The sequence below is a fragment of the Schistocerca gregaria genome, chromosome 8, assembly GCF_023897955.1.
Source record: "Schistocerca gregaria isolate iqSchGreg1 chromosome 8, iqSchGreg1.2, whole genome shotgun sequence".
In the NCBI taxonomy this organism is placed as follows: domain Eukaryota; kingdom Metazoa; phylum Arthropoda; class Insecta; order Orthoptera; family Acrididae; genus Schistocerca; species Schistocerca gregaria.
In genome coordinates, this window is record NC_064927.1 from 155020530 (window position 1) to 156130964 (window position 1110435).

The 1110435-nt window shown below is 42.9% G+C and overlaps 8 protein-coding genes and 11 non-coding genes across 24 annotated transcripts; 7 read left to right on the forward strand and 12 right to left on the reverse strand.

Annotated features, from left to right (window-relative positions):
• The first annotated feature begins 25123 nt into the window (after positions 1-25123).
• On the forward strand, positions 25124-44481 carry LOC126284449 (protein adenylyltransferase SelO-like). Of its 2 annotated transcripts, XM_049983370.1 has the most exons (8): positions 25382-25545; positions 25629-26009; positions 26081-26211; positions 26393-26598; positions 26706-26963; positions 36430-36551; positions 36636-36892; positions 44144-44481. In XM_049983370.1, the coding sequence occupies exons 2-8, from the start codon at positions 25780-25782 to the stop codon at positions 44380-44382; spliced, it is 1443 nt and encodes a 480-aa protein (XP_049839327.1). In that variant the 5' UTR covers positions 25382-25545; positions 25629-25779; the 3' UTR covers positions 44383-44481. The 2 variants fall into 2 exon arrangements, with proteins under 2 accessions (XP_049839326.1, XP_049839327.1); XM_049983369.1 differs by having other exon boundaries at positions 25124-26009.
• A 22535-nt stretch (positions 44482-67016) lies between these two features.
• Positions 67017-140075, reverse strand: LOC126283991 (eukaryotic translation initiation factor 3 subunit C). The gene is made up of 18 exons (XM_049982528.1): positions 139765-140075; positions 139458-139579; positions 134399-134531; positions 133355-133499; positions 133110-133252; positions 119087-119184; positions 118872-118999; positions 118622-118766; positions 113774-114036; positions 107798-108007; positions 97122-97275; positions 90679-90894; positions 83300-83440; positions 83035-83173; positions 79581-79774; positions 69317-69520; positions 68957-69095; positions 67017-67285 (listed from the first exon to the last, which is right to left on the reverse strand). Exons 2-18 carry the CDS (start codon positions 139551-139553, stop codon positions 67167-67169), a joined length of 2667 nt encoding a protein of 888 aa, XP_049838485.1. The 5' UTR covers positions 139554-139579; positions 139765-140075; the 3' UTR covers positions 67017-67166.
• A 274-nt stretch (positions 140076-140349) lies between these two features.
• On the forward strand, positions 140350-766763 carry LOC126284273 (uncharacterized). Its single transcript, XM_049983089.1, has 8 exons — positions 140350-141070; positions 158366-158612; positions 657961-658297; positions 690366-690488; positions 712291-712397; positions 721418-721724; positions 752085-752299; positions 763021-766763. The coding sequence occupies exons 1-8, from the start codon at positions 140882-140884 to the stop codon at positions 763365-763367; spliced, it is 1872 nt and encodes a 623-aa protein (XP_049839046.1). The 5' UTR covers positions 140350-140881; the 3' UTR covers positions 763368-766763.
• LOC126284274 (basic salivary proline-rich protein 4-like) lies at positions 180919-238051 on the reverse strand. Its single transcript, XM_049983090.1, has 4 exons — positions 238028-238051; positions 197163-197313; positions 189930-190197; positions 180919-182180 (listed from the first exon to the last, which is right to left on the reverse strand). Exons 1-4 carry the CDS (start codon positions 238041-238043, stop codon positions 181914-181916), a joined length of 702 nt encoding a protein of 233 aa, XP_049839047.1. The 5' UTR covers positions 238044-238051; the 3' UTR covers positions 180919-181913.
• Positions 343441-343512, reverse strand: Trnaa-cgc (transfer RNA alanine (anticodon CGC)). The gene has a single exon. It is a non-coding gene; the product is annotated as a tRNA-Ala (tRNA).
• On the reverse strand, positions 379146-379227 carry Trnas-aga (transfer RNA serine (anticodon AGA)). Its single transcript has one exon. It is a non-coding gene; the product is annotated as a tRNA-Ser (tRNA).
• On the reverse strand, positions 380377-380448 carry Trnaa-cgc (transfer RNA alanine (anticodon CGC)). The gene has a single exon. It is a non-coding gene; the product is annotated as a tRNA-Ala (tRNA).
• Positions 441674-573207, reverse strand: LOC126284275 (superoxide dismutase [Cu-Zn]-like). The gene is made up of 5 exons (XM_049983091.1): positions 573096-573207; positions 497585-497669; positions 473005-473167; positions 455940-456103; positions 441674-446224 (listed from the first exon to the last, which is right to left on the reverse strand). Exons 1-5 carry the CDS (start codon positions 573113-573115, stop codon positions 445958-445960), a joined length of 699 nt encoding a protein of 232 aa, XP_049839048.1. The 5' UTR covers positions 573116-573207; the 3' UTR covers positions 441674-445957.
• On the forward strand, positions 523620-523708 carry Trnay-gua (transfer RNA tyrosine (anticodon GUA)). Its single transcript is given in 2 exon segments — positions 523620-523656; positions 523673-523708. It is a non-coding gene; the product is annotated as a tRNA-Tyr (tRNA).
• Positions 766764-796041: 29278 nt separating the features above from the next.
• On the reverse strand, positions 796042-818475 carry LOC126284095 (apolipoprotein D-like). 5 transcript variants are annotated; one of them, XR_007551436.1, is made up of 6 exons: positions 818371-818457; positions 805113-805246; positions 801968-802193; positions 801532-801683; positions 798457-800750; positions 796042-798229 (listed from the first exon to the last, which is right to left on the reverse strand). XR_007551436.1 is itself a non-coding variant. In XM_049982745.1 (5 exons), exons 2-5 carry the CDS (start codon positions 805230-805232, stop codon positions 800463-800465), a joined length of 786 nt encoding a protein of 261 aa, XP_049838702.1. In that variant the 5' UTR covers positions 805233-805246; positions 818371-818475; the 3' UTR covers positions 796042-800462. The 5 variants fall into 5 exon arrangements, 2 of the variants coding, with proteins under 2 accessions (XP_049838702.1, XP_049838703.1); XR_007551438.1 differs by having other exon boundaries at positions 796042-798022; positions 798418-800750; XR_007551437.1 differs by having other exon boundaries at positions 796042-798125; positions 798418-800750.
• Positions 818476-894918: 76443 nt separating this feature from the next.
• Positions 894919-894990, reverse strand: Trnaa-cgc (transfer RNA alanine (anticodon CGC)). The gene has a single exon. It is a non-coding gene; the product is annotated as a tRNA-Ala (tRNA).
• A 2611-nt stretch (positions 894991-897601) lies between these two features.
• On the reverse strand, positions 897602-897674 carry Trnak-cuu (transfer RNA lysine (anticodon CUU)). Its single transcript has one exon. It is a non-coding gene; the product is annotated as a tRNA-Lys (tRNA).
• A 9364-nt stretch (positions 897675-907038) lies between these two features.
• LOC126285080 (uncharacterized) lies at positions 907039-910905 on the forward strand. Its single transcript, XM_049984404.1, has 2 exons — positions 907039-907650; positions 910861-910905. The coding sequence occupies exons 1-2, from the start codon at positions 907039-907041 to the stop codon at positions 910903-910905; spliced, it is 657 nt and encodes a 218-aa protein (XP_049840361.1).
• A 3155-nt stretch (positions 910906-914060) lies between these two features.
• LOC126284096 (uncharacterized) lies at positions 914061-964223 on the reverse strand. The gene is made up of 4 exons (XM_049982747.1): positions 963470-964223; positions 942278-942339; positions 925784-926450; positions 914061-919006 (listed from the first exon to the last, which is right to left on the reverse strand). The coding sequence occupies exons 2-4, from the start codon at positions 942297-942299 to the stop codon at positions 917992-917994; spliced, it is 1704 nt and encodes a 567-aa protein (XP_049838704.1). The 5' UTR covers positions 942300-942339; positions 963470-964223; the 3' UTR covers positions 914061-917991.
• Positions 964224-988213: 23990 nt separating this feature from the next.
• Trnak-cuu (transfer RNA lysine (anticodon CUU)) lies at positions 988214-988286 on the reverse strand. Its single transcript has one exon. It is a non-coding gene; the product is annotated as a tRNA-Lys (tRNA).
• A 13951-nt stretch (positions 988287-1002237) lies between these two features.
• On the forward strand, positions 1002238-1002310 carry Trnav-cac (transfer RNA valine (anticodon CAC)). Its single transcript has one exon. It is a non-coding gene; the product is annotated as a tRNA-Val (tRNA).
• Positions 1002311-1009080: 6770 nt separating this feature from the next.
• Positions 1009081-1009153, reverse strand: Trnak-cuu (transfer RNA lysine (anticodon CUU)). Its single transcript has one exon. It is a non-coding gene; the product is annotated as a tRNA-Lys (tRNA).
• Positions 1009154-1032670: 23517 nt separating this feature from the next.
• Positions 1032671-1032743, forward strand: Trnar-ccu (transfer RNA arginine (anticodon CCU)). The gene has a single exon. It is a non-coding gene; the product is annotated as a tRNA-Arg (tRNA).
• A 48167-nt stretch (positions 1032744-1080910) lies between these two features.
• On the forward strand, positions 1080911-1080984 carry Trnai-aau (transfer RNA isoleucine (anticodon AAU)). Its single transcript has one exon. It is a non-coding gene; the product is annotated as a tRNA-Ile (tRNA).
• The last annotated feature ends 29451 nt before the right edge of the window (positions 1080985-1110435 follow it).

Below are 1110435 nucleotides of genomic sequence, written 5' to 3' on the forward strand. Positions count from 1 at the left end.
GGTTAGTTAGGTTTAAGTAGTTCTAAGTTCTAGGGGACTGATGACCACAGCAGTTCCCATAGTGCTCAGAGCCATTTGAACCATTTTGAACCTGTATCCGTTCATGTCCATTGTGCACTCCGACGGACTTGGGCAATTCCAGCATGACAATGCGACACCCCACGCGTCCAGAATTGCTACAGAGTGGCTCCAGGGACACTCTTCTGAGTTTAAACATTTCCGTTGGTCACCAAACTACCAAGATATCAACATTACTTAGCATATCTGGGACGCCTTGCAACTTGCTGTTCAGAAGAGATCTCCACTCCCTCGTACGCTTACAGATTTATGGACAGCCTTGTAGAATTTATGAAGTCAGTTCCCGCCAGCACTACTTCAGACATCAGTTGAGCCCTTGCCACGCCGTGTTGCGGCACTTCTATTAATGGGAGGGATCCACCATGCCATACTGTGACCGTAAATAAACTTCTAAAGAAACGAAGATTACTGCATAATTTAAGACCGTGCGAAGTGGCGGCGCGGTCTATGGTGCCATATGACTGGTTGCGCGACCCCTCCCGCCGGAGGTTCGAGTCTTCACTTGGGCATGGCTATGTGTTTTGTTCTTAGCATAAGTTAGTTTAAGCAGCGTGTAAGTTTAGGGATCGATGACCTCAGCAGCTTGGTCATTTAGGAAATTACACACATAACTGGTGTAAAATAAAGCGTAGGGCAGTAGATAAAGAGATGCTGAATGAAACACGTTTGGCTGTCGAGACTGCAATGACTACCGTAGCAAAATGTTGGCAAATGACATTTCATAAAACCCAAAGAAATTCTGGTTATATGTAAAGGCTGTTAGTGGCACCAAACTTAATGTCCATTCCTAGCGTACGAGACAGGAACTGAAATTGAGGCTAGCAAAGCAAAAGCTGAAATGCTTGAGTCCATTTTGAAATGTTCTTTTACAAAGGAAAACCTAGAAGAATTGCTCCAATTTAATATTCGTACCACTGAAAAGATGAATGAAGTAAGTAGTAGGGACAATGGTGTTGAGAAACAGCTGAAATCATTAAAATTGATCAAATGGTTCAATGGCTCTGAGCACCATGGGACTTAACAGCTGAGGTCATCAGTTCCCTAGACTTGGAACTACTTAAACGTAACTAACCTAAGGACATCACACACATCCATGCCAATTGCAGGATTCCAACCTCTTTGCAGGAGAGCTTCTGTAAGGTTTGGAAGGTAGGAGACGACAGCCGACACGTTTCTATTGATCCACGGTGAAAACTCAGTGATGCTTGGCCACTACAGTCATAACTGCCGATGTCGTTGGGTCAACACAGGAACACGTAGGGTCGTGTGACGTGGAGCTCCGTGTTCAACAATGGCCTTTGAACGGTGAGCTCCAAAACACTCGCGCCTGCGCCAACACAGATCTACCACAGATCGCTGCCTGTTCAGGATTACTCAGTGGGGGATCCTACGTCCTCTGCGTTTTATGATAAGACGAGGTCCCATACGGCCTACCCGTTATTTCACCATTCTTCAACCACTTTCTATAGGTGCTTACGACAGTATTACGCCAACAGGCGACCAGCTTCACTTTTCTCATTCCCAGCCGCAGCATCACAACAATATTCATTTGTCATAACCGCTTATATCAGTGGATTTCCCCATCTGCATCATCATGCATCTTTACTGTCCGTTCATCTCCCTTCCGCTTACATTCTTTCCTTACTGCGTCACGTGCCCGCAGCGCCACCGGCAGACATTCAACCTCGCGATGGGCAGAGGTCATAATGTTTTTCTCGTCAGTGTAGGTATATACAGAACATTTAAATTTGTTGTCAAATCTATAGTGATTAAAGGTGGCAAAATATAACTTAACTGGAAGAAATACCCGGTTACTGAGTATTCACAGTTTGGCTAACTGTTTATCAGTGTACTGCACGCCATCTGTCAGCTAACGTGCATACGTCGTACATACCATTTTCTTTTCCGGTCTTGCTCTGTCGCATCACGAATAAGGAATATATTTCCCTCACAGCCCTATCTGACCCCACCCCTCCTCCCCCAGCAATGAATTTATTAAAAGAAAGTGACATTGTAACAGCAAAGATGGAAAACGCCATCTTCTTTTAATGAACACGTTGACCATGTGATGTTCGTACGGCCATGGAAGAAACTAGAGAGTAACTGTTAATACTGCGAGCCGTCCGTATACCGATGAATGCAATTGTAATTAGCTCTCTCTCTCTATCTGGGCATTCATAAGTCACAGTGACCTTTCTGTCATGGAAATAACTGATGGAATAACCTGTGATTTCCATAGAAATACTACAGGTTAGTAGTAACCATAATACTGGATAGCTGGACTAAGCAACGTCAAATAAACAAACTTGCCCCAGGAGACCTAACTTCCCAGAAGGGTAACCTCAGGCAAATATGCTGTACACACATTTATATTGTAAGGAGTTCACCACCCTGCTAGAGCAAATGTAATCTCGATGTATTGCTCACTTGCTAGAACGACAATTCACTGGTGCTGATTCAGACACAAAATATCTTTGCCCCTGTTAAAAGAGAGCTGAAATAGAGTAGCAGGTGAGAGCAGTCTCTGCCGCAGTTGCAGTCGCTCGCTACTACAGTGTAGTTGTAGTCTGTTGCTTATATAGCGCAGTTTATAGTTAGTAGTTGTTAGTCGCAGTCAGAAAAAATTGTAAAATTTTATTATATGGAACTGAATAATAATTGTGATCAGCCGCAGAGCTAAATGATACCATGGAATGAGATGAAGATCAACAAATGAATAATTTTTAATATAATATAGTTAAGTCACTTATCTGAGATGTTAATATGAAATTGTTTCAATCAGCACAATTTGACCCAGATTTGTAATATATTCAATTTTCCCATGTAATGGATTGTAGATAAATTTTCAGAATACAATTCTTTTTACCAGTCAACTATAAAAGTATAATTTCCCATTAAGCCATTGCCAGTCCTGAGCCAGTCGTTTACCTAAATTAAAATATTCCAGAATTTTTATCAGATTATAGTCATGTGCTCGTTAGTAATCAGACAAGCAGCTGTGCTGCTGTGTCACTAAGTAAAGTCAGTTTTTCTAATAATTCAGATCTCAGACAAATGTTATCCAGTATTGGTAGATAGGCCAACATTGCACTAAGCTGTGCCATTTACGAGCAGATGTATAGACAGGGTTATCTGGCGACACCGTCACGAGGAAACAATTTTTCATTTTATTTCTCACGGACAGATTCAGATTAGTTTCACATTGCCATGGCGTAGCGCCGCTTATGTCAAAATTTTTCAGTTTCTCATGTGTTGATGTTTATCAGTTTTCATATGTCAAAATTAAATTATCCAAATTTAATTAATTTTAATTTTTATTTTCTGTTTGGGAAGTTTACACATCATTACTTCATATTTTTTTATTTATACGGGAAGGTTACAATATATGTGCAGTCCAGTCCTGTTCCATTTGTTGAAGACGCTCCAAGTCCGTTTTCACTGATGACAGTCCGTTTTCATTTGAATAAGTTGTTCGAGCATTTTTCTCAACAGCTTCTCCAACCAAAAACGTTCAGACGTTCAAGAACCTTTATTCACCACTGACTATTTACACCGACATAGGCCTCATCATGTATATTTAGTTCCACATACAAAGAGGCATAATTTGAATTTCAGTTTCATGTTAACATTACTTACATGAAAGAATTTAGTTAAATCTCATAGATGTACACTGAAGCGCCAAATAAACTGGTATAGTCATATGTATTCAAATACAGAGAAACGTAAATAGGCAGAATACGGCGTTGTGGTTGGCAACTCCTACATAAAATAAGTGACTGGCGCAGTTGGTACATCGGGTAACAAGATTTAAGTGAGTTTGAATGTGATGTTATAGTCGGCGCACCAGCGATGGGATACAGCATATCTGAGATAGCGATGAAGCGGGGATTTTCCCGTACGATCGTTTACCAGTGTACTGTGAAAATCATGAATCCGCTAAGACATCAAATCTCCGACATCGATGCGGCGGAAAAAGATCCTGCAAGACCGAACCAACGACGACTGAAAAGAATTGTTCAACTTCGCAGAATTGCAACCCTCCCGAAAATTGCTGCAGATTTCTATGCTGGTCCATCAACAAGTGTCAGCGTGCGAACCATTCAACGAAACATCATCGATATGTGCTTTCCGAGCCGAAGGCCCACTCATGTAGCCTTAATGACTGCACGTCACAAAGCTTTACACCTCACCTGGGCCCGTCAACACCGGCGTTGGGCTGTTGATGACTGGAAACATGTTGACTGATCGAACGAGTCTCGTTTCAAATTGTATCAAGTGGATGAAAGGGTATGGAGAGACGACCTCATGAATCCATGGATTCTTCATATCCGCTGGGGACTGTTCAAGCTGGTGGAGACTCTGTAATAGTGTGGGGCGTGTGCATCCTGTCTGATCACCTGCATCCATTCATGTCCATTGTGCATTCCAGCGGACTTGGGCAAGCTCCGCAGACATGAACATTATTGAGCACATATGGGATGCTTCGTAGCGCGCTGTTCAGAAGAGATCTCCACCCCATCGTACTCTTACGAATGATTGTGTACCTTGTGTGTTGCAGGTTTTGTGACTGACGCAGTGTACTTTATGTAGCAGAATGGTCCGATATTCAAGTCGGGAACAAACCAAGATGGTGTTTTTGTACGGCCAAGCAGGCAGAAACGCTTGAAAGGCAACACAGCTCTACCAGAACAAGTACCCTCATAGACATCAACCACACCATACAACATTTCAAGTCCTTTTCGAGTGTTTGTGTGATGATGGGACCTTTCAGACAGATGAAGATGCAGGGAGATGGCGTATTGTGTGTACATCAGATTTTGAGGACCAAGCTCTACAGTATCTTGAGACAAACCCTAGTACAACCTCCAAGCAAATGGGCCACCAACATGCAGTACGATTATTTGTAGCCTGAATGACAACCTCTATTGTCTCTGTCACTTGCAACGAGTGCAAAGATTGTCAGCAGTGGATTTCCCTCTACGGGACTTTAGGTTCCACGTGCTACACGTTATCCCAAGACTACAGCCTCCCCAGTGACTGTTACAGACTCACATGGCTACATGCTTCGCGACCAGACATAAAGTGGCGTCAAATTTTACCATCATTCGCTCGTTGAGTTTTGGCACCTAAGCCAAAATAGGTGTCCCTTTGTTTTCACACTATCAAATTTCGACTCTATCACAGAGCGAACTATGGCAGAATCGTTAATTTTTTGTGACATCGTGAAATATACTTTAGTTATTGATAAGAGAAATACGCATTTAAAATCTTATTAAAAATAGATTTTATCGTCACGATCTTTTATAATTTCTGGACCGCCACTGAGGTATGGGTGTGGACTATGAAACGCACAGTGCATTTCATTACCTGTATCACGAATCTATACAAAATAAAAACGGAGTTGAGTGAAGACATACCAATACTTATTTTCTTTGTGAAATATTCTTTCATATGTTTCATTACTGATGTTTCCTTATTTCAGATCTGATGAATTACTGTTCATAATTGTTCTGTAGCTCATTATACAGTCGATGACATTCAGAAAACCGATCACTCCAGAACAAAATCTTGGTGTGACTTCCGCAAAAGGATTTAGTATTGCGATTTTCAGAATGTAAATGTAGTTAATTATTATGATAGTGTATTATCTTTTATGTGACAGGAATTTATTTATAATTTAAAATGTCTGACAGTCGATACTCAGTATTTTCTACATTGTTGTTGTTGTGGTCTTCAGTCCTGAGACTGGTTTGATGCAGCTCTCCATGCTACTCTATCCTGCGCAAGCTTCTTCATCTCCCAGTACCTACTGCAACCTACATCCTTCTGAATCTGCTTAGTGTAGTCATCTCTTGGTCTCCCTCTACGATTTTTACCCTCCACACTGCCCTCCAATACTAAATTGGTGATCCCTTGATGCCTCAGAACATGTCCTACCAACCGATCCCTTCTTCTGGTCAAGTTGTGCCACAAACTTCTCTTCTCCCCAATCCTATTCAATACTTCCTCATTAGTTATGTGATCTACCCATCTAATCTTCAGCATTCTTCTGTAGCACCACATTTCGAAACCTTCCATTCTCCTCTTGTCCAAACTATTTATCGTCCATGTTTCACTTCCATACATGGCTACACTCCATACAAGTACTTTCAGAAATAACTTCCTGACTTCGAGTATTGATTTAAGTGTCAGGAAGTCATTTTCTACATTAAGAACGTGTATTTAGCCACTCTATGTGTGTTAAGTCACTGAAACAATCAGAGCTGTAATATCTCAATACTCAACCTACTTTCTAAATTGCTATTATCGTTTTCATGGTCAAGAAAGACATAAAGTCAACACCCTCCTACTACTGTGGTACAAGTTAAAATGCCTAAAAACACCACAAACAATGAATAGATTGAAAGAATGTAAGATAAGAAAAAAGAATTTATTCAGACAGTTAAGACAGACCAAAATTTAAGTGATGACAGACTGGACTCCGATATAAGTCATAGGAAGAGAAAATAGGAGGAGAACATGAGCTCTGCGGAAGGAATGGAAAGGGAAGCCACCTGGTAGGATTTTGAACTAAATGTAATTTAATCATCAGCGACACTTTGCTTAAGAATCATGAAAGAAGGATGCATGTATGGGATAGAGTTTTCGGAACCAGATTTTAAATTGTAAGACATTTCCAGGTGCAGATTCAGGCTTATGAATATTTATTTGTTATGACCTGCAGATTACAACTAAAGAGATAGCAAAAGGTAGGCAAATCAAGGAGACAGAACCTGAATAAGTTAAGACCCAGAGTTTGCCGAAAATCTTAAGGGGATCAATTCACAATGATTGATTGAAACAGATAGGGCTACTGGAATTTTCTGTGACCTGTCAAAAGCCTTTGACTGTGTGAACTACAACATTCTCTTAAGTAAATTAGAAAATTATGGTGTCACCAGCAATGCAGCGAAATGGTTTGAGTCTTATCTAACAGGAAACAAAGGGTGTCGTTGTGAAATACCTGTGCAGTAACCAGTCAGTCTTGATCTGACAGGGAATTAATTACATGTCGTGTTCCTCAAGGTTCCATCTTGGGTCCATTGCTTTTTTTTGCGTATATTAGTGACCTCTCATCTGTTACATTGCCAGATGCTAAGTTTGTTTTGTTTGCAGATGATACAAGCATTGCAATAAGTAGCAAGCCAAGTACATATTTAGAAATAACGCTAATCAAATTTTCACTGACATTAATATGTGGTTTAAAGCTAATTCACTGTCATTAAACTTTGAGAAGACCCAGTATTTGCAGTTCATAACCTGTGAGAGATTTCCTTCCAGCATGAGTATAACATATGAAGACATGCAGATCGAAGAGATTAACAGTGTTAAATTTCTGGGATTACAACTCAATAATAAATTCAGTTGGGAAGGGCAAACCACAGAATTGCTTAAGTGCCCAAACCAGTCTGTATTTACTGTTAGAATGATGTAAGATGTAGGAGATATAAATATAACAAAACTTTCGTACATTGCTTACTTTCATTCTAGTATGTCAGATGTGATCATATTCTGGAGCAACTCATCAAACCGAGCAAAAGCTTTTAGGGTGCAAAAGCATGTGATAAGAATCATTTCTGGTGTAAATTCAAGAACATCTTGTAGAAACCTGTTCAAAGAACGTTGTATACTAACCACTGCTTCTCAGTATATTTATTCCTTAACGAAATTTGTTGCAAATAATACAACTCTATTACCAAACAATAGCTCAATTCGTAGCATCAATACTAAGAATAAGAACAATCTACATAAAGATCTAAAATCACTTACTTTGGTCCAAAAAAGAGCCCATTATTCAGGAACACACGTCTCCAATAAACGGCCAGCAAGCATTAAAAACTTGGTTCCAGATAAAGCATGGTTTAAACAGAGTTTGAAAGACTTTTTGATAGGCAACTCCTGCTACTCCATAGATGAATATCTTAACAGAGACTGTTAAGCCAGATTAAGAAGAAATATCTGTTAGATTTCAGTTCTGAAAACACTGGGTCACAACAGTCAACATCAGGTATTTTATATATGATAAATTTATTAATAGTGCATAACAGTGTTTCATTCTGACAGTGTGTTAATTCTGTTCCAGTTTACTGCATTGTATTAACCTATTTCGACTATCTCCTGACAAATCATCTGGGTAGTAATTATTATATTCAAATGTTTTGTGTTTTTATGTTATACTTTCTCATGTTCCACACCCACGAGAATCATCTCATTTTTTGGGTCTGTTGTTGTTGTGGTCTTCAGTCCTGAGACTGGTTTGATGCAGCTCTCCATGCTACCTCTATCCTGTGCAAGCTTCTTCATCTCCCAGTACCTACTGCAACCTACATCCTTCTGAATCTGCTTAGTGTACTCATCTCTCGGTCTCCCTCTACGATTTTTACCCTCCACACTGCCCTCCAATGCTAAATTTGTGATCCCTTGATGCCTCAAAACATGTCCTACCAACCGATCCCTTCTTCTAGTCAAGTTGTGCCACAAACTTCTCTTCTCCCCAATCCTATTCAATACCTCCACATTAGTTACGTGATCTATCCACCTTATCTTCAGTATCCTTCTGTAGCACCACATTTCGAAAGCTTCTATTCTCTTCTTGTCCAAACTAGTTATCGTCCATGTTTCACTTCCATACATGGCTACACTCCAAACAAATATTTTCAGAAATGACTTCCTGACACTTAAATCTATATTCGATGTTAACAAATTTCTCTTCTTCAGAAACGCTTTCCTTGCCATTGCCAGTCTACATTTTATATCCTCTCTACTTCGACCATCATCAGTTATTTTACTTCCTAAATAGCAAAACTCCTTTACTACTTTAAGTGTCTCATTTCCTAATCTAATTCCCTCAGCATCATCCGATTTAATTGGACTACATTCCATTATCCTCGTTTTGCTTTTGTTGATGTTCATCTTATATCCTCCTTTCAAGACACTGTCCATTCCGTTCAACTGCTCTTCCAAGTCCTTTGCTGTCTCTGACAGAATTACAATGTCATCGGCGAACCTCAAAGTTTTTATTTCTTCTCCATGGATTTTAATACCTACTCCAAATTTTTCTTTTGTTTCCTTTACTGCTTGCTCAATATACAGATTGAATAACATCGGGGAGAGGCGACAACCCTGTCTTACACCCTTCCCAACCACTGCTTCCCTTTCATGTCCTTCAACTCTTATGACTGCCATCTGGTTTATGTACAAATTGTAAATAGCCTTTTGCTCCCTGTATTTTACCCCTGCCACCTTTAGAATTTGAAAGAGAGTATTCCAGTCAACATTGTCAAAAGCTTTCTCTAAATCTACAAATGCTAGAAACGTAGGTTTGCCTTTCCTTAATCTTTCTTCTAAGATAAGTCGTAAGGTCAGTATTGCCTCACGTGTTCCAGTATTTCTACGGAATCCAAACTAATGTTCCCCAAGGTCGGCTTCTACCAGTTTTTCCATTTGTCTGTAAAGAATTCGTGTTAGTATTTTGCAGCTGTGGCTTATTAGACTGATAGTTCGGTAATTTTCACATTTGTCAACACCTGCTTTCTTTGGGATTGGAATTATTATGCTCTTCTTGAAGTCTGAGGGTATTTCGCCTGTTTCATACACCTTGCTCACCAGATGGTAGAGTTTTGTCAGGACTGGCTCTCCCAAGGCCGTCAGTAGTTCTAATGGAATGTTGTCTACTCCGGGGGCCTTGTTTCGACTCAGGTCTTTCAGTGCTCTGTCAAACTCTTCACGCAGTATCGTATCACCCATTTCGTCTTCACCTACATCCTCTTCCATTTCCATCATATTGTCCTCAAGTACATCACCCTTGTATAAACCTTCTATATACTCCTTCCACCTTTCTGCCTTCCCTTCTTTGCTTAGAACTGGGTTGCCGTCTGAGCTCTTGATATTCATACACGTGGTTCTCTTCTCTCCAAAGGTCTCTTTAATTTTCCTGTAGGCAGTATCTATCTTACCCCTAGTGATATAAGCTTCTACATCCTTAAATTGGTCCTCTAGCCATCCCTGTTTAGCCATTTTGCACTTCCTGTCGATCTCATTTTTGAGACGTTTGTAATGTTGCGTCTACTTAAATAAGACTTGCACATGGCGACCGAACTTGCCCAATTGGGGCCTCCCAGCCAACGATGCCATACACTCATTTCCATTTTTTTTATAGAGATAGACCACGGCTTAGCAATTGTAAGCAGATTAGAATTGATGTAGGATGCAGTAGTTCTGTATAGACGAAAAGGATGAACTAGTCCAGAGCCCTCAATCGACACAGACCACAACATTCAAATAGCTAATGCAACGCAGCAGCAATTAACAATACCTTCGGTTAGCCAGGTCGGTTTCGTATTTATTACCAGAATATTTGTTTAATATAGCCTTTGGTACATATCACTTGTGATTTCTTGTGTATACATCTGTATTATTCACTGCAAACAGCCACATATTACGAAAAACCTACAACTTGAATGCAGGTTACTTATGGCGACTGTCAGCGACTGATAAGGTTGAATTACTGCTTTGGCCACTCTGTAATTTGTGGAATTTTTCATAAACTATGTATTCCTTCATAAATCAAGAAACTGACTGGTCACATATTGTACAGGAATTTCAAATTCATTGACCGTTCTCAGACTATGTAGAAGTCATCAATGGCATATATATCGCAGTCCAGTTCTTCATATGCTGCCATAAATTCTCTTTTTGCGCAAGGGAGTCTTTTTCGCTGACTTCAGATACTTTGCAACCATTCTCAGGGCTATTAAACGATGCACTAACGTCGAGCAAAACAATTTTTATTTCCTCTTTGTGTCAAAGAAATAGGTTGATGAAAAAATAAATATGGCATTTCACAAACAAATATCGAATCGACCAGTGTACTGTAAGAGCTAAAGTGGTATGTGTGAAGCTAATTATAATGAATGGTCCTTCATAATTAATAGCATGACTGGGCTCAGTGAGAATGACCCTCCTGTATAGCACACTATCCTCCAGAACTTAAGTATACTGAAAACGATGCACATAATATTTTATTTGGTACTTTATGCCTAGGTCTTTATCACAAAGATGCGATCAGGGATGTACAATCTTTCGGCAGAAGAAACTGGCTTATCAGAAGCTATATATCCCACCTTTTAGAGACTGTCACCGATGGTAGAAAAAACAATTGGCAATCTACTGCAATTACATGTAGTTATAATGTATTCTAAACATCGTAAATACACAAAATGTGTTAAGACAAAGCGAAAATAATTAATAAACTTGTTTGAGTGGCCATCATCTGCAGCAAACGCAAAAGATTCATTTTGTAAATGACAAACGACTTTTTCTTGTTACAATGTATCTTATTTCTTGCCGACACTCTTCGTCTTTTGTTTTAATTCATCTTCAGTGAATCTAGACTGATGCAGTTTTGTTTTGACATGTGGTACTTGCAGATTATAAAGCAGTTTAAGTCTTATCTTTTACCAAAATAAGTGATTACTTAGTCAGTCAAGTTTTTGGTTGGCATTTGCGTTTCGCCTCGTCTAGTCACATGGTGGAGGTCGTACTAAACTTCATTTACGAAACGTATACACATCCTCATGTTACCAACTTTTTCTTCACAATTTTCATGCTCACTGATGTGGAGTATTAGTATTCTTCTGTAGCTAGCTCTAAATATTTTACCGAAATTTACTTTTTGGTCCTATTTGCTTAGTTTCTGCGCATGTTGGCAACCTAACTTCGTGTGTGTGTGTGTGTGTGTGTGTGTGTGTGTGTGTGTGTGTGTGTGTGTTCGCTGGTCATCGGGGTTCAGTTCGAAGTGGAACTCATCACTGAAGACAATTCTACTCCATATAAGAACGCAGGCTTCCACGGCTGGTGTCATAGTGATTAACATTCTTCTGGGTATTATGCCGCATCATTGCTAAAAACTATCTACAATAATAAATAGTTTATTATGTTGTTAGTTTTTAGCAATGATATGGCATAATACCCAGAAGAATTTTAACCAATTCTACTCCAGTCAATGAGATTCCATGCCAAAGATGTATCTGGAGATGGCACAGACGGAAGTAGGATACCAACCTGACTGTCATTCACCACACTTTCTGACAGCCAGGAGTGGTAGTCTTGAGTGCCGTTTCTGAGCCGTGCACGGCTCCCGTTTATCCCATATATTGTTTGTCATCTTCTATTACGGTACTGCCGTCTCGTTTTCTTATGCCATTTACTGGCGTCACTAACTTCCTGCCTTTACTTGCCCGTGAGCAGCAGCAGTAGCGCTTATCGATAAGTGCACTGTCGTACCATCTCTGGAGCGACTGATAGTATTTCTGGGTCGTCGTGTGTCTGGAGTAAGATCAGGATGGACCAGCATTGCAGTCGGGACGCAAGAGCAGTGAAGTTTGGGGACGGACCGCCGGTGAGGCGCCGACAGCCAGTGCTCGCCGACCGCTAGCGACATACATGAACTGTCCGACAGATGGAGGTTGGAGCGGGTCGACAGTTGTTCTGTTGGTCGTCTCATTGGCGGACGTATATTTGGTCCTTACACCATTTCCGGGCCTGGGCAGTTGGTCAGTTGTCATGGAGCATCAGGGAAATATACGCAGCGCGCAGTTTGGCAAGGCCCACTAGCATCTATGTGGTGTCGGAGCATGTGGTGCTGTATCCATTGCTGCGAGGTCCGAGGTTCACCGACACTGGACACGAAAGTTAAATTTTGATTTAATCTACCAGCAAATCAAGACTGTTCACATTGTGTCGTTTGGAGTTTGTTGTCGGCTATTTGGATATTCCTGCGAGCAACAATGTGGCTTTCAAGTTGGAAAATTCTAGCCACCCTCTGGTGGAGTTTCACTGTATTTGGGTATTTGAATTGAAGTGCACCAGTGGAATCTTCTGCCTTGTGGCCATTAATATTCCGGTTACCTACCCTGCCCATTGACGTAAATTTCAGGCAGTGTTGTTGCTGTCCAGCACGACGTGTAGTTTGACAGCTCCGTATATGATTGGTTGTGGGCGCCAATATTTTCTACATTGTTCTGTTGAACTCCCTGTTGTGCCCTGGTTGCGTGAAGTGGAAGTTATCTTGTCGGTGGGTCCGTTGACTGTCGACCGGTTAGATTGTCGCCAGACCTTGAATGGCTGGCCCGACTGCCTGTCTCACATGAGCGAGTGTCAATGTTTGAATTCCAGGCCGACACTCGAACCTCTGAGTGCCCTTAGGTGCACTGCCTTTCTTTATATTTGTTCTTGTTGTTTGTACTTGTATGGCTTCCAGCCGATTTTTTAAAAATTAGATTTATTTTGCTCTTAAGGGCTTCAACCTAGTTCAAAGAACTGTTTTACGTAAGGCCTTTGGCATTTTATAAACTTAAATGTTCTCGAACTTTAAGTTTTGGGCCTTTAGCCGATTTCGAGTGTCAGTTGTTTTGCTCTTAAGGCCTTCAGCCTAAATTAAAGAACTTTTTTCAAGTAAGGCCTACAGTATTTAAAAAAAATAATGTTATGGAGTTTTAAGTGTTAGGCCTTCAGCCGATTTGAATTTAACTTCTTTGCTCTTGAAGTGTCTGATTCTTTGGGCCACCAGTCTAACTAAATAACTGCTTTAAGATAAGGCTTTGCCTTTAAAATTTCTGTTTTGGTTGAGTTTAGCCTAATTAAGAATTGTTTTACATAAGACCTTTGTTTTTTTAAGAGAATAATGTTGTTTAGCCTTAATTGTTGGGCTTTCATCCAATTTTGAATTCAAATTATTTGCTCTGAAAATCTCAGATACTTTGGGCCTTCAACCTAAATAAAGAACTGTTGTAAGATAAGGCATGCCTTTTACATTTCTGATTATGCTTGCATTTTACGTTATTGCCCTTCAGCTGTTTCCTAATTAAAGTGTTAAGTGTTGGGCTTTCATCCAATTTTGAATTCAAATTGTTTGCTCTGAAAATCTCAGATACTTTGGGCCTTCAACCTAAATAAAGAACTGCTGTAAGATAAGGCATGCCTTTTAAATTTCTGATTATGCTTGCATTTTACGTTATTGGCCTTCAGCTGTTTCCTAATTAAAGTGGCTTTCAGCTGGTAATTAATTCCCAAGGATCAAAGCTGTGTGTTTAAAAAAGAATTTGTTTGGGCTCTTCTAATGTTTGATCAAATAATAAAGTTGTATGTTCGATTGTAACTGACAGCCCCTTGTTTTGGCCCCTTTCCACAATTTAAACTACCTGTCCTGTCCTGCAGATCTAGCAGGGCGTACCAGTTTCCATTTATAGCAGGGCCCTTTTGGTTGTCATCTGTGGCACACTTACAGCACAGCAGTAGATCTGCTCTACTCTGCGCCTCATTTTGTTGCTCTTCAAGCCAAGCCATCCTGGGATTACATTTCAGTAAGATAATGGCCACCCGCACATGACTGGAGTTTCTACTGCTTGTATTCATGCTTGCCAAACCATACCTTTACATGCAACGTCGGCGGATCTCTCCCAAATCGAGAATGTTTGGAGAATTATGGACAGGGCTCTCCAACGATCTCAGGATTTTGACGAATTAGCGCACCAGTTGGACAGAATTTGTCAAGATATCCCTCAGGAGGAAATTCACCAACTATCAATGGATAGCAAGTAGAATAACTGTTTGCATAAGGGCCAGAGGTGGACTAATCTTTTAATGACTTGCTCAATTGCTTGAATAAATCATCCAATTTTTCTGAAATTGTAATTATTGGTACATCACATCTATCCATTACTATCCCACTCAGATAATTTCTTAGTTGTGCATCGCTCTTTTTGACTTAGAGTGTATTTCAAGTTCTGATTTGCTAGCTGATAATAGATAAAAATTAGGAATGACATGTCTCTTTATGCCTAGTCACCAATCACTATCAATGCTGTGTTTGAGTTTTGCTCAAGCACGGAAGTTTTTCTTAACTTACTTTGCCTATAGGTGGTGGGTTGATTTGATATCCAGAACAAAACAGTTAATCATTCATTTAACGTTCAAACACATGCACAACTAGCTGCTCACGAATAACTTACGTTTTTAATAACACTTTGTGTTAGATAACAAGGGTGATATGTGACAATGAAACTACCCATAGATCTACGTGATATGATGAACATCGTGTTATTACTAGCGATGTATTGTTTCCATGGAGCGCTTGACGCTGTTAATCGCGGTTGTTCTGTCTGGTTAGTTCATTAACAAGTTCGAACAAAACCATTCACCCAGCAAACGATGGTTAATAGATGACTGGGAAATCTTTGAGTTTACAAAGCGTTAAACAATGTCATTTCTAATAAGGAGTTGCCTGATATTTGTAGTATGTGATATTAATTCAGTCTATAGTTTGTGGCATACAGATCTGTGTCACCAGTGGTAATTGGGATCATGCTAATTAGTCAGTTGCATACTTGCTCAGTACTCCTACATAACATTGATGAAGGCTGTGTGGTCGATATTAGGGTTGTTAGCATAATTAGATTCATGTAGAAATCATACTTTATTGCTGGCAGATTCTAAAACAATCTTGCCAGTTTGTGTCTAAGGCTTGCATGGCAGAGCAACTAACTGATGCCAATGATGTGTCTGAGTAACTAAATTCTGTAGGGCAGAATTGTTTTGTCATTTGGAATTAGTTTCACTCTCGCAATCCTCCTGTGTTCTATTTAATTCTGTTGTCAACTTTGAATTAATGTCTTAAATTCTCTACACCAAATCAATTGGAGGACAAAGAACTTCGTTGCCATAGTTGACTTTACCATATTAGTTTGTTCTTTCTGTATGGTGTACCAACCCCTTTCCAAGTTTTACCACACTCATGCAAGCACCAGTGAGATACATAAACAGCACTGCATAACCACAGCATAAGGAAAGGTAGGTTTAAGAGACTGTGTGGCTGGACGTCTCTGAAGGAAAGTCTGTGTCAACATCAAGTCCTACACTCCTGTTAGATAACTGCTTACTGTCACATTCAAGTTTTTTTTTATATTATGTTGGAGAAATGAGTATTGGGCTAGTTCCTCCTCTCATTGTAAGCTGATGAATTTATCTTTATTTATCTCAGACCGAAAACCATATTCATAAAACAACTATGAGAAGATTAACCACATTAAAATGTGGTGCAGTGGCTGGGAAACGTCATGTAGAATTGCTTAAGAAGTAGTAACACCGGTTTGAAAAGTATGCACCGTGATGCAGTGAAACAATATGCAATAATCTTGCAAATTTCATGATATGTTAGAATTCACAGTGCATGACTAAATGTCTGTAATTGTGTTTTTGTAATTAACTATATTCAACTATGTATGTCTGTAATTGTGTATAAGAGATGACTGTTCCATTGTGTATATGGCCAGTAGCGATTAAAGATTGATTGACTTCTAGTAGTGAGAGTTGTCTCTTAGTTTTTGAATTACATTTTGATTTCATTTGTAACCTAGGGTTTAGAATCATTAAACCTGCTTCTGCCAATTAATTTCTTAGGGAAACAGTTTTTGAAGTAGCCAATTACTATGGTACAGTGTACACTATATTTTTCATGAACATTCTGAGTATTGTGTACATCTTTCTGCCAATTAATTTCTTAGGGAAACAGTTTTCGAAGTAGCCAATTACTATGGTACAGAGTACACTATATTTTTCATGAACATTCTGAGTATTGTGTACATCTTTCCACTCTGCATTTCGCGAAACATTCTTGAATTTCTCCTTTCTATTTTCGTTTACTAAACCTTGTAGTTCTTCACTTCTTTTTATTTATGTCATGCACCTGATATTAAACATCAGCAGTTTACCAGCATGTTCTGGGATACTGTTATCTATGGGATTTACATTGTGATTTGGCAATCTCTATGCATTTATAAAATCTTTGTCAATAGCAGTGTTGTTGTTTTCCATAACTGTTTCTGTAACTTTTATAATTCAAGTAAAGCTTTGAAATAAATGTGTTCTAAAAAACGTTTTTAAGTCTCTATTTAATATTGCCGCATTCTGCTTGGAAATTAAGATGTTTTACAACAATCCAAGTAGCTTCATAAGCAATTCAGAATTACCAGATGGATCCCTCTATACTGTAACTGTGCTATGTCCACAAGTGGATATTCCATTGGTTGCTCAAGATTTCTGGAGAAGAACAATATGAACTGTTTCAAAACTAGTGTGCAAATGGTAGCACTTCTGTTGTTTACTGGGTATTGACAAGCTGATCACAAAATTAATTCTGCTTTATTTCACATATGCCTTGCTCATATGGTCCAGTACTGGAGTGCCATAAGATATAGCAGTAGTCTATAAATTAGGTACTATATTAGATACACCTTAAAGTGTGCATAATTTGTACAATCAGGTATCATAAACAACGCAAATATCTGGTCAAAAAGTTGAGGTAATTTGCGCAGAGGTTTCAGTATTTACGATAAGAGTTATGAATGAGTGAAGCAAGCATTCATTTAGTGTACATTTAAACTGAGACGTGCGAGGGTAGCTACTTATAAGTCTAAAGAGATATACATCTTTACATACTTGCTGTCTGAAGTGATGCCAAGCCAACAAACATTTATTAACAATCACTGTCACAGTGACAAGTACTGAAAATGCGACATTGTATTTCTATCAACAGGATATTAAATACTGAGTCAGTAGGAAGATAATCTCCTCTTTTCGATGTTAAAAGTGATCTATCTTGACAACTGAGGTATGCTTACAAGACAGTAGATAATGTATTTCTGACTGTTGTTCCAAATAATTGTATATTTCCAACAGAATACAGCCAGTAAAAATACGAGGACGGGAAATGATTATGGAGCTCTATGTTTTGTGTTACCATTCTCACAAAGAAAATTCATAGTTTGTGCTAAGGCAGGAATTATTATTGTTATGAGGGTATGTTCTAATGAAGTATTGCAATCACGTACTCACCTCATAGCTCTTACTAGAAATAAATAAGTAATTCTTAATCATGTAGAGAGCAATCAAAACTACTTTGATAACTACAATATGGCGTAAAATGTGGATGACAGGACTCTGCATGCTCTCTTGAGTTCGATGATAAAATACCAGAGTCCTACATCTAACCAGTATAGAGATCACCAGTTTATGTAATGTTTGCAAATACCAGGTGAGTGAAACTCATATAGGGATTTCCATTAACACGACCTTGGTTCATTTGCCAGGCCACTTGGAGCACTGCAAGTTTGTCATTCCTTATCACCACATTTTATTATTTTATGATTTAAAGCCTGCCATATTTTTTCCCTTCTTAGTAAACAGAAGCTGATTTCATCACATTGTGTGCACAATTATGATTTCTCGTGTGTATTGCACTCCTTGAATTGTAGTGGAAATATGTTGCTCAATTCTGCTTCATTTTTGTTTGCATCCATTATAAGGTGAAGTAAATTATTCTGTTCCATATAAATCAGTAGCTGTTTCGTCACGTGGTGTTCTGTGCATTTATGTAGATTTTACGAATTTATGTCTGAACTGTTCTATTTAATTACATTGTAAACACATTGTCTGTATTTTACTTTATCATTGTTTGCATTCATTTTTCATATTGACTTGCATTTAATGAAGAACTCCATGTTAGTTGACAGAATTTTATTATATCTTGAAAAGCAAAGAGTACATAATTCTGCTTTGAACGGCTTTGCTTCTTGTCACTGAGTATGCTTTGTAGTCTTAGTGACAAGATAATTGTAACTTACAACTTACAACAGTAGTTACACAATTGTGTTAGTACAGTGGAAGTACTTTCACTTAATACCATAAACTCCCATGAACAAATACAGGCTACAATGTAGAATGTTTCTGCTGCGCAATGACACCTGGCACCATAACTATGTATTCTGTCACTAAGACCACAAGCCATACTCCTTGGCAAAAAGCAACAGCGTTCAAAGCAAAAATACTTATCCATTACTCGACAAGATGTAATAAAGCTGAATATCAGTTCAGCGAGAACTTTCAAAAATGGAGTTATTCATTAAGTGCGAGAAAGTAGAAAAAACGGACGTGAACAAAAATAAATTACACTAAGGGAAAAAGTCGCAAGACCAAGAAGGAGTGGTGCAACATAAAGGAAACTTGGTAGGCACTTTTATACATCTGATATATGATGCCTATTCAGATTTCGCGCCATTCGCATGATGTTGGCGCTACTGCATACCTCTGAGGATGCCAGTAAGGTTTGTTTTAAATACACGTTGTATCACTCGTGAGCGTAAGTTATCGTTGGGATTGAACATAGAAGGTTGATGTAAGTATAGAACGCCTCTAAGGTGACTTAGTTTGCCAGCCCAGTCTCTGGACATCCGTGTGCCACTACCAAGAGGGAAGACCGTCATGTTCAGGGAATGGCTCTGGGGCACTATAGCACACCTCCAGCAGCAGTTTCAGCAGCAGTTAGCACCATGGTGATACAACAAACTAGTACAAATCGGTTACTTCGAGGACAGTTCCGAGCTAGACGCACTGTAGCGTGCATTCCGCTGAACCCAAACCAACGAAATTTGCGACTTCAATGGTGTCAAGCGAGAGTTCATTTCATGGGAGTGTGAAGGTCTGTTGCGTTTTATGATGAAAGCTGCTCCTGCCTCGGTGCCACTGATGGCTGTGTGTTGGTTAGAAGGAGGCCACTTGAGGGCCAGAGCCTTGTTGCAAATTTGAACTTCAGTCTGAAGATTCTACCTGTTGTTCTGCCATTCATAAAAGGCATTCCACGCTCGTCCACATACCACAGTTGTAATCCAACATGTTGTACAGAGTATCGACATGATGCCCTGATCTGCTTGATCGCCAGATCTGTCTCCAATCGAGCACATATAGCACATCATCGAACGACAACTCTAGCGTCATCCACAAGCAGCATTAACCGTCTCTGTACTAACAGACCAAGTACTCCAGGCATAGAACTCCATCCTGAAAACTGACATCCGGCACCTGTACAACACAATGCGTGCACATTTTCATGCTTACATTCAACATTCAGGCGGTTACACCAGTTATTAATGCACCAGCATTTCATATTTTGCACATATATTAACAAGTGATCTTGCAATGTTACTCACTTACCTTGACAAATGTATTCGCGAAATTTCGTTACTCTACATTAATTATTTTTGGAGTTGCGACTTTTTTGTCAGAGTTGAATACGAGCAATATATAATGAGATTATAATTAAAGTTAACCTTTCAAATAGCTGTAGAAATAAAACCATTGGACAGAATGACGTCAAATTACAACGGAATATTATTGGAGAAGGTGGAAAACGTATGGCACAGGAAAGACCAAAAACCGCAATAAAAAGCTTCAGTCACATCGGTTTTTAATTGTTCTGAGGCCAAAAACCGCATAAAAAGCATAATCCAAAATCAGATCTGTTATACTGGAGCCAAGGTAGCCCCTGAGGACCGGCAACCCATATTACACCACAGAGGACGAGGTTGTTTATGTCCAAGGCATACCAAAAGCACCGTGGTAAACACCGCCTATTTACACACAAGATAATTGAAACAGACATTCTGCCCACTACTTCCAGTGATCAACCTTGTGAACTTACATCAATAAAAGTTGTGTTTGTGAAAAATTACTAATTGTCAGTCACAACACAAGTGAGGCAGAAGTACACGAGGTCGGCATCCATAGTGAACTGAACTTCGGGGCTGGTTCTAGCCCCTAAATAGCTGCCTCCAGCCAATCAGGTTTTGGCATGGTGATGCTTCCTACAGGCCATAGCTCGAGATCCCCCTGCAGGAAGCAGTGCTCGGAATGTATGTTTCCATTATCTTGTATGGAAATAGCCAGTGTTTACCATGGTGCTTTTGGTACACCTTGGACAGACAACTCCGTACTCTGAGGTGTAATATGGGTTGAAGGCCCTCAGGGGCTACCTTGGCTCTGACATAACGAAATCGGATTATTAATTTCCGTGTGACTGGCGCAAAAAACGTTCAATATGCTGTCCATCGTTCTCTACAACAAGTTGAAACCGAGAAACAGCACGTTCCACAACTAATCGAACTGTTTTCTAGGTCATGTTCAAAATGTGTTGCCAAATGTGTGCCTTTAATGCAGCTACATTTGCAATTGGAACACTGAGCACAACATCTTTCAGATAGCCCCACAGCCGAAACTCACACAGATTAAGCTCAGGCGATCGGGACGGCCAGGCTGTTAGGAAATGGTGGCTGATAATTCTAGAATTTCCGAAATGGCGCTTCAGTAGCTGCTTAACTGAATTTTCAACGTGCGGAGGTGCAACATCTTGCATAAAAAATAATCCCATTCACACTTCCACGCTGTTGGAGAGCTGGATGATGTGGTTGCGCAAAGGACACTCATAGCGCTTACCAGTCACAGTACAGGTTACAGGACTGGAAGCACCCTTCTCTTCGAAAAAATATGTCCCTATGATAAATGATTACACAAAGCCGCATCTCACAGTGACCTTTTCAGGGTGAAATGGTACTGTTGATCTGCATGTGGATTTTCTGTTGCCCATATTCGACAATTCTGTGTATTGACATATCCTGTCAGATGGAAGTGGGCTTCGTTTGTCCACAAAATCTTCCACAGACAATCATTGTCCACTTCCATGCAAGCAAGAAACTCTAAAGCAAAGATGTCTCTTGCTGGCTGGTCAACAGGAAGCAACTCGTGCACATGGACAATTTTGAAGAGATTGCAAAGAAGGATGTTTCGTAGTGTTTTACACACTGTGCACATGGGTATGTCCAATGTTTGGGCAATTCTCCGTGCACTTCATGTTTGCACATGACCACTTGTGTCCTCCTGCATATTCCTTCACTGCTTCCACTGACGTCGAATTAATTCGTTTCTTCCCTCCAGCAGGTTGCACACAAAAAGAACCGTTCTTTTCTAATTTCCGAATCATTTTCTCCAGACCCATGGCAGTCACCAGATTTAACTCCTTTTTCAAACCCTTCAATGTCTGGAATTTCTGCAGAGTTGCGCTTGCCCAGTCATCATTCTTGTAATACAGCTTTACAAGCAGAGGGCGATCCTGCATTGAGACAGTCACCGCAAATGTCATAGGCGCGAAAGGAGGAAAAGCCTTGTACTCAGCATGTTTACAGTAACTTCGATGGGTCGTGCACATGCCAGGTGTTTTCATTTATGAACTCTGACACATACTGCGCCATCTATTGATCAATTTTCACACTATTTCTTTTCTTTTGCCATACGTTTTCCCCTTTCGCCGATAATATTCCATTGCAATTTGGAGTCATTCTGATTAGTGGTGTTATTTCCACAGCGTTTAAGAAGTTTAACTTTAATTATAATCACCCTGTACTTACAATGCAATTAAAATGAACAGTTCATACACGGATTCGTTAAATATTTGTGAGTACACAGAACATCCTGTGACAAAACATCACTTGAAACAAAAACAAATATGGAAGCATTTATTCAACCTAATACTATGGATGTGAGCAAAAGTAAAGCAGGATCTGAGGAAAATAGTTACAATGCAATTCAAAGAGTGCAATACGCACAGGAAGCGGTAATGTGGAACACAATACAATGAAACTAGCTTCTTTCTGAAGTCATGTTGTGTCAGACGATCTTTTAAGTTCTAGTGTGTGCTAAAGCGCAATTATTTCGGCCTGATAATAATCACATGTTCTAAATTGCAATAATGAAATAAATATTTTTAGAATTAAGAAGTGGTCACATGCTAGTTAAAAATTCTATGACAGTGAGCCCAACTAAGAAAAGTTAATCTTAGTCTTTGATTGAGATTTGACCTTTGCAAGATCACAAGAATGTTTACAGTCACAGACATTACCAGTTGGCGACTATGCCCATCCATAAAGTATAAACGAGAATTTCTTTTTATACTCGCATATCGAAATGCTAGACTACGGAATTTTCAAAGTTCAGTACCATGTCACTAAGAGCACTGCTGTCGTTCTCTGTTCCGAAGATTTATGGTGACCTTAGACACACATTACTAAACTGGCAATATGATGGAGGTAAAAAAAGAAGAGAGGTGGCATTACATCATAAACTAGACCAAAACAGTAGGTTCACTGCATTCATACCCCCAAAGTTGTCGATCCGCAGTAGCTGAGTGAGAGGAAGCACCAACAAACGAACTTAGAATGTCAATCCTAACGGCCAAGGTTCGATTCCCGGCTGGGTGGGAGATTTTCTCCTCCCAGGTAGACTGGGTGTGGTGTTGTCCTAATCATCATCATTTCATCCCCATCGTCGCACAAGTCGCCGAAGTGGCATCAAATAGAAAGACTTGCACCCAAGGAAGGGTCTACCTGACAGGAGACCCTAGCCACACGACATTTACATTTTACCCCCAAAGTTAACCGCAGTGACACTTCCTATGACGTCACTCTGAGAGTGTCGTGTTAGTAGTAGTAGTAGTAGTAGTAGCAGCTTTATTCACCCGTAGATCTCTTTTTACAAGGATAGAGGACATGTCAAAGTATTTACAAGTTTAGACGAATTTAAAACAAGCTAATTCGTATACACATACACTTACAGACTTCTAGTTAGAGACAATCATTAGATATACTTCTGGAATACAATACTTTTTACTTATTACATAATGTAATGCCACACTGTTCACACATATCTCACTACCAGTCAGTACACACACACACACACACACACACACACACACACACACAAACACACACACACACACACACACACACACACACATTGGTGATCTCTGTACCATTTTCTGTATCGCAACTTCCCATTTGCTATCTTGAAATACGCTTTCAAGAACAGAAAAACGTTCGAAATTGCCTTCCTGACACTATGTTATCCATGTAAGCTCTGCAATTTTTAGTATCTCAAAACAGTTGTTGCGCGCTCGACCGAAATAATCAGTAAGAAGCACAAGTAAACAGCAGTATGCTAATGTTCTGGGCTACTTAAAATGGCGCACACTCTGATTTGAAATCAATGTAGAGCGGAAGTTTGTAGTGCCACCTCTCTTCTTTTCTTTATCTCCATGGGCAATACCGTAGACAGCATCATTGGGGTCACTGAAGCGAGCAATTTTGAACTGCAATATGGCGGCGAGCGCAAAGGACGTATAAACAGCTGTTACTTATAGATAAACAAGCCTAAGTACTGGGAATAAACTGGTGCGACTACGTTACCTTTAGAGTTCTGACATAATGGTCAATGCAAGCATTGTGTTGGCTATAATTTTTCGTAGAGCAGACGGGAGATACAAGGAAAGGATTTACCGAAATGGAAACATAACTAGAAACGTCTTTTATTTTGTACTGTATGTAAGCTTGGATATTTACATTAATGTTTGTCATTTCCGATATATTGATAGTATTTAAATAGTTTGTGTATATTTTAAGGGGTTTAATTATCTAGTGTTAACAGATGTAGCTTAATGGTGTGCTTTTAACCGGTTTTGATCAACTTCGACTTTTCTTTGAATATGTAGTATGTTCGTTATGGAAGTGCTCCTATGATTAGAATGTGTTACTTGTCGTTGATAACAAGTATTTTTATCCATTTGAGTGATCTTACGAGGACTACAGTCTGCTTCAAACTTGGTGCTCTTCTCATAACACGATTCTACATTGTATTATATTTTGTCTGCTTCTGTAGCTTAACTAAGGAGGTATTTTAACCTCCTTGGTCGTAGCGCAAAGTTATACCATGTTGTTCATATCGGTCGTTGATTTTGTTATATTTTGTTGTTCCCTGATAAATATTTTGTACCTTCCTGAAAAATTTTAGTTCTTTGCAAATGTGTGATACACGTTCCCAATAAAGGCTCATATTTTCTTAACGCTACATGTACTTCGAAGGTCGCCTACTGGAAACCTTTGTAACTGAGCATTTATTCAGTAAATAATTCTATAAAATTATTAACTAGTGCGGAAGTAATTTAGAAAAAGCAAAGAGGAAATGTCTTCTTTCACTCAGCAATCACATTAACTTTTCGTAGATTTTGTTAAGCCTCAAAAATTACCCGCCCAGTTGACAACCATAGATGCGATAAAGAGGTTCAGCAATCAAGTGCACTGTTTAACACTAATGTGATGATCCATGCTCGCGTCAAAACGGACTTATTAATGCTGAAGACGCTGTCGACAATATGTATCACAGAGCTCCTCATTGCTCCACTCCAAACGTTCTACGCTAGTTCCGTGTCGCCTGATCCTTTACCCTGAAGATATTTTAAATTTTGTAGAGTATCTTCGTAAATCATTTCACAATTCCCCCAGGTTTGTTCTAACAGGCGTGATCGACTTCAGTTGTCTTGTTTACGGTTTTATTATCTCTGCTCCTCCAACATCTTTGGTGCTGCTGTAACAACTAACATGGAATTGTTTGTGCTGTCATATGGTTATGATAGGCTAAATTGATTGTAATTTTTAAACGCGGGTCAGAGCCGCCCTTTCAGTTCATAGTACTGTGATCACTGCATCAGTTATGGTACGAACTTGTGACTGTCAAACCCTCATTTTTAAAATTTGAATTTTGTAGCTCTTTACCTACACTACCATGAATGTGTTCAGGGAGACAGTTCGGTCTACTCTCAAAAGGAGCTTAAGCGAATGGTCGTTCTCTCCCAGCACATTAAGCCAACTTCCTCTCGATGAAACGACAGAAAACTATATCCGCCGGAATATACGAGGTGCGCTGTTTTCACAAGTGTTACCAACGCCAATGGAAACAGAGGTGAAGTTAGTGGCATATTCAAGAGATGTGCTGACTCAAATTCTTGACATGGACCCGGAAATAACAGAGACCCAAGATTTCGTCGATTTCGTGGCTGGTAATAAGATTCTTGATAGTTCAGTGACTCTTGCCCATAGGTACGGTGGCCATCAGTTTGGCGTCTGGAACGGACAGCTGGGAGATGGGAGAGTAATTTTATTGGGAGAATATCTTAACAGGTGAAATGCTTGTTCGGTTGGTTGAATTAAGTTAGTGGCGTATTTAATGTTAATCTAGTTAATATTTTCAGTCTAGGTCAGCGTTGGGAACTGCAGCTGAAAGGTGCAGGAAAAACACCATATTCACGCGACGACGATGGACGAGCGGTGCTACGTTCTTCCATCAGAGAATTCCTCTGCTCAGAAGCAATGTTCTATTTAGGTCGTTATATTTTGTTATTATTATTATTATAAGTATTAACAAAGATAAATACAATTATTTATCCATTATAGTGCCTAGAGGTTTGCAACATTTATGTTCAGGCTGTGTAGAAAGTCACTTGATAAACAGATGTTACTGTAGCAAACAAAAAGTAACAGCCTGAAACTTGTGAAATTTTCAGGCATTCCAACATGCAGAACAGCTGCAATAGTTGCCAGCCAAGATCTTGTAATGAGAGACGAATTTTACAAAGGCACACCTAAAGCAGAAAGGGCGGCAGTTGTGCTGAGGGTAGCCCCATCTTGGTTTCGATTTGGTTCATTGGAGCTTCTAGCGAAGAATGGTGAACTAACCACCCTTCGAATACTTCTAGAGTACATTGTTCAGGTGAAATATCCATCTTTGTATTTACAATTATTTCTGCAAAAATAAATAGTGTATCCTTCCTGGCATGAAAGGAAATATCTGATGAAATATTATTTTTCCAACTCCAGGAACATTTCACAAGACTGAAGGATGCAAAGAATAAATATGTGCTATTGTTCAGTGAAATCATGCACAAAACTGTAGATCTTGTAGTACAGTGGCATGCAGTTGGATTTGCACATGGAGTACTGAATACTGATAACATGAGTCTCCTCAGCATCACCATTGACTACGGCCCATTTGGCTTTGTAGAAGCTTATGACTCACAGTTTGTACCAAATACATCAGACAAAAACAAAAGATACGCATTTGATAAGCAGCTTGAAGTAAGTAGGTACATAGTCACAAATGCTTTATATTTTTGGCTTAGCGTGTATTTGCTACAATTAATAGTAAAAAAGTAAGATGTCCGTTCATGCAAGTTTGAGTGAGATAACAGAAACGAAAGTGTGGATGTAACATTATTTTGAGATTTTTGTACACAACTGACCCATCAGGTCAGTGGTTTGTCAGGGTAATGCAGCAACAGCCACTTGTGTGTGTGTGTGTGTGGGTGGGTGTGTGTGGGTGTGGGTGGGTGTGCATGCACAGCAGAGAGAGAGAGAGAGAGAGAGATAGTTTTGGTGTGATCTTTATAATACTGGGTTGTTATAATTAAACTTTCCCTATATAACACCTTGTAACACAAACTAATTACCGTATGAGTATCAAACTTGGTAGCATTAATGTTCAGAGTATGGGGTGCACGATTTACATGCATCACAGCACCACCGTCCAGTTCCAACTATGGCCACCAGGTGCCATGTTCAGTTGTTATGATTCATATTCTTCCACACCTGACCATTCGCAGTGGCTTGCCGACTTGTCAACATGAGCTTGGACAAAAGGAGCAGGGTATTAATGGTGAAACTCTATCATCAAGACAACAGTAAACTTTGTGAATATCACCGGTTGAAAGAATTATGGAAGAGTCCTCTTTCTCCACTTGCTGTGCGCTGCATGATGAAGTGGTTTGAATCAACTGGAGAACTGGGCGTCGCTCCTGGAAGTGGCTGACAACTGGTTGCACCACAGATGGGCAACAAAATTGCTGTTGGTATGCCAGAAAATGCTGTGCACAATTCCCAATTGTCAGGAAGTGCACATGCTGTGTCATGACAGTTGAACATCCTGTGGTCCACTGTATGGAAGGTGCTATGAACCACTGTCAAATGGTATGCATACAAGATCCATATCATACAGCGGCTTGCACCACAGGACGCACAAGGACATGTTGACTTTGCTCTCCACTTTCTCGCAAGGATTGAAGTTGATGAGGGCTGGCTCTGGAGCATCCTATGGACAGACATAGCTCATTTTTCTCTGACAGATGAGGTGAACAGACAGAATTGCCAAGTGATGGAATATTCACAGCCAGTCACTGTGATGAAAATCTTCTGTATGGTGAATGTGTCACCATATGGTGTGGCTTCATGACTACGTTCATCATTGGTCCATTCTGTTTTGCACACCTTGGTGGTCAAGGACCAAAGACGTGAAGTGTGACTGGCCAGCGTTTCTGTGATATACTTCGCCAGGTTGTCATATCAGCCGTACAGATGAAAGATTCATTGAACTCAACAGTTTTCATGCAAGATGGGACTCCTGCGCAAATCGCTTGTGAAGTTCACCTGCTTCTCTGAAACACACATGGAAATGATCAAATTATCAGCCAATCATTTCCAAGTGCGTGGCTGGCACAATCACCCGATTTCACTCGCTCTGATTTCTGGTTGTGGGGCTACCTGAAAGACAGGGTTTACCAGGGAACATTCACACATGTGCTGATTTGAAACACAGCATATCAAGAGGTAGCCAGCATACATACAGACATACTTCGTTCTGGAGTGCGGAATACAGTCCTGCACTTTGACTCTTCTGGACACTGATGAGTGCCGTATTGAGCCCCTTATGTAGCAGTAATGTTACCGGTATCTAATGATATGATGTGCCATATCAGCACATTAAAAGTGTTTCAATTTAATTGATTCTGCATTATGTCTCTTCCCCATGTCCTTGACGTTAATGCTACCAAGTTTGATCCTCATATGGTAATTAGTTTCCGTGTTATAATGTGTTAAATAGAGAAAGTTTAATTATAACCACCCAATATAAAAGATATGATATGATATGGTATGGTATGATATGACATGTTGCTACTTGCCACATTGATGAGGTCTTGGTCAGCGCTCCGTCTCTAATGACCTCGTTGTCGACGGAACGTTAAACACTAACTACCACCACCACGTACTAGGGATTTTGTGACATCTCTCTCTTCTCTGTCCAGTTCCTAAGTTTTTGCTTTCATTGATCATGTCCTGTTTATCAGTTGAGTAGCCTGTTCATCTTGTCTCAGCACTTTGCCAAGCTGTCTAGATCCCAGACTGAATGCGTCCCTTGTGCAAATGTTTTAAGCACACTAGTGGTCTGCAATGGGTGATGTCAACTGGAAAATGGTAAATACAATTCGGTATATGTTGGCTTATGATAAACTGAGTGCTCCAGACAGCCGTCATTTTTTCATCTAACCAAAACATCCATTGTGAACTGAGCATTAATATGAATGGAGCTGACATTACATAAAAACCATAAATTTTCTCCATGAGGCACACTGTGGAAGTATAGTTGACACCATCATAAATTGTTCAGAAATTGATGTCCATTTGAAATTTACGCACATCAAAAAACGTTTTGCATCACCCTGGTTGATAGACATTGACTGTGGATATTGTAATACAGACACAGTTTCTTTTACTGTTTAGAGATGTCACTAAACCCACCCAAAGATGTAAACATCCATGCATCAGCAGCACCTATTAGACGGAGGATGTCTGACAGCCGGTCAGTTCCAGTCAGTCCACCAGGAAGGAGGTACACAGCTCATGTCTGTAGGTCAGCCATGCCTAAATGGTCAATGCTGTGGTTCAATCCTGTCCGCATTGTTACTTTGTGCCAGGAAGGGCTCTCAACAAGAAAAGTGTCCAGGCATCTCGGAATGAACCAAAGCGACGTTGTTCGGACATTGAGGAGGTACAGAAAGGCAGGATCTGTCGATGACATGCCTCACCTGGGCTGCCCAAGGGCTACTGCTGCAGTGGATTTCCACTACCTATGGATTATGGCTCGGAGGAAACCTGAGAGCTACACCACCTTGTTGAATGATGCTTTTCGTGCAGTCACAGGACGTCGTGTTACAGCTCTAACTTTGCTCAATAGGCTGCATGATGCGCAACTTCACTCCCGACATCCATGACGAGATCTGTCTTTACAACCATGACACGATGCAGTTCGATACAGATGGGTCCAACAACATGCAGAATGTACCACTCAGGATTGACATGTTCTCATCACCGATGAGTGTTGCATATGCCTTCAACCAGACAGCCATCGGCGACGTGTTTGGAGGTAAAGTGTGTGCAGCAAGGTTGAGGTTCCCTGCTGTTTTGGGGTGGCATTATGTGAGGCCAACGTATGCCACTGGTGGTCACGGAAGGCACCGTAACGGCTGTACGATACATGAATGCCATCCTCTGACCAATAGTGTAACCACATTGGTGAGGCATTTGTCTTCATGGACAACAATTTGTACCCCCCATCATGCACATCTTATGACCCACCAACCACTCTGAGGGATCTACGCCAAATCGCCATTGAGGCGTGGGACAATCTGGACCAACAGTGCCTCGATGAAGTTTTGGATAGTGTGCAACGACGATTATGCGCATGCATCAGTGCAAGAGGGCAATCTACTGGGTATTAGAGGTACCGGCATGTACAGCAATCTGGATCACCACCTCTGACAGCCTCACCGTATGGTGTTACAACGTGCAATGTGTGGTTTTTTGTGAGCAATAAAAAGGGCAGAAATGATATTTATGTTGATTTCTCTTCCAGTTTTATGTACAGGTTCTGAAACACTCAGCATTGAGGAGATGCAAAAGTTTTTTTGATGTTCGTATTACCAATGACTGTCAAGTACTGTGGTAAGGAACTTTGTTGGAAGTGATGCTACATCAAAGCTTCCTAAATGGTCTGAACTGCCTAGAAGCATAGCCCCCAACCTATTAATAAAGTTGATGGAGTTACGTGTTTGATATGAACATCTGCACACCAGTGACCTTAATAAGGAAGCAGTATGTTTGGCTAGATCATAATATGCAGAAACACCAATATTACTTTGTATTGGCCATAAAGATAAACCTGTCTTATGAATTTTTGAAATATTGTTTGGTCTGATTGGCAACCACTTGTGCCTCTTGATGGTCTGTAACAAGGAATAATCCATGAGTGCAGAAGTTTTTTGTTGCACATGCCCTCTACGGTCATAATTAGTCTTCCTATAGACGGAGTCACTTAACACACATGCAACTTGTCCATATATAGACTAAGAGGTAACAGTTCATTTGCATTACCTTTACTGCCCTTCAGCATCATTGTTAGGTACCTCTTAGAGGTTAAGTTGCTGGAAAGAGGAGGAGCCATATGACACCTTTGTTTGGATGCTGAGAAAAAATAAAAAGAGCAACATGCCAGGTGTTTTTGAACGCTCCTCTTCTACATTTTTGGAAAACAACAAGGTCATTGTGTCCTCATCAATCTCTTTTACTATTTTTGTGCTCTTCCATATATCACTCAGTGTCAAGTGACCACAGGTGTGTGATCATTCTCTGTTATGGAGACATCCTAGGGTAAGAGAACTGAGCAGAAGGAAGCTGCAAAAATGTATGCTCAGCAAGGCAAACTTGACGCTGTGATCGGGTTTAAACATGGAGGTGATGACAACTGTGGGGGAAAACAAAAACCACACAAGTATTACCTGTGAGACTAATGGATTTTCCATTGTTTGAAGATGGAAAAAATTGGACTCCTGTCAGAACTTAGGAGCACAAGTGTTCAGCTGCTAATGAGACTTTTAAGTAATATTAGAACTAACTGAAGTATTTATGATTGTGTCCCTGCCAGAAAGCTTACAGGAATCATGAGAGCTCCCAACTGAAGTTCAATGTTCCAGACAGGAAAAATAAAGTGGAGAGGGAAAAAAACAATATTTTTGTCAATAATGATTTATAAAACTGTCATGTCTACATTTAAGAGCTGGACTTTCTTCCTCAAGCTAGATCCAAGACAGCCATGGACCAGTCAAAATATTAGGTTACTCCTGTCTTGAAAGTCCTCTTCTGTTGGGCCGAGGAAATATATAATGTAATGATAAATATTCTGTTAACTTGCAGTAGGTACAACTCCCCCCTTCCTCCCCTTTTCAAATGTGCTGAAGACGCAGTTAAAACTTGTAGTACAGTTCCCACCAGATGTACTGGGAAAACTTAGGCACGAATTACCTTGTACCCATGAGACTTCAATATTGCGGGATGCTTTTAAACATGGTAGGATACATAAAATACTCTTCTTCAAAGTTCATTTTCAAAACATATGCTTTCCGCAGTTATAAGGAAGAAAAATCATTTTGTTACTCAACAATATAACTAGGACAGGCTTCTACTCAATACATAAAGAAGGCATTGAGCAGTGGACAGACACAGCTAAAGAAGACTACTTCAGATGTGAAAATGTACACACACATTCATTATTATAAAATGATAGATTGGTACTCACTATGTAGAGGAGACATTGAGTCACAGGCAGGCACAATGAAAAGACTGGTATACATAAAGCTTTCAGCCAAGAGGCCTTCTTTTGAAGTAGAAAACACATGCACACGCGACCAGTCTGTGGCTGATGTAGCTAGTGTGTGTGTGTGTGTGTGTGTGTGTGTGTGTGTGTGTGTGTGTGTGTGTGTGTGTTTTTCTATTTCAGAAGGCCTTTTGGCCAAAAGCTTAATGTATAGCAGTCTTTTTGTTGTGCCTGTCTGTGATTCATTGTCTCCTCTTATGGTGAATACCAGTCTATCATTTATGTTGTCGTTATTCGATCCTGCACTTTCCATTGTTTGATTTTGCATACAAATTTATATATGCACAACTCACACATGTACAGAGTGAGGTGGTATGGTGATTAGCACACTGGACTCATATTTGCAAGGACAATAGTTCAAACTCACTTCTGGCCACCCAGATTTAGGTTTTCCATGATTTCCCTAAATTGCTCCAGTTAAATCCTGGGATAGTTCCTTTGAAAGGGCATGAATGATTTTTTTCCCCATTCTTGACACAATTTGAGCTTGTGTTCCATCTCTAATGACCTTGATATCGATGGAATGTTAAACCCAATCCTCCTCCCTTCAGACACCTGTGACCACTGTCGTCTCCAGCTGCCAAGTTTTGACATGAGTCCAATATTTTCCATCTTCAAACAGTGGAAAATCCAGTATGGAATATTATGAAAAGGATAGTTGCTACTCGCAATATAGTGGAGATGCTGAGTTACAGGTAGGCCAATAAAAATACTGTTGGAAAGTAAGCTTTCAGCCAACAAGGCCTTTGTTTAAACACACACACACACACACACACACACACACACACACACGGCAGTAGTGCAGTTCGTCAAGACGTTGTCTCAAAATGCAATAATCTCAGTCATCAAGCTGCATTGCCAGTTATGAAGCTCTTCAGATCTTAGTTCTATAGAGCATACTTATAATGCATTGGGAAGACAAACTGCAGCCCATAAACTGCCTGCAATGACTCTTTGTAGGCCTCCATACAGCTTTTTCTCAGATAAGGGATTGACTGCCAATTGAGATCTCGAAATATCTCACAGTGAGCAAACTACATTGCTGTAAATGTGTGGCAGCTCACAAATAAGATACCCTATGAACTGTTTTGAAGCTAAAGAATCACTCTTGGGTTTTGGCACTTTTTTAAAATTACATACCTTTGATTTCAAAATTATTTTCTTGGGGAAATGGCAAAATTACAAACTGACAGATAGCTAGCCAGTATTAAGCTTTAGGAGGTGAAGTTCCAGTACCCTCCAGGTAGTCAGCCAACCTACTTCAACCCAGTCTCCTACTCGCGCCCATCTTCCCCTTTCCTCACTGCTCTTGGTACAATATTTGTCACTAAACATATTTCTCATTTCTCAAAAAGTAACAAGAATGTGACTATAACATTAGGACTGAAAAAATCTTTTACAAAAATTTCAGAAGTTCAACATTAGTACAGAAAGGATCAGACTGATGGATACACACGTGCTCTACAGCCTGACAGAGCATATTAGGTTTTTAATTGAAAATGTGGTGGAACTTAAAGCAAAGAACTTTCTTTTAGACAACTCTTTCTATGTTATCTACACACACATTCTACAAACTCCTCTGTGAAATTTGTGGCATTGTATCACATTTCTTCCCATTCATTCAGAGTGTAGTTTGAAAAGAACTGCTTACATGGTTCTGTGCACATTATAATTAGTCTGATATTACATGTAAATTGAAGGTGAAGAGGGGGAGAAAGGAAAGAAAGGGGATTACTGCTGTCAGCTGCATTGGGACATTTTCCTTTCTCCCTCTCTCCAGTTTCAATTTACATATAATGTATCTCAGCTGTAGATTCTGTGTGGTGTCTGTTCTTTCAGACATGTCCAAAAGAACAGACACCACACACTCGTATAATAGTGTAACATTGCTTTGTGACCACTATGGGAGAAATACATTGGTATGTCCTTACATTCCTCTCATAATACTGGTTCTTGGAGCTTAGTGAGTAGGCTTTCATGCAATAGTTCACATTTATTTTTAGGTGTTTGCTAGTTCAAGTTTTTCATTTGGATGGCACTCCCCTGCAAGTCAAACAAACCTTTTACCTTTCATGCTGTTCTTTTTTTGTGTACATTTGAAGTCTTGTGTTAGTTCTATGTCTATGGGTCCCATGCACTTGAGCAATATTCTAGGATGGATTGCAGAAGTGTTTTGTAAATAGTATCCTGTGTTAACTGATTGCATTATCACAATCTTTTACCTGTGAACTGAAATAAGTCACCTGTGTTATTTATGTTGAGCCTATGTGAACACTCAATTTTATATCCTCCCAAATTTTTATGCCAAGGTGTTTGCATGAGTTGTCGGATTGCAGTTGACTCACTGATATTGTACGAAGGGGGGGGGGGGGGGGGGGGGAGAACAAAAAAAAACATTGCCGTGGGCAGAGATAGTGTAGTATGCGTTTCTGCCACTAGGCGTGTATAGAACAGTTCAGTGCCATCCATGTTGTCAACCTGGCTTTTTCTATTTATCTGCAGGGATTGTTTTTGCTAGTGCTGCTTTGTTCTCGTTTCATTTTTGTTTAAGTGAACAACATGCATCTGTGCAATTTTGTTTTCTACTCTGTAAAAATGGTGCTGAAACTGTTTTTAATGTTGAAAACAGCTTACCAAGATAATGCTACAGGAAAAGCTCAAGTGTGCAAGTGGTTTGCTCGATTTAAAAATGGCAAATCGTTCTGGACATCCACCAACTGCCCAAATGAACGAAAACAATCAAAAAATTTGAGAGCTTCTGATCACAGACCGTTGACACACACACACACACACACACACACACACACACACACACACACACACAGTCACCTGTTACACAGGTTTTGGCTAAAATGGCATGGTTCCTGTATCCCGCGCACCTTACTTGCCTGACCTGGCATCGCACGACTTTTTCTTATTTCCTCACAAGAAAAGGGGATTTGACACCATTGAAGCAGTCAAGGAAAAAAATGATGGGGGAGGAGCTGTCAGCCCATCCTAAACATGGCTGAAAAAATGTTTTCTGAGTGGAAGCACTGGTGGGACAAATGTATTTGTGTAATGGGGAATCTTTTGAAGTGGATAAGGCTTTTTTGTAAACAGTTTGAAAATATGTAGCTTTTAAACAATAATTCCAGTTGTTTTTGGGTAGCCAAACATAGTCATAGGACAACACATCTTTGTTTCATGAACTTCATTGAAGGTGCACAGAAAATATTAAAATGGTTGTTTGGATTATTCTGTAATATTGGCACTGAAATACAGTAATATTTAGTAATTTCATTGTATTGTACTTAAATAAAATGTACATCTTTGGCTGGTTTCCACGTTCCACAAACCCTTGTAACCAAGAAACTTTACTAGTGTAATGTAATGGTTACTTCACTGCTGCTTGTCAAATTTTCCTTTTTCCAAGGTACATAATTATTCATTAGCCACAGTTATTGTTGCATGGTGTAAATACATAGCCAGAAAACCACTATTCTCACTACCAGCCAGCTGTAGTACTACATTAATTACGTAGGGTTTCAAACAGTGGAAAGCCCAGTCTTGAATAACAGTAGTATGGAAAGGATAGACTGCTACTCACCACTTAGTGGAGGCATTAAATTGCAGACTGGTACAATGAAAAAGAAAGCATTCTGTTTCATTATGCCAGTCTAAGACTCACTTATGTTGAGTAGCAAACTATCTTTTCTGTGTTGTTGTTACTTAGGATTTCCTCATAAATCTCTCATATTTGGAACATCTAATAGCAATTGCTGACTGAAGTTTCTTCAGAGCTAATTAATAAAGAAAACATACATACAGTTTTGTTGGCGCAGCAAACTACCTAACAAAATTTCGATAGACAATTCATAAAAAATACAGTATATAGGGAACTACTAGTAGTCTGTTACCATGGAATACGAAATATAAGTGGAATGAATAACTAAGAATAAAACAATCTATAACTAGCAGAATAAATTAGAATTGATAGAAATATACATTGCATGAATTTTGTTATATAAAAATGGCTGTAGAAATTACTAAAGAGAATAAGTTTTGTTTCTTCCTACACAGATTGTTGCATGGAATCTGGAAAAACTTGCATATGCTCTTTTTGCTATAGTTACTGAATATGAAAGAAGGCAAATTCTGGATCTTCTGAATCAACTGTCTGCATATGCAAACCACAGAGTCGGGTAAGAAGTTTTGAAATTTGATTTGAACCATGATTTTCCAACTCGCTGTTGGAAGTGTAATTCTGTGAACTTAAATTATTGCAGATGTGTGTTTGCAAAAAAGTTGGGGTTAAGAAGATATGATGATTCTGACAATGACTTACTGATGCTGCTCTTGCAAATGATGGAAGAGACTGGAGCAGATTTTACAATGACATTTAGGCAGTTTGGTGAGATCGAGTTAGCAGACATGACAGATCCCACCAAGCTTGCAAACTTGTGGTCCTTACAGAGATTATCTAGTCATAATGCATATGAACGCTTCGTGGAACTTTACAAAAGAAGAGTAAGCCTCGATTATGGTAAGAAATGAAACATCGTCTGACTGCAGAAAAGTAGATTGTTCACTTTCCACATCCTCATCTTAATCATTTACCAAACACAGGCCATAAAATCTGACCATTTCCTTCCTATTCTTATAGTCTGAGTGAGGCTCTCCTCCAGCTTATTCTCCAACGTAAATGTGGTGTACCAAGAGAGCAGACTTTTCTGTTCTATTTCTAGTCACACAAATACACCAGAAGATTTCATTGTCAGTATACCGTCAAATGTGTATACAGAGCTATTACAAATGATTGAAGCGATTTCATAAATTCACTGTAGCTCCATTCATTGACATATAGTCACGACACACTACAGATGTGTAGAAAAACTCATAAAGTTTTGTTTGGCTGAAGCCGCACTTCAGGTTTCTGCCGCCAGAGCGCTCGAGAGCGCAGTGAGACAAAATGGCGACAGGAGCCGAGAAAGCATATGTCGTGCTTGAAATGCACTCACATCAGTCAGTCATAACAGTGCAACGACCTTTCAGGACGAAGTTCAACGAAGATCCACCAACTGCTAACTCCATTCGGCGATGGTATGCGCAGTTTAAAGCTTCTGGATGCCTCTGTAAGGGGAAATCAACAGGTCGTCCTGCAGTGAGTGAAGAAACAGTTGAACGCGTGCGGGCAAGTTTCACATGTGGGGTTATGTGAAAGATGTTTAAACCACCTCTACCAAGAAACATGCCAGTACTGCGAGCTCGCACCAATGATGCTTTCGAACTCATTGATGGGGACATGCTGCGCCGAGTGTGGGAGGAACTTGATTATCGGCTTGATGTCTGCCGAATCACTAAAGGGGCACATATAGAACATTTGTGAATGCCTAAAAAAACTTTTTGAGTTTTTGTATGTGTGTGCAAAGCATTGTGAAAATATCTCAAATAATAAGTTATTGTAGAGCTGTGAAATCGCTTCAATCATTTGTAATAACCCTGTAGTTTTTAGTAAACTAAAATTTCCACATCCATGCTGACTGCTACCAAACTAGGATGCATTAATGCAAATTGAGGAGGAATGTGTTGGTAATATTAGTTGCAGCAGTGTCAGAGTGCAAGGAAAGTTGGCAGTTATCTGTACATATCCAAAATTCAATTAGTTTTGTTCTGTATCACTATTTTTCATAGACGTAATGGTGTCCTTAAGGGCGATTGTTTAAATGTGCCCATCCTACTGAGTTTAATTGAAATATTGATTACAACTGACAGTTTCATGGGGATGAAGGTATGAGAGAGAAGTCGTAAAGAGTGTTCCTGGTTAGAGTTTATGTAGTATTTCATGCCTAAGTTGAGTGGTGGGCAGTGAACCTGATTTCTGTTATTCAGAAGAAAATCACATTGATATAATGAATGTCCCCCATGATAATGAAAAAGTAGGAGAGCAGGGAGAGAACAGAGAAGATATTTCATTATGTTTGTTATTTAAATGAAGTAGCGGTACAGAAGAATTTTGTTTCAGATATACAAACATGCCCACAGTTGACTCAGTATTTATACCTCTTGTAATCCAAATGGATTTATTGATAAGTCATTTGATATGCTTGCACATATGTATGGCGAGGTTGCTAGGTCCAGCACAGAATGACACGTGCGCCAGCACCAGGTCACATGGGTAAACAACAGCAGCACATTTAAGGACTGCTGCAGACTGTCTTGGCCCCACTTGTCTCAGCTCACTGATTTGTACCACATGCACTCTGGTAAACTTAGTTATGACACCTTTGCCATATTTGGCTATTTTGTAACTTCTTATTCCTGGCCGTTGGCATTTGGTTGTCATGTACACATCTGTTTGCAAATGTGGTGCAGTCTCCACTCTCTGAGCACACATTGTGCCTACTGTGAGTGCACTAACAACATGAGCATGCACCAAGACAGTGGTTCTTATTATACTACTTCCCTGTCTGACATAATTACAGTATTTTCCAAGTCTAACATTTGAGTAATTCAATAATCTCTACAGTACTTTAATTGCCAAGAGGTGTCCACCTCTAGAAGACTTTATTTCCGTTTGGTTCAAGAAAAGTGAGGATACATTATTTTCTACTATATATTTGTCATAATTGGTGTTCAATAAAAATTGTGCTGTTGAAGAAGCAGCCATACAAAAGTACCCAGACAACTCATTGATAATACAGGGTTTCTCCTAGGACCATAGTCAGAGTGAGTCCCATACTCAGGAAATAAGCATTGGTTGCTGATGAGAGGTCCCATATCACCATCCTGGGCAAGGTCCTAGTGGTGATGGCTTGCTGTTGCCATTCTCCAAACTTATGAAGTGTCAGATGCATATGTATGGATGACTGTGATTGCTGCTTTTATAGTGTACTTTCATGTTTATATTATTGTCAATAAATGTGAGAAGGGAAACCCAATGCAGAGTACATAGTTAACTTCTCCCAAATAGTACCAAGAAAATTGCTGAGCTCCTGATGGACAGATCACCATTGACAGTGTGCCGTTACTTCTTGAGACACTGTGGAGAGGTTTGAAATTTAAGCAAGGATAATGGTACAATGTCTGGTGATCAAGAGATGTAGGCTACTGCTTCTTCTCCCATTGTTGACCAAATACTGGCTATGAAAGAATCATGTGTTAATGATCACAGCAATGGAGGCAGATTTCTGCAATCATACAAGCTGTGTTCTGAAAGTCTTGGTTATTTTCAGTTTTTGGAAATAATTATATTTATTTGTCTGTGTTAACATTATCTCCTTCAAGGAATAACCATTAGGTGCTATACAACTATGCCACAGCTTCATCCAATCCCCAGAACTAGAGGTTTGAGATAGGTTGTAAAATGAAAGCTTTATAAAACTCTCTTTATCTTTGGAAGCTGAATATCTGATGAATATGGAGGCTGTAGAATCAAAACAGTGTTCTTTTTCGTCAAAAATTCCCAAATGAGAAATGAAGTGTGAGCAGGTGCATTATCATTTGTTTCAACAGAAATCCGAGCATTGTGAGAACCATAATGAAAACAAATGGGAAGAAATGCAGTGAGTCATTGGGAGATGGAGGTAAGCAGTAGCATTTCTGAGAAGCTTTAAAAGCTTGGTGTGGGACAAAGATGTCCCACAGGAGACCAAGGGAATAATATATCCATCTTATTCTGTGTCTATTCTGACATATGCTTCTGAAAGCTGGAAATGAAGAAAGAGAGTTCAGCAAGGTACAATATGTAAAATGAAATTACACAGAAATGGAGTGGTAATAACAAGGATGAGAAGAGAAAGAAATAATGAGTTCAGGGCAATGGTAAAAGAGGTGCCCTTTCAGATGTATATAGAATGAGCATCGCTTAAGTGGCATGGACATGTAAAGAGAATGACCTGCAAGAGAATACCAAGCAAAATTTGAATTGAAACAAGACAAAAGACTAAGAGGAAGGAAGAAAGAGATAGCTGCTTGAAAGGAGTGGAGAAGAGTATTCAGGGAAATATGTAGGTGGAACTGGAAGAAGGTAATGGTAGAGTTTTAGCAGGAGGATAGAGGAAAGTGGAGAAGTTTGTGTTCAAAAACAGACCTGCCCAGTGCCTGTAAACTTTTCATAATGATGATGGTAATGCAGCTCTTTGAACTGAGTTGTATTCTATGTGCTCCACTCAAAAGCATAAACTGGAATAGCGTGCCATCATAAAATTCAGTTTTGGACAGTTTATTGCAAACAGAAATTTATCCAAAGTTGATGAAGATGTATAATGAGTCTACTCCCTTCAACTGTGTCTGAATTCAAACATTGCCATATTTTGCTATAAGGGGTTCTACTGAAAGAAATTCCCAAAGGAGCAGCCACAGATAAGAACATTCACAGAGGGTGCTACATGCAGAGGTAAATTAGGATTTAAAGATGTATAGTCCCTGATGCAGTGTGTATGCTGTAATAAATAGTATACATGTTCTACATGAGGAATTAATTGTGATGCAACTTTCTGCAAGAAGTGTGCCACATTTGTTGAATAGTGACCAAAACCAAATGCAAACTCAGACATCTCACTTGTGTTTAAAAATTTTTAAAAAGAATAAAACTTACATTATGCACTCATACATTACTGTGGAGGATATGTTGGTTGACCTTTTCAAGCTAGAAATGAAACAGTATTCAAGACAGTGGATTGGACATCAGTGGATCTCAACTAAAACAGGTGAGGTCATATTTCATTTGATAACAATGTTATGGCCAGTATTTTGTGGTATGCTGAAAGGATTGCTCTTATTGACTGCTTTGCAAAGGATAAAATAATAACTAGCAAACACTACACAAATTTTCCAGAGAAAGTAGATGGTAAAATACTTGAGTGTAGAGTGGGATTCCAAGGCAAAGAAAGAAGCAAATCTTGTTCTGTCAAGACACCATCTGCCAGCAAAGATGTTTTGGTAATGGGATACTGAAAGATTTTAAGTATGAATTGTTGGAACATCGAATTCATTCAATGGATTTGACATGCTTGAATTTACATATGTTTCCACATCTAAAGAAATTCATGGATGGCAAATGTCAACAAACATGTTCTGTGATTAAGCAATCCAGGTGACAACCTTGAATGCTTCAGGCATTCAGTAGTGGTATTCATACAACCAAGATAATTGCTTTCTTCTCTGATGTGCTGTGAGCAGAGGTACTTATGTTGGGTGGTTGCTATTTTCTGCTTCATGGTGGTATGGTTGCTTGTGGAGTATTGTTGTCAATCATTGAATTGCCAAGTGATTTGCAGTGGCTAGCCTGTTCCCTGTTATGATCTACAACAGGCAGCTGCAGCTGCTGTCATCAATGTCTTGTGGTCCATGGCAGTTGACTCTGGTGGTAGCAGTTTTCCCTCATCAAAGTACTCACAGCAAGCACATTAATAGTAGCATGTGAAAAGCCCAGTTTCTATATCACATTGAAGATAGATTGTCACATACACTAGGCACCTACAATCTGGCCATTATGAAATGTGATTATATTTTCCACCTTGCCCATCCTGTGCTCTACCACCAGTGTCTCTACTTTCAGTACTACCGGTGCAAAATCTGGTACTTTTCCACTCAAGTGACCCACCAAACTGTCTATTCACTGTGGTGGCAGGAATGTTTGTACTCCATTGCAGCACTTATCTCTGTCAGTTGTTGATGAGTATGTATTAGCCATTATTTAGCCAAATTATTGCCCCCTCCATATTATGTTGCACCCTTTACCATATGTGCTTATTTTGCGTCTTTAACAGTGCAAGAATAACCAGTACCAAAGTAATATTTCATATGTGGAGATGTATGTATGTGTATGTATTTTAAAAGAATGTAACAATATGATTCAAAATTAGTCCTTTTGAGTGAACAACTCAAACTAATGACATGACAGAATAGTTGCATAGCAGCTCTTAAACACAAGGAGTGTCTAAAAATCTTAGTGAATGGAGCAGTCTGATTGGCAGTGTGTGTTTGAGACTGCATGCACACCATAAGACAAGAACTACCACATTACAACACACACATTAAGTGAGCTGCATGGGAAAACAAGTTATAGTACAATGAAGAAACACGAATCTTAAAAATAAAAGTGAAAAATTGCAGTGCAGATGCATATTATGTTTGTCCAACTGTATTTAGAAGAAATGTGAAACAGAATCTGCCTTTTACAACTAGCTCAAAAGCTTTTGGATAGCCTGTACTGCATCACTGACCATATTCACAATATGCCACATTGTCAGTCTCAATCAGCAAACATAACAATAAACATTTGAGCAGCAGTTGCTGAAACAAAATCAGTAACTTTTTGGAGATCAAAATGAAATTCAAAAGGCCATCCATTGAACAGTAAATAAATAACCACTTAAAAAGGAAATCCAAGGTGGTGTGACAAGAGGGGAAAGAGATTCTAATGAATGTTTTGGAGATTATATTTCAGTTCCAAATGATCTAAGAAATGCTAACCCAATGATTGAATTTCCAGTGTCAGGTTACTGAATAAAATCGTTTTTCACTAAGAACATTATAAAACTAGGCTTCTTTGTTTTGTGATCTATTAGCTTGTTCCAAACCTTTCTTGAACTGTTTGTTGCATCTATGCTACCGTCATATTCATACGTTTGAACTTTTACATTTTGGGCCTATCATCACTGGTGTATGAAAATGACTTGAATTGTCCTGTCTCTTTCTTTAATAAGCTTCATTTAATTCACAATTGGATGGAATTGCAAAATAAATTATGTTGACAATTCGTAAAAAATAAAGTTATGTATCCTATACTACAAAAATTGTGCTTTGAAAGGTAAACATTCAATGTGTAGTGGAAGTGTTGCATAGTAGATAGGTACCTTGACAAACTGCTACAGCACCCCAGTTGGGTTGAGGTGTTGTGGTAAGTGGAGTGGGTGATATGTACAAGGAAAAGGAGGGAAGAAAGCTACAAAAGGAAGAGAGAGGCAGAGGCTGCCAGAGATAGCTCTCCTTGGTGCAGTGATCAGTAGTAGATTATTCCATACTGTAATGCATGGGCAAGGCTTGAAGGAAAAGGGCTTAGGAGGGAGAGGACAGATTAAATGGAGTTAGAGGAGAACATCTCTGGGAGAACAATGTGGTTGATGTTTCATAGACTCATATACTCACTGAATTCAAGTAAATTGACAGACTGAAGTAATGAGGAGAACATTAATTTTTTGGGAGAGGAAGGAAGGAAAGAAATGTGATTAAAACAGGTGTAGGGTAGGATCTAGCGGATTTTGAGGCAGAATATGTGTTGGCACAACAGTTCCCACCTGTACAGTTTGAAGAAGAAGAAGAAGAAGAAGAAGATCTGTATAGGCATGTGGGGTAATTTGAGGTACAAAAAACACACAAAACTAAACATCAGAAAGGCAGGTGCCAGACCCAGATTCATTGGAAAAATCCTCAGGAAATGTAGTTAATCCGCAAAGGAAGTCAAGTGCAAAATCTCGTTCTACTAATGTTTGAGTGACCAAAAACAGATAGCTAATAAAGAGAATCTAGGGGAAATTAAATGACTAAATTGGAGTTCAGAAAAAAAATTGACTATCAGGTAAAAACCTGTTCACCTCTGATGTGCTTTACAGTTGCTTGCAGAATATGTATGTAGATCTAGAAATTGTGTTGTTTCAAAATCTGTTGTCAGTCTATAATATAGTTTATAAGTTTCATATTGCTCTTATGCACAAAGATCATGTTCATACTCATTTAAACATTCTCAACTGTTATTGTTGAGTTATTAAAGACCACCAAATTATTTTCACAGGACTGACAGAAGATATGAGGAGAGATACAATTATGCGCACAAACCCTCGATATGTGCTGCGAAACTGGATGGCTCAAGCTGCTATTGAGAAGGCAGAGCAAGATGATTACAGTGAAGTGAGGGTATTGCATGAAATACTGAAAATGCCTTTCACCACTCAGGAAGCAGCAGAAATAAGGAATTATGCTGATCCCCCACCTCCTTCATCATACTACATTAAAGTCAGCTGCTCCAGCTAAACCAGTGCATAAAATTAGTCTGATAAATGTTTTTTGTAAAAGAAAGATACTTTTACAGTTATTTCACACCCTTTTGAAAATATAGCATAATATTTTTTATTCTGTTGTTTTATTTGAAATTAATATACATTGATTTATAGTTCATAGCCAATATATATTACAGTAATGGAATATCTAGGATGGAATAATGACAGTTCTCCATAATATTGCCATATAGTAACAAGCTATAGTTTTCAGTTACACCATATTTTTTCTTGTATTCCATCTCAACCTCTTATCCTTAAACCAAATTAAGAAGTAACCAATCAAAGGTACCACTTGCTAAAATATGGCATTAAAGTTCATTGCTTTCCAAGTGAAAAACATTGTCAATATTTTAGTTGAGTATAGATAAATTTTTCTTTTGATAAACACTATGTGATTGGAGACTTGACTTTTAAACATGTCACTGAAGAGACTGGGCCTAGTTCCATGTTGTGACAGGTTTAGTTTATTTTAGAGACTAGTAAATATTTATAATTTAGGACACACAAAGGTAAAGTGTGTACATCTAGGAAAAGGAAGTAAAGATCTTTTGACAGAGGTTACAAAATTGTTTCTGACTGACTGTAGGATATATTTATTTATTTATTTATTTATTTATTTATTTATTAAGCCAGTCCAGTGATGTCCTATTTCCGAATGTTAGCAATACATGGTAGTGTGTTAAAGTATTCCAACAGTAAGTTGAAACCTGAGCAGTAATTTCTAACAGGATTTTGCCCTATGTCAGATAATGGAAAGTGGAGACATAAGTGATGAGGTGTCATAGATAATTGAGAGGTTGGAGGAATAGAGACCCACACTTTCTTCCAAGGGGCAGCTGTCTCAGATGTCACTTATCAGGCAGTCTACCTGCTTTGAGCATTCTGATTGCTCTTTTGACATGACATGATATAACATCTCCACACATCATAGGTGCAGTATATCATAGTCAGGCAAGTGACATTGCATGCTGTGCCATTAATAATCACACAATAAAGAAAGTGTAGGATAAGAATGGGGAAACGTAGCTTCTGAGGTTTTTCTACTCCAGGGATGATACAGGAGGAAAAGACTATTTTACATTTTGATCATCCATAGATTACCAAGAGACTGATACTTAATTACCACATGACACATAAGTGCCCAAATATTATATATTAATATTAAACATAGTATAAATATATAATATTAAATATATTACTTTAAATATTTAGTTCCCTTAAATAGTGAAAATCTATCACTTAGAGGAGACGTTTCATCATTGTGACTTTACTAAGTACATTAGGCTTCAGGTAAGTCAGTATTTTTTCCTCCGATATTCTGGTTTAGGCTGCTCCAACTCTAGTGCTCACCTGCAGGCAGTGCAACAGGCAGTCAGCCAGCAGAGTTGTAGTGTATGTTCCATACTACTCTGGCCTCTCACCCATGGACACACGTGCAATAGGCTACCTGATGGCTAGCTTATACTAGCTACGCCTACCTGCAAATGAGCTGTTCTGCCTGTATTTGTTGAATTATTGGTATACTGACATAACATGTTAATATGATCATTTGCATACTTGTTTGCTGTAGCTTATAAATTCTGCAAGGTATAAGTTTGTAGGAATACTTCAGCTATTGAACTACAACTTCTCTGCCTTGTAGTGGCTATTTGCAGTGGAACCTCTACTATTACTGTTGTCAGTTCTTCTGATGTGTTCTCCATGATGGTACTTGCTGAATTATTTTAGGCTAACTCTAACAAGTACACTCATGTTCAGAAGTACATGCTCGGCATGAAAAGTGGCAGTGTGCAGCCCTTAGACATGGATGATGCAGTCAGCATCATGAGCTGCAGGCAACTGAACTTCCTGCATTGCCACAAGCGATTTCTTATATGACGCTCATTTTACTAGCTTAGTGGTTTAATTTATTTATTTTCATTCCATACCATGCATATATGTAACATGGTCATGAACCACATTCTTATAAATCCAGAACTTTCACAAAGGCAATTCATTAATAATGAGCCCAAACTTAAATACTGTTTATAGCCAAAACACAGCTTTTGCAGGGGAGAAACAAAGCAATTATAACAATTAGAATTTCTTGTTTATCAGTGTGTCCATTCGTATAGTATGTAGGAAACTTGTCAAGTTTGGCAAACCATTCTTTTACATTCCTCTGTTTGATATGAAAATGATATTTTGAGGTTGAAATGTGTACACAGTAATGTTTTTATTAGCTGAGGACATTTATTTGTAAAATGTAGACATGTTTTTTAAAATTTTTGGTGCCAGCCAGTGATTATACCCACAATCCCTCATAACTGCTAATATTTCTGCAATAAACAATTCTTAATGTGACTGGTTTCTGTATTTTTCCCCATATACCTTCTTTTAATGTTTGATAAGCTTGCACCATGCTGGTTGGTTTCAGAAACTTACCAACTAATGGCTTGCATATAAAGAAATGAAATGTATGACTACATAACAAAAAACAGACATCCAGTAACAACTGTTTTCTCTCTAGCTGAAAGAACCAAGATACAATTGTAAAACAATCAGAAAATGTAGTATTTTTATGGGATTGGATGCCCTTCCAATATAAAACATTAAAATAAAACAAATTTAAAAAATGAGAAACTGAACATAAATTACATCTGTGCATCAAACAAGCAATAAAGGAACCAAGGACAAATTTATAAAGGGAATGAAAGGCCAGGGAGAAGAAATAAAAACATTTGAAGATCAACTAATTCTGGCAGACATCTACAAAAATGAACAAGAGTAATGAAATGTAGTGAATTTAAATAATGTGTTGCTAATGGAGGAAGTGAAGACGATATGATAACAGGCAGTGGTAAAGAAAATTCTTCTTGAGAAATGGAAGTGTGTTAATACTGAATATAAATTTAGGTTTTGGGAAGCTTTTCTTACAATAGTGGTTTGGGTGTAACCTTAATGGAAGTGAAATATACACAGAAAACAGTTTAGATAAGAGAAGAACAGAAGTTTTTGAAATATGCTGCCACATAAAATTGCCAGAAGTTATAAGAGTAGAGCGAGTACTGTATTTACTGACCTTTAAGACACACAGGTGTAAAAGATGCACCCCATTTTTAAGACTTTTTTTTAGGGTGAAAATGTCTCACTTATTGCCCCTACTGCAAAATAATTATATCACACATGTATGAAATATCCAGGCAGTGTAAGTAGGAAAAAGTGCTCAACTTGTAATTTTCATCTTCAGATTCACAACATTCATCCTTACAGATGAAATAAGAAACTCCTGAAGCCACCATGTCAGAATCTGAATCCTCATGCAATACATTATCCTCTGTAGCATCCAGTGTATTACTGAATCCAAATTTCTTAAACAGTTTAATCACTGTTTCAGTTTTGATAGAGTCTCATGAAGCATTGACACACACACACACACACACACACACACACACACACACACACACACACACTCTTTTCTCTCTCTCTCTCTCTCTCTCTCTCTCTCTCTCTCTCTCTCTCTCTCTCTCTCTCTGAGAAATGCTAGGTCTCTTCCTCCTTCCTGATGGTGTAGTTTCAGAATCTGTAGATTTCATCCCTCTGTTCCACGTGTCCTTCTAATTGTTTCATTTCAATCAGTCTATTTGTAATATCATCTGTTCTTTGAGAACGAAACTGATCCCATACTAACTGGGCAGCCTTCTTCAGTAGGTCCCCATCCACTCAGCCTCTGTTGTGTAGATGGCACTTCCTTTCAGAAATTGTTCCTTAGGAAGAATCTTTCCTTTAAAAGTCAACAGTGGCAACAATTTTGTCTCATCAGCACAGCCAGATAAAATGATCGTGTAATGAGTTTTTTTTTTTTTTCCTGACCTGTTGTTTTAACAATAATGATTTTTGTGCCCTTGGAATCCAAAGTTCTGTTGGAAGGCACATCAAAGGTTAGTTAAATCTCTTCCATGTTTACAACTGGCTAAAGTTCTAATTTTAATCTTTTCCTTACTTTAATGACAAATCAATGAAATTAAAATATTTGTTCTTTGTACTTGGCTGGCATCTTCTGTGAAATGCACACAAAGCCAGTACCTCTTCATAAATCTTGGGAACTATGATACTGATCCAGTAAAGTCAGTGATCTATTTGGTAGTGGATATTGCTTTCACTTTATGAATGATTATTTCCATAGAAACTGAAGTTCCCACTTGTCTGGTCTCCAAAATCCAAGTATTGAGTCCTGCTTCAAGTTCTGGCTGTTTAACAATTCCACTTCTCAGATTATCTGTACTGCAAGGTGATTTCCTTAAAACATCGTGATTCCAACAAGTTCTTATCATTTTTTCAATTGGAGGTTGCCCATAATGCCTTTCTACAGTGCTGTTTTCATGCTACCTAGCATATGCAATCCCTTGCAGCCTAAATGCATAAGTATTACAACGCAATTATTCAGCCCATAGTTTGCAAGTAAAACCACATTATAACACAAGTGAATAATTGAAGCTTGAATGTGCAATGTAAAAACTTTTAACAGCAGCAAATGTGCATCCATTGAATTCTTAAACAACTGGAAGGCTCAAAATTCACAAGAAAGCTAACAATAAATTACTTCAAGCCGAAACACAGAAATTTTGAAGAAATGGGGCTTATAGTTACCTACCGTAACTGGCTACTGTCATATAAGACATATCCAATTATTGGCCCTATTTTTGAAGGGAAAAAAGTGTGTCTTCTACATCAGCAAATACTGCAACTAAAGAGGTACTGGATAAAATTGGATGGAAAACATCCTTTCAGGGTGTGGGGTACCGTTTGGTACACAACACAGTCGCCTCTGGTTTGCATGGACAGTAATTCAGACAGCACGGGTTAGACTTCTGATGTGCTAATGCTGGTGGCTGTGCCGTATCTTTAAGGTTCCAGTGACATTATCTTTCAACAAGACCACATGTTGCCTGTGCTGTCCTGATCTGCTTTGATGCAGAGAGTGTGTGACTGTTCATGTGGCCAGCATAATTTCCATGTATCTTGCCCATAGAAAAAAAAATGGTCATTGGTTGCCGAGACACTTGCGTGCCACCACTTGCCAGTCACAAAGACTGAGGAACTCTGACACAAAGCTGAAGCAGCATGGAATGACATACGTGCATCTCTCACCTAAACTCTGTTTGACTGCATGCCTAGTTAGGTCGGAACCCTGCCAGACATGGCAGATCTGTGCACTACATTCGACACCCTTTGTACCTACAAATTTAATCACGTATTCTCCCTGCCAAAAGACTCCCTGAGTCTTCAATAGGTGGAGAAGATAAAGGAGCTACAAATATGCTGATCTTACCTAATGCTCTCCCACATGGCAAAAATACACTGCCTGATAAAAAAAAAGTGCAGTACCCAGAAGGGTATTAGGAAAAGAAATAAAACTTCATGAATTGAGAGGATATGCAATTACAAAATTGAATCACATTTGCAATGAACATAGCAGTAACAGTCCTCTTGGCAGTATGATGTAGCATCCCCCACTGGCCTTGATGTATGCACTGTTTACTTGGGAAGGGTTTCATAAAGCCATTGCATTCTCTCCTGAGGTAAGCTGGATCGTAACTTGTATCTCATTGTTGGTGTTCCTGGTATTGGCACTGGTACGCAGTTGATGACCAAGCTGGTCACACACATTCTGTTGGGATCTTCTTGGCCATGGGAGTTCCTCAATACCTTGCAGACAGTTCATATAGACATGTGCCATGTGCAGATGGACATTGTCCTCTTAAAAATGTCACATGAGAGGTAACACATGAGGATGCAGGATGTCTGTTGTGTACTGCTGTGCTATGACAGTTCTCCCAAGTCACTACGAGCCTGGTGTGTAGTCATGCCGGAAGGATCTCCACATCATTACGTCAGGAGTAACACCAATGCACCCCCTCCAGAACATTTTAAGAATGGTACCTCTTCCCAGGTTGCCGCTATACTCGCCAACTGCGGTCACCCGGGTTAATAAAGAACCTGGTACATTACTGAATACAATGCAGTTCCGTTCATCAGTATCTCTGTTACTGGGTCCCAACACCACTTCAAATGTCACCATTTGTGTTGGGTTGTGAACAGCACCCTATGCATGGGATGGGAATTCCCCTAGTCTGGTTGCTCCTAGTCTCTGACCAATGGTGTGGGATGAGAAAAAATGTTGCAAGGGGTCTATTACTTGTTCTCGAATGGCAAGCACAGATTTAATGATGTGTTTGGTACAGAACACAGTGATCCTCTTTTGTAATGGTAAGATGTTGTTGACTGGAATGTAGATGAGTATGCCTGCTCCAATGCAGTCCAGCATCAGGCTACTGTCACATGAATTCCTCACAAGTCTGGATATTGCACAATTCAACCAGCAGGCCAAATGGAGATCCACCATCAGGTCCCTTTCAAAGTCTTGTCAGATGCTGGTAACTCTCTCTCTCTCTCTCTCTCTCTCTCTCTCTCTCATGAGTACACACTTCTGTGTCCTTTGCAGCAATCACTGAACATCTGATACTGTTCACATCCCTTATACCCTACCATGCTTGATAACAACACTGACACACTCTTGTGGCCATTCTACCTGTCTCAAAAAATTGCAAATCTAATCATTTACATACTCGCCATCAGTGTGTACATGTATGAAGTTACATTGACATCCAACTGTGTCGTCTGGGTGCTTCACTATTTCTGTTGAACAATATGTGATTCCAAAGAATCTCTTCAGTATATCTCCTGATCTTGCAAAATCAATGCCCAAGCATGTTTGAGTAGATTTTATTGTAGAAACTAGGCAATTCCAATTCAGATTCTGTTTGGTGTTTTCAATGTGTGCACACTGCTGTTATGTACATAAGTTGATGATAGGCATCTCTTCTGGTGGATAAAGGCACTGACTGGTGTCAGTACACGTTCTTCTAAAATATGAGTGTATTCTTCTGAGTACATCCTGGATGAACTTCAATTAAATCCTCCACTTGAGCTGTACTCATCCAAGCCCAAACTCAAAGTTTATCCATCCACTTTGTGATGTGACAACAATGTAATTTGGAGACTAGTGAATCTCCATGAATAACACCTTCATCTGTCATTAGTCCACCCAGTCATGTCCCAGAAGTCTTTGCTAGCCAGAAAGTCATGGAGATATAAACTATGACAAGATGTAATAGCTTGTTCTGTTGCACAAAGTTTCTGCAGGTGAAATGTATGGATTTTAAACATACCCTGCTGGGGCAGCGAAAGAAAGGTCCACTAAACAGATTTGAAAACTGGGCACTCCATTTGATTGTGAAAGATGCATTTTGAATATACCTTTCCTCATTCATACCTACCATCCATGTTCTCGTGTCAGATGTGTAACAGTTTGCCATTAATCTGAATTTCCGGAAAACATTATTTTGAGATAAATGCATTTATTTACACCCTCATCTTGCCTGACAGTCTAACCTATAACTTTTCATACACTAGTCTCTGCTCACCCCCCCCCCCTCTCCTCCCCCATCCACCCTCCTCCTCCTCCTCCTCCTCCTCCTCCACCATATATTTAACATTTACACCACAAACCAAACTATCCTGTTCTCCTTATGACATTGTGATTGGTTATAATGCTCCCCCTGCCCACCCACCCATAGAATGATTCTCTACCTTAGTTGACTAACATCTCCTCCCATTGACTATCGACAGTTGCTATCCCATTATTGTCATGTTCCTTGCTTGTCACTGTGGGTGCTCTGACGCAGGAGATTAAAATTTCCCATGGCCATGTTCTTGCTACCATTGAACAGTTCCTTCCCCAACATGTGCCTCACACCAAACTTACCACAATCTGACCTCCAGTTAATTCTACTTTGAAGGTTAGATCTGCAAACAAAACCGTACAACCGTTATGGGTACACCCAAGATATCGTACCTTCCTACTTCAAATCATTTACAGATCACTTAGAGAAGTCCATTCTATCCACCCTACTCCTAAAAATCCATGTCCAGTTCCCCTTCCTTATAGGTTTTGCACCTGTGGGCACCACATGGTCTTGCACATATGGACATCATGTCTGGAATGGAAAATGTAATATTCTGATAATCTTGCAAACGGTATCCTACTCAACTGGGACAGAAGTTCATTTTCTGCTCCATTCCTTCCTCTGGCCTCGACAAAACATCAACCATTACTCCCTTTATCGCAAAAATCTTGAAAAATGTCAACCATGCCCTTTGCCTACTCACGTGCTCTACAAATGCATTTTCAAGGGCCACTCACTTAATTATACTGCTGGCCATGGTATGGTAAGAAGGATGGGTGATAAAATTTGTCCTTACACAGGATGTGAAATTTAGTACACAGAGCTACCACCCTTGGTAGCACCAGTGACTCTAAACAAGCTGGTAATCCAGTCATACTGAATGTAGATGACATAGACACACATCATTCCATGCTGATTTGGCTCTACACTTTAGTTCATCAATCTTAGTGGCTAAGGAGTGGTGGGATACCAGTCTCTCGGCAACCAATGGCAAGATATTTTCCATGGACAAGATATTTGGAAAATATCCTACCCAAAGCAACACAGTATCAAGGTAGGTCATGGCACAGGCAACATGTGGTCTTCTGTTATCTAGTTGAAAGATAACATCACTGGAACATGGCTAATACCACACCTACCATCACTGACACATCACAAATATAACCCCTTGAGGCCCTAAATATCAACTATGCCAAACAGAAGGTGATTGTTTTGTGTACCCAGTGGCATCACGTGTCATTAAGATCATTCCTCCCCAGCTTGATTCAGTGCCTCTTCTTTAGTAACTTGGCGTATCCACATAATCTTTCACAATTTTCTGTAGCACTGTACTTCAAAAGCTTCTATTCTCTTCTCATCTGTACAGTTTTTTTGATTACATTCCACTTCCATAGAAGATTGCATATTTAAATTTATATTCAGTATTAACATACTTTTCTTTCTCCAGGTGGTTTTTCTTTATAGCTGTCAGCCAACACATTTCATACCCTCTTCATTTTACCATCAACATCACATGACTTATCTTCACTGCATTTCATTACTCCTGTTCTACTTTTGTTGCTGTTCATCCCATGACCTCTTTTCAAAAACCTATGCATTCTACTGAACTGATTTTCCACAAAGTCCTTTGCTGTGTCTGCCAGAATTATGTCCAACCTTAAAAGTATTTATTTCTTTTCACTGGCCTCTAATTCACTTTCTAAATTTTTCCTTGGTTTCCTTTATTGCTTGCTCAATGTACAGACTGAATAACATGGGGGATGGGCTGCGTTATTCCCTACCTTTCATTTAGTCAGGTACTTATAACTGCACTCTGGTTTCCATACAAATTGAAGTAGTGTTTCACTTCCAATATTTTGCCATGATAACTTCAGAATTCCAAAGAGTGTACTCTATTCAAGGTTATCAAAAACTTTTTTCAAATCTACAAATACTGTTATTGTGAGTTTCCTTCTCTTCAGCAACAATTAAGTTGTGTGGTCAGCACCTGCCTCCTCTAGTTTGCACTTATTCTTCATGTATTTCACTTCTCTCATATACCTTGTACACCAGGTGGAACTTTTCTTTTTCTTCCATTTTGGGTCTGGCAAGAACTTAATCATTCTGAAGGAATGTCATCTCCTCTAGGTGACCATCCAACCCATCTTCGCCCAGTTCTTCTCTTTCCATAATATAATCTTCAAGTTAATTATCTTTATGTAACCCTTTTCTAAGCTCAGTAGTGATTTGCAATTTGAGCTCTTGACATTCACACTGCTACTTCCATTTTCTCATAAATTTTCCTACCAGAGGAATCTACCAATAGGCATGCAGCCTTTCATTTCTCCTGTAGCTATCTATACTTGATCACTAGCACTTCCTATCATGTTTAATTTGTAGGTATCCATATTCCATTTAGCCTGTTTCATTTGCTGCAGCATGTCATACAAAAATTTATGCTGTGTCTTGTCATTTTGCCTAGTTTTTCCTGTGCTGCCTTCCCTATTTCTTTCCTCAAAGCTACCCTACCGCTTCAGTAATTTTCTTCTCTTAGTTTCAGTTAGTTTTTGCCTGATTCCTTCTGTGACACACTCGGCAACATCTGGTTGTTTCAACTTAGCTAGGTATCATTGCTTTAAATTCCTACTTTTTGCAATTTTTTCAACTTTAGTCATCATTTCATAATCTATATACACATCATTGCAAAATATATGATCAAACTTTCAGGAAATATTCCTGATGCACTGAAAAATAAAATGTTTTGCATGGGCATGGGTCTGAAAATGTTTTATTTCCTCATTAGAGCCACATTAATCATGGCAAACACACACAGAAACAGAACATGCCTGCATTATATGAAATGTTCAAAATACCCCTTGGTTATATTTGGTTAGATTGTACAGTAAGTTGAAATTCTTAGTTTCACAAGTGTTTGGTGTTCCCATGAAATGGAGGTAATGTTGACATGTGACAGACTTCATTGGTTGTGTTGACATGCAACTGACCTCATTGCTGTACCAAGCATGTAGCATTAGTTGTTTAGTGTTTACCATGGACTGTGCAAGCACTTAGCACTGACTGTTTAATGTTTGTCACAGGTTTGCTTTCTGGTACAGTGCAATGGAAGTGTATTCAAATGCAGAGTTGGCAGATACCTATTTGCTGTACAGATTAGCAGATAGTAATGGTTGTAGCATACAGCACTTGTATTGCAAAAGATTTCCAACATGACAGTGCCTTAACAAGATGATGTTGGGGCAACTGATAATCTTAGGGTGAACGAGACATTTCGGCCTACTGCTTGTAATTGTGGGAGAGGCCTAGAAGGATGAAGACACCTCAACTGGAGGAGATCATTTTCATATGGTTGACGGCAATCTTATTGTCAGCATAAGACAAGTTTCTACAACAAGTAATGTTGTCCACATTACTGTCTGAAGAGTACTTCATGAGAATCTGCTGTATCCATATTATGTACAGTGCATACAGGCACTATCTACAGCGGATTTTCCTTGAAGTGTACACTTCTGTAAATGGTTCATTCAACAATGTGTCAACCCTCACTTTAGTGCAAATGTTCTGTACATAGATGAGGCTTCGTTTCAACGTGATGAGATTGTAAATTTTTCAGCTTCAGCACTAGTGCATTGTTGATAATTCATGAATTTGTGCAATTATGTCATCAACAAAGATTTTCTGACAACATTTGGGTCAGAATTGTTGGTGGTTCCTCATTAGGACCCCATGTTCTTTCATGTGGAGAAACTTTGCATGCTTTCTTAGAGAACACTTAATCTGTTTTGCTAGAACATGTGGCTTTAAAAGTGTGACAAAATGTGCTTCATACACAATGGAATTGCTCCTCATACCAGTGTTAATGTTCACAGGCTTCTAGACAACAGATAGCTTGACAGATGGAAGTGGACTAGTTCATTGGGCCCCCACACTCTCTGGACCTGAATACTCTAGACTTTCCTCTGTGGGGGGCACTTGAAAGCTCTCATGCACAGATCCCCACTACTTGATATATGTGGAGTCTTCATGACCATATTGTGTAAGGCTGTGAAATAATAAGCAATTCCCTAGGAGTACATCACTGCATCATGGATTTGCAACAGCAGTTAGATGCGTGTATCCTTGCCAATGGAGAACATTTTGAACATTTCAGTTACGAAAGTGTTTCGTACTGTACTGATACATTCGTTTCCTATTTGTTTCCCATTATTAGCAGGTTGAGTTGCAGAAACTGAGCTCTAACATGGAAATGAAGCGTTTCCAGACCTATGTCCATAGAACATATTTTCTTCCTCTCCATATGATGAGTATTTCTTGAAAGTTTGGCCATATGATTTGTTCCATACTGTTTTATAGCCAGAATCCACATCTGCTCCTCGAAATATTTTGCAGTTTAAAATCTGGTTTCTACCTCTCTGTTTTCCCATTTTATATCTGAGACTTTCCATTCTACAACTACACTTCCCCCAGTTTACCTACTCTATTTTTCCTTTTCCCACTACTGAATTTCAGTTACTCATCACAATTAAATTTTTGCCTCTCTCAATGCAGTGTTATGAATAATTCCTTTCATCCTGTCATGCATTTTTTCGGTCTTATCACCATTTGTAGAGCTAGTAGACATATATACTTTTCATACTATGATATGTCTCCAGATAGAAATATACATATACACGAGTATGGAGAATGTTGGTTTGTGCTACCAAATATTCATAATACAACATACAACAAAGGAAAGGAAAGTATTAGAAGCAATGGGGTCCACACAGAGTGAGAAATAATTAGAGGGCAAGAGGAAAATTAACCACCTTATTGTGCAGCTTCACCTAAGCAAGGCCCAGTAAATACCCTACTAATCCTTACACATATCAAATTCTTCCAGCCTTTCCCATTTGTGTGCCACATTAATTGAAGAAATTATCTTTTAGTATCTTTTGGTGCCCAAGCTTGGATTGGAGAAAGGAATCAGCCAAGTCTTTGTCAAGGCAACCTTGCCAGCATTTGCCTTAACCCATTTATAGGAACCATGGAAAATTAAATATGAATACCCTGATCCCCCTCCAATGTTGGATCAAAGTCTTAACAACTGTATCACTTCATTCATTTCCTGTTACTTTATGCATCACATACGCTGTTTAAGCTTGAATGCTTCAACTTTCTTGTTTCCTTTTCTTTTTCTTTGGGTGGCGGGATTATTTTCTAGCTACTTTGCTTTTTCCTCTTACCCGTTATTTTTGCAGCTTCTCATTCTTTCCATTTTTCTACTGATTACTTCTCCTTTCCCTTTCCTCTGTCCATCTTGGTCTTATATTCATCTCCAGAACTTATTTCATGTTTGACAAACTGACTAATACATATCCCAGTCTTTCAGAATTGACATTTCTTGCTGTTGGTATCCAGTTGATAATGATGATAATCCTTGTAAACTCCTGTTTCCTTTCACTTTAAACATGCCATTTTTAGGGTTACACTCTTCAATCAGTAAAAACAGAACCATTATAAGATGCCCTTGTTGTCCATCTGTTTGTCCCACTATTAACACACCTGTTTTTCAGAAATAGGTAGGGGACTCACGTCGAAATTTGTAAAATACTGAGTTCTACGGTCCTTTGACGATTTATATAATTTAAGCTTCTAAGCCAATGCAATCAAAACATAAGGCCATATAAATTATATATTTTAATAAGCGCTATCAAAATACATGTCAGCTCCCATTGTCTAGCAATAAAGTGAGTACCTATAAACTGAGAGGTCGTGGGAGCGAATCTCAGTAAGGCCACAGATTTTTCAGTTTCCATTTTAACCTCTCCTTCACCTCCCAAGTATGTGGGGAGTTGTCAGAAGAAGGAAAAAAAACACATTGATCAGATTGCACATTAAACCATAGGTTCCCTTCTCTTGGTTGAATTACTGGGGTAGGTTATGTACATGCAAGCCACCAAAGTGGTGTCCAATAGGAAGACTTGCACCATGCCATTAAGCCACAGGAAGTTACATTATATCTATATAAGTAATTATAATAGAGGGAAACATTTCACATGGGAAAAATATATCTAAATACAAAGAAGATGTGACGTACCAAACGAAAGCTCTGGCAGGTTGATAGACAAACAAATAAACAAACATTCAAACAAACAAACACACAAAATTCAAGCTTTCGCAACCAACAGTTGCTTCATCAGGAAAGAGGGAAGGAGAGGGAAAGATGAAAGTGTGTGGGTTTTAGGGGAGTGTGTATGGAGTCATTCCAATCCCGGGAGCGGAAAGACTTACCTTAGAGGGGAAAAAAAAGACAGTCTGTTTGTGTCTGTGTATGTGCGGATGGATATGTGTGTATATAAGAGTGTTTTTGTTTTTCCCGTCATCAGTCTACTGACTGGTTTGATGCGGCCCGCCACCAGTTCCTTTCCTGTGCTAACCTCTTCATCTCAGCGTAGCACTTGCAACCTATGTCCTCAATTATTTACTTGACGTATTCCAATCTCTGTCTTCCTCTACAGCTCGCTCTAGTACCATGGAAGACATTCCCTCATGTCTTAGCAGATGCCCTATCATCCTGTCCCTTCTCCTTATCAGTGTTTTCCACATATCCCTTTCCTCTCCGATTCTGCGTAGAACTTCCTCATTCCTTACCTTATCAGTCCACCTAATTTTCAACATTCGTCTATAGCACCACATCTCAAATGCTTCGATTCTCTTCTGTTCCGGTTTTCCCACAGTCCATGTTTCACTACCATACAATGCTGTACTCCAAACGTACATCCTCAGAAATTTCTTCCTCAAATTAAGGCAGGTATTTGATATTAGTAGACTTCTCTTGGCCAGAAATGCCTTTTTTGCCATAGCGAGTCTGCTTTTGATGTCCTCCTTGCTCCGTCCGTCATTGGTTATTTTACTGCCTAGGTAGCGGAATTCCTTAACTTCACTGACTTCGTGACCATCAATCCTGATGTTAAGTTTCTCGCTGTTCTCATTTCTACTGTTTCTCATTACCTTCGTCTTTCTCTGATTTACTCTTAAACTATAATGTGTATGCATTAGACTGTTCATTCCGTTCAGCAGATCATTTAATTCTTCTTCACTTTCACTCAGGATAGCAATGTCATCAGCGAATCGTATCATTGATATCCTTTCACCTTGTATTTTAATTCCACTCCTGAACCTTTCTTTTATTTCCATCATTGCTTCCTCGATGTACAGATTGAAGAGTAGGGGCGAAAGGCTACAGCCTTGTCTTACTCCCTTCTTAATACAAGCACTTCGTTCTTGATCGTCCACTCTTATTATTCCCTCTTGGTTGTTGTACATATTGTATATGACCCGTCTCTCCCTATAGCTTACCCCTACTTTTTTCGGTATCTCGAACAGCTTGCACCATTTTATGTTGTCGAAAGCTTTTTCCAGGTCGACAAATTCTATGAACGTGTCTTGATTTTTCTTTAGCCTTGCTTCCATTATTAGCCGTAATGTCAGAATTGCCTCTCTCGTGCCTTTGCTTTTCCGAAAGCCAAACTGATTGTCACCTAGCGCATTCTCAATTTTCTTTTCCATTCTTCTGTATATTATTCTTGTAAGCAGCTTCGATGCATGAGCTGTCAAGCTGATTGTGGGATAATTCTCGCACCTGTCAGCTCTTGGCGTCTTCGGAATTGTGTGGATGATACTTTTCCAAAAGTCAGATGGTAAGTCGCCAGACTCATATTTTCTACACACCAACGTGAATAGTCGTTTTGTTGCCACTTCCCCTAATGATTTTAGAAATTCTGATTGAATGTTTTCTATCCCTTCTGCCTTATTTGACAGTAAGTCCTCCAAAGCTCTTTTAAATTCCGATTCTAATACTGGATCCCCTATCTCTTCTAAATCGACTCCTGTTTCTTCTTCTATCACATCAGACAAATCTTCACCCTCATAGAGGCTTTCAATGTATTCTTTCCACCTATCTGCTCTCTCCTCTGCATTTAACAGTGGAATTCCCGTTGCACTCTTAATGTTACCACCGTTGCTTTTAATGTCACCAAAGGTTGTTTTGACTTTCCTGTATGCTGAGTCTGTCCTCCCGACAATCATATCTTTTTCGATGTCTCCACATTTTTCCTGCAGCCATTTCGTCTTAGCTTCCCTGCACTTCCTATTTATTTCATTCCTCAGCGACTTGTGTTTCTGTATTCCTGATTTTTCCGGAACATGTTTGTACTTCCTCCTTTCATCAACCAACTGAAGTATTTCTTCTGTTACCCATGGTTTCTTCGCAGCTACCTTCTTTGTACCTATGTTTTCCTTCCCAACTTCTGCGATGACCCTTTTTAGAGATCTCCATTCCTCTTCAATTGTAATGCCTACTGCGCTATTCCTTATTGCTGTACCTATAGCGTTGGAGAACTTGAAACGTATCTCGTCATTCCTTACTACTTCCGTATCCCACTTCTTTGCGTATTGATTCTTCCTGACTAATGTCTTGAATTTCAGCCTACTCTTCATCACTACTATATTGTGATCTGAGTCTATATCTGCTCCTGGGTACGCCTTACAATCCAGTATCTGATTTCGGAATCTCTGTCTGACCATGATGTAATCTAATTGAAATCTTCCCGTATCTCCTGGCCTTTTCCAAGTATACCTTCTCCTCTTGTGATTCTTGAACAGGGTATTTGCTATTACTAGCTGAAACTTGTTACAGAACTCAATTAGTCTTTCTCCTCTTTCATTCCTTGTCCCAAGCCCATATTCTCCTGTAACCTTTTCTTCTACTCCTTTCCCTACAACTGCATTCCAGTCGCCGATGACTATTAGATTTTCGTCTCCCTTTACATACTGCATTACCCTTTCAATATCCTCATACACTTTCTCTATCTGTTCATCTTCAGCTTGCAACGTCGGCATATATACCTGAACTATCGTTGTCGGTGTTGGTCTGCTGTCGATTCTGATTAGAACAATCCAGTCACTGAACTGTTCACAGTAACACACCCTCTGCCCTACCTTCCTATTCATAACGAATCCTACACCTGTTATACCATTTTCTGCTGCTGTTGATATTACCCGATACTCATCTAACCAGAAATCCTTGTCTTCCTTCCACTTCACTTCACTGACCCCTACTATATCTAGATTGAGCCTTTGCATTTCCCTTTCCAGATTTTCTAGTTTCCCTACCACGTTGAAGCTTCTGACATTCCACGCCACGACTCGTAGAACATTATCCTTTTGTTGATTATTCAATCTTTTTCTCATGGTAACCTCCCCCTTGGCAGTCCCCTACCGGAGATCCGAATGGGGGACTATTCCGGAATCTTTTGCCAATGGAGAGATCATCATGACACTTCTTCAACTACAGGCCATCTGTCCTGTGAATACACGTTACGTGTCTTTAATGCAGTGGTTTCCATTGCCTTCTGCATCCTCATGTCGTTGATAATTGCTGATTCTTCCGCCTTTATGGGCAATTTTCCATCCCTAGGACAAGAGAGTGCCCTGAACCTCTATCCGCTCCTCCGCCCTCTTTGACAAGGCCGTTGGCAGAATGAGGCTGACTTCTTATGCCGGAAGTCTTCGGCCGCCAATGCTGATTATTTATCAAAATTTAGGCAGTGGCAGGGATCGAACCCGGGACCGAAGACATTTTGATTATGAATCAAAGACGCTACCCCTAGACCACGATGTATACCTGTCCTTTTTTCCCCCTAAGGTAAGTCTCTCTGCTCCCGCGATTGGAATGACTCCTTACCCTCTCCCTTAAAACCCACACACTTTCGTCTTTCCCTCTCCTTCCCTCTTTCCTGATGAAGCAACTGTTGGCTGCGAAAGCTTGAATATTGTGTGTGTGTTTGTTTTTGTTTGTGTATCTATCAACCTGCCAGCACTTTCGGTTGGTAAGTCATATCTATATAAGTAATTATGTTTATACGGAACCCTCAGAGGGCAGGTCCTACTTGGACATGTCAAGCTTTTTGCCAAAGTGACACTGTTGTGTATGCAAGTACTGAAACATAGGTCTGTTCAAGTTATGCATCCCTGTGCACAATATTCTAAACAATCTTACCAAAAGGAAAATTAATTCGGGAAAACCGAGCTAAATAATATGTAATTTATGAGGGTTTATCAGAAACTAAGGCTTCATGGCTGATATTCCTGGAGTTTCATCTTTTATAGAGAAATTAGTAGAATGCAGTAATTCTGATACATGCAGCTGGCAACAGCACAGTTTCAGCCAGTTAGTTGTAGATAGAAACTAATGGTGACTCGTTTGGAAACTGGTCTTGTGAAGAAATCTACTCCGTTATTCAATTTCGGTGGGTGAAACATGCTACCACAGCTGAAACACATAGGCAACTGCTAGAGGTTTACAAAGGGACTGTAATTTCACATCAACATGTTGCAGAATGGTGTTGAAAGTTTGCAGCAGATAGAGAAAACATCACTGATGAGGATCACAGTGGCCATCACAGCACATCACCAATATATCTGAACACAGCTCACGTGGAGGAGCTCATTCAGGACAACAGGAGGAGCACATTACAGCATATGATGGTAGAATTGCAAATGTCGTTCAAAATCATTTGTCACATTGCTCATGATATTCTGTAGTACCAGAAAGTGTGTTCCCAATGGGTTCCATGAAATCTGACTAACCAATGCAAGTAGTAGTGCCTGGGGCCAAGTCTGAAATTTTGCTATGGTTCTCCACAGAAGGGAACAGTCCTCTACACCAAATTGTCACAGGGGACAAAACATGGTACCACCATTACTCCCTCACCAGTGAACAGTCATTAATGAGGTGGAAACACCCCTCCTACCCAAAGACAAAGGAAGTTTAAGGTGATAACATCTGGCAAGAAGGTTATGGCCAAAACGTTATGGGGTAGTTTGGGTGTCATACTCGTGGAGTTTTTGGAAAGAGAGAAGGCAGTGGTCAGTGACTGCTACCGGAAGATCTTGGAATGACTGCGTGATGCAGTCAGGAGGAAACAGCCAGGACTTCTCACTCATAGTCTCATCTTCCTTCACGACAACATGTGACCTCATAAAACCAATAAGACCACTAAACTGTTGAAGCAGTTTCACTGGGACTTCATCAAACACACTCCCTACAACCCGGCTCCCCTCCATGTGACTTTTACCTTTTTTGTCACTTGATGGAGCACCTAGGAAGCTGATGATTCGCTTCAGATGAAGAAGTGAAACACTTCATGACAATGTGGCTAAGCATGCAAGGACAGGATCTTTATTGGGAGGGTATATTCAAATCATTTCATGAAGCAACAAGTGCCTAAACTTATATGGAGACGTCAAAAAATAACCTAATATATGTACTGTCAGTTTGCAGTAACAAATAAAATTTACAGGTTTCACTGAAGGTTTTGCAACCTGTTTCTGATCACCTCCAGTATAATGTTATCTGTTATAAAACAAAAGTAACTAGTATGTTGATACGTGTCTTCATGAATAATAATGATCGACAAACCACCAGGACGTGAACCATGTAATAGGGTACAACCCTCCTCTAAAACAAGTAATAAATCTAAAAATCATTGTTTAAATAAATAACTGTTCATGTTTTCATTATAATTACTGGATTTAGAGGATGTAAATATCTTGAGCTTTACACTTTTGGTAAAGCCATATTCAGATAATCCGGCATGGCATACAAATCTGTTTCCTTTACCACCCAGCACTTTCAAACTGGCATTGCCCTTCGAATATTGCCAGATGAGGTTCCTGTCAAAATTCTGATTGGCAAGTCTAACTAAGATGATAAATGTGGTGGTGGTGATTTTCTTTACTAATGATGTGAATTTTTCTCAGTAAAACTGCCATAGCACTGGATCTCTCCATCAGAATTTATCCTCCTCCACTGTATTTTGCACACCTGAATCCCAAAAAGTTTATAATTCTTCCTCTTGAATGACAACCACCTGTGGAAGCAACCTTCTTGTGAAACATCCGCCACCTTTTGCCTTATGGGATACTAAATACAGTCATACAATTCCAATACAATGCAGCTAGCAACTTTCTGGGAATTGTCCATATCAGTGACAGTTGTTCTTACATCATCTTTCCCCAGAAACTAAAACCTATTTATTGGTCACAGGTTTCCATTCCCAGTGTTTCTGGAAATATTCTCTGAATGGTCCATAGTGAAACACCATACACCTTTGCTATTGCAGTCTGCAGTGACCATAAGATTTCATCTTTTCTGGCACTATCCTGAAGATCACAAAGAAATTTGTGTGCTTTATATGTGACTCCTTTCTGTTGGCTCAGTGATCTTAAGGTGCATTGTCCAAGGTCAAATAATGGTGTGTGGCTGTGAGAGGACACCCTGGGCAACAGGGGCTGCCAAGTCGCACCTGTGCAGTCTGAGTTTGGGCTGCAACGTGTGGCTGGGGGCAGGTGTGACCACTCCACTGCACCAGTTAGCAGTGCTGCAACGGTCGTCTAGACAAGAAAGACTGTAATGAGGCACTCAGAGGGAGTAATACCCTGTGAGCTTCTCTCTCAACATCAGTGTGTCTCTCATTTAAAGCATCATATGTACAAGGACATTTTGCTCCACCATCCTCGCAGTTGGATAACAGCTATTTGGTCAAAAATTACTTAGCTTGTTCCCCCAGTTTTTCTGTTGAAGGAACAGGTAAACAAAGGAGAAAGTGCATAAAGAAATGCAGGTGGTACTATTTGTGCAGTTCCACCGACATATCCCGTAGAGATTCAGAAGGAAAATACTAGAGATGGTTAAGATCCTGCTGTTGTCAAGAACATGAAAAAATATAGTTTAAGCTAACATGCTTTTATTTTTAATGAGTGAAATTTTCAAGAGCATATGAAGAAACATTAGGGATCATATTAGATAGACAGGAGAGAGAGAGAGACAGAGAGAGAGAGAGAAAGCTTGATAATAACTAAAATATCTCAGCAAAGCCACAAAATTGATTCTGTATGATCACTTCGCTTGCCTGGATACAGTTCAACAAGAAAGTCAGTAAGTGAATTTTATGATTTCAAGCATACTAATTTCATCTGCCAACTGTTTTCACTTGTCTGCCTTTGGGAAAAATAAATCTGGCCTATTACTGATACAGTTAATGAACTACAAGGAATATTTTGTTGCAGATCTATTTCCAGTACTTGACTTTCTCACTTGGAAGGAAAGACTGGCAGTATTGTTTCAAATGCTGTGACTAATTCCAGAGGTAATAAAAACTTGAATCCATATCAGTTAATCTTGAAGAGCACGAGATATTTCAGATGAACATACAACTTCTGTGCAGCGAGGAAGAGAGAGAGAGAGAGAGAGAGAGAGAGAGAGAGAGAGAGAGAGAGAGAGAGAGAGAGACTGAAACTGAAAGCAACTGCAGAATTCAAAGTAAAATACCTAGAGAGAACTGCGAAGGAAGATGATATGACATCATACTCCACATTTTTAGTGGGTTTGAAGCACATGGAACATAGTGATGTGTTTATAACTCGAACCTGAGAATTTTAAAAGTACGTCAGAACAGACCGATATTATTTGAGACTGGCGATCTCAAGAGCATGGTGTATTTCCTAGCCAGGTATTTTAATGAACACTGTTTATATTAAATTCTCTCTCTCTCTCTCTCTCTCTCTCTCTCTCTCTCTCTCTCTCTCTCTCTCTCTCTCTCTGCCAGTCGCTGTAAGCCATGGTAGGAAATAAATAAAGACTTTTCTCAGAGTGATTCACTATTATGCCAAAGTTATTACCTAAACAAATTAAGTGTGTCAACAACTCTATCTTCCAAAAGTTTTTCTACCTTCATCTTAAAGGAAAAATACGACAGCACAGAAGGCATTCAATTAACACCTATAAACATTAGCTCTTAATAACAAATGAGAAATTACTTAATGTTTCATATTGTCTAAAAACATTACAGGTTGTTACACTATTAGAACTGTGATAAATGAAAAAAAAATTTTAAATGATTTTTCTAAAAAATCTGTAGAATTTAGAATAACATTATCACCACTATGAGTTTCTCAGGTGCATTGATAGGTTTCTTGAACTGGTTATACATTTTTTTCTGTGTATTACTTTCTGTACACTGTAAAACATGTACAAAGAGACTGACATTTACTCAAAAAGTGTGACTGTGTCCCCTAATCAATATGTTGTAACAATATTCGACACTATGTAGCCCAAGTACATTATTAATCTTCTCTTTCTTTCTCTACCTCCTCCTCCTCCTCCTTTATAAGAGCCACAATAACATTACTGTCACTCTCTTGTTCTTGCAATAAAATATGTAAGTAGTTCAAAGGCACAATTTGGTCATGTTTGTGTCCATTCTGTTGTTAACTGCCCACTGTGCTGTTGCTGGGACTGCTCCTTGGGAAACAGTGGTAGCTGTGGTTGACTGGCAGTTACATTGCTGTATAACTGAGCAATAAAATGCTATCAGGCCCAGCGGCAGTCGGAAACAACAGCTGCACCTTGGAAAACACACCTTTAACTCACAAAAAAGAATAACTTATCTTTTTGCGAATCTCCAACACTTCTATATAGCTAACACACAAGCAAACATTGGGTAGCAACAAAATTGATAAGCATTGCCAGCAGCAGCAGAGTGAAGCCCAGTGCTGCTACATAAAATCTTTTCATGGTATGTGTTCATTTTGTACTTCTTTCTTACAAAACTAGCTGGATAGCTCCTGCTGTAGAACTGAAACTGGGGCAAAAGTGTGCACTTAGTCCTGGATCAAATCAAATGTTTCTCGCTGGCAATTTTAACCAAAGGGAGATAAGTGCTGGGAGAACTGACCTACCCCACAGTGTCGCCACTTTTGCTGATCCCTGCTACAGCTTTAAGTCACTGGCATCAATGTGTTACTTACCCATAATGCCTACAATTTAACACTATAAACAGTCTTAAAATCCGTAGTAATTAAGAAGAGCCATACTGAACCCTTCATTACTTACAGACTACATCTTTCACACTCAGCACTCCATGCTGCCTGTTATCATACCTTGCACAGTTAATCCCCAACACTGCCACAGGAAGTTTTGCATATGATTCGCTTGCAACAGACAACCACTGATACAGCTATGAACCATTAAGGTTGACAGTAAGTGAATTTAGATCTTGAGCACATTCAATTATTTAATTTTATTCAACTCACACATTACAAATCACACTCACAATTCTGACAACCACGGTGAATACTATAAAACAAGGATCTGCTATATAATATGTATAAGCATAACAGTGCCACATGCGCACACACATGAAACTGCAAATTAGTATGCTCGATTATCTCCACGTTCCCGTCTTTGTCTACCCCAGTCTTGACCTTGGCGACCAAAATTCTGCCTGTCTCTGAAGCCACCTTGGTTGCCTCCTCGATTGTAAAAATTACCTGTAATGCACAAATGAAGACAAACTCTGTAAAATAGTCCATATGTTACATAGTAACTCTACAAAATTTGTGAATCAAAACTTCTTTCATGTTCAATATTAAAATCACGTCATCAATACTTACATCATTATTTATCCTATATGCTCTGTACATATTCAAATTTAAAGCAAACTGTACCTGTGCTCAGTGTTTACACAGAAGTATGTCAAATGCCCTCTGAACTTGACATTTTCAAAATCCATGTGTTGATATTGAGACTCATTAGAGGATGAAAAAAATGTTTCAAGAGATAGCACAGTCATTTGACAAATGAGTTTACTGAGCTTATGCTACAGTTTATAGATAGTCACTGGTCCTGCAAGTACCCACAAACAGATAAAAATGCTGAACATTGTTGGACAAGTATGAAACACTATTTTGGAGTTCAAATCTGTTATTGTGAAAGAACTGCCATCAATATTAAGAACTGGTGAATGAAGTGTGTGTGCTGTATATGGAAACAGTTTCCATAAAAAATGTTTGGTACATATGGCCTATGATTTTGATAGCTGTTCATACAGTAACCAGAATGACTGTAGAGAATATCTGAATATAGTGAAAATAATGATCTGTTAAGAACTATGACAAAAGATGAGACTCTGTCAAGAAGCACACACTCAAAGGAATAACAAGATGCAAAGTTGTAAAGGAAGAAAACCCTAATCTGTGGCTTAAGCTGGAGAGTTTTGGGCCCACAATTACTTTGTGCCAGTGTTGTGGTGGACACTATCCCACACAGAATCCATGTTACATCATACACAGCTGTAATGTTACAAAGGCAGCTAAGCCAAGCTCTGTCATATACGTTTCATCGACAGGAGAACATGTTGTGTTTGTATGATTGGAATGTAAGGCTTCAATTTACCCAAAGAATAATGGACACAATGGCAAACCTGGACAGGGGCGCTACTTAAACTTGGAGAAAGGGGAGGAAGGGGAGGAAGAATTCCAGGTATGGGGAGGAAGATTGTTGTCACAAGAAGCTCCTGATAAATTAACAGTGAGTGGGGGCAGAGGAAGCAGATACCACAATAATAACTTTCGCTTCCTCTCATCTGAAATACACTTCCCATAAGCAGTAGTTTAACTGCACTTTTTAAACATCAATAATTTATATAGAATAATGTTCATATACGTAACACACTTTGACATATTAAGTATACTAAAATTTGTGATTTAGGGAACTCAATTAAAATTAAATTTCAGTGCAGAGTTAGAAAAAGAATTCCCACAGATTTCCCTAATTTTTCTAGGTAAAATGTAATTACAGGTTTTCTCGAAGAATTGCAAGCCTGTTGGATAATCAACACTGACGTGCAAACCTTATCCTCCAGACCTTCCAATGTATCCACAACAAAGAGACTTTATTTGTAATTGACATTGATGGATTAGATTTTACTAATACACATAGTTATATGTACTCAACAAAAATTCTGCAAGTCTTAAATTTCTACGTATGTGTCGCACACCATTGCCACATAATAAAAGGCTCTCCAATACTCTTAGTAACAGACAAATGTATAGACAGACTACAGACAGCCATACATTCCAACCTTCATAAATTTTCAATAGTACTTGTTTCTTCAAGCAACCGTAAATAATACACACAAAGCAAAAACATGTAAGACTAACCTTGCTTAAGTTCCAATATCCTTTCATTAGAGTCGATAAAGTTACTGACTTTATCAGCAAGTTGGAGGGCCAGCGATTGTAAACGGCTGGGTTCACTCCTATGCATCACCACAGTTTGGGTAGGATCATCAAGTGATGCCTGTAGGTACAAGACACAACAAATAATAATCAAATTGAAGCGCGCGCGCCCCCACACACACACACACACACACACACACACACACACACACACACACACACACACACACACACAGAGAGAGAGAGAGAGAGAGAGAGAGAGAGAGAGAGAGAGAGAGAGAGAGAGAGTGAATTGTGATATCAACTAACAGCACATATATGTAATGTAAACTTTGTATTTACCATAAGTTCCTCATTGATTATCATCTTGCTGATAACAGAATGTACAAGTGGATGTTCTAATTCAAACATCTCTGCCAGTGTACACATAGAGATGGAATCATACACATTTGAATATGTAAATAAATATGTTCTCAAGGCTTCTTCCTTTATCAACTTTGTTAACATAGTACGGACTTTATCTGCCTGATAGAAAAGATCCCACACCTGGAACAGAAAAAAAAACACAGCTATAAGCTGCCAAGGTTCACGGTGCCTGCAAAATATGAAAATATATCAAAGTGCCATCTCCTTCAGTCATTATTTACAGTGAAGGAACAACATCACAGTGCAATAATTCTGTTTAGTAATCAGCTGAACTGTAACAATACAGTCAAGTCCTGATTATCATAATAAAATTTTAAAAATGAAGTGTAAAGTAAGCAAAGATTAAAGGTTTGCTGACAAAAGGAAGACAAAGAACACAGGTTTGCAGATAAAACGAAGCTATAGCTGTTGAGCAGAAAACACAATATTCTTACAGGAGGAGGAAAGCGATGTGAAGTCTTTATTGTTAAAAGAGTATACCAAATGACGCCTTTATAAGTAAAGTGTTGCCTTCAAAAAAATATCAGAACATCTAATCAGTGCATAATACATCTGATTTTATGTAAATAATGTTATTGCAAAACTAACAGAAGAGTCACAGGAACAAAAACAATTTTGAGCTAACCAAGGAACACAGGCAATCAATAAATTAAGTTAACTTGCAGCTCAAGATAAAATAGAGGTTCTATTGCTCTTCAGCAACCCCCTCCCCCCAGGTTCTAATGGTACTTTCTACTGAAAAATTGTGTAACATCCAGATTTGCAATTAATAAAATATTCTAGGCAATTATGATGCAGTCAAATGGATTTAACATTAAAACCCAATGTTTCGCCTACACCTGCGGACATTTTCAACAGGGATCATAGCTTCTTTGACTGTATAGTTCACACCCTGAGTCACTACCGACTGGAGCAAAAAGTATGTTTAAGCATGCTCGCAGTGGCCTTATGTCACATTCTTTGAACACCCAAGTGTAATTGGTCACTGTCAGATGCTCTTGTCCGCTGTTGTTATGTATCACCCATGGTGGAAAACCAATACACGCCTTCTTCACACTGAGATCCAGATGCCATTCAATTTCACATCCTCCTTCCTATCGAATTTTCTGGGGTGTTTAACAATCTCTATTGGCCCTCTATATGGCCTTTCATGGTATCCACTTGTGGTTACCGGTACCAGAGTCCTATCAAGATGTATAGGTCTCCTAGCTGCAAAGCATAATCCACAACAACTGATCTGTCAATCTCCAGCCTTCTACAGTTGTCCTTGTGTTGTTCTAGTCATTTTTTGGATGTCCTTTTTGCAATGCCCTTATACACCTCCCATAACTACACAGAATCTTAGAAATTCCTGCTTCATCTAGTGATTTGCAAGATATCTTGGCCAGTTTTAGGTGATCCTGTATCTTCTGGGTGGGTTTGTAGGTTACTGCAATGCACAGTTTTTTCAAGGTATTTCTTCTGCAGTTAGTAATGCCCTTAATGAAAGATAAGAATACTTCTGGTTTCACAGGTGCTTGCGCATCACTACAATTTTCGCACGACGATCTCAATGCTGTTTTTACCTACTAAGGATGAATAACCATTCTTGAGCAGCGCATTGGTAAGGTGTTTTAATTCCACTTTAAGCAGTTCTGGTTTTCAGCTGTTCCTTGTTCTATCCGTCAATAGTTTTTAAGAAGCCTCCCTTTAGTTGTAGGTGGTGGTTCGAGTCCCAGTATAGGTAAAAGTCTGTCTGCATGGGTTTTAGGTAAATTGAGTGGCCTAAGCTACCTTCCTCTTTCCTGAAAGGCCACACAATTTACTGAAAGCCAACAACATAATATTTAAAAAAAAGTTTCATTTCCACGTATTCATGAAATCGTGAAACATGTACAAAGATCCTGGGCAATTTCTGCACACTGGGCACAGCTGCTCCACCATGTATACAACGAGATTTTGTAAACATCTCTTTCGCAATGCCTCTTCATAGCTCTACTGACAGCTACTGTATTTGCCTACAGCAGTTTTCGCAGTTGAAAGCTGTCAGAAGTGCTGTCAGGTGTCAAGGGTATCTGTAAGTTGACTCAACCGCAGGAGAGTCTCAATAGTGAAGAGTAAATCTACTAAAAGTTCATGTATGATGCAGCTTATTTTCGTGCATCTCAGTGTTATATTATATCTCTCTAATTGTGTGTCGAACAATGGTTTATTTGTGTAGTTACATTCACTGGCATATGTGGATAATGTTGTAAAATTTATTGAGAATAGAATTATTAGCACAGAGGTAATAAATTTAAGTCACACATGATTCAGCAGTTTTTCACGCATCTCTCCGTTTTTGACAATGCACCTCCTGAACTACGATAGGTTGTTGGTTCTTAAACCACAGTTTGATGATGATGCTAGGTTTGTGGGGCACTCAACTGCAGGGTTATCAGCACCCCTACAGAGTCCAAGTTTTCTTTACACAGTCCAATTTTTTTACACAGTCCAATCTAGCCACTGTCACAAATGACGAAGATAATGAAATGATGAGGACAGCACAAACACCCAGTCCCCGGGCAGAGAAATTACCCAACCTGGCCGGGAATCGAACATGGGACCCCGTGATCCATGAAACCTCAATGGTAGCCACTAGACCACGAGCTGCGGACTTAATCCATAGTGGTAGTTGCCTAACAGTACGTGATATATGTACCAACTTTAGTTGAAATTGATCCAGTGGTTTAACAATAGATATGGAACGAAGATATGTACATACATACAGCCATTTTTATAATATGTACAGACTGCCTGTGCAGTAGGTAAGTATTCTACCTCAAAGCCATACGGTGGCTGATTCGAGAACACATGCACAACAACACTACACTCAGAGCACGCACGCACACACTAGTAGCAGGATTCAGCAATGACTGTCATATGTTGACCAGCTCTGCTGTGAGGGATACAGTGTTTCACTGAATAGCACCATGGGCTGCCATTCTTGGTTTACCTGTTGCTGAAGTTGCGAGACACATTGCCCATCAAAGCATGAGGAACTTGAGAAACAGGGTATGCCAAAAGTGGGGCCTCTGTGAAGGAAGTCTTCACATTGTTGAAGGCATTTTCTGCTTCACTAGTTCATTGTAACTTGTCTCTTGGTATACAAAATTAGATTTGACAATTGAGAGACGAAATATATACAGCAAATCAGAAGTAATTTAAGGATTTGACTGAAAGAACACAAAAAAATCCTCTTTGCTCAGTCCAGTATTAGGCCTAGAGGGCTATGTTACAGTCACAATCTAACTTCTTGCTGGTCTTCCTGTCTCTTACCTTCGCATTGCTATTTGAGGATTTTCAGGGGATCTGCTCAGTCTTCACGCATAGTGCTGTGTCTTTATCCATAGTACACAGTGTTACCAAAATGTACTGTAGTTCTGTACTGTGCTGAGGACTGGTTTTACTTTAACATCCTTAAGGATGTCATCAGATCTTTTCCAGTCCCACAGTGTGTAGCCAGCTGTTGTTCTCATAAACCGCATCTACCTTAGGTATTTGAATGCAGATATTTGCTCAAGGATTGTTTTGTTTACTGAAATTCCCAATGAAGGGCATTTATTAAGAGGGAGCTCCATGTTATACACCTTTGCTGTTGTGTGCAGGTTATACAATGAGGACTGTAGACTATTCTCAGATTCTGGAAAATTTACTTTATTGTCTGTCAGCAGTGATGTGTCTTGGTCAGTTTGTCTATTGTGATTCTGCTATGTGGATTCTCTCTCCATTCAATGGTGATTTTTATATTATGCTGAACAGAACTAAGGAGTGGCAACATTCTTGTCTTACTCCTTGGTCAATGCGTTTCCATTCAGGCAGCTGTTGTCTGCTTCTGACTGGAATCACGTTTTGGATGCGTATCTTATGAATTGCTTGTATGATGTATAATGGGGGTGTTTCTTTCTGCCAGGATTATTTTCTTCTGCCACTTGTATCTAAGGCTTTCTTAACAAGTTGGCTGATGAACCTAAATTACCCACGGTTATGTACAAGGTCAAGGCCTTTTTCAGCTGAGTGTAACTGTTAGACACATGGCCTGTGAAGTTAATTTCCTCAATATCATTTCAGCTGTACCATGTGCATAGGAATGATGCACAACCTTCAACAAGAAATCAAGACTCCTTTCAGTATTTCAGACAAATGACATTTGTTTTTTGGAAGAACAGAGTAAAAATAATATAAATGCTGAATACCAAATACCTCAGCAGTTTCATTTACAACTTCCAGTACAATTAACAAATTATCTGAATTAATTAATACGTCATACACTTTATTTCACAAGCTTGAATAATAAAAAACATTTCAGCACATAAACCTTTCATTCGGACCCCCCTTACCGTTTGTGATGACTTGCTTTCATTTCTATATAGCTTCAGCTTAACCAAATTTTTGAGAGTATGTTCAGTAATCCAGTGTTCTCCTGTTTCTTTTGCTGCTGGTTTCTTGCAAGGTGTGGTGTTGTGAACTTGATGGCCTTGATGTTCCTGGTACATGTTTCTGATTTCCAATATTTATCAATTCAACTGCAACTTCCCCTTGAAACTCAGTTAAGTGCACATTTTTGTCAATTACAGACTAAGCATTGACAACTGCCATATTTCTGAGGAGCTTGAATGCAACACTGGAGTACCACTTCATACCTTTTCATAAAGTTGAGGCATATGATGCCATTTGATCTGACACACATTTGAAGGATTTTGCAGCATTATACTCCAAAATTGTGAATGGCTTTTTGTTTGCTCCTTTTCCTGGTGACTAGTACCAATTCTGGAACTCCTTAGTGGTCAGAAACAAGTTATCTCGGTTGTCCTTCCATTTTCCTTCAGTAAACTTGTGTTACCGTATTAACTAGAATCTAGTTTCGTAGTTTATTAGGCAGACAGGATTTAAACGAGATAGCAGCAAACACGAAAGAATACATGGCAAAATGTTTATATTCGTATTATTCTTATGGTGAAGAGAATACTGCATGTGATTCACAATTCATAAATGTTCCTATTTGCAACCATCTCTTCTCGCAGGGAGGGAAAAATTCAGAACGTAGAGTTGGCCATATTGTCAAACATCCCAAACAGTCTTGCCATTCGGATTTTCATAGTACATTAAAATGCTGCTACATTCTAAGATGAACAATTCGGAATTTGTATTTACTTTGTTGGATAATGTATGAAAACGCACTGGTCAAAACTCGTCTTCCACCTTTTTTTAAAATTTTTTTACTGAATCAGAGGTTTTGGCGCCAGTATTTATCCTTATGTCTGTAAAGCACGCCTGTAAAAGCATGCCTGTGTAGCGCTACGTATTTTAGACGGCAGAAGTTAGTTGTGGCGGCACCTACCAACATTTTTCAAAACTTCCACTTACTTTGCACTTGATTCTAAGCTGCAGGCAGTTTTTTGGATTACAAAAGACGGAAAAAAAGTGTGACTTAGTTTCGAGTAAATACGGTACTCTGCACATACGACTTTTCACCAGGGTTGATCTTTCGTTTCACTACAGTTGTTGGATTGTACTTTGTTATTCCTCAATGTGTCAATGAGGTAGATTGAAAGTTTGTTCAATTTATGGGCTAAGACAACAGTTGTGTAGTAACTGTCAGCATAAAGAGTGCATTCAACAATGTACCGATTAACTCCATCACTACACTGGAGACACTTCATGATCTTCGAGAGCCATCTCCTTTCCAGCATACACTTTCACATGACAGGTACATCCTCCCTAAAAGCACAGCTTGAATAGCTTGAGACCATATTAATGATGGTTCCCCAGAATATACCGACAAAACAAAAGCCTTCCTCTGAACAGCACCATAGTTTCATCAGTGCAAACTTTCTGACTAGGACAATTCACTTATTGAAATTTATAGTTTATTTGATCAACTACTGGTGAAATCTTCATAACAACACCATACAGTATGCCTTTGTTTGTGCCAGAATTTTCCCGAAAATGTACAAAGGACATTCAAAAAGTTTTGCATGATCATCTCTAATTTCTTTATTTTTTGCAGGAGGAGAATGAAATTTTTTGTGGACATCCTTGGAACATATAGCTATAAGTTGGTATATGAAAGTATTTTCTTTTATTTACAGGTGAGCCATAATGTACCATGAAGGAGATGTCAGGTTACGACAACGGTCAGTGATGGAGTTCCTCTTCAAGACCAGCAATGACTCTGCCACATCGATTCACAGGAAGTTGCTCCCTGTTTATGGGGAAGACACAGTGGATTGCAGCAGTATCCAGCGGTGGTTGCAGAGGTTTAAAGGTGTTTTCTCTCTACTGGAAAATCCATGATGCGGTAGACCATCGATGGCAGTGAGTGATGTGAATAATGAGGCCATTCATCAAATCATCCAAAATGACAGCTGTGTGACAACACGACAGCTTGCTGAAATGACTCGTTTGTCACTGGGTAGTGTGGTATCAATGGTACAGTGACTAGGGTACAGAAAAATCTGTGCACACTGGGTACCTAGATTATTGACAAGAGAAATGAAAATGATGAAGAAGAATGTGTGCGAGGGTCTCATGAAGGCCTTTACTGAAGAGTAGAAACAGTGTTTTGATGGTGTCATTACCCAGGATGAAACACATTGTTATTGTGCGAATCTGAGAGCAAAACCCAATCCATGGAGCGGCATCATCTAGGTTCCCCTCAGAAGAAGAAACCAAGACTTTCACGAACAGCTGGCCGAATAGTGAGAAAGACCTTATTTCCTGTGCAGAGAGATGGTGTAAAAGTCAATCCTCAGAATTTTACCAAAGAGCATTTCCATCATGAAAAGAATGTTGGGCTAGATGTGTCATAGCTGATGGAGGCTACACTGAGTAGCCTCAATGTATAGCTAAATGTTCAAAGTATGTCCACAAAAAATTTCAATCTCCTCCAGCAAAAAATAAAAAAAATTAAAGACAGCTGTGCAAAACTTTTTTAATGCTCTCTGTAGCATACTCAAAAGAGCTTCATGCCTGTTGTGGGGCACTGCCTTTCATACTTCACTTCCTTATAGTGTGTTCTTTGACCAATAACTTTTGAGTGTAGGTTTTCGATCCAAGCCAATTTACAAAATGAATCAAAAAACATAGAATTTTATTTTTAGTGTCCCTCCAATGTTGTCGTCTGTTGTGTTCTGTACGTTTTCCATTGACAATATTGTCAATCATTTGTTACTCAGTATGATGATCTGGCCCGAAGATGATTATTTCCAAAAGTGGATCATCAGAAAGCAAGCAGTAAAAAGCAAACTCATCACATCTTCCAGTCATTTTTGTCTTCACATGATCAGCAATTCTCTCATTAAGGTTGTCCTAAAATCATATTTCCAGTTACATTATTCCAAATAATTTCGGAGATGTCCCTGGGAGAAGCACTTGCTGATTCCCCAACATTTGATTTTTGTTTTTCTCAATCCACTTGCCTCAGAATTGTAGGAATCGTGACCAGAACACTCAGGAGAGTAATTCGAATCATCAGTCAGATACTTTACCAAACAAACTGGTCTCACTGCCAGTGAATTCACTTCCCTTTTCCAGCCAACCCACAACTGTCTATGTGTTAGACATTATTGCAGACTCACATGAAAACAAGCTCCAATCTTCTTGGAAACATTACTTCAATTGCACACAAGCTCTAGCCACATTGCTGCATGGGTTCCCCCGAGTGTGCAGAAGTTGTAAATGCAAGGAAATAGTTGACTGTAAGACAAACTAGAATTGATTGTCACAATATCCATCAATGAATTTTGGAACTAAAAATGCACAGCCTCTCCAGGTGGCCTGGGCAACTATATACCCATTTGAATTCAATGGGCTGGAATGTGTATCTATTTGATACACACATGGCCAGTCAGGGAAGTTGCCTTGTGTATCATGTACACAGCAGTAAATGCTAGATGTACTTCCATATCAAAGTATTTCCTTGAGTAAGCTTATTCCTCTGTGGTTACTGCAGTCTCTGACATCACTTTTTTTCATGGTTTGGGATGACAAATGCTCTCTGCCATCTTCGTGGTGGAGTTTCTCCTCTCCTGATTCTGCTCATAAAGTTCAACAACAATTGTTTCCCAGTTTGATACTGCAGCCATAGCTCTTGAAAATATGTCTGCTATGTCTCTCTGTTGTTCTCCTGAATGTCTGAAACACATCTTACTTATGTGTTTAATTTCTTAATTATTGTGACTGTTGGATGTCTTGCTACATCTATTTTCAGGTTGTTTTGAAATGAGCCCATTGTTCTCTGTGCCTTTTTCTAGTTTCTCTTTCAATTTTCATAGTCAGTAAAGTCCCCTGCTTTCTTTGTTGCCAAATAACACTTATAAGCATTTCTTCCAACTTCACCACTGATATCACACCATGCCAGTACACATTCCGAAGTTGGGAGCAACTGTGTGACTGCACCGCCAATCTGTGTCTGCCGCTGAGACATGCCCCAATCAGCCCACGAACCAGCAGAGCTGACATACGAATGCTGCACATCGCACCTGCCCTAGTCCAGCTTGTGATCTGATCACGAAGCCTCAATAAACAGTCTCTGCCACTACAGTGTACATAAATGGACCTGTCCCAACACTTAGGACTTTTACACATTAGTGATTTGGACTTGTCATTGGGGACTGAGTTAACGTGAAACAAAGCTTATTAAACACTACTTGTGAATCTCATTCTTGTGCTCTCTGTAATTGCATCCATCAACTCCTGAGCATCCACTACGGGACAACCAAACAGATAACTCTCTCCATATCCTCGTCTCAGATTTTTTGTTCTTGTTTTCTAAGCCAACACTTCTGTATTCCTACGGTCTTTTGCTGCTGCTTTCACAATTTTGGTCAGGCTTTTCCATTCGAGTTCTACTGTTGCTTCTGCTTAAAGCTACTCAATTTCTCTCAATCTTCTCTGGTACAGTCATTTGATTCTTTGACCTTGCGAGAGCTCAACTCTATATAGCAGATGGATTTGATTTATTGGCTCTCCTCACTTTGTGTGTCATTCAGTTATGTAGGTGGAAATTTTTCTGTACCTATTGAGTTTGACTATTTCATAGGCCCTAAAGATTTTTGTGTCAAGCATTTACTTTCTAGTTTCTCATTGGTTATAGTACAGTCAGACCAGCTGTATTTATGCGAATTCTTGTGTGGGAATGATTACTTGCATATGTAGAGTTTCTTATAAAATGCTATTTCAATCTGTTTTTATCCACTTCTACTTTTTACAGGTTCTTCATATGGTCCTATTTTGTTTTCTGTTCTTGTGTTATCAATTCTACCAAATTAAGTCACCCATTAAAAGAAGGTATTTCTTCTTACTGATCTTACCTAAGATTCCTTTAAGTTTTGTACATAGCTAATTTCTTCCTTTCTCCCCACTCTGGAGCATATACAACACCTCTGGGAAACATCACTGCATTTTTAGTCTCAATAATACAATCCATTCATTCCACAATGAACACAAAATAACAAGAATAACCTACATAAATTCAGAATGTACCTCATAAATGACAAATGTTTATGCCAAAAATTTCTTAATAACCTCCAAATCCTTCATTGTGCAAAGAAAGGGAAGAAAATGAATATTCTAGACAAAATCAAAATTTTTTAACATTTTTAAAAATCAACCACATGCACTAACAAACAAACTGAACTAAAAAACAAGAGATATCTCGATAATTTTACTTGCGTTTAGCTCTGGCTAATCAAAACTAGAACAACAATTTCATCTGTGAATTCCCCACCGACAGTTAGGCGTATTTACGTGATACGCCCTAACTTTTTAATAATTTTAATTAAATTTTTATTAGCTCTTTGTTTTCTTTGGGTTTAATTAAAAATATGCCATTACAATGTACCACAGCTTTTCTGCTGTGGGCTGCTGCTGCTGCTGCTGCTAACTGTTGATGCAATAAATGATGAGAAGTGAACAGGACAACTCATGAGTTGATTGTTGGTAGCCAATCAGAATATTCATTCATAATTTCCTATGCTTCACAAATAATGCAAAACAGGAAGAGAAAGATACAAGTAGGTTCTGCATATTCCACTAAAAAAACTATTAGATTTAGTTATTATCTTTGGTGTCTGTATACAAAACGTACCAACAGCACCAAGCAGTGGAAGAGCCTGGTAAATCGTAGGTTCAGTTTTGCAAAGTCTTGTTTCGAACTTACCTTGGCATTCATTTTTTCATTTATGATGAAATTTCTACAAGCCAGCCAATTTCCATTTCTCATTGCTTTAGAAGCGGCAACTACATGCTCCCTCATCGATTCTGGTGGTCCAACCAATGACTGGCGCTCACTGGAACGGAGTTGTTGATAAAACGTCTTTGAAATCATGCGACGACGAGCATCAAATTCGTGAGCTGAAATAATAACAGTTCATTTCACTTCTCTGCTGATGAAGAAAAAAGTTATCTTATTCAGAGATGAAAATGTGGCTTTTCATTCCATCTTGTAGCATGTGAAGTCAGATAAGAAAGTAGAGGAAAAAACTAACACTGTCTTATTAAGAACCCTCAGCTGAAAACCACTAATGATCCTGAGATACAAAATAAAGTGAAAATGTAGAGCTCAGGCTAAATGCATACCTTCCAATAAAGATTAAGGCCACAACACCACTAATTAAATGGAAAAGATAAAGTATAACTAGCAAAAGTCCTATGACTACTACACACAATTCCATTCAATAACACTTATGTTACATAGTCCAATTTAAGCAAACCTAATAAAAATTTTAAAGGCAAGACAATGTCTATGACAAACTGCAGATAAACTAATCTTATGGAACACCATTAAAAGATGGATTTGTGTTGATCAGCTCCGTATGATACATTTTTCTTTACTTGCAAAATATATTTCCCCGTAACTACTGTTTTCTTGGAGATCAAATGTGGGGAAACTGTTGATGCTCATATGGTGGGTGCTTCTGTAATCAACGTAACCTGAAGTGTTTGGTGTTTCAAGAGGCACCGTATTGCAGATTTATACCATGTACAGGAAACGTTAAAAAATATGAACCGTTAAGTCACAATGCAACGAAAGTGATCATGACAAATGGGCACTGACGAGAACTGTGAGGAAAAATAAGATGGGATGACAGCTACAAAAGTTACTGCAGACACGAATGTCGCATTCATGAAGCATGTCAACACTCACACAACATGAATGCAGCTACATAAGCAGGGAATTGCAGTGTCAGATGGAATTCCAAAACCACTATCAGTGGTCAAATGCCTGCAACACGAGAATGTGATGCCAAAGCTCTAAAACCTGGACTAGAGGGGCAATAAAAGAAAGTTATTTGGCTGGATGAGTTTTGTTCCACACTGTTTCCAACTTTTGGCAGAGTTCACACTCAGAGCCAAACATGGCAGGGGTTCAATGACGACTTGGGCAGCAATACTGCACTATCCATGGGCCCCATGGTTACTCTGCAAGGTCAGATTATTGCCAAGGATTGTGTGACCAATATGCCCAATCAGATCCCTCCCATGCAATAATATGTGTTCACTAAGAGTGATATCGTGTTCCAAGACAACAGGGCCCCTGTTCACACAGCTCCCGTCATCCAGGACAGGTTTTGTGAACACGAGGATGAACTGTTTCATCTACCCTCACCATCAGTCACCAGATCGCCATATTACTGAGCCTTTATGGTGTACATTGGAGAGAAGGATATGCGATTGCTATTCCCTCCGTCACCATTACCTGATTTGCCACTATTTTGCAAGAAGACTGATGTAACATTTCCTTGAAAACCGAATAGGACTCGTATTTATCCATCCCAAAATAACTGGAAGCTATTCTGAATACCAGTGGTTTTCCTACATTTTATTATTGGGCATGGTAATGTATTGTGTTTTGGGTGTTTCCATATTCTTGTACTCTCAAAACACAGTCAGCTGTAAACACCAGTCAGTATATTACGCATACTGAGGATCAGCAATGATGTCACAAAAGCCATTATATATTGTGGCTTATATGACATCACCTGACTGTCGACATATCTGACACACTGGATGAAATATATTACTATTGCTTTGAGGAATTGCTTAAACGTCAGTGATTTCATGGGGGTCTTGTATGGGGTTTGATGATGGAGTTTAGCAACTCTGAAACTGATTACATTTGAATATGTGGTATGTTGTTGTTGTGGTCTTCAGTCCTTCGACTGGTTTGATGCAGCTCTCCATGCTACTCTATCCTGTGCAAGCATGTAACAGAAAAATGCTCCTGTCAGAGCACAAGACTCTGACAGAAAAGTGGGGAACCAGCTACCTCAATTCTCATTCTGCTTTCCTCACTAAAACTTTTTCAGCCAGTTGCTTTCATTTGCCTGCTACATCAGGGTGTGTTGCTTATATAAAATGAAGTCTTTAAGTTCGTAAAGTTTTGGCAGTTTATTTGTATCTTTCAACACATTTATATGCTTTGACACATATAAATAACAAATCAGTATGCATAACTTACAGTTAACAGAAAATTGTTTGCTTTTAATTTTCCATGGACATGTTGTCCATCAATCACAACTCATCAAAAATACCTGACTTATGATTTGTATCTTAAAGGAGTTAAAATGTTATTAGAAATATTTTACTGAAATTGCACCTTTCCACTTTTACATAATATTTGTCAGTCATTTTATCTTCGTTTGAGGCATATTAAGACCCTTTTTAGCCCATTGTTTTTGTCACTGGAATATCACACTTTTGGTACATTTTTACTGAGATGCATGTCATAAAATGTTATTAGTGAAAAAATGCTGACTAAAACTAAATTTTGGTGACCTCAGAAGCCTTGCAATGACCCTAGAACTGTTGCTACATGTTCACTACATCAGTTAAAACTACATTTATGCCTCAGACTGGATATTACATGCATAAGGACAGTAACTCTGAACCTCTGAACCTTGGTCAAAACAATTTAGAAGTTCCCCACGGATATCATCTTAAAATCACATGGCACAAGTGTTGACCATCTGTCATGAACACACATTAAAGAAGTGCTCGTAGCAACAACTGGTACTTTTCACACCCAAAAATCATTGCATTTGTGGTTTTTCTCGGAAACTGCCCATGAACAAATGGTGCTTTACGTCGCGTAATGTCTGCCCTAGACCACACCCAATGCAAAAGATCCAAACGATTTCCTTAATTTGCCCAGGCTGGAGGAAATATGTAAACATTAAATTTAGACCTAGTGCTATAGTGTAGCTACTGTAGTCTCATTCTTGCAATAAGTATACAAATGGATACTAGGCAGAGGGCTATCAAAAACACTTGACACGTCTCTTGTGATCCATACAATGTGAGATATGACCACATGAAGATACGCATTTTTGCCTGTGGCTTTTTGAAACATACTGGCGCCATGCAGTGTCAAGCATGTACCAATCAAGAACACTTCTGTTAACAGGAAATAATATTTATAAGTAATGAGAAGTTTATCTAATCTTAATTCTTACAATATTTTTAATGTGTACAAAAATCAAATGAGTACAGCATCAATTAAAAATGGAAACGTCATTATAAGAAACTGCTGCTCTTACTAGTTCAGTTGCTGTACTGTGCAATAGCATATAATTACTTTGTTTTTTCGTGTTCACAAGAAATTAGTTTCTTACCTGCCATGTATGGTATTTCAATGAGCATGGCTGATACCAGATACACACACTCCAAGAGCTCAAGATTAATATGCATATGGAATGGCATCTGCCTCTGTTTCTCTATTTTCTCTTGCTCCTTGCTCCTCTCATGCTGCCGCTGCAGAAAGAAATAGTTTTATGATTAACTGTCAACAATTTCACAGACATGCACATTTTCAAGTCTTCCCATTACTACCAAAGTAAATTTATAAAAATGTAGCTTTCAAATAGGAAATCAACCTACCTGGGGTAGCAAACCTTGGGCAAGAAGTTCTTTGACCTTTCCAGTCATCATCAAATCAACTAGGCAATTATGCGCATCCTTGATATTCGCATGCCTGAATGCACACAGTCCTAAGTGCGCCATTGTACGGTTGTAAAGTATCTAAGCAGGAAAAAATAAAAGATTGACTGTAAACCCGTGATTTGCATTTGTTACTAAATGTATACATTTCATTTATTACTGTCTCAATGTCAATGTAACAAAAATGTAGCTTTGGATGCAAGTACAGTCTCACTCTCGTCTCCCATGAACATAATCTTTGCTGCTAGTATCTTACTGTGCTCCCTGTCAGGGAGAGTACATGGTTCTATCCCACACATTAGAAAGGAAAGAAAGCGCTTTTTCATAACTGTTAATACTCAGATGATCAGATGAATTGGCAATGTCGAGCAAACTGATGACACACTCCCTTGACAAATCCACTGGAGCAAGCTCTGCACTGATTTGGGGGGGGGGGGGGGGGGAGATAGCGCAAACCCACATCAAAATATTAGATATTTTACAATAGAAGATTATAAACTCCAGAGCTTAATCACACAAAGATATGCTGATCAGCTAAGACAGGATCGTACAAGACATGAAGCAGAAGCTTGACAACCTTGTAAATCCAACAATGATCCACATACAATTAGGTCCAACAGATGTATACACTTTTCCAAATGGCCTGGTCTACTCACACACCATTATCTAACTATAATATAGCCATACAGAACTATGAGTTAAAAAGTGTTTACTCAGAAAAAGAGTGGCAACTGCCATCTTTGATGTGTGTGTAATGGTACAAATAGGCAGGCCCACTCTAGCACAACAGGAATCTCACACAGCAAAGTTTTTGTTGCATCTTTGTAATGGAGTCCTAGCAATGTAAAATGCCACCTCTTTCCTAGGTTAAAATGTATTCCAGGTCCACCACCTGTTAACACCTATTGCCATAACAAGCACGTGGGGGACTACATAAGGCTGAGAGCACAATGTGAGTCAAGAAGTAATTAAATCAATTTTATTTCAAAGTATCTAAAAATATATCTGTAAATTAAAGCATTAAAGAAATTTCAGAAAGAAAATAAATTTCACAATAGTATTTTCTGCCATACAGAAGAATCAAAGTTGGTAAACGGATTTTGTCTGCTGTTACCTTAAGAGGAATTGATTAATTTGTTCAAGATGGTTGTAACCATTAAAAACATTCACATTTGAATGGACCGTCTTACTGTCTTCTTGGTCTGAGATTCAAGCTAATAAAACCCACCATTCCAACAGTGGATACTGCTCCTGGTTAGGGAACCTCCGAGACAAAAAGTAATGGCCAGTTTATATGGCACAGCAAACCAGAAACAGCCATTTCCCCACCTACAGGTTGGCACTGATACTATTTTTTGAGATTGTTTGTATAATGGTGTGTGGTGCCAGTCATTCTTTGAGATGACTGGTCGCCACCACTACTCCCCATTCTGTGACTGGGTCTTTATTGTAGTCATACACCACTAGGCTGTAGTAAATATAACTGCTTATTACTTTGAACAGAGCTTGATAATGTTGCCTGACTTCAACTGTCCTTTTGTTTGCACAGTAACTGCGAGCATTTCGTGATACAACAGGACAGCAGCGGCGTCAGCCATGCAGCAAGATTTTGATTAACCAGGTTCTCATGGTTCAGCATTCTCTCTAAAGCATGTTCTCAGTTATGTGTGTGTGTATCTCTATTTCACTACTCATTCTCTGTTGTTTTGTCATTCTTTTTTAACCAGTGGAGGCTGCCTTTGGCAAAACCTTCTACTTGATAGTATTATGATTTGTATGTGGTGATTGTGGATGAAACTCAGAATGGGGCGACAGTAGACACCTCTTGATTTATGACAGAAGTGAGCAAACTAGGGTTACTGGTCAACGATGAGAAAAGTACATGGTAGTGTCTCATTGACAAAATGATATGGGCCACATCAGTACAGAGTCACAATTTTGAAAGAGTTCAAAAATTAAAGTACCTGGGGCCAATATTGTCAAATAAAAGTGCGAAAGAGAAGGAAATTCAACAAAGAACAATAAGTGCAAACTAGGTGTGCTACTGTTCAAATCAGATATACATGCCACACATCATATCCCAGAAAAACAAGATAAAGCTCTACATAATACTAGTGCAACCGGTTGTACTGTATGGTTGAGAGATATGGGCAAGTACACAGATAATGGAAGAGTGCATTCGTGTGTTTGAGAGGAAGATTTTATGAAAAATTTATGGCCCAATATACAATGCTGAAACTGCAAGATGGGAAAGAAGGCACAATGAAAATTTGTATAAGCGGTTGAGAAAACTGATATTGGAAGAGTGATTGCAAGAAGTAGGCTACAGTGGGCAGGACATGTTCTACAAGCAGACGGCACTCTATCTAAAAGAGTACTTCTACACCAGCCAATGGTAGGCATCCAAGAGGTCTTCTGTGAACGATGTTGACAGACAGGACCCTAGTGACCCCAGAAGAAGCAGATCCAACAGGCAGCACTGAATATACCCAAGAAAGAAGTAAATGGGTGAACATACGTAAAAAATTTCTGTGATATTACAAGTATTTTGTTATGATTCATGGACTTCCTGCGTTAATAATCATTTCATTATGTTCTATGTATGATTTGTATTTGTATATTTCTGTCTTCTGACATGGGCCTGAAAGGCTTGTGTATGTGCAATAAATGATGATAATGTGATTTCTACCATCTTTCCCTAGTATCCATACAAATCAATGGCCCCTTTCAAGTTTGGGTGTGGTCAATACCTTCCCATGATCTGATACTGGATCAAAAATTAATCTTTTGACAACAGGAAACTTCTACAAATGTAGTGTAGTTGAAAAGAAGCATGCATTCTCCGTGTAGATCAGCAGAGTGTACTATGTCTTCAGCCATGAGTAGGGCAATGGCATTTGTGTGCATCATTTAGTTTTCAACATGCCTCAATGTGTCACTTCAGGCTTGGACTGAGCTTGTATTGTCATTGTACAACAAGAAGAGTTGTAGGAGCGGGAACCTCCCCAGCTGAAATGAGGTACACTGACACTATTATGAAACAAAAAATACTGCCAATTTCTTGAAATGGTTGGCCAAGGTCAACAACATAAGCTGGTGACTATGGCTCTTTAAGTAACCTGACAAGAAATGTGGGCTGCCTTTTCAGAGATAGATGTGAGGTCTGTGTCAAAACAGACAATGAGTACCAATCTTCATATCAACTTGACTGCTAGGTGGTCATTAAAGACAACATTACAAACCCATCAATGCAGTGGTGTATGAAGGAGGTGAACATGGTGACACCTGAAATGGATCAATGGCATTGAGCCCTGTTCACTGATTTTGACACTGTGATTTTCATAGAAGAGCATGAAAGCAGTCAGGTACCAATGCGCTACTCAGGCATGCAGTCCTTCGAGTTAAACAGGGAGGTAGGACAGTCACCTTCACCGGCAGTATCATGTACAGACGTCAATCACTTCACACCACTGCCAACTGTAATTTGAAGGCTGTGCAGTATCAGGACAGGGTCATTCAAGCTAACTGTCCAATTCCAGAATAAGATTTTCACTCTGCAGCGGAGTGTGCGCTGATATGAAACTTCCTGGCAGATTAAAACTGTGTGCCCGACCGAGACTCGAACTCGGGACCTTTGCCTTTCGCGGGCAAGTGCTCTACCAACTGAGCTACCGAAGCACGACTCACGCCCGGTACTCACAGCTTTACTTCTGCCAGTACCTCGTCTCCTACCTTCCAAACTTTACAGAAGCTCTCCTGCGAGACATGCAGAACTAGCACTCCTCAAGGAAAGGATATTGCGGAGACATGGCTTAGCCACAGCCTGGGGGATGTTTCCAGAATGAGATTTTCACTCTGCAGCGGAGTGTGCGCTGATATGAAACTTCCTGGCAGATTAAAACTGTGTGCCCGACCGAGACTCGAACTCGGGAACTGTCCAATCCTATAATCGACAGATATCTGTCTAGAAAAGTTAACTTGATAGCTATTCTAAACTTACGTGATTTATTGATTGTTTACAATTCAACAATAAAGAAGAAATAAAATAAACAAAGAGAAAGAGTTTGCCTTTATTTTGACCTGCACTTCCTCCTTTGCTTATTATCTAAGCCAGTCATCTGTGGTGTTACTATTTTTAATCACTGTTGCCACCACCACTTGTATTGTTATCTGGGATGGTAATTTCACCAGACTAATGAGCGGTAAGAGAAGAGGCAGCAATGAAATTTATAATCTTGATTGTAACAAATATTGGGAGTTTATTCTAAGTATGTATCAATTTCTGATGTGATGCTTAGGGGGCCCCCTCATAGCAACTTTGTCGTAAAAAATACTTTGCTCATTCTTCCATATTTGCTGCAGTGTTTGAGGTCACAGTTATGGTGGACTCTGAGAACACAGATTTTTCCAAATACACAACAGATTTTGAATCTGTACTGACATGAGAATGTGACAATATTTTCCTTTATCTCTTGCTTCTGAACACCGTCACCTGCCCGCTGCTCTCTCATTGGCTGTGTCAAACAAGCAGCTGACACACTCCCTCTCATTCCTGTCATACCTCATTGTGAGTGTTGTCAAAATTGCTATACAAAAAACATTAGTGCACCACTGGCTCCTACCTACAGTTTTACTATCTCCTGCAAAATTGTATATTGTTGATTCATACTACATATGAAAAAACAGCTAATTTAGAAAAATTTTTAGTTGTAATCTCTCTTATATCACTATTACGAAAACAGTCAAGTTCTTTCTTTTACTATTGTACAATATATTTTGGTGAAATTGATGTTACATTTTGCTCAACAGAGCTAATTAGCTAGTATACTACTTTTGTGACAAGTTCAGGAAAACAGTTAACAATTCACTGTTAAAAAAGAGCACCATTGCAGCATGAGGAGGTTAGAATAGAGCCTAACCTCCTTCATGCATTGTCATACAGCTTGCCCTCTCAACATCTTTACTGCATGACAACCACAACAGCATCCTCTCAATGTTAAGCATAGCGACAGTTGGCTGTGATGCTCACAAATCTTACACAAAATTAAATTAGAAGAAAACCATATACTCGTGCAAGAAAGAATTAAATATATTACATGATAGTCCATTAAAACAAATTATCATTAGGTTAAACATTGCTTGTGATTGCACCAGTGGCAGGAGTAAGAGTGCCAAGTGTCACACAACTTTCCCCGAGTCTTCAAAATAAATCTTCAGTGGCTTCAATTGCAAAAGATTCATCTGTAAATGTAAGATGACCCCTATGTTAACCTATTACACAGTGTAAAAACAGTGACCTCAGCAACAGTAGTTTAATCAGCATATGTAAGATGTCGCTGTATTTTTCGAATGACCAGTTTGGGAAAAAGGGTAAATGGAGTATTTTGTTTGTTTTGTAAGGCTTATACTTTCAATCCCTACGCCCCTTGAATCTCAGACCATACAAATTTGCAGATATCCAGATTTGAGTATTTTATATGAGTTCAAAATTGGATTATTGACATTTTAAAAAGAGATAATAATTCTGCAAATGATACGAACATCCAAACAATTCAGTCACACACAACCAGAAATGAAGATATTATAAAGCAATTTTTTAAATTACTTATATTTCAACGAAAATATACGTAGTATCACATTCAGCTAAAATCAAACCATGAAATGAACCCTGTAAAAATCTAGACTGCAGTAAACTAGCTTTCAGTGTGTTATCACAATATTAGTGTACTGTTTGCAATGTATGTTCTAGAATTTCATGAAATTAAAGTTTTCTTAAGTTACATGGAGACAGAAGGCAAAGGCTGATAAAATACTTAAAAGTATAAGAAACTACTTCCAGTACTTGGACTTTCAGATTGGTTGGGGATAATTATCTGCTTATGTTGTATGGTTTGGCAAGCCTGTTAGCAAAGTTATGACAACAATAGAGAATTACAGAGGGTGGTATGGAAAAAACATCAGATGAGATAATCCCCTTTCCGGGCACCACTTGAGGAAGTCATAGCCTTAACTGACAAGTACTGAAGCATTCAAGACCCAGGTGGTACTGGGTAACAAGGGGGATGCTTCTTTTTTTTCCGAAGTGGCAGCTGTATTCATAGGAGTGTGATAGGACATACCTGCCCAGGAGATTTGTGTGTTTATAAGATCTGTAGCACAGTTGTAAGACAAGACAGGCTGAGACAGGTGGTTTGTACAGGCGATGAGAGATTAGGTCTTGGAGTATATACATTTATCACAAATGTCTAGGTTGTTGGCAAGTAAGCACTTGATGTGAAAGTGGTAGCAGATTTTTAAGTGGTGGTGATTCTGCTTATTGGTTCATTTTATATGGACTGAGATTCCAATCTGAGCTTTAATGAGAATGAGACAGAGGTCAACATCAACGAAGATGGCATTGGATTTGAATATGACAAGGTAAATTTGATATGAGAAAAGGGATTAAGCTGCCGTGGAAAATGGACGAGTTGTTGTTCACCAGTGAATCCAGATCACACAGATGCCATCACAAATCTCTACCAAGCTTGGGGTTCATGTCATCTAGGTACAGTGGAATGAATTTTCCATCCAGATTATGAAAAGTTGGGCATAGGATTGGCCATATAACACAATTTCTCTGATATGTTTGCATGTCTGGCCTTCAAACATAAGGGTGTTATGGATAAGCTAGCTATAGTGATACTGAACAGGATTTTTGGGGGCCTTTTAGGTGGGTACCGGGAGAAGTGTTCTGGAGTTCAGAGGCTACATTTATGCCCAATGTTTGTGTAAAGAGATGTTGCACTTATGGTAATAACAAAGGTGCTATGTTAAAGAAATATGGGAATACAACAGAGATAGTCTATGACATGGCTGCGGCTGAGATGTATAGCATAGGGGCTTTGAAGACTGCTATAATGGAATAGATGAGGTGTTTGTTTTATTGTATTTCCCATTATTGTATTTTGGGGAATAAATAGGTCAGCATGAATGGGTTTAACACCCATCTACAAATATAATCCATCTGTCTACACTGGCAGAGAGAAAGAGTGAGCTATTATACACATCATGCTGGGAGCATACAATTAAACCATTGTTGTTCTCTACACCCAGGACCTATACTGTCTATTTTGTAATGTTTTCTACACCCAGGACTTATACTGTCCATTTTGTAAGCTATGAAAAACTTGTTACTACGATGCAAAATCATTCACGCCCCATTTCAATATCTATAACCATCAAGCCACTCACATTCAGTCTGCATGTATGACATTAATGCTGAAAAGTATCAAAAAGAGCGGAAAGGAGAACTGATAATGTAAGTCATCAAGGTGCATTACCTGTGTTGGAGGATCAGAATGATGAATGGTTTCTTGCAGATGAGACATTAATATAAGGTCTCGAGCTTGGAACCAGTTATCATGAAGAGCATGGTGGTAAATGTGTGACAAAATAGCACGAGTACGAAGACGGTCTGTTGAGTCCTTGGCATACACGAACTTACACAGTTTCTCCATAACTTGGACACTTGTAACAGCATCTGGAGGTAGCTCACCCTGGAACAGAAATAAAAAGATTTTAGTTTTTACAATTAATCTTGCCAGTACTGCAACTGTGCAGGTACTGGACACAACAACATAATCACAATGATATAAGCTCACCATTCAGGAACTTGTTTTGTGACCTCAACATGATGTTCTTTTGTTTTCCCATTCAATAACAACTGTCTTAGATCACTGAAGGGCTACTCTATCATGTTACTGTACTAATTACTGATCTATTATCATGTCAGACTTTGCTGACTTCTAATGAACGCAAATTATCAAATTAGTGCATATCGGTTAACAGTGTGAAATCTATGGGAGTATCTAGAGCTATTGTATCAAGTGTAATGACAGCATACAGAGTTGATGTAAAAATGGCCACTTAAACAAAACAGTGAAAGGCAAAGTGGAATGGCATAATGTCCTAAGGGCAACCAATCACGATTTATATGCATACACATATCTTCAGTGGGATTTTGCCTCTTTTGCGGACCATAGTCTCTCTTACGTCACCTGTGTTGGTGTTCATGCTTCCTGTACCATGCCTGTACACTCGCCTACGGTTAGACTCTCATTTCAGCATGTGCAACCTATAGTAACAGAAAATAGGGAACGACCAAATAACCTGTTGATGTTGTACTGATCAGCGAGAGGTCATCAATAATGGACTGCAGAATGTGAACAGCATAACAAGAGGAAAACATACTACAGAAATGGCATAGCAGAATAACAAAGACAAAATGAGTAAACAAAGAAGGAAAAACCTAATGTACAGCAATAGCTCTGACCAAAATAATGGTGTGTAATCAAAACGATTCAAGAGTGCAATGAATACACACAGAAGACGGAGCCACTACACAGCTGGCTTTATAATGCGGCCACGAGCACTGATTGGGCAGCGTGGGCACAGTGCACCCAACACTGCAGAGGCAATACTAGAACTCACAGATGTAGCAGTGCCATTCAGCAGCTGTCTCAGTGCCGTGCCATCTGGCGGGCTTTCAAATCATAATCGGGCTGGAATACCATAAAAGACATGAAATACAACTGACCAGTATTTAATGCCAGTCTAGCAAAGAATTTTTGTGAGTCATGTATGTCAGTGTCAGGGAAAACTATGCTGCAAAAGCAACTTTCAATTCGACTGCTTGTTTCCAGATAGCCTGGAGGGGCATTGTTATTTTTTTATTAGTAATTAACTCACAAATTTTGTTGTAGAGGATAAGTGACTGATTTCGCATAAAAAAGTTGGATATTTCTTAAAAATAAAATACTGATACATAAGAAACATTTGTGTACCACAAAACACAACTGTCGCAAAAATAAGTGTTTTTTTTTTTTTTCCTTCATTTATCCAATAGTATTCGCACGAAGCAAATAATACAAGAGAATGTCCATGGAGAACAGAGTAATTAGTGCTGTGGGAATGGGAAACCTAAACTCCATTGATTGCTTTGTAGTAATTGTAAACACCAAGGACAAAAGGGCAGAGTACAGAGTGAGAGGACCAGCCCATGTCTTGACACCAAATACTTCCTGAACCTGAAAATTTACAACAGAAGACTAGTCAGAAAAAGAAAGGAGGTATTTAAGCATTTGTGGCCACTATTGATTGGCACTTCTTTTTAAAAAAGTGCTTATAACAAGAAACAAACATATTATCTGGTGATATTGGGTATCACATGATTTAGCATTCTCTCGATCTTCACACTAAACGAAGTAGCAAATGTTTGCTGAAACACCAGAGAGAATGTGCCTGACAATTTGTACTCCCACTGTATTATCCCAGAGGTTGTAGATCCTCATAAATTACAGTTGGAAGGCACTCATCAACCGAAACAGCAGGCACAGAATTAGATATTCATCTGTTATTTCACATACATTTTTCCCAGATGTTGTAGATCTACAACTTCTGGGTGAATACACTGGGTGTGTGTTGTCAGACTTGTCGGACATATTCTCACTGGTGTTTCCGCAGATATTCACGAGTTACCTCTCTTTTACCAGAATGAAGATGATGATAGCCCTAAATCACATGTTTTATGTGATATTCAACATCATCAGATATCATTTTTTTAAAGTGCCAATTTGATAGCACAGCCCCAATTCAGTCTAGTGCAATATTTGATTTGATGATTAATGCTCTAACTCTCACTAACCTGTGAGCATACTTTCGATGCATTTTCTTGCCCCCATCTTGTATGAAAGTGCATGAACTGTTGCCTTGTCACCTACAAACCATGCCACAGTGACCCCATTCCAGTCACTACTCAAATCCTTAGGCCCATCACAGACACTCTCCCTAGAGTCCATCTCTCTACTTACCTCTACCACTTCCCACACTCCCACCTTCTACATGCTTCCTGAAGTCCATAAACCCAACCACCCAGGATGTCCCATTGTGGCTGGTTACTGTGCCCCCACTGAGAGAATCTCTGCTCTTGTAGACCAACACCTTCAACCACTTGTGGCCTGAAGACGGAGTGCTATTCTCCTATATAAAAGATACCAACCATTTCCTCAACCGACTCTCCGCAGTTCCTTTCCCTTTCCCTCTGCTTGTCACTATTGATGCCACCTCCCTGTACACTAACATTCCTAATGCCCATGGCCTTACTGGTATCAAACACTACCTTTCCAGATGCCCTACGGATTCCAAACCAACAACGTCCTTCCTAGTCTCCATGACCAACTATATCCTCACCCACAATTTCTTCTCCTTTGAAGGCATTACCTACAAACAAATCGGTGGTACAGCTGTGGGCACCCACATGGCACCATCCTATGCTAACCTATTCATGGGCCATCTAGAGGAGTCCTACCTAAAAACCCAGAATCCTAAACCCCTCACCTGATTCAGATTCACTGATAACATCTTTGCTATCTGGACTGAAGGTGAGGACCCCTTATTCACATTCCTCCAGAACCTCAACAACTTCTCCCCTATTTGCTTCACCTGGTCCTACTCAACCCAACAAGCCACCTTCCCAGATGTTGACCACCTCGGAGATGGCTACATCAGTACCTCCGTCCACATCAAACCTACTAACCACCAGCAATACCTCCACTTCGAAAGCTGCCACAAGTTTCATACCAAGAAGTCCCTTCCGTACACCCTAGCCACTCGTGGTCGTTGCATCTGCAGTGATGAGCAGTCCCTCTCGAAATATACTGAGGGTCTCACTGAAGCCTTCACTGACCATAATTATCCTCCCATCCCTGTACAAAAACAAATCCCTCATGCCTTATCTTTCCAGTCTCCCACCACCTCCCAATGTCCCACAGTCCAGCCACAGAGGAGCATTCCCCTCTTAACTCAGCACCATCCGGGACTGGAGCAACTGAATTACATTCTCCACCAGGGTTTCGATTACCTCTCATCATGCCGAGAAATGTCCTACCCACTATCCTTCCCACCCCTCCTAACGTGGTATTCTGACGTCCACCGAACCTACACAATATACACGTCCATCCTTACACAACCCCTGCTCCCAATCCCTTACCTCATGGCTCATACCCCTGTAATAGACCTAGATGCCAGACCTGCCCCATACATCCTCCTACGACAACCTACTCCAGTCCGGTCACTAACATTACCTATCACATCAAAGGCAAAGCTACCTGTGAAACCAGTCATGTGATCTACAAGCTAAGCTGCAACCACTGTGCTGCATTCTATGTAGGCATGACAACCAACAAACTGTCTGTCCACACGAACAGCCACAGACAAACTGTGGCCAAAAAAACAAGTGAATCATCCTGCAGCTGCCAAACATGATACCCCTCATCTCAATGACTGCTTCACAACCTGTGCCATATGGATCCTTCCCACAAACAACAGCTTTTCTGAATTGCGCAGGTGGGAACTTTCTCTGCAGTACATCCTACCTTCCCGTAACCCTCCTGGCCTCAACCTTCGTTAGTCACTGTCCCACCCACCTAGCCCCCTCCCTGTTCCCATTCCAGCACTACACAGCCGTCATTTTACCACCACACCCAGTTTTAATTTCTTTAATTTTTATTTCTCTCCTTTCCGCTACTCACCCCATCCCCCCTCCGCACCTTCTCCCCTATCCTTCGTCTAAACTGCAACACTTCACTGTCCGCCACTCCCACCATACTATCCCTCCCCCTCCCCACCCCAGCCTCCTCCTTACCCCCACCCAGTCGCCTCTCCCATCATGCACTGGTGCTGCTGCTTGCAGTGTAGTTTCAGCTCTCTAAGACTGCAGACGTGTGTGCGCGTGTATGTGTGTGTCTACTGCTGACAAAGGCCTTAATGGCCAAAAGCTATGATTGTGTGAATCCTTTTATTGTACCTATCGCAAGTCAGCATTTCCGCTATACAGTGTGTAGCAAGTTTTCTTCTCTCGTATTGTTACAGTTCATCCTGGATTTTCCATTGTTTGATTATTCAATAAAGTTAATAGAAAACTACCTCAAAATTAGAGAGGTATAAGTTTACTTTCACACAGATTAATAGCTTCAGAGAATATCATAGAAAAGAGACTTTGAAGGATGAATGAACCTCTCCTTGGTGAAGAACAGGATGGGTTTAGGAAAAACAGGGGTACAATTGATCTGACCTTCACAAAAAGGACACTACTTGAAAAATATCAGAAAAAAGATAGAAGCATGACACAAGTCTTCTAGAAACAGAAAAATCCTATGAAGTGTAGAAACAGAAAAATCCTATGAAGTGTAGTAACAGACAAAAATTTGGAATCTCCAGAGAAGGGAAATAAGCCCAAGGCATTCACTGAGAAAGTGAAGACACTCTACAGGAACATGTCAGCTGTGTTGGAGTTAGAAATGGAAATCAAACGCGGAGTCCAGCAGAGAAGTGCCTTGTTTCCACTGCTCTTCATCATTGTGATATGTCAATATTGTGGAAAGTTTACAGGATCACTATGGACCTGAACTGAAAGCAGAATTGTCCACTGATGATGTTATGATCTGGGGAGATACCAATGATGACCAAGAAAAAGTGAACATATGGAACAATAATGTTGAGGAGTTTGGTCTCAAAGTCAATGAATCAAAGACCATAGCCATGAAAGTAAGCAGATAAGGACATCCCAAATTAATCAAAATGGAAGCACCCTGGAAAATGTGCAGCATTGCCCACATTACCACAACCATCTTCAGCACCTACTATATTCCAATTTTGACCTCCTCACCCAAGACCTGTGCTCTGACAGGGGGAGAGAGTAATCAAATCCAAGCTGCTGAAAAAGCTTGTTAGATCTACACTGAAGCAAACAAAAAAGGGTAACATAAGGAATGAAAGGAACACAAAGGATGCAGATGTAACGTTCAGTGTTCTAGTGAATCTCTAGCAATTTAGATTAAGGATCGAAGACATCAGGATAGCCAAGAAATGCCTTCAAATGACTATAAATTGTAAAAGACATGTTGGACAGCCAAAGAGATGGTGGCCGAGGAAGCCACCAAAAGCGGTTTCCTTTGGGATAGGATCTGAGATGCAGAGTTGCACAAGGTAGAAAAAGTTGAACAAGGTTTGTCACAATCACATGGGAAACTGGAACTGCACCTTGATGATGACAATTATCCCCTGGAATTTCCTTTTCTTTTTTACTTTCATGTTTGATATTTGCCTATCACAAGCCTTATTCTTAACATGATTCCATGATCCTCTCCTCACATCCCATATACTACTACTGCCACTCTTTAGCATCTTTTAAAACTATGTTTCCATTATATGCAATATTTCAGATAATCACACATATGGTCTCCAAGCTACTTAAATTCCAATATATTTAAGGTAATGTTTTCATTTCAATACAATGATCTTTCTACTAATGGTAGCAACGCTGCCAAAACTGCCCTGGACTAATTTTGCATCAAAATAGCGGTTTCAAATCCCACAGAAATTGCATTTCACTATTAAAAAAAAAAAAAAAGAAAAAAAAAAAAAAAAAAAAAAAAAAAAAAAGAAATACTTCCAGTGCATTACCATCACAAGATATGTACTACTTAATGAACGGATAGTTACAACATACAACAATGCTTACTACCAAAGGTCTCAATGAACAACAATAATAGCTGCTTCAATATTTACAGTGCATGCAATAACCAATATGAATATCCACATACCATTGCAAATATTACATCACATATTAAACATTGTTGAAAAAGGAAAAGAAAGGAAAAAGGAAAAGAAAAGTCGAAGAAAAAGAAGAAGGGGAAAAAAAAACATTGACATTATGTTTACTGACCTCTCTCTGCTTCAGAACGTCAGGATCAAATTTGTAATAAAGATGCTCTATCTTGCGCAGATATACACGACAAAGTTCCGACGGCACTGCTTGTCTTTCAAGATATTCTTGTACCTTGTCAATAATATTTGACACTCTTTTCTCATCTTTTAACCTGGTTGTGTGAAAAAACAAGACATGAAGTTGGCATAACATATAAATCTAATAATAATGTAGAAACACATGTTTATACTTCTTTGCTTAAGTTACTTTTTTACATATATACTAAAATAGCCTTGCACAACTCAATAAAACAGCCAGAGCAATTCATTTTCAAGCTGGACATTAGATTACATGCTACTAACGGGCACATGTGTGTGTGTGTGTGTGTGTGTGTGTGTGTGTGTGTGTGTGTGTGTGTGTTTAGCATAAAACTATCACTTGCACACAAAACTTCAACTTATAACCATAACCAGTTTTCAATAATATACAGGGTGTTTCAAAAATGACCGGTATATTTGAAACGGCAATAAAAACTAAACGAGCAGCGATAGAAATACACCGTTTGTTGCAATATGCTTGGGACAACAGTACATTTTCAGGCGGACAAACTTTCAAAATTACAGTAGTTACAATTTTCAACAACAGATGGTGCTGCAAGTGTTGTGAAAGATATAGAAGACAATGCAGTCTGTGGGTGCGCCATTCTGTAAGTGGTCTTTCTGCTGTAAGCGTGTGCTGTTCACAACGTGCAAGTGTGCTGTGGACAACATGGTTTATTCCTTAGAACAGAGGATTTTTCTGGTGTTGGAATTCCACCACTTAGAACACAGTGTTGTTGCAACAAGACGAAGTTTTCAACGGGGTTTAATGTAACCAAAGGACCGAAAAGCAATAAATAAAGGATCTGTTTGAAAAATTTCATCGGACTGGGAACGTGACGGATGAACATGCTGGAAAGGTAGGGCGACCGCGTACAGCAACCACAGAGGGCAACGCGCAGCTAGTGCAGCAGGTGATCCGTTTACCGTGTTGCAGCTGCGGTCCAAATGACGCCAACGTCCACGTATCGTCTCATGCGCCAGAGTTTACACCTCTATCCATACAAAATTCAAACGCGACAACCCCTCAGCGCCGCTACCATTGCTGCACGAGAGACATTCGCTAATGATATAGTGCACAGGATTGATGACGGCGATATGCATGTGGGCAGCATTTGGTTTACTGACGAAGCTTATTTTTACCTGGATGGCTTCGTCAATAAACAGAACTGGCGCAAATGGGGAACCGAAAAGCCCCATGTTGCAGTCCCATAGTCCCTGCATCCTCAAAAAGTACTGGTCTGGGCCGCCATTTCTTCCAAAGGAATCATTGGCCCATTTTTCAGATCCGAAACGATTACTGCATCACACTATCTGGACATTCTTCGTGAATTTGTAGCGGTACAAACTGCCTTAGACGACACTGCGAACACCTTGTGATTTATGCAAGATGGTGCCAGGCCACATCGCACGGCCGACAGCTTTTAATTTCCTGAATGAATATTTCAATGATCGTGTGATTGCTTTGGGCTATCCGAAACATACAGGAGGCAGCTTGGATTGGCCTCCCCATTCGCCAGACATGAACCCCTGTGACTTCTTTCTGTGGGGACACTTGTAAGACCAGGTGTGCCGCCAGAATCCAGAAACAATTGAACAGATAAAGCAGTACATCTCATCTGCATGTGAAGCCATTCCGCCAGACACGTTGTCAAAGGTTTCGGGTAATTTTATTCAGAGACTACGCCATATTATTGCTACGCATGGTGGATATGTGGAAAATATCGTACTATAGAGTTTCCCAGACCGCAGCGCCATCTGTTGTTGACAATTGTAACTACTGTTAATTTCGAAATTTTGTCTGCCTGAAAATGTACTGTTGTCCCAAGTATATTGCAACAAACGGTGTATTTCTATCGCTGCTCATTTAGTTTGTATTGCCGTTTCAAATATACCGGTCATTTTTGAAACACCCTGTAGTAAAGATTAAACTGTGGCTCTGTTATGGGAATCGCCAACATATTCAGGCGGAACAGGTTTTGAGGAACCAATTCAAAAATTGCAAATGACCATAACACAACTTAAACCTGGTTTCTCTACTGTCTTTGTCAACCTACATTATAGCACAAACTGCCAGAAACTTGAAAGCAAAATTGTCTGAACTATCAGATCAGTCATGTCCTCTGAACTGCCTTCATTATTGTTATTATCATTATTATTACAGAATTAATAAAGAGATCAATTAATAGCAACATTTTGTTGCATTCCTGGTATCTTCTGCCAAGCCTCTCTATTCAGTGCCCCCGCCTTGTGTATCCCATGATGCCCCATTATTCCGTTGCTATGGTCATTCCAAGAATGCCGTGGTCTCTAGCGTTTACGTCTTCCAGGTGTGGTTTCCATTCAAAAATTTTCTTTGATCATCGATGATCTGGCATTATCAACAGGTGTCCACACCACTTTTGAGATTTTCTTTCATTTCTATCAGTATTTCATCTGCCTTCATTCGAGATCTCACTTTATCAGTAGTTTCCTTTCCGAATCTTAATATTCTAGCACTCCTTTATACATAATCCATTTCCACAGCTATTATTATTCTTTTCAGGTCAGCATTTAAAATCAATAGTTCCTTTGTCAGCCATATTATAGCACAGACTGCCAGTACTTTAAAATAAAAGCCTCTGATCTATCAAATTAACAATTTCCTCTGCAAAGTTGAAATAGAATGTTTCCTCACAAAACAACAAAAATGTGTCTGACTCTAACTGCTCTTCTTTGGACTCAATGTTGCTCCTCTACTGGCTGGACTAGATGAAATGAAAACTTGAGTAAAAAGATGTAAAGAATGACATAAGAAAAATTAAATAAATAAAAAATGAGATAACGAGCAAATTGAATGCACATGTTGACACTAAGGGTTAACAAAAAGAAGTGGTTTATATAGGAATTGGGATCACTGAAACCAGGAATCTACATATTTCATGAGCAGCCATACATCAAGGCAGGGCATTGTAAGTTGTAGATTTTAATGGATGCAAGTATTTGATAACCTGGAAGAATTATTTTGTACGTTAAAAAAGGTACCCTGTAGAAATGTACTGTATTTCCACAAGTCTGAACACAAATCCAAATAAAATCTGAAAAAACTGAATACAAGGGCAAGATGGAAAGGGCAAGATGGAAAGGGCAAGATGGAAAGTTCTCAATCCAATAAAGAGATGGCATTTGCTTTTTGCTTTTGTTATACTGGTACTGTGTTATGCAAAAACTTAAGTAAAATGTGAAACGGATCTGTACAATACTTTTGTTAATATATATAAAGTTGTGAATACAGATAACTGTCACCTGCATGATGGCATGACAACAGTGAAAATTTGTGCTGGACCAGGACTCATACCTCGATTTCCTGCTTATCGTGAGCAGTCGCCGTATCATTTGGCTACCCGAGTAAGACTCATGGCTAGACCCAAACTTCCTTATGTCATCAACCATGTGTCTACAACCTGCACTCTTACAGCCATTATGTATATTCCTGTATAGGGGAGACATTTTACTTGACAGTCGCTTGCTTAGTGTTGGCAGACACACAATATATTACAGTGCCTGTGTTATTCTGAATTACAATGCATGCACGTCCGAAGGAACTATGCATCAAACATTTGGAATAACACAGGCACTGTAACAGCATATTTGTTCACTGACTCTGGGAAAGCGACTTTCAATTAAAATGTCTCCCCTCAAGTACACATGGTTGATGATGTATGGAAGTTTGGGTCTGGCCATGAGTCATGTTTGGATAGCCAAATGATAACTTTTCATCATAATTCAGAATAACACGGGCACTGCAATATTTTATTTGTTAATATAGATTTTTAAAGTGGCTGTTTCAAGTGTGTCTTCTTCCCATGAAGAGATTGGAAAACTGTACGGTCATACATTTCTGTTGAGAAAACTAATTTAGCCACTGTTGACGAAAATTTACAAAGATTCAGTTCCTTCACTGCCAGGTAATAAGTGGGTGGCTGAATTCAAACACGGTATTATTTCTCTTCAAAGCAATTCACATACAAGTTGTCCAAAAAACCCTGCTCCACAGCTGAAAACAGAAAGTGCAGTTTATGGTACTGCAAGACTGGAAATTAAAGGTGTATGAAATATGCCATATGCACCTTATTACAAGAAATCTACATACAGGATGGGAATTGCATTTGTTCAATGCTAATCCAATACAAATGCAAATTTCTCAGAAATGTTAAGAACTGTTGTAAAAAGAATATAGCTGATTTTGTGAATCACTTCTTATTGTGGATGAGACATGGATCCACCAGAAATGAAAAACATTAAAACAGAGGGTGGAAGCTAGTAATCTTGAAGAAAAATGGCAAAGTCAGTTTTGTCTGCTGAAAGATTGTACGCTGCATTTCTTGAGTTGTGAATACTATTTATCTTCTCTATTACACAGTAAAGGGTAAAACAATAAATATCAAATACCACATAACTCTTCTACACTAATTGGACAACAAAAGTTTGGAAAGAGTCTCCAATTGCAAATCTGCCCAACAAACGTGACTTTGTAGTTCTATTTAAATTTTGAATTTTTTAAACATGTGCTCCATTCAGTCAGTCAGTAGACCTACGTATGAACCAGAATGTGTCTAACTTTAGCATCACAATCATTACGCATTTAAGTTGTAGGAAGTAGTACGATTCTTGGACCATTTCGGAACAAGGGATCTCCAGGATCCAATGAAAGGGATAGGGCAAAAACGTATTGGTATTTCATAGACGTATCTTCAAAGTTAGTTGGTGACTGAATTAAAACTGCCTGACACAGTGATATAATGCAGAGTAAATGGACATGATCTAGGAAAAGACATTTAGCACAAGAGTGTCAATCACAGATAAAACTTTAATCCTTTAATTCAACGTCATTAACTGATGAGTCAGTGGAGTTCACACAGCTTAAAAATTACATACTTAATTATTAAAATGAGTGCCATGTGTTGGAATGCTTGGTGGCAAAGACTCTGAATAATTCCTCAGAGCATGCAGATGTGAAATGAGTGGTTTTCATTATTTGTTGAGTTGTAAACCCTCCTTAGATGACAAGGTCGTGCACCACTTGTATGTCCACAGCTTTCTTGATGCCAGAACCTCTATAATCCACTACTTATATTACCTATCAAGAATATGACAACAAATACCTTTGCTCATAGGCTACTTACTGACTTCAGTTTTTTTGACACTCACATGTTAATCATCCAAATGCATAAACAGTAACAGCATAAAAATGGGTTTTCTGTGCAACAGTGCTTAATTAATAGCGGATGACTTTGCCCAAGAGATTCCATAACTGTTCTAATATTTTATCATTACAATCTCATTTGCAAAATTCATGCTTTATTACCAGTTTCTATTATAAGTAATGATCATCTTAAGTTATAAAAATAAAATTAAACAAACTATTAATCACTGACTTTGATTGAACAGTCCTGCTGGTTCATAGTGCCCAATGGGCACAGTATTTTGGCAATCAGATGTGTCACCATCATAAGGTGCACGACAAACTGAACTCCAGAGAATGCATGGCCATGTATATGCTGTTCTATCCGCAGTCCATGCCCACAGCCACGTGTTGGCAGTTGCAGAGACACTAGTGCCAGCGTCTGCAATACCGTTAATGTAAGTTCTCTGTCCACTAGATTGTTTTATTTGCCAAGAGTCGTCTTAATTAAACTAAGTGCTGATTCTCAATTGTTGCTAAGATTCTAGCTGCAATCTTGGTTGACGCGCTCACTGACTTGTTGGGATACATCAGTTGAGTGTGCCTCTGGTGTTCTCAGCAACGGTAGAACACCGACGGAGTGGCTTGCAGGTGCAGGGGATATCAGTCACTGTGTCCCCTCAGTTCATCAGTGCACATGTCTGATCACCAAAATACTGTATCTATTGGATACTGTGAACTGCAAGTATACCTGTAGACTGTTCAATCAATAAACACAGGGAGAAACTGAAAAATCACATCGTATACCTTTCTGAGGAGGAGGTATATTGCAGCATGAAGAAATTCGACACGATGCACCACTGTAGATGCCGTTTGCTGAGTGCTCTTGCACTCCTGAAGAGATGTCATGAGCAGCATTTTGTGTGAATTTTGCTAAGGTCATGCATCACATCAGTTCTGCAGCAGCCAGGAGGATTAAGAAAACAGCCAGCCTTGCCTTGGTAGGTGAGAGAGTGCAGTTTACCCACCAGAGCCTTTAGTACAAGTCCCCGGAACTATTTAGAATGCATTTACAACTAGCCAATTCTTTTAATTCTTGGACCTAGGATTGGATTGATGGTGTTGCCTGGGTGGCAGATGATTCTGCCCATAGGAAGGCCACAGGACATCAAATACCAAAATTCTCATGACTCTGACAAAATGGAGCTGGGTGATGATGCGATTTCCATTCTGGAGAAGGGATTTAACTTTGCTCTCACCCCTAAGTTCACACTAGTTGTGGACATTGTCAACGCTGTTGAACAAGTTGCAGTGTAACTATTGCTTGAAGCAGCTGAAGAAGTACGGATTGCAACCTGCTAGCTCTGAGAGGAACTAAGCATACTCAGTCGAACATTACCAGCAGAGAGAGGGAGCGGCTACTCGGTACCCAAGGAGAGTGCCCTGAGATTGTTATCTTACATGATGACAAAGGCAATGCTACTGTTGTTCATTCCCACAAGAACTATACTGAGTTGTAGAGCCTGCTAAATGACAACCCCTACAGGAAATTCAACACTGACCCCAGAAAGAAGGTGGAAAACAAGACTAGGGCTCTTCTCAAGGATTTGGATTTATCAGAGGGGGTCACCAAGAAACTGTTACCTCAAGGGTCTTTACTGCCAAGACTTTATGGACTCCCTAAAGCTCACCAAGATAGGGTGCCACTGCGCCCAGCTTTCAGCAACACTGGAGCATCTACATATTTGCTGGCAAAACACCTGATAGAAATACTGTGGGTAAATGCACTCATCACATCCGCAATTCTGTGGATTTTGTCTCAACAACTTCAGGGCGAACGATTCAGGTATCTTGGTAAGTTTTGACATCATTTCATTACTCACCAGGGTACTCTTACGAGAGTCACTACAGCTTATTGGTTAGAAATTTGACAAGACGATGACCAAACGTTGCAGGTATTTCCTGACCTCCACATATTTCCTCTTTAATGGAGAAGACTACAAACAAACAAAAGTAGTCACAATGGGCAGCTCCCTCTGGCCTGTTGTCATAAATTTGTATATGGAGCACTTTCAGGAGCAAGCCCTGGGGTCGTCCAAATGGAAACTCATGTGATTTCTCCGATTTCTCCACGATGTGTATGACACATTACTGTATTTACTCGAATCTAAGCTGTACCTGAAATTTGAGACTCGAAATTCAAGGGGAGAGAAAAATTTTAGGCCACATCTCCAAATTTAAACAAAGTTGGTCCATTGTAATATGAGACACAATTAGGTCGAATGAATGACGACACAGCTACAGTAGTTTGGTTCGAGTCGTTAAGCAGTTAAGCTTTACCAGGTAGTCATTGCCAATGCGTCAGGCGCTTCGTCCGTATTTCTAAGGGTACCCTTCCTCTTTCATGTGCTTCGCCAAGTTTGAATTGATTACTTATCTTTCTTTGATCTGATAAGTGCCGTTCTCTCTGTTATAGGTGTTTACATCACTCTAAGCTGAAAATGCATTACTGTACTGTGTCGTGCATTGTTTGACACATTTCGATACTGAGCGTTTATGGCCTGTCGCGCCTTCCGGAGCTGAGTTTGTCAGCGTACCTGATGATGGCGACACATCTGATCATGGAGTGCTTGATCAACCAATACACCAGGAGAAACTGAAGAATCACTTGGACATTTCTTTAGATGACATAGACTAAATTTTTTTAACTATGAGTGATGGATAGGGGAGGGAGGAAAAAAGGTGAGAGGGGAGAGAGAATACTGTTAAGTTATTAAATATAACAAGGATCTGCCTTAAAGAGGTAATACAACTAATTCGGCAATAAGAGGCAGATAAAGCACTTAACATTAGTACATGACATGTTGTTGAAACTGAAATAAAATGAAAGCATTGACCTAAAACATAGAGTAAATGAGTTTCCAGCAGAGAGCATCTGAGATGGTGGTGTACTTGTCTACGCTTCCACTTGCCACATTGCCACTGAGTGTGGCACTCTGCTAAGATCCTGTTCTGCCGAGTTGGGCTATAGCAAAGGTACTGAGCTGCTGCTGACAGCATGGCATCAAAATTCTTGTAGTACACTGAATTTTTATCTAAATCTTTCAGGTGAGGTACACATACTTCAAGTTCTTACAAAATGTCTGTAAAATTTCAGAATATGTCTCTATAGGCCATACTGAGCATTTAGTTTCATTTAGATCATCTCCAAATGCTGCCTTAGTGTTTCATAGTGCTGGGTGTTTTTTTAAATAGGATTTCAAAGGTTTACCTGTCTGATTTATATACAGAGTGTACATAAACCCCATGAACACTTACAATTATTTAGCCCACAAAAACCAAACATTGTACAGATATCATATACATGTCATTTTGAAGAGAAACCCTGAAAGTTTTTTTTTTTTTTCATGTATACCATGACAGCATAGTTTGGTAATTTGCCAATAGTCAGCGCTGGTCGCAAACATGGTGAGTTCAGGTGCGGAGCAAGTTTTCTCTGTGTTGGAGTTCGACAAAAACAAGTGTGCTACAACTGCTCAACAGATGTTTAGAACCAAGTACAGTAAGAAGCCACCAACAAGGAAGGCTATTAATACTGGCACAACAAATTCGTTACAACAGATTTCTTGTGCCCAGCAAAGAGAAGTCGATGTCCCAGTGTGAGTGAAGTGAATGCGGAGTGCGTACAAGACATTCATAAGGAGTCCATAGAAAATGGTGCGTTGTGCATACCATGAACTCAAAATCGAAAGTCCTGCGTTAGAAGCTGTCTATAAAACCATTCAAATTGGAGCTAGTGCAGAAGCTCAATGATGATGACAAAGACAAGTTTTTGAGTTTTGTTCGCAGTTGCAAGAATTGAATGAGGATGGAGATAGCATTGTTGATCACTTAATTTTTAACGAAGAAGACACTTTTCACACTAATGGGAAAGTGAACAGCCATAATTGTCGAATCTGGGGTACAAAGCATCCACACAAATGCATAGAATCTGAGCATGATTCACCAAACGTAAATTTTTTTTTGCGCCTTGTCACATCAAAAACTGTACGGACCATACTTCTTCACCGAGAGCACTGTCACTGGATATTCCTACTTGACATGTTGCAGCAATGGCTGATGCCTCAATTGCTATCGGACTCTCCGTTCATGTTTCAGCAGGCTACGGTCTTCACCCCATTCTCATTCGTAGGTATCTGAACACGGAGCTGCCGCATTGAAGGATTGGTCATGCTTCGGAAGGGGACAGCTGTTTCATGAAATGGCCTCCCCGATCACCAGACCTTACCCCGTGTGACTTTTTCTGAGAGGACACATTAAAGATATGGTGAATGTACCACCTAAACCACGTGATATAGCAGAGCTCCAGGAGAGAATATGGAAAAGACTGCCACAGTCGACAATGCCATGCTGGGACAGGTATGGCAAGAATTCGATTACCGTACTGACATCTGCCGGGTCACTCATGGTTCCCCTACCCAACATTCATGGTCAAGGATTTGTATCATACATAGTGGGTTCAGCATAATGCTTGGTGCCATAGAATCTTCTCGCAAGCATACGTTTGTACTGTTACCTTTATTGTACAACTTTGAGATGTTGTTCTTTTTAAAGAATTGCGACTTTTCGCAAGTTATGATTAATCAGATACTGTTTTGTGTATATTTTTAACAATGTCGATCTATACAATTTCAGTATGCGGGTACAATTTTAATGTCTTGAATTTTAAATATTTTTCTATTTATGCCATCTAAAGAAACAGTTAATATGTTTCAGTTAATTTTAATTTTACATCTGAAGATGATCACCCCTTACAATCGAAACTAGTAATCAAGTGTGAACTCCTGCAACTGAGACTGTATTAATGATTTTTTGACGAGGATTTAATTGCCCAGAGTAGTTCAATTCCTTCTATGTTTTTAAGTCCACCAGTACTGTGATAGTGCTGATATCCAACATAAGATGGTCACCCCCCCCCCCCCCAGACTACTGCCCACACCAAGTCTACCAATACGAAAAAGTTTCCTCCATTCACTAGTTATCACAATTTCTCATTTAACGTTCTCTCCTTACAACCTCGTACTTTCTAAGAACTGGTATCAAGCAATTTCTGTCTGAAGTCTGTCAACAACCTTATGGATTCTTTGATGTGTCAATCACACTGATGATCTTGCTGATGGTCTCAAAATATCCTCCTCAAACTTGCACCTTGCACCATCTAAACATGTCTGGAATATACTTTTCAAGCTATTCAAAACAATAATGTCCACTTATATTATGACTCTTAGCCAGGTGAGCAGTCAAGGCAAGATAATATACATGAAATATAGGAAGACAGTGAAAAATATCATTTTTGGATATGACATTTGTGGAAAATACAAGCAAAATTGATCTTTACCATATTGTATAATTTTCACGGTGATAATACATACCTCTCAACATATTCATTACTATGAGGATCACACTCCTTCAATAATTTAATGAATTCTTCGTCAAGTCGCTCAACTACTGTAAGTATACACCCTCTTACTCGGTAAGGAGGCTTATCGTATTGCTCATTTTCCTCGAGCACGCCTTCTCCAATAATGATGTCCTGTGATGATAGCAAAGTGGCTATTGAAAGCTCTATGCTATCCAGAAGTCTGCATAAAACAGAAGAATTATGTTAATCTTTTCATACCATTAAGACAATTTAAAAAGGAGAAACAATATACAGTAAGTAATAGAATGCTAAACACTTCAGCTTTCAGCCAAAAGGCTTCCATTGGAAGTAGAAAACTCACATTCACATAAGCATAACTCCCTTACACGACATCCGTCTTTGGCTGCCAAGGCCAGACTGCGGTCTGCAACTATGCATGATGGGAGAAGCAATCGAGCATGGGTGGTGGGATTAAGGAGGCAGCATAAGGTGGAGAGGGGGAGGAAATGGTTAATATCTTTTATACACGATGGACTGCTACAGATGATAAATTGACAATGTTGGTCCATACTAGCATAAAAAAGTGGAGGCACAGTAACACGCCACAACAGGTTGTCTTGGTTAGTGGGGTTTCTGGACTTCAGGAAGCATGTAGATCACAGGAGAGTGGGGAAGGGAAGAAGTCCTGAGCTGGATCTAAGGATTTGAGAAACTGGAATCCAGCTGGATTTCTGCAATGTCCAAGGATCTCACAGATGCCTTCACAGACGAGAATTACCCTTCCAGATTTGTACAGAAATGGATCTCCCGTTTCTTGTCCTCCCCAAAAATCACTGTCTGGCTACAAAGAAGCATTCTCCTTGTGACTTAGTACCACTAAAGACTGGAGCAACTGAATCTCATTCTCCGCCAAGGCTTCAAATATCTTTCATCATGCCCTGAAATGAGGGAATATTCTGCCCACCATGGTTTTCCACTGCCCAACCAAACCCATGCAATATCATTGTCTATCCTTACTCCATCCCTGCTTCCAACCCCTTGCCTCATAGCTCACATCCCTGCAACATACCATGATGCTGTCCCATACATCCTCCAATCATCCCCACCACCACCACCCACTCCAGTCCAGTCACAGGCATTTCCTACCCCATCAAAGACAAGGCCAACTGTGAAAGCAATGTGATCCACAAACTAAGCTAGAATCACAATGCTGTAAGTATACACCCTCTTACTTGGTAAGGAGGCTTATCGTATTGCTCATTTTCCTCGAGCACGCCTTCTCCAATAATGATGTCAGTAGCAGACAACTAACAAGCTTGCTCATTTGAGGCATGCTACCAAAGGGTGGTAGGTTTGCAACTCTTTAGTATCAAGGAAAATGAACAATTTTTTATTTCGTCCATCTCAGTTGCACTGACATAAAATTTTTGCTGCAATGGTTACTGATTTCAGGCTTACATGCTCATTCTCAAACCACATACCTTGTTATTAATGGTAACTTTTCATAATATATGGTGCTAAAAGGCATGAATGTCTTCTGTAAAATAGAATACTGTGGCTGGGTTTAAATACAGGCAAAAAAAAAAAAACTTTTGTATTTCCCAGTTAAAAATACACTTTTCCAAAGTGAAAAAGCACTTTTTCCATATTAATTTCCATGTTAAGTGACAGCATACTTTCCCTCGCAGCTGTACAACATATCAAGCACTCGAATGATAACGTTTTATAAACCAGCCAGAACTTCTTGGTACTTTAGGATATGAAAAAAAAAGTGTTTTGGAGAGAGGAATTTCAAGAATAGTGGGCCATTACTTGACCACATGCAACACTGCAGTATGTTGTTCGGAAGGGATATAAAGCATTATTGTATTGAGGACAACTGTTTCATCATATCCTTTCCAGATAAGAAATGCAAAATAACAAAACTGACTGTGGCAAAATATTCATTTCGAAACTAGACTCTACAACTCAAAGTACCCTTATATTTTGCTATCTCTAATATTTTGCTATGTTGTGGCTGTAGCATTTCTGTACTCTACAATACTGTTATGTAGCGTTTCCAATCAGTTTCATATCCACACAGCACTGCAAAAAGCTGCTACAAAGGAATATTAATTGTTGGCAAAAATGAAAAAAATTGTTTGTATACACCAGACCTATGGAAAATAAGTTTTTCCATGACTTTTTCAAATGGTATAAAAAATTAACAAGATTATCTGTGAAGCCAAGAAACTGTATAACTGGCAGTTTATATTCTATTCCAGGTGTAAACATAAAGCCTCTTGTGGAGCTACAATGAAAAAACACAATGTCCTGCCAGTCTCTAATTTACCGCGTAATGGCGTTTTGTAAATTTATGACACAAACAACAGAGAAACACTGTGTTTCACAGAAGGTTGATTTGTCAAAATTCTGCTAAAGCTGTCAATATCTTTTAAACAAAATATTTTATTCAATATTACTGACCAAATTTGCCTGCTTCGTCATCTACAACTGAACACTGATGTATGTTCATATGGGATAGCATTAAGAAATCTTACGTCAAAAAAGAAACAGAGCATCAGAATACTTCAACAGCATTAGGATTTTGGAAACCGTATTAAAATGCATAATTCGGCTTAAAGTGCACATTCATATGTCCAGATTCAAACTGAAGTAGGCCTCTGCCTAGTATTAAGCTTTTCAGTGTGGTTTTCAGGATGCCAATTTTCTTGCGGTACCAGTACTGTATTGTCACATGTTTGGTTCTTTATTATGGTATTATGCCAAATGTGCCAGAAGACGAAAACATGCACTTGAAATTCAGTGAACAGTTGAAACTAGCCAATGGTTGTGAAAGAAACATTTTTTTTCCTTCAAATAAACTGGCTGCCACTATGAAAAAGATTAATAAAAGCCAAACTTCTTTAGAAAACTGAAAAAAATAATTACATTGTTCTGCAAGACAATTAACATTTGATTGCCAATAACATGGAAATGAAGTCAGAAAACTGAAACTAGTAACATATGTTACCTCATATGTGACTTCAGCTCCGCGCATACACATAAGCCTGCTGGCAACTGATGTAAACATTGTGACATCACACTCATCAAAAGCAGTTCATTGTCGTGAAGTATTGCATAGTTTTCTTCATAAGGCCTCTGACATTTTGCTGTCAGCAGATGCTTGTGTGTATACTGTATTTAGCTGTGAATGGCACATTTTCTTTTCAATTTAAGTTTCAGTTAGGTGTTTCTCACTCGCTAATGTTTTAATACTGCAGTACTACTCTGCAATAGCGGGCTAAAGTAAAATTCTTTGTTAGAGTATCAGTTCTTATCAGTCAAAATTAGAAAAATTTAAATGAGAACTAAAACAAGGAAAAATGCCTGGAATTCTTAAAAAAAAAGAATTAAAAAAAATAAAATCCCAGGTTTTCCCCAGTTATCTCCCGGATGAAAAAATCCCCAGGTTTTTCCCACATGATCCAGTTGTACCTGTGTGGGCAACAAGTACCCTCACTGACATTAGCCTCCGTGTCTGTTGCACTGGAGTTTGGTTCACAGTATATTTTTCTGTACAGAAGCTACTGATGCATTCCGGCACCATATTGTACAAATAGTTCTAGTTAATAACAAGGTGTGCAGTCTGAGAATGAGTTGGCAGCCTGAAACCAGTAAGCGCTGCAGCAAAAATTTTATGCCAGTGCAACTGAAATGGATGAAATGCAAAATTATCCTATTTCCTGGAGAAAACACAAAATTATCCAGTTTCCTCGTCATTTAACATGCTGTCTGCCCACATGAATGGCCACCAACAAACTTAGGCCAAGGGACAGTTGGACCCTCCAGTAGCTGAACATGCTGCCCAACACATTGTGCTTCACATCAACGGCTGCTTCTCAGTCTGCATCATCTGGATCCTACCTATCAACACCAGCTTCTCATAACTGCGCACGTGGGAACTCGCCCTGCAGTACCCATAAGACTCCTGGCCTCAACCAACATTAGTCCCTTTCCTCCACCTTCTTAACCCCTTCCTTGCTGCCATTCCAGCACTACACAGCCTTCTATTCAACAAACAAACTCACCAGGCTTTCTGCTCCCCCTTCTCTGCTTCTTATCTTCCCCTTCCCCTCCCTTTCCACAAACATCCTGACTGCACCCATAGCTGCCAACCTTGAGATGACGTTGTCAGTAATTAAATGGCAAATATGGAGGGGTGTCCGACCAAGTCTCCCCCCCCCCTCCCCTCTCTGTCCACCCCAATGGGGCCCAGAAAATTTAAAAAAATTAGAGGCCTGATTTAGGGCTTTAAACACTTTACTTCAGACATTTCTGATTCTAAATAAAGAAGATATATTTAACTGATTATATATTTATTTTTGTTTTCATATTAAAATTAATCAAAATTATCATCTTCAATCAAGGAAACTACTTCAACCTCTATGCCAATCACACTTCCAATGAATGTGAAGGGGGAATCTACAGTTCATGATCCTGCCACCCATCCCTGTTAACTACTGCCTGGTGCTTCATTTCTGTCTCATAGGAACCATCGTACACTTTTTTTTGTTGTCACAGCCCTTCCGTATGGTGGTAGCCCAAGTAATGTGCTGATGACATTTTTCCAGAGACAGATAATGAATCCTGTTGTCGCTGTTGTCGATGTATTGAGAAATGAGGGAACTTACTTTATCTGTGTCACTGCTGCCGGTGCGAAGTAACACAGCATTTTTTGTAGGGAGTCATGTTTCTGTATAATGCTTCTTAACTGACTTCAAACATTGCAGATATGCTCCTATGCCTCACAGTGTGTGACAACTTCCTACATTCAGCTTCTTGTCCACTCCATTTTGTAAATGGACACATGTAAAGACAACATGTAACACTACAGACAGAGCAAAAACAAACACTACCACTGTATAGTGGCATTTGGTGATAGCACGTCACAAAAAACGTTCCTCCAACCTAAACCGACACAGCTGGGGAACACTGGTTTTGTGTTGCCAAGGTACTGACAATACGTTGCGTACATTGATAATCTAATACCAGCAGCAAAACAATGTTGCAAAACATGTTACAAACTCAGTGTAAATGTGCTTTTGGTACACCATGAGGACAAAATCATTTATAGACAGGTTTACTGCATACTCTTGAAGGAAACAATTACTATCTATAAAACATTTTAGTAGCATATGATTAGCAAATGTATACAGTACCTTTTTCATTATTTTCAAACATCAAATTGTAATACGTCTACTTGAGTATTTTGTGGCAAATCATTAATTATTGACACTCCATAATAGTTAGCAGCCATGTGCATCTAGCTGCCCTACCCTCACACTACCATGTCCCTGTAGCTCCCACAGCCAGTGCTACATCTTCTGCCGCACCTACCTAGCTATCCCTCTCCCACCCCCTCCCTGTCCCATTGCTGCCTCCTTAGCCCCACCAGATTTCTTCTGTCATCAGGCACAGATGTAGCCCGTAGTCCACCCACAGCGGCCAGAGACAGTGGACATACATGTGAATTGTGCTTGTGTGAATGTGTGTTTTCTCCTGAGAAAGAAGGCCTTTTGGCCAAAAGCTTTTTGTTGTGCCTGTCTGTGACTCGATGTCTCCTCTATATAGTGTATAGCAGTCTATTTTTTCATAATACTGTTGTTATTCTATCCTGGACTTTCTGCTGTTTGATACAACATGGAAGTGGAAGACTATAGATAGATGTCTCATTCACAACAAGACCATTAGAGATGAAGCACAATCATACAATACTTGGTAATATTCAGTTCTGAAACAACCTAAGGTACAGGGGACTGCTGATGATTAACTGAACACAATCTGTATCAGAAATTCAATTTTCCTACCAGATAATTTATTTTAGTTCTACAACCATGTTAAGTTACTCTCGTTATCCCTCCTCCAAGGTGTTGGTATCCAACCCGAACGGTATCACTGACAAATAAAGTAAATGTTTGGTAGAAATATATATTTGCTTACTTACTTTGCCCAATATTCTGGCTTCATTGCATCTGAAACTTTCGGATTATAATCAAAGATTGCAGATACAATAGCAAGTTCTATTTTGACATATACAGCATGTCCCAAGTTGTGTACTTGAGCTATGCTATGCAGTTCATGCAGAAGTTCTATTTGTTCTCGTCGATCTGTGCGTTTTTTGCCTCTTGCTGCTATTATCTCATTCAACTTCTTAAGGACTAAATTTGTATCAATTTCAGCATCTTTTGCAAACATTTTTGGCTTCTCCTGCAAGAAAAGAAAATGTGTGTCAAGTACAATTTATATTACGATGACTAAAGCAAAGTGAATTTTGATGATAATCTATAAACATCATTCAGAAACAAACAGTGAAAGACCGTTTGAAACAAACTCCATAGCAGAGAACATCTATGTCCTCAGAATGACTTTTCACTCTGCACAGCATTGGTTTCAAGTTTCCTGGTAGATTAAAATTGGGATGTGAACCTGGAAACTTCCACAGTTAATTGCTCACTGACTGAGCAACCCAGGCACGACTCATGAGTAGCTCTCACATCTTTACTTCTGTCAGGTACGCACTTCCATTGGAAAGTAGGAGGGAGGTACCAGCAGATTTAAAGCTGTGAGAGCTGGTCATGAATCCTGCCCAGATAGCTCAGTTTATAGAACAATTGTTCACAAAAGGTAAAGGCCAAGGTCAAGGTTTTCTGTCTCAGTCCAACAAACAGTTTTAATCTTCCAGAAAGTTTTAACATTTATGTCTGTTGTAGAAAAGCAGCTCATGCCCATCATTAGAGGTCTGCGAGGATGCGGATATCCACGGTATTTGTTACTTGGCGGATAAAATCACGACCGGCGCGGATATTCGCGGGTCATCTGTGGATAATGAGCAAGGCATCTGTCCAGTATGTATGTTGTAATGTTAGTTGAAAACTTCAAGTCTGTTGACATTCTTGGAATCTTGCAGGGCTCTGGTAGAGCGGATGTTAGTTGTCCTCAGCCCCTGGCTACGACCGACGTAGCTGTACCCAAGAGACCTGCACCTAATAGGTTTCCGCGACCGTGTCTTTTGTGTGGCCTATGCAGTGCTCTCGGGGTGGGAAACCTGCCCACTGTGTGCCAGACAGGTGCCCGTTGCAATTTTCCGCTGCCTTAAGTTAGCACTTTGTAGTGATCGAGTGACAACGTGCATCGTAGCAAGTATCAGTGAGAGTTCTTTCTTCAAATGAACACCATATCAATAGATACAATTTCGTGTAAGGTGAAAAAAGGTGATTTTACATTACCGAAGGAAAAACAATTGAAATCGTCAATATGGAAAAAATTCGGATACATATTTGATGGCAACGAAAAGATGAAATATATAGTGGCTTGTTTTGCATGTAAAAAAGTCTATTCCTACACTGGACGCAAAAGTGAAACTTCAAACTTGCTAAAACATTCGTGTGAGGCTGGCCAAAGTAGCATAAATACTTATTTAAAAACCAAGAGACGTGAAAGTTCCTGAAGTTCCGCCAAATTTCGTCGTCATTTTCAGCTGCCTTGGCACAAGAGCAGCGAAATATAATTATTTCTATGGTTCAAATGGCTCTGAGCACTATGGGACTTAACATCTGTGGTCATCAGTCCCGTAGAACTTAGAACTACTTAAACCTTACTAACCTAAGGACATCACACACACCCATGCCCGAGGCAGGATTCGAACCTGCGACCGTAACAGTCACGCGGTTCCGGACTGACCGCCTAGAACCGCTAAATTGTTTCTATACACGTATTTTCATCATTTAATACCATTACATTGAATTTTATTTTTTTAAATAGCGTTTCCAATCACGAGATCCAAGCCGCTACTGTGTGTACTCCGGAGCGTCAATGCTTTCCTGTTTGAAATGGTCTGCTTTAGAGTAGGTGTAGAGCATTTCCTGTGATTTAAGAAGTCAAAAGTAGTTAATTTGTCGCAGAAATGGCAGCCTAGCAATAACTATGTCATTACATACCGTAATTCTAAGTACTGCTGTCTATTACTATTAATTACTCATTCAAAACTTAAATATATGCGGATGCAGTTAAGGAACTTGCAGATGCGGACTAATTGCTGCTGATGCGGTTGCGGATTAGGACCTCGCGGATGCGGATTGCACTTTTCTTATCCGCGCAGACCTCTACCCATCATCAATACCCTTATGAAGGCGGAAAAATATAAACTGTAGTTTGTAGGGAAAAGCAGGGTTCAACAGCCCAAGTTTCAAATGGACAAAGGTGGGGAAGAAAATAGGTATGTCATTTTCGAAGGGACTATCGAGGCATTTTCCATAATCAGTTAGCAAACACACAAAACCTGAATCGGATGGCATGACAGAGATTCAAATTTCACTCCTCTCACATAGGAGTCCATTGGCTTAATACCTGTGCCACTTTCCTGGGCAACTAGAATGAATAAGTGTCATCCAAATGCCAGTAAAAAATCAATACTATACACATTTCATTTGTGGCTTTTTGTAGTCTTTCAACATTTACCTTGTAAGTAATAAATGCTTGGGCCAACTATATGCCTGATCCTGTAGCAGATATGATCTACTTCTATGGCATATCACATTTACTGGCTTAGCTGTGAACAGCAGACAATGATATGACCAGATATCAAGCACATTTACTGTGAACCCAACGCTTCATTTTTCCTAGTGTGGTAATACTTGATGGTCACTGCTAATTTCAGTCCGATTCCAATTTATTGCAGTCTGTGTTTGCTTCACTAGAGCAATGAAGCTTTCCCTTAAAAAACAGTCAAGACTGCATTTAATAATGCCAGTGTGACTGACAGGCGGGGAAACTTATGATCCTGCCAAAGAACTGTGGTGTGAAAAAACTTCATTCTGGAATTTCAAAATTTGTGCTTCCACAAAACACTTAGTTCTAGAGATTGCTCAACCTGTCTTCAATTTAACTGTGCTGTACACAAAAAAATTGCTAAGAAGAGCAATCCCCAAATTATAAATACTAAAATGAACTGTAACTTGCATACAGAAGGGCAGTTACCCAAAAAGGGTAATGATGTATCAACAATATTGTCAATCAATATCCAGAACAGGGTAGTAACATTTATAACATGTTTTACCAGTTTCAGAAAAGGAAGTAAATTTCTCTTTCTGAAAAACTTCTGTATAATATTAATAAGATGGCAAAATACACACAAAACTGCAACTAATGATTCTCAGACAATTTTTCCAAAGTAAGGGGCACCAAGAAGAAAGCACACATTTCCTTTTTATTACAAAAATCAGGTTATAAGCATCTAATGGAAAGATAACTTAAAGATGATTAGTGGCCTTACTCAAAAGTAATGGAACCTAGGAGTACACTCTTTACCAATACCTGAGAGTAAAATGTTTCTACAATTTTTCTCTGTTCGCTCTTCAATATTAAAAATGTGTATTTTTAAACAATAACTATGGCAGAGTAATCAGATAACTTCACTGCAGGGCTAAATTATTTTCTGACTAACCCCACAACAAATAAGATGATCTTATATCAGTACGTTAGATAGTAAAATTTAAATATTTTATGTTCCCTGACAGAGCGAGTACTTTCAGCTAAACATCCCTAAAGTGAAAACTATTTTACTGCACTAACTGAAGATGTTTATGCTATTTCTTTTCTTGTCAAATAATTGAAAAAACTATGTCTCCACAATTACTACAGTAGTAGACCTTGGGAGCAATATGCAACATTACTCAATTTGTCCCCATCAGATGCTTTCAACTATGAGGTGGGAATAAATCAACACAACATATCGCAATTGGTAAACATTTTCCTTCAAAAACATTATTCTGCCAAAATACACACAAGCACATCACTGAAGTTTGGAAGGTAGGAGAAAGATACTGGCAGCATTGAAGCTGTGGAGACAGGGTGTGAGTAGCACCTTGATAACACACTCAGTAATAGCGCTGCCCACAAAAGGCAATGCTCCAGGTTATAATACTAGTTTGCAACAGAGTTTCAACCAGCAGGAAATATCGAAGAAAGTAATATTAAACATTAATTTGCCTATGAAGAATATGACATATCTTAGATTCAGAGGTAAAAATCATTAGTTCATTACAATGGATATCCCTTCTAAGACTTGTCAGGTGCACTTTCTTTCTCGTTTTAGCAGATGTATACAATATGTACCTGGAGTCAGCACAAACGAACACTGGCCATCATGTGATGCCCAGTATCGAAGAAAAGCATTGTTTTGTGTCTTGTTACAAACAAAGTAATTTTTAAAGCAGTATTTTATGTGCCCATTCTATGGAATGGTCCCAAATTAGCCTAGAGTATTCGTTTTATCAATATATATCAACAGTGAAAGTAAAACATGAAGAAGAATCAGTTCTCTAGCAATGACTGAGTGCTGCTGCATGGCGGTAGCCAACAGCACAGGCCAGGGCAGCATGTGAGTTGTTGCAAGAATACTTGTTACCCTTTGTGTTTTACTGTCCCTGTCAACTTACATAGATAATACAAAAAACACACTAGACTAATTTGGGACCAATCAATTGAACGGGCATGTATACTTTTAAAAATAATAATAACTTTGTTTGGTTGTTGGGAAACAAAATGACACTTTATATCGACAGTGGGTGTCACAAAGAAGATGTGAATCCAGCTACACAGAGCAAATCAAAATTAAGAATGTCTGCTGAGTCACCAGAGAAAATGCACCTGGCGATTCCTAGGAAGGATACTCTGTATACCGCAAACAGATATGACAATACCCAAAACTTACTTACAGATAGTGCTTAGTTCATTCTGATATATACTTTCATTAATGAAACGTGCATGCTATTTTAAAGCAAATACAACTTACAGAAGGAATTGCAACACCCCCTCTAACAGTTTCCCATTCTCCTTCGGCATCTTCTTCTTCTTCCTTCCTCCGTGTTCTCTCTTTCTCCTTTCGTTCCTTTTTGTCTTTGCGTTCCTTCTTTTCCTCTTCCTCCTTGTCTGTAGTTCTAATAAGAAATAGGAATAAATAAAGTGTAGTAGGCAATGGCCCTAACACAAACACTTATTAGAATATCAGATATCTCCTATTCCCATTTTTCTTTCATACGTACTTTTTCAAGAAGCGTTCTCGGAGATTCACGTTATACTTATCATCATCATCGCTACTTTCTGATTCAGATTCGGTACTTGAGCCCCAGTCAGTGGAACTATCACTTCCTTCATCTTCATCACCAGATTTCTGTAAAATAAAAAATATTCTTATAAGCAAACCTGTTCATTGGAGATATAATACTATGTTTAAACAGAGTAATTAAATAAAACTAACCTTCAAGAACTTGCTAGAATCAAAAGTGCTTCCTTCTGACCCAGCTTTCTTAAATGTAGCCGAGGGCTTCTCATCTTCTTCAGAATCTCCTTCATCTTCTAAAGATAGCAGAAAAAAGAGAGATAATTCGTTGGACACAACATCATCATTACCACCACCACTATGCTCTGAAGCCCTAGATGAAATTACAAAAATTACAATTTAAAACACAGATTTTCAGAAACAACTGTAACCAATCGCCTTTGTGATAGTTCAGTTTTTATTATACCTGGATTAAAGTTGCCTAGCAATTCATAATCAGATGGTACACTATTTTACTGATAGTTTGTAGCACTGTGGGGTTTGTCCTGCAGCTAGGGCAAGACAGAAAATAACAAAACAAGTAAGCACTGAAAGTAATGATCTGTCAGAAATATTTTCATTCGATTAGGAGTTACAGTTAGTAGAATCCATTGGTTTAATCCTGGTGCACAAGATACTTTGAAAACTATAATTTCTACTTATGCTGACTACACAGCACTATACAAACTTTGCAGGGCAACAACTTCCAAGTGCTTAACAGGGTGTAAACAAATCAAAGTCCTAAGTTAGTGTTCCGGTCAACACTTGCAATTTGGAAAGCTGCACACGGATGCTTTGGTTGGTATGGTACCAAGTGCCGTGGGTTTCGAATCCATGCCAGATGGCATGGAACTCAATGATTACTAGAAGTTGCTGCAGCAGTCACGTCGTAAGCCATGACTGCGAGCACTCCTGGCCCCAAGTCTAATGTGAGGGCGCCACTGTGGCGCACGTGGTCTCAGCAGCCAAAAGCGACATACCCTGTCGTGTATTTAGGCACCTGCATCTCACTCAGCGAGCTAGTCTGGTATTCGCGTTGACATCTCGCTTACAGACATTGTGTTGACGTTGCGTTGTGCTAACTTCCCTTTTACAAGTATGCGTCATTTCAGTTTCACGAGGTTGTCTCTTGTGGCCCTGTCGCTTAATACTTTGTTGTTGATCTTGGTGTCTTGCTCGGTTGTCTGTCGTCGTGCTTGTCCTTCCATTCCCATTTGTCCGTCTTGTTTGTTCGCGGGCCGCTCCCGTAGGTCCCGCCGCGTTTTCATTAGCAGCAACCCCGCGAATAAAATATTTATATGAACTCATCTTTAATGTACTAGTTCCCATAGAGTACGACATTAAGGAATGCTGGACAGAATGGAACTTATTTCAGGGCTTGATTTTGTCCACCACACCTAGAACAGCTTTCAGCACCCCCTCCCCTCCCACAATATCCTGGTCAGACCCTGTGCTCCTTATTCACCCATTGCCCTACCCCTGGGACTGCCCACACTGTAAGACTTGCTCTAAGCACACTCCTACCATCACCTTATAACTGGCAAAACATAGACTATGTAAGAGGGAGTCACCTGCGGAATGACAAATGTCATGTACCAGCTGTTACGTAAACACTGTTCAACCTTGTGGTACATTGGTATGACCACCAAGTTCTCAGTTAGAATGAATGGACATAGAGTGTTTATATTGGCAACGCATAATACCCTGTTGCACAGCACGCTCTACAACATTACAGTTGTGAAATCTGTGCCCATTTCACCATGTGTGCCATCTGAATTTTTCCCCTCAGACATCAGTTTCTCAGGACCCTGCACGTTGGAACTTGTGTTGACAACATGCCCTTAGTTCTAACCACCCCCCAACTTTAATTTATGTCAATTTCTTTGCTCTCAGCATCTGTTCTCAGTAACTATTCCTTTTTTTTCACATCCTTCTATATTTCTGTCTTTTGTTTTATGACCTGTTTTCCACTGCCCTCAACCTATACAACATACAATGCACTTAGCTTTCCGTTCTTAGTAACTATTGCGCAATGATTTGTCGGTTATCTCTGTCTTATTATCTGATCTTCCACCTTTTAAGCTGTCATTTTTTAAAATCCGGAGCATCCTCAACAATCAGTCTTTGCTTCTCATCCCGTCCAATAAGGCTCCCCTGACCTGGGATTCTGGGCAATTTTCCAGAACTCTTCCCATTTATTAAGCCTCATCACTCCTTTTCCTTCATCCCTCTTCCTTGCCATTCAACCCATGTGGAGGAGGAGGAGCCACTGGCTCCCAAAGCTTGCACAATTACACACACCCAGTTTTTTTCTCCTGCTGCCACTTGGTGAGCAGATGTTTTATCTATCCAATTACATTATATTTTCAGAACTGTTGTACTTTACTGTTAATGTGAAAATTTATACAGACTATGTGGTTGAAACAGTTTTGCGAGTTGATACGAGCCATCACCAAGAAAGCTACACAGATATATTGGTGCATGCAATGCTACATGCCATACGGCATAGAGCTCAGCACTGCTGGCTAGTGTGCTGTGGGTCACCAGTTCAAATGCAACCACCAGCAATTATTTATGATTTACTATTTGTAGACTGTCGTCAATGTTTCTTATGTAGTAAATTCTGGAACATTCAGTGTTTTAGAAATACCAGCATTCTCTTTCATTGAGTTTTGTTGCATTTTGATTCTGTGTCGGTGTACATACGAGAAGTTCTTCCAGTGCCAAGTGTTGTACTTCATGATGAACTTCCTTTCCAATTTAGAATTCACTGTAGTTTCTTCCGCGACTGAGATAGTGTGTTTAAGCTGTTTGATAGGTTTTAACTTTTGTGTCTAATTTTTTGACTATGGATGGGCCATAAGCACTGTTGTAGGCAATTGTTTTTTCAAGCGTATACTTCTTTAGATTTTGCAGTAGGTTCAATATTTTGAATTTTGTTTTAACAGTGACTGTTGACCTAAAGGACACTAGTTTGTGTTGATTTTGATGCCATTACAAGGACATCCGAAGTGGTGGGTTCCCTACAAATTTGGAAATTATGTTTGTTGTTGTGACATAATGTTTAAGGCAAGAAAATTAATTCCATTCTGTACTTGGTGTTTAACTGTAAACTGTATTTTGGGATGTGCATTATTGTTTCTTCTCTAAGCTCTCTACATCAATGGTTGTCCCACTGTACAACATCAAGGTGTTACCAACAACGTAGCATTGATGATAAATTATTTAATGAAACCATAGTTGCTACTCACCATATAGCTGAGATGCAGAGTCGTAGAAAGGCACAAGAAAAAGACTGTGGGAAAGTTAGTTTTGGCCAACAAGACCTTTGTCAATAGTAAAACACACACACACACACACACACACACACACACACACACACACACACACACAGAGGCGCATGCGCGCGCAAATGCAGCTCGCACACACATGTCCACAGTCTCCTGCAGCTAGAGCCTGTTACATTCCATCAGCACAGAGGCCAGCTACTGCCCATTGCTGAACTATCGATCTGATGCAGATTTTGTTATTAACAGTAACTAACTGTGGGATAATACAATCTCGAGCAAATCCATTCACATGTACATTTCTATATTACTTAACTTCTTATGACCTAATACATTATTTTTATTATTCAAATTGTGTCTGTTATAGGTATGTTAGCGTACATGTTAATTAGGCAGAGGTATGTAAACCTTCTTGACCTGGGTTTGGTGATGTCTCTGATGCTGTCAGTTGACAACTTTTCTTTATGGAGTAGTTGATTGTGTATGTCTAGGATATTCTGAGAATCTCATTTTTTAGTGATATTGAATCCAGGACCATTTACTGAATTGAAAATTGGGGCTTACTGGGAGTCAAGCGTTGCGAATTTTGGGCAGTATCTGAGCTTAGGGCTGCAGGATTTATTGTTATGCAATTAATGGCTTCATTGGATGTTGGAAGACAGTTGGAGTGTTAAACAGAGTTTTTATTCTAGCTTGGTATTAGGGGATGGTATTTAATACCAGTTCAATTATACCATTATTTTTTAAAAATCTAAAGTATTCTCACTCATTCATTATCATGCCTATGCCACCTTTGCCTGGCTTAGTTTCAGAGGAAGTACATATGGAACACAGCATTTCATGGAAGTTAATCATGAAATATGTGAAGAGACTCAAAGCTTTTGAGATTTAGTATGATGAAAGAATGCTAAAAATTAAGTGAATAATAAGAAATAAGAATGTTTTTTGAGGAACTGGCACAGAAAGGGAACATAGAAAATGCCGACTAGATGAAGGGACTGCGTTAAAAGATGTGTTAATGACATCAGATATAGTACTTCAGGGAGCTGTGAAGGATAATAGCTGAAGAGAAAGGCAGAGACTGGAATACCAGATGAATATTACTCTCTTTCAAATTCTGAAGGTGGCAGGGAGCAAAAGGCTATTTACAGTTTTTACAGAAACCAGATGGCAGTTATAAGAGTCAAGGGGCACAAAAGGGAAGCAGTGGTTGGGAAGGGAGTGAGACATGGTTGTAACCTATCCCTGAAGTTCTTCAATATGTATATTAAGCAAGCAATAAAAGAAACAAAAGAAAAACAGAGTAGAAATTAAAATACACAGAGAATGAATTAATACTTCGAGGTTTGCCAATGACATTGTAATTCTGTCCGAAACAGCAAAGGACCTGGAAGAGCTGTTGAACAGAATGGAAAGTGTCTTGAAAGGAGGATATAAGATGAACATCAACAAAACCAAAACGAGGATAATGGAATGTAGTCTAATTAAATCAAGTGATGCTAAGTGCATTAGATTAGGAAATGAGACACTTCAAGTAGTAGATGCATTTTGCTATTTGGTGAGCAAAATAACTGATGATGGTCGAGGTAGAGAGGATATAAAATGTAGGCTTGCAATTGCAAGGAAAGTGTTTCTGAAGAAGAGAAAGACACAGAGTACAGATTTAAGTGTCGGGAAGTCTTTTCTGAAAGTATTTGTATGGAGTGTAGCAATGGTTACAAGTGAAGCATGGACAATAAATAGTTTAGACAAGAAGAGGATAAAAGCTTTCGAAATGTGGTGCTACACAAGAATGCTGGAGATCAGGCAGATAGACCATGTAACTAATGAGGAGGTTCTGAACAGAATTGGGGAGAAGAGGAATTTATGGCACAATTTGACTCAAAGAAGGGATTGGTTGGTAGGACATGTTCTGAGGCATCAAGGAATCACCAATTTAGTATTGGAGAGCAGTGCTGAGGGTAAAAATAGCAGAAGGAGACCAAGAGATGAATACATTAAGCAGATTCGGAAGGATGTAAATTGCAGTAGGTACTTCGAGATGAAGAAGCTTGCACAGGATAGGGTAGCATGGAGAGCTGCATCAAACCAGTCCCTGGACTGAAGACCACAACAACATCGGGGTTTTAGGGATTTGCAGCATTTATTACTTTCAATTTACAATTGTGCCCTAATTTAAGGACTATAAGATGCAGTTTTTGCTTTGAAAACTTGGCTCCAAAATGTAGACGCATCTTATATTCTAAATTAATAAAAAAAAATTCAATATTTTGACTATTGATTTAAAATTCCTGTCAGTCTTAAAAGTGGCTATGTATTCGATGCAGCGGGAAAGCTATCTCTAACTGGCAAAATTGGAATCAACTGGCAGCAGCAGGGCACTGATGTGATGAACATCAGTTGTAAGGATTCACAAGCTTGCTAACACTGTCTCCATCCTGCTCCACCATCACAAACTCAAAACACTGTCTCATCTGTAATGTGTCATTGCAGTCTATGGTGATAGTGAACTTTATTTTGAAAACGAATTGGGTTTTGTTAACAGCACAACATTTTTGTTTGTAGCTAGTTTCATAATGGAAAAAATAAAAGGTTTTCATCTGATGCAGGCTCTAAATTGAAAGTAACAGCATATGCAGAAGAACATGGGAACAGAGCAGCTAAGTGGCATTTTGGCCCAAAAAACACTGACTGGCAGGCTAGTAAAGAAGACCTGAAGAAAATGATGACTAAATGTGCAAATAGAGGACTGAATGCAAAGTGGCCAAAACAAGAAAATTATGAACTGAAATTGATTCACGAACACCATCAAAATGGCACTGGAATTCATACAAAAATGATTCAAATACACACTCATAAGCTAGCACTACTACTGAACTTAACAGACTTTAAGAGTGGAGTTGATTGGTGCTGTAGATTTATGAAGCATCATGGACTTAGCATGCGAAACAAAACCAAAAATCTCAGAAAATGCCACAAGAGTACGAAGAGAATATTAGCTTTCTCTCGTTTCTTATTCAACACTGAATGAAAACCAGTGTCGTGCTAAGCCAAATAGCCGATACGGATAAAACTTCTCTGACATTTGATGTGTCAAGTAATGGAACTGTTGCGGTGCTAAAACTGTAACAATAAAAAAGTGGACAGGAAAAAATGCAGTACTCTGTTGTCTTTCCATGTTGTGCTGATGGTCCCAAATTTAATCCGATGACCATATTCAAGTGCAAAACAATGACAAAAACTTCTGTAATACTGCCAGATGATGGTGTTTACATACACGACAAGGGTTGCATGCATTCAGGCTAGTATAAAATAACCTAACCTAACGATCAACAGAGTGCGGGAGAGAAGGAAATGTGCTTTATTGAAGCAGAGTTCTCTTCTTGCGCTAGATCAGTTTATTCGTCATTTGAAAAATTCTGTGAAAAAGAAATTGAGAGAGGGAAACACAGAGCTTGCTGTTATTCCAGGACTTACTTCGCAAATGCAACCTCCTGATGTCTCAATAAACAAAACATTTACAGTGTGTACGAGAGAGGGAAGGACCTAATGGCAGATGGATGAAACCTAACATGAATTCATGCTGAAGGGAGCTTTAAAATGACCTACACTCAAGCAAGTGAATCAGTGGGCAAAACAGTTGTAGTCTAGAGTGAGAGAAGACATTATTGTTAAATCTTTCAAGAAGTGCAAGATAAGTAAATCTTATATATCAAGAGGACAATAACCACGACAAAGAAGAAGGAGAAGAAAAAAGCTCAGATGATGATTTTCAGGGATTTTAAAGTCAGTTCAGATTTATAAACCAAGAATTTTTTTGTAATCTGGCTTTGCAACCTAGTAGCAAAAATGTTAAAAATTTAGTTTTTTAAAAACTGCTTGAAAATTAAGGTGTCTCTTATAATCCATAGTGTCTTATAGTACATAAAATATGGTAAATAATACATCAAATGGAAGAGCAACTCAGTTTTGTTCATATACCTGTACAGATGCATATCCACCATTTCCTCTGCCTTTCACTAAAAAGTGCTAGTAACAAAGATGGTGACTAGGGTCAGCAAAAAGCATTTTATGTTTCAAAGGACTGAATCTGCTGTTACAATGCAATGAGTATTCTGTATTAAGTTCCACTGTAATCCTATAAGTGATGATAACAGGTATAGATGGCATCATCAGTTTGAAGACTCCAGCTGTCTTCGGCAAGAGAAAAGTGCAGAACAATGAAGAGTGACTGAAAAATGTGTTGAACAAGTGAGATACACTCCTGGAAATTGAAATAAGAACACCGTGAATTCATTGTCCCAGGAAGGGGAAACTTTATTGACACATTCCTGGGGTCAGATACATCACATGATCACACTGACAACCACAGGCACATAGACACAGGCAACAGAGCATGCGCAATGTAGGCAATAGTACAGTGTATATCCACCTTTCGCAGCAATGCAGGCTGCTATTCTCCCATGAAGACGATCGTAGAGATGCTGGATGTAGTCCTGTGGAACGGCTTGCCATGCCATTTCCACCTGGCGCTTCAGTTGGACCAGCGTTCGTGCTGGACGTGCAGACCGCGTGAGACGACATTTCATCCAGTCCCAAACATGCTCAATGGGGGACAGATCCGGAGATCTTGCAGGCCAGGGTAGTTGACTTACACCTTCTAGAGCACGTTGGGTGGCACGGGATACATGCGGACGTGCATTGTCCTGTTGGAACAGCAAGTTCCCTTGCCGGTCTAGGAATGGCAGAACGATGGGTTCGATGACAGTTTGGATGTACCGTGCACTATTCAGTGTCCCGTCGACGATCACCAGAGGTGTACGGCCAGTGTAGGAGATCGCTCCCCACACTATGATGCCGGGTGTTGGCCCTGTGTGCCTCGGTCGCATGCAGTCCTGATTGTGGCGCTCACCTGCACGGCGCCAAACACGCATACGACCATCATTGGCACCAAGGCAGAAGCGACTCTCATCGCTGAAGACGACACATCTTCATTCGTCCCTCCATTCACGCCTGTCGCGACACCACTGGAGGCGGGCTGCACGATGTTGGGGCATGAGCGGAAGACGGCCTAACGGTGTGCGGGACCGTAGCCCAGCTTCATGGAGACGGTTGCGAATGGCCCTCGCCGATACCCCAGGAGCAACAGTGTCCCTAATTTGCTGGGAAGTGGCGGTGCGGTCCCCTACGGCACTGCATAGGATCCTACGGTCTTGGCGTGCATCCGTGCGTCGCTGCGGTCCGGTCCCAGGTCGACGGGCACGTGCACCTTCCGCCGACCACTGGCGACAACATCGATGTACTGTGGAGACCTCACGCCCCACGTGTTGAGAAATTCGGCGGTACGTCCACCCGGCCTCCCGCATGCCCACTATACGCCCTCGCTCAAAGTCCGTCAACTGCACATACGGTTCACGTGCACGCTGTCGCGGCATGCTACCAGTGTTAAAGACTGCGATGGAGCTCCGTATGCCACGGCAAACTGGCTGTCACTGACGGCGGCGGTGCACAAATGCTGCACAGCTAGCGCCATTCGACGGCCAACAGCGCGGTTCCTGGTGTGTCCGCTGTGCCGTGCATGTGTTCATTGCTTGTACAGCCCTCTCGCAGTGTCCGGAGCAAGTATGGTGGGTCTGACACACCAGTGTCAATGTGTTCTTTTTTCCATTTCCAGGAGTGTAGTTTCACACATGGACCCAAAAATCAGGCTACTTATGAATTAGCGATTCCAGTGACATCTGTGTGGAGACTTTAATGAAGACCTTTACAACTATGCAATTACTACTTGCAGATGTTACAAGTTCTAAATCATAAGCTAAGCTTCACGTGCCAAATACACAAACAAAATGTTTGAGCACAATGCAGATTTTATGGATCTTGTCATCTTCAGTGGTAAATCGTCATTACAGTTATGTGGAAATGTGAACGTACACAATGTGCACACCTGGAGGTCAGCTAATAACCATGAGCTGGTACAGATGACATCAGTATCACCTATACTGAACGTTTTTTGTGCCATGCTCCAAGATTTCTTTGTCGGTGAAGCAACAGTAACTGAAATTTCTTACCTTGTTGCACTAGAACTATGGCTCTTCCTTCATTTGGAAGAAACAGAACCATAGAACTTTATTTGGCAGCAAGATGGTACACTGCCTCACTGGTGTAACTCAGTACACAACTGGTTAAATGACATTATATCTGACTGTTGGATTGGTTGCAAGGGGCTGGATGACAAAGCCTTTTTCGCATGGGCACCATGTTCACCCAATCTGGCACCATGCAATTTTTATCTTAAGCATCCCATGAAAAGTCCTGCGTATGTGCCTCCGCTATCAGCTAATCTAGCTGATTTGATAAACAGGATTGAATCAACTCTTGCAACAATTACTCCAGACACACTGATCAAGGTTTGGGAAGAATTCGCCTATTGATTATTTATGCCATGTGACATATGGTGCTGACGTTTAACACTTATAAGAAAAACTGCTAGAGTTGCTCTTTCATTTGACATATTATTTATAATTTTAAGTTGAATGTGATAAGTGCCGCAAAGCCTTAAAACCCTGGGATTCATTTTGAAACACCTAGAAAATCCAACAAATAACTGGCGGCATTGTAAGTGTTGATTTTAAGTTGTGGCAGGCCATATCATATGAAACAGAAAACTGATAACGAAAAGATTCAGCTGCATATTATCATCACTATTATTTATCTTTAACATCAAAGAAACAATGAAGGAAGCAAAAAAGTAATTCCAGACTAGGAACAATAGTGCAACGGAAAGAGACAGCAGTGTCATAGTTCATAATGAACATAGCCTTTCTGGCCTAAAGCACGGATTGGGTTGGGTTGTTTGGGAGAGAGAGGCCAAACTGCGAGGTCATCAATCTCATTGGATTAGAGAAGGCTGTCGGCCGTGCCCTTTCAAAGGAACCATCCCGGCATTTGCCTGGAGCTATTTAGGGAAATCACGGAAAACCTAAATCAGGATGGCCAGACGTGGGATTGAACTGTCGTCCTCCCGAATGCGAGTGCAGTGTCTGACCACCTCGCTCTGTAAAAGAAGGGATTCCCATACTTTTTGTCACTGCATAGCATTTGACATCATTAAAACATTGGGGTGTACCACTACAGCCTGTTCACTCTTTAATGAACCCTGAGGTGGAAGGTTCAGCAATGACTGCCACAGGGATGAGGAACGGCATGCGGGGAATAATTTTTCACCATATCACTCAGTACTGACAACGTACAGTGCCAAGCAATTACTATGTACGGTAGAAGTGTGACACACATAAGTAATGAGTTGTAGCAAATGATATAAAGTTAAATTAAGCTGGTTGAGGCACAAATATTCAATGAATAAGAGAGAAATTAACATTTAAAATACTTATTAAACTTTTACAACACAAATAATATAAACCAGTTGCACAAGAGAGAAATTAACTCCACATTCAGCCTGTCAAAGATACCTTCTAAATAGGTCACCATTTTTAACAACTGATAATTAGCAAAAACATTTGTGTGTTTGTTTTTGTCACCTAGAAACATAAAATTTTCCGATCTCAGTTCCATTATTCAGTTAAAAATCTTGCCTTCACAAGTTTAAGAGCTCTTGTCTTGATGAAGTTTATAACCTTTACAGCATCTGTCAAAACAATATGAAGAGTTTCGGGGGTATACTTAAGAGGCAATGCTTTTTGCTGTATCATATGATATCTGCTTTGACAATCAGGCCCAATTTTCTTAGCTTTTTCTGCCAGCTCAGTTAAGTGACCAAACATTTCCCTTGGCCCCTTCTGTACAAATGCTAACATATATTTGCGAAAGAATAACTACTTTTAACAAATAATCACATTCAAAATGTTTTCTGCTGTAGCATTTGACTGAAGTCATTTGCAAAATAAAAACTCTTCTCTTATATTTTCATGATATGAAAACATACAAAAACAAGTAACCCTGCCATTTTTGTGACAGCTGTACTCTCAAATATTTTAGGGGATGAAATAAATGCACTCTTGCAGTTGTAATAACAATGTTTCTTCACTATTGGAAGAGATGTCTTCAATTCTCCTTTTTCCCCATTTCTTTGGCCACTTTTTCCATCAATACTGCTTGAACCACATTGCTAGATATGGGTAAGAGACACTCACCAATTGTGCGAGTTCTTCCTTCCTAGTAAAGTCTGAGGTTTTTATCGAGTTAATAGAATTTACCATAAATTCTGATTCTTTTCACACAGATTTTCTCAGAAAAATGTAAGTTTATCAACTAACTCAGAGAACTTGGATATCAAATGGAACATGGATAACATTTAAAAAAAAAAGACTTTGTGCTTTGATTTGAAACCATGCTACATGCTGTGGAATTGTGTCATTACTGGTTTCTGTACCAGCCTTTTCTACGAACTCACATTTTCAGTAGCTTTCATCATACTTGAAGTCTGGAGTTGGTTTATGTTTTCTAAGTGCATCCTTGGAGATAGGGGCCTCCATGGCTTTAAAATCACTTCACAGTTAACTTAAAAACACAATCGTGTACAAGTCGCACAATAAAGTTAGTATCATAGGGCCACATACAACGAAGTGACAACAACAAATATAAAATATTTACTGTGTAATGACTGCTGCAGTGCCACACATTAGTACACCACATAATTTGGGAGCAGTTGCAAAGTACCACGAAAACTTTCAGCTACATACAGACGAGACCCCATAAAAATACTACCAATACAAGATGAATAATTCCTGGCCAAGGCAATGACGATTAATAAAGGGAGGGTGCTGAGGGTATAATTCGACCTTCCTGTATCCTATGTACAGTCCAAAACAAACATTCTGCAGTAAACCCATTTCCTTTAACATTATATACATGCCTCTTTTACCAAGCAGTTTTCTCACTATCATTTTAATTTAAAAATAAGAGAATGACTTTAAAAAATAGAAAGAAACTTCCACATGGGAAAAAATACATTAAAAACAAAGATTCCAAGACTTACCAAGCGGGAAAGCGCCGGCAGACAGGCACATGAACAAACCACACAAACACACACACAGAATTACGAGCTTTCGCAACTGGCAGTTGCTTCGTCAGGAAAGAGGGAAGGAGAGGGAAAAAAGAAAGGATGTGGGTTTTAAGGGAGAGGGTAAGGAGTCATTCCAATCCCGGGAGCGGAAAGACTTCCCTTAGGGGAAAAAAGGACAGGTGAACACTCACACACACACACACACACATATCCATCCGCACCTACACAGACACAAGCAGACATGTCTGCTTGTGTCTGTGTAGGTGCGGATGGATATGTGTGTGTGTGTGTGTGTGTGTGTGTGTGTGTGTGTGTGTGTGTGTGTGTGTGTGTGTGTGAGTGTGAGTGTACACCTGTCCTTTTTTCCCCTAAGGGAAGTCTTTCCGCTCCCGGGATTGGAATGACTCCTTACCCTCTCCCTTAAAACCCACATCCTTTCTTTTTTCCCTCTCCTTCCCTCTTTCCTGACGAAGCAACTGCCAGTTGCGAAAGCTCGTAATTCTGTGTGTGTGTTTGTGTGGTTTGTTCATGTGCCTGTCTGCCGGCGCTTTCCCGCTTGGTAAGTCTTGGAATCTTTGTAGAGAATGACTTTACTTATACTAGAAAGGTTTTTTTACTTGTACGTGTACCGCCTGAAACGTCCTTGCATACTGCAGTCTGGAAACCCCTGGTCTCCAGGAAAGAAGAGTTATAAAACCTGCCAATGTGGCTGATCCCTGACTTTGTAAGTAAACTGTGTCAAGGCTAAAGAAAACAAAGACAATATTGATCAATAGTGTTAGGACAGAGAATGGTGAGCTGCTAAATGCTAAAATTAAGAAGATATAGTACGAGAGTGAGATATTTCAGTTGAGGCAAGAAAAAGAGTACAAAGAGTACCAGCACTGACTAAGAAGCCTTTGAATCTTCCTGGCAGATTAAAACACATTGATTTGAAAGCATTTCTAACCATACTACATGCTGTGGAATTGTGTCATCACTGGTTTCTGTACCAGCCTTTTCTACGAAGTCACATTTTCAGTAGCTTTCATCATACTTGAAGTCTGGAGTTGCCTTTCGCTGGCAAGTGCTCTACCATCTGAGCTACCAAAGCACGACTCACACCTTGTCCTCATAGCTTTACTTCCGCCAGTACCTCGTCTCCTACCTTCCAAACTTTACAGAAGCTCGCCTTCAAACCTTGCAGGACTAGCACTCCTGAAAGAAAGGATATTGTGGAGACATGGCTTAGCCACAGCCTGGGGGATGTTTCCAGAATGACATTTTCACTCTGCTGCGGAGTGTATGCTGATATGAAACTTCCTGGCAGATTAAAGCTCAGATGGTAGAGCACTTGCCCGCAAAAGGCAAAGGTCCCGAGTTCGAGTCTCGCTCTGCCACACAGTTTTAATCTGCCAAGAAGTTTCACATCATCACACACTCTGTTGCAGAGTGAAAATCTCATTCTGGTAAGAAGCCTTTCATCTTCTGAAAAAGTAGTTTCCAAAACTGTATGGTAAGACAACAGCAATGTTAGTAAACGAAATACAGACTGACAGAAATTCCAATTTTAAAAAAAAAAAAAAAAAAAAAAAAAAAAAAAAAAAAAAAAAAAAAGGGAAATGGAAACATTTGAAACGTGATACTGCAGAAACAAATTAAAAATTTTGTAACAGATAACTTGTTCTGCAGGAGGTACTAGAAATAAAAAGACAGGAAAGGCATCTATGAAAAATCTTTACCATAAGATATAGATGGGCTCAGGTATATAGAAATCTTGTTATTGAAAGGGGGCAACAAATGGGAAAAATACCAGTCGTATAAAGCACTTGTTCAGCAAAGGAAGAAAAGAAACTTCAAGCAAACATCATAATATTTAAAACAATAAACTCACCTTTAACATCTTCTTCTTCATCATCATCCTGATCTGGATTCTCTCTGAACTTGGAAATATCATCTTCAAATTCCTTATTGTATTTTCGTAATTTTTGCCGAAGAGATGTCAGAGATTTTGAGTTATTTTTTGACATGTTTTTCCTGTAATTAACATTTGGCTTGAGAGAAGTCTACCTACATTTTAGTGGAAATGATAATTTCTAGGAAATATGTAGCCAGGGTGTAATATTTTGAGGTTTATACCTTCCTTCACGATCTTCCCACATTTCATTAATGAAATCTTCCATTTCAACAAGACAACGAATAAAAAAACGTGGATTCTGTCCATTTTCTTCCTTATTTATAACAGGAATAGCTTTCGTATGGGCTCGCTGCAGATCTTCAAAACCTGTCACAAAAAATTTTGTTTGACTAAGATGAAAATTTCCAAACATCTATGAAAATTAACATACACCAATCTATAGGATAAATATTTTCTATGGAAACAACCAAGTACAATGTCTGTTCATCTTCATCCTGTTTCTTCTAGCACTAACCATCACGACCATCCTTTTCATATGTCAACACAAATAGTGGTGGAATACAAAAGTGTTCTCAAAATCACAACACAATTACTTAAAAAACTGAAATCTGTATTTATTAATCACCCAACAAAGTAATGTTACCACTTTATAATAGGTACTTACCACTTAGAATGTACTTAGCTGGAAGATCATAGTTTGTGTAGGATATGTAATTTTTACTGTCAGGCAAGTAATATTCAGATATATGCAAATATTTTGTATATTCACATTTTTGACAAGGGTTGGCAACATGAGGAAAAACACCACGAAGTATAAGTACAGTGCCACTACAATTCTTTAAAACCACAAATCAACCGGCATCTGCAGTTGCAAGAATGGAGGTGAAATGTAAAATCATTTTGAGGTTTAACAAAAAATAGTTCTGGATGCATTTGCAACTAGTAATTACATATTACAATGTCTGAACTGATACATCTGTCTGTCTGGCAGGGCACGATAAGAGTACGGTTTGCGAGCAACATATATTATTCCTCCCATCCTCAACCTAGGATTGCAGAGGATGCAGCTGCCCTTCCATACCTGTCACTGGGTATACCCTTGGCAGTGGGGCAAAAATCTGGTTTCTCCAAAAGTTTGCCCTTTATGCTATCAGCAACAGCATCACTATGGCTTTTTAGTTAATTTTATACCTTACATAAACGTAACTCAATTTTTTTTATTTGGGCTACATTTACATATTTCTGCAGCTCACTAAAACACTTACTTGACAGCATGCTGCTCATATCCTTGATTTTCTTATAGTTCCTTATTTGCTTTATTATGTTGGTAAGCTCTTCATATCTTTTCTCCTTGGCAGATCTGACAACTCGTTTTGTATCTTCTTCTTCATCACTAAACTGTAATGTTTAGGAAAAATAATTAAATAAATAAATAAATATTGAAGTTTACTATACAGCTTGGTTTACACAAAGTTTAGGTCTTTTTAAGTGAGCAGTAGAAAAAAATACCATACACTATGATGCCACTGGGAGAGCTGTCCACACAATAATAAACAAAACGTACTTTATGATAACAACTATTTATGGATTACCAATGCAGAACTGTGTATGGTATTTAATTTTACTGTACAAAAGAGGGAACATAAATATGAATCTAACAAATAATAAAACAGAACTATATAAAATGTAACAGTCAGCCATTTTTGTGGTATTTTAAAAAAAGTTTTGTGCAACCAGTTAGCTGACTGTTACATTTAATATAACTGCATGCATGGTTGCTGAGTGCAAGGCCACTAAATGTTTAAAATATCAAACAGAGAACCATACATGAGTCAAAATTGCCTGTTTTTGTCCAAAACATACATTAAATTATATTCAAACATATTATTCAGCAAAAATTGTGAATATAACAACAATATTGCAAGTTTCTATGTCCAAATCATCACCAACATGATATGCTCAAAATTATAAGAACATCGCTGAATTGATGAGGTCCAAAAATTTTCATAACCCACAGAAATTGTTCAAATTGATGCAATTACTATAGATGGAAATAACAAGAGAATCCAACAGTTTGGTGTACCAAAAGCCGACGGATACTAAGACAATAATATCAATTAATGGAACACATCAGGTAATAGTTATAAGATGGTTATATAATTCAAGAATACACTACACAGATTTAGAGCGATATAGGTTGCAGTAGTTACTCAGAGATGAAGAAGCTTGCACAGTATAGAGTAGCATGAAAGTATAGAGTAGCGTGAAGAGCTGCATCAAACCCCTCTCTGGACTGAAGACAACAACAATGATGACACGACACTTCTCACAATACATTTTGGAGCATTTTTTCTCAATTTATGAACATCTCATTGATTACTGGCTGTTTCACCCTTCCCTAGCCCACACATGGTAAGTTTGTACTGTTCTCCTCTCTCCCCCCCCCCCCCCCCCCCCACTTAGAGTGACGTGGTCCCGAGCTTTATCTAGTATCTGCTTTCGCAGTACTTACAAACCTATTTAATTTCATTTTAATAACAACAAATTATGTGAACAGACACTTGTGACTAATGTAGAAACTACTAAGTATGTACCAGTTAAATACCTCTTTACATTTATTACATTCATGAACTGTTTCGCACTTAGGATGCTACAAAAGTAAATCTCTCCCCTGGCCTGACAATGGTGAGACATATTTGGGCCAACGGAAGCATCCGATTCTGCCCGTCTTCTCTGATCCATGACATAATGGTGGTGTGGTGGGTGACGTCACTACAGTGTGGAGTGTTTGAGTTGGCTGTGTAAGATGATGATGTGTTGTACTTGATGGTGCCCTCTGGTGATGGATGTGACAAGTTCAATGTGTAGTATAGGGTTCATTTGAGTTTATGTAGTTGGTGCAGTAACAGTGCTTGTTAAATCACTTTCAGTGATCTTAAAAAAAGTAGTCTGATTAGTTTGGTGTTCATTGTGTGGGAAGAAGTCTCAATTTCTTTTGTTGCTTATTTGTTGGGTTGGGTATGACAGTGAAGTTCACAAGTGTAGCACTACGTTACGAGACAGACTATGATATGATGCCTGTCATACAATTTCTGCAGATGTTTGGTCTTACTACTCAAGTATGTTTGGTGTTACTTGTGACATCATGACACTGATGAGAGTTCTGGCAGCTCGGACCAGCTACATGTACCTATCTGTGTGTGTGTGTGTGTGTGTGTGTGTGTGTGTGTGTGTGTGTGTGTGTGTGTGTGTGTGCGCGCGGTGTAGGAGTGCGCGCACGCACCTTCGCGAGTGGGCGTGCGAAAGTGGTGGCCTACGTAGGTGGCTTGCCGGACACTTTTGTTGGTAAGTAATTTTTGTTTTGGTTTCATTCTAATTGTTTTATGTGTTGTATATTTATTGTAGGTTGATTGTGTTTTAACTGATGTAGTGATTATGGGGTACTTGGGTTTCTGAGTTGCTGGAGTTTTGGTTCCACTTTTCGGAATTGTAGGTGTTGGTTTTTTGTTTCGATAGCTGTGGTTGAGCTTTGTAGGTCAAGGAAAATGTTCAATTCTTGTCATTTTGCTGGTGTAGTGGAATGCTGGTACTTAATTTTTTACATTATTTGTTTTGGGATAGTGCAGTGTCTTTTTTATTATTGTGTATTTAGCTTGTCCCCACCCTAAGCCCCTAATTTTCCACAGTTGTCTCATTAGTTTTGTTTTATTTTTCAATGAGACATTATGGTGGTTTTTTATTTTTTTGCATTTGTTGCCATGTTTATGTTGTGATGTCATTGTCATTTTATATACCCTGGAAATAGCCATTCCCACCAAACTGATGACGTCATGGACTCAAAACTGATGGATGGAATCAGATGCTCCTGCAATGCCACACATTCTAATCATCTGTGAAAAAGTTTCAAGGAAATTACTAATAATTTAATATATTTAAGGAGTTTATAAAATTGGGTAAATCTGTGAACACACACCTGTTTTCCACTAATGTATTTGATTTTAATGGAGAGAAAGACAAAGTGACATCTAAACTGGGTGAAAATGAAAAATACCCAACTCAGCTTAAAAAATATGCTCGTTGTCTGAGATTTACACAGACAAAGAAGCAGACTTACCACCTTCAATTGAAAGTCAATTTTTTAAGGAGAAAACAGAAGAATGATCTAACAATAACAGTTGAAAACTCTAGTACATATGCTTAAATATCTATCTGAATTTAAACTAGTCAGCCCTTATTAAGGTTTCAAAAGTGTTGTACGAAAATGGAACATTGTTTCTCTTTATTGCCATGCCAGTTAAAAGTTATATTATAATCATAAAATATAAGCTCTCACTTAACAACACATTACTCACATTTACCTCTAAGGAAATTATATGTGTAAATCCAAATCACACACAAACACTGATGCTCCAATAACAACAGACATGAGCCATTAATTCATTTAAAGAACTTGATGGGTTTCACCTAAAGTAGTTTATGGAAACCAAGAAAAATATAAATCAGGATAGCTGAATGAGCTATTTGAATTCAGATCCTTCAAATTTGGTAAGGGTTACATAGCGCCTTCCCTCTCTTATTTTGTTGTTGTTGATTTATGATACATGTATCCCGCAAAATACTTTCCGATATCTGTTTATTATGTAACACAGACATTCTAATGTTACAGTTTTAGTTATTTACACATAAAAGCACATTAAATATTGGCCTCAGGTTGTACTGACATCAGTTTATGACAACAACAAGAAATTTATGGAGACAGGTGTCAATCTCCCACTCAAACCACAAGTTCAGGTCCAGCCGAATTAATAAAATTACACCCATATTTCAGTATTAAATTTACTAGTTACTAAAATTATCCATAATGCTGAACAGTTGTAAATTTTACAAATCACTGATACAAACTCTCATATAATGAGTAAGTTGTTTATTCATACAGATTGTTTACATAATAATACTAGATACTTCATCATAACTGTTGCTGCATCATTCACTGACGACTACCTAATTGTGTCATGTAACATATTATATTAGCAGCATTCGATCTAAAAGCTGTTAAATTTTTCTATGGCTTAGAATATTTATCACTTGTGAATTTATTTTATCACTCTGACTGAAATCTTTAATGGAGTATCCACCGGAAAAGTAATGTGTGTAAATACTTTTTGTTCCCCTCCAACAAGAGCACTGAGGGTTTTTTTCTGTATTTATTTAAAACTTAATAACAGTGGCTTTTCAAATCTCTATAGCTACTACATCCAAATTTTGTCATCACAAAGCACAAGACTGATATTTATTGATTATTTAGTGAGAAAAACATACTACAAACATGGGACAAATAGCAAAATGTCACAAAATATTGAAGTTTTAGCTATGCTATTACAAATCATCTGTATGTCAACCAGCAGCAGCATGAAGAGCATCTAGACAATAACTAAATTTATCAAGCTTTAAACACGTATCTGCTTTCATAGAAGTTACGGCAGCTCTTATTCTGTCCTTCACTTCTTCTATGTAAAGAGGTAAGGGAAGATGAACACACTTTCCTTCACATATCCCCACATGAAGTCGCATGGGGCCATGCCAGGCAATCTTGCAGGCAGTGTCTCTGCGTCCCATGAATATATCTCAATATATCATAGGGTGCATAAGACTCCAAGACACTGTCCTGCATTTTTTGCCTCAAGACTGCCAAACATGACCCCATAAGTGTTTTGTATTCTGGAAATATGTGAAGAAGAGTCTGTTCATCTTCACCTTACCTCATGACACACATGAAATGAACAACAGATAAAATGGGGCCATAACTTCTGTAAAATTAGATACACTGTGTGAAGTTATGTCGAATTTAGTTATCATGCAGACCTTCTTTGTGCTCCTGCTGGTGAACACATACAGCATTTAAAATAGCATAGCTAAAGAGTTAATATTTTGCAATTTATACTATATTTTTAGTATGTTTTTATCAATAAATATGGAGTTTTGAAGTCAAGGCATTCTTTTAGAAAATCTCTCTCTCTCTCTCTCTCTCTCTCTCTCTCTCTCTCTCTCTCTCTCTCTCTGTGTGTGTGTGTGTGTGTGTGTGTGTGTGTGTGTGTGTGTGTGTTTCTGTTGTTGTCAGGACACTGCTGCAACATTCAAGGTTGGGCCACTTGCTGTATTATTCGTGCGCACAAACGACGAGCTTTAATTTTCCTATTTGTAGATCACTATAAACAACTGTATGTTGGGACAAGCTACTAAGCAGAAAGCAGTTTATGACTGTGATTACTGCTAAGAAAAACTACACCGACATATTGGGTAGTTGTTACCGTAACACAAACTCACCGTAAACTGTGTGGCAGTTGGGCGCTGAATCTGCTCATCATCTGATGCACTCTCCGTCTCCGAATCGGAACCTCCGGTCGCGAAAAACCGACTCATTTTCTGTAGCTTTTAGAGACTTTATACTGGAAAACAAAACTGTGTACTAATAATCTAAATAATAAAAAACCCGTCTGTCATTAAGTAACACATAACCTCACTGCACAATATGGAATGTAAATTTGTCAACATATATTGCACTGAGAGTTGCATAAACTTGAACACGGATGTAAGTTGTACAAAATAATAATTCAATCCGCTTAATACCTACCAAAATTTATACAAACAAACTCAACACATAACAACCACCACAAACACTCCTCTCGTACCACCCTCGTGCTACAACATGGACAAGGATGTTGCTTATACAGTGATCCAGAGATAGTATGATAAACTGTATGTAACAAAAGTACTGTCTGCTTTTAGGCACTGCAGAAATTCCAATAGTAGCGCCACATTATTAATTTTAAGGGGAGTTCCTTCATTTTGTCTACCCGAAGGAAGTACTTTTCAGACTAACTATACCTATATTTAACAGACAAGATGTGGCGCTGCCGCCGAATGCACTGGTGCGTAAAATACAATCTTTGGTATCTCTGGCTGCTTCACCAAAGTTTATGACGGCAGCTTGGATGCAAACTTTGCTGCTGTCAAAAAACTGACAAGGTAGCAGCAAACAAGGAACTTGTTGAAGTATATTGCTAAACCCTTTTGTAGACATCATTGAAACTGTAACTGAGAAAAAAACAACACATTGCTTCTTAAAAACAGATGGTGTGGCTGGCGTTGAAAAAAAGGCGCGCAGTTAAAAATACATATAGTAGGGGTAAAGGCGAAGTTCGTGAGCCTCCTCTTTAGTTGCCTAGGGAGAGCCAGAGGAGCAACGAATGCTCTTTATTGGCGAGCGCGGGCTGCTAGTTGCGGCAAACAAATACTTTATAATCGTTCTGCACATATTTCACAAGTGTTAAATGTTAAGCTTCCCTAGCAGCACCAACGGACAGATGTCAATGTTTTCTTACCTTCATTATAACAACTGTGAAAGCGTGTGGGAAGTATGACTGTTTCTCGTGGTCGAAAACTGACTGACACGTTTCTGACAGCTATGCCAAAGAAACTAAAAAGACCGAGCGAGCCTGGCACGAGATGACAATGATACGTACAGTACTAGTAATACTTCCCATACAATAGGGACCTGATGAAAAGGGATCTTTTACCTGTCTGTGTACCCAAGTGACACACATTTGCTTGGCACAACGGACTTATAATTGCGTAGCTTACGTGTTTTTAGTGTTCTTTTTTGCGGTGTTGCAATGCTGATTTAAATAAATATATGTTGTTTACTGTGACTTGAATGGGTTGTGCATGAACGTAGTATTTCGTGTACTATGCAGCGCCAACAAATGATCGAGGAAATAGAAGAAGAAGGTCCCAGCCGGTGTAGTACTATTCTGTACTACACCTGGAAAGTGTGCACATGTTTGTTTTCACATGTGCTCCTCGTGTCTATGGTTGTTACCTACTGTATCCTCGGTGCCTTTACGTTCCGTCATCTTGAAGCCGACAACGAACTGGAGGTAAGTATCACAGACATGTGCATTTCACACTGCCCAGTGCTCGTTTTAACGTAGACAATTTCCTATTCAATCTGAAGATTGAAATAGTTATTAGTTTTTCATTTCTGTTAATTATCTAAAGATTTAAGATACGTAAAATCGCAATCAGTGGTCAAACTTATCTTAACATGTGGCTCTTTCTGTTCTTCTTACTGTGCACTCGCCGTAACATGGCTGTGAAGAATTGAAAAAAAAAAAAATATCTTTCGACAAGTGTTTAATTCTGCTCGTAGCTGAAACATTTGAGTCGCAATGCACTGAAATATTGTTAGCCTGGTGCAGTCAGTATTTCAATAAAATTGTTGTATGGGTACAAAAAACACAATTTCCATTCACGCTTCTTCTTGTAATATTGGGGCTTGTGATGGTCGAAATGACACACTTTCTTATACGACAAACATGTGCTAGATGCTCATTGTTTTTTTTTTTATTATTACTGTTACGCGATATCAGATGTGCCTTTTTTATGGGTCTGTCGCACATAAGGGCCTAATCTTAATACAGGCAAACCGTCCACTTATAATCAGTCATCTATTTCGTTTTTAGCTAACCGTTTTTCTCTCGGGTGGAAATCTTTAGGAATAAATTACATCTGAGCTAATAAAAAGTGATAACGTGTAACAACTCGCTTCCGTTATGACTTTTGTCTGAGTGTTGGATGCTCCGCTCGTGTTCTTCGTCTTCTTCTTCTGCTTCTGCCTTTTCCCGTTTTGTAACTGGTGGTACCAGCCCGGTGTTCACCTTGCTGTACAGGGGGACCGCCTAAAGACTCCATGCAAGCTGGCCAGCTCATCAGTTCTTGTCAAACCAGAGGTGGATTTGATCCGTATGCTCGCCTCCGGTATCCTGTAAGCGGTGCTTTAACCCACTCGGCCATCTGCTCCGCTGATGTTATCATTTAAATTATTCAAAATGTTCTGAACACTAATAGTGTAAAGCCTACGTCATTCTTCCATTCATGACATCAGGAAGACCATACGTACACCAGTCATGAGAATAACGTGTTCCCTGAATTTCAGAAAGCTTCTGAGTTTACATACTAACGCATTGCATAATTGTAAACCGAACGACGAAAAATCGCGGGAAGGGTTTTCCCATTTGAAGACACCCCATGTGTAACTCCCGAATTTCATGCCTAGATGCGCTTGTGAGGGAAATGTGAACACATCTGAACAGTCTGTTGCAGATAGAAGGGTAGACAATGATATCTACGTAGAGGTAATGCAATTCCCGTAAATTACGCCCGTTGGTTTGTGGCCATGGAGCTAGTGCTTGAATTGCGTCCCAGACGTGTTCATCGGGTCCGTTGTCAGACGAATTTGGTAGTCAAGACATCAGCGTGAGTTCACTCCCATGCTCGTCAAACCATTGCAGCATGATTCTGGCATTGCGGCACAGACCTTTAATCTTCTGCAAGACGCCATGCGTCTACGAGATTACTCTGCAGTTCAGAATTGAACGGGTGGCAGAGGGTTCATCGAGGCGCCTTCAATCTATTTCTCTGCCGCTCCACTCTCGAACAGCGCGCTGTAAAAACGAACATTTAAATCTTTCTGTGCGAGCTCTGATTTCTTTTATTTTATCATGACGATGATTTCGCCCTATGTAGATTGGTGCCAAGAGAATACTTTGCAGTCGGAGGAGAAATTTCACGCAACGAAAAACGCACTGATTTTAATGGTTGGGGTGTCCGCCATTAAACGTATCATACAAATCAGTTGAACATCTTGCACGGTTAGGCTTCGATGTTGATAGCGCGAACCCTTGCGGTCACTGTGGGGCACAAGTTTTCATTCAGTTTTCTGATGCAAGTTAATCGTTTGTTTTGAACATTGCTTGAATGTCGACGATGTCCATTTTGTGAAGTGTAATACATAAATCCTGTAGAAGGTTTATCTCTGCACCGCCCGGACACTCATTTTCTGTCGCCCTCCTGATCCACATGCTGAGTTATTAGAAGCTATTATTTTTCTTGTCATAACTGTTGACACAGCACTTTCATATGAGCCTTACTAGAGACTGAACTTGCAACTTTGCACTCAAGTTGTGAGTCTTGATGCGACTCTCGGCCAGCCGTAGGAGGTAAAGCGTTCTGGAGTGCAGAATGTGGGGATTCGCTGGCGTACCAGATAAATGAGTCGCCAGTAGCATGGGTGATCCTGTATGCCTATCCCCAAACCCCACTATGTCGGCGTACGAGATCCTGGCGCCCACACTTTTATGTGAGGCACCGCTTAGCCCACTATAGGCCGTGTCCTGAGATTCTTGGCAAATGTGCCTGTCAGATATACTCGTAATACAGGGTTTCGCACATAAAACCGACAGGGCTCACGCCCGAGATTCAAGTAACAATGAACCAGGCCCGCCCAGTTGGCCGAGCGGCCTAACGCACGGCTTTCCGGAGCGGGAAGGAGCGCCTGGTTTTTAGGTGGTTTTCCACCTGCCTCGGCGAATGCGGGCTGGTTCCCCTTATTCCGCCTCAGCTACATTATGTCGGTTCTCCACGTACGCGCACACCACCATTACTGTATCACGCAAACATAGGGATTACACTCGTCTGGTGTGAGACGTTCCCTGGAGGGGGGGTGTCCACCGGGGGCCGAACCGCACAATAACCCTGGGTTCGGTGCGGGGCGGCGGAGTGGTGAAGTGGACTGCGGTAGTCGTCGTGGGGTTGTTGACCACTGCGGCTGTGGTGGGGACGGAGCCTCTTCGTCGTTTCTAGGGCTCCGGTTCACATTCAACATTCAACAACAATGAACTAACTAAAAATCAATAGATAATAGTAAAGTTAAAAAACACTTAATTACCTGTTTGTAAGAGATGCTGGAAGTGGTGTCCATGGGCATCAACGCATCGCTGACTTCGTGTGACAACATGTTGTCTGTGGCTTGTGAGAGTAGCTGGCCACACGTGTGGATTTCCTCGATGGGCTAGACCCCAGGCCGTTTCTGTGGGTACCTGTAATGGATCGAGCCTGCTGATCTGAAGCCATTCGGTTCCAACTAATGTGCAGGCCCTAGAGTTCCTAGATAACAGAACGCAGCATGTCATTCTCAATGCAGAGAAATCTTCCGAAGTAAGAGTGATTTCAGGTGTGCCGCAGGGGAGTGTCATAGGACCGTTGCTATTCACAATATACATAAATGACCTGGTGGATGACATCGGAAGTTCACTGAGGCTTTATGCAGATGATGCTGTGGTGTATCGAGAGGTTGTAACAATGGAAAATTGTACTGAAATGCACGAGGATCCGCAGCGAATTGACGCATGGTGCAGGGAATGGCAATTGAATCTCAATGTAGACAAGTGTAATGTGCTGCGAATACATGAAAGATAGCTCCCTTATCATTTAACTACAAAATAGCAGGTCAGCAACTGGAAGCAGTTAATTCCATAAATTATCTGGGAGTACGCATTAGGAGTGATTTAAAATGGAATGATCACATAACGTTGATCGTCAGAAAAGCAGATGCCAGAATGAGATTCATTGGAAGAATCCTAAGGAAATGTAATCCGAAAACAAAGGAAGTAGGTTACAATACGATTGTTCGCCCACTGCTTGAATACTGCTCAGCAGTGTGGGATCCGTACCAGATAGGGTTGACAGAAGAGATAGAGAAGATCCAACGGAGAGCAGCGCGCTTCGTTACAGGATCATTTAGTAATCGCGAAAGCGTTACGGAGATGATAGATAAATTCCAGTGGAAGACTCTACAGGAGAGACGCTCAGTAGCTCGTTACGGACTTTTGTTAAAGTTTCGAGAACATACCTTCATCGAAGAGTCAAGCAGTATATTGCTCCCTCCTTCGTATATCTCGCGAAGAAACGATGAGGATAAAATCAGAGAGATTAGAGCCCACACAGAAGCATACCGACAATCCTTCTTTCCACGAACAGTACGAGACTGGAACAGAAGGGAGAACCGATAGAGGTACTCAGGTCACCCTCCGCCACACACCATCAGGTGGCTTGCGGAGTGTGGATGTAGATGTAGATTAGGCCCGCTCCTGAATTTTACCGCTGCCACCCTGGCGCCGATGCTTGGAGTTTAGTGACCTGAGCTTGTGATGCGGAAAATGACGCATTCGTTGACAGAATGATGTCCAAAATATTAGCCACAGTGGAGATTCTAAGCGTATATATAAATTTTACTTCTCACGCTTAAATATTGCACATCGTGGGAGATTATGATTACTTTTATTTAGCTATAACAATGAAATCCTACTCGAAGCTGGAATGCGATTCTGCTATATGTTTGCTTCATAAACTGTTGCCAGGAAAATTTTTTTCGTTTGAAATGCGAATGCGAAAATAATTGTATTATTTCATAATTTATAGTAATAAATGTCTTCCGTAATAAAGTCCACTCCAAGCCAAAGTTCTCTGTGATTTTGACTTGTGGGATTTTAATATCACTGATAATATTTGACCATGCCACCTGTCATGAAAATTATCGCACTTCTTTCACGTAATGTCAAAAATTGCGACTTGCTTTTTCGGATGTACGGTATGGCTAAATGTTGATGGTGTCGACTGTTTATCCAGGAGGCACCAACTCTTTATGAAGAATTCCCTTGGAATCAAAGAAGCACACAAGCATGCCTTTCACTTTTGTCTTTGACATGCGAGCTTTTTTTGGTCTGGGTGATCCCTTTGAGCACCACTGCAAACTTTGGCGTTTTGTCTCTGAGTTGTACTGAAAAAACCAACTTTCGTCACCAGTGATAACACGACTCATTTCCGTTTGCTCTAATAGATCGGCTGCCACATTTTCCCGTGATTCTCGCTGTTATGGTTTGAGATTTTTTGGGACCATTTTTGCACAAATCTTTCTCATGCCAAGATCTTCAGTTATTATTAACGGACCGTTTCTCGATTGATGTTCAGTTCTTCTGTAGTCATTTTCACACATAATCTTCAATCAGATCGTACGAGTTCATGCACCCTGGCCAAGTTGACATCCATCCGTGAAGTTGATGGTCGTCCACTGCAGTCTCTTCATCTTAAACATTCGTTCTGCCTTCACTAAACATTTTATACCAACGAAAAACTTGACGTCATAGATAATTCTGGAAGCCAAAGATATTGTATAATGAATGCCACGCTACATTACTAAGTTGTGTGACGTCATTCTGATACCTTCAACCACACTTCGCGTGTATCACAGCTCTACAGAAACGCTCCTCTACAGCGAGGCGAGCAATATCTGCAACAACCCGTGCGAAAATCATCTCGCCTGCTCGAGGGTAGATCACCCCTCTCTTATTCCGATGCGTGGGTGTGTAGCCGCGAATACCAATGATCGCGGACACAGTGTCCGGCAATTGCTGAGAAAGTTGCGGTTGGTGATTAACATTGATGACCTGAGATCTCGCGTTCTCAGTAATAACGGCAAAAAGATCCCAAGTCGTAGATGGAAATATCAAAGACTGTTGCAAATACAAACCGCTCTCCCAGCTGCATTCGCCCGATAGTGCCGATAAGGTTTGGAACTCCTCGAACGATGGTGGACACCAGGTCGCGGAAGGGACAGATCCACATGTCTGTCTAACATTACGCCGGTCCATCTCCCACAGGGGTAGTAGAGAAATGTGCAGAATGTATGTGTAATCACATCCAGCCTCGTAGCTGCCACAAATGAAGCTCCATCTTCAAGACAGATGGCGTCGCGGAGGGGGCGGGAGGGGGAGGGGATGTCTGTTGTGCCAATCCTGTTCATTATTAACATGCAGATAAGTTTTCGTGGCAAATACAGCACCTTGCTATCTGTCCGGTGAGTGTCTTTGGAACTGCAGAACAGTCGAAATTACGTACAATACTCGGATTTTCTTGTGATTAAGGTTTATACAAGGGCGATGTACTTGAGGACACTATTATGGAAATGGGAGAGGATGTAGATGAAGACGAAATGGGAGATAAGACACTGCGTGAAGAGTTTGACAGAGCACTGAAAGACCTGAGTCGAAAGAAGGCCCCCAGAGTAGACAACATTCCATTGAACTACTGACGGCCTTGGGAGAGCCAGTCCTGACAAAACTCTACCATCTGGTGAGCAAGATGTATGAGACAGGCGAAATAACCTCAGACTTCAAGAAGAATATAATAATTCCAATCCCAAAGAAAGCAGGTGTTGACAGGTGTGAAAATTACCGAACTATCAGTTTAATAAGTCACAGCTGCAAAATACTAACGCGAATTCTTTACAGACGAACTGGTAGATGCGGACCTCGGGGAGGATCAGTTTGGATTCCGTAGAAATGTTGGAACACGTGAGGCAATACTGACCTTACGACTTATCGTAGAAGAAAGATTAAGAAAAGGCAAACCTACGTTTCTAGCATTTGTAGACTTAGAGAAAGCTTTTGACAATGTTGACTGGAATACTCTCTTTCAAATTCTGAAGGTAGCGGGGGTAAAATACAGGGAGCGGAAGGCTATTTACAATTTGTACAGAAACCAGATGGCAGTCATAAGAGTCGAGGGGCATGAAAGGGGAGCAGTGGTGGGAAAGGAGTGAGACAGGGTTGTAGCCTCTCCCCGATGTTATTCAATCTGTATATTGAGCAAGCAGTAAAGGAAGCAAAAGAAAAATTTGGAGTAGGTATTAAAATTCATGGAGAAGAAGTAAAAACTTTGAGGTTCGCCGATGACATTGTAATTCTGTCAGTGACGGCAAAGGACTTGGAAGAGCAGCTGAACGGAATGGGCAGTGTCTTGAAAGGAGGATATAAGATGAACATCAACAAAATGTAGTCAAATTAAATCGGGTGATGCTGAGGGAATTATATTAGGAAATGAGACACTTAAAGTAGTAAAGGAGTTTTGCTATTTAGGAAGTAAAATAACTGATGATGGTCGAAGTTGAGAGGATATAAAATGTAGACTAGCAATGGCAAGGAAAGCGTTTCTGAAGAACAGAAAGTTGTTAACATCGAATATAGATTTATGTATCAGGAAGTCGTTTCTGAAAGTATTTGTTTGGAGTGTAGCCATGTACGGAAGTGAAACATGGACGATAACTAGTTTGGACAAGAAGAGAATAGAAGCTATCGAAATGTGGTGCTACAGAAGAATGCTGAAGATAAGGTGGATAGATCACGTAACTAATGAGGAGGTATTGAATAGGATTGGGGAGAAGAGAAATTTGTGGCACAACTTGAATAGAAGAAGGGATCGGTTGGTAGGACATGTTCTGAGACATCAAAGGATGTATTGGATGGCCGGGTGGAGGGTAAAAATCGTAGAGGGAGACCAAAAGTTGAATACACTAAGCAGATTCAGAAGGATGTAGGCTGAATTATGTATTGGGAGATGTATAAGCTTGCACAGGATAGAGGTAGCATGGAGAGCTGCATCAAACCAGTCTCAGGACTGAAGGCAACAACAACAACACGAAGCTTATAGTAATGTAGCATATACTCTGTTTATTCTATTACAAGCCTTCATTCCATGTGGCAGTGCTGCCTAGCTGAAAATGAAGTCAGCCACGATAGTTTCAAAAGCATGACGGTTGGGCAGAGGTGAATTTGTTTCTGGTTGGTCCAGAAAGAAAGGTGGTAGTAGGGAGAGGTGTACCTGACGCTTGAACTGTTTCCAGCGGTTATCCACAAAGGAGATCATATATTTCCTCTAGTGAGCGTTTATGTGTGCAAGAGTTAAGACTGGTTCGTCTAGTTATTCCATATTAGCAAATGTAGAGAAACGAGGAGGAAGAGAGGTGCTTGGCGCTTAGACTGTTTACAGTATTTATCTGCAGTAGCGTCAACAAGTTACGACGTGTTTTGCTGTGGCTGGATGCCCTCTCTCTGGATGATTGAGCGTCATTTGTGCCAGCTACGAGGTCGGAGGTGGTTACACATACATTTTGTAAACTTCTCTACCATGCTCGGGGATATGGTCTGGTGTAGTTTCAGGCAGACGTTTGGAGCACTCGCCCCCGCTAATATACGTGGATTTCCGTATCGTACCGCCATTAACCGTGAGTAGAGCGTTGTGGATTTGTACCAGTCTTTGATATTTCCACCTACTTCTTGGGATCTGTTTGCCGTCATTGCCGCGACTGAGGGATCTCTCGGTGAAAACTGATACAGCAGCAATGTTAGGCACAAACCGCAACTTTTTCGGCGCTGTGTCCGGGATCATTGGCATTCACAGCTGCACACCCACACGTCGGAGTCTGATGGGCGATCTGCAAGCGACATAATTTTCGCTGGGGCTGTCGCAGTTGCAGCTGGCATCTCTTTATCTTTGGTTGGGGGCATCAGAATTTTACAATGACGTCACATAATCTAGTTATGTAGTGTGGTATTTCTTATAAATATCTTTGGCTAAAAATTGATAGTGCTTATAGAATTCTCTATGGCGCCATCGACATGAGGTCATTATTTTTACCAACTTCTTCATTTCTAATACTATGACGTCATAAACTAGTAACGGAGCTGTGGCTTAGCAATGATACATAAATTGGGACCATGCTGAGAGCATCGTGATGTCGACATGATGTGCCGCGACGCTACGCGATGTGATGTGATGCGACGCGACGCGACACTGTGATATGACGTCACGTCATGCGATGCTATGCTGACGCATAAATCGTGTAATTGTGTACAATACACAGAATTGTGGAAAATACGCAGAACTGAGTCTGTGTGAGGCCTCTGCTGATGCCTCGAAATATTAAACAAACAGACCTCAAGCGACGTAATATTTTATTAACAAACAAACTCGGTCTATTCCTATGCTGCCCAGCTCCAGAGCGTCCAAGATTTGAAAGATGGAGTTGAGGAGGTGTGCCTTAGTGTCAGTGATATCTAATTCTCCATTTTGGCTGCCCTAGAGCAATATGACGTCGATGGGGCTTTGGGAAGAGTCTCACTTTATTGGAGAAAATACGTAAATTTGTGAAAAACCTGGTAAAAATACTTAAAAACCTGTAAAACTGAGAGTACTTACATATCTGCGTAGACGAGGACCCTGCTTATGGCACGTAATATTGTTATTAACAGATAGACTTAGAGTGAAGTAATCTGTTGTAAACAAGCAGACACAGCCTCTCCCCATGCTCCAGAGCGCCTCCAGTTATAAAATAGGAGAATTGTGGAAGATACCTAAAATTCGGAAAATATGGGAAAATTCATAAAAATGATAGTACTTACAAATCTGTGTGGTTGTGGTCTCTGCTGGTGGCAGGTAAAATTGGTATTGACAAATAGACATATTTTCTCCCTTTGTTGTCCAGCTCCTGAGTAACCTCTCCCACGTAAGTTTTCCAGTTATAAAAGATGAATATGGGGTAGGAGGAGGGGAATACGTGGTCGTCGTTGGTCCAGAGCGGGCTCCCACCATATTTATGTCATGTAACACAACTACCTGCGTGATTCCCCTGGATGATGTGATGAGTTTCTGATGGTTCGTCAGATGAGAGGGAGTGGGGCACCAAGCAGCCAAAGTGTGTAATCTTACACCGGATTCCTTATCTTATCAAAAGGTTGTGCTGACATCAGATTCCTTTGGCCTTGGACATTCACTGGGTAAATACTTATGTCGTGATTCCAATTTAAGTTGTCCGTAATTGCGATCTGTAGCTATTTAGTTGAATCGACAGCCTACAAATTTGTGAGATATAGTGTAACCGACATTTAGTGCACTTCTTTTTATTACTCTTGGTCTTGCGGTGGTTGTCTATGGTTTGCCTGGATTCACCCATTTTTCATCACCTGGCACTGTTCGATGGAGAAACGACTTATTTTGTATTTGGCGAGCAGCATTTCACAATTAGTCTTTCGATTTGCTTCCTGTTTTTTCATTCAGTTCATGCGGAACCCATTTTCCCACTTTCCGCACCTTTCTCATAGCTTTCTGCGTCAATCAATTGTTCCGCTAGTTCCTGTTGAGTTTGAATATCATCTTCATCCAGTAAGGCCTGCAATTCGTTGCTTTCGAGCTTTTTTGGTAGTTCCTCGCGCTCGTCGTTTCTCACGTCAAAATCACCATTTCTGAATTTTCTGAACCACTCGAAACACTGTTTTCCCAAGAGCGTGTTTGGCGAAAGCTTGGACAAGCATTCGATGCAATTCTGCAGCACTTTTCTTCAAATGATGACAGAAAACCAATGCTGTCCGCAAATCGTAGTTCGTAGCCACAAAACTCGACATGTTTACGGGTTTGAAACAGATACCGTTGTTTGGAACTGGGTTACTGTATGTTGACTTTCGTCGTCATCTGTTACACGAAGCAGATGGTTCTGCAGACGCGTTCTCACGGGCAATACACTGACTGCTAGCGCCATCTATAGGGTTTCATATTTCTACATTTGATACATAAAATCAGGGTTGCCACATGTTCTGGAGATCAGGGAAATCGGGGAATATCAGGGAATTTCAAACACGACATGGAAATCAGGGAAAACGGGCTTTCAAAATGTCTCTCCGCAGTGTCGTATGATTGTTGGCCGAGCGTGCCGTATACCGCAGTGAATATACCGAAATGAAACTCAGTGAAATAAAATTTATTAATTTATTGAATATTCATTTTTACTTACAAATTCTCACATTAAATGTTGAAAGTGTCCCCCCTGTTTTTGAGGACACAATTCAATTAGTCTAATCATGTCTCCAAACACAAGCTGTAACATTTCTTCTGTAACAGAAGCAGTGAAAGTGGATATTGCAGTTTTCAATTCATCGATGGATTTTGGACGGTTTTTATAGACAGTTGCTTTCGCTGCAAAAAATGGTTGAAATGGCTCTGAGAACTCTGGGACTTAACTTCTGAGGTCATGAGTCCCCTAGATCTTAGAACTACTTAAACCTAACTAACCTACGGACACCACACACATCCATGCCCGAGACAGGATTCGAACCTGCGACCGCAGCGGTCGCGCGTTTCTAGACTGTAGCGCCTAGAACCGCTCGGCCACCGCGGCCGAGAAGAAAACATCAAGCGGTGTTAGGCAAGGCGATCGTGGAGCCAAAAGTCCCTGTGAAATTATGCGATCACCAAAAAATCAGCAAGCAGTGACATCGAAACGCGAGCTGTATGCGCGGTTGCACCATCTTGTTGAAAATAACCGTTCAGTATTACACTTAACACAAGTTCTCCTATGAATGGGTACAGGATATCACTGCAGTATCGTTGTGCGTTTATTGTTTCGTTGAAAAATATGGGACCCAGAATCCGACGTCTACAAATTGCAATCCAAGCTCCTATTTTCACATAATGAAGTGGTTCCTCATGAACACACAATGGATATGCAGTACTCAACATACGAGAATTTTGCGAGTTCATGTACCCGTTTAAATGAAACCACTCCTCATCAGTGAAAAACGTTTCATTAAGAATATCCTTTCATCACTGATCAACGAAATTTTTGAACCATTGACAATAATGCAGTCTGTTGTCATGATCAGTATTTTTCAGTTCTTGTACGACTGTCACTTTGTATGGGAAAAGTTTTAATTTTTTCCTTACAGCTGTGTGGGCCGTTCCGACACATCGATTTCCTGGACGAGTTTTCTTACTGACTTGTTCGGATTCATGGACATTTTATCGGAAATAGCGAGTAGGTTATCCCCAGACAAAACGCTAGGACGACCACTTCTCGGTGCATCTGTCACTGAACCCGTACTTCAAAATTTTTTAATCAAATCTCACACAGTATCGCGATGTGGGGGTGTTGTCTCCGGGAAAACTGAATTAAATGTTTGACAAACTGAAACTGTGTATGCCGGCCACTGTAGCCGAGCGGTTCTAGGCACTTCAGTCCAGAAACGCGTGACTGCTTTGCTGGTTAGAATCCTGCCTCGGGCACGGATTTGTGTGATGTCCTTAGGTTAGTTACGTTTAAGTAGTTCTAAGTTCTAGGGGACTGGTGAACTCAGATGTTAAGTCCCATAGTGCTCAGAGCCATTTTTTTTTTGAAACTGTGTATTTACCGCCAGCTTTGAACACTTTTTCTACTAAAAACACTCGTTCATCAATGGTTGGCATTTTAACAGTGACAAAAACGAAAGATTTACTATAAAAACAGTCTTGATCACAATTTATTTATTAAAGTGACCGGTTTCGACCACTATGGTGGTCATCTTCAGACCATTGAGTAGGAACCTCTTTCTGCTGGAGAATTACTGTTTAGTAGTGATTCTCCAGCAGAAAGAGGTTCCTACTCAATGGTCTGAAGATGACCACAGTAGTGGTCGAAACTGGTCACCTTAATAAATAAATCGAGATCAAGACTGTTTTTATAGTAAATATATTTTTTAAATCTTTAGCTGACATGTGTACTACATGCTGCACAAATACGATACGAAATAGTTGTTCATATTTATGAAATACTGTCTATGAAGTTCGTATGTAAAAAACGAAAGAAACGAACAAAGGAACTAAACTTAAACGTTCACGTCAACACATGACGACACACACCAACGATACTACTGACGCTGGTTGAGATAAACTAAACAGTAGAATGTTGGGTGAGTCCACTTGAAGGGAAGTAACCCAGGGAGGCGAACAATCATACGGTAAGTGCGGCTAACAATCATACGGCACTGCGGAGGGACTTTTTGAACACCCCATATCAGGGTAATTTGGAAAAAAACACTGGAAAAATATTGTCTTTGTCTCAGTAGATGAAATGGTTTGTTTACTGAGGTGTCATACATTGTTGCTTTCCTACCACTACTTTCAGCTTGTAGTCAGTGCTGCCCACCACTTTTTGCCACTAGCCTTGCAGCTGCTGACGAGATGGAGGGACATGAGTAGTTTGTTTGGATCTGATTGTCAGAGACTATAGACACAGTGGGCAGAGACGGTGGTCATGTTTGCATAAGTTGCGTCTGAGTGATTACGTGAATCTGTGTGCGTTCTCGCTTTATGACAAAAGCTGAGGCCGAAAATGTAGTTGTCGGACGGTGACTGCCATTTCTACATGCGTGTCTGCGGCTCAGCAGTCATCTTTACGGTGAGTTCCTACCTATCCTCCTTACTACTGATTCTCAGAGTATTTAAACAAGTTATCTGTTGCATGGATTGATCACTGTTATCTCATTTCATCTACATCTTGTCTGTGGCTTGTGAGAGTAGCTTGCCACACGAGTGGATTTCCACGATGGGCAGTTTCTGCGGGTATCTGTAATGGAAAGGGCCTGCTGAGCTGAAGCCATTCGGTTCCCACCAACGTGCCCGGTGGATCTGGTCTCGACGATCTGCCAGCAGGCCAAGTCTGTTTGTGTGTGGGGTAATGCAGCGGATTTTCATGGTTTATTCATTATGGACGATAAGAAGAAGAAAACTGTCAGTTGCTGGGGGTTTGTACTCTATGTACTCATATACTGTGCCAAGGAAAAATCACAAAATACCTGTAGAATAACAGATATAACACAGTGGGTAATAACCAACAATAAGAAACATAGTAGAACCAATATTTTATTGGCGGTCACCTACAGTGTCGGTTTACACAATTCTTGTCCGCCTTATGAAATTCCTTCAAGAGGCCTATTTTTTTGTGTGGTTTTTTGTGAGATCAGTGAAGGTATTTTAAATCTGTCTTGCGATTCCAAGGAAATGCGTATTTTTGTCAGTAAATGTGTTTTATTTTATTGAAATAAAATAACATCAGTGGTCTTATTGAAACACATATACCATTTGGCTTGCTTTCTTCATCTAAAAACAGTTCATTACAAAAGATGTTGATGTTAGTACTTAAGATTTTTACTACGTCGGGAAATGCCATCTGCTGGCAAGTTGGGTGGTCCATTGATCGTGACCGTGCCAAATATCTCACGAAATAAGCTTCAAACTAAAAAACTACAAAGAACGAAACTTGTCTAGCTTGAAGGGGGAAACCGGATGACGCTATAGTTGGCCCGCTAGATGGCGCTGCCATAGGTCAAACGAATATCAACTGCGTTTTTTAAAAAATAGGAACCCCCATTTTTTATTAAATATTCGTGTTGTACGTAAATAAATATGAATGTTTTAGTTGGACCACTTTTTTCGCTTTGTGATAGATGGCGCTGTAATAGCCACAAACGTATAAGTACGTGGTATCACGTAAGTTTCCGCCAGTGCGGACGGTATTTGCTTCGTGATACGTTATCTGTGTTAAAATGGACCGTTAACCAATTGTGGAAAAGGTCGGTATCGTGGTGATGTATGGCTATTGCGATCAAAATGGCCAACTGGTCCTCGACATCATCCAATTGCCCGGACCGTTCGCCGAATAGTTACGTTATTTAAGGAAACAGGAAGTGTTCAGCCACATGTGAAACGTTGACCACGACCTGCAACAACTGACGATACCGATGTACGTGTTTTAGCTGCTGTCGCGGCTAATCCGCACATTAGTAGCAGCGAAATTGCGCGATAATCGGGAATCTCAAAAGCGTCGGTGTTGAGAATGCTACATCACCATCGATTGCACCCGTGCCATATTTCTATGCACCAGGAATTACATGGTGACGACTTTGAATGTCGTGCACAGTTCTGCCACTGAGCACAAGAGAAATTACGGGACGATGACAGATTTTTTGCACGCGTTCTATTCAGCGACAAAGCGTCATTCACCAACAGAGGTAACGAAAACCGGCATAATATGCACTATTGAGCCACGGAAAATCCACGATGGCTGCGACAAGTGGAACATCAGCGACCTTGACGGGTTAATGTACGGTGCGGCATTATGGGAGGAAGGGTCATTGGCCCCCATTTTATCGATAGCAATCTAAATGGTGCAATTTATGCTGATTTCCTACGTAATGTTCTACCGATGTTACTACAAGATGTTTCACTGCGTGACAGAATGGCGATGTACATCCAACATGATAGATGTGCGGCACATAGCTCGCATGGCATTGAAGTGGTATCGAATAGCATATTTCATGACAGGTGGATTGGTCGTCGAAGCACCATACCATGACCCTCACGTTCACCGGATCTGACGTTTCAGGATTTCTTTCTGTGGAGAAAGTTGAAGGATATTTGCTATCGTGATCCACCGACAACGCCTGACAACATGCGTCAACGCATTGTCAATGCATATGTGAACATTACGGAAGGCGAACTACTCGCTGTTGAGAGGAATGTCGTTACACGTTTTGGCAAATGCATTGAGGTTGAAGGACATCATTCTGAGCATTTATTGCAATAATGTGGTATTTATAGGTAATCACGCTGTAACAGCATGCGTTCTCAGAAATGATAAGTTCACAAAGGTACATGTATCACATTGGAACAATCGAAATAAAATGTTCAAACGTACCTACGTTCTGTATTTTAATTTAAAAAACATACCTGTTAGCAACTGTTCGCCTAAAATTGCGAGCTATATATTTGGATATTACAGTGCGATCTATCACAAAGCGAAAAAAGTGGTCCAATTAATTCATATTTCTTTACGTACTGCACGAATATGTAATAAAAATGGGGGTTGTTATTTAAAAACGCAGTTGATATCCATTTTACCTATGGCACCGCCATCTAGCGGGCCAACCATAGCGCCATCTGGTTTCCCCCTTCAAGCTAGACGATTTTCATTCTTTGTAGTCTTTTCGTCTGACGCTTATTTCGTGAGATACACTCCTGGAAATTGAAATAAGAACACCATGAATTCATTGTCCCAGGAAGGGGAAACTTTATTGACACATTTCTGGGGTCAGATACATCACATGATCACACTGACAGAACCACAGGCACATAGACACAGGCAACAGAGCATGCACAATGCCGGCACTAGTACAGTGTATATCCACATTTCGCAACAATGTAGGCTGCTATTCTCCCATGGAGACGATCGTAGAGATGCTGGATGTAGTCCTGTGGAACGGCTTGCCATGCCATTTCCACCTGGCGCCTCAGTTGGACCAGCGTCCGTGCTGGACGTGCAGACCGCGTGAGACGACGCTTCATCCAGTCCCAAACATGCTCAATGGGGGACAGATCCGGAGATCTTGCTGGCCAGGGTAGTAGACTTACACCTTCTAGAGCACGTTTGGAGGCACGAGATACATGCGGACGTGCATTGTCCTGTTGGAACAGCAAGTTCCCTTGCCGGTCTAGGAATGGTAGAACGATAGGTTCGATGACGGTTTGGATGTACCGTGCACTATTCAGTGTCCCCTCGACGATCACCAGAGGTGTACGGCCAGTGTAGGAGATCGCTCCCCACACCATGATGCCGGGTGTTGGCCGTGTGTGCCTCGGTCGTATGCAGTCCTGATTGTGGCGCTCACCTGCACGGCGCCAAACACGCATACGACCATCATTGGCACCAAGGCAGAAGCGACTCTCATCGCTGAAGACGACACGTCTCCATTCGTCCCTCCATTCACGCCTGTCGCGACACCACTGGAGGCGGGCTGCACGATGCTGGGGCGTGAGCGGAAGACGGCCTAACGGTGTGCGGGACCGTAGCCCAGCTTCGTGGAGACGGTTGCGAATGGTCCTCGCCGATACCACAGGAGCAACAGTGTCCCTAATTTGCTGGGAAGTGGCGGTGCGGTCCCCTACGGCACTGCGTAGGATCCTAGGTCTTGGCGTGCATCCGTGCGTCGCTGCGGTCCGTTCCCAGGTCGACGGGCACGTGCACCTTCCGCCGACCACTGGCGACAACATCGATGTACTGTGGAGACCTCACGCCCCACGTGTTGAGCAATTCGGCGGTACGTCCACCCGGCCTCCCGCATGCCCACTATACGCCCTCGCTCAAAGTCCGTCAACTGCCCATACGGTTCACGTTCACGCTGTCGCGGCATGCTACCAGTGTTAAAGACTGCGATGGAGCTCCGTATGCCACGGCAAACTGGCTGACACTGACGGCGGCGGTGCACAAATGCTGCGCAGCTAGCGCCATTCGACGGCCAACACCGCGGTTCCTGGTGTGTCCGCTGTGCCGTGCGTGTGATCATTGCTTGTACAGCCCTCTCGCAGTGTCCGGAGCAAGTATGGTGGGTCTGACACACCGGTGTCAATGTGTTCTTTTTTCCATTTCCAGGAGTGTATTTGGCCCGGTCACTATCAATGGACCACCCTGTATATCTCCTCGTTTGTGGTATTGTTTCTTTTACTGTAGCTGCAAAGGGAGATTGTCAACTTACGTTTTAAGTTCCCCTTGATATCTCAAAACTTGTCAGGGAAAAAATGCTAAAACTTGTCTGGATATCAGGGAACTGCAGTTGGGGAAACTTGTGGCAACCCTGAAAATGTGGGCAGCAAGTGTCGCGCAGCGGTTAAGGAAGGCGGCGATGTGTGCTGCGCAGGTGAAGCGCAACATCAGCCGCATACGCAGCAACGTGACGGCGGACCTGTGGCGGCTGACAGACGGCCCGCCGGTGCTGCACCAGGAGAACTGGACGCGGGCGGTGGTGAAGCGGCTGCAGGTGTTCGAGCACGAGCTGGTGCGCTGCGTCAAGCGCGACGGCTGGGACGGCACCGAGGACGAGAAGGCCGTCCAGTGGACGCTCATAGGCGCGCTCTTCTACTCCATCATCGTCATCACCACCATCGGTGAGTACCGCTGCCGCGCCTCACGTCGCTGGCACAGTATCGTCTCGCCAATGTCAGGCTGCGCTCCGATATTGATGCCGCCTGGCTAGCTATCCCAGAGAGGTCTGCATCATTGTATGTTTTTGGGACACAGCTATCCCCTTCATGGGTCACGTTCGGGACACGCTCCACCAGCTCAGAACTGATGTCAGAGACATGTGCCACTCGTTCCTACCATGGTTGACAGCTTTGGGGACACCATATTGATTTCGTCGTATTTTGTTGTTTTGGTACACTACTGGCCATTAAAATTGCTACACTACGAAGATGACGTGCTACAGGCGCGAAATTTAACCGACAGGAAGAAGATGCTGTGATACGCAAATTATTAGCTTTTCAGAGCATTCACACAAGGTTGGCGCCGGTGGCGACACCTACAACGTGCTGACATGAGGAAAGTTTCCAACCGATTTCTCATAAACAAACAGCAGTCGACCGGCGTTACCCGGTGAAACGTTGTTGTGATGCCTCGTGTAAGGAGCGGAAATGCGTAACATCACGTTTCCGACTTTGATAAAGGTCGGATTGTAGCCTATTGCGGTTTATCGTATCGCGAAATTGCTGCTCGCGTTGGTCGAGATCCAATGACTGTTAGCAGAATATTTATTCGGTGGGTTCAGGAGGGTAATACGTAACGCCGTGCTCGATCCCAGCGGCCTCGTATCACTAGTAGTCGAGATGACAGGCATCTTATCCGCATGGCTGTAACGGATCGTGCACCCACGTCTCGATCCCTGAGTCAACTGTTGGGGACGTTTGCAAGACAACAACCATCTGCACGATAGTTCGACGACGTTTACAGCATAATGGACTATCAGCTCGGAGACCATGTCTGCGGCTACCCCTGACGCTGCATCACAGACAGGAGCGCCTGCGATGGTGTACTCAACGACGAACCTAGCTGCACGAATGGCAAAACGTCATTTTTTCGGATGAATCCTGATTCTGTTTACAGCAATATTATGGTCGCATCCGTGTTTGGCGACATCGCGGTGAACGCACATTGGAAGCGTGTATTCGTCATCGCCATAGTGACGTATCACCCGGCTTGATGGTATGAGGTTATGAAACGTCCCCTTCGAAAAATTATACACAACTGTGCTTAAACTGACACACAATAGTTTTTAGCGCAACGCAATCTGACTTTCAATAATCGCTACAAGAGAATGGCCCTGACTAACATTAACCTATATGTTTCACAAATCACTTACCTCACAAAAATCTTCGTTACTCGAACTACTGCAATACAGCGAGCGCCACTACTGCCAGCTAACTAAAAGATTCAAACTACGGAAGGCACTAACTACTGATAGGTATAGTTAGCGAAAGAAAGATTTTAATAGAGAACAAACAATGTATTTACCTTAATAGTCATAATATATATATATCAGTTCATGACATCCATTCTTACAAATTTCAAAACCTCGCCATCTCTCTCCCCACATACACCACTGCTGGCGGATCACCTCCAACAGCGCAACGCTACACGCTGTTAGCATCCAGCTGCCGCTGCCCAACACTACAATGGCAAACAACAATGCAAACCAGCCACAGACTGCACACGGCACAGCCAGAGATTTTCATACAGAGCGCTACGTGGCGGCGGCGTTACCAATAAAAAAACCTAAACATCCTACTTACAGGGTGCCATTGGTACACGTCTCGGTCACTTCTTGTTCGCATTGACCGCACTTTGAACGGACGTTACATTTCAGATGTGTTACGACCCGTGGCTCTACCTTTCATTCGATCCCTGCGAAACCCTACATTTCAGCAGGATAATGCACGACCGCATTTTACAGGTCTTGTAGGGGCCTTTCTGGATACAGAAAATGTTCGACTGCTGCCCTGGTCAGCAAATTCTCCAGATCTCTCACCAACTGAAAACGTGTGGTCAATGGGGGCCGAGCAACTGGCCTGTCACAATACGCCAGTCACTACTCGTGATAAACTGTGCTATCGTGTTGAAGTTTAATGGGCAGCTGTACCTGTACATGCCATCCAAGCTCTGTTTGACTCAATGCCCAGGCGTATCAAAGCCGTTATTACGGCCAGTGGTGGTTGTTCTGGGTACTGATTTCTCAGGATGTAGCTATGCACCCAAATTGCGTGGAAATGTAATCACATGTCAGTTCTAGTATAATATACGTGACCAATGAATACCCGTTTATCATGTGCATTTCTTCTTGGTGTAGCAATTTTAATGGCCAGTAGTGTATTATAACTTGCGCATTAAGGCAGTATACAATTTCAAGGCCTTGGCACATAGAAGATTTTTCACAAACGTATCACTCTTATCACCATTTCTGATCATTAAATGTCAGTTACTGACGTATTGGTGGTAAAAGCCTTCAGGAGACTTTAATGTGAATGATAATATCGTTCAAAGGTGGATGTGTTTGGGTGTTGCATGTGTTAAGCATAGACTTGCGACAAGAGACGTTGAGTTACAGACACCACCTGCTATATGCTACTAGATCTTCAACTTTGCTTCCGCTGATTTTCCTAGAAGTTCGGGGCTTCACTGTGAAAAACGTACCAAAAAATTATGATTCATACTATTGCCCATCGCTGGCCACTACATTCTCCCATTTTTCGGACAGCATACGAATCCCGTGGCGGAATAACTGGGCGTCTTTTGTGGGGATCCATGAATCGATTCAATTTTGCACTTGTTCATATGATCGGAAATGCTGGTCAGCCAGACTGTATGCCACTGATCGAAAAAGGTGGTAGTCAGAGAGAGCAACGTATGGGAGGGATAGAACTTCTCACTTCAACGTTTCCATGTATATTTTGACGGGTTTTACGAGATGGGATCGAGCGCTGACCTTCTGCAAAATTACCTTTACGTGTCTATCGCTGTATCGTGGTCGTTTGTGTTTCAGTGCTGGGCTCGAACGCATGAATTGCTTTCGATAATGATGTCCTGTGACCGCCTTCGTCTGTTTCAGTAGCTACGAAAACGTTCTGCCTTCCACCGCCATGCCGGTGTTCGACATCAAAATCACCGTTCTTAAGGCGTTGAAAACATTCTCTGCGCGTTCTTTCACTAACAATTCCCTCGCCATTGGTCTTGCCCAGCATTTTAAATGCCACAGCCGCAGATTTCTTCATGTTAAAGCAGAAAATTAGGACTTTCCGCAAATGGCGAGAAACGGGTACGTAAGTTGACGTACTTCATCGAGAATAACCTTATGACGCAATCACAAATCGACTAGTACACTCCTGGAAATTGAAATAAGAACACCGTGAATTCATTGTCCCAGGAAGGGGAAACTTTATTGACACATTCCTGGGGTCAGATACATCACATGATCACACTGACAGAACCACAGGCACATAGACACAGGCAACAGAGCATGCACAATGTCGGCACTAGTACAGTGTATATCCACCTTTCGCAGCAATGCAGGCTGCTATTCTCCCATGGATACGATCGTAGAGATGCTGGATGTAGTCCTGTGGAACGGCTTGCCATGCCATTTCCACCTGGCGCCTCAGTTGGACCAGCGTTCGTGCTGGACGTGCAGACCGCGTGAGACGACGCTTTATCCAGTCCCAAACATGCTCAATGGGGGACAGATCCGGAGATCTTGCTGGCCAGGGTAGTTGACTTACACCTTCTAGAGCACTTTGGGTGACACGGGATACATGCGGACGTGCATTGTCCTGTTGGAACAGCAAGTTCCCTTGCCGGTCTAGGAATGGTAGAACGATGGGTTCGTTGACAGTTTGGATGTACCGTGCACTATTCAGTGTCCCCTCGACGATCACCAGAGGTGTACGGCCAGTGTAGGAGATCGCTCCCCACACCATGATGCCGGGTGTTGGGCCTGTGTGCCTCGGTCGTATGCAGTCCTGATTGTGGCGCTCACCTGCACGGCGCCAAACACGCATACGACCATCATTGGCACCAAGGCAGAAGCGACTCTCATCGCTGAAGACGGCACGTCTCCATTCGTCCCTTCATTCACGCCTGCCGCGACACCACTGGAGGCGGGCTGCACGATGTTGGGGCGTGAGCGGAAGACGGCCTAACGGTGTGCGGGACCGTAGCCCAGCTTCATGGAGACGGTTGCGAATGGTCCTCGCCGATACCCCAGGAGCAACAGTGTCCCTAATTTGCTGGGAAGCGGCGGTGCGGTCCCCTACGGCACTGCGTAGGATCCTACGGTCTTGGCGTGCATCCGTGCGTCGCTGCGGTCCGGTCCCAGGTCGACGGGCACGTGCACCTTCCGCCGACCACTGGCGACAACATCGATGTACTGTGGAGACCTCACGGCCCACGTGTTGAGCAATTCGGCGGTACGTCCACCCGGCCTTCCGCATGCCCACTATACGCCCTCGCTCAAAGTCCGTCAACTGTACATACGGTTCACGTCCACGCTGTCGCGGCATGCTACCAGTGTGAAAGGCTGCGATGGAGCTCCGTATGCCACGGCAAACTGGCTGACACTGACGGCGGCGGTGCACAAATGCTGCGCTGCTAGCGCCATTCGACGGCCAACACCGCGGTTCCTGGTGTGTCCGCTGTGCCGTGCGTGTGATCATTGCTTGTACAGCCCTCTCGCAGTGTCCGGAGCAAGTATGGTGGGTCTGACACACTGGTATCAATGTGTTCTTTTTTACATTTCCGGGAGCGTATTTTTATGGCGTTATGTTTACAGATGCCTAAGCTGTATTACTCCTATGACCAACCACCTGAACCCCAGTTGCCGCTACTGCCGTCTATTGCAAAACGGTGGAAGCAAAGTTGTAGAGCCGGCCGCGGTGGCAGTGCGGTTCTGGCGCTGCAGTCTGGAACCGCGGGGCTGCTACGGTCGCAGGTTCGAATCCTGCCTCGGGCATGGGTGTGTGTGATGTCCTTAGGTTAGTTAGGTTTAAGTAGTTCTAAGTTCTAGAGGACTTATGATCTAAGATGTTGAGTCCCATAGTGCTCAGAGCCATTTGAACCATTTGAAAAGTTGTAGACCTAATATTATTTATTACATTAGTAAAAGTTTCTCGTCCTTACTGTTTTACGTAACACCTTTATCTTCTGCAATATTCCTCGCTGTTTACAAAAAAAGAGAGTGCTCTCCCAGGAATGAGTTTCTTCTGTTCTGTGGCTTTTGTCTGATTAAAAAGCTAAGGATGAAACTCCTGCGAGAACAATATGGTTGCGTGATGCTGAATCCAGGAAATACAATATCTTAATTATGCTTGCATGCTGATCTGTGTAGTACCACAAAGCGTAGGTTAGGCAGAAAGATGATAGTTTAGTTGTGAGTTGGCAAAGTGGCATTGAAGACTTCTGTTAATTGCATCTATATTCTTAATGATGGAAAATAATAAATGCGTTCAAAGGTGTGGAGGCACAGAATATATTAAATGTTGCAGCACGGAGCTAATTTTTATGATGTCCATATCTTGACCATATTTCAGCTTATCAAATTCTGAGTAAACAACTATATCATTATCGAAGTTATGCATTTTCTGAAAAATAAAGTATCCATGAGTGACAATGAGCTACGATGAAACGGAAAAAATGACAGATACTCATCAGTTTTCTGATTAAGGTGACAACCTACATCACGCTATATGTTACAACCCAACCTGTCAATTGACTACTTCATAGTTAACGTTCACTGGCTTCAGACTGTTACATTCCACTTAAATCTGTAATTACACTGAGAATCAATCTGTCACCTCATTCGAGATCTAACCTTGTTTCTTAAATCCCAGTTACACATAGCCGAAGCTCCGTGGAGCACTCAGTTGAGTACTCATAGGTATTTACAGATCTTTGGACAGTGAGTGAGTGAGATTACCATCATGGAAAGACAAGTTACAGACGAATGCCACCAGATGGCTTTAGTCACAGACTCTGATGCCTTTCTTATAACGTCGTGAAACGGTACACAATCGTCACACTTTCTACCACAGATACTGATGCACAGCCTGTCGTCAACACTCAAATCACTGACACTGTTGTTCGCAATGGACGAGGAGCGGCAAGTGCTTCTGCTTTGTGCTGGGTTCTAACGAACTTACCGATGTGTGGTACAGCTTCTGTACTTGTGAGACTGCTGCTAAGTGATAATATGTTGTCCGCAGCTCGTGGTCGTGTGGTTGCGTTCTCGCTTCCCGCGCCCGGGTTCGATTCCCGGCGGGGTCAGGGATTTTCTCTGCCTCGTGATGACTGGGTGTTGCGTGACGTCCTTAGGTTAGTTAGGTTTAAGTAGTTCTAAGTTCTAGGGGACTGATGACCATAGATGTAAAGTCCCATAGTGTTCAGAGCCATTTGAACCATTTGATAATATGTTACCAAAAACATGGAAGAGAGAGAATATTAGCTCCAAAACGTGTTGGTACCAGTCTTCTGGAGTTACCAGGAATCTAAAGAAGAATGAAGTGGCTGTTGTGTCTCATAATAGGTACATGTAGCCAAAAGGAGATGGTAGGATAAGGGGAGAAATGACGCAGTAGATGGTATTTTATGTAAACAGTAATTTAACAACTTTATACATTATCTGATCAAAACTATTCGGACAGCTATTAGTGGACATTTATTTGGGTTATGTCCACCTTCCCCCTTTATGACGGCATGACCTCTGCAGGGAACAATTTCAACGATGTGTCTGAAAGTCTGTGGAGGAATGACAGCCCATTCTTTCTCAAGAACCAAAACAAGAGTAGGTAGTGAGTGATATTTGACGTTCAGGTCTGGAACGAAGTCGACGTTTTAACTCATTCCAGGGGTGTTCTTTTGGGTCCAAGCCGGGACTTAGGGCAGGTCAATCCGTTCCAGCAATGTTACTGTCCACAAACCGTTGCTTCAGAGATGCTGCTTTATAGCAGGGTACGTTGTCATGCTGAAACAAACACCCATCCCTCCTCAACTGTTGATCTACTTTACGCAGTGCACAAAGCTGTAAAATGTATTCATATCACTCGTATTTAGCGTTTTCTTAAGCGCAGTGTGGCCACACACTAATCACGAAAAACCATCATGTTCAAAATGGTTCAAATGGCTCTGAGCACTATGGGACTTAACATCTGAGGTCATCAGTCTCCTGGAACTTAGAACTACTTAAACGTAACTAACCCAGGACACATAACCTAAGGACGCCCCACACATCCGTGCCCGAGACAGGATTCGAACCTGCGACAGTAGCAGTCGCGCAGTTCCGCACTGAAGCGCCTAGAACCACTCGGCCACCGCGGCCGGCACCATCATGTTAATTAGCAAACCCCATGTGACACTGGAGCTGTGTTTCGTGAGGTTGGACTTCCTGTCCGTGTCAGTGTCAAATCCCTCATTGCATGTGAGGACGGCTTTGGAGTGGACAGGAGAGTGTGGCTCTGCTAGTTTTATTCAACAGGGCCATCTGTTCCAAATCTTTCTTAAGCCATTACCCTTGAGTGCAATCAGACATTAGCTAGTATCCCCCTGTCTCTTCCCCACCCCCGCTGTCTGTTACCCCCCTCCCCTCCCACACATTATCACCAACTTTAGTACCTAACTAACGTGTAGAATGAAAGGCTTTTCTTAGAACATTTCTATTCTTAAAATGATGAAAGAAGAATTATATTTAGTTTGTGTGATTGTGGGGGGGGGGGGGGAGGGGGGGGGTAGATTAAATGACAAAGGAATTCATGGCGCACCGCAAGTGCTACCCACAGATCCTTCTCAGACAAAAAGCTAACTGTTCACAGTGAGGGGAGACATTCGTTACAAAACATACTTCATCTGCTTTAGTCCTCTGCACCGCGTCACTTCCTTGACCTGCACACTGTAACCTCATTTAAAATAAACGAACTTGAAATGTGAACACTATGCTTACTGTTCACAAATCCTTACTTCTGAATTGGCACAAATTGGAAGACATTAGGCTGTTAATGCTTTGTGTTAGGCCACAGCCACTAATAGTAATAGTAATAATAATAATAATAATAATAATAATACTGTGTACACCACTATAGATCTGTTTCGAAGCGAGTAATAAAACAATTTCTGGATTACTGCTGGTAGTATCTACAACTTGGAGGAGACAATTTCTTGAGATATTTAACATTTGTTACGTATATGTCTCACTTTTTTCATCAGCGTTGTAGAAAGCACAATAGTGAGTGAGCTATATGAGAAACCTGTAACCTCCACTGCATTAATGCTACTAACGGAGAAAAATTAATAATCAGCATTAGCGTCTTATAAAACTGTGGTAATAATAACGATATTTTGAAAATAATTCAGTGTCATGACTGAAATAGAATCGAATGGTTTAGTTTTTATCCCTCAGAAAATTTCATTTTACCCCTCAGGGGTAATTACCCCCAGGTTCGGAACCACTAATCTAGGCAGAGTGCCTCCGACTCTAAAACATAGTCTGCACAGCTATCTTTAAAGGGGAAGCTGTCCTGATATCACCCACTGCTTTCTTGAGGTGAGGACGACGCTGTCTTACAAGCCCTTAGGTTAACTGCTCCATTGCGGGGCCAACTCTAAGGCGTGCCTCAAGGAAAAAAGTGTATTCTTTTGTGAGAGCGCGGCCAACAAGCAAATTTGAACAAAACAGGTTTCCTTTCCTTTTAAAGGTCGACGCCGTTTTGGGATCCTTTTTAATAAGATGCTCTCCAGGTGCTACAAATTTATTCTGATCTTATCATCTGTTGGTCCCACAATGTCGCGATATTTAGGTGGGTCTAGATTCTGGAACTGATTTAACAGGCAAATTCGCTTATCAATTTTTTATATCACTTAATATGCATGCATGTTTGTGACGATTGGATTCGTAATTTCCCCTGCCATGTGAATCTGCAAGTGGATTCTAATGTAATTTATCATATCCCTGCCTAGGACTGTTGGCAAGCGGGGTGCGCTCAACCTTTGAGAGGCCAATTGAGGAGCTACTTGACTTAGAAGTAGCGGCTCTGATCACTAAGGCTGACAACAGCTGGGACAGCAGTGTGCTAGTTACATGCCTCACCATAACTGCATTCCGTGACGCCTATTGGCGGACTATGGCACCATTGGGCTTTCAGCCTCCTATTCGGTCAGGGTTTGAGATTTTTTTTGATTATATCTGGACTCTCTCTTCCTGTGGGATGGATGCAATGGGTACTAGGGCTTCTACAGGTGTGTGGGAGGTATTATGTGGCATTGTCTTCTGAAATTGTCATGCAACATACACTGAGAGCCGAAGAAGCTGGTACACCGGCGTAATATCGTGTAGGGCTTCCAGTGAGCACGCAGAAGTGCCACAACACGACGTGGCATGGACTCGACTAATGTCTGAAGCAGTGCTGGAGGGAAATGACACCGTGAATCCTGCAGGGAAGAATACTAGGGAGTGGAGATCTCTTCCGAACAGCACATTGCAAGGCATCCCAGGTATGCTCAATAATATTCATGTCTGGGAAGTATGGTGTGAAGGGGGACTGTTTAAACTCAGAAGAGTATTCCTGGAGCTACTCTGCAGCAATTCTGGACGTGTGGAGTGTCGCATTGTCCTACTGGAATTGCCCAAGTCCGTCGGAATGCACAATGGACGTGAATGTATGCAGGTGATCAGGCAGGATGCTTACGTACGTGTCACCCCTAAGAGTCGTATCTAGACGTATCAGGGGTCCCATATCACTCCAACTGCACATGCCTCGCACCATTAAGGAGCCTCCGCCAGCTTGAACAGTCTTCTGCTGACATGTGGGTCTATGAATTCATGAGGTTGTCTCCATACCCGTACATGTCCATCCGCTCGATACAAATTGAAACGAGACTCGTCCGACCAGGCAGCATGTTTCTAGTCATCAACAGTCCAATGTCGGTGTTGACGGGCCCAAGCGAGGAGTAAAGCTTTGTGTTGTGCCGTCATCAAGGATTTACGAGTGGGCGATCTGCTCCGAAACCCCTTATCTTTGATGTTTCGTTGAATGGTTCGCAGGCTAACAATCGTTGATGGCTCGGCATTGAAATCCGCAGCTATTTGCGGAAGGGTTGCACTTCTGTCATCTTGAACGATTATCTTCAGTCGTCGTTGGCCCCGCTGTTGCAGGGTCTCTTTCCGACCTCAGCGATGTCGGGGATTTGATGTTTTACTTGATATTCGCGGTAGACTCGTGAAATGGTCGTACGGGAAAAATCAGCCAATTCATCGCTACGTGGGAGATGCTGTGTCCCACTGCTCGTGCGCAGACTATAACACCACGTTCAAACTCACTTAAATCTTGACAGCCTGGGATTGTAGCAGCAGTAGACGATCGAACAACTGCGCTAGATGCTTGTCTTATAGGCGTTGCCGAGCGGCCTGCCGCTGTGGCCGAGCGATTCTAGGCGCTTTAGTCCGGAACCACGTGGCTGCTAGGGTCGCTGGTTCAAATCCTGTCTCGGGCATGGATGTGTGTGATATCCTTAGGGTAGTTAGGTTTAAGTAGTTCTAAGTCTAAGGGACTCATGACCTCAGATGTTAAGTCGCATAATGCTTAGAGCTATTTGAACCATTTTTGAGCGTTTCCGACCTCCGCGCCGTATTCTACCTGTTTACATATCTTTGTTTTTGAATACGCATGCCTATACCAGTTTCTTTGGCGCTTCATTATATTTCATTATGTTATATGCACATCCACATGGTCAATGTAGTCGACCCTTTTATGCTGCTTCATGACTGCAGACAATATTCAATAATACCAGTAACTGTCCAGCTAATTACTTCATGTCTCCCTTTTATTACAGTTCGGGGCCTGTAGCAGTGAAAGCTTTCTATCTGGCTTGGGCGACATAGAAGCTTTCTTAAAAGGACCTGGGGGAGCTATAAACGTTTTCAGAGCTGGCTGCCCTTCAATGTAGGTAGTAGGTAGACTGCGCAGAATTCGCTTCGACCCATCTCTGCACACCGCGTAGTCCAAGCACCAGCCTGTCTGTCATAAAACTCCATTGTACGACGGCCAAATAAATCTTTTGGGAAGATAATGTGTGTGGCCAGGTGCAGACGCTAGAATGGCAGACTTGTGCTGTTACCAGACAGTCTTACAGTCAGCACAAAAAAATTGTTAATTTAGAACCTTGCAGTGGGCCCTTTGATTGGTCCACAACAATTATTTGTGTATTGCGTGCTTTCCCACGTGTACCTACATGTCATTGGATAGGCCTGGTTTAAAAACCTGTCAAGCAGTGGGAGAGATTTGCTATCTTCCGCCACGTGCCAGATCATCATTGATTCAGCATGACAAAATCCGCTACAGTAGTAGTTCCTTTAACTTCTTTACAGAATTATTATTGGACGGAACTCGCAAGGTCTGCTGCATCTGGCTGTCGAGACTCCTAGGCTGGTAGAAACAGCCGAATTTCAGAACGTTAAGGCAGAGATCGACGAGTAAGGCGATCGGAGAGTAAAGACTTGGTATCATACGACTGGTGAGAGGAGACTTGCGGTAGTACTGAAGCATGTTTCCACTTAAGTACTTAATCCAGAGGGCGAGCTGGGCTCAGAATTTCCAGCACTTATTTCCAGCTTTTATGATGTTCATCCACCTGTGCTAAATTTAGATTTCACAATTACAATCCCTTGTGTATTTATTAAATTTTCACATGTATCTCAGTCGGTAATTCATATATTGATGTTTTATGGTAACAAACCAAATCGTTACAGTGACCGCTTTTTTCTGTTGTAGATGGATGACCCTTCATTAATATTATCATGTGCCGTCTGGTACTCGCATTTTCATGGTTCATTGAGCCATCTCTTTTAGTTTCCTTTAATAATATTTTTTCGTTGTGCGACGTTATATTTCCCTTAAATCTGCATGACATTATGGAGGCTTACCTTATCTGCAGGTCACCAGAGATCGGACGTAATAGCATCTTGTTAAAGTCTTTGATTTATTAGGCCACTAAGGGAGACATGGTCTCTAAAGAGCACGAGAGCCAAAGTAGTTTCCCACTCGTTAGCACTGAAATCATCAACTGCGACAGTTTCCAGTTGTGTTCTGCTCTCGCCTCATCAGACGTTGGAGGTGTGTGGCGGCTATAATACGAGTAGACGAATAGAACTGGACTTCCTTCGTCGAATGTCAGCTGCGTTTTTCGTCCTGGTGTGTGGACGTGCTCTTTGTTGACAATTGAATTCCACTCTAATTCCTGTTTCCTACGTTGAATTACGTGTCGAATATTTGCTCCTAGCTACGTTGTATCTTTCTCTCCATCTTCTATCCTTTGCTGTACGTGTGTGTGGGAGGAGGCGGGGGCAACGACATTCAGGTTTGTCATAAAGTTTTATTTTTTATTTTTGAGACGATCGCATTTAATGACACAATCATAACTGGTTTCAGCCCTCAGTGGCCATATTCAGATGCTATGGGCGGCAAACGGTGAACAAATATTCTTGAATTGTCCAACTTAATACATCAACGTTTGTTCACTGTATGCCCGCCCACAGCATCTGAAGGTAACCATTGTGGGCCGAGACCGATTATGATTGTGCCATAAAAAGTGATTGTGTAAAAAATAAACAAAAACTTTATATGTATACCTAACATTGAGGCTCCAGCAAATGTTATGGATCATTAAACTCACAATCAAATCTCCCAGATGGCTCTTAGTTCACCTGGTTATCCCTGCCATTATGAACAAATGGCTCTGAGCACTATGGGACTAAACATCTGAGGTCATCTATCCCCTCATAATGAACAATGAAAGTTGGGCAGTTAATACATGCATGGCCGGTCTCCATTTTCCCCACTAAAATGATTCTCTCCATGAGGACGCCAATTACAGATTTACACTAAGCCTCACATTTTAATAACCTATTTATAAGTTAAACATTTTTATAGTGTGATTAAAACGTAGACGTTATAGTAAGGAGTAATAAGCAAATACGTGCAGCGCATGTACTAGGTAATGAATTCGTCGTTGTGACTTAAAAAGTTATTTCTTACTTCAAAAGGGGTCGCCTGTTTTTAAAAAAGCAATATTTTTTAATCTCCCGATTACATTCTGAATAACTGCTTCATAATTAGCATTTCAGATTACTGTCGACGGAACTTTGCTAGGATATAATTCGTGTTGGCGATTCGCATCTGACAATAGCGTACTGCTTCGCACGTGGAACCGCGATATAGAATCATTTTTGTAATCAGTGTATACAAAACAATATGATTGCAGCATACATAAGTGAATAACACATCCTGTTTTCTACAATAAAATGCGAAGCATCCGTTACTGTTTCCATGACCAGCGTCTGTAGGTCGGATATGTTACCGACGGATCTTCATATTTTCACCTGCTCAGTCTCTGTTAGTGGATGTTTGTTGGGACAGCATATTCTTCTAAACACGGTTACTGGACATAAGCAAATAAATTTCCTGTTTACTATGTATCTTGATTACTTGTGGTAACGTGCCACTAGCATAATGTAGCCATTTCTACTTGGTTCATGATGGTTCTCCTGCATGTTTGAGTCACTACGCCTGCACAGACGTTAACACACAGAATGCTGGGTGTTGAATAGATGGACAAACTGCCTGGTCATCATGTTTTCACATATTAACCCATCGTGGAGCTTTAGCTTTGGGTACACCTAAGATCTGTCCCACACTGGACTGCTGCGACTGCTCCCTTGGTATTGTAGCCGCCTGTTACACAGTACGCAATACAGAGGATATTTCTGAGGGCAGGTGGAACCCAATGCGGCTCCGATAAGGATGAAGGAAGAGCTCACGTTGAACAATTTTGTTTGTTGTACGACGAAATTGCAACAATTCCCCAGTGTTAGGAGTGTCAGCGTTCATATAGTTATGTGCAGAGGGATGGCTCCATACATTCATGCTCATAAATTAAGGATAATTGCAGAATGTGGTTCCTACACAACGTGGCACTACACAAAACTAGCGCTAATAGCATAGCCACATAGGGAACACACACGACACAGATTTGTTAGTCAAAACTGTTTCCTGCGCGTGTACACCGACATCAATATGGGATATGATCATGCACACCTACACAGGCCTCACAACGGATTGGGCATACTCTGGTTCGGGTGGTCGAGCAGCTGCTGGGGTATAGCCTCCAATTCTTGCACCAGTGCCTGTCGGAGCTCCTGAAGTGTCGTAAAGGTTTGAAGACGTGCAGCGAAAGGTCGACCGATAGCATACCAGGTGTGCTCGATGGGGTTTTGGTCTGGAGAGCAGGCAGGTCACTTCATTGGCCTCATATCTTCTGTTTCAAGGTACTCCACGATGGCAGCTCGGTGGGGCCGTGCGTTACCATTCATCAGGAGGAATGTGGGACCCCCTGCACCCCTGAAAAGGCGGACATACTGGTGCAAAATGACGTCCCGATACACGTCACCTGTTACAGTTCCTCTGCCAAAAACATGCAGGGTTGTACGTGCACCAAGCATAACCCCAGCCCACACAATTAAACCACGACGTCCATACATGTCCTTTTCAAGGACATTAAGGGGTTGGTATCTGGTTGCTCGTTCACACCTGGACTCATCTGCGAACATAACCTGGGACCACTGTTCCAATGGCCATGTACTGTGTTTTTGACACCAGGCTTTATGGGCTCTCCTGTGACCAGGAGTCAGTGGAATGCACCTTTCAGGTCTCCGAGCGAATAAACCATGTCTGTTCAGTCGTCTGAAGACTATGTGTCTGAAGACAACTGTTCCAGTGGCTGCGGTAAGGTCCCGAGGAAGGCTACCTGTAGTTCTCCGTGGCCGTATGCGGGCACTGATGGTGAAATATGAGTCTTCTTGTGGCGTTGTACCACGTGGACGTCCCGTACTGTAGCGCCTGGACACGTTTTCTATCTGCTGGAATCGTTGCCATAATCTTGAGATCACGCTTTGTGGCACACGGAGGGCCCGTGCTACCACCTGCTTTGTTTGACCAGCCTGCAGTCGCCCTAGTATTCGACCCCTCGTAACGAAATCAATATGTGTTCTTTGAGCCATTTTCAACACACAGTCATCATTAGCACGTCTGAAAACGTCAGCACACTTACTCGCTGCACCGTACTCTGACACGCACCAATACACCTCTGCGTATGTGGACTGCTGCCAGCGCCACCGAGCGACGACCGCAGGTCAGCATATTCTACAAGCGCACCGATTGATGAAAATACCTACGATTTTCATCATCCTGCGATGTTTACAGCACGCACTACTGAATTCGGAACACCGTAAGTTTAATTATAATCATCCTGTGTTATGAAGGCCTTTCCGCTGTTTCCGACGTTGACCAAATTAGTCCTTTCCTAAATGGAGTGATATTAACATTCGGGTATTGAAAGTTTCTGTATTTATCTCACAATTTAGATAAAACTCTATGTCATTACTTTTGTCATCACAGCGGATAGTGCCAAAAAAATAAAATAAAAAAATGGCTTTGAGCACTAGGGGACTCAACTTCTGAGGTAATCAGTCCCCTAGAACTTAGAACTACTTAAACCTAACTAACCTGAGGACAACACACACACCCATGCCCGAGGCAGGATTCGAACCTGCGGCCGTAGCGGTCTCGCGGTTCCAGACTGTAGCGCCTAGAACCGCACGGCCACATCGGCCGGCTATAGTGCCAAAGCAAACTAAGTTATGAAAAGAAAACGCCCTCTTCAGGTCTATTTTTTTTCCAGAAATCTGTATGAGACATCCTATAACTGGACCATACGTACTGGATATCCGTCGATCAGTGCAGAAGAGAACAGAAAGATATGTATATAATTTCACAGTCATACGAATGACTAAGCACAACACTTGTTAGTACCTCTTTATCCTCCTGTGTGGAGAAGGAATATAATACGAGGGTTGAAACTTTAATAATGGCAGTTATTTATTTACAGCTCGTACAAAATAGATACGTGTTTCAAAGTTTCACTGACCTTCAAAGTAGTCACCAGCATTGTGTGCAAACCCTTTGCCATCCACGTGGAAGTCGTAGGAAACTCTTAACAGTGCCAGTTGTGTTGACCGTTCGTGCGGTGCGGTCTATTGCCCCACGAATTTGTTGCAGTTCTGAAGCGAATGCCGTGAAGTGTTTCCTTCAGTTTAGAAATCGAGTTGAACTCACGAGGGCTTAAGTCAGGGGAGTGCAGTAGGTGGTGTAGCACTTAGCAGTCCCATCAGTCAAACAAATCAGTAAAGCCTTGCACTGTACGTGCTTGAGCATTGACCTGCAAAATGATGGTCAGGTCCTGCAGAAAGTGTCATCACTTTTGTCTCTAAATGGTCGTAGGTTGTGTTCCAAAAATAAACAGCATAGAGACATACCACTCCTCTGACTTAAGCCCTCGTAAGTTCAATTCGATTTCTAAGCTGGAGGAAACACTTCACGGCATTCGCTTCGGAACTGTTACAAATTCGTAGAGCAACAGACCGCGCCGCTCGAACTGTCAATACAGCTGGCACTGCCAAGAGTATCCTACGACTTCCACATCGCTGGCAACGGGTTATATACAATGCCGGTGAGTACTTTGAAGGTCGGTAAAACTTTGAAACACATATCTATTTTGTTGGAGCAGTAAGTAAATAATTTCCACTATTAAAGTTCCAATCCTCGTATAATAATGACGAAGATGCTCGATGTATGTTGCGTCTCAAGTACACTGGTGTGCAAAACTTAAGGATGTCAATAACTTTTGTATGATGTGTCACTGTCAAGTAACATAGCTCGATGAAACTATGACCACACACAGAAAGAACTGCTGCAGTATAGTAAAAAATGTAACTGAAAGAAACGCGCAATCAGACGAACAGAAATGACACTTATTCAAATACAATAACTACCGAACTTACCGCGACGCCTGACGGTCGCCTTGACATTACGAATGGTCCTTAATATGGTGAGTGATCACCATGGTCGGCAATGCATGCTCTGCAACGTGCTCCCATGCTGTCTACAAAACTGGTAAGGAGTTAGTTTGGTAGAACGTTCCATTACTCCACCAGCGCGGTTGAAAACTTACGGTGTACGGTCGTTGATGCATGTAGATGCGCTGTAATGCGTGTCTCCAACGCACCCCATACGTGCTAGGTGAGATTTAAATCTGCAGAATGGGCTGCCCATGCCATTCGCAGAATATCATCTCCTTCCATGAGCTCCTCCACGTGTGTTTACGTTTTGCACATCATTGTATTTCAAAATCCACCATTGTCTATTCAGACATGCACTCTGTTTGGTAAGGGTGTACTATCGAATTTGCAGAGAGCTGCTTACAAACAGTGTAAACACTACCATTTTTGTCAAGCGGCAATGAGAGCTGAACTTACGTTGTCAGCCGTCGCCACGCCGCTGTATGACAGTTTGCTTATTTTTCTGAAGTGAATGTTTTCCAGCATGTTTATGTTGGCTCTGTTCTCAATCTGCCGTAATGGCTTCAGGCAATGGACGGACTACAGGCTGTATCTACTTGTCCAAACATCCTTGACATCGTATAAGAAATCACACTGGATACCACAAGTATGTCGTAAAAGCTAAAAGGACTTCTGCTGACGAAGTAAGCTTCAGTTGCGCGTACACTGACTACATTTGCGTTCGCCAGTATCAATGATAATGACCTGGGCGCTCAGAAATCTTGCTGGGCTTCTCCGTTCATACACTTGCTAATAGCTATATTTTTCTTTCGTTAGAAGCTTAGTTGTACGAATTCTTTCCACCCTAACGATATTACACAGAAATGTAAAACATCAAGAATGATCTCCTCGTATTCAGAACAGAAAGTAGTTATCTCAAAGTAGTTCATATGTGCCAAAGTACACTCATGCTCATAAATGAAGGATAATGGTGAAACAACGCTCTGGTGGGCGGTTTGCGGGTTTAAATAACCTAAGGGTATGATCATGCGGTGCGTTTGACCTGCGGTCGTCACACGATGGTGTCGGCAGCAGTCCACATACGCAGAGGTGTATTGGTGCCTGTCAGACTAAGGTGTAGCGCGTAAGAGTGCAGACGTTTTCAGAAGTGCTAATGGTGACTGAGTGTTGAAAAAGGCTCAAAGAACACATATTGATGACGTTAGCAGGAGTAGAATACTAGGGCGACTGCAGGCTGGTCAAACACAGCACGTCGTAGCACGGGCCCTCCGTGTGCCACAAAGCGTGATCTCAAGATTATGGCAATGATTCCAGCAGACAGGAAACGTGTCCAGGCGCTACAGTACGGGACGGCCACGTGGTACAACACCACAAGAAGACTCATATTTCACAATCAGTGCCCGCATACGGCCACGGAGAACTGCAGGTAGCCTTCCTCGGGACCTTACCGCAGCCACTGGAACAGTTGTCTTCAGACACATAGTCTTCAGACGACTGAACAGACATGGTTTATTCGCTCGGAGACATGAAAGGTGCATTCCACTGACCCCTGGTCACAGGAGAGCCCATAAAGCCTGGTGTCAAAAACACAGTACATGTCCAGGCGCTACAGTACGGGACGTACACAGTGTACAACACCACAAGAAGACCGATATCTCACCATCAATGCCCGCAGACGGCCACGTAGAACTGCAGGTAGCCTTGCTCGGGACCTTACCGCAGTCACTGGAACAGTTGTCTCCAGACACACAGTTTACAGACGACTGAACAGACATGGTTTATTCGCCCGGAGACGTACAAGGTGCATTCCACTGAGCCCTGGGCACAGGAGAGCCCGTAAAGCCTGATGTCAAGAACACAGTACATGGTCATTGGAACAGTGGTCACAGAGTATGTTCACGAACGGGTCCAGGTACAGTCTGAACAGTGATTCTCGCCGGGTTTTCAACTGGCTTCAACCAGGAACCAGTTACCAAACCCTTAATGTCCTTGAAAAAGACCTGTATGGAGATAGTGGTTTAATGGTGTGGGGTGGGATTATGATTGGAGCTCGTACAACCCTGCATGTCTTTGACAGAAGAACTGTAACAGGTCAGGTGCATCGGGACGTCATTTTGCACCAGTATGTCCGCCTTTTCAGGGGTGCAGTGGGTCCCACCTTCCACCTGATGGGTGATGAAGCACTGCCCCACCGAGCTGCCATCGTGGAGGAGTACCTTGAAACAGAAGATATCAGGAGAATGGAGTGGCCTGCCTGTTCCCCAGACCTAAACCACATCGAGCACGTCTGGGATGCTCTCTGTCGACGTATCGCTGCACGTCTTCAAACCCCTACGACACTTCAGGAGCTCCGACAGGACAAGAATGGGAGGCTGTACCCCAGCAGCGGTTCGACCACCTGATCCAGAGTATGCCAATCCGTTGTGCGGCCTGTGTACGTGTGTATGTTGATCATATCCCATGTTGATGTCGAGATACATGCGCAGGAAACAGTGACGTTTTGTAGCATATGTGTTTAGGGACGGTTTTCTCAACTTATCACCAAATGTGTTCCCTATGTGCCTATGCTATTAGCGCGAGTTTTGTGTAGTGCCACGTTGTGTGGCACAACATTCTGCAATTATCCTTAATTTATGAGCATCAGTGTATATTGTGAAGTGACTCTTGGTGTAAAGTGTTAGGAAGGTTGAACTTTTTGGTACGAAACGCAGTGGCTGTTGAGGAGAAAGACCGTGCACTAGTAGTAAAGTTCGTTTCATCAGAGCGGTAGCAATAACAGCGCTGCATTGTGAGAATATCGCCGACAGCAACAGCTGCGAGGAGGTCCAATGTCAATAATAAATGGGTCAAAGAATATGATCAAGAAATTTGAAGAAACAAGTTAGGTGGTGTGCAGCAGGGAGAGGGAGGCTTCCAATTCCCATGACAGTTGTTGATAAAGTTGCTGTAGCTGTAGCCGACCGTACAGCGCATGCCTCAAATTCTGCAGCCTGTGATCGAGCTATGTCACAGGAATTGTCTCTCCTCTAGTTACCAGTTCAAAAGATCTTGCGGTGCGTTTTACAATGATTCCCCTACAATACAAGATTAAGAATGTGCTCCGAAGGAAACCCCAAGATAGGCCTACAGCGCCGTGACTTTGTCCTTCGTTTTTTGGCACGCATGGAAATGGATGAAATGCGACTACGGAATATTCTTTGGACAGAAGAGGCTCGATTTGCACTGCACAGTGACGTGAATGCACAGAACTGTCACATCTGGGGTTCTACTCTACCACACGCTGTTCAGGAGTACCCACTGCGATCAGCTTATATGACTGTGTGATGGGTGCCACAAGCTCCTTCATTCTCAGTTTGTTTTTTTTTTAGCACAGCTCGCGTGCCTGGTAGGTGTACAGTGACATCCGCAAGTCATAAGGCCTCCTTGTGCAGCATGTGATTCCAGATTTGCAAGAACGCAGTTGTGTCTGCACCACTAGTTTCAGGCAAGATGGTGCGACAGCACATATCGCATACCGGGTGGAAGATCTGCTTCGAGGAACCTTCGGTAACGACAGCATCATCTTGTAAGTAGGCTGTTTAGGTTTTTTTATTGGTAACGCCGCCGCCACGTAGCGCTCTGTATGAAAATCACTGGCTGTGCCGTGTGCAGTTTGTGGCTGGTTGGCATTGTTGTAATACTCGCCATTGTAGTGTTGGGCAGCGGCAGCTGGATGCTAACAGCGCGTAGCGTTGCGCAGTTGGAGGTGAGCCGCCAGCAGTGGTGTGACGTGGGTAGAGAGATGAGGGAGTTTTGAAATTTGTAAGAATTGGTGTCATGAAGTGATACATATATTATGACTACTAAGGTAAATACATTGTTTGTTCTCTATTAAAATCTTTCATTTGCTAACTATACCTATCAGTAGTTAGTGCCTTACGTAGTTTGAATCTTTTATTTAGCTGGCAGTAGTGGCGCTCACAGTATTGCAGTAGCTTGAGTAACGAAGATTTTTGTGAGGTAAGTGATTTGTGAAACGTATAGGTTAATGTTAGTCAGGGCCATTCTTTCGTAGGGATTTTTGGAAGTCAGATTGCGTTGCGCTAAAAATATTGTGTGTCAGCTTAAGCACAGTCTTGTATAATTGTTCTAAGGGGACGTTTCATATGGCGACCCGGCCAGGATTGTATTAATAAGTGTGTGCATTAGATGTCTTTCTTAACATAATTATGAAAAAAAATTTCAAATCTGTATTGGTCACTGCCCAAAACAATTTGTAAACTTTTTTGTGGGGAGCATGGGGACTATGTAAGTAGGCTGTTTAGGTTTTTTTATTGGTAACGCCGCCGCCATGTAGCGCTCTGTATGAAAATCACTGGCTGTGCCGTGTGCAGTTTGTGGCTGGTTGGCATTGTTGTAATACTCGCCATTGTAGTGTTGGGCAGCGGCAGCTGGATGCTAACAGCGCGTAGCGTTGCGCAGTTGGAGGTGAGCCGCCAGCAGTGGTGGACGTGGGTAGAGGGATGGGGGAGTTTTGAAATTTGTATGTTAAAATCTTTCATTTGCTAACTATACCTATCAGTAGTTAGTGCCTTCCGTAGTTTGAATCTTTTATTTAGCTGGCAGTAGTGGCGCTCGCGGTATTGCAGTAGCTTGAGTAACGAAGATTTTTGTGAGGTAAGTGATTTGTGAAACGTATAGGTTAATGTTAGTCAGGGCCATTCTTTCGTAGGGATTTTTGGAAGTCAGATTGCGTTGCGCTAAAAATATTGTGTGTCAGCTTAAGCACAGTCATGTACAATTTTTCTAAGGGGACGTTTCAATTTCTAGATAATTTCAGTATGAGTGGCCTTTCAGATTCCCTGAGCCAGATCCATGTGACTTCTGGTTGTAGGAATATCAAAAAATCGTGTCGGTCAGGGACGTATTCAGACTCTTTCTGATATGAAAGATAGCATACGACTACATATCGCTCTGATTACAAGGGATATGCTGCGCGAAACTGTCGTCCATCCCGTAGAGACATGTTGCTGAGTCGTGATATCATACTGAACACGTGTTATAACTTGTGACGATGTCCTAATTACGTGCCCTGTTATCATGTCTTTTCCTGCATCCTCACCACATTACCACTGATTACGATTCCATATTTTCACTTGGTGGCAGAAAGTGTAATTATAATTTTTTTCAGCATACTCTGTGAGTGCTCTTATTAATGAACACATCTACGATGTTCCGGCATCCTGCGATGTAGACAGCCCGCACTGCAGCCTGAACACAGTGTTTAATTACAACCACCGGCTACTAAGTAGCATTTTAAGTTTCAAGTGTTGGTTTTAAACATATGTTGCAATACTTTCTGAAGCAGCAAAATATCGGTGACAAGAACTAGTATTTACTGAAACATACCTCTGCACTAACAGCTCTTTTTTTCCCTTGTGTAGTTTCTCCGTCAGCAAAAGATCAGTAGGTGTGGAAAATCAGACAAATCTATCTTTGTAGTTACTTATTTATTTAGAATATTTAAGAATAAATAATGCACATTTTTCTCAGCTTAACTTACAAGGAGAAAGATACCTTTAATACTAACATACACAATATACAGATTACATTTAAGGTAGCTTTCGCCTACTGGACCCTTGTGAGTCCCTTACACTGAATGAAATCTCTTGACGTGACTTGGAGAAGAAATTCTGTGTTCTTTGTTCGTTATGTATGCGAGATGAAGAGGGTGCAAAGTACATTAAAGCAGTTCTTCTGATTACACATTGGAAGCACAATGAAATGGCTTGAAATGGACTGATTTGGATCTGAACAAGATCCACTGATGTCTCGAATCGAAATATTTTGTGGATGGAGACTGAGCTTTCAGCCTGATTCTTATTCGTCCTAATACATTTGAAAGTTGCACACATACACACACGCAACAATAAAAAGAAAAAGAGGTGGAAACTGTTGTTCCATAACCTGCTGTGGTAACAATCACTGAACAGTCAGACAGCTGTTACTAAAAAGCTGTTGTCACTAAAATGTCCCCCATTCTCAGATGGATATGTAACACATTTCCTTCACTGCCAGGGTGATGTCTTGATTATTAGAAGCACGGATGAATTACATACAAGGGAGGTATTAATTTGATTAAAATAACTTCGTGAACAATGATTACGGGTGGAGGAAAGCAGCACTGCGATACGGCATGCACTCGCTAGCGCATTCTCAAGATCGCGAGTTTCTCGGGGACTGGCAACACTGTTAGAACTGTAGGTCAGAGAAGGACCGCCAAGTGGATGGCAGCTTGACCCACCACTGGACTTTGTCAAGCGTGAATCACGAAGCTGTGTTAACCGAACAGCAGCTTTGGAGTATGGAATGGACATTTGACTAAGACGCATTGGTGATTTCATTCAAGTGACAGGTGTCCTGGCAGCCCGGGAGAGGGATGTGGCTGCTAGGGGCGGCACGCGATGCGAGCGAGTCGCTGGTGGGTTCTTCAGAGCTTCTGGTCCTTCTTGGCGGACCTTCCGAATCCGTCATAGTCGTCGTCCTCGTAGTACTCCGGCCTCGGTCGGCCGCCGATGATCCCTGTGGGCCCGCCGGGACCAACCAGCACTTCGGGAATGTCTCGAGGACCGTCAGGTCGACCGCCGAACGTGACGGGCCCTTCACCGCCGCCGCCGTAGGGTCGGTCGATGCCAAAGCCGTCGCCCTGGGGCTTCAGGTCATAGCAGCAGTACTGCTTGCCAGCGTCGCAGCTGCCCTGTACACAGAACACCAAAAATACACTCCTGGAAATTGAAATAAGAACGCCGTGAATTCATTGTCCCAGGAAGGGGAAACTTTATTGATACATTCCTGGGGTCAGATACATCACATGATCACACTGACAGAACCACAGGCACATAGACACAGCCAACAGAGCATGCACAATGTCGGCACTAGTACAGTGTATATCCACCTTTCGCAGCAATGCAGGCTGCTATTCTCCCATGGAGACGATCGTAGAGATGCTGGATGTAGTCCTGTGGAACGGCTTGCCATGCCATTTCCACCTGGCGCCTCAGTTGGACCAGCGTTCGTGCTGGACGTGCAGACCGCGTGAGACGACGCTTCATCCAGTCCCAAACATGCTCAATGGGGGACAGATCCGGAGATCTTGCTGGCCAAGGTAGTTGACTTACACCTTCTAGAGCACGTTGGGTGGCACGGGATACATGCGGACGAGCATTGTCCTGTTGGAACAGCAAGTTCCCTTGCCGGTCTAGGAATGGTAGAACGATGGGTTCGATGACGGTTTGGATGTACCGTGCACTATTCAGTGTCCCCTCGACGATCACCAGAGGTGTACGGCCAGTGTAGGAGATCGCTCCCCACACCATGATGCCGGGTGTTGGCCCTGTGTGCCTCGGTCGTATGCAGTCCTGATTGTGGCGCTCACCTGCACGGCGCCAAACACACATACGACCATCATTGGCACCAACGCAGAAGCGACTCTCATCGCTGAAGACGGCACGTCTCCATTCGTCCCTCCATTCACGCCTGTCGCGACACCACTGGAGGCGGGCTGCACGATGTTGGGGCGTGAGCGGAAGACGGCCTAACGGTGTGCGGGACCGTAGCCCAGCTTCATGGAGACGGTTGCGAATGGTCTTCGCCGATACCCCAGGAGCAACAGTGTCCCTAATTTGCTGGGAAGTGGCGGTGCGGTCCCCTACGGCACTGCGTAGGATCCTACGGTCATGGCGTGCATCCGTGCGTCGCTGCGGTGCTGTCCCAGGTCGACTGGCACGTGCACCTTCCGCCGACAACATCGATGTACTGTGGAGACCTCACGCCCCACGTGTTGAGCAATTCGGCGGTACGCGGCCTCCCGCATGCCCACTATACGCCCTCGCTCAAAGTCCGTCAACTGCACATACGGTTCACGTCCACGCTGTCGCGGCATGCTACCAGTGTTAAAGACTGCGATGGAGCTCCGTATTCCACGGCAAACTGGCTGACACTGACGGAGGCGGTGCACAAATGCTGCGCAGCTAGCGCCATTCGACGGCCAACACCGCGGTTCCTGGTGTGTCCGCTGTGCCGTGCGTGTGATCATTGCTTGTACAGCCCTCTCGCAGTGTCCGGAGCAAGTATGGTGGGTCTGACACACCGGTGTCAATGTGTTCTTTTTTCCATTTCCAGGAGTGTATTAACTTTTTATACCTGGATTCACAGTCATGTAGAATTTTATAAAAAAACATCATATTTACGCCAGTTACTGTGACACATTCTTTATTTTGCGATTGCAATTTCGGCCTTAGGCCATTATCAAGTGTACTTGAAAGATACAGAATGTTTATAAATTATTTAACAAAATCGTTGTGTATCTTGGTATTCGGCCGATCAAACAAAATGAAAAATGTAATTGCGTAAGCATGTTACTTACATTTTTCTGGCTTTAGGACATGTCAGCTTAAAAGTAGCTGACACATTTATATGTCGTTGTCATTACTATTAAATACATTCGTGACGCTGCTACACAGTGCAAGCACACACATCCATATGTCTTAAAATAACGTAGTCTGTAGACACTCATGTTCGTTAGCCCATCACTAGTCATTTATGCAGTAAGCTGCAGCGGCAGGGACGGGCAGAGTGGCCAGCGGTTCCAGCCGCTACAGTCTGGAACCGCGCGACCGCTACGGTCGCAGGTTCGAATCCTGCCTCGGGCATGGATGTGTGTGTTGTCGTTAGGTTTGTTAGGTTTAAGTAGTTCTGAGTTCTTGGGGACTGATGACCACAGCAGTTAAGTCCCATAGTGCTCAGAGCCATTTGAACCAATCTTTTGCAGCGGCAGATTACTGTTTACATGCTACTGATAGCCGTTTTGGCGCGAAAACGGATTACAGATATTGTTGCACTCGCCAAAATGGCTACCAGTAGCCTGTAAACAGTAATCTGCCGTTGCAGCTTAGTGCATAAGTGACTAATGATGGGGTAACGAACATGAGTATCTATAGACTATGTTATTTTATGACACATGGATATGTGTGCCTGCAATATGTAACAGCATCACGAATGGAATTACATTTTTCATTCTGTGTAATCGGCCGAATACCAAGATACACAACGATTTTGTTAAATAATTTATAAACATTCTGTATTTTTCAGGTACACTTGATAATGGCCTAAGGCCGAAATTGCAATCGTGAAATAAAGAAAGTGTTACAGTCACTGGCGTAAATATGATGTCCTTTAAAAACCAAAATTGCTCTGAGCACTATGGGACTTAACATCTGTCGTCATCAGTCCCCTAGAACGTAGAACTACTTAAACTTAACTAACCTAAGGATATCACAAATATCCATGCCTGAGGCAGGATTCGAACCTGCGATCATAGCGGTCGCGCGGTTCCAGACTGAAGCGCCTAGAACCGCTCGGCCACTCCGGCCGGCTGAAGATCAGAAGAAATCGAGTTATAAATGAAAAAAATCGAGAAGAGATTGGGCAAAAGAAATCAATGAGTGTGATGGTTTAGGAGTATGAATTGAAGTGGTCTGATCATATTAAGAGAATGGGAGAGGAAATGAAAGCTGAATAACTGTTGAAATGCTGGACGAGAAATATCCTACATCATGCACGGGGGACAGGTTGGAGAAACTGGGATAAAGGCGTGGGAAAACAATAGTGGAAATGAAGAGATTGTGTGAGAATACAAGGAAATGGAGGGAATAGCACAAGCTGTTATATTAATATCTCGTTTATTTTCCACTCTTTTTTATTTTAAGTCATCACCAGGTCAACAAATGTTGGCAACATGAAAGGATGGGTCACTGTGATGTAGTAGTAGCGTCTTTGACAACTAATCAAAAACGCCTTGGTTCTCAAGTTCGATCCCACAGCTTACATTATGAATAAAAATCAATAGTAATCGCAGCAGGAGACCTCCTGTACAAGAAGTCACTCTCGTTCTGCCAATTGCTTTATCAAGGAGGACAGAGGAATGGACAGAGTTTCGGGACATGCTCTTGCCGTTGGAGTGGAAAACTGATCATAAAAGGCGGAAGAATCAGTAATTATGAATTATATGGTGATACAGAAGACATTAGAAACCACTGCATTATAAAAGACTAGGATATTCCTGGACAAAACATGTCTGCTACTACCAAACGTCATTCTTAATTTAGGGAAAAAATTATGAGAAAGTACATTTCGAGTACAGCACTATAGCTTCAGTCCGGAACAGCGCGACTGCTACGGTCGCAGGTTTGAATCCCGCCTCGGGCATGGATGTGTTTTAAGTAGGCTGTTTAGGTTTTTTTTATTGGTAACGCCGCCGCCACGTAGCGCTCTGTATGAAAGTCACTGGCTGTGCCGTGTGCAGTCTGTGGCTGGTTTGCATTGTTGTCTGCCATTGTAGTGTTGGGCAGCGGCAGCTGGATGTTAACAGCGCGTAGCGTTGCGCAGTTGGAGGCGAGCCGCCAGCAGTGGTGGATGTGAGGAGAGAAATGGCGGAGTTTTGTAATTCGTAAGACTGGGTGTCATGAACTACCATATATATTTTGACTATTAAGGTAAATGCACTGTTTGTTCTCTATTAAAATCTTTCATTTGCTAACTATGCCTGTCAATAGTTAGTGCCTTCAGTAGTTTGAATCTTTTATTTAGCTGGCAGTAGTGGTGCTCGCTGTATTGCAGTAGTTAGAGTAACGAAGATTTTTTGTGAGGTAAGTGATTTGTGAAAGGTATAGGTTAATGTTAGTCAGGGCCATTCTTCTGTAGGGGTTATTGAAAGTCAGATTGCGTTGCGCTAAAAATATTGTGTGTCAGTTTAAGCACAGTCGTGTATAAATTGTTCTAAGGGGACGTTTCAGTGTGTGATGTCCTTAGGTTAGTTAGGTTTAAGTAGTTCTAAGTTCTCGGGGACTGATGACCTCAGAAGTTAAGTCCCATAGTGCTCAGAGCCATTTGAACAGCACTATATGGAAATGAATCATGAACTGAGAAAAACCGGAAAAGAAGAGCACAGTAGCCTTTGAGATGTGGTCCTATAGAAGGATGTTGAAAATTAGGTGGACTAGTCAGAAATAATGAGTTTCTCCGTAGAATCGACGAAGAAAGGGACATATTGTAACAGAGACAAAAAGGAGGGAAAGGATGACAGGAGAAGTGTTAAGACGTCAAGGAATTATTTCCAAGGTACTAGAGTGGGTCATATAGAATAAAAATTATAGGGAAAGACAGAAATTGAAATATATCCAACAAATAACTGTGACGTTGGTTGCAAGCAAGATGGACGGGAGCGAAGGCGTGGCGGGGAGCATCAAACCAGTCAGAAGACTGTTGAGGAAAAAGAGGAGGATGGTCTGACGACATCGAAATAACAGATGGAACACAGCAATCCAAAACACGAAGCACCATGGTTTTTACAATACATTTCAAAACAACAAGCTATAGGTGCCCGTTTTACAGTACAGTTAGTGTGGAAGGAAGGTCAGTCTAACGTCATGGTGACACGTTGGTCATTAGAAACAGGGTACTCACTAATTGGGGAAATAAGTCGACTATAGGCTTCTTGAAAGAATTCAATGATTCATACAAATTTTGGGAAACTTAAATTAAGTCGTATCTCTGAATGTCCATCTTTGTTGAAGATGGTGACTGTGACTTCGATTGGTCAACGGTTGGTCAAACAGCGGAACACCTCAGCCATAAATTTTGAACTCTTTACTAACCTACCGATTTCGACGTTAATTGATGTAGTCATCAGGTCCGTTGACAAAAGCAAATCGGATAAAATCCATCTGCGTGTAGTCATTGTCGGGGCCACAATAAGCTGATCCAAAGAGCATGACGTGATCACTTCGTGCATCTACTAGTCGGTACTGACGCGTTCAAAATGGTTCAAATGGGTTTGAGCACTATGGGACTTAACATCTGAGGTCATCAGTTCCCTAGAACTTAGAACTCCTTAAACATAACTAACCTAAGGACATCACATACATCCATGCCCGAGGCAGGATTCGAACCTGCGACCGTAGCGGTCGCGCTATTCCAGACTGAAGCGCCTAGAACCGCTCGGCCAGTCAGGTCGGCCACTGACGCGTTCTCGTTAGAGAAGCAGTAATACAGAACGGGTCGATCAGGAGAACTTACTAGCTTCTAATGTCGATTAGTCATTGGATATCACCTGAGTAACAAATCCATCAGGGACATTTAAACCCTTCTAAAGCTTCCCAAGTTGACGGTCATTTGATTATGAAGCGGAAATGAGAAAGGACAACCAAAGATCTGGCAAATCTCATGTACTGACAGGTGGCAGGCAGAGATTGTCGAGTACTGTTGAGGGTGGGTTAAAAAAAAAAAAAAGTAGTAAGCTGAAGGAATCATTCGTGAGTTCCAATGTGCTACTAGCAATCCATAAGTCACAATGACTGTGCGTGGGGACTTAAAAACAATGGGGTACAATAACCGAGCAGCTGCTCATAAGCCACACATCTCTAAAGTCAATGTTAGCGAAGCTTGAGGCGGTCTAAAGAGTGACACCATTGGATAGTAGATGACTGGAATCAAGTGATTTGGAGGGATGAATCACTTCATACGCTACTGCAACGCGATCGGAGAGTTTGGGTTAAAAAAAATGGCTCTGAGCACTATGGGACTTAACATCAATGGTCATCAGTCCCCTAGAACTTAGAACTACTTAAACCTAACTAACCTATGGATATCACACAACGCCCAGTCATCACGAGGCGGAGAAAATCCCTGGCCCCGCCGGTATTCGAACCCGGGAACCCGGGAGCGGGAAGCGAGAACGCTACCGCTCGACCACGAGATGCGGACGGAGAGTTAGGGTTTGGCGAGTATCTGGAGGACGTTGTCTACCATCAAGTGTAGCGTCAACAGTGAAGTATGGAGAATTTGGTGTTAAAATAGGGGGTTCCAGAATGAGATTTTCACTCTGCAGCGGAGTGTGCGCTGATATGAAACTTGCTGGCAGATTAAAACTGTGTGCCCGACCGAGACTCGAACTCGGGACCTTTGCCTTTCGCGGGCAAGTGCTCTACCATCTGAGCTACCGAAGAACGACTCACGCCGGGTACACACAGCTTTACTTCTGCCAGTATCTCGTCTCCTACCTTCCAAACTTTACAGAAGCTCTCCTACGAACCTTGCAGAACTATCACTCCTGAAAGAAAGCCTGGGGGATGTTTCCAGAATGAGATTTTCACTCTGCAGTTCTGCAAGGTTCGCAGGAGAGCTCCTGTAAAGTTTGGAAGGTAGGAAACGAGATACTGGCAGAAGTAAAGCTGTGAGTACCGGGCATGAGTCATGCTCTGGTAGCTCAGATGGTAGCGCACTTGCCCGCGATAGGCAAAGGTCCCGAGTTCGAATCTCGGTCGGGCACACAGTTTTAATCTGCCAAGGAGTTTCAAAATAGGGGGTTGTTTCTCGTGGTTAGGGTTTGGTTCCCTTATTGCGCTTAAGAAAACACTGTATGCGGAAGAATGTGAACATGATTTGCAGCATTATGTCTGTGCACTGTAGAAGAATAGTCGTGGTCTTGCGGTGGCGTTCTCGCTTCCCGCGCACAGGGTCCCGGGTTCGATTCTCGGCAGGGTTAGGGATTTTTTATGCCTCGAGATGACTGGGTGTTGTGTGTCTTTCATCATCATCGACGAAGTGGCCTCAACTAAAAGGAATTTAGAATACGGCGGCCGAACTCCCACGCATGGGGCCTCCCGGCCAACAATGCCATTCGATCATTTCATTTCAGTATGATCATGACAACGTACCCTGTCATAAAGCAGCACCTGTGACAGGATGTTTGTGGACAATAACACTGCTGAAATGGACTTTTCTGACCAACGTAACACTTTTGGGATACGTCAACGTCGCTCCGGATCCGATCGTACCACATTACGGCTGTTGAGGCAGAAAGGGCTGCCATTCGTCCACCAGACACCATCCTCAACAATGTTCAAGCCGTCTTAAAGGCGAAGGTTGGACACATACCCTACTAATGTCCACTCATAACGTCCCAAACCAAGCGAGGTTGCGCAGTGGTTAGCGCACTGGACTTGCATTCGGGAGGCCGACGGTTCAAATCCGCGTCCGGCAATCCTGATTTGGGTTTTCCGTGATTTCCCTAAATCATTTTAGGAAATGCCAGGATGGTTTCTTTGAAAGGGTGCGGCCGACTTCCTTCCCCATCCTTCCCTAATCCGATGGGACCAATTACCTCACTGTTTGGCCCCGTCCCCCAATCCATGTGTCCCAATACTTTGGATGAGATAGTGTACCACTCCTTTTGATCCACTGTGAATAGTCTCTCTCTCTCTCTCTCTCTCTCTCTCTCTCTCTCTCTCTCTCTCTCTCTCCCTCTCTGTCTCTCTCTCTCCCTGTCTCTCTCTCTTTAACACACACACACACACACACACACACACACACACACATACACACACACACACACACACACACACACACACACTGGCCCTTTCCTATGCCACGGGGCGGCGGTACTTACGAAGACAATGCCAGGCGAGTTGCAGTTGAAGGAGTGTGCGCATTTGCAGCGGTCGTACGATTTGAAGCCACCAGGGGGCGTGGGCCGCTGCTCCCAGGATGGCACGGGGCCCGTCAGCACGGGCGCGCCCGGGGGCGGTGGGGGCGGGCCACCAGGGGGCCGTGGCCGGTAGTCGGGCCGGCCGTACGGGGGTGGCGGAGGCGGCGGCGGGGGCGGCGGCCGCGAAGGGTCTGGCCCCGGCTCCGGCTCGTAGATGGGCGGCGGGGGCCTGCGGGAACGCAGCACAAATTCAGGAACACTTCTGTTTACATCCACATCTACATACATACTCCGCAATCCACCATATGATGCGTGGCGGAGGGTACCTCGTACCACAACTAGCATCTTCTCTCCCACTCCCAAACAGAGCGACCCCTAATCTCTCTTTGTCGTCTTTCCGCGAAATGTAAGTTGGCGGCAGTAAAATTGTACTGCAGTCAGCCTCAAATGCTGGTTTTCTAAATTTCCTCAGTAGCGATTCCTCAGTAGCGATTCACGAAAAGAACGCCTCCTATCCTCTAGAGATTCTCACCCGAGTTCCTGAAGCATTTCCGTAACACTCGCCTGATGATCAAACCTACCAGTAACAAATCTAGCAGCCCGCCTCTGAACTGCCTCTATGTCCTCCCCCAATCCGACCCGGTAGGGATCCCAAACGCTCGAGCAGTACTCAAGAATAGGTCGTATTAGTGTTTTATAAGCGGGCTCCTTTACAGATGATCCACATCTTCCCAAAATTCTACCAATGAACCGAAGACAACTATCTGCCTTCCCCACAACTGCCATTACATGCTTGTCCCACTTCATATCGCTGTTCAATGTTATGCCCAAATATTTAATCGACGTGACTGTGTCAAGCGCTACACTCCTAATGGAGTATTCAAAAATTACAGGATTCTTTTTCCTATCCATCTGCATTAATTTACATTTATCTATATTTAGAATCAGCTGCCATTCGTTACACCAATCACAAATCCTGTCCAAGTCATCTTGTATCCTCGTGCAGTCACTCAACGACGACATCTTCCCGTACACCACAGCATCATGAGCAAACAGCCGCACATTGCTATCCACCCTACCCAAAAGGTCACTTATGTATACAGAAAACAACAGCGGACCTACCACACTTCCCTGGGGCACTCCAGATGATACCCTCACCTCCGATGAACACTCACCATCGAGGACAACGTACTGGGTTCTATTACTTAAGAAGTCTGCCCCGCTTAAAATTCAAATGGTTCAAATGGCTCTGAGCACTATCGGACTCAATATCTGAGGTCATCAGTCCCCCAGAACTTAGATTAAACCTAACTAACCTAAGGACATCACACACATCCATTCCCGTGGCACGATTCGAACCTGCGACCGTAGCGGTCGCGCGGTACCAGACTGAAGCGCCTAGAACCGCTCAGCGACAGCGGCCGGCCTCCCCCGCTTAACTTACGTTCACTGCTCCACTTTTATTTGTTTTCCTGTCTCCTATTAATTCTCACCATTCGTCTCTCCACTGCTTGCTCAACAACCCTCAATTTATAAATCGTTTTCATAATAAAAATTCGTGTCTCGCTGTTACAAGGCAGAACTGGACCCCACGCTGATGGTATACTTGCCGTTAGAGACACAGTAGATGCTTCGTTCTGAAAAATCGTTGACTTTGCCGAAAGCATCACGCGCCGTCTTAATTCTTTCGTTTACACTACTGACCATTAAAATTACTACACCACGGAGATGACGTGCTACAGACGCGAAATTTAACCGACCGGTTAGCGACGGTGGCGACACCTACAACGTGCTGACATGAGGTAAGTTTTGAACCGATTTCTCATACACAAACAGCAGTTGACCGGCGTTGCCTGCTGAAACCTAGTTGTGATGCCTTGTGTAAGGTGGACAAATGCGTACCGTCACGTTTACGACTTTGATAAAGGTTGGATTGGAGCCTATCGCGATAGCGGTTTATCGTATCGCGACAATGCTGCTCGCGTTGGTCGAGATCCATTAACTGTTAGCAGAATATGGAATCGGTGGGTTCAGGATCGCCATGCTGGATCCCAAAGGCTTCGTATTACTAGGAGCGTGGAATGTCAGCTCGGAGATCATGGCTGCGGTTACCCTTGGCGCTGCATCGCAGACTGGAGCGCCTGCGATGGTGTACTCAACGACGAACCTGGGTGCACGAATGGAAAAACGTCATTTTGTCGGATGAATCCAGGTTCTGTTTACAGCATCATGATGGTCGCATCCGTGTTTGGCGGTGAACGCACATTGGAAGCGTGTATTGGTCATCGCCATACTGGCGTATCATCCGGTGTGATGGTATGGGATGCCATTGCTTACACGTCTCGGCCACGTCTTGTTCGCACTGACGGAACTTTGGGCGTTATATTTAAGATGTGTTACGACCCGTGGCTCTACCGTTCATCTGAACCCTGCGAAACACTACATTTCAGCAGGATAATTCATGACCGCATGTTGCAGGTCCTGTACGGGCCTTTCTGGATACAGAAAATGTTCGACTGCTGTCCTGTCCAGCACATTCTCCAGATCTCTCACCAACTGAAAACGTCTGGTCAATGGTGGCCGAGCAACTGGCTCGTCACAATACGCCAGTCACTACGCTTTGGCAGCTGTACCTGTACACGCCATCCATGCTCTGTTAGACTCAATGACCAGGCGTATCAAGGCCGTGGTTGTTCTGGGTACTGATTTCTCAAGATCTATGCACCCAAATTGCGTGAAAATGTAATCGCATGTCAGTTCTAGTATAATATATTTGTCCAATGAATACCCATTTATTTTCCGCCCCCGGCAGCTGAGTGGTCAGCGCGGCGGAATGTCAATCCTAAGGCCCCGGGTTCGATTCCCGGTTGGGTCCGAGATTTTCTCCGCTCAGGGACTGGGTGTTGCGTTGTCCTAATCATCATCATTTCATCCTCATCGACGCGTAAGTCGCCGAAGTGGTGCCAAATCGAAAGACTTGCGCCAGGCGAGCGGTCTGCCCAGAGGTGGTTGTTCTCGGTACTGTTTTCTGAGGATCTATGCATCGAAATTGCGTGAAAATGTAATCACATGTCAGTTCTAATATATTTGTCCAATGAATACCCGTTTATCATCTGCATTTCTTCTTGGTGTAGCAGTTTTAATGGTGAGTAATGTATTTTTCCGTCACGCAGTCTTTTTCAGCTAGTATTTCCCCAATGCTTACTACTAAATACATCTTCTTTAGGAATTACTTTTCATTCTTTTGCAGAGGGTACGCTATGTTCCGTTTATTGGTATGTTGAAGAAGAGTCTACTCAGTCCTTTAAGTGTATTAGAAGTTACATGGGAAACAGTGAAACAAGAATTTAAATGTTTGTCCAGCCAGTGTAACTAGTAAAGCACGTCAAATCTTGAGAAACAGATGGGAGATGTAATTGACCATGAGAGAATACAAAGGCCGGAAAGCACGGAAAATCGTACCGTGTCAGCATTGGCGAGTGGTTTGCAGAGGAAGTCGCACGGGAATACGGTGGTCTAGGTAGCCGTGTGCATACTCTCACGGTGGAACTGTATTCCTATCGATATGGTTCTACACAAGACTGGCTCCAAAGTAATGGAGCCGGTACCTGTCAAACAAATATGGTGGCAATTTCCTCATTAATACTTTAGCACAACTTAACAGCATCATTGAATAGCTGTGTCAGCAAGTGCTCCGCCAAGAATCTGCGTGAGAATGGACTCAGAGACTCTGTCGTATTATTGTCTCCGAAGACACAGTGAAGTGCGTACTCTGGATGAAATTAGTTCCTATAGCCAGCTTTACTACTTTACTGATGGAAGTTGGGGGCGGGGCGTGGGGGGGGGGGGGAGGGAGGTACGGTGAAGGCAGCACCACCTCTGCAGCTATTTAGCCAGAACGGCAGAGGAAGACTCCTTGGCACTTGGTTTGGTAGTCTGCGTTGGTGCCAGGAGGACACCGCCGCGAAAAACAAGTCACCCTCAGCGGTAGTTGAATAATGCAATGGCTCTGTTCTTCATCGATTTACGCTATCTTGTGACATCCTGAAATTCTGTGTTCAGCGAATAACAATTTATTTTGGCCGCTCCATCCGATTGTCCCGTATCAAGGCAAGAAATCGGCAGGACCAGAATAGCGAATGGTTCAAATGGCTCTGAGAACTATGGGACTTGACTGCTGAGGTCATCAGTCCCCTAGAACTTAGAACTACTTAAACCGAAATAACCTAAGGACATCACAGACATCCATGCCCGAGGCAGGATTCGAACCTGCGACCGTAGCGGTCGCGCGGTTCCAGACTGTAGCGCCTAGAACCGCTCGGCCACTCCGGCCGGCAGAATAGCGAGCAAGATTAATATTGTATTAGAAATTTGCATATTATGTTTCCAATTTGTTACGTATTCATGCCATCAGCTCATGATCATTTGATTTATACACTCCTGGAAATTGAAATAAGAACACCGTGAATTCATTGTCCCAGGAAGGGGAAACTTTATTGACACATTCCTGGGGTCAGATACATCACATGATCACACTGACAGAACCACAGGCACATAGACACATGCAACAGAGCATGCACAATGTCGGCACTAGTACAGTGTATATCCACCTTTCGCAGCAATGCAGGCTGCTATTCTCCCATGGAGACGATCGTAGAGATGCTGGATGTAGTCCTGTGGAACGGCTTGCCATGCCATTTCCACCTGGCGCCTCAGTTGGACCAGCGTTCGTGCTGGACGTGCAGACCGCGTGAGACGACGCTTCATCCAGTCCCAAACATGTTCAATGGGGGACAGATCCGGAGATCTTGCTGGCCAGGGTAGTTGACTTACACCTTCTAGAGCACGTTGGGTGGCACGGGATACATGCGGACGTGCATTGTCCTGTTGGAACAGCAAGTTCCCTTGCCCGTCTAGGCGCTGCTGTGGGTTCGATGACGGTTTGGATGTACCGTGCACTATTTAGTGTGCCCTCGACGATCACCAGAGGTGTACGGCCAGTGTAGGAGATCGCTCCCCACACCATGATGCCGGGTGTTGGCCGTGTGTGCCTCGGTCGTGTGCAGTCCTGATTGTGGCGCTCACCTGCACGGCGCCAAACACGCATACGACCATCATTGGCACCAAGGCAGAAGCGACTCTCATCGCTGAAGACGACACGTCTCCATTCGTCCCTCCATTCAAGCCTGTCGCGACATCACTGGAGGCGGGCTGCACGATGTTGGGGCGTGAGCGGAAGACGGCCTAACGGTGTGCGGGACCGTAGCCCAGCTTCATGGAGACGGTTGCGAATGGTCCTCGCCAATACCCCAGGAGCAACAGTGTCCCTAATTTGCTGGGAAGTGTCGGTGCGGTCCCCTACGGCACTGCGTAGGATCCTACGGTCTTGGCGTGCATCCGTGCGTCGCTGCGGTCCGGTCCCAGGTCGACGGGCACATGCACCTTCCGCCGACCACTGGCGACAACATCGATGTACTGTGGAGACCTCACGCCCCACGTGTTGAGCAATTCGGCGGTACGTCCACCCGGCCTCCCGCATGCCCACTATACGCCCTCGCTCAAAGTCCGTCAATTGCACATACGGTTTACGTCCACGCTGTCGCGGCATGCTACCAGTGTTATAAAGACTGCGATGGAGCTCCGTATGCCACGGCAAACTAGCTGACACTGACGGCGGCGGTGCACAAATGCTGCGCAGCTAGCGCCATTCGACGGCCAACACCGCGGTTCCTGGTGTGTCCGCTGTGCCGTGCGTGTGATCATTGCTTGTACAGCCCTCTCGCAGTGTCCGGAGCAAGTATGGTGGGTCTGACACACCGGTGTCAATGTGTTCTTTTTTCCATTTCCAGGAGTGTAGTTTTGCCTCCTGCGTGAATCGTTTATTCGAAATATTATTAATCGCATAATTAATTAATATTTCTCTGCAAGGACTGGACGAAACGGCCACTGGATGGCAAGGAAGACAGGGGCACAGCAATCACTAGCAATCGCATTGTTTTTTTATTATTATTGCATATCCATATTTCAGCTGTAAATAGAAATCTTCAGGAAATTATAGAACCAGAATTTATTTACATAAAATAATAAATAAAACGTCACGTTATCCAATAGAAAGGATACCTTTTTAGTCGACATACCATTTGAGTGAGTTATAATCCAACAAACTCCCAGCAGTAGATGTCACCATACGTCTTTACTGGTGTACAAGCAGAAGGAAAGTGAGGTGGTTGTTTACAACAATACAGCAGCCTCAGTTTGCGTCATGTAGTGTAGGTAACGCTGTCTACATTCCAAAAATTAACTAACTCAGTTTCTTTCCCATGTAGTAGCTTAACATTTTTAAAAATAAAATCAGCAAATATCTCAACAAACGCCGATTTACAATGTGTTTATTCATATGGTAGTGGTGAAGCGATCCACCGAATCTTATACAAAAGATCCTTAATTGGTTCATACAATTGTGCCCTACAGAATTGTTACATCACAATGGGAATAAAAATTTAAACATTTTACAAGATATTCTTGATAACACATAGGCAAACGGAATTCGTCAAAAGCTAAAATCTAGCGTAGTCGCCAGTATCGTAGTGGTTCAGTGATCCACTAAACAAATAATTTAAAAGAAATACAAAAGGTCATAAAGATCGTTTTTTAAAGATCTATTAACGCCATAGTAAAATACTGGAGATCAACATGACCAGGCTTCTTTAGCCAGATGCTATTACTAAAAGCATTTTAGCGCTCTCTGTTTCTTACGTAACGCATGGTGCAGCTCCAATTGTGGTGCACTGCTTGCAGAAAAACGATATAACACATTGCCTTATATTTAGCGCCTAAAGCTAACTGTTGAATGATGTCTTACTTGTTTGATGGTAAAACCGATGTAGCATTGGATAGTACCAACAAAATATAAGACAAACCGATGCATTGATAATAATACTTTTTAATGTTTTGTATAAACTTTGCATTTTGCCTTTTAGCTATTTTTTAAAATGGGAACACAGTCGAAGTCAGTAAACTGTAATATATATATCCAGTAAGAGGCCTGTGACGATGTTTAAGGTTAGCTACAAAATTCTTGACTTCAGAAAAAAAAGTTAAATGCAGACCAGTGATACCACGGGGTAAAGGAAGGGAAAGAGGACGTGACTGAGGATAGCGTGAGAGAGCTCTGCGTTGCGACTGCAGTCCCACCTGTAGCTGCCGGTGACGGGCGGGTAGCGGTCCCTGTTGTAGTAGGGGTCTCGACCGGAGCCGAAGCTGCGGCCGCTGCTACCCCAGACCCAGCGGCCGTCCTCGCCTGCTCTGGATGACGCCAGCAGCGAAGTCAGGCACAACGTTACACCTGAAACACAACAGCCAGTACGGCGTTTTTCAGCTGCCCACACATACCTGCATCTACACTGAAGCGCAAAAGAAACTGGTACGTAGCTCTGTATTCAAATACAGAGCTAAGTAAACAAGCAGAATACGGCGCTGCTGTCGGCAACGCCTATATAAGACAACAAGTGTCTGGCGCAGTTGTTAGATCGGTTACTGCTGCTACAATGTCAGGTTATCAAGATTTAATTGAGTTTGAACGTGGTGTTATAGTCGGCGCACAACCGATGGGACACAGCATCCCCGAGGTAGCGATGAAGTGGGGATTTTCCCGTACGATCATTTCACGAGTGTACCGTGAATAGCAGGAATCCGTTAAAACATAAACTCTCAGACATCGCTACGGCCGTAAAAAGATCCTGCAAAAACGAAACCAACAACGAGTGAAGGGAATAGTTCAGCGTGACAGAAGTGCAGCACTTCCGCAAATTGCTGCAGATTTCAATGATGGGCCATCAACAAGTGTCAGCGTGCGAACCATTCAAGGAAACTTCATCGACATGGACTTTCGGAGCTGAAGGCCCACTCGTATGCCCTTGATGACTGCATAACACAAAGCTTTACGCCTTTCCTGGGCCCGTCAGCACCGACGTTGGATTGTTGATAACTGGAAACATTTTGCCTGGTCGGTCGAGTCTCGTTCCAATTCGTATCGAGCGGATGGACGTGTACGGTTGTGGAGACAACCTCATGAATCCATGGACCCTGCATGTCAGCAGGGGACTATTCAAGCTGGTGGAGACTCTGTAATGATGTGGGGCGTGAGCAGTTGGAGTGATATGGGACCACATTGTGCATTCCGACGTAATTTGGCAATTACAGTAGGACAATGCGACACCCCACACGTCCAGAATTGCTTCTGAGTTCCGCTGTCCAGCAGACTCCCCGTACACGAACATGATTGACCAAATCTGGGATGCCTTGCAACGTGATGTTCAGAAGAGATCTCCTCCCCCTCGTACTCCCTGCAGGATTCATTGCGTCAATTCCCTCCAGCATTACTTCAGACATTAGTCGAATCCATGCCACGTCATGTTTCAGCACTTCTGCGGTGCTCACGGGGGCCCTACATGATATTAGGCAGATGTGCCAGTTTCTTTGGCCCTTCAGTGGATATCTGTACTCCGCAAGCCATCTTAAGGAGTGTGCCAGCAGATGCTTCTGATACCATTACCATTTAATTCCTGTTCCGTTCGCGAATAGCTCGTGGGAAGACTGGTCATCAATAAACCTTCATATTAGCCGTAATTTCTCGGCTTTTCTCGCGGCGGTCCTATCGGGAGACATAATTCGGAAAGCAGTTGTGAAATGGAACCCACAGCGAAAATAAAAAATGTTTAATGTAGGCAATTAGCTACTTCTCTACCAAGTCTTCGACTGTCATTTCTAGGCGCTTCAGTCTGGAACCGCGCGACCGCTACGGTCGCAGGTTCGAATCCTGCCTCGGGCATGGATGTGCGTGATGTCCTTAGGTTAGTTAGGTTTAAGTAATTCTAAGTTCTAGGGGAATGATGACCTCAGATGTTAAGTCCTATAGTACTCAGAGCCATTTGAACCATACGAGCCTTAGGGTATAGCGTGATTGATCACTCTTAATTACTCACTTCCAGTCATCCACTATCCGATGGCCTCGCTCTTTACACCTCCTCAAGCGTCGATTAGCGCTGATTAATTTCTGAAACGTGTGTGATATGAGGATCTGCTCGACCGTTCTCTTTACGCGCAGTCAATGTGTTAGCTGGACGGCTGGTAACCCTCACGAGTGATTCGTTCTGCTTATTTGATGTGGTGTGGTCTTTTACAACCACCCTCCGTAATGCTCGACGATCCCTGTGCGTCAGTTCAAGAGGCTGCCTAGTCTCGGTTTAGGTGTGATTGTTCCTTCACGTTTCCACTTTCACAGTCACGTCAACAACAGTCAACCTGGGCAGATTTATGAAATGTCCCTGATGTTTATGCTACTCAGGTGACATCCTATGACTAGCCCACGTTCGTGGCCACTCAAATCTTCTGATGGACCCATTCTGCTCCTACTGTTTCTCTACTGACAACAAAATACTCCCCCCCGCCCCTTTTATTCTGGCGGTCCGCCTCTCCTGACACTTGCTGGGGAACGAGCGAGGTGGCGCAGTGGTTAGCACACTGGATTAAGTGGCCCTATGTATCATAATATCTTTGATGGCTGTGTATTCTTTTTCTCTTTGTTCTACCAAGCTTGGTGACGCAGTGGTTAGGACATTGACCTCGCATTCCGGAGAACGACGGCTCAATCGCGCGTCCGGCCATCCTGTTTCAGGGTTTCCATTATTTCCCTAAATCGCTTCAGGCAAGTGCCGGGATGGTTCCTTTGAAAGGGCACGGCCGACTTCCGTCCCCATCCTTCCCTAATCCGATGACACCCATGACCTTGCAGTTTGGTCTCCTCCCCCAAATCAACCCAACACTTAGTGGTAAATTCCGCATTACGTAGAGGTATCCCGATGCCTTTGGTCAGAGACTGTAAATATGCCGTTGGTCAGAGACTGTAAATAAAGAAAAACTGACGTTAGAAGTTGTGTTTTTCTTTCGGTTTATCCTGCCTAATTTTGACTTTCAATTGGTAATAGCTTCCAGAGGTCTCTTCATTTTCCTTTCTGTAAATTAATGTTTCTGTCCGCTTTTAAACAAAGCCGTGTCGTCGAGAGCCTGCACAGGTCAGAAAAGCCGGTGAGTATTTACGACAGTGACGACGTACAACACGAGCCTTCCGCAGGGCCTCGGCGGCGACTTAGCAGGCGACTCGCGTCCGGAGCCTGTCGCAACTCCCTTTGAGCTTGGATGGAGCCGGCGTCCCTCGCGCTCCTTGCGAAGAGCCTTCCGACCGCGTGACCGGGCTACGCACCCAGCACAGCTGGGTGCGTCAGGTCAAGGCCGAGCCGAGTCCTCCGGGCCGCCTACGCGAGACCCAGTCAGGTGCCCACGCACCCTCGGCCGGCCGCCGCAGGTGACTTTCAGTTTCGCCGCCGCCGCCGCCGCCGCCGCCGCCGCCGCCGCCGCCGCCGCCGCCGCCGCGTGGGAAGCAGACTTGTCCCGCCCCCACACGCTGGCCCAAAGAGGCGTCGCCTGCTTGGCGGCTATAGGCCACGCTCCACTTTCACTCTCGGTCCTCTACCCAGCAAGTGTTGCTGGACTCATGAGGGACTCAGGAATGTACAATCTAGACCAGTGATTCTCAATCTGGGGGATAATTATCTCTTGAGGAGTAAAATGAAATTAGTTGAACGGTCAAAACAAAACTGTTTCGACTCTACTTTGGTCACGAAACAAATTAATTTATAAAGCATCATTCCTATCATAAAGGGATCTCCAATTCATGCCGTTTTTGTACAGCAATAAATCTGCAGTACGTGCTGAAAACAGATCTTGATTGCAGAATTGATTTTACTGCTTTATTTATTCTTGACGCACGTTTCGCCTAATACTCGTACATCTTCACTTTGACTAGTATAGTGCCACGATTAGGGCATCAGCAAAAACAGATTGCCCTCGTCATATATACTAAAATACATCGAAGCAAGTTGTGCTCACGTCTTACACTGAAGCGCCAAAGAAACTGCCTCAGGCAAGCGTATTCACATACAGAGATGGGTAAACAGAATACCGCGTTGCGGACGGCAACGCCTACATAAGCCAACAAGTGTGTGGCGCAGATGTTAGATCAGTTACTCTGCCACAACGGCAGTTTGCCAAGATTTAAATGAGTTTGAGCGTGGTATTCTAGTCCGCGAACGAGCGATGGGACACAGCGCCTCAGAGGTAGCGATGAAGTGGGAATTTTCCCGTACGTCCATTTCACGAGTCTACCACGAATATCAGAAATCCGGTAAAACACCAAATCTTCGACATAGCTGCGGCCGGAAAAAAATCCTGCAAGAGATCCGCACGATCTAGGGCGCCTTGTCACGGTCCGTGCGGCTCCCTCCGTCGGAGGTTCGAGTCCTCCCTCGGGCATGGATTTGTGTTGTCCTTAGCGTAAGTTAGTTTAAGTTAGATTAAGTAGTGTGTAAGCTTAGGGACCGATGACCTCAGCAGTTTGGTCCCATAAGATCTTACCACAAATCATGCATGAACGGGACCAACGACGTCTGAAGAGAGTCGTTCAACGTGACAGAAGTGCAATCCTTCCGCAAATTGCTGCAGATTTCAATGCTGGGACACCAACAAGTGTCAGCGCGCGAACCATTCAACCAAATATAATCGATATGGGCTTTCGGAGCCGAAGGCCCACTTGTGTACCCTTGATGACTGCACGACACAAAACCTTACGCCTCGCCTGGGCCCATAAACACATTGGTCTGTTGATGACAGGAAATGTGTTGCTTGGTCAGGCGAGTCTGGTTTCAAATCGTATCGATTGGATGGACGTGTATGGATATGGAGACAAACTCATTGAATCCATGGACCCTTCATGTCAGTAGGGGTCTGTTCACGCTGGTAGAGGCTCTATAATGGCGTCGGACGTGTGCAGTTGGCGGGATATGGGACCTCTGATACGCCTGGATACGACTCTGGCAGGTGACACGTACGTAATCATCCTGTCTGATCACCTTCATCCATTCATGTCCATTGTGCATTCCAACGGACTTGGGCAGTTCCAGCCGGACAATGCAACACCCTGTACGACAAGAATTGCTACAGAGTGGCTCCACTCTTATGAGTTTAAACACTTCCTCTGGCCTCCAAGCTCCCCAGATTTGAACATTATTGAGCATATCTTACAACGTGCTGTTCAGAAGAGATCTTCACTCCCTCTTACGGATTTATGGACAGCCCTGCAGACTTCGTCATGTGAATTCCCTCCATCATTACTTCAGACATTTGTCGAGTCCATTGCACGTCGTGTTTCGGCACTTGTGCGTGCTCGCGGAGACCCTATACAATATTAGGCAGGTGTACCAGTTTCTTTGGCTCTTTAGCGTATGTTAAAAGCATAACACTCGAGAATCTTGCAGGTCTACGTAGCATAGACCAGTTGATAGAAGGCAAGATCAGGCGTGTACATAGTCCACCACATGGTAAATACTCTGGAGGAATCATTGTTCGTTCTCTGGTCAGGCATCCACGTAAAGCTGTAACCTACAGCTCGTTATTGAAGAGACATCTATATATAAAAAGCATATCGAACATCCCAGTTTGATTCAGAAAGGCATGAAGGGAAATGTGTTAAGTACTGGCACCTGATACAGGGGACAATGCAATACAGGGGACAATGCAGAAAGCAATCGAAAGTGGGCACCCAAAGTTTAAATGTTCTGGAGCTTTCATAGCGCATCTCAAGAAAGAATAGAGGATCTGTGACAGGAACATTGCTGCTTTCTTGACAGCAAGGAATCTGCAGGAAGACCAAACTATTCGCCAGTCTGGAGCCAGACTGGTCGAAGAAGTAAACCAGATAACTGCCAAGTATCCAGATACAGTGACACTGCATTTGGAACACTGATCAGTGTGGATTTAATGATGAACTAACTCCTTGTGCGACGATATCTAAAAAAGAGGAAAATCAACAGTTGCTTTGGTCCAGTCTGCATTCAATGCTGTTCCAGTACAGTTGGACAGCCTCTGCAGTGGTGTTCGAGTTTAGGGGAATACAAGGTGGAATGAGTAGTGAATAGAAATTTGGACTGAGGAGGGAAACGTGCTACGTTAGTCCGAGTAGCTGAGCAAAGCTACTGTGCCAGAATGGCGTAGCGGTTAGTATGTGTTTAGTGAGCAAGAGATCGGGGTTCGAATTCCGGTCTCGGTACAAATTTTAGTTCGTCGATTCAGTTGCATGTACACATAACAGATGTCCGGGACTTGGAAAAGCCTCTGCAACTATTCAGGGCTGTCCATTGATAGTGACCGGGCCAAATATCTCACTAAATAAGCATCAAACGAAAAACTACAAAGAACGAAACTTGTCTAGCTTAAAGGGGGAAACCAGATGGCACTATGTTTGGCCCGCTAGATGGCGCTGCCATAGGTCAAAGGATATCAACTGCAATTTTAAAAATAGGAGCCCCCATTTTTCATTAGACATTCGTGTAGTACGTAAAGAAATATGAATGTTTTTTTCGCTTTGTGATAGATGCCGCTGTAATAGTCACAAACGTATAAGTACGTGGTATCACGTAACATTCCGCCAGTGCGAACAGCATTTGCTTCGTGATACATTACTCGTGTTCAAAAGGACCGCTTACGAATTGCGGAAAAGGTCGATATCGTGTTGATGTATGGGTATTGTGATCAAACTGCCCAACGTTCGTGTACCATGTATGCTGCTCGGTATCCTGGACGACATCATCCAAGTGTCCCGACCGTTCGCCGGATAGCTACGTTACTTAAGGAAACAGGAAGTGTTCAACCACATGTGAAACGTCAACCACGACCTGCATGAAATGATGATGCCCAAGCAGGTGTTTTAGTTGCTGTCGCGGCTAATCCGCACATCAGTAGCAGACAAATTGCGCCAGAAACCTCAGTGTTGAGAATGCTACATCAACATTGATTGCACCCGTGCCATATTTCTATGCACTAGGAATTGCATGGCGACATCTTTGAACATCGTGTACATTTCTGCCACTGGGCACAAGAGAAATTACGGGACAATGACAGATTTTTTGTACGCGTTCATTTGGCGACGAAGCGTCATTCACCAACAGCGGTAATGTAAACCGGATTAACATGCACTATTGGGCAACTGAAAATCCACGATGGATGCGACAAGTGGAACATCAGCGACCTTGGCAGGTTAATATATGGTGCGGCATTATGGGAGGAAGGATAATTGGCCCCCATTCAATAGATGGCAATCTAAACGGTGCAATGTATACTGATTTCCTACGTAATGTTCTACCGATGTTACTGCGAGATGTTTCACTGCATGACAGAATGGCGATGTACTTCCACCATGATGGATGTCCGGCACATAGCTCGCGTGCGGTTGAAGCGGTATTGAATAGCGTATTTCATGACAGGTGGACTGGTCGTCGAAGCACCATAGCATGCATGGCCCGCACGTTCACCGGATCTGACGTCCCCGGATTTCTTTCTGTGGGGAAAGTTGAAGGATATTTGCTATCGTAATCCACCGACAATGCCTGACAACATGCGTCAGCGCATTGTCAATGCATGTGCGAGCATTACGGAAAGCGAACTACTCGCTGTTGAGAGGAGTGTCGTTACACGTATTGCCAAATGCATTGAGGTTGACGGACATCATTTTGAGCATTTATTGCATTAATGTGGTATTTATAGGTAATCACGCTGTAACAGCATGCATTCTCAGAAATGATAAGTTCACAAAGGTACATGTATCACATTGGAATAACCGAAATAAAATGTTCAAACGTACCTACGTTCTGTATTTTAATTTAAAAAACCTACCTGTTACCAACTGTTCGTCTAAAATTGTGAGCCATATGTTTGTGACTATTACAGCGCCATCTATCACAAAGCGAAAAAAGTGGTCCAACTAAAACATTCATATTTCTTTACGTACTACACGAATATGTAATATAAAATGGGGTTCATATTTTTAAAAAAACGCAGTTGATATCCGTTTGACCTATGGCAGCGCCATCCAGCGGGGCAACTATAATGCCATCTGGTTTTCCCCTTGAAGCTAGACAAGTTTCGTTCTTTGCAGTTTTTTCGTTTGACGCTTATTTCGTGAGATATTCGGCCCGGTCACTATCAATGGACCACCCTGTTAAATTTAATGTGATAGAAGAGTTTCCGTTAGGACAGGGCTTCCCAACATGTGGTCCGGACCCCTTAGGGGTCCGCCAGCTCTTTCTAGGGGGTCCGCGGCCACCTTTCACCAAATCGTGTAAAATAATGAGTAAAATTATTGAATAAAAATGTGAAAATCAAATTCATAACTTTTTTTTCGTGTGAAGAACGTGTACTTTTACTTCAGGTTCTATCCCCAAGGAGCCTTTGCGGTTCCTAAGTGAGAACGTATACACAGTTTAGTGACGGAGAATGCGGCTTCTCTGATCGACTGTTTAGCAACAATACGGTGGGCATTTGTGCCCCGGCTCACGGCGCTAGATGCTAGATGCGCTGAAACCTTTTACGCATGCGGGGAGCGAGCTTTGTCGACCAACCACAGCGCTTGCTGGCACGTATGCGGCCCCAGGCATCATTAAATGTTAAACTTGCTTTGTCAGTGCACTACGTATATCATGAGTCGATTTTTGACCAGTTTATTTCTTCTAACAGGATCATTGAAGAAGGGTGCAGTTTCTCCGTCGCCTTCACAAGGGAAGTTTCCAGTTGAAATGAATGAGGAGGGAGAACGACCAAAGGAAGACTTAACATATATTTAAACATTTTTCTTCGGATTTCACGGAAAACCACAGACACACACACGACTGTTACGAAATATGCATGCTCCTTACACAACAGTAGCCAAATAGTGGAAGTGAACAGACCATAAGCGGCAGCTTGTCAACATCTACATCTACATCTACATGACTACTCTGCAATTCACATTTAAGTGCTTGGCAGAGGGTTCATCGAACCACAATCATACTATCTTTCTACTATTCCACTCCCGAACAGCGAGCGGGAAAAACGAACACCTAAACCTTTCTGTTCGAGCTCTGATTTCTCTTATTTTATTTTGATGATCATTCCTACCTATGTAGGTTGGGCTCAACAAAATATTTTCGCATTCAGAAGAGAAAGTTGGTGACTGAAATTTCGTAAAAAGGTCTCGCCGCGACGAAAAACGTCTATGCTGTAATGACTTCCATCGCAACTCGTGTATCATATCTGCCACACTCTCTCCCCTATAACGTGATAATACAAAACGAGCTGCCCTTTTTTGCACCCTTTCGATGTCCTCCGTCAATCCCACCTGGTAAGGATCCCACACCGCGCAGCAATATTCTAACAGAGGACGAACGAGTGTAGTGTAAGCTGTCAACAGCGAACAGTTTGGACGTGACGTTGATGCTCTTGGAGGAAGACAGCTCCATCGTGTGAAATTTCAATTACCAAGTAATTTTAATCAGGCTACAGTGTGTGGAACAAAGGGAGTAAATCCACTAGTAAGTGTCTGGATAAAGTGGGAATTCAAATTGGATCGTTAATTTCAAGTTGTTTGCATTCACCTCTAAACCAAAGACTATTGATACTTCGGTGGGAAGGGGAGGGGGGGGGGGATCATTGGGAACATGGCACTTGCATTTAGAAGCTTTTAGTTCCCATGGGTTTCGCTCTGAAATTTAAAGTTACTGTGCTCTGGACTGACTAGGGGTCTGCCATGGATTTTCGACTGAAGAAGGGGTCCGCCAGCTGAAAAGCTTGGGAAGCGCTGCGGTAGGATGTTGATTGAAGGAGAGCCCGTCGGGGTCGCAAGTTGCCTAGCGACCCGCCCTGCCCTCTGCGGCAAGTACCAGCTAAAGCGAGCGGTGCGAGCCGGCGCGCTCGGCTTGGGCTGAGCGTGGCGCGCCGGGTGACGGCGGGTTCTCGGCTCGCTACTTGCCAGTGACAGGCGGACACGCCCAGCTGGCGGCGCCCGCTGCCAAATGCCAGCCGCCGTGCCGCTAAATCCGCGAGGCCGTCGCGGTCGCCGACTGCGCTGAAAAAACGGCGTCGCACGGCGTGCCAGCGGGGGGCAGAAATAGTGGCATCTCTGAGCACAGGGACGCCGCGTGCGTGCAGATGTTCATTTGACATGAACAACAAATGGCAGTTAAGACAACGCTGTTTATCTTCTTCTATATCTGTACATATTATAAATTGTAGTCCCCCGGCGCGTTTTTTCTGTCTGCGTGTTCAGGCTACTCTTATGAACTACGACAAGGATTTTGATCCAGTTTTCATCAACAGATAGATCGACTGGCATACTACTCTACTGGCCACTAACATTGCTACACCAAGAAGAACTGCAGATGATAAATGGGTGATGACGATGATGTCGTGTGACGACGGCCTCCCGTCGGGTAGACCGCTCGCCTGGCGCAAGTCTTTCGATTTGGCGCCACTTCGGCGACTTGAGCGTCGATGGGGATGAAATGATGATGATTAGTACAACACCCAGTCCCTGAGCGGAGAAAATCCCCGACCCAACCGGGAATCGAACCCGGGGCCTTAGGATTGACATTCCGCCGCGCGGACCACTCAGCTACCGGGGGCGGACGATAAATGGATATTCATTGGACAAATATATTATACTAGAACTCACATGTGATTATATTTGCACGCAATTTGGGTGCATAGATCTTGAGAAATCAGTACCCAGAACAACCACGGCCTTGATACGCCTGGGCATTCAGTCAAACAGAGCTTGGATGGCGTGTACAGGTACAGCTTCCCACGCAGCTTCCACACGATGCGACAGTTCATCAAGAGTAGTGACTGCCGTATTGTGACGATACAATTGCTCGGCCACCATTGCGCAGACGTTTTCAATTGGTTAGAGATCTGGAGAATGTCCTGGCCAGGGCAGCAGTCGAACATTTTCTGTATCCAGAAAGGCCCGTACAGGACCTGCAACTTCCGGTCGTGCATTATCCTGCTGAAATGTAGGGTTTCGCAGGGATAGAATGAAGGGCAGAGCCACGGGTCGTAACACATCTGAAATGTGACGTCCACTGTTCAAAGTGCCGTCAATGCGAAAAGAGATGAACGAGACGTGTAACCAATGCCACCCCATACCATCACGCCGGGTGATACGCCAGTACGGCGAAGACGAATACAAGCTTCCAATGTGCGTTCACCGCGATGTCGCCAAACACGGGATGCGACCATCACGGTCCTGTAAAAAGAACCTGGATTCAGCCGAAAACATGACGTTTTGTCATTCCTGCACCCACGTCCGTCGTTGAGTACACCATCGCAGGCGGTGCTGTCTGTGATGCAGCGTCAAGGGTAACCGCAGCCATGGTCTCCGAGCTGATAGTGCATGCTGCTGCAAACGTCGTCGAACTGTTCGTGCAGATGGTTGTTGTCTTGCAAACGTCCCCATCTGTTGACTCAGGGATCGAGACGTGACTACACGGTGCGTTACAACTTTGCGGATAGGATGCCTGTCACCTGGGCTGCTAGTGATACGAGGCCGTTGGGATACAGAACGTCTTGACGTATTACCCTCTTGAACCCACCGATTCCATATTCTGCTAACAGTCATTGTATCTCGACCAACGGGAGCATCAATGTCGCGATACGATAAACAGCAATCGTGATAGGCTACACTCCGACCTTTATCAAAGTGGGTACGCATTTCTCCTCCTTACACGAGGCATCGCAACAACGTAACACCAGGCAACGCAGGACAACCGCTGTTTGTGTATGAGAAATCGGTCGGAAACTTTCCTCATGTCAGCTAATCATTTTCACATCACAGCATCTTCTTCCTGTCGGTTAAATTTCGTGCCTGTAGCACGTCATCTTGGTGGTGTAGCAATTTTAATGGCCAGTAGTGCACAAACAAGTCTACAGGCCGTAAATTGAGGGTGACGATTATTGAAGTGTATGAAAAAAAAATGTAAATTAGCTATAAACTGCGGAATGCACACAGTGTATTCAAAATGTAAACATTACTACATGTATTCGGATTTAGGTTCTGACATGTTCGCTATTCCTGCCATCATTGGCGATGGTGTGGCGCAGACGAATAGCGAAATTCTGCATGACCCGCCGAAGCGTCGGAACATCGATGCTGTCGACGACCTCCTGAATGGCTGTTTTCAGCTCAGCAATGGTTTTGAGGTTACTGCTGTACACCTTGTGTTTGAAGCATCCCCACAACAAGGAGTCGCATGTGTTCAGATGCGGAGAATGTGGCGGCCAATCGAAGCCCATGCCAGTTGCCTATGGGTAGCCCAGAGCCAGCATGTGGTCCCCAAAGTGCTCCTCCAGGACATCAAACTCTCTCCTGCTTTACCGAGGTCGAACTCCGTCTTGCGTAAACAACATCTCGTCGAAATCGGGGTCACTTTGGTGAATGGGGATGAAATCCCAACAACGTACCGTTCGGTAGTCACCGCGCCATCTAGGAATATCATACCGATTATTCCGTGCCGGCCCGAGTGACCGAGCGGTTCTAGGCGCTTCAGTCTAGAACCGCGCGACCGCTACGGTCGCAGGCTCGAATGGTGCCTCGGGCATGGATGTGTGTGATGTCCTTAGGCTAGTTAGGTTTAAGTAGTTCTAAGTTCTAGGGGACTGATGACTTCAGATGTTAGTCCCATAGTGCTCAGAGCCATTTGAACCATTTTTGGTTATTCCGTGACTGGACACTGCACGCCACACAGTCACCCGTTGAGGGTGAAGAGATTTCTAGTTTGCTTATTGACGAACCCATCCAAATGAAACTGAGCTTCGTAGCTAAATTAAATCGTAGAGCGCATACTAATTCCCATCATGCCCCGCGGCCAACCGTGCAGTTTGAACGTCGTAACGCAACAGTTGAGACGTGATGACGATTTGATTCCATACAGTTCAATAATAGTCACCGTGTACTTAGTTCTGGCCGTGTGGAATTGGGGCTTGTTGCTAGCACGAGAGCGTGCTGAAGAGTAAGGCCTCCAATTTTTTATGTCAAAACACTTAAAGACTTTTAAGTAAAGCAAACTTCGTTAAAATTCTACATCTTTAGTCTTCATGTTTACACATTTATTTCTCAGCACAGTCACCCTGGTTCAACTGGCTCTAAGAACTATGGGACTTAACATCTGAGGTCATCACTCCCCTAGACTTAGAACTACTTAAACCTAACTAACCTAAGGACATCACACATTTCCATGCTCGAGGTACGATTCGAACCTGCGACCGTAGCAGCGGCGTGGTTCCGGACTGAAGCGCCTAGAACCGCTCGGTCACAGAAGGCGGTTAGTCACCCTGGTGACGAACACAATTCTCATTACATAGGTCTGCTGTCAGTTCTTTCGGATGTGGGTGTTCGGAGAAAGCCGGCCGGTGTGGCCGAGCGGTTCTAGGCGCTTCAGTCTGGAACCGTGCGACCGCTACGTCGCAGTTTCGAATCCTGCCTCGGACATGGATGTGTGTGGTGTCCTTAGGTTAGTTAGTTTTAAGTATTTCTATGTTCTAGGGGACTGATAACCTCAGGTGTTAAGCCCCATAGTGCTCAGAGCCATTTGAACCATTTATTTGTTCGAAGAAACAGATGACATACCTATATAATACACTGAGAGGGAAGAAAATCGCAAAAACGTGTGCGACATAAACGAAAGTTGGTAGGCGTGTTTCAACATCTCAAAAGACGATGTCTATTGCAATTTCGCGCCAGTCGCATAAGAGTGGCGTTAGCAACGCCACTGTGAGGGTAAAAATCAAGTTTTCTTTAAATACACGCTGCAACTGTCTTGGGCGTTAGTTACCTTTGCGATTGGACGTGGTCAGTTTGTGTTAGTCAAGAATGACCTTAAGGCGACAAAGACGCCATTATCAACACCTCACTCAGGTTGAACGATGCCGTGTGACAGGGCTACGATACTACAGAAAGACCTGGCAGAAATGTAGCCACTGCACACGATTTCTGACAGCGGTGGTCACGACCACGTGGCTCTACCGAGAGAGAAGACCATGGTTTTCGGCGTTTGGCTCTAGCGCATCGTATTGCACCTGCAGGAGCAATGTGAGTAGCAGTTCGCACCACAGTCACACAGTGAATGGTTACAAATCGGGTACTTCGAGGACAGCTCCGAGCCAGACGTCTTGTAGCGGGCCTTTCAGTGATCGCAAACCACCACAGTTTGCAACATCAATGGTGTCAAGCGAGAGGTCATTAGATAGCAAGGTAGAGGTCTGTTGTGTTTTCTACCTGTCTAGGTGTCAGTGATGGCCGTGTGTTGGTTAGATGGTGGCCGCTTGAGAGACTGCAAACAACCTGTCCGTGTAGAGGACACGCTGGAGCTAAACCTGGAGTTATGGTATGGTGTGTGATTTCCCACGTACTCTGACTGCAAATTTGTACGATTTTCTGGTGATCTGGCGTGTTGAGCGACCATTAATGAACAGCATTGCAAGTGGTGTTTTCCAGCAGGACAAGGGGCTCGTCCGTATACCCCTCTTCTAACACAACGCGAACTACAGTGTGCGACATCTTCCCTTGGCTTGCTCTATCATCAGATCTGTCTCCAGTCGAGCATGTAAGGGATAACATCGGATGATAACTCCAGCAGCATGCGCAACCGGCATTAACGGTCCCCGCATTGACCGACCAAGTGCAACGGGAATGGAACTCCATCCCACAAGCTGACAGTACATTCCGTGGATGCCATCAGGATTATGCAAATACAGGGCGTGTTTTTTTAAGTAAGTACCGTTTTGTAACACAGCGGCCGCAGCCCTGCGGTCGGTGTTCTGCGCATGCGCACTGGATATCTACATCTGTTCAGAATGGTTCAAATGGCTCAGAGCACTATGGGACTTAACATCTATGGCCATCAGTCCCCTAGAACGTAGAACTACTTAAACGTGACTAGGCTAAGGACATCACACAACACCCAGTCATCACGATCTACATCTCTTGCTACGCGCCGGCCGCGGTGGTCTCGCGGTTCTAGGCGCGCAGTCCGGAACCGTGCGACTGCTACGGTCGCAGGTTCGAATCCTGCCTCGGGCATGGATGTGTGTGATGTCCTTAGGTTAGTTAGGTTTAAGTAGTTCTAAGTTCTAGGGGACTAATGACCACAGCAGTTGAGTCCCATAGTGCTCAGAGCCATTTGAACCATTTTTTTGTTGCTACGCAGTGACGCCATTACAGTCTGATTCTCCCTTGTTTACATTATGTACTGAGTGTTTAAGGTGCCCCCGATAATCGTGACTCCCGCCGACTGTGAAGTACGGTTTGTTATAAGATTTCTTAGTGCTAAAGGCCTAAAAGCGATCGATATTCATCGTGAGATCTGTGCAGTTTACGGAGAAAACATTATGAGTGATGGAATGGTCAGAAGTTGGTGAGAGTATTTAAAGATGTCCGCCCAAATGTGCATGATGAGGGCGTCCTTCGGACGTTAGTAAAAATTTGGTGCAGGAACTGGACAATAAAGTGAGAGAAAACAGACGCTTTACGATTTCCTCCTTGCGGGATGACTTTCCTAATATTTCTTGTAGTGTTTTGTATGGCATTGTGACCGAGCACTTGTACGCACGTTGGGTACCGAAAATGTTGACGGATGTGCACAAAACAAAACGTTTAGACAGTGCACTGACTGTCCTTGAATGGTACCGCAACGACGGTGATGTTTTCTTAAGCCAAATTGTTACGGGCGATGAAACATGGGTGGTCTACGTCACACCAGAATTAAAGCAACAGTCCATGGAATGGCGGCTTTCAGATTCACCCAGAAAAGTGAAGTTTAAGCAAACAATTTCTGCCTGGAAAATCATGTGCACAGTTTTTTGGGACAGAAAAGGAGTATTGTTTGTGGAATTTCTGCCTCGTAATGAGACAGTCAATGCAGCAGGTTACTGCAAGACATTGCACAATCTGCGCCGTTCAATTCAGAACAAAAGACGTGGCAAGTTGAGAAAGGGTCACGGTTTTGCTGCAAGACAATGCCCGTTCGCATGTGGCGAATCAGACCAAAGATCTCATCACATCTTTTCGATGGGAAACTCTAGATCATCCTCCGCACAGCCCCAATCTTACGCCAAGTGACTATCATCTGTTCCTGCGCTTGAAGAAACACCTGGGCGGTCAGCGTCTTCATGATGAAGTCAAAACAGTGGTGATGCAGTGGTTAACAAGTCAGGCGGCAGACTTCTATGAGGAGAGAATTCAAACACTGGTACAACTGCCTCAATATTGACGGAAATTATGTAGAAAAGTAGATTAAGGTACAGGCTTTCATGTAAAAATAAAATTATTTAGATATCTTAACACGTCTTTTTTAAATTTCAAAACGGTACTTACTTAAAATGCACACCTCGTATACACATCCATGAAAATAAATGAATGGTCGAAAAATCGGTCAACGTGATACGAAATGAAGTATTTTATTACAAACAACAGACAGCCTTACAGAGGCATCACCTTTTAGTAAGTACCAAATTTGATGAAAGCATTTTCCGCCTACGAGGGCCTGTGCTATCCAGATTTATGTGTAATCAGCAAAGACAATTTAGGCTTCTGTTAAGACTATTCGACCTGAAATGCGTAATCGAACTAGAAGTAAGCTGTGACACTCCCTGTTCTCTTCCACACGATCGTAGTACTCGATGCGTCGAAAGTCTCGTCGATGACGAATGTCATTGTAAGCGGGTGCAATACTGGAGACTGGCCTTGCCGAGCGACGCCCTATGTGTGTTTGGGTGTGTAACGTGTCCACCGACGGACACGACTTTGAAAAGCACCAGAAAACGCTGGAGAGCGTCTGCGAAGTTTAGAATGTAGGCATCAAATACTGGCGGAAATGCCACTGTGGAAGTGGTTCGTGCGTCTTGCCTGAATAGGTCAGTCGGTAAGACCATTGCCTACGAAGGGTAAGTTCTAGGTTCGAGTCTAGCTCAGAAGCCTAAAAACAGGATGGCCGGACGAAGATTTCTGAGAAAGTGTAGCCCATCTATAAAGGAGAAGGCATATCGAAAGCTAGTGCGATTCATTCTTGGGTACTGTTCGAGTATTTGGGATCCCCACCAGGTCGGAATAAAGCAAGACATCGAAGAGCAGTTCTAGGGGGGTGCTGCTAGATTTGTTACCACTAGGTTCCATGAGCACGGAAGTAATACGATAATGTTTCGTGAGCTCAAATGGGAATACCTGTAGGAAAGATCACACTGTTCTCGCGAGGCACTATTGCTCGTAAGGAGTAGAAAGGTAAGATGAGAAAAATTAGGGCTCGCAGGGAGCCTTATAGACAGTCGTTCTTCCCTCGTTTCTTTGCGAGTGGAACAAGAAAGGAAATGTTAGTGATTCAAGGCACCCTTCGACATGAACCGTATTATGGTTTGCGGAAAGTATGTGTAGATGTAGAGCTGAATCACAAATGTCTCGCGCTGCATCGATCGGTACCCAGTTCCGCCGTTTAATCTCGCATTGGCTCTTTCTCGAAGCTTTACAGATCACTGTCTGACGCCCCACGTGGCAGTGTTCTCTTACGTACTCGCAGCTAGTGCAAGAGCAACAGCTGCGCCGAGAGCGGGCGCCGTGGGGTTCGGAAATAGATCCCAGCCCCTACTTCCCTCGTTCCTGAGTGTAAACTTAGCGCTGGCTGTTACCGCCGTATGTCCATCTCTCCCACGAGGAAGTCTGCAGGCCACCGAAAGAAAATAATTACTGCCCGAGGCCGGCCACTCGTGCTTCTGTACTCTTGCCGCCGCTCTCCCGAGCAGACACTGCTTCTGCGGTCGACGCTCGCTATAGCCTCCTTTGCGCGGTGTTGCGGCGCTTTAGGTAGATTTATGTACTACAATGTCTTTGTAAGACTCACTGTGTTCTTCTTCTCTTGAGTGTAAACAGCGACGCGTCGTATTTACTTGAAGTGGCACCGAACATAGGCCGCCTCCGCAAGGTGTACAACTTTGCTTCCGCCGTTTGCCGATAGGTGGCGACAACGGCAGGTAGCGGGTAAAAGAAACAGATCCCAGACGCCACGCAGTTAGCTTGGACCTCGGTCAACATAACTTCTTTCAAACATTAGTCGATGTGTGTCTGCATCACAAATTTGTTCTTGATTGAAAATGTCAGTTTACGAGCCTAATTCTTGTCATTTGCGGGAGGTGTTACTGTTTTGTTTCATATGAAGAAAACCGCGGCTGAGTCTCAAATGTTCAAATGTGTGTGAAATCTTATCGAACTTAACTGCTAAGGTCGTCAGTCCCTCAGCTGACACACTACTTAACCTAAATCATCCTAAGGACAAACACACACACCCATGCCCGAGGGAGGACTCGAACCTCCTCCAGGACCAGCCGCACAGTCCATGACTGCAGCGTCACTGGACTCGCATTCGGGAGAGCCATCCTGGTTTAGGTTTTCCTTGATTTCCCCAAATCGCTCCCGGCAAATTCCGGGATGGTTCCTTTCAAAGAGCACGGCCGACTTCCTTCCCCGTCCTTCCCTAATCCGATGAGACCGATGACCTCGCTGTCTGGTCTCCTTCCCCAAAGCAACCAACTGCAGCGTCTTAGACCGCTCGGCTAATGCCGTGCGGCGGCTGAGTCTCATCGAAGCTCTCAAGTACATATGGTAAGGACGCTATTAGTGAAAGAACATGTCGTGAGTGGTTTCAATCCTTCAAAAACGGTGATTTTAACGTCGTAGACCGGCATAGTGGTGGAAGAGAGAATGTTTTCGAAGATGCAGAATTGGAGACATTGCTGAGTGAAGACTCGCGTCAAATTCAAGAAGAATTGGCACGATTAGTGGGACTGACACAGCCAGCCATTTCAAAACGTTTCAAGGCTATCGGCATGATTCTGAAAGAAGAAGCTTGGGTCCCGTATGAGCTGAAACCAAGAGACGTTGAACGACGTTTGTGTTTGTGAACAGTTGCTTCATAGGCAAAAACGGAAGGGATTTCTGCATCGCATTGTGAACGGGGACGAAAAATGGGTTCATTACAATAACCCTAAAGGCAAAAAATCATGGGGATATCCCGGCCAAGTTTCGACGTCGACGGCCAAACAGAATATTCACGGCTCCAAGATCATGCTTGGGACCAGCTCGGAGTCGTGTTCTGTGAGGTGTTAAAACCAAGTGAAACAATCACAGGTGCTCGTTATCGAACGCAGTTAATGCGTTTGAGCAGAGCATTAAAAGACAAACGGCCGCAATACAGCGACAGGCACGGTAAAGTGATTTTGCAGCACGACAGCGCTCGACCCCACGTTGCAATAGAGGTCAAAGCGTGCTTGGAAACGTTGCTCCCTCAGACTATCACAGCCGGCCGCTGTGGCCGAGCGGTTCTAGGCGCTTCAGTCTGGAACCTCGCGACCGTTACGGTCGCAGGTTCGAATCCTGCCTCGGGCATGGATGTTTGTGATGTCCTTTGGTTAGTTAGGCTTAAGTAGTTCGAAGTCTAGGGGACTGATGACCTCAGATGTTAAGTCCCATATTGCTCAGAGCAATTTTTTTTTTTTTTTGACCGTCAATAGGGGTTCCCACACAAGGTTACTTTACGTGCACCAACATTAGAAGTATTTTTATAGAGGTGTGCGCATTCGCTGCCTCGCCTATCAGTTTTAGCACATCCCTAAAATACGTTTCACAAATGCTTCGAAGTCAACATTAGCAAGCGTTCCATCACTGTATTCTTCTTTTCATAAATTTTCGAATGCCGTTAAAAAACTGCACCGTTCCTCTCAAAAAGCATAGTTTCAACAGTATCTCCGTTATTACAAGAATTATTAGTATTGACAGAATTGCGTGCCCCCTGCTTGCCAAATCCGTCTTCTCGATATTTTGAATCGTTCAAGAAATAAAAAAAAGGGTGATGCGTCTTGCACTACTAACCCAAAATATTCTTTTCGACGTCCAACGCATTTGGAAGTTACAATCACGATTCGATTGAGGGCGAAGAGGAAATTTGCTTCTTTCCCGCCTCTCTTTGAGCTTTCTGTTGACGCAAACGATGATCTTTTGCTTTCTCACTTTGAGACAGAAGCAAAAATCCATTGCCTCACTGTTGTGTGCCCACGCGGCTATAGCCTGTCCTGCTCGCACTTTCACTGCGCGAGCTGACGCAGCGATTTAACGCACTTGGCTCGTACTCGAGGGAAGAGGTAGGCGTTGGGGCTGGATCATCGACCTACTGTTGAACAGTTTTTTGAGTCGTTAAATGTTCTCTGTAGACCGCAGAGTGTATTCAACAATAATATTTACACACAGTCTTTCTCAACGTTGTGAACGCCAGGGAAAGGAATAGACATTCTAAAGTGACTGCGTATTCGAAGCTACGCAGGATGTTCAAGAAAGATTAATACGAAATTGTTCGTATAGGTTCATTGGTAAACAAATGTCTGCACTTCGCTTATTCGAAAGGAGTGGGATTTTATGTACAGTGTGTTTCGGTGTGTTTCGAAACAGTTGTAACCGACATCTGCGAGTTGAGTGTTATTCTGTATCTCCTACTATGCCTTGGTACGTGTGGCACGTATCCTTACGGGAGTGGAGCACATTGTTAAATTTGTTGCGGAGATGGATGTGTAACACGACATGCAGTAAAACACCACATGTATCGGTAAGTAATATACAGACAGGTGACGCCGTCATTCAGGGTCTCAATGCCATGCCGTTCATGCTTGATGGGGCACTAGTGAATTTCAGTTTGCATGTACGGCTAGTTTTGAACAACACTTTCCCACTTTGGTTAACCCGTCATCGAGATCTAGTCTTTGGACGCTTTCCCCTTGATCTTAATCCACTAGGCAATTTTTGGCGATGGAGACACGTGTCAGTTTCTCTGGTTCAGCGGTATCGACGACTTGAAACGGAGTAACCATAAAATGTGTGCGATTATTCACAAGGTAAAAACATGCTCGACTGGATCGCTGGCGCATGTTCAGACATTGATTGCAGTGCTAGTCATAGCAGGAATTTTGAGCACTTTCAGTAGAGTGACCACTGCACGTCAGTAATGTTGAAGTATGCAAATCGGCAACAACCCTTCGTACGACATACGTTCATCGAGCAATTTGTTGTTGTTGTCTTCAATCCTGAGACTGGTTCGATGCAGCTCTCCATGCTACTCTATCCTGTGCAAGCTTCTTCATATCCCAGTACCTACTGCAACCTACATCCTTCTGAATCTGCTTATTGTATTCATCTCTTGGTCTCCCTCTACGATTTTTACCCTCCACGCTGCCCTCCAATACTAATTTGGTGATCCCTTGATGCCTCAGAACATGTCCTGCCAACTGATCCCCTCTTCTAGTTAAGTTGTGCCACAAACTTCTCTTCTCCCCAACCCTATTCAATACCTCCTCATTAGTTATGTGATCTACCCATCTAATCTTCAGCATTCTTCTGTAGCACCACATTTCGAAAGCTTCAATTCTCTTCTTGTCCAAATTAGTTATCGTCCATATTTCACTTCCATACATGGCTACACTCCATACAAATACTTTCAGGAATGACTTCCTGACACTTAAATCCTATACTCGATGTTAACAAATCTCTCTTCTTCAGAAACGCTTTCCTTCAAATTGCCAGTCTACATTTTATATCCTCTCTACTTCGACCATCATCAGTTATTTTGCTCCCCAAATAGCAAAACTCTTTTACTACTTTAAGTATCTCATTTCCTAATCTAATTCCTTCAGCATCACCCGACTTAATTCGACTACATTCCATTATTCTCGTTTTGCTTTTGTTGATGTTCATCTTATATCCTCCTTTCAAGACACTGTCCATTCCGTTCAACTGCTCTTCCAAGTGCTTTGCTGTCTCTGACAGAATTACAATGTCATCGGCGAACCTCAAAGTTTTTATTTCTTCTCCATGGATTTTAATACCTATTCCGAATTTTTCTTTTGTTTCCTTTACTGCTTGCTCAATATACAGATTGAATAACATCGGTGGGAGGCTACAACCCTGTCTTACTCCCTTCCCAACCATTGCTTCCCTTTCATGTCCCTCGACTCTTATAACTGCCATCTGGTTTCTGTACAAATTGTAAATAGCCTTTCGCTCCCTGTATTTTACCCCTGCCACCTTTAGAATTTGAAAGAGAGTATTCCAGTCAACATAGTCAAAAGCTTTCTCTAAGTCTACAAATGCTAGAAACGTAGGTTTGCCTTTTCTTAATCTTTCATCTAAGATAAGTCGTAAGGTCAGTATTGCCTCAAGTGTTCCAGTATTTCTACGGAATCGAAACTGATTTTCCCCGAGGTCGGCTTCTACTAGTTTTTCCATTCGTCTGTAAAGAATTCGAGTTAGTATTTTGCAGCTGTGGCTTATTAAACTGATAGTTCGGTAATTTTCACATCTGTCAACACCTGCTTTCTTTGGGATTGGAATTATTATATTCTTCTTGAAGTCTGAGGGTGTTTCGCCTGTTTCATACAGCTTGCTCACCAGATGGTACAGTTTTGTCAGGACTGGCTCTCCCAAGGCCGTCAGTAGTTCCAATGGAATGTTTTCTACTCCGGGGGCCTTCAGTGCTCTGTCAAACTCTTCACGCAGTATCGTATCTCCCATTTCATCTTCATCTACATCCTCTTCCATTTCCATAATATTGTCCTGAAGTACATCGCCCTTGTATAGACTCTCTATATACTCCTTCCACCTTCCTGCTTTCCCTTCTTTGCTTAGAACTGGGTTTCCATCTGACCTCTTGATGTTCATACAAGTGGTTCTCTTATCTCCAAAGGTATCTTTAATTTTCCTGTAGGCAGTATCTATCTTACCCCTAGTGAGATAAGCCTCTATATCCTTACATTTGTCCTCTAGCCACCTCTGCTTAGCCATTTTGCACTTCCTGTCGATCTCATTTTTGAGACGTTTGTATTCCTTTTTGCCTGCTTCATATACTGCATTTTTATATTTTCTCCTTTCATCAATTAAATTCAATATCGCTTCTGTTACCCAAGGATTTCTACTAGCCCTCGTCTTTTTACCTACTTGATCCTCTGCTGCCTTCACTACTTCCTCCCTCAAAGCTACCCATTCTTCTTCTACTGTATTTCTTTCCCCCATTTCTGTCAATTGTTCCCTTATGCTCTCCCTGAAACTCTCTACAACCTCTGGTTCTTTCAGTTTATATAGGTCCCATCTTCTTAAATTCCCACCTTTTTGCAGTTTCTTCAGTTTTAATCTACAGTTCATAACCAGAGTCCACATCTGCCCCTGGAAATGTCTTACAATTTAAAACTGGTTCCTAAATCTCTGTATCCTGTTTTAATTCTGTGTATCACCTCCCGAAGTTTGTTATAAACTTTTGGGGCATGAGATATTTCCTAATGTCGTGTCGGACCTCCTTTTGCCGGCATAGTGCAGTAACTTGACGCCACATGGACCCAACAAGTCGTTGGAAGTCTGCTGCAGAACTCACGCTGCCTCTCTAGCCGTCCGTAACTGCGAAATTCTCGCCGGTGCAGGACGTTGTGCACGAACTGACCTCTCGAATATGTTCCATAAATGTTCGATGGGATTCATGTCGAGCGATCTGGACAGTCAAATCATTCGCTCGAATTGTCCCGAATGTTCTTCCAAACTTACTTTCTTTCTTTCACTTACGCCATAGTCCCACAGCGATCTCAGGGTCGGCATGGTTACAACGGATGTGGCAATGTTAGTGTTAGAGATGGCCGGATGCCCTTCCTGCCGCCACCCCATACCACCCCAGGATGGAATCAGTCTACCCCAACTGTCTGCGGCTAATGTTAATCGTGGAATAGTGCGGACGTGTTACAAATATCTGCGACGCGTGTAACTGAGGCGGAACGTGGGGACCAGCCCGGCATTCACCTAGCGGGATGTGGAAAACAGCCTAAAAACCACATCCGGCCCTCGTTGTTAATCCGCCGGGCGGATTCGATCCCGGGGAGGAGCGCCTACCCGAGTCCAGGAAGCAGAGCGTTAGCGCTCGCGGGTACCGTGGTGGGTTCAGAACGTTCTTGCAAACAATCGCAAACGTCTGTGGCCCAGTGACTTCGCGCTTTGTAATCCAGAAAAAATCCATCGTTGTTTGGGAATATCAAATCCATGAATGGCTGGAAATGGTCACCAAGTAACTGAACATAACCAGAGGACGCAATCCATTCCGTGTAAACACGGCCCACACCGTTATGGAGCCACAGCGCCTTGTTGGCAAATTGGGTCCATGGCTTCGTGGGGTCTGCGCCACACTCGAACCCCATCGTCAGCTCTTAACAACTGAAATCGGGACTCATCTGACCAGGCCACGGTTTTTAACTCGTATGGAGTCCAACCAGTATTGTAACGAGCGCACGAGAGGCGCTGCAGGCGATTATGTGCTTTTAGCAAAGACACTCGCGTCGGTCTGCTGCAATAGCCCATTAACGCAAAAATTTCGGAGCACTGTCGTAGCTGATACGCTCGTCTTCACGCAGTGTTACTTGTCTGTTAGCACAGACAACTCTACGCAAACGCTGTCGCTTTCTGTGGTTAAGTAAAGGTCTTCGCCCACTGCCTTCTCTGGGATCAGAGGTAATGCCTGAAATGTAGCTTTCTCGGCACACTCTTGACACTGTAGATCTCGAAATATTGAATTCCCTAACAGTTTCCCAAATGGAAAGTTCATAGATCCAGCTCCAAGTACCATTCCGCGTACATAGTCTGATATTTCCGATCGTGCGGCTATAATCACGTCGGAAAAGTCTTCACATAAATCATCTGAGTAGAAATAACAAGACCGCCAATACACGTTTATACCTTGTGTACGGGATATTATTCTCATCTGTACATGCCCATCTCGCGATCCCATGTATAACACCACCGCCTCCGAATTTTACTGTTGGCACTAGGCACTAGACACACTGGCAGATGACGTTCACTGGGCAATCTCCATACCCACACCCTGCCGTCGGATAGCCACATTGTGTACCGCGATTCCTCATTCCACACAACGTTTTTCCACTGTCCAATCGTCCAATGTTTTCACTCCTTACACCGAGCGAGGTGTCGTTTGTCATTTACCGGCGTGGTGTGTGACTCATGAGCAGCCGTTCGACCATGAAATCCAAGTTTTCTCACCTCCCACCTAGTCTAAGGCGCTGCAGTCATGGACTGAGCGGCTGGTCCCGGCGGAGCTTCGAGTCCTCCCTCGGGCATGGGTGTGTGTGTTTGTCCTTAGGATAGTTTAGGTTGAGTAGGGTGTAAGCTTAGGGACTGATGACCTTAGCAGTTAAGTCCCATAAGATTTCACACACACACACACACACACCTACCGCCTAACTGTCATAGTACTTGCAGGAGATCCTGATGCAGTTTGGAATTCCTGTGTGATGGTCTGGATAGATGTCTGCCTATTACACATTACGACCCTCTTCAACTGTCCGTGGTCTCTGTCAGTGAACGGACGAGATCGGCCTGTACACTTCTGTGCTTTATGTGTCCCTTCACATTTCCACTTCACTATCACGTCGGAAACAGAGGACCTAGGGATGTTTAGGAGTGCTGAAATATCGCGTACAGACGTATGACAGGTGACACCCAATCACCTGACCACGTTCAAAGACCATGAGTTCCGCGGAGTGCTCCATACTGCTCTCTCACGATGTCTAATGACTACTGATGTCGCTGATATGAGTGTCTGGCAGTAGGTGGCAGCACAATGCATCCAAAATGAAAAAGTATGTTTTTGAGGTGTCCAGATCCTTTTGATCACATAGTGTATATCAGATGTATTTTGAAGCCTTTTGCCTGAAGAGCAGAATATCCGTGAGGAAGCCAACAACTGAAAAAATAGTATTATATATATAAAAAAAAGAAGCACGAAGACGCCGGTCGGTGTGACCGAGCGGTTCTAGGCGCTTGAGTCTGGAACTGCGCGATCGCTACCGTCGCAGGTTCGAATCCTGCCTCGGGCATGGATGTGTGTGATGTCCCTAGGTTAGTTAGGTTTACGTAGTTCTAAGTTCTAGGGGACTGATGACCTCAGATGCTAAGTCCCATAGTGCTCAGAGCCATTTGAAGCACAAAGTCCCAATAACATATTCCCTCTACTCGTAAGTTTTTCATAGACGTTCCTTATTCAAACTTTCTTTCGGCTGTCCACTAGAGACAAATTACGAACAGCAGGGATGAGCAGCAGTGTCGTAATGCTCTGTTGCTGCGAGGATCCGCTTAGGTGTTGCTGCACGATGCAGCTACAGCCGCCTAGTGTTGTGAGATAGGTGAATTGTTCCCTGGAATTCTGCTGTGGCCGGCAGAAGAGTCCTGCGCGCGAGGCATTTCGATTCGCTGCGCGTTGGGAGTGGGCGTCACAAAATATTTTTGTGTTTAGCCCGGCCGTGACGGCGCGCCGTAAATCCAGAGGCTGCCAGCGTGTTTGGCCGCCGCTGGTGAAACCCACGCCGCGTCTGGCGTCCCGCGGGGCAGCGCTGCAGACCGCCTCTGGCCCTACCTAGACACAACAATGCGGCCGCCGCTGAGAAATAGCCTTCTAATTTCAGCCCAGTTACTATGATGCATACAGCAGTACAGGGCCCTCTGCAGACACGTGTTGTGAATACGTCATCTGGCTGCGATATGATTTCCGTACATCCATTTTCTGATGGATTTGGGGCTACAGCCCTTAACTGTATCTCACATGTAGTACAGATAAAATGGCTCAAATGGCTCTGAGCACTATGGGACTTAACTTCTGAGGTCATCAGTCCCCTAGAACTTAGAACTACTTAAACCTAACTAACCTAAGAACATCACACAGATCCATGCCCGAGGCAGGATTCGAAACTGCGACCGCAGCGGTCGCGCAGTTCCAAGCTGTAGCGCCTACAACCGCTCGGCCAACCAGGCCAGCTAGTACGGATAACATCATGAGCTGTATTTAAACGTTTTATTCAACAGGGAGTGGACAAGAACATGAAAATAGCAAAACATACCACTTACCATGCATAATGCGGTGTTCGAAAACCATTGGCATTCTAAATACCATTCAGACATCAAGGGAATCTCATATCATTTCTCCTGCAAAATATGTGCTCGAAAATATCCGGCCACTCCCAACAGCATACGATTTTTATATAAGGTGCATACTGCCAGGTACTCCATATCAGCGACCTCAGTAGCCATTAGACATCGTGGGAGAGCAGAATGGGGCGCTCCGCGGAACTCACGGACTTCGAACGTGGTCAGGTGATTTGGTGTCACTTGTGTCATACGAACGTAAGCGAGACTTCCACACTCCTAAACATCCATAGGTCCACTGGTTTCGATGTGATAGTGAAGTGGAGACATGAAGGGGAACGTACTGCACAAAAGCTTACAGGCCGACCTCGTCTGTTGGCTGACACAGACCGTCGACAGTTGATGAGGGTCGTAACGTGTAATAGGCGGACATCTCTGTCCAGACCATTACACAGGAATTCCAAACTGCATCAGGATCCACTGCAAGTGCCATGACAGTTAGGTAGGAGGTGTGAAAACTTGGATTTCATGGTCGAAATCAGCAAATCCGTATATCCTACCCAAGTAATTGTGGTATATTTTTCCCCGTGGTCCAATTTTGATAAAATACAGTCTATATGTTGCATCAAACTATGTGCATGTTACTTAAGAAAACGCCGTGAAATTTCGTGTAGTAATTGTGGAGGTTACTGTGTTCAAACAGACACACATGTCGGTTTTACAGTTTACATCGGGACCATCCGACCGCCGTGTCATCCTGAGGTGAGGATGCGGATAGGAGGGGCGTGTGGTCAGCACACCGCTCTCCCGTTCGTTATGATGGTTTTCTTTGACCGGAGCCGCTACTGTTCAGTCCAGTAGCTCCTCAATTAGCATCACGAGGCTGAGTGAAACCCTTATTATTAGTATAGATATAGATAAATAATCTGATGGGAAGGGTGAGTAGCAGTTTGCGACTGTTTGCTTTGAGTGACTGTAGGAGGATACAAGATGGCGTAGAACGAATCTCGATATGGTATGGTAGTTTAATCTAAATGCAGAAAAATGTAAATTAATTCATTTGATTCGGAAAAACAACCCTGTAACGTTCGATTACAATATTAGTAGTGTGCAGCTTGCCACATCGCTGATTAAGTACCTACGGGTAACGTAGCAAAGCGATATGAAGAGAAACGAGCACCTTAGGATGGTGGTAGCACAGGCGAATTGTAAATGTCTGTTTATTGGGAGCATTTTAGGAAAGTGTGGTTCATCCGTAAAGGAGACGGCGTATAGAAGAGTAGTGCGACCCGTTATAGAGTATTGCTCGAGTGTTTGGGATCTGACACCACGTTCAATTAAAGGAAGACTCTGAAGTAATTGAGAGACAGGCTGTTAGACTTGTTACCGGTAGCAGCTGTTGTGGAGATGCTTCGTGAACTCCAACGGCAATCCCTGAGGACAAGACGTTCTTCTCGCGCAACACAATTGGGAAAATTTAGAGAACCGACATTTGAAGCTGACTAGAGAACGATTTTTCTGTCGTAACGTATGTTTCGGGTAAGGATCGCGAAGACAAGAAGAGAAATTAGGGCTCGTGTGGAGGTATACAGACAGTCGCTTTTCTCTCGCTATATTCGCGATTGGAACAGTAAAAGAAATTTCTAGTAGTGGTACCTGTCGACTACAGCTATGTCTACATGATTACTCTGCAATTCACAAGTGCCTAGCAGAGGGTTCATCGAACCACCTTCAAGCTGTTTCTCTGCCGTTCTACTCTCGAACAGCGCCCGGGAAAAACGAGCACTTACATCTTTCTGAGCGAGCTCTGATTTGTCTTGTTTTATTATGATCATCATTCCTCGCTATGTAGGTGGACGCCAACAAAATATTTTCACATTTTGAGGACAAAGCTGGTGATTGAAATTTCAGGAGAATATCCTGCTGCAACGAAAAAAAACCTTTGTTTTAATTGAATGAATTTTATCCATGCTACTCATGTGGACGACTTCACACTTTTCATTATTTAGGGTCAATTGCTACTTTTTGCACCATCTTGTGTAAATCGTTTTTCAATTTGTTTTGATCATCTGATGACTTTACAATACGATAAACGACAGCATCATCTGCAAACAATCTCAAAATTCTACTCGGATTGTCTCCTAAATCGTTTTTGTAGATCAAGAACAGTAGAAGGCTTCCTTGGGGAACGCCAGATATTACTTCTATTTTACTCGATGACTTTCGTCAGTTTCTAAGGACTATGAGCTTTATGACAGGAAATCACAAATCCAGTCGCACAGATGAGGCGATAGACAATGGGCACGCAATTTGGTTAGAACTCGCTTGTGATATACGGTATAAAAAGCCTTCTTTAATTCTAAAAATGTGGAATCAATATGACATCCTCTGCCTATAGCACTCGTTACCTTGTGATAATAAAGAGCTAGCTGTTTCACAAGAACGATATTATCTGAATCCATGTTGTCTGTTTGTAAGTAAATTGTTTTTCTAGAGATAACTCAATGTGTTCGAACACAGCATGTGTTCCAAAATCCTACGGCAAATTAATGTTAGTCATATGGGTCTGTAATTCAGCGGATTACTCCCATATACACACTGAACCACCAAAGAAATTGGCATATGCATGCGTATTCAAATACAGAGACATGTAACATGCAGAATACGACGCTGCAGTCGGCAACGCCTATATACGATAACAATGGTCTGGCCCAGTTGTTAGATCGATTGCTGCTCCTACAATGGCAGCTTATCAACATTTAAGTAATTTTGAACGTGGTGTTACAGTCGGCGCAAACAGATGGAGTAGGGATTTGCCCGTACGACCATTTCACAAGTTTACCGTGAATATCAGGAATCAGGTAAAACATCAAATCTCCGACATCGCTGCGGCCGGAAAAAGATCCTGCAAGAAGCGGACCAACATCGACTGAAGGGAATCATTCAGCGTGACAGAAGTAGTGCAACCCTTGCGCATATTGCTGCAGATTTCAATACTGGGCCATCAACAAGTGTCAGATTGCGAACCATTCAATGAAACATCATCGATATGGATTTTCGGAGCCGAAGGCGGTCTCTTGTACCCTTGATGGCTGCACGACACAAAACTTTACACTTCGCCTGGACCCCTCAACACCACCATTGCACTGTTGATGACTGGAAAACATATTACCTGGTCGGACAAGTCTCGTTTCAAATTTTATCGAGCGGTTGGAAGTGTATGGGTAAGGAGACAACATCATGAATCCATCGGCCCCGCATTTCATGGTAGTGGAGGCTCTGTAACGGTGTGGGGCGTATGCAGTTGGAGTGATATGGGACTTCTGATTACTAAAGGATCCATTCATGTCCATTGTGCGTTCCGACGGACTTGGGCAATTCCAGCAGGACAATGCGACAGCTCTCACGTCCAGAATTGCTATAGAGTGGCTCCAGGAACACTCTCCTGAGTCTAAAAACTTCCGCTGGCCACGGAACTCCCCAGAAATGAACATTATTGAACGTATCTGGAATTCCTTGCAATGTACTGTTCAGAAGAGATTGCCATCCCCCGGTACTCTTTCGGGATTTCTGAACAGCCCTGCAGGATTCATGGTGTCAGTTCCCTCCTACACTACATTAGTGTAGTCCATTAGTCCTTGCCTTGTAGTGTTGCGGGACTTCTACGTGCTCGCGGAGGCTATACACTATATTAGGCAGGTGTGTCAGCTTCTTTGGCTCTTCAGTATATGTAGGTGGCTTGCGATGTATGTAGATGTAGACTTGGAAATCCCGTGAGCGCTACAGGACTGCAACAGCTGAGCGTGTGCGTAAGACGCCGCCATCGCATGCTCGACTGCACTGGAGTGCGATGTTGAGCGGCTGCCCGCTTTCGCCGGGGGCGGATGCTTCCCGTAATTACGGCAGCGCCTGCCGGACCGGACCGGACCGTGGCTCGCCTCCCAGCACCCCACGTTACGCAAGGTGAGTGTATAAGTCCGCCTCTCGCAACCCGCCACGGCGCTGCTCGGCGCGAACGAGGTCGTGACGCGTGGGTGCGCGCCGGACGGCCGACAACCGAAATCCTCGAGAACGCAACAGCCCGCCGAGACCGACTCTCGATTCAAGCCCTGAATGCACAGCGGGCCAACTGGTGAATCCCAGTCGTATCCTGCTCCTGTCACAATAGGAATTAGCCAACGCCCAGGCACTCTTATAAACAGACCCTGCGACGCACCGATTATGACAAGCTGCGGCGGAGCAATGAACCGGGCGGTGCATTATATCTGGTACTTCGGCAGATATCTGCAGTTTCATTTTTGTACTGTGTAGCTGGAGACAGCCCATACAATCACTGCTCATCACGTCTTTCGTGCGGCGTCCAGTGTCAACAAAAATGGTTCATATGGCTCTAAGCACTATGGGACTTAACATCTGAGGTCATCAGTCCCCTAGACTCAGAACTACTTAAACCTAACCAACCTAAGGACATCACACACATCCATGCCCGAGGCAGGATTCGAACCTGCCCTCGTAGCAGCAGCACGGTTCCGGACTGAAGCGCCTAGAACCGCTCACTACTTACTCTAACTTAAACTAACTTACGTTATGGATAACACACACACACACATGCATATGCCCGAGGCGGACTCGCACCTCTGTTGGGAGGAGCCGCACGAACCGTGACATGGTGCCTAAGACCACGCGGCTAACCCACTCGACAAATTGCGGATTTCCGGTACCGGGAGTCGAAACTGGGCCTCCTGGTTGGAATTTCAGCTCGTCCTGGAATTCCCACCTTATGAAGCTCCGCTCCTAGTGTTTCGGAGCTGAGAGAGTGTCCGCGGTGTGACATTTACTTCTGAAGTGGCTTCTGTAGCTGTTGTCCTCTTACATTTTCATTGCAGTTCTCTTCTAAGACCGTCAGTCAGTTTCACTCAACACACACTCTTGTACGCGTTGTGACTTAGCGGATGATGTTTTTCCTCTACGCCTGTATGCTGTATAACTCTTCGGTACGGTACTTTTGAAACAGCAAACACATTGGCTACCTTGCTTACGGAAGCCCCCCACTGTATGAGTACCAACTGTTTTCCCACCATCGAATTCACGTAGCTCCGACTAACTCACTCACAACAACACGGAACCCGTCCTAAACACGACTGACTCTTGAACTGTATTCAGGATATTGCACAGACGCCGGTTGTGATCAAATACAACTGTGCCACCTGCAGGCTAGACTAGCATCTATATTTCTGTTCAGTCATGCATTTTCCCCGATGTTTCCATAGTTTTGTCCAACCCCTGTGTGTGTCGAAATTAACTGCTAACAAAACAGTGTTCATGAATGTAAATCTCTCTATCGCTTAATGAGTGACTGATAAGTGCGTGTACGGTAAAATCTTTCACCCGACGTGTCTGCTTTGTCTGCCAGAAGCGGCGTTACAGAGCCGGACACGTGAGGTAGCCACACGGCAAAGCCAGTCTTCCTTATGGAGCAACAATGTTCAAACACCATACAGGGCTGACGTAACACGAATTGTGTTATGCTTCTACCATACGCCGCTAAAAACGTAGCAGCCATCCAATACAGTTATAGTCCTACGTCACAAAGGATGCACTATATCATGCTTCCGTTTGACGTCATTCAAATAGTTCTCAATCAGATAGAGGATATAAGCGGATAAGCTAATATTTGGGTTCATCAGAACGCAACTCTTGTGCTGCTTGCCTAACGTCCCACCTAGGGTGTTTCTCCCATCTGCAGCGGATTGATATCACCAATTCTTGTCTCGGAAGGTTACGGACCCGTCATGTGCAACGAGGGATCGAAAATGTATCGTTCGATGGCCGTACAGTCCAAAGTCGAAGACTTCTTAAGTAACAGAACGCAGTACGTTGTCCTCGATGGTGAATGTTCATCAGAGGTGGTAGGTCCGCTGTTGTTTTCTATCTGCATAAATGATCTTTTGGATAGGGTGGATAGCAATGTGCGGCTGTTTGCTGATGATGCTGTGGTGTACGGGAAGGTGTCATCGTTGAGTGACTGTAGGCGGATACAACATGACTTGGACAGAATTTGTGATTGGTGTAAAGAATGGCAGCAGACTCTAAATATAGATAAATGTAAATTAATGCAGATGAATAGGAAAAAGAATCCCGTAATGTTTGAATACTCCATTAGTAGTGTAGCGCTTGACTCAGTCACGTCGATTAGATATTTGGGCGTAACATTGCAGAGCGATATGAAGTGTGACAAGCATGTAATGGCAGTTGTGGGGAAGGCGGATAGTCGTCTTCGGTTCATTGGTAGAATTTTGGGAAGATGTGGTTCATCTGTAAAGGAGACCGCTTATAAAACACTAATACGACCTATTCTTGAGTACTGCTCGGGCGTTTGGGATCCCTATCGGGTCGGATTGGGGGAGGGCAATTCAGAGGCGGGCTGCTAGATTTGTTAGTGGTAGGTTTGATCATCACGCGAGTGTTACAGAAATGCTTCAGGAACTCCGTTGGGGGTCTCTGGAGGAAAGGAGGCGTTCTTTTCGTGAATCGCTACTGAGGAAATTTAGAGAACCGGCATTTGAGGCTGACTGCAGTACAATTTTACTTCCGCCAACTTATCTTTCGCGGAGAGACTACAAAGATAAGATACGATAGATTAGGGCTCGTACACAGACATATAGGCAGTCATGTTTCCCTCGTTCTGTTTCGGAGAGGAACAGGAAGAGATGTTAGTTGTGGTACGAGGTACCCTCCGCCACGCACCGTATGGTGGATTGCGGAGTATCTATGTAGATGTAGATGCCGTTCAGGCACAATCGCCGTGAGCATTGAGGCAGTCATCCTACCAACGCCCAAGGTTGAAGATACCCTTTTGGTAAAACACCATGCCCTGCAACGTGATGAAGTTCATAACTGCCTGCTGCCCATCCTCGGCAGACGGGAATCGTCAATTCTTCAAGGGCTCTTCTAAGGGATGGAGTGGTGATAATCGCACGAGGAGAGATCACAACTATTGGGCAGTAGCTCGACCGCCGCCCACTTGAGTTGGCTGACCTACCAGATCGACCGACGTCTCTTGTCCAATCGCGTCCGGCACGGAATTTGGTGCACCATTCCACATCGGCAGTATTCGACAGGCGTGCTGCCCCATACACATTCTTCATTAAAACTTTGAACATAGCTGCTAAGGTTCAGTGACCGTGTCAGTATTATATTAGAACGAATAAGCCCTCGGTCACAAATATTAGTCCGCAGCTCGTGGTCGTGCGGTATCGTTCTCGCTTCCCGCGCCCGGGTTCTCGAGTTCGATTCCCGGCGGGGTCAGGGATTTTCTCTGCCTCGTGATTACTGGGTGTTGTGTGATGTCCTTAGGTTAGTTAGGTTTAAGCAGTTCTAAGTTCTAGGGGACCGATGACCATAGATGTTAAGTCCCATAGTGCTCAGAGCCATTTGAACCACAAATATTAAGTCAAAATTGACCAGGTTTCGACGCTACTATGAGCGTCGTCTTCAGAATTAAATTAACTGTTCTATAACATGTTAGGTGTATAATACATTAATAAAATTATAGTTTGTACTGACTGGAAAGTGATGCAGAACTTACAAGTCACATTTAAAAAAAAATCTAAGCCGGAAAGGCGACGTCATTAACAGTTGTAAATAAGATGGCGAGCCGCTAAGGGCTGCTCGTACTTGAATGAACAAGGGTTGCACACAGTCTTAATCTGCCAGGAAGTTTCATATCAGCGCCCACTCCGCTGCGAAGTGAAAATCTCATTCTGGACACTACCATGATTTTTCGGTAAAGAAAGTCAGTGTCAGTTACTGTAATCACTCTCACTCACTTGGAAATCCGCACCCAAGCTGCTGCTAAGTGACGAAGTAAAGTATTGACTAAACAGCGGTCTACTGTGGCAGAGATAACAAGCGGAGGGACACAGAAAAATCAAACGGGGCTTTGTTTCGTGGATTACAAATCATAGTTGCTGCAGTACAACAGCTAGCCCAGTCCCAAACAACCAGCTCCTTGATATATTTAAACCTGGCTGGCGTTTCATGTGAGTGGCTTGTTAGTAAGATCCCACCACGGAGACATCAAGTTCAATGCGCTTCAACATGGCACCGGAGAAAATTAAGCCCTTCACTCTTTACGTCTCAACTTCAGAGACATCTCAAGTACCAACATGGATATATCGCGCCAGAAGCGTCCTGACAAGCCAGCGATTAATATTGACAGAGGTAATGAAAGATTCAAAATGAAAGTAGAGCACAATAACTAAAGCCCGTACATTTATCAATTATTGTACTTGTTGACTGGAGAACTGGGAGAGCGCCAGTTTGCAATAATTTTCAGGCGTTGCTACTTTTCTGTATACATCATCATCATCATCATCTAAGAACTGTCTCCCTTCTTTCGTTCGGTACCATTACATTATTTTTTATAAGCATTCTGACGACCTGGCCATAGAATCTTATGTGTACATTTTAGAAATTATGTACTTGGGAGAAGACGTCAGAAAATGTATCTCTACTAGAGCTTTTCGGAAGACATCACTGTCAAAGTCTTGCGATGACTCATGTAATGCTCCTTGTAGCGAATATTTCTGAATAACGTAAATTCATATTGGTAGAAAGTTTGACAATCTTTCGATGTCCACATTTAACTGTATGTATGTACATAACTGGCTGAGTAAGTTAGTTCAAGGGTTGGAGCAAGGAAACGGCATACTATCTTCCACAGTACAAGGTCTAATAACTACTGTTGTGTACAAAGCAATCTTCGGGTTGAAAAGCAATCTTCGGGTTGGAGAGATCTGCAGCTTTCACAAAGATTTCTTTGAATGTTTCACTAGATACGTGGTTCAAAGCTTACGATGACACACGAAAAAATCTGTTATACTTATTTGTAGTTATATCCGAAAAACTTCACTGCAAAGTTATTACGCTTTCCGGACATAGTTAGATACGGTAATAACGGTGTGATTTAAAGTCACGTAGGACGCTATCGACCATTCTAGTAAGTATGCGTAGATCTGTAGTTAAGCTGCCTAGTTCGCAAAAAAAGTCATATAGCACGTGAAGAGACCTAGGTCTGTCACCTCATGTTACGTGCAGAAGTGGCGCCACTCTTTTTCTTGGGCTACCTTTGCACTTGTATTTCTGCAGATGGAAAGAATTCCGAAGTCTTTCTTCACTTGGTGTATTACTCTTTATGCGACCTAACCAGCTTAACTACAGAACTACGCATATTATACAAGGTGTTAAAAAAAGTGTCACATATTCCTATAAGAGATAGTACTGAAAAAAACTAAAGAAAAGTTCCTATAACGAAATGTCCGGAAAGTAATACTTGTTGAGGAGGCCCATTTTGTCCTGTCATTACTATCTGTGTGTTACGTAGTAGTAGACACAACAGTCAGAGCTGCATGTGGCTGCCACGCATCGTGACACATCCTTCAGCCCTTCTTCGGTATGAATCACGCACTCTATCAAGTACAACTGGCTACAATCGGATTGTGTCACATGAGTCACGCGCTTCTGTAACTCTGTACATTGTCGATGGGTTGCACATACACCATCGCCTTTAAATGTCCCATTAGGCAGAAATCCAACGGATTCACGTCTGGTGAAAGGGAAAGCCTGCTGTCGCGCTTTCTCGACCAATCCAGCGCTCATGAGCCGTTGCGGTGGGGTGCTAACATAGTGCAAGGGCAGCACAACCTCAGCGCCGCCATCACTGTCCTACAAATTATAATTTAGACATGCACAATGAGCTGCAACAGCAAGACGGCTTACACCACCAAATACTACATGTTACTCGCCACAAGTGAAATGGTCTCTATGTCAACAGGTGTTGGTTTCGGGACATACCACTATTGAAACTTTTCTTTTAGTTTCTGACCAATATTAGCTTATTAGCTTCTGTGTGAATATGCGACCTTTCCTTTATTAGACATGCTGTATACAGGATGACTCAGGAGAATTCAGGGATGTGACCGGATAACTCGAAGGAAAAGGGTCCAATAAACGTGCACTAAATCCATACTTTAAGAGCTATGAGCACTTGTTCAGCAGAAGGGATATGTTCCACACTACTGAAGACAGCTTTTAAGGTATGAACTTTAGAGTCCATGTTCACAGGGCAGTTTTTCTTGTTTTAATCCACATTAACACTTCTCAAAATACGGAAAGCAAAGAGCTTGCAGTAAAAGAGATGTGTTTCAAAGTCAAAGAAATGCTCATCATTCTTAACGTATGCATTTCAGAGTCCATGTTCACTAAATTTTTTTACTTGAATGATACTCTCTGTCATACCCCTGAACACTGACCATCCTTCGAGGGCTACACTGTATTCGGGAAAATAACAACGTAAGATTACGTGCACAAGCATTTCTTCATTTCAGTACCGAAAAGTACAGCAACGAAGTTATTTATTGTATATTAGTACTAATTCTGCCAAGAACATTCGTAGGCAATACTTCTGCAGAACGACAACCAGTTTTGTTTTCACTATTTTAAACACAGTTAACAACGGTTTTCCACTTATCCTTGGTATCCGTCACTGAATATCCACTGCAAATAACTATTCACACTGATTGCCACTGCGCTACTTGCTCTTCGGTCGCCCACAGTTGTTTGAGCTGAACAATACCTGGCCATTTCGAAAGTATTCGATAACTATCAATCTGCAGATGTCATTTGTGCATTGTGCATTCCCGAGCACGGAAGAAACTCTTCTTGTATCTAAAACAGCAAAAAAATATCTTACTGGTGCACTGTGAGCACTATCTCACATCATCACTTCTTTGTCCTTATCTCTGCAACACCCTCTCGTATAGAGTCATTAGTAGCGAGACATGCACAGACTATGGAGGGAGGAGGGGGATAGGGGAGTTTAGTTTACTTTCCATTCTATGAATATCCCTGACTAGGAAAATGAAAACCTGGTTCTCAACCTCCACCTCACACAAAAACCGTTAAAAAAGTGACCACACCAACGGAAATTTACACCATTTGCAGACGTACGGAGTATAAAGACTTACCAGGCAGTATTAACGTGATATGAAATTAATGACATTACCGAAATAAAATTAATGAACAGACATGAAATGATGCCAATGAAATCCATTCGGTAACGCTGGACCTTCAATGTTTTGAATATTATTCTTCGGCCATGTTTAGTATTATTATTGGCTCAGCACGCCTGAATTAATTTCAGTCATGTTACTTGATGACATTTCATTTATTTCACTGTTGTCAACCCATTGATTCCATTAATTCCATTTCACTGAATTTAACTTGACAGGTGTATGTCCATCTGAAGGTTGAAACAAGTTCTACCACCGAATTTGTTTGCAGCGATGCTATTTTCGCATAACCTGGGAGACAATCTCTGGTTCAAGTATTCGAAAATCATAAGAGGAAACATCAGCTACAGTGAAAATAAACGAATATACGTCGGCACTGGAGAGATCCCGAAAGAGAGCGAGAGAATAATCCACTACTCGCGAACAGTAGGGGGCCCGGATTCGAATCATGCTCCGACTCAGGGTAGACGAATACTCAACAAATGAAGAGCCCATAAACGAGGAAATACGCCAATGAAGAAAAAAACGAATCACGATTTCCGAATATCAGCAGCAACAACACAATACGCTAAAAGCAAAACAACGACTGTTCAAAGTGGCTCATTGTTCATAACCGGTTTTTTGCTTTATAACCATCGGTAGTTAACACGCAAGTTGTGGTTGTGGTTGCCAAAGTATCGAAGAATACGCGTCAGTTCAGTCCCTAAAAGATATTTCTACGAGGAACAGTCCTGATTTATCCTGTTGTTTTTTAAGAAGCAAGTTTTCTAGTTTCTGCGTGTGCATTGACAGAAGGTACTGTAGCATTTACAGCGGATTTCATGGTTTATCGCATGAGTGATAAAAATTCATACTTTACAGGGAATCGGACACTTATATAAACACAAAATTTTTGTAGATCGTATTAGTTATTACCAAACGGATCTTGTAATAAATTAAAATATTGACAAGCTGCGACATCGTCGCGAAAAAACACAGTGACCCGTATGTGTAATAAGTTTCCTTTAATTTGCGCCTATGGTCACAATCTTTTCTGTTTAACAGATTACAGGTTTCGGTCTTTATTGACCATCATTAGGACTTTGTTTTTTATGAGACAGATCTGATGATGGTCATTAAAGTCCGAAACCGGTAATTTGTTAAACAGAAAAGATTGTGATCATAGACGCAAATTAAAGGAAACTTATTAAAATATTGAATTAGGTAATTGCCTTGATGTAATGCTTAAACGTTCATCAAACAATCAATCTTTTTGCGTTAATTTCTATCTCAAACTAGTTTCGAGTGTCATACAGCAGTCGTTAGTGTTGCTTTCATTTAGGTAATTCGTTGTTCAGCATTCCTGAACTTGGCGAATAGTAGTAGAGTTTTGTGAAGAGTGGAAAACCCTCAAGTTAAACGTTAAGATTGGTAACGTTCACCAGATGTCATAGAAGCGCAAAACAAATGACTGTTCATGTTGCGGTCGCGCGCCTCACACATTTGCAAAGCCTAACACCACCGAAGAAAAACTACGTAAAAATGAAATAACTCAAGTGCCTGACAACTGGAACGAATATGAAATAAACATCAGTACGAAGAGTGTTTGCTGAGAACTTTAAATTGCTGTTATTACTAAAGCGCCGTTCAAACAAGAAGAATCTGCGAAAGTTTCTTAAAGTCTGAGATACAGTTTCATTTGTGCTATATCCGACATATTCGTATATCGCTTATTTTTCTGTCTTAATCACACTTCATTACGGTATGGCTAGTGACGATCACACTCGACCATATTCAGATCTATGTAATTGCGTGAGCAACCTCCCGTGTCTATACTGGAATACACATAAGAAACTAGTGATAACATAAAAAAACGTAGAACTGATGCAGAAAGATAAGAGATAGATTTTTTTTTGCAAAAAAGTGTCATTTGTAATTAAAAGCGGAACACTAGGAAAATACGGATTGCATCTCCGCATGTGCAATCAGCTTCCAAAATGAACTGTTGAAAATCGTGAATGAAACCTGTATTACTAATCGAAGGATTTACAGCAATCAGGTGCTATTTAGGCTCTGAAATACACTTGGTTTTCCTTCATTGGTTTCAAACGTTTTCAGAATAATATTCGATAGGAGCACAGCTATATTTTGTATCGCTATAACACAGATGGTGTGTCGACACTTCTTCAATCTCTCTGTGGCTGCCCTGGAGATTTAATATCAGATTATATATTACATACACTTGCTAGCCATACAGACAGCTTGGTAAAACGAAACGAATTAACTGTATTAAGGAGATGGTAGTCAGTGTTTATATCATATACGTAATGTACAACTCCCTGGAAGCCTGGGGGAGAGGAGGAGAGCCACATGAAACGCCAGGGCTCTAATTACTTTGCAGAGGGTTACACTGAATAAAGATGCAGGTTCTGTGATGCGGAAGCATCCGACACTGGCCAACGAAGTGAACTTCGATACCTAAATACTGGCTCACTACTGAAAATTCACTTCACCAACAAAATGTTGTATCGCCGAAAATACTAGCATATCCTTCTCGCTTTTTATGACTGAATAGCGACTCCAATCTTACGTTCATGTGTATGCGTGGTCTTTTTTTGTCTGTATTGCACTTTTCGAGATAATCTGCTCGTGGTTTTCGATGTAAGCCACTGTAAATGCCATCACGTGATGATCGACTTGCTGTCGGTTCACAGCATATTTTTATGACGTTAGGGCACTTATTGCGATTGATGGCTGTATTTATTAAAGTTTGTACGCTATTCACACAATATCCGTAGCATTCAAAAATGATCATTATGGAGAAGAAAAAGTTTCATTCTCTTTACCTCAATTCGCTAGTACAAACTATTAGAATCGTGAACCTCACTACGCCATGGAAAATGCCTGTCATTCGTGCCGACAAAAAATTACGATTGATGTAGCACTACTGCGTCTATAAACGAGAAAAGAACATGAGAGTTAATAAGATTTTATGACAATTAAGAGACGGAATGTTAAGAGGATGGCCAGTGGCTTTTCCCGTGTACAAGATCTGCCGTAGCGGAGGGTGTGCCGGCGAGCCGGCTGGTACTTACGCAGCAGGCGTGCCATGGTGGAGCGAGCAACTGCCGGGCGCCGCCTCCGCGCAGCGTTTTAAACGCGCCGCCACGCGCCTGCTGATTGGCTGGCGGGCAGACATCCCTGACCCAGTTACAGCGCGGCTCCGGGCCGGTCCGCCAGGAGCGCTGGGCCGCCGCAGGGGTGCCACTCCCTGGGGATTCCCTCAGACCTTCAGGTCCCTTGTTATTGTTGTCAGCAGTCAGCGTCTTGTGACTAACCCCGTTTGTGACAATATATCAACTGGTGTCTTGTGGTTTTTCAAGTTTTCTCGGCGTTGTTGATTAATGGCGTGCTTCCGAGTATCCAGATGAATTGTTGTTTTCATTTTCAGCACAGTATTTCGACGACAGTTCCAACCATCTCCTTTAGGTGCTGTGAGCTTTGCTGCACTGTGTATTCGCTGTCTGGACTCCAACAGATCGTTAGTTATTGTTGGTACAGGCCACTATAGCCGAATTCGATTCCCGACGTCCACTGCACTCTTTAATGCTCTTTTATTTTGTAGAGCAAGCACAGATACCCTCAACGTTTTTCCACTCTGATGGATGTGATCGACGGCGAGATTTTGTTAAAATCTTTTATTTTTCATTAAAATTTATCTTATTAAAATCTCGCCGACCACTTCATCTATCAGAGTTGGAAAACGCTGAGAGAATTTGCATTTTGTGGAGTATCAGTACTTGCACTGTAAAACAAAGGAGCATCAAATGGCGCAGTGGGCGTCGGGAACCGAACTCGGTTATAAACAGTTGAGTGAGACCAACAACAGCTCTCAGTCTGCTTGAAGTCCAGGCAGCGAATACACATTACAACATAATTCGCAGCACCTGAACAAGACGACTGGATCGGACGTCGAAATATAGTGTAGAAAATGGGAACAACTCAGCTGAACACCCAGTAGTTCACTCACACTAGCATCTTCAAGGGCAATGGTTCTCAACCTTTCTTAGACTGCCGATAAGGATAGAACGTTACCCTTGAGCCCTGAGTGCAATTAAATATTGGTTTGTGCCCTCACCCATCGCCATTTGTACCCCACCGTTACCAACATTAGTCCCTACACTTTAGAATAGAAAACAATTTCTTTTTAATACTTTTATTTTTTAAATAATCAAAGATAAATGACATTTATTTTTCGTGGGTGTTTTATTAAACTACAAACTAACGAGTCAATGAGACAGTTGTTACAGCTTATTCCTAGCAACCCTTTTTATATCGGTTTTCTTTTTTCTCAGTCGGGGAATATCATAAATAGTGCTCCAAGTCCATTTCATTCCTTGTTTTTATTCGTATTGTTGTCATCGTGAAAAAATCTATTTTCCCATCTGTATATCTTGAATGTTACATTTCTTTTTCGTGTTCTGTGTTCGGATAATGTGCATTTGTGATACAATGAATGATGGTCCAATTCCCAGAGCATCACCAGTGCAATCTACAACTCCTTTTCGCAAAAGAAAGCTAACTATTCACAGTGAGGATAGACACTTGTTACAAAATATGTGTCCCCTCCAGCATTCCTCTCCCAAATGTCACTTCATTCACACACATTTAATATCAAACCAGTTTAAATGTTACACTATACATACAGTTTGTAAATCACTTGTTAGCTGGGCTCGTTAGTTCTGTACTGGCAAAAACTGGGAGTTTTCAGGCTGCCAATGCTTTGTGTCTGACTGCTGCCAGTAATAATAATAATAATAATAATAATAATACTCTTTGAAGTTCTCTTATGTAGTACTGTTGCGTTGTGCTGTCAGTCACTTCATTTATCTGCTTCGTAATGAAACTATTTCTGGTCCATTGCAGGAACTATCTAAAACATGCAGAAGTCCTTTTCTTGAGATACTTAGCATTTGTAACGTATACATCTCACTTTCACATAGATGCTCGGTACAAATGGTTCAAATGGCTCTGAGCACTATGGGACTCAACATCGGAGGTCATAAGTCCCCTGGAACTTAGAACTACTTAAACCTAACTAACCTAAGGACATCACACACATCCATGCCTGAGGCAGGATTCGAACCTGCGACCGTAGCGTCGCGCGGTTCCACACTGAAGCGCCTAGAACCGCTTGGCCACACAGGCTGCTCGGAACAAAGCATGCAGTATGTGTATAGTGGGCGGGCTATGAGATGCTTGCTTCACAATCTTTAAAATTCACAGAATCGTTCACGCATTTGTGCTAGTAATTTGAAAACATGTCATTATGTAACTTATATAATCAGTATTAGAATCTTACAAAATTGTAATAATAGTAATAATCTTTAGAAATAGTTTAGTTTCATGATAGACACAATCGAACCTTTCGTTGTAACCACCCACAAAATGATATTTTACTCCTCAAGAGGTAATTGCCCACAGGCTGTGAACCACTGTTCTGAAGCAGGGGTGCCCAACCTTTTCAGGCTTGAGATCTACTGTATGCAATTTAGTCCATTTCGAGAGCTACTGAATTAAAAATTCGTAAATGCACAAAACAGCACTTAAGCCAAGATGAACCATTTTAATCAAACAAAAAACATAAAAGGTAATTTCCTCTCCATCAAAATTTGTTGGCCTCCTACTCAGCTTCAAGATATTTCACATGTAAAAGAAATTAAAATATTCACCATCATTAACGTTGAAAAAAGTTTAGTAAAATGCTTGGCTTTGCATGTCATTGCCAAGTATATTATAATCTTTTGAATAATTTGTCAAAACCAACCTTAAAGAGTCTGAAAGATGAGGATCAGTCAGTTTATTTCTACACTTAGATTTCACTATGGTCAACGTAGAAAACGGTGTCTCACACAAATGAGTTGATCCAAAAAACAACAAAACATACGATGCCACTTTTACAATGTTAGGGTACCTTTTTATAGTCACTAATTTCGGGAAGTTGTCTTCATTGTATTCCGACTTTAAGGAAATGTCATTTTGAAAGCGAATTATTTCTGTTTCTTCAGTCTCACTGAAAGACAAAAGAGTACTCATTTTACTTGAACTACCTTCCACACCCATATTTTGGAAAAGTTGAGCTCTGAAACTTACAAAGAGTTCCATTGTCTTGAAATCTGAAAATCCGTTTTGTAACCCTATGTTCAGTGCTGCCAGGATAGTCATATACTTCTTTGCAGCTTCTTGATCCAATCAGATTTGTTGGTCTGATAGTTCCGATCTGTTTGATGAAAGTGTTTAGCATTTAAGTCTCGTAGCAAGCACTGAGCACTCACCCCGCACACCCGGCTAAGTCCTTCCATTCTCAAATAGTGATTGAATATACAGGATAAAAATTGTAGAGGGAGACCAAGAGAAGAATACACTAAGCAGATTCATAAGTAATCCAGAAACAGACATCAGCGATGCAAACACCCGTAACAGGAAATTGTGTTGTCAAAGCCACGAAACTTGGTCTATGGAGCAATGGAAGAAAATCATTCGATAGGATGACTCTTGTTTGACACTTTTTTCCGAGTTTAAGTCCCAAGAGTGGCACATGGCGGAAGTTTGGCGACTATTCGCGCAGCCATATCGTGTACTTCATGGGCCCCATGGTCAATCTGCAAGGTCGCCGAGGGTCCTGTCCATCCCATGGTACAATGTTTGTTCCCCAGTGGTGATATTGTATTTCAAGACGACAGTACCCCCCGTTCACACAGCTCGCGTCGGCCATACTGATTCTCTGACAATGATGATGAACTGTCGCATCCCCCCCCCCCCCCCCCCCCCCCCCCCCCACAGTCGGCAGGTCTCAGTATTATTAAGTCTTTGTGATCTACTTCGGAGAGAAGGCTGCGTGATCGCTCTCCACCTACAGATCACCATGGTGTGTGTTTGTGACATCATGCCGGAATGGTGGGACTACCTGAACTCCGTCACACACTCCTTAAGACTCGATTCTAAATTTCAATAGCCCAGCTGATCGCTATCTCGAATATGACCCTAACATGGAATCCTAATCTAGGTAGTTGCTATAAAATCCTATTCAATGACTATTTTTACTCAATCGACAAATAATAATAATGATAATAACAATGAACTGAAGATGATTAATAAAATTCTTTTCCGGGCTATTATGCCGTGGTCTGATGGATTTCGCATTGTAACCCGACGTTTCGTCCCCATCTGCGGAGGACATCTTCAAGGGGGTTCGTGGCTTCTGTTAACTAATAGCCCGGAAAAGAATTTTATTAATCATGACAGTTCCGGCCGTGAAAGTTTACATTTTACAATGAACTGAAGGTAAGTACAAGTTACTTCAAATGCAATACAAATAAAATTAAATTGATGTCTTATTACATCAAAAGCAATGACATAGCATAATACTCAGTGACGTGATTACTGGAAAGAATATTTGCGATACAGGTATGAAGCAACAGGAGAGGGGGGGGGGGGGGGGGGGGGGAAGCACTACCGTATCCCAGTTGCACATCCAATCGCTAATACCAATGCATCCCACCAAATGTTTAAGATACTTCAGTTGTTGACTGAACAATAGATGAAACCGATACTGTCACAGGATCTGGGATTCACGGTACTGTGTATGTCCCCTTTGCAGACGTTAACGCCCACTTATCGCCGGTGCTGCGGCATATTCCCGCTAATCTGCTGCGACAGTAAGTCAGCCGTTCGTGGTCGCATGTGAAGAGCCAGAATCTCGCTCGCCAGGACTCGGGACACCTTGAAGTCCCATAAGAATGTCCATATTCAGGTGTCCCTGCTTCCGACGCTGCTGTTTGCGCCGTTCCAGCCGCAACTGCCAACTAGGAAAAATGTTCCTGTTTCCCGCCAACAACGTGTATACTGCGACGTTTACTAAATCCCCCCCCCCCCCACATTTTATCTAGACATGGGCCAATCAGAACACATCTTCCTCGCCAATTTGTTCCAGAAATTCCCGTCTGACGTCAGTAGGCGACGGGCGCATCAGAATGTTGTTTATACACTTCTGAATTTCCAGAAGCCTAACCATGGCGGGATCTTCGCGAGGACTTATTCTCCCACTTCGTAGGCCCGAACATTCCAAGACTTGTGATTTCTCTCCATAGCACTGGACCCTACCGCCGTCAGCTTCCTACACAGCCAAACCGAGCAGAATAGCGCGAACTCGGTCATAGCCCGATTGGCAGTGCAGTTAGGTGGGCCCTCTCAGGTTCCTCCTTGACACGTGTAAGCCAGAATAAAGCCACTGTTACCATGGGGTCTCTCCTGTCGCTTTCAGAGTTCTGTGCGAACTGAGCTGGTCTCAAGCATTCTTAGAACAGAACTGCAAGCCTCGAGCGCCAACGACTGCAGTTTAAAAAAATACACTCATGCTCATAAATTAAAGATAATAGGAGAATGTGGTGCCACACAACATGGCACTACACAAAACTGGCGCTAATAGCATAGGCACATAGGGAACACACACGACACAGATCTGTAAGTCCACGGTATTGGTGATAAGTTGGGAAAACCGTTCCGAAACACATCTGCTGCAATACGCCACTGTTTCCTGTGCTTGTACCCCGTCATCAGTATGGGATATGATCACCATGCACACGTACACAGGCCGCACAATGGGTTGGCATACTCCGGATCAGGTGGTCGAGCAGCTGCTGGGGTATAGCCTCTCATTTTTGCACCACTGACTGTCGGAGCTCCTGAAGTGTCTTAGGGGTTTGAAGAGGTGCAGCGATACGTCGACCGAGAGTATCCCAGACGTGCTCTATGGGGTTTCGGCTTGGAGAACAGGCAGGCCACTCCATTCGCCTGATATCTTCTGTTTTAAAGGTACTCCTCCACGATGGTAGCTCGGTGGGGCCGTGCGTTATCATCCATCAGGAAGAAGGTGGGACCCACAGCACCCCTGAAAAGACGGACATACTGGTGCAAAATGACGTCCCGATACACGTGACCTGTTACAGTTCCTCTGTCAAAGACATGCAGGGGTGTACGTGCACCAATCATATCTCACCCCACTCCATCAAACCGCGACCTCAATACAGGTTCCTTTCAAGGACATGAAGGGGTTGGTATCTGGTTCACGCCAGATGAAAACCAGACGAGAATCGCTGTTCAGACTATACCTGGACTCGTCCGTGAACATAACCTGGGACCACTGTGTTCTTGACACCAGGCTTTACGGGCTCTGCTGTGACCAGGGGTCAGTGGAATGCACCTTGCAGCTATCCAGGCGAATAAACCGTGTCTGTTCAGTCGTCTGTAGACTGTGTGTCTGGAGACAACTGTTCCAATGACTGCAGTAAGGTCCCCAGCAAGGCTGCCTGCAGTACTCTGTGACCGTCTGCCGGAACTGATGGTGAGATATCGGTCTTCTTGTGGTGTTGTACACTGTGTACGTCCCGTACTGTAGTGCCTGGACACGTTTCCTGTCTGCTGGAATCGTTGCCATACTCTTGAGATCACACTTTGTGGCACACGGAGAGCCCGTGCTACGACGTGCTGTGTTTGACCAGCCTCCAGTCGCCCTAGTATTCTACACTTCATAACGTCATCAAAATGTGTTCTTTGAGCCAGTTTCAACACACAGTCACTATTAGCACGTCTGAAAACGTCTGCACACTTGCTGCACCGTACTGCGACATGCACCAACGCACCTCTGCGTATGTGGACTGCTGCCAGCGCCACCGTGCAACGACCGCAGGTCAAATGGTCATACCCCGAGGTGATTTAAACGCACAAAATGCCAACCAGAGCGTTGTTTCACAGTGTACCAGCATTATCCTTAATTTATGAGCATGAGTGTACATTCCCCAGCACTAACTAATTTCACAAGGCTTTTAGCAAGAGGAAACTAAAATGTCCTGCCTATCGTCAGTCGTGACAAGGGACAGATGAAATTAATATATATGAGGGCGTTTTGGAAAGTAAGTTCCAGTTGGTCGCGAAACAGAAATCTCTGTGAAAATCAGATGAAGCTTTGCACAGATGTGTTATGCAGTGTCTCTAGTATGCCCGTCGATGGCGTCATGTCGTTCTTTTCAATTCTGAGCGCACAGTGAGCATGTAAAGGTGCCTGCAAAATAGTGTCTCCCATCAAGTACGAGAGCCTGGTGATAAATTTCGCCTGATTCTATACAGCCCGCATAACATAACTGTCATGCATTTCCTTCCTCAAGAGAATTCTCATCTGTATTCTGCAGTGGTAAAGAAGATGCTCTTGCAGCCTTTTTGATGGGAGGTGTTTGATCACTCACGAAACAGCTCGTAATTGGCTCCCGCTGAATTTCAACTCTGCTCACACGAACCACTGGCTACGAAGACATTTTGGCACAGACAGCATAGAGAATTGGCGGAAAGCACTGGCTGCTGCTTTTATGATGAGGGCATTGGTAAGTTGGTACAACGGCACGACAAATGTCTAAGTCGGAGTGTGACTATGTAGGCGAGTAGCTGGAAGTTGCAGCTAAATCCTGCAAATAAAACATTTGTGATTTTCACAGTGGTTTCCATTTTGCGGCCGATCGGAAGCCCACGTAAATGGAAGGAGGCAAGCCAGACGGATTCTAACCCTTCACATCTCCTTAATCGTTACTTGAGCTTGCCAGTGTTTCCCAGGGGTAATGCTGTAAGATTCCCCGAAAACCACACAGGGCCTTTATTTATCCTTTTGTAGATGACTGGAAGGTGTTTTGAATGCGTACAGTTGTCCTACACCGTATTAGGTATGGTAGTGTGTGGTGTTGTTCATGCTTCCAAATTTTTGTCCACCCCCTGTAGTTTGGATAGATTGCACGCCGTCAGATATGCTGCCTCAAGACATACACACAGTATCTAACTTTAACACTCGATTTATTGTGCGAAATCTTCAACGTATGCTTATACGTCTCATTAAACAGATTAAGGTAACTTTTTATATTTTAGTATTAGAAAAACAATCATATGAAATACTAAAAATCAAGTTGATCCTGAAGGCGGTTCTCTAACTTGCAACTGGAACTTTGAGATCGTTTTAACCGTATAGTAATATACTTTTTGTTCCTTAGATCCAAAGGGAGGATTTGTAACATTCATCAAACAAGAGGATATAATACAGATTCGAAAAAATATTTTATTATTTTTTTCAGCAGATCCTAAATTAAATGGTCGTCAGTAGTATATAACAAGTCAAAAAAATCCGAAACACCACTTAAGGATAATAAGGAACTTGTAAATGTATATACACTTTGATGCTACAGCTGTCTACTGTAGCCAAGCAACAAACAGAAAGCAGTTTTGCAGCACTTACATACATTGATCAAGTAACTGCTTGTAGATGCGTAGAAGTCGGATTTAACGATACACTCACGTTATTTTATACTTTTAATAATATGCAGGGTGTATCAGGATCCCACTGACAAACTTTCACAGGTTGTTCAGGAGAAGTTTCTGAGTAATTTGGTGTAAGAAGCGAATGGTCTCCTGCAGTTTGTAACACACTAATGACATAATTATAATTTATTTGGCTTGTTACCACAGTCAGCCTTGTTTCTCTAAAACACCTTCACAACATTGAAGAATCCTGCGATATGTAATAACCAAAATGTACAACCCAGCACAGGATAATCCGACACCACACAGACAGATACAAAAGTACTGCGACACGTTTGCACATCAGTGCGGGTACCGCTCAGCATAGTGTTGCAGTGCTGCTCTTGCATTGCACTCAGCGAATCCCACGCTAGGTGCACTCTTGCCAACTCTTCATCAATAAACATATCCACAGTACTGCTTTGTGTGTCACTGTTAACGCACAACTAACACTCTCTCTTTCCTAGCATTTAATTCCGACTTGCTGGGTCTGCTGGTTAACCATATGTAGCATGTTAATTTGAAGGGGTGGCATTTACTGCATTTCCTGTCGCCACCATGTCCCCCCCCCCCCCCCCCCCCCCAGGAAGGAAATGGTGTACCCCGACTGTCTAGTGTAATCCACGAAATAGTGCGAATCTGTGTCTGTGAGCCATATAACTGAGGCGGAACGTGGTGGGGCCAGCCCGGAATTCACCTAGCAGGATGTGGAAAACCGCCTAAAAACCACGTCCACGCTGGCCGGTACACCGGCGCTCGTCATTAATCCGCCGGGCGGATTCGATAAGGGGCCATCTACCCGAAGCAGCGCGTTAGCGCCCTCGGCTACCGTGATGGGTTAACGCGCAACTAATACTACCGCAATACAAACCCCAGACACAACGGAGCATTACTGGATGCAGATCTGACGGCAGCGGGTTAAAGAATCATTCCTGTTGTCGACGGCAGGTGCCCTGAGCAAATTGAAACAAGACACGCAGTGCATGCCGTCGACATTTTCACGTTGTACGTTGTTTCCAGAGCAATACATTACAACTGGGGCAAAAACCAACCGAAATGCAACAAGCCCGTAACGACAATCCGGAGACTCTGGAACCCTCATGTCAAAATACACTGATTCCCAGTGATACCTTAACTGGCTCTATTAAGAAATTCGTCCGTGGAGCAAGAACTGAGCACAAATTAATTATTTAAGCTGCTCTTTAACTGAACTTTGTTAGTAGTTAAACTTTTTACGGCTGCTGGCAACATACTGAAAATACACATTACTGGCCATTAAAATTGCTGCACCAAGAAGAAATGCAGATGATGATAAATGGGTATTCATTGGGCAAATATACTATACTAGAACTGACATGTGATTACATTTTCACGCAATTTGCGTGCAAAGATCCTGAAAAATCAGTACCCAGAACAACCACCTCTGGCCATAATAACGGCCTTGATACGCCTCGGCATTGAGTCAAACAGAGCTTGGATGGCGCGTACAGGTATAGCTGCCCATGCAGCTTCAACACGATACCACAGTTCATCAAGAGTAGTGACTGGCGTATTGTGACAAGCCAGTTGCTCGGCCACCATTGACCACACGTTTTCAGTTGGTGAGAGATCTGGAGAATGTGCTGGCCAGGGCAGCAGTCGAACATTTTCTGTATCCAGAAAGGCCCGTACAGGACCTGCAGCATGCGGTCGTGCATTATCCTGCTGAAATGTAGGGTTTCGCAGGGATCGAATGAAGGGTAGAGGCACGGGTCGTAACACATCTGAAATGTATCGTCCACTGTTCAAAGTTCTGTCAATGCGGACAAGAGGTGACCGAGACGTGTGTCCAGTGGCACCCCATACCATCACGCCGGGTGATACGCCAGTATGGCGATGACGAATACACGCTTCCAATGTGCGTTCACTACGATGTCGCTAAACACGGATGCGACCATCATGATTCTGTAAACAGAAACTGGATTCATCCCAGAAAATGACGTTTTGCTATTCGTGCACCCAGGTTACTCGTTGAGTACACCATCGCAGGCCCTCCTGTCTTTGATGTAGCGTCAAGGGTAACCGCAGCCATGGTCTCCGAGCTGATGGTCCATGCTGCTGCAAACGTCGTCGAACTGTTCATGCATATGGTTGTTGTCTTGCAAACGTCCCCATCTGTTGACTCAGGGATCGAGACGTGGCTGCACGATCCGTTATAGCCATGCTGATAAGATGCCTGTCATCTCGACTGCTAGTGATACGAGGCCGTTGGGATCCACCACCGCGTTACGTATTACCCTCCTGAACCAACCGATTCCATATTGTGCTAACAGTCATTGGATCGCGACCAACGCGAGCAGCAATGTCGCGACACGATAAACCGCTATCGCGATAGGCTCCAATCCGACCTTTATCAAAGTCGGAAACGTGATGGTACGCATTTCTCCACCTTACACAAGGCATCACAACAAGGTTTCACCAGGCAACGGCGGTCAACTGCTGTTTGTGTATGAGAAATCGGTTCGAAACTTACCTCATGTCAGCACGTTGTATGTGTCGCCACCGTCGCTAACCTTGTGTAAATGCTCTGTAAAGCTAATGATTTGCATATCACGGAATCTTCTTCCTTTCGGTTAAATTTCGCGTCTGTAGCACGTCATCTTCGTGGTGTAGCAATTTTAATGGCCAGTAGTGTATTTTCCTGAATAATGGACACATTGCTGATCCAAAGTAAATGAAAATTATCCTTATTTGTAGTATTGATTCCATGAAATGGCCTGTAGGTTTGAAATAGAGATACTATATTACGAGGGCTGTCCAGAAAGTAAGTTACGATTGATCGCGAAATGAAAATCACAGTGAAAATCACAAATGTTTCATTTGTAACAGTTAGCTACACCTTTCAGCTATTTCTCTACGTAGTCGCCGTTCTGACTCAGACATTCGTCGTAGCGTTGTACCAACTTTCCAATACCCTCATCATAGAAGGCAGCCGCCAGTGCTTTCCGCCAATTCTCTACGCTGGCTTAAAGATCGTTGTCTGTGCCAAAATGTTGTCTTCATAGCCAGCGGTTCTTTTGAGCAGAGATGAAACTCAGTGGGAGACAAGTACGAGCTGTATTGTGGTTAAACCAACATTTCCAATTGAAACGATGCAGGAACATCTTCATTGCCCCTGGTGAATGAGGCTGAGAATTGTCTTGAAGAAGAAACCGCACGACAGTTATGTAATGTTGGTTGCATAGCTTCAGGGGAAAATTCTCACCAGGCCCTCGTACCTGGCGGGAGACACTATTTTCTATAACATCTTTACGCGCTCACTAAGAGCTCAGGAATGTAAAGAGCGACATAATTCTACCTAGAGTGATACTAGAGACACTGCCCAAAACATCTTTGCAAAGCTTTATCGGATTTTCATAGTCGTTTCCATTTTGCGACCGCTCGTAACTTACTTTCTGGACAGCCCTCGTATTTATGACAAATTTTACTAATGAGTAAATGTATCGGGAAGCAGTAGTTAGCATCACCATTTCTTTGAACAGGCACACTTTTGGACACGAAAAACTTTACCTTGGATTAATGAGTTACCTTGAAACATAATATCACTTGGCGTTATGGAATGAAAGTAAGAAAAGTATGCTCCTCCCTACTGAATTTACTATAATATTGTAATCCCAATAACTTAACGTTGTCAGCCTCTTCTTTCAATCTGTAATATGTTTTGTCCAAGTGAGGTAAAGATAAAGTCAGTGGCGCAAGGCCTTTTCCGGGCTTTGGACCTCTCTGTAGGTAGGAGTACAGGCTATGTCGTGGCACTAGGCCCATCGCTCCCAGCCGCCTCTCATCCCGTGGGATAAATCCTCGATACTAATTTGATAGAAGGCTCAGTGGATCTGGAGTTGTCCTGTCGGGACTGGTAAGAGGAAAAGTCCCCGTTCCTATCCAAGATTTAACCCGGGACCTTCTGCTCGATCACCACGGCCCATTTTCTCCAAGTCTAAAATCGACGAAAATTTCGGAACCGCGTGTAGTGTGTCTACTCACAGGTTAGTGACAAAGAATTGGATCGGTAGGCCTGCTTCAGTTGTCAAAGAGACACTCATTGATACGTGAGCTATTTGAATCATCGTAGGTCTTTCACGATGTCGCAGTGGACTTGCGTTCGGGAACAGCCCCTTGAGGCAACCTGATTTAGATTTCACAAGTTTTTCATAAACAATGTTAAGCGAAATATAGGTTCTTTTCTTCAACATGGATACGACTAAGCCACTACACATCATTCCTCAGCTACAGTCTGACTCTACTGACGTTAAACTCCAACGTTCATTTGTAGTTATTAAACGCAACAGTAATTCAGTCCTTGCTGCAAAATTAATTTACTTTTCATCAGCCACTATCACATTCTTTAAAAACTACTCCCTCTCCATAGTTCCGCTAACAACGTTGGACACAGAAATTGGTCAACCCCAGGAGACAAGAAGATAATACCGTGTAACACTGCCGCCAGCCTTGATAACGGCCTCAGTTCAGCGAGGAAGAGCGTTCCGCAAGATTCCTTAGGTATGCAGCTGAAGCCACTCATTGACGATTAGATACCTTAGACCGAACAGATTGGGGGGAAAATGACTGCTGCGTTTCAGCCGTTGTTCCAAACAACTCAGGCATTTTTATGGGGTTAAGATCGGGTGATTTAGCGGCCTAGTCGAAGTGCGATGGGTGTGCTCTACCATCTGAGCTACCCAAGAACGACTCACGAGCCATCCTAGCAGCCTTTTTCCCGCCAGTACCTCATCTCCTATCTTCGAGACTTCACTGAATCTCTCCTCTTGCAGGTCTAGCACTCCTGAAAGAAAAGATATTGCGGAGACACAGCTTAGCCACAGACTGGCGGATTATTTCCAGGATGAAATTTTTGCTGCAAGTGGAGCGTGCGATGATATGAAACATTCTGGCAGATTACAACTGTGTGCCAGGCAGGGACTCAAACCCGGAATCTTTGCATTTCAGGAACATGTGTTCTACCACCTGAGCTGTGGCCAACTGTGGTTAACTCATGCCTTTGCAATATCATTTGTTCCAGCAGTGATAGTCCTCCAAGCTAGACATGAGAACTTCTGTGAAGTAAAGCCGGAAGTAAAGCTTTGAGGAGCGGTCATGAGTTGTGCTTGGGTAGCTCAGTTGGTAGATCGCTTGTCTGCAAAAATCAAAAGTCCTATGTTCGAATCCCGGTTCACAAACACTTTTAATCTTCCCAGAATTTTCTTGTGTTCTTCTTCCACAGTTAACCAGTATCACGCTAAGGTCCATTTTGTTAAAAATTTTCATGCGCCATTTTTAGAAGTACATGGTTTCATTAAAAATAAATAGTTGCCTCTGAATGCAGATTACCCACTCTACACTTATACGGCTCAGTTCGACTTATTCCTCTCAGCTTTAACACCATACGAGTATTTGTAATGTTTCTAGCCACTTTATGATGTCTACATCTACATCTACATCTACATCGTTACTCTGCAGTTCACACTTAAGTGCTTGGCAGAGGGTTCATCGAGCCACTTTCATACTACTTCTCTACCATTCCGCTCTGGAATGGCGCATGGGAAAAAGGAACACCAAAATCTTTCCGTCCGAGCTCTGATTTCTCTTATTTTATTATGTTGATTATTTCTCCATAAGTAGGTGGGTGTCAACAAATTATTTTCGCATTCTGAAGAGAAAGTTGGTGAAATTTCGTAAATAGATCTCGCCGCAAAGAAACCCGCCTTTGTTTCAGTGACTGCCACCCTAACTCGCGTATCATATCAGCGACACTCTCGCCGCTATTGCGAGATAACACGAAACGAGCTGCCCTTCTTTTCACTTTTTCGATGTTCTCCGTCAATCCCAACTGGTAAAGACCCCACACCGTGCAGCAATATTCCAGCAGAGGACGGACAAGTGTAATGTAGGCTGTCTCTTTAGTGGGTTTGTCGCATCTTTTAAGTGTTCTGCCAACAAAGCGCAGTCTTTGTTTCGCCTTCACCACAATATTATCTATGTGGTCTTTCCAATTTAAGTTGCTCGTAATTGTAATTCCTAGATATTTACTCGAATTGACAGCCCTTAGATTTGTGCGATTTATTGTATACCCAAGATTTATCGCATTTCTTTTAGTACCCATGTGGATTGCCTCGAACTTTTCTTTGTTTTGTGGCAACTGCCATTTTTCGCACCATACAGAAATACTCTGTAGATCAAATACAGTTATTACTGCTTAACATTTGACTTAGATGCAGACGTTATTTTTACATTCACTATTAGATAACTTACTGACATATTCAGAACTAGTAAAGTAGTAACTTGTATAGAACTGATGGCTACGAAGTCCCAGTAGCTTCATTAATATTTTTTGCCCACATCCACTAGACATACACTGACCAGTCAGAGCATTATGACCACTGCCCAGTCGAGATATTAATTCGCCAGGTGATGTTGCGGCAAAGTGACGTGCCAAGAAAAGTATAAAATCGGAGCGGAGACGAAGGGAGACTCATTCAAGTGACGATACAGGCTGCAAATTGGGAAATCCGTTGACATAAGTGACTTTAACAAAAGACAGATTGTTATAGCGGGCACCTGTGAACGAATATGTCGGAAATGGCGAACCTGATCGGATGATCGATGGAAAGTGGTTGAAGGTCGGTGAGACCCCACGTATGGGACGAGGTATTCATGGTGCGCGCCTCATCACAGAACGTGGTCAGAGGCTTCCCCGCTCTCTAAAACAGGACAGATGATTTTTGCCTGATCTGACAGCAGAGTGCAGTGCCAGTACAAGCACAAGTGTTTCGGAGCTCACCGTTCAGTGCACACTGTTGAACATGAGATGCAGATGCGCAGACGGCAGGGCGCATGTGGAGAGACCGGTAATGGTGGGGGTTGCGGGCAGGCGCTGTAGGGGAAATACCGTGCGCTGGAGGGGAAATGCCGATCTAAACCGAAGCCTGCACTCACATTTTCTGTAAATACTGAGGGCCCTTCACGTCCGCACTTGCATGCCGATCATTCAAAAAGATCTGTCATCTCTTCTTTGGTAGTGTCTGAAAAGAATTCCGCCGAAAATGCAGCGATTTATTTTCGCCTGGTTTGTTAACCATTTGCAACAGTCAAAGAACTGTCACGAGTGGGGAATTTCGAGTAAAACCTACACATTTCTCTTGATGCCATGTTAAAATTTGCTTCTTTTGCCAAAACTCAACGGAGTTTACACTATCTCACCTCATTGACATGTTTTGCACACTAGTTTATTAAATGAGGAACTGAGAAAAATAAGGTCAGTATCGTATGAAAAGGCACATCCTCGGTACAAGATAAATGTTTAATGACTTCACTTATGTTGTTCCAAAACCCATAGCATTTCTCGTTTCACCAAATAATGTTAGCCCTTAAAAATTACATTCTGTCATCGAAAAAGTCTGTAGTTAGTGAAATAACACCGAAGACAATGAAGTTTTGCATAATAACCATAAGCAAAATACTCCCCTGAATGAGATTTTCACTCTGCAGCGGAGTGTGCGCTGATATGAAACTTCCTGACAGATTAAACTGTGTGCCGGACCGAGACTCGAACTCGGGACCATTGCCTTTCGCGGGCAAGTGCTCTACCAACTGAGCTACCCAAGCACGACTCACGCCACGTCCTCACAGCTTTACTTCCGCCAGTACCTCGTCTCCTACCTTCCAAACTTTACAGAAGCTCTCCTGCGAACCTTGAAGAACTAAAGCTGTGAGGACGGGGCGTGAGTCGTACTTGGGTAGCTCAGTTGGTAGAGCACTTGCCTGCGAAAGGCAAAGGTCCCAAGTTCGAGTCTCGGTCCGGCACACAGTTTTAATCTGCCAGGAAGTTTCAAAATACTCTCCTCATTTGCCAAAATCTCATTTCGATATCTTCAGCCATTTATCAAATACGAGGAATATTTCCAGAATGTGATTTTCACTCTGCAGTGGAGTGTGCGCAGATCTGGGTCCGGCACACAGTTTTAATCTGCCAGCATGTTTCATGAGGAATATTGTGAATGTTTCACTCTAGCTTTATCGCTGGCGCCGTGCGATCGCGGATCAGTGCTCTAGTTCATAACAGTTTTCTCGAGACAGGTGATAGGTAGAGACCTCTACCCAAGTATAAAGAAAAATTCAATATGTTAGCTAAATTTCATATGCAGCAACATATTATGTGATATGCACCAAACGCAAAATCATAGCGACCCGTATTTTTCATTGCAAACTTTTTTTTAATTTCGCACTGTGTCTTGCTTCCTTTAATTATCATAATAAGTATGACCGTTATCGAAATGATGGGCACGTCATAATGAACCTGACATATAAAGAAAGAAGGAAAGCAAAAAAAAATTTTTTTACGTAACAGGTTTTGTAAAATCGTTTGGGAAAGATTTCTACGGCCTGCGTGTCGATTCTGTCATTGCCGACCGGCCGAAAGGTGGCGAAAGCTTGTCGACCTCCCCTTCTGAACAAACGAATGAACTCGCCGAGCACTTTGAACGAAAACTGGTCACTGTTCATCAGCCATCGCATCCTGCGCGACCTGCACCTGTTCCAGTGTTTGACGCAACGACGTCGGCACTTACGACTGCAATGGCCACGGGATCATCACGTGGATCAATGCAAACTTGTCGCCTTGTCGGACGAATCGCTCTCCTTGTCGGATCGCTCTCCTTATTGCACCAGGTCTTTGGTCATATCCGGATACGTTGTCATCCAGGCAAACACTTGGATGAGGTATGCTAAACACCAGTGCCACAGCGTAACGACAGCAGTATTATGCTGAGAGGAGCTTTCATCTGCGCTTCCATTGGAACTGTGGAAGTAATCGAAGGCACCATGGCACCTGTGGGCTATATGAACATCGTTGACATCGCATGCGTCCCTTCATACTTAATGCCTTCCCCAACGGCAATGGCTGCGTCGAGTGGTTTTGGTAGCATGATAGTGAACTCGCGTTCATGTCTTGGCGACCAACGTGCTAGCACATCAGAGCTCTCAGAGTTCCTTTTTCCCACGCGCAATTGGAGAGTGGAATGGTAGAGAAGTAGTATGAAAATGGTTAGATGAGCCCTCTGCCAGGCACTTAAGTGTGAATTGCAGAGTAGACATGTAGATGTAGATGTAGACGCGTTCTGACACCAACTCCGCACACACAAACCACTGGGTGTGTTTCACGGGAAATTCGTGACCTCTACATAGACATCTGTTACCACATAGTTCTGGAAACCTGCCAAGGACGAGTCAGTGTCACGTAGTATCATTGTATTGCGCTCCGGAGGTTGGCTCAGACGCTATCATGGTCATAATGTTTTGGCTCGTCACTGTATAATCTTTGCTGAGTGTGTTATGTTTTATGTGTAAGTTTTTTAGTGCAACTCTACAGTGTAGGTGACTGATGTTTAGGCTGTGAAGTGTAGTGTCCATACGAGTGAGGTTACTTCTTGTTCTTGCCCGAGGCGCTTTTGAGCTCCTATGGTTAAGATAATTACGGTGACGTAACGAATGATAGTTGGTGCGTAGGGTCAACGTCGATTTTGTGTTAACCCCCTCCCCCTGTTGATACTATTCCAGGTTTTCCTAACTTCATTGCTGCTTGCCCTGGTTATTCTGATATGGAGATCAACACGACATTATTATGAAGTAAAAGCTTCATCTGTGAACAATTCTATTGTGCCTGATACAGTTCAAAAAGTAGAAAACACTCAGTCCAATATAGCGTAGTTCGCAACAATAACGCCAATCCTTATTCCTCGTTCCATTGGCGATCAATGCAAAGGGCATAACGAAGAAAACAACTAATACAAAATATACCCTTTGCACTTTCCTTACAATGGATCACTTCACGTGGTTGTTTGGTTGACTTGGAGGAGGGGACCAAACAGCGAGGCCACTGGTCCCATCGGATTAGGAAAGGATGGGGAAGGAAGTTGGTCGTGGCCTTTCAAAGGAGCCATCCTGGCATTTGCCTGAAGCATTTTAGGGAAATCATAGAGAGCCCAGATCCATCGTCCTCACGAATGTGAGTCCAGTGTTCTAACCACTGCTCTATCTCGGTCGGTCCACTTGACATAACGAAGGTGCCTATCTAAGATCCGTAAAAAAGACAGAAGCAGTTCCGTATCAGGAGGAGGTAGGTTTTATTGCGCAAAGCAATCCAATCCGAGACGCCTCATGATTTTCTTTCATACCTCTCCCCTGCCCCCTTTCCACTTCTTCTTCTACCTTGTATCTCGACATCCCTCTTAGTCCTTTCCATTCCTCGTCCTCTTTTTTCCGTCTATCGCAAAAATGATTCTCCGTTCCCCAAGGAAATGGTGCTACACGCTAGTTACGCCACTTGACAATGAACTCGTATTGGTGAGATGCTAGATTCAAATCCTCGGCCAAACAGAGAGAGTGGTTTTCCGCGGTTTCCCTAAATTACATTAATCGAATGGTTGCTTCAAAGCTTTCCGTCCCATCCTTCTTCAATTTGATCTCGTAATTTATCCAATGAATCGTCTACAGGGCTATAAACTTCGACGTTTCCTCCTCCCTTCTGCAGTACCAGGGCTTCTCTCGCACATTCACCTGTATTACTAAATGACTACCCAGGGAACGATCGCTGGGCCCCTATTGCTGGTTGCCTTTATAATGGCTTTCAGGGGCAACAGAAATTTGATTATCCTTATTTCCCGTAATTATTGACAAAATTTAAAATGCTGTCACGATTTTCTTTCATACATCTCCCCTGCCCCCTTTCCACTTTAGTACCCATCAGCCCTTTTCCTTCTTCGAAGCATCACGAGGTATAATCCTAAGTGTACTATTTAATACAGTAAGACAAGTATTAAGTTACGTGTATATGTACTGAGACAGCATAATTCAACGCGCGCAAAAATACCCAGAATATATTCATCCATTGTTTGAAATGGGAGCATTTAGCGACTTCCAGCAAACTGTACAAATAACTTTAAATCTTTACGAAACTTTTTCTCGCTGACAATCCCCACAGATCGGTGAAACAAATAACGTTTATGGTTTACTACATTCTCGTCATTTATGTGGTTAAACTGCACCATCAAGCATGACGTTTTAATTTATTACTTCTTTGCTACTGACTCTACTCGTCATACATTTTGCGAATAGTATCCATGTATACCACTGAATGTACCTGGAAAATTATATCACTGTACGAAACACAGTTCATGAAATGTGACGTCATAAACATTGAGATGAGTGAAGAAGTAGCTTTTGCTTGAAACGGAGCACAGTTTACTCAGACTACACTCACCCAGGCTCGCCCGGCTAGCCGCTCGGTCTAACGCGCTGCTTCTTGAGCGGAATGGCGTCCCGGTCCCCGGCACGAATCCGCCCTGCGGACTAGTGTTGAGATTCCGTGTACCGGACAGTCTGTGGATGGCTTTTAAGGCGGTTTTGCATCTACCTCGACGAATGCGGGCCGGTTCCCCTTATTACACCTCAGTTACACTGTGTCGGCGATTGGTGCGCAAACATACACTCGTCTGGTATGAGACGTTCCTGGGGGCGGGGGGTCCACTGGGGGCCGAAGCACACAATAAGCCTGGGTTTGGTCGGGGGCGGTGGTAGGGTGGGTGGACAGCTGTGGCCTCTTGTGGCCTCTTGTGGGGTTCTGAACTACTGAGGGCTAAGGCGGGACAAAGCCTCTCCGTTGTTTCTAGGTCACTGGTTTAATATATACATAAATACTCACCCAGTATTTGTCAATGAGAGCACTTAGGGAGTACTATTTTGTTGCTTTACCACTTTCAGCGCCACGTATGCAAATACGCGACAGCTGGACCAATGACGTTTTGTGTTCTGCAGTTTCCTAAATATGAGTCTGAATTTCAGTTCAGCGTGCATTTCGTTTAAAGTTTAACTGTGATCCTCCATGTGGCAAAAACACCCGCCAGTGGTATAGTCAGTTCGAAATTATCCGATGTGTGTTTACAGAGAAAAACACGGGACGACCAAAACTTTCTCAAGAAGATGTTGACCGTCTCGGAGCGTCTTACCTTCGTATTCCTTAGAAGTCTGAATGGAAAGCAAATCTTGAACTTCAGTTGCAAAGACGACAATGTGGAAGATTTAAGAATACGTTTACACATGCGACCATACCTCTTACAGTTGGTACTTGCTTGAAAACCAAATGACTATCGTCTGCGTTATAACTTTGCAAGTGAAGTGTTGTAGCGGGAAGATGACTTCCTTGATCGCATGGTGTTCAGTGATGAGACCATTTTTCATCTAAGTGGTTAGGTAAATATCCATAATGTTCTCATCTGGGGATCAGAACATCCTGACGAACCTGTACAACATCAAAGACATATCCCAAAATTACACGATTTCTGCAGAGTGTTCTGACGTCAGGTGTACGGGCCATTCTTTTTTTATCCGCTGAAGCTACCGCGACAATTGTGGCTTATCCGGACGTGTTAAGGAATGGCTCTTTCCCCAATTAAAAGATGAACGTTAAAACTCTATTTGGCAACAAGATGGAGCGCCTCTCCATATCTATCTGAACGTCAAAGTCCCTGACCGTTGGATTGACAGTAACGATCAATAGGACAGAGCGCTTTTCCGCTAGCCTCCACGTACGTGTGACCTCAAAGCACGCAATTTTTTCCGTTGGGTTTTGTCTACGTTTCGCCGCTACCTAATGATATGCCAGAGTTGAGATAGAAGACTGAGTAGGCTGTTGCTTCCATTACTCCGGACTCGTTAATGAAAATGTGAGAAAAGGTGCATTTTAGGTTGGATGTGTGCCGTATAACTAATGGTGCACATATTGAACATTTGTAAGAGAAATTTAGTTAGTTAACCTTGAATTTGGTGCATGATTTGTTGCAAATAGTATAACTCAAACTCTTATAATATACCATTGAAACTGGGACTTTCTTTTAGGGACACATTGTGTTATCGATAATGAAAGCTTCGCTGCAGAGTGCCACAGGATAGCTTCTATACTCAAACTGGATAGTGTAGGATAAAATGCAGAAGACTGGGTCAGCTTAGGGCATTGTGTGTTGGCCAGACAGGACGCGGCAGTAGAGCGGCGCTGTTACGTCAACTCTCTCAGACCTGTTGTAATGAAAGTGGCCTGCCGCGAAATCGAAACCGGCATTTGCACTGAATAGAATATGGCGAGGATGACTCAGCTCGAAGAAATACTGTCCATACTGCTAACGACTCTGTGGAAGGAAGGAAGATTAGGCGTTACCGTCGCCTTCAAGGTCGTTGGAGATGGGGAAACAAGCTGGGATGGATGAAGGAAGGGAAAGGATATCGGCTCAGCCGACCATTTTAGGAATATCACGGGAAATATAAATCTATATGGCCGTACGGGGATTTCAACCGTCGTCCTCCCGAATGCGAGTCCGGTGTCTTAGCGCATCACTAATCGAGTAGAGATTTTCACGATGCAATATACGCACAGGTGACAAAATTCATGGGACAGCGATGTCCACATATACAGATGCCGGTAGTATCGCGTGCAGAAGCTATAAAAGGGCAGTGCATTGGCGGAGGTGTCATAAGTACTCAGCTGATTCATGTGAAACGGTTTCCGATTATGGCCGCAAACTCTGAACGCGGAATAATACACTCCTGGAAATGGAAAAAAGAACACATTGACACCGGTGTGTCATACCCACCATACTTGCTCCGGACACTGCGAGAGGGCTGTACAAGCAATGATCACACGCACGGCACAGCGGACACACCAGGAACCGCGGTGTTGGCCGTCGAATGGCGCTAGCTGCGCAGCATTTGTGCACCGCCGTCGTCAGTGTCAGCCAGTTTGCCGTGGCATACGGAGCACCATCGCAGTCTTTAACACTGGTAGCATGCCGCGACAGCGTGGACGTGAACGGTATGTGCAGTTGACGGACTTTGAGCGAGGGCGTATAGTAGGCATGCGGGAGGCCGGGTGGACGTACCGCCGAATTGCTCAACAGGTCTCCACAGTACATCGATGTTGTCGTCAGTGGTCGGCGGAAGGTGCACGTGCCCGTCGACCTGGGACCGGACCGCAGCGACGCACGGATGCACGCCAAGACCGTAGGATCCTACGCAGTGCCGTAGGGGACCGCACCGCCACTTCCCAGCAAATTAGGGACACTGTTGCTCCTGGGGTATCGGCGAGGACCATTCGCAACTGTCTCCATGAAGCTGGGCTACGGTCCCGCACACCGTTAGGCCGTCTTCCGCTCACGCCCCAACATCGTGCAGCCCGCCTCCAGTGGTGTCGCGGCAGGCGTGAATGGAGGGACGAATGGAGACGTGTCGTCTTCAGCGATGAGAGTCGCTTCTGCCTTGGTGCCAATGATGGTCGTATGCGTGTTTGGCGCCGTGCAGGTGAGCGCCACAATCAGGACTGCATACGACCGAGGCACACAGGGCCAACACCCGGCATCATGGTGTGGGGAGCGATCTCCTACATTGGCCGTACACCTCTGGTGATCGTCGAGGGGACACTGAATAGTGCACGGTACATCCAAACCGTCATCGAACCCATCGTTCTACCATTCCTAGACCGGCAAGGGAACTTGCTATTCCAACAGGACAATGCACGTCCGAATGTATCCCGTGCCACCCAACGTGCTCTAGAAGGTGTAAGTCAACTACCCTGGCCAGCAAGATCTCCGGATCTGTCCCCCATTGAGCATGTTTGGGACTGGATGAAGCGTCGTCTCACGCGGTCTGCACGTCCAGCACGAACGCTGGTCCAACTGAGGGGCCAGGTGGAAATGGTTGGCAAGCCGTTCCACAGGACTACATCCAGCATCTCTACGATCGTCTCCATGGGAGAATAGCAGCCTGCATTGCTGCGAAAGGTGGATATACACTGTACTAGTGCCGACATTGTGCATGCTCTGTTGCCTGTGTCTGTGTGGCTGTGGTTCTGTCAGTGTGATCATGTGATGTACGTGACCCCAGGAATGTGTCAATGAAGTTTCCCCTTCCTGGGACAATGAATTCACAGTGTTCTTATTTCAATTTCCAGGAGTGTAGTTGAGCTAGACGCATGCGACTTTTTACTTCGGAAAACGTTAGGGAATATTCCGAGATTAACGGTGTCGAATGTATGCCAAGAAAATAAAATTACAGGTATTACCTTCTACCATGGACAACACAGTGGCAGACAGCCTTCGCTGAATGACCGAGAGCAGCGGCGTTTGCGCAGAGTTGTCAGTGCTAACAGACAAGTAACACTGCGCGAAATAACCGCTGAAATGTATGTGAAACGTAAGACGAAAGAATATGTTAGGACAGTGCGGCGAAATGTGGTGCTATATGGGCTATGGCAGCAGACGACCGGCGCGAGTGCGTTTGCTAACAGCACGACATCGACTGCAGCGCCTCTCCTGGGCTCGTGACCGTACTGGTTGGAGCCTAGACGACTGGAAAATCTTGGCCTGGTCAGCTGAGTCCCGATTTCATTTGGTAAGAGCTGATGGTAGGGTTCGAGTGTGACGAAAATCCTACGAAGCCACGGGTGAAGGTTGTCAACAAGGAACTGTGCAAGTTGGTGGAGCCTCCGCAATGGCGTGGGCTGTATTTATTTGGAATGGACTGAGTCCTTTGTTTCAACTGGACCGATCATTGACTGGAAATGGTTGTGATGAACTAGTTGGACACCATTTGCCACCATTCGATAACATTTTTATTAATGACGGTGCGTCAAGTCACTGTCAATTGTTCGCTATTGGTTTGAAGAACATTCAGGACAATTCGAGCAAATGATTTGGCCACCCAGATCGCCCGACATGAATCCCATCCAACATTTATGGAACACAATCGAGAGAACAGTTTGTGCACGAAATCCTGCGCCGGCAACACTTTCGCAGTTATGGATGGTTATAGAGGGAGCATGGCTCAGTATTTCTATAGGCGACGTCCAACGATTTGTTGAGTCCATTCTGGCCGCTGTGGCCGAGCAGTTCTAGGCGCTTCAGTCCGGAACCGCACTGCTGCTACGGGCGCAGGTTCGCATCCTGCCTCGGACATGGATGTGTGTGATGTCCTTAGGTTAGTTAGGTTTTAGTAGTTCTAAGTCTAGGGGACTGATGGCCTCATACGTTAAGTCCTATATTACTTAGAGTCATTTGAACCATTTTTGTTGAGTACATGCTGCACTACGCCAGGCAAAAGATGTCCGACAAGATGTTAGGAGGTGCTCCATGACTTTTGTCATCTCGTTGTAAACTTTGCTGCAATAATGGTTTAAGCTAAATCTACTGTTCACGAGCCTCTGAGAGCAAATTGGAAAATAATCAACGTTTGTAATTCTAGCATCTTACGATACATGTCGAAACAAGTATACCAAAGGCACGCATCCTTTTTATGGTTCCCCAACCGATTTCTGCAAATTTTTTACGTCTCTCTCCTGTCCTATTTAACTCAAAAATGTGTTGTAGATAAGGAATGGTTTCTTGGTGTAATGAAAAAATCAGCGACGGAGAATCTATTTAGTATTAAAAATTTGTTGATGGTTAATTGACGGAATTCTCGGAAAAAAGAATTCAGGATGCGTTTTGATATGTTTACAGCGCAATCCAAGAATAGTTAACTTCATGCTGGAAGGAACAGTAGAGGGTATATGAAAATGATCATATGGAATCTTGGGTATAATAGTTACGTAAAGATTAAATGATTAGCACAAACTAGCAAAAATTTGAAAGACAGCATCAAATTATTCGAAGTATTGGAAGTAGGCTTAAAAAAAGAGCGCAGACAACAACAGTTACGACGAGGACAACAACAACTGGTTAGTTGTAGGAATTAATTTTACATCCAAGGTTGGACAAAATACAACACTCAGAAGGGCAAGGTCATTTTATTAACAGGTGATGTGACTGGTAATTCATCAGTGTAGGAATGTACTCGTATGCAAATAAATTCAGACCAAATGAAACACACATGTCAGAGTACAGTGTGTCCAAATAATCGTATGAATAGACAGTATAGCCCCTTTGGCGACAAACAGGCGTGTATTCTCGCATGCAAATGATAATGAAGTTGTTGAATGACATTCTGCAATAGGCTCGAACATCTTGCACTCTTTGTTGCATTTTGGCAATGGTTCTTGCAATCTCTGGGTGACGCGTAAGTTCCACTTCATCACGTTGCTTACGTGTTTAATTGGTGAGAGGTCTGGTGCTCTTGCCAGTCAGTGCAGTTGTTGTCCACCACGAAGAGCACGCTGCATAGCAACAGTCCTTCGTGGAGGTGCACTGTCCTGCTGAAAAGAAAAACACACCTTCCTGTCGAAGAAGTGGCAGTAACACGGGGATAACAAAATTTGCAATGTAGTGGGCACCGATCGCTTTAGGCCGCAGAAACACCAATTGTGACTGTACTTGTGTACATCAATCACTCGTATATAGACAGAACATACTCTATGCAAATGAAATGACACAAATTACGTACTGGTCTCAACGGATATGACTTAATGTATACAGACTGAAGGGGCGAGTGAAAATTTCTATCAAGGCCGGAAAGTGAACCCGGGTCACCTGCCTAATAAGCAGGAGACCTGTGTTCGATTCCTGGCCTTGTTAAATTTTTTCAAAAAGAAACGAGTCGGAGGCATAATTACAGAAACCATTGCCTATATGTTACAAGTATTGGCCCTGGCTGTTGAGATACTTGTCCCACTGTGACACAAGGCGGTAAATGGCTGACTCATAAAATTTCTGGGACTGCGACGTTAACCAGTACCGCACGTACAGCCGGACGTCGTCGTCCGAGGTAAATCGTTTGGCCCTACCCTGACGTTCATCTTTGACGAAGATGACCCCCTTCTGATTCACTTCCTACAGCACTGGACAACAGTGAATGCCCACCGTTACTCGCAAACCTTGACCACCCTACGCCAAGCCATCAAATCAAAACGACTAGGCAATCTCATCCGTGGGGTCTTTCTGCTCCGCGACAAAGCAAAGCGTCATACGGTCAACACAGTCGCGGTACTCCTGTAGAAATTCAAATGAGAGGTTCTCGGCCATCGTCCATACAGTCCGGACCTCTCTCCCTGTGATTACGCCATTTTTGGCGCCCTTAAAATGGCTCTGAGGGGCAAACGATTAACCTCAGAAGACGACGTCGAGATGTACGTGCGGAACTGGTTAACATCGCAGCCCCGGGGATTTTATGAGACAGCTATTCACCACCTTGTGTCACAGTGGGACAAGTGTCTCAACAGCCAGGGTCAATACTTCTAACTTACAGGTACTGGTTTCTGTAATTATGCCTCCAGCTTGTTTGTTTTTGAACGCCCCTTATACATAAGAATCAACTCTGATAGTCGATAGAGAGCATTTCGACTTTCTGGTCGACTCCTTTACGAGCCCTGCTTTGGCGGTGTCGTGGTGTCGGTGACTTGTCTGGCCAGAGGCACACGTGATGTTAGTCTTGCTGCAAGCAGGCACTTCCGGATAATCCTTGGTGACGCAGCATGTGTACGATTTGCCCGGATTTCTTTCCTGAATGATGTTCGGTCAGCTTCCGCTGCTCGAACAATTAACTGATCCTGAGGTACGTCTGTACCACGCGAATGTCCAGAATGTGGTCTACAGGCGTGGGAACGTTCCACAGACCACTGCTAAAAGCAGCGTCTTACCACCAATACTTTGTGCCCAATATGTGCAGCCATCCGTCGATGCGGCCATTCAGCTTCCCGCAGGCCCACAATGCGAGCCCGATCAAATGGTTGAACAGTTCTGCAGAAGTACGTAGTCGTCGGCGAGGAATTTTTGTACCCCAGAATGACTGTTGCAAACGCTGTTCACCTCTAAACTCAGCACAGTTACTGCCTGCAGAATCTAAACACTGGGTGCAAGGACAGGTCTCCTGAGCGTCATCTCATCGCTAATGACCGTGACAAATGAATCACTAACACTGCAGTCCGTCAGTGTTCACATATAATACGCTGGTACCACTGAACACAGTCCTTGAGGACGTTGCGTTTCTTTTCCTGCAATGTATTTATCGGTGAAGAAACAGTGACATGTACGCATGATATGCTTTGAATCAATAGATGTTGTTGTTAGTGTCGTTATTAAGCAGTAAATAGACTATTCTGTCACAGCCTTAATTATCATCAAACCGTCATATTCTCGGTAGCTGGAGCCTATCTTCTACCCTCAGGCTGCAGCAGAATTTTGCAGCTTGTTCATACTTTAATTTATTATTATTAACTGTCACTGAATATATACAAAATATCCAGTATTTCACAGAAGTTACGTATCACGAATTTAAGGAATCCTCAAAAATTATTTGATACATGGTTAAAACAGAAAGTATAATGAGGCGGTAAACTGAGACTCACAGGCCGGCCGTCAGTGGCCGAACGGTTCTAGGCGCTACAGTCTGGAACCGCGCGACCGCTACGGTCGCAGGTTCGAATCCTGCCTCGGGCATGGATGTGTGTGATGTCCTTAGGTTAGTTAGGTTTAAGTAGTTCTAAGTTCTAGGGAACTGATGACCTCAGAAGTTAAGTCCCACAGTGCTCAGAGCCGTTTGAACCATTTTTTGAGACACACATAAATCAAATCATGTCGGGATTAACAGACAACTGAACAACAATGATAACAATAAACGACGTCAGGCAATAAGCGTACATTAAGTGATCAAAAGTATCTGGAAAATTATTAGTGGATATTAACGTGGGGTTTGCCCATCCTTGGCCTTTATGATGGCTTGAGCTCTGCTGGGGACACTTTCAGTAAGGTGTATGAATGTTGAGGGGACAAAGTGGAGCACAAGACGTAGTTATAACCGCAATAAAAATAAAATGTAGTTGGCACTGCCAATCACCAGACGAATGGATGGTTGGTGGATAAAAGAAGATCTTTGCAGAATGCTAAGAGATATTAAAACATCGAGACACCGACCTAATGAAAGATGAATGTGCAACGTAGCAAATTACTACGAGTTGTCATCTTACATAGAAAGCCTCGCTTGCCGTGTAGCTGGGAGGAGGGCAGAATTTGGTTCTCTCACTGGCGCAGCTGACGCTGGCTACTGGTCCGAGTCAGCCGTGCACTTGCCTAAAGCTGCGTACACTACGTTACACATACTATGAATCTGGAGAATTACTATTAAATATTAATCAACCTTTTCTATAGCATCAATTGAAACCAAGAGAATAGCTTCATATAACCTACTTTTCTGGAATTTTCTTTAGCCTCATTACCACAGATTTGTGACCTAATTAAAAGTAGTATGGATGATTATTATTTCATCATGTTTTGTTTGTTTGTTTGTGTGTGTGTGTGTGTGTGTGTGTGTGTGTGTGTGTCTTTGGAGAGACTGAGAGAGTAAACGGAGAACACACATAAAGTGAGAATGTGGTATTTCATTAAAATTATGTAAAAGTATGCGTGAGAAGGTTGTTGTGCAATAGGGGATTTGGTGATGTATGTCCGAGAGAGCTTGCTTTCGTAAAAGGCAGCCAGAAGGAGGGTTGAGTATTAAATTTGTCTATTTTGTGGAAAGGAATCGCGTTTTGTTTTCATTAAATTTTATTTAGTTTCCGAATTACGAGATTTCTAGTCGTAATTATTTGTGGTAATGTGATTGGCTGACAATTTGAAACGCCGCGAGTATAGAAGTGCTCGAGATGATCTGATAGACTGCTTAACATACTAGTCAAAGGACGTTCAGGAAAAGACGTATTAAATGGCTCTAAGCACTATGGGACTTAACTTCTGAGGTCATCGGTCCCCTAGACTTAGAACTACTTAAACGTAACTAACCTAAGGGCATCACACACATCCATGCCCGAGGCAGGATTCGAACCTGAGACCGCAGCAGCAGCGCGGTTCCGGACTGAAGCACCTAGAACCTCTCGGCCACATAGGCCGGCAAGATGTATTAAAAAAAAAAAAAAAAAGGCCTAGAGGAACTCCTGTTATCAGTGGGCAGTATCACATGGATCATGATGTGACGGAGTGGTTACGGAATTTTGCACGAGGTATGGCGAACGCGCTATACTGAAGATTTGTGGTCAGTAAGACCTCAATACATCGTCTTGGGCGAAGGAAACCTAACAATAGAACGGCAGTGTCCGTTTAACTAAAAAGTGTTCCCTCCTTCGCGCGCAACAGCACGTTGCGTCCGCAATGTGTGAGTGCTGTCAGATGTTTATCTCCTTGTGTGTGTTGACGTGACGATCGCACAATCAGACCTCTACAGGTCGGACAAGAGAGCCCGTATTGCGGTCAGTGACTCGCCGTGGCCTCTGGGAAACCCGCTACCTGGACAGCGGCCACCTCAGCACTGCAACGCGAGCTGCACGGACGGTGGACGGCGGGTTTTACCGCCACAGCAGGTCAGCCGGCTCCCTGGGCCACTCTCGCTTTCGGTTACGTCACGCGGACGCTGCTGCACATAAACCAACGGCGCCAGCATCGGACAGCCTCCCATACGTTTCTTGGTTCGAAAAGAGATAGCGTATATCCAAATTACCACACAAGGTTCCTTCACAAATGTGTCATTTGAAAAATACGTGGTCGTTTTACTTTTTTATTGAAGGCCGTCTTGTTTTACTGTTTTATTGAAGGTCGTCTTGTTGCTATTGTTATTGTTGTTGTTGTTGTTCTGGTCGTCGTCGTCGTCGTCGTCGTGAGGATGGTCTCCACAGGAACAAGACTAGATTGATACCACTGCCCACATCAGTCTATCCATTGTCTCCTCACGTCTACATAACTACTGCGACCGAGCGAGGTGGCGCAGTGGTTAGCACACTGGACTCGCATTCGGGAGGACGACGGTTCAATCCCGTCTCCGGCCATCCTGATTTAGGTTTTCCGTGATTTCCCTAAATCGTTTCAGGCAAATGCAGGGATGGTTCCTTTGAAAGGGCACGGCCGATTTCCTTCCCATTCCTTCCCTAACCCGAGCTTGCGCTCCGTCTCTAATGACCTCGTTGTCGACGGGACGTTAAACACTAACCACCACCACCACCATACCTATTGCAGCCTACATCCATTTGAATCTACCTACTGCATTTAACCCTTGGTCCCCATCATCTATACCTTTCTCTTCTACACTTCTCTCCATTACCAAGTTATCTATTTCTTGATAACTCAAGATGTATCCAGTCAGCCGATCCCTTCTTTTAGCCGGCTAGTGTGCCCGAGCAATTCTAGGCGCTTCAGTCTGAAACCGCGTGACCGCTACGGTCGCAGGTTCGAATCCTGCCTCGGGCATGGATGTGTCTGATGTCCTTAGGTCGGTTAGGTTTAAGTAGTTCTAAGTTCTAGGGGACTGATGACCTCAGCAGTTAAGTCCCATAGTGCTCAGAGCCATTTGAGCCCTTCTTTTAGTCAAGTTTTCGATTCATTATCCTATCGAACCATTTAATCTTCAGCATTTGTGACACATTGGAAAAGCTTCTGAGCTGCTTTTGACTGTAATGTTTATCGCCCATGTTCGCCTGCCATATAAGACTGCACTCCCCACTAACATTCGGAAAATGTCATCCTAACACTTAAATTTTAATCACATGTTAAAATATTTCTGTTTTTCAGAAACGTCTTTAATTCTATTTCAAGCTCGCATTTTATGTCCTTTTAACTTCCGCCATCGCCAGGTCTTTTTGGCGTCCAGATAGTTTTTTTAACTACCTTAAGTGTCCCATTTCCATAGTACAACCTCATTTAATTTGACTACACGCCAGTACCCTTATTTTACTTGTATTTGCGTTCAATCTTGACCCGTCCCGCCAATGATGTTGGCGTATGCGTGTTTGGCGCCGTGCAGGTGAGCGCCACAATCAGGACTGCATACCACCGAGGCACACAGGGCCAACACTCGGCATTATGGTGTGGGGAGCGATCTCCTACACTGGCCGTACACCTCTGGTGATCGTCGATGGGACACTGAATAGTACACGGTACATCCAAACCGTCATCGAACCCATCGTTCTACCATTCCTAGACGGGCAAGGGAACTTGCTGTTCCAACAGGACAATGCACGTCCGCATGTATCCCGTGCCACCCAACGTGCTCTAGAAGGTGTAAGTCAACTACCCTGGCCAGCAAGATCTCCGGATCTGTCACCCATTGAGCATGTTTGGGACTGGATGAAGCGTCGTCTCACGCGGTCTGCACGTCCAGCACGAACGCTGGTCCAACTGAGGCGCCAGGTGGAAATGGCATGGCAAGCCGTTCCACAGGACTACATCCAGCATCTGTACGATGGTCTCCATGGGAGAATAGCAGCCTGCATTGCTGCGAAAGGTGGATATACACTGTACTAGTGCCGACATTGTGCATGCTCTGTTGCCTGTGTCTATGTGCCTGTGGTTCTGTCAGTGTGATCATGTGATGTATCTGACCCCAGGAATGTGTCAATAAAGTTTCCCCTTCCTGGGACAATAAATTCACGGTGTTCTTATTTCAATTTCCAGGAGTATAGTTCTAAGTTCTAGGGGACTGATGACCTCAGATGTTAAGTCCCACAGTGCTCAGAGCCATTTGAACCATTTTTTTGTTTTGCATGGCGTTATCATAGCACAGGCCTAGATTGATGTTTTAAGCACCTTCTTGTTTTCCACTGTTGAAGAGCAATTCGGGGATGACGATTGCATCTTTCAACACGATCGAGCACCTGTGGCGGTGTGGTTACACGACAGTAACATCCCTGTAATGGACAGGCCTGCACAGAATCCGGACCTGAACCCTATAGAACACCTTTGGGATGTTTTGGACTTCGTGTCAGGCGTTACCGACCAACATTGAGACCTCTCCTCAGTGAAGCACTCCGTGAAGAATGGGCTGCCATCCCCAAGAAACCTGAACTGAACGTGTGTCTGCGAGAGTGCTGTCATCAAGGATAAATGTGCTCGAACACCATATTGAATACCAGCATTACAATGGAGGGCGCCACGAACTTGTAAATCATTTTCAGCCAAATGTCCGGATACTTTTGATCACACCGTGAAGGTAAAAACTGGGGAGATTCGAGCTCATAGAGAAACTTATCAGCAATGCGAAACATTTGCGAATGGAACAGAATAAAGGGAGAAACGGCATCGTACACGAAGTACCCTCTTCCACTCACCAGACAAGAGAAAAAATAGTTTTGAGCACTATGGGACTTAACATCTGAGGTCATTAGTCCCCTAGAACTTAGAACTACTTAAACCTAACAAACCTAAGGACATCACACACATCCATGTCCGAGGCAAGATTCGAACCTGTTACCGAAGCGGTCGCGCGGTTCCAGACTGAAGCGCCTAGTAGCGCTCGGCCACACCGGCCGGCCCAGACAAGAGAGCTGATTAATATTTCATTGTCACCCAGTTCTGATATACACTGAAGGTCTCAGGTCTCGATCTTATCGGGAAGTTTAAAATCAATAATGCAAAATTTGTACTGAATAGACAGACACACAGAAAAGTACCTTCCGCCACACAATAGACAAGAAAGCGCGTTAATGTTGCGTTTTCATCCATTTCTGAGCTATGTTTAAAATTTCAAGTTTCTGCCTCACCGGGACATTGGTTCAAAATCATTTGCAAAATTTATGCCGAACAGAGAGACAAGAAACCAACAGCCTTACCGCAATGTGACACAGGTTCCCGTCAGAGCACCGGAGTTAAAGAGTTGTCGGGTCTGGCTAACACTTGGATAGACGATCGTCCGGGCCGGTCGAAGTGGCGGTTCTAGGCGCTGTAATCTGGAACTGCGACACCGCTACGGTCGCAGTTTCGAATCCTGCCTCGGGCATGGATGTGTGTGATGTTCTTAGGTTAGTTAGGTTTAACTAATTCTAAGTTTTAGGGGACTAATGACCTCAGAAGTTGAGTTCTATAGTGCTCAGAGCCATTTGAACCATTTGATCGTCCGGTCTGCTGACCGCTGTTGGCAAGTGGAGTGCACTCAGCCCTTCTGAGGCAAACTGAGCAGCTACTTGACTCACAAGCAGCGGCTCCGGTTATGTATACTGACAAGGCCGGGAGAGAGGAGATCGGTGTGCTGTCCACAAGCCCACTCCATATCCACAACTAAGGATGACACGGCGCTCGATCAGCACCGTTGGGCCTCTCGAGGCTTGTTCGGACAGAGCTTTTTGACAGACAAGAAAGAAACGTAATTAAAACATGGCAAAACACGTAACTTCAAAATGAGGACAAACACAGCCAAAAGTGTGCATGTTGAATAAAAGATTTTCCGCTCACGCTGTTATAGTCTTGTACTGAAAGTTCACGACCAGTTTCGCATTCTCAAAATGCGATGCCAGGTGATATTATCTTGGAAATAGTTGTAGCGCATAGGAAAAACAGGTATAGCCAAGTCACGCCGGTCATAGTCAAAGCAATAAAAATAAGTAACTCGCTGTACAGCAGTGATCCAAGTTGAAATGACGGGCCCCGAAATGCAACGTATAAAATGAGGGCATTTCTCAGGAACTATGAAAAACAGTTTTTCCGATTTCTTCCGTTTCTCATAGTTACTGTGATAAGCCCTTATTTTATAGGCTGCTTTTCGGGCGCCACAACAATTATTCTGTATACTGTAATGATTTAAAAGATGATATCACCTGATGATGCATTTTAAGAATTCGAAACCGGTCGTGACCTTTCAATAACGGAGTCTTAACAGCCTGAACAGAACACCTTTTGTTCAGCGTGATAAAATCCTACAAGAGGATTGATTTGCATAAGGAATAACGGTTCACTACGACGAATGAAGAATTTAATGCGCTTTCAAACAGATAGGTAATGTGGAAGAACTGGTAGCGAACTTCTGTGCTACGAATAGTTGATACAAGCGTGATCCAGCGAGTTACTAAATGTTTGGAGAAACATGGAGGTCGCTTTGAACTTACACTCTGTATGTTTTGTGAAACACGGGCTGTCACAGATAGCGGATTTAAACATTACAACTCGCCGCTCTTACCGACTAGAATGCACGTTTAATATCTACACTTTCATAAGTTTCGTCGTTATTTCTGTCCTGTGACAAGCAATTTATTTTTATGGTACATGTCTGGCCGATAATTGGTACGTTCGACGTTTTAGAAATTGCAGTTGGAGAATACATATCGTTTAAGGAAAAGTACACAGTGCAGCATTATTGGGCAGACCAAAACGAGAAAAAAGAAATAAATTGAAGAACCAAAGAAACTGGTACACCTGCCTAATATAGTGTAGGGCCTCCGCCAACACGCAGAAGTGCCGCAGTACGACGTGGCATGGACTTAACAAATGTCTGAAGTAGTGCTGGAGTGAACTGACACCACGAATCCTGCAGGGCTGTCCATAAATCCGTAAGTGTACGAGAGGGTCGAGACCTCTTCTGAACAGCACGTTGCAAGGCATCCCAGATATGGTCAATAATGTTCATGTCTGGTGAGTTCGGTGGCCAGCGGAAGTGTTTCAACTCAGGAGAGTGTTCGTGGAGCCACTCTGTTGCAGTTCTGGACGTGTGTCGTGTCGCATTGTCCTGCTGGAATTGCTCAAATCCGTCGGGATGCAACAATGCACACGAATGGATGCAGGTGATCAGACAGGATGATTACGTACGTGTCACCTGTTAGAGTCGTATCTAGACTATCAAGGGTGCCATATCACTCCAACTGCACACGTCCCCCACCAGCTTCAACAGTCCCGTGCTGACATGCAGGGTCCATGGATTCATGAGGTTGTCTCCATGCCCGTACACGTTCATCCACCCGATGCAGTTATAAATGAGAGGTCCAGACAACATGTTGCCAGTCATCAACAGTTCAATGTCGGTGTTGACGCGCCCAGGCGAGGCGTAAAGCTTTGTGTCGTGCAGTCATCAAGAGTACACGAGTGGCCCATATAGATGATGTGAAATCTGCAGAAATTTGCGGAAGGGTTGCACTTCTGTCACGTTTAACGATTTTCAAGAAATGTTCAAATGCGTGTGAATGCCTAAGGGACCAACCTGCTGAGGTCATCGGTCCCTAGACTTACACACTACTTAAACTAACTTATGCTAATAACAACATACACACCCATCCCCGAGGGAGGACTCGAACCTCCCGCGGGAGGGGCCGCGTAATCCGTGACATAGCGCCTCAAACCGCGCGGCCACTCCGCGCTGCTAAATGATTCGTCGTTGGTCCCGTTCTTGCATAATCTTTTTCCAGCCCCAGCGATGTTGGAGGTTTTATGTTTTACCGAATTCTGCCGAGCGGTTCTAGGCACTTCAGTCTGGAACCGCGCGGCTGCTACGGCCGCAGGTTCGAATCCTGCTTCGGGCAGTCCTATAGTCCTTAGAACCATTTTTTAACAGAAATCTACGGCACACTCGTGAAATGGTCGTACGGGAAAATCCCCACTTCATCGCTACCTCGTAGATGCTGTATCCCATCGCTCGTGCGCCTACTAAAGCACCACGATCAAACTCACTTAAATCTTGATAATCTTCCACTCCTGCAGCAGTAACCGATCTAACAACTGTGCCAGACACTTGTTGCCGACCGCAGCGTCGTATTCTATATTTCTGCTTTTGAATACGTATGCCTATACCAGTTTCTTTGGCGCTTCAGTGCATATGTAGACCCGGAATAGAACTCTCGCATTCTATCGTAGAGCTGTAGCGTCTGCATTAATTCGACAACACTTATAGTCGTGACTGTAGTGTCGCCACAGTGTTTTTCTCTGACGTGTCACCTAGGCCAACAAGTCTTAAATATAGTGAACCGGGCGAAATGGGGCCGTGTGTATGCTTGAATGTTTCCTTCCAAAAGGGCATGGCCGACTTTCTTGCCCATTTTTGTTCGTTCCAAGTTTGTATACCGTCTCTGTTGATGTTTTAGATGCGACGTTACGACCTAATTCTATTTCCTTGGAACAAGGGGGCGTTTTGAAAATTTCATTCTGGTCTGCCTCCAATTTCAGTTGATGGAATGCCATGCTGGGTAGTTAAGTGAGTTTTTCCCACGGTACTGAAAAGGCTGGAAGTAGACGGACATTAACTAAATGAGGAAAAACGAAAAAAAATCAATGTGGGAGAGGTAATACATTTTTAGATATGCCTCTTTAGTGATCAGCTCTACACATTTCCCGCTTTTTGATAACAATCATGCATCTTTTATATATATTATTTTTCTTACGTTTATTAACCTACAGGGTGGTTATAATTAAACTTTCGCTACTGGTAGAGAGCACGCATGAAAAATATTAAATCGTAGGATAATGAAACTTTATGGAAATATTTATAAAGAGATGCGGAAGAGAAGGACAACACACACATCCATGCCCGAGGCAGGATTCGAACCTGCGACCGTAGCGGACGCGCGGTTCCAGACTGTAGCGCCAGAACCGCTCGGCCACCAGCGGCCGGCTGCGGAAGAGAAATAACAAATAATATTGAAAGAAATACATTTTAACTTCCATACGAAAGGGTTTAAATCTGGTGATCTTGATAGTTACACAGTTTGGAAAGATCGGCTAATTATTAGGTTTTCTCCAAATGTGTTACGGAGTAAACGAGTGGCTTCACGAGCAGCGTGGGGTGGGAGTCCATCGAGCATCAAAACAGTGAAGCCCAAAGCACCTCTCTCCCGTAGAGCAGGGATTATCTGTTGGCGAAGCTCATCACAGTACCGTGTGTCGTCCACGCTGCTGCATGTCCTTGGTCCGTGGAGTCCGAGTTCCTCAATGAAAATTGGAGCAGACACGAAATGAGCCGTGAAGCCGCATCACCAAGAGACGCGTACACTATGAAGATGAACTTCGTGATCATTCGTTGGCGGTGACGGTCACCACATGCGACAATTGTATCTGTTTACTGCCCCACTGAGCGTAAATTACGCTTCACCACTCCACAAAATATTTCAAGGCCACATGTCGTCATTTTCAGCCGTTGCAAGGAACGTAAGAGCAAAGTCTGTTCTAGTGTCTGCGTCACGTGGTGAAAGTTGGCGAGTCATGTGGAATTAGTACGGATGCAGTTTCACAGTTCTTCGAAGCACTTTTCGAACGGTTGAGCATGGAATGTCCAGCTGCCCTGACAGAGCACGTGCACTGCTTGAACATCGCAAATTGCGTCCATTATTCCCAGCCATGGCAACAGTAACTTCTTCAGGCGCAGTTGGGCGTCGGTCTCTCGTAGGAGCAAACCGAATCATTGGCCGATCGTTGCAAACAGCGTAACAACCAAGACCTCCAGATTTGAATCCGCTTATGCGGAAATTAAAATGCGTTTTGTTCAATTATTTATTCCGTCATTTCTCATTCGCATCTACTTACAAATGTTTCCACAAAGTTTCATTGTCCTATGATCACTAGTTTTTCAAATAGCCCTCTCAAGTAGTGAAAGTTTAATTAGAACTACCCGTATATTAACAGCTTATTCATTGCGGAGGGTCGCACATCGAGTGTAAATTTGATCGGAACAACTGGCAGGATGCCTTGAGAAGCGAAGATAATGTATTCTTTGTAACCAGAGACAATTGAGCTTTCAACAAAGGGAACATACATGGTGTTAAATTGAAAATATAGTAAGAAACCTACATACAGTATGCAGTAGATTCAAGGATGTATATTATTCAAAACTGCTCACCCTACAAATGCCTTTTGTAATACACACTCTAAGACAAAAAGAAAACCGGCCGCTGTACCGAGCGGTTGTAGGCGCTTCAGTTCGGAACCGCGCAACTGCTACGGTCGCAGCTTCGAATCCTGCCTCGGGCATGAATGTGTGTGATGTCCTTAGGTTAGTTAGGTTTAAGTAGTTCTAAGTTCTACGGGACTGATGACCTCAGATTTTTAAGTCCCATAGTGCTCAGAGCCATTTTTTGAACAGAAGGAAAACAACTCGCACCACGAAGGAATTATCCGAATGAGGTGTAAATCGGTAAATGTGATGTACATGTACAGACAAACAAGTCATTAAAATTTATGATAAATTGTATTATTTATTGAAGAGAGCAAGGCAGTAACACGTCGGTCCACGTACAGCCCTGCTGTAAGCAGTTATTCGGATTGGCATAGACTGACAGAGCTGTTAGATGCCCTCCTGAGGGATATTGTACCAAAGTGTGTCCAGCTGCCGGCCTCGAAGCCCGTGCGGTTCTGGGCGCTTCAGTCCGGAACCGCGTGACTGCTACGGTCGCAGGTTCGAATCCTGCCTCGGGCATGGATGTGTGTGATGTCCTTAGGTGAGTTAGGTTTAAGTAGTTTTGAGTTCTAGGGAACTGATGACGTCAGATGTTGAGTCCCATAGTGATCAGAGCCATTTGAACCATTTTTAGCCAATCTGTCCAGCTGGCGCATTAGATAGTCAAAATCCCTACATGGATGGTGGACCCTGCCCAGAATGTTCCAAATGTCCTCAAGATCCGGCGATCTTGCTGACCAAGATAGAGTTTGACAAGTACGAAGACAAGCAGAAGAAACCGAGCGCGGGCGGGCAATATTTTTCTGAAATGTAAGCCCAAGATAGCTTGCCATAACGGGTAACAAACCAGGGCGTAGAATATGTTCGACGTACTGCTGTGCTGTAAGGGAGCCGCGGATGAGAACCAAAGGGATCCTTCTATGAAAAGCAATAACTACCCAGACCATCACTGCTGACTGTCTGACCACAGTCAGGTTGGTATCCCACCACTGTCCGGGGCGTTTACAGGCACGTCTTCGCTGACCATCTGGGCTCACCATTGAAGACAATTTACTCCAGTCAATGGGGTCCCAGGCCGAAGATTTGTCTGGAGACTCCCCGGACAGTTGTGGGAAACCAACCTGTCTCCCGCCATACAGGCCGACAACCGGCAGCGGTGGTCTGGGGTGTCATTTCTTTTCGTAACAGGACCCCTTTGGTTGTCATCAGCGGCATCCTTACAGCACTGCGGTGCATCCATGACATTCTACGCCCCATTTTGTTGCCCCTCATGGGAAGCCATCTTGGGCTTACATTTCAGCAAGATAATGCCCGCCCGCAAACGACGATAGTTTCTTCTACTTGTCTTCGTGCTTTCCGATCCCTACTTTGCTAGCAACATTGCCGGATTTTGCTCCAATTGACAACGTTTGAAAGATTATGGACAAGGTCTTTCAACCATCTCACGATTTTTACGATCTTACGTGCCAGTTGAACAGAATTTGGCACGATACCCCTCACGAGAATATCAAAAAACTCTGTTAATCAATGCCAAACCGAATAACTGTTTGCAACAGGGCCAGAGGTGGACGAGTCAGTTATTGACCATCTCAACTTGTGAAGCTCTTTCTGCTGAGTAAAGCATCAAATTTATCTGAAATCGTAATCATTTGTTTGTCTGTACATGTACGTTACATCTACCAATTTCCGTCCTATTCGGATAATTCCTTCGTAGTGCGTCCATAGAATGTAACAGCAGGGTGCAGTCTGCGTGACGCGCACAAATGTAACGCGAAACACAGCTGCAAGGAGCATCGATATGGCGTGCGATTACCTAGAGCAACAGAATAGCAAACGTGTGACATGAAGCGCACTTCTTGTAACAGTTGCAGCATGTCCGGGGAAACTGTTACGCTTGTGTTCAGCGCGGTAGGGCACAAAGGCAAAGCCATCGTCTTCAATCAGCGCGCAGATGATGTCTTCTGTCGTGGGAAGATAGCGACCTCTCGTTAACAAGGCTGGGAGTTTTCAGAAGGAGAAGAGCCGCCAACAAGGCTGAACAGAATCGAGGCGCAGCTGCACAGGCGTGGAACCAACACAATATACCCAACAGCCGGCTGGCTTCACGATGAATTTCATGTAATGGTTTATGTCCATGGTTTCATGAGTCAAAGCAAACTTGTGGTACTGGCTGTTGCAATATTTTATTATTTCTTTTGAGGAAAGTTGTGTGTTCAGTACGACTTCTGTCACACGATTAAGTATTGGTAGACTGCTATTACCATTTTTTACATATTTTTCACAACGCGCTGGTAACATGAAAATATTTGATTAATCTACTTCCATGCTACTGCAGGAATCAAAGCTCAATTAAAGTGAGCTTTGCGCGACCAGTAACACGATCAGTACCACTTCAGATGTGACGCGAAATTTTATATTGGTCATACTGGTAGGAGTTTCAGCGTAAGATACTGACAGCCCATCGTGGATAATAGCATAGAAGAAAACTTAGAAATACTGCATTTTGCAGACAGACGGGCAGAGATGAGTTTGTTAGAAACAATAGAAAATATACAGCCACCTTCACAGTAAAAGTAAGTGCATCTTGAATGACTAAATATAGTAAAAAAACCAAATGTATTTACAAAATTTTATCCAACTTCTGTAATATCCTGATGGATGCGTGTACTGCCACACTTTGTTTACCAAAACCAAACTATAAACCAAAAATATCATTGGATAGTGTCACTATTTTTTAAGTTAAATTTATAGCTTCCATAACGATCTAGACAAAGAAAAAGCATCTTTGCGATAATATACATCATAGCTTTCAACTTCTTTAATTTGTTTTGCGATTTGATAGAATGGAAGATTGAATTTCAGCGCAGACATTCAGTCATTTGCATTGGTCTGCACTGCATATGACAAAATGTAAAGAAGATAAGAATGATTATAATGTTACGAAAAAAGCAGCAGTTGACGGGTATGAGTTACTTATCTCTTCAGTGTAGTTTTCTCGAAGTTTCTTTTAGTTGCCATAAAGACAATTGTTACCGGATCACAAACTTTTCCAGATAAATATGTGGCTTCTCACATTTTGACAACCAATAGCTTTCAACACGGAATGGCACAGAACTGCTAATACAGAATAAAATTTCTAAAACGGAACTCCATTAATACGCGCCAAATAGTTAGACCAAAGAGACCAGTGATGAAATTCTTTCAGCACAATGTTGGATATGATGAACAATTTACTTCATAACTTGTTTCATATTATCATCCGGAACAATATAGAAATAACAGTAATAATGATAACAATAATAATGATAATATTAATAATTTCAAACGTCTTTCCAAAATTTGAAAGGAAATAGGTTTAGCACAATATTTTAGTATCTTAAATTTCAGTTTGAAATAATTTATCATCACACGTTTTTATAGCGGAACAGAATAATCTTTTACTGTTTGTTTACTCATGAATGAAAAACCATAACTTTACGATAGTACATTTACTTGAATGTATCGAGAAGTACATTAAAGAAAAGATATGTCATGGACAGTTCGATTACAAGCTGTAGAAGTTTTCATCATTGTACGGTACCATCCTTTACTTTCGCACAACCCATAAAATAACTAGCTGGCGTCACACGAGATGTAAACACATGTGTACGCCATCTAGCTCCTGTTCAAGGTGTCACACATCAGTGATAGAGATCCGTATGCTGCAATGTATAAAGCAAAACTTTTCTTCAAGAAATTGAGAAGTAAAGCCCTTGTACATAATCTATAAGCTTTTGTAAACAAGGGAATCAGCAGTATCCTGTTATCTTATTGGACAAAAATGTGATGTTTAATAAGAACTTGTTATGGTGAAATAAATCATTCCTTCAAAACGTGTGACTAACTGCAGTTTATTCTTCAGTGACACAATTAGGAGTTACTGCAAGCAGCACGCGAACGCCATTACAGTGTAACTTCATCAATGAGCGATTGAGAATAGATTTGCGACACCAAAACTGCTCGCAAAAAACTGAAACTTAAAAAATATTCATAAGCCACAAATTTTTATCGGCCCTCCTTACAAAAACGTTACATGGTTGCAGTTTTGCATTTGTAATAGTTTCACTGCACCGTTATAATAGTCATTAACACGCCAAATGATCATTCACTAGGTTACATGCATTTTCATCAATGCCCTTTTCTGTTTATGTGGAGTTGACATCTTTTGCCTATTGTCAGTTGTATCTGATTTTGTCGTGTAACAAGTAGTGTGTGTGTGTGTGTGTGTGTGTGTGTGTGTGTGTGTGTGTGTACGGATGAGGAATGTGTGTGCATATCACATTTTAATCTATGTGAACTTTTCTCTGCGGAAGTTACATCTTGTCTTGACGTACGGTCCGTTAAGAAAGTAGGCTGCCTTTGTCCATCAGCGCAGCACAGCACCTGAACTAAAAATCCGCTTTCGGCTGCTATCTCAAGATCTCATTTCAAACCAGCGTTGCTTCATAAGTGCTTCGCAGCGGGAGAAGTGCATTCCCACATCCTTGCGTTGGTTCCACGCTTCGTCAGGTCGTGATAAAACATCTGTACGAAATATCCCACGCAAGGCTGTTTCCTGTCATACATCACACTCTACAAAAAGAATCAAGGCACATACGTATGCATAAGTGTTTCCTCCGTACCTTAGGTAATTGTTATTCGTATTAATTAGAACTGAGACGTTTACTCAATAAACAAGGAAGAGAAAGCTGCAGACAGAAGTACATTGCTAATCGGCACCTTGAAGATGAATGTTGCACTAAATACACTTCTCTGAAAAACTTACGGACGAAATAGATAAAGTGATGTAATGTATTACTTACTCGATGGAAATGAATGAAATTGCGGGTCCATGTTGCCAGAGGTATCTCAATCACGCACAAAAAGACAGACGTCACTTGGAATGAGGTCAGCAAAGCTGGAGCGCCAAATTCAACTGGCCCTGCAACACGACTCAACTGAAGGAACAGGGAAAGACAGTATATGACACTCAGGAAGCTGTTACCGTGCACTGTGGTGGTGTTTTTCATTACAACATGGGGTGTAGAGAAAATACGGATGACTTTACGCGGGAAGAATCAAAAATGGTTCAAATGGCTTTAAGCACTTTGGGACCGTCATCAGTCCCCTAGACTTAGAACTACACTACCACCCACTAAAATTGCTACACCAAGAAGAAATGCAGATGATAAATGACTATTCATTGGACACACATATTATAGAACTGACATGTGATTACATTTTCACGCAATTTGCATAGATCCTGAGAAATCAGTACCCAGAAGAACCACCTCTGGCCGTTATAACTGCCTCGATACGCCTGACCATTGAGTCAAACAGAGCTTGGATAGCGTGTACAGGTACAGCTGCCCATGCAGCTTCAACATGATACCACAGTTCATCAAGAGTAGTGACTGGCGTATTTTGACGAGCCAGTTGCTCGGCCACCATTGAGCAGACGTTTTCAATTGGTGAGAGATCTGGAGAATGTGCTGGCCAGGGCAGCATTCGAACATTTTCTGTATCCATAAAGGCCGGTACTGGACCTGCAACATGGGGTCGTGCATTATCCTGCTAAAATGTTGGGTTTCGCAAGGATCGAATGAAGCGTAGAGCCACGGGTCGTAACACTTCTGAAATGTAACGTCCACTGTTCAAAGTGCCGTCAATGACGTGTAACCAATGGAACCCCATACCATCACGCCGGGTGATACGCCAGTATGGCGATGACGAATACACGCTTCCATTGTGCGTTCACAGCGATGTCGCTAAACACGGATGCGACCATCATGATGCTGTAAACAGAACCTGGATTCATCCGAAAAAATGACGTTTTGCCATTCGTGCACCCAGGTTCGTCGTTGAGTACACCATCGCAGGCGCTCCTGTCTGTGATGCAGCGTCAAGGATAACCGCAGCCATGGTCTCGGAGCTGATAGTCCATGCTGCTGTAAACGTTGTCGAACTGTTCATGCAGATGGTTGTTGTCTTGCAAACGTCCCCATCTGTTGACTCAGGGATCGAGACGTGGCTGCACGAACCGTTACAGCCATACGGATAAGATGCCTGTCATCTCGACTACTGGTGAGCCAACCAACGGGGAGTGGGGTTGACTACTCTTTTTGGACGAGGGCTGATTTAGTCTCAGTAGTGGTTCTGAACGTACCCATGTATAGTGAGAGGTGGCAACACCTAGTGCATCCAGAAACATTGTTGAATATGATAGTTTTGGGGTGCAGGTGTTACGTTGTACGGAGCCAAAAATATCAAGGGTGCACTGACATCCAAATCTTTACACACGGTACACTCACCGGTCAACGTTACTGTGACAGTGTCATCCTTCCCCTTGTGCACCTTGTCAGGAGTTCATTCAGCCCTGACTTCCCTTTTATGGATGACACCGCGCGACCGAATCGAACAACGCAGGTGGAGGAACACTTGGAAAGAGAGGACATTCGGCGATTGGACCGGCCGCCCCCCCCCCCCCCCCCAATTCCTCCAACTAAATCCCATCGAGCATGAGTAGCATGCGTTGGGAAGCACACCCACATCCGCCAATCACCATACGGCAGTTGTCACCCGCTTGATGGAAGAATAGAACGTCTTAGCACAAGAATTCCTTACCAAGCTTGTAGCCAGTGTGGGAGCACGTTGTAGGGCATGCATTGCCGTCCGTGATCACACTTTCTATTAAGAACCCAAATCGTTCAAATGGCTCTGAGCACTATGGGACTTAACATCTGAGGTCATCAGTCTCCTAGAACTTAGAAATACTTAAACCTAACTAACCTAAGGACATCACACACTTCCATGCCAGAAGCAGGATTTGAACCTGCGACAGTAGCAGCAGCGCGGTTCCGGACTGAAGCGCCTAGAACCGCTCTGCCATCCCGGCCGGCCATTAAGAACCCAGTCCCGCTTTTTATCATGTTTAGGGGACCATAATAAATCGACGTGACTTCAGAATAACTATTGTCTTTGAATATAAGTGTCATTTCTGTTCGTCTCACTGCGTGTTCCTTTCCGTCACCTTCTGTACTACACTGTAGCTTATAAAATGACTTTTATCTTAATAATATGAATATTTGTATATGTGTTTGGATAGAGAGAGATTGACATTTGATTCAGATTTTTTACTCTAAGTCTTAACTGGTACCTGAATTTTGGTTGCTGCCTCCTTGAATGATGAGCTTCTGCACCAGTTGATGACGTATTATAATTTGGAGGAAGATATTGTTCTTTAAGGTTTAAACAGGACTCTGTTTGTTAGTTGGTCGTAATGCGGATCCTAATTTTTCGTAGCTTTTTACACCTAAGGGACCACTGTTGCAAGTAAATAAGATCAAATTAAGAAATTATGAGAGGTTTTTACGTGTTGAATGAAAACCATAGAGAAAGCATTTCCTTTCATGTATCTTAGTGAACTTTGTACGCTTACAGTTCTGGCGACTGATAGCCGGCGACGACAATGAAGTTCACATCCTTTTCCAAAAAACGAGATATTTCTGTTCTTCACTTCCAGAAAATTTGTACACATAAATGTTTGGCAACTATTTTACTCGGTTTTATCACTGAAATAGCAATTTTTCATTAAATGTAACATTACGTTCTGAGTGACGGCCTAGCAACACGTCTTCTTTCCACAAGATATAGATTAACAACCCTCTTTTTTTTAATAAATGAATTGTCTCTTTTTTTTTAGAGTTGCATACTCAAAGATTCACAACTACTATCGTTACGGGGATTGCGCGCTAAAGAGTTTCTTACTGTCCAGCTACGCTTCACTTCAAGTACTTTTTTGAAAGAAATTTACATTTACGGTATTTACATACATTACTGAGCTTCTCAGAATAAAATCAGGTACAAAATAGTTTTTTTTAAAAAAAGGGCAGTGAGGCTCAGATAAGACTAAAAGCGTTTCTTTCTGTGTATGGTCGAAGTGTCATCGAGCTACGTTACTTCGCAGTGATACGTCATACGAAAGTTTCATAGTACTTAACTCCTGCACACCAGGATACACACACACACACACACACACACACACACACACACCTCATCGTTAAAGATCTTGTTCACTTCGTCCAATCCGCAACCCCTACCACTGACTAAAAATAAAGTTACACAAAGAAAACAAAAAAAGACTGCGAGTTGAGTCTGATTGCCCTGAACAGTTCAAATGGCTCTGAGCACTATGGGACTTAACATCTCAGGTCATCAGTCCCCTAGAACTTAGAACTACTTAAACCTAACTAACCTAAGGACATCACACACATTCATGTCCGAGGCAGGATTCGAACCTGCGACCATAGCGGTCGCGCGGTTCCAGACTAAAGCGCCTAGACCCGATCGGCTGCCCTGAACAGTCTGCTGAAATAATTATTTTCGGTCATGGGCTTTGGATGGTGAGGTCAGTGTTTCGACTATGGCTTGAAACGTCCCCTTACAAAAATTTATGAATAACTGTGCTGATAAACCTCTTCCATTATATGATAAGCTGAGCAAAACTGAACGTATTCAGACATTTCGGTCTTGACCTATTCTGATCAACACTAAACTGACACACAATATTTTTAGCGCAACGCAATGTGACTTTCAAAAATCCCTACAAAAGAATGGCCCTGACTAACAATAACCTATACCTTTCATGAATCACTTACCCCACAAAAATCTTCGTTACTCGAACTGCTGCAATACAGCGAGCGCCAATACTGCCACCTAAGTAAAAGATTCTAACTACTGAAGGCACTAACTACTGATAAGCACAGTTAGCAAATGAAAGATTTTGATAGAGAACAAACAATGTATTTATTTTAAGAGTGTTCAAAACACTGTTGGCAGCTCACCTCCAACTGCGCAACACTACGCACTGTTCACATTCAACTGCCCAACACTGTTGTTCTTGTTGTGGTCTTCAGTCCTGAGACTGGTTTGATGCAGCTTTCCATGCTACTCTATCTAATGCAAGGTTCTTCATCTCCAAGTACCTACTGCAACCTAAATCCTTCTGAATCTGCTTAGTGTAGTCATCTCTTGGTCTCGCTCTACGATTTTTATCCTCCACGCTGCCCTCCAATACTAAATTGGTGATCCCTTGATGCCTCAGAACATGTCCTACCAACCGATCCTTTCTTCTGGTCAAGTTGTGCCACAAACTTCTCTTCTCCCCAATCCTATTCAATACTTCCTCATTAGTTATGTGATCTACCCATCTAATCTTCAGCATTCTTCTGTAGCACCACATTTCGAAAGCTTCTATTCTCTTCTTTTCCAAACTATTTATTGTCCATGTTCACTTTCATACATGGCTACACTCCATACAAATACTACAATGGCGAATATTCCAACAATGCCAACCAGCCACAGTCTGCACACAGCACAGCCAGTGATGTTCATATAGAGCGCTACGTGGTGTCACCAACATAAAAACCTAAACAGCCCACTCACAGGCTTCGCGTCAGTATTTGAGTGTTTCTCACTGTTCGTAGTCCCGTGAATCTAGAAACGATCTGTCATATTCAAAGAAGGTATCCACCACGCTAAAACACTAGTGTTTCCGTTTTGCGCGTGTCCAACGAATGTTTCTCGGGATGAAGAAAGGAAGAGTTTGGCTCAACGTTCCGTCGACGACGTAAACATTCGAGAAGGGGGTACAACGCCGACCGAGTAAGAAAATCAGCCGTGTGCTTTTCAGTGTAGCACATTAATATTTGTGGCCAAATGGGGATTTGAACTGACGTCCTGTCGAAAGCGAGAAATGATTCTGACTATTGCGCCGCCCTCCTTGGTCGCTGCGGCAAATAACTATCCAGTCGCTGGGCCGTTGACCAGTTGCTGCTCAATCACTGAAGCCAGCACGAATCGCTATTCGTCTGAGAATGTTCACAATTTTTTCAACTAATCACTGTACTTCTGTACAATCTTGTCTCCGCAACTATGAAACGAGCTCCGAAGGTCCAAGGGATGGCGACCGGCAGCAGTACCATCCCCTGCCATTCGGCCTCATGTGGATGCGGTATGGAGGGGCATGTGTTAAGCATACTGCTCTCCTCGCAGAGGTGTCGACCTACCACACCTTTGAACTGTTATTTCTCATTCAAGCAGCTCCTCAAGCACCATCACGAGGCTGAGCGCAGACGGTACCAATTCTCCCGCCAAGGAAAATGCCAGTGGCAGAGTACCAGGGATTGAATTTTTTTATTCACATCGCTGCCATCTACTCTGACCATTAAGCTTCGGAGTCAGACTACACAACTACAATTCACTGTTTTTACAACCCCCCCCCCCCCCCTCCAAACACGACTTTATTACAGGTGTTGACCAGTTCACTGTATCGCAGCAATATCTCCTAGAGTTACCCCGTACCTCTGAAGTATCCACAGAACACGGAACCGTATATCTAAGCATTGTGAGGCTTTCAGTGACCAGAACAGACAAAGGAGAAAGATGCAAGAAAAACTTATCGTTCAGGACTGCACAAGACTCTCTGTACCGTACTGTCGTTGTCACGGCACATCAACCATATTACCCAACAAGTTGGGGCTTCCGTCTCCGCCAACTGACAAATATTTTAGAATTTCGTTAGCAGAATGAAGATCGTGATGCCAGATTGGTGTTAGGGGCGGCGCAACAGAGGATGTGGTGGACCGAATGCATTTTAGCAGACCCAATCGACATATCGCTATTTGGTAGTCGCTCTAAGCAATGTGATAGACAAAAACAAAAAAGGCTCGGACTTCTTTTATGAACGACTGCAGATTCTGCACATATAATGAATAAGAATGGTAATTGTAAATTACTGATATAATCACGCCACTGGGGAATCGATGACACATCAAAGTGTTGCATCTTTCCTGCCAGAAATGCTGAAAAAATAAAGTCCATAATACAGTGGATACCAAAATAAACATGTGAACTGGTTAATTGATAATAACACACCATTTAAGCAACTCAGAATAAGTTAGTATATTGAGAAATCACTACAAATGCAGCATTAAGGAGACAGACAGCAGAAAGTCAAGTGCGAACTGCCAGGCTTCTCTTAGCTGCTCTCAAAAATTAATAGGCTGCGCCTTCTGTTATTACACAGTTAATACAAACATAAGCATTGACTCTGTGGTCTCAGTCTTTATACAAATGCTTTACACAAAACATAGCTGTTTTGGAAAGGGGGTATTAAATCCCGCCTGAATGACTACGATACAATTCGTTGATTCGGTGTGAGTAGTCATTCAAACTTTACAAATGGTTCAAATGGCTCTGAGCACTATGGGACTTAACATCTCTGATCATCAGTCCCCTAGATCTTAGAACTACTTAAACCTAACTAACCTAAGAACATCACACAACACCCAGTCATCAAACTTTACACATTGGCACGAAAAGTTAATATGTACATTTCTTTTTCTTGTTCAATAAAAACAGTTTCATTAAACGTTGAGTTTAAGCATTGCGAAGTCCTTGGCACAGACTCGTCCTATAACAGCGTCATATATGATCGACATAAAGTTCTGCAGGTTAGCGTTGATCCCGAACACTTGTCGGCTGGCTACGAGTTTGTCAGAGAAGTGACATCAGACACGGATAGGTGACGTCACTGATTCATAAAACATTTGTACCTTGGCATAACTCTTTTGAAAGGACGGACTTCTATGGTGCATATAACATTAAAATACATTTACAATAGATAAATATTTTAGAATCATTTCTTTACAACAAATAAAATCATAGGATTATAATACACAACTGTTCATGTTTTTATCGTACTAGTCGACGGGAAAGACTTGAACATTCTTCGTGAAATAAAATGACTTTATACATATTCAGACAAAGCGAGTTGCCGGCCGCTATGGTCTAGCGGTTCTAGGCACTTCAGTCCGGAACCGCGCTGCTGCTACGGTCGCAGGTTCGAATCCCGCCTCGAGCATGGATGTGTGAGATGTCCTTAGGTTAGTTAGGTTTAAGTAGTTCAAAGACTGACTGATGACCTCAGATGTTAAGTCCCATAGTGCTTAGAGCCATTTGAACCATTTTTGAACAAAGCGAGTTCATTCTTTGTTTGTAGAATAAATTGCTAATCTACTAGAGTTAAGGCCGCTGAGTCCACACGAATATCAACGTCCTTAAGTTTTGTTTTCTCGTACGCGTATTAACGTGTACGTTTTATATGCTCAATAATGGTCACTGCACTTAAGTCCGGCGACAATTACATACTGCTGTTGGCGCGCCACGGCTTAGTTCAGTAGCGACAGCTGGACGCCGAATACCGTGTATACTGTATATGTGACGTATAGCGTTGTCAATGACGATTGGTGTTAGAGATGCATTTTGAGTTCCTGTCCTTGGGAGTCCACCGACAACCTTTCGGCAGCACACCCTCTTTGAGGAAGCAGATTCATTTCGTTGCCGAGGTATGTGTACACTTGTTATATCCAGCAGGAATGCTGTTTACTTATGTCCGTTTATCACCTCATCAAGGATCCGGATTACACAAGATGTACTCATTCTCTACTCCAACGCACGACTGGTCTTTCTTTTATCAGACGCACACCACTGGTTTGTTTTCGCTGTAACAAAACTCTGGATACCACAGTGCATAATTTTTTATTTACTGTGGGCTTTTATAAAATTCAAATGTGTGTTAATTCCTAAGGTCCAATCCTAAGGGACCAAACTGCTGAGGTCTTCGGTCCTTAGGCTTACTCACTTCTTAAGCTAACTTATGCTAAGAACAATTCAACTAAGTACCTGGGTGTTAAAATTATGAACAACTTCAGTTGGAAGGACCACATAGATAATATTGTCGGGAAGGCGAGCCAAAGGGTGCGTTTCATTGGCAGGACACTTAGAAGATGCAACAAGTCCACTAAAGAGACAGCTTACACTACACTCGTTCGTTCTCTGTTAGAATATTGCTGCGCGGTGTGGGATCCTTACCAGGTGGGATTGACGGAGGACATCGAAAGGGTGCAAAAAAGGGCAGCTCGTTTTGTATTATCGCGTTATAGGGGAGAGAGTGTGGCAGATATGATACACGAGTTGGGATGGAAGTCATTACAGCATAGACGTTTCTCGTCGCGGCGAGACCTTTTTACGAAATTTCAGTCACCAACTTTCTCTTCCGAATGCGAAAATATTTTGTTGAGCCCAACCTACATAGGTAGGAAAGATCATCAAAATAAAATCAGAGCTCGAACAGAAAGGTTTAGGTGTTCGTTTTTCCCGCTCGCTGTTCGGGAGTGGAATAGTAGAGAGATAGTATGATTGTGGTTCGATGAACCCTCTGCCAAGCACTTAAATGTGAATTGCAGAGTAGTCATGTAGATGTAGAACACACACACCCATGCCCGAGGGAGGACTCGAACCTCCGGCGAGAGGGGCCGCGCAATCGCTGACATGGCGCCTCTAACTGCACGGCCATTCCACGCTGGGGGCTTTTATTTTTAGAGTTTTCCTGTCCAAGTCATTTTATCTGCTCACATTATTTTATCTACCCAGTCATGTGTTTTTCCAGATTTTGACATATTTTCAGCCTTTTAAAGTAAGATTTAGAATTTGGGTTTACTTCAAATGGTTCAAATGGCTCTGAGCACTATGGGACTTAACATCTCAGGTCATCAGTCCCCTAGAACTTAGAACTACTTAAACCTAACTAACCTAAAGACATCACACACATCCATGCCCGAGGCAGGATTCGAACCTGCGACCGTAGCAGGCATGCGGTTCCAGACTTTAGTGCCTAGAAGCGCTCGGCCACACCAGCCGGCGTGGGTTTAGTATTCACATATCGTGAAATTCATATTCCAAGAAATTATGCAGGGCGAGTCACAAAAGAGATAATACCCCTTTTATTTCGTGAACGGTTAAACGAATCGAGAAGTTATTTTCGGCACTTGTTAGAGCGTCAAAGGGCACGTATTTCTTTGTTTGTCCAGTATCAACGGAGATATTGAAACAAATTTTTTTAAAGTGGATCCGTATACTTGTTATAGCTGCACTCGATAGCTCTTGAGAAGACAATAACAGTGATATAGCGATTGTTACTATTGATGTGGAAACCTTTCGCAAAAGAATTAGAGAAATATTGTAGGATTTGCGAGCACGGTGGCTGGCGCTGGCGTTAGCGGTGCAAACACCGCCAGGCAGAGCTCGCGTGCGCCGCTGTGTAAGAATGTCAACACGTTTGCTTCTTTACTTGTCTGCACTGCAGGCCTCTCAGTTTTGTTTCAATATTTGTTGCGTGCAGACATGTACTCAAATGAGGAGAACTTGGATAGACTTTTATATGGTGAACGTAAAAAAAAACGGCGTAAAAACAGTACAGCAGTAGAAGGCTATGTATACGGATCGCCAGTGTCCGACGCGCCAGGCAGTTGCACGAACTATTAAAAAGCTAGTGCGGACAGGCAGCTTGAACGTCAAAATGAGGACACGACAGAAGACTGCGACTGACAGAGAACACGAGGAGACTGTTCTGCCTACGAGGTTAATGAATCCGCAGAGTGGTGCGAAACATATCTCCAAGGAATGTGGTATCAGCCAGACCAGTGTCATTCGCAATCTGCATCGACACAATTCCCATCCCTATCATCTGTCACTACATCAGGCACGGGACGACCGTGGCCTTCAGCGACTCAGAGACGGCCCTACGTTTTTCCAACGTGTGCTGTCTTAGTATCAGCATTACTCTTGGATATATGGCAGAAAAATATATGACACAATTCATTTCTTTCGCATATAAAATTTTTGCATAACTCTAGTCAAAACTGCTCTTGTCGTGGCTTAAAATGCTTCACTTGGAGGTCCACTACAGTTTTTTTCTCATTTAAGATATGAAGATCTGTGTCATTGTCTTAGTTTAATATACTTATCTTACTAGATCATGTTTTCTTTAGTTTCTTTTGCTTTAGTGCGTTGAGACATGTTGTTGCCGCCGTCAAGTCCATGGTTAAAACGTATAATGTGTCATACTGTGCCCATTTAGTGTTGTTTATCTATCACTAGCAGCAGTTCGGCAACACTGGCGACTGCACATCGGAATACAGCATGGCGTATCATTTGATTCTTGTTTTTGTTTATACGTTACCAGTAGCATTGCGAAGACGTAGTAATGGAAGCGACAGTACGGCTAATACTGGCAGCTGTCTCTTTCTTTTCTTGTAGTCGTACGACCCACGAATTAGTTTTCGTAGGACTGTGGAATCTCTTTGCTATAAAATTCTTTGAACAGTATTTCTTATATAAATATTTAACTGTTTGTGTTTGAACAAAATCTTGCGAAATATGAAAATCTCATTACCACCCACGTATTACATAATAGGCGATAGGAAAGTGTTTTAGTGTGCCTTTCGTCATGCGTGTTAACAGGGCCGGTTGATTTCATGTAGAATGTTGTCCGAGCATGATATTTTTTGTAACAGCAATCACTGCCCTCAGATCGTACGGCTGGTTCTGACATGACACATTTCTGTACAACATATAACTGTAGAGTTCGATTTCAAAACGGTCTTTCTTGTTTACTGAAACATCAATGAAATTTGTATACACGTCATCGAATGGACGAAAGTGAGAACTTGTGCTAAATGAGTCAAAATTCAGTTCACGTTCCATTGTGTTCATGAGTGGCATCAGATTGTATGGTCGTTTCGGCGCCGTTGCATATAAATTCTTCTTAATGTCTTAGCAGTGACGCAGTTCACACGACGGGCAAATTTACTTCGTGACAGTTACCTTGCATACAGTTTGACTACAGATACAGAACCAACATTTGCACATTCGCTAAGCAAAACTTTGCCTGAAAATGGGAAGACGGAAAAGCAATTTCCAAATTATTCTGCATTGTTACAATAGTCCGTTAAATCTGCCGTGGAAAATGGCGGAATAGGAAAGTTCTTTCCATTATTTTCTACTTTATGTTCATCTATTTGTTCAACATTTGCAAATTGTAAGAATAGAAATCATGACCTTTTTTCTTTCTGTATGAGAGCGTTTGTCACATTTTTCTGTTATTTTATCGGACTTGAAATTTGGTTATTTCAGTTGATACCATCGTATCAATTTCACTTGTAAATTCATCTTTGAACGTGATCATATCTGTCTTAATCTCATTTTTTAATGTACTCACGTCAGTTTCAGGTGTATTAGTTTTCGGATTGAACGCTTCATCTCCATGAGAGAGCATTTTGGTATTCATATTAGTTTCAATACTGGACACTTTTGCATTCATTTCATTTTTGAATGTGGTCATATCGGTTTTAATGGTCATACAGGTTAATATTTTTTGCAACATTTGTGCCCTGTTTAGTCCGCTAAAAGCTTGGGTGCGCGAGAATGCAAGGTCGTCTGAAGGTCGAACCATTGCGCTCACGACCTGTTCGCTACTAGTGGATGGTTGCCCGTCGTATTGTTCTCTGGCATTGCTTTGACTCACAGCAGCCGTAGTATCTTGCATAGCTACGTTCATTTTGATCTCGTTACTTTCTTCAACTGAAGATGGAACACTAAAAATTGATTTGCTGACATTTTTCGTGTTTTTTTTTTTTTGCTGCTTTTGACCATAACAATACAAGGCTCATAAACCATAATAAAACGCTTTTTAAATAAGCGACATTAACTGACAATGAAAGTATTAACACTGCTGCTGAGTATCCACAATACAAACTGCATTTATGCAACAAGATCCATTTCATACCAACTATTTTGCATATTGTTAAATTCGTCACTGTTAGTGTAATAAAATGTGTCGTGTGACAGTATCTTACTAAACGAGCAAGCTGCAAAAGTAATGTACTGCTGACGCGTTGAAATAAAGAAAAAAAGTTTTGGTATACTGGAAATATCTCTGAAATAATGAAAGAGTCGTACATAGAACTGTGCATAAGATACAAATGTATAAGTACAAGTGCTTCACGTGTCTACAACACGATTTTATAAACGTCTCTGTGCCAACGTCTCTACATAGCTCTATAGCCAGGTATTCTTTTTTACACATTTCATTTCTGTGGCCATGTTGTCCGTAGTTGGTTTACAATTCTTGAGGGTATTTTTGTTCCGTCGTTGCAACTACAAAAATGCGTGTTTTTTTTCACCAGACGCCTTGACGTAAAGCATTATCTGTGGTCTGTAATTAAGTTATTTACATTTTAATTTGCTGTAAGATCGAAAAACAGTTCGTTAACAATATGTAGATTTGTACTTGCGGTGATTTCCGCTTGATTTCTCGCTTGCATCAGGAAATGCTGTCTACTAGCACATCGTTTCTGTTTTTCTTTTTTTAGACAGTGGTATTTGTGGTCTAATTTTTGGTTACTCTGCAACACCATGCATTTCTAATGTTTCGTACATCACATATTTTCGCACACCACTGTTTACTGTTTGATTTTATACGTCTAAGTATGTGTTGTGGTTTATGTTTTCAAGTGTTGCCAACTTAACTTTGCCACTAGTTTGTCTTTGACCTACATTTTTTCCCTCTTGGACTATTGTATGTGTGTAATTGCGTTTAATTATGTTGCTGTGTATAAATATAATGAGTAAGAGTAGGGAAGAAATAGCGATGGAGTATTTTACTGGGTGGGGGAGGGAGAAACCATGGTGAGTGGATGTAAGTTTATAGTAGTGTGAAGGAGAAGGCGAGGAGCAAGAAGTGAAATGAAGTTGGGAGGGGGGTTGAGTGGGAGAGTGGGAGGGGGTGGAGCGTGAAAAAGGCTCTGTTCTTTTTCATCAATTTTCATCAATTATTTTATGTAGAGTCTGGTTTCCAATATTTATTTGGTCATTGAGCAACTGTTTATTTTTGTTAATGAGTTGTGTGTGGAAAACTTCTTGGAAAGGGAGAAGGTGTCTGTCTTCATTGATTCTTATGATATTCATATCTTTCTCAATACTGCTTGGTCTACGGTGTTCTTGTTTTACATGATCTTCAAACGTAGAATGGTTTGTAACGTATTTAAATACTCTGCCATGTTCTTTATATGTTGTGTCGAATGTCCTTTTGACACAATGTATATCTTTTCATAATCTCTGCAACTGAGCTGATAGGTACCAGATTGTTGGTATCTGTCTGGTCTTGATTTCAGTTTTGGGATGTGCTTTTTTACAGAACTGTTTGTTTTGTAAGCAATGTTTATACCTTGTTTCTTGAATATGTCAGCTATTGTTATTGTAGTGCACGTTGTATGAATTGATGTCGTTTGGACAGTTTTTTCATTATTTGTCTTTTTATTCTTCTGTGTACTGTGTGTACCATTGTTTCGTTATGTTCGTTTTTAGTACTGTTTGTTTTATAATGGTTAGCTCTTTCTGGTAATCAGAAGTGTTTAGGGGGATCCTGTTGAGTCTGTTTAACATGTATCTGATTGCTGCCTGTTTGTGATTCTGTGGGTGGTTTGATATTTAATTTAAGATCATGTAACTTGCTGTGGGTTTCCTGTATGTGTCAAATGTGTGTTTGTTATTGTCATAACCATTAGGTTATGCCAGAAAGTTGAGAGAGCTTTTTATTCTTCTTCTATTTGGAAATTTATGTTTTTCTCTGTGGCTGCTCCAGTCACGAATGGAGAGTGAGAAGGTTGACTGCCGACATAGCTCCGTATGACATCTGATTTCCCTGACTGTCTCCTTGTGATCATTTCACGACTCGTATGAGGGCTGAAGTAATATCTTGTCGGAGTTTTCCTCAGAGTTTGTTGAACACATCCGTAACGCACTCGTACCCATTAAACGATCCAGTGACGAAACACGACGCTCTTCGTTGAATCTTCTCTATCTCTTCTATTAATTGTACTTTATAAGGGTCCCAGAATGAAGAACAATACTCAACAATCGGTGGAAGGAGTACTTGTGAGCTACTTCTTTCGTGCATGACTTAGATTTTCTTAAAATTCTCCAAAAGGATCTCAGTCTGGCATTTGCTTTTCCTACTATTCGTTTTTAGTGCTTATTCCATTTTAGACAGCTTCAGATGGTTACTCCAAGACGTTTCATGTGGGTTACTGTTTCCAGCAATTTTGTCACCAGTTTATGAGCAATACGTTACATTTATTTGCGTTCAAGGTCAATTGCCAGAGCCTGCATCAATCGTCGATGCTCCGCAGGTTCAAATGGTTCAGATGGCTCTAAGCACTATGGGACTTAACATCTGATATAATCAGTCTCCTACACTTAGAACTACTTAAACCTAACTAACTTGAGGGCATCACTCACATCCATGCCTGAGGCAGGATTCGAACCTGCGACCGTAGCAGCAGCGCGGTTCCGAACTGAAGAGCCTAGAACCACTCGGCCACATCGGTCGGCTGCTCCGCAGTTCTCCCTACTTTTCGCTGCAGCCTTCTGGCATCGCAGAGACGACGTCATCGTCCGGCAACAGTCTCACGTTCACCAACCTTATCGCCAGCTGAGTGGTCAGCGCGGCCGAATGCTGTGCAAAGGGGCTGGGTTCGAGTCCCAACTGGGTCGGAGATTTGCTCCGCTTGAGACTGGGTGTAGTGTTGTCTCCATCATCCTATCATCTCCATCCACACGCAAGTCGCCGAATTGGCGTCAACCCAAAAGACTTGTACCAGGCGACCGGTCTACCTGACGGGAGGTCCTAGCCACACGAAATTCCTTTCACCAACGTTATCCACTACACCAAATGTCACTAATTTCTTTTCACAGTGGGCCGGATAAGAAAAAAAGGCGAACGCGAACCACACCATCAATCTGTACAGTATGAGGACACCATAATTAAAAACTGAACACAGTAAGTGTAAAGCAAATAGCAGCCAGGGGGCTCCGCACGTCTGATCTACGGGGGTCGGAACTTAAATAGGGGCAACTATTTATTCACATTCGATACAAAACAGTTACATGTTTGCACCTGTTACTGTCCTTCAAAGTAGTCACCAACGTTGTGTAGAACCGTTAGCAGAGCCTTTTCTGTTGATGGTGCGAATGGAGCGGTCTAAAGTTATGGTGATTCTCGTGTACGACTGTAATAGTGTTATCCTAACGCATTACGTTCCTCCACGACAGTCCGTCAATGCACAGTATTACTGTTAGTTTTTGGAGCATCACCTGCGGCCAGGTTTGCGAAAGAAGCGTCGACACTTTCTGCGCAATCCACCCATCAGTTTGCTAGACAATGCGCGGACGCATACAGCCCAAGCTGTGGCTGCTCTGTTCGGTCGATGGCACTGGGAAGTACTGTACCATCCACCATACCCTCCGGACTTAAGTCCTTGTGACTTTGATTTGATTACGAAGGTGAAGGAACCACTTCGTGGCATTCGCTTCAGAACTGTGCCAGAGGTTCGACAGGCAGTAGACCGCACCATTCGCACAATCAACAGAACACGCTCTGCTAACGGTATACTAAGCCTTCCACATGGCAACGGGTTCTATACAACGCTAGTTTGAAGGACAGTAACAGGTGCAAATATGTAACTCTTTCGTATCGGTTGTCAATAAATAGCTGCCATTATTTAAGTTCCAACCCTCGTAGTATTCTAATCATAATATTCAAATTTTAAATTGTATAAACTGAAACTGTAAATTACCCGTGCTGGATACGTTTATAAAGCAAATACAAATACCGTCGGCAGGTGGATGAAATGACGTCGACGGCTGGATGCGTCGACGGCTGGACCGTAGTGTGATGACCCCTTGACTAGATCATTTAATATAATTTGTAAATACACTGTGTAACATAATTAAAATATCAATTTTTTGAAATCCCGGAATTGCTTCACATTGCGACACATAAGTGAGAAATTTGGTTTAACGGTGCCCACAGCAAAAGCGTGGCGCCGTGCGACAGCATTCTGTGGCTCGGCGGCGCTTTAAACAGCAAGGTGTAGGCACATGCAAAAAAATGCAAGTGTTCAGAAGTTTATGTGGGTTGTGAGGTGGGCTAATGACGTCACATTGGCACCACATTCCACCACAATCCTGCACAACGCCGCCGTGACTGTGTCGCGCGATGAGGTGGTCGTCACAGCCCTCTTACAGACATCCCACCCTTTTTTTGACGCCCATGCGATGGAGATCAAAACTGCTACACACGGTGTTGAAATCACGCGATTGCCTTATTGGTGGCTGAGGAAAACATTTCAGTCACACTGCCGCTCAGAGTCGACGTGAAGAGGCCTCAGGTCTCGAATAAAACGGCAAAGGGTTCCTCTTAAACCCCAGTTCGCCAACACCCTCGCTACCACTCACACAACTTAGTTGAGCATGTTGCGAATATAACTGCAGACACCAATTCAGCATGGCGGCTGCTCTGGCGCGTGAGACTTGGGCAACAGTATTAGACACCCTATGGGTGCGGTTTGCCTACCTTCAGGCGCTAGAGCAGCTGCCAGGCTGAACTGCTATCGAAGTTTCTGACTGGTACATTTGTAACGCGTTCAACAAAGTAGCATGGATGGCACCGAAAGTGTTGCCGAACTGGGGGAGAGGAGGAAGGTCTAAGAGGGACCCTTTGTCGTTTTGTTCACGAACATGTTATTCATGCCACAGGAGGGCTGAAAAAACATAAGTGTCTTTTGCTGTTTCGGATCACATTCAGATTTCGTCGAATGGCTTTGAACTGCCCCTAGTACCACTAAAATTGCGGTCGTGCTGCACTCCAAAGTGGTGCTACAGGCCCATATTGTCCTTAGGGAAAGGCTGAAACGCTCGAGGGTGTCAGCCGCATAAAGGCTTGTCAAGAACATCTTACTGCTGCTCATCGCACTGCGAACGTCGTTTTCGGCCGGGAAATGTGTGGGGAACAACGCCCCAGCAAAGAGGCTGGTTTCGTTGACGCCACTTATGTCACGCCCAGAGGCCTCTTCGTGTCACTTCTGAGCGGCAGCGTCTCTCCAATGTTTTCGTCGCTCACTCATAAGAAAACTGAGATTTCAGCTCTGGATGACGCGGTTCTGAGCTCCATCTCGGGAGTATCAAAATAAGGGGTGAAATGTGGGTAAGAGGGCTGTGACGACATTGCTTCCCACCGTATGACACGTCCACGGTAGCGTTTCGCAGAACTGTGGTGAAATTTGGTGCCAATGTGACATCATTAACCAGCCTTACAGTTCACATGAAATTCTGAACTGCGGTCTTTTGTTTCGCATGTGTCGACACCCTGCTGTTTGAACCGCCGCCGAGCCCGAGGTCGACGTCGTAGCATTACAAAGGAAGGTTTAGGGCCCTTTGAGCCAAATTGCGTCGCAGCGAGAGACAGTTATGGCACTTCGAAGAGACAGGTCTTCAGTCTTGTTGCGCAATGTAGTATCGAACCTGTAACACTGCCTAGGAGTTCTTGCCTTTACATAAGTCGATTTTGGTCGTGAAGTTCGTTTAGTTCTATATATAGTCCTGTATTCACTCACAAATCTGCTTCGATATTTGGTAAGCTCGTATTTTGTTCACTAAACGACAGTGTGGAACTGTACTGAATACCTTCGGCTGTCAAAAAATACATCAACCTGAGCTACCAAGCTCTGGATCTCGAGAACGGACAGAGGCAGCGCAATTCGCAAGATATCTGTTCGCAGAAACCACGTTGTTTTCGTTCTCCAAAAACGCCATTGTGCGTGTGCACGAAACCTGTTCCATCACAGGCCCATGATTATGTACGTCTGCCCGACGACCCTTCATGGCGAGGTGGCGGATGCAGCCCGTTCGTTCGTTACTGTCTCACGGACGTCCGAGGTTCCAGATTGCGTGAGACTGGCCAGCCCAGCCTCACGCCCACGGGCAGACTTGACCTGCGACGCGTTTGGCGAGAGCGCTCCTCCCACAAGCTGCCTTGAGCTCGATTCACTTGAAAATTACGCGGACGGTAGCATCAAGGATAATGCAAAAGCAAAATGTTTTCTTCGTTCGTAATGCAGACACAAGTAACGTCGTATGTCATTATTTCGCCGGAAGACCTGAAGAACTATGTTCACACAACTAACAAAAAAGTGTTCCTAACGTCCTAACATGCCGTTCTTTGCAACGTTTACTGCTGATTCATAGCCCATTCTTCTTCAAGAGGGCTGCCGAAATTGCATTTTAGTCCGATGGACTGTCCATGTCAGCAGTGTCACTTATCCCACGAGACAGTGAGGAGGCATCTGGGATTTTACGCAGAACATGGCGCATAGTCTGGTGACCAGGAAGTGCACACTGTCGCCTAGACTATGTGATCAAACGTATCCGGACAGGTGCATTGTGCTGCCACCTACTGCCAGATACTCCATAATCAGCGACCTCACTAGTCCTTAGACCTCATGAGAGAGAAGAACAGGGCGCTCCGCGGAACTCACGGACTTCGAACGTGGTCAGGTGCTTGGGTGTCACATGTGTCATACGACTGTACGCGAGATTTACACATTACTAAACATTCCTAGGTCCATTGTTTCGGATGTGACAGTGAAGTGCAAAAGTGAAAGGACACGTACATCACGAAAGCGTACAGGCCGACCTCGTCTGTTGACTGACAGAGACTGACGAAGAGGGTCGTAATGCGTAATAGGGAGATCTATCCAGACTATCACATAGGAATTCTAGACTGCATCAGGATCCACTGCAACTACTATGACAGTTAGGTGGGAGGTGAGAAAACTTTGATTTCATGGTCGACCGACTGCTCATACGCCACACATCACGCCGCTAAATGCCAAACGGCGCCTCGCTTGGTGTAAGGAACGTAAAAATTGGACGAGCGAGCAGTGTAAAAACGTTGTGAGGAGTGACGAATCACGGTACACAATGTGGCGATATATGGCAGGGTGTGGGTATGTCGAATGTCCGGTGAAGCTTGTGTAGTGTCAACAGTAAAATTCTCAGGGGATGGTGTTATGGTGTGGTCGAGTTTTTCATGGAGGGAACTTGCACCCCTTGTTGTTTTGCGTGGCTCTATCACAGCACAGGCCGACATTGATGTTTTAAGCTTTCTCTGCCTCGTGATGACTGGGTGTTGTGTGATGTCCTTAGGTTAGTTAGGTTTAAGTAGTTCTAAGTTCTAGGGGACTGATGACCATAGATGTTAAGTCCCATAGTGCTCAGAGCCATTTGAACCATTTTGATGTTTTAAGCACCTTCTTGCTTCCCACTGTTGAATAGCGATTCGGCAAAGCTATTCCATCTTTCAACACGATCGAGCACCTGTTCATATTGCACGGCCTGTGGCAGAGTGGTTACACGACAGTAACATCCCTGTAATGGACTGGCCTGCACAGAGTCCTGACCAGAATGCTATAGAACACCTTTGGGATGTTGTGGAACGCCTTCTTCGTGCCAGGCCTCACCGACCGACACCGATACCTCTCCTCAGTGCAGCACTCCGTGAACAACGGGCTGCCATTCCCCAAGAAGCCTTCCAGGACCTGACTGAACGTAAGCTTGCGAGAGTGGAAGCTATCATCAAGGCTAAGGGTGGGTCAACACCATATTGAATTCCAGCATTATCGATCGAGGGCGCCACGAACTTGTGAGTCATTTTCAGCCAAGTTTACAGATACTTTTTTATCACATAGTGTATCTTCTACGTACCGGTGAAATTATCGGAAAAACTTTCTAACACCATGAAATTTCAACTCTACCACGAGTCGACCGACAATGCCCTCAAGCACGTTAGTGGACCAGCCTGTTGAAGCACATGAAACATTTTGTACAACAAACATATAATTACTGGTCGATTAGATTTAGGGTTTTCGGCCGATTATCAATTTGTCCTGCAAGAAACATGCCTGTCCTGAATACCCCAACTGAACTATTAAGCAGCTCACAAAATTCTCCTTCTCAAATACAGGGTGTAACACAAAAGTATGGCCAAATTAAAAAAAAGAAAAGAAAAGAAAAACATTCCTCACACAGGAAGAAAATATGTAAACATGTTAGAGCTCATTTTCTACTTCTTTCCATAATCACGTTAATCATGGGAAACACAAAGAAACAGAACATACCAGATTTACATGGGACGCTTTCTTGCGTGAAATATATGTAATACGGTCTTATGGAGCATGGGACGTTTAAGCCTACTAATCGCGACTGGCAGAGGCCTACAAGGCCAAGGTCACTTCAGCTGGAGGAGGAGCATCTTTGTCCAGTTGATGACAACCTTAATGTCAGCGTAAGACAAAAAGCTGAAACACGTAATTCTAATCACATGACTGTCTAGAGAGTGCCACACGAGAACTTGCTGTATCCAGACCAGGAACAGCGTGTGCAGGCCTAATCATAAGCTAACTTTACTGCTCGAGTACAACTCTCAAAATGGTTCATTCAACAACGTGTCAATCCTCAGTTTGGTGCAAATATGATGTTCTCGGATGAGGCTTCGTTTCGACGTGATCAGATAGTGAAAGTTTACAGTCAGCTATGGAGAAATCCCTAGAAATTGTACAACTGTCATCAACTAATATTTCCTTTCAACGTCTAGGTCGGCATTGTTTCTTTTTTCAAATGGGCACATCGGAGAAACTGATCATGCTTTCTGAGGGAATATTCTAGCTGTTTGCTAGAACTTGTGTCTTTTCAAGTGTAACAAAAAGTATACTTCATGGATGATGTAGCTCCTCCTCATTTCACTGTTAATATTCATGGGCTTCTAAATAACAGACTCCGTGACAGACGGATCGGTAGAGGTGGACCAATTCCTTGGCCTCCACGCTCTCCAGGCCTAAAACAATTCAGCGCATCAGCGAATCAATGCCACGGTTGATTGATACACGAATGCTTGCAAATGGAGGGCATTTTGAACACGTTACTTGGGGAAGTTTTTCATATTGTGCGGATACATTCTTTTCCAGTTCGTTTTATATTGGAGAACTGTAGAAACTGAGCCCTAACACTGAAATAAAGCATTTCTGGACACATATCCATTTAATATATTTTCTTCCTTTATGTGTGAGGAGTGTTTCCTGAATGCTTTCTCAGTACCTTTTTGTTACACGCCGTATTTTCATCAGCTCTTTGTCGGCGTCCATTTTCTGTTTCACTTTCTGTAGTGAAGTTTGCTGTCGGAGGAAAGACGTAGTGCCGACCAAAGTGGCCGTGCGGTTCTAGGCGCTGCAGTCTGGAACCGCGAGACCACTACGGTCGCAGGTTCGAATCCCGCCTCGGGCATGGATGTGTGTGATGTCCTTAGGTTAGTTATGTTTGACTAGTTCTAAGTTCTAGGGGACTAATGACCTCAGAAGTTGAGTCCATAGTGCTCAGAGCCATTTGAAAGACGTAGTGCAGACATGTTAATGTGACCACCGCCTATGTTCGACGCCAACGTGCAATAACGACTTACTTGTGGCACGTGGTAGCACCAGCAGTGGAGAGCATACAAAGCGTGTAGGGTGGGACGCGCAAAACAGTGCAGTCGTTGTCGTAATGCGGCAATGACCCGTTTATCTAACGTCCAAAAGGGTGTGATCATTGGCTTTCACGCCAACGGTGGACGCATTTTTGGAACGGCCAAGGTTTTAAACTCTTCGCATACCACCGCCGGTAAGTAAACCGTGCATGGCAAAATGGCGCTCTTCAAAACCGGCATCGAGGCATCACGGGTAGCAGATGACAGAACTGAAAGACACCTGTGGAAATGTGTACTGGCGAATAGACGTGCATCTGTCGAGTAGGGGACTGATGATCTCAGATGTTTAGTGCTCAGGGCCGCTTTTCTGTATAGCAACGGATCGCCAAGATGAACCAAGGGGCTACCGACGGTGTCTTGCTCAACGGCCGTTCAGCGAAAGTTCCTGTATACGGGCCTCCACACCAGCCACCTGATTCATGCACCCATGCTGACTGCTGTTCATCGGCGACGAAGGTTCGAATTTACTCTCTAGTACCGCAATTGGACGTCCATCGAGTGGCGATGTGGTGACCTTTTCAGCTGCATCACGTTTTACACTCTTCGTACACTTGGCTGCTGGCGTGTACAGCTTGAAACGTCTGAAAGCAAAGACCTTGCAACACTCGCCAGAATGGTCCTGGCCGCAGGAGGGAGAGTTATGGTCTGGTAAATCATTTCATGTAATTCCCTGAAGGATGTCGTCATTATGGAAGGCGCAATGGATCGACACATATAATGTCCACCCCTACATGCACTTTGCTTTTCCTCAGCCCAATGGCATCTACCAGTACGACAATGCAACGTATCACAGCTCGCAGTGTAAGTCCGTGATTCGAGGAGCACCAGAATGAGTTTACCGTACTTCCCTGGCCACCGAACTCCCCGGATTTAAGCACAACCGAGAATCTGTGGAGCCATCTCGAGCCAGCTGTTTGCGCCACGGATCCTCAACCGAGACACCTAATGCAGTTGGCGACGGCACCGTAGTCGATACAGCTCCACGGTCTCTGCTGAAAAAGGTGCTTACTCAGGCTTTTGACACGTGGTCACATTTATAGAATGAAAGAGTATAATAGTGAGGTATCCCCAAGAATGGGTGGAGGAAGATGGGAAGTGGGCGAAATGTAAAAGTATGTCTAACTCTGGCACTTGGAGAACAATATAAATTACTGGGAACAATGAAAATGAAATTAATTTTCCAATCTGTGGGAAATTTCCTGGCACGGTAAAGCTGTCAGACTCGGATCCAAACTCGCAGAATCTCACAGGCTTCGACTAACGAGGAACCCCTTGTGTGCGAGGCTGCAAAAGCCCAATGATACTTACGGCATTCGACGTCCCACAATTGCCTACAGTGCCACCACAATATTGAGTCCTAGTACCAAAATGGTGCGGGGCTGGAGATATCTAATGCTGAGCACGGCATGAGACTATGGGGGAGAAGTTGAACTGCTTAGTCGACGAGTAACTCACAACAGTGCAACAGTGATAAAATTGTTATTATGAAGTAAAGCAAAGGCAACGACAAAGGAAAGAAAACATTGCGTTATATCACCAACAACAGTTGCCGAAGTTGACACTTCGTGAGAAAAGGAAGCCAAGAAATTTCGCAGAATGAGAAAGAAGTTGTTGTTGTTGTTGTTGTGGTCTTCAGTCCTGAGACTGGTCTGATGCAGCTCTCCATGCTAATCTATCCTGTGCAATTTTCTTCATCTCCCAGTACCTACTGCAACCTACATCCTTCTGAATCTGCTTAGTGTATTCATCTCTTGGTCTCCCTCTACGATTTTTACCCTCCACGCTGCACTCCAGTACTAAATTGGTGATCCCTTGATGCCTCAGAACATGTCCTACCAACCGATCCCTTCTTCTAGTCAAGTTGTGCCACAAACTCCTCTTCACCCCAAATCTATTCAATACCTCCTCGTTAGTTATGTGATCTACCCATCTAACCTTCAGCATTCTTCTGTAGCACCACATTTCGAAAGCTTCTATTCTCTTCTTGTCCAAACTGTTTATCGTCCATGTTTCACTTCCATACATGGCTACACTTCATACGAATACTTTCAGAAACGACTTCCTTACACTTAAATCTACACTCAATGTTAACAAATTTCTCTTCTTCAGAAACGCTTTCCTTGCCATTGCCAGTCTACATTTTATATTCTCTCTACTTCGACCATCATCAGTTACTTTGTTCCCCAAATAGTAAAACTCATTTACTACTTGAAGTGTCTCATTTCCTAATCTAATTCCCTCAGCATCACCCGACTTAATTCGACTACATTCCATTATCCTCGTTTTGCTTTTGTTGGTGTTCATCTTTTATCCTCCTTTCAAGACACTGTCCATTCCGTTCAACTGCTCATCTAAGTCATTTGCTGTCTCTGACAGAATTACAATGTCATCACGGAACCCCAAATTTTTATTTCCTCTCCATGGATTTAAATACCTACTCCGAATTTTTCTTTTGGTTCCTTTACTGCTTGCACAATATACAGATTGAATAGCATCGGGGAGAGGCTACAAACCTGCCTCACTCCCTTCCCAACCACTGCTTCCCTTTCATGTGCCTCGACTGTTATAACTGCCATTTGGTTTCTGTACAAATTGTAAATAGCCTTTCGCTCCCTGTATTTTACCCCTGCCACCTTCAGAATTTGAAAGAGAGTATTCCAGTCAACATTGTCAAAAGCTTTCTCTAAGTCTACAAATGCTAGAAACGTAGGTTTGCCTTTCCTTAATCTTTCTTCTAAGATAAGTCGTACGGTCAGTATTGCCTCACGTGTTCCAAAATTTCTTCCCAGAGGTCGGCTTCTACCAGTTTTTCCCATTCGTCTGTAAAGAATTTGCTTTAGTATTTTGGAGCTATGGATTATTAAACTGATAGTTCGGTAATTTTCACATCTGTCAACACCTGCTTTCTTTGGGATTGGAATTATTATATTCTTCTTGAAGTCTGAGGGAATGTCGCCTGTCTCATACATCTTGCTCACCAGATGGAAGAGTTTTCTCAGGACTGGCTCTCCCAAGGCTGTCAGCAGTTCTAATGGAATGTTGTCTACTCCCGGGGCCTTGTTTCGAATTAGGTCTTTCAGTGCTCTGTCAAACTCTCCACGCAGTAATGTATCTCTCACTTCATCTTCATCTACCTCCTCTTCCATTTCCATAATATTGTCCTCAAGAACATCGCCGCTGTATAGGCCCTCTATATACTCCTTCCACCTTTCTGCTTTCCCTTCTTTGCTTAGAACTGGGTTTCCATCTGAGTTATTGATATTCATGCAAGTGGTTCTCTTTTCCCCAAAGGTCTCTTTTATTTTCCTGTAGGCAGTATCTATCTTACCCCTAGTGAGATAAGCCTCTATATCCTTACATTTGTCCTCTAGCCATCCCTGCTTAGCCATTTTGCACTTCCTGTCGATCTCATTTTTGAAATGTTTGCATTAATTTTTGTCTGCTTCACTTACTGCATTATTGTATTTTCTCCTTTCATCAATTAAATTCAGTATCTCTTCTGTTACCCAAGGATTTCTACTAGCCCTCGTATTTTTACCTACTTGATCGTCTGCTGTCTTCACTATTTCATTCCTCAAAGCTACCCATCCTTTGTCTCCTGTATTTCTTTCCCCATTCTAGTCAATTGTTCCCTTATACTCTCCCTGAAACTCTGTACAAGCTCTGGTTCTTTCAGTTTATCCAGGTCCCATCTCCTTAAATTCCCACCTTTTTGTAATTTCTTCAGTTTCAATCTACAGTTCATAACCAATAGAGTGCGGTCAGAGTCCACATCTGCCCCTGGAAATGTCTTACAATTTAAAATCTGGTTCCTAAATCTCTGTTTTACCATTATATAATCTATCTGAAACCTCCTAGTATCTCCAGGGTTCATCCATGATTCCTGAACCAAGTGTTAGCTTTGATTAAGTTATGCTCTGTGCAAAATTCTACCAGGCGGCTTCCTCTTGGATTTCTTACCCCTAATCCGTTTTCACCTACTACGTTTCCTTCTATTCCTTTTCCTCATTTCGAATTCCAGTCACCCATGACTATTAAATTTTCATCTCCCTTCTCTACCTGAATAATTTCTTTTATCTTATCATACATTTCATCAATTTCTTCATCATCTGCAGAGCTAGTTGGCATATAAACTTGTACTATTGTAGTAGATGTGGGCTTCGTGTCTATCTTGGCCACAATAATGCTGTTTGTAGTAGCTTACCCACACTCCTATTTTTTAAATTCATTATTAAATCTACTTCTGCATTACTCTTTTTGATTTTGTATTTATAACCCTGTATTCACCTGACCAAAAGTCTTCTTCCTCCTGCCACCGTACTTCGCTATTTCCCACTATATCTAACTTTAACCTATCCATTTCCGTTTTTAAATTTTCTAACCTACCTGCCCGTTTAAGGGATCTGACTTTCCACGCTCCGATCCATAGAATAACAGTTTTCTTTCTCCTGATAACGACATCCTCTTGAGTAGTCCCCGCCCAGAGATCCGAATGGGGGACTATTTTACCTCCGGAATATCTTACCCAAGAGGACGCCATCATCATTTAATCATACAGTAAAGCTGCATGCCCTCGGGAAACATTACGGCCGTAGTTTCCCCTTGCTTTCAGCTGTTCGCAGTACCAGCACAGCAAGGCCGTTTTGGTTAGTGTTACAAGGCCAGATCAGTCAATCATCCAGACTGTTGCCCCTGCAACTACTGAAAAGGCTGCTGCCCCTCTTCAGGAACCACGCGTTTGTTTGGCCTCTCAACAGATACCCCTCCGTTGTGGTTGCACCTACGGTACGGCTATCTGTATCGTTGAGTCATGCAAGCCTCCCCACCGACGGCAAGGTCCATGGTTCATTGAGGCGGGGGGGGGGGGGGGGAGGGGGGGGACAAAGAAGTGGCAGGTGAAATAATAGCGTTTCCGCAAGATGAGTCAGAGAAATGGGTGGTGTCGCATTCTCTCAACTGTGCGTACAACATAAATGATGACTACAATGACGATACTTGCTTAACAAGTGTAAGTGATACTGAAATACTGAAACTGGTGTCGAGCCATGTAGTTCATTACCCTTGTCGGGTTAGGGAACTACATATCCCGCCTCCAGTGAAAGTGATAAAGGTTTATCTTTGTCCAAGCAGCGGGTATTAAACATAATTACGTACATGGAAGATCATCCGAAGCACAGTAAAAAAAAAAAAAAGAAAGAAAGAAAGAACAGATTCCGTATAAGTCTGTAGCAATATGGCCGTGGTTGGTTGATTGGTTGGGGAAGGAGACCAGACAGCGAGGTCATCGGTCTCATTGGATTAGAGAAGGACGGGGAAGGAAGTCGGCCGTGCCCTTTGAAAGGAACCATCCCGTCATTTGCCTGGAGCGATTTAGGGAAATCACGGAAAACCTAAATCGGGATGGCCGGACGCGGGATTGAACCGTCGTCCTCCCGAATGCGAGTCCAGTATCTAACCACTGCGCCACCTCACTCGGTCAATATGGCCGTGTAGCGCGTAAGAAGGAAAAGCGTTTCTGAAGAAAAGAAATTTGTTAACATCGAGTATAGATTTAAATGTCAGGAAGTCGTTTCTGAAAGTATTTGTGTGGAGTGTAGCCATGTATGGAAGTGAAACATGGAGAATAAATAGTTTGGACAAGAAGAGAATAGAAGCTTTCGGAATGTGGTGCTAGAGAAGAATGTTGATTATTAGGTGAGTAGATCACGTAACTAATGAGGAGGTATTGAATAGATTTGGGGTGAAGAGAAGTTTGTGGCACAACTTGACTAGAAGAAGGGATTGGTTGGTAGGACATGTCCTGAGGCATCAAGGGATCACAAATTTAGCATTGGAGGGCAGCGTCGAGGGTAAAAATCGTAGAGGGAGACCAAGAGATGAATACACTAAGCAGATTCAGAAGGATGTAGGTTGCAGTAGGTACTGGGAGATGAAGGAGTTTGCACAGGATAGATTAGCATGGAGAGTTGCATCAAACCAGTCTCAGGACTGAAGACCACAACAACAACAGTGCGTAAGAAAAACTACGGACATTCAAGGGAGGACACGTCGCATTTGTTACAAAAACTGTGGTTTGCGCATTTTAAGGATACTCTATACAACGTACAGGACATGCAAGATAGTGACTACTGCGTTTTATGCACACAAAATTGCGTGCGACACTGATGACAGTGATTTCAAGTGAAACAGTGCATGGCTGCATCACTTCAAACACTGCTACAGAATTGGAAGATCTAAAATAACAAAATTTCAAACGAAGCGTGAACATGACGATGCACAGCGGAATCGGCCCAAAAATTTGTAGATGAGATAAACAGACTTAACCCATCATTCAGTAAGATATTTGTTTTCAACTCTGACCAGTCGAGATTTGAAGAGGAAATGCCTATGAAAGGAAACTTGGAAATTAGAGGTAAGAAGAGAGTTATCAAGATCAACCAAGATGCGACGATACGGACCGCAAATGGGGATAGCCACTTAAATAAGTGACTATGACAAGAGGCGGATTGTTTTGATTGGGCACTTGGGAACAAGCATCTCGGAAACGGCGCTCCTGTCGTTAGCACCTGTGATGGTAGAAGTTGTGTGTGGCATTTTCATAAGCTGTTGCTGTGTGTGCAGGTTCTGCAGTGTGGAAAATCCAGCCAATCGAGATTTGCTGTGCTCAAGCGCAACTAACCTCCATCTATACTTTCCCCTCTGAGCCCTGTCACACAACGAATACACCCAACCCTCTGTGTAGAGCATATGCAACAACATCAGAAAGTTACAACAACATCAGAAAGTTACAACAACATCAGAAAGTTACAACATCAGAAAGTTACAACAACATCATAAAGTTACAACAACATCAGAAAGTTACAACACAATCAGAACATTACAAAAACATCAGAAAGTTACAGGCTGGATGGTGTGGCCGAGCGGTTCTAGGCGCTTCAGTCTGGAACCGCGTGACCGCTACTGTTGCAGGTTTGAATCCTGCCTCAGGCATGGATGTGCGTGATGTCCTTAGGCTAGTTAGGTTTAAGTAGTTCTAAGTTTTAGGGGACTGATGACCTCAGATGTTAAGTCCCTTAGTGCTCAGAGCCATTTGAACCAGAAAGTTACAACAACATCAGAAAGTTATAAAAAACGCCGAAGTAGCCGCTGGGATCCCAACCAGGAACAAAAAAGCTAAGTAATACAAAGATATGTGGGAACACGTAATACACCCACGAACACTCCCAAATATGATTGTTTTGGTGGTACAGGTATAATGTTAACGGGAGGCATGATGTTGCATGGCCTGCAAATCTTTGGTCGTGGTATACTCTCCCTGGTCAACGTTATTGTGACACTATACTCCTTCCCCATACTCGTCTTTTCATGGGTGCATTCGGCCCTGACTTCATCTCTATGGATAACAATGCGCGACCACATTTAACAGATGATGTTGAGGATTTCTTAGTGCGAGACAATATCTGGCGGATGGAGTGGCTTGTCCCTTCTCCCGATTTATATCCCATCGAACATGTGCAGGATGCTTTACGCAGACATACTGCAGCACATCTACATGAACCAACGACAATCCACCAGTTGTCAACGACGCTGGTGGAAGAGTGGAACGCCCTACCACAGGAGTTCCTTACGAACCTGCTTGCGAACATGGGAGCAGGTTTTAGAGCATGCACTGCCGTTCGCGTTGAAGAAAAACTCTTCTAAAAACCGCGTTCCGCCTTTTTTTAATGTTCAGAGGACTGTGCTAAATCGCAATGACTTCAATGTAATTTCTATTCGCCTTATTGCGTATTTCTTTTCGTTGTCCGCCCCTGGTACCTGAGTGGCCAGCGCGACGGAATGTCATACTTAATGGCCCGGGTTCGATTCTCGGCTGGATCGCAGTTTTTCTCCGCTGAGGGACTGGGTGTTGTGTTGTCCTTATCATCATCATTTCATCCCCAGAGACACGCAAGTCGTCGAAGTGGCGTCAACTTGAAAGCGTTGCATCAGGCGACCGGTCTACCCGACGGAAGGCCTTAGCCACACATCATTTCATTTCCATTTCTTTCCGTTATCTTCATCTGTACTTTGTTGTAGCAGGTCCTTCTGTGCATGTTACAAGTTCCATCGATCTACGAGGGGCGTTGTAAATAAATAATGCAACACATCATTTTGTGAAAGGACGTTGGTGTTATTCAGGGTTCCATACACCATAGTATTCCCCATTATTTTGGCTACAAAACCCTATTTTCAACATAACCTCCGTTCGATACGACGGCCATACATCACCTTACTTGGTGGTCCCTGTATGCCCGCATAGTAAGTCTCGATTGGTCGAAGTCGGAGGCAACTTCTTGCTGCATCAACAGTCTCTCCATCATGCGCGTACTGCTCCCCGCAGAGAACATCCTTTGTAGGGCCAAACAGATGGAATTCGGAATGTGCGAGACCCACGGTATATGGTGGATAAGGAAGAACAGTCCAATGAAGTTTTGAGAGCTCCTCGTGGGCGTGCAGACTTGTGTGAGGTCTAACATTGTCGTGGAGAAGAAGTTGTGGCGACAAACACGTCGTCTCTTTAATTCTCTGAGGCAATGCATTTCAGAGTTGGTCGTAACACTATGAGGGAGGGCATCAAACAGAATAAGCTTTTCAGGGTCTCAGAAGACCTTCGCTCAGGGTGTGTCTTTGAACTTTTCCTTCAGTCGAGAGGTGGTGTGGCTCCACTCCATGGATTGCCGCTTTGTTTCTGGTTCGAAGTGATGAACCCATGTTTCATCGTCTGTGACGATGTTCGACAAAAAATTGTCACGATCAGCCACGCAACGCGCAAGCAGTACCGCACAGATGGTCCTACGTTCGTTGCTGTTTATGATCGTCTGTTAGGCAGCGAGAGACCCAGCGGGAGTACCCCAACTGGTGGAGGAGTGTGCAATCACTACCAACAGACATTCAGCTGAGCAGTGAGGTGTTTCATTGTGATTCGTCGATCACGTCTAATGGCTGTGTCCACGCGTTCCATCATTGCAGGAGTCAAAATTGTGTGCGGCCGGCCGTCAAGCGGGAGGTTAGATAGGTTTGCAAGATCATGTTTCGATGATAACAGACACCTCGCCCAACGAGTCGACGTGCTTTTGTTTCCGTAGGCATTCGGCAAGCGCGCATGAATATCTATGACGCTCTGGTTTTCCGCCAAAAGAAAGTCAGTGCAAGTTCTCTGCTTGGAATGCACTGTCACCTATAGGAACTTCATGAAAGTATAGGGGCTGAAGCGGAAATATTCCACGATGTCCCGCAACAAATTCAGCATTACTTGAACCGAAATTCGCGGAGAAAAAGTGTTTCGCATTACTTACTGAACGCCCGTCCTACGTTACTTGGCTGTGACATACCTTGCGAAAGATAATTTTCGTGCTTAAGTTTTAGACTCCAGTGCAGCCAAACAGCCGCCTGAGCAGTTTTCACTAGGGCATGCTGGAGAGTAATGCCTCCGAATTTTTTGTGTGTAAACTCTTGAAGGTTTTTAAATAACACAAACGTTATTAAACTTCCTGGCAGATTAAAACTGTGTGCCGGATCGAGACTCGAACTCGGGACCTTTGCCTTTCGCGGGCAAGTGCTCCAACATCTGAGCTACCCAAGCACGACTTACCCCCCCCCCCCCCCATCCTCACAGCTTTACTTCTGCAAGTACCTCGTCTCCTACTTTCCAAATTTTTCGGAGTCTCGGTCCAGCACACAGTTTTAATCTTCCAGGAAGTTTCATATCAGCGCGCACTCCGCTGCAGAGTGAAAATCTCATTCTGGAAACATATCCCCGGCTGTGGCTAAGCCATGTCTCCGGAATAGCCTTTCTTTCAGGAGTGCTAGTTCTGCATGGTTCGCAGAAGGGCTTCTGTATAGTTTGGAAAGTAGGAGAAGGGGTACTGGCAGAAGTAAAGCTGTGAGGACGGGGCGTGAGTCGTGCTTGGTTAGCTCAGATGGTAGAGAACTTGCCCGCGAAAGGCAAAGGTCCCGAGTTCGAGTCTCGGTCCAGCACACAGTTTTAATCAGCCATGAAGTTTAATATCAGCGCAGACTCCGCTCCACAGTGAAAATCTCATGCTGGAAACGTTATTAGCATTCTACAACTTTATTCAAGTTCACATGTTTCTTTCTTAACATAATCACCTTGTCAACCAGCACATTTCTCCCAAAGACGAGTTTATTGATACCGCCACTGACTTGTTGAAGGAACCTTGCGCTTCATCACGCTCAAAATGAAGTCCTCGAAGGTGTTCTTTAAGTTTTTGAAACAGTTAAACATGGAATGGGGTCAAGCTGGGACTGTATGGAGGATGATCGACGACAGCCAACCCAAGGCGTTGGATTGTTGCAGATGCCGCAGCGCTGATGGTCTGCATTGTCATGCTGAAGGAGGGGGTGCTCCACGTGTGGGCGAATTGCTCGACCTCTATTACAGCACGCTGTTTCCCACGCACGACATAGTTACGTTACACACCGCCATGTTACACGTTACAATTTGGAGCCCTTTAGCGACAGAGGGATGCATATACGTAGACATGAAGAACAACGACGTAGAATGATAATAACGTTTGTTTTATTTAAAAAGATTTATGGGTTTTCACATTAAAAATTCGGAGGTAATACTTTTCAGCGCGCCGTAGTAACTGGAGTAAATAGGCGAATGAATCGTAATTTAATTACTACTATGTGAAAAGCCACCAGCGATGGCGGGTTGCTTGTATCAGTATACCTTCGACCATAGATACTAGTAGACTGGCCTTGCTGTGCAGAAGCTATAGGGCTGGTGTGACTCCAACATAAACCACGTGACTGTTGGCAAAACGTGACGGGATTTCAAATCAGCGGTCTGCCATCCTATGTTTGTATCGTATTTTACCCACATTTCTCAACTGGCTGCCAAAAGCTTCCAAGAAAAATTACTTTTTTATTTGCGAAAAATTATGTCAGAACCACATTTGACCTGGATTTGTTAACAGTACCATTTGTAAAATCTAACAAATACATCGAACGCCCCTCTGGTGGGCAGCGGGACGGAATTACTATAAATTATCAATTAAAGTAAAATGTCGTTAAAATTCTTTTAAACAGTAAGAGTGAGCTTGTGTCAAAACTTTAAACATTGGATTCGCCGCGTTTTGAGCTCTAGTCACTTATAAATGAAAATGGGATATGGGAATTATGTCAACTATAGGTGCCAAAATTGTCGACTTTAGGAGCAGGTGCATTTTAGAGTATCAATTTTAGGTGCACTTCATAGGTTCAGTTCCTTCCATTTTTACAAAAGTATCAGTTTAAAAAAATGATATTTTAGGTGGAAGGTGAGGCTTTGAAGTTTCAGAAAATAATTTTGGTGCCTACATTTATTTAATAGTATTAGAAGGTAGAAAAAAATTCTCTTCATGTGTCGACCATAGGTGTTCTTACCTTATTATAATCTCACTTGTATATACAAAAAGGCGCGTATGTGAAGATGGCTTAAAGTTTTTCCGTCTCAGGGCCTGTATCCAAAGCTGCCTTTGGTTTTCATCCTTAGGGAACCTAAGTGTAGGAACAAGAAACAGTTATAATTACTTCTGTAACCGAATTAGCACAGATACTTTCCAAAATGTAATATGAGTCTGACATTACAGGCACCACTTTCAAAACTTTAATTTACGTGATACTCTATTTCAAGTGTAAAAAAACATATAAAAGTCACTTCAGCAGATTTCAATAAACGCATCTGCACTATCATAGAAACACTTACACGTGAAATGTAATGCCATTTCCCCCGACAAACGCTGAGTACAGCCAGCAACATAAAACAACGATGTTTTGCCAACATTCACGTGACTTTAGCCCAGAGTTGTTGGAGCCACGAAAATGACGTCAGGGCCAGTCTATTATATTCATGGTCGAAGCAGAATACTCAGAAAATATCCCCGAAACCGAAAGTTTGTCTGTGAATTTGCGTTCAATCCGTACTTGGTTCTCTTCAGAACGTCATGCAAGGAGTAAGTGAGTTGCGCATTAGCAGTATTTTGTGATCCAGCATCTATGCAAAGCGGTTACGAGTTTTGTGGAAAGAACTGGTTACAAAACCAACACAAGGAACCCCTGATGTCACGTGTTGTGCTAATGGCTTTCCCCCACCTATAGCAAACTCCGGGGTTTTTCTGGTTACGTATTCTCGACTGCAGATGGACTTTCGGGCAGATATCTCATGAGCAGGTGTTCCTTTCTCTCGGTCTGTCGCAGTCACCTCCGCCTGTCTGCTTCGAGAGTAGCGTGCGCTGCCGCTGCCGCCGCCGCCCTCGTCCCTGTGACTGACGGGAGCGGCAATTGCCTGGGCCTCTGCAGCTCCACTCGCTGCCATCCGCCGGCGATGAGCGTGCGTCCCTATTATTCGCTACGTGCCCTTCGATCGGCGGCGCGTGAACCGGGCCAAGGGCTGTCCGTCCACCCGTACCACGGCAAAGGGCGCCGAGCCGCACGGCCTCCTGCGATACGTCATTCACACAACACGGGGATCGTAAACCCTCTCAACAGGCCAGCGGCCAATATTGTGATGCGTTCTCCTGAGTGTCGCCTCTCATTCTGTAAATGTAGTCACGTAATATCCGCCTTTGTACCGTCGTAACAACAGCAGTATAATTATTTCTCCTGCCACTTACACTAAGAAAGTGCACTTCGGATTCAACGTTAACAGGCCACAAAAGATACGTGCCAGTATACAGTGTGTTTCAAAAAGATACGGCCAAACTTTCAGAAAACATTCCACACACACACAAAGAAAGAAAATATGTTATGTGCACATGTGTCCGGAAACGTTTACTTTCCATGTTAGAGCTCATTTTATTACATCTCTTCAAATCACATTAATCGTGGAATGGAAACACACAGCAACAGAACGTATCAGCGTGAATTCAGACACTTTGTTACAGGAAATGTTCAAAATGTCCTCCGTTAGCGAGGATACATGCATCCACCCTCTGTCGCATGGACTCCCTGATGCGCTGATGCAGCCCTGGAGGATGGCGTATTGTATCACAGCCGTCCACAATATGAGCACGAAGAGTCTCTACATTTGGTACCGGGGTTGCGTAGACAAGAGCTTCCAAATGCCCCCATAAATGAAAGTCAAGAGGGTTGAGGTCAGGATAGCGTTGAGGTCATGGAATTGGTCCGCCTCTACCAATCCATCGGTCACCGAATCTGTTGTTGAGAAGCGTACGAACACTTCGACTGAAATGTGCAGGAGCTCCATCGTGCATGAACCACATGTTGTGTCGTACTTGTAAAGGCACATGTTCTAGCAACACAGGTAGAGTATCCCGTATGAAATCATGATAACGTTCTCCATTGAGCGTAGATGGAAGAATATGGGGCCCAATCAAGACATCACCAACAATGCCTGCCCAAACGTTCACAGGAAATCTGTGTTGATGACGTGATTGCACAATTGCGTGCGGATTCTCGTCAGCCCACACATGTTGATTGTGAAAATTTACAATTTGATCACGTTGGAATGAAGCCTCATCTGTAAAGAGAAAATTTGCACTGAAATGAGGATTGACACATTGTTGGATGAACCATTCGCAGAAGTGTACCCGTGGAGGCCAATCAGCTGCTGATAGTGCCTGCACACGCTGGTTCTCCCGAAGCACTCTCCATACAGTGACGTGGTCAACGTTACCTTGTACAGCAGCAACTTCTCTGGCGCTGACATTAGGGTTATCGTCAACTGCACGAAGAATTGCCTCGTCCATTGCAGGTGTCCTCGTCATTCTAGGTCTTCCCCAGTCGCGAATCATATGCTGGAATGTTCCGTGCTCCCTAAGACGCCGATCAATTGCTTCGAACGTCTTCCTGTCGGGACACCTTGGTTCTGGAAATCTGTCTCGATACAAACGTACCGCCCCACGGCTATTGCCCCGTGCTAATCCATACATCAAATGGGCATCTGCCAACTCCGCGTTTGTAAACATTGCACTGACTGCAAAACCACGTTCGTGATGAACACTAACCTGTTGATGCTACGTACTGATGTGCTTGATGCTAGTACTGTAGAGCAATGAGTCGCATGTCAACACAAGCACCGAAGTCAACAGTACCTTCCTTCAATTGGGTCAACTGGCAGTGAATCGAGGAAGTACAGTACATACTAACGAAATTAAAATGAGCTCTAACATGGAAATTAAGCGTTTCCGTACACATGTCCACATTTTCTTTATTTGTGTGTGAGGAATGTTTCCTGAAAGTTTGGCCGCATCTTTTTGTAACACCCTGTATAAGGAAGAAAACCGTCATAAAGTGGCTGAATACTCTCCCAGCCAAATATCTCTACAACCATAAAAAAAATTTAATGAAAATTTATTATTCATGAGATTTTTAGCCTGCTGGAACCTACTTGACACTGAATATTCAGAAAATACATTTTTAGCGATTTTAATAGTATAACATACAGGATATCCCAGAAATGTTGCGACAGACTTCGTGCTGTTATAGAGGGTGTCGCTCGTCATCTGGGCTCAGTTCGAAGCGAGACTCATAACAGAAAACAATTCTACTTCAGTCAATGAGATTAGAAGCCCAAGACTTACATAGAGATGCTTTCTACAGCGGTGGGGTACCAACCTGACTGTCCCCCTCCGCACGGCCCGACAACCAGGGATGCCATTTCTTTTCATAGCTGGACCTCCTTGGTTGTCATCTGCTGCACCCTTACAGCACAGCACAGAGGTACGTCGACGATATTCTACGCTCCGTTTTATTGCCCTTCATAGCAAATCATCTTTGGTTTGCAATTCAGAAACGGCGAGAGCTCCTACTGCTTGTCTTCGTGCTTGCCAAACCCTACCTTGGCCAGAATGGTCACCGGATCACTCCACAAGTGGGAAAGTTTAGACCATTATGGGTAGAGCTCTCCAACTATCTCGGGATTCTGACGTTCTAACGCGCCAGTTGGACAGAATTTGGTGCTAATCCCTCAGGAGGGAATCCAACAACTCTGTCCATCAGCGCCAAGCAGAATAACTGCTGCAAGAGGGCCAGAGGTGACCAACGCGTTATTCACTTGCTCAATTTGTGTTGTTCTTTCTCTTGAATAAATCATCAATTTTTGTCAAATAGTAATCATTTGTTTGTTAGTATATGTACATCACATCTACCGATATCCATCCCTTTCAGGTAATTCCTTTGTGGTGCGTCATTTTTTTGTCTTAAAGTGTGTATGGCACACGTGTCTTCCTCTCCCTCACTCTATCTTTCTCCTCCCTTCTACCTCTCTGTCCATCTCCTTTTTTCCGTTCTCCCTATCCATCTCCTACGTCACCCCCACCCCAATGGGAGTTAGGTGGTTCTTACACCCACAGTTCTTTCCAGACAATAACTGTTACATGTACTAAGTTTGGTTGAAATCGAACCATTGGTTTACTACGGTATGCCTCGGTATTTATTAATTCCAGTAGTCGATTAAACATCTATTCCCTCCCCTCTCTATGTCCATCTCATACTCTTCCCTCTCTCTGTCACTCTCCACCTCCTCCTCTCTCTGTCTATCACCACTTTCCCCCTACCTCTACCCACGTCCTCTTGCCCCACTATCTATCCACACCCTCTGCCTCCTTCTATCTACTCCCCCCCCCCCCCCCCATCTCTCTGTCCATCTCCTCCTCCACCTCTCTTTGTCCATTTCGTCCTTCTGCATCTATCTGTCCACTCTCCTTTCCCCTCTCTGTCTATGAATCACCTCATCCCCTTCTCTCTGTCCACCCTCTTCCGCTTGTCTGTGTCCATTATCACATTATCACCCAACCTGTGTCAGAATGGGAAGTTTGTGGTTTCTCTCCTCCCCTCCGGCCCCCACAGCATTTCTTTCCAGATAGTAAGTAACATTCGAACCAAGTCTGCTCGAAATCTCCTCAGCGGCTTAGGAGGAGATGTTGAACACATATGTATGTGACGTGAATGTCTGATTCTTTGCTGGTTTTCATTATATACCTACAGAGAAGGTGTTAGATTTATCTGTGGTATAAAGCCATGTGGTTGACCTTAGGTCCAGAAACTCCTTGACAAAATTATTAGCTCTCTGCAGTAGTTACTCTAGCGACCTGGTTGATAGCCTGCCGTTGTTTTACCGAACGAGGTAGCACAGTGCTTACCAAATTGGACTCGCATTCGGGAGGACGACGATTCAAACCCGCGTCCGGCCATCCTGATTTAAGTTTTCCGTGATTTCCCTAAACGGCTTCAGATAAATGCCGGGATGGTTCCTTTCAAGGGGCACGGCCGACTTCCTTCTCCGTCCTTCCCTAAACCGATAGGACCAGTGACTTCGCTGTTTGCCCCCCCCCCCCCTCCCCCCGTATCAACCAGCCGCCCTAGTTGATACAATGAACAGCACAAACAAACGACAAATTTCACTTCATTCTTTTAGAAGCATCCCAAGTCAGATAAATACTGGAAATAACTATAAAAACCTCTTTTGGAACATTTTTACGTCACATTTCCTAAATACACCCCTCCACTCCTATTGATAGTGGGAACCTTCGTCCCACAGTATTTTTATACCAAAGCAATTTTGCTCCGTGAACAGCGGAAATGTAGTAAGCGACAAACTTTCCTTCCTTCATGCTTTTTGGGGATTCTCAGCGAGAAAATGTCTTAACGGCTTGAAATTATGTGTGAAATTTATTGCACGTCGCTAAGTGCTCTTACTGTCAAATACTGGAGGAATAAAGACTGGGTGTTTGCGCGTAGTGCGTTACGCGTCCCTTTCACCCCTGTCCCTATCATTTCGAAAGGCATGTGGTCCGATAGCAAGTGATACGTCTGCTAAATCTGGTTGAGATGTAGATAGATATGGAGATGTTATATACATTATAATCATCATCATCAGTCATTCGATACCAATTGCTGGATAAAGGCCTCCTCTACGCTTTTCCATGCATTGTGGTCTTCAGGTACAAGTGTATATATTCATGTTGCTCGCGCGTATTTGCTGTTATAACCTAACCATGTCCCACTGAGTTTTCATAGGCACCGTTTCTTATCTCCTGGTATCCGCAAGAAACTGCCTTGTCTCAATTACATACATTCGCTTTGCTACATGTTCCGCTCACATACATTTCATTTTACTGCAGTCGTAATTACGTCTCCAACTTCAGTCTGCTCCCTCATCAATATGTTTGCTTCCCTGTCTCGCCTAGTGATTCCTGACCAGTGTCACACATTGCTCACTGCGCAACCTCCACTTTTTGAATGCTTTTCATGTGTAAAGTCAGTGTGTTACTGCAGTAAAAACTGATAAACAGAGTCAGCTTTCCTTTTCAGGCACATTGGTATCTTAGTTTAAAAAACTGTATTAACATCACCGACAATACTTCGAACCAGTTCTATTCTTCAACTGTCCTAATAAAAAAAGACTTATCAACTAGATCCATAACTTCATGTTTAATTTTCACTGTTCTAATTTCGGTATTTTGATTATATATCATTTTAGGTCTATTTTAGTGTTAGTATAACCCAGCTCCCAATCGTTTTGCAGTTGATATCAAACATAACAACTCGTCTATGACAATGAAAATATATCCTACCAAGAACTGCGAAAACACACACACACACACACACACACACACACACACACACACAATACAAAATGTGTACCGAAAACAAATCCCATGAGGATAAGTAAATTCCATCAGTCATAGCCATGAGGGCAGTTGAATCCAACTATCTTTTCACTGTTCTAATTTCGGTATTTTGATTATATATCATTTTAGGTCTATTTTAGTGTTAGTATAACCCAGCTCCCAATCGTTTTGCAGTTGATATCAAACATAACAACTCGTCTATGACAATGAAAATATATCCTACCAAGAACTGCGAAAACACACACACACACACACACACACACAAATACAAAATGTGTACCGAAAACAAATCCCATGAGGATAAGTAAATTCCATCAGTCATAGCCATGAGGGCAGTTGAATCCAACTATCCTTTCGCTGTGAAGATAAGCAAAAGGAAACATAGAAGAAGATATAACCAACTCAAATTATTGTCTGCATGAATAGTGGTGCATTTTTGTATAGTACGACTCGCATGTATGCCAAAAAAGTATATTTTTATGGCTTCTCCAAAGAGTAGATGATTGTAGAACAGACTCTACAGTGTTATGCTTGAGAATTATACCTTTATTTCCCCTGCTTTTCTCGAAAGTACAATGCTGTCATCGTCGCTAACAAGGCCTACGAGTATTGAGATATGAAGTAAATTTTGTACTGAAAGCTGCTCACAGTAAAATATTTCAATGTCTGCTGTTATCAACCACGTTTTCTCTTCATCTTCCTCCATTTTTCTTTCTGAAAATGCATACAATAACGAAACTGAAATGTACTATGCCATTTGAGAATGAAAATAAAAACCAGGAAGACTTTACTGAATAATATCATTAATAATAATAATAATCTGATTTTAAATTTAACTGCTGCATTGCAGGAAATAATTTCGTTCATTACGAATGAAACATATTTTACTTTTAATCAACTTTAAAATAATTGATTATTTGCAGCTGTCTGTAGTTATATTTCATTTAATATACAGTCACAGTATCACGGTAAATCAGTACCGGATAATTATATCGATGTGATGTAGGTATTGAGCGTCTTTTTCACTGACAACGGAGACGGACCCCCTGGTTCGTGTATGCTAGAAGCTTGTATGTGTAAGTCAGTGGTTGCAGAATATCTGGAAGGAAATGATTGATGGAATGTTCGAATTAAGAGATGGCAGGATTTCAGTTAGTCGTGAAGACAGGGCACTGGTGCTTTCATTTAAGATGGAATTGGTGCCGTAGGTTACAGAAGCATTCACGTCACTGCTGAGGAACTAAAGGCGTAGTTTGGTCCAAATGTTGTTCCAATAACGATTTGGATATTCCTCCTACATTGTGTTTGATTTTAGCCGATTTATTTTCTAAGATATACACTGATGAGCCAAAACTTTACAATCCTCTGACTAGTAGCGTGTTGGTGTAACTTTGCAACCATTACAGCTGCGAATGTGCGTGCCGTGGATAGGACGAGTCTTTGTTCGGTTTCCAGAGTTATGAGACACCAGATGTCTACATACAATTCACCCGATCTGCGTAAATTGCGAGCCGACAGTTTGTGGGCGCAGAGCTGGCGCCCAATAGCTTCCCACGCTGTTCCATCGGGCTCAGATCAGGCAGTCCGGTGCCAAAGACATCAACGTGAGATCACTATCGTGTTCTTGTGACATGGGAAGTTCTCCTGCTGAAAGACGTCATCGCTAGCTGGGGAAACGATAATTAAGTAGTGCTAGGAGGTCTGCAGTAATGTTTACGTTCTCCACAGCTGTCTCGGTGCCTTCGATTATTTCCACCGATGCCATGGAAGCCCAGATTGATGTTTCCCATAGCATAACGCCGCCCCTCCCTCCTCCTCCCCCCCCCCCCCCCACCGCACCCAACCGGCTTGCGTCATCCATAGTCTAAACTCGTTAATGGCATAGCCCCTGGCTGTCGGGTTAGCACAAAACACTGCTGTGGAATCCCATGTTCAGCAGCGCGCTGATTGGTGGACTACAATACATTTGTGCCTACATAAGCACTGCACTCCGTTGTTGATCTGGCACGGATGGCCGCCTATCCAGCTTTACAGAGCGGCCACGACTTCCATGTGTTGTGACGGTGCTTAGAAATCCCACTCGTTGTCGCCTACACGTCGCTTGACGTTCATCCAGTACTTTACAAAGATTCTCACTACAGTAGTGTGCGAACAACCGATTAGCTTCTCCGTTTCCGAGATGCTAATTCCCGGGCTTTGGCCCATAAACTGCACTTGCTCAAAGTCGATTTTGTCAGTGGATTTCCCCATTTGCGGCCCGTATTGTCGCTACAACAATTCTCCGTTCGTCTATGCGCGGCTTGTAAACTGTCCTTGCGGTGTCACATGTTAGCAACTCCACCAGATGGCATTCAGTCTCACGATGGACAACGCTCATAATGCTCTATCGTAGGCTATGGTAGACTATCTAAATTCAGTATAGACTGCAGTAGTTTTGCTAGTATCTTTGGTCAGTTAAGACCGCAATAGCGTTGCCGTGACGTTAGGTGTGTGCATAACTCTCGAAAAATTTGGAAATTTGTGGTCTTATGGGAACAAACTGCTGAGGCCATCGGTCCCTGAGCCCACACTTGCTTAAGCTAACTTAAACTAACATACACCATGAATAACACCCATGCCCGAGAAAGGACTCGAACCTCCGACGGGGCAGCCGCACGGACCGTGACAAGGCGCCTGGATCTGCGGCTACCCCGGCCAGAATAGTCTTACTAGAAACCGAAAGCAATGAACCGTTCTATAAAGTGAATGAGGATGTATAAAGGGCCCCGTAACATGCTGAATCTTTGTTATCCCGCTGTCTGTTTCCTAAAGATAAAGAGTATTTATAGCAAAATTGAAACTGTCCGTGTTTAATTCAGGTTTTATTCGAAAATTGTTGATCTGTGGCGTGAAACAGAGGGATGTTGTAGAAATTTAAAAAATACAGGTTTTTCATATAGCGCTAGAATACGCAATTCCTTTAAAGGGTAAAATTAAAAATGGTCCAAATAGCTCTGAGCACTATGGGACTTAACTTCTGAGGTCATCAGTTCCCTAGAACTTAGAACTACTTAAACCTAACTAACCTAAGGACATCACACACATCCATGCCCGAGGCAGGATTCGAACCTGCGATCAGGCGGGCGCGCGGTTCCACACTGTAGCGCCTATAACCGCCGGGCCACTCCAGCCGGCGGTAAAATTAAAAGAACGCAAAGAAAAAACATATCAAATATAGCTTGAATACTTCGCCAAGCTTATATAATACATAATTTTAATGTTTCTAAAAAACCTTCGCAGTTATCAATGATAACGGGAAACCCTTGCCTTCGATCATGATGATGAACGTTCTATTGAGTATAAAATAACAATAATGATTGTGTAGAATTTTTTTTCTTTTTGCATATAAACTGTACTTGCATTAAAAGTAATTGCTCCGGTTACATAAAAGTTCAGAAGATACGTCAGCAGCTAATTTTTATTACTTATAAAATGCAATTTATATTTTGTAAGGATATGAAATATACAATGGACTAACACTGAACGATATGATGTTCTAATTGTATTCAAAACAAACAAAAACAAAGAGAAGTCATAGGCACCCAAATCCTCTCCCACATATTCATTTATGTTTCTTTCTCTATCAATACTACCGATAATCCTACAATTCTGTACATGACGCATGTACTGTATCAAAACTATGGAACCGTAGTAGTGGTACAGTGCATCTCCAATTCTATGGCATCAGCATAAGTCAATGTAGCTTAGCTCTCACAGGATAACTTTTCTAGATTTTAGTTTATAGTGAATGTGGTTTAACATTATTGGTGCAACGATAGAGCCTAATGAGCGATGCAGATTTTGTAAAAAAGCCTTTTATGGGAAATCAGCTTTTAATTTCCACATGCTATTTACCTCCAGTTCATTTGATTCACTTCTAACGTCGATTAGGACTTTTCGCCCTCTTTCTTCGAATAATATTGGGATTTGTATGCGCACTCTGAATATTTTCGCTTTCAAGAGGAACCATCCCAATGTCGAGAGCCGAAATATTGCGATGATCGTTTATTATACAGGAACTGGACAGAAAAGATGGGAACACCGATAAAAATGCATGCCTGAACATAAATACAGACGCTAGCCAAGATTCCAGTTTTATCTGTCATATTTCACCAAGAACGGCACCTGTGCAATGTCCTCAGGACGTTCCAATCGTCATTCGTGCTCAGAACAGTGTCCTGTGTAACTATGAGTGCGTTATGTTGAAGCTAAGTGAACTTGATCGTGGTCAAATTCGTGGTCTCCTTGTGGTGTGTTTCCGTAACCAAGTTAGCCTAAGTGTAGTGTTTCAAGAGGCACCGTATCGAAGATTTATACCGCATGCAGGGAGAGCGGAAAAACACCATCCGCTAAGTCAAAACGCGTATGAAAGTGTGTGGTGAACGTTCGTGACAGACGGTATTGAAGGGAACTCTGACGAAAAATAAGAGGACGACAGATGCAAAAGTCACTGCAGGTCTCAATGTCGCCCTGATAGGACCAAAATAACAGGAAGGGACCTCCATAAGCAGGGAATTGCTGTGCGTGGTGCAATTCCAAAACCACTCCTCAGTCGCGAAAATGCCTTTTACAGGAAAACATAGAGCCGCAGTCATAAAAGGAAGCCTCAAAAAATTCTCATCCAGATTATTTACAATTTCACGCGCCTTCAATCTCTTCCAAGTAAGCGGCGCCTGCCTGTTTACCTTTTATTTATGTAAACACACAGTCCTCTGCCGGCATCCGCCCATGACGGTTCTCACAGCCATGTATCAGATCCGTTCCTGTACCACTTGAGAAGAACAATATTTATCACTGTGGACATGGGACAGCGGCTGGTCAAGTTTTTAACAATGAAATTCGCTAACAGCCGTGTAATTGAAATGTTATTTTATTTTGACTAGCAGTTTCGGCATTCCATTATGCAATCTTCAGGCCCCATATATATCTTTCAAAAATAAACGATATTGGCTTATTGGGGCCATATGTTCCTGGATGCCATGAATTCTAAACCAGATTACAAGTGCTTCCTTCGATGACTTGATTGCGAATGCTTGCAACTGCAATCAAATCATCGATTGCCAATATGCCAAGATGCTTATGGGGCCTGAAGATGGCACAAAGGAATTCCGAAACTGGTAGTTAAAATAAAATACGTAGGTTGGAACTTAAATAGTGGCAAGACTGCTGTGGAGGCACTATACAATGGAATCTACTATTGTCGCTGATAACGCACGTTGTTGGCATACCTACCTCACCTCCGAGCAAATGGACACTCCCGTCCCACGTCACCAGCGTGTGCACAATCGAGGGAAACACAGTCACTTGTGAGCGAGCGGTCTAAAGTAACGGTGTCACTACGTTTTCGAAACAGGAACAACGGAGTTGGATCAAGATTGAATGTGCAGAGGTCGTACAGCACGGCAGTGTCATCAAGGCCTTCAAGAGGCGTGCGGGGAATCGCCATTGCCGTAAAGAACAGTGACACGGTGAGTAAAAGCGTTCAACGAAGGTCGGCAGACTGTGGCAGACATGCATCGGGCAGGTCGTCCTAGCGACTCTAAAGAAAAAGTGCATGCTGTTGCCGCGTTAGTGGACAGTGATTGACGCCATGCGATTCGTGAGGTCGCCCACGAAACCGAATTAGCGCATACGACTGTGCTTCGCATCCTGAAGAAACGCCAGCGCATACGAAAAATTGCATCACGATGGGTTCCACATCTTCACGGAAATGCAGAAATGGATGCGTTACGACGCTGCTCAGACGCTCTTGGAACGGTATGAGCGCGAAGGAGAGGCTTTCTTACGCTGTATCGTAACGCTGGAAGAGACGTGGGTCACATCGTACGAGCCAAAACTGAAACGCCAATCCAACGAAGGGCGTCATTATGGGTCGCCGCGAAAGTTGAAAGTGCGTCAGAGCCCCAGTATGGTGAAAATTATGGCGATTCTCGTGTACCACTCTGATGGTTTTATTCTAACACATTACATTCCTCCACGGCAGATCGTCAATGCACAGTATTACTGTTCGTTTTTGGAGTATCACCTGCGACCAGCTTTGCGAAAGAAGCGGCGACAATTTCTGCGCAACCCACCCATCATTTTGCACGACATGCGAGGGCGCATACAGCGCAAGCTGTGACTGCTCTGTTCGGTTGATGGGACTGGGAAGTATTGTACCATCCAGCAAACTCCCCGGACTTAAGTCCTTGTGACTTTAATTTGATTCCTAAGATGAAGAGACCACTTCGTGGCATTCGCTTCAGAACTGTTCCAGAGATTCGACAGGCAGTAGGCCGCTCCATTCGCACCATCAACAGAACAGACTCTGCTAACGGTATACTCTACACCTTCCACATCGCTGGCAACGGGTTCTACATAACGCTGGTGACTCCTTTGAAGGATAGTAACAGGTGCAAACATGTAACAGTTTTGTATTGGTTGTGAATAAATAGGTGCCACCATATAAGTCCCAATCCTCGTAAAATAACACCCCAATGGAACGGCTGTTGGCGAATTTCATTGTGAAAAAATTAAAATAATAAGTCTTAATAAGCATCTTTTCACTGTACCTTTATTCATTCCAGTTTTTTTCTGCAGTCCTTTCGTTACTTTTCACTATGTCCTGTCTTTCATATTACCATTTAATTTCGCTTTCAACGGTTGTCCCCTTTTTTCTGGTTTTACAGCTTTATTGTTCGTTTTACAGCTGACTTTCTTCTGTGACCGTCTTCTTCAGTCCGTCTGTTTTACCTTGACTCTCGTCACAATTTTTACGAATTATTACAGACTGACTGGGAATGACGGAATGTCCAATGCGCTCAATTTTAGTCTGTAAAGGATCTGAAAACACGTAAGTAACTTAACTTCTATATTTATATTTATATTCATCAGTTCCGTCCTTCGTGTAAGATGTCATATTCTTCTCCTCAGACTCTTGCCATTCTAAAGAAATTACAATTTTTGTAATTTTATAATGATTCTTAATTCCCTCAAATACTATTCTTCTTTATTTAAATGTACCTAAAGATAAAACTATATCATTGTGAAATCGGTAGTACTATTAAAGGATAATTCAACACTTGTTAGCGGTTTATTTTTCAAGAATCCATACCTTCACTCGCGGATGCCCATATTATAAAGTTTGCTGTTTGTATCCCAGTGATGATGCAGTGTTCCAAGACGACAGAACTCCTGTTCACAAAGTTCGCATCGTCCAAGGCTGGTGTTAAGAGCATGATGATGAAGCTTCGCGCCTCCCTTGGTCACCAAAGTCACCAGATCTCGACATTACTGACAAGGGGACAGTGCGAATTTCCCCTCGTCGATTTTGTCTGTATTAAAAGGCTGTGTAAGCCACGACTAGGACTTCAACATATGTAAATAGCAAGATGCGATTCTCAACTGTTTTAAGAAAAAAATAGATTTTGTACATTTTATGCTTGCTTACATGCTTCGTACGTAGCAATCAAGAATTCCGCATCCAAACGAGTAAGTGCTTAGTTTCATAAGCGCGAGCTCTGTCGATCGATGCTTGCTTCCGGTAATCTGTCTTAATTTTGCTTATTATTCTAACAACAGATATGCGTGGTACGTCGCGAAATTGTGTGATGACCGAGCATCACTTACGAATGGAATTTGTTTTGCAATAGACACGCTCAAAAAACTGCACATGAAAGATCCGGCTTTCATTACAAGTGCTAAATATTGCAATAATTATTGTTTCTATGATCAGTATCAACTTGATTCGTACAGTGCTCCATAGGTTATACTTTATACTTGCCATATATGCAGATAAAATAATATGAATAAAATTATTATACTGATTTGTTTAAACGTTCCTGTGTATCCATTTCTTCCAGTCTCATTACAAAAACTATTTTCGGATAAGTATTACGAAAATAAGGTATGAATCGTTCAATAATGACAGTTTGCACAATCATAATAATTAGGTGGGAAGGAAAAAGTGCAGGCAGGGATATTCGGCCCAGAAACCTTATTCTTAACACTAAACGTTTAACGCGCTCGGCTGTGCATTTCTTGAGTGTTAGCAACCGTACAATATATACTGAAGAGACAAAAAAAACTAGTTCACCTGCCTAATATCGTGTGGGGACCCCGCGAGCACGCAGAAGTTCCGCAACACAACGTGACGGACTAATATCTGAAGTAGTGATGGGGGAAACTGACACCATAAATCCTGCAGGGCCGTCCATAAATCCGTAAAAGTACGTTGTGGTAGAGACCTCTTCTGAACAGCTTGTTGCAAGGTATCCCAGATATGCTCACTAATGTCATATCGAGGAGTTTGGTGGCCAGCGGAAGTGTTTAAACTCAAAAGAGTGTTCCTGTAGTAATTATTGACGTATGGGGTATCGCATTGTCCGGCTGGAGTAGACCAAGTCCGTCGAAATGCACAGTGGACATGAATGGATGCAGGTGATGAGACAGGATGCTTACGTACGTGTCACCTGTCAAGAGTCGTCTCTAGACGTAACAGGGGTCACATATCACTCCAACTGCACACCTCATACACCATTACAGATGCTCCACCAGCTTGAATAGTCCCTGGTGAAATGCAGTGTCCATAGATTCATGAGGTGGTCTTCATACCTGTAGACGTCCGTCCGCTCGACACAATTTGAAACGAGATTCATCCGACCAGGCAAAATGTTTCCACTGATCAACAGTCAAATGTCGGTGATGACTGGCCCAGGAGAGGCGTAAAGCTTTGTGTCATGCAATCATCAACGGTACACGAGCGGTCTTTCGGCACCGAAAGCCCATATCGAAGATGGTTCGTTGAATGGCTCACACGCTGACACTTGTTGATGGCCCAGCATTGAAATTTGCAGCAATATGCCGAAGGGTTGCACTTCTGTCACGGTGAACGATTCTTTTCAATCGTCGTTGGTCCCTTTCTTGCAGGATCTTTTACAGGCCGCAGCTTTGTTGGAGATTTGTTGTTTTACGGGATTCCTAATATTCACAGTACACTCGTGAAATGGTCGTTCGGGACAATCCCAACTTCATCGCTACCTCGGAAATGCTGTGTCCCATCGCTCGATCACCGACTATAACACCACATTCAAAACTCACCTAAATCTTGATAACATTGTCTTATATAGGCGCTGCGGACCGCAGCTCTGTATTATGCCTGTTTACATATATCTGTATCTGAATACGTATATCTATACCACATCTCTTGAGCTTCAGTGTATATAAATACGCGTAATATTTTCGAACTCTATTTTCTCGAAAACGGTTGAATGTTGTGTGTTCTTTTTTTTTCATGTGTTGAAGTCGGAATGTAGCCCAAACCATCCTGTCAATATGAATCAGATTGGTGAGGGGATGTTCACATGGTCCCCTCGCGAGCGTTTGTAGTTTACTTTGGAGAGAATGTTGCATGATCTTTATCCACTTCCAACATCTTTACCTGACTTTGCCATTATTTTGCGGGAAGAATGTTAGAAGATTCCCTTGAAAACCATGTAGGACCTGTATTTATTCAGTCCTGGACTGGTGGAAGCTATTTCGACGGCTAACTGGTTTCCTGCACTGCACTATGTCTGATAATGTGTTATTTCTCCGATGGTTCCATATTTTTATCCACGCCTTTTAGAGTAACGAAGGAAATGGATGGTCTTCACAGTATAGTCCGCTTTGCAGAGATCGGACCTTCGGGGAGATGGACGTCGGCTGCGTGAGCGAGGCTGTGCGCTTCACACGCGGCAAGGCCGTCGGGCAGCTCACGCGTGAACACAACGGGCAGTCTCCGACCTCGTCATGCCAATAGTCTGGCGGGCCAGTAGCCTTCCGTGCGGACACGGAAGTTCGGCCAGAGCGAGGCTATGGACCGCGGCAGGGACGTGAGAACGCCAAGTCACGGGGGCGGTTCTCTACGGATACGTCTCATAGGAAGACAGGTTCTGACGACGGTAGCGTCTTACAAGTTTCTCTCCACCACAAAACTATAAAAAAATATATATATATTAAAAATATTGTTGACTGAATCTTTCAGAATCGACACTCTTATGTTCCTCTTGAACAGTTGCGGGAGGACTCAGTAGACCGGGGTGTGTCTAGGTTGTGTTGTTCTGAAACTTCGTGGGAGACTGAATTTTGTGCCAAACCGGGATTCGAAGTCGAATTTCTACTTTCGCAGGGAAAGCTCTTGCCCGTAATTTTTTCCAGTACCTCCGTTCAACCGCATACCGCTTCTTACGATCACCAATTCGTCTTGTTCGACGTCATCTGCTATCAAAATAATTCTTCTCATTTCTATCCCATAACTAAATTCCTTCTTTCCTAATGGTCATCGGCTGCCGTCTTGACGTAATGTTATAATTTAAAGTGTATGTACACATATAAGGTGACAATTTTTTCCTAAAAAACACGAACATACAAAAAATGAACTGCTTCATTAAAAAATAAGTAAATAAAGAAACTGAAAAATGCGTGTAAAGCAAAAGAACTGGTCTCTTCGGTCTTGAGAAAATTTTATTTTACACTGAGGTGACAAAATTCATGGGATACCTCCTAATGTCGTATCGGGCCTCCTTTCCCCAGGTGTAGTGCAGCAAGTCGGCATGGTACAGACTCAACAAGTCGCTGGAAGTCCCCTGTAGAAAAATGGAGCCGTTCTGCGTCTATAGCCGTCCATAATTGCGACAGTGTTGCCAGTGCAGGATTTTGTTCACGAACTGACCTCTGGATTACATTCCATAAATGTTCGATTGGATTCCTGTCGGGCGATCCGGGTGACCAAATCATTCTCTCCAACTGTCTGTAATGTTCTTCAAACCAATCGCGAACAATTGTGTCCCGGTGACATGGCCCATAGGTCATCCATAAAAAATTCCATTGTTAATTGGGAACGTGAAGTCCATGAAAGGTTGCAAATTGTCTCGAAGTATCCGAACATAATTTCCAGTCACTTATCGGTTCAATTGGACCAGAGGCCCAATTCATTCCACATACACACGGCCCCCACCATTAAGGAGCCATCACCAGCTTCCACAGTCCCTAACTGACAACTTGTGTCCATGGCTTCGTCGGGTCTGCGCCAAACTCGAACCCTAGCATCAGTTCTTACCAACTGAAATCGGGACTCATGTGACCAGACAACGGTTTTACAATCGTCTAGGATCCAACTGATGTGGTCACGAGCCCGGGAGGGGCACTGCAAGCGATGTTGTGCCATTAGCAAAGGCACTGGTGTCGATCGTCTGCCGCCATGGCCAATTAACACAAAATTTAGTCGCACTGTCCTAACGGGTACATTCGCCGTACATTCCACATTGATTTGGCTCTAATAGCTCTGAGCACTATGGAACTGCTGGGGTCATCAGTCCCCTAGAACTTAGATTTACTTAAACCTAACTAACCTAAGGACATCACACCCATCCATGCCCGAGGCAGGATTCGAACCTGCAACCTTAGCGGTCGCGCGGTTTCAGAGTGTAGCGCCTAGAACCGCTCGGCCACCCAGGCTGATTTCTGCGGTTACTCACATACTGTTGGCTGTCTGTTAGCACTGACAGTTCTACGCAAAAGCTGCTGCTGTCGGTCGTAAAGTAAAGGTCGTCCGCCACTGCATTGTCCTGGGTAAGAGGTAATGCCTGACATTTTGTATTCTCAGCACAATCTTTTCGCTGTGAATCGTAGAATATTGAGTTCTCTTACGATTTACGAAAAGTAATTGCCATGCGTCTGGTAGTTCGAGCTGCCATAATCTAGTCGGAGATATTTTCACATGAGTCATTTGAGTACAAAAGGCAGCTCCGCCAATGCACTGCCCTTTTATATCTCGTTTACGCGCTATTACCGTCATCTGTGTCTGTGCATATCGCTGTCCTACAATTTTTGTTACCTCAGTATAGTAAAATTTCTTTCATTGTGAAATAACTTCCAAGCACCTCTGACATGCTGCCTTGCAATTTCTAAATTCTGTTATTCTCTATTACTCAAGTCATAAGAAATTAACAAAACTCTCCAAATGTTTTTCGCATTCAGTTATGGTGAGGTGGACAGAGTTTCCCATCAGCCATTGTATAGGGCACTTGGTTTCGTTGAAGATACTGTCTTACCTCTGTGCTTTAACACTTCTGTTATCTTGAGTCTCCTCTGCTCATAAAGCAAGTTCAATTTTTGTCCACAGGGGAATGCGTTTGTATTTTGGTATACATACATGTGTACTCCAAGATTGTCTTTCTCGCCATGTAATATAATTAATCTCTTCTTTGGTGCCTTTGTTTCATTCACTAACTGATGTTAGGCTGCAATTTAACAGTTAACTCTTTGTTGAATATGTTTGCCCACATCGCTATCCAGTTTCTGTTGGTATATTATTTTGCATCCTGTTCACGTCAGATTTATGGAGCATCTCTTTACACTCCGCCGCAACTTTTATGGGAGTTTTGTGTCTTATTTTGTCCGTTATAGAACTGTATTCCGTGTTACACAGCCAAACCCGGTCCAAGACGTGACTGATGTGATAGACACAGCTTGATTAAAAAAAAATGAAGCACTATATGGTTGGATGTCAATGTACTTCGTTCACGTACACACCATTGGCAGTTATGTAAATGATAAAAGTTGCACTAGTCCGTGACAGGTAGGACGACCACCACAGTGCATTAGTGTTGTTACCAGTCCCAATAGGGTGTGTAAGGGATACGAACAGCGTCAGACGTTGAGTGGTCACTGAGAAGGGTACGGAGATCCTGCGTACACGTGTATGACAGCATTATCAGCACCTGACAGAGTTTGAAAGATGCCTCATCTGGACAGGTGGTCGAATCGTGCAATTCCAGATTTGTGCGGCATTCGGATATGACAGTCGCTCTATATTGGACTGTATGGCAACGTGAAGAAGGCATACTCGTCAAGTTTCCAGTCGACCACGTTGGGCCAACGTATGGGAGGCTCTACGTATTCTTCACAAACACGTCGTAATCCTTTTATATCTACGAGAACAATTAAGGGACTGCCTGTAACATTCTGCGTCATCCCACACCACTGCTTGTAGACTAACAACAGCCAGACTAGGGAACACAAACGACTGCATCTGGAGTGGTGGAGTGACTGGCAAGCCCACACTGATGATTAATGGCGTCACATTATGGCCAGCGACGAATCTCAGTTCTGCTCTACCATGGATGACCATCGTCGGTGCGTATGACGACAATCTGGAGAGAGATTCCAATGTTTTGGAGAGACACACAGCTTTTACTCCTGACGTCATGTTGTGGGGAGACGTCAGGTATTACTTCGTATCACGACTAGTATTGACTGTGGGAACTTATAACCCTGCCACTACTATTGTAATATAGTATGCTTTTGCGTAAATAACAGAAAAACCTGTGTCTATGTTGTCACGTATACGATACGCCAACAGAACAAGCAGTCCTATTATGGGAAAAGCCATGTATGACTCTCTCACAAAAATTAAGTCTAGTTTACGAATAAAGTTCACTATGGGAGGATGATCCTGTTAATAGGAAAAGGTAATCAATAGAGATACCCTTTGTACAGGATTTGACTGTGTGTTGTGTCTAAGGAAAAGGAAATCAGACTATTCAATTCTTTTTACCCAGCGGTTAAACAGAAACGCAGTGCGAATAATATTATACTGAAGTTAGGAAAACTCAGTAACAAGTTCATTTAGTGGTTTAAAGTATTTACTAATGGTCGTCAGCCTATCCAGGCAGTGAAACAGTGAAGTATTGGAAAAGCAGAATTATGAATTTTATCTACTTTCTTACTACTGCTTAATTTGGTTATTCAAATTAAATATTACTCCACGTAAACAATATTGGTGCAGGCACTGGAATTTATTTTGGACTACTACACCTTTATACATTACGTTTTTAAAAGAGAAGAAGCCCAGTAGATAAATTCAGGGAAGCTAAAACAAATTTGGCCAGGGGGTCTATAGAAGAGCATTTTCTATAATAAACAACTTAAATACTAAAACACTTAGATACTAAAGTACATACTTTTTATACATTGTTTCACTTCAAGGAAACCTCTTTCTTACTGTACTTTCAAAAGCTATTTTTCTTTGAACAAACACTGTATAGTCGTTTACCAGATTCTAGTGACTTGGCTACACAATGATGGAATTTTACGTAAGCAAACTTTTACTATAACTATTTGCAATTGTTAAGAAAACACAAAAACAATTTAAATGGTGTCTCTTTATATTAACTTTGCACTTCGTAAGTCTGTAAAATAGGATACTCGGATTCATCAAACACCAGGAAGGAAGGATGATAAGGATGAAATAACAGGGTGTACCAATTTATTTAAATTTCAAGAATGATTATTAAAAGACAGTTTAAACTAATTGTTTACCCTGTACAAAAGTAAATTTACTATGGGAGTCTTATCCGGTAGCTGTAGGCTAGTGCGTGGCGAACATTTATGGTGGCTACACTGCCCACAGAACGACCTGCAAGTATCTTGTTGTGTGGGCTCAGTTTCTCTTCTTGGCGTCGGTTAATTGTACATACGATAGCCCAACAACTCGCAGCTTTGCCGTAAGCCGTTTGCAGTCTCCATCCCAGGCATTTTGTGTGAATTTGCAGGCAAAGCTTCTCGTGCTCCACAAAGGTGTAGCCTCAACCACTGCTGCCTACAGACTGTGTGGCTTACTTCCCGCACTTGCTCTTCGTGCGCCAATTCGCCCTTGCCACCTTTTCCACTCCCCAGCCACTTCCGTTTTAAATGAAAGCACACTGGCTTTTACATAACTATTTCTTATATTGTTTCTAAGCGTGACCACCATTTCTTAAATTGTCAAATTTACATTAACATGAACAATTTATACATACAAATATTTTTAATTACGAAAGGTCATCAGAAAATTATTTAACATAATAAACGATTTACATAGTATTTTACTTACATTACTGACGTACAATGCAAAGAACTTCAATCTCCAGTACAGTACACTTTACATATAAAGAAAATTTAGGACCAATCTGCGAAAAGTTTAAAGCAAATAAAAATTATAAAAAAATTGAAATGAACCACAAAAAAATATTGTTATATACTCAGACGGTACAATAGTACGTCACAGACATCCTGCGTCCAGATGTGTTACCTCTCATGCGACAATATCATGACGACTTTCCTTTTTTTTTTCCCTCAAGAGGCTCGTGTTTCTATGAACTGTGGACCAGCTCAGATGCGAACTCTGCAAGGTATGTAGGACCATTTACTACAGTTGTGGGCCAGCTTGCCTTAGGAGAGGATACGACACCCTACCCAGTCCAAATAGTGCATGCATCCAGACTAGGAAGGGTGCAACGTCATACTGATAAATGAGCTCAAGCGGCCAAGTAGTTTGTAAATGTGACATTTTGCAACAACTGAAATAACATCACACATGCTTCCAATCCGTTAAGTTTCATTTTGTTTCCTCTTCCCCTTCTGGGCGCTTCACTTTTTTTTTGTGTCAGGCAGTGTATCCACGAGTGGGTTCAGGTTTTGTGGTCAGATGTGTAACAAAGTCGCAGTTGTTAGAGCAGCCGGTATCACTTTTGCTTCCTTACTCGATCTATACGAAAGTACGGCATCATACCACCTTTTAACATCTCAGTCATAATCCTCCTCCACTTTGCCGAAAAGCTGAAGTTAACGTTTTAACTCCTAAGATATTAACTGCCAGATAAATCACCGTATTGAAGAATTCATCCTATCTGCATTTTTGTTTCTATGTAGGTAATGTATATTTTAGCCGAAATACGGTTATTACCCAACCTTTACTTTTCGGAGCGATGAATGGTCTCTGCGTTTTCTTTCAGTTTCCCCCTGACAACTCCCAACACCTTTTGCCATTTAATTGCAGCCATTTTACGAGGTGGTTGTACATGCCCTTGCCTAGTATTTCTGGGCATCTGTCTCCAGAAATCCACCATTTCGGCTCATCTTTTACCCTTCCCTAACATCAGAATCTTGATATTGTGGATATTAAGAATTTGATGCTGCGCTGTCACTGTAGAGTATTTTCGTAACTTTCCTCAGATTCTGTTTCGCACGAGCAAGTTATTTATTAATTTTTAATTATACGAGAGTTGGATTGAATAGTGGCAACTATTTGTTTACAGCTCGTACAAAATAGATACGTGTTTCAAAGTATTACTGACCTTCAAAGTAGTCACCAGCATTGTGTATAACCCGTTGCCAGCGATGTGGAAGTCGTAGGATACTCTTAGCGGTGCCAGTTGCGTTGACAGTTCGAGTGGCGCGGTCTATTGCCCGACGCATTTGCAGCACCGCCGTGAAGTGTTTCCTTCAGTTTAGAAACCGAGTTGAACTCACGAGGGCCTCAGTCAGGGGAGTGCAGTAGGTGGTATAACAGCCCCATCAGTCAAACAAATCAGTAACAATAAATGCTTGAGCATAGTCCTGCAAAATGGTCAGGTCCTGCAGAAAGTGTCACCACTTCTGTCTCTAAGCTGGTCGTAGGTTGTGTTCCAAAAATGAACGGCATAGAGACAGAAGTGATGACACTTTCTGCAAGACCTGACAATCATTTTGCAGCATAATGCTCAAGCACGTACAGAACAAGCTGTTATTGATTTGTTTGACTGAGGGGGGGCTGCTAAGTGCTACACCACCTACTGCACTCCCCTGACTTAAGCCTTCATAATTTCTACGCGATTTCTAAACTGAAGGAAACACTTCACGGCATTCGCTTCATAATTGCTACAGATTCGTTGGGCAATAGACCGCGCCGCTCAAACTGTCAACACAACTGGCAATGCTAAGAGTATCCAATGACTTCCACATTACTGGCAGCAGGTTATACACAATGCTGGTGACTACTTTGAAGGTCAGTGAAACTTTGAAACACGCATCTATTTTGTGTGAGATGTAAATAAATAGTTGCCACTATTAAGGTTCCAACCCTCGTATACTCTTACCATTGGTTGTAGATTTTGTCAGTATCTTCTTAAAAGTAAAAGTGTGAGCATACAACTTTAACTGTTCACTTCATGTCATTGGTTAAAATTACTCTTAACTCCTCAAATTTATTTCACTGCTCATTCAAGTTTACGTTGAGACCGTTTTTTCGTAGATATTCATTGATACTTTCGCGATTTATTTTCTAGCTAAATGTTTGAAGTTCAAGAGCACAGTTTTCTCTCGTCGTTTATTGTACAATAAAACTTTTTGAGAATCAATTTTATTGTATAATCCACAGCAAATTAGGCACACAAAAAAGCCTGTTTACTGTGATTAACGATAACTTGTCCATTGCTGGGTACGGTTTGGCAATTGAACATACACTGTCCATTTTATATCATCATGACGTGTGATACAGTTAAAATACAACGTTTTTCTTTCTAAACACCGTACAGTAATTAAAATACAACTATGCAGGCGAATCAAGAGCGTCTTCTTCTGCAGGTTGGCTGTATGTTGCTACAGGGTGACAGTTACTGGTTCAAATGGCTCTGAGCACTATAGGACTTAACAGCTGTGGTCATCAGTCCCCTAGAACTTAGAACTACTTAAACCTAGCTAACCTAAGGATATCACACACATCCATGCCCGAGGCAGGATTCGAACCTGCGACCGTAGCAGTCGCACGGTTCCGGACTGCGCGCCTAGAACCGCGAGACCACCGCGGCCGGCAACAGTTACTGAACTATGTGAAATAACATGCCTCAATTGGCTGCCATATTCTCCGGATCTGAATGTATGTGACTCCTTTTTGTGAACTACATTACCGGCAAGGTGTCCAGAAGTAACCCCAAAACCATTGCTGAGCTGAAAACAGCCATTCAGGAGGTCATTCATGTTCCGACACTTCAGTGGGTCGTTGAGAATTCCGTTATTCGTCTGTGCCAGATCATCGCCAATGATGGCTGGCATATAGTACATGTCATAACCTAAATCCGAATATTTGTAGAGAACGTTTACATGTCGAATAAAGTGTGTGCACGCCTTAGTTTGTAAGTAATTTAGGTCTTTTTCATATAGTTCAATAATTGTCACCCTTTAGGTTTTCCATGACCGGCGCTGTCAGACTAGGTACGATGGAAGTGTGTAATACTGGTCTCATCTGCCCTCGCTCGGTGCCATGAAACAGAAAACACAAACACAATTATATAGTTTAATCGACTACTTCGATTGTAATAAATTAATAACTTCACTCACATGGTTCTAATTTATGGTGACTTCAATCTACCCTCGATATGTTGGTGAAAATAAATATTCAAAAACGGTGTTAGGTATAAAAATTGTCAGAAATTGTGCTAAATGTTTTCTCTCAGTATTATTTTGAGCAATTCTAAGTGTAAATAGTTGCGAAAATATAATGTACCTCTTAGCAACAAATAATCCCAACGGAGCATCATGACAAATACAGGGATTACAAATGATTGCTGTAGCGACACTGAATATCTTAACAGTCAAACCTACCAAAAATAAGGGGAAAATATATCTATCTAAAAAAAGGATAAAAATTCGTTGAGTATTTTCTAAGAGAGTCTCCATTCTTTCTGAACTACGCAAGTGTAGACCAGATGTGGCTTAAATTCGAAAATGTAGTATCGATAGTAACAGAGAATTGTTATCAAATAAATTGATGAGAGACAGAACTGATCTTTCACGGTATACAAAACAGGTGAGAACACTTTTGCAAAAGCAAAAGTGAAAGTGAAACTCATTGATAGTGTCCACAAAGAAATTCTGTCTCGAAATCTGGTAGAAAACTCAAAGAGATTCTGGTTGCATGTAAAGTACACCAGCAGCAAGATGTAATCAATACATTCGCTGCGCGACAGCGATGGTAATGTTGCTGACGACGGTGTCACTAAAGTGGAGTTACTAAATACAGTTTCCCGAAATTTCTTCACGAAATAAGACGAAGTGAATATTCCATAATTCGAATCAAGAACTCATCAAACCTAGCTTAAAAAATATATATTCTCAATGTAGCGAAGAAGCATAAATCAAAGGCAAGTCTCCTATGCAGATTGCATAGCAGTTAGGTTTCAGAGTACGATGAGACAATAGCTCCACACTTAGCAATCGTACACAAACGCTCGCTCGACGAAAGTTCTGTACCTAAAACTGGAAAGTGCACAGGTCACACCAATACTCAAGAAAGTAATTAAGAGTAATCCGTTGAATTATAGACTCACATCACTGACGTCGATTTGCAGTAGCTTTTTGGAACATGTGTGTTCGCACATTATGAATTACTTCGAAGAAAGCGATCTATTGACACTATCAGGAAGGATTCAGAAAATATAGTTCTTGTGCAACACAGCTTGCTCTTTATTCTGATCGAGTAATTATTGCTATCGACAAGGGATCTCAAATTGATTCCACATTTCTAGAAGGTTTTTGACACTGTTCCTCACAGGTGGCTTCTCATCAAACTGCGTGCCTATCGAGTATCCTCTCAGTTGTGCAATGGATTCGAGATTTCCTATCAAAAAGGTCACATTTCATAATAAGTGACAGAGAGACATCGGGAAAACCGAAGTAACATATGGCGCTCCCCAAGAAGTGTTATAGGCCATCTGTTGTTCCTAATCTAAAGAAACGATTTAGGAGACAATCTGAGCACCCTTCTTAGACTGTTTGCCACTTGCAAAATGATTTAGACAAAATATTTTCATTGTGCGAAAAGTGGCAACTGGCCTTCAGTAATGAAAAGTGTGAGGTCATCCACGTGAGTGTAAGAAAGATCCATTAAATACCGATTACGCGATAAATCACATAAAGCTAAAAGGCTGTCCATTCAACTAAATAGCTGAGGACAACAACTGCAAGCAACAAACTGGAACGATCACACTGGTAATGTTGTGGGGAAGGCGAACTGAAGACAGTTTTATTGGCAGAAGACTTAGAAGATGCAACAAATCCTACGCGGTATGGGATCCTTACCGGATATGATCGACGCAGGACATCGAAAAAGATCAATGAAGGACATCTCGTTTTGTAATTGTCTTGACTTTCATTTCTAATCTGGTCTAGCCGTGAGACTCCTTTCTCACTTTTAAGAAATCATATTTTGTAAGAAATCAAATTTCAAATACGTTAACTCTTTTTCTAGCTTTAGATGTCACGGTTCTTTCCATAGGCGCTCACCCTGGTATTGCCATGGCTTTCATCTCCTTCTTGGCGTTATTTTTAGCGGCCTTCTGTTTCACATATTTACTTAAATATTTTAATTTTCTGATTGTTAACTACTACGTTTAGGTATGATATGTCACACTTTAGGAAATTAAAATTCGACACTTGTTCATTACTTTTGTCTTCTACCTGCAACTTTCCACCCAAAAGATCATTTTCCCAAAAAAGATATCACCTTAGGTTTTTCTTTTTAGAGGAGATAAAATTAAAATTCTTACAGTCAAATCATGTAATCGGCATACATAAAGCCACTTAATGAACTTCGATCCTCCAGATAATCTCCACGTAAAAAATATTCAGTTGACGTTTTCATTCCTAACATCTTCTTCAAGATGTAAGTTAAATTAAGACCTCAGCTGTCAACACTGAAACAGCCGATGAGAAAAATATTTATTACATTTATAACTTGGCTAGTTATGTGCTTTACTCATACCGGTTGATAGATCTACGATAAACCGAGAAATGGTAGCTCTTTCTCAAATTTCAGATTCTCACCAATGGTAACTTCGTCCTGATGAGTGAACGTAAATAGTGGTAAATGCCAACATATGGCTGCCATTAGTAGTAACGTGTGCAGTGTTTGTGCCAGAAAAATGCGTTTCAGGGACGATTTGTATAAATACGAGGATCATGTCGATAACTACGATTCATATACAGATCCTGAACATAAGCGTTTCAAAAGTGGGTGCTAATCAGGTAAGCGTGAACAATTATTTAAACAAATAAACAATGTTATGGTGTGGCGGAGGCCACTGTTTACGTGAAGTTACATGACAGTGTGATGGCAGAAATGTTGAGGGCCAGCCTGAAAAGTAATTTTGAACTGACCATGAAATTAATTTTAGATTAACATAAATCTTAGATTATTTCTGAGGTTGTTTGTTATACTTCATTATCGCTAAACTTGTAATGCTAATCTTAGTATCATAAACTGAAAAAATTCGGGGTTTTTAAATTCGAATTTTTTAGAGGTGTTACAGCAATGTTTCGTTAACTCGTCCAGGAAGTAAACAGTGGTAAGGCAATGCAGGAAGTAAACAGTGGTAAGGCAATGCTTACGTAGTAAAGTTTACGCAATTTGGAAGTAAACAATGTTAAGTACCCATTTTTAAGAACAAAATTTTGGACAGAATTTACGTTTTTTGAAAACATCTCGTTACTTTAGTAATAGTTGAAAACAATGGCTTGCCTGAAAAACGAAACATAGTGGATGCACAGGGGATAGATGAAATAATGTGAACACCTGTACTTACTTGGGAATGGTTTATTAATAATTTATTATAATTATTTGCCCGTAATACAGGTGCGATTCTTCTTGGAATATTGGCTTATAATGATTGTCTAGTCTCCAGTGGAATGCTATGCCACTCTTCGATCAGAACCTCTTCTAACTCCTGTAGTGACTATGGGGCGGAAATCTGCTCCGGTATCTGTGCTCCAATTCCACCCACAAGGGTTCGATAATGTTCAAGTCCAGGGGCTCTGCTGGCCAGGGAAGACGCTGCAGTTCAGCTGCACGCTCCTCGTACCACGATTGTACTGTCCTGGTTGTAGGAATTGGTGCATTATCGTCCTGAAATGAGGCGTCATTGTTGGGGAACAACATTTGAATCTTGGGGTGCACCTGACCACCTAGAATGTTCACACAATCGTTGGCTGTAACACGGCCTTTAAGCGTAATGATGGGACCAGAAGAATACCATCGGCTGCCCACACCATCACACTTCCATCTCCATCCTTAACCGTTGGAATCAAGCAATCAGGATTGTAGGCTTCTCCGCACGTAAACCCGGCACGATGTTGGAAATAACGGAAAACGTTGACTCGTCAGACCATATGACGTGTTTCCATTGATTAGCCGTACAAAATTTATGCTCCTAGCACCACGTTCCACACTTCTTAGCGTTGGTTGTCCTCACTAATGGTTTCGGTATAGCAGCTAGTCCATGAATATTCGCTTTATAGGGTTCTCGGCGGACAGTGTCGAGAGATATGGAATCTCGAAGACGGCTATTGAGCTCTGCAGTCACTTTAGCCGCCGTAGTTTTGTGTTGTTTTGACACAGTTTGTGTTAGCATACGACGATCTCTGTCATTTAGTTTTGATTTGCGCCCACTATTAAGTTTACGCGATGATGTATTTCTATGCTTTGTGTAGGTTGTCATGACTGTTGCTCTTGAAACATTCAGTAAGTTGGCTGTCTTGGTTACTGATGTTCCAGCTAATCTGGGCCCCACAATCTGCCCTCTTTTGAACTCTGTTAGGTCTTTCACTGCACGCCTACCTCTGTCTTTGAATGCAAAACGAAGTGTGCACTACTTGTAAACAACCTGCACTGATGGCTAGTACTGAACACGCATTGCATTGTTGACCGTCCCCTGTACTAGTTATATTTTATGAGATTTTATTAAAACTTTTTTCCTAAGTTTCTAAAGAACTACATACTGTAGACTGTGTGTATCGAAGCAGAAATAAAGATTTCGTTTGTCTGTCCACAATTTAGTATGGAAATTCTTACACAGTTTATTTATAATTACTTTCATGATTATTTCGATTCTCGCAGATTTTTTATTTCGTTTATTATATTTTATTTAAATATGCATGCTACGATGTATTCTACGACGTGACAGCGTAGTATATGTACAGAGACTTAAAATGCGAACTTTGGAACCGCCCCCCCCCCCCCACAGAACATTTTGAATTCTGTGAGCAGAAAACTGATCGGTAATCAGTACCATCACGACGAAATGAATAGTGATGTTACACACCACACCTGCAGCGACAATCAACACGCGCGTATCACTAAACGACGCTCTGAAAATAGTTGTAGTTGCACTCTACATCACAGAGCCCGAACCTTCCCATGTCCCCTACCAAATTACTTAATTTTCTCTTTTTATAGCAACCCCTCCGCAGCAAACATTTTGATGTACTGATTTTCACACTTTTTCTAGGAGAATACTTAAGTGTTGTTCCGAAATGGGCACAGCCTTTGTCCCTCACCAGCTAATTTCAGGCCATTCAACTAGAGTGGCGATGGCGATCGATTACATTCGAGTCTCTGGCAGTAACGGAAACTCTCCACATTGGCTGAATTTATGCTTCTTTTACAGTTCCTAGCAACGAATTGACTTGTTTGATTAAAATTTCTAAGCACCTTTTACAAGGTGTGGGAAAGTAACGGAACTTCAGTTAGCGGTGTGAAACTGCAAGATTGGTTTGTATTATAATGTATTGTTTTCTTATTTGTAGAATAACTCGAAATTAGGGTATAAATAATATAATTCCACAAAAGTTTGAAGATGATAGAAATAGAAAAAATATTTGGAGGAGCTGGGATTTGAACCCAGGACTTTCTGCATGCGAAGCAGACACTCTACCACTGAGTTACACCCCCAACTTGAGATATATGATTATGTTTCCCGAACAGTACGTTCGTATTACTTAGGTACAACAAAAAAAAGGATAGTCATTTAACGTTCGCAGTAAAGAATTTGTCTCTAATACCTTGTGCAGCACGCAGACGAACAATGTTGCACATCGCACAATAGCTGTTAAAGCATTAGTTATTAACTGCATCTCAAAAGCGGCATACCAATAGAAAAGTAGCGCAAACAATTTCGTGGCATGGTCATGGCAAAAAATTGTACTGGAAGACGTTAATAGCCAGCAATGAGCTACAAAGTGTGATAAAATGCATTAACATGTGACCGCGTCATTGAAATTTTGCACATCCAAACGAAATTTCCACAAGTAGTTTTAACTTGTTAAAGTAGCCAGTAAATTTATCAAAATTTTCGAAGAATTCATAGTTTATTCAACTTTAAATCGACATTAAATTTCTAGAAAGAAAATTCAAATTTATCACATCGTTTCTACCATTGTTTCCATTTCTTTTTGACCTTCGACTGACTACTGGCTTCATGTTACGTTGCAGAAATGCATTTCAAGTGTATGGAGGCGTGTTTCTCGTAATATTTCACTTATCAGCATTAGTATTAAAATAATCATAAAGCAAACATTGATTTTACGTTGCGACGAGAGGCAATGCTGACTGTTTAGCAGCAGAGAATTAAAAAATTCCGGCCGTTTAGAAACAAATACCGCAATATGTCTGTTCCAATCAACGTTTACATTATATAATTTCCTCCATCACAAAAATTTTCCCGATTTTTTAAGTGACTGAATCCAGCTGGGGTTTTTGTTTGGATCCAGTAATTAAAATTATTAATGGAAATATCGTATTGATCTCCACTTCCGTTTGACGACGCTGGTAGAGAGCTTAGCACACAAGTTTCAAGTTTGCATGTTGAGAAAATTCAAGGATACGTTATGGACTCAAAACAGGTTGCCCCAACAGTAACAAAATTCCATCTAACACTCGAGTATAGGCGCTGTTGAAAGCAGAATAAACCTAATGCAAGAAACTACCTAATAACAGATATGGTACATCTCAATTACAAAAAGCACAGAAAAACTCATCGCTGATTTCTCAGCAAAGAGGGACTCAAAAGACTACGACGGTGGTCAGTACAAAAAACTAAATTAAAAAATTATTTTGATACCGTACTTGCTAGAAGATAAGTGCGATAGGTTTAAGGATTATAACAAAAAAACATCAACCAGCCACAAGTATGATATAAAACGTTTATTCACATGTACCCAATAAACGAGCACAAGGCAAAGCCCCAGCATGGGAGCTTGTAGAAGCCATCTGTCGATGGATTTTAAGAAATCAGAAATTAATATTGATTACGGCTGTTGGTTGTATTTAAGTTATAATCAGAAATCCAATGCAGCCACAATTTTCTTAACGTTAGTTTTCGACACGATAGCGTTAAGTGGTACAGTGTCCACTTTGAATGCATGGAGTCCTAGTTACATATCTGAGACCAAACAAAACTTCATCCGAACGGGCCTCAGAATGCTCGATGGTATCGACCAAACGAAGTCCCATCCTCAGCCGACAGGCTTCAATGGATGCTGATATGGTAGGGCACCTGGTCAGCACACTGCTCTTCCGACCATTATAAGTTTTCGTGGTTAGAAGTTTCATATCTCGGTCCCTTCAAAAATATTTGTAATTGCGCCGCCTTGTGAGTTTTATTACAGGAAGGAAGATTAGTGTTCAGTGTCCTGTGGACATTGATGTTTTTAGCGAAGACAAACTCAGATTGTAGAAGGATGGGGAAGGAAATCGGCCTTGCCCTTTCAAAGGAACCGTCTTGGCATTTTCTTTAAGCGATTTCCTTAGTTTGTAACTTCATTCTTGGTGTAGCCACGAAGCTATGTTACATTGATCTGTAGGAAAGGCACTGTAAGTCTTCCCATATTTAAGTGCTGTAATTCGTTTGCTAATGATTTGATAAGTTTTTCAGACATCTGAATCGTATGAATGTTATTTTCGCAATATCATCTTGGGTCCCCGTATGAGACAATATTACTTTCCCCTACTGTTTTCAGTTGAAGTCATTTCTGAAATAGGCTGAATGGAGGGTTTTCGCCAAACTTCAAAAATTTACTGCATTTGTGTACATAATGAATAATATTTACAAACCTATCTTCCAAAAATAGATAAAGTTATATCATTCATCAGCCAAGTCATTCGAGGGCAGTAGAATTCGCCAAAATAAAGGACTATCGCCATGTTATAAGCAATCCAAATTTTGGAAGCTGAGTCACAAAAATTCTAGGGTCGTAGTTATGACTCTGATAATGACCTATCATATGAAGTGGACTGCCATCACTGATACCTGTAATATGTCTTCAGAAAGAAGTGATACCGACAACAACGAAACAATTGCAGCAAATAATACAGGTTGAAACGTAAATTCGAACATTCTGAGCTACGATACCTCAACAAAACCTACTAAAAGGAATGCGATTTGGTTCAGTCGCTTACACAACTTCGTTAATGTGCCATCATTTACTGGCAAAGCGAATGTGTGCTGATGTACTCGTATTTAACTCCAGACAGCTTTTAAAAAAAAAAAAAAAAAAAAAAAAAAACGACTTAACTGCTAAGGTCATCAGTCCCTAAACGCACACACTACTGAACCTAAATTATCCTAAGGACAAACACACACACCCATGCCCTAGGGAGGACTCTAACATCCGCCGGTACCAGCCGCACAGTCCATGACTGCAGCGCCCTCAGACCGCTCGGCTAATCCCGGGCGGCTCCAGAGAGCTTCATAGCTGAAATAGTTCATCATCAGACCATCTTATACACACATAAAAAAATTCCCTACTTCTGCCTCTGAACTGAAGATCCATTTATTGATCTAAGGAAAATGACCAACCGGTGAACTTGATTGCACATGCTCTGTCTTGCAGGAGATATGAAGAACTGCGCCGTTTCCTACATTTACAGAAAGATATCAGATTAAGGACAATGGTGACTCCATTAAGGTCAATGGTGACGCCATTCGAAGGGAGATCACTGGAACAGTGCGAGCCAAATAAGCCGAAGAAATGTGGCTGCAAAATTTGAGTGCGAGCAGGTGTTTTTCGTTATTGTGTGTTACAAAAAAACTGTTTAATGGCGCCCGAGGAGGACGGAACGACTTCTCTGATTCTGGAGCAGCAGGAGTCGTTGTCCATGTGACGGCATTCATGCGAAGAACCACGAGGTGTACGCCGACGTTCTTTTCAGAAGCATTCTATTAACAGAAGTTGCTGACCGAAGATACTCTAGCATGTTGGATTTTCTTAAATATGGAGTGTATCCACTCTTCTGCTTAAACTCTTGTAGAGACACTTTCAGGGATGTGTCAGAATGCCTGTAGAAGAATAGCAGCTCATTCTTCCTCAAGAGCAGAAACCAGAGAAACTAATAAAGCTCGACGCTGGGGGTGAAGTTCTAGCTCATCGCAAAGGCGTTCTTTTTTTAAAGGGGGGGGGGGGCACGCCCTAACCACGAAATCACCCCGCGAATTCGGCACAAATTTCGTAAAAAACACCCCTAATAATCTCGTTATTTCTTTGACGTTTTGTGTCAGAAAACACTCCCTCGAAGCTTTGGTACGTACGGGATCAACTCTTACTTCCCCTGGCTACATAATATGCCGCAGAAATGACATGTCAGGAAAACTGACCAACTTCTCGTGTTTAACTGTCATCCCCGCCTTCCGAAAAGTTCCGTGAGTTACTGCCAATCTTTGCTAAAAAAACTAAGTTTTCCAGGTAATGATGCAAAAATTTGAGTTTAATATAAGAAAAGAACATATCTAACAGTTGGGATAACACAGAATCCAAACGGAATCCAATTTAACTCATGCAAGTTCCAAGTGGTAAACACTGTCAGGTGCTTTGATCCTTTGCCTAAATAAATCTGATAATAATCCTGGCTCAGATCGATTGTAGTAAAGACATGGGCACCCACAAACCACCCAGAGTGCGTATGCAAGTGTGGCAACGCAACAGGCTCGAGAACCACCTTCTTGTTAAGTTCCTGTAACCTACTACCATTCTGGATTTGCCAGATGGTTTTGCACAAGACGGATGGGTGCTGAATATGGTGTGGGAGAGTGCATAACTCTTTGCTTGAACATCTCTTCAACTAACTTTTTCAACTCTTTCATGCTCTAATCTGTCAGCCAGCACATCATCAAATTCACTACATAATTGTCCGCCTCCACAGCTGAGTGGTCAACGCAGCAAAATGCAATGCGAGGGGCTCGGTTTCAATTCCCGGCTGGATCGCAGATTTTTCCGCTCGGAGACTGGATGTTGTGTAGTCTTCATTAAAAACACAGAAGTCGCCTAAGTGGCGTCGACTGAAAAGATTTGCACCACGCGACCAGTCTACCCTACGGGAGGTCCTAGCCATATGTCATTTTATTTCATCACATAATTGCTGTAGTTGCTCCCTTGACTTAGTAATAAATCACCTTGTTGCATCACATCACCTCCCTCTTCACCTGTTGTAATGCAGCTACTGGACAGTCAAACTGTGGGCCAAACTAAAATGCCCTGTTCATAGAAAATTAGTAGGTTACGGGAACTTGTCCCCCTTTTGGAATCAGTACAGTCTTCCTCATTACATCAGATCCAAAATTAATTAGATGGATAACCTCTTCGCTGTCCTTAGTTTAACGTGAAGTTCCAAATTCTCAACTTAATAAATACCCATCCCAGCATATGCAAGGAGTTTGCGTTGTCCATAACAAATATTCCTGTCTTTGTTCAACTTCTCATTTACAAGTTTCAACCTACGGTCTCGCCGTCCATTCCTTCCAGCTAGCATACTGCTGTTTGCCACTCCTCCCTGATCCACATATCTAAACTCTTCCATCAGATTAATTCCTCTAGGTATTTGAATATACGAGGGGGCTGAGCAAACATTACATGTGATGCTTTGATGCCTTCCACAATGTTGGCCAGCACTTTATCTTCAGTGGACAAAAGAAAATATCCATGTGCAGCCACGTACACCCAGTTAAATTCTCCAAACGACTCTTTTCCTTCTTGTTCGTGTCTTTAATGCAGATCAACCAATTTAAGCATTACCCTAGCTGGAACTACTATCTTACACAAGTGCTTATGGAAAGCCCTTTGGTGTCCCCTTCAGTTACGGTATGGCAACGGCGTTGCCGCAGTAGAAACACCGGTTCCCGTCAGATCATCGAATTTAAGCGCTGTGGGGCGTGGCCGAAACTTGGATGGGTGACGGTCCGCCCCGCCATTCCCTGTTGTCATTTTTCGGGGTGTACTCAGCCTCGTGATCCCCATTGAGGTGCTACTCGACAGAATAGTAGCGGCTCCGGTCAAAGAAAACCATCATAACGACCGGGAGAGCGGTGTGCTGACTACACGCCCTCCTCTCCGCATCCTCATCTGACGATGGTACGGCGGTCGGATGGTCCCGATGGGCCACTTGTAGCCTGAAGACGGAGTGCCTTTTTTTCAGTTACGGTATTTGCTATTCTGTATACCACAGTATTTGCTATTCTGTAAACCAAACTACCTCTTACATTTGGATACAGCAACTGCAACACTTCATGGCGTTATACTTAGTTCTGATCAAAAAGTAATGTAAACTAAAAGTGTGTGTCATGACTGCCTGAGAGAGCCTGAAGGGCAGGTTTAGTCACTGGTGTTTTCTGTCCTTCACACCCATCGGCATCTTGCCTTTGTGAAGTGTGAGTGTTGTATTTGTGGTTTAAATCTAATTATTAAGAGTAGGAGTCTGATCCTAAGCTAAACATACCCATCCAATGACAGATCATTATCAAAATCACTTCACGAGACATTGCAGAGCGATTTGGAATTTAATCCAGGACACTGGCGCAAAGACTAGTGATGAACTTTCCACCACCACTCCCACTGTTTCTTCTGCCAGAAAGGTAACGGGAAAATTGTCAACAGTGTGTACACGGACCGTCACACTTCTAAGTACTGGCCACACCCAAAAATGCTTAACTTTGGTGAATCTGACGGGAACTGGTGTATCAGCTGTGGCACAGCTGTTGACGTCACCCTGTGACACCATATTATACAAACATCTAAGCATACTGAGTGCTGGATTTATCGAGAACTCCAGAAATACTTAGTAGTCCGCGTAACAAGCAGGTTAACCTGGCGAACTGTGGCACGTTCTACTGTCCCCCTTTACCACCTCTACTTTCTTTTCGTCGAGGTATGCCACGAATTTCCTTTCTCCCCAGTTCTGTTCAGTATCTACTCACTGTTTACATGACCTACTCATCTAATCTTCAGCATTCTTCTATAGCACCACAATTCAAAAGTTTCTATACTCTTCTTGTCTAAACTGTTTATCACCCAAGTTTCAGTTCCAAACAAGACTACATTGTACACAAACACCTTCAGAAAAGACATTCTAACACTTAAAACTATTTTCGATGTTACCAAGTTAAGACTTCAGAATCACTTTTCTAGCCGTTTTCAGTCTGCATTTTGTATCTTTCGCTTCGGCTATCAGTTATTTTAATGCCCCATAACAAAACTTATCTGCTGCTTTTACTGCGTCGTTTCCTAATCTAATTCCTTCAGCATTGTCTTTTCAAGATGCTCATTCCGTTGAACTGCTCTTCCAAGTCATCTGCTGTCTCTGACAATTGCAAGCGCATCGGTAAACCACAGAAAGTTTTTATTTCTTCTCTAGATTTTTTTTTTGGTTTCCTTTACTGCTTGCTCTGTGTACAAGATCGAATAACATTAGGAATAGACTACAAATCCGTCTGACTCCCTTTTCAATCACTGCTTCCCTTTCATGGCCATCGACTCCTAAATGCTGCCTGGTTTCTGTACACATTGTAGAATTTATAACCTTTTGCTCCCTTTATTTGAGCCCTGCTACCTCCAGAATTTGAAGCAAAGCGGTGAACATGGTTAATTTTCTATGTCACAATCGCACCTGTGTTTCCTTGAAGTCCTCAAAAAATGGTTCAAATGGCTCTGAGCACTATGGGACTTAACATTTGAGGTCATCAGTCCCCTAGAACTTAGAACTACTTAAATCAAGCTAACCTAAGGACATCACACACATCCATGCCCAAGGCAGGATTCGAACCTGCGGTCACGCGGTTCCAGACTGAAGCGCCTAGAACCGCTCGGCCACTCCGGCCGACCTTGATGTTCTCTTAACAGATTTTGTAACACTTCGCAACGTGAAGATAACCTGATTCCGAGTATAAAATATTTTCTCTCTGTTGCCTTGTGCGAAAAGTACACCGCCTTGCGCAATCTGTGCATGTGAATGGACGCAGCGATGCCGGAGATAGCAGCATCTTTTCTTATTGTGTGGCTGATGAGATAACGCGTTTCTTTGCAGGCTGCTTCTTTGTACTTCATGTCTTTAGTTTTGTAGAAGGCAGACTTATAATCTTTTCCCTCATCAGTTACGCTCTCCGCAAATGTAAGGCATTATCTGCTGATATCAGTTTACTGTTCATTTTATGTCACCTATGTCTTTAAATAAAGGCTGGTTCTTTGCTTGGCAGACTATTTGTGCTAGTAGCAGTGTATGAATCTTTAATGGAAGTTATCTTCCGCTGGGCCAGTGACCATAAATATGAACAATACTGGTGAACTGTACCTGCAGAACTGAGTGCGGTGATATCTAGCGTTTACAGTGAGGCTCAGTTTGGGGCAGGCACGCTGACAGAATCCACTACGGCCGGTGCCCTGGTCTTGTCGCTAACAAAACATAACGTGGAGCGGCCGCTTTTTTTTCGTCAACCACCTATTTCTGGAGGAACAAACAAAATATGCTGGCACCATGCCGGCTTCTAGGTGGGTCAGGTCCAAAGAGGGGACAGACATTTCCCATACAATCACTGTTACTGTTACGGTGATCCAGATAATTCAGGAAAGATGTGATAAGATTACAGACAGCTCGATTCTTTTAGTACAGAGTACATCGTTCGTTAATATCGCAACGAGTCAAAGTTGTTATTAAAATGCTTTATTTCAGCGCCAAAATCGGTTTCGAGCTACCATACCCATCTTCATGTGGGTAAAATCTCCAGTTACAATAATGTTTTGGTCAGCAGCATGTCGTCTGCTCCTGCACTGCAAAAGAATATTTGAAAACTTGGAGCGACCTTATAAGTTGTTTCGTTAATTCAAACATGCTAATGTGATTGCATTTATTTACGTCTAAAGTGAATCAATTTTATAAAATTACAGACCGTCCAGCGGACAGCGACTCGTTTTGTTGGGGTTCTTACTATCTACAAGGGCAATGCATAAGCTGTTGGATTGCAGACAGCACACATACTGTAAATAAATCACTGTGGCACACATCAGAACATTCTTAATGTCAGTTTGCGTGTCACATGTGCTTTACTCTTGATTTTTTTTACAGCGTAAAGACTATCTATTAAGCAAAGATATAAATTTATCATTCGTTTCCTATTCAGCAAAGAGAAGACTAAGCAAAGATGGCGTGTGGGGAAGCGCAACATGTTAAAAAAAGCTCCGTACGAACAGGTACCGACCGGCCGCTGTGTTATCCTCAGCCGAGGCGTCACTGGATGCGCATATGGAGGGGCATGTGGTCAAAACACCGCTCTCCAGGCCGTTGTCAGTTTCCGTGACCGGAGCCAGCCGCTAGTTACCAGTCAAGTAGCTCCACGATTGGCCTCAAAACGGTAGAGTGCCACTCTCTTGCCAACAGCCTGGACGGTTACCCATGCAACGTGCTAGCCGAGACAGACAGCGCTTAACTTCTATTATCTGACGGGAACCAGTGTTACCACTGCAGCAAGGGTGTTAGCATACATGCAACATGTTAATAATGCTTGTAGTATGAAACCGAGCGTATTAACAAGTAATAATAATAATAATAATAATAATAATAATAATAATAATAATAATAATAATAATAATAATAATTATTATTATTATTATTATTATTATTATTATTTTACATGTGGCAGGCCATCAGATTGTGTATTATAAATTAGACATATGTGTACACACACAATATATATATATAACGTTTCCTCTTTATGTATTAGTATAGACCCTCATCGTTTTCTTTATGACTTACAACACAATTCCATCTCTAAATTAAGTCGTAGGATTTTGGATTAATTTCTCCTTCATTGTGTATTTTGTTTATTTTATAGTGCACTACAATATTAACAAGGATATTAATAACTGAATTTCTTCTATTACAGGTAAGCTTCCTTGCATAATTTACTCCACCATGGTGTAAGTACAAAACACTAGAGTAAAACTAGCTCTTATTGGGTATACTTTTTCCCAGTGCCAGTGAATAAATGTGGCTGCATCAGCACCTAACAACGAAGACACGCATGTTTACTTTCTCGTATGTTGATAGCAGAAGACTGATCACCTGCAACTGTCTAAGCGTCGTATATACTATAACAGATCCATAATGTATGTGAAAGATGGAAATAATGTTCGAGAACCATACAAAATGCCTACTTAACGTTTACTCGTTATGAGACGGTAAAGAAGTTGAAATGCGAATTGACGAGTAGAATCGTATTAAAGGTCAACATAACACCACCTCTTGTCTCCCTGTTGGTCACGTTTGGGGAAATCAGGTTCGAGTATAACATCCCATCGTTGCTGAAAGGCGGTGCATTAAATCTGCTGAGGTGGAGGCAGGGAGGGAACAGACAAGACCATACGGAAGGATTCAGTCTGGCATTCGAGTGCCTTGATTTATAGAAACCACCCTTAACCTGTTCTTTTCAGCATCTAGGGAAATAGAACTTTGTTATGTGTAATTTCATTTGCGCTGCTCGCATATTCGCAGCACTGGATACATTTTTACTGGCTACTGGCTGGACTTCCAATTCTAACTGCCTAGCCCAGCTGTACACAACTTAACAAGTCGCCTGCAAGACTACAACTCTACTCACAGTGTGAGTCGCGGTTATGGAGCATCGTGATAATGTGACAACGCGCTACGTGATTCTGTCCACAAATTTTCTTATGTTTCACATGTCATTGCCGGATTATTTTCGTAAGTACTTGCTAATGATTACATTGGTGAGTCAGTTTACACTGCTATGTGACGTCTTATTTAACAAATAAGTAATGAAGTTTTAAGTTTCGACGCTAATGCAATATTCCAGTAGCCAACAAGAGTGCAGGATGCTTTCTCTGTGCCATATCCAGCTAAATGGATGACACCGCCGAACTATGGTGGTGCTATGTGCAGAACGACACATGTATGGTTCCTTAGTCGCGTTCACCGATACTTGTAATGACGTCAGGTGCATGCTACTAGGTACTTTGTTTGGTAATAAAAACATCCACCGCTGCAAGAGCCAGAAATGCTGCACTGAACTTGATTGTGAGTCTTAAGCCGCAACTACTACGTCACCTCGTTAGCCATCACCGATGAGATCAGACTTAATTCTTTTTTGGAAGCGTTTCAGTTACAATACCCTGAACGTTCCAAGACTGAGACCATAAGTTTACTATCCATTACGACCACGATTGGTTTACGAGCCGTGAGTGAGAAATAGTCCACCGGATTGGGGACTTCGCAACGGCCTTTCTCAGTGATTCCTCTTTGCAGGCCATTCACTGTGAGAAAGGAAATGAACGGCTACTAGAACCAACTGGCGCAGGCTGTGTTTTTATTTCGCACAACTCTCTATCACACAGTGTCCCGTCCCGACTCAATGGGCCGACGCTTGGCAGGCCATGCACGCGTCTCATGACGTCACGAGTGATACATGCGGAGACTATTCCCGTTGTTGGAGCCTCGCCACACGCTCTCGTGCGTCGACGTCTGCTTCTCGGATGCTGCGCCCAGTTCTGTCACATTCTGCTCAAAAGTTATTGTTATTTTGTATGCTAAGAATATAACGCAGCAACTTCGTCCGGCACGTGTTTAATGTCGTATTGTCATCTTCGTTATTGCATAAGGGTATCGCAAAACTAATACGCTATATCTTTCACGTAAACTGAGATAAGGATCCCACATGGCTACGAATGCAGAAATACATCTGCATGTGTAAACAGCGCTTCCCAGAGATACAATTAGACTAAATTTTAAGCTGTCTGAAGTTTCACAGTTGTTGCATTCTTCATTAGGTTTGTAATAAAATGCACATTGTCCTTTTTCACCCATCAGAGACTACATTGAAGGCACTTGACTGGTAAATTTTGTGTAGAGTCCTGCAGTTGTGGAAGACCTTTTCTGATGTTCTCATCCAGTTTTCTGAAGATAATGGTACATGATACACTTTATCTAGGTAGCGGCTTTAAGGCGAAACGCGGAAGTGTATGTTACTCCATGTAACGGAAGAGTATGTTACTCCACGTAACGACGATGGTTCGTATCGGAAGAAGAAACCAAGTACCAAAGGCTGCAAATGAAATAAAACCAAGACCCTGAGGTTAAAGCTGTTTGCTTGTCATCACACAAGACTTCTACTTTTTACCTAATAATGTCATTTATTATCATTTCCTTCTGCATAAATACAAATGAAAAGATGAAAACATATTTAGACCTGCAGTTATGATATTTTCTTTCAATGTAGACATTCCGCTAAGCAGCCACTCAAATTGATATGCTGTCATGACCAAGGAGCATTCGTATGTCAGACTCCATATATTCTTAGATTTCAAAGAAACTTCTCTGCACCGAGAATATATGAAGATATGCCCAACAAAATGACAGCCCACAAAATGGAATGCGTTACGTACAGACAGAGCGAAATATTTCATTCCTATTCGTAGAGGACAATAGATTCCAGTGTATTTAATCAATGTACTGCGAGTGTTAATTATGTCTAGGTTTCGAAGCAATCGTATTCATAGAAAATTCAGGGACAGCGAATATATTCCAAGGAAATATATTCCAAGGAAATTCTTTCCTCCCTAGACTTCAGTTATGAATTATGTACGCTGTTCAAAAAGTAATGTGACTTTTCAAATTGTGCGGGCGATGTACATTCGATTATCGATCTTTTCTTGTTATGCTGGTACATATGTCGCGAACATGTTCACAGATTCAGGTGTACAGCATGCTTCGTTTGTTTTTGACAGATAGAAAGGTTAGACGTATTACATAAAGACAGGTTCTGAGAGGGCGGTGCACTGTGAAATAATATGAAAATAACAATTGTACAACAGACAATTCAAGTTATTGAATCAAACTTTGTTTAAAAAAATTTCATTATTCTTCATGTTCGCAACAAAATTATCTTGTTTCATATGTATGTTAAAAAATTAACATTGTTCAAACTATTAATCTTTTTCGTTTCCCTCTATTAAATTTACAGGCTTCGAAAGATGCCACAATACTTCTTAGCACTACGAAGTATAAAATAAAAACGGTGGAGTGTCTCAAGTCAGCAGGATATTTGCTATACATTTTTCTCACTTTCCTCAATTTTAGAAAACTGAATGTCGAGAGCTGCATCTAAAGTAAACGGCTCGCGTAAGTTACGGCAACGGACAATCTTTAAAAAGGTTCATGTGGCATATAAAGAAATAGTATGCAACCAGTTGCATAAAAGAAATTTAATTTGTTTACCTGTTTCGGGCACTTTGTGCTCTTCTTCAGGAGCTTATGCCTATCGCATTTTTTGCGAGTGTCAACAATAAAGTGCATACAGCAAAATGCCATCATATAGCTCACAGTGTGTGCACAAAACTAGTGAGCTACATGACCGTGGCATCTTGCTGTACGCACTTCATTGTTGACACTCGCAAATAACCTTCTGTAGAAGGGCTCAAAGTGCCAGACACAGATAAGGATACTAAACTTAATTTATGCAACTGGTTGTTTATTTCATTGTATACGACCACCGTTGCTGAAAGTGGATAAAATACTATAGTCAGGTGGTGCTACTGCAGTGACGGTTTTAGTATTATTCCATAGGAGAAGAAATATCTAGTGACAACCGAAAATCCGTGCCCGACTGGGACTCTAGCCAGGATATCCTGCCTGTTGCGAGCAGCCACGTAAACGGTTGGCTCTCTGAGCACACATTCTGCTTCAAATATTCATTGTTACTGATGTTAACAACCGCAGCTTCCAAACGCCACTACCAGACATTTTCTCTAGGGTTACGGGGGAATAACACCACTGTGGAAACGGAGTCGATGGATACCCATGGCCACAAGAGATAAACAGTACTTGAAAAAAGCACCCACAGAAGGAGGAGGAAACGAATTGAAATTTCAAGGGTGGAGAGGTTACGTGATATTAATTCAGTTATAACAAAAACAAGACAAATTTACTAAGAACTTGGAACTAAACTACTGCTTATTACTGTGATGTTGAACGCTTCTGGCCTGGACGCATGCACTTATTCGGTTTGGCCGTTCTACCTGTCACAGATGACTGCAACTCCATAATGCGTTAAGTGGACTGAAATGAATATATTTTCAACTGTCATTACCACTCGTTACAGTGTACTGTCTGCACTAATACCATATGTATCTTCATCGATTTCGTCCCCATAAAGACATTCATTTCAGTGCATCTAATTTATTTTAAATGCGGAATACATGGAGAATATAAGCCAGTTTTTCTGTTCTCCATTCTCTACTCCAAGGAGTGAAACGGGCTATTCAAGATACGATCCATTATAGTCTCGGTTCTTCTAGGTCACATACCTACCAGGCAGAGAGGATTCCCAATTAAGAATAATGTTCAAATGTGTGTGAATTGCTAAGGGACCGAACTGCTTAGGCCATCGGTCCCTAAACTTACACACTATGTAAACCAACTTAAACTAACTCATGTTAAGAACAACACACACACCCATGCCTGAGGGAGGACGAAACCCCAGCGGGAGGGGCAGCGCAGTCTGTGACATGGCGCCTCTAACCGCACGGCGGAATAAATGGGTGGAGATATCTAGTTTTGGCATTTGCCTTGTAAATGAATGAAATGTCCTGAAAAACTTACTGGGAAATGAGGGTTTGAACTATTTGCGTGTAGCGTATATGTATTTAAAGTTCGTAACTGGCGAACATTTTCGAAATCTTGCTTGCTGTGTGCTTAGCATATAAGTACGCTCATAGAAGCAATAAAACTATGTCTTTTCGAACCTCAGGTTGTAATGTACAGTTTCTCACTTATTTCAAAATTTAAATTTATGTTGATCACATGATAGTTACAATTTAAACAGAAATAAACTTCTCCCAGAATGTGAACTAGATCTTTAGTAGTGATACAGTAAAAGTTACAACACGGAGCTACATGGTCTCACTCCTCACCAAAGACATTAAAGACTTTTTTTTTTGTACTGCATTTCAAATGTAACGGCTTGCGAATTTTCTCGAAAAAATTTTTATCTACTTAAAAATTGATTTATTGATGATGCATTTATAAATATCAACTCCCGAACTGCATGTTATTTCATTCCCCCTGCCATGACGAGGTATGAGGGGCGTTCCAATCATGCATAATGCGTCACATGAGTCGTCATTACAGTTTCAAGTGTGTAGTACTTTGATCTAACCGTGGATGGCGGGGCAATAATTGTAAGCGCAATCCCTGCACAGCAAGGACAGCGCCAGTCGACGTGGTTTCTGTGTAATGACGGTGTAAACACTGCGAATACTCACAGTTGCTTCGCGGCAGTGTGTGGTGATTGTTCAATGGCACGAAAAGTGCTCTTGCAACACGACAGCGCTCGTCCCAATACGGATCGGGAAACCACGACTTCCATAGTTGAAATGGGGTTCCTGGTACATCACGCCCCCGTATCCTCCTAACTAAGCCCCTTCAAATTGTGGCCCTCCTCGAACCATTTTTCTGGAGTCTGTTGCACCCACCGTAAGACAACTGCTCGCAGTTCGGCGGCGTCTGAGAAAAGGCGTCCGCCACAGTCCTGTAGCAGGAGGTAATCAGACGGGACCAAATCAAACAGCGCAATCTGCATGGTTCGCTAGCATCTGCATTTATGTTCAGGCAACTATTTATGGGTGTTTCCCCATTTTTGTCCAATCCTTGTAGAAGACTCTTCATGGACCTCAGGATATGCCAATAAATATGCTCCGTAATAGTATTTGTGGTTAAAACCAAGAGCAAATTTATGATGAACTCTACAATTCGCAACCACAACTATAGAAGTAAACGTATGTTTCGTAGATTATGTATCATTTTCCGTGTTTCAGAACTGAGTTTTGCCCTCTGGTACAAAAACCTGTAACATGTTGCCAAAGGGAGCGGTTAGGAAGCCTCTATATCCACCCTGCCGTTTAACAGAATACGCGGATTCAGTGATGTAACTCGAATATTTGTATTAAACTGTTCTTGACTTTTCCAGTAGACTGCTATTTCTGGTCTGTATACAGTTACGTAAATGCTTTGTCCAATGTATTCGATAAAATCAGAATCTGAGCGCTATACAAGGAGTTCTGACAGATTTTTTTTTTTTGAAGTAGTTGTTTTTCTCTTAATAAACATATAATGAAATCTAGAATTAATCTCCATAATTAAGAGAGAGAATATTAACACTGGTCGTAATAAGTATGATAAAAAGTATGCTAGCAGCCAGCAGTGGTTGCTTTTGCCTGTTAATGTGCATCTTAAATGCTCTCCTTCACAGTAAGTTTATGAAAACGATGTGTGAATCTCTTGAAAAGGCGGTGGAAAACTTTGTTACAACTGACCTTTCATCACATTTACTATAAACTGAAGATATTTTATTTCACATACACTACTTCCACTATGAATTGATTTGCTACCCTGTATTTCACCCGCCATTAACATTCTCAGCATTACCATTATAAATTCCGCTGTTATCGCTTTTAATTATAATATTAGATCCTGCTGCCTCTTTATTATGCACAACTGGATCTTTATTCATACGAATTAGACTAATAAGTACATGACTTAAAAAGAAATAACATTCAGCTGACAAATATAAAAATGAAAAATTGTAAAAAAATAACTACCATACTTCCGTGTAGTATGACTTCTGTACTTCGGCACAGCACCTTTCAGACTATCGTTCAACTTTTTACCTGCTAGTTATTTTTACAAAATTTGCCTATTTTTCTTTGCATATTTTAGTCTCTAGCAGATATACCATGTTAACCAACAAAGACTATAATCCAGAATGAGATTTTCACTCTGCAGCGGAGTGTGCGCTGATATGAAACTTCCTGGCAGATTAAAACTGTGTGCCCGAACGAGACTCGAACTCGGGACCTTTGCCTTTCGCGGGCAAGTGCTCTACCAACTAAGCTACCGAAGCACGACTCACGCCCATTACTCACAGCAGGTTCGCAGAAGAGCTTCTGTAACGTTTGGAAGGTAGGAGACGAGATACTGGCAGATGTAAAGCTGTGAGTACCGGGCGTGAGTCGTGCTTCGGTAGCTCAGTTGGTACAGCACTTGCCCGCAAAAGGCAAAGGTCCCGAGTTCAATCTGCCAGGAAGTTTCAAAGACTATAATGGTCTGTAGTGAGATATATATACAACTGTCATCTTCGGTTTTATTTTCCTGTTTCGAAACAAAGTAATTTGTCTGTCATTTAATCGACTTATTTGTGTCCCTTTCTGCGGTAGGGAGTGGTATCTCTTCTGCACATAGGAAATCTGCCAGCGTTATAGCGTTTGAAGACGTTATATGAATGTTGACGATTTTTTGTCTGCCACAGTTCCACATTTATTCCATTTTTTGTATACAAATCTATGCTCTTTGTATCTCTCAAATCAGAAAACTGAACACATCGGTGAATTGGCTAAACGTTTGTTCTGTGGATCTCAGTTGGCAGCTATTTTTGTTAACTACAAAAAAAAAAAAATCTTTTTCGTTCGTCTATCGACTTGCAGGTCTCAACCCATAAAACCATCGACACACAATTTCTAATTTTCAGTACTAAATTCTTAATAGTCCTTATCACACTATCTGCCTGGTATAGGCAAGTCGGATAAAACATTTTTGTTTAAGCAGACGAAGACATACAAGGAGATCTCACTTTAGCTGGTAGCTCACGATTGTAACCAGTTTTCGACATTCATCGCCAGCCAAATTTGGGTATTTCCGTTCATGTATGTATCTATCCTTGCTTTCTATTAAGTTCATGTATCTTTCTTCCATTTTGGACCTAAAAAAAGGGTTTGCAGTACATATATGCTGGACATTTTGCACGAAGTACACAGGCTGGACCTATGTAACTAAGGAAGTTTGTCGTTAAACTAATCTGTGTCTTTGTCCATGACACACACACACACACACACACACACACACACACACACACACACACACACACACACACACCGACCACAAAGAATGAAGATCATGTGCCGCTCTTATAATGTTCCTCTATAAATGGCGAACTTACGCACTTTTGATCGAGTTCCCAAGGACACCCATCTGCTAAAAGTCCTTCTGCAGTTCATCCTCCCATCATTTCCTTGATCTTCCAACTGGAAGAGTTCCATCAAGTTTTCCCATGAACAAAGCTTTAGCCTGGTACATTTCTGGTCTTCTAGCAATGTGCCCTGCCAGGCCTATTTTCCACACTCTTTTTTCTGCAGGATGTTTGTTTCATTGGGCCGTACAGTTCTTTATACTTTCTACATCTTCATGTGTTCTCTTCACGGATAGTCCCAGAGATATTTCTCATGATCTCTCATTCAAACATCAGCATGTACTCTCCATTTTTTTATATTTGTTGAACCTGGAGCCAAGGTATTTAAAATTTTCCACTCTAGCTATATTCCATACTACAACCTGTAATGCGTCATTACTAAGAGCTTCTCTAGATACCACAATCATTTCAGTTTCCTCCGTATAGAATTACAGTCCAGACTTACTGGGATTCTTTGCTAAATCCTCTTACTCCACTATGGCTGTCGACAGCATATCCCAACAGCTGTGTTCTTCCATTTAGATTCACCTCGTTGCATTCTCTTTTCATTTCCCAAATTACTTTCTCCGTGAAAAGCAACGGTGAAATGGTATCACCTTGTCTCACACCTATTCTGATGTTAGATTCCAGGGATTTCACGTTCGCGTTTGTCTCTGCTGTACACACCTTCACCGAGTTAATTAACTTCCTTGCCAAGCTCCGACACTCCATGTACACTCCTGGAAATTGAAATAAGAACACCGTGAATTCATTCTCCCAGGAAGGGGAAACTTTATTGACACATTCCTGCGGTCACATACATCACATGATCACACTGACAGAACCACAGGCACATAGACACAGGCAACAGAGCATGCACGATGTCGGCACTAGTACAGTGTATATCCACCATTCACAGCAATGTAGGCTGCTATTCTCCCATGGAGACGATCGTAGAGATGCTGGATGTAGTCCTGTGGAACGGCTTGCCATGCCATTTCCACCTGGCGCCTCAGTTGGACCAGCGTTCGTGCTGGACGTACAGACCGCGTGAGATGACGCTTCATCCAGTCCCAAACATGCTCAATGGGGGACAGATCCGGAGATCTTGCTGGCCAGGGTAGTTGACTTACACCTTCTAGAGCACGTTGGGTGGCACGGGATACATGCGGACGCATTGTCCTGTTGGAACAGCAACGATGGGTTCGATGACGGTTTGGATGTACCATGCACTATTCAGTGTCCCCTTGACGATCACCAGAGGTGTACGGCCAGTGTAGGAGATCGCTCCCCAGACCATGATGCCGGGTGTTGGCCCTGTGTGCCTCGGTTGTATGTAGTCCTGATTGTGGCGCTCACCTGCACGGCGCCAAACACGCATACGCCAACATCATTGGCACCAAGGCAGAAGCGACTCTCATCGCTGAAGACGACACGTCTCCATTCGTCCCTCCATTCACGCCTGTCGCGACACCACTGGAGGCGGGCTACACGATGTTGGGGCGTGAGCAGAAGACGGCCTAACGGTGTGCGGGACCGTAGCCCAGCTTCATGGAGACGGTTGCGAATGGTCCTCGCCGATACCCCAAGAGCAACAGTGTCCCTAATTTGCTGGGAAGTGGCGGTGCGGTCCCCTACGGCACTGCGTAGGATCCTACGGTCTTGGCGTGCATCCGTGTGTCGCTGCGGTCCGGTCCCAGGTCGACGGGCACGTGCACCTTCCGCCGACCACTGGCGACAACATCTATGTACTGTGGAGACCTCACGCCCCACGTGTTGAGCAATTCGGCGGTACGTCCACCCAGCCTCCCGCATGCCCACTATACGCCCTTGCTCAAGGTCCGTCAACTGCACATACGGTTCACGTCCACGCTGTCGCGGCATGCTACCAGTGTTAAAGACTGCGATGGAGCTCCGTATGCCACGGCAAACTAGCTGACACTGACGGCGGCGGTGCGCAAATGCTGTGCAGCTAGCGCCATTCGACGGCCAACACCGCGGTTCCTGGTGTGTCCGCTGTGCTGTGCGTGTGATCATTGCTTGTACAGCCCTCTCGCAGTGTCCGGAGCAAGTATGGTGGGTCTGAAACACCGGTGTCAATGTGTTCTTTTTTCCATTTCCAGGAGTGTGTATACCATCATACGCCTTTGACAGATCTACAAATGTTACCAGGAACCGATGGTTGAATTCCCAGCACTTCTTCCAGATTTGTCTCATCTTGAAAATTTGATCCATGGTTGATCTTGCCGCCCAAAAACCTGCCTGATACTTCCCAATACCTTCAGCAGAAGGCTTCAACTTTTCAAGAATAATTAATAACAGCATTTTATATTGTACGCTTACTAGCGAAATACCTCGGATTAACCGAAGTTTCTTTTTTTGTTCACTTTGTGCAGCGGGATAATGATAGCTGACTTCCATTCTTCTGGATCTCTTCCTTTCTCTACATTTCACGTACGAAATTGTATGTGTGTTTCTTTGTTCCATCTCCCACCTTCAACATCTCTGTCGTAATCCTATCTTCTCCTAGTGCTTGATATTCTCCACCTTCTTAATTGCTCTGTCTACATCCTGTTGAATTACTTCAATTTCTTCTTCCGCTACACCTGCAATTTTTCCTTCTGTGAAGACATTTTCAGCGCCTTAAACATTAGCTGCTCAGAATATTCCAACCATCTGTCCACAATCCTTTGCTTCATTACAGTACATATATCTGTATAAATTAATACTACTTTCTAGATAGCGAATCTCTCAGTCGCATTTCACTTTAAAAATTTGGCCCCATGTAAAGACGTGGGCTATCGGCGACACTGCCATTCTTTCTATGCTTTGTGGTAGGAGCAGCGCTTTTTTATTACTGTACATCTGCGATTGTGAGCTGTATGTCACTCCTGAACCTAGGCATTTCATTTTCGACTTCTTGGTTAGTTTTCTTTGATTCTGTTTTGCTATTCCTCTTCTGAAAGTCATTGTGCCTGACTTTTGTTTATTTATCAGTTCTGACAGGGTTCAAAATCCGCCCAGTGTCTTCAGTATGGTAAATATGAACCAGTGCTTTAGGTTCAGTACACCTGTTTGTACTTAGTTTTTTCGACACTAATTAAACATTTAAAACCACCACCAACGACGAATTTACTATATTTTATGAAGTAACTGGCAAAGTTTTTGACCAATGAAACGGCTTCTATCAGCTCTGTTTTCGCCACCGGGTAGCGCACAAACCTACATTCGGGTTACGTCATTAATGGAACAAGCGATTTCGTGTGCACTGGTAAAAATTCTTTATTTCCATGTCGTTATGTGTTATAATGTCGGTACAGTTTTAGTCTCTGGATTGATGTTAGTAAGACAATTATTTACTGCTTCACTTTTGACTCCTTGTACTAAAGCTGTATCACTTAATCTACCTGAAGAAGTTAAGTCCAACTATCTTACTAACAATGGATATCTTATTTATGTTAAGAGTGAAAATATTCCAGAGGCTGTGAGTGTTGTTAGGTTTCCATCTGGATACGTCATCCATATCGTCAGCCCTTTCCACTCGTTTTACATTGCCCTGATCAACGGAACTGTATGAGTGAACCACATCGAGATCAGGTGCTTGAAAAAGTTTCTTAACCTACTGGCGTTCTGATTTTGTCGTCCATTTTATTTGAAGGGGACATTCATTCTTTCGTTTGACTGGTAGAACTGAGTTAATTCTTTACCAGGCTGTTCTTGGGTAATATCTTTAACCCGCTGTGATTCTGAAACAGACTGGTCACTGGTATCATCTTCAATTTCAGACAGTAAGGATTTTTTTCTGCGAACCTTCTCCGCTGTATTTTCGATTGATGCAGTCGTCTGAGATGCGTCGGTTTTGCAGGCGACGCTGCCTTGCATTTGATTTACCGAGTCATCACGTTTTAGTTGGCTCAGTTTTTCTCTGCAACTTTTGAGGTTGATTTTGTTTCATAGGAAGTGTCTTCTTCGACTCTAAGTGAGTTTCTGTAAGGTTAGCAGCCACAGATGGGCTCTATTGAGAGCTGTGGTTTGCTCTCTTTCTGATTACGGTTGCTGCGTTTCTGTTACCATTTCATATGCAGTTTTAGTTGCCTCATGCGCTACTGCAACTGTTGCCATAATTGCCAGCAATGAGGTGTGCGCCACTACCCTGTTTGCTATTTCTTAACTACTGGGGATGTCATCGTTTTCGTCTTCTTTGGCGTCTCCCCACGGCTGTTACCCATCATCGACCTCCACAGGCCTCTTTCGTTCCAGTCATCCAGTATTAGATTTTGGTCTTCCATTGCTGCCTGTATGTGTTTTTCGCATCTTCGTGCTGGTCGTCGTCTTCTTCCCAACGTCTCGGCTCCCAGTATACTATCCTCCTTGGCTTCCCATGGTTAGATATTCTCTGTACATACCTGTACCTCTGAAGCATTCTATTCTCAGACGTTTTTATTATGGAGCACGTTACTCCATTCGCATCCATACCTCCGCATTTTGTGTCCTATCTTGCCTTGTTACTACAGATGTTCTCATATAGCCCACATCCACAATTCTAATTTTCTTTGAGAATACATCTCAGCTCCATACAAAACTATGTTCGCCACCACACTGAAATATTTTCTTCTTAATGTCCTGTCGGATATTATTGTTTCATATTATCCCATGTAAAGCTTTAGTAGCTCTCTTCCCCATTCCTATTCTGGAACGAATACTCTTTCCACGTGTAGTAGAGTTATCTGTTATTGTTCCTAGATATTTGTTTGTTCTGCATGATTTTATGTCTCCTTGTCATGTGCCAATTTTCACCAAATCCTATCCCATACAGTCAGTCTTGTCCAGATTCCCAAACTCAATCTGCCACACTCCTGTTTAAGCTTTCCCAGTATGTCATCCGTATCCTCATCCTGAGATAATACCATCAGATCATCCGCGCTAATATGAGAGTGAAGTGTGTCGTGACGTATTCCCATGCCTAAGCATTTCCTGGAACAGCCAATCATCGCCTGATCCAAACAAATGTTGAAAAAAAAAATAGGCAACATTCCAAGGCCTTGTTATAGAAGCTCGTCAACGAAAATACGTCGTGTAATCTTGTTTCCCATATTGATCATTACTTTTGTGTTATTGTATAACTTTTTATCCAGGTTAACCCATTTGTTACATTAACTGTTATCATTGCTCCCCATAATTTTAATTTACATACATAGTTATATGCTTTCTGCAGGTCCACAAATTTCTTAATTTTTCCAGTAACTGTGGTACAATGAATATTATCAAGAAATGACCTTCCTGTTCTAAAACACTTTCTTGTTCTCCTAAAGCCGACACACACTTTTCCATTTTCGTACTCAAAATTCTAGAAAAAAGCCTACCTGTTGTTGGGATAACACTAGTCTACAACTTGCACATACCCACTTGTCACTTTTTTTGTTTAACGCGGAGATGTATGATAAGTCCCTCTCAATAGGTGGATCTTCTTCCGCCTCTACTATCTCAAAACGTTTATGTAGACATTTTATCACTACACTCTCTCCATACTTCAGAACTTCCATCCGTATGTTTACTTGTCATGGGGTTTATTTTTTAATTACACAGCGCTGCTTTCACACCCTCCTCAGTTACTTTTATACTTTTTTTCTTCTGAGATCTTGCGTTGTTCTCATTTGTAGTCCAAACTATTTTCCTGCAATATCCTTGGATAATGCCCTATCCATTCTTGTATCCATTGAAGTATCATTTCATTCCGGGGAGGAAACGCATCGGTACTCTTCAAATGGAACCTTCTGCAATTGCTCAAGGTAACTTATAAACGCTCGGTTTCCCGCAATTAATGCATAAGATCTAATGTGTAATTCCATCCAAATGATTTGTACATCACTGTCAATTTCATGTTGGGAAGTGCCACGCCATATAACACGTTTGGTTTTCGAAACAGTACCGTACTGTTTTAGGTACCGCGCTATCATCTCATTTGGACATTCGAAACACACATTTTAAACTGTTATATTCCGGATTCCGTAACCTGCATGCGCTACAGAGCAACGTTACAAATAAATCCGTAAATGTGCTTGAATATCCTAGTATTGTCAACGGCAGTCTCGAGTTTGTCGCAATTTTCAGTATTTTTAAACTCAATGACACTCAGGTGAATATGTAGTGTACCATCCTACAAATCTGAGTTCTTCAAAGATAGGCAGTCAGCGAGCATCTGCGCTGCTGCCGATTACTCTGCCCCACTCGCTCGTCGAAGCAGTGGGCAGGGACGTGTTGGAGCCAGAGCGACTCGGACACACAATTTAGAACTGTTGCTACATACATTTTTCAATATTTCCCACAGCTATCCTAAAACTGCAAGACCTTGACGTTGGTAACCCTGAAGTCCATAAACGGCGCTTCCGCCTCGTTCATTCCGTTCCAAGACTCGCAGCTATAATGGAAAGAATCACTGTTGTTAATTCACTTTAGTAAAGTTATGTATAATGTATAAACATCAAAATATGGGGAGCGTTTTAGTCTGCTCAAGGCTCAAGTTTAATTAGCTATTTAACGCCAGCTATGTTGTCAGATGATTAAAATTTGGTTAACGTTACATAACTGTCTTGACTCGTTTACCATTGTCACTTTTACCCGTAATAGCAGGTGATGAGGCCACAAAAATTTTCGCTGTCTGTAAGACTCTAACCTACGCTCGCAAAGGGAATCTGATTTCTCGTCAGACACCTTGATCACTTTATTTTTAGCATATCAAATAGGTTTGTCACCATAGAGTACAAAATAATGCATGTATTACAAAACTTTCAGTAGTGCAAAACAAACATTTCAACTGTATTGTGGCAACAATATAACTGAGTACATATTAATATTCATTCATTCATATATTACTCATTTTGTCTCTATAAATAACCATAATCGTCTCATTTCACGTCAAGGCTTCGGGCTGCCCCTTGTGATAATGACCGTCGCCCTGGTAAAGATTCAGTCCGATGAAGGAGAATTCCCGTCCCGCGCGAAGAGCAAACGTTAACTTGTCAATTGTCCTTCCAAGCTGTAGCTATAAAAATGTTTCCTGGAGTCCACATTCGAACCAGCGACCTATGGATTTCTGCTTATAGGATCTCTCTACAGTTAACATAAATTCTTCAAGTCTTTAGTTCGAGTTTTAATTTCTTTCTGACTACTTCCAGTGCCACCAAACAAGGGTGTGAGGTATGACATTCAGGTTTCTCCTGAGGCCTTCGCGGCTACAGTAGCAGCCGCGGGGACCACGAAGTCACCACTGTACTTCGCCCCCAGCAGATATCCCCTACTTGTTGCTATCACCCCTACAAGTTCCATAACAATAAATTGAGCACATACATGTTTATCCAACACCCAACTTTTGGAAATGGACGTCTAGCGTATTTCCAAATTGTTTTTTTGTGATCCTTCAATGAGAGTGTGCAAAAATACTTTTTCGTTCTAAGTTTGGAACTCCTGTAGGCTGTCATCTCCTTCCTTGTCAATAATTGACAATTTCCTAAAAGCCACCGTATGGCGTAGTTTTTCGTTTAGGTATAAGCTACCTGATCTGGATCCAACGAGTCAGAAATTTCTACATATTTACTATCAGTTCGTTTTAGCAAAGCTATTTTTCGTTCACACGTCTAAACAGCGATCACATGTAAATCTGTGTGAAAGTGTGTTAACAAGAAGGTATTTTTGACAGATTTGTGTCAAATGGTTCACATGGCTCTGAGCACTACGGGACTTAACTTCTGAGGTCATCAGTCCCCTAGAAGTTAGAACTACTTAAACCTAACTAACCCAAGGACATCACACACATCCATGCCCGAGGCAGGATTGGAACCTGCGACCGTAGCGGTTGCACGGTTCCAGACTGTAGCACCTAGAACCGCTCGGCCACTCCGGCCGGCAGATTTATGTTACTGTTGTTGTTGTGTTCTTCAGTCCTGAGACTGGTTTGATGCAGCTCTCCATACTACTCTATCCTGTGCAAGCTTCTTCATCTCCCAGAACCCACTGCAACCCACATCCTTTTGAATCTGCTTAGTGTAGTCATCTCTTGGTCTCCCTCTACGATTCCCTCCAATACTAAATTGGTGATCCCTTGATGCCTTAGAACATGTCCTACCAACCGATCCCTTCTTCTGGTCAAGTTGTGCCACAAACTTCTCTTCTCCCCAATCCTATTCAGTACTTCCTCATTAATTATGAGACCTACCCATCTAATCTTCAGCATTCTTCTGTAGCACCACATTTAGAAAGCTTCTATTCTCTTCTTGTCCAAACTATTTATCGTCCATGTTTCACTTCCATACATGACTACACTCCATACAAATACATTCAAAAATGACTTCCTAACACTTAAATCTAGACACAATGTTAACAAATTTATCTTCTTCAGAAACGCTTTCCTTGCCATTGCCAGTCTACATTTTATATCCTCTCTACTTCGACCATCCCCAAACAGCAAACCTCCTTTACTACTTTAAATGTCTCATTTCCTAATCTAATTCCCTCAACATCACCCGACTTAATTCGACTACATTCCATTATCCTCGTTTTGCTTTTGTTGATGTTCATCTTAAATACTCCTCTCAAGACACTGTCCATTCCATTCAACTGCTCATCCAACTCCTTTGCCGTCTCTGATAGAATTACGATGTCATCGGCGAACCTCAGAGTTTTTATGTCTTCTCCATGGATTTTAATACCTACTCCAAGCTTTTCTTTTGTTTCCTTTACTGCTTGCTCAATATACAGATTGAATGACGTCGGGGAGAGACTACAACCCTGTCTCACTCCCTTCCCAACCACTGCTTCCCTTTCACGTCCCTCGACTCTTATAACTGCCATCTGGTTTCTGTACAAATTGCAAATAGCCTGTCGCTCCCTATATTTTACCCCTGCCACCTTCAGAATTTGAAAGAGAGTATTCCAGTCAACATTGTCAAAGTTTTCTCTAAGTCTACAAATGCTAGAAACCTAGGTTTGCCCTTTCTTAATCTAGCTTCTAAGATAAGTCGTAGAGACAGTATTGCCTCACGTGTTCCAACATTTCTACGGAATCCAAACTGATCTTCCCCTAGGTCGGCTTCTACTAGTTTTTCCATTCGTCTGTAAAGAATTCGCGTTAGTATTTTGCAGCTGTGACTTATTAAACTGATAGTTCGGTCATTTTCACATCTGCCAACACCTGCTTTCTTTGGGATTGGAATTATTATATTCTTCTTGAAGTCTGAGGGTATTTCGCCTGTCTCATACATCTTGCTCACAAGATGGTAGAGTTTTCTCAGGACTGGCTCTCCCAAGGCTGTCAGTAGTTCCAATGGAATGTTGTCTACTCCGGGGGCCTTGTTTCGACTCAGGTCTTTCAGTGCTCTGTCAAACTCTTCACGTAGTATCGTATCTCCCATTTCGTATTCATCTACATCCTCTTCCATTTCCATAATATTGTCGTCAAGTACATCGCCCTTGTATAGACCCTCTATATACTCCCTCCACCTTTCTGCTTTCCCTTCTTTGCTTAGTATGTTACATAAACCAATAATATCGAGTCTAATTTGTACTTTTTACATTAGAGACGACTCTACCATAAGTCCTTCACTCACTTGATAGGACATTTGTGGCGAGATTTTACCAGACTATCTTCCAATTCTTATATGTATGTTGCTGTGCAATTTATTTCCGTTACATATTTTTCCATTATCACTTCTACGATCGAAGGGTTGGTTGCGTTTGACTGATTTCTTTGCTTGATTCTGATGTAACTTAGGTCTATTTAAAATTGTCGTACATATTTTAATTTAGGACTGATCGATGCGATATTCGTCCGCGGATCATGGCTCTTGAGCTCTGACGCTTTCAGCAGTGCAGTAGTGACGGTGTCCGGATTGTTTTCAGTGCACTCTAAATATCTCTCTAAATACTAGATTTTTGTGTGAATATCTATACGACCTAGGCCCCTTCGCCCATCTTTAAGTGTTAAAACGGTAGATGGGACACGGTATGGTTGCCCTTGCCATATATAACCACATACTTCAGTCATTATCACTTCACTATCTTTTTGCGGATTGGCAAATATTGTCCTAAATAAAGTGCTTTTGCTAGAAGGGATATATTAACATGTTGAACTTCCTGCAGGACGCTTGTGTTTCTGCATCTCGTCTCGTGTGGCTGATCTAATATTACGTAACATTGGCTTCCAATTTATGACAGTCATTTTAAGATGGCACTTATGGAAGACGATACCTAGGGATGACTGTTGCTCTCATTTTTTGACCAGTCTAATTTCATCTGTGCGAAAACTCCCAAGTTAAGCAAGAAACTTTTGGTCTCACTGATAATTGTTCCTGAGGTCTGACGGTACTGGTCCACTGCAGTTTTGAAACACTCAGATCTTCTCCTCTCCTGTTTAACAGACCTAAGTCAGTCAGCATAGGCGTTGTAACTTTTTTTTGCCAATAACAGTGATGCCTTCCAAGTCGCTGTGTAACTTCCTTAACAATGGGGCTAACGTTATGACAAAGATCAACATTGCTTGTGAAACACCTCATTGAATGTCGGTTTGTTTTGTGCACAGGCCATTTCCCATTAGTTGCACGAATCTCTTTGAAAAAACTATTTTAAACAATGTCTTGAACAGGTATTTATGACTCACACGGTCAAACACTTTTGCGAAATCATTAAATACTGGGCTCCTTCGAAGTTTATCGTAGATAAAGTGGTGATAATCTCTCTGTACTCGCGGTTGCAATGATACTGCAGCCCGGTAGATAGATTTGGTCTCTTCTTATTTGCGCTTCAGATCGTTCGTGACGCGTGATTTGATGGCACGGGCTGTCAGCTTATAGTCTGCGTTCAGCAAGCATATTGGGAGTGCTTCATTATCTTTGGTACGCTTCCATTTTTTAAGAAGCATTGTAAAACTTTCTTTAAAATCTCTGGAATTGGCTCTCCATTTCATATTCATTTACAATATCTGTAAATTTGCCACCGAAAATATGCCAGAATTTTCTATAAAATTCAACAGACAAACCGTCCGGACCAGATGTTTTCTTCGAAGCTGTAGCAATTACTATGTCCAATAGATCTTCACTTGCGAAGCATGTCACAACATCCGTGTTTTCTTCTGGTGAGACACACTCACTGATCCCTTCAAGCAGCTCGCCTACCGAGTACTCCTTGTAAGCAGTTCCACAGTACACTTCCGAGAAGGAGCGGAGTATCCCACTGATTATGTCATTTTGTTCTTCCAACAACACATCGTCTCCAAGGATCATTTTGTCAATGAAAGACTTCCGCTTACTCCGCGCGAGCCTCAACAGGTAGTATAACGGGGCTCTCTTCTTGAAGGGTCTTTCTGGGCTTAGATCGTATTGTTAGATCTTCGACCTGTTTTCGTTTTGAAGCTATCAGTTGCGCTTTGATCATTTTAATTTCCATGTAGTGCGCAGGGGAATCCGAAGGCTGATTGTAGAGCTCCTTGAGACACATGTAGTAAAATTCTATCTCGCTTCTTAACTGAGCACTCTATTTCCCATACCTACTAAATCACTGCAGATCTTCACTACTTCTTTGCACATGATGTCCACGAGGCAACATCAGTGTTGTACCTAGGACGGACTCTGAGGCATGCGCCCCAAATGACTCTTACGCATTCTTCTAACTCGTTGTCGTCCAGTATACTCGCTTTCAGCTTCCAATGATTACACCTCAATTTAATGCATTTTACTGCACAGTGATCTGTTAAACTAGCTGGGATTATATCAGCCGAAGAAACATTTCGTTCCAGATTAAGTGTTATACATTTTCTGTCCAAACGGCTTGCTAGTACACGTTGGTGAGAAACGTAAACTTAACAATAGATCAATATATGAGTTCCCAAACATCCTTCATTTGGAGACTAAGTAAATCAGTGTTCACGAGAAAAATTGAAATTTGGTGTCCTATCCTTAATACTAAGTACACAGTTCCAATCTCCAACTATTATGTATTTGGCGCCATCCGGCCAGTTCCTGTTTGGAATTATTACCAGATGGAGCATGTTGTTGTGGTCTTCAGTCCTGAGACTCGTTTGACGCAGCTCTCCATGCTACTCTATCCTGTGCAAGCTTCTTCATCTCCCAGTACCTACTGCAGCCTACATCCTTCTGAATCTGCTTAGTGTATTCATCTCTTGGTCTCCCTCTACCATTTTCACCCTCCACACTGCCCTCCAATGCTATATTGGTGATTTCTTGATGCCTCAGACCATGTCCTACCAACCGATCCCTTCTTCTAGTCAAGTTTTGCCACAAACTCCTCTTCTCCCCAATCCTATTCACTACCTCATTAGTTATGTGATGTACCCAGCTCATCTTCAGCATTCTTCTGTAGCACCATATTTCGAAAGCTTCTATTCTCTTCTTGTCTCAACTATTTATCGTCCATGCTTCACTTCCATACAAGGCCACACTCCATACAAATACTTTCAGAAACGACTTCCTGACATGTAAATCTATGCTCGATGTTAACAAATTTCTCTTCTTCAGAAACGCTTTCCATGCCATTGCCAGTCTACATTTTATATCCTCTCTACTTCGACCATCGTCAGTTATTTTGCTCCCCAAATAGCAGAACTCCTTTACTACTGTAAGTGTCTCATTTCCTAATCAAATTCCCTCAGCATCGCCCGATTTAATTCGACTACATTCCATTATACTCGTTTTTCTTTTGTCGATGTTCATCTTATATCCTTCCAAGACACTGTCCATTCCGTTCAACTGCTCTTCAAATTCCTTTGCTGTCTCCGACAGAATTATAATGTAATCGGCGAACCTCAAAGTTTTTATTTTTTCTCCATCGATTTTAATATCTACTCCGAATATTTCTTTTGTTCCCTTTACTGCTAGCTCTATATACAGATTGAACAACATCGGGGAGAGACTACAACCCCGTCTCACTCCCTTCCCAACTACAGCTTCCCGTTCATGTCCCTCGACCCTTATAACTGCCATCTGCTTTCTGTACAAATTGCAAATAGCCTTTAGCTCGCTGTATTTTATCCCTGCGACCTTCAGAATTTGAAAGAGTATTCCAGTCAACATTGCCAAAAGCTTTCTCTAAGTCTACAAATGCTAGAAACGTAGGTTTGCCTTTTCTTAATCTAGCTTCTGAAGTCGTGAAGTTAGTATTGCCTCACGTGTTCTCATATTTCTGCAGAATCCAAACTGATCTTCCCCGAGGTCAGCTTCTACCAGTTTTTCTATTCGTTTGTAAAGAATTCGCGTTAGTATTTTGCAGCTGTGACTTATTAAACACATAGTGCGGATGGAGCAGAAATATTAGTAAATTTCAAATAAAATATCTGACAACTAAGCCCTCTTCCTGATTCTAAATATTTTACATTTGCAACATGTATGCCCTCTATAACTAGAAAAGCTATCCCACGTGAATTTACAGATGCCGCATTAAAGATCTCTTGACAGCATGGAATATGAAGATCTTTAAGATTTACTTCATTGCGACAGAGAGAACGCTGAAATGACATTCGCATAACTGAGTCAAACAGATGGCGATACTTTCCTGAACGAATTTCAGTCGCTGCGCCTTCTACGCCTACGTCATCTGCCAGCACCGTTGTACTCGCCGACAGCCTGCATCGGAACAACCTCTCCTTCAGTATCATTCACCCAGTCCATGTTATGATCCACTTCGACAATTTTACATTTCCTCGTTACACGTTCTGGTGGGATCACGGTTTTAGCGATTGCCCCGTCGTTTGTTCGTCCTTCACGAGTTTGTCTTTAAATTCGACGACAGAATGAACTTCAGTTGAATGCATAGTGTATCATATTCTACAAATTGGAGTTCGAAGATGGGCATTCAGCGGGCATCTGCGTTGCCGCCGCTAGCTCTGCCCCACTCGCTAGTGGAGCGGTGCACAGGGACGTGTTTGAGTCAAAACCACTCGGACACAAATTTAGAACTGAACTGTTGCTAAATGATATATACCTTTCAGTATTTTCCAGGACTATTAGGACACTGCATGTCCTTGACGTTGGTAACCACAAAATCCATCAACGACGCTGCCACCTCGAGTTCGTTCCGCTCCGCGACCCACTCGCAGCTATAATGGAAAAATAGGACTTGTTAATTCACTTTAGTAAATTTATCACTTTACTATTATCATATCAGTGCAGGGTTACAAAAATATGAGGAACGATTTAGTTTGTTCAATGTTCAAGTTTAACTAGCTATTTAACGTCGGCTATGTGTCAGATTGTTAAAATTTGGTCAAGTTTACGGACTATCTGAGTCCATCATTGTCACTTCTAGCTGTAATACCAGACGATGACGCGATAAAAATTTTCGCAGACGGTAGGACTCGAACCTACGCTCCAAGAAGGAATCTTTATTTATAGTCAGACACCTTAATAACTTTTTGTTCTTAATTCAGAAATAGTTACAACAACATTATGAAAGTGCTTATTAAAGTGACACAGACCTAAAGATAATCTTTTACATTACTGGGAGCCTTCGTGAAAACAAAACATGCTCGTCGTTTGATCGTACGTGTTTTTCCATAGATCATATTTTCTCTCGTTTTTCCATGTTCTGAATCGCATCATCGAAAATTGGACTTCATATGACGGTTCTTCTGAGGAAGTTGGCGTATGTATCATGGTAACTGTCGATGCGTAGTAGCTTGTGGTGGTGGTCGTCGCAAATGTACGTATAAAAATCTCCTTCGCTCTTTCCTTTACTAGACAGTAGGTAAAATACCGCGTGTCCCTTCAACCAGCTGACGGCATTGTTCTTCGGGGCGGGGTATAGTTCTTCTTCCGGGTATAAAAGGCATGTTAGCGTTATCAAATACGGCAGTTTTCTCTGCATAGTTGCTAATTTTTTTCTGATTGACAACCGTATGTTCTTTGCAGTTCACAAATTTATGTTCATCTGTGTCAATCAGGTTACCAGTGGCACACAAAGGGGAATCCTCCAGATGAATGGAACGTAGTCTGGAATTCGTTGGAAAATTCCTATTCACAAAATAATACCACAATGACCGCACTTTAGTTGGTGAATGCGTCTGGATTATGTTCCTCCAGATATCATGCCAAGAGTGACCGACGTATTTTTGTTCTATGATGTTCTTGGTCTGAAAGTTCATTAAGTTTTGTTAGATTTTCTTCACATTGATGACATTTTTCTCGGGTGTTCCCAGTCTAATGTATCTATATTCTACGAAGCAATGTTTTAGGTGGTTAACTTCATTTTGGATGTGGTGAATGTCAATTGGGGCGTCCTAGCTGGTCGGCGCTATTTCATTTAACAGAAGAGCGGGCAACACTACTGACTGACAGCTTCCACAGTCTATATGTTTTACAGACGTACAATGCTTTTGCTTAATTGTACATGGCTGTAAGAGTCAATACACCTTTGTCAGTCGGTAGAGTCAACAGTTGGTATTTGACTTCGTAGATATAGCCGCGGCTGACGAAGTGTCCAAAAGCAGCCAAAATCCTGTTCGCCACTTCTGTCAACATTGGCAGGGCTTGCGCCACGTAATTTGTTTTAGAGGATAATTAGGTGTTCACGGGAGATACTCCTTGAATTTCATCAAGACTACGAAGATTGTGTTGACTTATTCATGCACGGATGGTGGTAAGGATTCTTCTGTAATTAACTGCGATGGTCTGTCAGATATTCTTTGTATATTCCACCCTAAGATACTTCATGGTGACAGTTTCGTTTCTTGGTCCATTAATGAGAACTCCTAATCCACTTAAAATATTCATTAAGCTAGACTTATTTCTTTTCAGTTTCTACCCAGATACTAGTTCATATTTGTTTATTATTTCGAGCGCTTTCTGTATTTCGTCGTTGTCTTTAGCAAATGCAACGTCGTAGGCATATGCCTGCAGACAATCCTGCGGCCGCTTGTATCGAGTCCTTGGAGGTTGTAGCACAGGCAAAAAAGTAATGGCTCGATTGCTATTGCAAAGAGTTGCAGACATCGGGCACCCATGTCGCACCGAACTTTTCAAAAATATTGTTCAAATGGCTCTGAGCACTGCGGGACTTAACATCTGTGGTCATAGAACTTAGAACTACTTAAAGCTAACTAACCTAAGGACATCGCACACATCCATGCCCGAGGCAGGATTAGAACCTGCGACCGTAGCAGTCTCGCGGTTCCGGACTGAGCGCCTAGAACCGCCGAACTTCTCATTGCAATGGGCCTACTATATCGACCGTTTATCATAATTGTTGATGTTGACTTCTGCAGAAGATATGTAGTAATGTCGATAAAATATTGACGAAGGTTCATGGCACGCATGGTGTGAAAAAGATAATCATGATCGACTCTATCGAACGCTTTCTCGAAGTCCAATAATACGATGGCGCACTTTATTTTACAGGCTGCATCAATGGGCATAGTATCTCTGTAGTTGGACAGTATGTAGTAGATGGACCTGTCTTTTCCTACGTTCGATTGGTATGATACAGTGACTGTTCAGTACTGATTTTAATCTTTTATTTATGATGCGGGCAAATATTTTATAGCTAGATTTTAGGAGAGTGAAATGCCTGAAATTTGTTACCGAGTTTTCTGCAGGATGTTTCGGGATTGAAACTATGGTTCCTTCTAGAAAGTCGTGTGGGACGCCATTCGCAGGATTCTTTATTTCGTTATAGAGAGACGTTAATTTGAGGATCCACTGCCTTCTGAACATTTGATAGAACTCCGTCGGAATGCAGTCAGGTCCAGGAGACCCGTTTTTCAGGCTTCGTGTTATAGCGTCTGCGACCTCTTCTGTAATTTGAGTTAACAGGTTGTTTGCTTCTACCAGGTTGAGCCTGCGTGTTAATCCCGTCATTGTCCGCGGGTATATCCGTTGTCGTACTGCCTAATAAGTATGAAATATTTGTGAATTTCGTTCTCGATATCACTTTGCTGCGTCAGTAATGTCTTCAGAAGATCTTAGTTCGGTTATTTTCCTAAATTGCCCCTTCCTCACATTGATCACATGATATATAGAGGTTTGTTCTCCTTGCACGGCATCGTGAAGTCTTGCTCTTACTTGATGACCTTCCAGCTGTTTCCGTTTCAGAGTGTTCACAAGAAAAATTGAAATTTGGTGTCTGGTCCTTGTCACGAAGTACACAGTTCCACCTTTAAGATTCTCTTGATAGCCTGGAATGCGAGGTTCCTTAAGATTTACTTCTTGTAACATTGCCAAATCCGTGTCTGATTCACATAGAAACTCCTTCAAAACACTAACTTTCGCCAGGGGTTGCATTCTATTGATGTTTAAGGTTGTTATACTATACATCTGATCCATGGTTGTGGAGGATAAGAGGAATAAATTGTCAGTAATCACGCAAATCTCCATGACTCACATTACAATGGGTACTTCATGGTAACACAGGAGAGAGAACGCTTAACTGACATTCGCACAACTGAGTAAGTCAGGCAGAGGGCTATTCTTTCCTGAAATGCCTTCTACGTCTACAATGTTGCCGGCACCGTTGTACTCGCCGTGGCCTGCATCGGGACATTCTCCCCTTCAGTATCATTTGCCCAGTCCATGTTATGGTCCACTTCGTCACTTTTACATTTCCTCATTACACGTTTTGCTCGGATCACAGTTGTAGCGATTGCCCCGTCGTTTGTTCGTCCTTCAGGTGTTTGTTTAATTTTCAGCACCTTTAAACTCGATGACAGAATGAAATCAAGTTGAATACCTAATGTATCCTATTCTACAAATCCGAGTTATTCAAAGATAGGCAGTCAGCGGGCATCTGCGCTTCCGCCGGTAACTCTGCCCCACTCACTGGTCGGAGCGGTTCGCAGCGACGTGTTTGAGCCCAAATCACACAGACACATACATTAGAACTGAACTGTTGCTTAATGATACATACTTTTCAGTATTTTCAAGAACTATCCGAAAACTGGAAGTCCTTGACGTTGATAACCATAAAATTCATCAACGGCGCTGCCGCTTCTAGTTCGTCCCGCCCAGTGGCTCACTAGCAGCTATAATGGAAAAATGTCACTGTTATTAATTCACTTTAGTACAGTTATATATCACTTTACTATTATCAAATAAAAAAAGTGTATTATAAAAATATGAGGAGCGATTTAGTTTGTTCAAGTTTAAGTAGCTACAAACGTCGGCTGTTGTCAGATTGTTAAAATTTGGTTAACTGTGCTGATTCCTTTATCATTGTCGCTTTTAGCCATAATACCAGATGACGACGCGACAAAAATTTTCGCAGTCGGTAGGACTCGAACCTACGCTCCCAGAGGGAATCTGATTTCTAGTCAGACGCCTTAACCACTCGGCCACGACTGCCACACAGCACCTACCGCACCAGTTTAGAAATTGTTGTCCGGTGGTTGCTTCTTTCATTATGTAAGATTTAATTGTTATTGAATACACTCATTATGCTGCTTATTATTTTCAACGTTGCTGTGTGTCTGTTCCGTTAATCACTACTGTTGTCGATGGAATTTGCAGCTGTTCTTGCCGGCGAGTGGAATACTAGTGGATTTGGTATTTAGCGGTTCTCCAAGACTACTTATTAGAAATGATATGTGCTTCGTGGTAGCAGAAGTTCTTAGCGAGTTAATAATTATATGTATTCACTTTTTTACGTAATTCCGTCATAAAAATGAGTTGAAGTTTACGGAGACCGCAAAATCCGTATAGCGTTGCAAAGTCATTTGCATTGTCAGAAGCTTCATTTGCACAAATAACTAACTTCTCAAAGTAATAGTAATAGAAGTTAGTGTTATTGCAACTTTCGTGTTTTTCCTTAGTTTGGGTTTATACCTTACTAATCACTTTCCGCTTTTCATTTTAAGTCTTAATAGTGTTACGCACAAATAAAGTTGACACTCGGCGCGGTGGCTGATGACTGTAAAGTCATTTCCCATTTACAGCGGCTCCCATCAGTCAGGGCGCCGAGTGCCAACTTTAAGGGTTTAATAGATCGGCAGCAAAGGCATTCCGCCGCTTGCGTTGACATATCCATGCGCTTTGGCTACCATTCCATAACTGATCGTTTTCATTCTCCATACCACGGGAAAAAAATGTTTCATGGCTAAACACTTCAGGTTTTTCCTTACAAGTTATACAGCTGGCGTAAGTAAAATGCTTTTGACTGGTGCGGAAATGTTTTCAGGAACTTTCGTACCTGCTTTATGTTACCATTCCCGTAGAGTTAAAAAAACGAAGTTACTACGTTCTTGTTAACGCCAAAATAGAACACTGTCTTCTGAACTGTGATTAAAAACGAACAAACGGAAGTAATCCTCTGGATAGGGTCAGGGCTTTAAACGAAAGTGAACAGAGGCGACGCCACTCGGCAAACTCTGAAAGTTAGTGGCTTTTGCCGATGACATTGGAAAAGATACCGTCGTCAATTTCCAAGTGTGAAATGTTGATCAGTATATCAACTTGCGGCAAATATCAATGACAAAATAAAATGAGCAAAAATTTTGGAGGAGCTGGGATTTGAACCCAGGACTTTCTGCATGCGAAGCAGACACTCTACATCTGAGTTACACCCCCTGCACGACCAACTTCCGCCAGGAACTGTAGTCCCAGAAATTGATCATGTGCAAAATGGGATGATGCTCTACTCTGCTACCAAGTTAAAACTATCATTGTCAACAGACTTACGAAATCTCAAAAATTCCCTGCAACCCTAAAAAGTTATTTACACAATAATAATTCTATAGTATGACTGAGTATGTCTATGAGCAGTGGTCAAAAGTTCATCGTGTGAATGATAAATTTTATGTATCACTTTAAGAGAAACTAGAATTAGAAATTAGCGTTTGAAAGCAAATTAGAATTGAAAACTGCTGATGTACGATCTAATATTTATGCCACAAAACTGTATTTTTTAACTCTGGTGTATGTATTTTAATCGATTGTGCTTTATGTAACATTATGTAGATACTATGCCAGCTACTGTGTGTGTTTACTGCATAACCTATTAATAGTTTACATTGTAGTCGGATTGCAGTGTCCTATATTCCAGGTACTTAGCTGTACAAAAGGAAGTTTGTAGGACCAATAAAAATCACATTCACAGAACATCCAGAGAAACGTTTTTAATATATTTCTCGGAATCTAAGTAACAGAAATAATTACTCCAGTAACCCAACAACGACTCAAATTTATAAGCGTCAAAGTGCAAGGACATAGGAAAAAAGTGAAGTTTGTGTGTAAGTGTACAGCAAACTAGATAAGAGCTACAATAATTCACTGTGGATAAGGATAGATTATAGGAAGTTTGACTATTTGATCTAGCTCTACAAAAATATGCTAACAGAACAGCTGCTAAAAAAGGCATATATGGTGCACAAACAGTATCAGGAAGCATCTACTATTAAACTAATAGCGCCTGCTGCAAAACAAGTATTAATTAATACCAAGCAAAAAACCTAACAGCAGACAATCTCAGCACACTTACACAGCTAAAGGGTATAACGCAGAATCTTGATTTTTTTAGTAAGATCGTCTTTTAAAAAACTTTCGACACCTTTAGAAAATAAGATCATTTAAGGCTGACTTTGAAAGGAAAATACATGTTCGGTGTTTTTTAGTGCTACTCCAGAAAAGAAGATGAAGCAATATTCTTAATTAATCGTTTACTGGCGCATTCAGAAAATGAGCAATGTGAATAACATTACAAGTGGTGTAAAGAACTGCTGAAATTGCCCAAACCAAACAAAGGAAATAAACTAGCTCCATCGTAACCACGCTAATCCTTTGAGCAGTAAATCGTTCTCAGTAAGGAAGCAGAGATCTCACTCTCAAGAAAAGTGTAGTATGACTGATCCATATGGCTAACGAATTATGTCTATATACAGTAGCAATCTAGAAAATATTCACAAATCAAACGAAATCAAGTAAGTGCAAACTAACAGCCTCTTACTGTTATTATTATTAATGAAAATATAATATTTGCACAATATGCAAATACAAAGCTGAGTTTCATTACTCTGCTTCTAGTTACATTATTGGCACTGTTTTCTTTCTGCATATTTTTGCATGATATAGATCATGATGGTCATTGCATAGTTCAAACATGCAGTCTTTGGCTTGTAGAAACTCTTGTTTTTTGCAAAACCTGCATATTCGATTATCAACTGTTAGAGTTCGCAGTTTGACCGTTTCTATTCTCTCATTATGGCGTTGGTTGAGCAGAAGTCGTTCCAGATACAGTTGTATTTTCTATTAGTATTTGGCGCGTACTTTCGTAGGTCATTTTGGGCAGGAGCATCAGAATTCTTACGTCTTCTATAAAGAAAGTTTCTTGACCCAGACGTAAGACACTCTTGATGGCGCTGTCTTCCCGACGCCCGGGATTCGTTTCCCACAGCTTAATTTGACTATCTAATGCCACAAGGTCTTAAGACTTTTATTTTGTCCCAGTTTATATGGATCCTGTAAATTGCTACTGGTGCTATGATCGTTTTGAATAGTGTCACTGTCATTTTTATTGAGAGTTCTCGTGGCTGTTGCATGCTGTAAAAGTGATGTTGCTCTTTCTTTTACGAATGTGTTGAGTCATGTCATGTATTACCGTATCATCCACAAAGTATGTGTACTCCAGACCTGTCCATGATAACCGTTATGCCTGCTAGCAATGTCAGACTGGTTGCGTCTCTTAGTACACGATTTGTCTGTGTTAAATTCTTGGATACGGTCAGATATTTGGATGTGGTTATATCTTAGGATGTCTGGAAATACTTTCGTTGTTTAGTGATGTCTCTAATCAACAGGCTGAGTTTTTGGATGAGTGTTTTTCTGTTAATAGAGTCGAAATCTTTCCTATAATCTTCATAGACTACAAAGTATTTTTCCTTGGATATCTTAGAGGATCTTGCTCTATTAAAAAGTTCTCTGTATGTATGGTGCTGTTTCCCTTTCTGAAATCAAATTCGTTTTCTGGTATTTGGACATCGGATTCAGCGGTAAGCCTGCTGCTTAATACTTCCATGAAAAATTTGAAATCTGTGTTCTGGAGGGCTATGTCTTTGTATGAGTCCGGTTTGCCGCTGTCTCCTTTCGCTTCGAGAAGGCTTTTCATCGCTGATATTCTCCATTGTTCTGGTATTTTTCCCGTGCTCTTGCAGTTGCTGTGGTTTCTTACTTTGTTATCGCTTGGCATATTTCTAATCTTGTTGTCGGGATGCAGCTTTCTATTGCTTCCATTGCACTGTGATCGTAGGCTGTTTCCTTGTATTGCAGGTTTAGGATGGCTTCAAAATGCTTTTCACCTGTGTCCATGAGACTCCTTGTGGTTTTCCGAGCGCTACGTATAGGTCTCTGAGTGCGTTCTGCTCATAGTCAAGCTTATTCTTCTCGGTGGTCCGCCTTGTCTTTTAGTGTTCTTTCTGTGCCAGGCATATAGTGACACGTCATATTGTGGCGTGGTTTTGGTCCGGTGTAGTGCAGACGGATCTTAACACACTTTGTCGAACTAAGGTTGAGATTTCCTATCTCCTATTTTTGTTTGACAATATTGCAGAGTCATTGTGCTTATTTCCACTGCTTCCATTGCCTGGTGTAGCTGTATTTGACGTCTTTCTTCTTCTATTCTTCCTTGACTCTCTCTTAATTCCTCTATGCCTAATTTCCTGGATGACTCCTTACACACTTGGGCTTGGTCGTTTGCAATAGCTTATTAAATTCAAAAGCAGTTGTGACTGGTGTATGTTTACTTATCGGTGCTACCGTTCATGTCCAGAATGCTTTTTGGTTAATTGCCTTTTTCCCTTCGCCTCTGAATAATAAGAGATCTTTTGTGCTGGTTCCATTGGGCGCTATGTAGATTTCAGGTTGGGTTTGCTGGTGAGGCTATATGCTCTTCGTCGAGTTTCTAGGATCAGTTCTATTTTAATGTTTGGTATGTCTATCCTTGCGTTGAGATCGTCAGCATGGATTATTCTTATGTTGGTCATCGTTTGTTTTGGTATGTCTTATTCTTTCGATGTCATCTGTGGTTGAGCATATTTGCCTACTACTGTGACGTGATTTGTTTTCACAGTAACTGTTTCCATCTCTTATTGTTTCCTTTATGAACCCAAGGCATTGTCTAGCGTGATGGTTACTACTACTGTGGGTCTGCCTGTGGTTTTGCGCGCGAAAGAGTGAAATCTGTATTACCATGTTAAAAAGGGTTCTGCGAGGATGACGGTGGCGAACATTGCTAGCGTCTCTATTGGTATGGCTGGTATCGCATTTCATTAAACCATCGATATTCCACAAGAGAACGTTTGTGCGTTTATTGCAGTTCTGCTCATTCGCTATAGTATGTTGTAGAAAACAATCTCTTACTCCTTGTGGCCAAAATTCGGATCGTTCTGTATCTTCGAGAAATCTGAATGGAAACCCTCTTTTTAAGGCCTGTTTGTCTCCTTGTGTGAGCAGTTCTTCGCATTCTGTGTCTTCGATTCCTTTTCTCTCCAGATAACGGTTGTTTTCTGAAGTAACGTTTTTCTTTATGTTCATAAACAGAGCAAGGTATACTGCTGTCCACTGCCGTTCTCTCTGGACGTTATACTGATGGTTCTCCCCGTTGTCATTTTCTGTTGTTAAAAGTGGTGCTGTCATCGTAATTGGACTGATTTACTTTCTAATCTAATATTATATTTAATTTCTTTGATATAAAATCCTCTACTAGAACCAGCCCGTATTCGAGAAGACTTATCATGTGGACACTAACTCCTATTCTTCATGGAAGTATACAGTACGGATGCCCCAAGGCAAGTACATAATTTGGGGCACCTCCCCTCCTACATATCTACCCCCACTATCTCGTCATTCTCACCTAAATAAAACGACGCCCACACATCGTCTTCGCGACCAGCCCCCGACCCCCTCCCATCACAAGAGCTTGCACACATGCTTTTAAATAGTTTGGTGGAGAGAAATATAATCTCAACGATTTTCCCCGCTTTACTCATACGTGAAGGAGCTATCCGTTTCTGCATCATTGCACAGAGCACAACACAAAAAACAAAACTAATTAATTAAAAACTGAATGTCACAAAAATTGAAATCTGTATTACTAAGCGGCTAAAAACGGTCTGCCGAATCAGAGTTGCTGACTCCCTTTAATGGTTTCCAAGGGTACCATTTGACAAATGAAAAAGTCAAATCCTAACCTAGCTGAATAATCAAAAAAATAAAAAATTCTTGATGAGTGTGCCTTCAATCGTTAATGTTTTACATGTTTAACGTAAAATATTTAACACATTAGCTAATTTGTTTCAAGCAGTTTTACATATGAGCATTCGATTCGTGAAAGAATCGGGGAATGGGAGGTTAATGGTAACATCTAATACTGTACTGCAAGACAAAACAAGAATGCATAGATAATCTCAGTGAATATCATGGAAAAAAGTAAACGGTAAGTTTAGTGACCTGAATTCCTGCCTTACCGAAAATGAGTTTTTCTCGATCCATGTGCAAAATAATCCATTATTTTAGAGAAAGCAACAGTTCGTGTTCTTTCATTTGCTGCATAACTTACACATCTGTGAGTCCCTTAAATTACATGGGAGGGGTACTTTTTACTGAAACATTCGCGGTTGTAGTAAATGGAAAAAAATGGTGCAAATGGCTCTGAGCACTATAGGACTTTACTTCTGAGGTCATCAGACCCCTAGAACTGAGAACTACTTAAACCTAACTAACCTAAGGACATCACACACATCCATGCCGTAGCGGTTCCAAACTGAAGCGCCTAGAACCACACGGCCACTCCGGCCGGCTGTAGTAAATGAAGAATGGATGCTTATGCACCTATGTGCGAGCACTCAGTTATTGTATTTGCATGATCTCTGTTCTGAAGGACATATAGGGGACTGAAGCATTCGAGGTTCCTTAACTGGGAGTGGGTTTTCCGATCACGTTCTTGAAAAACGTAAGGCGATTCTTTGAGTTCTATCACGATATTTCATCATTTCTGTCACTCTCTTGCAAGATTCTTAATAGCCCTTGAATACACACGCCAATATTCTCCTACTGATAAAATTTACAAACCGGACAACCTTTCCTAATTCATCATAGAACGTTGGTATTTTTATATAAAATGTAATAGTCAGCCAACCAGTTGCACACAATTTTTTTAAAAAAACACATTGATCAGGTTCTATAGTTCTAAGACTATCTTCATGGTAAATGTTTCCTAAAAAAATTGTGAGATATAAATAATATACATAAAATAGACATGTGAAAATTCTGAACCAAAACCACAAACTGTACTTTCATGAAATCACGTAGGCCTACCAACTTAAAAAGTTCAGCAACAGTACTCGCGTCAAATGAAATGTTTGTGTTCATGAGACAAGAATAAAAATCAAAATAAAAAAGACAGTCATCACAGAATGATAAATCCGTGGTTGCAAGTGGCGGCAGTAAACATCTGTAGCCGGCTAAGACCGGCACAAACACAGAACAAGAGGCATCAGAGTAAACGGCAGGTAAGCCGACACTGCAATGAGATGGACACGAGGATTAGTAGTGCCATCTAGTAACAAAACGACAAACTTATAAACATCTGCGTTAAGAGCAAAATTACGTGGTTGTAGGTACACACTAGTAAAAATAGTACCCAGACAATAGACAATATGAAAGGTTGTAAAACTTTAGTTTTTTGACTTGTTAAAAGAACGCTCATCTACTGCGACAGCCGAAGCATAATGCTAGAAATGCATCAGAACAGCTTTAAATAAAAGTAACGATGACTGAAGTGCATAAGCGGTCGCCCGCTCTCTCTAAAGTAGAGCATAAAGGCTCAATAACATTGAGATCTAGCGACTTTTGTGGCCAGCAGAGATGCGACAGTTGATCCTTGTGCTCACAATACGTACCCCCGGCGATGAGAGCTGTGTTCACAGGGGCCCTGTTGTCTTGGAACACAGTATCACCATTGTGAGACAAACATGATACCATGGGATGGATCTGGTCAGCCAAAATGACCACACGATCCTTGCCAGTAATGCGCCCTTGCAAGAAACGATGGGGCCCATTCAATGCCATGATATGGCTGCCCAAATCACCCCCAAACTTCCGCCATGTTTCACTCCAGGGACGTAAACTACGTCAGGGGTTGGAAATGGTGTGAAACCGATTCATCCGACCAAGTGACATTCTTCCATTGCTCCAGTGTCCAGTTATTACGGCTTCGGCACTACGTATTACTGTTACGGGCTTTTGCATCAGTGACGAGTGGTTTTGGAATTTCAGCTCGCCCTTCAGTCCCCTATGGAGCTCCCTTTGTGTTGTTTTGTTGCTGACAGGGTTCGCGTGTGTGACATTTAGTTCTGCAGTAACCTTTGCAGCTGTGGCTCTCTTATTTTTGTTTACAACCCTCTTCAATCGCTGTCTGCCACGATAACTCGAAGAACACTTCCGTCCGCGTTCCGACTTAGCGGTTGACGGTTTTCCGATTTCCCTGTATGAAGTATATAATGACCGTCTTTCGATGAGATGATAAACCCTCCTCTTCCAGTCTTTGCTTCTAACAATGTCGTTCCTAAGAAGTCATATGCAGCTGCAACCCCCATATTGTCGTACTGCAAAGCCTTAGGGGATGTATCAGTTCTTTCTAGTGATTTATATAGAGTATGAAAAGGCTGAGATTATGTTTTAACTTTCTTACGAATTGTAGTTGTCAGAGCCTTAAGGACGTTAATGAATGTAAGAGTTTTTATTGTGTGTTGTCAGTCTAATACTTTGGATTAGATGTCTGCTTTACCTTGGAATTACACACGGAACAAATTATCACCAATGCCATTCATGACCGACGCTTCGTCACTGTCGTAGCTATTACATTTGCTGACGTCCAGTCGCTTTCGTTCTATATATTCAGTTAATTGATGTTTGTATACTAATACTGACTAACCTTGACCTGGACAAAGTAGGTAAATTATTCCCACATATTTACGGCAGAACGATCTCCGAAACATTCTTCAAATACTTTAACAATAGCTATGGCTTTATCTTGACTCGTTAATTTCACAAAATGTTCCACTTCTCCTCCTCAGTTTAATTTTTGCACGTTTTTCCTATAATTTTTAAATACCGGTGGCATCTTACCTTCGAAGGCATCGCCCCGGACGTCCCAGCCTAGTTACACCCCCGCTATTTTCCCCGAATATTTTCCTTTATAATGGGATGATGCTCTTACTTAGTATCAGTTTGAGATGAGGCCCCTGGAGAACATCATGAATGTGTCCCGCCCATGGGCAAAATCTTTAAAAAAAACGATAAAATGCAGTAAGAACACGAAGGAACGATACAAGCTAGAAGGTAAGCCGATCAACAAACATCGTGCGAGTTCTACCAATCCGTCGCACCCGAATTGCGGACGTGAAATCGACTGCTCCTATCTTCAGGTGCGTAGTATGTGTGCGTAACTCCTGCCCCGTATTCACAGTGTTAATTCTGCCAATACCTCATTTCTTACCTACCACACTTCTTATCAGCACACACTCCGGTGCAGAGTTAAAATTCATTATGGAAACGGCCCCCCAGGTTGTGGCTAAGCCATGTCTCTGTAGTATCCTTCCTTCCAGCAGTGTTAGTCCAGCAACTTACGCAGAGCAACTTCTGTTAAGTTTTAAAGGAAGGAGATGAGGTACTGGCGGAAGTAAAGCTGTGAGGACGAGTCGTGAGTCGTGTTTGTGTACCTCAGTTGGTAGATCACTTGCCCACTTAAGGCAAACGCCCCATGTTCGAGTTTTGATCCAGCGCACAGTTCTAATCTGCCAATAAGTTACAGTCTGGATATCTTCTTAGAAGCTGCAATTATATTCAAGTTAATTTCACTCTGCGAACCAGTCATCCAGACTTTATTAATGTTTGTGTGAGACAGTTTGTGTTGGAGGAGCATGAAATTTATAAATCTTGTAATTAAAGGAAATCTGGAATACTAAAGATTATACTTTCTTCTACGACATTTCCTCGTCGCGCCAACTGATCTCTGTATTCGCTCGGACTGACATTGTTAAGACGAGCGCGTCACCTTTGTCTCGAGATATAAAGGGTGGGCGAGGTTTAGCTCCCCACTGAAAATTGTTTATAACTTTCATACTTAACTCATTTTGATGAAACGAAAAACATTTTGTTCCTTACAATGGTAGAATTTATTACATTATATCTTATTTACATCATTGGAGATATCAGTGGCGGACCACTGCGCAACGTCTAACCTTGCGTGAGCGGGCTCAGCACGCCGATCTGTGACAGAAGTACAGAAATGGTGGCGAAGTGTAAACAGAACCCGTGCCTCTGTAAACGCAAAGAGCGTAAGGAACAGCTGCTAGATACTAATGGACACAGGTTATGTCTCAGATGTTAGGCGAAGCGGTCGACTCTCAACGTCCAGGACGAAGGAATATGCAAGTGGTTCAAGACATGTTCTCTTGAAGACCTCAGAAATCACAAAGATAGCCATTCGCTGAGGTGGTTTAAGTGGACACACAATCCGAACTATTCTGAAGGAAGAGCTGAACTGTAGTTCATGGAAACCACATTACTGCCAAGAATTATCGCTAAATAACTGATCATCGGTTGGATTGTGGGGAGGCAGTGCTTGCTTGCTTGCTTGCTTGCTTGCTATGAATACTCGCCCGATATTTTCAACAATATCCTCTGGTTGAACGAAGCATGTTGGAGGGGTTTGTTAACCGGCACAATTGGTAGTGTTGGGCAACAGAGGATTCGATTCTTGGAAACGTACCGCTGGATTATCTAGGTAAGTCTGTCTTAAATATCCTCATCCGTTTACGGCAACAGGTAGATAATGCTGCTTATGTTGAATTTTAGCAATGCATGACAATTCTACCATTGTAAGGATCAAAATCTTGGTTTCATGAAAACTGGATAAGTATTAAAAAGTTAAACAACTTTCAATTGGGAGTTATTTCTCGACCACCCTGTAGATTTTACAGATATGTCTAAGGAATATTATAATTTCGTACGAATTTCCAACGATTAGGGACGCATTACAAACATTAAACGGTACTTTTGTCAAAAAATACATTTGCCTTTCAAAGCACTGGCGTCTTATAAATAGAATGAAATGGGTTTAGAAATTGTTCCAGTTACGTAAAATTAAGTTACTCTGGGCAGCTTTAGTCTTATGTACAAATTAATCGAAGGACAAGGTTCGCGTGAACATTTAGATGGCAAGTGGCCGGGAGGCGGCTGTATCAAAATTAAGTAACCGAATGCTCTAAAGTACTCAGAGATCCTGCTGTGGGCCGTAGAGAGGGTTGGGGGTCCCTCCGAGCGGATGCACAGGGAGTGAGCAAAAATATGGAAACACCAAAAATACACATTACATGCCTAATACGGTGTAGGAAGTGCTGTTTTTCTGGGGGATGCGTACCCCAAAGCTTTTTCATCAACAAAGTAGTTTTGGTTTTTTTTTTTTAAGATGTTGAGAACTTTGAAGAGTTCCAAAGATTTATTTCACGGACGTAAATTTTTTAGTTCATTTTTTTCGTGTTGGTAATTGCAACACGAACGATACCAGTGCAGTTTTTGGTGGGAAAAGCGATGTCATTGTTTCAAACATTTCGAAGTGCGACAACCGTTCTCGACAACTGAATCGCTGGCAGCCAGTTTGACAAGTATGTAGTGCCCTCGCCCGCTAATAGTGGTCGATGGTAGTGCTAAACGGATATGCGTACGCTCAAACGCCAAGCAACCGATAGATGTCTCTACGGTCCCGCTACCATGATCCTTCGCGATTCATTGCCATCTGTTTTGTTGTTCTTATTCGTTTTTGTTTGCTGTTCCGTTCTTGTCGGTTGTGCAAAGTTTTACAGTGTGTCCTGTCTTTCGTTGCAACTTGTACGTTAAGTTGGAGGTGCGGGATGAGCAGAAAACTAACAAACTATTTGACTTGTTCTCCTGCTACAGTAAAGTCAACCGAAGAGTCCGATACCATTTTTTTTCTTTTTTAGTTCGACATATTGAAGACGTCATGGCTAAAAGCAGACGGGTGTCATCCCATGCTTCAGTTATAAGTAATTTTCGTTGCATTATATCCAATGTCGGAGTACCCTAAAACTTTCTTTTAGAAAAAAAAGCACTGGGTGTAGGAAACCTGTTGGCATTCAAAACAGCTTCAAATCGTCTGGGAATGGATAAATGCATGTCCTGCATGGTTTTCAAGGGAACCTCAAACCATTATTGCCGCAAAATAGTGCCGAGATCAGGTTAAGTATGATGGAAGTAGATAGCAATCACCCAGGCTTCTCTGCAAACTAGACCACACTGCTTTAATAATATTGAGATAGCTTGACTGTGGTGTCCCAGGAAGACACGTTAATTCATAATTATGCTCGCAAAAACAAGTGTCAATAGGAGCCAGTTTCGTCTTTGAACACAGAATCACCTTTCGGGAACAATGTACAATGGGACGGATCTGATCAACCAAAATGGTCACGTAATCCTTGGCGAGGCTGCAGGGTATCCATGGTGTCCATGGAACACGCAGTTATGATCGCCTAAATCACGACCGAACCCCCACTATGTTTCACTCTTAGGTCGTAAACGTGGCCAGAAGTCGAAAACAGTGTCAAACAAGACTCATCCGACCAACAAACTTTCTGTAATTGCTTCACAGTCCACGTTTTATGGCTTTATCACCACGTTTTCTTGTTATGGGAGTTCCCATCACTGATGAGTGGTTTTGGAATTCCACTCGCCCTGCAGTTTCCTGCTCATGGCGTTTCCTTTGCGTTGTATTGATGCTAACAAGGTTCGCGAATGCAAGATTCAGTTGTGCAGTGATTTTTTGTCGCCGTCTTAAATTTTAAGTCACGATTCTATTCAATGACCGATCACTCATTTCGCACTTTCGTTCGCCATTTAAAGGTATAAATCTGGGATACAGCGTGTCTCTTAAAACACCAAACACTTCGGTTCCCTTGATTGCATTAGTGCCGTCCAAACGAGCACCAACAATGTGCCCACGTTCAGAGTCACTTAGCTCCGACATAATGTACTCACGACTGCTATACAGAATACTTTTCTGACGTCGACTGACGCTTGTGACGTATTGAAGGCATTGCACAGGTACCATTCGTCGTCAAATACAACCAGCAGGCTTGGCTAGCATCTGCGTTTACGGTCAAGCAAACCTTTCTTCCAATGTTCCCGTATTTTTGTCCACCTCTTGTATTTTAGATGCTGGCAAGTGGTCGACAAAATGTAGAGCTCCATGGGACCCCTAAGTAGTAGTGTACGCATTTCCCACGAGACAGGAGTACCTAACAATGGAGAAACACCGGTATTTCATATTGCGTGACTATTCCGTAATACCCGATTCTCCTCTATATCTAGTTATAAAATGCTTGTACCTACCTATATTGGCGTACCGCTTATGTGTGTGGGCTTACATCACGTCAGACTAACACATGACAGAAGGGCATCGCGATAGGTTTGACGTAACTTAGAGAAATGTTAAAGTAAATAGTAGGTGTAGGTGAATCTGAACTGTAATAAGTTTTGGGAAAAAGAGGGGGGACGAGGCAGGCAGAGAGAGAGAGAGAGAGAGAGAGAGAGAGAGAGAGAGAGAGAGAGAGAGAGACTTAACATTTCGCAGAAATCTTTTTAGGAAAGTCAGTGGTTTCAGAGAAGTATCTGGGATATTCTTCAGCCTTTCACACAGAATTCTCATTAAGACTATGTGGATAAAATCAGGCTATTACTTGTTCTCACATTCCATCCGTGAATGGAATTTGAAGAATGCTTCATGTCTGCTATTCATGTCTGCTACAGCAAAAAGTTCACTCGGCGATGCACATCACCTTTATTTGCAAAGAACATATGTAGATACATTAATTATCTCTTGGGGCCTTGTGTAGATGGAAGCTCGTTAAAATGTAAAGTATCCAGAATGCTGTCTTCAATCTAAGATTTTAAATCTTTAGAGGATTTTAAAATAATTAAAAAATACTGCGATAACATTCTTAGTACTTCACGTATTATTTCCGTGGTCTCTTTTCATAGTCAAGGAAAGGTTCTTTCGCCTGTGCAGTTTTTTTATGCCCAATTCTGCCAATGAAACCTATGTCAACTGGGCTTTGCCGGTCAACAACTTATTTAAAGACACTATTTCATATCTGCTTATATTTCCATTCGCTAGCACACTGTAATAACAGGGTCTATTAATGCCAACAGACTAGAAACATTGCTACTAAGGCTATTCAGTCGCTCGATACTCGTGACCCTGGCATTTGCTTGGGAGGGGGTTCAGCGAAAACCTCATGGTTCTAATACAAGGGGGTCGTGAGCGAGGCATCTGGATCATACTTGTAGCGCAAACGAAATCGGCGTAGTGCACTGGCCTTCAAACTGCGGCTCGAATCACGTATTCGAGCGAGCCGTGGTTCTCAGTCGTATTTTATAATGATATGCGTCTAGCAACAGCCGAACCTAGAAAGTCAACTAACGCGAAGAGCTGCTTAAAGAGTGCAGTTTTCCTGTACAGTAACAAACAAAAATACTTACAGAGACAGTAATATACTATGATGGTAATTTTCACCGATGATGATGAATTCAACCATGAGCTATGTAAAGCTAGCCGCTTACCCAGGGATAGAGCGGTCAGCAACAAGGCCATTGCAGCGTTAGAGAATGAAAGAAAGGTAATCTTTCATTGTTTGACTTCCGGTACTGTCAGATCATGGGTGTGCACGACTCGTGCCGGTCAGCTGCTCTGGGCTAAATTTTGACAAGGAAGTAACGGATTCGTGATACGCATCAAAGAAATTATCACCTTCCGATGCGGTACTTAGTTGTAACAAGAAACATTGAATGAATTAAGGCTGTTGTAATACAATGCAGTAAGAAAAAGAAAAATTACATTTAAAATATTTAGTAACCATATTTGATCGTGTGGCATTCAATGAGGGTAACTTTTTTTTATCAGTCAGGGTAACTTCGCACCGCTTACTCCTTTTTCATGGCTGCTATTCCAACTGCTTGCATTATTTTTTACTGAAAGTAACTGTTTTATTACCTCTGTTTTCTACTTCATATTTTAATTGTCTTTTCAACCTTTTGCAAGGCTTAGGCTTGTGATTATTCTTTAATTGCATTGGCTGTAAAGAGAGCTTCTGACGATAGCAACTGAAATTTAACATTGCCTGGTCGATACCAATATCCTTTTATTTATAAGTAAACCTGAAATACACAACCAACATTTTGATTTTGCTTCTTATTAAAACTATTTCCTTCTGACATGTCTGAAGTTGCTCAGAGCGTTACATATAGAAAAAATACTATTATTTTAAAACTTGTCGAAAGTTAACCTGAACGAAATTTTAACTAATAGAGCATAATTAGTGTACATTCTCACTTTTCCTAGCAGAAGTAATATGTTCCAATGTCTGTTGTGCTGTGTTAATTCCTACTTCATGTCCAGTATTTTCAAGAATTGGAAGAAAGTTGTACAAATTTACCCACATTGACTGTAATGCATTTAAATGTAAGTGCAATTACTTTATTGTTCATTCAGCTGCTTACACAGACAGCAAAACACCACTTCGTCACGGTTACAGTGTCACAACTTTACAGGTGCTGAGGATGGCAGCAATCTCAGACAACAGTCGGCACGAGGAGTTCCGAATGGTTGTGGAGGTCAACTTATTGCGTCCTTGCTATAGTTAGTCTATTGGGGTCTCATAACGTGCCAATTTATGTAGATTATGAGTTAGTAATAAGACCAGTACATATTTGGCTCGAGATCTCCATATTGGCTCATGAGCAAAAAAGTTTGACAACCACTTGCATAGTGTGATAAAAAATGGCAATGACCTGCTATAAAAACTGCATTCATGGTAAATACACAAAGTGAATGCATTATTTTATCAACATAATATTTCAATCTTTCTATTTTGTTCTCCTCTTTGGTTTGCAAACATAGTAGTATCAGAAAAAGAGCCGCGGTTTTCGTAGAACACATGCTTAAAAGTAAAGTTTTTATCTGCTAGAACCATACTTTAGTAATTCGCGGTAGAGCAGTGGTTCCCAACCTTTCTTAAACCATTACTCCTGAGAACAGTCAGACTAACTAATACCCCGCCACCACCCCCCTCCCATACGCACATTATAGCCAACTTCAGCACCTAACTAGCCTGTAGAATGAAATATTTTTCTTGGTAGACATTTTTAAAATGATGTAAGACGTGTGTGTGTGTGTGTGTGTGTGTGTGTGTGTGTGTGTGTGTGTGTGTGTGTGTTTTGAAGGAATTCGTGGTGCATCTCAAGTACTACCCCAAACCCACAACTCCTTCCCAGATAAGAAAGCTAACTATCCATAGCGAACGTACATACTTGTTACAAAACTTACTTCCCAGCAATACCCCTCTCAATTGCGGCAATTGCTCGACCTACAACCCGCAACCCTATTTAAAGTCATAAAAAGTTCAGATGTGTGCACTATATTTACTGCCTGTAACTCACTTCATTGCTGCACTCCTTATGAAATGACAGAAACTGAGCAACTTCAAGCAATTAATGTTTTGTGTCCAACCACTATAATAATAATAACGCGGAGCGGGTAATGCAGCAATTTCTGGAATACCGCAGTTACTGTCTGCAACGTGGAGGATGCATTTTCTTGAGATATTTAGCTGTTGTTATGTATGCGTCTCACTTTTATTATTAGCAATTTACCGGTCGAGGCACAATATGTGTAGTGGGTGAACCATGTGAGAAACCTTACCGCATTGATGCTAATAATTGAGAAAAGTAATTATTGATAACATATGTAGTCAGTATTAGTCTTACAAAATTGTTGTAGTAGAAAAGATATTTTGAAAATAATTTATTTTTGTGACAAACAGTATCTAATCGTTTAGTTTTTATCCCTCAGAAAATTTCGTTTTACCCCTGCTTGGGAACCATTGGTATTGAGTGTAAAACACATCGTGTGTGACAAAGGAGAAGAAAAATTTCGATAGTTTAGTAACAATGCAACATTTTCCGCCCCTTAGCGTTCTAGGATTAAGGAGTGACACACGAGTAAACTTCGCCCTGATATATCCCTCTCTGGCTCTCCTACCACTTCAAAATACTGAAGCAAGTTTTTCGAAACTAGAAGGCCAGCATCAAACTAAGATGGAAATATTATACTGATAAATATCATAATGTTCCCGTTCAAGTATACATTTTTACTTTTTTAAAAAAGCATTTATAGTGATATATCCGAAACATCTTCCACAATTTCTTTAGCTTGGATGTGCACGCGAGATAACGTAAGACGATGAGCGAGAGAAATTCATCATTTTTCATAATTTTTGCATGCCGCTGCAACAGGTGTGAAAATAAATTTAGGCATTTTCATGTCGAATAGTAAGGGTGACCATGAAAAAGTTCATGAAAATCTGAGTAGAACTTACGTTGACTTCCGCCTTCTTCCGTCATCACAGCACTGTGACAAACAGGACTCGGCGCAGCGTCTTCAGAGCAGTAAGAGCACACTGGAAACTGAGGCACGCTACGCCGATGTCTATCGGTAGCTTGTGCCCCATTGCACATTCCGTGGCTGCGCTTATGCGATATGGCTGAGACGAGCGTTATGATCGAGATCAGGACACCACCACCACCTAATAAACAGTGTGTAGTGCTGTCGCGCCAACTGCCCGACAATAGTTAGTCTTTTGTCCCTTCTCGTAGGATTAAATGCTTTTCTAATACAGCACATGACAGTGTACGAAGCTGACTAAACTTTTAGAGGGCAGAGTTTCTTGAGAAATTTAAAGACTGCAGATGTGAGACACGTCTTGCGAGGAGTATAGCAATATAGATGCAATAAATGAAGTACTTTCATTTTTTAATATATTCGTGATGGTTTCGTGTGGCACATACATAATATAAAAGTCTGTCTACATCCTATAGGCCTACTTCTGTTTTTAGGCTTTATTTCCGATATGTATCGGAAATGAAATCTAAAAACCAGAATCCCTACATTCAATGGACCTTCATTCACAAAATATACTTGCTTCTTTATTATAAGTGTTGTAGTACAGCCTACATCCAAGCTTTCTGCTGTGAAGAGCAAAGAGTGGGATTTTTTTTACAGGTCTAGCAGTTGATAAAGGCTGCATTTCTTAACGCATCTATTGCATTTATTAAATTATGTGCGCCACCACTATGTGTAGTCTTTCTTTTCAGGATTTGAAATGAATTTTTAAACATCCATAAATTAATAACGTTTACATTGACCTCTTCCGTTTTATTTATTTTGCTTTATCATGATTTATTTCCTCAGTCAACTGTAAATCACACTGCAGGTTTCAGGAATCAATAGCACCGAATTTGAGGTCCTCTTAAGTTAGGCCAGTGGCTAGAAATCACAATGTACCAAAGAGCCTCTCTTCGCAACTTACAGAGCCTCTCTCATGATTGTATTATATTTCGTTACGAATGGTTCGATGATGATCAGCAGCACCGAAATGCGCGATTCATCCATTCTTAGATAATTACGAAAATCTTTGAACCAGAACGTGGGTGGATTTCTGTCCTTGCACTTCTTTGCACACAGCCTTCTCTCGGGTTTGTTTAGCCTTGTCACTTCTGAAACAGCTAAGGCAAATCCCCGTTTTTGTGTATTTGTAAAAAAAAAGCACGATCTCTCAGAATATAAACACATGGAACTTCAGATAAATCACAACAGAACCGCACTGTAATAGCTCAGTGCTAGGGCCCTTCACATTCACGGAACCGCTTCTGTAAAAGCGTAGTATTACATCCTGGGGCGGCATTAGCGCTTCCGTTGGATAGTGCTGTAGTAAATTGAGTCGGATGCTAACACTGAGTGTGTCAACTTCTTTCGTTTGCAGGGCGACATATAGAATTTGGTCCCTAATAAAGTTTTTGAATCTTCTCGACAACAAAATGCAAGTATTTCTGAAGAAGTCATAGGAGAAGGGGCGTATGCTCGAAGAAGGCAAATAAACGATGAAATAAGCCGTGTCATTTCGTCCCCTATTTTACGTAAGCTGTATGCTAACTTTATTTAGACAACAGTAAGATAGTGACCCCTTTTCATATCACGAGTATCCTGGGTGTGAAGTCGCCAAAGATACACGTTTATTCCTGGAAACAGAGCGGAAAAATTAGTTTGTGAGATTGTTTTCCGCTACAACAGCACTTAAATTTTATCTCTGCCTGCCTGTCATTCAGCCTTCTTATAGAAGTATCAAAGATTATGAGTGTAATCCATATATGTGCATCACATCTAAACCGCTGAACCTATTTGAAGTCTGAGGACGCGCAAATTACAAGCAAAGGTTAGTAGAGATTCGTGCGTCTGTGAAAAGATGTATGCGCGAACCACACAACTAGCACCACCATAACTTAGCAAAAGATCTGGCAGAGAACCCGAAAAATTTCTGGTCCTATGTAAAGTCGCTAAGCGTGTCTAACGTGTAAGGCTGCCATCCCGTCACTTGTTGACCAGTCTGATGTGTCAGATGAAGTTAGCAAAACAAAAGCCGAAGTTTTAAATTTCGCGTTCAAGAAATAGCTCACGCAGGAGAATCTTACAAATAACCGTCGTTTGATCCGATGAGACGCCCGTATGGGCAACATAGTAATAAGCATACCTGACAGAGAGAAATAACAAACAGTTGAAAACAAATTAATCATCAGATCCGGATGGAGTCCAAATCTGCTTTTAGAAAGAGTACGTTACAGCGTTGGCCCCTTAGCTTGTTTGCATTTACGTATAACGAACCTCTCGCCCAGTGCAAAATCCGTAGCGACTGGAAAAATGAGCAGGTGGCGTAAGAAATAAGATCCCAGTATGTTGTCCTAGAAGACGAGTTTTCATCAGAGACAACGGTGTCGTCACGAGTTCCCATGGAGTGTGATGGGCACGCTATTATTCTCTATCTGGATAAATAATTTGACGGACAGGGAGGCGAGGCAATCTGCGGTTGTTTGCTGTTGATGATGTGTATGGTAAAGCGTCGAAGTTCAGTAACAACTTAAACAAAATTTCTAGTTTGTGTGTGAATGGCAACTAGCTCTGTATGTAGAAAAATGTAAGTTAATACAGATTAGTAGTAAAAACAAACCCGTTATGTTTGGATGCAGCATTAGTAGTTTCCTTGCATGACGCGGTCGCGTCGTTTAAATATCTGGCGTAACGTTGGAAAGCCATATGAAGTGAAACGATCATGTGAGAATTGTGGTAGGGAGGGGAATGGTCGACTTCGTTTGATTAGGAGAACTTTTGGAAACTGTGGTTCATCTGTAAAGGGTACTACATATTGGATGCTACTGCGGCTTACTGTTGAGTATTGCTCTACTGTTAGGGGCCCGTACCAGGTCGAATTAAATTCAATGGCGGGCTGCTAGATTCGTTACTGGTAGGTTCGAACACCACGTAAGTGTTGTGAATACGCTTCAGGAACTCAAATTAGAATCACTGGCGGGAAGGCTATGTTATTTTCGATGAACACCGGTCACAAAATTTAGAGAGCTCTAATCTGATGGTGACTGCAGAATGATTCTGCTGCCTCTTACATTGCGCTTAAGGACTACTAAGATACGAGAAATTAGGGCTCATACAGAGGCATATAGATAGTCATTTTTCCCTCGTTCTATTTGCGAGGGCGACAGGAAAGGAAATTACTATAGGCTACCTTCCGCCAGACGTCGTTCGGTTGCTTGCGGAAAACTCATGCAGATGTAGAAGCAAACTTCGTACACATATCCCTTACTGTCCTACAACAATCGCTGTCAGTGTAAGATACATCTATCAAATTCCAGGAGGTATGACGTCAATGAGATGCGGGAACAATTGCCGCATCATGTATGACGTTTAAATTTATCACTTCTGTGCTACAAACTCTAACCGCAACACATTCTGCATTCAGTGTCCAGATACGCCGCTGAATGTGCCTACACAAGTGTATCACTTTACAACATACAGTTCAAGAGAAGTGACGTCATGGACACAGATGCATGAAAAAATACATCATGCATGAAGTTTTAATACATATAATCTTCACTGCTAAGGCAGTCCTACAATCAACACAACTTAAAATAAGATACCCCGTCACCCTGACAGCGCTTTTGACAGCTTTCAACTGCTAAGCGCAAACGGCTGTAGGCGAAAACAATTGCATCTATAAGACTTTAAAGAGACGTAGCCGTATACATGTTTACAATCCACGTTTAAAACATCGCGTAATAGACAAGCGAAGTAGCTGCGTCTAGCCTTCAAGAACTATTCGGGATATTATCCTACAAACAGAACATTTTTATTTTTGTTCTTGTTTCTAATGTAAAACTGGCAAAATGAATAACTGGGCAAGCAACGCCGCATTTAAGATTATTTTCAGTTACCAGTTCTTGTTTGGTGCCCAACTGGCTAGTATGGTTTTTTACTGCAGTAAAATATGTTTTTTAATTCTATTTTGTACTTAAACATTTGCAGAAAACCAGTCTATAACTCTCAAAGGACATTATTTTCTGTATCTTTATATTTGGATTGATTATGGCCCTATTTCTGCTTTATGTGTATAAAACGGGAGCTCATTAACACAGAAATACAGAAGTGGACCTTCTGGACAGAAGATTAAAGTTTATAAAAATCGATGTTCTCTCAGAATTTAGTAAAAAGTAAGCCATCTGTTATCTGTACCACAGAACCACAATGTTTCATTGTGTACCGGATTTGAAATTCAGCACTCGCCACTGCCTGAATCCACATTAACTTTTTAAAACACTACTAAAAGGGTGCTATAAAGAAAGATAATTTGACGTTTGTGCAACGAACCGTAAGACTAAATTTACAATACTACAATCACTAAAGTTGGAATATTACATACTGCGCGCGCAAAGTTGACACTCGGCGGGTGGCCGACGGGAGCGACTTGAAAAACATTTCCCATTTATACAGCCACTCCCATCAGCCAGCCCGCCGAGTTCAACTTAGATTGCGCGTTTAATACCAGTTTTTCACAATCTGTTTTCATGTCGGTGGATGAAGTGATCTGCATCCAATAGCAACAAACAATTTCGCGCCGTTATGTACCACATATCCGACAGCAACTGCAGCTTAATTTAGAACCGTCATTCAGTGGCAGTGTGGAAACAAATAACACATTCTCTCACCCTCTCCGTCCCCCCCCCCCCTCCAAATTTCTAAGTTTATCTCTAAAGTTATGGTACACACTACTCTGATCACAAAAGAACCTGCAAGTCTATAATTTTTCCCTTACGTAATGTTATCTCTATTTAAGGTAAAACATGCAGAGAAACATTTTGGTTTTGGAACGTGTCTGGGTATTACACTACCAATTCAACATTTAGGAAATTTGAGAAACACTACATCATATAAAGCAAAATTTTACATTTTTTGGAGCTGCTATGCATAAACATCATATAGACACAAAATTGCAAGTATTTGATTTTTAAGGCTGGTTAATGGCAGTTTACGCAAATTTCAACAAAAGGAGTAAGCGTTAAAATTTATTCGTAATTTTAAGTAGGCGTAATTTACAATCTATTGGTTTCACCTTTGCTTTCGAATGAAATTTAACTCACAGTGTTAGTAAATGTTCTCTGACTTTCTCATCCGCATTTCGTACATTCATTATAACAACAAACTGAGATGACCAAGCAGCGCGATTTCATTGAGCTTTACGGTGTGTTCCGCTTACTTCGACAACAACCATACAATGTCATTTTAGCACTTACCACAATTTTTCTAAATATTTTTGGTTCGCGTATGTGTCCATTCTTCTACCTCCACCTCCCCCACCCCCCCGCCCACGCAAAGAAATTGCAGTAGTTGTTACTGCCTAATTTGTCGCGTAGGTCTATGTCTATATTTACTCTATACAAATGCACCTTTCGTTATAAATAACTGAAACCGCAAATTCTGTGAAGCTGTTAATAGACGAATTCCTGGTGAGTGTTTTGGTGCCTATTACGTAAATAGGCAAGTATGGAAACAATGGAGGGTGGGAAGAGCAACTGTTAACTCTTGCCAATCTTTAACAAGTATCATACAAAAAGATTGAATCGTTTATTTTGGATGGACTCTTAGAAGAATATCCCTCTGTTTTTGCGATTCGCTTTTCCCAACGAGCACAGTTACTTAAAACAACAGACGTGAGTTGCTCCGTCACATCATCAGATGGCGACTGCACACTTAACGTTGTCTTTCTCTAACATAAAAAAAACTGCTGTCTCAAAAGCACGTCCAGAACAATGGGACACAACAATAACCCTTACAACAATACAGTTCTCCGAATTTAATAACTCGGATCACAAACACCTCGTAAGTGACCAAATAACCCCTCCAAAATAACGTGGGAAACACTTATTTGGCTTTATCGATGATGCAAGCTCCTTCATATGAACTTCGAATACTTTCACATTCACAATCGTAAACACAGATGCCGCTTATTCAAAGATGACAGATAAGTTACATGGTTTTACCTTTTGCAAGTTGCTGGCGTCCTTGTGACTGCATGTCCTACGCCGCCGGCATCAGATGTGTAGGAAAGGCTTGCAACTCCTATTTATGTATATAGCCGCTGTCGGTTCCACGATCGAAGTCACTGTAATAATACGAGTCACAGCTTAATCTAAACATCCGGAATAGCTAGACTTTCTTGATCATGAAACTTAGACATAAATAAGAAGAGTATTAATGATTCACGTTAACTTTCTACATTTGTTTACATAGTCAAGCGGACGAAATACACGATTTCTTGGCGCCTCAATTCCCTCGTTCTCTATCGGATCAAGTCGGTAGACTTCGGGAAAACAGCGAACTGCGCGGGCAACAGCCAACCTTTGCAGCGTACGCTACTTTAAATGCAGCAGCTATAGCGTTGTTTAATATTCCTCAAAAAAGATTGGTAGTTAGATCAGCAGTATTTACGATTATGCCCAACTGTTACTTCATCAAGGAATTTCAACCCGTATCTTATGAGATGTAGTTGATTACATGCCCATGTCATTTCTGATATTGGTAACGCTACATTCAGATCACACCATACTAACGCGAGATGACTGCCTTTGGTTTTTTTAAACCGACGTGTAACTTACATAGAAAAACTTTTCAGCAGCGTAAACAATATTTCCCCTTCCTTACCCTTCAGCTTATTTTGTAAACGAGAAATAAAAAAATTAGACAGCCACAGTATCGCGTTTACGAGTGCACACTGTGCACCAGAGGTGTATTATCTTTACTCTGAGTATATGAATCCAAAGGAATTGCACCTCTGGAACATAATGGCTCCGTGCTACTACGATTTCCATTCGCTCGTTATCATGAAGTTATATAACGCTCGAAATCACGGACGTCTATCGTTCTTTCTGATTTGTGTCGTTGATTCTGATGTGTGAAGATCTTATGAGCAGGTACGCCTTTGCAACTATCCTATGTTAAATTACTGCTGTAGTAGATGTGGGCTTCGTATCTATCTTGGTCACAATAATGCGTTCACTGTGCTGTTTGTAGTAGCTTATCTGCATTCCTATTTTCCTATTCATTATTAAACCTACTCCTGCATTACCCCTATTTGATTTTGTGTTTATAACCCTGTAGTCACCTGACCAGAAGTCTTGTTCCTTCTGCCACCGAACTTCACTAATTCCTACTATATCTAACTTTAACCTATCCATTTCCCTTTTTAAATTTTCTAACCTACCTGCCCGATTAAGGCATCTGACATTCCACGCTCCGATCTGCAGAACGCCAGTTTTCTTTCTTCTTATAACAACATCCTCTTGAGTAGTCCCCGCCCGGAGATCCGAATGGGGGACTATTTTACCTCCGGAATAAGAGGACGCCATCATCATTTAATCATACCGTAAAGCTGCATGCCCTCGGGAAAAATTACGGCCGTTCGCAGTACCAGGCCTATAGTGTTACAAGGCCAGATCAGTCAATTAGCCAGACTGTTGCCCTTGCAACTACTGAAAAGGCTGCTGCCCCTCTTCAGGAACCACACGTTTGTCTGGCCTCTCAACAGATACCCCTGATTATCTGTTATTTCATTTAGCGACGATAAAATCTGCGAAGTGCGAAACGAGTCCTATTCAAAGATCAACTTTAACGTCATTTGCATTAAAAATCAGTTTTAAGAAAACTTCATGGCACCAGCTAAGTCAAATAAGGTACACTATAAATTAGAGATTCTAGCCATTTATCGCATAGTCACGCTATTCAGTCATTCGTTTTCTGAAATTATCGTAAGTGCGATGTTCTTTATATTCCTTGACAACTTATGACATAGGACATACAGTAACTTTTCTAATTCTTGTACACTTTTACGTTTTGGCAGCATATTCATTATAGTCATACTTACCAATACTTATGTGCCCACTCACCTTCAGACATCCACCGATTTGGTAACAAATACAGATCTACAGAACAACACGTAGCACTATGACTGTTATGGACACAATAATCAGAATCAGTCTGGGTGAACTACTGAAATAACATCTTAGATTTTTAATCAGTGAACCCGGTTACTTAGAGAATCGAACTCCCGTGTATAAAGCAATAACTAGGTGATAAATTAAAAAATAAAAAAAGAAGAAAGGAAGGTTAGTGATTTACTTTTCAAGTACCTTAATGTGTTAAATATTTGACGTTGAGCATGTAAGCGGCAAAAAGTTTAGAAAAGGTTTGAAACTATGTTTAAAGTTTGTTGTCAGTTGCTGTTGCTCTCATCAACCGCTCGATCTATAGGTCAGTAAAATAAGCTCCAAATGGGTTTGCCTTCCAAAAATTTAGTGGAATTCTGAAAACTGGCTTACTGACCCAAGTTGGCCTTTGATTTGAATAATTTGAGTTTGCCCCAATTTCTGAGTGGAGCTTCAGCCCTGATGAGACGAAAATAGCCAAAATTTTGGATTTTTTTTAAATTACTCCGACATTAGCCAGTTAATCACAATAGCGCTGATATCAGAAATGTCGAAAATTAAATTCTGTCTCGATTGAATACAAAAACTTTGCTATTTTATTAAATTTTCCTGTAGACAAGCTACGTTAGGAGAATGTAATTCTTCATACTTTTTGAAAAACACTCATTTTCCCGCTATAGAACGTGGAGCATCAGGGAATTGGTGAATTTGACGTAAAATTTTCTAGGAGAAAAGTTGCAGAGCATTAAACTGTGTTTTCAAAATGTCAAATTAAGTGACAAAAACCTAGCTGATAAGTAAATAATGACGTTCCTCATTTATATATACATCACGAGGTTAACGACCAAATCAGCTTTCTATTTTACGTTCGGCGAATTTTTTTCAATATTCGTTTATTTATTTTTGTTATTGGTAGATAATCCCCAACATACGCGCTATCAGAATAATAGTTTTGGAATTATGAAATTGACGTAATATAATTACATACAGAACAAGGAAACTGTTTACGAGAGTATTAGAGTAAAGATAAATGATAGGTGTATTATAACTTAACGTAATTCTGTTAACAATAAATTGAGTTACATAGTTACGTTAAAGTAATACAATACACCAAGATATATGATCATGCCGGCTCCAGAGTCTGTTTTCACATATCGCACTTTATGGCGTGAATACGTGTTTAAGACAAGAGCTAGGTAAGGGGCACAGGTCAACGAAATACAAGTGAAACTTTTACATTGCATATTTTGCTTATGCATTATTTATTTATCACAAAGCGTTTTTTTTTTCGATAATACTAATATAGCTTTTTAAGGTTAATGTGTAGGAACTGTTAGGCTATCATTTGCTGACATTTATTTATTTATTTCGAGGACGTGCTAAAAAGTTATGAATTCAATTTTTTTAAAGTGACACAAACTGCAGTAAGATTTTATGTCTTTATTCTTCATGTCTACTAATTTATTTTTCGACTTAGTCCCCTGGTGACGAACACATTTCTCCGAACGAGAGCCTAGTTTGTTGATACCGTCACTGTAGAGCAGGGGCGCCCACACATTTAGCCTACATTGGCCACATTGGAAGAAGACGAGTACTTTTGGGATGTACGTAATATGTTTAACACTACTAACAATAACTGCTGAGCAATAAAAAAGTGGGGGGCATTGGGACAATGAGAGAATAGAATCATGTGTCGGGCGTTTCGGATTGAATATATTCAGTTTATTATAATTTTACTTATAAAGAATGTCATTGAATTTTTTTCCAGTCGTGTTGTAGACCCTCATTTCGTGGGCCAAAGTGATGTGTCGCATGCGGCCTGCGGGCTGCGGGTTGGTCACCCCTGTTGCAGAATTTCGACGGAGCCTCAATCTCACCTCCACTTTCACTGCTTTATCACTATCAACGTGAAGTCCTCAAAGATGTACTTAAAAAAAGTTGTGGAAACCATGGAGGTAAAAATAAGAGGAGTTGTCATGACGTCACAAACTTGAAGCCGACCTAAGTGAAGATCCGCCATGTTAGCTACCCCAAAACATTCGCTTCTGGTGGTTTGATTCCGTGTAGTCGTTAAGTGTTTTGATAAAAAAAATATCGGCTTGCATGGCTTACTGGTGTACTAATCGTTCTGATTGTAGTCGAAAGTTTAAACAAATCACATTTCATTCGTAAGTGGGCTTCTGTAACCTCTGTGGTTCCTGAAGAGGGGCAGCAGCCTTTTCAGTAGTTGCAAGGGCAACAGTCTGGATGATTGTCTGTCCTGGCCTTGTAACAATAACCAAAACGGCCTTGCTGTGCTGGTACTGCGAACGGCTGAAAGCAAGGGGAAACTACGGCCGTAATTTTTCCCAAAGGCATGTAGCTTTACGGTATGATTAAATGATGATGGCGTCCTCTTGGGTAAAATATTCCGGAGGTAAAATAGTCCCACATTCGGATCTCCGGGCGGGGACTACTCAAGAGGATGTCGTTATCAGGAGAAAGAAAACAGGCGTTCTACGGATCAGAGCGTGGAATGTCAGATCCCTTAATCGGGCAGGTAGGTTAGAAAATTTAAAAAGGGAAATGGATAGGTTAAAGTTAGATATAGTGCGAATTAGTGAAGTTCGGTGGCAGGAGGAACAAGACTTCTGGTCAGGTGACTACAGGGTTATAAACACAAAATCAAATAGGGGTAATGCAGGAGTAGGTTTAATAATGAATAGAAAAATAGGAATGCGGGTAACCTACTACAAACAGCATAGTGAAGGCATTATTGTTGCCAAGATAGATACGAAGCCCACACCTACTACAGTAGTACAAGTTTATATGCCAAACAGCTCTGCAGATGACGAAAAAATTGAAGAAATGTATGATGAAATAAAAGAAATTATTCGGATAGTGAAGGGGAACGAAAATTTAATAGTCATGGGTGACTGGAATTCGTCAGTAGGAAAAGGGAGAGAAGGAAACATATTGGGTGAATATGGATTGGGGCTACGAAATGAAAGAGGAAGCCGTCTGGTAGAATTTTGCACAGAGCATAACTTAATCATAGCTAACACTTGGTTCAAGAATCATAAAAGTATACATGGAAGAATCCTGGAGATACTAAAAGGTATCAGATAGATTATATAATGGTAAGACAGAGATTTAGGAATCAGGTTTTAAATTGTAGGACATTTCCAGGGGCAGATGTGGACTCTGACCACAATCTATTGGTTATGACCTGTAGATTAAAACTGAAGAAACTGCAAAAAGGTGGGAATTTAAGGACATGGGATCTGGACAAGCTGAAAGAACCAGAGGTTGTACATAGTTTCAAGGAGAGCATAAGTTAACAATTGACAGGAATGGGGAAAAGAAACACAGTAGAAGAAGAATGGGTAGCTCTGACGGATGAAGTAGTGAAGGCAGCAGAGGATAAAGTAGGTAAAAAGACGAGGGCTGCTAGAAATCCTTGGGTAACAGAAGAAATATTTAATTTAATTGATGAAAGGAGAAAATATAAAAATACAGTAAATGAAGCAGGCAAAAAGGAATACAAACGCCTCAAAAATGAGATCGACAGGAAGTGCAAAATGGCTAAGCAGGGATGACTAGAGGACAAATGTAAGGATATAGAAGCTTATCTCACTAGGGGTAAGATAGATACGGTCAACAGGAAAATTAAAGAGACCTTTGGAGAAAAGAGAACCACTTGTATGAATATCAAGAGCTCAGATGGAAACCCAGTTCTAAGCAAAGAAGGGAAAGCAGAAAGGTGGAAGGATTGTATAGAGGGTTTATACAAGGGCGATGTACTTGAGGACAATATTATTGAATGGGAAGAGGATGTAGATGAAGACGAAATGGGAGATAAGATACTGCGTGAAGAGTTTGACAGAGTACTGAAAGACCTGAGTCGAAACAAGACCCCCGGAGTAGACAACATTCCGTTAGAACTACTGACGGCCTTGGGAGAGCCAGTCCTGACAAAATTCTACCATCTGGCGAGCAAGATGTATGAGACAGGCGAAATACCCTCAGACTTCAAGAAGAATATAATAATTCCAATCCCAAAGAAAGCAGGTGTTGACAGATGTGAAAATTACCGAACTATTAGTTTAATAAGTCACAGCTGCAAAACACTAACGCGAATTCTTTACAGACGAATGGAAAAACTGGTAGATGCGGACCTCGGGGAGGATCAGTTTGGATTCCGTAGAAATGTTGGAACACGTGAGGCAATACTGACCTTACGACTTATCTTAGAAGAAAGATTAAGAAAAGGCAAACTTACGTTTCTAGCATTTGTAGACTTGGAGAAAGCTTTTGACAATGTTGACTGGAATACTCTCTTTCAAATTCTGAAGGTCGCAGGGGTAAAGTACAGGGAGCGAAAGGCTATTTACATTTTGTACAGAAATCAGATGGCATTCATAAGAGTCGAGGGGCATCAAAGGGAAACAGTGGTTGGGAAAGGAGTGAGACAGGGTTGTAGCCTCTCCCCGATGTTATTCAATCTGTATATTGAGCAAGCAGTAAAGGAAACAAGAAAAATTCGGAGTAGGTATTAAAATTCATGGAGAAGAAGTAAAAACTTTGAGGTTCGCCGATGACATTGTAATTCTGTCAGAGACAGCAAAGGACTTTGAAGAGCAGTTGAACGGAATGGACAGTGTCTTGAAAGGAGGATATAAGATGGACATCAACAAAAGCAGAACGAGGATAATGGAATGTAGTCAAATCAAATCGGTTGATGCTGAGGGAATTAGATTAGGAAATGAGACACTTAAAGTAGTAAAGGAGTTTTGCTATTTAGGAAGTAAAATAACTGATGATGGTCGAAGTAGAGAGGATATAAAATGTAGACTGGCAATGGCAAGGAAAGCGTTTCTGAAGAAGAGAAATTTGTTAACATCGAGTATAGATTTATGTATCAGGAAGTCGTTTCTGAAAGTATTTGTATGGAGTGTAGTCATGTATGGAAGTGAAACATGGACGGAAACTTGTTTGGACAAGAAAAGAATAGACGCTTTCGAAATGTGGTGCTACAGAAGAATGCTGAAGATAAGGTGGATAGATCACGTAACTAATGAGGAGGTATTGAATAGGATTGGGGAGAAGAGAACTTTGTGGCACAACTTGACGAGAAGAAGGGATCGGTTGGTAGGACATGTTTTGAGGCATCAAGGGATCACAAATTTAGCATTGGAGGGCAGCGTGGAGGGTAAAAATCGTAGAGGGAGACCAAGAGATGAATACACTAAGCAGATTCAGAAGGATGTAGGTTGCAGTAGGTATTGGGAGATGAAGAAGCTTGCACAGGACAGGGTAGCATGGAGAACTGCATCAAACCAGTCTCAGGACTGAAGACCACAACAACAACAACATACTTGAAATTCTGATGCACTGTGAAGTTTTACAGTGTGGTCTTATTTCTGTGATTTGACTTTACATTTCCTATCAATCCAACGTGAAGAGCTCTTTGGAGGTAAGCAATACACTTGGTTTTCATTGTTTGGTTATTCCCAAGTAACCGAAAAGTCCTGGCAAGAAATATCCTGGAAATGGGGACTAATGTTTTAAAATGCAATAATTTAATATAAAAGTAATGTAACTACATTTAGTTAATTAAATCTTCAAGTAAAATGTGTGGAACACCTGTTACAGTGGTTAAATTATACGTACTTAAAGGGATACATATTTGTTAAAGCAAAGTTCCTTATCTAAGACCAATCTTAGATCATTACATTAATCACTATGTTGTCGTGTTACCCTTTAAATTGCTGTTATTTGCCACACTGGATGTCATTTGGTATGTACAATTTGAAAACAAAGCAGATGTGTAAACTACAGTGGGCCTGACAATCTTAAATTCAGTTCTTTTCCTTCGTAATTTAACGAATCTTTCATTTGGTTGACATGACAGCTGGCTTGTTTATATCATCTCTGCATATATCTATGGGACACCAAAGGAAACGAGGTAAGTTTCCTGCAAACTGGAACATTTAAAAAACGGTTTAATGTTGCTGTTGGAAAAATGTAAAAATCATAATATTTGTCTGAATCGGTTGCGGGACATCGTTTTGCGAAATATCGGTGTGTCTATCAGCGGATTCGTTGACCAATAATCATTGATCCTTGCTTATCTTATAGTTCCCATAAGGACAGCAAGCCCGAACAATTTTCTAAGTTCTGGTCCCGTAACGTCGACAAATTTGGCATTTTTTTAAAATCCAGTTTCCTTATATTGCAATTTTGACTGTAGTACTTTTTGGTTTCGTTGCTAATACATTGAAATAGATCGTTCGCGGTATATAATTGTACGATTTCCTCGGCGCTCTGTGTATCTTTGGGAAATATGTTTGGACCCTGGGATCCGTCAGATTTATTATCGATCCTCGGTAAATCAAATTCTGACCATTGTGCACTGTCTTCTCCGTCTGATTCAGCCGAATAAGTTGGCAACCGTAGCGTTCGCTGAATTCTTCTTGGGCGTATTTCACTATCCTCCTACGATTCTGCTTCACTTTCATATTTTTATATCCAATGTCTTCTTCCCAGTCGGCCAAATCGCCCGGAACGTCATGGAAGACGCCCGCGCATTCATCGTAAATAATCCTGTTGTCTCTTTCGTCCGCCATGATAAAGGGCCCAAGAACTTATAAAAACAAAAAACTTGTTGATGTGTGTAACTTATTGTTACCTAAACAAAACACCAACAGAATGCAAAAGATACTAACGTGCTGTAGCCGGCCACTGCGTGATACTATGCTTACGCCACGACTGTGGTGTCGCCGGCTACTGAGCGATACTCTGCAGATGACACCATTGTGATGTCGCCGGCCTTTGACCGCTATATCGCGCACGATACCACTGTGGTGTTGCCGGACGGCATAGTGTTAATACCAACCTCAGCCTTGGCGCAGGTGTTCCAGTTATATGCAACAAGCACAGTCTGAGCTTGCAAATATTCCGTCAGATCTTCATAAGATTTCAGACTGGTGTAATGATTGGCAACTTGCTTTAAATGTACAGAAAAGTAAAATTGAGCGCTTCACAAAACCAAAACAAGTAGTATCGTATGAATGTAATATCCGTGAGTCACAGCTGGAATCTATACACACATACAAATAAATGCCTGGGTGTATTACTTAGTAGGGTTATCAAATGGAACGATAACACAGGTTCAGCCGTGGGTAAGATAGGTAACAGACTTCTGTTTGTGAGTGGAATATTAGGGGAACGCAATCAACAATCAGTCTACAAAGATTTCTTGTCTGCGACCTATCCTGGACTATTGGTCAAGTATGAAGGAATAGCAGGGGATGTTGAAAGTATACAGAGACGGCAGCACGAATTGTTACAGGTTTCTTTGACGTATGGGGAGTGTCATTGAGATACTGAGAAAACTAACCTGGCAGACTCTTGAAGATAGACGGAAAGTATACCGAGAACGTCTGCCGACGAAGTTTGAGGAGCCAGTTAAATTTTGGTGATAAGAATCTCAGTAAATTAGCTTACTATGCCTACTTTCATTCACTGCTTTCGTATGGCATCATATTCTGGGGTAATTCATCGTTGAGTAGAAAAGTATTCATTGCACAAAAACGTGTAATCAGAATAATTGCTGGAGCCCACCCACGGTCATCCTGCAGACATCTATTTAAAGAACTAGGGATCCTCACAGTAACCTCACAGTATATATATTCCCTTATGAAATTTGTTGATAATAATCCAACCCAATTCAAAAGTAATAGCAGTGTGCATACCTATAACACCAGGAGAAAGGATGATCTTCACTATGCAGGGTTAAATCTGACTTTGGCACAGAAAGGGGTAAATTATGCTGCCACAAAAGTCTTTGGGCACCTACCAAACAGCATCAAAAGCCTGACAGATAGCCAACTAACATTTAAAAATAAATTAAAAGAATTTCTAGATGACAACTCCTTCTACTCATTGGCTGAATTTTTAGATATAAAGTAAGTAAAAAAAAAAAAAAAAAAAAAAAAAAAAAAAAAAAATCTTAATCATTAGTGTCATGCAATATTTTGTGTAATGTAATTTCTTGTACAGACATCTTTTATTAACCTGACACGTTCCACATCATTACGAAGTGTCGTATTCATGATCTATGGAACAAGTATTAATCTAATCTAATCTAATCTAATCTAGTTTTAAATGACTCTAAGAATATGCTATAGCCCTCCCCCCCCCCCCCCCCAATCGCTCCCACAGGAATCGCGAGGATAACATTACATTGAAGTACGCACAGGGGCATTCAAACATTTTTGACGCTCCCGTAATTGAACAGACTGGGAAGTAACCATAATAACTGGTACTGTGTGATGTAGCCTCTGCCACACACTTCAGTGGTTCGTAGAGTATAGACGTACATGATTAGACTAATTACTGAGCGGACAGAGGCACTGAAGCACTCTCATGTCATGGAGTCCATGCGCGATTGGCACGTGAAAGAAACCTGAAACATGACACAACGTGAAGCATCATTTGTGCAATGCACGACACTGTGATTTGCATATAAGGCGTCTTGCCTGGCCTGCATGAGGCACATTGTACAGTGGTGACATCTGACGCACGGAAGTTCGTTAACAACTTTCGTACGTTTGCCACAAGGTGGCAGGGCAGTTCACTTCCAGTGAGAAGCCGGCAGTTGTCTGGAATGTTGAGCTTAATGTACCATTGGTGTAATCACGAGACTATTTTTTTTTAGATGTATGCGTATACGTATCTGTTACACAGTAGTGAAGAAGAAAAAATACACTTTAAATGTCTTTTTCATTGTGAACAGAAATGTTTTATTCCTCATGTAATGCATGCGCCAGCCACATTTTTCCAACAGACATTTTAACCATCATCAGTGCTCTAAAACGTTCTACTATGGCTAAAATAATGGAGAAAACATGAAGGGATAACAAAGTACATGCATCTGCAAAATACAGATAACATCATTTTTCCTGCAAGCGATTTGAGGATTAGGATTGCGAATAATCTGCATCTACATCTATACTCTCCGGGAACCACGATGACTCGCACGGCAGTTGATAGCTTAAGAAAAGCGAAGTACCAATTATTGTTGGATGCTTACCATGCCAGTCGCTTATGGAGCACGGAAAGACTTATTACTTAAATGCTACTGACACAGTAATTTACATCCACACAATCTTCAACATCGAAACATTTATGTGCGATTATGCCATTTATGAACTAGTACATACATTTAATACCTGTTAGCACAGTAACTCGATCATAGTAACTATTAAATAAGATCACGAGGTGTATGAATAACTGTTGCACATCAACTGCTTGAAGATGTGTTTTTTTAATGCAATGTGCAATGAAAAATCATATATACAAGCAGCAGAGAAGAAGTTCAAGAGATACTTAAGAGGACTGTAATATAACGGATAAAATAAGAAATTAAACGATAACAACATATTTAAAAACCTTTTCATTTAATGACAAGACAGAAGAGAAGAGAATGAAATAGAAAGATAATGTTGATAGAATGCTAGAAAATAAACCGCAAAAAAAAAAAATGAATTATCGGCCAACTGGAAGGAGACTACAACACCTAATCCTTGGAAGGGGATGATGATCATGATACTTTATTTCATTTTTTGTGTGTGTTTCCACTGAAATTAAATACTAAGCAATCTGCAATAATTTAAAAATGGGTAGAAAACAGTCTAGACCGTAATAAAACATTTATTTACATTTGTGAACGTTTTGGTTCAGAATGTGACCATCTTCAGACCATTTATGTAGTGTTATGTCTGGAAAACAAAGAAATCATTTCCTTAAAATAATTAAAAGAATCTGACATTTTCCTCTTTTGCTGTATTATTTTTATTTGTTCACAAACAGTTTCAGCCTACTACGTCATTTTCAAGTGATTTTGTGATTCTATTCAAAACAGGAAGCATTATATTACCTCCACAAATAGAAATATAATAATGTGATGTAAACATATTTTAAATACATTTATCTGCAATAGAAAATTGTGCCTTACACTGTGAAATGTCAGCGTCTTTAAATTTGTCGTTCCTATTCGTTCTGGTTTACAAATGCTGTCTTGCTTATTTCACAGCTTGTTATTTATAAAGTACTTATATATTGAAGAAATGGTGAAATTAAGTGTGACATAAAGGTAATAATAATTCGAAGGACTATGACTGTATATTTGTAAGTGTAGTTGAAGGAAGTTAAAAATTTGTAAGAAATAAAATAATATGCAAAATAAAATAAAATAAAAATAAATATTAAAATATGTGGTGAGGTGAGTCTAAGTTTTAAATTTCATTTTGTTGTATTGATGATTTCTGACTGGTGATTAGTGGAAGTTATTGAAGAATTTTTTGTTTTGCATTTCTGTTTGCTCATTAAAAGTGTATCAGATTGACTTTTTAAATGGCTGAAAATTTCGATTTCTTCGGAGGTTTCCATCTGTTTCCCTTCCTTAGTATAATGCGTAATTTGGAGCTTTTCATTAATGTTTTTGGGTGTATATTTGCCGTTTAGGAGATGTAGTGCAAAGGAGCTTTTACTGTTGTCGTTAGATTTTAAGTGCTTTTTGAAACGTATCCAGAACTTTCAACCAGTTTGTCTGATGTATACTGTGTCACAATTGTCACATCCAATTTTATAGATATCTGACTATTATATTGGTAGTGTGTCTTATAATGCTACTAATACTGATTTCAGCATTGAACCCAATTTTGATTTTGTGCTTTTAAAAATTTTGGCTGTTTTATTAGGAATGATTCCGTAACAGGGCAGAAAGACAAGTTTAGTTTTTTGTTTGCCTTCCTCTCTTTCTAGAGCAATTTCATTGCACCTGGTTTTTGTTTAACTGTAATTTTCGTTTAACTATTTGTGGTTCGAAATTATTTACTTTGGCTGAATTTTCTAGTATTGCTAATTCTTTATTGCTCTAATCTTCTTCCGTTAATTTCCATATCATTGAGTGAAATATGTCTTTTTATGGGATTAATGTGTCCTTAGTGTAATGTTCTTAATAAACGACTTTAAATTTTTCAATAAGAATTTGCTTCAGTATGTTTAATGAATATGTTAGTTAAGGTTCCTGCCATGAAATTACCCATGGTTAAACTATCTTGGACTATTATGGGTTCTCGTTGACATTTCTAACGTCGTGGCTGTAAACTAAGGTGTCTAATAGAGAGCAGTAGCTGAAGCTTGGAAGGAAAAGAAGTAAGACGAGGATTTCAAGATAAATTGGCGGTGATCTCATTAGAGACTGAGCATAAAAACTCGGATAGGGCTAGGATGGGGAAGAGAAACGTCTATGCCCTTTTTATAGTGCTAACATTGCGGTATTCACCCTCATAGATTTAAGAAATCCACGGAGAATCTAAATAAGGATTGTTGGATGGGGTTCTGAATCCTCGTGAAGTCCAGTGTGCTGACCAGGCTTAGTAAGCTTGGAAGTGCCAAACACGAGGATACCATTCGTCATGTATCCGCCGAAGCCACATGGCGTGCACATTATGTATGGTGATTTTGGACTGCTCTTCGTAGCTCGCAGATGTACGATGATTCTGGACTGCTCTTCGGATGAATCAAAAGCCATTTTATGTAGTCAGGTAGCAAGAAATGTGAAAATTTGCAATTTGTGAATTGGAAAGCTATTAATCTTAGAGTCTAGCATTAAATCCCCGTTACGATCACTATTTTTTCCCCTGGCAGTTGTTTTGGTTGCCCTTACTGATTAAGAGAATGCGAACTTCCAACGCCCCACCCCGCATCCCCAAACACGTCGTACTGGACAGCACAGTTGCAGGAGGGACATCACTTGTCATTTCGCTTAAGGTGCGTACGTAATAAGCCAACGAAGACAAACAACGACACGATTGGTTTTAGCTGAAAGCTGGAAGCCAACGCATTGGCGTTCGGACTGCCATCCTCACCAAACCAAGGGTCTGGGACCAAGGGATTCGGTCATGTAACATCACAGTTGGCTCTGATAACTTGTCGATGTTGCTCCCATTTTGTTATTGTTGTAATGTAGTGTTTTAATAACAATTTCACTGGCAGATATTATGAGGAAAGAAGAAGAAACAAACAGTCGTCGCATGTGCAGCATTTATTTTACTGCAATAAGCTGACCATCAGAAAAAAAGTCGGAGAAGAATCGACTCTGATAGGCGAAATCTCTTTTAAAAAGTAGGAAGCAATGTGGTAGGACAAAATTAGTGACTGCCTTAAAGCTGAATTGGAATATGGGCTATTTCATAATTTTTTGAGAATGAGAGCTATAGATTTCGAATTTTTGTTGCGTTATGTGGGGCCTAAAATTTTCAAAGATTACACCTCGTTTAGGAGAGCTATACCTGCAATAAAGCGATATCCATGAACGTTCCGTTTTCTTTTTTATATCGTGCTCGTTATTTTCTGAGAGCTGACTTATTTCCTTCCGAATACCTAATCGTTTCAATTTGTTTTTACATTCGTCGGGTCCCATAATTACGGTTAGTGATAAAACTATCAGTTTTAATGCTGTCTCGGTTTTCCACTGCATACGCCCATAAATACATACACGTTAAACAGACACAGCCAATCGCTACTGAACCAACGAACATTTGGCACACTGGTTGGTGGGTGCCACGCCCACCTCGCCGCCAACGGCAGATTGAGCTACAGCCAAGGCCAACCGCTTCGTTGGCTCCGATTTGCCGTCCGTACACACTCAGAATATTTCGGTTGGTTGTCGTTCGTTGGTCTAGTGTGAACCCGACTTCAGAGCCATTGTTGGCTGGTAAATCTGGATGGTGTTCAGATAAATTTTCTGGCTGGACTCTGCATCACTTTATTATGCACGAACTGTATTGCTGGTATATCAGCATAAAGAGTCTTCGTAATATGTACAATCAATGTATTGATTACCTGTGCTAAGCTTTGTATGAAACGAATAGAGTAACTGTGCAACACAAATTCGCACCAACATATGTCCTCGTAAATCCGTCAAAACACTGGTTTCATTTGAACGTTATTTGCCCACAATGTATTGTTCCCTTTAATTCTTGACAGAATAATCCTTGTGTCAAATATGTCAGCACTCCATGTCGTTTTCTAACTCTTCTTCTCCTTGTTCTTCTATTTTCCATTAAACTATACTTTTCTGCAAACTGTTTTTTCTTGGAATGTGTCTGATCTACAAACTACCCTATCATCAAAAACAGCTCGTAATAATTCTGTTTTCCATTGGCCTGCATGACATAACCATAATTAATGACAACAACTTCGCTGTTTTGAGAGATTGCGGAGTAAAGTTTCATTAAACAAGATATTTCATGTACACTCATTGGGATTTTTTTATTCACATAATCATTGTTTTCAAATTTTCCGAGAACTATATATTTTTATAATCGTAAATTCTATCCAAAATATTATTCTTAAAAGTACGTCAGTACCCACTTAACAATGTTCACTTGCAAACTGAGTGCACTTAAACATGGATTGCCATCGACTTGCTACTGTTTACTTGCTAGGCGAGTTAACAAAACATTACTGTGAAACCGAAACCTGTCAAAAATACAAATTTAAAAGCTTCGAAAGGTTTCGGATTGTAATACTAAGTTTTGCTTACAAATTTTGGCAGTAATTAAATGTAACCACCTCAAAAATTAATCCACGATTCAACGCAATATAAAATTAACATTGCTGTCGCCTGTACTATAGCTTGTTAACAATCTCAAGGTTTGTCTTTAGCATATATGCCATCACTATATTATGTAAATTCTGTTAAACTATGGTAGGGGACCAAACTTAACATTGTTTACTTTCTTAATTAGTTTTACTGATATGAACACTGCTCATGTTAGTACTACTGGCACTTCCACTGTTTACATGCACACATCCCGAGAGAGCTGCCACTAGTGGGAACGTGAAATTAGAGATACAGCTGCCATTTCTCGCTTTATCATGGAACTACCAATTAATATGAATAAAACACATCACGGGCCACGTTTCACATGCAATAGCTCTGTTTCACATCAACTGAACCTTACCACTGTTGACAAGCGAAAGCTCCAATTCTCTGAAAAACGGTTGCAATATAAAGTTGACATACGATTCCTATCAGATATTGTGGTTTAATGGAAAAAGTTCGGTCCAATATATCGTACTGCACAAACTGCATACCACACACCAGTTTTCTTGCCATGCGGAGGCTCTTCATGTAACTGATAAAGATTTTCAGATCGCCAACGACACCCCAATAAATGCAGCCATGCTTCCATAAAAAAAAAAACAAAAAAAAAACAGCGTTTTAGGTTCAACCTCTCGACCATACTTAGATTGCAATATTCAGTGTAAGTCATGCATCGAACAACGGTATCGAGTGAGACAGTCGGTGGACTGCCGTTACCTTGTAGTTTTTTTCCGTTGGGCCTGCGGGTCTAGCGGTAAAGCGCGTGCCAGGGGACAGAAAGGCCACGTTATCGAATCCCGGTCGAACAAATGATTCTTTAGTCTTTTTTAAAACCAGTGAACGATGTGAGGAATTACAGGAAACGACACGTGGTTCGGATTCCACATTATACTGAGGGTTCCTTTTACCCGGTTTGATAACTGGTGTAGGTTAGGAACGCCCTAATTGCCGAACAAGTGTCCGATTAAAAGGCTTACACAAGGCCACTGAGTCACACGAAATTATTATAGTTGGTGGTGCACAACTCTTTGGGTTGATGCTGCTCAAGTAGATGCTGCTGAAGTGATACATAGCGTAACGATTTTTTCCAACTTCTTTCCTTTCCCTCAGCTGAAACTGATGTACCACCTGTCTCACTGTTCGAGCAATGGTCTCGTCATATGTCAGACACCATGTACTTTACGAGCCTTCTGTTTTTGATTTTGTTAGTTATGTGATTCGTAGATCATTTGAACGATTCTTTTATAGAAACAATGTGGAACGAGTCAATTTACAGGATATGTATACGTGATTAGTGTTAACCTTAATGAAGATATTAGTTTTCAATTCCAATGAAGCAACTGTACTTGAAAACTAGTCTCTTACAGGCTACCAGTTTTTGAATAAAAATTCGTCTGTGAAACAGAAGAAGTTATTCAGGAGAAATGATTTTCAGGTAGATGTAAGTCTTACTTTACTGACTGTCAGACGCTTTTTGTTACTGTGTACATGATCAAAAAATTTAGTTGTTGTGTGTATAACACATTCTAAGCCACTGACGATTTTAATAATTAGTAATGTATATCATTTTTTTCCCCTGTAATGTGGTAGGTATGGACATCACTATTCTTCTCAAATCGTGATGGATCGTTTATTACGATGTGGTGGTGCACTCAGATGTGACATATGCGGCTGAACAACCGTATTTTTCTCACTGCTTGCTTTTGTACAGTCAATATTTTCTATCTAAGTGATAAGTTGCCCCCGAAAGTTATTTCATGAGTCGTTGTTTAGTGAAATGCATACAATAAGTCAGGCGGTTGATTCGTTTGTTTCCAAGACTAGCAATGGTACGAAGAGCAAAAATACACTCCTGGAAATGGAAAAAAGAACACATTGACACCGGTGTGTCAGACCCACCATACTTGCTCCGGACACTGCGAGAGGGCTGTACAAGCAATGATCACACGCACGGCACAGCGGACACACCAGAAACCGCGGTGTTGGCCGTCGAATGGCGCTAGCTGCGCAGCATTTGTGCACCGCCGCCGTCAGTGTCAGCCAGTTTGCAGTGGCATACGGAGCTCCATCGCAGTCTTTAACACTGGTAGCATGCCGCGACAGCGTGGACGTGAACCGTATGTGCAGTTGACGGACTTTGAGCGAGGGCGTATAGTGGGCATGCGGGAGGCCGGGTGGACGTACCGCCGAATTGCTCAACACGTGGGGCGTGAGGTCTCCACAGTACATCGATGTTGTCGCCAGTGGTCGGCGGAAGGTGCACGTGCCCGTCGACCTGGGACCGGACCGCAGCGACGCACGGATGCGCGCCAAGAGCGTAGGATCCTACGCAGTGCCGTAGGGGACCGCACCGCCACTTCCCAGCAAATTAGGGACACTGTTGCTCCTGGGGTATCGGCGAGGACCATTCGCAACCGTCTCCATGAAGCTGGGCTACGGTCCCGCACACCGTTAGGCCGTCTTCCACTCACGCCCCAACATCGTGCAGCCCGCCTCCAGTGGTGTCGCGACAGGCGTGAATGGAGGGACGAATGGAGACGTGTCGTCTTCAGCGATGAGAGTCGCTTCTGCCTTGGTGCCAATGATGGTCGTATGCGTGTTTGGCGCCGTGCAGGTGAGCGCCACAATCAGGACTGCATACGACCGAGGTACACAGGGCCAACACCCGGCATCATGGTGTGGGGAGCGATCTCTTACACTGGCCGTACACCTCTGGTGATCGTCGAGGGGACACTGAATAGTGCACGGTACATCCAAACTGTCATCGAACCCATCGTTCTACCATTCCTACACCGGCAAGGGAACTTGCTATTCCAACAGGACAATGCACGTCCGCATGTATCCCGTGCCACCCAACGTGCTCTAGAAGGTGTAAGTCAACTACCCTGGCCAGCAAGATCTCCGGATCTGTCCCCCATTGAGCATGTTTGGGACTGGATGAAGCGTCGTCTCAAGCGGTCTGCACGTCCAGCACGAACGCTGGTCCAACTGAGGCGCCAGGTGGAAATGGCATGGCAAGCCGTTCCACAGGACTACGTCCAGCATCTCTACGATCGTCTCCATGGGAGAATAGTAGCCTGCATTGCTGCGAAAGGTGGATATACACTGGACTAGTGCCGACATTGTGCATGCTCTGTTGCCTGTGTCTATGTGCCTGTGGTTCTGTCAGTGTGATCATGTGATGTATCTGACCCCAGGAATGTATCAATAAAGTTTCCCCTTCCTGGGACAATGAATTCACGGTGTTCTTATTTCAATTTCCAGGAGTGTAGCTAAACTTAACTGCATGAGCAGCTCAGTTTTTTCTAGAATTTTCATCATTGTGTACAACCAAAAGCCTGAGCATGCTACCCAGTTGACAATCCTATTTATGGGCTACAACAGCTATTTATTATTCAGAAGTGAATCTAGTGTGTCTTCTCAAAATTTCTGAAGAGTTCATTCACAGATAAAAACTTAATAATCCTTTGAAAAACATCGTAAACAATCTCACCTGTTGGTTTCTCTATAAAAGGGTTTATTACCACACTAGTATCGACTACAAAAATGACATCTTCTACTGATTTTGATAAGTGGGGGTCATTCACTCAAAATTGAACCTTGTGTGACTTCTTTTTTCAGTTCTCACCAGCCCCTCAATTTTTCTCTCCTTGCAACATTGTTTGAATTTTGAGACTGTATTCGTGATTTCCTGTCAGAAAGGTCACAGTTCGTAGTAACTTACGGAAAGTCATCGTGTAAAACGTAAGTACACTCATGTTTTCAGGAAAAACAGAATGCATTGAACGGCTAAAGATAGGACGTTGATATTCACAGGACATGTACATTAGTGTGTTCTGCATGATTAGGATTTGAACTGTGTCGGCCCATTAGTTCAAGGTCAACACCGATTTCACGGCGCAACATCAACGACCGGTGCAATATGCCTGCGGCTATCGTTGTCGCTATAAACCGAAGATTGTGGATCAGTGTGGTTTTAGATGTGCAGGATGCATCGCAGACGTCTGCGCGACTCGTACCGTCAAATCAGTAAGTTTGAAAGAGGGCGCGTTATTCGTATGAGAGAATGTGCTGCATCCGTCCGGGAAATTGCAGCTCGTATGGAACCAAGTGTTTCGGCAGTGCAACGGGTATGTGCAGAATGGTTCAAGGACGCCCGTAGCTGCACGGGGTAGCCGCGCGGTCGGTGGCGTCTTGCAGCGGTCCGCGGGTCCTCCCTCGGGCATGGGTGTATGTGTTGTCCTTAGCGTCAAGTTAGTTTAAATAGTGCGTAAGCTTAGGGACCGATGACCTCAGCAGTCCCATAGGACCTTACCACACATTCCCAGTTTTCAAGGACGGCAGTAGAACACGACGAGATGGGTCAGGTCGCACCAACCAGACGCCCCAGCCCAAGACGATCGACACCTCATCCGACTGTCCTTGCAGAACAGATCTGCGTCCTCCTCAGCTATGGCGCAACAGTGGAACACATCAGGGATGACAGTCCATCGCCGTAGAATGAAATTTTCACTCTGCAGCGGAGTGTGCGCTGATATGAAACTTCCTGGCAGATTAAAACTGTGTGCCTGACCGACACTCGAACTCGGGACCAATACCTTTCGCGGGCAAGTGCTCTACCATCTGAGCTACCCAAACACGACTCACGCGTAAGTCGTGTCCGCGAAAGGTATTGGTCCCGAGTTCGAGTCTCGGTCCGGCACACAGTTTTAATCTGCCAGAAAGTTTCAGTCCATCGCCGTTTATGACGGCACGGGTGACGTGTGCGTAGTCCACTTCTCCACCTACCTTTGACGAATGCGCAGAAGCACACTAGACGGCGATGGTGTGTGAAACTACGTCACTGTGGACAGGAATGACATCAGATAGTGGTTTCGGACGAACTCATATTCTGTTTGTTTGAAACTGATGGTTCGCAGCAGACAGGAGGAGCGGCATCACAATGACTGCACTCGCACAAGACATACAGCGCCAATTCGAGGCCTTAATGTGTGGGATGCTATGGATACGAGCACAAATAACATTTGGTGCGCGTCAGGGCACTGTGACCAGTGTCACCTATGTGAATGACGTCCTGCGACCCAAGCCATACCCTTTCCGCAAAACACTCTAGACCTCATTTTCAGCAAGCCAATGCACGACCTGATGTTGCTGCACGAACACGCACCTTCTTTGTCTCACAGGATGCCAGCCGTTTGCCCTGGCCCGCCAAATCACCAGACTTGTCGCCAATCGGAAATGTGTGCGAGATGGTGAAACGATGGATGTAGTGCTTTGACGCAATGCCGACCACCACAGATGAACCAGATCAATGTAGCATGGATCGCTAAACCACAGGACACCATTCTCCCCTTTCATTCTTCGATGCCATCACGCACGGAAACAAGTTACCAGGACCCATGGGGAACCCTGTGCCTACTATGCAACAGGACGTAAGCTTAACCGAGGTGACTGGAATGCTAATCATTTGTGCAGCACATACTAATGTATGTGTCCTATGAATATGACTGTCCTGTCTCTAGTCGTTCAAGGTGTTCTATTTTTCCTGAACACGAGTTTAATATCTGTTGTTCGCCAAGGAAGTGTTAAGAGTTCTGTGCTGTTCCTGATCTACGTAAACGACAGAGGAGAAAATCGGAGCAGCCCTCTTAGGTTGTTTGCAGATATGCTGTCTTGTACCGTCTTGTAAAGCCATCAGATTATCAAAGTCAATTTATAATGATATAGACAAGAATCTGTATAGTGCGAAAAGTGTCAACTGACACTAAATAATGAACTGTACAAAGTCAACCACATGAGTACTGAAAGAAATCCTCTAAACTTCGGTTACACGATAAACCTCACAAATCTAAAGGCCGTAAATTTAACTAAATTCTTGCAGATTTCAAATACGAATAACTTAAATTGGAACGATTACATACATAATGTTGTGGTGGGAAAAACCAAAGACTGCGATTTATAGGCATATCATTTAGGAAATGCAACAGAGCTACTAAAGAGACTGCTTCAATTACGCATGTCCACCCTCTTCTGGAGTACCGTTGTGCGGTGTGGGATCCGTATCAGAGGGCACTGACGAAGGACAAAGGAAGGCAGCCCGTTTTGTATTATCACGTAAAAGCGAAGAGAGTGCCACTGATATGATAGGCGAATTAGGGTGTCAATTATTAAAACAAAGACGTTTGTCATTGCGGCAGTATCTTTTCGCGAAATTTCTGACACAGCCTGTCTCCTCCGATTGCGAGAATATTTTGCTGCCGCCCACCTACATAGGTAAAAATGATGACTATACTAAAATGAGTCAGAGCTCGCACGGAAAGATTCAAGTGCTCATTTTTCCCTCGCGCCGTTCGAGAGAGGAGTGGTAGAGAAATAGTTTGCCAGGAACTTAACTGCGAATTGCAGAGTAATTACGTAGATATAGACGTAGATGAATTATTCAGCACGTCATTTTACATTCTGTGTTTTTAGTTTGATAAGTCAGTTGTGTGTAAACCCATCAATTCCATAAACCTGGAATTTTCTGAGAGAGTAACATGATGCACGCAGTCAAACGCCTTGGAAAGATCACAAAATGTACCATCTGATGATATTTTATTATTTAAGGCTTATAATAAATGTTGAGTGAAAGTATAAAAGGCATCATGGAGCCCAGACTATGATGCGCTAAGTAAATTGTTTCTACTTCTTTCATTTACTTTCTCAAACTCTTCATCATTCCTTACTCCATTTAACAATTTAATGTTCTCCATTTTTTTCAACATTGAGCTTTGCAGTCTTTGAAAAATGTAATAACACATCAAATACATCATTTTGTAAATTGGTTTCGTAGATAAATTTCTCCTATTCTTGTTGTCAGTCATCCTTGTTTATTTTTCTGAATGGTTTCATTCCATGTGCCAATTTTATTCTTATTTTTCCAGTACAGTTTACATTTGCACAAAATATGCCTGCTAACAAGGTGAAGAAGGCTCATCTATCTTTATCTATCTGTCTTCTATACATTTATAAGATGAAGTAATCCACTGCATCTCTCTCTGTATGTTCGGTTTAATCTTAGGAACAATTGATCTTAGGAACAACTACAGAGATTTTGATATGGTTTTTACTAACAGAGAGACGTATGTATATATACACTCCTGGAAATTGAAATAAGAACACCGTGAATTCATTGTCCCAGGTAGGGGAAACTTTATTGATACATTCCTGGGGTCAGATACATCACATGATCACACTGACAGAACCACAGGCACATAGACACAGGCAACAGAGCATGCACAATGTCGGCACTAGTACAGTGTATATCCACCTTTCGCAGCAATGCAGGCTGCTATTCTCCCATGGAGACGATCGTAGAGTGGATGTAGTCCTGCGGAACGGCTTGCCATGCCATTTCCACCTGGCGCCTCAGTTGGACCAGCGTTCGTGCTGGACGTGCAGACCGCGTGAGATGACGCTTCATCCACTCGCAAACATGCTCAATGGGGGACAGATCCGGAGATCTTGCTGGTCAGGGTAGTTGACTTACACCTTCTAGAGCACGTTGGGTGGCACAGGATACATGCGGACGTGCATTGTCCTGTTGGAACAGCAAGTTCCCTTGCCGGTCTAGGAATGGTAGAACGATGGGTTCGATGACGGTTTGGATGTACCGTCCACTATTCAGTGTCCCCTCGACGACAACCAGAGGTGTACGGCCAGTGTAGGAGATCGCTCCCCACACCATGATGCCGGGTGTTGGCCCTGTGTGCCTCGGTCGTATGCAGTCCTGATTGTGGCGCTCACCTGCACGGCGCCAAACACGCATACGACCATCATTGGCACCAAGGCAGAAGCGACTCTCATCGCTGAAGACGACACGTCTCCATTCGTCCCTCCATTCACGCCTGTCGCGACACCACTGGAGGCGGGCTGCACGATGTTGGGGCGTGAGCGGAAGACGGCCTAACGGTGTGCGGGACCGTAGCCCAGCTTCATGGAGACGGTTGCGAATGGTCCTCGCCGATACCCCAGGAGCAACAGTGTCCCTAATTTGCTGGGAAGTGGCGGTGCGGTCCCCTACGGCACTGCGTAGGATCCTACGGTCTCGGCGTGCATCCGTGCGTCGCTGCGGTCCGGTCCCAGGTCGACGGGCACGTGCACCTTCCGCCGACCAGTGGCGACAACATCGAAGTACTGTGGAGACCTCACGCCCCACGTGTTGAGCAATTCGGCGGTACGTCCACCCGGCCTCCCGCATGCCCACTATACGCCCTCGCTCAAAGTCCGTCAACTGCACATACGGTTCACGTCCACGCTGTCGCGGCATGCTACCAGTGTTAAAGACTGCGATGGAGCTCCGTATGCCACGGCTAACTGGCTGACACTGACGGCGGCGGTGCACAAATGCTGCGCAGCTAGCGCCATTCGACGGCCAACACCGCGGTTCCTGGTGTGTCCGCTGTGCCGTGCGTGTGATCATTGCTTGTACAGCCCTCTCGCAGTGTCCGGAGCAAGTATGGTGGGTCTGACACACCGGTGTCAATGTGTTCTTTTTTCCATTTCCAGGAGTGTAATTTATAAATATTTCGTGCAAATCAGCTAAACTATGATGAATTACAGTTCACCGCTGCTGTGTAAATGACACCATTGCATCTAACAGTGAATGACAGAAGTTGGGAGAGGAGTAGATCATTTGGCACGGCACTGCAGTCGGGCGGCCTTCTGATCTCCTGTGCCCTTAGAGCGCCCTTGCCAGCACGTTGCGTGGCAGAGGGTTCTCCGAATCGATGTTACATGACGGATGGTGCTTCGTAGCAATATTGCTTGGCAGCAAGTTGTTCATAACGATGCTGCGTGGCACAGAGCACTTTTTACCATTGTGATGTACAAAGATGCTTCGTACGATGTTGTATAGGAGAGTGTTCCAATATTGCATGAGAGGGGGTGTTTCCTACCGATGTTGTATAGCAGAGGATGCTATTCACAACTGTTACGTGGCAGGAGGTGCTTTTTAGCTCACGCCAGACTGGCACTCGAAGTGTTGTGTGCATGGCAGAACGGGGATCTTACCGATCTTCAGTGGTAGGTTGCTTCGAACCAGAATTGCTTGCCAGAAAGTGCATCCTACCTGCGTTGTATGACATGGGTTACTTGGCAGATGTAGTAAGAAAATGCATCGTACCAATATCATGTGTCCGTAGCTCGTGGTCGTGCAGTAGCGTTCTCGCATCCCGCGCCCGGGTTCCCGGGTTCGATTCCCGGCGGGGTCAGGGATTTTCTCTGCCTCGTGATGACTGGGTGTTGTGTGATGTCCTTAGGTTAGTTAGGTTTAAGTAGTTCTAAGTTCTAGAGCACTGATGACCATAGATGTTAAGTCCCATAGTGCTCAGAGCCATTTGAACCATTTTTGAACCAATATTTCGCATAATTGTTGTGTGGAACGGTGTGCTCTGTGCCAATACAGAGGGTGCTTCGTATTGATGATTGTGGCAGAGAATGCTTCATGCCAATGTTGCGTGGCAGAGAGTGCATCCACCGATGCTGCGTCACAGAGGGTACTTTGTACTAATGTTGCGAGGCAGGGAGTTGTTTATGTCGATGTTGCGCGGCAGAGGATGGTTCATAACAGTGTTGCGTGGTGGGGGGGCATCCTACTGATGTTGCGTGCCAGACTGTGTTTTGTACCAATATTGTGTAGCAGAAGGTTCTTTGCAGCTCACGTTGAACTGCCGCCGGAAGTGTTTTGTGGTACAAGATGCTTTGCAGCAATGTTATGTGGCAGAGTGTTTTGCACCATTGTTGCATGGCATGGGGTGCTTTGTACCAATTTAGCATGGTAGAGGGTGCTTTGTGTTGATGTTGTGTGGCAGAGGATCGTTCATGCAAATGTTGCCTGGCAGAGGGTGTGTTCCTCTAATGTTGTGTGGCAGAGATCACTTCGTACCAAGTGGAGGGTGATTTACCAGTGTTATGTGGCAGCAGGTGTTTCGTAACATTATGTGTGGCAGGGTAGAGAGGGCTTTATGTTAATGTTAGGTGGCAGAGGCTGCTTCGTACCGATGTTGCGTTGCAGAGAGTGCATCCTACCAAAGTTGCATGGCACAATGTGCTCTGCGCACCAATCTTGCGTGGCAGTGGGTGCTTCTTAGGTCACAATCACCTGGCGCTGGAGTCACTCAGCTGGCTATACTTTAAACGTAGATGATGATATTCAGGTACCTGACTTTTAATCATAACTCCATGCAGTGGCCCATTATACTGCTATCGTACGGTAGGAGAGATTTAGTAATACTTGTAGGAATCCGGGGAGTGGGGGAGGGGTCTTGGGAACAGGGTCGATAGTGTGAAATAAATATCTTATTTGTATCCAAACAGCTGAAATGAAAATGTGGGAAAACTAGAAATAATCTCACAGCACAAAATGTTAGTAATTGCCCTCAAAAAATCACAGTGATTACTTCGGAGTGCCGCAGATGGTGTTGAGATGGTTCCAAGTGACTCTCCACTGCTAATTTTGTCATACAAGTGAAGTGGTGTGTATGTGATAGTTGGTTGTATTGATCGACGTGGTGATGTGATAGAGTGTCAGAAGGAGCAATCATGTTTCGACTTGCCTATGACCACACATTCACTAGTTTACAGTATTTGTTGGGATATCTACGGTGAGAGTACAACATCTCTACAGGGAATGGTGTACCACTTGCTGCCAAGTAACACGGCATGAGAAGAGTGGGCATATAAAAACATACTAACCGATAGGCACTGGAGACCAGTGTCACGCTTTGTCAGTAACAATCGGTTTCAAACCTAACGGAAATTGCTACTGTCAGTGAATGCAGGTCCATTTGAAGCCGTTTCTGGCGATCCTTGCGAAGGGCATTGCATGCGTTGGTCATTTGGAGTCGCGTTCCTCGAGAAACTGCTTTGTCCGTTGCTGCACATAAGCTGCAGGTGTTCAACAGGCCAAACGACACAGTAACCGGACAGCAGCGGGCTGGAGGCATGTTGTGTGATCTGACGAGTCGGAATTTTACCAGTTTTCAAACGCTGCAAAGCATCGAGTACACTGACGTCCAAAAGGGGCTTTTACCCCACAGTGTATGGAGGATGTTTTGGGACTGGCTTGGACCCACTCAAGAATCACATCATACACCTTTACGGGGAGGAGATGTATCACAGCATGAAGAAATTTGAAAATTTGCGCCACCGTAGATGTCGTTTGCTAAGTACTCTTGCCTTTCTAAAGAGATGTCGTTCCGAGAATGTTGTTCCAAATTTTGCTAAGGTTATGCATCACATCGATTCTGCAGCAGCTAGGAGAATCAAGAAACGAGCCAGCCTCGAATTGATACGTGAGAGAGTGCAATTCACCCGCCGGAGCCTTGAGTTTATCTCACAGGAATTACTCAAATTACATTTGCAACTGGCTACTAAGTTCACTTCTTTTTCCTGGGATTGGATTGATGGTGTCACCTGGGTGTCAGCGGATTCCGCCCATAAGAAGGCTACCGGACGTCAAACAGCTAAGTTCTCACGTCTCCTTGACAAACCATCTCTGCAGGTTCCGTGCAAGACTGTCATCAATTTGAGTGGCATGGTGTTGAGTGATGATGCGGTCTCGGTTTTGCAGAAAGGTCTCAACTTCGCTCCCACCCCCAAGTTCACTCCGGTCGCAGAAATTGTTAGTGCTGTTGAACAGGTTGCAGCTCGACTTCCGCCAGAATCAGCCGAGGAAATACGTCGTGAAACATGTCGTGCGTTGACGAAATCCAAGCCGATGAAGTCAAATATCAGCAGTAAAGAGAGGGCGGCCATTCGTGATCTGAGGGAACGCTCTGAAATTGTTGTCTTACCGGCTGACAAAGACAATGCTACAGTTGTTGTCTCCCATAAGGACTACACTGATAAGATGCAGAGCCTGCTAAATGACGATTCCTACCGGAAGATCAGCGTTGACCCTACAAAGAAGGTGGAGAACAAGACGAGGGTTCTTCTCAAGGACGCAGATTTACCGGAGGGTGTCGCTAAGAAATTGTTACCCCAACGTCCGGTACCGCCTAGATTATATGGACTCCCAAAGGTTCACAAAGAGGGGGTACCATTACGCCCCATTGTCAGCAACATCAGGGCACCTACATATTTGTTGGCCAAATACCTGACGGGAATATTAAGTCCTTATGTGGGTAAATGCCCTCATCACAACCGTAATTCCGTGGATTTTGTTAAACGCCTTGATAGCTTCAGGTTGGATGAGTCAGATATCATGGTGAGTTCTGACGTCGTTTCCTTGTTTACGAGGGTACCCCTGCGAGAGTCGCTAGAATTGATTGGTCAGAGGTTTGACGAGAATACCACTGAACTTTTTAGGCATGTCTTGACTTCCATGTATTTTCTTTTTAATGGAGAATACTACGAACAAACGGAGGGAGTCGCCATGGGTAACCCACTCTCACCGGTGGTAGCGAATTTGTACATGGAGAACTTCGAGGAGGAAGCCCTGTCGTCATCCGAATGGAAACCTACTTGCTTTTTCCGTTACGTGGACGACACATTCGTCATCTGGCCACATGGTATGGATAAACTCCTTGACTTCCTTATACATCTAAACTCCATACACCCCAACATCAAATTCACTATGGAGACTGAAACGGAGGGTAAATTACCTTTCCTTGACGTCTTGGTCAGGAGAAGGGCTGACGGCGCCCTAGGTCATGGGGTGTATCGAAAGACAACACACACTGATCTGTATTTGCACGCTGACACCTGCCACCACCCTTCACAGAGGAATGGGATACTTAAAACTCTAGTACATAGGGCGCGCACTATCTCTGACACAGAGAGTCTACCCCAGGAATTGGAACATCTGAGAACTGTGTGTTTCAAAAGAATGGGTACTCGGAGTGGCAGATCCAACGTGCTCTCCGCCCAACCACTGCAGCACAACGTGTTGAGATGGATGAAGTCACGAGGGAGGAGGTAGGCACTGCATTTATTCCATACACAGGCGCACTCTCGGGGAAAATCGCCCGCATTCTGAAGAAACACCGGGTCGGAACTGTGTTTTGTCCTCCGAATAAAACTCGTGCACTGGTGGGGAGCGCCAAAGATGACCTCGGTTTGAGGAAGGCCGGCGTGTACCAGATTCCGTGTCAATGTGGCAAGTCGTATATTGGTCAGACGATGCGTACCGTCGAGGATCGATGCCGTGAACACCAGAGGCACATTCGACTGATGTATCCGAGCAAGTCGGCGGTCGCTGAACATTGTTTGTCGGAAAATCACGCTATGGAGTATGACCGCACGAGGATTCTGGTACAGACGTCGAGATACTGGGACAGCGTTGTTAGAGAGACCATCGAAATTCGCTCCAATGACGACCTCATAAACCGTGACTGTACCAGCGATTCGGTTAATCAAGAGTAAATCGAGCAAACGCATAGTTGTGACGACCACGGCGGACAGAGCAATCACACCGACGTCATCTCAGACGCCGTCGCAATCTGTTCCACCGCGCTACCGTGGCGCGGGGCGCGGACGGCGGAGGGAGCGCGCCGCGGGCGGAGGGTATTTAAATCAGCCGCCGCCGCGACCGAATCCAGTTCCCCCTGAGCATCCATAGCGTACGGATCTCCGTGCCGGCACGTTCACAGGAGCTCAGTACGTCAGTTCACCTGATGATGGCGACATGTTTGATCGCCGAAATATTGTGCCCGTTGGACACTATAGACCGGCAGTACACCCGTGGTTATTTTGATTATCAAATACGCCGGGAGAAACTCAAGAATCATATAAAATAAATTGTTGTTGGAAGTGGGGTCACACAGCAACACTTTTTAGAAAAGTACAGAATAGGATAATGTTGAGTTTAAAAACGTATTCACGTGAGTGCTGCCACTTTTCTTCTCACACGTGTATCTCTATACACGAATTAGTCGTTGCTACGTACAAGACGACTCGCCGCATGGGTTTCAAACAACCGTCTGGTCGTTTGCCACGTTTTCATATCGTCTTATTTCGGGGGACGGAGGTTGATAATGTTCATATTTTGTTTTTAGTATAGACCAGTGTGAACCGACGGGATGAAGTCTGTTTTCTTATACGACTTCATGTGACTTTCCTATGTTTTTTTCTGACGATGCATTGTACGATGTTCTGCAAAACTTAAGGACTGGCTCGATAAGGTAACGTAACGTATGAGCTACACAATGGAATTAAATCGAAGTGGGGGGAGCATGTTGTGGGAGATCTCCTGAGCGTTCACAGAAAGTTGGACGTCAGAAGCCGTGACATCAGCGTGACCATAGCGTCAAATGGAGCTGGTCCCACATCACGAAGCAATTCAAGGAGGGGGAAAGACATGGTATGTCGATAAGACCAGGTTCTCAATAAAATGAGCAAAAAATAGGTAAAGTTTGGAAATTTTTTCAGCTAATGAAAATACATACAAAGTATTTTTTTGGGGGAGTATGATGAATTTGAATTTTATTTTCCATTTTCAATAAAAAAAGAAAATGGCGCCCGTAATTATGGTTTGATCAAGGGCCTGCGAGTTTGAAGTACGCAGACTGGGTGCAGTTTAACCTTTCAGGAGTTACCTGAACTCAAACAAAGGATAACATTAGTCGATAATATATTAAGTTACCTAACCACAAATTTAAATTTAACGATATGGTGCTAACTCGAACTTCAAGTTCGATGTTTGGCTTTATGGCTTACAGAAAAACAGTTAATATTAACATATTTCATATATTATAAATATAAGCTCCCAAGAAAAGCGTTTATTTTTCAGGGGTCAAAGGTAGCAGTTAATAGGTTGAATCGTTTTCTGTTTATGCTACACGCAGCTTTAAAAATCGTTTGTCGGTGAAAAACCGTTTAAAGTTCAGGGAAAACTTTTATATGTATCATTAGTTCAATTTGAATCAAAACTACATCTTATTATACATTTTTGATGTCATTGAACACATATCTGTAGTTAGATTTTCAAAACGGCTAATCCAATATGGCGGACCAAAAATTATGATTTGACGACCTGAAAAAAGATTTTTATTTACTTACGTTCAGTTTGAAAATTCCAGGACCGTATATCAACTCTTCCTCTAACTCGAATTGTTCGTGGAGAGCAATTCCTTCTTCCTTCTTGGCGAGAAAAGCCGATCTGGCTGAGATGGATATGCTTCGTTCGACAGCCTGCACACGTTGATCGTCAGCTTTGGTGGCGAATATGTTTGCAAGCCTACAGCAATATAAATGACTTTATGAACGTGCGTCACGACACGATAAGTTTTCTACCTGAGCCGGGGGTCTCCGGCTGAGAGCGTCGTACTGCGGCTCTGACACTGCTTCAATCGGCTGTGGAAACTTCTGTAACGCACGGATTAAAAAAACTCTTCGTCCCTACATTCGTCCCGGCCAGAAGCGAGCAGTTATTGTGCTTTGTGGAGGTGGAGTTCTCCATTACAACGTGGCCCGGGCACAGAATTCAGATGACTTCGCAATGAGAAGAATCGTCAGGACAATGGAAGGAGGATGAATGGTGACGGGTGTAGCCCAGGAGTTTGGCATTCTTCACATCATTGTTTCACGTTCATGGGAAGCGTACCGAACTACAGGCACTGCTCCTTGAACGAAAGGAGTTGGTCGACCACGTTCAATTACGGCAGTAGATATGTATTACATAGTACAACAACCAAGAAGGGACACACATCAACCAGTGGGCGCTATTGCATCCACATTTAGCAGGATTTCACGCTGCACAGTGGAACGGCGACTCCATGAACGCTGTCTCTCTTTCCGACGGCCCGTACGTTCTGTTTCGTTGTGTGACGTCCCCTCTCCCCTTTTGTTGTCGCTGTTGATGTTGAGCCGCTGCTGTTACAGGTCGGTCGGTGGAATGGAGACGCGACGCGCAGTGATGGTTGTCCCCGCCGGATAACGTGGAACAGCACCCGAAAATCTCTAAAGAAAATTGTTCCTCGCGTAATGTATGATAGTCCGTTTGTGAGTCCGCACAGGCTTCTCAGCGATGAGAACTGCTGATTTTAATTGTCTATTATGGTTTTAAGACGATTTGTTATGCCCGGTTAGTTATTTATTGCAGTACTGAGTGAATCATTCATCACCGGAGTCGTTTCACACCACTGAAGCGAGGAAAAATTCGTTTGCGGATCAGTATCAGTAATTGTTGTTACGTTGCTAGGTAGAATTGTTCACTACGGCACGACGCAAATCCAGAGATAATCTACACTCCTGGAAATTGAAATAAGAACACCGTGAATTCATTGTCCCAGGAAGGGGAAACTTTATTGATACATTCCTGGGGTCAGATACATCACATGATCACACTGACAGAACCACAGGCACATAGACACAAGCAACAGAGCATGCACAATGTCGGCACTAGTACAATGTATATCCACCTTTCGCAGCAATGCAGGCTGCTATTCTCCCATGGAGACGATCGTAGAGATGCTGGATGAAGTCCTGTGGAACGGCTTGCCATGCCATTTCCACCTGGCGCCTCAGTTGGACCAGCGTTCGTGCTGGACGTGCAGACCGCGTGAGACGACGCTTCACCCAGTCGCAAACATGCTCAATGGGGGGACAGATCCGGAGATCTTGCTGGTCAGGGTAGTTGACTTACACCTTCTAGAGCACGTTGGGTGGCACGGGATACATGCGGACGTGCATTGTCCTGTTGGAACAGCAAGTTACCTTGCCGGTCTAGGACTGGTAGAACGATGGGTTCGATGACGGTTTGGATGTACCGTGCACCCCTCGACGATCACCAGAGGTGTACGGCCAGTGTAGGAGATCACTCCCCACACCATGATGCCGGGTGTTGGCCCTGTGTGCCTCGGTCGTATGCAGTCCTGATTGTGGCGCTCACCTGCACGGCGCCAAACACGCATACGACCATCATTGGCACCAAGGCAGAAGCGACTCTCATCGCTGAAGACGACACGTCTCCATTCGTCCCTCCATTCACGCCTGTCGCGACACCACTAGAGGCGGGCTGCACGATGTTGGGGCGTGAGCGGAAGACGGCCTAACGGTGTGCGGGACCGTAGCCCAGCTTCATGGAGACGGTTGCGAATGGTCCTCGCCGATACCCCAGGAGCAACAGTGTCCCTAATTTGCTGGGAAGTGGCGGTGCGGTCCCCTACGGCACTGCGTAGGATCCTACGGTCTTAGCGTGCATCCGTGCGTCGCTGCGGTCCGATCCCAGGTCGACGGGCACGTGCACCTTCCGCCGACCACTGGCGACAACATCGATGTACTGTGGAGACCTCACGCCCCACGTGTTGAGCAATTCGGCGATACGTCCATCCGGCCTCCCGCATGCCCACTATACGCCGTCGCTCAAAGTCCGTCAACTGCACATACGGTTCACGTCCACGCTGTCGCGGCATGCTACCATCGTTAAAGACTGCGATGGAGCTCCGTATGCCACGGCAAACTGGCTGACACTGACGGCGGCGGTGCACAAATGCTGCGCAGCTAGCGCCATTCGACGGCCAACACCGCGGTTCCTGGTGTGTCCGCTGTGCCGTGCGTGTGATCATTGCTTGTACAGCCCTCTCGCAGTGTCTGGAGCAAGTATGGTGGGTCTGACACACCGGTGGCAATGTGTTCCTTTTTCCATTTCCAGGAGTGTATAATGGTATCTTGCTTTCGCGCGTCGTGATATTATTTCGGCAAAATACTCCCTTCAATGCTCAATGTTCATCACATCACTCTTTCAATTAATATGTTCACAGTTAATTAATTTTGATTATCAACTATCACACAGTTCAATTAGCGATGGAGAAAACACGTGAAATTTCCATTACTGACGAACAATTTTATTGTTCCTTCTTAGCACTTAGTTTATAATCATCACACTACACGCACACCGATGGATCAGATTACTTACGATTCTTTTCAATTCGGTGATCGTGACAGTTACGACAGCTTTTACCATCGGCGTATTTTTATTATCCTCATGTGTTCGTATTAATGTTTCCTACTTCGGGCTAATCAGGTACTGCAGTCTTCGATACTATGTCCATTCTTCGTTGTAACTGTTCACTTTGATGAAGGTTGAGTGCAACAATAACATATCCAATAATTAAAGTTCATTAACTCGTCGTTCACTATCAGAATATCACTTCAGTTCAAGTTCTCAAGTCAGAATAACTGAGAACAAAGTCCGCGCATCTCTATCACACAATATTACTTTCTTTTTTTAATAGAAACAATCTCGAAGCGTTCCGTTTGTAGTACTATAACAAACGGTGCTCTCTCGACTTGATAGCAAGCAAGCTAGCATGCGACTAACATTTCCAGGATCGAGCATTGTAGACGCATTGAATTTCCTTTTCGCCGCGTTTACAACTCTCTTTCACAATAAATGTTATCTCTGACCGACATATTACTTTGAACTTAACTTTCGTTGTACTGATTTGCAGTTATAACTAAGATGTTTGATAGCTAATTAAAAATAACCTTTCTTTCTACCTTTAAGACATGACATACTCAGTAATTATTGAAATTGGTGTTCATCAAACCTTTAAGGTGTTATATTATTGTCAAAGTTGTCGTTCCTGTCAGGATAACAGTTCCCTACTTTAAATTATCACGACATTCTTATTTGGGTTTTCGGGTTTCTTGGGGTGATACAGTTGACACCTGCGCATCGGCTGCACCGTTTGCATTAGTATCAAGAGCGTAGGCATGGACCAACGAGAAGTAGGGTCACGTGCTCTTCTCGAATGGGAGGAGATTCACTTTGCTTAGTGATTTTGGACGTCTCCTTAGATGACGAGAGATGAAAGACGTACTGCATCCAGGAACACTGCCGAACGTGATCGTTTTGGTGGTCCACGTGTAATGGTGTTGAGGGGCATAATGTTGCACTGCGTTGTTTGTTGTTGTGGTCTTCAGTCCTGAGACTAGTTTGATGCAGCTCTCCATGCCACTCTATCCTGTGCAAGCTTCTTCATCTCCTAGTACTTACTGCAACCTACATCCTTATGAATCTGCTTAGTGTATTAATCTCTTGGTCTCCCTCTACGATTTTTTCCCTCCACGCTGCCCTCCAATGCTACATTTGTGATCCCTTAATGCCTCAGAACGTGTCCTACCAACCGGTCCTTTCTTCTTGTCAAGTTGTGCCACAAATTCCTCTTTTCCCCAATTCTATACAATATTTAATCATTAGTTATATAATCTACCCATCTAATCTTTAGCATTCTTCTGTAGCACCACATTTCGAAAGCTTCTATTCTCTTCTTGTCCAAACTATTTATCGTCTATGTTTCACTTCCATACATGGCTACACTCCAGACCAATACTTTCAGAAAAGACTTCCTGACACTTAAATCTTGATGTTAACAAATTTCTCTACTTCAGAAACGCTTTCCTTGCCATTACCAGTCTACATTTTGTATCCTCTCTACTTCGACAATCTTCAGTTATTTTGCTCCCCAAATAGCAAAACTTCTGTACTACATTAGATGTCTCATTTCCTAATCTAATTCCCTCAGCATCACCCGTCTTAATTCGACTACATTCCATTATCCTCGTTTTACTTTTGTTGATGTTCATCTTATAACCCCCTTTCAAGACACTGTCCATTCCGTTCAACTGCTCTTCCAGGTCCTTTGCTGTCTCTGACAGAATTACAATGTCATCGGCGAACCTCAAAGTTTTTATTTCTTCTCCATGGATTTTAATACCTACTCATAATTTTTCTTTTGTTTCCTTTACTGCTTGCTCAATATACAGATTGAATAACATCGGGGAGAGGCTACAACCCTGTCTCACTCCCTTCCCGACCACTGCTTCCCTTTCATGCCTCTCGACTCTTGTAACTGCCATCTTCTTTCTGTACAAATTGTAAATAGCCTTTCGCTCCCTGTATTTTAGCCCTGCCACCTTCAGAATTTGAAAGAGAGTATTCCAGTCAAAATTATCAAAAGCTTTCTCTAAGTCTACAAATGCTACAAACGTAGGTTTGCCTTTACTTCATGTTTCTTCTAACATAAGGTGTAAGGTCAGTATTGCCTCACGTGTTCCAATATTTCTACGGAATCCAAACTGAACTTCCCCGAGGTCGGCTTCTACCAGTTTTTCCATTCGTCTGTAAAGAATTCGTGTTAGTATTTTGCAGCCGTGGCTTATTAAACTGATAGTTCGGTAATTTTCACATCTGTCAGCACCTGCTTTCTTTGGGATTGGAATTATTATATTCTTCTTGAAGTCTGAGGGTATTTCGCCTGTCTCATACATCTTGCTCACCAGATGGTAGAGTTTTGTCAGGAATGGCTCTCCCAAAGCCGTCTGTAGTTCTAATGGAATGTTGTCTACTCCGGGGGCCTTGTTTCGACTCAGGCCTTTCAGTGCTCTGTGATACTCTTCACGCAGTATCGTATCTCTCATTTCATCTTCATCTACATCCTCTTCCATTTCCATAATATTGTCCTCAAGTACATCGCCCCTGTATAGACCCTCTTTATACTCCTTCCACCTTTCTGCTTTCCCATCTTTGCTTAGAACTGGCTTTCCATCTGAGCTCTTGATATTCATACAAGTGGTTCTCTTTTCTCCAAAGGTCTCTTTAAATTTCCTGTTGACCGTATCTATCTTACCCCTAGTGAGATAAGCCTCTACATCCTTACATTTGTCCTCTGCCATCCCTGCTTAGCCATTTTGCACTTCCTGTCGATCTCATTTATGAGACGTTTGTATTACTTTTTGCCTTCTTCATTTACTGCATTTTTTAATTTTCTCCTTTCATCAATTAAATTCAATATTTCTTCTGTTACCCAAGAATTTCTACTAGCCCCCGTCTTTTTACCTACTTGATCCTCATTGACCTATAAATTTTTGGACACGGCACACTGAACTGTCAGCCTTTTTGTGACACTGTGCTCCTTCCTTTTTGTCCGTCTATTTAGGGGTGCATTTGATCCAGAGTTCATTTTCATGGTCGACAATGACAATGCGCGACCGCATCGAACAGCGCTGGCGTAGGACCTCTTGGAACGAGAGGATATTCGGCGAATGGACTGCCTTTCCCGTTCCCCGGATTTAAATCCCGCCGAACACATTTGGGAAGAATAGGGGAGACTATTGCAGCACACTTAAATACAGCCACTCTTATCCAGCAGTTATCAATGGCGTTGGTGCAGGGATAGTACGTCCTGACACAAGATCTCCTTAACAGCCCACAGGTAGGAGCTTGCATTACAATCCGTAGTGACGACACACCCAGTTAAGAACCTTTTCTGATGTCTGGGGGACCAGCATTAATCGCGGTGACTTCAGTATAATTATTGTCTTTGAATAAAAGTGCCATTTCTATGTATGGTCCAAGTGTCATCGAGCTATCTTCTTTGACGGTGACGCAGCACGAGAAAGTCATTTTCTTCTTTAAGTTTTGCACACCACTGTATTTTGGTTTTGTGATGTGTAGATGGAGACACCCCAAACAAAAATTGTTCACGAGTTTGCATGCGAAAACTAGCGTTAAGGGGACCACACCGTGGTTCAGGTAAAAAAATCGATTTTCAGTTTTCGTCATATTTCGATAGATTAAGGTTTTATTTAGGTACTCTGAAAACGATTTTGCTGAAAAAATTTTTTTTCGAGCATTTAAAGAGCATTTTCCTAACACATGTGTTTATGTGCCACGCCCACTTTTCTGTCACCCACTTTTCTGCATATATTTGAGATCTTTATATCCCTTACACTGCACGTTAGGGATTTTTTTTCTCCCGAGTATATTGGCTATCCTTGGAATGCAGCGGTAGGTATTCTGTTGTTTCTGCTGTTTGTAAACCACATGCTATCAATTAGAAGATGAAAAGTTGTTGACCATCAGGGTCGGTTAACTAAAACTGAAATAGGAAACTTGCAGGTATGCTATGGGCAGGCAATTAGGAGAAATAAAGAAAATTCGGAGGTAATAAAGAGAGATGTTTGGGCCATATTCTTCCGTAAGTCCTCTGCTGATGATAAGCCATGTCATGGATTGTGTCCATCAGGAGAAAATTCGTGGTGCAAATACAATAGGGCTCAGGCAACTGCAGAATCTTACTCCCACCAGCATTCTCTTCCTGCTGCTGTTATTACAGCAATCAAACCTACTTTCGGAGATTTGGCTCATCCTGACCTTCTAAGGAAATGTCTGCATGGGCAGACGCAGAATCCAAATGAATGTTTCAACAGCATAATTTGGAACCGCCTTCTTAAAACTGTATTTGTAGGCATGCATATAATGAAACTAGGAGTTCATGATGCTGTTCTTACATTCAGTTGTGGTAATATTGGAAAGTGTTGGGTACTGAAAAAGCTGGGAATTAAACCTGGTGAAAATATGATCACTGGGGTGCAACACTGCGATGAAATGAGGATAGCCGATGAAGACAGGTCTGCATCTAATATGGCCAAGAAAGCAAGACTAACATCCAAGAAGGTGAAAAAGAAGCTGGAAGACATGCTAGAGGCCAAAGAAGGGCCATCATATGCAGCAGGACAGTTTTAATTAACTGTAAGTAACAAATTTCAAAAGTTTTTCTTTAAAGTCAATTTCCCGCAAACTAAAATTTTCAGTACATATGCCCCATTATATGAGAAACTATCATAGATAAATGAATAAAATTTTTAGAGCCTCTGCATAACATAAAAAACCACCTCTGGTACTACATTAATTAATATTCCCCCATTAGGAAATTCACAAAAAATATTTTCTGCGGAAAAAACTTAATATTTTTTGTTAATAAATTTTTAAAAAAAGTATTTCTTAATAACTATAAAATGGATAAAGTAGATTTTAGTACAGTTGATTCTATTAGCATCATGTACCATACAGTAAAAATATTAAGGTCCTGCATCAAACAGTTTTTTTCAGAAATGGGTCAAATACTTGCCTAAATTAAAATGGGTTAGATGGGCAGGGTGTGGTCCCCTTGACGTAAACCTTGTTTTGGTTCTCTGTACAACCAAAATTTTGTGCCACTTGTAATTTTATGCACCCAATCGACCAAAAAACGTCAAATTAGTCTCTACGATACATTACTTCTCATCAGCGTGCAGAAGTAGATCTGAATGAGCGTTACAATTAAAAAATCTCAAAAGATGCCGAATCCGTTCACAAATGAATAGGTTAGAAACAAAAAACGTCAAAGCTTTTCGCATTCAAGGTGATATTTGTGCTGCACACGTACCGATTGTAATGACTAAAGCTGCACGTCAACTGTGCCGTTTGTTTAAGAATGCAAGCGCGAATTCTCATCATGATGATGCTGGATCACACTCTGCCTTGCAAACACAAGGCCTGTTGCGTCTTTTCAAAAGGGACGTTTTTGAGGATCCTCCTACAGCCTAGACTTGTCTTTGAGGGATCCCCGTTTCTTCACGCACATGGAACAGTGGTTCGCTTCCAACGTTTTGAATCTGCTGAAAAACACAAATGAAAGAACGGAACACGAAAATCTGTCCCCGCTGAAAAAATTGAGCATGCTGTCACCAACTGGCTGCCGATTTTATTCAGATTAGTCAAATCTGTAAGAGATATAAATGCTTGCATCTGAATGGCGAAATGTAGAGAAGCAGTATAAAGATGTGGTTTTAAGATTTTCGTAATGAATTTGATTTGATTATCTCATACAAACTAGGTGCAGGTAGCAAACACAAATGTTTTCATTAATATATTCACTGTGAGAAATTGTACAATATTAGGTTTATTTTGCATTCATAATTTACTGTACAAAAATACACAGTCAAAACGCATACAAGTTACTGTTTGCAGAATCTTATAAATACAATGACGATATGGTGCGAAAACAGTACAGGTTGTTATTGTTTTTTTTGTGCAAGTTGCAGGTGCATATATTTGTGACACAGTTATCAGATTACAGTATTACTGTGACTGTCATACATTCAGTGAAAATTCGGATCTTATTATCTAAAAAATATATTTTTAAGAACGGAAGCTGATGTAAGACGATTGAGTAAAAGAAAAAGTATTCCATTGTGGCTTTTTATCAAGATAAGACTCTACTGAACACGCTAAAAATACTATGGCGCTAGCACATCGCTTTCCTTCCACAGTTCAGAGTGGTTGGAATAAAAAACTCCAACGGTATAAAAAAAATTCCTACGTTGAACGGTTAAGACGTCGGGAAATGAAATACGGTAGAATTGTTAAAATAACTGAGAACACGTCAAGTTTGAGACGTTGCAGTAATGCACAAACAAAGCTTGTTGAAAGTGGCAAGCAGTATTACGAACGAGCGTGTGAGAAACGAAATATCTGTGATTTAAGATGACCGTCTTCCACTGGAGGGCGGTAAAGGCAGAAAATTTCACAGTTTTACATAGAAATGGAGTCCTGGTAACTACAGTAAAATTCTTTAACATGGCACGTTAATCGAGAGAAACAGTGGTAGATTGATAAGGATGGAAACATAAATACAAGGTGACATATCCCGCGGTGAAAATACGGCGAAACAGCTCAAATGCTTCGAATTTTGCAGCAGGGTAGAGAGACGTAATTCAGTCACACGCAGTCCAGAGTCACACCAATACCCAAACGTCCTTTTGTTGTCGTTTCTCGAAAAATGTTACAGCTCCCGTACAAGAACTTTAATGAAATACTTTGAAATGCGATCAAGGTGACAGTGAGCTATTGACATCGATAAAGAAACGTGGCTGTTGTCATGATGACGTAGCGGTAGGAGGAATACATGGAGACGAGAACTCGAGCGTCAGCTGATATATTCACAGGTGAAACGCGGATGAAAAATCTCCAAAGGTTATAATTTTGAAGGAGGGAAGCAAGAAAAAACGTGTCATGTACACGCTACCGGGCATCCAGCGAGGGGGAGACAGTGAGTGGATGGTGAAGATGCATATTGTGCTTTTGATATACACAGTGCCTCAAGATTGTTGGGGAAAACCAAGACAGACCTATTTGGAACAGGAACATAAGGTCGCTGAATTCAACTTGTCATGTTTATGAATATTTACGAAGATATTACATAATTTCGAATAGTTTGCTGCAAATACATTATACAAATAGTTGTTGAGTTTGCAGTAGGTGCGGTATGTGAGACCACTGTCTTCTGTGCATACAGTGAAATGTGGAATTTGACTGTCCTGAAAAATTATCCTGAAATGTAGCAACGAAAATCTGGGCCGTCATTCCGGTAGTGCGCAGTTACACCCGAAAGTACAGGTTTTAAGCATGTGCGCGCACCAGTCGGTTTGTCACTAACTCCGGCTCACTGCATCCGCTTAATGCCTGAAGGCGAAGTACTGTACAGTGGAATGAGAAAGACGTTTGTAAAATACTGTTTTGACATAGGTAACAATGTGTCACTGTGTGCTCATTGCGTCAAAGTGCGCGGTTTGTAACATGTAGCTGGTGCCATAGGTCTCTTTGCTTTAAACATTTTCATGTTGTGGTTTACAAATGCAGTGTAAATGAATGGAACGAATGAATGTGTTATTAAGAAGTTGTGCAGTGCTATTGTACGTTATTCTCTTTGGGTTGTAAAGCTGACAATGTTAAACTAAAGCACATTTGCAGGATCACGTATTTCAGCATGACTTATACGATTACATTGTAACCTGAAAATCGTTTCGTAATAATGCTTCAGTTGGTTAGTTTTATCCGTTTTGGTTTTTAGTCGTTTATATAGCTGCAAAATACCAATACGAAATTGTTGTTAAAATGATGTTGAACCTGTTTATGTGTGAGGTTGGCATATTACGTACATTAATTACTATTTTTCGCGTAGCGTGGCATGTTTTCTCGAGCGAGATTTCAAAACACACTGAGAAGATGTATCCAGCTCCCCATTCCCCTTCCCTCACCTTCAACGTCCCACGAATAGCAGGGCTCTGATTGCCACTCCACTGTACAGCGCTTCGCACTCGGACATCAGTGGGACGGAGCTAGTGACATCCAATTGATCTGCGAGAAAGTTTGTACACAGTATTTTCGGAAGTTCGTAAGTGCATACTAAAAGCTTTATGGCCTAAATTTTCTGTGGGGATGATATCTTGCATAAGTGCTTTCTTCTTCTTAAAATATGATGTGTAGTTGGCGATGTTTCATTGTACGGCGGAGCGCTGAAGATCAGAAGTTCACAACATGCTTTTATTTACTGATGCGGCATTATTCGTACAGATTGGGATAACAACTTACGACAATAACCACGTGTGGGCAGATGCAAATCATCGAGTGATCACGGAAGCAAGCATGGGTTTCGCTTTAGTAACAATGTGTTGGTAGACAATACCTGACGAAAGTCAATAGCTTTAACTACACAGGATTAACAGCGTGGTGGCAATTCGGGTATGGCAGTAGCCCACAGAACAAGTGAGGTTGGATGAACTCTTAAAGGTCGTCAGGTGTATTGTGTGATACAAGAATAAATCTGAAGACTATAGGAATGATGTATAAGTCAGCAGTGAAATCTGGAATGCTGTAGGGACCAGAGAACATGTGCAAGAACTAAGGAATATTTGTAAGGCAAATGAGTGTGGCTGAAATGAGAATGTGAAGAAAAAATTGTGGCGTCATCAGAGCCGGTAAGATTAAGTGACGAAGATATCAGACAAAGTTCAAAAGACAAGACGGACACGGCATGAGAAGGAGCGATACCTGTATTGGCAAGAGAATGATACAAACGGTAGTGGGAGGTGACAGATGAAGAGAAAAAGCAAGAAACAGATAGGCGTACTATGTATACGAGGACTTAAGGGAAAGTGAAAGGAAGTTTGGAACCGAGGAAAATGGAAAACACTTGTCAAGAACGTCGGCTCCACATGAGTGGGAAAAGACGAAGAGAACGGAGAAGTGAGGGCGGAATTGTAAGCGATAGAGTCGTAGGCCCACACTCTTCACCAGAAAAATTAATAGGAGACGATCACCAATATCTGTGTGCTCTATTGGAAACATGCAATCTTGATGAAAGACAACTAAAAATGGTTCAAATGGCTCTGAACACTATGGGACTTAACTTCTGAGGTCATCGGTCCCCTAGAACGTAGAACTACTTAAACCTAACTAACCTAAGGACATCACACACATCCATGTCCGAGGCAGGATGCGAATCTGTGACCGTAGTGGTCGCGCGGTTCCAGACTGTAGCGCCGAGAACTGCTCGGCGACTCCGGCCGCCAAAGACAACTACAAAAGTACCCAGTACATAGGTTTAATGAGCGAGGTTCAGTAACATAGCTTCCCCGTTCACTTGAACTTAATCCCTTTGATGTTTTGCAATGTGGGTAATTAAAGACATTGGTGTATTCCACACTCATCGATAGGAGTGTTTGCCGCCACATGCATTTGAGCAAGTCTAGGGGCTATCAGGTGTATTTGCAAGAGTTTGTGATTCTTAGAGGAGGACTGAAGGATAAGAAGTAATGGTGATTACAGTAAGGAGATGCTGTTGTGTCCACGGACAGATTGCTATTATAAGACAGGATGGCCTCTATCCCAACATTTATTTTGTTTTATGACACATGTTTTTTCTAATTTAGACCAGTACTACGTACAGTAAGAATTGGAGCCATGTTTTTCTTGTCTTTTTGTAATGGCCGCGCGGGATTAGCCGAGCGGTCTGGGCGCTGCAGTCATGGACTGTGCGGCTGGTCCCGGAGGAGATTCGAGTCCTCCCTCGAGAATGGATGTGTGTGTTTGTCCTTGAGATAATTTAGGTTGTGTAGTGTGTAAGTTTAGGGACTGATGACCTTAGCAGTTAATTCCCATAAGATTTCACACACATTTGAACATTTTTGATTTTTTCTAATGTGCGTAGCCACATCGTGCAGTAGTTCTGATCACACGTCTTCCAGTCATGTAAAGACTCCTTTTGGGGAAGGTTCACCAGTGTTCCCAATTTCCTGCAGCTGCCGTCAGCGACCGCACGTCCGTGTTCCACGTACGCCTCGGTGTGCAGTGCCTGCTGAGTACAGCGGGCCGCGTCGGTCGCCTCAGAAGTGCAGCGGCCGGATGACGCAGCAGGCGAGGCGCGCGCCCGCGTTGCCGGTGCGCAGCGACTCGTCGTTGCCGCCCTTGCCCAGGTCGTCCTCCTTCTGGTGCACGACGACGGCGCGGCCCACGGCGTAGTACTTGCTCTCGGGCACCAGCGACAGCCGGTCGCTGAGCACCGCGAAGTCTGCCACGCCGGTGGGGCCGGCCTCGATGTTGCCCAGGTCTCCCGCGTGGCGCCTGTCATCGTGAGGGCCGCCGTGGGTATACTGCCGAACAGAGGAAAGAAAACAGACTCAGGCATACCAACATACAATGGGTGCAACTGGCACTGGTTTGATGCGGCTCTCCACGTTACTCTATTCTGTGCAAGCTGCTTCATCTACCAGTATGTACTGCAGCCTACATCCTTCTGAATCTGCTTAGTGTATTCATCTCTTGGTCTCCCTCTACGATTTTTACCCTCCACGCTGCCCTCCAGTACTAAATTGGTTATCCCTTGATGCCGCAGAACATGTCCTACCAACCGATCCTTCTTCTTATCAAGTTGTGCCACAAACTTCTCCCCAATTCCATTCAATACCTCCTCATTAGTTATGTGATCTACCCATCAAATCTTCAGCATTCTTCTGTAGCACCACATTTCGAAAGCTTCTTCTCCATACTATTTATCGCCCATGTTTCACTTCCATACATGGCTACACTCCATACAAATACTTTCTGAAACCACTACCTGACACTTAAATCCATACTTGATGTTAACACACTTCTCTTCTTCAGAAACGCTTTCCTTGCCATTGCCAGTCTATATTTTATATCCCTTCCACTTCAACCATCATCAGTTATTTTACTCCCCAAATAGCAAAACTCCTTTACTACTGTAAGTGTCTCATTTCCTCATCTAATTCCCTCAGCATCACCCGTGTTAACTCGACTACATTCCATTATCCTCGTTTTGCTTTTGTTGATGTTCATCTTATATCCTCCTTCCAAGACACTGTCCATTCCGTTCAACTGCTCTTCCATGTCCTTTGTTGTCTCTGACAGAATTACAATGTCATCGGCCAACCTTAAAGTTTTTATTTCTTCTCCATGGATTTTAATACCTACTCCAAATTTTTCTTTTGTTTCCTTTACTGCTTGCTCAATAAACAGATTTAATAACATCGGGGAGAGGCAGCACTCGCAGTTGTTTTTCTTTATTTTGTTAATAAATTGGGTGTAAAATTTTAATAAGTAATTTCTAGTAACATAAAAAGAAGAGGGCTTTTACAAGTCCTTGGGTATCAGGAGAGGTATTGAATCTAATTCATGATAGGAGACAATATAAAAATGCAGTAAATGAAGTAGGCGAAAAGGAATACGAACGACTCAAAAATGAGATCAACAGGAAGTCCAATACGGCCAAGCCTCGGGCATGGGTGTGTGTGTTTGCCCTTAGGATGATTTAGGTTAAATAGTGTCTTGAAAGGAGGATATAAGATGAACATCAACAAAAGCAAAACGATGTAATGGAATGCAGTCAAATTAAATCGGGTGATGCTGAGGGAATTAGATTAGAAAATGAGACACTTAAAGTAGTACAGGAGTTTTGCTTTTTAGGAAGTAAAATAACTGATGATGGTCGAAGTAGAGAGGATATAAAATGTAGACTGGCAATGGCAAGGGAAGCGTTTCTGAAGAAGAGAAAGTTGTTAACATCGAATATAGATTTATGTATCAGGAAGTCGTTTCTGAAAGTATTTGTTTGGAGTGTAGACATGTATGGAAAGTGAAACATGGACGATAACTAGTTTGGACAAGAAGAGAATAGAATCTTTCGAAATGTGGTGCTACAGAAGAATGCTGAAGATATGGTGGATAGATCACGTAACTAATGAGGAGGTATTGAATAGGATTGGGGAGAAGAGAAGTTTGTGGCACAACTTGACTAGAAGAAGGGATCGGTTGGTAGGACATGTTTTGAGGCATCAAGGGATCACAAATTTAGCATTGGAGGGCAGCGTGGAGGGTAAAAATCGTAGAGGGAGACCAAGAGATGAATACACTAAAAAGATTCAGAAGGATGTAGGTTGCAGTAGGTGCTGGGAGATGAAGAAGCTTGCACAGGATAGAGTAGCATGGAGAGCTGCATCAAACCAGTCTCAGGACTGAAGACAACAACAACAGTGTGTCAGCTTAGGGACTGATGAACATAGCAGTTAAGTCCCATATGATTCCACACACATTTTTTCGTAAAGGCATATAGCACTAGGGGTAAGATAGATTCTGCCTACAGAAAATTAAAGAGATCTTTCGAGAAAAAAGAACCGTCTGTATGCATATCAAGAGCGCAGATGGAAAACCAGTCCTACGCAGAGAGGGGAAAGCAGAAAGGTGGAAGGAGTTTCTAGAGGGTCTATACAAGAGCAATGGACTTGAGGAAAATATTATGGAAATGGAAGAAAATGTAGATGAAGGTGACATGGGGGATATGATAATGTGTGAAGAGTTTGACAGAGCACTGAAAGACCTAAGTCGACACAAGGCCCCGGGAGTAGGCAACATTCCACTAGAACTACTGATAGCCTTGGGAGAGCCAGCCACGACAAAACTCTACCACCTGGTGAACAAGATGTATAAGACAGGACAAATACCCTCAGACTTCAAGAAGAATGTAATAATTCCAGTCTCAGAGAAAACAGGTGTGCAAATTACCGAACTATCAGTTTAATAAATCATGGCTGCAAAATACTAACACGAATTCTTCACAAATGAATGGAAAAACTGGTAGAAACCGACCTCGGGGAAGATCAGTTTGGATTCCGTAGAAATATTGGAACACGGGAGGGAATACTGACCCCACGACTTATCTTAGAAAATAGATTAAGGAAAGGCAAACCTACATTTCTAGAATTTGTAGACTTAGAGAAAGCTTTCGACAATGTTGACTGGAATACTTTCATTCAAATTCTCAATGTGACGGGGGTAAAATACAGGGAGCGAAAGGATATTTACAATCTGTACAGGAACCACGTGGAATTTATAAGAGTCGAAGAGCACGAAAGGGATGCAGTGATTGAAAAGGGAGTGAGACAGGGTTGTTGCCTATCTCCGATGTTATTAAATCTGTTTATTGAGCAAGCAGTAAAGGAAACAAAAGAAAAATTTGGAGTAGGAATTAAAGTCAAGGGAGAAGAAATAAAAACTTTGAGGTTTCCCAATGACATCGTAATTCTGTTAGAGACAGCAAAGGACGTGGAAGAGCCATTGAACGGAATGGACAATGTCTTGAAAGGAGGATATAAGATGAACATCAACAAAAGCAAAACGAGGATAATGGAATGTAGTCGAATTAAATCAGGTGATGCTGAGGGAATTAGATTAGGAAATGAGACCCTTAAAGTAGTAGATGAGTTTTGCTATTTGGGAAGCAAAATAACTGATGATGGTCGAAGTAGAGAGAATATAAAATGTAGACTGGCTCTGCAAGGAAGTGTTTCTGAGGAAAAGAAATTTGTTAACATCAAGTTTAGATTTAAGTGTCAGGAAGTCCTTTACGAAAATATTTGTATGGAGTGTAACCATGTATGGAAGCGAAACATGGGCGATAAATAGTTTAGACAAGAAGAGAACAGAAGCTTTTGAAATGTGGTGCTACAGAAGAATACTCAAGATTAGATGAATAGATCACATAACTAATGAGGAGGTACTAACTGAATAGAATTGGGAGAGGAGGAATTTGTGGCACAACTTGAGTAGAAGACGGGATCGGTTGATAGGACACGTTCTGAGGTATTAAAGGATCACCAATTTAATATTGAAGGGAAGAGTGGAGCGTAAAAATCATAGAGGGAGACCAAGAGATGAATCCATTAAGCAGATTCAGAAGGATGTAGGTTGCAGTAGTTACTCGGAGATGAAGAAGCTTGCACACGATAGAGTACCATGGAGAGCTGCATCAAACCAGTCTCTGGGCTGAAGACCACAACAGCAACAAGTTGTTGGAATGAAAAGTTAGCTTTTTCTATCTGGGGATAGCATTTGTGATTTGGTATCTAAAAGATAGCTTTTACTATCTGTGAGGTATATCTTTGATTTGTTATCTAAAATCTTGAGTTTTGTTTCGCTCTGAGGTTATGGAAATTAATCTCAATAGAAGCAGCTCAGTTGAAATTTATGGATTTCCGTTTTATGAGGTCCAGTTAAAAAAGATAACTGGAGTGTATTAATTTTATCCATTGTTTGCAGTTTTCTTCCATGACTGTGTTACTTTCTTAATGATAAAGAACAACCGCGTTCGGCTACGAATCGTGATTTTATTAAAATGCACCAAGCGTTTCGAGCCCTAGCGGCTTATCTTCAGATGCTTTGACAGTCTACATCAACCTTACATTTCCTTTAATTCTGGCAAGACCACATTGTTATATAACAAAATGCCACGTTACGAAATATAAATTGAAACGTGACTTACTGTTTGTAGTAATAAGTGTATGGTTCTAGAGAATGTTTATGTACAAATACACAGTCTTTAGAGTGATATTTTTACCATTTTTATTAGGTTACTTCTGTCTGTCTGCCCAGTCCAAATTTCGTAATTGATTATAACCACTTTCCCTCTGAGCTAGAGACTTGAAATTTTAAACATAGCTCTGAACTTTATGGCAATGCAATATTCCGTATCTTTCTTCTGGGTCTGTTAGGTGGGAGTGGGGATGGTGGTTAGGTAGTCTAAAGTGTCCTGTATGACCGGCGTATTGTGCAACTAGTATCAGAATGCATTGTAGGGGGTTACGTGCAGATGGTCAAGCAGATAGAGGGGAGGATGATGTGGATAATAAGAGGAAGTAGAATGAGATGGACAGAAACAGGGGGAGAAGGAGATGGACAGATATAGGTGGGAGAAAGAGATGAATAAAGAGAGACGAGGAGGAGATTGACAGGAAGAGAGGAGGAGATGAAAATGAACAGACAGGGGACAGAGAACTAGATGGCAGAGAGGAGGGGATAGGAAGAAATGGACAGAGAAAGAGGGAGTAACAGGTAGCTAGAGAGAGGGCAGGTGAGCAGATGGCAGAGTGCGTGTGTGTGTGTGTGTGTGTGTGTGTGTATGTGTGTGTGCACTCAGTAATTGATTGTATCTCCCACGTGTATGTCTCTGCCCCTTTACCGGTAGTATACTGGAGGACGCCTGCCTGCAAGATGGTGTGCAAGAAGCGGCAGACAGCGACATGCAGGTGTATTTGGCAAGCAAAAGAGAATTGACTTGACGGCAACAGTGTTGACAGTTGGAAGTCAGGTTTCAACTGACGATGTGAGAGCGCTGTGCTGGAAGATGGTGGCCTGGCCTGGCCTTTGGATTGTTATTAGCGCATCACGTGGTTTGAGTTTAACTGTCAGCTACTCGACCACAGGAGGAAGCAGTCCTGCGCAGGGAATCGTTGCATGCCTATATTGTGGGCTGTATGGTGAAACCTTTTGTAAGAGGCAGTAATTTTCTTCTTTATGGATGTGTGAGCCACTGCATCATGGTTCAAATAACTCTGATCACTGTGGGACTAATCATCTGAGGTCGTCAGTCCCCAAGAACTTAGAACTACTTAAGCCTAACTAACCTAAGGACATCACACATCCATGCCCGAGGCAGAATTCGAACTTTGCGACCAGAGCGGTCGCGCGGTTCCAGACTGAAGCATCCTTGTTCCCTTCAGGTCTAGCTGGTATGTGGTTGTTCCACCAATTTTCTATTGTTAGTAAATGTGCTCGTTTGTGTTTTTCAACCAGGCTGTAAATAGCCTATTTTCTTAACACCTATTCACGATATGTGACGAACGTGGATTATAATTTGATTTTTATTGCCTACTTCGCACGTTACTAGGTAGCCTGGCTTGGTAGTTTGCGTACACAAGTCCGTGCTTTCTGTCAAATTTTTCGGTAAAGTTAACTTTATTTCAGTTGTCCGGCGTATATTCTACCATCCCTGTTTTCTTCATTGGCGTTTTGCATTTTATTAGAACTGCGTTTGACTCTGCTTACGGGTGACTGTTATAGGTCAGATTATCTTTTACTTAATACCTTATTTATTGAGTTCACGGGCAAACTCGGAAAGGTGCCGCCTGTGTGCTTTGGTTGGTGTTGTAGCATTCACCAAATCATTTTCTAATGTAAGTTCCTCATACATCTGCAGAAAAGACGTCTATTTTGGTAAGACAGCTGGTAAGCTGATTCTAGTAAATGCGCCTTATCTGTTATTAGCTATTTACCGAAGTGCCTTCCTGTTTACTAATTATCTTGTCGTTTGTTTGTTTGTCATTTCTGCCTGCTTGGCTTAGCTAATTTCTTCTGTACATTTGCTCAGCTACTGTCGTTGTTTGCATAGGCCTACCTGTAATCTCTGAGATAAAATGTTCACCTTGCTTTGGTGTTTTGTATTCAGTTTTATATGATACATATATGGGAACCATTATATTCATAATTAATTTCCCTTATGATTAATGCAACTGATTTCTTCTGAATCCTGCTTAAGTGAACTGAAGCGACACCGTCTAGAGTTGGGGTTTAGTGTAAGTTCCACTTAATGTTTGTGCCGTAAAGCGCACTGCGTTTATAAGTCGTAACTTGTCTGCCTGTGGATTATATTCGACGTAAGCTTAAGATCCCTGAAAATCGTTACTGTTTTGGGAGTCATTTCACACCACACATTTTCTGATAATAAAATTCGCTACAGCACTCATGTAAAAGTAGCTCTGCTAATGTTCCATTTGTATCAAAGTAATAACTAACACCAAAAAAACACTCCTGAGATAATTATCAAGCAAATGGACAGATTATTGTTTTCCTTTTAACCGTAGTGTATTATAGAAAGCTGTTGACTGTTTCAAAATGAGACCTGTAATGGTTAACTGCAAACAGTTTAGGTATGCTTCAGAATAAGATACATTTGTGGAAATAAAAGAAAGAATTATGTTCTTTAAATAAGTTTTGGGCCTAATTAATTTTTATACTGACTGTAAATGCTACATGCAAGTGCAGCTTTTATTTGTTGTATATATAAAGCACAGTGTATGTCTGGGGTCTCCCCCAAAGCGCCTGGATCGATTTCAACCAAATTTAGTACAGGAACAGCAAGCCTCACAGGTATCAGCAATGTGGGGTTTATAACCTGGTAGATCCAATAGGAATGGAGATATGGGCAAAAACGTGATTTTTCGAGCCCTTGGCATATAGACTCCCTGCATGACAGGCATGTTCTGTGAGAACAGTACTAGCCTACCAAATCAGCCAGCTCTTTAAGGCAGCCTATATGTCATGGGCAAGAAACAGTTTTCTGGGCCACAACATGTAGGGTGGTCTGCATGACAGGCATGTTGTGTTGGAGTAGTGTCAGCATTCTTCTTCAGCCTGTTATTCATGGTTACCTGTACATCAGGAGCAAACAAATAATTTTGAAGCCTGATGTGTGACATGCCCTGCAAGGCAGGTATATTGTGGGAGTACTATCAGCCTGCTTCATTGAACTGTATTGCAGGGGCTACATGTGATCATGAGCATGGCTGGGCTCAGGTTGTGCTAGATAGAGGAAGGGCTGGACAGAGTGAGGGGTAGGAGAAAATGGGCAGAGAGGGGAGGAGTGGGAGATGCTCAGGGCACATGGAAGGTGTACAGCGGTAGTGGCCAGGTGGAGAAGGAAGAGGGGAGAGGGAGATGGAAAGAGAGAGGGGGAGGAGGAGGAAAATGGTTACCTGTACATCAGGAGCAAACAAATAATTTTGAAGCCTGATGTGTGACGTGCCCTGCAAGGCAGGTATATTGTGGGAGTACTATCAGCCTGCTTTATTGAACTGTATTGCAGGGGCTACATGTGATCATGAGCATGGCTGGGGTCAGGTTGTGCTAGATAGAGGAAGGGCTGGACAGAGTGAGGGGTAGGAGAAAATGGGCAGAGAGGGGAGGAGTGGGAGATGCTCAGGGCACGTGGAAGGTGTACAGCGGTAGTGGCCAGGTGGAGAAGGAAGAGGGGAGAGGGAGATGGAAAGAGAGAGGGGGAGGAGGAGGAAAATGGTTACCTGTACATCAGGAGCAAACAAATAATTTTGAAGCCTGATGTGTGACGTGCCCTGCAAGGCAGGTATATTGTGGGAGTACTATCAGCCTGCTTTATTGAACTGTATTGCAGGGGCTACATGTGATCATGAGCATGGCTGGGGTCAGGTTGTGCTAGATAGAGGAAGGGCTGGACAGAGTGAGGGGTAGGAGAAAATGGGCAGAGAGGGGAGGAGTGGGAGATGCTCAGGGCACGTGGAAGGTGTACAGCGGTAGTGGCCAGGTGGAGAAGGAAGAGGGGAGAGGGAGATGGAAAGAGAGAGGGGGACGAGGAGGAAAATGGTTACCTGTACATCAGGAGCAAACAAATAATTTTGAAGCCTGATGTGTGACGTGCCCTGCAAGGCAGGTATATTGTGGGAGTACTATCAGCCTGCTTTATTGAACTGTATTGCAGGGGCTACATGTGATCATGAGCATGGCTGGGGTCAGGTTGTGCTAGATAGAGGAAGGGCTGGACAGAGTGAGGGGTAGGAGAAAATGGGCAGAGAGGGGAGGAGTGGGAGATGCTCAGGGCACGTGGAAGGTGTACAGCGGTAGTGGCCAGGTGGAGAAGGAAGAGGGGAGAGGGAGATGGAAAGAGAGAGGGGGAGGAGGAGGAAAATGGTTACCTGTACATCAGGAGGAAACAAATAATTTTGAAGCCTGATGTGTGACGTGCCCTGCAAGGCAGGTATATTGTGGGAGTACTATCAGCCTGCTTTATTGAACTGTATTGCAGGGGCTACATGTGATCATGAGCATGGCTGGGGTCAGGTTGTGCTAGATAGAGGAAGGGCTGGACAGAGTGAGGGGTAGGAGAAAATGGGCAGAGAGGGGAGGAGTGGGAGATGCTCAGGGCACGTGGAAGGTGTACAGCGGTAGTGGCCAGGTGGAGAAGGAAGAGGGGAGAGGGAGATGGAAAGAGAGAGGGGGAGGAGGAGGAAAATGGTTACCTGTACATCAGGAGCAAACAAATAATTTTGAAGCCTGATGTGTGACGTGCCCTGCAAGGCAGGTATATTGTGGGAGTACTATCAGCCTGCTTTATTGAACTGTATTGCAGGGGCTACATGTGATCATGAGCATGGCTGGGGTCAGGTTGTGCTAGATAGAGGAAGGGCTGGACAGAGTGAGGGGTAGGAGAAAATGGGCAGAGAGGGGAGGAGTGGGAGATGCTCAGGGCACGTGGAAGGTGTACAGCGGTAGTGGCCAGGTGGAGAAGGAAGAGGGGAGAGGGAGATGGAAAGAGAGAGGGGGAGGAGGAGGAAAATGGTTACCTGTACATCAGGAGCAAACAAATAATTTGATGTGTGACGCGCCCTGCAAGGCAGGTATATTGTGGGAGTACTATCAGCCTGCTTTATTGAACTGTATTGCAGGGGCTACATGTGATCACGAGTATGGTTGGGGTCAGGTTGTGCTAGATAGAGGAAGGGCTGGACAGAGTGAGGGGTAGGAGAAAATGGGCACAAAGGGGAGGAGTGGGAGATGCTCAGGGCAGGTGGAAGGTGTACAGCGGTAGTGGCCAGGTGGAGAAGGAAGAGGGGAGAGGGAGATGGAAAGAGAGAGGGGGAGGAGGAGGAAAATATGGTAAGAGGGAGTGGAGGCAATTGACTGAGAGAGTGGGAAGCATGAGACAGAGAGGTGTAGGTTGGAAGACGAGGTGGAGAGACAAAGGAGGAAGAGGTAGACAGACAGAGGGAAGAAGACAGAGGCGGAAAGAGGTGTACACAGAGAGGGCAGAGGAGAAGACGTGTTTAATTTATGTGTTGAACGGATACGCCATAGGGGAATAGTATTTACTAAATGTAATTAAAGCAGCATTCTAAAGATGTGCTGTGCAGTGCATCCCCTACTACAAGAAGTAGCTCCCCACGGTGGACCTAAAAGTAGCGCCGCCGTAAGGTTTTGCACACTCACGTTGTCGGGGTTGAAGTGAGGCCCGGCGTCGGCGCAGTCGTTGCCCAGCTTGCCCTCGCGGTGCACGTGGAAGCCGTGCAGCCCCGGCTCCAGGCCGCTCACCACTCCAGACACCACCAGCGGCTCGTGCGGGCTGCCCTGGAACAGCCGCACCTCGCCCGACACTGGCGGGTGCGCGCGCCTCGTCTCAGCTGCGGCACTCTTACCGAGGAAAGAGGCACTGCGGACGGGATATGAGCGGGTACTCGTCCTCTCTTTTAGTCTCTTCGTGGCCAAACGTTTGAGCGTGGATTTTCATAGCCGAACGAAGAGTGAGGAACGGACAATGGGGAATCAAGGTCTAGTTATGCCAAAAAATTGTGTAATTGCTTGAAAGTAATCACTTAATTAGTGATTTGAGGCAAAACTGAAGTGTCTCAGGAACAGCTACTGCTGCTAACGAAAGTGTCAAAAATATCGAAACACAACACAACGGGAGAAAATGGAGGTAAAAAGTATAGACTAACACGGAGACTTTCATGGAGGACAGTTAAAGAAAAGCCACCAGAAAGTTAAAAAACACAGTTGGCGATTCTTCAAAACTCAGAGAAGGCACTGAATGGACATGCACACGTTAAAAGTCGGCCACAGTAGTAAAAACACTCCGCAACAACACACTTAAAAACCCATTTGGAGCACACATGACGCTGAATAAAACTGCCAGGCGGGACCTGCCGAGGGAAAGGGCAGAGAGGATGGAAAAGGGGCAGCAGGGGAAGCGGCCGGATGAAGAGAGGAGGGGCAGCTGTGGGTACACAAAGAGGCAGGAGACACGTGGGGCGGGAGATGAAGAGGGAAGACAGGGCAGGAGGGAGTGCAGAGACACTGAAAGCAGGCACAAGAGCTAACTTCTGTGAGTTATAATGATCTTTATGCTCTTAATAACGAAATGAAGGTATAGCACCACTGCCTGGGAGATTCCATACATCAGCCACCTAGTTCGTGTCTTTCCGTTTGACACCACCTCGGCATCGAGCTTATAATACCAATAGAATACCAGTCCATATTTATATACAGGGTGGTCCATTGATCGTGACTGGGCCAAATATCTCACGAAATAAGCGTCAAACGAAAAAACTACCAAGAACGAATCGCGTCTACCTTGAAGGGGGAAACCAGATGGCGCTATGGTTGGCCCGCTAGATGGCGCTGCAATAGGTGAAACAGATTTCAACTGCGTTTTTTAAAAATAGGAACCCCCATTTTTTATTACATATTCGTGTAGTACATAAAGAAATACGAATGTTTTAGTTGGACCAGTTTTTCGCTTTGTGATAGATTGCGCTGCAGTAGTCACAAACATACGGCTCACAATTTTAGACGAACAGTTGGTTTTTTAAATTAAAATATAAAACGTGCGTACGTTTGAACATTTTATTTCGGTTGTTCCAATGTGATACATGTACCTATGTGAACTTATCATTTCTGAGAACGCATGCTGCTACAGCGTGATTACTTATAAATACCGCATTAATGCAATAAATGCTCAAAATGATGTCCGTCGACCTCATTTGGCAGTACGTGTAACGACATTCCTCTCAACAGCGAGTAGTTCGCCTTCCGTAATGTTCGCACATGCATTGACAATGCGCTGACGCATGTTGTCAGGCGTTGTCGGTGGATCACGATAGCAAATATCAACTTTCCCCACAGAAAGAAATCCGGGGACGTCAGATCCGGTGGACGTGCATACCATGGTATGGTGCTTCGACGACCAATGAACCTGTCATGAAATATGCTATTCAATACCGCTTCAACCGCACGCGAGCTATGTGCCGGACATCCATCATGTTGGAAGTACATCGTCATTCTGTCATGCAGTGAAACATCTTGTAGTAACATCGGCGGAACATTACGTAGGAAATCAGAATACATTGCACCATTTAGATTGCCATCGATAAAATGGGGACCAATTATCCTTCCTCCCATAATGCCGCACCATACAATAACCCGCCAAGGTCGCTGATGTTCCAATTGTCGCAGCCAAAATGGATTTTCCGTTGCCCAGTAGTGCATATTATGCCGGTTTACGTTACCGCTGTTGGTGAATGACGCTTCGTCGCCAAATAGGACGCGTGCAAAAAATCTGTCATCGTCCCGTAATTTGTCTTGTGCCCAATTGCAGAACTGTACACGACGTCATATATCACATTGCGAAAAAAGTGGTCCAACTAAAACATTCATATTTCTTTACGTACTACACGAATATGTAATAAAAAATGGGGGTTCCTATTAAAAAAAAAAAAAAACGCAGTTGATATCCGTTTGACCTATGGCACCGCCATCTAGCGGGCCAACCATAGCGCCATCTGGTTTCCTCCTTCAAGCTATACGAGTTTCGTTCTTTGTAGTTTTTTAGTTTAATGCTTATTTCGTGAGATATTTGGCCCGGTCACTATCAACGGACCACCCTGTGTACTATACTGTGTGTCTCCACGAGGAATGGTCAGTATTCAGGGATATGACATGACCGTTCGTTCGAAGAAAAAATAGTAGTAAACAGGGGCTCTGAAACACGTACCATAAGAGCTATGGACAGTTGTACTGTAGAAGAGGTAGAGTTAAATGTAGCGAAGATCAAATGCTCATAGCTCTTAAGGTATGCACTTTAGAACTCATGTTTACTGTACATTTGTTCATACTATCACCTTTCAAAGTATGGAAAGGAAAGAGCTTGCAATAGAAGAGGTTTGTTTCATAGCACCAAAGATAAAAAAAGTGCTCATAGCTCTTAAGGTATACATTTTAGAGCACATTTTACTAGACTTTTTCACTTCGAATGATAGTTTCTGTCTTAGCCCTGAATATTGACAACTCCTCCTCCGATATCCTGTGTTTCATTCTTTCTGAACAAAACTTGAAAATATATAAAAAATTAAAAAAAACAGTTAACCTTTTTGTGATATGATTTGTCTAAAAGTAAGATTAGAGAAATATTTCACGCACCTTTGAATAATGCTGGAAATCATGTACAGCAAATAAGGCGCCTATTAAGAATTTAGAGTTCAAAATTTAACTTAGATTCTTAGAATTTTAAAGAATTCTAGAGGATATTTGTCTGTGCAGTTTCACCAGTGGTCTCCTTATGCCGCCTTCGTGTGAGCATCTCGACTGCTGTACATGATTTCGAGCATCATTCAAAGTCACATCAAATGTTTCTCTAATGTATTTCATTTCCTACTTTTGACAAATTATTTCATGAAAAATTGGACCATTATTCTTTAAAAATAATTGTTTTATTTTGTTTATTTATTTTATATTTTTCTGATTCTGGGGGACCAAATCAGCCAAAGCTACTTGGTTATGAGATATGTCAATACACACCAGTTTACAAAATACTTATTAGAAAACTTATAAATAAAAGAACCTGGAGAATTAAAGAACAAGGCAATACAATTATGGGAGAGTGTACGGATAAATAATACACTAAAGAGATTCTTAACTACTAAGGGAAACTCCTGTACAGAATAAATGGAAACGTTTCAACGTAGATTTGATGACTCAGTTGTTTTCTGTTGTGATGGGAGTCTACTGAAATTGAAACTTGTTGAACAGTGCACGCCAGGACTGATGAGTCGTGGCACACATTGTTATTGAAGAGAGAGAGAGAGAGTACTGCATTACTATGTTTAAATCCGCATGAATTGATGCAGGCTGACTGCACAAGTGGGGGTTCGTTTGGTTGTATTTCGTTGAGTTAGAACGTAGACTTCGTTCCAGACCCCAATTGGTTGTCACTCCCCTTAAACATTGGGACATCTCACTGAAAGTGTTCCCAGTCGACTTAAGGCTATCATGAAGGCCAAGAGTGGACACACGTCACATTATTGCCCAACACTTTTGGTCACGTATTGTAGCAGCCACAAATGTTTAACAGGAGATTCGTTTGTTAGTACATAACTAAATAAAATCTGTTAATGAATAACCAGCAACCTTTAAATGTATCCATGAAACTAATGTACTGTAGCTACAAAAACGAGTGTATAACAGATCAAAAAAAGTTTTGCATCACGTCGTTTCCGAGAGTTCCGGAACCTGTTCAGAAAATTGCAACAGAGATCAACATAAACATCATTTCCGCCATTTTTATTGCTCATGAAAACCACACATTGCATACTGTGCCACAATACAGTAAGACCTTCAGAGGTGCTGCTCCAGATTGCTGTACACACCGTTACATTTAATACTCAGTAGCACGTTCTCTTGCATTGATGCATGTCTGTATTCGTTGTGGCATACTATCCACAAGTTCATCAAGGCATTGTTGGTCCAGATTGTCAAACACCTCAACGGCGGTTCGGCCTAGATCCCTCAGAGTGTTTGGTGGGTCACGTCGTCCATAAACAGCCCTTTTCGATCTATCCGAGGCATGTTCGGTAGGGTTCATGTCTGGAGAACATGCTGGCCACTCTAGTCGAACATGACTGTAATCCAGAAGGAAGTCATTCACGAGATGTGCACGATGGGGGCGCGAATTGCAGTCCATGAAGACGAATGCCTCGCCAATATGTTTCCGATACGGTGGCACTATCGGTCGGAGGATGGCATTCACGTATCGTACAGCCTTTATGGTGCCTTCCATGTCCACCAGGGGCGTACGTCGGCTCGAAATAACGCCACCCCAAAACAGCAGGGAATCTCCACCTTGCTGCGCTCGCAGGAAAATGTGTCTAAGGCGTTAAGCCTGACTGGGTTGCCTCCGAACATGTCTCTGACGATTGTCTGGTTGAAAGCATATGCGACACTCATTGGTGAAGAGAACATGATGCCAATCCTGAGCGGTGCGTTCGGCATGTTGTTGGTCCCATCTGGTGTCGTGGTTGTAAATGTGGACCTCGCCATGGACGTTTTGAGTGATGTTGCGCATCACGCAGCCTATTGCGCACAGTTTGTGTCGTAACGCTACGTCCTGCGGCTGCACGAAAAGCTTTATTTAACATGGTGGCGTTGCTGTCAGGGTTCCTCCCAGCCATAATCCGTAGGTAGCGGTCATCCACTGCAGTAATAGCCCTTGGGCGGTCTGAGCGAAGCATGACATCGACAGTTCCTGTCTCTTTACCCTCTCCATGTTCGAACAACATCGCTTTGGTTCACTCCGAGACGTCTGGACACTTCCCTTGTTGAGAGCCCTTCCTGGCACAAAGTAACAATGCGGACGCGACCGAACCGCAGTATTGACCGTCTAGGTATGGTTGAACTACAGGCAACACAAGCCGTGTACCTGCTACCTGATGCAATGACTGGAACTGAACGGCTGTCGGATCCCCTCCATCTAATAGGCGCTTCTGATGCATGATTCTTTACATCTTTAGGCGGGTTTAGTAACACCTCTGAACAGTCAAAGGGATTGTGTCTATGATACAATACACATAGTCAACATTTATCTTCAGGAGTTCTGGGAACCGGAGTGATGCATAACTTTTTTGATGTTTGTAGAAGATTGTGAAACGTCTTACTACAGAAGAATGTTGAAAATTAGATAGGCAAATCAGGTAACTAATGAGAAGGTGCTAAATCAGTTGGAGAGAAAAGGGCTTTATGGCACAATTTGGCTAAAGGTCGATGGCGAACATCACGAGACACCAGAGAATAGTATACATGGTAATGGAGGGAAGTGTGGAGGGAAAAAAACTGCAGAAAAAGATCTAAGTTTGACGACGGTCACCAAATTTAAATGCATGTAGGTGGCATTAGTTACCCGAAAATGAAGAGGCTTTTACGAGATAAAAAAGGCGTGGAGAGCTGCATCATACCAAACCATAACGCAAATAAAATCAGATTGTATATTCAGGCAGACGTAGTAGTGACAAGATGGATAAGCAAAGTGAAGAACACGTCAAGGTGAGTATAGATGCGGCAGAACATCTCAGTTCGACAAAATTGGGGCGGAAATTGGCCACGTTCTTCTTTAGAATAGCATCTGAGATTTCACCTGAAGTCATTCCGTGAAACTATGGAAAACTCAAACTTGTCTCGAATAAGAGCCCAGCTCAGGAAGCACTGCGGCATCTGGCTCGTTAATAAAGATTCATGATGTGAAATAACACGTGACAGAGGGTTACCTTTTTGAAATAGTTGTGCAGATGTGTGCTAAAGTTGCGGTAATAACTTTGCTCCATGCAGCTTCCCTTGTCTACAACTTATCTGGTATACTTTGGACAGGGAGTATTGATTTCACTGAGCGAGAACGCTGCGGTGGTATTTGCCCGGGAAGTAGATGGTTTCATTCTTGGCAAGTGAAGAGATATTCATAGTACTTGGCGTGCAAGGGGAGAAGAGGTGGTAGCAAACAGTTGCCGATCACAAGGCAGTATGTCAACGTACTTAAACCCATCTACAGCGTCTGATGGACTAGTGGTGTGAGTCAGGATTCTGTAGCAACGTTAATAGTGTTTTTTCATATTTTACTCTATTCATTACTACCTAGCTCCTGAGTGCAAGAAACAACACAGCAGTTAAACGACTTAGTTGCGTTAGCTCCAAATAAGGTAAAACCGCAGGCTTCCTGCATTCCGAGAACGTGCGTCATCTTGACGCGTACGTAAAAGTGCCATGCGATGAGAAAACAGCGTTTAGTGGAAGCAGACAAGCTGGCGGAAAGAAATATTGCGTTCTGTAGTCGCACTTTAATGGTCATATCATATCGATGTCTACTTCGATTGTTACCGTGGATGTATTTCTTCGTTTTAGAGTTCGATGCGTAGTGTTTTCTTGTGTTCCATGATATTCAAAACTCTGTTATTTTCATGTATTGTATGTAGCGTTTTGATTGTTGGAGGAGGTTGCTGCTGTATTAAAAAGGAAGGAAGGAAAATGAGGGCTAATGTCCCTAAAACGATTAGATCTTTGCATACGGTGCACTAGCACACAGAACAAGGATGAGTCCTCTGAGTCATTTAATATCCAAGAGGAAGGACAAAGATTTGCAAAGACTCCTGTGTTTTTAGTCTTATATTTAGATCATCGAAGCAGACCGTTGTGCGTTAGAATTGAATAAGCGTCTGCAGTAAAGGTTTCGCTCATGGACTTGTGTGTCTGACCGCACTTGGTCAGTGACAGACGCCTCTAGAGTTACCATTCCTAAGGACAAGAAGCAGAGTCTAGAGCTAAATCTTTTGAATTTCGATTTTGACCAGTTTCTCTGCTGAACTGTGGGCTGAAAAACTTGAATGTGAGGTACGTCGAAGAGAATGAAAAGGACGTATTGGAATTGTGAAACTCACTTTAACTTTAAAACTTTCCAAAATAGTGATCAAACGCTGCAGCTTTGTACCACTAATGCAGCACATGCTAGTTTTTCTCTTTATTGGCCACTTCATTGTCCCGTATGAGAAGGCGGCGAGGATCACTGAGCTCTGCACTCTTCAATCTCTATGTGTTTTGTTTTAATTTGCAAGACGATTTACGTCAATGAAAGTAGTTCCGGAAAACCATGCTGTGAATGGTACAACGAAATTAGGCTGCGCAATTCATTGAGTTGCTTCTACTAAACGGCGATGAATAGGCGTATAATAAGTTTCCACGTAAGCTCGAATCTCTCAAGTTTTACTTTCGTGTCCTCTTCGTTAGGTATTTGTAGGAGGAAGCAAAATGTAGGTTGACTCTTCTACTAACGCACTCTCTCGGAATTTCAACAGTAAACCACTCTGTGGTGCCCAACACTTCTCTTGTAACGTCTGCCACTGTATTTGGATGACTATCTACCCGGCGCCATAAAGGTCATTACACGGAGTTGTGACGCAAACGCACTTCCCTTATTCGTACATAAGTGACAAGGATCCCATACAGAGGAGCAAGCTCAAGTATCTCACAACGATTGGTTTGTAAGCTAGCTCATTCGAGGGTGGCCTATGTATTCTGAGCATTCCTTCAATGAATCTGGCTATGGAATTTGCATTTCCTACTTCATAAAAGTTGTACTAAATTTAAATCACTCCGTACACGTGCTCCCAGGTATTTAATGGATGTGACTGTTTCTAGTGACTAATCGGCTGCACGGTGATCAAACGAACGGGCTCTCCGTGTATTTACGTACGCTACCTTGCATATGTTTATGTTGAGGGTCGAGTGCCAAACCCTGCATCAAGCGTCGACACTGTGTAGATCTTAAGGGTCCTTTATACGCTCAGATATTTGCACCGACTTGTCTGTACAGACAGTGTTTTTGAGTGCAAATCGTTGCTTGTGAGTGAACCGCCAACTGAAAAATTCTTCTGTGTTACTGTTTGTGTTTGACCTGTGTGAAGCTTGGCGGAGACGTAGTGCTTTAGCTAGTACTTCATGTTCAGTACGACATGTTTCCGGAATGATGCGGCTCAACGATGAAGGTGATATTACAGCAGAAAATTACCCATCAGCATAGCTTCTGCCAGTTCCCAAGTGCCTCAGTGCTACACTCCTGGAAATGGAAAAAAGAACACATTGACACCGGTGTGTCAGACCCACCATACTTGCTCCGGACACTGCGAGAGGGCTGTACAAGCAATGATCACACGCACGGCACAGCGGACACACCAGGAACCGCGGTGTTGGCCGTCGAATGGCGCTAGCTGCGCAGCATTTGTGCACCGCCGCCGTCAGTGTCAGCCAGTTTGCCGTGGCATACAGAGCTCCATCGCAGTCTTTAACACTGGTAGCATGCCGCGACAGCGTGGACGTGAACCGTATGTGCAGTTGACGGACTTTGAGCGAGGGCGTATAGTGGGCATGCGGGAGGCCGGGTGGACGTACCGCCGAATTGCTCAACATGTGGGGCGTGAGGTCTCCACAGTACATCGATGTTGTCGCCAGTGGTCGGCGGAAGGTGCACGTGTCCGTCGACCTGGGACCAGACCGCAGCGACGCACGGATGCACGCCAAGACCGTAGGATCCTACGCAGTGCCGTAGGGGACCACACCGCCACTTCCCAGCAAATTAGGGACACTGTTGCTCCTGGGGTATCGGCGAGGACCATTCGCAACCGTCTCCATGAAGCTGGGCTACAGTCCCGCACACCGTTAGGCCGTCTTCCGCTCACGCCCCAACATCGTGCAGCCCGCCTCCAGTGGTGTCGCGACAGGCGTGAATGGAGGGACGAATGGAGACGTGTCGTCTTCAGCGATGAGAGTCGCTTCTGCCTTGGTGCCAATGATGGTCGTATGCGTGTTTGGCGCCGTGCAGGTGAGCGCCACAATCAGGACTGCATACGACCGAGGCACACAGGGCCAACACCCGGCATCATGGTGTGGGGAGCGATCTCCTACACTGGCCGTACACCTCTGGTGATCGTCGAGGGGACACTGAATAGTGCACGGTACATCCAAACCGTCATCGAACCCATCGTTCTACCATTCCTAGACCGGCAAGGGAACTTGCTGTTCCAACAGGACAATGCACGTCCGCATGTATCCCGTGCCACCCAACGTGCTCTAGAAGGTGTAAGTCAACTACCCTGGCCAGCAAGATCTCCGGATCTGTCCCCCATTGAGCATGTTTGGGACTGGATGAAGCGTCGTCTCACGCGGTCTGTACGTCCAGCACGAACGCTGGTCCAACTGAGGCGCCAGGTGGAAATGGCATGGCAAGCAGTTCCACAGGACTACATCCAGCATTTCTACGATCGTCTCCATGGGAGAATAGCAGCCTGCATTGCTGCGAAAGGTGGATAATACACTGTACTAGTGCCGACATTGTGCATGCTCTGTTGCCTGTGTCTATGTGCCTATGGTTCTGTCAGTGTGATCATGTGATGTATCTGACCCCAGGAATGTGTCAATAAAGTTTCCCCTTCCTGGGACAATGAATTCACGGTGTTCTTATTTCAGTTTCCAGGAGTGTATTATAAGTTTTTCATAAGCACTTGTCGATTTTCTCACTACAGACTCATTTCTCCTTATACTGGGTGAGGCATGGGAAAAAAGGACTTGCTTTGAGGGGTGATAGTATTAGTGATACTGAACAAAAAACTTCACTGGACACAAGTCCTATTCCGAATGGTTTCCAAGATAGAACATGTTTAATGTACATTGTTATTTATTTTCTGTATTGTTCACTACCTTGTCGTTGTTTATAAAGTACCACACTAGTGCAGAAGAATTCGAGACACACAGTTTGATATAGTGCACTTGTGATCGGGAAACTACCTCAAATTGGCCTGTAAAAACTACCTAAGCTAAGACGCATTCGCGTATCTTTAGATTTTCAGTATCCTCTCGCTCACTTCGCGTGAACTATTAGCCGTAGGGAAAAATGTATAAACCTGTTTTTTTAGGAAATTTAATTTAGTTTAATTTTGCTCTGCGATACGTTTTCGCTAGAGGCCACCTTCACACTTTTTAGCTTCTTAAAAAGGTGGAAATAAGAGAGCGTTGTACGTTTTAGAAGTCACTCTTTCGTCCATCCTGTCTGTACTGGTCTCTTTCTCTTTAAATTCGAAATAATTGCACTAGTCGGAATAATTGTATTGTAAGGAAATTTACTAAATTTGACCTTGGCCACAAAATACTCTGCGTTCGTGTACTACCGATGACTGTGAGAAAGCTACATTGTTGTTGGAAGGTATGAATGCAAACTGAATACTGCAGACAAGATGTGCAGATGGTCGTTGCAAACATGGTCTGCTAAGACAAACCTGATCATGAAATGGGCCTGTTGCTGCATTCCTCTAGAGTTTCCTCGCCTTGCGACTTTTTGCATACATCGTTATCCGGTAAGAGTGCAACGTGGTCTCCGATGTTGTCGACTAGGTATATACAGGTGTAAATTCTAAGTAGACAAACCAGAATAACTCGAAAAATAAGCTTCACACGAAAAAATGTGTAGAGTCCAAAGTTGATTACTTTCGAGGAGGACATCTGCTGGTGCTAAAATTAGCCCCTGCAGTTGGGGCGGAAGGCAACTTTAAAATTTCTAGTGGGGATCACCCATTTTTTATTGCAGAATCAGATCCTAAATAAGAAACTACGTACATTTTGTCTTAAACATTTGTTTTTGTTGTTGGTAGTTGGCGCTGTAATTCAAGAAAATACATGTTCCCGTTTTTGCGTGGAAAATGGTTACGGAAAAATAAAACATACTTATTTACTTAGCAAATTTTGATTCACTGAAACTAAAACTCTCTCTCTCTCTCTCTCCCCATAGGGTTGGGTTTGAGAGAGAGGAATTAGAGTTCTACAATGTTGACTTATCCGAATCTGCGGAAAAAATTAATCTTTGGGTCAACATTTGTAAACCTCTAATTCCTCTCTCTCAAACCCCACCCTATGGTGAGAGAGGGAGTTTTACTTTTAACGAATCAAAATTTAAGAAATAAATAAGTTATTTTTATTTATCTGTGACCATTTTCCGCGCAGAAATGGGAACACGGATTTTCTTGAATTACAGCGCCTATGTAGAATCTGATTCTGCAATAAAATGGGTGGTCCCCATTTGAAATTTGAAAGTTGCCTCCCGCCCCACCCCCAGGGGACTAGGGTCGCGAGCTAATTTTAGCACCAGCCGACGTCCCCCTCGATATGCGTTAATCCAATAAAAACGAGGCACGAAGAAGGAATTAGCCGAATGAGACAGAAATCAGTAACTATGATGTACATGTAGAGACAAACTAATAATTACAGTTACAGAAAAATTGGATGATTTATTCAAGCTTTACGAATTGAGCACGTCATTTACGCGTTAGTCCACCTCTGGTCCTTATAAAAGCAGATATTCGGCTTGGCAGTGACTGATAGAGTTGTTCGATGTCCTTCGGGGGATATAATGCAACATTCTGTCAAACAGGCGCGTCAAAATCCCGAGGAGGACCCTGCCCGTAGCGCTCCAAGCGTTATCAACTCGGGAGAGATCCGGCAACCAGCTGGCCAACGTAGCGTCTGCCAAGCACGAAGACAAGCACAGCTCTCGGTATGTGCGGGCTCGCATTATCTTCTGAAATGTAAGCCCAGACTAGCCTGCCATGAAGGGCGTAGAATGTCGTCGACGATCGCTGGGTGCCGCATATGACAACTAAAGGGTCCTGCTATGAAATTAACTGGCATATCAAGGTCATCACAGCTGGTTTTTGAGCCAGATGGCGGGCGATAGTCAGCCCTTCGCTGGTCAGGGTGGCCGAGCGGTTCTAGGCGCTTCAGTCTGGAACCGCGCGAGCTCTACGATCGCACGTTCGAATCCTGCCTCGGGCATGGATGTGTGTGATGTCCTTAGGTTAGTTAGGTTTAAGTAGTTCAATGTAATCACCATTACTTCTCATCCTTCAGTCCTCCTTCTCTAAGAATTACAAGCTCGTGCAAATACACCTGACAGCCCCTAGACTTGCTCAAATGCATGTGGCGGCAAACACTCCTATCGATGAGTGTGGAATACACCAATGTCTTTAAACACCCTCATTGCCAAACATCAAAGGGATTAAGTTCAAGTGAACGGGGAAGCTATATTACTGAACCTCGCTCATTAAACCTATGTACTGGGTACTTTTGTAGTTGTCTTTGGCAACCAGAGTCACCGAGCGGTTCTAGGCGCTACAGTCTGGAACCGAGCGACCGCTACGGTCGCAGGTTCGCATCCTGCCTCGCACATGGGTGTGTGTGATGTCCTTAGGTTAGTTAGTTTAAGTAGTTCTAAGATCTAGGGGACTGATGACCTCAGAAGTTAAGTCCCATAGTGCTCAGAGCCATTTCAACCATTTGAACTATCTTCGCTGGTTATCGTGGTTCAGTTCAAAGTGGGGCTCATTACTGATCATTCTAGTCCAGTCAATGAGATTCAAGGGCGAATATGGGTCTGGAGACTCTGGACACCGGTGGGATACCAACTTGACTGTCACCTGCCACATAGCCCGACAACCAGTAACCTAGAGTGCCATTTCTTTTCATAGAAAGACCGCTGTGGTTGTCATCGGCGGCAACCTTATAGCACAGCTCACCGTTTCGTTGCCCTTCACGGAAAAAGTCATCCTGGGCTTACATTTCAGCAAAATAATGCCCATCCACCCATGGCGAGAGTTTCTATTGCATGTCTTTCGGGTTTGCTGAACCCTTTTTGGGCCAGCAAGGTCGCCAGACCTTTCCACAGTTGAGAAGGTCTGCTCGGGATTTTGTCGATCCAAAGCGCCAGTTGGACAGAATTTGCCACGATATCCCTCAGAAGGACATCTAACAACTCTGTCAATCGGTGTGAAGCTGATTAACTGCTTGCATAAGGGCCTGAGGTGGACCTACGCTATATTGACTTGCTGAATCTGTGAAGCTCATTCTCTTGAATAAATCATCCAATTTCCGTCCCATTCTGATAATTCCTTCGTCGTGCGTCCTCTTTTTTTTAAATGTATTTACTGGGAATTTTTGAATCCAGTGACAAAGTTGATCTGATACTTCATACGTTCGTAGCTGTTGATTTGTGTCTAACGCCTACCACAACTCAGGTAATTCGGCATCAGCTTGGGTGGCGATATGTGCTGTCTTGTGGGTCTTGTGAGCAACAGAGCGAACAGAGTTCCACGAGTTTGTTGCTAGCAGAACCCATGCTGATTCTTACAGATATCTGTATGAGTTAAAATATAGAATCTGATCAAAAAAAAAAAAAATGTCGTGTGACGACGGCCTCCCGTCGGGTAGACCGTTCGCCTGGTGCAATTCTTTCGATTTTACGCCACTTTGGCGACTTGCGCGTCGATGGGGATGAAATGATGATGGTTAGGACAACATGACACCCAGTCCCTGAGCGGAGAAAATCTCCGACCCAGCTGGGAATCGATCCCGGGCCCTCAGGATTGACATTCTGTCGCGCTGTCGCGCTGACCACTTTTTTTTTAAATCTCATTTTATGCGCTTTTGTTCGTTGCATCTGCTCGGGGTGGACGTCGTAAGACATCCGTTTAAGTTCGTTGTTGATCGATTAGCTCAGTCTTTTTATTACAGAGGGCTGCTAACCCTCTAACCGAACACGCTGAGCTACCGTGCCGGCATCGGACATCCAGTTATTCTCAGCGTTAATACTGTCTTGTACGGGGTCCTCTGTAATCAAAGATGTGAAAATTTTATTTTTATTTACTTTTGCGGCCGGATGCCCTTCCTGTCACCGCAGTCGTAAATTACGCAAGAGAGGGGAGTGTGGTGCACCGTCCATTTATGGATTGTGTGAACATTGTTCTGTTTCGCACTTTGGGGACCAACCCAGCAATTGCCTAAACGAACGTGGGAAACTGCCTAAAAACTACGCTCAAGCTGACCTGTGTACCAACCACGGTCGTTAATTCGCCGACAAATTCGATCCGGGTCTCGTTCTCCTTCCTGTCTGGTAAGCCAGCGCGCTGTGTATTACTCTATACGAGCAGGTGAATATTAACCGAAATCTTCAGTTGAAACATCCGGGCTGAGAGGCTGTGGTCGATGTATAAAATTCCACCTAACGTTTCGTCTCCATCTGCGGGAGACATCTTCTGAGGTCGTCCAGCTTCAGCCACTGTGGCTCCAGGTCCTCTCGTATTTATAGAGCGCATACTGGGCACCTCCATTCGTCACGTGATGCCGACGGTATGCCTATCTTTGGAAGGCGTCATCATTCTCGATTAAGAGTAATCGTTTTTCATTCTACTGGCACAACGTCGACATTCATATTTTGTCCAACTTTAAAACTTTCTCTTTTCTATTAAAATTATTATGGTGTTTGTGAATCTCTATTGCTCCTCTATACATGCGCGCATGATAATGGAATGTTCGTGCTAGAACACTTGCCTCATTAAATTTAATTTCGTGGTTCCCATCTCGAAAAACATGCTCAGCTACGGCCGATTTTTCGATGTGTCCTAAGCGACAGTTTCTTTTATGTTCGGCTAAGCGGGTGTTTACACTTCTTTTCGTTGTTCCAATATATACTTGTCCACAACTGCATGGAATTTTGTACACCCCAAATGTTTCTAGGGGGTGTCGGCAACTTTTGCAGTTCTTAAATCTTCCTTAATCTTCTTGGTGGGTCTGGAGATTGTTTCGATCCCATACTTGGCCAGAACTTTCCCGATGCGGTCCGTGACTTTATTAATGAACGGCAGGAAAACTTTTCCAGTAGGTGACCTCTGTCTCTCTGGACTTCTGGCTTCTTCGTTGATAGAGGGCTCGCTCAATTTCCTTGCTGGTATATCCTTTTTCATGAAGGCCGACCGCAAATGATTTAGTTCGTCTTGCAAATAAGCCGGCTCGCAGATTTTGTTGGCTCTGTCCACCATGGTTTTCATGACACATCTTTTTTGCCTAGGATGATGGTTTGATTCCTTGGTGAGGTGTGGAGATGAGTGTTCTTTCTACACTCCTGGAAATAGAAATAAGAACACCGTGAATTCATTGTCCCAGGAAGGGGAAACTTTATTGACACATTCCTGGGGTCATATACATCACATGATCACACTGACAGAACCACAGGCACATAGATACAGGCAACAGAGCATGCACAATGTCGGCACTAGTATAGTGTATATCCACCTTTCGCAGCAATGCAGGCTGCTATTCTCCCATGGAGACGAACGTAGAGATGCTGGATGTAGTCCTGTGGAACGGCTTGCCATGCCATTTCCACCTGGCGCCTCAGTTGGACCAGCGTTCGTGCTGGACGTACAGACCGCGTGAGACGACGCTTCATCCAGTCCCAAACATGCTCAATGGGGGACAGATCCGGAGATCTTGCTGGCCAGGGTAGTTGACTTACACCTTCTAGAGCACGTTGGGTGGCACGGGATACATGCGGACATGCATTGTCCTGTTGGAACAGCAAGTTCCCTTGCCGGTCTAGGAATGGTAGAACGATGGGTTCGATGACGGTTTGGATGTACCGTGCACTATTCAGTATCCCCTCGACGATCACCAGAGGTGTAAGGCCAGTGTAGGAGATCGCTCCCCACACCATGATGCCGGGTGTTGGCCCTGTGTGCCTCGGTCGTATGCAGTCCTGATTGTGGCGCTCACCTGCACGGCGCCAAACACGCATACGACCATCATTTGCACCAAGGCAGAAGCGACTCTCATCGCTGAAGACGACACGTCTCCATTCGTCCCTCCATTCACACCTGTCGCGACACCACTGGAGGCGGGCTGCACGATGTTGGGGCGTGAGCGGAAGACGGCCTAACGGTGTGCGGGACCGTAGCCCAGCTTCATGGAGACGGTTGCGAATGGTCCTCGCCGATACCCCAGGAGCAACAGTGTCCCTAATTTGCTGGGAAGTGGCGGTGCGGTCCCCTACGGCACTGCGTAGGATCCTACGGTCTTGGCGTGCATCCGTGCGTCGCTGCGGTCCGGTCCCAGGTCGACGGGCACGTGCACCTTCCGCCGACCACTGGCGACAACATCGATGTACTGTGGAGACCTCACGCCCCACGTGTTGAGCAATTCGGCGGTACGTCCACCCGGCCTCCCGCATGCCCACTATACGCCCTCGCTCAAAGTCCGTCAACTGCACATACGGTTCACGTCCACGCTGTCGCGGCATGCTACCAGTGTTAAAGACTGCAATGGAGCTCCGTATGCCACGGCAAACTGGCTGACACTGACGGCGGCGGTGCACAATTGCTGCGCAGCTAGCGCCATTCGACGGCCAACACCGCGGTTCCTGGTGTGTCCGCTGTGCCGTGTGTGTGATCATTGCTTGTACAGCCCTCTCGCAGTGTCCGGAGCAAGTATGGTGGGTGTCAATGTGTTCTTTTTTCCATTTCCAGGAGTGTATATACCTTGTGGCCCAGCGTCCCATTACCGACACATCCAGGAAGTTTAGTTGACCGTTGCCCTCTTTCTCCATCGTAAACTGCATCTTCGGGTTAATACTGTTCAGATGCACCAAGAAGACACCCAGCTCTTCTTCACCATAAGTCCACACTAGAAATGTGTCATCAACATAGCGGTAGCATTTAGCTGGCTTTTTGCTGGCAGCCCGGAAGTTTCAACTGAAGACAACACCGACCGTGAAAGCCTACATTGTATGATTAACCCAAATGTCTAGTTTGATCGTGCAAGTTAACGGTAACAAAATTAAACGGCAAAGATTGTGCTATGTTATGTGACTCACCTTCCGACATGGACGTGTTGACGAGCGCGCAGATGGCCGACCTGCTGACCTGTGTGAGCGTGAAGGCGGGCACGTGCTGTGGGAAGAAGCCGGTGGCAACGGCCGATGGAGCCGCCACCGGGGGGTTGTAGAAGTAGCCGCCTCCTGCCGCTCCCGTCGTCAGCTGTGCACACACAATACACATCAGCGAGACCGCCGACGTAACGTTTCTTGTCGGTGGGCGAGGAGGACGTGGACAGAACACTAGCTCAACCACGCTACTGCTTGCAGACTATTTGGCATTGAAACTTTAGCTATGGAACGTATGTTCTTTGGTGGGAAATTACGGTGAACAGTTGGAAAAATCCGCTAGCTAGTGATCTGCTGCTGGACACGCTCGCGTTTACTAAATACTAAATACCCTAACGAGCCCAAACATTATCACCAACTCCTTATTAGTGCCTAGGTCAACTTCTGGAATGCAATGCAGCAGTGATTCTGCGTGGCGTGAACGCAAGAAGTCGTTGGTGAGTTTCCGGAGCTGTTGAAAGGTCTCTGTTGGATTCCTTTCATGTTAATTTCTTAAATCTGTTGTCATTTACGGCGTACATTCCACTTCTAAATTTACTGGCGTGTTCTGACTCTATCTGAGAGGAGACTGAGCAGTGGAACGTGTTACTTTACAAGTAAACAAGAACTATCTGTCACACTACTACACTTTAAAACACAGTTTATATGTAATTCATGTCTCATACGGAACCTACGTCCGTTTTCTTTTATATACTGTATATGATAAGATACTGTCATCCCCCTTCCCTTCTGTGTGAGAGGATGAATGAGTAAATGTATTTCTAGTTGCATGCTTGATGGTAACAGACAAGCCTGTCTGCTAGAGAACAGTAGGACCAACGTCGGAACAGGTAGCTACGCTTTCTAGAAGCAAAGAGGCTTCTATTCTTAGTATGGTCCTGTCCGTCCCTTGTCATGTTGGTATAGGAAGCTGCCGCTCTGGTCGCTTCCGATTGTATCTGTGAGGCACCCTCAGTAGGGGCCCACGCCAGTCTGTCCGTAGCGAGCGTCTGAAGTGGTAAGATCTCTGGCTAAGCGCGTCTCTGCTAAATCCGTAGGACAATGGATTTTTTAAGTTCAGCCTAACCAACAGTTTAATCACCTTTGTTTCAGGTTTAGATCTAAAATATCGTATGTTATCTTAAATTTCAACGCAGTGTAATTCGAGTGTGAAGTTCAGAATGTCTTCCAGTAGTTGCTTTGTCACTACTTTGTGAGCAAAGTAGTACCACATGTTGATGATCTGTAACCCTAACTAAGATAATCAATCTTAAATGCGAATGTGCGTGAGATTATAACGTCTCGTCTTGACAATATTTTTCAATATAGCAACTTGCCTTTTATGTTCAACCCACGTGGGGTGTACTTTGTGAGACCAGTACCACGTGCTTATACAATTGTTTGACCCATCAGGTTAAAAGTATGACGATAGTAACCAGTTCGAGGTTTTTCTTTTGTAAATTGCTTTTAGATCTAATTTATTTTAATTATCAAAATTATTGTGGAGTTACACTCTTTGTGTAAACCAAGTTGACCACGTGAAGCATATGGTGTAGTCATCAAAGTAGCCCTCAACTATCCTTTTCGAGAACATTTCACAGACAATTAGTATGAATGTAGTATAGCAGTGTGTGGTAATTTCATGACGGACTGGATTGAGCTACGACCATAACTTCTTTAGGTGAAAATTGAATCGGTTGGTTGTGGTTAATTTCCTCTTGTATATGTTTCAACGTTCTTCGTGTGTTATTTTATGAATGCAGTCTCCTAATCTTTGCTCGATATTTGATGTGTTCCGTAAGATTACAAACTCACATTTTTACAATCCTAAATAAGGCTCCAGTTTAGTTATGAATCGAGTTTAGTATGCTGAAATTTTAACGGAACAATGATCAATTTTAAAATAAATGTTCAAATATAAACTGATTTATTTCTTTTTATTTAAATTCTCTTTTTATATATGTCTCACCGGTTGTCGTAAGATGACAATTAAAAGATTATAATTAATGTTAGTCTGGTTGGGAATTTGGTAAGCTAGACTGGATACCTGGTGAAACAGTTGCTCAGTAATGCAAGGATAACTTCCCCAGATAGCTCACAGCTTTTAACCCGTTTTTATTATCTTGAATATCAGCACCGCTTTCAGAACAACTTAATGCATCAACTTTACACTGTGTGGCACCAGATGTCTACTCATGGGTCATGTAATAAACGTAATCAACGGGCTGGTAGAGTTTTTGAGCAGGGAGCTGGCGCCTGACAGCGTCCCATATGTGTTCCAGCTGTCATAGTGTCTTCAATTTTTACCATAGGTGCCACGGAATCCCAGTGAATGTTGTACACAGCTTGAACATGACCCTACTGGGTTTCATGCAGTCGCTCAACTGGATCCTGACATATCCACACTTGACCATGGGCCTGGTTTAGAATAAATGTGATTCATCTAATTAGACGACACATTTCCATTGATCCATGCTCCATTCTCGATGATCAGGTTCTCACTGCAATAGTAACTGACGATGCCGCTGAGTCAGTATGGAAACACATGGATTTGTCTGCTGCCTAGCCCCATGTTCATTGATCTATGCTGAATGGTGTTCTCTGAAACACTTGTGCCTGCACCAGCATTGTACTCTGTTGTCAGGTATAGCCCAGATCGCTGCCTATCATGCTTCAAAGAGAGGACTGTTGCGCGCCAGAATGAGTACAGTGTGAACACCTGATGTTTTGAAGCTTTCACTGAGCGAGCTCAGAGCCATCCACGCAGCTCGGCACTGGTGTGTCAATCAGAATGTCAATATGGTGTACCACCTGTGTAGCAGAAAGCAAGGGACTAGACGAGCATTGCCACCTCTGAACAAGCGAAGCGAAAGAGCAAGCTCCACAGCACATCATAATGGGGCAGTATTAAGTAGCCTTCCGTAACTTCAAGCACCAGAGTGATACTGTAATAATTAAACGTTGCAAAACGACTTGAACTCGACAACCAAGAATAGTTATTGAGCTCCCACAATGAGACACGGAATACTGGCGAGTCCAGTAAACCAGAAGAAATTCGCTCATCCACCTAGAGCCACCACAGGATTGGTGCGAGCTCTGCTGCTTAAACAACCGGGCTTTCGGTGGTTATGGACATATTCAGTCGTGCCACCAGTCTGCCCATGTAACAAATATCAAATGGTTCAAATGGCTCTGAGAACTATGGGACTTAACATCTGAGGTCATCAATCCCCTAGAACTTAGAACTACTTAAATCTAACTAACCTAACGACATCACACACATCCATGCCCGAGGCAGGATTCGAGCCTGCGACCGTAGCGGTCGAGCGGTTCTAGACTGAAGCGCCCAGAACCGTTCGGCCACAGCGGCCGGCTCACAAGTATCAGAGAGAATGACAATCTATTGAGTTCCAGTGAATCCATGCCAAGCTGATCGATTATGGCCTGGCTGTTACTTGCTTCCTGACTTCGAACACTGGGCGCAGTCATTCCGAAGCAATCCACAGTCGTGGTATATATTACAGCTTACTCTGACGTCGTGGATGAGGGGAGGACTGTTTTGCTGCCAGGCCTCCACCACTGATGTTCGTTCGTGGATGATTTGCAGGCTGTCATCTCCACAACATCCTGGCTAGGTGCGTCCACACGCCCCTTGGGCCATTCCGTGAGCATATGCTGTAATCTTTGTTGTTCCAAAGAAACTCGGGCCTGTCCTTCGCGACATCCGTCGTTCTGGGCAGCACAGCCGGTTATACTCGCCTAAGCGCATGATGGGTCGTCCACGAGAACACTGAGGTGCAGAGCGCTCTGAGCTGCAAAACGCTCGGTAACGTACAAAGCCCTTATCTCCCCCGCTGAGGCTCGCACGACTGGCTGACGTGACGCTTCAAGTGTTCTTCCCACCGCACACTTGAAGCCCACGCGGTGCATGACGCTTCAAAGTAGCTACATTATTCTGTGTATTCATCCTGGCAATAGAATAACTTTCCGGATATCACTGCTTGCTGACGCGTCTGGGTGTAGGGCGCGACCAGTGCCTCACCCTCTCTTGCCTCCCTGACCCGTAGCAGCGTTGGCAAACATGGGTCACACTCCAGGGCGAACCTCTGCCCTCCACATTCTGCGATGAGTTTGTGGACCTCCAACAACTTGTCGCCTTCCAGTGTTTTCACCATCCTTAAACCATTCAATCACTTTCTATACAGGGTGTTACAAAAAGGTACGGCCAAATTTTTAGGAAACATTCCTCACACACAAACAAAGAAAATACACTACTGGAAATTGAAATAAGAACACCGTGAATTCATTGTCCCAGGAAGGGGAAACTTTATTGACACATTCCTGGGGTCAGATACATCACATGATCACACTGACAGAAGCACAGGCACATAGACACAGGCAACAGAGCATGCACAATGTCGGCACTAGTACAGTGTATTATCCACCTTTCACAGCAATGCAGGCTGCTATTCTCCCATGGAGACGATCGTTGAGATGCTGGATGTAGTCCTGTGGAACGACTTGCCATGCCATTTCCACCTGGCGCCTCAGTTGGACCAGCGTTCGTGCTGGACGTACAGACCGCGTGAGACGACACTTCATCCAGTCCCAAACATGCTCAATGGGGGACAGATCCGGAGATCTTGCTGGCCAGGGTAGTTGACTTACACATTCTAGAGCACGTTGGGTGGCACGGGATACATGCGGACGTGCATTGTCCTGTTGTAACAGCAAGTTCCCTTTCCGGTCTAGGAATGGTAGCACGATGGGTTCGATGACGGTTTGGATGTACCGTCCACTATTCAGTGTCCCCTCGACGATCAGCAGAGGTGTACGGCCAGTGTAGGAGATCGCTCCCCACACCATGATGCCGGGTGTTGGCCCTGTGTGCCTCGGTCGTATGCAGTCCTGATTGTGGCGCTCACCTGCATGGCGCCAAACACGCATACGACCATCATTGGCACCAAGGCAGAAGCGACTCTCATCGCTGAAGACGACATGTCTCCATTCGTCCCTCCATTCACGCCTGTCGCGACACCACTGGAGGCGGGCTGCACGATGTTGGGGCGTGAGCGGAAGACGTCCTAACGGTGTGCGGGACCGTAGCCCAGCTTCATGGAGACGGTTGCGAATGGTCCTTGCCGATACCCCAGGAGCAACAGTGTCCCTAATTTGCTAGCAAGTGGCGGTGCGGTCCCCTACGGCACTGCGTAGGATCCTACGGTCTTGGCGTGCATCCGTGCGTCGCTGCGGTCCGGTCCCAGGTCGACGGGCACGTGCACCTTCCGCCGACCACTGGCGACAACATCGATGTACTGTGGAGACCTCACGCCCCACGTGTTGAGCAATTCGGCGGTACGTCCACCCGGCCTCCCGCATGCCCACTATACGCCCTCGCTCAAAGTCCGTCAACTGCACATACGGTTCACGTCCACGCTGTCGCGGCATGCTACCAGTGTTAAAGACTGCGATGGAGCTCCGTATGCCACGGCAAACTGGCTGACACTGACGGCGGCGGTGCACAATTGCTGCGCAGCTAGCGCCATTCGACGGCCAACACCGCGGTTCCTGGTGTGTCCGCTGTGCCGTGCGTGTGATCATTGCTTGCACAGCCCTCTCGCAGTGTCCGGAGCAAGTATGGTGGGTCTGACACACCGGTGTCAATGTGTTCTTTTTTCCATTTCCAAGAGTGTATGTTATGTGGACATGTGTCCGAAAACGCTTACTTTCCATGTTAGAGCTCATTTTATTACTTCTTTTCAAATCACATTAATCATGGGATGGAAATACACAGCAACAGAACGTACCAGCGTGACTTCAAACACTTTGTTACAGGAAATGTTCAAAATGTCCTCCGTTAGCGAGTATACATGCATCCACCCTCTGTCGCATGGAATCCCTGATGCGCTGATGCAGCCCTGGAGGATGGCGTATTGTATCACAGCCGTCCACAATATGAGCACGAAGAGTCTCTAGATTTGGTACCGGGGTTGCGTAGGCAAGAGCTTTCAAATGCCCCCATAAATGAAAGTCATGAGGGTTGAGGTCAGGAGAGCGTGGAGGCCATGGAATTTTCCGCCTCTACCAATCCATCGGTCACCGAATCTCTTGTTGAGAAGCGTACGAACACTTCGACTGAAATGTGCAGGAGCTCCATCTTGCATAAACCACATGTTGTGTCGTACTTGTAAAGGCATATGTTCTAGCAGCACAGGTAGAGTATCCCGTATGAAATCATGATAACGTGATCCATTGAGCGTAGGTGGAAGAACATGGGGCCCAATCGAGACATCACCAACAATGCCTTGCCAAACGTTCACAGAAAATCTGTGTTGATGTCGTGACTGCACAATTGCGTACTGATTCTCGTCAGCCCACTCATGTTGATGGTGAAAATTTACAATTTGATCACGTTGGAATGAAGCCTCATCCGTAAAGAGAACATTTGCACTGAAATGAGGATTGACACATTGTTGGATGAACCATTCGCAGAAGTGTACCCGTGGAGGCCAATCAGCTGCTAGTAGTTCCTGCACACGCTGTACATGGTATGGAAACAACTGATTCTCCCGTAGCACTCTCCATACAGCGACGTGGTCAACGTTACCTTGTACAGCAGCAACTTCTCTGACGCTGACATTAGGGTTATCGTCAACTGCACGAAGAATTGCCTCGTCCATTCCAGGTGTCCTCGTCGTTCTAGGTCTTCCCCAGTCGCGAATCATATGCTGGAATGTTCCGTGCTCCCTAAGACGCCGATCAATTGCTTCGAATGTCTTCCTGTCGGGACATTTTCGTTCTGGAAATCTGTCTCGATACAAACGTACCGCGCCATGGCTATTGCCCCGTGCTAATCCATACATCAAATGGGCATCTGACAACTCTGCATTTGTAAACATTGCACTGACTGCAAAACCACGTTCGTGAGAACACTAACCTGTTGATGCTACGTACTGATGTGCTTGATGCTAGTACTGTAGAGCAATGAGTCGCATGTCATCACAAGCACCGAAGTCAACATTACCTTCCTTCAATTGGGCCAACTGGCGGTGAATCGAGGAAGTACAGTACATACTGACGAAACTAAAATGAGCTCTAACATGGAAATTAAGCGTTTCCGGACAAATATCCACATAACATATTTCTTTACCTGTGTGAGAGGAATGTTTCCTGAAAGTTTGGCCGTACTTTTTTGTAACACCCTGTTGATACGCCAACAGCATGTGAACAGCTGACCGGCTTCGCCATTTCCAAGAAGCTCGATCGCAGGCCCCGGCCCATAACGATCAGCCATTCGTCCAGGTCACTTACGTCAGTGGATTTCCCCGCTTGTGGCCCATATCGTAGGTAGAATTAATCCTCAGTCGTCCCTGCTCCGTTTAAACACGTTCCTTGCCACACAGCGCCACAAGGGCACATTAAATCTCGCGGCTGGCAGTGGTCGTAACGTTTTTAATGTTTTGGCCTATCAGTGGTGGCCTATAGGTAGACGCTACGCATGCGAAGTAATACCGTTTGCTAGGTAGACGCTACGCATGCGAAGTAATACCGTTTGCTACGTCACACTGGTTGCTAACGGGCTCCACAATTAATTACGACATGAAAAAAAGTCTGAAGGAGCTTTGGCGCCACAATTCTCAAATTCCGACGCTCCACAGTACCGAAACTTTGTTTCCAGACTCGGCTTCCCTCCTGAAAAATGACTAGTTTGCGCAACATACTAAGCGTTGTCGATGTTTTTGATACACTCTGTGGATTGTTATAGCTAGAGTCGAAGGTCGTATTTGTGAGAACGTGTCTCAGTGTGAACACGGAGTACAAGGATATGCAGATTCCCGATCACTCACAGTGCACTAAGCCTTCCGTGTTTGGAACAATTGTAGACATGACCTGTCTCTTGCTCTAATACACCGTTTTCTAAAAGCACAACTGAATTATACAGTTCATGTCATTCCTTATATACACTCCTGGAAACTGAAATAAGAACACCGTGAATTCATTGTCCCAGGAAGGGGAAACTTTATTGACACATTCCTGGGGTCAGATACATCACATGATCACACTGACAGAACCACAGGCACATAGACACAGGCAACAGGGCATGCACAATGTCGGCACTAGTACAGTGTATTATCCACCTTTCGCAGCAATGCAGGCTGCTATTCTCCCATGGAGACGATCGTAGAGATGCTGGATGTAGTCCTGTGGAACGGCTTGCCATGCCATTTCCACCTGGCGCCTCAGTTGGACCAGCGTTCGTGCTGGACGTACAGACCGCGTGAGACGACACTTCATCCAGTCCCAAACATGCTCAATGGGGGACAGATCCGGAGATCTTGCTGGCCAGGGTAGTTGACTTACACATTCTAGAGCACGTTGGGTGGCACGGGATACATGCGGACGTGCATTGTCCTGTTGTAACAGCAAGTTCCCTTGCCGGTCTAGGAATGGTAGCACGATGGGTTCGATGACGGTTTGGATGTACCGTGCACTATTCAGCGTCCCCTCGACGATCACCAGAGGTGTACGGCCAGTGTAGGAGATCGCTCCCCACACCATGATGCCGGGTGTTGGCCCTGTGTGCCTCGGTCGTATGCAGTCCTGATTGTGGCGCTCAACAGCACGGCGCCTAACACGCATACGACCATCATTGGCACCAAGACAGAAGCGACTCTCATCGCTGAAGACGACACGTCTCCATTCGTCCCTCCATTCACGCCTGTCGCGACACCACTGGAGGCGGGCTGCACGATGTTGGGGCGTGAGCGGAAGACGGCCTAACGGTGTGCGGGACCGTAGCCCAGCTTCATGGAGACGGTTGCGAATGGTCCTCGCCGATACCCCAGGAGCAACAGTGTGCCTAATTTGCTGGGAAGTGGCGGTGCGGTCCCCTACGGCACTGCGTAGTATCCTACGGTCTTGGCGTGCATCCGTGCGTCGCTGCGGTCCGGTCCCAGGTCGACGGGCACGTGCACCTTCCGCCGACCACTGGCGACAACATCGATGTACTGTGGAGACCTCACGCCCCACGTGTTGAGCAATTCGGCGTTACGTCCACCCGGCCTCCCGCATGCCCACTATACGCCCTCGCTCAAAGTCCGTCAACTGCACATACGGTTCACGTCCACGCTGTCGCGGCATGCTACCAGTGTTAAAGACTGCAATGGAGCTCCGTATGCCACGGCAAACTGGCTGACACTGACGGCGGCGGTGCACAAATGCTGCGCAGCTAGAGCCATTCGACGGCCAACACCGGGGTTCCTGGTGTGTCCGCTGTGCCGTGCGTGTGATCATTGCTTGTACAGCCCTCTCGCAGTGTCCGGAGCAAGTATGGTTGGTCTGACACACCGGTGTCAATGTGTTCTTTTTTCCATTTCCAGGAGTGTAGATATGTCAGAAATCTGTACGACTGTAAAACTAGGAGGACCATTCTTGCGTTGCAGTTTAGCTTGCTTGGTTAGTTATCAAAGGCACTATTTGTAAGCTGTAGAGAGGTTTTAAACACAGCCGTTCTACGTGTGTGGGAAAAGTAATCAAATTGCCAATATTGTGAGCGATCTGGCAACACTGTGTTATTCTACTTTTGTAGAATCCCTTCCAGATGCTCAATTCGAGTTTCAACTCCGTACAGCCATCACCTGATTCTATGACCGCCATCAGTAAAGAATAATTTTCGTTATGTGTTACGAAAACGGAAAAGCGGAATTTAGAGCAACGTTATGCAATCAGGTTTTGTGTTAAACTTGGGGAATCCGCGAGTGTGACTTCTGAAAAGTTGAAACAGGCCTATGGAGAACATTCCGCAAGAGAACAATTTTTTCGCTGGCATCAACCATTTCCGAAAGGCCGAGAACACGTTGAAGATGAACCTCGCTCAGAGAGACCTACAACTTAAAAAACCGACGGAAAACGTGTGTGTTCTCTTGTGACGTCAGATCGATGTTTAACCATAAGGATGGTGGATGACCTGTTAAACTCGTTCACTGTACATCAAATTTTAGCCGAAGATATGCACGTTGCAGACAAGTCGATGCTGCATCGTGACAATGCCTCATGACACACGGCCACTTCCATCACGGAATTTTCGAACTGAAAAGGCATTCATGTTGTTCCGCAGTCCCCCTGCTCAGCTGATTTGAGTCCTTGCGCCTTTTTTCTTTTTCTGAAATTGAAAAATGTCGTAAAAGGGCGTCATTTTTGGACCCTGGAGAACATAAAAGGAATGTGACTGACATGTTAGAGGCTGTACCGGTTAAAACCTTTCAGCATTGCTACCAAGACTAGGAACAACGACTCCTCTCATGTATAGCTGTTGAACGGAACTACTTCAAAGGGGACAATATTGTTATTTAGAAGAAAAGCTTTGATAGATAAAAAATCAGTCTCATTATTTTTCTCACATACGTCGTATGCTACTATGGATCGTGTGTTCAAGGAAGCCGTAAAGACGTTTCCCATGAGCGTTGATACATATGTTCGAGGCTTTCCCCACGTAATAACTGGTTAAATTGTTCATGGCGTAGCGTCGGACGGTATTGTTTAAACTATTTTCAAGAGGCAGCTGCTCGTGACCTTCAGATGCAAACGACGCTGGGCTCCGTTAAAGATGACCTATATCCAAAAAGACCAGGAATGTACAAAATCCCATACCATTGTGATAAATCTCATATTTGTCAGACGTGATGCATTGCCAAAGATTGATGCCATAGCATATTATGTCAGCCACAAAAATCTGCTGTATCTGAACACTGTCGTCATACAGTACACGGAGATACAAAGATATACTCGTCCACCTCCACGTACTGGGACTCCATCATTAAAGAAGTGGTCGAACGACTTAATTAACATGTCATTTCTGGAAACCCAGAATCTACTCTGTAGGAATCAACGTGGATTCCGGAAGCAGCGATCGTGTGAGACCCAACTGGCTTTATTTGTTCATGAGACCTTGAAAATATTAGATACAGGCTTCCAGGCAGATGCCATTTTCCTTGACTTCCGAAAGGCGTTCGATACAGTTCCGCACTGTCGCCTGATAAACAAAGTAAGAGCCTACGGAATATCAAACAAGCTGTGTGGCTGGATTAAAGAGTTTTTAGCAAACAGAACAACAGCATGTTGTTCTCAATGGAGAGATGTCTACAGACGTTAAAGTAACCTCTGGCGTACCACGGGGGAGTGTTATGGGGCCATTGCTTTTCACAATATATCTAAATGACCTGGTAGATAGTGTCGGAAGTTCCATGCGGCTTTTCGCGGATGATGCTGTAGTATACAGAGAAGTTGGAGCATTAGAAAATTGCAGCGAAATGCAGGAAGATCTGCAGCGGATAGGCACTTGATGCAGGGAGTGGCAACTGACCCTTAACACAGACAAATGTAATGTATTGCGCATAATTAGAAAGAAGGATGCTTCATTGTATGATTATATGATAGCGGAACAAACACTGGTAGCAGTTACTTCTGTAAAATTTCTGGGAGTATGCGTACGGAACGATTTGAAGTGGAATGAACATATAAAATGAACTGTTGGTAAGGCGGGTACCAGGTTGAGATTCATTGGGAGAGTCCTTAGAAAATTTAGTCCATCAACAAAGGAGGAGGCTTAGAAAACACTCGTTCAGCCTATACATGAGTATTGCTCATCAGTGTGGGATCCGTACCAGATCGGGTTGACGGAGGAGATAGAGAAGATCCAGTGAAGAGCGGCGCGTTTCGTCACAGGGTTATTTGGTAAGCGTGATAGCGTTACGGAGATGTTTAGCAAACTCAAGTGGCAGACTCTTCAAGAGAGGCGCTCTGCATCGCGGTGTAGCTTGCTGTCCAGGTTTCGAGAGGGTGCGTTTCTGAATGAGGTATCGAATATGTTGCTTCCCCCTACATATACCTCCCGAGGAGATCACGAATGTAAAATTAGAGAGAATCGAGCGCACACGGAGGCTTTCCGGCAGTCGTTCTTCCCGCGAACCATACACGATTGGAACAGGAAAGGGAGGTAATGAGAGTGGCACATAAAGTGCCCTCCGCCACACACCGTTGGGTGGCTTGCGGGGTATAAATGTAGATGTAGATGTAGAACATAGACACGGGATTTCGGAGCAGCGCAGTTTGGGAACCAGCATTGGTGGCACTAAGACGTCATCGACCGCAAACAAAGGAATACAACGAGTTAACATTGCTGAGGAATCAAATCCGATACATTTAAGCCGGGCACCTTGCCTATGCGTATATCCTGCGGCCCACGATTTGCGGCTAGCCTTTTCCGTGACTCGTGAGGGAAGTTCGCGGCCCAAATCTCCGGCAGGGGACTCTCGACGTCGACGTCTACCATGATGACGCTGTAGATCCTTGGCGCCTGCGTTTTTCTAGCGAGCCCAGCCATAAATCTCCAAGACACAACAGCAATGCGCCAGCGGCACTTGAAAATAGTAGCATGGGTCTCGTGATTGTGCAGTTTGAATAACGCTCAAGTCAATAACATTTTTCCGGGTTTCGGACTGCATTGTCAACTATAAAATTCTGATGTTTCGGCTACTATTGAAAGACCCCTTCCTCAGAGCGTATTGCAAATTGCTGAATGGACACTAGCTTGATAAAGCTTTGCATCACCCCGGTTCCCAGAACTGCTGAAGACAGACGTTGACTGTGGATATTTTATCACAGACACAGTGCCTTCTACTGTTCAGAGATGTCACTAAACTCGCCCAGAGATGTAAACAATCTTGCACGCCTATTAGACGGAGGGGGCCCGAAAGCCGATTAGTTCCAGTCATTCTACCAGGAATGAGGTACACGGCTTGTGTTGTCTGTAGTTCAACCATGCCTAGATGGGCAATACCGCGGTTCGATCGCGTCCGCATTGTTACTTTGTGCCAGGAAGGGCTCTAAAAAAGGGAAGTGTCCAGGCGTCTCGGTGTGAACTAAAGCGATATTGTTCGGCCATGGAGGAGATACAGAGAGACAGGAACTGTCGATGACTTGCCTCGCTCAGGCGGCCCATGGGCTACTACTGCAGTGGATGGCCGCTACCTACGAATTATGGCTCGGAGGAACACTTACAGCAACGCCAGCATGTTGAATAAAGCTTTTCGTGCAGCCACAGGACGCCGTGTGACGACTCCCGACGTCCATGGCGAGGTTTATCTTTGCAACCACGACACCATGCAGCGCGGTACATATGGGCCCAACAACATGCCGAATTGTCCGCTCAGGACTGGCATCACGTTCACTTCACCGATGAGTGTCGCATATGCCGTCAACCAGACAATGGTCGGAGATGTGTTTGGAGGCAACCCACGCCTTAGACACACTGTCCAGCGAGAGCAGCAATGTGGAGGTTCTCTGCTGTTTTGGGGTGGCATTTTGTGGGGCCTACGTACGCCGCTGGTGGTCATGGAAGGCGCCGTAACGGCTGTACGATACGTGAGTGCCATCCTCCGACCGGTAGTGCAACCATATCGGCAGCATATTGGCGATGCATTCGTCTTCATGGACAACTGGCGCTCCCATCGTGCACATCTTGTGAACGACTTCCTTCAGCATAACGACATCGTTCGACTAGGGTGGCCAGCATATTCTCCAGACATGAACCCTATCGAACATGCCTGGGATAGATTGAAAAGGGCTGTTTATTGACAACGTGATCCACCAACCACTCTGATGAATCACCGTTGAGGGGTGGGACAATCCGGACCAACAGTGCCTTGATAAACTTGTGGTTACTATGCCATGACGAATGCAAGAGGACGTGCTACTGGGTATTAGAGGTACCAGTGTGTACAGGAATCTGGAATACCAGGTCTGAAGTCTCGCTGTATGGAGGTATAGCATGCAATGTGTGATTTTCATGAGTAATAAAAAGGACGGAAATGATTTTTATGTTGATCTATATTCCAGTTTTCTGTACAAGTTCCGGGACTCTTGAAATCGAGGTGACGCAAAACTTTTTTTTGATATATTTTCTATGGAGGAGTGCTCTCTTGTATATAGGGGTGAGGATGAAGGATATTAGGTGTTCTTTTTATTGCTCTTTGCATTGCGTGTCGTCAGTGGTAAACGCCTATTTCTGAAATGATAACATACAATGCAAAGACCAGCAAAAAGAATACATTATACCCTTTCTTCTCATCCACATATCCAATGACAGCACTCCTCCAGACTATACAAGTAATCAAACTAGCGCCCATTCAACAGTTAGGAATACACCCTGAGCAAGGAGTTTTGCAATAGTCGCCGAAACGTCGGAATGTTATAGTTCACAATGCAGTTCCAAACCCGGAAAAAATTTATTGACTGTGATAACGCCCGCGGAAGCCTACGTTTACAGTACCATCCGACACGACACCTGTGAACCTTTTAAGCCATCGTTGATATTTTCCCATGATAGTTCTGTTTCTTTTTAATGAAATTCATTTCTTGGGAACTACGTTACTTTGTTATATTAACATTAAATAGTTCTTAAGCACAGAAAACGCACCTGAGATGGTCACCTCTGAGTACTAGGTCAAATAGCTAATACTTAATGTAAGCATGTAGTGGTACTATATGTGGCGTGAGTACTTGGGCTGTTAGCTAATACTTAATGAAACCATGTAGCGGTACTATATGTGGCGTGCTGTATCGTGTCCTGTTTAATAGTATAGTATACTGTAACATTTTCTTTCAAAATTATGTTATCACTTTATTTTCTTTGCGAAGTTTATCAATGAAGTAACCTCAGTTTGCACTTTTATTCATGCGCTGACATTTTGTTTTAGATCATGTACTACTTTTTCGACATACAAATCTGACGAAATTGGTGGTAGTCTGCATACCAGCATACACACTTCCTAACACGAAACTGACTTCATCTTACTATCACAACTGCCACCTGGCATTCCTAGATATTGTTGCTTAGTAATATGCATATGTACTTCATTCCCATTCATCCTACAACTACAAACATTTTACTTCGCCGTACACTGCCGAAGATTTTCACTTCAGAACTAGCATGGGAAAATTTCAACGATGGCTTAAAAGGTTCACAGGTGTCGTGTCGGATGGTACTGTAAACGTAGGCTTCCGCGGCCGTTGTCACAGTCAATAAAAATTTTCCGGGTTTGGGACTGCATTGTGAACTATAAAATTCCGACGTTTCGGCGACTATTGCAAAACGCCTTGCTCAGGGTGTGTTGCTTAAATGTGCCCAGTATTCCCTTTGTCATTTTATGAGACTAAATTTTCATCTTGATTCGGCTTAAAGTACTTAATGCCAGATCATATCCGGCATTTCGTGATGTCAGCAGTCCAAACTACTCGTTCTAAAACATTGGTCTAATGTGACTTTCACAGTTGTGTAAGTTAATAAATAGTGTCGTTAGTGACATACTTTAAACATCACTGGCAAAGAGAATTTTGCAGACAGATGAAAATATGCAATTGTTATACCGCTTCATAAGAAAGTTGACAATAAACACTTAAATAATTACGTTCAGCTTCCTTAATGACCTCTTTTCCCCAAATATTCGAAAAAGTAATGTGCGCACATTTAAGTAGACATAATTAACTAAGCGCATCGCATTTTGGTTTCCAGAAGGGTTGCTCGACCGAGAATGCTATTTAAACATTCACTCACTCAAATATTTGGACCCTTAAATAACAAAATGCTACCATTTGGAATTGTTCGTGATTTTTTCAAGCCGTTTGATTGTGTAGATCTGTATATCGTCTTACAAAGACTCCAACTTTATGCAATCGATGATTTTACACACATCTGGTTTGAATCATATTTAACAAACAGAATGCAAAACGTCGTGTTGAATAATTCAAACAATGTTGGGTGGGTAGAACATTTTACAGTGACTTGGGAGATATCACAAAGGAAGTCAGACATGGTTCAACTATGTAACCACTCATTCCTTATGTATGTGAATAGCCTTCCATTGACACTGAACAAGCAGAACTGGTACTTTTCGCAAACGGTAATAGTTCAAATGGTTCAAATGGCTCTGAGCACTATGGGACTTAACACCAGAGGTCATCACTGCTCTAGAACTTAGAACTACTTAAACATAACTAACCTAAGAACATCACACACATGCTTGCCCGAGGCAGGATTCGAACCTGCGACCGCAGCGGTCGCGCGGTTCCAGACTGAATCGCCTAGAACCGTTTGGTCACACAGGCCGGCAAACGGTACTAGTGTTATACAAAAATCAAATTACAGAGAAAGTCGCAGAAGAAATTGTAATGACGTTTTTCAATGAATTATTAAAGATTCTCTCTAAATAGACTCTCTCTAAATGTTGCGAAAACACACTCTATTCAGTTCTGTGAAACAAATAGTGTCGTACCAACAATTGATGTCGCGCCCGAAGATTCGGTAAAGAGGGTTCAGTCCTGCAAATTTTTTGGGGGTACATGTTGACGGAAACTTGAACTTGAGGAAGCATATTACTGAGCCTCTCAAACAACTAAGTTGGGCTACTTTTGCTTGTCGTATTACGGGTAGTCTTGGGAACAAACAAGTCAACCTCTGACATATTTTGCATATTTACATAGAGTAATGTCTTACGGAATAATTTTCTTGGGCAACTCATCACTTAGAAAGAAAGTTTTGATTGCACAAAAGCGATTAGTAAGAATGATATGTGCTGCTCGCCCATAGCCGTCATGCGAGTATCTCTTTACGCAAGTGAGCATTTTAACTGTGCCGTCAGAATATATTCGCCAGTAAAATTCGTCACAAATAATCCATCAGAACATGAGACCAACAATGATGTCCATACTTACAACACCAGAGGGAAGAATGACCTTTTTACCCATTATTAAAGATATCAGTGGCTCAGAAAGGAGTTCAATACGCAGCAACAAAAAATTTTGGTATTTGCCAAAGAACATAAAATGCCAACCAGCTAGCAAAGCAAGTTTTAAATCTAACTTAAAAACATGTCTGCTGACTACTACTCTTATCTTGTGGACGATTTTCTATTTAAAATCTGGTAGCCTGAGGAAAACTTGTTTTTAAATGTAGCTACGTAAGTAGGACTAGACAATAATGTGTTCATTAATGTCAACACTAACCATGTATACAGATCCTGTAAATTGGCTCGTTACATGTTATTTCGGTAAAAGAATCGTTCAGATGATGTATGGAACGTGTAACTAAGTAACTAACTTCCACGTTTAATGGAGTCTGTAACTGTCCGGTTGCTTACGTGACACCTGCGGTATATGTGTTTTCCACGGATATCGTTACTTGGGATCTATATTTGTTACAGTTCCTTTCAGCTGGCGGTAGAGGCAGGTGCACTTTCATTGAGTATGAGGCAATCCGGGTAATTCCTGAGGCTATTAACTCCGGCGTGGGAGAACGGCCGTCTTTCTCCACTCGCCCACCGGCAGCAGCGCCACCGCCACCTTGACCGGGCGTTACGTGATCCGGGCGCTCCCACAACTAAGCAATTAGCCCAGAGCGAAGGCAGGGAGCGCTAGGAGCCCGACTCAGTTGGCAAGGCCGCTCGCCCGGACCAGCCCATCCGTCAGGGGCGCGTGAGCGCAGTCAGGGCCCACCGCCCTGCTCTCCGCGCGCTGTTGTTACAGCGCCTCCATTTCAATTCGCCTACGCGCGCCGTCTCATTCTGTCCATTGTGACATCAACCAGTAATGTCCAATAATGACTGCCACTAACTCTCAGACACGCGTACTGCTCTGTATAGAGCCGTCCTTTTCTCCTCCACTTGCCACTCGCACACGTATCGCGAAATGACCACAACGAAATCCGCAGGAAATTAAAGCAAATGCGGAGGTCAACCGACAATCATTCTACCAAAGCGCCATTCGCGAATAGAAGTACGCTCCGCCAAACAGTGTAACGTTGCTTACGGCGAAAACACTGATCAGTCAAAACACTATCACAACCTACCTAAAACCTTCTTTTTCCGTCATTGGAACGAAATACATCCCCGGTTCTGCGTATCAGAGATCCGACAGTTTATTGGTAGGTTTGTGGAGGTATGTCGCTTTAGATATCTCCTCACAGATAAAAAATTCGCGTAAATAACGGACCGCTGATTTGCGTACGCAGTGATGGCGCCCGATCGCGACTCAGATACGTTCCATAGGATTTGCATCAGGCGAATTTGGTTGCCGAGACATCAACATGAGTTTACTATAATGCTCCTCAAACCACTGTAGCACGGTTCTGGCTCCGAGACACGTACAGTTATGCTGTTGAGAGATGACATCACCTTCGGGGAAGACATCGAGCATGAAGGGATGCGAGTGGTTCGCAGCTGTCAGCTTCGATTACTACCACAAGTCCGATGCAAGCGCAGGAGAACGTCTCCCATAGTTAGGGTGACTAGATGCAATTGGCCGGCCGCGGTGGCCGTGCGGTTCTAGGCGCTGCAGTCCGGAACCGCGGGACTGCTACGGTCGCAGGTTCGAATCCTGCCTCGGGCATGGATGTGTGTGATGTCCTTAGGTTGGTTAGGGGACTGATGACCTAAAATGTTAAGTCCCATAGTGCTCAGAGCCATTTGAACCATTTGAACTAGATGCAATTGTTTAAAAAGGAGGACAAACAGCTTCAAAAAGGAGGACAAAGGAAGAAAAAAGAGGACGCATCAAACGGTAAACTGCAGCTTTGGACAAGTCGTGTGACTGCCGGGAATTACCGGGAAAACTAGTAGTTAATTGTTACTGGTGGTCAGGTGGTGATTCCTAGAGCAATATTTTTTTTATTTTAAATTAAAAACATTGATTCTAGTGGCATTGCGGTGTCAATTGTTTTGTTATGTCAACAACACGGAATTGTTAAGAAAGCGAAAAACGTAAGCCCAATCACCTTCCTTCATTCGACGCACCGCTACCAACATCTACAATTCAAGCAGCAGCTGACGACATGTCAACTGCACTTTAACCTTCCGAATACAAATTAATTGAGTGACTATGAAACAATGAAAGAGAACCATGACAGTTAATCTGTCGAGTTATTTCTTACCTTTATTGGCCACTGAGACGCACATTGCAGCTCCACATATCTTACATTCCGCTTCAAATTCATTTTTCCCTTTCCTGAAAGCCGGCTATTTGCAGGAAAGGACATCAGAAAATGTACACTTTCGTTTAGGCATAGCCAAATATTTTACGTAACTCACTCGGTTAAAAATTACACTCACAAATCACACGTGAACTACAGCAAGCCAAGCCGATACAAAGCGAAGATACGAAACGAAAATTTTAAATAATCGATATTTGCATTCGCTTATAGGTCGATCAACGATAACATCGACGATCCTAGTGCCACCTACTAACACCTCCTTAGTGCGTGTTTATCACGAAGACTGTGCCAATAGTTAAAGTATTTAAGAAAATAGCAATAGAACGGGACGAATATTAAATGTAACTGTATTACGCTCAAATTTGCGAGAAAGCCCGACACTGTAAAAATCCGTCCGGACCCCGAACAAAGAGCTAAAAAGGAGGACATGTCCGGATTAATCCGGACGTCTTGTCACCCTACCCATAGTATAACACTGCTCCCACCAGCCTGCAGCCGCGACGCGCTGCACTTTACAGAGCATATTTGTGGAGACGACCACTGACCTAGTGTGGCAAAAACGTGATTCACCCGAAGAGCCGACACGTTTCCATTGATCGACTGTTGAATCCCGACTGCAGCCGTAATTGACGATGTCATTGGATCAAAATGTGAACTCATAGGGCTGGTCTGCTGCGGTGCTCGATGTTCAACAATGGACGACGAACGGTGTGGTTCAAATGCCTCTGAGCACTAAGGGACTTAACTTCTAAGGTCATCAGTCCCCTAGAACTTAGAGCTACTTAAACCTAACTAGCCTAAGGACATCACACACATCCATGCCCGAGGCATGGGATTCTAACCTGCGACCGTAGCGGTCGCGTGGTTCCAGACTGTAGCGACCAGAACCGCTCGGTCAGCCCGGCGAACGGTGTGCTTAGAAACACTTGTGCGTGCACCAGTATTGCTCTCTTTCAGCAGAGATGCCATGGATCAGCAGTTATCCTACATTACAGAGGAGACAAGCCTCCGTACCCCACATTCTGCGAAGAGTCGTCACCATCAAACCATTTAGCGCTTAGTGGTAGTTTCACAGTCCTCTCTCTTTCCGTAGACGCTCACGATAGTAGCTTGTGAACATTCGACCAGCTTCGCCATTTTCGAGATGCTCGTTCACAGGCTCTGCGTAATAATAATCTTCCCTTTGTCTTATTCACTCTATCTTCGCTAGGGCGATCCCCGTCTGTATCTGCTCCGCTTTCATACTTTCGTTACTGCGTCGCGTGCCCGCAATGCGATCACGCGGGATCTGACGTCGCGATGGGCAGTGGTCGTTATGTTTCGGCTCGTCAGTGTATATGCAGACGTAGATTGGAAGAAATCGGGCCACGTGATATTTCCGGCTATATCGGGGCCTCCTGCTACCTGTCTAGCATGGACGTGCTCAGCACTCTGCCTGACAAAAAGATTTAAACATCCAGAAGGGGAGAAGGAAACGGAATGAAACTTCACATGTTGAGAGGGAATGTGATTTCAGTGATTACAAAATTGAGTCACATTAACACCGACCGAACCAAACTCTGTCAGATGCTGATAACGCTGTCTCACAAGCGTACGTGGTATCACCATGTCCTTGACGCGGTATGACCATGTCCTTCACAGTAATCACTCAACATCGGACGTGGTTCTCGCCCTTATGGAGCGTAGCATGCTTGATAACAACAATAAACACGAATACTGCTAATGAACTCTGGTGGCCGTTCTCTCTGTCACAGAGAATTGCAGATCTAATCATTTGCACAGTCGCCGTTGATGTGTACGTGTACGAAGTCACATCGAAATCGGACCATATGCTCTAGGTGCTTCACTTTTTGCTGTCAGGCAGTGTTTTTCGGATGTTTAGACGTTAACATTGCGCCCGGATTTCGGCTGGATTTTCCGAGGCCAGAATGGAAAAATGTTGTATCCAGCAAGAAGAATTTATGCGCATTAACGCAAATCATCTTAAGGTTTAAAATTCGTTGACGAGGATAAATCAGGTACAAAGAGCTGCAGAGTTTTAATTTGAACAGACCTGTCATCAAAGTTGCAGGATAATTACATGACGTTAAATTCTTGCCACATGAGTGTTTTTAATTTGTTTGACATTGTTTATAGCTTTCATGTGAAGTTGACGTGTAAATGAGTCGACGCATGTATTTTATCATTTATGTTAAATTCTCAAAGAGTGCTGCATGCTTTTCTCTTTCATTGACTACATTTAGTGTATCATTACAGCAAACAAAGAAATTAAAGAAGACAAGCAAAGCATAAAGGACATGCAAATGAAATTAGAGCAGCACAGTCGACTTTGTTAGTCCGTGGTATTTTACAGCTGTTTCTGTACTAGATAGAGGAATTTCAGACTCAAGTACAAGGTACAATAAGTGTGTCAAACAATCAATGTTTATTGTATATTTTTGTCTGTTTACAATTGTTAGTACATGAGACGTAGTATGTCAGTTGCACTGTTGTCAAGGCACGAATGTGTGGCCTGTTAGCTACGAGTATCAAGCAAAGCATACTGTGAATGCGTTATATTTACTCCTTATTTCGGCATGTCCAATTTCGAGGTTAAAGCCATATTACCAGATGCTTATGCTCGTCGAATCCAGACCATAAGCTGTCGCTATACTAGTTGGCATATGCAGGAGACGCATCATGTCTAATATGTTTTCACTGATCAAGGCTAGGTCTGCCTACTGGAAATCCTCTTGACGGTGAGTACGGAGTGAAATGGTGCGGTGGTATGTCGAAAAGATGGTAGTTCAAATCATCGACCGCATTCATATTTTACTTGATTTTCGTAAATAATTTAAGGTAAATACTGGGATGGTTTCACCTTCGTCTCTAATGACCTCACGTCGACTGGACTTAATTCGTAATATTTCTCCTTTGATTATTTTTGACGTTGGATGGGGTAACTGCCGCTAAAAGTGGGGCAAATCAGCAATCGCGACGACATTAGAATAAAGAACGTAAAGGAAATAAGAAAACAAAAACATATTTTTCTACAAGATATGCTGTCTTCTAAAAAACAATCTTACGGCGAAAATTTCCTTCACAAACAATTCCGTAGGCACCTCATCGAATGGTCAGGACACTGTTGCCAGCGGGAGAAGCATTGTAACTTGATTGCGAATGCAGGTTGAATTGTCAGGAGTGCGAAGATTCTAAAATACAGTAATTTTAAGCTGCAGCTTGACTCATTTTATAGACTTCAGAGACGTTCCTTCCACAGGCTTATCTATAAGACAAAATTGAAGGTTTTTCTCGTGCGAGGTTTCTTATTGCAGTACTGTCGTACGCTGTCTTTTATTACAGAGATAGGATCACAATATATTACTTATTGTGTATCGATAATGACTTTGTACTGAATGGTGGATTTTTACTCAAGGAAAACATAAATATCATGGGAATAGTTGGCATAAAATGAACAGTATCCTCCAAACATATATATAATCCAAACATAATGCATTCACAGTATACTTGCTTGATAGCCAACACGCCACACATTCATACCTCGACTACAGTAAAACTGACACCATATGACTAATGTATAAGTTACTGTAGGTAGGCAAAATGTATAACAAACATTATTTGGCACATATATTGTACCCAGCACATGCGTTTGAATTTGTTTAATGTAGCATAGAAACATCTGTAAAATGACAAGGCAAACAAAGCCTACGGTGTTATTCTGATTTCATTTGCACGTTCTTTATGCTTCCCCTTTTGTTTATATGCTAGCTGCAACAATATATTTAACGTCAGTCAATGAACTTGGAAAGCATTCAGCAGTCCTCAAGAATTTAACATTACAGTAAAACGAAATAAAACAATCACATAAGTTGCCTCAGTTATACGTCAATTTTATATGAGAGTTGCAACTAACTGCAGACAAGTGTAAAACATGGATACATCAAGAATTTAACCTTACATCATTACGCTGAAACTCTGATGACAGGTGTGTTCAAATTAAAACTCTGTAGTTCTTTGTTATACAATATACAATCGGTGATGAATCTCAAGGTGATCTGAGTTAATTCATAAAAATTCTGTTGCGAAGACCTTCAATAAGCTCGCATTTAAAATAAAGCAAGTCTTTGTGAAGCCCCACCAATTCAAAAGACAACTGAGAAGAAAATCTATAATAGCCACTTACGCATATTATTCAAAGACTGAAAATCCATATCGGCTTAACGGTGAGTATGGCAGCTCATTGAAAAGCTGTGTGACGAACAGTAATTAGAGTATTCTGAAAATAATTCTGCTGTTACAACTGTAGGTAACCTATTTCCTTAAAAATACCAGTGTATTCATCTAAATGTTTGGGTACCGATAAGACATTGCCAGCGGCTTTTTAATCTGAGGAAGCGCCAGCGTTTAAAGAGAAGTGGCATTATTGGTCATTTGATAAGTTAGATTTATGTGCTCTAAGCACAAACCTTAAAACCCACGAAAAGCAGCAGGAGTCCCATCGTGAGGCATTAATGGTTAGCCAGTTTGGGAATGGAGGAAAGTGCGTGTGGGGGAAAGGTTACACTTCAGAAAGCAGGGTCAGATGAACGTAGGTTGCGGTAGTTATGAGGCGAAGAGGATTGCAAAGGATAGACTAGCATGGATAGTCGCATCAAAAGAGTCTTAGGAATGAAGGTCACGACAGCAAACACAGAATGTAACTAACACTCAGTGACATGATGTGAGTTTAGTTTAATGCAAGGCACAAATTAAATTTCATACACGTGGTTCTATTTTATTAATGGCTCGTCCCACGTCCTTGAATGTTTTTCATCTCTATGGGATCTGCAGAGTACTGTGAGTGAGCTAGAAAGAGAATGAATGAATGGAGGTATGAGTGAATATGGGCAACAAAAAAATGTAGTATGGCGGATGGTCAGGCTGAACATCGCAGCAGTTAGTGAAATTAAAAGTAAGAAAACATAGATTGGGTGCTCATAAGTAGTAAAAACAACGCAGTGAATGAGGAAATATAAGTTTGCTTTGTTGTTAATAAGAAGATATAAATAGAGTGATTTGATAAGGTCACCACTAGCTAACAGCTGGACAAAAGCATCGTCCTGAAGAAATGTATCGGTTAGTTTCCTACTCTTCACCTTCACGCAAAGATATCTTGTAGGATATTGGTCAAAACGCCGTTACAACAAGATTCTGTTTCTTCGCTAATGACCCAAGATTATTTTTCTGCTCACTCATCATCTTCGCACTAAGGTAATACTGTTACTTGACTAATGACCCGAGATAAGTTTTTTTCTCAGTACCATAATTCAAAGATGACCCGAAATGGTTTCATCAGTGAAATTCGCCGGAAAAGCCTGCATTATCGCCCAAGAGAATATTTTACTATGAACGATATAATGATTGAATTATTATTCAGCGTATTAGAAGAAGGAAATGCCGACCACCATTGTACTGTATTACACACTCACAACAAATATTGATGTTACTTACATCAGGGTAATGGTATCCCACGAACGGTTGGTAGTCGTACAGCGGGTTGCCTCCACAAGCAACGAGAAGCAGCAGGAGTCCCATTCTGAAACGTAAAGAAAACATTATTCTGACTTCTTGTTTTATATATGTGTGTGTGTGTGTGTTTGTGTGTGTGTGTGTGTGTGTGTGTTTCAAGACCATACCGACGAACTTTAAGGGCGATATGTCCTTTTGTATTGAAGAATATACTCTTGTAACCTGTTCATTAGAAGTCAGGAATATGACTTGACTTCTTTGTCCATAGTAAGGAAAGCACCAAAACCAACTCATAGTTAACCGTTTTTTGGCATCCAAGCGTTCATCGTGTTGTGCTTGGGTGAGGTAAAAAGAAAGACACTTAATCGCATCTCCGCGCTTCCGTTTTCTATCAATATGCATTCACATCACAGTACCTTTGTTGCGTCTTGTCGATATCTAACAAAATTGAGTCTTCTTTCTGGATATGTTGGCGCGGAAGACATTGTGATAGATTGCCGGGTTTTGAGGATGATGTGATGGAGAGATTTAGTACTGCACCTTCGACCAGGACATGTACTATGGTAAGTTCTGTCAGCACAGATGGCGTAACCGTTTGGAGAGTGCTCCTAGAGTACAGCCTTAAAGTATAACATCTTCAGATGGTGCAGGCAGAAAGACCGCTAGATTTCGCATCTCGTATGGAAATTTTGCCATGGAGAGGTTTCTTCAAAATGCTTATGAAATTGCTTTCTTTCAAACGTGTCATAGACGGATATGGCCTACTTCATAAATGGCTGTTGTTTTAATAGTCGCTATAATCACATCCTGGACTTCCCGGAGAAGCCACATTCCATCGCTATTAGATCTCAGCGACAAAAATTGCCCATAAATATTTGGGCTGATATTGTTACTAACAATATTCCAGAATCTGTATCTCTGCAGCACACGTAACTATACCAGCTTACAATTGTAAGTAGGCTGTTTAGGTTTTTTTTATTGGTAACGCCACATAGCGCTATGTGGCTGGTTGGCATTGTTGTAATACTCGCCATTGTAGTTTTGGGCAGCTGGATGTTAACAGCGCGTAGCTTTGCGCAGTTGGAGGTGAGCCGCCAGCAGTGGTGGACGTGGGGAGAGAGATGGCGGAGTTTTGAAATTTGTAAGATTGGATGTCATGAACTGCTATATATATTATAACTATTAAGGTAAATACATTGTTTGTTCTGTATTAAAATCTTTCATTTGCTAACTATGCCTATCAGTAGTTAGTGCCTTCAGTAGTTTGAATCTTTTACTTAGCTGGCAGTAGTGGCGCTCGGTGTATTGCAGTAGCTCGAGTAACGAAGATTTTTGTGAGGTAAGTGATTTGTGAAACGTATAGGTTAATGTTAGTCAGGGCCATTCTTTCGTAGGGATTTTTGGAAGTCAGATTGCGTTGCGCCAAAAATATTGTGTTTCAGTTTAAGCACAGTCTTGTATAATTGTTTTAAGGGGACGTTTCACAATCAGTTTCTATATCTCAGGTTACCGCTCGTTACAACAACTCTCTAGTCCCAGCATAATGGGCACATTTTGGTTCTAATGTGCGAGTACACTTACCTGTCGACCATGGGTAACATTGGGTAGGTCGAGAAGGGATCCGCTGCATGGCGAACATGTGAGCCCGACTTTATGTTACTTGATTTTATTCCGTTGTGGCGTATCACGGATGCGAACACTATGCGTGGTGGAATAGCCATTGCTGTGAACGTAGATATAAAGGATATAACGACGACAAGGAGAGTAAACGCCAGGAGCGTCCACACCCGGGGGCAAAAGGGCGGCAGCCGCTACCTCCCCCCTCCCCTCCACCCCAAGCCCCAGCTTTCGGGCAAAGAAAAAAAATATCGTCAGGCCTTTTTCTTTGAAGAAAATGAATGGACACTTCGTATTACGCAGTTTTTAACAGGATCAGAGGTGGAACTTTTTATGGCTACTTACAAGCTGCCATTCGTCTTCAAAACATTTAAAATTCTCCATACCCCCAGATCTTGCCCTCTTCCACACTAGAAACTATCGTATGGGCGTCCTCGGACTGGACGCCTATTATAATTTTCTGCATACATTCTTTTAACATATAGTAATTTGTGTGCCATTACTATCATTCGTTGTCAAATGTTCATAGCTGATAAATGACGGATAAGAGAGCATGTCCGATACCAAAAGATATGGTACTGTGTTTGCGAGCGAGAGACCTATCATTCCTGGAGGTTCGTCGACGACATCCTGAAACATCTCGCGTAATGCATTTCTTGCCTCGATGTAACTGTGAACCATTAACTCCTGTAATCGCAGAGTATTTCACCACTGGTGTTGGTTAAGCTCCTCCACATTGGACACACATTCACCCATGTATGCAATAGAAAAGATGGCAGTATGATACTCTGCAAACGACTTTGCATCTTCGCTTTCCTGCCTGAACATTATGGTTTTTCTTTTTTATATGACAGAGTGCGTCATTTATACGGTTAGAGAATCAGAATTTATCCGTCCATTAAGTCACTTAAATTATCAGTTTGCACCATTTGTCACCCTCAGAGGTCATCGAATGCTTTTTTTCATAAATCAACCGCCATGCATGTGCCAATGTTTAAAGTAAATAAGACAACAGCCTGTGACACAACTGATATGCGAGAGTGGTGCTAAGGACGTTGTAGCTGCTTCGTTCCTCTTTGCTGCAAACGCGACTCCTCTGTGACGGAAACGTACTTCTGCCGCTACTAAATAGACAATGATATCAGTTACGATTGCAGTAAGCTGGGCTGTTAAGTAGGTGGTCATAATGTTCTGGCTGATCAATGTACATGTGTCAATAGTAGAGATCGCCGTAGCACGTGACGAGGAGGGACCCGGTTCGAACTATACTTTTCATGTTCTAAGTTAAACTCCAACTCTCTCTTCAGCTTGTCATGAAATCTCCATTAATAATTCCATCACCGGCAGTGTATTTACCCAGTAGCCGTTCTCCTGAGAGATGGCGTATTCAGACGCAGCCTGCAAAGTGTAGGTCGGCGGTATTGAATTCACTGTCATTCATCCACTTTAGAGGAAATTAGATCGGTGGTAATGACCGTCTCACATGAAAATCCTGCTGGGGCCAATCGTTAGCAGCGTTCGGTGCACTGTGTGTGACTTCAGTGGAAATTGCTCCTCGTCCAGGTCAGCCACAACGAGTTGTGACTCCTCAGAACTTCCTACTCCATTCGTAGACTTGCTGCTGTGACAAACATGCATCACCGTACTGAACCTTCATTCGTCGATGGATTTCAATAGTTTTCACACCTTTACCATGCAAAAACCGAATAACAAAACGCTGTTCTTCCCTGGTACAAGTCGCAAGTGGGGCGATCATCTTTATACTGATAGTGAGGGTATGTATGCATCTGTACTATGCTGCCACCTACAGGCTATTCTGCACGCTGTTTGTAGCACGATGGTGAGTTGTGGAGCCAGCACATCAATTGGGAGTAGCCACTGTGTTCCTCGAACCACTCCTCTTCACTTTTGGCCTTGTGAGATAGCGTATTGTCTTGTTGAAAAATGCCACTGCCGTCGGGAAACACGGTCGTCATGAAGGGGTGTAGATTGTCTGCAACCAGTGACCGATACTCTTTGGCCGTCATGGGCACGTGAATGTTCCCTAGAGCATAATGGAGCCACCGTCAGCATGGCTCTGTCCTGTGTCAAGGAGCTATTTCCGTGGAAGACGCCGGATTTGCGCCCTACCATCGACATTATGAAGAAGGTATTCAGAGCATGCTACGGCACATTTGACAACGAATGATAGTAATGGCACACAAATTACTATATGTTAAAAGAATGTATGCAGAAAATTATAATAGGCGTCCAGTCCGAGGATAAGCTCTGACACCAAGTTGAACCACATCCCACATCGTATTCCTCGCTGGAATTTACGGGAACTGAGTGACTTGTGTATGCAGATGTAGCGCCATCTCTCTTCAACGACCAACAAAGGCCTCATTGCTCCCACGTCACGTGTCGCCGCTGTTATCCGTGCCAAAAGAGGACAGCCTAGGCATTATGTAACAAGAAGTGTCGTTTTTCTCATTAGTTTACTCGTTTCCATTGGCAAAAAGGCCACTCACGACGTTAACTATGACTGAAATGGGCACTTGACCATCGGCACTGCATCCATGGGCACCATGACGGCACCCAACTTGCAGACACTTTGTGAAACTTGAGCACATCATGCACAGTGTGGTGTGCTGACCCATAACCAATCTGTAAAAATACTGCAATGTCATTCAGTGTCACTCGGCGGTTGTCCTTCACTATAACTTGAACTGCTGCAATGTTCTGTGTTCAGACACACTTGTATTCTGTCCATCATTAAAGTCTGATGTTGCTTCCGTCACAATTCGCTGTCTGTCCTGTTTCACCAGTCTGCCCACCCTACGACATCTGTAATGAGCGGTGGCTACCGTATCCCACGATGTCTGGACGAAGTTTCACGTTGGTTTCGCCACGTGTTGAAGACACTCACCACAGCACTCCTCGGACACCCGACAAGTCGAGAAGTCTCCGAAATGATAGTGCCGAGTCTCCGGGCCATCACAATCTGCCCTCAGTCAAACTCGCAACGGGAGGCCACGACCTTAAAGGATCACAGATTTACTTCAGACTTTGTACATGTTTAGTAGGCAATTAAATCAACATAATATGCAAGTAGTAAGGTACACTGCTCTGGCATTTCCGAGCAAATCGCAAGAAAAGTTTTACGCGTCCGTTATGTAACTGATGTATCTGCCCGTAGGTGCATGGCTGTTAGAGTTTATGGTGCTCAAATGTTCAAATGTGTGTGAAAACTTAACTGCTAAGCTCATCAGTCCCTAAGCTTACATACTACTTAAACTAAATTACCCTAAGGACAAACACACACATCCATGCCCGAGGGAGGACTCGAACCTCCGCCGGGACCAGCCGCACAGTCCATGACTACACCGCCTCATGTGGTTAGTATTGGAGCTTCGTAAGTCGAGCATACATGAGGCGACGGTTCGACAACCGTTCAAACGTAATTTATAATCACTATTTTTCAACACTGATCATATTATTTAATTTATTTGGCATGACAGTAATATAATTTAAAAAGCCATGTGTATTTGCATGAAGATTTAGTGAATTTCACGTTATTTGACTACTTATTATTTTTAATTAGATTTAGTTATTAGAACAAACATATCTATGACTATCGACAGCCGGCCGGAGTGGCCGAGCGGTTCTAGGCGCTACAGTCTGGAGCAGCGCTACCGCTACGGTCGCAGGTTCGAATCCTGCCTCGGGCATGGATGTATGTGATGTCCGTAGGTTAGTTAGGTTTAAGTAGTTCTAAGATCTAGGAGACTGATGACCTCAGCAGTTAAGTCCCATAGTGCTCAGAGCCATTTGAACCATTTGTTGACTATCGACAAGCAAATGAAGAAACATACAGTTTTCCTGAAAATGTATGCCTGTAGTGATTTGCGAAATCCCTAATACATGTGATCTGGTAAGGTATCCGCAACTACTTTGCACCTCGACACTTCGAGCTGCAGACAGAGAGGAAGGCCCCATTTGGCAGTCAAGCTGACTTGCTACGGTGAGGCCGGAAATCGGGGAAGGGACCTTGGTCCCAGAGAGCCGACGGAGGTTACCCCTCTCTTACTAAGCAGGCTTTCGGGAGTGGTTTGCATCTATCTTCAACAGCTTACCAGCTCAGTTTTTTCGACAGCTTCGTGGCTCTCCCCCATGAGCTAAATAAACCTGTGACCATTCGTGCTTTCCTTGTCCATATGATTTCAATATCCCCCGTTAGCCTAATTGCTACGAGTCCAACGCACTTGAGAAGTATTCTAGGACGAGTCACAATCTCCTTTGTAGACTGACCTTAAATAAATTTTTAAATATTATTTATTGTGCACAAGTGGTACAAAGCTGTATCACTTTTCAACATAATCTCCCCCAGCCTCAATGCAAGTCCTCCAGCGCTTACAAAGTGCATAAATTCCATTAGAAAAAAATTCTTTTGGTAGTCCACGCAACCACTCTTGCACCGCGTGGCGTATCTCTTCATCAGAACGGAACTTCTTTCCTCCCATTGCGTCTTTGAGTGGTCCAAACATATGGTTTGGAGAGTATGATGGATGAGGAAGACACTCGAAATGCAGGTCTGTGATTGTTGCAACTGTGGTACGGGCAGTGTGGGACCTTGCATTGTCATGTTGCTAAAGGACACCTGCTGACTGAAATCCACATCGCTTTGATTTGATTGTAGGCCGCAGATGATTTTTTAGGAGATCTGTGTCTGATGCATTGGTGACAATGGTCCCTCTAGGCATGTAATGCTCCAAAATGACGCCTTTTTAGACCCAAAAGAGAGTCAGCATAACCTTCCCTGTTGATGGTTCTGTTCGAAACTTCTTTGGTTTTGGTGATGAGGAATGGCGTCATTCCTTGCTCGCTCTCTTAGTTACCGGTTGTTGGAAGTGAACCCAGGTTTCGTCCCCAGTAACGATTCTTGCAAGGAAGCCATCACGTTCTCGTTCAAAGCGCCGAAGAAGTTCTTCACAAGTATCAACAAGTCGTTCTCTCATTTCAGGAGTCAGCTGCCGTGGCACCCATCTTGCAGACACTTTGTGAAACTTGAGCACATTATGCACAGTGTGGTGTGCTGACCCATAACTAATCTGTAAAAATACTGCAATGTCATTCAGTGTCATTCGGCGGTTGTCCTTCACTATAACTTGAACTGCTGCAATGTTCTGAGGAGTCACAACTCGTTGTGGCTGACCTGGACGAGGAGCAATTTCCACTGAAGTCATACCATTTGCGAACTTCCTACTCCATTCGTAGACTTGCTGCTGTGACAAACATGCATCACCGTACTGAACCTTCATTCGTCGATGGATTTCAATAGGTTTCACACTTTTACCATGCAAAAACCGAATAACAAAACGCTGTTCTTCCCTGGTACAAGTCGCAAGTGGGGCGATCATCTTTATACTGATATGACGGTATGTGTGCATCTGTACTATGCTGCCACCTACAGGCTATTCTGCACGCTGTTTGTAGCACGATTACCAACTTACAGGAAAACGGAACGAAATTTCGATTTGTTATTACAAATTTAAGGTTTTCATTGGACTCGCCCTCATAATGCATTTCCACTTGTGGCATCATTAGTCGGGGATTTTATGGGACAGTTTGGTACAGATCGAGAAGAAATGTGAGAATTGTGTCGTACAGAAGAAACATACTCAATTTCTCCGCCGCATAACTGTTTTATTTCCGGCAAAGGAAAAACATTCACTTGCACCGTTTACGGCTCCATCAAGCGTGAGGTCCCGTTAGCCGTAAAACCGCAGCCGGGGCGCGTCCTCGAACTTACGTAAAGGCAGCTGCGAGAGTGGTCAGTGACGGAGTTGGTGATTTGTTCCGCTCTCGATGCGTAGCAGACCTTGGCGTTTGGCGCCAGGATTCACGCCTAATTACACTACAGCCCATCGTCCCGTTCAAAGTGGAACAGATCGGTAATGAGACAGAGATCTTAGCTATGACACATTCCTCTAGACTAAATTTGGCTACTTCCGTTACCAGAAATAAGGAATCAATATCTGACTGAGAATAAATCGCTTCTGGTGTGTTACATTGTTCAGTGTTTCTACAACTATCGACATGACAGTGAGCTCAGAGAAAGGCAGGGGACACCGATTCCAGCAAAATTTTCGGAATAGGAGCAGGTTGGAAATGCATATTTGAGGACCTATCAATGTTAAACGACAGCCAGTCAGCGCGTGGAAGACTGTCCGCTACGCAAACGGTTTGCATATTTCAAACAACGCGGTTTTGTCCGACTACGTTTACATAATTCCCTCTGATATGCAAGGTGTGTGAAACAAGTGAAATATCCTCAGACTTCAAGAAGAATGTAATTATTCCATTTCCAAAGAAGACATGTACTGACATGTGTGAACATTGCTAATGATTTGCAAATCACAGCATCTTCTTCCTGTCGATTAAATCTTCGAGGTGTAGCAAGTTTAACGGCCAGTAGTGTATCTGACTTCCAAACGGGCTTGATCATTGGCTCTCGGGTCAAGGATGGAAGCATTTCCGAAACGGCTAAGTTTGTAAACCGTCGGCGTACACTGTGGGTAAAGTACACAGTGCATGGCAAAATGATTCCACCCAAAACCGGCGCCGGGACAAGCATAGTGCACCACGGGTCATAGATTACAGAGGTGAACGATGGCTGTGGAGATGCGTACGGGCGAATAGACGTGCAGTTGTTGAGCAGCTGACCGGACAGATGAACCAAGCAGCTACCACCAGTGTCTCCTCAATGACCGTTCAGCGAACGTTGCTGTGTGTGGGCCACCGCAGTAGACGCCTGCCTTACACACCCATGTTGGTTGCTGTTCAACGGCGGCGAAGACTGGAATTTACGTCAGTGTCGCAGCTGGACGTTCACTGAGTAGCGACAGGTGGCCTTAGCAGATGAATCACGTTTTATGCTCCTTTGGATAGATGACCCGTGGCTTGTACAGCGTGGAACGCTTGAAAGCAAAGAGCCCAAGCCGGAGAGGGAGCTTAATGGTCTGGGGGAATGTTTTCGCGCCATTCTCTGGGTGGTGTGATTCTGCAAGGTGCATTGGATCAACACAAGCATGCATCCATCCTTGGGGATCATGTCCACCTATACATGCAGTTTGTTTTTCTTCAGCACGATGCCATCTTTCAGCAGGGCGACGCAACGTGTCACGGAGACCGCAGTGTTCGTGAGTGGATCGAAGGGTGCTGGATGACTTTCCTGTACTCCCTTGCCTACCAAACTCCCCAGATTTAAGCCCAATCGAGAATCTGTGGGATCACCTCGACCGGGCTGTTTGCGTCTTGTAGCCTCAGCTGTAAAACCAAGCCAAGCTGGGCGCAGCAGTGGAGTCGGAATGGTTCCAAATCCCTGTCCTACCTTTCAGGGCCTGATTCACAGTCTTCCTGCACATCTTGCAGCGGTCCACGATGCAAAACGTCGTTATCCAGGCTGTTGATAGGTGGTTACATTAACGTGACTGGACTGTTAGTACATGCAAGAAATCGAATCAAAAACTAAAGATTAACTTCTCGTAGCTAGGATTCACAGTCATATAAAATTTTGTAAATGACATTGTGGTCGCGTTTCGAGTGTAAAATTATTTATACACTACTGACCAATAAAATTGCTACACCACGAAGATGACGTGCTACAGACGCGAAATTTAACCGACAGGAAGAAGATGCTGTAACATGCAAATGATTAGCTTTCCAGAGCATTCACACAAGACTGGCGCCGGTGGCAACACCTACAACGTGCTGACATGAGGAAAGTTTCCAACCGATTTCTCATACATAAACAGCAGTTGACCGGCGTTGCCTGGTAAAACGTTGTTGTGATGCTACGTGCAAGGAGAAGTAATCCGTACCATCAGGTTTACAACTTTGATAATAGTCGGATTGTAGCCTATCGCGATTGCCGTTTATTGTATCGCGACATTGCTGCTCGCGTTGCTCGAGATCCAATGACTGTTAGCAGAATATGGAATCTGTGGGTTCATGAGGATAATACGACACGCCGTGCTGCATCCCAACGGCCTCGTATCACTAGCAGTCGAGATGACAGGCATCTTATCAGCATGGCTGTAACGGATCGTAAAGCCATGTCTCGATCCCTGAGTCAACAGATGGGGGCGTTTGCAAGACAACAACCATCTGCACGAACAGTTCCACGACGTTTGCAGCAGCATGGACCATCAGCTCGGAGACCATGGCTGCGGTAACCCTTTACGCTCCATCACAGATAGGAGTGCCTGCGATGGTGTACTCAACGACGAACCTGGGTGCACGAATGGCAGAACGTCATTTTTTTCGGATGAAGCCAGGTTCTGTTTACAGCATCATGATGGTCGCATCCGTGTTTGGCGACATCGCGGTGAACTCACATTGCAAGCGTGTATTCGCCATCGCCATAGAGGCGTATCGCCCGGCGTGATGGTATAGGGTGCCATCGGTTACACATTTGTGCCTCGCAGTGCATTCATAATTTAGTCTGCGCGCTAATGATCATTGTAGTTGTGCGCCCTAAAACCACAAAAAAATATCTCGATGACCTCTTGTTCGCATTGACGGCACTTTGAACAGTGGACGTTACATTTCAGATGTGTTACGACCCTAGGCTCTTCCATTCATTCGATCCCTGCGAAACCCTACATTTCAGCAGGATAATGTACGGGCCTTTCTGGACACAGAAAATGTTCGACTGCTGCCCTGGCCAGCACATTCTCCAGATCTCTCACCAGCTGAAAACGTCTGGTCAATGGTGGTCAAGCAACTGGCTCGTCACAATACGCCAGTCACCACTCTTGATAATCTGTGGTATCGTGTTGAAGTTGCATGGACAGCTGTACCTGTAGACGCCATCCAACCTCAGTTTGACTGAAAGCCAGGGCGTATCAAGGCCGTTATTACGGCCAGAGGTGGTTGTTCTGGTTACTGATTTTTCAGGATCTATGCACCCAAATTGCGTGAAAATGTAATCACATGTCAGTTCTAGTATAATATATTTGTCCAGTGAATACCCGTTTATCATCTGCATTTCTTCTTGGTGTAGCAATTTTAATGGTCAGTAGTGTAAAAAAAACAAACAGTGTTGCAGTTTCGAACCTGTGGCCATTATCAAATGGAAATACGACTAATTGCACTTGGCAGCGCCAAAAGGTAGACATCATATGACATGAGATGACACAGAAGCTGGTTTGATCGCATTGTGTTCCTGATTGAAACCTTCTTGTATTTACAGCTTTGTATTTTATGGTAAATACGTTTCTCATAATCTGCTTGATTTTTGCTGGCATCTGTATCACTGGCTGGTTTCACCACATTGTATTCTGTGGACTCTCGTCCACTTGTTACTGCTTACTGATCTGTATGTGAAATGCTCTATTTAAATACGATGTAAGTATATTGCTCGTATTCTACGTTCTTTTTGTTCGCACATTTTATTTATTTATTTATTTATTTATTTTGTATTTTCTCACATGTAATGGACGTTGGGGAGAATGATTCTAGTACTCTGATTTCTACTAAAATGTATTGCGTGTACTACCTGTTAATATGTGTGAGAACTTTTGTGTGCTACTGCTGCATTTTTAGCTTTTGCGAGGAAAAACGCTTTAGTAACTAAGACTAAAAAGCATACCAGTCTACATGCATACTCTGCAAACCACTGTGAAACGTATGGCACTGAGTGACAAGATGCAACGTCATTCTAAGCAGAAGTACATACTCATTACGTGGAAATATATAGCAAAGTTTAATACTAATTCTGTGAAAAACTACTAACTTTGAGTTCTCCATTAAATGTGAAAAGTACGGAAAATGAATGCAAAGAAAAATGAAGTAGAATAAAAGCAATACCCTCGTAGCTAGCTTACAATGCGTTTAAATAGAGCAATGAATTCATTAGCAGACACATATGTGCACAAGTTGTTAGTTGCCCCTTTATGTATTTGTATGTTGACAGCGTTCTGCGTTCTGCTTTAATGACTCTGACAGCACTGTGCGCGCTCTGTAAGAGTCTCTGTGGCTGGTCGGACTTGCAGTTGGAGGTGAACATCCAGCGGTGATGGATTTTGAGAGTGAGTAGTCAGCAGTGATGGAGGTTAGAGGTTAATAATTAGCAGTTTTGTAACCCACCTGGAAGGCGGCGCGGGGGTCTGCTCCTGAAAACTGAAAGGTTGGCCGAATGTAGGAAGTGAGTGGGGGCAGGAAAAGGTAAGACATGTCGGTACGGCGTTTCAACTCACAAATGTTTGCTGTAGGCAAAAAACAAGTTCATACGTGGTTACATAACTCTGCAATTAGGTGCGAAGTCTTTGACCCGTCGTTTATAGAGCAAAGCTGAAGCGATGTGTCATGGTCGTCTGCTCTTGATAAAATGGGGAATCTGGAGCGGAGCTCGTAGAGCTCTCCCGCTCCGGGTAGAGTGCGCTGTCGTCGGTGTCTGTCGTAGTGCCAACCTGGCAGAGCGCACCTACGTTGTGGCATCGTAGCTATCGATACAACAAGCAGTGTTCGAGGTTTGCAATATTAGCGCGAGCGGACGGTGAATGTGTATCCGTCATGGAGAGTATATAATTTTTTTTTGAACTGGTTCTCACATGATTAAGGTAAAATCTGCTAAATACATTGTTTGCTCTGCAACAAAATCTTTGCTTAGCTAGCAACACGCCCATTAGTTACAACCTACAGTAGTTAGAATCTTTTGTTTAGCTGACTTTATTGGTGTTTGCTGCATTGCTGTAGTTCGTGTAATGAAGATTTTCTGTGAGGTGACTTATGATACATATGGGTTATTGTTAGGATTTCTTCTTATTCAGCGCCATTCTTTTGTATTAATAATCGTTTTTGAGTAGTCAGATTGCGTTGCACTAGGATATTGTGGGTCAGTGTTGAAATGATAAAATAGTAGAGGCAGTATAGTCACTTTCACTCAGAAGTTTGAGTAAAAAATTAAATTAAGAACTTTCACCTCAGTTATTGCAATTTAATTAAAATATTTATTAAATTAAGAAGTTTGAAAGTGCACAGAACGCCATACGACGAAACCAACTTCTGTTTTGTATGAGCCGACCGCTGTGGCCGAGCGGTTCTAAGCGCTTCAGTCCAGAACCACGCGGCTGCTACGGTCGCAGCCTCGGGCATGGATGTGTGTACTGTCTTTAGGTTAGTTAAGTTTAGGTAGTTCTAAGTCTAGGGAACTGATGCCCTCAGATTTTAAGTCCCATGGTGCTTAGAGCTATTTGATTTTTTTGTTTTGTATAAATAAAAAACAAATATAGAAAAAAATGGTTCAAATGGCTCTGAGCACTATGGGACTTAACTGCTGTGGTCAGAACTACTTACACCTAACTAACCTAAGGACATCACACACATCCATGCCCGAGGCAAGATTCGAACCTGCGACCGCAGCGGTCGCACGGTTCCAGACTGTAGCGCCCAGAACCGCTCGGCCACCCCGGCCGGCACAAATATAGAATCATTTACTCCGTCCAATGTTACGCATGCTAGTAGAAATCAGCAGAACACGAGCAATACATTTACTACGCAATTCAAAGAGTGCAGTACACATTAGGAACCGTAATGAGGAACACAATGCAGTGAAACCAGCTTCTGTTTTGAACGAAACCGAAACAGTTATGGATAACCTTAACTAGAGCAACATCAAACGGAGATGATGGAGTGATATACTCACTGCGCTGCGTGTGGCCTTCAGCGAGCCAAGATCGAGTTACCGAAAGTCCCTATATGAGTTTTAACCCCGTGGAAATAGCGCGATGTGTCCTGGGAGTGACCAAGTTCTTTCTTTCCTGTGTGCTTAGAAATGTGCAACAAATTATCTGCTTTACGTGATAAACAAGGGGAGAAATAAAAAAAGGAGAAAAGCGGGACGATGAGGCGATACTTTTAGAGCGTCCCTGTGGCTGACAGCTTGGCGTCGCTGGCGGCCGTTTTGGGCGCTCGTCGCCACATCACGATGTGGCCGTTTGGCACACGCGCTGCTCTCGAAGCGAGCGATTAATTACGGAGAATCGGATTTCAAACGGAGCGGCGCGAGAGAGAAACGCAGTTCGTGACGCTCCGCGACCGAATTCCTGATGAACGAGCCGATAAGGCGGGGGTGGCGGCGGCGGCTCTCACGAGCGAAATGCTGGCCTCCCTTCAGGATCTGCTCTTGGCATTCGGACGGCTAGCAACAGGTGCAAGGTGAGGAAATCCCACGGACCCGCCGCTCTCCAAGGACTTCAGTCCTATTGTTTCTCCGTCACCGCTGCCTTCTTTGAAGTTCTGTGCTCGTTGCATGTTTACTATTAGGCTGACTTATAGCTCCCTATTAATAATTTTGCAATATTTTTATATTATACGCTGTCTGACGGAAAAGTGAAGCACGCCGAAGACATGGTCGGATGTCACGTAACTTCGTGCACGTACACATTGTCGGAACGTACAAGATGTACAACTTTGCTTCCGCCGTTTGCTGATAAGTGGCGACAACGGTAAGTATCGGTGGAAAGAAACAGATCGCAGATATCAGGCAGTTAGCTTGGACCTCGGTCAACATAACCTCATTCCAACATTTGTCGATTTGTGTCTGCTTCATAAAGTTGTTCTTGATTGAAAATGTCAGTTTACGAGCCTAATTCTCATTTGCGGGAGGTGTTACTGTTTTGTTTCAATATGAAAAAAAAAAAAAAACAGCGGCTGAGTCTCATCGAATGCTCTCAGGTATCTATAGTAAGGACGTTAGTAGTGAAAGCACACTTGAAGAACGGTGATTTTCACACCGTAAACCGGCAGTGTGGTGGAAGAGAGAGAGTTTTCGAAGATGCAGATTTGGAGACATTGCTGAGTGAAGACTCGCGTCAAACTCAAGAAGAATAGGCACTTTTAGTGGGAGTGACGCAGCAAGCCATTTCAAAACGTCTCAAGGCTTTTGGCACGATTCAGAAAGAAAGAACTTGGATCCCGTCTGAGCTGAAACCAAGACACGTTGAACGGAGTTTGTATGTTTGTGCAGCCGGTTGGAGTGGCCGCTCGGTTCTAGGCGCTACAGTCTGACTGCCGCGCGACCGCTACGGTCTCAGGTTTGAATCCTGCCTCGGGCATGGATGTGTGTGATGTCCTTAGGTTAGTTAGGTTCAGGTAGTTCTAAGTTCTAGCAGACTGATGACCTCAGATGTTAAGTCCCATAGTGCTCAGAGCCACTTGAACCATTTTTTGTGTTTGTGAACAGTTGCTTCATAGGCAAAAACAGAAGGGATTCCTGCGTCGCATTGTGACCGGGGGCGAAAAAATTAGTTCATTACGATAACCGTAAACGCAAAAAATCATGGGGATATCCAGGTCGTGCTTCCACGTCGACGGCGAAATCGAATATTCACGACTCCAAGATCTTGCTCTGAATTTGGTGGGACCAGCTCGGTGTCATGTACTATGAGGTGTTAAGACCAAGTGAAACAATCACAGGTGCTCGTTATCGAATACAATTAATGCGTTTGAGCACAGCATTAAAAGACAAACGGCCACAATACAGCGAGAGGCACGAAAAAGTGAACTTGCAGCACGACAACGCTCGACCCCACTTTGCAAAAGAGGTCAAAACGTTCTTGGAAACGTTAAAATGGGAAGTCCTACTCTACTTGCCGCATTCTCCAGACATTGCTCCCTGTATCACCTGTTTAGATCACTGGAGCATGGCCTGGCTGACCAACACTTCTGATCTCACGAAGAAGTCACAAATTGCATCGACTCGTGGATCGCTTCAAAAGATGAACAATTTTTTCGACGCGGGTTTCGTATACTGTCCGAAAGATGGGAGAAAGTAGTGGCAAGCGATGGAAAATACTTTGTGTGATACATTTATAACCAGTTTGTTTCATTAAAGGCTCAAATGTTGGGGAAAAACGGCAGAAGCAAAGTTGTACACCTTGAAAGTAAATGATTAGAAAAACAGTTCGCTGTGACAAGTACACTGTCCAGTCACATTAATGTCATCAATTGTCAGAAGGCTGAAAAACCACCTTTCGAAGCTCAGACCGCCGCGAGAACTGCAGAAAGAGAGTCAGTGACCTCCAGCAAGATGATGTGGAGCCATGCCGACTCCAGCGCTGTCCCCAGCTGCGCTAGGTTTCTCGGTTGAGGACCCACGACGCGAACAGCCCAATTAGAGATTCTCGATCAGGTTTAAATCCGGGGAGTTTGGTGGCCAGAGGGATATGGTAAAATCATCTTGGTAATGAAATGATCGTATGGCATTGTTGGTCGGGAAGCCCCTTGTAGGGCAGTTCGCCCGCCGTATCACAAGTTCTCTTTAGTTGACGCCACTTCGGCGACTTGTGAGACAATGATGATGAAATAATGATGAATGACACACAACACCCAGTCATCTCCAGGCAGAGAAAATCCCTTACCCCGCCGGGAATCGAACCCGGGACCCAGTGCGCGGGAAGCGAGAACGCTACCGCAAGACCTCGAGCTGCTGATGCCTTTCAACCCATGCCCGTAAACCCGCGAGCTGGGTGACGTGTTGCATTGTCCTGCTGGTAGATGCCATCGTGCCAAGAAAAAAGAAGTACATTTACGGATGGACGTGGTTCCCCAAGGACAGATGCATACTTTTGTCGATGCGTTGTGCCTACCAGAATGACGAGATCACCCAGTGAATGCCCTCCGGCCTGGGACCTTCAGATGATTCTCCCAGTGTTTGCTTTCAGAAGTTTCACGCCGTACACGCGAACAGCCGTCTGTCCGATGAAGCATAAAACGTGATTCATCTCAAAATGCCACCTGTCACTAATCAGTGGACGTCCAGTTGCAGTTTTGGCTTGCAGCCTTCGTCGCCGGTGAACAGCAGTCAGCGTGTGTGCATGATCCAGGCGCCTGCTGTGCAGGCTTCTATGCAGCAACTTTCGCTTAACGGTCGTTGAGGAGACATTTTTGGTAGCCCTTTGGTTTATATGGGCAGTCAGTTGCTCAACAGTTGCATCTCTACTCGCCCGTATTTATTTCTGGAGTCGTCGTCCGCTCACTCCCAACACACTTTATATACTCTTCACTGATAGTTCTACTACCTGCCTTCTGTGAGTGGTTACTGCACGTCGACATGGAGCATTGGCGGTGGTCACATTGATGTGACTGGACCCCGAATGACGTTCGTCGGCGAGCACGGCGGAGACTTGGGGAAACGTCCCATTGTGCTAAAATTATGGTGAGCTACAGCGGTGTTACTCGTGGTATCATGATGTGGGAATCATCAAGCAAAACTTCATATCACGGCTGTAGAGATTGAGGTGGCCTGACAGTAAACCAGTACGTCAGGAAGACTCTGACTCCTCATGTGTTGTACACACATAAAAAAAAATTTGTATCACCTCGGTTCCGAGAGTTCCGGAACCTGTACAGAAAACTGGAATAGAGATCAACATAACATAATTTTCGCCCTTTTTATTGCCCATGAAAGCCACACATCGCATGTTGTAATACCATACAACAAGACCTTTAGAGGTGGTCCAGATTGCTGTATACACCGGTACCTCTAGTACACAGTAGCACGTCCTCTTGCGTTGATGCATGCCTGTATTCGTCGTGGCATGCTATCCACAAGTTCATCAGGGCACTGTTGTTCCAGATTTTCCCACTCCTCAGCGGCGATTCGGCGTAATCAGAGTGGTTGGTGGGTCACGCCGTCCATAAACAGCCCTTTTCAATCTGTCCCAGCCATGTTCTTTAGGGTTCATATCTGGAGAACATGCTGGCCACTCTGGTCGAGCGATCTCGTTATCCTGAAGGAAGTCATTCACAAGATGTCCACGATAGGGGCGCGAATTGTCGTCTATGAAGACGAATGCCTCGCCAATATGCTGCCAATATGGTTGCACTGTCGGTCGGAGGATGGCATTCATGTATGGTACAGCCGTTACGGCGCCTTCCATAACCACCAGCGGTGTACGTTGGCTCCACATAATACCACCGCAAAACAGCAGGGAATCTCCACCTTGGACAGCGTATCTAAGGTGTTCAGCCTCACCGGTTGCCTCCAAACACGTCTCCGACGATTGTCTGGTTGAAGGTATATGCGACACTCATCGGTGAAAAGAACGTGATGCCAATGCTGAGCAGTCCATTCGGCATTTTGTGGGTCCCATCTGTACCGCGCTACATGGTGTCGTGGTTGCAAAGATGGACCTCGCCTTGGACGTTGAGGGTGAAGTTGCGCATCATGCAGCCTATTGCGCACAGTTTGAGTCGTAAGACGACGTCCTGTGGCTGCACGAAAAGCATTATTCAACATGGTGGCGTTGCTGTCAGGGTTCCGCCGAGCCATAATCCGTAGGTAACGGTCAACCACTGCAGTAGTAGCTCTTGGGCGGCCTGAGCAAGGCATATCATCGACAGTCCGAACAACATCGCTTTGGTTCACTCCGAGACGCCTGGACACTTCCCTTGTTGGGAGCCCTTCCTGGCACAAAGTAACAATGTGGACGCGATCGAACCGCGGTATCGACCGTCTAGGCATGAGTGAACTACAGACAACACGAGCCGTGTACCTCCTTCCTGGTGGAATGACTTGAACTGATCGGCTGTCGGGCCCCCTCCGTCTAATAGACGCTGCTCATGCATGGTTGTTTACATCTTTGGGTGTGTTTACTGACGTCTCTGAAAAGTCAAAGGATCTGTGTCTGTGATACAATATTCACAGTCAATGTCTATTTGCAGGAGTTCTGGGAACCGGCGTGAGGCAAAACTTTTTTATGTGTATAAATTATAGGTTGGTAACATGATCGATTTTTCGATAGGAAAATGGTCGTCCTCACATGGGATGTCTCTCTACGATTTGTGTGTTGAATGTAGAGATACTCCCACAGCCAGCAAGATCGCCATATTGGTCCCCGTTAGAATGTGTGAAGTAGACTCAATCGTCACCTCGGTCCCCGTTTCAGTATCCACAGTAACTAGGACCCTTTGCAACAGTTGTGAGCCAGCTTGCCTTAGGAGGAGACGCAACGGCTTCATGCCACCCTTCCCAAACGTATTAGTGCCTGTATCCAGCGAAAAGTAATGCAACGTCATACTGACATATGATTTTGTAATCACACACACACGTCACTTCCCCTCTCATCCTATGAACCTTCATTTCGTTTCTCCTCCAATTCTGGGTGCTTGACTTTTGTTGTCAGGCAGGTACGAATAGTTTACACATCCACGTTCCCTCAAGTTAACACGCTGAGCTCGTCGTCGATTGGGTGTAAACTAATATTGCTTGGGTTGTAAGCGGCTTTCTCGATGGACTAGTTGCAAAAATTGTTATTGGGCGAAATCTCCATAATATTTTATCGGTGTAATTGACAGTCTCGTCTAGGTCCAAAAAACACACTCGGTCTTAACAGCTGTCACCATCCTTCGCAAACAAACAACGTACTCAGTACGTTGGTCGGAGCATGTCAGACAATGTCAAGAGCTAGAAGAAAGCGAAGAACAGGCAGGAATGGTCGTCTTCCCATGTGTCGGCGGTCTATGTTTGAAAATACATAAGTTTACATACGTCTTCCGTCCACCAAAATAGTCATCTACATTCATTTAAGGTAACATGCCTGTGTATCCGCTTCAAATTGTGTTTTTCATCTCAAATCGATATGTAGAGTTTTTTTAGCAAATTGTGGTTAAAAGAACTGAATTGATCATCAGGATGTTGTCCAAAAATCAAGGGTATCTCGGTGTACGTCCACAACCTTGATCGCACTACTTGCAGGCGTCAGTGTTGTCATTACGACTCCTGCTCGAGAAACACGCACTATATAACTGTTTTTCAAGTTGGCAGTCCTGTCAGAAGATACGTTTGCGATGCTCTTATGTTGCCCTCGAATATCTTTGCTTCCCGAGCGTTGTTTCCATTATGAACGTTTCCGTAGATCAAAGTCTCTACTATTTTCTCATGTTCGACAGTTATTATGCTTGCAATTGTTTTAATCAGGGGCAATTAGCAGGTGTGAAGTTATAGAGTTGCTAGGAATATATTCTAGTTTTAACGGGAGAAAATCATTGTTGGCAACTGATTACACGAGAGGCCGAAGCTGAAAATGGGTCCTTCAGGACAAAAAAAAAAAGGAATAGGCAAGATGAGGTAGACGTAAATCAAGAATATTACGCAATGTGTGTATATTAGGAACGACAGAGATGAGTCATAGATCAAATACAACAATGAATTGAATTTCTCGGGAATTAAATTTCGTGGCATGTGTATTTTATGCACAGAAAATATATTTGAGCTAGAGGTCTGAAATTTTTTTGGGACATTTCAAGATACTATTTGGAGGAAAGTAAACTGCAGACACTAACGTAGTGTTAACAGGAAGGAAAATACGTACTAACTAGTTATTAGAAAGTAACCTTCACTTTGATTATCAGATGTTAACATTTCCGGAATAAAAACTTGTGACTGAAATGAAATTATTGCAGTCTTCTTTTTAGACAGACATGTTGTTGATGTGTACTTAAAGTTGCAAGTATCTGAGTAGGATACTTAGTCAGTGCATAGGTTCCAAGAATGGACCGGCATATAAAAATATAATTTACAGACCATCACAAAATAATTGCAATGAAACTTCCTGGCAGATTAAAACTGTGTGGCTAAGCCATGTCTCCGCTATATCCTTTCTTTCAGGAGTGCTAGTTCTGCAAGATTCGCAGAAGAGCTTCTGTAAAGTTTGGAAGGTAGGAGACGAGATACTGGCAGAAGTAAAGCTGTGAGTACCGGGCGTGAGTCGTGCTTCGGTAGCTAAGATGGTAGAGCACTTGCCCGCTAAAGGCAAAGGTCCCGAGTTCGAGTCTCGGTTGGGCACACAGTTTTAATCTGCCAGGAAGTTTCATATCAGCGCACACTCCACTGCAGAGTGAAAATCTCATTCTGGGAACATCTCCCAGGCTGTGGCTAAGCCATGTCTCCACAGTATCCCTTCTTTCAGGAGTGCTAGTTCTGCAAGGTTCGCAGAAGAGCTTCTGTAAAGTTTGGAAGGTAGGAGACGAGATACTGGTGGAAGTAAAGCTGTGAGTACCGGGCGTGAGTCGTGCTTCGGTAGCTAAGATGGTAGAGCACTTGCCCGCTAAAGGCAAAGGTCCCGAGTTCGAGTCTCGGTTGGGCACACAGTTTTAATCTGCCAGGAAGTTTCATATCAGCGCACACTCAACTGCAGAGTGAAAATCTCATTCTGGAATTGTAATGAAGTCAACGTATTAATGGTGTATCAAAATGTTCTGCAACACAATGCTACAGTTTTCGTTCTACCAAGAGTTCAAGGTTTTTTTTTTTATTAGAGCCGTGTAAATTTTACGAAAATTTTTAGTATTTTTCCACGCGTTCACAGGCAAGTTACCTTAACGACAATATTGTCTTGAGAAGACCTGCTGTTTATAAGATTCCATCCAACTGCGGCAAGCTATACAGCGGACAGTCTTGTCGCACTATAGAAGATAGGTGCGTTGAACATCGAATACACTCACGTATGTGTAAAGCAGAAAAATGTATAGTGGCCTCATTGCCTCAGTGCAGGGCACAATAATGACTGCAAAAGTGCTAAAATTGTCTCATGGAGTTCCTCATACGGTAACAGAGTAATTAAAGAAGCAGTCGAATTTCGCATCTCAACAAAGTACAACAGATACGCAGGTTTCTAGCTTAGCGCAGCATGAGATCCAGAGCTGGCAGTTCGTGGCACGGCGCTTTGTTGGCGACATAAATATTCCGATAGCAGCGGCGAGGATGGCTGTACGCCACTGCGGCCCTATTTCCGCATGCGGCTTCCGACAGAGGAAGCTGGGTCGACCTGGCGGTAGTGCACAGGAGAAACGACAGACGATGTTTTCACCGATGTCCTTGGTTCTTCATCTGACAAGTGACGTAGCCATCCTTCACACTACCTAGCAGGAATGCTTCGCAGTTGACCATCGAATTTGGCTCCTCACGCCTGGATAGGAAACTGCAGTCATAGTTCAACAGCAAGCAAGGAAAAGCTACGGGATCCCCGAAAACCTATCAACTGATAATCATACTCTGCGGAATACACAATGTGTTCGAGCGTCTCTTTCTGCTGCGCCGACTAGACCGTGTGGACGTCTAAAACCTTTTATCAGATGTACATTTCGAATTCCGGAAAGCTCATTCTACAACCCACCAAGTGCTTCTCTTGGCGGAGAATGCACCACGAGTTCTATGCAACGGTGTTGCTCGACGTCATCAGAAGTAGCGACTCCTCGTGGCATGAAGAACTATTGTATGAGTTACTAATACAGGGAATCACAACACCACATGTGAGATCACTGTGCAACTTCTGGGATGGAGGTACTTTCCATGTACAAGCGGAACCGCGGGACTGCTACGGTCGCAGGTTCGAATCCTGCCTCGGGCATGGATGTGTGTGATGTCCTTAGGTTAGTTAGGTTTAAGTAGTTCTAAGTTCTAGGGGACTGATGACCACAGATGTTAAGTCCCATAGTGCTCAGAGCCATTTGAACCATTTGAACCATGTACAAGCTGCCGTTAGAATGTCATCACGACGGCTCATCGCCAGCGTTTGGCGACATCCTATGTACGCTGTATACGGCAGACATCCCTAGAGGACAACGGGTGAAGCTAACCATATACGCTGATGACAGCTGGCCTATGCGTTCATGACACGTCACGTGCATCAGGAGTCTTAATCCAAAGATAATGCAACGAAAATTCACATGGTGATAAACCAACTCAGCTATTGGGTGACAAAATGGAGACCAGATTTCAACCAAATAACCGCAAGCGGTCATCATTACGATGCGGTTGGTACCAGCATCTCTGCCGCCCGTCAACGTAAGGGCAACAGGAGGAAACTGGGCATCATCTGTCCGATAGTTTCGCGCCACACTGGACAGACGTCCAACATGGCACCAACATCCAGAACATTTTCCCACACAAGCGACTGTCATTTCGCCGCTCCTACTCCTTTCCCTCCCTCAAATGTGTATTTTTCCGTTCCTTGGGCTCTTAGCACTACTTTGAAAAATAAACCTAAATCTAGTGAGAGTGAAAATGGGTTGTTTTCTGTACCACCTTTGTTACACTCTGCACACAAATTTTTATCCAAGGATGCCTTTGGCAGCCGCATGTGTCGCTGGGCACAGTGTTAACTATCTATGTACCGATTCATCCCTGGCAGATGAGTCAATCCGCATGCAAACCTCAATTCGCCCTCAAGAACGACATCTGACAACGGAATGGTCCAATTCGACATGTCGGAACTCGGTCTCCTGATAGGATATCGATATATCGAAAATTGTTCCATAATTTATCGATTAATACTAGTGGGTTTGGTCCGCTGGTACATCGATCTTGAAACGGCAATGTAAAGTGCCATATTTTTATTTTATATTATATTTATTCGCAATTATCGATAAATATTTGAAGTTCTTTTGCAATTGTAGTAGAACATAATTTTACTTTCACTGTGTGAATGAGACTTAGTACTTTTTAAGCTTTCATCATGTCCATTCTCTTCGCCTATATGAAGCAAGTATAGTTGCCACAAATAAGAAAGAAGAGGTGCGATTGCATCGGAAGAGGGGAGGGGGGCATGCTTGATGCTGTGTGCATGGAATATGGAATAACAAGATATCCGATGTGACGAAACTCAGACCAGTTGCGTTAAAAAACATTTTTTAACGCAATTAGTGTGCTATATCTTGACATCAGCGTTCTTAAAAACAGTTGCTGAAACTGCTGCACGAAAATTTAAATGACAACACTGGTCTTTGCGGTGGGCGGAGACATGTGAGGGGAAATTCTGACGTAAACGGCGCTACCAACAGAAACCGCAACTTTTAACTTCATCAGACAATTTTGACTATAAAACTGCTAGGTTTCTGGCGTTTGCAGAAATGAAAAACAGGAAGGTTGACATGAAGTGTTCCAGACAAATCCGACACGTGACGAAACCTAACGACGGACCGATCAGACACCTTTTACTGTGCAACTTACCTGCAGTTATCATTGTTAACAAAGTGGTGGCCGGCCGTTGTAACCGAGCGGTTCTAGGCGCTTCAGTCCGGAACCGCGAGACTGCTACGGTCGCAGGTTCGAATCCTGCCTCGGGCATGGATGTGTGTCATATCCTTAGGTTAGTTAGGTTTAATTAGTTCGAAGTTCTAGCGGACTGATGACCTCAGAAGTTAAGTCCTATAGTGCTCAGAGCCATTTGAACCATTTTTTGAACAAACTGGTTATAGCCAAGCGTGAATGTGCATCATGTTAAGTCCTATAGTGCTCAGAGCCATTTGAACCATTTGAACGTGCATCGTTTTCCTTTCAATTCTTGCTCTTAGGGGGATAACAAGGCTGTTAGACTGTTGATGTACGGAATATATAATAACAAATCAATACTTAAATATACTGCTCTATAACTGGCCGTATATTTACAATGTGCAGCTTTTTTGCTGTTTGTTCGATATTTTCCCGTCGACGTTTCGATATGTCGATGACTTTTTCGATATATCGAGGGCTTCTGACGATACTTTTTTAAATATCTATATATCGGTTATCTGTTTTTTTTTTTTTAAATATCAACTGTCCAAGTCGAAAGCTACTATGAAATTTTTTACACAGGACGAATGCACTACAATAAAAGCACTGCCAAAATTTTGACTGCTAAGACGCACTGCAACAGTTTCAAAAAAATATTGAAATAACTCATTTGTGCCACACAAAGGACCGCCTATAACGGCGTTTGTACCGCCCAGCCTGCAGACCGTGCGATTCGGTGAATGAGGAGAAGCAGCTGCGACAAAAGCACGCAGCGGTGGTGCGTAGTGTAAATATCCGGTGTGCACATACGCCAATTTTAAATACCTAAACGGGAGGGAATGGAAGCGAACGCAAGCGAATGAGCACACAAAGAAAATTCGGCGGTGTTCACTACCATTCACTTGTATCTCTGTGTAACAGCGTTTAAACTAGAGGGAACGGAAAAGAACGCGAGACAACGAGCTTCTTGCTATCTTGAAGAAAAGCTAGAATTTACACTCTGGTTGTCAGACCTGAGGAACTAGGGCGCCAGCACAGTAGCTCAACGTTTTCGGTCAGAGGTCCGGCTAAGGTATTCAATGATGAACCCAACTAAAGGGGTGTGCTGTGACATCTGCCCATACCAAATGACGAGAACAATGACGAACAAAATAAAGAGAAAAAAGCGGTACAGTTTTTGCTGAAAACCCACAGAGCGCAGGATTGAATCCCGGTTGGACCATTAATTTTTCAGTCTACTTCTTAACCTAGTTTGACTTGGCTCGTTGCGCATGACCAGATGCTACAGCTCCAGTAGGGATCATTTCTCCAGCCCCCTGGCCCGCTACGAATTTGCCAATTTTCAACATCTTTTTTAAAATACTTGCAGTGAGTCTTAGCAGAAAAAGTTTTAATTGTGCATTTCCTTATACGTATTCGTCTTCTATAAAAAAATTTCAAGTCAGATTGAGTCGTAGAACGCAGTACAAAGTACTAGTGCCTTTGTTTGTTATACAGAGGCTACAATACAGTATAATGTGAATCATGTTACTCTCACTTTTACTTAATGTAAATTCTGGAAATGTTGTATACGTGTCTTTCTTCAGTTATTGTATAAATTTATTATTATAATAAATCATTTATTATGAAAAATGAATAGAAATTACGTAACATAATATAATCAATGAAAGTCAATTAACTATGCGTCATAACACCATGGAAATGGTCGACGATGAAGTCACGTCATGGAGATGATGTGTCAGCATATGGTATATTTATGTAATTGACGGCGCAAGTATTCTCATTGACGTAATTTGTCCACGTAGAATACGAAACCATGAAAAACAGCAGTTGCCAGAGCAAGTTTATGACTAATTATAATGACACTTATCTGTGATATTTAATTTCATAACAGGCCAGTGACAAGTGTCGCCTTTGACCAGCCACTTTCATTAGAAATTTCATCCACAAGCAACACTTACGGAGTGTCCTACTGCAGGTTAATTCGCAGCGAATAATCGCGTGTGTTATTCAAGCGAATACCTCCACAGCACTGAGTGTACCTATATTAAACGCAAAGATGCACCGAAGGTAATAGAGCTGCTTAAAACAACTGAGGAGCGATCCTGGTTTGTTACCGAACGCGTCTCAACTTACTTGGGGAACTGAGAGTTAATATACGAGATCCACAGTGCGACTTGAACATGTAAGCTAATTGTGACGACAGTCTGAGGTGAGGCGCGATAACGCATGGCCATCTTTAAATGGATTCGCCAGCGCAGCGCCACAGCCCACTTACGTAAGCTGTATCGACGTTCCGGCCTAGGCGCGCAGTCCGGTTTCCTTGATGTGTAGCAAAGGTTACGCGTTATCTGGCACATTCCTTCGGTAGCTCAGTTGGTAGAGCGGTGGACTGTAGTGGTTGAATGGCAGTTATCCATAGGTCGCTGGTTCAAATCCGGCCCGAAGGAAAATGTTTTTATTTTAAACTTTCGTGTCCTCTCACATATTGTGACATAACATCAGATTATTCCAACTGGATTATGTCTGATTACGGTGACAATATTCCTCGGAAAACAGTGAATAAAACGCTAAATTGTGGCCACTTTGAAGCTGAAAGCCGCACAAGCTGAATTGTAACCAAAAATTACATTATTATGCTTCAGGTACTAAGTGTAAATCAGAGAAAAGGAATTTCAGTTTTAACCCAAAGCAACTAAAATCTTTCAGAGTGGTCTCTATCACTCAAAAGATAGAAACGCAATCCACAGGGAGCATATTTAACAAACACTTATTAACAAGGAGAAATGAAAGAGGGCGTAGGTGAAAATGAATATGATATGTTACTGCGAGAAGAATTTGACGGAGCACTGAAGGAATTAAGACGAAGCAAGACCCTGTAAGTAGACGACATTTCGTTAGAACTACTGACAGCCTTGGGAGAGCCAGCCATTATAAAACTGTTCCATCTGCTGTTCAAGATATATGAGACCGGCGAAATACCGTAAGACTTCAAAAAGAATATAATAGTACCAATTCCAAAGAAAGCAGGTGCTGGCACGTGCGTGAATTGCCGAACTACCAGTTTAGTAAATAATGATTGAAAAATACTAACACGAAGTCTTTACGGAAGAAGGGAGAAACTGGTACAAGCCGACTTCGGGTAAGATCAGTTTGGATTTCGGAGAAATTTGGGAACAGACTTGCCTTAGAAAATAGGTTAAGAAATCAAACGTATTTTTATAGCGTTTGTAGACTTAGAGAAAGCTTTTGACAATGTTGACTGAATATTATTTTTGAAGTCTTACAGGTAGCAGTGCAAAAGACAGGAAGCGAAAGGTTATACACAACTTGTACAGAAATCAGACGGCAGTCACAAGAGTCGAGAGGCAAGAAAGGGAAACAGTGGTTGAGAAGGGAGTTAGACAGGGTTGTAGCCTATCCCTGATGTTATTCAATCTGTACCATGAGCAAGCAGTAAGGGAAACCGAAGAACAATTTGGAGTAGGAATTAAAGTTCAGGAAGAAGAAATAAAAACCTTGAGGTTTGCCGTTGAGTTTGTAATTGTGTCAGAGACAGAAAAAGGACTTGAAGGAGTAGTTCAAATGAGTGGACAGTGTCTTGAAAAGAGGAAATAGGATGACCATCAACAAAAACAAAAGAACGATAATGAAGTGTAGTGGGATTAAATCAGGTGATGCTGAAGTAATTAGATTAGGAAACGATAATCTTAAAGTAATAGATGAGTTCTGCTATTTAGACAGCAAAATAAGGAATAATGGTGAAATGGTGATGATACAAAATGTAGACTGGCAGTGGTATGAAAAGGGTTTCTGAAGAATAGAAATTTGTCAACATCGAATACAGCTTTCAGGTTCAAAAAAAAAAAAAAAAAAAAAAAGGTTCAAATGGCTCTGAGCACTATAGGACTCAACATCTTAGGTCATAAGTCCCCTAGAACTTAAAACTACTTAAACCTAACTAACCTAAGGACATCACACACACCCACGCCCGAGACAGGATTCGAACCTGCGACCGTAGCAGCCTAACGGTTCCGGACAGCAGCGCCAGAACCGCACGGCCACCGCGGGCGGCACAGGTTTCAGCGTCAGGAAGTCTTTTCTGAAGATATTTGTCTGGAGGACAGATTCTGAGACATCAAGGAATCGCCAGTTTTGTGTTGGAGGGAAGTGTGGCGGGTAAAAATCATAGAGGGAGACCACAAGATGAATACTGTAAACAGATTCAGAAGGATAGAGGTTGCAGTAGTTATTCGGAGATGATGAGGCTTGCAAAGAATAGAGTAGCATAGAAAGCTGCATCAAACTAGTCTTCAGACTGAAGACCACAAGAACAAGAAACATTAACAGGACCGTTTCGAAAACATTTTCTTCCGCACAAGCGACCTATCATTTGGCGCCCCCAACCCCACCCCATTTTCCCTCCTACATTTTCGCTCTTATCGGTTTTCACTACAATTTGTAATAAGCACTGTATAGAAACGTTGCATTTCGGCCCCTCTCAGCTTAACGCCCCAAACAACCGTTACTAATTTTGATACGTCCAATATAGAAAATGTTACAGAAATCTTTACAGCTTGGCACTCCAAGCGACGGTTTGTGTCGTTTGGGCCTTAAACCGGTCCGGAAAACGAGGCAGAAACCTTGTACAACTCAGGGAGTTACGTCCAGCTCTCAACCCACACTCTATAGTGCCTACCCATGCCTGCCTTGTAATCTGCAAGTGCTAAATACGACTTCTATTTGAGTATTCAGCAGCTGCCAACACCCACTTCCGACAGCTGCAACGAACCTAGGACAGGACTCTGTTACTGGCTCCGTGCCTTCCTCGGGACTCCTCATAGCGAGAACTGCGCCTACTGGGCGAAGCATCGCAGCTGAAAGGACGGCATCGAGTACCTGCCAGGAAGTTCTACCAAAAGACTGTTAGCTCTGCAAATACGAAGGTTGGAACTTTAATGCCGGCCGCGGTGGTCTCGCGGTTCTAGGCGCGCAGTCCGAACCGTGCGACTGCTACGGTCGCAGGTTCGAATTCTGCCTCGGGCATGGATGTGTGTGATGTCCTTAGGTCAGTTAGGTATAAGTAGTTCTAAGTTCTAGGGGACTAATGACCACAGCAGTTGAGTCCCATAGTGCTCAGAGCCATTTGAACCTTTTTTTTTTTTTTTTTTTTGAACTTTAATAGTGGCAACTACTCATTTACAGCTCGTACAAAATAGATATGTGTCGCAAAGTTTTACTGACCTTCAACGTAGTAACTAGCATTGTGTATAACCGGTTACCATCCATGTGGAAGTCGTAGGATAGTCTTAGCAGTGCCAGTTGTGTTGACAGTTCGAGCGCCGCCGACGAATTTGTAGCAGTTCTGAATCGAATGCCGTGAAGTGTTTCCTTCATTTTAGAAATCGAACTCACGAGGGCTTAAGTCAGCGGAGTGCAATAGGTGGTATAGCACTTAGCAGCCCCATCAGTCAAACAAATCAGTAACAGCTTGCACTGTACGTGCTTGAGCATTGTCCTGCAAAATGATGGTCTGGCTCTAAGCTGGTCTTAAGTTGTGTTCCAAAAATGAGCAGCATAAAGACAGAAGTGATGACACTCTCTGGTCCCATCCGATTTTCATCGGTTTCCAACACTTACGGAACACCTTCGAGAACTTCACTTTGATAGCGATGAAGCGGTGTAAGCAGAGGTGAGGTCATGGCTCCGTCAACAAGTGAAACATTCTAGTGTCACGATATCAACAAACAGATCTCTTGTTGGGAGAAATTTGTTTTTGCCGGGGTTACTATGTTAAGAAATAAATATGTAGACATGAAGAATATTTAGAATGTTAATAACGTTTCTTTTATTTAAAAATCGTTAAGAGGTTTCCACACAAAAAACTAGGACGCATTACATTTCAGCATGCCCTCGGACAGCTACTATTGCTTCCCTTTCGCTTTTGCCAAGAGTATGTTTCAGATTACCGTCCTATTGGTCCACGGGGATTTAGGTATCGCGTAACATTCCCACATCCTTTGGGGTGAATGCCGGAATGATGAGTTGAATACCGGTTTGATTCCTCCAAATAGGTAGTGAAATTTTATGCAGGATGTTCCAGGAAGAGTGGTTAATATTAAGTCATATGACAGGAAAGCTCATTCGAAACGAAGGCATGAGCTCTAAAATGCGTACCTTTAGAACTATGAGCACTTCTATGCCTTCGATACTATCAAACAAATCTCTTCAACTGAAAGCTCTTTGCTTTCCACATTTTCAGAGGTGGTAGTATGGATCAAAACAAGAAAAAAAGTCCAGTAAACATGGACATACCTTAAGAGTTACGAGAATCAGTTGATCTTCGCTACTTATTTTTCCTTTATTGTTATTTCACTCCCTTCGCCCCATATGGGCGGTGAGTGGGCTGCCAGTAATGCAGTTCTCCGCTCTTCACACTAGCAAATTAAAAAAAAATAGTGAGAAACAGAAACAAAATTTGGGGCTGTTTTTCTATTTTAAGTTAAAAGTCAAAGACGAACAGTTAAAAAACGAAGATATACGACGGTCGTCCGCAAAGTAAGTTTCGTTTCTATTTCTATCTGCGGCAACGCTACGATCGCAGTTCCGTGCATTCACGGCAGTTACTCTGACTTAAGAAGAAGACATGTACGCCATTTTGAGATCGCTGCTGCCGGCGTGTGTTTTAGTGCTTCTTTATAACGTCATCCGTAAATGAAAATGCTGCCGCGTGTGGAATCTGATCTGTGATTCGTTTTATAAATGCAGAGAAAGTTAAACCAAAGGAAATTCATCGGCAAATCTGCGAGGTTTACGGACAAAACGCTATGAGTGATTCAATGGTTAGGAGATTGGTCAGTCTGTTCAATGAAGGACGTGATCAAGTGGACGGTGAAGACCGAAGTGGACGCCCGTCTGTGGTTACTGATGAACTGGTTCACACAATTCAAGAGAAGATTAAGCACAATCGCAATTTTACACTTACACTTACACACACTTGTTAGTGTCCTTGCTGAGGAAGTTCTACAAATCTCACGATCACTAATTCATGAAATCGTTACTGAAAAACTGAAATTTCGTAAACCTTGTTCACGTTGGGTACCCAAAACTCTTACTGAACAACACAAAAACCAACGGATGGGCAGTACACTTCAGTTTTTGACATGCTACAATGAAGAAGGCGATGGCTTTCTTTCTCGGATATTCACGGAGGATAAAACTTTGGTTTCGTACGACACCCCTGAAACAAAACAGCAATCGATGGAGTGGACGCGCACTTCATCCCCAACGAAGGTTAAGCCTAAGCAAATCTGACACCTCGGAAAGGCATGTGCACCGTTTTTTGGGGAGAAAAGGCCTTTTGCTAATTGATTTCTTACCAAGAGGCCAAACAATAAATGCACATGGTTATTGAGAGACCATTAAGAAATTCCGCGGCGCAATAGAGAACAAGCGTCGAGGATTACTGTCAAAAGGTGTTATTTTTTCAGTGGTAATGCCTGACCTCACACTGCGAATGTGACCAAACAAGTGTTACGGGGATTTCACTGGGACGCGTCCGATCATCCCCCCGTACAGCCCGGAGCTCGCTCCTAGCGACTTTCATCTCTTCTTACACCTAAAATCTGTCCTCGGTGGTCAACACTTCAACGATTATGAGCTGAAAGAACAGGTTACCACATGGTTGAATACACAGGTGGCGACCTTCTATGAAGAAGACATACCAAAACTTGTGCCACGCTATGAAAAGCGCCTATAAAATTTCGGAAGCTACGTAGATAAGTAGTTTAACAGTTGTAGATTTTTGTACAATAAATATTTTTTCTTTATCTGTAGAAGTTCATTTTATTTAACCAAACGGAAATTACTTTGTGGACATACCTCGTATAATTTTAAAAACACGTCGCAGGAAGGAATTATTCTTCTGACAAAAACACTGAAGCACTGCACTTTCACTTAAAATCTGAAGAAGTTACACTGGATGAGAAATATTTTGGGAGGAGAGAATATGTTCCATAGAGGTTAAGGAGTGTGGGTAAAGAAATAGGGATCTCCTGAGGGTGGGGAGGGGGGGGGGGAGAGACTATGGAGACGATCGGGTTGAGGTGAAACGGATAATGAAAATACAGGAAGAGAGGAGAAGAGAGAGGGTGGGGGGAGTTTTTGTGTAGGGAGGATAGTGGTACCAGAAGAAAGGTATACGGTTGTGTAGAGAGGGAAAAGAAGAGAGGAGTCCTGATGTGGAGTGCGGAAGGGTTAAAGTTGGTAGGAGGAATAAACATCGGGACGCATCTGTTTGTCTTGGAAAGGGACTTGCGGACACGGAGAAAATACAGTCGTTGTCGTAATAATGGGCAAACATAGCTATTGATCTGACATCCAAAAGGGCATGTTCATAGGCTTTAGGGCCAAGGGTGGAAACGTATGCGAAACGGCAAAGTCTGAGAACTGTTCGCGTTCCGCCGTGGTCAAAGTACACCGTGCGTGGCAAAATGTCGCTGTCCAAAACCCTCGCCGAGGCAACTGTGGTACACCGCGGGCCATAGATGACAGGGGAGAACGACTCCCTTGTTCATCGGCGACGAAGGCTAAAATTCGCGCTCCAGTACCGCAACAGGACGTCAGCTGAATGCCGACAGGCAGCCTTTTCAAATGAATCACGTTTTATGTTCCGTCGGACAGAAAGGCCACTGACGTTTACGACCCTGCAGGAATCGTAGGAAGATTGGAGGTCGTAGGAGGGAGCCTGTTGTCTGGGGAACGTTTCCGTAGCATTCCAGGGGTGATGTAGTCATTCTGGAAGGCGCAGTGGATCATCACAAATATGCAGCTATCTTGGGGGCCATGCGCACCCCTACATACAGTTTGTTTTTCCTCGGCATGATTGCATCTACGTGCAGCACTATGCAACGTGCCACACAGCTCGCAGTGTACGTGCGTGTTTCATAGAGCACCAGGATGAGTTTACCATACTCCCCTGGGCGCCAAATTCACCGACTTTAAACCCAGTCGAGAATTTATGGGAGCACCCCGATCGGACTGTTCGCGCCATGGATCCTCAAGCGCGAAACCTAGCGCAACTGACCAAGCCACTGGAGTCGACCTGGCACCACATCCCTGTCGGTACCTTTCAGAACCTCAACGACTCTCTTCCTGTACGTCTCGCAGCGTTCTGCGCTTATAAACGTGATTACTGAGGCTGAAGTGTCATAGGGGTTTGAAGACGTGCAGCGATACGTCGACCGAGAGCATCCTAGAGGTGATCGATGGGGTTTAGGTCTGGAGAACAGACAGGCCACTCAATTCGCCTCTAATCTTCTGTTTCAAGGCACTCCTTCACGATGGCAGCTCGGTGGGGCCGTGCGTTATCATCCATCGGGAGGAAGTTGGGACCCACTGCACCATTAAAAAGGTTCTTCCTGGTTCACGCCAGATGAAAACCCGGCGAGAATCACTGTTCAGACTATACCTGGACTCGTCCGTTAACATAACCTGGGACCACTGTTCAAATGACCATGTACTGTGTTCTTGACACCAGGCTTTACGGGCTTTGCTGTGACCAGCGATCAGTGCAATGCACCTTGCAGGTCTCCGGGCGAATAAACCGTGTCTGTTCAGTCGTCTGCAGACTGTGTGTCTGGAGATAACTGTTCCAGTGGCTGCGGCGAGGTCCCGAGCAAGGTTACCTGCAGGACTCCGTGGCCGTCTGCGAGCACTGATGGTGAGATATCGGTCTTCTTGTGGTGTTGTACACTGTGAACGTCCTGTACTGTAGCGCCTGGACACGTTTCCTGTCTGCTGGAATCGTTGCCATAATCTTGAGATCACACTTCGTGGCACACGGAGGGCCCGTGCTACGACCTGCTGTGTTTGACCAGCCTCCAGTCGCCTTGGTATTCTACCCCTCATAACGTCATCAATATGTATTCTTTGAGCCATTTTCAACACACAGTCACCATTAGCGCGTCTGGAAACGTCTGCACACTTACTCGCTGTACCGTGCTCTGACATGCACCAACACACCTCTGCGTATGTGGACTGCTGCCAGCGCCACCGTGCGACGATCGCAGGTCAAGTGCACCGCATGGTCATTCCCCGAGATGATTTGAACCCGCAAACCTCCCACCAAAGCATTTTTCATCATGTATCAGCATTATCCTTAATTTATGAGCATCAGTGTAGTATATGGTGAACAATAGCAGCGCTATGACGCTGGGCTTGTCCATTCGAACGGTGGGTAGCTTTTCGTTAACCAGGAACAAATGGGTGCAGTTATTTTATGCGGGTAGTCTGCTAAATTTCCGGGGCAGCGACCACGCGCTGTACGTGGGGCCGCAGTCACGACCTGCTGGTGTAGCCCGCGGTGAGGCCAGGCCGCTTGCGGAATATACTTAGCACGACGAGCGCTTTCACTGCCAGGCACGCCCAGCTACCGCGTGAGATCCCCGTAGCCTTTGGTTTCCGAGAATACGCCATGGAACGTAGCGATACTCCTGCCTGGTGCCTCGTCAAGTACGATATGCTTTCAAATAAACGTTGCTTTTAAGAAGGACTCGGCGCAGACCTAGTGCTATTTTCTTTTTTCGTTTACTCATCCGTCATTCATTCATCTAGGATTATGACAGACAGTGGCTCGTCTCCCACATGAGAGGTCAGGTTAGTCTGTTTAAGAAGCTCTAAACAGTATTTATTGCGCCCTGCTCATCAATCGTATTTACAAATCTCTGCTGTGCTCTCGGTCAGTTAGTATATTGTACGTAATATGGACAAGTTAAAGTCATTTCCCGTTTCCTGGTACTAAGCACACCAAACAGAAAATTAGTCACCTTCCTGCTAATACCGTGTAATATTGCCATGATAACGACTCACAGCTTTCTTCAGGTATGCCACATTCAACTGAAGTTGCTCATTGATGATCAAAACCAAATCCTGCAGAGCTACCAAATGGCAGCCACGTATCACCCACTGTTCCAAATTTCCTATGGTAGTAAGATCGAGGAATTTAGCGGGCTATTTGAGGAGCCATAGTTTGCCTGAGTATTCATCAAACCACGAACGTATGCTTACAGACTTTGAACAAGGATTTTGCCATCCTGAGAAATGGAAATGTCCCCAGGGTGAAACTCATGAAGATGTAGAAGAAAGGGCAACACTCGTTCACCGAGATTTTGAAATAAATGTACAGGTTCACTTTTACAGTCACTTGAATGTATGAATCCGAGTCTTGATACAAAGAACACCGACAAAACATCATATAATTTCCTCCACCTTAAACTACGTCAACCAACACCGCCGGTTGAACGGCTTATTCGTTAGTTAGTTTCATGTTCCATAGATGATTTGCACGATGAGTCGTAATGACGGCCAACTAGGAAACGAATCGCAGATCTTATTTCACACGCGGTAGAGTTTTCAGTTACGGCTGACATTGTAAAGAAGCACTACAAAGCACACATCGGCACCAGCGATCTGAAAATGGCGCACATTTCTTTTGCTCGGTACTGCGATCGTAGCTCTGCCGTGTATAGAAATAGAAACGGAACTTACTTTGTGGACGACCCTCGTATATAATCGTTTTTTAACTGTTCGTCTTTGATTTTTAACTTAAAATAGAAAATCAGCCCCAAATTTTGTTTCTGTTTCTCACTATATATATAATGCATGTGCGTGTGTGTGTGTGTGTGTGTGTGTGTGTGTGTGTGTGTGTGTGTGTGTGTAGCGTAATTTAGTAATTCTTATCAACCGTATCCCCCATCTTTTATATCCCTGGGTAACTGATCAAAAATTTTCAAAAATGCCTCTGAGCACTATGGGACTTTAATATCTATGGTCATCAGTCCCCTAGAACTTAGAACTACTTAAACCTAACTAACCTAAGGACATCACGCAACACCCAGCCATCACGAGGCAGAGAAAACCCCTGACCCCGCCGGGAATCGAACCCGGGAACCCGGGCGTGGGAAGCGAGAACTCAAAAATTTTAGTTGCAGCATAGTGGACCCATTTCTGTGCTAAAGACAGTCATAATATGGAGTAATGAATTTCATTTTTTCCTTCTGATATTGTTATCATGTACATCATTGTTCCTTTTGAACACTACTGGATTATTTACAACAAACTTCATGAGGGAACAAATATACTGTGAAGCAGTAGTTAGAATGCTCAACTTCTTAAGCATATGTCTACAAGAAAATCGTGCGTGAGCACCACATATTATTCGTAGAACACGTTTTTGAGCAACGAAGATTTTCTTTCTTGAAGTTGAGTTTCCCCAGAACATTATTCCATATGAAATTATGTAGATTATGTCAACTCACTGATTCCTCTCTCCCCAACACCTACAAAGATTCTGAATGCAAATGTGGCTGAAGTAAGTTGTTTTAGGAGTTCCAAAATGTGCTTTTTTCAGTTTAAATTCTCACCAATTTGGATGCCTAAGAATTTTGAAGTTTTCATGTTGTTTATTATTTCCTTACCATGTGTGACTCTTATGATTGATGTAGTACTCGTAGTTACGTAGAACTGAATATGTTTTGTCTTTTTAAAATTGAGGGTGAGACCATTCGCAGAAAATGAGGCAATGATACTTTTAAAAACGTTGTTCACCATTTCTTCTGTTACTGCATACTTAAGAGTGATTAAAATGCATGTGCCATTTAATTCCACTTGTTGTATATTAGGCAGAAGATCAGTTACGTGTATGACAAAAAATAGCTTCGAGCACCTCCCCAATCAGAATAACATTCCCTGTCTAGATTTGTTGAATTACCATGTGCACTTTCCTACGTTCTTTAGGTTAGATATGACATTATCCGTTGGTTGGTTACGCAGTCAATCCCATAAAACTTTTGTTTATCTTGGAGAATATTGCGATTCACACAGTCAAATGCCTTAGATATATCGCAGAAAATACTGCCGGCGCAAGCAACTGGTATTGGAGAGTTGTCAAGTAGTTGCCTGCCTCTAGGCGCCAAGTGGTACTTCGCAGGTTTTGTCAGTAAAAGCGCATCTTTTAAATTCTCGGTGAATGTCGCCTGGTGCCACCGAGGGTATTGCAGAACTGGTGGGTCTTACACGGATTCTTTGCGGTTGTATTCACGTATGCGTCAGTGTCGCACCCCTCTGTGATGATTCTACAGCAGTGGGTGAAGCAGGAGGCCTGAAAAAGTACAAACACCATTTGCTTCTTCTGAAAACATTGAAATTTCGTCGACTAATTTTGAACGGTACCTAGTGGCTCCAGCCTATACAAAAGAGCAGAAAACACAGCCTTTCTGTAGTCCAAAGGGGTGCGATTACGTTCAGTGGGGATGCAGGACCACAGTATTCTTAGGAAGGTGTTGAAAGGTCCTGGGGTGTCAGCAGCGTCATAGGTTGTCAAGGACGGCCTCCTGTTGTTCAGAGCAGTGAGTACTGTCGTTTCGGCTGTGAAATGTACGGGAAGCAACTCCCCAAGGAAGGGGGTAGTTTCATTGACGCCCTTTATGACACGTCATAAGGTCTTTTCGTGTCCATTCTGAGCAGCGGTGTAGGTGGAATGTTTTCCTCGGCCACTCGAAAGGAAACCGCCCGATTTCAATGCTATGCACCACGTTTCGACCTCCATTGAAGAGACCACATTGGCATACAGGACAATGACATGGCCGACAAAGCGGCCAAGGAAGCATGTTGGGATAGTGATGTCCATAAATGTCCATCCAATTGCACGCCATCATTTCATTTTCGGACATGCATCATGCGTCAGTGGGAGACTGAATGGTTGCAGGTGACAGACAACAAACTGCGGTCGCTCAAGTCGACCACAAAGGCTTGGCGGACTTCATTGTCAGCGTCACCGCTGGAAGGAGGTTCTGCTTACCAGACTGCTTATCGGACATAGCCCTTTAGCTCGTGGCTTCCTCCTCTGGGGGGAGGATACACCACTCTGTGAAGTTCGTGGCGTACCGCTACGTGTGTACTATATACTGATATTAGGGCAACCCTCAGTCTCGATGGAGATCTGCCCACCATCCTCGCAGATACCGATTCCAGTGTTACGAGGGTCGTGAACTCACCCCTAAATTGGTGGGGGAATCACACCATGAATCGAAGAGGCCTCAAAAGAAGGGGTTAAAATGTGGATAAGAGCAGGTATGACGACCTTTCCATCGTGTGAAATGTCCACGGTGGCGTTGGGCAAAAGCATCGTCGGAGGGTGATGTCGTAGGGCGCCTTGCTTTTGCAGCGTTGTAGAGAAAGGTCGTAGTCATCTTTGAGACGAATTTCAAACATATATGTCGCAATGGGAATCAATTACGAGATTTCGAAAAAATGGTCCTTAAATTGTGTTGCACGGTGCACATACACTCCTGGAAATGGAAAAAAGAACACATTGACACCGGTGTCTCAGACCCACCATACTTGCTCCGGACACTGCGAGAGGGCTGTACAAGCAATGATCACACGCACGACACAGCGGACACACCAGGAACCGCGGTGTTGGCCGTCGAATGGCGCTAGCTGCGCAGTATTTGTGCACCGCCGCCGTCAGGGTCAGCCAGTTTGCCGTGGCATACGGAGCTCCATCGCAGTCTTTAACACTGGTAGCATGCCGCGACAGTGTGGACGTGAACCGTATGTGCAGTTGACGGACTTAGAGCGAGGGCGTATAGTGGGCATGCGGGAGGCCGGGTGGACGTACCGCCGAATTGCTCAACACGTGGGGCGTGAGGTCTCCACAGTACATCGATGTTGTCGCCAGTGGTCGGCGGAAGGTGCACGTGCCCGTCGACCTGGGACCGGACCGCAGCGACGCACGGATGCACGCCAAGACCGTAGGATACTACGCAGTGCCGTAGGGGACCGCACCGCCACTTCCCAGCAAATTAGGGACACTGTTGCTCCTGGGGTATCGGCGAGGACCATTCGCAACCGTCTCCATGAAGCTGGGCTACGGTCCCGCACACCTTTAGGCCGTCTTCCGCTCACGCCGAAACATCGTGCAGCCCGCCTCCAGTGGTGTCGCGACAGGCGTGAATGGAGGGACGAATAGAGACGTGTCGTCTTCAGCGATGAGAGTCGCTTCTGCCTTGGTACCAATGATGGTCGTATGCGTGTTTGGCGCCGTGCAGGTGAGCGCCACAATCAGGACTGCATACGACCGAGGCACACAGGGCCAGCACCCGGCATCATGGTGTGGGGAGCGATCTCCTACACTGGCCGTACACCTCTGGTGATCGTCGAGGGGACACTGAATAGTGCACGGTACATCCAAACCGTCATCGAACCCATCGTTCTACCATTCCTAGACCGACAAGGGAACTTGCTGTTCCAACAGGACAATGCACGTCCGCATGTATCCCGTGCCACCCAACGTGCTCTAGAAGGTTTAAGTCAACTACCCTGGCCAGCAAGATCTCCGGATCTGTCCCCCATTGAGCATGTTTGGGACTGGATGAAGCGTCGTCTCACGCGGTCTGCACGTCCAGCACGAACGCTGGTCCAACTGAGGCGCCAGGTGGAAATGGCATGGCAAGCCGTTCCACAGGAGTACATCCAGCATCTCTACGATCGTCTCCATGGGAGAATAGCAGCCTGCATTGCTGCGAAAGGTGGATATACACTGTACTATTGCCGACATTGTGCATGCTCTGTTGCCTGTGTCTATGTGCCTGTGGTTCTGTCAGTGTGATCATGTGATGTATCTGACCCCAGGAATGTGTCAATAAAGTTTCCCCTTCCTGGGACAATGAATTCACGGTGTTCTTATTTCAATTTCCAGGAGTGTATGTCAGGGATTGTACCTGCGGAGTTATATCATTGCACGATAAATAGTTCAGGAGATAAGGCGCCATGAACATTGTGAAAAACTAGCTTTTGCTTAAAATGGAGGGAGGATTACACAGTTTAGTTCCATCCAGTGTTCGTCAATGAGAGCGCTTAGCGACTACCAACAGACATTAAGCACAGTTTCAAACCTTTCACAAACCTCTCTCGCTTACGCCTTAAAGACACATATTTAACACATTAACTCATTTGTAAAGTAATGAGACGTCTGAAGCTATTTTATAAATGGGAGTTCAATTTTTTGGGGGTTTACTGCTAAGATGGAGAAAACCGCTTCCGTGGTCGACTTGCTTGCCTTGCTTGCTACTAAGGCAGAAGTCCTAGATTTAATTCCCGTTACATTTTAATGTATAATATATATTCTCTGCTGCGAGATGATCTGGAACGGATTCTTCTCAATTTCTACGCCGTGAGTGGGCGCTTGAGTAAACATACAGCAATGCTGACGCGCAATTCGCCGAAGTGGTGTCAAGCCGAAAGGCCTGCACAGAGATTTGCGAGGCCTACGTCTACTTTTATTCGCTGTATTCCTGTATACAAGCAGTTGAAAAAACCCTCGTGCAGACTTGACATTACACTCCGAATCTCGGGAGAAAGATCAGCGTAATGTATGTGAGTCACGCCGAGGCACGTGTATCAGCGTAGATCTGTCTAGCGAGTCGGCTTCTCGCGGTGAAAGGCACTCCGTTATGTCTGCGGAGACCCGGGCTGCTGTTGCAAAAGGACTAGGTTGGCCGATACGGCGCGTGACAGCGAATGAAAGAAACGTTACTGTCACCGAGGTACAATAGCGTTCGGAAACCTGGCGATGAAGTGAAACGTTTCGTAAGGCGAATGGTCTGTTATTAGCTCTGGCACTTTACTTGGTAGAGGATATGGGCTGACCGTTTTCCTCTCTGACTTAGTTGCCCCGCCGAAATTTACCCGTAGTGTTTAGCAATGTACGGGAGAACACTAGGATTGCGATGGCCATTCTGGCAGACGAATTAGCCTAACGTAAGTTCAGAGGACGGAAAGACGATACGAATTTCAAATCGGACATTAAGATATCTAAAATTCAACCTATAACACTTCATACAAGGTGCCAAACAAAGGAATCGATGATTTCAAAATTAAATATCCCTATAACTAAGATAGACAGATGAGAGCAACAAACTGCATGAAACTTCCTGGCAGATTAAAACGGTGTGCCGGACCGAAACTCGAACTCGGGACCTTTGCCTTTCGCGGGCAAGTGCTCTACCGTCTGAGCTACGCAAGAACGACTCATGCCCCCTCCTCACAGCTTTACTTCTGCCAGTATCTCGTCTCCTACCTTCCAAACGTTACAGAAGCTCTCCTGCGAACCTAGCAGAACTAGCACTCCTGAAAGAAGGGATGTTGCGGAGACGTGGCTTAGCCACAGCCTAAAGGATGTTTCCAGAATGAGATTTTCTCTCTGCAGCGGAGTGTGCGCTGATATGAAACTTCCTGGCAGATTAAAACTGTGTGCCCGACCGAGACTCGAACTCGGGACCTTTGCCTTTCGCGAGCAAGTGCTCTACCATCTGAGCTACCCAAGCACGACTCATGCCCCGTCCTGCAGGAAGTTTCATGCCAGCGCACACTCCGCTGCAGAGAGAAAATATCATTCAACAAACTGGATGTTTATCGTGAAAGCTGTAAGACGTTTATACTGACGTTTCAAAATAGTTCGAAAAGCTACTAATACACGGTGCCGTAAGAGCAATGCCTACTGCCTACAAATAGAGCGCCGCAAATCACAGGGATCAGGTCCACCACTGAAATGTGAAAAGAGTTTAGCGTGCCGAAGGAAGAGGTTGAAATCATGTGTTCCATTGAACAATCTGGTTCTTGGGCTGGATTACCATATGTGGCAACACAGTCACAGACATGATTAAGGGTCCAAAAGAACCCGATGCGAACATATTCGTAAGCTCTTCCTGTGGACAGGCAGCGTGGCTGATGATCTACCGCGGAATGTTAGCCCCAGGGAACTGTACTTACTCCTGGAAATGTCGCCACAGCTTCTGGAGTTATTCATCAAAACCCAAAGCCACCAGGACGCACATATACGAGGTGTGCCACAGAGGGTGACTTCGGGAACCATAATGTCACAGTGGTTTATAACGAAGGATTTTATGTTGGCTGCAACTGGTTCACAGACGCAGGCGAATGCGCGTATAGGTGCCAGTGTCCCCGTGTTGGCAGTTGGTTTCTTTCGTGCCCAGGCGTACCAGATGGTTATAATTGAAGACGACCTACTCACAGAGGTTCAATGTCTCTATAATTATCGTACGGTAGCGGAACTTGGTAGATATTCTAAGGCAATAATGCGGAACCGATACACTCTGAATAAAATTAGGTGAAATTTTGGCCACCAGGTGTAATTCTGACGCTGTGAATGCAAGAAAGACGCACAGGAATGTTTCCATTTATATTATGAATTAGGAACGGGGTGTGGGCAGAAAATGTGAAACATCTGAGAAAGATATAACGTTGATTTTATTATCAACCGCCGCTTACTAAATTGGTTTAATATGGACACCGAAGAAGTCGACGAGATCTTGTACAGCGCCAGATTTGCACCTGGTGGCCAAAATTGGTACTAATTTTTTGCATTGTAAATCGGTTCCACATTAAAGCATTAGCGTATCTACCAAGTTGCTCTGTCATACAGTAATTACAACCCACGCTGGACCTCTGTGTGTAGCTGCAGTTTAATTATAACCACTCTACTTTATGTGCGTTACTGATATTTGTCTTTGTTAGACATTGAGAAAAATGAGTGTAATGAAAGCCATGAATATTGATATAGAGCTACTAACTAACAAGTAGAAAAAAGGTGGACATTATGGATATGTACAAAAATAAAATATTGAGACGTCGATGTTAGGAAGAATGGGTTTTGATCTCCTCAAAAGGAAAAGTATAGGTAATAAAACTATTGTTGTTTACAAGCACACTTTTGTTTACAGCATACGATTTGTATATTCATGTCTATCTTCATTAACAAAACAGTAGATTTGGCCTGAACGCTATCCGCAAAGAAGTGGATAGTCCATTACGGCTGGCGTTATGCTTGTGATATCTCGTTCTAAGATGTCTTCGAGTTTAAATCCATCTCTCATTCGACGATAGATCTGAAGTACTGTAATCGCTTTTACAATGTGTTCGGCACGTGGACGACGAACAATAGTATTCTCGACTTTTCACACGCTGTACCAAAAGCACCAACAGCACACTCAACTTACCTATGTACTAAAGTCAGTCGATATGTCTCTTTCTCATAAGTCGCATTTTGTGCACGTAAAGAATTATCCCAGACTGCCTATTTTCCAGTTGTATATGAACAGTGTAGCTCCGCTCTAATCATCTGTTTCGAAGATCTCTAAAACCGATACCTCCTCCTCTTTCTCCTTCTTCTTCTTCCTCGCTCCCCCTCCCCCCCTCCCTTTTCTCTCTCTCTCAGAGACAAAGTTACCATAAGAAGCGTGTAAAGAAGTGAGATCAGGTTGCTCTAGTTCTCTGTATAGATAGCTGGCCGCGGTGGTCTCGTGGTTCTAGGTGCGCAGTCCGGAACCGTGCGACAGCTACGGTCGCAGGTTCGAATCCTGCCTCGGGCATGGATGTGTGTGATGTCCTTAGGTTAGTTAGGTTTAAGAAGTTCTAAGTTCTATGGGACTAATGACCACAGCAGTTGAGTCCCATAGTGCTCAGAGCCATTTGAACCATTTTTTCTATATAGATAAACAATAGGTGCAGGAATCTGCGACGGTTCGCTGACGACGCTGTACTGTACTAGAAATTATCGTCTTTGAGTGACTTTAGGAGGATACAAGTTGACTTGCACAGAATTTCTATTTGCTGTGATGAGTGGCAGCTTGCTTTAATGTAGAAACTTATGAGTTCATGCAGATGAGTAGGAAAAACTATCCTGTATCGGTTGAATACATTATTAATGCCGTGCTGCGCGTTGATTAAATATGTAAGCGGAATGTTGCAAAGTGATTTGATATGCAACGAGTACGTAAGGTTGGTTGTAGGGCAGACAAATGGTCGGCTTACGTTCATTGGGAGAATTATAGCGAAAAAAATTACATACACGTGTGTGACCTGTTTTTGAATACTGCTGTAGTGTTTGTGTTCCCCAGCACATCGGATTAAAGGAAGACATCGAAGCAATTCAGAGGCGTACTGCTAGAATTGTCACTGGCAAGTTCGATCAACAACCTAGTACTACGGAAATGCTACGTGAAGTCAAACTGAAATCCCGGAGGGAGGAAGACGTTCTTTTCGCAAAACACTATTGCCGAATTTTCGAGAATCGGAATTTGAAGCTGACTACGGAACAATTCTGTTGTGTTGGCAGAAGAGCCAACACCGTGTTACTAGAGGAGGCCGAAATGCACGCGTTTTAACTCGCGCAGGCTGGAGTGAGGAGGTAAGGACTATACTGACGTGAGGTCTGGAACATGACAAAGGAATGAAAATTCAGAAAGCGGACACAATTAGTTTGATACTTAACTTTAATCCATTAATGATGAACGTCGCTCTTGACGGTACACGGTTCACAATATTATCTGTTCAGAATGCATTCTTGAAAAATATGGCGCCTTGCTAGGTCGTAGCAAATGACGTAGCTGAAGGCTATGCTAAACTGTCGTCACGGCAAATGAGAGCGTCTGTAGTCAGTAAACCATCGCTAGCAAAGTCGGCTGTACAACTGGAGCGAGTGCTAGGCAGTCTCTCTAGACCTGCCGTGTGGTGGCACTCGGTCTGTAATCACTGACAGTGGTGACACGCGGGTCCGACGTATACTAACGGACCGCGGCCGATTTAAAGGCTACCACCTAGCAAGTGTGGTGTCTGGCGGTCACACCAGGAATTCTATTGCCACAAACGTAGAATTCGCCTGAGGACCACGGAGAGACGACATGAGAAATTAGGGCTCGTGCAGGGGCATATAGACTGCCGTTTTTTCATCGCTCTATTTGCGAGTGGAACAGGAAAGGGAAGGATAAGCAGTGGCGCATGGACCCCACCGCCGAGGACCGTATGGTGGCTTGCGTAGTACGTATGTAGATGTAGTTCATTTCTGGCCGGCCTCAAAACTGCGTCCCAAAGGAAACGAAGCCCAGAGCAGGCGCCTAGGTACATCACTGCCCCCTCCGCCGTAAAAAAAGTTTCTTGCAAATTAGAGCTAACCGATTCACAGTTAATGTAATGTGGTTACGAAGTATGGTACGTCTTATTATATGACGTAACTTTTGCAGTTATGCGGTTTGCGTGCTACTTTCGTCACTCTTTTTATCAAGCCGCTTCCGATGTGGCTCAGTATACGACGTTCCAGACCTTGGCAAAAAAATGGCTCTGAGCACTATGGGACTTAACTTCTGAGGTCACCAGTCCTCTAGAACTTAGAACTACTTAAACCTAACTAACCTAAGGACATCACACACATTCATGCCCGAGGCAGGATTCGAACATGCGACCGTAGCGGTCACGCGGTTTCAGACTGAAGCGCCTAGAACCGCTAGGCCAGTCCGGCAGGCAGACCTTGGCACCACAGACAAATCTCCTTCGGATACAGAAAACCTGACCGTCAAGTCAGTATTAGTAGTCAGCAGCACTAAGCACTAGACCACGGTGTCTGTCTGTTGCCTTAGTCATCAGCGTGGTCTATTTTGTAGGAAAAAAACCGGTTCTGTCCGACACCCACTGTCACAGTTGGCGGGCGTAATTAGCGCGCCTCTAATTTTCGCGTCCACGCGCTGGCAGCCACGCAGCTGCGAAGACGTATGGGCCTGGTCGCGTGGCGAGGGCAAACGCTTTCGCTTCCCTGATTGCTGGTTCGCACTCCGGCCAGCCTCTGCCAATAGAGCCATTCGTCTCTCGCCCCACGGCCATTCACTACATTGTCTCACAGGGCACGACCAATTACGCGCCCCATTGTCTGTTGCGCAACGGAGGCCGATTCAGCGCCGACCTGGCCTGCAGGCACGCGAGTCTCGAAAATTTATACAGACAGTGCGAAAGTCTGTTAAGCTGCATGGCTGTCGGTAAGCGTGATTCTCGTAATGTAAACGTAACAGCTGAGGCTCGAAGATGTTAGTTATTTACTCGACGAAGCAAACAGTAGACCCGACCGTCTCAGTGGTCACGTGACCAGGTTTCATTTCAAAGGCGACACTGTGTAGTGCACGCGTTGAAAGTCATCAGACGAAATGTCTTCAAGGACACGCTGAACTGCTTGCCGTTGGCGTCATTAAATTTTTGCCGAACGTAACAACAGTGCCAGTAGAGAAGGCAACGAAATGTACTAGTGCTGTTCAATAAAAAATAATGCACCACATTATTTCCTCTGCCAATTTAGGACATCGTGGAATATTCCCGCTTGAGTCCCTACAGTTTCATTAAGTTCCGATAGGTGGCGGTGCTTGCTATACACAACCTTGAAAATGGCGTTTGTAACGGAGGTGCGTTCACGCAGAAAGCTGTCGTTGAGTTTCATTTGGTGGAAAACCAGAGTATCGCATACGTTCATAGTCGCCTGCAGAGTGTCTACTGAGACCTAGCAGCGAACAAAAGCTCGGAGAGTCGTTGGGCGAGGCGTCTGTCATCATCGCTACAAGGTAGCACAAGCATCTCCGATCTCCCGCGTGCCGACCGGCTGCACACAGCTGTAACTCCTGCAATACTGGAACGTTCTGACACTCTCATTCGAGGTGATCGACGGATCACAATCAAACATCTCCCTGCTCAACTGGACAACTCTGTCAACCATTTGGTGTACTCAAAGGCGTGTGCACGCTGGTTCCTTTCCGCCTCAGAGAAACCGTAAAGAGCGACGAAGGACCATTTACGCGGAATTCCTTGCGTTTTACGAGACTGATCGTAACAATTTTTTGTCGATATCGTCATAGGGAATGAAACAGTGTTTCATCGTTTCGAAACGGAAGCAAAACGGCAATCCATAGAGTGGCGCCAGGTCTCCTCTACTCTGAAGAAAAAGTTCAAAGACGCAAACTCAGCCTGTGAAGTCATGGCGAAGGTCTTCTGGCAGTCTGAAGGGGTTATTCTGTTTGATGTGCTTCCTAGTGGTACAACGATCAACTCTGAAGCGCATTGCGTTATCCACAGGAAACTGAAGAAACGACGTACCCGAGAGGCGTTCACAAAACTTCATGTCGGGTCTTACCCACTCGTCGCTTATTGGGCGCCGGGAGCATGCTGCGTTCTCGGAATGCTATACAACAATTCAAACAAATAGCATTAGTAGCATTATTTCTGTAAAGCAATTGACAATACTTAACTTTAATTGCAGCAAATGTCGCTAGCGAGAGGCGACAGTAAAGTTCTTGCTATACACAAAGTCCAGACAGGTAACTTATAAGGATGACAACTAGCTGTTCGCTCCGCAGATACACTACTGGCCATTAAAATTGCTACACCAAGAAGAAATGCAGATGATAAGCGGGTATTCATTGGACAAATATATTATACTAGAACTGACATGTGATTACATTTTCACGCAATTTGGGTGCGTGCATCCTGAGAAATCAGTACCCAGAAAAACCTCCTCTGGCCGTAATAACGGCCTTGATACGCCTGGGCATTGAGTCAAACAGAGCTTGGATGGCTTGTACAGGTACAACTCCCCATGCAGCTTCAAGACGATACCAGAGTTCATCAAGAGTAGTGACTGGGGTATTGTGACGAGCAAGTTGCTCGGCCACCATTGACCAGACGTTTTCAATTGGTGAGAGAACTGGAGAATTTGCTGGCCAGGACAGAAGATCCAGAAAGGCCCGTGCAGGACCTGCAACATGCGGTCGTGCATTATCCTGCTGAAATGTAGGGTTTCACAGGGATCGAATGAAGGGTCGAGCCACGGGTCGTAACACATCTGAAGTGTAATGTCCACTGTTCAGAGTGCCGTCATTGCGATGAAGAGGTGACCGAGACGTGTAACCAAAGGCACCCCAAACCATCACGCCGGGTGATACGCCAGTATGTCAATGACGAATACACGCTTCCAATGTGCATTCACCGCGATGTCGCCAAACACGGATGCGACCATCTGGATACTGTAAACAGAACCTAGATTCATCCGAAAAATGAAGTTTTGCCATTCGTGCACCCAGGTTCGTCGTTGAGTACACCATCGCAGTCGCTCCTGTCTGTGATGCAGCGTCAAGGGTAACCGCAGCCATGGTCTCCGAGCTGCAAACGTCGTCGAACTGTACGTGCAGATGGTTGTTGTCTTGCAAACGTCCCCATCTGTTGGCTCAGGGATCGAGACGTGACTTCACGATCCGTTACAGCCATGCGGATAAGATGCCTGTCATCTCGACTGCTAGTGGTACGAGGCCGTTGGGATCCAGCACGGCGTTCCGTATTACCCTCCTGAACCCAGCGATTCCATATTCTGCTAATAGTCATTGGATCTCGACCAACGCGAGCAGCAATGTCGCGATACGATAAACCGCAATAGCGATAGGCTACAATCCGACCTTTATTAAAGTCTGAAACGTGATGGTACGCATTTCTCCTCCTCACACGAGGCATCGCCACAACGTTTCACCATGCAACTCCGGTCAACTGCTGTTTGTGTATGAGAAATCGGTTGGAAACATTCCTCAAGTCAGCACGTTGTACGTGTCGTCACCGGTGCCAATCTTGTGTGAATGCTCTGAAAAGCTTATCATTTGCATCTCACAGCATCTTATTCCTGTCGGTTAAATTTCGCGTCTGTAGCACGTCATCTCCGTGGCGTAGCAATTTCAATGGCCAGTAGTGTACATTCCACTAATGTCAGTACTCGGAGGCGATCTGAGGCTCGAGGCTGGCAGGAGCGGCGCCTATATTCACTTCTTTCAGACGTCGGTCCTGGAGCGGCGTGGTCCAGTAACGCCCACCACTGGCTGACGTTTCCTCACCACCTTCTCTGGTGTTCCGTTCGTCTTCGTCGTTCCGGCCCTTGTGGTTACGCCGGAAAACTTCATTGCACCGTTCTTCCTCATCCACCCGCAGCCCGAATCTCGCTCTTTCCAGCCTTCAACAGTTAGGACCAATGAAGGAAGCGCTCCGCAGGAAGCAGTACGTGGATGACGGGGAGGTTGTTGATGCAGCAAGACGTTGGCTCCGACGTCGGCCAATAGAGGGATTGCATGCAGTCATACAGGCCTTACCAGTGAGGAGACGTAAGTCCGCCGGGTTGAACGTTTATTATGTTGAAAAATAGTGGTTTGAAGCCAAAAGAATGAGGAGTAACATGGTATATTGGAATCCCGATTACAACCAGTCTCCTTTCATAAAAAAAATTTTTATAAACTCTCTCCTTCGACCATAATCAGCTATTTTGCTCCCCAAATAGCAAACTCATCTACTACTTTAAGTGCCTCATTTCCTATTCTAATTCCCTCGGCGTGACCTGATATACTTCACTACATTCCATTATACTCGTTTTGCTTTTGTTGATGTTCATCTTATATCCTCCTTTCAAGACTGCCGATTCCGTTGAACTGCTCTTCTAGGTCCTTTGCTGTCTATAACAGAATCACAATGTCATCGGCAGACCTCCAAGTTTTAATTTCTTCTCCATGGATTTTAATTCCTACTCCAAATTTTTGTTTTGTTGCCTTTACTGCTTGCTCAATGTACAGATTGAATAACATCGGAGATAGGCTACAACCCTGTCTCACTCCCTTCTCAACCACTGCTTCCCATTCGTACCCCTCGACTCTTTTAACTGCCGTCTGGTTTCTGTACAAATTGTAAATAGCTTTTTGTGCCCTGTATTTGACCGCTGCCATCTTCAGAATTTCAAAGAGAGAGTTCCAGTCAACATTATCAAAAGCTTTCTCTAAGTCTACAGATGCTAGAAACGTAGGTTTGCCTTTCCTTAATCTATCTTCTAAGATAAGTCGTAGGGTCAGTATTGCCTAACGTGTTCTAACATTTCTACGGAATTCAAACTGATCTTCCACGAGGTCGGCTTCTATCAATTTTTCCATTCGTCCGTAAAGAATTGGTATTAGTATTTAGCATCTGTGACTTATTAAACTGATAGTTCGGTAATTTTCACACATGTCAACACTTGCTTTATTTGGGATTGGAATTATTACATTCTTCTTGAAGTCTAAGTGTATTTCGCCTGTCTCATACACAGTTCCCAGACTATAAAAATCTACCACTGTGTGTACCTGCAAAATTATATCATTTTACGACACATTATTCAGGATACATAGCGCCATAGAGACCTGCGTGAAATCGAAGCTGCAGGACAAAACTCGCTACAGATACGGGGGAAATATGTGTACAGATATGTGTGAAATATGTTAAATATATGTGACACGTGCGAAGTTTGGCAAAATCGCGGCTAAAAAGCTCCTCCCAAACCTCTGGATCGATTTCTACCAAACGTGGTACACAGACTACTATCTGGAAAGAAATACTGTGGGGGTAAGAACTAGCAACCCCCTATTGGGGTGGAGTGATAACATGGAGGGGGGAGGAGGAGGAGATAAATGGAATGAGGAGAAGACAGAGGGGCAGGAGCAGATGGACTCACATGGGGTGGGTGGAAGATATAGATTGTGGCGGAAGGAGCAGATGCACAGAGATGGAAGAGCAAGTGGACAGATATGGTGGAGAGGAGCAAATGGACAGAAAGAGGAGGAGATGGACGGAGACGAGGACCGGGGAGATAGACAAAGTGAGGAGAAATGAGGAGACGAGCTAAATTGTAATAAATACATACCCGGCAACGCCGGGTTCTCAGTTAGTATAATACACAGTATATGGCAGCATAATGTTCGTCGTTTAAGCTCTCTGAACAGTGTTTTGAAAGAAACGAGTTCTTTCTGCGTCGTTGTTAAATTGCAACGCCGAAATCACCGGTTCTTAACGCCAGTACCTGTTGCGCCAACTTGTTTGTCGTCACAGTCGGACACTCCCAGTGAAGGTTGTGTAACGTGAATTAAGGAAAACAGAGCACAACTGAGACAGAGAAGGGCGTGGTGGACGCAGCCCGCGACTGTATTCTCCGAAGATACTAAAGAGTTGATCACTTCTGGGAAAACTGCGGTGGACCTTTACGAACAACGCTCGATACAGAATATTTTACGTCAGCGTGCTCAGTTCCCGTCTAGTCCTTAATTTACCTTTTCTGCGATTGTCAAATATAGCAGCTGCCTAGCCAAAGAAAATCTTTGACAGTATTTATGCATCATGATAAATGTACTGTACAGTAGAATGGAATAAGTGTGACATTATTTAATTAAATTTGCATGGAGATTTTAAATCACTGCAGCTGTACGAAGGAAGACTGTACATAAATACATTTTATATGAGCAAGCTTCGATTTTTGTTTCCCTTGTTTATACTGTAGAACAACTTCAGTGTTTGAATGAATTCAATAAAGCTGTAAGGTGGCTATAATTTCGTACTTTACAAACATTCATCCACACACTTTGCCGTGAACTACAACCACGATTAGATATTATTTGACAGCTTGTACATCGTATATATGAATATATAAAGGAGACTGACAGTGTCACGTACGCCTTGTAAATATTGGTTAACGCTTATTGCGTGAAAGGTGACGGAGTGTCTTTATTATGATACTTCAAAAATTGTTCAAATGGCTCTGAGAACTATGGGACTTAACATCTATGGTCATCAGTCCCCTAGAACTTAGAACTACTTAAACCTAACTAACCTACGGACATCACACAACACCTAGCCATCACGAGGCAGAGAAAATCCCTGACCCCGCCGGGAATCGAACCCGGGAACGGGAAGCGAGAACGCTACCGTACGACCACGAGTTGCGGGCTATTATGATACTAGTAGAGGTTGGAACGACAGTGGAAATGAAATGGCAGGTGGAACTCAAGCCCTGGGTGGAAGGCCCACACAGGTATGTTGGTCCTGCTTAAACACAGGAAGTGCCAAGACGAAGTCTGGACATTTGAGCACGTAGATACAATACAGGGGTGACCGGCCGCTATCGGCAGTAGGGCCAGAAGGATAACCGGGTAATACTTCCCAACTTTGCAAATGTTGGACGCAGGTGAGAGGAACGAAGAAGCGGCACCTCGGAAACCACACACGATGGGTTATTTCCAAGGATTTTTACTCAGAAGCGTACCATTGTATGAGTATAGGTATTTCCTCGCAAACTTTCCGCACTGAACGACAAAAGACTAAAATATGGTTGGTCGGCTTTCGGAAGAATCTGTAGAGAGGGAGAATATTCTGTGGCTTCGGGAATATGATCCGTTTTCGGAATTACGTGGGTGGGGAGCTGAGCCTTGCTGGCAGGCCAGTGGTGGAGAGACGAGGTGTTCCGTTGTGAGCGCTCGTGTGTGACGGTCGCTCAGTATCAGCTTTGTTGGTACAGACGGACTTGATGTCTCTGCTCTCAGGAGAGTTTATAGCTACAACAGTTAGGCACTCTACTATTGCGAACCTATACGATTCTAGACTTCACCTCCGGGTTGGCAGTCGTCGTTGAGTACGCAGCGTTCAGTAATTGAGAGCACTTCCTCTGCCTATACTTACGTTGAGACGCTATTGGCTACACGCTTGTGGTTAGGAGTTCACGTTTCTCGTCTGTAGAAGACAGAGAGGAGAAGACAGTATTAGGGTATATTAGTAAGAGGACCGCCTTCTGCCATCCTAGTGTTTGAAAGAGTGTATTTGTGGCTGGAGTTCTTCCATCGTTGCAGACGAGTACGAGAACCAACACGCCGACGCACCGGTCACAGTACATACGGTGATATCGCAAATTGCTTCGGCCTATTAGGGCTATAAAATCTAAACAGCTATGATCACGTTAGTTTATTTCCACTGAGGTTCCACACCACCATAGATCATCTTTGAAATAGTGTCTTTTAGTGTTTGGTACGTTGATGATATCAGATCGCGCAGTCATAATAAGGGGCAGGGCTGGGCAATTGATTAGTAAAATTACTTACAAAATGTAAACTTCGTTATATAAAGGTTTTTTAACTACAATAAATATATAAGCAGGAACGACGTTTATCATTTAGTAGTATTAGTTGCCTTAATCATTCGTTTAGGTTGTAATTTATATGTTAAAGTCCATTAAGAGATCCTAAGATTTGCTTCAGGGGGTAGTCAGAAAGGGCGAAATATTAATTTTAACGTTTATTTTTTTCCGTTGCGCACATTCATTTTATACCCGCCTGGAGTAGCATCTTGGAAAGCAAAGAGATGAGTGGGACTGAAAATTAATGATAATTAGGAGAACTGTTCGGCGGCAAATTAAAAATTGTAAGATGAACCAAGTAAGCAGATTTTTTTTCTTTCATCAGTCTTGCGACTGGTTTGTTGTTGTCTAGCGGAAGCCTTCATACAACACTGAGCAATGGATGAGGATGACGACGATGAACAAGATTAAAACGATCCGGCGCCAACTTTCAGTTTCATCCTTACACAAAAGCAAAATCTCAACACGATAGTGCACATGCGGTACCAGGGCCTATTCAAAATTTTTCTGTACAAGGGCCATATCATTTGGAGTCTCACCCTCCTGTCCCCCCAAATTGAAACATTAGTTCCCTTTCCTTGACCTCTTGGTTAAAAAGAGATCTAAATATAGTGCTCCTGGAAATAATTTGCAAGTACTTCATAAGTATCCGTATGGAAAAGATAAAAATTTCAGAATCTTATTCCGGTGTTCAATGTTAAAAGAAACAATTCAGTTATGTCAAGATAATTTCTGAGATTCTTCAGAGCTAGACACATTGTGTTGTTTTAGCTTCAAGAAAAATGTCCTATCTGTTAAAATGAGTGACGTGATAGTGAAGTGGAAATGCGAAGGAACGACCACAGCTAAACCAAGAGCAAGCAGACCTCATGTAATGTTGGACTGCGTCCGCCGAGCATTGCGGAGTACGGTTTGAAGAAAATTGTCTGAAATCTGAGGCAGGAATCACTCGTGAGGAACCAATGACTGTGCGTAGGCAGCTAAAAATAATGGGACACAGTCTTCGAGCTGTTCCTCATAAGCCACAGGTTTCTTTAGCGACGTTTGAGGTGACGTAAAGACCAACGCCACAGGATAGCGAGGGACTGAAAACGAATGATTTAGAATGATGAATCGCGCTAAATCGTGTAACAGTGTAATGGGTGGGTTGTGTTTGGCGAATGACTGCAGAACTTTACTTGCCATCGTGTTCAAATGGTTCAAATGGCTCTGAGCACTATGGGACTTAACATCTATGGTCATCAGTCCCCTAGAACTTGGAACTACTTAAACCTAACTAACTTAAGCACATCACACAACACCCAGTCATCATGAGGGAGAGAAAATCCCTGACCCCGCCGGGAATCGAACCCGGGCGCGGGAAGCGAGAACGCTACCGCAACACCCAGTCATCATGAGGCAGAGAAAATCCCTGACCCCGCCGGGAATCGAACCCGGGAACCCGGGCGCGGGAAGTGAGAACGCTACCGCAACACCCAGTCATCATGAGGCAGATAAAATCCCTGACCCCGCCGGGAATCGTACCCGGGAACCCGGGTGCGGGAAGCGAGAACGCTACCGCACGACCACGAGCTGCGGACTGCCATCGTGTGTAGTGCCAACAGTGAAGTACGCAGTTAGTGATGTTACGGTATAGGGATGCCTTCAGTGGCTAGCGTTTGTGGGAGTCTTTGTCGTAGCGTGGGGTGTTTTCAGCTAATTGCACTCAAGAAAACGCTAAATGCGAAAGTACCAGAGTCGTTCAATAAATAACGCGAAAGTTTTTTTTGTCTCAGAACATATTTATTGTTGATGAATACTCAGAGGAGCGTAGGGGACGATGCGGGAGACCCACACCGCTGTTCTAGGCATTGTCCTACTGGAGGTGGTTCGCCATTGCCTTCCTCCGACCGTAATGGGGATGAATGATGATGATAAAGACGATGCAACAACACCCAGTCATCACGAGGCAGGAAAAATCCCTGACCCCGCCGGGAATCGAACCAGCGACCCCGTGTGCGGGAAGCGAGAACGCTGCCGCAATTCCACGAGGTAGTTAACAATTATTCACTTAATAACTGCAATTTTTAATTACTGCAGTTCGCCAGGGATATATTTGAAAAAAGTAATAAAACTGACTGAACTCACATTACATTTTTGTATGGCATGTTTTCAGCTGAAGTTGGATACCCTCCGTAATACAGAGCAAGAGCATAACCAACAAACTGTGCTGTTTGCCCTGGAGCAAACATCAATCCTCTCAGTCGCATTCTCTCCACCATTGCCTGGGAAGCCAAGTGCAGTGAAATATTGTAACGATTGTTAAATGATTGTTCCTGCCCCAAGCTTGCCACTGTACGGATATTTGAAATAGCTTCCACTGCCATCTTTGTTGCTTGTTTATTGTTAAGACTCAGAATTTGGTGACAATACACAGGGTGAGCACAAAGTCTTGCCTGATTATAACAATTTATTATAGAATAACCGTTAGACATAATAATTTACATTTGATGTCGTAAGCGTTACTAGTTTTTTCAAGACCTGTTAAATTAGTAAACCTCAACGTGTGCTCCTTTGGTAAATCGGAGAATGTCGCGGCGGTATTCCAGATCCTGCCAGGTGTTTCGTAACACGTGTTCTAAGTACCCACAGCATATTGTATCCTAGCCTTCAGTTCGTCGACGTTAGCAACTGGCGTGACGAAGACTCTGTCCTTGATATAGCCCCAGAAAAAAAGGCAAGGGGTGTAATGTCTGGAGAGCGGGGTGGCCATGGTGTTGCAACGTTCCTTCCAATCCACCGATCCGGACATTACTCCCTCTCCAGACATTACGGCCCTTACCTTTTTTTCTGGGGCTATATCAAGGACAGAGTCTTCGTCACACCAGTTGCTGACGTCGACGAACTGAAGGCTAGGATACAAGCTGTTGTGGGTACTTAGAACACGTGTTACGAAACACCTGGCAGGAACTGGAATACCGCCTCGACATTCTCCGAGTTACCAAAGGTGCACACGTTGAGGTTTACTAACGTAAGTGGTCTTAAGAAAAAGCTAGTAACACTAACCTGTTTAACGGCATAGAACGTAAATTATTATGTCAAACGGTTATTCTGCTATTATTTTTTTTTATAATCAGGGCAAGACTTCGTGCTCACCCTGTTCATCAACATGTCTTGTCCACGCACTATTTTTCTACTGCGTAGTCTCCATCACGTTCTATGGCCGCACGCCAACGTTGTGGAAGAGCATGTATTCCCTGCTGGTAAAAGCTCTTGTCCTGTAGGCGTAGCTATGTTTTCACTGCATGACTGACGCTCTCGTTACCTTCAAAGTGTGCTACTCGTAGAGAATCTTTAAGCGGCCCAAAGAGATGGATCTAAGAGGGTGTCAGGTCTAGAGTGTAGTGTGGATGAGGTAATCATTGTCCAACCCAATTTCGCGATGTGTTCCCGGGTTCTCAGACTCGAGAGTCACGATCATTGCAAACGCTCTTCCAATGCTGACCGACAACTGTAGAGCCAATTGCCGCGTGTTCTGATGCGCCGTTCGGCACGAATAATGGTATCTGCACGATTCAGCATGTCTGGAGCAGTGGCTGTGACAGGAGGTCACGACCGTGGCTGATCATGGAACTCTGTTTCTGTATTTCCCTGAGTCTGTAACTTTATCCATCGCTCAACTGTACTTCTATCAACTGCAGCATCGCCGTACGCTGCAGACAAACGTTTATGGATGTTCACCACGGTATTTTTTTCTGCACACAACAAATCAATAAGAGCACGCTGCTTGTGAGTCGTATGTAGACGCCATTTTGACTCTGTACTACGGCTCTGCCATCTGCCAGAACGGTTCGCAACTTCACCAGTGCACAGAACAAATATCAAAAGTGGAGAGGTAACAAGTATGTTTGTCTATGTATATTAATAGCTTTTTTTAAATAAATGTGTGGCATTTCTTACTGAACGACCCTCGTTATATCAACATACACTCCTGGAAATGGAAGAAAGAACACATTGACACCGGTGTGTCAGACCCACCATACTTACTCCGGACACTGCGAGAGGGCTGTACAAGCAATGATCACACGCACGGCACAGCGGACACACCAGGAACCGCGGTGTTGGCCGTCGAATGGCGCTAGCTGCGTAGCATTTGTGCACCGCCGCCGTCAGTGTCAGCCAGTTTACCGTGGCATACGGAGCTCCATCGCAAGTCTTTAACACTGGTAGAATGCCGCGACAGCGTGGACTTGAACCGTATGTGCAGCTGACGGACTTTGAGCGAGGGCGTATAGTGGGCATGCGGGAGGCCAGGTGGACGTACCGCCCAATTGCTCAACACGTGGGGCGTGAGGTCTCCACAGTACATCGATGTTGTCGCCAGTGGTCGGCGGAAGGTGCACGTGCCCGTCGACCTGGGACCGGACCGCAGCGAGGCACGGATGCACGCCAAGACCGTAGGATCCTACGCAGTGCCGTAGGGGACGGCACCGCCACTTCCCAGCAAATTAGGGACACTGTTGCTCCTGGGGTATCGGCGAGGACCATTCGCAACCGTCTCCATGAAGCTGGGCTACGGTCCCGCACACCGTTAGGCCGTCATCCGCTCACGCCCCAGCATCGTGCAGCCCGCCTCCAGTGGTGTCGCGACAGGCGTGAATGGAGGGACCAATGGAGACGTGTCGTCTTCAGCGATGAGAGTCGCTTCTGCCTTGGTGCCAATGATGGTCGTATGTGTGTTTGGCGCCGTGCAGGTGAGCGCCACAATCAGGACTGCATACGACCGAGGCACACAGGGCCAACACCCGGCATCATGGTGTGGGGAGCGATCTCCTACACTGGCCGTACACCTCTGGTGATCGTCGAGGGGACACTGAATAGTGCACAGTACATCCAAACCGTCATCGAACCCATCGTTCTACCATTCCTAGACCGGCAAGGGAACTTGCTGTTCCAACAGGAGAATGCACGTCCGCATGTATCCCGTGCCACCCAACGTGCTCTAGAAGGTGTAAGTCAACTACCCTGGCCAGCAAGATCTCCGGATCTGTCCCCCATTGAGCATGTTTGGGACTGGATGAAGCGTCGTGTCACGCGGTCTGCACGTCCAGCACGAACGCTGGTCCAACTGAGGCGCCAGGTGGAAATGGCATGGCAAGCCGTTCCACAGGACTACATCCAGCATCTCTACGATCGTCTCCATGGGAGAATAGCAGCCTGCATTGCTGCGTAAGGTGGATATACACTGTACTAGTGCCGACATTGTGCATGCTCTGTTTCCTGTGTCTATGTGCCTGTGGTTCTGTCAGTGTGATCATGTGATGTATCTGACCCCAGGAATGTGTCAATAAAGTTTCCCCTTCCTGGGACAATGAATTCACGGTGTTCTTATTTCAATTTCCAGGAGTGTATTTTACAATGTTCTGTACAGCACAATGAAGTGGAACAGTTCGGAGACGATGATTGTAAGAGCATGACAATGCACCCTGACATGAAGCAGCATCTGCGAGCCAATAGTCTGTAGACCTAAACTTTCTTGGAATGGCGTACCTGCTCAGAGTCCAGGCCCGAACCCAATGGAACACAGTTAGACATTAGAATGTCGACTCTGCTCCAGACCACAGCGTCTAACAACACCACATTCTGTGGTTCCGGCTTTTGAGGGAGAACGCCCAGCCATTCCTCCAAGAGATCTTGCCACCTCTTCGAAACCGTCCCCGGCAGAGCTGAAGCCGTCTTGAAGGCGACGGTTGGACACACCTCATATTAATGCACACTGACAGTTCCTTTATACTTCTGATCAGATACTGACGTTGAAGCTGTGCAGCACTGTTCGAAAAAAATGGTTCAAATGGCTCTGAGCACTATGCGACTTAACATCTGTGGTCATCAGTCGCCTAGAACTTAGAACTACTTAAACCTAACTAACCTAAGGACATCACACACATCCATGCCCGAGGCAGGATTCGAACCTGCGACCGTAGCAGTCAGGCGGTTCCCGACTGAGCGCCTAGAACCGCGAGACCACCGCAGCCGGCGTGCTGCACTGTCTACGGAAAATACTTTACAAGACTGTTGTAGTATTAGTTGCCAGTACATCTTGTGACTAAACCAAAAAAATTATAGGGCGTGCCAACACAGCGAACGAGCTCGATTTTAGTGTGAATGCAGTAGCAGTTAATTGAATCAAGTGGTACTGTTGAGATGCAACACAGGTGTGTTATAAAATATGACAATGGATATAATTTGATGTATACTTACTGCAGTAGTATACGCCACCGACTTCCTATATAGCCTGTTCAACATTTTTACGTTGATTTCGCTTGTGATGGGTATTCTATTGGTGGTTATTTAATAATCTTTTATTACACTACTGGCCATTAAAATTGCTACACCACGAAGATGATGTGCTACAGACGCGAAATTTAACCGACAGGAAGAACATGCTTTGATATGCAAATGATACGAATTTCAGAGCATTCATACAAGGTTGACGCCAGTGGCGACACCTACAATGTGCTGACATGAGGAAAGTTTCCAACCGATTTCTCATACACAAATAGCAGTTGACCGGCGTTGCCTGGTGAAACGTTGTTGTAATGCCTCGTGTAAGGAGGAGAAATGCGTTCCATCACGTTTCCTACTTTGATAAAGGTCGGATTGTAGCCTATCGCGATTGCAGTTTATCGTACCGCGACATTGCTGGTCGCGTTAGTCGAGATCCAATGACTGTTAGCAGAATACGGAATCGGTAGGTTCAGGAGGGTAATACGGAACGCCGTGCTGCATCCCAACGGCCTCGTATCACTTGCAGTCGAGATAACGGATCGTGCAGCCACGTGTCGATCCCTGAGTCAACAGATGGAGACGTTTGCAAGACAACATCCATCAGCACGAACAGCTCGACGACGTTTGCAGCAGCATGGACTATCAGCTCGGAGAACATGGCTGCGTTTACCCTTGACGCTCCATCACAGATAGGAGTGCCTGCGATGGTGTACTTAACGACGAACCTGGGTGCACAAATGGCAAAAAGTCATTTTTTCGCCAAGTTCTATTTACAACACCTTGATGGTCGCACCCATGTTAGGCGACATCGCGGTGAACGCATATTGGAAGCCTGTATTCGTAATCGCCATACTGGCCTATCATCCGGCATGATGGTATGGGGTGCCATTGGTTACACGTCTCGGTAACCTCGTGTTCGCATTGACGCCACTTTGAACAGTGGACGTTACGTTTCAGATGTGTTACGACCCGTGGCTCTACCCTTCATTTGATACCTGCGAAACCCTACATTTCAACAGGATAATGCACGACGGTATGTTGTAGGTCCTGTACGGGCCTTTCTGGATACAGAAAATGTTCGACTGCTGCCCTGGCCAGCACATTCTACAGATCTCTCACCAATTGAAAACGACTGGTCAATGGTGGCCGAGCAAGTGGCGCGACACAATACGCCAGTCACTACTCTTGATGAACTATGGTATCGTGTTGAAGCTGCATGGCCAACTATACCTGTAACACGCCATCCAAGCTCTGTTTGACTCAATGCCTAGGCGTACCAAGGCCATTATTACCGCCAGAGGTGATTGTTCTGTGTACTGATTTCTCAGGATCTATGCACCAAAATTGCGTGAAAATGTAATCACCTGTCAGTTCTAGTATATTATATTTGTCCAATGAATACCCGTTTATCATCTGCATTTCTTCTTGTTGTAGCAATTTTAATGGCCAGTAGTGTAGTTTCAGTGTGTGGAACGGTTTTCTGTACCCAGAGTTTCACAATAACATAGAACTTGAACGGGCGAACGCTTTCGGGTCTATCATGTTATTTCTGTTTCGTATTCGCATTTGGTTGAAAACCCAAAGAGATTCTGGTCGTACGTAAAGTACACTAGAGGCAAAAAACAGTCAATACAGTTACTACGCGATAGCGATGGAAATATTACCAATGATGGTGCCACTAAAGCGGAGTTATTAAATACAGTTTCCCGTAATTCCTTCACGAAAGGAGACGAAGTAAATATTCCAGAATTCGAAATCAGAACAGCTGTTAGCATGAGTGACATTAAAGTAAATATCTTAGGTGCTGCGAAACAACTCAGATCACTTCATAAAGGCAAGTATTCCGGTCCAGATGGTATACCAGTCAGATTTCTTCCAGAGTATGCAGACACAATAGTGCCTTTCTTAGCAATCATGTACCACCTATACTTCCAGAAGGCTTTTGATACCGTTCCTCACAAGCGACTATTAATCAAATTGCGTGCATATAGAGTATCGTCTTAGTTGTGTGACTGGATTCATGATTTCCTCTCAGAGAGGTCACAGTTCGTAGTGACAGACGGTAAATCATCGAGTAGAACAGAAGTGATATCTGGCGTTCCGCAAGGTAGTGTCATAGGCCCTCTGTTGTTCCAGATTTATATAAATGATCTAGGTGATAATCTGAGCAGCCTCCTTAGATTGTTTGCAGATGACGCTATAATTTACCGTCTAGTAAAATCATCAGACGATCAGTTCCAATTACAAAATGATCTAGAGAGATTTTTTGTATGGTGCGAAAAGTGGCAATTGGCACTAAACAAAGAAAATTGCGAGGTCGTCCACATGGGTACTAAAAGAAATCCGATAAATTTTGGGTATACGGTAAATCGCACAAATCTGAGGGCTGTCAATTCGACTAAATACCTAGGAATTACAATTAGGAACAACTTAAATTGGGAAGACCACATAGATAATATTGTGGGAAAGGCGAAAGAAAGGCTGCGCTCTATTGGCAGAACACTTTGAAGAAGTGACAAACCCACTAAAGAGACAGCCTACACTACACTTGTCCGTCCTCTGCTGGAATACTGCTGCGCTGTGTGGGATCCTTACCAGGTAGGATTGACGGAGGACATTGAAAAAGTGCAAAGAGGGGCAGCTTGTTTCTTGTTATTGCGCAATAGGGGTGACAGTGTCACTAATATGATACGTGAGTTGGGGTGGCAGTCACTGAAACAGAGTAGGTTTTCTTTGCGTCGCGAACTATTTACAAAATTTCAATCAGCAACTTTCTCTTCCGAATGCTAAAATATTTTGTTGACACCCACCTACGTAGGGAGAAATGATCATCATAATAAAACAAGAGAAATCAGAGTTCCAACGGAAAGATTTAGGTGTTCCTTTCTCCCTCACGCCATTCGAGAGTGAACTGGTAGAGTAGTATGAAAATGGCTCGGTGAACCCTCTGCCAGGCGCTTAAGTGTGAATTGCAGAGTAACAATGTAGATCTAGATGTAGATAGAATATGAAGTAGAAATATGAAATTCGTACATCAGTTACCTCTACAGTGTTGTCCGAGCGAAAACCACGGATCCGTTCGAGCACCACGAGTTTAATAGCTTTCATGAATACGATATCGTTACTTGCGCTGAAACTATGCTGTAAGGCACTTCTTCAATATGAGTGTGTGGAGTTATCCATCCATGGTATCTCAGCAGATCTCTAAACGCTGTCCGGTTGATCAGGTGATTTCGCACACTTTCTAGGCGGAAGAACCCGAGCTTGAGCTATGGAGGAGGACGCAGCACAACCTGTTATTCGTGCGCGGAACCTTTGGCATGCACTCAAAACTTTCTCCTTACCGCTTTCAGTTATGGTAACGTTCGGTGCATTTAGCACTTTCCAGACACCGCATAGTCAACATCATAAGGCAGGCAAGCTGCACTTCCCACCAAATAAAACTACACCTACTACCTGCCTTTTCCGCTTTAGTACTGAAATATGTGTATTAAAATAAACCTGTCCTCAACGTCAAGTTCGGTTTGAATGCTGCAGTGCTTTACTAGGCTGTACTCGACGCTTTGTTCAACCTTAAGTATGGATTCATGTACAAAGGGTACAAGAAAAGTTTTGCAGTACACCTTGATTTATTTAATTTTTTTCGAAATAATTTCCGCCAAACTGAATACACCTCTCCATCTTCCGAAACCAACCCCCAAACCAGTTCTCTCAAGTTTCTTTAGGCAGTAAAGCATACTCGTTGTCCGGAGCCCTCGGTCCTCATCACTTGAAAACTGCACTCCTTTCAGCTTCATTTGCACATGTGGGAGCAGTGCAATGTCACAAGAAGCAATGTCTGAACTGTAAGAAGGGTGCTCAAGAAGTTTCAGTCATGTACCCCGCAAATACTCGAAGCACGCTCCTGCGCGGTTAGCCGGAGCGTTGTCGAGACAGAGGAAGCAAGTGTCCATTCTTAACTTCGGTCGCACGTTCTGAGATTGGATGGCTTCAGGCAGGCACTTTTCAGCGTACCGCTTAGCTGCGACTGTCTTCCGTGAGTCCAAAACAACACGCTCTACAATTCCGATCGATATGAAAAATAAAGAACTGCTACTATTTTCTTCTTTTTTTTACTGATCAGTATTTTCTGACAGCTACGGGTGTGCCATATTCGAAGACCCAAACATTGTTTTGAGTTGTAGTCCGCACTTCATAATAGTACAGCCAAGTCTTGTCCTCTGTCACGATGTTATTCGCATACTGAGATTGCCCCTTAGAAAACTTCTTTATCATCCCCTGGCACCACGTCACACGCCGTGTCATCTGCTCTTCTGTCAGTCTAAGCGGCACCCAAAGATAACAAAGTTTCTTTACAGGCAAATAATCATGCAGAATTGAACGAATTGCTGGTGCATTTAGCCCTAAGATACGCTTTATCTGCTTATGGGTCACTCGCCTGTCTTCATCTAGCATTTCCCTCACAGCATCAATTTTTTCCACCAGTAATTCATGACCGTGTCCTTCCCGTCATCTCAACGTCCTCCAAAGTGAAATTTCCTCTTCTGAATTCTCTGTACCTCCTGAATATAGTTTGTACGATGTGGGCACACATCACCGAGTGCAAGAGTCATTTCTTCAAAGCCCTTGTTTGTGTTTAAACCATGCGTGAAGTTCTACCGCTAAACTGCCCGAATCTCACTTCTTGACCACGATACCATGTATTTTATAATGACATGCATCCAGCAACTAACAGCCGAATCCAAAAACTTCAACTAGTGTTAAGAGCCTCTTCATAATACATTTGTCCTACCAGTAACAAACCAAAATAGAGAGACGGTAATATTTTAAGATGTGCTTAATTTTAACTGGCATTGGTGAATTCGGTCGTGAGCTAAGTAAAGCTGGCCGCTTACCTCAAGGGCAGAGGCGTTAAGTGGAACATCCACTGCAGGATTAGAGGTTCTGAGATGGGGAATGTTTTATTGTTTGTCTTCCAGTACTGACGTCCTCCTCCGTAGCGTAGCAGTAGCGTTATCGCCTACCACGCAAGGGGTCCGGGTTCGATTCCCAACAAGGGACTGTGTGTTGTGTGTCAATCATCACTTTCATCATCATTGACTCGCAAGTCGCCGATGTGGCGTCATCTAAAAAAGGAGTTGCATTATCGCGGCCGAACCCCCCCCCCCCCTCCCCTCCCCTCGCCGAATGGGGCCTCCCGGTCAGCAATGCCATACGATCATTTCCATTTTCTTCCCAGTGCTGACAACTCAGAGGCGTGCGCGACTCGTACCGATGGTGTATGGTGCAACTGCTACGGTGCAAATTCGAAAAAGAAACTCAATGCGCATTATAAGCCTGTCATCTTGTAATGCGGTACACATTTGTAGCAAGGAATATGAAATTAGTTTCACGCTGTTGTAATACAACGCAACCAGTAGAAGAAAAAAATGACATTCAAAACATTTACTCAACATTTTTGATCGTGTCTCGTATTGGATAATACTTTCAAACATAAGTACACTTACTGTTATTAATCAGGTTAATCATCAAATCACGCAGACAACGCAACAACAATACCTCATGCAATTACAGCGTCACAGCTTTGGATGACTGAGGTCTGAAACCGAGAACAGTCCACACGAAGTGTTCCGAACAGTGCCTACGTTTAACAACCAGTATTTGGAGGCCGGCGACCCACTTGTCCTGCCTTTACTATAGCTACACTAATTTATGTGTGTTACCCGTAAGAACGGTATAGGAGGTGTGGCTAAAAAATGAGAGAGTGATGCTGTCTCAAAGTACGCATGCGCCAAAGACGAACGACCAATAGCTTTGAATCGTGAAGGCATCTCAGTCGAATGCGGCGTCTTTGGTGTCTTTAGTAAAATTAGTGTGGCCGTGTCCTTCGTTTGTGTAACCTTGCTTATCCCATGCGTGTAACATGACCCCACCATCTAAGTCTGTTCACCCTGACTGCTACATCTATGGAGTCCATCCCCAGTTTTTCTTTGATTTCCTCATCGTGGACACCCTCCTGTCATTGTTCCCATCTACTAATACCTGCAATCATCCTAGCAACTTTCATATCCGTAACCTCAACCTTGCTGATAAGGTAACCTGAATCCACCCAGCTTTCGCTCCCATACAACAAAGGTGGTCGAAAGATTGAACGGTGCACAGATAACTTAGTCTTCCTTCTTGCAGAAGAGAGTAGATCGTAGCCGAGCGCTCACTGCATTAGCTTTGCTACACCTCGCTTCCACTTCTTTCACTATGTTGCCATCCTGTGAGAATATGCATCCTAAGTGCTTGAAACCGTCCACCTGTTCTAACTTTGTTCCTCCTACTTGGCACTCAATCCGTTTATATCTCTTTCCCACTGACATGACTTTCATTATTTTATTTTGTCCGAAAATAGTTTTAATAAAAGAAGTCTATGGCGAAAACTGTTTATCACGGACGCGAGATTTTGAGTGGTTCAAGCGTTTCCCAAATGGAAAAGAAGGCGTTGGAGGTGATGTTGCCCTGGATGCCCTTCAACGCTAAAAACGGGTGTAAATGTCGAAGAAGCAGACAATCTGATTCTATCTTACTGTTGAGTATTCGATCGATTGCTGAAATTGTAGGAATTGACAAAGAGTGCGTAAGGCAAATTTTACATAACCAGTTTGACGTGATAAAAAAGTGGACGGAATTGGTGATGAAAATTCTCACGATCGAACAGATAGAAGCTCGTGAAATGTTTGTACTGGCACTTCGAATACCATTGAAAATGATTCTCATTTCTTGGAAAGAGTGATAACGTTTGTGGAGTCTTTGTATTTCACTTATGATCCAGGAACTAAGCGCAATTCCATGGACTGGAAGGGCCCGGCTTCATCGAGAGCGAAAAAAGGTTGATTGAGCAAATTAAGATTCAAAGCGATGATGAGTATATTTTTTCTATATTCATGCAGTCGTGTATCTTTAAGAGGTTTCTGAATGTTAAAAGTATTAATCAACATTACTACCTTGAGGCTCTTGGTGAACTACGTGAGAAAATAAGAAAAAAACGACCCGAATTATGGAGGAACAAGCCATGCGTTCTGCATCAAGACAACGCATCGTATCGTACCGCATTATCTGTTAGGAGGTTTCTAGCGAAGTACAGCGAAATGTCCGCCCGTGATAGCTGAGTAGGACTGACATTCTGTCGCGCTGACCACTCAGCTACTGGGGGCGGACATCGACCGGTAAGTCGCTACAGGAGTCGATTACTCTCGTCGATCGGCCACGTGGTGGTACCAGGCCTGTGCCTGTAGTATCTCAGATTTGAAACTGACCTGTTGTCTGACTGCTGCGACGTTTCATAGAACTGTCGAGCCGTCAGTTTTAATGGATTCCGCATTAACGGGATACCACTGATGTCGTGAAACTTCCTAGTTGGGAACTCAGTGGTAAATGCAAGGCGAGTCGCAGCACTCTGCTCTGCAGACTTTGAATCAGAAAAATGTGCATGTCCGCGACGTCAACGCGCACTATGGCTGCATATTCCAGCACTGTCTCAGAAGTGCTCGGTAGAACGTGACACCGCAGTATGGGGGCAAGGTAGAAGTTCAGTGTAGAGTGAGGTAAACAGCCTTCAGATGTCCTAGCGCCTTATTCCTGAGCTCAGAAATGTGTTGCCTCCAAATGAGGTGACTGTCTAAGGCTAGCCCGAGGTATTTTACAGTGCAAGACCTTGCGATGATGCTTACCATATCGGCACTTATGCATTTTTCGAGGCGATGACGGTTGTGACATAAGGAAAAATGAGTGTTTCTATTTGCTTAATACCTCACGTAACTTTACATGCTGTTTTCTATACCAGAAACACGAAGAGAACGACTGATCAAATCACCTTTTGATGTTGAGACCAATGAACTAGTTGAGGAGGCTACAGTTTCTTCTCCTACTAGACGGCTACGTTCACAATGAGCGCAATCGTACAAGCTTGCGTTACCGACCTCGTTTACAGAGGTGAGAAATGTGTTAAGTGGCTACCTCATTTCTGCTCCTCCACAAGGAAACGTCCGAGCATACTTTACAGAACAGCTGTGGACGCGAGAGGATAGACTCCGAATGCCGACAACTACGAGAGAAAGCGACGACCTTCTGCCAACTATATAGATGTTTTTGTCCCATCTGGTATGGCCTACCGGACGACCTTTCGCTAGTTCCGTGGAGGTTTTTGCGTCACCTGTCGCATTCCTACTTTCCCAGTTACCATATCGCTGCTGTATTGCTGTCTTCTATTTCATTCTCGACGATGGGGACGTTAGACAAGGAGCACCAGCTGTAATTGGGGAAGGATATCGATCATGCCCTTTCTACGGAAACACCGGGATTTCTCCTTCAGTGATCGAGGAAAATCACCAAAAACCGATATCAAGATAGTCATTCTCCGAAGTACGAATCCTGTCTTAGCACAGAAGTAGCTCGTTCAATAATCTGTACTAATAAGCAGACCATCTGCGGCTTACCACTTTAAAGCGTTCGAAACTGGATTTACTCGTAAGTGGCCTTGGATATTGACAGAGAAATGACTGAGCGGCGTGCTATATAGAGCATTACTTGGGCGCCAAAGTCGCTTTACGAAGTAATGAAAAGGTGTTAAGTAAATCTATAAAACAAAGGAAGGAAGATAGCCGGCCTCTGTGACCGAGTAGTTCTAGGCGTTTCAGTCCGGAACTGCGCTGCTGCAGCGGCGACAGTTTCGAATCCTGCCTCGGGCATGGATGTGTGTGATATCCGTAGGTTAGTTAGGTTTCAGTAGTTCTAAATCTAGGGAAGTGATGACCTCAGATGTTAAGTCCCATAGTGCTTAGAGCCATTTGAAGATTAGATCTGTGCGGCTGGTCCCGGCGGAGGTTCGAGTCCTCCCTCGGGCATGAGTGTGTGTGTTTGTCCTAAGGATAATTTAGGTTAAGAAGTGTGTAAGCTTAGAGACTGATGACCTTAGCAGTTAAGTCCCATAAGATTTCACACATTTGAACATTTTTTGAAGATTAGGTATTAACTTCCCATCGACATCACACTCATTAGAGACGGAGCACAAGCTCGAATTACGAAACGAGGGAAAGGAAAACGACCGTGCCCGTTTCAGACGTTCCATCGGGACATTTGCGTGGAGGGATGTAGGGAAGTCACTGAAAACCTAATGGCCGGCAGTGGCTTTGAACCGTAGTTCTCCGGAACGCGATTTACAAACTGAATTAGGTCAGCCAATGACTGTGACTGAGGAACTGTGCAATATTACCTGTACATTGAGAAAACAGAGATGGACTGATCATATCCAAAAGAGATTCGATCTGTCAGGTCAGGAGCCATACTGAAAAAACTACCCTAATAATATTTGTAAAAAACATGTGAAATTGAAATGGAAAATTGCACGTAAAGTGAATACAAAAGAAAGCGTGCTTATGGCTTTCCAAACAAAACTCTGAACATTTTCTTGCATGTTAAAAGGGGAATGTCATAAGATAGTTAAAACATGTTTGTTTTAAGCGAATGCGCTGGAAACTAACACTATCTGTGGAATAATTTATCATTGTAAACCTATTGGAATAGCAGGCATCGAAGGGGATAACTCGCTTGAATGAGAACTGGAAATAAGAAAAACCCAGAGTAAAGTTAAACATGAGAGATTTATTGCCAGAAACTACCGCTACTTGTATTCATTACATTGAGGTGACAAGAGTCATAAGATAGCGATATGCACAATAGAGATGGCGGTAGTATCGCGTAAAAAAAAGGTATAAAATGCTAGTAACTTGGCGGAGCTGTCATTTGTACTCAGGTGATTCTGGTGAAAATGTTTCCGACTCGATTGTGGCCGCACGACGGGAATTAGCAGACTTTGAACGCGCAATGGTAGTTGGAGCTAGACGCATGGGACATTGCATTTAGGAAATCGTTAGGGATTTCAATATTCTTCAATCCATAGTGTCAAGAGTGACAGACAAGCAACACTGCGTGAAATAGCCGCAGAAATCAATGTGGGACGTACGGCGAACGTATCCCTTTGGACAGTGCGGCGAAATGGCATTAATGGGCTATGGCAGCAGACGACCGACGCGAGTACCTTTGTTAATAGCACGACATCGCCAGCAGCCGCTCTCCTGGGCTCGTCATAACATCGTTTGGACCCTAGACCACTGGAAAACCGTGACCTGATCTGATGAGTCCCGATTTAAGTTGATAAGAACTGATGGTAGGGTTCGAGTGCGGCGCAGACCCCACGAAGCCATGGAGCCAAGTTGTCAACAGTGCGCTGTGCAAGCTGGTGCTGGCTCCATAATGGTGTGGGCCGTGTTGACATTGAATGGACTACGTCCCCTGGATGTTCGACTATTTCGAGACCACTTGCAGACATTTATGGATTTTGTGTTCCCCAACAACGGTGGGAGTTTTATGGCTGACAATGCGCAATGTCCCCAGACGCGCAGCTGTTTTCGATTTGTTTGAGGAAGATTCCGGACATTTCGAGCGAATGTTTTGGCCACCTAGCTCGCCCTACGTGAATTCCATGGAACATTTATGGGACATAACCGAGAGGTCAGTTCATGCGCAAAATCCTACAGCTTCAACACTTTCGCAATTATGGACGGCTATAGAGGTAGCAGGCTCTGTATTTCTGCAGAGGACTTCCGACAACTTGTTGAGTCAATGCTACGTGGACTCATCTGACGAGGCCACTGTTTTCCAATCGTCTAGGGACCAACCGATATGGCTGTGAGCTCAGTAGAGGTGCTATAGGTTGTTAGCAAAGGCACTGTTACCATAGCCCATTAACGCCCAATTTCGCCGCGCTCTCCTAACGGATACGTTCGCCGTACGTCCCACATTGATTGCTGCAGATTTTTCAGGCAGTGTTGCTTGTCTGTCAGCACTGACAACTCTATTCAATCGCCACTTCTCTTGGTCGTTATGTGAAGGCCGTCTGCTAGTGCATTGTCCGTGGTGAAACGTAATGCCTGAAATTTTATGTTCTCGGCACACTCTCGGCACTGCGTATCTCGGAATATTGAATTTCCGAAATGGAATCTCCCATGCGTCTAGCTTCAACTACCATTCCGCGTTAAGAGTCTGCTGATGCCGTTGTGCGGGCATAATGACGTCGGAAACCTTTTGACATGAATCGCAGGAGTATAAATAACCGCTTCGCCAGTGCACTGCCCTTTTGTATTTCTGTACACGTTTCAACCGTATATGTGCATGACGCTAGCCTATGGCCCCAGTGTAATGAGACGCTGATCTTGTTTTAAGCATCGGAGTTCGATTCTTTGAAGAATAGGTGGTGGGGTCACTAATGAAGTGAAAAAGCCTTGATTATCCGCTGCGAGAAGCTGGTAGAGGAGAGGGGGATTGATACGAATCAAAAGTCTCCCAAGGGAGGGAGGGGGGGGGGGGTCTCATGGACATGTTTATCCGGCTAGCCACAATTCGATTATGCGAGGCACAGGTATGTACGGCAAAGGAGCGGAACATGTTGTCCGCGAAAGACTTGAACAATGGGGGTGACATAAGTTCCGTTTACAGTCCTTGGCAAAACGTCGCGCTGTCGCCGCGCTTATACTTCATCACTTTCAACATCTTGTGCAAGAAACAACTGAATGCTGAAATCTTCATTACGGGAATAACCTCCACTGTTTCTGACACTCAAACGTGCAGACTTGTTGACGCTGTTTACTTTCGCTCTATTATCTCCTATGGTGTCATATTTTGGGGCAGCTCTGTACAGTCACGAAAAACATTCTTATCCCAGAAAGAGGGGCCAGGTAGATCTGCAACATCAGTTGGCTGTTGTTTAGTTGTCTCGGAACTGAAACTCTTCCATCCCTGTATATACATCCATCAAGGGCTTTGTTGTTGACAATGCTGACTCACACAGAAGAACCTACAACACATTCAGTGAACAGTGGACGAAAGAACGATATGCACATGCTTAACAGTTTCTTAATCATTGTACGGAAAGGTATGCACTGTTCAGTAGGTTTCAATTTTAACAGGCTTCCAGAAGAGCTGAAGGAACTGAATGATGAACTCCCAAGTCTTCAAATCTACTGTAAGCTAAAGGTTATTGATGTTATAAAAGAAGGTCCCAAATCTAATCATAAGTTTTAAGTTAAGCACAAGATCTGATATTCATATATATTTTATTAAATTATCCATTTTGAGGATTTCGTGCCTCAATCTGTAGAAATGGAGCCATTACAGAATCGCTTTGTTGTCTGTGTGTGTGTGTGTGTGTGTGTGTGTGTGTGTGTGTGTGTGTGTGTGTGTGTGTGTCCGACTGTTAAGAACTCTTTTCGAGACGTACCAAAGAAAACTCACTGATCAAAAGCTACAGGCTGCTCCCTGTTGACCTAAATCGTCCAATTTGGCAAGAATCAAAGTTTCGCAGTATACGTAAAGGGAAAAATCCGAAAATATTTTAATTTCTAATTACATAACTTGAAAAATTACATTTTGTCATTTTTTAACCCTCTATTTGTCTGTCTGTTTGTTAAGGCCGTTTTTATTTGAAGTAGTTTTGCGTATCAAAATCAAATTTTTGTCACGTACTAACCTCTTTGGTCCCTAGGCGACGTCAAAATTTTAAACTTCTAAGTCACTGAAATCAAAACGTACGGCCATTTAAGTCACGTATTTTGATACTCGGAAGCCCACTCATCAAAACCCGTAGTGTGCTTCCCGTTAACCTAGAATCATAACATATGGCAAGAAGAAAGATTCCACAGTACAAGTAAAGGGAAAAATCCTAAATTGATAATTTGTAATTATATCACACGAAAAAAATATTGCTTTTGTCATCTGTTATCCGACTTCAAACTTGAAAGTAAAACAATTTCGAAAGTCTTGGAATCCCTGGGACAATTATCTTGCTAGTATCGATGTCTATAAAGGGCAAAAATCGTTAATACTCTCGATTCCCAGTATGGATAAACTTTCAATATACGTAATTTTGTCAGGAACCTTCAGTGCACGATTCCTTAGTACATGGCCAATTTTTTCTTTTATAACTGAAAGCTGTTTCCATTCACTCCATTTTCGGTAGTATCTGACTTCAAAATTAGTGGTAAACTTTTGAAACCAGTCATAGCGATTAAATATATGAGGACAACAATAAGAAGTGATTGAAATCGAACACGTGGGGAAGGTGAACGGAAGATATAGGTTTGTCGTAAGGATGCTGGCCAAGTAAGTGAAAGTCACTTACAAAGGAAACAACACACAAGACGTTAGGACGACTTATCCTAGACACTGCTGCAGCCTTCACAGTCGTGGTCAAGTGAGTATGTCACCAGACTTCGAATTCAAAAAAACGTTACTAGGACTCTGTGAGCTGAGTACATTCGATACGAAAATGTAACATCGATGCCCAGAGGAAGTAAATGAGAATATGTACAAGGAAGGTGGAATTGTTACTGTGAAACTCTGTTGCACATTCAGAGGACTCTTATTCGATGAAAAACCTCGCCACAGTTCCGCTGCTTCCGTCGTGTTTCATGCTTGGGAAGCGTAACAATTAAATAAGAGATACCAGAGAGCACACAGAGAGGCATAGATAATCGTTTTTCCGTCACTTCAAAGGCGAGTGAAATGGGGCGTAAAATAGCTAATTTCGGTAGAAAATATCGTCTGTCATGCACTGAACAGTGGACAGTGGAGCGCAAGATAAAGGAAGGTGTTTTCGTGACACTGGTAATTTCGTGATTTTCTTAAGTCGCTGTAACGTGCGACTACGCCTGTTGGAGGTTAGCGTACGACCACGGTTTGTAGTTCCTTGGGACATCATTGCTGGCAGCATGAGATATTGTTGACTTAGCTGACGTGTCGTTCGCTGTAAGATTCAATAATTGTAAAAATATATGCTATATTTATAAAAATTTGAGGTGATCAGTCAAGGTAATAGTAAAAACAGCGTATCATTTTCTTAGCCAAGACTGTTGCTAATTCGTTATGGATTGCGCTTAGTTTTGTTATTTTCGTGACAAAGGCTACTGCTTAACTTCTGGAAGGAAATTCTTAGCTGAGAGTTTGTAAAGATAAAGATTACACGCTGCCCACAGTTATGCGCTACAGCTCGGATTCTTTGAACTTTATGAAAACAGCGTACTTAGCAAAACTGATTGGCTTCGCGTTCATTCATGTAAACATTTTTTCGTTTCTGCATATCACGAAGTTACCTATCTCAAAATACTTTCTTTGTATTTAAGAGCAGAATATACTAAAAGAAAAGACAAAATGTAGAAAATATCACAGAAGTGTTGACTAGCGTGTCTGTATAATTTTTTGCCACCGATCATATAGTAGGGTAAAGGAAGGTATCTTCGTGGTGAAGGTAATTTCGTGAAATTTTTTTGTTAACTACTTGCGGTCACACCTGTTGGAGGGGCAATGGACCACTATGGGCTGTAGTCTTGTGGGACATCGTTGTTTGCAGATATTGTTGACTTAGTTGCACTCTACTTATAATCTTACAACAATCACACAGATTTGGAGATTTGTGGTAAGTCCTATGAGACAAAACTTCTGAGGTCATCGGTCCCTAAGCTTACACACTACTTAATCCAACTTAAATTAACTTATGCTAGGGGCAATACACACACCCATGCCCAAGGGAGGATTCAAACCTCCGAGAGGGGGGAGCCACACGAACCGTGACAAGTCGCCCAAGACCGCGCGGCTACTCCGCGCGGCAAAAAAAATAACAAAATTACCTTACACCTATCACGAAATTACCTACCCACATCATGAAATTACCCACTAGTGTTTGTGGTACTTAATCATCATTTAAAATTCGACTTGAACTTGTCATATAAAAATTGATATTTGTAGTTGGTCCTGTTAATGTGATGTATACAACAGGGTGAAATGCTTCCATGCTAGAGAGCGAAAAAAAGTTGTGAATGTAAATCTATCGCGAATATACAATCCTTTACCTTATATGTACCTTCAGATTACACACTCGGTGTCGGTTACCAGTGATGTTCAACTTAGCGATCCACTGTTAACAAAACGATTAGAACTCTAAGTTCTTACCATATTAGTTGGTTACACATTCTTTACCCAATATACCATTATTGGTTTACATGTTTCTGAGCCCGGCATCCTCTATACACACTAAGCAGTTAATAATATGAGTGTAGAAACACCATACGTATTAGTCATCGTTTGATACTGAAGCTCTAGCAGCAGCTGTGTTTGCAGATTAAATTTTGGGAATTCAGGTCTGCAGACAACAGCTGTTTATAAACGTCCAAACATGATTTGCAGCTTTGTGTCATCATCAGTGGGTACTTGCATTTAATTCTGTAAAATGCAAACACGTTTAAGTAGTAATTATTCTAACGGAGCAGGGCTAAAACCAGTTACTTCTGTCGTGATTGTTACCTTATTTTCCACATTGTTCGGTCCTGTGTGACCATCTTTACAGTCTTACATAACAGTAGCTTATCATCTGCAATTAAATGATGTTATTGTAAGTTTGGCTTGAGAGTAATCAAATTAATATATCTATAAACTTAATTTCTCTTTTTACGCTACTGTATTTTGCGATAACTTGAGATAACTTAGAGTGGAGTTCCACAAAATTCGCCACCAGGCTCACAATAACATCATTTAGTTGCTAATGACAAGCTACGCATGAATAATGTAAACAGGGTTCAACAGAACCTAACAATGCAAAATTCAAGGTGATAATCACAACAAACATATACTTCTTTTAGGCTTAATTCGGTAGAATAATTAGTTCTCATCAAATGTTCTAAAACATTTTTGGGCCTTTGTAAACAACAGTTATTTGTGTAATAGGCAGATGCGAATGAGCATAACCACATACAGGGTGATGAGAAACAGTCTGAAAATTTGTAAGGATGTTGCAGGGGAGGTGGGACAACTTACGGAAAAAATTCGATACGTTTCGCCGTTTCCGAGTTCATTAACATAGAAGTTAGCCATCAGGCCGTTGCTCCTGGAAATACAGGTGGCCCGCCACAGACGGTGTCACCAAACGCGTTCTTCGTTTGGTTTCCTAAAACCGAACAAGAGAGCGATACAAAAATTGGGCATGGACGTACTCTTTGTTTGGTTTCCCAAAATCGAACCAGACAGCCATACAGAAATTGGACTGCCAAATGCTGAGCAGTCTTGTGGGCTATCATCTACAATACAATGAGAAGAACTGACACTAACTGTATCATGCGGGCCACATGAATTTGCTACGAGCAACCTCCTGATGGGTTAACTACAATACTAATTAACTCGGAAACGACGCAGCGTATCGATTTTTTTTCTTAACAATTATTTCTCAACACAACCTGCCACGGTACACCCTTACAAGCTTTTTAGACGGTTTCTGGACTCCCCATATTATGCGCAATGACTGAAGTATACGAGCGCAGAGAGAGCTGAAGAGCTCTACTGAAAGGTCTTTACCAGCAGACTAGTGGACACCGATCCACTGATAACAAAACCCCAATGGCAAAGTAAACAAAGAACAAAAAGACATGTTCAGCCATTTGAAGGTCTGTCATTGAATGAACTAGTGAAATGCCCATTTTCCTATTGCTATCCAAATGCCTCGGGTCCCATCAGTAACTCGTGACATAAGCCGCCCTTTGGGACTGAAATGTTGACAAGACACTCCGAATTCTCCTGGGCACAGGAATCGTGTTGCGGGGAAAGACGCATGTGCTAGTAATCCATCCTCAACTCACGCGCTTCCATAAGCTGCCATGGTGGTCGGCGAGTTCTCGAGTCTGCAGATGTCGAGGTGGACGGTCGCAGCTGTGAGTCTGGACTGAGAGTGCCCGAACCGCCGGCTCTTCGTCCTGAAGACAACCGGCCGGCGGTGAAAGTGGAGGCCCCCACTCTGCTCCCCTCAGCCTGCGGTCTTCCTGAGTCACCGGCTTGGCCTCAAGGTCGTCCAGACTGCTACAGCTGCCGCCACTCATGTCTGCTAGCACACACGCAACCCTATTATCGCAGTTGTTCGTGTACAGATTGCGATGCACTTTGCAAGTCTCTATTGCACCAGGGATGAGCCAGCCCCTTTCCTCGAAAATACTCGGATGTCGAACCTCACAATGTATAGAACCCACTGGAAAGTGGAGGAAACTAAATTAACTTTATACTTTTCAATAGGACAACTTTTTTTTATTTTATTTTGTTTATTTTTAGACAGAAAGCATTTCATCAGATTCAGTTATTCACATAAAGAAGCAAACAGAATATTGGTTCGACTTCATTACTATGTTGTTGTTGTTGGGTCTTCAGTTCTGAGCCTGGTTTGATGCAGCTCTCCATGCTACTCTATCCTGTGCAAGCTTCTTCATCTCCCAGTACCTACTGCAACCTACATCCTTCTGTATCTGTTTAGTGTACTCATCTCTTGGTCTCCCTCTACGATTTTTACCCTCCACGCTGCCCTCCAATACTAAACTGGTGATCCCTTGATGCCTCAGAACATGTCCTACCAACCGATCCCTTCTTCTAGTCAAGTTGTGCCACAAACTTCTCTCGCGCAGTCCAGAACCGTGCGACTGCTACAGTCGCAGGTTCGAATCCTGCCTCGGGCATGGATGTGTATGATGTCCTTAGGTTAGTTGGGTTTAAGTAGTTCTAAGTTCTAGGGGACTAATGACCACAGCAGTTGAGTCCCATAGTGCTCAGAGCCATTTGAACCATTTGAACAAACTTCTCTTCTCCCCAATCCTATTCAAAACCTCCTCATTAGTTATGTGATCTACCCATCTAATCTTCAGCATTCTTCTGTAGCACCACATTTCGAAAGCTTCTATTCTCTTAGTGTCCAAACTAGTTATCGTCCATGTTTCACTTCCATACATGACTACACTCCATACAAATACTTACAGAAACGACCTCCTGACACTTAAATCAAAACTCGATGTTAACAAATTTCTCTTCTTCAGAAAGGCTTTCCTTGCCATTGCCAGTCTACATTTTATATCCTCTCTACTACGACCATCATCAGTTATTTTGCTCCCCAAATAGCAAAACTCCTTTACTACTTTAAGTGTCTCATTTTCTAATCTAATTTCCTCACCATCACCCGAGTTAACTCGACTACATTCCATTATCCTCATTTTGCTGCTGTTGATGTTCATCTTATATCCTCCTTCCAAGTCCTTTGCTGTCTCTGACAGAATTACAATGTCATCGGCGAACCTCAAAGTTTTTATTTCTTCTCCATGGATTTTAATACCAACTCCGAATTTTTGTTTTGTTTCCTTCACTGCTTGCTCAGTATACAGATTGTATAACATCAGGGAGAGGCTACAACCCTGTCTCACTCCCTTGGCAACCGCTGCTTCCCCTTCATGCCCCTCGACTCTTACAACTGCCATCTGGTTCCTATATAAATTGTAAATAGCCTTTCGTTCCCTGTATTTTACCCCTGCCACCTTCGGAATTTGAAAGAGAACATTCCAGTCAACATTGTCAAAAGCTTTCTCTAAGTCTACAAATGCTAGAAACGTAGGTTTGCCTTTCCTTAATCTAGCTCCTAAGATAAGTCGTAGGGTCAGTATTTCATCACGTGTTCCAACATTTCTACGGAATCCAAACTGATCTTCCCCGAGGTCGGCTTCTACCAGTTTTTCCATTCTTCTGTAAATAATTCCCGTTAGTATTTTGCATCCGTGACTTATTAAACTGATTGTTCGGTAATTTTCACATCTGTCAGCACCTTTGGGATTGGAATTATTATATTCTTCTTGACGTCTGAGGGTATTTGGCCTGTCTCATACATCTTGCTCACCAGATGGTAGAGTTTTGTCAGGACCGGCTCTCCTAAGGCCGTCAGTCGTTCTAATGGAATGTTCTCTACTCCCGGGTCCATGTTTCGACTCAGGTCTTTCAGTGCTCTGTCAAACTCATCACGCAGTATCGTATCTCCGATTTTATCTTCATCTACATCCTCTTCCATTTCCATAATATTGTTCTCACGTACATTGCCCTTGTATAGACCCTCTATATACTCCTTCCACCTTTCTGCTTTCCCTTCTTTGCTTAGTACTGGGTTCCCATCTGAGCTCTTGATATTCATACAAGTGGTTCTCTTTTCTCCAAAGGTCTCTTTATTTTTCCTGTAGGCAGTATCTACCTTACCCCTTGTGAGATAAGCCTCTACATCTTTACATTTGTCCTCTAGCCATCCCTGCTTAGCCATTTTGCACTTCCTGTCGATCTCATTTTTGAAACGTTTGTACTCCTTTTTGCCTGCTTCATTTGCTGCATTTTTATATTTTCTCCTTTCATCAATTAAATTCAATATCGCTTCTGTTACCCAAGGATTTCTACTAGCCCTCGTCTTTTTACCTACTTGATCCTCTGCTGCCTTCACTACTTCATCTCTCAAAGCTACCCATTCTTCTTCTACTGTATTTCTTTCCCCCATTCCTGTCAATTGTTCCCTTATGCTCCCCCTGGTTTAGTCAGTTTATCCAGGTTCCATCTCCTTAAATTCCCAACTTTTTGCAGTTTCTTCAGTTTTAATCTACAGTTCTTAACCAATAGATTGTGGTCAGAGTCCACATCTGCCCTTGGAAATGCCTTACAATTTAAAACCTGGTTCCTAAGTCTCCGTGCTACCATTATATAATCTATCTGAAACCTGTCAGTATATCCAGGCTTTTTCCACGTATACAACCTTTCTTTTGTGATTCTTGAACCAAGTGTTAGCTATGATTAAGTTATGCTCTGTGCAAAATTCTACCAGTCGGCTTCCTCTGTCATTTCTTAGCCCCAATTCATATTCTCCTACTATATAGAAACTATATAGAAACATTATTGAATGATATAAATAGTCAACAAGGTACATTAGAATGACTGCACCATTACAATAAAAATGACGAAATTTTGTAAAATCCAATTATAAATATTTAAGTAAGGAAAATAAGAGAAGGTGCTCAATTTTAAAGTTACTTTTTTTACCAAGACGGATGAAATGGCAAATTCATTTGGCGATGAGCCTATAAGAGCAACTCTAAAAGGAAAATAGCCTCTAAGTTAAACTACTGTGCAGTGGAACTGTCGTTGGATGACTGTACATATTTATCACATTATGTAGTATATGTACAATTGAAACTTCTCCTTTGAATGTAAAGAATGACAATGCTGAAGAAACTCTTACGTTATTTGATTTTCAAACGGCTGAGCAAACCTGAGCGTACTAGACGGTTCTCTCTTTACTTACTCTGATCATCACTAAACTGACACACAATATTTTTAGCACAACGCAGTCTGACTTTCAAAAATCCCTACAAAGGAATGGCCCTGACTAACAATAACCTATACCGTACATGAATCACTTACCTCACAAAAATCTTCGTTACTCGAACTAGCGCAATACAGCGAGCGCCACTACTGCCAGATAAATAAAAGATTCTAACTACTGAAGGTACTAACTACTGATAGCAAATGAAAGATTTTGATAGAGAAAAGACAATGTATTTACCTCAATAGCGTTCAAAAGTCATAACATATATATAAATTCTTGACATTTATTTTGACAAATTTCCTTTTTCTGATGGACACACGTCCAGATCTTCCGCTCATAGTAACTTCTCAGAACTCTGGCATCTCTCTCCCCACATCCGCCACTGCTTGCGACTCATCTCCAACTGCCTGACGCTACGCGCTGTTCACATCGAACTGCCCAACACTACACTAGTGAATATTACAACAATGAGTCCAGCCAGCCACAGACTGCACGCAGCGCAGTCGGCGATTTTCATACAGAGCACTACGTGGCGCCACCAACATAAAAACCTAAACAGCGTACTTACACAATGTCCTAGACAGTGTGGCAGGATTCGTAATTGGAGAGGTAATTAATTTTAGCAACTGTCCCGTTTTATCAGTATTCACGTGACCTGCTCTCAGTCTGGTAATAGGAGCAATTTATCTCCTTGTGAGCGCTGAGTTATTAAACCAAAGGTGGCGTAGGTTGCTGAATCGCTCATTACAATGTATCTTTGATGTTACGGTATATGTCTACTAACTTTAAACATTCGGTTTTTACTTGGTTTGCGTGTTTGCAACGAAAATCACATTATGGTAGGAGTATGTCGTTGGCAAATAGATGCAGCACCTTTTTCTCAGTTGGTCTGCACATTCATTGGCCCCAATTGTAACACGTCGCCGTGTCCATCATATTCTTCTTCTTCTTCTTCTTCTTCTTGCGGTACAGCCTCTCTAGGACCATGGGTAGCCCATTCGTGGACTGCATTTTCCTCTTCTTCTCCCAGAACCTCTACATTCTTTCTCTTCTTCTCTCCTGCTCTTCTTCCGAGATCTTCAGTGTCCGTTTCTCCTCTAGACTACACTGGTGACACTCTAATCTTTTCCTGTATTCATCTCTGTCATTGATCTCCGGCATATTGGTCGGTGTATATTTGTTCCTCCAATTTTCCTTTCCTTCGACCTTGATCCCCAATTCCAACCAGTCCTTCCGAAGTTCAACAACCAACTTGGTCTCTATCTTTCCCCTTGTACTTCCTGTTGTTTCCCACACTCTCTTCGTCATTCTGTCCATACTCATCCTAACTAAATGTCCACCAAACCTTGCCCTTTTGAGTCTGATTTCCCCGGATATTGTTCCCATGTTCCGGTTCAATTCTTCCCTAGGTCTTTGCATCCACCTCTTTTGGAACCTAGTATTTTTCTCAGTATTTTTCTCTCTTCTTTCTCTAGTTGTTCTGCCCATTTCTTCCTAGTGTCATCGTCTCAGCAGCATATCATACTGCATTCCCCGCCGTTACCTTGTAGTGGCTTATCTTTCCCTCTGTGGATATATTCTTTTTATTGTATATCTCTCTCGTCATGCAGAAGTCTGACCTCATCTTCTTTATCCTCTCTGTTATTCCCTCCTTGCTCCTGTTCCTTCCTGTTATAAATTCTGCCAGGTATTTAAATCTGTCCACCATTTGCACAGTGCCTTCCGGTGTTTCCCAGTCGGCAGTGGTATTTAATGTTTTTGTCTTATTATAGGAGATCCTCAGTACCACCTTGCTGGCTACCTTACTTAAGTTGTCGAGTTGTGTTTTTGCGTCTTCTTCCGTCTCACTTACTATTGCTATGTCATCTGCAAAGGCTAGGCAGTGCACTTGAGCCCTGTTGCCTTTTTTATTCGCACATGGGTCTTTGGTATTCCCATTTCCTCGATTATTGCTCTCCACTGCCTGATCCCTCCGTCCAATGCTATATTGAACAACAATGGTGACAATCCATCTCCCTGTTAAACACCAGTCTTGATCTCAAATTCTTCTGACAGTGCTCCTCGTAATCTCACCCTTGCTGTTGTGTCTGTCAGAATTTCTTTTATGAGTTCTTGTGTTCTTTAGGATCCTAATAAGAGTCTGTCTGCCGATGGCGTCATATGCCTTTGTGAAGTCCACGAAGGTTATTACTGTCTTTTTGTTTTTGAAGGCCCTATGTTCTATCAGTTGCTTCAGGATAAATATCTGTTCTATACAATCTCTTCCCTTCCTGAATCCCGCTTGGTAGTCGCCAACTGTACATTCAACCTGTTCTTCTACTCTCTTGTGCAATAGTTTTGACAGCACCTTGTATCCGACCTCTAGTAGCGATATGCCTCTGTAGCTGTTTGCATCTGTCTTGTTCCCCTTCTTATGTGTTGGTACTATAATTGCATTCTTCCATCCTTCTGGCAACTTATTTGTTCTCCAAATCTGGTGAATTATGTTGGTCATGTTGTCTATTGCTTTGTTGCCTCCCCACTTTATCATCTCGGCTGCTATACCATCTTCTCCAGCTGCCTCATTATTATTCTTTAGATCGCTTATGGCATGTGTGCCTTCATCCCTAGTTGGAGGGCGTGGCACTCTCTCTCTTCTGTGTCAGTCCCCAGTTCCAGCTCTTCTTCAGGTGGTTCAAAGTTCAGCAGGTCGTGAAAGTGCTCTACAAAAATCCGACAGTTCTCCATCGGTCCAACAGCCAGCTCCCCTTTCTTATCTCTTATAAACAGTTCTCCACCCTTCCGTTTTTACTTGGTTTGCGTGTTTGCTACGAAAATCACAGTGCGGTAGGAGTATATCGGTGGCAAATAGATGCAACACCTTCATCATCAGTTGGTCTGCACATTCGTTAGCCCCAATTATAACACGTGGCGGTTTCCATTATAGATGCAGTTGCCGCAGCTCCTTTGCTCGATTAAGATTTCTCAGTATTCCGTGTGCCAAGGGATTAACAGTTTTTCTTTCGGCTGCTTTCGTAAGAGACTGTAAGGCACTCGTAGGAACAGTAGATGTAAGGACTTGCGCAAATAATAGCTTGATGAATGGACACAACTACGTGGTTAACCGAGGCATCTATTGGCAATAGGAAATTGTCCGTGCCCTGTCTGATCATAAAAAAAAATGGCTCCTGCAGAGACGTACATTTTGGAAACATTTGTGTACTATTTGTACCAGTCATGCGACTTCAAATGGTTCAAATGGCTCTAAGCACTATGGGACTTAACATCTGAGGTCATCAGTCCCCTAGAACTTAGAACTACTTAAACCTAACTAACCTAAGGACATCACACACATCCATGACCGAGGCAGGATTCGAACCTGCGACCGTAGCGGCAGCGCGGTTCCGAGCTGAAGAGCCTAGAACCGCTCGGCCACAGCCGCCGGCCATTCTTGTTACGATACAATTTTGGTAGTGTAGAGGCTTTCAGTTCACTCGGGGATACGGACGCTTCAGTTATATGACCATGAATTTACTAAGCGATGTCGTATGCTTGACATCACATGTCCTCTGCGAAACTGATGTTAACATTGTGCTGTCACATGTTCCACGATCTTACCATACTATATGATTTTGGTCGTAGGGGTTTGGATTTATTTGACCAGTATGACTTAATCTGTATCAGATTTAGTAATCGACGTAATTTGTAGTGTTATGGATGATTGATAGAGGATCTGACCCTCATCATGTATCAACCATATAAGAACTTCAGTCTCCTAACGAGTGACAGAATTGCAAGTTCCTCTTGCTATGACCGATATAGCCTAGGTGTCATTTTAACATATCCGCCATAAATACAGAGAGCTGCTGGTTGTGTACGGCCTAGGATGTTCAATCTGGACGTGGGAGGAGAGTCATACAGCATGCATCCATATTTGAACTTGTTCCTAATTACACTACTGGCCATTAAAATTGCTACACCACGAAGATGACGCGCTACACACGCGAAATTTAACCGACAGCAAGAAGATGCTATGATATGCAAATGATTAGCTTCTCAGAGTATTCACACAAGGTTGGCGCCGGTGGCGAAACCTACAACGTGCTGACATGAGGAAAGTTTCCAACCGGTTTCTCATACACAAACAGCAGTTAACAGGCGTTGCCTGGTCAAACGTTGTTGCGATGCCTCGTGTAAGGAGGAGAAATTCGTACCATCACGTTTCCGACTTTGATAAAGGTCGGATTGTAGACTATCACGATTGCGGTTTATCATATCGTGACATTGCTGCTCGCCTTGGTCTAGATCCAATGACTGTTAGCAGAATATGGAATCGGTGGGTTCAGGACCATAATACGGAACGCCGTGCTGGATCCCAACGGCCTCGTATCACTAGCAGTCGAGATGACAGGCATCTTATCCGCATGGCTGTAACGGATCGTGTAGCCACGTGTCGATCACTGAGTCAACAGATGGGGACGTTTGCAAGACAGCAACCACCTTCATGAACAGTTCGACGACGTCCGCAGCAGCATGGACTATCAGCTCGGAGACCATGGCTGCGGTTATCCTTGACGCTGCATCACAGACAGGAGCGCCAGCGATGGTGTACTCAACGGCGAACCTGTGTCCTGTAACATCCGTTTAACTTCTTCGTCGATCTAGTAACTCAGTTGTTTTATTGCAGAGGGCAGCTAACCCTCTGACCGCACGAATGGCAAAAAGTCATTTTTTCGGATGAATCCAGGTTCTGTTTACAGCACCATGATGGTCGCATCCATGTTTGGCGACATCGCGGTGAATACACATTGGAAGCGTGTATTCGTCATCGCCATACTGGCGTTTCACCCGGCGTGACGATATGGGGTGCCATTGGTTACACGTCTCGGTCACCCCTTGTTCGCATTGAAGGCACTTCGAACAGTGAACGTTACATTTCAGATGTGTTACGACCCGTGGCTCTACCATTCATTCGATTCCTGCGAAATCTTACATTTCAGCAAGATAATGCACGACCGCATGTTGCAGGTCCTGTACAGGCCTTTCTTGATACAGAAAATGTTCGACTGCTGCCCTGGCCAGCACATTCTCCAGATCTCTCACCAACTGAAAACGTCTCTGTAATGGTGGCCGTGCAACTGACTCGTCACAATACGCCAGTCACAACTCTTGATGAACTGTGGTATCGTGTTGAAGCTTCATGGGCAGCTGTACCTTACAAGCCATCCAAGCTCTGTTTGACTCAATACCCAGACGTATCAAGGCCGTTATTACGGCCAGAGGTGGTTGTTCTGGGTACTGATTTCTCAGGATCTATGGACCCAAATTGCGTGGAACTGTAATCACATGCCAGTTCTAGTATAATATATTTGTCCAATGAATACCCGTTTATCATCTGCATTTCTTCTTGGTGTAGCAATTTTAATGGCCTATTGTGTAACTGTTCGTGCAGATGGAACAGGGTCCTAAGGCCGTCTCCATACGTTGGGATAATTTCGAGTGTATCCTGGATGAGTGATCTGGCGCTGCATTGTGATAGGCTGTTTCATTTTGATGGTCCTAAAATGCTACACTACAACTGACTGTTTTTTTTTTTTTTTAATGACCACTGCCATTCCAATAGAGGTGTGGCTTCATGGAATGTGAATGATGTGATATATAAAGAGGGCGTGGCTTGTGAAGTCACGGGTACAGCACTGACCTGCTCACTTGACGTCACATTGTAAACAAAGTGTTGATGAAAATAAGCAGTGGTCATCGCAAATGATATTTTATTTCATTGCTGGTGACCGGCTTCAGTCTTAGTAGACCATCTGCAGCCCAGAGGGTGATACCATCGGCGACCCACATCGACGATGATCAGAGCTATGGTATATGCTAGAAGGCACCAGCTGAGCAACTGGTTATTGGTGGCTCCCAGTATACGAGTAAACCAAAGCTCCGCGAATTATCTTTGCGAGTCACCAGTGGTGTCGTCATGTGATTTGATGAGGGTCTACTGAGACTGAAACCTGTCACTAGTAATGAAATGAAAGATTATTTGCCATCAGAACTGTTTATTTGTATTAGAATAAGATGTAGATCGCTGCTGTTAGTAACATGATTTCAAAAATTATTCACCAAAGTGCAGTGTGGTCTCTGTACATACAAACTGGTAATTGCAACAGAGGAATATCAAGTGGAAATCATCATGCGAAGACTGGCTGAACGAAGGTGAGAATATAGTCTTGCAATCAACAATATGAAGGGCTTATTTCAATAGTGGTACAAGTCCATTATCTCCACTTTTCTGTCTATAATGCTTCTAACATTAATGGTCCAAACAAAGAGAAAGAAAGGTTTATCTCTAGCAAGAAGCCATATGCTTGAATATTTCTGGTATCTCAACTGCAGATTTTTCAGCGCTTATTTAACTTTAGGTCTCTGTATCTCAGAATGAACAAAAGTGGACTTGTACCAATATTGAAATAAGCCCTTCATATAAAGACCGAAGTGATCCTTGTGACGCGCCCTAATGGCAACAGACTTGACATGACAAGTATTGCTGGCTGCGAGGTAGTCACTCGCTTCGACTATTTAGGATCTATTATCACTGATATTGGAGATGGCGAGCCTGAAACCCGTACGAGTATTTCAGTCGCGAGAAATTCTAAAGCAAAACTTCCTCGCATCTGGACGGACACTTGCATCACTGCAAAGACTAAATTCACTCTGATTCGAACTCTAACATGCCCTATGGTGGCTATTGTAGCAGAAAACTGGACGATGAAGAAAGTGGATCATCGCAGTATTGATGATTTGGAAAAGCGTCGCTGTAGAATATCACTTCGAATACCACGGACAGCACGTCGAACTAAAGAATCGAGCCTGAGGCAGCTCGGCATCAGTACAAGACGGTCGTTCTTGTCAACGAAAATCAGTTGAAATACTTCGGCCAAACAGTCAGAAAGCAAGAGGGCAATGGAAAGAAAAGTCGACGGCCGAGGTTGCATTGCGTTGAATAGACCAGATTAAAGGCCTGACCTGGCTGGGCTTGCAGCAAGCAGATCACCATAATCAAGAGTCAAGTGAAAGTGGGTCGTCAAGGGGTCTACTACGTTACTACGTGATCACTACACTCTTGCGCAGGGTTAGACCAAATAGAGGGGGGCGGGGGGGGGGGGGCGGAAGATATATTCCTTCACATCAGGGACATTTCCAGAGCAGTTAAAACAAGCAAGACTTGTACCTTTGCTTAAGAAATGTAATGCAGAAGACATAGAAAATTACTGGCCCATTTCCCTGCTGTCAGCATTCTCAAACATAATAGAAGCAATTATGAAAGACAAATTAATGAATTACCTTAATAAATACAATCTTTTAAGCGAATCAGAGTTTGGTTTCCGAAGCGGCAAAAATACGGAGTCAGCCACAGTAGAATTCACAAAAGTTGTACTTGATGCTCTTGATAAAGATGAGTGTGTCATAGGCATATTTTTGGATATTTCTAAGGCGTTTGATACAGTCGACCACAAGATTCTATTAAATAAATTAGAAGCCTTAGGAGTAAGAGTGGTAGCTAATAACTGGCTTCGATCATCCTTAACAGATAGGGCACAAAGAGCAGAGATAACAGATGCTTCAAATAGATCTAAACATCTAGTAAAACACCTACCAGAACCAAAATACATTAATACAGGGGGTCCGCAAGGTAGCATATTAGGACCAATACTATTCCTGATATACATCAATGACTTTCCCAGTAGTGCTACTCATGGTGAAAAAATTCTCTTCGCTGATGACAGAAATACTATACTCACTGAGAAAACAAGGGAACTCCTTGCCGGGAAAGCACATGAAACTCTCGAGGAATTTTATGATTAGTCAATAAGCAATAAAGTGAAATTCAACATAAAGAAAACTAATGCCATGAATTTCAGTTTGAAGAGGAAAAATTACAATGTTACATTAAATATAGGTGGCACCTCTATAGACTGTGTAACAAATGCAAAATTTCTAAGAATGAATATTGATTCTCAGTTGAAGTGGTGTTAACACACAATGGTACCTGCAAACAGAATGTCATCAGCATGTTAAGCCCTTAGAATCCCATCACCAGTGTGTAACATGCAGTGTCTTTTAGTTACATATTATTCATATGTACACTCAGTTCTTATCTATGGCATTTTTTTTTGGGGGGAACAAAGGCAGAAAATATGAACACAATTTTCAAACTCCAGAAAAGAGCCATGAGAATAATAACAAAAAATATTAGTCGAGCTCACTGTAAAGATCTGTTCAGAACACTGGGGATTTTAACTGTTCCATGTAAATACATTTACCAGTCAGTTGTACATAAACTCAAAACAGCCTTTTCTACCAAGGAATAAAACTGTACAATAAATTGACAAAAGAGATTAAAGAAATTTCAAAAGTACACTTATTTAAGAAGGCAGCTAAAAAGTATTTGTTATGCAATACATTTTATACATTGAAGGATTATTTAGCTAAAACAGAGTAGGAGTTTGATAAAAAATGTTATACAAATGAATAATAATAATAATAATAATAATTGTTATTATTATTATAAAATATCCAACATTCCACATAACACCTTCACTTTTTGTTTTTTTTTTCCTTTCTAGCAATATTTATCCCCAAGCTATTGCATAGTCACAGTACTAACACCTTTTCCTCTTTCTGAGCTCAACATCTCACTCATTATGGAGGGATGATAACTCAGTTTTTCAGGATAGCAAATGGGAAGCTGAGATGCATAAAATGGCCAAGAGATCACCAGTGTGTGTGTGTGTGTGTGTGTGTGTGTGTGTGTGTGTGTGTGTGTGTGTGTGTGTATGTGTGTAGTGAGTGAAGTGTTATGAAACAATGTGTGTATAGTGTGTGCAGTGACTGATACTGAGATATGAGTGAACAATGTGGCATTACATTATATAATAAGTTATTTGTAAAAAAAAGTATTGTATACCAGGAGAAAATCTAATGATTGTGTCTAACTAGAAGTCTGTAAATATATGTGTACACGAATTATCTTATTTTAAATTGATCTAAATTTGTAAATACTTTGACATGTTCTACATCCTTGTAAAAAGAGATCTACGAGTGAATGAAGATACTACTGCTACTACTACTACTACTACTACTCCCACCATCGACGGAAGTTATTACTGATATCCTTTTTCCCTGATTTTTGCCCCATTTCTGAACTGTTCAGTTTTTTTCTTTCATTGCGTCTTCGATAGACAGGTTGAGCAGCTGATGAAAAAGACTGGCCCCTGCATTGCACCATTTTTCATCTGAGAACTTTTCTCATGATGTTCTCTTACTGTTGTGCCAGTTTGGGTCTTGTGGTCCATGGTTTCTTGTAGCGTGTACCCATTTTTCTGATGATTTCTGATGCACTACACTTGACAAAACCTCGTAGGAATTCTGTTTGACATTTGGAAACCATATTTTCGCCATAGAGCGTGTGAACAGTCCTGAAGTAAGGTCAGAAAATCCGGGAACGGTACGTTTCCGTCCACGCTTTCTCGAAGGATATGTGGGAACTGTGACAAGGAAAAGGAAAGGCTTCAACCTTCAAGTTCAATGATGCCGCGTTGCAGTAGCCGGCGGGCTTGCGAGCCGTTTCCGAAAACCGGCCGCCGGGGGCTGGAGCAGATAGCATCTTATTATAAAAGAACCCGTTAGGCGCAGCAGCCGGTAACTCTTGGCCGCGGGCGGTCCGTGTTGCATGAGGTCTCCACCCCGGCTGTCTGGCTAGGGGGCTACCGCTTGCGACACTTCAGAAAGAAAAAGCGACCAATAACGTCTGTCCAATCTCTCCATTGTCATTACCGAACAACTGCATCGACTGCATCGATAATGGGGCTGCTACCTCGCTACCAGTCGAAGAAATGGACACTGCATACTTTCACGCATTTTATTCGAATGAACTTGGACACACACGCTGTGACAGGGATATGTACGACGAATTAGCTGTTGAAATAATTAAAAAGCAAGAGTGGGGTTTTGAATCCCATCGATAACGATGTCATCAGAGACAGATCACAAGCTCGTTTTGAGGAGGGATGGGGCAGGAAATCGGCCTTATCCTCTTCGGAGACAGCGATCTGCCATTTGCCTTAAGTGGTGTAGGGAAACGATGAAAACTATCTCTGGACGACCGGATGTGGATTTGGCCCATCGTCATGCCGAATGTGAGTCCAGTATCTTATGCACTGTTTAAGCTCAATCAGTGAGTATGAAATAGCATTTTTTTCACAAACTTAGTAATATTATCGGAGAAAATATTAGTGAAACTTGGCCTAATAGCGAGAAACGCTTCCAGAAACTTCCATAGCAGTTGAGACTCGCTATGGCACGGACAAAGGAAGATTTTCAATATCGTAAAGCATCAGTACAGAGTCACTCCTGCACAAAAATTGTGTAGGTAGGCCATATTGTGAAGGTACCATCATTGATGTTTCGCGATTTTTTAAGCGGTCTTAAAGACTGTCAGATAGTTCCACATCCAATTACTTTTCTGGTAAGTCAAAATTTTGGCTGATTGTGCAGTAGTCTGTCTTACGCCAGCTCATGTTAGAACACTCATTCTGGAACGTCATAACTAGTAACGTCGTTCCTGGTTTTGTCCTGGTGTTCCGTCGTAAGTCTGGTTTGTTTCAGCTCTTCATGCTACTCTATCTTGTGCGACTCTCTCCGTCTCCGCGTAACTACTTCAAACTACGTCCATTATATCCTGGTTACTATGTTTCAATCTTCGTCTCCCTCTATTGTTCTTTACCCCCCCCCCCCTCCCCACCCCCACACACACACACACTTCCCTCAGCTACCAACCTGATGACACCTTAACGCCTCAGAAGGTGTCCTATCAAACAATACCTTCATTTAATGACGCTCTGATACAATTCTTTTCACCAGTTACATTTAGTACCTCCTCATGAGCTATTCGATGTACCCATTTAATCTTTATCAATTTTCTGTAGCACCACATTTCAAAAGCTTCTGTTCTCATCTTGTCTAAACTGCTTATAGACACGTTTCACTTACGTACAAGGCTGCACCACAGCCAAATATCTTCATAAGAGACTTCCTAACACTTAAATTTACATTAGATGTTCACAAACTTCTATTTTTCAGAATTGCTTATGTTGCTGCTACCAATCTAAATTTTATATCCCCTCGACATCGCTATCAGGTTAGCTGTCCAGAGAGCGAAACTCATGTACTACTTTTACTTTCTCATTTACTAATCTACACTACTGGCCATTAAAATTGCTACACCAAGAAGATATGCAGATGATAAACGGGTATGCATTGGACAAATATATTATACTAGAACTGACATGTGATTACATTTTCACACAATTTAAGTGCATAGATCCTGAGAAGTCTGTACCCAGAACAACCACCTTTGGCCGTAATACCGGCCTTGATACGCCTGGGCATTGAGTCAAACAGCTTGGATGGCTTGTACAGTACACGATACCACAGTTCATCAAGAGTAGTGACTGGCGTATTGTGACAAGCCAGTTGCTCGGCCACCATTGACCAGACGTTTTGAATTGGTGAGAGATCTGGAGAATGTGCTGGCCAGGGCAGCAGTCGAACATTTTCTGTATCCAGAAAGGCCTGTACAGGACCTGCAACATGCGGTCGTGCATTATCCCGCTTGAAATGCAGGGTTTTGCAGGGATCGAATGAAAGGTAGATCCACGAGTGTAACACATCTGAAATGTAACGTCCACTGTTCAAAGTGCCGTCAGTGTGAACAAGAGGTGACCGAGACGTGTAACCAATGGCACCCCAACCCATCACACCGTGTGATACGCCAGTATGGCGATGACGAATACACGCTTCCAATGTGCGTTCACCACGATGTCGCCAAAGACGGATGCAACCATCATCATGCTGTAAACAGAACCTGGATTCATCCAAAAAAAATGACGTTTTGCCATTCGTGCATCCAGATTCGTCGTTGAGTACACCATCGCAGGCGCTCCTGTCTGTGATGCAACGTCAAGGGTAACCGCAGCCATGGTCTCCGAGCTGATAGTCCATGCAGCTGCAAATGTCGTCGAACTGTGCAGATGGTTGTTGTCTTGCAAACGTCCCCATCTGTTAACTCAGGGATCGAGACGCGACTGCACGATCCGTTACAGTCATGCGGATAAGATGGCTGTCATCTCGACTGCTAGTGATACGAGGCCGTTGGGATCCAGAACGGCGTTCCGTGTTACCCCTCTGGACCCACTGATTCCATATTCTGCTAACAGTCATTGGATCTCGACCAACGCGAGCAGCAATGTCGCGATACGGTAAACCGCAATCGCGATAGTCTACAATCCGACCTTTATCAAAGTCGGAAACGTGATGGTACGAATTTCTCCTCCTTACACGAGGCATCTCTACAACGTTTCACCAGGTACCGCCGGTCAACTGCTGTTCGTGTGTGAGAAATCGGTTGGAAACTTTCCTAATGTCAGCACGTTGTAGGTGTCTCCACCGGCGCCAACATTGTGTGTTTGCTGTGAAAAGCGAATCATTTGCGTATCACAGCATCTTCCAGTCGGTTAAATTTCGCGTCTGTAGCACGTCATCTTCGTGGTGTAGCTATTTTAATGGCCAGTAGTGTAATTCCCTCTGAAGAGCCTCATTTAAATGCACTACATTCCATTACCCTCGTTCTACGTTTGTTGATGTTCACCTTATAATTCTTTTCAAGACGCTATCTGTGCCGCTCAGCTGCCTGGCAAGTCTTTCCTGTTGCTAACAGAATTACAATGTCATCAAAAAACTTCCAAGTTTTTGTTTCTTTTCCCTGAACTTTAATTCACTTTCCATAGTTCTCGGATTTTATTCACACTGTGTTCAGTCTACACGTTAAATATCATCGGTGATACCGTACAATCTTGTCTCACTTCCTTCTCAACTACTAGTCCCATTTCATGGCCTCTGTACAAGTTGTAAATGACTATCGCCCTGTGTGTTTTATCTCTGCTAGCTTGTGTTTCAAACAGTGTATGCCTGCCAGCATTGTTGGAAGCATCTACAAATCCTGTCAACATAGGTTTTCCTTTTTTCAGCTTATTTTCTCTAAGCTAATCGTAGCCTCTTATATCGCCACATTTCCCTGGAACCCAAACTGATCATCCCCGAAGTCGGCTTGTACCAGATTTTCCATTCTTCTGTAAATAATTCATGTCATTATTTTGAAAGTAGGACTTATTAAACGATAGTACGGTGATATTCTCGACTGTCAACGCCTGCCTTTACGTTATTCTTCGAATCCCAGGGTATTTCACATAGGATTTTCTCGTTCCTCGCCATTATAACGAGGACCGTACCGTTAGTGACGGGGAGATATGATACTGCCGGGAACAATCGGACTTAGCACTGAAACACCAAAATGGAAACAAGGCCCCTGGACATTCCATCAGAATTACTGAGATCATTGGGAGAACCATCCATGACAAAAGTATTCTTCTTGGTATGCAAACGTCACAGAAGCTCTCCTCCATACTTCGGGGACTAGCAGTTCTGGAATTATGGTTGACTGATTTGGGGGAGGGGGCCAAACAGCGAGGTCATCGATCCCATCAGATTAGGGGAGGATGAGTAAGGAAGTTGGCTGTGCCCTTTCAAAGAAATCATCCCGAAACTTGCCTGAGGCGATTTAGGGAAATCACCGAAAACATACATCGGGATGACCTGACGTGGGTTTGAACCGCCGTCCTCCCGAGTGCGAATCCAAGGTTAACCACTGCGCCGGCCATGGTGGCCGAGCGGTTCTAGGCGCTACATCGGGAACCGCGCGACCGCTGCGGTCGCAGGTTCGAATCCTGCCTTGGGCATGGATGTGTGTGATGTCCTTAGGTTAATTGGGTTTGAGTAGTTCTAAGTTCTAGGGGACTGATGACCTCAGCAGTTAAGTCCCATAGTGCTCAGAGCCATTTGTTAACCACTGCGTTGCCTCGCTCGGTCTGAAACTATGGATACATCGGAGAAATATGTTAGACACAGGACCGTCGCGTTGGATATTGTTTTCTGAATGAATCTTTCACTATGTAGGGAAACAAAAAAAAGACAAGAAATATGAAAATATTATTTTCAGCCAGCCACGGGAACTTGCTGTTTGTTGCAGCCGCCAGCTAACTGAAGGTCGTTTCTCTTACGTACGGCAGTGTGGTAACATGTCAAGGCCTACGTCGGACTTGCAGCTACTGCTCTCCAATTGCAGGAAACGAATAAAGACGATTTTCGAGACGTTTTGTCATTTTCTGCGCCATGGCAGCAAGTCCTACGGACGTCTTCAAGGATACAAGACAGCTGTCTGACAATGTACTGACACCGTTTTCAGTCTCTGCTGTTAACTTCCAGTACACACTTGAACAGGATGATTCAAAAATAAACAACAGGTTTCAGTTATTTATTACATACAAACTATGAAAGATAGAAAACATTGCGAATGTCACTGGATATAGAAAGGTTCAAAGTTTGATGTTCACACAGAGACTACACCACACATTCAACATGAGCACCAAGCTTCGCACGAGAAACAGCGTAACGGTAGTCCGTTTCATTCCACACACGAGTCAGCAGGTCCCTACTTACTGAATCAACAGCTCCAACAATTCGATTTCACTTGAAGAGTGGCTGCCGTAGGTGGGATAAAGACTCTGACCTTTATGTATCCCCACAGAAAAAAAATCGCTCGTGAAATTGAGGAAACAAACAATTCTGCAGCATGTCCAAGTATGACGATCCTGTCAGTTTCCTTTTCAAACAAGAAACGCCCACAAACTTTGTAGATTGAAACGGCACCAAAAAAAATACAGTTTCGGAGAGTCTCTTTCGAGGCGGACAAACAGATGTGTTTATAAAATTATAACACTTGCAGTCAGGAATGAGTAAATCAGTTTCCTCTGCTTTGGTACATGTTTTAGCCATACAGTTCATACAGATTAAAGCTTGATAAAAACAAAAAATTGGCCAGGAGCGAGACGACTGCTTCTCTGAGGGTTCCACAAAAACTAAATTATGGAAATAGACAGATCATCCATCCCGTGAACCGAGAATCTCAACGATTTTTACCTATTATCAACATTGATATTGGCAAGATATCGGTCCCGGGAATTCCAAGACTTTTGAGAATGTTTTAAGTTTGAAGTCAGACAACAAATGACAAAAAATATTTTTGTGTGATGTAATTACAAATTATCATTTTTCGGAGTACCGTACAGGTTTTGATGAGTGAGTTTGCGACTGTCAAAATATATGACATAAATTGCATTTTTATTGCATTGCCAAAGATGTTTCAACTTTTTTACAATGCCATGGGAGGATTGACCATAGTAAGTGACATAAATTCAACTTATTGCGTCTACCCGTTGCGGAGTATAATTGTTTTTAACAGTCGGACAGACAGGCAGATAGGCGACAAAATATCCCTATAAGGGGCTGTTTTTACGGACTGAGTTATGAAACCCTAAAATGAGCAGTGTTTGGGTGAGTATAGTCACAAAGTGAGTGGCATTTATAACTGGTGCTTACACCAAGAAAACGCAGGGAAGTTAGAATGGCTGTTGGAAAGTTAACTGTAGTACAATTTCAGTTTACACAAAAAACAAATTATGAATTGTTTAATTTCTACGAACAAAAGCTTGTAAAAACGACGTGTGACATGTCGGTATGTGCAACTTTTCAAATAAAAATAGAAACACTACGGCACGCGAGAAGTTGCTGTTTGTGTCACGAACGAATATAGAAATAGTACGGGGTGTTCAAAAAGTCTCTCCGCCGCGCGTCCTGTATGCCGCAGTGAATATACCGAAATGGAACTCAGTGAAATACAAATTATTAATTTATTGAATATTCATTTTTACTTACCAATTTTCGCATAAAATGTTGAAAGTGTCCCTCCTGTTGCTGAATACACAATTCAATTCGTCTAATCATGTTTCCAAACACAAGCTGTAACATTTCTTCTGTAACAGAAGCAGTGAAAGTGGATATTGCAGTTTTCAATTCATCGATGGTTTTTGGACGGTTTTTATAGACAGTTGCTTTCGCTGCACCCCAGAAGAAAAAGTCAGGTGGTGTTCGGTCAGGCGATCGTGGAGGCGAAATTCCCTGTGAAATTATGCGATCACCAAAAACATCAGCAAGCAGTGACATTGAAACGCGAGCTGTATGCGCGGTTGCACCATATTACTGAAAATAACCGTTTAGTCTTTCACTTAACAGAAGTTCTCAATGAATGGGTACAGAATATCGCTGCAGAATCGTTGTGCGCTTATTGTTTCGCTGAAAAAATATGGGACCCACCATCCGACGTCTAGAAATTGCAATCCAAACTCCTATTTTCACAGAATGAAGTGGTTCCTCATAAATACACAATGGATTTGCAGTACTCCACATACGAGAATTTTGCGAGTTCATGTACTCAGATAAATGAAACCACGCCTCATCAGTGAAAAACGTTTCATTAAGTATATCCCTTTCATTATGATGAACGAAATTTTTGAATCATTGAGAATAATGCAGTCTCTTGCGATGATCAGTATTTCTCAGTTTATCGTATGGGAAGTGACAGTCGTGCAAGAACATCGATTTCCTGGGCGAGTTTTCTTACTGACTTGTTCGGACTCATGAACATTTGGCTCAAATGGCTCTGAGCACTATGGTACTTAACTGCTGAGGTCATGAGCATCCTAGAACTTAGAACTACTTAAACCTAACTAACCTAAGGACATCACACACATCTAGCGGTCGCGCGGTTCCAGACTATAGGGCCTAGAACCGCACGGCCACCCTGGACGGCCATGAACATTTGATCGGAAATATCGATTAATTTATCCTCAAATAAACCGGTAGGACCATTACTTCTCGGTGCATCTGTCACTGAACCCGTACTTCGAAATTTGTAGATCAAATCTCGCACAGTATCGCGATGTGGGAGTGCTGTCTCCGGGAAAACTGAATTAAGTGTTTGACGAACTGAAACTGTGTATTCATCGCCAGCTTTGAACACTTGTTCTACTAAAAACACACGTTCTTCAATGGTTAGCATTTTAACAATGACAAAAACGAAAGAAACGAACAAAGGAACCAAATTTAAACGTTCACGTCAACACGTAACGACACACACCAACGATACTACTGACGCTGGTTGAGATAAACGAAACTGTGGAATGTTGGGAGAGTCCACGTGAAGGGAAGTAACCCAGGGAGGCGAGCAATCATACAGCACGCGCGGCTAACAATCGTACAGCACTGCGGAGAAACTTTTTGAACACCCCGTATTTATATCTTTCGGTTGAGCTAGTGTTTCGTCGCTGGTTCAGTTAGGGATGGGCTATGATCGCGCTCGAGAAACGCGCGACGCGAAGGCAATTTCTCGAGAATTTCTCGGGTACGCACGAGAAATTGACAGTGCTCCGCTCTCTGAGAAATTGCGCAAACCTTCAGTACACGAAGCACTGAGCCGCAGCGGTCGTAATCGTCGTACGTATGTGCTCGGAAAACTTTGAAATTCTATGATTGATATCAACTGTACTACCGTTATTAATGTTTACTGAAGTATTAGTATATGTCTCATAAGACAAAAATCATAGAATTGTTGTTTAAAACAAAGCACAGAATTCGCATAAAACAGAAGCTTTATTCTTACAAAATAAATTACCTTATACATTCTGCATGTATGTATCTATGCTTAAACGTAAAAGAGAGGTACTATAGCCTATTATATACAGAAACTGCGTACATGAGTTTACTTACAGAAGAAACAAAGTAAACAAAAGTTGTTCAGCAGAAGGCATTTTTACATCGCATTGCAACACTGCCGTCGATTTTGGTTTAGAAATATGATTTTATTAACCAATTGGCCTTTTAGTCTGCTTCTTTGTTTGCCTATAAGTAGTCCTGTTTTCGAAAATATTCTTTCACTGGGAACAGAAGTTTCAGGTATTGCAAGATATTTTTTGCCACGACAGATAGACCTGGGTAACTGTTTTCATTTTTTTCCCCCAGTAGTGTAAAGGAGTATCCGTGCGTTGTAGTACGGTTCTTCCAAATATCGTTGTACCTCCAGGTCTATACTATCACAACCGCTTTTCATTCGGTTTTTATTGGAAACCTCTTCATCGAAAGAAGCGCATAAGGAACTACTGTCGTTTTGTACGGCATGGTACTCGTGGCTAGTGTCGTTAGCAGCCGAATGAGTGGATCGTACGGTCTCTACCACGTTTATGCACTCTGCAATTAGGCTTGCAACGGCATGTTTTGAATGAATGGGATTCGTAAATGGTAACGTTTTGAATCTTTGGTCGAGAACTGTGGCATCAGCATGTACTTTGTTTGTTTCTATTAAGCCTAGCCGGGCTGTAAGTGAGTTTTGCAGACGTTGCTGTAGCTCTTGCGCTGTCGTGGTAGCCCACTTCCCATTGCATACGGCTATGATTAGCTGTCTGATTATTGGAATAGCTTTCGAAAGAGAGGTGTAGTATTCAGTTGAGATTTCACTTGTTACCACTTCAAATGGCTCTAGTACACATAAACATTCGCTTAAAATTCGCCACTCGTCAGCTGTGGGGTTCTCTACACCTGAATACAAAAATGATAAACAGGCTGCAATGCATTCCTTTTGCTCCACTAGACGTTGGAGCATATAAAACGTACTGTTCCATCGGGTTTCGGTTTCCTGAATCAATTTATGAACAGGTATTTTTCATTAGATCCTGGATCTCATGGAGTTTTTCATTGTTGTTGTTGTTGTCTTCAGTCCTGAGACTGGTTTGATGCAGCTCTCCATGCTACTCTATTCTGTGCAAGCTGCTTCATCTCCCAGTGCCTAAGGCAACCTACATCCTTCTGAATCTGCTTAGCGTATTCATCTCTTGGTCTCCCTCTACGATTTTTACCCTCCACGCTGCCCTCCAATGCTAAATTTGTGGTCCCTTGATGCCTCAAAACATGTCCTACCAACCGATCCCTTCTTCTAGTCAAGTTGTACCACAAATTTCTCTTCTCCCCAATCCTATTCAATACCTCCTCATTAGTTACGTGATCTACCCATCTAAACTTCAGCATTCTTCTGTAGCACCACATTTCGAAAGCTTCTATTCTCTTCTTGTCCAAACTAGTTATCGTCCATGTTTCACTTCCATACATGGCTACACTCCAAACAAATACTTTCAGAAACGACTTCCTGATACATAAATCTATATTCGATGTTAACAAATTTCTCTTCTTCAGAAACGCTTTCCTTGCCATTGCCAGTCTACATTTTATATCCTCTCTACTTCGACCATCATCAGTTATTTTACTTCCTAAATAGCAAAACTCCTTTACTACTTTAAGTGTCTCATTTCCTAATCTAATTCCCTCAGCATCACCCGATTTAATTTATCTACATTCCATTATCCTCGTTTTGCTTTTGTTGATGTTCATCTTATATCCTCTTTTCAAGACACTGTCCATTCCGTTCAACTGCTCTTCCAAGTCCTTTGCCGTCTCTGACAGAATTACAATGTCATCGGCGAACCTCAAAGTTTTTACTTCTTCTCCATGAATTTTAATACCTACTCCAAATTTTTCTTTTGTTTCCTTTACTGCTTGCTCAATATACAGATTGAATAACATCGGGGAGAGGCTACAACCCTGTCTCACTCCTTTCCCAACAACTACTTCCCTTTCATGCCCCTCGACTCTAATAACTGCTATCTGGTCTCTGTACAAATTGTAAATAGCCTTACGCTCCCTGTATTTTACCCCTGCCACCTTCAGAATTTGAAAGAGAGTATTCCAGTCAACATTATCAAAAGCTTTCTAATGCTAGAAACGTAGGTTTGCCTTTTCTTAATCTTTCTTCTAAGATAAGTCGTAAGGTCAGTATTGCCTCACGTGTTCCAACATTTCTACGGAATCCAAACTGATCCTTCCCGAGGTCCGCATTTACCAGTTTTTCCATTCGTCTGTAAAGAATTCGCGTTAGTATTTTGTAGCTGTGACTTATTAAACTGATAGTTCGGTAATTTTCACATCTGTCAGCACCTGCTTTCTTTGGGATTGAAATTATTATTATTATAGCATTGCCAAAATGGTTCAAATGGCTTTGAGCACTATGGGACTTAACATCTATGGTCATCAGTCCCCTAGAACTACTTAAACCTAACTAACCTAAGGACATCACATAAATCCATGCCCGAGGCAGGATTCGAACCTGCGACCGTAGCAGTCGCGCAGCTCCGGACTGAGCGCCTAGAACCGCTAGACCACCGCGGCCGGCCATTAACATTGTAACTTGTTTTTAAAATAGCTAACAATTTTTCTGACCTTTTCCCGCATTATGCAGAGCTCAGTGTTGCTGTTCAAAGAACTTTTCGCAACTAAATTGATAGTGTGTGCTAAACAAGGCACATGTTGCATATCTATGTTGCCACTGTGAATAAGCCGTCATGTTACTGGCGTTGTCAGTTGTGGTGCTTACAACTTTGTTTTCAATGTTCCATTTTGAAATCATGTTATCTAACGCCTCACTAATATTTAGCGCTGTATGCTTTTCCGGGAAACGGAATGTCTCGAGAGCTAAAGCTTTCAGACTCCAGTTAGTGTTAATGAAATGACTAGTTACAGAAATACACTCCTGGAAATTGAAATAAGAACACCGTGAATTCATTGTCCCAGGAAGGGGCAACTTTATTGACACATTCCTGGGGTCAGATACATCAAATGATCACACTGACAGAACCACAGACACATAGACACAGGCAACAGAGCATGCACAATGTCGGCACTAGTACAGTGTATATCCACCGTTCGCAGCAATGCAGGCTGTTATTCTCCCATGGAGACGATCGTAGAGATGCTGGATGTAGTCCTGTGGAACGGCTTGCCATGCCATTTCCACCTGGCGCCTCAGTTAGACCAGCGTTCATGCTGGACGTGCAGACCACGTGAGACGACGCTTCATCCAGTCACAAACATGCTCAATGGGGGACACATCCGGAGATCTTGCTGGCCTGGGTAGTTGACTTACACCTTCTAGAGCACGTTGGGTGGCACGGGATACATGCGGACGTGCATTCTCCTGTTGGAACAGAAAGTTCTCTTGCCGGTCTAGGAATGGTAGAACGATGGGTTCGATGACGGTTTGGATGTACCGTGCACTATTCAGTGTCCCCTCGACGATCACCAGAGGTGTACGGCCAGTGTAGGAGATCGCTCCCTACACCATGATGCCGGGTGTTGGCCCTGTGTGCCTCGGTCGTATGCAGTCCTGAGTGTGGCGCTCACGTGCACGGCGCCAAACACGCATACGACCATCATTGGCACCAAGGCAGAAGCGACTCTCACCGCTGAAGACGACACGTCTCCATTCGTCCCTCCATTCACGCCTGTCGCGACACCACTGGAGGCGGGCTGCACGATGTTGGGGCGTGAGCGGAAGACGGCCTAACGGTGTGCGGGACCGTAGCCCAGCTTCATGGAGACGGTTGCGAATGGTCCTCGCCGATACCCCAGGACCAACAGTGTCCCTAATTTGCTGGGAAGTGGCGGTGCGGTCCCCTACGGCACTGCGTAGGATCCTACGGTGTTGGCGTGCATCCGTGCGTCGCTGCGGTCCGGTCCCAGGTCGACGGGCACGTGCACCTTCGCCGACCACTGGCGACAACATCGATGTACTGTGGAGACCTCACGCCCCCATGTGTTGAGCAATTCGGCAGTACGTCCACCCGGCCTCCCACATGCCCACTATACGCCCTCGCTCAAAGTCCGTCAACTGCACATACGGTTCACGTCCACGCTGTCGCGGCATGCTACCAGTGTTAAAGACTGCAATGGAGCTCCGTATGCCACGGCAAACTGGCTGACACTGACGGCGGCGGTGCACAAATGCTGCGCAGCTAGCGCCATTCGACGGCCAACACCGCGGTTCCTGGTGTGTCCGCTGTGCCGTGCGTGTGATCATTGCTTGTACAGCCCTCTCGCAGTGTCCGGAGCAAGTATGGTGGGTCTGACACACCGGTGTCAATGTGTTCTTTTTTCCATTTCCAGGAGTGTATATGGGTCACTATTGAGTGAGGTCCAAATATCGGTCGTTAAAGAAACACAAGTAGAGTCTTCCACGGTCAAGTTTACAGCCTCTTTCTGTTTATGGTAATCGTCCTTAATCATGAGGTGCAACTTTTTTCGATTTGGTATCGAGTATAGTCGGTCCAACAGTGAAACAAAACGTCGAAAACCAGTGTCCTCTACGATTGGAAGCGCTTAAAAATCGTCTGTTATCATGGCCACTAGTGCTTCATCTAGATGTTGTTGTCGTTTACTTCTCTCTATGAAGAGAAACGTAAGATTTAGATTAGTGCCCCTGCAAGGGGATACCTTATGCTCGACAACTAGTCCAATAAAATTACATATCGTATCGTGCAAAAGCTAGGGTAGTATAGGTTTGATTTTGGGGTATGTTGTAGATTATCATTTTTTTTTTTATGCGTGGCGGACCGCTTCGGACACTATCCGAACTTTTGCACGGAATTCACGTTTTGTACCACACGACCTGGATATTTTGTCTGCCTCGCACTGTTAGAAGAATGAGCATCTGTATCCACGGACGTCGCTGTTTTATTGCTCGATAAATTGCGCAGTTTAAGATGTCTAATGATGCCCGTTGTAGTTTTTGATACATATGGAGGTTTTTACGACAAATGTTGCAAGTAACGTTATCTCCATCCTCCGTAAAGTATTGCCAGCACCATGACGTTCGTTTTTGGGTGTCCATATTGATTTGAATAACAACTTAACTCGAATGAAACCTGAGACATACTAGTTACGAGCACAGCGAGCAGCCAGCGTGTTTGTCTAGCGGCGGCATTCAATTCATAAAACAACAGCGGCGCGGCGTATGTTGTGGCAGCCAACTGGCGCGCAGCGGCACACGCCGCCGAGCCATTTCTCGTGAGCTCCTCGAGAATTGCTTGAGAGCTATAGGCTCGAGAAATTCTCGGTGCGCACAAGTCGCCGCGCCTCGCCATCCCATCACTGGGTTCAATGATTTTTCGGACATTATATCGTGGCAGTTTTAGGCGGGAAGTGTTTTGGACTATGGTTGCGTAAGATCGAGGTAGATGTGGTAGCTGAACTACCACTGCCGTCCGCCCAACCGCAGCAAACAATCCCGCTGTGGCCACTAGCAAACGATATGTGTGTTCCACAGAACGAGGTGCGCAGTGGTTAGCCCACTGGACTCGCATTCGGGAGGAAGACGCTTCAAACCCTCATCTGGTCAACCTGATTTAAGTTTCCTGTGATGTTCATAAATCGCTTTAGGCAAATGGCGGGATAGTTCCTTTGAAAGAGCACGGTCGACTTCTTTCCCCATCCTTCACTAAGGCAGTCAGACCGATGAGCTCGCTGTTTGGTTCCCTTCCCCAGAGCAACCAACCAACCTTTGTGTAATCCAGTTTGCTTTGCGCTGTGGATTGCTTGCTTTTCTTTTCTTCTAGTTCCGAAACGAGTGAAGAGACTAATTCTAGTGCACACAAGGATTAGAATGACAATCTCACCACAAGAAAAGGAATCAGAGATCCCTATGACCCTTACGTGAGTCCCGCTTTCATAGAAGCACAAAACGCGGACGCAGGATGGCATCCCTGCAAGAGAGTGGCAGGGCTTATTCACCGCACTGATCCTTCCCCCCTCGGACGGTCCAAGTTCTCGTTTGTTTACAGTCACAGCCGACTGTCCACATAACAAATGGTTCAAATGGCTCTGACCACTATGCGACTTAACTTCTGAGGTCATCAGTCGCCTAGAACTTAGAACTAATTAAACCTAACTAACCTAAGGACATCACACACATCCATGACCGAGGCAGGATTCGAACCTGCGACCGTAGCGGGCACGCGGTTCCAGACTGAAGCGCCTAGAACCGCACGGCCACAGCGGCCGGCTGTCCACATAACACTGTTGCCTGCTATTTATTCCCTTGACTTAACACTGAAGCGCCGAAACATTGTGAACACAGCTTGCTGTGAGTTTGAATGTGGTCCGGTAGCTTTGCGGGCACGTGACACGATAAGGAATGAATATAAGCGGAACATTCCAGCGACGATAAGATCCGAAAGAGGGGAATTTGCTGAGATAAGCTGCTTTGAGTGAGGGTCTGGGAACGTATATCTCAGAACGACAGAGCTTCTCGACTGTTCACCTGCTACTGTCGTCACCAGCTATGGTGAATGGTTGAGGAACAGTGAAACCACAAGTAGGTGCCACAATGATGGGTGTCCACGCCTTGTCACAGACCATGTTTGGAGGCTTGCTCGCTCTATAACGCAAGGGAGGCGGCCGCTGTGGCCCAGCGGTTCTAGGCGCTTCCGTCCGAAACCGCGCTGCTGCTACTGTCGCAGGTTCGAATCCTGCCTCGGGTATGGATGTGTGTGATGTCCTTAGGTTGGTTAGGTTTAAGTAGTTCGAAGTCTATGGGACTGATGACCTCAGATGTTAAGTCCCTTAGTGTTTAGAGCCATTTGAACATTTTTTGGGGGGCAGGTGGGACGCAGAGTACACTGCTGGTGAAGGCAGAAATGTTTAGGAGCACTCCATTCAGTGCACATTGCTAAAAATGGTGCTTCCAAGTGTTACCACACTGACCAGTGACATCGTCAGTTACGACTGCAGTGGGCAGAGGGCATCGAAATTGGACTGTGTATCAATTGAAATATGTCGCCTGGTTGGATAAATCACCAGTTAGATGGTAGTGTCTGGATACATCTTCATCCAGGCGAACGACTACTCGAAATATGCACCGCGCCACTGATGCAGGGCAGTATTATACTATGGGAGCCATCTACATGGGGTTCCGCATAAATCTATGGTACCACGACAGCTGTGAACATCATTGCGAACCACCTACATTCTTTCACACTTGATTTTTACTCCCACGAGGATGGAATCTTTGAGCAGGATAACTAATCATTTCACAAGGCCACAGTGGTACTGAAATAGTTCGTGGCCATCAAATTCGATTAAACTGAACTCGATGGAACACATTTGGGATTCTATCGGGCGCCTGCTCTGCGCCAATAAACAGGCATCCCCAATTTACAGACACTGCATGGTACATGCATAGACGTCTGGTGCCACATAGCTCCGAAACCTGCTGATGACTTGTCGACTCGCAACCACTCAGAACAGCTGCTGTATCGCGTTCTAAAGTGGAACAAATACACTACTATCAAGGCATACTCGCCATCGCACCCCCCTCAGATTTAGTGGTAAAGTGGCCCACTGGATACCCCGTCAAAAACTGAGCACATATCAAGCATGAAAATTGGAAGAAAGTGTAATGAACAGTGATAAATTAAACAAATAGAAACAGTGAACAATGGAAGCTCAAGATGTGCAACATCGAGCGAAGTGCAAGAATCACGGCGTCATGGTTGTATGGTCACCGTGTTAGACTACAAAGTGGCAGATTTGTGTTCAAATCTCCCTCGTGACCCTTGTTCTTTTTTCACAAAATTATGAACTTTCCGTCTCGTTACTAACATGTTTGTTCTCCTCCTGTAGTCCTGGCAGTTGTCATACTATACATTGCCTATAGAATGTGAGTCAAGTGGCGAGAATATACAGCGTGAGCACAGAGTCTTGCCCTGATTATAAGAATTTATAACAGAATAACCGTTTGACATAATAAGTTGCATTTGATGCCGTTACATAAGTTAGTGATACTAGTTTCTTTTAAGACCACTTACGTTAGTAAACTTCAACGTGTGCTGCCTTGGTAGCTCGGAGAATGTCGAGCGGGTATTCCAGTTCCCGCCAGGTCTTTCTTAACATGTGTTCTGTCACAGTACCCAAAGCAGCTTCTATCCTAGCCTTCAGTTCGTCGACGGCCCCTTGACTTTTTTTATGGGGCTATATCAAGGACAGAGTCTTCATCACACCAATTGCTGACGTCGACGAACTGAAGACTAGGATACAAGCTGCTGTGGCACTGTGACAGAACACATGTTACGAAACACCTGGCGGGAACTGGAATACCGCCTCGACAATGTGTGTGTGTGTGTGTGTGTGTGTGTGTGTGTGTGTGTGTGCATGTGTGTGTGTGTGTGTGTGTGTGTGTGTGTGTGAAATCTTATGGGACTTAACTGCTAAGGTCATCAGTCCCTAAGCTTACACACTACATAACTTAAAGTATCCTAAGAACAAACACACACACCTGTGCCCGAGGGAGGACTCGAACCTCCGCCGGGATCAGCCGCACAGTCCATGGCTGCAGCGCCATATACCGCTCGGCTAATTCCGCGCGGCGCCTCGACATTCTCCGAGATACGAAGGGAGCACATGTTGAGGTTTCCTAAAGTAAGTGGTGTAAAAAAAAACTAGTAACACTAATCTATGTAACGGCATCAAATGCAAATTATTATATAGAATGCTTATTCTGTAAGAAATTGTTATAATCAGGTCAAGACTTTCTGCTCATCCTGTATTGCCGTCGCAGGTTAATGTGATGAATAGTGAGAGCATGCATGATGCCGCACAGAACTCACACAGAAATTAAAACAAGTAATCTGTGTGAACTATGATGCAACAAAGGAAATCAAGAGTTAAAACTTCCAAAGCGGAGCGCAAGGGTCTTACCATGTATTACTACTGTAGAACAATTAGGAGGAACGTACGTCTGGATGTCCCTTTCTGAAACCTCGCTGTTGTAAATGGACGTTACACCGCTATACAGACACAAATTTCAATTCAGCGGACAGACACGTCAAATGACTGGAAGGGCAGTTCATAATTTTTTTTGGAAAGAAAGAGGGGTGGGGGGAGAACAACGGAGTTTGAACACGCCTTTCCCCCTTCACAGTCCAACACTGTGACCACACAACCATGACGCCGTGATTCTTGCAGTTCGCTCGATGTTGCACATCTTGAGCTTGGACCCTCCACTGTTTCGATTTTGCATCTTTTTTCCCAGTTCAGTACACTTTATTTCTGTTTTCATGCTTGATCTGTGTTCGGTTTTTTGATGCGCGGGCTGTCCACTGGGCCAATCTTAACTCTATAGCCCTTGGAAAACTGAGGTTTGTAGTCTTTAGGAAAAGATCGGACTCCATAAAAAACTCTAAGTGCACAAGGCTTTTGAAATTCCAGCATTACTACACGGCTGTGAAATTTGAACCTGCTACTGTTGAGACATCAAAAAGCTTGAGCGCTTCCACCAGCAGAAACATAGATGCATGAAGAACAAGTAGAACAAGTTCGTCATCTCGTCATCAATATCCAGGCTCTAGAGAGAGAGAGAGAGAGAGAGAGAGAGAGAGAGCATACCTACGTGTCCTCTGTATGACTGACACCAGGCTTTTTCGTCAGCTGCTGTAGAGTGCATTGTGCTCCATTTCCACACTTTGTGGTGGTTATAAGGACCAATATCAACACAGGTATCTGGAAGCAACTTACAAAAGATCGTCAATTCTAGCTCAGATTGTTGATAGAGGTGCTGGTAAACGTCACTCAAGGGAAGAAGTGATCAAGTGACTCAAACGGAAACTTCTTCCATTTGTTTCACATTCCTCACAATTTCTCCATATTTGATTCACACTAATAAGTATGTGTTACCTAATAGATCTACTAAAACAACCTCCTTCGTAAATATAGATTGTTCTGCTGAGTTGTTTTCATGTGCAATATATATTTTTTAAAGTGAAGAGTCTATAATTTTGCGGCATCGTCTTAACAGGGTGAAAGTTACTATTTCAGCTTTACTACTTTATGTTGCCCTTTTTTTTTCTTTTTCCTTGGGAGGGGTATGCTGGCGTTGGGGGGGGGGGGGGGGTCATTGGTCAATTGACAGTTTTCATGCAGATCAGTCATGTGTCAGTCTCTTCAACACAGAACAGCACACACACCCAACGCCCTCAGATAGTTTTTTTTTGTGTGTATTACAATTTCTGTCTACATTTTTTGGCCCCTACGACTACGTCCATTATCATGTTTACTGTCAGTACAAGGCTTGACAATGCCACGAACCCTCACTGTCGGCATGAATGTAAACTATACGAGCCAACGGTGGATCGGCAACAAGCCGAGAGCTGAACGCCGGAAGAGGGAACTAATCTCTAAGTGTAAGTCAGTTTACAGGAGAGCTGAGCGTCCGAACACTGCGTGAAGACCGAGTGCAGAGGAAGACAGCGTGCGACCTGCGTGAGCGACTGAACAACTAAACCGAGCGCCGCGCAAAGTGAAGGCGTGGTTCGCGGCCGTGGTAATCAGCGTTGAAACTGCGGCGCCACGCCCACTGGCGCCGACAGGTAAATAGCTGGGTCAGTGGCTCCGCCCATGCGTTCTACACTATTTTGCTGCGATAAACACCCCAGCTCCTCTGCATCCACCTCCATGTCCGCTGGCGGGGGATACCGTGGAAGGTGACACTCGTCCTCTCACCTCTCATGCTGTCTGCTTCATATTTGTGTTCTCCACATATTCGTTCCCTCGTCGTTTCTGCGGAGGACCAGTATTCTGCAGCACCACATCTCAAAGGCTCCGATTCTCTTCTTCTCTGGTTTTCCACAGTCCATGATTCAGTTTCAGACAATGCCATGCCTCAGACTCAAATTAAGGCCTTGTTAGATACTACAACACTTCTTGTAGCCAAGAGTGTACTCTTTGTCTGTGCTAACCTGTTCTTGTATCCTCCTTCCTTCATTCGTCATGCATTATGTTCCTTCCGAGGTAGCAGAATTCCTTAATATTATCTACTGCATGATCCACAATTCTTCTGTTAAGTTTATCACTAGTCTCATTTCTACTATTGCTCATGACATTCGCTTGTCCTTGGTTTACTTTCGCCCGCATCTCGTGGTCATGCGGTAGCATTCTCCCTTCCCATGCCCGGGTTCCCGGGTTCGATTCCCGGCGGGGTCAGGGATTTTCTCTGCCTCGTGATGGCTGGGTGTTGTGTGATGTTCTTAGGTTTGTTAGGTTTAAGTAGTTCTAAGTTCTAGGGGACTGATGACCATAGTGCTCAGAGCCATTTGAACCATCTTGGTTACTTTCAGTCATGTCCTATAATTCTCCCTCATCTTTTCGTCTTGAATTTCAGTCTTATTTTTTAATCTTTCTTCTATTTCCATAATCGCTTCTTCGATACACAGATTGAATAGTAAAGTTTAATCCAAAAATAAACAAAAGCTGTCCTCATGAACAACTTCGGCAATGATGAAAACATGTTTACCGACATACAGGTACGTTTCACGCAGTATGATAGACTGACATTGAAGCTAATATCCCTAGCCTTGGAGTACGAAAGTGATAGGAGGAGGGAAGTTAAATTAGACGAAAAGAGTGCAGTATTAAGTGACAGTCAGTACACTGTACGTGACTGACCTTAACTATTAAAATTGTAACAACGAGTCAGCATACAGATATAAATTATGGATTGTCATTAACGTAAAACTCAGGAACAGATTCATCGTTGAAATGAATACAAATGCAAGAAGTTGTCTATCGTCGTCAGATATTCAGGACGAGTTAAGTTAAACGCTGAACTCAATGATTTTTGCGGACCTTCAAGATAATGTGAGACGTCACATGATAAGTAACACCAGGGGTTTTAGATTAATCACGTCGAGAATTTGCAACTGAAAGATACGGTTATCAGGCAGGGATCCAAGCTACATTTCCTTTTTGACACACCCCGGCGCGCCGGGATCCGCTAAAATTTCATTAACACGCTGACAGTAGCCTCGTGTGTATGCATGTATTCGTTAGCGGTACTAAGATGATGACTGGCGCACGACATCGATTGACAGAAATAGCCGTCCTTATCCGTTCTGTAAACGAGGCAGTGTCAAGCTGTAACATCAAACAGGAAATCAGGAAGTGTAAATTAGGTCGTCAGGTTTCATGGTTATTGCCCTTTGTCGTAGTGTGCAGTCCCCTTACATTTAAACTTCATGTTACACCTGTATTCATAACGTGGCCAAAATAATGAAGCGTTACCGCAACGTAAAAGCACGATTAAATGTTTTCGTTCGATAAAAGCGCATACACTAAAGCACTTTATATTACACTGTAGAGCCAAAGAAACTGGTACACCTGCCCAACATCGTGTAGGGCTTCCACAAGCACGCAGAAGTGCTTCAACACGACGTGAATGGACTCGACTAATGTCTGAAGGGTGCTTGCAGGGAACTGACACCATGAATCCTGCAAGGCTGTCCATAAATTCGTAAGAGTACGAGGGGGTGGAGATCTCTTCTGAACAGCACGTTGCAAGGCATCCCAGATACGCTCAATAATGCTAATATCTGGGAGTTTGGAGGCGGGCGGAAGTGTTTAAACTCAGAAGACTGTTCCTGGAGCCACTCTGTAGCAATTCTGGCCGTGTGTGGTGTCGCATTGTCCTGTTGGAATTGACCAAGTCCGTCGGATTGCACAATGGATCCAGGTGGTCATGTATCATGGGTCCCATATCACTCCAACTGCACCCGCCCCACACCACTACACAGCCTCCACCAGCTTGAACAATCCCCTGCTGACATGCATTGTCCATTGATTCATGAGGTTATCCCCATACCCGTAAACGTCCATCCGCTCAAAACAATTTGAAACGAGACTCGTCCGACCAGGCAACATGTTTCCAGTCATCAACAGTCCTAAGTCTGTGTTGACGGGTCCAGGCGAGGTGTAACCTTTGTGTCGTGCAGTCATCAAGGTTACACGAGTGGGCCTTCGGCTCCGAAAGCCTATATTGATGATGTTTCGTTGACAGTTGTTGATGGCCCAGCACTGAAATCTGCAGCAGTTTTCGGTTGCACTTCTGTCACGCTGCATGATTCCCTTCAGTCGTTGTTGGTCCTGTTCTTGCAAGCTGTTTTTCCGGCCGCAGCGATAATATGCAAACAACGCGTGAAAATGCATATTTGAACCAAAATTCAGATTCTAGCCAAGATTTCAAGTTGCACTGTTGTATTTGATCACGAATGGCACCTGTACAGTGACCTAAATACCTCGCAAGTGTCAGTCGTGATCAAAACAGTGTTCCCTGTTCGAACGAGCAAATTGTTGGTGATCGTATGGTATAGGTGCTTCCGTAAGCAATGTATCGGCAAGTGTTTGATATTTTGAGAGGCACCATATCGAAGATTTACATCGCATCCAGGTAAATCGGAAAAAACATCATCCGCTAAATCTCAACGCGGACGAAGGTGTATGTTCAGTGATGGTGACGATCGGTCATGGAAGAGGATTGTGACGAAAAATAAGATGAAGACAGGTGCAAGAGTGTCTGCAGCTCGTAGTCGTGTGGTAGCGTTCTCGCTTCCCGCGCCCGGGTTCCCGGGTTCGATTCCAGGCGGGGTCAGGGATTTTCTCTGCCTCGTGATGACTGGGTGTTGTGTGATGTCCTTAGGTTAGTTAAGTTTAAGTAGTTCTAAGTTCTAGGGGACTGATGACCATAGATGTTAAGTCCCTAAGTGCTCAGAGCCATTTGAACCAGGTGCAACAGTCATTGCAGAGCTGAACGTCGCACTCGCGAACCCTGTCAGCAACAAACAGTAGAAAGGGAGCTCGATAAAGAGGTTTTGCAGGGCGAGCTCATCAGAGATGCAAATGCCAGTAAGAGGAAACCGTGGTGCCGAACCATTAAAATCTGGAATGTGAAGCAATGGAAGAGAGCCATCTGGTCGGTTGGTCTTGTTTCCTTCTATTTCCAACTTCTGGTCGAGTTTACGTCCCAAGAGTGAAACACGGCGGTTGCTTGATTGATTGGTTGATCTGGGGCGACGGGACCAAACAGCGAGGTCATCGGTCCCATCGAATTAGAGAAGTAGGGGGAAGGATGTCGGCCGTGCTCTTTGAAAGGAACCATCCCGGAATTTGCCTGAAGCTATTTAGTGAAATCACAGAAAACCTAAATCATGATGGCAGTCTTCCCGATGGGAGGCCGGAGTGCTAACCACTGCGCCACCTCGCACAGTAAACATGGCTGGATTTCGGTGATGATTTGGGCTGGCATATCGTGGCATTCCATGGGCTCCATGGTTACTGTGCAAGGTCGCATTACTGCCAAGGGTTATTTTGGCTGATCAGGTCCATCCACTGGTACGATATTCGTTTCCCAATGCTATTGCTGTGTTCAAAGACTACAGGACCCCTGCTCACATAGGTCGCATCGTCCAAGACTGGTCTTGTGATCACCAGAATGAATTGTCGCATCTCCCCTGGTGACCACAGACACAAGAGCCGTATATTACTGAGTCTGTGTGGTCTACGTTGGATAAAAGAGAGCGTGATAGCTGTCCAATTCCATCATCGTTACTTATATTTGTCATTATTCGGCAGGAAGAATAAGATTCCACTGAGAAGATTATAGGACCAGTGATCACTGTCGGCCGGTGGGGGCGAGCGGTTCTAGGCGCTTCAGTCTGGAACCGCGCGACCGCCACGGTCGCAGGTTCGAATCCTGCCTCGGGCATGGATGTGTGTGAAGTCCTTAGGTTAGTTAGGTTTAAGTAGTTCTAAGTTCTAGGGGACTGATGACCTCAGATGTTAAGTCTCATACTGCTGAGAGACATTTTTTTTCGTAAGGCATAACCAGTTTAACGTGATTTGAACCATTTTTTTGAAGTGATCGCTGTTGGGTAATAGCACAAGAGCACGTGAACACCCTAACCTTTGATACTTTGCGCATTTATTGGTTATTTTTCTTTAAATGCTGTTAAACGTAATGTAGATGCGGTACTCTAAAACACACGGCACTAAATTCACTGCGCTACATTGCTATTCAGTTGTGTGCGCTTTAAGGAGCTTACGTGCATGCGCAACTAGCGTAACGGAATTGCATTACGGGCCAAATACTCACCGATATGATGAAGAAAGTGCACGGTTCATGGCGTCCAACAGCTAACCCTTACCACGCAACTATAAGTTTACGTCAGTACCACCAGGTAGTAGCGTAGTGAGCAGACTTTTATCCCCATTCGTTTGGCATAAATGCCGCTATACGGTAGCACAGCCCCCAGATATGCCAACTCACTCACTACACCATGAAAGTTGGTAGGTCATCAGTATATCATATAGTTATACTTATAGAAAAACCTACTTTGTGAGATTCTGAATGAGGTATAGTATTTAAGTTTTGGATTTTATCATACAGTAATCCATTTGAGGCACTGAGAACCCTAAGGTATATCATCGTCGAATGCTTCTGACATCTGGGTCAGGTTTATATGGGCTGTAGCCCACACTGTACGTATGAACAATCACTAAAAGCTGTCTCCCTGGTTTCTCTGATATTTACTTAGATATGGGATCAAAGACGGTGTGTTTTTGGACCTTATGGTTCTCAGCGTCTCATTTGAATTCATATGAACAGTATCTTCCGTCGGTTCTTGATAGAACAACATTATAATAAATGAAAAGCACCAGTTTGCTTTTGTTCTACAATATTGTAGAACAAAAGCAAACTGATGCTTTTCATTTATCATTTGAATTCAGTTGATCATGTTGGTACACAGTACTATAGTACTTGAATTTAATCATTACCATAAACAGAGTTTGTGTTTGGAGATATCCTTTATTGTTCAGAAACCGGTTTTCGTAGCAGTATCAATATTAACTCTGTTGAATCTGTTTTAAGTGCTAGCAGAAAAAAGAATTACAGGGAAAAGTTAGACGCAAAGGAACTAAGGCCTCCCAGACCAAAATCGTTTGACAACAAAATCGAAGAGAGATTACAAGCGAACATTTAACAAAGAGGTGTTTAACGAGGGTCAACTTGTTGCTTGACTGCAACGTAAGAATGTCTGATTTCCAGACTGGAAGTTAATTCGTTAACTAATACATTTATCACGGATTTTTACATTCGACCGAAAAAATAAAAAAGCACGGAAGAGCCACTTACACAAACATGCGAAACGGACAGTAGCGAAAGCCGAAACATTATTTCCTTCTTGCTCTAAACTCTACTTCATTATGTACAAAACAAAATAATTCCACAAAAACAAGTCTTGAAGCAAAGCAAGCGCTGTATCATGTATAAGATACAGAGGCGAGCGAGTGCACGGGACTTACCCTAGTTCACTGCTGGTAGCGTCACGTCATCGTAACGCGCCTGCATATAGTATTGCACCACATTTAACATAAAAGTAAAAATTAAGATTTGTGTGTAAAACTTTGTTAAAGTATAGTTCTATGTAATAATGTTTCAGGTAACAAATCTTAATGTTATAAAATTAGTAGTTTACGTAAAATTCACGTTTTGAAAGAAAAATAGGAGGCGCTAAATAATGACGCTAGGAAGCCAAAATTTGGTGAGAAGGTGCAGTAAGAAGTCATTAATGAGTGGTGCTGGTTTCCAAAACCATAAAACTAAAATTGACTCCAGAATCCGCGTTTTTCGGAAAAATCAGAGGCGCGAAATAATAGAGCTACAATATTGAAAATTGGTAGGATGCTTCAGTTCACCCTAATAATAATAATGGAAATACCACAATCAGTTACCTCTTCTAGTTTTTTAGTAATTTAGTAAAAACTACTTTTGTGAGTAAAATGTACATAAGCATTATAGATTAAGTACTTTAAATTTTAATGATAAAACAAATTCTTTAAGACCAATGATCAGATAGGACAATTAACAAAGCTACACCAAGTTTTAGTCTTGTAGCATAATTAACAGCTGATACAAGTCTTGATAAAGCTATGGTTCAGAGGTAACAATCTACCGTTAGTTCCATTGTAAAAATTCTAGAGAGTAAAGTTTTAATTTTAGCGGGCTGAGATTTTCTACGTGCTTCTGTACTGCTCAGATGTATGTATACAAAAATTGAGAAGTTTGTAAAGCTATTATTAAATGTGATATTTAAGATTATGTGCCTGAGATAGCGGTCATTTGGAGGCTGCAGGCATCTGCGTAGGAACGGAAAGAACAGATGCTCTCTTGGCGGTACGCGCCGGAGCTATATAAAAAGAGCGGCAGAGGCAGTAGTAAGCTCACTCCGCATTAGACCAACGCCTAGTCCACGCGAGCTTAACGTCCGATCGCGCCTCGCCTCGGGTGACGTCATAGCGGGCTGTGACATGCGCGTACTTAGCAATGTAAACGGACATTGAAAATCGCGAGGACTGTACACCGTCCTGGATCGTTTAGACTTCGGTAACAAACTGTTATTGTGCCGTCCGTGTGAAGTATAATTCCGCGTGGCAAGTGGTGACTAACTCCACTTTTAAGGCGAGCATTAATCTTTTTTTTTAACATTATTGCGAACTATTAATAGAGCACCGTTAGTTAGAGTAATGAACTATTCGGGAGGAACTTGCTGTAGAAGTCGCCTCTGAACTATTAAACGATTGGCTGAATTAACAATATTTAATGTCTTTAGCATTTTCAGAAGTTTCGAGTAATTTGTGTGAGCCTTTAAGATAATAAAATCTTGTTTGGAACTTTAAATTTTATTGAAGCAGCCCTAATCTCGTGAAGAACTATGGATATTTTTCGTTTAGCTGGGCTGTACAGGAATGTGGCCGTGCAGACTGGGAACTAAGGTCAGTAAGTTTCCCTTCGCTTTCTGACTGGCCACCAAATTAGTTGCCAGGCTCGCGTGATTTAAGGTGGCAATGTTCAACTTTCATTCAACATTAAACAACGACTTCTTCGCCGTCCCACATATGTTGCATCGGCAATAGTCTGTTACGTGAAATGAACATTCAAACAACTCATTCGACAACTTCTTCGCCGCCCCACATATGGTGCTTATCGGCCGGGAAAACTGAATTAAAAGCAAATAAAAGTGCTCGATGTGTGAAAGCGATTGGTATAAATTAACGAACTCGGTAGGCAATAACAGGACACTGAATTGAACTAGTGTGGGAACAGTGTTACCAGTAAAGGCGGGTGTAGTGTATAAACAATAAGTGTCTACCGCTGTACGTTGGTTAGTGACGATGGTGAGGAAGGCGACGATGCTGGATCGCGGCTGCCGACGGCGCTGAGACTAAAGGAAGACGGTGCGTCATCGCGGAGCTGCGCTGATCTGCGAGACAGCTGCCGGCTGCGCCGAGCGGTCAACGGTGCCTTGCTGCCCCCCCCTGGAGCTATTGCAGTAGGCGATTCCTGTGGCGGTACTCGACGCTACAGCTGCTGCTGCTGCCTTCAATACGTCGCGACGCGTCGCATCACGATTGCTGGTACACCGCGACGACATCATTCGTCGAAATCAAGCATTTAAGTTAAGTCAAAGACTTTTAAAATATTTATTAACTGCTGCTAACAAACTAAAAGATATGGAAAGTAGTGTACATTTCAGAAGGGAACCGGTCTCTGACCAAGAATCCTCAGGATCAGGAATTGAGTTTAATGAGGATGGTTCCATTAATCCCTCAAATATTGAACTAGAACGTAATTTGTCACCAGTAAATTATGACTTTAATTTAAATGAGAGTGCAGGGATGCAATCAATAAGTGAAATAGAAGTCAAAAGGGAGCCAGTAGAGTTGCTAACTTTGTCAGGTAGTGAAACTGAGCTCAATATATCTCCAGCTCAGTCAAGTCAAGAGATACAAAGTATCAAGGTAGAAGCTCCGGATTGGATGCAAATACTGTTTGCCAAACTCGAATCAAACCAAAATAAAATTGAGGCTAAAATTGAGGATAGTAATAAAGAACTAAAAGAAGAACTGCAATCAAAATGGAATAGTTTGAATTATAAGATAGATGCTATTCATCATGACATTCAAGTAAAAGTAGGGCAACAGTTAACTAAAATGCATAGTACTTTCAAATGTGAAATAGATCAAATTCAAAAAAATTATCAAGAGGCAGATGAACTTTTGGAAGTGAGGTTGTCCGAAAGATTGAGCAACGAGTCCAAACTTTGCTCTGACAAAGTTAAAGAGGTACAAATTAAAGTAGATACTTGTCAGAAAAACATTGAGAAAGTAAAAGAAACCTGTACCGAAATTCGTGGTGCAGTGGAACAAAGATGTTCTGCCAGGATAGAAGCAGTAGAGTCACAAGTAGAGGAATTAAATACTAACATTGCTAACCTAGAAAATAGAGTAACCTCTGTTAATTCTAGTCATTCTACTGTACAGCATGTGACTTCAGTTGACGCCGCTTTTATAGGGTGTCGACAGTTTTTGCGCTTTGATCCTGATAAGTACATTCACCCTCTTGACTTTGAGGATGTTCTCCCCAACACTTGGTCAGAAAGAGAAAAAATTTCATTTATAAGAAGTCATTTGTCAGGTGATGCTTTGCGATGGTCAGCGGATGTAATGATCAAATGTAAAACTTTATCTGAATTTAAGTCTGCATTTCTCAACGAATACTGGTCACATAACAAACAAAATGATGTGTTAAGGGAATTCTGGAGTGGTAAGAAGTTTTTCCCAGGGCGTGAATCAGTAAAGGATTTCGCTAGGAAGTGGGTTTCAAGACTGGCACATTTGACAGAAAAGATGAAGCCAGATATGATCATTATGGGTTTAGAAGGTAAGCTGCCGTGGTACTGGCAGAAGAGGATCATTTCCGCCCCTAGAGATAATATAGACAAATTTATTGAATATCTGGAAAGAGTGGAAAGAGTAGCTGCTGCTGAGGAGCAGGTGCAGCAGAATAACAAATCTTCTAACAATCACGTACAAAATAATGGAAACGTGAACGTTAGAAATATGGAAGTTAGGCACACCAGAACAAACTATCGAAACCAAAGCCGTGGCAGAGGAAGAGGGGGCAGATACTCACCACGCTTTCGTAACAACTACTATGACGAAAGTGGAGAAGTAAATACTATGCCATTAAGACAAGAAGGGAGTCATGATGCTACTATATCTAGTGGTGTCACAGATGAACACAACAGGCCGCGTGTGGGAAACTAAATCCCGTCTATGAGGAAACTGGCGCTCACCAGGCGGTAACAGTAACACAGCCAGTAACGGAAACACAATCAGCCAACATACACAGACAGACAACATGGATGACGAAATAAATACAGATAATACCAGTGATGTGTTAAGCCACTCTCACAAAATAGTGGATAGTATTTTGGATACACTAGAAAAATGGGTCAAGGAAGAACAGGAACTCAAGGTAGATAATGGGGAAGAAATAGATAATGGGTTTGAGTCTGATGGGAATAATGATGAAGTAAAAGCTTACATCTTCGATGAAAATGGCAATCTAAAAGCTGAAGTAGAAGTAGCAGAAGTAGAATCAGTACTGCAAAACTTTAGAGAGGAGGAAATGATGAATGAAGGGGGTAGAAATAGTAACGAGGTGAAAGAATCTAGTAGCTGTGTAAACGTGCCACAAATGGTTGAAGGTGACGACATTCTTATGAACAGCAATATTGCGCAGGGACGCAGTTGCTCAGAGGTAGAGGATAGTTTGGCTGATGTGCAGCAAACAAAAGTAGAAAAAGTCGTCAGATGCTTCGATTTAAAGTTAGTGGACAGATTAGAGAAAGCAGCTAAGATTATAGAGCATGATGAGCCCCAGGATGTAAATGTAAATGTAATTGCAACTGATCAGAATTACTTTAGCTGGAAGAACATAGAACGAGATTTATTAGACGAGGTGTGTGAGCAACCTGTTCAATGTAAAATAACTCACCCTGTTATCAAAGTAAACATATCAGGAGTCACTGTGCGTTGTCTGCTTGACAGTGGCAGTGAAGCAAGTGCTTTATCACAAACATTTTTTGACACCATACCCAATAAAGAGAAGTTAACAGTTATGAAAGTAAGTGGCTTAAAGATTATAGGTGCTACTGGAAAAGTCTCTAGACCAGTTCAACACGAAGCTTTGATACCCATTGGTATAAATGACGTAGTAATAGATCATCCTTGTTTGATTGTGCTAGGCTTAAGTGTTGATATGTTGATTGGTACTGATTTCTTATCAAAGTACCAGGGAAAGATCAATTTTGATCAGAACAACTTAATTTTAACTTTACCTGACTCTAAAGTGATAAGAGAGTCTTTTATAGGAAGTCATATAGGCGGTAGTAATGAAACTTGGGAACTGCCTATTAGAGTAATAAAGAATAAAGGATACTTGCAGGAAAATTTGGTTTTCAGTGAGAATGAGGAAAGTGCTAAGGTTGAAGAGAGACACATCCTAAAGGAAATAGAGGAAAAGGCACAATCAACAAAGCAAATTGCTGACGAACAAAGATCAGAGTTAAAGAGTGTGTTAACTAAGCATAGTAATGTATTCTCAAACGCACCTGGTGAAGTTAAAGGTTATGAATGCCATTTGAATATCAAGCCTGGGAAGGTATTTTTTAAGAAGCCTTATCCAATACATGTTGCAAGGAAACAAGCAGTGCGAAATGAAATTAAACGTATGTTGGCATGGGGTGTCATAGAGCAAGCAATTAGTGAATACAATAGTCCTCTTGTTGTAGTGCCTAAGCGTGATGGAAGTGTTAGATTAGTATTGGATGCACGCTGGTTAAATGAAATTGTCATCAGAGAAAGTGATCGTCCTCAAAATATGGATGAGTTAATTCAAAAGTTCCGAGGGGTTAAGTACTTTACTTCCATGGACATAACATGTGGTTACTGGAATTTGCCGCTGGCTAAGGAATCACGTAAGTATACAGCATTTTTGTATGAAGGAGTATGCTACCAGTATAAAGTAGTTCCGTTCGGATTGAATATTTCAGTGTGTGCCTTTGTAAGAGTTATGGCTCATGTATTAGGACAGGAATTATTAGATCAAGTAACCATTTACGTAGACGATATTCTGTTGGCAACTCCCACATGGGAAGAACATATCAGTCTGTTGGACAGGGTACTAGAAGCTCTTGAAAATGGAGGTATGAAATTAAAGTTAGAAAAGACTGAATGTGTAAAGGACAATAAAATTCCTGGGCCATGAAATTAGCAGAGAGGGTATATTACCTGATCCATCCAAATTATCATGTATTGAAAAGTTTGAAGCGCCCCGAAATAAAAAGCAACTCAGGTCAATGTTCGGTTTGTTTGGATTCTACCGACGTTTTGTTAAAGATCATTTATTTAATGATCCATGTTTACTCAACCTGCTAAAAAAGAATACCCCATGGGTTTGGACTCCAGAATGCCAGTCTGCTTTTGAGGGATTAAAAGATTGTTTGATTAATAGTCCGCTCTTGCACCATCCCGATTTTACAAGACCCTTTTGCATGTCAGTGGATGCAAGTGGTTATGGGATTGCTGTAGAATTGTTTCAGCTAGAAACAGAAGGCGACCAGGAGGTTCATAAAACTATTGCTTTTGCAAGTCGTTCATTACAATCTGCTGAGCGAAATTATGCTATCTCAGAATTAGAGGCACTAGCCATAGTATTTGGTATGCAGAAGTTTGAGCACTATTTGTTAGGACAGAAGGTAATTATCTATAGTGATCACAAAGCACTTACATTTTTGAAGACTTGTAAACTAAGGCATCCAAGGTTGACAAGGTGGGCCATGTACCTTCAGCAGTTTGATCTTGAAATTAATTATATACAGGGAAAGAGCAATTTGGTAGCAGATGGGCTATCAAGAAGTGCTGAATTATGGAATGAATCAGAACTTCCTTTGGCAGAAAGGAATGAGGTAAGTATGTTGACAGTACATGAGCTCAGAGAGGAGAGTGCCTTAAAGAAAGTATTTAAGAATTTAAGACGAGAACAGAATGAGGATGATCAATTGAAGCTAGTTAAAAGCTATTTAGGGGACCCTAATTATCCAAAGGTAGCACAATATTACTGTCTACACAAAGGAATTTTGTTCCGTAGGAGGAAGGTAACTTTAGCAGAATGGAAAGTGTGTTTTCCTTCACAGCACGTAGATCTGGTAATAGATTATGTATATCTAAGGTATGGTCATTATGGTACAAAAAAGTGCATTGCTAAACTAAATGAGAAAGTCATCTTTGATAACATGCATCGTAGAGTTGCAGAAAGGTTAGCATCCTGTGTTATTTGTCAAAAGGTAAGAGCAGTAAATAAAATAGTGCAAGGGGATATGCATCACGTAGACCCAAGTGAACCCTTAGAGTTATGTGCAGTTGATCTTTTTGGACCTCTCCCGACATCTAAAGGAGGATGTACGCATGTTTTTGTGGTGATTGATGGGTTTAGTAAATATGTTAAACTGTATCCGATTAAGAGAGCCAATGCCAAAACACTTGTAGATAAATTGGAGAAAGATTATTTTGTGAAAATTGGCAAGCCAAAGAACCTATTGTCAGATAATGGTCTTCAATTTGTATCAGAAAAATTTAAGTTGTGTCTTGAAAGGAGCGGAACTCGGCATATAAGGATTTCAGCATACTTTCCGCAAGGAAATATGAGTGAAAGGGTTATGCGAGAACTGAATAGACTATGTAGAACCTACTGTGCTAGGAAGCATTCAACATGGGCTGATCATATTAAGTATTTTGAAGAGATAATTAATAATCTGAAACACGATGCCACAGGTTTTGCTCCATGTGAGCTGATGTTCAATCAGGAACCACATAATATCATTCTGAGTATGATTGACTTTCCAGTTCTAAGTCAGAGTACATTGGATGAGAAGAAAGCACAGGCCAGGGCAAATATACGCAAAAGAGCTTTAGATAGGAAAAAGAGGCATGATGCAAGGGCTTCCCCCACTAGGTTTAAAATTGGTGAGCTAGTGCTGGTCAAAACAAAAGAAAAATCAAAGAAAATTTCTGCAGAAACTAAAAAGTTTATGCATGTATATCATGGACCATTTAGAATAGTAAGTAAACCTCATGCAAATGCCTATCGTTTGGAATATCCAAAGAGTAAGAGAGGACTAGGTCTAAGAAATATTGTGGATCTAAAGGAATTTAAAATTAACAGTAATTAATTACTGTAGGGAGTCTGCCACTCTTTGGCGGATACACGGTTTGGCGTACCGTGCAGTCCCAGCTGGGTGAAACTTTATTTCCTTTTCAAGTTTCATTCCCTTCTTCTGGTCTATCATAACAGGTAAGAATCACATATGTCTTCATGTTGTATATATGCTATTAGGTTTTAAGTATTCTTAGTAAGGATCTACCTAGTGAATGGCAAAACAAAAGTCTGAGTACCAATAAGAGGCAAACATGGCTAAAATAAATAAATTAAAATATTTCATGTAATTGTAAAGGGTTAGAAACTACAACTAAGAGAGACACTTTGCAGTATACGAAGTACGGTATGAATATGAATAATCCATGAGATTATGCAGAAGGTAGTATGTTGCTAGAAATAAGGTTGTCTGAAGGAAAACAGCGTAAGAAGGTAATGCTCATAGAGGCAAGCAATGGCGTTTTAGAATTAAATAAATGGAGATGTGTGGAAGTGGTGTGAGGATCGCACCAAATATATAGAAACAGGACGTCAATAGGCTGACAAAAGGAAAAGGGAGAAAGAAGTGGAGAAATGAAGTATTTTTGAATCTGGAAGAAAAGGGAGAAAATGAATAAGGTGAAGAAGTGAAGTAAGTAAATTGAAGTAAATGATGTAGGATTAAAGAATAATTCCCTCACGTCTTGTGAAATGGTGAAAAACGCTAAATCTTGCTTGAGGCAAATAAATAGTTAAACAGACAACAGAAACACACAAATATTGGAAAATGCAGAAATTTGGAACCGGTATACTGAAAATAACTAATTTCTTTAGTAATTCATACAATAAAGCAAAGTGCTGGTCAGCAAATGACTTCTTTGATGAACTAATCCATACGATAATTAAGCCAGAGTACATTAAAACTAAAAGGTTACTCAATTTTCTAAGTTGAAGCAAGATCTTAATATATTAATTTGCTAAAAGAATTTTCACTATTTAGGAACCTAAAAGATTATTTATGAAAGAAGAAAGTAGGAGCTATTGTATCAGATACGACTTAGTGCTAAATGTCTTTCTGACAACTTCACAATTAGTAAAATAGTGCCAGAATATAAACTATAAAATGTACTTTGTCCTACCTTAGATATAAGTTGAAAACAGAAACTTAGACTGTATTGTCTGTTTCTCAGGGACATGCAGGCTGCATGAATGACTGACAACAAGCGGTAGGGAGATTGGAAGTAGAGACGCAAACCACAGTGAATACAATTTCCTCCCACAATTTTGTCAATCAGTGAAATTAAATGAGTGTTACAATAGGACACCCACCACAGTGCCGAGTATTATAGTAAAAGAAAAATGTGAGTGCGTTGCAGTGATAAAAGTCGTGTGTATTTTCTTTTTCAGGAAGAGACTGATTTAAAAAAAAAAAAAATTACTATTTTGTAACCATTGAAAAATTTATATTTCCATGTAAATGTATGTAAATAATTTGTGAATGTCTTCTGTACTAGGTTTTCTATGTGTATATGAGTATGGTTATTTTGTGTATGTAGTAATAAGGAATTTCCTAAGAAGAAGCAACTTAAGTTGAAAGAGGTATACTAAAGTAATCCATCGCTTGTTTGTTCTTTTAGAAATTTAATTTTGTTCAAAAATAGATTTTCACGAAAATTAAAAAGGGGGTGATGAAGCAAAGCAAGCGCTGTATCATGTATAAGATACAGAGGCGAGCGAGTGCACGGGACTTACCCTAGTTCACTGCTGGTAGCGTCACGTCATCGTAACGCGCGTGCATATAGTATTGCACCACATTTAACATAAAAGTAAAAATTAAGATTTGTGTGTAAAACTTTGTTAAAGTATAGTTCTATGTAATAATGTTTCAGGTAACAAATCTTAATGTTATAAAATTAGTAGTTTATGTAAAATTCACGTTTTGAAAGAAAAATAGGAGGCGCTAAATAATGACGCTAGGAAGCCAAAATTTGGTGAGAAGGTGCAGTAAGAAGTCATTAATGAGTGGTGCTGGTTTCCAAAACCATAAAACTAAAATTGACTCCAGAATCCGCGTTTTTCGGAAAAATCAGAGGCGCGAAATAATAGAGCTACAATATTGAAAATTGGTAGGATGCTTCAGTTCACCCTAATAATAATAATGGAAATACCACAATCAGTTACCTCTTCTAGTTTTTTAGTAATTTAGTAAAAACTACTTTTGTGAGTAAAATGTACATAAGCATTATAGATTAAGTACTTTAAATTTTAATGATAAAACAAATTCTTTAAGACCAATGATCAGATAGGACAATTAACAAAGCTACACCAAGTTTTAGTCTTGTAGCATAATTAACAGCTGATACAAGTCTTGATAAAGCTATGGTTCAGAGGTAACAATCTACCGTTAGTTCCATTGTAAAAATTCTAGAGAGTAAAGTTTTAATTTTAGCGGGCTGAGATTTTCTACGTGCTTCTGTACTGCTCAGATGTATGTATACAAAAATTGAGAAGTTTGTAAAGCTATTATTAAATGTGATATTTAAGATTATGTGCCTGAGATAGCGATCATTTGGAGGCTGCAGGCATCTGCATAGGAACGGAAAGAACAGATGCTCTCTTGGCGGTACGCGCCGGAGCTATATAAAAAGAGCGGCAGAGGCAGTAGTAAGCTCACTCCGCATTAGACCAACGCCTAGTCCACGCGAGCTTAACGTCCGATCGCGCCTCGCCTCGGGTGACGTCATAGCGGGCTGTGACATGCGCGTACTTAGCAATGTAAACGGACATTGAAAATCGCGAGGACTGTACACCGTCCTGGATCGTTTAGACTTCGGTAACAAACTGTTATTGTGCCGTCCGTGTGAAGTATAATTCCGCGTGGCAAGTGGTGACTAACTCCACTTTTAAGGCGAGCATTAATCTTTTTTTTTAACATTATTGCGAACTATTAATAGAGCACCGTTAGTTAGAGTAATGAACTATTCGGGAGGAACTTGCTGTAGAAGTCGCCTCTGAACTATTAAACGATTGGCTGAATTAACAATATTTAATGTCTTTAGCATTTTCAGAAGTTTCGAGTAATTTGTGTGAGCCTTTAAGATAATAAAATCTTGTTTGGAACTTTAAATTTTATTGAAGCAGCCCTAATCTCGTGAAGAACTATGGATATTTTTCGTTTAGCTGGGCTGTACAGGAATGTGGCCGTGCAGACTGGGAACTAAGGTCAGTAAGTTTCCCTTCGCTTTCTGACTGGCCACCAAATTAGTTGCCAGGCTCGCGTGATTTAAGGTGGCAATGTTCAACTTTCATTCAACATTAAACAACGACTTCTTCGCCGTCCCACATATGTTGCATCGGCAATAGTCTGTTACGTGAAATGAACATTCAAACAACTCATTCGACAACTTCTTCGCCGCCCCACAGTCTTCCTTTTCTCAGGCAAGTTTTGCATATTATTATTATTATTATTATTAGTGTTATTACTGTTGTTACATTGCCATTTGTAGAAACTGCAACACCAAGAAGGAAACGCATGAATTCAATTTATTTAATACCACAGGTTAGGTACGTGATAAGTAACAAATGATTACCTTTACAAATCTGTACATGTCCTTTGAACCCTACTATTCAGTATGTCATGTGGCCACCATACTCTGCAATTGAATCAGTAAGGTTCTGAATACGTTCCTGAGGGATTTCCCTCCACGCAGTTTGTATCCGAGCCCACAAATCCGTGACACCAGTTACTGGAGGACCGCGTCGCACCAGGTGCCGACCAACCATATCCCAGACATGTTCGATGGGCGACATGTCTGGCGAACGTGCAGGCCAGGGGAGCAGTAGTACCCGTCGCTCTTCGAAGAAGGCCTGTACATTCCTCGCAATATGTGGCCGGGCATTGTCCTGTTGAAATGTGGCCTACAGAGATTCCTGAAGCAGAGCGAGTACCTCCGGCTCCACAACCTCCGTTAGGTACCGGTTGCTGTTGAAATTGCCCGCAATAAGTACGAAGCGACATTGGTTGTAACCTATAGCGCCCTAAACGATCACACTGCGTTTTATTGGCAGGACTTTTAGAAAATGTAACAGACCTATTAAGGAGTCTGGTGACACTACGCTCGTCCGTCCTCTTTTAGAATACTGCTGCGCTGTGTGGGATCCTTACCAGATAGGACTGTCAGAGTACATCGAAAAAGTTCAAAGAAAGGCAGTACGTTTTGTATTATCGCCAAATATGGGAGAGAGTGTCACAGAAATGATACAGGATTCGGGCTGGACATAATTTTAAAAAAGGCGTTTCTCTTCTCACGAAATTCCAATCACCAACTTTCTCCTCCGAATACGAAAATATTTTGTTGACACCGACCTACATAGGGAGAAACGATCACCATGACGAAATAAGGGAAATCAGAGCTCGTACGGATTCATTCTTTCCGCGCGCTTTACGAGGTTGGAATAATAGAGAGTTGTGAAGGTGGTTCGATGAACCCTCTGCTAGGCACTTAAATGTGATTTGCAGAGTATCCATGTAGATGTAGATATAGACCTGGTGTTTGTCCGCTATGCCGCTCCACAATGCAGCCTTCCAGGTTGCGCTCACACCGGTATCGCCGGACAAGTATGTGGCCATCACTGTAGGACACGCTGAAGCGGGGCTCGCCCGAAAAGATTACTTGTTGCCACTCAGCACCACAGTGACGATATTCTCGTGCCCATTGCAGTCGGAGGAGCTTGTCGTTTCCGGACAATGGAAGCCGACGTCATGGCATGCATGCAACCAGTCCAACCTGCAGCAGACGTCGATGCAGACAATTTCACTCCTGTTACAGTGATCCAGCGACGAGCCAACACTATAGATGACGCATTACGGTCCGTAGTGGCCACGCGGACAAGATGATGGTCATCCTGTGCGCTGGTCATGTTCCTTGGCCCAGTTCTCGCTCGTCGCTTCGTGCGACCTCTATCCACTGCTCCCACACACGCATCACTGTCATAGCAGCATGCCCTGTGGAGCCGAAATGTCACGGTATGAGAACCCCGTTTCCCGGAGACCGATCATTCTGCCTCGTTCGAACTCGCTGACATGTCGACCTGGCTCCCTCTGACGTCGACGAGGCATGCTGGCACTCACTGTATTGTTTGCATCTCGTATGACAGCTCTGCACCGACTACTCTAGGCACAACACCGACACTGTCGGACCGACACGAGAGGGCTCTGCTCGGCCTACGTGTACCCCATCTCGCTGCAAAACGTATCACGTTTTGCTTGCACACCCCTCGCCACTTCCACCAAGTGTGAGGCTATTCGGGTAATTCCTTCTCGGTGTTGTACTTTTCACAAACGGCGGTGTTTTATTTTTGGAAGTGGCTGTAGTTGCATAAATATACTGAGAAGCATAACTGTTATACAGCAGATGCTATTAAATTCACATTCTCATGTTTATCCGAATCTACGAGGGTCAGTCAAAAAGTAATGCCTCCTATTTTTTTTTTCTACGTTTAATTGTCAGGAAATTTAAATGCAATTACATAGGTTGAAAACCACAACATTGAGGATCATTTTGTCATTTTTCAATGTAATCTCCGCCCATCTCTACAGTTTTGGTCCGTCTTTGAACAAGGGCATGTATCCCAGCACGGTAAAAATCACAGCTCTGCTTCCTAAGCCATTGACGCACGGATGTTTTGACGGCCTCCTCATCTTCAAAATGAATCCCACGATGAGCTTCTTTTAGTGGCCCGAACAGATGGAAGTCTGATGGTGCCAGGTCAGGGCTGTATGGGGGATGAGGCAAAACTTCCCATCCAATTTTGACAATCTCGTCAGAGGTGTGACGACTGGTGTGTGGTCTTGCATTGTCATGCAAAAGAAGAACATCTGCCATTGATTTTGTTGGGCGAACTCGCTGAAGACGTGCTTTAAGTTTTTTGAGGGTTGTGACGTATTGAACAGAATTTATTGTGCATCCCTGCTCCAAAAAATCAACCAGAATCACACCCTCTGTATCCCAGAAAACTGTTGCCATAACTTTCCCTGCCGATCGCACAGTTTTGAATTTTTTCTTCCTCGGCGAGCTTGTGTGACGCCACTCCATTGACTGCCTCTTTGATTCGGGTTCAAAAAAATGCACCCATGTTTCGCCCCCCGGTCACAATTTTTTTCAGAAACTCATCTCCCTCCAAACGGAAGCGCTGCAAGTGTTGGGAGGCTATTGTTTTCCTTGCCTCTTTATTCTGATCGGTTAACATTCTTGGAACCCACCATGCACAAACTTTTGAGTACCCCAATTGTTTAATAATCGTGATCACACTGCCTTTACTAAGAGAAATAATGCGACACACTTCATCTGCAGTCACCCGACGGTCACCACGAATGATGTCATCAACTTGCTGAATGTTGTGTGGAGTCACTGCACTCACCGGCCTGCCGCTCCGCTTTTCGTCAGTCAACGGTGTTTGCCCTTCAGCTTCCTTACAACGACGAACCCATCGTCTAACAGTGCTGACATCCACTGTCACAACACCATACACCTTCTTCAGTCTTTCATAAATGCGTATGGGCGTTTCACCTTGTGCATTCAAGAATTCAATCACACAACGCTGTCTCAAACGAACATCGATGTCGGCCATCTTACAAACTTCTGCTGTGCTGCCACCTGTTGACACAGAAAGTTACTACTGCAGTGGATTGCAGAAGAATGTTTGAGGAATGGAGCCAAATTCAAATTTTTCACTTAACTTAATTTTTTTAAGTAGAAAAAAAATGGGACGCATTACTTTTTAACCGACCCTCGTATAAGTTTGTGACACCCAGAATGTATAGTCACGAGCCGCCACTGTACAAGACCTGCATTTATCCTTTCCGAGGCAGCCGTACCGAATGCCAACGTTTGTCCTGCACCGTATTAGGCATGCTAATGTGTTACGTTTTTGCCATTTCCATATTTTTGTACACCACCTGTGTTTCATGTGAATATGCAGCATTGGTTCTGTGTTGACACTACATTATTTTAACCAATGCTTTCTGGTACCGACACATTGCTAGTAAGGTTAGCATTCTGACAATGCAACATTTCTTATACATCTTACCCAGAACATGTGGAATCGCGCAAAGCCCCAACCGCAGTCGACGATGGAATCCGTGGGCCTCTCGAATGTGCGGCGCGCGGGTCGAATTACGTGACGAACTGCTCAGAAGATTTACTACGATGGGTGTTCAGTAAATGATTCAACACAATTTTTCTCGGCCAATTTCGGGTGGAAAATTGCGGAATTTCTGTGGGGCACCGTAGCGGCGCTGTACGTAGCTTTCAAAATGACGTCTGGCGAAGGCGTGTTCCAAGCAAAGAGTTTTCATTACGTTTCTTTTGGCAGAAAACCAGAGCATCGCAGATATCGATATGCGCTTGCAGAATGTCTACGGAGATCTGTCAGTGAACAAAAGCACGCTGAGTCGTTGGGCGAGGCGTCTGTCGTCTTCGCAGCAAGGTCGCACAAACCTGTCTGATGTCCTGCGTGACGTCAGGCCACACATAGCTCTACATAGATACATTCATAGATACATACATTAATACTTGTCAGGTTACCTTCCATTCGAAAAGTGGGTGCACTCAGCGACTCTTCTGTGACTTATAAGTTATAGAGTGCAGCAATCAGTCGTCCTTTTTTAGATTTCATTACGCAAATACAGATTTCGGCTAGTAGCTAGCCATTCTCAATGCACTATTTTATATGCTCATTGAATGGAAGTCCCTGTTGTTCGGGCGTCAGTCACAGTTCTTTGAATACTACTCAAGACTGAATTTATAAATTAATACTTGTTCCATAGATAATGAATACGACATTTCGTAATGATGTGAAACGTGTCACTTTAATATATGTTTTCTTTATACAAAGTAATTGATTAATTTTTTCTTTTTTTTCTTACAGTTACTACTTCATATCTAAAAATTCATCTGTTGAGAAGAAGGAATCGTCATTCAGAAATTCTCTTAATTTCCTTTTAAATGTTGGTTGGCTACCTGTCAGACGTTTAATACTATCTGTGAAATGTCCAAAGATTTTTGTGGCAGCATAATTCACCCCTTACTGTGCTAAAGTGAGATTTAATGCAGAATAGTGAAGATCATCCTTTCTGCTAGTGTTGTAGATATGCACTTCGCTATTATTTTTGAATTGGGATAGGTTATTAATAACAAATTTCGTAAGTGAATATATGTGCTGCCAAGGTACTGTGAATATCCCTTAAATAAATGTCTGCAAGGTGATCTTGGGTGGGCTCTAGCTATTACTCTAATTGCACGATTTTGTGCAATGAATACTTTTTCTCTTAGTGACGAATTGCCCGAAAATATGATGCCATATGAAAGCATTGAATGAAAATAAGTATAGTAGACTAATTTACTGGTATGTTTATCAACAAAATTTGCAATAACCCTAATAGCATAAGTAGCTGAACCTAACCGTTTCAGCAGATCATCGATGTGTTTTTTTCCAATTCAATTTCTCATCGATGCACACAACCAGAAATTTTGAGTATTCTACCTTAGGAACAGACTTCCGTTCATAGTCTATATTTATCAATGGTGTTATGCCATTTACTGTACAAAATTGTATAAAGTGTGTTTTCCCAAAAATTTAGTGTGAGTCCATTTCCAGAGAAACACTTAATAATTTTCTGAACGACATTATTTACAATTCCCTTAGCTGATACTTGTTTTTGGGTGTGATTACTATACTTGTATCGTCAGCAAAAAGAACTAACTTTGCATCTTCATGAATATAGAGTGGCACGTCGTTAATATATATTAAGAACAATAAGGGACGCAAGACTGAATCCTGTGAGACACCATTCTTGATACCTCCCCAGTTAGAGGACTCTGCTGATTTTTGAAGGCCTTCTGCATTCTTCCAGTTAAATATGAATTAAACCATTTGTGCACTGTCCCACTCATACCACAATACTTAAGCTTATGTAGAAGGATTTCATGATTCACACAATCAAAAGCCCTTGAGAGATCACAAAATATCCCAACGGGTAATGTTCGGTTATTCTATTCATTTAATTTTTTGATCAGTGGAAGCATATATAATATTTTCTGTTGAAAAGCCTTTCTGAAAACCAAACTGACATTTTGTTAGTGTTACATTTTTACAAATATGTGATGCTACCCTTGAATAGATAACTTTTTCAAGAATTTTGGATAAAGCTGTCAGAAGTGAGATTGGGTGGTAGTTGATAACATCAGACCTATCTCCGTTTTGTACTCAATGGTTTAACAATATCGTATTTCAGTCTATCTGGAAAAATCCCCAGTTTCAGTGAGCTACTGCATATGTGGCTGAGAATCCTACTTATTTGTTGGGAACAAGCTTTTAGTACTCTTTTTTAAAAGACATCATAGTCACCGTGGACTGTATGAAATATTTATTATTACGATTGCACTCTCGGCCTTGGGCCATTTTCAAGTAACACTGCAAAAGTTACATTCTGTCAGATAGTCATACAGTCAACGGCGACTATAATATCTTTAAAAAAATTATATGACTGTGAATCACAACCATGAGATTTTAGTACTCTGTTGGAAATGCCATCAGTTCCATGTGACTCCTGCAGTGTTGGAACGTGCGGACACTGTCATTCGAGGTGATCGAGGGGTCATAGTCAAACTACTCACTGCAAAACTGGACGTCTCTGTTGATAATGCTGATATGTACATTCGTCCGCCAGTTGGGATACTCAAAGAAGTATGCCCCCTGGGTTCCTCTCCACCTAACGTCAGACTTCCATATGATTGGCCCAATGAAGGATGTACTCCATAGGAAGCAGTACGTGGAAGATGGGGAGGTTATTGATGCAGTAAGGCGCTGGAGCCGACGTCGACCAGTAAGGCCATTGCATTGACCGAAGATTATGTTGAAAAATAGGGTTTTGTAGCCAAAATAGTGGGGGAATAACATCGCGTACTGGAATCCTGAATAAAGGCAACCTGCTTTTAGAAAAAAATGTGTTGCCTCTCGTAGGAATTGTTTATTGGTGGGCTCGGATTAATTCTGTACATTGCTGCGTTATTAAACCCAGCCTCAATTTAGATCGTCAGCCTAGCTTTTACCTTCCAGAAAAGACCAAACTGATCACTACTCCAAGACTGGTACTTCACTAATCCAAAGTCATTACTCTAACTACATAACTACTTCCTGAAAGATTCCGAGAATATATCACTGAACTGAAACCGGTAGCAGCCTTTGGAATGCGGTGTTGCAGAAGAATGAGAAAGAATAGATGGACAGATCGAATATACACTGACTGAAAAAATCGCAACACCAAAACATAAGTACCGTAGAGTAATGAAATTACGGGAATATGTTTGTCTAGGTAACACATTTAACTGATAAAGATTGCAAAATCACAGGTTAATGTATTCGCGAGATAGGCCATTGCAAATGTGAAATGCTGGATCATGAATAACCGGCGTAACTGCTAAAATGTTGAATGGAAGCATGTAAACGTGCATGCATTGTGTTGTACAGGTGCCGGACGTTAGTTTTTGGGATGGTGTCCCATGCATGTTGCACTTGGTCGGTCAATACAGAGGCGGTTAACGCTGTTTGCGGATGACGATGGAATTGTCGTCCGATGATGTCCCACTAATGTGCTCGACTGGAGACTGATCTGGTGATCGAACAAGCCGAGGCAACATGTCGACACTCTGTAGAGCATGTTGTAGTACAACAGCGGTATGTGGGAGAGCGTTATCCTGTTGGAAGACACCTTCTGGATTGCTGTTCATGAATGGCAACACCACAGATCGAATCACCAGATTGATGTACAACTTTGCAGCCAGGATGCGCAGGGTGCGTGGGATAACCACCAGAGTGCTGTTGCTGTTATACCAAAACGCACCCCAGACCGTAACTCCAGGTGTAGGTCCAGTATGCAGTGTGCAAGCATCATGCAGGCAGGTTGGCTGCATGCTCTCAGCTAGCCTCTCTCGGAACAACACGCGGCCATTACTGGTACCGAGGCTGAACCAGCTTTCATCAGTCCTGTTCTCCAATGAGCCCTCGCTTGACATCACTGAAGTCGCAAACGGCGATGGTTAGGGGTCGGTGGAATCCACACTACGGGGCGTCTGGTTCGGAGATGTCCTAGAAGTAACCGATCGGTAATAGTTCGTTGTGTGACTGTGGTGCCAACTGTTTCTCGAACTGCTACCTCGTCTCAAAATACATACATCCATTGCTCGCTGACGAACCTCTTGTTTTTAAGTAATTTTTTCATTTACAATGCCAATCCCACCGCCATACATCAAAACTGATAATGGACGCTGATTTGTAAACTACACTCCTGGAAACTGAAATAAGAACACCGTGAATCCATTGTCCCAGGAAGGGACAACTTTATTGACACATTCCTGGGGTCAGATACATCACATGATCACACTGACAGAACCACAGGCACATAGACACAGGCAACAGAGCATGCACAATGTCGGCACTAGTACAGTGTATATCCACCTTTCGCAGCAATGCAGGCTGCTATTCTCCCATGGAGACGATCGTAGAGATGCTGGATGTAGTCCTGTGGAACGGCTTGCCATGCCATTTCCACCCGGCGCCTCAGTTGGACCAGCGTTCGTGCTGGACGTGCAGACCGCGTGAGACGACGCTTCATCCAGTCCCAAACATGCTCAATGGGGGACAGATCCGGAGATCTTGCTGGCCAGGGTAGTTGACTTACACCTTCTAGAACACATTGGGTGGCACGGGATACATGCGGACGTGCATTGTCCTGTTGGAACAGCAAGTTCCCTTGCCGGTCTAAGAATGGTAGAACGATGGGTTAGATGACGGTTTGGATGTACCGTACACTATTCAGTGTCCCCTCGACGATCACCAGAGGTGTACGGCCAGTGTAAGAGATCGCTCCCCTCACCATGATGCCAGGTGTTGGCCCTGTGTGCCTCGGTCGTATGCAGTCCTGACTGTGGCGCTCACCTGCACGGAGCCAAACACGCATACGACCATCACTGGCACCAAGGCAGAAGCGACTCTCATCGCTGAAGACGACACGTCTCCATTCGTCCCTCCATTCACGCCTGTCGCGACACCACTGGAGGCGGGCTGCACGATGTTGGGGTGTGAGCGGAAGACGGCCTAACGGTGTGCGGGACCGTAGCCCAGCTTCATGGAGACGGTTGCGAATGGTCCTCGCCGATACCCCAGGAGCAACAGTGTCCCTAATTTGCTGGGAAGTGGCTGTGCGGTCCCCTACGGCACTGCGTAGGATCCTACGGTCTTGGCGTGCATCCGTGCGTCGCTGCGGTCCGGTCCCAGGTCGACGGGCACGTGCACCTTCCGCCGATCACTGGCGACAACATCGATGTACTGTGGAGACCTCACGCCCCACGTGTTGAGCAATTCGGCGGTACGTCCACCCGGCCTCCCGCATGCCCACTATACGCCCTCGCTCAAAGTCCGTCAACTGCACATACGGTTCACGTCCACGCTGTCGCGGCATGCTACCAGTGTTAAAGACTGAGCTGGAGCTCCGTATGCCGCGGCAAACTGGCTTACACTGACGGCGGCGGTGCACAAATGCTGCGCAGCTAGCGCCATTCGACGGCCAACACCGCGGTTCCTGGTGTGTCCGCTGTGCCGTGCGTGTGATCATTGCTTGTACAGCCCTCTCGCAGTGTCCGGAGCAAGTATGGTGGGTCTGACACACCGGTGTCAATGTGTTCTTTTTTCCATTTCCAGGAGTGTATTTGTGTACAGGATAGTACACACATAACGAATACTGGTTGTCAGTGGTTGTCGCGATCAATGTTGTGTGTAGTTCTCATTGTTCTTTGCGAATATCATTATGTTCAAAGCGTATTACGAGATGTACTCAATCTGTGTACGGTGCCAATCCACTTTACTGTTAGGAAAATTGTAGAGAGCAAGACGAATAGGGAGACACATTTCGTATTGCAATCGCAATGTTTTTTGCAGTGTGGGCCACGGGCGTTCACAGAATTCACTCAATATATCAATAAAAATTCTGCACTCCAAGTTCCAGGGTAGGGAGGGGCTCTTGCGGATGCAAGTGCTGTGGGCCCAAAGTGATGTATACGCAGTTACCGATATACAGTGTGTTTATAAATGAATATTGAGGTTTTAACCCTTTATAATATTTATTATATTTAACTTACAGTTATAAATGATATGTCAAATGAAAGAGCAGCTCAAACAGTTTTACCAAGAATCTTATAAATGTTCAATGTGAGCACCATTAGTCACACGTCACTCACAAAGTCTATAGCCGAGTTCTTCCCAAACGTTAATAAGTGTGTCTTCAGTGATTGTAGCAACAGCTGCTTCAATCCGGTTTCTTAATTCAGGGAGGTCTGCTGGGACCGGAGGCACATACACAGGATCCTTGATGAAGGAAAAAATCGCAGGGCGTTAGGTCGGGTCAACGTGGAGGCCGTGCAAAGCAAGCCCTCTCATTGGGCCTCTTGCAGCCTATCCCGCGCTTGGGCACAGTGAAGTTCAACCAATTGCGTACTTCGCTATTATTTAACATTTATAAGGTTCTTGGTAAAACTGTTTGAGTGGCTCCTTCATTTGACATGTCATTTATAAATGTAACTTTAATATAATAAATATTATAATGCGTTAAAACCCCGATATCTATTTATAAACACCCTGTATTTATAACCTACTAGAATAGATATATGAAATTAATTGTATTCTAATATTATACTTGCACACGACTCGCGATGCATTAGCACCGAGACGCGTCTATTAGGAAACGTTAGTTAAGCTTCGGATAACTTACGTTGCCAAGTTGATCGAAAGCGATCGAACAGTGAAAGCAAAGTACCGGATTGTGGTGAATAAACTACAATCTTCGTAAACGACGCGTATTATCCGACGAGTTTCGTAGGCGTAATAGCGAATCGGGAATCCTTTGTTAGGGTAATTGCGAGAGGCAGGCAATTGTCCAGTTCTGTAGCAACGCTCTGGGGCGTGCGGCTGGAACAATAGCGAGGAACGAGGAAAAACTGGGGGAAAGCAACCTGCCAAGTGGGCGGCGTCAGGGAACTAACTGTGTGAGCCGTGCAGCGCGATGCGAGGGCGCGAGAGTGAAGGTCTGTCTGGCCTGTCGATCTCGTCCGGCCGGCGCTGGGCGTGAAAGCCTACAGGCTGGGAAGGATAGGGCAGCCCTGCCAAACAACCTGTCTGAGGAGTGTGGTGCAACAGCGGCGCCGGCCACGCCAAGGATTCAGCTTCTTTCCGCTGCTGTCGACATCATTCACTTACAAAAGGCCTCGGCCGCATCTGACCTGCACCGCACGCGCGTAGTCGCTCTTCCGCGATGGATGGGACTTCTGCTGGCCTTGGCAGACGCAAAGTTTATTACGTTTCGTAACGCTGGCGGCAAAAATCATCAATAACTGAGACATTTCAGGGGGGCTTAGGAAGCTGGGTAATATTCATAGTCGTGGAAGGGTATGTACTACATAAGAAAACGGGGAGAGGCCTAACTTTCACGTCCCACTCCTCAGACACAGAAGCAGATAATAATTTTATAAGGAAACGCTTTGATTCTATGATAGTGCTAATTCGTACAACTACACTACCTGATTAAAAGTATCTGGACACCTACACTACTGGCCATTAACATACAGGTGATAAACGGATATTCATTGGACAGATACATTATACTATAATTGACATGTGATTACATTTTCACGCTATTTGGGTGCATAGATCCTGAGAAATCAGTACCCAGAACAACCACCTCGGGCCGTAATAACGGCCTTGATACGCCTGGCCATTAAGTCAAACAAAGTTTGGATGGTGTGTATAGGTACAGCTGCCCATGCAGCTTCAACACGATACCACAGTTCATCAAGAGTAGTGACTGGCGTATTGTGACGTGCCAGGTCGGCCACTATTGAACAGACGTTATCAATTGGTGAGAGATCTGAAGAATGTGTTGGCCAGGGCCGTTGGGATCCAGCACGGCGTTCCCTATTACCCTCCTGAACCCACCGATTCCATATTCTGCTAACAGTCATTGGATCTCGACCAACGCGAGCAGCAATGTTCCGATACGATAAACCGCAATCGCGATAGGCTTCAATCCGACCTTTATCGAAGTCGGAAACGTTATGGTACGCATTTCCCGTCCTTACATGTGGCATCACAACAACGTTTCACCAGACAACGCCGGTCAACTGCTGTTTGTGTATGAGAAATCGGTTGGAAACTTTCCTCGTGTCAGCACGTTGTAGGTGTCACCACCGGCGCCAACATTGTGTGAATGCTGTGTAAAGCTAATCATTTGCATATCACAGTATCTTCTTCCTGTCGGTGAAATTTCGCGTCTGTAGCACGTCATCTTCGTGGTGTAGCAATTTTAATGCCCAGTAGTGTATTAGTGGGCATTAATGAGGGATGTGTCTACCTTTCGCCTACATGATGGCTTCAGATGTGCGAGGAAGACTTTCTACGAGATATCTGAATGTCTGTGGAGGAATGGCAGGCAATTATTCTTCGTCATCCGTCTGCAGCTCGTGGTCTAGTGGCTAGTGCTGCTGCCTCTGGATCACGGGGTCCCGGGTTCGACTTCCGGCCTAGTCGGGGATTTTTCTCTGCCTGGGAACTGGGTGTTTGTGTTGTCCTCATCATTTCTACATCATCATCATTCGTGGTAGTGTCTAGATTGGACTGTGGAAAAAAAATGGATTCTGTAAAAATTGGGCCAGTCAGTGTGGCCGAGCGGTTCTAGGCGCTACAGTTTGGAACCGCGTGACCGCTACGGTCGCAGGTTCGAATCCTGCCTCGGGCATGGATGTGTGTGATGTCCTTAGGTTAGTTAGGTTTAAGTTGTTGTAAGTTCTATGGGACTGATGACCTTAGATGTTAAGTCCCATAGTGCTCAGAGCCATTTGAATCATTTGTAAAAATTGGGACTTTGTGTAGGCAATGATGACCCCACAGTTGAGCGCCACACAAACATCATCAGCATCATCTTCGACATCGAAACCAGCGAAGTAAGTGATGTTGGATGTTGGGATCTGCAGCGAAATTGCCGCTCTAATTCATCCCAAAGTTGTCCCATTGAGTTCAGGTCGTGACTCTGGTTAGACCAGTCCATTTCAGGAATGATATCATCCACAAACCATTATCTCACAGATACTGATTTATGACAGTGTGCGTTGTCATCCTAATACAAGCAATTATCATCTCCCAACAATTCCTTTATTGTACCACACCCGAAGCACTTCGAGATCGTAACAAAACCTCGTCCATGCTTAACTGTTGGCACTACAGATGATGACTGGTAACGTTCACCAGGCATTCGCAAAACCCAAATCATGCCATTTGATTGTCACAGGGTATAGCGTGGCTCATCACTGCAAACCACTCGTTTCCAGTGATCCACCGTTCTTTGCACCACCTCAAGCATCGCTTAGCACTAAATACAGAAATATGCGGCCTATGAGGAGCTACTGGACTACTGTGGAAATTTGTGGTAAGTTCCTATGGGACCAAAGTGCTGAGGTCGTCGGTCGCTAGGCTTACACACTACTTAATCTGACTTGCTAAGGACAATACATACACTCATGCCCGAGGGAGGACTCAAACCTCCGACGGGGGGAGCCGCGCGAACCGTGGCAAGGCGCCTCGGCCGCGCTGATACCCCGGGGCCGACTGTGGTGCTTAGGGAGTTAAGAAGAATGGGATTTTGTGCTAATTGGGCTGATGGTGGCTCTTTGGAACTCGCGACTATTTCCTCCCGCTGTTTCCGTGCGATTTCTACAACCATCCTCAGCAGTGTCCGACGGTCCCTCTGCGTCATTAAATGAGATCTGTCTTGTCTCGGTTTACCTGCGGTCGTTCCTCCGCGTTTCCATGTCACAACCACACCACCAACAGTCGACTGGACAGCCTTATAAGGGTTAAAACATCGTTGGTTGATATGTTAATCAAGTGAAATCCAATGACTAGTCCACATTCGAAGAAGCTATCTCTCCTCGCCGACCAATTCTTCTGTTAATTCTCTGCTGGCAACACAGTCCTCGGCGTCTCCTTTTTACTTCCTTGTCTGCTTTCTTGACATCTAGTAGTCAGTTCATAGTGGTGTCTGGGTACTTTTGATCAGATAGAGTACAGTCTTGTATTCGTTGTCGCATAGAAAAAATCTGCCTCTGAATATTGTCTCGAGGAATTTATTGCGATCCCTGAAACACGTATTGATTCTGTTCACGAAGACTGCTGGCTGGAGGCTCTTAGGAAACTAAAAGTTTTTGTAAAATGCTTTTTAACCGCCATTTGTTTATTTGTCCCATTAATCATCTTCCGGTTTCGGTCATTAACCATCATCCAGGATGGAGGGTACAACAGATTCGCTAAAACCATCCCACATTCCTTTGATGCTGAACAATATCGAAATTATCCAGTAAAATTGTACAAACACCTGACATACTTTGTCGCAGAATACTGACAGTCATATAATCTGTCAAACTGACAGACATCACTAGAAAAACAAGACGGACAATTACTGGACAAATGTATAACTCGAGTGCTGAGGGATTCTCCCAGTAATGGTTCGTCTTGCCTGCAGAGTCGAAACGGATTTTGCGCAGCCAGGCCGCCTGTAGGCCATTTGATCGCCGATAACCGTGACAGTTGAACCACTGATAATACAACCACTCAGTATGCACATATTGTACTCTGATGCCGCTATACACAGTCCTTGGGGATGTTGCATTTATTTTTACGGAGATGTAGTAAGCACTGGTACAGTATAAGAAGAGATAGAAGGGGACATGAAACTAGTAAAAGCCAAAAGAACTTTAGAAAAGGCGACAACATTTCATTTGTCCTCCACAACCCTCACTCTCTTCCCTCAGTGCACTGATAAAGGGCTCAGATTGTTCATCTTTTGTATGATAACTTACAGCCAATGTAAGAAGACACTGCAAAGCAGCGTTATTACTTGGATGGCGTGCGACGAAAGCGATATCACGGTAATTCTCAACCACTTTCGGAACATATCAAATTCAAGTTTCTCAATCGCTCTTATTACGATTGTAGTAGTAACTCCCTGAGTTAATAAGACACATAGTGTTGGCTTCTGTTAAGGGTTGCTCTGCTTCTTTAGAACCGTGAGTGCTACAATTAGAGTGGAGTGGAATGCATGAACAGGAAAAACGACATCCGTTATCGAGGAGAGCGGATGCCCTCGACAGACAGGTTTTTGCCCCTGGTTACGAGTACGTTCCTGACGCCGCCATCATCATCACAAGGCCAGCGCGCTTCTGATAGCACTCTGCTTGCTCCAGAACAACTCTCCTCTTGTCCTCCACAACATGCTTCAGTTGAAAAATAAATGCAAGGATGCTGTAAAGAAGTTACGCCTCGAAGTAAGAGCCAACGGAGAACGGCTTGCTGCGTCACGCGTTCGTTTAGTAAGCGCGAGACCGTTACGGAAACATTGGAAAAAAAAAAAAAACCACAGTGGCAGGGACTACAAAGAGTCGTTGTGCATTACCGACAGATTTATTACTAAAATTATGAGAGCATACGTTCCAAAATAGTCGGGCGACATGTTAGTTTCCTACACATACGTCTCCCTAAAAGACTACGTCGAGAAAATAAAAAACAAATTCCAGCTCATTGTTCAGAAGGCTGAAGCAGGTCAGAATAACAAGGCTATGATTTAATTTGTATCGAATTATTTCGTCGTTGTGCATTGACTGCGATGCTTCAGAATGCATGTCAAATAAAATGTCGGAAAGTAAGATACGCAACACTCTCATACCAGACTTTGCGAATTAATTCACGTAGCCAACCTCGCAAACCCTATTATGTTGCTGCGGACTTCCAAGGAATGCTACTAACGCTGGTATAATTTCTAAAACAAAAACCAAATACGAAAAATGTTAATAAAGTAAATTTAAGTAAAATTGGGCCCTAAGCTCCAGGAGCATATACTGGATATGCATCTCTGTAATAAGTCCAGTGATAAGCTCTGGGGCTACAGTACGGTAGAATAGTATTCAACCGAGCGTGGCCGCTAAGGAGGTTGACAAAGTGCAGAGACTGGCCTGCTTAGCCGTAACAAGCGGATTTAGCAGAACAAGCATTTTTTGGGACGGAGACGATGCTGAACATGCCCCCATAACACCTTTGGGTTAGAGTGGAGACAGCAGCAGTTTGCGAACTGGATATTTTAAGAAATCCAAGTTCCCATACCAATATAGTAAGTAATGTATACCATATTAGCTTAGAAATCTGTAGCCTGTGTCCGTCCTAACTTTTATTAGAGTATCTCGTAAGGATTTGAAGTAAATCAGACAAGAGCTATTCGAGAATTTTGGTCCGTGATCGATTTACTTGAAATTCTTACACACACACACACACACACACACACACACACACACACACACACACACACACACACACATACTCAATTTTCAAACCAGCTGGCCATGCACTTCTCGGGTTTTTGGTAACAACATTAATCAATGAACTTTCTTTATACAGTAAGTATAGAGAGATATATGTATTTAATTGTTTCATATATTTAAAAATATATAACCTGTGACTGCCATAATGTTTGTTAGAGGATCGTGTGAAAATGTGAAGAAAATCGGTCAAGAACTTCCCGAGATCCCGAGATAGTTTGTTAAGAACCTTTAAAGACAAGTTATTGATTAATGTTGTTACCAAAAATCTCGAGAAGTGCATGGCCAGCTGGCTTCAAAATTTTCCTGATACACCAACAAACATTCAGATGGATAGACGGCTCTATACTTTTTTAAATATATGTGGTATATACATCTATATGCAACACAAAAAGGGAAACTTGTTATCAAAAAACATTGCTAGCAAAAGTCTTGAAATCTTCTTGACCGCTTTAGTTCAGAGGTTTACATGACGCTCTAAAATACGTTAAGATGGACATAGGCTACATATATGTGTAATGTATGTAGTACATAAATGTATATATAATACATAATGGAAATATGTTAGCAAAAAGCTCAAAAAGTTCTCGACCGATTTACCTATTTACGGGATGTTGAAGGCCGGATAAGAGGAAGGGGTCACGTTTGTCCAATCTGTTTTCAAATATTCTTTGAAAACTCATCTTATTTTACGTGAAAAAGAGATAAGTAATACGAGTACATAATACATCAACCTCACGGACATACACATTCAGTATTATATTGACGATATTTTCTTACTGATATTCTGCATATATACATTCTGTGACAAAAAAATATTGACGCACCAAGAACGAATTATCCGAATGCGACTGAAACATTAGATGTGATATACACCGTACAAAAAACAAAGGATTACAATTGTAGGTAAAATTGGATGATTTAGTCAAGAGAAAGATCCCCACAAATAGAGCAGGTCAGTAACGCACTGGTCTACCTGTTGCTGTTACGCAAACAGTTACTCGGTTTGGCGTTGATTGACAGAACTGTTGAGTACCTTCCTGAAAGATATCGCACTAAAGTCTGTCCAATTGTCGCCGTAGATCATCAAAATCTCGACCTGGTTTGAGAGCACTGCCTATAATGCTCCAAACGTTCTCATACCAGCAGAGATATGGCGACTTTGCTGGCCATAGTAAGGTTTGGCAAGCACGAACCGACACTCCATCTTCAAAGTGCGAGCCACCACCTGCGTCCTCGATCGGTCACTCGTTAGGCTGGGATTGATCGACTTCCGGCGGAAGTGCTCGGCACTCCTCATCAACCGAACAGCGACGCTGCAGACCGACCATCCGAACGGGACAACGGCAGCCATATTGGATCGATACCGGCCTCAGTCACAATGCGCTCCAGTTTCAGTAGTGGGCATCTCCTTCAACTACGTCATGGAATTTTATCTCGCAAGTAGTTATGTCTTGAAGGCGGCTACAGATCCGAATACGTCGGCTCGACGGGTCTATGAAGCTCTCGTAGACTGTCCACCAGCGCACGAACTGGAAATACGGATGCCAACCGTCATCTGGAAGCAGGTATGGGCTAATATTAACAACCCATTCCTGCCATCGGACGCTAATTCGCTGTGGTACAGAGTAGTCAGTGTCACCTTTCCAACTAAGCAGCGCCTAGCAGACATTCACCTCAGCCAGACGAACGAGTGCAGCCAGTGTCGAGCTGCCGACACTAGAGACCACCGTATAGCGTGCCGCTACGTGTGAGGAGTGTGGGAGTTGTGCCGATTGATGGTGGGGCTTATCAACCAGACTGCTCCTTCCAGTGTGACACCAATGTGGATTCTCTTTCCTGACTTTAAACTGCACCCAAAGTGCAACGCCGTGGCCTGGCTACTGGAACACACTGCCTACGTCGTTTTTGAGTTACAGCTCAGTGACGCCGTGCAGTACATGGCCTACCTGTGGGGATGTCATCAACGATTGCACCGTTCACCGCAGTACCGCCAACATTTTGCCAACACTTTATCAGTTGCGTTATTGTACGGATATCAGAGGACGCTTCACTTACAGTGAATACTTTCACTAGAAGTATCCCTTTTGTTTCTCTTTCTTCATATGTGTTTTCCATTTTCTATTAACTTCTTACCTGATGCGCGTATTTACATTTTGTTTACATTTCACAACACATACTTCCTTTTTTTTTTTAGAATTGTTACTAAATGCTTTCTGTAAATAACTTGCCACACATCTCAGTTGTATTTATTTCTGTTCTTAAAGGATTTCGACTATGTGAAATATTGACCAGTTATTCACAATTACATTTTTCTGTACCTGTATTGTTGTAATGATGTTATGTTCCTAAATAAATGCATAAACAAGACAAGCAACAGAAACTCTCTCCGAGTATGGGCGAGCATTATCTTGCTGAAATGTAAGTCCAGGATAGTTAGCCATGAAGAACAGCAAAACGGGACATAGATTATCTTCGACGAATCACTGTGCTTTTAGAATGCCTCGGATGACAACCAGTGGGGTTCTGGTGTGAAATAAAGTGGCACCCCAGACCAACTTTCCTAGTAGTCGGGCCGTATGGAGGCCTAGAGGGGAGCTGTATTCCTTCTCTGTCTAGGGCGCCTGCAGGCACGTCTTAGCTGGTTATTGGGACTCAGTTCGAAGCGGGATTGAGCACTGAAGACAGTTTTACTTCAGTTAATGAGATTCCAGGCCGAGTGTGTGCGACATCACTGAGGACTGGCTTATTAGTGGACAGAGGTAGTCGGCGTACGGGCGCCGTGAGCTCGGGTTCATTTCTGCGAGCCGCTTATTAGTGGTCCTTGTAGTCAATGAAGCACCATCTGCACATTGGATCGATGATAATTATGAATCCGGGGCTCTGAGTGACTCTCTGCCGATTTTTCGGTCCTCAAGTTCTGTAGATCGACTGCTTCCTTCTTGGCGCTTTGTTCGGTCGTTGTTAACCCATTCCTGTCAGCGTCGTCGAACAGTGGCTCCACTGCTGTTCAAATGTCGAGTGATTCGCCGATTACTCCAACCGGTTTCTTTGAGCGCAACTACAACTCTCATATGCTGACACCTGCACATATTGTTCACACGCCAATCTGCGAGGCATGGTTACCGTCCATCTGTGTACACAGACTAAAATTCGCAAAGACTTTATGGCCTGGTATCGATATCTCCCCTATTTGCTGTACTTGCCAGTTTTGCGGTGAAATTGCGCTGCAGAGCCACACATTCATTCATCGGCCAACAAAGTACACAATTTTACATTTTCCGTGGATACGTGTATGAATATCAGTTCGTGGCCTATTTTCGTAGCTCTTCCGACTAATTTGCACAACAAAGATGATTATATGAAGTTCAGGAGAGGGGAGGTGTTGAGTTGTGTCTGGCCGTTTAGGATGAGATCTGGACTGTGAGCAAGTTATTTGTTAATTTCCAGGGCTTCCAGCAGGTTGAGTTTATGGCCTTTGTTTGCTATGTGAAGTACATGGGACACTGACGGGTAGGTGTGACCCTCACTCAGTACATGCTCAGCAAATGCAGAGTCTGAATTGTGTTATCTCCAGCTGCGTTCGTGTTCAGCCAGCCTAGTTGATATGTCTCTGCCTGAGTGACCAATGTAAAATTTGTCACAATCAGAACAGGTGATTTTGTATACCCCACTGTTGGCTAATAACTGGGTCTTGTCTTTGCTATTAAAAACACGACAGCCCAGTGTGTTGTTGTTCATTACTTCCCACACTCTCTCTTCCTACATATTTCCATTTTCCTGTATTCATTAAGTTTTTTATTTGTTGCCGTTGTCTTTGTATTCCACATAGGCTGTAGTTTCGATAGTTAAGGGTTTCATTTTAACTTTTACTTGTATTACTGTCCATCTTTAACTCCCCTTGTAGTTGTCTCATCAAACACTGTTCATATTTTACTTTGCTCATTTATTCAATGAAAACTGGTACACAGCCACTGCTTTGATTATAATGTTAATGTTAAAATGCAGTACCACCACACCCTCAAACTGTAGGTTCCCTCAAACACCTCCATTTTCCTGCATTTATTAATTTCTGTTTATCTTATTGATATTGCTTAAGTTCCTTATGTATTCTCTATTTACATTGACAACTGCCTCTTCTTTTTTAACTGGTTGTGTATCACTCTCCATGATTCATACCTCTTGATGCAGCCTTGTCTGGTACTAATTTTATCTTATTTTATTAGTTTTGTTTATTAATAGAAACTGTTATGTAGGCATGCTATTCCTATTTTGTGCTAAAGGTTTTCCTGTCAACTCCATTGTTATTTATGTACTGTTCAGTTTTTACTATTTCATTGCAAAGATGTTACTCACTGTATGTTTCTACCTCAATCTAGATGTGTTACTTCTCTTCCAATGTTGTCTGCTAACGTTTAACTTCTTTGGTGATAATACTCAGTAAATGTCTGAAGATGGCCTTGTAAGTCGAAAACCGGTTAGCAATAAAAGTAATATTGTAGAACAAAAGCAAACTGGTGCTTTTCATTTATTTATTAATTTATACTACATTTGTCAATGGCAATATAAAAGTGTTCAAAGCAAAGATATCTCTGGCACAAGACAGCTCGCTAGTGCTTTATCCGTTGCTCAAAAGAGCAATGGATAAAGCACTACCGCTTGTTAGTTCACAACAGTATGAACTCGAAGCTCTTACTCACTCCTGTGTACAATACCTTCGGGCGTTAGGTGGCTGCTGTGGGGCGGAGCGACTGACAAACATTCAGAATGTCATAACGTCACACTGTCAGAATCACAGCCCAAATTTTCGCGCTATGTCGATTGCTCGCGCTGATAATTTGCAAGTGTGCTTTTTTCTCTTTAAATTATGAGGCCAAGTTGGTGACGGTTTCTTGTTTGTATCATGACCATCTAGGATAATACTCGTGAAAACCTATTTGATGAAAATTGATTGCTAATTAGCACCTGGTCCTTGGAGCAATAAATTTAGGAACATGTCCAAGCCGACGGTTGATGGTGACCCTGAAATGCTGCCATAGAATTAAGATTAGATGTTTCCTTGAAGAGGCCCCAACCGTCCGTCATAACGCGGTCCATATGTCCTTAGCTGTCTTTTTGCATGCTGTTTCACACCGGATGTTTGAAAATCGTGTCGCATTTAACTACAGGGTGGGCCCTAAGTAAGTTGTAAATGCGTTTGGTGCAATAAAATTAAATAAATAGAAATAGAATTTTGATTTTTCAAAAAAATTCATGTAAATTCACTGTACCTACAGAAAAGGATCAATATGGTTTTCGTGCTGTTCTAAGAAAACATTGCATATTTTAACACTAATTTAAAATCATCTCGCAGGTCTATCGAGGCATTAGGTTTTCAAATCCTGATTGGATTGGTTACTTCAGCTGATCATCATCACGACGGAATAAATCTCATTTTTAGCACGCCCCAGACTGAAAAAATTCATGAGTATGATTACCCATTCAGTAGTGCCCTGTCTGCCAATCCTTTCATGAAATTTTTCCTTTAGAAAATGCGGGGTCCACCATTTCGTTGCCAAAACAGTTTTCCCTAACAGACTGCAGATGTTTAAAAATTGGACTAATTTCCAGTTCCAACAACAGTTTATGAAGCGTATCTAGGTAATTGATCGAAATGACATTTCCTTAAAAAAAGAACCGATTAAGCCATCGTCCCTGCCTGTATACTCGCGCCAGGAGAATTTAACTCACTCTCCATCTCCACATCTGCATTCGTAGAATCCCAGTAGACATTTGTGTGCCTTTTCACTCTGCCATTCACGTTCAAAGTCGTTTCGTTGTTCTAAAGAACTCTTATGTAGAACTTGGCATGGCTTCTTGTCGGACTGTGTACCAGTTGCAGAATTCCATCCACCAGTTCGAATCGTCTCCATTTAGGCCTTTAAGAAAAGTAGATCTACACTGATAAGCTAAAACATTATGACCACTGCCCACCCCGATGTATGATGCCGACTGGTTGCGTTGCGGGCACGTGAAGCGGTAACAAAAGTATGTAAGAGGAGCAGATACGGACGGGGGGTCACCCTAGCGAAGATATGAGCGGCAAATAGGAAATCCACTGATATAAGCGACTTTGACAAAGGGCGTATTACTATTACGCAGAGCCTGTGAACGCGTATCTCGAAAACGGCGAAACTGGTCGAATGTTCACGTGCTACTGTCGTAAGCATCTATGGAAAGAAGCAGAAGGAAAGTGAAGCTAACACTAGGTGCTAAATGGTTGGACGTCCACGATTCTTCACAGAACGAGGGTTCCGGATCATAAGCTCTATAAAGCAGGATATATGGTGATCTGTGGCGTATCTGCCAAAAGAGCGCAATGCAGGTGCACGCACAAGTGTTTCGGAGCACATCATTCATAGTACGTTGTTGAAATTGGAGCTCGGGATTCTACTGTTGATCAATGGAAACGTGTCGACGCTTCACATTTTTGGACCACCCGGTCGATGGTCATCTCCACAAGGTGTCATCAAGGTGAATGGCGGCTCGAAACGTGCAGCGCGCCTCGGATGCAGGGTCGTGGGGATAGTATTATGCTATGGGAGGGACTCTCCTGGGTTGGCATGGGACCTGTGGTAGCAGTAGACGACTCGCGGACAGCTGTGAACCCCCTGCATCCCTTCGTGCTTGGTGTCTTCCCCGACGGCGATATCATCCTTCAGCAATATAACTGTCAGTCTCTCACAGCCACAACCGCGCTGCAGTGGGTTGAGAAGCACTATAGGGAACACACGTTGATGTCTCGGCGTCACATTCGCCTGATGTAAATCCCAGAACCCATCTGAGTCGCTATCGAGTGCGATCAACGGGTACACAAATCAGCGGCCCGGTATTTACGTGAATTACATGACCTGTGCGTAAACATCTAATGCCACATACCTCCACAAACGTACCAAAAAACTGTCGGATCCCTGATACGCAGACTCAGTTATGTATTTCGTTCCAAAGACGGACAAGCAAGCTATTAAGCGGGGGTCTCAATGTTTGGAATCGGCACTGTATATGGTCTCAATTTCAGCGTCTTCTGAAACCTTCGTAGGCTTGTTCTTGCTACTCCATACTTCATGGGCGTTTTTCTTAGAAATTCAGTCGCCGATTGCAGGAAGCATTGCGCTGCTAAATTAAGATTCTGTTCTGTAGTAACAGACCTTAGCCTACTTAAACGAGAAAGCTCAGCTACTGTGTCAGTGTCTTCAAATCTTAATTTTAATTTGCGAATACTTTATCGAGATTGGACAGGAGTTGTTAGACTTGGACAGGATTTGAGATTGGTGTAAAAGTGGCAGCTAACACTAAATATAGATAAATATAAATTAATGCAGATGAATAGGAAAACGAACCCTGTAATGTTTGAGTAGTCCATTAGTAGTGTAGCGCTTGACACAGTCACGTCGATTAAATATTTGGGCGTAACATTGCAGAGCGATATGAAGTGGGACAAGCATGTAATGGCAGTTGTGGGGAAGGCGGATAGTCGTCTTCGGTTCATTGGTAGAATTTTGGTAAGATGTGGTTCATCTGTAAAGGAGACCGCTTATAAAATACTAATATGAGTACTGCTCGTGCGTTTGGGATCCCTATCAGGTCGCATTGAGGGAGGACATAGAAGCAATTCAGAGGCGGGCTGCTAGGTTTGTTACTGGTAGGTTTGATCATCACGCGAGTGTTACGGAAGTGCTTCAGGAACTCGGGTGGGAGTCTCTGGAGGAAAGGAGGCGTTCTTTTCGTGAATCGCTACTGAGGAAATTAAGAGAACCAGCATTTGAGGCTGACTGCAGTACAATTTTACTGCCGTCAACTTATATTTCGCGGAAAGACCACAAAGACACGATAAGAGAGATTAGGGCTCGTACAGAGGCATATAGGCAGTCATTTTTACCTCGTTCTGTTTTGGAGTGGAACAGGGAGAGAAGATGCTAGTTGTGGTACCAGGTACCCTCCACCACGCACCGTATGGTGGATTGCGGGGTATGTATGTAGATATAGATGTAGAGGTAGAGTCTGGATGTTTCGAAAACGTTGTACGAACAATTCACAGACATCACTTCAATTATGGTCAACCGGCCTGGGTGGCCGAGGGGTTCTAGGCGCTACCGTCTAGAGCCACACGACCGCTACAGTCGCAGATTCGAATCCTACCTCGGGCATGGATGTGTGTCATGATCCTTAGGTTAGTTAGGATTAAGTAGTTCTAAGTTCTATGGGACTGATGACCTCAGAAGTTAAGTCCCATAGTGGTCAGAGCCATTTGAATTATGGTCATGTTTCCACCATGTTTCTAAAAGAAATACGCACAGTTCTGTGTTAACTTCCTATTCATTGAGTCTCAGATTCCAAGAAACAACAGGACTTCAAGCTGATAGTGTCAACTGACTTATGAGCCTCCCTGTAGATCTCCCAAAACATTTACACGACCGGGAACCCATCAACGAGAATCTATGTCTTCATGTCTTCTATGAATATGAATGCGAGTGCCGTGTCTTCAGCGCTGCTCTTCTTTGCTCGTTGCCTGTACCATATGAAACCATACCGCAACAAAAGTGCACAGCTAAAGCAGATGCAGTACGAGTCATTGGCCTCGCGCGCTTTTCGTTTCGCCACACTGAATGCGTGTCTCGTGTCTGCATGTGGAAAGCAGCGAGTTGCGTCTGCTCTCGGCCGGTTGCCTGCTGCGGTTTCTTCACAGCACTTCAATAGCCTCTGCCAGTTTTACGCCAACATGGCGATTGCTATCGCGACATTTCCTGCATGATTTTGTACTTGTGTCACTAGGCTTTTGTACAGTGCGCAGGTATGGAATGCTATCTGCTGCCAGACATTTTTAGTTCCCAGGCATATGAACAAATCTTATGTTTGAACGTAATTCGTATCATTTAATATTTTAAACTCATGTAAATGATTTAAAAGACAGTCTGAGCAGCCATCTTCGATATTTCCAAACGATGCTGTCATTTACCGTCTAGTAAAATCATCAGAAGATCAAAACCAAATGAAAACTGATGCAGATGAAATATCTGAATGATGCCAAAAGTGACTGTTGACCCTAAATAATGAAAAGTGTGAGATCATATGGTTTGCAAGGTGGTCATGTCATTTGATTTTTATATTTTATAGATGTGCACGTCAGAGACATTTAACACTCTCTACCACTTTTGATGAGATATACAGACTGTTAGGATGATAGTTATGTTGTCTGCGAAGAAAATTGATAGATACTTTGATTTAAGAAGTTTTTCAGGATCTGTTGTGAGGCAGTGACGCTATGTATACTGCACTGTAATATTTACGATTATAGCTATTAATATGAAGTGTTGTTTACGTGGAAATAAATGGACGAAAACAGAGCAGGGAATCGTTATTTGAAGCGTATACTGAGACGAAGACTACGTATATGATTAATGTTATAAGATAATGAGGTTTATCCTGATGAGGTATATGAGATGATAATTATGAAATTTATGATGCATACTGTAATAGAATGAGGCAATGATTATGATGATTAATGAAGAGAAAGAGTGAGTGAGTAATGGTTAGTTTCTTGTTATAGTCATTTTTATGCCATGTGGGAGCATTTCGTGTTTATAAGCGTAAAAGGTAAGTTTCTGAAAAGATGTGGCTGGATGACAATAGTGAATGAAGATAATGTGTCTTAACACAACTCAGTTATTTCCTTGATGTTGAGTTTACAATTATATGACGCAAATTTTTTAACCTTTTTATTAAACATACACTGTCATTGTTTTCATCAGAGCAAAACAAAGTGTAACAGTTAAACGTTACAATAATTCGAGAAGTGTATATTTTTGCCTCCATTGGTGCTCGGAAAATGTTTTGCAAAGAAGTAGCTCAGCACTAATTGATACTCTGTACTGTGAGACACTCTTTAATATATGATATCTCATTGAACGTTTTGTAATCTGTCTCTGCGATAGGGTCTAGTTTCTTGTTTATACTAATAAATGACATCGTTTTTTTCCGATTTGTATATAGCTACATGCACTCAAAATGTAACTTTTACTGAATTCTGTAGAACTAATCTGCCTTTCCTTTGTCTAAAATATAACTTTACATACATATGAAACCATGTCATAATAGTCTAGGTGTTTGGGAAATTTTAAATTTTGGGAGTGAAGATGAAATTAATCACTAGCAAGGTGTGAGATGGACAAACAATAGGCAGGAAGTATATGGGAGACTAATCGTTATGGCGTTAATTTTTTTAGCTTTATTTTATTTTGACGTGCCATAGAATAAGATTTTTCTAGTAATATGGGTGATATTGCAGCTTAACTCTTGTATTTACTTATGATGTAACATAATAACATACACTCCTAGAAATTGAAATAAGAACACCATGAATTCATTGTCCCAGGAAGGGGAAACTTTATTGACACATTCCTGGGGTCAGATACATCACATGATCACACTGACAGAACCACAGGCACATAGACACAGGCAACAGAGCATGCACAATGTCGGCACTAGTACAGTATATATCCACCTTTCGCAGCAATGCAGGCTGCTATTCTCCCATGGAGACGATCGTAGAGATGCTGGATGTAGTCCTGTGGAACGGCTTGCCATGCCATTTCCACCTGGCGCCTCAGTTGGACCAGCGTTCGTGCTGGATGTGCAGACCGCGTGAGACGAAGCTTCATCCAGCCCCAAACATGCTCAATGGGGGACAGATACGGAGATCTTGCTTGCCAGGGTAGTTGACTTACACCTTCTAGAGCACGTTGGGTGGCACGGGATACATGCGGACGTGCATTGTCCTGTTGGAACAGCAAGTTCCCTTGCCGGTCTAGGAATGGTACAACGATGGGTTCGATGACGGTTTGGATGTACTGTGCACTATTCAGTGTCCCCTCGACGAACACCAGAGGTGTACGGCCAGTGTAGGAGATCGCTCCCCACACCATGATGTGGGGGTGTTGGCCCTGTGTGCCTCGGTCGTATGCAGTCCTGATTGTGGCGCTCACCTGCACGGCGCCAAACACGCATACGGCCATCATTGGCACCAAGGCAGAAGCGACTCTCATCGCTGAAGACGACACGTCTCCGTTCGTCCCTTCATTCACGCCTGTCGCGACACCACTGGAGGCGGGCTGCACGATGTTGGGGTGTGAGCGGAAGACGGCCTAACGGTGTGCGGGACCGTAGCCCAGCTTCATGGAGACGGTTGCGAATGGTCCTCGCCGATACCCCAGAAGCAACAGTGTCCCTAATTTGCTGGGAAGTGGCGGTGCGGTCCCCTACGGCACTGCGTAGGATCCTACGGTCTTGGCGGGCATCCGTGCGTCGCTGCGGTCCGGTCCCAGGTCGACGGGCACGTGCACCTTCCGCCGACCACTGGCGACAACATCGATGTACTGTGGAGACCTCACGCCCCACGTGTTGAGCAATTCGGCGGTACGTCCACCCGGCCTCCCGCATGCCTACTATACGCCCTCGCTCAAAGTCCGTTAACTGCACATACGGTTTACGTCCACGCTGTCGCGGCATGCTACCAGTGTTAAAGACTGCGATGGACCTCGTATGCCACGGCAAACTGGCTGACACTGACGGCGGCGGTGCACAAATGCTGCGCAGCTAGCGCCATTCGACGGCCAACACCGCGGTTCCTGGTGTGTCCGCTGTGCCGTGCGTGTGATCATTGCTTGTACAGCCCTCTCGCAGTGTCCGGAGCAAGTATGGTGGGTCTGACACACCGGTGTCAATGTGTTTTTTTTTTCCATTTCCAGGAGTGTACATTGCTTTAACTTATGGAATTTTCGGGCTGTGTTTGTCTGTTACACTTACATTATTTATTGTGTTTCTTCATAATGCATATTCTGCGTGTAATTTCTTACTCTTGGATGGGGTGCCATTAGTACAACCATCATGAACACTAGTATAATCACTACAAACAGTTGTAAATTGTCCTAACTGTGTTTGGAAAGTACCAGAGCTCTAAGCGTTAATAGAAAGCACTGATGCTCAAATCGTTATAGGCCCTGAAAGCTGGCTAAAGCCGGATATAAGCTCAGCAGAAGTTTTTGCGAAGAACCTAACGGTGTTCCGAAAGGATAGGCTAAACACGGTTGGCGGTGCCGTGTTTGTTGCTGTTAGAAGTAGTTTAACTTGTCGCAAAATTGAAGTAGATAATTCCTGTGAGTTAATATGGGCAGAGGTCATTGTTGGCAACCGGAATAAAAAAATAATTGGATCCTTTTAGCGACCTTTCAGTTCAGATGATACAGTTGCTGAAAGGTTCAAAGAAAACTTGAGTTTGATTTCAAACACGAACACGACTCATACGATAATAGTTGGTGGTGACTTTAATTTACTCTCGATATGTTGGCGAAAATATATGGTTAATTCCGGAGCTACGCATAAAATATCATCCGAAATTGTGCTAAACGCATTCTCGGAAAATTATTTCGAGCAGTTAGTTCATGAGCCCACGCGAATAGTAAACGGTTCTGAATACTCGCTTGACCTTTTAGCAAGAAATAATCCTGAGTTAATAACGAGCATCAAAAGCGATTCAGGGTTTAGTGAACACAGAGTTGTCGTAGCGAGACTGGATATTGTAATCCCCAAATCCTTAAAAAAAAGAAGTGAAAAATATATCTATTCAAAAAAGCAGACAAATTCACTGGACACCTTCCCGACAGACAATCTCCACTCATTCCAAATTAATAATATAAGTGTAGACCAGATGTGGCTTAGATTCAAAGAAATAGTATCGGCAGCAGTTGAGAGATTTATACCAGATAAATTAACGAACGACGGAGATGTAGACCAGATGTGGCTTAAATTCAAAGAAATAGTGTCGGTTCACAATTGAGAGGTTTATACCAAATAAACTAACAAACGACGGAGCTGATTCTCCTTGGTACACCAAACGGGTTAGAACACTGTTGCAGAAACAACGAAACAAACATGCTAAATTTAAACAAACGCAAAATGCCCAAGATTGGCGATCCTTTACAGAAGCTCGAAACTTAGCGCGGAGTTCAATGCGAGACGCCTATAACAGTTTCCACAACGAAACTTTGTCTCGAAATCTGGCAGAAAATCCAAAGACATTCTGGCCGTGTGTGAAGTATGTTAGCGGCAAGAAACAATCAATGCCCTCTCTGCGCGATGCAAATGGAGATACTATCGAAGACAGTGCTGCCAAAGCAGATTTACTAAATACAGGCTTCCGAAATCCTTCACAAAAGAAGACGAAATAAATATTCCAGAATTCGAATCGAGAACAGCTGCCAACACGAGTAGCGTAGAAGTAAATACCCTCGGCGTAGTGAAGCAACTCAAATCACTTCTGGTCCAGACTGTATACCAATTAGGTTCCTTTCGGAGTATGCTGATGCATCAGCTCCATACTTAACAATCATATACAACCGTTCGCTCGACGAAAGATCGGTACCTAAAGACTGGAAAGTTGCACAGGTCACACCAATATTCAAGAAAGGTAGTGGGAGTAATCCACTAAACTACAGGCCCATATCGTTAACGTCGATATGCAGCAGGATTTTAGAGCATATATTGTGTTCGAACATTATGAATTAGCCCGAAAGAAACGGTTTATTGACACACAGTCAACATGGGTGTAGAAAAAATCGTTCCTGTGAAACACAACTAGCTCTTCATTCACGTGAAGTGCTGAGTGCTATTAACAAGGGATTTCAGATCGATGCAGTATTCCTGGATTTCCGGAAGGCTTTTGACACTGTACCACACAAGCGGCTCGTAGTAAAATTGCGTGCTTATGGAACATAGTCTCAGTTATGCGACTGAATTTGTTATTTCCCGTCAGAGAGGCCACAGTTCGTAGTAACTGACGGAAAGTCATCGAGTAAAACAGAAGTGTATTCAGGCGTTCCCCAAGGTAGTCTTATAGGCACTTTACTGTTCCTTATCTATATAAACGATTTGGGAGACAATCTGAGCAGCCGTCTTCGGTTGTTTGCAGATGACGCTGTCGTTTATCGACTAGTAAAGTCATAAGAGGATCAAAACAAACTGCAAAACGATTTAGGAAAATATCTGAATGGTGGGAAAATTGGCAGTTGACCCTAAATAACGAAAAGTGTGAGGTCATCCACATGAGTGCTAAAAGGAACTCGTTAAACTTCGATTAAACGATAAATCAGTCTAATCTAAAAGCCATAAATTCAACTAAATACTTGGGTGTTACAGTTACGAACAACTTAAATTGGAAAGAACACACAGAAAATGTTTTATTGGCAGGACACTTAGAAAATGTAACAGACCTACTATGGAGACTGCCTACACTACGCTTGTCCGTCCTCTTTTAGAATATTCCTGCGCAGTGTGGGGTCCTTACCAGGTAGGACCGACGGAGTACATCGAAAAAGTTCAAAGAAAGGCAGCACGTTTTGTATTATCGCAAAATATTCTCACGAAATTCCAATCACCAACTTTCTCCTCCGAATGCGAAAATATTTTGCTGACACCGAGCTACATAGGGAGAAACGCTCACCACAATAAAATAAGGGAAATCGGAGCTCGTACGGACAGATATAGGTGTTCATTCTTTCCGCGCGCTATACGGGATTGGAATAATAGAGAATTGTGAAGATGGTTCGATGAACCCTCTGCCAGGCACTTAAATGTGATTTGCAGGGTATCCATGTAGATGTAGATAAAGTCTGAACGTTATCTGTTTAAATTTACTTTAGAGAAAGTGTGTATATAATGTTAAATTATCCGTTACATGCTAAACTTCGCGCTTTCTGTTTTGAATGGTGTGTATACCAGACCTTGAAGCTGACAGCTTGCGTTAACCCTGAGACAAAATTCAGCTGCGAGAATGCATAGATAAATATAAGTGCGAGAATTCTAAGAACATCATGTCCTGTCTGGAACTTATTGCTATCACAGAATATGACTACTAACTTTGATGAAAAACAGATTACTTTGAAACTGAAGTTGGCCCCTGTGAAATTTAATTAAAGAAAGAATCTATTTTCACGCTATGTGGGTTACCTTGGCGGAACTGGATAACGCCGTACAAACTGCTCTCGTAGCTACATTGCGTCTCGATAACGGAGATGCAAAATATAACTACTGAGATAGGCAGAGGTGTAATGCGTTCTCTAAAATACTGCTATCATTTTTGGTTCATAGTTTTTGGTAATGATTTTAAATAAACTGAAAATCAGTTGACTGTTGGGATGTGCACAATGACTGTTAAATGAGCTCAGTAGCAATTTCATGTCATTTTACTTAATAATATTTAATAAAACTTCTAAACTTTCTCTGAAATCACGTAATTATAGACCAAGAGTTACAGTAATTAAACTTCACATGTATAAACCAAAATTTAGTTCTTAATCCTCTTCTCTCACAGTGATCGACAAATCCTAACAAAAAAATGAAAAACAAAAAGATTCCTGATCTGAATACCTGACAAACCAAGAATAGTACATTATCAAACCTCTGCTTCAAATAAAACAAATTTAATCATTACCTGTAATCCATTCTTCGCAAAGAGTATAATCGTAACAATGTAAAAATCAATTCCTTTCCTCTCTACAATAAATCTTCCATTAACCCATAATATATGAAAGAAAATACAAAAGTGAAGGAACTTTTGAGAAATGAAATATATATACTAATGATAGAAATTTGAAACACATTATTTTTCTTCATAACCTCCATGAACTTTAACGCTCTTTTTCCAACGTTTCGCAAGTTTTATGATTTCGTTGGAAAAAAGTTTTTTGGTTGCAACTGTAACAAGTTTTGTATCGCATCAATGACTTCTGCATCAGTTTCAAATCTTCTTCCCTCGAGCTCTCCCTTTAATCGTCCAAACATGAGGTAATCGCTTGGAGCGAGGTCTGGACTGTATGGCGGGTGTTCCAGCAATTCGAATCCTAACTCCTTTATTGTTTCGGCCGTCCGTTTGGCAGAATGTGGCCGAGCTTTATCTTGCTACAAGATGACACTTTTTCGCTACGTTTGGATGTGATTACACGTTTCAGTTTAGTTTGTAACACATCACAATAGATCTCACTGTTCACAGTTTCGCCTCTTTGGGTGAAATGAACGGCTACCGCACCCTCCATGTTAACATAAATCTTCCCAGCTGATGTTTGACGTTTAATTTCTTAACTTCTGGTGACGCAGAGCGTTTCCAAACCATGCTCGCAGGCTTGATTTCCGGTTCGTGATTATGCACCCACGTTTCGTCTACAGTAACGATTTACTGTAAAAATCTGTCTCCCTCGCGAGGATAACGGGCCAAATGATTAAGAGAGATGTCCATCCTCTGCGCCTTACGGTACCCACCTTGCAAACAGTTCCCGAAAATTTAACCTCTCGTGTAACATGGAATACGCTGAATCCTGACCACCTTCCGCAAACAAAAAGTAAACCACTGCCCTCAATTCCTCCTTAGTGCAGATCGACAATGGAGCTGCCATGTTTCATGGTCTGCTACAATGTAATGACTAACGCAGGAATAAGAGTTGTACGTTGTATAGAATTGTTGCAAACGATAATACTTCCGCACTGGATACTACAGTTACCAAGCCCTACGGCGAGAAATTGCAAAAAAAAAAAAAAAAAAAAAAAAAAAAAAAAAAAAAAAAAAAGTTCAAATGGCTCTACGCGCTATGGGGCTTAACATCAGAGGTCATCAGTCTCCTAGACTTAGAACTACCTAAACCTAACTAACCTAAGGACATCACACACATACATGCCCGAGGCAGGATTCGAACCTGCGACCGTAGCAGCGGCGCGGTTTCGGACTGAAGCACCTAGAACCGCTCGTCCACAGCGGCCGACTCTTAATATGGCTTACGGACGGAATGTATATGTGGACGTATATGTCCAGCGTTTTAAGAAGTCTCTCTTCCGTGACGTCTAAGGAAGTACCTTGTTTGTTAGATCCGAGCAGATGATACTAGCAGGCATTACCTATATTACTCAGCGACCACCTCGGAACCCAGGACCAGTTGCAAGTTGCCTATTTAACGGCTGTCAGGGGCAACTATATTGATTTTCGGTATTTCGTATAATTAATGACCAAATTTTAAAATTTAAAATACTGTCATAATCTGTTCGCTGAGAGGTGTAATCTTAAGTTAAATATTTAACACAGTAAGTCAAGCATTAAAGTTAGAAACTGTATATGTCATGAAGCATTCGTAACTCACAAAGATCAAATCGCTCAGACTATATTTATCCAATATTTGCGTATGAGAGCAATTAGCGACTTCCAAAAAATGTTACAAACAGTTTCAAATCTTGAAACTTCTTCCGTTGATACTCCCTACAAAGCAATGAAATGAAAAAAGTTTATCACTTACTACACTTTCTAAAATAATTAGGGGAAGTGGCAACAAAACGACTATTCACGTCGGTGTGTAGAATATATGAGTCTGGCGATATACCATCTGACTTTCGGAAAAGCATCATCCACACAATTCCGAAGACGGCAAGAGCTGACAAGTGCGAGAATTATCGCACAATCAGCTTAACAGCTCATGCTGCTTACAAGAATAATATACAGAAGAATGGAAAAGAAAATTGAGAATGCGCTAGGTGACGATCAGTTTGGCTTTAGGAAAAGTAAAGGCACGAGAGAGGCAATTCTGACGTTACGGCTAATAATGGAAGCAAGGCTGAAGAAAAATCAAGACACGTTCATAGGATTTATCGATCTGGAAAAAGCGTTCGACAATAGAAAATGGTGCTAGCTGTTCTAGATTCTGAAAAAAGTAGGGGTAAGCTATAGGGAGAGACGGGTCATATACAATATGTACAACAACCAAGAGGGAATAATAAGAGTGGACGATCAAAAACGAAGTGCTCGTATTAAGACGGGTGTAAGACAAGGCTGTAGCCTTTCGCCCCTACTCTTCAATCTGTACATCGAGGACGGAATGAACAGTCTAATGAGTACACAGTATGGTTTGAGAGTAAATCGGAGAAAGACGAAGGTAATGAGAAGTAGTAGAAATGAGAACAGTGAGAAACTTAACATCAGGATTGATGGTCACGAAGTCAATGAAGTTAAGGAATTATGCTTCCTAGGCAGTAAAATAACCAATGACGGACGGAGCAAGGAGGACATCAAAAGCAGACTCGCTATGGCAAAAAGGGCATTTCTGGCAAAGAGAAGTCTACTAATATCAAATACCGGCCTTAATTTGAGGAAGAAATTTCTGAGGATGTACGTCTCGAGTACAGCATTATATGGTAGTGAAACATGGACTGTAGGAAAACCGGAACAGAAGAGAATCGAAGCATTTGAGATGTGGTGCTATAGACGAATGTTGAAAATTAGGTGGACTGATAAGGTAAGGAATGAGGAGGTTCTGCGCAGAATCGGAGAGGAAAGGAATATGTGGAAAACACTGATAAGGAGAAAGGACAGGATGGTAGGACATCTGCTAAGACACGAGGGAATGACTTCCATGGTACTAGAGGGAGCTGTAGGGGGCAAAAACTGTAGAGGAAGACAGAGATTGGAATACGTCAAGCAAATAATTGAGGACGTAGGTTGCAAGTGCTACTCTGAGATGAAGAGGTTAGCACAGAGGAGGAATTCGTGGCGGGCCGCATCAAACCAGTCAGTAGACTGATGACCCCAAAAAAAAACACTTTCGCTCTTCATGCAGTAAAGCTTCAATATTAGGTACGTTGCTTTAATTTATTACTTCTTTACTACACTCTCCAGTGGCAATACACTTTGCAAACAGTATCCACATATACCACTGAATGCAACTGCAAAACTACATTTATGGACAACACCTAGTTCTGGAGAAATTCCGTCATATACATTGAGATCCGTGAAATACTAGCTTTCCTTAAAACCGAGCGCAAATTACCTAGACTATACTCATCCAGTGTTTGATAATGACAGCACTTACTGTCTTCCACCAAACTTTAAACGAAAATCCCATCTTTTCTAAACTTTTTTACGTAGGAGATTGATTTTTTGAAGAATCGGGGATGGGGCTATTGGCCCCACGTAAGTAAAGAGGGCATTTTTACAGTAGTTTCCGTTACGGTTCCTGTTGACCATCAGAACATTTGTCAAATTTCACGTATTTGTAAAATTATTTGCCAGTATGCTGCTTTGTTCGGTGTGTTTGTCAAAAATAGATGGCGTCTGACGTGTTTGAAAGAAATTTTGACTGACAGGCAATTTGACTAAGAAGTTTGATCGTTTACAGAAGCGTTTGTCAAACAATACCCAGTAGCTTGCCGAAATATTGTCTGTATCTTTGAATTACCTGCCAATTGGAACAGATACGAAGATTGAAAATACTTTGCGCCTCGATACACAAAACGTGACAGCTTCTTCAAAAATTACGCTATACAGAATGAGCCATGTGTCTGCAATATCCTTTCTTCCAGGAGTGCTAGTTCTGCAGGTTCGCAGAAGAGCTTCTGTGAAGTTTGGAAGGTAGGAGATGAGGTACTGGCAGAATTGAAGCTGTGACGACGGGTCGTGAGTCATGCTTGCGTAGCTCAGATAGCACTTGCCCCCGAAAAGCAAAGGTCCCGAGTTCGAATCTCGGTCCAGCATACAGTTTTAAACGGTCAGAAAGTTTCATATCAGCGCACACTCCGCTGCAGAGTGAAAATCTCATTCTGAAAACAGCCCCCAGGCTGTGGCTAAGCCATGTCTCCGCAATATCCTTTCTTCCAGGAGTGCTAGTTCTCCAAGGTTTCGTAGACGAGCTTCTGTGAAGTTTGGAAAGTAGGAGACGAAGTACTGGCGAAAGCAAAGCTGTGAGGACGGGGCGTGAGTCGTACTTGGGTAGCTCAGACGGTAGAGGACTTGCCCGCGAAAGTCAAAGCTCCCGAGTGCGAGACTCCCTCCGGCACACAGTTTTAATCTGCCAGAAAGTTTCAATTAGGCTGTATTAAACGTCTGCGAGCTTGTTTGACAAACATGTCGAATGCAAAGGGTGAATTTGACGAACATGTCTGATCTTCTGCTGGCGCCTTTAGAGAAGCATGGCTGTAGTTTTATAACATACTAAACTTAGCGTCTGGACGTGTGTTGGCAGGCTACGGGCACATCGCGCCCAAGACGCACTGGGGGAAGGTGGTGACCATCTTCTACGCGATCCTGGGCATCCCGCTGATGCTGCTGTGCCTGTCCAACATCGGCGACATCATGGCGCACTCGTTCCGCTTCCTGTACTGGCGCGTCTGCTGCTACGCGTGCACGCGCCGGCCGCGCGCCGCCCGCCTGCCGCCCCCGCTGGTGCTGGCGCCGTCGGCGCTGCTGCCCCCGGGCCCTGGGGGCGGGCCCGCCCCCGCAGGCATGCTCCTGCCCGCGCCTCCGGGCCACCAGTTCCGGCGCGCCAGGAGCATGAGGACCACCACGCGATCCCTTCAGTCGTAAGTACACAGCAGCCCACTGCGCCAGATGTCTAACCAAAGTCCCCTTCCTCACTTGAGGTATCTGACCAAGTATCTGCTCTAAATTTACCTACGTCTACACCCATACTACGCAAGCCACCTTAGGTGTGTGGCGGAGGATACTTTGTGTATCATGTAAGGATGCTGTTGTCGGTATCCCTGCCCGCGAGCTACATGTCAGCTGGCATTATCTGACCAGCCATAACCTTCTAGATCAGCGGTTCCAAACCTTTTCAACTGTGCGGAACACCTATTTTGTGAAAATGCGTAGAAAGCCTGCGAGTAAATATACAAGTAAAATTGTAAATGTGTGTGTGTGTGTGTGTGTGTGTGTGTGTGTGTGTGTGTGTGTGTGTGCGCGCGCGTGTGTGAATAAGTAGGCCTAATTAGTAAACAATACTGAACGAGAAAGACGGAAAAAAATTATGTTCTTTTATAAACAACCATTTTTTTACGAGGGTCACTCCAGAAGAAATGCACACTATTTTATTTAAAAAAATCCATCTTTTATTCTACATGTTTGAAAGTTTTATAGTGTGTAGTACATCCTTTAGGAACAATATTTTCATTTCTGCACATAATTTCCATCCCTCTCAACTGCCTTACGCCATCTTGGAACCAGCGCCTGTATACCCGCACGGTAAAAGTCTGTACCAACCTGTTGGAGCCACTGTTTGGCAGCATGCACAAGGGAGTCATCATCTTCAAACCTTGTCCCACGAAGAGAGTCTTCCAGTTTCCCAATTCGTTCACTATGATGTGTCTGTCAGCAGTCACCAATTCGTTAACTCTCTGCACATCGTCTGGAGTGTGTGCTGTACGAGGCCTGCCGCTGCGAGGACAATCCTCACTATTGCCGTGCCCATCACGTAACCTGCTTGCCCACCGACTAACTGTACTGCGATCGATAGCACCAGCTCCATACACTTTTTTCGACCTCTTGTGGATGTTTCCCACTGTCTTGTTTTGACAGAACAGGAATTCTATGACAGCACGTTGCTTCTGACGAACGTCAAGTGTAGCAGCCATCTTGAAGGCATGCTGTGACGGTGCCACTCACGGGAACAGGTTGAACTAAGTTTGAAAACGAGCGGGATGGATGTATCTACACACTGTGAAACTTTCACACATGCAGAATGAAAACTGTATTTTTACAAAAATAGTGTGCATTTCTTTTGGAGTGACCCTCGGACGCTCACTTCGCTGCCACAACTAGATAAAAACTCAAAAGTCGAGTGGTCAGCGTTAAAAAGAACACAATGTTATTTTTGATATTGTTTGTCACCCTCGAGAGAATCAATATCTGGATGAAAACTAGTACATTTAGTCTCAAATCGCTATCTGCGTTCAAACCATTCCTGTACTTATTTTTCCGAAAAATATGCTTTGAAAGGGTCGTTCACTTATTTTGTCGAAAAGCCCATCGAGTGTCTCAGTGAGCAGTAATTCAGCTATATATCCACGGGGACTGAGCAAAGAGGTGTACTCACATTCCAGAGACCTGGGTTCGATTCTCCGGCCATGCATCCAGATATCGATTTCCTGCGGTCACTCAGGTCTTTTCATGCAAATGGGGGGATGGTTGCTTCCTTCCCTTCCAGTAGTAAGAAATCCAAGCAAAGCTATGTCACTCGTAATCTTAGCTGCGGACGGGACGTAAAACACCAACCGTTCTTCCTGTTTCAGGATATTAAATGAGCAAAAATCAAGCGAGTTATTCTTGTGATAACTGTATCCGAGAAACTACTAGCTCGACAAATTCTACCGAGCGAGGTAGTTTAGCGGTTAGCACAATGATCTCGCGTTCGGAGCCGGCTGCTGTGGCCGAGCGGTTCTCGGCGTTTCAGTCCGGAACCGCGCTGCTGCTACGGTCGCAGGTTCGAATCCTGCCTCGGGCATGGATGTGTGTGATGTTCTTAGGTTAGTTAGGTTAAAGTAGTTCTAAGTTCTAGGGAACTGATGGCCTCAGGTGTTAAATCCCATAGTGCTCATAGGCATTCGAAACTTACTTTTTTTTTTCGCGTTCCGTAGGACGACTGTTGAAACCCGCGTACGGCCATCCTGATTTAGATTTTCCGTGATTTCCCTACATCGGTCTGTAATTACCTCATTGTCGACTGGACGTTAAAAACTAATCTGCTCCTTCGACAAATTACGATCTGATTGTGGCGCATTGTGTGTTTACGCCATGAGCAGGGCCGCGCGCCAGCCCTGTAGTGTACTTACAGCCGCCTGGTGGCGCACGATATTGATCATTTTCAACATTTAAGATAAATTAGTGCCATGCGTTTCAACTCTTTTTTCATTCTGTACTCGCTGACCTTGACTACTGACGAGTTAAACCCCTGAAACTCCCAATAATTTTTATCTTATCTTGGACTCTCGGCCACCAGTCACGGCCCACTACCACGCTTCCCACAGCCCGTAAGTGGGCCACGGTCCATGGTACGGGAACCGCTGGTGTAGAACTTCCTGTAGCCTCTCACCTTTTACGGCGGACAGGGGAAGTGCAAGGCATGATCACGTTCTTTGGTAATAAAAAGATGGCGTCCGTTTACTTCCTTTATTCATTTCAAACAACAAAAAAACACGCCTAACTGTATCAGATTCAGGTCTTTGATGATACTGACAAATTTTAAAGTTCATCCACTCCAGAAAAAGCCACGGACCATTCGGCATTCCTATTCCGAAGTAAAGTTCTCCCTCAGTGCGCTACTGAACACTTCATAATGGCCTCGCGCACTTGGTAGTTGGAACCACGGACAGTAGACTACACGGTAGAGGTCGCGAGGTGTATGCGCTTTAGCAAGGCGCGCCACTGACGTCATAGTGTCACGAACCAGCGCTCAGTTGCTCGCAATTGCTCAAACATATTGTGTTATAACTGAGTTTACGAACGAAAACAAGGTTGTTTAAGGCAGCTTGAATTTTTATTAGTGACTGGCGATTGAGTCCAGAGTTAAGCCATAATTATCCGTGTACTGAGGTATTTTTTAGAGTAAATTCTTAAACGAAAAAGAATGGTTTGCTTCGCGATGGCAGTTGTACTAGCAACATCAGACAACCAAGTACGTTAGAAATTAAGTTTAATATATTTCCCAAAATCAATGTGACTAAATGAAAACGAATAAATGCTTGTAAACGTGTAGATTTGTTCTGAGTGGAGCATGAGCGTATATGCTCAGTAAATTTCACCCATTCGGATTGTGAAAGGATTTGAAAAGTGAACTGTTAAATGTTGTTGCTGTCTTCAGTCCAGAGACTGGTTTGATGCAGCTCTCCATGCTACCCTATGCAGTGCAAGCTTCTTCATCTCGAAGTACCTACTGCAACCTACATCCTTCTGAATCTGCCTAGTGTATTCATCTCTTGAACTCCCTCTACGATTTTTATCCTTCGCACTTCCCTCAAATACTAAACTGGTGATCCCTTGATGCCTCAGACATGTCCTGCCAACCGATCTCTTCTTCTAGTCAAGATGTGCCACAAATTTCCTCATTAGTTACATGGTCTACCCATCTAATCTTCAGCATTATTCTGTAGCACCACACTTCGAAAGCTTCTATTCTCTTCTTGTCTAAACAGTTAAATGTCCATGTTTCACTTCCATAGATGGCTACACTCCACACAAATACTTTCAGAAACAACTACCTGACATTCAAATCTATAGACGATGTTAACAAATTTCTCTTCTTCAGAAACGCTTTCCTTGACATTGCCAGTCTACATTTTATACGCTCTCCACTTCGACCGTCATCGGTTATTTTGCTCCCCATTTCTACTTGAAGTGTCTCATTTCCTAAACTAATTCCCTGAGCATCACCCGATTTAATTCGACCACATTCCATTATCCTCGTTTTGCTTTTGTTGATGTTCATCTTATATTCTCCTTTCAACACACTGCCCGTTCCGTTCAACTGCTCTCCCAGGTTCTTTGTTGTCTCTTACAGAATTACAATGTCATCGGCAAACCTCAAAGTTTTTATTTCTTCTCCATGGATTTTAATTCCTACTCCAAATTTTTCTTTTGTTTCCTTTACTTCTTGCTCAGTACACAGATTGAATAACATCGGGGAGAGACTATAACCCTGTCTCACTCCCTTCCCAACCACTGCTTCCCTTTCATGCCCCTCGACTCTTATAACAGCCATCTGGTTTCTGTACAAATTGTAAATAGCCTTTTGCTCCATGTATTTTATCCCTGCCACCTACATAAGCTGAAAGAGACTATTCCAGTCAACATTGTCAAAAGCTATCTCTAAGTCTACAAATGCTAGAAACGTAGGTTTGCCTTTCCTTAATCTATCTTCTAAGGTAAGTCGTAATGTCAGTATTTCCTCACTTGTTCCAACATTTCTACGGAATCCAAACTGATCTTCCCCAATATCGGCTTCTACCAGTTTTTTTCATTCGTCTGTAAAGAATACGTGTTAGCATTCTGCAGCTGTGACTTATTAAACTGATAGTTCAGTTATTTATACATCTGTCCACACTTGCTCACTTTGGGATTGGAATTATTATATTCTTCTTGAAGTCTGAGGGTATTTCGCGTATCTCGTACATCATGCTCACCAGATGGTAGAGTTTTGCCAGGGCTGGCTCTTCCAATGCTATCAGTAGTTCTAATGGAATGTTATCTACTTCCGGGCCCTTGTTTCGACTTAGGTCTTTCATTGCTCTGTCAAACTCTTCACGCAGTATCATGTCTCCCATTTCATCTCCATCTACATCCCGTTCCATTTCCATAATATTGTCCTCAAGTACATCGCCCTTGTATAGACCGTCTATATACTCCTTCCATCTTTCTGCTTTCCCTTCTTTGCTTAGAGCTTGGTTTCCATCTGAACTCTTGTTATTCATATAAGTGGTTCTCTTTTCTCCAAAGGTCTCTTTAATTTTCCTGTAGGCAATATCTGTCTTACGCCTAGTGATATATGCCTGTCCATCCTTACATTTGTCCTGTAGTCATCCCTGCTTAGATATTTTGCACTTTCTGTCGATCTCATTTTTTAGACGTTTGTATTCCTTTCTGCCTGCTTCATTTACTGCATTTTTATATTTTCTCCTTTCGTCAATTAAATTCAATATATCTTCTGTTACCCAAGGATTTCTTCTAGCCCTCGTCTTTCTACATACTTGATCCTCTGCTGCCTCCACTATTTCATCTCTCAAAGCTATCCATTCTTCTTCTACTGTATTTCTTTCCTCCATAGTTGTCAATCGTTCCCTAATGCTCTCCCTGAAACTCTCTACAACCTCTAGCTCTGTCAGTTTATCCAGGTCCCATCTCCTTAAATTCCTTTAGTTTTGCAGTTTCTTCCGTTTTAATCTACAGTTCGTAACCAATAGATTATGGTCAGAGTCCACATTTGCCCCTGGAAATGCCTTACAATTTAAAACCTGGTCCCTAAATCTCTGTCTTACTATTATATAACCTATCTGAAACCTTCCAGTATCTCCAGGCCTCTTCCATGTATTCAACTTTCTTTCACAATTCTTGAATCAAGTGTTAGCTATGATTAAGTTATGCTCTGTGCAAAATTTTACCAGTCGGCTTCCTCTTTCATTTCTTGCCCCCATTCCATATTCACCTGCTACATTTTCTTCTCTTCCTTTTCCTACTATCGAATTCCAGTCACACCTGACTATTAAATTTTCATCTCCCTTCACTATCTGAATAATTTATTTTATCTCATAATACATTTCATCAATCTGCTCGTCATTTGCGGAGCTAGTTGACATATAAACTTGTACTACTTCAGTAGTCGTGGGCTTCGTATCTATCTTGGCCACAATAATGCGTTCACTATGCTGTTTGTAGTAGCTTATCCGCATTTCTATTTTTTGTATTCATTATTAAACCTCCTCCTGCATTACCCCTATTCGATTTTGTATTTATAACGCTGCATTCACCTGACCAGAAGTCTTGTTCCTCCTGCCACCGAACTTCACTAATTCCCACTATATCTAACGTTAACCTACCCATTTCCCTTTTTAAGTTTTCTAACCTACCTGCCCGATTAAGGGATCTGACATTCCACTCTCTGATCCAGTTTTGTTTCTCCTGATAACGAAGTGCTTCTGAGTAGTCCTCGTCCGGAGATCCGACTGGGAGACTATTTTACCTCCTGAATATTTTACCCAAGAGGACGCCATCATCATTGAACCATACAGTAAAGCTGCATGCCCTCAGGAAAAATTACGGCTCTAGTTTCCCTTTGCTTTCAGCCGTTCGCAGTACCAGCACAGCAAGGCCGTTTTGGTTAGTGTTACAAGGCTAGATCAGTCAATAATCCAGACTGTTGCCCCAGCAACTACTGAAAAGGCAGCTGCCCCTCTTCACGAACCACACGTTTGTCTGGCCTCTCAACAGATACCCCTCCGTTGTGGTTGCACCTACGGTACGGCTGTCTGTATCGCTGAGGCACGCAAGCCCCCCCCCCCCCCCCCCCCACCAACGGGAAGGTCCATTGTTCATGAACTCTTGGATATTGCTTAGATGCTGTTCCATTTCTAATCTACCATCTTTTGGTGCGTTGCTGATTTAGGGCGTAGTAATGAGCGAAATAATGAGAAGTATTCAGACATAAAGACGAAGCTACCGTAAAGAAATAGAAGATGTTTTACAGGTAAATATTTCATGAACTAACAAAGAAATTACTTCTAAACAAAACATTAACCGTGAAAGCAAACACTGTTCAAAATGCGGCAATGCCTACTTACGCCAAAAATTAGGGAAACTGAAACGAAATTCCTTAGGCGAAACACTGCGAATTTACAGAGTCGTCTCTCTCGATGTAGAGCTGAGTTACAAGAAATTAGAACACGTACAAAAATTAATTCCTTGCTCTTTTTCTGACTGTCAACAACAAGTACCAACTGGTCATATGAATACATTCCAATGGCTGCCACTTTACGTTGCCTGTCTTATAAAGCATTATCTTTTGTCAGAGATATCTTGAAATGAATGTAACTCCATTTTCTGATGGAGTATGAGACTACGGCTGTTAATGTTCAATAAAAATAATACCTATCGCCGTTATATAGGTTTATTTCTAGGCAACCAGTTTCGACGTTGCACTACGTCATCTTCAGGCCAAAACTGCTCCAAGCCAGTAACCTTCGTCTCGAAATACCAATTATGGGCATACGTTGTTCGTTGGAGAGCAGTCAGCAATAGTCACTCCATACATTCAAACCCGAGGGCCAAAGATGACCTCACAACCTGTTCCATATCCCCGTAAGACCCTGTAGGATTCACAGGGGTATGGAACAGGTTGTGAGGTCATCTTTGGCCCTCGGGTTTGAATGTATGGAGTGACTGTTGCTGACTGTTGTCCAACGAACACGTATGCTCGTAATAGGTATTACGAGACCAGTTAAAGGCACTGCTATATTTGTAACACTAAGGTTACTGGATTGGCCTGAAGATGACATACTGTAACGTCGAAACTGGTTGCCTAGAAATAAACCTATATAACGGCAATTGATATTGTTTTTATTGAATATGTCTTGAAATGGCCTCTTCCTAGCGAAGACACTATTAAAAAGAAAACACAGGCAATTTAGCGTTCTACCAAGTTTTATTGATTTTAGGCTTAGTGTTTTGAAAACTCGAAATCTGTTAACAAAATTTGATAAAGACGTAGATCGGAGGCCCTACACTAATCTCACCGACCATGGGAAAATTAATCAATAACAATTACAGTAACAACAATACACTAAAGTCTTGAAAACCTCTATTACACTAATACCCGCGTGAGAGTGACATGTGAGTGCACCGTGTGCATTTAAGCTTCAGTGCAGTGCGACGTGACACGAGGGTTAGCCTGGCCGCAAGATGAGACGTAGGTCCTTGAGGTGACACAGGGTGACTCACGGTGAGTTCTTGCGAACCACACAACTGAGTGGTCCTGCGCGCGTTGGAGCGCAGCTGGAAGTGACACAGTTCCTGCGCTTGGTAACCCTGCGGACCGCAGTGTCCTGTACGCAGCTTACTGCGAGGCTCACGGTTATTCTGGCTGTTGGTAGTTCGAAATGGAAGAAAAGCTAATTGAAGCCGTACGTTTTCGCAATGCTCTGTATGATACAAGCCATGAAGATTACTTGAAAACGAAGCTGAAAGCTGAGAAGTGGGAGGAAGTGACCTAGGGAACGGACATACGAAATGGTAAGTTGCATTGTAATACGTTGTTAACATTCTACATTGACACTGTCAAAACTCTATAGCAAATTTTCGTGATGTGCTTTGTCCTGGTTAATGTTTATCAAAAAAAGATGCCTAGGTTCCTTACAATACCATTCCTTACTAGCGTGTAGCCCTCCATATCTACCAGTAAAAACGGAATAACCATGTCTTTGATATCAATATAGAATCGAAACTGTCGTCCGAGTGACGAGACGACATTCTATGAGCACTGTTTCAATTGATTTGTTGTTGGAGAGTCCTTATGACTAATAGGATCCTGTTTCTGCTTTGAAAATACTGTTTCTGTTACTTGATAATAATGAAATTTGCCCACTTCTCGCTATATATACAGGGTGTTACAAAAAGGTACGGCCAAACGTTCAGGAAACATTCCTCACACACAAAGAAAGAAAATATGTTATGTGGACATATGTCCGAAAACGCTTACCTTCCATGTTAGAGCTCATTTTATTACTTCTCTTCAAATCACATTAATCATAGAATGGAAACACACAGCGACAAAACGTATCAGCGTGCCTTCAAACACTTCGTTACAGGAAATGTTCAAAATGTCCTCCGTTAGCGAGGATACGTGCATCCACCCTACGTCGCATGGAATCCCTGATGCGCTGATGCAGCCCTGGAGAATGGCGTATTGTATCACAGCCGTCCACAATACGAGCAGGAAGAGTCTCTACATTTGGTACCGGGGTTACGTAGACAAGAGGTTTCAAATGCCCCCATAAATGAAAGTCAAGAGGGTTGGGGTCAGGAGAGCGTGGAGGCCATCTGTTGTTGAAAAGCGTACGAACACTTCGATTGAAATGTGCAGGAGCTCCATCGTGCCTGAACCACATCTTGTGTCGTCCTTGTAAAGGCACATGTTCTAGCAGCACAGGTGCAGTATCCCGTATGAAATCATGACAACGTGCTCCATTGAGCGTAGGTGGAAGAACATGGGGAACAATCAAGGCATCACCAACAATGCCTGCCCGAACGTTCACAGAAAATCTGTGTTGATGTCGTGATTGCACAATTGCGTGCTGATTCTCGTCAGCCCACTCATGTTGATGGTGAAAATTTTCAATTTGATCACGTTGGAATGAAGCCTCATCCGTAAAGATAACATTTGCACTGAAATGAGGATTGACACATTGTTGGATGAACCATTCGCAGAAGTGTACCCGTGGAGGCCAATCACCTGCTGATAGTGCCTGCACAAGCTGTACATGGTACGGAAACAACTGTTTCTCCTGTAGCACTCTCCATACAGTGACTTGGTCAACGTTACCTTGTACAGCAGCAACTTCTCTGACGCTGACATTAGGGTTATGGTCAACTGCACGAAGAATTGCCTCGTCCATTGCAGGTGTCCTCGTCGTTCTAGGTCTTCCCTAGTCGCGAGTCATAGGCTCCCTAAGACACCGATCAATTGCTTCGAGCGTCTTCCTGTCGGGACACCTTCGTTCTGGAAATCTGTCTCGATACAAACGTACCGCGCCACGGCTATTACCCCGTACTAATGCATACATCAAATGGGCATCTGCCAACTCCGCATTTGTAAACATTGCACTGACTGCAAAACCACGTTCGTGATGAACGGTAACCTGTTGATGCTACGTACTGATGTGCTTGATGCTAGTACTGTAGAGCAATGAGTTGCATGTCAACACAAGCACCGAAGTCAACATTACCTTCCTTGAATTGGGCCAACTGGCGGTGAATCAATGAAGTACAGTACATACTAACGAAATTAAAATGAGCTCTAACATGAAAATAAAGCGTTTCCGGACACATGTCCACATAACATGTTTTCTTTCTTTGTGTGTGAGGAATGTTTCCTGAAAGTTTGGCCGTACCTTTTTGTAACACCCTGTATACAGTAGCCCTGGCGGCAGCAAGGGCTTTTCTCACCAGCTTCTCTGCCCCTTCTGACTCACGCCATACGTTCCTCCTCGTGCCTTCTTCGCCGTGAGAACCTGTAGCCAATTTCATCAAAGCGATGTAACACACTGTTTCGAGCTCAGAATCGGAATCCGATTCTGACCTTATATCTATTAACATAGCAGAAGTAGTCGCCATCTCTGCCAGAGCCAAAGTTCCTCAGTAAACTGCGTATTGAAACTGCGATCCAACTTGCGAAGATTGTCGCCGTGAGTCGTCACGCTGCCGCGAGGAATTTGGCGTGAGCCCCCCTGCGTCACCTCACGGGCCTACGTCTCATCTTGCGGCCCGCCTAAACAACGGTGACACCACAGCTCACAGCCTGGCTGAGCGTGACCCCTACCGTGTATTCTGGAATCCGTGGTTGGTGCTCGACGATACACAACAGTGCGGGAGACTACAGAATGTTCTAGAAGGAAGACTCGCCAGCTAGCGCCTGCTGCTAAATAGCTCGCTAGGAGCGATGTCAGTCACGGTATCCTTACATCCAGTATCATTTCTCCCTTTCCCTGTTCCAATCACGTATTGTTCGCGGGGATAGTGATTTCTGGCAAGCTTTCTTCAGGAACGAGTCTCTTTGATTTTATCTTCATCGTCTTTTCGCTAGATATACACTCCTGGAAATGGAAAAAAGAGCACATTGACACCGGTGTGTCAGACCCACCATACTTGCTCCGGACACTGCGAGAGGGCTGTACAAGCAATGATCACACGCACGGCACAGCGGACACACCAGGAACCGCGGTGTTGGCCGTCGAATGGCGCCAGCTGCGCAGCATTTGTGCACCGCCGCTGTCAGTGTCAGCCAGTTTGCCGTGGCAGACGGAGCTCCATCGCAGTCTTTAACACTGGTAGCATGCCGCGACAGCGTGGACGTGAACCTTATCTGCAGTTGACGGACTTTGAGCGAGGCCGTATAGTGGGCATGCGGGAGGCCGGGTGGACGTACCGCCGAATTGCTCAACACGTGGGGCGTCAGGTCTCCACAGTACATCGATGTTGTCGCCAGTGGTCGGCGGAAGGTGCACGTGCCCGTCGACCTGGGACCGAACCGCAGCGACGCACGGATGCACTCCAAGACTGTAGGATCCCACGTAGTGCCGTAGGGGACCGCACCGCCACTTCCCAGCAAATTAGGGACACTGTTGCTCCTGGGGTATCGGCGAGGACCATTCGCAACCGTCTCCATGAAGCTGGGCTACGGTCCCGCACACCGTTAGGCCGTCTTCCGCTCACGCCCCAACATCGTGCAGCCTGCTTCCAGTGGTGTCGCAACAGGCGTGAATGGAGGGACGAATGGAGACGTGTCGTCTTCAGCGATGAGAGTCGCTTCTGCCTTGGTGCCAATGATGGTCGTATGCGTGTTTGGCGCCGTGCAGGTGAGCGCCACAATCAGGACTGCATACGACCGAGGCACACAGGGCCAACACCCGGCATCATGGTGTGGGGAGCGATCTCCTACAGTGGCCGTACACCTCTGGTGATCGTCGAGGGAACACTGAATAGTGCACGGTACATCCAAACCGTCATCGAACCCATCGTTCTACCATTCCTAGACCGGCAAGTGAACTTGCTGTTCCAACAGGACAATGCACGTCCGCATGTATCCCGTGCCACCCAACGTGCTCTAGAAGGTGTAAGTCAACTACCCTGGTCAGCAAGATCTCCGTATCTGTCCCCCATTGAGCATGTTTGGGGCTGGATGAAGCGTCGTCTCACGCGGTCTGCACATCCAGCACGAACGCTGGTCCAACTGAGGCGCCGGGTGGAAATGGCATAGCAAGCCGTTCCACAGGACTACATCCAGCATCTCTACGATCGTCTCCATGTGAGAATAGCAGCCTGCATTGCTGCGAAAGGTGGATATACACTGTACTAGTGCCGACATTGTGCATGCTCTGTTGCCTGTGTCTATGTGCCTGTGGTTCTGTCAGTGTGATCATGTGATGTATCTGACCCCAGGAATGTGTCAATAAAGTTTCCCCTTCCTGGGACAATGAATTCACGGTGTTCTTATTTCAATTTCCAGGAGTGTATGTGCGAGGTAGCAATATCTTGGCTCACTTTTCTTGAGAACGCACGCTTTCGGAACTTGAACAGTGGATCACGTCGTGATGGGGAACACCTCTCTGGCGGCTCCTACCACTAAACTTGGCTGAGCGTCTCCATGACGCTTTCGCGCTTACTGAATCAAACTGTAACAAAGCGTGCTGCTATTCCGTAGATCTTCTCTATTTCCACTATCATTTCTATCTCGCACGGATCTCAGACTAACGAGCAATATTCGGGTGTTGGTCGAAAGAGTGTTTTGAAGATATTTTCTTTGTTCATGAACTACATTTCCTGAGAATTCTTCCAGTGACTCCCAGTGCGGCATCTGCCTTAGCCGTGACTAATTTTATGAGGTCGTTCCACTCCAAATTGCTCCTACGCATACTCCTAGTTATCCTATGAAAGTAATTTCTTCCTGTGGTTGTTGTGCAATTGTGTAGTCATACAGTAAATGGTCTTCTTGTCTGTGTATTCGTAATGCGTTACGTTTACTTCTGTTAAGGATCAGTTTCCACTCCCTGCACCAACCGTTGATCCTCTGCCGATATTCCTTCATTTGGAATCATCTTCGAAAGGACTCATGGAACTTATCTAATAGGTCATTTATATATGCGGTGAAAAGTAATGCTCCTACAACACTCCCTAGGGACACGCCCAAAGTTACTTCCACGTCTGAAGGATTCTCACCGCCGGGAATGACGTGCAGTGTTCTCTTTGATAGAAACTTTTCATTCAAGTCACACAGTGGTCTGATATTTTCTTGATTAGGCGGCAATGCGGAACCAAATTCAAGAAACACGGCATCTGCCTGGGCGCCGGTTTCTACTGTCTTCTCCGTCTTGTAGACGAACAGAGCGAGCTGGGTTTCCGTTTTCTTTCCCCGAGTCTATTAGTTCTTCTTTTCTTTGTTTGTTTTCAGTCTTCTTCCGGCTTCGCTTCGGTAAGGTGTGGATCGAGCTACTTCAGCAGTGTCTTCCTCTGAGCTATTTTTGAGAGTAGTATTCTCTCAAGCTTTTTCCTTGACACAATTTTTTTTTCTTAAGTCTCGCCAGTTTTCGACTTCTGTTTTCCTAGGAAATGATGCTCATCTCTAAGTTTCTTCTTGAAAAGGTCATATTCCTGGATATTGTTGTTCTCACTCAGTCTCAGTTAATCAGGAACTTCCGTTTTTTTACCCGAAAATAAATAATTATCCGCTTCGTCAGTTTTTTCGTGTCTATTCGAATGACGTATTTATAGAACGCAATGCCCATTTTGTGTTTGGCGTCTCTCACCTATTCTCCAAACAACTACAGTTCATAATAAAGCCGACTTCTGAACGCACCATTCCCTCTCTTATTGGGCCTGAGATGTCCATTAATGTCTTTCTGTAGGTTTAGATTTTCCTGCCGTAGGAAAATTTTGAATATAACTTCAATATACCGTTTCGTGGCTTTTAGCTACTCGTCCAGGCTTCTTCTATTAATTATGAGACATTCTACTGTGTACTAGGGGACATCAAAAGCAAGTTACACTTTATTGTGGCGGGCCAAGTACCTTTCATTGAATGATACACTGACTTCAAAGTGACACAGACACATGGCACTAGTTTTCAGCACAGTCGCCAAGTCTTTGTAAACAACACTTGACACGTTCTACCAGTCGTTCATTTCCTCGACGGTAGAGATCCTCTCCTTGGTCCCGGAGCCGCACGAGAACCGCTGTGTGAACGTCCTCATTGTCGGAAAACCTACGACTGCTGCAAATGACCAAAATCCACGATTTCCTGGACATTATCGTCTTGGTTGCTGCCTGTGGCTTCCTTCTGGATCAGCGGCACCGTTTTCTGTGCAGCTCTGGTCCAATTGTTAGCACCATTTCACTACCGCTGGACGCAACGTTGTATATGAGCTACACTCATGCTCATAAATTAAGGATAATGCTGTTACATGGTGAAACAACGCTCTGGTGGGCGGTTTGCGGCTTTTAATCACCTCGGGGTATGACCATGCTGTGGATTTGACCTGTGGTCGTCGATCAGTGGCGCTGGCAGCAGTCCAGATACGCAGAGATGTGCTGGTGCATGTCACAGTACGGTGCAGTGAGTAAGTGTGCAGAGGTTTTCAGACGTGCTAATGGTGACTGTGTGTTGAAAATGGCTCAAAGAACACATATTGATGACGTTATGAGGAGTAGAATACTAGGGCGACTGGAGGCTGGTCAAACGCAGCAGGTCGTAGCACGGGCCCTCCGTGTGCCACAAAGTGTGATCTCAAGATTATGGCAACGATTCCAGCAGACAGGAAACGTGTCCAGGCGCTACAGTACGGGACGTCCACAGCGTACAACACCACAAGAAGACCGATATCTCGCCATCAGTGCCCGCAGACGGCCACGGAGTACTGCAGGTAGCCATGGTCGGGACCTTACCGCAGCCACTGGAACAGTTGTCTCTAGACACACAGTCTACAGACGACTGAACGGACATGGTTTATTCTCCCGGAGACCTGCAAGGTGCATTCCACTGAGCCCGTCAATCCTGGTGTCAAGAACACCAGTGGTCCCAGGTTATGGTCACAGACGAGTCCAGGTATAGTCTGAACAGTGATTCTCACTGGGTTTTCATCTATCATGAACCAGGAACCAGATACCAACCTATCAACCCCTTAATGTCCTTGAAAGGGACATGTATGGAGATCGTGGTTTGATAGTGTGGGGGTGGGATTACGGTTGGTGCACATACACCCCTGCGTGTCTTTGACATAGGAACTCTAACAGGTCAGGTGCATCGGGACGTCATTTTGCACCAGTATGTCCGCCTTTTCAGGAGTGCAGTGGGTCCCACCTTCCTCCTGATGGATAATAACGCACGGCCCCACCGAGCTGCCATCGCGCAGGAGTACCTTGAAACAGAAAATATCAGGCAAATGGGGTGACCAGCCTGTTCTCCAGACCTAAACTCCATCGAGCACGTCTATGATGCTCTCGGTCGACGTATCGCTGCACGTCTTCAAACCCCCACGACACTTCAGGAGCTCCGACAGGCACTGGTGCAAGAATGGGAGGCTATACCCCAGCAGCTGCTCGACCACCTGATCCAGAGTTTGCCAACCCGTTGTGAACCTTTGTATGTGTGAATGGTGGTCGTATCGCATATTGATGTCGGGGTACACGCGCAGGAAACAGTGGCGTTTTGTAGCACATGCGGTTCGGGACGGTTTTCTCAACTTATCACCAATATTGTGGACTTACATATCTGTGTCGTGTGTGTTCCTTATGTGCCTATGCTATTAGCGCCAGTTTTGTGTAGTGCCACGTTGTGTGGCACCACATTCTGTAATTATCCGTAATTTATGAGCATGAGTGTACATACCGACAGAATTTCACGGTGAACCTGTGTGCAGTGTAGACGTTTTGCCCACAAATATTGTACTGCCCCACGTACTTCGACTTTGGAGTGCGTTTACAACTGCCTCGCCGTTTCACTCCCGGACTGCGATGCACCTGTTAATCGCACCGCAGAAGAATTGTGTCTACATACAATCTGAAACATGTATTCTCTTCTCATAGTGCGCCACTCTTGTTGCGTAATGGTTATAGCGTGGGACTATATGGTGTAAGATACCTACTGAAGTCTTCTTCTGCAATGGTCAAACTGTAACCCCCCCTTGCTGTGTTCCTCAACACCGTGCAACCGGTCATGAACGGCTAGCCACAGAACAACTGGCTCTGCCTCTCGGGGGACAGTAGTTTTCAAACAGCCAGCAATTTGTGTGAAACATTCTCGGATTTCTTGCCGCGTCAATTCAGGGTAAACCTCGAGCTATCGACAATTCCCTCCATCGTTTTCGTCAGGAGCAACTTACTGACAAAACTGCTGATGTGGTGGCCTTTTGTATCCCAAAGACGACTTCTAATTGGTCGTTAGTTATGTCAAGCTGTTGCAGATGGTTTTGCCGACTGCGCTGGTGGCGCATCCGCTCCCGCCCTTGCGTAAACATTGCGACGAATATCTCTGGCTTTGGGCCATATGAGGCCACCACAGCAGCAGTTTCGACAGTCAGTTGCTCCTTATGAAGACGACGGAGGAAACAGTGGAAAACTCGAGGTTTTACCCTCAACTGACCCAGCAAGCAGTCCGCGAATGTTTTATGCAACAGAGCAGCCGCGAAAGACTTTGTTCCTAGCCAGGAATTTAATGCAGATTTAACTCAGTCCCGACAGTGGAAAGCAATCAACATCATACCTGCAGACGATCCAAATTAATTAGGAGACTGAGGAGAGTGGCCAAGGGATACAACTATAATTAAAATACACTCCTGGAAATGGAAAAAAGAACACATTGACACCGGTGTGTCAGACCCACCATACTTGCTCCGGACACTGCGAGAGGGCTGTACAAGCAATGATCACACGCACGGCACAGCGGACACACCAGGAACCGCGGTGTTGGCCGTCGAATGGCGCTAGCTGCGCAGCATTTGTGCACCGCCGGCGTCAGTGTCAGCCAGTTTGCCGTGGCATACGGAGCTCCATCGCAGTCTTTAACACTGGTAGCATGCCGCGACAGTGTGAACGTGAACCGTATGTGCAGTTGACGGACTTTGAGCAAGGGCGTATAGTGGGCATGCGGGAGGCATGGTGGACGTACCACCGAATTGCTCAACACGTGGGGCGTGAGGTCTCCACAGTACATCGATGTTGTCGCCAGTGGTCGGCGGAAGGTGCACGTGCCCAGACCGCAGCGACGCACGGATGCTCGCCAAGACCGTAGGATCCTACGCAGTGCCGTAGGGGACCGCACCGCCACTTCCCAGCAAATTAGGGACACTGTTGCTCCTGGGGTATCGGCGAGGACCATTCGCAACCGTCTCCATGAGGCTAGGCTACGGTCCCGCACACCGTTAGGCCGTCTTCCGCTCACGCCATAACATCGTGCAGCCCGCCTCCAGTGATGTCGCGACAGGCGTGAATGGAGGGACGAATGGAGACGTGTCGTCTTCAGCGACGAGAGTCGCTTCTGCCTTGGTGCCAATGATGGTCGTATGCGTGTTTGGCGCCGTGCAGGTGAGCGCCACAATCAGGACTGCATACGACCGAGGCACACAGGGCCAACACCCGGCATCATGCTGTGGGGAGCGATCTTCTACACTGGCCGCACACCTCTGGTGATCGTCGAGGGGACACTGAATAGTGCACGGTACATCCAAACCGTCATCGAACCCATCGTTCTACCATTCCTAGACCGGCAGGGGAACTTGCTGTTCCAACAGGACAATGCACGTCCGCATGTATCCCGTGCCACCCAACGTGCTCTAGAAGGTGTAAGTCAACTACCCTGGCCAGCAAGATCTCCGGATCTGTCCCCCATTGAGCATGTTTGGGACTGGATGAAGCGTCGTCTCACGCGGTCTGCACGTCCAGCACGAACGCTGGTCCAACTGAGGCGCCGGGTGGAAATGGCATGGCAAGCCGTTCCACAGGACTACATCCAGCATCTCTACGATCGTCTCCATGTGAGAATAGCAGCCTGCATTGCTGCGAAAGGTGGATATACACTGTACTAGTGCCGACATTGTGCATGCTCTGTTGCCTGTGTCTATGTGCCTGTGGTTCTGTCAGTGTGATCATGTGATGTATCTGACCCCAGGAATGTGTCAATAAAGTTTCCCCTTCCTGGGACAATGAATTCACGGTGTTCTTATTTCAATTTCCAGGAGTGTAGTTTAAAGTTTAATGACAGGCTATATTATCGTAGAATTTACAAACATGTAACCAAGGCACTAGACCTGAAATTTTAAACATAACTTAGAACTGTATGACAATGCAATATTAACTCGCTTCCTTGTCGATCTGTTCTGCAGGTGTGGTGGTGGTGATGGTGAATAAGTTTAGTATCACTTGATTTGCAGGTAGTACTGGAGCGTGTGTCAGGGTATATGCATGTGGATGGGCACAGCTGAGCAGCGAGAGGAAAGAAGATGAGACAGATAGTGAGACGGGATAGTATGACATGGACAGTGACAGAGGGAGATGGAGATGGTCAGAGAGAGAGAAAGAGAGAGGAGGCGATGGACAGAGAGAGAGGGACAGAGAGAGAATGATAGGAGGTGATGGACAAAGGGATTGGCAGTAGATGGACATGGAGTGGGGAAGGAGGAGACTGAGAATGAGAGAGAGAGGAGGAGGAGATGGGCAGAGAGAGGGAGAGGAACAGATAGAGAGAGGAGGAAGGAGGCGATGGACAAAGAGAGGAGGAGAAAGAATGTGAGAAAGGACGAGATGAACAGAGAGGGAGACAGAGGGCAGAGGAGGAGATGGACAGAAATAGGAGGAGGAACAGATAGTCAGAGAGAGAGGGGGCAGGGGGAGATGGACAGAGAAATGAGGAAGAGGAGATGAATAGAGAGAGCGGCAGGAGGAGGTGGTTGGAGAGAGGAGGGGAAGGGCAGATAGACAGACTATTTTTGTGGGGTCAGCAAACCGTAGGGGGCTAGGAGAAATTATTTTATAATTTTTAGTCCGATTTAAAAACACGGTATATTACACATTTATTTGTGCTTAAGTAATTATATATGCTTTTTAATCTTGTGTGTGTGAAATTTTTCAATGGATTTTAAACATAATGATGAGATTGTAAGCGGGACAAGTGTTAAATTTCAGATTTATTTCTTTTCGTGTACTTCAATTCGCTGTATTCAACTGTCCTAAGTAAATAAATTCGTCAACTGCTTTTATGACGTCTTTCTTACTTCCCATTATTTATTTTTTTCGGTGTGCTGATTATACATTAATTTATTCTTATGCAATTGCTTATCATAGCTATTTTCAAGTTCGCAGTATTGAATTCGTGCGTTCCTGACTGAAGCTTCTACACTGAAGGCAAAAAATTACAACGTCATCTACAAAACGATGGCCGTTCAGATACGTCCCCAAAAATGTGCTCTTCTTTCATTTTCCATTTATTCTAGATCTGATATGAATTGGTTTGGACTCTGCTTATCCGACTCGTGTTTCACTTCCGAATATTTCACTATTATTATGAAGTTTGTTTGAGGGCAATACAGCTCACTATGTATTATTCAGTATGTTATCATAGTTTGAGTCATTGTCTTATTTCACAAGGACTGTTAGTACTGATTTTGTTAAAAGCAGGCAAAGCCTTCTCAAAATCTGTCAATCTCAGATATCGCGATAACTAATACTTGTTGCTCTGTTCTGTAATTTCTACAATTCCTTCCACGAGTTGCAAATGACTCAGTTCTAAATGTAGCTTTTTATCTTAGCATGAATAAAATTTAATTTTTTTTCTATGTAGATGGTGATAATTTTAGTCAATAGAAAAACGTGTCAACTTTCGCATACTTTACGAATGCAATGGTTTTGGTACTTACAACTTGCAAGTAGGTTATATTCTCGAAACTACTACTGATTAAGAAGGAAAACATTAATTGTAGCGAAGGTAGTTACTACCCTGCGTTGTTATCCGCTTGACAGATTAGAAAGTGTGAAGCAGAAAATTTGGATATACTGCGTGTTGCCGATAGTGGACGTAAGGAGATAAAACTTTAGCACAAGTAGCAAAGAACTGCATAAGGTCATCAGTTCTTGTGTTTTATATTTAGTTGCAAAAAAACCTAAATACACAATGAGACAAGTAACACTTAAATTTGGCGCTGCCTGCAATTCGGTTGTAATAATCCGCTGCTGGTTGAGACTGCATCGAGCACAAGATACCCGCCACGTCACGCTTCCATGCAGCAGCTGCCAGTTGCAACGTGTTGCTCCACACTGAACACACGCAAGCGGGGCTTAACAAGCTGGCTACCGACTCGTTTTAAGTGCATTTCGTATGCGATTGCTTAACACAATGAAAGAATTGGCTAATGTACGTAACCCTTCGATGACCACGCGCTTTGTATTTAGTGCAGTTTGCTCATTAGCGCTGTTACCAGCAGCTGAACGCAAAGTTGAGCTTTCATATGAGTTTATGTTGCAGTGTTCAACGTATAACGCATGCTCGCGTATAACAATATACAGCATATTTCATTAAATTTGCAAAACCAGGACAATATGTCTGGTTCCTCAAATGTTTAGAATCTGGTTTCTGCGAGTAATTGTTGTACATACTCTTGTGCATCACCATAAGCACTCTGAAAAGTACTGTGGAGTGCATGGTTTATGCCACTTAGCATTGTACCACATGTTATGGATTTTTTTCCTGTTCCAATCACGTATGCGACGAGGGAACAGGAACTGCTTCCACGCCATCGTCGGCGCTGCAATCAATCTATTCTTGTCTTCACTGTCCCTATGGGGTAGAGTCAGAGGGCGCTGAAGTACATTATTCCAGATTCTTCACTTAGTACTGCTTCTTGAAACTTTGTAAGTAGGCTTTCGCGGTATAATTGGCGTCTAACTTTACTCGTCTGCTAGGTCGTCTTTTTCAGCATTTTCCTTGACGCTCTTCCTCGAGAGGTGACCATAACTGCTGGCCTTCTTTGAATACGTTCATTACCAGTAAGGCCCCCCTCTCCCCCACCCCTCCCTCGATTCTTTAAGGAATCGAACTCGCGGACAAATGCTCTACCAGCTGAGCTACCCAAGCACGTCATCATTGCTTTATTTCCACCAGTACCGCATCTCCTACCTTCCGAACTTCACAGAAACTCTCCTGCGAAATTTGCACGACTAGCACTACTGGAAGAAAGGATATTGCGGACACATGGATTAGCCACAGCCTGGGGGATTATTTCCAGAATGAATTTTCACTCTGCAGCGGAGTGTTCACTGATATTAAACTTCCTGGCGGTTTAAAACTGTATGTCGGACCGAGACTCGAATTTATCGTTAGTAAAACTGCCCCCCCCCCCCCCCCGCTCGCAGTTATCCTTTACCTTGCCGAAAAGAAGGAAATTGCATGGTGCAAAATTTGGGCTTTATAGGGGATCAGCATCACCCAATGTCTGAGGGTTTGGTCAAATTGTGGCACCATTCGACTACGGCTGGATGCGACAGTGCATTTTGTCCGTATACCGCCAGAATCTGACGGTGAATCTGAGTGCAATTTAGACCTTTTGTCCACAAGAGTCATTGTCCCCTGCACACTTGAACTCTGGAGTACGTTTGCAGTTGCCGTTCATTTCTGTCGCTCTCTGTGATGCGCCTGCCATCGCCGCAGCAGAACTCAGTCTGCAGGACGCCCAGCACACGTATTCTCTTATGACAATGCGCCACTTGTTCCGTGATGGCCTCACAAGGAGAGGTCGACAGCGGTGCGATCGACTTTTTGAAACTGTCTATACGGTGATGTAGGCGAAGATCCCAGGTACCATACACTGCAGCCATCCACCCTGGTGGGACCTCGTTTGCGAGTAACTGACGAAAAAAGATCAGAATTCTGTGTGACGCAATAGCATTAAAAAGTTGCATTATACAATTCTGTTGGTCTAATTATATTTATCTATTATATTATTCAATTATTTGAAAATTCTTATGTATCAGTTAAAAAACGAAACAAGAAATAATTTATTTATACAAACAACGAAAAAAGTTTTGGATCACCCTTGTTCCCACAACTCCTCAAGATAGGCGTTGACTGTGGATATTGCATCACAGACACAGTCCCTTTGACTGTTCAGAGATGTCACTAACCCCGCCCAAAGATGTAAACAACCATGCATGAGCAGCGGCCAATTTCTTAACGGCCCAGGTTCGATTCCCGGCTGGGTCGGAGATTTTCTCCGCTCAGGAACTAGGTGTTGTGTTGTCCTAATCACCATCATTTCATCCCCATCGACGCGCAAATCGTCAAAGTGAGTTCCAGTCATTCTACCAGGAAGGACGTACACGGCTCGTGTTGTCTGTAGTTTAACCATGCCTAGACGTTCAGCACCGCGGTTCGATCGCGTCCGCATTGTTACTTCGTGCGAGGGAACAAGGGAGGTGTCTAGGCGTCTCGGAATGAACCAAAGCGATATTGTTAGGACATAGAGGAGATACAGTGAGACAGGAACTGTCGATGACATGCCTCGCTCAGGACACACAAGGGCTGCTACTGCAGTGGATGACCGCTACCTACGGATTATGGCTCGGCGGAACCCTGAAAGCAACGCCCCCATGTTGAATAATACTTTTCGTGCAGCCACAGGACGTCGTGTTACGGCTCAAACTGTGCGCAATAGCCAGCATGATGCGCATTTCCACTCCCGACGTCCATGGCGAGGTTCACATTTGCAACCACGACACCATGCAGCGCGGTGCAGATGGGCTCAACATGTCGAATGGACCGCTCAGGATTGGCACCGCATTCTCTTTACCGTTGAGTGTCGCATATGGCTTCAACCAGACAATCGTCGGAGATTTGTATGGAGGCTGAACGCCTTAGACACACTGTCCAGCGAGTGCAGCAAGGTGTAGGTTCCCTACTGTTTTGTGGTGGCATTACGTGTGGCCAAAGAACTCCGCTGGTGGTCATGGAAGGCGCTTTAACGGCCGTACGGTACGTGAATGCCATCCTACGACCGATAGTACAACCTTATCGGCAGCATGTTAGCGAGGCATTCGTCTTCATGGACGATAAATCGCGCGCCCATTGTGCACATCTTGAGAATGACTTCCTTCAGGATAACAACATCGCTCGACTAGAGTGGCCAGCATGTTCTCCAGACGTGAACCCTATAGAACATGCCTGGGATAGACTGAAAAAGGCTGTTTATGGACGACGTCACCCATCAACCACTCTGAGGGACCTACGCCGAATAGCCGTTGAGGAGTGGGACAATCTGGACCAACAGTGCCTTGATGAACTTGTGGGTAGTATGCCACGACGAATACAGGCATGCATCAATGCAAGAGGACGTGCCACTCGGTTGTAAAGGTTCTGGTGTGTACAGCAATCTGGACCACCACGTCTGAAGGTCTCGCTGGATACAACATGCAATGTGTGGTTTTCAAGACCAATAAAAAGGGCAGAAATGATGTTTATGTTGATCTCTATTCCAATTTTCTGTACAGGTTCTGGAACTCTCGGAACCGAGGCGGTGCAAAACTTATTGTGATGTGTGTACTTATGCAATGGTGTGGAAAATGTATTTTTGTTAGCAGTTGTGCACTTTTGTTTGACACAGTAATTGTGATACAGACATTTACATCACAAGCTAAAGACATATTGTACTATGGACAAAATAACGAGATGAAAATCTTAATGAAAGACGGGCTTATAAACAAAACGAAATTCAAGCAAAATGAGAGATGAAAGCAACAATGTAAACGAAAAAACGGGGTGATAAAACAAGAAAAAATTAAATCGAAATAAATACACAAAATTAATTAAAAACACATTAACAAAGATTTCAAGTGGAGAAACTACGATTGGAAGAAAAATGAAAGCAAACCAGGAAGTTAATGTTATGATTATAATTATGCGACAATGGAATGGAATTGAAAAATTACGTTGAAACCAATTAATTGAATAAAAATAATGATCGAAGTCATTTTGATAGAGATTAAAAATAAAAAAAAATGTGCACCCGACGAGAATCAGACCCACAGTTTCATGTGTGAGAAACTGTAATTCTATGGATTATACCACGTAACCTTAGTATATAACGTTGTCGTTGTTGTTGTGGTCTTCAGTCCTGAGACTGGTTTGATGCAGCTCTCCATGCTACTCTATCCTGTGCAAGCTTCTTCATCTCACAGTACCTACTGCAACCTACATCCTTCTGAATCTGCTTAGTGTATTCATCTTTTGGTCTCCCTCTACGATTTTTACCCTCCACGCTGCCCTCCAATACTAAATTGGTGATCCCTTGATGTCTCAGAACATGTCCTACCAACCGATCCCTTCTTCTGGTCAAGTTGTGCCACAAACTTCTCTTCTCCCCAATCCTATTCAATACTTCCTCATTAGTTATGTGATCTACCCATCTAATCTTCAGCATTCTTCTGTAGCACCACATTTCGAAAGCTTCTATTCTCTTCTTGTCCAAACTATTTATCGTCCATGTTTCACATCCATGCATGGCTACACTCAATACAAATACTTTCAGAAAAGATTTCCTGACACTTAAATCTATACTCGATGTTAACAACTTTCGCTTCTTCAGAAACGCTTTCCTTGCCATTGCCAGTCTACATTTTATATCCTCTCTACATCGACTATCATCAGTTACTTTGCTCCCCAAATAGCAAAACTCCTTTACTACTTTAAGTGTCTCATTTCCTAATCTAAATCCCCCAGCATCACCCGACTTAATTCGATTACATTCCATTATCCTCGTTTTGCTTTTGTTGATGTTCATCTTATATCCTCCTTTCAAGACACTGTCCATTCCGTTCAACTGCTCTTCCAAGTCTCTGTCTCTGACAGAATTACAATGTCATCGGCGAACCACAAAGTTTTTATTTCTTCTCCATGGACTTCAATACCTACTCCGAAATTTTCTTTTGTTTCCTTTACTTCTTGCTCAAAATACAGATTGAATAACATCGGGGAGAGACTAAAACCCTGTCTCACTCCCTTCCCAACCGCTGCTTCCCTTTCATGTCCCTCGACTCTTATAACTGCCATCTGGTTTCTGTAAATAGCCTTTCGCTCCCTGTATTTTATCCCTGCCACCTTTAGAATTTGAAAGAGACTATTCCAGTCAACATTGTCAAAAGCTATCTCTAAGTCTACAAATGCTAGAAACGTAGGTTTGCCTTTCCTTAATCTTTCTTCTAAGATAAGTCGTAAGGTCAGTATTGTCTCACGTGTTCAAGTATTTCTACGGAATCCAAACTGATCTTCCCCGAGGTCGGCTTCTACTAGTTTTTCAATTCGTCTGTAAAGAATTCGCGTTAGTATTTTGCAGCTGTGGCTTATTAAACTGATGGTTCAGTAATTTTCACATCTGTCAACACCTGCTTTCTTTGGGATTGGAATTATTATATTCTTCTTGAAATCTGAGGGTATTTCGCCTGTCTCATACATCTTGCTCACCAGATGGTAGAGTTTTGTCAGGACTGGCTCTTCCAAGTCCGTCAGTAGTTCCAATGGAATGTTGTCTACTTCGGGGGACATGTTTCGACTCAGGTCTATCAGTGCTCTGTCAAATTCTTCACGCACTATCGTATCTCCCATTTCATCTTCATCTACATCCTCTTCCATTTCCATAATATTGTCCTCAAGTACATCGCCCTTGTATAGACCCTCTATATACTCCTTCCACCTTTCTGCTTTCCCTTCTTTGCTTAGAACTGGGTTTCCATCAGAGCTCTTGATGATCATACAAGTGGTTCTCTTTTCTGCAAAGGTCTCTTTAATTTTCCTGTAGGCAGAGTATCTATCTTACCCCTTGTGAGATAAGCCTCTCTATCCTTACAATTGCCCTCTAGCCATCCCTGCTTAGCCATTTTGCATTTCCTGTCGATCTCATTTTTGAGACGTTTGTATTCCTTTTTGCCTGCTTCATTTACTGCATTTTTATATTTTCTCCTTTCATCAATTAAATTCAATATTTCTTCTGTTACCCAAGGATTTCTACTAGCCCTCGTCTTTTTACCTATTTGATCCTCTGCTGCCTTCACCACTTCATACATTCTTCTTCTACTGTATTTCTTTCCCCCATTCCTGTCAATTGTTCCCTTATGCTCTCCCTGAAACTCTGTACAACCTCTGGTTTAGTCAGTTTATCCAGGTCCGATCTCCTTAAATTTCCTCCTTTTTGCAGTTTCTTCAGTTTTAATCTACAGGTCATAATCAATAGATTGTGATCATAGTCTACATCTGCCCCTGGAAATGTCTTACAATTTAAAACCTGGTTCCTAAATCTCTGTCTTACCATTATATAATGTATCTGATACCTTTTAGTATCTCCAGGTTTCTTCCATGTATACAACCTTCTTTCATGATTCTTAAACCAAGTGTTAGCTATGATTAAGTTGTGCTCTGTGCAAAATTCTACCAGGCGGCTTCCTCTTTCATTTCTTAGCCCCAATCCATATTCACCTCCTACGTTTCCTTCTCTCCCTTTTCGTACACTCGAATTCCAGTCAACCATGACTATTAAATTTTCGTCTCCCTTCACTATCTGATTAATTTCTTTTATTTCCTCATACATTTCTTCAATTTCTTCGTCATCTGCAGAGCTAGTTGGCATATAAAGTTGTACTATTGTAGTAGGTGTGGGCTTCGTATGTATCAGCACACAAGATCGGACGGACAGAAATTCTGTGAGATCAAATGGATTTTCTCACGCTTCAGAGAAACGAAAACGCGGGATGCTTGTGGACATCATGCTGAATTGATACTTGTCACATCTTCAGAGGGCTCTTAGTAGCTTAAGCATCCTTCTGCACAGGCAAAGGGATTTGCACCATGAAAACACTACTTCAGAATTCGGCGAGGGAGCCCTGCGAATCTCCCAAGACTGCCACTCATGTCCCGAGGAAAGTACTTCTGCTGTGATAGTAAACAGGGGTTATCCTGGAACCCGCTTCATTACGGTGAGAACCTTTCAACCACATCCCGACAGTTTGTACACTTGCTTTTATTTATGAAATAAGTGCAAGTGAACTGATACAGAACGGTGAAGTAATATGTACTAGTCACCCTACACAGCACAGAGAGAGCGATCACGTTTATCGTATTTATGTATGCTTTTTTGTAAATAAAACTATTCAATGAAAAAAGAATGCGGATACATATCTGATTTTTTCATCGAAATTCGTCCATCCTGAATGCTCAGTTGCAGATGTCATCATTCCCGTGCGCCATCTCTGTTTCAACATCACAGACATAGCAACGCTGTATTTTACCCATAACACTGGTACTGCGTCTCGCATATTCATACCGAGCAGCGTAGCGCAGTGTTTAGCACCCTGGACTTGCATTCGGGGGAAGACGACAGTTAAGACCCGCGTCCGGCCATCCAGATTTAGATTTTCCGCGATTTTCCTAAATCACTCCAGGCAAATGCCGGGATGGTTACTTTGAAAAGGCACGGCCGCTTTCCTTCTCCGTCCTTCCCTAATCCGAGCTAGTGCTCCGTCTCTAAAGACCTCGTCATCGAAGGGACGTTGAACACTAAGTTCCTCCTGTTCCCCATGTATTCATGAAATGGAAAAACACAGGTTGTCGTTATTACCTCTTCAGTTTAACTTAAAACGAAAACCATAAAACTTACAATGTACCCTACTGGCCATTAAAATTGTTACACCAAGAAGGAATGCAGATGATAAACGGGTATTCATTGGACAAATATATTGTACTAGCACTGACATGTGATTACATTTTCACGCAATTTGGGTGCATAGACCCTGAGAAATCAGTACCCAGAACAACCTCCTCTGGCCGTAATAACGGCCTTGATACGCCTGGCCGGCCGGAGTGGCCGTGCGGTTCTAGGCGCTACAGTCTGGAGCCGAGCGACCGCTCCGGTCGCAGGTTCGAATCCTGCCTCGAGCATGGATGTGTGTGATGTCTTTAGGTTAGTTAGGTTTAATTAGTTCTAAGTTCTAGGCGATTGATGACCTCAGAAGTTACGTCGCATAGTGCTCAGAGCCAGTTTTATACGCCTGGGCATTGAGTCAAACAGAGCTTGGATGGCATGTACAGGTACAGCAGCCCATGCAGCTTCAACACGATACCACAGATCATCAAGAGTAGTGACTGGTGTACTGTGACGAGCCAGTTGCTCGGCCACCATTGGCCAGACGTTTTCACTTGGTGAGAGATCTGGAGAATGTGCTGCCCAGGGCAGCAGTCGAACATTTTCTGTATCCAGAAAGGCCAGTACAGGAGCTACAACATGTGGCCGTCCATTATCCTGCTGAAACGTTAAGGTTTCGCAGGGATAGAATGAAGGGTAGAGCCACGGATCGTAACACATGTGAAATATAACGTCCACTGTTCAGAGTGCTGTCAATGCGAACAAGACGTGACCGAGACGTGTAAGCAATGGCACCCCGTACCATCACGCCGGGTGATACGGCAGTATGGCGATGACGAATACACGCTTCCAATGTGCGTTCACCGCGAAATCGCCAAACACGGATCCGACCATCATGACGGTGTACACAGAACTTGGATTCCTCCCAGAAAATGACGTTTTGACATTCGTGCACCTAGGTTCGTCGTTGAGTACACCATCGCAGGCGCTCCTGTCATTGATGCAGCGTCGAGGGTAACCGCAGCCATGATCTCTGAGCTGATAGTCCATGCTGCTGCAAACGTCGTCGTCGTCGAACTGTTCGTGTAGATGGTTGTTGTCTTGCAAACGTCCCCATCTGTTGACTGTACGATCCGTTACAGCCATGCGGATAAGATGCCTGTCATTTCGACTGCTAGTGATACGAGTCCATTGGGATCCAGCACAGCGTTCCGTATTACCCTCCTGAACCCACCGATTTTATATTCTGCTAACAGTTGTTGGATCTCGACCAACGCGAGCAGCAATGTCGCCATACGATAAACTGCAATCGCGATAGGCTACAATCCGCCCTTTATCAAAGTCGGAAACGTGATGGTACGCATTTCTCCTCCTTACACGAGGCATCAGTACAACGTTTCACCAGGCAACGCCGGTCAACTGCTATTGTGTATGAGAAATCGGTTGGAAACTTTCTTCATGTCGGCACGTTGTAGGTGTCGCCACCGGCGCCAACCTCGAGTGAATGCTCCGAAAAGCTAATGATTTGCATACGACAATATCTTCTTCCTGTCTGTTAAATTTCGCGTCTGTAGCACGTCATCTTCGAGGTGTAGCAATTTTAATTTTTCTTGCGTGATGAAAACGTTTGCATGAAAGACTAAAAGGAAATCGGGACTCGAAAGAGTTTTAAGAGGACAGCTTCCAAATAGATCGCTCTATGCGAGAACAAGAAACGGTAATCCACAGCGTCATGCCATCCGCTTTGAAGCATTGGCACTGCCTGCTCAGTAGAACGACCCGGGGCACTCGGCAGTCCACACTCATTAAATGTTAGCCAAAGAACGAACGTTCCAGCTGCGAGCAACGCCCTGACCATTCTGACCTATTGCACTAATGACTCTCGAGATTGTCTGTTACTGTCACACGTCACGAATGGAACTGACGGTTTAAAATTTCTGTAGTTTGAACTGCAAGAAGGAAAAAAAATTGTAATCAAAACTCAATAGTTCCGTCACTCCTGTACACAAACGAGATGAAAAGTTGAATCTCGTTTTCCTGCTGAAATCTATCCTGTTAAAACCACCGTGGAACGTATTATTCATGGTAGTTTTTCTAAAGTGGGGCAAACTGCACGTAATGACCCCTGAGAGGATAAGGAGCAAAAAAATATCATTTAACCATATGGACAGGAATGCAGTCCACCGGAGTTACACCCACCTGAAAGGTGAAGATGAAAGACCTATGACAGCGCAGGTTTCAGTTATTTGAGGATACATAAGAATACATCAGGAAAGCACCAATGTTCTCTTTGTACTAGTGTTGCTCCAAGAGGCCGGTAGCGTGGAGCACCATCGCGTAGTAGCTACACTCCTGGAAATGGAAATAAGAACACCGTGAATTCATTGTCCCAGGAAGGGGAAACTTTATTGACACATTCCTGGGGTCAGATACATCACATGATCACACTGACAGAACCACAGGCACATAGACACAGGCAACAGAGCATGCACAATGTCGGCACTAGTACAGTGTATATCCACCTTTCGCAGCAATGCAGGCTGCTATTCTCACATGGAGACGATCGTAGAGATGCTGGATGTAGTCCTGTGGAACGGCTTGCCATGCCATTTCCACCCGGCGCCTCAGTTGGACCAGCGTTCGTGCTGGACGTGCAGACCGCGTGAGACGACGCTTCATCCAGTCCCAAACATGCTCAATGGGGGACAGATCCGGAGATCTTGCTGGCCAGGGTACTTGACTTACACCTTCTAGAGCACGTTGGGTGGCACGGGATACATGCGGACGTGCATTGTCCTGTTGGAACAGCAAGTTCCCTTGCCGGTCTAGGAATGGTAGAACGATGGGTTCGATGACGGTATGGATGTACCGTGTACTATTCAGTGTCCCCTCGACGATCACCAGAGGTGTACGGCCAGTGTAGGAGATCGCTCCCCACAGCATGATGCCGGGTGTTGGCCCTGTGTGCCTCGGTCGTATGCAGTCCTGATTGTGGCGCTCACCTGCACAGCGCCAAACACGCATACGACCATCATTGGCACCAAGGCAGAAGCGACTCTCATCGCTGAAGACGACACGTCTCCATTCGTCCCTCCATTCACGCCTGTCACGACACCACTGGAGGCGGGCTGCACGATGTTGGGGCGTGAGCGGAAGACGGCCTAACGGTGTGCGGGACCGTAGCCCAGCTTCATGGAGACGGTTGCGAATAGTCCTCGCCGATACCCCAGGAGCAACAGTGTCCCTAATTTGCTGGGAAGTGGCGGTGCGGTCCCCTACGGCACTGCGTAGGATCCTACGGTCTTGGCGTGCATCCGTGCGTCGCTGCGGTCCGGTCCCAGGTCGACGGGCACGTGCACCTTCCGCCGACCACTGGCGACAACGTCGATATACTGTGGAGACCTAACGCTCAACGTGTTGAGCAATTCGGCGGTACGTCCACCCGGCCTCCCGCATGCCCACTATACGCCCTCGCTCAAAGTCCGTCAACTGCACATACGGTTCACGTCCACACTGTCGCGGCATGCTACCAGTGTTAAAGACTGCGATGGAGCTCCGTATGCCACGGCAAACTGGCTGACACTGACGGCGGCGGTGCCCAAATGCTGCGCAGCAAGGCTAGCGCCATTCGACGGCCAACACCGCGGTTCCTGGTGTGTCCGCTGTGCCGTGCGTGTGATCATTGCTTGTACAGCCCTCTCGCAGTGTCCGGAGCGAGTATGGTGGGTCTGACACACCGGTGTCAATGCGTTCTTTTTTCCATTTCCAGGAATGTATATTACCCTTTGTATGACCAAAGACAAGTCTTCCAATACAGGAGACGGAGCAAGGTGGTGCAGTGGTTAGTATATTGGACTCGGATGCGGGGCAGCAACGGTTTAAACCAGCGTCCGGCCATCCTGATTTAGATTTTTACTATTACCCTAAATCGCTTCAAGCAAATGCTGGGATGATTCCTTTTAAGGGGCATGGCCGATTTCCTTCGTCATTCTCCTCTAATCCGAGCTTGTGCTCCGTTCCTAATGACCTCGTTGACGACGGGACGTTAATCACTAATCTCCTCCTCCTCCATGTCCAACATGGGAGGCAGGAAGTGCAGATATGCTTCACCTATGTTGTGGAACGATAACTGGTCCCACGAGACAGTCACCAATGATTTCTACCTACACATTGGGGCTGAACCAGTGCTGATGGTTTGCTACCACCACACCACTGGAATTCTCCATAGCCCACAGGTGGGTGTTGTGAAGGTTGACGATATCGCCCTTCACAAAGGTAGCCTCATCTGTGCATAAGGTGTGTGACAAAAATCCGTGCACTGTGATGGGAAAATCACCCTCAAAACCGTCAATGCAGAGCAATCCGTTGGTAAGAGAATCTATTCGCATTCTAAATCATACAGACAGTGACAGACGTTGTGGGTAATGTTCCACATGGACTTCATGCTTATCCCATGCTGATGGGCCGCCTGCCTGGTGCTCATACGAGGATCACTGTCAAAGATCAACAGATTTACACTTTCAGGCAGGGTACCTCCCTTCACCATACGTCCATATGACCGTTTTTGCTACTTATTCTCTCAGGACCCGCCTCCTGCAGTTTGTCCCCATTCAGCCAAATCATCCCGCAAGCTTATCAGTTACGATTCAGGAGCAGTGTTATTTCAATACGTCAGCTACGGCCTTTCCCTGGTTCGAACTGAGCCACCCTGTTACCTTTGTGTTGGCAGATCGAGCCGGTTCTCAGGGCGCTCCCGCACCGCGTCCTTCCGGCGATCGGCCCGCGCCTCCCAGAGGTCAGCGGACAGCGCCCTTGGGCTCTCCAGGTCCTCCTACTCTGACACCGACTGCAGGTAAGCCACTACCACTTTCCACGCTACCATCACTTGGCAGCCCGTCAAACGCGTCATCAGTGTAGCGCTAATTGCACTTGAGAGCTGTTGTTGACGTGTTACGCCATATATAAAACATATGTGTGACCGTGACTGGTTCTTAACAGGGCAACTCGTAACACGACTATTTTGACTTAACTGCTGTTAGCGACGGACTTTCCGTCCAATGGTCACTGGAGGGCGGGCTGTCACTGTTAGAAGCGCTGCGAAAGAGAACGTCGTTTCTGCGCCTGTTGATAATTATTTCTTCTCCGAGTATTTCTTTACTATCGGAATAGCCTTTTAGAGTATCAGTGCAAGTATATATGTAGTGAAAGTCTTAACTTCAGGCGAACGATAAAATGCTTAAAATTTCTCTACATCTGCAAACTGATGCTTATCTGTAAACGAATATGAAATGGCAATGTATGATGCAATTTTCTACAGCTTCGTTGGGGCACGTTGTTGCGGAGTGACAAACTATCTGTGTCACGTGCACTTTCTTGGACTGGGATGGCGAATGTCATGGGATACCTCCTAATATAGTGTCGGACTTCCTTTGGCCCGGCATAGTGTAGCAGCTCGACGTAGCATTTACTCAACAAGTCGTTGGAAGTTACCTGCAGAATTACTGAGCCATGTTGCCTCTATAGTCGCCCATATTTGCGAAAGTATTGCCGGTGCAGGATGTTGTGCACGAAATGACCATTTTATTATGTTCCATTCATATCGGGTGAACTGGCTGTTCAAATCACTCGATCGAATTATCCACAATGTTTTTCAAACCAATAGCGAACGATTGTAGCCTGGTGACATGACATTGTTTGGAAATATGAAGTCCATGAATGGCTGCAGATAGTCTCCAAGTAGCCGAACATAGCCATTTTCAATCAATGATCGGTTCATTTGGACCAGAAGACCCAGTCCGTGGCATGTAAACACAGCCCACACCATTATGGAGCCACCACCAACGTGCACAGTGCCTTGTTGACAACCTGGCTCCATGGCTTCTTGGGGTCTGCGCCGCACTCGAACTCTACCGACAGCTCTAACCAACTGAAAACGGGGGTTGTTTGACCAGGCCACGGTTTCCCAGTCGTCTACGGTCCAACCGATATAATGAAGAACCCAGGAGAGGCGCTGCAGGCGATGTCGTGTTGTTAGCAAAGGCACTCGCGTCTGTCGTCTGCTGCCATGGTCCATTAACACGAAGTTTCGCCGCACTGTCCTAACGGATACATTCGTCGTAGGTTCCACACTGACTTCTGCGATATTTCACGCAGTGTTTTGCTTGTCTGCTAGCACTGACAATTGTACGCAGTCGCTGGTGCTCTCGGTCGTTAAGTGAAGGCCGTCGGCCATTGCTTTGCCCGTGGTAAGAGGTAATGCCTGAAATTTGGTATGCTCGGCACACTTCTGACACTGTAGAGCTTGGAATATGGAATTCACTAAAGATTTCCAAAATGGAACATCCGATACGTCTAGCTCCTAGTCTGTTCCTGTCTTGAGGCCATAATCGCTTCGGCGACCTTTTCACATAAATCACCTGAGTACAAGTGACAGCTCCTCCAATACACTGCCCTTTTATGCGTTGTGTACGGGATACTGCCGCCATGTGTATATGTGCATATCGGTTTCCCACGACTCTGTTACCTCTCAGTGTTTTACGGATTTCACACATGAAGACAAAATGAGAAATTACAGAAAGAAGACAGACAGAGGCAGAAGACCAAAAGAAACACATAGCGAAGCGGCGAAAGACGTAATGGCAAGTTTTTCACTGAGGAAGACTGCTAATAAATGTGGAATGAAATTCATGTTAGTTTAGTGAGAAGGCTCTTACCTCGTAGTGCAAGGGAGAAAACGAGCACAAAAAAGAAGAAACACAAGGAAAATGTACGCCGAAAGAGAGCATCTGACGAAGAAGACGACTGCTTCTGTTTTTGGTGTGCTATGCGCTATTCTAGTTCACTGCAACCAATAAAATGAATACAGTGAATTAGGTTGGAAAATGAGATCATGATTATTGTGCAAATTTAGAATAATATAATATTCACTGCAAGAGCTGCAGTTCTCATACTGAAACCGGAGTCATGTATGAGAATAGGGTCTACTGCAAATGTCGGATTACCAGTAATTTGTAAAACAAAACATTTTTCTACACTACTGATAACTAAATACACTTAAGAGAAGAACCAGGGTAAATGATCAAAACTATAATATGTTTGATCAATGATTAATAGTTGTGTAACAACTTACGCCACCCACTGTAACAAGATGTCCCATTGCAGAATAAATTGTTGTAATGTGCATGACCAGAAATCACGCCAGTTCAGTGATATTCCTTGCAGCTGAGCATACGGGAAAATACGATGAATCAATAATAACAGTGCTACATTCTAAGATGTTTCGCATCAAAAAAGCTAAAAAATCTTCTTGAAGAAAAATTATTGAAAAAATTGTAGCAGCTAGCCCTGGTCTCCCCTATAAACCACACGCGCCCGTACACCCGTCTCTCTGCCTTGTTGGCGTTTGAAACCAACGTCGGAGGGCAGTCAGCGAGTATGTCTCGTTACGCACTATTTAAAGTGGAGCTGCCAGATACAGTTTTTCGTATATAGGTGAAATCAAGCATTAATTTTAACTATTCAACGTGGTGCTTTATTATTATTACACATTTAGTAGTAGATTTAGCTAAATTTCTCCGAAATTAGCGGTATTAATGCAACGATTGTCATTTTTACATTTGAGCAGGTGAAATGGTAACAAATAGTGCAAAACATTGTATTGGCATTTCTTTCTTTTAACAAACGGCAGAATTATAGTTCTTTAGTGACTTCCTCTTTTTTGTTGCACTATGGCTCATTTTGTTCACCGCTTCCACAGAAGTAGAAGACGATATTTTAGTTTGGCACGAAGCATTTAGTTTTCCGAGAATTATCCAGCAAATGGCGGGACCAGTTTTATAAGAGATGACATCCATTTCTATCCACAATGTCCGGTTTTACAAAAAAAACAAGCGTGTGAGTTTTACAACTTTTGCTTAATCCAATACAGACACTGAAACAGTATTAAGATAGGAATCGCGATTTATTAGAAAACGGCCGTTAGAGGGAAAACTCTTGTCCATCGATGAATGAACTCGTAAACGAAAGTTAATGTAACACGCGGGGTTAAAGATCACTCAAATATTATATGTAATAATTAAATGTAAATTATTTAAATTTATTTATGCGTGACTGAAGACACTCAATGCACTCAAAATTGTAAGCTAAGATTGGTGGCGATAGGAAATCACTAAATATCGATCCGAAGTCACACATAGTCCTTCGACTTCTAAAGAGATAGCTGCTTCCGTTAGCCACTGCTCTGAGAGTCTTTTTAAAGTGAACGATTACTATATTGTTCTGTCATATCAGGGGAAAACAACTTCGTATGATAGGGTGTCCATTCGCATCGTTTTTCCCGGGACGACCCCGTTTTATTCCAAAATATCCCGCTGTCCCGAATTCTTGTGATTCCGTTTAGCTCAAATATTTTAATCAAGTGTTTTACGCTGGTAAATTAGTACTTCACTCAAATATAAAAAAAGGCACACTACGAAGAAATTACCTGACTGTTCGCTCCGATAGCTGAGTGGTCAGTGTGACGGATTGCCGCCCTACGGGCCCGGTTTCGATTCCCAGCTGGGTCGGACATTTTCTCCGCTCATGAACTGAGTGTTGTTTTGTCTTCATCATTATTTTGTCCCCATGCGGCCCGCAGGTCGCCCAATGTGGCGTCGAATGTAATAAGACCTGCACCAAGGCGGCCGGACCTGCCCCCCAAAAGGGCCTCCCGGCCAATGACGGCTCATTTCCATTTACCTGGCTGGGACGCAAATCGGTAGGTGTGATGTACTTGTACAGACAAACAAATGTTATCAGAAAATTCGATGATTTATTCAAAAGAAAGAGCTTCTCACAAATTGAGCAAGTCGTTATCGCGTTGGTCCACATCTGGCAGTACGCAAGCAGTTATTCGGCCTCGCATTGATTGATAAGAGTTGCTGGATGTCTTGAGGGAATTCGTGCCAAATTCTGTCTAATTGGCGCGTTAGAGCCTAAAAATCCCGAGCTGGTTGGAGGACGCTGCTCATAATGCTCGAAATGTTCTCAATTAGGAAGACATTCGGCGACCTTACTGGCCAACAAAGTATTTGGCAAACACGAAGACAAGCAGTAGAAACTCTTGCCGTGTGCGGGCGGGCATTATCTTGTTGGAATGTAAGCCTTGGATGGGTTGCCGTGAAGGGCAACAAAACGGAGCGGATGACAACCAAAGGGATCCTGCTATGAAAAGAAATGTCACCCCAGACCATCTCTCCTGGTTGTCAGGCCGTATGACTGGAGACAATGAGGTTAGTATCCCACAGCTGTCTCCAGAAAAGTCTTCGGCCTGGAATCTCATTAACTGGGGTACAATTATCTTCAGTGGTGAGTCTCGCTTCGCACTCAACCCCGATGATCAGCTAAGACGTGTCTGGAGACTTCTCGGATAGCAGTGGGGTACTAGCTTAACTGTCGCCCACTGTGCGGCTCGATCACCAGGAATGGTGGTGGCCTGGGATGGCATTTGATTTCATAGCAGGACCCTTTGGCTGCCATCCGCAGCACCTTCACGACACAGTAGTACTTCGACAACATTCTACACCCTGTTTTGTTGCCCTTCATGGGAAGCCCTTCTAGGCTTATATTTCAGCAAGACAATGCCTACCTGCTCGTGGCAAGAGTTTCTACTGCTAGTCCTCGAGCGTGCCAAACCCTACCTTGACCAGCAAAGTCGCTGCATCTCTCTCCAATTGAGTACGTTGGAAGCATTATGTACAAGGCCATCCAGCCAGTTCGGGATTTTTACGCTCTAACGTGTGAGTTGCACAGAATTTAGCAAAATATCCCTCAGACGGACATCCAACAACTCTGAAACTTTCTGACAGGTTAAAACTATGTGCCGCACCGAGACAGAGAAAAATTTGGAAGCTATATCTGCAATATTTATTAGTTATTGGTAGTGCAGGGTGGCGCACGAAATGCGTTACCAATTGTTTCTTTCACAATTTACGAAGCACATTAGATATCCCGCTGGGATCTCTACAGTAGTACCAGCAGAGCTTGGAAAAACAAATGAGTTACGAAATGGCTTGTAGTTCACGATACTGCCGCTAGGAGACTAGTAAGCAACAATGGCTGACAATGGAAGACTCACGACTTAGCAACTATCGGCAATTGTGTTACTTTTTCATGAAACGAAAAGCCTTGTTGTGACTCAGAGGCATTTTCGACAACAGTTTAACACACGATGGGTCCCTTGCAAGAAGACCATCCACAGGTTGTACGATAAATTTGAACAGGAAGGAACAGTACTGGAAGCGAAGCGACCTCAGCCTAAGACTGTTTGTTCGCCGGAGAAAATTGAAGCGGTGCGAGTTGTTGTACGGAGAAGTCCCGGGAAATCGTGTAGAAAGGCAGCAGTGCACCTGGGAATATCCAGACGCTCCGTTCAACGCATTCTTAAAAGTGACCTCCATATGTACCCATACAAGATGATCTGTGCACAGAAGCTCACTGAAGAACACAAGCAGCAGAGACTGCTGTTTGCTCAGTGGGCGGAGGATAGGAAAGAAACTCTCAACAACGTTTGGTTTTCAGACGAGGAGCATTTTCATTTAGGTGGTGTGGTTAACAAACAAAATGTACGCTTTTGGGCCACTAAAAACCCACAAGTGCTTCATGAACAACAACATTATGATCCGAGCATTACAGCGTGGGCAGCAATTTCCAGTCATGGACTTATTGGACCCTTTTTCTTTGAAGAAACTGTGAACAGCGAGCGTTATTTGAGCATGCTTCGCAATAGCTTCATTCCACAGCTTCTTGCTACTGCCTTGCCCTTCAACACGCAGTGCTTCATGTAAGATAGAGCAAGGCCACATACTGGAAACACTGTGTTGGAGTTTTTACACGAGCATTTTGACATGCGGATCATTTCACTCAGGTTTCCAGGTCGCTTCAGTGACGGACAAAATTGGCCCTCCAATAGTCCAGACCTCAATCCATGTGACATTAGGAATCGAAATAGTGGACATAGTGAGCATGTTCTGAGTTAGAACAAGTCTCCATGGACGGCTCTCCATTGTAGTATATGTTTCTTTCAGATTGTATTGACAATAAAGTTTATATTAAAAAACAAAATGGTAACACATTCCGTGCGCCACCCTGTAGTTCGGAGATCAATAAGAAATCTAGAAATCCTAGAAAAACATAGGCTACAGATTACCTGCGAAAATGTCCAAAATTATGAACCATCGAAAAGCTGGAATAGGTAACTATAATTGACTTCCTATACAGCTCGATTCTAGTTACCGATTCCAGCCATTTGGTGATTCAGTAATTAGATCGATTTTAGCACGTGTGTGCACTAAAATGTTGGCTAATATGATTTCTGCATTTTAATTGCTCTCTGAACTACTGCAAAAAAGGTACTAATATTTGAATTGGTAACTAGAATTGACCTATATAGGTCAGTTCTAGATACCGATTCCAGTCTTTGTTGTGCACCGCAGTAATTTTCGAGAGCAATTACAAATGTAGAAATGGTATTACACTTCAATGCATACAACTGCAAAAATAATGTATGTATGGATCACGGTCTCGCTCCGGCACACAGTTTTAATCTGCCAGGAAGTTTCATATCAGCGCACACTCCTCTGCAGAGTGAAAATCTCATTCTGGAAACATCCTCCAGGCTGTGCCTAAGCCATGTCTCTGCAATATCCTTTCTTTCAGGAGTGCTAGTTCTGCAAGGTTCGCAGAAGAGCTTCTGTGAAGATTGGAAGGTAGGAGACAAGGTACTGGCAGAATTGAAGCTGTGAGGGAGGGTCGTTTGTCTTCCTTAGGTAACTCAGTTGGAAGAGCACTTGCCCGTGCAAGGCAAAGGTCCGAGTCCGTGTCTCGGTTCGGACCGCAGTTTTTATCTGCCAGAAAGTTTCATATCGGCGCACACTCCTCTGCAGATTGAAACTCTCATCCAACAACTCAATTTGTGAATCTCTTCTCTTGAATAAACCAAGCAATATTTTTGGAATTGTAATCATTCGCTTGTCTGCTCACGTACATCATATCGATGATTCTTTCGTGTTTTTCCTTCTTTTTAGGTCTTAGAGTGTATATATGCTAGAAAGCGCCACTGGTGCAACTTGCTCTACGATCTTAGTTTATTTACTGGCAACCTTTTGCTGTTGTATTTTCGATTGGTGTGGATATTGAGAATTGCAGTCCCTGCTGTAGTAAGCAGTCTCGAGATATTATACTGGCTACGTGTCAATTTTTGAATCTATGCATGCCGGAACGAGAGTATAATTTATACAGAAATACACTCCTGGAAATGGAAAAAAGAACACATTGACACCGGTGTGTCAGACCCACCATACTTACTCCGGACACTGCGAGAGGGCTGTACAAGCAATGATCACACGCACGGCACAGCGGACACACCAGGAACCGCGGTGTTGGCCGTCGAATGGCGCTAGCTGCGCAGCATTTGTGCACCGCCGCTGTCAGTGTCAGCCAGTTTGCCGTGGCATACGGAGCTCCATCGCAGTCTTTAACACTGGTAGCATGCCGCGACAGCGTGGACGTGAACCGTATGTGCAGTTGACGGACTTTGAGCGAGGGCGTATAGTGGGCATGCGGGAGGCCGGGTGGACGTACCGCCGAATTGCTCAACACGTGGGGCGTGAGGTCTCCACAGTACATCGATGTTGTCGCCAGTGGTCGGCGGAAGGTGCACGTGCCCGTCGACCTGGGAGCGGACCGCAGCGACGCACGGATGCACGCCAAGACCGTAGGATCCTACGCAGTGCCGTAGGGGACCGCACCGCCACTTCCCAGCAAATTAGGGACACTGTTGCTCCTGGGGTATCGGCGAGGACCATTCGCAACCGTCTCCATGAAGCTGGGCTACGGTCCCGCACACCGTTAGGCCGTCTTCCGCTCACGCCCCAACATCGTGCAGCCCGCCTCCAGTGGTGTCGCGACAGGCGTGAATGGAGGGACGAATGGAGACGTGTCGTCTTCAGCGACGAGAGTCGCTTCTGCCTTGGTGCCAATGATGGTCGTATGCGTGTTTGGCGCCGTGCAGCTGAGCGCCACAAACAGGACTGCATAGGACCGAGGCACACAGGGCCAACACCCGGCATCATGGTGTGGGGAGCGATCTCCTACACTGGCCGTACACCTCTGGTGATCGTCGAGGGGACACTGAATAGTGCACGGTACATGCAAACCGTCATCGAACCCATCGTTCTACCATTCCTAGACCGGCAAGGGAACTTGCTGTTCCAACAGGACAATGCACGTCCGCATTTATCCCGTGCCACCCAACGTGTTCTAGAAGGTGTAAGTCAACTACCCTGGCCAGCAAGATCTCCGGATCTGTCCCCCATTGAGCATGTTTGGGACTGGATGAAGCGTCGTCTCACGCGGTCTGCACGTCCAGCACGAACGCTGGTCCATCTGAGGCGCCAGGTGGAAATGGCATGGCAAGCCGTTCCACAGGACTACATCCAGCATCTCTACGATCGTCTCCATGGGAGAATAGCAGCCTGCATTACTGCGAAATGTGGATATACACTGTACTAGTGCCGACATTGTGCATGCTCTGTTGCCTGTGTCTATGTGCCTGTGGTTCTGTCAGTGTGATCATGTGATGTATCTGACCCCAGGAATGTGTCAATAAAGTTTCCCCTTCCTGGGACAATGAATTCACGGTGTTCTTATTTCAATTTCCAGGAGTGTATAAATAGTGGGTTTCCTTTTATCCCTGATAGTGGAGGCACTGTAGAATGCACATCTGTTTTCCTTATTGATCTCCCTATGGCCAATGAAAAAAAGAAAAAAAAAAAGAAAAGAAACAGAATGAAAGTTGAAACTGTGAATACCTTGCTCATTCTCAAAGGACACTTAAATGAGATATCGTGTGCTCAGTGTTAATGACAAGCTGTCAAAAGAAAAAGAACTTATAGATAAAATAGAGGCTAGCGAAAATTACGGTGGAAGTGCAAGGGACTAATTGTAACAATTCATTTGGGATCAACAAAATGGTTCAAATGGCTCTGAGTACTACGGGACTTAACATCTGAGGTCATCAGTCCCATATACTTAGCACTACGTAAACCTAACTAACCTAAGAACATCACACACATCCATGCCCGAGGCAGAATGCGAATCTGCGAACGCAGCAGCAGCGCGGTTCCGGACTGTAGCGCATAGAACCGCTCGGTCACAGCGGCCGGCCATTTGGAATCATCTGAGTGCATGCTGCAAAGGTAAACTTCTGTACCCATAAAATTTTATCAGTACAATTCACGTCACGTTTTCATCCTTAACTGCCCCAGTTTTTTTCTAAGCGTTATAAAATGACCCATTTTTTAATAAATGTGGACATCGTCGCTGAAGATCTCACGTACAAATGATACTGCTACAAATTGCTTATCACCGAAATGAAACTCAGCATTAAACAGTGATGACTATATTTCAGGCCTACTGCACATGGAATAATTTGATGACCAAAATGCCACCCAGAAGAATCAAAATATTAGCAATTCGAATTCTAGCGACCTCTACCGATTCAGTTCTAGAGAGACGAGAAGCCATAGCCATGAACGTGTAGGAGTTGTGTAATGAGATTGTGAGGATACGGATTGGACCAGCATAACACGATGAAGCTGACACACCTTACTTAATTACACGTAAGGAGAAACAGCAATTCCATCACGAATGTCATTGCGTTTATAGTACACCTGTGATATAAAAGGTAAATTAGATTTCTGACAAAAATAGAGCTTAATATTAGGGAGTAATCTATTATAGTTAAAAGTCTTAAAAATGTGTTATTTCTTACGATATGTACATGGGGTACGTGTATTTGAAGAGATGGCGTATTGAAGTTCTAAGAGTTGGAACCATGTCTGTACCAGCGAATACAGAGATCACTTGGCGTGGAAACTTCACACGTACGAGAAGTGTAATTTGTAGCATTCCGGTTTGCTATAATTTCAAGATTTACAAAATTCGAGCATCTCGGAGACAAACTGCCTCAGAGAAAACTCGACAAACAGTCTGGATAACTGGTTTTCAGAATAAAATTATCCTCACTATAACTGCAGTGTCGAAGATCTTCAAGTAATTTTCAAGATGCTTGCCTATCTAAGTCGCTGGGTCCAAACGATAGATGTCGAACGTACGATCGGAAATCGATCATGCGACTCTGGTGGCGGGCTTTATGAGTATGTTTACGTTAGTCACTACAGCAGCGACAAAAGAATAGCGTTACAAAAATACTTGTAATTGCAAAGGAGACGAGTTACCATACTCGTCGTCGGTGTTGTCATGTGAAAGTTCATTACGGTGGTCTGCATGGATAATTTGGAAGAGTCGAACCATGTATTCTTCCTGATAGTCGTTCGTTTTCCACACTGTCCGCAATGAAATTGTAAAGGTATTTCAGCATAGAAACTGCTCTTACGAAGTTTTACACACTTCGCACCATCACAATCTACACAGTCCCTTCTTTCCTCGTTCGGTAGTACTCCGTATTTGCGACAAAAAGTCGAACACTTTTCTACGCAGGATAAACATGGAATTAGATTCTTCCGTGTGAGAGAATCCGTCGAAGAAACGTCAAGAACAACAGACATCCCACTCACTAACGACATAAATCGTCAAGGTTTCCCAAGCAACTCACAAATAATTCGCGGAGGTATGTAATTTGGAGCAAGTAAGGGAACGACGGAAAACAGATAAAAATTACGATAGCAAATAATTGATCACAACGCCCGCCACCGAAGTCGTAAGATCGATTACCGGTCGTACGTTCGATATGTATCGTTTTGACCCTGCGACTTCGATAGGCAACCATACTTGGAAATTACCGATCGTCATATTCATACGCGCGTGTGAGAATTTATGTTATGCGTCCGCAGAAAGGTGCAGTCGATTTGACGCCCGTATTTTGTCTGCGGCCAGTGATCTCTTTACTATCTGTATGTCAAACTCCAGCTGTGTGAACGTGCCGCCTAACAACAACACGGCGGACAGGGAGATGACAAGAATGTGCAGGCACGCTGAAGTTCGTGCTGTGACATCAGAGATTTACATCCAGGCAGGACAAAGATCACTGGCTGCGACGAACTCAGATATTTGCTGACGGCTTACCTTCTGATTGCTGGCGTTGCTCCGTGTTCTTGCTGCATATCACGGTTTTCCGAAGATTTTGTTGACTTGGACGGACACGTTCATGTTGCTTGGCGCTCGCCTCGTCTCAGACTGACGCTAGGCAACGGCATCGCCCGCTGCAGAGGCTCCTACATTGTTGACAACTGCGTCATGTCGCGATATCTTGCTTAAAGAGAGATGCGTTAAAAAATCGCCGCACAGTTAATAAAACTGTCCAGCGACAATGGCGTTGATGTAATTACGCTCATAAGGGGACCCTCCATACTCTAAATCACGGATTTTGATGCACTTCAAATATGCTGTAGAGGCACTTACCCTAAGTACTTGGCTATCCGGTTTTTTAGCGACGGGCCTTGGTTTTTGAGAAAATCGATTTTGAAGTTCATTCCTTGCTTTGTATGCCCGTAATATTTAGGGTGACTAGACGTCCGGATTAATCCTCCTTTTTAGCTCTTGGCCCGGGGTCCGGTCGGATTTTTACAGTGTCCGGCTTTTTCACAGAGTTGAGCGTAATACAGTTAAATTTACAATTCGTCCCGTCCTATTGCTCTTTTCTTAAATACTTTAACTATTGGCACAGCCTTCGTGATAAACTCGCACGAAGGCGATGTTAGTAGGTGGCACCAGGATCGTCGATGTTATCGTTGATCTACCTATAAGCGAATGCAAATATCGATTATTTAAAATTTTCGTTTCGTATCTTCACTTTGTAGTGGCTTGGCTTCCTGTAGTGCACGTGTCATTTGTGAGCGTAATTTTTAACCGAGTGAGTTACGTAAAATATTTGGCTATGCCTAAACAAAAGTGTACATTTTCTGATGTCATTTCCTGCAAATATCCGGCTTTAAGAAAGGGAGAAATGAATTTGAAGCGGAATGTAAGATATGTGGAGCTACAACGTACGTCTCAGTGGCCAATAAAGGTAAGACATAACTCGACAGATTAACTGTCATGGTTTTATTTCATTGTTTCATAGTCATTCAATTTATTTGTATTCGGTAGGTTAAAGTGTAGTTTACATGTCGTCAGCTGCTGCTTGAATTGTAGATGTTGGTAGCGGTGCGTCTAGTGAAGGGATACGAATGGTCTTACGTTTTTCGCTTTGTAAACAATTCCGTGTTGTTGACATAACAAATCAATTGACGCCAGACTGTCACGACAATCAATGTTTTTAATTTATTTATATTGCTCAGTTAACCACCACCTGACCATCAGTAACAATTAACTACTAGTTTTACCGGTAATTCCCGCAGTCACGTGACTTGTCCAAAGCTGACGGGTGGTATCCTCGTCTGCAGTTGACCCGTTTGATGTGTCCTGTTTTTTCTTTCTTTCTCCTCCTTTTTGAAGCTGTTTGTCCTCCTTTTTAAACGGTTGCATCTGGTCACCCTAGTAACATTACATATATTCCGCGCAAGTCAGCGTAGCGCTGCGGTAAAGGTTCACGGCTATCGCGCCGGAGGTACCGTGTTCAAATACTGCTCGCGGAGTAGATTTTCTGCGTATTTAATGGCATTTGTGATTTCGCCTCTTAATTCTTCGTCCAACTCCTCTACTTGTGGATCTTCTTCTGGCTGCACTACTGCAAAAACACTTGCTACTTCGGTTTCACAGAATTTTTTCTATACACGGCACTAGAGACGCTTTGCGAGCAACTGACGCTGTAGTAAAGGATTAAAACTTGCATCCTCGTTGGCCGCAACTAGGAGCTGGAGTTCCCGTTACGGCTAACGGTATTCACCGGAGAGGGGACCATATTGGGGGGAGATCAATTTATGGTAATGCAAGAAGCGACCGTTGTAAGAACATTTGGAACTCCAACTGCGAATCACAAACGGAATGAATATTTGAAAAAATTAATAACTGAATACGTATATTTTTATAATTTCGCACGCCTTGCACTGTTTGTTGATATTCTTTGAAATAACATTGAAAATTTCGGTCGATTTTGAAGGAAGAAAGAAGTACACAAGCAGGATTCGAACGCGGAACCTCCAACGCCGTAGCTGTGAACCTTTACTGTTACGCTACGCTAACTTGCTTGGTATACGTCTAAAGTTACGGATATACAAAGCACGCAATGAAGTTCAAAATCAATTTTTTCAAAAACCAGGCCCATCGCTAAAAAACCGGATAGCCAGATACTGTACAACATATCTGAAGCCCATCAAAATCCGTGATTTACAGTATGGAGGGTCCCCTTGTCAGAGGACCGGGCAGTGCGCGCGAGGATAAGGTGCCCCGGAAAGAAAAATAAATTGGAAAAAATCGAACAAGAGTGAGTTGTGCTTGCCCTTCGAAGGTTCTGCACAAACATGATTATGTTTACAAACACTTAATCCATCCCGAGTGTCGCGGATCTCGACGATTTTTCCCTCTTACTGATACTGAAATAAAAGAAAAGTTCAAGAGTTTAATGAAAATTCAAGGTTAAAGGATATTAATAAGATTCGGTAATAACATTGCTACCCTCAGTGAAAATAAAGAATCTGGTGAATGATATGAACAATATAATGAGTACAGAATGTGGATTGAGAGTAAACTGAAGAAAGACTAAAGTAATGAGAAGTAGCAGAAATGATAACGAGAGAAACTTGACGTCAAGATTGATGGTTAGAAAGTAGATGAAGTTAAGGCATTCTGCTAACTAGGCAGGAAAATAACCAATGACGGACGGAGCAAGGAGGGCATCAAAAGCAGACTAGCACAGACATGAAGGGCATTCCTGGCCAAGGAAAATGTTCTAGTATCAAATATAAGCCTTAATTTGAGGAAGAAATTTCTGAGTTGGAGCACAGCACTTACGGTAGTGACACATGTACTGTGTTAAAACCGAAACAGATGTGGTGTTACGGACGGAAGTTGAATATAAGGAAGACTGATAAGGTTATTAATGAGGAGATTCTGCACAGAATCGGAAAGGAATTTGTGAAAAACACTGACAAGAAGAAGGCATAGGGTGACAGGACATCTGTTATGACATCAGGGAATAACTTCCGTGGCACGAAAGAGAGCTAGCTGTAGAGGGTAAAAACTATGGAGGGAGACAGAGACTGGTATAGATACAAATAACAGAGGACGTAGGTTTCAGGTGCTCTCGGAGATGAAGAGGTCGGCACAGGAGAGGAATTCGTCAAATCAGTGAGAAGACTGATGACAAAAAAAAAATTAAAAACTTGATACTGACACTGGTAAAATACCTGTCCAGTGAATCCCAATAGTTTCGAGAATTTATTACTCATATATTTCAATTTTTTGTGTGTCAGCTCATTCGCTGTTGGTATTTTTCATTTTTTATTAATTTTGGAGATATATTAACATGGTTTGCTAATCGGCAGTTGCAGATGCTTTGGCGTCGTCTGCTCTTGTCCCTTTTGCGGTTACTGATGGGACCTGACGGAAGTCTCAAGAGAAGAAAACGGTACAGCCGGCAACAGGGCTATTGTTGTTATGCAAATATTCTGTGGAACACTTCAGTGGATGTTTTATGGGATACTGGAATCTCATTCCAGACAATGGAAGTGCAGTAGTGCATGAATTACGAGTATTGCTTGGCTCTGAAACATTACAGATGCTGCACGTTTCGTAAGCATAGACTGCGAGAGAATGTTTGTAAGGTTGGCTTACGTCTCTCATCGGTAGATGTCAAAGACTTTGTTTCCACAGCGGCAGAGGGCTTCATTGCATCGTAGCTCAGTTTATTAGGACGAAATATTTGTAAGGTTTGTACACAAAGCTTCCACATGAATCGCTCTTTCTGGAAACCAGATCAGAACCCCTAAATTAGTTGATGAGATTTTTGATCGATTACGGATGCAATGTAAGTTCGTAATTGCGAAAGAATATTGTTTCCATAATATAACTACAAATTAACCATTTTCGGCTTTTTTTTCTTTTACTTGTGTTCTGAAACTTTGCTCCTTGTCAAATTTCATGATTCTAGGTCAACGAGATGTACCTTATAGGTTTCGGTGATTGAGTCTGCGAGTAACAAAAAATATCCGTTTCTTTTAATTACATTGATTTAGGAGCTTAAATTTTTTACACCGTCAAAGGATCGTAGACCTTAGTGTATGACATAATTTCAGCTGGATACCTCTAACAGCTCCTGAGAAAAAGGGGTCTTAACAGTCGGACAGATAGACAGACACAGAGACAGACAATAAAGTGATCCCATAAGCTTTTAATTTTTACCAGGTGAGGTACTGAATCGCAAAAACGAGGAAAACTTGAAATGGGAAGGAAAAGTGGAAATTTTTCTGAAATAAAGCAGTCAGAAATTCCTTCGCTACGTTAAAATAATGGAACATTGTTTTGGAAATCATTATGTCATAAAGATAAGGTAACCATTTACCCTCTTTATCCAGGTAGATGGATCTGCATTAGTATAATAACATCATACATAAAACGAAAGGGAGTAGCTGCGGGCAAATGTTTCGGACAACACTATAACAGAGCATCCGTCATAAATGGCTTATAGAATGGTACACAAAAAAAAAAGTCGAGTCAAAATTTAAAAATAAAGAAACAGCCCTATATTTGAAAACAGTTGAGGACATCTGCAGTTTTTATGGTCACAGCATGGTGGTAGGATTTAAAAACTTGTTCCGTGAATACTTCGAAGGTAACGCTAAAGACACCAAATCGAAATCGTTAGGTTGCCAAATGAGCAACCCTATACACGACTAAAGAGATATTCATAGACCTTGTTAAGGTTCAGATATGCATAATACGTAAGAGCAAAAAAAAAAGGTAACGACCGAAGCGTAACGATGACTTAAAAACATAGTCTTACCCTTTTCAATATGAAAGACTTGAGAAAGCACCTGCGGCCTTGCTTCTATGAATATGACGGCGGAAGATGAGGATTTAAGATGCCGTCGACGACGAGGTCGGTAGAGATGGAGCGCTAACTATTGTGGCTAAGAAAATCGCCAGTGTCCTTTCCGAAAGAGCCATCCCGGCATCTGACTCGAGTGATTTGGAGGGAAATCAGATAAAATCTCAGTCTCGATGGGCGGACGGGGATCTGAATCGCCACTCTCTCGAATGCGAGTCCCGTGTTCGTCCCGCCACTGCGACGTACTTGTCGGCTGCAGTGAAAAATATCTAGCATCAAAGACTCATGCCGTACACTTCTTGATAAAACGAAACTTCCTGGCACATTGCACTGTTTGCCGGACCGAGACTCGGACTCAGGACCTTTGCTTTTCGCGGGCAAATGCTCTAACTACTGAGCTACCCAAGCACGACTCACGATCCATCTACTGGACGAAACGTTCAATCTGTGAAAGACAGGCCGCTGAGAGGAAGTTGCTTAACAAACGAATTAAAGCAATAGAAAAGCATTTATAGAGATTTGCTAGAACAAGAGGTTGACACGAGGCCTTAACAGGACTTCAAGTAACAGTAGTTTATCCAGTGACTGAAATTTATTCATAACTAAATGCCTGATTTCAAGGAATGATCCATGTTATACTTTCTTCTATATACTGTGTCCCCCAAGAAGAATGATCGATATTCCGGGGTATAAAGGAACGCTAATTTAAAGCAAAAAACTTCGTATGGACATGTGCCCTATTCCGAATGGTTACGTAAATAGGAAACATTTGATGCACATTTGCTTTTGAGCTAGTGGCGCGCACGTATGTGTCTTACTCAGCCAGGCTCAGACTTATTATTGTAGCCCAAGTTACCCAGTTGCTTTCAACTTATTTGCTCGGAATGTCTTTCTATAATTAAGCTAGCCTGTTGAACGCGCAGATGTCCATGATGTGTTGCGAGTGAATTTGTGCGAGGGACTGACAATGTATCAGAGAGAACGAACGGTTAACTGTGTGCCGGCCGGAGTGACCAAGCGGTTCTAGGCGCTACACTCTGGAACCGAGCGAGGGACTGACAATGTATCAGAGAGAACGAACGGTTAACTGTGTGCCGGCCGGAGTGACCAAGCGGTTCTAGGCGCTACAGTCTGGAATCGAGCGACCGCTACCGTCGCAGGTTCGAATCCTGCCTCGGGTATGAATGTGTGTGATGTCCTTAGGTTAGTTAGGTTTAATTAGTTCTAAGTTCTAGACGACTGATGACATCAGAAGTTAAGTCGCGCAGTGCTCAGAGCCATTTGAACCATTTGGTTAACTGTGTTCGTACACACATTGGCTAAAATGCCGCACATCTTTACTAACGAAGAATCTGGAGATACAGTGCATGATTACGGCTTCTAGGATGGTAGTGTGACTGTTGCTGTCGAAGAACACCGTCGGCGCTTTCCGACACGTCTGTTTCCTGGTCATAGTGTGTTTACCAGAGTTTACAGCACATTGCAAGCTACAGCTCTTCTTCCACGTTAGCAGTTTACTTCTGAACCTGCAATTCAGCAACCTCTGCAGTATCAGCAAGACTTTGTTGAAATGGTGCAGTGTTGTCCTAGTATCTACATACGGCGACGTGTACTATATTGCGTAGAGGTGAACGCGTAAAAACACATATTTTTAATTTCACACTTTGTAAAACGCACGTTGTAATATTTAGTAACTGTTGTACACGCGTAAATGTGGAAACCTGACAATGTATTGTATAATCCAGAAAATGAATAGCAAAAAATGATTCAAATGGCTCTGAGCAGTAAGGGACTTAACATCTGAGGTCTTGAGTCCCCTAGACTAAGAACTACTTAAACCTAACCAAGCTAAGGGCAGCACACACGTCCATGCCCGAGGCAGGATTCGAACCTGCGACCGTAGCAGCAGTGCGGTTTCGGACTGAAGCGCCTAGAACCGCTCAACCACAACGGTCGGCTAAATAAATAGCAATGTACATTAAATTTGCTCTGTCTCTGAACAATTCGCAATGGGGCATATGTCCATAAGAAATGTTTCACTTTAAACGATCGTTCCTGCCATATCATTTAATACAGGCTATTCCTCCTAGAACACCCTGTATATGGTCTGTAGAGAAGATGAAGCATTTAATTTTTACAATCACATTTTCTCATGATATTTCTCTTTTGTTTCCAACAGTTAGAACTTTAGAACTTAAAAACTTTAATTCAAGTTCAAATATACACTGCACACCATAATTAAAGTATCAGTTTTTCGAAACCCTCTAATTGTTCCATATGTTTGCAGGTTTCCTCTGTAAAGGCACATTAGTAGAATTCACAATAAATGAGGGGTTCGCCGACTGTGAGGTCTTAGAGGAATCCTTCCCCATTTTATTCACATAAAGTCAATGTCACACTTCTCTGTGCTCACACGACAGTAGCATATGAAGCAGGAGGACTGAAAAAGCATAAGCACTCTTTACTGCTTCAGATCACGTTCCAAATGGCTCTGAGCACTATGGGACGTAACATCTGAGGTCATCAGTCCCCTATTCTTAGAACTACTTAAACCTAACTAACCTAAAGACATCACACACATCCATGCCCGAGACGGAATTCGAACCTGCGACCGTAGCGGTCACGCGGTTCCGGACTGAAGAGCCTAGAACCGCTCGGCCACCGCATTGCAGCCACGTACACTGTCGAATATCCAATAGTACGTCTTCAAGAAGAATCGGCAGAATGTTCCTCAGAAAGAGTGCGCACGAATGTACATTTAGAACGGCTGAAATGAAATAAGGTCCCGTAATGTGTTTTCGTATGACGTCGTACCATACGTCTACGCTCCATTGCCTTTGATGTTGGACCATACGAAGCAAGTGAGGATCTTCGGCTGCTTGGTAGTACTTTTCAGGATTATTTACATTAGCGTGGTTAGTAAACGTTAGCCATCTTGGTATTGAAGCTCTTTTTTTCCGTGTTTGCTTTAACAATATATATGTTTATGGATAGGGTCCGCCTTTAGCAAAATACAGTTTTGTTTTATAACCCAAACATGTTTCACTGCAGTTGCAGCATCCTCAGTGGGCTTTTATTTTCCATCTGTTAAAGATAAAGAACGTTCTTTGTTGTTTTTTATATATGTAGCTATTAGTTTTTAAAAAATGTAATTATAGATATTTGAAAAAAACACATAAATTATGAAAATCTATAATTACATTTTTTTAAAACTAATAGCTACATGTATACAAAACAACAAAGAACGTTCTTTATCTTTAACAGATGGAAAATAAAAGCCCACTGAGGATGCTGCAACTGCAGTGAAACATGTTTGGGTTATAAAACAAAACTGTGTTTTGCTAAAGGCGGACCCTATCCAAAAACATATATATTGTTAAAGCAAACACGGAAAAAAAGAGCTTCAATACCAAGATGATTATCTCGACGCCTTGCCAGGCATTTCCGAGCAACCTCTACAACAAATTCCGGAACACTACAGCAAAGGTACATCAAACTATTTTAAATATAAAATTCAATAGACTTTGTCTTTCATATAATGTAATAACTAACTATATACATGTAAATGTAAACAGTATGTCACCTGCAGCTCGTCATGCCAAACATAAAGCTGAAATTGAGTGGCTGAAGCAAGAAATTAGAAACCTACATACAAAAAAGCAAGAACTCAATGTTGAACTATTCAAAATTCACCTGGAACTAGGAAACCACATTAAAGTCTCTGAAATATTCAACGATATCATGAATACAGTCAACCAAAACACAGAAACACAAATAAAATCAAAATGGAATAAACAACAACAGCCCACTGAGGATGCTGCAACTGCAGTGAAACATGTTTGGGTTATAAAACAAAACTGTGCTTTGCTAAAGGCGGACCCTATCCAAAAACATATATAAACGTTAGCCGTTTATCGGTGCGGAGCACGCGATGGGAAAACGTAGTGGTCTCTCAGTTGCTGAAGGGCAAACCGACAAAATACTGTACGATGTTCGAAACCATGGTCGGCGACCGCCTGATGTAGCGGCAAATGGTAAGGGTGGAAATTCAGCCGATGCGGGTTGCGAATGTCACTCGTCTGGCTGATTCCACATTCCTCTGTAATATATCTCGCAACGCTCTGGTGATTCATTAGCGTCGTAGCCAGAACTGCCTTTTCGTCTAATCGTTCGAATGAAGTCTCCTTCCGCGTTCTCTTTTTGACATTCAAGTAGCCTGTCCGCACTTTTGTCTTAATAATTTGTGCAACTGCTTGGCGCATCGGACATTGGCGATCCCGATAGCTAGCCCTATACCGCGCTCTCTTTTTACAGCATTTATTTTCCATTCACCATATAGAAGTAATACATAAAACTTCTCCTCATTGGTGTACATGTCTGCACGCAACAAATGTTGAAGCAAAAATGAGTGGCCTGCAATGCAGACAAGTAAACAGACAAACGTGTTGACATTCTGACACAGTGTAGCACGAGAGCTCTGCTTGGCGGTGTTTGCACCGTTAATGCCGTTTCCAGTCACCGTGCTCTCACATTCTAGGACATTTCTCGAATTTTTACGACACGTTTCAACGTCAACATTGTAAGTGGGCTGCTTCTGTGTTGGTAGCGCTGTGCAGCGCTTTGCGTTAAATGTCTGACTGCACTTTGTAAGAGACTCTGTGGTTGGTCGGACTCGTTGTTGGAAATTAATCGCCAGTGCTGTTGGGCAGTTGGAAGTTAATCGCCAGTAGTGTTGGGCAGCTGGAAGTAAGTCGCCAGCAGTGATGGAAGTACTGTTGGGCATTTGGAGACGAACAGCCAGCAGTGATGGATGTTAAATGTGAGAAGTTAGCATTGATGGAGGGTAGAGGTCTGAAGTGTTAGCGTAGGCTAACGATCTGTACATGTTCGACTTGGAGATTGAATATTATTCATGATTATGTACCTTTGTGCAAGATGTCAATGACGATTTACATTCGTGTCTGAAGTGGATGTCGCATTATTAAGGTAAAAAAAATACATTATTTGGTTTGCAACGAAATCTTTCCTTATTAGTAGTAGTGGCTTTAGTAGTTAGAATCCTTTATTTAGCTGGCAGTATTGGCTCTCGCTGTATTGCAGAAGTTCGCGTAATGAAGGTTTTTGTGAGGTAAGTGCTTAATGAAATCTATAGGTTTTTGTTAGGATTTCTTTTTAGTCAGGGCCATTCTTGTAAATTAATTTTTTGAAGTCAGGTTATCCTTTTTTTTTTGAGCAGTCAGATTGCATTGCGTTTAGTCATTCAACAATTTTAGAACAGACACAACATTTAAATAAAGAAGTTTCAACATGAACAAACGATATATCACTATTTCCTCGAAAACTATCGAATGCAGTTACAAAAAGTATAATGTTCCATTTAAAAAAACGTACTTACTTCAATATCTCCGTCGATACCAGCGCTAGAAACATTACCCAAACAAAGCCTACGTGTCCCTCGACGCTGCAACATTTCTCGCAAACCGCGTTTCGTTATGTGCAACCGTTCATGAAAAAAATGTGTGTTACATCTTACGTGGATATAAATTAACAAAGTGAGTACCCCCAGATTCGAAGTCTGGAACTGCTTCAGCTGTCACACGTATATCCTCCGCGCTTTCGATTTTTAAACATCAGATGGCAGTATAGTGTGACCACTGCTCTCCTGTTGCAGATACTACGACGACACGGAGCGTGAAGCGCCTCTGACGCCGCTGCGGCCAGCCTCGCAGCCCAACCACAACCCCGTCCAGCGGCTTCCAGACCCTCCCGTCGTGGCTGGTAAGTCGCTCTTAACCCCCACTACGAAAGGCGCGATTCCATTGTAATTCGGGTACGAGCAACACATCCCAGGCGGGTATATGGCTTGTGATATAATTCTGTTCAACTCGCCCTGCTTGTCATAAATACGAGGACAATCTTTTCCGCATCGATTGCTTCAGATGTGAACAGGCTTGATCTCATAACCTAAATTCTACATAACACACTACCTTACAAAAAAACTTAAGCACCCAGAAGAACACGAAATGGAGCTTTACGGGTTGAGCGGGTACGTCATGTTATTGTATTGATTACAAACTCGATTTGAATTTACAAAGAACTTGGTAAGATGCGCCCACTAGTTAGTATGTGGTCCTACCCTTTACGATGCGGATGCATTAACTGATACTGTTGGGAAGGTTGTCATAAAGCCGTGGTATCCTCTGCTGAGGCAAGATAACCCACAAATGCTGTAACTGGCCGTAGTTACTGGCACTGGAAAGTAGATGACGGAGCTGATTCAATGGCATCCCATAAAATTACGCCGGGTCCTCGGCTTTCATGACGATGACAGATGCAATATGGTGAGTTTAGTTTTCCTAGGTGCATAGGATACATGGAGCCATTGAGTCCATATTCGCATAACCGCAGTGGAACCCCAACAGGCCACGTGTTGCTATACATTTCTACACGGTCTAGTCACATTGATGTGACCGCCGCCTATGTTCGACTTGCGATAAACACCCGCAGACGTCAGGTGGCAGCGCTTGCAGTGGAGCGTATATAAAGCATGCCGGGGGACGCGGAAAACAGTGCAATTGTTCTCTTGATGCAGAAACAGTGCGATTTATCTGAAGTTCAAAAGGGCATGGTCATTGGCTTTCGGGGCAAGATCAGGAACATTTCCGAAACGGCTAAATTTGTAAACAATTCGCATGTCGCCGTAGTTAAAGTATACCATGTGTGACAAAATGGCGCTATTCAAAACAGGCGGCAAACTGTGTTGCACCACGGGCCATAGATGGAGATGAGTGACGCCTGTAGAGATGTCTACGGACGAATAGTTGCGCTACTGACTGCTGTCGGTCTGTGTGGCCGAGAGGTTCTAGGCGCTTCAGTCTGGAACCGCGCGACCGCTGCGGTCGCAGGTTCGAATCCTGCCTCGGGCTTGGATGTGTGTGATGTCCTTAGGTTAGTTAGGTTTAAGTAGTTCTAAGTTCTAGGGGACTGATGACCTTAGATGTTAAGTCCCATAGTGCTCAGAGCCATTTGAACCATTGAACTGACTACCCAGACGGATCAACGGGCTACCAACGACCGTTCAGTGAATTTTGCTGCGTGTAGACCTCTGCATCAGGGGCCTGGCTCGTGCACCCACGCTGACTGCTGATCATCAGCGAAGAAGGCTGGAATTTGGACGCCAATACCGCAACTGCACGTCTACTGAACGAGGACAGGTGGCCTTTCCAGATGACACATGGCATCTGGCGTGTAATGCGTGAAACGTCTGGCCTTTTCAGATGAATCACGTTTTATGCTCCACTGGACAGATGGCCGTTGACGTGTACGGCCCTGCAACAATCGTCGGGAAGATCCAGGCCGGAGGAAGGAGCGTTATGATGTGGAGAATATTTTCGTGGCGTTCGCTGGGTGATCTCGTCATTCAGTGCATCGTCGAAAGTATGTATCTATCTTTGGCGATCATGCCCACCCGTTCATGCAGTTTATCTGCCCTTAATAGCTCTCGGAACCTTCAAAGTCGATTTTAGCGAGTGTTTTGGGGAACTGCGTCAAACTGCTTTAGCCTTTTCAGTATTGAGCTTAGGTTTTGTGAATAAAAAGTTTATATTGGTGCTCAATGCGTCATTCTGGGAAAAACTAAGATCTAAATACTGAATTAAATTTTTTTGTGATGTACCAAATATTAGGGCATATAGGCTGCATCAGGGCTCAAATAAGGTTTTTACCCTAGTAATTATATGTTTTCAAATTTTCAAAATGGTTAAAATGGCTCTGAGCACTATAGGACTCAACTTCTGAGGTCATCAGTCTCCTACAACGTAGAACTACTTAAACCTAACTAACCTAAGGACATCACAAATATCCATGCCCGAGGCAGGATTCGAACCTGTGCTAACAACATGGCCGCCAATTGAATTGTGTGCTGATATCCGGTATGTATGGGCACATGGGGCTACTGTGTTCGTCATTCATGAACACCTATGGTGTGGTGAAGAGGTCATGTCTCGTCAAATGTTTGCTCACTGGTATTGCATATTCAGAGATGGAAGGTACAGCATGTAGGATGAAGGTAGAAATAGGCATTCTTCCACATTCACGAATGGAAACAACATTGCTAGAGTGTATACGACAATTCCTTGCATCACAAGGAAACGAGTTTTGCCAGAGTGGTATCTTCAAACTGATTGCTCGCAACGACAAATGTCTGAGTGTCGGTGCGATTATGTCGAAAAATAGTGCAAGGTGTACGAGTATAGTGTTGTTTCTGGCAATAAATTTTCTGTGTCAGAAACAATGACGAACTTTCCTTTTTAACGTCTCTCGTAGTTTAAGTAAGTATTCGATGTATTAAAAAGTTGACATTATTTTCTGCTTGGTTGCCATCTTAGCGACCAGTTGTTGACTAGAAAATGGGTTTACAACCGGAAACCTAGATAACACAATAACAGTAAAGTTTGTGAAACAAGGCTAAATAAGTGGTGGTGGTTAGTGTTTAACGTCCCGTCGACAACGAGGTCATTAGAGACGGAGCCCAAGCTCGGGTTAGGGAAGGATGGGGAAGGAAATCGGCCGTGCCCTTTCAAAGGAACCATCCCAGCATTTGCCTGAAGCGATTTAGGGAAATCACGGAAAACCTAAATCAGGATGCCCGGAGACGGGATTGAACCGTCGTCCTCCCACATGCGAGTCCAGTGTGCTAACCACTGCGCCACCTCGCTCGGTGCTAAATAAGTGTTCAGTTTAATTAATACAATACATAGTGTTTCACCAAGAACCCACAGTTGAATCAGATAAACAAATAGTCGCTGATATAGCTTTGCGTATGTTCTCATATGCAAATTACTAAAAACAAGCCTTAATTTCTCGAAACTACGTTGACACTGTGATAGAGAGAGTCACTATAGCCACGTCTGCCACCGGTAGCTGAATGGTCAGCGTGACGGATTGTCGACCTCTGGGCCCAGGTTCGATTCCCGACTGGGTAACGGAATTTTCTTCGCCCAAGTAATGGGTGTTGTGCTGTCATCATCAACCTATCATCCTCATCGACTGCAGGTCGCCGAAGTGGCGTCAACTTAAAAGACCGGCACCCGGCCTACTGTCTGCCCGATAGGGGGCCCTAGCCATACGGTTAAATAAATGAAAATAAAACTATAGACACTCAAGTTATTTAATGATATTTGTCATATTAACATTGTTATTTCTTAAGTAATCATGATTTATAAAAGGTGCAGTATTTGTAAAACAATAAATAAAAATATGGGAACATCGCGGAAGATGCATATTTGAACAAAAATGTAGATGCTAGGCAAGCCTGAAAGTTGCGCTGTGTTCTGTGTACATTAAAAATGTTTTCGCAGTTGCAAATATGGACAACCATCAGCTCTAGAACCGAATGAAGACAGTGAAAATTTGTGCCGGAGTGGGATTCGAACTCGAAGTTTTCGCTTCTCGCGAGCGGGTCGCTTTATAATTTGGCTGTCCGTACTCGACTCACGGCGACGCTCAAACTTCCATATGTCGTCATCCATGCATCTACACCCTGTACTCGTACATCCATTATGTACGAGGTTAAGTTAATTATTACCCGCAAAAAAATTAAAAAAATTATTTTAATCAAGTAGGAAACTTACAAGAACATCATTTTAAGACATAGTCTCCTTGAGTTTCAGCGCACATGGGCCATCGTTGGACAAGCTTCCTGATGCCCTCATAAAAAAGGTTTTCGGTTGAGCTGCGAGCCAGGAATGCACCGCTTCTTTCACTGCTCCGTCCGAGGCAAATCGACGGCTCCTTAAAGCATGTTTGACTGGACCAAACAAGTGATAGTTAAAGGGGGCAAGATCGGGGCTATATGGAGGATGATCGAGTATTTCAAATTTGAGATTCTGGAGCGTTTCAGCAGCGTTGGCAGCAGTATGCAGACGGCGATTGTCGTGCAGCAACACAACACCTTCTCACAGCAATCCTCGGCGTTTGCTTCGAATTGCAGGCTTTTGCCTGGCAGTAAGCATCTCACAGTAACGTACACTGTTCATTGTTGTGACCCTTGCCACATAATGTTCCAGTACTGGACCTTGTGCGTCCCAAAAAACCGTAAGCATCAGTTTTCCTGCAGACGGTTGGGTCTTGAACTTTTTTTTACACGGCGAATTTGGATGTTTCCATTCCACAATCTGCCGTTTACTCTCCGACTTTTAATGATAATCCATGTTTCGTCACCAGTAATGATCCTGTCTAAGAAGTTGTCCCCTTCGTTACCATTGCGATCCAAAATTTTTTTTTTTTTGCAGATGTCGAAGCGCGTTTGTTTATGCAACTGTGTGTGTCGTTTTGGGGTCCATCTTGCACAAACATTATGAAACCCAAGTCTGTAGTGGATGATTTCGTAGGCAGAACCGTGACTAATTTGTAGACGATGTGCCACTTCGTCAATAGTTAATCGTCAGTCTAATAGAATCATTTCACGTGATCGCTCAATGGTTTCTTCATTTGTGGCGGTAAACGGTCGTGCGGCTTCATCGTGCGTAACAAGTGGTTCAAATGGCTCTGCGCACTATAGGACTTAACTTCTGAGGTCATCAGTCCCCTAGAACTTAGTACTACTTAAACCTAACTAACCTAAGGACACCACACACATCCATGCCCGAAGCAGGATTCGAACCTGCGACCGTATCGGTCGCGCGGTTCCAAACTGTAGCGCCTAGAACCTCTCGGCCACTCCAGCCGCCATCGTGCGTATCACTTATGCTACCATTTCGGAATTTTTCAATCCATTCGTAGACACTCCGTTGTGACAAAACACTGTTAACGTACTGTACCGAAAGTCTTCAATGAATTTCAGCTCCTGATGCGCCATCCGACCACAAAAAACGAACCCTCTTCTTTGGTGCAAATAGACACCGGCGCAGCCACGATTAACAGCGCGGCAGAGATAACGAAACTAACCTAGCAGCTTGAAAATTGCAAAGATATAACAACAAATAAACAAATTATGCGTCATCAACGTAAAACGTCAATACTACCAAAATAAACAAAAATATAACTGAATTGCGGATAATAATTGACTTACCCTCGCATATTCCCATAAAGGTGAGACGTTTTGCTTGAAAGTCTCTTACCCGCTGCCGGTGTGTGTAGTTTTGAGTTCGTTCTCGCAGAGCTAAATGAATTCGATCGTGAGCAAATTGTTGGATCTCGTATGATTGGTGCTTCCGTAACCAATGAAGCCGAAGTGCTTGGTATTTAAAGAGGCACCATGTCGAAGATGTATAGTGCAGTGTGACAGAAAATAAGAGGCCTGCAGCGGAAAAAGTCACTGCAGCACTGATTGTAGTACTTGCAAATCCTGCCATCACCAAAACAACACGGAAGGAGTTCCATAAGCAGGAAATTGCAGGGCGAGCTGAAATTCCGAAGCAACTCATCAGACGTAAATGCCCATAACAGGAAAAGGTGATGCTGGAGCCATAAAACCAGGACTGTGGAGCAATGAAAGAATGTTGTTTGGTCAGATGACTCGCGTTGCGCTCTGTTTCCAACTTTTGGCCGCGTTTACATCCAAACAGTGAAACATGGAGGGTGATGATTTGCACAGTCACAATGTGGCATTCCGTGGTTACTCTGCAAGCTTGCATTACTGCCAAGGCTTACGTGAACATTTTGGCTGATGAGTTCCATCCCATGGTACGAGGGTTGTGCGAGGTTCAAGCAGTAATCCGGTTTCTCCACGCAAGAATGTTACTTCCTGTGGAGATTCATCGGCAGCTGACTGAGGTTTATGGTGAAGAGTGCATGTCCGTTCAGCACGTCCGCCAATGGTGCAAGGCTTTTGCTGAAGGCCACGTGGAAGTTCACGGTGAAGAACGGAGTGGAAGACCGCCGGTTTCGGATGCAATTGTCCAGAAAATCAACAGTGAGCTGCTCAAAGATCGGAGGGTAACTGCCCATGAACTTGTTGAACGCATTCCTGAAGCTTCCCACGACACAATTCAAAGAACTTTAACAAAAACGTTGGGTTATCGTGAGGTGTGTACTCGCTGGGTCCCCCGGAGGCAACTGACTGAGGAACAATGCCTCGACAGTGCTCGCAAGTTTCTTCAACAATGTGAGGGAGGAGACAACAAGGAGGCAAGTTTCTTCAACAATGTGAGGGAGGAGGCGACAAGGAGATGTTGTTGGACTCTATCATCATGGGAGATGAAACGTGGGTGTTTCATTACATCCCCGAAACAAAACGACAATCTCGTCAGTGACGTCGCTCCAGTTCACTGCCACCAAAGAAATTCAGACGAACACAGTCGGCAGGAAAAGTTATGGCGACTGTGTTTTGGGATTGGAGGGGCGTACTCCTCGTCGATTTTATGCAATCTGGGACGGCAATTAACTCAGACAGATATTGTGAAACATTGGCCAAACTCCAGCGAGCAATCCAGAATCGCCAGAGAGGACGAGTAGTGCTTCTTCACGACAACCCTCGACCCACATCGCTCTTCAAACAAAGGAGCTTTAGAAGAAATTTGTGTGGACTGTTATGACCCATCCCCTGTACAGCCTGGACTTAGCCCCCAGCGATTACAACCTCTGCCCCAAGCTAAAAGAACACTTAGGTGGCAAACGCTTCAAGAGCAATGATGAAGCTCGAACAGAGGCCACACGCTTCCTCAACAGGTTGGCGGGAAACTTCTTCAACTTAGGAATACAAAAACTGGAGCACTGTCTTCAAAAGTGTGTCGAAAAAAATGGAGACTATGTTGAAAAATCGAAAAAAAATGTAAGCTTTTCAACAAATTATAAATTAATAACAATAAACAATGTTTTCTACTTGTAAAAGATATGGCAACCTCACTTTTGGTACAACCGTTGTACAATGTCTGTCACTTAATAGTGATGCTGTGTTTGAAGACAAATGGTTCAAATGGCTCTGAGCACTATGGGACTTAACATCTATGGTCATGAGTCCCCCGGAACTTAGAACTACTTAAACCTAACTAACCTGAGGACAGCACACAACACCCAGCCATCACGAGGCAGAGAAAATCCCTGATCCCGCCGGGAATCGAACCCGGGCGTGGGAAGCGAGAACGCTACCGCACGACGACGAGATGCGGACATGTTTGAAGACACTGGGGTTCTTGTTCGTCCAGCTCGCATCGTCTAGAAATGGTTTTGTGAGCATGAGACGTATTGTTACATCTCCTCTGCCCACCAATCAACAGATCTCAATTTATTAAGCCTTTGTGGGCTACCTAGGAGAGAAGGGTTCATGATCACTATCCAACTCGTTACCAGAACTTGCCATTAATTTGCGGGAAGAATGGTACAACATAACCTTGAAACTCATAATGGACGGTATTTATGCATTCCGAGACGAGTGGAAGCAGTTTTGAATGGCAACGATTTTACTACACCGTATTGGGCATTGTAATGTGTGGTGTTTCTTGTGTTTCCACATTTTTGGCCGCCTGTTGTATATGCTACACTGGGACTGAGGAGGCTGACAAAGTAATGTCTGGCCACTGGCTTTGACATACTTTGACTGTGAAGAAAGTCTAAGAGGACCAGTCATTTATATCCCCTTGCTAGGCTGACAAAAATAAGGGTGGATCCTACACGTTATAGAGGGTGTTCCAAAAAGAATGACCTGATTTTGGATGGTAACAATTATGAAATATGGGACGTGACAGCACGAAAACGAATGTATATGAAGATCGTATCTGTTCCTTCGGACATGTCCGAAAGAACATATACCATCGGTGACCATGCAGCTCCTTAGAATGAAATTACAATGAAATGAAAACCCTTAGCTGCATACAGGCGTTGATATAAGTCAATGGTGACAGTTGAAAATGTGTGCTCCGACCGGGACTCGAACCCGAGATCTCCTGCTTGCATGGCAGACGCTCTATCCATTTTTTTTTGTTCGGTATTGTTCGTTGCGTTTGGTCTGGGCGGACGTCACAAGACATCAGTTCAAGTTGATCGTTGATTCCTCCACTTTCTTTCTTTCTTTCGCTACTGCCTGTATCCCGCACTGGGCCCAGGGTCGGCAGGGTTAAGTACGGATTTGGCATGGTTATGTTAAGGGGTAGCCGGATGCCCTTCCTGCCCCCACCCGATACCCCCTGGGACGGAATTACTGTACCGCAGCTGTCTGCGTATAGTTTAAATCGTGAAAGAGTGTGAATGTGTTGCAAATGTCTGCGAGTCGTGTAACTTAGGCGGGGCGTGGGGACCAGCCCGGTATTCACCTAGTAGGATGTGGGAAACCGCCTAAAAACCGCATCCAGGCACACCGGCCGCCGTCGTTAATCCGCCGGGCGGATTCGATACGGGACCGGCGCCCTACTCGAGTCCAGGAAGCAGCGCGTTAGCGCTCCCGGCTACCCTGGCGGGTCGTTGATTCCTTCACTCAGTTTTTTTTTTAATTACAGCCCTCTGACCGAACACGCTGAGCTACCGTGCCGGCACGCAGTAAACAAGCACTTCGTCCAGCAGGTGTGACACGGAAGAAACACGATGCTCAACGGAACTAGGGTCAGGGCAGGATGTCACCACCGGCCACTACGCAGGTGCGGCGTTGTGAGTCGCCACGGTTGCCCGATCGACCGTTCTGACTTCATTCACCATACTTTATTGTCAGAGGTTGTACTTTAAGAGGGGAAAACAGGTTGGATCCTTTGACTATGAAGGAAGCCGAAGAAGGCCAGTCTCTACTTCCCCTCGACCTGCAAAAAGAGCGGAGGATCCCACTGAGTTACGCATCGTAACGTTCATATCGACAACTGCGGTGCCGGCAGGCGCGACGGAGCTGCCGGGTGGCGTGGGCGCGGCCGACGCGGCGGCAGCGTCCAGGACGCCGGTGCTGTTCAACAAGTACGCGCTGGACCGCGAGGAGAGCACCCGCCGCGAGCGGCCGGCGCTGCGCCGCCCCCACCGCCGCTTCCTATCGCAGGAGCCGGAGCCGCCCCCGCGCGTCGAGTCGCCGCCGCCGCCCACGCCCTCCTCGGCGCCGCCCACCGGCCCCACCGCCGCTGCCAGCCGTCTGCTCGACATCCCGACACCGCCGCCCATGCCGCCCTCTCCCGTCGGTTCCACCGCCACCAGGTACGTCCAGTCTATGTGCGGGTTAACAATTGTTGTATCCTCTACTCGTGTGTGTGTGTGTAAAAGAACACATTGACACCGGTGTGTCACACCCACCATACTTGCTCCGGACACTGCGAGAGGGCTGTACAAGCAATGATCACACGCACGGCACAGCGGACACACCAGGAACCGCGGTGTTGGCCGTCGAATGGCGCTAGCTGCGCAGCATTTGTGCACCGCCGCCGTAAGTGTCAGCCAGTGACATACGGAGCTCCATCGCAGTCTTTAACACTGGTAGCATGCCGCGACAGCGTGGACGTGAACCGTATGTGCAGTTGACGGACTTTGAGCGAGGGCGTATAGTGGGCACGCGGGAGGCCGGGTGGACGTACCGCCTAATTGCTCAACACGTGGGGCGTGAGGTCTCCACAGTACATCGATGTTGTCGCCAGTGGTCGGCGGAAGGTCCACGTGCCCGTCGACCTGGGACCGGACCGCAGCGACGCACGGATGCACGCCAAGACCGTAGGATCCTACGCAGTGCCGTAGGGGACCGCACCGCCACTTCCCAGCAAATTAGGGACACTGTTGCTCCTGGGGTATCGGCGAGGACCATTCGCAACCGTCTCCATGAAGCTGGGCTACGGTCCCGCACACCGTGAGGCCGTCTTCCGCTCACGCCCCAACATCGTGCAGCCCGCCTCCAGTGGTGTCGCGACAGGCGTGAATGGAGGGACGAATGGAGACGTGTCGTCTTCAGCGACGAGAGTCGCTTCTGCCTTGGTGCCAATGATGGTCGTATGCGTGTTTGGCGCCGTGCTGTTGAGCGCCACAATCAGGACTGCATACGACCGAGGCACACAGGGCCAACACCCGGCATCACAGTGTGGGGAGCGATCTCCTACACTGGCCGTACACCTCTGGTGATCGTCGAGGGGACACTGAATAGTGCACGGTACATCCAAACCGCCATCGAACCCATCGTTGTACCATTCCTAGACCGGCAAGGGAACTTGCTGTTCCAACAGGACAATGCACGTCCGCATGTATCCCGTGCTACCCAACGTGCTCTAGAAGGTGTAAGTCAACTACCCTGGCCAGCAAGATCTCCGGATCTGTCCCCCATTGAGCATGTTTGGGACTGGATGAAGCGTCGTCTCACGCGGTCTGCACGTCCAGCACGAACGCCGGTCCAGCTGAGGCGCCAGATGGAAATGGCATGGCAAGCCATTCCACAGGACTACATCCAGCATCTCTACGATCGTCTCCATGGGAGAATAGCAGCCTGCATTGCTGCGAAAGGTGGATGTACACTGTAGTAGTGCCGACATTGTGCATGCTCTGTTGCCTGTGTCTATGTGCCTGTGGTTCTGTCAGTGTGATCATGTGATTTATCTGACCCCAGGAATGTGTCAATAAAGTTTCCCCTTCCTGGGACAATGAATTCACGGTGTTCTTATTTCTATTTCCAAGAGTGTATATCTACTGGGTGATTAAAAAGTATAAATTTGGGAACTTAATAAACTGTGGAATAATGTAAGGTAAAAATTGACACACGTGCTTGGACAGATGTCCGACAGATGGCGCTGGCCAGCAAAACGTTAGTGACTGCGCATGACAATCGTGTATAAAAGGAGCTGTAATGCGAGAGAGAATCAGATGCGCCAGCAGTCGCAGCATGTTGACGTTACCTGAAGAGGCGCTTTTAGTGAAGCTGTATTATCAGAATGGGGAATGTGCTAGTTCAGCGTTACGATCCTATCGCCATAGGAAGGGGATTGGAACGGGTAAAGGTCCATTGACAAATGAAGCTGTGGCGAGAATGATTTCGAAGTTTGAAGCCACGGGTTGTTTAGACGATAGACCCCGTAATGGCCGACCGAGCACAAGGCGTAATGCTGCCGAGACAGTCCAAATGCTTCAAATAGCTCTGAGCACTATCGGACTCTACGTCTTAGGTCATCAGTCCCCTAGAACTTATAACTACTTTAACGTAACTAGCCTAAGGACATCACACACATCCATGCCGAGGCAGGATTTGAACCTGCGACCGTAGCAGTCGCGCGGTTCCACACTGAAGCGCCTAGAACCACTCTATGCACGGGTTAAGTCAGTGCACTTGCAGTCGCACATCGCACCGGCATTCCATACACTACTGTTTGGATGGCACTGAGGCGTACCCTCTGATGCTATCCGAACAAAATCCATCGGCATCATGAACTGTTACCTGGCGATTTAGTGAAGCGGAGGACATTTACGGTGTGGGCGTTTCAAAAGATGGCGGAAGATGACGATTGGTTGAGTAAGGTGTTGTGGACCGACGAAGCTCATTTCACGCTCCGAGGGTCTGTCAACGCCTTTAACTGCCGAATGTGGGCTACCGAAAATCCTAGAACTGTCGTGGAAACTCCATTGAACGACGAGAAAGTCACGGAATGGGTTAGATTTACCACATCTACCGTTATCGGGCCTTTTTGTCTTCGAGGAAATGCGTGATTCTGGTTTTGTAGCTGCTACCGTGACGGGTGTGAGGTACATCGATATGTTACAGAATCGCATTAATCCCAACCTGGCTGATAAGCACTTGCTGGAACGTACGATGTTTATGCTGGATGGCTCTCCACCCCATATTGCTAAATGCGTGGGAGACCTCTTGCACGCGTCGTTTAGTGATGATCGTGTGCTCAGCCGCCACTTTCGTCATGCTTAGCCTCCCAGGTCCCCAGACCTCAGTCCGTGCGATTATAGGCTTTTGGGTTACCTGAAGTCGCAAGTGTATCGTGATCGACCGACAAATCTGGGGATGCTGAAAGACAACATCCGAAGCCAATGCCTCACCATAACTCCGGACATGCTTTGCAGTGCTGTTCACAACATTATTCCTCGACTACAGCTATTGTTGAGGAATGATGGCGGACATATTGAGCATTTCCTGTAAAGAACTTCATCTTTGCGTTGTCTTATTTTGTTATGCTAATTATTGCTATTCTGATCACATGAAGAGCCATCTGTCGGACATTTTTTGAACTTTTGTATTTTTTGGTTTTAATAAAACCCCATGTCATTCCAAGCATGCGTGTCAATTTGTACCTCTCTATCTACATTATTCCCTGATTTATTCAGTTTTCAAATTCATACTGACTTTTTGATCACCCGGTGCATCTAAATCTACATGGATACTCTGCAAATCACATTCACGTGGCTAGCACAGGCTTCATCGAACCACCTTCACAATTCTCTATTATTCCAGTCTCGCACAGAAGCGCGCGGTTAGAGGGGCCATGTTACTAATTGCGCGGCCCCTCCTGCCGGAAGTTCGAGTCCTCCCTCGGGCATGGGTGTGTGTGGTGTCTTTAGCGTAAGTTAGTTTTAGTAGTGTGTTAGTCTAGGGACCGATGACCTTAGCAGTTTGGTCCTTTATAAATTCGGACGCAGCCCAGAATTCTCCCGAATCCAGGTAGGAAGGCAGGCAACAGGACCGAATCCTCCCAAACTGACACGTTATATGTTGTATTATAGACAATAATATGATTATCTCTGCCATGTTCCTTATCTCCTTCCCCTACCCCTAGCATGTTTTAAACAAAAAAATATTGATACACCTATGCACGCTTTGCATGTGACCTTGGGCGGGACTTAGTCGCTGGCGCTGTGTCGGCTGGTCTCAATAAGATAAAACTTTTAAACATACTCACAACACACGCGAAATTTTTTTTACATCTACTACTGTAACTTCATATGCTTTCCTTTGCCTGCTTGGAGTATTCGTAAGGTTTAGAACTGCTACCTGCTTCAAACGGGAGGATTCGGTGCCATCGTTTTTCAGACCCTTGCGGGCTTGGGAGGATTCGGTACCATTTTTCTGAGCGTGGGAGGATGTGGGGCTGCGCCCAGAAATTCACACACATTTGAACAACAATCTCGCATAGCGCACGGAAAGGACGAACACCTATATCTTTCCGTTCGATCTCTGATTTCCCCTATTTTATCATGGTGATCGTTTCTCTCTTATAGGTTCCTGTCAACAAAATATTTTCGCATTCGGAGGAGAAAGTAGGTCATTGGAATTTCGTGAGAAGATTCCGCCGCAACGAAAAACGCCTTTGTTTTAATTATGTCCACCCCAAATCCGGTATCATTTCAGTGACTCTCTCTCCCCTTTGTAGAGATAATACAAAACGTGCTGCCCTTCTTTGAACTTTTTCGATGTACTCCGTCAATCCTATCTGGTAAGGAACCCACACCACGAGGCAGTATTCTAAAAGAGGATTGACAAGCTTGCTGTAAGCAGTCTCCTAATTGGTCTGTTGCATTTTCTAAGTGCCATACCAATAAAACGCAGTCTTTGGTTAGCCTGCCCCATAACATTCCGTCAAATTTAAGTTGTTCGTAATTGTAATATCTATGTATTTAGTTGAATTTACGGCCTTTAGATTTGACTGATTTATCTTGTAGCCGAAATTTAACGGATTTCTTTTAGCACTCATGTGGATGACCTCACACTTTTCGTTATTTGGGGTCAACTGCCAATTTTCGCACCATACAGATATATGGTCCGCTCGGCGGATTAACGACGACGACCAGTGTGCTAGCCAGCCTGGATGTGGTGCTTAGGCGGTTTTCCACATCCTCCTAGGTGAATACCGGACTGGTCCCCACGCCCCGCTTCAGTTACACGACTCGCAGACATTGAAACACAGTCACACTATTTCACGATTTACACAAGACACAGACAGCTGAGGTACACTAATTCCGTCCCGGGGGTATGGGGTCGCTGCAGGAAGGGCATCCGGCCACACCTAAAAAAAAAAAATGCCACATCTGTACCTAACCCTGCCGACCCTGCAAACAATGCTGGATAAAGGAAGTAGCAAAAGAAAGAAGAAAGAGAGAGAGAAACAGATATTTTTTCTAAATCGTTTTGCAATTTATTTTCATGTTCTGATGACTTTATTAGTCGATAAACGACAGCGTCATCTGCAAACAACCTAAGACGGCTGCTCAGATTGTCTCCCAAATAGTTTATATAGATAAGGAACAGGAAAGAGCTTATAAAGCTTCCGTGGGGAAAGCCAGTAATCACTTCTGTTGTACTCGATGATTTTCCGTTATTTACTGCGAACTGTGACCTCTCTGGCACGAAATCACAAATCCAGTCACATAACTGAGACGATATTCCGTGTGTGGTACAGTGTCAAAAGCCTTCTGGAAATCTAGAAATTCTCAAGGTAGAAAACAGATAATGAGAGACGTTAACAGTTAGATGTGCTGAATAAATCGGACAATGTCGACAAGCTATGAAATTTTAGTGACTGGGGGGAAAGAATCACAAAGAGAATCCCACAGGGTTCAATTTTGGGTACTCCTATTCCTTACCTGTGTGAGTGACCTTCCACTCAACATGCAGCAAGCAAAGTTGGCACTTTTTGCAGACTATGACTAGTGTTATAGCAAACCCCATTAGAGAGAAAACAATAGAAGAGTTGGTAAATGATATTTTCTGAAGAATTATTAAGTGGTTCTCTGAAAAAACATATAACATTCAGTTCTGTACAATAGAGAGTCATACCAACAACCGATGTGGCACAAGAGTGTTCCAAATTTTTTGATATACATATTGATCAAAATTTGAACTGGAAAAATCATGTCACTGAGCTTATCAAACGGTTAAGTTTAGCTGCTTTCGCTCTTCGTATTACTGCTAATCTTGGAAACAAACGTGTCAACCTCTTGACATATTTTGCATATTTCCACTCAATAATGTCGCTGGAGTAGCTCATCACTGAGAAAGAAGGTGCTGACTGCACGAAAGCGACCAGTAAGATGCTTCAAATGGCTCTGAGCACTATGGGACTTAGCATCTGAGGTCATCAGTCCCCTAGAACTTAGAACTACTTAAACATCACACACATCCATGCCCGAGGGTTCGAACCTGCGACCGTAGCGGTCGCGCGGTTCCAGACTGAAGCGCCTAGAACGGCTCGGCCACACAGACCGGCTGACCAGTACGAGTAGTACCTGTTCACCAACGGACGTCATGTAGGTAACTCTCCAAGGAACTAGGTATTTTACCTGCGCCGTCATTAATACTCCGTTATACCTACAACACTACAAAGAAAAATGACATTTACACCCACCGGTAAAGATGTCGGTAGCTCGGAGAGGAGTTCAGTGCGCGACAATTAAAATTTTTGATCATTTGGCCAATAATATAAAATGCTTGACAGGAGCGAAGCAGATTTTAAATCTGATTAAAAACATTTATCCTGGACAACTCCTATTTTATTGACTAATTTCTACTAAAAAAATGTTAGCCAGACAAATATTAAATGAAAGAGAAGATTAATAATGATAGTATGTTCATTAATGTTAACACTAATCATGCGTATACTGTAAGCTGACTCATTCCACAGCATGTCGGTAAAAGAACGTTCAATTGATCTATGGAACACGTAACTAAGTTAACTCAAAGGGCTGCAAGAACAACTGCAGTCAGATCCAGCGTCATATCAAGTGTGGCCTACATCTACACCATACGGTGCGTGGCGGAGTGTACCTCGTACCACAACTAGCATCTCCTCTCCCTGTTCCACTCCCAAACAGAACGAGCGAAATATGACTGCCTATATGCCTCTGTACGAGCCCTAATCTCCCTTATCTTATCTTTGTGGTCTTTCCGCGAAATATAAGTTGGCGGCAGTAAAATTGTACTGCAATCAGCCTCAAATGCTGGTTCTCTAATTTTTCTCAGTAGCGATTGACGAAAAGAACGCCTCCTTTCCTCTACAGACTCCCACCCGAATTCCTGAAGCATTTCCGTAAAACTCGCGTGATGATCAAACCTACCAGTAACAAATCTAGCAGCCCGCCTCTGAATTGCTTCTATGTCCTCCCTCAATCCGACCTCATAGGGGTCCCAAACGCTCGAGCAGTACTCAAGAATAGGTCGTATTAGTGTTTTATAAGCCGTCTCCTTTCCAGATGAACCACATCTTCCCAAAATTCTACCAACGAACCGAAGACGACTTCCGCCTTCCCCACAACTGCCATTACATGCTTGTCCCACTTCATATCGCTCTGCAATGCTACGCCCAAATATTTAATCGACGTGACTGCGCTACACTACTAATGGAGTATTCAAACATTACAGGATTCTTTTTCCTATTCATCTGGCACTTCCAACCAGTTGCTCCCTCTCTCCAAGTTGCCGATAGTGTGGGTTCTTAGATGACCGTCCAGTTACTGACTGTTTGCTGAGCCGTGACTCCACGTAGCTGGTGACGACAGCGGTCACTCCGTTCTCCATACGACACGGTGCTGCAACTGCCTGGGTCAGTAACAGCGATAACAAACACTGCCCGCGTGCCCCCAGTCGAACCCAAGACTTGTCTGCCGCTGCCCCCAGGTGCTGGCTTATGATGAATTCGCTGGTTTAGCTCCGTACACCAGACCCTCCTCCAGCTGATGACAGCGGCCAACCCCTGGGCCAGCCTCACTAGAACGTAGCAATCTCGGACGAGGCGCTGTGTCGGGGCTGACAGTGAACCTGCAGTCTCGTTCCCCCTGCCCACGACCACTTGGCGCTGGCTCATCACACGTGGCCAACCGATTCGGCTCATATTTGGCAGGTCGCTTGTGCACTCTAACACGCCCGGGGTTTCAAATGGTGGAGGACACTTAAACTGTTCTCGCTACGAACGTGCGCCCTGTCCACCCCATATACCTGGTCCTCCCGCGGCGGTAGTATTATTTCTGCTCCACACTGCTGGGCCAGCCGGGGTGGCCGAGCGGTTCTAGGCGCTACAGTCTGGAACCGCGCGACCGCTAGGGTCGCAGGTTCCGATCCTGCCTCGGGCATGGATGTGTGTGATTCCTTAGGTTAGTTAGGTTTAAGTAGTTCTAAGTTCAACTTAGAAGTTGAGTCCTATAGTGCTCGGAGCCATTTGAACCATTTGCACTGCTGCTGGCTTGCCTGAAATTATGTATATAAATATGCAAGCGAGTTTAGGGAAACCACTTAACATTAAACACAACACTGTCCTACGTGCGGCATCAACAGTTATACTCTGAGACGATAAGAAAATAGCAGGATATACTGTTTGCACATCAAGTCGTAAATGTTGATGCCAATTAACATTCTTGCTAACCTGATGGGAGGTCACAATTATCATTATTGTACAGTATTCCTGACGATATTAAGGGGGGCAGGGCGTCAAACGCGCCGATCTGTAGCAGGAGAGACACGACAGGACATTTTAATTTCCACTGTCAATACTTTTACAAATAAATTCATAAAACTTTGTCGACATGACCAGGAAGGATTCTGTATTCACGCTCATAGCAGTGGAAGTTAAAAAACGTAACAAAATAATTTTTTTTCACATGCGAAATTTCATCATTTTTTCATTTACTATTGGCTGCATGTGTTTCTATAGGCACACTTTTCTTCAGAAGGAAGAGACATTCTTCGATGAATTTTGCATAGCATACAAACTACACTTGCAGGTGTATGAACCTCTAGGATTTTACAAATCTGTTAAAAACCGTTGGTAAAAAAGGAGATAATTAACAATAAAATTTCAGTTTTTTTTAAACATGAAGTTTAAAATGTAGCAGTTCATTCATTTTTTCATAAATTTAATAAATTCTAGAATTTCATCTACCTGTAAGTATGGTTTGTATGCTGTGAAAAATTGATCGAAGGATCTCTCTTACTTACGATGAAAAGTGTACCTGTAGCAACAAATGCAGCCAATAGTAAGTGAAAAAAATGCTGAAATTTCGCATGTAAAAAGATTTATCTTGTTAATTTTTTCGATTTTCCGCTGCTATTAGTGTGAATCCTGAATCCTTCCGGATCACGCTGACAAAGTTTTATGAATTTGTTTGTAAAACTATAGACAGTGGAAATCAAAATGCCTTGTGGTGCCTCTCCTGCTCCAAGACGGCCCGTTTGACGTCCTACCCCCTTTAATGTCTATCCAACCGCATATGTCATCGGATAGATCGTAAGCGCGGACTTTTTGGAGCAAGCGACAGTGCGGAACTGAGTCGAACGCCTTTCAAAAGTCGAGGAATATGGCATCAACCTGGGAGCCGGTATCTAGAGCCTGTTGTATATCATGCACAAAGAGGGCTAGCTGTGTCTCGCATGACCGCTGTTTCCTAAAACCGTGCTGGTTTCTGCAGATGAGCTTCTCAGAGTCTAGAAAGGTCTTTCTGTCTGAACACAAAATATCTTCCATGAGTCTACAAAAAATCGATGTCAGTGAAATTGGCCGGTAATTATGTGCATCCGATTTTCTACCAAGATTCCTATGACCTGAGCCTTCTTCCAGTCCAGTGGAACTTTCCGCTGTTCCAATGATCTCTGATAGATGATGGATAATAATGGTGCTATATTTGTAGCATAGTCAACACAAAATCTTACGGGGATACCGTCTGGGCCAGATGCCTTCCTGGCGTCTAAGGATCTTAACTGTTTTATAATTCCAGATACACTAAACACTATGTCAACCACCCTTGCGTTTGTTCAATAGCTGAAAGGAGGAATGGTGCTGCAGTCCTCTACCGTAAACGAGTTTTTGAAAGTTTGCTTTAGAACTTCGGCCTTCTGTTTATCATCATCCGTTACATTACCCGTACTATCAGCAAGAGAAGGTATTGAATTATTTGTAGCGTTCATAGATTTTACGTACGACCAAAATTTTTTGGGGTTATTTTTAGAATGTGAAAGAAAAAAATATTGCTTTCAAATTTGTTAAAAGAATCTCTCATTGACCTTTTGACAGCTGCTTTCATTTCTCATAATTTCTGTTTGTCAGCGAGGCAGCGACTACGTTTAAAACGACTGTGAAAAATTCTCTGCTTTCTCAGAACTAATATGTTTGTTGAACCAAGGTGGATCCTTTCCCTCCCCTATATTTTTGCTAGGCACATATTTCTCTAGCACGTGGTGGACAATACCTTTAAATTCCGACCAAAGATGCTCGATATCTTTGTGTCCCTCTGTGAATGCTTAGAACAGGGCAGTGTAATAGGTCCGCTGCTTTTTACGATTTACATAAACGTTTTGGTTGGTGGTATTGACAGCGGCATTAGACTGTTTGCCGATCATGCTGTAGTCTGCAGGAAAGTAGTATCACACAAGGCGAAAATCCCCATTAATGTACGAGTACAAAATAAATGCGCAGTCTTTGGAAGCGGTAACATCCGCCAAGTATCTGGGTGTGACTATTCGAAGTGATCTCAAATGGAACGACCAGGTTACAGAAGTAACGGTAAGGCGAAGTCTAGATTGCAGTTTATTGGTAGAATCCTGAAGCGATGCAGTCCTCCAACAAAGGAAATTGCTTACATTTACTTCGTCCAGTCTTAGAGTATTGTTCGTCTGTGTGGGACCCTTACCGGCTGGGTCTGATTCAAGAGATTGAAAAGCTCCAAAGAAGAGTGACAAGATTCGTGACTGGCACATTCAACCATCGCGAGAGCGTTACAAATAACATAGAAAGTTTGAAGTGGGACACACTTGCAGGTAGATGACGCGCTAAAGGGAAGGGGCTGCTCACTAAATTCCAAAATCCTATCTTCCCCGAGGATGTAGGGCATATATTATTACCACCAACTTTCATATCGCGCAATGATCACCATTCAAAGATAACGGAAATTAGAGCTCGTACTGAGGCATTCAGACAGTCGTTTAGCCCTCGCGCAATCCGCGAGTGGAACAGAGGGGGGCGGGGAGGGGGGGATTATGACTTTGGCGCTAGTAGTGCCCTCCGCCACACACCGCTTGGTGGCTAGCGGAGTATATATGTAGATGTAGATATTGTACTTTATGCTATCACGCTGCAAAATACTAACACGAATTCTTTACAGACGACTGGAAAAACTAGTAGAAGCCGACCTCGGGGAAGATCAGTTTGGATTCCGTAGAAATACTGGAACACGTGAGGCAATACTGGCCCTGCGACTTATCTTAGAAGAAAGATTAAGGAAAGGCAAACCTACGTTTCTAGCATTTGTAGACTTACAGAAAGCTTTTGACAATGTTGACTGGAATACTCTCATTCAAATTCTAAAGGTGGCAGGGGCAAAATACAGGGAGCGAAAGGCTACTTACAATTTGTACAGGAACCAGATGGCAGTTATAAGAGTCGCGTGGTATGAAAGGGAAGCAGTGGTTGGGAAGGGAGTAAGACAGGGTTGTAGCCTCTCACCGATGTTATTCAATCTGTATATTGAGCAAGCAGTAAAGGAAACAAAAGAAAAATTCAGATTGGGCATTAAAATCCAAGGAGAAGATATAAAAACTTTAGGGTTTGCCGATGACGTTGTAATTCTGTCAGATACAGCAAAGGACTTGGAAGAGCAGCTGAACGAAATGGACAGTGTCTTGAAAGCAGGATATAAGATGAACATCAACAAAAGCAAAACGAGGATAATGAAATGTAGTCGAATTAAGACGGGTGATGCTGAGGGAATTAGATTAGGAAAGGAGACACTTACAGTAGTAAAGGAGTTTTACTATTTGTGAGCAAAATAACTGATGATGGTCGAAGTAGAGAGGATATAAAATGTAGACTGGCAATGGCAAGGAAAGCGTTTCTGAAGAAGAGAAATTTGTTAACATCGAGTATAGATTTAAGTGTCAGGAAATATTTTCTGAAAGTATTTGTATGGAGTGTAGCCATGTATGGAAGTGAAACATGGACGATAAATAGTTTGGACAAGAAGAGAATAGAAGCTTTCGAAATGTGGTGCTACAGAAGAATGCTGAAGATTAGATGGGTAGATCACATAACTAATGCGGAAGTATTGAATAGGATTGGGGAGAAGAGAAGTTTGTGGCACAACTTGACCAGAAGGGATCGGTTGATAGGACATGTTCTGCAGCATCAATGGATCACCAATTTAGTACTGGAGGGCAGCGTGGAGGGTAAAAATCGTAGAGGGAGACCAAGAGATGAATACACTAAGCAGATTCAGAAGAATGTAGGTTGCAGTAGGTACTGGGAGATGAAGAAGCTTGCACAAGATAAAGTAGCATGGAGAGCTGCATCAAACCAGTCTCAGGACTGAAGACCACAACAACAACAACAACAACGTATTTCACAGTCTTAGTCTGGCCGTACCTTCGGTGATAGATACACAGGCAATAATGATGCTTATCAGTCCACAATTATCACTGGGGTACGCGTAATCGACACGACGCGGATGCTTGTTGATTGATGCCTCGCCACGTACACACAGATATCCGGTACCAGCCCTTCTTGAAACGTGTAATAATATGACACTGTTCATAAAAGTTAATTTACAGTTCACAGTTCTCACATGTACGAGCGTGCGGGTAACCGACGCGACGCGGCGATGATGCGGAGACGCGATTACTGAACGCCACGTTCTCACACTCTCTACAAGACTCTGGAACTTGATTGCCCTCCTTTGCGGTAAACTATTTTTACGTGGCAGAACCCTGGAGACACTAAAAGGCATCACATAGATTATATAATGGTAAGACAGAGATTTAGGAACCAGGTTTTAAATTGTAAGACATTTCCAGGGGCTGATGTAGACTCTGACCACAATCTATTGGTTATGAACTGTAGATTAAAACTGAAGAAACTGCAAAAAAGGGGGAATTTATGGAGATGGGACCTGGATAAACTAACTATACCAGAGGTCGTATAGGGTTTCAGGGAGAGCATAAGGGAACAATTGACAGGAATGGGGGAAAGAAATACAGTAGAAGAAGAATGGGTAGCTTTGAGGGATGGAGTAGTGAAGGCACTAGAGGATCAAGTAGGTAAAAAGACGAGGGCTAGTAGAAATCCTTGTGTAACAGAAGAAATATTGAATTTAACTGATGAAAGGAGTAAATATAAAAATGCAGTAAATGAAGCAGGCAAAAAGGAATACAAACGTCTCAAAAATGAGATCGACAGGAAGTGCAAAATGACTAAGCAGGGATGGCTAGAGGACAAATGTAAGGATTTAGAGGCTTATCTCACTAGGGGTAAGATAGATACTGCTTTCAGGAAAATTAAAGAGATCTTTGGAGATAAGAGAACCACTTGTATGAACATCAAGAGCTCAGATGGAAACCCATTTCTAAGCAAAGAAGGGAAAGCAGAAAGGTGGAAGGAGTATATAGAGGGTCTATACAAGGGCGATGTACTTGAGGACAATATTATGGAAATGGAAGAGGATGTAGATGAAGATGAAATGGGAGATACGATACTACGTGAAGAGTTTGACAGAGCACTGAAAGACCTGAGTCGAAACAAGGCCCCCGGAGTAGACAATATTCCATTGGAACTACTGATGGCCTTGGGAGAGCCAGCCCTGACAAAACTCTACCATCTGGTGAGCAAGATGTATGAGACAGGCGAAATACCCTCAGACTTCAAGAAGAATAGAATAATTCCAATCCCAAAGAAAGCAGGTGTTGACAGATGTGAAAATTACCGAACAATCAGTTTAATAGGCCACAGCTGCAAAATACTAACACAAACTCTTTACAGACGAATGGAAAAACTAGTAGAAGCCGACCTCGGGGAAGATCAGTTTGGATTCCGTAGAAACACTGGAACACGTGAGCCAATACTGAACTTACGACTTATCTTAGAAGAAAGATTAAGGAAAGGCAAACCTACGTTTCTAGCATTTGTAGACTTAGAGAAAGCTTTTGACAATGTTGACTGGAATACTCTCATTCAAATTCTAAAGGTGGCAGGGGTAAAATACAGGGAGCGAAAGGCTATTTACAATTTGTTCAGAAACCAGTTGGCAGTTATAAGAGTCGAGGGACATGAAAGGGAAGCAGTGGTTGGGAAGGGAGTAAGACAGGGTTGCAGCCTCTCCCCGATGTTATTCAATCTGTATATCGAGCAAGCAGTAAAGAAAACAAAAGTAAACTTCGGAGTAGGCATTAAAATGCATGGAGAAGAAATGAAAACTTTGAGGTTCGCCGGTGACATTGTAATTCTGTCAGAGACAGCAAAGGACTTGGAAGAGCAGTTGAATGGAATGGACAGTGTCTTGAAAGAAGGATATAAGATGAACATCAACAAAAGCAAAACTAGGATAATGGAATGCACAGGATAGAGTAGCATGGAGAGCTGCATCAAACCAGTCTCAGGACTGAAGACCACAACAACAACAACATTTTTACTGATTCACATCATTTTTATTCTGGTAGGCCGAACACGACGCTTGCCGATTGATGTTGTACGGTACGACATGCGGTTTTTTAGGTTAGAAGGCCTCGGGAAAGTGCGGGATGGGCTGCAATGTCAAAGGGTGCTTGGCAATTACAGGACGTGCTTGGATCAAGGAACAGTCGGAATTTTAGTTGTAAATTGTTGTAGTTGCGCTGGAAAAGTCCCTGAGCTTCAAGCGCTAATAGAAAGCACAGAAGCTGATATCGTTATAGGTACAGAAAGCTGGCTAAAGCCTGAAATAAGTTCTGCAGAAATTTTTACGAAGTCTCAGACGGTGTTCAGGAAAGATAGATTAGGCAGAATTGGTGGTGGAGTGTTTGTGTCTGTCAGTAGTGGTTTATCTTGTAGTGAAGTCGAAGTAGATACTCCGTGCGAATTGGTGTGGGTGGAGGTTATACTTAACAGCCGAATTAAGTTAATAATTGGCTCCTTCTACCGACCCCCAGACTCCGATGATACAGTTGCGGAACAGTTCAGAGAAAGTTTGAGTCTCGTAACAAATAAATACCCCACTCATACGGTTATAGTTGGTGGAGACTTCAACCTACCCTCGGTATGTTGGCAAAAATACTTGTTCAAAACCGGTGGTAGGCAGAAAATAGCTTCCGAGATTGTCCTAAATGCTTTCTCCGAAAATTATTTCGAGCAGTTAGTCCACGAACCCACGCGAATTGTAAATGGTTGCGAAAACACACTTGACCTCTTGGCCACAAACAATCCAGAGCTGATAGAGAGCATCATGACTGATACAGGGATTAGTGATCACATGGTCATTGTAGCTAGGCTCAATACCATTTCTTCCAAATCCATCAGAAACAAACGCAAAATAATTCTATTTAAAAAAGCGGATAAAGTGCCACTAGAAGCCTTCCTAAAAGACAATTTCCATTCCTTCCGAACTGACTATGCGAATGTAGACGAGATGTGGCTCAAATTCAAAGATATAGTAGCAACAGCAATTGAGATATTCATACCTCATAAATTGGTAAGAGATGGAACGGATCCCCCGTGGTACACAAAAAAGGTCCGAACGCTTGTTGCAGAGGCAACGGAAAAAGCATGCGAAGTTCAGAAGAACGCGAAATCCTGAAGATGGGCTAAAATTTACAGACGCGCGAAATTTGGCACGTACTTCGATGCGAGATGCCTTTAATAGGTTCCACAACGAAACATTGTCTCGAAATTTGGTAGAAAATCCGAAGAAATTCTGGTCGTATGTAAAGTACACAAGCGGCAAGATGCAGTCAATACCTTCGCTGCGCAGTGCCGATGGTACTGTTATCGACGACTGTGCCGCTAAAGCGGAGTTATTGAACGCAGTTTTCCGAAATTCCTTCACCAGGGAAGACGAACGGAATATTCCAGAATTTGAAACACGAACATCTGCTAGCATGAGTTTCTTAGAAGTAGATACCTTAGGGGTTGCGAAGCAACTCAAATCGCTTGATACGGGCAAGTCTTCAGGTCCAGATTGTATACCGATTAGGTTCCTTTCAGATTACGCTGATACTATAGCTCCCTACTTAGCACTCATATACAACCGCTCGCTCACCGATAGATCTGTACCTACAGATTGGAAAATTGCGCAGGTCGCACCAGTGTTCAAGAAGGGTAGTAGGAGTAATCCATTTAACTACAGACCTATATCATTGACGTCGGTTTGCAGTAGGGTTTTGGAGCATATACTGTATTCAAACATTATGAATCACCTCGAAGGGAACGATCTATTGACACGTAATCAGCATGGCTTCAAAAAACATCGCTCTTGTGCAACGCAGCTAGCTCTATATTCGCACGAAGTAATGGCCGCTATCGACAGGGGATCTCAAGTTGATTCCGTATTTCTAGATTTCCGGAAAGCTTTTGACACCGTTCCTCACAAGAGACTTCTAATCAAGCTGCGGAGCTATGGGGTATCGTCTCAGTTGTGCGACTGGATTCGTGATTTCCTGTCAGGAAGGTCGCAGTTCGTAGTAATAGACGGCAAATCATCGAGTAAAACTGAAGTGATATCAGGTGTTCCCCAGGGAAGCGTCCTGGGACCTCTACTGTTCCTGATCTATATAAATGACCTGGGTGACAATCTGAGCAGTTCTCTTAGACTGTTCGCAGATGATGCTGTAATTTACCGTCTAGTAAGGTCATCCGAAGACCAGTATCAGCTGCAAAGCGATTTAGAAAAGATTGCTGTATGGTGTGTCAGGTGGCAGTTGACGCTAAATAACGAAAAGTGTGAGATGATCCACATGAGTTCCAAAAGAAATCCGTTGGAATTCGATTACTCGATAAATAGTACAATTCTCAAGGCTGTCAATTCAACTAAGTACCTGGGTGTTAAAATTACTAACAACTTCAGTTGGAAGGACCACATAGATAATATTGTCGGGAAGGCGAGCCAAAGGTTGCGTTTCATTGGCAGGACACTTAGAAGATGCAACAAGTCCACTAAAGAGACAGCTTACACTACACTCGTTCGTCCTCTGTTAGAATATTGCTGCGCGGTGTGGGATCCTTACCAGGTGGGATTGACGGAGGACATCGAGAGGGTGCAAAGAAGGGCAGCTCGTTTTGTATCATCGCGTTATAGGGGAGAGAGTGTGGCAGATATGATACACGAGTTGGGATGGAAGTCATTACAGCATAGACGTTTTTCGTCGCGGCGAGACCTTTTTACGAAATTTCAGTCACCAACTTTCTCTTCCGAATGCGAAAATATTTTGTTGAGCCCAACCTACATAGGTAGGAATGATCATCAAAATAAAATAAGAGAAATCAGAGCTCGAACAGAAAGGTTTAGGTGTTCGTTTTTCCCGCTCGCTGTTCGGGAGTGGAATAGTAGAGAGATAGTATGATTGTGGTTCGATGAACCCTCTGCCAAGCACTTAAATGTGAATTGCAGAGTAGTCATGTAGATGTAGATGTAGAAAGGGTAAGCAAATCAACAGGAAATAATAGCAAGGTAGGCAAATAAACTTCTGAAACGATTTAGATTAGTAAGGAATTAAAAATTTAACGCAGGTCGATTTACAATGTCTCTTTTATTCAGTCTGTTACAGTCCTCCATTTCTTTCAAACAACTGTGTAGGCGATACTTGTCATATGAACATTCGAAGCAAATACACTCGCGTTCCAAAACATTTAACGAATGCAATTTTCACGTAACTATATCGTCCCTTCCGAAGATTCGGAAAAAGCAAACATGGTTTACATTTAAAAATATTTCTTTTTGGGAATTAATTTTGATGCATACCAACCATACAATAACATTTTCTGAAAATTCGGTGCTGAAAACTATTAATTGCATTATGAATCGTTATTGCAATTACTGGTATGTTCCGGAAGCAGACTGTAATTTTGAAGCCTCGAAATAAAGTTTTTAAGTTGATGAATACAGGATTTGGGCTGGAAATCATTAAAAGAAAGGCGTTTTTCGTTGCGACGGAATCTTCTCACGAAATTCCGATCACCAACTTTCTCCTCCGAATGCGAAAATATTTTGTTGACACCGACCGACATAGGGAGGAACGATCACCACGATAAAATAAGCGAAATCAGAGCTCGTACGGAAAGATATAGGTGTTCATTCTTGACGCGCGCAATACAAGATTGGAATAATAGAGAATTGTGAAGGTGGTTCAATGAACCCTCTCCCAGACACTTAAATGTGATTTGCCGAGTATCCGTGTAGATGTAGATGTAGATAAAAATAAACACCACGTGGCTAGCACACAGGTGTGCGATTTTGGGGTATGACATCTATCCTGTAAGTCGGTTGACACTCATTATCTATAAACATACTCCCACTCACGAAGGTGTTTGCCCACCCCAGGTACGCAATGTAAGACAAAACGCGTTAGCAGCAATGTATGGTTTTAAAATATTCTCATCGTATTTTTTGTAAACTGAATTTCTCTGTTTTCTGGATTTGGAACAAGTGAAATAAACATTTTTTAAATATTTCCCTTAAAGTACTGACCCCTTCTATACTCCGAGGACCAAATCAGTCATTCTCCTCTCTCTTATGCCATAAACAGCGTCGAATGCTCGTCTCCGCAGCATTCTTTCTTGCAAATACAACGCGACATAAAATTTTGGTTCTTTACTAATTCCTCATTAATGTACTTACCTTATTAACGCTCCTATTCCTACCGGTTGCGATGCGGAAAAAAGTACAAACGAATGCAATGAGGAATCGAACACAGGGGTTTTCTTCCCAGCCAGATACTTTGGTTGGCACGCCAGCGGCGCTTTCGTTTAGCAGCGTACATCTCATGGGAACATAAGCGGCAGTCGAACAGTTTCTGTCCTCAATTCCTAGGAAAATATGTATTAGAGGACCCCATATATGTTCATCAAAAATGCTCCATTTTCAATTATCTATCGATCCCGTCAAATCTGAGTCGAACTTTGTGGTAATTTTCTCAAAAACGTGAGTTTGTTGAGCCAAAGTATTTTAGAGAGGTGGTAGTCAACCTGGTCTCTACCGTCCACTAGTGGTTGTTCCAGCTTTCATGGTGGGTGGTAGGCGATAGGGATTTTAAAAACATTTTCGTTACGTTTTCAAAACATTTTGACGCAAAGTATTTGATATGTTGTAGTTACGATCTTCAGTCTGAAGACTGATTTGACGCAGCTCTCCATGCTATTCTATCGTATGAAAGCCTCTTCATCTCCGAATAACTACTGAAACTTACGTACTTCTAAATGTGCATACTGTATTAATATCTTGGTCTACCTCTACGATTTTTACCCTCCCACACTGTCCTCCAGTACTGAATTGGTGATCCCTTGAGGCCTCAGAACATGTCCTACCAACCGATCCCTTCTTATAGTCAAGTTGTGCCACTGTAGCACCACATTTCGAAAGCTTCTATTCTCTGCTTGTCTGAACTACTTATCGTCCATGTTTCTGTGTAACAGCTGTTATTTTATTTTGCGGGAAAAATAGTTTTGGTAAAAGAAGTGTATGGCGAAGACAGTTTATCGCGTACGCGAGTTTTTGAGTTGTTCAAGCGTTTCCAAAATGTCCCAGAGGGCGTTGAAGATGCTTGCCGCTTTGGACGCCCTTCAACTTCAAAACCGGATGAAAATGTCGAAAAAGTAGATAATCTGATCCGATCTGACGGTTGAATATTCGATCGATTGCTGAAACTGTCCAAAGACAGAACATATCTCCACTCCCTCGTACTCTTACCAGTTTATGGGCAGCCCTGCAGGATTCATGGTGCCAGTTCCCTCCAGCACTACCTCAGACATTAGACGAGTCCATTCCGCGTCGTGTTGCGGCACTTTCTCGTGCTTCTGGGGACCCTACATGATATAAGGGAGGTGTACTATTTTCTTTGGCTCTTACCTAAGCACCTTCTGATACTTAGCGTGGAGTTCCACTTACCAAAATCGTAGTTTGCCTTGGATCTTTCTTTTATAAAGAAGGGGAGGGAAGAAATGCGTTTTATCTTACTAGCGTGGGCTTACCTTGTTGCAGCATTTAACGGTGGAGCTTGGAGTGAAAGTTATTTAGCACATGTTTCAGATATCGGAATGAAAAGTTTTACCGTCAGCATTAACAAGCGCTATATTACTGTACTCGTCTTTTCGAGAGATTTCGAATGACGTCGAAAAGAACACCGTTTCATTTAGAACACCACCTCGGTTGATACAAGGATTAAGAGTGTTAACCGTGCAACAAGATTACCTGCCCTTCTGATTTCTGCCATTTGCCAAAAACTTCATTTCCGTAATATGAATCGTTCACGAAATAAAAAGGCTGTTATGTCTCCTCGATTCACCCAATATAAAGGCTGCAAAGAGTGCTGTTACAGTGTACCACATGATCTATCAAGCTATGAAACAACCTTAAATTGGCCTGTAAAAGCTTCTTAAGCTGTAATGCATGCGAGTTTCTGAAAATCCCCTCGCCGCCTTTTTAGCTTACCTGTCTGATGTTTTATTTTACTTGATTTCGTTAACATTTGTAATTTAAATTTTAGCGTAGTGTTAATGAGAGAAATGACCTTTGTAAACTTTACGCAAGAATTAATTACGTTTACAATTCGATCTAAGCTTAACCCTTACAAGCACAAGTAATCTCGTACTTTAAAGGCTAGAGAAACAAGGATATTTAAATGCTAATTTTACTGTGTTAAAATTCACATTATTTTGAGATAAAATTTACAATTTATAATTCCAAGAACAAGGTGTGTTTAATATTCAAGGATGATTTTAGTGAGAAAACAAGGTCTTCAAACACTTAAGACTGTCTAAGCCGGTGGCGTAAGTGGGCGAATGGATATTAAAATCTCGAGCAGAGCGCTTGCGTTCTGGCTGAAGTTGATTTTGTAGGCCACTGTTGTTCCCCGACTCGATAGATCGCAACTGTTCCGTATCAAACTGTTCGTGTCGACGGACCTTACATCAACGTGATATTCTGTAAGCAGTTACCGTTTACACACCGTATATACAGCTTTCTCGCAATTCCTATTACAGGTTTCTGAGAGCTGTGAAGGCGACTAAAGTAGATAAAGTTAGATAAGGAACTAATTTTCCGAAATCTACCCTTTGAATGTGATGGACCACTTTCAAATCTCCCGCTTCACGGTACGCACGCAAACTGAGAAGAGGGGATCATCGTCAGTCCCTGTTGTAATTATGACACCACGTATAATTTTCATCTGACTGCAACAACAGCTGCGAGAAGCTGGAACTTTCACAACTAGGAGGGTTGAACTGCGGTGGTCTACGGACGCGGCGAACTCTCCACTATGAAGATATCGTCCTTCCTCACCTATAAAATAACTGGACGACGAATACTCGAAACCTTGCCCACGCCGTGGGCTCCTGTAGAGCGCACAGACAGAAGCTCATTGCCTCCGCTATTATCGTACCGTGAAGAGGGAGATTTGAAAGTGGTCCAATACATTCAAACGGTACATTTCGGAAAATGGATTCCTTATCAAAACATTATCTTCTAAGCCCCCTCTGCAACCCCTGGGCTTAAGCCTGCAGTAGGAATTGTGACACTGCTTGAATATGTATGAGTGACTGAGGATGAAAAGTACAGTAAAACTTATACAAGACAATCACTGGTTTTCCCTAGTGTGTGTAACTAAGATGAGAATTTTCACAACGCACTGTTAAGTTCTGAATGGAATGGACTTAGCTTAGGAGTAGTAACAGGGCGATGGTCGAGCTTAATACACCCAACTAACCTATGACCGGCGTAGGCTCAAATTTCAGTGTACTCTGCGGACATCTTTGAGATTCGACCAGGACAGTGGTACAAAGTCTTGCAATCAGACCTCCTCCCCCTAACTGTCTGGCCCTCTATTGGCGATTACATGTTGTTCCACCACCTCAATGCAAACCGCTTACCTCTTTTTCGAGCTCCAACACTCTAGTGTGCGTTGGCAGCTTCAATTGCGCAAACCGAGCGAGGCGGTGTAGAGGTGGATGGCAGTTCAAATCGTCGTCCCTGGCCATCTGAAATTGGATATTTAGTGCCTTCCAGAAATCGCTTTAGGCGGATAGTGGGTCGATTCCGTCTAAAAAGACACGTCTACACCAAATCTGAACTTGTGTTCCGTCTCTAATGACCTCGTTGTCGACGGGACATCAAACCCTGATCTTCCTCTTCAACCGTCTTCTGCTGCGCAAATTATAAACACATTCAGGTCCTCTGTAATTAGTAAAGCTGTGACAAATCGTGCAAATATTGTCACCATTCATCTTGGTGGGCGTCCATGTACAGATGTAGGTGGTATATAGGGTTGACCGTATTTCTCATGAAACATTAGCTTTTATGAAATGTCAAGACCTCGTATGAGCTTGAATGTAGAAGTAGATACCTTCTAGCCGGAGGACTTGACACACAAATTAGCAGAAGATCCTAAGTTAAGTATTCTGGGTTCAAAATTGTTCAAATGGCTCTGAGCACTATGGGACTTAACTTCTGAGGTCATAAGTCCCCTAGAACTTAGAACTACTTAAACCTAACTAACCTAAGGACATCGCACACATCTATTCCCGTGGCAGGATTCGAACCTGCGACCGTAGCGGTCGCGCGGTTCCAGACTGTAGTGCCTAGAACCGCTCGGCCACCACGGCCGGCAAGTGTTCTGGGATCGGAATAAATATTTCAGATTGAACGGGATCTTCTGTGGGCATAGAAGGCGCGCGTCTGTAAACTGTCTGTGTTTCATAACGAACAACTGCCTGCCGCATCGATGTTCGTCGGGGGATGGGCGATTATGAGTAAGAATCGAGTAACAGGCCTTTTTGACTTTAAATCAATCGATTAATTATCATAGTAATGCATTATTCGATTAACTGTGACGCCTTTATTTTTAGGTTTATAAAGCATTTCTTTAAAATTATTTTTTATGATAAAAAGATTTCTTCTACGAGAAATAAATCAATGCTATCGCTCTTGTATTTCTCTTTCTGTAACTAAATTAGTTGCTCAGTTTTGTGAAATTCATATTGCATTTTTTATTTTTAGCTGAAATGTATAAATATTTAACGTTCATTAGTAACGCAAATTAATATCGTTTTTTTATCACAGCTACTGAAGTGAGTTTGCTTACAAGCACCAAAATTTTTCAGGAAGTGAACTGAGGGAGTAATTTACGTAATATTTTTCTCCTTAGACTCGAATGGCAAGCTGTTCCTGGAAACAGTCTTTCAGATGGAACAGTGGAAGCCACTATTTCCAGATATTTACGAGCCACACTAAGCAGAACATTGCCACCGTGTGGTGAGAGGAGCTGAAAGGGGGAATGTTTACTTATTTCCGTCCAGTGCTGACAACTGACAGGTTCGCAGGCCTCGTACTGATCAGTAGCTGTGGTATAAATTACAACTTAAGCTACAACGTTTGGTGAAAACACATCAAAGAGACACTTGTTGCATTACTTTTCTGAATTGACACATATCAGACGAGACTTCGCCACGCTACTTAAGAGCGTCTGCTGTTAGATTGCTGATATTGGCAGGAATCGTGAACAGAACGCAGTCGGCACGAAACCTTCCGATATGTGCCGACGTTAACGATGAGGGAATAGCCCAACTTCCTTCCGTAATTAAGCTATAGACAGCAAGTCAACACTCGACAGGCTAACAAAAAAGCAAAAATTGAAGTCATTAATCGTAATGGCAATCGATTATGTGAAATTAATTGACGTGGAACAAATAATAGAATATCCGTTATCGATTACCAGAACAACTAGGATCTATCTATAACTTGTAATTAATCGCCCATCGTCAGTTGGTGGCGCTACCATAATTAAAAAAATGCACTACTGTCTGTGATGCGTGAGTTCAAATTAATGGTTGATTGTCGAAGATGTTGCATTATTCGTTATAAGACTTCGCAGACATGCATTTAATTTATGGTGGTGGAGACTGTACGTCCTGTTATCTTCGAGATAATCTCATTTCGATGTTAACGGCCGTGAGCCCCTCAATAACCATACCCTCATCGTTGAATTAGGAGAGGTTGTGGCCCATGGACAGTGCAGTAGTTGGATCTCGCTTGTTTAGATATTTTTCCTATCAGTGGCTCAATAGGAAAGTGCCAGGCGGTGGATATAAAACTCTCATATGAAGATGGTATCTATTCTTTCGGACGTGTCCGAAAGAACAGATACCATCTTCATATAGTTAAGGCTAACCGGCTATTGACCTTCTTCTGTGCTGGATGCACACGCATTGCCTGAACTCTTACGGGACTGGGTAAGATTGTCTGCTGCGACTAATGACTATAATGGGGCAGGGGCACTACGATTGTAGTGTGTGGACATTAAGTTGGGGGATGTGGGTCTCACGGGGAGCGTGCAAGGGATAAATCCCTGCAGTCGCACTATCCTCTGTGCCATTGGTGACTCAGATGGACAGAGCGTCTGCCATGAATGCAGGAGATCCCGGGTTCGAGTCCCGGTAGGGGCACACATTTAAAACTGTCGCCGTTGATCAACGCCTGTCGACAGCTTAGGGTCTTCATTTGATTATCATTTCATTCGTAAAACTATCAGATTGGATGCGCAGTCAGCCTTGGGATTTTCATCTGTCACTTTTCATTTCTTTCTCCTTTCGCTATGTTTGTCGATCTGAAAAATGCCGAGCTACATTGTGGTTTTAAATCCACGTTAAACTGTAGGCGCCCTCATAAGTGGCTGAGAAAGTTAGTTCAAAGCATAAATCCAACAGTGTAACGCTTCTTAAAATAGGACCGTCCGTAATAAAGCATGCTACGTCTACATCTATATGACTACTCTGAAATCCATAATTAATTGCCTGGCATAGGGATCGTTGAACCATCTTCAAGCTATTTGTCTGCCGTTCCACCCTCGAATATCGCACCAGAAATCGAACACTTAAATTTCTCTAATTTTCTTACGATGAGCGCCAGCAAAATATTTTGACATTCGGAGAAGAAAGTTGGTGATAGAAATTTCGTGAAAAGGTCCTGTCGCAATCAAACACATCCTTTGTTTTAGTAACTGCCACCCCAACTCGCGCGTCATATCCGTGGAAAATTTTCCCCTATTTAGTGACAATACAAAACGAGCTACCCTTCTTTGAAATTGGTCAACCTTCGGATTGAAAACAGCATTACATATTACTGAAATTAATTCAGTTGTACAGGATATGACATTTATTACAAAACGAGACATAATTCGCTGAAGAGCCAAAGAAACTTGTACACCTGCCGGTCGCAGGTTCGAATCCTGCCTCGGGCATGGATTTGTGTGATGTCCTTACGTTAGTTAGGTTTAATTAGTTCTAAGTTTTAGGCGACTGATGACCACAGATGTTAAGTCGCATAGTGATCAGAGCCATTTGAACCATTTGTACACCTGCCTAATGTCGCGTGGGCCCCCGTGAGTAGGTAGCACGGCGTGGCGTGGACCCGACTGATGTCTGAAGTAGTGCTGGAGGGAGCTGACACCATGAATCCTGCAGGTCTGTCCACAAATCCGTAAGAGTACGAGAGGGTGGAGATCTCTTCTTAACAACGCGTTGTACGGCATCCCAGCTATGCTCGATAATGTTCATGTCAGCGGATTCTGGTGGCCAGCGGAACTGTTTAAACTCAGAAGAATGTTCCTAAAGCTACTCTGCAGCAATTCTGGACGCGTGGGGTGTCGCATTGCCCTGTTGGAATTGCCCAAGTCCGTCGGAATGCACAATGGACACGAATTGATGCAAGTGATCAGGCAGGATGCTTACGTACGTGTCACCTGTCAGAGTCGTATCTAGACGTATCAGCGGTCCCATATCACTACAACTGCACATGCCCCACATCATTATAGAGCCTGCATTACATTGAACATACAGGGTCCATGGATTCATAAGGTTGTCTCCATATCCGTACACGACCTTGCGCTCGATATAATCTGAAAAGTGACTCGTCTCACCAGGCAATGTCTACAGTCATCAACAGTCGAATGTCGGTGTTGACGGGCCCAGGCGAGGCGTAAAGCTTTGTGACGTGTAGTCATCAAGGGTACAGGAGTGGGCCTTCGGCTCTGAAAGCCCATATCGGGCATTTTGCGGAAGGGCTGCACTTATGTCACGTTAAACGATTGTCTTCAGTCGTCGTTGGGTCCATTCTTGCAGGTTCTTTTCTCGAATTCCTGATATTCACGGTACACTCGTGAAATGGCCGTACGGGAAAATCCCCACTTCATTGCTTCGTCAGAGATGCTGTGTCCCATCGCTCGTGCGCCGAGTGTAACACCACGTTTAAAACCACTTAAATCTTGATAACCTGCCATTGTAGCAGCAGTAACCGGTCTAACAACTGCGCCAGACACTTATTGTCTTACATAGGCGTTGCCGAACGGCACCGTATTCTGCCTGTTTACACTACATCTACATCTACATGACTACTCTGCAATTCACATTTAAGTGCTTGGCAGAGGGTTCATCGAACCACAATCATACTATCTCTCTACTATTCCACTCCCGAACAGCGAGCGGGAAAAACGAACACCTAAACCTTTCTGTTCGAGCTCTGATTTCTCTTATTTTATTTTGATGATCATTCCTACCTATGTAGGTTGGGCTCAACAAAATATTTTCGCATTCGGAAGAGAAAGTTGGTGACTGAAATTTCGTAAAAAGCTCTCGCCGCGACGAAAAACGTCTATGCTGTAATGACTTCCATCCCAACTCGTGTATCATATCTGCCACACTCTCTCCTCTATAACGCGATAATACAAAACGAGCTGCCCTTCTTTGCACCCTCTCGATGTCCTCCGTCAATCCCACCTGGTAAGGATCCCACACCGCGCAGCAATATTCTAACAGAGGACGAACGAGTGTAGTGTGAGCTGTCTCTTTAGTGGACTTGTTGCATCTTCTAAGTGTCCTGCCAATGAAACGCAACCTTTGGCTCGCCTTCCCGACAATATTATCTATGTGGTCCTTCCAACTGAAGTTGTTCGTAATTTTAACACCCAGGTACTTTGTTGAATTGACAGCCTTGAGAATTGTACTATTTATCGAGTAATCGAATTCTAACGGATTTCTTTTGGAACTCATGTGGATCATCTCACACTTTTCGTTATTTAGCGTCAACTGCCACCTGACACACCATACAGCAATCTTTTCTAAATCGCTTTGCAGCTGATACTGGTCTTCGGATGACCTTACTAGACGGTAAATTACAGCATCATCTGCGAACAACCTAAGAGAACTGCTCAGATTGTCACCCAGGTCATTTATATAGATCAGGAACAGTAGAGGTCCCAGGACGCTTCCCTGGGGAACACCTGATATCACTTCAGTTTTACTCGATGATTTGCCGTCTATTACTACGAACTGCGACCTTCCTGACAGGAAATCACGAATCCAGTCGCACAACTGAGACGATACCCCATAGCTCCGCAGCTTGATTAGAAGTCGCTTGTGAGGAACGGTGTCAAAAGCTTTCCGGAAATCTAGAAATACGGAATCAACTTGAGATCCCCTGTCGATAGCGGCCATTACTTCGTGCGAATAAAGAGCTAGCTGCGTTGCACAAGAGCGATGTTTTCTGAAGCCATGCTGATTACGTGTCACTACTGTCACTACTGGCCATTAAAATTGCTACACCAAGAAGATGACGTGCCACAGACGCGAAATTTAACCGACAGGAATAATATGCTGTGATATGCAAAAGATTAGCTTTTCAGAGCATTCACACGAGGTTGACACCGGTGGCGACACCTACAACGTGCTGACATGAGGAAAGTTTCCAACCGATGTCTCATATACAAACAGCAGCTGACCGGCGTTGCCTGGTGAAACGATGTTGTGATGCCTCGTGTAAGGAGGATAAATGCGTACCATCACGTTTCCGACTTAGCTAAAGGTCGGCTTGTAGCCTACCGCGATTGAGGTTTTTCGTATCGCGACATTGCTGCTCGCGTTGGTCGAGATCCAATGACTGTTAGGAGAATATGGAATCGGTGGGTTCAGGAGGGTAATACGGAACGCCGTACTGGATCCCAACGGCATCGTATCAGTAGCACTCGAGATGACAGGCATCTTATCCGCATGGGTATAACGGATCGTGCAGCCACGTCTCTGTCCCCAAGTCAACAGATGGGCACGTTTGCAAGACAACAACAATGTGCACGAACAGTTCGACGACGTTTGCAGCAGCATGGACTATCAGCTCGGAGACCATGGCTGCGGTTACCCACGAGCGCCTGCGATGGTGTACTCGCCGACAAACCAAGGTGCACGAATGGCAAAACGTTACTTTTTCGGACGAATCCAGGTTCTATTTACAGCATCATGATGGTCGCATCCATATTTGGCGTAATCGCGATGAATGGAATTTGGAGACGTGTATTCGTCATGGCCATACTGGCGTATCACCCGGCGTGATGGTGTGGGATGCCATTGGTTACACGTCTCGGTCACCTCTTGCTCGCATTGATGGCATTTTCAACAGTGGACATTACATTTCAGATGTGTTACAACCCGTGGCTCTACCCTTCATTCGATCCCTGCAATACCCTCCATTTCAGCAGAATAATGCACGACCGCATGTTGCAGGTCCTGTACGGGCTTTTCTGGATACAGAAAATGTTCGACTGCTACCCTGGCCAGCACATTCTCTCAGGAATTGAAAACGTGTGGTCAATGGTGGCCGAGCAACTGGCTCGTCACAATACGCCAGTCACTACTGTTGACCCATTGTGGTATCGTGTTGAAGCTGCATGGACAGCTGTACCTGTACACGCCATCCAAGCTCTGTCTGACTCAATGCCCAGACGTATCAAGGCCGTTATTACGGCCAGAGGTGCTTGTTCTGGGTACTGATTTCTCAGGATCTATGCACCAACATTATGTGAAAATGTAATCACATATCGATTCTAGTGTAATATATTTATCCAATCAATACTCGTTTATCATCTGCATTTCTTCTTGGCGTAGCAATTTTAATGGCCAGTAGTATATATATCTCTGTATTTGAATACGCATGCGCTTCAGTGTATTAGGTGCACACAAAATATCAGTATAATAAGCTGTATAGATCCATATACACTCCTGGAAATGGAAAAAAGAACACATTGACACCGGTGTGTCAGACCCACCATACTTGCTCCGGACACTGCGAGAGGGCTGTACAAGCAATGATCACACGCACGGCACAGCGGACACACCAGGAACCGCGATGTTGGCCGTCGAATGGCGCTAGCTGCGCAGCATTTGTGCACCGCCGCCGTCAGTGTCAGCCAGTTTACCATGGCATACGGAGCTCCATCGCAGTCTTTAACACTGGTAGCATGCCACGACAGCGTGGACGTGAACCGTATGTGCAGTTGACGGACTTTGAGCGAGGGCGTATAGTGGGCATGCGGGAGGCCGGGTGGACGTACCGCCGAATTGCTCAACACGTGGGGCGTGAGGTCTCCACAGTACATCGATGTTGTCGCCAGTGGTCGGCGGAAGGTGCACGTGCCCGTCGACCTGGGACCGGACAGCAGCGACGCACGGATGCACGCCAAGACCGTAGGATCCTACGCAGTACCGTAGGGGACCGCACCGCCACTTCCCAGCAAATTAGGGACACTGTTGCTCCTGGGGTATCGGCGAGGACCATTCGCAACTGTCTCCATGAAGCTGGGCTACGGTCCCGCACACCGTTAGGCCGTCTTCCGCTCACGCCCCAACATCGTGCAGCCCGCCTCCAGTGGTGTCGCGACAGGCGTGAATGGAGGGACGAATGGAGACGTGTCGTCTTCAGCGATGAGAGTCGCTTCTGCCTTGGTGCCAATGATGGTCGTATGCGTGTTTGGCGCCGTGCAGGTGAGCGCCACAATCAGGACTGCATACGACCGAGGTACACAGGGCCAACACCCGGCATCATGGTGTGGGGAGCGATCTCCTACACTGGCCGTACACCTCTGGTGATCGTCGAGGGGACACTGAATAGTGCACGGTACATCCAAACTGTCATCGAACCCATCGTTCTACCATTCCTAGACCGGCAAGGGAACTTGCTGTTCCAACAGGACAATGCACGTCCGCATGTATCCCGTGCCACCCAACGTGCTCTAGAAGGTGTAAGTCAACCACCCTGGCAAGTAAGATCTCCGGATCTGTCCCCCATTGAGCATGTTTGGGACTGGATGAAGCGTCGTCTCACGCGGTCTGCACGTCCAGCACGAACGCTGGTCCAACTGAGGCGCCAGGTGGAAATGGCATGGCAAGCCGTTCCACAGGACTACATCCAGCATCTCTACGATCGTCTCCATGGGAGAATAGCAGCCTGCATTGCTGCGAAAGGTGGATATACACTGTACTACTGCCGACATTGTGCATGCTCTGTTGCCTGTGTCTATGTGCCTGTGGTGCTGTCAGTGTGATCATGTGATGTATCTGACCCCATGAATGTGTCAATAAAGTTTCCCCTTCCTGGGACAATGAATTCACGGTGTTCTTATTTCAATTTCCAGGAGTGTATAAACATAAGTAATTCATTTTTTCAGGAGTAAGATTGGTGGACGTTTGCTGTTGTGGAAGACGAGGTTTCAGTTGTCTTTGTAATATTTTTTTAATATTAAAGAAGTTTTATTGGCACCATTTGTCATGTGAGCCTCATATTTTTGAGAGCCCGTGTGGATCAGAGATACTAAGGAACACCGCTTTGTATTGGCAGGGAGTCGTCCGGCCGCAGTCGCGGGATGTCTTCGATGCGGTCTGGACACGTGAGCCCTTCACGACCGCGCGTCATGACGCCCATGGGCTTCGCCATCAGCCGCCAGGGGTCTCGCATGTCGCGCCTGCGGGAGCCGGAAGTCTTCGACGACGAGCTGTACGAGTACGAGCTGTACACCGGCGGAGACTCGCTGTACGGCAGCCAGCAGCACCCAGGTAGCCGCACCTGCCTCTGCGCGCCGTGGAACACCACACATACCACGTCGCTCCACTCACTCTCATATCTATTAAGTGTTAACACTCGTTCTTGCCATCGACACACACTCCTTCCAGATACCTCCTGACGTACTGCACTCACTGCTGAATCGTAAAATACACTCACGCTCAGAAGAAAAAAAAAAACAGGACACCTTGAAGGACGTTCATACTCACTGGACATGTATGGTAGTATGTTCTGCAGAAGCTGGATTCGTCCGAAAATAGGAGGGTGAGTCAAATGAAAACCTTAAATTTGTAATAACAAATCGAAATTTCGCGCCGTTATCCTGTAAGTTGGTAAGCGTGCTACAAACAGCGTGCAGAATGGCCTGTAGGTGGCAGCATAGTGCAGATGCACACATGCCGTCGCAGTACTAGTATAAAGATGGCCGCCCCACTTGCGACTTGTACCAGGGAACAACAGCATTCTATTATTCGGTTTTGCGCGTAGTGAAGGTGTGAAACCTATTGAAATTCATCGACGGTTTAAGGTTCAGTACGGTGATGCATGTTTGTCACAGCAGCAAGTCTACAAATGGAGAAGGAAGTTCGCAAATGGTGTGGCTTCAGTGCAAGATGCTCCTCGTCCAGGTCAGGCAGAACGAGTTGTGACTCCACAGAACATTGTAGCAGTTGAAGCCATAGTGTAGGAAACCGCCGAGTGACACTGAATGACATTGCAGCATGTTTACAGATTAGTCATGGGTCAGCACACCACATTGTGCATGATGTGCTCCAGTTTCACAAAGTGTCTGCAAAATGGGTGCCACAGCAGCTGACTCCTGGAATGACAGAACTTCTTCAGCGCTTTCAACGAGAAGGTGATCGCTTCCTTGCAAGAATTGTTACTGGGGAAGAAACCTGGGTTCACTTCCACCAACCGGAAACGAAGAGAGCGAGCAAGGAATGGCGCCATTCCTCATCACCAGAACCAAAGAAGTTTCGAACAGAACCACCAGCAGAGAAGGTTATGCTGACTCTCTTTTGGTACGAAAAAGTCGTCATTTTGGAGCATCCTAGAGGGACCATTGTCACCAATGCATCAGACACAGATCTCCTAAAAAATCATCTGAGGCGCTCAATCAAATCAAAGCGACGTGGATTGCTGTCAGCAGGTGTCCTTTTGCAACATGACAATGCAAGGCCCCACACTGCCCGTACCACAGTTGCAACAATCACAGACCTGCATTTTGAGTGTCTTCCTCATCCACCATACTCACCAGACCTTGCCCCAAGTGATTTCCATATGTATCGACCACTCAAAGACGCAATGGGAGGGAAGAGTTCCGTTCTGATGAACAGGTACGCCACGCGGTGCATGAGTGGTTGCGCAGACTACCAAAAGAATTTTTTTCTAAAAGAATTTATGCACTTTTTAAGCGACGGATGACTTGCATTGAGCATGGGGGAGATTATGTTGAAAAGTGATACAGCTTTGTGCCACTTCTGCACAATAAATAATATTTACAAAAATATTTAAGGTTTTCATTTGACTCACCGTTGTACTATCTAAAGCCATTCAGTCGCCTCGGTTCAGCATATGTCCTGTTGCCTAGTAGGCACAGGCTCCGCCAAGGGTCCTGATAACGTGTTCCATGTGTGATGGCATCAACGCGCATAAGGCGCTAATGGCGTCCTACGGTATAGCCATCCATGTGCTGTCACCTGGTTCCAAAGTTCAACTGTGGTTGTTCGCAATGCGTCCCAGTGCTGCACCTGTGGTTTCACCATGTCCCACACATTTTCGATTGGAGACAATTCTGGTGATCTTACGGGCCAGGGCAAAAGACTGACATCCTGTGACACCAAGAAGGTACTTGTTCGTGCAGCAACATGCGGTCGTGCATTGTCTTGCTGAAAAATGCCGTTTGGGGTGTTGTGCAGAAAGGGTATAGCTATGGGTCCCAGGCCGGCCGCTGTGGCCGAGCGGTTCTAGGCGCTTCAGTCCGCAACCGCGCTGCTGCTACGGTCGCAGGTTCGAATCCTGCCTGGATGCTAAGGTCGCAGGTTCGAATCCTGCATGTATGTGTGTGATGTCCTTAGGTTAGATACGTTAAAGTAGTTGTAAGTCTAGTGGACAGATGACCCCAGATGTTAAGTCCCATAGTGCTCAGAGCCATTTGAACCATTTTTATGGGTCCCAGGATGTCATTCACGTAGGTCACACTGGTCACAGTGCCGTGGGCACGCACCAGCTATGAATTTTGGTTTTACCCAATAGCACCTCACACCATTGGCGCTGCATACAGCGAATGCAGTCACTGTGATGCCGCAAACCAAAATGCGGCTTTCGTTTTCAAACAAACAGAACCTGGATTCATCCAAAAACACTGCCTGATTCATTCCTGTCCCCAGTGACGTCGTTCCATACACCATTGCTGTCTAGCATATTTCTGCATGTTCGTCAAAGGTAGGTGGAGAAGTGCAGGACGCGCACCTAACCCGTGCGGTAATGAACGGCGATGGACTGCCGTCCCTGGTAGTGTACGATGTGTTAAACTGTTGCACAGTTGCGCCAGAGTCGAGGAAGACATAAATCTGTCCTGCAATGCCATTCGGATGAGGTGTCAATATCCTCACCGTTGCACTGGTGAAACACTTCGTCGCATGCGACCAGCAATTTCCTCATATGAATACATCACATTCTCTCATGCCATTAATGCGCCCTCTTTCAAACTGAAGGTATTTTTCGCGCTTATGTTCGCGAGGCATCCTGCACGTCTGCTAAACAATGAGAGCTCCAGAAACATTTTACTGGTAGGTACTGTTGCGTCACGATATCGATGTTGACCTTGAATCCTCGGGCCGACATGGTTAAAATGCTAATCATTTCTACAGAACATAGTAAATGTCCTGTGAATATGAACGTCCTATCTCTAGTCGCTCAAGATGTTCTTTTTTTCTTAACATGATTGTACTTGAGCAAACACACTGCCTGACAAAAAAAAAAAAAGTGAAGTGCCGCACCGTGACAGAATGGACACTAGAGGACATTAGTGTTGTTCGTGTTTAGCGTTGTTACCAGGTCTGACGAAAAGCGTCAGATGTCGAATGATCGCTGTGAAGGACACTGAGATGTCGCTTTCTCGTGTGGGACAGAGTTATCAGCATCTGACCGAATTTGAAAGGGGCCTCATTGTGCGGCTCCATTTGGCCAGCTGGTCGACTCGTCCAGCATCCAGATTAGTTGGACATTCGCATCTGACAGATACTAGTCTGCTTGGGAACGTGAGGGCAGCCAAACTTGTCATCGAGGTTCCCACGGACCATTTCTAACCGCCACAAGGGAGGTTCCCCATGTTGTGCACCAAGCACGCCATAACTCTTTCACATCAGCGCCTGCCATCCAAGAACAAGTAATGAACTCCCTGTAACATCCTGCACCATTGATCGCAGACTAGCAGCAGCCGGACTAAGTTCTTGCTGTCTCATGAGTAGCCTGCTTTTAACACCACAACACAAATGGCTGTGTTTGGAGTGGTGTCTTGACCAGAAAGCATCTACTGCTCACGAATGGCGTCGCACTGTCTTGGGCGATGAATCGCGATTCTGCATTCTCCCGGATGACCATCATCAGTGAATATGGCAGCAACATGGGGAGAGGTCTCATTCTTCCAATGTTTTGGAGAGGCGCAGCGGTTTACTTCTGACTTCAAGGTAAGGAGAGCCATCGGTTATGACTGGTAGTGACTGAGGGGAGTCTGACGTCACAGATATTCTGCGTCGTCATGTGTTACCTCTCGTGTGCTAGTATCATAGTAGCATTTTCCAATAGGACAATGCTCTTCCTTGTATGGCACATGTCTGAGTGAACAGTCTGCGTGGTTTTGAGGTAGTCTGAAGGCCAGCTGGATTCCCAGATATGTCCGTGGTAGAACGTGTATGGGCACGTGTGGACGTCAATTTCAGCCCAGTGCCTTGATCTACGATATAAAGGACCAGTTTCAACAGTTGTGGACCAGCTCGCCTCAGGAAAGCATACAACGGCCTTATGACACCCTTTCCAGCTGAACTAGTGCATGTATCCAGCCCGGAGGGAGTGCAACGTCATAAGCGGGCTCATCTTGCCAAGTTCTTCATCAATTGGACTCGATTTTGTAATCACTGAAATAACGTCACATGTCCTCCAACCGCCGAAGTTTCATTTCGTTTCTTCCTCATCTTCCGGGTACTTAACTTTTTTCGTCAGTCAGTGTATGTTTCAGACTGTCTGTTCATTATTACACCTGAATATCATAGCCACATACTCCCAGAACCACTGTTATTTCTCTTTCTCCCACCTAGGTACCACAGCCCGCCCAGCTAGCCGTGCAGTCTAACGCGCTGCTTCCAGAGCGGGAAGGCGTCCCGGATCCCGGCACGAATCTGACCGGCGGATTGGTGTCGAGGTCCGGTGTGCCAGCCAGCCTGTGGATAGTTTTTAAGGAGGTTTTCCAATTGCCTCGGCGAATGCGGTCTGGTTCCGCTTGTTCCGCCTCAGTTACACTATGTCGGCGATTGCTATGCAAACATTGTCTCCACGTAGGCGTGCACCATAATGACTCTACCACGGAAACGGCGGGGTTACACTCGTCTGGTATGAGACGTTCCCGAGGAGGGGAGGGGGTCCACTGGGGGCCGAACCGCACAATAACCCTGGGTTCGGTGTGGGGCGGCAGTGAGTTGGCTGGACTGCTGTGGAGTGCTATGGGGTTGTGAACCATTAGGGCTACGGAGGGACTAAGCCTCCCCGTCGTTCCCTGCCACAATACATAATATACACACACAGTAGGTACCATATTTCCACGTGCAGCTTTCCCAAATGCTGCTGTACCCAATCTTCGCCTCAAGACAGTTAAATCCTTGTTTACATCCCCATCCAATGCAAATGCTCTCTTGGCAAATTCACTCCTGTAATGTTCCACACCCAGCATCATCTACTCACCTATATCCAGGTTCCACTTCTCTTTCCACTATCTCATGATCCTATTCCATCCATATGTTTACAGAGACCTGGTCATAAAGCCTCTGAGCATCATCCTACAGCAAACCTACAGAAGCACCTCTGTCGTCACCCTGTGTTACAGCAGTGCCACAACATTTCGCTTTGCAAGTTATCTTTACCACATGAATATCACTTGTTTCAGCCTTAGCTGTTTATTTGTCATGTTGTAACGTTTGTTGTTAAATATATTCAATTAAAATAGTTTTGTGGCTTCGCTTTATTCTTACATGACTGCTTGCTTAATAAATTCATTACAAGATTATTCACCTAAACACTTGACAGTCTCTGGGAAGAAAGCCATGTGCACTACAGCTGTACAATAGAGTTAAATGAGGCATAACCGTATGCCTTATTTGGGTAGTGGTGTAACTGTAGTGAGGCAACCTTAATCAACATATCACACACAAATACAAATAATGTTATCTACGAGGAACATCCTGATTTTGCAGTATAGTCCATCCAGAAATACGAATTCATTAAATGAAACAGAATTTTTTCCCCGATGGTAACAGCTAATGATTACATTGTGGATCAGGATTTTTTATAGCTTTTGGTTGCAAAGATTTACACAAATTACAATGATTTTAACGTAAATAATTCGCACCAGTACAAAATTCACGTGCTCAGCCCTCATACTCGTGTACGCCCAGCAAATCACGATCTACTCAAAATTCGCATCAAATACAACGCTGTCTGTACTTGTAGAAACTGACTCTTTTCGGGCACCAGAAAGAGCAGCTTTCCTTTTTTCTTTGGATTCGTAGGCTAGGATGTAAATCTATTACTCTATCAGTTTAAATCCACATAGTGAATTAACTGCTAATTTGCAGTGTCCTCTAGTTTATTTCGGACGCTGTTAACACCAACTGTAGTTATTTATAATGAAGTACTGTCTGAAAAAAAGGTGCACAGAAATATTCAGTGGGATCTTGATAAATTTCAAAGTGGTGCAAAGATTGACAACTTGCTTTAAATGTTCAGAAATGTATTATTTTGCACTTCAAAAAGCGGAAAACATAGTATCCCATGACCACAATCTCAGTGAGACACGGCTGATATCGGCGAGCTCATACAAATACTTGGGTGTAACAGTTTGCAAAGATGTGAAATGAAAAGATCACATAAGCTCAGTCGTAGATAGAGCAGGTGGCAGATTTCAGTTTATTGGTAGAATACTGGGGAAATGCAAACAGTCTACAATAGAGATTGCCCACAAAACACTCGTGCAACCCATTTCAGTATATTGCTGAAGTGTGTGTGGGATATGTAGCTAATAGGTTGGGGTTATTTGGTGGAAGAAACCAAACAGCGAGGTCATCGGTCTCATCGGATTGGGGAAGGATGGGAAAGAACGTCGGCCGTGTCCTGTCAAAGGAACCATGCCGGCATTTGCATGAAGCGATTTAGGGAAATCACGGGGGATTGAACCGTCGTCCTCCCGAGTGCGAGTCCAGTGTACTAACCACTGCGCCACCTCGCTCGATAGCAAACAGGACTAACAGGGTTTATTGAACATACACTGACCAGCCAGAACACGATGACCACCGACCACCTATCGATATAAACCTGTCCAGGTGACAGCAGCGTCACCTGGCGAGGAATGACTGCTAGTCAGACACAAGCACTCTACAATGAGCGTGCTACTCGTGTGTAGAATGGGGAAGGCGCTCATTTATCTGACAACTGGAGGCCACGACGTTGGGATCACAGATTTACTTCAAACTTTGTACACCTTTAGTAGGCCATTAAAACAACATAATGTGCAAGAAATAAGGTGCGCCACTCTGGCAATTCCGAGAAAATCGCACGTGGAGTGGAACACGTCTATTACGTAAATTATGAATCTGTGCGAAGGTGCTGGCTGTAAGAAGTCTTGTCGTCAAGTTACATCTGGCACGGTAGCTCTGCGTGTTCAGTCAGAGGGTTAGCTACCGTCTGTAACAAAAAAACTGAGTGAACGGATCAACGATGAACCTGCAGAGGTAACATGGGACTTCAGCCCCCAAAAAATGCAACGAACAAAATGAAATGAATATTTTTAAAAATATAAGTGGTTAGCGTTCACGCTCAGCGAGAGGATCGTGCATGAGACGAACACTTATTTTTTAGTCTATACTTTCTTTCTCACTGGTCACGTTATTCAATTTATATGATTTTTGAGGGGCAATGTAATGAAAATACCCAAGGGCAAGTTCATAAAGTTGTAGTGAATTTTGTATGTTATTTGTGTATTTACGATTTTTAATTACATTTTCAAAGACGAGAGACAAGCTTGGAAAGCCCAAGACAGACTACTATAAATACTGATGTAATGACGTTATTCAGTAATATAGCAAGTCACAATATGCCAGACCACAAGAGTAACGTACAATTACTCGTCGAAAGTGCTCTCGACATCACACGTTGAAGGATGGTACACTATGTGATCAAAAGCATCCGGACACCCCAAAAAACATACGATTTTCGTATTAGGTGCATTCTGGTGCCACCTACTACCAGGTACTCCATAGCAACGACGTCAGTAGTCATTAGACATCGTGAGAGAGCAGAATGGGGCGCTTCGCGGAACTCACGGTCTTCGAAAGTGCTCAGGTGATAGGGTATCACTTGTGCCATATGTCTGTAAGCGAGATTTCCACACTCCTAAACATCCCTAGGTCTACTCCGATATAATAGTGAAGTGGAAACGTGAAAGGGACACGTACAGCACAAAAGCGTACAGGCCGACCTCGTCTGTTGACTGACACACCGCCGATAGTTGAAGAGGGTCATAATGTGTAATAGGCAGACTTCTATCCATACCATCACACAGGAATTCCAAACTGTATCAGGATTGACTGCAATTACTATGACAGTTAGGCGGAAGTTCAGAAAACTTGGATTTCACGGTCGAGCGGCTGCTCATAAGCCACACATCACGCCGGTAAATGCCAAACGACGCCTCGCTTGGTGTAAAAAGCGTAAACATTGGACGATTGAACAGTGGAAAAACATTGTGTGGAGTGACGAATCACGGTACACAATGTGGCGATCCGATGGCTGAGTGTGGGTTTGACGAATACCTGGTGAACGTCACGTGCCAGCGTGTGTAGTGCCAACAGTAAAATTCGGAGGTGGTGGTGTTACGGTGTGATCGTGTTTTTCATGGTGGAGGCTAACACCCCTTGTTGTTTTGTGTGGCACTATCACAGCACAGGCCTAAATTGATATTTTAAGCACCTTCTTGCTTCCCCAAGTTCAAGAGCAATTCGGGGATGGCGATTGCATCTTTCAACACGATCGAGCACCTGTTCATAATGCACGTCTTTGGAGGAGTGGTTACACGACAATAACATCCCTGTAATGGACTGGCCTGCACAGAGTCCTGACCTGATTCCTATTGAACACCTTTGGGATGTTTTGGAACGCCGACTTCGTATCAGGCCTCACCGACCGACATCGATACCTCTCCTCAGTGCATCACTCCGTGAAGAATGGGCTGTCATTCCCCAAGAAACCTTCCAGCACCTGATTGAACATATGCCTGCGAGAGTGGAAGCTGAAATCAAGGCTAAGGGTGGGCCAACACAATACTGAATTCCAGCATTACCGATGGAGGGCGGCACGAACTTGTAAGTGAATTTCAACCAGGTGTCTGGATACTTTTGATCACATAGTGTATTTGTCATGCAGACATGGATAACATAAATTGAAACTGCATCTACTACATCGAATGAATGGAGTTTTCCCGCATTTACGAGGAGTGTTCGGTGTTTTTAGGGGCACACCTCGTTGACATTTTGAAAAATTTTCCTTCTTTTGATAGTAGAGATTAAAAATTAAGTTTGAGCGGGAGCCGAACCGTCGCCTCTCACACTTTCGTCTCACGAAGCTCGGACTCTAGCCACTTTTTTATAGTCTCGTTTTCTTCGTTGTTGTTCGTTGCAATTGTTCGGGACAGACGTCTCATTATACCCGTTCAAGTTCATCGTTGATCCGTTGACTCAGTTAGATAGGTGTTGATAATGTTCTGGCGATCAGTGTCTTCAGACAAGGGATCAACGAATGGTCATAGGTTTTTTTGATCCGTGGGAGAGTGTCACAGAGCTGCTAAAGAAAGTGAACTGGCAGATTCTGGAAGATAGACATAAACTACCCCTAGAGAGCCTACTTACAAAGTTTCAGGAATCGACTTTAAATGAGAATCAAGAAATATACCACAAACCGTTACGTGTTGCTCTTGTGGGGCTCGCAAGGACGAGAGTAGACTAAGTACAGAATCATTTTTCCCGTGCTCTCTACGTGAATGGAACGGAAAGAAACCCCAATAACTGTTACAGTATGAAGCATCCTCTGGCATGCTCTTATGCTCTTCACACTGGCTTGCAGAATATATATATATATATATATATATATATATATATATATATATATATATATATATATATATAAATGCGAAACAAAACTTTTTTCTCTGTCAAATGTGGGAAACAATTTCAGTATTTCAATATGATCATAGACAAGCTTCAAAAGTTCTCTATGAGGTGCATATCCAAATCTTTCATACGTCTTTCCAGCTTATTGTCGTGTCATTCCTCAAACTTTGTTTTGAAGTTTCCTGGCTGACGTCCCATATCCGTTTATGCTATGTGTAACACTATGTAGCGTAGTTCTTTGAAGACTGTATCATACTGCTGAACCGAAACGTAGACTGTGCTCTAAAGCAAACGAGGTGACTAATTTCCTGAACTTGTCAGTTCATTACACTCGGCCATCTCTTTCTGACTTCTCAAATATAGGCATAGTCCGCCGAAAAAATAGTAAACCAATTTATTCATGTAGCTTGTGTAATCCGAACCAGTCATACCGCTCACAGAAGCTGGGAAATATGGTATAACATCAGCATAAATCGAATATTTTTTTTAAAATTTTGAACATGTGCTGTAGATAATTATCTGTACAGTTATACGATTAAGGTTTTTATTTATACATTGTGCTTCTCCTAAGAGTCATCCTCTGATATTTCGGCAGATATTTGCAATTTCGTTTCTGCACTGTGTAGCTAGATTCAGCGCAAACAAGTAATGCTCATCGCATCTTTCATTCGACGCCCAGGGTGGACGGAAAGCGTCCGTTTGCTTCCCATTACAAACATAATGAATTTTGCGTGCCCATTCAGAAGTGCCGTCCCAAATTACTCAGGTGCGATATTTGTTTTACTGATATGTATTAACAGGGGCTCTAAAACAAGAAAATAACCAGTACTCCAGCATCTTTCAGCACCGCCCCGGCCCGCGCTGTCTGTTGCCGCCATGCAGTAGTGGTGGTCAGTCGCTGTTGGAGTACTCGTAATTTTACCTATCGATAAACGAATGCTGCACTAGACTAATCTGTTTCTGTTTAGTGCATCACATAAAAAAAAAATTTGCAGGCACAAAGACGAAGTAAACACATCATAACCTGGTCCTAAACGCAGTCTTTTCTTTTTGCGAATAAAAGAGTAACGTTGGCGACACTCACAAAACATGACGCCATCTACCGCCAGGTTCTACAAACATTCAGTGTAATGTACTGATTGCCGCGTAATACTGTCCGCCCCTCCTGTTATCTTGATTATTTGCGTATTTCCATTATTTCGTCGCTCCATGTTAGGAGTACAGTATGTATTATCGAGCTCTCGATAATCGGCCTCGTATAGTATCTCTCTTCCCCTCAGGTACGCGCCCTGTGCCCATCTGGCTGTGCATGTTCCTGGTGGTGACGTACATCTTCTGCGGCGCCTACCTCTTCCACCAGTGGGAAGGGTGGCAGTTCCTCGACTCGGCCTACTTCTGCTTCATCACGCTCACCACCATTGGCTTCGGGGACTTCGTGCCCGCTCGGCGCATGCGCCAGGACGAGAACGCCGAGATTGGGATCGCACTGTGCTCCCTGTACCTGCTGTTCGGCATCGCACTGCTCGCCATGAGCTTCAACCTCGTCCAGGAGGAGGTCATCGGTAACGTCAAGGCGGTTGCTCGCCGCCTCGGCATCATCAAAGATGATGATGACGATGACGACTGAGTTGACTTATTGTCGCACAGGCAAGATGCTCACAAAAACTGGGTGGGATTTCGGGGGGGGGGGGGGGGGGTGAGGAACTAGCACTTATCTCGTTTGTTATCTAGTTGCTCCAGACTGTGAGAATTCAGAACTTTTAATATTTGACATCCAGACTGAACTACATTAAAGAAGCAGTTGTCAACTGACAACCGAACACCCACCATAATGCCAGAACACCCACCATAATGCCACCACAGAGTGGTTGCATTCAAAAGTAATCACCACACACTTTAAGACATTTACTCCACTGCAGGATGAGACGATCAATTCCTGTATTGCAGAATGCAGTCAGCTGCTGATGGATAAACAACCACACCCACTCTGCGCTTCCTTGTCTGACTGCAACTGACATCCACGTATGTCTTTCTTTACACAGCCAAAGAAATGAAAATCACATGGTGAAAGGTCTGAGTTGTACAGAGGACTTTGCAAAGCTTCCCAACCAAATCGCTGAAGCATGGCCTTTGTCCAGTTAGTAGTGTGGGAGCGGGCATTATCGTGCTGGAGGACTATTCCATCCGACAGCACCCCTGGGTGTTTTGGCTTTACGGCATGTCACAGTTTGTGTAAAGTATCTTCATACCACTGTGCATTGATTGTGGCTCCATGTTTGAGGAACTCAATGAGCAGCAGCCCCCTGCAGTTAAAGAAGAAGGTCATCCTGACCTCAGTGGAGCTTGTGTGAACAGCTTTGTATTCCTTTGGTGGAGGAGATGTGGGATGTTTCCACTGCTGAGTTTTCTGTTTGCCCTCTGTTTGCCTGCAGGATGGAATCATTCTGTTGCATAAGAACGCCCACCATCGTATTTCCAATTGGATGAACACTATCTTTCAACAATTTGGTTGGGAAGCACTGCAACATCCTTTATACAGTCCGCACCTTTCACCATGAGATTTTCACATCATTGGTGACCTGAAGAAAGACATGCGTGTATGTTTGTTTCGGTTGTATGAAGGAGTGCCTGTGGATCTGTCAGCAGCCGACCACATTCTGCGAAACAGGAATTGATCATCTTGTCACTCAGTGAGATAAATGTTTTAACACTTGTGACAGGTGTTAGGTTTTCATTTGACTGCTCCTCATACATCCACAACTCAGAAGTCAATAACTGTAAGACATTCAGAGATTTTGCATGGTGTCATGAAGTCTTTTCCCAGTATTTGGATCCCAGTGTTGCAGTCTTCCTCTCAGGGCTGCACTGCTATTCTATATGGAATTACATCCCACACATTGGACGGAAATCTCACACCTTTACCTTAAAAATACATGTAATGCGCTACTTGAAAGCTTACTGTACACAATCGCCTTAAGAAGTTTCCTGACAGTTGCAGTGGCCTAGGCACAGCAGCTTCACATGCCTACCACAACCAGTCACATAGCATGATTTTGTAAATGTATCTATGGCAAAACCTCAGTGCTGTCACAGCTCTATATATGGCTATTGATTTTGCCTGCAGCTGTTACTGCTAGTCAACTGAGAGCTGATGACAGTAGTGCTGTCTGTCAGGGATCTTCTTACACCAACACAACTGTAGGGTAATAAATGTAGGTGATACACTGAGTGGCAGGAGAAAGCTATTGTGGTATTTCAGGATTGAGAAATGCGATATACACCTCATCCTTTGTTATAATTGTTGTAAAGAAAGTTCCATTCTCATCATCGTCATGTGTCAGGATGACTTGGCAAATTGCCACACATGCACTCTTGAAGTCATCCATTAGTGTTCATAGCACCCACCTGGAGGACACCTTCCACATTTTCAAGTCATCAAGCAGGATTGTATGCACAGATTCCACAGAAATTCCAACTCCAGAGAAATATCTTTCACATTTAATTGGCTATCCTCCAGGATTTGCCTTCACTTGCATGACCACATTGTCAGATTGGGTGGTTGGCAGGCCGAGGTTTTTTTTGGTTTTTCATCGCAAGATGTTTGGCCTTGTTTGAAGTATCACATCCACAAACTCATATACTTCACATTTGTGTCACAGTTACCACATATCTCACTTAACTGGCAGTAGATGTCTGTGGTGAAGTTGATAGAGAAAGTGAACGATTATGCACTGTTCTTGTAATGAAAAGCCACCATTTCTAGTGACAAGAACACTCCTCTCTGCCACCACAGTTGCTACTGTTCAGTGTGACATACAGAGCTACCATCCTTGTCAGTCATACACAAGGAGTGCTCACATATGCTGAGCCACACTGATAATTTCTGTCTGCTTCCAGTTACGAAAATTGGAGACAAAATTTGAACACACCTTGTACAATGATATTTCAAGCATTATGTAGAGACTGTACCTGCAGTTCCCCTTCTCAATTAAAATTACTGGAATGTTTCATCAGGTCTTCAGCTTCATATGTAGGGCTCTGGCACATTTTAGGTTTTAGCTAGGACAAAACGCTTTTCATGATAGTGTTCAGTAGCTCTAGATTTTGGAGGCTGTATTGTCCAGTTATACAATGTAGGTCTTTTATACAGGGCAAGGAAATTACTTCATAAGTGGTAGCTATCAGCATGCCTCACATCACATATTTTGTTGGAACCAGGTGATCTTTGCATATTGTGACTTTTGTAAATGACGTGGGATGATTTCCTCTCTTTGTTAGTGCCAGTAAACAGCCAATGTAAGTGGCAACATACCTGGATAGGGAACAAATGTAGTTTCAATGTTAAGAGACTCATATGATAATCATTGAATAGAGGTTCTACCCACTGTATTCAATAACTGAATTGTAAATCATGAAAATGGAACATAGGAATTGTATCCTCTATGACTGATAATTAAATTTCATATCATCACCGTGAAACTAGGAATTCAAGCAGCACGAGACAGGGAGTTAAGAATAATTTGTATTGTCCCCTTCTGCAAAGAACTTCTAGACATTATCATGTCCTACAGAGATTTGCAAATCAATATTCATGCAGAATTTTTGTAAAAAAGAGGCCTTTTGTGTTTCATGCATGTTTATTTAACAATTAAATGTTACTGGCAACAATATCACAGCACTGATGGAAAATTCAGTTAATGTTATAAAATTACATATTACATCAATATTTTGTATTATCTCCTACTTTAATGAGGAACCTGTGGGCTAAGTACTTAAAAGAGTCCTCTTCTATTGAAAAATAGATTTTCACCAAATAAAAAGACTGGATTATCCTCAGAAAACTGTTGATATGTGTGAAGACTGTACATTTCTCATATCTGATCACTCTAGAATTGTGATGTATCAATTACCATTAATCCAGCATACTGTCTAAAATGTGAACAAGGAAAATTGATGTGTAAAAGTAAACTGCAGCTTTACATTGTCTTTCAAAGTGTTCAAATGAAAATGACTTTATACTGAATTATGTTTTTTCATATGTATGAACTCATTTTTTTCTGCTTCCTGAAAGTATGACTTGAAGCCAAACTCTAGAAAAGATTCCAGATGTTCACCATGGAAGAGCAGAACATATTTGCTTGTGAAATTCAGTGTCCTTGAAAGTGATATGTTAACATCACATACTTAAAGAAGCTCGATGAGTAAGATAAACAAGAAACTTCATCCAATGAAAACTGATCATTGGCTTTGATGGTGTTGTCGGAATCTTTTCTGTATGCTATTTTTCCACTTGAAATGTTGCTTAGTTTCTTTTAATGTAAATATAAATATTGTGTGGTATTGTTGGCTGGAATATTGCTTTGGGTTCAGTCACCTGTCACAAAGTGTGTTCTTCCTCGGTGCGCATTGTCCCCTTGCCTTGTGGATGTGTGACAGTTGTGTTGTATCTGTATTTGTGGTATTTAGGTGAGTGTAGTGAATGTGTGTATAGTGTAGCATTACATTTGTGTTGTATGATGAGAATGGGTAAAATCTGGTGTCAGCACATAGCCCACTCTCTCTATTCTCAAACAACATCAATGAGACCACTGACACAGAGATTCCCATCAGCAGTGTAACATCCTCTTACTTCATCAGAGACTGCAAACAGGTTTGGAGTTTAACCCAGGACACAGGCAAAAAGACTGGTGATCAGAAACTTTCCACCACTCCCTTTGCTGGCCAAATACTGGCAGTGAAAATTTCATCCACCACCAGGATTTTAACTCATGTACCTCCAAGTCAAGCACCATCACACAAGTGTGCATTAGCAACCTTGGATGTGGAGAGGGGTGTTTCTTTTAGTGACAACACATCACTTGGAACAATATGGAGGCAACAACACTCTTAAAGATAATATATTATTACACTCCTGGAAATTGAAATAAGAACACCGTGAATTCTTTGTCCCAGGAAGGGGAAACTTTATTGAAACATTCCTGGGGTCAGATACATCACATGATCACACTGACAGAACCACAGGCACATAGACACAGGCAACAGAGCATGCACAATGTCGGCACTAGTACAGTATATCCACCTTTCGCAGCAATGCAGGCTGTTATTCTCCCATGGAGACGATCGTAGAGATGCTGGATGTTGTCCTGTGGAACGGCTTGCCATGCCATTTCCACCTGGCGCCTCAGTTGGACCAGCGTTCGTGCTGGACGTACAGACCGCGTGAGACGACGCTTCATCCAGTCCCAAACATGCTCAATGGGGGACAGATCCGGAGATCTTGCTGGCCAGGGTAGTTGACTTACACCTTCTAGAGCACGTTGGGTGGCACGGGATACATGCGGACGTGCATTGTCCTGTTGGAACAGCAAGTTCCCTTGCCGGTCTACAAATGGTAGAACGATGGGTTTCGATGACGGTTTGGATGTACCGTGCACTGTTCAGTGTCCCCTCGACGATCACCAGAGGTGTACGGCCAGTGTAGGAGATCGCTCCCCACACCATGATGTCGGGTGTTGGCCCTGTGTGCCTTGGTTGTATGCAGTCCTGATTGTGGCGCTCACCTGCACGGCGACAAACACGCATACGACCATCATTGGCACCAAGGCAGAAGCGACTCTCATCGCTGAAGACGACACGTCTCCATTCGTCCCTCCATTCACGCCTGTCGCGACACCACTGGAGGCGGGCTGCACGATGTTGGGGCGTGAGCGGAAGACGGCCTAACGGTGTGCGGGACCGTAGCCCAGCTTCATGGAGACGGTTGCTAATGGTCCTCGCCGATACCCCAGGAGCAACAGTGTCCCTAATGTGCTGGGAAGTGGCGGTGCGGTCCCCTACGGCACTGCGTAGGATCCTACGGTCTTGGCGTGCATCCGTGCGTCGCTGCGGTCCGGTCCCAGGTCGACGGGCATGTACACCTTCCGCCGACCACTGGCGACAACATCGATGTACTGTGGAGACCTCACGCCCCACGTGTTGAGCAATTCGGCGGTACGTCCACCCGGCCTCCCGCATGCCCACTATACGCCCTCGCTCAAAGTCCGTCAACTGCACATACGGTTCACGTCCACACTGTCGCGGCATGCTACCAGTGTTAAAGACTGAGATGGAGCTCCGTATGCCACGGCAAACTGGCTGACACTGACGGCGGCGGTGCACAAATGCTGCGCAGCTAGTGCCATTCGACAGCTAACACCGCGGTTCCTGGTGTGTCCGCTGTGCCGTGCGTGTGATCATTGCTTGTACAGGCCTCTCGCAGTGTCCAGAGCAAGTATGGTGGGTCTGACACACCGGTGTCAATGTGTTCTTTTTTCCATTTCCAGGAGTGTATTTGGAAGACACTTGACTTTTTGTAAAATTACAGGAGTAGGGTAACTGCTGGCCAAAGAAATGGTGAAGTTTCAAGTACGTCCTGAAGGAAAAACTGGAAAAACTATACATAGCTTTCAGAACTAGTGTGTTTCCTCATCGTGTAGGACAAAGGATAAGGTTGAAAGTGAGGGGAAACTCATACAGAACCAGGGATGTGGAGGGCACACCTGTTGTCAGGATGAGAGAAGACAAAGATGAAACAGGAGGCTTCCGAGATAGAATGAGTTCAAAGATAGTTGACTGCTAAGCAATATACCAGTTACACTCCAGTGCCTGCAGCCAGCTGGTTTCTTCACCATGGCTTTCATTATGTCATGAGAGAAGAGCATGAGTTAAGTTTACCACATCCAACCATTCTGGAATCCATACTGATACTTCATTACATTTGAGTTCAGAATATGTCCCAAGAGTCTACAACAGATAGACTTCAGCAATAATGGACACCTGTTTTGTGGATCACTTGTACTACCCTTCCTATATGAGTATAGCATGTGGTTTCTTCCAACTACTGGGCATAGTTTTTTGTACAAGAGATCCACAGTTTACTATGGTAAAATACTGCATAACTCAGCCACAAATTCTGAATGTTATCTGATTGAGGTTCCATTGTGCATTGAGACCTTGTTTAGGTTCAGTGATTTTAGTTTTTTCTCAACACCACTTACATTAACATCCATATCATCCTGCTTTACAGTGTTGTGAGCATTAAATTGGGCTAGCAATCATGGATCCATCTTTGTAGTCTGCTTTTATTTTTCTACCTTCAGTTTCCATTCCTGCTTTATAAATGACTGGATACCAATTTTGAGGCCACTGACAGCACTGCACATTTGACTGGAATTCTTTGGATTTTGCGAGAGGAATTTTGATACAATTGTGCTATGGCAATCACAATGCATTACTCTTTTGCCAGTCAAACATGTATCATTTAGTATATCTGTAGCTATGATCCTAAGATTTGTTTTTCTCCTCTTTTGCTTTAGTTGTTTCTTTAGAAGTTACTTCATTACCGAGAATGAATACCAAGAAGGGCCCCTCTCATCATGAACAGTTCTCCTAAGCTCATGTCTAACCAGTTCTTGGTCAATTATTTGTCCAGACATGGGCCACAATTCCCTGCACATTCCTGCTCACAGCTAAACATTTTATGCTCCTCCTTCAGGTGTGATATTATTACTTCTTTATCCACTTTAGTGACAAGTAAATCTCTATACTTCTCTTAGTTGCCTGTTTTGTTGTCAGTGATACTGTGATCATCCTGAAATGATCAGATCTATTTGTTTCTATTAAATCTAATACATTTCTAATGTTAGAGGGCTTCCATACTGCCCATTAGTTTTTAGAGGGGACATTTAGTATTGCTTCCTAGGGTATCTTGTTATGCCCAATGCTAACAAAACTGTAACCACCCCAATCAATTGTTGAATGATGCAAGTGTGTTTCAATAAGAAATTTTATAATGAATACAAACCCTTTATTTCCCATTAGCATGTCCTTTCATTGTCTAAGCTAGCTTTATGTACCCAGTACTATGTGAACTCCACACATATTGTGCACTCGACAAGGACCATACTAAAAATAATGAGCAACAATTTTTGATATTTTTAACCTATGTTTTTAGACAATCCAACTACTGGTACATCATCCTAAACTACATACTTTCTGCCACTTTTCAACGTAAGCTCTATTTCTATGCACACATTTCTCCAATCGTTGTGAAAGTCTGAAAATACATTATGATAGAATGCCATTCCAGCTTCCCGAAGACAATGATGCACTACCTGTCAATCATCCTCCATCATCTTGTACCTTTAACCTTGCATTTTATCCTTAACATAAACAAAAAGATGGTAGTCAGAGGGTACTGTAGGGAGGATGTACACCCTAATGTCCTAATAGTCTCCACGGCAGTATGTGCATTATCCTGTAGCAGGATGATCTTTCAACGGATAAATATCATGGAATGCATAACAGAGCTTTGGAAGTTCCCATACTTAGTGGGCAGCCTTTGTAGTTCATCCATATTTCAAAAAATCAACAAGAATCATTCCTTGCGTTCCACAGAGGCAGTTCAAAGACAACCGCTATGAAGCTTATGCTCGGTATTCATATTTCCATCTTTGAAATCTTTGATTCATTTCCTGTCACAGCTGGTTCACATGCAGAAATCTCCATAGGTGTGTTGAAATATGAAGCCAATTTCAGCAGTATATTTTACGTCTATCAAGGAATTCAATGACAGCACTCTGTCAGATTGAAAAATTGATGTCAGTCATTTTGGAAGTACTGCCTGTGGTCACGTGATAGATGCAAATGACATCACAGTACAGCAGCATCTGGTGTGAAGTCTATAGATTACAATCCTGCAGTCATTACAATGAGTTGCCCAAGACTTTCAGTATAGCCCTCATATAATTATTTTCATATTTGTCTCTAGCTTGTGAACAAATAATGTAGACATCTCATGATGACAGATTACATACAAAGAGTGTATTGTCAGTGTACAACAGTTAATGATAATCTGCTTTACTTGGTTCACATTTAAAACCCATAAACAAAAATCTTATTCAATGGACAAGAGAGCCACTGCCCACTGAATTACAGACCTATATAACTAACATCAATCTGCAGTAGGATTTTAAAATATATGCTGTGTTCAGATCACCTCAAAGACAATGATTTTTTGACAAATAGCCAGCATGGATTCAGAAAATATCATTCTTGTAAAACACAACTAGCTCCTTACACTCACAAAGTAGCGAGTGCTATAGACAGGAGACGTCAAATTGATTCCACGTTTTTAGATTTGCGGATGAATTTTGACACTGTCCCTCACAAGTGACTTCTAAGTGACTGGATTCATGATTTGCTATTTGAAGGGTCTCAGTTTGTAAACCTGAAGAAAAGTCATCAAGTAAAACAGAAGTAATATCTGGCATTTTCCAAGGAAGTATTATAGGCTCTCTGTTGTTCCTGATCAACATAAACTTGTTAGAAAACAAACTGACTAGTCCTCTTAGATTGTTTGCAGAAGATGTCATTTACCATCATTTAATGTCATGTTGTTGTTGTTGCTGTTTTGGTCTTCAGTCCTGAGACGGGTTTGATGCAGCTCTCCATGCTACTCTATCCTGTGCAAGCTTCTTCATCTCCCAGTACCTACTGCAACCTACATCCTTCTGAATCTGTTTAGTGTATTCATCTCTTGGTCTCCCTCTATGATTTTTACCCTCCATACTGCCCTCCAATACTAAATTGGTGATCCCTCGATGTCTCAGAACATGTCCTACCAACTGATCCCTTCCTTTAGTCAAGTTGTGCCACAAGCTCCTCTTCTACCTAATTCTATTCAATGCCTCCTCATTAGTTATGTGATCAACCCATCTAATCTTCAGCATTCTTCTGTAGCACCACATTTTGAAAGCTTCTATTCTCTTCTTGTCTAAGCTACTTATCGTCCACATTTCACTTCCATACATGGCTACACTACATACAAATACTTTCAGAAACAACTTCCTGACACTTAAATCAATACTCGATGTTAACAAATTTCTCTTCTTAAGAAACGCTTTCCTTGCCATTGCCAGTCTACATTTTATATCCTCTCTACTTTGACCATCATCAGTTATTTTGCTCCCCAAATAGCAAAACTCCTTTACTACTTTAAGTGTCTCATTTCCTAATCTAATTCCCTCAGCATCACCCGACTTAATTTGACTACATTCCATTATCCTTGTTTTGCTTTTGTTGATGTTCATCTTATATGCTCCTTTCAAGACACTGTCCATTCCGTTCAACTGCTCTTCCAAGTCCTTTGCTGTCTCTGACAGAATTACAATGTCATCAGCGAACCTCAGAGTTTTTATTTCATCTCCATGGATTTTAATACCTACTCCGAACTTTTCTTTTGTTTCCTTTATTGCTTGCTCAATATACAGATTGAATAACATCGGGGATAGGCTACAACCCTGTCTCACTCCCTTCCCAACCACTGCTTCCCTTTCATACCCCTCGACTCTTATAACTGCCATCTGGTTTCTGTACAAATTGTAAATAGCGTTTCGCTCTCTGTATGTTATCCCTGCCATCTTCAGAATTTGAAAGAGAGTATTCCAATCAACACTGTCAAAAGCTTTCTCTAAGTCTACAAATGCTAGAAACGTTGACTAGAATTCTTTGGGTTTTGTGAGAGGTCTTTTGATATGATTCTGCTATAGTAGTCATTGACATTTTCATGCACTACTCTTTTTGCCAATCAAACATATGTTATTTAGTCTCGGTCTATGCTCCTAAGCTTTGTTGTACATTAAATTTATTTTTGAATCTGCTTAGATTGCCAATTCCTGGTCACTTGTCTGCATGTCAAAGACTTGTGGACAAGAATAAGCAGCTTCTTGTTTAAATCTGTGAAAGGATACAAAGACTACACAGAAATTATTCTTTGTATCCTGTATTGGTATAGCATTGTCACAGCTTATTCAGTCTGATTTTTACTGTGACCCATGAATACTGTTAAATAACAGTAGAATTTGCTCACAACATGCTTATAACTTGCATCAGATTCAGCACAAACAATTGACCTTTAAAACTTACAAAAGCACAATTTATGCAGTTGTAGACAAATAATTGTGTCTTCTAATACCAGAAGTAGATATTAGTAACAAGCAGTTGACTGAACTATGTATGCATATTTTTTTGGTATGCAGGTGGATAACAATGTAAAACAGAGTTGACTCATTCCTGGAATTTAGGAAAATCTTAGATGGAACACAAACAATTCCTCACCATGTCTTGGATTCAAAGATCTGTATCTCTAAAAACTGCTTCAGCTCTTACACCATGCTCATAAGCTGATTTACTGTGTTAAGATTTTTCTTTGTGTGCATATCCACTACTCAACACTTCCACTAAATTAATATTAACATAATTGATTTATGAGGAATGACAACATACATAAGCTCACTGAAGAATTTAGTTTTGTATAATTTCTGTGGAGAAGTATCTACATTCCATTAGTCTGTGGATCAAAGTACTTTTGCATTTTGTTACTTTCACTCTCTCTTGTCTGGCAGATAACATATTAAAAAAGCTAGAAAAAAAGATGAGTTTGAAATTATCTCAAATTTATAAATAGGTACTATTTATAAATATTAGGAAATAAACTTAGGAGAAATTTCATCAAATCAGGAATTTCAATACTTTTCTGGACACACTATCGTAACCTCAAGAAATACTGTTTTCCATTAAAACAATGGGAATTCCAGGTTGGAGTAGCAACAGTCATGGAGAGAATAGATTGCTACTCACCAGAAAGATAACATTTTAGTTTGCAGACAGACGCAACAAAAAGACTGTCACACATTGGGACGGTTTCAAACAATGATAATCTACCTTCCTCATGGCCCCCACCCAACAGTTGCTCTCCCCTCTGTCATATCACCTACTCCCAACTCACGTCCCCTCAACCCCATTATGCACCGATCTCTGCCAATGCACCCACCAATCTTTTCCCCTCTCCTTTCTGCTGCTTTCTTTTTCCCTTACCTCCCCCCCCCCCCCCTCCACAGCCTCCCAATGCTGCATCAAGTAGCCTTGTCTGCCACCTCTGGTTCCTGCACCCTCCGCTAGGCAGCACTGTTTCCTCTTCCCCACGCATACCTGCTATCACTTCCCCTTCCCTTTTCCACTGTGGATTGTTGCTCCTGTTCTACATATTTCAGTTTCAGTCTGGCGTCAACAGCCATAGATGGTGGTCATCTCTATGTGTGACATGTGCCTGCCTGTGTGAATAGGTGCATGTTTTTCTTTTCTGATGAAGGGTTTGGTAAAAAGCTCAATGTGTAGCAGTCTTTCCATTGTGCCTGTGTGACACTTGACGCGTCATCTTTACAGTGAGTAGCAATCTATTTTTTATTTATTTCTTTGTTTCTTATGTCCTTGGAACTGATGCATGCCAGTAGTCCAAAGAAGTAAAATTTGGGTAAAAAATCATGTAGTTGCAAATCTTTGTACAGTGATAGCAGAGAGTGCCTTGGACAACATACTAAAAATTCCCACTCGTGGAGTGTGAGCATGGGGGTGAGGGGGCAGTTAGAGGTCACTTTTTTTGTTTTTCTTGAATAACTCAAAATCTGTAGCTTCTAACTACAAAATTTAACTAGACGAAATTTCTTACCCAAAAGGTCCTACTCATGTTTTCTCCAGGACTAATAGTTTCCGCATTCCAGGGGATGCAAAAATTGTGGATTTTTAAATGTAGTGTTTAAATGATATAAAACTAATGTTCGTTCTTAAATTGTGTAACAGGTTGGAAGGTACATGAAGGGTGGAAACATGAGGTAAGGAAGGTCACTGGATTGTGGTTGTGCACTTCCCTCCTTCAAAGGTCTGCAAACTGAGGTGTGGCACAGGTGATTCCTCACTATATCTAGCTCACTGTGTCACAGAAAGCACCTACAGGGTGTCTCCTAAAATTATACCAATCATCCACACAGTGCTTATGAACCATTGGTGATGCAGTGTGCCGATGTGCCTGGTGTGTATGGGGGATGAGGTGGGGGGAGTTTATTTTTCACAAAGTGTGCTCGCGCTACATGGAATACAGATATGAGTTACTAACAATAATACTGCAAGAAACGCATATGAACAGAACCTATGTAAATCTATGTACACTGTTCTACACTGCTAGAAAGATAACTCTTAGTCATCCTGTATGGCAGTTATAACATTTTTCTGGGAAAGGCAATTTCCCCTTCCATGAGCACCTCACGTTTTAGTTTACAGACAGAATATACCTCCCCAGCATTTCCTGTCCAGTTCTCTTATATGTGTAGACAAAATAACTTCACTGAGCTCATGTTTATACATTGGTAGGTGAGCATTCTTCCATAGAGCACTGCTGCCTGTTGAAAAATTGGCCTAGCTCAGTGCATTAAAGATGCTCAGAAAACTTTGAAGTCTATTTTCTTGAGAATTTTTGAGAGTTGCATCAAACTGCTTTGCTTGGGCTTATTGATATTTCATTTGGGAACTTCACATACTACAAATATAAAAAATTAAGACATCCAATTGCTGTGTAGTCTCCTTGTTAGCCACAGTTAGCAATATGAATCTCATTTGGATAATATTTTCTTATTTTTAATTATGTACCAGTTCATGTTTGCTCTTTTTTTAATTAAATATACAAAGCACAGACCTCCTTTTCCTTTCTGTTCATGCATCAATGGATATTTAACTTTCATCTTCCATACTTTTTAATAACAAAGCTGAAGAGTTTTGTAATACAGCTTCATACCTTGGATTACAATTAGCCATCAGAATTAAATTAAAATTCTTGCCATGAAGGATGTGATTCTTTCGTTTGGAATGTCAGCGATTCTTTCTGTCCATTTTTCTTTCACTTTAGTCCAGCTATTCAAAGCAAAAACAAGACTCAAAGTGATGTAGGAATACACTTAGGAATAACTATATTTCTTTTCTGCGGTATCTGCTTGGTATATCTCTGTCCACAATACTTCCTCCAAATTTTCTTTCAGTATTCTGATTGACTTATCACTTATGATCCTATTGAACACTTATTCTTTTTTGAACATGATATTTTAGTGTTATTATTTCACCATTACTGTCATACCACTCTTTTATTGTGAGTTTAATAGCTAATTTATCAGAGCCTGTTGGATCAAGAAGAGTGTCAACAACAGCAGCACTAAGTCCTTCCGTTCCTGTGAGGCATCTACACGGTGTTTCAAAAATGACCAGTATATTTGAAACGGCAATAAAAACTAAACGAGCAGCGATAGAAGTACACCGTTTGTTGCAATATGCTTGGGACAACAGTACATTTTCAGGCGGACAAACTTTCGAAATTACAGTAGTTACAATTTTCAACAACAGATGGTGCTGCAAGTGATGTGAAAGATATAGAAGACAACGCAGTCTGTGGGTGCGCCATTCTGTACGTCGTCTTTCTGCTGTAAGCGTGTGCTGTTCACAACGTGCAAGTGTGCTGTGGACAACATGGTTTATTCCTTAGAACAGAGGATTTTTCTTGTGTTGGAATTCCACCACCTAGAACACAGTGTTGTTGCAACAAGACGAAGTTTTCAACGGAAGTTTAATATAACCAAAGGACCGAAAAGCAATACAATAAAGGATCTGTTTGAAAAATTTCAGCGGACTGGGAACGTGACGGATGAACGTGCTGGAAAGGTAGGGGCACCGCGTACGGCAACCACAGAGGGCAACGCGCAGCTAGTGCAGCAGGTGATCCAACAGCGGCCTCGGGTTTCCGTTCGCCATGTTGCAGCTGCGGTCCAAATGACGCCAACGTCCACGTATCGTCTCGTGCGCCAGAGTTTACACCTCTATCCATACAAAATTCAAACGCGGCAACCCCTCAGCACTGCTACCATTGCTGCACGAGAGACATTTGCTAACGATATAGTGCACAGGATTGATGACGGCGATATGCATGTGGGCAGCATTTGGTTTACTGATGAAGCTTATTTTTACCTGGATGGCTTTGTCAATAAACAGAACTGGCGCATATGGGGAACCGAAAAGCCCCATGTTGCAGTCCCATCGTCCCTGCATCCTCAAAAAGTACTGGTCTGAGCCGCCATTTCTTCCAAAGGACTCATTGGCCCAGTTTTCAGATCCGAAATGATTCCTGCATCATGCTATCTGGACATTCTTCGTGAACTTGTGGCGGTACAAACTGCCTTAGACGACACTGCGAACACCTCGTGGTTTATGCAAGATGGTGCCCGGCCACATCGCACGGCTGACGTCTTTAATTTCCTGAATGAATATTTCGATGATCGTGTGATTGCTTTGGGCTATCCGAAACATACGGGAGGTGGCGTGGATTGGCCTCCCTATTCGCCAGACATGAACCCCTCTGACTTCTTTCTGTGGGGACACTTGAAAGACCAGGTGTACCGCCAGAATCCAGAAACAATTGAACATCTGAAGCAGTACATCTCATCTGCATGTGAAGCCATTCTGCCAGACACGTTGTCAAAGGTTTCGGGTAATTTCATTCAGAGACTACGCCATATTATTGCTACGCATGGTGGATTTGTGGAAAATATCGTACTATAGAGTTTGTTGACAGTTGTAACTACTGTAATTTCGAAAGTTTGTCTGCCTGAAAATGTACTGTTGTCCCAAGCATATTGCAACAAACGGTGTATTTATATCGCTGCTCGTTTAGTTTGTATTGCCGTTTCAAATATATCGGTCATTTTTGAAACACCCTGTATATGCAAAACTAAACATTTCCCCAATAGTTAATTTTTATGGAAGTGGAAAATACTATACTGTTAGTACTGATTTTTTTCCATGACTGGCAAATTTTGCCAAGAATACTTGGATGCTTTCTTTTCTGTAGCCCTGGCAGCTTGGAATTTATTAATATCTTCAGTCTTACCAATATGTGAAATGCTTGTGTATGCTTGTCCTCTACATCAGTTTTTATCTGCTCATTAATTAATTCTATCACAAGGAAGAAACCACTTAGAAAACTATAAAACTACAATGCGACCGAATGGCTCACCATTGGTGAAGCACACATAACAATACTAAAATCTCTCTTACATTTTGAAACTATTAGCTAATTCCACAAAATTTGATTTGTAAAACATCTGCAATTGAGAATCATGATTAACAGAATGCCATCAGCTTGAATTGTAATAATGGTTTATTCAATGCATGACATGTGGAATTCTGGCACCCACAGTATGTGGCTATTCAGAGGCAGAAAGTGTGAGTACAATGTTTGATTTTGATGTCCTTTTTTTCCTTTGTCCTACCCTTCCAACATTACTTTTCAGGTTCATTTGGTTATTAGGCCCTACCAGGATGTGATGGATCCATCTGTCAACAGGCTGACCATCAGTGCTGAAATGTTACTGAGCTCATATATCCTCTACTTTGCTCATTCTATATTCACAGCTGTCCGTGGTCTCCCCCTTCCTTTGCTCTGTTTCTCCATTCCAGTCTAGTCCTCAACATCAATGAGTGGCATATCTCCTGCCTGTGACAGAGTGACATCACCTGTGCCTCATTCCTATCCCATGCCCTTGCTGCATCAACCCTCCCTACCCTATCTGCCTACTATGTCTCCTCTTGCACTCTGCCCAGTACAACCCACTGCCCCAGTCAGGCAGCAGTGTTGGTACAGTGTAGTCACCCAGGACAATATAGCTGAGGAAGTGTACTATTTATAACTGGTAAGGAAAATATTTGCCAGTTATGCTCTTGTTCTGTTTTTTTTTTGTTGATAATTTTGTTTTAATTCATCACATTTCCAGTCACATCTGTCCACTATAAAAAACAATTTGATGATTTTTTGGCTTTTTGTCTACTGATTTTATAATTGTTCTTCACGTAATATTGACTCTGTTTTCTTTGGGCCTTGGAGATAAATTCATCCCTGCATTTAACAATAGTTACAAGAGATTATTTCCAAACTAATGATGAAATTTGATTTCCTTTATTTTAATATTAAGCAAATTTTGCCCAGAACCCCAGGTCAGGGGACACTTATCAGAGTGGGAGAGAAGGAAAGACTGATAGTTGAGGACTGCACCAGATAATATTTGAAAACCTGAGAGCTTAAAGGTGAAAGATAGCATAATAAGCAAGTATTATTTCTCCAGACACCAGTTTCTCAAAACTCTGCAGGTGGGAACTAGTGTTACAAAATGTCCTGGATTGTTACCACCCGCCTGGCCTTAACTTCTGTTAATTTCAATAGTATCGTGGAAGGATAGAATTCTGCTCACCATAAAGATGGCATTTGAGTTGTAGACAGGCACAACTAAAAGGCTGTTAATATACATTTTCAGCCAAAGCCTTCGTCAAAAAAGAAAAATGCTCACACATTCAGACAAGCAAGCACACCTCACACACACGAGTGCCACCCTGGCCATTCCAGTGAGAATGCTACAGGGTCGAATCAAACAGGAGCAACAAACTAGGCATGACAGGTAAGGGGGAGGGATAACAGGGTATTTATGGGCGAAGAGGAATCAGTGTTGCCTGGCAGAGCACACAGGGACTAGAGAGATGGCAGGACAGTACTGTCAGCTGCAGCATCAGGAGGCTGTGGAGGAGGAAAAGTGGGGGGAAACACAAAGCAGGAAGGAGAAGAGCAGAGAAGAGAAAAGGCTGATACACTACGTGATCAAAAGTATCCGGACACCTGGCTGAAAATGACTTACAAGTTCATGGTGTCCTCCATCAGTAATGGTATTATTCAATATGGTGGTGGCCTGCGATTAGCCTTAATGACAGCTTCCACTCTTGCAGGAGTATGCACAATCAGGTGCTGGGACTTTTCTTGGGGAATGGCAGCCCATTCTTTATGGAGTGCTGGATCTGAGGAGAGGTATCAATGTTGGTTGGTGAAGCCTGGCATGAAGACAGTGTACCAAAACATCCCAAAGGTGTTCTATAGCAATCAGGTCAGGACTCTGTGTAGGCTAGTGCATTACAGAGATATTATTGTCATGTAACCACTCCGCCACATGCCATGCATTATGAACAGGTGCTCAAACGTGTTGAAAGATGCAATCGCCATCCCCGAATTGCTCTTCAACAGTGGGAAGACTACATCAATGTAGGCCTGTGCTGTGATAGTGCCACGCAAAACAACAAGGGGTGCAAGCCCCCTCCATGAGAAACATGACCACACCATAACACCACCACCTCTGAATTTTACTGTTGGCACTACATACTCTAGAAGATGATGTTCACTGGGCATTTGCCATACCGACACCCTGTCATTGGATCATCACATTGTGTACCATGATTTGTCACTCCACACAACATTTTTCCACTGTTCAGTTATCCAATGTTTATGCTCCTTACACCAAGCGAGGCATCGTTTGTCATTTACTGGCATGATGTGTGGCATATGAGCAGCTGCTCGATCATGAAATCCACATTTCCTCACCTCCCATCTAATTTTCATAGTACTTACTGTGGATCCTGATGCAGTCTGGAATTGCTGTGTGATTGTCTGGATAGATGTCTGCCTATTACACATTACGACTCTCTTCAACTGTTGGTGGTCTCTGTCAGTCGACAGACGAGGTCAGCCTGTACGGTTTTGTGCTGTATGTGTCCCTTCATGTTTCATATCACATTGGAAACAGTGGTCCTACGCATGTTTAGGAGTGTGTAAATCTCGCGTACAGATGTATGACACAAGTGGCACCCAGTCACCTGACCACGTTCAAAGTTTGTGAGTTCCGCAGAGTTCCTCATTCTGCTCTCTCACGATGTCTAATGATTACTGAGGTTGTCGATATGGTGTACCTGGCAGTAGGTGGCAGCACAATGCACCTAATATGTAAAACGTATGTTTATGGAGATGTTCGTATACTTTTGATCACACAGTGTATATGCACCGGCAGAGAGCAGTGTACAATGAGCAGGAGGGGAGGCAAGTTGTGAGGTAGTGACAGGACAGAGGGTGCAGAAACATTTCTCAGAAGGTGTGGGGACAGTGTGTTACTGTAAGTTGAGGCTGGGCTGATTTCAGGAGGGGCTGATTTCATGAGTGGAGAATGTGTTGTCAGGAGAGCTTCCAACTGTGCATCTCAGAAAAGCTGGTGGTGGAGGGGGGGATCTAGGTGGCCTGAATTGTGTAGTAGCCTTAGTAATCAGACATGTTATGTACTGCTGCATGTTGTGCCACAGAGTGGTCCACTTTGCTCTTGGTCATGGTTTGATAGTGGCCATTCATCCTGGTGGGCAGCTGGTTGGTAGTCACAATAACATAAAAAGCTGAGCAATGATTGCAATAGAGCTGGTATAGGACATAGCTGCTTTTACAGGTGGCCAGACTTCTGGTGGGGTACAATAAGCCTATAAGAGGTCTGTAATGGGAAGTGCTAGGTGGGTGGATTGGGCAGGTCTTGCACCTGGGTCTTCCACAGCGACATGATTCCTGTGGCAAAGGATTGGTATTGGGAGTGGCATAGAGATGGACTTGGATGTTGTGGAGTTTGGTGGGTAACGGAATACCACTTTAGGAGGATGGAGAAGGATCTTGAGTAGGATGTCCTTAATTTCAGGGCATTATGATAGACAATCAAAGCCTTGACAAAGGATGTGACTCAGTTGTTCCAGAGTGGGATCATATTGGGTGACAAAGGAGATGCTCTTTGTAGCTGGTTCTTGGAGGTGGTAAGAGGATCGGGGTTGTGTTTGCATATAGCATGAGAAATCTGTTTGTGGACTGGGTCTGGGGAATAGTACCTCTCTGTGACAGCCTTTGTGAGTCCTTCGGCATACTGGGTCAGGGAGATTTTGTCACTGCAGATATGCACTGATGGTGCTTGCTTGGTTTCATTTGTACAGACATGAGGATGAAGCCCTCAGAGAGGAGGAGATCAACTTCCAGGAAATGGGCATGCAGAATTGTGGAGCACCAAATAAAGTGGATGGGAGAGAAGGTGTCAAGGTTGTGAAGCAATGAGGATAGGGTGTCCTAGCTCTGAGTCTAGATCATGAAGATATCATCAGTGAATCTCAACAAGACCAGGGGCTTGGGGTTTTGGAATGCTAGGAAGGTTTCCTCTAGGCAGCCCCTAAACAGGTTGCCATATAAGGGTGCCCATGGCTACACCACAGATTTGTTTGTACATCTTCCATTCAAAAGAAAAGTAGTTATGTGTTAGAATACAGTTAGTAAGGCATATGAGGAATGAGGCAGTGGGTTCATAGTCTGGAAGGCATTAGAAGAGGTTGTGTTTGATAGCAGAAGACCATGGGAATAAGGAATGTTGGTGTATAGGAAAGTGACATCAACAGTGACGAGTAGGGATCCAGTAGGTAAAGGTGCAGGGATGGTGGAGAGCCAATGAAGAAATTGATTGGTATTTTTGACATGGAATGCTAGAGTCTGAGCAGTTGGTTGGAGGTGCTGGTCACTGTGGGGTGAAATTCTTTCACTGGGGCACATTAACCAGCTAAAATATAGCATCCAGGATCGTTGGATTTGAGGATTTTGGGGGGCATGTACATGGTAGGTGTGTGGGATGTCATGGGGGTGAGGAGGGAAATGGATTCAGGGAAGATATTCTTGGAAGGCCCTTAGGCTTTATCCATGGATTGGAGATTATGTTGGATTTCTGGGAGGGATCACTTTGGCAGAGTTCATAGGTGGAGGTTCAGGCAGTTTGGCAGAGGCCTTCTGCCAGGTAGTCACTGTAATAATGATAGAACCTTTGTCTGCAGGTATGATGATTAGGTCAGGATCTGTTTTGAGGGTATGGAGGATGGCTGTCCTTCTTTCTGCTGAAAGGTTGATGTTCTTAGGAAGGGACATGCAGAAGGATGGTGACGGCAAGTTGGAGGTAAGGAATTCCTGGAAGGTGGCAAGAGTGTGATTAGGTAAAAGAGAGGAGAATCACTGTTGGATGGTGGTATGAACTGGGAGAGGCATGGTTCAATGTTGGAGTCAGATTGGCTTTGATTGGAAGGATTGGTGGCAAATAAGTCTATACATGGCAAGGATCAGGGGAAGGAGAGTAGGTCTTTGACAAGTCCAACATGGTTAAATTTGGGCGTAGGACTGACATTGCCTTTGGATAAGATTGAAACTTCAGTGAGGCTGAGGATTTTGGTGGAGAGGTTAACAACAGTGTTTTGGGGTTCTTTTGGCTCTAGATTTAGTGGAGTGTTGGAACGGAGTTTTGGGTGATGTGACAAGTTGAAAAGGCTAGCTAGACAGGGTCTGGGTGCTATGAGAGGCTAATGAGGAGTAACATTGTGGATGCAGTAGGGATTTGACAATGGTGCCCCAATACAGCAGTAGGAGACTAACTCATTTGATAACTTATTATGTATGTAATGAGGTTTGCACAGCAGCATTATCTTGAGGAGGGAGCAGAGGGTAGTTCTGGAATGCCTGTACCATGGAGATGTGTTTTTACAGTACCATGTTTGTGAAAGACAGTGACTATTGGAATCTGTAAAGGTGAAGGTCATAGTAAAAGGATGGGTGGGATCCAGAGAAAGGCATTCTTTATCCAATTATATTGTGAATACATTCTCCACTTCCAAAATCATCCCATTCTCAACCAACAATTACTAACTGCCCACACGTCCTCCTCCCAACTATTTCCATCCTTTCTGTCCTGTCACCTCCTTACAATTCACCTTTCATCACCCTCATTTTGCACTGCTCTCTGCCAACACACCCACTGATCTTTTCCCCCTTCTCAGCTCCTCTTCTTTCTGCCCCCTCCCCCCCAATTTCCTCTCCCCCTCTCCCTCACCCACAGCCTCCCGGAGCTCCGCCTGTCAGCCCTCTCCTGCCTCCTTTAGCCTCTGCTGATTCCTCTTCACCCACCCATGCACCACTAACCCTCCCCCTTTCCCAACCTGCTCTGGATTCTTGCTCATACTTGACATGTTTCTGTGTTTGTATACTTGTTGATCCACTCAATCATTTCATGAACAGAAGTGTTCAACATGATATGGGAAAAGTCAAGCAAATGATATGGGAACATATATAGACATAGCACTGTTTCTTACAGTGGACATCTCACTTAAAATATATTACATATTTATTCACAATAACACCAGAGTAAGAATAAATTCAAATAATAATGCTAGTCATAATCAAACAGCAAAAGTTCTTTAATGGACAATTGGTTATTTCTAATGAAACAATTTGATTCTGAAATGCAATAAAAATATATAATCAAACAATGGAAAATCCAGGATGAAATGTAACAATGTTACGAAAAGGATAGTTGCTACTCACCATATAGTGAAGATGCTGAGTCGCAGATAGGCACAACAAAAAGACTGTACAAAATAAGCTTTTGGCCAACAAGTACTTTGTCAAAAATAAACCACACACATGCACACACTCACACACACACACACACACACACACGCACACACACACACACACACACACACACACACACACACACACACACCAGCTTAATTCATGCACACAGGGCCACAGTCTGTGGCAGTGTGGCTCAGCTGCCACAGACTGTGGTCATCTGTGTGTGAGTTGTGCTTGCATGTGTGTGTGTGCCTGTCATCTATTTTTGACAAAAGCCTTGTTGGCCAAAAGCTTATTTTGTGACAGTCTTTTTGTTGTGCCTATCTGTGACTCAATACCTCTGCTATATGACGTGTAGCACCCATCCTCTTCATAATATTGTTAAAAGTATATAATTTAACCGATGGTAGATCACATTCAAGAAAGTATTGTATGCTGTAAAAGCAATGCTTCTTTAGGAGTGCTCTTAATGATTTTTTTGTCAGTTCTTGAATACTTTCTACTTCTTTTGGGTGATGGTTGTAGAGTTTGATTCCCACACACTTAACGCTATTGGTATACAATTTAGTAGAATGCGGAACCAGTCTTAACAATTTTTTGGCCTTGTGTCATGATGGTGACTGTCCAGATCAGATTCCTGTGCAATCTATTGCTGTTTTGTTTAATAAAACAGAGACGTTCAGATATGTATTGGCTAGGGAGAGGCAGTATGTTCAGTTTTTTAAATAGCAATTTACACAATTTGCTATGCTTTTTGTACAGAATTATTCAATTACTTTTTTACAGTATAAATAATTTCCTTGATTCAGTACTATGATGCCAAAAAATAATTCCATAGCATAGTACTGAATGGAAAACAGCATAATACATGCATGTCAATATTCTAGGATTTAGCTTCTCCCTCACCAAGTTGAGCATAAAACAAACTTTGCTTAGCCTGGAACTAATCACTTCCGTGTGGCTTTTTTATGTGAATGTATTAGTGATGTCAGTCCCTAAGAACTTTGTTTCATTAACAAATTCTACATTGCTGCCACTTAGTGTTACTGTTGGAATGTGGGGAGTTCTGTTTTGAATGACGTGGGAGGTTAGGCATACAGTCTTTTTCACATTTAGGAATAGTCTATTTGGTGCATGCTATGACTCTACAGGGTGTCCAAAAAGTCTTTCCCTGATTACATAAATTGATAACTTAGGCTAGAAGTAAGATACAAATATGAAAATGGTGTCTAATTGTTTATAAACTATCAAAGTTTTTCCACACATCAGTAAACTTCCACATCAGCACCCTTGGTAGCACGTAGCACATGTAGGCAATATTCAATTTCCGTCTACACATTAGCCAACATCACTGGAGGGATCGATTCAACGACTGTGGTTATCTGTTACCGCAGGGTTTCAAGATCTGGTACACGTGTTCAGTAGACCTTGTCCTTGACATAACCCCGTAAAAAGAAGTCTAATGGGGTTATGTCAGGAGACCATGGAAGCCAACTCATTGGCCCACCATGACCAATCTATCTCCCAGGAAAGGTCATATTGAGATAGGCATGGACGTCCAAACCCCAATGAGGTGGTGCACTGTCTAGCTGAAACAAGACATTGGGGTGATACTGAAGCAGCTGAGGAACTGCATACAGTTGCAACATATCCAGATACACTGCAGATGTGATGGTAGCCTCAGCGAAGAAGAATGGCCCGATAATTCGATCGTGCAATAGCGCGCTCCAATCATTCACCATTGGACGAGCTACTAAGGGTGCTCATGTGGAAGTTTACTGATGTGTGAAAAAAACTTTGATAGTTTGTAAACAATTAGACACCAGTTTCATATTTGTATCTTACTTCTAGCCTGAGTTATCAATTTATGTAATCAGGGACAGACTTTTTGGTCACCCTGTATTTGGTAATATTTCTATTAACTGCTGACTGAAGAGATTCATCTGTATTTGATTCAAGGATGTTAGTATCATCAGGAAAGAGAAGTGCCTTGCTAGTGCGTAGGATGCAAGTGAGGTCATTTATATAATGTAGAAATTACAGGGGACGTAGAACAGAGCCCTGTGGCACACCATATTTTATTACATGCGTAGATCAGTGCACCCCCATATAAGATTCCTGATTGACTGACTTTATCTGTATGAGTACACTGCAATGCTGGCTGGCGTGGCTGGAGATAACACACATTTGTGAGGTGAGTAGCAATTTATCCCTTTAATATTATTGATATTCCAACCTGGATTTACCATCGTTTCGTTTTAAGTTAATTTCATTGGTCTCAGCATTTATTCCCAGTAACTATTCCTTTCTTCACTCATTTTTAGTTTTCTATATTCTACCTTTTATTTTCTGACCTGTCTATCTTTCCCCACTTCCTACCACTAGATACGCTTACTTTCCACTTTTATTAACTGTCACTTGATTTTTGTCTGTAATCTGTGTCCTGTTTATTATCCTTTCACCTTTAAGCTCTCAGGTTTTCAAATCTCGTCTGGTATGGTCCCCAACAAATCTTTCCTCCTCACACTATCCAGCAACTCTCCTCCAGCTGAGGGTTCTGGACACATTTATGTATGAGCTCTCCCCATTTGCTACACCTCACCAGTTCTTTTCTTCCCTCTTCATTCCCCTTCAACCATTCTACCAGAAGAAGGAACCACTAGCTCCAAAAACTTGCACATTTCTGTCACTTTGGTATGTATTTATGTTTTCTCCTGTCACCTCTTGGTGAGTAAATTTTTTATCTGTCCAATTACATTCTGAAATGATAAGATTCTGTGTTTTATCCTTGTAACAATGCATAATTTTTCCATTTCCCATTTCTTCTTTAAGGTGTCACAACTCATAAATAACAAATTAGAAACACATGAACAATTTGACAATACTGATCTCTCATTTACTATCTGCTGATGTTCCTAAGGGTAATAACATACAGCTTCTGTCTCTGGTGGTTCCATACCATCTATATTGCTTTTATGCCCAATAAAATGCATAAGTTTGCATTTGCACTAAAAATGTGTCTCCAGCTTTTGAATCATGTATAGTGCATTCAAATCTGTTTGTAGAATATCACACATTTTTAATGTCAGAAAGAGCCTGTACACCTCAAAATTTACGTTACTCATTCAGCACTATAATACTGTAGCTGCAGTTCATATCCTTCTAGAAATTTGTGTAATTAGGTCTACACCAAAATATTACAATGATAATTATTCTTATCAGTTCAACTAAAACAATGGAAGGATTAAAGGTGACTGAAATCATGTAAGTTGAAGTATTGAGTGACACATGAAAAATGTTAAACTCACAGCTACGCTTTAAGATATTGTCCTTCCTTGAAGTTAATAGATTAACACAAACACACATATCTACATTTTTCAAGACTAGCCAGACTTGCAAGTGTAAGTTTTTATTAGTCTGCTAGCTCCAAGGAAGGACATTGTCTAAATTCATAGTTATGAGTTTGCAGCAGCCTACACATCAGCCACCACACAGTAATTTGTAGTTCAGCATTGTGTAGCATACAGTGCAGTGCAGTGCAGTGCAATGTTCTAAGCACGCGAGTCACAGCTGTCCGAGCAGTTCCACAACCAGCAGCCAAGAGGCACTGTGTTTCCATGCTTTTATGTGTTTTCTATTTCTGTTTTGTTTATTCTTTGTTTTTTTTGTAAATTTGTTGCTGGTGTACACTTCTTGCCAATGTTCTGTTACCTGGAGTTGCTGAGTTGTAGCCTGTAATTAACTCCTTTTTATGTGAAGGATTAGAGTTCTGAATTACAGCATTTCTGTCTTGTCCATTTATAAGAGAGATGTGAGACATCAGTTTCTAACAAAGTTCCAAAGAATCAGTGCAAGTGTCATTCACTTCATCACTAAGAACACATCAAACAAAAGACAGTTAGCCAAAAGTAGAGATGAACTCAAGAAATAGTGACCCCAATATTATCAACAGAATCACAGTTGAATCACACAATGACCAAAGAACCAACAGTATTGAGAACAGCTGTCTGCCTGCCACTGTTCTGGCTGAATAATCCTATGCTTTGGTTTGCACAAGCATAAGTGAGTTTTTGTTACACATGGATAACAACCAATTCAGCTAAATCTACACTCTTATTAAGCCAACTTCATCACTGATTTGCCACTGAGATGGAAGACATAATTATAGCGCGAAAGCAAACAGACTCATACACCGAGCTCAATCCAGCATTGATACAATGAGTGGCCATATCCTAAGAGGATCACATATGTCAAGGTATTAATCAGCTGGAGACGAACAACAGAAAGCCTAAGCAGTAAGCTTGACACAGACCCTGAACAAGAAAACTTGTTGTGCATGGTATGGAACAGTCATGTGCTTCTGCAGACAGAAGCCATAGTTGCCTCGCAGACTGACATGTCGCTGGACACAGCGGCGCAGCTTACCAATTGAGTACAGAACACAGTCACATTTGTGCATGTCAGTGCAGTCACAGTGCAGGACAACAGCGCAACTGCTGCAGCAACATTGGCATGAGCTGACCTTGACTCACCCACAGCAAAGGTCTAACTGTTGGCTACCCATGTGAGCATGCTGTTGTCATGGGACAGCACTGGTAATAGCAGAGGTTGATGCCAATGATGTTCAAGGGACAGATCTACGAGTGGCATCACGAATCTACAAAACGATGCAAGTTGTTCTGGTATCACTGCCGGCTCAGTAGACAAAGAGGTGTTCATCATCATGCTCTAAACCAAACGCAACCAATGGTTGGTTGTGTGTGTAACCAACTGCCAGAAATCCTCCAAGCCCGTTTGCCACCAACAGAGGATCAGGCATGAAATTCTTAGTAGTTACTGGTCTGAGCACCCTGTCTTGAACGTCCATGAATCATTATCGACCGCCAACTGCGTCCTGTCTGAGAGCCACTAACAACTCCTCAGTTGTGATGTATGGTAGTCAGCAGATGGAGCTCAACCTCAAACTGCATCACCCATAAGCGTGGGACTTCACCATAGTTGACATCACTGTGGTGATCATCGGGGCAGACCTCCTGCCGCACTGGTGACTACTTCCAGGCATTGTAAATGCTTGCTTGGTGGATGGCATCACTGGCTTAGTTTGCAGCACAGTGCAGCAATTCACAGGGCCAAGTTGATGCAGACTTCTGTGAGTGAGTATGCAGGACTGTTGAACAACTACCCGAACTTCAGCAGGCTGCCTGGTGCTCCTAAGTGCGTACCACTTGCCGGAGTGCACCTCATGAAGATGACAGATCAACCTCCTGTAGTGTGTAGGCCAAGACACTTGGCTCAGGGCTGCTTAGCAATAGTGAAGGCCAAATTTGATTCTATGATACTTGAAGGCATAATGCAGCTGTCTAAAAGCCCGTGGTCCTCAGCATTACACGTGGTGCCAAAGAAAGGTGGAGCTAAGTGTCCATGCGGTGACTATCATGCACTTAACTCATGAACTGTGCCTGACAGATACCCTGTACCTCTTTTGAGGTATTATAATTATGTGCTACAGTACCATTGTATTCACTGTTGTGGACTGGGTGAAGGCACATCCTCAGATATTGGTAGCCATGGAAGACTGCCATGATAATGCCTTTTGTGTTATTTGAAAGCATGTTCATGACTTTTGGGTTATGTGATGCCACTCAAACTTGGTAAAGATTTATAGACTCAATTCTCCAAGGGCTATCACACTGCCTCACACACATTGATGATGTACCAGTGTTCTCTACCAACCTGTAACATTATTGACAGCATCTGCAGGAGGTATTTTAATGACTGGGAAGATGTGGAGTTGTCCTGTATGTGGCCAAGTGTGTCTTCATGCAGCCAAATATGACATTCTTTGCTCATAAGAACTCTGCTGTGGGCTCCCTTCCTGTGCATGAAAAGGTGGTCACAGTACTACAGCAATCCTGGCCAACGACAGTTGAAGAGTTTCTTGGGGATGTTGAAATTCTATGGACATCATCTTCCTCATGCTGTGGTGTTACAGGAACTTTTGAGGGTTGCATTATTTGGCCCAAAAGTTGATGGTAGATCTCTAGTGAAATGGAAAGAACAGAAATGCCATAACTCGGAACTCTAGTCCCTGACATAAAAAAGGAGTTGTTTACAGACCAGAGCTTGGTGACACCAGGTAACAGAATATTGGGAAGAAGCGTACATTGCCAACAAATTCACAAAAATAAAATAATAAACAGAATACATAGAAAACATAAAAGCATAAAAACACAGCACCCCTGAGAGCTAGGTGCAGAACTGCTCAGACAGCTGTGATTCAGTTGATAAGAAGACTGCACTGCAATATACGCTACACAACACTGAATTTCACATTAGTGCATAGTTGTTGATGTGCAGGCCGCTACAAATTCAATCATGTTTAAATGCCTGTCAACCATTCATTGCCATACCTATAACGTGAATGTTTACCATTACCCCTCCCATTGCTTCCATTCAATCTACGACTTTCTAGTACATGTTAACATTACACATAAATTAACTAACACAATCACAATACTCAAACAAGATGTATAATCTAAATAAAATTTTCTCAGTTTTCAGGCCGCAGCAATTCAAACAAAAAATTTGAGATTTCAAAGGCTATCTCCACCATCATCATCAGGAGTAAAAACCAATGACTGCTGGTGCTAGTAAAGTTTCCCACTTATATAGGTACAATTGCAGCCTCAGGTACCAATCAGAGAGGGCTGAAATGACACGTGCGAGGGAGTCAAATTGGGGAACTCATCAGAGCGCCAGCCCACTGCAGGACAGAGTGACATCTGGGGGCACGAGGAACAGCACTATGTTTGAAATGGCCTCTCCCATCTCCCTACAAGCATCAAGCATTGACTTTGCTTTCTTTTGATAGCCAGTACCCACCGTCATGCCCTACTAAGTGTGAACTCCTGGTGCCTGTTAAAATTATTGTGATTAATTCTAATCTCAGCTGCCTCCTTTATGATGGAATCACAATATATTGACGCATGAGTTAAAGTTATTGTGGTTCACTCTAATCTCAACTGGCTCCTTTGTAATCGAATCCCAATATGTTGATGTATGAACCAAGATTCTCATCTTTGCAAATAGTATTTTGTGTTTGTTTTTGATGCAATGCTCACTATAGATGACTTGTGAAGCTTGTGCTCGGAACAAAGCTCAGGATATCTGGACAACAAAACAAAGCAAAGACAGATTGTTAATGCTCATAGGGAGACAGGAGTGTCAGTTTCAAATGTGACACTGGCCCCTTGTGCCTCCTGATGTCACTAAGTCCCACGGTGGGACTAAGTTGATGTGAGCTGACCAACTTGCCTTCTGCACATGCATCATTTCAGCCCTTTCTGATTGGTGCCCAGGACACCAATCATGCCCATATAAGTGGAAACTCCACAAGTGCCAGCAATTAGTGGTTTTTTACTCTTGACAATGATGGAGGATATAGCTATAGAAAGCTCTAGTATCTCATTTGAATTGACACTGCCTGAAAACCAGGAAGACTTTATTCAGACATGCCCCCTCCCACAAAAAAGACTCAGAGGACACATATATAATCCTGCTCTTGAAGACTAACATAGTTCAAATTATTCTATTATTCTTTCACTGTTTAAAATTTTTGCTTTCATACAACTTGTTTCTTTTTACTCACAAGCAGTTAACGTAGCCACACTCTTGGAGGTGTGTGTGTGAAATGGGTAATAATAACTTGCCACAAAATATTTAAATGTTCAGTACATCGAGGTGCATGGAATAATTAGCCATGTCATGCATCATCAAAAAGGAAAATAATTTTCCAACATTATTTACAATTATTGCATTACTGCACTGACTTTGTACAGGAGTCAATTTAGACACATTATTTGATATAATTAGTTGCTTTCACTAAGAAAGTCATCAGTGAAATGCAATGAGATGGCAATAAATCCTTTAGGCTTCTCTGAAACTGACCTTCATTAGTAGTTGTTGCTTGCAAGATACTGAAAATGTGTGGTCTTGAATAATAGGCACCTTTCTGGACCACTGTAAGTGAATTTAAATTTTTGTAAAATTTATTATTATTTCTAGTATTGATTCCATGAATGAAAGAATGAAACCTGGAAAGGTACAAGGAAACACAAGCTGTTCCTCTGTACCTGAATGTGACACACAATTCATCCATAAGTAAAAGGTTGCCTTCCATCATTTTTGTACGTTTTAGTGTTTAGTGCTATATTGAGAGTACAAAACTACCTTAATTTATTAGTCATGGATGAGTATGACAGTTAAAATCAAATTAATCTTTGTATCATTTTATGATATGCATGTCGATGCCATGACTACAGTACTTTGAAGCACCTGAAAATATGTCCAGGTAGGCTGGTCAATGCTGTATCTCCAGATTTCACACAATTTTCATGTATAACAGACATTCTATTTACATATGTGCTCCACACTAAAGTACATATGGGATCTGGACTTAAACACTTCAGCTGGAAAGAAATCATTTTCTTGTGTTGAACCATTTTTTCTTTGAGACAAACAACAAACACATCATACAAAAATTGTCATGTCATGATCCAAACAATACGTGTAATGGTATCCTACATTCCTGTCAAATGGTGTGATACTATACAATCACAGATGTGACATTCTGGTTCTGGCATGTGTGTATTGGTAGTAGGCAAAATGAGCAATTCTCTATGTGTGAGGTGTGTTTCAACTTGCTGGTGGTACGGGCTGTGCATTGTTTCAACACACAACAGTTCATGGTCAAGGAAGACATACTATCACAGCTGGAAAAGATTTTCCTGAAAACTTCCCATTAGCTACTTGTTGGCAGATGGTTTGGCATACTTCTCTAAGCCCTATGCCATCCACATGGACACAGAAAAGCCCTTCCCTGAGAACAACTATAGCAGGGTGGAACAACTGCATGAAAGATGCTACCAGAAAACAGCAAATCAATGAACACATGACTATCATAGAAGATACTTTTTCATGGTTAGAAGCATATAGTAAACAAACATGGAAAATTCAAGTGTAACAAGTTTTAGGGGAATTTGTTTAGTTGATGAACAAAGTAGCACCAAGAAGACTTGAGTTAATAATGTTACAGCCCATTGGCTCAAGAACGTGCAGTGGATGATGGGATGTACCAGTGCCAGCCAGCCATAGGAAAAGAGGAAGGGAGGAACACTTTAAGAGACAGTTCTGTTCAATTGGAGCATTGGAGAAGGATACTTAGTAAGTTCTGTTTGGTTGGGCCTTGGAAAAGGATATTTGGAAACAGGATGACTCTGTTGAAGTCTTGGAGGAACCATAATGCCTCCTTGGCAGCTGCTGTTTCCCCATGGTAGTCTTGCAATATCTGCCATTGCAACCAAGTCTACACTATGTTTCCATCCACTATAGGTGAGTGGTTGCATTTCCCTTATTTTACACATTTTTTCATCCAGGTATTTCCATTATTGTTATATGTATAATAATAATGTGCAGCATCAAATAATCTTTCTGTATTCTTTTATTTTCTTGCAAGAACAATCACATAAGCATTTCAAAATGCAGTTAACATTTTCAGCCAGCCAGTGGCAGTCAGCAATTGTCTAAATTTACTTGTTGCAAGCAGTACCACAAGATACTTTTATGCCATTGCTTGCAGTACATACATGTAGACAGTACAATGATGGCCACTGGCTGGTCAAGGCTATTAACTGTGTTTTGAAATGTTCTTGGAATTTTCACAAGAAAATAAATAATTAGACAATTACATAATCTACATTAATGATATTTCATATTTTCCAATATAATACTACGGCTCAAACAAAGTCCCTTTCCCAGTGTTTTGGAGGTATGCATTTAAATACATTGTGCTATCCTAACAAAACCTCAGATTTGTAGATGTAAACATATAAAAATGTAGCTAGACAATTAAAATAAGTGACAGCTGATCTCACATTATTTTAAACATAAGTGTTCTTAGAAAAAATTCATTTATTACACTATACATGAATGAAGAATAAAGGTAGTACAAGAGGAATTTGTTGATTTGCCATAGTGAGCAAAGGTTTTGAGAGTTTTTCACTACTGGTCCCACAGCATACATGAGGTCAAAATCTTACATTTTCTTTCAACTGAGAGAAGGTTAGCTCAAATTCTTTTATTGACTTGGTTTGATTACACTGATTCACAGTAAGCTCTTCTAAATGGACTTGCCATTGTCAAGTGCTGTCTAGGTGTAGTGTCATCCATATTGCATTCTGAAGAGAGTTTTCTGTCTGATAATCTGTTATTATTATGAATCATATAGTTTCTTTTATATTGGACCTTTGGTGGTTTTATACAGGGCTTTTTTACAGTTGATCAAAAATTGTGATTAATAATAATGACATATTACTAAACAGAAAATTAGTTCCAAAATGCATTATGGATGTTATTCCACGTAGGCAAACACTTATAAATCACAATTCCACTGAAATGAGCTCGTTGTGAATCAATGTGGTAAATGTGAGTCAAATAAAAAGTTACAGCTAATGTTGAACCTTTTGAAAGAAAATACTATGTTTTCCAAGTAGTTAAATTTTTAATACCAATTATTATTGTTCAACATCCACAGGGATGAACTTACCACAGAGCAGATCAGACATGTATGAAATATGAATTTTTGTTTAGTTCTTTGGAACTGAAGGGAATTGTTGAAATATGTGGAACAGTACTAGCACTTTTTATTCTGTAACTTACAAGTGTAAAACTCTGAGGAAAACATTACATTGGAGCAGAACATCAAGCATTAATGTTAATATGTACATACTTTGCTTAAGACTTCTAAGTTACTGGATGAAAAATCAAACAATGGAAAATCCAGGAAGGAATGAGTGTGGTTTCAGTTGCCTGAGACTGTAGTGGTATGTGTGAGTTGCATTTGTGTGTGTGTGTGTGTGTGTGTGTGTGTGTGTGTGTGTGTGTGTGTGTGTGTGTGTGTGTGCCTATTATTGACAAAGACCTTAATGGCATAAAGCTATAATTGTGAAAATCTTTTTGTTGTGGATATCTGCGAATCGGCATCTTCACTATATGGTGAGTGGCAACTTTCCTCCTCTAGTATTGTTACTGGAGGGAAAAAAATGATACAGATATGTAATTCAAAAATATGTTTATTTATTTACAATTCATGTATCATTCCACTTATCATATACATTGTCACTCATAGAGTAACATATTTGAATACAAGATCCTATCTACACAAGCTTCAGTCATTGCATGATGCTCTCCTTATATGCCAAAGTTCCTAACAAATTTGCTAACATTAATACACAAACACACTCATTCTTTGATTAAGGAAACACTATTTCACACTATTCTACATATGTTGCAACTCATTCAATATTACTAATCAGTAAAATGATAACTATAACAAAAAGTAGAATCTCTTTCAGAAGGCTCTTGCTAGAAGTGTTCTTTTTTTCAGAATGGATTCAGTGACATCATCACATCAAATCAAATAAATTATTCTCCTTATTGTAGCACCATTAAATATTAAATGTCTTCTTAATGTAGCACCATTAAATATTAAATGTCTTAGCTACCTCATAATTTAATCTCATTAACATCTACAGATCTCATAGCATTCTCCTTCTACTAAGCAACAGTAGTAATTTTGAATAGTTGCCTTCATCTGTGGTACTAATAACATATGTAGCTAACAGTTTCTATAAACATAAAACAAACTGCAGTTTTGCAACCAAGACTGTTTTTTCTTTCATATTGTTACCACTGGTTGCTGCATTACACAGCCATGGATTGGAAAAGTTCTAATTTCTATGAATAAATCACACCATAAATCTCTTGTGCTGTTGCAACATCATTCATGATTTCAACAGAAACAAAGCTGCCAAATTCCTCTACTGTTGCAACACTTGTTTTGAACACCATTACTCTGTTAGAAATAACTACCCATTAGCACCCTAAATGTTCCTATGAGTGAAGCTCATCATTTTAGACAGCAGCAGCACAGCAATCTATACGGAAAACAGCTATCTTTTCATGTAACTGGAGCTGCCTACATCCCATTTTCTAAAATAACTGTTAACTTCTCTTTTACTATGATTTCAACCCAACAAACAACATTGTCCCAATATTTCAAACCACAATATTTTTAAGGATGTATATGTACCATTAAAACAACAAAAATACTATGTAACCAAGTACTAATATATCGTCTATGGAGCCTTACAGCACACTTTACCTATTTACAAACTAGTTACAGAATGGTTCTATGGTTTTAATAGTTAAAAAGAGCCTCTAAGATCAGAAAATATGCCAAATGTGATCACATATTACAGAAATTATGTCCTAGTCATAAAAGAGCATTCTCAGTTCATTACAAAGCTGCAATTGTTTATAACAATTAGCTGTACCACTTCACAAGAACTATTTCTCCCTTGGCATGTTTACTAGATTTTAAATGAGGAAAATAAATGTTACGAAAAGTTGGTCTACTTTGGTGCCATAATTGATACCGAAATTGCCCCATTTGACTCTAAAGCTGCCCCATTTACCACAGAAACTCCATTGCTAGACGCAAATTCTGTGCCATTTATTCACGTGTTTCTCCCACATGACACACAAGCTGCCTTACTTGATGCAGAAGCTATCCCACACTTGGAGTAACAGCTGGCCCATTTACTAAAGAGATTCTACTCCATCTTTAAGCACAAACTGTCCCAGTTGACCGCCATGCTGGCCCAACTGATATAAAAGCTACCCTACTTCATAAAAAGGATGTTTTATCTAACCTAAAACCTATCCTACTTGATCAAAGAATATGCCACACTTAACAACAGAGCTACCCCACTTGATCATAGAGCTGCCCCACTTGACCAAAAGGCTTTTCCACTTGACAGAAAAACAACCTCATGTGAACCCAAAAGCTATTACACACAACACAGAAACTGTCCCAAGTGACACAGAAGCTGCCCCACTTGACATACAAGCTGCCCCACTTGACATACAAGCTGCCCCACTTGACATACAAGCTGCCTCACTTGACATACAAGCTGCCCCACTTGACACAGAAGCTGCCCTACTTGACACAGAAGCTGCCCCACTTGACACAGAAGCTGCCCCACTTGACACAGAAGCTGCCCCACTTGACACAGAAGCTGCCCCACTTGACACAGAAGCTGCCCCACTTGACACACGACTGCCCCACTTGACACACGACTGCCCCACTTGACACACGACTGCCCCACTTGACACACGAGCAGCCCCACCTGACACACGAGCTGCCCCACCTGACACAGAAGCTGCCCCACTTGACATACAAGCTGCCCCACTTGACATACAAGCTGCCCCACTTGACATACAAGCTGCCCCACTTGACATACAAGCTGCCCCACTTGACATACAAGCTGCCCCACTTGACATACAAGCTGCCCCACTTGACATACAAGCTGCCCCACTTGACATACAAGCTGCCCCACTTGACATACAAGCTGCCCCCTTGACACAGGACCTGCCCCACTTGACATACAGCCTGCCCCACTTGACATACAAGCTGCCCCACTTGACATACAAGCTGCCCCACTTGACATACAAGCTGCCCCACTTGACATACAAGCTGCCCCACTTGACATACAAGCTGCCCCACTTGACATACAAGCTGCCCCACTTGACATACAAGCTGCCCCACTTGACATACAAGCTGCCCCACTTGACATACAAGTTGCCCTCTTGGCAAAGAAGCTGCCCCACTTGACAAAGAAGCTGCCCCACTTGACAAAGAAGCTGCCCCACTTGACAAAGAAGCTGCCCCACTTGACAAAGAAGCTGCCCCACTTGACAAAGAAGCTGCCTCACTTGACAAAGAAGCTGCCCCACTTAATATAATAGTTGTCCCTCTTAAAGAAGAAGCTGCCATGCTTGGTGCAGAAGCTGCCCTACTTGTTACAGAAACTGCCCTACTTCAAACAGAAGTGGGCCTACTAGATACAGAAGCTACACTACTCAGTACAAAAGCTGGTCCACATACTCAGGAGATTCACTCCCTTGTTGCAGAAGCTGCCACATTAACTACAAGAAGCTGCCCCATTTAACATAGAAGGGTACCTTATTGATATATAACTCATACGAATTCACACACATACTGTGTAATTTTTTCTACATCTCTCCCCCCAACTCCCTCTATTAGTTTCCCCACACAGAAGCAATCCAGTATTACACAGAGGCTGCTACACTAAAAAAATATTGCCTTTGTACTAAAAAAAAGGCAAAACACAAAGTGTCTTCATAGCACAAGAAATTAGCCTTTCAAAACAAACAAAAACACACACACACTATATTATTTGAAACTATTCATTTCCATAATGCCCATTTAACAAAAGAAACCCCCTTACTTTGATAAATTCTCAAGTATTTCTGCTTTGTACATCTGTTTTCTTCAAAGCAGGGTGCCTATTAAAAAATAACACAGCCTCTAAAAAAAAAATCTGTCAATGACACTGTATCAACAAGTTCAACAATTACACAACTCTCTCTGTTCCACACAAATTTCTTTTTAAATGTTATTACTGTAACATCATCTGCTAGTATAGTATTTTTATTACAAAAATGTTCTTTTAACAAGACTAATTTAACTAATAACCAGCTTAACAACACAAGTCACGTACTGTATACAATTAAATATATTTAAAAACTGCACGATTCAAGGCAGTTAAATTATATTTTTATAATTCTCTGTGATATGTCACTGAATTCATAATATTAAGCATAGGCTTCACAGACTATTATGAAACTGATTTATGTTTGTTAATGGTATATACATTTAATGAAATGAATCAGCATATTATGAAGTGTGATGTATGTGGGCATATGTTTTGGAGAGATTCTTATTCAACACAAAACCTCAAAACAGTGATCTCTATACTTCCACATTCAGACATATTATTTACATAACCACAGGCACACACAGAAATTCTATATTACAGAAGTCGCTGCTGAAGGCAGTATTTATACTTTGACACTATCATAGGTAGCACAGATACCTAGTTTTTCCTTATTTTTTCTTACATTCAACAATGTACTGGAGTATTTCAAGAACACTTTTTGACTAGAACTAATACAAACTATTTTACACTAGGAAACAAAATGTACACAAAAGAGGATGGTGACAATGGCAAGGGTGATTATCCAATATCACAAAATGCTAATATGGCACAAGTTTTTTACTCACAGAAAGTAAAAATTATAGAAATTGATTAGTGTTTCAACTATAAGCTATGGAATACTTATGTTCATACACTACCCTTTACTGAAACAAGAAACTGAGCAAAAACACATGTTCCTGGAACAATTTATACGAATCCATTGGTACAAGAACAAGTCAAATTCCAGCAGATACATTTCAATACATCATTACATTTATACTTTAACCAACTGTATCACAAATCCATTAAACTAATATACTATCAATAACAGATTCAAAACACTGATTCTTTCGTTAAGTTTCAAATTTGTCTGTGAAGAGAATGAATAAAATTTAATTACTCAACTTTCACCAATTTATGGAAGCCACTCAGACTCATCTGGCTGATAAATGCTAATTTCTTCCCGATCCCGATCTCCACGGACTTTATGGTATACCTTCTTGGCACCTTCAGCAACTACTTCAACACCATCACCCAACTTATCTCCTGCTGTACGAACAACACCGGCAATACTACCAGGGCTGAAGGTATCTGGGTTGATATTGATATTATAGCTGTCATCTGTCACCTTTGGACAATCATCTTGCTTGATGATGCTCAGATCAAAAGGATCAACACCAAAACTGCTCAACTTGCTTCGTATCTGCAAAAACAAGAAGACATTTTATCAGCATTGAACATTCGATATTGCATTACAACATATGTGTTATCAGACACAAGAGCAATAGCATAACAAATTATGAACATCCATGCACTGAACACTAATGTGAAAAAGTCTGGACAGACAAAATTAAAATTATACAATTTTAGACACACCCTCATTGTATGTTTTACTGTTTTTGTTTAAAATGGTACCAATTAGCTGCACTTGCAAGCTTACTTAAACTATAATTAGCAGTTCAGACCTCCCAGTTATAATCCAAATGTTAAGTGCTTCCATGAACTATGCCACTTAATTTATATCTAATGAAACAAAACACATAACCACTTAGGCCATAAATGTGCAATTCAATGATAATACAGTACGATTCACCCAAAGATGAAATAATGACAAGTGAGTGGAGCACACTCGGGGCATTTCTTCTCCCTTTTTATAAGGTTAGTAGCGAAACATGACTTTCTATATAATCATAAAAGAGCATTCTCATTTCATTACTCTACTATTCCATCTCTAATTGAACTTCTTACAGATATGTCTGAATTTTTAATGAAATTTGCAGCATTCATTAACAAAGCATGAGAAGAGTAATTTCACTGTGCCATATGAATTTTTATGGCAAAAGATGTCAAGCCACTGCCATGAAACTGTGTTTGAAGTAGTAATTCTAAAACTGTAGGAAGAAGAGTGGTAATAAGAGACAAAAGAGACGAAAGATAAAATTACCATACAATCTCTAATCTTAACAAGTGACAGCTTCCCTTACCTTCTCAACATACATCTTGTCGAGAGTGGGTGAGCGGGACAGTATCGATGCAGACTGGCGATGAGCAAAGGCCAGCTTCTGGCAGGTGAAGACGCCAGCATAATTTTCGTAGTCTGTTGCAAAGACTGTGTAACTTGCACTGCCGGCAATGCCTGGAAGAGAGAGAGAGAGAGAGAGAGAGATAGTTAAACTGTAGTTGAACCAGAATTGGACTGTAGAGGATCCCTATGAGAAAGCAAAGAAAAATATATACTACTGAAGTCAATTTCATCATAATTTGAGGCTTACAATATCAAATTACTGTGTGAAAGGACACAAGGAATCAAAATTATCAAGTATTTAATGCTCATGCAAGAAGTAAACTGATTTCATAACATTTTACAGCTAATAGTTAAAAGTAAACTTCTCAGAAAGAGATATCGACAGAATCACTCACTGAGAGGGAATCTGACTCGCATAGCACCAGGTGTTTGCTTGTCAGGTATCGTCAGATCTCCAGTGTAGCGATACACATGGTCCACAGATGTCATTCCAAGAATAAAGTGTTGGCTGCGCTGCTCCAGCAAGTAGTGGCCAGTATGGTTAGTGTCTACAGCATAGTTGTTGACCAGGCAAGTGCTGCCTGTTGATGTCTTCTGAATGACATACCATTTGCCCAAGAACTGTAACATATAATTAACATATTCTGATAATCAAAAGAAAAACTGTGACTAATGGTTATGAAACAATAATTAAACTGCACTTATGCAGTTTGGGCACTTTTTTGTGTCATGGCAGATGGTGTCACTAAAGAGTTTGTGATATTTGTATAGCTAAAATAAAGATCTTTACATAAAGGTAACTAATGTGCTGTCAAGGCCCTCAAACACCATACTTGACAGCCTCAGAAAGATTTGTTGTATTTGGAAAACTTTACACACTTCTGTTTATAATACTATCTTGCCTTCAGTTTTGTAGCAATAATATTTTTGACGTCAAATCATGAGAAACGAGTGCTTCAAAGGAATATGAGAATGTTGTTCATGTTGTTAGGAAAGTGTTAAATGCAATAAAGAAAACAGAAGTACTGACTAAAATTAAAGTGAGAAAAGTGCTTAAATATTCCTGGAAGTCTTAAATTAATATAGTAAAACAATATATGAATCAGTTGTCTTGCTCTATTGGCCCTCTGGAATAATCAGATGATTTAGAAAACCGTTTATTCTAACCTAACAGAGTACAATCAAATGAAATCAATTTCAATACAATGGCAAAACAACAGAAGACAGGTAGGACTACCAAAGTATGAATAAGAGTCAGATGGCTCAATTGTTTTTATTTCATTTGTGTGACATTATCAACTGACAAATTCACTGTGATGGATCAAACACTGTCACAAGTATAGTGTTGCAATAGCACATCCTGCCCGTTGTTGTACAACTTCATCAGCAAAGAAGCTCATAACAACTACAATTAATTTGTATGCTGCAGCTTCAGACATGTATGAATATTGCTCATTTTTCTATCTGTTGCCCACAGTGACTTTGCTCATTGTATAAAACACCCTATGCTGATTTCTGAAGACTGAATATCTGTTGTGAAGGGGCATTCAAAGAGAAATGAGCCAGAAGCATAATTACAGAAACCAGTACCTGTATGTTAGAAGTAGTGACTCTGGCTGTTGAGACACTTGTCCCACTGTGACACAAGGCAGTGAATGTCTGCCTCATAAAAATCCCGGGGCTGCAATGTTGACGAGTTCCGCACATACAGCTGGACGTCATTGTCGAGGTGAATCATTTGCCCCTGAGAGCCTTTTTAAGAGGACCAAAATGGCGTAATGACAGGGAGAGAGGTCTGGACGGTATGGAGGGTGGCTGAGAACCTCCCATTTGAATTTCTGCAGGAGTGCCGTGACTGTGTTGATTGCATGAGGCTTTGAATTGTCGTGGAGCAGAATGACCCCATGAGTGAGACTGCCTGGTTGTTTTGATATGATTGCTTGGCAAAGGATTGTCAAGGTTTGCAAGTAACACTGGACATTCACTGTTGTCCTGTGCTGTAGGAAGTGAACCAGAAGGATGCCACTTTGGTCAAAGAAGAAGGTCAGCATAACCTTTCCTACACTCATGTGGACGATGACATTTAGCTGTATGTGTGGAACTGGTTCACATTGCAGTCCCAGGAATTTTAAGAGACAGCCATTCACCACCTTGTGTCACAGTGGGACAAGTGTCTCATCAGCCAGGATCAATACTTCTAACATACAGGTACTGTTTTCTGTCATTATGCCTCCGGCTTGTTTCATTTTTGAACGCCCCTTATACAACTCACGCATGAATCAGTACTATGAATGTAATGCACCAGTTGTCAAATGTATGATATTTTTACCACAACACGTTTCTGGACTACATTATCCCACTAACAAGTGCTATAATGCAAAGAGGCAATTCAATGCATTGCAAAGCTATACATACAGACAACCATATAAAAAATTACTTTATACGGTTGTGAGTACATATAGTATTGTGATTGAATGATTTGTTTCCTTGTTATACAGCACCTGATAATGGAATAATGTAGTTCCGAATGTAGTTACGGTAAAAATACCACACATCTGAAGACTGCTGCATAACAGTCTCAGTAATGAAGACTAACTTGAGCAAACACTCGTAACTCATCTGTTCCCCAAGAATAATTCTGTAAATATTTAATGTGCGTTTTATGTCATTTTACTTTTTATAGTCTCTTCTCGTGCCATTCACAATTAAACAAGCAATCCACAGGTGACACATTTGAATCTACCTTTCTCTCTTGCTAGTAAACATTCAAGACTTAGTTCCATACATTGCTGTCACAATCAGCACAATCAAGCAAAACTTGAGCAGTATCTCCCTTATCTTGTTTTCAAGCACACTACTTGTTGAGCTGTACACAAGCTAAATTCTAAGCTGAATATATTTCCCTAATTCTGATGCCAATGAAAATGACTGGGTGGGCATACGAGGTGTGTTAAAAAAGTATCAGGAATTGTGTAAATTTGTGGGTTGTATTAGTGCAATTCATGTGATTTTTCACTGTTGGGTTAATAGATATGTCTGAATCATATCTGTACACTAGTAGCCATCTTGGAATTTCAGTCTGTCATCAGTTGTTTACAAGGTATTCACCATATATGACCTCACGTGATTTTCTGTTTCCAAAAATAAAAAGAACCTTAAAAGGCTGTCATTTTACAAATGTAGATGAGATTAAAACGGCTTCGCTGAAAAAGCTAAGTGCTATCCATAAGATTAAGCTTCAGGAGCATTTCAGGGATTGGAAGAAGTGTGTAATAGCTAACAGGGACTACTCAGAAGGAGATAACATTAATGTAGACGAACAAGTAGATTATTTCCAAAAAATGAAAATTACTGATACTTTCTGAACACACCTCGCATTTCACATAGTTTATTTGCTGTTGTGTTGCTGACAGGATTAGCATAATGAAGAATGTAAGGGAGAACTTTGGAGATTGTCAAATCTGAAAATTTCCATTATAATACTTTTCCGCATGTATATTTTGCTTTGTCTGTGGTTGAAAACAAGCCACAGTAACTCACCCTGTTGACATCAAAGTCCGGCATTGGATCAACAGAGGGGCATCCTCCAAGGTGGTAACTGTGGCCACTCACTGCCACCGCAACAGACAGCAAGGCCAACAGACATGTTACAGCAGCCATATTCACCAGTATTCCTGCACATACAAAAATACAGACATATTAGGATGTTCAAAATACATGAAGACTTATATGAACATTGTATTGTATAATTCCTGTACATCCTTTTCCTAAATAAAATTTAAGTGCAGAATGCTAATTGGATAATTAGTGGTGGGTCACAGATTTGAAAGGGTTCTGCAAAATATTCAAAGCAGACTTGTCAAGAATGGATTAGAATCACATATATTCTTCTTGTCATTTAATACCGGTGGAATGATTGTGCTGATGATAATTAGTGAAGGTATCTCCTTGAGCAGATGTGATAAGCAGACAATTGAGAGAAGAAAAAATGTATGTACGAAATAGATTTAGAACTCAAGGCATAAACAACAGTTCATTCAATTAAACAAAACAATATATTCATAAAGAGCAACAATGTAATCATTTAGTTCTTGTACTTATGTCAGCATTCCCAAGAGAAAAAAATGATGTTGGCCAATATAGAACAGAATTCTTACACAGTTCCGTTTTCAGGACAATAAAGTGTTCCGCAATGTTGTGATCAGTTATTCAATATTTATAATCCAATGAATGTCACTCAGGTCCCAAGGCAATAAATGCTTAACGGCAAACTAAGTGACACAAGGGAAATGCCTACATCTATATGCTGGAAATCAGTATAAAGTGAAAGGCAGAGAGTAATTTTCATTGTTTGATACTGGTATGTTAAGATTTTACCTCATTCCATTCACAGATGAAATGCAGGATGAATCACTGCTTATGTAATTCTGTGCACACTCTTACAACCAGTATTCTAATTTCATGTTCATAATCCCTATAGGAGCAATGTGTTGGGGGGTTGGAGAAAACCCAAATTTTCGGGCTTTATTTGGCGGTTAGCATCAATTGTCTGCCGCTCAAAAGTTTTCAAATTTCAATGCTAGTCTTACACTCTCCAGCAAGCCTTCTTTTAGGCATAATACTTGATGCCTCATAAATCCAGGTTAATATGGGTCCCATACACTTGAAAAGTGTTCCAATACAGCCCGTATCAATGTTTGTGTAAACAATCTTTCTTGAAGAAACTGCAGTTTCCCACTGTCCTGCCAATTAATCAACAGCTACCATCTGCATTCCTTACAGTGAATACCTATCTTGACATAAAACAAAATAAATTATTATTATTATTATTGTTATTATTATTCAGTTCTGGGCCCTGCTGAATCGTATGATTAACAACAAAGGGTACTTATGAGTTCTGTTTGAGTTTTTCTTTGGGCTCATATTACTTTTATTCTCTCAGAATGTTTTCCTATTGTCACATAGTGTTGTTCCAGTCTGCTTGGGATTTTCTACAAGTCTTACACTTTTGTCTGTCTGGTATATCATGTTGTGTTCTTCTTGTTTCTTTCAGTTCTTTTATTCCACCAACCCATTTTACTGTCGCAGATTTACTTTTACTGCAACTTCATATAATTCCAGTCTACCTAGATATTCTGGTGGGTTCCATTCTTTTAATAAGCTCATTAAGCTTGCATTTGCCTGTATCAAAATAAACGGTGTCCTTTTAAATTCCCCATTAGCTTTTAGTCTCCATGTCCCTTCTTCAGTGAAATTTGTATCTAACATTTTTCTGGTTTTTGAAAGTCTGAAGTCTCTTTCCATTGTGTAGCAACACATTTCATTACCAATCTTTTCAGATGGTTCTCCTGAATAGTTTCCTCTAAATATTTTAACAGAGAAATACTTTCGGTTTTCCTGTATTTATTTTTTAAATTTTTGAATGCTAAGCTGTTTTGGAGCCGTACTTCATTCTATTCGTTTTTGTGTTGTTTGAATTTTTTACATAGAATCGCCAGACCATCTGCAAAAGCTAACATAAGCATCTTTTTGGTTATTTGTACATATGATCGGACAGACAACTAGAAGCTCAGAGTTGAATTTTCGCAACTCTTGGATTACTTTTTATACGACAAAGCTAGAGCCATTCAATTTTTTTAAAGGTGAAAAACGGTAATTGGTGATGATGTATTGTTTTGAGCTTTTTCAAATGTTGTGTGGTGATATTATATGAAAATCCAGTACATGCGGTATTGGGACCATTTTGCAGAACAGTTTCTGTTGAAGACTGTCTTGGATTGCCGCAGACCGAAAACACTTCTTTATAAGGCTCCAAGGGCACCGTCACGGTACGAGACAGCAGGAAGGATAACGAGTATGTTCTCTGCGCTACGCAGAAGGTAAACTTCTTGCGTTGTTCGTGTTTGCGATCACTACCTAGGGCACCATTCCATGTAACAGACTTCTGTGGTACCAGTACTCGATCTGCACTGCTGTTATTTTGAGAAATAATTATTTGTTCATTCTCGCAATGGCGTATTCTTAATTGAGATTTTTGAACAATATATACTCTGCACTGTTCCAATACGTTGGCTTCTGGAGATCTCTGTGACGTATAGGTAATGTAGGCCTACATTAAGGGATCTTCTCTTTCTTCTTCCTTCATACTTTTTAAGCTGAATACACAGCGAGATGCATCATCATTTCGCCGCGGCATTGTCGATGTCTCTTTACTTAAGGCATGATGAACAAGTGCTCTTCCCTGACACTTTGCTTTGTGAACAACTCGCAATCTAGCGTACAATAAATGATCTGCCACTATTTCACTTCCCAAGTTAATTTCACGCTATTATTTAATTTTATTTATTTATTTATACTTCAAGTTCCGTAGGAGTAAATCTCCAAGGTCATGGAACGTGTCAGAACATGAAATTACAACATAATAACAGATAAAAACAAAATGTTTATGAACCCGAAAAAAGTCAATCCATAAGTTTAAGTAAACGCAATCAACAATACAACAAGAATCAGCTTAATTTTTCAAGGAACTCCTCGACAGAATGGAAGGAGTCACCCATGAGAAAACTCTTCAGTTTCGATTTGGAAACGCGTGAGTTACTGCTGAGAGGAAATGCGTGAGTTACTGCTGAGATTTTTGAATTCGAGTAGTAACTTACTGGAAATGGATGCAGGAGTACACGGCACACCTTTCTACACAAGAGTTAAGGAAGTCCGACCCAAGTGCAGGTTTGACTTCTACCGAGTATTAACTGAGTGAAAGCTGCTTATTCTTGGGAATAACCTGATATTGTTAACAAGAAATGACAGTAAGGAATATATATACTGAGAGGCCAATGTGAAAATACCCAGACTCGTGAACAGTGGTCGCCACGAGGTCCGTGAACTTACACCACTTATTGCCCTAACCGGCCGTTTCTGAGCTAAAAATATCCTTTTAGAATGTGAAGGGTTGCCACAAAGTATAATACCATCCGACATAAGCAAAGAAGACTAAGTTTCGTGTCGAATGATCACCCGCTTCGGATATCGTTCGAATAGTAAAAATGGGAGCACTAAGTCTTTGAACAAGATCCTGGACGTTGGTTTTCCATGACAGTTTACTATCTATCTCAACACCTAGAAATTTGAACTGTTCAGTTTCACTAATCATACGCCCATTCTGTGAAATTAAAATTTCGGGATTTGTTGAATTGTGTGTTAGAAACTGTAAAAACTGACTTAGCATTAGTTTATCTTCCACAAGCCATGAACTTTGGTCATGAACTGCATTATTTGAAACCGAGCCAATGTTCCACACAACATCCTTTACTACCAAGCTAGTGTCATCAGCAAACAGAAAAAAGTTTAGAGTTACTCATAATACTAGAGGGCATATTATTTATATAAATAAGGAACAGGATTGGCCCCAACACTGATTCCTGGGGCACCCCCCACTTGACAGTCCCCACTCAGATCCAACATCACAGCCATTCTCAACATTGTGAGGAATGACCTTTTGCTATCTGTTGCTAAAGTAAGAGGTGAACCAATTGTGAGCGACTCCCAGTATTCTATAATGGTCCAACTTCTGAAGTAACATTTTGTCATCAATACAAACGCCTTAGTTAAACCAAAAAATATGCCTAGCGTTCGAAACCTTTTGTTTAACTCTTCCTGTACATTACAGAGAAAGAGAATATAGTATTTTCAGTTGTTAAACGACTTCTAAAGCCGAACTGTACATTTGACTGCAAATCACATGTGATATAAAAAGATCAATTATCCTTACATACACAGCCTTTTCAATAACTCTAGTAAACACTGATGGCATAGAAATAGGTCTAAAATTATCTACATCATCCCTTTTTCCATTTTAATAAAGCGAATTTACTACTGAGTACTTTAATCATCCAGGAAACTGACCATTCCTAAAGGAAAAATTACAAATATGGCTAAACACAGAGCTAACATGTGTAGCACAGTACTTTAATATTCTGCTCAATCATATCCATGAGAGTTCATAGTCTTCAGTAATTTAATTATTGACTCAATGTCCCCCTTATGTGTCTCACAGAGGAGTATTTCACAAATCAGTCTCGGAAAGGCATTTGCCAAGAAAGTTATACGACTCCCTGTTGAAACTAAATTTTTATTTAATTCACCAGCAATACTCAGAAAATGATTGTTAACTGTTGTACATATATCTGATTTATCAGTAACAGAAGAATTTTTACTGCGAACTGACTTTATATCGTCAACTTTGTGTTGCTGACCAGGCACTTCCTTCACAACTGACCAATGGTTTTAATTTTATCCCGTGGATTAGCTATTCTATTTGCATACCACATACTCCTTGCCTTCCTAATAACTTCTCAAGGGCCTTACAATACTGTTTGTAATGGGCTACTGTAGCTTGATTGTGTGCTATCTGAAGAATTCTTCTTTACGAACTGTTCAGATTCGGGTAACATGACGCTAATATCACAATTACTTCCACATCTGTCACAGGATGGGAGAGCGCATCGGTTATTTGAAGCAACGCATTCGTACTCTGCAAAGTAACACTTCGAATTCTCAAAGCACAAATGTTATTTAGATTTATCGACGTTTTCTGAACCGCATTAACCGAATGCTCGGATGAATTCCATCAGAAAGACCGAGATCACTTCACTCCCCATCGTTATCCAAGTAAGTTAGTAGGCCCATTCTGTCAGCAATGACTTCGATTTTGATGGAATGTAAACACCAGACCTTCCTTTTTTCCATATCTGACGGAAACATAATAACAATTCACAATTTCTTCCTTGCCCAACTTCTCAAATTGGCCCATGACAACTTTGAGCCAAACAGCTACTTGCAATGGAGTGTGCCCGGGCGTCTTTCTCCCAGTTCTTTTATATTCCTTTTCCGAAAGAATGAATAAAGCGGCCTCAAGAAGTACACAATGTCAAGTTTTTAATATTCTCTTGATATGAGAATACCCTTATCTCTTTCTCTCGGAAGCACAACTTGTCACAGTGCTACCATGATCTTGGAGATCAAGCACACACTTCGATCGAACAAACTAAAAGAAAGCCTGATTAAACCACTGAGTGGTCATAAGACAATAGATAATGCACTGGACAAGCTCTGTGTGTAATATCGAGCTATGCATTAATGTCATTTTTTTGTCAGTATCCACAGTCATAAAGCCACAACCAAACGTCGAAAACATAGAATCACATGGACTGCACTTCACAGAATATGTGGTAAAATGGGGAGTATCATCTGTCATGCAATTCACGGCATAATTGGTCCCAGTGAATCCGCTTTAATCCTCATCGTGACAGACGTTCTTCGTATCAAATGGAGGACGGAACGAAAGTGACTGGAGTCGAAAAGATATCACATGAGTCCCATGTGCCCAGTTTTAGTGACGACAATGTTACTTTTCAGAGGAAACTTCAGGGACGTAACTTGCAACGAACGCAAAACAATGCACGAAACTTCTGTACAGTTGTGAGGACTGGCCGTGAGTCGTGCTTTGGTAGCTCAGATCGTAGAGCACTTGCCCGCGAAAGGCAAAGGTCCCGAGTTCGAGTCTAGGTCGGGCACACAGTTTTGATCTGCCAGGACGTTTCATATCAGCGTACACTCCGCTGCAGAGTGAATATCTCATTCTGGAAACATTCATAATATCACCCCTGTCAGTTATTTCGCTGGAAGTTCCAGAACAGGAGTCTGAACAACCAGATACGATAAGACTCAGTTTTCATAGTCGCTCTGCTATCGAGAATACACTGATCGCAACAATACACATATTCCAGGATATATAATTTTGTCTTTCTCTTTGGAAATGCAGAATGGAATTTTCATTATCTGTCATTAAGGAAAATCCTTAAACATTTAAATGTTTTGTCGAGTGCACTGGCAGGGGTTTGTTTTTTTTACTTCTGGTCTATAGCCACATGACTACCATGTAATTTACATTGAATTGCTTGGTAGCGGGTTCATAAACGGCTATTTCTCCACTGTTCCACTCTTGAATTGCATTGAGGGAGAAATGAACACCTAAATCCTTCCGTGCGAGCTCTGATTTCTTGTATTTTATTATGATAGTCATTTCTCCCTACGACGAAGGTGCGAGTTAATAAAATACTCTCACAATCGAGGGAGAAAATTGGCGATTGTAATTTCGTGAAAAGATCTCGTAGCAACGAAAAACGCCTTTGTTTAAGTGCCACTTCAACTAGCATATCATATCTGAGAGAGTGTCTCCCATGCTTCGCAATAACACAAAACCAGCTGCCATTGTTTGAACTTTTTGGGTACGCTCCGACATTCCTATCTGGTACGGATCCCGTACCACGTACTCAGTAGAGGTCGGACAAGCGTAATGTCTCTCTCGTAAATTTGCTGCATCTTCTAAGTGTTCCGCCAATAAAACGAAGTCTTTGGTCCGTAATCTCCACATTTTCTATGTAATGTTCTACTTCAATTTGTTCGTAGCTTTAACCCCCTGGTGTTTCGTCGAATCTGCAACTTTTAAGCCGCGCGGGATTAGCCAAGCGGTTTAAGGCGCTGCAGTCATGGACTGTGTGGCTGGTCCCGGAGGAGGTTCGAGTCCTCCCTCGGGCATGGGTGTGAGTGTGTTTGTCCTTAGGATAATTTAGGTTAAGTAGTGTATAAGCTCAGGGTCTGATGACCTTAGCAGTTAAGTCCCATAAGGTTTCACACACATTTGAACATACCTGAACAACTTTTAAATTTGTGAGATTTATCCTGTAATCAAAGTTTAACGGATTTCTTTAGTATTTATTTGGAAGAGGAGACTTTTCGTTGTTTTGAGTAACTTCCAATTTTCGCGCCATTTCCGAGACGTTATGAGAGGCTGAATCTCGTTACAGTTAAGAATAGCCGGGAAAAGAGGTCAGAACATAGACTAATCAACAGCTAGCAGCCATTCGCTAACAAATTAGCGGACAAAATACGCCCCTTGGGATATCGCAGTTTGGCAAAATGATTCATCTCATTTTTTTCCTTGTTTAATGAAGACAGTCCGAAAAATACTAAGAACTACAGATATGTACTTGTTTTCTGTTTGCAGACAATATATGGATGTCAACAACTACGCACTCCTTTAACACGAATTTTTCCATTTGTGGAACTTGCGTGGAACAGTGCAAAGCATTTCATCATTGCTCTGCGAATGTTGGCGCCCTGTGTATCCCGCCTGCGGGGAGACGTTCCGCTCACGCAACCTGTAAGTTTGTAGAAGGCTGCTGACGTCAGAGAAAGCTACGTGCCGCGCAGAAAGAGCAGGAACCTGTTTGCAGCGCCGGCTTAAGCAGCATATGAGTTCCGAGAACAACCGAGCGGAGGGTCGCGAAGTGTCGAGAGGTTTCGTGGAGTTAGGGGGATTCCTCTGCTTTCGCACCCACCGGAAAGGCATCACTATACGTTTCTAAGCAAGTAGAGTTCGTATCAATCCGCGTTGACTATCAACTTCTACTGTCGAATGGCGCCTTGTTCTTGTACTGAAGATGTTAACCACTGTTATTTATAAAGATTTGTTGACTGTGCGAGATGGAATTACTAGGGCTGAATGTTTAACGTTCTGTCGGCAGATGATGTCTTTCAACTGGGGACAATGTTACACCGCTACTCAAATGTGATAGGATGTGATGGTGGAAATGTAGAGCAACTCTTTCGGAAGCAGTTTTCCTTGCTGTTAAAAAGGATCTGATCTTTCTGTTAAAGCAGTTCCGCTTTAGTGCCGACAGTGTCCGAATTATTCATTTCAAGCTTATAATGCTGCTTTTGACCTATGTATTAGCAATGTGCTTGAAGAGCCTACTCAGCATGGTTTGTTTTTCTTCGTTTGACGAGCAGTCACGAACTTCGCAAAAAAAAATGGCTCTGAGCACTATGGGACTTAATTTCTGAGGTCATTAGTCCCCTACAACTTAAAACTACTTAAACCTAACTAACCTAAGGACATCACAGACGTCCATGTCCGAAGCAGGATTCGAACCTGGGACCGTAGCGGTCGCGCAGTTCCAGATTGTAGCGCCTAGAACCACTCGGCCGGCGTTATTTATAAAGATTTGCTGTCTGTACAAGATGGAATTAGTCGGACTGAATGTTTAACGTTCTGTCGGCAGATGATGTGTTTCAACTGTGGACATTGTTACGCAGCTACTCAAATGAGGTAGGATGTGATGGTGGAAATGTACGGCAACTCTTTCGGGAGTAGTTTTCCTCGCTGTTAAAAAGGAACTGATCTTTCTGTTAAAGTAGTTCCGCTTTAGTGCCGACAATGTCCGAATTGTTCATGTATTAGCAATGTGCTTGAAGAGTCTACTCAGCAAGGTTTTTCTTCGTTTGACGAGCAACCACGATCTTCGCAGATGGAACGTTAAGCTGCATCGTAAAACACATCTGTCTGAATCACTAAGTGCAAATTCCAAAGGACCGTACTGGAGATGTGAGGAGGACGTAAGGGAGGGGAAAAAACTGCACATGGGTGATGCTTTGATGCAGAACAGCTGCATAACTGAATGGAATACAACAACGATACCTCAAGTATTTCTTTTCCTTATTCTTTGCTACGAGGGGCCTTCAATAAATAATGCAACTCATCTTTTTTTCTGAAAGCGTATTGGTATTATTCATATTCCAATACACCATATTATTTCCCATTCTTTTGGCTACAAAAACCTGTTTTGCAACACAATCTCGGTTCAATGCGACGGCTTTACGGTACCTTACTGGGAGAGCATTTATGCCTGCATGTTACCATTCTACTACTGCTTCCCGCGGAGTGCATCCTACACTGGGCCACACAGGTGGAAGTGGTAAGGTGCGAGATCTCCGGGCAGTAGGCTGAATGAGGAAGAGCCGCCCAAGGAAGTTTTGTGAGACTTGCGAGGCCTTGCGTTGTCATGGAGAAGGGGAAGTTCGCTTGCATTTTTGTAGCAACGAAATGCTTAAGTCGTTTCTTCAGTTTTCTGAGGGTAGCACAATACACTTCAGAGTTGATCACTGGACCATGAGGGAGGAGATAGAACAGAATGTCGTCTTCAGAGTCCCAGAGAGCTGTCGCCGTGGCTTTACTGGCTGGGGCAGCGGCTTTGAACTTTTTTTTTTCAAAGGAGAGCAGGTTTGCCACCACTCCATGGATTGCCATTTTGTTTCCAGTTCGAAGTGATGAACCTATGTTTCATCGCCTGTGACGATGTTCGACAAAAAATTGACACGATCAGCGTCGTAACACGCAAGAAATCCACACAGATGGTCCTTCGTTGCTTTTTATGGTCCTCTGTTAGGCGCCGAGAAACCTAGCGGGACACAACTTTGCGTACCCCTGGTGGACGAGTGTGTCAGCACTACCAACAGAGATGTCCAGTTGTGCAGTGAGGTGTCGTTCAACTCGAGTGAGTGTGTTCGCACGTTCCAACATCGCAGGATTCACACATGTGTGCGACAGGCCAGCACGTGGGAGGGCGGAGAGATTTGCATGGCCTTGTTGCGATGGTGACAGACGCCACGCCTAACGACTTGTCGTGCTTTTGTTCACTGCCACGTCTCCACAGACATTCTGCAAGCGCCTGTGAATATCTGTGGTGCTCTGGTTTTCCGCCAAAAGAAACTCACTGACTGCTCTGCCTGGAACGCAGCTCTGTTACAGACGCCATTTTGATGTCCCATAAAAAAATCCGCTTTTTTTTCAACCGAAAGTGGCCGAGGAAAATAAATGTGTTGCATTATTTACTGAACGCCGCTCATGTTTCACATCGAACTGACTCCAGAAATTAATGCAAATGGCTCGTAGGTGACGTTAATGGGGCGGTACATTGGAGCATTCAGTTACACGGAAAGGAAGGAAGATTAGGGACGGGTGAAGTACACCAATGTGATTAACCGTCAAAGGTGCACCAAAATCGGCGGGCGCGTTAACAACTGGGCATCACACATCTCATGGTACTCCATTTGATGTTATTACTACTCGGCCTTGTCTAGAGTCTTGTGGAGTACACAATTATGTTTTGAACGTCTGACAACTTCTTTGTACGATCTGTTAAAACAACGTGCTTGATCGTACGCCAGCATGAATAATGCTGCACTTGAAAATGGCAAAGAAATCAAAATCAACCAATCGGGACGAATAAACCTTTTTGCGTCGAACAAAAATCGCATTGGAGGAAAAATGACTTCGATTAATAAATTCATCACACTGTAGATCCACGCATATATACAAACACATCTCGTGTCCTGGTGTGACAAACCAGCAGCTCATTCATATCAAAATTGCGGTTCGTAGCCCACTTCTCTACCTGCATTCCGTACGACACCCTGCGGTGTGCGGCGGAGGATTTCATTTTTCTCCCTTCCTATCTCACTTGCTTATGGGATGCTGGATAAAACTCAGTCGATTATCTTTACCAAAAATTTCTCTTTTGTTACAGTCAAGATCGAATACGCCAGACATGAGGAAGGAGGCAATTTGTTCACTGACTTGTCATCGACGGTACTGTCATACAATTTCCGAAATTATCATCAAAATGCTTTCCATATTATTTCCCACAGAATAATGCTGCGCATCAACGTTGATGTCCTTGAATAAAAGCAGCAAGCAATCTTTTGGGTGGTTGTTTAGATTTTCTGTACTTTTGGGTTAGCCGAACTTTTGTAAGAGCCTGACACTGACGAACAGCACTTAATGCTCGGTCACATGAATTTTACAAGAGACTTGTATCGTGGTTGACACACGCTTGCTTATGTTCTATCTAAAATACCTCTGTGTCTGGTATTTATCTTGGCTGTAATTAAATTTATGTGGCGTTTTATTTCAAAACAATCCGGATGGGCAATTCTAGATACGTGAAAACTGTGTTTGATTCCAATGATTTATCGTCCATGATAATCAAACAACATCGAATTTGCTATACTGCAATTCTTTTTTTCTGTTGAGGATCAGATAACATTTTTCCCACCAAATGTTAATAATATGCATTTCGAAAAACATTTCTAAAGTAAGTACAGATAAAATGCTGCGCCTTTGGACATGTATGCTGTCGGATCACTGCGCCCTTGTTTGAGATTGGAGCCTTCCTTCGCCGACCCACGCGACAGGATGTAGCAGTTAGAGCGTCTTTCAGAAGCAGTTAGTGTCCCTTTGTAGCCGCCGCCTTCTGCGTGGTACAGGGTAATCCGCCGCAAGACGTCGCAGAACAGGGTACATCATAGTTTCGTGTAAGACCCAAAGAACGCAGCAGTCTTCTTCGCATGCTTTCGTGCAGAAAACAAATTACGGCGAAGTGAAGATCACAAACGAGTCCTCTAGGTCGTTAATACCACGAACAATGACGTGGAGTACCTGGACTGGTGGATTACCAAACTTACAGCTCTTCTGGTTAGACTGATGTACAATGAAGGGTGATAATGCGTCTTCGGCATTACTTCAGCCATACAACTACCTCCTGCGACATCATCCAATCGACTAACGCACAGCGAAAGATGCAACGAAGTGGGAAACGACTCTAAACTTGAATTTGGGAACTCTCGTTTTCAGATCCCCGTCCGACCTTCCTGAGGTTTTCCGCCAATTTTTGTAAATCACTTATAACGGTACATTTCTTTCGAAAAGACTACGGTCAATTTCCTATAGCATTCTCGTCCAATTCTGCCTTTACCTACACATCTAATGAAATCGTTTTCGATGGGATGCTATATCCTAATCTTCCTTCATTCATGGGAAACACTGCATTCGAGCATTTCGCGATCCAGATACTCCTTTAACAATTGTGCTCAATATGACACTAACATAACCAGAAGAAGTAAACAGAACGCCAGACAACACTCATTTCTGAAACACGGATATCAGTCATGAAAGAATGCAATGTCAAATTTGCTTCTCAATGATACATTAACACAGATCTTGTAGGTTTGGTTTGACAATAACAACCAAGATGCAGGAATACGCAGCTATACCCGTAAGACGTTAGCAACTTGTCACACGGCCAGTTACAAGGGACCTACTGTTTAACGTGAAACCTGATCCTGTCAGAATTGAAATTCATGTTAACCGAGCCTCAGACCACCGTAGGGTAAGCAGGCACAAAACTCTTCTGCTCGGATTTCACAGTACCTTACGGATAGACGTGATGCTAAAGAACGCCGATTGCATTTCGCACTCAAGTCGCTCTCTCGAAAAGTCGCTCCGCAGGATAATAAAAGCATTCTCTCCCTCTCTCCCCTCCCTACTTCTCTCTCTCTCTCTCTCTCTGCTTGGGGACTAACTTCACACTGTAAATTCAAAAGGCAAAGTTCGATGACCTTTGGAAGGCTGTTCACCACTGTTCATCCTCAGGCAACAAACATATGAAAAATTAATCTAATATTTCACTGTCAAAACAATGCGGATTTCATAAGTTCTTCAGAATCCCTTTTGTTAAATAGACGATTTATCATACCTGTGGCCTTCCCCGTAAAACTACATCGGTACACAAAAACTGTGTGTTAGGTTTAATTTATCGGTACAATTAAAGAAAGTAAAAGAAACGGGCCCATCAGTGCATTCAGGCGGGACTATTCTTGACACTACTGCATCTGGTGAACAAACCATAGATGTTAGCTCACCTCAAGTTCACACACAGAGAAGTTAATTCCTACATTGTTGCACTCCCTATGAAGGCGTATTATTCCCTGCAACACTCAATTTCAGAGCGCGCCAGCTCAAGCCACACGGAGAAAAACACACAGCAGAGATTGGCGTACAAACGCACACAGAAGTAGACTTATAAACTAAACTAACGGCAACACATCACCACCTACTCACCTCTCAGACTGCCTCCGCAGGAATGACAGCCCAAGCAAGCGGCGCGCTCGAATTAAATACTCTATTGGCTCCAGCAGGAGGGGCAGTGAGTCAGTGAGCTTAGTCAGCGCAGAGCCCCCACTTCCTCCGCGGGCTGCCTGTTGCGCTCCCCACCACGCTGCATGATAAGAGAGTACGGGGCTACTACTTCCGTTCTCCTCTGAGGTCACCCGGTTTCTGCGGAAGTCTGACACATGCAGCTACCGTAATCGCGTGAACTCCTCTCCCGGCGTCGCAAATGACGCTTCGTCACGGGTTGGTGACTGTGTCGGCTGCGAGGTTATTAAGAACAACACAAAGGTACTAGACTTTGGGAACAAGAGTCTGACGATGAACTGATTTAAATTTCTATTACTTTCGTGAAACAAGATTTGTTATGATTATTTATTTACGGGCTATGAGTATCAAGCTGTGTGGTCGCATTATTAGGGTCTGTCCACACTATATTATGTGATTAAAAGAACTACAGTTGCTACTAATCGTACGGTAATTTTACCATCGCAAAGCCTGTCATTTCGAACGGCGATTGGAGCTGTAGTGTTTAGTATAGCGTGGCGGCGCTCGCATGAGTGAGGGTAGAGGGTGGGGGGGGGGGGGTGTCAGTGGGGGCATTTACCCCTAGTGAAAATTCATTTAGCTATAGAATATGAAAAAGCACTTGTAATCGTAGGACACGGACATTTATCACAAAAAATAACATTATCACTTAACTGAAGTGAAAATATCAGTAGAGTGACGTAAAATGGTAGAAATGATATGAAACATACGCTGACTGATTAAAAGTATCCAGATATCCACTAGTCGTGGTTAATATGGGGTCGCCAACCCTTCGCCTACAGACGTTAAAGTAACCTCTGGCGTGCCACAGGGGAGTGTTATGGGACCATTGCTTTTCACAATATAGGTAAATGACCCCGTAGATAGTGTCGGAATTTCCACGCGGCGTTTCCCGGATGATGTTGTAGTATACAGAGAAGTTGCAGCATTAGAAAATTGCAGCGAAATGCAGGAAGATCTGAAGCGGATAGGCACTTGCTGCAGGGAGTGCCAACTGACCCTTAACATAGACAAATCTAATGTATTGCGAATACATAGAAAGAAGGGTCCTTTATTGTATAATCATATGATAGCGGAACAAACACTGGTAGCAGTTACTTCTGTAAAATATCTGGGAGTATGAGTACGGAACGATTTGAAGTGGAATGATCATATAAAATTAATTGTTGGTAAGGTGGGTGCCAGGTTGAGATTCATTGGGAGAGTCCTTAGAAAATGTAGTCCATCAACTAAGGAGGTGGCTTACAAAGCACTCGTTCGATCGATACTTAAGTATTACTCATCAGTGTGGGATCCGTACCAGGTCTGGTTGACGGAGGAGATAGATAAGATCCAAAGAAGAGCGGTGCGTTTCGTCACAGGGTTATTTGGTAAGCGTGATAGCGTTACGGAGATGTTTAGCAAACTCAAGTGGCAGACTCTGCAAGAGAGGCGCTCTGCATCGCGGTGTAGTTTGCGGTCCAGGTTTCGAGAGGGTGCGTTTCTGGATGAGGTATCGAATATATTGCTTCTCCCTACTTATACCTCCCGAGGAGATCACGAATATAAAATTCGAGCGCGCACGGAGGCTTTCCGGCAGTCGTTCTTCCCGCGAACCATATGCGACTGGAACAGGAAAGGGAGGTAATGACAGTGGCACGTAAAGTGCCCTCCGCCACACACCGTTGGGTGGCTTGCGGAGTATAAATGTAGATGTAGATGTAGAATTCTGCTGGGGACACTTTCAGTGAGGTGCCTGAAGCCTGTGGAGGAATGGCAGCCAGTTCTTCAAAACCAGAGAAGGTAATCATGTTGGACACTGGTGCCTGGAGCAAAGTAACTTAACTCATCCCAAAGGGATTGGGTTCATGTCGCGACTGTGGGCAACCAGTCCGTTCCAGAAATGTTGTTGTCCACAAACAATCGACACAAAGATGCTGCTTTATGAGAGGGTGCATTGTCGTGCTCATAAAACCACCGTCTCACAACACTCCCTCTACTGTATGCAATATAAAATGTATAAATTGTGTCCATACCCTACTCAGCATTTTCTTAAGCGTGTTAAGGAGACCACACCCTAACCAAGAAAAACATCTCCATACCAAAACATCACCTGTCTTCGCTGTTGTCACTAACATTTTCCAGGCGTTCGCCAGATCCAAACCCTTCCATCGGATAGCCACAGGGTATAGCGAGATTCATGTCTTCTAATTACTCGTTTCCAATCATCAGCTGTCTAGAGTCGTTGCTCTGTACTACCGAATTGTGTGGCTCAAGAGGAGCTGCTCGAATGTTGTACCCCATTCTTTAGTCATTGTGCTTGTTGGACTCCTGTTGGCACTTCGGAACTCAAGATTTCACGCGAATTTTTACAGTCGCGCTTCACAATCCTAGTACATGGCCTTGGTTTAGTTGTGGTTGTTCCTTCACATTTCTATTTCACAATATCATCACCAACAGTCGATCTGGGCAGCTTTGGAAGGGTTGAAATTTCCGTAATGTATCTGTTACTCATGTGACATCGAATGACTACCCCACTTTCAAAGTCACTAAGCTCTCCTGACCCATTCACTCAGGTGTTACTGCTTCTCTACTTGCAGCACAATATACACCGCCTCCTTTTATATGACCGGTCCGTTTCTCGTGACATCCGTTGGTCAATTCTGCATTTTGAAGGAATGTCCGGACGCTCATGTGACATCGAATGACTACCCCACTTTCAAAGTCACTAAGCTCTCCTGACCCATTCACTCAGGTGTTACTGCTTCTCTACTTGCAACACAACATACACCGCCTCCTTTTATATGACCGGTCCGTTTCTCGTGACGTCTGGTGGTCAATTCTGCATTTTGAAGGAATGTCCGGACACTTCTGATCAGATATTACACTGTCCCATTAAGAAGGATGTCCATGGTGAGAGTTCCGTCGCAAATTTTGCCTTCCTAATGGAACGAAAGTCGTCATCCCAGTTCACACGTCACTATGTGCGCACATTTTGATAAATCTCAAACGGCTATTGGTGTATCAAAATAGTTGAATGATAAAACGCAGTCGACAAAATTTTACTCCTTCAACATTCAAACAATGGTTAGGAACTGTCAGGTGTTAAAAGAGCATATTGTGTTATACAGGGTGAATCAGGAGGAAAGTTACATGCTTTCAGGGACGATAGTGATTCTGAGCAAACAACTTCATATGGACATATGCCCTATTCCGAATGGTTTCCGAGGTAGAACACGTTTAATATCACTTTTGTACGTTTCTCTTTGAATAACTTGAAAATCGCACCCTCCAGCGAAAACGTATCGCAGTACAAAATTAAACGATATTAAATTTCCTACAAAAAAAGGTCCTATCCATTTTTTTTCCTCTAGAACTAATGGTTTGTGTGAAGAGAGCGCAAGAATGTCGAAAAACTCGCTCAACGCGCATGCACTGTAGCTTACGTAGTTTTTGTAGGACAGTTTGAGGTAGCATATTGAGGTAGCAAGTTAAGACGAACAGTTTGATACGGGACTCTTGTGGTCTATCAAGTCGGGTCTATCAAGTTGATGGGCCCATCTGTACCGCGCTGCATGGTGTCGTGGTTGGAAAGATGGACCTCGCCATGAACGTCGGGTGTGAAGTTGCGCATCATGGAGCCTATTGCGCACAGTTTGAGTCGTAACACGACGTCATGTGGCTGCACGAAAAGCATTATTCAACATGGTGGCGTTGCTGTCAGATTTCCTCCGAGCCATAATTCGTAGGTAGCGGTCATGCACTGTAGCAGTAGCCCTTGGCTGGCCTAAGCGAGGCATGTCATCGACAGTTCCTCTCTCTCTGTATTTCCTCCATGTCCGAACAACATCGCTTTGGTTCACTCCGAGACGCCTCGACGCTTCCCTTGTTGAGAGCCCTTCCTGGCACAAAGTAACAATGGGGACGCGATCGAACAGCGGTATCGACCGTCTAGGTCTGGACTACAGACAAGACGAGCCGTGTACCTCCTTCCTGGTGGAATGAGTGGAACTGATCGGCTGTCGGACCCCCTCCGTCTAATAGGCGCTGTTCATGCTAGGTTGTTTACATCTTTGGGCGGGTTTAATGACATCTCTGAGCACTCAAAGTGTCTGTGTCTGTGATACAATATCCACAGTCAACGTCTATTTTCAAGTGTTAAGGGAACTGGGGTGATGCATAACTTTTTTTTGATTTGAGTATTTTCTTTTGTGTTTGTTTTAGTTATATTTAATTTTGCTGATATATCATGGCTATTAGTATAAGAACAAAAATATTAAAACTGGAGCAAAAACAGAAAAAAATAGGAAGAAACGCAAGACCATGCCAACAAGATAGATGACAAATTTCCTAATTTCATAAAACAGTAAAAATACAAGGGACGAGGAGGCGTTAGGAGATCTCGGATAAGAGAGAAGCAAATTCCTGCATCAAGCTGCAACAGGCATTGTGTCTGTGGAGGAAGGTGGCCCCAGAATCCAGTTCAGTACACTGGTAAAGCGATCAAGAGTAACAATCGCGATGGTGGGTATGAAATGACAATTTTTCGTAGCTGACCCAAAAATCCAAACTCATTCGTTTGCGTCCCAGAATTGGTACAACACCCATACATCATCTGTTTAAATCTACAGACATTCATATTACTTTGTGGTAGCTGATGACTTCAAAATCTGTAAATGTTAACTCTATTATGGATTAAGAATCCAGTGCAGAGTCCGAAGCAAATGCTTATTGGAAGAATCGCATGGAAGTCTGATTCATCTGACAGAGGTCAATTACAAAACTCTCTTCCGACTGATTCTGGACTACTGCTCGTCAATCAGGGCCTCTTGCGAAACTGAGTTACCGAAATAAATAGAGAAAATTGAAACAGAAGCAGCGCGATTTGTCAGGTGTTTGTTTAGTCAGCACGACAACGTCATAGGAATGCCAATAAACCAGGGTGATAAACACCAAGAGACAGACGTTGGATGTCACATACCAGGCGAAGGATTTCTTTGCGCTTCTGAGAACGCACGTTCCAAGATGACTCACAGTTGCTGTTAGTCCTCCGTGTCTTACGCAACGATCACAACGATATAATCGCAGAAATTATGACGTCCCATGGAATCATTACGACGTACTAGCTGGAGTCCAGGCAGCAAGTAACCACAACAACACAGTTTGAAGAACCTAAAGACGACGACTCGCTCGTCCACTGAAATACTGTGCAGAAAAATAGAATCAGCTGTTCCGCTGAACATCGAAAATCACATCACTATAAATTTTTGCCGTTCAACTTGAGATTTTCGGCAAAGTCTTCAGCTGTGAAGTTACATGCATAATTAATATCGTAATGAGTGGGATCTTTGTTTCTTAATTCGTGTTCTGGATTAAATTAGCTCCAAATTACATTTTATAACTGTGTAATCGTTTCTGAAAAAGAGACCAATTCATCTATTGAAAACTACATATTTTATTCGTATATTTCAAGAAGGAAATTTCTATCAGCTTTCAAATATGTCTCTGAGCACTAGAAATTAGAACTACTTCAATCTAACACATGCATGACCGAGGCAGGATTCGAACCTGCGACCGTAGCAGTCGCGAGGTTCCGAACTGAAGCACCTAGAACCGCTCAGCCACAGCGGCCGGTTCTATCAGTTTTGTTGACATGTGCTGCATGTGTAAGTAGGCTGTTTCGGTTTTTTTTCATTGGTAACGCCGCCGCCGCCACGTAGCGCTCTGTATGAAAATCACTGGCTGTGCCGTGTGCAATCTGCGGCTGGTTTGCATTGTTGTCTCCCATTGTAGTGTTGGGCAGCGGCACCTGGATGTTAACAGCGCATAGCGTTGCGCAGTTGGAGGTGAGCCGCCAGCAGTGGTGGACGTGGGGAGAGAGATGGCGGAGTTTTGAAATTTGTAAGGATTGGTGTCATGAACTGATATATATATATATATATATATATATATATATATATATATATATATATATATATATATATATTATGACTATTAAGGTAAATACATTGTTTGTTCTCTATTAAAATCTTTCATTTGCTAGCTGTGCCTCAGTAGTTAGTGACTTCCGTAGTTTGAATCTTTTAGTTAGCTGGCGGTAGTGGCGCTCGCTGTATTGCAGTAATTCGAGTAACGAAGATTTTTGTGAGGTAAGTGATTTGTGAAACATATAGGTTAATGTTAGTCAGGGCCATTCTTTCGTAGGGATTTTTGGAAGTCAGATTGCGTTGCGCTAAAAATATTGTGTGTCAGCTTAAGCACAGTCGTGTATAATTGTTCAAAGAGGACGTTTCACATAGACCAGTCTTGTATAATTTTTCTAAGGAGACGTCTTGTGAAACTAGATGTAAAAAGACGTTCAACGGACTAATATATTTTGTTGGGGAAAACAGCGTCAATGAATTAATTATGTGGTCAATATTGGGCATTGTCAAAGATTGGTTGGTTGATTTGAGGGAGAGGACCAAACAGCGAGGTTGGGTTGGGTTGGGTTGTTTGGGGAAGGAGACCAGACAGCGAGGTCATCGGTCTCATCGGATTAGGGAAGGAAGTCGGCCGTGCCCTTTCAAAGGAACCATCCCGGCATTTGCCTGGAGCCATTTAGGGAAAACACGGAACACCTAAATCAGGATGGCCGGACGCGGGATTGAACCGTCGTCCTCCCGAATGCGAGTCCATTGTCTAACCACTGCGCCACCTCGCTTGGTAAACAGCGAGGTCATGGGTCCCATCGATTTAGGGAAGGAAGTAGGTCGTGCCCTTTCAAAGGAATCATCCAGGCATTTGCCTGAAGCGGTTTAGGGAAATCACGGAAAACGTAAATCAGGATGGCAGGACGTGGATTTAAACCGGCGTTGAATGCGAGTCCAGTGTGCTAATCACTGCGCCAGCTCGCTCATTACAGATGGCTTTGTTCTATAGTTGGATGAAGTAATTTACACTAGTGTCTATAAAAATTGAAACACTCAGAAGCGTGTCGTGTATGTAGGCCCAACAAAGCCCTTTTGTGTGTGCCCAGACAGGTCAGTACTACAGATTGCTCCGTCGCTGCGGAGCCGTCATAGGAACTGGAAACGTATAACCAAGTGCCATTACATCTCGCCGATATCACAGGGTGGAATTTTTTTTGGAAATTTGTGGTAAGGTCTTATGGGACCACTGACGTCATCGGTCCTTAAGCTTATACTCTACTTAATCTAACTCAAAGTAACGTATGCTAAGGACAACACACAGACCCATGCCCGAGGGAGGACTCGAACCTCCGACGGGGGGAGCCGCGCGAACCGTGACAATGCGCCAAGACCGCTCGGCTACCCCGCGCGGCAGTCACAGGGTGGAATATAGGCATGATAGTGCGTTCGAAGAGGGGAGAATTGTCGGTCTCCGGGAGGCGGATCTATCGTGTCGTGACACTGCGGCTCGTACAAGGGCACGCTGCTTCAACAGTGAGGCGTATGTGGAACAGTGGAAGAAACAAGACCGTACGCTGTGCCAAATGGTTATTGGACGACACAATGTGACTACAGGGCGAGAAGACAGCCCTCTTTTCCGATTGGTCATGACAGAGGAGCCTCGTCCACAGTGTTGACGCGACATTGGAAAGCTACAAAACGGGTGTGGACATGTCTGCGTCGTCAGTTCGACGCCGTCTTCTGAACGCCGGACTGGTGGCACGCATGCCATAGCGTCAGTATCTACTGTCCAGCACTCACCAACGCCGCAGAATGCAATGGGCACGTGAACGCCGATACTGGTGTGCTGAGTGGCAAAATGTAGTGTTTTTGGACGAGTCCCGCTTCAATTTGTCCGTCAGTGATGGCCGCATACACGTTCGATGCCGCCGTGGTGAACACAATCTGGCAGACTGTATTGTTGAGTGAGATAACGGTCAAACGCCAAGTGTGATGGTTTTTGACGCCATTGCCTATAACAAGCAATCTCCCCTCCTACATGTTGAGGGCAATCTGAACAGCTACCGGTACGTAAGGGAGGTTTTACAGCTCGAGGCACTGCCCCTCTTACAGGGCGTTCCACATGGCATATTTCCGTAGGACAACGCCAGGCCGCATGTTGTGGGGAACGTGCAAGCCTTCTAGAAAGAACGACTGGTGTCACTGCTTTACTGGCTTTTGGCATGTCGCACATCGAACATGTCTGGGACATGGCCGGTCGGCAACTTTTTCGTTGAGGTCCTCCAGCAGCCAAAGTTGATGCTTTGAGGAAGCGTCTACAAACCGAATGGCAGAGTATTCCCCAGCAGCATACTGCGGCGCTATTTGATTCCATGTCACGATGTCTACCTCCTCTGCCGCAAGTGGCGGCGCTACTCCATACTGAATTTCCACAGCCACAGTGCCTGTACAAGTCTGTAATGCTAATCGTTTGTGTGGTGTCATGTTCCTAATCTAATCTACATCCAAACTCCGCAAGCCACCTGACGGTGTGTGTCGGACGGTACCTAGAGTACCTCTATCGGTTCTCCCTTCTATTGCAGTCTCGTATTGTTCGTGGAAAGAAGGATTGTCGGTATGCCTCAGTGTGGCTTCTAATCTCTCTGGTTTTATCCTCATGATCTCTTCGCGAGATATATGTAGGAGGGAGCAATATACTGCTTGACTCCTCGGTGAAGGTATGTTAAACTTCAACAAAAAGCCCGAGTCTTCCACTGGAGTTTATCTATCATCTCCGTAACGCTTTCGCGACTACTAAATGGTCCTGTAACAAAGCGCGCTGCTCTCCGTTGGATCTTCTCTATCTCTTCTATCAACCCCATTCTGGTACGGATCCCACACTGCTGAGCAGTATTCAAGCAGTGTGCGAACAAGCATACTGTAACCTATTTCCTTTGTTTTCGGATTGCATTTTCTTAGGATTCTTCCAATGAATCTCAGTCTGGCATCTGCTTTACCGATGATCAACTTTATATGTTCATTCCATTTTAAATCACTCCTAACGCGTACTCCCAGATAATTTATGGAATTAACTGTTTCCAGTTGCTGACCTGCTATATTGTAGCTAAATGATAAGGGATCTATCTTTCTACGTATTCGCAGCACATTACACTTGTCTACATTGAGATTCAATTGCCATTCCCTGCACCACGCGTCAATTCACTGCAGATCCTTCTGCATTTCAGTACAATTTTCCATTTTTACAACCTCTCGATATATCACAGTATCATCTGAAAAAAGCTTCAGTGAGCTTCCGATAGAATAAATTTCATTGTTATCGCATTTCTCGGGCTTGGTGCTTCAACTTTTTCCAAACAGTACTGAATAAAGCTGTCAAATTTTGCATAAAGTGAATGGCATTTTACAGTAAATAGTGACACTTCCATATAATTTGCAACAACATACTGTCGTTTTTAATATTTCGTAAATTTTATAAAGCATAAATGAAATGATCCTCCACGATTACAACTTAGTCTTCAATAGCAGTTGTAAATAGTCTTTAGTTGTACTGAGTCTTCAGTTACGTATGCTTTGAAGTCTGTAACCCAGTTACGAATAAAATTTAACACCCAATCCAGGGAAATTACTGTTGTTTTAAGGAAAACTCTAGTTACATTGTATTTACAGAAAAATAGTGACCGAAAAAGGGAGACACGTAGAGAAGCTCGAGAATGACAACTTCAAATATACACTGTGTGAGCAAAAGTATCCGGACACCCCCAAAAATATACGTTTTTCATATTAGGTGCATTGTGCTGCCACCTACTGCCAAGTACTCCATATCAGCGACCTCAGTAGTCATTAGACATCGTGAGACGGCAGAATGGGGCGCTCCGAGGAACTCACGGACTTCGAACGTGGTCAGGTGATAGGTGTCACGTGATGGGTGTCACGGGCGCCACGAACTTGTAACTCATATTCAGCCTTGTGTACGGGTACTATTGATCAAATAGTGTAAAAACCAAAACCCGAAGTTTGTGGGAGCTCTTTACCTGGAAGTATTATGTTTAATGTATTGAAAAATCTGTGGGAAGTACGGTTACTTATTGTGCTGAATCAAATTATATTATTTTTGTATAGCAGACAAGCGGTGGTAACCTATGGACCCAGAGGAAAAAGTAAAGAAAACGGAATATTCAATTCATCCAGTCAGGTCTCAGATCAGATTGCTACCAGGAGAGTGAACTATACGCACCTGTTTTCTTCAGATGCCCTCCTACAACGCGTACCATTCACGGATGCTTTGAAGGTCGTATTGCAAAGTTCAGCATTCGTCGATAGTCATCACTTCAGTGTGGCCGCCTAAGAATAGCAGGCAGAGAATGACTAAGCCACTGATGCAAGGGCACCGCTTCTTCCTGCGGGACGTGACATGTAAACTGTGATGTTTCACTTCGTCCCACGGTTTGTCATGCGCAGTTCAGTACCTCTTTACAAAAAGAGATAACATGGAGCAGCAATCTGAAAGACAGATACCATATTCGTCGCTCATCGGAAGAACGGTGTTCAAATTCCGGTACAGATATTCTAATTCAGATTTTCCCTAGTGTCCTTATATCACTCCAGTGCCAGGTTAGCTCCTTTAGAAAGAACTCTCTTTCGTCATGTTTGCCCAGCCGAGCTAGGCTACCGTTTGTAATGACCTCGACGTTGACCGTACGATGGACGACGAAAAACCTACCTTTTTATACAAGTTGAAGCAGCTAAGGCAGGTCCACCTCAGTTACATCCAAAACAAATATGTCCAGATGCGGTATTCGCTAAATTTCAACAGGGAATAAGGCGGATTTTCTAATGCATGCAAGTAATTTTTAACGTTTATAGCTGCACATTCATGGCACCGATTTTCTTTTAACGGAACTGGATACTTTTTATGTTTTGCGTTGGAACCAGCCATAGAATATGAGTTCGACATAAACTGTGTACAATTTGATGAAATAGTAGAAGATAACATGGCCGCAAACCAACGTCCCGCCGTTACGAGAATACGTCTCGGAAACATGTAACTTAGGTGCGGTTCGTGCGTTTACTGCGCGCTTGAAGCTCGTTAATATGTTCTCTGCTGCTGTAGCAATCAAATAACTTGCTCGTCAAGCTATTCAGACTTCCGCCGGCCGCGGTGGCCGAGCGGTTCTAGGCGCTACAGTCTGGAACCGCGCGACCGCTACGGTCGCAGGTTCGAATCTTGCCTCGGGCATGGTTGTGTGTGATGTCCTTAGGTTAGTTAGGTTTAAGAAGTTCTAAGTTCTAGGGGACTGATGACCCCCCCCCCCCCCCCTCCAATCTGCCCTTGCGTGTGGTGTATCATCTTTGTGCCGACGTGCCGACTTTTTAGTGCAGTGTTTCCAGTGTTTGTTAAGTGTTGTGCGTCTTTTCCGAAGCGTTGCGAACGGACATCATACTGTCGCACGCCGTGATATTTATATCTCTTCTGAACCAGAATCCAGACTGTCGCCGTGTTTTTTAATTCTCTATCTACTATTTTCCCTGTCTGCTTCTTGTGAATTTTATTATCATGACCCACCATTTGTTTTATGTTTCAACTTTCCACAATTTTCCGCCGTTTTACAATATGCGTCACCGTTTTACCGCTTGCTTTTATTGTTTCTTCTCTTCTTATGTTTTAAAAATTCTGTAGGCTGAAGAGCGGCGTACTAAGCTGCTGCCAGCACGCCCCCTTGGGGGGGGGGGGGGGAATCGAAATCCAATAAAGAAAAAAAAAGGCCTGCGAAATTATGTCATTGTAGGACAAAAAGCTTAAGAGACATGCTGTCATAACGCGCGAGAAACGAGATTTTTCTTAAAAATGAGTGTAAATTATGCAGACTATATTCATCCCGTCTTTCATAATCAGAGCAATTAGCGCCTTTCGACAAATTGTAAGCATAATTTCAAACATTTTCTAAATTTTTTCTCGCTTGCATGCTTAACGTCAATATTTAACACTTCAACTTATTTATAAAATAATCTGACGTTTGAAGAAGTATCTTACAAAGGAGTTCGATTGTTTAGAGAATCGGTGGTTTACTAGTTTCAACCCAATCTACCGGTATATCTTGGGATGCCCCACTTCAGTCTGTCATCACAATCGACAAAAATATTGTTAGCGCTTTGCGCATGTATGACGTCACAGTGATATCACCATCATTATCATCATCATTACGTCATTGAACGACACTGACATCCGGTATCGACGGTTTCAGCTGACCCGAAGTATGTGGGAGCTCTTTACCTGGAAGTGGGACAGTGGTCTGGGCCACTGTTACATTCTTAGCATTTCATCAAGTTGCACACATGCTATGTGCTCTTCGACGGCTCTAACCAGTACCACTGAATACGTATACTTTTCCATTAATAAAGGAAAGACTGTAGTATTATTCGCCTGATACAAACGTTAGAAATTACTCGCGTAATTCAGAAAATTCGGCGCAATGTCTGCTATTACTTTGCAGAAACCCGCACATTACATCGACTCGTTCTGAATGTATTTAGTGTGGTCTGACTTAGTGACTTACTATGTGTAGAGCAGGCGAGAATGGTCAAAGGCACACGCTTCCAGCGCCTCCTGACCGTTCGTCGCAAGCGCAGTGAGTGAGCTGTCGAACGCCGTGCGTCACTTCCACCGCCTGAGTGCTGTCGTCCCACTGCCACACTTCGCCTGGAACTTGAAGTCTGGCGCCGACAAACGGTACACTTCTCAGGAAGCCGCCGACACTCGTAACATAGCTGTCGCTCTTACTCAGAAAAAATATTCGGCAGATGATTTCCAAGTTTCTGGGATGTCCGTCGAGTTTAAGTTGCCATTTTCCTTACGCAGTACTTCGACAACTCCCCTAGTTTCCTTGTTCTTGTTTGGACTCGAACCAACCCTTGACCGGCAAATGTCGCTAACCCAGAAATTTTAGCGAAATATATCTTGCGGAGGAGGCCTGGAAGATCACAATTCGGATAAAGTTTCTCCTGAAGTGACCAGTAGACGTACGCGATTGTCACCTATAGCACCGGATCCGCCAAATTTTGCGCGGTAATCTGGAAAAATTTTATAAATTGGATTTTGAGCTTTCTTTGTCAGCTCCTGGTCAGCAGAGTATACAATCATTCCTCTTCCGGTCAAGCAACCAAGTCAAAATGCGGTCCAATTAACTCGTCTACAACGTTTCCAACAGGACTTCTGGAAATACGATATGAAAATGAAAAGTGTTGTCCGCATACAAAAATTACTTTTTATCGCATTCAAAAGTGTTTAATCTTCATTTACAAAAGTTTTCCATTCCTCTAATTACTCATTATTGCTATCTTGATTTATGATCACATTGTTATTGTTATTTTCACTTTTGGTGACAATGAATGGACTTCAATTGAAAAAGGTACTGCCTAGAATTAATGGAGCGCCTTAATTCGGCTATGTTTGCGGAGAACATGATTGCTGTTATATGTGATATACTGTGCATATTTCCATTCACTAATGAGCACATAAAGTAATATTCAAGCTCTACTTCCCAAAGACCACAAAGTTGAAATCACGTCATATACCTTATGTGCTCAAAAGTATCCGGACACCTAGCTGAAAATGACTTACAAGTTCGTGGCGCCCTTCATCGATAATGCTGGAATTCAATATGGTGTTGGCCCACCATTAGCCTTCATGACAGGTTCCACTCTCATAGGCATACGTTCAATAAGGTGCTGGAAGGTTTCTTGGGGAGTTGCAGCCCATTCTTCACAGAGTGCTGCACTGAGGAGAGGTATCGATGTCGGCGTTCCAAAACATCCCAACAGTGTTCTATAGGATTCAGGTCAGGATTCTGTGCAGGCCATGACAGGGAATTTATTGTCGTGTAACCACTCCACTATAGACCGTGCATTATTAACAGGTGCTCGATCGTGCTGAAAGATGTAATCACCATCCCCGAATTGCTCTTCAACAGTGGGATGCAAGAAGGTGCTTACAACATCAATCTAAGGCTGAACTGTGATAGTGCCACGCAAAACAACAAGAGGTGCGAGCCTCCTCAATGTAAAACTCGACCACACCATAACATTTCCGCCTCCGAATTTTACTGTTGGCACTACACACGTTGGTAGATGAGGTTCACAGGGCATTCGCCGTACCCACACCCTGCCTTCGGATCACCACACTATGTACGGTGATTCGTCATTCGACACAACTTTTTCCACTGATCAATCGTCCAATGTTTTCGCTCCTTACACCAAGTGAGGCGTCGTTTGGCATTTACCGGAGTGATGTGTGGCGTATGAGGAGCCGCTCGGACATGAAATGCAAGTTTTCTCACCTCCCACCTAAGTGTCGCAGTACTTGCAGTGGATGCTGATGCAGTTTGGAATTCCTGTGTGATGGTCTGGATAGATGTCTGCCTATTACACATTACGACCCTCTTCAACTGTGGGCGGTCTCTGTCAGTCAACCGACGAGGTCGGTCTGTACGCTTTTGTGCTGTACGTGTCCCTTCACGTTTCCACTTCACTATCACATCGGGAGCAGTGGACCCAGGTATGGTTAGGAGTATGGAAATCTCGCGTACAGACGTATGACACAAGTGGCGTCCAATCACCTGACCGTGTTCGAAGTCCATGAGATCCGCGGAGCGCCCCATTCTGCTCTCTCACGACGTCTAATGACTACTGAGGTTGGTAGTATGAAATACCTGGCAGTAGGTGGAAGCACAATGCACCTTATATGAAAAAAAAGGACGTTTCGGGGGGGGGGGGGGGGGAGGTGTCAGGATGCTTTTGATCACATAGTGTAACTTGTAGGAACATTAGACACATGGAATGTGACGCTGTAAGAGCTGACTGCTTAAAAACCAGCGGCATCAAATAATCAGCGCAGACTGGTGGTGAATTTTCTTAACTTAATGACAAGCTCCTATAGTTACAACCTGTGCAAAGAAAATTACTCCTTCTCGACTGAATATTGACTTATTCAAATGATGACGTACAGGGGAATTGTCCACAGACGTTTCAAGGTAAACCCTAAATCGGATCGCTACGAATAATGCAGAAACCCGCGAAACAGGGTAAGGAAAGCAACGCATTCGCAATGCCGAAATCAGGAACGCTCGCTCCCTTGGGCGCCGCGACACGACACCCGCGATTCTGCGGAAGGATCTCCGTAGCTTGGGTGTCAGAAATGCAAAATCAGGAACTGTTTTTCAGGCCTCAACTGACGAACTGAATGAATTTTTCTCAGAACCTCAATCCCATGCTACAAAAAACTACCGCTCGCAAGAATCTCCAGGTTACACAAATAAGCCCAGCCGTTTTGACCCATGACACGCTACAACGAACACAACAAGACAAGGAAAATGAGAATCTCTTCTGAAGCTATAGGCATCGACGGTAGCAACGTAACTATGATCAAGAATGTTGCACATAACTTAGTATTTGTCATCTACACCTATACTCTGAAAAACACCGTGAAGTGCATGGCAGAGGTTACATCCCATTCTACCAATTGGTGGGGCTTTTCCCGTTCGATTCACTTATGGATCGTGGGAAGCGTGATTGCTGAAACGCCTCTGCTCGTGCAGTAATTCTTCTTATCTTGTCTTCGTGATCCGTATGGCAGCGATACTTCCGAGATTGTAACATATTCCTAGATTCACAGCTTAAAACTTTCTAAGTAGGTTTCCACTGGTTAGCTTGCGTCTATCTTCAAGTGTCTGCCAGCTTAGTTCTTTCAACATCTCTGTAACATTCCTCCATGAGTTGAACAAACGTGTGACGATTCGTCTTGTCCTTCTTTGTATCCATTCAGTATCCTCTGTTAGCCCAATTAGCATAAGTATTCAACTTTTCTCTTGTGAATGAAACAATCCTACTCGTTGGGAAAGAAGGATAGTCGGACCTATCCCTAGGAACGAAAATCCATAGTGACCTTGAGATCAGTGACCAGACACCATCTTTCCCGTGCAGTATGCCTGAATTTTCGACGCACTTTGTTCCTAAAGGGCTTGTAAGTAGGCTGTTTAGGTCTTTATATTGGTAACGCCACGTAGCGCTCTGTATGAAAATCACTGGCTGTGCTGTGCGTAGTCTGTGGCTGGTTGGCATTGTTGAAATATTCGCTATTGTAATGGTGGGCAGTTGGATGTGAACAGCGCTTAGCGTTGCACAGTTGGACGTGAGCCGCCAGCAGTGGTGGATGTGGGGATATGGCAGAATTTTAACAGCGGACGATCTGGACGAGTGTCCGCCAGAAAGAGTAAATTTGTAAGACTGGATCTCATGAACTGATATACACTCCTGGAAATTGAAATAAGAACACCGTGAATTCATTGTCCCAGGAAGGGGAAACTTTATTGACACATTCCTGGGGTCAGATACATCACATGATCACACTGACAGAACCACAGGCACATAGACACAGGCAACAGAGCATGCACAATGTCGGCACTAGTACAGTGTATATCCACCTTTCGCAGCAAAGCAGGCTGCTATTCTCCCATGGAGACGATCGTAGAGATGCTGGATGTAGTCCTGTGGAACGGCTTGCCATGCCATTTCCACCTGGCGCCTCAGTTGGACCAGCGTTCGTGCTGGACGTGCAGACCGCGTGAGACGACGCTTCATCCAGTCCCAAACATGCTCCATGGGGGCCAGATCCGGAGATCTTGCTGGCCAGGGTAGTTGACTTACACCTTCTAGAGCACGTTGGGTGGCACGGGATACATGCGGACGTGCATTGTCCTGTTGGAACAGCAAGTTCCCTTGCCGGTCTAGGAATGGTAGAACGATGGGTTCGATGACGGTTTGGATGTACCGTGCACTATTCAGTGTCCCCTCGACGATCACCAGAGGTGTACGGCCAGTTTAGGAGATCGCTCCCAATACCATGATGCGGGTGTTGGCCCTGTGTGCCTCGGTCGTATGCAGTCCTGATTGTGGCGCTCACCTGCACGGCGCCAAACACGCATACGACCATCATTGGCACCAAGGCAGAAGCGACTCTCATCGCTGAAGACGACACGTCTCCATTCGTCCCTCCATTCACGCCTGTCGCGACACCACTGGAGGCGGGCTGCACGATGTTGGGGCGTCAGCGGAAGACGGCCTAACGGTGTGCGGGACCGCAGCCCAGCTTCATGGAGACGGTTGCGAATGGTCCTCGCCGATACCCCAGGAGCAACAGTGTCCCTAATTTGCTGGGAAGTGGCGGTGCGGTCCCCTACGGCACTGCGTGGGAACCTACGGTCTTGGCGTGCATCCGTGCGTCGCTGCGGTCCGGTCCCAGGTCGACGGGCACGTGCACCTTCCGCCGACCACTGGCGACAACATCGATGTACTGTAGAGACCTCACGCCCCACGTGTTGAGCAATTCGGCGGTACGTCCACCCGGCCTCCCGCATGCCCACTATACGCCCTCGCTCAAAGTCCGTCAACTGCACATACGGTTCACGTCCACGCTGTCGCGGCATGCTACCAGTGTTAAAGACTGCGATGGAGCTCCGTATGCCACGGCAAACTGCCTCACACTGACGGCGGCGGTGCACAAATGCTGCGCAGCTAGCGCCATTCGACGGCCAACACCGCGGTTCCTGGTGTGTCCGCTGTGCCGTGCGTGTGATCATTGCTTGTACAGCCCTCTCGCAGTGTCCGGAGCAAGTATGGTTGGTCTGACACACCGGTGTCAATGTGTTCTTTTTTCCATTTCCAGGAATATATATATATATATATATATATATATATATATATATATCAGTTCATGACATCCAGTTTTACAAATATATATATGGCTTTTGAACATTGTTAAGGTAAATACATTGTTTGTTCTTTATCAAAATCTTTCATTTGTGTAGTTAGTGACTTCAGTAGTTTGAATCTTTTATTTAGCTGGCAATAGTGGCGCTCGCTGTATTGCAGTAGTTCGCGTAACGAAGTGTTTTGTGAGGTAAGTGATTCATGAAAGGTATAGGTTATTGTTGGTCAGGGCCATTCTTTTGTAGGGATTTTTGAAAGTCAGATTGCGTTGCGCTAAAAATGTTGTGTCAGTTTAGAGTTGATCGTAATAAGTAAAGAGCGAAATGTCTGAGTACGTTCAGTTCTGCTCAGCTGTTTGAAAATCAAATAACGTAAGGAGTTTATCAGCACAGTAATTCATTAATTTTTCTAAGGGGACGTTTCAAGCTGAGTGGCCTTCGGTGAGTTTCTGTTGTTTTTAAATAACGCCCTTAACATATTAGGATCAGAGCAGTAAATGAAAAACTGCACATCTGTGTTTATTTTGTCCGTTACATGTCATCGAGCTAGATCAGAGGAAACCAGTGCCGTATACTTCCTTTGTAAAAATGTGTGTGAAATCATATGGGACTTAACTGCTAAGGTCATCAGTCCCTAAGCTTACACACTACTTAACCTAAATTATACTAAGGAGAAACACACACACCCATACGCGAGGGAGGACTCGAACCTCCGCTGGGACCAGCCACACAGTCCACGACTGCAGTGCCTAAGACCGCTCGGCTAATCCCGCGCGGCATACTTCCTTTGTAACGGGTCTGATTAGATCCGGTCTTGCAACTGCCATCAGCCGACTATACTACTGGAAAAGTCCGTGTCGCAGATATTTAATTATCGTACTTTGTTAAAGAAAAAGTACTGTGTCATTTTATACGGATGAAATTGTAAATCAGTTAGCCAATAGTTCTCTCCCGGACTGTAAGGTCTGTTTGAAATGCCACACTGTTAACAGTTCCGCCCGCTTTACTTTAAAGGTTGCTGTTTCTTATGTTTGATTAAAGTAGTCCTTTACACTGCCCTGACAAATTAATTTGACCACCAGTCAAAAGCGTGAATAAGCACCTATTCCAAAAATGGCTCTGAGCACTATGGGACTTAACATCTGACGTCATCAGTCCCCTATACTTAGAACTACGTAAACCTAACTAAGCTAAGGACAACACACACATCCATGCCCGAGGCAGGATTCGAACCTGCGACCGTAGCGGTCGACCTTTTGCCGAGCGGACCGCTGCAGGAAGTGCCGAAACAGAGTAAAGTGAGGTTCTGGAAGTCACCGCCAGGAACATGGCCTGCTGCGAGTACAGCCCGATACAGATGGTCCCACAAATCGGGTCTAAATCTGGAAAGTTTAGAGGTCAGAAGAGGACGAGAAACTCATCCTGGTGCTCTTCGAATGACGCACGTATACTGCCAGCTGACTGGGAGGTTGGATTATCCTGCTGGTAGATGCCATCATGCCGAGGAAAAACAAACCGCAAACTGGGGTAGGCATGGCCCCCAAGGATAGATGCATACTTGTATTGATCCACTGTGCCTTCCAGAATGACAAGATCACCCTGGTATACCATGAAAAAATTCCTAGATCTTAACGTTCCCACTTCTGACCTCGACCCTTCCTATGGTTGTGCCAGGATGTTTGCTTTCAGACGCTTCACGCCGTTCACGCCAACGGCAAACTGTCCGATGGAACTTAAGACGTGATTCATTGGAAAATGCCACCTGTCGGCACTCAGTGGACGTGCAGCTGCAGTACTGGCGTACAAATGTCAGCCTTCGTCGCCGACCAACAGCAGTCGTCAACATGAGTGCATGAGTCACGCACGTGCTGCGGAGGCTCACATGCAGCAAAATTCACTGAACGGTCGTTGAGGAGCCTCTTGGTCCATCTGGGAGGTGAGGTGCTCAACAATTGCACGTCTGTTCGCTCGTGCACGTCTCCGCAGACGTCGTTCACAGCCGGCCGCTGTGACCGAGCGGTTCTAGGCGCTTCAGTCCGGAACTGCGCTGCTGCTACGGTCGCGGGTTCGAATCCTGCCTCGGGCATGGATGTGTGTGCTGTCCTTAGGTTAGTTAGGTTTAAGTAGTTGTAAGTCTTTGGGACTGATGACCTCAGATGTTAAGTCCCTTACTGCTCAGAGCCATTTCAACCATTTGAACCGTAGTTCACCCCTGTCATCCGTTGCCGACGATGCACAACGGTTGCCTCGGCGCCGGTTTTGGATATCGCTATTTTTCCACGCACGGTATTCTTTAACGACGGCGGCACGCGAGCAGTTCACAAACGTATCCGTTTCGGAAATCCTTCCACGCTAGGCCCGAAAGCCAATGATCACGCTCTTTCGGTCGTCAAATAAATCGCTCTGTAATGAGATTTTCACTCTGCAGCGGAGTGTGCGCTGGTATGAAACTTCCTGACAGATTAAAACTGTGTGCCGGACCGAGACTCGAACTCGGGACCTTTGCCTTTCGCAGGCAAGTGCTCTACCAACTGAGCTACCCAAGCACGACTCACAACCCGCCCCCACAGCTTCAATTCTGCCAGTATCTCGTCTCCTGCCTTCCAAACTTCACAGAAGTGGGCAGCTCAGTTGGTAGAGCACTTGCCTGCGAAAGGCAAAGGTCCCGAATTCGACTCTCAGTCCAGCACTCAGTTTTAATCTGTCAGTAAATTTCAAATCGCTGCGTTTCCGCATTACGACTGCAGTGTTTTTCGCGCCCCTCTCCCACTCCCTACACAGGGGGTGTAGGGAGGGGCCCCAATTTGTATTCCCTCCACTGCTGATGCTGCCACCAGCCGTCTGTGGGTGGTTATTGCACGTTGACGTCGAACATATCTACATATACATCTACATGGATACTCTGCAAATCACAATTGAGTGCCTGGCAGAGGGTTCATCGAACCCCCTTCACAATTCTCTATTATTCCAGTCTCGTATGAATATCAAGAGCTCAGATGGCAACCCAGTTCTAAGCAAAGAAGGGAAGGCAGAAAGGTGGAAGGAGTGTATAGAAGGTTTATACAAGGGTGACGTACTTGAGGACAATATTATGGAAATGGAAGATGATGTAGATGAAGACGAAATGGGAGATACGATACTGCGTGAAGAGTTTGACAGAGCACTGAAAGACCTGAGTCGAAACAAGGCCCCCGGAGTAGACAACATTCCATTAGAACTACTGACGGCCTTGGGAGAGCCAGTCATGACAAAACTCTACCAGCTGGTGAGCAAGATGTATGAGACAGGCGAAATACCCTCAGACTTCAAGAAGAATATAATAATTCCAATCCCAAAGAAAGCAGGTGCTCACAGATGTGAAAATTACCGAACTATCAGTTCAATAAGTCACAGCTGCAAAATACTAACGCGAATTCTTTACAGACGAATGGAAAAACTGGTAGATGCGGACCTCGGGGAGGATCAGTTTGGATTCCGTCGAAATGTTGGAACACGTGAGGCAATACTGACCTTACGACTTATCTTAGAAGAAAGATTAAGAAAAGGCAAACCTACGTTTCTAGCATTTGTAGACTTAGAGAAAGCTTTTGACAATGTTGACTGGAATACTCTTTTTCAAATTCTAAAGGTGGCAGGGGTAAAATACAGGGAGCGAAAGGCTATTTACAATTTGTACAGAGACCAGATGGCAGTCATAAAAGTCGAGGGGCATGAAAGGGAAGCAGTGGTTGGGAAAGGAGTGAGACAGGGTTGTAGCCTCTCCCCGATGTTATTCAGTAAAGGAAACAAAAGAAAAATTTGGAGTAGGTATTAAAATTCATGGAGACGAAGTAAAAACTTTGAGGTTCGCCGATGACATTGTAATTCTGTCAGAGACGGCAAAGGACTTGGAAGAGCAGTTGAACGGAATGGACAGTGTCTTGAAAGGAGGATATAAGATGAACATCAACAAAAGCAAAACGAGGATAATGGAATGTAGTCGAATTAAATCGGGTGATGCTGAGGGAATTAGATTAGGAAATGAGACACTTAAAGTAGTAAAGGAGTTTTGCTATTTAGGAAGTAAAATAACTGATGATGGTCGAAGTAGAGAGGATATAAAATGTAGACTGGCAATGGCAAGGAAAGCGTTTCTGAAGAAGAGAAATTTGTTAACATCGAATATAGATTTATGTATCAGGAAGTCGTTTCTGAAAGTGTTTGTTTGGAGTGTAGCCATGTATGGAAGTGAAACATGGACGATAACTAGTTTGGACAAGAAGAGAATAGAAGCTTTCGAAATGTGGTGCTACAGAAGAATACTCAAGATAAGGTGGATAGATCACGTAACTAATGAGGAGGTATTGAGTAGAATTGGGGAGAAGAGAAGTTTGTGGCACAACTTGACTAGAAGAAGGGATCGGTTGGTAGGACATGTTTTGAGGCATCAAGGGATCACAAATTTAGCGTTGGAGGGCAGCGTGGAGGGTAAAAATCGTAGAGGGAGACCGAGAGATGAGTACACTAAGCAGATTCAAAAGGATGTAGGTTGCAGTAGGTACTGGGAGATGAAGCAGCTTGCACAGGATAGAGTAGCATGGAGAGCTGCATCAAACCAGTCTCAGGACTGAAGACGACAACAACAACATAGCGCGGAAAGAATGAACACCTGTATCTTTCCGTACAAGCGCTGATTTGCCTTATTTTATCGTCGTGATCGTTCCTCCCTATGTAGGTCGGTGTGAACAAAATATTTTCGCATTCGGAGGAGGAAGTTAATGATTGGAATTTCGTGAGAAGATTCCGTCGCAACGAAAAACGCCATTCTTTTAACGATGTCCAACCCAAATCCTGTATCATTTCTGTGACACTCTCTCCCATATTTCGCGATAATACAAAACGTGCTGCCTTTCTTTGCACCTTTTCGATGTACTCCGTCAGTCCTGTCTGGCAAAGATCCTACACCGCGCAACAGTATTCTAAAAGAGGACAGACAAGCGTGGTGTAGGCAGTCTCCTTAGTAGGTCTGTTACATTTTCTAAGTGTGCTGCCAATAAAACGCAGTCTTTGGTCAGCCTTCCCCATAGCATTTTCTGTGTGTTCGTTCCAATTTAAGTTGTTTGTAATTGTAATACTTAGGTATTTCGTTCAACTTGCGGCCTTTAGATTTGACTGATTTATCGTGTAAACGAAGTTTAACGGATTCGTTTTAGCACTCATGTGGATGACCTCAGACTTTTCGTTGTTAAGGGTCAACTGCCACTTTTCGCACCATTCAAATATATTTTCTATATCGTTCTGCAGTTTGTTGTGATCTTCTGATGACTTCAGTACTCGATAAACGACAGCGTCATCTGCAAACAACCTAAGACAACTGCTCAGATTGTCTACCAAATCGTTTTATAGACAAAGAACAGCAAAGGGCCTATAACACTACCTTGGAGAAAACTAGAAATCATTTCTGTTGTACTTGATGATTTTTCCGGTTATTTACTACGAACTGTTACCTCTCTGACAGGAAAGCACAAATCCAGTCACACGACTCAGACGATATTCCGTAAGCACGGAATTTCACTACAAACCACTTGTGTGGTACAGTGTCAAAAGCCTTCCGGAAATCCAGAAATTATCAAGGTAAGAAACAGAGAATGAGAGACACCAACAGTTACAAGTGCTGAATTATTCGGACAATGTCGACAAGGTAGGAAATTATAGTAACTAGGGGAAAAAATCACAAAGAGAATCCCATAGGGTTCAATTTTGGGTATTCCTATTCCTTCCCTACGTGAGTGTGTAAGTCTAAGGACCGATGACCTTAGCAGTTTGGTCTCTTAGAAATTCACACACATTTGAACAACAATCTCGTATAGTGAACGGAAAGGACGAACACCCATATCTTTCCGTACCATCTCTGATTTCTCTTATTTCATCGGGTGATCGTTTCTCCCTTTATAGCTCGGTGACAACAAAATATTTTCGCGTTCGGAGGAGAAAGTTGATCATTGGAATTTCGTGAGAAGATTCGGCTCCAACGAAAATCGCCTTTGTTTTAATTGTGGCCACCCCAAATCCTGTATCATTTCAGTGACACTCTGTCCCCTACTTAGAGATAATACAAAACGTGCTGCCCTTCTTTGAATTTTTTCGATATACTTCGTCGGTCTTATCTGGTAAGGATCCCACACTGCGCAGCAGTATTCTAAAAGAGGACGGACAAGCGTAGTGTAGGCAGTCTTCTTTGTAGATCTGTTACATTTTCTAAGTGTCCTGCCAATAAAACGCAGTCTTTGGTTAGCCTTCCCCACAACATTTTCTTAGTGTTCCTTCCAATTTAGTTTGTAATACCTAGGTATTTAGTTGAATTTACGGCTTTTAGATTAGACTGATTTATCACGTAACCGAAGTTTAACGAGTTCCTTTTAGCACTCATGTGGATGACCTCACACTTTTCGTTATTTAGGGTCAACTGCCACTTCTCGCACCATTTACATATCTTTTCTAAATCGTTTTGCATTTTGTTTTGACCTTCTGATGACTTTATTAGTCGATAAACGACAGCGTCATCTGCAAACACTGTAAGACGTCTGCTCAGATTGTCTCCCAAATTGTTTGTATAGATAAGGAACAGCAAAGGGCCTATAACACTACCGAGACTCACTAGACGGTGGTCACATTAATGTGGCTGGACCGTGTAATAAGATGAAGCTGAAATACGTAAATGCAATATGGGTCTGCAAATTTCTTTGTCGACTGATATAGAGCGTAGTGTTCATCTTCTGACGTCAGTTGGCAGCACCAGTCCGGTAAAGTGAACGGCTCCCACCATTTTCAGTTCATGACTAATTGTCAAAGATGGAGCATTAATTCATTACAGACCCCAAGCCATATGTTGCATGCAACATTTTAGTTAAGACGAGGTTTTATCTCCCGAGACGCATATTGCTTGTGACGTTACCGCTTTCAGTCTGTTAATTTTATAAATGCTGGTTTACGAAGTCTCGGTAGGCCTCATAACAAATTTCTAATTCCAAATTCAAAACCAAAGTGGGTGCTCCTGGGAACAGCCACGATAAATCAAAATGTGGTGTAAGAGTGGTAGTGGGAGACACATTTGACAAAAAGTAAAATCTGTGGCAGGTGTTTATTATTGTGGAGAAAGCCTTTAACTGTATGTATCGATTTAATGCTCCATGCTTTGAGAATAGACTGAGACCATACATAATTACGCAGAAAGGAAAAATAGGGTTTAATGTCCCGTAGATGCGAAACAGAAGCACTGGAGAAGGAGAGTGAGAGAAGTCGACTCTGTCTATTTCAAAGGAAGCAAATAGGCATTCACCTGAAACAATTCAGGGAAATCGCATAAATGTTATCCTGATTGTCGGACAGGGGCTTGAACTGCAGTCTTCCCGCATGCGAGTCCATTGTTTTGACAACTACGCCACCTCCGTTGGAGCTAGTTCACGCAGATTGCCACAAACATGTATGATCATGCTGAGACGTGTCGGGTTTCTGACTGAAAAATAGAAATCATCGATGTAAATGTCGGGGTACACGACAGAGACGTTCTTCGTGATGTTAAGTTGTATTGTTAGTAAAATATGCTACACGAGATCGTACGTCGTAACACGACAACTTACAGATTGTAACATCTGTGAGTCGAATGCAAAAAAGATAATTTAATTTCCATACGCTTCAACAATTTCCCGCAATAGTGCTGATATACAGGCGACGAAATTTTCGTAAGTTTTATGTAATCAGCGAATAAATACTGTGCTGAACACACAAATCGTTCAGAAACTTTTTCCGAAACAAGCCAAGTACACAGACTAAGATCGGAACAATTCTGGTGCAAGACGTGACTGGTGCAGTAAATCATAGCATGCCTTCTTTTCTTTGCCGGCCGGAGTGGCCGAGCGGTTCTAGGCGCTACAGTCTGGTAAAGCGCGACCGCTGCTGTCACTGGTTCGAATCCTGCCTCGGGCATGGATGTGTGTGATGTCCTTCGTTTAGTTAGGTTTAAGTAGTTCTACGTTCTAGGGGACTGATGACCTCAGCAGTTAATTCCCATAGTGCTCAGAGCCATTTTGAACTTTCTTTTCTTTCATTTTCTTTGACAATGACAACCAACGATCTGTCGAAATAATGACTTTCAAGAATGAGTTTTCACTCTGCAGCGCAGTGTGCGCTGATATGAGACCTGCTAGCAAATAAAATTGGTAGCGGGTGGGTCGTGGGTCATGCTGGATTAGTTCAGCCGTTAGAGTACTCGGCCGCGAAAGACAAAGGCCCAAATTCGAATCCCGGTCCGGTACACAGTTTCAATCTTCCAGCAAGTTTCAAACCAGCGCACAATCCGCTGCAGAGTGAAAATTCATTGTGGAAACAATCCGGCAGGTTGTGGCCAAACCATGTGCTATACCGGAGGAAAATATAGTCGTTGGTGCAACGATGGGTTCTTTAGTTTGCTCTGTGAGGAGACCGAGTGCATACTCGTAACACAGAAAATATTAGTTCACGTTATTACTACACACATAAGAAGTATTACTTAACTTTGTACAATCCATTTCCACAGGAATGTCACGAGTATTTACAACTACTGTAAGTAAGCTGTTTAGGTTTTTTTTTATTGGTAAAGCCGGCGCCACGTAGCGCTCTGTATGAAAATCACTGGCTGTGCCGTGTGCACTCTGTGGCTGGTTTGCATTGTTGTCTGCCATTGTAGTGTTGGGCAGCGGCAGCTGGATGCTTACAGCGCGTAGCGTTGCGCAGTTGGAGGTGAGCCGCCAGCAGTGGTGGACGTGGGGAGAGAGATGGCGAAGTTTGAAATTTGTAAGAATTGGTGTCACGAACTGATATATATATTATGACTATTAAGGTAAATACATTGTTTGTTCTGTATTAAAATCTTTCATTTGCTAACTATGCCTATCAGTAGTTAGTGTCTTCAGTGGTTTGAATCTTTTATTTAGCTGGCAGTAGTGGCGCTCGCTGTATTGCAGTAGCTTGAGTAACGAAGATTTTTGTGAGGTAAGTGATTTGTGCAACGTATAGGTTAATGTTAGTCAGGGATTTTTGGAAGTCAGATTGCGTTGCGCTAAAAATATTTTTGTCAGTTTCAGCACAGTCTAGTACAATTTTTCTAAGGGGACGTTTCACTATCTCTGAAACTTTAACGATTTACACCTGTCTCTGAAACATTAACGTATCACGTGACGCAGATGAAATAAAGTCTCTCACTGAGAGTACTTTTAACAATAACTTTAACGCAGGGTTGTGCCTAAGATATTGCTCGAAATGCTGGTCTACTACAAAAGACTATAAAATATGATGCTATTGTCTTATTCGATGACCGCAATCTAGTCTGAGCAGTACAATACTCGGCCGTAAATAGACGTTCCGTTGCAGTGGCGCACAGAAACGTTTGCGGGCGTGGCTACGCCGTTGTCGCTCATTCGTCAACGCGGTTTGCAGCGAGTATCTTTTCTTGTGGTTGCGTTGCGAGATACCAACCTTGCTTTGGCACCTCGCTCATCGGACGATGCCACACCATGTCTCCGCAATATCCTTACTTCCAGAAATGCTAATCCCCTAAGGTATGCAGGTGTACTTATGCGAAATATGAAAGTTAGGAGATGGAGTACTGGAGAAAGTAAAGCTGCGAGGGCAGGTCCTGAGTCGTGCTTGGATAGCTCGGGCGGTAGAACTTTTGCTTGTTACGAGCAAAGGTCCCGGATTCGAGTCTCGGTCCGGTACACAGTTTTAATCTGCTAGGCAGTTTCAAATGTCGCCTTCTACGAGAAAATTCTTACTAACAAAGTGGACTCGCATTCGCAAGGATGGCGTTCAAATTTCCACCCAGCCATCTAGATTTAAGTTTTCTGTTGGGTTGGGGGTGTTTCGAGGAAGAGACCAAACAGCGAGGTCATCGGTCTCATCGGATTAGGAAAGGACGGGGAAGGAAGTCGGCCGTGCCCTTTCAAAGGAACCATCCCGGCATTTGCCTGGAGCGATTTTGGCAAATAACAGAAAACCTAAATCAGGATGGCTGGAAGCGGGATTGAATGGTCGTCCTCCCGAATGCGAGTCCAGTGTGTTAACCACTGCGCCACCTCGATAGGTAAGTTTTCTGCAAAAGCCGGAAAGGTTTCTTTGAAAGGGTATGACAGCTTCCTTTCTCAATGCAAACTAACTTGTGCTGCGTTTCCAACGACATCGTAATCAAAGCGACGTTAAACCCTAATCTTCACGGTTCTTTAGACGGCCGTACTAGTTCTAAGGAAGTAACTGTATATGATAGCTTTCTTAGGAACCTTATTATTGTAGCAATCAGGCACGTCCGTAAAGCAGCACGCTACGATTGTTTCAGTAGCAGAACACGACGAATGTTTGATACTGCTGAAGCGTTCCAGGAAATGGAAGCCGTAATCTTCATCGGCGATTACTACTTTCATATTTCCCAGAAGTTCGCAAACAAGTCATTATTCGACTGTTCCGTCTTATACTCAATTGCATAGCACGGCATAAGCGGCTCGTGTGCCTGGGAGAATGGCGTTGCATTTTGGAACTACTTCGCGTGCGGTGTGCACATGGCGTATGGGTTTTCATTCTATTGTGTTTCTTCTGCGTATAAGAGAATAATGAAGACCCTAAAACGAGAAACATAGTGTTTCTTTGTATTACAGTCTGCGTGCACAAACAGCTCTATAGTTTTTCTCGGAAGTACAATAGCAGTTAACTGATTTATCACCAGCACACACTTCGTATTGCTGTGTACGATTTCCGGTACGAAAGAAACGACAGTTTTCACATTTCACAGGAACTATTTCTCATTAAGTGTTAGCGAAACTGCTTTTTCACGTGTAACCACGTTCTGCAGCTTCGACAGGATTCATCGGCATAGATCAACACAATGGCAGTGAGAAGTTTAGTGCGGATATAAGAGCGGTAGTCATAAAGATACTTATAACAAATCAAAATGCGACTTTAAATCTGAAACTGATGGTGTTAGTCCTTCTCTACGCATTTATTCTTCTTTTTCCGAACGATGAATGATTTGGCGGAGACCTTGCTTGTAGAAGTCGGCATTTTGGCTGTTAAGGAAAAGTTGCACCTCTAAAAACACTCCTTCATCATTCTGGAAATGCCTGCGAGGCAGTGGTTTATTCATCCGAGAAAAGAGAAAGAAATCACTGGGAGCCATGTTAGGAAAATACAGAGGCTATCAGTCCAAAGAAGCAGCGTATTTGACAGTGTCCTGTCGAGACTGAACTGGGGCGTTGTCGTGGAACAAAAGCTTCGTCTTGACACCCCACCCTAACTTCCTCAGAATACACTCAAAGACAAAAAATGAGAGAGAAAAAAACGACACACCACGAAGGAAACATCCGAATGGGGCGGAAATCGGTAGATGTGATGTACATGTACAGACAAAAAAAAGATTCCAATTTCAGAAAAGTTGAATGATTTACCCAAGAGAAAGAGCTTCACAAATTGAGATACTCAATGGCGTGTTGGTTCACATCTGCCCCTTATGCAAGCAGTTATTCGGCTTGAAATCGATTGACAGAGTTGTTGGATGTCGTACCGAGAGATATCGTACCACATTGTGTCAGACTGGCGCGTTAGATCACAAAACTGGAGATGATTGGAGAGGCCCTACCCACAATCTCCATACGTTCTCATTTGGGGAGAGATCCGGTCACCTTGCTGACCAAGACCAGGATTTGGCAAGCACAAAGACAAGCAGTAGCAACTCTCGCCCTTTGTGGTGCATGGGGGCTTAATTAAATACAATGCAAATATTTTTAGTTTTTACAGCTGTCTGTTCGGTTACGAAGTCTCGTAGCCGGTTGGCCCTGACTAGTATTACTCCGCAATCTGACTGCATAGAATAACAACAAAGAATGAAAGGAAATTTGCGTTAACGCAATTAATTAATTAAGTCCCCAGCAACTATAAAAGCTACGAAACAACAAAGCACAAGTGTAACTGTTCTGTGTGTGGAAGTGTGATTCAACGTACACATCTGGCACTGTTCTTCCTCAATACGACAAGATGCTTTAAACACCAATTACACTGAAAACAGAAATACTATAATTGCATATTGAAACCAGAATTACAGTCGAATACAAGAACACGAGCCAGATGCTTTGTTGACTGAACCTGCGACCAAGGGGCATTGTTATTTAGGACATCTAAAATAAAAAAATTTCTTTCCCTTCATATATATTGACGAAAAATACACTTTGATCATTACAACATCCCCAATCGAATAACATATGGTGTCTTGCCCAACAGAACAACTGCACACGACATGCTCACAACTAGTACTCTATCGACAACGTCTCAACAAGCACTGCCAGTGGAGGCGGCTGAATAATACTCTTTGGCGCAATCTCTGGCGCCGTGACTCAGTGTAGCCACCTTTCAGTGGGTGGGCATTACCTTGCTGAAATGTAAGCCCAGGAAGGCTTACCATGAAGGGCAACAAAACGGAGCTCAGAATATGTTCGACGTACCGCTGTGCTGCAAGACTGCTGCAGATAGCGACCAAGGGGGTTCTTCTATCAAAAGAAATGTCATCCCAGACCCACTCTCGATTGCTGGGCCGTATGGCGGACGACTGTCAAGTACTTATACCACCGCTGTCTGCCGCATCTTCAGACACATCTCCGGCCTGGAATCTCAATGACAGGGGTCATTGTTTTTAGTGACGAGTCCCACTTCGAACTCAGCCCTGATGATCAGCAAATATTTTCTTTTAGAATTTAAAAGGTCACTATCCAGACATCAGTTTCCTAAAGCAGTGCGATGCACTTCCCAAAAACATTCGAAAAAATTAACTTTGAAGTTTTCTGTGCACTGTTAAGTACTATAGTGGTTGGCACAAAAGTAGAGTCCTCAATAATCACGGCCGCTGCCTGCTACCAGCAGGGGCTGTGGGCTGTGATTCGCCAGCCTTTCGGCTTTGTTGCCATGTAGGTACCGCTAGCGGTGCGGTAGGTCAGAGCAGCTGAAAGCTCAGTACTATATCGAGTGTTCACGTCTGACCTCAGTGCCTTACTTTCTTTAGAAAGGTGCTTTGACGTGTCTTCGGTGGTCGACAACAATGCAGGAGCAACGGCCTACTTGCAGTACTCCTCCGGTCGGTGTGCGTAAAGGGCGGAAAGACATTCGTAAACAATTGAAAATTATCAATCGAATGTACCCAAGATTTTCACTGATCTGGCCGACAATGAAGGGGAGAGGAATAACTTAAATTTTGCGCAAACTCATAAACTTACTGCTAACGCGTGTGGTGTCTCCAAGTCAACTGTAGGCCGTATTAGCAAATCTGTCATTGGCAGAATCTCCAGACACGAATGAGTGTTTCGGTTCTCCAAGAAAAGAATACGAACGTGAACGGAAATAAACCGACTTTGACGATTTTAACAGAGACATTGCAGCAGCAACAGCTATATTTCTGCGTACTTCTTGGGTGCCGAAGACACCAGGCGTCGGAGGAAACTTGGGTTTCACAGGGCCATGCCAATTTTTATATACGGCACGACTCCAAAGGAAACGGAGGTTTGAAAGTGCCTACTGGTAGATGTGGCCGATTAATCATCGCCCACGCTGGTTCATTAAGCACAGGTTTCATACCTGAAGCCAAACTTGTTTTTCGTGGTGGGAAAAATTCTTGCCAATCCGATTACCATTCAGAAATGAACGGAGAACTTTTTAAGAATTGGTTTATTCGACTGTTGTCTGCGCTGGAAGAAGGGTCAATTATCGTGATGGATAACGCCAACTACCACTCCATACAGATAGAAAAGCTGCCACGTTCAAATTGGCGCAAGGCAGATATTATGGAGTGGTTAAAGAGAAAGAATGTTTCATTTTCAGTCGATGAAACGAAGACTGAACTCCTGTCTAAGGTGGAAATCGTAGGTGTCAAAAACACTTACGAATTAAGGTTTGCAGGAGAGCTTCTGTAAAGTCTGGAAGGTAGGAGACGAGGTACTGGCAGTAGTAAAGCTGTGAGGACGGTGCGTGAGTCGTGCTTGGGTAGCTCAGTTGGTAGAGCACTTGCCCACGAAAGGCAAAGGTCCTGAGTTCTAGTCTCGGTCCGGCACACAGTTTTAATCTGCCAGGAAGTTTAATATCAGCGCACACTCCGCTGCAGAGTGAAAATCTCATTCTGACTTACGAATTACATCAATTGGCAAACGAAATGGGAGACCAACTGGTACGTCTACCATCACTGCCAGTATAATCCCACGGAACTGATATGGGCCCAAGTAAAGCGAGAAGTAGCGAAAAGAAACACTACTTTCAAACTTGCTGATATCCAGAAGATAACGCACAAAGCTCTTGACAATGTTAGTCAGTGGGTTAGTAAAACGCGCAGAAGCATTGCAAGAAACTGATTTCTTGAACCATGGTTTGAGAGACACCATAGTGGAATCTGTGATGATACACCTGGCTGAAGCAAATGACAGTGAATCTGTTCAGGTAAGTGCCGTCTATGTAAAAAGCTGACTTGATTTAAATGTTTGTCTATTCATTTCATTTATAGAGGACATACTGCGAATGCTTTTCTCTTACAGTAGACGTCTAATAAATTTATCACAAGTGGTGGCGAATACTTTACTCGACAGTAACCGTCAATTAAAATAACATTGTCAGTTCTGCATTAAATAACAACAGTTTTTCCTAAAAACCTGTATCGAATGTCTTTACATTCGGATATTATCTTACTGCATTCGGTTTACTTGTACATTCGAAATTTAACTCCTTTTTTTCATAGAAGGATTTATTGACTGTTTCGCAGTAAGGGTAATGCAGTTCATAAAATGACAATACGTTGTGGTGCTTCTGTATCGACTGTATATATAAACAGTGCAGTAAACATCAGAACAGTCCCAGCACCTATTCTGAATCTCCGAGAAGAGCATAGAAATCTATGATATTTGACGACTTTTACAAACGTAGAATTGTATTACTTTGATATGACAGAGGATAGTATTCGATGTCTAGAGAAATACAGGGTAATGCCCGTGATAAAACTGGTTATTCTGGCCAGTCACTTCAGTGAACTGTCTTCTCCACCCACTGGGTTTTTAATTCAGAAACTGTAATGATGGACGAAATTCGTAACACAAGACAGAGTCATTGCAGTAGTAAGAACGAGATTTTTGTGTACCAAACATGTATTGCGTGCTGAGAATGATAGGCTTACAGCAAATTTAGACAAAACTTGGGTTTCACAAAACCTTTCGAATAAATATTTTCCTCGACGTCAGAGAAAATATTGGCTTCAAAATAACTACAATTACTTCTGCGTAGCGTATATCGGCGTTTTCAGTGATGTATGCAATGACGAAGGATATGTATTACCGGCCAGTGAAATACTTTCGGAAAGTTGGGAGTATTCTTGGTCATATTAAAGCGAGCCGTCCGAACAAAATTCTTGGCGACGGCCTACAACAACTCGTGCGCTGCTGCACTCGGAATATCGCGGAAGTAATTTGCCTCTGTACGTGATACGATACGATACAATAATGATGTGTGAAATGTTACCAAAAATAATAGTGTAGTTTTCTTAAGAACTTTCTCGAAGGAGGTTTCTTCGCAGTCCTACAGAACGGAAATTCATCAGCGACTACATTTTTCGCTACGGAGTCGGCACAGTTTCACACCTCTTGTAATTTTTTTTTTTTATCTCAGAATACTTCTATGTTTCCGAAATAGGAGACGCAGTATATGCATCTGTAAACATTGAGGATTTTCACAATTTTTTCCACTCCAATTACATTAGTTGTTCTGTTAGTATCACAGGTTGAAGTAAAAAATTATTTTCCTTCAAAATTTCTTGTAAAGCTAGTTTTCATTTTCTTCCTAGGAGCTAGTGAGAATTTTCTTTTGGAAAATACTCCATTCTAGACTAAAAATAGAGTTGCCCAATATGTTTTAAAAATTTTTATGAACATTTAAAATTATCACTATAAAAAACATTGGCAATGCTATAAGACGGCGAGATGACCTTGAAGCCCTATTTTCGCGCTGGCTACTATAGTACGTAACATTTCGAACTTTTGAGTAGAACCTCACGTTTGCATGCGTAGCGTTGTAGTCTTGTATTCACGACATTTATGTTTCCACTCTCACTACACGCAACTTTGCTTTTTTTTCGGTTTTTCTCTATTTCTTTTATTTATTTATTCGAACAGCCATCTTCTAAGGGATGCTGTCTTCTTCCTCTTCGCACACATTCGTTTCATATATTTTGATCTCTGCTTCTGGAGCTCTTCGGTCTTATGAGACTCCTTTCTTTTTCTTTCTTGTTCATCTTTGAAGATAATTGTCTGTTGTTGTTGTTGTTGTTGTTGTTGTTGTGGTCTTCAGTCCTGAGACTGGTTTGATGCAGCTCTCCATGCTACTCTATCCTGTACAAGCTTCTTCACCTCCCAGTACCTACTGCAACCTACATCCTTCTCAATCTGCTTGGTGTATTCACCTCTTGGTCTCCCTCTACGATTTTTACCCTCCACGCTGCCCTCCAATACTAAATTGGTGATCCCTTGAGGCCTCAGAACATGTCCTACCAATCGATCCCTTCTTCTAGTCAAGTTGTGCCACAAACTTCTCTTCTCCCCAATCCTATTCAATACCTCCTCATTAGTTATGTGATCTACCCATCTAATCTTCAGCATTCTTCTGTATTGTTCCTAAATAAATACTGCTATGTATGCCTATTATGTTGATGTCTGCTTCTCTGAAGTCAATTTTGTGTGTAAACCATGCTGATTGTCCTGTCAGCTTCATAATCTTTCTAAATATTTGCTTCCTAAACAGATGTTCGAAGAACGACTTGTCCTTTTGCAAATGGTGTGTATTATGTTCTCTATAGTGAAGGTGGGGAGGAGAGGGAGCAAAAGCGAGGGAACTTGCGACCTTGTGGATTCTGGTGTACCGTCCTTTTATTCAGTGCAGAATTCCCACGCATTTCTACACGGTCCAGTCACATTAAAGTGACCACCGCCTATGTTCGTTGTCAGAGTGCAATAATCATTAAAAGACGACATGTGGCAGCACTAGCAGTGAGAGGGGGGGGGGGGGGTTATAAAAAGCGCGTCGGAGGGACGCGGGAAACAGTACAGTCGTTGCCGTAACGTGGAAACGGAGCGTTTTATCTGACGTCCAAAAGGCATCATCATTGGCTTCGCTGCCGTGGTTAAAGTATGCATGAGAAAACGGTGCTATCAGAAACCGGCGCCAAGGTGACTGTGATGCACCATGGGCCGTAGATGACAGGTTTGATGTGTATGGGCGAACAGACGTGCAACTGTTGAACTACTGACCGCCCACAACCAAGGGGCTACGAACAGTGTCTCTTCTGCGATCGGTCAGCGAATGTTGCTGCGTGTGTACACCCGTGTCAACTGCAGTTCGTTGCCGACGAAGTCTGGAATTTGCACACTGGTACCTCAACTGAGTGGCGAGAGATGGCCTTTTCAGATGAATCACGTTTTGCGCTACATCGGACAGATGGTCGTAGGCGTTTAAGGACCTGCAACAATCGTCGGAGGGGGAGTGTTCTGGTCTGGGGAAAGTTTTCATGGCATTCCTCATGTGATCTCGTCATTCTGGGAGGCACGATGAATCAATACACGTATGCATCTATCCTTACGGCCATGTCCACTCCTGCTTGTGGTTTATTTTTCCGCGGCAAGATGGCACACATCACCAGGACAGTGCAACGCGTCAGACACTTGGCAGTGTACGTGCGTCGTTCGAAGAGCACCAGCACGAGTTGACCGTTCTCCTCTGAGCACTAAACTCCCCGGATGTAAACACGATCTACAATCTGTGGGATCATCTCGATTGGGCTGTACTCACCGTCGAACCTCAAGGCTCTAACCCAAAATCGAACCCTCGACCACAGGCATGCTAACCCAAAACGCTACTCACTGTACCAATTGGACAGCATTGCGTCTGTATGCTGACAGGGGTAGTTACCGTACACAGTGCTACAGGTTGCCGATGTTTAACGTCCATTTAGTACTGGAAATATGTGCGGGATGCAATTCTGTGACAGACTTTTTTTTTTTTTAATCGCGCTGCGAAGTACAGATTCGCGAATTTTTCTTCATCCTGTATAATAAGGTACAATGTTACGCCCGTAACTAATTTTAGTTATTATACGTTAAGCTTATTTAATAAAAGTGTATCTGTTTACATTTAGGTGGAGTGCACGAGCGATGCAACATTCCGGCGGGTGTATCTTCACAATAGCAGGCATATACGCTGAGCCGCCAACAGTAGCGAGTGCAAGAAGATCCTGTGGAGAACTCTATGTTCATTGTATTGAAAAATTGACAATTCTTTAAAAAATAAGCTATGGAACTACGAAATGTGAAACGCTGCAACGTACACTACTGTATACCTAACTGAGAGCCCACTCAGAGGCCTACCAACAATCTTTCTTTCCACGAACAAATCGAGACCGGAATAGAAGGGAGAACCGACAGGGGTACTCAAGGTACCCTCCGCCACACACCGTCAGGTGGCTTGCGGAGTATGGATGTAGATGTAGAAGAGCCGTACATAAACTCTCCGCCCTCTCCTACCGCTATATACGCACGCCCTCTGTAGGTGACTTTAAAACATGAAAAAAAATTATTTATAATTATAATTCCCCATATCATTCTCAGTATTGTCAACTGAATAATGTATTCTATCTGATCAGAAGTATTTGGATAGTTATGTGGGGATATTACTGTGTCCACGCTTTTATGAAGACCGGTCAGTGTACCGCAGTGGTTAGCACACTGGACTCACATTTGGGAGGGCGACGGTTCAAAGCTGCCTTGGCCATACTGTTTTAGGTTTTCCGTGATTACCCTAAATTGTTTTAGGCAAATGCCGGGATAGTTTTTTCGAAAGAGCACGACCGCTTTCCTTCTCCCTCCTTCCCTAATCCGAGCTTGTGCTCCATCTCTAATGACCTCGTTGTCGACGGGACGTTAAACACTAATCATCTCCATCGCCTTCTCCTTCTCTTGCTCTTCCTCGTTCTCCTCCTTTATGAAGGCTTGATCTCTGCTGGATATACTTTCAATGAACTTAAAAACTTTGTCTTCTGCCGTACAGCAGGTCTTGTCATGGGGGAAGCCTCGTCAGAGAGGTCCAGCCTCGCCAGAGAGGTCCACCGCATGAGCGTCTAGGGGAGTGATTCCAGTGGTGGTTTCCCGTTGTCTTCCACTGGTGATGATGAAATGATAACGAGGACAACACAACACCCAGTCCCTGAGCAGAGGAAATCTCCGACGGAGCCGGGAATCGAACCCGACCCGCTTGGCGACTTTCAATGAGGTGTCTGAATATTTGGAGAGACACGACAGTACATTCTTTCTCAAGAGTCGATACTAGAGGAGGTAGTGGTGTTGGGCGCTTGGATCTTGAGCGAAGTCGATGTTGTAACATCTAACTTATCCCACAGATGTTCAGCTCTGGACTCTGTGCAGGCTACTCTATTGTATAAATGTTGCTGCCCACAAATCATTACCTCAGAAATTCATCTTATCACAGGGTGCAGTTTCATGCTGAAATAGTCATCGCCTCTGAACTGTTCCTCTATTGTACACTGTAATAGTACACAATGCTGAAAAATGTGTTTGTACCCTTCGAAATTCAGTGTTTTCTTTGGGGGCCACGCCCTAACCACGAGAAACACCCTAACACCGTATGACATCACCTCTTCTGTACTTCACTGATGGCCCTACACATAATGACAGCTTAACGTTCACCGGGTCTTCGTCAAACGCAAACCCTCCATCGGCTTGCAGATGGTATAGCATGATTCATACAAATCACTAGTTCCAGTCAGCCATTGTACAGTGACGTCGCTCTTTACACCACCTCAAGCGTAACGTATCACTGACTACATTATATTAATGACCTTCCATATGTAGTGTCACAAAATGAAAATTTTGTCTTATTTGCAGATGATACAAGTATTGGCATAAAACAGTACCCATGATCTCACTGGGCAATCAGCTAATAAAATATTTGTAAGTATCAGTGGGTGGTTAACAACAAATGGATTGTCACTGAATTTTGACAAGACCCAGTACATACACTCCTGGAAATGGAAAAAAGAACACATTGACACCGGTGTATCAGACCCACCATACTTGCTCCGGACACTGCGAGAGGGCTGTACAAGCAATGATCACACGCACGGCACAGCGGACACACCAGGAACCGCGGTGTTGGTCGTCGAATGGCGCTAGCTGCGCAACATTTGTGCACCGCCGCCGTCAGTGTCAGCCAGTTTGCCGTGGCATACGGAGCTCCATCGCAGTCTTTAACACTGGTAGCATGCCGCGACAGCGTGAACGTGAACCGTATGTGCAGTTGACGGACTTTGAGCGAGGGCGTATAGTGGGCATGTGGGAGGCCGGGTGGACGTACCGCCGAATTGCTCAACACGTGGGGCGTGAGGTCTCCACAGTACATCGATGTTGTCGCCAGTGGTCGGCGGAAGGTGCACGTGCCCGTCGACCTGGGACCGGACCGCAGCGACGCACGGATGCACGCCAAGACCGTAGGATCCTACGCAGTGCCGTAGGGGACCGCACCACCACTTCCCACCAAATTAGGGACACTGTTGCTCCTGGGGTATCGGCGAGGACCATTCGCAACCGTCTCCATGAAGCTGGGCTACGGTCCCGCACACCGTTAGGCCGTCTTCCGCTCACGCCCCAACATCGTGCAGCCCGCCTCCAGTGGTGTCGCGACAGGCGTGAATGGAGGAACGAATGGAGACGTGTCGTCTTCAGCGATGAGAGTCGCTTCTGCCTTGGTGCCAGTGATGGTCGTATGCGTGTTTGGCGCCGTGCAGGTGAGCGCCACAATCAGGACTGCATACGACGGAGGCACACAGGGCCAACACCCGGCATCATGGTGTGGGGAGCGATCTCCTACACTGGCTGTATACCTCTGTTGATCGTCGAGGGGACACTGAATAGTGCACGGTACATCCAAACCGTCATCGAACCCATCGTTCTACCATTCCTATACAGGCAAGGGAACTTGCTGTTCCAACAGGACAATGCACGTCCGCATGTATCCCGTGCCACCCAACGTGCTCTAGAAGGTGTAAGTCAACTACCCTGGCCAGCAAGATCTCCGGATCTGTTCCCCATTGAGCATGTTTGGGACTGGATGAAGCGTCGTCTCACGCGGTCTGCACGTCCAGCACGAACGCTGGTCCAACTGAGGCGCCAGGTGGAAATGGCATGGCAAGCCGTTCCACAGGACTACATCCAGCATCTCTACGATCGTCTCCATGGGAGAATAGCAGCCTGCATTGCTGCGAAAGGTGGATATACACTGTCCTAGTGCCGACATTGTGCATGCTCTGTTGCCTGTGTCTATGTGCCTCTGGTTCTGTCAGTGTGATCATGTGATGTATCTGACCCCAGGAATGTGTCAATAAAGTTTCCCCTTCCTGGGACAATGAATTCACGGTGTTCTTATTTCAATTTCCAGGAGTGTACATTTAGTACCTCACAAAGAGTACCTGACCCTTTAAATATAATGTACTCAAACAATGAAATTAAAGCTTTAGACAGTATCAAATTTTTAGGGCTACAAATTGACCACAACTTAAATTGGAAAACTCACACTCTACACTTAATGAAACCGCTTAGACCAGCTACATTTGCAGTACGCATGATAGCAGAAATAGGTGATTTAAAAATGAAGAAGTTAGTTTATTCGGCCTACCTCCATTCACTAATGAGTTATGGGATCATCTTTCAGGGAAACTCGTCTCAGAAAGAGGACATTTTCAAATTCAGAAACGAGTCATTAGAATTATATCTGGTGTCAGTCCCAGATCATCATGCAGAGACCTCTTTAAGGAGCTTGGTATTCTAACTACTACTTCTCAGTACATACACTCATCGATGTCCTTTGTCATTTCCAACACCTCTCTTTTATACACAAAATAGTGCAAAAGGTGATTATAACACCAGAACCAAAAACAACCTGTATAAGGGCTATAAACGCTTAACATTAGTACAAAAAGGAGTCAAATACATGGGTACTCATATATTCAATAACTTACCAGAACATATCAAAGGTCTTGTAAGTGATGAAGATTAGTTTCAGGGTGAATTAAAGAACTTCTTGTTGGCCAACTCCTTCTACTCCATCGATGAATATCTTCGCAAGGATTATAGCTCATAATTCTGTCTCCATCTGAATTGTACAATATCCGTTATCCATGTATCTGAGTAAAAAAAAAAAAGACTCCACATCCCAGAGACTCCTCTCCAAGGGACCCATGGAAAACGAGCATTGTAATGTGATGTACAAAAGCTGCCCACCCACTGTACCTTGTTCTTTTTATCTTTCTACAGACAGTCGTAGTGCTGGCTGGATTGCTGGTGACTGTTTGGAGTCAAGACCAGGCACACCTCACGTGCGGACGGACAGCTGTGGTTATTCCTCCGCGTTTCCACTTCATAACTGCACCGCCAACCGTTTACTTGAGAAGCTTCAGAAGGGTTGATTTGTCCCTAATGGACTTGTTACTCTGGTAGCATCCAATAACGTTCGAAGCCACAGAACTTTCCTGTCCGACCCATTCTATTGTTATTGCTTCTCTACTGACAACACTGTACTTCTTGATTCTTGAGCCTATTTATATTGACCGAACTGCTCTCGTGAGATCCAGTGATAAATTTCGCGTTACATAGAGGTTTCAGATAGTTGGTCAGATTTTGTATGAGCATTATGAAGTTGTATATTAAGTAAGGTATTTTTAAAATGATAGAGTATGCATAGTTCAAATGGCTCTGAGCACTATGGGACTTAACATCTATGGTCATCAGTCCCCTAGAACTTAGAACTACTTAAACCTAACTAACCTAAGGACATCACACAACACCCAGTCATCACGAGGTAGAGAAAATCCTTGACCCCGCCGGGAATCGAACCCACGAGCTGTGGACAGTATGCATAGTAAAATAACTTATGCAATAACATCAAAAAACGAAATTTTTAAGGTTACAATGCATAATAGGCCATAGCATGCGTTACAAATGAAGGAAAAGATGGACCTTAACCTCGAAAAGACTAGAAACAATGCAACATACGTTTTCTAGAGGGAATATCGTCGAATGCGTCGATCACAAATCAACGGATCGTGTTAAGGGTGGCAGACCAAGTGATAATCAACTGGGATGAATGAGAGCTCTCTGATTGTGGGTTTGCGGTGACTCGTAATAGTGAGCAAGTGGTTTTCAAGACTAATGTGTGCAAATTTCATAATTTTTGTGAGGGTTCATTTTTCACTGTACGGCAAATTTCATATATCTCGCAAAAGAGACACGCAGTAATACGCCCCAATAAATAAAGATTTTTTTTTTTAGTATTGCGAGCAGTGCCATCTCTTGCGTGCGAGACTTTGTATACAGACACACGACAAAGTAAACAACCAGTAGTTGTGAAAACAGTGAGTGCTTCTGGAAGTGCACTTCGACAAATGCGCAATACTACACACACGTCCAGTCGGCAATGATCGCTCTGCTGGTTCACTTCCGTAAACACCGCTACAGCCTTCGGTATAGCTGAAGACTTTTCCGGTAACATCGGTGAAGATGAAGTCGGCATCGCATGGCAGTCTGAAGATCTCACTTAGACACTGAAGATAGACCAACAACAGCTCGCACAGAGATACAAAATCAGTCATCCTTCACATGCTTTATGTGTAACAGGAGCAGGAAGGAAACTTAGTATACGGCATAACTGAAGTGACGCTCTACAAAACTTGACAGATTGCCCTAATATCCGCTTTTTTACACTTCGTAAATTTAAATCACTTATCACACACAGTAAGATTTACAAAACAGACATCGCCTTTTGACTCGAACTCGCCCCCACAGCCAACGTCGCTAATGCACCTCCGTATGGTAGTGCTGGACTGAGACGTAGCCAATTCGAATCTTGGTGTTGGAGAAATTTTCCACTGCCAGTGTCTGGCTAGCAAGGGGAGGAAAGGTGGCGGGATAGTGTTCCTCATCATCAGACTTGTTGCTACTCTCATGGACAGAATTCCACGTGGAGTCAGGGCATGTGACACTGTTGATGGCCCGTCGGATTTGAACGCTGAGTTAGGAGATCCCAGTTGTGTTATTTGGCATCGCGCCGCACCTAGAGCCGGCAGGATAGCTCGAAGAGTTGGATCAGAGAACTTCGAAATGAAAAACTGAGTGAAGTTTCGTCGATGGAATTTGAAAGATGTCATGCAACATACGCACAGACCCACTGGCAAAAGAACGACGAAGGAACTGGTCGAATCGCGGCAGGACCACGGAGATATTTAATACTGATTTTAATCCAGCATTCATCTCGGAAAGATGTGTAGAGTTGCCACGAACGACATGTGGTTCGTGCTCCACGTTGAATTGTAGGCCCCATTCCCCGGTTGGATAACTAAGGTTGACACACAAGCCGCTGAAGTGGAGTCCAATTAGAAGACTTGCACTCGGCCTTTGAGCTGTACGAAATTATTATTACTCACCTTTCTGTTATCAACATAGAACACAAACATGGCGACACACACACACACACACACACACACACACACACACACACACACACACACACACAGAGAGAGAGAGAGAGAGAGAGAGAGAGAGAGAGAGAGAGAGAGAGAGAGAGAGAGAGCATTCAAGATTTAAGAGACGCTGTTGCATGAAAGCTGATACTAATCGTTGCGGATGACACAGTTGCCTGTAGAAATCTGAGGCGATGGAGGGTAATTTCTTGTGCCAATGTCGCTTCCCTCCTTTCCTCTTCCAGTTTTGCAAGGAAGGAATTGATCATGATCAAGGCAGACAGATAGGAGAGTAGGTTGGCTGGGAATTGGCAGTTAGTAGTATGACCAGAAAAAGAGGACGCGATCTGATAATTTTACTATCAACACTAAAAGCAGATCTCGACCACTGCCCAACTCCGGAAACAGAGAATAGCCTCAGGAAGTACTAGGTATAGGAAATATGCAGCACACGTCAAGAGAGACTAGGAAGCCTTGGAATGTGCAACACGTTAGGAAGGTGAAATTGCTGCTGCTAGGTCGTAGCCGTGGGCGAGGGGAGACTTGTAGACCGTTGGTTACAGGAAAGCTTAGGGGCAGCGTAGTAGGACATCAGTATTTGCAGACCTAATGCAGAGCTAAGTGACAGAGAAGTCTGAGTCCTTCTTATGTAAAGGTTTTTTCTAAGGAGAACCATGTAGTTCAAATGACTCTGGGTCTTAACTTCTGAGGTCATCAGTCCCCTAGAACTTAGAACTACTTAAACCTAACTAACCTAAGGACATCACACATCCATGCCCGAGGCAGGATTCGAACCTGCGACCGTAGCGGTCGTGCGTTCCAGACTCTAGCGCCTAGAACCGCTCGGCCACCACGGCCGGCGAACCATGTAGTAATAGTGGGTAGAGCGGGAAAGGGTTTAGAGAGGGATGGAACGTGGTGACCCGAACAAAATAGCTTCCCTGATTCGTGACACCAGTTTTCACTTTGTCGAGTGTTCCGACGTCATGGTCGGCCATGCCTAAATGGGGCTGCGAGTCGGATTACTGTGCGGTAGAAAAGGTAGTGGTGGCACGCGACTTTGTGCACGTTGCTCTGGTACCAGCTGGCACTGTCGACACATGGGGCCTCATTAGACACGGCCTACATTTAATCAGGACTTAGAAGGGATTATTGTTATAGATGACTCATAAAAGTATTGGAAGTGGATTTCAGGATGTACACGTGTCAAATCCCGTTGTCACGGGTAGCAAAAGTAGATCCTTTTCGGATGAATGCAGATAACAAATCCTCTCGACCACTTCAAAAAAATTCTGCAACGAGCGCTGACAAGACAGAGTCTAATACAACAAATGACACACACACTACATGTCAAAGGAAAAAATCATTGCAAAAAGTAACATGGAACGTTTTACAGATGCAACAATCCTTCATCAAAACATACAATCAGTCAAAAATAAAATACAGCAAATTAAAGCCGAGCTTCAATTTTGAATTGCATAGTGGGTTTTGTCACTGAGCACTAGTGTAGAGGCATAAAAATTCAACATGTAGCACTGTCGCATGAAAGGCAGAATCTTACTGCAGGACTACTTCAAAGGATGGAGGATCACACATTTATATCAAAAAAGAAACACAGTTTAAGTCAAGACACGGCCTTAATACAGTAATTGAAGACAAACACTGAAATATCAACAAGAAATTAATGATTGTGCACGTGCATCGATCACGCAGTGGTAGTGTGGACACCTTTTTCAATGAATTAACACTTTTTCTAGATGAAGATTCAACAACAAAAGTCAACGTAAGTTTGTGTGGAGACATAAATATTAACACAAATATCATAAATGAAACTCGAGACGGTCGAGACACAGGTTTGGAAACCGAAGCTTCCTGGGTTTTCTCCTTCTGTTTTACAATATTTAAAGAACTGTTATAGCGACCTAGCAACAAAGATAAAAACGAAAAAGAGAGGTTCCAGATAAAAGTAAAATCATTCTTCCGTCTGTTTCTACCTATATCTTAGGAATGAGTTTAATAAATCTTTTTATTTTCAATATGGGATATTAGTTGATAATTTATACCCTACTTTCATAAGAGTAGCTACAGAGGGTCAACCAAGCACGTAAGGAAAGGAGATGAACAGCAAAACGTATTATGCATCTGTACAAACGTATTTGGTACCATCGTTGTTTTCCTATGAAGACTGAGTCAAGTGCTCATCGTCCGCGTGAGTCTGAACTGCCAGTACCGCCAGCAATGGTGAGCAGCGCTGATGACCGTTGTGTTACAGAAATTTTAATTAATTGTTAAAATCGTTGAAATTCATGGACGATTTGCGTTTTTGTGGTGCCATTGAATATTTGAAATATTTCCACGTGCCAAATTTTCAATAAGGGTGACAATCAGAAAAGGTCATATTCTACAGTTCTCTGTTTCAGAGTAAACTGTTGGTCGTGTCTGGTTGCATTCCATTCACAGCCATTCTGCAGTTCCACCGTCGTTGGCCCCAGTAACCAAGAAGCAGACGTCCCAAAGACACAGGCGGACTTATTTTCTATTAAAAATTTAAATAAAAGAAACAATTAGCTCAACACACTATCCGTCAATAAAAGGCACCCATCAAGTCCCCAACCACGTTGAAGGATACAATATTTTGCAGTATCAACACACAGATCCATGTACAAGACATATGGACTGTACTGAAACATGTAACGTAGAAAGAGTTTATAATCTGTAGTGACCTGTGCACTGATCTGAAACTTCTTTACTTGATCTGAAACTTCTTTACAGGTTACATTTATGTGCCGGCCCAGGACTCTAACGTAGGTACGACCATTACCTTTCTTGGGCAAGTGCTGTACTGACTGAGCAATCTTTTTTTCATCTAAAATCTTTAACTGCATCGAAATGCAATGAATTACAACAATTTACATTTGTTGATGTATATTGAATCATTAGAAATTCATCGTTCAAATTATTTACATCAAGCAAGATTATTATTATTATTTTAAAACAATTTCTTTTTTAAGTTCTCCTTACGGAAAATTTTCATTAGGCACGTACATATATAGTTTGAAATGCTTTTAGATGCAAATCAGAGAAATTAAACAGCAGAACTGAAACAGTTTCCGCAGGAATTAAGTCGTCTTGCACATCTGATGCTTACAAAAAAGAAATAACTAATTAAAGTGTATAGATAATAAAATCAGACGTGAGATACAACACATATTTTCTTCTTAGAGATAAAAAGTAAGTAAAGAGAACGTTACCCTTAAGGATGATCTCTCTGTAGCACTCTGATATGTAGTCTCAAAACCGTCTACATTTAAAGTCTGATTTCTTTGTAACTTTATTTGGTTTTCTCAACTGTTTTGTGCTGTCAGGTTATTGTATTACTAACATCATTGCATATTCTTCATCGCCATTTTCTGTCCTTAGCCTGTCTCACGAATAACACAGGGTTAACTGTGCACTGAAATGTACACACCCAGCTCCTAAATGAGATTTAACACTTCAGTGTTGCATTGATGAATAGCTGATAAATTCCTGTACGTTAGTGGACATGAATTGCTCAAAAAAAGTATCAAATGCCCAACAAGCCAGGAAAAATCATTGAGTTTACTACGACGGAAAACTTTCCAGTCTGACCGTAAAACTTTGACGGCATTATCATAATTATGCCAGTTCTTGTGATGACAGAGTTTGATTTTGCTTGTTGATAGCTTCTTTCTGAGGATTGTTTCCAACAGCTTATGTAGCATATTTCTATGTGGCAGATGAAGGCATATCTCTAAATTTCGCATTCTGGATCCATATAAATCGGCGGCATTAAATCTGATGGTCGCAGCATTTGGAAGCTATTTTCCGTGTTGCTTCTTGAGATTTTCCATACTATCTTGTTTGTGCGTTTTGGGAATATTGTCATGCAACGCAGATACGGATTTACATGTGTTGGCTGCTTTGAGAAAAGGTAATTTGAACCAATTGACCCTCCGGGCTTCCACGTCGCCACAATACTTGTCTCGCATATTCTGCGTGTATAGCTACACGACAGAGCTTGGACAGTACATACGCACTGATGTAATAAACCATTTGTACACCGTCTAGACTTCGAATGTTAGGCTGATTAATGTCTTTTTGATTGACGGGACCTCCTCCCGCCAGTTGAGTTGTAACAGGCTATCCAAGCACGACAACTAGGGCGGCAGGAGAGACATACTGGTAGTTCTGAAGCTATGAACGTGGCTCTTGAATCGTGCTTGGATGCCCAGTCTAGGGCACTTGCCCGCAAACGGTCAAGACCCTCACTACGAGAGCCGGTCCGGTGCATAGTTTTAATCTTTGAAAAAGTTTCAGGTGTGAAGTATTCTCACAATGACAAAGTCATCACTTAAATGTAAGAAGACGTAGTAAAACGCAGAAACTGGTAGCCAAATAAAATAAGTTTGGAAACTAGACGGCTGAAAGGTGTTTAGTTTCACGTTCTGTATCGAACAGCCGAGTATCGCAACCATCCCTAAAAAGATGGACATACAGAAACTAAATGTTAATAGTTTAGTCGTGAATATGTTTGCATAATACTGTATTTATTTCTAGGTATAAAGTGGATTTTTTGTTAAAATGAACAACAATTAAGTACAATATCAATCGGAGTCCGATATGGAGCTAGGTACAATGAAAAGTCAGTGTCCACATTCCTGGAGTCATAAGTAAGGACCTTCGTAAGTTAATTATCAGTAAATGACCATCATAACGATCACACACACGAAAGACATTTGTCCTTTCGCACCTGATTTGTGATAATTAAAGAAGTGAAAACTGTTATCGCAAATTTTGCCTAGGAAGAAAAAAGCTAAATATCTTTCAGGGGGTGATAATTTGGCGATAGTTGTTATGACACAGCTTTCTATATAAGTCCCAAACGAATTTAGATAGATTCTTTCAAACAACTAAAATCCAGGAAATCATGTACAAGAAGGTACACATTTAAGTACTGAGTACAGGAAGCACACTGCTTAAGTTTAAACCACATACAGATTCCAAAAGTCTATGTAATCTGGTTAACCCAGGTATCATTCACAGAGACTTCCACTGGAATCACGATGCCCGATAAATGTATAGGTCCTACTCCATCGTGCGTGTTAAAGGATGCTAACTTCGGCACAATTAACTATAGTTTCAGCGCTTTATGTTACCCTTTACTGGTCATATTTTGTACCAGTATTTAATGATGGACTTCAACATCCAAAATTAATAGCAGGCGGAAGTCCATTATTTTCTTCCCAAACAGAAATATTTGCAAGCAATTTTGTCTGCCGGGTCAATGTCCTATTTTGACCGCAAGAGAAAGGCTCTCAAGTCTTATTGTCGTTTGGGATTCGAAAACACACTTGTAGTGTCAAATTCAGAGAACGCGTTGCTATCAAAGAGCGTGTTGCTATCCACGGTAAAACCTATGAATAACAATAACATAAATGCTAATATTCTGGATATTACATGAAATTCACTACAGAGCTACCTATTTGCTATTGGTCCCCATCGTGTAGATCTGGTTAAGATAACAAGGACGACAAGTTGGCGAGGAATACAAGTGTGTGCCGTCTGTAGCCATCACTTACCTGTCCTTCTCTACGCCGCGATTTAAAACAGATAGACACTCTTCGTGCTTTCGAAAATTTCAGACGGTCGGAAAGCTCGTATCTACTCTGATAATAACAGGTACCAACCCTAGTTCAACTCATGTCCCCCCCCCCCCCCCTGAATGACGTTTCATAATTTCATATACACTCCTGGAAATTGAAATAAGAACACCGTGAATTCATTGTCCCAGGAAGGGGAAACTTTATTGACACATTCCTGGGGTCAGATACATCACATGATCACACTGACAGAACCACAGGCACATAGACACAGGCAACAGAGCATGCACAATGTCGGCACTAGTACAGTGTATATCCACCTTTCGCAGCAAAGCAGGCTGCTATTCTCCCATGGAGACGATCGTAGAGATGCTGGATGTAGTCCTGTGGAACGGCTTGCCATGCCATTTCCACCTGGCGCCTCAGTTGGACCAGCGTTCGTGCTGGACGTGCAGACCGCGTGAGACGACGCTTCATCCAGTCACAAACATGCTCAATGGGGGACACATCCGGAGATCTTGCTGGCCAGGGTAGTTGACTTACACCTTCTAGAGCACGTTGGGTGGCACGGGATACATGCGGACGTGCATTGTCCTGTTGGAACAGCAAGTTCCCTTGCCGGTGTAGGAATGGTAGAACGATGGGTTCGATGACGGTTTGGATGTACCGTGCACTATTCAGTGTCCCCTCGACGATCACCAGAGGTGTACGGTCAGTGTAAGAGATCGCTCCCCACACCATGATGCCGGGTGTTGGCCCTGTGTGCCTCGGTCGTATGCAGTCCTGATTGTGGCGCTCACCTGCACGGCGCCAAACACGCATACGACCATCATTGGCACCAAGGCAGAAGCGACTCTCATCGCTGAAGACGACACGTCTCCATTCGTCCCTCCATTCACGCCTGTCGCGACACCACTGGAGGCGGGCTGCACGATGTTGGGGCGTGAGCGGAAGACGGCCTAACGGTGTGCGGGACCGTAGCCCAGCTTCATGGAGACGGTTGCGAATGGCCCTCGCCGATACCCCAGTAGCAACAGTGTCCCTAATTTGCTGGGAAGTGGCGGTGCGGTCCCCTACGGCACTGCGTAGGATCCTAAGGTCTTGGCGTGCATCCGTGCGTCGCTGCGGTCCGGTCCCAGGTCGACGGGCACGTGCACCTTCCGCCGACCACTGGCGACAACATCGATGTACTGTGGAGACCTCACGCCCCACGTGTTGAGCAATTCGGCGGTACGTCCACCCGGCCTCCCACATGCCCACTATACGCCCTCGCTCAAAGTCCGTCAACTGCACATACGGTTCACGTTCACGCTGTCGCGGCATGCTACCAGTGTTAAAGACTGCGATGGAGCTCCATATGCCACGGCAAACTGGCTGACACTGACGGCGGCGGTGCACAAATGCTGCGCAGCTAGCGCCATTCGACGGCCAACACCACGGTTCCTGGTGTGTCCGCTGTGCCGTGCGTGTGATCATTGCTTGTATAGCCCTCTCGCAGTGTCCGGAGCAAGTATGGTGGGTCTGACACACCGATGTCAATGTGTTTTTTTTTTCCGTTTCCAGGAGTGTAGTTCCTTCGACCCACAGAAAAAAAGACTTACTTCAAACTCAGCTGAAAATAAAGATGCCTTTGGCAACAAGTGCGCGTTGCTTCCAGTGTCGTGAATACGTAAAGGTATAAGCTCTTACTTTTTTTATACTGGTCACTAACATCTGTTTTATGATTGTTATCGTTGATTACAGAGTATGTTTTCCAAACACAGTTGCTTTCCCTTTTTTTTGCGGTTATTCTCGGTACATTCGACACCATGCCAAGGCTCTTAAGCTGCGAATCGATTATGTGGATAGCGCTACACTCTTAAGGCACTGTGACATTTTTATGTGAACTAATATAACAACGAATTGTTGTTTGTACTGTTGACATATATCTCTTTGCGATGATGACTGCAGTTGCTTAACAACAATAACGCAGATATTTGTAGAGCATGGACTTGGGAAGAACAGTCTGGCTTTCAATGAAATGTACAAACACACGAGGCAATACAGACAGGTTAAAGATATGCAAATCTACTTTTATAGCATTTCTAAATTTAGCGAAAACCTTGCACAATACAGACTGGTATACACTCTTTGTGATTCTAAATTTAGCACGGATAATATGCAGGTAGTGCAAGGATATCTACAAGCTACATAGAAGCCAAATTGAACTTACAAGTACTACCATACCGGTTTTCTTTTATTTTATTTCCTTACGAAAGTTCTGCCACTTCTGTAACTACAGTGGCAAAATTGCATTCACAACGTGCATTAAATTTCATGCTTATACACTACACTCAACGCTTTAAACCCTATATAATATGAAGTGCTCTTCTCTAAGACTGTAACATTCCATGCCATTTATTAGTTCAATATTAGTTTCAAATATTTGATCTCTTTACATACATTATGAATTAAGATTGTTAGTTTTCAAACATGTGTGCTCCAGCACAACCCAATAAAAATGTCAACTGTCCAGTCAATTTCTCCTGCGGGTTTATCTATAAATAATTACTTTAATTTTTAATTTTTTTGTTATATCAGACAAGGAAGTTTTGAAATAGTATTTTGATTCTTGCTACCTGCACATGTTTGTTTTGTGCACTTCTGCTGTCAATGCTTTTTGATGCCCAAAGGTATACGCAAAGAAATCCCTCCTACGTCGTGGCGTATGAAAACGGCGAGTGATGCTGCAGAGTTTGCCTTCGATGATTTGGGCTAAGACGGATTGGCGCCTTTCTCGATTTTTATGTGAATATACACTAAAATAATTACTGAAGCCCCTGTGCAATGAAATGGTTTGAATCACATAGTTTTTCTGAAAAGTATAAATAAATTCAGTTCACCGTAAGAAGAAATATCCACGTGGGACTCATATTTCCAGTTTATTCACAATCCCGGTTTACGTCCATGTCAGCGGCAGCGCCCGACGTATAATTGAAGGGTATGAGGTTTTATAAAACAAAAAAGAGAAATAAAGCAATTAGAGATGCTATGCTTTTACAAAAATGTGTTTTAGTAATGAGTCACTGCTCTCTATAGTTCAGTGAAACTCACATTCTTATGTTATTCATGGCTCACTTATTAGTTCCTGTATGTTCATAAATTGCTTGCAGAAATTCAGCAACTTTAAGGACTTTACCTCACATGTTCTTTAATCCATCGTTATAGGTGTTTCTGACTGTTCGTCCTCTTGTCGTTAAAAACCTCATCTTTCATTTTCTCTTATCCTCCGTAGTTCTGTGCTCACGTTCTGTGAATGAAACGTTTACATAGGTTGTCAGTACAAAGTTCTGAGACAGAATGAGATAAAATACTAAATTTAAAAAGTTGGCGTGATTGATAAATATTTTAGAACGTTGTAACACGACTGTCATATATTGCATTGCGGTTTTGTTTCAGATCTGTTATAATTACACGATGATTAATTTGTGAACTTGGAATGTTTTTCTGGGAGTGTAAAGTTTTTCGATTTCTCGCCAGAAGTAGGTCTGGAGGGCTCGGAAGTCCTGTAGAGTCGGCTGAAGCCTTTTCACGGTGTCTCAAAAGCAGCAGTCCGCAGCTCGTGGTCTAGTGGCTAGCGTTGCTGCCTCTGGATCACAGGGTCCCAGGTTCGATTCCCGGCCGGATTGGACGTTTTCTCTACCTGGTGCTAGGTGTTTGGGTTGTCCTCATCAGTTCACTATCATTTGTGCAAGTGGTTAGTTTTGACTGTCTAAAGATTGCGACTTTGTACAGGCGCTGATGACCGCGCAGTTCAGCGCCCGCAAACCAACCATCATCATCAAAAGCAGCAAACGAGCGCCTCCGAAATGGTAGACAGTTTTCATGGAAATGGTCCTATTTCCCAAAAATGCATATTTGGCCAGCTTTCCACTGAGGGTGCTTGAAGGTCAAAATTTTCTTTTCTGCCCAACATCAGCGAGGAGGTCGGCTAACGGCGCATCACTGGTGTGAGGAAGTTCGTTGCTTCTCGCCAACATTACAGACGGTCCAATCCAAAGTACCACCACAACCACCACCACCACCACCACCACCACCACCACCACCACCACCACCACGAAGGAGAGCTGATTGGACTGACCAATGGATAGAGACTGTCTAAAACCAATACCAACCTTATGAATCATAATGATGTTTTTTGCGAGGTTTGAGTGGGAAGATTCTGCTACCTTCCCCTGTTTTCACGTAGAGAAGGGAACATATTTGTCGTTGGACAAATAGTCAGCAGGTTTCAGTCTCCCCAAAATGTCAAGCTTAGGCTCTGCGAGTGTTGGGCAGAGAACTTGAACTGAAGAAGATTTGCTTACCGGTTCTCGTCTGGTGGCCATTGGCGCCCTCTCATAGTGCTTGACGAATATACGTTTCGCTCAGTCAGTAGAGTAATCCAACTTTTGAGCAGTTCGGAATTAACTCATCTGGTTATGCATCTCGAATGCTCATTTAGCTATTTTAATTATTTGTCTCATTTTTCCCGCTTCTGTGAGCTGCCCACGGAGTTTAGACACATTTTATTTTAGCTTGCTTCAATTTTCAGAACATTATTCTACATTTTTTATTGTCAACTGCTCGCTTGATTAGACTAAATTAAAAATTTGTAGTACTGATATTACTTACGTTTTGAAATTGTTGGTCTCCTGCAGCTTCCTTATGGTTAACGGATCCTTAAATAATAAATATAGCCAGCAACATTCCTAGAACGTTTACATCATTGTGACGAGTCTTTGTTGTGTGCAGTGGACAAGCAAATTTTTAAAGATATAAGATATGCAGAGGTGATAACAAGTATCAAATGCTCACACGTTTTGTAGGCGTAGTTAGTGCACAGGCTGTTTAGCCTCATTTCGACCTCTTCCAACTTTGTCAGGTGTGTGACTATTCATGTTAACTGTATAATGCTTCCCATGTAGGGAGAATTTGCACTTTGTATTTAATTTCCGCAGGCATTAAATCACCTAATGAGACGCTAATATACGTCTTGTTCACAACATGAGGCATTTAATTTTCCAACGTGTTCAAAGTAACTACTACTGATGTTAAAAAATACACTCATGCTCATAAATTAAGGATAATTGCAGAATGTGGTGCCACACAACGTGGCGCTAATAGCATTGGCACATAGGGAACATACACGACACAGATCTGCAAGTCCACGGTACTGGTGATAAGTTGAGAAAACCGTCCCGAAACACATGTACTACAAAACGTCACTGTTTCCTGTGCATGTACCCCGACATCAATATGGGATATGATCACCATGCACACGTACATAGGCCGCACAACCGGTTGGCATACTCTGGATCAGAAGGTCGAGCAGCTGCTGGGGCATAGTCTCCCATTCTTGCACCAGTGCCTGTCGGAGCTCCTAAAGTGTCCTAGGGGTTTGAAGACGTGCATCGATATGTCGACCGAGAGCATCCCAGGCGTGCTCGATGGGGTTTAGGTCTGGAGAACAGGCAGGCCACTCCATTTGCCTGATATCTTCTGTTTCAAGGTACTCCTCCACGATGGCAGCTCGTTGGGGCAGTGCGTTATCATCCATAAGGAGGAAGGTGGGACCCACTGCACCCCTAAAAAGGCGGACGTATTGGTGCAAAATGACTTCCCGATACACCTTTCCTCTTATGATTCCTCTGTCAAAGACACGCAGGTGTGTACGTGCACCAATCATAATGCCACTCCACACCATCAAACCACAGCCTCCATACAGGTCCTTTTCAAGGACATTAAGGGGTTGGTATCTGGTTCCTGGTTCACGGCAGATGAAAACCCGGCGGGTATCATTGTTCAGACTATACCTGGACTTGTCCGTGAACATAACCTGGGACCACTGTTCCGATGACAATGTACTGTGTTCTTGACACCAGGCTTTACGGGCTCTCCTGTGACCAGTGGTCAGTGGATTGCACCTTGCGGATCTCCGGGCGAATAAACCATGTCTGTTCAGTCGTCTGTAGACTGTGTGTCTGGAGACAACTGTTACAGTGGCTGCGGTAAGGTCCTTAGGAAGTCTACCTGCACTACTCTGTGGCCGTCTGCTGCACTGATGGTGAGTTATCGGTCTTCTTGTGGTGTTGTACACTGTGGACGTTTGTACACTGTGGACGTCTCGTACTGTAGCGCCTGGACACGTTTCCTGTCTGCTTGAATCGTTGCCATAATCTTGAGATCACACTTTGCGGCACACAGAGGGCCCGTGCTACGACCTGATGTGTTTGACCAGCCTCCAGTCGCTCTAGCATTCTACCCCTCATAACGTCATCATTATGTGTTCTTTGAGCCATTTTCAACACACAGTTATCATTAGTACGTCTGAAAACGTCTGCACACTTACTCGCTGCAGCGTACTTTGACATGCACGGACACACCCCTGCGCATGTGGACTGCTGCCAGCACCACCGTGCGACGACCGCAGGTCAAATGCACCGCATGGTCAAACCTCCAGGTGGTTTAAACCCACAAATCGCCCACCAGAGCGTTGTTTCACCATGTATCATGATTATCATTAATTTATGGGCATCAGTGTAGTTTACCTGTGTGTCATAGTCCGAAAACAACATTAAACACCTAAAAATTATGAAAAATTGCAAACGGAATGGAAAAATATCGATCACAGCTGAAAGCAGTCCCAGTGTTGCACAAAAAAAGCACTGAGGTGGAAAAAGTCATGGGATACCTTCCATTACAGTGTCGGACCTCCTTTTGGTTCGTATAGTGCAGCAGTTCGATGTAGCATGGACTCAGCAAGTGGCTTAAAAGTCTCGTGGAAAAATACTGAGCCATGCTGCCTCCATAGCCGTCCATAACGGCGAATGTGTTGCCTGTGCAGCATTTTGTACACGATCTGACCGTTCGATTGTGCCCCATAAATATTCTATGGGAGTCGTGTGAGGTGATTTGGGAGGCTAAATCATTCGCTCGAACTATCCAGAAAGTTCTTCAATCGCGAACAACTGTGGCCCAATCACATGTTGTTCTATCACCCAAAAAAATTCCGCCGTTGTTCGGGTACATGAAGTCCATGAATGGCTGCAAATGATCTCCAATCAGCCTAAAATAGCCATTTCCAGTCACTTATCGGTTCAATTGGACCAAAGGACCCTGTTAATTCCATGTAAACACAGCCCACAGCATAATGGAGCTACCACCAGCTTGCACAGTGGCTTCATGGGGTCGGCGCCACAATCTAATCCTACCATCACCTCTCACCATCTAAATTCGGGGCTCATCTGACGAGGCCACGGTTTTCCAGTCGTCTGGGATCCAACCGACAAGACTGCAAGCCCAGGAGAGGCACTGCAAGCGGTGCCATGCTGTTAGCAAAGGTACTTCTTCGGTCGTCTGCTGCCACAGCCCATTAACACCAAATTTCGCAGTGCTGTCCTAACGGATACGTTCGCCGTACGTCCAATATTGATTTCTGCTGTTATTTCACGCGGTGCTGCTTGTCTGTTAGCACTGACAACTCTCGGCAAACGGCGCTGCTCTCAGTTGTTTAACGAAGGCCGTCGGTCACTGCGTTATCCGTTGTGAGAAGGAAGTCTGAAGTGTGGTTTTCTCGTCACACTCTTGAAACTGTGGATCTCGGAATATTGAAGTCTCTAACGATTTCGAAAACGGAATTATCATGCGTCTCCAACTATCAGGCTACGTTTAAAGTCTGTTAATTGTCGTTGTGCTGCCATGGTCGCGTCGCAAAACCTTTTCACATGAATCACCTGAGTACAAATGACAGCTCCGCAAATGCACTGCCTTTTAATACCTTGCATACACGATACTACCGCCATCTGTATATGTGCATATCGCTATCCCATAAATTTTGTCACCTCAGTGTATAACACTGTACTTTTGTTATGATATAGACAATCATTTATTCGAAGTGTAGGAGAGTACGTTAACACATTGCAACATGGTATAAACACACTTTACTCCAAAATTATAAAACAGAAACAGAGATTGCCTTTATTTCTCTAAGATATGTTGACAATGCGATAATCATCTTTTTTTAAGTAGATGCTGTCACCTACTGGGAACATGCATAAATGAAAACAAGTGATGCACTGAAAGCACATTGCGTTGATTACACGCCACGATCGGGCACAGCCGGTTTACTTTATTGCCAAAGATAGAAAAAACCAAAATTTCGATAAAGCATTAGGACGGAGGAAGTTAAATCGCCTCCCTCTGGAATCTGATGAGCATCTTTGAACTGTTACTAAATAATCCCATGACGAGTCTCTATTTTTAATCCTGACTCTGAGGTATGCCGGTCTGTATCCTGGTGACGCATGTAGTATTTACTGCCAGTATTTGGCCAGCAAGGGAAGGAGAGATGCTGGCGGAATGTTCCCGGTCACCAATCTTTGCGTCAGTACCTGAATTAAAGCCCAGAACTTGTCCGCAGTGTCTCATAATGTGACGGTATGTGATATACTTAATGCTGGTCTGCCGGTCAGACAGGTATATTGCGTACGTTAAGCTCGGCGCTCCCCTTTGTGCTATTCGAGGGCAGTAGGCTATGTGCCGGGACCGAGTTTCACCCTCCCTCTTCCTCATCATCATAATAAAAAAAAAATTGTTCAAGTAGCTCTGAGCACTATGGGACTCAACTGCTGTGGTCATTAGTCCCCTAGAACTTAGAACTACTTAAACCTAACTAACCTAAGGACATCACACACTGTAAGTAGGCTGTTTACATTTTCTTATTGGTAACGCCACGTAGCGCTCTGTATGAAAAATCACTGGCTGTGCTGTGCGCAGTCTGAGGCTAGTTTGCATTGTTGTCTGCCATTGTAGTGTCGGGCAGCGGCAGCTGGATGCTAACAGCGCGTAGCGTTGCGCAGTTGGAGGTGAGCCGCCAGCATTGTTGGACGTGGGGAGAGAGATGGCGGAGTTTTGAAATTTGTAAGAATTGGTGTTATGAACTGCTATATATATTATGACTAGTGAGGTAAATACATTGTTTGTTCTCTATTAAAATCTTTCATTTGCTAACTATGCCTATCAGTAGTTAGTGCCTTCAGTAGTTTGAATCTTTTATTTAGCTGGCAGTAGTGGCGCTCGCTGTATTGCAGTAGCTTGAGTAACGAAGATTTTTGTGAGGTAAGTGATTTGTGAAACGTATAGGTTAATGTTAGTCAGGGCCATTCTTTCGTAGGGATTTTTGAAAGTCAGATTGCGTTGCGCTAAAAATATTGTGTGTCAGTTTAAGCCCAGTCTTGTATAATTGTTCAAAGGGGACGTTTCATATAGACCAGTCGTATATAATTTTTCTAAGGGGACGTTTCAACAGATCCATGCCCGAGGCAGGATTCGAACCTGTGACCGTAGCAGTCGCACGGTTCCGGACTGCACGCCTAGAACCGCGAGACCACCGCGGCCGGCTCATCATAATCAAACACAAACATCCCACTGCCCCACACACTGTTCCATTACTGTCACCCACACTCAACAGATACACATATCCACGAAGAAAGAAGCCATTGTACGCAGTGGGAGAAAACACTATCCGATTCGGCGGCTTACTTTCTTTTCTTTTTTTTTTTGTCTTTTAAAAAATATCGTACCAAATGAGGGTCACCTACTGACGAGCAAATCTAACAATTGGTCGAATAAGTATTTCTAAGCCACTTTTCTCATAGATGAATTACAGGTCCTTAGCATTCTTGCAATGATGTTCTGTTTGGAATCTGCTTTTCCCAGCATTTGCTTTACGTAGACGTCCCACTTTCCTCTTATTCCTAGACATTTAATGACCTGTAGTGTTTTCAGTGGATTATTGCCAATAATGAAACTGAACAGTAATGGATCTCTTCGCTTGTTTACTCGCACCGTGCTGCATTTATTTACGACGAGCTTCATCAGATTTTCCTGCATTTCTCTGCAGTCTTCTGGCATTGTGGTCTTCCTATAGACCACACCATCGTCCGCGCACAGCGTCACAGAGCTTTCGGCGTTATCCCCTATATCCTTTATACGGCGTCTCGAAAGATAATTTATATTTTATGTGTCAAAATAAAACAGAGGTTGAAGTCTATCGACAAAACATTTATGTATTATTGAAATATACAGTATAGGAATCTACTTATTAAAAATAATATCAATTAAATGCAATTCAGCACGCCTGATATGCTCATTTAAACGATGAACAAAATTTTGCATGACGGCTTGGAATGTAGCTTCGCTATGGATGTTTTCCTTAAATTGCTCCATAGAAGGCGGAGAAGAAGACTTCAGATGTGACATAACCCCATAGAGAAAAAATCCATGAGGCTCAAATCTGGTGTGCGTGGGGGCTGATATATGTCACCTCTCCTGGAGATCAATTTGTTAGGGATAGTCATTTAACATCGTCACGTAATGTTCCGAATTCACTGTAAGTGCACTGCCATCGTCGAAAAACTACAAGTAAATTATTCCTCGAGCCAACATCGCAGCCCATGCAGTAAGTTTTGGCAAATGAAGGGGTTTCTCATGCTTCTGTTTAGGATTCTTAACACTCCAGGAGCGGCCATTTTGTTTATTGACGTGACCGTTCAGGTGGAAATGAGCCTCGTCAAAAAATAAAGATGATGTTAAATGAAGGGCACTCAGTCACATCATTAACGAACAGCAGCCTATGTCTGGAATCCTGAGGCTTTAACTCTCACACCAACTGGATTTTGTAAGGCTGCAGTTTAAGATCTTTTTGCAGAATTCGATGCACTGACGATCTATGCATGTTTAAAGAACTTGCCCGCTCACGAATGTATAGTTTAGGGTCGTCACGAACGGACCTATTTACAACCTCCACGGATTTGCTCGTCCATGATTACCTCGGTCGCCCGGATTTAGGTTTTTCCAGTATGAACTGGTCTGCTCAAACGATCAAATGTATTTTCGGATAAGGGGAACACTTGGAGAATCATTTACATGCAGTCTACGATCGCTGCAAAATTTCCTTAGCGATTCAGTCGCCATGTCACTGTTTCTGTAAAACTCTCGAACACATAAAGGTCTGATCTCTAGAAGCGTTCCATATCGTCTGAATACCTGTAGGCCAAGCAAGCGATGAACGTACCACCCCACCTATCCACCCCCACCCCCACCCCTCCACTCTCCTCCGATTTGCTGCGCATGCGCAGAGAGTTCTTCAAATACAAAATTTGTTTTGAGACACATTGTACATTCTGACTACTGTCCACCGCGAAATCAAATGCTGCCTGCGGACGAAAGTCTATAAGCGGAGCAGCGACGAATGGGGAATCATTCTAGTGATGATACAGCCCAAACATGGGAAATCCTCTGACGTCAGGGACTTTGTGAGTGGGTAGATTGTAATGGCCACGCGCCGAGAATCTCGAAAACGACGAACAGGTTAGCTGTCCCTGTGCTATTTTCGTGAGCATTTATGGAATGTGGTTGAAGGATGGTGAAAGCACGAATATACAGTAAGGTTTTGGCTCTCCAGGGTTCATCACAGAACGTGAGGGCCGAAGACTTGTAAAAATCTGGAAATTTGTGGTAAGGACTTGAACTAACTCAGGCTAAGGACAACACACACACCCATGCCGGAGGGAGGACTCGGACCTCCGACGTGGGGGAGCCGCGGGAACCCTGGCAAGGAGCCTAAACCACGTGGCCTCAAAGGCTTTCCCTCTCTGTAAAGCAGGCAGTCGGCGATCTGCTGCAGACCTGACGACAGAGTACAGTGATGCCGCAGCCACAAATGTTTCTGAGCGCACTGTTCAACGCACATTGTTGAACATGGGGCGGGGGGGAGGGGGGGGGGGGTCAGCAGCAGATGATTCCTACGTGTTACCTCGTTGACACGACCACATTGTCAGTTACAACTGTCATGGGCATGGGATCGCTGACATTGGGCCATCAATCAATGGAAACGGGTCGCCTGGCAGGATGAATCGCATATCTTGTTACACCAAATTGATGGTCGTGTTGGGATGCGCAGTTATCCAGGCGAACGGCTGATCGAAACGTATCTCGCGCCACGGATGAAGGCTTGAGGGGAAGATGGAGGAATGGGTAGATTATGATTAGGATATGAGAGATATTCACTTGGGCATCAGTGGGATCTGTGGTAGTAATCTAAGGCACCATTATAGCTGGAGACTACATGAGCATTACTGTGAACTCCTGCATCGTAGCATCTGATGTCTCCATCGACAACATCTTTCAGAGGTGTCAAAAGGCCAGAACGTGCTGCAATAGTTTGATAAGCTTGAAAGTGAACTCGCTATGTCTTAGCCACAAAATTCTCTCGATCTGAATCCGATGTAACACTGGCCCGTTACTTACGCAAATTGCGAGAATTGTACGTAAACATCTGCTAGCAAATACACCCGAAAACCTACCAAGGACTTGTCGAACCGTGCCATGCTGACTCACTGGTGTATGTTGTTCCAAACGTGGGCCAACACGCTATTAAACAGGTAGTCATAATGTTTCAGCTGATTAATGTATCGTCTAGAGTAGCGGACATGTAACACTGAGTACACCCCAATTTACTTCTGCATCGCCCAACTTCGCCTAGAAGTGTATCGAATGCCGTCCGGAAATAATACGACACAGCATCAACATGGGCCCCGCTGTATGTCTCTCTTCTAGCGCAGGCACAGCTAAGTGTATCAACAGGCTGCAGTTGGCTTAAGATACGCGAGGACTGGTGGTACTGTTTGTGGTACTGCAGCCGTTATCTTGTCCGACTTAGGCGGCTTGTGTCATCTGCGGCTCCCACGCCCACATCCTGGGGTTTTTACTCTCCTCGGGTGCGGTCTGTCCTTTCTTTGTGGCGGCGGCAGAGAACGCTTAGAGGCCAGCTGCACGAGCTCACAGACCAAGTGAGTCACAGCTCCAGTTACACGACCGCAGATCGTTGTTGACGTAGCTTAATGTTTTGTGATCGTTGTGTTTACTGCCGGTGACATAGTAACACATCCTTAAATTATGTCGGCTCAGTGTAACACCCCCCCCCCCCCCCCCCAAAAAAAAAAGACCAAAATGCTAAGGAAGACAAGAGGGAGGAAATTTAGTGTTTTACTTCCTGTCGGTGACAAGGAATCCAAAACTACTTCGTTTGTAAGTATAAATGTTTGTAGCAACCTAACTGCAGCCTTGAGACCAGTGCTTTTATTGTAAAACTGTAACGTCCGTCACTCACCTTGTAATATTTCTGTCTTTGCAGCCATCATATTCAAGTACAAGAAGCTGCAAGCAGCAGTAGTGACAAGATGACGTAATGTGATGTGAAGTACCGTGCATCGTGTGAAAGACCGCCTAAATTATGTTCCTTCTTCGCGATTGGCTGCTGCTTTCGGAGGCTGCGCACCAAAATTACAATTTCCTTTTATTAACATTAGACAAACTAAATAGCATATTTACTTCAGTTTAAAGGATCTCTCAATAGCGTCCCATCATTCCACTATTTCACAAGTATTGATAACCAGCAGCATAATAAACAACTGCTAAACGCAAAGGCAGACGAAGAACTTCGATGATCTTCGGATCGCGCCTAACTTGGATGGCGGGCAAAGTGGTTCGACTGTGTCGGGGACAGACATATCGTCTGCCGTGGTATCAGTTAAGACTTAATTTGCAATGTCTAGTTTGTAAATGAGAGCTGCAAATACGGAAATATATAGTTCATTAATTTGTTGAAGAATAGAAATTATTTGTGACTAAAGTGGAATGAAACTGTGCTTTTTCTCGTGTTCCGCTAATGAAGGCGAGTGGAAACTTCCTGGCAGATTAAAACTGTGTGCCGGACCGAGACTTGAAATCGGGACCTTTGGCTTTCGCGGGCAAGTGCTCTACCAACTGAGCTACCCAAGCACGACTCACGCCCCGTCCTCACAGCTTTACTTCTGCCGGTACCTCGTCTCCCACCTTCCAAACTTTACAGAAGCTCTCCTGCGAACCTTGCAGAACTAGCGCTCCTGAAAGAAAGGATATTGCGGAGACATGGCTTAGCCACAGCCTGGGGGACGGTTCTAGAATGAAATTTTTACCCTACAGCGGAGTGTGCGCTGATATCAAACTTGATATGAATACTGGTAGAACCCTTGCCCGCAAAAGGCAAAGGTCCCGAGTTCGAGTCTCGGTCCGGCACACAGTTTTAATCTGCCAGGAAGTTTCATATCCGCGCACACTCCGCTGTAGAGTGAAAATTTCATTCTAAAGGCGAGTGGCATCGCGTATAAACAAACTGATTGCAAATTAATTATTCACATAATATCAATTCCTCGCTAAGAGTTTCTTACAGCATCAAGATAACGGATTCACGCCCTACGTGCTGTTTTCTACGCAGAGGACAACAATTATAGGAGACTGTACGCTGGTGAACGTTTATTAGAACTTACGCATTCCACTCAAGGCAGTGGAAACAAATAAGGTACCTCGAGTGTATAGCAATCTTAGTAGAAATGAGACAGACACGTCGTCTGTGGTAACGCAGGAGAGAGAGATTTTCGAGACAAGATTTATGATACGCACATGTTCATATCACCCTCATTCTCTCTCACTCTCTCTTTTTCAACTTGCCGTAACCCACTACTACAAAATTTTGCGGCCAGGCTCGAAGAAATGTTGCTCTGCAGTTATTTTTCTTTCACGATAAGAGATTTCCTCTGCTGATTAGTTCCAGGTTGCCAGCCAGGATTTCACATATGGCCTTTGGTCAAAATTTAGAAAGAAGAGGTCCATTTGAATTGCTGATCATCATCAAATCAAACACATGATGCACCCAAAGGACATTTCATAAAAGTATTACAGTCTTGTTCATGGCGCTAAATGAGCGTCCACACGCAACTGTTCATATAGCAATATTATCTAAAGCGAAGCAGTGGCAGTAGATCATGAGGATTATTTTCAGTGTTTCTATATTCCCTGAACTTCCTGACAGCTCCTATAATTTTCGTGTTATTAGGGATTCTAAATTTTTTGCAGAGATGAAGTGTACTTTATTCGCCAGACATTATGTCATCTAGCTTCTCGGGCCATTCAGATGAACCTGACACTGTTAGATGACACAAGAGATCATTATAGTTATTACTATTTTGCAAATCTTTATTCATTACGCTGTAAGAACACTGAGTAGTTAACAGTCTCGATTCTAAATTGGCATAATGACTCCTGTAAAATAATCATGCATGAAAGATCAGTATTTTATTGGCTCTTGACAGAGACACAGAGTCGGATTTATTTAATTTAATCATAATGTTAGCTACTTTTGGATACTGGCCAGGATTTTGCTGCAGTGAGAGAAGTACTCTAACAGTTTATCTGCTGTTAACAGTGACATTTCCCTCTTTTGAAGAGCGCGTGAAAGATCAGCTAATTCTATCAATGGGTCCACCATTATTCATAAATTTTCTACAAACTCTGCACTTCCTAAATATTAGCGTGAATCAGGAAATTCGGCTTTTCCTCTCCTATCTGTTACAGCATCATTCTCTGCCGTGTAAAAATGGGTATATAAACTTGCAAAGTTTCCCATACAGCTTGTAGAATTCTTTCAGTCGATGAAACCCACCGAATTGCGAAAATGTTACCAATACGCACCAAATTCCAGAATTCGGATCAAGAACAGCTGCCAACATGAGTAGCTTAGATGTAGATATCCTCGGAGTAGTGAAGCAACTTAAATCAATAAAGGCAAGTCATCCGGTCCAGGCTGTATAAACATTAGGTTCCTCTTAGAGCATGCTGATAGATTAGATCAATACTTTAGAATCATGTACAACCACTCGCTCTACGAAAGATCCGTACCCAAAGACGGAAAATGGCTCATGTCACACCAGTATTCAAGAAAGATAGCAGGAGCAATCCAGTAAATTACAGGCCCGTATCATTAACGTCGATATGCAGCAGTATTTTTGGAACATGCATTGTGTTCGAACATTATGAATTACCTCGAAGAAAACGGTCTACTGGCACACAGTCAACACGGATTTAGAAAACATCGTTCTTGTGAAACTAGCTTCTTACTCACACGTAGTGTTGAGTGATACTGACAAGGTATTTCAAATTGATTCCGTACTTCTACATCTCCAGAACGCTTTTAAAACTGTACCACACAAGCTGCATGTACTGAAATTATAAAATTCCGTGTTTATGGAATATCGTCTCAGTAATGCGACTGGATTCGCAATTTCTTGTCAAAGAGATCACAGTTCGTATTAACTGACGGAAAGTCTTCGAGTAAAACAGAAATGATTTCTGGCGTTGCCCAAGGTAGTGTTATAGGCCATCTCCTGCGCCGTACCCAAAAGTTTTTTTTATCTACAGTACCTGACAAATGGAAGTGGGCCTCGTCAGCAGAAATCACAACAGCGCCACGAGGATTTCTCTGAAGACCTTCCCCACACATAGTTCTGCAAGTTTCAAAATCGCTCTCACTTAATTCTTGACTAACCACCGTTTAGTATCAGTGCATGTGAAGGTCTCTGAGCACGATTCTTCTTACACTGGTCTCAGGCAATCCAAGGGCAGCTGTATGAACGCTTTGGGGACAGACGCTCTCACACGCCCCACCTTTTCGGCGGTGCTACAGTCCGACGTCGGCCAGTAGAATCTTTTCGCTGCAAAACCTGATGCTCTAAAGTCTGGTGCCCAAACTCTAATAGTTTTTCTATAACGAACAGAATCATGTCAGTCAAGTTCGAACCGAATGCGAAATACTCGATGAGTAATAATCACAGGACCACAGATACGAATGTACTCCTCTACATCAAAAGTACAAAGCTCACCTTGCCAAGCCCTTACACCTATTGAAAATGGCAGGTGCACCGTTATCGATCGCTACCCACTCCTCATTAGGATTCCCACGACAGCTCGCCCAGAGGCCTCTCCGGAGATGGGAGATCTTTTTGCCGGACTCCTGTATTAGTGAAAATAGACTCGAATGAACGAGGTATGAGCGGCATCTGTGAAGCAGTCGTCGTCAATGACAGAAATGTTACTGCTGTTTCTCCTCTAAAATATCACAACAACGTCAAAATAACATGTCGAAATTGTTGTGGTTGGCAGGAGAGCCAACCCGTATACCTAAAGGAGGCCGAAATGCACGCGTTTTAGCTCACGCAGGCTGGCGTGAGGTCTGGAACATGACAAGGGAATTAGAATTGAGAAAAACGGACGTAGCTGGTAGAATACTTAACTTTAATCCATTAATGGAGAACGTCGCTCTTTATGGCATAGGATTCACAATATCAATAGTACGGATACTGGCGCCTTGCTAGGTCGTAGCAAATAACGTAGCTGAAGGCTATGCTAACTATCGTCTCGGCAAATGAGAGCGGAGAAGTCAGTGAACCATCGCTAGCAAAGTCGGCTGTACAACTGGGGCGAGTGCTAGGAAGTCTCTCTAGACCTGCCGTGTGGCGGCGCTCGGTCTGCAATCACTGATAGTGGCGACACGCGGGTCCGACGTATACTACCGGACCGCGGCCGATTTAAAGGCTACCACCTAGCAAGTGTGGTGTCTGGCGGTGACACCACAGAAATATCGTATTTTACGCGCTTTCTTCTTCGAGATACCGCATCCAAAATTCAGGTGAGTTTTCTACTCGAAATAATAGAGAAATTCCGGTGTTTGTTTTAAAACTCGCGCCAGTCTTAAAAATGGCCATATATTCGATGCCGCGGGAAACCTATCTCTATGTGGCAATATTGGTTTAAACTGGCAGCAGCAGTGTACAGATGCGACGAACGTAAGTTGTGGGGATTCACAAACTTGCTGACTCTGTCTCCCTCCCTCAAAAATAGTTCAGATGTCTGAGGTCATCAGTTCCTTAGACTTAGAACTACTTAATCCTAACTAACCTAAGAACAGCACACACATTCATTCCCGAGGCAGGATTCGAACCTACGACCGCAGCAGCAGCGCGATTCTGGACTGAAGCGCCTAGAATTGCTTGCCCACAGCGGCCAGCTCTCCCTCCCTCCCGACCATCCCAAACCCTGAACACTCTTCACCCTATGATGCGTCATTGTAGCCGAAAGTGCCAGTGCACTCGAATTGAAAGTGATTTGTGTTATCGGCAACAGTACAATACTTTTGTCAGTAGCTAGTTTCGTAATGGCAAAAATAAAAGATGTTCATATGTTGCAGGCTATAAACTGAAAGTAGCAGATGCAGAAGAACATGGAAGCAGAGCACCTGAGCGGCATTTCGGACCTCCACCAACAGAAAGAACAATTCGCCATTGACGGGCTACTAAAGAAGAACTGAAAAAATGAGAAGACTGAATGTGCAAATACAGGATTGAATGCAAAATGGTCAAAACTAGAAGAAGACGAGTTTCAGGGATTTTGAAGGTCGGATTGGTTTCATCAACCACGATTTTTTAGACTGGCTTTGCAGTCTAATAATAAAGTTATTTAAAAAACTGCTAAAAATTACGGTGTGTCTTTTAGTACGTAGCGTCTTATAGGCCTCTTCCAGAAGCAGTGTACCGTAGATCACTGAAGAATCTAAGCGTTCCAAATAATTGGGAAAAAGCCCAAGTCATTCGCATTTTCAAGAAAGATCGTTGAACAGACGCACAAAACTACAGGTGTACGTCGCTGACGTTAGTGACGTTGTAGAATTTTTGGAACATATTTTATGCTAGCGTATGACGATATTTCTCGAGACCGAAAATTTTTCTGTACGAATCAACATAGATTGCAGCTCTTTCTGTTCGTCCACGAGACCCAGATGGCAATAGATATTGGAGCCTAAATTGACCCCGTGTTCCCCGTCATCCAGAAAGCGTTAGGTGCAGTGCCGCAAGGTAGTCTGATGAACAAAGTACGGAGTATGTGAGCAGCTGTGTGTTTAGACTGAAGGTTCAAATGACTCTAAGCGCTATGAGACGTAACATCTGAGATCATGTCCCCTAGACTTAGAACTACTTAAACCTAACTAACCTAAGGACATCATCACACACTAAGTGTATAACGTCGGAACTTCCATGAGGCTTTTCGCGGGTGCTGCTGTTGTATACAGAGAAGTCGCAACCGAGTTTGGCAGAATTCTGGAATGTGTTGACATTTTTGCGGAGTCCAAGAAACTTCAGGTAGTTTTTGCTTCCACATTCGTTGACTTCGCCGACTCAACCAAAATACCATATTCAAACCCAACCTAGACTTGAGGCTAAGCTACAGATCAGTCTGTCGCTACAACTGCTTATCCCAACAAAAGCCCCAGGCCCCAAGAACTGTCTCTCAGCAGATGTGCAACGCCGGCCAAATGTTCCAACCCCGTCGCAACGCTATAACATTGCAGCGAAATGCAGGAAGACTTGCAGAGGATCAATGCTTGATGCAGGGACTGGCAGTTGACCTTCAACTTCAATAAATGCAACGTAGTGTGGTTAAATAGACAGGAACAACCGTTGCCGCAAGCAGTCACACCCATGAACTATCTGGGAGTACGTGTACGGAGCTGTTTAAAGTGAAACGACAACATAGAGTAATCGCAGGAAAGGCAGTTGCCAGAGAAATTCACTGGAAGAGTCCTCAGGAAGAAGTGAAGTTCGCCTTCGAAAGTCGTAGCTCAAGAAATCATCGTTTGACGAGTAGTTGAATATTGGTCAAGACTAGGATCCATACAAGATAGCAGAGGAAACAGCGAAGATCCCAAAAAAGAGCAACGTGTTTCGTTACAGGTTCAGTTAGTAAGAGTGAAAGCGACATAGAGATGCTCAGTCAACTCCAGTGGAAGACACTGCAGCACAAGCGTTCTGCATCACGGCTGCTCCATCACAGGGATGTTTACTGTTAAAATTCCAATATTTTGCTTCGTCCTAAGAATATCTGAAGGAAAGATCATGAAGCTAGAGAGACACGAGTTCACACTGAGGCTTACCAACAATCGCTCATCCAGCGGACCATTCGCGGTTAGAATAAGAAATAAGGTGATTTCGAGAGTATCGATATAGTAGATGTAGAATGCAGTTTATATTGGTGAAACACCAACGTTGCGAAAAATCACAAGACTGATATAAGGCTGCAAGAAGTAGTTGTGGCGCAATGCGAATTTGGCAGCAGCCATATTGTGGTATGCAGCGATCCAGGATTGCCATTAATTGTCAGCAGTAAGATTCCTGATCTGGGAGGGTTGCTGCCACAATGCTGCATGTTTAGGCACAATTTCAGTGAATAAAAGTTGGTGCACAGTCTGAATGCATGTCTGGTTATTTTTAGATGCTTTCGACGATATGAGGAAACCGAGAAATAGGAGGTCTCACAAATTTAAAGCGAATTTATCATGCAAAACGCCTGGACGCGACTTTCTTAAAAACTACACTAATCAATTTAAAACTGCGTTTGTCAGGTACCGTTCGGACATGGAATGAGCGGGTAGAAACATCATCAATAAGGCAGAGAGCTGTCTCCGGACTTGACCAAAGGCTCATGAATCAATGGGACAACGTACATACTATGGCGCAATGCTTTTTAATTTATTTGTGACAATAAGATGAAGTGTATAAAATACCAGTCAAATAGCGAAAAGAGGTAACTTTGATGTCAGAATTTGTCAGAAGAAAATGTTCAGTCGTCAGAGACTCCGAGCTGTTTCTCACAAAGGCTCCGCACTACGCACATGCCGTCGACGTACCTTGTAAGCCCAAGGTGTGGTACTTGTTCGTTGGCGACATATTCGTCGTGTGGAACCATGATGAGTAACAGCTTGGTGACTTCCTACGACATTTGACCAGTCTCCATGCCAACATATTTACGAAACATGATGCGTACCTGGGCCGCGAATATGAAGCGATATCTTCACAAACTTTCAAATCATCACGCGCGTCAGAACAGGGGTATGATTAACACCTTCGTATCACGCGCAAAACGAATGTGTGTGCCGCAGCAAGATGCAACACCTTGAATGCGCTTCGAGGAACCATGGGTACGTGTGTCACGAAATCAAACACACTGCAAAGTGACACGTCAGAAGAAAAATTGCTACGTACGGATTTTCTGTCACAAATCGTCAGAGTTACTGACAGCATCGCTCGTACATTGCGTTGAGTATCTACAAATCTGTCACGAAAATCAGAGAACGTTTCAATCGGCAAAGGACAAAAGGGACCTACCACAAAGTCTGGAGTTCGCTTTATCGCTAACGGTGCACATATGGGAAAGTCTATGTCTTACTTTTAGACAAATTATTTCATAAAACGTTTGCCTTTCATGTCAGTAATTAAGTATGCTTTATTTACGTAGACGATTTAGATTAATTGTAACGCTTGGTCTTAACACTGATTGCTGATGAACTACGTTCCCAACAAGCAAGTATCAGAAGAATTTTCTGGTTTTCATTGTGTTTTGTTAGAAATTTAATGTATGTGATACTCTAGGATAGGTGTGTACACACATAAAGGTCAAGTACTTTGCAACAACTTAAAAATATACTTTGAAACGCAGTGTATAAGTATAGATAATACGTACCACACACAATTGGTGACGGGACTGTAACAGAGTCAGTTAAAATACAGGAAACAGCCTGTGCCGAACTCATTATCAAACAACGATCCCGTTTACTAGCCTAAGACACTACCGTTACACCACGGACACCAGCGGAATAGCACTCAATCTTCAGTATTTACGGTAGTCAGTCATTCTTCCGCACTTTTCATCTGTTGAAACTTCTTGGTTATGTAAGAAACATTTGTCTTTAATTTATTGATGAAGTAGTCTAACGTTCCTCTGCTCATCCGCGTATATTCGAAAAATTTTATGGCGCTCTTCGTAGTTGCCGATACAAATTATGAAATTCTCCGTGCAGATCCCTCGTTTCATCACTTTCATGCACTGCGCTCTTTTATTTTCCTAAGTAAAGCTAATTTTGTTGCCTTACTCTCGAGCTACAATATTCTACAGTTAAGGGGGGACGTTTTATAGAAACAGCTAGTCGGCTGTTGTAGTAGGTGATCGTCGCTCCGACGCAGGACACCCGAGCGTATGGAGGGGAACAAGGCGTGTTTGTCCGATCGGAATTTTTACCGTCGCTTCCGAACCAGTAGTGCTGCGTAAGACAGTATTGCAACGTACACACTCGGTGGAAAAATGGACGATCGGATTTACCGACCGCTGTGGTGTACGCATTGAGAGTGGCGTAGTGGTGTGGTTTTATCGTGACCAAAGTGATTGTAATTGACAATGAGTTATTAACTCATCTTGTACAACAAAGGCCTGTGCTCTGGCACATAACCTCGGACATCTTTAAAGATAGGAAAGCCAGAAGAAATGCGTTGCATGAAGTCTGTCTTCAACTCAGGAATGATTTTGGTACGTTGGAAGACAGCGAAAAGAATGACTTTCGTGAGCACAAATAATTTTATCTATTTATTTTATAATGATATTGAATTGATCTTTATAGTCTTAAATTTATTATTTATGTTCAATTTTTAATGCACAAACAAACGCAAAGAATCAAAATTTTAAAAACAAATAAAAACAACTTAGATTAGAAAAAAGAAAAGACACTAAACATAATTACAAAACAACAAATATCTTATAACAATACCAGCAGATAAGGGAACGGTCATAATAGTAATGAATAAATTAGATTACCATCTTCGTTTAAAACAAGGCTTGATATTAAAAAATTTAGTTCCGAAACGTCGCCAAATCAAAGGTAAATTAACGAATCATTAATATTATATTAAATAAATGTAGGACTATAAAGGTAAATTGAATAGTAGTGTAATAATTAATAGTCTTTAAAATTATATTTCAATATAATTGTATTTATTTTACATTTTTAAAGTTTCAATATAGTTAGTACCTGTTATAAGTCAGTTGTACTAATCAGTGGGACTACAGTTATTTTTCACGCTAAACAGTGTCAAATATGCCTGCAATGAATGTGGGTTTACTTATTTATCCCAGCTTCACGTGCCTGGGCCTTCAGATCTTTGAACGCCAGCGAATGCTCCCAACACTTGACACGAAGTATTTGTAGAGGACATTTCTCACGTTGTTGGCTTTCAAACCTCTTCTTGCACAGAAGGCTACTAGAATGTTTTCGAGTCCTGTAATTGACGTAGCATCCTCAGCTACGTATCCATCTCTGTCTCGAACATAATTATGAAACACAATACGGGCCTTGACAATATCAGTAGAAAGATCAGGTTGTACATTCACGGGACAGAGAAAAATTGTTACTGAGTGTTCCGAACGAGCACTATGTACCTTCTTCCTCTACACAGTCTGTAGTTAAAAATCCTCTTTTCAACAGTCAAGTGAGTATCAGTGCAAGGTGTCAACAGATGTTGATGTAAGCCAAATGCAGCGTCAGCAACAACGAAATTAGGTACTTTCGGGCTTCCTTTTCCTCGTACGCACATCTCTGAAGAATACAGAGCCACTTCCCGCCGGACGCACGGAACGGATGTTCTTTCCATCAATCTCACCTATACAGTGAGGGAAAATTGCTATTGATTCAAATCCCTTTGCCGATTCCTCCCAGGTTTCTTCAGTGGGTGTGCACTTACTTTGCTAGACTAGCCAGAGAGCTTCCCAGACCTCTTTAACAATCCATCTTGCTCTACATATTCCAATTCTGTACGAATAATGCAGGTCAGTAAATGTGCATCTACTGGCCAAATACCTAAAACTAAAAGCATTATTTTAATGTCAATGCAACAAATAGGTTGTAGTTAGCAAGTTGTACTTATTCAGTATACTGCCTTATTTCGACTTCCAAATATTTTATTTTCAGGTAGAGAAATACATGATGCTTCTATCACATCACAAAACAATTACTCAAAAACAAGTGGTTCACATGCCTACAAGGAAAAAAGTACATATTCAATGATTAGCTACAGTTCCTGCGGAAAATATACGGTAAAAGAGAAACATAAGAAAGCTATAAGAATGGAGATGAAGACTACGATAGTGAAGAACTAAATGCGCCGGCCGCGGTAGTCTCCCGGTTCTAGGCGCTTAGTCCGGAACCGCGCGACTGCTACGGGCGCAGGTTCGAATCCTGCCTCGGGCATGGATGTGTGGTGTCGTTAGGTTTAAGTAGATCTAAGTTCTAGGGGACTGATGACCATAGATGTTAAGTCCCATAGTGCTCAGAGCCATTTGAACCATTTGAACTACATGCTTCACCACTACCTCCGGCAGCTGAAGGACCAGCCGAAACAGTTGTTTCAAAAGCAAAACCACCTACAAGGCAACATAAAAAAATGGATGAAGTCGACTTAATTTTACAGATATTACCGGTAAGAGAAGCTGAAAAAAAGACAAACTACAATTTTGTGAAGGTATGTTGCCTCATGTAGGCAAGTTTGATGACAAACAGTGGCCTCAATGCCTAATGGAATTTTTTAAAGTCATTTCGAAAATTAAAAATACATACTCCTCCATACCTCAAAACCCATAATGTACGGAACCAATCTAGTCCCCAGATCCAACAGTTTAATCAACCATCAGATGTTAAGTTTACACAACCTTTCAATGTTCCCTAGATGCCTCAACAAGCATTTACGACTAACACACGTTCACCGCAGTTTATAAGTACTCCACCCAGTTCCATTACAACAAATGACTCGCTCTCCAATCACAAATTTCCAGCCAATTTTGAACTCACCTCAGCAGAAAAGTCCTGCTGCCCACCATTACGAAAATGGTCCTCAAATGATCGTGGATGATAATGTTCAATATCACAGTCCTTTACTAATTTCATTATCTTCAACGAACACCACTGATTTTGCTGAATTGTAATTCTTAGTGATCAAATATTGCCAGACATGTAATAAAATGCTGTAGCTTATTCTGTACAAAAAATTACAAAATTTTGCAGTCTAAAAATTATGTGACGAATTAATTTCCAACTCTCAGTTTTACTTACCTGGAAGTTATTAGAGCATTTCCACCAGTTGAATACAATTCCCCACTAATTTTTTTCCGTTGTATATGATTTTTCAGCAGGCTGCGCAGTTCGTCGAATGACGAGAGTGACATCCTAAAACAATTGAAAAACTTTTCTTTGTCGTTTCTTAAATCAGGAAACAAATGGTAGAAGGCTTCTAACTCCCTCATATTAATCGCTCCGTTCCCCCCCCCCCCCCCCCTCCCTCCTATGCTTTATATACACTCCATTACTAGTGTTGCCACGTACCGTCTGTGAGTGATCATTGCAATCAAGGAGCACTTCTGGTGCAGACTGACTTTCATAAAGTAAAAAACTTCAATTGATTACCTCTATTTGACACGATAAGTGAGAATTATTCACATAGTTTCATTGATATCAAACTGTAACAGACTGTGAAGGCGAGTTAAATTCGCAGGCGGACCATTCGTTTTGTAAAAGCCCATTACAGTACACGAGCAAGGTCGAATAACCGCATCACATCGCTTTCAGTCCAGTCTCATTATTCACGCGCCATGCCCCATCGCCACGAGTGACAGCGTCATTGCTTCCTTTGCAGAGGGAGGGCAGTGAGCGGCGGTGATTAAAGCGTTAGCGAGATAATGGAGAATCCGGTATGCGTATAGAAACTGTAGTTTGGCGTGTAGCAACATCTGTCCAGGATAATGAACTTGTCGACATGTCACGAGAAAACCCTATCTTAAACGCGTCGCAGTTGAAACCTAATACTGCGCATCCTGGGTCGGTGGATACGATTCGACGCCATTTTCGGGGTGCCAGATTACTTACCAAACGTGCAGCCGTCAAGGAGAGGTACCGTGACGATCATCGACTCTGCCGACGGCAGCGTCAATCGTGACTAGCGGAACTCACACACATGTCAGTGATGGTGCAAGACTGGTTTGCAGAACAGAATGAAATTTATCTTCTTAATTGGCCTCCTCTTGCACCTGATCTAAACACTATTGAAAGCATGTGGACAGACTGTGCGAGAAAACTGGCATGATCTTGCGCCTAGAACCCGTCATGATCTTCAGAAATATTATTTTGAACAATCAAGATCGCTAGTAATTCTTTTCAATACTATTACCGGTTTCGATAGAACTACGCTGCGATCACCGGATCTGAAAGTTGCAAAAATAAACATGCCAAGTGAAGGCCGCTCAAACATGTATGATTTCGTACAACCACTGTGTACACTACTGCAACATTAGGACGTACCTTGTAACATTATTAGATGTACATGCTTTTTACAACACAGGCACATACTGATGCTGCGTCAAAGTGACGTGCAACTCGCCATGTCACAAATAAAATACCACACGAACTGAACATACCGGTAAAACATGTTGTGCTGATGTCCCAGCATACACAAATCGCTTGATATTTTTATAGATCAGTAAGTATACAGTTATTTACATAGCAGCGCCCGATAAATTTCGATACGTGTGCAACATTGCAAATTATCTCTTCTCTTTAATCTCATTAAAATTATTCTTAAGACAATTTTCGTAACATTTTAATTCACAGATTTAAAATGTTTTGGTAATACACACGTTTCTTTAAATGTATTTACAATGTCATATACATTGTCATCCTTTACATGTGAATTTATAACAACTATAGATCAATGTCATTTTTTAGAAATAAGTTTACAAGAAAAGTAATGAAGATTGTTCATCAAGAGTCATATCAAGAGTCCTGACAGGAAAAAAGTCAGCAAGATAGCTATATGCAAGACAAATATAGGCCACAACCATGGACCATACAAAATCACTCCATGAAATACTCTCATGTTTACATAATTGTATTCTTCGTACCATATAAAATGAACTGCACTAAGTCATATGTGGATGTAGAGCCGTGTTCGTGGTCTAAGCACAGCGCTTTCATTAAGGAATGATGGGTTAAAGTGCTAGTGTAAGCGCTTAGCGGATTATTGAAGGATATGGTGGAGCTCGTGGTATTGTTCCAAAGCTCATTTATATATATCTTATGTAGGCCTAGACTCGTGCAGTGATTTATTTTGATTGCCGAGTTCCTCTTGAACAGACACGCACTACATCAGTTGTACTTAAACTAAACCTCAAGTTCTGTAATAAGCATAAACATCCACCACTGCATCAGTGTTGTTATGCATGTGATATTGTCATTGCGACTATACCAATTTTATGGTTTCTTTAAGTCTTTACGGTCACACTTCTACGTACCATGATGTATTTATTGTTGTATCTACTTTAAGAAAAATCTTGAGCACTGTAATAAACATAAATATAGAGAACCGCATCATTTATGTGTAGAAATGTCATTCGAGCAGTAAGAAGTTTCCCGGTGTATTTTGTGCCCACTTACACAAAAAAACTAGAAGATATAAACCATGAGCACTTCAGCATATATTTTCATGAGTCAGTGTATATACTCTCACGTGAGCTGCTTGAACTGTACCACGAACTCCACAATATTCTGCAATAATCCGCTCTGCGGTTACACTGACACTTTAACCCATAATTCTTTAATGAATGAGCTGTACTTAAGCCACGTGCACTGTGCCATTTACGCATATGACTTAGTGTACATTTTATGTGGTGCGAAGAACACAATTATGTAAAACTAAGACTGTTTCACGGAATGATTTTCTATGGCCCACGGTTGTGGCCTATTTTTGTCTTGCTTATAGTATCTTCATGACTTTTTCCAGTCAGGACTTTCGATACGGCTGTGTGTCGATAAATAATCTTAACTTTTTTATTGTAAACTTATTTTTAAAAATAATGTTGAACTACAGTTATTATAAATTTAACGTAAAGAATGACAAAAGTGGACAATCTAATAATGTTACAAGGCACGTTCTGCTGTCGCAGTAGTGTACACGGTGATTCTATTAAACCTTCACTTGGGATGTTTTTTGTTGTAACTTTCAGATCCTATGATGACAGTGTAGATCTGTAGAAACCGATATTAGTAATAAATAGAATTACTAGCGATCCTGGCAAACTTGATTCTTCAAGAATAATGTAACCTTCAGATCGCCTCCAACGACTGACGCAATTTCAAACATGTATGAACTTCGGAAAATAATCCTAGCCGCCTGGGAGGAGGTGGCAGAAAAGAACAGATTTATTAGCCTCCTCGAATACTCCGTTCCTCACAGGTAACAGACACTCATTGAAATTGTAGCCCTCTGATTGAGATATTGAGTGGAAAAGGAACTACATGTTGTCCCCTTTTGATGTTCGAAAATCTCTTGATAAGAATTGTGATTTCTACTAATTAAACAAATTAATAGATGAATACACTAAACTGATTCAGAAGGATTTAGGTTGAAGCAAGTAGCAAGTACTGGGACATGAAGAAGCTTGCACAGGACAGAGTAGCATGGAGAGCTGCATCAAACCAGTCTCAGGACTGAAGACAACAACAACAAACAACAACAGAGGAACAAAACAAAAAAATGACTAAGCCAGATACGAATAAAACCAATTCGCCAAGAAGTTGCCTCCTAGACCGCCAACAATAATACTCTTTTCGTTCTGCTTCTTCTTCGTTTTATTATGTCAATGATTCTTTGCGGACGTCTCATGACTATTTCATATTCCACTGAACAGAATTGCACTCTGTTTTCTTATTACGGGCATGGCGAGTCTCCTGATTGAACAAGCTGACCTATCGTGACGGCAAAAATATTTGGAGGAGCTGGGATTTGAACCCAGGACTTTCTGCATGCGAAGCAGACACTCTACCACTGAGTTACACCCCCAACCTGCTAGTTAATGTCTTTTACGTTGTTCTTACACCTCTTGACTAAACATCACGTAATCGAGTCCCTATGCCTGTTTGTGATGTTATGAATGATGCGGCGCAGTCCTCTTGCGTGTTTTTAAGAGGGCGCGTCGTTATGCTAATTGTCAGGAAGGTTTTAATCTTTCTACTACACTCACAAATACAAGGGTTCTTTACTGTTATGAGCAGACAGGTACATCCCCTATTTAATTACCCTTCTAACTTGGATGAATGGCCTTGAGCATCGAGTCCACAACAAATATTTTTAAGTACACAAAGTAGTAGTATTTTACTTTTACATGGAGAAAATAAGAAACTGAAAATAGAAAGAAACAAAAACTGGAAGGTTGTATAGGTGTTGTGAATGATGTAATATCGTACAACACTGCATAACATAGCGAGAGTATGGAATAACAACATTATTATTAATAATAATTCACGCACACACATTCACAGTAACTACATCACTAACCACACACTAAACAACATTTGCTTTAATATAAAGTATACTAAGCAACTGATAACAGCCTAATATTGAGCTGCAAAGGCCTTTTACTTATTATCAGAAACATTTTCGCGAAACAGCTTCAAATACTACATGTAGCAATATTAATAACCTTATCAAAATGGTCCTTTTATTCCAAATAATGGTTACTAATACGTAAACAAAATGATTAACAGAAAGTAATTTCGTTACAATTACTTACATCAGAAGTACGAAAAAGTCACTGACACACTGTACTTGATATATTATATTTGAACATAGCTGAATTATTGCAGTGGATTTGTAAATTTAGTGGCAGTATAGCGTATTATCATTTTCCTCCTCAGTCTGAGTTACGGTTTTATGTTCTACAAACAATAGCGATAAATTTTTTCGGTGTAATACATTACTCTACTCTTAACAATAATTTAGTTGTCTTCGACAATTTTTTACACATATTTTATACATTTTATATTACATATTCCACTTTTTCTAATTTATCTGAGAGTTTAAGAAAGTGTTTCATTAAAGTAATAAGAAATAAACGTCTTTACAGAACTACTTCTCCGAGACACATACAGTTGGTGAAGCTTGTTATGATTCCATCGAGATACGTCAGATAATTATTAAACCAAACTGACAAATAAAATAAAGAAAATACTGTTTTGCCTTTATGTTTTGAAAGAGATTCTGCAAGGTTCCGGGATCCTGTACGGTATACCGTTTCAGAGTTTCAAAGCTGTGCACAAAATGCTGCAGAACGAAAGATTCAATCTGGAAAGTGTTCACAAATATAGTTGAGAGGGACACCAGTACGATTATGATGTTGTGCAGGTTTACCTTGGAATGTGATTGAAACGGGTTTGATTTGGCCAAGAACGCCACAACATGAGTATTACGAAAACAGAGCTGTCGTAGGTTCTGAATCTGGTCACTTACACCGGTATCCTGTTAGAACTATAACGCTTTCAGTAATCACTTTTTAACTTCTGGATCTCACGATGACTTTTAAGCCGTCCGTCTCTTGAGTATTTGATGTTGTACTACATCCTCTCCCAATACGGCCACATATCAAATGCTTGCATTTCGTTCTTCAGGTTTTTTGTGATCCATGTTTCAGTTACACAAATTCCTGATGTGCATTTCAGCAACTTTCTCATTTTCGTACCATTACATCTGCATTAGCGCTCTGTTTACTGAGGAAAGCTTTCAGTTTTGCCAGTTTACTTCTGATACTCGCTTCGGCTATCCAATGTAATCTTGCTTCTTAGACAGAATTCTTTAATTTTTTTTTTATTGCAGAGGCGTTTCCAGTTTGCATGTTGAGTAAGTGAGCATTCCTCTTTCTACTACCCTTTATCGCCGTCTTTGCCTTGTTCATCTTTAATCCATATTTCGTGCTAATCATATTGACCATCCCTTTCAATCAGTATTAAAAAGCTTCCTTATAGCTGCTTGTAACTTTAATATTTTGAGCAAATTTAATAATTTTTCTTGCTGATGTAACAGTTTATTCCGCCTGAAAACACAAACGTCACTTATCAAGTTGACTCTGTTGATACCTAGTTACCATTGAAAGTAAGTCCACTGTCAACAGATTTTTTTTTTCCTAAGTGGGAGGTTAGCACATTATTACTGCGGCAGGAATGAAAATTCGGTTTCCTGTTATTCAGTATGGTAAGCCGCATGAAACGTTGCAAAAAGCAGTGAAGGCGCGTAAAGTACACAATTCAAAATGAGTTATGGTTGCACTTTAAAAGAGCTACAAAATTTGTATGAAGTGAAGAACTGCGTTCATCGTAAGTATTGGGCCATAGAAAGTAGGAAGGTATGTGGGATGTTTCCCAATATAAAAAGAACACTGTGTGATGATGCTGCTTAGAGGTACGTCACTACGTTTCCAGACTGCTACTAGCGAGAGCAAGGTGGCAGCATTGCTTCTGGGTCAGACGTAACGCTAACGGTTCTTGCCAAGCGGTCCAGCTGGCAAACCGTCCTGTATGAAATCAATGCAGTAACTTTCTCTGCTCAGCGCGTCATACCTTCAGCGAACCACTGTGGTCAAGCGCTGATAAAAGCACATTTGTAACTTTTAAAAATATCACGCCCAACGTGGGGCTCGAACCCACGACCCTGAGATTAAGAGTCTCATGCTCTACCGACTGAGCTAGCCGGGCGCACTCAGTAACGTATTCATGTAGTACTGACACAGCAGTACCTATGGGACTTTAGGGTCTACGACACAGTAAGTAACAATTTAGACAAACTTATAACGTATGGGCGAACGGGACGTCATTGACAGTAAAGGCTAACTTGAGGGTTCGGTAGCTCATAAATCTACATCCTGAAAAAACGAGAATAGAATATGTGATTTATAAATCCGCTTCGATGCAAACATTTCATTACCCATTTATCGGTACCAGTTTTCAAGATAATTTGCCATCATCAGCGGCCTTTTATTCTTTTCCTCTGTCTTTCCCTTGTATCTCACATCATTGTTATTATGCTGTGCTTCCTTATACAGCATGCCATGTGTTATCTCGACTTACTCTACGATTTGTTTGAAAACAAACTGAGACCAGAAGACAACACTGGACGCAAATAATGTCAAGACCTATAACGAATAGAAAAAGAAAAATATAAAAAAACACTGATGATTGCAACATTATCGCAAAAACTTGCTTCAATATTCTTGAGTGAAACAACTTTGGTAGTCACAAACCGATCAGAAGAAGAGAGAAACACGTTATCTTGCACCTTCGTGCGTACAGATGATCAAGTTGTTACTAGGTAGCAAATTCTACAAGAATTATATTAATTACATATGATTATAGAACGATTTAATCTTTGTGCAATTCCCAGGATCTTTATCAGAAATACGCAATCAAACAAAGCAACACAATGAACAAATACCTAAATCAATTATTCTCCATTATCTCTGCGTGGAAAGGATCACGGTAGAGAAGAGGTTGTAAGATGGTAACTTAAATGCATCAAAGGTAGTGGGATGTAGTCGAATACCTCATTTAGGTGATGGTAACAGAATTAGACTAGGAAATGAGACACTGAATGTAATAGGTGAGTTTTGCTATTTGGGCGGCAAAGTAACTTATGAACAGATGATGTAGTGAGGATATAAAATGCAGACTGACTGGTTCAAATGGCTCTGAGCACTCGGGGGCTTAACATCTGAGGTCATCAGTCCCCTAAAACTTATAACTACTTAAACCTAACTAACCTAAGGTCATCCATGCCCGAGGCAGGATTCGAACCTGCGATCATAGTGCTCGCGCGCTTCCAGACTGAAGCGCCTAGAACCGCTCGGCCACAGCAGCCGGCACCTTTCTTTGTTGGAAAAAAAAATTGTTAAGATGTAACATAGATTTAAGGGTTGGAAGCTTTTTTCTGAAGGTATCTTCCTTGAGTGTAACCACGTATGGAAGTGAAACATGGACAATGAACAGTTTAGTCATGAAGAGCACATAGGCTTTTGAAATTTGGTGTTACAGTATAATGCTGAAAATTAGATGGGTAGACTGCATAGTTAATGTGGAGGTACTGAACAGAAATGAGAAGACAAGAAATTTGTGGCACAACTTGACTAAAAGGAGGGACCGGTTGACAGGGCACATTCCGATTACTAGAGGGGGTGAGGACTAAAAGTCTTAGAGGGAAGCCAAAAGATGAATATAGTAAGCTGGTTAAAAAAGATGCATGTTGCAGTTGTTATTTAGAGATGAAGAGGCTTTCACAGGATAGAGTAGTATGGAGAGCTGTATCTAGTCAGCCAAAACAACAAAACCGGCGCAACTGTGTAGAATTATGATAATAACCTATGCAAAAAAAAGTCGGTGTAACACAACGCAAAATCCAACTAGAACATATCTACCACAATGTGACGTTTGATAGTAAACATCTTGCATCCATCTGAAGTGTCACTACAAAGGCACAACTGACACCCAAGGGACATGTTTTGTCATGAGCAGTTTATGTGGCTTATGAAAATGTGTTATGCAGGAATCTATTCAGCCAACAACATAAACAACAGCTCAGCTTTAATTCACCTATAAAGGAGCCTGCAGAAAGTTATCCAACAGGAGACAAAATCGATAAAATTGTCATTTTAAATTAACTGATTAGGTGCTTTCGAAAACGTGTTGGTTCCAGAACTAAATATAACAGAACAAGGCGAAAAGCATTGCATGTCAAAAGACTGATGGTTTCTAACTCATTACTTTGATACCTGAAAGGTGTGTATTTCATTACTACATGCAAAGTACATCTTTTTGCATTATCAAATCTGTCGACATATGCCGTCTCTTATGTAGCTATCTAGAATTATCTCTCCAGATGATTAAATCTTGCGTATCTAACGAACCAGAAAATAATGCTACAGCCTGCTCACAAAAGATTTTTTTTTACGTACACTAACACTCAAAATTACAAATTTGAAATACAAAGAAATCCTAGAATTTAAGAAACACGATGAATAAGTCCCCTGATTAATAGTCTTCGAAGTGGAAAAATAGGAAATACGAGTTATGTGAAAGGAAAAACGATGTTTCTAGCTCCCTGGAGAAGCTATTTAAAGAGAACTTCCTACTTTTCTATTCTATGTTTTTAAAGAAAATACTACGTTGCCATTGAACCGGGTGTGCGAGTTTATCCGGTTAAATACCTACATAAAATTTCGTAACTTTAAATGCGAATATTTTAGGTTAGGCTTTACAGTGACTGTTATTGATATCGAATGAAACAACAAGTTTACTGTTGCGAGTGACTGGTATCACTGAACGTGTTGTTTCATTCCACATTAAAAAAAAAGTAAGAAGCTCTCTTCATATGACAGGACTTCCTGAGACAGAACACTGTTTTCCCTTGCACATGCTCGTAATCTTTGATGATAGTTTCCTGGAGCTTTTCTCCATTTAACAAGGTCACCATGTGTGTGTGTGTGTGTGTGTGTGTGTGTGTGTGTGTGTGTGTGTGTGTCGCTCTCGCTATGTCGTTGCCTCTTGTAATCCTTGAACGACCTTCTTTGGTCCACCTATCATCCATCCACTTGCATATTCACTCTTTGTAAAAAAGATGAAAATTGTAAACTTGGACGGGCGATGGATGAATGGGTGACGCTGGCAAGGATAATAAAGAGGGGACATGGCGATACCAGGGCGTAAAGTCTACGCGAAGTTCATTACATGTCGTCAGTTGAACAGTAACTATGCCCCGCAGTCAAGCGCATGAACAATATACGCAGGTAACATTTGAGGGAGGACGCTAAGTTGAGATGAAAGAAGCCGGTTAGAGTAACTGGCAAATCGCTCGCCATTGGAATAGGAGCGATGACACCATTCGACGATGTTGGCAGGAATGGGGGAACCATGGTCGAACACAGCATCATGAAGGTAGCGATCGACCTAGAGAGCTGACAGAACCCAAGTACCGAGCAATGGTCAGAGAGGCACTCAGAGCTCAGAATTCATCATTGTCATCGATCCGTCATGCTTCAGTGGCTACAAGGACCACTAAAAGGCGGCTCACAGAAAGGGGGATCTCAGGTGTGCCTTGTGCCCTTTACTACAGACCTCTTCACACCTACATGACCGATTGCAATGGTGTCGGGTACAGTCAACCAGGAATCTCATTGATTGTAGTAGAATTATCTTCAGTGTTAAGTCCCGCTCCGAACTGATCCCCGATGACAGGAAAAGACGTGCCCGGACACAGAGGGATCATTTGACTGTCGCCTGCCATACGGCCAACAACCAGGTGTGATGGTCTGGGATGCCATTTTATTTCATAGCAGGTGTCCTTTGTCATCCGCGGCATCCTTACAGCACAGCGGTAAACCGAAAATATTCCATGCCCCGTTTTGTTGTCCCTCATAAGCCTACCTGGTCTTACATTTCAGCAAGATAATGCTCACCCGCGCGCTGGTGGGGTTTCTTATGTTTGTCTTTGCACTCGTCAAACTAGTCCGGCCAGCAAGATCGCAGTGTCTCTCCCGAAATGCGAACGTATGGAGTGTTGTGGGTACGGCCCTCCAACAAGCTCGGCATTTTGATGATCTAACGCGCCAAGTGGGTATAATTTGGCACGATATCCCTCAGAAGCACATTCAATAACTCCATAAATTAATACCCTGCATGAGGGTCAGAGATGGACCAAGGCGTTAGTAAATGTGTCGAGCTCGTTCTCTTGAATAAATTAACCAAATTTGACATCAATCATTTGTTTGCGAGGACATGTACATCTCATCTATCGATTTCCGTTGCATTTGGATAAATCCTTCGTGTCGCATCGCTTTTTCTTGGAATGTAATTGTGTCCCACTCATCTCCATTTGACTTTCCTTACAGTCTCCTAATAGTTAGTTCAGCGAACTTCAGTTTTTGAATGGTTTGTACTTTGGAAAGCCACATCTCAGCGCCATAAGGTAAAATCTGTAATGCAGACAGGCTGCAAGCTATTTCACGCATATCGCGCTCAATTTTACTAACATTATGTAATTTACCATAACTCTATAGGTCATTTTTAATCTCTTATTCATTTCTTCTGCTGACCATCACAGCCGCAGTTACTGTCATGAACTGGCCTAGTTACATCTAATGGAGTACTGGATTTACAGTGTGGCGTTATCAGCAGAATTATTATTCTCTTACTGCACTCCTCTCCTCTACACTACATTATTACCTCCATATGGACATACAGATACAACCCATTCGAAACCTGCGTCCACTTCGTAGATTCCGCTTCCTAAAAACTATTAGAGGAATAACGGCCTTTCTGGGGGTCACTATAACGTGTGCCCTACGTTGTGTAAACAAGCAGTGTTGGGGTACTCGCAGCTTGGGCCGAACTGTTCAATGTGTCCTTAATCAGTCTCATAGGCGTCAGCCAAAATTTATCCGAGGAAAGGCGACGACAAGATTGGGTGAGTTTGAAAACAGATTGTGGCTCTAGAACCAAATTTGAGAAGAAGTACACTAATTCCATATCAAGTCATTACTCGGTAGCATGACACAAAACCTGCTCTCACAGCTTTATGGCTGCCAGTATATCCCTCCTATCTTCCATGTTTAGACTGCCGAAGACAGAGGTACTGGAGGAAGTGACCTGTGAGGGTAGCTCGTGAGTCCGTACTTGGGTAGCTCTATCGGTAAAGTACTTATCCCCGAAAGGCAAAGGGCTGAGTCTCAGTGCGAAATAAAGTTCTTGTCCACTAAGAAGTTTCAAATCAGCGCACTTATCTTTATTGCTATCAATATCCTCAAAGGATATGTGACATACGGGAGGTAAAACAGTGTTTATAACTGCCTGGGGAAGTCCGCTTCAGGGTGAAAGACGTTCTGGTGAAAGTTTTATCGTGGGTTCTCAGAAGAATTCTCAGAGTGCTAGAGTATATTAATTGCATCAGTTTGGCAAACCACTATCTTTTTATAGCGACTTGCGCGGGTTTCAAGACTGGGCGACGTCTACAAAGACTTCCGTGTTCCGAGCAACGAATTTTCTTATGGCTCTGTTGCTGCATCAAGGCCAGCCTTGTTAGTTCCGCCTTTGTTTGGCAGTCGGGTGGCGCAGAGACCTTCTGCTGCCGAGACACTGAACATTGGTAATCCTTCGCGTACAGCAGCATGCCAGATGCGGATATCGTTACAGTCTCCTTGAGTGATAGCCTTAGAAAGGACTGCATAACTAGTTGTGTTTGATTATCATCCAACAGCTAAGAACGTTTACTTAACAAAGGTTGCCTAGTGAGAAGAAACATACTGTAGCTCATTTTTTGTTGTTTCCGTTTTTATCTCCATTACGAAGACTGGTTTGACGCAGCTCTCCACGCTAGTGTCTTCTGTGCTAGCCTCCATTTCTACATAACGAACGCAACATACATTTATTTGAACTTACGTATTTCATTCAACACTGTCTTCTGCTACAGTTTTTATCCCCATACTTCTATTACCACATTAACAATTCCTTGATATCTCTGGCCGTGTCCCATTAACCGATCCCTTCTTTTATTCAAATATTTCCAAATATTTTTTCCAGTTCGATTCAGCATCTCTTCATTAATGATTCCGTCCATCTATTTCTCAACGTTTTCTTGCAGCACCAAATTTCAAAAGCTACTGTCCTGTTCGGGAACTATTTACCATCCACATTTCATTTTCGCACAAAGCTACGCTCCACTCAAAGACCACAAGGAAGAACTTCGTACCGCTAATTTATATACATGTGTAAGGTTCTCATATGTTTTCTACTACTGTATATAATTCAGCTTTACTGTACTGGGACAAACATCAATGATTGCACTGTACGAGTAGTGAATACGATCCTTGACTATTTAGTTTGATCTGTGGTTGACGTGCTAGTCAGCTGTGTAGCGCTGGGGTATTCTTATTTGAGGCTTTAAAGCGAACAGTTGAGTTTTTCAGAGAATGTGATTTATTTTTGTGAATCTTGGAGTAGATCTCTTTTATACTTCATTTGGAGACGGAAACTCATTTATACAACTTTCTCGTTCTTTATACTAATGGAGAAGATTTTGGATGAGTGTTAAAGGTAACGAAGGCGTGCAAAAGAATGAAAAGTTAGTTTGTCAGAACTATTAATTTATGGAAATCTTTGTCCCTCAGGTAACTAGTAACTTTTATGATTAGTGTTAATTTAATGTCCGTTTTTCCATCATGTCGCAATTAACTAAGTTGGTTGAAATGCTTGTTTCTGGAATGAGATAGTTTTGCAAATGTTTGAGTCATCTTATGTCGTGCAGTCTTTTTGTCAATAATCAGAGTTTGATATCTCAAGAACGACTTTCTTTAAAGTAAAGTCGATCTTCATGATTCACATTAAAGTTTTTAATATTTTGTGATGTGTGCATTGCAATTTACAATACACGAAGGCACAGATTGCTTCTGTCAACTAAAAAGAAATTAGTTGTGAGTACTTTTATTTTTCTTTACCTGCTGCATTTGCTGATTTATACACTCCTGGAAATTGAAATAAGAACACCGTGAATTCATTGTCCCAGGAAGGGGAAACTTTATTGACACATTCCTGGGGTCAGATACATCACATGATCACACTGACAGAACCACAGGCACATAGACACAGGCAACAGAGCATGCACAATGTCGGCACTAGTACATTGTTTATCCACCTTTCGCAGCAATGCAGGCTGCTATTCTCCCATGGAAACGATCGTAGAGATGCTGGATGTAGTCCTGTGGAACGGCTTGCCATGCCATTTCCACCTGGCGCCTCACTTGGACCAGCGTTCGTGCTGGACGTGCAGACCGCGTGAGACGACACTTCATCCAGTCCCAAACATGCTCAATGGGGGACAGATCCGGAGATCTTGCTGGCCAGGGTAGTTGACTTACACCTCCTAGAGCACGTTGGGTGGCACGGATTACATGCGGACATGCATTGACCTGTTGGAACAACAAGTTCCCTTGTCGGTCTAGGAATGGTAGAACGATGGGTTCGATGACGGTTTGGATGTACCGTGCACTATTCAGTGTCCCCTCGACGATCACCAGAGGTGTACGGCCAGTGTAGGAGATCGCTCCCCACACCATGATGCCGGGTGTTGGCCCTGTGTGCTTCGGTCGTGTGCAGTCCTGATTGTGGCGCTCACCTGCACGGCGCCAAACACGCATACGACCATCATTGGCACCAAGGCAGAAGCGACTCTCATTGCTGAAGACGACACGTCTCCATTCGTCCCTCCATTCACGCCTGTCGCGACACCACTGGAGGCGGGCTGCACGATGTTGGGGCGTGAGCGGAAGACGGCCTAACGGTGTGCGGGACAGTAGCCCAGCTTCATGGAGACGATTGCGAATGGTCCTCGCCGATACCCCAGGAGCAACAGTGTCCCTAATTTGCTGGGAAGTGGCGGTGCGGTCCCCTACGGCACTGCGTAGGATCCTACGGTCTTGGCGTGCATCCGTGCGTCGCTGCGGTCCGGTCCCAGGTCGACGGGCACGTGCACCTTCCGCCGACCACTGGCGACAACATCGATGTACTGTGGAGACCTCACGCCCCACGTGTTGAGCAATTCGGCGGTACGTCCACCCGGCGTCCCGCATGCCCACTATACGCCCTCGCTCAAAGTCCGTCAACTGCACATACGGTTCACGTCCACGCTGTCGCGGCATGCTACCAGTGTTAAAGACTGCGATGGAGCTCCGTGTGCCACGGAAAACTGGCTGACACTGACGGCGGCGGTGCACAAATGCTGCGCAGCTAGCGCCATTCGACGGCCAACACCGCGGTTCCTGGTGTGTCCGCTGTGCCGTGCGTGTGATCATTGCTTGTACAGCCCTCTCGCAGTGTCCGGAGCAAGTATGGTGGGTGTGACACACCGGTGTCAATGTGTTCTTTTTCCATTTCCAGGAGTGTATTTGCTTTCGGGAACGTCAGCACTCCAAACACAAAACAGTATGCTGAGGAAGATGAAAGTCACTTTCATTTCAGGACAGAACTAAACTTTCATTTCAGGACAGAACTAAACTTCCATTCTTGAGCAAACAGTGCGTAGCGCGGATAGCCAGGTGTAGTTCTAGTAAGCAGATTAATTTTCAGTGAACTGCGCTCGAAATTTTCGAAGTTATTTTCTTCAGAGTAGAGCAGTAACTCATTTTTTACGGATATTGCAAGTCAAACGAAACTGTTCAACGCGCAACACAGCGCCAACCGACAGTCAGTTGTGCTCAGCAATTTAATATATCTAAAGTACATGTTGCGTGGGCAGACCGTTTTTGGCCTCGACATTCATTTTACTCACATATGTTTTTACAGGAAGCTTACATATGTTATCGGTTATCTCCTTTTCAGAAACGCTTTCCTTGTTATTGCCGGTTGGCGATTTCATAACCCTCTCTACTTCGATCATTGGCAGTTATTTTTCTACCCAAAGAGCAAAATCGACTACCTGCAGTGTGTCATTTTATAGTTCTACTTGTATCACCACCTAGTTTATTTCGACTACACTCAGTTACCCTTGATTTGCTGCTGATGTTTATCTTATGACCTCTTTTCAACACACTATCTCCCGCTTTTGTACAGACCAAATATGTTATTGCATACGTAGACGCACAGACATAATCAAATATGATCTAGCGAATACGCATTTATAACGAATAGTAAAGAATGTGAGTTAAAACATATGAAATATAAGTATGATCTGCTGAACAGATGCATCTTTTCACGCTCAATCTAAATTTATGGCTTTAAATCTTCCGGATCTACTGTTCTTAAGCTTTAGATAGGTTTTAATACTGCCCAACATAACTTTTAGCTATCATTCAAATATAATTAGTAATACGATAAACCTAACATGGTCATGTATGGAGACATGGGAGTTGCCATACAGCTTTCATTTGCCGTTTGGGGTGTGGGGAAAACTATGATCTACCACATTTACATAATAAAAAGATATTAAACGCAGTAATAAGTAAACTACGTACCAATATGTGACTGCCACGTATGGCAGATAGAATACTGAGTTGTCATCCAGTACTTCGTTCATAAAAATGGCATGAAGTGTTCAGCAGGTGTTAATTTGCGTGGCGGTTATAAGAACACTCTCAAGAAGGAAGGAAGAAGGAAGGAAGGAAGGAAGAAGAAGGAAGGAAGGAAGGAAGAAGAAGGAAGGAAGGAAGGAAGAAGAAGGAAGGAAGAAGAAGGAAGGAAGAAGGAAGGAAGGAAGGAAGGAAGGAAGGAAGGAAGGAAGGAAGGAAGGAAGGAAGGAAGGAAGAAGGAAGGAAGGAAGGAAGAAGGAAGGAAGGAAGGAAGAAGGAAGGAAGGAAGGAAGAAGGAAGGAAGAAGAAGAAGGAAGAAGAAGAAGGAAGAAGAAGAAGGAAGAAGAAGGAGGAAGAAGAAGAAGGAAGAAGAAGAAGGAAGAAGAAGAAGGAAGAAGAAGAAGGAAGAAGAAGAAGGAAGAAGAAGAAGGAAGAAGAAGAAGGAAGAAGAAGAAGGAAGAAGAAGAAGGAAGAAGAAGGAAGAAGAAGAAGGAAGAAGAAGAAGGAAGAAGAAGAAGGAAGAAGAAGAAGGAAGAAGAAGAAGGAAGAAGAAGAAGGAAGAAGAAGAAGGAAGAAGAAGAAGGAAGAAGAAGAAGGAAGAAGAAGGAAGAAGGAAGAAGGAAAAAAATGCACCACGACGGAAATATCCGAATGGGATGGTAGATGTGACATTCATGTTCACGTAAACAAATGCTTACAATTTCAGTAAAAATGGCTGACTTATTCAACAGAAAGAGCTTCTGCATTGGGGAGAGATCCAGCGACCTTCCTGGTCAAAGTATGGTGCGGCAACCACGAAAACAAGCAGTAGAAGAAACTCTCGCCGTCTGCGGGCTGACATCTTGCTGAAATGTATACCCAGGATGGCTTGCCATGAAGAGCAACCAAACGGGACGTAGAATACCGTCTATGTACCGCTGTGCTGTAAGGCTGCCGCGAATCAGAACCAAAAGGGTCCTGCTATGAAATGAAATGGCACCCCAGACACTCGCTCCTGGATACCCGGCCTTACAGCGGGAGACAGCCAGCCTGGAACGCCGCCGCTGTCTGGTTCGTCTCTAGACACGTCTTGGCTGGTTATTGGCGATGATTTCCAAGTAGGACTCATTACTGAAAACAGTTCCATTCCAGTCGATGAGTTCCAAGTCGAAGACGTGTCTCGAGATGCCCTGGACTGCGGTTGGATACCAACCTAGCTGTCGCATGACTTACGGCCTGACGGACAGGAATAATGGCCATGGTGCCATTTCTTTTCATGGCAGGACCCCTTTGGTTGTCATCCGCATGCATACTTACAGCAAGTACAGAATATATTTCTCTACAAGAGAGCGTGCTCTATTGCAGTACGATATCTTGCACTTTGTTGTTTCAAGTGATATTTCACAAGTTCTCTACATTGTTTTACTGAACGGGAACAGTGATTTAGTAAGAATTACTAGCGTTTTATTGGGGGCTGGGAATGATAAAATGATTTTAACGGTGTTGGGGACTGTTCTAATTTATATCCGGCGATTTGTAATGGAGCTTCGACATGCTGATCTTCCTTTTTTTGCCCTACAACATGTTCATGGACGTTAATCCTTTATTTGTATACACTACAGACAGACAAAACGTAACTAGCACGTAGAGAAGGGAGGGTATCTGCACTTTTCGTAGTGGTTGCTTAGGAATCTTATGCCATTCCGTTTTCATGAACTGTGAAATTTCAGAGTCACATAGAGCTGACATCTGCTGCTGGGGCAGCGCTGAGAAAACGAATCACATTAGCCGCCACTTTCCGTGTGACACAGCCACTTTCTCTCGTGCTGTTGGTTTTAGTATGAGTCCAAGTCAACATCAACATCAGCCGCCTTGTCCCAGGACAGCGTAAAGGAACCACGAGGTCTGCCGCACAATCAACTCTTGTAGCCGTTTTTTCTGAGATCAGATTAATTTCATTTTACATGGTTTCACATTCTCAATATTTTAAAATGCTGTTAAATGACTTACATTGGAAATTAAAAAACATGAACAAACAATAACACTACACTCAACCATACATAGGATCCATGTATATTACACTAAACGACTTCGTAATAAGTTTTCACGTCAGTATCCAATTAAATATTACATACAAACATTAAAATGTAAAGCTTAGATGCTCATGACAAAATACAATGTTTCTACAATTTACAGAATAACAGTCAACAACTTTAGAACATAAGGTAAAATATAAATAAGTCAAAAATGCAATTTTTCAGAAAACACCACGAACGAAGGAAAACAGTTTTAATGCTTAGTTTAACTATCCTACATTACTACAGTTATGTGAATACTGAAGATTCCCTACACCTTTTTGCAGCTACATCACATTGTGCTCTTTTTGTGGTTTCGTAGGCTTTTTCTTCGGTACAAGAATTGATCTATTTTGATTTTAGAGTGATTATATTTTAACATTCACCAAAATGCCTGCGCCTTGCCAGAAATTTCAACTAAAGATTCACTGCACTCGCAGGTTATTTGATAGTGCTGTAATTCTAACATGTGTAAAATTAATTGAGTGGCCAAGTTTACAAATACTGGCTCATATTTGTGTGAAACAACAACCTGAAATGTTTGGTGGATATAGGTTACATTTCAATAGAGATTGGAGAGATGTATTTTAGAAACTGCTAAGGTAGCTCGCTTCTGATGGTAACAAAGGCAAGAGCTGAATGTCATCGAAAGGCTTTTACATGTCACACATGTTAACCTATTACACACCTTGCAGCTAAAAAACCAGCGTTAAATACAGTAACTTATCTATTACACGCGTCCATTTCTACTGTTCTGCTATAATTTCGTCAACTTCCACAGGAAGGAATGGATCAGTATTTGCAGTCTCTAAAAAGGATGGATTAATAACACAAATTATGTGTGGGACATTCAGACATTCTACTTTATTCGATAATAACTTTAACCAACTTGTAACCGCTATTTTCTTTCCGCTTCTACAACCTGCTGAAGTGAAACCCCATAATCACAGCTACTCATTCTTTATTTTTCAAATCTCTGTTCTATACATCTTTTCTGGAATGTCTCTAATATTACATAATGCAGTCCTGAATCGCTCATCAGGTGTTCACACAACTTTAATAATGTGACAGAGGAGTGTAAGGAAGCTGCAAATGTTTTCCACAGTTCTTAGAAGAATCTATCACTACCATATCATATCATCCCAAGTTTGCAGGCACGTACAGAATGGCTACAACTTCTTGACTCATGATACTTATGGCATTAGCATACGCATCCCTCTTTTTAAGATGGCAAACATTAACTGTTATCCTCTAATTTCTTATTCCTAAGCACTCCGTTGTGCCATTTCCATCACTCCCTACGAACGTTGATACAGCGACTACTGTTCTCTCATCAAACACAGGCACGAAGAGACTAATTTTTGCCTTCTTATACTATTTGGATAATAAAACTTTTAAGACAAGTTAGGAGCACGCTTAACAATATCTGGTTTTTACTTGTCATATACGTATCCATCAGATACGGTTGAAACTACATTGTTTTATCTTTTCACGTCAGATAGACGCTTAAGAAATGTATTACTCTCCTCACTGAATCAGGTATTTGTAATATTTTTCAGCAAGTGAACTGCATCAGAAAGCGTAATTTTTATTTTCATTTTATTTATTTATTTATTTATTTTTATTTATTTATTTACAGCTGTATGAGTTATGTAAGGATCAGTTTTCTTTAAACTGCATAATTTTCTATTTAACTTGACACTGTCATCAGTAATGATACACACAGCATTATAACTAATAAAGCATTCTTATGATATTAAACTTCAGCATCTGACTTTTTCACAGGAACTTGATGAGAACATTACATCGTGTAATGCTACCCTCATTTAAGTGTTCAGTGACACGCAGATAAAAGGCTATACAAGTTTTACTAACGCGAAAAAACACAAGGAAAGCAAACAAAATGGAATGAACAACGGAAGTAAGTTACAGTTCCAAGGAGTAAGTAACAAACATTAACAAATTGCTCCTAGCGGCGACACAAACTGTGTAATACTCGTTTCACAACAATTCTCGCAAACGTGACCGCATAATCGGCTATCGTCTTTGTGACAAGGAAGAACATAAATATTTTTGCTCCTAGAGTCACTAGCAGCAATTTAAGCTGTCCTCTCCGGTTCCTGCCTAACCATTTACTCTGAAATCGCTAAATACTTATTTCATCCTTCGTTCTCAGATCAGATTGAATGTAAATAACATACAATATTGCGGAGCATACTTTCATTACATTCATAAGAGATTAACAGACCGTGTCAACAACGTAACCACGAAAAAAAATTGCATGCAGCGTGATTCGAACCAACAACTTTCAACTTCAGGAACACAACGTTATCCATTACGCTAACGCTTAACCACGTTACGTTTAATTCCGGTCTTGTGTATCACATCTTGAAGACTTGCATCGCTGAAGCGTTGTTATGTGACATTTAATGATAATGGAGATGTGTTTGAGATACATTTTCAGTGCTCTGTTTACGTCGATACACACTGCAAATTCTAAAACAAGTGTTTTTCATTCTTCAGAGCACGGCATTAACCGTCGATGAATCATTACATGGCATTTTATTATATCAATAATTATAATAAATCATCCCAAAAAAGAAGTGACTCTTTGTGAATCTCCGGTACGCGCATGAAATCTTGTGAGAGGCGCGTATCAAATGCTAACGATAGTCTATAGCCGATCAAGCGGTCATCGATAGTGTGACAAAATGTCACGTTTTCGGGAATCGTGAAACGAGCGTTATCTATACTAACTTGACGGTTAAAGCCACTCATTTGTCACCGCACAGTAATCAACTCGCGCTACAACTCCATCTCTGAATGGCGTGAACGGAGCTGACGCGACTATAGCAGTCTACATGCGTAGCAGTTAGAACAGGAGCCCTCTTGGTGACAGCAGGGTGGTACGTCTGCAACCAGGCTGAGATGTGGACATGTCCGGAGCGGGTGGTGCGCTTAGGTTCTGCCTCTTAAGTGGCGGTGGTGTAAGAAGTCGAGGTGTCCCGTCTACCCGGCTTGCAGCTCTTGACAAGGTGGTGATGGCTCTTTGAAAATGTTCGCGGGCCTCACTCTGCTTAGATGCACGGTGGCTGTTCACTATGATACCGCGCGCGGGTGCGTGCGGGTGTGCGCAGGTCGTGGTGGGGTCCGGCATAGAGTGGTTGCAGTGGTGGCGTGACGCAGTCCGTACATAACAAGACGTATGAATAGCTGTCGTAGCCGTTGTGCACAGAATTGTTGGACAACCATGCCTGGAGGCCTATGTAGATCTGAAGTGGCTTACATATTCCTGGAACTTGCAAATGAACTCCGGTTGTTCGTCCATTTCCGACAGTAGGGTGGCATTAACTCCCCTGGTAGTCGCAAAGTCTCGCGATAAAGGACTCGGTATCTGGTTTATACGTGACTCAAAGACCCAGCAGGTCTCTGGCCAGAGCAGATGTCCAACATGTACAAGATATTCCAAGGCATATAAGTGCAACCTTCAGGATCCGATGCCTAAGTTTCATCGTGCCGTTGCTGGCTGGATAATAACTGGTCGTCTGATGATTGATGTAGTCATAGAACTTACCCAACTACGAGGAGGACTGACTTTAACTGTCAGCTTCTGACGGTAGCGATGGAGCGAACAGCTGAACCAAGCCAGCAAGGTCGATGTGAAAGCGGTGGCCACCGTCACTGTTGGTAATTCCTCAGGCCATCGCGCGTATCTGTCTAATATTGTGAATATACACGGTTAATCACCTAAAACTCGCACCACAAATGCGGAAATGGGAAGTGTTACTATTAACAGAATGGACTGGTAGTCCGGGGCTCGTATTGTCAGCCACTTAACCAATTCTGACAATACTTAGAATGTGAAATTTTGCAAAAACGTAACTTCTTAAATGGAACAATGCCTATTGACCTGAGCAACTAAAAGTAGGTCACATTCCAGTGTCAGTGGCGATAGTTACAATAGTATAGTGCGAGTCCTTTCCGAGATATTGTATTTTGAAAAGTTTCCACACCGACAGTTATAGAATACCTGTGGTAGCACACACTATAGAACAACGTAAATGCATAGAATAGTTATGGGGATTCTGACCAGTAACGAGACAACTGACCATCACAGGTTCTGTTCAAAATGACCCTAGCAGTGGCAATACACGCTTCCAGTCTGGTATGCAACGACGGGTCACATGTGCTAACATTTCAGCGAAGATATCTGAGCAGTCTGCAGTAATACGTCGTTGCATATCATTGAGTGTAGTTGGTATGTCCTTGTAGACAGCGTCTTTCAGCTTTCGTCACAGAAAAAAGTGTACAAGCATCAAATCCAGGGGACAGGCTGGCCAATCCAACGATCTGGTAACAATTTGTAAAGAAATGCTGTAGTACGTAGTTCACCATCTGCTGGACAGCCATTACGTTGACACCACAGTAGCCGCCTAGTCTGCAGAGAAATGTCTTTAGCACCTATGAAAAAAGGGTCTCTGAACTGATAATTCTCTACTCCACACCACGCATTTACACTTCATGGTCACTGACGTTGCACCTGACGAAGACAACAGGACTGTTAACAGACCAATACTTTCGGCGGTTTACCTCGCTCTGATTGATTAATGTGGCTTCATCTCTAGGGGTGCTGAAAGACAACATCCGACGCCAGTGCCTCACCATAACTCCGGACATGCTTCACAGTGCTGTTCACAACATTATTACTCGACTACAGCAATTGTTGAGGAATGATGGTTGACATATTGAGCAATTCCTGTAAAGATCATCATCTTCGCTTTGTCTTACTTCGTTATGCTAATTATTGCTATTCTGATCAGATGAAGCGCTATCTGTCGGACATTTTTTGAACTTTTGTATTTTTTGGTTCTAACAAAGCCCCATGTCATTCCAAGCATGTGTGTCAATTTGTACCTCTCTATCTACATTATTCCGTGATTTATTTAATTTTCACATTTATATTGACATTTTGATCACCCGGTATATCACAAACACTTCAGCTTCACCCTTCTGTCGAAAATACTGGCTTGCTTGAGATATGGCTAAAAGTATGTTCTCCACATTTGCTGGCAAGGTGACAGCTTGCGCGAGAAGTAAGCCAGTTTCTGCTACGTTTTGTCCACCCATTGCTGGAGGCTTGCAGCAATGGCTAATTGACTGGCGTCCACCACTAACGCATTTTAGTTTCGAGCTTAGGGTGTGCCAGCAGTGCTGCTTGTACTACGGTGTTTTTAGGCTCTTCAAAAGCCGAACTTATCTCCTCAGTTTACTGTACACTAAAACTGTTCCTATCCTTGGGATCAGCCAGTGCTGTATTCAATGGTGCCAGTTCTGAAGTGCGTGGTAAATGCCAGCGGTAAAAATGAGCATTGCTGTGTATCTACGGAGCTCTTTCACTGTAGACGGATTAAGCAGCTGCAATATGGCTTCAACTTTCTCAGTGAGTGGTAATAGGCCTGCTGAAAATATTCGATGACTCAGGAATTCAAGTTCTGATCGTCCAAACACACATTCCACTGTGTGTAACACCACGTCGTACTTTTCAAAATGCTCAAGACCTTCTCCCAGGTGCTGGTGATGTTGATCCTCGCACGATGAATACACTAACACGTCGTCCAAATAGGCAAAACAAAAAGGTAAGCCCACCAAGACAGAACTGAAGAACTACCACCAGTTTTGTGCAGCATTACATAGGCCAAAGGTCATGAACTTGCTCTCGTAATAATAGCGGTCTTCGGAATGTCCTCTGTTGCAGGAGAACCTGGGTATAGGTCTTCGTGCAGTATATTAACACAGAATATAGTGACTACGTTCAGAGCGTGGTAATAATCTCTTAACCGTGGCATCGGACAGTGATTAGGCATATAGATACTAGGCTTCATCATTTTGAGTACTCAATGCAGCGCAGACGCCTACGGGCTGCTGGAAGGTAGGGTGATGTCTTCCCATATTATCGCGTCGACTTCCAGCAATGACGAGGCGTCCTGGAGACAGTCTTCTAGACCAGCGAGACACAGGCGTTCCGTACGTAGTTTTTTGCGGTGGTCCGTAACATGCAGAATTTGCTGTGGCACGCCTGGATGCCTCGTTAAGACTAGGAACTCACACAGCTGTACTCCTCGTCCGCAACCTTTATGAACTTTGTCTTACGTTTTGGCATCACGGTGATACCCAGTGGCCCTCAGTCAGGTAATATTGTCCACTTGGTGGCATTTACTACGTCCAGCAAGAGCTGGAAGTGAGCTAAAAAAATCAGCACCTATGATTACTTCGGCCACGTCTGCTACAGTAAAATCCAACATTAATTGGCGGCGGAGTCCCAAATACAACTCCACAAGCCACATGCCGTGCTTCTCACTTGCTGAATTATTTGCAGCTGACAAGCTAAACGCAGTGGACGGTCTGCAACGGCGCAATGTCGCTATGGGTATGATACAAAGATCGGACCCTGAATCTATTTAATATTTCAGGTTTGACACCCTGTCTGTAATGAACATGCGCCGGGACGTACTTGTGCAGTCGGTGGCGACTACGGCCGACAACCGTTTGCATTGGTTAGATGCAGGAGCTGGTTCACTATTAGCCTGCTCTCCGAATCTTCTGTGGCACCAGCAAGCTGGAGGACCAGCATCTGAAACGAACTGCCTGAGTCGCGGAACGGCTGCTAGATCGCTTGTGACGACGTCCTTTGTAGCGACTAGGGCCTCCTTGCGACATCAATGGGGCAGTCTGTGCGCTCAGTGTATCAACTTCTGCGATCGGAGCATCGTAATCTGCGCATGAGACGGGAAGAGAAATGGACGCACCACTACCACACGTTGTCACAGCACAAACCTGTTGCTTCGGTGCGATGGCTTCTTGGATGCGGTCAGCCAGCTCTGCAACAGCGTCCAGAGATGTCTGTCTGCGATGTGACGATAGCCTTCACCTGTGTGGGCTAATACATCTTTGTTAATACATAAAATTCATTTGATTATTAATGTTTGGGCAATAAAAAGTACCTCCATAGCCATCGAACTACCAGCTTTCCCCACCGATCTATTATTTTTACATCTTATTGGTTCACAAGAATTTCATCCAGTAAACGACGCACTAAATTTTCGGGTGGTTTGAGGGCTTCATGCTTAGTTTGCAGATACTTTTTAAGAGACTCATTTACTTAACTATCAATACCTTATACATCTTTTCAAATGATGTGGAAAACCAGTTTTGAACTCTTACAAAAACATTTCTAAGCTGCTGAGAATGACAAGAAACTGCAAGCAGTGAGAAGAAATTCTCAGGAATACTTAAGCTGTTTGGATGTGAGAGGTTACAGCTGCTCACTTACGAACTTAACAGCTATGGAATACTCCACAAGGGAATCCACCCAAAAACTGTCAGAAGGGCAACTGATGTTTTCTGAACGCTGTTTACCTGATCTAAGCAGCAGTTTGAAAGCTGCGCATGTCACAAAATCACAGAAACTGCAAGAATAAAGTTGAAATAAAGTTATGAAAAAAAGAACGAAGCGAAGAAGTATATTTAAAGACCCACTATAAGTGGACTAGTATATGTATACAAGTAAGGGCTATTATCAAGGCGGACCTACCTTCAGCCTTTGAAAATTAATGTCTTCCGGAACCTTTGGTGATAGAAACAATAAACTGGGCAGTAACAGCACTTTACCAGCGGTGTCAAAAAACAGAATTTTTTACAAACAAAATACAGTTTGAATAATAAGCCAGGATACTGATTACTATGATTAAAAATAATTTAATTGAATGAAATTTGAAAAATATAATGCCAATATATGATAAATCAGCGTAACTATCTTTAGATAAGCAATTTCTTAGTTTTATGTAGTTGATAACAGGCAATGCTAAGATTGAGTAATCACATAATGTGCAAATAAACTAAGTGTCTCATGGACACCACATAACAGCTTTTAATATTCTTGTCGAGAGTAAGACAACATTTTTATGCGTTTCTGAAAGACAGATTGATGACTATAAAAGAGATGTGGTCATATTTGTCAGGGCACTCCGATGTGAGCACTAGATGACAACCGGAGGGACCTGGTCAGGTGCGCGACCTATGTATAACTTCGAACAGTTTTTAAAAAAATTTTGTTAAGCCAGGTCTAGTGAAAAATTCTACCAGTGCCTGAGGACTTAAAAATGCCTGAAATCGGTTCTGAGGGCAATCAACTGCAGTATGGTGTTGAACACTCAGTAAATATTTGTACCAGTTCACAAACAATATTTTATCAATTGAGTCTCAAGGAGTTTATGATTTCATCGAAGACCGCAAGTGAGCAGATTTTCATTTTTCTTTCCAAGAAATTGCACCTTCCACTTGAGTGCTGAACTGTTGACAGCAAGGAAAATCTATCCGCTGATGAACTCCTAGTTCGTACAAACGTATGAAAAACGATTTATTTACTGAATTATAGGCACACTGTGTTTAATACTGTTACATTCCTCCAGGCGCATCCTGCCGACAATTTAATTCCCCTTCAAGCGTCAGTGTCGTAATCTTCCGATGCTGAGTGTGTGAGGCTCAGCCCCTCGATGTATGCATAGCCAACGAACGCATAACGACAGATTGAAAGGTTTTGCTAGTTAACGACGATTCGGTGATCAAGCTGTCATTGAAGTTTTTTCGAAAAAAATCAGTGTACTTCGAGATGCTCACAAAGTCTGTTAAACCGACTGCAGAAAAAAATTACAGTCTTTAACGTCACACCAGTTCAGACCCTCCACAAAATGTACTACAGAAGATTTTTAATTAGCCCATGTAAATATCCTTCACAGTAGTGACTAGATCGCTAACTGGCGGTTCTCTTCAGAATTGAACATTCACATCCATATATATGATGGGATATCTCTGGTCCATTGACACTATAGCGTATGTCTGTACCAATGGTGATACGTTTCACTGGGATGGTGAAATAGCAGTCGCTACGCCGCTCTGTACGAACTGCCAAGGCATCGAATGATTTTTCACTGCAACTAAGTTCGTTTTTCCAGGGGTTTGAGCAAGTCCCATGATCTTAAGCCTGAGAAGGCGCTGCACCAATGCAATCATTCCATCTATACCACTTGGTTGCGACGACTCCTCTTGGCCTTGATAGGCAGTGTCACACGCTTTACAAGATCGCTCACTTCCTTGGCAGGTGCTGAAACGTTGTTCTTTTGACAGGAGGTCGGAGGTGCTAGAGCCCAAATGGGAACCAGAGAAATTCGTCTGAGGTTCTTGCTGGGATGGTGCAACAGAGGTCACCATGTCGCTTTGTACTATCTGGAAAGATATTGGCTGACATTCCACTCCATTACCTCCAACTGTGTCCATTTCTTCTGCGTTCAGAGCATGCACCAGTATAGGATATCTGAGGAGGCGCTGCGCTGTTGCAGTCACCCTGTCTAGGCGATCCTGTTTCGAGGCTTCTGATCGGATTTGCTGAGTTGCATCAGCTGCCTCTTTCCCGTGACATGTGCTGAAGCGACATTCCTGTGACAACATGTTTGAGCCACAAGCGTCCGAATGGAGTCCAGGAGAGTCAGTTAAAGGCTTCTGATGTGGCAGCAGAACGGGGCTCGTTCTTGTTCTATCTGTTGTCCCACCAGCTGGAAAGTGTTGCGGTGGAGGGTGGTCTACTATTGTTGATAGAAGGACCTCTGCATTACCTGAATGCTCTTTAGTTTTAACTCCAGCACTCGATAATTCTTCTTCTGCGACAGTAGCATAACTAGACTGAGTACTAAGGCTTTCAGGGACATAGGCCACTGTGTTTTGCGTATCTTCTGCGAGACAACTGGCCAAGTTACTTAAGTCGAGCTCCTGTTGCAAGCCTTCGCCTTCACTGTTACTGCTTTCAACAACAGCATTGTTACATGTAATGGCACGTTCATTCCTCAGGCATGGTGATTGAGGAGACTCTCCCATAAACCTGTAGAAAGAGGTATTTATTATTTTGCTATAATTACCAAGCACTACATATGTTTGTTTAATTCGAATATCTAACAGTAAGAAACTCCTTATCTAAAACAAGCAAAAAGCATGTACATATTTCTCATAGATATGTGTTGAAGTAAAACACATCCTATGTTAAAATTGCAAACCTATTCCTAAATAATAATAATCGTGAAACAAACGACAGTAATGAAAGCTGTCACATGTGCTGTCCACTAATATGAACTACTTTAACTTGGATTGACGACTGCAAGAGATACTGAGACCTGACAGTCTGTTGCTGCACTGACAGGTCCTGTTTCATTTTCATACTGAGTTCGACTTGTTTCAGTCTCAGCCCCCCCTCCTCGCCCGCGCAAAAAGAAAAAAAAAGAAAGGTTGAGAAGGTTGGTGAACACGGAAGCCATTTTGTGTTTCCCATATACCCGATATAGCCATCTCCAAATGTTCTGCCACAAAGGTCTAAAGGTCTATTTGGGAGAAACTACGGACATTGTTAGTTGGTATCACATGACTTCTTACCATACATGAATAATTTAAGTGTTAACATTGTAGATTAGGCCTTATGGTGACTGTTATTGACATTAAATGCAGCAACAAGTTTTCTGTCATCAGTCGCTGTTTATTTCCACAACGCGTTTCAAAGGTTTAAACTTCCACTATCAGGTGGATTTATATTTGTTACTATGACATGCGTAAGCGAGTGTACGCGCGTGCTTGTCGATTTTTTGGAGAATTTGTAACACTGTATAGTGGAGAAACAGAACACTATTTCAGAACATGGTTTTGGATTTCTTTTGTCAAAGTACTGAACCTATATCTAACGGTAAAAATAAATAAGTAAAATAGAGTACCTCCAATCGTCACAGACTCCTTTCACTGTCTTATCACATGTGTACTGTCAATTTGTAAACAAATATGGCGTCTGGAAACTATTAGGTTCTAGGATAATATAGCACAAGAGAAATATCACAAAGTACGAAGAATATCCAACATAGCAACATTATTAAGAGAATAAGTTTTAAAGGATTTTGGAATCTTCGGTTTGAGGTGTTGAATACATGCAGTAGAATAAATATTTCAGGTGGTATATAAACCCGATTTTCTCAAGTTAATATAGCTTAAAGTTCATGTTAGTTTATATAATCAGGAGACGTTTTAAACTTTAATTACTATAATTTTTGGCTACAGTGGTAAAATTATACAAAAACAACAGTTTTGGTTGGGATTCACATATACGAATAAATGGCTGGAGGCAGAAAAAGTGAGAAGGGGAGAGAGGGTGGAAGGAGCAAACTTTCCATAGCAGGGGATTCGTAAGATTATATCTGTTACATGTAATAACTACCGTAAGGCTGGGGTAATACACTGATTAATGATTTGAAATATGCAGAGGGAAATTAAAAATATTAAGTGTCATGTAATAATTTGTGTAATGTAATATCTTGTACAGTCACCTTTTATTAACCTGACACTCTCCACATCATTATACAGTGTCGTATTCATGATCTATGCAACAAGTACTAATCTAATCTACGTATCTGCTGCAACCGACATCCACTTTAACGTTCGTACAGCAGCCAAGCTTTGGCCATCCTCTACAATTGGTATCCCTCACTTCTAATACCAAATTTACTATTCCTTTTGTTCACATGGTGTGTCCTGTTTAATTGGTGTCTTCTTTTAGTCAAACTGTGCCACAGATTTGTTCGCCATATCGATTCAGCACCTCTTCAATGATTATCGGAATCTACCTACCCCATCTACAGCATTATGCTGTAGCACCAAAATTCACTTCCGGAGAAGCCTCCATTCTAGAGAATTGTCTTCAGAAGAGACTTCCTAATAGTTTTCTATGTTAAAATTCATATTCAGTCTTGTATTCTTTATATTGTCCACTTTTTAAACTCTACTCGGCAGCCTTCAAGTATCTTGCCGCCCAAATAGACTAACTCGACAGTTCCTCTGTTCAAGAGCTCTTGCAAGATCTTTGCCGATTGATAGACAATGCCACAGGCAGACCTCTAAGGTGGTTTTTCTTCTCCCTGAGCTGTCATTCTCCTACCCAATTTCTTCTTTGTTTTATGTACTGCTTGCACACCGTAAAAATTTAATACTGGCGATAGGGTAGGACCAGCTCTCTCCATTCTTAACTATTAATGATCTTTCTTGTCATTTTGCACCCTGTTTTGGTACTAGTTGTAGATACGCTTTCGCCTCCGATATTTTAAACGTGTTCTTCCAGAATTCGTACGCGTATTTAATTTGCCGTTACCAAAAGTTTTCTCAAAATCTACAAAGCTACAGACATTGAGGAACATTTCGTTATCTACTAATTCACCCCCCTCTCCCCCAGGAACCACTAACTTTGCCGAGATGTGATAAAATACATGGAGTGAAAGTTTATATCTTGCAAAAAAATAAAAAACTGCATTTATGAGAGTTTAAGAACATGAAAGGGAATCAGTGGTTGATAAGTCAGTGACACTAAACTGTAGCCTATCACAGATGTTATTCTATTTCTATAACCAGTAAGCAGGAATCCCAAGGGAAACATGGAGTAGGAATAAAAGTTCACAGAGAATAAATAAACGCTGAGTTTTGCCAGTGACATTCTAATTCTGTCAGATACTACAGGACTTGGAAGAACAGCTTCATGTTGAAAACGAGATAAGAACATCAACGTAAGAGACACAAGGGTAACGGCATGCATCATAATTAAATCAGGCGATGCTGAGAGAATTAGAGTAGAAAACGTGACAGTGAGTTGCTATTTAGGCCACAAAATAACTGATAATGGCCAAAGTAACGGATATAAAAAATTCAGACTGGTTACAGAAAGAAAAACGTTCCTAGAAAACAGGTATTTGTCAGCATTTGACGAACTTGTATTAGGAAGTCGTTTCTGAAAGGTATTTGCATGGAGGAGCTGAAACGTGGATGATAAGCACTTCAGGCAAGGAGAGAACCTCTTGCAATGTTGTGTTAGGTAAGAATGTTTAAGACAGGTAGCTCAAGTAACTAATGAGGAGACATTGAATCGAACAGAGGAAAAAAATAAGGGGCAATTTGCCTCTAAGAGATGAAATCGGCTGATAGTAAATATCCTGAAGCATCAAGGAATTGGTTGGTAATGGACGTAAGTGTGGAGGATAAATAATGTAGATCAACACTACCGCTTGAATACAGCAAGCAGGTTTAAATGGACGTCGGTCCCGTCGCCCTCGTTATTCAGACGTGAGACCGCTTTCAAAACAGTGTAGCGTGGAAAGTTGCATCAAACCAGTCTTCAGGCTCAAGAGCATGACATCTAGTGGAAGTCTTACGGCTATTTTTTGGATAATATTATTTGTAAAATTATCCAAAAAACTGACGTTTATTTGTACCCCCATGAACACTGCCGTTGGTGAGGAGGCTTGCGTGCCTCAGCGATACAGATAGCCGTACCGTAGGTACAACCACAACGGAGGGCTATCTGTTGAGAGGCCAGACAAACGTATGGTTCCTGAAGAGGGGCAGCAGCATTTTCAGTAGTTGCAGGGGCAACAGTCTGGGTGATTGACTGATCTGGCCTTGCAACACTAACCAAAACGGCCTTGCTGTGCTGGTACTGCGAACGGCTCAAAGCAAGGGGAAACTATAGCCGTAATTTTTCCCGAGGGCATGCAGCTTTACTGCATGGTTAAATGGTGATGACGTCCTCTTGGGTAAAATATTCCGGAGGTAAATTAGTCCCCCATTCGGATCTCCGGGCGGGGACAACTCAAGAGGACATCCTTACCAGGAGAAAGGAAATAGGCGTTCTACGAATCGGAGCATGGAATGTCATATCCCTGAATCGGGCAGGTAGGTTAGAAAATTTAAAACGGGAAATGGGTAGGTTAAAGTTAGATATAGTGGGAATTAGTGAAGTTCGGTGGCAGGAGTAACAAGACTTTTGGTCAGGTGAATATAGGGTTATAAATAAAATATCAAATAGGGGTAAATCTGGAGTAGGTTTAATAATAAATAGAAAAATTGTAATGTGGGTAATCTACTACAAACAGCATAGTGAACGCATTATTATGGCCAAGATAGATACGAAGACCACGCCTACTACAGTAGTATACGTTTATATGTCAACTAGCTCTGCAGATGAAGAGATTGATGATGTGTATGAGGAGATAAAATAAATTATTCAGATAGTGAACGGAGACGAAAATTTAGTACTCATGGGTGACGAAGTTGAAAGTAGGAGAAGGAACGTAGGTGAATATGGAATGGGAGTAAGCTGGAGGAAGCTGAATGGTAGAATTTTGCACAGAGCATAACTTGAAACTTACTTTCGCGGGCAAGTGCTCTACCAACTGAGCTACCCAAGCACGACTCTCGCCCGCAAAAGGCAAAGGTCCTGAGTTCGAGTCGCGGTCCGGCACACAGTTTTAATCTGCCAGGAAGTTTCGTATCAGCGCACAGTCTGCTGCAGAGTGAAAATCTCATTTTGGAAAGAGCGTAACTTAATTATAGCTAATACTTGCTTTAAGAATCATCAAAGAAGGCTGTATACATGGAAGAAGCCTGGAGATACTGGAAGGTCTCAGATAGATTACACAATGGCAAGACAGAGATTCAGGAACCAGGTTTTAAATTATAAGACATTTCCAGGGGCAGATGTGGAATCTGAACACGACCTATTGGTTATGAACTGCAGATTAAAACTGAAGAAACTGCAAAAAGGTGGGAAATTGAGGAGATGGGACCTGGATAAACCGAAAGAACCAGAGGTTGTAGAGTTTCAGGGAGAGCATTAGGGAACGATTGACAACTGTGGGAGAAAGATATACAGTAGAAGAATGGGTAGCTTTGAGAGATAAAATAGTTAAGGCAGCAAACGATCAGGTAGGTAAAATAGAAATCCTTGGGTAACAGAATAGAGATTGAATTTAATTGATGAAAGGAGAAAATACTAAAATGCAGTAAATGAAGCACGCAAAAAGGAATACAAACGTCTCAAAAATGGGATCGACAGGAAGTCCAATGGCTAAGCAAGGACGACTAGAGGACAAATGTAAGAGTGTAGAGGCTTATCTCACTAGGGGTAATGTAGATACTGCCTACAGGAAAATTAAAGAGACCTTTGGAGATAAGAGAACCACTTGCATGAATATCAAGAGCTATGATGAAAACCAGTATCTAAGCGAAGAAGAGAAAGAAGGAATGTGGAAGGAGTGTATAGAGTGTCTGTACAACTGCGATGTTCTTGAGGACAATATTATGGAAATGGAAGAGGATGTAGATGAAAATGAAATGGGAGATAAGATACTGCGTGAAGAGAGTGACAAAGCACTGAAAGACACGGAAGTGGACACCAGTTCATTAGAACTACTGATAGCCTTGGCAGAGCCAGGCCTAACAAAACTCTACTATCTGGCGAGCAAGATGTATGAGACAGACGAAATACCCTCAGACTCCAAGAAAAATATCATAATTCCAATCCCAAAGAAAGCAGGTGTTGACAGGTGTGAAAATTATCGAACTATCAGCTTAATAAGCAACGGCTGCAAAATACTAACACCACTTCTTTACAAACGAATGGAAAAACGGGTAGGAGGCGATCTCGGTGTAGATCAGTTTGGATTCCGTTGGTACACGAGAGGCAATACGGGCCCTACGACTTATCTTCGAAAATAGAGTCAGGAAAGGGAAACCCACGTTTCCAGCATTTGTAGACTTAGAGAAAGCTTTTGACAATGTTGATTGGAATACTCTCTTTCAAATTGTGAAAGTGGCAGGGGTAAAATACAGGGAGCGAAAAGCTATTTACAATTTTTATAGATACCAGACGGCAGTTGTAAGAGTCGAGGGGCATGAAGGGGAAGCAGTGCTTGGGAAGGGAGTGAGACAGGGTTGTAGCCGCTCCCCGATGTTATTCGATCTGTATATTTAGCAAGCAGTAATAAGAAACGAAAGAACAATTCGTAGTATGTATTAAAATCCATGGAGAAGAAATAAAAACTTTGAGGTTCGCCGATGACACTGTAATTCTGTCAGAGACAGCAAGGGACTTGTAAGAGCAGTTGAACGGAATGGACAGTGTCTTGAAAGAATGATGTAAGATGAACATCAACAAAAGCAGAACGAGGATAATGGAATGTAGTCGAATTAAATCGGGTGATGCTGAGGGAAATGAGAAAGTAGGAAAGAGCTTTGCTATTTGGGGAGCAAAATAACTGATGATGGTCGAAGTAGAGAGGATATAAAATGTAGACTGGCAATGGCAAGGAAAGCGTTTCTGAAGAAGAGAAATTCCCATCGATTATTTGAGTCAGGAAGTAGTTTCTGAAATTATTTGGGTGGAGTGTAGCGATGTATGGATGTGAAACGTGGACGATAAATAATTTACACAAGAAGAGAATAGATGATTTCGAAATGTGGTGCTACAGAAGAATGCTGAAGATTAGATGGGTAGATCACATAACTAATGAGCAAGTGTTGAATAGGATTGGGGAGAAGACAAGTTTGTGGCACAACTTGACTAGAAGAGGGGATCGGTTGGTAGGACATATTTTAAGGCATCACGGGATGACCAATTTAGTATTGAAAGGCAGCGTGGAGGGTAAAAATTGCAGAGGAAGACGAAGCAGTTTCTGAAGAATGTAGGTTGCAGTAGGTACTTGGAGGTGAAGAAGCTAGCACAGAATACAGTAGCATGGAGAGCGGCATCAAAGCAGTCTCTGGACTGAAGACTACTACAACAACATTATTTGTAAATTACCTTTCCGTCATGTCGAGAGCGAGAGGCGACAGTCTGTACTGCGAAAGCTCTTCCACCACCTCGTCCAGCAGCAGTATCTTCTGCCGCATGAGTTCAACGTCGCTGCTTTCTGCACGACACTCCGTGTCTGAGGTAGCACCCAGCGCTTCTGAGTCTGCCGTGACGACACGTCTGGAGCGTGATGCTTCTGGGCTGAGGAGGTGCTGCGCCATTTTCCTCGTGGTGTCCGCCAGCTGCTGCAGCTTCTCTGCCAGAAACAGAGCCTCTGGCGTGGCCTGCATCGACTTCCGGCCACTGGGGGCAGGATCCTCTAGCTCAGGCTCTGCGATCTGCACGCTCACTTCAGAATCTCGCGACTGACCCATCAGCCCCTGTAACCGGTGCTCCTGTGGTTCTAAGATGCCTTCGTTTGGAGTCGACCCACAGTTCGCAACGCCATTGTGACAGTACTGCATTTGTCCGAGGTCACAGGCACACTGGTTTATATTTTGCTCCATGTTCTGCCACCACGATTTGAGGCCCTTGTAGCTGTACTCGCGCTCTAAGAGCGTTAGTGAAAGGTCCTTACCACTTTCCGACTGCTCTGCCGACTCAGTGGCATCAGCCCACTGATGCTGCCCTGACTGACGAGTATGGTCAGCTTCCGTAGACCCATCACGAGATCCCCCTGAAATTTCATCACAGTTACTGTCACGTAAAAAGTTGAGTCACGGGAAAATTAAAGCATTCACAGTGCCTGGAACAGTATCTGTAGTAGAACCTTTGTACGCAACCCCCCTCTCCCCCTCTCATTTAGCGCTATCTGCTGTCCCTGTGCTTTGGGAAGCTACGTCCTCGTAAGTTTATTGTGCTACTCGGCATAAGCTAATTTACATTACATTTCTTAACACTATAAGTACTGCACATTTAGTGCAGCATTTGCAATTCGAAGGACTAGGTGCTCTACCTGTAGAAACACACATTATCATAATACCATTTTCTTTCCACAAGATGTCTTTCTTGATCATGATTAATTACTGTTGTCCTTTACAAATCTTATTCTGAAAACAGATACATCCATGACACATGAAGTTTGGAAAGTAAATATGCACATTTTATCCCATTTTCTCACCATCATTTAACTGGGTGTAAGTTATTATTTTGAAATGAATTTAACATCAGTAGGCGACTCCTTTTAAGAGCTTACAGGAGTGTTTTAGTACATAACCTTATTTGGACATGTCCAAAAAGAACAGACACCACATCCATATAAGTATATAATTCTGGCAACACCGGCCATGATCTCCTCCTGTGCGGATACACACATTCTCCGAACTCTTACGGAACTTGATAAGAATGTCTCCTACGAGTAATGAGTGTGTTTGGGAGGGACGCAACGAATGTAGTGTGTGAACATACAAGGTGAGTATGTGGGTCTCGCGCGAGGCGTGCGCGAGATGGCCCCTGTAGTCGAGCTATCCTCTGTGCCCTCGGTGGCTCAGATGGATATATTGTCTGCCATGTAAGCAGGAGATCCCGGGTTCGAGTCCCGATCGGGGCACACATTTTCACCTATCCCCGTTTATATATTTCAACGCCCGTTAGCAGCTGAAGGTATTAAAACAATTATAATTTTGTCTTAGTACTTGTTACCAGGCACACACTGTTTGTGACATCGGCCATTGTGTTATGCAACCTGGCCAAAGCAAGAGTGACACTTCTTGCACGTGCAGTCCAGTGAAGCACTTAGGATCGAACTAGGCTAGGTATGTACGGCAGTGAGTGACTTGCAGTCACTGGTTACACCCAGAAAAAGTCTTCAGTGACCATCCAACAGACATCTGAAGTAGCTCACACATGATATGGCCTCAACGAAAATTCATCCACAACAGAAGAAAGTCTTTTTTCTCTCTCCTGGAGTTTTGTAAAATTCGTTCTGGGTTTGCCTTTGTACCACCAATATCATTATTTCTTAATTTTCACAGATGTTGCATAGCTGCCTCATTTCCTATGATAAAAAAGGAAGCCAAAAATGTCCATTCTAAAAGCATTTGCAATGTATTACCGGACGAGACGCTCAAGCCGCCGCCGCACCCCCCCCCCCCCCCGTCCCACACTAACACAATAGTCGCCTGACAACAGGGCTAGCAATACCATCTGGTGCCAACACCCTTACGTAGGGACACCCCTGGTGCATTCACCCAGTCTCTATTGTATGTCCACACACGTATCGGACGGGCGCTAACCCAAACAAAATAATTGTCAGCTTGGGAGGAAAGCAGTCGTTCGCAAACAAAGCCAGAGATGAATGGAGAGCTCCAAAAGGCACGGGGGCGCCAACACACGTCTTCTACAAATCACTTTCTTGGCGCAGGTATGTGTGGTCTTTTCACCACGAGATCTGTGGGTGGTACGAAATAGTCAAGACAAGAAGAACAAGACCGGCCGATCCCAAATAAAAGTCAAAATATGTATGAAAGAACGTTCTGCCCACCAAAAACGGCACTACCAGACTGAAGGCTACAATAAAAGCTATGGAAACAGTGTTTTCCAAAATCTCTCTTCCTGGTTGCAATCTTCGTTTCAACTAATGTCTGTGGAAGAAAATACAAGAACTACGATTAATGTAGGAATACAGATACGGAGAAGTGAGATTGTCTTGCCGCATGTGTGCTACAGTGGCACACATTCCACTGAACAGCGCCTTTTAAGTGTGGATGGTAACAATGGAAGAAATGCCCAGTGAAGGAAAGATCATAAAAATTGCTTATTGTGCGGTCAATCAGTGGATGGAAAATCTTAGTATACCAACTGAAACGTGGAATTTATTTTTAACCTACATCGGAAGATCATGAATGCTAAGGTTGGCATAGGAAAACAAACTGCTGAACAGACAAACATCTGAACATAAGCTGCAGGAGGAAACACTAAATGCTACACTTTAAATTAAAAAAGATTTCATTTGCATTCCTCTTCGAAAGTACATATAAATCGACTCGGTTCAAATGGCTCTGAGCACTATGCGACTTAACTTCTGAGGTCATCAGTCCCCTAGAACGTAGAACTACTTAAACCTAACTAACCTCAGGACATCACACACATCCATGCCCGAGGCAGGATTCGAACCTGCGACCGTAGGGGTCGCGCGGTTCCAGACTGAAGAGCCTAGAACCGCTCGGCCACACCGGCCGGCTATAACCGACTCGGGAGACATAAGAAGATGCTCAAAATCTTTCTTACAGAATACTGAATGAGAAATTAAAATTCATATAATGAGAAAGTTTCATCATTTGCTGCAGCAGTAGTGTACAAAAAAGGGTAAGAACAAATCATTTAAACATGCCTATATACCATGTGGATAGCCAGTCCCAAGCCTGGACAAAATGTTATGGGATGACATCACAAAACAGTCGGCAGAGCGTCTCCCATTGCTGCTCCTCCTTTGATGGCTAGAAATATGACAGATAAAATATTTGTGATCGGAAACACCGAAGTTACGTATATATACAGTCACAAAGTCCACGGTCGGAAAGCCAACGACGACGCTGTATCCTATTTTCGAGGTTTTCGTGGCATCTTTTCGCAAGATAACGCAAGACCTCATGTCGCTCATGCTGTTCTCACCTATCGCGATACAGCGGGTGTTCGACCAGTACCCTGGTCAGTACATTTTCTGAATCACTCACCCACTGGAAACGTATGCTGTAGGTCCATTCCCGAGAACAGACATAACCACTGACCAGCAACTACAATTTATGAACTTTAGCAGGGAGCTGAAGCAACAGTGAATGGCGTATCCATACGTGTCAACCAAGCTCAGTTCATTTCGATGCCCAGAGGTGCCAGCTCTGTGTACTGCATCTCTCTCAGGATGCCACTGTACTACAAAAAATCTTAACCATGTATATTTCATACTGCACTACATATCACACCAAGTAAATTTTCATTATTTCCTATACGTCCCTGTTGCAATTTTTAGTGGGCAGCTCGGGCTACGTCGCTATTACAACAGCAGTTCATTGGTCTAATAATTACAATATTGTGGATACAGATATGTCATGCTGAAGGTTTTTCGAAGTAGGTCTATGATGAAAAAACATCTGCCGGTAAACTGCAGAAGACATCCGAGCATAAGCAATGACGCAGTCACTGCCGTAGAGGGCTGGCCCAGTTGCTGCAGCCACAGATACAACCTTGATATCTGACACATCCACAGCTACTCATGCGCTGAAACGTTTCACTGAAACTCTGACTACCAATGCTGTGTGTTTGCAAGTAATAACCAATACCAAGGTAGCCGCCTTTATTTAATTATTATATTGAGTATATTGTTCCCTTTCGTTTTTAAACAATGTCTGACGCATTTTTTGTGTTCTAATGTTAATTACACTATGAAGTATCAGCCTGGTTTGGGCTTCATCCTCCCATTTTAATTCTAGATTTATACGCAATATTTTTTTCTTTGTTAGTATCAAATTTGTATTTTGTCAATCGATGAGGGATTATTAGGTTCAAATGTCATTTCTTTAGTTAATTTCATTCCACAGTTTCTCTTGCATTCAGAATATTATGGTAGTACATGTATGTGAGAAATTTATAACCTAATGTTTCCTGGAGGCTTGCCAGCAGCGGGGCGTGGAGCAGCCAGGCGGGAAGTTGGCTGGTTGGTTTAAAAGGGGGAGAGGGACCAAACCAATAGGCCATCGATCCCTCGTTCCGATTAAAATAATTCCACAAGGGTGGGAGTAAAATAATCAAGACATACAAAACACAAATTGAAGAAAGGAGAAAACCACAAGAATGACACAAAGGCAAAAAACACAAATGGACAAAATCGGACCAAAAAAATCACAGAGAGACGCCAGAAACATGTAGAATAGATCGAAACAAGAGAGCAGATCACCATGGCTGCCTGACCATGAGAATAAAAAGGACAAGCGAGCCACTCTGCAACACATTAAAAACCTCCACACAAAAGCACTAGAGTGGAGGACACAGAGGGACAAAGGAAATGCGCTAAAAGTCAGATAAAATGATAAAATCCACCCTTACGAATAAAACGTAAAACTAAAGCTGCTGTTGTGGCACTGTCGCTCAACACCGAAGGTAGAGTGCTGGGAAAGTTAAAAGTCCGCCACAGAGCGGCTAAAAGTGGACAGTCCAGCAAGAGATGAACGACCATCATTTTTGAGCCACAGCACGAGTTAGGTGGGTCCTCGCCACAGAGTCGGTAACCATGTGTTAGCCATGTATGGCCAATGTGGAGCCGGCAGAGGACAACTGACTCCCTGCGAGAGGACCGCATGGAAGACATCCACACATACGTAGACTCCTTAATGACACGCAGTTTGTTGTGTGTACTGTAACGCCATTCCATTTCCCGATGCCGAAAAACCCAGGGGTGTAAGACAGAAAGCAGGTCAGCTTCGGAGATGCCTACTTCCAGAAGTGGTTTCCGCATAGCCTGTTTGGCCAGCCTGCCGGCAAGTTCGTTGCCTGGGATTCCGACGTGATTTGGGGCCCACACAAACACGACTGAACGATGGCACCGTTCCAGGGCATAGATGGACTCCTGAATGGACGCTACCAAAGGATGGCGAGGGTAGCTTGTAGGCTGTTCAAGGAGCCAGCACACAGGAGAAATGACTCAACAGGGCATGAGCGGATGTGCTCAAGAGCACGAGATATGGCCGCCAGCTCTGCAGTGAAAGCATTGCAATCATCTGGCAAGGAGTGCTGTTCAATATGTCCACCATTAACATACACAAAGCCCACGTGACCATCAGCCAACTACCAATCAGTGTAAACCAATTCATGACCCTGGTACATGACGATAATAGAGAGGAAGTTATAGAGAGCCGAAGCGTTAACAGCGTCCTTAGAGCCATGTTGAAGATGCAGAGGAATCAGCAGCCTTGGTGTACACCATGGAGGTGCACATGAATGGACCTCGAGGAATGGTTGTAATGTGAAGGACTTCAGTTCAGACAGAAGGGATCGGACGCGAACCGTCAAAAACCCTGACGTGGGCCACCGATGTGCGAGATGGGCTGCCGTGCTTGGGAAAAGGAGACGATAATTCGAAAGCGCACGAGAACTACAAACGTGTGCGGCGTTACTGGCGAGCAGTTGTGCATGCCTCACCTTCAATGGAGGGACTCCGGCCTCCACCAGGACACTGGTAACCAGACTCATTCTAGAAGCTCCTGTCGCTAGGCGAACGCCACAGTGTGGCACTGGGGCGAGTAAATGCAAAACTGAAGACGCCACAAAACCGTAAACCAGACTCACGTAGACAAGGCAGAATTGAACAAGGGCTCTGTAGAGCTGCAGAAGCTTAGAGCGATCTGCTCCCCAGTTGGTGTCGCTCAGGCAGCGGAGGGCATTGAGGCGCTCCCAGTACTTCTGCTTAAGATGACGGAGGTGAGGTAGCCATATAAATCGGACGTCGAAAACCAGTCCCAAGAATCGAAATGTCTCCACCACAGTGAGTGGATCGTCACTAAGGTAAGGTTCTGGTTCTGGATGAACGGTGCGATTCCGACAGAAATGTATAACACACGACTTTGCGGCTGAAAACTGGAAACCGTGGGCTAGAGCCCATGACTGTACCTAGTGAATAGCTCCCTGTAGGCGCCGCTCAGCAATACTAGCACTGGAGGAACAGTACCAAATACAGAAGTCATCCGCAACTGGAGAAGGCGAGACCGACAGCCCTACAGCTGCTGCTAGACCGTTAATAGCCCCTAAAAATAGAGACACTCAACACACGGCCCTGCAGAGCAACGTTCTCCTGACTATGGGAAAAACTATGGAAGGCACTGAATTGGACATGGAGAGTACGACGCGACAGGAAGTTTTGGATATAAATCGGGAGTGGGGCCTGGAGACCCCACTCATACAATGTAGCAAGGATATGATATTGCCAGGTCATATCATATGCTTTACGTAAGTCAAAAAAGACGGTAACCACATGTTGGCGTCTGGAAAAGACTGTTCAGATGGCGGACTCGAGGGACACAAGATTGTCAGTGTAGGGCGAACCTGGCGGAATCCGTCCTGACACTGAGCCAGTAGGCCACATGACTCCAGGACCCAACCCAACCGCTGACACACCATACGTTCCAGCAGCTTACAAACAAAGTTGGCGAGACTCATGCGCTGGTAGCTATCCGCATCAAGCGGGTTTTTACCGGGTTTCAGCACTAGAATGATAGTGCTCTCCCGCCATTGCGATGGAAAGACGCCATCGCACCACATCTCGTTGAAGATGACGAGGAGATGTCGCATGTAGTCAGATGAGAGGTGTTTAATCATCTGACTGTGGATCCAATCCAGCCCAGGAGCTGTGTCAGGGTAATGTGCGAGGGCACTCAGGAGCTCTCACTCTGTAAATGTGGCGTTACAGGGTTCACTGACATGTAGTGAACAAGAGAACTTTCCTTTCCCTCCGCCATTTGAGGGTGAAAAAAGTTGGGGGTAGTTCTCCGACGCAGAAGCTCGACCATTGTGCTCAGAGAAGTGCTCGGCAATAGCGTTTGCGTCGGTAGATAACACGCCTAGGGACACCTGTTGGGGTCTGGTACCTAAAAAGACGTCCGATCTTCGTCCAGATACGGCAAGGTGATGTATGGCACCTAATGGTCGACACGTACCTCTCCCAACACTCGTTTTCCGGTGTTTCATAAGCTGGCAAACGCGGGCACACAGCCGCTTAAAGGCTTAGGTGCTCTATGTAAGGGAATCGCTTATGTCGCTGTAGAGCTCACCGGCGCTCTTTAATTGCCTCAGTGACTTCCGGCGACCACCAAGGGTCTGAATTTCTCTGGGGCACCCTAAAGACAGTGTCGTGGGGTTTCCTACCGTGGGTTTCCCGGATATTACAGGGTGTTTTACCTACTAATCTGCATTAGCTAACATTTTTCCACATTTAGAGCTAGCTGCCATTAATTAAGTCAAAACAGAAATTTTGTCTAAACATCTTGTATCCTCCTGAAGTCGCTGAACTTCGACACATTTCAATATACCGCAGTATTTCCAGCAAACAACTGCAGATTGATACCCACCCTGTCCGCCACATCATTTATACATACATAAGAAAACAGCGGTCCTATCACATTTCCATGTGATACTCCTGACGATACCTTTGTCTCTGATGGACACTTGCCTTCGAGGACAATGTACTGGATTCTTTTACAGAAGAAGTCATCGAGAAACTCATATCTGGGAACCTATTCCTTAATGCTGTTGTTATCGTGAATTGATTGTAAGCTGCATCTCGCATCTGTCTCGTGATTGATCATGAGTACGGAAAGAGCGCACTGCTTTATCAGGTAAAGGAGAGCGAAACGTCATCATTCTGACGTCAAATTCTGAACTCTTCAGTTTTTATTCTACTTGGACACTCCGACTGGACTTCAGAGGGAGAAAACTGTATGTAAACTATCTCCCAAACTGCTCATTTTGTTCTCAGTAAACTGTAGGGTCGAATGTTTGCTGTTTTGCACTGAGTGGTACTGCAGAATTCATCCAGCGGCATGGACGGACTGCATAGACACACAGCGGTAGCATTCTACTGGTAACAGAGCTGAGCGCTAGACTTGCTGCGGCATCACACTGTCTGCTGCCACTACAATCGGATCAGCTACGTTAGGGTTACGGAACAATGAAAAGTATTGGGTGCACATCGGAAGGAAGAAATACAGGAGTCAAGTTAGGTAACTTGGGGCTAAACTAACAGTGATATGTGTGGAGTGGAGAACTTAGGGAAGTGACTATCCTTTAACTTTCTTTTCTTGCCCGACTAGAGCCAAGTGGTCATTCATTTGATCACTTAAATATGTGAGAACATGTTGTAATATTAGAAGGAAAGCAGCTGCAGTAGTTTCCTTCCTCAACTCAACACCCGGCTTTCCTCCACTAATTGTGAATAAATATGAAATTATTATTTCTTTTGACGACTGAATTTATACAGGGTAAATCACCGAGCGGAAATGAAAAGTTCTATCGATGCGGCGTTTTCACAGAATTGATTGGTAGTCAAGGGTGGTGGTGGTAAATTCCTATGGCACCAAACTGATGAGATTATCGGTCCCTAGGCTAACGCATTAAGTAATCTAACTTCAACTTAACGCTAAGAACAACACACACATCCACGCCCGAGCGAGGACTAACCTCCGTCGGGAGGAGGGGGGGGGGGGGGGGGGGAGCCGCGCGAACCGCATCTAGACGAGGTAGTCAAGGGCTCTTATTGTTAGCAAACAAACGGATTGTAATAATTTGTAATCATACTTGGAAAGTGAACATACCTTTTCCAATGGAAATTGAACCATTCTTATTGACATGAAGTAGGGTAAATTAGAACGTCAGCGGTGTTTGTTGCACGAAAGCAGCGCGGGTTGTTTAGGAGAGATTGTATTTTGAAACGTTTCCACGACACTTCGTGCATTCAACTTGCGTAGTTGCTAAGTACAACGGTGTTATGATTGCTTACAGTGTGCTGTGTGTTCCTAGAGTGCACTGCGACTTGCTAGTCAGAGTGTGACAGTCCAAGCAGTAGGCCGTCAGTGGGATTTACTAATGCAGAAGAGCCGACTTGTTCCTGATGTATGGAGAGCGTTGGAAGAAATCAGTTCGTTCTCGTACGGCCCATGTGGCAATATATCCCATTAGAAATCAATCATCTTGGCGAGTATTTTTCAATCTCTTCAAGCAGTTACATGAATGTGGTAGTCTAACACCTACAGATCCTAACAGAAGGAAACGATTGACCATGGAAGAGGCTTTAATTAATGTTATTTCCACTGCTGCCATTAATCCGTACGTTAGCTCCCGCACAATCGCACGAGGAAGTGGCATGAGTCAGTAAGTCTCTTATGAATTCTCAATCGGCAAAAGGTTCCATCCGTATCACGTCTCTCTCCATGAAGAGTTGCATGGAAACGATTATGAGAATCGTATTAACTAATGTACATGGGCATTAAGACAGGATACTCCTGATACATCATGTATCTTGTTTACTGATGAATCCACATTTACCAATGACAGCCAAGTAAATCGCCGGAACATGCACTATTTGCTCTTTTGACACTTTCCTTTGGCTTCGTCAAATGGAATGTAAGAGCGTTCAGATAATGTAAACGTATGGTGTGGGACAGTGAGCAATCGAGAGACGAACACTAACGCGCTCAAGTATCGCAGTCTCCTAACAAACGGTCTTCCACGGATGATACTCGATGTTCCTCTGCAGACTGAAAGGAACTGGGATACCAACATGATCACCGTCCAAAGCCATAGTGCATGAAGAACTACCGCATATCTTCACGAATTGTTTCCAAATCATTGTGTTGGACGCAGAGGACTTACACCTTGGCCGGCATGCTCCCCAGATTCGACGCTTTTAGATCTGTTCTCTGGGGAAATATAAAAGAAGCTGTCTACAAAGACATACCAACTGAACCCGAGCCGCGTGCCTCCCCCCCCTCCCCCGCCCCCACCTTCCCACTCATGTCGAAGGTTCGAGTCCTCCCTCGGGAATGGGGGTGTGTCATGTCCTTAGCGTAAGTTAGGAAAAGTCGTGTGTAAGCCGAGGGATCGATAACCTCAACAGTATGGTCCCATAGGAACTTACTACAAATTTCCAATTTTCCAACTACACCCGCTGATATGCAACGACGCATTACTGCAGCCTGCTCTCATTATTGTTGTTGTTGTTTTCCGTCCTGAGACTGGTTTGATGCAGCTCTCCATGCTAACATATCCTGTGCAAGTTTCTTCGTCTCCCAGTATCTACTGCAACCTACATCGTTCTGAATCTGCTTAGTGTATTCATCTCTTGGTCTCCCTCTACGATTTTTACCCTCCACGCTGACCTCCAATGCTAAATTTGTGATCCCTTGATGCCTCAGGACATGTCCTACCAACCCATCCCTTCTTCTAGTCAAGTTGCGCCACAAACTTCTCTTCTCCCCAATCCTATTCAATACCTCCTCATTAGTTACGTGATCTACCCATCTAATCTTCAGCATTCTTCTGTGGCACCACATTTCGAACGCTTCTATTCTCTTCTTGTCCAAACCAGTTACCGTCCATGTTTCACTTCCATACATGGCTACACTGCACACAATACTTTCAGAAATGACTTCCTGACACTTAAATGTACACTCGATGTTAACCAATTTCTCTTTTTGAGAAACGCTTTCCTTGCCATTGCCAGTCTACATTTTATATCATTTCTACTTCGACCATCATCAGTTATTTTGCTCCCCAACTAGCAAAACTCCTTTACTACTTTAAGTGTCTCATTTCTTAATCTAATTCCCTCAGCATCACCCGACTTAATTCGACTACATTCCATTATCCTCGTTTTGCTTTTGTTGATGTTCATCTTATATCCTCCTTTCAAGACACTGTCCATTCCGTTCAACTGCTCTTCCAAGTCCTTTGCCGTCTCTGACAGAATTACAATGTCATCGGCGAACCTCGAAGTTTTTACTTCTTCTCCACGAATTTTAATACCTACTCCAAATTTTTCTTTTGTTTCCTTTACTGCTTGCTCAATATACAGATTGAATAACATCGGGGAGAGGCTACAACCCTGTCTCACTCCTCTCCCAACCACTGCTTCCCTTTCATGCCCCTCGACTCTTATGACTGCCATTTGGTTTCTGTACAAATTGTAAATAGCCTTTCGCTCCCTGTATTTTACCCCTGCCACCTCAGAATTTGAAAGAGAGTATTCCAGTCAACATTGTCAAAAGCTTTCTCCAAGTCTACAAATGCTAGAAACGTAGGTTTGCCTTTTCTTAATCTTTCTTCTAAGATAAGTCGTAAGGTTAGTATTGCCTCACGTGTTCCAACATTTCTACGGAATCCAAATTGATCTTCCACGAGGTCGGCTTCTACTAGTTTTTCCATTCGTCTGTAAATAATTCGAGTTAGTATTTTGCAGCTGTGACTTATTAAACTGATAGTTTGGTAATTTTCACATTTGTCAACACCTGCTTTCTTTGGGATTGGAATAATTATATTCTTCTTGAAGTCTGAGGGTATTTCGCCTGTCTCATACGTCTTGCTCCCCAGCTGGTAGAGTTTTGTCATGATTGGCTCTCCAAAGGCGGTCAGTAGTTCTAATGGAATGTTGTCTACTCCGGGGGCCTTGTTTCGACTCAGGTCTTTCAGTGCTCTCTCAAACTCTTCGCGCAGTATTTTATCTCCCATTTTATATTCATCTACATTCTCTTCCATTTCCATAATATTGTCCTTAAGTACATCGCCCTTGTATAAACCCTGTATATACTCCTTCCACTTTTGTGCCTTCCCTCCTTTCCTTAGAACTGTGTTGCCATCTGAGCTCTTGATATTCATACAAGTGGTTCTCTTCTCTCCAAAGGTCTCTCCAATTTTCCTGTAGGCAGTATCTATCTTACCCCTAGTGAGATAAGCTTCTACATCCTTACATTTGTCGTCTAGCCATCCCTGCTTAGCCATTTTGCACTTCCTGTCGGTCTCATTTTTGAGACGTTTGTATTCCTTTTTGCCTGCTTCATTTACTGCTTTTTTATATTTTCTCCTTTGATCAATTAAATTCAATATTTCTTCTGTTACCCAAGGATTACTAGCAGCCCTCGTCTTTTACCTACTTTATCCTCTGCTGCCTTCACTACTTCATCCCTCAGAGCTACCCATTCTTCTTCTACTGTATTTCTTTCCCCCATTCCTGTCAATTGTTCCCTTATGCTCTCCCTGAAACTCTGTACAACCTCTGGTTCCTTCAGCTTATCCAGATCCCATGTCCTTAAATTCCCACCTTTTTGCAGTTTCTTCAGTTTTAATCTACAGGTCATAACCAATAGATTGTGGTCAGAGACCACATCTGCCCCTGGAAATGTCCTACAATTTAAAACCTGATTCCTAAATCTCTGTCTTACCCTTATATAATCTGATACCTTTTAGTTCGCAGCTCGTGGTCTCGCGGTAGCGTTCTCGCTTCCCGAGCACGGGGTCCCGGGTTCGATTCCCAGCGGGGTCAGGGATTTTTCACCTGCCTCGTGATGACTGGGTGTTTGTGTCGTCTTCATCATCATCATCAATCATCCCCATTACGGTCGGAGGAAGGCAATGGAAAACCACCTCCACTAGGACCTTGCCTAGTATGGCGGCGCGGGTCTCCCGCGTCGCTCCCCTACGCTCGGTAAACGGAGTATGGGACTCATCATCATCATCATCATCATCACCTTTTAGTATCTCCATGATTCGTCCATGTATACAACCTTCTTTTATGATTTTTGAACAAAGTGTTAGCTACGATTAAGTTGTGCTCTGTGCAAAATTCTACTAGATGGTTCCTCTTACATTTCTTATCCCCAATCCATATTCACCCACAATGTTTCCTTCTCTCCCTTTTCCTACTGAGGAATTCCAGTCACCCATGACAAATTTTCGTCTCCCTTCACTACCTGAATAATTTCTTTTATCTCATCATACATTTCATCAATTTCTTTATCATCTGCAGAGCTAGTTGGCATATAAACTTGTACTACTGCAGTAGGCATGGGCTTTGTGTCTATCTTGGCCACAATAATGCGTTCACTATGCTGTTTGTAGTAGCTTACCCGCACTCCTGTTTTTGTTTTTTATTCATTATTAAACCTACTCCTGCATTACCCCTATTTGATTTTGTATTTATAACCCTGTATTCACCTGACCAAAAGTCTTGTTCCTCCTGCCACCGAACTTCACTAATTCCCACTATGTCTAACTTTAACCTATCCAGTTCCCTTTTTAAATTTTCTAACCTACCTGCCCGATTAAGGGATCTGACATTCCACGCTCCGATCCGTAGAACGCCAGTTTTCTTTCTCCTGATAAGGATGTCCTCCTGAGTAGTACCCGCCCGGAGATCCTAATGGGGGATTATTTTACCTCCGGAATATTTTACCCAAGAGGACGCCATCATCATTTAATCATACAGTAAAGCTGCATGTCCTCGGGAAAAATTACGGCTGTAGTTTCCCCTTGCTTTCAGCCGTTCCCAGTACCAGCACAGTAAGGCCGTTTTGGTTAATGTTGCAAGGCCAGATCAGTTAATCATCCAGACTGTTGCCCCTGCAACTACTGAAAAGGCTGCTGCCCCTCTTCAGGAACCACATGTTTGTCTGGTCTCTCAACAGATAACCCTCCGTTGTGGTTGCACCTGCTGTACGGCCATCTGTATCACTGAGGCACGCAAGCTTCGCCACCAACGACAAGGTCCATGGTTCATGGGGGGCCTGCTCTCATTTCCGCTGAAATGCTAGCATGCGTACAGCAGTAGTTCCATACTAAACTGGAAGCGTTTATTGCCGATGCCGGTGGCGATTTTGAACACAACCTGTGATGGTCAATTGTCTCTTCACTGGTCAGAATCCACATAAGTATTGGATGCACTTATGTTGTTCTCTAGTATGTGCTATCACAGGTATCTTACAAGGGTGAGTGGGAACTTTTCAAAATACGATACATCGTAAACGACTCGCACTATAATCCTGTAACAAACACCACTGACATTCTAATTTACCCTTCTTTTAGTTTATTGTCAATAGGAATTGTTCTGTTTAAAAACGTTTATTTTTGCCAAAAATGCACTTTATAAGTGTTATTACCGTCTCTGGTGGCAAACAAAACCACCCACTAACTACCAATCCATTCTGTGAAAGTCGCACACCATCAGCACTTTCCATTTCCACAATATTTGCAGTGAAAGTTTCAGGTGATTAACCCGATTCTTCATTTACGAATTAGTACCATCAATTCGGTTATTGCACTACCCCACCATGAATTAGTATGACTCTCAGCAATTCAGTTCTTTAGGTTTTTATTTCTAATACATAAAAAACACACTTGACAGACATCTTTTACTCTCCGTAGTGTCCCGTGAAATTATTATGGGTTCGTTAGAAACCTCTCAATTACACTTCAACAGCTGCCACTTCTATAAGTTTTTATTTTACTAACTGGGAATTAGGAACAAGTCAAATTTCGTAAATGTTCGTTACAAAAATTTGGAGAAGGTATAACCCCCAATTATACTACCACTGTGGGCCTATCAAAGTGATAACTACATAAATAGCTGCTCGACGTGGGGGGGGGGGGGGGGGATCAATGAAATTGTGAGAGACAAAGTGAACATTTCCTTAAGATTACGTACATCTTCATACCATTATTTGATCTTTTGTCACTGTAACTTAGGTTTCTTATCACCTTCGGAATTTTTATCAGTAACTGAGGTTATCCAAGCAAATAGAAGTACTTTATTTTCAGTGTAAGTTATCGAATGCTTACTGATTTCTGTCCAGCTCTAACCGTTAGTCTGCGTAAGTACGGTAATAAAATATGTGAAGGGGGTTCACTAAGAACCACAGGAACCATTTTGTCAGCAAACTAACGTATAAGAAGTCAACAAACGTGTCAAAACGAAACCATAAAAGAACACATCTTGACCTCGGCAAAACTTTTAAAATTTTAGGATCGTAGGGAATGGTGCCTTCCACGCAATATGTCGCGTACCTTCCCACAGAAAGATGAGAAAGATTGAGAAAGAATATCAGGGGTGCACGATAGCCTTATAGTAATGTTGGTTACTGGTTATTTGCAATTACGTATAATAAATGTTTGGATGGCATAACAAACTGCGTAAGATAACAGGAGTGGTATGAACCACTTCGAAGGCGTCTAATGAAGACCGCTGAAAACCTAAAAGGACTGTGTTAACAGATCCTCTCACAATCCACATTCTCGATATTCTGACGATTTCCGCTGGACAAGGAGTTAAAAACAAACAGTCTTCAGACTATCGGATGATTCAACAATCAGAGCCATTAAGATGTCACCAAGCCTGCCGCATGACTATTACTTGACCGAAATATTGCATAATTTAGACTTATGTGCAATCCATATCAACGTTAATTCGTGACTTACGGTTTCATTTAGAGGATTTTTTTAAAGTTATGGCCCAATAATCAATCAATGCACCAATAAGTGTAAGACGTGTATATTACTGTTAGTAGCAGAGAGGAAATATGAAATTTTAAATTTTATTGTTGTCCGCAGCTCCTGGTCTAGAGGTTATCGTTACTGCCTCTAGACCATATGGTCTTGGGATAGATGTCTGGGTAAGAAGAAGATCTTAGCTTGGGAATTATCTGAGTGTTGTTCTAATCATTTCATTATCACAAAGGAGCCAAATGGAACTGCAGCAAGCGGCCAAATAACCCCATATGGAGTCTGCCAGTCAATAATGCCGTACGATCTTTTTTTTTACATTTTGTTGCCACAGCAAGACAAATTATCATTACATTAGAAAATAATCCCGGATTTACAGCGTCTTCATGAAATGTTTTGAATCATTGCGATAATCGTTCCACAAGTTTCTTCACCCGTTGTAAATTGGACTTATTATCAATAAAAATTCGCAGCATTAGACCTTAAAACATAGTACTAAAGGGCAAAATAAGGTTCTGAGATGATGTAGCATACCTGTGAGAATGAAGTTGGGCATTTTTGGATTGCCTGCTAAGAGCTTAGCTAATTTTATTCACCTGGAACAGACAAGAAAAATCTCAATTTAGTAACAGCTGAAATGAAACGCTGCTGTTATAGCGTACAATGTCTAATTGGTCACTTTGCGTATCCAAATTCTCATTCACACTCACGCACCTTCACACCTGAAGGATCAAATACTTTCTTACGATGTATTTCTTACAGAGTAAGACATTAGTCCTTCCTTTACTTTCAACCATTGGATGCTAACAGTTGGGCAACCTGGCACCATGGTCCCTGAATCTTGTTAATATATATATTTTTAGCATGTACGTTAAGTATTTTACAATACTTCAGAAGAAATATATCACACAGTACCACCGAATGTAGATAGACTGCAAAACACGTCACCCTTGAACTCAAATTTTCTGTGAGTACATTTCCTTTGACGGCTAAAAATGAAGTGTATCAGCTCGGTTATCCCTGGGACATTTTTGTTTATGTCTGACCAACTGTACTTCTCACCATTCACCTAGCCCCTCGTCTGTTTTTAGCGTAAGACCTCTGTGAAAGAACTTCTTGCACCATATGTATATCGTCCAGTCGTTCACATGCCTGAACTTTAGATTGTGCAACAGATGCAGCCACTGCGATTTTCCACACAGAAGAAAATTGTCCAAATTTGTCTTCTACGTGTTTCACAGAAAATAAAGATTTAGTCGCCGTAAAAGTACTTCCATCTGTTGTTGTACACACCAGTTATTGACTAACTCGTTTACCTCCCCGCCGTCTCATTTGCCGTCTTCGCACGGGGTACAGCCAGGGTCGCAAGCAGTCCGTGCTTAAACGTCTAGACTTCTCTGTTGAGATGGTCTAATCAGAACGGCCATTGTATTACTTCAGCTTCATACATTCAACGGGTGAAAACATCGGCCCCGATGCCAGCTACTCTGATCAAAGTCTCTATCCACGTGCACCACCGAGTCACAACGAAGTTAATCTCGCACGACTAACGGCCGCAGCTGGGAGTCCTGATGCCCCCAGGAAGACGCGCTGTTTGGGAGCTAGCAACTCAGTCATCGGAACTGTGATCGCTGTGTTCTCAGAGGGATCTACGGGAAGAGCACATAATAATGCCATCCGCGTGGCTTTTAACTGCATATACGGTATGAGTCGCATACGTATTGTTCGCAGACGGTCCTCAACACTAGGCAGCATGCGCTATTTAGGCGTTGTTCCCCAAGCACGAACCGGCAGTGGGCATTTAATGTCAAAGAGGTTGTCACTAATTTATTCCATATCAAGCTCCCCTTGTTAAAACACAGACCGCACTACACCACCAGATCCAATCAACTTTCGTTATTCCAGCTAGCGGTTCAAGTACTTATTTACAAGATAATTGATTTGCAGGTGGAGTTACTACGAGGGGTAAGAACACAAACAACATATTTACGCGTAACCCCAACATTACAATGTTAGCGATAAATTCAGTTTCCATTCCCGTAGAGCGTTTCATTGCACATACACTCCTGGAAATTGAAATAAGAACACCGTGAATTCATTGTCCCAGGAAGGGGAAACCTTATTGACACATTCCTGGGGTCAGATACATCACATGATCACACTGACAGAACCACAGGCACATACACACAGGCAACAGAGCATGCACAATGTCGGCACTAGTACAGTGTATATCCACCTTTCGCAGCAATGCAGGCTGCTATTCTCCCATGGAGACGATCGTAGAGATGCTGGATGTAGTCCTGTGGAACGGCTTACCATGCCATTTCCACCTGGCGCCTCAGTTGAACCAGCGTTCGTGCTGGACGTGCAGACCGCGTGAGACGACGCTTCATCCAGTCCCAAACATGCTCAATGGGGGACAGATCCGGAGATCTTGCTGGCCAGGATAGTTGACTTACACCTTCTAGAGCACGTTGGGTGGCACGGGATACATGCGGACGTGCATTGTCCTGTTGGAACAGCAAGTTCCCTTGCCGGTCTAGGAATGGTAGAACGATGAGTTCGATGACGGTTTGGATGTACTGTGCACTATTCAGTGTCCCCTCGACGATCACCAGAGGTGTACGGCCAGTGTAGGAGATCGCTCCCCACACCATGATGCCGGGTGTTGGCCCTGTGTGCCTCGGTCGTATGCAGTCCTGATTGTGGCGTTAACCTGCACGGCGCCAAACACGCATACGACCATCATTGGCACCAAGGCAGAAGCGACTCTCATCGCTGAAGACGACACATCTCCATTCGTCCCTCCATTCACGCCTGTCGCGACACCACTGGAGGCGGGCTGCACGATGTTGGGGCGTGAGGGGAAGACGGCCTAACGGTGTGCGGGACCGTAGCCCAGCTTCATGGAGACGGTTGCAAATGGTCCTCGCCGATACCCCTGGAGCAACAGTGTCCCTAATTTGCTGGGAAGTGGCGGTGCGGTCCCCTACGGCACTACGTAGTATCCTACGGTCTTGGCGTGCATCCGTGCGTCGCTGCGGTCCGGTCCCAGGTCCACGGGCACGTGCACCTTCCGCCGACCACTGGCGACAACATCGATGTACTGTGGAGACCTCACGCCCCACGTGTTGAGCAATTCGGCGGTACGTCCACCCGGCCTCCCGCATGCCCACTATACTCCCTCGCTCAAAGTCCGTCAACTGCACATACGGTTCACGTCCACGCTGTCGAGGCATGCTACCAGTGTTAAAGACTACGATGGAGCTCCGTATGCAACGGCAAACTGGCTGACACTGACGGCGGCGGTGCACAAATGCTGCGCAGCTAGCGCCATTCGACGACCAACACCGCGGTTCCTGGTGTGTCCGCTGTGCCGTGCGTGTGATCATTGCTTGTACAGCCCTCTCGCAGTGTCCGGAGCAAGTATGGTGGGTCTGACACACCGGTGTCAATGTGTTCTTTTTTCCATTTCCAGGAGTGTATGTATCGAGAAACTAGTAGGTTGCTCCAAAATTATAAACCAAAAAGTCGTGTAAGTATGAAACTAACTACTTACCGGTACACAGGATTCACACATGACTGGTTCAACCGATAACAGTTATGTGATGGCCGTATCACCGTATGCTTAAGTGAAAATAAAACTGACTGCCAGACGAAATAGCGAGTCACCTATGCGAAGTAAATTATTATGTTTAATACCAGCGCCATCTTTTAAAAAACAGAAAATTGACGTAACATGTCATAGGTGTCTATACTGTTGAACTACGTTTATTATGACAGAATCTGGGAGTATAAGCAGTCTCTGAACACACGATTGTGAATCACCTCCACAGGAAATGATTAAGAAAATCGTGGCTTAAGTGATATGTCTGCTATAGCTACGCCGAGTTAGTAAGGGTATCACTCACTATCCAAAGCACATGTTCGATACAGTCTTACACCCCATATTTCAATCATTAATATGTCTTTTAATGTCTGCTTTCAAAAGTAATTTGTTTATACGGAATCTCTCGTTGAACCCATAACGAGCTGTGCTATGTAGAAGTGCGTTGTGTTTGACAGAAGAAGACTGGATGAAGAGCATATTTCGATACAATCCATCGGCTTCGAACAGTTGCGCAGTAAACATGGCGACTGTCACGTGTACTCAGAAAATCACTTTAGCGTTTTTTAACATACCAGTGTAATATAGGCGTCTGTTACACAAACTTCTGTATCCCTATATTACAGAAGTCTGCCACCTGGGATTGGAACATGGCGTAACAATCTCTGCCTCTATCAGTCTGATAACGTTTTCTCCAACAGGAAAGGAAATTCCTGCTTGGATTCTGGGTATTGTGTGCAGCCCTCCTGTGATGATCCTGTTCAGAAACTCGTCGGCGTCAGCATGGTACAGCTTCAGGCAAGCCATAGCTGCCCCCACGTGGTTTACTTTGTGGGCTGCTGCAGTAGTTTCGGCCCGACGCACAATTTCCGAAACAACAGTTGTTCCGCGACAGTTTCAGGCAACTTGGAGTGGCACATCTGTGGCAACTGGCTGCTGAGATACATGACTGAAGCGAGGGTTCTCCATAATGGGTACCAGGACAAGCTTCCCAAGTTCGCCTGTAATGAAGGATGGCCTCCTTTTGCGCTTCGTATCATGAATATTTTTGCAACCTGCTGCCAAGTTTTTGCACTTGCAACGCACCATTCACTTGCTCATGAGGTTACGCCCACAGATCTGGTACAGCTGATTAATTTCATTTGGCGATCAGTTCTAGATATTCAAAAATTTTTTCACTCAGAGCTGGAGCTGGAATACAAGCCTCTATGTTCAACCACCGCCGCGTGGCTATTGCAAGACCTCGGGAAGATCCATCAGCGCCCAGCCACGTCAGTCTGTTGCGCAACACATGATTTGCTAGCTGTGGGGTGCGTGGGAACTAACTTTATGGACGAGCGTCCGTAGCTACTGTGAGCCAGGTGGATGAGCATGCGTCGACTGTAGGTAAGTAGTTTATACAGGGTGTTTCAAAAATGACCGGTATATTTGAAACGGCAATAAAAACTAAACGAGCAGCGATAGAAATACACCGTTTGTTGCAATATGCTTGGGACAACAGTACATTTTCAGGCAGACAAACTTTCGAAATTACAGTAGTTACAATTTTCTTCAACAGATAGTGCTGCAGGTGATGTGGAAGATATAGAAGACAACGCAGTCTGTGGGCGCGCCATTCTGTACGTCGTCTTTCTGCTGTGCTGTTCACAACGTGCAAGTGTGCTGTGGGAAACATGGTTTATTCCTTAGAACAGACGATTTTTCTGGTGTTGGAATTCCACCGCCTAGAACACAGTGTTGTTGCAACAAGACGAAGTTTTCAACGGAGGTTTAATGTAACCAAAGGACCGAAAAGCGATACAATGAAGGATCTGTTTGAAAAATATCAACGGACTGGGAACGTGACGGATGAACGTGCTGGAAAGGTAGGGCGGCCGCATACGGCAACCACAGAGGGCAACGCGCAGCTAGTGCAGCAGGTGATCCAACAGCGGCCTCGGGTTTCCGTTCGCCGTGTTGCAGCTGCGGTCCAAATGACGCCAACGTCCACGTATCGTCTCATGCGCCGGAGTTTACACCTCTATCCATACAAAATTCAAATGCAGCAACCCCTCAGCGCCGCTACCATTGCTGCACGAGAGATATTCGCTAACGATATAGCGCACAGGATTGATGACGGCGGTATGCATGTGGGCAGCATTCGGTTTACTGACGAAGCTTATTTTTACCTGGACGGCTTCGTCAATAAACAGAACTGGCGCAAATGGGGAACCGAAAAGCTGCATGCTGCAGTCCCTTCGTCCCTGCATCCTCAAAAAGTACTGGTCTGGGCCGCCATTTCTTCCAAAGGAATCATTGGCCCATTTTTTCAGAACCGAAACGATTACTGCATCATGCTATCTGGACATTCTTCGTGAATTTGTGGCGGTACAAACTACCTTAGACGACACTGCGAACACCTCGTGGTTTACGCAAGATGGTGCCCGGCCACATCGCACGGCCGACGTCTTTAATTTCCTGAATGAATATTTCGATGATCGTGTGATTGCTTTGGGCTATCCGAAACATACAGGAGGCGGCGTGGATTGGCCTCCCTGTTTGCCAAACATGAATCCCTGTGACTTCTTTCTGTGGGGACACTTGAAAGACCAGGTGTACCGCCAGAATCCAGAAACAATTGAACAGCTGAAGCAGTACATCTCATCTGCATGTGAAGCCATTCCGCCAGACACGTTGTCAAAGGTTTCGGGTAATTTCATTCAGAGACTACGCCATATTATTGCTACGCATGGTGGATATGTGGAAAATATCGTACTAGAGTTTCCCAGACCGGAGCGCCAACTGTTGTTGACAATTGTAACTACTGTAATTTCGAAAGTTTGTCTGCCTGAAAATGTACTGTTGTCCCAAGCATATTGCAACAAACGGTGTATTTCTATCGCTGCTCGTTTAGTTTGTATTGCCGTTTCAAATATACCGGTCATTTTTGAAACACCCTGTATATTGCACTGAGGAGCTGACGCTTGGGAAAATTTAGATACAACTGTGGAACGCTGACCTAAATATTCTAATGCAACAGTTTATTTCACGCATATTCAAAGATTGTAGGCACATAATCTGATGGATTACTTTCTAAAAATGTTAGAATCCTCTCTGTGGCCATCGCTGGCGAGTTTGACCGTACTTTATATTGTTGTAAATGTACAGCAAATAAAAATGGGAAGGAAGCCAGTCTTTTGTTAATTATTGATCAAATACAGGGAGTACTGTACAGAGACGAAAGGTGGCTGTTACCGGAGCCTATACACTGCAATAACCATGTCTGCAGAGGGAACATTTATATGACTAAGCAACTGACCCGCAACCCAGTGTCAGTTCAAATTGCCTATCTCACGGCTTTCCGTGCTAATAAAAATTTGATCTAAAAATGTTCACATTTAAAATTGATTTTCAGTATTTCATATAATTATTATTCGAATTAAAATATTTAAAATTCTATCTATTCAATAAGGGGCATAACCTTACGTTAAATGTTAAGATGGAGGCACTTATCTACTTGCAACTACCTTTACACCTAATCAAAAAAATTTACTGAACACTTATTCGCCGATATCCCACACAAAATGATGAAAGGAAAAAATGTTAACATTATTTAGGCTGTTAATGCAGTAAGACTTTGGCGTCAAGCATGACGTTTACAATAAAAGCATTTAGCGACTTCCAACAACCTTTAAGCGTATTTCAAATCATCTCTATTCTCGCTTACGTGCCTAATGTAAAAAGTCAACTCTTTCGTAAAGCAATCAAACGTTTGAAGCTGTTTTACGCACAGGACTCCGATTCTTTAACGAATCGAAGATTTGTACGTACTATCAAACAGCTGTATAATACACTGACGAAAAAAAATCCCAACACCAAATAATAATTAATGTCGAGTAACGAAATATAGGGAATATATTTGTCTAGATGACATTTAGGCCATTAACATTGCAAGATCACAGGTTAATGTAAGCACAACATAACCCATTGTAAATGTGAACTACTGGTAAATTAGTACGCGGTGTACCCCCAGAATATTGAATGCAACCATGCGAACTTACATGCATTGTATTGCACAGGTGTCGGATGTCAGTTTGTGGGACGGAGTTTCATGGCTGTTACACTTGGGCGGTCAATACAGGGACAGTCAGCATCGGTTGTGGCTGACACTGGAGTTGTCCGACGATGTCCAATATGGGCTCGCTTAGAGACAGATCTAGTGATCAAGTTAAGGTAACATGTCGACACACAGTAGAGCATGTTGGGTTACACAACAGCGGTATGTGGGAGAGCGTTATCCTGTTGCGAAACACCCCTTGGAATGCAGTTCTTGAATGTCAGCACAACAGGTCGTATCTCCAGGTTGACATACAAATTTGCAGTCAGTGTGTTTGGGATAAACACGACAGTGCTCTTCCACTCTTACGAAATCGCCCTTCGAACCAGAACTCCAGGTGTAAGTCCAGTGTGTCTAGCACCCAGACAAGTTTATTGCATGCTTGCAACTGACCACGGCCATCACTCGCGACGAGGCAGAACCAGGTTTCAACAGACAACACGACAGACCTCCACCCTGCCCTCCAGTGGTCTCTCGCTTGTCACCATTGAAGTCACAAATGGTGGTTGGTTGTCAGAGGAATGTATGCTACATGGCGCCTGGCTTGGACCTGTCCTTTAAGTATCCAATTTGCAACAGTGTGTTGCGTCACTGCGGTGCCAACTGCTGCTCAAATTGCTGCTCCAGATGCTGTAGGATGCGCCAACGACATAAACCGAACATGATGTTCTTCCTTCTTGGTAGCGCCACGTGGCTGTCCGGAGACCAGGCTTCGTGCGACCGTACATTCCCATGACCACCTCTGCCAACAATTGTGTACACCAGCTACATTCCTGCAGTATTACAGAAGGAACATCCTGCTTTAATAGCCATATTACACCACCTCGTTCAAACTCAGTCAGGTGTTGATAATGGCGTCTTGGTCGCCTTAAATGCATTCTTGACCACAAGCGCAGACACTGTGATACCAGAGGGAGTCCGAGTCCTCTCAAAAATTCGTTTTGAGGGGCTGAGCCTCCCCCCCCCCCCTATAATTCAAGAAAATTATTAGTTACATTAAGATTTGTAAAATCACAAAATTATGTTGGAATTTATTTTCTTGTTTGACGATAGTTACCTTATAAAATACAGTCAGCAATCAGTTAAATAATTATTACGGTAGTAAGCAGGTTAACTGAAAACGAGTGGTGTGAATAATCCTGAGTGTTACGGTGCACACTTAGAATTTGTCCCGGTGCGCGAACCTTCGGGTGAAGTCCAGCTCTGCGGCCGCGGTGATATCGAAAGGACTGGAGCAGAAGCGCCTGAAACCATCCGCCTCGCGTTGCCGTCACGCTTAGAGACATTACGACGGCGCGGCCATATAAAGCCCACCCTTCTGTCGCAGTCAGTGTGGTTAGTTTCGTTCAGTCCATGCTGCAGACGTGTCTCGTGTTCCGACTTTAGTGGACTATTTTATATGAATATAAAATATTAGACTCTTAGTGTACTGTGAATTAAGTTTGCAATGGATAAATTTGTTACCAAAAAGGCGCGCTTGGAAGTTTATGATACTGTTAGTCAATCTCCAACAATTACTGTGTCGTCAATTCCTTCGTCGTCTACAGGCGAGAACCGCTCCACAGCCGAAACCTGGGCAATCCGGTTAGGGAAGATCATTTCAGAACTCTTGGGTGATCAAATATACACTACTGGCCATTACAATAGCTACACCACGAAGTTGACGTGCTACAGAAGCAAAATTTAATCGACAGGAAGAATGTGCTGTGATATGCAAATAAGCTTTTCAGAGCATTCACACAAGGTTGGCGCCGGAGCGACATACAGCGTGCTGACATGAGGAAAGTTTCCAATCGATTTCTCATACACAAACAGCAGTTGACCGGCGTGCGTTGCCTGGTGAAACATCGTTGTGATGCCTCGTGTAAGGAGGAGAAATGCGTACCACCACGTTTCCCACTTTGATAAAGGTCCGATTGTAGCCTATCGCGATTGCGGTTTATCGTATCGCGACATTACTGCTCGCGTTGGTCGAGATCCAGTGACTGTTAGCAGAATATGGAATCGGTGGGTTCAGGAGGGTAACACGGAACGCCGTGCTGGTTCCCAAAGGCCTCGTATCACTAGCAGTCGAGATGACAGGCATCTTATCCGCACGGCTGTAATGGATCGTGCAGCCATATCTCGATCCCCGAGTCAACAGATGTGGACGTTTACAAGACAACAACGATCTGCACGAACAGTTCGACGACGTTTGCAGCAGCATGGACTATCAGCTCTGAGACCATGGCTGCGGTTACCCTGACGCTGCATCACAGACAGGAGCGCCTGCGATGGTGCACTCAACGACGAACCTGGGTTTACGAATGGCAAAACGTTATTTTTTCGGGTGAATCCAGGTTCTGTTGACAGCATCATGATGCTCGCATCCGCGTTTGGCGACATCGCGGTGAATGCACATTGGAAGCGTGCATTCGTCATCGCCATACTGGCGTATCACCGGCGTGATGGTATGAGGTGCCATAGGTTACACGTCTCGGTCACCTCTTGTTCGCATTGACAGCACTTTGGACAGTGGGCGTTACATTTCAGATGTGTTACGACCTGGGGCTCTGCCTTTCATTCGATCCCTGCGAAACCCTACATTTTAGTAGGATAATGCACGACCGCATGTTGCAGGTCCTGTGCGGGCCTTTCTGCATACAGAAAATGTTCGACTGCTGCCCTGGCCAGCACATTCTCCAGATCTCTCACCAATTGAAAACGTGTGGTCAATGGTGGCCGAGCAACTGGCTCATTACAATACGCCAGTCACTACTCTTGATGAACTGTGGTATCGTGTTGAAGCTGCATGGGCAGCTGTACCTGTACACGCCATCCAAGCTCTGTTTGACTCAATGCCCAGGTTTACCAGGACCGTTATTACGGCCAGAGGTGGTTGTTCTGGGTACTGATTTCTCAGGATCTATGCACCTAAATTGCGTGAAAATGTAATAACATGTCAGTGCTAGTATAATATATTTGTCCAATGAATACCCGTTTATCATCTGCATTTCTTCTTGGTGTAGCAATTTTAATGGCCAGTAGTGTACATGGCTAGGATATGAACCATCTACCGAAAAAGTTTTTCCCACAACTGCAAAGAGGCAGATGCTAAAGATCTATTACAATTTCCTTAAAAATGCATTTACTTCCGTAGAGTTTTCTAACTGGAAAAAGGTTTTGGATAAATCCAGTCTTCATGAAAATACGTTTACGAATAAAGATTATGTTCTGAAGCTAAATTCTATCACTAACCGAAGCGCGACCTACCAATTGAATGAACAGTTAGTGATATTAAGAAAGGCCGTTTAGCTCTTTACACAATTTTTACTACCGCGCAATTTCTATGCCGACAAGAACTAGCAATTAGAGGGCACTAAGATGTAAACTCATTTTTTTTTTCAATTGTTGGAGCTCCGAATGAATGACACACCTGAGTTTAAAGATATTCACAACGAGATCATTGAACTACTAGAAAAGTCTGTGTTGAGGAAGGTATTTATTTCAATCAAGAAGACTGAATATTTTTATTATGGTTGACGATACAAGCGAGTCTTCGATTCACGAACAAGTGTCATTTTATATTCGTACTGTCAATGACTGCTTAATCACCAACGAACACTTTTGTCTTATACGAGACACCCCCCCCCCCCCCCAACACTGAACCACGAACTCTGTTTAGTATTTTAAGACTTTTTGCTCGCCTTTAATTGTCAATGGATAACTTAAGAGCGCAGTGCTATGATGGTGCCTCGAATATGAGAGGTAAGTTGAAAGAACTAAAAGTTAGTTGCGGATATACAACCAAAAGCACGTTATGTGCACTGCACTGCTTACAGTTTAGACTTGGCAGTTGAAGACAGTCTACTAGGGATATTATGGCTTTAGCCAAATACTTAGTAAACACCGTAAGGGAATCTAACAAAAGGAATGGACTCTTCAGAAGCATACGCTGAGAGCGCCACCAACCAAGCTGGTCCACTATCCCTTTGTCTGACGAGCTTCTAGTATCTTGACAATATTGAAAAACTTCGAGTTTTTTAAACATTTTCTGCACAGGACAAAACAGAGGCAGGCTACAAATGTGCAGGCTACCTTGAGTCAATGTTACAATCAAGACATTTCTTTCTACGTCTTTATTGATATGCACTGAACCCACTAGAGGATGTGAATGAAAAAATTCAATACCCTCATCTAAGTGTTGCTGATTCAGAAAAAAAAAAATATGAGGGCTTGATTTTTGTATACTGAATCGAAGGCGTGAGTTTTGAACACGTTTGGGAATTGTGTTTAAAAGAAAAACCTTCACAAGTTGTTGATCCTTCGCTTCCTTGGAACTGAAGTTACCAAAGAAGTACGGAAAGAACGAAGCCAGTTCACCGCACACTTTCAAAACCCCCAAAGGAATACTACAAAGCTATTTACATTGAAGTTTGTGAAACGGTGCAGTCTTGCATTACTGAGCGGTTTGCTTCAACTGGACTCACACAGGTCATTGTAGTTGAACACGGGTGCTGGCTTTTCGTAAACAGAGATAAACAAATTTGGAAAAATTAACAGAGTTTTTCAAAAATGATCTAGACGTTGAGAGACTACGCTTACACTTGAATATGTTAGCCAATATCGTTAATAAAGAACAATTGGTCTTAGGAAACATGCGTGATGTAAGAAAGTACGTTAGACAAGAGCCTACAGTTGGAGGAATGTTATGTGAAGTAGTGAATTGCATTAAGCTTCTCCAAGTAGTTCCAACCACGACAGCAACAGCAAATCGGTCATTTAGCGCCCTTAGACGTGTGAAGTCATATCTCAGATGAACAGTGGGGCAGAAGCGTTTGAACAACTTTCTGTTCTTCAAGCCCACCAAGATGTTTTGGATGAATTGGATATACGACCTGTCATCCACCCACGACTTCATATTCAGTAATCCAGTCTGACAGTCGACATTTGCAACTTTCTGATGTCACTCTAGCTCTAATAATGGCATTTAGACCAATATTAAAAAATCTTTATAAAATATTGTATTAAATACATACATAATTTTAAATTTTCAGTTTCGAAATATTAGTACTAGTTTGGTACTGTAGTACTGTATTAGTTATTTTCAAATACTTAAAATATTTTTAGGGTATAAGATCGAATTAAAACCCGCTATTTACATACTTTCTGACTAAAGTAGTAGGCATGCTGTATTAACTTTATTAACTGTATTAAGCATTAACTTTGAGATATCGTTTTTATTTAATGAATCCTGAGCCTTATTCAAAGTAAGCTTAAATTAGCTATTTCACTTACTAATCGAAGTGCTATTACTGTGCGAGAGCAGTATTTCATGTTTTATTTTTTAATGATAGTTTAGGATCTATTTAAATATTATTTCAGTCTTTGCAGAGATCTATATCAACTACTCTGTAATGTCTATAAGTATGATTGTTATTGTAAATTTAACTTCTTACGAAAATACCGCGTGTGTTTACGTTTTGCTTTTTTCAAAGCCACAAAATGTGTCAGGATTGTCGAGTTTCCCCGAGTGTAGAGTTATTGAGGGTTCCAGTTTTCGGGTTCTAATGTTGATCATATTACTAAAATGCTTAAAAAACAACTCACTATTTTTCTATCTAAAATTTAGAAAATTTTCAGGAGCAAGACCCCCAGTATGGGACCCCCCCCCATATGTTTTATAAGACGGCGGCCCTGTCCTTGACTAACCAACTCGCCACGTCCAGTCTCCTAAGTTAGTAATGCACTCCGCCGTTACAGAACGTAGGCAAAGCAAACGCTGACCGGCATCCTCATAGTTGAAGTACTAGCGCCATTCTTATACTAGTGGCGAGAAATATGATCAGACATCTTTCAGATGTAGGAACACAGCTACCACCTTTCGTTTATGTTGCACAGCTTCTCCTCGGTGTTCCATGTTTTACGTCAGTGTATCTTCCAGATTTACAGGTTGTCTGTGGCTCCGGCTGCTGGAAACTCCGTGTGTTACGGAAAAATGTTGCTTTTTTGTATTTTTGATTTTACTAAGAGTCTTAAAACTTGCTATTGCAGGTTAAATGCGCTTAGGGTGAAAGTCTTGGTGGCAAAGTTGCTGGTTCCAATCTCTACAGTAGCAATTAGTTTTACATTTATTTAAATATGTTATTAAAATTCATTAAGAAATACTGAATCATTTTAATAAATATAAAATTTTTTGATTATTAACCGCATGAATATGTCACTATCCACAATAAATTAATATTCTGCTGCAAAAATCCAAACCTCAAATAGGAAAGTATTGGACAGTATTACTGATGTGTATAATTTTCATTCAACCAATAATTAAAAATAAAAATAATTATGATTCAGTATTTGTTAATTAACATTTCTATTTGGTAGCACATATGGAAATCCTGCCGATAGCAGAACTCTAACCTGAAACTATACAGTTGCCACACAGGGAACTGCCACTGGCGACCATTCATGAGTTCTACATGCTTTGTACTTAAAAGCGATCGGAAATATTCTAATCCTCAAAGGCTATTTTGTAGTATATTTCTGACATCTGTGTCGTACAGATTTAGGAAATTATGGTTGGACAGCGACTTTCAAATCTATTAAGTATGAAGAAAATGCTGCTCCTGTTGTGTGATCTACTACTAGCAAATGTGTGAACGTGACGGCAAAAAGATTGGTATTTTGTTTCTTGACCAACCTTGTAACCATTTCGTCCGTGGAGTGTCACTAGAACCTGAAAGAGTATTTCACATTCTGCACTAAAATAGCCTATTACAACGGATGTCTCAGATTTATGAGAAATAAAGCTTCAAAATTACCGAAAAAAAGGAAGAACATACTGACGTGTCTTCCCAAAATTCATTTGATCAACGGAAACTTATTATGCTTCATTTCATTTACGATTTATGCATTACATTTCGTCGTTGTCCAACACATCAGTGTGAGATACAGTAGAAACTAATCGGTTAGGTACTGGATCATGTAAAATGTAAAAGCTAACGTTTTTATATACCGTTGTCTGACTTCCTGTCACTACAGCACAATAAACAGTACTGAAAGGGACGCATTTGAAGAGTTCTTTAAACATGCGACCCAGTTACCATCGTTGTGCGTGTGTTTTCGTGTGGTTTATCACATCTGATGAAATCCGAAAGGAAGGGGCAGACCCAGGGTGCGAACATATCAGAAAAGAAAGCCAGGCAAGGAATTGCGTTTAAAGGGCAATGGCGACAACTCGTGTGCAACGTGCGGGAATGGTTTGACAGGATGGCGGAAAATGGGGATCCTCTCTTACCGGGTTCTACAGTAGTCGCGCAAACAACCGCGGTTAAGGTTAGTGAACAGACAGTGTTTCGTATTAGTAAAGAGAAGTACGAGAAAGAAAGGAGGGAAGCAGGGGGAAAAGTGGTAGAATTATTCTGCTGCCTGTTGGTACCTACCACGGATTTATTCCCGGCTGTCTATTGCTTTTCAGATATAAGAAAAAGTACCACGAAGAAACTGATCACGAAACATTTTTTAAAATTGGTTCCAAAATACGTTGTTACCAAGTTTAAAACATCGGCCAGTAATTATTATCGTCAATGCCCCATACCATTCAGTTTTAAAGGCTTAAGACTCCACCCCTGTACTCTCCAAAGAAGAATTATTCAGTGGTTACCGAGGACGATTCAATGAAAAAAAAATAGAATTATTACAACTTGTCACTATCACAAGCCACAGTTTGCAACTTATGTTATCGACGAGGTAGTTTATAAATATGGTAATTGTCGTAAGACTACCACTTTATCACTGCACTGTAACGCCATTAAACTTACTTGAGCGCAAGTGAAAAGATATGTTGCTCGCGAAAACTAAAAAATTACTGGATGAGCTGCTGTGATGCATACGAAGCGAGTAATTGAAGCTTGGAATAATGAAGGTATTCTCGAAGATTGTGTTACGGAACTTCTTATCACTTCCAGCTGCTCATTCACTTCAGAAAATTCCAGTGACTGACAGGAGTGGTATCCACCCTCTTTTGAACACCGCAGCTGCCTGCAACTAGCAATCGGTGGAGGTATGTACACAAAAGTTTCCTTACTTTTAAACAATACGTTATTTATATGTGCAGTGCCTGTGTGGCCTGCAACGTGTAACGTGTAACGTGTAACGTGTCAGCTCCTGAAGCTCGAGAAGGGAGGCCGCGACGTGTACGTCACGAAGGTAGACCTGAGCTCGTTCAACCCAGCAAACTGTGTTTCTACACCTGTTAACTCGTTACTGGGGGCGTGTGTACAAACTATAACTGCATCTGCTACTGGAATCCACTAGTAAGTAATCTTACTGTTATTAGTCCTACAATCATAGAACGTGCATAGGCCTACTCATAGTTTGTTACGGCTGTACTGCAGTACAATAAAATCATGTCAAAATGATTGTCAGTTGCACAAGGCACCACATCTTGTATGAAATGTGGACTGTTACACAGAAGAGACAAAATGCTACAAACAAGCCGTTATAAAATTAATGTCGGGAACTGATTTTAAATTTTGTTTTACGGGTAGTGATCAGTAGGCCTTTACAATACCAGATTCCAGAAGAAGCAATTCTCGTTAGTACATAGAACCCAGTTGCGAGTTAACATGTTTAGAAACACATTTTGTCTGCTGAGTTGCGCGATCGAGCTCAGGTCTATCTCCGTGACGTAAGCGCCGCGGCCTGTCTCTCGTGGGCCTCGCTGAAGCCAGTGTGACGATAGTTCCATATAACCAATGAAAGCGAGAAATTACAATTTGCTTTCCACCCTCATTTCTCTCGAGTCTGCTCGGTTAGCTTTAATCGCTGTGAACAACGTGACCATGATAAATAGTTCTGCCGCAAGTTGTTGACCGCTGTCTCCTCGGATATAATGCCTATCACGAGGTTGTGGTTATATTAGCAGCTCAATCACGTATACTGTCGACAGAGCGTGTGTTTCCTATCATACCTTGAAACGGCCATCATTGCTTCGCTTTACACGTAAGAAAAGGGGGCCTCACGTTAAATAATATCAATCTGTCATTATACTGACCCGCCTGAGGGCGCGTATTGTCAATAGCACAAATGTTGTCGAGCAGTACTGATGGCCCTAAAAATATTCTCAGTGCATACTGAGCGGGTGGAGGTCGAGCATTGAGGGTTTTACATTATTAGCCATTCGCGTGTTGGCCGAGCTTCATGAAGCAGCCACGATGCGGCAATGTGCACTCTTTACGTTATCAGTTCGTCTTTGACCATAACATGTCTCAGTCTCAATTTTTGCAGTAGTCTTAACATAAAACCGTTTTAAAAGGGCCGTTTTATTTATCACCTCACAGCGATCAATCTAGCATTCTCTGCGGCATTGTTTTCTTCTTTAATTTAGAAACATAGTAGACATCACCATGCACTTTTTATGCAATGGCTACGAAATACGTTCCACCCTCAAAACAATCACATTATTTCTGTTTATTACTTATCAGCGTAGTACAAAAAATTATTTTATAGGTTTCAATAACATTTTTGTTATGTTTTATGATATTACAGCACTGAATTTCAAGCAATGGAATGTCCTGCCTGTTTGTTGGCAGAAATCTCAGTTACACGTCATCTCTTCGACTGCGATTGCCTCTTCTATTGACGATTTTTGCGCTTCCGTTTTACGTCGTATCAGCATTAATAATGCGTTGTAACACTGAAGACTCATACGAAAATGGTATGACATCTTTTGTTTGTGTGGTTAAGATTTGTCAGTAAATTAATAAAGTAGCTTTTTCAACTATTCTGACTATTGCGCCATTTTCGTTGTTTTCTGTTGTTTCCCAACTATAGCTAAAATAATTGCGGCACACGCTTTCTTTTGAGTGTTCGACATAATCTAAAATGATTAAATAAAAGCAGGGAACGTAACAAGAGATGCGTAAGCAGTGCTTTACCATGCACAGGCGAAAACTTACCTACAACGTCATAGAGAGTATTAACGGCAGGACCCTGCAGGCAGGCTAAGTCGTCATGTTCCAAACAGTTCTGAGTCCAGGATGTTTCAAGGGAGACGTTCTTTAAAGTTTTATACAAAAACAACGTTCAATCAAGTAAATTGGTATGAGAGTAAATCGGAAGTTGACATTTTCGATTTCACACACACTACGGAAAAAGCGAATTTACTTCAGAGATATTATCAGTAGGAAAAAATACACCCATCTGCAAAACTTTAGGCCAAAAGTAACTTCAATCTGGCGCAACATACCACGATGAAACTTGGTCCATACGTAGAAATAACCACTACAGGATGATACCGAAAGTAAGTTACGTATACGCATTGAGACGAACAGAAATGACACTTATTGAAAGACAGTAATTACGGTGATGTCACTGATTTATCATGGTCCCCTGGGCATTACAACAGATGGGTTATCACCACGTACGGCAATGCAAGCTCTGCAACGTGCTCCCATTATGGGTACTAAGTTTATAAGAGTTATTCCTTCACTAGCGCGGATGACGACTTGCTGAATGGTCGATGGATGTGGACGTGCTCAAGTAAGTCTCCCCCACGCATCTCCACACGTGCTCGATGAGATTTAAGTCGGGGGAACGGGCAGATCATTCGTATGTCGCGACCACATATGCTATTAAAAACCATGTTCCATCATCGCGGTGGCTGAAGTGTATTTGAACAAAGTTGCCATTTCTCTTCGTTTCGTTGCTTATTTCGTTGTATTCCTTCTGTGCTGTACTGTAGCAGTTCTTTCTACGTATCGTCCAAGTTTCACTGATCTATGTTATTTCAGTCAGCGTACGAGAAATTTATTTGCATCCTTCAGTTTGCAGACCAGTGTACATTCCAAATTTTGGGTCTTCTGCCGCTAAAATTGAGCTACGTAAGTCAATTATGTCTTACGATGCACCAGCGCCTACTCCAAACGGACGTGTCATTAACACGATACCGCTCACATTGGCCATAATGCCATTCACAGGGCGGAAACATTGACCTTAAATAAACAATGGTTGATGCCAGAAAACTATAGGGAAATAACATTCGACAAACCGACAGGTTCGCCACTGGAATTGGGGGTTCTGACGTTTTGAGCTGGGAATGGATGTATGGTTTTGCTACTGATGTCTTCAAACATTAAAATTTCGAATTTATCAGTCCTTATTGCAAAAGTAAGATTTACAACAAATTTAATTACGGAATTGGTAATGCAGTTTTGACAGGACATAATTGGCTTCGCGAACACACAACCAGTCGCCTTGCAACACAACGTCGACCTTGGGCTACGCTACATATCAGTCCCTCGCAACGAAATTCGCTCCAGAAAAAAGTTTTTCCTCATTAGTGAACAAAATAAAACCTCGGTCCCCTCAACGCATCGCCATCTCTACAGGAATTTTACAGGTATAGTAAACATTTAGCCACAACCCACACGTAAAACGGTATACTACAAACAAAACATTCGACCAGTATCAGCTGAAACACGCATTGTAAACATCCTTGGCACTATCCACGTAAAATGTTACGTCATGACTCAAAGAATATACCAATTGCTCGCGTTTGTTAAACTTATGTTGTAAAGTACGGTGTAGAGACAACAAAAAAAAAATTTTATAGAAAAACTAACGTCCTTCGAGAATAATCCAAACTGCGTTATCAGATCCCATACAACCACTAAATCCACAATAAATGAGGAGTCAAAAAAGTTGGCGACAAGATCACTACAACAACCCGTCGGCTTTGACCAATGATCAGAGTTCGCCAGAAAGCATGTACCACAAAGCTGAGAATGTTCAGAAACAAAGGAATGCCAGCGAGAAAAACTGTACTTCACATATATAACGGCCAGTAGTGTTTTCACGTTAACGATATCGGGTATAAATATCTTATTATTTCTCCGCAAAATACAATGGAAAGAAATGTATGAAATATATTACTAGCAAAGAATACATCGCGTTACATATATGTCTCAACTCTTTCGAACTATATTGCTTACGTGCAGTACGGGATACAACTTTAGCATACGTCGATTTCTTAGTTTTAAGTAGCATTGCTGTCCTGTTGTTCACTTTAACTATGTATCGCCTGTTTCACTAAACCGTAAATGGAACACCCGATACAAATTACAAGCTCATTCGAAGTGTGTTGCCTGAGTACGAGTGTGTCGTAAGTCTATTTCTTCGTTTTCACAAGCATTACTGTTTTCTTCACTTGAACGGTGTATCCGCTTCAGTAAACCCTAAATGACACACGGGATACAAATTTTAGTTGTGTCGGGGGTTTCGCAAGTACACATTCGAAAATGTCGTACTGATACTAGAGCTGGAAAACTAAACAAGAGCGACAGCTGTCAAATTTCTGTTACGAACTTCAAAACGCGAAAATACACATATTGGTGGAATAAAACAGTGAAATATGGCAAAATAGTGAAATACAGTGAAAGAAGCAAATGGAAAAGTGAACTTACCACACGGAAATATCGAGGAATAACGGAAGCTCGCCTACACAGACAGTAACGAAAATCACATACCCACACTCACAAACACACACATTACGAAACACACACACTAACTTCCCTACAAAACGAATACCAGTCTACTCCCGTACGCTTACAAGACATTCATGCATACAGAGCCACACAGGATATCTTAAACACCAACAGTATGTAATTTTCATTATGTCTCTCAGGTAGAGCTTAGATTTCTCGAACCACATTCCCCTCCTAGTAGATCACCATAACCTGTTTCTGCTGCACCTCCATACAAATAAATCGTGAGTACGGCGACTTTATACACTGGTGGGGCGCATTTGTTCGCCGCACTCATGACATCGGACTTATTCAGCATAAGACCATACATTTGCAAGAAGCAAATTGTGGTCAATATGCCTTCGCCCACGGCTTCTCTTAAAACCTCAAGATTCATTGGGATAGACAAATCCAGTCCTCTAAACGAAAATAAGACACTAAAAATTGTTCTACAATAAAAAAAAATAATACTCCAAATTACCTCGATATCATTACGAAAAATATTAAGTACCGTCTGAATGAGAAAAACAAACACGATTAATAATTTAACGAATACCAAGCGATAACTTTTAGATTCACATTCAATTGTAATGATAGCGCTTACTGGAACTCTGAACTGTTTTATTATCTGTGCCTAGAAGTGAAGACATTATCTATGACTAAGGCATGACGTATCCCCTGCTTCACTAGACCCCATTTTACATTACGCTGTAAGATACATTTAGCACTCAAGAAGGAAGATATTACAAAAAGTGGTTGAACATTACGGACACTTTATCAAAAGGAATGTTTACAGAACATCTCGTATAAACACGTGCTATTGACAGTCGTATTGACGAATCCGCCAGCCTGTATTGTATCACAAATTAAGATACATCTCTCAGTTACGTGCATCTGGTCTTTTAAAACAAGAAATAGACGTGTTTACTTCTCTTACGGCCATCTACGCTGCTGCACTTTCATAGACGAATACTTTCCACAGCACATTCGCTGAACAGCTATGCCTGTTTTCAGTTACGTGCAAAACATTGACAGAAAGAAATGTTGTATCGAATTATCTGCTACAGCTACAGTTTACAAAGCCTTAATGTTGATAACCGTCCAAAGCACACTGGCTTTTCTAGATGGTCGTCTTCCTGATGTTACGATCATCGAAATAAATTTTTTGGTACGCTGTCCAAGTTAATGTACATGAAACCTCTTGTTTAGCCCTTGTCTGATTGCGCTCTGCAGCCTGCGTTGTTTTTATTATGAAAGCAAAGCCAACTAATTCTACACAAGCTCAACGTTAGTTCCGCAAACAACTCGAGCATCCACAATGACTATTTCCGTAAAAAATAATGTGTTCTCTCCCATCCCTCCATATTCCCCCCCCCCCCTCCCCGCAACAAACATGACACTACAATCAACACAAATTTTAAGTTACAACTAACACATGAAACGAGTGATTAGATTGGTCTTGGTTTCTGAAGATCCACGACAATAAAAAGGATAAAAGTGTGTGATTACATAACCGTACTCACCAGAAACGATGTGGAATGTGCGTGATGCTCGACATACAGTTAAATGAAGCAATTTGTCGGCCGAGTCAGCACTACAGTTGACAACAGTATGGCGCTGTGTGAAACACGCGTCGGTTGCAAAGAGCTTTGCCAACGAAGACGGAGATACTTGTCAAGTATCGGTAATAACAGAGCATGGATTGTAAAACTTGACACAATCATTGTTATTATATGACTTGCACATAAGTTAATATTGACATTTTCTGTGTGTGTTTTACGTAAATGTGTACATGGCCACAAGGCCGAAAACCAATAAAGAACGAATAACAATAATAATCGTAGCAATATCTATGGCGCGACCATTCAGATGAGCAAATCAGGAATTTTCACGGCAAAGTAACGTTGATTCTGAAAGCCAAATGACTGCGGTGCATTGTAAGGTTTATCTGTAAGCGCTATGCACATTTTTAATGTCACTACATCAGTACTATAGACAGATCTGTTTTAATAATTTATGCTGCGGCAGTATTGCGTAATGGCTACCTAGTGCGACAAAGTGTTCTGCAAATACCGAATTCGAAGCATAAACGTAAGCAATTTAGCGATTAATGCTTTCACATTACTATTATCGCCCGTCTCTGTAGATGATTGCTTAGTGTGGCTGAGTGCAATGTAGAGTACCCGGTTTCGATTGCCGGTACTGCCTAGGAATTTTCCCTATAGTAGATTTGTGACAGCTCGCAGCGCTGTTGTCAACTTCCAGCTGCGAAGCACTAACAGCCGCAGGCAAACAGTAGACTTCTACTGAGCTATGGCAAAATTGAGGCGTTGCCATAGAGCCGTTAACAAATTCGCGTTCCGTGGTTGGTTAAGGTAGACCTGCCTGCAGCGCCCAGCCTACTGCAACTGACTCAGTTACAGTGGGACTACTAGAACGCTGTGAACAGTCTCGTGATGCCGATGGAGGAGCTATGACATCGCGTCGTAGCGGCTCACGAAAACTGACAAAGGTCCGGAGAGCGGCGTGCTGACCCCATGCAATGACGCTACTTGCAAAGGATGACGTGGCGGTCGGTAGGTACCGATGGGCCCACCAGGGCCTGTGTATGGAGTTCAGATTGTTGTTCATATTTGCTATGAAACCCCTCCGTTTTCATTTCCTGTCACTATATTTTTTTCATTCACCCTTGGGAAATCTAAGATAATGAGAACACACAACCACCCTCATTGTAGGTAGTAGCAACATAACTTCATACTGAGACTAAAATAAGCGCATGTCTGTGGTGATGAAATGGTTAAAGTAGTCATTTAGATTGGCCTGAAGCAGCTGCAACATTTCTGCTACTACTTAAGATCGACAGCTATTTTGTTATGGTAATGAGCCTTAGTGGAACCCAACAATTTTCAGAACGATATATAACCGATTTTCAGTTTTTGCACCATAACCTTTATTATGACCATTTTCGAAAACCAGGACCTCCACTTCTCTTGTGATTCGCAGCAGTTCAAATTCGTACCATGGATTTGGTACATCTATTTAACAGTCTCCTTAATATGAAACTTCCTGGCAGATTAAAACTGTGTGCCGGACCGAGACTCGAACTCGGGACCTATGCTTTTCGCGGGCAAGTGCTCTACCAACTGAGCTACCCAAGCACGACTCACACCCCGTCCTCGCAACTCTACTTCTGTCAGTACCTTCCAAACTTTGCAGAAGCTCTCCTGCGAACGGAGTTCGAGTCTCGGTCCGGCACACAGTTCTAATCTGCCACGAAGTTTCATATCAGCGCACACTCCGCTGCAGAGTGAAAATCTCATTCTGGAAACAGTCTCCTTAATAGTTCGCATTCGATACGTGTTTTTCATAATGCGATCTTGTTTAATTATCCTGGGAGTCTTCGCCACCAAATCACCGTATCATACCGTAGTGTATTGTTGCCCCACACTTCAGTCAACTCAGCACGTGTTACCGAAGCGTTGTAGGTCTGCAAATGCGAATAAGGAATTAACCGCAAGGTATGTACCTCACTTGAGGAATGTTGTGTGCCATTTTGTTTTGGCTCCTGCTGAGGTAAGATAATGTGGCGACATTTAAATATGTATCCCTACCGTACAATATAGTGCAAATATGTAACATTTTTTGTGGTGGTGATTAAAGCATTAAGCGCCCCTTTCATCAAATTCAAAAAATTATACCGCTTTTCATCGAGAGCCGGAAGTAAAAGCCTCGTTTTTAGCGTAGTCCCTGAAGGGCCGTACACACGCACACTCTTCTTTTTAATTACATTACTATGATAGCTAAGAACGAAAGCATGGTATGCTTCCCGTCTTGCTGGCCGCGGTGGCGGAGCGGTTCTAGGCGCTTCAGTCTGGAACCGCGAACCAGGTTTGAATCCTGCCTCGGGCATGGATGTGTATGTCCTTAGGTTAGTTAGGTTTAAGTAGTTCTAAGTTCTAGGGGACTGATGACCTCCGTTGTTACGTCCAATAGTGCTCACAAGGGTACCTCCCCATCACATCCCCCTCAGATTTATTTATAAGTTATCACAGTGGGTAGGCCTTGAAAAACTGAACATAGATCAATCAAGAAAAAACGAAGAAGTTGTGTGGAAGTATGAAAAAAAAAGCAAAATATACAAACTGAGTAGTCCATGTGCGAGATAGGCAACATCAAGGATAGCGTGAACTCAGGAGCGCCGTGGTTGACGTGAGCAGCTGCGGAACGAGAGATCCTTGGTTCAAGTCTTCCCTCGAATGTAAGGTTTACTTTCTTTATTTTCGCAAAATTATGATCTGTCCGTTCGGTCATTGACGTCTCTGTTCACTGTAATAAGTTTAGTGTCTGTGTTTTGCGACTGCACCGCAAAACCATGCGATTAGTAGACGCAATGACGTGCCTCTCCAATGGGAACCGAAAACATTTGATCGCAAGTCATAGGTCAACCGATTCCTCCACAAGAAAACACGTCTGATATATTCTATACGGCATTTGCGTCACACGTCAGGAATATTTTGTCGACCAACCTAACTTGTACGCTTGGCGCATGGGCAAAAAGATTCTTCTACCTTGCCCGATTTAGGTTTTCTTGTGGATGTGATGATCACTCCCAAAAAAGTGATGAAAACATAAGAGTTTGTCACATAAACTGTAATAAATGAATTGTCTGAAAATAAAAAAAATAATCTTTTCACTCGAGGGAATGCTTGAATCGAGGACCCCTCGTTCCGCAGCTGCTCACGCTAACCACGTGACCACGGCGCTCCTGAGCTCACACTATCCTTGATGTTGCCTATCTTGTGCATGGACTACTCAGTTTATATATTTTGCTTATTTTTTCATAGTTCCACACAACTTCTGTTTTCTCGATTTATCTGTGTTCAATTTTTCAAGGCCTATCCACTGTGCCAATTTATAACTAAATCTGAGGGGGGTGCGATGGGGAGGTTCCCTTGTCAGAGCCATTTGAACCATTTTGAGATTCCACTCTTGGCGTACGGTATTGTTGCTCTGCTGAATACTATTACATTCTCTTTCAAAATTAAATGATATTCAAAGCTATATTGTTTCCATGTTGTAACTGCAACTGCTTAAATCACTGCATGTTAGTTGGACCATGTCACTGGCCTCTACTGACGCAAGTGAAATGCGCCAGGAAAACTGTTGTCCCGTATTATCTCTCTGCCGATGCGCGCTTGAGGGGAGTTAGAACAGAATTTTTTTTTCACTTTTTCGGATTTTTTTCTCATAAAATTTGAAACTTTCCGAATAAAATGATATATATATATATATATATATATATATATATATATATATATATCACTCATATCGGATGTATTTTATTTAATTTTTTAAATATAACCTACGCTGGTTGAAAATATTAATTTTTACGTGCGTTACTTCAAGATCTAATAAAATCGGTAATTTTTTTGTATAGAAGGCTGTGTTATAAAGGTTAAATTTCGTGTTTGTATTGGCAGCATTGTCAAATACAGTATCGTATCGTTTCATAGTACAAACAAGCGTTGTATGACAAAGTTATAACGTTTTCCCGAGCAAAAGTGACGAATAGACTGGGAAATCTCTCAAAAAGCAAAGCATGGCGCCAAAACGAAAATTTTTTTACGGAATGTGGGTTTCATGGTAAAAGATTTTCGAATAAAGGGGAACACTGTGTTCAACATGTGGCGTGTGACGTTTCAGACAGTGAAATTCTGGCAAATTCGTCAGTGTCTAAAGAAACAACTATTACTGCTTCGAAGATTAAAATAAAACGTTGTGATACAGTTTTCTTAAAACGGAAGCGATGTAAATGGTAGGTTAGTTTATATTCTTATGGATTTACACATCCTAACAAGGGTGTCAGGTGAATGTGTGTGTTGTAAAATACGTGGAGGGCCAGTTAACATGAAGACAATGAGGTATCAAACGGACTAACCAGGAAACTTATCACTTTGCCAATTGTAAAGATACTCGTTCATTTTCGAATTCTGATAAGTGTAAAGGTAATTATTTTGAAGGAAATGTTAGGTGGTTTTATGGATTGAGAGCTATTGGCAAAGGACACACTGCAGCAGAAACTAAGTGTGCCGTGATGAATATGCCACGCCCACCTTGCAAAATCAAGTATGCAGGATTTATTGGAGCTGCTGTGGGATCTGTTGCATTTGAGTCAATGAAGGGTGCTGCAAGCGAAGCTGTTGAAATAAATGATGGTATGACTGACATATCAGTAGCTTTTGATGGCACTTGACAGAAGCGCAGCTACAGTTCTAAGAATTCTGTTGCTATGGTGACGAGTGTGGGTACTGGAAAGGTAATAATTTCCAGATTTTAACCAAACATTGTTATAAGTGTAAATCAGGGAATGAAGAAGGGAATATCTGTTACAGAAATTATGAAGGAACAAATGGTGGTATAGAGGCCTCTGCAGCTACTGCAATTTTTAGTCGATATGGGAACGAAAGGGGAGTGTGTTGCACTAAGTTCTTAGGTGATGGAGACTCAAAAGCACTGAACAATGTAGCGGACGATCAGCCTTATGGTGAAACGATTATCACAAAACTAGAATGTGTTGGTCATGTCCAGGAGAGGATGGGCACCAGGTTGAGGAAGTTGAAACAAAGTTCGAGAGACAATAAATTTTCTGTTGGTAAAACAATAAGATGCAAGCTGACAGACAAAATGATTGATGATCTACAGCAATATTATGGGATGGCCATTAGAAATAATACTGAGGATTTGCTGAAAAAGAAGCAGGCAGTATGGGCTACCATCTTCAACAGACTGTTGTAACCTCCCCACAGTAAAACCAATTCCGTAACCTCCCAACAGTAAAATACGTAACCTATCAGTAATAAAAAAGTGACTAATCTCTCAATAAAAAATTGTCACTCACTTATAACCTTTCAATAATGACTGTGACGTAAGCACTGCCGGCCGCGGTGGTCTCGCGGTTCTAGGCGCGCAGTCCGGAACGTGCGCAGGTTCGAATCCTGCCTCGGGCATGGATGTGTGTGATGTCCTGAGGTTAGTTACGTTTAAGTAGTTCTAAGTTCTAGGGGACTGATGACCACAGCAGTTGAGTCCCACAGTGCTCAGAGCCATTTGAACCATTTTTGAACGTAAACACTACTTTTGACACGCAGAATGTTATTCACGAGAATGTTATTACTTTTGACGACATCCGAGAGACTCTTTTGCAGGAAAAACCAGTTATTCAAAAAACCATTTCCCACCCTGTCATTGAAGTAAAGATTGGATCATCCACATTTTCAGCAGTAATCGATTCTGGATCACCTATGTCGGTCATAAATGAAGAAACCTTCAATGAATGTAACAAAGAGAATATTTATCCTACGTTACCATTAGGAAAAACTAAAGTAAAAGGAGCAGTATCTGGTAAAGGAGTAGATGTAAAACTGCAGACACACTTATCATTTTGTATTGCAGGTCATACGTTCCACTCAAATTTTTGGATTGTTCTCTTACTGACAACAGACGTTATTTTAGGTACGAATTTTTTGGTACAACACGACGCAATTATTGACTTTCAAAATTCCTATTTAATGTTAAAGGATGAAAATGTACAACTGACGTTAGAATTTCAGCACTCTTTATATGCAGAAAAATAAACAATTAATCGGACAGAGGTCATTTCTGCATCACGTAACATAGACTGTCATTCCACATTGTTCACAGATACGTATGTTCACAACTATAATACACCAGACGAAGCCGACTATGACGTTATACGAATGATTTCGGATAAGGTTAAACAGAGCAGTGCAAATACAGACGACGAACGTACGCAGCTACGCAAAATTCTTTTATAGCAAGCTCCAGTTTTTGACAACATCCCTGGTACTATGTCCGGTTTCATGTATGAATTTCAAGTTAAACAGCACGACACGTTTAAAGCCAAACATTATCCCATTCCGTATATTCACAGAGAACAAGTTAAGAAAGAACTGCAAGCTATGCTTGACCAAGGTATTATTCAACCGGCAGTTAGTCCGTACATAAACCCGCTCCATATTGTTAAGAAAAAGGATGGATCACTTCGACTCGTACTTGATTCTCGTCATGTCAACGACATTATTATTAATGAAACAGATCGCCCACAGACACTAGAAGAACTTCTACAGAAATTTCATGGTACTTCTGTTTATTCCACATCAGATTTGAGATCGGGATTTTGGCAAATTCAGCTCCATCCGAACTGCACATAGTACACAGCATTTCTCTGTTTTGGTGACTGTTATCAATTTTGCAAATTACCGTTCGGTTTAACAATTTCTTCAGCAGCATTTATTCGCTGTTTGAATAGTATACTTCCGACAGAATTAAAAGACAGAATCACAACGTATGTAGACGACATTCTTATTGCGGAAGCTAACTGCTCTGAACATAATCTGATTCTGGAACAATTGTTGCAAACTTCTCGTGCACAAGGACTCACAGTTAATCTTAACAAATCGCACTTTGTCAGAACTGCCATAAAATTTCTTGGACATGTAATTTCAGCAGAAGGCATTGCGCCTGACCCGGAAAAACTTCAAGCTTTACGTGACATTGCTGTTCCAACGATGAAGAAACAACTACGCAGCTTTCTGGGTTTAATTAACTTTTCCGTAAATTTATTCATTACTCTGCTTTAGACACCCCTAGATTGTGCCAACTGACGGGTAAAAAAGCTATTTGGTCCTGGGATAGCCAAGCGCAGTCTGAATTTGTCAATCTGAAACAAGCTTTGTTGAACGCACCACTTTTATCACACCCAGATCTCACTAGACCTTTTTCCATTGCCACCGACAGTTCTAACACAGCTTTAGGCGTACACATTTTTCAGGAAATTGAAGAAGACGTAATACAGTAATTAAAAACATCGCCTTTGCAAGTCGCATTCTGTCACCTGCTGAACGCAATTATTCTGTTGCAGAACTTGAAACATTATGTGTTGTATGGGCATTTACCCGATTTAGGCATTTTCTTTATGGAAGACATATACCGTTTACACAGATCACAGAGCTATCCAATTTTTACTTTCCGCTAAATTTACACATGACAGATTAAGCAGATGGAAACTTTATTTACAGGAATTTAATTTTACAATTGTTCACATTTCCGGTACACAAAATATTGTAGCAGACGCACTATCCCGTTCTCTCTGCAACAATCAGCAAGACATCGCAACCAACTTCAGCCAAGCAAATTCTAGGTCATGTATATCAACATGTCGCATTTGAAAATTTCATTTCATCGTCATTACGAGACATAGCACAAGAGCATAGTAAAGACAACGTATGAAAAGAAATTAAACACCTTTGGCAAGATAAGAATAACGTTACCATTAGAAACCATTACACGGTACGCAATAACATTCTGTTCCGCCGCTCTCACCCTGACGGCAACAACTGGTTATTATGCATTCCTGACGAACTTGTTAACAAATTACTTTGGTATACTCATTTGAGTTACGCACATTATGGAGCCAGAAAATGTTTTCTTATACTGAGACAGAACTGTTATTTTGCCAACATGGAGAAACGTATTCGACGAGTTTTAGCGTCATGTAAAATCTGCCAGAAAGCTAAATCAGACACGACTTCACATATTCCTCCGTTACATCCCATTGTACCTGTTAAATTGAGACACATCGCCGCTGTAGACATTTTTGGACCGATTCCCAGAACTAATAGAGGTTTTTGCTACATCTTTGTCGCTGTTGAACTCACTTCGAAATTTGTTACCTTCACTCCGTTGCGCAAAGCTACTGCTAAATCTATTTCGAATGCATTTGTAAAACATTTTTTATTTCATGTAGAGCATGTATTGAAAGTAATTTCCGACAATGGACCACAATTTCGATCTGCAATATGGACCCGAATGTTACGAGCTAGAAACATTTCCCCGATCTATATATCAAAGTATCACGCTTCTTCGAACCCTTGTGAACGACTGATGAAAGAAATTGGTAAACTATGTAGAATATACTGCCATAAAAAGCATATTGATTGGGACACTCTCTCTCTCTCTCTCTCTCTCTCTCTCTCTCTCTCTCTCTCTCTCTCTCTCTCTCTCATTCCAGGATGTAATTAACTCCATACCAAATGAATCTACTATGCTATCTCCGACTGTTATATTGAAAAATGTTGAACCACCTAACAAAATTAAAGAATTAGTATCTTTTCCTACATCTCGTCGACTACGTCACCATGAAATAATTGACATTGCGCTCAACAACATCAAACGTGCCGCAGAGCACCGTAGACGACAGCAAAAACAGGTTTGTACATGCCGTGACTTTCACATTGGACAGAAGATATTAGTACGCACACACTATTTATCCAACAGAGGAAAGAGTAGATGCAGTAAATTTGAACTTCTATACGCAGGTCCATACAGAATTCGCAGCATTCCTCATCCCAATGTGGTACATGTTGAAACTTTGAGAACCAGAAAAAGCAAAGGCAATAACCATGTCTCCAATATTAAACCCTTTATTGAATGAACATACTTTATTATTTATCACACTGTAATGTCATTTCCAGATATTTATATGACCACTTACTGATGATGATTATATTTTTTCTTAGCAAGTGCCCGGCAAGGTAAGGTTAGCAGGTCGCTTTTCTTGTCGTTATATATCAGACCGTGCACATTTTCGATTTTTTTTGTGTATGTATGATTGTTTTCCTATCGAAAGTGGAATTTTTGTCTGTATGCACTATGAAATGTTCAAGATGTAACAAACACCAGTTGACATTGACATTTTGCATTATGATATCTCAACATCTTGACTATTCTACATTTTTTGCTACTACATTATGATACTGTGTGTATATTTTATGCACTTAAAAACTGTCTACGTTTTTGACCTAATATGTTTTCTGTCATGCTATGCTGTATGTTTAATTATATCAGTAGAAACAAGTTTTCATTTAATGAGTATGTGATTAAATGCAAGATATTAATCCTTAATCATCATTTTTCAGAAAGCAATACCGTGTAAAAGAAATGAATTAAACAACCACAGTGGTTTACTATGAAATGGAACTTTTACCATCAGAATGAAGGAAAGAAAACGTAATATCTTGTCATGAAGAGTAAATGGATCAGAATTAAGTGGCATTAACCAGAATATACTGTACACATCGTATGGTAGCAGTCTTGACTAATTATTTTTCTTTCAGAATACAAGGCGATTGATGCAGACGTCAGACAGAACTACAGACGTTAATTTTAGTGATGAAATATGCTAGAAGTAAGAAACTCTATACTATATGAAGTAATGAATGATAATGAATAGTTGTATGAAGTAAATGGTAATATTAATATGAATAATGAAGTGTCTATTTTTTGCAGATGATAATAAATGATGATGAATCGTTGTACGAAGAATACGGCAATATGAATAATGTTTTTCTTTGCAGATGACGATAATGATGTTTATATATTTACTGTTAGTTAAGAAATGCTATGTAGTTATTTAAGTATTTGTTGCAGCTCCTTCGGACAGTATGTCTTATGTCGCGTAGTATAATGACTGAATGTTTTCCAAAAGACAGCTAGAGTACATACATGTTAAGTACACGTTTCATTACCTGTTAATTCGAAGTTCACTATTTTTCAGCATAATATGCATTTTTCTTTCAGCTCAATAATCCATTTTGTATTTTTTCCAGGAGAAGCTTTTCGTGCCATAATATGCTATAAGCAGTTAGTTATTAAACATGTTCTAGTACTTGCATTTTTTTACCCAGTTGTGTCTATCATTTATGAATGTGATTACATATACTGTACTTGTTTCATAACCTTGCTACAGCTGACCCATGACGAATGACGTTATTAATCCTTATTTCCAGCAATAAGTCAAAAGCAAATATTTTCATGCCCCAGTAATCAACTATCGATCCCAACGCAATGCATTGCTAGCACAAAAAAAAAAACAGTCCCAACTATTACCAGTATACAACTAAATAATGTTACTAGTTTAAGATATATTTTTAGTCTTTAACAAAATTCAAATTTTTCTGTGTATTGATTCCATTATGTCTGTATTATTGGACTACCGACCTCGAGTAATAGTTCCAATGTCTTACATTTTAAATATGTCCTATGTCACTTACATGATATCGTATATAAACACCAGTAGCCTGATGCTACACTCAATAGCTCCTGTTTTAAATGATGACTTATGAATAACACTGAATAATGTTTTGTAACACTATATGAATACTTTGTAAGTGGCCAATGAGTGCCAATAATTACTGCAGTCAGATGAGTTATGAATAGCTGTTTTGTAATACTCAATACTTACTACATCTTTAGTAACTAGCCAATGAGTGCCATTAATTGTTCATATCGGTTGATACACTAGTGTAATTCTATGATGACTAGCATAAGAGTTAATGTCCTTCACCTTCTGATCTAATTACCAGCAATTACTGCAATATCCGTATGTCCTGTCCATCCTCATGATCATGGAGCACTATATTGGTTTTTGCACTAATTCTACGTTGTTGTAAGAGTATGGGTTCTACAAGAATGTGGTGTTGACATATCAAGTTGTCCACCACTCTGACCGAAGGAGATGTCATTATGGTCCTACTGTTTGGTGTACCTAATGTACTACCGAATGATAACATACAATATTAATACAAGATTTCAGTGTCTTGGCTACACTGATGAGTACTTCAGGGAAGAGAAGTTCAGATTGTCTCACTTGGTGTTGTGCGTCTGTAGAAAGATATGGACTTTCAGTGCAGCTACGTGCAACCAACTGTGCTACAACCATGATGCAATCCTTCCCATTCCTTCCCTAGTTCCTGTAAAATGGTAAAGACTTATACAGTGCATTTAAATTCTTGTAAAATGATAAAAGACATATACAGTGCGTGTGCACTTCATTTCATTTGTTAATAAGATCAGTTATCCTAAATATGCTAAAGACTTATACAGTGCGTGTGCACTCTGTTTCATTTCTTAATATGTTCTGCACTTACCAATAATGTATATACTCTGTGACTGTAGACTTAGTAACCTAAATAGATTATAGAAAAATTTGTTGCTCATGGCAAGTCAATTGACTCACCATCGCTGCCAAATTTTTGCCCCCCAGTGGAGGGTTATGTAAGAGGTCCATGATTAAGGAATTTGTTGTTAGCGCACTCGAGCAGATGTAATTTTGATGTATTGCTCACGCGCTGTCTGCGACATGTAAGCTATAAGAGAATCTGAGACCAAAGAGCAGTGTTGATTGCAGTAGGAACTGTGTAGCAGTAGCAGTAAGTAATTGCTAGCGAGCACTCTGGTGTGTCGAGTTGGCTGGGCCGGTTGTGTGCAGCGATGGCAGAGCCTGAGCGTTGTAAAGCAGCCTCGCGCATATGTAGTGTTGTTATATCAAGTCCCATGCAAATGTTTTTAAAAAAATCGCTTAGTAAAAATCTTTCTCATAAAAAGTAACTTTTGACAATCATTCATTTCAATTTAAAGAATTTACTAATTTCTCCGATCCTTGGTCATCCCGATTATTGAAAAGAAAAATCAGTTCTTTCCTTTTATATAAGACAAATCTATCGGCCAACATTGCACTTAGCTGCGCTAGAGAAATTTCTTATAGGAGCAGATATATACGCGTTATCCGGTGAACTAATTAAGGTAAGATTTTTCAGTATTATTCAGAATGATGTATCCGGGCCATGACGCAGCACTGCTGACGTCCAAAATTTACCAGGTTAAATTGACAGTCAATTATTGAAAGGTTATAAGTGAGTCGCAATTTTATTGAGAGATTAGTCGCATTTTATTATTGATAGGTTATGTAATTTATTTTTTGGGAGGTTCCACTAAATGTGAATATTATTAATATTTTATTTTGTGGGGAGGTTACAACATATCGCAGGCAGCGCGTGAGCAGTCTATCGAAATTACACTGCTCGAGTGCGCTAGCAAAAAATTATTTAGTCATGGACCTCTTACACTGTCAACTGATGGAAAAACCAGTACACTATTTTTGTCCTCCTGGACCTGATTCATAGTTAAATTACTGCAATTCCCATTACTCAAACAGCTCATACAGCTGTAAACATTCTATTCCAGCAGCACCTATGGTTATCATAAAACCTATATAGAGACCTGGCATATCCTGAATTAATGAAGAAGTTGTAACCTCCCCACAAAAATAAAATAATATGAATAATATTCTCATTTAGTGTAACCTGAAAACAGAAAAATTCCTGAACCTCTCAACAGTAAAAAATATAATTATGTCGTTCACATTCAGTATAACCTACCAACAGGAAAATTGCGTAACGTATCAATAATAAAATGTGACTAATATCTCAATAAAGAAATGTGGGTCACTTATAACCTTTCAATAATTAACAGTCAATTTAACCTGGTAAATTTTGGGCGTCAGCAATGCTGCGTCATGGCCCTGATACATCATTCTGAATAAACTGAAAAATCTTACCTTAATTAGATCGCCGGATAACGCGTATATATCTGCTCCTATAAGAAATTTTCCTGGCGCAGCTAAGTGCAATGCTGGCCGATAGATTTGTCTTATATAAAAGGAAAGAACTGATTTTTCTTTTCAATAATCGGGATGACCAAGGATTGGAGAAATTAGTGAATTCTTTAAATTGAGATGAATGTCAAAAGTTACTTTTTATGAGAAAGATTCTTATTAAGCGATTTTTTAAAAACATTTACATGGGACTTGATATAACAATACTACATATGCGCGAGGCTGCTTTTACCTTATCCTACAACGGTCAGGCTCTGCCATCGCTGCACACGACCTGCCCAGCCAACACGATACACCAGACACGACTGCTCGCTAGCAACTACTTACTGCTACTAACACACAGTTCTTACTGCAGTCAACACTGCTCTTTGGTCTCAGATTCTCCTACAGCTTACATATCGCAGGCAGCGCGTGAGCAATACATCGAAATTACATCAGCTCGAGTACGCTAGCAACAAATTCTTTAATTATGGACCTCTTACAAAGTGTCTGCATCGTCAGACTCAAAATCTCAATGAGTCGTTCAATAATCTTATATGGACTCGCTTACCAAAAAATGTTTTTGTTGGAAGGAAGACACTAAAGTGGGGGTCAGGGATGCTGTTATTGCTTTTAATGATGGCAACATTGGCAGGGTGAAAGTGTTACAGCATATGAGAATTAATCTTGGAGCAAATTGCATCAATGAACTTGAACGAATGGGCAAGGTTCGCATTGATGAAGCAGAGTTTGCAGCACAGTTCGCCACTAAGGAGTCAAAAAAGAAGAAAAACTTGGAAAAAAGGTCAAGAGCATGATACACAGTAAGGTGCAGGGTGCTTCTGAGTGACTAAAAACAAACAATTAAGCATATATTAAGTGGGCCAGTCTTTTGAAACTTTAGAAGCCGTTCCTGAAAATTTACATTTTCTGTTGCATTTCTCCCTAAATCTCAGAAATCACTTCGAGTACAGTATTCAAATTTTTCGAGAGTAACAACATACATATCATGAGTCTACTTATCTAAGAGAAGAACATAATGTTATGTATAATTAAAATGATTTAGGATAAGTACAAAAGAAGTACACAAATTTTTAAATATGTAATTAAAAATTGTATTTCCGAAAGCAGTGGCTGAAATGAAATGCAATTATTGTAGTTCAGTAGACTCTGAACATAGTTAAATGCCATGTAAAAGTTTCATGTCAATGGCTGCCCTGGTTCCTGAAATACAGGGAAGCCAAGTAGTTAAATTTGACGTTGTCGGGATAGGGCGTCCAACTTCCTTCAACGCGCAGCATAAAAGTAACCTTAACGTGCGTACACACGATGCCTTTTTGTGTCCAACTTCGCGCGTGCGCGTAAATTTTCAGCAGCGCAACTGCGGCTGCGCATTATTTTTGAACATGCGGAATTTCCTGGAGATGGAGGCCGTGCGTAAAGCTCTTTGCTACCCGCTTTCGGTGAGAATATTCGCACTTTTCAGTAGACGACAGCTAGTGGAGACTCATGTGTATTTGTGTAATGTATTGAGGTTGCGCTTTCAAGGGAGTTATGCGCAAAATGTTTGTTGACTCTAAAGAAAACACGACTAAGTTTATAGGAGATTACAGACAAAGAAAGAAATCATATGGAGTGCTCGTCTTATGTAAGTCCCCCATCATATTTTTGTAAAGAATAAGATACCATAAGTTTAGAAGTACTGTTCGGCCCTGATAACTCGACAATTTCGCGAGTGCTGCCGGAAACGAAGAAGATAGGTAAACTTGAAATATATTCATTTGTGTCCGAGCGCTGTCAACGTCAAGGTGCCCCTAGACGCGAAGTATTCAATGGTTCAAATTGCTCTGAGCATTATGGGACTTAACATCTGAGGTCATCAGTTCCCTAGAACTTAGAACTGCTTAAACCTAACTAACCTAAGGACATCACACACATCCATGCCCAAGGCAGGATTCGAACCCGCGACGGTAGCGGTCGCACGGTTCCAGACTGAAGCGACTAGAACCGCTCGATCACAGCCGCCGGCTGCGAAGTATTACGAGAGGCTTCCGTGCACTAGTAAATAACTTCTGTAAGCATTTGCTGAGGTGTTTACAGGAGAATAAAAACTTACTCGTGTTTACTTCTTCCAGTCACTGGGGCAAGTTTACTTCAGGAACTCACCGCAAGTACTTCTTACAGAAGTGCAGTTATTCTTAAAACCAGAAGAGCCTCCAATGTTGTAAAGAAACACAAAAATTAAAAAAAAATATTTGAGGAGTACACACTGATGTTACCAAGGAACACCATTCAATTAATTGAAATCAGAGGACTTCACTTAGATTAAAAGACTATGAGGATGCAAACTTTGAACATTACTTGTCTGTTCTATAATCAAGTATTCGATAACAGGAAACAAAAATGGCGGCACGATATCTCATCAAGAGACTGACTTTTAATTACTCTTACATTTATGCAAGCAGTATTTACTACTTTTATCAGAAAAGTAATGCATTTATGTTGGCCGTACCATTAAAAAACTAAGTTAAAAATTTAAAAAGTCTATACTGCCACTCTATTTGCCATGGTGAAAGAAATTGATTGGTAAACTCATTTTGCAGTTCCTTTACTGATGGTGTAAATTATGTGCGTTTGGGGTTCCAAGGGTACAAAATAAAACACAATTTCAGGGAGAAAAATGTCGCTGGTGACATGTCGAAAGAAAGATTGCAGGATCTTGTTACTGTTACTTTCCTTTCAGTTGTCGCACAGGACTGGCAACTGGACTGGAGGAATGAGCAGCAGCTGCAGCAAGAGAACTGGTCACGAGATGGAATAATGGAAATATCCATCGATGAAATTATCTGTACCATGCCCTCAAGCGATGATGATATGGTGGTGGTGGTGGTGGTGGTGGTGGTGGTGATATGGTGATATGGTGACGATGATATGGTGATGATACCGTGATGATGATGATGTGGTGGTGGTGGTGGTGGTGATAAATGCAATGCATAAACAGTTTCCAGAAATCAGTTTTTTACTTTCTGTTGATAGTGTTTTAAGTCATACATTCATCTGCATTCATTTTTCGTTGTTTTCGGCACATGAATAATAAATACAACAGGTGTAGCTAAAACTCTCCAGTATGTATATGTCAACAAATCCGTTGATTTCCGATCCAACAAAAGTGTCACGTAAGGGTACATTTTCTGTATTCCACCCCATAATGTACTTTGGACTTTCCTGAACGTTTTGGTATATAATACATTAAAATCAAGCAGTTCTGAGACATTCAAATAATATTTAGAATGTTGATGTGTGACTCAAATTTTGCTGCTATGCATATACTGCCACAGTTGAGTAGTCATATCTTGTGAACAACACAGTTTAGAAGTCTGTGGATTGCTTTGTTTTGTGCGTACTGCTACGGCTCAGAAGTTGGCATTACGAATATACAAATCAGTCATTTGTTTGTGATACTAGTTTTTGTTGAAAGTAGTGTTGTTATTGGCTATTTCGTAGTAAGCTAACTTCTATTGCTTTTTATACGTAAATAAAATGACTAAGTGTAAAAATAACTTCATGAAACACAAATTTGTGGGAAACAGATATGTGAGACCTTGAAAACACCGATGAACAGCCATGACACTCTTTGTGTCCTCCTCCAACAAACACCAGCGTAAATATAGACAAGCTGAATTTTTTGGCACCTTGCATGAATTTACATATAAACATTCTCTTCCTTTGGCAGTAATGGAGGCAATGACACCTATTTACAGAGATTTGGCAAATCCTGAGCTACTAAAGAAGTGTGTACATAGGAAGACCCAGAATTTCAATGAGTCATTCAATAATGTTGTGTGCCTGAAAATGTATTTGCTGGCCTTATGACTCTGAAGTTAGCAGTTTCTGAGGCTGAAATAACGTTTAATGGTGGGAAATATGAAAGACTTAAGGTTCTGGAGGAGTTAGAGCTAAGATTTGGACAGAACACAGCTAAAGGACTGTGGGAACTGGATGAGCTTCGTGTACGTGAAGCAGAGTTAGTTGCTCAGCAAATGACAAAAGAAGCAAGAAAGAAAAGCAGACGGCAAGCTCTGGGCTGTTGTGACACTGAAGTAGACACAGACTATGAGCCAGGGCAATTCTAGTGCATAAAATACGCAGAAATGTAAGTCTGTACAAGAATTGGTAATAAAAAAGTTTTAAACCTTTCTGAATTGCATTTTTTGCAATAAATGACACGTTTTCTCAAAAAAGTACTGATGGTAGAGACATGAAATTTCAGAGGATGCCAAGTGCGAGATCTACCACACATGGAACTAAAATAATTAAAGTATCCTGAGTTGTTTTGTTTTTATGTTCATTTACTTACAAAATTCTGTCAAAAAACTGAGAATTCGGAAAAAAAGATAAGATGCCGCATAATACAATTTTCGCAATAATTCTAGTTCAATGTATCTAGAAAGGTGCATTCAATAATTATGGAAAATTGTAAGTAGGTATCTTAAGATTCGAAGATAATGGGTCACAAATTTCGATAATTTGTCATTGGCATCATAGGACATAAAATTTCCCCTTAAGTGGGCAATACTTCTGCCAGTGGCACCTGAGATTTCGTATAAGTCCGAAACACGGGTCGTGAGTTGTGCCAGCATTGTTGCAGGCAGCCGACGCTGCCTTTCCCTCACCGCACCTCCCCCTAGGCAGCCTTAATGTGGGAGCATGGCCGTTCCAGACAGCCACCGCGCCAATCGCCAACTTACCGTGTACAAACAGTAGAAAAACTAAGAAAAATAGGCCAAAAATTTATGAAAACTGTCGACTAATACTCATGCTATGGCGACGACTGAAATGCACAACTGGGGAGCCTGACATTTGAACAAAAACGTGATGAGTTGTTTAGCTCCTCAAAAAACTACTAAAACTTGAAACTAAGAACATTGATGGTGCAAAAAAATACAAAACCAAAAAATAAAATCTCCTAGTTGATTCTGGCGTCTATGAAATTCCCATATTTTTGAGTATGAGGAAATCAATCTACATATCATCTTCCGTGATTGAAGTTCTGTAAACAAATAAAATACAATTGATGCATTGAAATTTAATTAACTTCCACATAACGACTAAGAACCTCCCTTCTCTATTTCGCAGTTTGTGGAATAATCTCTGAAATGCTTTGTTTGAAATGAGGATACGTAGTTCAAACTGGTATATAAGTCGCCGTTTACTAACTAATGAAATTTTATTGACAGCCTTATCGCTGCAGTTTTCAAAGCAAAAAAAGCTAAAATCTCGCTGCAGCATCCTTAGAAATTTGCAGGCACAACGTTGTCACCACTCCGTGTTTCTTGCACTTCCGTTATTTAGATACTTCCTTACCTACAATCCCTTTGTTTTCCTTTTCTGTGGCCTTTGCAGCACAATAAACGCAACAGAAGCTCTCAAGCAAAGAAGGGAGTTCATAGGAAACAGCTTGCACACTCTGGCTAAGTCAGGTTTACTCTTATGAAGAACACAGTATAACAATGTAGTCGCCAGTATTGTGGCCACAGGGTACGAATTTCACACTTACCAATTTTACACAAATCTATTGGATAAGTACCAATATATGCGGGATTTCGGTCAATTTTCTAAATCACAGAATGTTGTTTAACTTCACGGTGCGTTTAAACGGGACATATTTTACGGTAATGTGTGGCCGCAATAGTATAGTCGTCAACATTGTTGATGAAATATACAGCTATGCTCATGAGGCAAGCTGTTGCAGACAGTTGCCGACGTATGGCTGAGGCGTTGACGGATTTCGTATGGCCGGGCCTCTCTCTGCAGTACCTAGTCAGATAATCAGAGCGATGAAACGATATTATTTCGCTTCAGTTCGAAAGATAGCCCACGTACGTAGAGGCATGCGATTTATTTGTTTTATACAATAATATATCAGTGGTCATATGTGGACAGAGCTACGAAACACAGAACTTGATGTATAAAAAGACTCTAACCTCAAAAAGAACATTCTCGCTGCTACCGTTCGTTGTAGATCTGCAGTAGTCAGCCGTAACTCGATTCTATAAGAGGTGGGCAAAAATGTGTAAAAGCAAAAAAACACAACACGTTACCATGCTTAACGCGGAAATTCGTTGGCATACAATACAGCTTCCAGTCATCTCGATATCGGGATAGTTTTCAAGCGAATCTTTTACCGTTCTTCCTGTAAAATAGTGACAAGATCGAGTAACCGTGAAGTAGACCACAAAGGCTCAACAATCTCGCGACCTGTTAAGTGTGGTGGCACGGGAAGATGCGACAGTTGATCCTCGTGCTCACGAAGCAAATTCTGGACAATGAGAGCTCTGTAAACAGAGGCACTGTCTTCTTGGAACATAGAATCAGCATTGGGCAACACTGTACCATAGGATGGATCCGATCAGCCACACTGGTCACATAATCTTTGACAGTTGTGCGCAGTTGCAGAGTACCCATGGGGCCATGGAATGGAAAGATATGGCTGCGCAAATCATCGCCCAACCTCCGCCATGTTTAACTCTTGAGATGTAAACTCGCCCAGAAGTTGGAAATGCTCTGAAAAAGGTTCATTAGACCAAATGTCTTTCTTCCATTGCTTCGTAGTCCTCGTTTTATGGCTTCGGCACCACGTTTTGCTGTCACGGGTATTTCCGTCAGTGAGACGCACGGGGTAGTCGCGGGGTAGTAGCCGCGTGGTCTCAGGCGCCTTGCCACGGTTCGCGCGGCTTAACCCACATCGGAGGTTCGAGTCCCCTCTCGGGCATGGGTGTGTGGGTAAGTTACATTAAGTAGTGTGTAAGCCTAGGGACTGATGATCTCAGCAGTTTGGTCCCTTAGGAACTTACCATAAATTCCAAAGTTTTTTCTATCAGTGCTGAGTGGCTTAGGAATTAAAGTTCGCCATGCAAGTCCCAGCTTATGGAGCTCCCTTAGTGTAGTTTTTGTGCTGGCGCGATTCGCAAATGAGACAATTTGTTCTAAAATGATTGTTGCAGATATCAATCGCTTACTGTTCGTCACAATGCTTTTGTATGACTGTCCGTGAAGATCTCTCAATATGCACTTTCGTCTGCGTTCGCACTTAGCGTATAATGTTTTTTCGCAATTCCCAGTATGCGCTTTAAATCTTAGATACGGCGCCTCTTGAAACACCAAACATTTCCACTACTTTGATTACAGAACCACCTAATATACGAGCACCAACAATTTGCCAACATTCGAATTCACTTAGCTCCTACATAATACAACACTGATGTGACCACAACTGATAGTTGCAATATTTTCAGGATACTGTACGAGGCCGGCCGGGGTGGCCGAGCGGTTCGGGCGCTACAGTCTGGAACCGCGCGACCGCTACGGTCGCAGGTTGGAATCCTGCCTCGGGCATGGTTGTGTGACGTCTTAGTTAGGTTTACGTAGTTGTAAGTTGTAGGGGACTGATGACCTCAGCAGTTAAGTCCCAAGGTTCTCAGAGCCATTTGAACTATTTTTGAATTCTGTACAGATGCCATTCGTGGTACAATACAACGGTGCAACATGCAGGCTTGGCTACCTTCTGCAATTATGTACAACCATACATTTCTCGGGGCGTTTCCATATTTTTGTCCAATTGCTGTAGATAGGTTATAAACTTTTTAAGCTTCATCAAGTTTGCTTCCGTGTTCAAGGGCAGCAACTTGGCAACTGTCATTTTTTAATTACTGTCTTCATATACTTCACTTATCACGTCCTGTAACTCTGGTTGTAGTTGTTTCACATTTATGATATTTACAGTTCTCTGTGCTGGTGAAACTGCATCAGTTCATGAGTGAAAGTTTCGGTAGCAGTTTGCTTACTTGGAAAAAAAAGTCTCATCTACAGTGCCCACATCTCCTTCTAGCTGGCAATGCAAGAGGGCCACACTAACTCCCAATGTAGTCCGATTCAAGAACGATGGCAATCCGCGGATAGCAAGAGACCGACATGATTGCAGTGTTGCCAGTTCCAACTGACAGTTATATTAACTGCTTGAAGAAAGTATGTATCTTGCAAATTATGTCTCTCGCTTGCTTATGTAGAATTTGGCATGTACCACTGTCATCAGCCATGATAGCTCGTAACAAATAAACAAACATTCACTAAATAACTAGATACAATCACGTTTAATACTCGCAGTGGCTACGACGTTCACAGCAAAACGCTCAGAACTCTACTGAGCGCTCATTGGCTGTCGGAGAATGCGTGACGTCAGGTTCGTAGAAAGAGTTGAAACTCGACCACCATCGGTCGTAAGTGCCAACTGTTTTCGCGGCAATGCCGTGGCGTGTGTGAACACTTCAGGTCTGGAAATGTCTTATTACAAAAATTGCCGGTCTGTAGTAACCACTAGTATCTCCGACACGTGGCTGTAACTAGTGTGGCCGGCAATGTTATCGGACAACATTGATGGGCTATATTATCGGGAATATGCAATTTCTATGGTCGTGCCAGCGTAAAAGTGTAGATTACCGTACGTTTCTGGTCTCAACAATGGCCTCGGTGTGGCGCGCACTGGCGTGCAGCAAATATTCTGTGTGCATGAGAGAGAATATGGTTTTAGAAAACATCGTTCTTGTGAAACATAACTAGCTCTATTCACATGAAGTGTTGAGAGCTATCGACAAGGGATTTCAGATCGATTCCGTATTTCTGGATTTCCGGAACGCTTTTGACACTGTACCACACAAGCGACTTGTGAAATAGCGTGCTTATGGAATACCGTCTCAGTTATGAGGCTGGAGTTGTGATTTCCTGTCAGAGGGGTCACAGTTCGTAGTAGTAATTGACGGAAAGTCATCCAGTAAAACAGAAGTGATTTCTGGCGTTCCTCGAGGTAGTGTTATAGGCCATTTTCTGTTCCTTATCTATATAAACGATTTGGAGGGCAGTCTGAGCAGCCGTCTTAGGTTGTTTACAGATGACGCTCTCGATAATCGACTTTAGTAAAGTCATCAGAATATCAAAACAAATTGCAAAACGATTTAGAAAAGATATCTGAATAGTGCGAAAATTGGCAGTTGACCTTAAATAACGAAAAGTGCGAGGTCATCCACCTGAATGCCAAAAGGAATTCGTTAAACTTCGGTTACACCATAAATCAGTCTAATCTAAAAGCCGTAAATTCAACTAAATACCTAATTATTACAATTACGATGAAACTAAATTGGAAGGAACACTAAGAAAATGTTGTGGGGAACGCTAACCAAAGACTGCATTTTATTGGCAGGACACTTAGAAAATGTAACAGATCTACAAAGGAGACTTGACTACACTACGCTTGTCCGTCCTCTTTTAGAATATTCCTGCGGAGTGTGGGATCCTTACCGAATACGACTGACGGAGTACATCGAAAAAGTTCAAAGAAGATCAGCACGTTTTGTATTATCTCTAAACAGAGGAGAGAGTGTCACTGAAATGATACAGGATTTGGGGTGGACATAATTAAAACAAAGGCGTTTTTCGTTGCGACGGAATATTCACACAAAATTCCAATCCCCAACTTTCTCCTCCGAATGCGAAAATATTTTGTTGACACCGACCTACATAGGGAGAAACGATCACCACGATAAAATAAGGGAAATCAGAGCCCCACGGGAAGATATAGGTGTTCGTTCTTTTCGCGCGCTGCACGAGATTGGAATAATAGAGAATTGTGAAAGTAGTTCGATGAACCCTCTGCCAGGCACTTAAATGTGATTTGCAGAGTATCGATGTAGATGTAGATTCTGTGGTACCACGAGAAAAAAATCTCCATTTACCGTGCAACGAAATTTTTGAAGACGATATGGAAGAGAAGCACCTGATGGAGTATTGTTGCGTGGTACATGAAGTTAAAACAGACCGGATACGTTACAACCAGATGGTGGAACTTGTTGAGCAGCTTTTCCGACTGAGATTTTGGCAGAAATCGACACCAGAAATAAGTATCTGCAACGAATTCGTTTTTCATATGAGGCCACTTTCCACAAATCAGGTAAAACTAACAAGCACAATGTCAGAAACTCCACACGTTGTCTTGGACCACGTTAGGAATTCCCATAAGCTGAATGTTTGGCGCAGCATAATGCACAACAGTCATTGGTTCTTCCTTTTGTGTCGAAAAATCAATAACAGCTAACATCTATCTGGATGTGGTAGAACAATTTGTGGAACCAAAACTGAGAGATATGCAGCCTGATGTGATTTTTCAAAAAAATATTGCTAGGTGTTTTCTCGGCCTAGGCGAGAACAAAAAAACGAGGTCACCTCTTTTACTACCCGAATTCCCCCCCCTCCCTCCTTCCACCCCACCCACCGTAACCGTCGTTATCCAATCGCACAGTACTGTAGATCTGTTACACTTTTCATATTATTGTTCTACATTTTTTCTCCTCATTTCCTCAATTTTGTCATTGTTTGATTTGAAATTTTTCCGGTTTTTGCGGACCCCCAAAATTTTGTCGCCCTAGGCACGCCTGGTCTTATTATTGGCAGAAACGGCCCTGACCACATTGGGGATTGCGTGTAAGAAATTTTCTTAATGAAACGTACCCAGACAGGTGGAATGGGCATGACGTTCTCACTGTCTGACCTGCAAGCTCACCAGACATAACGCCTTTAGATTTCCTTTGGTGGGGGCAACGTAAAGGACAAGGTTTACGTTGCACAAGTGTCTGTTGTGGATACATTAAGAAGAAGACTAACAGATACTGTTGCTGATGTTACACAATGAATGTTGTCAGAAAAAAAATGGTTCAAATGGCTCTGAGCACTATGGGACTTAACAGCGGAGGCCATCAGTCCTCTAGAACTTATAAATACTTAACCCTAACTAAGCTAAGGACATCACACACATCCATACCCGAGGCAGAATTCGAACCTGCGACCGTAGCGGTCGCGCGAGTCCAGACTGAAGCGCCTAAATCCGCTTGGCCACTCCGGCCGCCAATGTTGTCAGCCATACGGCGTGAAGTCGAATGTCGATTAGACATTCTTCGAGCAACGAACAGCGCATGTCTTGAAGTTTATTATTTGATTTGTCACAAACCACAGATTTGTAAGGTCTGTTGGTTTTGTGAAATAAATATCGATAATTGTACTAAGACTTTAGGTCCACCGTGTATATCTCATAAAGCGCAAGTAATAACTCAGAGCAGAGCTGAGTGGTACGGTAAAGAGCATGAAATAAAACTCTTGTGGTGGTAAGTGAAATGGAGTTAAATAAAATAGAATTACGTCGAACACATTCTTCAAACATTTGAAAGTAGACACAATTTTATGTCAGTGATATTTTACGTCAAGAATTTTAAAAGTGGATCACAATATTGACCTAAGATAAACAGCGTTATTATTTTCAATACTGAAGTGCTAACGACTGATTTTCCCCGATAAAATACGCAGTACGGTGCGTGGTCTCTGACAGCCAGGATTCCGTAACGTGTTCTACGTGGATAAGCCGCCTCTGCTTTCACGATATCTTTTTTCGTGTCATTTTATTCCTTGAAAAGCTCGGCTTTAATTTTTTTTTAACGGCGCATCATGCGTTTGCAGTTGGCAGAGCTACACAGTCAATTCTGACACGTGACTTCCCAGGTGAGCCGCTCAATCTACCTACCACATGGACGAGGTCGTCACTAAGAGCAATCTCAGTGTTTTTCTAACTTGTTCTCGACTGCTCTCTCCCGAGACTTGCAAATTCGTGCTAGAGCGAGCATGAGTTGCAGCTGTAGCACAAGGAAAAAAAAAATAGCGCCCAACGTGGGGCTCGAACTCACGACCCTGACATTAAGAGTCTCATGCTCTACCGACTGAGCTAGCCGGGCTTGCAGCTCTAGTGATTCTGTAATACATTATGTTCGTAGGGAATCAGGGCTTACTGGACAAAAAGTGACTCAGTATCTCTATCTCACCACTTATCAATTGCTCCATCTTATCTCCTTGTTATCTCATTGCCCTTTACACGTCAAGATAGAGAATTAACTGAGAGAGCTAACTTTGAGACGGCAATCATATTCTGTACGCTAAAGCGGCAGACTTATCAGTAAGCAGCCGAAGTATTTCAGTGTCTCTTTCCAGTGACCCAGTAGTTCTATTACCTTTTATTCTGTACTGTCCAATTGGCACATGTTGAAGTCGTGACTAAATAACAGCTACCATCACATTATTAACTATATGATTCAGCTTACGTAGCGATTTTCTTTCATACTCTTTGACTGGTATGACGCTGTTCGCAAGTTCTAAAAATATGTGAAATATTGTACACATCACCGATTCATATGATTCAAAGGCTGTTGATAAAGTAACATTTTCACATAAACACTTTCACACTCACACAATGTCACACTGTCCTGACGTGTTCGTTATCTGCCAAAACTTAATAAATAATAATCCTTTCGTAGGAGTCTCAACTGCCTGTCTCCTGTTTTTTTCTATATTCTTCTAATCCTCCTCCCCTTAACTAGTTGACAAATAGGACGAATACGACGATGTTGTGTCTCCGTGTTTGGAGTGCCATAAAATCATGGTCCACTAAAAAATCTAATGGCATTTTTAGGAACTGAGAATTCAATCTAATATCAGAAGTGATTCTGAAGCAATACTTGCTGTAGGAAAGGTGTTGACGTTCCCTTTGTTTGAACACAAAATGTGGTTACAAGTTTTGTACAAGTAAATAGTTCGGAGCACAGCATTCACTTATGGCAGCCGGTGGTTACACCAGGAAACTGTGAAGCACTGCAAGTCCATAAAATAAGCCAAAATTCGTCTTAGTACTATGAGAATTCCAGCCCAGGGCCGTATCGACGGCGTGGCAAACACGCCATCGCCAAGGGCGTAGGCGCACAGAGGGAGGCAAAACTCCGCGAAACAAATGATGGTTTAAGAATTAACTGGGAGTTCCTTACCCATTGTGTCTCTGCCTACGAGAAGTTTCCCTAGGCCCGCGACTAAACATACATCGTAGCCGCTGTGCGAAAACAGTTTTACTTCGTCACAGTAGCTTCATTATATATATATAAAAAAAAACACCAAACAAATGCCTGTCACTAACATGGTTTGTGAGAAAAAGTACAGAGGTTCACACAGCTGCCGTCCAAACAGCTCGCTCATGTCCAACAACGGGAGTTGTTGCTGCTACTTTGCTACGGTATCGTAGAATTTCAAAGATTAGCGTGTTCTGAAGTAAATATGCTACTTGACCGAAGACTTCCATTTTTTGACAATTTTTTGTGACTGAGATCTGGAACGAGACGTGACGGTGGAGGAAGTAAGCAGAAAAGTATGAGGGGATATGTTATTTGCATGTCCCACCAGCTACATTTGCTGTTCCCAGGTTTTTGTTGATACGATCTGTTGTTAAAGTTAAAATCTTCCGGGTTGTTCGGCCGCGTCATATTTCCTCTAAAATAATCAACGTTTCGACCCCTCTGCTGGGATCTTCCTCAGGATCTTCTGGTGTCCACTACTGCCAGAAAACTTATAGCACATCGATTATTGTAGAGCAAATGTGACGGGGTTGGTTCAAATGACTCTGAGCACTATGGGACTCAACTGCTGTGGTCATCAGTCCCCTAGAACTTAGAACTACTTAAATCTAACTAACCTAGGAACATCACACACATACATGCCCGAGGCAGGATTCGAACCTGCGACCGTAGCAGTCGCACGGAATATGACGGGGCCTAACGACCCAGACGATGTTAACTTTAGTGACAACGGCCACGAAAGTCGGCACACTGACATACGATTTGTTGTGTAAGTAAAAAATAATTCAATAATAAACCTTTTGTGGTTGAATAATAATTTTGCGCAAAGGTTTAGTCGTCGTGTCGGTAGACAAATAGCCTATGTTTCTCTGAGAAATTAAGCCTCCATGTAAGACGTATGCTCTACCACTGCTCATCGGCTATAATGCTCAATTACTTCTGCCTGAAGAACACTGGAAGTTGTCTTTCCTTACGTTAGGTATTATGTTGGAATTCTTGCTCGAATTAAACTGACATACACTTAAGCATCGAAAGTCTGAAGTTTCTATGCTAATGACTGCGCAGACGTATAATACATGGAGTTCTTGTATGAAATTTCATTGACCGGTCGTCAGTTTTTCGGCGGGCCGGGAAGAAGGGTGTTGGGGGAGGCACAGGTTTGGCTGATTTGCTATAGGCGCACAATTACATCGATTCGTGCCTGTTACAGCCACACCAGACCGAGACCAATTCCAGCAGGGAGGAATCCGGCGTGTATTTGGTAACCATACGGACTATTTGGTAACCATACGGACGTCGTGAGTTGATGAAGCGGTCGCCCTGTGAAACCACCTGTGGGAAAAACCTTTTATATAGCGAAGTGTAATACGAACACATGATGCCCACTAAAAAAAAAAAAAAAAAAAAAAAAAAAAAAAAAAAAAAAAAAAAAACTTTTCAACACGAAGCAGAATGACATGAAATGATTTGTAAAAGTAGACGAGGTTTTTCACTTAGCACACTAAGCACATGCTTCCCTCCCCGCATTGTCAGGAATCAAGTACCGAACTGCCTCTTTCGTAGGGGAGAATAAACTGTTTGCAATTCCCTATTGAAAAAATATCATTGTTTAGGCTTTGCGCGCAGTATTATCCATTATTTTTAAAAAAAGCTCGATATGATAGATTGTAGAGATAAAATTGTGACTGTTTTAAAATGTTCGAAAAATAAAATCGACAATATTAAGAATAATATACTATAATTACAGACTGACAAAAAAGTGAAGCATCCAGGAAGGAGATGAGGAAACGAAATGAAACTTCACTGTGTGAGAAGGTATGTGATGTTATTTCGGTGATTACAAAATGGAGTCAAATAAGCAAAGACTTTAGCAATAGAGACTGCTTATAAGCACGAAGTTGCACCAGTTAGGCCTAGACTGGAGTGGGAACAGTGTCATAAAGCCATCGTAACGTTTCCTGAGGCACGCTGGCCCACAACTGTTACACATAACTGGTCCTTGCATGAATACTAGCCCTGGTCCTACACACGTTCTATAGGGCACAGATATGGGGATGTTAGCCACCAAGGGACGACCTCAACATCACGTAGACACTACATAGAGATGGGTGCCGTGTGTAGAGGACTATTGTCCAAATGAAAAATGGGACCACGATACGTCACATGAAAGGCAACACACGAGGACGCAGGACGTTGATGATGTACCGTTGTGCTGTCGCAGCTCTCAATCACTACCAGTTGCGACCTGAATTCATACCCAGTGGCTGCCCTCATTATGACACCAGAGTAGCACTGATGTGCCTCCCCAAATTACTGAGACAACCTTTCCCTAGGTCGCCGCCATACTCACTGGCGACGGTCATTCGGGGCAGTTGTAAGTAGTCTGTTTAGGTTTTTATGTTGGCAACGCCACGTAGCACTCTGTATGAAAATCACTGACTGTGCTGGGATGTGAACAGAGCGTAGCCTTGCGCAGTTGGAGGTGAGCCGCCAGCAGTGGCGGATGTGGGAAGAGAGATGGCAGACTTTTGAGAGCGGACGATCTGGACATGTCCGTCAGAAAAAGAATATTTGTAAGACTGGATGTTATGAACAAATATATGTATATTATGACTTTTGAACACTATTAATATAAATACATTGTTTGTTCTCCATCAAAATCTTTCATTTGCTAACTATGCCTATCAGTAGTTAGTGCCTTCAGTAGTTAGAATCTTTTATTTAGCTGGTAGTATTGGCGCTCGCTGTATTGCAGTAGTTCGAGTAACGTAGATTTTTGTGAGGTAAGTGATTCATGAAAGGTATAGGTTATTGTTAGTAAGTACCATCTTTTTTGGTGATTTTTTGAAAGTCAGATTGCGTTGCGCTAAAAATATAGTGTGTCATTTAGTGATGATCCGAATAAATAAAGAGAGAAATGTCTGAGTACGTTCAGTTTTACTCAGCTGTCTCTGTATCAAATAACGTAGAAGTTTACTAGCACTGTCATTTACAAATTTACCACAGGGGACGTTTCATAGTGAAGTACCGCGATTCTCTGCTCAACACAATGCGACGCCACTCATCAGCGGACCGTACTTCCTGGCCATGGTACCACACCAAATGCTGTTGTAATGTTAACGATACCCTCCGCATGGGACGGTAATTCTCTAATTCGGCCGGTGCTAATCTCCGCCAGTGTTGCAGGATGACGCAGAACGTTGCAATTCGTGCATTTCTTATCCTCAGATGGAAGGCGCGGACATGTCTTTGGTGTACAATATGGCAATCTTCCCTTCTGGTGGTCAGGCGTGAGCGTCCAGAATCTTGACTACGGGTATGCTTTCCCTCACAAACCCTTACAGTCTAACATCGGATTACTGTCACAGCCGAATGCCCCACAAATGTGGATGTTGCACTATCCCATCAGCCAGTCAAATGGAGACCCACAATGAGGTCCCTTTCAAGCTCTTGTCAGATGCTGATAACTGTGTGTCACACCAGCATATGGTATCTCCGTGTGCTTCAAAGCAGTCACTCAGTACTATCTGACGTTGTTCACGTCCCTTACATACCGTGCCGTATTAGACCTACTGTCAACTCTAAACAGGAGAAACAGTAACGCGCTGTGATAGTCGTTCTATCTGTTACAGAGAATTGCAGTTCTAATAATTTAGACAACAGCTGATAGTGTGTACGTGACATTTGACTATGTCTTCTGGGTGTTTCACTTTTTTGTGAGGCACACATATTTCTTAGACAACTGAAAGTCAACAAAAAAAAAAAATCCAACAAGCTAGACAATCTTATTGAAACTTAATTCAACTATAAATACTGTTCAACATAATTAGCCATAAAATGAAAGTTCCAAATTATCTTACTGAGTAATGATTTACGTCTACACATCATATTAATGAAGCTACCTACAGTATCGTAAAGTAGTTGCCTGAAAACAGTAGTTTCAATGCCGAGGAAAACCAAGACAAGCTCTGCTGGCGCAGATAATGATAAAGATATATGCGACCGGTTTTCCGGAATGTGTCCGTGTATGCAAAGTTTGTGGTGGTATCGATTCGCTTTCCCATGTTAATGGTGGCAGTCTTCCGAATGCAGAGGCCTTTTCGCGTGTAGGAATGTATCACAGTTAACTTTACCATCTCCTAGACGACCGAATAGTGAACTAATACTTAATATGTGCTGGGCGGGCCGGCCGGGGTGGCTGAGAGGTTCTAGGCGCTTCAGTCCGGAAACGCGCTGCTGCTACAGTCGCAGGTTCCAATCCTGACACGGACATGGATGTGTGTGCTGTCCTTAGGTTAGTTAGGTTTAATTAGCTCTAAGTTCTAGGAGACTGATGACCGCAGAAGTTAAGTCCCATAGTGCTCAGAACCATTTGAACCATTTCTTTTGCTGAGGTCATAAGTCGCCTAGAACTTAGAACTACTTAAACCTAACTAACCTAAGGACATCACACACATCCATGCCCGACGCAGGATTCGAACCTGCGACCGCAGCGGTCGCGCAGTTCGACTGTAGCGCCTAGAACCGCTCGGCCACTCCGGCCGGCGGCACATCTGGGTGGGTGTTTTGTGATAGTGTGATAGATATACTCTATCGTTAAATAAGTTGTTCAAAATATGGTAAATAGAGTGCTGTCAATCCTTGCTCTCCCCTGCAGCCCAGAGCAATTTGAGTCGTTTTCCTTCACCATCTTGGTTTACGTCACGAAAGGGGCGATGGCGCCCTCTGCTGGTGGTACTGGGTACTAGACCTCGTGGAGAACACACGGTTTGCCGCCATCATGGATAACTGCATTTGCGTCATCAATTGGCGTCACTGTGGCGTCCTCTTGGGGCAACGAAATGTACTAAACCAGTTGGGTCTGGAGCTCCTGGTGAACCCACTATGTGGCGCCACCTTAGATTACGGTACTTGTCTCATCACTTGACGTCACTACAGCGTCCTCTACTGGCATCGATATGAACTAAGTCGGTTGGGCTATGGACTTGGTGGTGGTGGTGCCTTTAACTGTTTAAATGAAGGCTGGTGTATAATTTCGACAGTTGATGATTAGCAAGCAGAGTGTTTTAGATGGATTATTATTTTGAGAATTTCGGAGTTGTTTGGCTATCTGGAAGTATTTTTGCAAAAACAGACATAATGTCTAATGGGATAACAGCAATCAGTGATTTTATAATGTTACTTAAAAACCGTCTTGATTGCAAATTTTTTTTATTCATATGACCGGTTTCGGTTCATTCAGAACGTGACGTAGCATGTGAAAATTGCTGGATTTGGACGGGTTACTCCTGTAACTGAAATATAAGGTACGTTCTAGTACATTTGATGTTGATTAGATAGGATGAAAAAGATTTGCTTCCGTTAAATAGTAAATTAGTATCATTATTTTTACAGATCTGAAGATGGATCTGATTGAACCGAAACCGGTCATATGAATAAAAAAAAATTGCAATCAAGACGGTTTTTAAGTAACATTATATCTGGAAGTAAATGCTCTGCAATGTTTGAGTGGGTCACATGTCTGTAGGTTGTGCAACGTGTTATTTTTGACGGTTTACAATTAGCAAGAATGTGTGTAGAGCTTTATACATTAGTTATGTGTGGTGCTGTGGGGCATGTCTGAGCGTGTCTTCTATGATACATATACTCCATCCATAAATAAATTGCTCCCAAATAAATAAAGTACACTCCTTCCTCTCTCCATCAGCGTAGTGCGTGCTCAGCCCTTTTACCACCCGCCCCTAGGAAGAGGTGGCTGTCTGGCGACTTAGGTTAGTGGTGGTGGTGAGCTCCATTTGCAGCAATTTTCTTACACTGGTAGCAAAAGCGCAAGTGGATTTTGTTTACTGGCAGAATTCAAGTATGACACCAGTTCCTACAAGGAAGTGGCGGTCGGGTGACTGAGGTTAGTACAAGTGTCCTTTCTTTCGCACAATTTTCTTCGGTTGGTAGAGAAAGCGCAAGTGACCTTTCTTTACTGCCAGCATTGAAACTCGGAGCCGGTTCTTAGAAGGAGGTGGCAGTCTGGACCTTGAAAAGTAGTTGAAACTAGGTAGTTGGACACCCTTTCATACCTATATGAAATTGAATCACGTGGCGAATGGGAGTGCCGCATTCTAGGGGTGGAGGGATGCTAGGTCATGAATGAACACCGCCGCCCTGATATTGGGAAATGCGGAAATTCTCATTTGATCATTGAATACTGAAATTGTAAATTTAATTAAAATCCAGAGAATAGAAATAAAAACTTTGAGGTTCGCCGATGACATTGTAATTCTGTCAGAGACAGCAATGGACTTGGAAGAGCAGTTGAATGGAATGGACAGTGTCTTGAAAGGAGGATATAAGATGAACATCAACAAAAGCAAAACAAGGATAATGGAATGTAGTCGAATTATATCAGGTGATGCTGAAGGAATTAGATTAGGAAATGAGACACTTAAAGTAGTAAAGGAGTTTTGCTATTTGGGGAGCAAAATAACTGATGATGGTAGAAGTAGAGAGGATATAAAATGTAGACTGGCAATGGCAAGGAAAGCGTTTCTGAAGAAGAGAAATTTGTTAACATCGAGTAGAGATTTAAGTGTCAAGAAGTCGTTTCTGAAAGTATTTGTATGGAGTGTAGCCATGTATAGAAGTGAAACATGGACGATAAATAGTTTAGACAAGAAGAGAATAGAAGCTTTCGAAATGTGGTGCTACAGAAGAATGTTGAAGATTAGGTGGGTAGATCACATAACTAATGAGGAGGTATTGAATAGGATTGGGGAGAAGAGAAGTTTGTGGCACAACTTGACTAGAAGAAGGGATCGGTTGGTAGGACATGTTCTGAGGCATCAAGCGGATCACCAATTTAGCATTGGATGGGAGCGTGGAGGGTAAAAATCGTAGAGGGAGACCAAGAGATGAATACACTAAGCAGATTCAGAAGGATGTAGGTTGCAGTAGGTACTGGGAGATGAAGGAGCTTCCACAGGATAGATTGGCATGGAGAGCTGCATCAAACCAGTCTCAGGACTGAAGACCAGAACTACAACAACATATAATTAAAATTGGAATCTAATTAAGTACTTAGGTAATTGATAGGTTAGATTCGCGATGTGGGTGTTAGCATATTTACAGAAGACTATGTCCAGCGCGTGTATGGAGGTGGTGGCCGAGGGTGCGTGACGTAAGCGGTCGGATGCCCGCGGGCCGGTGGCACGGCGCCTGTCCAGTTATAATGCGCGTCTGCGCGAGAGATAGCAGACTATCTTGTGTCATCACCCGACGTCGCGGTGGCGTCTTCTGGTGCCAGCGATATGAAGTAGACTCTGGACCTCGTGGTGGTGGACACAGTGGGTGCAGCCATTTAGAATAACGTACATGCGTCATGATCTGTTGTCGCGGTGGTGCTCTCTGGTGGCAGCGATATGAACTAAGTCAGTTGGCGTCCAGAACCAGTGAAGAGCAGAGACTGGGTGCAGTCATCTTGAATAACGCTAGTTGCGTGATGATCTGACGTAAGGGTGGCACCCTCTGATGACGAGAAAGTGAACTAAGCCAGTTTGCTTCCGGTCCTTGTTTAAGTAATAATAAAGACAAGTCCGGTTTTCCCGCCATTATCGTGCTAGAATTTGACCTTGCCTCCATTTTATAGGGGATTGAGGGTTAGGTTAGTGGACGTAGGCCAATTGGTCTATTTTCCCGCCATTTTCGTGGTGTGATGCATTATCCTGCTGGAATTTGAATTTCCCGCCAATTTTTTTCTGGAGGGTTAGGTTAGTGGAGGTAGCGCAATTGATCTATCTTCCCACCAAAATTCAAACTTCCCGCCAAAATCCGCCATCTTGGATGAAGTCATGGCCACCATATTGGATGATGTCATGCGCTGTTGCCAAGTCTACAACAGGCCGTCATTTTGGATGACGCCATCGCCGATACATCTGGCAACAATGGAGAGTGGGGTGACACATACTTTGTACCACTACGGTGTTGTGAGAATTCTATGGTGATCAGTACAGGCGTTTACTTTGAGACCCGAAAACAAAACAGCACGAGCAGTTCTGTATCATAGCCAGTAAAGGGAACTTCTGAGTGTCTCGGTATTATTGAAAGTTCAGTGAAGCAAATTTCGAGAGAATACAGAGAAACTCGATGTCTCGTATCACCAGAAATGAATTGTGGCAGGCGACAGAAGTTTGTATTGGACGAGTTTGCACAGGGAGTCATATGAAGAAAAATCCACGACTTCCCTGTGGAAATGCAGTTTCCAACAGTGGCAGCCACGTTGGAAAAGTTGAGGACAGAAGTGAAGATTTCGAAAATTGGGCTTCAGATACAAAAAGTTGAACAAAAAGCCAAAGCGATGGAAAACCAGCGAGTAGGAGGGAAAAAGAGACGAGTTCTTGCAGGAAGTAAGACAATTGCGCAGCAATGGATGGACTACTTACTACGCTGATGAGAATTGGTGTATTGCAAATCATTCCAGAAAGTGTGGTTGGCACGAACAGCTTGGCTTATGCATCAAAAAATACATACTGTTGTGGTTGGCAGGAGAGCCAACCAGGGTTAGTAAAGGAGGCCGAAATGCACGCGTTTTAGCTCACGCAGGCTGGCATGAGGTCTGGAACATGACAAGGGAATTAGAATTGAGAAAAACGGACGTAGCTGGTGGAATACTTAACTTTTATCCATTAACGGAGAACGTCGCTCTTTATGGTACATGATTCACAATATCGATAGTACGGATACTGGCGCCTTGCTAGTTCGTAGCAATTAACGTAGCTGAAGGCTATGCTAACTATCGTCTCGGCAAATGAGAGCGTAGAAGTCAGTGAACCATCGCTAGCAAAGTCGGCTGTACAACTGGGGAGAGTGCTAGGAAGTCTCTCTAGATCTGCCGCGTGGCGGCGCTCGGTTTGCAATCACTGATAGTGGCGACACGCGGGTCCGACGTGTACTAACGGACCGCGGCCGATTTAAAGGCTACCACCTAGCAAGTGTGGTGCCTGGCGGTGACACCACACATACGATTATCGCATAGGAAGTGCTCAGTAGTGAAATGACTGGAAAGGAAGAATTCTAACACCGTCTGGTTCCAGAAAAACGATTATAATGCACCACATTGGGAACGGAGATGGATTCGTGTAAAATGCTGGATTGCGTTTTATTGAGAAAAATGGAGGTGCAGATTGCCATACTGAAACGAATGCCAGCCACTACGAGGAGGGGTTTAGGAGCGTTCTCGAAAAATTTACCAAACAGATTTGCGATTGTTTTAGATCAGGCTCCTTATCATACGATGATAAATCATGTATCACAAGATCCATCTATGAAACGGAGAATCGATTCCATTATTGATGGATGGAAAGGAACAATGCAAAGCTTCCATCTACTACGACATCATGTGAGGAGTTCGCTAAGCTGGGCTACTGGAACACCTGTGACCGCACTTCAAGGCGCAGGAATACCTTTTGGAAGTGTATTGCGCTCGGTGGACAAGTAATTTAAACTTCTGTGGTTGCCTGCAAACGCTCTGCGAATGGAACACCTATGAACTTGTTTGTGCATTTGTCAAGAACAAGGTAGCAAAGAAGAAAAGGAGAACAAGAATTTTAAATTAAATGGGACTTTACTGTTGTGAGGCTCCGCTCTGGAAAGTGTTCCTCAAAGTGTCTGGAGGAATTCAGTGAGTCATGTACAGAAACTTGAAAACAGTTACGCACAAAGAACCCACTGTCTTGGGATAGCAATAGAACCGTTACTAATCTAAGTCTAAGACTGCAATAGTAGCAGAGATACTCAGCCAGCAGCTAAAGCGATTAAGGTAGGTTAAGCCATCATTCTTTGCTACAGGGTATATTAGTTTTCCATTTACTATTGAAATGTGCTACACAAATGTTCATTTATTGTGTGCATATCGAGTACTTATGTGCAATGTCCCACATTATTTCCCTCTACTCGCAACAAAAACTGAATGGGGCAATGCTAGACTGGTATGCAACTACGAAGACGCCGTTGTTCACTAATGAACAGACGCTTAATGGCGCATTACGACAGCGGCAGCGCGCTTGTGTAACAACTGCGCTCCGCCACAGTCTCGTATATATTGTAGCCACAATTGCTTCGCAAACTCATAACTAACAAACACGAGGAGTATTCATTAGTAAAGGCATATGATGTAACCAACGAAGTTTAAACCTAACACCAGTGCCGCCGACCGCAATAACTGCAACGGTAAGCTCAGTCGCAGCGTCTTGCGTTTGCCATATCGATGAAACGAATAATATCCGCCTTTAAATAGAAAGAGGTTGTATCTTTAAAACTGTGCATAGGAAATTTTTCTTTTAATTACACAGACTATCTGTGTACTTAAAGTTGACACTCGCCGAAACAAAGCTAGAAAAAGCACGGTTTCGCTCAAATAATACTTCATATACTAAACAAAAGTAGACATTTTTTCGATTCCTGCAAGGTATAACATGTCAATGTTCATAATGCAATATGACGAGCTAAAAGTAGTCAGGGATCAATCATTATGAAATAAATAGCACGTACTACCTACGCTACCTAGGAATTTTATATTAAAATGCTATTTGAAAAATTCAGTCTGAGGAATTAGGTTTTTTTGTTCTAAATGTGTAATTCGAAGACATGCAAGACTATACTGCTATGTTAGGCGTATTCTGAGGTCAAACAATTCTCTCTACTTGTTTAAAAGACAAGAAAACGTGAATTAGTTTTTTGGTCAGTTTGCGTTTTTCATGTTATACTCCGCCTTATCATATATGTTTACAGTTTCGTGGTGATAATGACTCCCTACTTACCTAAAATGACAGATAAGAAAAGAGATACAGAGAACTGTCCTTGGGAAATAAGTATAATTCAAGTTAAACAGTGGCCAACAAATTGCAGACAGCGATGTAAATAACAATTATTATCGGCATCGAAAAATATAAAAAGTAAACCGTTAGAAGTGGGTAAAAGGATAGATCACTTCAAGCATATGTTTAAAGTAAACAGAGACCAAAAATAATTTTTGTAAGTCGTGTATCACCTTTATTTCTAATAATTCTTTACCCCTTTGCGAAATTACTGGTATTAACGATGAAAAATTCGTACCGTATTATTTTTAATTAGGCCTCATAATTTTTATGCTAGAATGTAAATTTCATCATGCATGTGTGTATTAACCCTTTCAGACCCTGTGGCTACAATAGTGTACATTAAATTTTACAGAAGTACTTTTTCCCGACGGAAACATCAGGTACACATCTGTGAACGCTCAACCTTTCGTCAAGCGCAAGTGATACCAACTGTTGGGCGTCACTAAGAAACTATGAGCAAGACAATATAGCAGTGCGCAGCCCTCGTGACCACCAAAATACACGCATATAGTTGGTTCGCTATATTCTGCTGTATATATGAATACTGTTATTGTTATTTTGCATGGTAATTATTGAATGATCTCTTAACTATTTATTTCTTAATTTGTTATTTTAGTCCATAAAATGAGGCCACTTGTACACAGCATGTTTTGAAAACTGGTATATATTTTTGTATAAATCGTGCAGTATTTAAAAAATCACCGAAGAACATTACCACACAAATAAAAATTTTCCTTCCTCGAGAAAAAATTTCAGGAGTGAAACGGTTAATCACTCGGAAGCCAACACCCAAGTCACAGCTGTGTTTTTAGCTTAAACTATGGTTTTACTTACGGTTTGAAGCCACTCTTGACGTTTCTCCGTGTTTGCGATTTAAAAACTGGGTTGTTTTGAAAATCAGCATTACGCAAATACAAATTATTTTTTAAATAATTAAATAAATTGTGTTTACATAAGGCTGATTTTCAAAACAACCCAAGCTTAAAAAATACTACTTGCATCCGCTAACGCGTGCTGTATACTGTTACGTAACGTGTCCGCAAGTCTCCATGTCCCTATGTTCCCGGACACCGCCTCCACAGCTGGCTCATATTAAACAATGGAGGTTCTGCTGCTACTTCGCTACAGATACAACTACTTTTAGATCTAGAAATGTAAATATATTTCGTTTCAAATTACTGATGATGTTTCATATAAATAAAACGAAACGCGTTTGGTGACGAAAACTCACAGCTTTTTGTCGTTGTGCAGAAGAGTTTAAAACACCTTCAATAATTATAAAGCAGGTAAGGATACTGGCCACTGAATTTAGCAGCTACTAAACTTTACTTCAAGGACGTAAAGATACTTCGCTTAAGGCAAGAAAATAAAAAAAATCCTGGAAAGCGATATTTCCTCGACTCGCAGGTGTCTGCTACTCGGTATTCTTGCTACAGAATTGTGATTTTGTAGTATTTCGATTCGTTTATCTCATACAAATGTAGATTTTGACCTTGGGGAGTGACCGAAGAAAACATCTCAGTGTTCTAAAACCATTTCTGTTCCCTTGTAGACGTTCGAGCTTTCCATTGTAATCACGGCCTGCAATATAGCGGGTACTGTCATTAGAAGAAAAGAACAATTTCCGACGACAGCTGCGCCGCAGAATAGCACACACAACCTTCGTAGCTTCAGTTTTGGTCCCGGCCATAGAGAAGCTCGGTAGCAGTGCCTGGGACCCAGAGCATGCGCAGACGCCCCCAACTCTGTTCCCCATAGGGGGCTTCGGTTGCGCCGCCACTGTCCGTCCGCAATCACTGCATATACGTTTTCTCTTTGAACGGAGAAAAAGCCACACCCCTAGTCCCCTAGTTAAGCGATATCAACGATTTCTTTCTTTTGGAAACAATTAATTGGTAAAACTAACAAACAGTTATCAAGTGGTTTCCGTAGTGTAGTGGTTATCACGTGCGCTTCACACGCGCAAGGTCCCCGGTTCGATCCCGGGCGGAAACAATAATTTTTAAAGCCATATTCAAGTTTATAAACTGTATACCTGAAGTCCGCGTCACGTAGGAAAGCGGCCCACTTTTTAACTGTTCTGCAGATCCCCCTTCACTAGCCACTGGCAGCCAATAATATTCATTCTCTTTCCGAGCGGCTAGCAACGAGTTATAGCTTGACAGCGAAAATCTTGCTCCTACATGCTGCACTGTTGCCATAATTTGTGACAACCGAATTATTCATTCAGCTTTCTTTTTCATTTTTTTCTTGTAGCAGTATAAGTCTGAATGTGTATCGGTAAAAGTTTAAGTCCTATAATAAAAAAAAAAAAGCCAGGTAACGGTAATAAATGTGAAGTGCTTCACAAGCAGGTGAGGGGGATTATTTACCGCATTTATAACTTCTTCAAACATTAATTTAAAAGCAGGTCTCCTACTGTTGGCATTTGAAGATACAAGAATGGACTCCAGAACCATGAGGTGTCGGCAAAAGAACTGTAAAGAGAATTATAAACGAAAGTGTCACAGCTTTAAGGAACAGCAGAAAAAGTTGATTTCCTGTCTCCTGGAAAGCATCGAAATCTCATCCTGCTTTCCTGTAACACAAATGGATGGTTTGAACAATGATGTTTTAAAGTGTTCCATGTGAATGATAAATGCCAGACATCAAAAAAAGTGTTACAGATATGCAGGAGAAAATTAGCTTCAATGTTAAGCGCTTCGACAATGTAAAGAATTTTAAAAGACGTTGGTTCCTCATATGTTAAATAGAGCTTTTGTTGAAAGAAGTGACATAGGTAAGCACGAACTTCATTCCATGTAAAGACTCACAATACAAGAGAAAGTAGTAGTTCAACAGTGTATTACCTTGATGAAACATGTGTCAATTAGAATCATTCCAGGAAGATCTGCTGGAAAATGAGTTATGGTATTGGTGGTTTTGAGGTTTTCATAAGAATAGGTTCTCGGATAATTATTCTGCATGCTGACTCTTCTTTCGGTTTTGTTTCTGAGAGTAAACTTGTATTTACCTGTAAGAAAAACAGCAGTGACTACCATTCGGAAATTAAGGCTGTCAGTTTCGTGACGTGATTCACAAATCTTGTCATACCTTGCTTCGAAGTCGGCCCTTGCCAGCTACTATATAATTCAACTGTAACAGAAAAAACACCACGTATAAAGACCAGAAAAGCGGATATTTTTCCCTGGCTTAAAAATAAAAATATTAAGCACCGTATAAACCAGATTCGTGCCGATCTTCTGCGGATCGTTAATTTATATGTCACGTGACAGAACGTACAAACTTGACTTGCCGGTCGGAGTGGCCGAGTGGTTCTAGGCGCTACAGTCTGGAACCGCGCGACCGCTACGCTCGCAGGTTCGAATCCTGCCTCGGGCATGGATGTGTGTGATGTCCTTAGGTTAGTTAGGTTTAAGTAGTTCTAAGTTCTAGGGGACTGATGACCTGAGCTGTTAAGTCCCATAGTGCTCAGAGCCATTTGAACCATTTGAACCTATCATCGTAAAATTATAATCAGGTTGTTCGGAAACACATTCAAATAGAAGTGAAGGTCGATGTATACTTGGGAACAAAGTAATAATATTTCATAGTTTTAAGGCCTCGTGGTTTAAAAAATGTGTTTGTTAACACTGAGCTGCTTACATAATAATGAGAACTTCCTAGGCTTTTTGATTAGGACATTGTATCCTTTTAATTATACATACTATAATGTTCAACATACTGCCCAAGGAGAAGTTCAGCTTCTCCAACATGTTGTATGCTCTAATAACATGTGAGAATGCAGTTGGATAAATTCGTCAAAAGTCCGATTTTCCACATGTAAACCCCTGTCATTTTCAAGGCACGAAGTGGATAGGGCCCTAAAATAACAGTAACTGTTACTTGTCGAGATATCAGCGGTTTTCGATGTTATAAGCCATCATTTCCTAGAGTTATTCGCAGATGATGGTTAATTGTTTGCTTGTTCAAAGCGATCTCTCACTGTAATGTCGAACGAGTTAGTTCACACTCATAATGCCCGTCAACAGCGAAAAATATGACAACTTACTGACTATCTTTACGATAGTCCTTTCATTAGTCTTTTCTACCACTAATTCTTTTTTATGCGGATTGATTACACTTAACTACAGTCACACATCAACACACACACTTCTTCGTATTTCGTTTCACCCTCTTTGGGGTACGCTGGATCAATCATTTCTTTGTGCGTTGTTCTTTTCTTAGGGCCCAGTATTTCTTCATTCTTTCTGATCTTCTTCTCCTCTCTTCTTCCGAGATGATGGGTTTGGAGTTTTGTGTGGATTTGTCTTGGAACCTTATGTTTTCATCTTTAGTAATTAATTTAGCAGTTCGATCAATAAGTGAATTTTCTGAAATCTTTAATTCCACTAGGTCTTTCACAGTTTCTTTAAACCAGTTAGGCTTCGTTTTTCGGTTACGGAAGAAGTCAAAGATTTGTTTAGTTAATCTGTTGGAATTCATTCTGAGAAGATGACCGTAAAAATTTATTCTCCTTTTTCGTATAGAATCTGAAAGTTTTTCAATTTTCTTGTAGAGTGTTTCATTTTTGATGTATATAATCTTATTGTCTTGAAATTTTGGCCCAATGATTTTTCTTAGTTTTTCTTTCCTTTACCTCAAGTTTCTCCATTTGGCCTTCGAAATTCATGTTAAGTGTTTCTGCTGCATACAGTGCTTCTGGCTTAATCACTGTCTTGTAATGTGTAATTTTGGACCCCCATGAAAGAGATTTTTTTGTTGTATGTATTTTTTGTTAGTTGGAAGGCCAATTGAAGTTTATTTTTTCTGGATTCCATTGCTTTGCTTTCCCCAGCATTCCAACTAATCCATTCTCCGAGATATTTGAATTCTTTTATTATTTCAATCTTCTGTTCTCAAAGGCGGAAGAGGAAGTTCAGATTCCCAAGGGCGGAGAGAGCGGAAGAACTACCTCCAGGACCCACAATCTTGGTTGTATATTTTGTGGCCTTTGAGCCACACCCAAAATAACTTTCATCAATCATGGAAGTGTGTGATGTAAACTATTTTACCCCAGGTGGACGATCCACCGTACGCCAGTAGAATTCTTAAAAATTCTATTGAGTAGCAGAAGTTGTCAAGCAAATATAATGATTTCGGTTTGTGCTTGAAGTTAATTTTCTTGTGTATTAAATTTTTATTTATCATTCAGTTCAAATGCAAAAAACGATAATTATTGCAAGCAGTTTCAATGATCTTGTCGTTATACAATTGTCAATTTGAGAATAATTGTACTTCATGTCTTTACAAAGCTGTGTCAGCTGTTCTGGCCTCCCGACTTTATGCAGAGTACATCTATGGAGCAGTGGGCGCAAAGTCGTAAGGACGTGAATTAATGTTTCTCTCAAGACGACTGATCGAAATTGGTTTTAATATTTACTATTCCCCTCATAGATTTGAACGTATAAAACGATGCACCGTAGGCTAATGTGCCTGATTGTTCTCCGGAGGAACAGATCGGTAAAGTGCACTTTGTTTGCCCGCTCTCAGCTGCCGTGCATGCGCAGATCTCATCCCTCCGCGGCTCCGTCTCTTAGCGCGGAAGCGCCGTCTTATGTGACGCGAGCTATAGTCTGCCATCTCCTTTTTAAAAAATAATGACTAACTTATTTCCGGAACGTCCCTAACGAATACAGAAATTCGGAATTCAGATTATTTTGAGTGTTTCTCTCGTAACTGGCTGAAGATATCGGCATTTGGATACGACCAAGGGGAATCTATTTACAGTTCACTGAGTAATTAAACCGTATTGAACCTTCCATTAAGCTTTCAATTCAACTGGTGGCTCTGCAACAGCTGATTGATTTGTTATAAAGTTCAACAATATGTTTACTATTTATCTGAAATAGTCTTCATTTAATGCTTTAGCCAGGGGACGGATGGCGACTGAATTCGGCCATAGACTCACAGAACGAAACGTACCCGTTGAAGATAACTCTTTCTGTGCGCACCAGGTAATAAAGATTAGCTTTCGTGGCGTGATTTTTGTTTTCTTTGTCCAGTATGGTACGCGATATTTCTTTATGGAAACATGTTCCTGACAGTGGCCCATAAACGGGCAACCAGACAAGTTCGGGAACTTTTCTGGACCCTTCTAAGTATCGATTTTTTGCACACATATTTCAACACGCGTATTTCTTTATTCTAGGCACAGAAACACAACGTAAACGGTTCTCATGGAAAAAAAGAAAGTACAACAATCATCCGAATTAACATTATTACTGAGACAGTCCATTACACCACAGAAAAGTACAAAGTATGTAAGACATAGCAAGCAAATCATAGATAGAAATGACAGAATGTTTTTCTTAGTGCCACAAACCAGTTTTCGGTTTCATAGGCAGAATATACAACGCCACGGTACGACGCAAAGCGAAGCATATTTCACAAAGAGATGTAGTGTGATCGAGTGTTATACTGCACTCGATACAGTGCGACCTGGATAACCGGGAATGATAGCTGCTGAGCAGTCTTGAAATGCTGTAGTTTTTCCTTGACCTAGTAAATTCGTGCTTAGTAGAAAACAGAGCTTCCAGAACTCAAACCAGTTGTGAATTTGAATAAAGTGAGGAAGTAGAGGATGGCTGCAAGAGAATTCCATTATGAGCGCAGTGACGTGAGAAAAAAAGAGATACATTTTGGCATTACTTAAGAATAAGTACAGAGACATGTAACGATGTCGTGTTCCTTGTTTCAAGTAGATTACAGATACAAAACCCAATTTTCAGACAGTCTACTACTGCTGAAGAGAAACATATGTCAGTGAGTACGCTTTATTGAAATAGAATGGCACATATTCAACTGCATTAATAAAATAGCTCACTGAACAGACAACATTTTAAAGACATAGGGATTTGAAAAGTATGAAGGATTAGCTAGAAAGTTTAATTAAGAGTTGAAAGTGTTACACTGACTCGTAGGAGAAATGTTTTTGTGTAATTCAGTTATTTCACGGAAAGCCGCACAGGATTATTTACGAAGTTCATGGTTGAAGCAACAATGTGTTTGTTAATCCTTAACTCACGAGGTAATTTTTCTGTAACACATCCTACGAGATGTAGTTTGTATGTTTAAACCGAGATTTATGATACGAATCTTCTAAAATTTTTAATTTCTGTTACATAACATTTATTTTTACAAGTGTTGTTTAAATGCTCCTTGTTCATTTTATTGCACTAAATAAATTCCGCAGCATTTTACTATTTATCACACAAAATCACATACATTTACATACAAATGGACTGCCGTGGAACTATATTTTACACTCTGAAAAACTACACTATCTCTGCAGCAAGTAAGTTTTCACCTAAGACTAAATTGCAGGGTTTAAATTTGCACATAAAAATTCCACTCAGTAGGTATAAAAAGAAAGTCAGCAAAACTGACAGCCATTGCCGTGATCTCCATTTTTCTTCTCATCACTCAGAACACTTGTGTGTGTGTGTGTGTGTGTGTGTGTGTGTGTGTGTGTGTGTGTGTGTGTGTGTGTGTGTGTGTCCTAAGGGACCAAACTGCTGATGTCATCGACCCCTACACTTACACACCACATTTGCTGAGCACCTAATAGCCCACAATCATCATCCAACTAAAACAGAAACAGATTTTAAAAAAGTACAATCCAGCCAGAGCCTAAGCCATAAATTTACATCATTAGGTAACTTCCACATACGGAGGCATTAGCAGAAGGAAAGTAAACGGCTACATACACTACACTATGCAAAGGTGCACTATTTAACAGATTAATGGAACATTACTGAAATCTCTCTCTCTCTCTCTCTCTCTCTCTCTCTCTCTTTCTTTCACACACACACACACACACACACACACACACACACACACACACACACGAAGAGAGAGAGAGGAAGTAAAGAAAATTTGGGGCAGACTCATCCGTGAACAAGTGAACGCCAAGTGGGAATGTACACATTTGCAATATATTTCGTAAAAGTGAAAATTGTTATTTGCAAACGATGTCCTACAAAACACGTGTCGTATGTGTGTGTGGTTCTCAGTAATTCATGTGAACGCAGATGTAAAGGGATCTACCACTGCTAAACGTAAGTAATCGCAAATGTAGGCGAGAAATATGTTCAAACACAGCAAAATTAAATTTATCTACTAAGTGATGTGTTAATTCGCTAGCCAAATTTAACATCAATATCATTTAGTTCCACATGACAAGCTACCAGTACCTGGTAATGCAAGAATAAGGTATCGATAAAGACAACGAAAAGCAAAAAATGCTTTCAGGCCTAATTTTCATTGACTATTTATCACTTAAAACATACTTACATTTCACACATTCGAATACACGAAACTCACTGACGACGCCACAAATGAGATGAAACATGTCTCGGTATATATGAAAAAACAGTGTTTTTCACACCGCCGATAATTTAGTAAGTTTCTTTGCGTGACTATAAATGTTGTTTTGGTCTTTCCGTGATCAGTTAGCATCTCATCTGAGCAGTTTGGCGAAGCCAGTCCGCTTCCGAGATAAACAGTACGTAGCAGCTCCAAGCCGGGGTACCGTTGTTCCTTCGTGAGTCATTCCGTCCACAACCGCGGCCAACGACTTCTAGCTGTCCGAGTTGGCAATGCGCCCCGTACAGATGTTCTTCGAAACGAGGTAAAGCTTATCGTCCTAACAGAATTTATTCTGAAATACAACATACCTCCACGGTAGCGATTGTAGATATCTATAGGCAAAGCTAAAAATTGAACGCCCAACGTGGGGCTCGAACCCACGACCCTGAGATTAAGAGTCTCATGCTCTACCGACTGAGCTAGCCGGGCTACACAGCTAGTAAAATGTGTGTAGAAAATTACTAGTACATAAGAGATGCAGGAAAGGCTGGGACATTACAGAGCAGCTCAGGACAAGCTAAGCGTCACAGCTTGAGTGCGTATGGGGAGACTGGCTCTTAATCAGTATAGCGCAGTATTTCCTTATGAAGCATGGCTCTAATTTCAGAACAGGATTTTGATCAGATCATTTTGTTACTTGACTTTTCGAAACGGGAAAAATAAGAATGGAAAAGCGGATAATTGAACAGAGACACTGTGAACTCGCTTTGATACCTGACATTTCTGATGAGCAGTTCACTAGCTGCTCACTTTAGGTCGGAGTTAATTCCATACGATTCAAGAGCTTATGAGAAAATTTATTGTTTTTGAAGGCTGTAATACCTAGGTACCAACTAACAATGAAGAAAAACAGATTGCTTTCTTGAGATAAAACTGTTTAATATGTATGTCACCTCAAGTGAAAGAGGTAGTGTGATTACTGGTTTTGACTTATTATCCAATCATCGCCGAATGGTCCGTTAAAAAATAAAAAGAGGGGGTATTAAAACAGTAGGAGACTAAATTACAAATGAAATTAACTTCTGTACGCAATCATACGTACTTGAGTACGTTACACAGTAACTTGTCAACTGAAGTACGCCCACAGGTGTTGAAAGTGCGCTTAGATCGTTGAAACTTGTACTGCAGTTGGCTACGTAACAACATAAAGTTGTTATCACTTGAAACACAAATACACGATTAAGAATATTCACAATGCAAAATTGTGACAGAAATCGTTACCAGAGTCAAAACTAGTGAAAAGTTACTTAACTACTGTAGTAGGTACGCTAGATGAGCACTAGACGCAGGATATGTGTCGCCCGCCAGCATTTGCTATTCGCAAGTATGTATGTTCGTAACTGTACATTATTAAACAGCAGATAAATCAAGTGTATATTCTGGACGTAACTTTCGCTTGAACGTCTGCCAAAAATAGCCCAAATGTGATAATAATTACGTAATAACAATAACTTAATAAGTTTCGATACATTAACCCTCGCCAATATCAAGGGGGAGGGACACTTTGTTCCCACCTTTCGGAAACATTGTAATCTAGTCTCGTACGTAATATTTCAAAATTTTGAACGAAATATTTATTGTTTCTTATGATGTAATAGTTTTGAATTTTCCAGTAAAACGCAACCAAAAAATGCAAGTGTCACTAGTAAATGTGAGTTTTCACAACAAATGTCGTAGTCATATTTTCAATTTCAGGACCTTTCTTACAACTCTATATAGCTTTAAAACTACCTCTATACAGCTTTTTGAATAAAACTCAACGACAATTAAGGAAATCTGTGTATTTTAATTGTTTGTGGTGGTCCTAAAGTAGCTCCCCTCTCTGTACACACATTACCGAAGTTGCATTGGTACTGCTAAGATTGTGCTAGAAGATATTTTCAGGTTCTAGACCCTACTTAAACATCAGTACCTATTTAAAAAGAATGTTCTTAATAATAGTTAATAACAATTAATGAAATTGATTTTTTGTGTTTGATACGAAGTACCCCTCTTGATAGTATGCATTATGGGAAATACGTTGGTACTGCTAGGGGTAATCAAGAAAATTGTCGGCAATTTTAACGAGTTATTCGTGAGGCACAACAGCTGAACTTGTCCATGCAGTTTTAAGACCCACCAAGGATGAACTGCTGGAGTTCTGTTCTATTCGGAAACTGTACGGATGGAATGACTAATATTATTCCTCTGCATTGACAAGAAATGTTTCAAATTCCAAGTATCCTGAAGCTAAAATGATCCTTACCCAAACGGGGCGATTAGAAAATAAGACTTACGTGTTTTACTAGATGTCACGCTGGAAAATGGAAGGTACACAACAAGTGAATCATCTCGTGATTGTTGAACATAATGCTTTCGTTTCTTGAAGAGCGCTAAACGGACAGTTCTTTCAGAACACGTGTTTCTGGTATTCAGCATTTGCATACAAGTAGTTCTTGTCAGAAACTGTCATAGCTCTCCGTTGATAGACGTCTGCAAGGAAAAGGGGAATTCGAAGGGGCAAAGTAGGCAGTTGCCCCCTCCTAAAATCTGTCTTAACATACATTTAATTCATTACAAAACTCTCAAGCATGTTTGGAAACGATTGTCTACCGTGCTACTAAACTCATATTGAGCAGTGCCGAATGCAGTGGGAGACAGTGCCTTTGGCAAGCGTGGTATATCTACAGTTGACTTGGGCTACCTCGTTTTACGCAAGTCCGGAGTTACGCGATTAGTCTGTTATGGGCGCCTTGCACCTCGTTTTCCCACTCCACCCACACAGTGCACGGCTTACGACAGGTTCTGACGTCTCTCATACCGATGGAAACGTTTTATCCACAGATCTCGCTTGATTGATAGATTCTAACTATGCCATCCAAACGAAGCAGAACTGATTCATTTGCATTAAATAAGAAATTGATGCTGTGGTGTATCGAGAGGTTGCAACAATGGAAAATTGTACTGAAATGCAGGAGGATCTGCAGCGAATTGACGCATGGTGCACGGAATGGCAACTGAATCTCAATGTAGACAAGTGTAATGTGATGCGAATACATAGAAAGATAGGTCCCTTATCTTTTAGCTACAAAATAGCAGGTCAGCAACTGGAAGCAGTTAATTCCATAAATTATCTGGGAGTACGCATTAGGAGTGATTTAAAATGGAATGATCATATAAAGTTGCTCGTCGGTAAAGCAGATGCCAGACTGAGATTCATTGGAAGAATCCTAAGGAAATGCAGTCCGACAACAAAGGAAGTAGGTTACAGTACGCTTGTTCGCCCACTGCTTGAATACTGCTCAGCAGTGTGGGATCCGCACCAGATAGGGTTGATAGAAGAGATAGAGAAGATCCAACGGAGAGCAGCGCGCTTCGTTACAGGATCATTTAGTAATCGCGAAAGCGTTACGGAGATGATAGATAAAATCCAGTGGAAGACTCTGCAGGAGAGACGCCGACAATCCTTCTTTCCACGTACAATACGAGACTGGAATAGAAGGGAGAATCGATAGAGGCACTCAGGGTACCCTCCGCCACACACCGTCAGGTGGCTTGTGGAGTATGGATGTAGATGTAGATGTAGAAAAGAAAATCATTATCTTCGGAATGTAATCTTAATATTATCAAAGACTACGATGCAAAAATTAAAATTCGGTAATTGGCAAGGAAGTTAGAGGTACCGGAATCAACAGTTAGAACAATTATGAAAGGTAAGGGAAAAAAATTCTTGAAGCTGTGATAGAGGTTGAGTCATGGTATTATCTCTCAGATGCAAACAATGTTAAAATTATGTTGTGATAAGCAAGGAAGAATGAAAAATTGTCCTATTGACCATAACATGGTGTGCTGTTGGCCAGAACACGATGTGCTCCCAAGCTGATATGATTTTAGAGTGACTAAAGGAAGATGCTGGGGAGGCAGCCGAAGATGAAGTGTTTAAAGCTAGTAACGGATTCAATAGTCGTTGTAATTGACATTCTATTCCGGAAAGTGGAGAGGCGGCAAGCGGTGGTAAAGAGACTGCGTCATACTATCCAGAGAAACTCAAGGCAGTGATAGAAGGTGTGGCTATACCAGCCAAACCATATTCAACGTGGATGAAACTGGTCAGTTCTGGAGGGAGATGCCTACAAGTACTTTTATTGCGCATGAAGAGAAAACCTTTCCAGTTTTTAAATAAGACTCAGTTCGACTGACAATGATGGTTGGTGCAAATGCAGCTGGTGACTGTGGAAGGGGTTTTTTCAATTAAATGAAGATAAGGGACCCTAGGCGGGTCAGCCAAATGTCGGCAGGTTTTAACAAGAATGCTTTTACTTGTTCACTTCGCCTACTCGATCAGGTCATTTGCTCTGGCTGAAGGCCTGTTATGAGATCCAACCTAATAATTAAAACTGCCCCTTCACTAATTTTGATTAATATTTAACAACTAAATAGTGTTCGGGAACTGATCACTACTAAACAAACAAGGATAGCATTGAACACATTTACTGAACACCAATCTTCCTAACATCAAACTGAGCAATGACATACATTTATAAGTGATAAAATTAAGCTAGTAATGGCAATGGCCCTTAAATTCCAAAACTAACTCTTAAGGTCGGATAATGCATCTGTACTTGTTATTTTCTACTCTCTCTCCCCTTGTCAGACGGCATAAAATACGTCAGACAAACCCACTGCAATTAACAAATTCTCAAATAGAGCGTGGCTGGAAAGCTGAGCTCTGGGAATCACAGGCGTGCGTAATATCGGATTAAATGCCGAAACTGAGCATCACGTGACCAAATGCAGCATCGTGGACAGGTCAGCAAGCTGCCGATGGCGTCTGCGTCGTCGAGCAGCCTCAATTGCAACAAAAATGAATTTATTTTCGCGAACAGGCTTCCTGTTCGTAAACTCCTATTCAAAAGCTAATTCTGCTTTCTTTCCACTCGTCTCGCACTCGTTAAGACGGGACTTACCAGCCCAAAGGCGGAATCCTGTTTAATGAACAAAGTAAGAGCATACGGACTATCAGATCAATTGTGTGATTGGATTGAGTTCCTAGATAACAGAACGCAGCATGTCATTCTCAATGGAGAGAAGTCTTCCGAAGAGTGATTTCAGGTGTGCCGCAGGGGAGTGTCATAGGACCGTTGCTATTCACAATATACATAAATGACCTGGTGGATGACATCGGAAGTTCACCGAGGCTTTTTGCAGATGATGCTGTGGTGTATCGAGAGGTTGCAACAATGGAAAATTGTACTGAAATGCAGGAGGATCTGCAGCGAATTGACGCATGGTGCACGGAATGGCAATTGAATCTCAATGTAGACAAGTGTAGCGTGCTGCGAATACATAGAAAGATAGTTCCCTTATCATTTAGCTACAAAATAGCAGGTCAGCAACTGGAAGCAGTTAATTCCATAAATTATCTGGGAGTACGCATTAGGAGTGATTTAAAATGGAATGATCATATAAAGTTGCTCGTCGGTAAAGCAGATGCCAGACTGAGATTCATTGGAAGAATCCTAAGGAAATGCAATCCGACAACAAAGGAAGTAGGTTACAGTACGCTTGTTAGCCCAATGCTTGAATACTGCTCAGCAGTGTGGGATCCGCACCAGGTAGGGTTGATAGAAGAGATAGAGAAGATCCAACGGAGAGCAGCGCGCTTCGTTACAGGATCATTTAGTAATTGCGAAAGCGTTACGGAGATGATAGATAAACTCCAGTGGAAGACTCTGCAGGAGAGACGCTCAGTAGCTCGGTACGGGCTTTTGTTAAAGTTTCGAGAACATACCTTCACCGAAGAGTCAAGCAGTATATTGCTCCCTCCTACGTATATCTCGCGAAGAGACCATGAGGATAAAATCAGAGAGATTAGAGCCCACACAGAAGCATACCGACAATCCTTCTTCCCACGTACAATACGAGACTGGAATAGAAGGGAGAACCGATAGAGGTACTCAGGGTACCCTCCGCCACACACCATCAGCTGGCTTGCGGAGTATGGATGTAGATGTAGATGTAGATCCAGTAACGTCTTTAATAAAGTGTGGCTCAAGGAAATTGCTTTGCTCCTGTCTGCTTCCTGTGAGACAGTATTCCCACCCGTAATTAGCGGAATCAGCCTGTCTCTAACGGTAAAACATGACATTACCCCTAACTGAATACTAGTTTTAGTTGCAGCCGGCAGACTTATTCAAAGTTCTGCACAGCACACTGAAAATAATTTACTCTCCTACAGCAGAGCCGAAAGCACGACGTCCGCTCGCTACAGGAGCTAAGACGCTTCTCCTCGATAACAGCTCCAAAAACTTCCCTCTGCAAGAATCAGCAGCCCCCACGCTATTTTTCGAGCTGGCCAATACCGTGGCTCTAGACCAGCACAGTTCGCTCCCACTATTATTTCCTAGCTTCTTCTAGCCAATTAAAACATTCTGCGCCTTACTGCACCTAGAATGTTCTGGAACAAACTGAAACTCCGTTCAAAATTGAACCCACCAATCGTGTCTCTCTGTTCGTCCTCGCGCGGGAAAAGGTCATTGCACTAGCTTAACCGCGTTTCTTGGAAAGTCCCAGGAAACGTTAAGATTAGTGGGAAGGCTCCCTTAGGCGCCAGCTCATCTCGACATAGTGGCGTCGGCGTAACGCCCAGCGCCAACGAGGCGCCGTCCCTCGTAGGCCTGTCTCTGTTGTCCGGGCAATGGGTGCCTACCTGCCCCGGCGGCGCGTCACCCCCATGCCGACTCGTAATGGTCGGTAGTAAACTTCCGCACCCCTCTGCCCTGCCTTTGAGCCGTGCCGCTCGTTCGCTCCAGCCAAACTCAGTGAATCTAACACCTGAACTCCGACTTCGTGTAACATGCGAATTTCTTATAGTTAATACGCGTCTTATGCCGTCTGATACTTCCTGTATTAATTTCAATAGCCCGATTGCCTGATAAATAACGTAATAACCGATATCTAAATCGTCTTTGCAACAATTATTATATTACAGTAAGGTGCAAAATAGTGCTACCTGGGTTGCCCGTGGTTTAGAGTCAAATATTAAAACTTGAGGACTGGTTTCGTCATCACTTAATACCTGAAGTTGAACGTTATTGTAAATTAAAGCGAATCCCAGTTAAAATGATGCTATTAAACGACAACGCACGTCATCCTCTTGTTATTCTAATTAATTTCGACTCATGTATAAAAGCTGTATTACATTTAAAGCTTACTACACGAGAAGATAGTTTGGGCATCTACATGAAGCTGTGCGACAAAATAACGAGTTCTCTGTTGAAGATTTCTGAAAGCAATTCAGTATTTTATATGCCGTAAGGATTATTGGACAATCTTGGAATGAAATTTCACAGAAGACTAAGTGGCGTCTGGAAAAAAACTGTATCCATTTTTTTTACCACAACCAAAGGGAAGTCAGCACCAGGTCCTGATCAAATTGATGTGATTGAAGAAGTGATCTGTCTTGCCAGACACAGTTAGAGATGGGTGGTGACGATGTTCAAGAACTGCTGGATTCACACAATCAGGTGCTGACAGATGATGAGCTTATAGAGATGCACCAGCAAGCGCGAAACATTGAAAAACCTGATGTTTTTAGACCCAGTTGAATCGGAAGAGCAAATGACGGTTGCAAACTTGATAGAAGGCTTCAGTTCAGTTGAAGAAGGGTTACAAATATTAGTAAAAAAATAACCCTTAACCCGAAAAATCTCTTAAATGTGCGTAACTAGAAACATGTGATCTCGTAGACCTGCATATTAGCAGACAAAAATTAAGTGAACAGTTAGCTATTTCACATTATTAATAGATATAGTACAACTCAGGGCTTATGATGACTTCATTGGTTACATTTATCAAAATGAACACACAGCATCACGAGGATCTCTAGTCACTTCGTATATGTCTTCTAAATGAAAGACTGCAGAAAATGCAAACGAAGAAAACAATCAAAGCAACTGAAAATTTATTTCGCAGAACGTTTGCACAGTCCATGCATATCTTCCTACTACATTACAGGTAAAGTGCCTGGCCACATTTGGTGCACTTATCTTTCTCTTTTTCATTCCATCACCTGGTATGCCTGTGACACGTCGTCATCAAGTGAATTCTGCCTCATTTGAGATGTAGTAGGCATTTGCGCCAAAATTAGATTTTTGCTTTTAGTCCATGCATTCCTCCTTCAAGGTGTTGTGCTTAGGTGTTGTTCTTCCTTTGACAGACTCTGAATGTTCCCACTTGAAATTCATTACTATAAAGGTACTGTGTTTGCTGCGAGTAATTATCTGTTGTACAGATCACAACAGGCTCTTCTTCCAATAGATGATTTTCTTCACTAGTATCTCTCCGTGATTCTTGGTGACCTTCAGATACCACAAAATCAGAATCAAAATCATCAAAAACGCCACCGTCGTTCCCATTTCTCTCTTCACCTATATCATGTAATTGCGCCCAAGCTTCAAAATTTGGTTCAACTGCAGATATCTTATTCCTCTTGGGAAGTCGCTGCATGCTATAGTTAATAAAAAATATAAATTCATGCATTTAATAAAATGCTATAAAATGGGGAAATCCGAGAAAGCAATTAAAAGCAAAATGTTTAGTAATTAAGATATGCAGTATGTTCTACTTACCTCTTAATTAGATATCATGCGAAACATGATGTTAGAGAGGCATCTAATTTTTGCGCTCACTTCTAAATAAATTACCCCTTGAAGGGTATAATCAAATTCTCTGTGGGGTAAAAACGAAAAGAGTGTGATTGTGTTTCAGTCGTAGAACCATATTTCTTAAAAAGATAATATTGATTATATAAGTAATCAATAATTACTTTTTCTCAATCACTAGCATTTATTTATTTATTTATTTTACCTGGCAAGATTAGGGCCTTCAGGCCCTCTCTTACACCTAACCAGGCATACTCAGATTGAACGAGTTACAGTTTCTACATAACATTAAGAAAATATAGCCTATTATGCAGTATTGATCTTAAAGAAAAAAAATAGATATTATAACAGTAGTACAATGATAATTATACCAATAAAAATAATTATAACAATCAATAATAATAATAATAATAATAATGACTATGTATATGAAAGTAAACATACTTTTCTTTTCTGAATGTCAGTCCCATTGTTAGTGGGAATTTTCTCGTTATGTTCTTGCAGCTTGTGAGTTATTCTCATCGAGCAGAGACATAAGACGATAGAATGGGGTGAAAGAGATATGTAAGAGGTAGATAGGTTAGAGGAAGAGAAATAGAACGGTAAAATTCGAAGCTGTGATGGAGAGGAGAAAGAAAGAAATGGAAGGGGGACAACAATTGTGGCTATACCGTCCCTAATATGTAAGTTTTGAGTTCCCTCTTGAATGTTGAGTAGTTCTGGATAAGACGAAGATCACAGGGGAGCGTGTTCCATAGTCGTATGGCTGAGATGGAGAATGACACGGAGAAAGATTTTGTGTTATGTAAAGGTACAGCCAAGATGATAGACGTATCCGATCTGGTGTTGCGATTGTGGAATGATGATAGGTGTTTAATGTGAGAAGATAAGTATTGGGGGCACCAGTGGCTAAGAAATCGATGAAGTAAGCACATCGTGTGGAGATCGCGTGCCTTATGTGGGCGTATCCAACCTAGCTGGGAGTATGAAGGACTGATATGATCATACAACCGAATATTGCACACGTATCTAACGCAAGCATTCATCACTAGCTCGAGGCATCTAGAATTTTCACTATTTGTGCCGTGTTGAACTACATCGCAGTAGTAAAGATTAGGCAAGACTAGTGTTTGGACTAATTTTTGTTTAACATGGGTTGGAAATGTTTTTCTAAATTTTTGAATTGCATGTAGGGAGGAGAGCGATTTCCGGCAAGCTGTGATTGTTTGTTCTTCCCAGTTTAGGTGTTCATCCAAGATTATTCCAAGGTCTTTTACTGTTTTTTGGTATGGTAGTTGGGTACCATTGAGGAGTATTTTAGGGACTGTTTCGCGAAAGTACCGGCTGATTAACTTTGGATGAGATATAAGTATGACCTGGGATTTCTTGGGGTTTAGTTTCAGACCTAGGTTCTGTGCCCATCGGGAAACAGAGCAAAGATCTGCGTTCATACTCGCTACTGCGCCAGCAATGTTTTTGGGGCTTGCACTTATGTACAGTTGGATGTCGTCGGCATAAAGATGGTAGTTGCAGGATGTATGTATGGCACTATGCGGTGGAGGTTGCAGGCTCCCCACACACTCCAAGTACACATATACTTTGTGCTTTCTACCATGCGTCGATGCCCGTAAAATCGAGACATGGGGACGTATGCAAAACAAACGCTAGATATATGATGAAAAGTCTTCTCCAAGTTGTAGATATTTGATGTAACATTGCTTCATTACTCACTTCGAAATAGGTAAACGAATTAACTGACAGCATGAAACAACAGTAACTACATAAGAGCTACTATAATCCTGTAAAATGCATTATTATTATTATTATTATTGTTATTATTATAATGGGCAGCCACAAAGTATTGACACACTGATGTGCTTCAGCTTCTGCCAGTGCAGAAGCAGAGTCCAGCAATCCAGTGATTTACAAACAGTGAGTATAGTTCACGTATTTTAAATCGGTTGATTTGAAATTGACGCTAGGGAGTAAAGAAATGTGGCATTCAAGATTTATAGATGTGAAACTAGATTTTTGCTACGATAACAGCTAAAATAAAACCATGGGACGGAATGAATTTAGAAAATAATCAGTAGTGACTGAGAAACACTCATATACAGGGTGTAACAAAAAGGAGCGGCCAAACTTTCAGGAAACATTCCTCACACACAAAGAAAGAAAATATGTTATGTGGTCATGTGTCCGGAAACGTTTACTTTCCATGTTAGAGCTTATTTTCTTACTTCTCTTCAAATCACATTAATCATGGAATGGAAACACACAAGAACAGAACGTACCAGCGTGACGACAAACACTTTGTTACAGGAAATGTTCAAAATGTCCTTCGTTAGCGAGGATACATGCATCCACCCTCCGTCGCATGGAAACCCTGATGCGCTGATGCAGCCCTGGAGAATGGCGTATTGTATCACAGCCGTCCACAATACGAGGACGAAGAGTCTCTACATTTGGTACCGGGGTTGCGTAGACAAGAGCTTTCAAATGCCTCCATCAATGAAAGTCAAGAGGGTTGAGGTCAGGAGACCGTGGAGGCCATGGAATTGGTCCGCCTCTACCAATCCATCGGTCACCGAAATTATTGTTGAGAAGCATACGAACACTTCGACTGAAATGTGCAGGAGCTCCATCGTGCATGGACCACATGTTGTGTCGTACTTGTAAAGGCGCATGGTTCAAATGGCTCTGAGCACTATGGGACTCAACTGCTGTGGTCATCTGTCCCCTAGAACTTAGAACTACTTAAACCTAACTAACCTAAGGACATCACACACATCCATGCCCGAGGCAGGATTCGAACCTGCGACCGTAAAGGCGCATGTTCTAGCAGCACAGGTAGAGTATCCCGTATGAAATCATGATAACGTGCTCCATTGAGCGTAGGTGGAAGAAACTAAAATGAGCTCTAACATGGAAATTAAGCGTTTCCGGACACATGTCCACATAACATCTTTTCTTTATTTGTGTGTGAGGAATGTTTCCTGAAAGTTTGGCCGTACCTTTTTGTAACACCCTGTATAAAAGAGGTGGTTAGACGAGCAGTACCAACTATTTCATTGACTCATTAGTCAGTGGCTTAATAAAACACAAATAATAACTGTAATACATCTTTCGGCATTTCAGAAATAAGTGTTTAATGAAATTTCTTTTCATCCTAAACTTTAGTTAGGCGTTAAAGTTGGTGAGGAGGTTGAGGGGGTACCACATAATATCGGACTGCACTCATGGGTAATCGTTTATGAAAGGTTGGCAACCACTGCTTTATCGTTAGACTGACAAAATCAAGCTTGTTGCTGAATGCTGCTTTATACATGACAGGTATTAAAACGACGATACGTTAAAAGAGAGACCGTGGTTTTTAGCAGTGCTGACATTGTCGATGTTTAGAATGAACGATGCGTCTGAGACACCGATGTTTCGGGTTAACGGATGAGACTCCAATGAAATGCCTGGTTAAGGGATGAGACTCCAATGAAATGCCCATTCTGTTACAAAATGGGGAGTTGAAAATTTATTAGTGCGCTACGCGGAAATTCTGCGTGAGAAGAAGAAAAATTTCAGGCGTCATACGAAACTTAGATTTTATGAAGCCGTCTAAGTCACAGTAACTTCGAAATACTTTATTGCAATGCATATGCTGAACTGTAATATAATTTGTTGCATTGTTGAACATTTTATTAAACATTGTTCTTGTAAATTACATTGTTTTCTATAGTCAAAAAATGGCTCTGAGCACTATGGGACTCAACTTCTGAGGTCATTAGTCCCCTAGAACTTAGAACTAGTTATACCTAACTAACCTATGGACATCACACACATCCATGCCCGAGGCAGGATTCGAACCTGCGACCGCAGCGGTCTCGCGGTTCCAGACTGCAGCGCCTAGAAACCCACGGCCACTTCGGCCGGCGTTTTCTATAGTCTTTGGTCCCAATTGAACATCAGTTGTATGTATTTATACCCAGAATTAGAACCCAACTAACGCCAATTCGACGTATACCGATCGCTCGTTTCAATCTATGTAATTCGGGTGTATTACTGTATTTGATTATCAGGCTGTTGAGTGCTTACCGCACATCATGCCGTTTCCTTGTCGCGCCGGCGGTTTGGCGATGTATCGTCGTCATGGCTACGCCTGCCATCACTTGAATTGCCGGCTCCGGACAAAGACCCTGGGCAAGAAACATACCTTCTGTCGACGGTGAGTGGCGGGGTCATGCAGGCGTATCGCCCACTCTTTTGGTGGAAGAGTGAACACACAAATGACACAAACTTAAGTCTGTGTACTGCAGTATCTAGATATTGTGTTTGCACCACGGATGTGTGGAGTGAAATCGTACAGTTGCGTAATTGGCTTGCTTGCGAATAACTGTCCTGCGGGCGGGGCGACGGCGCCGTGCACGCGTTTGTCCATTGTCGGCGGCTTCTCATTGTTCTCAATTAAGAAGTACGGCTGGTTTTTAATATAAAACGAACGGAACTACCTAACCCAACAACCCTCATTTTTCAACTAATATTCATTATAATCTATTTATTTGAAGTTCCTCCAGACACTAAAATAGGTCAAGGTTTACCTTGGACGCCGTCAAAACTAGGACGTATGGTAGCCTCAGTCATAGCGGATGCAAACTTTTACAGAACACTGCCGAAATAGAGTGCCCTATCGTTTCTCTGTCACTTCCTCGTAGAGCTCTTCAGCTCCAGAAAGGGCAGTTCCAACACGGAGGAAAATGTAAGCATGGCTGCAGTATAACTGCCCAACATCCATTCTCAAATCCCACAGGGAGAACCGTTTTCCCTACTGGACACTGCCTTACTATATGACTGCACGTAACCAAAGAACTGTCAAGGCTTGCTGAGACTATATTCAAGCGCAGGAGTACACACTGTCATGCCGACACTTCATGTTGCTCGTAATTTGTACTTGTTTATATTTTATGTGCTTTGTTAATGTATATATGTTAAATTATAATTTTGTAATGAATGTGTGCATTTACCGTACGTGTACTGTACACTGAAAATACTGTTTAGTGTAGTGGCCGATTTTTAGGGTTAATACGGGGTGTTCAAAAAGTCTCTCCGCAGTGCTGTACGATTGTTAGCCGCGCGTGCTGTATGATTGTTCGCCTGCCTGGGTTACTTCCCTTCACGTGGACTTTCCCAACATTCCACTGTTTCGTTTATCTCAGCCAGCGTCTGTAGTATCGTTGGTGTGTGTGTGTTGACGTGAACGTTTAAATTTGGTTCCTTTGTTCGTTTGTTTCGTTTTTGTCACTGTTAAAATGCTAACCATTGAAGAACGTGCCTTTTTAGTAGAACAAGTGTTCAAAGCTGGCGGTGAATACACAGTTTCAGCTCGTCAAACACTTAATTCAGTTTTCCCGGAGACAACACTCCCACATCGCGATACTGTGCGAGATTTGATTAATAAATTTCGAAGTACGGGTTCAGTGACATATGTACTGAGAAGAGGTCGTCCTAGCGTTTTATTTGAGGATAAACTACTCTATATTTCCGATAAAATGTCCATGAGTCAGTAAGAAAACTCGCCCAAGAAATCGATGTTAGTGTAGGAACGGCCCACACACCTGTAAGGAAAAAATTAGAACTTTTCTCACACAAAGTGACAGTCGTGCAACAACTGAAAAATACTGATCATGACGAGAGACTGCATTATTGTCAATGGTTAAAAAATTTCGTTCAACAAAATGGAAGGGATATTCTTAATGAAACGTTTTTCACTGATGAGGCGTGGTTTCATTTATCCGGGTACGTGAACTTGCAAAATTCTCGTATGTGGAGTGCTGCAAATCCATTGTGTATTCATGAGGAACCATTTCATTCTGTGAAAATAGGAGTTTGGATTGCAATTTCTAGACGTCGGAATGTGGGGCCCATATTTTTTCAACGAAACAATAAACGCACAACGATACTGCAGTGATACTCTGTACCCATTCATAGGAGAATTTCTGTTAAGTGTGTAAGTAGGCTGTATAGGTTTTCTTATTGGTAACGCCACATAGCGCTCTGTATGAAAAATCACTGGCTGTGCTGTGTGCAGTCTGTGTTTAGTTTGCATTGTTGTCTGCCATTGTAGTGTTGAGCAGAGGCAGCTGGATGCTAACAGCGCGTAGCGTTGCGCAGTTGGGGGTGAGTCGCCAGCAGTGGTGGACGTGGGGAGAGAGATGGCGGAGTTTTGAAATTTGTAAGACTGGATGTCATGAACTGCTATATATATTATGACTAGTGAGGTAAATACATTGTTTGTTCTCTATTAAAATCTTTCATTTGCTAACTATGCCTATCAGTAGTTAGTGCCTTCCGTAGTTTGAATCTTTTATTTAGCTGGCAGTAGTGGTGCCCGCTGTATTGCAGTAGTTCAAGTAACGAAGATTTTTGGTGAGGTAAGTGATTTGTGAAAGGTATAGGTTAATGTTAGTCAGGGCCATTCTTTAGTAGGGATTATTGAAAGTCAGATTGCGTTGCGCTAAAAGAATACTGTGTGTCAGTTTAAGCACAGTCATGTACAATTTTTCTGACGGGACGTTTCAAGTGACATACTGTACGGTTACTTTCAATAAGATGGTGCAACCTGGCATACAGCTCGTGTTTCAACGACACTGCTTGCTGATGTTTTTAGTGATCGCATACTTTCGCAGGGACTTTGGCCTCCACGATCACCTGACCTAACAACACCTGACTTTTTCTTCTGGGGTGCAGCGAAAGCAACTGTCTATAAAAACCGTCCAAAAACCATCGATGAATTGAAAACTGCAATATCCACTTTCACTGCTTCTGTTACTGAAGAAATGTTACAGCTTGTGTTTGGAAACATGATTAGACGAACTGAATTGTGTATTCAGCAACAGGGGGGGGCTAACAATCATACGACACTGTGGAAAGACTTTTCGAACGCACCATAGAAGTGCAACGATACAATGGAAAAAACTGCAGAGGAAGTTTGTCTGTGTTACGTAGGCAAAAATACTTCAGAGAAGTGGTTGGAGGATGCCAACCAACTGAGAACCAAGTACCATTGGGTCGTGAGCCATCATGTCGCACATATCCCGGTGTGGATACGAGGCTAAAGTACCCCATTTCCAGGGGGTTAGACCGTCGGATGGATATGGTTCCATATTTATAAATGTGGAGCGCTAGTATTATGCTGCATGGCAACTGGAGAATAGCCAAAAGTAAGCCATATACGCGCTGAGGCTACGTTTACGTAAAACGCACTGACAACGCGAACGCAGCGTTTCGCATTGTTGCCTCCATGGCAAGGGTTTCATTAATAAGAAGTATGAAAATGCATGGAGCGGCATTTATTGTATATAATCTGAGACCAAAAAACGGCACACCATGAAGGAATTATCCGAATGGGACGGCAATTGGTAGATATGATGTACATTTACAAACAATTTCAGAAAAATTGGTTGACTTATTCAACAAAAACAGCTTCACAAATTGAGCAAGTCAACAACGCATTGGTCCACCCTTGGTCCTCATATAAGCAATTATTCGACTCGGCATTGATTGATCAAGTTATTGGATATTCTCCTGTGGGACACCGTGCCACACACTGACCAAATGGCGCATTAGATCTTCAAAATCCCGAGCTGGTAGGAAGGCCCTGCTCAAAATGTTCCGCCGCGCGGTCTCAGGGCGCCTTGTCACGGTTTGCGCGAGCGAAATTACATCTGATAATGTGATTACATCTAATTATGGTTCAAATGGCTCTGAGCACTATGGGATTTATCATCTGAGGTCCTCAGTCCCCTACAACGTAGAACTACTTAAACCTAACCAACCTAAGGACATCACACACATCCATGCCCGAGGCAGGATTCGAACCTGCGACCGTAGCAGTCGCGTGGTTCCAGACTGAAGCGCCTAGAACCGCTCGGTCACCGACGCCGGCAGTAATAATGTTACTACACCCCTTGTCACTTACAGTAAATTCGTTGTAACTCCCTTGAAATGGTGAGAGCTTCTTTGATCATGCACTTGTTGAAGAATTACAATTAGAAACATGGTTGTCAGGCGACATTACCTCTTGTACAGAAAGCTTTCTAAAACTTGTTTCCTCTAAATTGTCATTTCTTGAACAGGCCTTTACGTCTTTTCGTCTTCAATATACAAAACAAAACACACGTAAACAAACACTACAACCGTAGATACAACAACTACTCGCAATCACACTTGAACAAAACTAACCACGTGTTCGAAAGCGTGTTGTTTACAAACATAAGAAACAAATGAATACCGACTATTATATTCCAAGGATAGCCAGCAGATTCTGGAGTAAAAAAAAAAAATCCCTAATGTGCAATGTAGAGATATAAAAATCTAAAATATATGCAGAAAAGTGGGTGACAGAAAAGTGGGAGTGGCACATAAACTCACGTGGTAGGAAAAAGCTCTTTAAATGCTCGACAAAAAAATTTTTTTCATTAAAATCCTTTTCAGAGTACTCAAATAAAACCTTAATCTAACGAAATATGATGAAAGCCGAAAATCTATTTTTTTCAACCTCAACCAGTGTGTGGTCTCCGTAAGTTCGATTAAGTGGTATGTAAGCCTACGGACCGATGACCTCAGTTTGTTTCCTTTGTCCTTACCACAAATTTCCAAATCTACATCTATATACATACTCCGCAATCCACCATACGGTACGTGGCGGAGGGTACCTCGTACCACAACTAGCATCTTCTCTCCTTGTTCCACTCCCAAACAGAACGAGGGAAAAATGACTGCCTATATGCCTCTGTACGAGCCCTAATCTCTCTTGTCTTATCTTTGTGGTCTTTCCGCGAAATGTAAGTTGGCGGCAGTAAAATTGTACTGCGGTCAGCCTCAAATGCTGGTTCTCTAAATTTCCTCAGTAGCGATTCACGAAAAGAACGCCTCCTTTCCTCTAGACTCCCACCCGAGTTCCTGAAGCATTTCCGTAACACTCGCGTGATCAAACCTACCAGTAACAAATCTAGCAGCCCGCCTCTGAATTGCTTCTATGTCCTCCCTCAATCCGACCTGATAGGAATCCCAAACGCTCGAGCAGTACTCAAGAATATGTCGTGTTTTATAAGCGGTCTCCTTTACAGATGAACCACATCTTCCCACAATTCTACCAATGAACCGAAGACGACTATCCGCCTTCCCCACAACTGCCATTACATGCTTGTCCCACTTCATATCGCTCTGCAATGTTTCGCCCAAATATTTAATCGACGTGACTGTGACAAGCGCTACACTACTAATGGAGTATTCAAACATTACAGGATTCTTTTTCCTATTCATCTGCATTAATTTACATGTATCTATATTTAGAGTTAGCTGCCATTCTTTGCACCAATCACAAATCCTGTCCAAGTCATTTTGTATCCTCCTACAGTCATTCAACAACGACACTTTCCCGTACACCACAGCATCATCAGCAAACAGCCGCACATTGCTATCCACCCTATCCAAAGATCACTTATGTAGATAGAAAACAACAGCGGACCTAACACACTTCCCTGGGGCACTCCAGATGATACCCTCACGTCCAATGAACGCTCACCATCGAGGACAACGTACTGGGTTCTATTACTTAAGAAGTCTTCGAGCTACTCACATATTTGGGAACCAATCCCATATACTCGTACCTTAGTTAGGAGTCTGCAGTGGGGCACCGAGTCAAACGCTTTCCGGAAGTCAAGGAATATGGCATCCGTCTGATACCCTTCATCCATGATTCGCAAGATATCATGTGAAAAAAGAGCGAGTTTTCGCAGGAGCGATGCTTTCTAAAGCCGTGCTGATGCATGGACAGCAACTTCTCTGTCTCAAGGAAATTCATTATATTCGAACTGAGAATATGTTCGAGAAACCTGCAACAAAGCGATGTTAAGGATATTGGTCTGTAATTTTGAGGATCCGTCCTTCTAGCCTTCTTATATACAGGCGTCACCTGTGCTTTTTCCCAGTCGCTCGGGACTTTACGTTGGGCAATAGATTCGCGATAAATGCAAGCTAAGTAAGGAGCCAATGCAGTAGAGTACTCTCTGTAAAACCGAATTGGAATCCCATTAGGACCTGGTGATTTATTTATTTTCAACCCATTCAGCTGCTTCACAGCCCCAAGGATGTCTATCACTATGTCCTCCATACGGGAATCTGTGCGAGACTCAAACGGCAGTATGTTTGTAAGATCCTCCTGCGTGAAAGATTTCTCAAATGCTAAGTTTAAAATTTCTACTTTCGTTTTGCTGTCTTCCGTTGCCAGGCCAGACTGATTAGTGAGTGGCCGAATGGAAGTTCTGAACTGGGGAGAGATCCGGCGAGCTTGCTAGTCAAGGGTTTCGCAAGCACGAAGACAAGATGCTGCATGCGGACGATCGTCATCTTGCTGAAATGGGTGCCTTGAAGGCAACAGAATGGGCCGTACAACATTGTCGCCTTGCCGCTGTGCTGCAAGGGTAGCGCGATGACAACCAAAGGAGACATATTATGAAGTGAAATGGTACTTCAAATAATCACTCCTGGTTGTAGGGTCGTATGGCGGGCGACAATCAAAGGTTGGTATTCCATCGCTGTTCGGGGCATCTTCAGACACGCCTTTGGTCTGGGAGCTCATTGACTGGAGTACAGTTATCTTGTGTGATGAGTCCCAATTCGAACTGAGCCCCGGTGATCATCGAAGATGTCTCTGGACACACCTGACTATTGCCGACTATACGGCCCTGCATCCTGGTCTGGAGTGCAAACTCCATGAAATTGTTCTCTCACGCAACTGCTAGTGTAGATATTTACTCAAATGATCGAAATTTTGAGTTTTAAAGTTTTAAATTACGTTGTTTACTAAAATTTTTGTCCGATTTGGACCGCCTTACTACCTGGCAGCACCTGGTAACAATACTTCGTATGCCCCAACAAAACTGTTCCAAAATTTCCATCTTTCTTTCTACTGATTGAGATGTGTTTAGAAGATGAGTAAATAACTTCTAGTACGATTGCATAAACAAACCATTAGAAACACTATCACGTTAAAAAAGAGAGAGGGGGGAGGGGTTAAAATTCTGAAGATAATCGCGATTCGGCACTCTACGTGTGTTTTTTTAGAATTCTTCTATTGGACTAAACTGTATTACGCTATCCATCGTTTGATTTGCGCATCCTTGTATTGGCCGTGTTTGCAGTTAAAATTTTTTGGGATTTGATGTCCGCCAGTTACGCAAAAAACCGTTTTTTATCAGTACCCAAACATGTTTCGGCATCACTGTGCCATCATCAGTGGGTTTTCGCTTTTATTTATTCTGCAATGTGCACATTTTTGTTAAATGATTATAAAATTATGGGCATTTTAGTTCAAACAACAGATCTTTTCTTTTTGTAAATAGTAAATACCTTTGCATTTGGTGAACATGAATCTTCTGTATCACTTTTGCGTTAATTATTACAAGTAGCTTGTCATCTGCAACCAAACGATGTTGATTAGAAAGTTTTTTCTGCTGAGAGTTAGCCTGTCTTCTAGAGTGTAATTTAGTTTTTCACGGTGTTTTCGCGCCTATTTTCATATTTACTTACGTTTTCGTGGGGCAAACACTTCCATTCTCCGCATTATGCTGAGATGTTGTGATGCATACGTAGCTATAACAAGTATTTTCCACAAATAACGTAGTAAAGCGCTTTTTACTACACCAGAATACAGTGTGATTGTGGTCTGTTGTTTGTCCCCGACTAGCCGTGTGGGGTAGTCGCGTGGTCTTGGGCGTCTTGCACGGTTCGCGCGGTTCCTCTCGTCGAAGGTTTGAGTTCTTCATCGGGCATGGCAGTGTGCGTGTCGTCCTTAGCGTAAGTTAGATTAAGTAGTGAGGAAGCGTAAGGACCGATGACATCTTCAGTTTGGTCCCATAAAACCTTACCACAAATTTTCAAATTTTGTATTAGACGCAAGGAAGAAAGTTTTTCTGCGCTGGAAGAGAAAGGAAAAAGATTTTAACAAATGATGAGCGCCAAAGTATCAAATGTTTGAGTTGCAATAACTTTTTGTTCTTGCTGTCATATTAAGTTTCTTGGGCAAGAATCAGTTCATCAAAAACGGCAGTATGAAACAAGAGAAGGTAACAGCAGCAGAAGAATCGTTTACGTTGCATTCAGTTAAAATTAATTATAGTTACATTTCCCTAGACCGCTGAAGCTATTTATTCTCGCAGTCACAAATCGCTGGAAAATATTCATAGGGACGCACAAGAGCAATGCAAATATGTAAAGGTGATTTTTAAATTACCACTACCAGTCACAAACTTTGTCAACTATTGTATTACTTCTTTATTTAGCGACATGCCTCGGGGTAATACCTCATCTTCAGGTTAAATGGCATTACTAAAACAACTTTACAGTAAGGCCATACTGATGTTACATAGTCTTTTCGTAAATGCTGTGGTCATCCTGTGGAAGAAGAGAAAACTTGTTAAGAGGTATTTCACTTTGGAAGCTGGACTGATGTTCGCAAGAAAATGTTTTTTAACGGTCACTTACTTTTTTTCTTTTGGCGTGGCAGTCTCGTTTTTATGTGCGGGGGTGTTTCCATTTCCTCTTCACAAATTGTCACTAACATAGCACGATCACAAACAGCTCTGTAGTGCAATCAAGAAAGTGAGTGACCGTTACAAAACATTTTCGTGCAAACATCAGTCCAGCTTCCAAAGTGACATCGCCTCTCAGTAAGTTTTCTCTTCTTCCAGGATGACCAGAACATTTACGAAAAGACTATGCAACATCAGTATGGCCTTATTGTAAAGTTGTTTTTGTAATGTCATTTAGCCTGAAGATAAGGTGTTACCGCGAAACATGTCGCTAAATAAATAAGAAATACAATAGCTGACGAAGCTTGTGACTGGGAGCGGTAATTTAAAAATACCTTTACATATATCTCTTGAGACGGTCACGGTCGAAAAATAGCAACGAAAATGTTTTCATAAGTGGTAGGTCGGTGTTCAAAAGACCGAACAGTCAAGCAGTTGAACGACTCTGTTTACTTTTGTTTCGTCAAAGTCAGCCAACAAAAGGCACAGGATAGCTTTTTCACAGATAGTGTGTTACTTTTGTCGTGAGGAAAACGTCTGTAAACAATTCTTATTTTACAGCAGTGATAATGAAACATTCGACCCGATTACAACATGAATCAAAAAGACCTTAAAGTCATGTTTAGTGCTAAACAATATCACTATTTATTGTGCTAACAGTGCCTCCGTAAAATTGGAAACAATGAAAGTGTATTTATCGATTTCCGCAAAGAGAATCCCAACTGGGTTGCGGCTGCAAAAAACTCTCATACCTTGAATAATGCTGCAAAGCTCGCAGCAAATGCTCTTCCAATTGTCGTGGAAACCATCGTTATTAACATATATAGTGAATACCATCGGTCTATAAAAAAGGGCCTTAACTAAAGGAAATTTTTCCTTGTCTGAACGTCGAATGGAAAGATTTATTAAAACACTACTAACTCGGTGGCTAACTCTCGCTCCATCTACAGAATGTATAATCCGAAACTCTAAACCAATTGCACTTTCTCCTGTAGAAAGATCATACGCCAAATATATTCAGTGACTTTTCCGGAACATGACCAATCACTGACATCTCAGCTTGTGTGACTTTGCATTGCTGAATGTAAACCTGCTATCAAATGACCAGAAGCGACAAATTACTTGCAGCGTCTTATAGGCTACCTTGAAAAACGTTTTGATTTTGAAAAAAAACTTGTACACTGTTTTCATAGCATTTTCGTAAACGAAGATACAGTGCTCAGTTTCAGAATCTGTGGAAGTGACGTATCGATATGAACTTTGTGTTGATACGTAATTCGTGGAATGAGTGCAGTTAAGCACTTTCCTCAGGGAACAAGAGGATATTTTTTATGCTGAAGTATGATGAAAAGTGGATGAAGCATTCCTCGGTCATGCAAATAGTGACAATATATTTGTGACAATATATTTTGTGACAATATATTTATTTCTGTCCTTCATTCTGATGTTGCTCTGGAAAGAAAGTTTAGCCCCGTGACGAACTCTGTGCGAGGCAAACCGTTACTCAATGGCCGCATCAGATGCTGAATAATTATTATTAGCGGGAAGATTACCTATTCATTTAGGCGCCTGCGGTTTTCTCGACAGAGTAGAACCTTTCTTTCTTCCAAGGAAGTTGAAAGCAAAAGTACCAGTAAGGGTAAATGCAGTACTTTGCCACTTTTCAGACATGTGTATATTGCATCACCCATGTCGTCGTAACAATTTAAGGTTGTCAATAATACGGAAACGGTTTTTGAAGTAGACATTTCTAATGCAGAGATGCTTTAAGGCTTCTAACAAGCCAGCGCCACCATTCACCGTACAGGTGCTACAGTCCTTGATTCGACGTATGTGTTGTTCTGAAAAAAATACATATGTAGCTGTAGGTGTAGAAGCACATTCAGGAAATTCGAACATTCGTTAAATGTGTTAAAGTTGAGAGCTATCTAAAGCCGTCTCTCATTAATAATTTGAAAACGAAGGCTTTTGGGCCTATGATTCTACAGATTTGTATCTTCTCCTTATGTATTTCTGATAAATGCTGTATTGCTTTCCATACGAGTAATGAGTACGATCCACCACATATCTCTAATAGAAATCTATGAATTTACACAAAACTACTCGTTTCATGGACTTGACATTACTTGAAAGTAGTGACAGCATTACTGCAATAATTACATGTACGCTAGTAATGTCTCTGCCGAAGAAAACTGTTACGCTTAGAATTCGCTGCAATAACATTGTGGCGCAGCAGTATCATTTAAAAGCAATATTTCGACGATAATCTGTCTTTCATCAGTCACGTTGTGTAGCTTAAGGCCGAGTGAAAAAGCTTTAGTTTCGCCAATAGACTATGTTATTTAAAGTTGCACTTACTTAAAAACTCATTGCAGTTAGTTTTGATTATGAAATCTGAACCATCACAAGATAAGAAAATTAATGTGTGTGTATGTGTAGTTACCTTTGAATACTTTTGCCACAAACAGAACGTGGCACAAACATATTAAATGCGCTTACCAGTGCGGCTGTGTGGGCAATGAAAGCGCTACAGCATTATCAACAGCTTTTACATCTGTTTACGGTTTCACAATTGTTCGAATGGCAAGTTCTGATCATTTTACAGCAATATGTGTCGAAATCCAGGAAATTGTTCCAGAAATACGGTTAAAGTCATTAATAGTGAAACTGAAAGAGTTACCACACGACAACAACTTAGCACTGTGCGCAGCTTTCTTCGCCGAGCCCCTGTGGCCTAATGGATAAGGCATCGGTCTCCTAAACCGGGGATTGTGGGTTCGAGTCCCACCAGGGGTACAAAATTTTTATTTCGTGACAAGATATTAAAAGATAAGCCTTGTGAAATAGTCCACAAAAACAGGATATAAAGCCGCAAATTGTAAAAAAAGGAATGTTGCAGCGAGAGCGCAGTAACAAGCGGTGTTGTCCTCACGACAGTCTCAATTGAGATTAATTCATAGCTCATTAAATATTTCCAACTACAGAACCTGCTAAGCTCATTGACATAAATGAATTATAAACGATCGCCAGAATAATATCACACGATAGTTCCTCAACAACTGCTCATATTAAGCAAATTGTTACTTACGGTCATGTTCTAGATCGTGAGAATTAGTTCGATCGTACTTGCAGGTTTCAACAGCAACATTTTCACCCCTGAGTTGTTCCAGAGCTGCAAGATAAGTAAAAAGATAGCAACAAAAATCTGTTCTTTGAGTTTGCGAACGGAAACAATTTGGATACTCAGGAAGCCTGGTAAAAAGTGCGTACATTCTTAAGGGATTTCATATGAACGAGATGTGATGAGAAAAACGAATATAATTCAGACGAGCGTGCGAGAAGTAGCAATTGGTCAACTGTTCTGACACACGCGGATGCTGTACCTTCATACTGCATGTACTCCATTGCAACGGGCGCCGAGCGGATGTTGTGGGAATGCCATCAAGTGCGTATGGAATTTTCGCAAATTGTTGTAAAAAAGACTATTACCTGGTCATTATTTCTCGTCGGTGTATCTGTTAACTAGAATAACCTTTTAACCAGAGGCTCATTTTTCATGGAGATGGTGATACGACTTGTCGGCTATACTGCCGGTATAAAAGTGACATCTTATTTGATCACGAAAACAGTTGGCGATTATACGGCGGCTGGTTTCAGCGTGTCTCCCTTCCCCATAACGACAAACCTAATTGATTTCTTTAGTCACGCTTATTCCGCATTCCTAACACAAGGTCGATAGAATAACTATTTTCTGTTCATTTTCCTGCTAAGGTCTATTCTTCTAGCATCCACCAGGCCTTTGACATCTTTTTATCTTCTTGGGTGAGGTTGAACTTAGCAGTTGTGTATAAAAATGGAATAGGATGTAAGTGCCACAAACAAAAATTTTCAATATTCAGATAAATGTGTCTTAAATATTGGATGATTATATTAATTTTATGAAAAAAATATGTGTATATCAAAATACCTCTACAAAACATGAAAACAGTTTTTTATGAATATGTATAAAGGGAACAAATCTTAAATGGAAAACGAAGTAAGTGCCATCCTTTCGTTTTCTGGAAATCGCTGTAAGTGTCGTACTACGTTTGTGAATGATGTAATTCAAGGATTGATGTTAAAAAAAGATGGTAAGTCAATTGTAGTTTTGAGAACATTTAATAACTGAACATATAATTTTTCAATGCCAGGCTAGTATAAAAAGGTACCAAATAAAAGTTTGGATGGTTTCTTTTTTTAAGCAAAGTTGTTTGTCTTCAGTTTATTCCGTTTCTTCTTTCATCGATAAGTATAAGCCATCTGAAAACCAAAAACTGAATCAAATTTCTAAATTTATTTTGAGTGTCTCAGCTATATACATAATATTTTGACTTTTCATTCACTTTAGAAATTCGTTCTGATACAGTTGATCGTTTTTGACTAAATCAATTTTATTTTAAAAGCACGTATACAGGGTATCCGGAAAAGGACTCCCTGATTTCAAAATTAAAAATATCTCGTAAACAAATATCGATAGAGGAATGCAGTAACCGGTATGTTTATTGTGAAAGCTGTAAGAAGTTTATACAGCAGTTTGAAATAATAGTTACAAAAGCTGCTAACAGATGGGGCTGTAATCGCCATACGTAATGCCTAGTATAAATAGTAATCCGAAGCCCAGAGCGATCAGTTAAACTATTGAAACGTGAAAGGTTAGCGTACCGAAGGAAGAGATTAAAACCATGTACTCCATTTGTAAGTAGGCTGTTTAGGTTTTCTTATTGGTAACGCCACATAGCGCTCTGTATGAAAAATCACTGGCTGTGCTGTGCGCAGTCTGTGGCTAGTTTGTTGTCTGCCATTGTAGTCTCGGGCAGCGGCAGCTGGATGCTAACAGCGCGTAGCGTTGTGCAGTTGGAGGTGTCATGAACTGATATATATATTATGACTATAAAGGTAAATACATTGTTTGTTCTCTATTAAAATCTTTCATTTGCTAACTGTGCCTATCAGTAGTTAGTGACTTCCGTAGTTTGAATCTTTTAGTTAGCTGGCAGTAGTGGCGCTCGCTGTATTGCAGTAGTTCAAGTAACGAAGATTTTTGTGAGGTAAGTGATTTGTGAAACATATTGGTTAATGTTAGTCAGGGCCATTCTTTCGTAGGGATTTTTGAAAGTCAGATTGTGTTGCGCTAAAAACTATTGTGTGTCAGTTTAAGCACAGTCGTGTATAATTTTTCTAAGGGGACGTTTCATATGTCGACCCTTAGCCAAGGATACCTCACTGGAATCTTCTGATTTTTTCTTGTAGTTTGCATAGTTAGTGTAGCCTTTGTTTATTGCTAGCGCGTAATCATAGAGAGAATTTCCTTTGTAGTTGCAGTCTTTCATTGTTGTACAGTAAAACAGTTGTGGCATGCATGTAGATTTGCACCAAGTATTTCGCAGCTTCGCTTGCAATTAACTAGATATTACTTTCAGTGCTATGTTAATGTGTTCTCTTATTATTGCTCTTCAAATTGTGCTTTTATGTGTTATCGTGTGAAATGTTGTGACAATAATGGCGTGTAAAAACGTAACACTAGGCTCCAAAGTAAACTGAGAAATAATAGTGACGACGAGCGTCGCTTATCAGCACCACTGTGTAGTGAATTAACAGACATTCGAAGTAGTAATTTGGAAATTGTGCATAGGGAAATGGAGCGGGCGGCAAATAATGGTGTAGACAATGAAGCAAGTAGTGAACAGGGAACAATTATTGATCGATCAGTCGGCAACAGCTCGCCTCAGGAATCCGAAATGACAGAACACTATATTGCAAATACTGTAGACTTAGGTTATGGGTCCTCACCGTTTTCTCAAATGAGTCAAGACAAATTTTCTGCCTGTCAAAATGTAAATGTTGCCGGTGAAAATGCACTGCCAAAAAGCATAGAAAAACAGATTCCAGACACTAATACATTATTATTGCAATTAATGCAACAAATGGAACAAAATCAGAAACAAATGGGACAAAAGCTTCAAAAGTTAGACACAATGGAACAAAATCAGAGACAAACACAGCAAAAGTTAGACGCAATGGAGCAAAAGCTTCAAAAGTTAGACTCAGTGGAACATACGCTTGAACAAACACGTGAAGATTTAACTACTGAATTACATAAAATCGAATCGAAATGTCAAAAAGTCTGTAATGACGTAAAAACACAAATTTGTGAGCATTTCCAACCTATTTTTTCGCGGCATGAAAATGCATTACAGAATCACGAAGCAGCCATAAAAGAACTGCAAACAATTGTTCATGAAAATCATGAGACCTTGCAAGCTAAAATTGACTCAGTTGCATCTACCGATTCGGTTACGCAACTTGCAAAAACTCAAGAAAACGTAAAGAACACAGTAGATACTCTGAAAATTGGTTCAGAAAACACATGGAGGACATTAGTCCATTATCAGAGAAAGTAGTTGAACTTTCGGATCAGCTAAATAATTTATCTACGAAGGTAGATGATAATCTGAATGACACAAAACCGGTAGTCTTTAATGACACAGAAGAGTTCGAACAAATTAGGAAATTCAAACAAAATCAGAATCAAATTAATACGCAACACCAAAGAGAAATCCGGGAAGTACAAGATCAGTTGACACAGGTAATACAAGAATTACGTATTTCAGAGGACACTCGCACTTTGGAGATTATGATAGAAATTGGCAAAGTACACCGAATTTTGAGATGGAACCACCGAAACGACGTAACAATGACCGACATGCAACCCGCCGACACGATGATTTTGACTATAAGCTGTTCATTACTACACGTAAATTCAAAACATTTAAGAATTCTGGCAACGACATTCATCCACAAGCGTGGCTTCATCAATTCTCTCATTGTTTCCCCCCCAACTGGTCATTAGAGCACAGATTAGAATTTATGTGTGGCTATTTAGAGAATGAACCAGCTGTAAGAATGCGATCGGTCATTCACGATTGCCACAGTGAAGGAGAATTTTACCATGCCTTCCTCTCAGAATATTGGTCTCAAGCCACACAAGACCGAGTAAAACATGGCATCATAATGATGAAAAATTTCGAACAATCTGAATTTTCAAGTCTTGTGAAATATTTTGAAGACATGTTACATAAGAATCAGTATCTTTCAAACCCATACAGCCCGTCAGAACTCATCCGCATTTGCTTAATCAAGTTGCCTGAACATTTACGGCATATTATTTTGGCAGGCCGTTGCAAAGACGACATTGAACCTTTTCAGGGACTCTTACAAGAATTAGAAATTGACACTGACAATCGCGGAACGCGAAAACAGGAACACAACAATTACAGATCACATCCGTCGCAATTCCGCGATGAAACAAATAATAACTAGACACGAGAAGGCTATTCTCATAACACAAATCGTGACCAAAACAGACACCACTCGTATGACAACCGTTGGCAGAGTAGTAATAATTACAAGGAAAGATCACCTCTCCGCAGTAGTGACTATCACAGAGACAATCAGAGAAACAGACAATATGGCAACCAGAACTATTATTATCACGGGAGACACAATAACTTCAGACGCAACGGTCCACAGTGCAGTGATAATTCCGGGAGAAATTCTTCACCACATGACCGACAAACAAGAAACTATGTAAACTACCGACAAAATGACAGACCTGAATTGCATCAGAACTGGCGGGATTCCTACAGGACAGGGCCCTCTCGACTAGGAGAATTTGTAGAAGTTAGGTCTCCTAATCCCAGTAACGACGCGCGCCAACAAAGAGGCAGACAATGACTCGCACTGCAGGCAGCCGCGTGCGCCGGCTGGCTCAGAGAAAAATAACAAGGGCGCTAACCTTGAGAAAAACTCCTGTATTCTTAACCGATGTATGCCACATGATAATTGCGTTGAGGTTGAAATTCTGGGTACTAGGAAGAGTAAAGGTTTACACCACATTTCACATGTAAAACCGTTTATTGAAATATAATCTGCTTTTTTACTTTGTCTTTGCCATAAAACGTGCTTTGTCACACTGAGAAACTGTTAACATGCAACAATGTTTTGAAGTTAACTACCCAGTCTAGAACATAGGGAACATTTTTAAATAGAAATTATGAATGTATTGTTATAGTGAACAGACGACACAGTGTTATTTGTACATTCTTGCTTGTTAGTTGCACGATTACGTAACGACTATAAGGCTTACATACTTAGAACATATACTGTTAATGAGGTTTTAATGCAACATTTTGGTTCAGTTGAAAAGACATTCTTTTTTTGAAGTACTTTCTGTGAGATTAAAGATGACTTAGGGTTTGGTTTCTTTGATAGCTACACGATTATATCACGACGCTACTAATGTGTGACACAATTTACATTGTGCTTTTGCGGTGTACCTGTTTTATATCTGCACAGTTTTTCTGAATTATTCTGGAAAGTAAAACATGTTTTAGTGGTAACTTTTGTGGTATAGCTACAATTAGACAGCCTTTTCCATAGCACAGCTATACGTTACAGCACAGTACTTTCTACATCACGGCAATAAGCGTAATAACTAAGATATTTATACACAAAGCAATTCACTTCGTTTATTACGAGGTAAGTTCATTGACTTCAGCAGAACTTTGCTTACAGAGAACGATAACTACGACACTTCCACATAATTATCTTACAACAAGACGCACAGTTTATCGCTACAGTATACGTCTTTGAGTGATTACTTTTGTACTTAACACATTTATTTTTAAAGATATTTGAAGTACAATGATACAAAGGTTTTCTGTGATACATTTCATTCCATTGCTGTAATCTGTAACACCTGAGGATATAATTACATTAATCCTCAGGGGGGTACACGCTTACTTTGTGTACCATGTGGATGGCAAGCACAAGGAGCCCTAGCTAATATGGTATTTGCTTATACAACTTTACACATCGGTACCATATTTATCTAACACGTGAATTACACAGCTATCTGATCATTTAACTGAGAGACAAACATTTTTTTTTACTACATCAGTGAGACATGTTTACATAATTACACTGTTGGATAACTTCACACTTACGAAATTGTATTTTGTCTGTACTTTGTGAACTGTTCATATTTTTTTGGAACCATTGTGATACTATGAGAGCTTTGAATGACATATTTGGTATGAGATCATGATTTTTAAAGTACGTTTGAGGTAGATGACACTTTTGACATGAGCAGAGAATTTTTTTTTAGGTTTTGAAATTATTGCAGAAAGCTACGGAGATTTTGAGATTTGACTGAGGTGTTATGATGTTATTATTACGACGACGATGTGAATTACGCTGCTGAGGTATGTTTAAGCTGATGCTATATGAGTTATTTGGTTATGCTACATATCTGTTATGATGAAATATTGAAGAAGTGTCGACGTATATGTAAATGTGTAATAAGGTAAGGAATACTGAGTGGTGGTTAGGGACTCTGGTTTGTGAAAAAGGATGTTGGAAACCGAGAATCGTACTTTAAGATTTATGAAATGTGTGTATATGCGTGAATGTATCACTATGCTGGTGAAAATTTTTTGGACACTATTATATTTAAAGGATTTTGTAACGCAAATTCTCAACCTGTGAAAATATTTTTATATGAGACTGCCACTGTAGCGGAAACTGCTGTCGTAAATATTTCAGTGAGAAAGGTAAGTGACCTTGATGTAATGCGTTTTGGGCGCCCAGCTGAGAGGTAGTCGTCTGACAAAAGAAAGCCATTAGGTAAAAAAAAAGAGGCCATTAACCTCGCTATTGACATTCCTTTGTAGAAAGCATCGTAAATACGACACCCTCAAACTTGAAAACATGATTACACTGTAGAGTTCTTAATTTATGATATTTACTGAAATGAAATGATGAGAAACATTTTATATCTATTGTCTTTCTAGCTGAGAGATTGCTCATTTTGTTTAATATTCAGTTTCTATCTGCACTGCAGCATTGGTTAAAATAAAATTTAATAGATGTACTAATATCACTATTTTCTTCTGTCTACAGACCCAGTAAAGAATCATTTTATGATGTACTTCCTTAGAAAAGAGATCACAAATAGACATTTCCCTTCACAGGACTATCTGCTAGCGTATGTTCTAGTGATGCATCACTCTAGTGTTAAGATGTGACATAGGTATTAAACAATTTTAATGTAATATTTTTTCTTCTTGAGCTTTGTCATGTTTAGGTATAAGTTATAGCATTTGCTGCGGCTGTTTGCCATTCATAGTGCTACTGAATGTCACTTTGTATTACTATGTTAAGCCAATTTTATTACTGATTTATTTTTCTTGTTTGGTGTGCATTGCCTTATATTAGTTGTAATATTGCTGCCTTTTTTGCCAATTTCCATTTTTTTATCATTGCTGTTTGTGTAAATTGTTTTGTGCTGCTGCATTGCCTCGTCCCTTAGTTAAGCATCTGAGCTCAGTAGATTTAAGTTAGCTGAAGAGGGGGTAACCTATATAAGAGAATGAGTTGCGATGAATTTGAAGAAATGCACTGAGAGGTTATATGAGAACAGTTCAGAAAGCAGGTATAGATAGGACTTTTTGGAAATAATGAAGAACGAAGGGAGATCTCCGAGAAGTAAAGAAAGTTTTGTTTGCAAAATACTGCAGTAAAACAAACCCTGCCCTTTCCTTGTGTTATCCCAGTATGTGTTTGTGTACCCTTGTGTATTTATGTTTTTCCTGTCTTTAAGTGTTTAGCTAATAAGATTTATGTTGTAGAATTTTTCAAATACTATGTTATTTTCTTTGTAAATATGTTCAGACATTATTTATTGTGTCTTGTTTTAATGCTCATGTGTGAAGTTGATGTTTCAAAAGTTATTCTGATCTTTTATGTATGTACTTATGTCGTAATTTTTGTAACACTGATGTATTTGCTATTTCGATTCTTTTGTAAAGCCTGTACTACTGCAAATGTTATCTGCATTGTTATGTTCTTTAAAGATGTATTTTGTACCTTTGTTATTGCATTCTTATGTTATAAAATTGTAATTGACACCAGTTCATCAAATTAAGTAACTTGTAAATTACATTTCACTGCACACGTTTCTGTTGGTCATAGTATATGGACAATATGTGAGAAGTAGGGACTGATAGTGTTTGCACGTGTCTTAATAACTCAGTAAGGGACTGGATAACAGCATTGCTGGTTCTAAGGACATTTCAAAAACAATTTTTGTGAGTGCACAAGTGGTGGTTATGGACTTGCTATAATATCCACAAGACTCTTCAATGGTGATTGTGCGCCTGCACAGTCAAACAGATGGCTGCTGGCCATCTCTACAAGGACTACAGTGGGTCTACACCTTTGATGACCCACCAATACCATTATTTCTACAAGGACTGCAGTGGGTCTGCATCTCTGGTGGCCCACCAATACCGTAATCTCTACCAGGACTACAAGGGGTCTACTCTGTGATGACCTACCTACCAATATTCTTCAAAACTTCGACTGACTCTGCTGTGGGTTTGCTCTGTTGTGGCCCATTACCTGTCTGCATGTCAAGAGTCAGCACTGTCTTTCCATTGGAAGGGCAACACTACTTCTTCAAGACTGCATGGAAATCCACTACTTCCGTGTGCATTTTCTTTTACTACTCAGACTTTGAGAAAAACACTGCAATTTTGCTTTGATGAATGATCAGGACTGTCTTTATGGACTGTGAGAAAATTTTATCTTTTGACCAACATTGTATCGATAAGTGTGTGCATTTCATTTCTTTGTCATAGTAATTACGAAAAATTTTATCAAATCATTATTGGCCACTGCCCAAAACAATTTGTAAAAATTTTTTGTGGGGAGCATGGGGGCTATGTAAATAGGCTGTTTAGGTTTTCTTATTGGTAACGCCACATAGCGCTCTGTATGAAAAATCACTGGCTGTGCTGTGCACAGTCTGTGGCTAGTTTGTTGTCTGCCATTGTAGTGTCGGGCAGCGGCAGCTGGATGCTAACAGCGCATAGCGTTGTGCAGTTGGAGGTGAGCCGCCAGCAGTGGTGGACGTGGGGAGAGAGATGGCGGAGTTTTGAAATTCGTAAGAATTGGTGTCATGAACTGATATATATATTATGACTATAAAGGTAAATACATTGTTTGTTCTCTATTAAAATCTTTCATTTGCTAACTGTGCCTATCAGTAGTTAGTGACTTCCGTAGTTTGAATCTTTTAGTTAGCTGGCAGTAGTGGCGCTCGCTGTATTGCAGTAGTTCGAGTAACGAAGATTTTTGTGAGGTAAGTGATTTGTGAAACATATAAGTTAATGTTAGTCAGGGCCATTCTTTCGTAGGGATTTTTGAAAGTCAGATTGTGTTGCGCTAAAAACTATTGTGTGTCAGTTTAAGCACAGTCCTGTATAATTTTTCTAAGGGGACGTTTCACATTGAACAATGCGTTTTTCTGCTGATAGAGTACCACAGGTTAGAAGAGGGTCCTTCGGCAATAAGGCAAAGTTATCAAGCAGGATTTAATGTTCCAAAAGGACCCGATGCGAAAACCATTCGTACGCTCTTCGCAAAATTTCAACGAACAGGCAGCGTAACTGATGATCTAGTGGGGTATGTTGGCCACAAGCAAACCGCAGTTACGCCTGAAAATATAGCCACAGTTTCTGGAATTATTCAGCGAAATCCAATGTCATCCGTCCGTAGAATTGCATCTGAGTCTCGTTTGAAGCGTTCCAGCACGCAGAAAATACTGAGAAAGAGCCTACATATGTTTCCATTCAATATTCAAACACACTAGGCCATACCCGTACGAGCTGTGCAACAAAGGATTGCCTTTGCTAATCACATGCTCACGATGATTGACAGTGAAAGATTTAATATCAGCTGCATCTGGTTTACACATGAAGCACACTTCCACCTGAATGGATACATGAATAAGCAGAACAGGCGATTTTGGGGTTCCGAAAAGCCATATTGGTGTGAAGCGAAACCCCTGTATTCTCCTAAAGTTACTGTGTGGGATGCAGTATGCAGCAGAGGCATTATTGGCCCTTTTTCATTCGAGAAACGGTCACTGGTGCACGTTACGTTGCAATTTTGGAACAATTTGTCGCCACACAGCAAGTGTTAGAGAATCGACCAGGTACTGAATGGTTTATGGAAGATGGAGCCCGACCACATCGGTCCGCACAAGTGTTTCACTTTCTTGAGGAATACTTCGGGAATCGAGTCATTGCTTTGGAATATCCCAAATTTACTGGTGCACGCACGGATTGGCCTCCATATTCGCCGGATTTGACTCTCTGTGACTTTTTTGTGTGGGGCACAGTGAAAGACATGGTCTACCAGAAGCATCCCGTCACGCTGGACGAGCTTGAATTGGCGATCTCTGTGGCATGTGAATCCATTTCGGTTGAGACACTACGAAATGTGATGGCGAATTTCATTCTTAGTTTGCGCCACCTCTGTAGTGCCAATGGTGAACATTCTGAAAACATTGTGATGTGATTCTTTGCAAACATTGTTTTCATACGATTATTTCACTTATGTATGCTGACATGAGCTGTACAGCGCCATCTGTTAGTAGCTTTTGTAACTAATATTTGAAACTGCTGTATAAACTTCTTACAGCTTTCACAATAAACATACCGTTTACTGCATTGCTCTATCGATCTTTGTTTTCGAGATATTTAATTTTGAAATCATTGAGCCCTTTTCTGGACACACTGTATATACCAGAAATCAAATGCAAAGTTATCTGCATTTAGTAATCGAAATAAGCTTACAGTACTGTACTTCTTTCCTCCAAGCATTCCTATTCCTCGTCTTCTTCTTACACCTCCATGTTGCAGGCCTCTTCATCTCTGTTCTCCAACAGAGCTCTGTAGAGATCCCTGCCTTCTTCTTTCTCTATATAATCTATCATTCCGAAAGGATTTTGGATTTAAAGTGTATTTATTGCATGTCATGAATATCCAGTACATTGTCAAGATTAGCATCTTTCTTTAAAAACAACTTTTTCCAAGTTACCATAACATCACCTTCAAGACCCAAAACTGATGCCACTTTCACTGTGCTAGGATTCTTGTGGGAAATGCAGAAGTGGGAAATTTTACTTGTAGCTAGATCTTTTGTATTTAGGTAGTCTTTAGCAAGGCCTTCAAAATCTATGAAGTCGTAGCTGAGGCACATACACCATGGCGGTGGCACTTATATCCCTTCCCATTTCAGCCCCACTGGCAAATACACAGTACTGCTATCTTTGAACTGCTTTTGAAACTAGCAGTAATTCTTCTGGCATTGGCAACCTTTCTCGCTTCATTACGCTTGGCTTATACAATCCTATTCACTATAAAAGTCATTTTTTTAATTTTTGGCACTTACATCCTTTTCGATTTTTTGTACTCAGTTTCACTCTCAGTCCCTGTCCAAAATGGCGTCCACTGTACGAAATCATCTTAGCAGACAACCGGATAACAGTTCGCAACACCTGAGGCGACGTGACGTCATTTTGACGTCACGCACTGTATAGAAGATAGCAAGAGCTGTCTATCGACTTTGGTAATAACCTGGGACGCGCCGTTTTGCACTTCTATTTGAGGGTTTTATTCTGTAATTTATGGCCTATTAATATATGCTATTGCAAAACACTGGTACATTGAGAGTCTCTTAATAGTGGTATGGTATTGTAACAATATGACGTGACGTAATAACAAAAAACGTTATAATGCTGGTCAAAGAATTTTTTGAATTTGCTGATTTCGTATTATAACTTGTGTGTTATGAAAATATGCGATTTGAAGACAATGAGAATCGAAGATTAATCAAAAACCCGTTATTCTTGATATAATTAACTGTCAGGTAATGTTATATTGGCAGTTAAAGTAAGAGATATAACATACAGGACATGTTTATGGTTCAAATGGCTCTGTGCACTATGGGACTTAACATCTATGGTCGTCAGTCCCCTAAAACATAGAACTATTTAAACTTAACTAAGCTAAGGACATCAGACAACACCCAGTCATCACGAGGCAGAGAAAATCCCTGACCACGCCGGGAATCGAACCCGGAAAGCGAGAATGCTACCGCACGACCACGAGCTGCGAACTATTTATACACTCCTGGAAATTGAAATGAGAACACCGTGAATTCATTGTCCCAGGAAGGGGAAACTTTATTGACACATTCCTGGGGTCACATGATCACACTGACAAAACCACAGGCACATAGACACAGGCAACAGAGCATGCACAATGTCGGCACTAGTACAGTGTATATCCACCTTTCGCAGCAATGCAGGCTGCTATTCTCCCATGGAGACGATCGTAGAGATGCTGGATGTAGTCCTGTGGAACGGCTTGCCATGCCATTTCCACCTGGCGCCTCAGTTGGACCAGCGTTCGTGCTGGACGTGCAGACCGCATGAGACGACGCTTCATCCAGTCCCAAACATGCTCAATGGGGGACAGATCCGGAGATCTTGCTGGCCAGGGTAGTTGACTTACACCTTCTAGAGCACGTTGGGTGGCACGGGATACATGCGGACTTGCATTGTCCTGTTGGAACAGCAAGTTCCCTTGCCGGTCTAGGAAAGGTAGAACGATGGGTTTGATGACGGTTTGGATGTACCGTGCACTATTCAGTGTCCCCTCGACGATCACCAGAGGTGTACGGCCAGTGTAGGAGATCGCTCCCCACACCATGATGCTGGGTGCTGGCCCTGTGTGCCTCGGTCGTATGCAGTCCTGATTGTGGCGTTCACCTGCACGGCGCCAAACACGCATACGACCATCACTGGCACCAAGGCAGAAGCGACTCTCATCGCTGAAGACGACACGTCTCCATTCGTCCCTCCATTCACGCCTGTCGCGACGCCACTGGAGGCGGGCTGCACGATGTTGGGGCGTGAGCGGAAGACGGCCTAACGGTGTGCGGGACCGTAGCCCAGCTTCATGGAGACGGTTGCGAATGGTCCTCGCCGATACCCCAGGAGCAACAGTGTCCCTAATTTGCTGGGAAGTGGCGGTGCGGTCCCCTACGGCACTGCGTAGGATCCTACGGTCTTGGCGTGCATCCGTGCGTCGCTGCGGTCCGGTCCCAGGTCGATGGGCACGTGCACCTTCCGCCGACCACTGGCGACAACATCGATGTACTGTGGAGAACTCACGCCCCACGTGTTGAGCAATTCGGCGGTACGTCCACCCGGCCTCCCGCATGCCCACTATACGCCCTCGCTCAAAGTCCGTCAATTGCACATACGGTTCACGTCCACGCTGTCGCGGCATGCTACCAGTGTTAAAGACTGCGATGGAGCTCCGTATGCCACGGCAGACTGGCTGACACTGACGGCGGCGGTGCACAAATGCTGCGCAGCTAGCGCCATTCGACGGCCAACACCGCGGTTCCTGGTGTGTCCGCTGTGCCGTGCGTGTGATCATTGCTTGTACAGCCCTCTCGCAGTGTCCGGAGCAAGTATGGTGGGTCTGACACACAGGTGTCAATGTGTTCTTTTTTCCATTTCCAGAAGTGTATTTGATGATGAACTACAGTTTTATATATTGAAATTTATTTCTGAAATTGAACTAACCCGTAATAAGTATAGATGTACTACCAACAGGGAGGTATGAGAATTTGTGCGGACTGGAACTCGGACAAAGATTTCTATTGCAAGTGGTCACCTCACCACTCAAGCTACCTGCGCATGCTCTCTGGACTTCCTTATATGCCATACACCTGTCTATTTCTTCTCATAGGTTATTAATTCATTTATGGATTCTAACGTCTGGTGATTCCCAATAAAGTTTTAGAATAAAAACGAGAATCATAAACTGTTGTTCTCATTTTCTCACAGGCCTGTCTTCACTTTACATGTATTTGATGTCAAACTACAGTTTGAAATATTTAATTCTATGAGGGGAAATAGATAGGTGCATGGCATATGCAAGTTTGGGTCTGTCCAGGGAGCATGCCCAGCTAGCCTAAGTGGTAAGGCAACTGCTCGCGACGATTAGAAAATCCAGGTTCGAGTCTCAGTCTGGCATAAAAATTTCATTTCGACTTATGCAGCAAATTGTACCTATTACAGTTAAGCTGAATTTCAGGAATAAATTTCAATAAAGGACAAATGATATGTTTCAGAAGTTCACTGTGGTGTGGGTAACAGTGTGTAGTTATAAAGTCTAAGGCAGCTGGTCTAAGTACAACAATGTCAAAATACTTAATGATGTCTGCTATTCTAGAATGTTCTGTGACATTCTTATTAATGTAATAAAAATTAATGCAATTGGTTGTTGCAAACATATAACAGCTATCTCTTGGAATTTGAAGTGGTCTCTGCAGTGCCTGTATATATTTAATAGGATCGTGTCCACATAGGCATCTGCAGTAGCAGAAGAATGTTTAATGTGAGGGATTGGGAACACTGTTAGGAATGCTTGGATGACTACACTCTGTGCTATTTTGAGGGAGTATTGTGAAATCTGTTTCTCTGCGCGGGAGTTCCGCTGCATCTGTGAGACATTGCGCCCGCATAGGTGTCTAGGTGACTTGTAAATCGTATCAGCTTTTATAGTGGGTATTTTTTCTATGATGGGGGGTAGAGAATAACGATTATAGCATGTTGGGCAGATTGATTTGAATGGACACGGATCTGTAGTACTTGTATCTAGTTTGGGGACGTACCACATTGCGCGTATTTCCACCGAATGCTCAAAACATGGTCCTGTTGCAGTACTCAGGTCGTTCTGTTTCTGCACGGGTTGCAGATGGTTGGGGATATGTCTTTCTCAGACTTCTGCTCAGTTCCGACAAATTGGAACGAACACTTGTGGAAATCTGTACAAATGGGTTCGACTGCAAGATGTGTTGGGTGTGACTAAAACCAGGTTGTAATTTTACTGTTGCAGACAGGAAGGTGACTCGTTTCGAGATATGAGAGTGCCTGAAATATGATTGACTAGTGGGTGTGAGCCTATGCAAGTATGTGCTTGAATGGAAAGACCTGATTCCAATGATGGACATAATTTCTACAATATAGCGTAACACTACAGACCTGAGAAGCTATTGGACATTTTTCTCCTTAGGACCTCACAATCGGCACATCATCTACTACAACTGCTTGTGCTCCTTCTCAGTCAGTCATCGCCTATAACTCAGCAGATATATCGCAGAACCTCTGATACGGTCTCGAGACAGAATGCATTGCAAATACTACAGAATTTTGTAGTTGGGGTGGTGTGAGGAAGTCGCAAATACCTCTTACATACCATATTCCTTAGTCGAATCACTTTCAAAGTTCATTGATTTTATCTCAAGATGCATCATTGGCTGATAATACGTATTCGTCTGATGACCGTCACGATATTTGTCCGGAAAACACCAACTCATTCAGAGGTAATGTCGTACCTCGATTTTTAACGTGGGTATAGCATTTAACATGGATACTGGTGTGCACCTGCAAACGAAGACCGCTTGTGACAGTAACATGCAGTAGTTGTTGGGATTGGGTTTTTTTCTTTAACATCTGGTCGATTACGTCTATGACGCGGTGGTAGGACTCGCAAGAAGAGCGTAAGAGACATGCACACCCATCGTTGATTTTCAGTCGGTATTATTTCGTGTCGTAGGCAAACAGTTATTGACTAAGTATTATACTTAGTATTAGTGCTGGGTACGTGATATGTTCGCATTTGAGCGTCAGGTTTATGAAGTATGTGTGTTTGTGTAAAGGAAATGACTCTGCCCAGTCGTAAGGTGGGTATGGATTTGACTTGGAGTATTGTGACAGCAAAGGGAAGAGTATGTCCAGTAGTAAGGAAGGCACAGATATTCCCATTTCCAGAGCCACATCCTTCCGATACTTCGCTCATTGCCGAATGTCGTTCAGTTGATTCTGCGATCGTAACATTTAACTGTAAGTATAAAAAATATATGTGACCGGTTTTCTAGAATGTATCTGTGCATGCAAAGTCTGTGATGGTATTGATTCACGTTCCCCGTTAACGGCAGCAGCCTTCCGAATGCAGAGGCCTGTTGGTGTGTAGGAATGTATCAGAGTTAACTTTGCAGTCCTCTACCCGACCGAATAGCGAAATAATATGTGTTGGGCGACTTTCGTGATCAAGTGGAAATTTGAGAAGATTATGTATGGAGGTGTGTTTGCGGGGGGAGCGTTATTACCGCCAGTGTAAACTGTTTGGTTAACTGCTTCTGCACATTTGGCGCCTTTATTTAGTTGAGGGAAGATCGATTGTTGTGTGTGGAATACACGTTTGCCTGTTCTCTAGACATGGGATAGACCTTAGTTGGCTTGTAAATTATTTGGGTGATTTAGTGGTTTACAGCATGCTGAACCTCGCTAAAGTTTGGGGTTTGTAGAGAAATAATTTCCAGTCTATATCTTGGGAATTATATTACGCTAGCGATCGGTATGGTGAAGAGAACCGTACCATCAGTCTAATTTCTCATGCAGCTAAAGTCTTGCTGAGAGTGTTAATATATGGCGTGTGACGAGGGCCTCCCGTCGGGTAGACAGTGTTGAATAGAAGGTTATATATGAAGCTGGATAGAGGGATTGCAGAGGAGCAGTTCGGATTTAGAACAGGAAAAGGAACAAGAGATACTATTGGCCTGCTAAGAGCTATAGGGGAAGGATATATGGAAAAAGGTAGAGAAATCTTTGTTGTTTTTATATATTTAGAAAAGGCTTTTGACAGAGCTCAGTGGAACAAGCTGATGGATATCTTGAAGAGGAAAGAAGAAGATTGGAAAGAGAGACGACTGATACACAATCAATATTTACACTAGAAAGTAAGGATAAGGATTTGGAAATGAAATGTCAGAAGGAAGCAGCATAGGACGAGGTGTTAGACAAGGTTGTTGCCTTTCCCTGCTGTTGTTTAACGTATACCTTGAAGAGATTATTGCGAAAAGCTTAGATGGGAATAGAGGAATATGTATTGGTGGAATGAGAATAGAATGTATAAGATTTGCTGATGTCATGGTATTACTTGACAGAATGTGAGCGGACAGTGAATAACATGCTCAAAGATCTGAATGAAGCTTGTGTGGAATTAGTACAAGACGCAGACTGTCCAACATTAAAATTGGACAATCTACCATTGGCCAAGTGAGTGAATTTAAATATCTCGGAAGCTCAATAACTGAAGACTTGAGATGTCACCAGGAGGTGAAAACTCGAATTTCCATAGCGGAGGTTAGAAGCATTCGAGATGTGGATATGGAGGAGAATGGAGAGAATAAGCTGGATGGAAAGAGTGAGTAATGAAAGAGTATTGGAAAGGGTTGGTGAAAGATGTCTGCTCAAGGTTGTAAGAGAAAGGAAAAAGAACTGGTTGGGACATTTTTTGAGAAGGGAGTGCTTGCTAGTAGATGCGTTGGAAGGATTGGTTTATGGAAGAAGACGGAGAGGAAGAAGGAGATACAAGATGATAGACGACATAAAGGGAAGAGGAAATTATGCAGACCTGAAGAAGATGGCAGGAGACCTGACAGCCTGGAGATCTACCATGTGAAAACCTGCCTTTAGGCAGAACACTGATGATGATGATGATGATGATGATGATGATGATGATAGGTATAGTGCTGTCTAGTGCTTGATATCGAGAATTACCGCGAAAATGGTATAATACGAGGGTCGGTCAAAAAGTAATGCCTCCCATTTTTTTTCTACTTAAAAAAATTAAGTTAAGTGAAAAATTTGAATTTGGCTCCATTCCTCAAACCTTCTTCTGCAATCCACTGCAGTAGTAACTTTCTGTGTCAACAGGTGGCAGCACAGCAGAAGTTTGCAAGATGGCCGACATCGATGTTCGTTTGAGACAGCGTTGTGTGATTGAATTCTTGAATGCAGAAGGTGAAACGCCCATACGCATTCATGAAAGACTGAAGAAGGTGTATGGTGTTGTGACAGTGGATGTCAGCACTGTTAGACGATGGGTTCGTCGTTGTAAGGAAGCTGAAGGGCAAACACCGTTGACTGACGAAAAGCGGAGCGGCAGGCCGGTGAGTGCAGTGACTCCACACAACATTCAGCAAGTTGATGACATCATTCATGGTGACCGTCGGGTGACTGCAGATGAAGTGTGTCGCATTATTTCTCTTAGTAAAGGCAGTGTGATCACGATTATTAAACAATTGGGGTACTCAAAAGTTTGTGCACGGTGGGTTCCAAGAATGTTAACCGATCAGAATAAAGAGGCAAGGAAAACAATAGCCTCCGAACACTTGCAGCGCTGCTTCCGTTTGGAGGGAGATGAGTTTCTGAAAAAAATTGTGACCGGGGACGAAACATGGGTGCATTTTTTTGAACCCGAATCAAAGAGGCAGTCAATGGAGTGGCGTCACACAAGCTCGCCGAGGAAGAAAAAATTCAAAACTGTGCGATCGGCAGGGAAAGTTATGGCAACAGTTTTCTGGGATACAGAGGGTGTGATTCTGGTTGATTTTTTGGAGAAGGGATGCACAATAAATTCTGTTCAATATGTCACAACCCTCAAAAAACTTAAAGCACGTCTTCAGCGAGTTCGCCCAACAAAATCAATGGCAGATGTTCTTCTTTTGCATGACAATGCAAGACCACACACCAGTCGTCACACCTCTGACGAGATTGTCAAAATTGGATGGGAAGTTTTGCCTCATCCCCCATACAGCCCTGACCTGGCACCATCAGACTTCCATCTGTTCGGGCCACTAAAAGAAGCTCATCGTGGGATTCATTTTGAAGATGAGGAGGCCGTCAAAACATCCGTGCGTCAATGGCTTAGGAAGCAGAGCTGTGATTTTTACCGTGCTGGGATACATGCCCTTGTTCAAAGATGGACCAAAACTGTAGAGATGGGCGCAGATTACATTGAAAAATGACAAAATGATCCTCAATGTTGTGGTTTTCAACCTATGTAATTGCATTTAAATTTCCTGACAATTAAACGTAGAAAAAAATAGGAGGCATTACTTTTTGACTGACCCTCGTATTATGGCGAAAATATGGGTGTTCTTGTAATTCCCGAGTCTGCATATGCGCGTAGGAAACTTACCGAGCAAGGAAGCAGAGACAGTAACTCATTTGTGCCAAGGGGGAGACGACCTCGAACTTGTAGAAGAGTTCTGAGAGTGACTTCGGTTCACTGATGTAAGAGGGATGATTCTGTCTGGCGGAGGGTATGAGTTGTAAGTTTACTAGACCAATACAGCACACGGTGGTATATTGTTGGGATGGAGATCGGTTTCATGGACTCATTTCAAGCTCCAGTCCTTGGTGGGAGAGCAACATAAGTGATTAATAGTCTTTCCCTGTTTGATGATATGTATGGTGCTTTGCGAGGTTTAGTTGTCAATGAGTACAGATATAAAAGATACATGCGGTGTTTGTGTAAACTGTATATATATTGCATTGTAAAGTTACTATGGTTTATGTTATGGCAAGACTACAGAGGATGACTGTGTGTCCTATCGTGAGGGACATATAGATTCAGCACATCGATAACTGCGAGATATTTTTTGCATGGACTGCGAGATATTTTTTACATGGACTGAAGTACACTCGTCAAGAGGAGACAATACCTCTACTTTGATTTGTGTCAGATTGTAGCATCAGTTGTAATATTTAATTGTAGTTACACTGGTAAATATCTTCCTGGCTTCCAATATTCTTGTGAGTCTAGTATGTATTTGATAGTCTGCAGACAATTTTGCGTGTTTAACTGTCAATGCAGTTTAGCGTTCTGTGCAAAATAACCGCAGAAAGCTCCAGAAAGATATGGTGGATGGCGCTTCGATACCTGTGGCATCAGTAATTCGTTGGGTAAACTCTATAAAAACGAATGAGAATGCGCGATCTTTTGTGCTGGGATATAGGAGCCTCTACATAGCGGTGAGAACATTTGCATATGTTGGGAGCAGGAAGGCTATCATGTTAGGTCCATGAGGAAGATTGCATTTGATGTTATTTCCGTAAAGAGGTTCTGTTACGGCAAGAATTTCTGCGCATACAAGCTGAGGCAACAAGGAAGTGAGCGTTAACTATTTCTGGAACAGTATACAATTCCCGAGAGGTTGGCGTGGCTGTTATTTTTTGCATAGCAATGTGATGCAACAATAATCTTGGAACCGTTGTTAGATGCGATTGTAACTATATGCGGGCATGTGGCGGTGTTGCGTCTGTCACGCCGAGTAGTTAGGTATGGTTAAACGATTGTGTAATGTCGTGCTATGAAAAACGCACCTTGTACTGTCTGTCATCAGCCATAAAGACACGTGCTTTCCAGAAGCGCCTCGAATATGGGGGCTGTGCATTGGAGTCTGTATAACAGTACGAGATGTATTCAAGTTCTAAGGCCTCCGATTTTTTTCTCCGGACTGGAAAGAGATAGAAACATACGCATTATTTTAAAATGAGGCCGCGTTCATTGTCAATATGTCTCAGAGATGGCAGCACTGTACGGCAGATGGAATTTTACCGCCAGCGGCGAGAATGAGAACTGTTTTAAATACTTAAAATGGCGACGTTTTCCTTACTTGAACAGCGTGCGTGGTGTGAAACCAATTGAAATTCATCGACAGTTGAAGGAAACATGTGGTGATGGAGTAATGGATGTTTCGAAAGTGCGTTCGTGGGTGCGACAGTTTAATGAAGGCAGAACATCGTGTGACAACAAACCGAAACAACCTCGGGCTTGCACAAGCTGGTCTGACGACATGATCGAGAAAGTGGAGAGAATTGTTTTGGGGGATCGCCGAATGACTGTTAAACAGATCGCCTCCAGAGTTGCCATTTCTGTGGGTTCTGTGCACACAATCCTGCATGACGACCTGAAAATGCGAAAAGTGTCATCCAGGTGGGTGCCACGAATGCTGACGGACAACCACATGGCTGCCCGTGTGGCATGTTGCCAAGCAATGTTGACGCGCAACGACAGCATGAATGGGACTTTCTTTTCGTCGGTTGTGACAATGGATGAGACGTGGATGCAGTTTTTCAATCCAGAAACAAAGCGCCAGTCAGATCAATGGAAGCACACAAATTCACAGCCACCAAAAAAATTTCGGGTAACTGCCAGTGCTGAAAAAATGATGGTCTCCATGTTCTGGGAAAGCGAGGGCGTAATCCTTACCCATTGCGTTCCAAAGGGCACTACGGTAACAGGTGCATCCTACGAAAATGTTTTGAAGAACAAATTCCTTCCTACACTGCTACAAAAACGTCCGGGAAGGGTTGCGCGTGTGCTGTTTCACCAAGACAACGCATCCGCACATCGAGCTAACGTTACGCAACAGATTCTTCGTGATAACAACTTTGAAGTGATTCCTCATGCTCCCTACTCACCTGACCTGGCTGCTAGTGACTTTTGGCTTTTTCCAACAATGAAAGACACTCTCCGTGGCCGCACATTCACCAGCCGTGCTGTTATTGCCTCAGCGATTTTCCAGTGGTCCTAAACAAGCCTTCGCCGCTGCCATGGAATCATGGCGTCAGCGTTGTGAAAAATGTGTACGTCTGCAGGGCGATTACGTCGAGAAGTAACGCCAGTTTCATCGATTTCGGGTGAGTAGTTAATTAAAAAAAAAAACGGAGGCCTTAGAACTTGAATGCATCTCGTAAATGTATACTCGAAAATAGAGCCAACTTTCACCTGAATTTGGCGCCTGCTTGGGGCTGTGATGGAGCGCGCAGTCCTGAACGGACGTCTGTGTGTGCTTTGCAGCTGATGGCCCCGTCGACTGCACGCGTGGACCGGCTTCTAACGTTTGCGCTCTGTAGATATACCTTCACTCCCGTCCGGTGTGAAGTATGAATGGTGTGTCACCACCTCATACTTGAGGGCAGCTGTGTGGTTTGACAGCTGACGGCCTTGTGATACATGGGGGGACAGGGGGTGGCGGAGGGTGCTTGCGCATGTTGAATGCATTTTTTTGTGAGCAGGCCTGGAGGCTGTGCTATGCTTTATTTGGACGATTTACAAGTACTCTGCCTTCACATCACTGTCAAGCATTATTTAGGAGCAGTTTACAAGTGTGTACTGAAATTATTTCAAAACGTTAGGAGTTGTTTGTGTGTCTGCAGACTGTGTGTTGTGACCCCAAGCACATCTGGGCGAGTGTTTTGTGTCTGTGTGGTAAACATACTCCATCCCTAAATAATCTGTTTCAAAATAAATAGAGTGCACTCCTTCCTTACTCTATACAGCAACCCAGAACAGGCTGTCATTTTCGCACCATTTTCCCCCTACAGACCACCATCTTGGATTATGTCACAGGAGGGAAGACAGCACCATCAGGTGGCAGTACTGTGTACTAGGTCAGCTGAACTAAATCTCGTGGTGGAAAGATTGTCTGCAAAATAAGGACTTGTGTCCAAGAGTCGTTTTCCCGCCATTTTCCCAACAAATCTTGGGTTACTTCACAGGAGGGATGAAAGTGTCATCTGCTGGTGGTACTAAGTACTAGAGCTCGTGGTGAACACACTGTTTGCAGCCATCATGGATAACTGTACTTGCGTCATCACCTGACATCATAAGAGCACCCTCTGGTGGTGGCGATGTGTACTAAGGCAGTTGGGTTCTGGATGTCGTGGTGAACACACTGGGTGGTGGTGTTGCCTCTAATTGTTTAAATAAAGAGTGGTGTATGATTTCGAGAGTTGAATATTAGCAAGCATGTTTGCAGAGTCTTTTATATGGATTATTACTTTGAGAATTTGAGTTGTTTGGCTCTCTGGACGTAAAATATTACATTATTTACGAGTGGTTTGCATGTCTGTAGGCCGTGGAATGCGCTATTTTGACGGTTTACAAGTAGCAAGCGTGGTGTAGAGCCTTATAAATGAGTTATGTAGGAGTAGTTTGCAGGTCTGTATGCTATGGGGCGTGTCAGAGCATGTGTTCTGTATCACTGGGATAAATTTACTGCATCCCTAAGTAAGTTGCTCCAAAATAAATAAAGTACACTCCTTCCTCTCTCCATCAGCCTAGTGCAGGCTGAGTCCTTTTACCACCAATCCCTAGGAAGAGGTGGCGGCCGGGTGACTTAGGTTTGTGGAGGTCAGCTTTGTTTGTCACAATTTTCGTAGGTTGGTAGCGAAAACCCAAGTGACCTTTGTTTAAGGCAAAAATTCAAACTTGGCGAGAGTTCGTATGAGGAAGAGGCGGTCGGGTGACTTAGGTTAGTGGAAGTTAGCTAAGTTAAATTCAAACTGGGCACAAGTTCGTAGGAGGAAGCGACGGTCGGGTGACTTAGGTTAGTGGAGGTAGTCCAAGTGAGATATATTCCCGCCATTTTCTTTGCTTAGTAGAGATAATAGAGGTGTGGTGCATTATCCTGTTGGAATTTGAACGTCACACCATTTTTCTGGGGGAGGTGGGTGCGCCACTTTCCCGCCATCTTGAATGGTCATGGCGGCCATCTTGGATGATGTCAAGCGATGCTGCCAAGTCTACACACCACCATATTGGATGACGTCATCGCCTCCATCTTGGATACATCTGGCAATAATGCAGAGTGGTCTCGTACTCTCTTTGTCCCAGTACTACTATTTGGCAAAAGTATTAAATGATGGGTGATAATTAAAACTAAATAGCTTTAGCAAAATCAAGAAAAGTGCCACAATGCAAAGCATTAATTAATAATTACCTGGTAACACCTCACATTCGACAGGTACAGAACTACATGTCCATATTACTATTGGATAGACTATAATAGAATTTACTGAAAAAGTACTTGAAGTATAAAGGATGCTTATACTACTTAGCTATAAGTTTTATAGAATTTTTTATATCCATTACTGCAGTATCGAGTTGTGTCACCGTTCTTACAGGCGTGAGATGTATGACTGATACTACAAAAAAAAAAAAATATTACTCCCCTCCCGGCCCTGTATAATTTACAATTATTAGGCTTCCTCCTCCTCCACCTCCTCCTCCTACTACTAACTAAAATGTGGAAAGAAATACTTACAGTAACGCTACACTGGGATACGTAGGTGCCAATACTTTTGTCAGCAAAAACACAACCAATTCAAACATGTTCACACCTGCTACCAGTGGGTTTCTACGTGACTAAGTTTAGCTGAGTCCGAAAGTATTTGACAGAAATGACGGGAAATACGGTACCTCACCACAGCATTGCAGTGTCAGTGTTACGAAACATAGTAAATTCTTTAAGCTTGGACCTTTGAGAACTGCAATCGCAAGGCGCTGCAATGATGCAAGTCTGCTGGGAAAAACGGAAGTGATGAAAACGCTTCGTCGACTGCAAAGGCGCCGCCAGGGTTTCTCTAGCTGTTCTCGTTATCTGAGACGGGTCGTGGCCCCGGAAGGGTCGTCGTTAAGAGCAGACCAGAGCGTGCCCTGAATACAGCCGCAAGGATAAAAAAGAAACTGACCTATGCTTCAGCCAAATCCTTGAACTCACTCAGGTCAAACTTGGTAACATCTGGCTAGACAGGAAAAGGCCGAGAGAACGAGAATTTCAGAAGTCATACAACAGCCTCTGCTGCTGATGAAACTGCTGAACAGATAGTGCGAGAACAAAGAATACTGGCGCCGGGAGGCGAAGAAGCAGGGAACAGTGGCATCAAATGCCTCCGAACATGGTCGTCCGCAGAAAGTTTCACAAGAGGTGGCAAAATTGTAAAACTGCAACTTCTGATATAACTGATTCAAAATGGTGTGTGAGATCTTATGGGACTTAACTGCTAAGGTCATCAGTCCCTAAGCTTACACACTACTTAACCTAAATTATCCTAAGAACAAACACACACACACACTCATACCCGAGGGAGGACTCGAACCTCCGCCGGGACCAGCCGCACAGGCCACGACTGCAGCGCCTGAGACCGCTCGGCTAACCCCAGGCGGCGTCAGTCAGTTTAAAAACGTGTCGTCCCTCAAGAGCTAAATTTAAGAAGTACGTAAAACTTATACTATCTCAAACGACTAATGGTTATCCCCTTAGTATGCTGTGGTATGAATCTTCGTACCATGGGCTGGACCAGTCCCTTTCAGTGGCTCGCTTAGTGCTGAATGATGGGGAGCCAGCGAAAAAGTTGAGGACACTATTTAAGACTAAGGGCACCATTTCGGCGAGGTTCTGTAAAGTTTCGAAAGCATTTTGACTGCAGAAGCCGGAACCGACGTCCTACCAGGGAAGCAACAAAATTTCCCAAGGAGGATGTGACAACCGAAATGAAAACAAGATATACATAGTGATTTAGCGCTCCTGCCGATGTCGTTTTATGAACCGCACAATGTTATAGCTGGCCTTCAGAATTAGCGCGCGAGACGTTCATACTCTATCGCCATCCACGCGTGAACTGTTTGCCCCACAGAAAAAGTTAACGAGGCTTTTTTTAAAAGAAATTTAATGCAATTTAATTTTGCACTGGGACGCGTTTTCGCTGGAGGCTGTAGTTTTTCAGTTGTTCGAAACAACGTACAAAAACGTACCCCCACTTCCACGCTCAGTCTCCAAACTGCCAGTATTACCAGTATGTTGTTCATGACACTCACGCATTTCACCACACAGAAAACTGCGACTGCACGAAGTACACTCCTGGAAATTGAAATAAGAACACCGTGAATTCATTGTCCCAGGAAGGGGAAACTTTATTGACACATTTCTGGGGTCAGATACATCACATGATCACACTGACAGAACCACAGGCACATAGACACAGGCAACAGAGCATGCACAATGTCGGCACTAGCACAGTGTATATCTACCTTTCGCAGCGATGCAGGCTGCTATTCTCCCATGGAGACGATCGTAGAGATGCTGGATGTAGTCCTGTGGAACGGCTTGCCATGCCATTTCCACCTGGCGCCTCAGTTGGACCAGCGTTCGTGCTGGACGTGCAGACCGCGTGAGACGACGCTTCATCCAGTCCCAAACATGTTCAATGGGGGACAGATCCGGAGATCTTGCTGGCCAGGGTAGTTGACTTACACCTTCTAGAGCACGTTGGGTGGCACGGGATACATGCGGACATGCATTGTCCTGTTGGAACAGCAAGTTCCCTTGCCGGTGTAGGAATGGTAGAACGATGGGTTCGATGACGGTTTGGATGTACCGTGCACTATTCAGTGTCCCCTCGACGATCACCAGAGGTGTACGGCCAGTGTAGGAGATCGCTCCCCACACCATGATGCCGGGTGTTGGCCCTGTGTGCCTCGGTCGTATGCAGTCCTGATTGTGGCGCTCACCTGCACGGCGCCAAACACGCATACGACCATCATTGGCACCAAGGCAGAAGCGACTCTCATCGCTGAAGACGACACGTCTCCATTCGTCCCTCCATTCACGCCTGTCGCGACACCACCGGAGGCGGGCTGCACGATGTTGGGGCGTGAGCGGAAGACGGCCTAACGGTGTGCGGGACCGTAGCCCAGCTTCATGGAGACGGTTGCGAATGTTCCTCGCCGATACCCCAGGAGCAACAGTGTCCCTAATTTGCTGGGAAGTGGCGGTGCGGTCCCCTACGGCACTGCGTAGGATCCTACGGTCTTGGCGTGCATCCGTGCGTCGCTGCGGTCCGGTCCCAGGTCGACGGGCACGTGCACCTTCCGCCGACCACTGGCGACAACATCGATGTACTGTGGAGAGCTCACGCCCCACGTGCTGAGCAATGCGGCGGTACGTCCACCCGGCCTCCCGCATGCCCACTATACGCCCTCGCTCAAAGTCCGTCAACTGCACATACGGTTCACGTCCACGCTGTCGCGGCATGCTACCAGTGTTAAAGACTGCGATGGAGCTCCGTATGCCACGGCAAACTGGCTGACACTGACGGCGGCAGTGCACAAATGCTGCACAGCTAGCGCCATTCGACGGCCAACACCGCGGTTCCTGGTATGTCCGCTGTGCCGTGCGTGTGATCATTGCTTGTACAGCCCTCTCGCAGTGTCCGGAGCAAGTATGGTGGGTCTGACACACAGGTGTCAATGTGTCCTTTTTTCCATTTCCAGGAGTGTATTAACCACATTCGATCTCTTGTGGTCTTCATTGGCCTTATTACGACACAGGCTTTGTCGATCACTTACAAATTGTAAAACTGACTTTCGTGTACATTTTACGTAACAATTTTGTGAATTTTGACAGCATACAATGAACATTTCTATCACTGCTTTCGTCTGGCCTTCTGAGTAGGAACTACTGTGTTTGTAAGGGTTAAATCTGGACCGAATTGTCAACATAATTAGGTCTAGCTTAATATTGACTAAAATCATTTTCTTTCAGCACAATCATGGGCACGTTTAAATTAATAATATTAAAGAAGTGGCCGATTATGTTGATTGACTAATAGCCCTATCAGTAGAGACAAAAGCGCAACCGCAACGGTCGCAATTTCGAATCCTGTCTCGGGCGTGGATGTATGTGATGTTCTTAGGTTAGTTAGGTTTAAGTAGTTCTAAGTTCTAGGGGACTGATGACCTCAGAAGTTAAGTCCCAAAGTGCTCAGAGCCATTTAATTTGAGTAGAGACAAAAACATGTCAATATCGGAAATAGCTTATATAATCAGAAATTTTTGTACAGCAGTAGGAGGGAGTGCCACGAACAACATACCAGAAATTCGAGTGCTGAGGGTTGAGTGTGTGCTTTTCTTGAATAACTCGAAAATCTTGGTTTGCAGCCAAAACGCGATGCAACACAAAATTTAAATACATTACGATTCCCACAATAAGGTTCTGTTCATTTTTTTGTAGAGCTAATACACTGAAGAGCCAAAGAAGCTGGTACACCAGCCTAATATCGTGTAGGGCCGTCGAGAACATGCGGAAGTGCCGCAACACGATGTGGCATCGACTCGACTAATGTCTGGAGTGCCTGCCCGGCTAGCCGCTCGGTCTAACGAGCTGCTTCACGAGCGGGAAGGCGTATCGGTCCCCGGCACGAATCCGCTGGCGGATGAGTGTCGAGGCCCGGTGTGCCAGCCACTCTGTGGATGGTTTTTAAGGCGGTTTTCCATCTGCAAATGCAGGCTGCTCCCCCTTATTCCGCCTCAGTTAGACTTTGTCAGCGATTGCTGTGTAAACACTGTCTCCACATACGCATACACCATAATTACTCTACCACGCAAACATTTGGGGTTACACTCGTCAATATGAGACGTTCCCAGGGGGGTCCAATAGGGCATTAACCCTGGCTTCGGTGTAGGGCGGCGGTGGGGTAGGTGGACTGTTGTAGCCTGTTGTGCGGTTGTGAACCACTGAAGGCGACGGCGGGACGAAGCCCCTCCGTTGTTTCTAGTTCCCCGGTTCAATACACAATACACAATGTCTCAAGTAGGGCTGGAGGGAATTGATAGCATGAATCTTGCAGGGCTGTCCATAAATCCGTAAGAGTATGAGGGAGTGGAGATTTCTTTAGAACAGCATGTTGCAAGGCATCGCAGATAGATTCAATAACGTTCATGTCTGGGGAGTCTTGTGTCCAGCGGAAGCGTTTAAACTCGGTTGAGTGTTTCTGTAGCAATTCTGGACGTGTCGGGTGTCGCATTGTCCTGCTGGAATTGCCCATGTCCATCGGAATGCACAAAGGTCATGAATGGATGCAGGTGATCAGACAGGATGCTTACATACATGTCACCTATCAGGTTGTATCTAGACATATCAGGGGTCCCACTGCACACGCCCAAACCATTACAGAGCCACCACCACCTTGAACAGTCCCTTGCTGACATGCAGGGCCCATGGATTCATGAGGGTGCCTCCATACCTGTACACGTCCATCCGCTCGATACAATTTGAAACAAGACTCGTCTGACCTGAGAGCATTTTTCAGTCATCAAAAGCCCAATGTTGGGCTCAGGTGACGCGTAAAGGTTTGTGTGATGCAGTCATCAAGGGTACACGATAGTGGGCCTTCGATTCCGAAAGCCAATATCGATGATGTTCCGTTGAATTGTTCGCACGCTGACATTTGTTGATAGTCCAGGATTGAAATCTGCATCAATTGGTGTAAGGGTTGCAATTCTGTCATGTTGAACGATTCTCTTCAGTCGTCGTTGATCTCATTCTTGCAGGATCTTTTTCCGGCTGCAGTGATGTTGGAGATCTGATGTTTTACTGAATTCCTGATATTCATGGTACACTCGTGAAATGGTCGTGAAGTATCCCCACTTCATCGCTACCTCGGAGATGCCGTGTCCCATCGCCAGTGGGCCGACTATAACTCACTTAAATCTTGATAACCTGCCATTGTAGCAGCAGCAACCGTTCTAACAACTGCGCACGTGCTCTTTTGCTAAACGACAGCCCTTTCTTTCTGTGAGCAGTTTTTCCAACTGTTTCTGCGTTTCCTCCATGTGTGAATTCTTACCCTAACGTTTTTGTGGTTCCTCTTTGCGTCACGAGCGTTGATGCATTTCTGTCATCGCCTAACTCACTGCCGAAGCAGGTAGGGTCATCTGGTGGTCCGTCGTCAGTGCTGCTGGTTGCCAAGACTTGTAATGAGCCTACTGTCTGGCCGTGCGGTTCTAGGAGCTGCAGTCCGGAACCGCGGGACTGATACGGTCGCAGGTTCGAATCCTGCTTCGGGCATGGATGGGTGTGATGTCCTTAGGTTAGTTAGGTTTAAGTAGTTCTAAGTTATAGGGGACTGATGGCCTAAGATGTTAAGTCCCATAGTGCTCAGAGCCATTTTTTTTAGCCTCCTGTCAGACTGCGGCGAAACTTCACAGAACTGTCGGGCAGTCTGTTTTATTCGGTCCCTAATCATGGGGATCCCTGTCTTTTCGTGCAAGACACTGGTCGGGAAGTCTCGCGGTAGGTGAAGGAAGAATCACAGAGCTCTCCCTTGCACCCCTTGTAGCTGACGTACGTGGGTATCGGCTGCGTTCCCCCACACTACAGACGCGTATTCTAGCACTGGTCGGATCAGTGCCAGATACAGCGTAATTCCGCAGTGAGGTGGAAGCATCGATTGTGGAGGACGGGATATAGCGCCTTCACACGACCATCCGCTTTTCCCCAGGACTCACGGATATACAATTTCCGGTGCCTGTCAAGGGTTACCCCTAGAAATTTAACCGTGCGAAACTAGGGGAAGGAGCCTCCCATGATTCGCAACGGCTAAAGGTCCATAGGCACTCTACGTCTCGTTATTACGACGGCCTGACTTTTAGTAGCATTGGATTTCAGCCGCCATTTCGTTGCCCAAGCCGCCAGGGCGTCGCATTCCTCCTACAAGTAGCTGCGAAGGACGTCGATCCTTAGGGAATTAGCGTAAAGTGTCATCCGCGTGAAGTGCGAGTGATACTCTGTTGATGCGTGGCACGTCGGATGGTTCACAAATGGTTCAAATGGCTCTGAGCACTATGGGACTTAACGTCTATGGTTATCAGTCCCCTAGAACTTAGAACTACTTAAACCTAATTAACCTACGGACATCACACAACACCCTGTCATCACGAGTCATAGAAACACGCCAGATGCATACAGGAATACAGCAGGGGGCTGAGAACCGACCCCTGTGGTACTCCCGCTTGTATAAACCTATATGTTGAGATGTCTTCGGCACGAACGTGGAACGTCCGGTCGCACAGGTACGACGCGATGAGCCTGACGTGTGGCGTCGGTACTCCCAGTACGAAACGCTTGTAGAGGTCCTCATGCCACACGCAGTCAAAGGTCCTGGAGACGTCAAGATATATCGCCCCTGAGTACTCTCGACCCTCCGGAGCTCCCATCGCGTCCACGACAACACGAAGTAGTTGGTGGTACGTGCCGTGGCCGCGGCTGAAGCGAAACTGCTCTGTGGGAATCAGCCCCTCCCTGCTCACATGCTCCAACAGCCGATTAATATAGAGTCCTTGCAAAACTTTCGATAAAACAGGGAGCAGACTTATCGGCCGATAGTTTTGTGGGAGCCTCGCGTCTTTGCCTTGTCTGGGAATGGCAACCACCTCCGCGTGTTTCCACGCAGAGGGGTAGTCGTCAGTCCGCAAAACATCTACATCTACAGCAACATCCATACTCCTCAATCCACCTGACGGTGTGTAGCGGAGGGTACTTTGAGTACCTCTATAGGTTCTCCCTTCTATTCCAGTCTCGTATTGTTCGTGGAAAGAAAGATTGTCGGTATGCCTCTGTGTGGGCTCTAATCTCTCTGATTTTATCCTCATGGTCTCTTCGCGAGACGTACGTAGGAGGGAGCAATATACTGCTCAACTCCTCGGTGAAGGTATGTTCTCGAAACTTCAACAAAAGCCCGTACCGAGCTACTGAGTGTATCTCTTGCAGAGTTTATCTATCATCTACGTAACGCTTTCGCGATTACTAAATGATCCTGTAACGAAGCGCGCTGCTCTCCGTTGGATCTTCTCTATCTGTTCTATCAACCCTATCTGGTACGGATCCCAGATTGGTGAGCAATATTCAAGCAGTGGGCGAACGAGGGTTCTGTAACCTACTTCCTTTGTTTTCGGATTGCATTTCCTTAGGATTCTTCCAATGAATCTCAGTCTGGCATTGCTTTACTGACGATCAACTTTATATGATCATTCCATTTTAAATCACTTCTAATGCCTACTCGCAGATTATTTATGGAATTAACTGCTTCCAGTTGCTGACCTGCTATATTATAGCTAAATGATAAATGATCTTTCTTTCTATGTATTCGCATCACATTACACTTGTCTACATTGAGATTCAATTGCCATTCCCTGCACAATGCGTCAATTCGTTGCAGATCTTCCTGCATTTCAGTGTAATTTTCCATTGTTAGAACCACTCGATATACTACAGCATCATCCGCAAAAAGCCTCAGTGAACTTCCGATGTTATCCACAAGGTCATTTATGTATATTGTGAATAGCAACGGTCCTACGACACTCCCCTGCGGCACTCCTGAAATCACTCTTACTTCGGAAGACTTCTTTCCATTGAGAATGACATGCTACCTTTTGTTATCTAGAGACTCTTCAATCCCATCTCACAATTGGTCTGATAGTCTATATGCTTTTATTTTGTTCATTAAACGACTGTGGAGAACTGTATCAAAGTCAAGAAACACGGCATTTACCTGGGAACCCGTGTCTACGGCCCTCTGAGTCCCGTGGACGAATAGCGCGAGCTGGGTTTCACACGATCGTCTTTTTCGAAACCCATGCTGATTCCTACATAGTTGAGGGCATTTTTGATAGACTGCAGTACATCAGGTGGCAGTTGTTTCAGCATAAGTGCTTCCACTTGGTCACAGCTGCAGGCCTTCCTGATATTTAAGGAGCGAAATTGGGCATCTACCTCTTCCTCAGTAATGGGTACTATAGCGTCGCTTGCATCTTCTGCGACGAAATTGGGCAGCCGTTTTTGCACAGTTTATGTGTGCTCTTCATCTGTGTTGTCCTCTAACGGCGTGACGTCATCCGCAAAGCTGTCAGCCAAGACACTGGCCTTGGCGTCAGGTTCGCAGACAACCATTTTGCCAACTTGTAGAGGAGGAAGACGTTGCCCTTTTCTTAAAAACTGCTTGGTTATACTCCAGGTAAAGCCATCTTAAACCGGAAACATGTCTATTTTGCGTGCCCTGTTTGGTTCTTGTGGTTTTCCACAGCCGCCTTTATTTCACGGCGTAGCCAGTTTAGGTGGCGTTTGGTGGCAAGATGGCGTGTAATGTGCCATTCGCGGAAAAACCTGTTTTTGTCAGACACGGTCTGCAATATCTCAGGGGGTAGCTGACATGATCTGTCAGGAGACCTTTGTCTACCTCTGAGTGTGGCAGTGTTTACAGCCCGGAGAGTGTCCACTGTGAGCTGCCGCAGTGACTCGTCTGCGCCGACGATGTCAGGGTCTGGGATGGCAACAAGAGTGTCTTGTAGATCCTCCCTAAACTGCTCCCAGTTTACCCTGCCTAGCTGCCGATGCGATGTCGTTTCGGCTCTACAACGTCAGTATCTATGTCACAAATGACCGGTAGGTGGTCCGACGAGAGAGCCATTCCACTTGTGGTGGTGGTGGTGGTGGTGGTGAGATGTCAGCCTCCCGTGACCACCGCGACGCCAAGCAGGTCAATGGCGTCTGCGGGCATTGTTTGGGTAGTGCGTTGCGTCATATGGCCCTAAGACTACCGCATTGTGTTGCCGCAATACACGCAGTTGACGGCGACCATTGTTCTTTGTGACTCTGGAATGCCACTCAGAGTGTTTTGGATTAAAGTAACCCGCGATAAAGTGTTTACTGCGGAGAGACAGTAGAGCTTCAACATCTGTAGTGGCCTTCCAGGTGGCCGAGAAAGTGAGATGAATTTAATTCGTCCTTAGAGTGTCTCTACCGCAACAGCAGTGGCTTCAATTGTTTGCTAGTTGGGGAAACTGCACATGGTGTTTCAGCGAGGTCTTAACGTAGACAGCAGTGACACCCCCCGCTATTGGTTTATCAGTACGGTGGCAAAGGAAATTTGCCGCCCGCGCATGAACGCCATGTTTTAAGCTTTCCTGGACGAGGCAGATGTAAATTGCCTCGTCACGAAGGAACTGACGGAACTCTCCTACCTGGGTACATATACTGCTTGCATTCCTTGTGCATACGGGCAAACCATAGATTGTGTTCGGTATGGTGTGCCTGTTTTCCCTGTTGGTGGTTGGCCGCAAGGGCCGTCTACACTGCCGTCACAAGGACGGTGGGAAGAGTCTGGAGCAACTCTTTCACTGAGAGAGCGAAGCTCATCTCTTAAGTCACCGTTCGCGCAAGTGTCCTCGTTTGTGGAGGCGTTCACATTTCTCGGGTGTTTCCGCTCTGGTCCGTTCCCACGGCCTGTTGGCCAGACGGGCGTTCCGTATTTGATCCGCGCCTGTTGGCGACTTCAGTAGCGGTAGGGGCAGCCGGGCGCTCCCTATTCGGTTCGCGCCCGCTGACTTCCTTTGCGGCGGCGTCTGCGGCGATAATTTAGCCCGCTGCCCGGAGTGATTTACGTCGGCGCGCGAGCTGTGACCATTCGCAAGCTTTGCCACACGTGGCTGCGCCGGTACAGCCTGAGTGACTGAGTGGGGAGAAGGAAGGGGGGGGGGGGGGGTGCGGTACCCTTGCCCCTCGTGACAATACTTTAACTTGCACGCTGCTTAGCGTCAGCCTTTTGGAATGTGTCACACCTACGGTAGCTGGCAACATGCTTTTGGGTGCAGTTGCAGCACTGGGGCGTTTCCTCTGGCTTTGCTTTACACCCACGACTTCCATGCTGCCCAGCGCATTCCAGGCATTTGGGTGGCATACAGCAGAACCTGGCTACAAGGTTTACGCCTTGGCACCGAAAACATTGTGCCCAGTGACCCTTGCCTCGAAACTTTTCGACCTGTATTCCAGCGACATTAGCAATGCTTTTCAACTGGAACACTTTCCTATTTTCTATATTATTAGTTAAGATAACCATAAGCAATGGGGGCTGTTTATTGGTGTACAGCATTTCATGCGGGAGACAGCTCGGACCAAAACCTAGTTCTTCCAGCTGCTCTTTGAGGTTGGTTGGGTCCATTTGAAAAGGTAGATTGCGGAAGACTACCTTGAGCGTTTCAGACGAATTGGTATACGAGGGGCGTTTGAAAAGTTCGTGCAAAGTCCGAGAGATGGCACCACCAGTGCGTATCGAGGTCATGTTTAGTTAGTAGCATCTTTGGAAAGATCGCACGCTAAGTTTAAGCCATATTGATGTATTTATTTGTGTCTGGCATTCATGTGAATCAAGGAAGTCGAGTGATTGTCAAAAAATGGACGAAAAAGAATTTCGTGTGGTGACTGAACTTTATAAAAGCCTTAGTAGACCAAAGAGAAGCTTGACAAACATTATGGTCACTTTGCACCTTCGATTAGAACAGTTTATAAGTCCCGAGTCGGGTCTCGGTCCGGCACACAGTTTTCATCTGCCAGGAAGTTTCAGTTTATAAGTGGTTTCACAATTTTCGCAGTGGCCATATGGGCACAAGTGATGCTGAACATTATGGACGCCCTGTGCAGGTTATGACTCCAGAAATCATTGATAAAATCCATGATATGATGATGGATGACAAGAGTTAAGGTGTGTGAGATTGCTAGTGCTGTGGGGATTTCGAATACACGGGTACGTAATATTTTGATTAAATATTTGAACATGAGAAAGCTATCCGCAAGATGGGTTCCGCGATTGCTCACACTTGACCAAAAACGGAATCGTGTGAAGTATTGCAAGGATAGTGTGCAGCTGTTCAGGAAGAATCCGCAGGACTTAAAGCGTCGTTTCGTCTCTGTGGATGAAACATGGATACATTACTATACTCCTGACACCAAACAACAATCTAAACAATGGGTTACCAAGGGAGAATCTACACCAAAAAAGGCGAAGACAGTTCCTTCGGTCGGAAAGGTTATAGCGACAAGCTTTTGGGATTCGCAAGGGATAATCCTCATTGACTATCTGGAAAAGGGTAAAACTATTACAGGTGCATATTGGAGCGTTCGAAAACCGAGCTGCAAGAAAGTCGCCGGCGATTGGATCGCAAAAAAGTGCTTTTCCATCACGATAATTCAACAGCACACACCTCAGCAGTTGTGGTCGCAAAATTAATGGAAATAGTATTCCAACTCGTTTCACATCCCCCCTGTTCTCCAGAATTGGCTCCCTACTATTTGTTCGCCAACTTGAAGAAATGACTGGCGGGAGAAAGCTTTCATTCAAATGAGGAGGTGATTGCAGCAATTAATAGCTATTTTGCAGACGTGGAAAATTCCTATTACTCGGAAGGGATAAACAAATTAGAACAGTGTTGGACGAAGTGAATAAGTCTAAAAGGATACTACGTCCAAAAATAAAAAAGGTTTACCCCAAACGGGTAAGTAGTTTTTATTTTTGCACGGACTTTTCAAACGCGCCTCGCAGTATGACAGACCATGGGTCTTAGTCACACCCATAACCGCATCATAATCCTCACGCGATTTTACTATGACCTTGGAAGTATGGCGGCCCGTTGTTTTAATCACGACAGACGACTGAGACTGGACCGCAGTATTTAAGAGCTGTTGAAAGCTCTTAAAATCACTCGACCATTGTATAACAATGGGAGGAGGTGCGGCCGTCTTCAGTCTACTCGGCTGTGCCGTGACGTCATCCCCTGACACCTGTTTTCAGTTGGTAACGGCTGTGCCTGAATGAGCGCAGCTGTTCTGGCAGTGTGCTTTCTGCTTACGACTTGGAAACCGTCCTCGGTGGGAACGTCGCCCATGCCTGCCTTCGTGCCCACGGCAGAGGACTTCTGTGTGCTCACCTTAGATGCCTTACTTTTTGATGCAGCGGATGTCTCTTTGGAAGAGGCCCTGGGCGCTTCCTCGTGGATGCATCTGCGTTAGGTTGTTCCCACGCGGTGACATCCACCTCCATATCTTTCTGGTTCCAGTCCGGGACTAACCCCTTCAGGAATGACAGACTTTCACTGCCCACCGCCGTGGTCGTAGAAACCTCTGGGACGCCGGTGGTGCAGCTAGTAACTCCACAACTCCACCATTCACGTACAAGACAGGTGTCTCGTCCACGACGCAGCTTTCGCTTGCACTGGCGGTGCAGGGGCAAGTACCACTGAAAAACAGCCAGGATACATCTGTGGCCCACCATCTACATCTAAAGCTCATGCTACTGTGTCTGGGAGCAATCTCCCGCCCACCACATTCGCTGAGCTACGAATCATGTGGTTCGCATGCGCGTACGAAGCCGCAAAAAAAAAAAAAAGAATAAATAAATAAATAAATAAATAAATAAATAAAATAAAGGAAATGTGTGGTAAGGTCTTATGGGACCAAAACTGCTGAGGTCATCGGTCCCTAAGCTTACACACTATTTGATCTAACGGAGGACTCGAAACTCCAACGGGGGAAACCCTGTATTTGAATATGCTGGCTTATACAAATTTCTTTGGCGCTTCAGGGTAGTTGTCAGGTGGCTAGCGAGAGAATATGGAAACCTCGCGCGTGGTTTTTGAAGGCCAGATATAAGATTGCTGGGTGCATAGCACCCTGTACAGCAATGTTAAATTGCAGTTTAGTATAGTCACGGACAATTCATCATCATAAATTCGTGAGAACTCTGTAATACATTAACATACCGTGCCCTGATTTCAGTAGGGGGCATAGAAGAGAGAGACATTATTATTGTTACTACCCGTGCTCCCGCGCGCTTAGCGGTGATCCAAACGGGGGGGGGGGGGGTTGGTCAGGGGGTATTCTAACATAACCTCTCCGAACAAAAAAACCGGGTGCAGTAAAAGCATTTATGTCTCTATGTCTATAAATCTGCAAATTTCTCAGCTAATGTTCGGGGAACAAATTAACTTGACAGCCAACAGTCCCGAAAATGGCAAGGATTCCACAAAATTTCATACATGCTATCAACAATAAATCCTATATTGTTGCATGTGTTAGAGCTAAAAAAAGAAAAGAGAGAGAGAGACACTTCCGAAACGAGGCGTAAACGGCGGTAAGAAGCGCATACTCGCACAACTGTAGCCTTGAGTGAGACACAGATAATGGTGAGTGCACAATTATGAAGTTATCAAGGATGTGAGAGTTTGGTGCTCTTGCACTTCTTAAATCAACTGCATCACGTAAAGGGAAAAAACACTTATAACTAATACAAGGAGACATAGTTACGTGTTCCATAGATCATTTGAAGGATTCTTTTATCGAAATGACGAGGAACAAGCCAATTTACATGATATGCTTACATGACTAGTATTAACATTAATGAACACAGTTTTCTAGTCATACTCATATAAATACAACTAAAACAAGTTTTTAGAACTGGCTAAAATAGAAATTCTTCAATGATATAAAAGATGACCTGGAGAATGATTTTTGGCTACACTTAAAACTTGCTTTGTTACCTGTCAGACATTTCATGATATTGAGCAAATGACAGAAATTTTTGTAGCTGTATACTGAACCTTTTTCTGAGTCACTACCTACTTCAACAACTGATAACAAAGGTATTTTTTTCCTCTAGATTTGTAGGTGTGGACATAACTCTTCTTCTCAATTTGTGATGAACTACTTATGACGAATTTCACTGGCGAATGTATGTGTTGCGATGGTGCTAGCTTCTTGAAGAGATAACTTTATGATATCCTAGGGTGAACACCACATATTATTTCTACTGCTCGTTTTTGTGCAATCAATACTTTCTTTCTAAGGGAAGAGTTATCTCAGAAAATTATTCCCCAAGACATTATAGAGTGGCAGTGCATAAACTATGCCAGGAGATTCGTTAGTTTGTTTCCAAGATTAGCAAATATACGAAGAGCAAAAGTAGCATTGTTTCAGAAGCTCAGTAGCCTAATATGCTTCTTCCAGTACACCCAAAAATTTAGAACATTCTGCCATATTTACTGACTCCTAATCATGTGCTACCATAATCGCTGTTATGATTCTGTTCGTTGTACAGAATTGAATGTATTGTGTTTGAGTTTCAGAATTTAGTGGGAGGCTATTTTCTGATGTTTTATTTGGAAAACATCATTTACAATCTCTTCTGTTGCCTCCTCTCTAGTAGGATTTACGATAATACTAGTATGGTCTGAAAAAATACCAATTCTGCTTGTTAAATGTTAAGTGTAAGGTCAAAACAATGGCTCTGAGCACTATGGGACTTAACATCTGTGGTCATCAGTCCCCTAGAACTTAGAACTACTTAAATCTAACTAACCTAAAGACATCACACACATCCAAGCCAGAGGCAGGATTCGACCGTAGCAGTCAGTGTATGGTCATTCACATACATAGAGAGTTGTAGTGGACCCATATTTAAACCCTGTGGTATTCTCTTTGCAGTTTCATTTCAGTCACTAAAATTTTCAACCTTTCCAACATCTATGAATTTTTTTGTACAATTTTTTGCATTTTGTTTGTCAAATATGAATCAAACCAGCTCTGTGCAAAGCTATCAGTTTTATGAAACTTGAGTTTTTTAAGAGAGTAAGATGGTCTACGCAATGAGGCACCTTGGAAAGATCACAAAAATAACAACTGGCGATTTTTTATTATTTAATTGTACTGTTTCTTGAATGAATCCATAAATAACATTCTCAGTCGAGCAACCCTTCTGGAATCCAGATTCTAAGTAAACTTTTTTTACATAAATGTGAGAGTAGTTTGTAGTACACTCTGCCATGCACATTTAATTTCTTTGGTTTTAAATTGCCTGGAAGTGATGGTAATGATGCACTAATCACTGATGTAAACGGATTGTTGTAGTTGAACGTCTTATTAAAGCTGTTATTATTATTATTATTATTATTATTATTATTATTATTAATCCTCACGTTTGGGCCGTACTGCACCATGCAAAATACAACAAGGGGCTTTTCAGTGTTTATTTTAGATTTTCTTGGTGCCCATATTCTCTCACAAATGAACACTCTTCCGCTGGTCAGACGATGAATTTTCTGCCAGGCCAGCTTCCCAGTTATGAAGTTTTGCCTACAATGCTTACTGCCTGGCACATCAAGTTTCATTATTCTAGCTTGCTTGAGATCTTTTCTTACTGCACGGGCCTATTTTGCCGTTTCAGTCTTACCTGCAATGTCTAAGTAATCTTGTTATATGTGCTTAGAACATTAGACTACTTTTTTATATCCGATGAAATATTGGTATACTTTACAAATTCTTTATTTTGCTCTTAGTCGGTGTGTTTCTATCCAGTGTAATTTGGACCTAAAATATTGTCTTTTACATTTCTTCACTGTCTCTCCTTCTGTTAAAAAGTGTGTCCAACCCCATGAAGGCACTATGGTTTGATGTTTTTTAGTGTGTCAGTTTGGTGTAATTTTCGTCTGTTACAAGCCTGAAAACTGTTTCCATTTTGTGACACCGAATCTCGAAACCAATCTTTACCATGTTGTTTCCTGAATGGTGCCAGCTAAAATTTTCCATTAATTAGTTATTAGAATTTTGGCTGCCACGATTTTGCTAGACATGTATTTTGCTTTTTAAAATAATATTTGGAGGCGTACTGTTTCTGCTGTTTATTTACAAATTTTATTTGTTTTTGTGCTGTTTGAATGCCCTGACGCAGACTCGCCAGGCCTTCTACAAAAGCTAAGCAGTCGATCCCTAGTTTCCTTCTTCCTAATTGGAACGATTCGGCAATTTTAAGCTATGATTTTAGTCTACGCCACTCTTTGATTACTTTTTGTAACACATAGTTGATGTGAGTCCATCACCTTGTCTCACTCTAGCTTTAATTTTAAAATGTTTTGAAATTTCTCGCTTGAGTTTTCCCATATACACTAGTGGAGGAGGGGACTAGTATTTAACGTCCCGTCGACAACGAGGTCATTAGAGACGGAGCGCAAGCTCGGGTGAGGGAAGGATGGGGAAGGAAATCGGCCGTGTCCTTTCAAAGGAACCATCCCGGCATTTGCCTGAATCGATTTAGGGAAATCACGGAAAACCTAAATCAGGATGGCCGGAGACGGGATATACACTAGTGTCCAAAATTAAAGCAAAAAAAAAAGGAAATTTGGCAAGGTTGCGTTTATTTTGCCACAAAACAGGTATAGTAAAGCAGAAACAATGTAAAGAATACACAATATAAACAGCTACAACATGCATAACGGTAGACGAAAATGTTCTTCGTTTTTTTTCTTCAATTAACGGACTTGCATACACATACAACTGGTTAATGTGCTCAATACTGGATGTGACCACCTATGGCAGCAATACAGGGCTGGCAACGGTGGTGCGTGCTGTGAATGATGTCATCAGTCTGACGTTGAGGCAGTAAAGCCGGTGCTTCCATCAGAGCCGCTCGCACTCTTGGACAGTGGTTGGTGGATGCTGACGTGATGCAAGCTGTCTCCCTAGCGCATCCCAGACATGATCTATGGGATTCAAATCGGGAGAGGGGGCAGATACGCCACGCGTGCAATATCTTCCGTTTCCAAGAAAACATCAGCCAACAGTGCTCTATAAGGTCGACGATTCAAGCACTATCATCCATCAGTACGACGTATGGGCCCACAGTATCTCACGACAACCGTAGATGAGGTCCCAAGATCTCGTCACGATACGTGACAGCAGTTAAATCTTGCCCGTTCATCGGTACAATTTCCTGAGGAGGGGTTCGAGTGGTAAACATAATCCCTGTAGAATATGCCAGAAACAAGATCCCTTCCAGACTCTGCGATGAAGGCCCATAGAAAGAAAGAAAGCAGGACGGTCGCAAATTGATTTGGCCCGATGGTTTAATGTGAGTCGTTCCATTGTTTTTCGGATGCGGCGACGGTTTATAGAGACAGAAACTGTATCTCAGACCGGGGCAGGGCCACCCACGTGTGACTTCGAAAGAGAGGGCCGTTATTTGGTTGTAAGGGCACGGCACTACCGCCTTAGTACTGCACGGCAACTGACATATGGGCTCGCCGCACCCACTAGACATGTTGTATCGAGGCAAACGGTGTACAGAAGGCTTCGGCAGAGAGGCCTTTATTATCAGAGACATGCTGCATGTCTAACTCTCATGCGTGTTCACAGAAGGGAACGTCTACAGTGGATCATCAACATGCGACCTGGATGGTGCAATGTTATTTTCACAGATGAGTCCTGATTTAGTCACAGTGCAATAGAAAGTGATTGATTACACTTTCGAGTTGAATAATGACTGAGGTATTTCTGCTTAATTTTGTGAAGATTTGAAATCTAAGTTCTCAAAAACGAAGCAGATACGGTAATAATACTGTGTGTAGCATTGTCGCAACAATTATTGTGCGCAGTAAGGGACTTCTTGTGCCGTCGAGATAGGCAGTGGGGAAACAAAAGACTAACGACCCGAAGTTTTCCGACTTCTAGAAACTTCTGTCGATACAGAACAAGAAATATTTGTCGAATAGTACTTCTTAAGAATTCCCGACTGTTCGTGTTCATGATGCCTCCTGTTGCAACAAAATTATGATTTAACACTAGGAGTATCACGTGGGTCATTTTTGACCCACAAGGGTTTTTCGAGAGCCCTACTACCCTCCTTAATCATCGCAGGACCATACGCTCCCGTGACTTTTCATCATTTACGGGATTGTAGAACTCACCAAAATTTCATTTACCTAGCCCACCTAGAAGTATGAAAAAATTACCTGTTATACCACTATTTAGTACCATGTGGTTCATTTTTGACCCATATACATTTTAACGCAATTTGATATCAGTAACACCAATTTTCAGACACTAAATAGTTGCTGGACCTACCTCGACGTTATTCGCGAGATGTTGGAGTGGATTGCGATACTTAGGGCCGAAAATAACGTGAATTACGAATAATTCGGAGGTCGGGCGATACTTAATACCCGCGCGGCTTTCCGTTTTCTATGGACTGGCGTCATGCAAACCTATGGAGTGACACTGGGAAATCACAGAGTAATTCCTTGGTACACAAAACAACGAAACAAACATGCCAAATTTAAACAGACGCAAAATCCCCATAACTGGCGATCCTTTACAGAAGCTCGAAACTTAGCGCGGAGTTCAATGCGATACGCCTATAACAGTTTCCAAAACGAAACTTTGTCTCGAAACCTGGCAGAAAATCCAGAGAGATTCTGGTCGTATGTGAAGTACGGTATGTTAGAAGCAAGGAACAATCAATGCCTTCTCTGCGCGATAACAAAGGAGATACTATCGAACAGAGTGCTGCCAAAGCAGATTTACTAAACACAGCCTTCCGAAATGCCTTCATAAAAGAAGACGAAGTAAATATTCGATCGAGAACAGCTGCCAACATGAGTAACGTAGAAGCAAATATCCTCAGCGTAGTGAAGCAACTTAAATCATGTAATAAAAGCAAGTCTTCTGGTCCAGACTGTATACCAAAAGACTAACGAGAGAGGACTGACGGAGTACATCGAAAAAGTTCAAAGAAAGCCAGCACATTTTGTACTATCGCGAAATATGGGTGAGAGTTCCTTTCGGAGTACGCTGATGCATTAGTTCCAATTCAACAATCATATACAACAGTTCACTCGACGAAAGATACGTACCCAAAGTGATTTCAGGTGTTCCCCAATATAGTGTTATAGGCCCTTTGCTATTCCTTATCTTTATAAACGATTTGGGAGACAATCTGAGCAGCCGTCTTCTGTTGTTAGCAGATGACGCTGTCGCTTATCGACTAATAAAGTCATGAGATGATCAAAACAAGCTGCAAAACGATTTAGAAAAAATATCTTAGTGGTGCGAAAAGTGGCAGTTGACCTTAAATAACGAAAAGTGTGCGGTCATCCACATGAGTGCTGAAAGGAACTCGTTAAACTTCGGTTACACGATAAATTAGTCTAATCTAAAAGCCGTAAATTCAACTAAATGCCTAGGTATTACAATTACGAACAACTTAAATCGGAAAAAACACATAGAAAATGTTGGGGGGACGGCTAACTAAAGGCTGCGTTTTATTGGCAGGACACTTAGAAAATGTAACAGACCTACTAAGGACACTGCCTACACTACGCTTGTCCGTCCTCTTTTAAGAATAGTGCTGTGCAGTGTGGGATCCTTACGAGAGAGGACTGACGGAGTACATCGAAAAAGTTCAAAGAAAGCCAGCACATTTTGTACTATCGCGAAATATGGGTGAGAGTGTCACAGAAATGATACAGGATTTGGGCTGTAAATCATTAAAAGAAAGGCGTTTTTCGTTGCGACAGAATATTCTCACGAAATTTCAATCACCAACTTTCTCCTCCGAATGCGAAAATATTTTGTTGACACCGATCTACAAAGGGCGGAAAGATCAACACGATGAAATAAGGGAAATCAGAGCTCGTACGGAAATATATAGCTGTTTGTTCTTTCCGTGCGCTATAAGAGATTGGAATAATAGAGAATTGTGAAGGAGGTTCGATGAACCCTCTGCCAGGCACTTAAATGTGATTTGCAGAGTATCCATGTAAATGTAGATATTATACAGTGGTGAAGCTCCTCACCCCCTCCCTCCTACACAGCTGTCTAGGGCACTGCTAACAGATCGCTTACACGACAGCAGATGTCAGGCGCGTCTCCCGTACGGAATGCCACGGCTGACAAATTCTTCATCTCCGTGAAACTGGCAGATGAGCTGAAACAAAAAGGAACAAGTTAAGTTGGCACCCTTCGGAGATCACTCAAAGAGGTCCCTCCTGCAGCGCGAAGTGGAGACGACGCATTGTATGCAACACACTTACAAGTCAGGCTATCATCTTCTCACAGTGTACTAAGGGAAAAAGATGAATACCTTATTCTGAGTAAAATGCATGTTGAACGTCTGGTGAATGAGAATACTGAGAAAAAACTTCCAGAAACTGTGAAGTTTTTATGAAACTAACGGTGGAGTCAATATAGTTTACCAAATGACTAGAAATTAGTGTGTCCGAGCTGGCATCCACCGATGACCTGTGCAACGCACACAGTTTTCAAATTACTTACCTCTAAGTAGATTTCACATCGAGACTTTATCTTCAGAGTAGCAGATGAACTAGCTGCCCTACACAAATTGCAGAGAGAAGCCAATTTGCCCTTGCCGGCACTCGATAGTGGCACTGGGTACTGTGGAAATAGAGGGTGTTGTCAAATTCATGTTTCCTGCAGAGAACGAAGAAAAATAAATCATCAAACGTATGATTGCAAGCCGGCCGGTGTGGCAGAGCTGTTCTAGGCGCTTCAGTCTGGAACCGAGCGACTGCTACGGTCGCAGGTTCGAATCTTGCCTCGGGATGGATGTGTGTGATGTCCTTAGGTTAGTTATGTTTAAGTAGTTCTAAGTTCTAGGGGACTGATGACCTCAGGTGTTAAGACCCATAGTGCTTAGAGCCATTCGAACCATTTTTTTTGTATGCTTGAAGTGCAAGTACATGTGCAAAAGCTGTCAAGCAAAAGCTCTTGTCGAATGTCTTCACTATGAACCCATCCCAGCTTTGATAATTATGGCAAGTCTTTGTTCTTACAAATTTCCAAATATTTATAGTTATAGACTGAAAATATTTGTTCTTATGTTTCATTTTCTTGTTTGCAATAAGAAAGAAAACACACGGAGCATTTTAGTCGCCCACTGCTTTTTAGAATTTTTCACAAATATTTCGTCCTTCCATTACTTGTCAATAAAAGTAAAAATACAAAAATATTTCTTGATTCTGTTTCAATCTTTCTTAAGAAGATAAACATTGTAACATTGTTTTACTTACTTGTTTTAACGATTATGGATGAAAGAGTGTGGAATTTATTCTGAAAATTGAAAATAAAAACAGCTGAAAATTAATGTTTGGCAGTGTACTATCCTTTTTAGAAACCAAATTATCCTTTAGTTACACTTTAGAGTCTTCTTGAAGGTATTGTCTTTATGGCGACAATCTAAACACCATCCAAGTACGAATAAAACGGTGGTTTCCTACTTTGGATCAAAAATGACCCTCATGGTACTACTAGAGGTACGGCGAAGTCAGGTACTTCTAGTGTTACATAAACATCTAGGATTACGATGGACGACGCTTTCGATGGAGAGAGATTATTCATGTCAAGCCAAAATAACAGACGCGTGTGGGCGCTTCTTAGCAAACAACGAATAAAAGACCTCAAAGTCATTATTAATTTCCTGCAGTATGCTGAAATGCACAAATCATTCAACAGTAGCTCGTTTTGTAAATGACAGTCGTAAAGTGCTATGGCCTGCTGCAATTAATTACGGAGAAGTTCATGTTCTGTATTCTGACGCTGCGAACTATGTGCTGGAGGTGGCAAATTCCCTTCTCGTATTCAATAATTTAATCCACTTCACCTGCCTGGCCCATGCACTGCAACATATTGCCAAAGAATTGCGCGGTAGCTACACAGAAGATAATAAAAATTATTTAATAGTCCAAGAATGTGTTTCTCATATAGCCGCATCGTGTGTTGCAAATAGAGAACTGCTGCCGGACTGGCGTTGCTTGCTGAGCCTGTCCTCATGAGATAGGCTAAATGGACTGAAGCTGTCGGCTTTTATAATCACCATTTTCAAGCCGTGAAATCTGTGAACGGTGCGCTTCCGACAGTTTCCTGTTTCAGTGGGAGAGGCACAAAAGGCTTTCATTGCACCTAAAACAGAAAATGCTACGGCGTACATGCATAGCATCTTAGCTTTTTTTACGAGGGGCATGAAATAATCTGAATCTATCGGCCTGCCTAGGCAGAAAATCGTTTGAAACTGCTCAGAATGTCAAATGTGAGCTAACTCACATTATGGGTGAGGGTAGGGAATAAATTTCACGCTGTTTGGCATGGAATCCAGGCTATTCGACTTTTCCTGCCATCTGCAATATCCTCTGAGGAATCCATCCAGGAATATTTCATCTCCTAAAATTTTATGGCATCAACGTCTTCTGATGTGGAGAAATCACTTTCCACCTACAAAAACGTTCTTTCTGATCGGTGACATTCTATGACTGTAGAAAATTTGGATACGTACTGGTACCTTGTTGTTCATTGCACTTCAGTATGAAAAGTAAGGTTGGAACCAAAGTAATTTAAGTGAAGACGAACATTTTAGTGAGCAGATGAAACCTAAAATAATTTTTAAAGTGTAGAGTTTCAAAATCAAAAAGCTAAGTAATGTAAAGTGTACCTTATTACTGTTCTTTTTGTGTTTAAGGTCCGTTTAAGTAAGGGGCCACCCGTTTCTTAGACGTTTCCCGATCCGCTTTCAGTTTTGGAATTTTTTGCAAAACCTGTTTTTTTAGCATAAATAAAATACATTATTTATCAGTTCAATTTGTTTCGACTCCTGGCTACAGCAACAGTCTCTTTTTACACTGTTAGCTATAATTACATTAATAAGTAGATGATCCTGTGTAGTGGTATGTCTGTATTTCAAAGGTTAACTCTGGAACTTTAAGAAAATATTACATGATTAACATGCAGCTTTGGCAGGGAAAAATGTTGCTGAGAAATGGTACCAATACACGAGTAATAGTTGATTGGACCTAATTTTTCAAAGTGGAACAGTACTATTTCACCAAACCTGCAGATAATGCAATTTGCAGAGACAATATTTTCTCTGTTAAATAAATGTTAGCAAATCTTCCATTAAGACAATGCGCGCCCGCACACATATGCTGTCGTCATGACAAAATTACAGGAACTAAGGTATGAATTGTTGTGACACCCGCCTCATTCACCTGATATGGGTCAGTCACACTTCCATCTCTTCCCAAAACTGAAAATTTTCTTGGTGGACGAAGACTCACTTCAGACTAAGAACTGATAGCCGGAGTTGACAATTGTTTTGCAGGCCCTGAGGAAACTCATTTTCAAGATAGGATCAAGACACTGGAACATCGATGAACCACGTGCATTAATCTACAAGGAGACTACATTCAAAAATAAAAAAAATTCTGTGATGTAACTTTTCAAGAACTTTCCAAATCACCCTGGCATGTTGGTACATCGGATTCTAAAATTTCTTGCGTTAATATTTATGGCACTTCCACTGATTACAGTTAGATCTTCCAGGTTCACAAGTTTACTATTGAAATCAGTCAAGCACAAGTACCTTGTTTAAAATAACGTATTGAAAAATCAAAATGTTCCAGAGAAAGTTAAAAACACACCTAATTAACCTACTCTTTCTTCAAATTATCCGAATATTTAGATTCAGGGATAAAAAATTTCTTAGCTACTTGGCAAGTAGCAGCATTTGGTAATAATTTATTATGAATTAGGATCAATGTTTGCAAGTGTATAATATTTTCTTTGAGTTCAATCAAGTAAATACTAAGCTAAAAATAGCAGATAAACAGAAGCTTTTATCAAAATAACAGCTTTCTCACTAGATTTCACGATTACATTTCGAAGCAGGAAGCTGCATCGTGTTAGTATGTTGTTGGTACACCACGCAGGTTAAATTTATGCCTTCGTTTTATGTTAATGTATACGTGACTGCTCTCCTTCTTGATAAGGTCTACGGCTTGAAATGAATGAATAATTAAGAAAAGGGCCAAGATAATGACTATTGTTGAGTATCAAATGCTGTACAGCTCTCTCATTCAACAGGCCCGTTAGCTCAGTTGGTTAGAGCGTCGTGCTAATAACGCGAAGGTCGTGGGTTCGATCCCCCCACGGGCCAATATTTTTTTCCTCGTTTTGATTACAATAGAGTTGTTCGGGAATGCGTCAATTATTAATTCGAGTATATGTGATGCGTTGATCAAATTGTCGTGAGCGTATGAATCAAATATCTACTACGTCGCTGCTAATCTATCGCGCAAGTTTCTTACTATCGGTATACTCCGAAACATAATTAGGCATCGTATTTTTTCGCATACACGAAATATTGCCGAGAGTAAAATTAACATCGAGTGATTAAAGAGAAAAACAACAAGTCTATTTTACAGATCTGAATCATCCACTTTCCAAAGAACCATCTGATTCGAATATTTGGCTCACATTGCAACTCTAGTACAATTCATAGTATTCACCATCGCGACGATATATATTTTTTTATGCGTAGAAGAAGCAAAAGCCACTCGATAAATACCGTATTTACTTCACATAAAACAGAGTTTCGGGTTTCAACCGCGTTTGTCTTATGATTCATATTTTGTAAAAAGTCGATGTCTTCCATCTTGAAACCATCAACTTTTAAATGAAATTAACATTTTGGGCTCATTATAATTTCATCATCGCCGAAGCGCAAGTCGCCTAAATGGCGTAAAAACAAAAACAAACAAAAAAACCTGCATCCGACGGCGAGCCGCTACAAGAGAGAGAGAGAGAGAGAGAGAGAGAGAGAGAGAGAGAGAGAGAGAGAGAGAGAGGGGGGGGGGGCGGGGGGGGGGGGAATTTGAAACCAGTGAACACATTTATATTTGTTATTCAAGCCGAGTTTCTATCTTAATGCACTGTGCGAAATGGAGCCAACATCTGAGGCATTTTCCCGTAGAAAGGCTCATAGAATAAGATGGTTAGTGAGATAGTCAGATATTTTAAATGTAAGCATTTAAATTGCCCTAACAACCTAATTCTAATATACAAATATATTTGAATAGGGACTATACTGGCATTAAGTAAATCTCTCCATAATACTAGATATTTTAACCTACGTTTTAATGTGAAAACTAATATTTCTGATTAACATTTGTACGCTCTCTTCCCACAAATCAGTGTCAGTAGGTTACAATGAGCAAACATTTATTTCAAACGTTATTGTAACACTCAGAACATATTAAAACAAAACATTAATATTATTCTTAATAATATCTACGATCAAGGGAATCCTGAGAAAGGTACAAAAATAAAATAAAGGAAGGTAAAGTAATAACAAAATAGGCCTACAAGCAAACAAATAAACACCCCTGTTTTGTTCTGTGTTCCATACATTATGATGGATAGTTTCTCTGCTATACTTTCTTCTTCTTTTTGCTGTCCCACATGTACATTTGTTTTCTAAATAATGTCTGCTTGCAGGTAACTATCTTCAAGCATATCGTGTAACCACAATCTTCTTTGATCATCCATGTACAGAAGTAAATCCCCGACATCCTATTCTTTTCCTTCCTTTTCACTGGGTTAAAAGTCCATTGTTGATAGTCTCGAGTTTTTCAATACACCATTAATGTATTTCTGAAAGCCAGAATAGTTTCTATATTGACCACTGTATGTTAGTGAGCCTAGTACTGAACCATTTGCCATGAACTTCTGAACAAAATGCTTATGAGTTTTAAACTATTTCCCTTGGCGATACGTTTCTTGAAGAAATATTTGTCAAGACCTTCTTTCTACAGCTTTATTAAGCTTCCGTCCATAAGAACAATAAAGTGTGATGGGCTACTACTACACATCACCATGACTGATAAATAAGGTTTGCTCTAGGAATGGTTTCTTCTTTCTTCTCTTTTACTTTAATCAGACCAAAATTCCTATCACGTTGCCCAAAGGAATGTCCTCGAACTGGGAAAAGATGAGTAACCTCCACGTGAAACACTCGTGCTGTCCACAATGCCGTCGAGTACTTATTTTGACCACCACACGTATCGGACAATAGAACAACATGCTTGACGTGTGGAAAGTCTTTCAGTTTGGTTTGTAGAACATTTCTGACCAGCACATGCAACGGATAATAGAACCATTAAAGCATTACACATACGAAGAATCACCATCGTGTACATGGACGGTGAAAGCATATAACGGTAACAGACGTATGTAAAATTGGCTGGTCACATTCGATTTTGGTAGACGCAGGTTCTGCGAATAATGACACTCAATGAGAGGAAGTGCAGGATCAAATTGGGGTATGTGAATAAAGTCTTTCTTAATTGTTAGGTATCTTCCAGCATTCCTTTTTCGACTGAAGTTCTCTGCTAAGTAGAGGTCGTTTTTATTGGCTTCACGCTTTTTTTTTTTTCAGAAGCAGTTCTAGTTACAGACATCCCTTTCTGGTTGTTTCAAGCTGGAGTCACAGTTTAGCTTGAAATGCTTAAAATGAGTTACACACTTCATTTTAAGCTTCTCACCTGTAGTTTCATAAAATCTCATTGAAGAAAGATCATCCAATAATTTAACATTGAGAGTTGGTTTTCGAAACAACTCAAAGACAATTTGTGTTCGCAGTAATGACTTTGTCTACTCGGAAGTGCTCTCTTAGCATCTCTCTAACGTCAACTATGGCCTTGTGAGGGCGATTATCATGTGTGTCCCTTCTCTCCTGAAACGATTCGTGAATTCTTTTTTTTTTTCTTTGTTTTGTTTTTGTACGGTTCGCAGTCTTTTGACTGATATCTGCTACAGGCTTAATATGTAGGCACTACATACCTGCAACTTAGTGCTAGAAATACACACAAAATATTCCAGGTATCTTCCTTAAACCGCTCTGGATTTACTTGTTAGGCGTACTAGAGTTCTTCATTATAATCGCATTTAAGACAAAATCTTGTAATGGTTTACCTTGATCTGCGTAGAAACTCTCAAAGAGCTCTTCTTGCTGACTATCGCCCACTTGCATGTAACACTTTTTTCACAACACGATGAGACAACTCAAAATGTCCTATCTTCAATACCAACGCCACTGGCATAAATGCAGCTTTCACCTCTCTGTCGCTTTATTTTCTCAGCGTCTTTTTTCGTATTCGAATTGTCATAAGACAAGGACATTGAAACAGGTTTCTTGGTGATGCAAACACAACACCCTAACTGCCGGTGCTCAATGTAAACTGACCTGCCCTTCAGCAGTCGCGACATTAAACTGAATGAGAAAGTGCTGCGCGGACACGCACCAAAAAAACGCTGCCCTGACTCTAGCACTGTGACGATGAAACAAAACCTTGGCAGAATATTCTACATAGGCCGCTTGTTGATTTTGAACAGTTTCCCGAAATAGGGCAAGCAGACCTATGCAGCCTTTGGAACGGTATGGCCCCTTTGCCCCTTGCGCGGCACCTGGTAGCTGCCAGATTTGAACAAACCAGTATCTGAGCTGAGCTCATTAATACCCACCAGTGTGAAATACATGCCAACATTTGAATATGCGAATTTAGTTGTTGATCCTTTGCAACGTCACTCGAGTTGGACTACGTCACACAGGTAATTGTCAGAAAAAATCAATTTATACCCACCAAAATCTGTGACCACGGGGTGAGTATGGAAACTATGTTTTAGTACTGAAATTACCCAAAGTCTTGCATCACACTACGATTTATTTAAATCAAACACGTTTGTGTAAATACTGAAATGCACTTGAAAATTAAGTGAACAGTAGTGATAAAGGTCAAGCAGAAGCGGAATCCGAGACTCAATGGTTGACAAGATTGATCACAGATCCTGACTGCTCCCTGTGAGAAACTGTGCAGCCCAGTGTGTACCGAGGGGCAACAAAATTACACACGACATGAATTGGCATACAACGCACCAATGACTGGTCACTCAGCAAAGAGTACTATGGAGCATGCACAACTGATTTGTACTGCAGCCGAGGTACAGTTGAGTACTACAGAGGGGGCATTTGAACAGCCTATCAATTTCCTAAACGCTGGAGCTGCGTATGTTATCACTGCCGTTGTTGTCGTTACGTGGGCGGTGGTTGTGTCGGATGCAGGACTATACCGCAGTCAGGACAGGTGCAACAAGGTCGATCAGAGGAATTTGGAACGAAGTCAACAAACGAAGCGCGTCCACGGAGTTTCTAAGTTTCGCATCCAGCGGTCTGAAAGAGAACTGCCGCCCATCTGCGCAGCAACCACCTAAAACAAATGGTGCTGAGTGCACCAAAAGTCCGTAATTGGCAATCCTTGCTGAGTGGCAATCTCTGCGCCAGTTATATTTCCGAAGCTTTGGACTCCCACCACACATGTAGGAAGGCTGGAACTTTAGTAGTGCAACTAATTAGTTACAGCTCGTACAAAATAGATACGTGTTTCAAAGTTTTACTGCACTTCAGAATAGTCACCAGAATTGTGTATATCCCGTTGCCAGCGATGTGGAAGTCGTAGGATACTCTTAGCAGCGCCAGTTGTGTTGGCAGTTCGAGAGGCGCAGTCTACTGCTCGACGAATTTGTAGCAGTTCTGAAGCGAATGCCGTGAAGGGTTTCCTTCAGTTTAAAAGTCTAGTCAGGGGAGTGCAGTATGTGGTATAGCACTTAGCAACCGCATTAGTCAAAGAAATCAATAAGCTTGCGCTGTATATGCTTGAGCTTTGTGCTGTAAAAATTATGGTTAGGTCCTGCAGTAAGTGTCATCACTTCTGTCTCTAAGATGCTCGTAGATTGTGTTCTAAAAACGAGCAGCATAAAGACAGAGGTGATGACACTTACTGCAGGACCTGACCATCATTTTGCAGGACAGTGCTCAAGCACGAACAGTGCAAGCTGTCACTGATTTGTTTGACTGATGGGGCTGCTAAGTGCTAAACCACATACTGCTCTTCCCTGGCTTAAGCCCTCGTGAGTTTAACTCGATTTCTAAGCTGAAGGAAACACTTCACAGCATTCGTTTCAGAACTGCTACAAATTCGTCGAACAATAGACCGCGCCGATCTGTCAACACAACTGGCACGGCTAAGAGTGTCCTACGACTTCCACATCGCTGGCAACGGGATATGCACAATGATGGTGACCACTTTGAAGGTCAGTAAACCTTTGAAACACGAATCTATTTTGTACGAGTTGTAAATAAATACACTACTGGTCTTTAAATTGCTACACCAAGAAGAAATGCAGATGATAAACTGGTATTCATTGGACAAACATTTCATACTAGAACTGACATCTGATTACATTTTCACGCAATTTGGGTGCATAGATCCTGAGAAATCAGTACTCAGAACAACCATCTCTGGCCGTAATAACGGCCTTGACACACCTGGCCAGTGAGTCAAACAGAGCTTGGATGGTGTGTACAGGTACAGCTGCCCATGCAGCTTCAACACGTTACCACAGTTCATCAAGAGTAGTGACTGGCGTATTGTGACGAGCCAGTTGCTCGGCCACCATTGACCAGACGTTTTCAGTTGGTGAGAGATCTGGAGAATGTGATGGCCAGGACAGCAGTCGAACATTTTCTGTATCCAGAAAGGCCCGTACAGGACCTGCAACATGCGGTCGTGCATTATCCTGCTGAAATGTAGGATTTTGCAGAGATCGAATGAAGGGTAGAGCCACGTGTAGTAACACATCTGAAATGTAACGTCCACTGTTCAAAGTGACGTCAATACGAACAAGAGGTGACCCAGACGTGTAACCAATGGCACCCCATGCCTTCACGCCGGGTGATACACCAGTATGGCGATGACGAATACACGCTTCCAATGTGCGTTCACCGCGATGTCGCCAAACACGGATGCGACCATCATGATGCTGTAAACAGAACCTTGATTCATCCGAAAAAATGACATTTTGCCATTCGTGTACCCAGGTTCGTCGTTGAGTACACCATCGCATGCACTCCTGTCTGTGATGCAGCGTCAAGGGTAACCGCAGCCATGGTCTCGGAGCTGATAGTCCATGCTGCTGCAAACGTCCTCGAACTGTTCGTGGAGATGGTTGTTGTTTTGCAAACGTCCCTATCTGTTGACTCAGGGATCGAGACGTGGCTGCACGATTCGTTACAGCCATGCGGATAAGATGCCTGTCATCTCGACTGCTAGTGATACCAGGCAATTGGGATCCAGCACGGCGTTCCGAATTACCCTCCTGAACCCATCGATTCCATGTTTCTACATCTACATGGATCCTTTGCAAATCAGTTTTAAGCGCCTGGCAGAGGGTTCATCGAACTACCTTCACAATTCTCTATTATTCCAATCTCGTATAGCGCGCGGGAAGAATGAACACCTATATCTTTCCCTACGAGCTCTGATTCCTCTTATTTTATCTTAGTGAACTTTCCTCCCTATGTAAGTCGATGTCAGCAAAATATTTTCGCATTCGGAGGAGAAAGGTGGTGTTTGGAATTTCGTGAAAAGATTCTGTCGCAACGAAAAACCCCTTTCTTTTATTGATGTCCATCCCAAATCCTGTATCATTTCTGTGACACTCTCTCCAATATTTCGCGATAATACAAAACGTGCTGCCTCTCTTTGAACTTTTACGATGTAGTCAGTCAGTCCTACTTGGTAAGGATCCCACATCGCGCAACAGTATTCTAAAAGTGGACGGCCATGGGTAGTGTAGGCAGTCTCCGTAGTAGGTCTGTTACATTTTCGAAGTGTCCTGCCAATAAAACGCAGTCTTTGGTTAGCCTTCCCCACAACATTTTCTATCTGTTCTTTCCAATTTATGTTCTTCGTAATTGTAATACCTAGGTATTTAGTTGAATTTAGGGCTTTTAGATTAGACTGATTGTGTAACCGAAGTTTAACGAGTTCCTTTAAGCACTCATGTGGATGACCTCACACTTTTCGTTATTTAAGGTCAACCATTCCGATATTTCTTCTAAATCGTTTTGTAGTTTGTTTAGATCTTCTGATGACTTTATTAGTCGATAAACGACAGGGTCATCTGCAAATAACCGAAGACAGCTGCTCAGAGTGTCTCCCAAATCGTTTATATAGATAAGGAACAGCAAAGGGTCATACACTATCTTGGGGAACGCCAGAAATAACTTCTATTTTACTCGATGACTTTCCGTCAATTACTAAGAACTGTGACCTCTCTGACAGGAAATCCAAATCCAGTCACATAACTGAGACGATATTCCATAAGCACGCAATTTCACTACAAGTAGCTTGTGTGGCACAGTGTCAAAAGCCTTCCAGAAATCCAGGAATACGGAATCGATCTCAAATCCCTTGTCAGTAGCACTCAGCACTTCATGTGCATAAAGAACTAGTTGTGTTTCACAGGAACGATGTTTTCTAAACCCATGTTGACTGTGTGTCAATAGACCGTTTCCTTCGAGGTAATTCGTAATTTTCGAACACAATATATGTTCTAAAATCCGGTGTCATCTGTATTGGAGGTCGGTAAAAGGGTCCAGTTATTATTTTATTCCGCTCGCCAACAATGACCTCCGTCCATACTAACTCACAGGAAGTATCTACTTCAATTTCGCGACAAGTTAAACTACTTCTGACAGCAACAAACACGCCTCCGCCAACCGTGTTTAGCCTATTCTTTCGGAACACCGTTAGGTTCTTCGCAAAGATTTTGGCTGAGCTTATATCCGGCTTTGGGCAGCTTTCAGTACCTATAACGATTCGACCATCAGTGCTTTCTATTAGCCCTTGGAGCTCTGGAACTTTCCCAACACAGCTACGACAATTTACAACTGTTATACCAATGGTTTCTGTATCTACGTTTCTCCTGTGTTCAGCCTGCACTCTTTGTGACTGAAGCCCTTCTTGTGTTTTCCCGAGACCCTCTAACCTAAAAAACCGCCCAGACCACGCTACACAGGCTACCCGTGTAGCCGCCTCCTGTGTATAGTGGACACATGACCTGTTCAGTGAAACCCGAAACTCAACCACCCTTTGGGGCAAGTCGAGAAGTCTGCAGCCTACATGTTTGCAGAACCGTCTGAGCCTCTGATTCAGACCCTACACTCGGATCTGTACCAGAGGTCCGCAATAGGTCCTGCCGACTATGCTGCAAATGGACAGCTCTGATTTCATCTTGTAAGCAAGACTGGCAGCCTTTACCACATCTTTTAGTCGATCGAAACCAGAGAGAATCTCTTCTGATCCAAAGTGACGCACGTCATTGATACCGACGTGAGCAACCACCTGCAGTGGACTACACCCTGTGCACTTCATGACATCTGGGGGGACCCTTTCCACATCTGGAAGATTCCACCCGGTATGCACACGGAGTGCTCATTGGATTTCTTACCCTTCTGGTCAGCCAAATCCCCAAGGGGCCCCATAACGCGCCTAACGTTGGAGCTTCCAACTACCAATAATCCCACCCTCTGCGACTGCCCGGATCTTGCATGCTGAGTGGTTTCCTCTGGAACAGGGCAGGCGACAGCATCTGGCTCAGCGACAGCGTCAGCCACAGGCAGCACCTGGAACCTGTTTGTCAGACAAACTGGGGAGGCCTTAAGTGTGGCCGCCTGCCAGGTCTTTCGCCACCTGCTTCGCCCCGGGGCGACCTCCCACTCCAGCACAGGTGAGGGGTCAGCCTCAGTGCGAGCAGTAACTGGGTTGACCACCGATGAGGACCGATCGGAGGACTCTGATGCGTGACGGCCGCGGTGGTCTCGCGGTTCTAGGCGCGCAGTCCGGAACCGTGCGACTGCTACGGTCGCAGGTTCGAATCCTGCCTCGGGCATGGATGTGTGTGATGTCCTTAGGTTAGTTAGGTTTAAGTAGTTCTAAGTTCTAGGGGACTAATGACCACAGCAGTTGAGTCCCATAGTGCTCAGAGCCATTTGAATTTTTTTTTTTTTTTACTCTGACGCGCTGGACGTCCGTTGGATCCCCACGGCCGACCCACAACAGTGGTGCCCATCCACTGCAGCCTCAAGCTGTGTAACCGAAGCCATCACAGCCTGAAGCTGAGAGAGAAGTGTCACCAACTCGGCTCGCACACGCACACAACAATCGCAGTCCCTGTCCATACTAAAGACCGTGGAAAACTAAACTATGCAGATAAACGGACTATCAGCACGTGCTGCGCAATTCTACTGTAGAACCAGCCAAAAACGCAAAAACTGTGTCTAGTAATACGCAGATATTCAAAAGCCTAACTACCGAAGCACTCAAGTGAAACTAAGTAATTTGACCCTGATCTGAAACTTGTAATATGTCACAAAGTTGGTTTACTTTCTGACGCAAACGAAAACACGAGAACTGTGGGTATTAGATGTTAAATTTACACGCAGAAACTCAAGAAACTAAACTATTAAAGCCACAGACAATATAATAAAATTCGCTCCTGTTTAGGAACTCGTATATGACAAATGCGGTTACTTATCTGTTGCTGCGTCTGTCGCGGTCGCTTACTGCTGCCTCCTAACAGTTATTGGATCTCGACCAACGCGAGCAGCAACGTCGCGATACGATAAACCGCAATGGCGATAGGCCACAATCCAACCTTTATCAAAGTCGGAAACGTGATGGTACGCATTTCTCCTCCTTACACGAGGCATCACAACAAAGTTTCACGCCGGTCAACTGCTGTTCGTGTATGAGAAATCGGTTGGAAACTTTCCTCGCGTCGGAACGTTGTAGGTGTCACCACCGGGGCCAACCTTGTGAATGCTCTGAAAAGCTAATCACTTGCATATTACAGCATCTCCTTCCTGCCGGTTAAATTTCGCGTCTGTAGCAATTTTAATGGCCAGTAGTGTAGTTGCCACTACTAAAGTTCCAACCCTCTTATTTAAACAATATCCTCCAATGGAATAGTTTGTTGCCAGAGTAAACGGTTCCTGCAAACGTGAGCCGACGTCACGAGCAGGGCACCATCAGCAATCTCGCAGATTGCGCGTGCGGCAAACAAAGCCTGCTGGTTCTGTAGCCGGAGCATCGTCATTTCGCCAGCAAGCACCATGCGTCCATCAGAATACGCCGTCCTCTCTGTAAGACTACTAGCGAAGGCGTCAGCCAGCGTACAACGGAGGCAGCTAGGCCAGGATTTTACCTCGGCGCCCGGCAGGCCCGCTGTTGTCCATGCCTCTCGCCCATCCAAGTACTGGCCTGACGCCTTCGGCCCCGTAATTCAGCCTTCGCTTGCGGGGGGTCGAGTACACTTCACACTACTTTTTTTGCAGTCGTGACGCCATTAGTGGGCTTTTGAACATCAACCTTCGCTAGCGCGTGTAAACTACGCCTGAGTGAACTGCGTACATTTGGATTATTCATTTAGTTGTAGTGTGTGTACCGCAGTACGTGGTTTCAAAGCACTGCCGCAATGAAAATGTATCACAAAAACGTGACCCTCATCATTCAAGTGTGTTTATAAGGCAGCAACGATACAAGACTCAAAGAAATGTTATGACAAACAAGTCTTGAGAGACAACAGTCGTGCGATTAACCCTCAGCGTAATGGATAACGTCGTTGTTTACGGAGTGAAAGTTCCCAACTAACGACATGATATTGTTTTTTTCATACTACCGTTAACACTGTCAGCGACTTCGTTATGAATGTAATACAAGTATGTTCTGATTTAGCATCTCCAGAACGAAGGATGAAATACACTCCTGGAAATGGAAAAAAGAACACATTGACACCGATGTGTCAGACCTACCATACTTGCACCGAACACTGCGAGAGGACTGTACAAGCAATGATCACACGCACGGCACAGCGGACACACCAGGAACCGCGGTGTTGGCCGTCGAATGGCGCTAGCTGCGCAGCATTTGTGCACCGCCGCCGTCAGTGTCAGCCAGTTTGCCGTGGCATACGGAGCTCCATCGCAGTCTTTAACACTGGTAGCATGCCGCGACAGCGTGGACGTGAACCGTATGTGCAGTTGACGGACTTTGAGCGAGGGCGTATAGTGGGCATGCGGGAGGCCGGGTGGACATACCGCCGAATTGCTCAACACGTGGGGCGTGAGGTCTCCACAGTACATCGATGTTGTCGCCAGTGGTCGGCGGAAGGTGCACGTGCCCGTCGACCTGGGACCGGACCGCAGCGACGCACGGATGCACGCCAAGACCGTAGGATCCTACGCAGTGCCGTAGGGGACCGCACCGCCATTTCCCAGCAAATTAGGGACACTGTTGCTCCTGGGGTATCGGCGAGGACCATTCGCAACCGTTTCCATGAAGCTGGGCTACGGTCCCGCACACCGTTAGGCCGTCTTCCGCTCACGCCCCAACATCGTGCAGCCCGCCTCCAGTGGTGTCGCGACAGGCGTGAATGGAGGGACGAATGGAGACGTGTCGTCTTCAGCGATGAGAGTCGCTTCTGCCTTGGTGCCAATGATGGTCGTATGCGTGTTTGGCGCCGTGCAGGTGAGCGCCACAATCAGGACTGCATACGACAAAGGCACACAGGGCCAACACCCGGCATCATGGTGTGGGGAGCGATCTCCTACACTGGCCGTACACCTCTGGTGATCGTCGAGGGGACACTGAATAGTGCACGGTACATCCAAACCGTCATCGAACCCATCGTTCTACCATTCCTAGACCGGCAAGGGAACTTGCTGTTCCAACAGGACAATGCACGTCCGCATGTATCCCGTGCCACCCAACGAGCTCTAGAAGGTGTAAGTCAACTACCCTGGCCAGCAAGATCTCCGGATCTGTCCCCCATTGAGCATGTTTGGGACTGGATGAAGCGTCGTCTCACGCGGTCTGCACGTCCAGCACGAACGCTGGCCCAACTGAGGCGCCAGGTGGAAATGGCATGGCAAGCCGTTCCACAGGACTACATCCAACATCTCTACGATCGTCTCCATGGGAGAATAGCAGCCTGCATTGCTGCGAAAGGTGGATATACACTGTACTAGTGCCGACATTGTGCATGCTCTGTTGCCTGTGTCTATGTGCCTGTGGTTCTGTCAGTGTGATCATGTGATGTATCTGACCCCAGGAATGTGTCAATAAAGTTTCCCCTTCCTGGGACAATGAATTCATGGTGTTCTTATTTCAATTTCCAGGAGTGTATATATTTGGGTGTTCATTTCCGAATACGAGGCAATTTCCGAGTGTGTGGTTAGGCAGAAACCTTACACAACACTTTTAATTGCTGCGACGGAAACGAGCTGCATTAAAATTAACATTATTCCTTCTCACAATTATGTGGCTTTTCGTTTTTGAACATGTCGTAATTGGCAAGAACCTACGAGGACAGTGTAAATTACTGCGAGTATAAGTATGAGTTACAACATTCATATTACTCCCTGTCAGAAATATTTCGCACAACAAACAAATTCCTGTAAAGAGTTCCTACTACAACTGTTGGATTCTCCTCTCACTAACACATTAACTCGGCGCTATAGCGATCGACAAATAGATAGCCCCGTTTCTGGTTGCCTTCACAGCGCCACGATAACGTCAGTTCCAGCAAAAAGTAGTGTGAAAGGTACTCGACCCCTCACCTGCATGCCTCGGTTGTACCAAGTGGACACGAAATACAAGGCACAAAAAAAGCAGCGGAAACAAGAGTTCCACAACGCAAACTTAACGAGATATCAAATAATTAGAGTACTTAGTGCTCCTCAATCACTATCTGCATGTAAAAGATCGGCTCACACACAATAAATAAGCTTCGATTAGGAGATAAAATGAAAGAGGGATGGTCCTGAAGAGCCTTCCATCCGGGAGATGGAAGGGCCAGAAGAGCCTGTTGTCTTTCATCTTCTTCTGGAAGTGCCTCATGTGCAGTTATTTTCATTTATAGCTGACACCTGACATTGTTTTTAACTATTCAACAACTTTCTGTATTAGTATTACACATGGCACATTGAAGCGCCAAAGAAAGTGGTATGGGCATGCGTATTCAGAAACAGAGATATTGCGAGCTAGCATCCCAAAGATGTTCGGGCTCACATGCAGTTCCTCTTCGTCGAAATGTCTTGACTCAAGTTCGTCTAGAGATTGAACCGCACTAGTCGCATTACACGCCCTAAATTAGACACTTCTGACTCTTTGGTTAAATTGTTTGGCCGATGGCAAGTTTGCGAGATACAAAGTTAACATAACATATAATAACAGTAATAATAATATCGGGAACTAAGTTAACGACCCATAAATGACGTAGGCCACACAGTTGCGATTTGGCTAGAATGTTTATTCAGAAAGCAAACTGATAGCGAAAGTGGTCGTATTCAGAGTTAATATTACACTCGAGCGCATATCCATTTGACACAGTTCGATCATTCACAATCTCATCGCGAAACACAAGTTCGATACTTCACCTCGTTAACTATGCGAAAAGTTAAGAGTTCACGCCAGGCGCGCGGTTGCTCACCGCTCAGACACAAAGTCCCGCGATACCACACAACGCGAAATTTTTCTACATCGTTTTACTTCGTAGCTGCCTAAAGACCGACTGTCCGCTTTCACGTCTGCATCCGAACTGTACCCTTTGGTGTCTCCAGCCGAACTGTCCGCGCTCTCCCTCTGCCCGTCCCCGGTCGGGTTTCCCAAATATCCTCGCTTACCTGACTAGGGCAGTTCCCTTTCCTGAAGCCGTCCATTTGATGGGCTACAACTTATTCTACATTATTTCACATTTTAACATATTTAAATAATCAAAGCTTGCCCACTTTCGCTTTCTAAATAGAGTAACAACAATATCCGTAACGTAATAAACGTAAAATTCTTTTACACAAAACCAATACAATTTCCTTCTTAACTTTGAATGTCACAGCCAGTAGCCTTTCACCAATGTGATTTCTGATAAATAAATAAAGAACAAAAGTAACTGTTATGCACTAAACGTTACAACAAATATTCTGTTACCTAATGATTCAATAAGGTGTCATGCTGTTTTGTGTGGAAGAAATGATGATCTAATGCTTCACTGAAAATACTGATAATTTAAATTTACTATACCCTTTAGACAAATGATGTTACAGAGCTGATATTTACAACATTTGTCATTTCAATGATGCGCTTCTATATGGAATGTCGACCGTTAAGATCGACTAAAGCGTTCAGATTTTAGCATTCACGTCTTTGTTACTAAACTTGTGAATTTCACTTTAACAGAAAATCCTAAACTATTATAGATATGATCAATATTCAAGTGTTATTAGGATCAACATGAAAATTGTTGAAGAATGGCAGATTAAAATTACTGTGGCTTAATTCCCTGCATTACTACAGAATTAAATAGTTTCCATAAATGTTTCCCATTAAGTACTCCATATTTAACACTGCTACGTCCCCTCGGCCACAAACGGCTTCTACTGTTTTTCCCTATGACGTAGGTTCTCGTCTGTCTCACTCGCACACTACAGCGCTTAGGCCTCAGTAGACAATAGACGCCTATGAATTTTTCCATCTCGTAGTGAATCTGCGTCCTTTGTGTCACACGGTCCTCAACTATAGGGTTCGTTTCACAATTCCTGTAGGCTGACTCGGCCATATATTTAAACGAATCACAATGTTTAGGCAGTATACGGCGCTGCTGTCGGCAACGCCTGAGACAACAAGTCTCTGGCGCAGTTATTAGATCGGTTACTGCTGCTACAATGGCAGGTTATCAAGATTTAAATGATTTGGAACAAGGTGTTACAATCGCAGCACGAGCGGTAGGACACAGCATCTCCGAACTAGCGATGAAGTGGGGATTTTCCAGTACGATCACTTCACGGGTATATCGTGAATATCAGGAATCCGGTAAAACATCAAATCTCCGACATTGCTGCGGATGGAAAAAGGCCCTGCAAGAACGAGACCAACGACGACTGAAGAGAATCGTTCCCCGTGACAGCAGTGCAACCCTTCCGTAAATTGCTACAGATTTTAATGCTGGGTCATCAACAAGTGCCGGCCGCGGTGGTCTAGCGGTTCTAGGCGCTCAGTCCGGAACCGAGCGACTGCTACGGTCGCAGGTTCGAATCCTGCCTCGGGCATGGATGTGTGTGATGTCCTTAGGTTCGTTAGGTTTAAGTAGTTCTAAGTTCTAGGGGACTTATGACCGCAGCAGTTGAGTCCCATAGTGCTCAGAGCCATTTGAACCATCATCAACAAGTGTCAGCGTGCGAACCATTCAACTAAATATCATCCATATGGGCTTTTGGAGAAGAAGGCCCATTCGTGTACCCTTGATAACTGCACGACACAAAGCTTTACGCCTCGCATGGACCCGTCAACACCGATGTTGGACTGTTCGTGACTGGAAGTAAGTTGCCTGGTCGGACGGCTGTCGTTTCAAATTGTATTGAGCGAATGGACGTGTACTAGTATGGATACAACCTCATGAATCCATGGACCCTGCATGTCAGCAGGGGACTGTTCATGCTGGTGGAGGCTCTGTAATGGTGTGGGGCGTGTGCAGTTGGAGTGATATCGGACTCCTCATACGTCTAGGTATGACTCTGACAGGTGACACGTACGTAAGCATCCTGTCTGATCATCTGCATCCACTCATGTCCATTGTGCATTCCGACGGACGTGGGCAGTTCCAGCAGGACAATGCAACATCCCACACATCCAGAATAGCTTCAGAGTGACTCCAGGAACATTCCTCTGAGTTTAAACACTTCCTCTGGCCACCAAACTCCCGAATCATGAATATTACTGAGCATATATGGGATGTCTTGCAACGTTCTGTTGAGATCTCCAGCCTCTCGTGCTCAAGGATTTGTGGACAGCCCTGCAGGATCATGGTGCCTGTTTTCTCCAGCACTTCAGACATTAGTCGAATCATGTCACGTCATGTTGCGGCACTTCTGCATGCTCGCGGGGCCCTACACGATGTTAGGCAGGTGTACCAGTTTCTTTGACTCTTCACTGTAGTAGCACAATTAACCCAATTTCTATGAAGTTCTCAATATTAATGCGATGACTGTGGTTTTTATATTTGGAAATATGTGAAAGGATAACGAACAGTTTGAAAGTACAGACACAATGAACAAAACCATTACATTGAGGGATGTAGCGCTGTTAGACCGTCTTTGAATAACGTCCTGAGTAAGCACTTAAATCTTCTCCAACCTCCTCTGTTGCATTTCTTCTGACCATGTTCCTCGCAGTCAGCGATATCGTGCTGTAAACTAATTTTGTGTGACTTCTTACAGGATTGTGGGTAGCTGCCATTAATAAATGCAAAACAGGAACGCCGTCACGGTGAGTTTATAGTAAATAAACATCGCGAATTTTACCGAAATACACGTGTGACAGTAACGAACATAACTGACTCGAAAATGGAAAATATTAAGATCGCAGCCTACACGAAGAAATCAGATGGATTATGATTGACTTTGCCGTGGCCTAACCAAGACTCCATTATTTGGTTTCCTACATGCATGTTCCTAATGTCATCCGAACGCCGCACTCATCATTTTCGAGTGATGGAGTATTAAATTCCCGACGTACTTCCGCATGTCACCAGCAATGTTTCTGCCCTTCCCATGGACTTTGCCGATCAGTTTCTGGCAACTGTGTTATTGTACAGAGTTCATATTATGATTTACTCATCTCTAGTCTGTGAGTGAGTTAATTATCCCGTCATTCGTTGTGCTTTGTTTCCCCTGTAAAATCTTTCTTAGGAAACTGTAGGCACAGTTACCACTCTTCCACTGCAGATGAACCCCATGATCCCATTTAATAGTATGACATTCAGCAAGAACCACACCCGCGACTCACTTGTTACGGTCAGCCCCTCGCTTTTCGTTCATTACGCGCACAATTTGTTAAATGGATCTGAGTCGTGGGGGAGGAGGGTGGGAAGGGAGCGATCTGCGTATCGAACGGGTTCACTTGATCCAGATCAGATGCATCACACATGTTTAGCCGTACCCTAGCGGCGGATTGCATTAAATGGCAACCCTTGCCTTGGATCTTACTGTTAGGTTATCTTCCGTTCAAGTTAGACAATATAATCGAACTTATCTTCAGAATTGTTGTTCCGGTCAGTATGGTGATTGCAGAGAGAAAAACGTAAAGGTGGGGACAAATTTAATTTAAGTGGTTGCTCATTTCTTAATACTTTGCTGTCTGCACGTGTCGTACAAACTGATTCCCTTGGCGCCGGCATCGCTAATTCGGATTACTTGGCTTGTCGCTGCCGTTCTTGACATTATCGGGAGATTATAAATTGTTAAGTGTTACTAATATCATCGTCAGCTCTCGTAAGTTCTCAAACCTGTTCCCATACTTTCATGAAATTTCGAAGCTACAAACACAAAATTTATTTGTTTCAAATATCTGTTTATTTAAACATTTTGGAAAAATAATCAGTTACGAATTGCACTTTATAAAGCCGGTCGGCATTATCGGGTTTATTCTTGTTGTCGAAAAAATGTAAAAATGATAATATTTGCCTGGATCGGTTGTGGGACAACATTTTGCGAAATATCAATGTATCTGTCAACAGATTCGTTGGCCAGTAATCGTCGATCCTTGCTTTTTTTACAATTCCTATAAGGATAGCAAGCCCAAACCATTTTCTAAGTTCGGGACCCGTAACGTCGACAAATGTGGCATTTTTTATCCAGTTTTCTTCTATTGCATTTTTTTGACTATAGTACTTGCTGGTTTCGTCTCTAATATATTCAAATACATCGTTCCCAATATATAATTCGACAATATCCTCGACGCTCTGTGTATCTTTGGGAAATGTGTTTGGACCCTGGAGTCCTTCATATATATTACTGGTCCTCGGTATATCAAAGTCTGAGCACTGTGCGCTGTCTTCTTCGTCTGATTCATTGAATCTTGTTGGCAACGGTAGCGTTCGCCGAATTCTTCTTGGACGTATTTCACTATCATCCGACGATTCTGCTTCACTTTCATTTTTTCGATATCCTATGTCTTCTTCCCCATCGGCCACGTCGTCCTGAACGTCAAAGGCGTCCGCGCTTTCATCGTAAAGAATCGTATCGTCTCCTTCGTTTGCCCTGATGAAATGGCACAAGTACTTGTAAAAACAAACAAAAACTAGTTGACGTGTGTAACTTACTGTTACCTAAACAAAACGCCAACAGAATGCAAAAGATAATAAAATGCTGTCGCCGGCCACTATGTTCAGGAAACCACTGTGGTGTCGATGGCCACAGGGCGATACCATGCACACGACACCTCTGCGGTGTCGTCGAACGGCAGGGTGTTCATTACTCTATTTCTTTCAATTTTGGTGTGTTTTTTAAGTGTTACTCCACTTCTTGTTGATCGGCGTTGGTCTGAACTAAAATTTTGGAGGGGTTTGTTTTGGTGTATCTTATGTGACAGCACATGTTGCAATAGGAGCGAGGTTATTTATGTGTAGGGAAATACGTGCTGTTTTGAATGTGAACATAAAGTCAGACGGGGCGAGGGAAGTTTCTTGTACTTAATAATGAGGAGAATAGGGGGACGAATCAGGATAACGAGGAAATGTGATGTCAGAGATACTGTATTTATGTGTAGGGAAATACGTGCTGTTTTGAATGTGAACATAAAGTCAGACGGGCCGAAGGAAGTTTCTTGTACTTAATAATGAGGAGAATAGGGGGACGAATCAGGATAACGAGGAAATGTGATGTCAGAGATACTGTATTTATGTGTAGGGAAATACGTGCTTGTTTTGAATGTGAAAATTAAGTCAAACGGGGCGAGGGAAGTTTCTTGTACTTAATAATGAGGAGAATAGGGGGACGAATCAGGATAACTAGGAAATGTGATGTCAGAGATACTGTATCCTTCGATACGGAGTCGGTGGTTCAAAGTCAAAGTTTACCAGCCTGCGATGCGGAAGGTGATTGCGTCAGCGACTTAAACGGGAAAGGAAATTGTTGAGGATCTGGATGCGATAGTTTCTTATTGACGCTATAGCTATTGTTCGGAACTGAGATGAGGATGCTTGTGCAGAAATGCTTCGCACAACTCTGCGAAACGCTCAACTGAATACGCCTACTCCATCCCTGTCCGCATCCGTGAAACGAAGTGATTTACTGTAAGAGATCTTTGAGCTGCTTAGGGAGCACAATAAAATTCTAAAGGGAGTGTGTACGGATGCAAAACAGACTGGTAAGGCAGTGAAAGAAGCTCAGGAGGAGGTTAAAAAGAATAGTAGGGAATCGTCGAACTTGTTTCACTCCAAAGTAGTGGTAGTAACTAAGCAAATAGGATGTACGGTGGCATGTGCAGTTCCAGAAGAAAGCGAGAGGAAATCTGTAGCTATGGATTGTCGCAAAAATGGTTCAAATGGATCTGAGCACTATGCGACTTAACTTCTGAGGTCATCAGTCCCCTAGAACTTAGAACTACTTAAACCTAAATAACCTAAGGACGTCACACACATCCATGCCCGAGGCAGGATTCGAACCTGCGACCGTAGCGGCCACGCGGTTGCAGACTGTAGCGCCTAGAACCGCTCGGCCACCCCGGCTTGCGATTGTCGCAAGAATTATCAGTTGTGTACAGAACTGACCACTCTAATGTCTACCTCTACACAGAATGACATCGCAGAGAGGATGTGCTGCCTTTAGTCACGGGCAATTCGCAGAATATAGCCTCGAGTGAGGAAGATGTAAACGGCATCAAAAGTAGCTTGAGTGGACTTAAAGTTGCAGCGGAGGATGCGTGAATGTGTGACTGAGGGCAGTACGAGTCATTGGCGAATTCAGCGTTACGCACTGACAGTGTTCAGAAGTTTTATTGCCACAATGTGGACGCAGTTTGCTGTCTTAGAGATCTTGTGCAGTAGTGTGATCCACAAGGTGGAAGCTGGAGTCACAGCAAACAATGAAGGAGAGGGGACGCGATTAATCGAAGTGATCGAAGTCAGATTGTGGCTCTGCGTGGAGCTGAGGTTATAGCAGAGACGAGTACTGCCCGACATGCGGAAGGGAAGCACATGTTCAATGAGAACGACACTGTGGTAATGGTACTCATTTCGGACATAGTAAGAGAGAAGTCGTTGAAAATTCAAACAAAGCCATCAGTAACAAGTGGCGGTCACCCAGAGATCAGTGGAACGGATACGTTTTAGCTGGCAATACAGTCTGGCAGATCAGTATAAATTCTTGGATCGATATGTAGTTATTGGCAAGAACTCGAGAATTAAAGCGATGTTTAGAGAGGATCGAAGTGCAAGAGGAAAACTGGGTGTCGAACGGAGGCGAGTCTTTATGTAGGCGGGCCTGAACAATTGTTTGCAGGAAGTAATCGATGGAATCAATTGGAAGCGCGAGAGACTGAAGCGAGACTGATGTTCAGAGCTCAGGTTGGCATGTAGACTGAAGGTACATAGGTTCGTAGTAAGTTTATTTCGTAACATTTGTTTGATGCAGGGAGTTCGGTTAATTATCATAGTGCTGCAGAAGAGAGACCTAGTCTCTGCAATGATGTACGAAAATTGTTTTAAGACTCCACGGTACAAAAAAAAAGGAAGTATACCTGCAAGACTACTGTTTTTCCCAGACTGTGGTGGCATTATAAGATCGTTTGCGAAGGAAGAAGAGATTGTGTTGTGAGTGTATTGGTGATGGTGTAAATAACCATTTGTGTAAAGTTGGTAGATTGTCATTGGAGTAAGTATAAAGTAATGGTGTTCGGCAGTCATCGCCGTGAACAGAAACCGACGTAAGGAGGCATCTTCTCAAGTGCTCGATGACTTATGTGGGCAGTAACTCGACAGAAAATAGTAAGGTGTTGCTATGGATGTAATGTGTAGCCTTGACGATGGAGGTTTAAACGTTTGAAACGCGTCATGGAGATAGATAAACAGTGAATGGTAACAGTAAACTTGTTGTTCCATTTAGTGTAAACATTTGCTGGTGAAGAAGCAGTGTAACTGGTATGGCGAGGACACGTTTAAGAGGTTTTTTGCTTCAGAGGTATTATAGAAGAACAGAAGAGTACTGGTGTATGTTGTTCTGAGAGAGGGTTTATTTTGGAGTGTGATTTATGGATTAATCCCTCATAAGGAGGTACACTCAATGATTAAAAGGTAGTGTGCAGAATTCATTTATTGATGGGATCTCATCACTTGAGTTCTCCTGACCGCATCAGGAGTCGGTTTGCACGTCGATGGTATTTCGCATAGGGCTGCGTACAACATCTTTAAGAACCACAGCATGTTTTTGACATTTTACAAATAAGGAACAGGATGGGCGGCACCGAGATGATTGTAACACGTGGTGTAGATCAAATTATTACGGTGTGGTGCAATAAGAATGACTGCTTTTCCTTCCATGACTGTGTTGTTGTCGGCGTTTGTATTTGGTGCCAGAGATTTTCGATGTTTCTACTTTCGTTTCCAAGATATAAGGTGATATAGGAAATTTGAATGACTATAGTAGTAATGTCTATTCTCTCTTCTTTAGAGAGTGTGAAACTGATAAAGCAAGTTACATGTTGGTGATAAGCTTGTTTGTGATTTAATGAATGATGATTGGTTTACTGAGGGTACGACTTTAGGCACAAGACAGATTTGGGCACAGGGATTGTGGAGCCAGCCAGGAAAGAAAAAGAGTTGAGTCGAAAGCAATGGGTGTAAATACACGTGTTCACTGTAGATATGAGTCAATCTGTTTTTCCTACTGACTGTCTAGACATTTAGTAAGTTGAAGTATTTTAGTTCAGTAATTTAGTTTAGATTTTTTTCCTATCGGTATTTTCCTTCTTTAGAACTGCTTCTTCTTTTTTGTTAGTTGTAAGTTGCATATACGTTAGCAGGTAGACCAACATACTCGTGACGGAACTGCTGAAGTCACACATATCTAATTGTGCATATCACGTCTGTAACACTGAGCCCTTCCTGGAATAGTAGTGTAAGTAATGAGGCAGCCAGCAGCAAGAGACGTTTTAGTAGAAAAATTGGGTGTAGTTAGTCAAAATTAATTCGCATATTGAGAAACATAGCGTTAATCAATGCTTAACTGTCAAGTGAAACTTTTGGGTTTTACTTGGAAAAATAGAATATCAGTTTTTGAATGGTTATATCGGATATTGATATAGTATGTAATAGTCTTGGTTTGTCTGACTTTTATGTGGTCACTCTTTAAGGACTGATGGTTCAAATGGCTCGAAGCACTATAGAACTTAACATCTGAGGTCATCAGTCCCCCAGACTTAGAACTACTTAAACCTAAGGACATCGCACACATCCCAGGCAGGGTTCGAACCTGTGACCGTAGCGTAGTGTGACCGTAGCGGTTCCGGACTGAAGCGCCTAGAACCGCTCGGTCACATCGGCCGGCGGCTGGAAGTTCGATTCTCCTGTTGACGTTCTTAAGGTTATGGTGGTTATGTTGGTCTCGAGTAGAATAAAAGGCAGCACGTTGTGGTAATTGTCGTCGTGTGACAGAGGTGAAATTAATTGAACAAGAGTATCTCACAAAAGAGGTGTGGCTTTAGTGCAGGTGGAGCTGTGCGTATGAAATGCAAAGATGTGTTAAATTAATGTAAGTTAGAGCATTGCTTGGTTAGTGTTAGGCGTGAATTAAGTCTTCGTTTACACGACGGAATTTAGGTTCTAAGTTTTTTTGCTTTGTGTTGTCTGTTGTAACCTGTTGTACCTGCGACCGGAACGGTCGCGGGGTGGCCGAGAAAGCGCGGCGGCACCAAACGGAGAGCGGCCCGCGAACAAACGAACGGAAAGGACGGACACGAAACAACGACGGACGATGGAGAGAGACCTTACGACGACAACACGCAAGAAGCAACGGAGTGGCAGATACAACCAAAGGACTCCAAGACGTCCACTAGTAATGAAATAAAGAACGGTAAACACGATGTCTGTCGTCGTGGCGATGTGTCGAGATTCACGCAACGATTAGACTGACTGGCTGAGCGAGAGGCCGGCTCATAAGTACTCTATGGAGGGCGCCGCTGTTGGCCGCTGGAACTACGTGTTCCACTGCGGCGCCGCCACAGCTTACGGCGCGATGGTGCAGAGAGACCTCTAGGGGTCTTCGACGTCCATGAAATCTGGCGCGACGCGCGGTACCAGATTGTCCATAGTGTAGCAGAGAGAATGGGTTAGATTAGGGGCTGAGGATGTTCTTTTTGTATGTAGGCCACGCCTAACGACTGTTCATATCTATTCGTAGCTTTAGTTGTCCGAAGTCGCGAGTTCGCGCGAACTGTGTATTGAAGTGATGTTTTTGTATTGTTTCTGTAGGCTCTAGGGAGTTCGAGAATAGATTATTTTCAAGGCAGTCTCTTGCATTATGTTGTATTGGAGAGGAGCACTAACAAGTGTCTAGTTCATTGAGAAAAAAGGGCGGGGCATCAAGCAAACAGAAGGGAAGCATTAGTAGGTAATGTACAGTCTGTACTAACTTTCGTTTTTTAATTTGGTTGTTTCCTGTAGTTGAGAATCGCAAGTACCGCCACGAATGAGAGGAGAGAAATGGGTCGAGGTATGCAGGATTGTGAACGGAAATGCCTTATTACAAGGAGCGAAGCCAGCGACAACCCGACGAGACGCAAGAATAAATGGGACCATACACTGAGATGACAAAAGTAGTTGGATACCTCCTAATATCGTATCGGAGTACGTTTTTCCGACGTAGTGCAGCGGTTCGACGTGGCATGGGCTGGGCAAGTCGTTGGAAGTCCCCTGCAGAAATATTGAGCCACGCTGCCTGTGTATCTGTCCACACTTGCGAAAGTGTTGGCATTACAAGATTTTGTACACGATCTGTCGTCTCGATTATCTCCCATAAACGTTCGGCGGAATTCATGTAGGGCGACGTGGATGGCCAAATCATTCGCTCAAATTGTCCAGAATGTTCTTCAGACCAACCGTGGACAATTGTGACCTGGTGACATGGTATATTGTCATCCATAAAAATTTCATCGTTGTTTGGAAACGTGACATCCATGACTGGCTGCAAATGGTATCCAGGAAGCAGAGCATAAGTTTCCAGTTAATGATATATTCAGTTGTACCAGAGGACCCAGTCCATTCTATGTAAATACAGCCCACACTAATATCAGCCACTAACAGCTTGCAAAGTGCGTTGTTGACAACCTGGGCCACAGCTTCGTGGGATCCGCGCCACACTCGAAACCTGAATCGGGACCAGGCCACGGTTTCCCAGTCCTCTAGAGTCCAACCCTAGAGGATATCAATGATACGATTCGCTGATGACATTGCTATCCTGAGTGAAAGTGAAGAAGAATTAAATGATCTGCTGAACGGAATGAACAGTCTAATGAGTACACAGTATGGTTTGAGAGTAAATCGGAGAAAGACGAAGGTAATGAGAAGTAGTAGAAATGAGAACAGCGAGAAACTTAACATCAGGCTTGATGGTCACGAAGTCAATGAAGTTAAGGAATTCTGCTACCTAGGCAGTAAAACAGCCAATGACGGGAGCAAGGAGGACATCAAAAGCAGATTCGCTATGGCAAAAAAGGCATTTCTGGCCAAGAGAAGTCTACTAATATCAAATACCGGCCTTAATTTGAGGAAGAAATTTCGGAGGATGTACGTCTGGAGTACAGCATTGTATGGTAGTGAAACATGGACTGTGGGAAAAGCGGAACAGAAGAGAATCGAAGCATTTGAGATGTGGTGCTATAGACGAATGTAGAAAATTAGGTGGACTGATAAGGTAAGGAATGAGGAAGTTCTACGCAGAATCGGAGAGGAAAGGAATATGTGGAAAACACTTATAAGGAGAAGGGACAGGATGATAGGACATCTGCTAAGACATGAGGGAATGACTTCCATGGTACTACAGGGAGCTGTAGAGGGCAAAAACTGTAGAGGAAGACAGAGATTGGAATACGTCAAGCAAATAATTGAGGACGTAGGTTGCAAGTGCTACTCTGAGATGAAGAGGTTAGCACAGGAAAGGAATTCGTGGGGGGCCGCATCAAACCAGTTAGTAGACTGATGGAAAAAAAAAGTGTCCAACCGACATGGTCACGAGCTCAGGAGAATCGTTGCAGGCGATGTCGTGCTGTTAGCAACGTCATTCGCGTCTGTCGTCTGCTGCCATAGCCCATTAACGCCAGATTTCTCCGCACTGTTCTAACAGATACGTTCGTCGCACGTCCCACATTGATTTCTGCGGTTATTTCACGCAGTGTTGCTTGTATGTAAGCAGTAACAATTCAATGCAAACGCTGCTGCTCTCTGTTGTTAAGTGACGGTCGTTAGCCACTGCATTGTCCGTGGTGAGAGGTAATGCCCGAAAGTTGGTATTCTCGGCAAACTCTTGACACTGTGGATCTCGGAATATTTAGTTACATATCTCATACCTCTAGCTCCAAAGTCTGATTATTCCCGTTGTGCGACCATAATCACGACAGAAGCCTTTTCACATATATCACCTGAGCAGCTCCGCCAGTGCAGAGCCCTTTTATACCTTGTGTACGCGATCTGTAAATGTGCACATCGCTATCCCGTGCCTTCTGTCACCTGAGTGTACAACCGAGGCACAAGACGGAAAATACATCAAGGATGAAAATGGTATACAAGTAGGTACGCCAGAATGAGATGCGTAGGCTTTTTGCAAGATAAATATGCTTAGGATTTTTCTTCTAATGATAATATTGGGTATAAATAGAGACGACCGTCGCCTCCAATGTCATTTTACTTGTGGTCGATTACTGTATGTTGCTTGTTTGTGTTTGTTTAGAAGACTGTTGTGGGATAGGAAATAATGGAACAGATGTTGGTGTGAGGGGACAACCATGAAATGAGGAACTGTAGAAGATGGTTTTCATGGAGTATCCTTTTGTAAGTAAACGTGTCTGGAGACATGCTGGACACGACGACCAAGCCCAATGTCTCTATCAGGTATCAGTTGCGGGTAATTAAGCAGACCGCATGTGTACATGTAGAATATTACTAATTCTGATGGTGGGTACAACCTATAGTAGCCACCCGTTTCGTCTAACTGTAAATAAGATATATACGAGGATGATTTGATAAGTCTGGTAAATTTTCATGATTTGTAGGGTTGATTATTCCAACGATCGTATAAAGAATTTCAACAAAGTACAATATACATTGTTGATAGCCATGTCAATTGGTTAGCGTGTCGAATGCGATTGAAAATGGAGAAATCTGAGTTTCGTGCTATTATTAAACATACTGATTTGAAGGGTTGGACTGCCGCACACATCAAAACAGAATTGGATAAAGTTTATGTGGACTCTGCACCATCATTAAAGACCATTTAATTTCGGGCAGCTGAATTTATATGTGGTCGGACAAGCACTGAGGGCAAAGCGCCGTCCAATTCAGGTCACTACGATGGAAACCACAGAAAAAATCCATGATACCGTAATGGAAAACCGCCGAGTAAAAGTTCGTGAATGGCTGAGACTGCAGGCATCTCAACTGAGCGTGTGCAAATATGCTTCACAGGGAATTGGCTATGAGGAAGCTGTGTGCGAGGTGGGTGCCGCGATTGCTCACAGCGCACCTGGCACATCATTTCAACACAATGTCTGTCGGCGTACAGTTGCAATCCGCAAGACTTTTTGCGACGATTTGTAACTGTTGATGAAACCTGGATCCATCCTTACATACGAGACTCAAAACGGCAGTCAAGGCAATGGACACAGGCTGGTGAAGGTGCACTGAAGAAGACAAAGACCATTTTGTCAGCTGGTAAGGTGATGGCTCTGTTTTTTTTCCAAGGAATAATCCTCATAGATTACTTGGAGAAAAGCAGTATCATAAATGGGCCCTACTGTGCCTAATTGTTGGAGCGTTTAAAACTTGCGTTGGCTGAAAAATGACCAGTTTTGGCACACCAGGATGATGCACCATTCCACCCTTCCCTGGCGAAAGTGCATGAACTGGGGTCTGATTTGGTTACTCATACACCCTACCCACCAGACACAGCCCCAAGTGACATCTTCCTGTTGCCTAACTTGAAACTGCGGCTTGCTGAGAAGTCATTTTCATCAAATGTGGAAGTGATCGTTGCAGTCAACGAGTAATTTGTGGAGTTTGACAGAACCTAGTTTTCCGATCGGATGAAAAAGCTGGAGGATCGCTGGACCAAGTTTACACCTCTCAAAGGAGACTATGTCGAGGCGTAACGTCAGTTGTTCACTAAACAAACATTTTTTCTTGCTTGTTCATCAGACTTATCAAACCACTCTCGTATGTGCGCCCGGTGATGGGGTGATTACATACATATATAAAACATAAGTTACTCCTGAGTAAGTACGCGAATTAAAAATATATATACTTAAAGTTTGTTGGCAGTTAAATGTAGTATATTTATCAACTCTTTGGCTTGAAAGATATTTCGGTTAGTAAAAGAAAAGTGATTAATACTCATTATTATAACCACCAATGTGAAGTAAAACATGAGGACCTCCAGTAATGTGCAGTTTGTGATTATAGGATATTTGTTCCGACTTTTTGCAAACACACTGTTTTTATTCTTTTTACCCAAACATGTTTCAACACCTCTGTGGCATCATCAGTGAGTTTTTGTTCATTGAAAACTGTAAAAAGTGACTGGTTTAAAGAAGTGGAGGCCTAACTAAAGTTTTTGTTCGTTTTGTTTCTTACTGTGATTTTACATAATATAGTATAAAACGTCCCCTTAGAAAAATTATGAATTAGTGTGCTGGTAAACTGCGTTATTTGATACAAAGACAGCTGAGTAAAACTGAATGTACTCACATAGTTCTCTCTTCACTTATTCTGATCATCACTAAACTGACACAATATTTTTTTAGCACAACGCAATCTGACTTTTAATAATCCCTTCAAAAGAATGGCCCTGACTAACAATAACCTATAACTTTCATGAATCACTTACCTCACAAAAATCTTCGTTACTCGATCTACTGCAATGCAGCAAGCACCAATACTGCCAGCTAAATAAAAGATTCTAAGTACTGAAGGCACTAACTACTGATAGGCATAGTTAGCAAATGAAAGATTTGGACAGAGAACAAACCATATATTTACCTTAATAATGTTCAAAAGCCATCATATATATGCATCTATCAATTCATGACATCCACCTTTACAAATTTCCTTTTTCTGGCGGACACACGTCCAGATCGTCCGCTTATAGTAACCTCTCAAAACTCTGGCATCTCTCTCTCTCTCTCTCTCTCTCCACATCCACCACTGCTGGCGGCTCACGTCCAACGGCCCAACCTGTTCACACCCAACTTCCCAGCACTACACAAGCGAATATTCTAACAACGAGTCCAACCAGCCACAGACTGCACACAGTACAGTCAGTGATTTTCATACAGAGCGCTACGTGGCTTTACCAACATAAAAACCTCAGCAGCCTATTTACAATAGTTTTGCAGGACCAACTGTATAGTATCTTGCACAGATAGCTTTTCATCTGCAAACCAAAACATGTAAGTGTAAATTTGATCGGCGAGTTAACAAATCCCTTGATTTAAAAAAAAAAAAAAAACATGATGTTGTGTCAAAATGTTTTACATGTATAATTGTTACTACTCACATTTTGTTGTGACTGATCCTTCTTCTTTTAGGTTCCAAGGACACTGAACACACACATCAATGTACGAGTATGTTGTGTAGTTTCTTTCTTTATAAACGCCTTTTTACTTCGCAAAATGCGGCGAGAACAATGTCATTGTGTTTCCTAACCCTGTCGGCGTTCATTTGCTCCCGAGTGAGTTTGACGCCAATTTGAATTTTGTTTACTTTTTCTCTCTCTTTGTGTGTGTTTGTGAGCTCCTTTAACTGCTTGTGTTGCCTTTGCTATAAAGCTGCTGTAATGTGTTAAATGATGTGCCTTTATGGGGTGCAAAAAGGCGGAACCCATATCCTATAATTTAACTGCAAATGCGGAGAGAAAGGGCAAGAGCTGCAGATCCAGAAGATGAATGTAATTTGTGAACTTACTATGGCTACGTTCTGTGTACTTGTTAATCTAGCGGCAGAATTGTAACCGGAGGGTCTCGACCTTTATGCAGTTGCGACGGAAGGACAGCGGACGTCTCATGAATGGACCGACTGAGCTGCCACCATAGCCACAGGGAGCCCCGACCGGTCTAGCAGCTGGGGCAAAAAGAGAGCGATAGCACACGCCACACGAAACAGGCCACCGTGCCGGCGGGAACCCCCGCCCCCTGCGGCTCCAGAGAGAGGGGACCTTGCAGCCAGGCGCCATGCTGTCTACGCCCGTTGACACCGAGGTGAATGGTACGACTCGGCGCCGGCCGGGCAACAACACGATACATCTACGGGACGCAGGCCGGCCACCCGCAGAACGAAGCAACCGCCGAGAGCGTCTTTCAGCATACCGAGCGAGCACAGCTAATTGACTTTGTAGGCTACAAAATCTTCATACAACAGCGCACCATTTCGTACTTTTGCGTACACTATCGGCTGTTCTATTCCCGTTATTTGTTAGCACAACTGGAAATTTACGGCGTTGTAATAATTCTACTGTTAAAGCCAATGGCTGATAGACTTTCCCCAACCTTTTCTAAATAAAATGAAACGAGTAAATATTGTTACACTATTGGCCATTAAAATTGCTACACCACGAAGATGACGTGCTACAGACGCGAAATTCAACCCACAGGAAGAATATGCTGTGATATGCAAATGA

Excerpts from the sequence above, each read along its gene's own strand:
- LOC126284095 (XM_049982745.1), bottom strand. The coding sequence starts at position 805,232 with ATGGCTGCTGTAACATGTCTGTTGGCCTTGCTGTCTGTTGCGGTGGCA. Across the intron at positions 801,684-801,967 it reads GCGAGTCAGATTCCCTCTCA|GCATTGCCGGCAGTGCAAGT; the intron begins GTGAGTGATTCT and ends TCTCTCTTCCAG. Across the intron at positions 800,751-801,531 it reads ACAAGATGTATGTTGAGAAG|ATACGAAGCAAGTTGAGCAG; the intron begins GTAAGGGAAGCT and ends TTGTTTTTGCAG.
- LOC126284449 (XM_049983369.1), top strand. The coding sequence starts at position 25,615 with ATGAATGTGTTCAGGGAGACAGTTCGGTCTACTCTCAAAAGGAGCTTA. Across the intron at positions 26,010-26,080 it reads TTGGGAGAATATCTTAACAG|TCTAGGTCAGCGTTGGGAAC; the intron begins GTGAAATGCTTG and ends TAATATTTTCAG. Across the intron at positions 26,964-36,429 it reads CATTTGATAAGCAGCTTGAA|ATTGTTGCATGGAATCTGGA; the intron begins GTAAGTAGGTAC and ends CTTCCTACACAG.
- LOC126284274 (XM_049983090.1), bottom strand. Across the intron at positions 190,198-197,162 it reads CCCGTCACCGGCAGCTACAG|GCCCCCGCCGCCCATCTACG; the intron begins GTGGGACTGCAG and ends GCGTTCCCGCAG. Across the intron at positions 182,181-189,929 it reads ACTCGCCTGGCATTGTCTTC|GGCAGCTGCGACGCTGGCAA; the intron begins GTAAGTACCGCC and ends TTCTGTGTACAG.
- LOC126284096 (XM_049982747.1), bottom strand. The coding sequence starts at position 942,299 with ATGCCCAACTTCATTCTCACAG. Across the intron at positions 926,451-942,277 it reads GCCCAACTTCATTCTCACAG|GGGGATCTCGTGATGGGTCT; the intron begins GTATGCTACATC and ends ATGAAATTTCAG. Across the intron at positions 919,007-925,783 it reads GCTCTCGACATGACGGAAAG|GTTTATGGGAGAGTCTCCTC; the intron begins GTAATTTACAAA and ends CTCTTTCTACAG.
- LOC126283991 (XM_049982528.1), bottom strand. The coding sequence starts at position 139,553 with ATGAGTCGGTTTTTCGCGACCGGAGGTTCCGATTCGGAGACGGAGAGT. Across the intron at positions 69,521-79,580 it reads ATGAAAAAATGAATGCCAAG|GTGTGGGATCTTTTCTATCA; the intron begins GTAAGTTCGAAA and ends TTTCTGTTCCAG. Across the intron at positions 69,096-69,316 it reads TAATCAATGAGGAACTTATG|GCATCACTTGATGATCCTAC; the intron begins GTAAATACAAAG and ends TTGTACCTACAG.
- LOC126284275 (XM_049983091.1), bottom strand. The coding sequence starts at position 573,115 with ATGGCAGCTTATGGAAGCGC. Across the intron at positions 497,670-573,095 it reads ATGGCAGCTTATGGAAGCGC|AATGGGACTCCTGCTGCTTC; the intron begins GTGAGTTGAGGA and ends TTTACGTTTCAG. Across the intron at positions 473,168-497,584 it reads TGGGATACCATTACCCTGAT|CTGACGACGGGAGCGGCAGG; the intron begins GTAAGTAACATC and ends GTGTGTGCACAG.
- LOC126284273 (XM_049983089.1), top strand. The coding sequence starts at position 140,882 with ATGCAGCGCCAACAAATGATCGAGGAAATAGAAGAAGAAGGTCCCAGC. Across the intron at positions 141,071-158,365 it reads AAGCCGACAACGAACTGGAG|GTGAAGCGCAACATCAGCCG; the intron begins GTAAGTATCACA and ends TGTGCTGCGCAG. Across the intron at positions 721,725-752,084 it reads GTCGGTTCCACCGCCACCAG|GGAGTCGTCCGGCCGCAGTC; the intron begins GTACGTCCAGTC and ends TTGTATTGGCAG.
- LOC126285080 (XM_049984404.1), top strand. The coding sequence starts at position 907,039 with ATGAAGTGTTCAGCAGGTGTTAATTTGCGTGGCGGTTATAAGAACACT. Across the intron at positions 907,651-910,860 it reads GAAGGAAGAAGGAAAAAAAT|GAACTTGATGAGAACATTAC; the intron begins GCACCACGACGG and ends ACTTTTTCACAG.